Below are 1,028,128 nucleotides of genomic sequence, written 5' to 3' on the forward strand. Positions count from 1 at the left end.
GGGATGGGGATGGGTTATGACTGGTTGGGATTCACTCCCATTGCCCTCTTATAATTTTTTTCCTTTTACTTGTTTTTCTTTTTTTTCTCTGCCAATCTTCCCACTTCTTTTTCCCGCTTTATCCCTTGTTTCTTCCCTCCCCCCCCCCTGCAGGGAGGGTCCCTCCATCACCCATCCCAAGCCCCGATTCGTTCCTCGCAGGCGACCCCGCTCAGCGTCGGGAAAAGAGGCGTGTGCAGGGGCGGCCATCCGCACGGGGATTCGCCAGTCCGGTGGGTACCTAGGGGATTGGTCCCGCCTGATCCGTCGACAGCGAAAGTTGGGCACTGGGTGAATGGCGCTGAGTCCACTCTAGGCGAGGCCGAATGAGGGATGGCGCGGCGCTGCTCTTCGTTGACCGGGCCTCTGGGAGTCTAGGCGGGCGGCAAAAAGCAAGGGAGGAGGAGAAAGGAAGACGAGTGGTTTCCTTGGACTCCATAATGCTGTGAGACGAGAGCCAAAGTAGGGGACGCTAGGGAGGACTGCACTCTGTTACGTGTTTACAACTTACAATTCCCTCTACTGGCTAAGATTGGCCAAAGAGATGGCGGCCGCAGAACCCGGTTGAGCATTGTCCAGTGGTGCGTGGAAACTGCAAAGTGAGGGCGCGCGCGCAAGAAACGAGAGAGAGAGAGGGAGGGAGAGTTGGGCTTGCGGGCCTTGCGAGGCCGTCTGAGTACGGGATCGTCGTTGGGCGTCGAACGGGGTGATATAGTTAATACAGGTTCAACGGGCAGCCGAACATCTCGGGTGGCAGCTCTTTGGCAACGCGGCGTGTACCTTACATAAGAATCGGCCTGACAGGTACGTTGCGGCAGTTAAACAGTTGAAAAGAGTTAACTAGTTAGTTACATGTTACATTCAGCGGGCGGCGCCGGGCGAGAGGACGTTTGTCGGCGGGTCGAGATGCACGGACGGGGAGAGAGAGAGAGAGAGAGAGAGAGCGACAGCGGGAGAAGGGAAAGGTTTATTCTTCTCCGTAGCCAAATGAAACGCAAGTTGAAACAGCCCGGGTTTCCAACGCTTCTCCGTCGTCTGTCAGACTGTCCAGCTGGTTCGGCTACTCTGTTAACTAGTTGGAGTTATCTGCTACAACTTCCTCGGTGCACAGCGCTGGGCGCTGTTGCATCACGGCGTCTGTCTCACTTCTCTGGCAAACAGATCTCGTCAAGCGTCAAAACTCTTCCAGCAAACCCAGGAATTATCAAGCAGAGTCAACTAGTTATGCTAGTAGTTTGTCTGTCTGCCACATTCATCCTCCAGTTTCCGCCTGGGCTACTCTACAACTGTCCAAAGCATCCACATCGTTCAGTCCTCCACCACCGGCGTAGTTGACCACGACGCAGCTGAGGAAATTTAAAAAAAAAAAAAAAAAAAAAGGAAAAAAGAAAAAAGAAAAGAAAAGAATCATCCCTGCATCTTATCTGTGCCGCTCTTATATTCAAGCAGGCCGTGACTTGCAGTTTGCATCCAGTGTGCATGTGAGTGTGGGAGCGACAAGAAGCCGATCTGAAGGTCTGAGTGTAACACAACTGGGCTCTAAGCGCGTCACCGCAACTTGACGGTGAGACGGCCAGACCAGGATACTGGCGGTTCTCTCCAGTCCTGCCAGCCTATCGACCCTGCTGCCGCTGCCTTGGGTGCTCTCCTAGCCGGCGAATCGGTATGCAGCGATGCGACGGTTGGGCATTCATCCATCGTCGCGGGTGCAGCGACGGAGAGAAAAGTCATCCCAAGCCTGGGTTGGCCCAAACCACTTGTGTGCTATGGCTGTGTGGGTGTGTGGGCTGTGCATCCAATATTTTCGCTCTCATTCCTCGCCGTGTCGCCGGTCTTGAACTTTGGGCTCGCCGCTGCATCCTAGACACTTTCGCGCTGGACAAAGGTAATTATATTTACAACGCCTGATATCGTAATGTATGTATGTATGTACAAGAAGAGCGAGCATTAAAACTAACTGCCGAAAAAAATAAAACTAAAAATAAAAATAAAAGGGAAAATTGATAAAAGGATGAAAAGAAGATGTTAAACAGAGGGAAAGAAAAAGGTTAACTAAATAAAATTCCGAATCCAACTCCCATGTTCTTCACTCGTTGATATGCTCCCGAGGGTCATTCAAAGTAAGTCATGAAGGCATGTAGTTGGCTAAACCGCTTCCCATAAACTTCAATTGCTTTCCCTTTGCCATCAACCCAGACAAGAAGAAAAATACGTCTAGAATTACGTGATACTTATCGCCCGCCATGATTCGCAAGAAAAGTTGTATCGTATCATCTCAAACGCAGATGTTTGCCATGGCAGGTACATCATTATCGTCAGTTCATGTTACTGGAAAATGAAGAAAAGAAAGCGTGAACCCAAATTGCAAATGCTATGCCCGCGGGAAATGCATAAATGGTGCCTGTATGTGAAAGACGCAAGGCTGGTATCATCGGTTGCAATGTTCGAGGGCTGGTAACAGTTAAAATAAAAGCGCCAAACGGGTTCTGTCACATCGCGCGGATGTCAGAGGATGGGCTTGGACACCTGGAAGAGGACGCGAGGCACTAAGCGCAGGTATTACAAAGAAGTCATCGACCAGGAACCGTGCAAAATGGACTGGCGATAGTTACGAACGATCTCACGAACTCGAATTATCGTCAAGTCCCCTGTGTGTCGTCGGCTTTTGCACCTCCATTTGATGCATTCGATTCTACGTTGTTAGCGGCTTCTTCCACCGTCATATTTGACACATTTCTGATCGGTAATGTAGCCCTAGCGGACGTCTTCTCGGTACCGAGTTGGTTTGGTCGAGAGATGCTACCGCCAAATTTTGGCCTTGTTGTCCGTCTCGACTGCGGCGCGAGATACCGATCAAGCATGCTTCTCAGGACGTCAGATCGGACTGGTTTTGCGAGGTAATTATTCATGCCGGCGTCAATGCATTTTTCGCGATCCCCTTCGATGGCACTGGCGGTCATGGCGATGACAAGGACTTCGTTGACGTTCGGATCCTCGTTCTCGCGAATCTTCCGAGTAGCATCATATCCGTCGAGCACTGGCATCTGCACATCCATCAAGACAACATGGAATGGGTTCCCTTCTTTCGACCGCTGCTGCAATGCCCAGACCGCCTGTTGGCCATCACTGAACACTTCGCTCGTCAGTCCCAGATTATGAACGAAATTCACAGCAATCTTTTGATTGATAGGATTGTCTTCGGCGATGCAAACCCGGATCTGATCGCGAGGAATGCATGTAAGATCCCGCACGACTCGCTTTTGGGGCGGCTGTTTCTTGTCCTGGGATAGCTCCTGGGACCAGGGTGTTCTGGCCACCGCATCTTCCGGAGCCTTCTTGAATGTCACTGTGAAGGTGACTGTGGTGCCAACTCCCACTTCAGAACGTAACCAAATCTTCCCGCCAAGGACTTCTTCGATGATGGCCTTGCATATGCTTAAGCCTAGTCCACTGCCACCATAAGACCTTGCTGTCGAACTGTCGGCTTGAGAGAATGGTCGGAAAAGACGCGCCAGATGCTCATTAGATATGCCAATTCCAGTGTCGGCAACGATGCAGGTTACCCTGATCGTAGTTTCGTCCTCCTCGGCAACCTTGGCTCGAACCGTGACCGATCCTTTTGGAGTAAACTTGTAACTGTTGCTGAGAAGGTTCATAAATATCTGGTGAAGGCGCACTGGATCTCCCAGGACCAGGAGATCTGGTGCAATATCATCAAGGTCTTCAATAGTCTCTAGTCCTCGGTCTCGGTGAGTGTAACGAAGTGCTCGGACCACCTCAGCGATGGTTTGTCTCAAATTAAGAGGAACAGTGGACACCTTCATCTTCCCTGCTTCTAGTTTTGAAAAGTCTAAAATATCGTTGATGAGAGTTAGAAGAGTATCTGCACAAACACGAATCGACTCGACGTAAACATCTTGCTGGCGATCTAGGTTTGTCTGTTTAAGTAGTTCGGATAATCCAATTACTCCTGTCATCGGTGTCCGCAAATCATGAGAAATGTTGGCCAAGAAGATAGACTTCGCTTTGGCGGCCTCCTCCTTTAGCTTAACGTTATGTCTGGCTTCAGCTTCGGCTTCTTTAGCCTTTTGCTCCGCTTCTCGCGCCTGTGCTAGTGATCGCTTTTGGGCCTCGATCATTGCCTCGTTGGCAGCACTAAATACACGTTAATATCTTCACGCACTACGTAATCTTAGGAATGGTCTCGTACCTGATTTTGCGCGCCTCTTGGAATAGGAATGCATTTGCAAGCGAAATGCCCACTTGGTTACACACAAGTCGTAAAACAACGAGATTGCGATGCGTGAACGAGTTAGGTTTGCCTTCGATATGGATCACTCCAAGGAAATTATTCGCTTGAAGGATCGGCAACGCAATCACAGATCTCCCTTCAGGGTTTCGACTAGCATAGACATCGGAGACATTCGAAAATCGCTCGTCTTCGAGAACGTTATGTACCAGAACCGGCTCTCGACTCCGCAGTGTATAGTGAGTGATCTGCTGGGCCATTTTGTCCTCCACCTCGGCGAACGGCAGGCCGTCTGCATAGGCAACTTCTCCTTTGTCAATTTCCCCAGCTGCTGCAACACACCATCCTTGGGATTCGAACTCAGTGATAACGAGAGCTATCTCAGATCCACTACAAGATTCCAAAATGATCCCGACCATTTTTGTCAGCAGTTTGTCTACTTCGAGTTCCGACGACATCACTTGGCTAAACTCGAGAATACTCGAAAGATCGATAATGTCTACTCTCGTTAGCGTTCCCACCTGAGACGGAACCGATGATTGGGCAAATGCTTACCTAGACCAACTCTTGAGACGTCTAGAGTCCCCTCTGTCCAGTCCTGATCCTGCTCTAGCCAGTTTCTGTTATGTTCATCTTGACCTTGGGTGCCACTTGACTCTGAGACTGAATTCGAAGAGACGGCTAGCGCGTCAACGGTTTGGCACTCGACATCCTGGGACCTTGCAATGGATCCCATTCTGAGCAACCACTCGTGGCGCTCCGCTAACTGCTTAGCTTTTCCTGTCGCACTCATTCGGTTCCAAGCTGGAATTGCGTGCCTCAAAATTGCCTGGGCAGCGCGCCTCGCACCTCGGCGAACAAGAAAATCAACTGGTCACAAAAGTATATCAGAATGCGTGCTAAGAAACAAGACATATGAAAGAATGGAAGAATCACCTTGCAGCTCGAGGGCCATCGCCTCTTCAAGCGGGAAGTTGTGAAGCTGGGTATGATCCAGCGCAGCCTACACAGAATGTAAATATCGAAGTGTTTACTTTCAACAACATCATCAAACATGACCGTCTTACCTCCAAACCCTGCATCGTCGCTGAGTAATCGTTGCTTATCTCAGAAAGCAAAGCCTGCACCAGCAGAGACCACATCCCGAAATTTGTATGACAGGCGGACTCCATAAAGTCGATTTCCTTCTTGTACTTCTTAACCAACTCAATGTCTTCCTTCAAGCCTGGGCGACCTGGGTCTTCGAGGCGGCGAGACATTATTCCCAGTGACAAATAGAAATATGTTTGCGTCGCAAAACGAGAGGACCAGAGACACTCAATATTGTTAACGATCTCCGTCCCGACTTCTACAACTCTGTCGTAATATCCATACAGGTAGAGTGGAATTAGCATCATTGCGCGGTACGAGTTCAATGAATGCAAATTCGAACCACTAGAAATAAGACATTCTAAATATTGGTGCTCGTCGTGCGAATGGTCGGACATGATTTTCTCTGCAATGTTGACGAAGGTCTTTCCTTGGAGGGCTCGAGCTGCTTGTCTATATCATGAAATATCTCGTATAAGCATGACATTCTCCACTGACCAAAAACGTGACAGTAGGACACTCACCTCACGGCCATGATGATTGAACCCCCTCTTACGTCAGTAGCCCAATCGCTTACTTCCTCACTCGCACAATTGCAATGTTGTTCGAGCTCTATAAGATCTTGCCCCAACGAGAACCCGGTAGCGACCATGATGCCAATAGTGAACAGTGTGATGTGACGCTCTCCAAGCACATGTGCGATCTGCATCGAACTTTCGAGCAGGGGGAGTGTCGACGCCATTGGTACTCGCATATGATTCACAAAAACATTATCAATCAAGACTCCCCGGGTTGAAAACGAGGGTTCTTTGCATCTGTCAAGAAGACCAAGCGCAGCATCACTAAGCTTGAGCCCTAATACGCTGTCTTTGTAGCGGCTCGTGACAATCATGTTCAAATGTGTGCAAAGATAGGCTATCTGAGGAAAGGCCCCTCGGCTTATGTAAATGTTCATCAGGTCGATCGCGTAGCGACAAAATAGCTTGGGCTGTGTCCAAACACACAAACCCAATGCTTCCGTCATCACAGCTCCAATTGCTAGTAGGGTTCGATCCTCACTCAAAGGCCTTGAGAATAATTCGTCCAGGTCAGCTGTATAAAGGTATGCGCTGAGTTCTGCATACGCCTCATCAATTTCTTGCCAAGTCACTTCCCTATTAATATTCACTCCAAGATCACTTAAGTTCGAAAGCAACGCGTCTAGAGCAGCGGTGATTTCGCCGTTTGAGGAGCTAATCCGACTCTGCAGGACCCAACCTCGAGCTTTGCAGGCGGGTGTGTGCGCATTGGCGGAAACTACGGATAAAAGATCCGTAGCCTCAGACGCCCGACCCTGGGCTAGAAACATCTCTGCAGTAAGAAGATATAACTCTCTTGTCTCTTCATAAAAAACATCCGGCCTTGTAGGATTCCAGGGGTCGTCCTGTAATAGGAAAATGCATGTTTGATAGAAAGTCAAAGCAGTAGTACTGGCGCTTGATTTTTGTGCTGTCATAGCTGCTTTAGATAATTCCTCTCGGTATTTAATACGGTGGGAAACTTTTTCCTTTATTAATTTTGCAGCAATGGAAATGTGATGGGCGCGTGCATAAAGCATATTTTCGCTCGAGGCAAAGTATTTCATCAAGGTTTGCGCAATGATAAAATGCATTTTCTCCTGATTACGGCATCGTTTCATTAAAGTTGCGGCCTGCGCATATCGATCAAAAGAGAACCTAGAAAAAGTAATGTTAGCCTAATGTGGTCAAAGCCGTGAGTGAAAAATGGAGAAGAGTACCTAAATTCATCGTCGCTATCTCCTGGAAGTATGATGTAGGATTGGAGTAGATACTGGAGTCCAGCGACAACGTTGCTGCTCGACTGGCTGAGTTTGGTCCGTTTTTGGTTTTCGCATCGTGCGCTCTCTTCATCGTCCGTATCTTCCGAGAATTCTTCGCTGAGCAGTTTTTGAATCACAGAGAAGCAAAACGGGCTCCCTAAAAATGCCGCCCAAAGAAGAATTGACCTTGCCTCAGAGGGGAGCTCCTCGAACCTCTTAGCCACAAAATCAATCTCTAATCCCTGACCGTAGTCCGGTGCAGCAAGCTCAGTGAAAATTCGATCAATATCAAATTGCCACGTAGAATCCCTCCATGAATACCATATACAGTTTTTGCGACTGCAGGTCTCTAAAATTAACCTAATATAAAAGGGAATTCCTCGGCTCTTCTCTTGAATGATCGCGGCGAGAGGTATTAACGAATTGTCAGCAGGCCGATGGAGAGTTGCAGCCACATATTTGAGAATGTCATTTTCACTCAGAGGGCCAAGTTCTATCCTCGTGATCTGTGGACCTTCGGAATGGAAAAGGGTCTTGACCTCAGGAACGACAATTTCCTCTGGCCGACCAGTAACAATGAAAACGCAGCGCAGCTTTGTTCGCATTATTTCGAGGAGTAGACCAGAAGTCTCATCATCGGCATATTGCACGTCTTCCAAGCAAATACAGATTAATTTTTGCATTGTCATCGTTCTTAAAACATCCACGAAGATGTCTGCAAATCGAAGATTTTTGGCAGCGGGTTGTTCCTGATAGATGTTCTTCGGAGTCTGGAGGGAAAACGAGCCAGATAAGTTAGGGTTATCATGACCGGCCTCTCCTTCAGGGGCCTCTTTTATTTGTAGTGGCAAAACTGTAGACTTCGAGCCCAAATGCTTCCCATTCCCAGCCGATGGATAAATTAATTGTTGTGGAAGGTCGAGAGTACGATGAAGGGTCCGCCAGACAGGTCGCAGTGTTGTACGGATAGAACTATGGTATTCTGTCGTAATATCACGCTCAGAGAATATCTGCTGTAGTAACGTTGCTAATACTTTCATGAACGGTTCGAAAGGGACCCTGCGGGAGCGGTCGAGTCGTGAAATCGCCATATATCCGCCTTTCCGAATCTCCGGTTGGACTCTCTGTATTAGATCCGATTTTCCCGATCCTCCAGCTCCTGATATTGTGATTACCTCACATCTGCCACCATGACGATATTTGGACTGGGCCATCAGCTTGCCCAACCATGGGAAATTTTCTTGTGGGGTGCTGAGGCCACCGGCACCAGCTTCCTTATCGCTATTGTCCCATGAAAGCCGAGAGTCGATAGGGCTTTTCACACGGCTCAAATGTAAATTCTTTTGGGTTGACGCTGAAGATTCAACGCTATTAGTTGACGCGTGGGACGAAAGCTGCGGCAGAAGATTGGGGACAGGTGTGGGAGTATTTCTAAAACTCGCTAGCCCGTAGGATCCAGAGTCGCTTGAAGCATCCCCAAATTCGATGGGATCAATGCGTTCCCCAGACACAGAAGAACCGGAACTAAAAGAGTATTTCGGGTGAACGCTGGTTTTAGTGTTAGGCTGCACCGAAGGCTCCTGCAAGCGTCTTTGAACGACCTGGAGGATCCGTTCGCACTCCTCTTTTCGGCCAAATAGAGCAGTCGGCAGAGTGAAGAAAGCTGTGACATCCCTTTGGGCAATCTGAAATGTCTTGAGGGCCTGGGAATCCCCATCACCCAAAAGTTTCATAATCTTCTGCAGGTCCATCTTCACGGACGAAATAGTATGATATCTGTCGGTGATCTGCTTCTGAACCATCTTTTGGATCACGGCAGATATTGCATCGGGAGTGTCCATGCGCTTGCTCGATACTGGGCTTAACCTTTTGCTCAACACATTTTGCACCACCTCAACAGGGTCGTTCCCATCAAATGCGGGTCTGCCAACAAGCATCGACCAAAAAAGGACTCCCAAAGCGTAAATATCAGTCCGACTGTCAGGCTCGGTGAGCAGCCTTCCGGTCTGCTCCGGAGCAATAGACCGCAACTTATCCTTTGCCCCTGACTCCTTGGAAAGTGTCGACCAACCCTCACTGAGAGCGTTATCAAAGGCTCTCGAACCATTGCCGGTGTTCGAAAGTTTTACGGCACCCGTTTCCCGAGAAAAGTGAAAGGCATCAGCTCGGATCTCGCCGTGAACATTTTTCAACCCATAATGCAATAACTCAAGGCATTCACAGGCGCCGATCGCGAAATCCAAAAAGACGGATAGGGGAACTTCGTCCACGAGAGGAAGGTTTTCGGGGTCACATTGCCCTTTGGCTTGGTAGAATGCCGGGCCGAAACTGACTAACTCTCCAAGGTAGTTTGGGCCTGGGAATTCGAATATTGTCACAAGCAAGGGAGCGCGCTGGCCAGGCTGAGGTGTAAAGCGAATAATATCAATTGGGCGGACTGTGTGTTTGCATTCTGGATCTGACATGTCGATGATGGTCTTCATCGAGTGATATTCTCGTTCCAAACGAATGATATGGCTTGATATTCGCGCCACGACTGGCACAGAAATTTCGGGGTCAACGCGAGGCGAGGCAACCCCGCTACTACCTTCGCTGATGCTGCTGCGGCCATTATTGCGGGGAAAGGATCGCGGCTCGCTTCTGAGGGAGTCGTGCGCGAAGCTGGAGTCCTTCGAGAAGGAGGAAGAGGAGGCCGGAGTCGATGAAAACACGTCTGGTTCGGAGGAATGCTTGGTGCCTGTCACCTGCCAATGATCGTATGAGGAGTGAACGGGCTGGAGAGTTGTATCCCACGTATAGCCGGGTATCTGCCCGAGGCGTTCAAACAGCTGGTCAGTCGTGAGAGGGAGATCCTCTCCTAGAATCCGACTTTCCTCCATGGCCTGCTGGGGGGAGTGGTGATGGCTAGAGAGAGGATCAAAATAAGCCGAGGCCAGCTCAAAACGCCGCCTCCGAAACAAGTGACAGGGTGGTGGTTAATTACCGTGGTGAACAAGTGCCAGTCCCTAATCATAGTGCTCCCCTATGAAGCGCTTTCCATCACCATCCAACGGGGTCTATCCCAGTGTTTTCGGCCTTTTCGAGGATTGCAACTCTCGGAGATGGCGGGCGATCATCAACGATGACAAGAAAAGGATGCGCCTCCCATTGGTCTGGGCCTTGGTTCGAGAAGCAAAACTTCGGCCTTGGCGCGCTTGCGGCTGTAGTTGCCGCCTCTGCTCGAAGGTGCGGCTCGTGACGCGGAACCGGCAGGTCAAGGCGATTACCTAACACAAGGTGCGTCGTTCGGTCTTTGCAAAGTTCAAACCTCCAAATGTCGGCGCATCCCGAATGCAAGGGCTTTGTCAGCTAAGTATTTCGTGCAATGTCACCACCGGACGACAGGGGTTGGCGCGTTTTATCCGGAGCACCATCACGGGGAAATGTTTCTCGATGAGGATGCTGCACTCTTTCCTATCTTTCCACTCATTAGCTTTTTCCTTCGATGGAACGAAGGCGGCCCCAAGTTCTCCGTACTTGACCTGCTGGAGTGTTGCACGTGTACAGTAGTAACCCGTACAGTTGCCATTCCATTGCAACAAGTACCTCCAGTCCTGATTCCAAAGACCCGTGCCTGTGTCCTTTCCACTTTTTGCTTTTACCCCAGGTTACTCACATTTTGTCTCTGACTGCTTTTATGCATACCTTTTCACTCTACTGCCCGTTTCCTTCCACTAGTAAGGGTGGCAACTGGGATACCAAGCTAGAGAACAGCTGCTCCCCTCCGAAGAAGGCAAACAGTATATTTGGATGACACAGATGACCAGAGGAAGAGGTATCCGGAGCCACAGGGGGGAAAAGGTCGACCAACATATCATCCGATAAGTTGGTTTCGCTCAGCCTGAGCGAGTTTTCTTCGTTAAAGCCGTGAGAGCCGAGAAGACGTGTCCTGAATGCACTGGTAGGACGGCTAATCCCGTCCACACAGCTCTCGCATCCTCGATGGCCATAAAATCAAAAATCCAAAGCCTTGGCCTTCGTTTCCTGAGGTCCCAGATCTGTTCGAGGCCGGTTTCGCTGCTGCATACCGACACCGGCAAGAATCGGAACCCAATGTATCCCAATATCAAATGAAAGTCAGCCACATCTTCACAATGGATCGGGTCGCTAAGTTAAACCCAGCGAGCTCAAGGCCCTCAAGTCGCGTTGAAATGGCTACCAACGTGTATTATATGGAGAGTGACAGCATAATCCAAGTCCAGAGACATGGAGAAGAAGACGTGGAAAACGTCGATAGCGCTCTCCTTCTCGTTGCCGCGGAGTTACTTGATAGCTACTGGTGGGCGGCTGATGACTCGAACTCCATGAACTAGGACGCATACGCTCAATAGTCCTTCCCGATGATGTTTCTCCGCCCCACCTTGTTCTTTCTTTGCATTCCCAAATTTTGAACCAGGACGATCTTTGAGGGACAATGTCGCATCGTTATTTTGCCTGCGTTGTCAGAGTACCACATGACATCATAAGATCAGAGTTTCGTCCGTGTTGTCTTCAGGGTGCCTAGGTAGCTGATGTGCTTGAGTTTCTACACAATGGGGGGAGCGCGAGCTCAATTGTGGTTCACCGACCTCGCTTCTATCCCGGAACAAAAAAATCGGGAGTAAGATATTATTACCTGTGGAGTGGACGTCTTGCTGTGCCATAGCAGCTCAGAGAAGGAGGGAAACTTAGGGGGTTCTCTGGGGTCCAAACAACACGACTGAGACCGACTGTAACCACGTAATCCCGCCGCACACAGATCCACCGCGGCGCAGTGTTTCCATTCAAAGTCTCGAGGATTAAGGGGAGACGAATCGTCAAGGGGGCCGACACACTCCTGCTTGTAATTCGACCTTCGTCACTTAACGAGGAACAAGGCGGAAAACCACGATGTCTCTCATTATCCCTTACACCGCATCATGCCTCACCGTATGGAGTCTGTTTGTGTAACTTACATTACCGCGAAACACGATAACGGCTGTATTTCAGAATTACCACATGTAATTGGCCACGATCACGCCACCGGCGTCAAAACGTGGTTTATCAGGAAAGAGAGTTTCGGCTCTGCCTTCAACTCAGGCTTTGCCATGGACTTGGGTTCAACTAAGGATCTTAGCGCGCTTTAGTTTTAACTCCCTATCAACGTGTGACGCCCAACCGGGCCGTTGATGGAGAAGGAAAATGCTTGACAAATTCGCGTCTATCATGCTTCTTTTACACAATGGCTATCCCTAGGTTGTTGCAAAGTGAGATGCCCCTAGAGCCTTTACAGTCCAACAAGTCTGCCCCCGTTGGGTAACGCCAAGACAATTAAACAAATGGCCGACGTGCCTGATGAATGTCCTCCACACGTACGTCACACAACTTTCCTAAGTGGAACGCGCAGATCGTCTATCGCGGCAACATCAAAGTCGAATGAGAAGTCTCTCTGGTTCCCCCGGGCCGAAACTATGTATTTGCCAAAATTAGGAATGGAATTCTTCACTGGTGGTATTCCAGCAGCACTAGCTGGGTGGTATGTCCAATCAGGTTGTTAACGAAGGGGCAATGGGACGGACTGGTGTCGTGGACAGCTGTCTCTCTTCGTTTGACCGTTGCACAGTGCTGGCACTAAAATCCCTTCCGGTATCGTGACAACGGAGCCTAGTCAATACCTGTCTGGAACCAAAATCGCTCAAGTGAACACAATGCAACTCGGGAGGTCTTCATAACAATAATGATACTGAATGATCTCCAGATTTGCAGGTCACAAGTGACGAGAAATTTGTTTAACAATAGAAACAAAGGAACCTTTCGTCTATGCTTCGCCAACTTCGTGACCAAAAGTCTTAGATACGAGGAAGGAGGGGAAAAAAAAAAAAAAAAGAAAAAGAACAAGAGAAAGAGAAAGAAAAAAAGAAACAGAAAGGACGTTGCGGAAGAAATCACAGAGTTTCCCCGCTGAAGCTTCTTGTAAATCCTTGATAAGACCTTGATGAATTTTGCTAGCAACCCCAAGCGGAGGATTCTTGCCAAAGAGAGACAAGCATCAACGAAAGTTCGTTAAGCGTGGGTTGCTCTCCCGGAAGCTTGTCGCTGTCTGATTCCCAGGCTAAAAAGCACGCGCCAGCTTTTGGACAAGTGGTGACGGCTTGAATCCTGATGCTGGCGGGACTCATTCCTTCTTCGACGGCAGGGTAACGTGGCGTACAGATCCAGAATATCAGGTTGTAGGATGGGTGCAACGTCGATAGTTATATTCAGAGTTTGGGACGGGTCACCATGGTTGTAGATGGGAGGATGCAGTGCACCAGCAGCTGGCGGCCCTGGACAGGACTTGAAAAGTCCACCTGAGTGATCGGGCTTTCCGAGGCGAATTTCCCTCTTCATTGCACAGTCGCCATTTATTCGGCTGCGGAGGTGGGAATGCAAGACGGGTTGTGGCATGGGTAATTTTACGAGAGGACGGGGGCTAGGAAACGGAGTATTTCGCCCTTTAGGGCCAGACTAGCGCGTAATCAGTAATGTTCCTCGCAGCCCACACCGTAACAACCCCACAAAAACGGCCGTCTCTCAGCCACTCAAACTGCCCTGCTGACCTCATCCGTTCCAATTTTACGAGCGCTAAGCAGCCTGCCTTGCGTATGTGCCGAGATTGGGTGCTTATGTTACCGTATTATGCTTGTCATGTTGGATTTGTGGGAGATGATCATCCCCTAATTCGTATCGAAAAAGGGAAGCAGAGGGAAGAAAAAAAGCGTCCCTCCCACCTTGTTTCTGGGGTTGATGCTGCTGTAGGCACTTCCAACAAAGAAATCAGGAACAGCGGCGGCGGCGGCAACAGAATCCACCCGGAACAAGCGCCAGAGCGCAGAGCCCATCCGCACCCGCCACTGGCTCACGACGGCTGCGAAGAGAGAGAATGAGAGGGCGAAAGGTTCAGCGGTTGTGAAGTGGCAGGTTGACGTCATAGTGCCAAGCCCCAGGAACACTAACTCAACGTACGGGGGACCAAGAGACACTTTTGCTTTCTCTGGGTCTCTTCCTCTCTCAATGCCGAAAACAGCAAAAGACACGCCCACTCACTTGTCCCCGAACCACGACCCCCCCGACCACCCTCACAGCACTCTGCGCGACGCCGAATCATAGTCTTCAACGTCTCCTCCACCGCCCAAAGCTATGAGTGGCATCCTTTCTTCCTTCGCTGTCCAATTTTCCTTCAAGCAATAAAATCGGCCTGAGTGCGTTGTGGTGGTTATTTTGGCCCTCGTTGCGAAGCATGCCACAATGCGTATGTCTTCCCTTTCGCTTCCACTTCCACGCTCCCTTCGCTTGTCCGTTTCCATTTCCGTTTTGATGCAGGTTTGAAGTATGCATTCTAACTTGTGAGTCAGGGACCTCATGCCTATCGATGAGCCAGGATGAGATGCCCCAGGCCAGCGAAAGCGCCAACACCCCCGAAACCGCCCATCCCTCCCAACAACCGTCCCAAAACACACATGGCGCGTCGATCGACGCCACCCAAGGCAAACGCCAGAGCATGCAGACCCTCGAGGAATTACGGCAGAAGATGAAGGATAGATTCGTCCACCAGCACAGTCAGGTTAAGGAATATCTTGGCGAATTGTCGCTGACAAGCCCTGATATTGGATACTCCCGTCAAGTCTTGCGGGAAATGAGATCGACTCCTTCCACGCCGTTGAGGCCCCCAACCTCTCCTCAAGTGAAATCTACGACCAACTCGCATAAAAGGGCATCTTCTCAGGATATGGACTCGTCATATCCGTTTCCATCGACGATATCTCAAAAGACTCCTCTGGAACACGTCACAAGATCTCGAGAAGATCATCGCATGTTTAATCCAAGGTCCACTCGTGGCTCCCTCAAGAAAAAGCTTGGCAAACAACCTGATGCGCGTAGCACGCCGGAGAGAACATATTATGCACCACCGAAACGCGAATTTTTACCATCCGATGCCGCCAATGTTATGGAAGATCCAACGTATCCGAGTCCGAATTTGTATGACCTCGCGTTATATTTGAACGGGGATGCAGGACTGGAAGGTTGGTGGTCAAATGTGTCCCAAATCCTACGTCGGCACTACGGCGCAGAAAGAGCTAGCCTTGCAGTGCCTGGTGATGTCACGGACCTAGAAAATGTGCCATGGGGGCAGAAGGCTACATACAGCTTATACGCAAAGCGGTCGATGGGCAGAAAAAGAGATTGGTCGGAAGTTAACCCCGAAAAACCACGTTATGAAACGACCAGTCCCATTGGCACTAAAAATTCCGAGTCCATTGGGAACCCAAACTTACATCTTCTCTCAAAACGGCCACAGTTGACAGCTCGTCATTCTTTCGCTGGCCATGGAACTCTTCGAAATGAAGGCACCCGGCGTGAAGCAGAATCCAGGACTGCAAATCCAAGACCTGGTGCTGCAACACGGAGAAAGAGCGAGTCCGGAACATCGGAGAGGCCTACAAGAGGAGTTTTGAATCGGGCAAAACTTGAGGAGGATTCCTCAACGTCTAGCAACAATCGGGTTGATTTCAGTGATGAATCGGCCCAAACTAATATTTCTAACCCAGTTGCGGCCGTATTTCAAGTACCGCGCTCTCTGGAATTGGAGCCAAACTCGTTGATTAAGCGGACTGGGATTGCGAAACTTTTTGGTCGAGCGAAGCCAGCCGTTCTAACGAGGCAATATGCCGAAGACCCATCCTCAGGTCAAACCATAACTTCGGTACATCGTCATAAAGATGTGGTCCAAACAACTCCCCGTGAGGAGCATCCTTCGAAGATGGTTTCAAGCCAGCGTCACTCCCAGAGCCGTCCCGGGATGATGAGAGCGCCTTTATCAATTCTCGGCGAAGAGGTCGAGTCTGAATATGTCTCTGCTTTAGAAGCATATGAGGAATATGAACAAGTTCCCCCTTCTCCATGGTCGCAGTCTCCTGCACCATCTCCGGCCCCCCTGGCAAAACCGGATGAGAACCCGTTCTTCACCAATCCTGAAGTAGACGAAGATACCTTCGCTTCGAGTCCACCGCCTCACGACTATTCCGAGACCCAGCCTTTACAGGCCATTGGTGTTGACTCGTCAAAAACGGTGATTCATATACCACTACTGTATTCCCCCCCTTCGAAACCACCCGACCCGACGACGTTGCGATTTCCTGTTGCTATCATTTCCCTCCTAGCGCCCATCGTTCCCTACCCGTCAAATCTACGAGTTTCTCTAGCATATCTTATGCCCCACCTTACCACTTCGTTTTGCCTAGCACAGAAATACAGTCAGTTGGAGAAGCAGTTGTCAAACTCATCTGTTGGAAGGTATAGTCAGCTTCTAGGGCTTGGCGGCACCTTTTCCGATGAAGGAAGTGAACTCGAACTCGTTGCAGGGTTGACGGGCCAAGTCAATCCGCAGGGAGAGAACGCCTCTGCTGGTCGTTCTTCTATTTCAAGCCCTGCTGTTGCATCACACTTGCTGCGATCTGCCTCTGACTTTTCGACATCTGCTTTGGATCTTCCGAGTGGTGGATTACGAAAAGATATTTTCTTGAGTCCTGGACCACTGACACAAACCGGAGTAGAATCAACGGATAGCTACTTCAAGTCAAAGCGGCCCGGTCTCATCCGGAGTCAGCATTCTAAATGCTCACGCGATTCGAAACCCGGAGAAACCCCCTCGAGCCCATCCAGCCCTGCCCTACAGCAAGAAGGGGGATCAGGATATGACGAGCTCACACCGAGGGATACTTCATCTATCTCAGATCCTTCACAGGCGTACGGGATGCCATTTTCTCGCCACCCTTCCTCTACATCCATTGCCACCCAGCTACATCGTGATCTCCAGTCCCGTCCTTTCTCGGATACAATAGCGCAGCTGATACTTAACTCCGTTCCCCTACACCTGTTTCTTGCTAAGTCCCCTACCGGCGAGGTGATTTGGACAAATACAAAGTTCGATACGTACAGAAGATACCCTCAAGGGCCACGAATAAAAGATCCGTTTCAAAATGTTCACAGCAGTGAATATAACAATGTGATAACCGAATGGACCAAAGCCCTGCGAACGGGATCTCAATTCACTGAACGGGTTCGAGTAAGACGCTTGAATGACGAAACATCTTATCGCTGGTTCATCTTCAGGGCCAATCCCTTAATATCCTCTACCGGAGAACTTCTCTACTGGATTGGCTCATTCCTTGACGTTCATGAGCAGCACATCGCCGAGCTGAAGACTGCACTAGAAAGAGAAACGTTTGCCACTGATGCAAAATACAGAGCTCTGGCCAATTCAATACCCCAGGTTGTATTCGAAGCTGCTGAGTATCGAGGTCTTATCTCAGCCAATCAACAGTGGGAGCTGTACACAGGCCAGTCTCTCGAAGAGGCTAAGAATTTGGGCTTTGCGAAGTATATCCATCGGGATGATCTCAAAAAATGCGGCATTATTACTCCACCTCAAGTTATTCCCGAGTTTACCAGTGCCACTGAATTTGGCCGAATTCTGTCAGATGCTCATATGTCTCAGCCGCCTAAGCCAGAGCGATCATCAGAAGATTCTACTTCATCACCGAGGGCCCAAGTTCACGGTGGTGATCTGTCGAGTGAAGGATCTCGCTTCAGTCGGGGCGTGACTGAAGCACTTCAAGACCTAGTTCAAAAAGGTGTTGTTACAATACAATGTGATGAAAACGGGCGCCATTCATATTCTACTGAAATCCGATTCCGGTCGAGGAAGGGAGACTTCCGCTGGCACCTCGTAAGGCTTGTCAAGGTCGAAACAACCGATTTTGGAAACGGAGAGGCGTCATGGTACGGCACATGCACCGACATAAATGATCGGAAGATACTCGAAAAGGAGTTAAACATGGCAATGCAGAAGTTGAATCGTGAGATGGAGTCAAAAACTAAGTTCTTTACAAATATGTCCCATGAGATCCGAACACCGCTGAATGGAATTCTGGGCACAATACCATTCATTCTTGACACGAATCTGGATTCTGATCAGCGACGCATGCTTGAGACGATCCAAAACAGTTCGACCAACCTACGCGAACTTGTGGATAACATATTGGACGTGTCGAAGGTGGAAGCAGGAAAGATGAATATTCTTCGGCAGTGGTTCCACGTCCGCTCTACGCTTGAAGATTCTATCGACACCATTGCGTCGAGAGCTATTGATAAGGGCTTAGAACTAAATTATGTCTTCGAGCCTGATGTACCTTCAATGGTTTTCGGGGACAGGTTCCGGATCCGCCAGATTCTTATCAATCTCATTGGTAATGCGGTCAAGTTCACCTCTCAAGGCGAAATTTTTATTCGCTGTTCGATTCACCACGATCCAGAGAGCAAACTTGAGAAGTCGGAGTTCCTGATCAACTTCGAGGTGATTGATACGGGCAAGGGTTTTAGTGCTAGGGATGCTCAGCAATTGATGCAGAGATTCAGCCAAATTGAAAACGATGACGCACCACAACATGCAGGAAGTGGCCTAGGCCTCTTCTTATCAAAACAAATTGCCGAGATGCATGGCGGTCGTCTAACGCCGACAAGTATGGAAGGCCGAGGCGCTAAGTTCTCTTTCTATGTCAAAGTCAGTGCCGCTCCTACACAAGCACCTCAGACGTTAGAATCTATCGAAAAGAAAATATCTACTCGGGTTTCTGCAGACGCCGCTGTCGAAAGCTCGACGGCTAGTCAAATCTCTTCCAGTGCGCAGTCAGAAATCAGCCCCGAGTCAGCGAACTCGGGTAGCTTCCTTTCTACGCGTTCTGGATCAGCTAGCACGCCTAAATCCGGTCTATCCACCAGGCACAAACCAGTACAATTCAGTTCCGCAGTACATGATGCGTACGCTGCAAAAATGAATAGTCAAGGTTCTCCATTGGTGCCCGCTTCAAGGCCAGGAACGACTGAGGAGGCGAAGAAGAGCGATACCTCCGAAAGACCTCCGCACCCGTCGACCTATTCTGTGTTGATAATATGTCCATTCGATTATGCGCGCGAGGCTATTAAGCAACATATTGAACAGGTCGTCCCTCTCGATGTTCCAGTTAACGTAACTTCAATCCTTGACTTGGACGATTGGAAAGAGCTGATTAACAATAACGAACGTCCTATTTTTACTCACCTCGTGTTGAATTTACCGGATGTCGATGACATAAAAGAAATTATGCAGAATGTGCTCCAATTCGAAGCGGCTCGATCGCCTACCGTCGTCATTGCCGCCGATGCATACATGAAACGTGGGCTAAGCGACTTTATCTCAGAGTTTGTATCTGCAGGGAGGAAAGGTTTCATTCTGCCTAAACCGCTGAAACCTTCGACATTCTCGGCAATTTTTGATCCTCTCAGCAAGCGTGAGCTCAGCAAGGATAGGAATCAAGCCACGGCTAGAGCGATGGACGATAGCTTCAAGACTATGTCAAAGATAGTCAAGGAGATGATCGGTAACAAGGGCCATCGGGTTTTGCTTGTGGAAGATGATGAAACGAATCGAGCTGTAAGCCATCATCCCCTCCCGCTAACGGAAACTCGTGCTAAAATATCCGTTTTAGGTTATGTTGAAATATCTAGAAAAAGTTAAACTCAGATCTGAGGTTGCTGGGAATGGCCAAGAGTGCATCGATATGGTATTCTCCAAAGAACCAGGATATTACTCACTCATCATTGTAAGTCAAATATTACCAAGCTAGGTTTGCACGCTTGAAATCCCTTGTTAACAAGCGTTTGATGCTGTAGTGCGACATTCAGATGCCTGTCAAGGATGGCTATGAAACTTGTCGCGAAATCCGGTCTTGGGAGGCAAAAAATCATTTCCCTCAAATTCCTATCATGGCTCTTTCAGCAAATGCCATGACAGACCAAATTGATGATGCTGCGCGTGCAGGATTCAATGACTATGTCACAAAACCCATTAAACACAACGAACTTGGTCAAATGATGATGGCACTCCTTGAACCACAGGCTACCCGAATTCTGCTTGAAGGTCGAAGGGGATAAAGTCTGATCAATTCGCTGGCAATCTCGATTCCACTTTTACAATCCATCAATCTTATTATGTCTTTCTGGTTTGTTTTACTCTTGATTCCTGGACACTTTTTTCATTCTCTGTCTCTGGTGCATTCAATAGGTGTTGTGTGGTTAGTATAAACGATGGGAGGCATGGGTGACGGAAATGGCAAAAGAGAAAACACGGCATGCAATGTGTACTCACTGGCGCAGGTCTGGTTCTCTCATCAGGGTGGGCAGTTTGCTTTCTTCCGTCTACTTTTAACGTTGATACATGCAGCGAATACCCCCAACATGCGATGAGAAATGCATGGTTGCGGGTTTCTATGAATTTTCTTTTGCTGCATTTTGTGCATGAGCCTTTGGGCCTTAGACATGACTGACTCTGCAAGCAATGGTGAATATATCCCACCTGTTGAGTCCTGATCCTTTGCTTTCACAATTAGTTGCAGTCACTGGTTCTGCTCCTTGCTTTTCATTGTTATTTCAGTCACCTTTTTTTCCTTTTGAAATTTCTGGTATGAATTGGTATCTATGAACAGTTTGTTCTCTTCTGAAAATTATGTAACTATAGTATTATATTTTTCATCAACACAACAGCTCCCGGGATGAATGCGTAACCATGTCCATCCACTAAATCCAGCAGCATGCTTGTCAATGCAGGCTTCTCCGGCCAAACGCTCGGAATCTCTTGACTCCACCATCGGGGATGAGGGTCAGCTTTAGATGGGTAAATCCAACCACGTTTCTCATAACGGGAGCAAGATCTTCTCCTTCAAAAACATGTTCCGTGTCAGCCTTGCACGGACGATCTCCGTCGATTATCTCGATCCAGCCTGGTTGATTGTGAGCAGGATCCTCGTCCGCTCCATCAGCAGCGGTATACATCATGCCGTGAACTCGCACCGCACGAGGAAAATTGCCCCTAAAGTCCTTCGTGTCCACGACGATCCTTTCCACGGAGCCAGAAAGACCAAGTCTGACGATAGCCCAATCGACATGTCCCGGATCTCTGGAGCGTGCAGTCTCCCATCCATCCCCCATATTGACTCCCCTGCCGGGTAGCAGGAGGTTAGAAGCAGGTGTAAAGTGTTGGTCACTAACTGAAGTCACTACGGCACCAAAAAGCGCTGACGAGAGCTCTTCAAGGGGCAATACGCTCCGGTCCGAGGTATTTCTGAGGGCGGGCGGCAACGACGGCGCAACCGCATGGCCGTATAGGCGGAGTCTCGCGAAGCCACCGTCCGGATACATCCGCACACGCACATGTGTAAGTGGAGCTGAGGGTGTCTTCAACGCCCAGGCGTGACGTCTCGATGGCCCACAGTGCTGGATGGGCAGAATCGTACTCCAGCCCTGGTACCCCGGGCTTGTGACGGGATGCTCGTCGCCCTGTCCGGTTTCACCAGATATATACGTTCCCTCGACGAGAACGCTCTCACCATAGTTGCCTACGAAGTGCGCGGTGTCGATCTCCACACCTTCGACGATGCCGCTTCCGACGCCTAGCTGGATGACTGCCCAGTCGAACGGCTGGGGATTGTGCCGTCTGGTTTCCCAGCCGTCGTACCAGGCTCCGGTATGCACGAAGACTCCTGGGCGGTGGATTGGCGGAGTAGGAGTGAGAAGGTTGGATGCAGCGGCGAAGTATTCATCGCTGCAGGAAAGGACTTTGGATTCCAGAGCGGAGGAAGCGAGATTGGTCGTCTTTGAAAATTGCTTGTCTATATGCTGAGGAGAGATGGGAATAATGTTGGCTTTGGTAATGGTCTCCATAGTTCGATTTCTCTACGAGCTTACAGAGAAAAGCTAAAGACAAGAATATAGCGCTCTTTTGTCTGAGGATCGAGCTGGACTGAATAGTTTATTGTACAAGCCTTGATCAGGATTTCGGCAGCTATATATAGTCAGCCATTCCGCGAGAACTAAACAATGGCAAAGTTAATTGCGGGCTGGAACGGCGTTCGGAGTCTGCCGATGAAACTCTCGGGAGATCTTAAAACTAGAGGTAGCGTCCTGTGTGACTCGAAGTCGGTTGATAAAACACTGCGAAATTGCCGTTCTAGGTCTACCGATGAAGTGAGATGTAAAGAAAGGAGGGGAAGATGAAGAAACACCAAATAGTTAGTTAATATCGTCCGGGATTCATCGGCCGGAGCGATCTTCTCCTGTACCGGGAGAGGCGGTTGTCATTCATTCGGATGGATGACGATCAGGAGTGACATCATTCGTCCTCCGTGTCACCGCCGCCACACAAGTACCTGGTGATTGGCAATCGCGGCGTGCTCATTGCTGGCCAGATGCCCATGCAGAATTGGAGGCATTATTAAAACCTTTACAGTGATGCTCGGTCGGATGTGATGATATCAACGGGAGCAAGCGTTGTAATTTGAAGACAAGCCTTGTCGATTGCACCATATAACTACGTGCTCCGTAGATTCGACTCGCTACAGCCGGTAGCCAGTGAACTTCACCAGTCCAGGTCCCCATCGAAGCATGTCCCCCATACGCTCCGCATCACCCCCCTTTTGACTATTGAATTCGTCCATTTGCTGTTTTAGGAGGAACTGCACTACTTTTCGATCAGCTCGTGGTAACACATCCACACTGCAATGAAAGATGGCTTCAGCTACTGGAATTCCCGAAGCGCGGCCGGCCTCTATTCATGAGAACGGAGAGGAAGAACCGCTGCTTGGACGTCCGGGCGACGTGACCCAGAAGGAGAATCAGAGCATTTTAATAAACCTGGTTACAGGTATGGATCCGCCTTTTGACGTGGGGGAAGGCGAAAATCGTGCTGTTCTCACGTCCTCTTATCATAGGCACTGCTCCGATTGCACAGGCCGGGATACTGATTGTACGTCTCTGGACCCGAAACTCACTGGGATTCCCGCTCACGTATGCTGATGGCAGGTTGCTGCCCTTGTTTGGTCTGCTATATTCTCAAACGAGCTCATCTTCTTCTCTCCTCACCCGGTACGTCTCGGCATGATGATTCGCCGGCAGAAGCACCACTAACTCTGTCGTCCCTCGATCGATAGCTTCTTAATTCCACCGGAGTGCTCCTTACCACGCAAGCAATCCTTCTCCTCCAGCCGACACACACTCCTTCGCAGAAAAGGCAGGGAACATTGACTCACTTTGGCGTAATCGTTGCCTCCAATCTCACCTTTGTCGCTGCCTTCACTATCATCGAGATCAATAAAGCCTCTCACCCGGAAACCCGCTTCACCTCCGTCCATGCGATCATGGGATTGATCACGTACATCCTTATCGTATTGCAAGCAGCTGTCGGAGCAGCTCAGTATTTCTTCCCCGCACAGGTCTTCGGAAGCATCGACAACGGGAAGCGGGTGTACAAGTGGCACCGGCTCTTCGGCTATGCTCTCCTCGTCATGGAGCTCGCCACGATTGCGGCAGCGACACAGACGGACTATAACAAGACCGTGTTGCACATCCGCCTTTGGGCCGTGTTGCTCGCATCAGTCCTGGTGATTGCGGGAATCTACGCTCGAATCAAAAAGCAAAAGATGCCTCTTTTCAAGCGCCAGAGACCAAGAGAACGGTCAGATTAGTCAATGGTGGATCGGAACTCTGTGTTTCTCTTCATTTCGGACCAGTTCGGTTCCTTTCAGCGCGATATTATCAGTGTCTCCGAAGAATGGCCGTGGGGCGACGGTGGTAATAAGTGGAAAGGTGAAACATACAGAAAGTATCTATTTACCATCAATTGTCAGGAAAAGTAATTTTTGGAAGTAAAAGTTTTTAAGAAAAAACTAGTCATTTATGCCATTTCTGCTGTGTATCGACTGAGAGCGGGAAAAGCAGTTTTTGTAGAGCGGCTTTTTGTATCGAGCTGTGGAGATACATAAATGCGTCTTTGGCTGAGCACAAGAGCAATCAAAAAAAAACTTCACGATCTCAGAAGCCGAAACAGCACATTAAACCCTGCAAAAGCGTGGCAACGAATATCAAATCCATGACAGCACCATATATCTGCCTAAACTGCTGGCGAACATGTCTGCGAGCCTTGCAATTCCGCCGTCCATTCTCTTCCTGTCCTCGCATCCTTCATGACTCCAATTCCTCCGCCATTACCCGTCCACCAACTGGGCCCAAACCGGTTCCCAACGTCAAGCACATTCGCGAAAACGCCGAGCTCTACTCCCAAAACTGCATTGACCGAAACTACAGATCCCTCTCCGAGTATCCTTCCCGAATCAAAACCCTCGCGGACGAAGCCGCCCAGCTGCAACGATCCCTCAACGCTCCACGATCAAAAATAAAACAGGTTCAAAGAGCCATTGCGAAGCTAGCTACGTCGTCCACTGAGGGAAAAGGCAAAGCTTCGGGTAAAAATGAAGAGTTGGACGCGTTGCACCTGGAGGCGAAACAGCTCAAACATGCGTCGCAGTCGATGACCGACCGGAGGGAGAAATGCCTTGAGGAAGTACAACAGCTTGCACTCTCGCTGCCCAACCTCACCTCGAAAGAGACTCCGCGTGGAGACATTCCCCGCGTAGTTAATTATATCAATTACGACCCGCGATCTCCTCCCGGGTTCGTTTCCTCACCTGAACCAACGCGGAACCACGTTTCTATCGGCACCTCTCTTGGGTTGTTGGACTTTACCAGCTCCGCGACCTCGACGGGATGGGGGTGGTACTATCTTACGAACGAAGGGGCACTACTCGAGCAGGCTTTGGTTCAATACGCGCTCAGTGTCGCCATGCGTCGAGGCTGGAAACCTGTTTCTCCGCCCACACTGGTCTACTCGTATATCGCCGAGGCATGTGGTTTCCAGCCACGCGATGTGAACAATGAACAGCAGATCTGGTCAATTGAGCAGAATGAGAAGGATAAGAGCAAACCACAGAGGTGTCTAACGGGTACAGCGGAGATCCCTCTAGCCGCAATGTATGCCGGCCAGGAGATCCCGGCCGACAAACTCCCCCTAAAATTCATCGGCATAAGCCGATGTTATCGTGCCGAAGCGGGCGCCCGAGGCGTTGACACAAAGGGCCTGTACCGGGTGCATGAATTTACCAAAGTCGAACTCTTCGGCTGGGCCGACGACATCCCAGAAGCCAACTCCAAGAGCGCAACAACCACTACCACCACCACCACCACATCCTCCTCCTCCTCCTCCACCCTCTTCTCCGAAATGCTCTCCATCCAAACCGAGATCCTCTCATCCTTAAACCTGCCCTGTCGCATCCTCGAAATGCCCACCGCAGACCTCGGCGCCAGCGCTGCCCGAAAACAAGATATCGAAACTCTCTTCCCATCCCGCCTGCACCACACCCTTACACAACAACCATCCCAAGCTGAGTCCTTTGACCACAATGGCTGGGGAGAAGTAACTTCTGCCTCCATATGCACCGACTACCAGAGCCGTCGGCTCGGAACGCGCGTGCGCACGGGTGCAGCGGCTAGGTTTCCCCATACGGTTAACGGCACGGCGGTAGCGGTGCCAAGGGTCCTGGCTGCTATTTTAGAGAACGGGTGGGATGAAAAGCGGGGTGTGGTGATTGTGCCCGAGGTTCTGAGGAACTGGATGGGTGGTATTGAGACGATTGGGGGAAGAGAAGGCATGGTGGAGTGAGATGCGTGAAAGCCGTGCGGATCGTAAGAATATGTAGGATAGAATAGAAGAGTATGTATGGACTCACATTTGCCTATAAATACCGACAATGATATAATGTGACAGTGATTGAAAGTCCAATCAATGTTATCTCGAGCAAATTAGATCTCTGAGTTAGGCTAAAGGTGCAGAGCAAAAGAGCCTGATCTCAGGATTTTCCAATGTCTTGTTGAAAACACCTCTTTTCTGTTCGAGACCGCATGACTGTATTTTTTCCAAGTTCTTCTTGGTGATGAAAAATCCTAGTTGACAACATGGTGCAAGGTAGACAACCTGAAAAATTATCCGGAATATCTTATTTCAGCCAACTAGGTAGAAATCATGACAGGAATTAGTACACGAGAAGGGCTTATTAAATAAATAAAGCTAAATGGTAAAAAGGCAGTCATCTCACTAGGCGTCCAAGATAAGCATGGGTTGCATGCAATCATCACCAGACACATATCAACAACTCCTAAAAGCCAGGGAGCATTGCGATTCAACACTCCTAAAGAACTCACTTTTAGGTTATTCAAAAGAATAGGGAAAGAAGTACAAATGGGGATATCAGAGAAGTAAGAGAAACAAAGAAGAGCAGATACAAATCACAAAACAAGTACGTAGTCGTCATTTCAAGTCATAAGATTCATGAATGTTTCGCATAAAATGGCCAAACCATCATCCTCACGGAGCAGAATAGAGGGGAAAAACACCAAAAATGATGTCCTATAATATGGCGGAGGCACTCATAGGTTATATATACCAGCATGTCTTTCGTCAATCCGAATCGCGTTTCTAATCAAAAGCAGCCTCCCGCCGATCGAGGCAGCGTGGCGGCATTGAAAAAAAAAAAAAAAAAAAAAAAAAAAAAAAAAAAAAAAGGAAAGAAAAAGGGTATCCCAAAAGGGGGGCAAAAAAGAAGAGAGCTGTGGCTTTAATCCCATGGGAAATCAGCTTGTTCGACTCTCGTGCACGTCAAGTAAGGTAAAAGCGAGCCATGGGAAGAGGAATCGTCATCGCTGCCGCCTCTCAAATCCAGTTCGAGGAAGTTCCGCATCAAGGGTTTCACTATCTCCCTGGCAAGCCGCTTAATCTCGTCCATCTTCCGCTCAAAACGCTTGAAATTCTCGCGCGAGTAGAGAGAGTCAGATGACGGGTGCAGTTTAAGGAAGCGTTTGAGTTCGTCATGTGGGAGGTAAGCCTGGGAGTTAGATGAGCCGAGCAGGCGATAAGTGCGGCCGATGGAGAATGGCGGCGGTGCAGGGCGGTTGGCAGTGCCACCACCGGCAGGCGTATTGGTTGCGGAATTGTTCTGGCGACTGGTAGGATTGGAGCCTGTTGAGCCAGAGCTGTGGATGTTGCGGGTTTGCTGAGAGGACGAGTTCTTCAATATCGACGCAGGTGGCGGAGTGGTGTTTTCGACCAGGAATTGGCGGAACAACGAGACGGCCAGCCAATCCAAGTACGCGTTGTTGGGGCTAACGCGTTCACCCCTGGATGTGGTCAGGGTAAGGCGGAAGAGCTTGCCTTCTGTTCGCGCAATCATGTCCTCCAGGTCGTCGACTTTATCCTCAATCAGATCTAAAACTGGATCGGGAAGTGGAGCATAGGAATTGGGGCCAAGGTACGGCAGCGCCGCCGGCCATTGACCGACGACGTGGATAAGGGCCTCTGCGAAGATGACCCGACTACGCGCCAGGTAACCAAGCTTAAGGTAGCTTGGTGGGTATTTCGCGATCTGTTTATATAACCGCGAGGAGAATCGTAACAGATGGTGATCGACACGGGGACCGACCACGGGAAGGGCGTCGTACATGTCCGCCAGGGTAAGCAGCGACTTGCATTCGGAATAAGCAGACGCGATGTTGACAGAATTGAGAAGAGGAGAATGGTTGTAGAAGATGCGGAACAGATTATCGTAATCACGTATCGTCGGGTCGACCGGAGGCTCCTCTACGGTCAACGTGCTTGGAAGATGGAGAGCGGACTGGATGCCAGTCAGATTCGCCATCGTTCGAAAGAAGCCCTGCTGGGGCGGTGGAGGTTTATTTCTTGCCGGAGGCGGCTGTTGCGGTCTGGTTTCGCCGAATACAGCATTGCTCGCGGTGGGAGGCTTTCAGCAGGTCAGTTAATAGAATTCCCCATCAAGAGACATGCGATCTTGATCGCAAAAACACCACCAACCTTCTGCACGAGAATTGGCATCTCATCCTGCTCCCTATTCTCCCAATCCAATTCATACCTCCAGCGATTCTTCTTTGGGGCGCTAGGGGGCGAAGCACGCGACTCCTGATCACTCTCCTGGATGGCCTCCAGCCCGTCGGGGACGTTCCCCGGCAGAGGTCCAACTGAGCTCGTAGAGACGGCAGCTTCGCGCTGGGCCTGCACCCCGGACCATTCCTCGCTGGTATCGGCCTCGAAGAAGCCGGAGTTCTGCGCCAATATCAGCCTGTGCAGCAGGTACTTCCTCTCCTGATTCGACGCCCGGATGACAAGCTCCACGTCGCCGGTGACGGAGAAGATGGGGAACTCGTTGAGAGGCTGGTTGGAGGAGCCGCCGTGGTGCGAGCGGCCTCCACTGAAGCGACGGCGGTGCTGGAGATGAGGATAGCGAGCGGAGGTCAGGGACGGGGCAGCGCGGACGGTTCTGGCACGGCCCGCGGCCTCAGGGTGGGAAACCATGGGCGCGGTCGCGGGGAGTTCCGTGGATTGCTGAGGACGCGATGTCATGTTATTGCGGAGGGGATTGGAACATGGTCAAGCTTGCACGCTAAGCGACTGAAAGAGTGGGATTAAGCGCTGGCTTGCGAGGCCGCGAAGAGAGTCGAGAGGTCGGGCTGAGCGGGCTTGACGCGTTGCTCAGGTCGTCCAGAGCATAATAAATCACCTACATACAGGGGGATGAAACGGAGATCAGGCTGCGCGTGGTCTATGTGTCTGTGTGTCTTGTCGATCTGTTGGGGGATGCTTTGAACGTCGTCGAGCGCCTGAAGCGAGTTCAAAACAACCCAAAAAAAGACAACTTCAAGGAAAACAAGACATGAAACACCGGGCTCTTCGCCGGAGGGGGTCAAGAAAAAAAAAGAAAAGGGGCGGATCCTCCAAGCTTCCCACGAGATATAACGACACAAGACTCGTGAAAGGGTGAGTACTTTTGCAGAAGTGCAAATCCCACAATGGCCGTAAGTTCTGCCCTGGATGTCGCTTTCTCTCCGGCTGCTGAGCCTTGCGCCAAGATGGACGAAGAAGAGACCGCCGTCGCCGTGCTCGCTCGCCAATCACCGCTGCAGCGACGCCGAAGGATACACTCTGCAATCCTTGCCACCCTGCTGCGAAGCTGAGGGCGTGTGGCGACCCTCGCTGCACATCGTACGTGCTGTCCTCTCAACTGGCGCCATTGCCGCCCCGTTTCTCCTGCAAGCTATCATGCTTGACACTCACACTGGCCGGCGAACTGCTGTGAGGTTTGTGCCACCCACGCCCGTCCGCCCGGACCTGCGCGCTCAATGACCATGATGGATCAAATTATGTATTATACTATACATGCATCCTTACATCTACACTGTTTTCAAAAAAAAGAAAAAAAAAGAAAAAAAAAAAAAACATAGAGAACTGCATCGCCGTTCGTTCGCTCGCTTTGCAGAGCATACGGGGAAAAAAGCCCCAACGCAGGACACCCGGTCAGAGGCCCTTGCGGAAACCTGCGGCACAGCAAAAGGACAGAAAATTCCTTCAGCGGACGGCACAGCGCTCGTATGGTGTCCGTCCAGACCGCACGCGACGCCGCTTGACGTTAGAGTAAACCGTGGAGCAGAGCCTCATCGGGACGACGCTCTTCATGGATAAATGTTTTCTTCCATTAATTTCTTTCTGATCCTCGGTAAGGCACCATCAAATCACCAGCCCAGGATCACCGAATGCGTGAAGCGTAACTCGAGATCCGAGTTGAGGCCGGGGTGATCCGCGAGAAAATCTTGAGCGGCGTACGAAGTATCTGTCCGATCGGCGAGGTAATATTTTTGTCATTTAAGTATTACTGAGTCACTCAATAGGTCGTCAATGCTTCCCCATAATTATCAGGCCCCTTATGGATGGATGGATTTTATATGGTAACACCAGAGTAAAATGAGAAGACATCTTGAAGAAACAGCTTCAATTCCACCTCTAGGACAGTAGGGAAATCGGGGATAGAACAAAGGAAGGATTGGTTTTGGGGGGAATCATCATGCATATACACCAGTCGCTCTAATCAACAAACCTTCTTCAGACGAAATAATGTAAATTGCGCAGACGCAAAGCGATTAAAATAGCGTGTATCGCAGACGAACTGGATGTAGAAAAATGCTGTATGCCTGCCTTGAACCCGATAATCTGCCCAACTAGACGTCAAAGAAAAAAAGGGGGGGGAAGGGGAAGCCAGGCCCGCACCGTGTTAAAAAACCGGCCAGCCCGCCTTAAGCCCGGAGAACGTTGGATCATGGATTCTGTCAAAGCATGGTGCGGTGCGTGTGAATAGCGGGGAGGAATACCGCAAAGCTACTATACTGGAAAAGGGGGAGGAAAAAGAAGGAGGAAAATGGAGACAACTGAATGCAAAAACACATATAAATGATAAAACTAAGTCCTGGGGGGAGGGAAAAATAAGATATCAGGCTCAATATGCACAATGCGAAAATTTGGAGGAATGGGGATGATATAATCATATGCTAATGGCGAGAGAGCTACGCAATGAAACTGGATCACGGAAATCGCAAAGAGAAACTGTGCCAAACCAGGGGTTTTTCACATGCAGAACGCTTCGACGGCATTAGCCAGTGTAGGTCATCTCTCGTAGCCCGAGGGCGGAAATGTCGACTTAACAGCAAATGGAAATGAATATGTCGTTTGATGTGAGAAAGGTAAAGACCGTGGCGTGAGAGGTTTTGAGGTCAATGCGAGAGATCAAGGGAGCTTTCCCCAAACGCCGTTAATGCAGAGTATATCCAGAGAGAGCTCGGTGCAGTGCATGACCTAGGGGCCAAGGTCATATCGTGGTTGTCAAGGCCCAGTGTCGTTCTAGAAAACGGCCGAGAGACCGTTCTTTGAATGTCGGCGACTGAAACGCTTCTTAGCTTTGACTGAATCGGAATCTGTAGGGCCTTGGTTTTTCGTAAGTTGCCCTCTTCCTCCGGAAATTTCTTCTGACCGGTCCAATGTGTTAGCGTGGCTCGAAACCCCTGAAGACAAATCCCTAAAACCTTCATCACCCATATAAGATCCTGTTCTGGGGTTTAACGCGCCCATCTCTCTCGATCGATCCAGTGTTTCCATCCATTCCTGCGTGGAAAGAGCAGACGTGTTCGTTTCGGCGGAAGAAGACTTTACTTCTTCAAAGACGAGATGTTTGTCTCGCTAGGGAAAAAGAACCAGCACGTCAGTAAAACTCCAGTAGATAAATAAAATGTCGAGTGTAGGGCTTTTCATACCGTATCAATTATCCATGACGAATGCCCCTTTAGATCTGTCGAGCTTCGATAATGAGTGTCCGATTGCAGGAGAGATACTTCTAGTTTTGCTTTCTTTTCATCTCCACCGGAAGGCACAATTATCACACGCCCTGCGGAAGTCGCTATAACTAAACGCTGGCGCTTTTTAGTCGTAGCACCACCGAAGAATCGAGAGAGCTTCTTGGGAGCGTCGCTGTCCCCGTTTCCATGCCTATTCTGGGATCGATGAGGAGCAGGCGATGACGAAACGGTCAGGTTTCCCATCTTTAATATGCGCTCATTTGGTCGTGTTAGCACTGGAGACCATTCGATATCAAGTTGCGATGGAGGGGGTAATTCGGTGATAACCCGCGGGTAGGGTCTATTGTTTTGCGACTGGGCGGTATTGATATTTGGGGGGAAGCTGTCGTCATTCGTATTTCCATTGAGCTTGATAGGTTCGGGAGGTGGTGGCACATACGGCTTTAAACGAGGCGGCTTCTGTTTCCAAAGGCCTCGACCCCAGGTAATACCTTTGAAGAATTCATGGTTCTTGATGTGCTCGATTGGGAGTCTTCGAGTGGGATCAGCAACGAGGAGTCTCTCCACTAGATCTCGGGCGACGGGCGGGAAACCCTTCGGAAATTCGTAGTCCAGATTGACGATCTTCTGGAATGTCAGGTATTCGTTGACTGCCTTGAATGGTGGCCTTCCTGCCAACAACTGATATATGATGCAACCAAATGCCCATAGGTCGCTAGCTTTACAGGCATTTTTCTCAGTAAGGAGCTCTGGGCTAACATATTCTGCCGTTCCAACAAATGAGTTAGCTCTGTCTCGGCCAGACATATCTGAATCAAGGATGCCTCCAGAACCCTCATCTGGTCGTTGCGGAGGGTCCAAGATTTTAGCAGTGCCAAAGTCTGTAATCTTGACATGCATCTGGCTGTCCAATAGTACGTTTTCCGGTTTCAAGTCACGATGAATGATTCCACGCTTGTGCATGTAATCGATGGCATCTAGAATTTCCGCACCATAGAATCTGGTGCACTCCTCGTCAAAGGTTCCTATTCGTTTGAGGAAGTTCAAGAGTTCACCACCCAGGGCTAGATCGAGAACAAAGTAAAGGGAGTTTTCATCCTGAAAAGTGTAGTATAGTCGAACCACTCCCGGATGTTCGGTAAGTCTGTTTAGGGTGTCCTTCTCAATATTGACATATTTAACTTTCTTTTCTTTGATGATGTGACGCTTATCAAGTATCTTGATGGCGTACTCCTTCAGGGTTTGGCGGTCTGTTCCAGCCACAACAGTGCTATAAGAGCCTTCTCCGAGAGTTCGGCCAAATTGGAAATCCCTGACGCCCTTCCTAACAGTCTTTGAGACGGGTTTGCCGTTCGCGTCGATTTCTTGACGTACAGCGACGGCAGAGCCACGCTCCTGCCAGTCTCCAGAACTGTGTGTAGGCCGGTTTTCCGGGTTATACTGAGAGCCTGAACGATGAGGCTTGGAATTGTTGTGCACCGCACGTGAGCTCCTCCTGGGTGGTAACGCGGCATTCTCGCCATAATGTTGGGGCTCTTTGTACGACCTGTCACTATGGGTTGTGTCTCGAATAGGAACGCCAGCTTGCAACATAGCTGACCGGCTGCGGGAGTCACTTCTCGAGGGAAAATCCGGGGCAGGGGAAGACGGTTCCGTGCGAATGCGGTATGAGTCACCTCTGCTGATTGGCGATGTATTACCGTTCGTCGACGGTGGTAAGTAAGTCGATAGTGGCCTCACAGAAGTAGCAGGGGGATTTTGTGAAGGTGCATATTGCTGGTCCTGGGGCTGGGGGTGCATGGGCATCGACGGTGTGTTCGACGGTGACGAAGACGCCACATTGCTCGAAACATTCACTTTCCGGAGGTGTTCTTATCAGCTGGAGTCATCACAGATTAGGGAGGGGAACATTTATGAAACACAATCACCATACCGTCGTTTTCCCGTTTCGCCTCTGCCGGTGGAAGAGGGGCGGAGCTTGAACGTTCATCTAGACCTCCAGGGGGCACATCATCGGGGTTAGCGATGCGCAAGCCACCAAAGGACTGCGAAAGACTGAGATCTCCGTCCATGGCAAGCTCGAAGGATTAATATAGGATGAGAGGAAGGATGTAGGTTTTGGTGAAAGTAAATGTTGAAACGGAAAGGTAGCTGAGTCGGGAGGGAGGGAGGTCGGGATTGTAAGTGAGTGGTAAGCGAAAGAGAAGCTAGGCGTCTGAGGATACAATTTAAACACTGGTCAACTCAAGGGCGAGTAAGAGGCATGGCTGGCGGAGACGTGCACGAAGGGCGGATGGAGGGTAGTCGAGCCGGGAGCCCCTAAGAGGAGCTCTTCCAACGGGGAATGTTGATCGGCAAAATTGGTTGGGCAGGGATGTTGCAGGCAACACAAAAGAGCAAGATGTGAAGATGAACGCCACGAGTCAGAGACTAGGCGAGTGGTGAGGGAGAGGAAGAGGAGAGCGACGACGACAACGACGACGACGGCGGCGGAGAGTTGGGGGTGAGGCGATCGCAGTCAACGATCTAGGGACGGGAGGGAGGACTCTCCACGAACTAGAAGGTAGATATGGTGAATTCCGAAGGCGAGCGCCCCCAGAGGACAACCTGCTCTGGTGGACAGGAAGCCAGCACGATTGGCACTCGGTCAGGCAGGATCTGAACTGGGCTTCATGACCGTTCGTCGTCGCTGTGATTGTGGTAGTAATAGTGGTGGTTGTGGTGGTGGTGGCAGAGGAGGATGGATTGCTCTCCTGTTTGCATCCGGTGAAAGTACCAATGCGTCAAGCCTGGTGGGTTGTCATGGTGTATCAGTACTGTAATGAACGCTGTATCTTTCAGACCTGCACCGTCATTCACCACATCATGCACACCTCACTCCCACGTCACTTCCGTAGCCGGACTGTACGGCCCTTACCGGTACGGTATCTGGTACTGCTTACTCAGCATGAGCCACCCCAGACGTCAAAGTCACTCCTGCAACCAACCAAACAAGCCGCCGTGACAAGCCACATCGTCACGTCTCGCCGGAAGAAGTCGAGAAGTGAAGAACGGCCATTCTGCCATCCTTACATTGGCCATCTGCTTGCCGGACAGGTAGGGGACCGAGAGAGTGGTGATACCGAGTCATCGACTAGCCCTTGGCGGCATCTATTTCAATCGCCATCCGTGTGCGGCCAACCGCGCCTCCTACCTCCACAAAGTATGTCCTCCGTATTGTACAACATTCTGAATCTTCCTTGGTCTTAGGTTGCCTGAAAGTTTATCAAAAAGAAACAATGTCTTTCGAGCCCCTGTTGGAAAGTCTGGTTCAATTTTGCCATTCTGGGGTGCCGTATGGAGCATTTCCAAGGAGTTTTCTCCGGCCCTGTCGTGGAAGCTATCAATCGTGCCTGGAGACCGGGTCAGTTGGTTCTGAAAGTCAAATTGACATCGCCTTGTTAAAATACCTAGCCTCAGTGTCTTTTGCTTGACGAGACCGTTGTATCGCCTTAATCCGATCTCTCATTCCTGGGCCCCGAGAAACAGAACCCAGCCCAGCTATGAGCCAAGGAATACCGATTATTACTGAGGACCTTCGCGAAAACATGCTCGTATCTTTTGCATGGCTCTCGTGCAGCGGGTTTCCGTCCTGGCCAAACAGTACAGTGCCACAGCATGATCAGTTCTAAGCTCTTGCACGCAGCGGAAATACATTTAATATCCCAATGGCCTCCAAGAACCTTGCTGCTTACAGCTTACCCCTTTGGGCTTGCATACCTAAAAGCCATTCAACACCAGCCAGTCCTCCTATTGATATACATATTTATACAGCGGCAATATATACGAAGTATATGCTCCAGCATCCCGCTTACTCCTGTCTATGGTACGTTCTTGGATGTAAGGATCATGTGTGGCGTCTGATACCAGTACAGAGTACCACGCCAAACAACTCACACAAATCCTGGCGATAAACCATATTTTCAGCATATAAATGTCAACATTCCAACAGCAATTTCTCATGGTTGTCCAATCAACATGATAAATAATTCTCTTATATTGACAAACAAAGAGACTATGGATTGCACACAGGTATTGTCTGTGACATACAGCCATCTATCTGAATGATAGAAGCAGGTTGAAAATTGGAATCTTCAGAGGGATGGCTCTGTTGAAACGAATACTATGCTTGCACCTAAGACCGAAAGTATTTCAAGACAATGAAGACAGATGCTATTTATAGAGCTAGATGTGTTTGAGTCACTTCTTTGCTTTTCCACAGAGCACGGACCATCGATCTCGGAGACATGCTTTTTCGTTGTCCGACACCACCGTCCGCTACCCCTTTCTCTCCGTCTTCTTCCAGTTTCTGACGTTTGACAGACACGAAGAGAATAAATAAGAAGATTCTTCATTGGATTTTAATCGCCATATTTCCGTGTGTTCTCACTGATGTTCTCAATATTTTATTAAGATACCTGAGGCTTACATCGTTGCTCAACCCACTCCGGAGCTACCCTGTCGCGTCGTCATTCTGGATTGTGTGTTGAAAGCTCATGAGGATCATCATGAGGACTCTTCAGGCGGAGGGTTCCTTTACGGATTCTGCGCATCCTACCCACCGCGCTCGTGAGTTTATAGGACGAGCACCGAGAAAAGCAACACGTTACATGAGGGATCGACCGAGGGACATGGAAATACTGTGCAGGATTTCCGGGTCAGAGCTCTTAGAGAGCTTTTTCATGGTTCCTGCATTATTACCTTCCCTGCAGTGGTGGAGTAAACTGGAACGGGTTCCATTTTCCAATGCCTTAATCGGACGAAAGAAGTGGGTTCGCCGGGCCCTATCAGGGGCCTTAGTATTCTTTTTTCTTCTCATTCCCACCCCCCAACTCAAAAACAAAAAGTCTAACTATCATACTTAAGTGTCAGTTTCGAAGGACACTTAGCACTGATGCCTCCTGGAAGATGAAGAACTATCAGGTCACATTCACTTGACCCTACATATCCTGGGATTTTCTGGAATCCCAAGCATCTTACTCTTTACCTTGGATCTCCAAGGCAGCCAAAACTGAGACTGTTTAAAAACTGAAGCTTTACACATGCACCCACAGAGAAAATCTGACTGAAACCACCCACAAATCAAGGTTTTGATGTTGCACCCAACTTTGTTACTACAACATTCGTAGTATTAATTTCTCTCTTTGTTCAATCCCTCTGATAGCTCTTACTTTTCCCTCTTCCATACATCCAAGTTAGTTATCTCTGTTAGTTCAATCTATTCTTCATATTTTACCCTCTTTTACACATTCTTGGACATTAGCCTATTTGCAGGCTGCCAGAACTTTCCGCTAGTGAAAGACCAATTTTCCATGTCCACCTCACCTTCAAGGGAGCTGCAATTCGATATCTCCAGGAATTCTTCCCGCTCAAAGAATGACCTCCTATTCTTGAGCTCTCCTGACATATGAACAGGCTTTTCAAGCGAATTCCAATATATCACTTTCAGCATTTGAGAGTTGTCAGTGCCATTTCTATTTTGCTAACTTTAGAGTGAGGGTTAAGTGAAACTTTGAGATTCACCTACCTAGTGACATTGCATCCTACAAGTGAATGCAATACATACCCTGGAGTTGGAGGAAAATCGCAATTCTTTCGTTGCATGCTACATAATCTTTCAAATTGCCCTCATTCCGCCGGAAGCAATATAAGGCTCTATTTCCTAAATCTCAAATCTGAATACTGATATTATTGCTGCTATTTTGATTAAAAAAAATACCCGCTAGCAAGCCTGCTGTGAAGGAAGGTCTTGTAGAAGCACTTTTCCATCGCTTCTTCGAGCCCAAGGGCAGAACAAGGACTCTTTCTCGAGTCAAGTTTCAAAAACCAACCGCTGTCTCACGAGAACGTCAAAAATATGATGAGCTGGGCATGCAAGAAATGCAGCACATATGTTACTCCCATGCCAACGAAATACACTACTAACTTGAATGTATCCAATACTATTCATGGATATCAACAGCACAGATAAAACCCGTGGGCCCGAGCGAAGTGAAGCAAAGGTATTATTAGGGGGGCTTCATAGCTAGCAACAGTAGGGAATGATCGACGGCCCTCCTGCTGCTCCCCCCTGCAGACAGACAAATCGGGGGAGCTTCTGCAGGAGAAATGGGATTCAAACCCTGCATACAAATCAAGTATCTCATGCCGTTTTATTAGAGTAAAGTATTAATGAAGGTTCGCCTACGTTATAGCAGGTCTACTTAACCCTCTGACTAGCTGCTGGAGAATATTCTCACTTGGCTAAGCAGTTACAAGCGCTTTCGCGCGTTATCGCATTTTCCTTGCGGCCATATATGCCGTCGCTCGAGAACCTATCGTAAGGAAGATATTACAACAAGCAGCGAATACTACTAAAGAACATCTCACTACAACAAAAGCGAAGACTATCAGGAAAGCCAGAGAAATAGACATTAACTCTCACACCATAAAAGAACCATCACTGAATCCCAGAGTGGTCTTACCATTGCTTCAAACACAAGAAGAGCCTCTGTCGTGGGTTTTCTATTGAGTTGAGAGCAGTATCTCATATTTTTTTTCAAATTTTAACAGACGATACTTCATGTTTCTAGTTCCATGAAGGCTGACTCCCGCGTTGGTACTCCTACCAATAGTCGGCTGCGAGCAGGGTCAAATCCGCAATAAAAAAGAAAATAGAGGCATTCCTATATCTTGCCCTATCAATGCCCCAAAGAGATTGATTATTAGCCATTTATCAGCGGTCAACAGTGCGAGGTAAGAGAATCTAAGAACCTCGAGAAATACGTAGAAGCTTCTGTGACGCCCAACGAAGTAACGCGAGCGAACAAAGATACGGCAAGCAAGCCCGATTATGCCTTAATATATTACAAAGAGCCGATAATTTTAAGACGGGAGTTCTATTTTATTCATCCTGGCTGGCTGGGCAATATTGCAAGCCAATAGCCATGTTTCCGACGTATTCTCCATGGCGCCCCTCGCCTGCTCTCTCTCCTTCATCTCTCCTTCATCTCTCCTTCATCTCTCCTTCATCTCTCCTTCATCTCTCCTTCATCTCTCCTTCATCCCTCCTTCATCTCTCCTTCATCTCTCCTTCCAAAGCCCTTCCTCCGGTTCTCCGAGCAATCCCATCGTCAACAAAACCAGACCAACTCGACTTCAAACTACCCGAGGAGTGAATAGGGTAGCCTGAACAAAGATCCGGAAAACAAGCACGGTGGTTTCAATATCAATAAAAAGGATGTAGTTATGGCAGATTCAATATGGTGTGGCACTGACAAATCACCGATCCGGAATCATGATAATTAACTAGGTATATCTTTGAATCACATCCCTTCTACCGCGAGGAAAGCAAATCAGTGTTGTCGGCGCCGTATGCATCTCTGATACAAAGATAAGTACTGCCAGAGTTCCACCTACAGAAGGCGGCTAGGCTGGTTAAGTTCCGGTACATCAAAACACACTATCACCTCCCAGGGGGGAAAAACAAAGAGGAGGAGGAGGAGGAGGAGGAGGAGGAGGAGGAGTAACGGCGATCTCGCTGCTGGATCGTCGTGGTTTCTGAGACTGACTCTCGAATATTTTTTGCCTTGACAGCGGTCCCCCGGGTAGTGGCTGAGAGAGTATATACATAGAATTACCATTAGCAATCTTCCCCCATGTGTTTTCAATTTTGGATATAAAGTATTCTAGGGCTTTGGCAGTACGGGACGCGGGCATAAACATGGCATCTTTTCAGCCCTATGTGCGTTCCAAAGAGCATGGATGGCTAAGCCATGAACGCCAGGTGCGGTGAAAGCTTCTGGCTGGCAGGACGTGTCCGAAAAGAGTGAGGATAGAGTAGGGAAAAATAGACAAACCCAAAGTCTTTGGACTTGCGAGTTCCGAGCGCTTAGGGACGTGTGTGGGGGACAATTGTTCAGAACATCTCAAACAAATGGAAGCAATAAATCAAAAACCGTAAGGAAAAAAGGAGCTCGATGGTATTTTCTTTTTTTTGGTTTCCCTCTTTCTAATCCATTTAGATGCTGTCTCTTCAAGCACAGGCTCTAATTACAATTATAATATCGTTACTTTATACTCAAAGGGCAGATCTTATCCGAACCAGGGGAGGACTAAACAGTAAAATCGAAGGGGAAGTTGGTAGACGTTGGACAGAAAGGCATGAAGAATGTAGATCTTTTATTCCGTTTTTACCCCTCACCTTCATTCATGAAAGACATCAGCAAGCACTGGAAAACTGACCTAACCCGTCAAATGTCGTAAAAATGATGCTGCACAATGTTTAGTTTCGGATCTCCAACTCCTTAACCTTAGCAAACGCCTGGGCGCCATCGACAAGTCTTCGTTCGTTGTTCGCTCTTCCATTGACGAAGTCTGGGTAATTCAGGGTTAATTCGGTGGCACCATTGATGATGTTGTCCACTGCTTCGACTCCAAGCATGAAGGAGTGGTCTTGATTGCCGACTTCATAGCGCCAGCTGCCGAAACGGCCACGTGAGTAAATGCCCATATCCTGTAGGCGCGGGAGAAGCTTCGTGAGGACACCCTCGCGTTCAAGCGTAGGCGTAGGGTAACCGTGGTCGAAGCGGCGATGATAAGTGGAGACGATTTCGTCTGTGGGCTTGAGCATTGAAGTATTCACCAAGCCCTGGATGCATTCAGCCAATAAAGTCTCATTGTTGACTGGCTTGAGGGATGACTCGGAAACTTCAAGCATGATCGACCAGTATGGGCCTGATCGGAGCTCGGTGTTGTTCGGCTTAGAGCCATCTGCCAGTACTTTCGTAGCTAGCTGCTTCGAAGCATCTGGCTGGTTATATGGAGAGTAGTTAGAGAAGATGGTTGCACGATAGAATGGGCAGTTGTCTTCGGGGAAATAAAGCTATTTTCATAAAATGTCAGATTCCAAGGCAAATACAGATTGAAGTGAAGATTTCACGTACCCAACATTTATCACCAATTCTCTCTGGTCGCTCTCCGCGAATACCGACCCCGATGACATGTGTGGATGAATAGAAGAGACCTTTGCTAAGATCAGTCAACTCCGGGTCGCCTATCTGCTCAACCAACGAGTCCACGGCCATGGTGGAAACCAAACGCTGGTATCTAACTCGAGTTCCGTCGCCCAAAGTGACGGTCTTATTCCGAGCATCGACCTGCGTGACCGCACCGCGTTTACCGAAGCGTGTTTTTTCTTTGGGCAGGGTATTTGCGACAGCGATCCAGATACCACCGGTGCCACCACGGGCGGGAAAGCGGAAGGTGGCATTTGGACCCCAGTTACCGGCGGTCTTCTGCAGAATAACGTTCGTAGTCACCGCTTTCAGGTTCGGTGCGGCCACACGCTCGCCCAGCCAGGCGCATTGCATCTGTAGGGGGTTACTTAGCGACTGCATAGCCGGCTAGACAATGAGTCGATGCATCTCACCTTTGTAGTCGGCACTGCCCAGACCTTGAAGTTATACGGACGCATGAATAAATCCGCAATGCCGGTGCCCATCATGCGGACGATCCACTCATCAAAGGTCTTTGGCTTTGTGTTGGAAACGCGGGCCTCCAGGGCGGCGTCAATCATGCCATCAATACACTTCACCTGCTCCTCCTTGGGAAGCATGGAAATGTTGTTCTGGAAAGGATATGGAACCCATTGTTCCTTGCAACGAACGTATGAAATGCGTTGGTGGGTGTACCAGTCGCCCTTTTCGGGGAGGGCCTCATCCAGGCAGTCGTCGAAATATTTGTAGTGCGAGAAAATAACATGGCCACCAACATCGTAAAGCTACAACGTGAGTTGAAGGTTTCAGCTATCAGAACGACCATTCACGTAAAGGTGTATGCTCTCGAATCGTAAAGGCTATCAGCACGTACAAATCCCTCTGGAGTCACATCAGTGGAGGCTAGCCCTCCGGGAGTCTCATTCGCGTCGACAATCATCCAAGACGGGCCGTCCTAGATGACTTGATCAGCAAATTTGTCAGGCGCGCATACCCCCCTTTTTCTTTTCTTCTCCCAGAGAGCGGGGGGGGGGAAGGGGGGTTGTGGTTTCGCTCACGATCTGGTGCAGGCGCTTCGCAGCTCCGAGACCGGTGGGGCCAGCCCCGATGACCAGAATGTCAACGGCGCTGCACACGGCAGACGTCAGCTATGGCACAATTGACCCTGTAAGGCTGAGGTAGAGCAACGCACAGGTCTTCTCTGGCCATTTTTTTCGGTTGGATGTATGGCAAAGGATCGAGTCGAAAAGGATGACGCAAGCCAAAAGAAGCGTACACGGGGAAGGGCGAAACAACAGCACAGAGACTCGACAAGCCAAACGCAACGAAGACGCGCGATGCAGCGGGAACGAGCAGGCAATTGAGGCCGAGAGAGCATAAGAAGGGAAGAGAGGAGAGGCAGAGGGGGGGGAGGATTGATGAGACGAGAAGAGGCGACCAGCTCTTGATGAACAAGCACGCCAAGAGATGCCCAGGAGCTCCCACTGCAAGCAACGAACTGACAGCGTTGGTAAATTCAGAAACCTTCCGTTACCAACCTACCTTGTCCCCACAGACCAATCAGCGCTGCGGAGGGCGGAGCCACAGCCTGTTTTAAAACGTGTGTCTGTACCTCTGTAAGTGGGGGCTGCAGCCAGTCAGAGCGACCCATTTTTGACGCTGTTTTAAGCCCGTTTTGTGCATGTGACCCCGAACTTCGTGCTGCTTTTACTGACGACCCCATCAAAATCTTATCATTAGCTATCCTGCTTCTGGGCTTCGATACAAGGCTTTCCACATCGGTCGCTTTGCTTGGCTGTTCGACCAACCATTTGCCCTCAAGACAGTCCCTATACTTGTGGGTGACCTTGGTTTGGCCGCACATCGTCAAGCTGGAGATATGGAGAGCGTGATAGGCTGCTCCCTGACGGTGAGACGGATGGAGGTGTTGCGAGAAATGACCAACTTCAAAGTCGCCAGCGGGCTTGGGATCGTATCTTTACCAGGGCTTCTTATATTCAAAATCCCTGGGCTCCCGCCCAAGACCATGTTCTGGTGCGGAAGCGGAACCAGCCAGAGCATAGCGAGTACATTCCATCAGAGGACCTGCAGATCGGCAGTAGCCCCCCGGAGACGCCCAACACAGCGTCATCGTTGCCCTCGAGCGTTGGCTACATGGAAAGATCATCAGCACCACTTGTGGAGGACTTCACTGTCAGGTTCATGAGCTGCCTTATCCGATGTGTGCTCAACTACGTTCAGCTGGTTAACAAAGAATTGCCTATCATACATTATCGCGACCAACGACTTTCTTTCATATGCGAGGAAGCTGGTATGGGACATCCGTTTGAAGCTATCGATGATGGCGGTGTGCAGCTTCAGCATCTGGGAGAGAATCTGCAAGTGGCAATATTGGAAAGCTAAACGCAGTTTCCAAGCGATAGCTGACAGTCGTCCAACTGTGTCCGATGAGTTATTGGCACAAATAGTCGGTGAGGCACTTGCGTTAAGACTCTCCAAGACCATGCGTGTATCTGCAGAGAAGTAGGTCATTCAGTCATTGTCTTCCTGTCGCCCCCCTTCCCCCACACCCCCATATGCCCATTCCGAGCTGATGTCACTTCCAGTATCGTCTCCATCGTGGCAGTCAAGTACTACATCAAACTTTTCCACTTTAACATCACGAATGACTTCATTCGCTGTTTCAAGACACTCCATCCAACCGACGCAAATTCTGACCACTCTACCTATCTAATGGTGGACTCGACGGCTTGGTTTGATATGCGTGAGGTAGCCGGCCGCAAGTACTTTGTGCGTCACCTAGTCGCCTTGGTAGCATGGGCGGATGCAGCATTCAGCGCTACGGTCAACTTGGAGGACCCAGAAGATTCAGAGGACGCCGGAGATGTAGAGGACTATATGGATATAGGAGAATAGTTTCGCTTTGCCTCTGCGCTGCGCTGTGCCACCTGTCAATGTCAACCCAAGAAATAGTGCGGGCGCCGTCATGCATCTGAAAACATACACTTCGGCCGGCTATTTGCACCTCGGTCGGATTTCTTCACTCTCGTGACTCGCGTTTCGGATATCCACGTAGCAGAAGCGAGGAAATACGGTCGCAGAAAGTGTTGTACGGTTTATATGGTATCTTTGTATGCTGGATTGAGACAAACGGTGATGCTGATGCGGAAGGACGGCTCGCAGGGAGGTCAAGTTTCTGGAGAAACGAGGAGGAGATATCAGCTGTAAAGAGGTGGATGCATGCCTTATCATTGAGATCAGTCAATAATACGCGGCACTAACATAATTCTTGTTAGCTCGAGGCATGAGAATGATAAATAAAGAAGCTCATACCGCAAAAGTAGAGCATATATCAAGCTGCTTCTCAGGGTTTCGTCGCCGCAGAGCACCCCGTTGTAGCTGAGCCATGGCTATTAACAACGCTAAAATGTATGGGTCGTGCAGGTGTCCGGGAGAGGTGACCTCCTTTGACTTGAGTCTGAAAAGGGTGCTGCCATGTTCGCTCTGTCTTCTACCCTGGTATCTGTATAGTTCAGCGAGGCGCAGGTGATCGATGCGGGCACGGTCGACATATGCAGCGACAGCGGGTACAAGCCCCCTAGCCATGCGGTCATGGTCGCCTTTGGGAAAGAAGACAACACAGGGAAGATCGCTGATATGGCGTCGATCGAAGTAGAAGGGAAGGTTGTTCCTGTAATGTCCAGAATTAGAAATCAGACAGGACAAAAGCTGCGAGGCAGAATTTGCAAACTAACAACGCCGTAAATGGGCATCCGGGAGACGAAAGGATCTGTCGAGTTCTAAACTCCCGCCAAATATACTCTTCAGCATGAACAAGGGCTCGCACGAATCGGTCACCAGGGCCTTTATTAGTAGAATCCATCACCGATGGTGCCAGTGACGGCTTTTCAAATCTGCATTGTAGTAGCTCAACATGACGACCGGTCCACCGGAGAGGTTCAAGGATCAATTGTTCTCGGCAATTCAGTCTGACGATTTCATTGATAGAACACGCCGTCGATACTGCGGCCTGGGAACACTTTCGAGGCCCCGAGGAGGTACAACGTTGAGAGATTGTCATCTCTAGTCAGCTAATCATGAGTATCAAAGACGGGTTTGTATCAAAAGACAGAGCCCTACGACCTCCAAGAGCTGAGCTGAGATCCGGCGAACTGTCTTTTGTTCGCGTTTCGTTAGCAATGGTCAGGGAATGGTTGATCACGTTGCAGTTTACCAGAAAGGTCCGCGTGACCGGAAATACCGGAGAACCTTTTAGCTATTGAGGTCGCTACTTTATTGTCATGGATAGAACCAAGTATCCACTGCGACCCTTCTGGGGTAGATGCTTAATTTCAACAATGCCGAATTGGATCCTCTCAGTAAAGGATGTTCACCACATTGAAGGTGCCGGCGGACTTGTTGGGGAAGTGGCCCGGAAACAGAGCTGCCTTTGGCTAAGCATGTGCCTTTCCAATTGAAAGAGCTCCATGTTGAAGAGTTCTATCAGCTTGTTGAAAATAGAGACATCCTATCATCGATTTTTGTCCAATGTGTCAGTACAATTTGTACCCCAGACCAAGTTCTCTACCAAGCCAGACGATGTCGACGCCTTAAGGTTGAAGCGCAAAAAGGACCTTTGCTACCAAGAACTACCAAGCAATCACGCTGTTCCTCTGTGTGTGTGTGTGTGTGTATCATATTTTTTGTAGGCCTTATGCAGTCAGAGACTATGAAGGCCATGCTATCTGTCCAAATAGTTACAGGCATGTGTTCTTGATGTGGGAACTTCAGTTAAGTCATTCTGTTTAACTAAGCTTAAACTGCACATGATTCCCAGAGGAGATCATATCAGATCTCTTACAACTTATATCATTCTTCTGATTGGAGCCATGCTTCAAGAGAAAATCCTCAAAATCTTGAGTGTAACTGACACATCTCAACATTTGAAAATCAATAAAAAGTATATGATTAAGTGAATTATCTTGTAAATCACAGGCCCAGTACATCTCATATCTAACTCATGTATATTCCTGATTCATAGTAACTAATTATAACCACCAACAAGACAGCACCTGTCCTTCTAGAGGATGGGATCCCTCATGGTAAAGATTTCTTTTTTGGTTGAAGACAAGATTCAAACTTGCAACCTTCTGTTCAGTGTGGTTGACTCCCCAATCAACAGAACACCTACTTCAGAAGGATTCCAGGCTGGCCCTTTGCCACTTGGCCAACCACCCCACCATCAATATATCAATGAAAATGCGATCCAGATTGTTCAGTCTGCACGCGATCCTCCAAATCACGGTGTTGGCTTGAACCCCGTTGGCGGCGGGCGTGGTCGAGGCAGGGGTCAGTGAACTCGGAATTTGCGCATAAATCGGATGTGAAATGCCATATTTGTTACTGTTGATTGTGATGCTGGGCTAGCCCTATTTGGATTTGAATCATGTTGCTTATTTTTGTTTTCTGGAATGACTGCGGAGTTTCAACTGGTTAACGAGGCCCTTATTAGCAAATCCCATTTTTCATTTTGGTTTCTGGCATTTAGCAATTGTTTCTCTGGTCAATCATCAGTACGGGGTGAAGCACACTCGAGTACATAGCTTATGAAGGATATTGGAAAGAAAAGCTCGGTAAATGATCATGACAAATGTAATTTAGAAGGCTAAGTACAAAATCAATACTTATACTGCTCCAATCTGCAGCACGTATTCACCGAAAGCAGCGAACTCAGCCTCGTCCGCAGTTAAGAATTTGGGAATCCAAACATTGCGCCATTCCCCCTTATAGTCTGATGTGTATAAGGCCTTGCAATACTCCCAGTATTCTGGGTACCAGGCAGCATGAGCCCAATCAACTACAGCAAGGACACGTGGGCGACCAGCTGGTGAAATTAGAATATTACCCCGATGCAAGTCTCCATGAGTCAACCTGATGGCCCCATCGTCTGGTAGGTAGTCTCGATAAGGATCCCGATATCTCTTCGAATCAGGAAGCCAGCTTTGAGGCAGAGAAGAAAACCAGTCGTTGAATGCTTTCACATTTTTAAAAGGTCCTGATTGAGGGATGGTTGCGAAGACATAATCGTGCAAACGTGCGCGGTTGATGGATCATACACCTCAGTAAGCGACTCCGCTGATAGACATTGCGGGATACGTGCATACCGATAAATGAGTCGCAAGGATCTGGCTCAATTTGCCGAAGGGAAGAAATAATCTCCCGTAACTGGCCGCAAATAAAGTTCCTATCCGGCTCATTGAGAGAATCCCATCGATCATGTAGCGTGTCTCCCTGAATAAGCTCCATATAAATGAACACAGAATTTTGATAAACTCTCCAACCATACACCTCCGGGACAGGTATCTTCTCAGCGAAAGAGGTTCGAAGCATGCGGAGAGTTAGGGCTTCTTCAACCGCCACAGACGGCCCAAACTTGACGAGAAGATTTAGATGCTCAAATTTAACTGGTGCGGGCCGTGGATGTTTGTTGAACTGTTCTGAGAGGGAGCCAACCTCTGCAGCGGTTGGCAAGCTCTTATGGCCTGCTTTGGTGAAGAAGGAGGAGTCGAGGAAGTCCATCTCTGTTTGCGTTGCGTTCAGAGTCGCTGACGGTTGAATTTGCTGTTTAATGGGCATCTTGTTATGAATCGTCTCGGTTTGTTGATAATACCAAGAATTACGGGAACCGAGAGAGTTGTGGCCTGCTTAGGTTGTATGTTCAAAGGAAGCGAGTAGGCTCCAAGGCTCATGAAGTACTTGTCGGGTGGGCGCTTACCATTTGTTGCTGGGCAAGTCCCAGATCAGTTTCCGTTGGAGCCCCAGCCAACCAAATCGTCCAAACTTCTACAATTCAAGGGACCAGGATTCAAATCAAGGAAATCTTCCTCTATATGTGCTTTACAGTAATGAGCTATTAGACTTGCTAAAAAAATCACAAACGAAAGTACTTACCATCAAAGGGCGTCTCTCGGCGATGCCAGTATAATATGCGCTCAGGGCGCTATGCTGAAGCCACAATACTCGAACGCTCAGGTGAGGCAGTGAAAAGTAGGATAAATACGACAACTGAAGACTTAATTGCACAACGAGGTTGGTTGGCCTGATCAAGGGTGATAAATTCTGCCTGCTTGGTATTTACAAAAAGTAATAGTCCACAAAGTACTATAGTTGGGCAGAGCTGAAGAGCGGGAGACTACAAGATGGCAGAGCAGAGAGAGAAAGGTGGAGAGTTTACACTACTGTACTCCGTACTCCGTACTCCGTACACAGCCAAAGAAACTTGTGGAACTTACAAGAAAAGAAAGAGAAAATTGGGATGATAGAGAGAAGATGTTTGAGTGGCAGGAGAAGGGGGTTTACATCGTCCAGAAAGCAGCAATGTTGTGCTAAACCTGATCAGGCGGGAGCTAAACCATGGAAGGCAATTCCCCATGATACGGTATACCTCCGTACTGTCCATACATACATACATACATACATATACGTTAACCTGCGTTCTTACACTGCATGACATGTGGGACTTTCCTCTTTGACCGAGAACACTAAAAGGGGGAACAGGGATCCACAGTGGCTCATTATCAGCCACTCAGAAGCCCACGCCGGCCGGCATGATTTCCCTTTGCGGGCTAGTGGGAGTGCGGCTTGCCAGATCGACCCTGGATGGCAACGGATCTGCCCTTTTGGAACGGAGTCGTCGACGAGGTCCACTCTCCACCGTTTCTTTCCTGGCTGATTGCTATATTGTAGTATGGGCACCATGCCGATAACGGGTTGAACTGGCCGGGTGCTGTTGGAGGAGAGGATTGCCTCATGCAGCAAGCAGCCCGGCTGTCGCGGTGGAGCGGAAAAGTTGTTGCGTGGTACGCCGAAGAGATACATTCGTACTGTCCGGAGTACACGCATCATACATCTGTAACTTAAATGTTGGTGATGCGTGAGGGTGAGGGTGAGGGTGAGAGAGTGGACTTGCGTAAGCTCTGGTCACTGAAGCCGTGGGGTGGTGGAGCAGCCTCTGGAGAGCCGATCCCCAGGCCACCGTGCGCCTTGACGCGACTCACCCGATAAAAGGTTCTATTTCCCACCGCCGTGAGACACACACACACACACACACACACACACACAGGCCTGCCCGTGGATGGGAGTGGGTTCAGGGACGAAGTTCAAGCACCTCTGATAGATAGGGGTCGCAGCGCCCGCTGGAGGAGGGCCAGGGGTTGGCTGTAATCTCAGATCGTTCTCCAGCATTGCTTGTAGCACTCTTATGTACGGGAGTATTTAATTAAAAAAAAGCCAAAAAGAAAGGGAAAAAAAAAAAAAAGATTAAGCAACAGTGAATAAATACTCCGTAAGGGGTCCCTTTAATGGATGCCGCACCTGTCCCCGGCGGAGAACAGGGCTCTAGAGAGCTGCAGGAGTCGGTTCAATTCCCTTCGCTGCATGTTGGAGCAACATTTGGCGCTGAGAGTTCCCCGTCCCACCAGGCACGCTTTGCTGCTGCCAACACGCAACTCCAGGCCCGCCCTGACCGCCCACGGAAGATTATTAGTCGCTTTCTGAACTTCAATCAAGCATCCCTCCCGGTACTTTTTGCCTTGAAACTCGTCCTCACGCACTCCCTTCCCTCGCTTCAATTTCCCTTCCATCAATAATATTCATTTTTCTTTACTCTCGTTTTTTTTCCCCCTTCGTATCCCCTTGTGACCATTTTCCCCCTGGCTTCCAGCGCATTCGGTCAAAGTAACCTGCTTCGATCGCGGCCGTTCGACTTTCAACGGTTCATTGCTGATCAAGCTCGTTCCTTTTCTACGACCGTCTCGATGATCGCAGAGCAGGAGAAGTCCCGGGTGTCCGGAGAAGACAAACCCGCTTCCTCTTCTTCCTCCTCCTCCTCTCCCTCCTCCACCCCTACTTCCGCCGATGCCCCCGTTCTCCCGACCGTGGACCCAGCGGCGACAAAGACAGAGCCTCCCAAGCCCACGCTCCATCCTGCTTTCTATGTCATGTGAGTCGGGTTACTCTATTCTCTCCCCTCTGGTGGTGGTGTGTGTGTGTGTGTGTGTGTGTCGCTTGATTCACTGAGACTTCGTGTGGCCCGCAGTTCGTGGATCTTCTTCAGCTCCAGCGTGATCCTTTTCAATAAGGAATTGCTTGACAAAGATCGGGATAGATTCCGTGAGTCCTTGCCGCGAATGGATTTACTTGTCTCTTTTTTTCGATGCCAATGCGCTGAGCTAACTGACAGATGTTATTGACTAGCATTTCGTGCGTGCCACCCTGTTACTTTCACCATTCTTCTTTCTCTAACCCTCCCCCTGCAGCCATTATCCTCACAACATGGCATCTCGCCTTTGCCGCTTTCATGACCCAGGTCCTGGCTCGGACGACGACCCTGCTCGATGGCCGGAAGAAGGTTAAGATGACAGGCCGTGTCTATCTACGGGCGATCGTCCCAATTGGCTTCTTTTTCAGTCTGAGCCTGATCGGCGGAAACAAGGCCTATCTCTACTTGAGCGTGGCCTTCATCCAGATGCTCAAGGTACCGTACACACACTCTCCCTCTCTCCCCCTCTCTCCCCCTCTCCCTCTCTCGCTCTCTTCCCCCCTGGAATGCTCTGATTTTCTATTCTAACATGCTTCTTCCCAAGGCCACCACTCCTGTCGCCGTTCTCCTCTGCACCTGGTTCCTGGGCATGGCTCCTCCCAACATGCGAGTCCTGTTTAATGTCTCCTTTATCGTGATCGGAGTCATCATTGCTTCCTTCGGCGAGATCCATTTCGTCCTCGTCGGGTTCCTCTTCCAGATCGGCGGTATTGTCTTCGAAGCCACCCGACTCGTCATGGTACAGCGCCTTCTGAGCTCAGCCGAATACAAAATGGATCCGCTTGTCTCCCTTTACTACTTTGCTCCCGTCTGCGCGTTGATGAACTTCGTCGTCGCGCTGGTCTTTGAAGCACCATATGTGACCATGGAACATTTCCAGAGGACTGGCTTGTTCACCCTCCTCGCCAACGCCATGGTTGCATTTCTTCTAAACGTCGCGGTTGTGTTCTTGGTAGGTTTATCCCTATCTCCTTTTTCGGACATTTGTGGGAAAATTGGCTAACAAGTGTTTTTGAATAGATCGGAAAAACCTCCTCACTCGTGCTGACTCTGTGTGGTGTTCTGAAAGATATCTTACTGGTTGCCATTTCCGCTGTGTGGCACAAGACGCCGGTGACCGCGCTCCAGCTTTTCGGATACGCCATCGCCATCGGCGGTCTGCTTCATTATAAGCTGGGCACAGAGAAGATCAAGGAGTATGCCGGCCAAGCCAACAGGTCCTGGGCAGAGTACGGCGCCACCAATCCGATCAGACGCCGCGTTATTATTTTCGGGGTGTCCGCTTTCCTGATCATTTGTGTCTTGGTCCAGCTGGGAGGCCCTTACGACCCAAATAGCCTGAAAGGCATGATCCCAGGGAGCACAGTTGCAAACCACGCATAATTTAAGCGCCGTTGGGACACCTGTGATTTGATCGCGGACTCCGATTGATTTTCCCCTGAATCCCCTACGTTGAAGGATTTACGTTATCGGTAACACGCAAGCTCCAAAAAAACAGAGAGGCATCGTTGCTCGATCTCACCTACTTTAATTCCTTCCTCACTTCGCGATAGAAAACAGCTATTCCAGTGATTGCTTTCTCGAAAGAAAAAAAAAAGGAAAACAAAAATTATGAAATATAGCAAATGATTTTCGAATTAGCCATACGATGAACATTTCGACGGCGCGTAGAGACGTCGGGGTGCTGACGTCCTTGACTTTGATTCTTCTTTTTCCTTTTTTCTCAAGTCATTTTTAATACTTCTTTAATGACGCTTATCCACTGCTCGCGCTTCATTCCTATTTTCTCTCTCATGTATTAACTCTTGCCACATGTCCTAGGGAGCAAAGGTTTCCGTTAGATGTCGTTTGTTTGATGTATTTCCTGCACACAGAGGTGCTTTTATTGAAGGCGGGTTTTCAGAGTCGCGCCTATTCCAAGAATAGAGACAGCATTACGGAGTATTATGTACTCTTTTTTTTTTTTCAATGAAGTCAACAGAGCCCTTTGACGTTTCGGTCTCGCATTGCTTGTTCGACTGTCCGACGTTGGCCGCTGGAGTCTGAGTCTGAGCAGCTGGTGACGACCTTCCGCGCCCCCTGTTGTACCACTCGGCCCGATGAAATTCCGATGGACTAACGGAACGGAGCTTCATATACCCGGTGACCTTCTTCGCACCTTCCAAAGAAAAAAAAGGCAGGGCTTTCCCATTCCGTCTGAGCAGCCTGGCGCTAGCCGCATTTGGAAGAGGTCAGCTTGTGCCAAGACCCAGCAGAGACAAGGATGGAGTAAATGCAGCTCACTGATTGGCGCATTTAGTGCCGAGAAGCTTGTTTAGGAACAAAGACAGGGATCTGATTGGCCTGGCGTAAGGCTGGCGATTGGTTACTCCGGCAATACAGGGCGCAATCCACGGTTGGTCATTGGCTGGATTGCCGGTGGAGCCCCTATACTCGCAGTGTACGGCTCTTTACTCAAAGATTGCGTGGTAGGTCAGGTACTCTTTTTGTACCGTCCTGTTCGCCGGCTGCTTGCCACATCCGGCTTAGCTCCGATCATCAGCGCCTTTTCCCCATCTTTTAGTTCAGCCTTCTTCCGTCTTTCTTCCTCTCTCTCTCTCTCTTCTCTCTTCTTCTTCTCTCTTGAGCTTTTTTCTTCCTCACCCAAACCTCTCCTTTTACTTTTCCCTCCGCCCTTGTCGGGCCTTTTGTCTCCTTTGTCAAACCTCCCCCAAGTCCAACTCGACCGTCAATCTCTTTCATCCACGCCCTGTTCCCCCATCGTCTATACTTGCTCTTCTCTCCCCGGAGCAAGCTCTCAACCCCGTCTCGGCCCTATCCACGCCCTCTCTCGCGCCCTTGCCAACACGACCGCCGTCTCGTCGTCTCTCAATTGCTTATTATTATTGTTTCTTATTTCTTACAGGTTATTCGATATTGTTTTTCTAACTGATCTTTTGAAGACACCCTTAACATTCCAGATACACGGCTTCACACCTCACTGCCGGCACTATCCTCTCCGGTATAGCTCAACATGTGCCGATTGCTCTTCAGTACTTATTCCGACGGGCCAGCAATGGTACTATCTCCACCATACCTGCACAATGCCGACAACATCCTCGCCAACAACCCTACCAGCGTCCCGCCTAGCCGTCCCCAGTTCCCCAATCCTGGTTCCGTCTCTACTTCTGTGAATGGCATCCAATCAGGACCTCCCCGGTCTTCCATCAGTCGCTCCGGTCTCTCAATGTCGGGCTCATCTTCGACGCCTCTGTCTGCCAACCCATCACGAAAACGATCCCACGACGAATTCAACGCGTCCAACGACGATGACGCCAGCAAACCCTCTACAGCCCAGCAGCCGCCTTTTCGCAGCCAAACTCCAGAAGAGCCGATCTACGGAGAAGGCATGGTCCTTTTGAATCCCCGTACCGGCCTTGCTCTCTCGGCTGAGAGTCAGACCGGCACCTGGTTTGAAGAAAAAGCTGAAGCCGAAGCCTCCGCCGCTCCCCCTGTTGCCGTCGCGTCTGGCTCGGGTCAACCGGGCCTCCCCAGCCGCAAATCCCAACGCCTCGACTCCTCCGCCTCTGGCTGGGATGATATCGCTGCTGCCTCTATCCATCGCAAACTCCAATCTTCATCCCACAACGACACCTATCGAAATATCAGCAGCGCCGGCTCCACCTCCACATCGACCTCTGGTCCACAAACACCCCTAGTTGATGATGCAACTCGCCTCCTTGGAATAAGCTGGCAGCGGGTGAGCACCGAAGACAAAGACATGGCGGCAGCAGTCCGTGGTTGGGAGAGGTACATCAACAACCACTTCGCGCCCTTCCTCGAGAACGCTCAGATCTTGCTTAAACACCGAGGCATCAACGCGTATCTTGTCACTGCCAACCCAGTCAACAACTACGGCATGGGAATCTGCGACATGCCTATGAACGGATTCAGCAGCAGCGCCAACCAACCCTGCTTCTACCTTTTCACGGAAGACCTCACCGAGGGCCAACTTGTCGGCAAGAACTGGGAGTCCTGCCTCCACAACTTGCAATCCACTCCCATCGCTTTTGAGGCAGGCTCAGAAGTCATGAGAGCGGCAGAACGGACACCAGAGCGACTGCTTGGAGACCAGGGAATACTGAACGGAACCATTTACATGAATGGAAACGGAATCAAGATGGGGAACGAGGGAATGGAAATGGCCATGGAAATCGATCGATAAATCTCAGCACCGACGAAAGCGACGACATAGAGCGTATCCGCCGTATTATTAATCCATGCAGCAAGAAAAGCAAAAGAAAAAGCCCAAAAAAACAAAACTATCGTCGCGTCTGTGTCTTTGCTCGCTGCGTTTTATTTCAGTTTCTAATCTTGCTTTTCAGGTTTGCGTTTCCCTTTTAACTTCCTTTTCGTTTCTCTTTTCTTTTTTCTTTCCTCTTTGCTTGCCATTTCAGTTATTTTCTAGATGTCATTTATCACATATTACCTGAAAAACATTACCATTGGCAATATTATTACTGTAAAGTTTGATCACCTTGGAACCGCCTTGATTGTCTCCGCGTCGCTTACTTTTCGGCTGTTGTCGCTTTTCGCTGTCGACGTGTAAATGGATTTATTGTTTAAAGCTATATACGTTCAATATTATATATATATACATTTATTTATTTCCAGTCTGACGCTGAAGGGGCTTCGTCAACTCGCTCGTCGGAGGCGGACGCGTCTGTTGGTCCGTCGGAACGCGGCCGGGCGCGCGATGCCAAGAGCAAAATACGCCGGAGATCCAAAAACAACAGAGCCTCCTACTAGTCAACCGAAATCCTCGAAATATACGGAGTAGTTACGGGTCTCATCATGGATTGAATCCGTCGAAAAGACCCGGCGTTTCGCTGCCAAATAATGGTTGCCTGGAAACGGTTTCCATCCGGCTTATGGCGATGATCTAGCATCTGTTTGACGATGCTCGCCGATGCGCTTCCGAAATCTTGACGGGGAAGTGCAAATGTCATAGCTGGCTGGGAGAGGCGCTAGATAGGTACCTATTTTGCCGTTTTTGAGCCGAATTAAAAAATGTTTAGCACCGAGCCATCAGGGCTTGAAGCTCTTCTCCACCGGCCACGACCCACTCGATGGCAGCATTTCGCCTCAAACCCGATCATCTACATCTCACAGCTGATATACAACCTGCGCCCTATTCCAAAAAGCAATACCGCTTCTACGATTACAACGGGAAGCTTCAATTCCCCGGTAACCGTCGTGTGTATATCAGACACGCACAACTGTCAACCGCACATTCCAGATGGCGACATATTAATCCACGCCGGAGACCTCACACAATCGGGCTCCCGCGAAGAACTCCAAGAGGCGATCTCCTGGCTCAATCGGCTACCGCACAAGTACAAAATCGTCATCGCCGGCAACCACGATATCTCCCTAGACCCCGCCACATACACGCTCAAGGAGCACGACCTGGTCCAGCTCTCGCGCGAGCTCGTCTGGGGAGATGTGATCTACCTCCAAAGCTCCAGCGTCAAGCTCACATTCTTCGGAGAGAACAAGCGCGAGATCTCCGTCTACGGGAGCCCCTTTTCTCCCAGGCACGGGAACTGGGCGTTTCAGTACCCCCGCCGCGGTGACTTCTGGCTTGAAAGTATTCCGGAGGGGACGGATGTCTTGGCCACGCATGCGCCGCCGCGGGGCCACCTTGATTTGGGGTATGGGTGCGAGAGTTTACTGCGCGAGCTGTGGCGGCTGAGGTGCAGGCCTGGATTGCATGTGTTTGGGCATGTGCATGAGGGGTACGGGGTGGAAGTTGGGGTGTTTGACGGGTTGCAGAAGGTGTATGAAGGGGTGGTGATGGGGCGGGGGAATCGAGTCTGGGGACTGATAAAGATGCTGGGTGAGTTTGTGAAGGTGTGGGTGAGGATGGGATGGCGACGTGAGAATGTGAGAAGGACGAGTTTTGTGAATGCTTCGATCGTGGGAGGCCTGCTTGATGAAGAGAGCAGGGAACCGGTGATTGTTACGATTTAGCATTTGGGTGGCCCCCCCGTGGGTTTAGTTAGTTAACTAACTACATAGTTGATGCCTGCGACTGGTTGGCATGGTGAATTCACAAAACAAACGAAAACAGCCAACAAAAAGAAAAAGAGACAAGAAGAGTCCAAAAAAAAAAAAAAAAAAAAGAGTTTTCCTTGAAGGGATATTAATGATGCTTTATTTAAAAATTTAGTACATAATTATGGAAACACACCATCGAAGAATCAAGAATCCACATATTTCGCTAAACTCGCATTCAAGTACAGCACCAAATATGATAAATGTCAAATGTGAAAACAGGCGATGATGAGCCCCAAAAAACAAACACGAGTAATCCGTATCTCACATGCGATCTCCTAATAGTCGTCATCATATCCCCCATCGCTTCCCTCACCATAATAGTTGCCTGCAAATGCAGCTTCGATGCGATCGTCATCGTCATCCTCGTCTTCATCCTCATCCTCATCCTCGTCATAATCATCCTCATCGCCCGGCACGGGATGCGCCCTGGGTTCCGCTTCGGGAATGTAGCCCAGAATCTCCTCGTTAGGATTCGCTGGCTGCGCGGGCTCAGGCTCAGGCTCCGGTTCTGGTTCTTTTTCTGGTTCTGTCTGGCTGGGGGGAGCAGGTGTGATCCTCGTCGCCGACAGTGTGGGCACTGGTCTCCTGCTCGGCTCGGGAGTAGCACTCGCTCTCGCCGCGACGCCGGCAGCGTGTTTACCCTTAAGCATCCTCCTTCGCGCCGAAGGCCTGATGCTGCCCAAGCCACCGAACCCACGGTCCGACGCAACGCTGGAACTCCGCACGCTTCGAGCGACGCTCTGGCTGCGGCTCCGACTTCGAGCACTCTCGGCCTCGCTGTCTCGGCGCTTCACTTCGATGTCGTCGTCCTCGTACATCTTTTCCAGCAACGAATAGTTGATCTTCTTGCTGAACCCTCTTCTCTCGAGCATCAGCCTGGTTGCCTCTGCCGGGGTGGACGCGCGTGATGACGCTCTGTCGCCATCGCCGCCTTCCCCGGTCAGATACGTGACATCGCCCATGCGGCCCTTTCGGCGTTTTCGCGGTTTGTGGCCAGCGCCTGAAGCCGACGGGTCTGCAGCCGTCAAAGCACGTTTGAGGGCCTTGGCCTGCTGCGCACGGAGATAATCTTTATTTTCATGCACCCAGATGCGTTCTTTGATCTCTACTTCTGCCGGTGAAAGCAGGCAATATCGAACCTCCGGGTCCGAGTCGAACTCGGTGGGGTCGATTTCTTCGCTATCAGGAACTGGTTTATTGGGTCGCTTGTCGGGAACGATTTGTCCTTTAGAGGAGGAGGCAGAGGCAGTCCTGGGTGCCTCTGCACTCGCAACTAACGAAGAACCAGAAGAAAGGAGGGCCGTCATCTCGTCTTCAAGAGCGGATTCCGAGGCCAGTTCAGCTTCAGTGGGTTCGGGGAGTCGTGCCCTTTTGCTGCCTTTGCGCTGATTGGTGGACTTCTCTACTCCAGCGACGCCAGAGTTGCTCTCCGCAGTGGCGTTGCCGTCTGCAGATGAGAGAGAATCTTGCATTTCCAGCCCTAAGATCGCCGGGTCGATAGGAATATCGGGAACGGCGAAGCCATCGGCATCAACGCGACGAGGTCGTTTTGAAGCCGGCGGTGACTGATCCGGCTCCTCCCCATCTTCGATTTCGGCAGCAGTTTCTGGTGCCTTTCGCTTCTTTCCCTTGTTGTTGAGCCTTCGAGGGTCCTTTGAGTGGCTGAAGGACGGTGGATCGTGAGAGGTTTCCAAGTCCACGGAGCGGAATTGATCTACTGTAAGGTCTCCACTTTCGGTAGCCTTGAATTCATTCAAACGCTGGTGGATGGTCAACTCGGTGACCTTGACGACGTAGACGACTTCGCGGACGGTGCGTCGAAAGTTGTTCATGCGCGCGGCGAGAATTAAAGCAGCTCCGCAGATACCGGCGGGCCGTCGCCCTGTTATCATCCAGTCGCGATTCATTCTCTGAACGATGCGAACGGCCTCGCTCGCGACCTGCATCATCGAAGAGCCGAATTCAAGTTGCTTTGCGAATCGATAAATCAGGCTTTCGGGATCTATGGGGTTCATGATGAAGATATTTCCACCCAGACGCAATTCGTCAAGGAGAGCCTTGTAGGTTCGGCCGAGTTTGAAGACATTGATCTGAGTTCAGCTTTTTAGCATTTATACGAAAATTCCGGACGTCAAGTTCAAAATAAAGTGAACGGCATACCATCAAAACGTCGGCGAAATCAATCAGCATTATAGTGTTTCCGTCCTGCCGCCTGCATGCCACATACAGACAGATCGCGGCCACGGTCTTGGTCCGTCGGCCCTGGATGAAGTTCAGGCCAACTGCGAGCTTGAATACCTGTCCTGCCGCCTTGGAAGCACTTTCGGGGATGTTTAAAGCTCGAGATAGCTGTGCGATGTATCGATTTCCTGTGGCCTAGCGTTAGGTTGGGATGAGGGCAGCTCGGGGGATGGATGGATGGACGGATAGATAGATAGATAGATAGATAGATATAGACGGAAGCGACATACCATTTTGCTCTGTGATCTCTCGAGACTCTACTCCTCCACCACGCTGGAATCCAGGGCCTGTGCTGCGGCCATGACTCTGGTCCGCCCCTATGAATGTACCCTGGACCACGGCGGCACCGGACGAGGACTCTCCGAACGTGATTTCGGAGACTATATTTGCTTCGCTGATGACGGTACCGCAGCCGGAGCACACCTTCTGACCGTCATCCTCGACGATGTTCGGAGCTGGACAGCCGGGGTTCGGGCAGGTGGTGGTCTTTGGATAGGTGGTGGGCTTGGTCTGCGGGCGTCGGATAGGAGTTGGGGTTGGATTTTTCAGACTGGCGAGGCGCTCGACGGGTCGGACGCCGGCCCTGGAGGGGGGTGGAAGACGGGTTGGCCGTACGCTGGCCATGGGGGGGGAAGGTAATCTAAGAACAGCACCTGGTATCTGGCGGGCACGACGTATTAGCTTGGGAGGATGACTGTGAACGTATCAAGGTGAAGGGAAGGGAGGGGAAGAGAGAAAAAAAAAAAAAAGGCGTTGCCATCAGAACACAAGGACAAGGGGGGTTTTTACTGACAATGGAGTGTTTGAAAGGACAAGCAAGGCCTCCCATTCAGCTCCGGTCCCCTTGAATGATAGAACAGTAGGAATAAAACGGCCACTGGCGCATAAACAGAGAGCTATCACCACTGATGTATGGAATGTATCCTCGAGCTATATCATCGATAGGCGAGGATGGCGGCGGTGGTTTGTCGGGCTCTCGTCGGGCGCCGGGCGGGCTGACTGGCTGGCGGCGGTGGTGCAACGGTCAAAGCGTGCGTGCGTGAAAGTCGAGTCGAAAGGCGAAAATCTGCGGGCTCTCGCGCTAGGCCCGATCGGGTGGCGGGGTTGGTCGCCGGGTTCGAACCGCGTGGCTGCCAAACCTTCTTTTACTCCGCCTAATAATTATTATTTTATTTTATTTATTTTATTTTATTTATTTAACTTTTTTTTTTTTTTTTTTTTTTTTAAAAAAAAAGAATATATATATGAAAAAAAAGAAATCTAGCCCGGATAATTCATCAGCTGGCTGGTCAGCTGTACGAGCCATTTTCGCGGAGATCGACTTGGCTTCGCTGCTTTTTTGATTTCAAATCTCGAGGGGTTGCATCTCAACACTAACTACGGAGTAGTTAACTCGGGTTTGACCAACGCAGAGACGCTGCTACACCAAGCGGTCCATCACCCCGGGTGAATGTTAGCTAGAGCACACACAGACTGAAGGAGCGGACAGGCGACGGCTCCTGTGTTTGGTTGACAAGATGGGAGTTGGGTTACTCACTCTGCTTTTATGCTTTATTGGCCGTCACAGCGGCCGCCTCCGTGGCATGCGCTTTTGGACGTCACTCTCTTCTGGCTCTGGGGATAGCCGCCCACATGGCAACTCCCGTCCCGTCTCCCCGTCCAGTGAACAAGCCACAACCGTCGGGGCATTTGTGATTCTGGAACCGGATTATAAACCCCATCTTGTTTTCTTTTTCTTTCTTTTTCCTTCTCGATAGGCTCTGCTGTGGCCTCGCGAGCTTTTGGGTTTGTGCCATAGAGCCCTGCGGCATTTGTGCGTCAACGTTGCGCAATTTGACCGCAAATCCGCACAACTCTCGCAACTTGCCACCCCTATCGCCCTTTTTTTTTTTTTTTTTTTCGGCTCCTTTTCAGATGCTATGATCAGATCGAGATCAGCTTAAATATCGTGTCTGCCCACGCTGGGACGAGGAGTTATCCAAGCTCTCCGTTGGTATTTTCTGTCCTACGTCCTGCATTCTCCTGTACGTGTGCATGCATCATACATTCATTACCTTGTGCATGTGGCTGGTAGCACGACGTACTCTGTACAACGTATATATATATATTTATATATATTGATATACAACCGCTGTTTGAGTAGTATGTCCTTGTACATACTGCAGACTTCTTTGTTTTTTTTTTTGATCCCATCTCCACCCATACCTACTCAGCCGTCCATCGGGCGGAAAAAGAAGCATCCGCTGCACCATCACCTTCTCTCATCCGTGCTTTCGCCCCTTGACCGCCGCCGGATTCTGCAATCGCGCGCGCGCCCCCTGACTTGCTGGCGATCCGGGCACTCGGATCACCAATCTAACAAGCTCCGTGCACAGAAGGGGTTTACGAGAACCATGGCGGAGAAAACCGCTGCGACATCACCTCCTCCACATTTCACTCGCCCTTCGGCCCCTTCGCCCTCCTACAGCCGACAGAGATTGCTCACAACTATTCTCCTGGTCAATAATATCCACTGCGCATCTTGTGTGACATATGCAAAAGAGGTCGTCAGCCATTTACCACACATTGCGCAGGTCGATATTTCAATCCTCAAGCATGAAGTCCGCATCTCGCACTCCACCAAGCTCCTGGCATCAGAGCTTGTGGATGCCCTCACCGACGCCGCCTTCGAGGTCTTCCACGCAACAACGCAAAATGAATTTGGCATCCCCATAGACGATATCGACATCGACACCTCTTCCTGGAATACAGGCTCCTGGCTCCGCCCGTCGTCCCGTCTTTCAGTGTCCACAATGGATACCCGCACAAGGGAGAGAAATAGGAGGCACATAGCCAACTGTGATGCTTGTCAACGAGAACAAGAGAAGTACGCCATACCAGACAAGGATACACAACAGGAGAAGACCCAAACCCCAAAGGTAAGAAATCCAACTTGATTCGGAGCCTCTAATTGGCTCTAAAAAATAAATAAATAAATAAATAAAGAAAGAAAGAAAGAAAAAAAAAAAAATTCGTGCTCACCAGATTTTAATGTCCCAGGGTTCAATCTTAAGCATAGAGTCATCTTCGCTGTCGAGTGGGAAGCACCCTTCACCCGTTCCTCATGAGCCTGTCAAAAGTAACGGCGAAGATGAGTATACTGCTCAGATCAGCATTAGCGGGATGACCTGCGCATCCTGCTCCAATACCATAACGGAGCACATCCAAGAACTTGATTTTGTCAAATCAATCGTTGTCAACCTCGTTACCCATAGCGCTGCGCTTACCTTCCGTGGGCCAAGGGAGAATATCGACAAGATCACGGAGCGGATCGAGGATCTCGGCTATGACGCAAGCGCTGAAGAAGTGGTGGTTCTCAACTCGCGACCTCGGGATCTCTACGTCGCGAACCTCAGCATATCTGGAATGACATGTGGCTCCTGTGTCGGTTCGATTACTCATGACATCAAAGGCCTGTCCTTTGTGACAGATGCGGTTGTCGACCTCCTCAGCCACTCGGGAAGGATTGAGTTCGAGGGCGAAGGGAATCTTAAACAGATCCTCGATGCGATCGACGATCTCGGCTATGATGCCACTGTGATCGACTGCAAGCCGATTGATCGCACTGAAGGTGCAGAGAGTGGTCCCAAAGCTCGAACCATTGGAATTAAAGTAGATGGGATGTTCTGCCACCATTGTCCTGGGACAGTCATGGAGGCTTTGGGGAACCTCGAAGCCGGTAAAATCCAAGTTGAAGAGCAAATAACTACTCAGAAACCCATCGTCACGATTACCTACACTCCTGATCCACCCAAAATGACCATTCGAAACATCCTCAGTGCCATTGACGCGTCCAATAATGCCTTCAAAGCGAGTGTTTACCATCCGCCGTCGATAGAAGACCGTTCTCGCGCGATGCAGAAGCAAGAGCAGCGTCGTCTCCTGCTTCGTCTCCTGTTTACATTCATCGTCGCGATACCTACTTTCCTCATCGGCATTGTCTGGATGGCCGTCGTCCCCAAGTCAAACTCAGTTCGACAATACCTCGAAGAGCCGATGTGGGCAGGATCCGCATCACGCTTGGAATGGGCCCTCCTTATCATGACTACCCCTGTGATGGTATACGGCACCGATGTCTTCCATGCCCGTGCTTTGAAGGAGATCCGTGCCCTATGGAGGCCTGGCAGCCGTGTTCCTTTCCTTCGAAGGTTCTACCGCTTCGGGAGCATGAACATGCTGATCTCCGCTGGAACATCAGTGGCATATTTTGCTTCTGTGGCGGTCCTGATTATCAATGCAAAGAGCGACAAGCACGAGGCAGGACACACATCCAGCTATTTCGATACGGTGGTCTTCTTGACCTTGTTCATCCTGGCAGGCAGAGCTCTAGAGGGATACAGCAAGGCAAAGACCGGGGATGCCGTTTCGATGCTGGGCAAATTGCGCCCGTCTGAAGCACTGCTCGTTGTGGAGTCCCCATCTGCTGAGCAAGAGGGCCCCAAGTCAAGCATCCAACGCGTGCCTGTCGACCTTCTTGAGATTAACGATATCGTCAGCGTTCCACACGGAGCCTCTCCACCTGCAGATGGCGTGGTTACCGGGACTGATACATACAAGTTTGATGAAAGCTCATTGACTGGAGAATCCATGCCTGTACGCAAGGTCGCCGGTGACAAGGTCTACTCCGGCTCTGTGAATGTCGGGCAGCCTGTGTCGATCCGAATTACTGATCTGGGCAGCACATCGATGCTAGATCAGATCGTGGCGGTGGTTCGCGAGGGACAAGCAAAGAGAGCACCCGTCGAGAGAGTGGCGGACGTCATGACGGGCTACTTCGTCCCTATTATTACCCTTATCGCGATTCTCACTTTCGTCATCTGGGTTGGCCTGGGTGAATCTGGTGCTCTTCCCCCAGAATATCTCGATAGTTCTCAGGGAGGATGGACATTCTGGTCCCTCCAATTCGCGATTGCTGTATTCGTTGTTGCTTGTCCCTGCGGTTTGGCCCTGGCTGCCCCTACCGCCCTGTTTGTCGGCGGTGGGTTAGCTGCGAAACGTGGCATTCTGGTTCGAGGTGGTGGTGAAGCTTTCCAGGAGGCCAGCCGTCTCGATGCTATTGTATTTGACAAGACCGGTACTTTGACCGAAGGAGGCACTCTAAAGGTCTCCGATCATGAGGTACTTATTGACAACGGGGAATTGGAGCAAGTTGCGTGGGCCGCAGCCAAAGCACTGGAGGAGAGTAGCACTCACCCGATTGCCAGAGCGATTGTCGACTTTTGCAGTGATCGGTCTTCAGTTTCAGTCACTTCGTCTTCGATCAATGAAATTGGCGGTCAAGGAATGAAGGGAACGTTCACAGTACCTGCAAAGGAAGCCGAAGACACTCCGGTGGAATACGAGGCTGCTATCGGGAACCAGCGTCTCCTGAGCTCGCTCATGGCGGCAGACAGCGATACTTACTACCTGGACAATCTTCTATCCAAGTACCAATCGGCAGGACGCTCCACTGCCATCCTCTCTATCCGCAGAGTCTCTGGCCCTGGAAAATTCGTCCCTGCCATTGTCTTCGCCACTGCTGACCCTATTCGCGCTGAAGCCGTCGACGTAATTCGCCAACTCCGAGCCAACAACATCGACATTTACATGTGCACCGGCGATAACACTGTCACCGCTCATGCTGTGGCTTCCACCATTGGCATCCCAAGCACAAACGTCATGTCCAACGTTCTACCCACCCAAAAGGCAGAATACATTCGCAAGATCAAAAACAACGAACTCTCCACGCATACTGGCAAATCCCCCAATAAGAAAACCATCGTCGGCTTCGTCGGCGATGGCACAAACGACTCTCCAGCCCTTGCAGCTGCAGACGTCAGTATCGCGATGGCCTCTGGTTCCGACGTCGCCGTCAGCTCCGCCGGCTTCATCCTCCTTAACTCCGACCTGCGGACCATCCTCGAGCTCTGCACCCTCAGTCGACGGGTCTTCCGACGCGTGAAATGGAACTTCTTATGGGCTGCGGTGTACAATGTCTGCCTTATCCCCGTTGCGGCGGGCGTCTTTTATCCTATCGTTAGCGGGCATAAAACTGATTCGCACGGACGGATTGTGAATACCCACTGGCGGTTGGATCCCGTGTGGGCGGCTCTGGCGATGGCTTTGAGCAGCTTGTCAGTTGTGATGAGCAGTTTGGCGTTGAGATTAGAGTGGAGGAGTATTAAAGGCTGGGCCATCAAAATATTAATGCGCCGGGGCGATGAGAGAATTTGATATGAGGGTTCATTTGGAAATCTTTACCAATTGATCTTCCAGGAGTAACTTTTTTGGTAGCACAATACCTGACCTACGACTGTTCCAATGTTAGACTTTTATTTATTAAGCCTTATGATTCTGCACACAAATGATTGTAACTGTTTTCGGAATTTCTGCTTCTCTTTCATTGTTTGGAGATATCTCCTAATTAGGATCAGTTGATTATTAATTGTAATGGATAGCCAGAGTGATATTTATTGTTGATATCATTTAATGCCACAATTCTTTAACCATCTATCCCTGGAACCAATGACCGCAAAATGATTTATATCAAGCGTATAAAATAATGGATCATAATCTAGAGTGCAGACAGCTAACACCGGATAGGATATCTGTATGCATAACAAGCGTCTTTGTCCCATGCACCTAACGCCCATGTATGCTTGGAACCTTGAAGCCGTAGCTAAATAACCTGGTTACTTCTGTCGCGCCCAAACCTCCGAGATCCTCTTACTCAAAGCTTTTCCCACTTTCTTCCTCCCAACTAGGTTTCCCATCTTTGAAAATAGCATTTCCTCCACTCTCTGCTTACCTTCCGCATCGCCGGTATCCACAGCCTCAAACGCTTCAACAAACTGCCGTGGAGTTGGCCACCGCCGTTGAATCTCCAACGCTTTCTCGCCGGTCACACCGCGGGTGCACATAAGCATTTTGAGAAATAGGTCACGGAGAGTCAACATATCGGATTTAGAAGAGAGAGCGGAGAAGGTTGGAAAGGTAAGGCCATATATCGTCGACGTGTTTCCACCTACGCTGACACGTACAGCTTCATCTTCCTTTGCGCGTAGGCGGCCAAGCGTTTCGAGATAAGATGAGGCCGTAGTTATACCATGCGTCGGAATGAGGGAAATGGAAGAATGTGTAAAGCCTGAAGAATTGCTGGTGTCACATGGATCGCTGAACATTTTTCTCAGCAGCGACGTCATTCGCGCAAGGTATCTGATCGTGTCGTCTAGGTTACGTGTCTTTTTGACGAAATATCCATTCACAACCTGCGTCGAAGCTATGGCTGATGTGACAGCTTCATGGACACTGGCCGCGCTCGCGTTTGAAGGGTCACCCACGACAAATTCCTCGACTAGGTATATCACGTTCTTGACCCCTGATCGACGCAAGCGAAACTTCTGCTCGTGAAATCGGCCATCCCTGATACTGCTAACAAGGTCATCGAGGCGCTTTCTCTCGACAATCCAGTCTAGCATGATCTCGTCGCCTTCTTCGCCATATTGTGCTAAGAAGTTTGGATCTTTGAACTTGGCGACCCACAAGGCGTCTCCCAATTCCAGGGAGCGGACGATAGGTTCCACGCCTCTTCTAATCAGCTCATTGGAAATGTAATCTCTGTCCCTGGGGGTACGAATTTCTCGAACATCAAGGACCAGCTCAACGGTAAAATTTTGCGACGAAAGGGGAATTGGCGAAGTAGAAGTAAAGGATGGTATATGTTGCGGTCTATTGGAACCGCTCAGCCCGGCACCAGCCGTAGTCCGCTTGTATTGTCCAGCACTAGATACGTCTGGGATATCATTAAAATTATCCAGGTCAATTATGTTTGAGAGCTGGGAATACGGCGCGTTTTCACGAGATTTCGATGAATACAGGAGCATCCCATGCTGTGGTTCTCGGAGCGAGTCTTGAGTTGCGTTGACGATTTCCTGGCCGAATCGGCGGCTACTGGCGACGGAATTACCAGGCCCTGGGCCAATATTTTCTGATTTCTGAGTATTCTGAATTAATCTTGCAGTTTCCCTGCCTTGGTCCGTTAGAAGATATCTTTTCAATGGCCGACCGTGCTCGTAAACAAGATCCTTTGTCACGAGAGTTTTCATAGAATTCCACGCGGTATAAAACTTTGTCGGATCGGACGGAGCGGTGAAAGATGTGTCGCAGTGCGGCTGAGCCGCTTCTATTAGCTGCGCCTTTGTCGCGCCGATAGATGACTTCTCTTCGAGAGTCGCGAGCGCCAGCAATAACGCGTAGGGACCAGAGCGGAGTGTAGGGATATAAGTCCTGGGCTTCCTTGCCCGCTTCGTTGGTAGAACTTCTGGGCATCCACCGACCTCAGGAGTCTTTCTCTTGCCCTTCGCCTTCTCTACTAGTGACGCCGCATTTAGTGCTCGGGATGAAAGGGAAAAGGCGGCAAGACCGAGATAGTTAGAACACACCGGTATGTGGAACCTCGGGCATAGGAAGCCCATTATCCCGGCAGTAATCTTGTAGCTTGACTGTTAGGCGCTCGCATAGTTTCGGCCCAAGGCCATTCAACTGCTGCGCTTCTAAAGGGTGGCTGAAGGTTAGCGGGCATGCCTTCATAGAATCATAGGCCTTCTTATACCTGCAAAGCGAGTTAGCCGTGATTATAATCTCCAGATCATGGGAGACTAACACAGTGAACCCCTTTGAGCTTCGTTCTCGAGCCTCATCCAGCCATTCTTTGATCCATCTTAGGAGGAGAGGGTTTGCGCATGAGTTGTCGGCCATGCCTGCTCGGTGACGGGAACACCAATGAGCCCGTACTCAAACTAAAAGCAGGATTACTAAAGTATTAGATATATGTTTCTGCCTCCAGTACCTTGTCGACGAGAGTGGTTCCGCTTCTCCCTCTCCCTCTCCCACTACTGCCCGTCGTTTCCGGGGTTGCACTCCATAAAAACAAACAAAGCAAACATCCCTGTCGCTGCAATCGCGACACGTGCTCACGTGACAGTGCTAAATGGTTGGAAATGATGATCACGTAATCAAGTGGTGGTGATTTCGCATCGAGCGAAATCTTGTCATGGCCGAATCGGTTGAACACGAATCCTCGCTCGGGCCATCAGCGCGCTCTCGAAGGTATTCAGAGAGAACCAAATGTTTGCTCGCTTCTGACAAGGTTCAGGGTTGGACACAGGTTTCCTACCTGTGATCTTCCCCTGCATTGTCGTCGTCTGCGGCTGTAATATTACAGAGGTGTGGGAACTTGGCGTAAACGATCATTCGTACAGTTAAGCGTATCGTTAGTTACCGTATATGGACGCTAGCCGCCTACTCCCGAGGTCGGTGCGATAGGACCTTTCCAAGACTACAAACACCGCTGGTGGTATCCTGGAGGTAGAATGACGAGGGTATAACGATGATGGAAATTCGGTACGCATTAAGGTGATCTCACGAGCCGTTGAGAGGTCAAAAGAAGCTTGGGTCCGGAGAACCAGGATCCAAAGATGTGAGCTGCATCGACGTGGAGGTACCCTTGTACTAGCCAACCTTGGTACAGGCTTATGACACGCACATTCAAACCGACGGGTACGTGTGTACTATACAGTACAGTACATATGCCGTACACGCCAGCCAGCCAGCTGGCAACCTTACCGTATCTTTGTAAGACCGCCGTGGCTGGAACCCCTGACGTACCCCCCGTTGAGTCTGTTGCTATCAAGCTCGCCCACACTTCCCCCCTCACGCCAGCCGCTCACTTGTCCGCCCCCCAGACCTCACCTGCTTCTCCCTCGCTTCTCTCCTCCTCGCACCTCCATATCTCGCACCTCCAAGCCATCTCCCCATCAATTGGACTCCTTTCTTCATTAAAAACCGTCCTTTTTATCCACCATAACATAGCATCACGATTATTTCGCGCCTAGGCGCATTATTAAGCAGCGCATTCTCTCCACAAGTCCGGGTTTCGCACATCTCGCAACTAGCTATGTCTACCCGGAAGAGAAGACAGGAAGCTGAGGAGGAAGAGGAGCTGCAGGCTCTGCCGAGCGACGTGAGCGAAGAGGAAGAAGAGTATGTCCAATCCCTATCTCAGTTGCTGAGCTGCCCTTTACCCTAGCGTTTCTTCCCTTTGGGACACCAGGGAGACCTACTCTCTGCTGTTTTGCGTGCGACCATTGTGTGCATCCTTTTAGGATATGTCTATGGCCTCATTCGTCAGATGAAAGCACCTGATGAAGATGGAACATGTTTATGTTTTGATAGCCCCAATGCACGCTTGACATATATCTTTGTACCTGTTTTTGCCTTTGAATGTCAGCTACTGCTCTGCATCAAATAAGCACTCCAGTATTTTCTGACCTTATCACTTCAAATAGATTTGAAGAATCAGAGTTTGAAGCAGAAGGCGGATCCGAAGAAGAAGAAGAGGAAGAGGAAGAGCAGGTTGAGCCTGAAGAAGAAGAAGAAGCTGAGCGTAAGTTGATCGAATTCATCCTATCCTTGCTCATCAGTGCGTTGCGAAAATAGTGTATATTCTCATATTGCCCCTCCCAAGTTTCCGTTCATTCATCAGTGTTGCCTAATTTGGGAGCTTGTGGCTGATGAGTCTTTCTCCCAATAGCGCGACACAAGAGACGCAAAACAGGCCCTGCCCCTAGAGAGAAAGAAGAGGAGGAGGAAGTAGAGGAAGAGTTAGAGGCAGAAGGAGAGGAAGAGGAAGAATTAGAGCTTCCAGCGGAAGAAGAGGAGGAAGCAGAACTGCCAGAGGAAGAGGAAGAAGAAGAAGAAGTGGAAGGCGGAGCGCCACTTGAAGCAAATGGCCAAGGCAATCAAGAGGGAGGTGACGAGGAGGAAGAGGAAGACGACGATACACCTCTAATCAAGAGAGATGTGCGCCACGCTACTGAGAAAGGGGCTGCTGATGTTGCTGCCAAGCCCACTGCGCAGGTGGAACTTGACGATGAGGAAGAATGAATTCACCGGGTATAGAAAAGGGACAGTTACTCTGGTCCGTGTATTCGTATATTATTAGTATGGCTTTGTATTAGAACTGCTTCTCGAATATGGACGGAACTCGATAGGCGAATGGTGATTTCTCTGTCATGAATCTCTGGGATTTTTAGAGAAGTTCAGCCTGCAACACAAAATGATGTCGCCCCACTTCAAAAGATGTGAAGAAAACAAAATTGTCTTAGCCAATGAAAATATGTTTGCATTATAAGCAAAGTTCTCAGGGATTGCAGCACCCAAGTCTGATAACAGGCAGGATCCCTAATTGCGGACGGGACGAGAATAGGTTTTATGAGTTAAGAACTATTAAATTTCTCCGGCATATCTGCTCCATGCGTTGGAAGTTTCGGCAAGGAATATTAACTAATACTATGGATCCACAAAGAAAGCCATGATCTTTATAGTCAAACCTCTCTTTCAGCCTAGCCATCGCTACCAGTGCTTCTAAATGTAGCGCAGAGTTGGCAATAATGGTGGGTAAGGTCTAACACAGGTTGGGGTAAATTTGTTGCCTGGACTATGCTGCGAACTTTAACCGCTCCTTCTTCCTCGATCAACCTGCGGATCGTAAACAGGAGCTCGGGAGAGAACTAAATATAGCAGATACCATCAGCACTATGAAACGAGACAATCGACAATTCCCATATCTTCAAGCAACATACCTCCGAATACCAACGATATTGCCAGGCAATAAGCCTGATCAGTGCGTTAAGCATACCCCTCGTGTCGTTTTGCCGCTCATACATTTTGAGAATGCCCTTCATCGCTTTGGGTGAGAAGCGAATTTGCAAACAATGCTGGTACGCCTCTATAGCCTCATTGAAATGATGCAGTCGCTCTGCCAGTTCTCCAAGGATTTCCCATTCGGTTGCAGATTTCTTATATTCTATCGACTGTGCACGAGATTGCGCCGTTTCACTGCGCCAAATGGTGTAGACGCGCAAATCCTCGTATAAAACCATAAATAAATTGTCAAGCCAACGCTCGCATAATCGTTTGTTGTTAAAATGCGTATAAGCGTTCGGAGACTCGTGCTATGCGTTAACGGTAAGCCGATATACAAAATATAAGAGGAGAGAAACTCATCTTACATCTTCACCGCCCGACTTTACAACCTCTGATGCCATACTTTGCTCGGGCTTTTCGATTCTTGATTCAATGGAATGGCTTTCAGACTGATCCAGGTCGCCGTTTTCCTTTGGTGTTTCACCATGGGTGCTGTTTCGATCGCTATTTTCTTCCACGTCATCTGAGTCGTGGACTCCGTTTCCGTTTACGTCTGAAGCTGCGCTAGAAGCCTCGTGAAGCGCTACCGTACTAGCGTTGTTGCTTGTGACGGGGCGCGCTGAACTCGCCTGGCGCTCGACTCTGTATTCTTCTTCCATGACAAATACTTCACTTCGGATCCTCAAAAGCTGGTCCCAGCCAATAGCTGCTGCAATCTTCGTGAGTAGGCTGTATGCTTTCAAAAATGTGCCTTGATAGGTAGCAGCGTGAAGTTTTTTCAAAATCGGGTTGACCATATCAACGGGATCTCCGGGTTTCGGCTGCCCCTCGTCAAGCTCATCTAACATGCTTTCGGGGAGGATGGGAAGGAGGATCCGAGACGGTTGTGGAAGTCTTGGGGAATCTTTATCTTGATACGTGAACATAGGACATGAATTTAGTGTCAATAAGGCCAAATCCCACTGTTCCAAGTGCACGTATACTTCCGCCAACCGTATCCAGGAGCTAAACTCGCTTGGAGCAGCTGTGACACTCCGTTTAGCACATTCGAGCGCCATTTCATATTCGCCTTTGCTCTGGCAAAAGACTGCTTGACAATCCAAAAGAGCGTAGTCCATAGGTACATCTTGCAGTGCATCATGCAGTAGCCTTACTGCTTGGACCTCTTCGCTTGCCGATATCAGGACTCGGGCAAGTAACGACGATACCTCAACGTCTTTTGTTCGAAGTTTTTCGAACAAGTTAATACCCGATGCATAACGCCCGGTGGTATGGATGTATTTTAGCAGACCGGACGCCAGGTGGTTGCTCACTGTGTTGGGAACCTGAGTCTCTGGATCGGAACTAAGTTGTCTTCCTAGGGTTCCTGTTAGCCCCCGTAACGCCAATCCTCCCAGGTAGGGAATCCCAGACCATTAAAGAATAGCTTTTCCGCTGCATCAAGGAATTTATGTTCCATTTCCGTATTGGTTACGGGATTGAATCTCCGAACAGCGACGATCTTCTTGATAGCATCGCCATTCCCATCATCTGCATACGCATAGGCTCTCAAAACCCCACAGACGAAAGTCTCGAGCCATAACTGCTCTGTCGGAACACGTTTATCCCCGCGCTCGTCAATGCAATAGCTTTCGAGGGTGCCGGGAATTTTGACCTCGACTCGCATGTCTAAGTGGGAGAAGGCATTGTAGCAGCTTCATGCCATCAATGATTCGTCCTTTGAAAAGTAGGCTTGTTGATCTCACCAGTATATCCCTGAAATAACCTTGTTGTGCTTATCAAGCGGAGAATAAGTAAGAGTGGTAACATATGCAGCCAGGCTGGCGGAGGAGGAAGCGTCGATTCCCGTCACATGGTGGTAGACTCCTGTCTATAACATAGGGGATGGTTAGCATTCCATCACAATACCAAGCATGACAATTGAAAGTCAGGATGTGTGAAAGCAGTAAAAATAGCCGCATGTTTTCTAACCTGATGGTTGGCGTTGGCCTTTGACTGCTTCACGACATGGACGAGATCTGGGGGCCCGAGTTCCCTTAAGCTCTGAAGAGATTCTGTTCGGGCCTCAATTGAGGCATGGATATCCTCATCCTCTATCAATCTAAGGAGAATAATAGTCAATAGACATTTGTTGGAAACAAAGGACCCAATTCCGATCTTACTCTGGGACAGCTGGCGCAATCATGATGCAACAGGGTCGGGATCGAACAGGTGGCTGTTAAGGAGCGAACGTGTTGGGAGGCGAACGCGCGTGAAGTGAATCTCTTTGAACAATCCTCATAGGCATGAACAATCTTGTAGGCAAGCGAATGAGCCCAGCAGGCATCCAAGGAGAACTAACAGACGTTACAGTGGGAATTAGCTCCTGGTTTATCTTCTGGTGCTGCTTATCGGCGCTGCCATGCGCATTACGACAGCGTGCCAGATCGCGCTATGCTGGATTAGGAAGCTCTACATGTTCTCGTCCAATGCTCCTCCATCACCCAACTGCACCACTCAGTCTATTTGAACATCTGGGATTCCTGCTTGAACTTTCTCAGAAAATCTTATAGCACAGTTGCTGTGTGTTGCTTGCATTGGCTGGCCTTTTTTTTTTTTTTTTTTTTTTTTTTTTTTGGTTCTCTTTTGCTGTGCATATGCAATATCTGTGACGTGCTGCAAGGAAGTTGATCTGCCCCGGGACCCTGGCGAGCTTTCATCATGTCGACATTTGTTGCACTGAATGTCGAGCCCGCTGAAGATATCGAGGATGTTGATGATACCAAAGAAATCCAGATAGAGGAGGCCCTCAAATTATACCAAAATGCCCTGAAGCTCCATTCCCAGGGGCCTGAATACTACGACCAAGCTCAGGAGGCCTACAACGCCCTCTTTGAATCCGAAATATTCAAATACCCAGAGGCTACTTCTGAATACAAGAGAGATCAAATTCTAGGCTTGGATGATGACGACTTTTACTTTCCTGACGAGATAGCTGAAGGGGACTCGGCGCCGGACGCCATCAATACAACCTCCAGTGCTTTACCCCAGACAATATTTTTATCGTACAAAAATCATGCACAGTTCCTCTTAGATTACCTGAAAGTGTTGCTGGATAAACGAGAAAAGCAAGACGACATTCATGTATCAAATCAAATAAAGGAAGCTCTAGAGCATTTCGCAGAAGCTCTTGAACGGGACGAAACCGATATGGAGTTATGGAGGAAGAGCAGCCGAGTAGGAAGTGCTCTAAAAAGTCATCGGATTGCAAGATTTTGTTTGGAAAGTGTGCTTGAAGGAGATGGTTATGGGGTAGAGGACCGTCTTGGACAACCAGGGCTAGAGCAGGTTTTTGCTGCTAGAGACCTGCATGAAATCCTCAGAACCCTTCAGGATAAATTTTCCTCCGCACAACTTCCACTTAGGCAGCCTAGAAAGGGTATTTCTCGTCTTTTGGCAAAGCAGGCGGACCTATATCCATTCCTTCCCCGTCACTCGAAAGAAACCCGCAGCTGTTCGGCGCCCCACCAGTCCGATGGAAACAAAACCCGCCATCGTCTCGCTACCTCTGCGAGTAATACGTGGACAGATGTTGGGAGCGCCATTCTTCGAGCATTAGCAGAGGAGTCACAGACCGACGATTCGATCTGGTCACCCGTGACCCTACGGATTCAGCTCCCTAGAAATAGCTGCTTCGTTGAGCTTCCGATCATTCAACAGAATAAAATAGGCGACTTCACAGAGGTTCGATTGGATGATGACGACGACATAGAACTCCCAGATAGAGAGAGCGGAGAGCCGGTAACTACGGCAGAGAAGCCGAGCTCTAAAAGCCCCAAACGCGAATCGGATTTGGACGACGAACAAAGCACGGAGAAAAACACAGATGAAAATGCTAAGGATAGTAAGGACAAGGCCGAGCAAGCAAACGAGAAGAGTGCAGAACAGGACGGTGACGGATCCCTTACTCCACCTGCAGCTGACGCAAATGTCAAGGTCCATGGACCTCAATCTCGAAAGAGGTCCTCTACATCGGTTGGCAACGAAGAGCCCACAGATGGTGGAAGAGCAAAGAGTCGACGCATAAGGGCGCGTGAATCCATCGCCGAAGCGCAAGCCCATCAAGATGAAATCGTCTTCGACCAAACCAAATACTTCGAGGACCGCTTAGAACATTTTGCTCATGCCGACCAATGGATGTTCAGTACTAGCGGTGCACTCCTTTCAAAACTAGGCGTTGAGGAGCTTGGTACGATTGATGAAATGAGGCATGCCATCGACCAAACTGATGGACATACCTCCCCCCGTGGTTCGTTCCACGAGCCTAGCCTGGAATCAGTGAGTATGCGGGATCTCCGTGAGGCGATTGAGAATTGGTCCGGGGCACAGAATTTAAAAGATGATATTTTTACATCGCACGATGGTCTAGCAGGAGTTAAGCAATCCGGCCTGAATATTTTTCTCGAACGCTCTCGACAGGTTCAACCAGCTCTTAGTCAAAAAGAAAGCTCTTTTGATGATGAAGGGCTATCACAATTTGTGGAATCTGTTAATTCAGAAAATTTCCACCCCCAGAAAGTGGCATTCAAGTGGCTAGAATGCCATTTTACCTCCGATCTTTCATCCTCTTTAAACACCACCACTTCATCCAACCTCCAGCCAAGCTCAGCCTACGCGACTCAACGCTGGTCCGACAGAAAGAAATCCCTTATAAAGGATTTGATTGTCAGAAACGACGAGTTTACCTACAAACACTTTCTTTCCAGTGCCTGCGATTTCACCCAAACTTCCCCGGCTGGGAATGGGCCGTCGGCAGAAATGGCCCAAAGCCTCTATGAGCTTCACCTTGATATATTTGCATCCATGTGTTCGCCAAATAGCGATTCTGATGAATCCTACAAGGCACTGCAACGAGACCGACTCCGTCGTTGGGAGTCACTTGCGCGAAGACTGATAAATCACCGGGTAGAGATAGGTGATAAGAGCGACTTCCAAACCGGAAATATCTTGCGACATCTTTGGGCAACTATAATGAGCTTCAATTTGACAGCTGGAGCCGATCGCGAATATGTGCTAGCATGCCTCAATGATCTGAAAAGCGTCCTTACATCATTCGGTGAACCCGTGCTGACCTTGGTAAACAATGCCACTATGCCGGAGTTATCTATTTCGGCAGTTGAGCAAGAAATAGCAAGAATCAGCTCTATGGAGTTTTTCATGAAGGTGTTTGGCCCGGGAAAAGAAGACCCTGTGAGTCTAATCGAGAACATTGAGCCAATTCTAGACCCGTCAGCTATCGAACATCACCCATCCGAACTCGCCGAAGATCAGGTTACGAACTTGCTTCACGTTCCAGCAGAAATTCAACGAGCTCAAGATTTGGCTTTCTTCCTCGATCGTGGTGATGTAACGTTGAAGCTATTCCTTTGGCGGCGGCTCCAGAAAGCTTATGAGTCCATTCAATACCCAACCAAAGTCATTTCATGCTCACTCAGGAGCATCGAAATCATTGTTGGAGAGCTTGTAGCTCCTACATACCTCGAGTTACCAAGTAACCAACGCCAGGAAACCTTGCTGAGATGGCTTAATCGCGCGGACTATTTGATGCTTAATGTGATAGGAAAGATATTAGATGACCCTAAGAGCTCGTTCGAATGCATTGACATGAGCCACCTTCAATCGTCTATGTCTGCCATCGCGCGACTTTCAAGACTGCTACATTCATTCGTCCTCTACGAAGACTCTGTACGGATTGGCCAGACCAGTCCTCCAGAGATTCGGCCCGCAGCAGCCGCGAAAGCATACGACCATTATAAGGAGAAACTCCGTTCCATGCTGGTCAGGTCGTGGACTTTACAATACACTCTAATAAAAGAGGGTATTGCGCAGAATAAAGAACTGTTTGATATGCCCTCTGATGATTGTATCAATTATCTGCGCTCAGTCCATAACGCGCTCGGAATACGTTCATATTGCAGATACGCAAATAAAGTTCTCTTGAAGGTGATGAAGCAAGAGCTTCTAACCCTCGATGCAGAAGATAGCTATGAGTCAGACGTGGCGCAGGTGCTGTTCGATTATTACGGTCTCAAGTTCTCCCCAGAACTCGATATTTCCCTCGATCACGGCTGCCCCGTCGAGAAGTTGGACAGGTCTACGGCATTAATGATGGTAGATTTTGCCATGCTGCAGGCTAAGCGGATGAACATCAAAGACTTTTTAAGGTCAGACTTAAAGTCTACAATAGACACTATACAGATGTCTATAGGCTGGTCTGGTAGGATATATCCTGCTATCACCCAAAACAAGAGGATTATATCAGCGTTCCTGAAGTCTCCTATAAATCCTGCCATTCTGTACAGAGCAGTCCAAGGAGTAAGTGACGTATCGGTCATCCCTGTCCACACTGAGAGCTTCAGGTTGGCGGAAAACGGATGGTACTTCCTACTTGGGCTTGCAGCATTCACAAAATTCAAAACTCAAAAACGCCTTGGTCCTACGGCCACAGATGATCTCGATCTAGCTGCCACCTTTTTCCGCCGCGAGCTAGAACATGGAGTTGACCGATGGGAAACTTGGTACCGCCTCGGACAGGTTTATGATGCGAAGCTCGAAGAAGACATCACTTGGTCTGCCGAAAAACTAAATCATCATCGTGCGGATTTGACTTTGTTAGAGAGAAGAGCTATCCATTCGTACTCGATGGCAATAACTCTTGCTATTAGAACGGCAGATTCGTCTACGGAAACAAAAAAGACCATATCAGATCTCTATACACAATTTGGCTTCCGGATCTATGCTTCTTCAAGGGAGCCTTTTTCAATGGCCGCATTTAGCCTGGATGATTTTACGAGACATTTTAGCAGTGATAAGAGCCAGCAAATGTATACAGGGAGGCCGTTTAGGGATATGAAGCTCTACTCCACTTGGTACTTTGCTAGTTATCTATTTCAAAAAGCCATGGTTGATCGACCAATGAACTGGATGTAAGTGAATTTACAGATAATATCGTGCAATTATTTGGGTGCTAACAGCTCATATAGAAACCATTACATGTTCAGCAAGTGCCTTTGGAAGATGTTTACCTCCCAAGATCCTCTGAAGGAACGCTACAAGCCAATCGAAGTGGAAGATATCCTTGATTCTTTGGATGCAGCTATCGAAGCATTGCCTAAGAAAAGAGATTCCAGATCTGACCCAATTCTGGAACCTCATTTTAAGCTGGCGTCAATAATTCATAAACTGGTAAAGCGTGGAGATTTAGATGTTAGTACCCGCAACCAATCTTCTCATTGGAAGCTCAAGTATCTGACTATAGTTAGCCATGCAATGCAAGTGAGAGGCTTATTGCTACTCCTTGGGGGAGGAAACTTTCTCCAGTTGAAGATTTGGCTGGGTGGAAGCCATTCATATTGAACGTCCTGAAAAACCTCGGCACCGCTGACAAGTCAAACTGGCACCATCGCATTGTGGCAAGGGTAAGTATTCTTGCATCTTAGATTCTGTGCAGGGACTCATCTTTAATAGGCTGCCCATGTTATATACGACGACAGAAGGGATGTTGAGGCTGCCGCGGCAGCGAAACACGAGCTTTCCCAGCACATATTCACGAAAACAATGACACTCCAAGTGTGGAGGCCTGAAAATGAACGACCGGGAAGGCACTTCGTGTACACATCTCGTTACGTATATTTTTTTGTACACATCATGGACCAGCTCAACGATAGGACGGGCTTAGATCTTCTACTTCGTCGTGTACGGAGAAAACCCAACGACTACGTCAATTATACAAAGCTCTGGGAAGATATATGTCTTACCTATATAAAAGTATGTTGTCGGAATTTTGATACTGTTGCTATTATAATCCATGGTTTGACCAGCAGTTGCAGCTTTTCCGCCGGTTGGGCCATGTTCCCACAAGTCACGAAGAGGCGATATTCAAACCCTTAGGCCATGAGGAATTTGTTGCGAATGCCACTCGTTTAGACTCTTGGACACATTCCGAAACGGCGGAGCCAGGACTAATAGATCTTGTCAGAGAAGCTGTCGAGTTGAAGAAGCTCAACGGGGGGCTGATAAAGCCCGGTATATTCGAAGACTTGGTTGGAGACGTTTATGCACTTATATACGAAAAGACAGTTCCCGGTATCTTGGAAAGGATTGCCAAAGAGGAGAACCGCGAACGAATGAAAGTCGATCATCTCCTATCAGCTGGCGACTCCGTCAACGATAATCACACGCCACCCCCAGGGCTTGATAAATCTTCAGATAAGCCCCCGGAAAAAGCACCAGGACCTAAAGCCAGAGCCAAAGGTGTTACAAGAAGAGAAGTACAGCGAAAAGCAGATGCTATCGCCACCAAAGCGGCCGCATCGCGCCCAAAACCCATACGTCCAGCCGATGAAGACTCGAAGCCTGTTGTTGTCGAGCAGGCTGCGACAGAAGGAACGGCCAACAAAGACGAGGCTCAAGAAGAAGTCTCAAAACCGGTTTCACAACAAACTCCAGAAGCCGCAGAAGCGACGGGGCCAGCCATTGTCCCTAGTAGCGCGCTTCCAAGTATTCACGATAGTGGAGAAGACGAAAGCGAATTAAGTGAACTCGACGATTCAAAAATGTCAGACCCTTCAAAACCAAGTCTGCCCATGTTTCCTAATTTGCTTGTTAAGCGATTAGCGTCTCCGAATCCCATGTCTGAGTTGTCTTCGAACATTAGCCACGACGGTAGAGAAACGGGTGGAGATGTGGATGTAGATGGGGGCCCTGACGACGAGGGTGACGGCGAGGGTGACAGCAACAGTGAAGGTGACGGTGGCGGTGAAGGTGAAGGCGAGGGAGAGGGAGAGGGTGATGCTGAAGGAGAGGCTGAAGAGGAGGGGGATGGAGAGGGAGATGATAATGATGGAGAATCAGCTCAAACCATTTCCGTACCGGACAATAAATCCGAGCCCGGAGTGGTAGATAAGAAGCCCGGACGCACTGATGATGCTCGAAAGTCCGATCACTCAGATGTGGATATGGAAGGAACTTGATAAACCATCATCTGAGACTTGATTATACGAGCCGGGACTCTGCGTTCCCTAAGACATTTGTGCACGTTATTCGGTGAAATAGAGGCAGTCTGGGAATTCGAATTATGGAGTTTATTTAAGGAGCTCGAGGTATACTGCCTGGTGTGAAACTTTGTGCCCCAGGTCTTATTCGAATCGTTTCCAAAGGGGTTTCTTCGGCCAAACACGTAACTAACTATATTGAAATGCGAATTTTAAAAGGCTTATTTATCATATCTTTAGCCCGTTGAAGATAATAACAATTAGAAATTGACCTAGAGCGTTAACAAAAGCAAGCCTGTATATACCTTCCAGGGATATCATGAAAAGCACCAGTCAACGCTTGAGAAACTCCAAAAACGCCGCCGTAATTAATATCAGGTAGCTAGTAGAACGGCAGGCCCTCATTTCTTGTTCGTGTTCTTATTTTCTTTCTCTTTGACTAAGGGGACTCGATGGCAAATTTTCGCCTAACCGAAGTCTCCCCAATTTCTTGGAAATTGTTAGTGAGCCGTTCTCTGTGTCACTGTCTGCTTTAAGAAAGCTATAATCTAGTGAGTCAAAGCGACCAGGGATAGTATTCTTCTTTGACGTAGTGGTGGTTTTCTTGGTGGGCGAACGGTTGAGTAATTCGCGCTCTAATGCAGCAATTCGAGTTCGGAGCATATCATTTTCCCGTTCGAGCTCGTCAACGCGCTCTTCAGTCGAGGGTTCAGGGTCTTCGTGGACTGATTCAATGTAGTCAGCTTCAGCCGTATTTAGTGTGAGCAAAAAAAGACCGTTCAAAGCCCAAAAACATACTTTCCACACCCCTTGAAAGAAGATCCAGCTTTCTATCGAGATGGCTTTCATGACGACGCGTCTGCTCATCCCAAGCTTGCTGCCATCTCCTTCTTTCGTCCTCAATGCGCTCTTCCATCTCCGCAAAACATTCCTCTCTAATTTCTTGATCAAGAAGTAAGCATTTCTCTTCTGCTGCCTTCCATCTGATCTCAGCTTCTTCCCGAGCCATCTCTTCTTCGGCCAATCTCATTTCTAGAGCTTCGTAGTCATCTGTCAATTTGGCAATTTCCAAGGCAGCACGCTCCAATTCCTCCGCTGAAGCTGATAGGAACGCTGATTTCCCACTATGAGCAGGCTTGGCTGGAATGGCTAGAATCGTGCTCGAAACCGACGGGATTCTGGGGACGGTAACCTCCCTAGCCAGAGCAGAGTAGCGTAGGATCTGTGAAGTCGCATTGAAATCGCCTAGTGGGTCTGCTGTGACTATCATGTTGGCCTTCTGAGGAATCCGGTGAGATGAATGTGCGGTTTGACCTGAAGAAGGGAAGGAATTCGAGAATAGCAACTCTGTAAGTTTGCACTGTCTGAAAGGAACAAGTGCCTAGTTGCCAACGATTAGTATATACATCAGTGAAGCCGTCTCGACGAATGTCAATCACCTTGCTACCAGACTGCAAGTTCGTCTGCATCTGCAAGCACTGGCCGAGATACATCAAACTTTCGTTAATTTTACCACCTTCTGCAAGAGTCGCACCGGCGGTCTTCGCATTCCTGGCGCGCTCAGAGCCTATTTTGCAAATTTAGTACAATCCACCATCAATTTGCGGTACGACATACCAGCAAGATCAACAATGGTCAGCGTATTCCCAACCCATGATTCATATCCCAACCTTTGATCTCGGATCTTCTTCTTGACTTCAACGCAAAAGAAGCCGTGACTTCTCGAACTAACACTGTTGCTTCCAGTCCCAGTGACTTTTCGCTCAGTTAACCCGGTCTCTAAAACCGTCAGTGCTTCTTCGCAAGTGCTACAGACGACCTTTCGTAGACCGACAACAACTTTTCTGTCCATTGAACCTTCGGTTGGTTTGAACATTAGCGGGCGACGGCTATCCTTTTGATTGTTGTTCGCTGAGCGGTTGGAGGATCCGTTACTTGGAGAAAGTAAGTCGAAAATTCGGTCGTTATATACTTCATACATCGACACCAATACGGCATATTCATCGTGTTCGGGTATAGATAGTACAAAGTCACTGACATCAGGAGTCTGCGGGAACGCGCTGGGTCTAGGAGCCATATGACGGCGAGGGAACGTTGCTGTAACCGGGGTTTCCTTAACGAGAGACTGAGATTTAGTTTCACTTCTTTTAATTCTATGAGTTCTCCAGAAGGGCAATTGGGAAGGGAGAGTGAGCTTCTTGGGTGCCGGCCATATAGGCACATGGCCGCCATCAGAATCTATTGAATTCAGAAGCCGAATTGTGGAAGCATAACAGCCTCTTTGGGTATCGGAATATCCAATAATCGGCCTGGGAACTGAAGAATAAAGCCCAAGGTTGGGACTCTGTTTCTTGGACGGGTTTGGGGGTAGGAACTGAGATGGACTGCATACCAATGGCGTCTGAGCTCTGGATGAAACATTGGGCGTTTGGGCTCTGGATCCGCGTCCGCGATCCGCACATGGATCTCCATAAACACTCTCAATAAACGATCTTGCGGAATAAAGTTGGGCTTCGGAAGGATCTGAAGCTGCTAAGGACTGCATGAGCATCGCATTATCCGAGCTCTGGATGGCGGGAGCAAGGGACTTAAAAAGGACATCGAGAGACATTTGGGTTATTCCACGCTGCGACTTCGAACCGAGAATCGTATGGGACTAGAGCAAATGGCAGTTTGTCAGTCTCTGTATACACTCTCTCTCGGTCGGCCAATGTGCAGCCCCAGACCTTCCCGCTCCCACTGACTCCCAGCGTCGCAACTAGCCCGTCTCGACCTTCGACTAGAACTCCTTTTATTAATGGAACCATTCCAGTCTCCTCAAATACTTCCAATTGAGACGCTCGCTCCTCAAAGACTTTCGTAAATGCGAACTTCTCAACAGCCCGTTTTCTCGAATCATTCGGGGGCTGGACCGTGATATATTTTGACCATAATCTTGCTCCGTCAGTGTCATCGCTGCTACCGGCTTCCTCTGGTGGTTCAACTATTAAGTAGTCGGATTTTTGACTCTGTAAGTCAGCATTCTGACCGATCGGTGGGCGCAAACGAAGGTAGACCTGGAAGAGCGACGTTTGTCCCTGGAAGGGACTCTGCGAGGATTCCATGCCAGTGAAAAGCAGTTCTGTTGAAATTATTTCACAAGAATGATTAAATCCAGAAGCACGCTAGGTCTAAAAGAATCGTCTTAATGCAGGCTAATCGAATTGTCGTCACCTCTGGCTTGGGTTGGATTTTGGACGACGTGATGTTGCCTCGCACCAAAAAATCCGCGTTGCCTAGGCAACAATCAAAGCTTCCAGAAGCCTTACGATGGAGTCAAGACCACCGATACAGTTGATTCCACACGGAATTGCATGCAGCTACAGGACACCAACCGCTAGATGAGACCTGGCCCATGACGACTTGAGCTGCAATATGGTTCTCGCTCCCAGTTGCAACTCGGCGCAGTCAGCAGAACGACACAACGATAGCCACGACTTGAGAGTCAACCGAATGGAATTCTGAAGGAGAGCATGAGATCACTGAAACTACAGAGTAAACCGAACATTCTTCTCAGGATATTTGAAAGAACCCCGTGAGATACAGTTTAAAATCCTTCCGACGCCCGGAATTTAAAGACATGGTTACACAATTTCTTTTCGGACAATGGCTAGAAACCGGAATTTAAAAACGACGACACCTCCGTAAAGCAAGTTCATCCCGCTCTGGCCCTAGAGCGTGTCACTCGGGTCGTTGTTGGACCACCTTTCTCAGCAGACTTCCGGGGTCGCTTGGACTCGGTAACCTTAGAAGCCTTGGGTTCCGCTTCTGGTTTCTTTGGTCCACCAGTGGACTTGCGGCGAGCCTTTGGCGTTTCCGCTTGTTCAGTCCCCGCATCGGATGCTTGCTCTGCCTTTCCTGACTTCTTCTTGGGAGCTGCAGTTTTCGCCTTTTTGGGAGTTGGCTCTCCATCTGCCTCTACTTCGGACCCCGCATCCCCCTTCTTGCCTCGAGACCGTTTAGTTTTCTTGGGAGTATCGGCCTTCGCTTTCTTTGCCTATCGTAACGTGAGCGTATAGCTTTAGGAGTGAGGAGTCATAGAACACTGACATCTGCTTCCCCATCCGCACCCGCGGCTGCCTTCTTTTTGGAAACTCGAACACGGAAACCAGTTTTACCTGGGCGGTTCACTTCAACATCCTACATCGTTCACAGTTAGAACATGGAAACGTAAGCCCAAACAACCATGTAAAGCCGATTCCCAACTTACGCCCCTCCAGTCAGAATCAGAGACATGGCCTTTCTCAACTGCTTCACGGATCTTATCCTGGTTCTGGGCAGAAAGTTCATCAAATCCATCGAGGAGAGAGAAGTCCTTATCGTCTCCAACGATCTCCTGCAGACTCGCCACCTGCCTGGGAGTCACACAGCCCCTGTGTTTTGCGATATCAGAAATTTGAATGCAAAGTATAAATTTATAGGATAAGAAGGGATACTCAAAGGATATAAAATGGTGGCATATACCAGTGTTTCCAGGACCAGCTCTGGAATTGCTCCGTATCAACCCATGAGCCAAGTCGCAATTCACCCTTGAGAATTTTTTCTTTTTTCTGCTGGCATTCTGTGTTCTTACAGCCAGCGCGACCAGTGCTGGCCTCTTCTGTATAGCGGAAATTCCATTAGATATTGAAAAACAGCGCACTATCCAGAATCCAATGGCACAGAGACATCTGTAAGTCTCCTTTTGAATAGGAGAACTGGATGAAATCACTCATACAGCGCCGAACAGCACGGATGTAAAGAATAATGTGAAAGTGATGATTTGCAGCATCGCATACAACAAACCCTTTCATCAAGGGAAGACAGTCAAAGGGCAATAGGATGGTAATGAGCTGGATTTCATCCTTACCAACACGGTATGTTGGCATCACGTCGAAGTGGCACGAATGCCGTTGAAATTCTCAGGTTGAAACAACACCCTTTACATCTAATGTAGAATAGACGGCGACCGCTAATCAAACTATTTGATATTGATAATCTGATGGCTGCTGAATGAAGGGACAGTAAATTGATGGTGAGAGAGGAGATTGGCGTGTTGGAGTCGTCAAGAGACTCGTCAACGAAGTTCAACGCCTGAGCTGTTGGCACTAACTAGTTAAACTCGCCAACCGCGACAACGAGACTGCTACATCAACGCTAGCACACTTTAATCTATCAGAACCCAGATATTTCATGACCACATTGCTTATATTTAGTATTGGCTTCGGTATTAAATTCTAGCTTTGCGACTCTTGCCTCGTTGTAAGCCAGTTTATTACCATTTTCTCCAGGAAAAAAAAAAAAAAAAAAAAAGGACAAATCGTAATGTAGCCATAACAGGTACTCCCTATTCGCAATCACGTATATATACAACAGTTGGATACTTACAAGACTTTCTAATTGCTAATATACCACCGACCTGTGTCAGTGCTATTGGTGACATTCGTCTGGACGACCTTCCCACCCTTGAGCCAGCCATTCTCCACAATACCTCCAGCAGGAACTCCCACAGGACCACGATCTAGACGGTTCGCACCACTCTTAACCGTGAAATTGGCCAGAGAAATCTCACCAGGGTTACGAACTCGCAGCTTGGGAGTACCAAAAAAGCGAGCATCAACCTCCTTTGGAGTGATATGAAGTTCGAAGTATCCACGATAATATAGCTCCGACCACTGAAGAACTGGGTTAGTTGTCACAAGTGCTTTCGAGGCGTTGATGGAATCCTTGATGTCGATATTGCGTCCCGCTGGGGATGAGGATGTCACTGCGCTTCCTCCAAATTCGACGCCAATTGCCCCGGCTCCAGTCGCAGGGTCGTATTCCTTCTGGCCCAGCCAGACCAAGTCGCTCACCCAGTTCGCGTGGCTGTCTCCTGCAATTAAAATGTTATTGTCGATTTTGTTATCAAATAGAGTCTTGAAGGTGCGGTTTCGATTGGCCTGGTAGCCGTTCCAAGCATCCAGATTGAAGGCCCGATTATCGCCGAATGCAGCAGATTCATCGATATATGAGAAGACTTATGAACTTATCAGTGCCAAAATCGCTGAAGGTAAATATATTAAAAAAAAAAAAAAAAAAAAAAAAAAAAAGGTAAACATAAAAATTTAATGGGAAGAATGATACCTATTTGGCTTCCAATAATACGCCATTTAGCTCCTCGTTTAGCGGATTGGATTAGATTGCGGTAGAGCCAGTTCTCTTGCTTGGAGCCCATCAAGCTGCGATTGGGTTCGTTCTTCAATTGGTCGACATAGTCTTTATTCCAATACAGGTTGGTAATCGATCGATCATAGTTCCTGGTATCGAGCATAATAACGTCCACAAGAGAGCCAAGCTGGAAATTCCTCCAAATACGAAGGTTGTCGTCCATATCAACCTGTCTTTTGGAAGGAGTTAGCAAGAGTCGCCATATGATGTAGTATAAAAAAGGCGAACCTGATTGGCATCCATTCAAAATACGCACGAACTGCGTTCATTTTCCGTTGATCCACCGAGATGCCGCCGCTGGTAATAAACGATGCCTCCGTATTATTCAATTCGGATGAGCCATCGCGATAGGAGTTGTCTGCAACTTCTATTTGGAGTTAGAGAGCAAAGACAATAGCAACAGATAAGGCTAACATACCGTGGTCATCCCACACCGGGATCCAGGCAAAGTTTTGATGATTGGCTTGGAGATCAAGATCGGTCCTATAAGTTGCAAGTCGCTTTCTGTAATCATAGAGAGTGTATATGGTGCGATCTGGTAGAGACAATCGTCCAATATCCTTGCCGGAGCCGCTGCATTTGGGTTTAGTACCTTTAATCAATGGTGGTGTTTGTGGTTGAACTTACTATTCGCCGTCAGCATACTCATAGATGTAATCTCTGTGGCAGAAATCAGGTAGTGAGCGTGACAATTTCCCACACGGTTTCGGGAAACGGCACATAAATCTCTTACCCAAGGTGAAGGACGTAATCCACAGAGTCCTTCCGTGCCACGTTACCATAGGCATTGAAGAAACCGAATGCTATTAGACTCTATTAGCTGCTAGCCGTTTAGGAACCGAGAGGAACTGCCATACGATAGTTGCTGCAGGAAAACACCGCCAGGTTGATGCGGTCGACCGAACGAGATGCCTTTGGGGCTGTTTTGGTGCGCCCGATTGGGCTTTTCTTGTTGGATCCGCAGACAGAGAATTGGTAGTAATAAGTGGTGAAAGGCTTCAGTTTCGTTGCTTCCACCTACATTAAACCCCGAGTCAATACACATCTCTTACGAGAATTAGGGGGCGACGATGTTGGTTCATTGGAATGACAGTACTCGCCTTTACAGTGTAATCGACATCAGAGCTGGTATAAACCGTCCCTTCATCCACAACGCGTTTCAGCTTATCGTCGGTAGCAACCTTGAAGCGGAGGCATACGGGCGCATTTGATATAGGCCGATGCTCATCCGTATCCTTATAGATGGGAACGGGGTTGTACATCGGCACTAGACCGGAGACGGTGCTGTTGTCGTTCACGTCATCAAACATCGGGGAGCAGCGCGTCCATAGGATGACGGAGGTAGCATATGGGTCTCCAGATGCCACACCATGGGTGAAGTTCAATTGCGCCGGATCAAAGGCAGATCCAGGCTCAGACCTCTTTTCAACTTTGGGAACAGAGACCCCCAAGCTAGGATGGTTGGCTGAGGGGCTGCGATAGTTGAGATTCCCTGCAAAGGATGCAGAAGCGGTGGCCGCCGACAGGGCCAGCAGGCCCAACGAGTATCGCATGGTGCAAGCTGCAAATGAAGCGGTCGGTGGCGTGTTGCAGGAATGAACACGGCAGCATCATGGGCAATGCTGGGCCTCTGGGGCTTATATCTTCCCCAGGAAGAGGTATTTGCTCATGCAGGCCTGTTTCGATACACTGGGTATGCGCTTTTTCCCGAACGAATTCGACTCCGCACCAAGCCTTCTGGGATCCTATGGTCCCAGTCCGCAGCCCGTGTCTGGAGCGAATGATATCCAAACGCAGGGGGGCATGTGGCAGAGGCGCTTTTGAGATGCGGCAAAACCCCCCCGCCCGAGCTGGGATCCACAAGAGGTTCCTTGCAGGCTTTCGAGGACTCCGCAATAGGTGGGATATCGTTGAAATTGAAAACCGCGTGCGGCTCTTGGGAAAAATTGCTTGGGCAATGCCCTATTAAATCGACTACACCTGATTGGATAGAAGAACCTAATTATCCGTAGGACAGATAGGAAGTGGGATTCGCAGTATGTAAAGCGAAGCAGCTCGATGGAGATGTCCACGACAACACATTGCTAGAAGTGAATGTTTCACAGCCATAATTTTGCATTTCAGTGTCGACCCAGAAGAACCTCTTCTGACAGGAAATCCCGAGCCGAGAATTGTTTCTGTGAGCAACGCTGTGGAGGTCGACCGCAACACAGCCCGGCCCTCCCGCCCACGTGGGCGCAATTGATTGCCTAGCTTGATGTGCACGATGAATCAGACACGAGAAATCGCAGATCCACAGCACGCAAAGGCATCTCAGCTGGCGCAGGGCGATTGCGGACACCATGGGTGGACCAAATGCCGGTTTCACCGCAGCCATATTATTACTATAACAACTGAAGCTCAAGTTTGATTCGCGGTGGGGCTTCAAGGTTGAGGTCAGGTGAGCGCGGAGGAAGCGGGACAACGATGTTCCGGCTGCAGCGGCTGAAAGGCACGTGACGCTCCTCCGATGTCGTCACAGCCAGAATCTCTCAAGAGAGTGACTTGACGGCCACACGGCGGAAAAGCCTCTAACTGAGAGGACAAAAGATATCCTATATCCTAACTTGCTCCGTATAGCCTCTACAGCTGAAAGTCAGCTGGACGCAGCTTTACATCTCGTGTGTCCTAGAGCATAACCGACTTCGAATATCTTCCTCCAGAGTTATCGTCGACTGTGCAAAAATACATTACTTCTCCAACCATGTCCGAACCCATCCCAGAATCCATTCCTACGAGTCAGGACCCTCGTAGTAAACGTCCCTTGAAGCGCCGCGCACTCACGCCTGTCTCCGAACAGGCTAAGCAGCTCGACACCCTTTTCAAAGATCCTAGCAAGGAAATCCACATTCCCGCCACCTCCAAACCACGCACTGCCGCATCTCTCGCCCCACCGCCCGAAATTGTCGCCAATGTGCAAGGCTCATCTGCCGGTGCGGGCTCCGGTGAATTCCATGTCTACAAGGCTAGTCGGAGACGCGAATATGAGCGCGTGAGACTCATGGAGGACGAATTGAACCGGGAAAAGGCCAACGAGGAGTTTGAAAAGAAGAGAGAAGAAATGAAGCGCAAGGATGAAGAGAAGACAGAAAAGAATCGGAAGAAACGAGAGAAGCGGAAGGCAGCGAAGGCGAAGAAAGGCACCGGTGACGCCGGGAACGCCACGGGAAAGGCGGACGGTAGAACTGGGGTTGGTGTCTTGAATGGACCGGTGCTGCGTGAAAATGGACACGAAGGCCCTGCTCAATCGGAGCCATGCGAAGATCATACCGAAGTCCCGGGTGTTATTATCCATGACGAAGACTAGACTCGATCCTCCTATATGCAAAATAGTCGAGAAAAGTAAAAGGAGAAAGGCAAGGACCATGATACGTGTAGATTATGAATGATGTACTGTACGAATAAGATACCCAGGACAGCATTAATGTTGTTTTATTGCAATTACTTCCTTTGAGTCTATGCTATTTTATCTATCCGCAATGGGGAGACGAGCAGCCTACTCCTCGCCGCCACCGACATTGGCAGCTTGCTTCAAGGACTTGGCGCTGCAAATGTCATCGACACGGAGCAATAAGCAAGCAGACTAATGAGAAGGATGTTAGCCAAACTCAGTGATTCCAAGCACGGAGAAGTCTTCTTACCTCAACGGCAGTTTTGATGCTTTGTAGCTTAACCGCCTCTGGTTCCCACACACCGTATTCTCTCATGTCCACGATAGCGCCAGTGTCTCCGTCGATGCCATAACTGCTATGACCTTCAACTTGCTTGGCTCTCAGACCAGTCAAAACTCGAACAGGGTTCTGTCCTGCGTTCTGAGCCAATGTCCGTGGAATCACTTCCATCGCTTCGGCAACAGCCTTGTATGGCCATTGCTGGACACCCTCAACTGTTTTGGCCAACTGACCAAGTCTCACAGAGACGGCCATTTCAGTCGCACCTCCACCGGGTGATAGGCGAGGATGAAAAATGACATTTCGGGCAACCGCCATAGCATCTTGCAAGTTCCGCTCGATTTCGTTCAAAATATCTTTTGATGGTCCTCTAAGCAAAATTGTGCAGGCTTTCGGCTGCTTGCATTTGCGCATAAATGCAAAATATTCATCGCCAATTTTCTCAATCTCGAAAAGACCGCACTGAGTGCCCACATCCGATTCTTGCAAGTCATCGACACGATTAACGATGGTGGCACCCGTTGCACGGGCAATGCGGTTATTGTCCGTCTTCCGAACTCTACGTAGTGCAGTGACATTGTTTTTAACCAAGAAATGTTGAGCCAAATCTGGGTCAGTGTTAGCATACCAGATCCACTGCATTTGTTACGGTTGAATATCATACCAGATACGCCCTTCTCAGTGATAACAAGATCAGGCTTGAGGGCCAAAATCGCATCACACATATGCTTGATCTGTTCTTCCTCGATCTGCAAGATCTTATTCCAGTCCTCTTCCTTAGAGATCTCGATGTTCGTCTGTGACTCTCCCTTCTTGTATTCCAAAGGACAGTCAAGGAGAATGATCCTCGGGTTCTCAATTCTCCGCTTCATCTTTGGATGCGTAATGTCCTTGTTAATCATGACTCCGTCAATCACTTCACTGTCCTCAATCTGACCACCAGGGATCTTCTCAACACGAGCATATCGCTTAATATCGACCTCCCTCTTTCCACCACCAGCATCGAGGGAAACAGTGCGCACAGCTTTCAATGCCAGGCCGCACATGAGCTCGGACCACCGGGAAACAAATTTCGTGCCAATCGACGATTGTATTAAGCTGTACATTGCCTTGTCATCGTCGATGTCGACGGGTATGGAGATCTGCTCCACTATGGCAAGGGCATCACTGAGAGCTCGTTTAAACGCGGAAATGATGACAACGGGATGAATATTTCGTTCGAGTTGTGGAAGTGCGTATGCCAAAATCTCACCCGCTAATAATAAATTAGCATTTTACGATCTCTCAACAGCTCGACGCTCGCAACTCATACCTAAAATAATGACCGTAGTTGTTCCATCGCCAACTTCTTCATCTTGTGTCCGGCTCAGCTCGATCATACTTTTGGCCGCGGGGTGGGCAACTTCGATTTCTCTGAGAATTGCGTGGCCGTCGTTGGTCAGAACAATACCACCCATGGGATCGAGAAGCATCTTCAGCATGGCTTTCGGACCGAGACATGATCGAATAATATCTGCGACACTGCAGGTTGTCAGGTTGTATTGGAAATCGGTTGCTTGTTCGAGACCGTTGCTTACGTCTTTGCAGCTGTGATATTGGATAATTGAGCCTTCCTGCCGACCTGTCTATCCCCACTTTGGGTGTCTAGTAGATTAACGGTAAGTTTGGTGCTAGAATCATTGTAAAGAGGTATGCCATACTCATTACCACCACCGGAGCCTGCATTTTGGCGGGGTGCTATCCTTACCCACAGAGGGCAATGAATGCTGGTGAATCGAAGCAGAAAAAGAAAAAGGTGAACGCGCACAAATTGCAAAAAGAAGGCAAAGTGCAAATTAGTAGTTGGTTTAAACCAGTGACTACTATCAGAGCATGGAATTGAGGCTTCTCCCTACATCAAAGGTGAAGCTGTTGAGCTGCTCGGATCGCTTTTTCCATGTGGGCGGAACCATTTCAACCTAAACCGAAACTATCCTAGTGCATCACCAGCCCAACCACCGGCATCCCTCAACCCCCAACCTCATTCCTGTCTCTACGCATCTCCCAGGAAAGAGATCAAAAGCCCTGGTCACCGAATTCCTCCATATTAACCATGATACCAATTGTGAAAAGAAGACAGAACCGTGAAAGCTTGCGTCTTTGCTGCTACATGTTGTTGACAAAGTGGCCTGTGCATTCTTTTGTTGTCCTGTAACTGCCGCCTGTTGGCAAACAACAGCAGTCGCAGAGAGCCAGCCATGGTTGAATTCATCTATAGGCTTGAGATCAGCGGTCGGCTCTTTATCAACCCATCTAGAAAGCAATTAAGACTACATACTTGGGGGATCCGTCTTCGACAGAGTCGAGCCAGCGCCAAATTCTTCTGAATGTGGACGAAAGGTCTGGATAGAGATCTTCATACTGAGAGTATCTATATCCGGTGAATCCAGGAAGGTTTGCATAGTACCGCGAGTAGGGCGGTCCTTGGCGACTAGTTCCAACCTCATGGCCGCGCGGATATTCGGAGTATGATACCGGGGCTTGTTGAGAACCACCCGAGCTGTAATGTCGTGGTGCATACGGCGGGTGAACTAGTGTGGGGTAGGGCGGAGAGGCCTGCGGCTGCCGATATTGAGAGTCAGCAGGCTTTCTTCGATACCGACTACGATGAGGCACCGGGGACCCATAGGCGGTAGCGTTCTGAAGCTGCCGATACTCCGCGGGATGAGTGACTTGGATGTTCGGAGTTATAGGATCCTCCATCGCGTACAAAGCGCCTTGGATGTAGCGACGACGATCTACTATCGCTCTTGTGCTTGACGAGTTATCGCTTCCTGAAATTGGCTGCCGACTCTCGGTTGCGCTGGGACCATTAGCTGCTCTGCTGTTCCCATTGTCTGATCCATCACTTTCACTTGGGTCTGGTGTTGGATCTGGGTTCATAACGCGTAGCGGGCCCCTGGGGAATCCTGTGGTCGCAATGTCTCCAAGATTATTATCATGAAGACCGAAGGTCTCTTGAACGACCCTTAGTTGGTGGGCAATCTGACGCCTGTTGCTTGACTCGCCATCGGGGGTTTCTTCCGAACGAGTTTGCGGGTTGTGTGCGGCTCGCCCGGTGCCATCTTCGGCTTGACTTGCACGTGCACCGTTGGTGGTAGATTGGAATTCTCCAACATGGGCTCTCTCTCTTTCTGGCTTGGGAGATCCCACAACGTCCAAGCTGTTATTGCGGGTCAATCCTATGCCTCGGCCCCTACCACCCCCTTGATCGGGCATCGCCTGTTATCTCATTAACCACGCGTCACTATAGCTCAGAAGCTGGGACTATACCGTTGACTGTGGCAGTCGTTTTGCCCTTTCAGGCGTTGATGCTGCTAATTTCCACCAGTGGCAAGCGTGAAGAGCACTAAAAGGGTTTAAAACTACCAAAGGAACAATGAGATTGGGCTAATGTTGAAGAAAGTGAGAGTAACAACAGAAGCTCCCTCATGTTTGTTCTGAAGGATAGCTCCCCTTCCCTTTTCTGCTTAGCGTCCTTTTTTGCACAAAAGGGCTTCTCATTCACCCTGCAACCCCTGGCAACCAAGAAGGGACATTCTATATGTTTCAGAAAATTTCCACTACTCTCCTGCCTGTGCTCCATTAACGGTACATTCCTCTATGCTCAGCCGTTGAGATACCTATCTTTCACCTGTTTCTCTTTCTGCCATACTGGCAACCAGATATTCCATGCTTCTTTGGAATGCTCGATCCCATTCCAGTTCCCTTGACTTACGCAGTATTCTTGATCTATTTCCTACCCATAGGTCTGTGTGGAAAGGGCTGTTGGGCGGTCTCTATCATGTATTCCTATCGATACTGTTTGCGGTCAAGCTCGCAAAGATTGATACTAGGAGTACATGCCTCTCCATAGCCCCGTAAAATCCTTCGTTCTCCGAAAAAGGGACCAGAAGAGTAAAAGAAAGGCCCTTTAACCCTTTAAAATGACCATCTTCTTCTGGCACTTGGTTTCTAAACCTCAAATCTTATATACAACAATGCATTATCAGTCTGATATCGTATGCTACTTATGTGCCTATAGGGGGGTTTCTATTCGCTACGTCCAGGACTATGAGTGGAACAGCTGAATACCTTGATCGATCTGATCTTGTTTAGAGGAGGTTGGGATTGAAGCGCATGGTGCAGTTGTGTTTCTGAAAGTGAGGTCAAAGTGAATGTTCCGGAACACGTGTGATTATCATGTGATTAGACTCCTGGTGAGTGCTATATCCACATATTCGCAGTGGAATTTCCAGAACTGAGAGTGATGAACAGTGAGCTTTGATTATAAGAATCCAATCATTGGGAATGTATAGATAGAACATAATAAAATTCTAGGCATCATACGACGTAGGGTATATAAGACTCCGAGGCGGCACCGGGTGTTTGCTATCACATATAGGTCAAGAGTTACTAAAACAACAAAACATTAGGGGGTATACCAAGAAGAAGAGCTCTGTAACATAAGTAAAAGGACAGCCAAACAGAAGGACAGGGCAACTGCCTTCAGAATTCACGACTCTCGCCGATATCACAGACATCAAACACACCGGTCTCCGCGATGCCATTCTGTCTTAGAGCTTTCTTGAGCTTTCTAGGTGGCTCCAAGACATCCTCTTCTGTTAGAACCCATGTTCCCCAGTGCATCCCAAGAGCGTTTTGGCATTTAGTATCTTTGAATATATTGACTGCATCATGAGGATCTGCGTGCATCGGACTCATGATGAATCGGGGATCATACGCGCCAATGGGTATCAGCCCAAGCGTGAAAGGACCACGGTATTGGCCCACTTGGGCAAATGCTGGACAGTGTGGATAATTATGTCCAGGGCCGTAGTCGTCGACCTCTTTGGGGAGTTCAGGGACCGATCGGTATCCGGTGTCGCTATGGGTCGTTAGAATATCAAGTTCCCTCCGGAATGAACGAAGAAGGCTGCTGAAACCTACCCGGCAAAATACACTTTGGAACTACCCGATTCCACACTCCAAGAACCCCAGAGAGTCTGCGATCTATCCCACAACGTCCGAGCACTGATGTGTTGGCATGGAAGGCAACCAATACGAGCAAGGATATTCGACGCCTTATCTGAAGCGTCTCGAATGGACGTCACCTCGGCTGACTTAGTCAATGGTGATAAAGCAATGTCTCGTTCTTCCCACCAGTCCAGCTCAGTTACGTTGTGAATGCCACTCGAAGTGAACCATTGCTTGTTTCCAAGCGGAGCAAAGAAGTGGCAATTCGGATGACGCCGATGGATATCCTTAATGGTCGGGTAGGAAAGGTGGTCATAGTGGTTATGGGAAATTACAACAGCATCGATGAAAGGTATATCTTCCATCTTGCAGGGCATCTCTGTATAACGCTTTGGACCTAACCAACTAAAAGGAGAGCACCTGTCTTCAAAAACAGGATCGAACAGCACTCTCAATCCGCTTGGGAACTCCACATAGTAGCACGCATGCCCTAACCAAGTGGCCCTCAGCTTTGGCGTTTGCCGGCTGGGGAGGAACTCGGGCTTCCGCACCGGGACAGTAGGCGGAGTGGTATCAGGGACATTCGCCTCGCCAGAAAACCGCCGGCTACGAGTCCCCGTCAGGAATTGAGGTCAAGCAGCAAAGCATCACATTTCCCTAACTTCGACTTACGCTATCATTTTTCTGACTATTGTGAAAGCTGGGATCATGTGCCAGGACCTGCGACTCTGTTAGGCTTGATCGAAACCACGGGTGGGCGACCATTGCAACTCACGCCCACGGATTCCGGAACCCTCCTGACTTCACATGGTGAGCCTTTGCCTCCGCATCTTCAGGGACGGGTGACTGTGATGGAATAGACAGAGTCGCTGCATGAAGAACGGCTGCTGCGGTCGAAGCTGCCATAGGTGCGCAATGAAGGAACTCTGCCCCGTCGATAGGAACCGTTGAAAATAAGAATATACGCTTTTAAAGAACAATTGTAACTACAAATAGCTACTGTGCAGAGAAATTCTTTGGTCTGTACGGAGTAAGTTAAAAATATATATATACAGCTCTGCTGGCGACGACAAGATCACCCCCCCAAGAAAAGTGATCTGTTGGCAAGATGACATGCTGCTTGGCGGCTTGGAAGGCAGCACCCGTTATTAAGTCGGCGGAGTTAAGCGTGGAGCTATCGGCGTTATACGGTTGTCTGATTGGTTGATTTAACGAGCTAGTCCTATTATAGACTAGCGCGCTGATGGAACTGATCGGGGCAATATCGACGAGGTTTGCAGCTGCGATGAACGAGTTCGCCCGATGCCGAAGGTCTTCGTGGCCAGTCCATCGCCAGTCAAATGCCCAACGAGGATGGAGCAGCAGGTCTCCCACGATCAATGGAGCCTGCTGCAACTGTGGTGGACCAGCCATCCAATAAAGCGGCTGACTTGATCCTTCAAAGAAGACAAGCACCTGAAATTTCGCTTGCTAAGTCTGACCAGGGACTGTTAGCTCAGCTCTCAAGCAACCCATTTTTTACAGCCGTATGTTGCATTGGAGTGAACTGATATTGATATGCATTCCGCTGACGATCTGACGAACGTTCTAGGGCTTTGGTTTAGCAGGCCTTGGAGCAGGTCTCACCCTCGCCCAGAGAGGAATTCGCTATGGAGCCGCCCTTCTCCGCAGACGAATGCTTGTGGACGTCGAGATCAGTATAAAGGATGATTCTTACCCTTGGTTTCTACACTGGATGACCCTGTATCAGCGCTCGCAGCTTGCCAACGTGAGTCAGAAGGCTGGGTTCTTCGAATCGTTCCTTCGAAAGATTACGCCAGGCATGCGCCACCTGTCCATCCAGACTGAGAAGGTCGAACTGGCGAACGGAGCTCTCCAAACTCATTTCTCGCTGATACCGGGTCCGGGAAGACACGTGCTGCGATACAAGAACGCTTTCATATTTGTGAATCGGGTTCGGGAAGCCAAATCAAGGGACCTACAGACTGGCCGCCCTTGGGAGACGGTCACTCTAACGACTCTATATTCGCAAAGGCACATATTTGAGGATTTGTTCAGGGAAGCTCATGAGTACGCCGCCAAGTCGCATGAGGGGAAAACGGTCATTTACAACTCCTGGGGGACGGAATGGCGGCCGTTTGGACAACCTCGCCGTAAACGCCCTCTGGACTCCGTAATTTTAGAGGCTGGTGTCAAGGAACGAATAGTGGCGGATGTAAAGGACTTCATCGGCAGTGCCTCTTGGTATCACGATCGGGGCATTCCCTATCGACGTGGGTACCTCCTCCACGGCCCACCCGGCACGGGAAAGAGCTCTTTCATCCAGGCTCTAGCTGGCGAGCTGGATTACGACATCGCCATACTCAACCTCAGCGAGCGGGGTTTAACGGACGATCGGCTCAACCATCTCCTTTCTATCATCCCGTCCCGGACGTTGGTCCTATTGGAAGATGTGGATGCTGCATTTTCTACCCGGCGCGTACAAGCCGATGCAGATGGATATCGAGGGGCCAATGTGACTTTCTCCGGGTTGCTGAACGCCCTCGACGGGGTGGCCAGTGCTGAAGAACGGATCATCTTCCTGACGACGAATCATGTTGAGAGGCTTGATGAAGCTTTGGTTCGCCCTGGTCGCGTGGACATGACGGTTAGGCTTGGCGAAGCCACCAGGTACCAAGCCGCCCAGCTATGGGATAGGTTCTATGGTGAATTTGAACACTCCGAGGCATACAAGCAGCAGTTCCTCGAGAAGCTCGAGAAGGTTGGAATCCTCGAGGATGAAAACGGAAGAAGACCCGATCTCTCCAGGGCGACGAGTACTGCCGCCCTGCAGGGTCTGTTTTTGTACAACAAAGGCGATATGGCGGGCGCGATCGCCATGGCTGAGGAACTCGTAGGCGACGAAGCCGCTGACCAGGTTTCTGTGACAGGGTCAGTGCACAGCTGAAGAATTGAGAAGAGTGTAGGGGGTGTCGAGGCTGGGGTGACTGACAACCCCACAATGCTCCCTGTATAGTACATAATACCTCATAGTAGTTAATCATTCTCCAATTCCATGTACTTTGTAAGCAAACGTTGGAAATTTTTACCGCCCGACAACCCCAGTCCCATTGGCTTTTCGATGTTGATATCAAAGTTTCTCTCGGACATTCCGCTCAACGGCCGGAATTATGATTCACCGGCTTCGTGGTTGGACGGGTGCCGATTGGCTGAATAACTAAGCTTGCTCGCCGGCAGAGAAGTCCGCTTAACTAACTAGTTAGTCCGGTCTGCACAATAAACTCCACGCCAGACCTGAGGTCGACATCGAGATTCTTCAGGCCCTTGGGGGACATGCCACAAGGGTGCGAAACCGCTGAAGAAATCTTGCTCTTCCCTAACTGCTGGGTCAAAAAGGCTGTGAGGAGTTACGGTGACAAATTGTTTTGCAAAACGAAACCTTCTCCAGGCGCTGGCTGTGCTCTCAAATGCAGGGGAGTTCACCAATCGCTCGGCCATTCGTCCAGTTCGCAAGCGCCGTCACCCCAGAGGCCCACAGAGGAACCTTGCTCCTACGAATCATGCATGGAATTACCTTGGAATCAACAGCTTGTTTTGCATATCATGCAAGGTGACACCATGATGTCTGCTGGACGACCCATGATTTGCAGAGAGTGCCTTTTTGGGAGATCAGTCTGCAGCCCTTCAACCATGGTCAGTTGGCTAAAGTATGCTACCAATGCACGGTGGCGGCAAAAAGTCTGACCATGGCCGGAAGGATCTTGACCTGCCATTGGTTTCACGAGCGAGCTCACAATCAATTCGATATCCTACTGAAATTGGTGGGTTGTTGAGAATTTTGCGCTTCGAGTTTTAAATATCCCCTCTTGTCCAAATTTGGCCCCCATTTGGTGTTGCATATCGATCATAGTATTTAACGATCGTGCCCTTCGTACGGTGGCACAAGTCTCTTGCAGCAATGGCCCAAGCTCAGCAGTCCTTTCAGCTATTTCCCACTGTTCAGCCCCAAAACCACCCGCCCAGCGGCCACCCCAGGAAAGGCCACAGAAGGCGAACCACAAAGTCACCGAGTGTGTCGCCAGTGATCGAAGACGTCAAGGCCTCGGGACAAACTGAGGCTGTCATTCTTCGAATTATTGAAGATACCAATATCATTGTGCCGCCTCCGCCCGCACGAGCCCCAAGATCACGGTCGCCGGCCATCGCGTCAAAGTCCGTTGGGATATGCTCGGCTATCGTTACGCAGGAGTCGTGGAGTGGGACTCCTTCTCCCCCCCAGGTGTCAAGAGAGCAATCCCCGTCTGGGAGTGTAGTCGGGAACCCACAGGTTAAAGCCAGATCATTTTCCGCACCTTCTCCAGCTCCCAGCTCCATGCGTCCCCGGACACCAATCACGCAGCAAAACGGAAAGATGGGGACTGCAGAGTGTACGCCTAATAACAAAAATCCCTCATCTCCTCCGTTTTCTCGCTCAGAATCACCAAATTGCGCATCAAGTGCGTCGGTTCCCTCAGGTATTGAATCTCCGCCGGACGCCAAGAAATCCGCTCCTCCGCAGATGAAGTCCATATTCCCTGTCTATGACCCTAACGTTCCTCTCGATAAGCAAAAGTATTATCCTCACCGCTCATCGTCTCTCCCACAAAATGTCATCCTCACAGCTGAAACACCGAGTCCGCCGTCAATTCCTGTTGTCCCAAAGGTCAATACCTGTCCAAAACCTTCAGGAAATGAGCGAGGCCCTTTTGTATCGTCGGATGATGATCTTGCCAGGCTCTGGGAAGTTGCCAATGGGGGAGTGTTCGGAGCTAATCTAGGCACGTTCCAGTTACAAATGCAGAAGTAAATATATCCTAAGTACCCGGTGTCCTAGGTCAATATTAACTTGATATTAGGGTCGATGCACACACCTTTGTGCTTGGAACTCACTCTACTCCATTCTACACTCTTCGGACAAATCCTATGAATGATCTCGAGGTTCATAGGACCCATCCCAGCGAACCGAAAACAAAGTCTTCTATTGTGGCGTTAAATATTGGTGATCTCAGCGGCACAGGCCCCACGGGGATAGCGCTCACCTTGTTTCCCAAGCTGGCTGAAATCCTAACAAGAAAAGAAGCCATGGAGGTAGCACGACGGAATCAACTGTCTCCTCAACGAGCTATGGAAATCGAGAATGAAGCGGTGGTGAGATCGGAAGCCCAAAATTCTTGCATTCTTGAACTACAACCGGCGCAAAACCAATACAATCTTTATCATGCAGTGTTAATTGGAGATGAAATTCTTCCTGCCGCGAGGTTTGCAGTTTCACGGCCACTCAAAGAGCAGTCCGGACTCCTTCACGCAAGTGTTTTAAGATCATTACCTAACACGATTGCTACCCGTCAATATCCCAAAATACAAATTGCGGCTCCTGGGCACAGTTCAAACCGGGAAATCCCGTTGGCCTCCCTGGACATGGAAACTATGGCGTTATCTATATCTGCTGAACGGATACTCTCGACGGTTCCCTCATTTTACGCCATTGACACCATTGTCGCCGCGATCCTGACTGTCGCAATTTCCAACGAAACTTCGAAATCAGTCCTTGCACGCATGAACACCAAGCCTTCCAAACCAAACGGCTCCCCTGACCGGAGAGGCTCTATGACTTCGCAACATACTGTCGGCCGACCAGGCATCCAACTCATCGCCACCCAAGCTGAGCGTGAGGAAGTTGAGCAAGAAGCCGCATTGATGGAACAAATTCGCTCCGAACCTCGATCCCAAGGCAAAGCAAGATTCTCTCTCATGAGCATGTTCACCGGGAAGCTAGCAAGCGATGAAGCCGCGGATGTTAAACCCAAGCAGAAGAATAAGAAAAAGCCGGCTGCGATCGAGGACATTGACCTCGAACACTACGGTGCATACCGAGATAGCAAGCGTGCCGACGAGAAACTTCCTGGACTGACAAGAGCGCTGCTAAAGGGTATCATTTGGGTATTCTCGACAATAGTTTGGGTTTTGACAGTGGGAGTAAAATTTATCTCTTGTGCGGTGGTTACAGTGACAAAATGTGCGACACGCAAAAAGCCTTGAAGCGCCGCCCATGTTTTTGTGATGCTCTAATGACCCGATGATACTAAGAAGCGAAGCTCCTTTCGTGCCTGCTTTTTGACTTAATGAAACTGTTTTTTTGTCATTTACTCTGTCTTTTTTTCTTTTTTTTTTTTTTTTTTTTTTTTTTTTTTGGAAGAACCCGCCTGATGATACCCCTTTGATGTATAACTGCCTACGTATTGTTATGTGATATGCCTAACGTTATGCCCAATTGAGATACATTTAATCTTTGATTTGAATGTCGTACTCTGTATGCATGTACATACGTACATACTTCAATCTTCAAATCCACGACATGCAGCCAACTATTGGGTGCATAACTATGACTAGCCGCTAGTTATTCTCTCATTTCAAGACATAGAAAGCAGATGAAAGTATGGAGTTCCCAGTACTGCGTACAGAGTAGTTAATAAAAATACCCATAATTAGCAAATGTAATACTAAACAGCCATGGCATTCTCAGGCGTCTCTTGGTAGCATCGCAATAGCTGCACTTTGACATGTAGTTCCTATGCTGCAAGGTAAAGCGGGGGAGATTGCCCCCCCAAAAAAAAAAGGAAAGAGAAAAAGAAAGAGGGTATTCTGTATGTAGATCACATTGTTCGGCAAATACGTCCAAAGCTTCATTCATCTCAGATCTGGAACCACGGTAAATGTGGCGGAAACAAAACCAAGGAAAAAGAAAAAAAAAAGCAAAAAAAAATAAAGCAAAGAATTACAATTCGTAGAACCATGGTACACAATATGTGATATTCGAAACACAAAAATAATACACGGCAAGTGGTTGATCGTGTGAACGATATGGCGCCAATCTTCTCTATCCGAACACCCTGAAGACCCCAGAACTGTGGACATATAATCATGGCATTATCAGAGAATAACCGAGAGAGAGAGGAAAAAAAATGAAAAGAAAGTTTAGAGAGTGCCACAAAAAAGAAAAGAAAAGGAAATCCTTAGGGAGGGCGTAACAAGGTTATGTATGTGCTGAGAAGAGAGAAGAAAGTACATAGGTTGGTAGGCCGGTAGGTCTGTCCACCTGCTAATGCAACAGCCAGCTCGAAGAGAGAGAAGAAGGGGAGGTGGAAAAAAAGGAAAGAAAGAAAGAATAAGACCCCAAAATAATAAAACATTGGAATTGAGGGCGTGAAAGAGCCATGAAACCTCATCTAAAAGTGTGATTCTTCCATGTTCTCCACGCACCAGCCTGAGTATTATTATTGCTTGAGGTACTTGGGCGACGGTCGGAATCGGCACCAAAATTCCCAGGACACGCCAAAAACGACACTCGCTCCTTATCTTCCCTGATGGCTTGTCTCCGCGCAGCCCTCAGCGACTCGATTCGTGCTTGTGAGAACCGGAAGCGTCGCACAAAGCACTCGTCAGCGAGAGCACTTGCATCGATCATCTTCTTCGGGGCCGTCTGCACGATCTGAAATATTTCCATGGGATCGCTGACGGCGAGTATGTCTCTTTGGCTAAGCCTAAAGATTGCCAATGCAACACGGAAAAAGGTTCTAGAACCCTCGTAGAAAAGAATATCCCATACCCGCAGCGTGGTTTCGAGAGGAAGGCTGCCGATGAACATGGACATCAGCCAGTTCGTAAGGCCAAGTGTAATATCAGGGAGTCGAGTGGTAGTGTTGATGGCGGGCGGTTTTGATCTAGGAGTTGTTGGTGTTGGACTAGCAACTTTTGTGTACACAGGTGGCAGAGCGTCCTTCAAGGCAACCATGAGGATCCAGAGGTCAGCGTTGGCTCCTTCTAGACTCACTTCATGCGTGCCTGGTAGATATGTGGAAGTAATGATATGAAGTATCCAGAACGCCTTTTCTTCCGGAAGGAAAAGAAGCAGGAGACCCGTGATGAAGTTTAGGGACTGGGTATAGCCAATCTTTGGGTTATGCACTGAAAACGCGTATAAGACACGACGTAGCGACTGGATTATGGGTGTCTCCTGGGCATCTGGCGCATACTTGAGGTTGCTGCTACCGGCAGCCGCGCCTGTCATCGTTTCAGAAGACGAGTCCGGCTTGTAATGGATATTATCAGGAAAGGTCCTATGGAGGTCTCGCTCAATGTGCTCCTTGTCATCGTTCATGGGGGAATGAACGGCTTGCTCGACAAGTTTCCGGTAAAGACCCGGGTTCCGTTGGAGATGTTCATGGCCTCCAGTATACCAGAACCACGCAGCACCACGGTATTCCGGAGGTATACCTTTTCTAATATACCGCTTCACTTTGCCTGATCTCGGGGGGAAGGTAAGAGTGTCCTTATGCTCGAGACCACTGTCCTTGAGAAGCTCTACCCATTTTTGTCTCCGGTAGCCCACGTATCTTGAATATGGTTCGTTCCACTTGTTATACTGCGCCAGAGTGACATAGGTTGTCTCCTTTTTGAATCCATATTGGTCTCGTAACTTGGTTGCCGCAGATAAGGGAGGCGGTACACCAACTGAGAGGACTTCTGGTACTGTAACCTTTGGTTCCATAGGCGGGGGTGGTGGTTTTCCAGTGGAACAATAATCTTCTGCATGACTTTGGTTCTCCAAACGGCTGCTCCCTGTTGGCCCTTCAGGAGATTCTGGGTCTTTAGGGCTTGGTGGACGTCCGGGTTTTGGCTCCTCTTCTGGCGTGCTTGGAGACTCCGTTGCCCTAGATCGTGGTTCGCGGGATTCAAGAAAGTTGGGTGGTTCCGGCGAATCTGCTAGTTCCAACGATGGCGACGAGTCATCCGAGAAGCCATCAAGATACATATCTATGGCATCGTCGACACTCATTCCACCAACTGGCTCCTCTGCGGTGTCCGGTGTCAGATCCGTTATGGAGCTGGTATTGGTGAGAATACTACTCCGCTCTGTTCCGCTTGCGGGTTCCAAACTCGAGCTTCCAGTAGTGGCAGACTGCAAGCTCGATCGGAGTGGGATATCAAAGTGTAGCTCGGGGGGATGGTGGCGATGAGGGAAACGAGCGCTGACGGGGGTATCCAGCGGCGGCCTGTCATGACGAAGCGGTGCAAATTGGCCAGATTGCATGTTGGTCATTGAGAGCGTCGGCTTCAGCCCCATTGGAGGAGTGTCGAGCCGGTTTCTGGGAGGGACTGGTCGCGTACGCTCCCTCGCCGGGGACAATTGCATAGGGCCATGTCGAGTGGTGTCGAAAGAGCAAGCCGAGCGAAGAGGCGGTTCGACGTGGGATATTTTGAGGTAGGTAGGGCGGAGGGGGTCAGGCCTTCTGCCACCACGAGGGCCATTGGACGGAGGGGCGGAGTTGGCGAGAGGGAGAGGTCGGGCCACGGGCGAGCGGCGAGGCGGGAGCGTTGTGTCTATAGCATTGAGGGTTGGGCGCTTGACGGGACTGGGGCCATGTGGCCGGAAGGCAGTGTGATCACCGCCGCCATGGGGTTTAAAGGGAGGATCTGGGACCGCGTGCTTTGTGACCATGGCCACTGTTGTAGGAGTGTGTATTCCGCCGGGACATTTGTTTGTTCTGCCGCGTTACACACCCGGAGAGAGAGCAAAAAAAAGAGCGCTGGCGATGGAGGCAAGGGAGACAACAGCGAGCGAGAGGGGGGATCTGGTTCGTAAGCGCCGTGAACGAAGGGCAGGGCGTCGGGTTGGCCGTCCGGGAGCGATCGTGGGCGCGGACTGGAGCTTGGAGCTGGAGAGGCGGTTGGACTAAGGGCCAGTCGCAGGAGTGGTAGCGCGGCGGGAAGGTTCCAGCGGCGGCAACGATGGGGCTTCTCGGAAGCAAACAAAAGTCGAGGAATCCGCTGGAGAGTCTATCGTCCAGCTCATGGCAACCAAGGAAAAAAAAGAAAGAAGAAGGGAAAAAAAAAAAAAAAAAGGAAAAAGAAAAAGAGACAACGGAAGAAGCAGAGGAGGAGGAGTAGGAGGACGACAACGACAACGACGCGGACGAGGACGGCAGTTGAGGGAGAAATGGAGATAACTCAGTGAAGGGCGTGAAAGTTGGGCGTCTGGAGCAAATTATTTTGGCCCTTTTTTTTTTCCCTTTTTCTCCCTTTTTTTTTTTTTTTTTTTTTCCTCTCGTCCGCGATCCGGCCGAGCCAAGTCTTCCTTCGCTTCATCCATCGCGATCTCATTCATCCCGAGGAGCCAACTGTTCCAGATACACAGAATCCCAAACACGAACCGGCAAAAAGAAACATGCAAGTGAAAGCCGAGAGGGGCTGTTTTGCTGCACCCCGAGAGAGACGGGTGAGCGACACGGCGTGTGTGTGTGCGTCTCTCTCTCTCTGTCCCCAGTCCCGCTCTCGCCGCGACAAGATGAGCCCGTCCTTTCAGCCACCATGCTTCCAGAGCTGAGCTGCGGATATTGCAATGCAGCTCTCTCGCGCCGAACGGGTTCGGTATGCAGGTGGCACCTCCATATATTGGAGCAGTGGGGAAGCTCGGATCATTGTCCAGGAACTGAAGCTCTCCGTCACCGATATCCCTCTCGTTGTTGTCCAACAGCCAACCTTGCATGCATTAGTTGCCGCAGCTGCAAGAGGCGCTCAATAGCCCATGATTGTCCTCTTGCGTGTTCGCATGACGTCCGGACAAAGGAGCAAAGCACTATGCCATATGCCCTCTCGCCAAGTGATGAAACAGACCACCTCTTCAGGGTGTTCTTCAAGGTTTTGGTTTGGCCGCAAGCTCCTGGTCATTGTCCCGGCATCCGTCTGTATGTCTCAGAGGTAACGACTGCATCCCCTGTCCGGATGTCCATTGGGCCAACCGAGTATCTGCCTGCTTTTTGTCATTTATGTTGGGACCCGAAGTCCTGGGAACCTAGGCCGACTTGCTTTTTGCTTTTAATTTTTTTTCGGTGTGTGATGCTCATTTGCATATTTGGCCTAATATATGAGATCGCATTTCCTAGAAGCCTATCGATGGAAGTTCGATAGTTGAATGGCCCGGTCAGTTTAGGACGCTCGTCTTTGAGTGGAGGGGCCTATTGTTGCATCTGAGATATCAGAATTCTTCATCTGTTTCTGAGAATTCCAACATTCCCCTCTTCCCGACGGGGCCCCCTGGCCCCCTTGTCTCTCATCTTTACTCAACTCACAGCTGAAGACTAACAACTACTGCAATGCTATTGTACTCGCGACTACTTGCCCACATTGGATCACACTCTTCAATATATATTTTTCCCTAACCCGGAGTTTACGAGCGAGCTCACTTGCCTGCGGTACCACGACCTGGATTCCGATGCCGCGTGTCAGACAGACGTACGCATGTACATATGTAACATACACGCATCAAGGTTGCTGCCTCCTAAATTTTCATCGCCGAAAGTGGTGAACGAGTTAGCGTTAACCGTCGGTGTGTCGCCGTCTATATTTACTTTCAACTTGGCCCCCCAGCTCCTGTCAGGGGTTGGCATTGAACCATTATATATGATATCGATTCAGGATCCAACACTCGGGTTTGTTTTCACCATGACTCCCAAATTTAGCACTCGATACGATTGTTGCACTCCCTTGCATATCTCGAATCCGATTTCTCAGCAAAAATTACGATCTCTCCCCGCCTATTGCACCCAGGGCTTAGGTACGATCGATGGCGTCGTTCCCCATCGTGGATCATCTTCAAGCCCGCAGTTTACGACCAAAACTCTAGGATCACGGCGAAGGCTAAAGCCTAACTTCTAATGAAAAAGACAATTTATTCCTCTCTATTTGCTCGGAAGCAGTGTAAACGCCATTTATCTGTGCCCCCAACATAAACCATACTGTTGCAAGTACGCCGAATCAATCAAACATAACTCCCAGATCCCAGCCGCTCACGCACATGAGATCCCCATTCATGAATAACCCGATGCTTCATCAAATCATTACAAGAGTCCCACAAAATTAATACGTCAAATCTGGAACACTAGGGCTCCGAGCACGGTATTCATTTCCCACCCCCCAGCTCACCAGAACGACTTCTTGCCCTCTTTCGCATACTTCTTCGTCCACTCCTTGGCTGCCTGATCAAATGCCTTCCTATCGTGATTGAACTGCTCGGCGATCTTTCCCTCCACTGCATCATCCGGCATCGGCTCCGAGAGCAACTGTCTCGCGAACTCCAGCACGGACTGTAGCTTGGTCGATGGCTTCCATTCGTCGGCGCGTAGCATTCCTAGACACACTGTTCCCTTTCCGTCGTTGGTTACGTTGGGGTGGTAGATCTTTGTCGTGAAGGAGACAGTTGGAGGCTTGAAAGGGTATTCGGGCGGGAGAACGAGGTTAAGGACAAAGGTGCCGCCCTGGGACCCGGAAAAAGAAGCGTGAGTTATTTGTTATTTCCCGCAAAAACTATTTTAAAAAAAAAAAAAAGAAAAAAAAAAATCCCAGAGGAACGAGAGCCGGTTCAAGTGGAGAGTTTTGGTTGATCATACTTTGTACGGTGAATCGTCGGGTCCCTGCATGTGAATTTCCCATTTGTACAGGTCGGCCTCGTCGGCGAGGGACACCTGTATGCCTGGCGGCGGGGCTTTGGTGAGTTCGCCCAATTCCTAGGAGGCGCAATAGAGTGTGAGCCACCAATTGCGGCTTTTGAGCTGGTTCGTAGGCGTACCTTTGCTATGCGTTTCTGGCTCCCCATAGTGTCCAGGACCGGGCGATGGAGGGGCTCGTGAGGGGTAGGTTCAAGATCGGATCTCTGCTTGTGAAGCGCCGTGGAGGACGATGCTGAAGCTAATAAGGCCTCGGGGAATTAGAAACGGATACTGTCGAGGGGAAAACTCTTAAGCAAACGGGCGAGGATGTCTGCTGGAGCGAAGGGGAGTTTGGGATTTGGTTACAGAGTCGCGGTGATGGCAATCAGGTGGCCGGTCAGCTGGTTGCCTGCGCGATTGGCCCCAACGCCGACGGCCTCTCCAGAGCAGGACAACACAACGACCAGGGATGTTCATCCACCACGAGTTCAACTTCACACGGAATTGACTGGGCGAGGCCTGGGTTTTGACAGATTTCGCCAGAGAGAACGCTTTCAGACTGGTGCTGGAAGTTTGGCCAGTCTCCCCTATCCTTATTTTTTAAGTTCGGTGCCATTGAAGCCATGCACAATAGGTATCTCAGTATCCTAATAAAACTATTCTCGCTGTAAAATGACCATCGCGCCCATAATCCCCAGTAACACGGTCTTCAGCCATGGATGCTCGCTCAGCATAATCGTCACATATCCAACTGCGGGAATATACCCGCGTACACTGCCCACCAAGTCCAGTTTCCGGTCAAGATAATCCTGCCCTTGAGCATATAGCTCCGTATCATCAGCAATATTATTGTCGCCCTTGGTGAGAATCCTATGAGAAACGAGCGCCGAATCTGAGTGAAGAGCCCTATCCAGCTGCGTATCAGTATCCATTGCTCCTCGCACATCACCACGGAGGGGGACAAGAAACCAAACACCCACAACCATTTGTAGCATATAAGTAGGGAAAAAGGGGAAAAAAAAAAAAAAAAAGAGGAACCAGAAATCCCACTCACCCAGCCGCAATACTGTCCTTCTTGCCCGAGCTCATCACCTTCTTCTTCTTCTGTCCGTTCGTCTCCTTCGGACTCTTCTCGTCGTCCCCAAACGCCCTCACGACCCGATGCACAATCGGAATATCCTTTCCCCTCACATTATACACCACGATCTCCCCCACCTCCGCCCGCGGGCTCCGATTCCACAGGAACAGCAAGTCACCTCTCTGGAACGCGGGCTCCATGCTACCGGAAAGCACCACGACGATGGGCGACGAGGAGTTGGTGTAGATCGAGAGGCCCTTCCACATCATAAAGGCGGTGGAGAGCACGAGGGCGAAGTTGAGCACCTGCGTGAGGCTCCGCCGGAGGTTGGAGAGGTGTGGGGAGAGGCCGGCCAACATGGTGACTGGGGAGCTTGAGATCTTCGCCGGTGAAACTTGGAAGGGTTGAAGAAACCGGGGTGAGTGCCTAAGGACGGGGTTGTGGGCGTGTGTGTGCGTGTGTGGGTTGTAGACGGGAGTTAGATTTTAATAAATTCCGTCTCGGGTCCTTCCAGACTTCATTTGTAGCTTGTTGCGATTCCGTGATTGAATCAGTGCCTCTCGTCTTTGGAGCTGGGCTGGTTGCGCGGAGACGAAGCTAAAAAGCAAGCTGTCCACTTTCGGCGAGCAGAGAAGCTCCGTTCGAACGTCGTGCTTCAGCCCTAAATTCAACAACCGCAAACATCAGATTCAACACACTCGCTCACCCAGCTATTCTCATCGTTTTGCATTAGATATTTAGCATGTATTGATGGCAAGCACACTGTCTTATCCCAGAAACTAAAATACAAATATAAACCTCTTCTCTACTCAGTGCTCCGTCTCTGCCATCGCTGTTGCAGATCGCGTCTGAGCAAAATCAACAAACCTGATCGAAGCTCTCCAAGGGCAGAAATTAAAAAAAAGCCAACAAAAAGATAAAAGCACACATCTGCAAAGCACGCATTCGTTTACACAGAGATCCTAGCAGACAGAACAAGTGAGAAGATGCTAACAGTCCATAGCAATTATGCCGCTGAGTTGTTCTCTCGTCTGAGGTCTGGTCCTTTGATTTTCAAGGAATAAAACGGATATATTGGTTAACTATACGGAAGTAGAGGACAACGGACTGCGTCTGGAGCTCAAAGCCCCTGGAGGGACTTCTGATTGGAGATCGCTCTCTTCAGACGCTTCGACATTCCATTCCTCCTCTTCCACTTGATTCTCTGAGCTCGCCCACTGGTCCAGGCCCACCTCTGCAGCTCGTAAGTATGCGCCGATTCTTAGAGCTGGGTGCTTCCTGAGCAAGACCTGGAAGAGGTCACTCTCGGTGATCGACACCGAAGCTAGCTTTCGCGCGAAGTATTCAACGAGGAATGCCCGCATCGGCTCCCTTTCGCGTTCATATCGACCGTCGGAGGCTTCTTCGGTCGTGTACCTTGCCCCATAAGGCTCCTTCCAATGCCAGCTCATGGACGAAAATATCGAGTCCGCGACTTCGATCACAAGCCTTTCATCTAGGTACGGGAATCCAAACTGAAGCTTTCGCACCACGAGCATTTTGAGCCCTGGTAGCTTCAGCACGTGCGCAAGCTGGTAGACATGTTCGCATCGGATGAGCTCCCGCTCATAATCTTCCTGTGTATGCAGCCCTTCCAAAAAGTGAGTTACCGCTCCCGGCGGAGGTGGTTCGGTCGAGAGCGGGTGCTGTCCACCACGGCATTCAATGAGGACGGGGGGATATTCGCCCGTCAAAAGAAAGCTGCCCATCGTCCCGAGATCTTGCTCATTCAGCGACTGAAGGAGAGGAGCCGCCGATGGATCCACCATGGCCATTAGGTGTCTTAGCGGCACCGACATGATGCTTGACTCGTTCCTGATCCCTTGGATGTGGTACTTTCGATCCTCCTTCCCAGCCAGGCGAGCCTGGTATCCCCGAGGACTGGTTCTAGGAATTTTCTGTTCGAAATTGAAGGCGTCCCGGTGTCTGGCAAATATGCCAATTGGGGAGCCCACGCCGTACAGGAGCTTCTCCCAACTATATTTGATGAAACAACGTTCAGAGCCAGCTTCACGACTCGCAGCTCTCCAGTAAGGGTCCAGTTTGGCTGGGTCGCATCTGGCCCCCAGATAAACCATCTCTGCCTCCGGGTCCCATTTTCGGACTGCGCTACACCGCCCTTCAGCCTTGAATTCCGGTATGACCTTCCCCTTGGTGCGATGTGATCTTCTAAAGGACCCGGTTTCTGGAATCATAGTTTCGGGCCTCGAGAAGTTAAATGTTGACGTCACGGTCTACTTAAGATTTGGATATTATGTGACTTTGGAATTCCAAAGGTTCAACACGTTATAGAAGTCGACGCGGAACCATCAGAGTGGCATCTGTGGATTCGGCGTCATTGAAATGCTTGTTTATCTTACAGCTATCCCTTTGCGTCTGTTGAACACGGGGGGGCAGCTTCGGCCCAAATGTTGGGAAGGTACACGGTGTGGTTGCTTTGATAGCTCGTCATGGTGCTTTGCTTCCCGGCATTGCCATACTGCCCTGGCCGTTGGAGTCGAGGTTGACGGCCCGGCCTTTGTGTAGCTTTCCTGGGGTGTGAATGTTTGATCGCCTCGTAACGGCTCGCTTCGGAACCATAAAATTCACAAAAGTCATGGTTCCACAAGATGCCTCCTAAAGTTGCGCGGTCGCGTTCTAGAGTACAACGAACCTAGGAAGGATGAGAGCCTTTTGCCAACACGACACAATACAGGAAATAGTTTGAGGTGACCGAATCTTTCTCATATTCCAAAATTATCCCTGATCACATCCAACAGTACATGTGGGGAGGCTCGAAGCGAAGAGATATTCAAAGTTCTAACAAAGGAAATTCGTTTGCGAAGGACAGTCGCGGACTGACTGCTTCTCTTCTTCCTTTAGAAGTAGAAAAGGAGGGGAGATTGGAAGTATTGGTGCATGTGTGCAATTTGCAATATTAGAAACGCTGGATAGGTAGAGCAGAAACCGTCATTCTTTGCCAAACACCATGGGCTCGATAAGGTTCAATCTGGTGCCATGGTAAAAATGTCTAAACCAACCTGGAATTAGAATGGGAATAGAATGCCGGATGTTTGAGGGTAATTATCGCTATCAAAAGCAAGACACCGCCCGGACCTGCCTCTTTTCCTAGTCTTTTCCTGTTGAAAACTGTTTCGCATTCTGGTTCAGATTTTGTAAAAGTATTCCAATTAGACAATTTGGTTTAATAGCGTCTGAGCTGGATTCGATTTGCTTGAGCAGCAAATGCTGAAGAATACATCTTCTTTAGATGACCTTGGGAGAGCGACTGTTGCTGTTAGAAGTAAGTCGTGGATGTTGGCAGTTGTGTAGAACCCAAAAACAGAAAAAAAAAAAAAAAAAAAAAAAGAAGAAGAGAAGGTGCGCAGATTAGCCTTAAAAGAAATCAAGAGATAAAGGGTTCGTACCTGATCTCCACGATGTCATCGATGTGATTGCACATCGCTACAAACAGATCGAAAAACAGTTTGCCACCTGTTTCCATCTCCATCTGCATTGTTCCACTTCTCTTGAAAGTCTTGCGACTTCGAATGATCAGGGCTAGGAAATGAGCTCGGAGACGAGACTCCGTATCTGGCGTATTGTCGTACGCATACCGAGCCGATCGAAGTATCACATCGACTGGGATTCCGGTTTGGAGGCCCTGCTTTTTAAGAGCTAGGCTCTTCAACTCATCCAAGCCATACTTCTCAGCGGCACAGTATATGGCGGTGTCCCGAAGGACATAGTTGCCCACGCCGGAATGGAAAACGACCGATTCACTTGAGCCTCGGCCACCGGTTTTATGGGGCCCCTGAGCGTCCTCGAGGTACCAAGAGTTACGGCGCTTACTGTGCAGCAAGCGTGGATAGTAGTCACCCTTGTAAAGGTATTCGAGAACGCAGGATAGAATTTCGGGTTCTCTGGAAGACATGTTAGGTCCACATTTCGAGACGAGGAGACGGGGATGAAAAGTGAATTACGAACTCGTCAGGCAGATCAATCTGTTTCGAGCTGCCATCAAGAATTTGATCCTTCAAAGCAGCCGAAAAGAAAGGAGAGAGCGACAGGACATCCTCATGTGCAGCAAAAAGCCGCTGATCTCGACCTACGACCAATGTCACGATAGGGCTGGTGAGGTTGCTGGACGGACGTTAGTTTTCGGCTCAACGTGTTCGAGAAAGAAATAGCTATAACGCACCTCCCCGCTGGCGGGCTGTCCAATTTCTCCTGCACTCTGGCCTTTGTTTGGTCGCGATACGTCTTTTTGATGGGTCTGGCCGACTTGCCCACTCGATCCTTTGATGAAAAGGAGCGTTTGAACATCGCGTTCAGAGCCACAGAAGGATTGACAAGACGGGATTCGACGAGCACAAAACCAAAAGACCGAACGAGGGGCGGAAGAATCCCTAACTCATATATATGTTGTGTGAAAAGAGTGGACGGGCTTTTCGCCGACTTGATTTGACGCTGATCGATCACGCACGTTGCATGGGAGCCTTGGAAAGCCGTTTTCCAGGAATTACGTCCGGATCCTATCTTCGATTTCTCATCGGGAGAGAAAATGACGACAGAAGAGACGTCTACCCTTGGAGGAGGCTTTGCGCACGAGATACCATTCGGAGATGAACCTCGTGCGGGGGTTGACTGGCCGGCTCTGCGAAGCGTGAGGGAGAGAAACGAAAGACGAAGCCGGACGGGCGAGGTTGATAGATAACACCGTAACTATCTGATCATGTGATTCCCAGGCGTGCTGCCGCTAATCTAACCAACGAGTTTTAACTTGTTAATATTATTATGGACTTGTGAACGAGCGGGATCAGGCGAGGCGAGGTGGTGACAAGGCAGCCATCTCACCAACCGCCTCCCACACCCCCACTGCGGGATCGTTGACGACAACGTGCCTCGCAACAGGCCAACTGGCCCAGCCGCCCTCTCGACTCGATTAGTCGGGAATGAGTCAATCTCCAGACTGGTGTTGGCTTCCCAAGTGTCTGGGTCCGCTGAACCCAGAGCTTTTTTAAAATCAACCCTAGAGATGTGGCGACCCGGGCCTCGTAACCTGGGCTGCTAACCCCTGTCTCCTCGCCCGCAGTGGATGTGTGATGGATGCCACACCACACACCTATCACGCAGCATTCTTCAGGTACGTTGGCCGGAATGGCTGCTCACGAAAGGTGCGACAAAGATGAATTATGGAGACAGCCAACCCGGCCCCTTTTGTCCAGGTGGAATAGCTCGCCGGACTTACCCACATAACCTTATCGGAACACCCGGCAGGTGTGACATTTCCTGTACATTCCTCCTGCGCTCATTTATATTTAGACACACACATGCATGTATTCTCGAAACTTCCACCGGCGGTTTTCTCAACTACCTGAAGTCGATCCCGGTTTGATTCTCGACACAGCATCATGTTTCTATCTCATCGGGGCCACTTCTAATGAAAATGATACCTTGCTGCACAGTAAAATGTGCTTGCAGTCATTGTGAGCAAGAGAAATTGTGGTTGTTCCTAGCTTGGCGATGGCGCAATCCAATTTGACGGGCTTATACTCCGTATACTACCAGTGTTTATACCCTCACTCAGGGATCCAAGCTCCAAGGATCACTGACGCGAATCCTGCGTAATGCCAGGCTAGAGGAGGATACAGCCGGAGCGCACGGAGGAGTAGATATCTGTTTTCTTTTTTTACTCCGTAGTCCATATCCCATTATGATATACTCATCCTACATCGTGGGTTGTTTTTGCTGGGCACTGTAGGCATTTCTGGAAGTTTATGTCTCCACACGACCACAGATCTCTCGGATTGCATTGAGCTCGAAGCCGAGATAGAGGGTGGTGGTTTTGAAGTTGACGCCCAAACAAGGGAAGGGATTCTACATTGGCTTGAATAAAACCCTTTTGTTTTTTGTAAACCTATGAGAATGAAACACTGACAGAGAACCGGGCTGGCTTGATTTGCTGCTTGTCTTGCTCACCCCGAGTATAAATCAAGGCTGGCTGATTGGCGGTTCGCCTGAGAGGCTGAAGCTTGCACCAGCCACTTAGCTAGTCCGTGCATTAAGCTTTGCGGGGTCAATTACGCAGTTATGTAACTTGCATGTGGCGGTGCATTTCCTAGCAACTTCGGAGTGCACGAACCAATTAGCTCGCTGCTGTTGGTCAGGTCAATAGCCCTGTACATCACAGGTTCTGTTCTCTTAGTCGAAGATCTTGAATTGTCCACTGTCCAAGTGATCCTGAGGTGTTATGAAGTCAGTCTACGAAGTACCCAGTGCCCAATGAAAGTGCTTGCCTAATAGTCGAATATCTTGGTTGCATCTTTTTTTTTTTTTTTTTTTTTTTTTTGGGGGGAAATCATCATTTATCGATGTTCTCGGGTCTGTCGTCGATGATCGGCTGAGGCAGGGCTTGGTAGAGTGGCGGACTCGCGCTAAGCCCCATCAGGTAACGGTCGACTCCGGCCTTGCAGGCTGCGGTGGGGTTCCATTCCCAGATGCCAAAAAGGCGGCCCGGTTAGCTAACTTGATAACAGATCTCATTATTGAAATGTTTAGACGATTGTTACCGACATTTTGAATAGCAAGTGATTTATTAACAGATAGTTTTCCCTTTTTTTGAGTTAATACCTACTACATCATAGTTGCTCCCCCGCGTTGGTGACAACTTTTGGTGCCTAAGGAGCTTCGCCAGCTTCCCCGCTTCCTATAGTACCATGGCGATGAGATACTTCAAAGTCATCAAGGAGAGAGTCCCTTTCACCAAGCACGCGACGAAACCACACAATCCAATTTTAACTGACGAAGAAGAAGCGTTTCTTAGCCAAGTTGCTAACTCCCCCGAGAAAACCAGGGTGGATGATGGTGGCGACGCGCAGGTCGCGTTGATGAATGGTGCGCAGAATATACCCTTACCGGCGTCTCCGCAGGAAGAGGACGACTTGGACAAAGAGTTTGCGTTCGAAGGGAGTAGGGCGAGAACTTCTGAAGAGGTAAAAGGGGAAGAAAAGTCAGTGGCGTCGCCAAAGAAATGGAGACGTTGGAGTTGGATGCCGGGTAAGGAAGTGCATGATAAGACGGAAAAAGATAAGGCTGGAGAGGTCAGAGCTGCTCAATTTCAAGGGGGTTAACGATAAAATAGGACGAAAATCCCTAATTAATGCTTTTTTATTATTATTTTAGGAGCCCCCTGTAGCCGCAGACGACGAGGTTAAGAAAGAAGAGCAAGATATTTCCGAAGTTCTGGAAAAGCTGAATCTCGCTGCGATAAACAACCGAGTGTTTTCGATCAGCGACGAAACTCAAGAGCTGTTGGAAAAATTCAAGCTTGTGTTCAGGGACCTGGTAAACGGCGTCCCGACCGCGTATAGGGATCTGGAGAGCCTCCTTACGAATGGGGACAAACAACTGCAAAGCACGTTTGACCAGCTTCCCGACTTTTTGAAGAAGTTGATCGAACAGCTACCGGATAAAGTGACAGGAAAGTTTGCACCGGAGATATTAGCTGCTGCGGCAGAACGCGCTGCCCAGCATGGGGTCAACGTAGAAAATGCGGGCAAGGCTGCTGGTGCGGCGAAGAAGATGGGGTTCAAGGTGCCCAGCCTCAAGGAGCTTGTGGGAAAGCCGGCTGCGATTGCGGGAATGTTGCGGTCTATTATGACATTTTTGAGGGCCCGATTCCCGGCGCTTATGGGCATGAATGTCCTGTGGTCATTGGCATTGATGGGTGAGTGACATCCTTTACAACAAGACCGATCGCTGACAACTTTTCGTCCCAAGTTCTCCTTTTTGTCCTATGGTACTGTCACAAAAGAGGCCGCGAGGAGCGTCTCGAAAAGGAGCGCATTTCTCGAGAAACATCTGCCTCCAACCTTGACAACACAGTTGGGCCGGCAGAGAACCTCATCATCACTTCTGCAGAGAACGCACCAATGGAAGCCGCTGAAACAGAAGGTGAAGGCGCCCAACAAGCACAGCGGGCCCCGGTATCGTCAGGAGAAGGCAGAGGGCCGGTCGCCTCGCTCCCTGCATTTACCAAGAAAACACGTCGCAAGACAGTTGAGCCGTATGAGGGGACGTAAAGCCCGAATCCTTCTGATCTCGGCTTGAGGAGACGGATGTCCACGTCAAGTCGACGCTAGTTTTGTTACAATAATAGCTAGGGAGGTTGGGATCCATGGACGCAGGTGCGGGCCCGCTGGGGACAAAGCGGTCAGAAAGGAATTTGTCCTCGAAATTTCTTCGACGTCTGGAAGGAAAAGTTGCGTTGTGGTATTTTCTACAATTTTCTTACTTTAGTTTATTTTTTTCTCGCTACATTTTTGGCTATGATACCATATTAGGGTGTTATTTTTTTGTTTGACAGATATGGCCTTAATTTTGAGGTTCTTTTCACCCCCCCCCCCCCCCCTTTTCATGAAGCCCAGCCCATCTGTTTGATCGACAGTCATTATTATTCCGTCGGCAATCCCACGGTGGCGCTAAGGCAGCCATCAGATCAAAAGGTGGCTCGTAGCTTTTTCAATTTTGTTTTTTGGCGTTCCTTGTTTCGAGTGGGTCCAGATATGCAGGAATAGACCAACCGGAGAACGGGATCGCTTTGCATCATGATGCCAACCCGCCCGCCCAGTGGACAGCGAAGGGTGAAAAAAAAAAAAAAGAAAAGAAGAGGGAGAACCAAAGCTGGAGGGGAGTAAGTTTGGAGAGAAGAAATTCTAGCCCACGTCGAGATATTTGTCGGCCTTGTGTCGGCGCGAAGATAGGGAATGGGGTTTCAACACCTGGCCGCGGGGAGATGCATGTCATCTGCAGGACCTTCTCTGTTCCTTCAAAAGATCAGTCCACTGGAGAGTAACCCTTGCTGTCGAGTCGGTTGAGCTAAAAAAGTCCCGGGAATTGTCAAAAATACGAGGTGTCGCATGTCTGTCACAACGCAAGAGTGAGGGGTGGAAAATGGGCCTTTTAGCCTCTCCAACTCCAAGACTTGAGTCTTGACTTTGCTGGCCCAGGGAAATGCATAGGATTGAGTTGGAACGGGAGAATCCATATCGTCACCTTGAAACCCTGTAGATCTGAAGACCAGGCTCGCTGTGACCGTGCACACGCACGATTTGACCGTGCAAGGGGCGTCGGTGCGGGATTTGGGTATCACGATATTCGGCATCAGCGGCGCGAGGCGGATAGGAGGGGAAAAAAAAAAAAAAAAAAAAAAAAAAAAAAAAAGAAAAGAAACGAAAGAAGGCAGCGCTGAATCAGACTCCTCAGAACGGAGCAGAAGCAAAGCGCAGAGTTGACTTCCTTCCGACGCAAGCTTGCCGTAAATTACATACAGCCATACCCCCCTGTACATTCTGCTGCACCCCACACGAGCTCCCCCTCGAAGTCCCTGCAACTTGGTACCTCTCCATAATAAACTTGGTGCAGCGTGACTTTCCGGCGGCGTTGCTGGCCCAAAAGACGGTGAGATTGCCGGCCAATCATGTCGCTGGACGCCGAGGTACGGTACGGTAAGTTCGGATTATGACTGTGTAATGCCGTGAAATGCTGTTACGCACCCGCCCCACCGGCACAACATCCAGCCACTCAGGGTGCGTCCGCTGCAATGTAAATCCGAGCCGACAGCAGACCCGGCCGCGGCCAGCCCCCCCAGCGATTGGTCCAATGATGGCCTGATGATGATTCTTCTTCCTCTTTTCCCTCCCTCTTTTCTCCCTCCTCCTCTTCCTCTCTCCTCCAGCACTCCAGCACAACCACCCTGTTCACCCAGAACCCCCTTTCCAAAGCTAATCCAGATATTGAACGTCAGTACTAACCCAAATATTGTCGAGTACGCCCGCCAAATGGCTGTCGCTGGGCTCTAAATCTCCTTGCTGGGGGGCATGGTCTCCATGCTCCTCCAGTCCCCGAGAAGTCCAACGAGGAACAATCTACTTGACTCGACGATATTTGCGAAACTCTTTCGGCCGCCGCTTCGAGCGTCGAAATTGCCCCTACTACGATCATAAAAGAAAAGAGCACGACGTCCACAAGGGTTGGAGTTTGTTAATGCTATCGGATCTCTCTCGATTACTCCCCCTCTATATCCCTCTCTCTCTCTCTCTTTCATTTTTTTTTCTTTGCTTCAATTGCTTCACACCGCCTTATCCTCTTTTCGATAGCTCCTCTTACTCTTGTATTTCACCATCCTCTCCGCCCCGCGCACCTCGATTTCACCCTATAACTACACCTATCGCTTTCGGATACGTTTTATCACGACAAGATCCTCCAACAACACAACACTAGAGCCTTGCATCTATCCGTCCCTTGCATCATGCCTAACTCCGAAGCTTACCAACAAAGGCCATTTGCTTCCGCGAGTGCTCGTTCCGGAAGACCCCGCTCTTCTGGAGGAGATACTGGCGCCTGTCCTCCCCCTTCTGTCCTCCTCGATACACCAAACGCCGGGCTTATTTCCCCCTCGAGCCAAACGAAGAAGCAAGACCTTCAACAGCCAAAGACACCGCTGTTTAAAGATTTAAATAATACTAATCCAAAAAATAACAAGAGAAAGAGGCCCTCATCCACTTCGGATGACTCCTCTTCTTCAGACACCGCCGATTTTGACCACGAGGAAAGTGACGATGATAACGCTGAAGACGATGCGGAAGAAGATGCTGAAGAAGATGAGCCGGCAGCTTTTGCCCCGTCTTATGGTGGAAAAGGAAGAAGTAACCGTAAGGCGGGGCTTAAACTCGGCCCATCGTACCTGAAAAATGGAAAAAGGTTGAAGATCGAGAATGATCGCACTGGCGGCGAAGTCGCCAGCGAAGAAGAATATATGGCCGGTTCAGTCAGCTCTGTTTCCTCCGTCAGTTCCGTCAGTGCTGACGGTTCTGTCGTGTGTGAAGACTCCGATGCAGACTACGAGGGGGTGTGCTACGTCACAGATGGCGATGATGAGGATTTAGAGGTTGAGAAACTTGAAGAGGAGATGATATTGGATGAGTTTCAGCGCGACCGTCCTAGCGTAGGAATGAGAAGCCTTGGGGACGAGTGGAGTGGATTCGATGATCTTGAAAGTCGACCTCTATACTCTGCTGGCTCATTTTTCGATGATGAAATTCTTTCACCAGATAATAACGCTCAATTTGTCATCAACTTTGGTTCTGATACCCCACCTTGCGATCTTCCTGCGTCACGGCGCGTTCATTTTGCCGAATCTGACGGTGACTCGTCAGATTCAGATCAAACCTCTGATGACGAGCTAGTCTCGGATTTCTTACAGCAAGATAGCCTTGACCCTGATTTGAGACGCATGATCGAGAACGATGGTGATGCACGCAGGACCACCCGGAGCTCGCACGACCTTTTTTCGAGCCATGATTTCTATGAGCTCCCGAGCAATATTTACCATGTCGAATCCGATAGTGATTGTAATAGTTTCTCCAGCGGTTATGAATGTAAGTGGCCTAGGCTGAACGGAATCATATTTTGTTTTCTTTTTTGTCGCTGATTCTCTGAAAAGCCGATGGCGGGGAAACTACGGACGAAGAGGACTATCCTCCACCTGCGACGATAACCCATCCCAGATCAATCCTTCGTCGTGATTCTAGTGCTTCACCGTCACCAGATGAGGAAGAGGAAAACCAACGGCCACAGTCATCTCGTAGACGTGGACCCCTTCGGGGAACATTCATAGCTGATCCACATAAGCCCGTTGCCGTCGTAGCTCCCAACGGCAAGCAACTTATTCTGATTCCCCCCTACGCTTCTTATCGACATGACTGGCTCGAATCAGCAGCGAATAGCTTGGCAAACACCGCTGCCAATAGTCCTCAGCCTATGGATGATAGTGACACTGATGTCCAGTCCACTCATGCTGAATGCAAGGTTTTCAGCCCCATGTTGGCCATCACTCCGAGCCTTGTGAAGACTGGCTTAGTTGGCAACGATCCCGCTCTTCAGATGACAGGGCCACCCGAGGCATTTTATGCTGATCGGGCATATCTTCTCCAAGCGATTGAAGACGAAGAAGACGACGATGACGATGACGACGACAGCGAAGCGGCACTTAACGTTGATGATTTTATCGATTTCGGGGATGGCTCTTCAGACTGCGAGGCTGGTAAGACGTTGGATGATGCTGATGAAGTAACATCTCCCGCCGTTGCTCCATCCGTCAACGTCGACTTAACCCCCACCCCGAACCGAACCGCTGAAGTTTCTCAAGCGAACAGCGCCGAACGTCTTCTGAACCACCTCGACCGCGGGATCGTTACTGCCTTCCGTCGAAATCATACCCGCTATCAGACTCTGATCCGTTTGCCACATCACCGGGAGTTCATGCCGGCCAACTCACCCTCAAGCCTTTCAAGTGCTTTCAGACGTTCCAAATTGACCGACTCGCGAACCCCGCCACGTCGACGTAAAACAACCAGCTACTTTGGTGGAGAAGCAGTTAGAAGGAAACTGCTCGATTCTCATCGGAGAGAAACCACTACAACATGATCGATCCTCATCAAAAAACCACCCGCTTCGAGTGCGACGAACGCACCCTAATATCTTGACAGTCTGGCCAGAAATTTTGGAACGCAGTGTTCGGACAAAGCCCACGGTTGGAACATCACCTCTTCCTACTTGTCTGATCTACCTGATATGTCTTGGAGTATCTGTCATTTTCCCCATAGATTCCCTTCTATTTCTGAAAGAGGATAATATGGTGAGTGGCTGCGATATCAAAAGACTGAAGGGAAAAAGAAAAATAAGTAAAAAGAGAAAACACAATCTATGTGTATGTGTTGATTATGCACGACACCCTTGCTAAAAGCAGATAGCACCATGTGCTTTTATTTTTGGCATGTATCTGCTCATGCATGAGTGTGTCTGTGAAATGAATTTCCTTTATTTTGCCGAGTACATGCATGATTTATGGATTTTATTATTTGATGCTGTTTGGCTTTTTTTTTTTTTTTTTCCCTTGTTGTATCCTCTTTATTCTTATTTTTGAAAACTTGATTATTATGCAGGTTTATACTCAAAGCCCCTCTCCGGATATATCATTATTCCATAGCCAGGAGCAGCGCTGAATTGAACGCCTTTATGTGTCCATCTCGTGCATGAAATGCTTTGCTGCGCCCTGCCCTGGCAATTTCACACCTCCTTCTCCCTGGGCCGAAACGCAATCCCTGACTCGAAGCCAAGAACCAGACTTTTCCACACATGAATGTTTGAAGTGTCCATGCTTTTTTCACCCCCCGTTTTCCCCTCCCTTCTGGTTTTGAGTTCGTGGCGTGCGTGGCTTTCCCCTTATCGGTGGTGGTTATCTGGAAGTCGGGGTACGATCCCGGCTTTATTGTTACCAAACGAAAAAAAGAAAAAAAATAAAAAAATAACAAAAAGCCGAAAAAAAAGAGATTTCAAAAAAGATGTCTTATACGAACCAAGCTATGCTCCGTACATGTAGTGGTAACTAACTCGCCTGTTGAGAGATCTTAAATGCTAAGTTTTTATTCATTATTTACTTCCTGCTGCGCGTACTCCAGTATAGATTCAAAATTCGCTGTCAATTTCTACACACAAGCGGATATGCACGGTAATAATCGTTCGTGTTACTCCGTCCATGAAATGCATATGACAAACTGGGTATAGAGCAATTGGAGAATAGAAAGAAATACAGACATCCAGGACAAGCAAAAGGGGAAACAACTGCAGTGCAAAAAGGAATGGCAAAATTACATAGATCATATTTTCAACAACCGGGCAAAAATAAAAAAGTCAAAAAAGGTGCCTTGTCCGGAAAGGGGGAGGAAAAGCCGGGGGGAGGGGAGCTCAGGCCCCCGATCGCACCATCGTTAAGATCCCGGCGACATTGACAAACTATCCATTGTCATGCGACTAGGGGAGACAACCACTCGTTCCTCTGTTCCTGTACGGACCGCCCTGTATCCGTTTACAGGGATACTTCCATGGGCAATTGTGCAGCTATATTTATCAGGGAAGAGTCGGCTGCGTGCATGGGAGGAGATATAGGTTCTGAATTCATTGCAGAACCATGTCCAATCAATCATATGAATACCTACGTTAGTTCTGGATATCCGCCTGCCTTTTGGTGCAGGAAGAGGAAAAGAAAAGCCCTCCAACAGCGAGAGTGTAATATGTCAAGCGAGAGAAGGGAGTAGAGGTATGAATCACCCTGTTTTACGCTTGATCACTTCCACGACCAGGGGGGAGTCTATCTCCTCATTTTTCCTACAGGTTAGGTATGTTCGGATTGGTTTTGCGGTGCTATCAAGTTCTTTTCTCAGCCGTTCGGACTCCATCATTGAAAAGAGGAGGTGAAAACCTACACGTTTCCCACTGCCAAGGGCGACCTTAAAAAGGCCATCTGCCTCACCAAACCCCTCTTTCTAAGCGCTTGGGTCAATGTATCCTCCTTTACATCCAGACCCAGCGCGTTGACCACCTCCTGATACGTCATCTGACGATTCTGTATGGAGGAGGTTATAAAGGTTTCGATCTCGTCGAGCTTTTCGTCAGTAAGGCGCCTGGCTCTCCCAGGCCGACGCTTGGGAGAGGCAGAGCGTTTCTGGCAGGTATATTGGACGGCGCCAAAGGGCACGTTCAGGTGTTTGCAAATCTGGTGGTACGTGTGGCCTAGACTACGCATGAGGAGGATGTCGCGTCGTTGGTCGCGTGTGAGGCAGTGGCGGTGTGGCTTGATGGATTTGGAGGGTTCGGGGAGCGGGGATTGGGTTGAGGGAGGGATGATGGAAGAGGGAGACGAGGAGGCGGGGACAGTGGCGGGATGGAGGGATATGTGTGGAATAGGCGGTTGTGGTGGTGTAGGAGGTACTAGTTTGGTAGCTTGGGCCTGTGGTATCGACGCCGACTGCCCATTGTTTTCATGGGGCGATAGCGGCGCCGGAGAGCGAGTTTGCTTCAGAGGTCTATCGGTGGGGGAGATGCCTGCCGGAGGGAGAGGGGTCGTGGCGGCGGTGGACGAGGTCGGAGAGAGGGGGGTGTCCATCGTTGGCGGATGGTGGTGCTATGGGCTCTGTGGACTATTCGTGTAGTCAGGGGCGCGAGTGTGCATGCATAGGAGGTACAGGAAGTAACACATCCAGGCCACTCAGACAGCCGGTCTGGACAAGATGCATCAGTTTGGGATGGTCTTCTCATTGGATGCATGATTGTCGAATAAGAAGATGTTCGCTAGACAGGGTAAAAGGAGAAAAGGTGCCCCAGGTCCAGCGTGACTTACTTTGAAGCCAGGAGTGGTAAGGCTCGCAGCCAGCCCCCGAACCACCAGTTCGCAAGCGCAGAATGGATGATTCGTCGAGTGGCTCCTGGACAGACGGCGCTAGGAAAAAATAGTTTCAAAGTGAGACCCTGGAGAGAGGAATTGGCGCCTGGCCCGCAGAGGGGGAGGAGACAGGTTGAGGTTTGCGGACGAGAAAATACTTTGATGTCAGGAAAGAAAAGTCCAGGGTGGAGCTGGCGCTAAAGAGCGACAGCAGAGCTGCAGATCCGGGGGGGATTTGCCGGCCAGTGATCTTCACGTTCGAGGTTCTTCAACCGCTGTTCGTCATGGCAGCGTGCAGAGACGATCGATCTCGATTTCCACCCACCCCCAATGCGGTTCTATCTCTCTCTCTCTCTCTCTCTCTATATCTCTGTGTGTTTTTGGCGGCGGTTAGGCAAAAGCCCGGCGAGTGTCTGCGGTGACATCAGAGATACCTCTTTCTGGGCGGCAAACCCGGCACCAAATCAGGTTCCGCGGAGGTCAATCCCAAAATCCAGCTTCTCCTTGCGGACTAGCGCCAAGCAACCAACCAGCCATTACATAATCCACCAAGCTTCAGGCTTTTCTGCCTTTTCAACCACCGCTCGGATCGCGAAACCAAGCGACGGATTGCCCTCGAACCCACACAGGCTACGGGGGTACGAGGACACTATTATCGCCCTGTCTATGGGGTAGTTTGTTGGTTTGTTCAGCTAGACTCGCGTGTCTCACCGCCATGCATGATCTTGCCCACTCCCACGTTTTAAACACCTTCGCTTGCTTCGGAGAACTACGCGAATTGGCTCCGAGCTAAGATGTCTTATTGACTCTACCCCTCCTCGCGATTGGGCACCACGCGGTTCCGCCTGGTTTCATAAATCCTTCTAGCTCCTTCGTTAGTTTGGACAGATGGGGCACTGGCTTTCCTGCCTCACAATGGTTCACTCTGATGCGGATCTGCCATCGCTGGTGGAAATGTATGGATGCCTGGATCGCCCGGGATCCTGTTCCTGTCATTCGTCCGGCATGTCACCACCGGCGATTCGCCCTGAACTCTCGAAGCGCATCCTGCAGGGGGGCTGTTAAAAATAGCGATACCTCCAATTGTGGTTTCGACTACGGAGTACAGCAAAGTCACACCTGGCGCTAACGATGGCCGGCCCAAAACTTGAGACTCGAAAGAGAAACCCTAGGCGGATGGAGGAGTTTCATGCACTGCTCTTTTTGCACATCGGTGGGCCGAAACAGCCGAGTGAAAAGAAAAGAAAAGAAAAAAAAAAAAAAAAAAAAAAAAAAAAAAAAAAGGGAGGGGATCTTAACTTGCAGCGTTTATGTACATCCATGTCCTGCACGCGATCCTCTTAAGGACGCTATCCGCTTTATCCGGTGGCAACTATTGGCTAGTTGCGTTTTCGGTTCCTGGCTAGCGAAAAAGAGGAACTCAGGTCCAGCATGCAAGCTCTCGGACTTTGGCGTTGAACCAACGTTTCATGGTTTGGCATCCTTCTCTAGCCTAGCGATTGTTGGACTTCCAAACTCGCCACCGGCTTCGTGAGCCTTGCAATGGAGAAGACATTGCATATCCAGCCACTGGATGGGCCCTCATGATTCGGAAAGTCAATTTCTAGTTCGCTGCATCACAGCGCCAGGGGTTTCTCCTCCAGCTTCTGACGAGTGCTTCCGGAACCTGTCTGTGCTTGGCCTCCTTTGAAGGAGCCAAACATATATATACCAACATACCCAGAGCTCCTTCTCCGTGTTTGATTTCTCTGTCAGTTGTTCTAGTTTGGGCTACCAAACTTCTTTTCTTCTTCTATCATTGTTTTTACAGTATTGCTGGCTTTTTGTTTTAGTCTATCAACTCAACATTCACTCGTTGTAATTCAAAGCCAGTCATTTTATACATAATAATTGCCTGCGGCAAGCCATCTCTCTCTCTCTATCTCTCTGCGTCTATCTCTTCCTCCCTACTTTCAGCAAGTCTGATTTCATCTATTACTGAATAAATAATCATTTTCGCCTTGACTCTTCCGCTCTTTTCACCATGAAAATCTACCAGAGTACCGCCGTGCTCTGGCTCATTGTCCACCAAGCAAGCGCTACCGTATGTCTCCTATGCTTGTCGATTCATGTGGACGAACTCAATGTGTCTAACGGGAATATTTAGCTGTGGGGCCATGGCTCTTTTCCGTTCTTCAGAACCCCTCTGAGATGTGACAACGTGTGCACTCCTGGCCAGGAGAAAGGCTATGATTGGGGTGGCATTGGCCTTGGCCTTATCGACTTCTTCGACGACTTCAACTTCTCGGGCTTCACCTGCAAAAATATCCTTGATTTCAAGAAATGGACTGGGAAATTCCAAGTATGACCGTCGAGACTCTTGTCATATACCTTTATTTTGCTGATTGTGGAATACAGGACAAATGCATCGAAGGAACTCTGCAGAAGGACAAGTCGCTCTGTCCCACAATCATTTCCAGCAAAAGGAAGGGGTTTTCTATTGATACCTTTCATATCACTGTTGACATCGATATTGATGTTGCCTTCGAGTATAACATGCCTGATGGAAAGACCTGCAGAGAAATCCATCCATGCTCCCCGGGAGGATCTATCATCAAGAATACCCAGTGTGGAGGTGCCACTTCGGTGTCCTTCTTCATCCCTAGTTTTGCTCTGAAGGCGAAATGCAAGTTCGCCATCCACAAAATCATTTTCAAGTGCGGTCCTCCACAGTTCACAAAGACTGTTGTTCCCAGCTTGCCTGCTTCAACCACAGACATTACTTTGTCCACTCAGCCGACTCGCCCCTCAACCACTGAATCTGTTGACGTTACAACCACAAGTGCGCCGTCTGTGACTACTTCCACCGAGGGTGGAAACACCCCCGGTCAAAGCAGCACCGACATTATTCCAGGCGAAAGCTCTACTGTGATTATTCCAGGCGAAAGCTCTACTGTGATTATTCCAGGCGAAAGCTCGACTGTGATTGTACCAGGCGAAAGCACGACTGAGGTTGTTCCAGGAGAAAGCACCCCGGTCATCACCCCAACTGTTTCTCTGTCAACCTCGACTGTGTTTACAACCAGCCTTGTTACCATCACTAGCTGTGCTCCAGACGTTCCAGACTGCCCGGCCCAGTCACAATCTACTGTTGTTGTCACTTCTACCGTTGCGATCTCTACAACGCTTTGCCCAATCACAATTACCCCAACTGAGCCAGCGGGTCCAAGCAGCACGCCAGGAATTCCAGGACAACCATCTCAGCCCGGCGATGACAGCACCAACGTTCCCATCCCTACAGAAATCACCCAGACAAACGTCCCAGGCCAACCTAGCACAACCAGCGGAGCTTCGCCTGTTGAATCAACGCCCAATGTTCCAGGACAGCCATCTCAGCCCGGCGATGACAGCACCAACGTTCCCATCCCTACAGAAACCACCCAGACAAACATCCCGGGACAACCAAGCTCACCCCAAAACTCCTCTCCAGTCGAGTCTACTCCAAATGTTCCCGGGCAGCCAACAACGACTAGCGGTTCTTCGCCTGTCGAGTCGAGCCCAAGCATTCCAGTACCAACCTCTCCGTGCCCGGATGTCGTTCCCAAGTGTTTTAACACCTGGTTGGAACTTCTTCCCAAGTGTAACTCTAACAGCGATGCTAGCTGCTTCTGTCCATCCTCAGAGTTCACTTCTGAAGTTATCAAATGTATTGAGGCTTGGGGTGCCTCCGATGAGGAAGTCCGGACCGCTATTTCGTTCTTCACTGGTATCTGCGCTCCATACATCCCTAAGAACCCTGGAATCATCACCAAGGTTCCCACTTACATCCCCATCGGTCCACCCCCAACTGCTACCGCCCCAGCTGGCGTTACTGTTACTCAGACGGTTCCGTGCACCACCATCACTGTTTCCCAAGTGATTACCCTGACTAATGCCGAACCAACCACCCTCACCACCGAAATTACTGTTCCTCAAGTCTCCTTCACGACCGGTGGGCCTGGAGCCAACCCAACCGTCGACCTTATCCCCGGCCCCGCGCCAGCCCTTTCTACCCCGTCCGGAGAGGCCGGTCCGGGTGCATCTACCCTCCTTACCGTGCCAGCCACTGCACCTGGCGGGCCAAGACCTACCGGCCCTGAAGAGTTCACCGGTGCTGCCGCGTCGTTCTCCGTCTCAGGCAGATTCCTCTTCAGCGCCGCCGCTGCAGCGGTTGGTTTCATTGCGCTTCAAATGATGTGATTATCAGATGCACTATAGGCAATTAGTGCTTTACATTCCCTCTCTAGATGACCTCTTTGCTCTCTTATCCTTGTTTATATCATATTCTCTTACTTGTTTTTGTTTACCTCCAATCCCTTTGGACGAGGACAAAATAAATACCAAACCCTGGTTTGCACTACTCAGTACATGTATTTTCTTATTTTTATTCTCCATGCATGATGGCTATTGATGGTGTGACTTGAATCTCACATAGAGTGTAATTATCATGTGTTCTGACATTTCGGATATACCATTGACCATAGTACTGGTTAATATCAATTAATATGTAAATTATAATTCAAAACGAATCTTTTCTATTTAAAGACTTTTTTTTTTCGGATGGATACTTGAAAGGGTGCATGTACTGTACATATACGGAGTACTGCGTACTGAAATCCTACAACCCGGGCAATGATCTGGTGAAAGCTTCAATCGCAATGAAAATCAAGGCTTAGAATTCTAAGCGACTTCAGTGCAAATGTCTGGTGATACTTTTATGGAGAGTATAATGAAAGATCCTTTCTAGAGTCCCTAACAGAAATGAAAGATAAGGAAGAATAGGATTAGATGCCCGCCAACATGCGGAGTTATGCTGATAATTATATCTAGAAAACGAGAAACAGCCGTTAAGATCATCGTACATCATATATATTTTGGTCATTAAGCCTTGAGAGCAAGGCAAGGAAATTCGGAAGGGCAAAAAATTATCATCCCACTCTGATCCCGATGGCAGCACTTTTGGCATCCGTTCAAGATCCCGTCAAAAAGAGACAACAGCTCATCCGCCCTAGCCAAACACCAAGCACCTCACCTCGATGCTCTCCCTGCCCCTAGCGCCCACCGGCGTCCTCGGATCTACAAAGGCGGTATGCGGCACTCTCTTCCCGGGCGCACCCTCCTTCGAATCCGAACATTTTAACAACAACCTCTCATCCCCGCCGATCCCGGACCAATAGTACCACTTCTGCGTGGGGGCATACAGCACCGTGGCGGTCTCGCCCGTACGATCTGGATACCGATGCTCGACGGGGACCAAGTCGGCGTCGTCGACGGAGAGGGAGGATGCGAAGGCTAGTGGCATGTCCTGCACGGGCCCGTTGAGCGGGCGCCAGACGTTGATGATGCGATAGCGGCCGCGCAGCAGTTGCTCCGCTTCGTCGGCCGGGAGGTGATATTTCACGCGCTCGGCGGCGCTGTAGGGTGTCTGGTCGACGTGTGCACGGGTCACAGGTCCGCGAGGGGCGTCCGGGTTGCTGCGGCGGATGGTGTGGTCGAAGATGACGACGCGGGTGGCGCCGGGGACGTGAGTGAGGATCAGGTCCTCGACTTCTGGGTAGTAGACGGACTTGATGTTTGCGTCGTCGGTGAAGGAGGGGTCGGCTTTGGTTGGGGGCACGTTCTGGAGGGCCTGGAAAGCGTCGCGGTCGAGGCAGAAGTTGGCTTCGTGCCCGCGGATGTCGGTGATGGAGACCTTCTGGGGGACCTCGATGAGGTTGGATTGGGGTTGGCCTGGTGGTGGATTTTCGACGTAGTAGAATGGTTTGGAGCCGTCGGCAGGGGGGTGCCAGAAGGCTATGGATGCCTCGACGGGCCCGCGTGGGATGTAGCTGGGATCGTTCGCCGTGGTGGTGGTGGTGGCGGCGGCGGCGGCAGCAGATGGTTGAGAGACGATTGTCGTCGACATGGTGGAATCCGGATATATCTTATTGCCTGACTAGGCGTATAAACCTGAAAGCAGCGTTGAAACTTGTGGGCGCGAGATATCTGGCCATATAAGTACAATATCGGGGACGAGGGGACTCTTGGATTCCCCCTCTCAACCGAGGGAGCTCTCCCCGCTTCCGACAGACAGGGTGATGCCATCCTCCCCACATACAACGCTCATCCTACCGAACGCTGCTCAGTCAACGCGATCACGCAATCGGCTGCACCCTAGCTCTGCCTGCTCGACAACCGCCCTTTTCACGGCCTTCGGGCTCGGTCGTGAAGCGCGATTGATTTACCGCTGTTTTCGCCGACGAAAAAAAAAAAAAAAATCCCATAGTTATTAGTAATCCCTAACTAACGTAAGTAATTCCACACCGAACCGGACACCACACCAAGTCAGACACTAAAATCATCATATCCCAACTAACTGCTAGATAGCTTGTCAGCCAGGGTTCTATGCTTCAAGCGCCCTGCGTCCCATCAATGGCGTAAACTACTGGATCTCCTTTCCCTGGTTTGTGACGCTTAATGAGGCTTGAAATTTTTCTTTTTTTAGCCCCTATCTTAGGAGATACAGTATGCGGATCGTTGCATAGCCGCCCGAGGGAGTATCAGTAACCTCCAGTCAAATCCGGTCTAGGAAGCATCAATTAATCCCTTTAAATCGCCCCTTTAATGACCCTGATCACAAGAGACGTTTATTTGATGCTGGTGCCTCAAATCTCTAATTTTATACACGTTACAGTGCTCCTGGCTATGCCAAACAGCAATTGTTAACCAATAGATTATGCCTCGCCTTCTCTTCGCGCGTGAGGATGTATCAACTTCACGACCGCACCATATCCAAACAATTGGATAATATTCCTTCTTTTCAGTTTTATCGTTCATCTATCCCTGCATGGAAGTGCTTGCTATTTTTATTCAATTTCTATTCCTAGAACAGTGAGCCCGTGGTTCATTGCAGATAAAGCCGTCCATTCCTCCTCAAAAAGCTGTTTGAGTCAACAGGCTCAAGTCTTCTTTTGTTAAGCCAGACAGCATATGAATATCATTATATTCCCTTACATTTCAAGCCCAAACTTTGCATTTACTCGAACTCCAACTGTCTTGCAGCCACACTCGATCGGCACTACCCACAATGGCATCTCTATCCAACCCACTATGAAGCCTACAAAGTCAAGTACACGCTTGCTATGCAAGACCCAGAGGAGACAGAAACAAGATACCACACTGTCATCTTCATTGTGACCGACGACAACGGCGACGGTTATATTCACCATGTCACCGGCGACATCACAGCGGGAATGACATACCAACCCAAGCAAGGCAAACAGCCCGAAACCTCACAAACCTTCCACAGAAAAGAATTCCTTGGACTGGTCCAAAAGTCCAAATATCCCGACGAAGTTAACCGTGTGTGCATGTCCGTGCCGCCACCACATGCCCAGAAGCGATTCAACCCCCAGACCATGCGCTACGAACAATTCAAGCCCGACGGATCCTTCTACGCTCCTGGCGAACGCCGCCCAAAGTACTTCAAATGTACCGAGTGGACGGAGACTAAGGCGATTCCTGCTTTGTTCCAAGCTGGCGTCCTTGAGCAAGGTGCACCCCTGAGATAGCTATAAAGCCACATCCTGCGAGGTTCAATCGCTTACAGCTCAACACTCCATCAGTTTTGACGATAAGGCCATTGACAATCTTCATGGCTAATTGCTATCATCATTTCTATCATGCGATTTTTCTTGTCCATATGTGCTCTGTTTAAATTGTTATACTGTTTGCCTGTGTGTTTGTTTTATCTGTGCTGGCCCGTTAATGTCCTTTCTGACACAATATTTTTTGTGCTTGATGGTCCTCTAATGTATCCATTTGTTGTTTGTTGTTCACTGTCCCATTACATACAAATTAATACCACGTGCTGGAGATTATTGGCTTTCAAATCTGTTTTCCAAAACTAGAAGAAAATGTCCTGATAGACCATTCTCACCAGAGCTGCCTCAGCAAGCCAAGGTTCCATAAAGCTCTCAAATTTTGCCGGCCAGTCGTCGTCCCAACGAAAGTGTGTGAATGAAATCGCGTAATCCCAGTAGCTTGGATACCAGCCCGCGTCTTCCCAGTCCACGAGTGCAACATCATAGTCGCACTTTTCAGAGGTATGTTTGCTGGTTTTGCGGATCAGGATATTCTTTCGGTAGATGTCAGAGTGCGAAAAGACTGGTGGGTGGTTTGAAAGTATCCGGGAGAGATGGCGCTCATAGAAATCAGATTTGTGACTGTGTTGTCGATGCAAGGCTGCTTGGCTGCGAAGCTGAGCAGTAATGGCGTTATTCACTTCATTTTCATGAAGAAATGGTCCAGATATCCTCCGATCCATGGGGTTTGTGTAGAAAAGGTGATGGGGAAGACTGCCTTTGATAACACTGCCATAGAACCCAGGTGAGGGTAGAGAGCGCATCCCATCAAATATATCCTTTAACCTGCATGCAATATGTGACTTCTCATCATCTGAGAGCACTTCCCAAAGCTTTTCCAAAGATTCGCCTTCGAGGAATTCCATAATGAGGAACAGCGTGCCATCCGAATCTCGATACATAGCATAGAGCCGCGGTGCATGGACAGTATTGCACAGGTGGTGCTCAACAAACAAGAGATTCTGTCCCTCAATTTCGCTTGTTCCACGTCCATATTTGATGATGAAATGCTGGCCAACTCGCACCATCTTCTGCGCAACGCGGTCACCGAGAAATGTTGTGGAAGACCTGATATCTTCTTTAGTGGGGAGTGGCCCAGGCAAGTCCTCTGAGTTGCGGAAATATGGGAGTTGTACAGGCGCCCACATCTTGACGGTTGCTTTTTCGAATCAGGGCTGACTTTGCGAGGGCATCGGTTGCAATGGATGTGAATTTCCCATGTTTGATCGAGGGACGATGCGGTGGGAGTGGTGGATGCTACAGAAAATCAAGGCTGACAGACGATCGGTAAGGCTTTCAGGGAAACCTTTCTCCGTTGACGCGAAGCTGTTGGAGGTCAGCCTTGGCATGTGCCAAGACTTCTCCCTAATCCGGCCTAGCACCATCACGTGACTTGGATAGAATTTGACTGCCGCCTCCGCCAATACAATCCCCAGATTTCCCACAGAAGCCTCTCCCTCCCAGGAGGAGAGAACACTAGGATGAGAATACTATAATGAGCAGTTTTGCAGTTTAGTTGTTTGATTACGGCACTAAAAGTGAGATTATTCAAGACAGACCACCCATTGTAACCTTTCTCCGTATACTCTTCAGGTGACCGTTTTGACGATCGTTTGCTACTGAGTTGACTGGTCGGGGCCCCGTACATTGTCTTGCCGGAACCACGATTTTGCCATCCCCTGGGAGACCTCTGGCAGTTGCAGGATGATTGAGTCAAGTGTTTTCTCACTGTCGCTCAGGTAGGTAAATGGCCAAAGCACTACCGAAATCTGGCTAATTTTGGTTGATGTCTAGTATCTGTGACGAGAGCATTTTATTGTCCACAAAGCTCAGCGAACCCCAGGCCCTGCAGGTTCAGGCCATGGTCACGACCTGCCTATTTTCCAGAGCTCAAATTTCTCAGTCTCCCCAGGCAACAAACGCAACTGTGCCCGGAAATTTTCAACCTCCGTGAGTTGCGCAAGGTAAGGTATACTGTCATCATCGTTCACAGGCGGAGGTAGGAGAGACGGCGCGTTGGCAGATGTAAACATAGGGATGGCAGGAAAAACCTTTGCCATTCTACGTCAGGTTCCCTTGAATACGTCCACTGGAATGTTATAACTGCACCAAGGCAAGCTATATCTTTGCACCGCCATACCTCAGATAATGGCAAATCACAGACTTCACATCCTCGTCTTCGACTTCATCCACATCAACCATCTCCCCTTGCTGAAGAGTGTACATGATATCGTCCTCGTACCAGCCCTCGAAGGGTGTCCTCCTTGTGTAGAGCTCCCACAAACTCAGGCCAAGGCTGTAGAGATCATACTCAATGGTTGGAGGAGGATCTGCCCCATCAGGCCAGCTCCATGTCTCCGGCCGCCAGGCATGACATAAAACAAATAGGATCTCATCACATCTCTTGAGAACTGAAGAGCCCAGCATATCCTGGTAAATTTGATTGCCCTGGGAGGGTGCTTCTTAGCATCATGGTTAACCTACATTTCGAGCTGAATTGCTCCGAGTCCTTGATTCCCAGCTGTGCGGTGGATGATGGAAGACAAACCTCTCCTCCAGCTCCTGATATGCCTTCATTCACTGTGAAATCGCTGGGAAGCTGGTACTGACTCCAAAAGCTATCAAATGGGGGCAAAGGACGGACCGAAGTGAGGTCCTGTTGGAACCTCTCTTTTTGACCAATGAGCGGCGTCGTCGTTTGCGAAGGACTGCGGCGAGGCAGCTCACGTGACCGAAAGTCGAGGTCAAGGATTGGCATCAAGGTCCAGTTTGGACCGTGTTGGACAGTCCAGTTTGGGACCATGAAGGAAGGCTGAGGAGGAACCTTAAGCTTGTCACAACGAGGCCTCTTTTTAGAGTCGCAATGGTTTGCCATGTTGGGCCGAGTGATTGGGTCGTTGCAATAAGGACATGGATCTGTTGGAAGCATTGCTGCTGGAGAGGAAGCGATAGATGCGATGGATGTTGATGGATGTTGATAGATGTGGAGGATGCGGAGGATGCGGAAGATGTCCATGGATGCGATGGCAAAACTGCTGATTAGGCTTCTGGGGAAGCCTTTGACTGGCCTATCAAAGGGCAGAACCTTCCAGCCTCCAACAGATGTTTCTACTCTTGGAACAGGGGAGGAGCGTGGGGAGGCCTTGGCGAATGCCAAGACACAAAACAACCTAACTTGGCATAGTGTTTGAAATAAAAGTCAGGGAAAGTTGCATTGTCAAGCTGATTTTTGCAACGCACTGTACAGAGTCAAGAACCCCTTCAAGTGATGCTTGATGAGGGTGATGAGTGGCAGCATGGGATGATGCGCCCGCCAACTCATTGAAAAACTTCATGCGCAAAGAAGTGCTCAGGTGGCTCGGAATCGCCACTAGCATAAACAGTGTAAGGAGATCTATAAAAGCCCAAGAAGTCAAGGGATAGGACATGAGAAGGATATCTTCTAACCAGTCGCCACTGATGAAGATGCGTGCCTGCTCAAAAAACCATTCTGGTGAGTGACAGCCACTCTGGCACCTTCTTTTTATGCTAGTCCCTTTGTAGTCTAGTTCATTACAGCGCATGTTTGGCACACTACGGAGTTACTCCGTACATTAGTTAGTTTAGTTAACTAAGTTAATGCTTCGTTATTACGTCATTCGGATTAGTCAGAAAAAGCGGCTCGGCGCTGAGCTGATTAGTAATAACAAGCGGCAAACACGGCAAACTTGACAAACAGAGCAAACATCGCCCCTCCCGGCAAGACAAGACGAGAGAGAGAGGAGAACAAACCAGAGCCAGAAACGGAAAAGAAATGCAGGATGGAGAGCTGTCCCTCTGGTTGTCTGCCGTGAGAGCAGTAACTCTTCAGTCAAATGACAGCCATTGTGTTGACTGTGAGACTGCCGATGCCTTGTTATGATTATCTGTTGATAGAGTCAAGCCCATCACAGGAAGCAACAGTCCATCGAGGATTTATAGGACAACAGGTTCAAGTACACAATAGTTACATGATTTCTAATATATGAATACTGATGCTAGCAGAGCAGCACCAAGCAAAACCAGTCGTATCAAGGCCATAGTCATCAAGCCGTCTTCAGGATGTTGAAGCAAACTCAACTCCTGCTGCCAGCCATCCCACAGAGAAGGGGGGGGGGGGGAGAGAAGCGAAAGGAAGACATAAAAGCAGTGATTCAATATCAAATCCATCAACAACCCTGCAAAAGAAAGCAGGTTAGAAAGAGGAGCAAAACATGATGCTCCATGGTGTCCCCTTCCTTTTCGCAGCGCGCCCGGCAGATGGCCGCAGAAACACCGGCGGAAGAGAACAGGCAGCAACAGCTTTCATATCCAACCCATCTAAAGAAGAAAGAAAGAAAGAAAGAAAGGAAAAAAAAAAAAAAAAAAAAAAAAAAAAAAAAAAAAAAAAAAAGAGGTTTAGAACAATCGCTGTTCAAATATCTAAACACCTGTTTTTTCATCCTTCCACCCAATACTCCAGGTTAGCCCGCTAAAAGAAAAAGGGAAATGAAAAAGAAAATCCAAAATCGATAAGAATAGCATCGCGGATCTATCCCATTATCTAGCTGTCTTGCCGAGGATACGCCCGAACTAGATGCACATCCATCTCCCGCGGAAAGTCTGGGTGCAGGCTGCTGAATCGCTCGCAGCTGACCGTCGTCGCCTCGGACTCCGGCGGCACGAGCGCGTCCAGCAGGTGGTTGACGAGACGATTATCGATCCATCCACGCGGCTTCGTCTTCTTCAGCTTTTCAATGCGCGCAATGTCATCCTCGATCTCCTCGGGCATCAAAGGCGGCGGGGGTGGCGCCGTTCCCGAGCCGTTGGGCCGTTGGTGATAGTTGCCCAGGATGAAATACGGTAAGTTGGGCCGGTTTGCGTTCTTGTCGGTGAGTTCTCCGAGGAGGTTGAGCCCGGCGGTTGCGTTATTCCGTGTCGAACGTGTCGCGTGCACGTTTTGACTGGCTGTTCGTTCCATCTCCGGTGCGGCCATGCCATCTTCTTGGCTGCTCGTGTCACCGGATCCCGCTCCTTCTTCGCCTTCAATGCCCTGTCCCGCCGAGCCCGCCGCCTGCTTGGCGCGTTTTGAAGCTGACAGGAAGTGTAACGCGGCAACGTGCGCCTGATTGCTATGCATGGCAAGTTCCTTTTCGGTGAAAAGAGAGAGGATGTTGTACAACGGCGCGTTTTGTTGCTGGTTCAAACGGGCCTTGGCGCGATCTGCGGGTGTGGAAAGGCCTTCAACATTCGGCGATCCGAAGTCGTCGTCCGCTGGTGCTTTTCGCTTCCTCTTGATGGCTGTTTCTGCGATAATCGCGTTACCCATCTCATCAACATCGACTCTATGGCGAGTGTGCCTTGTTTTTCGGTTGCTCTGGAGTCCGCCAGGGCTTCCGGGATTTGTGATGCTGAATTGATTTGGATGAAGAAGCAGAGCATTCGTGTCTGCAACATCGAGTTGCTCCTTTTCACGCATCAGGCGGTTCTTTCGCTGGGAGATTGACTGGATCAGCCGCTCCCGAATCGTGTCAGTTAGTTTGGCACACTCCTCGATGGCGAATTGGTGTCGGAATTCTCGATCTTGCTTTAACCTGTTGAGATTGTCACGATGACGATGCTGTCTCATGTTAGTATAAAAGCATTATCATCATCATCACCACGTGCAAATAACCACAGAGGACTCTAGCTCACCATAACGACGGTTAGCTCCACATCCCTCTCTTCCTTACTCCGATTTATCTCGTCAACAAATCTCGAGTACCACCGCCCAGTTACGGGGGCCTCCGATACGGTATGCCCGCTCGCAGCCAGCTGCTTAAGCTGATTGGCAACGTCTTCGGGGGCATCGCTCATTGGCCACTCGTCATAAACTTCAGCATTGGCGATCAGGGCCATCTCATTCTGAAGCTCATGCACATGCTGGCGGAAATGGTAGTCGCGATTGTTGGTAAACGCTTCTCGGATATCATTGAGTCGGTCATGGATCGCAGTGCGTCTCTTGTCTCGCTTCGACAAGGGCTGGGCATGCTGCTGGGGTGTTGGGGAGCGGGCAGCTAGGTTCGTCGTCGCCATGGTGTAAGGATATACGCCGGAGCCAGATCACTAGGGAGAAAGAGTTGTTATATTAAAGCCAGTTCGCCGAGCGTATTGATGGCTGGGGAAAAATTATATGCGGCTATGCAGGTGCTGGGGAAGATCGGAGTTTGTTCGGTGAGAAGATTCGCGGCGCCCCCTAGAATCCTTGTATCCCGTCAGCCGCATTGAAGCATTATCGTTTATTGAAAGGAACGATGAGAGCTTGGGGGGGGGTTTTCCCTAAATGTGGTGTCCTTATTCTCTGCTAGGGTCAAATGAACATACCTTCTCTGCGCACTAGTGCCCGCTTAGAGAAAATTCTTGTGTGAACAAGAGCAAAGCTCGTGACGGTTATAGGTCGTGACTGCCGTCTAGATATATCCGCTCGGTCCGAAGTGTCCAACTGAATGTCGAAGGAGCACAGGACGAGCTCTAGGCGGTCGGTGTGATGGGGCGGAGCGCAATGTTGCAAAGGGTTTCTCGGTGGACGGCGGAAGAGGCGATCGGTCGAGTGGAAGTAGTGAAACTCGTAGGAAAAAAAAAAAAAAAAAGGAAAAGAAAAATTCAATCAACAGGCAGATAATAGCATGCGATATGGCCAGCCGTCGAAGCGCTTTAGAGAACCGTGGTCGAGGGAAGAGTAGAGCTGTTGTGCAGAGCTTGGTTGGCTTCCAAACGCTCTAAGACGGGATTTGCCCAACGGGCTCATGCAAACAGACAGGGTGAAGAGGTAAGCAAAGAGACGGGCAGAATCAGGATGCTGAGTCGAGGTGATGGCTGTCGAAGTATACCACAACGGCAAGTAAGCAGTGGAGAGCGTGGACAGAGGTAGCAAGCATTATTGTCTGGAGAGCAGGTAGAAAAACAGAATCTCACTTGCTGGATTTCTTTCCGCTTGCTGGGCGATGATTTTGAGGGGGGAAAACTAATTGGAGTTAACCAGAAAAGCGCGTGATGTAACTAACTAACCTTCAGTCAGGTTGGGGCGGTGTGGGCCGGCAGTAACTAAACTAAACCACCCGAAACGAGAACTGAACGCGACGAGCCTTCACATGGCAGTTGGATGACAGCAGCAGCAAACGTGATGGCAGCTGAAGAGCACAGAATATGTATGCTGCCATTCATGTGTTGGAAGCCCAGCGATGTGTATGAGATACCCAGACTACATAATCACTCAGTTACACCTGTGTGGCACAAGAGTACTTTGTGCCTGCAAGCTCTTACTTTAACGACCCTCTCTGGACTGACTAGAGACAGCCCGATTCCCTAGGTAAGTTCACCCTCCAGGGATCTGTCAGAATATGCATTCATTTTCCTTAGGGTTTGATATTATGTGTTGGTTCTCAGATGCATCCATCCCTCCTAACTTTTTCTGATATTCAAAGGAAAACAATGCCATTGACAAGAAAGAACTCTCCTTGCACCCACCATGCGAGGGAGCAGTAGTATAATCATTATTATCCAAAAAAAGGAAAAGAAAGAAAATCAATTGAAGCCCAGAGACGAGATTGAGATGCGGTGAGAAAGTGACTGCATCAGGTCAGTGGTACTTTTCTTTCTTTCCACCCTGTAAAAAAGGCCGAGTGATGGCCGAGTTATCTGAGGAATGAAAATACGTTTTCCTAAAAAGAAGTTAAAAAGAAAAAAAGTAAAAAGTAAAAATTACCAGTTAATTCCACCTGGGGAAATGGAGGTGTAAGAAAAGACATTCCCGACACATTTCCACTCTGTGATGGATGGTGGTTAAAAGAAGTCAAGAAAGGAAGAATAGGTGAAGATATGAATTATGTCAGTTTTGATTCTGCAGCACATGAAGGAAAAAAAGAAAAAGAAAAAGAAAAAAAAAAAAATGCACGAGAACACGAGAGAAATGAATTCATTCATCTTCTGACAACCCCCCATCCCATACTGCCGACCATGACAATGAGTAATACACACATTTGACAACTTGGAAGTGAAGAAAATGAGAGGGGAATAAAAGCAAAAAGGGTAAAAGGGAAAAAAAAAAAAAAAAAAAAAGAAAGAAAAGGGAAAAAAAAAGGAAAATGGGTATTGTTAAATGAAAAGAGCCGGACATTCAAAATGAAGTATCCTGCTGCAAAGTAACTCCCTCAATACACACACACACACACACACACACACACCCACATATGAGAAATACGCCTTCCCTGCTGCCTTGATCGTATCGCTATTTACCGAAATCCCAAATATGAAGAGAACAACATGCCCGAGCATCCCAATATAAATGTAGAATTTTTCGTTTTTGTTTTTGCTCCCTTTTATTTTATTCCCCGCCTTTCCCCCATCTGTATCTGTAAAGAGGACCATCTGTACGCCTGTCTGCCAATGCTTTAAAGCGATCTGCGAATCACAAACACACCCAGCTCCAACCCACAATCCGGCTCGCACCCATCGGGATAGGCCCGGTGACGAATTCCATCGAGGATTTCCCGCAGAAGAGACGCGCCCGTGATCTCCTGAGACGTCGGGTGCCTCTGCGCCGCGTTCATCAAAGCACGGTCCGGCATACGATGGCCCTTGCGCCAGAAACGGTTGAGGATGTCCTTAGCACGCGGTGCTTCTTGCTGGATGTACCACTCGGTCCAGAGCTTCCGGTCGACCTGCACCGTTGTCTGTCCCGCGTAGGCTAGGGTGAAATTTGTCCTGCGCGAAGCTAGACCGGACGAGCTTTGATTTCTTGAACTGAGGCTATCGCACAGAGCGAGAAGTCGGGCTTTCATTCCTGCGAAGTCATCCATGTACTCGATGGATGCTATGCGACCTAATGCGTTCCCCACATCGGCCGATAAACCGTTTACAACGGCCATTTGGCGGAGGAGAGGATCAAGGATGGGACTCAGGTACTTGTCTCTGAACGTCTCGGCGCCCCTTCTCGTGGGGTATATGAACATCAGGCTCCCCCTGTTTGTAGAAAGCTCGAGAAGTCGATCAAGCAACACCGACGGGCCTTTGTTTAACAGTAAGGACTGATACTCTTGGATGGACGAAGGTGGGAGATACCGTTCGATGACGGCTATGTGCACACTGAATGGAGGGACAACTGGGGAAGATAAATGATGTCCTCCGGAGGGCTGGGAATTTATCTGATCGGTGGGGTATTCTGGGACGACTGCAGCACTTGAAAACACAGTATTGCTGAAGTAGTCATCTCCAGAGAAAAGCAGGTGAGGTGTGCTTGGAGGTGAAGTTGGCAAGCTGCTGAGATTGAACATAGGCGGTACGGCGTGTACAATGTTGATATATGGAGAATTGCCGGGTTGAAGCCGACTCTGGATTGCTTTGACGATAGGTGTAAAGGCGGATCTTGGTGACGCGGTTGCTGAAGATTCAGAAGGTGGACATGGAAGAGTTTGGGAAACTAGCTGCACAGATTCTCCTGGAGACTTTGGGATAGGGAGTGATGATACTATTAGAATGAAAGTCAGTATATATATACAAGTCATAAAAACGTTAAGTAGAAGCTATGTAGATGGTGAACAGCACCCACAAGCATTGCCAGGTTTGAAGGGCATATACTGACCTGCAGGTAAGATAGCATCCTGCAGCCATTCGTCAGAATTATCTTCAGGATACTGATTCCCATTTGAAACAGGCATTGAGGCTGTCATGTTTCTTGCATTTTGAAGAGGTAAGGAGGCTCCCTGTCCATTTTTCTCAGGGTTGGATTCTGATTCTGAGCTTTCCATTGCTCTAAGGTCTTCCAGATAATGGCCAGAATCGTGCTCATCAGAAGGCGGGCTGCTGTGATGTGATGGTGGCTGGATGAGTGGGTGTGCGTTTGGGTTCCAGAGGACGTTGTCCTCAGTTTCTGGAGGCGTGAGGGGTAACGGTGATCTGTAGGGATTGTCGGGCTTTATGCAGAGGGATGAGGATGATAGGGGAGAGGAGATGCTTGAAGAAGCATCTGTCACAGGACGACAGAAGTTCCTGTCATTGGGCTGAGATGGTGTGAAAGCCAGTGAAGAGTTTGATATCCCCAGAGACTCAAATGACAAGAGTTGCAGTGGGTGATTTGATCTTGACGTTGCACGCATCGCTGACAAAGGTTCTGAGCGGAGAGACGTATGGGACGCACTGCGTTTTGCCTTTGACGACGGCAGAGAAGAGTGGGAATGACCTTGGAACCGTTGGTCCCGGGAGAGCTGGATGTTTCTATCCGACATTGGAGCAGAAGCCCTGCTAGATTGGAATTCGCAGGAGACGCTTCGACGGCCTTTTCGGTCTGACGTGTCGCCCAGTTTTGAATTCCAGCACGGAGAGCTGGTTCTGCTTTGACGATAGAACCTCATGTCTGGTTCAATATTCGCTTCTCCCGCCGTTGCGGATGCTCGAGGGGCTGATGGCTCATCCTTATGACGGTACATTCACAAAAGACGAGCTCGTAAATAGAGCACGAATTATTCCGCTGAAAAAGCCCAATCTCACTAGTCACCAAACCAGAGAGGAGATCCCTTCCAGACCAGCAGTGTGACTGTTGGAGGCGTAAGCCTAGATGAAAGAAAAGGGCAATCGATGAGTCCAATTCCAGACACAACTAGCGGCCTATGTCAAACAATCCCACGGATTGACCACCACCGCCTCTGTCGATGTTATCGAAACGCACACGCACACGCCAAATGGGAGATTCGAAAAAACAAAAAAAAAAAAAGAGAGAGGGAATTTCGAGACTCCGAGCAAGCGATGCGTCGTGATTACGGGGGCAGCCGATGGGGGCTTGGGCTTGGGCTTGGAAAGGCGAGAGGACGAGAAGGCGTTGAGCAGCTCCGGCGAGGTCCAGGGCGGTCGGACTAAGACTCACAACGGCACTGTTGCGGCGTCGTTTTCGTCGAGTAGGAGAGGAGGGGTGAGTAAGCGGAAAAGGGCTGGATCTGATCGCGAGTGTGGAGTAATCGTTGGCAGGATCGTAGAGGGCGGGATGCGTGCGTGGACAGGTGACGAGCTGGAGAGTAAAAGGGACCTGACGCCTGTAGGCAGTGAGAAGAAGCACACGGAGAAGATGATAGTTTGGGGGAAGAAAGGGAGAGAAGGAGAGTTAGGCAGAGAGAGAGGAAGAGAGAGAGAGAGAAAGAGAGAGCGAGAGAGAGAGTCAGAGAGAGTGTGAAAGAGAAGAATCACCAATCCGAGAGTCGAGGATGTATCTCGTGCCTCTGGCTGGCCGATGCCCGGGTCGCAGCTCTTAAGTTGAACCCAATTCTGGCCCAACTGGCGACGGTTCACGGGCTTGTGTTCCAGGGTTCCTCAGTCGAGAGTGGTCTAGACCAACCTAGAGGCGCGCTGCACGCACGAAAACTCTGACCGGGATGATTATCACACGCTCGCTGCCACCGCTGAGGCTGCCAGCGGAATGCTTCCATCTCGAGGCATTTTACAGCCCTCTTGATCCTCGCCGCTGGTCGTGTCGATTTCTGAAGAATTCACTGCAACTAGCGAGCCAGCCAACCACACGGTTACCAGACTTTTGCCTGTTGGCATTACTAGGAGTCGACCACGGAACAAGTTACAGAGTTGCGCCTTGCTGACCCCTTACCCTCGATCATGTGGTTGCCAACAGCCGTAACTACATATCCTTGACGGTGATCATAATACAGGACGGCAGGTCACTATAGCAGGTCTGGAAGAGAGCAACTTCATTTGCAAATAATATTATTAGCTACGGGGCTATCCGGTGCTACAGTTTCAAGAATCCCTCTGCCCTACGAGAGCCCTGCCTCTAGGTGGTTAATATAACAGGCACGTTAATGGCCCGGACAGGTGTATAAAACAGCGTCCGTGTCCTGGCCCCCGGGTTCTTCTTTTGACACTTCTTCATGCAGGTGTTCCAAACTCCTCTCCGGCCGGCATGTGTCCGAGTCATAGAAACATCCCGTCTCCTTCTCTCATGCCGGCTGACCGGAAACCCCCCCACCGGCTGGGCTCTCTTATCTTCTCCTGCTGCACATGTACCCTCTACAAAGGATGTTTGCGAAATCTGCACGGCTGACTCGGAATGATAATACTCGCGGGGATAATCCACATGACTCCCCTGTCCGAAGCACTATGCTCATTCGTGCCCGGATGCCCTTGTATAAGCGTTCGTACAGTACTCAATTTCCTGCGGGAGTTAGCTCGGTAGCAACCGCGTACATACCGGGAACCACGGGTTTGCCATCTCCATCGAGTTTCCCTATCATCTCTGCACCCATGGGTCGATCGATGATGGTGATACCTGCCTGCTTGCTGGGGTGAAAAAAAGAGCTTCGTCAATCTCGCGGCCAGTGGGTCAAACTCTCCCTCCCCACTATTTCCAACCATCTGCCAGGCCGATCTTCTGGTCGAGCTTAAAGATTAAACCAGGAGTTCCAGACCACACCCCCCGCGGCCCACGAGGGAGAGATCTCTTCGCCCGGGGATGATTCCAAGAAACCTTGCTGCTCCAAAGCAATGTAATATGTAGGCGAACGTGTGCAGGAACCCAGCTTATGGAAGGCAAGAGGCGAATTTCATTCCTGATCACAATCATGAGATTTCCAAGCACCGATGCCTGCCCTTTATCAGTTTTATCTTTGAACCAGTTACTTGTCCCAATTCTCCACTAAGCGAGTTCGCAAGTCATTTCTCGTAATTTTAGTTGCCGCAGTTATTCACAAGCCAAGGCGTCCCGTCCAAACCAGCCCGTTCGTTGATCACGCTGCAACAGGAGTCGTCTCCTCTGTACTCCGTACTCCGCACGGGGATTACAAAATAGAAAACCTCCCAGCTTTCCCTCACGTCCCTACGCGGCAAAATGGGAGAGCAAAATCTCAAATCCTCAAAGCATTCAAGCGCCGTCGAATAGACACCCTTCGATGATTCATCATCACTGGACAAACCCACGTTTTTGCGCGCGGCTGATGGGCCGGTGGATCAGGCTTTTCTTGTCTCCGCAGTGGTGGCAAAACTCTCGTTCCGTTTCGGCACGGACTTTGTTGCGTCCATAGGGCTTTTGCTAGAGGGTGCGTGGGGGGCCAACCGTGGATGATATGCGAACTCTCTTTGCATGACTCCCCTCGAGCTTCATTGTTATTTCGCAAACCTAGCCGTTCCACAAAGGGAACGGAGGGTGGAATGCAGAATGGCCGTATGTATTGAACAGGGCACTCCGTCTCTCTCCCGTGTGAGATGCCAATTGCACAGAGAAGCACGGCGGGCGGCCAACGTAATTATTCAGGGTGGACTGGGTCCTGCGCCGTCCTTCGGAGAAAATTCATCGGCCGCCCGTGCAAAACTCGGCGATACAGGGATTGTCCTGGCGAAACGACCAGCTGAAACGAAAATCATTCATCACCACTGAATCTCGAAACCTCTCGATCAAGGCATCATCACTCCATCCGCCCACGGCTTGCGGTCGTGATCCTCCGGGGAACCACCATGCTATCGACGTTGCGTTGCAGGGGCGGGTGATACAGGCCTTTCCGTCTTTCTCTCTCGTTGACCTTATCTGCCCTTCGATCCCAATACCTCCATCGATCAGCACTCGTCCCTCAGCATCTACGGTCAACGCTCTGTGCACCCACCGATCCGCTCCTCCATCTCAAAAGCAGAAGGTGACCACGGTCCCTCCCAACCCGAAATCTTCCCTTCGTATTCGCACTGACCCTCTCTAGCCTGCACTTCATTCCTGACGCCTGATGTTGTCAAACAATACCGCCTCGCCAGCCAGCACACGCAGCGAACAAGCTGCCCCCTGGCATTTGCCCAGTGATTAGCGCATCCTTGTTGTCCAATAGGAACGTCACCACACCCTGGTTTTATCAAAACAGAGGGAAGATATTCGTCCCAAATTTGAGGGCAAAGGTAACAGATTGTAACTAGCATCCATTTTAAAGCCCCTTACCGCCCTGCAGCACCAGCATTCTAGCTTGTTATTTATGGATATGGACGTCCGAGAAGCAAGCGAGCATCGATCGACAGCTCGCTTCTGCTCGACGACTCGCTTCGTCGGTACCGCCTACATGGACTCGTGGCATAACTTTGGAATTGCCAGAGCATTGGCTGAACTGACAAGCCATTTACCATAAAACTCCAAAGATTCACCCAGTGCACAACGCATTAAGATACGCACGCTAGAATTATTTTTTATTTATTTATTTATTTTTTTAGGCTCGTCCGACGCCGTTTTCAACCAGCAGCGGACGAGGTTATGCGCTCGCAATGACGAACGGGCCCTCTTCTTCCAAGCCCCAACCCATCGAGAAGCCCGTATCCTCGAGCTGCAGCGTATGAATTGTCAGTAAAACCGTCCATCATTGCATCCTCATAGACGGGACCCATCCCAGCCATCCGGCACCCCCTCCCAAGCAATAGCTCAACGCACATCTTCCTTCTGGCCGAAACACTCCCATCCAATGCTGACCAAAATCCATCATTCAAATCCCGGAACCAAATCCCTCACACGGCTCTTCCGTAACCCATGAGTCCATAATTAGCCAGTCATCTGCGATTTACGAACTGTGACCTCTTGTGTGGTTACGGCTGCTCCGTCCAATGCGGGAAAAAAAAAAAAAAAGAATACAGGGCCCCAAGGGTCTGAGCACTCTGCCTCGTCCTTCCCGTCCGTTCGTTGCACCCGAAAACCTCCAGGAATGTATCCCGAGGGAGCCAATCACCTTTCTCCGTGCCTTTCGTACGGTGTACGGAGGACGGATGACCTCTTAGACACTGCCAACTGAAACCCAGCAGGGTTTGTGTTTGGGTTGTTCTGGAATTTTGCTCCCTCTCGTTCAGGGGCTTCTCCCAGAGAGGGGGAAGGGACTTGATTGGACCTTTCTTGAAGCATTTCTGGTTTTTGGAGATTTTTCTTTTTTCTCTTTTTTCTTTTCTTTTTTATAACTCTGTCCGGTGGTGACAAATCCTTATGTACGGAGTCACTATGTATGGGAGTAGGCGGAGTACTCCGTCACACACATACATAAAATACATACGGAGTACATTCATGCAATAATAATGCAAACTGGGACATACATGTCTAGCGGATTATGAGATTATAAGCCGATGGTCCATCCATCCCATACAGACATATAACCAATTCCTCGGCATACATACATCATCATACATCCGGAATCAGTATGGGAGTGAATTGTCGAAATTCCGGATGCAGCTCTGCAGTGTCACATCCCAAATGGTCGACCTGCAGCAACCTCCCGCTGCGACCATAGTACTCGTCGATCAGACCCTCCCGAGCATCGTTGATATGGTAATAGTTTAAATAGTCCATAAGGTATTTCACCTATCCTACCTTGCACACACATACACACACACACACATGCGCCTTTTTGCCTCACAGGAACTACCCAATCAATCCCAGGCAACACCACGGGCCTTTTCTCAGTTAAGAAAAGGGGGCGCTTTCCGTGGAAACTCTAGTATACTTCAATGAATGGGGAGTTGTTTTAAAGGGAAACATAGCACCGTGTTACCTGGGACTGCTGGAGGTTCTCAATACGCAAGGTACGTAAAGTACATCTTCCTGACATATTTTTGACGGGTACCGGAAGGAGACTTGTGAAGGAGCAGCATGTACATATCTGCTCCGTACTTGAGACAAACTGAACCTCCTTAAGCTGAGTGACAGAAGACAGAAGATAGTAAGCACCGAGGTCGGAATCGCAGCCATGACTCTTCACCAAACTGACAGGTGAAACCAAAAAAAAAAAAAAAAAAAAAAAAAGCCTATGGTCAACAAGGTCCTCGTCCAATATAGCCTCTAGCCTCTAGCGATTAACATTGATGGTATTATGTATTAACCCGTATTATGGACGGGAAAGAGGCGGTTCTGCGATCTAGGTGCCTGGGCCGCTCGGCTGCGACCGGGCACCCCCTGCAGTCAGCTTCGACAATTCAGCCTGTTCCTCCCATTTCATCGTCACCTGCCTCAACGCTATGGCCGAGAGCTTTAGCTGAACGCCATCAGATTGCGGCCGGGGCCTGGGCATGACGTCGCTTCGGGACATGCCAACCGACGTCCTGCTCCCCACACCGCGTAATTGGAGGCACTGCACCGTAAGCTGATAGATGCCCAACTCCAGAAAGGTCGCACGGGACTCGACCCTTTGCCAGAACCCGTCGTCCCAGAACGGATCTCTCTCCACGGCGTCTTTCAAGGCAGTCAACCAGAACCGGAACGAAGGGACGTGGTACTGGCAGCGGCCGAGCCCTGCAGACCTCATATATTCTGGAAAGCGACACGCAATGATGATGAGACGGACGAGTGGCTCGGATTGAAACACATGCAACACGACGCAGGCGGGGCAACCCTTTGTCAGACACCAATTGCGCTCTTCGGTCACTATACATCGAAGCCACGCGTACGCACTGCGAGCATCGCCACGGAAAGCCAGCTCCAAATCTGAACGTGGCTGGCCCGGTACAGCAAGCGCAGCGACCAAAGACGCCTGCCGAAGAAACTGCAACAATGGCGTGAAGAGGGCGTGTAGTATATCGCGATGGAGCTGGAATGTCTGTTTTTCCGATGAAACGATCTCATCATTTCCGTGCAATGTGCAGAATCTACCTGTTCGTTAGAGAGCCAGGTTCTTTCATTTTCTGTCTAGCCTTCTGGCGGTCATCATGGTGGGCATACTCTGACCGTGCACTCTCTTGCAAGCGCAGCCTCACCGCTTGAAACTTTTCACTGTCATTCAAGGCGGCCTTGTCCTCCTCTCTGATCCGAAAAGGGGATTCCATGGCGGAGTTCAACATCGCGAGCTCTTTATATTCTGCTCTTAGTGGCCCATCGCCCGGAACTTCGAGTTTCAACAGTTCTGGTTTTAAGATGGCTCACACGTTTCATCGATGATCGAGGCGTGGTACCTCGAACCTACGGGCTTGGAACTCCCCCTTTCCTCTGCCCCCGCTCGGATTAATCGTGCTGCACTGGTGAGAATATACAAAGTGAAAATTGATGTCTCAGCCAGTCATCCTGCAAGCAACTGTGAATGCAAGAATTGGAGGGGCCGAGCCCAGCTGGCTGAGCTCGAAGCGCGGGCCAAGCGGATGGGCAGGCGATCGGTCTTGCGGCATGCGTGATGGACAGCGTTGTCGGCAAAAGTCTCATGATGCGAGATACCTGCGTTCACGCTGGGTCCGGGCGCAAGGACGAAGTACTCCAGATCAGAGGAATCGCGCAGCAGCGACGACCTGGGCCTGCCCACGTGCACATAAAAGCCCGAATTCGGCAACTAAATACGCGTAATCTTAGGGAAGGCGCGTTTCCCTGAGATTGGAGTGAGGAGTTGCGCCTTCTCAATTAAGAGAACAACAAAACAAAAGAAAAAAAAAAAAAAAAGAAAAGAAAAAGGAATGAACGGGTATTAGGTTGGAGGGTGAGGTGAGGGGGAGGAAGGAGCAAGAAGAGTCTGGAGAACTAGATGAAGAAGGCGTTCACCCTTCTTTCTTTCTTTCTTGTTTCTCTTTCTTTTTTTTTTTTCTTAAAAAAAAAATATATATATAAATAAATAAAAATAAAACTAAACAAGTCGGCAAGAGCAAGTAAAGGAGACGACAGAATGAAGCGCCCGAACGGGTTAGCGCCATGTAGTGTTTTTTTATGTAGAAGGTTGTGCAGGTGCAGCAGGGACGGCAGGGACGGCGGGACATTCACCTGAACGCTCCTCTGCGCTGTCGGCGGTCGTGAGCGAGACTGAAGACGGCCTGCCGCTGGGATCTTCCTCGAGTCGAGTCTGTCTGCCGCGGTCGGTGCATCGCTCAATCGGTACTTGAACTGCCTGTCGTCCTCGGGGTCCGTCGGATGGAAAGGGAACAATCATGTCGGACCCGTTGGGTATCACGTAGACATGGAGAGGGGGGTGGTTGCTCAGGGGCCTTTGGAGCACCAAATGGCCATTTCTGAAATCTTCAAGGATGTTGGACCATACTGGTTAAATTGCGAGTAGTCCGTAGTAGTTCGTTGAAACCCGTCTCTCGTCGCTGCTGTCGTACGCCGACAGTCTGCTTTTCCGCCATGTCGTCGTCCCGCCGCGTAGCACTTTTATCGAGTCTGTATCTCATCAGGGTCGGGATATGCCAGAAGAGCTCGCGTCGTGTGGTTGCAAGGTTTCGGAGAAGCTCCTCTCCCTGAAGGGGCCAAGACGCTGCTGTGCTCGCTATTGGGCCAGACAGATCAACAAGGTTAGCCGCAGATGATAATATACATAGCCCGAAGACGGGGGAGAAACGCGAACCAGGATAACCATCAGAGCCTCTGTTGCTCTACAGCCATCATGAGCTGCGATGTCAGGACACACCTTGATAGAGGCATGCGCCGGTCGGGAGAAAATCGAAGATGTATAACAGGCGCCCGGCCACTGCCCAGAGAAAGCAGTTCTGGTATCGTGCTGCTAGCGTTGTTTTTGAATGGGTGGGAACGGTGGGAAAATGAGGATGCCAACAGCCAAGTTCACGTCTCCTGAAGGAAACACAAGAGCATCTCACAGCCAACAATGCCACTCAATTGCTGGTTACATCGGCCTTTTTGTCTGTCCTTCGTGTCTCTCACTCATTTGCGTTGCGCCCAAGATCATCAAGGCCTCTCTTGCTGATCGGAGAGGCATTTCAACACAGGCCGGTCGTGTCCAAGCCCGCACACACGCAGGACTCCCTTTCCTTCACTCTTTAATTCGCTCTCTTCACTGCTGCAGGTTACAGCTGCGAGCCTCGAGGCTCCATCCTGTGATGGGACAATCGACGTTATAGGAATGAGATTACCGTCTGTGTCCGCTCTTGCGGCGTTTGTTGCAATTCTTATCCAGTCACAAGATGCCTTCGCGATCTCCAGGATCTCCGCCGTTGGCTCCAAGTTCTTCAATGAGGAAGGAGAGCAATTCTTCGTCAAAGGTGGGATATCTCATGCGCACTAGAAGCCAATCGTTCTACGGCAATTGCTAACCGCTATTCGCCCCGTCCTCCTCCCCCCCCGGCAGGAAACGCATACCAGCTCACCCCGCAGGATCCTCTGGTCAACACCACGCAGTGCTACCTCGATGTGAAACTGATGAAGGAATTGGGCGCCAATGCAATTCGAGTCTACCATGTCAACCCTGACGGTGATCATGCCGGCTGCATGAAGGCATTCGCCGATGCGGGAATATATCTCTTTGTTGATCTCGACGATTTTCCAACACAAATTGACCAGGTATGGGAGGGATTGGAGTACATGAATATCCCAGACCATGGCGTAAGGGAAAACACAAGCTTACCGAAGATTTTGCCTGGCAGAATCATCCCGCGTGGGAGGCAGCACAATTCGATGCGTTCAAAAGGACCTTGGATGAGTTTCAGCAATTTGAAGACACCGCTGCTGTATTCGTCGGAAATGAGCTTTTGAACGCAAAGAATGGCTCGCATGCAGCTCCTTACGTCCTTGCAGCGGCTCGGGATATCAAAGCGTACCGTGACCCTAAAAGGTACCGGAATATTCCCGTGCGCTATTCGGCAGCCGATATCGCCGCGTTACGACCAATGTTGCAGAACTATCTTGTCTGCCGGTCGAATGCCTCCGAAACATTGGTCTTTTTCGCCCTGAACGCGTACGAATGGTGCGGAGATTCGACTTATACGCGCTCCGGCTACTTAAACCTCCTAAAACAGGCTGAAGGCTTCCCAGTGCCAATCCTCTTCTCGGAGACCGGATGCAACACTGTCCGCCCAAGGGTGTTCCAGGACTTGACCGCCATTTACGGGCCCAAGATGGTGGGAACCTGGTCTGGTGCAGTCGTCTATGAGTGGATCCAAGAAGCAAATGACGACGGCCTGATAACATACGGCAAAGCTTCCCAGCAGGACGATGAGAAGGACCCGTCTGATACAGTTGTCGTAGATGGATATTTCCGCCAAGGCAAACCAAAGCCTATCATACCGGATTTTCCTAATTCAAAGTCCCGCTGGGCAACGTTGACTCCAACGGGTGTGAACTTATCGGACTATTCGCGGAAGGCATCCTCCGTCATCGCTCCGCCACGTCCGGATTCCACCTCTGGATGGAATGTAGATCCCAGCGCTGAGCTGCCAATCCTTGATGAACCGATTGCGACCTTGACTGCAGAATTAAAACCCACCCAGACTGCAGACGGAGCAGCACCGTCACATAAAAACAGTGCAAGCCAATTGCTTTCATCACCCACTTCTGGAACGACCATATTTTCCCTCATGGTGGGGGCTTTGATTGCTCTCGGTGGAATAATTGGATGGCTTCTCTGAAAGGGGGATAATTCATTGGGCTGAGCTACCATAGTTTATCCTCTCAGGTACCATGGGAACCTGGCGTTGAATGTCGTTCCAGTTAAAAAAACTACCGTGTGGATTCCAATTTAGGGACGATCACGAGATTCTCCTATGTAATACGGATCATACTGTCTGCTCTCAGGGTCTCTTCGGTACGCTACATTCGTAACTATGGAGTTGAATTCCCCTACTTTCTAACGATTTCACCCAATATTACTGACTGGTTCGGTTGCACGATACCTAATGTATGCTGTTGATGTATGTATGATACCAATGGACTGGCTTCATGCTGGCAATTCTATATTGCTTTAAGCTCTTTTGCACCTGTCTATTTATAGGTGACCGACCGTTCGACTTTTCAGAGATACCCGAGCTGCCATTAGGTTCTATCTAGCTGAGTATAATCCCGCTTGAAGACCTTTGCTAAGTCGTCACCTGAAGTGCAAAAGCCTATGGAATCCAACTACGGAAAGTTACGATCAATAGACCCCTAGATATTTTGTATTGAAGACCACTGTGGTTGTAGGCACGAAGGATTCGGATGCTTCGTATCCATAATACTCTGACATATACGCATATCAGCCTCTCTAACCGGCCTTTGACGGAACAACACGTGGGTGAGTAAGGCCATAATATAAGATCATGTCATCATTGCATCAAACTGCATAGTCTGTCAAATGTCGAATATCTCCACCAAGCATAAACGAGACGTAGGATGGATCAAAAAGCAGTGTACTCCGTAACTAGTGAACCGGGGAATATTCTTTGAAGCAATGGATCAAAACGAGACAGCGAACCCAGAACAAAAACCTTCTACCGACCTTCCTAGTAATATCCATCACTCCAAGGGAAAACGAGGCTTAAACTGGAGAGGAATGCGTGTAGCTAGATGAGACATTGCAAAACGGGAAAGGTCATCACATAATTAGGTAAATCACAACATGAAAATCCTAAAAATTATTCCAATCGTACGCTGCTCAAGGCACATTGAAGTAAGAGAAAGTAGCCCAGGGGAGGCGGGAATCAAAGGAGAGGAAGCGAATATTCTTTCAAAGTGGAAAACCCCCCCCTTTTCTCGGAAGCTTCGAAAGAAAGGAAAACAAAGGAAAAGCCAATTGTAATCAGCGACCCATGACAGACGTTCTATGTCTCGAGAAATTCGGATAGCCTCTCCTATTTACGCTATCCAAATTAAATTCCGGAGGATCCACGGGCACCTGCGTCTGCGGTATCTGGTCCGCCTCCCTCACTTTCCACGGCGTCACGGGAGAGCGTGGGAACTTCTGGAGTTTAGTCCTTCCGCCCTCGTTGGGTGTGCGAGACCGCGATGGGATATAGCCAGGAATCACTGGTGAGGGTGAGAAATCAGAATCTAGAATTCGCGGTGGGAGGAATTCTGGGTGCGGAGCGGAGCGAATTGGTTGGAATGAGAGCGGGGCGGGAGTCAGGTGGTCTCCAGCAACACAGTGATTTAGTGGCTTGGCATTGGGGTTGGTAGGCAGGGTTTGACTACCGGGATTCGACGAAGAATGCCAGGGGGCAAACGGCACCGTTGTTGGGTTTGACGTGTGGAGTCCTAGTGGTGGGTTGGACCGTAGGTGCGGATCAAGGTCCGCAAATCCAGCGTCGATGTCAATGCCTAGGCCTATCTCCTCATCGTCGATGATATCAAGATCAAGCGCCACGGGCTTAACTGGGTTGTGCTTCTGCCTTGGTTGCTGGGCGTGGTCATGCGGGGCCGGGTGGCTGGAATGCTCGTTCTCCTCTCCCCGAAAGCTATAACATGACGAAGGGGATCGACTGACTGGATCTAGCTGCAAGAGCGGTTGTCGCCTTGGCTCGCTAGGCACTTCCGCCACTGTGTCTGGGGTAAGCGGAAACGAATTTGGCCCCGAGGAGAATGAAGAATAAGAGCTATGCTTATTTTCTAAGCTGGAGTTGTCGTTGCTCTCGCCGCTGTCGCGATGGTTCATTGCTGCTTCGGGATGGAAACGACAATGTGGCTCGAAATCGCTGGCAACACTGCATATCGCCCGGGCGAACCTGGCTGCTACTTGTGCTGAAGATGGGCGGACCTCAGGGTTTCGTGCGAGCATATCTTTCACTACCGCTAGCAAGGGAGACACGGCGCGATAATATGAACCCTTCTGCTTCGATGCTTCACGTTCGAGGATATCCATCCATGAGAAAATTTGCTCGGTGTTCCTCGCAAGATGAAAGGAAGCATCTGGGATATTGCCTCCATATCCAGGTGTACGATTTTTTGCTCCCCGGTGGTTGACGAAAGCGGATTGTTTCTTTTTGCAGACGCAGGTAAGGATATCCAAAGAAATAGCTGCAAGGCAAAAGACATCTGACGCCGGAACGTGGTGCCCTAAAGGTAAGGTCCCGAGTCTTCGTTCGCTGCTGTTCCTCCCACTGCCGTCATTGCCGTAAGTGCTTAATTTTAGATTGTTTGGGCTATTCAATGTACCTATTGTCGCCAGTTTTGGAGTTGCTGGATGAAAATGATTCGACGACGAGGTCGACATTGTCGACTGCGAAGTAAAACTCGGGATATTCCTCCGTGCTATGGAGTTATGGGAACTAGACGCATTTGATGAGGAGGATGTGGATCTCGTCAAGGAAATTTTAGAGTGGCGCTTTGATGCTGGAGACCGGGAGAAAAACCCCGCCGGTGACCAGCCAGGGGCGTTGTTCTGCATAGCATTTGAGGGTCGATCATCCCTCTTAGCAGTTCCTGGTCGGGATGGAGGACAGCTCTGAGGATAGAGAGTTGACGTAACAGGTAAAACATTTGATTTCTGCTCTGGAGCCGCGTACTGGTAGGTTTCCATGTTATTTGGCTGTTTTTGAGGGATCAATGGGTTGAACGAATCGAAGAAGCCCAAGAAAATGCGACTCTCCGAATCAATGAAGACATTGGATGGGCGAATGGCACCGTGGCACTGGCCATGACCATGGAGCCATGCAAGTCCACTGGCCAAACAATGGGGCCAATTTAGCAAAACTGAAAGCTGGTCATCCTTTGATAAGTGTTTGAATGAGCTTGGCCGGTCTTTTAAGAACGATTTAAGCGTGCATTCCGGTGAACCAGACAGCAGCACATTAAGAGTGTCTCCCACCGAATAGGAGCCAAAGACAGACATTATGTGTTCATGAGCGAATGGCCGCAAGGCCCTAACTTCGCGAAGAATTTCCTGTTCGTCCTGGCAGAAATGAACCTCATCGAGAGTAAATTTTAAGCGCAGCACTTCCCGACATTTTGAGCCGGCATGGACAACCCTGTCGACCTGGAAAGAATCCGGGAAAGAGACGGGAATTTTCTGCCGATGTAATTCCTTTAGTGGTATCAAATCATGTTCATGAAACCTTGTATGCTCGCCCTCGGGGATCGATCGCACCAAGTACTGTCGCTGCACGCCGGGGAATCTCCAGTCCAAGAAGACATCCTTGACCATAGACGACAGACGAAGATTAGCGGTGTTCTCTCTGGTGATGGGCAGGTCAGCGTCATCGTAGCCATGATCTATGAGGTGGAATATCCGGTCCTGGAAGTTGATTTCTAATAGAACGAGATATAGCTTGCGCGCTCTTTCGAGAATCCAGTCGATGTAGGAATCGTCCGTCAGGCTTTTGCCAAAGGAGGGATATCGATCGAGGCGAGAGTGCAAAGCAGGATCAAGAGTCTTTAGGACGTAGTCACGCGAGACGGTGGCATCAACTCTCTCGTCTGGCCACCACCGGGACGTTATTTCAGGCATCTTGATGGCATCGCTGGGCAGGCGGATTTTGTTTTAGCGTGCAGTTAAACTCTCTGGCCCATGCGCATCTTTTCAGAAGAAAAAGAGAAATGTCGCGTGGGAGAGAGGGATTGATGGCATATTATTATCCACGTTTTGTTCCCCTCCCCCTCGTCTCGTCTGCTCCCGACTGACCCTCTTCCCGGGCACCCTTGGTCAACATCGAGTATGCACGCCACGATCTCCACCATGCGACCTTTATCGCAGGCCAACATGCTGTGTGGTATTTGGCATATGGCAGGGATGGCAATGAAACCTCGCTGACCCTTGGCCACCTTTTGCCCAATCCCAACCCGCAATCGCCCGCTAGCGGAACGAGGGAGATCCCTGATCGCGACTCGAGCCAACCACCCCGCCGACGCCATCTTCCCCACGATTCTTCGTCGCTTCTCGAACACTGCTGGAACGATTGGGCCAAGGCACGAAGGAGTGATCGCTGCGTATCTGGGGAGAGGCGCCTTGGCTGTAGAGATGGTGGTGATACGGCATCTCATCACCCAAGAAAGTTTAGGCCATGAAACACGCTACACATTTTGAACACGACGCAGAGCCAGACACGGCGAACCGAGAAGCAGATTGAAGAAAACCATTTTGATCCGGCACACTGGACTGTCTCACGGCGTTGTTACATTGCGTTCTTCGCGGACAAGCTACAAATAGTTAGTCGTATAACGGCTTTCTCCTCGTCGAAGAACCGGAACATAATACTGTGAATGGAAGAGAGAACATTCCCGTCTCTCAATCAACGCTAAAATCCATAAATGTGAGCGCAAGCACGAGCTGATCACGTTTCCGGCTGACCTCGCTGTCGCGACGGGCCCAAGCCGAGATCTTATTCATTAATAATAAGCCAGCCAGCCAAGGCTTCTTGACTGCGCGCTATGCGACCTCGTCCGCAAAGCGGAGTAGGGCTGACGTTAACACACCAGACACCCGGCAATTCAGAACGTCTTTCTGGGTAGATGTGAAGGGGGTTGAGTTTTGGACCAGCATAACGGGACGAGTGAGTGCACAAGCTTGCGTTGGTCATGGTTTTCTATCACGATGGGAAATTTAGGCCACCTGGCCGGGAAATTAAGTTACGGCACCAGTGTGGGACGATCCTCTGTGCAGCGAACGGGCCCGTATTCTCCAGGCGCCAGACCTTGGCCGTCGAGCGAATAAGGTGGAGTGCAAAGCCTTTGTCCGTTCTGGCTCGATAAGACTCGCTTGCTGGCTTTCGGACTGGCTGAATAAAATGCCAGCTTCCACCCAGCGACAAAGAACCCCTTTTCTTTGACCGCTCGACGCGACCCCAAAAATGGGATTATCCCTGGACGAGTAATTTCCGAATGACCCATGAAATGCATCCCCGAGCACCTGCAAAGGCACCAATAAACGGTGATTTTTTTATGTTGGAAACCAAGTGAAGCAGAGTGGCATCTCGGAAGTACCGAAGGAAGACGCTCGAACAATCACACACGACAAATTCCAGCAGGAACAAACGCTCACGTCGGGCGTCTCAAGGAATAAGGAGATAATTACGGAGTACTCCGTACACGAATTGGTTTGGAATGCTCAGAATGCTTTGACCACGCGAGTGGACACGAGTCCACGACATCGCAAGGGTAGAGGCCTCGGCAAGTAAACAGGCAGTGATGCGAGAAATATTCCGCAAACTCTCTTGAACATCCTTGAATTGATCCAAAAAAAGACACTGAAATTGGCTCCGGGTTTAGCTGAAGCCAAATATGGAGTATGTATGTGTGCCTTGGACTCGCAAGTCCTTATCAATGTTCATCGATTGGTTCAATGCCGATTTTTGCTAATCTGTTAGTTTCTGCTGTGCAGCTACGAGGTTCCTGACAATCTGGATCCTCCCGTTTAACCAATTAGGAATGCGTGCCTTGCTTTCCACTCCGTGACCTGTGGGAAAGCCTGGGAGCAACCTGCAGACGCCGGTGCGAACAGCGAGCTCAAATGGGCGTCGCCCTTTTTTTTTTTAAAAAAAAAAGCCCCTGAAAAGAGACGCATCCAGGTGGGGGAATATCCTGTAAGTTAACAAAAGCTCGAGTGAGACAAGAAGCCCCTGAAATTAAGCGGCCCACCACTCCATCAACACCCTCTGGAGCCTGCACTCCGTTCTCATAAGCGAATTCAACCAGATATTCTCTGTGCGTCCAATGGCAGTGCTTTATACAATATCTCCTGGTTATTTTTTCATATTATCTGTAGCCTAGTGGCCGGCCACCTACGGCAGCATCCTGAAGCATCAGAGAGTCCGGAGGAACTGGTACCCGAAAAGATTCCCACGCACTCTTAAATTTACATCTCCAGAGTACGGAGTACGGAGTATTGAATCAAAAATGAGTTCTTTAGGGGATTATATGAAATACACTCGCTGAATCGTGCATCATTGTTGGATAGCTACATACGGAGTACAGAGAACGTATATTAAAAAGAGGCGACATATCATGCCGCAGATAACAATACTCCGAATTTACTCCGCAGGAAGCGATCAATCTCCTACACTTCTGCTTTGTAAAGCGTGAGGCCGAACTGTTGCTGCCAAGCAATATCAGCCTCTTGTCCTTCATCAAGCCCTGGATGAGAAAAGATTGAGAGAAACGAGCTTGTTGCCGTGTGTGTCTCGCTGCAAGGCAAAAATATGGTCAGAAACACGGGTAAACATTGTCAACCCGCACATTCATGTCCTAATCAATAGACTCAGTCGGCCAGCATGCAGCCAACCGCGGAAGCATCAGTGAAATGGCCCTTCTGAGACATTTCTCTCCAAATCTCATAGGACTATTGGGGGGGTTTGCCTGTTCCTGGACAATCCAGGATCCTTCATAGCGCTCAGACAAAACGATCATCGCACGATTCCGCTCGCTGTAGCTTCTCATATGTAGAAGTGTTTCCATATTGTAGTTATGTGTGCGCCGGCCTTCGAACAAGGCATTAAGTATGATGTACTGATTCCGACCAGACTTCGAGCAGACCTGCTGGTTCCGAAGACTTAGTGACAAGAAAACAAGTGCCTTTGCAAACAACCGGGATTCGGAATGCTTTCCAGCCTCAAGATCAGCATCCTGGAAGCTTAAAAGACTTTATCCATCCCCATAGCTTGTGTATTCCGTAGGCTAATTTGAATTGCGATGCACGCGAACAAGGGGCTCAGTGGCTGACGCAATTTCTATCTGTTATCCGGAGGAAACCAAAGGCCATTGGCGATTGGCGGGAAGCGTATGGAGGGGAAAAAGAGGATTGTTTCCCGCGCCCATAAAGGCCGTTGGTGGGCAGGCCGAGCAAGGGTTTGCTTGTTCCAGCAAAGTCGAAGCGAGGTACACGGATAAGCGGTGGCCTTGAGTGTTGGCGAGTGTAATAACCCCAGATAGCCTAGGGAAGCCGCTGGGTCGGGGGAGAATCGATGATGACGCGATGCGAATATCTTTCTCGATGGGTCAATGTGCAGTCTTTATCGTGGATGAGCAGCGGATAATCCAGGTTTCCATTATTCATGCTCACACAGTGCGTGTCTCAAGAGAGGGAATCCCCGCATAGAACAAAGCGGTCAAGCAAACCAACTGAAAATGATTGTCTATTTTGTCCTGGATATGTATTTCGAGAAGAGGGATTAATATTTTTTTTTAATGCACCACCTGGCTCTCTTGACAGAAATCCCCTTACAACTCCATTTGCCATTGCTTCTCACTTTCATGGATGGATCTGAATGCGTCATCTCATAGCCTTCTATCGTGATCTTGAAAGGGATTACTCTAGGCCTATCGGGGATGATCTTACCGTAATGTTTCGTCTCAGCCTGCTAGACAAGGCCTACAAGGTCGATTGGCCGAATCCCACTCGGATAAGCAACCGCAAAAAGATTCTCTTGAATTGCCTGGATCGATTGACATACATTTATAGCTTGCTCTCGCGTTTCTCGAGATCCCGCAACGGCATTTCTGCCTTTGTGGGCTGAAGATCTATTCCACGGTTATGCCCTGGCCGTGGCCCGCCAGGCGATGCCCGGTCGTAGCGAATTACACCATTCCCCCTTATCGGGGTGATCCGGGTCATTGATTGGGAGGACGGGTTGCCGCTTCACATATACTTCCCAGTTGTTCCCCTGGGGAGAGGAATCGTGAAGACCATATATTAGACAGATCAGTGTCTGCCAGGTATCTTCGGAATTCATTTTTTTAGGTCAGCTAATCATCTGGGTGACCTGGTATTGGCGGCACAAACTCACATCTTGAGACTCGCGAAGGTCCGTTGAAGATGTCCCGATTACATAGCATATGTATTATATTATATATATAACAAATGCCTTCTTGAAGGCTATCGACAAAGATACTACTTCTTCCGAATAGCCTGATGGGTAGAAGGAGGAAGCGGAGAGGAGAAGGAATAGAAAAATGCGAGTTGGTTATACTCGAGAAGGGAAGCAAGAATTTTGAGTCAGCCTATGACCGTTTAGCGGGTGTAGCCACTGGCGTCAGCCGACTTGACACATACAACGAGAATGTGTGCAAACATTGCGATGGGCAGAGTCTGTGAATGGTGGATGCTGCTGTCCCATAGGGATGAACGGGTTGACTGACTGACTGGCGAATGTCTCCCTTGTATGTGAACAACAGCAAGCAGGGCTCCTCAAGGAATACTCTTGAATGCGACGATACATTTCATATTCACAGCTGGCCAGAGGTAACAAAAGGCCTAGGTATACATGCAGAGACCCAAAGAAAATCGCAGACGAGAGACAGCTTGCACAAAAGAGAATCAATCAATCCAGAATATGGTATCTCAGTTAATATTTACAGAACACAGATTAAAAAACAACAAGCGTCCTATGCAATAGGGTAGAAGAGCTCGTAGAAAGTCCTCGGTCATCAAAGTCGTCATACACGTACCTATCCCAACATCATAAACGCCCAACAAAGGTTTCGAGCAACAGCTGCGAATTGACAAAGCACCATAAACCAGCCTCCAATTTCCAAAACACCTCTTATAGTCCTATACAGAATCAAAACAATATGCCGATACTAAGATCGGACACCCAGAGCCGCAACCCCAAGATGGTCGCCATGTTCATGTCACAATCGCGCCTGGGATCTCCGCGTCTCCTATTCCATCACCGGTGTCTTCGACAGCCTGCTGCCTTTTCCGTTCTCTCCTGATCTTTTCTCCAACAATTATGCTAAAGAGCCTCCATAAGATATCTTCTTCAGTCCATCCTAGAGTATCAGGCCCGCCACTCTTCCTGCTTGCCTCAATCAGATCTTTTCTGAACTTGTCAACGACAGCCAATTGAATCTCCGTAACTTGTCGATGATGATGGCCGTCAGCCGACCACATCCACTTCCCTAACATTGCATCACGCTCCGGTGTCGGAGCGTAGTGAAATAGATGTGGCGATTCTTTTGCTTTGCGATATATACGACGCAGAGCGAAGTAGTGGTCGTTGGTAAAGTAGCCCGAAAGGGCTAATGGCTTTCCATTTGGCCTTCTCCTTCGATGAGTAGCTCGTGGGGTAGTTGAGAAATCAGCTTGTTCTTGAACAACAGGCGGGAAAGAGGTGGATTGCATGGGATATTCGGGTTGATCAAGAGGCGGTTGATTTTGAATACTGTGTGATTGTGTGGAAGGTGAGGCAACAAACCACTTTGGTGCAATATTCGTAAGTCGATTAAACCAAGATGGGTTAATAGCCGTTTCTTGCGCTTTGAAGTTGGGAGAAACGGTATGAACGTCCTCCTCTAAATCATTGCGAGCTTCCCCATTCGACTCAAACTGATTCTCAGCGTTATCTCCAACATATCTTAGATTGGGTGACATTTGATCTCCAAGCAAAGGTGACGGCTCATGTTGGCCGTTGGTCATGATATCGCTGCCGGTATACTTTAGAGAAGGCGGCGGAGGAAGTTCCGAAATTGAATCACTTGAACTCGAAAACGGCGGACGTGCTTGTTGCCGGACATCCTCTATAGTATTGGCTTCAGCTACGGCTGACGTGGGAGCTTGCTGCAGAGGAGCCTCGTTCGGCATGGAATTGGAGCCACGTGTGGAGGCTGATTCTAGAGCTCCTCGCATCCATCTCCTCGTCGAACTCTCTGGCGTCCTTATCAGAGATGAAAACTCGAAAGTCATATCCCTGTACTTTTCCAGCTGGGATTTTCCAAGTGACAGCATCGGGTACTTTTGTGTGTGAGCTGACCATGGCTGCCGGGGAAAATTTTCTTCATCTTGGGCGTAGCCTATATTTGTAGGAACAGCGGTTCTGCGTGGGTGAACGGTATCATCATGTGTAACCTCGGCGAACGACGGTGAGTCTGACGGAATAGCCCCCTCTCGCGCCTCCTGCTGCCAAATATCTTCATAGTCATCGTCCTCAGCAGTAGTCTGGTTTCTCAGATCACCGGGTATGTCTTGATCCTGATGAAGAGGGGATTGCGTGGCCAAACGTTCGTCGTCACTCTCAATGACAATGACCTGGCTTTCACTTGCCGCCTCAATCTGGCGGCTGATTGCTTCCCTTTCCCGCTGCCATTGCTCTTCACGTTTAGCCATTTCCATGTTTATTTTTTCGGTCAGATTCTCGTCTCTAGGTGTTGGGGTCCCTAGGTGTACGGAAGAGTGATCGTGATTCTCGTCCCGGGACATTGTTGACAGTGACTGTCCATCTGCAGCTATGTCCAGCAGAGGATATTGGATCCCTCCAGAGTCGGAAACAGAAACATGCTCATCTGAAGCCACTTCTGGCTGCCACTCCTGACGCGCTATCCTGGTTCTTTGTGCTAGTGCTTTGCCAAAACGTAATGCAGCACATAGATCTCTTCGAATCTCCATGCTAAAGCCCTCAAACAGTTTCTCTATTCGTCGTCTTGTAGCTTCGGAGTCATCATCTTGCGTATCGGTAGCATTATAAAGAGGGGCGTCTGAATTGAGTATCCTCCAATTACGGTTCAGCATTCTTTGCAGTGAGATTCCAGTCCGGATTATACGCGCTAGCCGAACAATAAGACTTCGGCGCGATACTTGTTCGGGCACCACAGGTACCGCTGGCGGTGTGAGATGGTGTGGAGGAACATCGTTAAGGACTGGCTTTTGGGCTTGAAAGTCGTCCGTCTCAGCTCTGTTTGCTGGCCATCCACCTAGTGCTGTTTCGGTAGGACGGGGATCGGTTGCAGGACTGGGTTCTGCTGCGGAGGGAGTGGAAGCCCCATTTTCTAAGGCTATTTCTGTTCCGGCATCCGCCTTCGCCAAACTTTTCTCGAGAGGGGTTTCAATGGTGACCGGTATAGACGAACGTCCTTCTAGAGAGCTAAGGAGTTTCCGCTTCGCAGACGGCAATGAATTTAGCGAAACCATACTGAATCCTTCGCTTTCCATGATAGAGTCAAATTCCCTATGGTCCTCGTTTGGGTCCGCAATACGTTCCCCCAGTTTCACTACCTTTGTTTTGGTAGTCGAGGAATGAATATTGTTAGCATCTAAAGGTTCTTCTCCTAGTTGGGAAGAAGATGTGGGAGTCGGATAGAGACGGAATTTAGGCCTAGGAGTATGTCCAGCAAAAGTTACGTTGATTGGGGATGGACCAACATCTCCGTGTATAGGTGAGGTTTCCGAGACCCCAAATTCTTTCCCGGGCTGACCGGATTGCAATCTTTCCCCTGCTTTAGCTATTGGAGTCAATTTTGGCGAGGTTTGATCATCTTGAATTGTAGGAGCACCAAGATTAGGCTGAGTGGTCTGATACGTAGAAGCGTGTGTTTCTGGCTCATACGCGGCACCATCAACACCACCTTGGGCGATATCCAAAAACGGATCATCTCCACTAAGCAGGTCTGCGATGGATTTTGCGGGCGAGGAGTGACGCGTGGGTGAATTCTCTCCAACGGGCTCTAGGGTCTTCCTTGACCTTCCTCTTTTTCGCTTCCCTACACTATCTAAAACGCCATCGAAAATTCCGGCAGGTCTCTTCTTTCCCGGAGTGGGCGCACGCTTGGATACGTCAGTTTTTTTCCCTTTACGGGGTGACTTCTTCGGTGAGGGCTCAGCCGATGAATTTCCACCCTTCAGGGGTATTTTCAGGGCGTTGCCGCTTTTCCAACCACCAGCTCTGCTTTGGATAATGTTTTGACCCTCCTCTTCTTCGTCGCGCTCGGCTTCTACCGTCACTCGGATCCGCCAGGGACTGATGTTACTTTCCGAGTGCATGGTCGTTTTGGTTGGGGAAAGCGATCTCTGGTTGAAGCGGTCCCCCGAAGGTGTAGACGGGAGGACTATATCAGGATATTTGATCGATCTTGCGACGCTTTTCGCACTTCTTTTGCCTTTACTTCTGGTGGACCACGGGGTTCTCGGGGTTCGGGACTTGAAGGGTGTCATGCTCAGTCTCCGATGGGAGAACGGCTTTGTGGCGGATGAGAGTAGAAATTCAGGATCGCCGGGATAGCCCAGCGGGTCAGGGGACGAACTTCCATTTCGACTCTCCATTGCGATACGTTGTTATCCTTTCTTTGCTCCAGGGCGGGAGGAATGGCAGGCGGCGGCAGGGAATCGCGACCAGTGCGGAGGGGGCAACAGCGGTAGCAGGTATCAAGGATTGGAAGCTATGCTCCATCGGGCGCGACCTGGTTGGAGTCGCAGGCTCATCGATTCTCTTTCAGCGCTCAGGCTAGACCTGGCAATGCGATTTCAAGACGTTTTGCTCTGGTCCGATCGTTCGCCTTCGACGGAGCTTCGTGCTGGTCGTCGGAGGTGGCTCGTGCGCTTTGTTTATGTTTGCATTGATTATATCATCCACCCTCATCGTAGGAGCCGGATCAATAATTATCCTAGATCGAGAAAAGCCTTTCATCACTAACCAAATTTGGCCCAGTAGATCTCCAGCCACACTTCGGAAGTACCCGGCCCGAGAGACTCACCGGAGCAACCCACAGTGCCGGCGAGACAACAGCACCACTACAGCAGCATCGCAGCATCGCAGCACTGCAACAGGGATCTTATCGACAAATAATGGCTGGTTCCGATCCGGAGAGTGGTGTCCCTCGCGCATCTGTTATTCTTCCTGGTCTGGGCTTTTGGTGCCGCTCTATGTGCGCATATGTACCTCTACATCACCAGGCCGCCCGTTAAAAAGCTCTTGAATGTTGAGAGCTTAGTTCTGTGTTACCATCAACTTTATAGTTCAAAGCACGAGTGGTACGGTCCGTCCCGGGCAGAGTATCCCCAGCCGCAAACGGTCCGAGCGGCGGATGGACCGGGATTGTTTCAAGTGACAAGTACATACGCAGCTCGTCGATCTGAGTTCCACCAAGGTGGTTGGCAGCGTATGACGATCCACTTCCCGCTGGTCGGCATCATATCGCGACGTGGTACCTCCATTCCTACCTGGAGCTATGGTATGCCCTCCAATACGTTACGTTGTCTCCCACAATGCCGTCCATGGTCCAAAAATCTCGTCGTTTGTCGGGTTCACTTTTATCATCCCTTAGCGACATGACTGTGAGAATTCACTCATCCGTCCCACGGCTAGCCTGTATTTCTCCTGTAGCTCAAGGTTCTCGACTCCGGCGACGGAGAGTGGTGACGTCGTATAGTTCGTGATTTGAATTGTAAGGAAGGGGGTATAATAACCCCGCCTCTTCACGCCCTTTGCAGATCCCTTTATATTTCTTAGTTGAACCATGAATAGTTACGGAGTATATCAGAGAGGAATTGACACTACTTTCTTCCGCCCTTTTGCAGGCAGGAAAAATGCACTATTCGCGTTTCGTTGGCCCTTTCTTGCTCGCCTGCGTGGTCGTGCCTGGGACGCCACAGGGCATGAATGTCACTGTTCCCGCTCCTCAGCCAGCTCCCGCGCCCACCGACTCCCCTTCTAACACTTCTACAGCACTGCAAGTATATACGATATCTGCAAACAATATCACGGCATCGTTTATTCCGTATGGCGCCCGCCTGGTTTCGTTGCTTGTTCCCGATCGATCTGGCCAGCAGCAAGATGTCGTGGTCGGCTTTGACAATCCGGAACAATATGTTGAAAATGTCGCGTCTAACAATGCCTATCTTGGGCCTATCGTTGGACGATATGCAAACAGAATAAAAAATAGCACATTCATCTTGGATGGCGTTGAGTATAAAGTCCCCTCGAACGAGTTCAACGATACCCAAACGCTGCATGGCGGCCCCGTTGGTTATGATCAGCGGAACTGGACTGTCACTAACCATACCGAGGACTCCATAACTTTTGCTCTCTTTGATCCCGGATTTGAAAATTTCCCAGGGAAAGTGGTGAACCTGGCTGCTTATACAGTCTCTTCTTCGTGGAGTCCCGACAACGCAAGCTTCGAAACCAAGCTGACCACGAGGACGGTATCCATTGCGCAGTCAGACAGGACGCCTATCATGCTGGCTAACCACATCTACTGGAATTTGAACGCCTTTAAGGAGCCAAATATTTTGAACGATACATTCCTCCAACTACCCCTTTCTGACCGATATATATCCACGGACTCCCACTTGATTCCAACAGGACAAATAGCAGATGTTAAAACTTCGTTCGATGGAGCCCTTGACTTCACATCCCCCAAGCTGATCGGCCAAGATATCCAATCAACCACTGGCCTCTGCGGTGACAACTGCACCGGCTACGATACATGCTTCATCATCGATCGGCCAACGAACATTTCTGACTGGACGTCGTCCCCCAAAACCATGGTCCCAGCTCTAAACATGTTTTCCACTACCACTGGTATCTCCATGCTCGTCAGCACCAATCAACACGCCGTCCAGATCTACACCTGCAGCGGTCAGAATGGGACCTTACCGGTGAAACAGTCGCAAGTTGACCACAATAATCAGCAGAATACTGGAAATACAACTCACCCGGTCGATACTGTGCAGAAATATGGCTGTATCGTTATTGAGCCGGAAGGCTGGATCGACGGAGTTAATAATCCACAGTGGGGCCAGTTGCAATATCAAATATTTGGGCCTGACACCCCGCCAGCAGTCAATTGGGCTACCTACGTCTTTGGAAAAGTGTAATGGGGAGATACACGTTAATGGAGAAGTTTCTGATTGAAGCACCTAGGAGTTTGGAGCAAGGAGTATAACTTGGTTGTGTTTTTAGCGACTGCACGCGGGAAAGTAGCTTTGCTTATCCCGTTGATACCTTAGGATTTACAAAAGGCTTCCAATATCATTCCGTACCACCTGATCGGCCTCAAAGAAAGCCGGTTCTAGCTTGATAGTGCCCGCTTTTATGCCCAGCAGTTCATTCATTCCTCCAAATTCTATACGGGACGCCACGGAATGAATTTGGATCTAGGCCTCCTGTAAAATAATTGGATTCCTTCCTGCCTTCCCTTGTCACCGCTTAGTATGACCATGTAACGCCTAATTTCCCGACAAATCAGCACAATATGCGTTGAATTCCGGCAGTGACTGAGAACCAGCAACAATGACATACGCCTGCATGCCAGACCAACAGACCACCGGACGTAATCCCCTTCTTCCTGTCTTCATAAAACCGAAACCCAAGGGGAGCATCACAATTGCCATAACTCCACCGGACGCCAAGACCCGAGCCGTAAAACGGTAAGAAGGCTCCCTCGGTTTAGTGGTAATCGTCTGCAAACAAACGATTCCACCCTCCAAATGTGGGGAGCTCCCTAAATCTATAAATAGGTGGAGGCGTTAGCTATCGGCGCTGAATGGGAAGGGCAACTATAACAAAGTGGCTCACCTCCCGGGTCTGAACCCCAAAGGCCGCCCGAATTCCTCAATTCGCTCCATCTCTTGCAAATGGAACATGACGAACTTTGCGAGGCGGTTTCTCGTGTTTTTCACCCCCTGAATGCGGGCGTTCAAGCATCCAGCAGCGTGGACGAGGTGGTCTTTGTGGCGCATACTGCGGAGGGTGCATGCCAGTTGCCCAATGGTCTCGTTATGACCCTGGATTTCTCGCTTAAGCCGTTCAAGCTGGCCGACGTGGTAGTTAACAAGACCTTCAAGCTTTAAACGATCATATGGCAAATCGTCGCGGGGCGAGTCAAGGAGACCTGGAGCTTCGAGCTCCGCGGCAGAGAATATTTCCCCAAGGAGCTGACTGGTTCTGCGTCTTGAACCTCTTGAGCCTGCTGAATCGTCTCTGTTGACCGGGGCACCCAAAAGGTTGGCATTCGAGGCGCGTCGACGGACTGGGGACGGCAACCTCTCTCTCGATGGCAGAGGGGACCCTGACATTCTGCGGAGTCCCTGAACGAAGGAACCCACTCGCCGCATTCTTATGTAGAAAAAGTGGCTTTGATATAGTCGCCGAGATAAAAGAAATCGTTTCTTTCAAAGCTCAAAGTGCTTTGAGGAACATATAACGTTCAAAGAGCTTTACAATCTCACAACAGCTTCAAGGGAAAGGAGAATTTTTCTTGTTCACGTCACTATGGAAACTAGCAAAGTGTGACCATGTAGTAAGAATGTGGAGGTAAAACCCGAGGCGAGGTGAATGGAAAGGGCCGGTCGCGCCTTGTCCGCCGGGGAAACATGTGTCGAGGAGGAAACGAGCACTGCCTTTCATTCTTTCATTTGGGCTTCTTCCGCGTTTTTCATTACTCCTATTCGAGATAACTTCCCTTCGCCTTTCATAGCATAGGAAGAGAAACTGTTACGGCCAGCATCTCGACATGATGCGTGCAGCTGAACTCAATATCCACGCCGCATATCGCTGCCAATGCAGCATTCCCTTCTGAATCAATACCGAGGTTCTTGGGTATCAGGGTATATTAGGCAGGTTGCGTTGTTGGTTGACGATGTTCAAAGATCTGACTATGCCCATTCTCCCAGTGTCCAACTAGATCTATCGCCTCCAGATCTAGCCATGCTTGGCCCGTAGCCAGACCTTCGATCCATCGATGTGCTGATGTTATGGTCCCTGGAGGCACCTGCGAACCCATGCTGAAGGAACTTCTCGCGTTCAACTTCAACTAAGCCCTTGACTTTTAAACTGGATGCCAAGCTGGCACCCGCCCACGATCCCAGAGAATCTACTTGCCGAAGAACTCCATGAACATGTGGCGTAGAGTCTTTGCTATTTCGCTGGAATCTCTCGTCAATGAAGCTGGTATCTGGCGTCTGTTCCGATGCCTTGGTACGCACGTCGTTGCTGGGCCGATCGGAGCCTGCTTTTTCATTCACACCTCGCTCCCGACTTTCTCCTTTTTCAAACACTTTGCCTCGAGTTAGAGACCACTGGTGCTTCTCGATGACGGTATCCACATCTTCAATGATTCTTTGCCGCAATCCGGGGATGTTTGATCCGCCGCCAATAAACACAATTCTAGACATGCAAGTTCCCCGTACATCTGGGCACAGTGAACGTAGCGAATTGTAGACCAGCATGTCTAGTGGAGTGTCCTCATCGTCCCAATCTCGCCCAGTGGTTCCACCTGCAAACAAGGCTTGTTCTACCAATTCGGAAAATTTCAGGAATGGAACGTCTATATACGTCATCGTGTTTCCCACAGGTAATGGTAGGGATACTAACTCGGATAGACCAGGCGCGGCGTTGGGGCTGTCGTCGCCATCGTCCAGGGCGGACGTTTGGTGTGAGTCTTCAGCTCCTTCAGATTCTGGTCGCTGTCTAGTCGTGGTTCGAGTTCTGCACCAAGCTAGCCGGGTCATAATTTCTTCGCATAGATCAACGCTTACGTCTATGGTATCATCTTCCGTGGTTGTCAAGCCTTCTTCCTGGCGGACAACTTGGGTCAAGAATCGCCCCACCTGTTGCATTAAGAGTTTCATTGCACGAGTACTTCGTTTGGATTGAATTTCCCGATATTCATAAAGGGCCGTAACTGTCGTTTCTTCCCAACCAATGTCTACGACAAGAGCTGATCTGACACCCGCAGCCACAGCGGCCATAGCAGAAGATGGAAGCAAGGTGATAGCGGGATATCTCCAGCGGTGGAATATAGTGGATAACAGGGAGGAGAGTAAGACATGAGGCACGATTGACGGAAGAACAAGAACGAGTCGCGACGAACCAGCATCCGTGAGCAGATATTTGTTGTATAGTTCCCGAATGGCTCGTTCAAGCTTGTCTTCAAAAAGACCAACGTCAAGGCCACGAATATCCTTACGCCAGAGTTCATGGCTTTTTAGCCAGTTTTGGATACTGGTAGGCGCTATCTTTCCCTTTTGGCTATCTTGGTTTGGACTCCGTATCCATCCTCGATAATCACCAACCCGTCTGCCTTCCTCCGGGCCGAATCCTACCACACACACGGGAGTGCTGTTGCCTTCAAACCCGGCCCGCAGCCAACGAGTCCCAATTTCTATGATAACGGAATCTTCTTCATGTCGAAATGACGATCCCGGCGAGGGAGAACCGGTGTATGGTGAGTACATCTGACGGGATTGCTGTGGAGTGTGCGGGGATGCGGGAGCATGCGTTCGGGAAGATCGGAGACTTGTTCGTATATCAGTCGCAGATGACCGTCTATCAAAACTAGAGGATGACGAAGAAATGGTTGTCATGACGGTCAATTGAGAATTCCTTGTCTTCAAGGCCAAGTCATTCGTAGCTTCAAAATGGAGAACGCAACTCAAAATCGTAGCAACACCTACGGTGTCAAAAATGCAGGATCAGCTCCAGATTTATTTCAAGTAGTTCAGTTTATATAGTTTATTCATATGCACCATGGCTCTTGTGGATCATAGCTTATAAGACCTCTGCTGGACCATCACCAACTCGCTGTGAATCTATGTAAACAATGCTTCAGCAGCAACAGCACAGTCTGTTGTGAAGGAGCTACAATATGAGAGGTATCACTTACGCTTCTCAATGTCACGAATAGCTCTGCATCAATCTTCGCAAGTGCATGGAGCTTCGATCCCATCTTCACTGTTCCATGCTGTGATGTCGTCGCGCGTGAGAGAGGGTGTGCAAGGTGATGTCGCCAGGGGACAAACGCCTTGGCGGTGAAGAATGGCAGAATATGCCCCCAGCCAGCTGGCTGCAGCCTGCCTGATTACTGGTTGCATGCAGAACACACAATTCATCACAGGCCCAAATGGATTCCCAGTTACCATGTCACTGATAAGCATACATGGGTATTCCCGGGTAAGCACTCACCTGTTCCAGGTATCTATGTTCATAAGTGTTGTTCTAGGTACTAACATTGCTTTCAGCCTTCTACAGGAGCTCGGCCCTGGAGATCGAGTCTCCTTGGCTAAATTAGCTATCGACCATTTTCAACAGACCTCACGGCCGCTCCGCATTGCAATCGATGTATCAATCTGGCTGTTTCAGGCTCAAGCCGCTCAGGGGGGTTTAAATCCTGAGCTGCGAGCATTGTTTTACCGACTCGCAAGGTTGATATCATTACCAGTCCATCCGATCTTCGTGTTTGACGGCTCAGGACGCCCTGAATACAAGCGAGGGAAGTTGGTCATTAGAAATGGCAGGTCTGGTGCTTGGAATATCCGCTCATCGAAGCGACTCATTGAGCTCTTCGGGTTTCACCACCACGACGCGCCAGGGGAAGCAGAGGCAGAATGCGCAAAGTTACAAACAATGGGCATAGTTGATGCAGCAATGAGTAACGACATTGACACAGTTATGTTTGGATCTAAGATCACATTTATGAATTTCTCAAGAGCTTCTAAAGGCCCTAGTGCCGCTACGCATGTTAGTGTGTATCGTCGTGACGGGTCCGCGGCTAATGTCCCATTTGATGTCGGTGGTATGGCCTTGTTTGCGCTTCTAAGCGGAGGTGACTACTTACCGGCAGGTGTGCCGAGATGCGGGCCCAAATTGGCTGCCGAAATTGCGCGTGCCGGTTTTGGCACCGATTTGTTAGACATCATCACCTCCAACCCAAGGGATTTAACTACGCCCTTGAATGAATGGAGAAAAAGATTGGATTACGAACTTTCGACGAATGAAAGCGGGTATTTTAAGTCTAAGCACATGGCTGTTCGGATACCGGAAAGCTTTCCTGACCTGCAAGTGCTATTTGACTACATTCATCCACTGACTTCGTCGGAAAGAGACTTGGAGAAACTTCGAAACCTCCAATGGAACCGAGACTTTGACGTATCTGCACTTCGACAATTTGTTTCTGAAGAGCTTGGGTGGAAGAGCCTTGCCGGAGCGCATCGATTTGTCAGGAAACTGGCACCTGCGCTCATTTGCTACCACCTATACGCTCAACCACAGGATCCCCCTCGGGCCAAAGTATCCGGCAGAAAGGACAACACTACTATGGACGGCTTGGCAGAGATAAAACTGCAATTCGTTCCCGCTCAAGTTGTGGGCTTAAACTTAGAATTAGAATCGGAATCCTTGTCCCAAACAGAGAGTGCAGATGTGACTGTTGATATGGTTGAATCTGATGATGAAGACGACGGGATCGAGATGCTTCATTCTACCACACAACGAGTATTTTATGACCCAACAAAGGAACAAACGCTCTGGGTCTTTGAGGCTCTCGTCAAAGTAGGTATGCCAGACGCGATACAACAGTGGCAAGACGAGCAGGAGCGGAAAAAGCTGGCAGCTTCCAAGCCTCAAGTTTCTAAAAAGGGAGCTAGGGGTACAAAGAAAGTTGTGGATGCTGGAATGGCGCCAGGGGCGCTTCATCGATATGGCACCATTGTGAAGCCCCAGCTACGGACGTCTACAGCTCTTGGAAAATCTGGCAGGTCTACGATTGAAAGGCGGAATCAAACTGGCGAAGGCCGTCGTGACTCTATGAGCAATCATACACAGAGGACGATTGCAGACTGCACTGCCTTTGCTGTTCGAAGCACAAAAAGCGGAACGTCCTCATTCTCCAGGGAGCCGAAGCCTGCAAGGAAAGTTGATCACCCAACTTCCAGCGACATCGAAGCAGCTATGGCTCTCGGAGACAGTGACGAAGGTAGATTGCCGTGTTCCACAAACCCAAAGGACGATTCTAACCATTCTCACTCTCTCAGAGCCCTGGATTTACTAGAGACGGAGTTCCAATCTATTACAATCTCTTCTTCATCTGACGAAGGCTCGTCTCGGGCTGAACGAAGAGGAAAGGCTAGCCCTGTAAAAGGCAGATCAAAAGCCTCGAAGTCAAGGGAAACACGCAACAAGTTGGGCCCGTCGAAATTCAACACGACCCATTTGTCTCCACAAGCCTCCGTATCGTCATCAGACACCTCATTGATCAAGGAAGCGCGTGCTACTCCAAAGCAGTCCGCACAGCCTATATTGAAGCCTCCATGTGAAGGGAAAAACCTGAAATCCCTGGACTCGTTACTGGTCGACGACTTCCAAGGACTATCCATTCAAGACGAGAATTCATTGCAGTCCACTGAAGCACCCAGCGAGCAAACGACACATATACACCTGCAAGATATAAACATTTGGAACGGCTTTTGGACGCACACACCCGGAGTTCGTTCTAAAGACACTTCGTTAGCAAACTACTGCGATAAAGCGCCAACCCAGTCCAAGTCAAGCAAACAAAAGAAGCATGCCGGGCGGATCAGCATCCTAGATCTAACTTGATCGAACTTGGTTGGCCTACTCCTGCCCTCCTTTTCTACCAATGCTCCGATGTCCATGTTACACTTATCACCAACACCGACGAGGGTCAGTATTGGCCTCGTCAAGCATGTCCGATAAAAATCGAAAATCATGGAGAATGATACGATTATTTCCCATTTTCTTCCTTTTTCTTTTTTTTTTTTTTTTTTTTTTTTTTTTTGCGTTCCAAAAAAGTCTGCTATACTTTATCAGCGCAGACCAATGTTAACTAATAAGCACCGACTAAAAAGGTTCCCAGCAAACCTCATAATAGCTATCAAGCATGGTGATTCTCCAGAGGCCCTTCTGGTATTGTAGGCGAAATCTTCGTGCTACAGAAGAATGGCATAAGCGCATTAAATACGTAATGATAAACAATGTTAATTCAAGGGGGATTATGATCATTTCTACGCAGGATGACTTCTGTCATGGTTCAATGTTATTGTGAACATAACGAGGAGTGTGGCCGGGTAACGACGGCGAGAAGATCGGTTATTTACTATACATGCAGAGGTATGCTAGGTATTCAGATCTAATAAAGCAGTCTCGTGTTCAAGGAGTATGCGAAGGACAAAAAAAGGGGGAATATAAGGAAATGCATTTAATAGGGGTACTGTTGGAGGTAACAGGGTGAAAAATGGGCATCTTTAAAAGGTGTATCTTCGGTCTGAATGGGCGAGAGTGGAGGACGCTGGGCATCGATAGAAAGAAACAGGATGATTAGAAGGAGGAAAACATGCAGACAACGTAACAGCGTAATTAAATAGGACAACACCGAAAGAAAGAAAGGAAAACTGCCAAAGTGCAGTTCATGACCCGAAAACCTTCAAGAATCCCCACATTCCAACGCCGCTCAACACCGGAATAGTCAAATTATCGTCCCAACCGAACAAATCAATCAACTCGCTACCAGCAGCGACGATGCCCGTCCACAAACTCATCACCCCGAGGGCGAGTGGGCCGGACACCACAGCTTTATCCGTGATCCCCCGGGAGATTCCCACCCATTCAAGGGCACCTTTCACGTAGTCTGGGATAAGGTTCAATGTTCCAGTGAACATGAACGAATTCTCAGGATCGTTGGCAAAGGAGCCAACAGTGGGAACAAGGTAGCCCCAGAATGCTGTAGCAGTAACTATGCCGACAGCACAAGCGGCCAAAGTGCCTGCTAAGCTCTTTCCTCTGCGAATTCGAGGGGTGTAGCGACCGTAGAGACGCCCGAAGGTCGATGCTGCTGTATCGCACCAGCTCAGAAGCAGAACGCCCATAACGCCCACGTCTTTGGGGAAGAATCTCAAGACAATGAAGGCACCAAGGAGGTACCAAATGACGCCATTATAACCCGACACCTCAGTTTCGCGCATCAAGGCACCCAGGCAGCGAATATAGAGTTTATTAACTGTCTGGAAACGGTGCCTAAGGAAATCTGTGGCAGCAATGGGAATCAAGGCCGTGAGAAGCCATGGAGTGATCTCCAACGTCTGCACGCCACGGCGATAAAGATCGATCGTGATAAAGCCGATTGAGACATGGAGCAGCTTTCGTGGAATCTCATGGCGATGGATAAAATTTCTGTAGTGTCTATGGAGGGGGATCAGGCCGAGAGGTGACGGCGAGCGCGATAGATCACGGAAGGGTTCCTTGGCCGTTGAATATGGCGAGAGATGGCCATTAGGGGAGAGAAAGCCATTCGTCAAAGGTTTCAACTTTGAAGGGGATTCGTCGATTGATGTCAGGCCTGACAGGCGACGCCGAGTCTTGCCGGGCGACTTTGTAATCGGGCTCCGAGATCGGGTTCTGGCGCGCTTGTTGGTGCTCGAATCTGAGCCGGACTCGTTCTCCTGTCCTCTATCTTCTTCTGAGATTGGTGGAGGAGAGGAGAGCTGTCGCCTTGCTGAGGCAGAACGAGTAAGGGGCCCTCGATAGCCATCTTTCGATTCCGAGAGTTCCGAGGGGGTGGGAGAAGGGGATATCACGCGCGGTGTCGCGGGGATCTCATTTTGGAAAGGCATGACAGGGACAAGGGCGAGTGGTCGTAAGGACGATCTGGCTGTGCAGATGCAAGTTCAGAGAAGCTTCGGTTCAGACAGACAGTAGAGAGCGTTTGGAGGAGCTAAATAAAATGAAAGTCGGAGATGGCGGCGGATTTTTTTGTTTTTTAAGATTTTCTCAAGGGGCATGTCAACTGCGGCGAGGAAGGCACAGGCGCATGTTCGTCGATCGACGGCTTCGCGCAGGGCTCGAGGATGGAGGATGCGGTTCGAGGAGAGGCAGCGAAGAGGCAGGCTGGAGGAGAGGTGAGTCCCTGTGCTGCTAGCAGGCCATGTTTGCTGGTCTGAAGCCGAGAGATGAAATTATTCGCGGAGCACATGCTGGCCGGAAAAACAACAATTTTGGTAAATCTTCCGGTTCGTGGCTGTGCGGGTGGCGCTGCGCCAGCCAATTGAGGTGGGGAACTGAGGCGCTTGGGCGGAAAAGTAAATATTCCTGTCCAATCAAACCATCAGTTTCGTTACCGCTAGTAAGGCGGTTACGCCATTTCAAAAAATTCTCCGCTTAGTCAAAGGCGGTGTTTAGCGGCAGAACTGTGGGTCCCGTGATCAGCCCTGCCAAGCCTGCCGAATTGGGAAATTTTGTGAGCCAGCGCAAAAAGCGGCAGCGACGAGCCCAAGGGAGCCCGTAAACAAACCCTTCCCCCCCAGTTGCGGAAGGCACAGTTTCTGCAGCCCAGCAATGGCATCCAAAAAGAAGGAGCGAGGGCCTCCGCCGCATTCCCGCTCTTGGCAGGCCCTGACGCCGCCGCTGTCGGAATGGATCCTCGACGCCGTTGCGGCGATGGGCTTCACCCGCATGACTCCCGTCCAGGCGTCGACAATCCCGCTCTTCATGGGCCACAAGGATGTCGTCGTGGAGGCCGTGACTGGCAGCGGGAAGACCATGGCGTTTTTGATCCCCGTCGTCGAGAAGCTCCTACGCCTGGAAGCTCCGATAAAAAAGCACCACGTCGGAGCTATCATTGTCTCGCCAACTAGGTGAGGGCAAACTTGCTTTGCTTTCCCCGGTTTGCCTACGAGATATGTGTCTTGCTAACCTATAGCTTCAGAGAGTTAGCTGAGCAGATATATAAAGTCCTTCTTTCCCTCCTCGCGTTCCACGCGCCCTCCGCTGCGGCCATACAGCCTTCAACCTCCGATGAGACGGCAGATGGCGAAACCATCCTTCCCTCCTATCCCTCCTCGACACTGAAAGTAGTTCCGCAGCTACTCCTTGGCGGTGCAACCACTCCCGCTCAGGATCTAAGTACATTTTTGAAACGCTCGCCGAACCTCTTTGTCTCCACTCCTGGCAGGCTCCTCGAACTCCTTTCCTCCCCGCATGTACATTGTCCTCAGACTTCTTTTGAAGTTCTCGTCCTAGATGAAGCCGACAGGCTACTGGATCTAGGGTTCAAGGATGACCTGCAAAAAATACTTGCCCGGCTGCCGAAACAAAGGCGAACCGGTTTGTTCAGTGCCACCGTGAGCGACGCCGTAGATCAGATCATCCGAGTTGGTTTGCGGAATCCCGTGAAAATTGCTGTTAAAGTAAAAGGGGCACCTGGCACAGAAGAGAAGCGTACCCCGGCAAGGTGTCTAGTCACTCCGGGTCCTTTTGATGTGAACAAACAGCTAACGCCGCAATAGTTTGCAGATGACATATCTCCTGACACGCCCCTCTCATAAAATCCCCGCCATCAGGCAGATCCTCAACTCGATAGATAATACACCACAGAAAACTATTCTATACTTTTCGACATGTGCTGCAGTAGACTACTGGAGCCACGTCCTACCCTCCCTACTCCCCGAAATATTCGTCACCCTACCCCTTCATGGAAAGCACCCACCTAATGTCCGACAAAAGAACTTCAGCCGTTTTACCAATTCAGTATCTCCATCGGTCTTACTAACCACCGATGTCGCCGCTCGAGGATTAGATATCCCGCTTGTTGACCTGGTAATCCAGTTTGATCCACCAACAGATCCTAAGGCATACCTCCACCGATGCGGTCGTGCTGGCCGGGCTGGACGTCGTGGCCTAAGTGTCATATTGCTCTGTCCTGGCCGAGAAGAAGATTACATACCCTTCCTTGAAGTCCGAAAAACACCTGTATCACTTCTTGAATCTCCTCCGGTAGCTTTATCCGACACTCTCGCGACAGAAGCAACAAGCAAAATCCGGGAAACTGTCCTTCGTGACCGTGCATTGCACGACAAAGCCCAGAAGGCCTTCGTCAGTTGGGTCCGCAGCTACACTAAGCATCAAGCTAGTAGCATCTTTCGTATCACGGACATAGACTGGGAAGAAGCAGGTCGCGCGTGGGGCTTGCTCAAGCTGCCGAAAATGCCAGAGCTGCAGAAGTTCTCTGGGGACAGGACACTCGGAGTAACCCTGGACTGGGACAAATATTCCTACAAGGATAAGCAGCGAGAGAAACACCGTCAAGAATCTCTAAACGCTGCCACAACCCATAACCCCCTGAAACGCCCCGCCCCATCATCCTCTTCAAACAACGACACAGCGCCATGGAGCAAGACTCTCGAAAAGAAATCCGACAAAGAAAAACGGCGCGAACGCAAACGCGCAAAGAAAGAGAGAGAACATTGGGAGAAGATGACGGAAGAAGAGAAAACCAAATCTCGCGAGACACGCCAGATGCTTGAAGAGCTCCGGAAAAAGAACCGGCAAGAGCTCAACGCAAAATCCCACACTTCTTCTAGCGTTCTTTCAAAGCCGCAAGAAGCGGAGCTCGATGGCGAGTCGGAGTTCGAGGGCTTCGACTAAAGTATTGTAAACAATTATAAATGTAGCTGTCTCAGATTCAATAATTACATGCCTAAGTTACCTCAATTGCTCGTCTATCTATGTAGTATTCTCCAGTCCCATTATCGCCATCTTCCACAAATAGTCAAAGCCATTAAGCAACACTCGTAACATCAAGACACCGCCCCGAATCTGCGAAGCAAAAGGTAGCTTCTCCGGGAAAAAAAAAAAAAAAAAAAAAGAAAAGGGGGGGGGAAAGAAAGCCCAACGGATGGAACTTTCCGTCATCATAATTATAAAATATCATATCCCTCACTTGGTAGTCCTTGAGCTGGCATTGTGGATCGGTTCTCTCTTTCAATATTTCCTTTCTTCTTTGGTTTTTTTCCCCCGCGATGCACTTTCATGGCGATAAATTCTGGAGATTTTGGTGGGATCCGGAAAGAGAAGAAGGTATTGAGCCCCCTGGGTCGTGGAGTTGTCCGAAGGAGCTAAATCAAAGACCGCTGATAATTTTGAGCATCTAACAAACTTGCCTCGCGTGATATTACGGCGATAATGTGAACATTACCCTAATATGAACCGACTTTGACGAATAGCACAGAAATCACTTTTCGAATCAAATCATTTGACAACATGGGCTTCGCACTACTTACATCTTGGGCTCCTGTCTTTTAAGAATACGAAATTATGAAAATATTAAACAACGACAAAAACGACGGAACCGAGAAAGAAAACAATGAAAAGAAAATAACTAAAAGGAAAAGGCCCATGCCGCTCCGGGAGGCTACTCCAACCCAAAGGAGGCATACCACGAAAATACCCAGTCCCGAAGGAGGGCATTCACTAGAGGAAATACCGGGGCGAAAAAAAGACTATATACAGGAAAGAAAATCCCCTTTCGGCTCCGCAAACCGGGCGGACGCAACTACAAACGCACCAAGCCGAAAGGCGGGCGTTTGCAGAGACGTCGGAGATACAGGAAAGAAAATAAATATGTATGATAAAAATAAAAAGACAGGAGCCCACCTAAAAAAAAAAAAAAAAAAAAAAAAAAGAAAAAGAAGCGAAGAAGAGGAAACACCCCCAAATCATTTGCCCGTCTTAAGCGACGAGCGCACCTCGCAACGGGCCGAATTCACGACCGAACAGCCCGGAGCCCGCGGCTTCCCCACGACCACCACCAGAGATGGGGCTGTAAGGGTTGGCCGCAGGCCAACGAAGCACAAAGGTGTCTGCCGGCACCGTAGTCTTTGCGGGCGGTGCCGCCTCCTCCTCGACGTCTTCCTCATCACTGGAAAACAAGTTGTAGTCTAACTTGTATGTTCCAGTGGTGTTTGTGATGACGGGAGGGGCCGACACACGGGTTGGAGGTCTTCCCAGAGCGTGCGAGAGGGCGTCTGCAGAACCGTGGCTCGCTGGTGCCGCACCAGGCGAGGGGGCGGTCTGTTCCGCAGCGTGGACCTCACGCGAGAGGCGGCTAGGAGTAATTGGCGCGCGGGAAGGTGTCATATCGGCAATGGCCATGGTACGTTGAAGCCTAAGCTTCGACGGGGTGTCTTGAGGGCTCACGTCAAATCGGACACGCTTCCGTTCTCGAAGGATGCCTCTGGGGGGAAGGGGTTTGGGGGGCTTTGTCTGAGGAGGTTCCTCTTCCTCTTCTTCGCTTTCTGAGCTATAGCAGAAGTACTTGAGATCCATGCCATAGCTAACACCCGGGGGATTTGGAATCACGTCTGGTGAAGGAGATCGCTTTCTCTTTTTGGGTTTAACGACTGGAGCTGCCGCATCCTTGTCCCTTTTTGCAGCAGGCAGAAGAGAATGGGAAACTTGCGGCTTATCGCCAAACGGTACTTCAACTTTCCGGGCACCGAAAACCAGGCTGCGATCCCGTGGTCGTGAAACAAGAGAAGAGCTTAGATCGCGAGGCAGACTTTTCGGTTTAGGGCGACTTGCTTCCGTTAGCTCGATTGACTTGATTGGCTCCATCGGCTTGGGTGGCTCGGCTGGTTCTTGACCGGTATGGGTTGAACCCTCAGTGGTTACAGCGTCAGAGATCGGGGAACCAGCGGTCATAACAGGTTCAACATCAGGAGCCGACAACTCCGTAATGACAGCGTCAGAAACGTGGGGGACAGAGTTCGAAACGGGTTCGGCATTGGAAACAGGTGTTTCTGCACTAGGAGCGGGTTCAGTGAGGGTGGGCGGCAGTGCGGGTGTGGGAGTCGTCGGTTCCTGATTCTCTTGTTCTCCGAAAGATGACATAAGTCTTTGGATGGAGCGTGGAACAGAACTTAGCAAGCCTCGAATGCCCCATCCTCTCGAGGGTGTGGATGGAGCTGGTTGGGCTTCAGTCGAAGACTCGGTTTTCGAATTATTGTCATTGGCGATGCTCGACGGATGGCGGTGGACTTTAACAAATCGGTGTGGCGACTCGGGGGATTCGTTTCCGTCAGCTGGCTGGGGATCGGTGAATAATGGAACACCAATGCAGGTCTTCTTTTGAGCCATTCTGCGAGATCGACGCTGGGCAATTGGAATAATTTTACGATCTCTGTGACAAGCTAAAGTCGCAGCTCTGAGTTCACGACGCTTAGATGAAGGGAGTTCGGTGTCTTCTTCGGGTGTTTCTTCCGTCCTAGATCGCTTGCGATTCATAGGAATCACTGATTCTGGTTGAGTCAGCGTCTTGTTTGGCATATATTCGCGAACTTTAGATTGCAACCAAGGAAAGTGGCCATTGGGACATTGCAAAATGGCAGAACAACAGTGACACGTGCGATCAGAGCCCTTGGTGGTCACCGAAGGCGTTTCGGGAAAAGGGGATGCACCCATTGGCGGAGCAGATTCCATTGGAGGTGTCTGAGTGGCGATGGATGCGGTTGTAGACCAAGTGGCAGGCTCCATGGGAGACGTCTGGGTGGCCACGGAATTTGTCTTGGGTGGAGAGTCAAGTGCCATTGGATCGCCGGATGGGTTAGAACGCGAAGGAATACGTGAACCGATGGCTCGTATCCCAGTGGTGACACCAGGTTTCACGGGCCGAGGTGGAGAAGTTGGAACAGCTTGTGGGGAATTTGCAGCCTGTGCTTCTCTACCGCTGCTTCTGCGTGCATTAGAGCGCGACGCAAGCTCATGTTGAATAAGACTTGCAGGGGCACCGAGATGCGTTTGAGCTTGGGCAAGAACAGCAAACCGCAGAAGAGGAGTTGGACCACCATGTCTAACAAGTGGGCGTGGTTGAGGCGGCCCTTCAGCAAAGATAACAACTGGAGTCGGCCGGCGAACAGTTGCATGACACGAAGAACTATGTGGTCTTTCGACAGAGGCAACAGTCGGAGCCGCTTGGCGGAAAGTTGGTTGACTGATGGATTGACGTGATCCTTCGGCAGCGACAGCAGCTGGAGTTGGCTCACAAGGAGGTGTCGGCTGACTGGTAGGCTGGGGCTGTTCCTGGGGGGTGGCAGGAGAACATGAAGCAGCAGGGTCGCCAGAATCTGGTTCATGACGAGAACTCTGCGAAGGGCACTGAGACAACTTGTTTGGCTCATGCATGTGTACCAAGGGAGGGTTTACTAAATCAACTTTCGACTGCAAGCCTGGCTGCTGACCACGAACCGGACGAGAGTTCGCTGAAATAGCCTGGAATGGCACGCTTGGCTCCTGAGTTGAGACTTGAAAAGAAGCAGCCGTGGTGTCTGGGGCAGTCTTTGAAGTATGCTGACGAAGCTCTGAAGATAATTGAGAATCCGGGTCCAATTGCTGAACACCGGCTTGAGAAGAAGGCTTGATGCCTCGGCCAGTCGAATTAAAATGGGTATCATGAGTACCAGCCTGACCGACTGAAGAACGAAATTTGACTTGAGCTTTCTGTGAACTCAAGCTTGAAATAATAGATGGCGAACCATGGTCCTTGAACGGGGGGATTTGGGCATGAGGTTTCAAAACTTTAGCTCCCGGGACAGCATATTGCTCCCTGGCTGGAGTAACGATATTTGGGCTAGCCACACCCAAAACTCGACGTGGAGGATTATCCAAAGAAGTACCAGCGCGTCTAGCAGACGGCGCTCCAGACGGATGCACTGGCAAAGCAAGACTCGCGTTTTGAGAACGCCCAATGTTAATAACTTGAGAAGAAAAAATATGTTGCTCACTTTTGGTAGATGCAGCAGTAGGCTCGCTTGCAGGCGACTGGGTAGTCGCTGGGGGTTTCGAAGCTAGCTGACCAGTCGGTTCGTTAACATCGTTTTCAGCGTTTGCAACCGGTTCTTCTTTTTTGGAGCTTGCGGATTTGGTCGCGCGTGCGGTTTTCTTGGTGCCACGCTTGTTGATAGCATTGGTGGTAGACTTTGTGGTGTTTTTGGTGACGCGAGTCGGCGGGCTTTCACCACGAGCAGAAGCAGTAATTGGTGCATTCGCAGCCCCCGCAGTATTGGCAGTAGAACGCGTGATTCTGCGTTTGCGAGGAATGTCCTCGAGGGATTTGAAGCCGCCTGGAGAAATTGGCTGAGAGCGAGTTCGAGCCATTGCGATGGACGATAAATTATCCGAAGATTGCTCAAAACAAAGAAGTCTAGGCAAAAGCCGACAGGCCCTGGACTATCAGAAGAAAAGACGCTTAATAGCGCTATTGAAAAAGTGTTGTGATTCTGTATTTGGGACGAGTCAACACACAGCGGGCAGAGCAACACAGGTCGTCGACGACATACAAGAGATGGAATACACCACCAGAGAGCACAACAAAGTTTAACAGGGAAGCTTGAAAAGCTAGATGTCAAACACTGAGAGCGTCTTAAGCAGAGTATGCTAGACGGATAAGGAAGAGACAAATGTCAACCTGCGTCTTCCAAGCGTTGCTTGAGGGGATGAAGCGTACCTTGTTTACAGACACTGGACGAGCTGTTGATACTGGACGAAGGACAGCGGTGTGTGCGGAGTCTTCAACAAAGAATCAGACAAGTATCTTTTTCGACGACGAGGAGATCTGTAAGTGGTAGCTAGAGCAGACGAGACACCGTGAGGACTGTTGAGTCGTGAAGCTGGAGTGCGGTGGGTGAAGGACAAGAGGGGGGAGGAGAGGAGGGCGACGAGGAGAGCGAGATACTTATGCAAGCGCTGGCAGCATCGGGGCAACCGTTTGTTATGGCAGCTGCGGACCAAACATTGCCCGATCGGGAAGCAGTCGTCTCGTTGCCCTAGGCTGAGTTGAAAACAGAAGGAACTCGCCGGTTGCTGCGACCGTGCTTTCCTGAGACGCAAAACTTTGGGGCCGGCAGAATGAAGGCGGTGGGCCCTAACAAAACGGAAAATTACGGCCGCCGGGTCAGGAAGATCAGTTTCTCCGTCACCGAAACACCTGGCTGCGACCTCGACCAGTGCGGGACGATCAACGCTCCGGCGCTTGTCTTATCCACTGTCGAGGAGGTTGGATGACAGGCAAGCGGTCTGTCCGGTACCAATTTCAGGGTGGGAAGCGGTGTGAAGCTGAGTCTATATCGTCTCACGGAGAGTTTAACTAAAGCTGCGGAGTGTACGGAGTCCATACATCCCGGTAATCGCCATCTTGTACTCTTCCGGTCCCTCCATCCCTACCGTCGCAACTGCGCCTTTGAACATCCAATCGATAAAGTCCACGTAGTGCCACCGAACCGACATCTGTTCCTTAGAGCTCCAAGAGAGGGGTAATCTGATGACTCCCGAACAACTTGTCTTATGCGCAGTTTTTTTGAGTGAGATAAGCTTTTGGATTTCGCATGGTTGATGGCGTATAATTGGCCGGTATTTCGAATCCGAGAGGCGGAAAGGGGAACTTGTGCTATCTATTACTTTCCTCTTTTCAGATACTCCATCAGATGTAAACCATACACACAGAAGTGAAGGGTGCACCATGCGCTGGCACGATCTCCTCAATTAGTTATACACACATATCAATCCTCCGGGTACATATGGCTTGCACGCATACCCTACGCTATACATATTCTTGTAGCAGTTATTTGACTCTCCCTAGCTAGTTGCCTCTCTCCTCATCCTTTTCAGTTTTCAAGCGAAACCTGAAGCCTTGATATCTGAGCGAAACAAAGTAGCACACATTTCTAACCGTCGACTCCACCGAATACCACATCCACCACGTCAAAAAAATAAGAAAGGTTAACGGCAATGCAACCGCAAAGAAGAGCCCGATATCACCAGACGTCTGAAGGGGGCCCGACATCGAAAAGAAGGACATGCTGAAAAAACCAGAAACGGCAGTAGTCGGCAGGAAAAGCATCGTCATCACGGCAATGATCTTCATCGATGCACTGTCTTCTTTCGTGTCGCGAGCAATGCTTGTGCTGGTCTCGCTATCCTGTTGTGTCACTAGGTTGAAGACAAGATTCATCGCAATGTCCTTCCTGGACTTTAGGCTTTGTAGCCAGCGTTTCTGTGCCTCGATTGAATCGATGAGATACGCCAGTGCGTCACCGACATTGCTTTTATGAAAAATGTTCGGTGAAATTTTAGAAGTCCGCTGCCGGGCTTTGGCCATGTGGGTGGATATCATGCCAGCCATCTCAGTACTTGCGAAAAGCGAATCTGCATCTTGGGAGATCAAGTGTAGCTGGTTCGTCATTTCCTGAAGATTGCTTTTATCGAATGGTTCCTTTGCATATTCACCGACAATGTCGAGCTGGTCGTAAAGCCTGTGGCGGAGTTTCGTTATGATTTCCTTTCCATCTGTAAGCGATTCATGGCAAAGGATACTTTGCAGTAGAAATGGATCGCTGATCTGTCCGGCAGCGGCGGCGAGACCATCGTCATCAGCGAAGTAATCATTGAGTCTCGTCTTCGTTCGTTCTACATACTCCTCTCCTTCCCCACTAACAATGATATATGTAGTGCATGCTTCGGCAAAATCGTATCCCATATAAACCGAACATGGCTGCTGTCTAGCGTGAATATTATAGCGAGGATGCTGCCAAGTAGCCTCTGAGAAATGTAAGAGATCAATAAAGCTTACTCCCCATGCTTGAGGATAATGGTTAGCGTAAAGACGTACCTATTCGAACAACTCTTTTATCATTCCTAAGTGGGATAAATAAAGGTGCCCAGTAGTCAGGTTCCCCAAGCATGAATGGCAGGAAATGTGGGAAAACCCTGAATGCCGTGAGCAAGCTTTTTGTAGTAGGCTTCGACAGCGACAGCTGGTATCCAAAACTAGTGTCTGGGTGCCGGCGGAGATTGCAAAATCTGCAGCGTTCAATTTTCCAAAGTCAGTGTTCTTTCCAGATCTTTGCGCATTATCCTTGACTTACAGCACCCGGAGGTTCAAGCCTTGAGGCGTGCTTTTGTCTTGACCATCGAGGAAAGGCTTTAATAACCCGTCAGCCGAAGTCTTGAATTAAAACTCGAGCGCTATACCTTTATATATGTCATAATCTTTTCATCATTCCAGCCGTACTTCCAAGATCTTCTCCCGGTCTCGTAAATCTCAAGCACGTCACAGCTGCTTTCGCATGCGAAATTGGCTTCATTCGCGAGAAGACCTTGGCAAAGGGATAGGTTGTCCAACGATGGAGTTAAAAACTCAGCCTGCGCAGGGTATGACGTCCTATCTAATGAAGCTATCACTACTGGCTGATAGCTTCGAGCTATCCGCGGCACTGTAGATTTGGGTGCCGGGCGGTATTTTTTCGTGCGTTGGTAGCGCCAGGAGAGGTGTCTTCTGGTATGCGAGGCATCCATACCTTCGAACAGCATTCGAGAGTCGGCCTAACTTGTGGGATACTTGGACGATTGTCGTCTCAGAATAGGAAGAGAATCAGCAACATGGTAGCATTTTCATCTCATTTAAACCGTTATCTGCCATCTGCGGCCCCTCACAAGTCTCGCAACGATCCGTGGGACGGACAACCATATTGAAACAAAGCCTCCCAATGAGTAGGCGTTCTCGTTATGGGATGAACGTCGACCAATTCCCGAAGAAGGTTAAAGGTAGTCCTTCGAAAGTACGGCATAACCCTTTGTATGTATGTACGTCGGAAACTTCAGGATGCGATACGAGGTAATGCTTAATGGTCCGGACATCTATCACCAGGAACAGCGATAATATCTGACTGGTCTTCCCGTCAGTCAGCAAATCAAAAGTGCTGATCCTGGGCCGGTCCACCACTTGAGATGTTCTTTCTTACGCCTTGGTGCAAGGCTGGCCTTGTGCCGCAACATAGGATATGCCCCCATGGGGGCTCAACTGGCATACATGCAAGGACAAGCGTATAATTCTCTTGATTTCTCGTCTTCCACTGAATTCCTTGCGGTTTCTGCTGCATCACAGATAGGTCGCGTTGTGAACCGCAGTCAGAACAAGGCTGTGGGGCAAGATCCATGAATCGAGGCCCGTCGACAAGGATGTGGCAGAATGGCGCTGTTGGGACAGCCCGTTCAAGATAGCCCCCACGAGAGCTATCAGGACGACGGAGGAGCGTTTGGCTCTCGAGCTAAATCTTGCATGTATGGAGCGTCTTAATAGTCACTAACTTCCAAATAATACATTTATTCTGGACGCTGGAGACCCGACTTCGATAAACACAACGAATAAACGTTCACTTAACCCTTCATGTCAAAAGCTACCAATAACCACTGCTGATCTAGACTCAGCTCTGGCTTCACGGAATTCAGTGGACCAGTCTTCCCCATCTTCTTGGTCACATTTGTCAGTACAGACTCCCATACGGCGTGGCTTGCCGAAATTCAATACTGTTCAAGCGCCAATATGAACAAAAGGGGCCCAAATAACGGGTGCTACCTTGGATGCTATCAAACGCCGAAGAGCAAAATGTAAACCTGCTGCAGCGCTGCCAAACTCCATCTTCACCTCCGACGTGACCAAGGATCCATACACACTTTCTGCAACGATTCCGCAATACCTGTCGGATACTTGCCAAAGGGTCCCGATGACAGTGGGGAAGCCGGCTAGCTGGCAGGCTCATGCCATATGTATCGACTCGTCTAGAAGACCCGAAGCATTATTATTCGCGACATGGCATGCAGAAAGATAGGCAAATCTAGCGTGTTCAAGATTCAAGCTTATCATCTCCGCAACAGAGAATGGGTCCGTTTCCCAATCGTCAAAAAGGATTTTACTGTGAGACGGATTTGAGTAATCCATCTCCCCATGACATGCGAAATGCATCATCGAAGATTTCTGGATGCATCGTATAACAACATCTTCTTTCTTTGGACAATACAAAACATTACGACCAGTGGACTTTGGGAGAACTTCGGAAATTTTTTCCGCCTCTTAAACAGCATATTTAAGGGGACTACGTTTTGGTGTGCTCCCCATCACGGCTAGTAGTAAAGTATTTTCACGTTCACGAACGGAATCGAATTTTTCCGCCTTCTCGCGCGCGTATTGAAGGGTGCGAATAGTCGGCACATATGACGAAATAACGTAGTCCGATGTGCACCTTCCCGGGGAATCATTATATCCCGCTGCGTGTAGTGGAAACAAGCTCATCTTTTCAACCGGAATGCAGTACACTGTAGGCCAGGCCGTGGCCGTTTGCGGGACTTCAGTAAATCCCAATGTGTCCAAGATTGGGCACACGACAACATCCCATAACTACTCGAGAATACATACATCCAATGTATATAAGCCGCTGAGATCAAGACCATGTATAGACGCTGTACTATACTCCATAGACTGGTCACTCGACCCATTGAAAACTCAAGAAATTTCGAAGAAACCCAGCATCATCGAAGCGTACGACTGGTACACACAAGCGAAAACATAAATACAATGTTACCTGGGAAAAATACTCAAAGAGAAATAATAGTACAGTACATATATCCACGCATCGCTCCTATAGACTGATTTCCCCTTTCCAAGTCGCATCACTGAGACCGAGTGTGTTCACCAAGTTCTGCCATCTTGGACCCCCACGTTCCTTTTTCCGAAGATAGTTAAGCAGCTTTTGTCGTTTATGAACTAGTAATCTGAGGTTCCGCTTGTTGTGCTTATCTTTGTGTGAAGTAGTCTCCAATTGTTTTGCAAGAGTAAGAATCTTTGTGGTTAAAATCGCGACCTGAACTTCGGATGAACCGGTATCTGGACCGGCACGAGATGGTCTGGGAGGATGTTGAGGTGCAGAAGGGTGTGAGGGGGCCTCTGGCTTTGGAGGAAGAGCCGCGTCTGTATTATGTCGCCCGAACGTTTCGATACAACGCTGGATGTTCAGCCGTGTTCGATCTTTGCTGCTGGCGTTGTTCATCTGCATGATACGTCTCACTGCTTCCTCGGCATTCTTGTGCTTGGCCGAGTGCCTTTTCGCTTCCTCCTCCGCCTTTTGCGGGTCGAAAGAAGGGCCCTCCTCTACCACAGGCTGGGTATTTTTCTCCGAGCGTGCAAGGGCGAAGTTCAATTCGTCCGCCGACAGAAAGAAGTTAAGATCCGATGAGCTGGCCGGTGCCTCGCTGGTTGCCGCTGATGAGCTTGGAGGGATAACTTGCCCATTTAGCAACGCCTCGGTCAAAGCTGTCGGTTTTCCCACCACCGGATCTCCACGCGCGGCTTCACGTTCTTCTTTTAAACCACGCTGCCGGGACAAATTCGCAGCTTTCCTTTGGCGAGCCTGCGCCAATGCAAACGGGTCATAGTGTTTCTTTTGGCGCTTCGTCTTGGATGAGGCAGATCTGGAATAAACGCTGGGCCCAAGAGAGAGGCCAGCGAACCAGTTGTATAGTGGCCCTAGGTAGCAATTGCGTCAGAAAAACAGGGTCAAGCAACCCGTTTAAACTACTAACCGTTAAGGGATTTGGAACACGATTGAATTGGAATTCGTGGCGGCATTTTGACAGCGCTGACAGTCCCCTTTCAATGCCCTTCTCGCCGCAAATTCTCGAAAAGGCCTTCGCTCTTGTCGAACTTTTGGGCCAAGTGCTGACATAATGCACAAGTATCGGCCCGACATTGGCTCCGATAAGCTGCCCTAACCAACTCTTCACTAACCGGGTTAGGTCTAGCGCACATCAAGCTCCCCGGAACCACACAAACCGCCTGCGAAGAAGCGCGAAATTGACCGTCTCGAAACTGTCACCGAGCTGCTCTTCCTTCCACTTCTCTCCATCCGACAACAGCCAAACGATTGATATTTTCTTTCTCATCTCCACCCAAAATATCAGTCGCCCATCATGGCCCCCTCTAACCTCCCTCCGGTTTTCAATGCCACATCTCAGGATATTGAGATGCTCTTGGCTGCCCAGTGCCATCTCGGCTCCAAGAACTTGCAGGTTCACATGGAGCCTTACCTCTGGAAGACTCGTCCCGATGGCATCAACGTTATCAACATTGGCAAGACCTGGTAAGTCGCGCAAGGTATGATATTCTCCGAGGTTCGTATGCTGATCGTTTGCGCAAACTGTAGGGAGAAGATCGTCCTTGCTGCGCGCATCATCGCCGCTATCGACAACCCCGCTGATATCTGTGTGATCTCCGCTCGTCCCTATGGTCAGCGTGCCGTCCTCAAGTTCGCCGCTCACACCGGTGCTGTTGCTATTGCCGGCCGTTTCACTCCCGGAAGCTTCACCAACTACATCACTCGCTCCTTCAAGGAACCCCGCTTGATCATCGTCACTGATCCTCGCACCGATTCTCAGGCTATCAAGGAGGCCAGCTACGTCAACATCCCCGTTATCGCCCTCTGCGACACCGACTCCCCAACTGAATTCGTTGATGTTGCTATCCCCACCAACAACAAGGGTCGCCATGCTATCGGTTTGGTCTGGTGGCTCCTCGCCCGTGAGGTCCTCCGCCTCCGCGGCACCCTTGCTAACCGTGAGACCGAATGGGACGTTGTTGTTGATCTCTACTTCTATCGTGATCCTGAGGCCGAGGAGGCTAAGGAGCTCGAGGAAGCCAAGGCTCCTGGTGTCGAGGAAATTGGCGCCGCTGCCGTTGAAACCGGATTCGGTGCCGAGGGCTGGGAAGCCGCTGGTGGATCTGCTTTCGCTGCTGCTGCTTCAACTACCGCCCCTCCTAACTGGGAAGCCACTGGTGGCGACTGGGCTACTAGCACTGCCCCTGCTGAGGGCTGGGCAGGTGACGCCCCTGCTGGCGAGACCAAATGGTAAACGCAAAGAAAATATGATTTCGATTTGAGTATATGAGGGAATCTGGTGTTGGGTCTGGAAACAGATGCGAATCACGACATTGAGCACTTTATCCTTGTTCCTGCGACATTCTTAAGGACCCTTCGCTCACCACCATTTTTATTCCCCATTTCACTTTTTGTCGGAGGAAGAAAAGCCAAAAAATTTCAAATATTGAAATAATTAGATGCGTTTATTCCATTTCTCTTTCTTTTGCCCACTATTTGTCCTGGCGGTGGAAGGCATCGTGAAACTGTTTGACGGCACTTATGAGGGAAAGATATCCATTTTGATTTCGTTAGTCATATGGGGGAAGGCCCTGTGCTGCCAATTAGGGGCGTACTTAATCGTTGTCCCACTTCCGCTCAGCCATTTGTTTACCCGGGTAAAAAGAAAAGATAGCCTTCAAATTGAAGCTGTTACAACGTACATTTATTGACCTTGGCCTCTGCTAGGCTCAGTGCCCTATAAAAGCCATACATAAGGTATTCTACATCTTAAGTAATGATCAGCGCCTGTAAAGGTGGCGCTGACTGACATCTCAAAAGTTGCTGTCCACCCGTATCAACCTCGAAGTTTTTCCATGCACCTCTCAACCATACATCAATATTTGAAAAGTAGTGTGCATCCATATCAACTCCAAAGCTTCTTCATGCAATCATAACTCTTGGGACGGTGGTGATGAGTAATGACCGATATTCGAAAAGTCGCGTCGATGTTGAATGCGTTCTACGCCATAATCAACCCTTAGGGAAGTGGTGATGACCGGTACTTTAAAAAGCAGTGCTCATCCATATCGACTTCCAAGGAAGAAAATTTCACCCCGCAACGCACTTCAAAAGTCATCAGGATCGTCGAAGTAGTAATAATCACCCAATTGCTCTTTGTAAAACAAATACTGGTCTTTCTTCGCGATTTTCTTGATGAAATGAATCGCGGAAACCTCACTCAAGGGAACTTGACGCGTGTAACCCCCGAGTCCCATGAGGGTAAGCGGAACACCGCAAGGCCCGCGTTCAACCGCCAGCTGGACCAGAGAGCCCACGAACCAAACCCAGTTTTTGATATCGTCGAACTCAAGAGTGGCCTGGTGCTGCCCGAATCGGATCGTTCCGGTATGGGTGTCAGAACCTGGAATGCCGGTGAGCCCACGGATGCTGTATGCAGCGACTCTTTGACGAATTTGCTCTGAACTAAGTCCTCCTTCCCAAAGCTGATGCAGAGCGTTCATATCTCTGCAATCACAAATCCTTTCCATGATGGTTCTCGACAGCATGTATTCCAGCATTTTGCTCGGCGGCAGAGAGCGGGGATTTCCTTGAATACGATGCTCGGGGTGAATAGCGTTGATCTGTGCTTCGTATTTCCAAAGGAGCTGCAAGAGGGTCTGCACGGCCGGAAGACAGAATCCGTAACTTTCGTAGGTCTCTAAGTAAGGCTCGTCCTCAATGTGCCCTACATGAACGGTCAAGGTGCAGGACTTATTGATGATCGTGGTGTACTCGTCTTTGATCAGGAGGAGGACTCGCTCCACTTCGAACATTGACAGACGATAATAAGGCAATACGGGGCTTGCCAGTTTCACTTCGAAGAACCCCCACTCCTCAGAGCCATAGTCGACGTCAGAGACATCGTCGACACTAACGGCGCTTCCTCTCTCCACGGTCCAAGCCTGCAAATCCGCCTCGTAGGATCTGTATTCGTTCACTTCCACACCGAATCGTCTTAAGTATTGGATCATTTCCTCGTGAATGGCCCGCATTTTCTGCAGGTAGGAAAGACTTCGTGCCTGTCGGTCAAAAAATTCCGCGACCTTGACCTTGACAATGAACTCGACCTTGATTGTGTATGATAGCACACCAGTGCTATCAACGAGTTCGGGCTCAGGAAACATCTTGACGGTTGTAAGCCTTCACTTCGAGACGCGTTCGGAACTGGGCAAGGAAGCAAGACAAAAAGGAGGCTCGTTGTATGAACTCAACTTCTTGAACGTTGAAATGACGAATGGTGGAAGCTGTAGGCCCTCTAGAAGATGACTCCCGGTAAACATTTCATGGAGATTCAACCTCATGAAGAGAGGAGAACAACAGAACACAGATCCCAGGGGTTTGCATCCTGATGATTTGCCGCACAGGTGACATTTCTCGGCGATTTGTAAACCACCAGGCTGTGCGCGGCTCCCCCCTAAGATTGAAAAGCTTCATGCCTTTTATAGTCCATATGAAAGACACAACCAAAAGAAAGAAGCACAACGCAGTCACACCCTTATTGACGGGGATTAGCAGAGGCACACTCCAACTTGGTGGGTTGCCAAAGAGCAAGTTGGACTATGAGGGCCCAACATTGTTGAGATTCCAGCCAAAGCACACATTGCAAGATCTCCATATAGGAGAATAAACTCCTTTGTTAAGAACTTAGTATGAGTACATCAGCTCATACTGTCCTGTGTTTTCCTGATCTGAGTTCATAGGGGATATCATCCCCGACCGAGTGAAGCTTAGCTGGGAGCTCTCGCGATGCTCCTTTTTAAGGGCGGCCGTTGCACGTGATTGTAATGATAATACCTTCATCTGGCTGTTCTACAGGGTGTGATTGGCTAAGTTGATCAGTATATGTAACAAAATTACCACACCATCCGATCAGTTTTTGGACGCGGAGATGGCGAAGCGAACAGCTAGGCGAGTCGCAGGAGGAGCTGGAAGACTTCTCTCGAACTAGGGATGATATCTCCCGTCAGGAAACTTCATTGCTTTAAAGGAGCTTCCAAATTTGCCGTCTCTCTCCTTTCTCCCTTGCCACGCCGGCAGTTTTACCCCAAGCACCTGTTTTCTTCAACGGCCATGTCCGCCACAAGTGACACCCCGTCTGCCGCTGGTGTAGGTCCCCAGCCCGACTACTCAACCTGGGACACTGCCCGCCTTATCTCGCGAATCACGGAATTGGAACAACAGCTCAGTTCCTCCACCGAAAACCAACCTCGTGGCCGTAGCAAGCCCACCAACGATCTCCCGCCCACATCCCCGCTAATCAATCCGGGCGACTCCTATCCTCCTGGTCCACTTACCCCGTCGAGGTCTTCCTCAAGAGCAGCACGACCAGCCCGAGACATTGATCCGTCCAAATACAACACCCGCTTCATTGCCTTGAAGTTCGCGTATCTCGGTCAAAGATATAATGGATACGAACACGCTAACGGAAATATCACACCGTTGCCTACTATCGAAGAAGAACTATTTAAAGCTTTACGAAAATCTCGCCTGATTTTTCCCAAGACGGTGGAGAATGTAGATAACGTTGATAGGGCTGGAAATAGGCTATTGCGTCCATATTCAATTGACTGGGAAGGGTGTGACTACTCTAAGTGTGGAAGAACCGACCGCGGAGTCAGCGCTTTCGGACAGGTCGTCGGTGTAAGGGTTCGAAGTGCGAAGCCGAAGAAGAAGAAAGATGTCGAGCCAGTTAAAACCCCAGACATCCCTTCATCAGTAACTCCTGTGGAAAGTCCACCTGGCGGGTTGGACATCGATGTCTGTGATCTTGAGGCTGAGGAAGCTTGGGATGATATTGCAGATGAACTCCCCTATATACAGATGCTAAACGGTGTACTACCCGAGGATATTCGTATTCTAGCATGGTGCCCTCATCCACCTCCAGGTTTTGACGCTAGATTCTCATGTCGCGAGCGTCGATATCGATACTTTTTCACTCAGCCGGCTTTCTGCCCCACTCCAGGACCGTTCGGCTTCCTCAAGAGGCCCGGTGATACGTCGGGTGCCAAAATGAGGGAAGGCTGGTTAGATATAGACGCAATGCGAGAAGGAGCAAAGCGCTTTATCGGATCCCACGATTTTAGAAACTTTTGCAAAGTGGACGCGAGTAAGCAGATAACGAATTTTGTGCGGAAGATATCCCATGCGGATATCCAAGTTTTAGATGCTAGCAAGCTCCCGCCGGCCTTTTTGGCGCAGCAGGGTTTCCAACAATTCGAACACCCAGGCCAACAAGAACGTGCAGCCAGCGGCGGCCACAATGCGGCTTTGAAAGTGTACTATTTTAGCGTTCATGGATCCGCGTTTTTATGGCATCAAGTCCGGCATATGGTTGGTATCCTATTTCTTATCGGCCAAGGACTTGAGCCGCCGTCCATTGTCTCCGAGCTGTTGGACGTCAGCAAAAACCCTCGACGACCAACGTATGAAATCGCTTCGGACGCTCCACTAGTTTTGTGGGATTGTGTATTCCCAGGTCCAAAGTCCGAAGAAGAAGGTCGAGACGGACTGGACTGGGTATATGCAGGAGATCCACGCACCGCAAGGTCAGGAAGAAGCGATGGAAAGTTCGGACAAGGTGGAGCTGTTGACGAAGTATGGTCTGTCTGGAGACAACGCAAGATTGACGAAGTCCTGGCTGCAAGTTTGCTAGACCTTGTGGTAAGTCAAGGTGAGAGCAGCTCAATTGCCAGAGGAGGGTTTAGACAACCTACTCAAGATATATTTAACCGGAGTCAGAAGATGTTCTATGGTGGAAACGACGGGAAATTGAGCGGAAAATACGTACCGCTGATGCAGAGACGGAGGAATGATACTGTGGAAGAGATAAATGCAAGATGGACAAGGAAAGGAAAAAGGGTAGCCAAAAATGGCGCTGATAAGACCCACTCAGCCGATGTTGAGGACGCTGCTTGAGTTGATCTTATGGGCTTCAGTTTCTATCAAGATCCTTGCGTGGTCGACCCTGCCCATCTCCATGAAGACAATGCCTTCGAGAGTCGAACTATAGTCATTGCTGTTACGGGCCGGGTTTATAGAGGCACTTGCGAACCCCTTTCCAAACCTCTTCTAAAATATTACGCCGGGGCAGGAGATTCTATCTCTAGTCAGCAAATTCTCCAATGCTAGCTCTACGATTTGCGCACCGGGAATACAACGACTACCTCCGCTTCGGCTTCCACGATAATCGCCAAGTAAAACCGGACTTCAAAGCCTTTGAACGCTTCATGAATGACAATGTCCTGTATTTGAGTTGTCGGAATAAATCGTGTTGTGGCACTCATAAAATAGGTGGCTGAGGAGGTGGAAGTCTGAACGCCGAGGCCGCGGATCACAAGGAGGGATTCCTCTTTTGACAATCTATCAGCTTCGACGTAGATAGGAGAGCCTAACGATCGTTTCAAACATACCCGTATAACCTTTCCTAACCATAAGATACAGTAGCACCGCACTACTTGGTGCGATTACCTGCCAGAGATGACGGTCTGCGATGTGGCATGCCATGAGGCCCGCAGGGCTGGACCAGACGTTGCTCCATGGTATAATTCCATCCTGGCAGAATGCGTAGTCGCGAAGCTTTGCAGCATCGACCAGCAACACAGCTGCAAAAATTATGACCCGCAGTAGGATTTCGAGGTAGAAAAGGAGTTTCGAGGTAATCGACGATCGTGAGGGAGCATTGGAAACAGTGAACAGTACAGTTGTTGGAGATGGTCGCTCGACGAGGAGACGAGAAGGCATGGGGAACGGCGAAGGAGTGACTCTCCCTCTTGCTGTCTAGCAATACAGGCAAGGAAGGGAAACCGGTCACACAACTTCACAGTCCTATGCACCTCGCAACTTCAGAAATGCAGCACGATTCAGACTGCGATGTGGAGCTCCATCCAGCTCTCCGTAAACTCAATTCTCTGGCTGTAAGGCGCAGTACAGTTTGCTCACGTGACACCGTGGTTTCGCCCATAAGAGTGTCCTCGAGTTGTCTTTCGGGCTTCAGGTGCCGCTGTAGCCTCCCCGACAGATCCGAATCCTGCTGCGGTGCGGCCCGTTGGAACCCTGATCCCTTTGAACGGTGATTTGCGCTCTCGGCGTTCTAGTTTTCAGCTTTTTGCACCAAACAACCTCTCCCCGTGCAGGATCAGGCACACGTGCGCGCTCTCATCCCCTCAACACGCTCTCTTGTCGCTGCCCGGCGTTTCTTCCCCGCCATCTGCCCAACCAAGCCTAACTTGGAGGGTTGGCGGCCTTAACCCGTGTTTTCTGATTACGAGCTACCTCCCGGTACCCTATCTATTCCATATAACTTCCCCGCCTCCCTCCCTCCCTCTCTATGCCTAGGTGGACAGATCGCTCTCCTTCCCCCCGGCGAGAGGAGAGAAGAAGAAGTCGAAGTCGGTCGCCAAGAAGACGTCGATACGATGATGATAGAGACAGAGACAGAGGGCGCAAGAAGCAGAGCGGATTCCGGTGGAAGGAGAAGCCCCGTCGCGATGACGATATCTCCGGCAGAGAGCCAGAAAGAGGCTTAGAGCGCGGATATAGAGAAAGAGATCGGGCACGATCACCATTCAGAGATCGAGACCGTGACTACGGCCGCGGGAGAGAACGATACAGAGACGGAGACAGAGACAGAAGGCCGTCCGACCGTGATAGGGATAGAGCTCCAGATCGAGATACGGAGAGAAACAGAAGTAAGGAGGATCGCGATAGAAAAGAACGAAAGCCAAAGGAGAAGAAGGAAAAGAAGCCAGCGGGCCCTGCAGAACCGATGATTGTTGTGCACGTCAACGACCGACTCGGCACAAAAGCTGCCATTCCCTGTCTTGCATCCGATCCAATTCGTAAGGCCGCAATGCTTCCCTTCCCTCTCTTTTTCTTTTCCCTTTTTGCCCCTTCACCATACAACCTCCTCTGCGATCCTGGTCTTGCTAACGTGTCAGTCTCACAGGATTATTCAAGGCACAGGTAGCTGCGCGGATAGGTCGCGAGCCACACGAGATTTTACTAAAGCGACAAGGAGAAAGGCCGTTCAAAGACCAACTCACGCTGGAGGACTACGGCGTCAGCAATGGGGTACAACTTGATTTGTGAGCTTGCATTCCATCCTCGCTGCCTTTTCTACCTTTGGAATCGACTGACTTTGTTTACAGGGAAGTGGATACAGGAGACTAACTGGATGCGTTCTTTCTGTTTCCTCCGTCCAGATGACTGTTATGACCATGGCAGGCGTTCGGTTTCTGCGTTTTGATGATCATTATATTTTGGTTTGTAGAACTCATGTATTATTACTGCAACTATTCAAGAATGGATATCATGGATTACTTGCAGCGCTGCAATTGCCACGTCCATTCGCGATCCATCCCTGATGTCATTGAAGACATGAGTACGTGACGCCAGCAGCCGCACACAAGTTTGCTATTTGCTGAGCTGGGGCCCATCGATTCGCGTGGCTGGATGACGCCCGCCATGCCCTTGCTTCCCCGTTCCTGTTCCCTGTGCTGCCCGACGAGCGGCCCTCTCCGTTGCCGGTTTCGCGCTGAGGCTGCGGCTGCGGCTAACACAAGCTCACCGCCCGACCATTCCCAGCTGGGCCTAGCGCTGGGCTGGTTCGGCCCGCGTCAACGATAATCCAGCCACTCACAGCGCGGGTCCCGTGACTGGGTGTCGGAACCACAGAAAAAGCTGTTCGAGTTGCATGGATTTGCCCGAAATCCCACCCAATCCACTGTCAACTTTATTTTTAAATCTCTTTTCTCGCTTTTCCTGTGGACTTTTTGGTCCCAAGCAACCCACCCATAATTCCGACCTGCTTTTTCAAGATGACCCCTCCACCTCTGATCGTCTTGTTCTCCCGTCGTTATTCTCAACGATGATGGGATCTGTGATTCTCTGATCCTATTTCCAGAGTTCGTTACTCGTTGGACCTTCGCCTTGTCCCCGGTAACTCCCACCCTCGTTCGCACGGCCCATCTTCGTCACAGCCCTAAGGTGCAAGGAAGTCCGTGCCAAACTCATCTCATCAACCGCCTTTGGCCCTCATCCTTCCAAAACTGCCATCCCCAGTTCCTGACGAGCCATTCAAGATGGTTCGAAACATCGTTGTGCTGGGTGGAACTGCCCACCCGCACCTGAACAAAACCATCTGCGACCAGCTCGGCATTCCTCCGGCAAACATCTTGCTGTCGAAATTCTCCGTTGGAGAAACTCGAGTGGAAATATATGAGTCGGTTCGGGGTAAAGATGTGTATATTATCCAATCCGGTGGAGGAAAAGTAAACGATCACCTTATGGAGCTCCTTATCACCATCTCGGCCTGCAAAACGGCATCAGCCAAACGTGTCACTGCGGTGCTCCCTCTTTTCCCCTATTCTCGCCAGAGTGATATCCCATATAATAAAACTGGAGCTCCCCTGGTCAAGTCTCCCACCAACCGGAACGACACTAGCCCTGCGTACACTTTCGAGAGTACCCCACCAACCCCGCATCCCGCAAAAGCAGACAGCCTCGGCCTCGTAAACGGTATAGATGGGTTACAAAAGGGCCTTGCGACTGCACAGCTTGAGGACCGGGAAGGCTCTGGCAACACGAGCCCGCAAAAGGCGCGCATTTCCCATTATGTCAATGGCGTTCCGAAGCGTAGCGACACCATGGACTCCATTAGATATGAGGCGGCGACCAAGGGCGATCGGAATGCAGCTCCTGTCAACGGAGTACATTCTCACGATGATTCCGCCAGCGTGACGTCGACCTCATCTAAATTGAGCACCTTCCAACCGCGCCCTGGATACCGCCAATGGGTTGCCCAGGCAGGGACCCTTGTGGCTGACTTGTTAACTTGCGCCGGAGCAGATCACGTCATCACGATGGATTTGCATGATCCCCAATATCAAGGATTCTTTGATATTCCAGTCGACAATCTCTATGGTCGACCATTGCTCAAAAAATACATTCAAGAGAATATTCCTAACTATAAGAGCTGCATTATTGTTAGTCCGGATGCTGGTGGCGCTAAAAGAGCTACGGCCATCGCTGACTCGATGGGCATGGAGTTTGCATTGATCCACAAGGTAAACACCGCCTTGACTTGTCTGGCCATCGGATGATCAGACTAACCGTAGTCTTAACCAAGGAACGCCGTCCGACAAAGATTGCAGACAGACAGAACGCCACTATGATGTTGGTTGGCGATGTGAAGGACCGCACATGTATCCTGATTGATGATCTTGCTGATACTGCCAACACCATCACTCGCGCTGCCAAGCTGCTAAAAAAGGAAGGTGCATCGATGGTCTATGCGCTGGTGACGCATGGAATTCTCAGCGGTGATGCGATTGACCGGATCAATGCGAGTGGGCTTGATAAGGTGATTGTTACTAACACTGTGGACCAAGATGATCACTTGAAGCGCTGTCCAAAGTTGGAAGTTTTGGAAGTAGGCCAAGTATTTGCAGAGGTGAGATTGCTGTGAATGCCCCGATCACCTCTCCATGTTCAGTTGCTGACCATAATTATAGGCCATCCGTCGTGTGCATCATGGAGAGAGTATCAGTGTTCTTTTCCAGTACGACTAAGCGGGGCTCTTGCCTCATCTCCTCTGTTCTGCTCATGCAGACTAATTGTCAATTTGGCCTAAATCACATCCTCCATGTGGACATTATAATGTCCCGCCCAAAAAAGAAAAGCCTAGACCTAATACAGCAATGCCAATATGGCAAAAATTCCTTATCTTGTTTTACCTGATCTTCCCTGTTCATGGTTTCTTCATGAACTATGTCTGGCTAGATGGTTGCGGATACCACACAATGCATGTTATTTTCCCCATTTAAACCAAAAAAAAAAAAAATTCTTTTTCTATCATACCTCTCCCTTTTTGTTCTGTCCTCAGTACTATCATTTCTGCATCACGTGATACATAAAGGAGAGGAAAATTTGGCTGCACGTGTTAAGAGGAAGTTGGCCAGACTTGAGATTTTGTTCCCTTTTCAAGTACATCTCAGTACCTGTCTGCACTGTCTCCATTGCTGTGTCAGTCATTTTGCTTACATACATGTCTACATACACACCCACACCACATGAAATGATAAGCGGACATGTTCTGGTTGTCTCTGGTTTAGATTGTTGGAACACAGGACAGAGAAGAATAGGGATCCACTGCAATCCAGTTGGGCTCCTGAATAAGCTGTGGATAGTTAGCAAAATCTGTGAATTCATTGTTTTTGTGACTCAGCGAGGACTGCAAAGTTCAAACATGCAGGAATGATCTTTTATAAGTTCCAATTGTTGGCCATATCTACTGCCTAAGTCACGTTGTACATAGCCTTACAGAGATAGTTTCTGTTCAATAGAGACACTCTGGAAAATTATCCGAATCTACCTGTCATGCGGGGAGACTTTCCATTTGAAACCTCTAGGTATGACTTCCTTGGTGATCTAGCATTGTAAATATGTATTTATGACCGATGTCATACTGATATGAAAAGGCTTACACCCGGCATGAGTTCCAATGTTTCTGGCAGTACATCGCTCAGGAAAGAAGCACTTAATTAGCCACTGTACAGTACATATCAACATGGGCCCTTTTGCTTCTGGTAGAGTTTAAGGTTTGTGTCCCAGCACTTTTCAGGATGCCCATAACTATTTCGTATAATTCGTGTGACACCATTTGGCATATAGGGTGTTCGGATGATTTCATCGCAGCTATAAGCCACAGACACGGGGCGAGCGAAAGGCTCTGAAATTCCGACATCGACACAGCATTTATTAGAATGCCTCAGTCTAGCAAAGCCATGGGTACTCAGTAAAAAAAATACGTTCAACGCCGAAAAGAAGTTAAAGGCGATAATCACAGAAGCCAAAATGACAATTCACAACCTGTTAATCCCTATTAAACAACCCTTAAAGGCCCTCGTATGAATTGCATATGATTTGAGTCCTCAAAACACACTGATATAGTTGCCTATCCGCTCCTTCTGATTCTGCGCAATACACTCAGAAATCCATGTTATGTTTCGGATCTCCTATGAATCATGATGATTAGCATTGTGATGATTTACTATCGTGTAGACCGGGGAAAACTAACCTGTTCGCGGAGCTTTACCCAAGCGTATATCACGGCCGGGGTGAACTGCCGGGTAAATGCAAGTTTCGATAGCTCCATCTCCTTTTGGTAGAACATGTCTTCCAAGCTCTTCCCATCGCTTCCAGTACCACCGCCCATGTTTCCAAGTCCACCACCTCCGGCTTGGTTCAACCCCACAGCATCAAAGAATGCCTTGTAATCGGTAACACCGCTGACTGCGAGAGCAACTCCTTCGACGTCTTCCGCCCGTGAAAGCATCAGTGACCCTTCTGGGTACAGCTTTCCGAGCTCGGGGTACAGCTTTCTCCTCTCAGCCTTAGAAAGTTCTGTTCCAAATGAATTAAGTGTAATATTAATAGCACGACGATCGGCCTCGAATTCCAGTATTTCAGACATAACTTCCGAGGTTGGAGAGTTTCTGAGATCCGGCTCAGTATTCACAAATTGATAGAAGTCTTCCAAATAATTCTTGTATAGCATGTTCCTCACAATCTCGATATTTAGCTCGTCTAAATCTTGGTGGCTTAAGCTCCCCTTGAAATATGGCGCTAAGGGTGTCTCGACCAGCACAGAATTATACAATTCCTCGATGTTTGTGGCAACACAGAGCACCGGCATTGTTTCAAACCAGCCAAGCGGATGACATCTCTCAAGTAATTCTCGTGTATCTCGTTCATGGAGAGTGCCTGTGATGAGGAGAGCAAGATTATCGATCATATATCCGTACGTGAGGTATTCCATGAACTTGGCGGTGGAGCCGGTTGCTTGGGCTTGGAGATAGCGAAACTCAGCAACAAGTTTCTCCGTTGTCTTGCCGGCTAAGGAGGATGTGGATGGGTTAGGAGGAAGGGACGCAAGGAAATCGCCGTATGCAGGGCCGAGTTGTAGCTTAACATCTGGATTGCGTTTAGATGAGTATCTTGCTGGAATAGGGTGCTTTCGGTGTGTGAATTTCGGAGAGCTACCCACCATCTATCGTATCGCATTGCGTCAAGTTGCCGTAGCTTTGCGAATTAAGAAGGTTGTTGCGATATCCCCGAACGATCCCCTCGACGTAGCTAGACGAGTGTAAGGAAGTCAGACCGCCAAACGAGGCTGGGCATGAGCTTACCCTCCGTCCACATTGAACCAAAGGCCCTCCATTGCAAATATTGCCTTTCGATATATTATCTATGTGCTAACAACGGTTCAAACTTCATAATTTCTCCCTCGAGCCACTCGTTGTTCTGCAGTGGATAGAGCGGTTGGTCATCGCACCGGCAGAGGTACCAAGGTTGCATCGCCTCACTGCTCGACGGGATCAAGCCACGCCTGTGGCGCAGTGACCAACTATCAAGCCAACTAAGCAACTAGTCCCAAATTGGTTTAGTGTTTGCTGCGCGCGGAAGCTCTGGGAGGGAGCAGCCAGAATTGACATTTCGAGTGCACTGGTATAAAATCAAACTTCCATCTTGGCCCTGCCCGGAGCAACTAATATTGGCGGCCCTAAGTCACATTGTGACTGTTGGCGGGTGAGAGGCTTCGGTCCTGAGGGGTTGGCATCTGATACATGAGGGCTCCTCCTTACGTCCTCCATTTTCCTCATACCTTCAATCATGTTAACAGAAGCAATTCGTGCATCACATAACGTACAATCTAGAGCCACATGGTTCATCACAGTCAGACGCTTCGGACTCGTTACTGGTACTATGAGATCTTGATTCTTAAACCCCTTGCAAAAAGCCAGTAGGTGTCTCTACCCATCCCCAAACAATCTCTTCGCATTTGGAAGAATTTTCGAGCTCCTCCCGCACTTCGGGCCTCTAAGGAATGAGAATGGAATTATCTCCTCCATAATGCAAGGCTTGTTTCTCATAAACCCTGCCAGAGTGGCAGGTGCTGAAAATCGCCCAAGGGTTCGCAAAAAGTTGCCAGCAGACTCCGGGAGAACACGCTCACACACCCCCCCAACGCACATTCATTCTTCTTCTCTATGATGCATTCCTCCGTGTGAGGGAAGGGGTCTATCCGATGCTCAACCCCTAGTCTGTCTTGGTAACTGCCGATCTGGTCCACACTTTCACCCAGGGGGCGCTCGAAAAGGGGGAGATATATGGAGCACGGAGTACTCCGTACTCGTACTATGCTGAGGAATGGTGTATCTCGTTGAGGCCGTTGAACGGTTCCATACAAGGAAGTTCGAATTGAAAGTGCAGACGCATCACAGGGGAATGAGAGCGAACCCACGATCCTATCGACTTGCTATCCCGGTTGGAATTTTAGTTTTTGATTTTGTTGCTGATGGGCAACGACACGACATCGCTAAGAGTCAAGCTGGCTTTGGGATCATTGAGAGTGAGAATACGGGCACAAGTTGTTCAACCACTGGACCTTGAAGCTGGAGATCCGTGCTTCGAGTATTTCAGACATGGGATTTATCCGTATAGGGGGATCAAATACACGGCATCACAAAAACTAGGGAAGCTACATAGCAAAGATTCCGGTCAAATAGAGGAAGTTGACGGCAATCTGTATTCCCGCTTTCCTGGTGAATCTGCGAAGCTTGGGTTATTACAGCACGCTACCCCAGATAGACCCGTGCTCCTTACTAACCAGGACTCTAATATTATCCCTGGCATCTTCTTCATACGGTGGATTTGCGTCTCTGTACTCCGTACCCTGATAAGGTTATCCATCTTCCTTGTTTTGCTAGCTTCAAACTCCGCATAAGACAACACAGATGGCATTTTGAAGAAGTGAGTTAAGTCAGTACACCCGGTAGCTTTCAAAGAAATCTACATTTGGGAGTACTCCGTAGAATAGCTACAGTCAAATCTTTGCCGCGCTGAGCGTCTGGCGCTTTACTAGCACGCTCAAGGCCCTTGTACTCGCCTCAAGTCTTCATGAAAGCTAGAAGGGAATATATAAATATAAATTGACCGAGTTTTTATATAAAAGTAGCGATATCATATTCAGACAGACACCCTAAATATAATTGGAATAAAATGTCGGCGGCGGTTCAATCCCAGCGGAATGACGGAAGGCGGTAATCAGAATAAGGTATTGTTGACGTATTGTATTGTCACACACTGCTCTTTTCTGTGTGTGCACAATTATTACATAATACAGCAAAATTTCAAACGAAAAGAAAAAAAAGAGAAGTCGCGAGCATCAATAGCAGAGAAAAGATCCCCAGCCCGTCTCTGGAAGGCGCAACGCACATCTTCCGACCAAAATAGGATCCTTCCTCTCTTGGATCTTGACTGAAAACGGAAGGGGCATTTGGGTAACCTTGAAGAGCCTCCTCGAGCCGCAACGATGACGCTTTTCATTCTCACGGAGACCAGTGCTGGTTATGCACTGCTCAAAGCAAAGGACAAGAAGCTGCTCAAGAGAGATGACCTTGAGAAGGAAACACAGACTGCGGAAGGAGTGTCTAATCTGTGAGTTCTTTTTGTTTCTTTATCATGTACAATGTCCTATTCTGGAGCTCACAGGGTTAACGGTTCATCATAGCTTGAAATTGAAGAATTTCCAGAAATTTGATAGCGCGACGACAGCCCTCGAGGAGGTTGCTTCCCTCGTCGAAGGAAAGGTCACGCCGCGTCTTGCAAGTCTTCTCGAGTCCATTAAAGATGAAAAGAAAGTTTCGTTGGCCGTTGCGGATCCTAAACTCGGTACGTCGTCCATTGCGCAGTCGAAGCTTCAGTCTGCAATGCTCCATGAATATTAACGTCTTCTTCTTATAGGAAACGCGATTGGAAAGCTCCCTGGGCTTTCGATCCAAGCGATTGCCGACTCGACCACTGCAGATCTTTACAGAGCTATCAGAGCCCATCTTCCGACGCTGATCCCAGGACTTCTCCCTACTGATATGTCCACTATGGCACTCGGTCTTTCTCATTCACTTGCAAGACATAAGCTTAAATTTTCCCCGGATAAGATCGATACTATGATCGTGCAAGCAATCGCCTTGCTCGATGATCTCGACAAGGAATTGAACACATACGCGATGAGAGTCAAGGAATGGTATGGCTGGCATTTCCCAGAAATGGCCAAGATTTTAAATGATAATATGGCATATGCCAAAGTTGTCCTGAAGATGGGCATGCGTTCGAATTCGGATTCAGCAGATTTAAGCGAAATTCTTCCCGAAGAGATCGAGGGCGCGGTTAAGGCGGCAGCGAATCGATCCATGGGTACTGACATCAGTAATGAAGATTTGGAAAACATCCAGTGTTTAGCAGAACAAGTGGTTGGATTTGCGGAATACCGTCAGCAGTTGGCGAGTTACTTGACAGCGCGTATGACTGCCATCGCACCCAATCTTACCGCTTTGGTTGGCGAACTGGTTGGTGCGAGACTTATTGCCCATGCAGGAAGCTTGGTCAATCTGTCAAAGAGCCCTGCGAGTACGATCCAGATTTTAGGAGCGGAGAAGGCCCTGTTCCGCGCTCTGAAGACGAAACATGATACCCCGAAATATGGCCTCATCTATCACGCATCACTTATCGGGCAAGCCACTGGAAAGAACAAAGGAAAAATTGCCCGTGTCTTGGCTGCCAAGGCAGCTATCGGTCTCCGTGTGGACGCTCTTGCTGAGTGGGAGAAAGATGCCGACGGCAACGAACCAACAGAAGAAGAGAGAGCCGCTCTGGGTATGGAATCAAGATATTATCTTGAAAAGAAACTGGCTGCCATGGAGGGCAAACCGTTGAAACCGAGAGGCGTTGGCATCGCTCCGAATGGTATACCAATCGAACAGCCGAAGAAATGGGATATCAAGGAGGCTAGAAAACATAATCCAGATGCCGATGGCCTGACTGGCGATGAGCCAGCTGCCACAGAGAATGTGAGCAAGAAATCTAAAAAAGACAAAAAATTAGTAGAGGAAATCAAGGATGAAGAAATGAAGGATGCACCTGAATCTGAAGAAGAAGAGGAAGCTTCTGAAGCAGAGGAGAGCGAAGAGGAGAAGCCGAAGAAGTCCAAGAAGAAGGAAAGCAAGACATCAAAGGGCAAGGATTCCGACGAGGCTAAGATCGAAGAGCTTGCTGAAAAGGCCGGGCTCAGTGTTAAGAGGTACCTGAGAAAGCTTGAACGAGGTGAAATCAATTTCGACGAAGATGGCAACCCTACTGCCATTAGCAAGAAAGAGCTCAAAAAGGCAAAGAAGGAGGCAAAGAAGGCGGAAAAGGATGCCGGAAAGAAACGAAAGCGGGATGAAGACGAAGAGCCCGCTGAATCCAAGAGCGAGAAAAAGAAGAAGAAGAAGAGCAAGGCCTAGAATTGGCCGTTCCCTTTTTCGTTTCTTGTATGATATCATGCTTCCTTTTCTTTATTTCTGTTGGTTTTTAGTCAGGGGTATCTGGAGATTGTGTTGTCCGATTTTGCTTGTGTTCAGGGTAGTTACGGAGGCGCTTGGGCGAGATATGTATTTGATTAGACTCGACGACAATGTAGTCAAAAAATGTTGTTATAGTTAATAACATCTGCTTTAGTAGAGTTTTTTTAAGAGAAATGATCTTGAGCGCATAATCTAGAGAGTTGAGAAGTAGGTATGACTTTCTTCGCGGAACTGCGCATTTAATATCCCAAGTCCGCCAGCTTCTTAAAGCTTCCAACCCAACCAACACACTCAACATGAAGGTAAGTCGTCGTTCTAGGTGCAAATCGCGTGAATTTCATGGATTGATGGTAGATCCACAATATATAGATCCTTGACTCCCAGTCAGCAATATTAACCAATGTCGAAGTGCTGGCTCACTTCACCTTGTACCCTCCGCATCGATTGCCACAACCCCCGCCCAATGCGCGGAATTTCACACCACATCCGGATTTACGGGACCATAATACTGTTGTCAAAGAGGTTAGTGAAAGATGACTCCTGCCGATTTACAATTTTGAAGAAATCAAGCTGTGCGCGAGACTTGTTTGAGCGAGTCGCCGTTGTTCGCGCGCAGTGCTAATATCCTTTTTTAACCCCCACACCGAAGCGTAGAAAGCTCTTCAGCTCGTCGATGATCTGTCCTCGTGCCTTGAATTAAGGTAGCTTCGCTAACTGCTAATCAGTTTCATAACTATGTCACCCGCCTTTCACCACATCTCCTTAAATACCCCAGCTTCCTACCCAAACCCACCGCTACAGCTTCTTCCACGGCGCAGAATGGCACAACTACAACAACGCACACCCAGCAGGATCCAGACTCAGAACAGACAGACCTCGATATCGCCTTGCGCACAATAATAACTAGATTAAAACCCTTTAACCTGACCAAGGCAGAGGTATTAACAATCATTAACCTTGGAGTTGGCTTGGATATAAACCCTGAAGGCGAAGGTGCTGCTTCTCCAGCCGAAGAAGACACGGTGATGCTAGATGGCAACGTAAATGGCGAGGCGTCTGACACTGGCGACGGCGGAGCTAAGGAAGAAGAGGCGGACGATGCAGGAGATGAGGACTATGGAGCGCTGGCGCTTCTGGATACCGTTATTGAAGATAGGGAGGAGAGGTTGTCGAATGAGGATATTAGTGAGATCTTGAAGATTATAAGGGAGACGCTTGGGGGGAAGAAATGAAGGCCGTATTATACAATGGGGCAAGACAAGGGTATGTTTAAAATAGGTATTTATTGGCGGGAAATGGAGCGGCTGGAATTCCCGAGGTTTATATCTTGGAATATATGGTGCATGAAGAATGGGTATTTCTATGCTTTAACTGCGGTTGGATAAAATTCAGGCTAGGATGGAGCTTTAGGTGATCCATTTAAATGACTCCTGTAATATGCGCGATAAAGTACATATGAGCTCTTTTGGCAGACATTCTTTTCACAGAAGCGATAGGGATGTCCTAATCATCTTCCTCATTCAGACAAAAAAGCCTTTGCAGAAAGCAGTAGATTAACTATCTCACCTCCTATAAGTAGCTACTCAAGAGCTGCTAGATGCTGTTCCCATCGGAGCCACGCCACTGTTTTTATGTGTCCAATCCCTATGAAACAACCAATTCTTTTGAGCAAGTTATACTCCGTAGAGCACACAGAAATCATAGTATATCAGATCTCCTTATCGCATCGAAATCCTACTCAAGGTATATCTCGTCGCGTAACCGCTGTAAATTTCTAAATAGACCTCCAGCGCTGCTCTCTTGGCTGGCTCCTCTATTGTAATCTGAGGACTGCCTGTTCAATGTAGCCGGCGATTTAGTTCCTTGCCTGGAGCTTTTGCTATCCCTAGCTTTCGATTGGTTATCAAGAAGCTTCCGTCTTTCTTCCACAAGTTTAGCCAAGCTGTCGACGAATTTTAGGCGCGCTTTTTCCTCTATAGTGCCTTTCCACACGGTGGCCAGCTGTCGCAAGGATTCCACGCGTCGACTAGCAGCTTCCAGTCCAGCTTGGCCTCCACCGTTACTGTCAAGAAGTTCTACCACTTCGTTTTTCAGTCTCCTTGCCACTTCACGGCCCTTTTCTTCACGGCTGTTGCTTTCAGGGCCGGGTTCAGGAGCTGAGACAGAGATAAATGAGGAAGCAAGTGATACTTCTGAAGGAGGCAATGGCCACTCCATTGCTTCTCCAAAAGTGTGAATCACATCCTCAAGTTTTGCCCTGACCTGACTTAGCGTACGTAAGTCACGGATGTATTCGGGATCTGTGTCTGCTTTCCCAGGCTGTGGTTTTGAATCTAGGTCCGCCGATTCCTCCACGGGATGCTCTCGTTCTAGTTCATCATTTCTTAGCCGTGCAAGTAGCCCCTCGGGAACAAATTTCTGGATATCATCGTGTAACACTTCAGACAACGTATCTGATAGTCCTATGGTGTCTCCACGCAATACTTCCACCTCATATGCCAGTCGTCCTCCACTCCTCAGTATCTCATCGGTAAGTTGCGTCAATGTATTCGATAGTCTAGCATTTTGCGCGCTTAATTGGGACAAAAGTGACTGGGTTTGGGAGGAAAGATCGGCTACCGAAGCTGCACGAGAATCTCGGGTGGTCTCGGACTGCCTTGCGAGAGGAGGAAGAGAATCGTTTAGGAAATCAACGGGGTCGAACGTGGGGTCAGCGAAGTGGCGCAAGGAGGGGTCTAAAGAGGAACTGGAGGTTTTGGAATCGACTGACAAACCGGCTGTTTCAGCAGCTTGGGCCATTGGCGATGGTATTGCGGCGAGTTGAATTGATGGCCGTATCAAACACGGTTAAGCCAGGGCTGCGACCCCAATTTTAAGTTGTATATATACTTTTTCAGGGACGCGAAGAGATGAGCCAGTCATTGAAATTGAGTCTGTACGACGTCAGCGGCGAGCTTGCTCCAAAAAGCTTAAGATGGGAGTTGACGTGAAAAAGACGGAGAACCACTAAAACTCTCAAGAAACAACCAACCTCTTTATTTGGCCAGTCCCACCCTCTTCAAGATGCACAAATGTTAAATGAACCTAATCAAGGGCTCAAGATGCCGCTCAGCCAGGGAAATACTGGCTCTCATCATGAGTGATACTGCCGAGCGAGTTATGCTGCTTTGTGTGGCGCCCAGCCACCAGCTTGCTCCCTTGCACAGCATGACTTCACGCCGTCATCCGGGTGTAGCCTTGCCAGCGTTTGTGCCTGGAGTACTCCGTGCGGAGTACAGAGTAGATGCTCAAGCTCAGGATGGTCCGTAGTTTGGTTCGTCTGAGCCAGTTAACTCGGACAGCAAGATAAAAAGAAAAAGGGAGACCTGACTACTCTCTGTTCTTGATACCTGATGGCAAGGTCTCTTTTGTCGGAGGTTGCCTACTGTTGCTTGCAGTCCGTTGCTCTGCCATTGTGACTGACTGCTGCAAATGCTCGTAGGAGTCACTGTTGGGCAGATAGACAGTATTCTCGTTGCAGAATTTCTTGTCAAGAACACAACCTCCCTTCTAAGCATTCGATCCTTACTTGTCACTTTCTTCTACATAAACTGATCTTTTCAACCTATTTAGGGATCCCTTTATTCTTTGCTAGTATTAATTGTTTATTGCTACTGTCGCCGTTCCCAGCTCAAAATACCCCTCTATCTCATCTTTACCTTGCAACATGCCAAGGAGAGACTTTATCCGAGATTTGCAAAAGGAAACATCTTCAGCAGATTATCCTAGTCTCCTTAATGTTGGGCCGGGTGAGGATGATGGAACCATTTCCTGCAGCTTTAAACTTGATGGAAATCACGAAAAACTTGTTGATATTCACTTTTTAATATCTGGTGAGCCTGGTTTCTGCGGACTTTGTGGCCCTGAAGAGTTCCATTCTAAAGCCCTGGTTTTACTCAGATCTTTCTGATTATCCGCGGGATCACAGCTATTTCTTGTACACAACGTCTGACGATGTCCCTTATTTCATCACCGCATGTCTGGAAAAGGTCCAAGCCCATCTCCGGGGCCTGCGGGTGGCCGATATGCTGTTACATCTGTCTGGCGCTTTAAATCGAGTCGGGACACTAAGGTCGGGGAAGGAAGTCTCATTTTCGGGTGATTCTGACGAGGATACAGAGCTTGAGAATGACTGTGAAATGGAGGATGCTGAGGTTGAGGATTTTGAAGGTGACTGGTCACCTAATTCCCCGTTTCTTTCAGTTCCAAACGCCGACACTTTCGACGAAGCAGACGTTAAAGGGGCTGCTCTCCCAGCACTGATGCAAAATCTTGCATCTGATCTTAGAACATCCAAAGTTGCCGGATTTAGAGTGGGATACCTCGGTAACGTAGTCAATCCGATAATCTGCATTTCTTGTCGTATCTCTCGACTTGGAATCTCAGAGGAGGCTATGGAAGCTTGGAAAGTGACTGGGCAGCAATATTTGGTTTGTCTAATCCGTTACATTGGGCGATATCGGACGCTTGAAGAAATACTGCAGGAGGATGTTGCTCTTGGGAAACCATCCATCGAGCTCCTTGTCGATCTGTGCGACTCCTACAAGCCAACAATGCAAAGCGTGCTTGCCGCTCTAGGTCGACATCATAGCACGTTCGATACCATGTCGCTGGGGGAATCCGGGACGGACCGCAGCAACGCGGAACCTAGAGCAATTGTCCGATCATTCATCAGCAAACCCATAAACTCTTTGATGAATGAACGATTTGTCAAAATTCTACGCTATCGACTCGCATATGGTCTATCGTGGGAGGGAGCTGAGCTGTTTTTCAACGAAATTCAAGGGAAGCCCCTAGACTATGCGAACCCTGGGGACCGAGAATACTCGACTAAGGAGAGAGAAGCATCGACAGCCACTTCTTTGCCGCCACTGGTAACGTCTGACCATCTCCTGGAAAGCAAGGGACTAAATTCATCACTTTCCCTTATTGCGATGCAATTTGCGCTTCGGCATTTTGTGAGATGCACAGAGTTTTGTTTGGTGTGTCATTGCAAGACCAACGACGCATTTGAAGCACTGAAGCCGTACGTCTGCTCAAAGAGTTTATGCCTTTACCAGTACATGGCTCTTGGGTTTGGTCCTAGCTTGGAGTGGGAGATTTTGGCTCAGCCCAATGTTGTCGACCTTCTCATTAGCTTCACTTATTCCAGTGCGAGGAACATGCGTCTGTCTGACTTCCCAGTTGGCCTCGGCTTTCTTGTTCCTTCCGAGCTCATTAATGCGGCCCAAGGGAGCAGCAATAGTCTAGGGTCTTTTGCCCCTATCTTATCAAGTACTGTCACCATCCCTGCTCACAAGCAATTGCATGCCGAGTTGGATCGTGTCAATATGGAGCTACGCTTCCGCGACAAGCATGGAACTCGATGCCTCCGAGCTGGAGACTGGATCGTAATAACCGAGTGCGGCGGAGATAAAACACCGTCTCATTGTCGGGTGAAAGATACGTCCCTTTGGCCGTCAGTCAAACTTGGCCCTCCCATTTCAGTTTCTCATGGCCCGTCGAAATGTCAAATGAATCCCCCAATTCCCGGGTACCAGAAAGCCAGCTTTGTGCTCTATGACAAGAATTTCGATGAACTCACTAATCCCAATCGACAGGCTACGATTTGCTTGCTCCTTGACACCCTTCCCTCAGTCAAGGAAATGAAAGCCTATCTTGCTGGCTTTCCCTCTGCCTCCCAGCCAAGCCTTAGTAACTGGACTGACAGAATTTCGAAGTCGGCTCTTGACTTGTTACGTTGGATTGTAGCATCCAATCGTTCCTGCATTATTCAGGATTATCCAGACACCGTTTTTACTGATCAACCTGAAACCGAGGCTCGCGACCACGGTCAGAATTTGGTACAGGAAATGAATGGATACTTGCAATTCCGGTTTGCGCAAGGTGCTCCTGACAAAGAACAGCGTTTTATACAGTCTGTGGCCACATCGAGTGACTTTCCTCAATATCCTACAATTTTTGCCTGGCATGGTAGCCCACTGTATAACTGGCATGGAATATTGCGTGAGGGTTTGCACTACAAATCAATACTGCATGGCCGAGCATATGGGAATGGTGTGTACATGAGTCCTTCGTTCGGCGTAGCGTCAAGCTACATCAGGGCTTCTATCGGCAATGGTTGGCCACAAAGCAACCTAGAGATTACATCCGCCATTTCATTAAATGAAGTGGTCAACGCTCCTGGAAAGTTTGTGAGCAATAATCCTCACTTGGTTGTCTCAGAGTTGGACTGGATACAAACACGATATCTCTTTGTTAGCTGCAAAAATTCTTCAGAAACAGGAGACGTGTCCAAATTCCAACGAGGAGGGCTGTATTACCAGCAGGACCCGAAGTACAAAGCTATGGGGCCCCAGAATAAAGAAATCCTGATCCCGATGACAGCTTTCAGTCGGCAGCGCCGTTTAACATTGAAAGCTCATACGTTTGGATCCACGCCCAGTGCTGTTCAGGCGAAGCTTCCGGCCTTACAAGCAGTGCCCAACGGGCTATCGGAAGCAGCGGGGATGGAAGTGGATGGGAGCAAGTTTAGCACTGACCAGGACAGTTGGATAAGTGATGACACAGACACCGAAGACATACTAATTCTGATTAACGCGGATGAGAAAGGAAAATCGGCAGTTCGACATCCACCAATTGTTCCTGAAGTACCAAAGACCGATTTCGTTCCGGGGAAACTGGACGGTTCGACATTGGCATTGCTAGGGCCCCCTTCGTTTGCCACTCCGGGGGCAACCAAAGCATTGCAGAGAGACCTTAGGACAACTCTTCAGATCCAAGAGAACACGCCTCTACACGAGCTTGGATGGTATATCGATCCAAACCTCATCAACACAGTTTATCAATGGATAGTCGAACTGCATTCTTTTGAACCCAAGATCCCTCTCTCTGACGACTTGAGGGTGGCCGGGCTCACGAGCATTGTCATCGAGCTTCGGTTCTCAAAAGATTATCCTATATCTCCTCCGTTTGTTCGCGTTATCCGTCCGCGATTTCTGGGCTTTCAACAAGGTGGAGGTGGTCACGTTACAGCTGGCGGAGCTTTATGCATGGAATTACTCACTAATTCAGGCTGGTCAGCGGTGTCCAGTATCGAGAGTGTATTGCTACAAGTTCGCTTAGCGTTGTCAAGTATGGATCCCAGGCCAGCTCGGCTACAACGGGGTCAAAACGTAAAGAAAGGCACTGTCAATGAGTACGGGATGGCTGAAGCGATAGATGCCTATGTGAGGGCATGCCGTATGCATGGATGGGAGGTCCCGCAGGACTTTGCGCAACATATGGGCGGGTTAGCATGGTCATCAAACGAGAGCTAGTTAGGCCTGCCTCAGCACTCTACAATGATATGTTTTCCGTGGCTATATTTGTAGGTAGCAGGACGAGGATTGGCATTCACAGTGGGCATCTGGTCAACTCATGCAAGGACGACTTCGGAGACCATGGGCCTGATGGATAGCTAGTAATAGCAGGAAGTGGCCGGATGTGTAGGTAAGAACATGCTTAGCGCACCGTACAATCGAATCCGGCTCTCTTGTTTGGACGTTTGTCTGATATTTAGAGCTCGGGAGGGCATGGTGATGTTGGCGATCTGTTTGGAGCACTCTACTCGTACATCTAGCTCCCGTTAAAGGCAAGACTATACTGGCGATGTCTAGGGCCTCGTAGCTGTCCAATCTGCAGATTTGTATTCCGTGCTCCGCGATTATATATTCTCTCCTTAACAGCTCTCAGAGCGGATTTAACAGCTGCGCTGAGTTGTCGCATTGGTAACTTGCCAGGACGACGCCCACCAGTTAATCTTACAAAAGCATAGCTGGCTGTTCTTGTGATGGAATCGAGGAATCGAGATGTTTTGTGAAAGCTTTTTGGTTTTGGCCTGAGTTCAGCTAGGCTCGGGAGTTCCACTCGGCTCCACTGAACTGCGGTCTGATGCGCGATGCCATAGGCGGTTGGCCCGTCTCGAAAGGAGTTTCGGTGTCTCCTGGGTTTCATCCAAGGGATGGCCTCACAAGCCGAACGAGAGTGCCTTGACTAGTACACAGCAATTGCGACGTGCCTGTGAAATAGAGTGGGCGTTTAGATTCGGTATTGCAAGCTCTGAATCATAGGTGGTGTCAGATCCCACAACCGCAACCAACGCCTCCAAACTCCCTTGGGTCCCTCTCAACGAATAAATACAAAGCTATGTCTATACCGAGCGCAGATTCCTCGCCGTCGTCCTAATATTCACTCAGCCAACTTTTCCTCGCCCTTCACTTGTCAATATGTCCATCTCTCCAGTCTTCCCCGGCCGGGAATCGCGGGCCTACTGGTTCGAATACCTCACCCTGGACCTCATCATCCGAGTCCTCAACAAGACCTTCCTTCACCCGTTCATCGCCTGGCTCATCCCTCTCTGCCTGCGTGCCCAGGCAACTCCCTACTCCCATCCCTCATTCATAATCACGTCCGCGTACGCGACTGTCCTCACCCTAGTCGTCGGCCTTGTCCTGTTGAATAAGCGCATCGCATATGGGCCGCCGCGGGAGGTTGATCTTGAAGAGGAGGTAGTGGTGATTACTGGAGGAGCTAGCGGAGTAGGACTACTGATTGCCCAGATTTATGGAATGCGAGGAGTCAGTGTTGCTGTGCTGGATGTCAAAGAGCTGGATAAGCAGAGTGGTGTTGGATTTGAGGAGATGTCCAGCGTGGAATACTACCAGTGTGATATTGGCGATAGAGCTCAGGTGGAAGAGGTAGCTAGGAAGATAGAAGATGATGTACGTTCCTCAATCAATTCACATTTCATTCACAATCCTCCTTGTCCATTTCTCGATTTCAATGGTCGCCATTAGCTCTGTACTTTCCTTCTTTTTTTTTTTTTTTTTTTTTAATTTGACCCTAAGCTGCCCGAGTATAGGCTGGGAGTCTCTGTGCGTCAAGCTAATCTAATTTATACGAAGCTCGGAACTCCAACGATTCTAATCAATTGCGTGGCTGCACCTATCAACGGGCTTCCACTCCTTAATATATCCCAAAAAGCAATCCAGCAAACCATCCATGCGAACCTCGGCTCCTTTTTCCATACCTTGCAAATATTCCTCCCTAGAATGATGGCCTCTCCCACAGGCGGGACCATAGTTACCGTTAGCTCCGTCCTCAGTTACCTCACTGCGGCCGGCTTGTCAGATTACACAGCGACCAAAGCAGCCATCAGCGCGGCCCACAAGACGTTGGAGGCGGAACTTCGTCAATCGGGGGCGAGCGAGAGAGTCAAGATGTTACTTGTCGAAACCGGACAAATAGCAACACAGCTGTTCCAACGAGTCGAAACCCCAAACAAGTTTTTCGCGCCCGTCCTGGAGCCCGTGCAAGTTGCTCGAGAAATCGTGTCAGTGGTTGATACTGGAAATGGTGGTGTGCTCAGGATGCCCGCGTTTGCCTCGTTTGTGAGTTGGTATGCGGTGTTGCCGGCTTCCATTCAGAAATTCGCCAGATATCTCAGCGGGATCGATAGAGCAATGCAAAGGGCGGACTATTCGGCAGATCACGAAATGGAGTCTTTAAAACGCTCGAAATTCGATTAAAAATAGTAGTGAAAGTTGGTATATGGTGGGTTGACTTGTAATAATTTGCCTGAGAATTGGTACGGGCCAATATCCACAATGATGGGATACCTAAAATGGCCTTTCGGGGGGGTCGGCAGCATCCTTCAAGCTGCCGTTTGCCCGTGGATAATATTTTCGAATAAAACAGATGAGTTAGAAACGGAAAGCCCAAGCTATGATACGAGCATATTTTTGGAACCGCTTCTCAAGCCCAAGACATGAAATAGCAACCCGGGGAACCACCTTTTTGGAGTTGTGCTTTTTCTTCGAATAGATTTAGTGGGTATCATCGTGATTTTGTTTAAAGTGTGATCATTTTTCCGTAGCCAGGACCATCTTCTCTCTCTCACTCCGCCGGGCAGGTAGCGAACCCTTTTTGCTGTTCTTCCTAATATTCTCCTCCCTTCTCTTGATAGCGTTAATTTCCTCATTTTTGATCTCGCCAGCTTTCTTGACAGCCTTTGGCAGACGTCTATGACGTTTGATACGACGAATCTCAGGCATATGTGCATATCTACGCTTAAGAGCCTCGTCATATTGGAGTTTTTGACGCTCACGAGCGCTTTTGATTCCACTCCGGGACGATGCTTCTGCGCGCCAGAGGCGAATATTACCATCATCAGACCCAGAAAGAATGTATTTGTTATCCGGAGTGAATTTGGCCGAGAAAACCCTGCAGTTTTAACGTGAGCAAAGTGGGCATATAACCATGTTTACTATTCATAAAATGAGAGCCTTACCTCTGCATTCGTTTTGTATGGTATATATCCCGAGAATGTCCGCGAGAACGATTCCATAGTCGAACCGTACGGTCATAGGACGCGGTGACAAGTTCCTCGCCTGTTGGACTAAACTCAACATCCATCACAGCTGCGACATGGTCCTTAAGAACATTCAAAGCACGGTCCATCTTCCGCATGTCAAAGATATAGGCGTTATGATCCTCGTTAGCCACAGCGAAATTAAACGCTTCCATTGGATTCCAAGCGATAGCATTTGAAGCCAAAGTAAGAACGACCTTCGTAAGAGGAGAGGATGTTCGTAGATCGTACATTATTATAGATCGGTCGGTAGCTGTCGATGCTAGGAGAGAAGTTTCCGTCCGGTTAAATGCGAGTGAAGTGATAGTATCAACACTTGTGGGCCAGTGAAGCGTTTGAGATGGCGTAGAAGACGGCCGAGAGAGGTCATATATAGATATCACTGACGACGAAGCAGCGAATGAGGGATGAGTTTCGTGATGGGAAACGGCAGTAAAAGCTCCGTGCCCCAGGTACGTCGCCAACGGAGGACTCTCAGAGGCCGAATTATAAGGGTCAAATAGCTTGATGGTTTTATCGGCGGCGCATGATAGTAGCTTCCTATCCGATGTCCAGCACATTCCTTTGACAATGTTCTCATGAGCCTGAGCCTGCCAAATCTCCTCGCGGCTCGTCAAGTCCCATACTTTTACCACGCCGTCACCACTTCCGCTTGCAAAGCGTTCTAAGGAACTTGGGTCTTTCGCCAAAGAATATACACCATCAACATGGCCCCCTCCAAGCTGGGCAATAAAAGGAGCGGCAAACATGCGCTCTAGTTTGGTAGCATTGAGAGCTCTTGTGTATTCTCTTGCTCTTTCGAATGGATGCTGTGCCGGATCGAGGTTGCGAGCGAGCCTAGTAGCTCCTGTTCCGGGCGTCTGCTGCGACGCAGCAGACCGTGACAGAGCCTTTATTTTCTAAAGCAAGAGTCAGTATTGACATCTTCGACTACTGGGATACCAGACTTGCTTACCATCGTGCGTTGTGTCCTGGACCTCTCCCTGTCGCTGGGGAAGAAATTATTTTAGATTTGCTGAGCTGCGCAGCGAGATGGTCAGCTTCCCGGCGCAATATTGTTCCGGCTAAGCTTGGTTGGCTCCAGGTCTGGATCTCAGCAAGCAACATCACAGCGAGCTCACTTGCTTCAACCGCCAACATACAACAACGCACACTCCTTCGAAATTTCCTTTCTATACTTCTTCCATTACGGTCTATTTCTCGCGTGCGAATATCCTGATAACGCTACACTTGATAGTGGCTTGGCATGGCTCCAAACAACTCCGAGACGGCCGCTCTACTGAAAGAGGCGACTGCCTTGTCCAAAACGGATCCGTCAAAAGCAGAGACCATCTTCCAGAAAGTCCTTTCATTAGGCACGGGATCGACGGAGGCCGCGTCGAGAGACTATGAAACCGCGCTTGTTGGGCTGGGTGAACTGTATCGCGATCAGAAGAGACCCAAAGAACTTGCCGAACTGCTCAGAACCAGCCGCTCATCTTTTTCCTCATTTGCGAAGGCTAAGTCTGCGAAGCTTGGTATATATTTACTACTAGCATGGCATCTTGAGGGTTTATGTTAATTTCGTATAGTGCGACAACTCCTTGACTTTTTTGCCGCTATCCCAAATACCCTCGATATTCAGATCTCCGTTATCAAGTCATGTATAGATTGGGCGGTGTCGGAACGACGGTCTTTCCTGCGCCAGAACCTTGAGACAAGACTTGTCACAATATACATGCAAAAACAGACCTACTACGATGCGCTTACTTTGATCAATTCACTACTCCGCGAGCTCAAACGTCTCGATGATAAACTCGTGTTGGTGGAGGTGCAGCTCCTGGAGTCGCGCGTATATCACGCCCTTGGAAACCAGCCCAAAGCCCGAGCTGCCTTGACATCTGCCAGAACATCTGCAGCGTCTGTCTACACTCCACCTTTATTACAGGCCGGTCTGGACATGCAGAGCGGTATGCTTCATGCAGAGGATAAGGATTTTAATACCGCTTATTCCTACTTCATTGAGGCACTAGAGGGTTATCATTCTCTGGAAGAGGAAAGAAAAGCGACGTCTGCTTTGCAGTACATGCTTCTTTGCAAGATCATGGTGAACTCCGTGAACGATGTGAACTCCCTTTTGGCCTCGAAGCAGGCCATTCGGTATGCTGGTACTAGCTTGGAGGCCATGAAGGCAGTTGCGAAAGCGCACTCGAACCGATCCCTAGAAGAGTACGAAAGAGCATTATCAGACTATCGTTACGAACTAGGTAGCGATGTCTTTATCCGAAATCATCTACGGAGGCTTTACGACGCCATGTTGGAACAGAACTTGATTAAGGTCATTGAGCCATTCAGCAGGGTGGAGATCGACCACATCGCTAAGATGGTTGGTTTGGACACGCAGCAGGTTGAGAGAAAGCTTTCCCAGATGATCCTTGACAAGGTGATTATCGGCGTTTTGGACCAAGGGGCAGGCTGTCTGATCATATTCGATGAGACGGAGAGGGACCAGGGTTATGATGCTGCGCTCGAAACTATTGACAAACTCAGTAGCGTTGTCGATGTCCTATACACAAACCAGGCATCGCTGCTCGAGTAGTTACCGGTTTCCTTTTTGTACTCAATACCAAATGCCACGCCAGAAGAATAGAGTTGTCCTCCGTATTGCCCGCGACATTTTGATTAGTAATCTGAACTTAAGCGCGAAGCGATAGACGCGGTCACATGGATGGCTGCCCTAATGCGGACTAGCGCCGTCTGGATCCCCCAGCACAACTAAGAAACTCAAAAGCGTCTCTCGTGAGCTTTGTCGGCTGGGGCTGGTTCCGCGACGAGAATCCGATTCCTTCGCAGGGCATCCACATACCTTTCGCGAGTTCACTGTAGAACGTTAGCTATTCGTGCGCCCAATTGCCGTCGTCCACGGCCGTCGCCAAGATGCACGCCCCAATGCAGCCCAACTACCGTGGTTATCCACAACCTGTTCATCATCGGCAGCCAACCACACCTCGTCGGGGTGTCCCAGTCCCTGGTTTGTAACCCCCCAGTCTGCGAAACCAAGACGAAATTTCATCTTAAAACATTGATACAGAATCATTTTTGTCCATGTACTATACTGACAACCCCTTTGTTGCTAGGAATGATGCCAATGCAAGTCGCGCAACATAACATGCCTAACCCTCAAGTTCTCGCCGCGCAACAGCGACATGTGCCCGTACATCCAGATGCGGCGATTCGGCGGAGTCGCAAGCCAACTGATAAGACGCTTCCTGACGGCATTGAGGAGGTTGTGATCGGTGATGCAGTCCAGCAATACAAACGTATGCAAGAGGTTGAAAGAAGATTGGATTCAGCGATCATGAGAAAACGGATCGATCTTCAGGACACAGTAAACAGGAACACGAGACGATATCGGACAATGAGGTTATGGATTTCTAACACTGTCGAACAACAACCCTGGCAGCAAGCGGAGCAGAATCCTGAAGTTCCGCCAAGAATAGGTGCTGGACGATACAGGGTGAAAATTGAGGGACGTCTCCTTGACGATGCTACTGATCCGACTGTACCCGATGAAGATGAGGAAGATATCGATATGGAGCATCTAGGAGGCGAAAAAGATCCTGATGCAATGGAAGAAGATAGCAAGCCGCAGAAAAGGGAGGAAGCAAAGCCTTCATCACCGTCCATACGGAAAAGGCTATCGCATTTCTTCAAAACGATTTCAGTGGAATTCGACAAACCTTCGTCCCCCGGTGTGGCAGATTTGGCTACAATAATCTGGAATAAACCTACATTACCACCTAATGCTGCAGCCCTACCGCCTACTGCTGATTTCGACTCGTTGGAGTTCTCCAGGGCCGCCGAGGTCAATATTAATGGCACGATTACTATGACGCGAGACGAGAATCTGGAACGGTTTCTCCTAAGCAAGGAATTGGCATCCATCCTTGATATAGAGGAAGAGACACGTGCTGGGATCATCATCGGGCTCTGGGAATACATAAAGACTGCAGGGCTCCAGGAAAGCGAGGAAAAGCAAGCAGTGGCGTGCAATGAACGTTTAAGAGCGGTATGATTTGATCCAAATTATTACCCTAACTACCCTTCTTATCGAAGTTTTGTCTAATGCCAAATTTCTCCAGATCTTTGGAAGAGACAAGATCTACTTCCCAGCTATCCCGGAACTTATTGGACCCCACTGCACTCCCCTTCCACCGATCAAGATTCCATTCACAATCCGCGTCGACAAGGAATTCCACAGCAAACCCATTCCAGCCATTTACGACATCCGCGTCGCCGTCGACGACCCCCTCCGCAACAAAATGCTCCAAGTAACCACCTCGCCAGACTTCCCTAATATGCTCCGGCAAGTCTCCAGCCTCGACGATCAGCTCGCTCTTGTTGTCCAGGCTCTCCACCACTCCAAGGCCAAACACTCATTCTACACCAATCTAAGTCAGGATCCCGTGAACTTCATCAAACGCTGGATCTTGAGTCAAAGGCGTGACCTGGAAACCATCCTGGGAGAATCGACGAGAGCGGGTCGTCCAGATCCTAATGCACCGGAGTTTAGGAGAGGTGGGCTGAACAGTGCATGGGATACGCCTGTGGCGAGGGAAGCTGCTCGGTATATGCTTGCTAGACCACCTCATATGGGGCGTTGAGGTGCTTTAGCTGAGAAAGCTATCTGGGTTGAATGGGCTCTACATGAAAAAGGAGTTTTGTCCATCTGGGGAGTGCTTTATGTTATTATGTATGATATCTCTATATTGGGTTGGGCTCTAGCGCCTGTTTTAATTCAGTATGATGTTTTCACCATCGACTCCATGATGTGACCGCCATTTTAAACTCTTAATGAGAAGGTAATATGCTATAGAATTTGTTTCATGACACCACCAAGGGCATATATACATCATAACCCGCATTCCAATCAAAACCCCCTATATAATCATAACGAATTAGGTTTATCTACGGAGTATATCTACGGAGCATCCGGGGCATACAACAAATAAAAAAGAACCAGCAGAGAGATATAGGCACCGATCTAGCCCACCACACAGAGACACCCAGATAAACTGAACCCATAACGAGCCATACATGCAATAAAAGAGCAGAGACACTCCCATCAACCCATATTTCTCTTTGCGAAGAATATTCATAAAGGGAAAAGACACCTACAACCGGGATCATCAAAACAGATACAAATTGCCCTACGCCTTCCGTCTCCTAACGCCAGGGGTCCTATTCTGAGGCTCAGCGGAAGCAATGATCCCTTGCTTCTTATCCTCAGACCCATCCTCTTCCATGCCGCCATTGATGAAGACTCTCTCCTTTTCTTCGAGCGTAGCCGCAGCATCGAGGACCATGGCTTCTGCTTCCTTCTCTGTTATTGGTGAGGAAATTTCCTTCTTGGCCTTTCCGTCAGCAGAAGTTTTGAATCTCTTCGTCACCGCTTCAATCATCTTCGAGAACCAGTAGAAGTTCAGTGAGTTGAGAACCAAGTTGCTGCTTAGGTATGTAAGAACCAGCCAGAGTGGTATACCGCTTTCCTGGTGGCTGGCAAATTTGGATATTTCATTGTTGGCCTTAATGCACGACTCATCAATGCAAAGTGAAGTATTTCGGGCCTGGAAGACCATTGTATAAATGTTGAACGGTTCACGGAGAGTAGACGAAGCGCGTGTTTGGCTTAGTGCATTGAAGATATCTGCGAATACCTTGACCGACTGATAGGTTCCCCACACTAGGCGGCAGGAGAAGAATACCGAGAGGAGAACCATGCCATTGTACCATTGGGCTCTGCTACCTGTCATGTTGACTTTGTCGAAGAACCAGTGGAAGTTGAGGAACGGGCTGGAGAGCTCGTAGAGAATGAAGACCGGGCTGTAATAATTTACAAACGGCCTCTAGATGAACAGTAAGCATGAATACTAGAGAGGGGAAAAAAAAAAGTTGAAGCCATAAAATCAGGACTTACGAATCCCAAGCTAAACACCCACAATGCGCTGATGGCATGAAATAACAGGCCGATGCCAAAAATCCTGACATGCAGCGTGCTGACAATCAAATCCCACAGAAAATATCCCGTTGCCATGGCTTGGATGAGCGCACAGGAGCCGGAATACCCGTACACCCTCTCAGCAGCACTCATCGACTTTCGCTCCTCATCCACAAACATGACCCAAAGAGCCACAGCGTTAATAAGCGTGCTCTGCACAAGCGAGACAACATGGACATCCCAGTTCAGCTTCGTCCGTCGCGGGAAATTCGGATATATCTTTGGGAACAACCACGACGAGAGAGCCGGTGAGATAACGGATTGGACGAACTGGTAGAAAACGAAGGCGGCAAGGACTTCGTGAATATGATATTGTAGAGAGGGCAGAGAGACGTATTCAGCGAACGGTCGGACGAGATTTTGAAGCCACTCCGGCGGAGGGGGAATAGGGTCCAACATGGCGGCTCGATCCGAACCCAGGAGGGCGACAGAGGAGAAAAGCACGCACGCAGAGTTTCGAACCAACGGCGTAAACAAGCTAAGGAACACAGGAGGCTCAACAGCAGGGACCTGGAAGATTCATCTATCCATGAACAAGAGGAATTGTCCGTCAGTCAGAGATCGTGGACTGTAGCAGACGACGGGAGGAGACGGACACAAGGTCAGGGCTGCATGGCTGCTTGCCGGTCGGAGGGTTTTGTCTGTTGGTCCACAGCCCGCAGCGACCTGAAGCGGCAGGCCCCCAAACACACGCAGCAAGTGGTGAAGGCGGTCGCGCCTGCCGAAAAGTACTGCCAAGTGACGTCAGCCAATGAGATCACGCGTATCAGCTGACCGCCTGATAAGATTGTTGGGGAGAACGAGCCACATCTCTAGCCTGTTTGGGTCTAGTTCGCGCCCGCTGACCCACCACGGGACCCAGCGGCCTGAGCCACATGAACGAGCCAAGCCCCGGGGCCGAGGCGCTCAAGCAGCGTTTGACATAAAAACGCATACTCCGTATATAAGACAGACAAAGCTACGACCTTGAGAGAGGGAGAGAGGAATAGTCGGTACGGCTGTGGAAAATAAATGCGTTTTGCTCATTCTTATCATCAATATAGCTATCATAAGGAAATACAACTTTATGGTATCATCCAATGCAGGTCTTGGCTGCACATGAACAGATCGCTCAAACATCGCCGCTGATGCCTGCTGGTCTGATCCCATGAACAAAAAGGCAAACAAAAAGGAAATCTGCTGTCAAGAGAACGAAACATAATCAACAAAGGAAAGCCATTGTGACCGAAAGAACACTATCATAATCATTAAAATAAATCAACCTTGTCGTTGAGCACCGCGGCACTATGTTAGGACGGATTCCTGTGCAAAATTGAATCCCTTCTCGCTCGCAGACGAAGGCATATCAGCACCAATCCCACTGTCACTGGGTTGGTTGTACACCACCAGATCGCCCCTGTCCAAGTCACTACCCCCATCTATATCGTGTTCATCCCCAAACTCGGATGGAATCGGGCTTCGCTCCTCACCATCCTCCCCGCCGACGGCTTCCTCTTCGGTATGGCTGTCGTTGTCCACGCTTCCTTCGACCAAAGTCCCATGCTCAGCGGAAACCAAGGCGTTGGTTGAACTGCAACTTGTCCTTCGGTCCGTGGACACGGTACTGCCGGCGACATACGAGAGGCTGTCGCCATAACTTGTTCTACGCTCCGTTTCAGCGTCGCTGACATCGCCAGCGCAAGTCTCATCCTCTTCCTTGACTACCTCGTTTTCCTTGTTGGCAATCGAACTTCGAGTGTCCCACGATGCCTTTCGAAAAGGAAATGTTGACTTGACTGAGTGACTTCTTTTCAAATTAGCCAACCCACCACTATTGGATTGAGGCAGCAACTGTCGGTCCTTAGTTCCACGGTTGCCTGTGACATGGCTAAGGCTCAGGATCCGTCGTCCGTTACCTGAATTGGAGGAGAGCGTAGACGCTGCGTTCGCCTTTCGTCTCTTCAAGGCTAAATTAACCCCACTACTGAGAACACCGTCTTTGACGTTGCTGGCAACGCTTTTCCGGGTCGCTGTACTCGCAGAACTTGGGACACGCTTCAAGTTTGTACCATCCATGGAAGAGGGCCGACCAAGAAGCTGGCTGCGGGCATGATCCAGAACCCCTTCTACAATCCGCCGTTCAAGATCTTCCGCACGACTCTCCATGAGTTGTACTTCTTCGCGTCGGATCCGTAATGCTGTCTCCAACCCTGCCACTTCTTTGGCCAATTTGACCTGATACTTCGAAAGATCATCGTTCTCCTCCTTCAGTGACCGAACTGATTCCAAGAGGCTTTGCTTTTCTTCGTTCAGGGAAACAATTTCTGCCTCAACTTTCTCCTTCTGCGCTAACCTCTTCTCTAAAGCAATGGCTGTCTCCATGGCCTCTTTCTCCTTATTACTACGCTCCTCTGTGACAATTTTGGTCTGCGTAGCCATTAGTTCACTAACCTCCCTTGCCATGCTTGTGAGTTGTTCGTGGATCTCATCAAGTTTGTCTATCCGGGCCATAGATTCAGTTGTTGCGCTCGTTTCTTTCAGTATGGTATCAAGCTTCTCATGTACTTGAGAATCGTCATATTTTTCTGGCTCAGGAGCTTCTTTTAGAAGGATAGCGTCCAACTTTTCCAATACCTGAGAATCGTCATACTTCTCCGGTTCTGGAGCCTCTTTGAGAAGGAGAGTGTCGAGCTTTTCCTGCACTTGAGAGTCATCATACTTCTCCGGCACTGGGACTTCCTTAAGCAGCAGCGCATCCAGCTTTTCTTGCAGTTGGGAATCATCATACTTCTCCGGCTCAGGGACCTCCTTAAGCAGCAGCGCATCCAGCTTTTCTTGCACCTGGGAGTCATCATACTTCTCCGGCACTGGGATTTCCTTAAGCAGCAGCGCATCCAGCTTTTCTTGCAGTTGGGAATCATCATACTTCTCGTACTCTGGTAGCTCCTTGCTAAGAAGAGTGTCGAGCTTCTCGTGAACTTTGGAATCATCGTACTTCTCTAGTTCCTCCTTGGGTTCCTCGGGAGCTGGTAGCGCTAGCTGATGGAAAAGTGGTGGGATCGCCTGTGGAATCGCAGATAGATCGGTCTTGAGTTCTTCTGTCATCCTTCGCGAGTGTTCATAATGTTGACCGACTATTGCTAATATATCTTTAACGGAGTTGAGGATTTCGGGATGCGAATCCGCGAGGTGACGTTCTAACCGGTCTGTCGCAGCGACAGCCTTCTCGAATTGGCCTTTCAGATCCTCGTGCTGCATCTTGACATCGGTATGCATCTCATCAACTTTCAGAAACGACTGATCGACCCGTTCAAAGAACGTTTTTGCGTCGTCGCTCATTCTGTCGCAAGCTTCAGAGAGTGAATCACCCATACCGCCGATAACCATCTTGATATCCTCTGCAAGGCTCCTGGTGCTAGTCAAGGTCTCGAAAGACTGCACATCTCTCTCTTCGACGGCCACAAACTTAGACTCCAGAGCACTTTGAGCGTCTTCGTACTTCGCAATGACCTCGTTGAATTTCTCATCAATTCTTGCTCCTAGATCTGACAGAATAGCGTCTCGACCTTCTTCCTGCCTAGACAATAACTCGGAATGCTTTTCCTCTGTCTCCATCTTTGCAGCCTCGCGATCACCATGAGAACGCTCAAATTCGCGATTTACAAGATCAGACAGCTCTTTAATGGTCTCCGCTTTTGCCAGATTCTCTGCCGCATCATTGAAACTCAAAACCATGGTTTTAAGGTCATTGAGGCTTTCATCACTTTCTGAAAGCTTCTCCTTGATTTCGTCCCGAAGTCCACTTATCAAAGCTTTGGCATCTTCGATCTTTTCCGCAAGGCCACCATGTTCTATTTTGCGAGCCTCGAAAGCTTGTGCTGTAAGTTCGGTCTCAACCTCCATTTTCTCCTTGAACTCATTAACCAAGGTTGTGAGAAGGCCAAGGTCATCCTTGGTTGGCATCATCTGAACATCGGGGAGAACAAACTCATCGAGTTGGGATTTGATTTCGAAGATTAAAGTTTCCACATTCCGGAAGTCTTCTTTGACGATTTTTTCTGGGTCTTCCTCTAGGTCCTTAGATGCGGCAGCCTTAAGGTCCTCAACGGCTGCCCACACGTCCTTGAGCACCGTCTCCAGATTCGCAACTTCATTTTTCGTCGGCCCTTCTGTCTCCACATGAGCGACAAAGCCAGTTATCAGGTCCTTCAATTCCTTTGTCAAAACTTCAAGCCCTTCAACCCGCTCAGCAGTGACAAAACTGGCATTAGTCGAAGTTGATAACTCGTCGAGCCGCGCTTTTATGCTGTCAACCAGCAACCCAACAGCTTCAACATCTTCTTTCATTGCTGCCCCCTCCAACGGGTTCTCGCGAGAGCTCAGCTCAGAAACCAAGCTTTGAATTTCCTTGATTGCATCTACCATTTCCACTAAATCTTCCTTCTTTGTGATGTTTGGATCAATCTCTGGAATTTCGGGTACTGGTTCAATTGACTCGACCTTGATTTGCAGCTGAGTAACTAGAACCTTTAAGCTCTCGATGTCGGCGCCAATAGACGACTCGCTTGCCAGCATCAATTCTTTACCGCGGGCTACATTCGTCTCGTCTGCCTCTTTTTGGAAATCCCGAAGCTGCTCAATCTCGGTTTTGACGCTAGCAAGCCCATCTCTGAGTATATTCAGCAGTTCGTCGTTAACACTCATGTCCGGAGCTTTGTTTAAAATCTTGTCCATATCGGACCGTAGGACATCAACACCATCATGGAACGCGTCAAGAAGTTCGCTGGTGTTTGACAGCACGCTCTCGCTATCTTTCTTGCGATTATACTCATCAAGAAGTATCTCGAAACTTTCCTTGAAGGCCGATATAATCTCATCTTTCTCTGTTGTCGGATTCGACTTCACAATGGCCATGCTCAAGGTCTCGCGGAGTTGCGTAAACTCCTCCTTGATCATATCCGACACCTCAGAATTGTTTTTCTTGAATTGATCATTTTCTGTGATGTCTCGGATCGCATCGAGAATCTCGTCCTTCTCACTCGAGATATTGCTCCGAATAAGGAGGTTGCTCAGTGTCTGGCGTAGATGCTCGAACTCCTTTTCCATTGCATCTAAGAGTTCGACGGTGTCGGTAGGCCGGTTCTGGGAAGATTCCGAAATCGTTTTCTCAATGTCTGCCTGTAGAAGCCTAAACCCCTCTTTTACGGTGTCGATTATCTCGTCTTTGCCGGTCACGTCGGCTGCCCGGTCGACGTAAGACTCGACTTCTCCTCGCAAGACTTCAAGGCCACCCTTGATGGCATCAAGGACCTGCTCCGTATCTCTGCCGTTGGCAGCAGAGTATTCCTTGAATTCATCTTTGATCTCAGCAACAACTTCATGGAAATGATCCATTACTTGACCGCCGAAGGTGTCACTGAGAGAGTTGGAGGCGTCTTGAAAGCCAGCTCGAACAGCCTCGAAAACTTCTTCACTTTTGATTTCCGGCTCCTTAGGCGCTGGCTCGTGGTTTTCGAATCCTTCCCTAACAGCGCTCAAGACATCATCACGAGATAGAGCTTCTCTTTCGAAAACTGCCGGAGGAATTGGCCACTCAAAGCTCTCCAAGCATTCGCGCACTGCGTTTACGAGATCATCCCGAATTGAGGAGACGTCTGGTTCAACACGTGGGGGATTGAAGCTTTGTAGTCCTTGAGTGATCGCGTCAACAACTTGCTCGTAGGTTGCTCCTGGCTCGATGTCATCCTTCTTCGGTTGATATTCCTTCAGCCCTTCTGCCAAACACTCCAGAATTTCTTCTCGTTCAAGGCCAAAATTTTGAAGTTCAATTTCCGGCTTGTAAGTTTCCCATGCTTCTCGCACGGCTTCAAGGATTTCTTCCCTCTCAATTCCAGGCTTTGCCGGTTGCGGAGGGGGCTGATTAGCTAGGGGACTTTCTTCCAGAGCCTTCTGCAATGTCAAATAGATCTCTTCGCTGTCCAGATTGCAGCGCACTGGGGGCGGCGCTGCTTGACTCTGGCTTTCGTGAATCAATCGTTCCATTTGCTGTCGTAATTCAACTAGTCCGCCCTCAACGATTTGTTGAATTTCTTCTTGGCTTGGAGGGATAGGTTTATTTTCGTCCGAACCTCGTCGTGCTTCAGCTTCCTCGAGCTTTCGAGCGATTTCCCTACCCATTCCTAGAACCTCTCCACGGAGTTCGCGAACAAGTGCTTTGACCTCATTTGTTATCCCTCCGCCTTCACTCACGCTGGCTTTCACTCGCTTGAGGATGCTAAGGACATCCTCCGTTATAGCGTTGGATGGCATAGGCGAGCCATCTCTATCTACCACATTCGCCAACTGATCGGATCCTTCCATTGACGCGTCAATCCCAGTGTTATCACCCAGCGCTCTCGACTTTACAAGGGCGCGGCTATTTGAGCTCTCCTTGACCACGTTAAGGATCTCTTCCAGCATTTTGAGCATTGGGCCATCGGTGTTTTTATCTCCTGAGTTAGACTTCATGCCCTCGACGAGTTGTAAGAGCTGTTCTTGCCCTTCTTTCGTCGCCATTTCTCTTAAAACCTTTTCGAGGAGCGCAATACTTGCAGATCCGTCCGTGGAAATGGCTGGTGATCCTGTCAGCTCCCTTTCCATAGCCGCAGCAAAGCTACTTGGACTAGGCATGCGCGGTAGGGAATAACTCTTTCTCGAGCTTGGAGACGAGTCTCTATTGTCGATCATGTAAGAGCTTGTATTAGGATGTACGGATGACCGAGAATTGTTTTCTGCTTCAAAGATTTTCGAGGACAGATTTGAGGCCAACTCCTTCAGGCTCTTTCGAATATCCTCGTCCCGTGCGTTCGTTGCAGCCTTCAGGCTGACAAGGTCGGTAGCGTTATCCTTGCTTCGGCGACTTAACTGGGCCATTTCCTGCTGCAAAGAGGTCGCAATGCTGGTCAAGCTGATGATTTGCGCAGAGAGAGCTTCAATACTCTGAGGCTGCTGCTTCGAAGGGGTATTTGCGCTGGTGGTGAGAGCCGACTGGGGCAGATCAATGTCGATAGGCACTTGCATATTTTGCAGCGCAAGCATGGTAGCAGAAGGGGGAGTGTTTTCTCCGAGAATGGGCTTCGACAAGTATCGGCTCGACGGTCGATGAGTTGGAGATTCACGCCCGGATGGAGTGGAATTGCTTGATCGAGTTTGTTTCTTCTCTGGAGTTCTATTTTCCGGCTCATAAACACTGGCACGATGCGCCTTCTCTGGTGATCTCCTTTCGAGGTAAGAAGCAAATTCTCGGCTATTTGTCGTTGCATTTTGGAATGACTGCATGCGCTTGTGATATTGGCCCTTGATAAGAGACTTTTCTGGAGAAGGCTTAAGCGGCATTGGATTGACCGTGTATGCACTTGGAGTGTTGTCATAGCTTTTCTCTACAAGTGCAGCAGCAGCAGCCTGTATAGTCGCGGAAGCATTTGCTCTTGTTTTGGGGCTGCCAGAGCCTGGATTCAATGGCAACGGCGGAGGCGCTCTATCGGGGTCGGCGCTATCCCACCTGCAGTTTGCCCATCAGTCTCAATTGATCCCGCTACTATAGAGCAAGAAAAGCTACGAGGTAGATAAGAATCGAACTTCACATACATTGGGATATGGGGACGGCCTGTTTCGGAGATCGAGTGGTGGTGACGATGATGATGACCTTTGAGCACCAGCTCGCGGTCTGAATAGCCCTCTCGTTCGTTGGAGGCCATTGCTAAACTGTGTAGATGAAAAAGGGCAAAAAACGTCGCAAATGTACAATTACTCAAAGGACTTCGTTAATCATTAAAAACAAGAACATAAAAAACCAAATAACGCCAGCGATTATGATCACGCAGCTATCATGGCAAGAGAGTAGCGATGGCAGAGGATGGAGGATGGAGGATGGAGGTTGATGTATGCAGCCGAGAAGAGCTAGTTATGGGCAGGAAGCGGAAGGAAGGAAGTAACAAAGGGTGGACCATGCAGTAAACAATCACACAGGCGCAAAACACAATCGCCGCAGGACGCAAAAGCCGCTGGCCAGGAGAACAACGCCTGCGACTCGCCCAGAGCTTTTTTGGGCAGCTGCGACTGACATGGCAACTGCCAACTGCATGGCAACAAGCCGTCATTGGGCGTCGCAGGTAAACAAACAGGGATACGGCGGCGCTTTTCCTCAGTTGCCAGAGCGATGGGCTTGTTGAGTGGCTGGCCAGGGCAGGCGGCGCTAGTCCTGATGGAGAAACTATCCTAATAAGGCTAGGCGTGGTTCTCGATAAGCGGGCCAATCAGCAGTCGGCACACAACCAAACCGCCCCAAATCTCACACTGTCGTTCACCTCGAATTTTGTCAGTGGTCGACCCTCAACAGGCGTGCGGAAAAGTCGACAAGTTCACGCTCTCTCAACCAAACGCCATCCAGAGCTTGCCGGTCGGACCTTTTGAAAAATGAAGTGTACGTTGATTTTTATCCCCTCCGCCATAGGCTTGGACTGTGTCCTCGGGCGATGCTGACTTGAGGCGCATTCTAGTCATGAAGGTTGGCCGTGTGGCCATCATCACCAGAGGGCGATATGCCGGAAAGAAGGTACGATACGATTTTTCATCGCATTGAATTTGCCAACGAGGAATTTGTTGTTTTTGTCCCGAGCGCGGCGTCAATTAGGGAAGAAGTTAGAAATCAAAGAATCGAAGAAATTAGCCAGAGCGATATACAGATTTGGAACTCTTTGGATTTGGAGAATGGGCGGGAAAGAGGGAGGAGAGCAAAAACCACAAAAAGGGACAACATCGAAGCTGACGATATGCACTTTTTGCGCACCTTTTCCAGGTCGTGATCATCCAGCCATACGACGCCGGTTCCAAAGCCCACCCTTTCCCATATGCCCTCGTTGCCGGTATTGAGCGCTACCCATCCAAGGTCACCAAGAGAATGGGTGCCAAAAAGGTCGCCAAGCGCAGCAAGGTCAAGCCATTCATCAAGACCGTCAACTACAACCACCTGATGCCCACCCGCTACACACTTGAATTGGAGGGATTGAAGGGTGTCGTCACAAACGATACATTCAAGGAGGTGTCACAACGGGAAGAGGCTAAGAAGACAGTGAAGAAGGCTCTGGAGGACCGCTACACAAGCGGCAAGAACAGATGGTTCTTTACTCCTTTGCGTACGTCTTATCTTCCCATCTGTTTGGCTCCTCATGTCTTCTGGCATTGGGACCCCGCAGATTTTAATCGCCCGGTTCACTGACAACTCTGGTAGGATTCTAAATGCGTTTTCTCGTTTCATTTTCTAATGGGATGGTTCTGGTTGCTATGAAACCTTTGCGTCTTTTATGCATAGATACGCCATAGCGAAGAGGGAGTAAAACAAAATGGAATCCATGCATATCAGGCAATGGCTTGATGAACTTACACAAAATCCAATTTGTGCACCACTTTTCGAGGGATGAAGCGCTGGGATTAGGACTCAAAAAAAGGATTCCGGTTACCTGTCACAAAATGGAATCGCCATGTTGACAGTTCCCGGTTGTATGTATTCTTTGGACAACAGCTATCCTCAATCCCCGTGGAGATTGGATATCAATAAGTATCCATTGAACTCCCCTTATCAGCTAAGTTCATCAGGCCAACTGGTCGCAAACCTCGTTAAATCGGTCCTTCGCTTCCGTTGATGCATCATCAAAGCTCACTATCACGACATGCACAGCTCATTCCCCCAAATTAGCACCCGGTTCCCGTATGATACCGAATACTACCAAAATTAGACAAAAAGAAGCCCGCCAGCGGCCCACTTCTCGCATTTCTGAAGTAACTTTTGCATTACGGATTCCAACTTTCTTCCAATTTAGCAACATATTACCCTTATCAATCGGCCTGATATCCAGGGTTGATAGTCCACAAGCAACCCATTAGACGCAACGGGGTGGGGACCAGTGCGGATCACCACATTATCACATGAATTCTCTTGCTACACGTGAATGGATAGATAGCAAGCAACGATGTGAGGACGGAGATAGTGTCAGCCAGAAAAGAAGCCATGTAGATACCAAAATACGTGTAGCGATCCTATTTCTCGTAGTAGTTATCCGATTTGCTTATCGAGCCATCCTTGCACGCGATTGATGCTTGATACAACCTATCTCTTCAGCTGCTTCAGAGACTGATGAGCAATCATGCAATTAATCGCAATCTCAGCCTTCTCTTGCGCGGAAGGCCAGCTATACTTTGTCACCGTCATCCACCCCTTGTTGATTCCTTCCATCGCGGATTACACGATAGCGAACATCGTCATTAGCGGATACCATACATGCACATGTAATGCATGTGCATACAAGGCACGCAGGACGGAGGACCCTTAGTCAAAATCACAACAACGTTTGATCGACACTTAAATCGCATCCTCTGCAGGTCAAGCAGAGTAAGTCAGGACGCCGTCCAAGCTCGGATAACCTAGCATCTTCGCCCACTTCCATCGCAACAGGCGGTTCCGAGTCCCGGTCTAGCCCAAGAGGACCACAATGCAATATGGATTCAAAATGGGAAGCCAGAAGCCTGATAGGTGCGTGGTTCGTCGTTGGCACAGTGTGTACCCTGAGGATGCACGTACGTTGGAGCACATTTGAATAATAAGTGCAAGGTAGGTGGCTATTTTAACCCCCCCGCCCAAACGACATCCCCGACACCATGTTCCGCTCTTCGAACAACGAGTGTGGCCATGGCACCCATTGGCCCATCAACGGTCGTATTCCTGGAGGGCTTTGCTACTCGCTAGAATCAACTATATTCCACCAGGGATCACGGCTTCTGGCCCATTCCTCCGCTTTTGCAACCCGAACTGTTATTTCAGGAGTTAATGAGAGCAACGCTATCTGTCTCAAGAACGGCCAATGATGAAAGTAGACAGGAGGGAAAGCTGAAAATTGACAGGGTCAAATCGCCTGTCTACACGTAATGAAGTGGTTTGTCCAATTGTCTCCAACGCCCCCAAGAAGCTCTAGAGCGAACGGCAACGACTACCATGGCATACCCTCCTCCACCTCTCCTTTTCTCCAGGCTTTTCTCCAAACTCAAATTTTGCTCGAAGCTACGGGCAGTGGAATATCGGCAAGGAAGAAGCGTTGGAAGAGTATTTGGCAGATCGGTGAAAACTGCTGTTTATAGACCAGTGGGATACATTAATAATCCCCGGAATTCCACATTAGATTCCACGGCAGGACGAGAAATGGCGGAACACCGACGGCCCTGCTGGGTGGCAGTTGAACCATATGAGGCAATCGCCAAGGGGTCTAAAATCATATCCCTCTTGCTTCTGCGGTTTCGCATCACCTGGTAACTTCGAAAAGGGCCTTCTCTAGCAAAAGAGCACACACACACACTCTCTCTCTCTCTGACTCTCTGATAAAAAGTGGAAAGCGTTGGATACATATCTACCCTGGGGATCCAGTAACACATAATCCTTTCAACTGTCAATTCGGAAAGTCAAACAGGCTTAAGCCGGGGCAGCTCTATACTCCGGTTCATAATCCACTAGATTGAGATAGATTGAGATAGGAGATAGCGGAATATGCAAAGATGGTGTAATAGAGCCATAGCTGTCCATCCCCGCAAGATATTATACGCAGGTATCTTCAGCAGACAGCGGTAAGAGTAGTATCTTCCAGGTACATCCGTACCCCATGACTGGCATGGGTATCCTGCCAATCTTTCCGAGTGTATCTTCCAATCCCGATAACGTGGCCCCGGACACGAAGCAAACTCGTTTTGGGTAACCAGAGAAGCGATGGGAAACTTGATAGAACGGCCTCCGTTGCCCTGTCAGGGAAGCAGGGGGCGTAGGAGTTAACGCACATCCAACACACTGCATAGCAAAAGAGAGAGAGAGAGAGAGCTGTGGCCACGCCAAATGACAAATTAAGCCGGGCGGTGCGTGCAGGTGGCCAGAGCTCGAGCCACAGGGTTTTGCGCCATATGTCCAAGTCCCGCTTACATCATCCACATTCACATGCCAGGCCGTCCCGCTTGGCGTTGAGCCTCCCAAGCTTTTCCTGAAAGAGGGCGGGAAATGAATCAGCGTGGATGGATGGCTTGAGCGAGTCAGCACGCAAAGGTCTTGAGCAATCGGCGGCCCAGAGCCAGCCGCTGCCCAGTGGCATCGTATGCTCGCTGGCATATGCATGGATTGCATCATCCAGCTCGATAACGCGGTCGAGAGTTTTCGCTCTCCCAACGAGCCGCATGTACCTAGTCAACCCAGTGACTTTCACATGCCAGCAACCGCACGCTCTCAGTGGCCAGGCCCAGGGGATCGCCAAGGATCGTTGCTCGTCCCGTCGCCATGATTCGCTCTCAGAGCACTCCCACGGTCTCGAAGCAGCAGCAAAAGCAGGGCTCTGGATTGTCCACAGAGTTGCAGCGAGCGGAGAAGGGGGGGGTGTGGAAGCTTTCCAATTACACGCCCATCGCTCCCGATATCATGGATACATCCCGACCTTGCTGCTGCTAGGCGAGAGCTGCCGAACCTAGCCTGCCTCTCCCGACAACCTTTTTCGCCGCCGCCCTGTTTCGTAGATAAGCTCGTCCTATATATGTAGTCCCTGTTCCCATCCGCTCTCCTGCTCCCTTTCATCGTCCATCCCTCGTGCTCAATCCGTCGATCTGTACTCTGATCACCCCGTGCTAGAGCAGACAAAGAGACTCTTCCTGTCCGAAATCATCATCGCCTCTCCAGTCTGCTTCCTGACAACCTCGATCCAGTCGAACCTATCTTGTGCTGGTGTAAATCAATCCATACACTCATTCTCTACCTTTTTCATCCCATGCCACACGCAGAAAAAGACGTCATGGGCGAGCCAGTTGTCAACGGAGATCACCCTCAATCCCAATTCATCAACGTACGTGAATCCCATCCCACCCCATAAGGCCCGAAAAAGCATTCTTACTGACTCCCGTCTCCAGCACCTCGCCTCATATCCCTTCGTCTCCGGATCCCTCGAGAACATAAAGGCCAATCCCTACGGCCAGAAATCGCTCGAGCTCGCCGACCAAGGCTACTCCCAGTTCGCCAAACCTTTCCTCCCCTACCTCGCCAAACCGTACGGCTACGTAGCCCCGTACGTCTCCAAAGCCGACGAGCTCGGAAATGAGGGCCTCAACCGCATGGACAGCACCATCCCCGCCGTCATCCACGCCTCGGAGAATATCAAAGAGACCATCAGAGGATACGTCTCTGCCCCTTTCCGCCTTGCGGAGGACGGGAAGGGCTACGTTCTCGAGACCTATTCGTCTGAGCGAAATGCGGTCGGAGACGGTTCCTTCTCGCGCAGCAAAGCTGCTGTTTCAACTGGCCTAAGGCTCACCGCGGATTCCTGCCTGTGGCTTCGGGGATACCTGATCCCTGAAGCGAAAACCAACGAGGCCGCGAAGAACGGAAAGCCTCGTCGAAACGGCGAGAAGGCCAAGCCTGCCAAAAGTTGATTGACCATGGCGTCTTCACATATCTACATTCTGGTTTTGTACCTCGTCGTCCTCGCTGTCTGGGTTGGATTTATTTAGAACTTCATGGTCTAGATTGCAAAATCTGAGTGTACTGGGATCTGGTTTGTATTCCTTTTTTTCTTTTTTCTTTTTTAGCTGGCTTGAGTTTTGCAATCGCTTCTTGTCTCCGGTTAGTTATCTGGGCTGGGTTCCTTTTTTTTCTTTTTTTCTTTTTCTTTCTTTTTTCTTTTTTTGGAGTGCAAGAAAAAAAAAGTCATCGAAACATATCATCCCATCTTCAATCCATTCGTTCTTCTTTCATCTTTCAACAGTTATCGCCCTTTCTAGTCGAGAACCCCTTTCCCGCCTCTCCCTATCAGTATGTATGTACTATACAACTCCCCTGGGCGGCTTAAATTGGTATCCAATTCTAATTCATTTCGTTCAATTGTCCCTGTTTCTAAACTCCACAGCCATTACAATCATTTTGCTCTTGTGGAAAAAAAAAAAAAATTTTTTAAAATAGATAAATGTTGATATCACTTCGAGTCAGCATGTGATAGTGGGGCTGATGATCTCATGGCGTCCGGGCAGTAAGCCCACACGCCAAAGCACGGAATCAAAAAAGCTCTAATCATCAACTCTTGGCCCTAAAATCGCACAGCTTGATGATTTAGGAGAGAGAGAAAGCAACAAAAGGGAAGCAAAAAAAATAAATTAAAAATTGACAGCAAAGTATAAGTACATATATGGAGTAAAATCAAAAGAATACACTGTACAGAGAACAGAGTAAACAATAACAATGTGTCATTCCTTTCTTATCCCAGCTGCAGGTGCATTTAATTACAGGTTACACAGAGAGGAGGACGGAGAGTATGCATGTTGTGTACAGAGTACGGAGTAGTCAATACAACAACAAGAAAAAGCCGCGGGACAACCTGCACAGGGCAAAACGTAAAAAAAAATTCCTTCCCTGCACCTTATCAGTAATGGGCCTTTCCTTAGTACATTTTCATATCCCGGAAAATCTACCAGACTAGGCGTAAGCATTGCAATTGAGAGCTGGGTTTTGCATGATGCAGAAACGTTTGGGTCACAGAAGGTTCCCTAACTTGTTTGACGGGCATTGAGCTTGTACCTAGGTAAAAGAGCAAATACGGTAGCTACCTTGTATGCTCCGTACCTGGCTTGATACCTGCGAGTTAATCACGGCGAAATGGGAACAAAAGGGAGGGCCCGTAGGCCGATTCCCCAGAGCAATGGGGAGCTGTCAGTTAAACGATAATGTGAGGGGAAAAAAAAAGGTCACCTTTCCACCAGCTTAAGCGACGCATTCAAAATATAGTTATACATATTTGCTATCATGAGCTGCACACAAGCGCAACTTATACCGAGCTTCAAGGGAAAAGACCAGATGTCCAAAAATAGAATCTGAGACAGACTTTTGCCACGGTTCATCCATGGCTTTTTAACCTGTTGTTCCAGGAAAGGTATATGAGACCAATGGGCCTTTCTCTCGGTTCCATCCGGGACTAGGTACGGGTTAGAAATCATATGACAAAGCATCGTGTTAGCCTTGGATGATGATACGGTGAAACATGAGAGCATCGCATAAAGGGCTTCCTTCCTTCGCCGCCGGTTACTCTCCATGAACACCGTAATCCGAACCCAAGGTCCTCAACTTCGCTTCACACGAAGCAAAGGGAGATGGAATCATTGCCATGCTGCGGCGCAAGGCTATCAAGGATATCCACCTGTAGATGTCAGCAAGGAAGATAAGCAAGGCGCAATTATTATACTTCGATAGGATGCACGAGACCACAACAACAAGCCTCGACATTCAAAAGCTTCGTTCCAGGTGGCGTGGTGTAATTTGATAGACAGACATGGAGGGAGGCCCCAAGAAGTTTCTCATCATCGGAGCCCGATAAATTCCCCTCCATGCTTCTATTTAGCTGGGTAGATTGAAATGGGTCAAGCCCGGCCGCCGAAGTCCAAGGTCCACCGATTATTCGGAAATCCTGTTCCCAGTGCTTTGATGCGATGCATCGGGCTATACAGCGCGAGCTCTCCAAATTCTCTTCAACACGATCGTGAGCCGTCATCCTCCCTTTTAGCCTTGGAACAAAGTTTCCGAAAATCGGCAATGGCGGAGGGGCGGTGCAAGGCAGTCTTATGACTTTTCGAATATTCGATGCTTCTTCTCCCAAAGTTGACGAGTAAGGGTCCAGATAGCAGGTGTTATGGCCCGGGGGTTAGGCGCTTCGACGAAGCACAGCCACTTTGTGAAGGAGATGTGCGGAGTCAAGGCATCCTGCTGGGAGGATTCGTTGAGGGGGCCAGTGAGCGATCTCTCTCACAAGACATGACGAGCAGTTCAAACCGGCGACGCAAGAATAATAATGAGCTGGTCGTAGAGTAGAAGTAAGTTCAAGTAAACCAGGGATTTTGAGAGCAGCGAGACGGATAGAGACGGGAGAGCAGCCAGGAAGCGAGATGGTTCGTTTCACAAGGCGGCGGAAGAGCCAAGCGGCTGTGGAGAACTGGCATGGCTGACAGTTTCGCTTCCCCAGAACCCCCTCTCCCAACCCTTTTAAGGCTTCACGCGGTCGGTGGTTGTTTGTCAAGCTCGATTTTGTCGCAGCTTTCTGCGCATATATTTTACGAGTATCCCGCTCTTTCTGCCCACGTATTCAACCGGATACGCGTTTCTTGGGTCCATAGCAAGGTTCCGACCCCGAACCCTCTATTTTTTGTATATCCAATTTCGCTTGTTAGCCCTTTGTTCGTTCCCTTCATCTTCTTCGACCAACAGCAATCCAAATTATTTACCCCCATTTCACATTATTCATTAAATAATAATTTAAAGTCGCGTTGCACTGTCGATATGGATATGGAAAATACAAATTTCGGCCCCCAGAGCAACAGTAAAGCTCCAGCTGCGAGTCAGGAGCCTTCGCATGCCGCGCTCAAGGCTGGCGCCCAACCCGGCAGCGCTGGGGGTGAAATCATCACTGTCCAGCCCGCTCGTCTCGAGGATCTCCAGCCAAGCTACGCTCAGATCTTGAACCATCCCACCCAGAGCGCTGCGGGCCACGGATGGTATGCCGCAATTAGTAGGTGTTCCTGATGCATATACGCGCGCCAGAGCGCCCCAGCTACCGTGACTTACCTGCTCTGTTCTCCCTCAGTTCACGGCCTTGGTGAATTTCTCGGCTGTCTTGGTGCCATTCCGTGCTGCTTGTGCTGCCCCAACCCCTTCAGGCCCGTGGACCAAGGACAGGTCGGCCTGGTAACCAAATTCGGCCGTTTCGAACGCGCCGTCGATCCGGGCCTCGTTAAAGTCAACGTCCTCAGCGAGAAATTGAAGACAATCGACGTCAAAATCCAAATTGTTGAGGTCCCGCGCCAGGTTTGCATGACCAAGGATAATGTCACCTTGCATCTGACGTCTGTCCTCTATTACCATGTCGTCTCTCCGCACAAGGCCGCCTTCGGCGTCGCGAACGTCCGCCAGGCCCTCATCGAACGAACTCAGACTACCCTGCGACAGGTGGTTGGTGCTCGTGTCCTGCAGGATGTTATTGAGCGTCGGGAGGAAATTGCCCAGTCTATTCGGGAAATTATCGACGACGTGGCCACCGATTGGGGTGTTAAGGTTGAATCCATGCTCATCAAGGATCTCATCTTCAGCGATGAGCTGCAGGAATCTCTGTCCATGGCCGCTCAGTCCAAGCGCATCGGTGAGAGTAAGGTCATTGCTGCCCGTGCAGAAGTCGAGGCCGCCAAGGTACGCCCCCTTTCTTTCTTTCTTTATTTTTTATTTTTATTTTTATTTTTCCTTTTTTTTCCTACGTCGTCTTTGAATCTATTTCTCTACCTCCAATCTAGAAACTTTGGCACTAACACGTTGCCGTTAGCTCATGAGAGCCGCCGCCGATATCTTGTCCTCTGCTCCTGCTATGCAAATCCGCTATTTGGAGACCATGCAGCAGATGGCCAAGACCTCCAACTCTAAAGTCATCTTCCTGCCGGCCCCAAATCAAACCATGGCACAGATTCAGGATTCCCTCAACGAGGCTGAGAGGACTGGTGAAGGCCCAAGCCATTATAGCAACCCGTTTGATACCCAGACAAACGATGGGTTTCAGCAAGCCATGAACGCCCGAGTTGTTGAGCATATCTAAACTGATTCGTCTTTTCCCCTTCCACCCAGGCGCTGTAGTTGCAGGATAATACCTTAATTGTTTGCGATACCCTCCCCGATGCTTTTGCGGTACTCTAATTTTATTCTTTGTGTATACTTCACAGAATGTTGTCTACCCAATGTTTGTGATGGTGTTGGCAACTTTCAATAATTATCTTCTCTGATGGACTCTTTTGCTAGGCTGTGGGGAACAGAGCATGTTGCCCTAATTCATAATGTAAATAGGGAAGCACATGACTATATTGATGGCTTTGGTAGAAGGATACTTAACGGAATCAGTCCATCTACACAACCTTCCAAGAGATATGCTATTATGTGAAGGCCAGGTTAGGAGTAATGACCAGGCCCCCGCGCGCTCCCTTCCGTAGCATCCGGTCACCCACGGCACCTAAGCAGCATGTTGCCGGGCAGGGCGTCCGATAGGTTTCCGTGCTTGCAAATAGCCCTGAGCTTCATACTTTGGCACGGTCACCTAGGTCTTCATCTCTTTTTTAACAATTACAAGTCACAAACCGGCAACAGCGACCCAACCTTTCCAAGTCCGATCCCAAGCTCAAGTTAGGAGAGACTGTCTTATGCAATGATGAATCATTTCAAGCGGATGATGCTCCAGATCTTCAGGAGGCCCTGGAAGTCACTGCTCTTTCGCAGCAGTATACTAAGCAGGGATCTAACTCAGCAAGCAATAGCATCTACACTGCTCTATCTGGCGCCTTGAGGAATGAGAAGGTTCTTTGAGGTCGCTTTGTGTGTGTAGTGGCGCAGCTCAACAATGGGATTGCTGTGAAGCTTGGCCCCAATATATCGCTAACATAGACATCACGGTTCATATTCAAACCCATTCAGCAGACATTCCAGTCCCTCAGTCTCTGGGTGCACTCTCTTTCAACATAGCCTGTATGTTCATGAATCCCATAGGCTATCGAGGGCTGTTTTCTGGACAGACTCTGAAGAGTCTAAGATCAACTGGATATTATCTTGGAAAGCTCCAATTGCTGCTATTACCATCTCACTATCTTGGTGGTGGAAATCCATCCTGGCGCATAGACTGCGGAATGTGGGAACGCGTAGCTCTGAGTGCATGAGGAATGAGTCAAGTTCACCGGTCTTCTTCCCTGTGGTAATACTCAGTCTAACATGGAACCATATGTTTAAATCTGTTAGACCTGTGCTCCAAGAGAATCATTCTGTAGCTTTGACCCATGGTGAACTGCATCCCCGGAATATCATGACTATTCATGATGAGGAAAGAGTAGAGATTCAGATAACTGGCTTGGGAGATTGATGGTGCATATCCAGCGTACTGGGAATTTGTTCTCTCTCAATAGTGTTCACCCAATCCACTCTGAAAGCTGGGGCTTCTCCCTATGTCTGAAGGGGATGGGAAAATACTTTGAGGAGTACGCTATTGATTGCTTGGTCAATAACTGTGAGGTAGAGATCAAGGTCCAAGGAGATCCTCTTAAGGCTTAACAAAAGAAATCAACTTCCTCACCCTGGACCTTGCCTTCCGTCAAGCCGTACTACATTCCAAGCTTCATTCGCCTCAGATATCCCCGACAAGATTCTTAGCCACTAGGACCCCTCTGATCGCGTTTTCTGGAAAGAAACCTTCTAAAAATTTCTCACCAAGTTCAAGGCAAAAAGTGACAGTGCTGAAGGGTCAGACCAACACTCTTTGCCTGCAACCACCAAAAAGATAATTCTTAGCCATGTTCCTGATGCTCTGCGCGCCATAAAGGGGAATAAAAGAGATTGAATCAGGGGTTCTAAGAAAATTAGCTGCGACGAGCCGAGGGTGGTAGTCAAATAAACTTACTCTTAATTTGTCTCTGACAGCTTCAGCCCATGGGTAGGAGGAAAGCTATCTTATGTCGGCAGTCAGGCTCGCCAGTTTGCATCTGGCACTGAGTCATCCCGGGTTTGCTTGAGAATACGAGATTGGTGCTAGAGTGTGGTTTCAAGTGGCTGACCTTTGGCCATGCAACCAAACCCTTTTTAGGTCCGCTCACAGGCACCACTCACAGTCAAATTACATCCATTGCGGATACAATTCCCTGAAGACGATACAAATGCAAACCACTTGCACCTGAACAATGCTATGTTCAATAAAAATGCGTCCATCCAAGGTCTTGAAAGGGGGGGAGGTATAATAGCGATAAAGCCCCTAGACCTCCAACTCCCTCATTTGCCCATCAACCTTGACCATCTGGGATTCACACAACACCCATAGGAGCCCCATGTTCGGCACCTTCAGTCCTCATCTTCGCCGGACCATGTAGTGCATGACTAAATGTTGGACAATCCGGATCCTCAAGTAGCATATCTAGGTCGACTGGGTCGGGAGGTAGAAGGAACCCGTTTCCTGGTTTTGGATAAAGTCGGTGTTCGGAGACAAATTCGTCTTCAGAGTGGTCGCCCTCGTTATGTGCTGTTGACGCATGAGGATGATCAGGATCAGAGGTTGGCGGTGTGGAGGATTGGAGTTGATTCGGAGGTTCCGAGGAAAGCTGGGAGGTGATGGAGGTACCAACGGATGATAACGGGGTTGTTTGTGTTGTGGTGTCCTGGAGGGATGATTTAATTGTTGTGGCCGATGGATTTGCGATAGACGGTGCTATGAAAAGAGATGGGCGTAAATCCTTTACATTGGCAGGAAAAATCGGTAACTCAGGACTTTCATCGGAAATTCGAATGAGCAGGTTGACAAGAGCAGCATGAGAGAGCCTAGCGAGATATCCCAATTTTTCTCCCCGAGTGAACTTCGAACCACCAACTAGGTTCTCTGACTCCAAAAATTTGGTATCGTAGACGGTTGCGGTCGCGACTGGCTTACTCTGCATAGTACTGGCCACCGGAGTGATAGGTGAGGGAGCTTTGACAGGTCTGCAAGCTCTACAAAACCATTGTGACTCCTTCACGTTGACCACTTCCACCTCGATTGGAGGGTCATGGCAGAACCGATGCCAACCCCCATTACAATCGTCACAGAAGACGATCGGATTTCCCGACGGGCTATGGCCTCTTTGGCAGTGTTCGCAGGTAATATTCGCCTCTTTCCCCTTGCGCACCTTTTTCTTCTTCCGGGGAGGGCTTTCTCGCCCGGACACTTTAGTGGTAACCCCTGTAGCTCCAGGTGCGGAGCTCTGTGCAGTACCTTGCTGGTGGGCAAAAACGGAGGGTCGATGAATCTGTCTTCCCGATTTCGTCTGAGTGGCGATAGGGGTGAATTCATCTGATTCATCTGAGCTCGAGTCCCCGGCTTTGATGATACCATCCCCATCGTCATCGTAAGTTCTGGCTTTACGTTTCTTACTCCGTTTCTGTGTTGGTTTCTTGGTGCGATTCTGTTGTTTACCGGATTTCGGAACAGATCCTGGGGTGCTATCTGATACCTCTTCTATCTTGGGAGGAGCGGGGGCAATTTTTTTCAATGGTGCCGCAACTGGTTTCGCGGATGGACGAGGCATTGTCGTGGTACTAGCTGCAGTCGATATAGTCGGTTGCACTGGCCTTGGTAGTACCCCAATGGTAGAAGGTGTGGGAAAGGAGTTGGAAGTTATTGATGATAATTCAGTGCTGGATGGACGAGCACCACTTATGGATAATAGGCTAGCATCTGCACTGGCCGAAAAACTGCCAAAGTCTTTCTGTTCCAATTTTGAACCCGTAGGCTGCACTTCTTGGTTCCCTCCGGCCCCTGCTGTGCTCTCGTCAACAAGTTGCGGCAGAGCTGTCAGGCCCGGAATAGATTCAGTTGTCGAGGACGAGAGAGGTGTAATAGAGCTGAGAGGACTTAAGGAAACACTTGGAAGAGGCACATATGACTGCGACTGAACATTGGACGTTTCCGCTGTGGTAGATCCACCAGGCAGGGGAAATGCGGATCGATTGGCCGGGGATTGTTTCGATTGATCGGAGTCTGATGACGATGCGGTACTGGGATTGAGAGAGGAAAGGGACGATGTTAAGTCCATGGCAGCTGGAGCGCAGTTCAAATCACATCCACCAAACCGCCGAACTATCTATTCATGGAAACAGTTAACAATGGCCATTCACCCTCCATTGTCACTGAGCGTGTGCTGGCGGGAGCCCGCCGTCCGCCTCCCGGCCCAGGATACACGTCACGTGATGTATAGGGGGGTCATGGAAGAGACGTGTGCGGCCAGGAGCAAATGAGGCGAATCCAAGTGGAAAAACATAGCGATACATATTCCTGCGGGCAAGGATTATAGATAATTTATCTATTTCTAGGATACATTATTGCATAACTCTGCTGAAAGTTCGATTTATGGGTAGAATCATGAAACCAAGCAGAAATAGTTAGATAATGAGAAGTGGTGTATTAAAATTTGACGCATTAGCATCAACCACCAGGAGTAGCAGTTTCTCTCAACAGGTCATGAGACAACCCCATCGCGCCGCAACTGATCTATATTATCAGTGCTGAAACCCAAATCTTGCAGAACTTCATCAGTGTGTTGTCCAAGTGTTGGAGGCGGAGTTCGGATGCCGGGCGTCGCATGGGAATATTTAACCGGGGTATTCACAAGCTTCATAGGGCCGCAGATAGGATGCTCGACTTCCTGCACCATTCCGCGAGCTCGAACTATTGAAAAAGGGTCAGGAAGGTTTGTTTAGCCAACGAATGGGGATCTCAATGCCTACCATGAGCGTGGTTCAGAGTTCCTTGAATATCGTTCACAGCCGAATATGGCATGCCGCTACCTTCAAAGATCTCTAGCCACTCCTGTGTCGTCTTCTGTTTGACTATCTCCTCGATAAGACGATCAATCGCTTCCCGATTTTTCACGCGGAGGCCATTGGTAACGAATCGGGAATCTGTTGCCCATTCGGGGTGGCCTAGCCGTTCACAGAGAATACCAAAGAGCTTGTCATTGCCACCACCAAGAAGGATGTCACCATCCTTGGTTTTATATCCGCGATAAGGAACAATGGATGCTGCAGAAGCCAAGGAGGTTAGTACAGGATCCGTTTTCGGTACCTGGGTAGAACTTACGGTGAGCGGTTCCCCATCTTCCTGAATCCTTCTGGCCGCTAATCAAAGCTGAACTGGCAAGATTTGAAAGGGTGGCCACCTGGCAATCACTCAGGGCGGAATCGATATGCTGGCCCCTGCCCGTTTTCATTCGTGCTAGGAGTGCGGCCATGATGGCATTCGAAGTATACAATCCGGTAGTTAAATCAGTCACGGCAACACCAACTTTCACCGGAGGTCCATCCCTTTCACCGGTAATATGCATCAAACCCATCTCGGCCTCGACCATAACATCGTAACCTGCTCTGTTGCTGTAGGGCCCTGTCTGCCCATACCCAGTGATACTAGCATATATCAATCGGGGATTCAAGGCACTCAAAGTTTCATAGTCTAATTTATATTTCTTCAGGGAGCCAGGTATGTAATTTTCAACCAGCACATCCGCATCTTTGATGAGTTTGTGTAGGATTTCAGTTCCCTGTTTATGTGCGAAGGAAAGGCCAAGTGACTTTTTATTCCGGTTCACCTGCGGAAGACGTGGTATCAGTGGATAAGGAGCAGTAGTAGAGTAAAATGCCACAATTAACGTACCGCCAAATAGTACGCACTCTCTCCGGGGCCATCCTTCGTGCCCTCCTTGTATTTTGCGAACGGAGGGCCCCATGCTCGGGTATCGTCTCCACGAACGGGGTGCTCAATCTTGATCACTTCTGCGCTGTCGAATGCAAGCAGGTCTCAGCGAAGGCCTCCGTTGAGTCCCAAAGGCCGGTAAATAAGTATCTCACCCTAAATCGCCGAGAATCTGTGTGCAATATGGCTGTTAATCACGGACGGGTTAGCCTGGTTGCCCTAGGTCCTTAGAGAACGTAACCAACTTACGCCTGCAAGCACTCGAGTCATGTCCACCACGCGTATACCGGCCAGCGGCAATGTATCCGCTGAGTGTACTGGCGTCGAATAGCTCCGTCTCAATACCAATGACACACCATCATTCCAGACAACAGGGCTAGCCCTTCTGGCAAAGCTCCGCAATGCGACAAATCCCCTCATACTGCTGAAATCGCAAAATGGACACAGTGATTACGATCGTGCTTCTTTCAGTTACATTGCGAAGGAAGGAGGAGGCCTTTTGAATCTAATTGAAGGAGAGAGCCGCGGAAAGCTTGCGGGTGCTCCTCAAGCCGAAGTGCTCGCAGGGGAGCTCCTTTTAGGCCGCGTATCCCGAAGTTTCTCCATAGTCTCGGACATCGGAGGTGCCGAACCGCCACTAAAATCCACCGCGAACGACTCGCCAAGTCTGGAGAAATGTTGAAGCAATCGTACGTGTGCCGCTGAAGTCATTATTTAACCAAGGACGGAGTGCTAAGGAGATTTACGTTCAAAATGTTTACTGGATTGGTTGAGACCGTTGGTGGTCAGTCCCTGACGCACAGAAGCAGCTCCGCCGGAATACGCTGATCCCTTTCTCTAGTCGTCACGGCCCTTGAGCCCCAGGATGACACTGCCAGCGGCGGCGGCGGAACCTCCCTCACTATTTCAGACTGCGCAGAGATACTCACAGATGCCCAACTAGGGGATAGTATATGTGTCAATGGTGAGAACTCCCGGTCCACAATTACAGCGTCCGCCGTTTCCAGCTTCTCGCGCCGGATCTAGTTACCCCGCTCACGAACTGCGAGACTTACAGGAGCATGTCTAACGATAACCACCTTCGACAGTTCTTCCTTCAAAGTTGGCGTCGCACCAGAGACACTTCGCCGCACAAATCTCGGCTCTCTAACATCAGGGTCGCGGGTAAACCTTGAGCGGTCGGTGACTGCGTCGACACGTATGGGCGGCCACTTCGTGCAGGGCCACGTCGACACCACAGCGACTATCCTCTCTGTGACCCCGGATGGAAACTCCCTTGTGTTCAGACTTCAACCCAAGGAAAATGGAGTGCTTCGCTACATCGTGGAGAAAGGCTTCATCGCCCTAGACGGCGCGAGTCTAACCATTACGAAAGTAGCTGACGGAGAAAATGGATGGTTTGAAATCATGCTCATTGCATACACTCAAGAAAAGATTGTCACTGCGAAGAAGAAGCCGGGGGATCTGGTGAATGTTGAAATTGATATGGTTGGAAAGTATGTGGAGAAGAGCGTCGAAGCATATTTCCAAGGCCAAACTGGCGGGGATGCAGGGGCGCTGGAGAAATTGGTTGGGAGACTCGTTGAAGAAAAACTTCGAGGCAATGCAGCCGCCTGATTGGAGAAAACGATCGTTGTACGGAGTACTCGGGACTGTTCCCGTCCGCCCCTGAACGACCGAATGATCGGTATGTCTTTGATAACCTGGAAACACCGATTATTTAGCACGCAAGAGCTGAAACCTGGTTCTTCACGGGTCATAGTTCTTATCTAATTATTGATTATTTACTTGGACTTGAACAAGGGAATCGTCGAAGTTGTTATGACGAGTGTTGAATAATATCTAACAATAACTACAAATTTCCTCGCCCTTTCAGTCGCCATCCGGGATGTCAAAAAGCTGCCCGTACTTCCGGAATCCCATAGCATACCCACAGCGCCTCCTTTGCCTCTTCCGGGTGAAATCATTTTCCGCATCCTCGTGCGCAAAATCAATCATAAAAGGCTTACAGCTGGGTGACAAGTAGTCCCGGATACTCAGTTGCTGCTGATCTTCCGCGTCCTCGTGCGCAAAATCGGTCATACAAGAGTTAGAGTCGGGTGACAAGTAGTCCCAGATAGTCGGTTGCTGCTGATCTTCCGCTTCTGGGTCAAATATTTTCTGCCGAGATGGCATCCATTGGTCATGGAGCCAAAAAAGCCCATGACCTCGAGAGCATGGAGTAGTGATTTCTTTCTCAATGCCATATAAATAGCCTTCAGATCTCTTCACACAACGGAGACAAAACTCCTCCTTCATGGCACAAGTAATCATGCTTTTTGCCCGACCTAATTTCAAACCAGTAGATTCGCTTATCACAGCGAACTGCTCACCCTGAATAATGACGTGTTTCTCGTCCATATATTCAAGATTTGACTGGTTTATATGGGGCCTAATCTTACTGAGGGACGCATCAATTTCTGCGAGAGAAAGCCTGGTCAGACTAGTGATAGGCCAAAGTTGGAATCTTTCCAACAAAACATTTATCTGGACACCCAGCAGCGAGCCTTCGGTACAGATGGCAGTGATTTCGTCACACAATGTAAGGACAACACGACTTCGCGCCATAATCAGCTGAACTTGAAAGTGTTAGTGATTTTCTAATTTCATAAGAGGAGTTCGGGCTCGTACTCTCGATTTCCTTCACAGCAGGGTACTGTTCCCAAACACCGGCGAAAACCTCCTTCCAGTGGATATTAGTGCCCTGCTTAAGGAGGCAATCCAGCTTCTTATTCAGCTCTTCCCAATTGTGTGCGATGAGCAAATCGAGAATTTGGAGTCTTGCCGTCGTCTCTGGATTCCTTTGATCCGATGGCACCAGAAACCTGCGCTCTTGGGAGGAAAATGAGTTCTGGGGTAATGGGCCTGCGATGTTCTCGCTTGGAATTTCGAACCCATCTTGGGCATATGCTTCAATGGAATATCAGCAATTATTCTCAGCAGCATCAGAGCCACGAATAGCGCATGATAGGGAATGCACACTTGGTTCTAGAGGCAGATGCCTTCCTCCCACTTCCCGTGCAGTAGCGAGATCATAGGGTCTCCGTACGGGGCCTCTTGTGAAGTAATCAAGAAACATATTGTAAACGACTGGAATCCAAACGGATAGAAACAATAATAGCCATAAATATCATATACCAATACAAAAGGTTTTGACCCAAGGCATAATCTATGCGGAAAACGCCAGTCATATAAAAACGAATTTCGAGGACAATGATGGTCATGGGAAAAAATAAGTCTCTGACCTGTTCGAGCTCCTTCCGTGATACGTGCAGAAGGATCGATTCAAGAAGATGCATGGACGTCGTGGAGTCACAGTATATCAATCTTCATCATCGTGTGCCTCATGCTCGCTGAAGTCTTCACTATCCCACATCTCGCTGTCTCCGTCTTCGTCCATTTTATCTTCGGCATCGGCAGCTTGGCCATCATTGGCCTTTGCCTTTTTCTTCTTCTCGACGTTTTCCTTTTGTATTTGCCTCCGAAGCTCCTTCTCTTTGCGTCTTTGCTCCCAAGTCTCTTCTAATTTATCCGCTTCGGCTTGGGTTTTGTTCACAAGAGCATGCCACATAACTCTACCTCCGCACAGCCCTTCCTCCACCTTCATCAGCTTAAGTCTCATCCGAGGTCCCAGCTCCACCAACTTCACCGCTCTTTTTTCGACGTTCGGTGACGGTATGGTTTTGGACTTTTTCTCTCCGGCCTTCATACGTTGCAGCTCCTTTTTATTCAATACCTTTCTTGTGGTACTTTCCATCACCTCAACCTCGGCGTCAGTGTCGAGTTCAGTTTCACTCGCGGAGGTATAGCCGGCGGCAGAGGGATCAAGCAAATACTCTGCCACATCATTGAGTTTACCTAGGTTCGGTACAGTCCTGTCCTTCTTGTCTTTTCGCCGCTGTTCTCGAGGATCTAGCCGCCGTATTCGTTTTGATATATCAAGTCGTTTGGTGGTAATGGCATAGTGTCGCAGGTCCAACACGTACGAATCCTGGTCTATGCCATTGGATGCAGATGGCAGCTCTCTGTTGAGAAGCATTATACGGCGGATTGAGGATAAAGGTGTGGCTTGAGGAGAGATTGGAGGGAAAAGGGATTGGAAAACCGTGGTCGTAAGCGATTCTAGATGTTTGGGTATCTTCTTGGAGCTGGTATCTTCCTCGGATTCGGATGTCATAAAATTGTTCATCACAAGTAGCGGAGGGCTCATATGGCTCTTGCTGGAGACTCTTGGATGTTTTTGTGCTTTGGTAACATCTTTGCATAGGGAGTAACTCTCGACTCGAAAATGCAATGTAGGGCCACGCGGTGTGAGGGCTATCCGGAGGTTTGTGTTCCCGGTGGACGACTTAGAGAATAAAAGTAAATGAGTAACACCTAGAGGGCCAGTCATGACAGTGTAATCCTTCAATTTGTTCCCCCTCCGCTCCTATGCTCTATTAGCATTCTGCCAAAAGAAGTAAGAGAACATGGGAGAGGAAACAATACCTTTAACCGCGATGCTGTATCTGGCTCCATCATTGACCGCACATCCTTAACAAGCTGGCTCACACTTGGGCCAACCTCTCCGGCACCCATGCGGATCACCATGCTCTTTGGGGACCGATTCATCGAAGCAGCCCCATTTTTCAGATTGGAAGTCCCGCCCTGCGGAGCTGGTTTGATATGGGTACGCGTCTTGGTGCGTCTTTTGGCCATTATGCCTTGGTCTAATCAACTAGAGAGAGAATAGAAAACTGAAAAGAAATCGAGAAGATAAACAGAGTCTTTGATTGTTTTCTCCCTCGAGACGCCGAAGTCCATGCTCTGCGGACTTTTTTCTTGGGGGCAGCCTTCCTTATCTCGGATCATTGGTTTTGCCGCTTATACGGTGGTCCATACGCCCATATCGGCAGGGGCCAAGGGGATACCACCAAAATTTTTGATAGATCGCTATCTCCCGCGTCTGAGCTTCACGGGAGCGAAACCAAACAAAATGCCGTCCATGAAAAGGAGAAAGCTGTCGCACACCCCTCCGCAGGGCGAGGCAGAAGATGGCTTCTCAGATTCAGAGACATCGCCGGCTTCTCTGGAGGAAACCCCCGGCAATGACGAGAAAATTGAGGCTACGACCACAAAGTCATTCAAGGATCTCGGGATCATTGATTCTCTATGCGAGGCATGCGATTCGCTAGGTTATAAGGCTCCAACCCAAATCCAGGCTGAGTCGATTCCTCTTGCATTGCAAGGGCGTGATTTAATCGGTTTAGCGGAAACTGGGAGCGGGAAAACGGCCGCATTTGCTCTGCCAATTTTACAAGGTGAGAAGCTCGCTATAGGTGGATGTCGACTGCGCATTTTGCTTACATTTTGAATCCCACAGCTCTTATGGACAAACCGCAATCAATGTTTGGCTTGGTCCTAGCTCCAACTCGCGAGCTCGCTTACCAGATATCCCAGCAATTTGAAGCGCTTGGTTCCCTTATTTCCGTCCGTTGCGCCGTGATAGTCGGAGGAATGGATATGGTGTCCCAAGCTATCGCCCTTGGAAAGAAACCTCACATCATTGTTGCGACTCCGGGACGTCTATTGGACCACTTGGAAAACACAAAGGGCTTTTCACTCCGCAGCCTGAAATACCTTGTTATGGACGAGGCTGATCGACTTCTGGACCTTGACTTTGGCCCAATCCTCGATAAGATCCTAAAAGTGCTCCCAAAGGAGCGCCGCACATATCTCTTCTCAGCAACAATGAGTTCAAAAGTTGAATCCCTCCAGCGCGCGTCCCTCTCAAATCCGCTCCGAGTCTCCGTTTCGTCCAATAAATATCAAACCGTCTCAACCCTCCTCCAGAACTGCCTCATTATACCTCACAAACACAAGGATATTTACCTTATATACCTTCTCAACGAATTTCCCGGCCAGTCGGTCATCGTCTTCACCCGTACAGTTAATGAAACCCAGCGTCTCGCCAACTTACTCCGTGCCCTCGGGTTTGGCGCAATACCCCTCCATGGCCAACTCTCACAATCAGCCCGCCTAGGTGCGCTAGGCAAATTCCGTTCCCGCAGTCGAAATATCCTCGTGGCCACTGACGTTGCCGCCCGAGGTCTTGATATTCCATCTGTGGATTTAGTTCTTAACTACGATCTACCTTCTGATAGCAAAACGTACATCCACCGTGTGGGGCGTACGGCACGTGCAGGCAAAAGTGGACGTGCATTTAGCCTTGTAACGCAATACGACGTTGAAATATGGCAACGCATCGAAGCTGCACTAGGCAAAGAATTGGACGAATATAAAGTGGAGAAGGAAGAAGTGATGGTGTTAAGTGATAGAGTAGGCGAGGCCCAGCGTCATGCAATTACGGAGATGAAAGAATTACATGAGAATAGAGGTAAAAAGGGTGCCACTTTAAGGAATAGGAGGCTAGGGAAGGGTGCAAAGAGGAGTCGGGATGAGATGGATCGTGAGGAAGGATGATGTGTGGTTAGCTGTTTCTCACTTAATTTGGCTTGTAGCATGGACATCCTGTTTAATGAGTTAGCGATATCTTGCATCGATCAGTGGATCTGAAATCATTCACTTGTTATTTTATTTTTATTTTGACTATCAGATTCGCCTGCGATGAGCAGTCACCTGGCACCACGACCATAGAAGGTAAGAAATCCGGGCCTTCGTTGTTGCAAGAGTAGTGACATAAGAAATAAATCAAGGGTGATTTTGTGAGTAATCATGTCCGCTGCAATAGAAAGAATCAAGCTGGTAACCTCGAGATGGCAAACCGCTGTCAGAGTACAAGATATGTATCATTTATTCAGTTATTTTTCGTCTCCCAGAAGAATCTCTGGCCCTTCAGCTTTTCGAAACGACGAATCTCCAATAACATAAGGACTGGGGATATATTTTGAAACCAAAACTAGCTGCAAAGCAAACCCGAGAATGGTTACGGTTTACCAGCTTCCTGAACCGCAGCAGCAACACGAGTAGCTAAATCATCTGCCTCAGATCTGCTTGCAGCTTCGGCGTAAACACGAACCGCGTCTTCTGTTCCGCTAGCACGAGCGAAGCTTCTACCTCTGTTGTAGCGTGACTGAAGAGCATCGATACGCTGCTGAAGTCCAGGAGGAGATTCCAGCTTGCGTTCCGCATCCACCGCTTTGAAAATCGACCGATCTGCCACTTCAATCCGAACAAGACGGTTGGGTAGATCAGTGTATGTCGATATCCATTCCTTTGGGGTCCAGCATTTATGAGCAAGGATGACTTCAACCAAGAGCAAATCCGAAATCGCATCTCCAACCGCTTGGTTAATGAGTTCCGTCAGAGCAATAAGGCTCTGTAAAGCATACTGCTGGGCTGGCGACTGGGGCTCAGTTGTCTTGATGATCTTCAGGGCCTGCTCCGAAAAGGTAATAGTCCCATGCCCATTTGCTTCGAAATAAACGCCAACATCAAACCTCATGGCAGCATGATGAAGGTGCTTGACGCCGGTTGGGGTGCAGATAACTGGAAGTTTAAGAACCTTTTCAACGTATTGAGTGCTTGCCCCGTTGGCGTAGGCGGTCTGAACAACACCAATTCTAAGCTTGTTCGCGATGCCAGCGTTACGTGCAAGTTCTCCGATGAACGAAGCAGCTAGAGTTGCAATACGATCTCCGTCAAGAAGTTTGAAGATATTTCCCGTATCGAGGTAATAGTAGACGATCCGGTCCGCATCTCCATCCAGGGAAGCGCAACGGTCGTGTACTGCAGCTTTTGACGAGGGCGGGGCTCGCTGCCTAGTTTTCACATAGTCCGCTCCGCACTAAGTGTCAAGCCGTCAACGAATGAGTCCAAAGAAAATCGACACCGTCCCTTACCTCATAATTTAAACTATCCGGATTGATAACATTGTCGTTGACAACGTGGATGTCCACGCCGCCTTCTTTGGCGCTTGGCAAATACTTGATCATTTCTCTCAGCTTTGGCCCCCCAACGCCATTGGCACAATCCACGGTGACCGGGCCATTGGTTGTTCGGCCTCTCATGACAGTCTTGAATGCCTTGCTGATCTTTTCGTAATAACCTTGCTCAGTGGGTTCGCCATATTCATAAGGAGTGCCAAGAGTGTTCTTGCAACGGACAATATAATGGAGCTGCGGGGTTGTCAAATACTTGAAGTCGGTGTATTCAACGCCGGTGGCATTGAATGCAGCGGTAAGAACGCCGACGAGCCGGGACCCGGAGGCACGGGTGTCACGAGCGAACACCACCCGAGCAGGGTTGTCCATATTTATTTCGATCTCCTTGATGAGCTCCTCATACACGTCCCCGAGCTCCCCAAGCGGTGTGTTTGCCACTTTCGTCGCATAAGACTCCCATTCCGCCTAGATCATATGGTTAAATCACCAGTCCGTTCACAGGTTAATGGGCTGAGTAGAACCTACATCAAGCATTTCACCCTATAGATTTGGAACAGCCGTTAGAAAACTATTTCAAACCCAGCAGTTAACATCGAGGATCTCTACCATTGGGTCAATAAGCTTTACGCCATTGTCACACGCCGGATTATGACTCGCGGTGATCATCACACCAATGGTTTGGCTCTTGAGTTTTCTGGAGCGCAGCCCTGCCAAAAGGCCAACGGCAAACACAACAGTATTGAGCAGCTCTCTGATATGGCACAACAACGGTCATAGTCAGCCAAGGCCTTCCTAGAGGAGGGGTTGCGGAAAGAGCTCGCGGAAGCATGGAAAGGATATAGGTCTCACGATTTCATTCGAAACTACGGAGGATCGAGCCATTAGCATTGACACTGACGAAAGCTTGTTCAGAGTAAGTTTACCCCAGCAGTTCCATATTCGAATACCTTGCCCTCCGGCTTTGTATAAACCGAGGCGGCATCAACGATGGCCTTCTTCGTATCCACGGAGGCCATGGTGAACCCGGTAGGCTTGCTTTAGAAAGCTCTCTCCAATCGTAAGTAGGAAGGTAGCGGGTGCAAATGAGGTAAAAGAGAGGGTCTAATGATGAGAATGTTCTTGAAGCTCAGGAACACCATGCAGCAGACCTGGTGACCTGGAAGAATGAAGAGCAGCTGAGCACCAGCGTGGGGTGACGGTGGGGGAAATGGTAGCAGCGCAGGGGAGCTGCAAACAGGTCAAACATCGTTAGTTACATCAGACGACAGGGGCTCTGGCTAATCACGCAGCGGAACAGCGCATCACATGCGATGGAAGAGTGAATGTTTGCAGTGTTTGCTTGTTCTAGGTGCGTGGCCGGCGGATGCTTTCGTCGCAAGTCTGTGCTCCTCATCGCTAGGCCGATACAGCACTCTCCCGCCCTACAGCCGGGCACTTCCCTTTATATCCCCCTCAGAGTTCATCCTGTGAGTACTTTTGAGGAATCGCCTGTCTATTCTCGTTGAATTTATATACGAGAGACAAAGAAGCAAGGAATACACTTCAAGTGAACTTAGAATCCCTCTATCTCTTCGAGCTCAAGTTCTATCCACAGAAATATCCGAAACACCTTGTCATAAGCCTTTCAGAGCTCAAAACATATCCTTGAAGATCCGACACCCCGAATGATTCAATCGCAAGCAACCTATGCTTTGAGCCTTTGTCCCATAAGATCGTCTTGCGCGTCTTTGACGAGGAACCTAATAGACATGGAGTCTTAGCGGAAAACGCCTCACATCGCATGGAGTTTGAACTTACGTGTACCACCAAATGGTAGGAACAACGGTCCCTAGATGCCATAGGCTGTGGGCGTCAACCAATCCCCACGCCGGAGGAAAATCAAGAAGTTCCAGACTCATAGCGAGGATCAGCCATGCGACTATCATTCCCGGCCACGCAGTCCACCCTTTCATGTACTTTCTGTATCGAGAAATACTAAACCATGTCCAGAGCAAATTCTGTGTGATACCAACTGCTACATTCGCCGTCATGTTGTAGGAGTAATCCCAGGTCCAAAAGCTCAGATATGACACATGAGCCAAGTAGAGCCCACAGCAGAGTATTGTCCACCAACGCAGCAACGTGGGTTTAAGACGCGGACGGACTTGGTCGAGGCGAAATATCCGGACAATGGCGAGGTATAAACCGTATAGTACACTAGCTCCAGCCGCGAAATAGTCGAGCTTCTCCGTCAATGGGAAGTCTCGAGTATGAAATATCATGCTAAAGATCCAGCTCGCAAGCCCGAAATATCCAAACGCCAAGTAGTATTTTCGCAGGGGATATGATTCGGGTATCGATTCGCGAACCCTTCCCATGCCCTGCCGGTGAGCCAGAAAGTTCAGCAGCGAAAAGAAAACGGAAAAGAACTCCTGGATCCCCAAAATACGGCGAAACGGCCATTTACCATGGAACTGGAGCACAGGCTGAAGCATTGGAGGGTCACGGGAGACCCGCTTGTTAGTGATGACATGCTGGCAGGTATAATCGCACTCGGACGGGCAATCCCAAAGGAAAAGTCGCAAGTGTATCGCTAGCGGATTCCGATCGTCAGCTGCAATCAAACGATCGGTTAACAATCAGAATACTGACGCAATGACAGCTGTCCCTTTTCGCAGTTCTCTACTTTGCAAACCTAAAAAGACGACGACTGTATGAGCGATAAGGCATTTAAACTTGGCATCTCAGGAGTAGGAGCTCTAAGCCCACCTGGACGCATTCTTTAAAGTCTGGCAGTCGGTCACCGAGCGACGCCTGGGCAGCTTGTATAAAAATTACCCATAGGTAGAATGCTAGGAACCACGATATGCGCGGCAAATGGAGGTTCTTCCCGCTCAGCTTCATCGTTGTACCGCCAACATGGACGCATAGAAGGGTATGACAGTCCGAAGCACCAAGGTGATGGCGGTGGGGATCGGCAGTTTGCGGAGACCGCCCCCAGGTTAGAGCTTCGTCTAACAAAAAATAAGCACGGGGAGGAAAATGTTCAGAAAAATAGAATTTGAAAAAAAGAGAGCATAGGAATAATAGTGGAAGTGTTTTTTAGAGGTCCAGTGAAGGGATGATATCAAAAAAAATAAATAAATAAAAAAAGAATTTCTTGGACGATGGGATAATCGAAATCCCGACCTTCTGTATTCGCGATAATGCAAAACAGACGTTATACCACTAAACCAATCGCCCTTGTTCTTGGGTTACAAGAACCCAAAGGGAAATTAACAAATTGTATTCTAGTTTTAAATGATGAGGTCATCTCCAGCACAAAAGTTTGGTTGAGCAATTTTTTTTTCAATCAGATGCACTAAGCTACTTCTGACGATAGTGGAAAAGGCTGATTTGAGTTGTTATCAGAAAAGCTGTATCTTCAGAAACCTGACCGACTTTCAAGATTTGTCTCTAAGCTGTTCAGTAACATCTGTGTTTGGAAAAAAAAGTAAATTTTCTCCATTATTATTTTCCTCTACAGATCTCCTTTTTCTCTTTTAATTTGTGCTTTTCTCCTCTCTTTACATAAATAAGAAACCCCACCTTCTTTACTCCGCGTTTGTTTCCATCATAACCCCGTCACCATGAACGGAGCTCAGAAAGCGACGGCGGCAGCAGAGATGACTTCCAGTGCTGACAGAATGGTTGGAATGGATCACGCTGAAGTACGCTATTTCACTAGGTATGATTAGCAATGGTATCTTCACACTGTTAATTGTCTAAATGCTAATGTATATCTCTTAGCTATGATCATCATGGTAATCCTGTCCCTGACCTTAAGCACTACATGATTTTGTAGGAATTGAAAATGCTAATCAGTTCAAATTTACTAGGAATTCATGAGGAGATGCTTGTACGTGTTTCTCGCCTCGTCTTTAATTTAGGGCAGCATTACTGACGAGTTTGCTCCTTTTTAGAAAGACGAGGTTCGAACCCGCTCATACCGCGACGCTATCTACCAGAACAGACATATCTTTAAGGACAAGGTTGTCCTTGATGTCGGCTGCGGCACTGGTATCCTCAGCATGTAGGTTGTCCTACGTATTTCTCTCAAGGCTGTCGGCTAACAGTTGCTTTTCTCCTAAGGTTTGCCGTCCGCGCTGGAGCTAAACACGTCATTGGTGTTGATATGTCCTCCATCATTGAGAAGGCCCGTCAAATTGTAGAAATTAACGGGATGAGCAACAAGATCACTCTTCTCCAGGGTAAAATGGAGGAGGTTGTTCTGCCATTCCCAAAGGTTGATATAATCATCTCAGAGTGGATGGGATACTTCTTGCTCTATGAGAGCATGCTGGATACCGTCCTCTATGCTCGTGATAATTATCTCGTTCCGGGTGGAAAGATTTTCCCTGATAAAGCCACCATGTACCTGGCTGGAATCGAAGATGGCGAGTATAAGGATGAGAAAATCGGCTGTAAGTGACTCTGGTTTTATATACAAACGGAAAGAGACGCTAACCGTTTGATAGTTTGGGACAATGTGTATGGTTTCGACTATTCGCCGATGAAAGAAATTGCGCTGGCCGAACCACTTGTCGACACCGTTGAGCTGAAGGCTCTTGTAACGGATCCTTGTCCCATCATAACCTTTGATTTATACACCGTTACTCCGGCGGATTTGGCTTTTAAGGTCCCTTTCAATCTCACTGCAAAGAGAAATGACTTCATTCATGCTCTCATTGCTTGGTTTGACATTGACTTCACAGCATGCCATAAGCAAATTCGATTCTCGACTGGCCCACATGCGAAGTACACTCACTGGAAACAGACCGTTTTCTACATTAACGAAGTTATTACTATCGAAGAGAACGAGTGCGTGACCGGTTACCTTAGCAACCGACCGAATGACAAAAATAAGCGTGATCTTGATATCCAGATCTCGTACAGATTTGAGACACCAGATGAAAATCGCTATACGCAGGGTTCTTGTGAATATAAGATGTAAGCCTGTTTATACCGTCTATGGAGTGTACCTCTGGGAATCGCTGCTAATTCCAACCACAGGTGCTAAACATCTTACGTACATATGTCTGTAAATGGCTTTTTGCATATCCTCCGCGCGTCATCAAGATGTCCCTTTTATTCGATGCTATTCTCCTATCCATGGTAGCTTGCATGGGTAGGGCGCGCAATTTTTGCATTATGTGGCTTTTAATTAAAACCCCAAAAAAAGGCGTTGGGTGTATGTGGTATGGATACGAAACGATGGTCAAGGATAGGATTTCACAGCTCCTCGATTTGCAATAGATACCCTCGAGTCGATGCTTAATCTAACCAATTCATTGCTTATAATTCTTAAGGTCAACTCTCAAAGTTTGTAGGATTCCATCTTACCAATCATCACGTCGGACAATCGTGGCTCCGTAACAGCGCACTTCAAGGCATCGTTTGTGAATAAAGCCTTCCCCGAAGAGCGTCAGAAATAGCCGGTGGTAAAGGATACGTCCTTAACAATGGCCAAGCTGTCTCCCGAGCTCCTTTGGCCGAAAAATGTTTCCAGACCCTTTGTACCCAAGCCAGTCGGCCAGTGCCTCGGCATGAACGCCAAAACGCTATACCGAGCCCCGCAAGCTCGCCGGACAGAGCTCCAGGATATTAAAAGAGCTCTCGCAGTCCAGAGGACAACTCCCGCAGATTCACAATTCACAATTGCTCTCAATGTGGAAAATATTTTGACTCGATTTCACGTTTTTTCGAATCTTCCCAAATAATCCTCCCATCATGAGCGGACCAGGAGCCGGACATCAGTTTCCTTCTCGGGATGTCAGCTGGCTGAAACGAGATGTTCTTCTCTTCGCAAACAGCATCGGCTGCACGGCTGATGAGCTACATTTCTTATACGTTCGTCCATCCAGACAGAAATAATGATTTGGCTTGCCTACATGGCTGACAAACTACCTGCAGGAGTTCGACCCCAAATTCACAATGATCCCGACTTATCCTATTATCCTCCGTATGCAGACTCTCTTCTTCGAATCAGTGGACACATGGCATTGACCAATATATCGTGTAGCATTCAAGCATACCGATCAAGAAATCGTGGACTTCCACGGAGCCAAGTCCCAGCAGGTGATTCCCGGTGTCCCCAAGTTTGATAACCACCGTGTTCTCGATGGACAGCGGAAGATGGTTTTCCACAAGCCGCTCCCTGTTACCAGCGAGGGTTGCAAGTTTGAACTTCGATCCAAAGTCGTTGGCGTTTACGACAAGGGCAAGGCGGGTTCTGTTGTAGAGACCCAGCAGGATATCGTGGATAAGGAGACTGGGGAAGTTTATACCTCCGCTATTGGAAGTGGTTTCTATGTTGGCCAGGGCAATTGGGGAGGACCAAAAGGTGAGAATGTCCTCGCGAAGTGCTATCTTAAACGCTATTGCTAACGGATTACAGGCCCGGCGACCATTAACTATCCTCCTCCAAAGGGCCAGAAGCCAGATGTTACTTATGAGTTCCAGACGACCGCCCTTACCGCGTTGCTCTATCGGTACGTCTAGGGAAGTTCTCCGATAAAAACCCACAGAAAACTGACCAATTCTGCAGCTTGAACGGCGACTATAACCCTCTCCATGCCGATCCTGAGGTGGGAAAAAAGTTGGGATTCGGTGGCATCATTATTCACGGCCTGTTTAGCTGGAACATGGCCGCTCATGCCATTCTCCAGAACCTCGGCGGCAGTGACCCTCAAAATCTGAAGGAATTCCAGGCCCGATTTGCATCACCCGTGCGTCCTGGTGATAAGCTCACCACGGAGATGTGGAGAACTGGTAAAAGCGAGAACGGTTTCGAAGAAGTGATCTTTCAAACGAAGAACCAAGATGGGAAGGTCGTTCTCGGAAATGGTCGTGCCTTGGTGAAGGTTGTCGGATCGAAGAGCAAGCTCTAAATGTCTCCAGTCTCACTGGTATATCTTAATCGGTATCTCCTGTAGTTATACAAGCCTGATGACTATTTATGCCTTGATTTTATATTCCTTTACATTAGGTTAATTAATAGGATCCCTGTCTCTATACGAGTTATCGGCGACGATATCCTACTTCAGCCCGAGTTCCAAAAGGCGGGGCGATTACAAACTCCGGGACTACGACTCCATATAGCGGGTAGATAACCATCCCTACAGGTGGAGCCTGGATTTCGCATACAATTGTTTAGTCCCTCCAGGAGCTCCAGCCTTGTGCTTCCCATGCCAAAATGCAGACTGTACAGTTGGCTTGCTGGGATTCGGAGATTCCGCATAACCGGTTTTTGCGACTTTGCGTTTTCTTCCTGTTTCTCTTTTTGATTTTCGAATGTTTATATCACAAGTTGCTTCTACTCGACATCACTATCATTGATTTCCATGCTCTTATCCACGTTTGTTTATTCTATCTGCAAGGAGTCATGCAAGTTGCTTCGCCAATATGAGCAGCAAGACCGAGGACAAGGCAGACAACAGTTCAGCAACAAAGGAGCCCTGGCACATGTTTCTTTTCAAAGAATATCCTCGGTGAGAATGGCACAGTTGAGCATGCTTTGGGCTTCTCATCCAAGCGTTGCTCCTCTCAAATGATAACGCAGCGCGAGCCGCCCACCGAATTGACACCTAGTACTAGGATAAAACTTGGATACAGGGCCACCTTTCCATCAATTCCAGTGGTCCTCAAGTTCCTCTGTAAGCCGATAATAGATATGGTACGGCTGCTACCCTACGATGTTCTTAGGTAGGATAGATCGGTGCAATTGATGCTGAGAGATTTCTAATCATTTTTTTTTTCTCTCTTTTTTTTTTTTTTTTTTTGCTGATTCCACGATAGGCATTGCGGCGGCGGGTGGGAATGGATACCTTGTCATCAAGGTCTCGGGTAAATAGGAATGGGGATGTGGAGAACGGTTAGAACGCCTGGAAATTAGCTGATTGTTAGTAGCTTGGTCAGATGTAGGGATATAAAGCATCTGAATGAGTAGCCTAGAAATGTCTAGTTTAGAAATTAGTACATGGTTTCAAGATCCGAGTAATTGACAAAGAGCCACTTAATGATCAGATACAACAAGCGACACTGACCACATCCAATATACCAATTCCCACTGCGAGTAGTTGCATCACTGCTTCATTTTTCTCTCTCACCCCCTCAAAAAGGGATTTCTTAGTGGATCCTAGTATTAGCTCCTCAATATGACAAGTTTTCCCCTGCGTTCACGTTACATGTTGTTGAAGAAATACGTTGATTATGTGAAAGAAGGATAGCAATGAGCATGCTTCAGATCAAGGTGACGGCTTAGCGCGTGCTGAGCCACGTTTCTAATGGACAACTCAGGCTCGGTATTCGGGCAGCTGATACGGCCACTGTGCTTCGAGCGGACGCTCTCCCATCATTGAGCAAACGTGAAGACTCTTCCTCGTCGGCCTAGTTGGGTGCAGTAAACTAGTGCTCCGCCAGTACCGTTCCTATTAGTACTCCGTATAGGGGTTGCAATTGTATCTGTAACTAACCAGTCAGAATGGATGGTATGAACTAATTGCTCGAGTTGATCCAGTGGTCCGCGGATACGCATGGCGGTCGTTCTCTGTTAACGTGAAAAGGTGACATGAGCGGTGATTTGGCGTTGAACTATCTCTGGCAAGCGATTAGGCGCACAGAAGGCGGATCTCAAGGCCCTAGTCCGCCGACGCAGGCTAGTTATAGGAATAGTCTCCAATATAAGCTGGGTCCCGGTGAGATGGTGTACCATACTCTCCAGGGATCCGGCTACTGACGTGAGGAACTTCCTGCGGACTCTCGGGTTCGGGGATTGCCAGATCTGGCTAGCCCACAGCGGCGAGGACAAACCATCACATCACGCCTGAGCACTGCCAGAAGAGAGACACATCAAATACTGTTCTTCGAGAGCAGTTCATGATGTTGTTTTCAAGACGTGTAGCGAGGAGGGCCACATAGTGAATGCCCGCATAGACGGCCAAGCCGAAAATTTTACCCGAGTATGGCGACGGGAGCATCGATGTGCGAATCGCATGGAGGGAGCACCTTTGTTATACAAGACAACACGAGCGCACATTTAACAAGTCTTCCGCGGGACTTGCTCGGCATTTTCGCTCTCATCTTCATCCTCCTACCAATGGACGTTGGCAACCGGGCAGGGCTTCTCTCTGGCATCTTGTAGGTGGTGCCATTGTAGATATCCACCGCATCCTCCCGCATGTGGCTGCTGCGGGCCCCGTCTTGGCGCCGTCTTGGAGCATCTTTTTTTTCTCGCAAATCTTCCTCCTATCAGTCACGCTGAAGACCCAGTGTACTATTTTTTTTCTTTTCTCGCAATTAACGCATCCAGAATTCCCTCTGTTCTCTTCCCCATCAATGTACCCTGGGTTTTCAGCACAATGTCAACGGTTTTTCGGAGATTTGCGATGAATCTCGCTAAGGCCGTACTTCTGGCACTTAAAGCATAATCTCATCTTGGGACAACGGATCGTGGAACTTGCAGGAGAAAATTCTTTGGGCCCGTATTACCAGTCCATTTGTTATCGCACCTCTACCACAGTAGATAGTATTTTTCCGTCCTAGATCCCTCTTCAATCACCGTGGGTATACGTTCTCTGGCCTAGGGTTTGTCCCAGCATATCACGTCCATCTCCTTGATGTTTGATGCCTTTGGTTTTGGTGCACGCTATGCACTACAATCACATAAAAAAAGTGCCACCACAGCTGCTTTGTCGCCCGTAGCGGTCAACCACGCTTGTTTATAGCTGATGGTTCTCTGTGCGTCGATGTCGTTCACATGGCATTCTGCAGCTTGCAACACCGGGTCCGTTCTGTTGGGTGGGCTCATTGCGAGACTAGCCTGTATGGGTTAACCAGCGCATCCGGGAAGATCTTGGCACACGACAGCCCGGCCGGAGACGAGGGGGTTCACCGGCTGTTTGCTGCAACTCCCGAACAGCGGAGTTGGCTTTTGGGGAACCTATATATATTTACTTGCGCCTCTCCTCCCGGTCGTGTGAATTGCTCTTGCACCCAGCTAGACAAACCTGATCAAATTAATAGTACTCATTTCGAAAACGCTCTCAACATAACGGCAAAGTAGTAATCTACTCATTCAGTTGCTGGTGTTCCGATGTATATAGGCGTCATGCTAAAGCCAGTACTCCGTAATATTGGCTGCGCAACAATGCGTTTCCAAGCATTCAGATCCTTCAGCGTTGCTTGCCGAGCGATGACTGCCCAGTACGCACTCGTCTTCGCTTTGCAATTGGATACCCATACTGAATATGGAATATCTCTACGGAGTACAGGGAATCGATCACTCCTCGATCTCCGAATGGCGCCCCGGATCTACCTCCGAGTTCTCAACAACATCCCACGAAAGATGTTAGTATTATGTGCCCTTCATAACTGGAGAGACTAACCGGTTAGATTCCTCCTCTAGCACCCAATCTGTGGAAGGAAGCTAAAAAAAGTTTCGCCGAATCCATCCCCATCGCCATGGGGGACCTGGGAACGACCTATTGGTAGGAATCCGAAAAGCGCTGTCGCATTCGCGCACCACACTCGCCCATTCGTCCCCTATTTAGAGTGGATGACTTGGTATTAATCTTATATCCTAGGGCACCGTTCTGGCTGAGGTTCGCAGTCACGCCCCGTTTGTGAGAGACGGAATCACTTAGTAGTCAACCAGGGAAAATTGTCGCTGTGTCAAATGCATCCATCCTGAGACTAAACAACGACTAGTTGACACACACTCGGTTTTACTTCCCATTCAGTGGGCTGTGCGTGGTTGGGTTATACTGATGACTAGTTAGATTCCTTTCGATATTCGCCCCGCAAGCTTTCGACTCGTGGAGGGGCAACATCTTGAGATCCAATGTAGGGTCCCCTACCCCTCTATGTCAGTACAGACTAACTTTGGAACCAGGGCCTGATGGACATTCTAGTACATATACATGGCCATGGCTTCAGCTTCACTGCCAACATAAGCCTGGTGCCGGCCCTACGTTTAGGTTAGCAGTCTTTATGCCTCTTTGGCTATTCTAGGAGTTAATATCCTACTAGGCCCTTTGAACATGCCTCCGGGTCTCTTTCTCAACTTCCAAAAGTGGACTACGATAGGATCATGAAATCAGAAGATGGTGTGAAGGCCTGGACTCAGAAAATTGTTCGTTGATACCAGACTATGTCTAAGAACAAATTCTCCGTCTAACAACTGCTAGCATCAATACGGTTTCTGTTTTGTCAAGGGTTGCCCGGTAGACCCCGAGGCCACGAAGAAACTACTGGAGCGAATCGCTTTCATCAGACCGACGCACTATGGTAGGATCCTCCCGGTATCTACATTCAGGTATATGAAGTGCTAATTAATAAAGGCGGTTTCTGGGACTTTACTTCGGATTTGGCGATGAAGGACATGGCCTACACAACACAAGGTCTTGGTGTCCATACTGATAATGCGTACTTCACGGACCCTTCTGGACTTCAGATGTTCCACCTCCTCTCCCACACAGACGGCGATGGGGGTGAATCAACGTTAGTAGACGGATTTGAAGCTGCTCGCACCTTGTGGTCAGAAAACCCGGATGCATACGCAGTGCTATCGAATCCAATTTTCAGCCATCATGCCAGTGGCAATGAGCATGTCCACATTATGCCTGCTAAAACACACGAAACTTTCTCGCATAGGCAGCCTACAGGCGAGCTGTACCAGATTCGGTGGAACGACGAAGACCGTGGTGCAAATTTTACAGGCTCACAAGATAGTTTACTCGCCTGGTATGTTGCAGCACGGGAATGGTCCCAGATGCTGAAGCGACCTAAGCTCTTGCTCAAGTTTAAGCTAGAGCCGGGAATGCCGCTAAGTATGTGCATTATGTCCCCTGGTTTCGACCAAGATAGGGTTACTGAACTAGTATGCTTTTTAGTATTCGACAACTGGCGGATGCTTCATGGCCGGACTGCTTTCACAGGAGCTAGGAGAATGTGTGGTGGGTATAGTGAGTGGTTCCCTCTAACCTTCTTCCACCCATTTTCAGAGCAATCAGCAGCTGATGCGCATCAACTTCTACTCAGTTAACCGAGACGATTTCATCTCTCGCTATGAACTGCTCAATAAAGGCCGATCGGCGCTCCTGGATCGCATTTAGACGGATTTCGGGCCCCTGATTGCAGTGGCTGCGGGTTTGACCCATAGATGTACATACATACATACATATTATATGTCGGCATTGACTACGGAGTACCTATACCTCTATATGCTGTAGAAGCTTGTATAAACGAGCTGCATCTCTTTCTCTCATACCACACTCTCTCTGCCCCCTTAGTTCGCTTCTTTTCCTTTCCTTTTCTTTTTTTAATATTTTTCCCTCTGTCATTTCGTAATAGTCTGGAGCCTGCAAGGATAGGCAGCGGTGCCGCGAAACGCCTAAGGTCACATGACCGGCAGCTCCGCTTACGTGATCCAGCGCTGGCAGCTGCGAGCTGGACGAACAAGCTGCCTTGCAACGACAACCAGAACCCATAACGCTCGATCGACGACCTCTTGCTACGCTTCTCTGCTCCATATCCCTTTCCGACATACCTATCCTCTATCCTAAGCTTTCTTTTGTGCTATACATTCACTCACCTGTCATTCCACTTCCATAACTCAGCTCCGCCACCATGTCTACGCTCGAAGAGCTCGAAGATCTTGAGCGCGAAGATAAGGATAAGAGAAAGGAGCAAGAGGAACGTGATGGACAGAAATCCGACAAGGATGGGGACGCAGAAATGAAAGATGCGGATCAAAAGAAAGAGGAAGACGACCTGCTAGATGAGGAGATCCTACGGTCAAGCACGCGAGATATCATAAACCGACGGAAGTTGCTGGACAATGATATGCGCATTATGAAGAGCGAGTATCAACGATTGATGCACGAGCAGAACACCATGAAGGAGAAGATAAAGGACAATCTGGACAAAATTGAGAATAATCGGTACGACACCTATTTTAACTGCCCATTACCTGCATGACTGACGTGTGATACCACTTTGTTTTAAGGCAATTACCATACCTAGTCGGGAATGTCGTTGAGCTTCTAGATCTTGACGTCGAGAAGGAAGCAGTTGAAGAAGGTGCCAATATAGACCTGGACGCAACTCGTGTTGGCAAATCAGCCGTCATTAAGACATCCACTCGCCAAACAATCTTCCTCCCTCTTATTGGCCTCGTTGACCATGAAAAGCTCAAACCTGGTGACTTGATAGGGGTGAATAAGGACTCCTACCTTGTCCTGGACACGCTTCCAGCAGAATACGATAGCCGAGTAAAAGCGATGGAAGTTGATGAGAAACCAACAGAGCAATATACCGACGTTGGTGGGCTCAACAAGCAGATTGAGGAATTAGTGGAAGCTATAGTTTGGCCGATGAGAGAGGCTGAACGGTTCAAGAAAATCGGGATCAAAGCTCCGAAAGGTTTGAATCCTTTTGTTTCTGGTTAATCATTATGTACTAATTAATCGCCATCTCTTCAGGTGCGCTCATGTATGGCCCGCCCGGTACTGGTAAGACTCTTCTTGCCAGAGCTTGTGCTGCCCAGACAGACGCTACATTCCTGAAACTCGCTGGTCCCCAACTCGTCCAAATGTTTATTGGTGACGGCGCTAAGCTCGTCCGTGACTGCTTTGCTCTTGCCAAAGAGAAAGCACCCGCTATCATCTTCATTGACGAGCTCGACGCCGTCGGCACGAAACGTTTTGATTCTGAAAAGTCTGGTGATCGCGAAGTTCAACGTACGATGTTGGAACTCCTCAATCAGCTTGACGGTTTCGCTTCCGATGATCGGATCAAGGTTCTTGCCGCCACCAATCGTGTTGACGTCCTCGATCCGGCTTTGCTCCGTTCCGGTCGTTTAGATCGGAAGATCGAGTTCCCTCTTCCCAACGAGGAAGCTCGTGCACAGATTTTGAAAATTCACTCTCGCAAGATGACGGTGGACGACGGTGTTAACTGGGCGGAGTTGGCACGGAGCACAGACGAATTTGGCGGTGCGCAACTGAAGGCAGTCTGCGTGGAAGCCGGTATGATTGCGTTACGAAAGGGTATGAGTAAAGTAGGCCACGAGCATTATGTGGATGCCATCGCAGAGGTCCAAGCGAAGAAGAAGGATACCAATGTCGGCATTTATGTTTGAAAAGCTCCCCGTGTGCCCTCAGCCTAATATCATGTTTTCTTTCCGCCACTTTTTCTACTTCTCCCACAAAGATGTATCTGTAGTGAGCATGTAGAATGTGATCCAATACATTGGATAATTTACGCTCTTGGACTCTTTGGAAATTGATTCAGAACACCGTACATCAAATTTCTCGGAATAGAATGTTAGAAAAGGCTACATCGAAAGATGTATGCTATTAGAAATAAATTGTAAACATTATACGGTAATGGATGTCCATGTGTATATAGCCTCCCTCGTTTACCATCCACATCCAGCTAAACACCAATTACAAATAGCGAGCGACGTCGGGGTGATATTAATGAGTCGCCATTTTAACAAACCAACAAGGGGAAAACGAAGGGGGGAAAAAAAGGCAGTCATTTTATCTCCGGGGTCTTTATATGCACAGCATAAATAAAGAGAAGGAAATGAAGGAGTAAAATTCGTTAAAATAAATGTCGCAACTCAAGTAGCTTTGTCGTTGAAGTTCCGCTTCCCATTCTCTCCCTTTCGATATGCATCCACCATTCTTTGCCCAGCCTATGGCCCTGATTCCATGATCCGTTACATGTATCTCTCACCCACAGGGGCTGCTCACCTGGGGCTGGACCCAAGGGAGAGAGGGGAGGAATTGGAGAAGTGGGTGTCCGTGGCGAAGGGAGAGAACCAGCAGTGCTACTTGCACCAGCGGTACGAATTGTGAAACGAGAGGATGTTGGTGATGGAGAAGGGATGTCGTCAGTCAAGCTGGAGTTCGTGCCGGCACGGACGACCGAGAGAGAAGGGGACAAGGGAGTGTAGTAGGACCATGTTTGATTGGCTGTGAGGATATGTTTCCAGCTTAATAAACCACCATCGGCGTCGGAGCCGGGAATGTCTGGTTTGAGGGTGAAGCGCGGGGTTGTAGCAGCTATTTTATTATAGACTGAGTTGTATACTCGGCCCATGCAGGTTGGGATGGTGAACTCGTGGACTTTGATAGCAGAAGAAGGGGAGGGTCGTTTGGGTGGGGATGGCTTCTTTTTCTTCTCCTTGATAGACTCCAGGATATTATCAATGTCATCAATTTCGCTTTCCGAACTGGAATCAGAGAATGCTGGCATGGGTGCCAGTATCTGGTTTGCAGAATGATCTGTGACCACGACCTTAATGCCCTGGTCGACCTCTCTCGCCGCAATGTCTATCAGGGTTTGTGCACGTATCCGGGATGAAGTAAGGTTATTGCCGCCAGGCATTGCCAGAGGACGCTTCGAAAGCGTACCTTGGGAGCTCCTCGGGAGACTATACCGATCTGAAAGGAGCATTATCTGGCCGTTTCGAGTAGGGCGGCAGACAGATTGTAATGCTCCAAGAGGATCGATATCGCTCGGGGCACGAAGAGTCTTGAGAGACGGAAAGCCGGCATGTAGGATACTCTGGGAAAGGTGGAAATTAGGAGTATTCGGGGCTTTTTGTGGCCTCCTCAGTTGCTGGGGATCCAACTGGTTCAGAGCGTCCGCATTTGGGCTAGCAAGATCCCAGTGAAGTTGCTTCAAGCTTGACGAGGCGAGAAGCGGCTGGAATACCATATGGCCTCCAGGAAGCGTTGGGGCCGTAGCTTGTTGCACAATGGCAAACCGCTGCAAGTTTCTCAACGACGCAAAGATCTTAGAAATCACTAGCAACGAAGTGATGTTCTGCTCTATTAGTGTCAACGACTGCAACCCTCTTGCTTCCTGCCTCGATATATATCGCGACAATCCATTTTCCGTCACACCAGAGAGGGACTCAAGGCGCAAGGAAATAAGTGGCGGCAAAAACAGCAGTGTTCGATCCGTGAAATCATTAGCATTCAGGCATGAAACAGATAAATGACGCAGAGCTGGGAGAAAATTTAACATTCGTAAAACAATCCCGTGCTCTAAGATCCCAGTTGAATCCAGTGAGTGCAACATTAACGTTTCCAGATTGCTCCAGAAGGTATGGAAGCTCAGGAACTGGTAGGCTTGGCCTTGATCCAGCAGTTTGGGCGACTGTTGCATGGCTCGCTCACTGACGGCCGCATTTTCTCCGATAATCCAAGCATGCTCTCTAAGCTTCTTCCGAGTCGACAATGCATGAGTCAGGCGATCAAATTCGTGTGTATATGGGAGTGTTATTCCCAAAAGACGTTCGAGGTTTGGACAGACCATGACAACCGACGCAACTAAATCAACGTATTCTTGCAAACCAGCATGATACTTCCCGGTTGATATTAAGAGGTCGAGCTCTGGCACTCGAAGCTCAAGGACAGCGTTTGCTAGCAGCTTTCTCTCGCGTAACGTTCGTCGAAGCAATTTCAATCGACTGCCCCTTTTCCACCTATACCTCTTCAATTGACCAGGTGCATCGGCACCATGGATATGAATTTTTTGATACCTGAACAAATAAGCATATGATCATAGCGCTACTAAAATCGTTCGATTGATACTTACAGTTTGAGCCTCACTGCCCTCTCCCATGCTCTGCTCGTCAAGCTGAGGGAATATAAGTCCCTCACAAAGCAAGTTATGCATCCTTCCCCGTGATTATGCAACAACTGTAACTGAAGGACAATGCATTCGTACACCTCCTGAGGCAAATGCTTTGGGAAGGTAGGCGCCGGGGTGTCTGGAAACGCTGGGTTCCGCCCCACTGATCGAAAGGGGAAGTGAGGGGCTGTAGGAGAGTAGATATTCGGGGCGTTTGAATTGGAGTAATGGTGATTCATATACGAAAAAGAAGATGATCGTGGGGACGGAGGCACCACTACTCGTGGATGGGCGGGAGAAGGGGATTGACGATGCGGTGAGCCATCTCGATAGGACGGTGGAGGAGGAGATCTGCTGTATGACATTCGCGGCGATTCAGGTGGTCTTCTTGCAACAACACTCATCCTTTTTTCGTAAAAAGACACACGAAGATGAGGAGCAAATTCGGCTGTGAAGTCAACCAGAAAGGGTCTCCTGAGCTCTACGAGACAGATATGCGAAGCAGGCGGAGAGGAGTTGATAAACTCTGCATCACACGGTCCTTTTGCTGAACAAGGGGGAGCGGTTTGTTCGCTGCAGCCAGTCACGGTAGCCGGCAAGCACTGACGATCAAGCTCCACTCGATAAAGCTGATCAATTCGCGCCAGTTAGCTTCCTATCGCGGAGGGGATGGGGCAAAGCCAGATGTTGGGTCTGACAGAGAAACCCAGTTCCTCTCCTGGGGAATAAAGGAGTTCAAAAAGGCAGGGATCGTAACCTTTTTCCCGTGCTCACGCTGAGGTCTCGAATTTCTGGCACATGATATGTCGTTAAACCAGCCTTGTCAGTCGCCATTCGGAACAGGGCCAACCGTTGTCGCCCTGCAAACATTTGGCAAGCATCATGACAGGCCAAGGCAGAACCATGCGTTACTAGGCTGGAAGTTTCAAGAGGGAACTCGTGTTTTTTCAGCTCCGCTCTTGCACGGGCGTCCAGTCATAGTTGCGCACAGCGCGAAAAGGGGGGGATGCCGCCGTCGAGTGCCATTTTCTCGGACGCGATGGGCGAAGAGGCCCAAAAAAAAAGGGGGTGATATTGAGCTAATCCGCTCTGGGAGTAGATAGACGCGCTAGGGCAGGCACAATTCCGCTTTTGGCTTAGCGCTTAACCTTCGCGAAACATCCATCTCCAGCGGGTAATTGAGCTAGGCCAAATTAAGGATAGCATTGATCAGGGACAAATGATTTGCCTGTTTTGGCGCTCTTTCGCTGGACAGGCGAACTGCACCACCTTGGAAGCACGAGAAGGTGGCCGTACGTACGGTCGCAGAGAGACTTGCGCCAGCTTTGAAACATCAGCCCCGTTTACCGGCATTCAGGTATGAAGATTTCACAGGTAACTTTTAAAATTTCCTCAAGGTCTAGGGATAACGCCGGGCAAACACTACGGCGTCCGGTGTATGCAGACCCTAGCCCCAACGGGCGGCCCAGACAGCGCCCTTGCAAGACGAGATGGCAGATGCAACGGAACATCAGTCCAGGATGGCTGCCACCCGCTACTCAAAGCGGCGTTTGTGCCGTATCATTCCCTGAAGGGGATGGTGATGTTCGTTATTTGACATCTTGGAGACAGAAAGAGAGGGGGAAAAATCCAACAACGCATAGTTTCGAGTTTCCTATGCAGTATGGAGGACAGAAAGTATATTGGAAAAGCATAGGAAGGAAGATAACATTTTGTCCGTTTTTCTCATGAGCCATAAATATTGTTAGCTATGGTAAAGTAAGATATATTGTGCTATTGATGCAATTGTTTAAAAAAAGAACCTCGTAAAAACATTTCCTGGGCAAATTCATGCCACAGGAACCACATCATTTCATGCATATGTCGTCGCTAGAAAAAGTAATAAGACCAGACCGAAGCAAACTGGAGAGATCAGCAATAGAAAGCCCAAGTAGCAAATGGAGGAGAGAAATGGGCCACGGAGACAAGCATAATTACCACTGAGAAACTGGGGGCGGGGTAGCGACGGGGAAACAAGAATGATAGCACGGAGTGAGATTTATTCCCTAGTCTCCGGAGGGGTATGAGGGTAAAAAGCACGATAGATGTCAATACTAGTCAGCAGCAACTCGCCGACTTTTGGAGGATATCATAGTCAAATCCAATGCAGATGTTTGCAAAGAACGGAACAGCTTTGACAGATGATATGGATTTTGATCACTTCCGAGTACGCAACGCATGCATGCATGGAGCAAGATAAATAGGAAGAAAAAAGAAAAGAAACAACACCGGATGACTTTTTTTGGTTTTGGTTGGATCAGATACCGTAATACGGCTCCTCCGAAAGGTAGCACAGCAAAAGCGCGAAATATCGAAATCAGATCCTCCTGCCCGGTCATGTACATCATGTAAAATGGTGTGAAAAATGCAAGCTGTATATGGGATATCTCGCGGGTATGTTTCACATCTCAAAGTGATAATCGTCACTGAAGATTCCTCCTTCATCATGAGTTCTCGCCACTCCGCTCATCCGATGCTCAAACTCGATGCTCTCAGCGGACCTGGTCCGGTTGATCCACGAGTCATCTTCTTTGAAGTCTTCATCCATGGAATCATGATGGAGATCCCTCATGTTCTGCTCCATAGTGCTTTCATTTACGAATGTGAACCCTTTAAAATTGGCCTGCATTCCTGGCGAGAGCGGTGTGGACTCGGTGGCTGCCCCAGCGGCGAGAGCGGCAGCGCGGGCATTCAAGGAGGCGGAGTTATCAAGAGCAGTGGTGAACTCTGGGTCGAAATATGAAGTGTCGGAAACAGACTTCAACTTCGGCTTGAATGGAGGAATGACGTCCTTCCGGCTCATCGCATCCCAGTCAATGTCGTGGAAAAATGGGTGTGCCATCAATTCTCTTGCATCATCCTTGGCGCCAAGACGATGTTTCGGGTTTCGGTTAAGTAATCCCTTCACGAAGTTCCGGCCTTCCGCGCTCAGGGCGTCTCGAGGGAAGCGAACTTTCCCGAAGGCGATGTTCTTGTACATCTGTTGCGTATCGTCTGCGTAGAATGGGCTCCACCCGCAACACATCTCAAACACTAAAACACCAAGGGACCAGAAATCCACCATTTTCGTGTAACCTTGTTCGTCGAGGAGCACCTCTGGGGCAAGATACTCCGTGGTCCCACAGAACGTGTTGGTGGTGTCATTCTTTGTAAGATTGGCTTTGGACAGCCCGAAATCACAAAGAGCGATATGTCCATTGGCATCGAGCAAGATGTTCTCCGGCTTCAAGTCGCGGTAGACAATGTCATGTTGATGCAAATGCTGAAGAGCGAGAATCAACTCTGCGATGTAGAATTTAGCTCTGGGTTCCTGGAATCTGCCCTCCTTTTGTAAATGCCAAAATAGCTCTCCGCCAGACATGTAGTCAGTCACGAGATATAAATCGGATGGAGTCTGGAACGAGAACTTCAGGCCAACGATAAACGGAGAGTCTGTCATCGCAGTGCGGACAAGAATATTTCTCTCGCCGAGCGTATGAGCCACTTCCTTTTTTTGGATAATGACCTTCTTTGAGAGCACTTTCATCGCATATATTCGCTGTGTGTCCTTCTTCCTGACTTGATACACTTGCCCAAAAGTGCCCTTTCCAATGAGCTTGAGGATCTGAAAATCGTTCGGACCGACCTGCTTTTTGTCCGTCTTTTGGAAAAACATTTGCAAGTGAATTTCACCAGAGACGTGGCCATCGCCCTGACCTCGTGCCTCAAGAGGGAACCATCCGGCGACGGACTTTTTATCTTCTTTCAGGTTAAGTCGTAACTTGACATGACCTAAGAAAGCCTCTTGGTTCGAGCGGTCATAGACGGAAACGTCGATCTCCGATTCATCACCGAGAACATCGCTACTAGACAGTCAGCGAAACGCGCAAGGGTGCCATAGTAAGTTTATCGAGTAAGAGGGTGAGGAGACTATGCACATACAAAACAGCTTCATGGTTCCACTGGGGATCTGTGACTTGGGTCGTGGTTCTGTGGTTGTATCCATCTAGCATGCTATTTTGACTGCTCTGTCGACTTTTCATTGGAATTGCCATCGGACGCCCCGAGTCACTATTGGAACGTTGGATAGGCACAGAAGTCAAGGCCTCGAGCTGGTTCCTATTCCTGTTTTCTGTCTGATGTGATTGTTCAAGGTGGGCGCCCTTGGAGATATATTCGTTCCATTCAAAAACACATACCACGTAGGGGTCATAACTAGGACGCAGGCCTCTTCCTTCGGATATATTGACAGATAGTTTCCCCTTTAAAGGTGTAACTGGCGGACCATTGGATTCCGATAAGGTCCCATGTTGAGAAGAAGACGATCCGGTCGGCGTCACTGAACCGCGATCGCTCGGTCGCGCTTCGGGTTGACTGCGAGCCGGTGAACTGGCCGATGAATATCCGGTTCTTTTGTCGGCTGGATGAAGCTCGTTCGACATCGCGCGAGGGGTAAGTGGGGGCGTATTCTTTATAGGAAGGATCACAGCCGCGTTGTCAGTCAGCTTTACCAATTCTTCAGAAGATTTGGAGATATTTTGAGAATCATCACAAGTTAGAGATGTTGAAGAATCAGGGAGACAAGGGTTGGAGAAATGAGAGGCATGGACTGAATCATGAGAGATGCTAGAAACAGGATAAGAAGTGTGTCGTCTAGATTTCATAGCGGTCTTCGGCAAGATAAATTTTTTCAAAGCTTGGTAGATAGAAGTCATTCCCCTGTCGACTGCAGCTGGCCCATTTTCTGCTTCTTCACCATCTTTCTGAGCGATAGAACAAAATGACGATGAGGAATGGGGAGGTGTGGGCAAGGGGTTAAAGTCTGAAGGTCTCAACACCTCAAAAGAACCCTGTCTTGGCTGAGCGGAGGGGTTTGCACCGATCCTCGAGTCCTGATCATGGGGCAGCATGACCGTCGACCCAGACAACGAGGGTATATTTTCTGATATGTTCTCCTCTTGATTGAATTGTAAATGCGCTTGAGACCCGACTGTTTCGGGGGGTGGAGATGTCATATAGGAAGTTCCCTGATTCTCAACACCTGAAGCGGAATCAGAACTGGCACCAACCTGTGCAAAGAAGCTGTGCATTATTCCCGGTAAACGCTTGTCGGATAGGTCGGGTTGCGGCGTCGCGATACCGGAAGGAGTCGAACTCATCGAGCCGATCTGGTCTTGAACATCGTCGTCATGATGTATAGAAGAACTAGTTGTGGGGGAAACGTTAGCCATCATCATGAGCTCCAATTTCAAGCATTATCGCGGAAGTTGCATCACCGTATGCAGCTTCCAGAGGAAAAGTGAGAATTCTTGGGGAAGGGTATAAACAGGTGCAGGGAACGCCACCGTCTCCCTCAGCCGCAGGCAAAGCCGGCTGAGATAAAGCGAAGAGACCCTTGGAGACTCCGGAGGTGACAAACATTGGATAGTAGCATGAAAAGCATGCCGACTAATCATAAAACTCGTAGTTGAAAGCCAAGCCTAGTCACAACGATGATTCGCTCGAATCTCGCATTTTCGAGAGGTCGCGAAATCGGACGAGTACCACAGAGTAACATGAGGAGTACAGGGCAACATAACGATCCAATGCCATGGATAGGAGAACATTTTGTGCAATGAACAGCAGCTGTTAAGAGTAGATTGACTGTGACTCACTTCTGCAGCATCGCTTGTCGCAACAGATCAGCATGGGCATGAGGGTTCACTCCGCCGTTCTCAGCCATGGCTGACTCCCATTAAAAGTGTCCTCCTCCAGATAGAGCTACCTCCCAAAGCAGTCGTGACAATGCGCTTCACGTGTATCGCAGTGTCGTCGGTGGAGATGCGTTGTCGAGTCGCGTGGTGAGGGAAGACGTGGCGACTGTGCAGAAAAGAGGAGGGAAATTCAGCAAAACAGAAGTCAAAAAGAGGAGGTAACAGAATACTTTGGCAAGATGCAAGATTTTTTTCAGAGATGGGAATTTGGGTCCGGAGAGGAGAAAAAACAAGGGTCCAAGCAATAATGAAAGGCATTGGGTAAGGGATTTCGGTGGGGGAGGCAAAAGTAGCCTTGAGTTTACAGGCTAACAAATGGGGTTCGACAGGAACTGAAGGCCCTGTTTCGGGGCGATTCGGGGATTGAAACAAGGCTTATTCCACATTTGGGATCAACTCACAACCAAGTTGTTCAAAAGATCATAAATATCGATCTGAACTGTGGATTTCTTAAGCTGTCAGCTGGATGGATGGTGATAACTATTATCTGCTTGGGTTCAGATTGAAGTACAAAGTGGCGCGAAAGTCAGCAGACAATGATGGCACTGATATATGCCGACACTTAACAAGGTTGTCAGATATGGGACCGAAATTGAAGATTGGAGCGAAGGACGCCTCAGAGTGAAGCGCACATCAGAACGAAGCAGACATTAGAGCGAAGCAAGAGAAATGAGGTCCGCCCAAAACAAAAAGAGAAGAAAATAAAGAAAGAAGAAAGAAAAAGGAAAATAAGAATGGCTAAACAAAAAGGATTTTTAAACGCTGGCGAGAAAAGGATAGCAAGGTCAAAGAGAACCAAAAAAGGCGTTTCTCTCACCTCTGTTTTGTGTTCGCTGGTTCATGTAGGAGCCAAGGCGTCACTTTCTGGTACCTGCAAGGGAGTACTATGAGTGACAGTTGATAGGATAATTCGGTATCAACAGGTGGCTTTTTGCGACGCCAGGCAGTGTAGGTTGACCTTGAGCTTTGTAGAGAGATGTATCTAGGAAAAAAGACAAAGGGAGATAGGATCAGGGAAAGACTGGAAAGTTTTTATGAAATCTAGAACTTAATATGTTGACGAAGGCAGGCAACAAGAATGACTCGGGTCTCAGCTCCACCTGGTAACAATCCCCTTCACGCCGAACAGATACGGGCAAAGTTCCTCTTCTGTTCCTTTGGCGTGGTTCACTACTCCGTAGAGTGACGAGAAAGTGAAGTCTTCGTACGGAGTAACCAGCTTCGTATTTCAAGTGGTGAGCATTTCACAACAAAACTATCTGCCAGCCATTCACTTCACTTTGCAAGTGAAAAGAGGAGGTGAGCGCTTGGGACTTTGTCAGCTTACTCGTACTCCGAAAGGCGAAGCTGGGCGGTTTCGCAAGTCGAGCTGAGCTGCGCCGCCCCCTCTCCGGCAGCAGCACCAGCACCCGCACCAGCAGCCTTCAAGAGGGCCCTTCTGGTGGGCGAGCAAACAGTGCAAAGGGACGAGTACGGCCAATCAAACGGCCAAGCCGGACGGGTAAGCGGGCTCTCTGCTAATCAAACCGTTCCATCCAGGCAGTGGAGAGCGCGCAGGCCAACGATCGCAGCGGCCGCCCTCCGTGGCGCAAACTCTGCTTCGCTGGGCAGTCTCGGCGTGGTTGCCTCAAGCCACACTGTCATGGACTCGCCGCCGTGCTGAGCCACTGTCGCACCAGGTCTCCCAAACGGCCGCATTTGGGTACGGAGCATGGAGCACGAAACATGCGGGCGACAGCTACAGCTGCGGCGGTAACGAGGGAGGTATATAACATATGTATGTACTCCGTACACTGTACAGTACATGCATACCCCACGCATACTAATTGGTTACGGAGTTACATGTTTCCGATTACCAAGGCATTGAAGAGGACGGTTCGAAGTCTCATTTTTCCAGAAATGCTTTCCGCTCCGGAGCCATCAAAACCCCCGTCCCCCATAGACCCCGAGACAGCTGACGCGTTGAACAAAGAAGCCTGGACGTAAATCACTCCTGGGCTCGGGAGCTACGACTTGCAACAAAAAAAAAACAAAGATCTAGAACAAGTTGTGAATAGCGGATGACAGCTCGGAGGAACAAACGGCCAGGTTTTTGCGCGTTGGGGTATGACATGATATCACAGCGCATGCTCCCTAAAAACACCCAGTGATATAGGCACCGTCATCCAGCATGCCCAGATTTACCTGGTTCCCCCCCACTGAAGCCTTGATAATTCTTGATAATTGGATTATCTGTGCGGTCACTTGTTCATATTCCTCCAGGCCGGTTTTTGATCGACATCCTTGATGGGATCCATTCATCCCTCCTCAGGATCCCATACGGAGCGGTCATCTCATAATATCACACCACCGTCTCCGTGGATCTCAGCGTGTCAATTGACATTCCCCATTATGGTAAAGGCCACTCGCTGGCCTGCTCCTTTTTTCACATATACAGCACCTTCAGGGTGCCAGGTACACAACTCTTCGCTACAATTCTATGCTTCTTCTATGCCCGCAAACTCCGCTCGAAGTCAGACAACACCCACTAGAGCATCCACTCCAACTTAAGAGCCATTTCAGCTGTTGGGCGCTCTTCTAGCTGGAAAACCAGCTTCCACCACACCAAGTTAGAAATGGCGGCAGCATTCTCCCTGCCAAACTTTTCTATCCAACACTTCAATCAATACTCCTTTGCCCGTCCCTCAAATATCTTATCAATTGGTGGCATGCTGGCTCTCTGCTGGATGTCCATCCTTGTCAGAGGATCGACCCTATTTCTCACAGCACTTTCATCAGCCGTAAGAGCATGGCTCCTAGCTTATCAATGTGATGGAACCCCATCTCATCCTCTATCATCTAACTAGTACTAAAGATGACCTTCATGCCAATAATCTCCCATAGCACTATTGCCAGACTCAAAATGTCCACAGGGTATAAGAGTACAGTCTGTGGGTACAAATTAAGCTTCTAACAGCTTGAAGCAAATGTTGCGCGGCATATCTCCGATCAACAACAACCTCAGGTTGGTGTAAAATGCCTTGCTGAAATCATTAATTCCACACGTTGGACGGTTTGAATACTCCTACCTTTCCCCAAAGTAGAGTAGTGATAAGGCCTTTGGTGAGATGTTGGATAAAAGTGGTTCCTCGTCCCGCTGTGTAGTGACTGTCTCAGGCTGGCGAATTTTTATGGCTTCTCAATCGAAAGCTGAACAAGACTAAATCAAGCAGCTGGAAGAGATCTTCCTGCAGAGGCCGCATTACAGCCATCACACTTCGGATTCGTCCAGGAGACAAGGGAGTAGATTGCGCCCCAGACGCTGCTAAACGGTGGCAAACGAGGGGAATGATACAGAAACGAGTTTGATTCCGGCTTTGCGGCGCCGCCTTGACGGCAACATAACGTTCTAAGCGAGTGTCCAAAGCGAGCAAAACAGTCGAATACCTGTCAAAGACTGGCTTGCTCACGATGCGATATCTGTTGTAAAGAGTATGCCCAATCATTATATAATGATCCCCCCCATGCGCGTAATTTTCAAGTGGCTCTGCACCATTGATCCAGCCGTACTTGGTATCAGATTCACACCGCGACATTGCCAATGACAAGTTGGTATGAGAAGAGATGGAGCTAAGCCATCCGAACAAGCCAACGAAAGAGATGGCCGGAGCGATTATTTCGGTAGTGCGCCATATGGACTTACACGAGCTGCTGTTGATAGAGTCCTGTTAGATGTGAAGTACGTATAATAGTGGCCTAAAATGTAACCAAGTACTCCAAATGATCTTTGCGACTCTTAAGATGGTCGATGTAAAATCGGATCTGAAGCCCTTTCTAACGGACGGCCACTCCACTATTCCAAGTGCATCTCAAGGTGCATTATCATATCGCTCTTGGGATTGAGCTGACGAACGGTCAGCCCTCTCCGAACTCGATTCGTAAGTGGCAAAGGCGAACTGGATTAAAACGTTGGGACAAAATACAAGAATCATTCTTTCAACAGGGGTGAGAAAAAAAAAATTCGCATGAAATTTCGATTGGCTCTTCTATACTACATGGTAACACACACAGTTGATCATCGGGTCTCCCCCGAATCCTTGGAAGGATTACCTTGTCTTTTTATCATCTGCCATCGGCGCTCTTATGCCACGGGTAGAGATGTCGTCTGATTCATCATCCTCATCCAGCAAATATTCGTCTGTGAAACGCTTTCGGCCTCTCTCCTGCATGGCATCTCTGATTCGCCTGTTCAACTTACCCAGATCTTGGTTGGATTCTAGAGGAGCAAAGGGCTTGAGGAAGCTATCGTAGGGTAAGCCGCTGCTACCCGAGCTACTTCGACTGTCACGGCTTCGGCTTTCACCCTCATATTCCGACTCGCTGAGTGGCACCGTCTTCAATTGAGATAGACAAGCATCACTGTGCATCTGGCCGTGATCGACAAGTCTTTCAGACTCAAAGTTGGGGAACATTTCTGGTCCGAACATGTTGATAACATCCACGACTTGCGCCGCTACTGCCTGGCGTTGAGCCCTGAGCTTGGCCAGCGAACTCGCTGATAATGGATTCAGCGCAACAAAGAGCGGAGGCAGAGACTTCATCACGTCAATACCAATTTCACCGATACGTAGGCCGGCGAAAGACACCGCAATCATTAGCCCAAAGAAGAAGATATAGAAGATCCACAGAGGAATGAAGTCTGGTATGTAGAGTCTTGCATTCATCCACCAAGGCACCACGTCACAATAATAGCCTTCATGACGACAGTACCGGAGCCAGATTGTCACAATCACTGTGTACCACGTGTATAATGCCGGTGCCAGCCCCATAGCGACGAGCATCTTCCAGGTGGCCACAACATCGCGGCCTTGCAATTTAACAACGGAAGCGGCAAGGGCCTTGCGCTGCTTCTTGAGGGAAATGGCCTTTGAAATGACGAAAACCGGCCAGAACAAAAGTAGGGATGGTAAAGTTCCCACGGCCAATGTGAAAAGTTCGCCGATGCGGTAGATCAAGGTCACAAAGACCAACCACCATGGTCGGCTCTTAACGTCGCCCCATTCTGCCTGATGGTCTTTAATTCCCAAAGCTCTCAGCTGTTGGTTATAATCAGACACGGCCTTTTTAAGCTGAAGCACTCGGGGCTCATTTTTGAACTGTGTATAGCCATTGAGAAGCCGTCTGTTCAACTCAATCACCACGGGTAGGGGAAGCTTCATCCGTAATGGCTTGTATAGTCTCCTTGTGGCCTGGATGAGCATCATCGTCTCGTAATCCGGAGCCTGCTGTGTGACAGCGGCGAGTGCTGCTTGGATCGTCCCAAGCAATGACCCCACTGCGTTATGCTTGGACTCACCCCCGGCCTTGAACGCTTCAACCTGATCCGGGTGGGCTTGGATTGGATTGCCAAATTCTATGACAGCACGCGAACGGAATTTATGTGGATGAAAGTAGTTCATGCCACATGGAACAATGGAAAGACCACAGTCCGGGTCTCGTGCTAGAGCGCCCAACGCGATAATCGCAACACCGGCCTTCAAAGGAAGCAAGCTAGGGCGATCATGGCTTCCTCCTTCAGGGAATATACCGATGCAGCCCCCGGCGCAGAGGTTGCTATACACCGCATCGAACATCTCGCCTTGGTCGATGTGCGGCGCGACCTTGAAAGTAGTGCCCGTACGTAGACCTGAGTAAAGCTGGTGATCAGGCTTGAAGGCTTTAAACGGCTTTCGAAGTCGTAGCTCCTCGGGTCCAAGGATCTCCTCGATAGTTTGCTGCTCAGGGCCATTCTTATCCACCGGGAGTGGGATTATTGATCCGCCTTTCATAAACAGAGGGCTTGTAAAGTCAGTTCCTTTCCCCCGAAGAAGACTTGGGTCCTTCTCCGGGTCAGGCAGGTAGATTTGGCCCTGGGCGGGCTTGACATGGTCCATTGCCCGCACGACGGGCACAGCACCCATCTGCCCGGCCATGGCACCGATGTATGGCTCTCTCATGGATTTTTCTGCGATAAGAAAAGATACACGACGGTTGACACAGTGCTTTACGATGCGCATCAACAAGACAGAATCGACAAACTGATTAGCGTGAGGTGCGGCGACAATGATGACTGGCCCCCGCCTGGGGATACGCCATGCTGCCCTGGGATGGATCTCGCGAAAGAAGAGATTGAGGCAGAACGCGAAGATCCATAGCCCGAAGTCGTAAACCCAGGGAACTATCTTTCCCCGCGCCATGACTCCTATCTTACTATCGCGGCCGATTTGGACACCTGGAGATCCAGCGGTGTGTGGGAAGTCGACTCCGTGGCGCCTGCGACATGTCACTCGGCAGGTGGTCGTTTGCCTGCATCCTTGTCGACTCTGGCTGCTTATGTACGCCTGCGCGCAGACCTCGGCGTCACGCTCTTGGAATTTGGCGGCTTTCAAGAGCGTCCAATGTTCGGCGTCATTTCAACCCGCGGTGTTTGTTGTTTGACTGTTTGTCAATCGAATCAACCTTAAATTCAGCCCGCCTCTGGCTATTTGCGGGCACGTCTTGCATTTAGCAACAGGTATCTTTCGGTTTATATCCTACGTCTCAATGGTACCAGCTCAGATGATGAGAGTGAAGTGAAGTGAGACTGTGTCTGGTCAGAAGACAGGTTCGACGACTGGAGCTTAATTCTGTGAGCGGGAAGATGGCGGCGCATTTAAATAACTATTCATGCTATTATGCTTCAACCAAGGGAATGCCGGCCCAATAATTCCATGACAGTGTAATAACACCATAGAGACACCTCACAAGTGTTCACCATCTGATGTCCATATGCGATCGCCCCGGGCCTTGTCATGATAACTTACCCTGGGCTCCCCTGACATCCTGATACACGTGCAGTTAAGGAGCTCAACCGACCAGATTCAACTCCTAGCACTCCAGCTGGGGTACGTCATAGCCAACTACGGGTACACAGCCATTCATTCTCTTGCCTTTGCTAACGGCGGGATGTGTAATGGGACAATACTTGGTTGGAATTCAACATTCCATGTGCCTCTCTGGCTTGAAGATAGCATTGTTAGATCAGACGGAATGTTTGGTCAACAGCCTGAGCAGCTCGAGGCTTGATGAGTCTCAAGAAGCTTCGGAGCAGCCGAGAAGCAAAAGGTTATTCCAGAGCTCCAGACTTCTAACTTCTTCCCCGTTCTTTTTTCCGCACTGCCAGGAGTGTACTCCGTATCTCGAGAAAGATCGTCTAGCGACGGTCCCGCCGCAATGAGTTAAACTCACGAACGACCTAAAAGTTCGTATCGCTAGCCAACCAAAATGCCATCTGGTCGCGGGGTTCAGGCACGAATCTTGGCTCCCAGCTTGGTTGGGAGGGGAATCCAAGCAGGCAGACGCGCTGTCGGTTGACGACTCGCGCTCGGTCGCCATCTTTTCAACAATAGGAGAATTATTTAAGAATCGGCCACCTCTCTCGGTTTGAGCTCGTTGAGTATAATCATTATATTCGAGGATCGTCCTTTTCACGGGGCAGTGGTCTGCTGCTCCCTCTCTCTCTCTCTCTCTCTCTCTTTTTAGAGCGCTTTACGGAGTCCACGGCATTTCTCAAACACGCACAATTGAGCTGCTCAACTATATCCGACGCCAGCGTGATATTAAGGTAGCTGCCATGACGAGCCCGAGAGATCCTCGCCAGGTGGGCGAACGGCCTTTATTCTCGAATACCCTGGATGGAACCAACAAGTAAGAATTAAGACATTAATTCCCCCACACGGTACCTCGAAATGCGGATTGCTAACAGGAATTGTCCAGTATGCCTATGCTTACTTTGAGAGAATTGAAGATGATTGAGATAATGGAAGCGATAACTGACAAACCAGACTGGGAGAACAAGGTAATGTTTGACACGTACGAAGTCTCCTGACTTGATTCGTAGGCCCCGCTGCTAAGGATGATACTCTGTTTGCCATTTATGCGACTTTAGGTTTTTGACGATAAAATAACTTCGAAGTGGAGGGCCGAGGCTATGGACCTCCAGCCAGACGAGGTAACGGAGAATATGATGGATTGGGTGATTAAGGAACTTCAGTTCAAGGCAAAGATGTACAAAGAGGCGGGGCTGGTCTACGTATTTGACGCTGATGTCGTCAAATCCGATGTTAAAATCCCAAAGTCGCTACAGGAGTCATTGAAGACGGCCGTGGCGCGTCTAGAAAATGTACCCGAAGATGCAAAGGACTATCATCCGGGCTCCGACGATCAAGTTCTCGATCTCGTGCATCCCTCCCTCTTCCCACTTGTCTATGGGCGAAGCCGTGTCATCCGAAATGGGTGCCTAACAATTGAAGAAGGTATAAAGCAGTCGGGACGAGGTGAGGTCCTTGAATGGCCGGGTTGGGAAAAGCAAGGGACCCGCCGTTCAAACCAAAATGCATGGAGCAAAAAATTCCAATGGCTCCCGTGTGATGTTTCCTTTGCTCCTGTTGAACAGGGGGCGGATTCAGGCCCTGTGAGCTTTGGGACCAAGGACTTTCGCTGCAAGATTAGAAGTTACATTAATAACCTCCACCCCGACGATCATCACGATTTATATTCCGTGTTAGAGGAAATAATTACTCGCACAATCCCTCTCTGGAATATGACTCTGTCGGGTGCACGAGCCTTCCTGCCACCCAAACGCATTAATTACAGCAGAGCTACTTATCACCTGGACCGGGAGAATGCGCCTAGCCAGATGGAGGATGAGGACGACGACGAATTCTGGGACAGGGAAAATCAGTGGGAAATTGACAACAGGCAAGTGATCCTCCCGGAACCCGGCGAATTTAAGCCCCGTCCTATCTCCTCCGCGTATCAGTTTGTAAACGATTGCGGAGAAAACGTCGACAGGTTGAAACAGGGAGACGATATCGATTTGCATAAGGATTTCAAAGACTCAGGCCTCCAGGTCATTGTGAAATTGGCAAACATCCATTTGAGCCCGGAGAAACCGAACTATCCGGGAGGAACTTGGCATGTGGAAGGGCAATTGGTATGGATCTTATTAATCTTTCGGTTTTCCCTTCCTGTCGCTGACTATCTCTAGAATGAGAGAATATGCGCATCGGCGTTATATTACTATGATTGCGAGAACATCACAGACAGTCGCCTCGCTTTCCGGGCGAGCCTTTTCGAAAATTCTGATGCGGAAGTCGGGTACCCGCAGGACCACCACGATTGGCTGGAAAAAGTATTCGGCCTTGAAAACCATGGTCCTATGGTTCAGGAGCTTGGAAGTGTGAGTTGTAAGGAAGGGCGACTCCTCACTTTCCCCAACACGCTCCAGCACCGTGTACAACCCTTCCAGCTGAAAGATCCGACCAAGCCTGGCCATCGGAAGATTGTTGCTCTCTTCCTCGTGGATCCAAATGTTCGCATCACTTCCACCGCTGAGGTTCCTGCTCAACGAAGTGACTGGTGGAGGAGGTTGATATGCTTGGACCGGGTCCTGAGCCGCCTGCCTCAAGAGCTAAAGGATCAAGTGCGAGAGGACTTGGGAGGATTTCCATTTAACATGGAAGAGGCAAAGAGCCTCCGGCTTGAGCTGATGGATGAACGGAAGGAATTTGTCTTGTATCAGGATGAAAAGATGCATGACTACACTTTCTCCCTTTGTGAACATTGATGGCAGTTTTATAGGTTTCCCCCGCAACACTGCCCACATATCGTCCTTCCAGGAGCAGTCTCTGCCCTCCAACACCCAATGTTGGTGAGCATTATCTGCGGCAATGGACTAAGAAGAGCATCCCTATCGTTCATGTTTAGAGGCCTCGCTTTATAGTTAATCCGAAATTATGCGCGCTAGTTACGTAAGCCTCTTTTTAGTTGCATGTACGGAGTAGTTGGTTCACTTTACCTCACACCTAAGGTTTGTCGCGTCCTGTAGCTCTCGGTGTTGCCCAGACACAGATCGCAAGGGAGGAGCTCAGGTTGACCAGACCTGTCTGACCAAGAAACTCAAGATGCCCAGGAAGCGCAGGGCAGCTGCGAAAGCAGCTCCCGCAGCTCGAAGTGAGTAAAACTAATATTTATCCCCACAGTGGAAATAAAAACAATACTGAACACTTCTGTGAAATCCAAAGAGTCTGTCGCGAAACATACTCCTGAGGACTCTGATGTCGAAATGCATGATGCTCCCGCGTCACCAGCAGCCCAGGCAGAAGATCGAGAGGAATCCACTCTTCCAGAACAACACGACGCCGAGCAGGATGATGACCAAGATGAAACGGGCGAAGAAGCAAAGTCAGCGCAGCCTCAAGAACCAGAGCAAGAAAAAGGACAGGAACTGGAGAAAGAAGGTGAACAAATAGCTGAAGGCGACGATGAACAAGAGCCCACCGTGCCGTCGACTCCTCTCCCCGACTCGGAAGAGCCATCCCGTCAAGACACGCCCTCTCGCACTCCGGGAAGGGTATCTGCGATTCCTCCTGGCCCTCGAAAGCGTCGTCCCGGTCGCCCACCCAAAAATCGCCCTCCGGACTGGGAGGCACCAGAAACAGGGGAGCCTCGTTCCGATGCCAGCGCGCCTCCGCGAAAAAGAGGTCGTGGCCGTCCATCCGCTGGAGGAAGATGGGGAAAGTCGAGGGGTGGGCCGTCGCATGTTACCCAGGTTCCTGTTGATAAAGAAGGGAATATGATGAACGTCATTAATGATGAAGTCGACTTGCCAGAGGATCCTGAGGGTGAAACAAAGGTGGACAAGCTTGGTAATTTGCTCGGTGGGCGTGAGTATCGAGTGCGAACATTCACCATTTTAGACCGGGGTGAGAGACAGTACATGCTGTCAACAGAACCTGCGCGATGTATTGGGTTTCGTGATTCATATCTCTTTTTCCAGAAGCACAAGTTGCTCTATAAGATCATCATTGATGATGATGAGAAGAGGAACCTGATTGAGAGGGAAATCATTCCACATTCATACAAAGGCCGTGCAATTGGTGTGGTTACCGCGCGGTCAGTCTTCAGAGAGTTTGGTGCAAAGATTATTATTGGTGGCCGCAAGGTTATTGATGACTACGGCGTGAAAGCTGCTAAGGAGCGTGGGGACGTTGAGGGCGAGTTGGCCGTACCAGAAGATATTTTACCTGGCCCCGGTGAAACTTATGATCGCAACCGCTACGTTGCCTGGCACGGAGCAAGCAGTGTTTATCATTCTGGTGCACCATCAGTTCCAATGCCTGCTGGAAAAGCCATGGAGGCTAAGAAGAAGAAGGTCATTGTGACCGGAGATAACTGGATGGTTGAGCATGCTAGAGCAAGCAGGTACGCTTTGAATTCTCTCTGTTTTGTGATGCTGAGTTCATGAGATATGTGATTCTGTTGCACATGTTTGTTTACTGACACGAACACTTTCTGCTTCACTATAGTGCATTCAACTCTTCTCTAGCCAAGATGCGGCTTGAAGCCATGAGTGGAGTCTACGATATCCATACCAACACTATGCTCTATCCTCGAGACATGCAACCCTCGCATATTCGCGTAGAACGCGTCGAACCGCCCCAGGAAGAGAGCGCAGCCGATCGGCAGAAGCTCATCGATAGCGCCAATAACGAGCTCCAACGCCTTCAGATCTCCACGGCCGAGACCCCAGTCCTAAATGGCATTACTAGCGAGAACGGCGGCGAAGGCTCCAACGCGACCAAGTCTGACAGCAAAGAGAATTCTGCTCCTGCTCCCAAGACCACCGCTGCGGGCCCTCCTTTAGGTTCCTCGACTATCTTCCCCAAAGTGGCATCTCGTGTCTCACGCCATTATGCGGTCCAAGATGTCTACTATGAAACCCCGTCATACACGGCTCTCGGCGCTCCAGGACCAAACGGCAGCGGGCATTCAAGCGGTCTAGTCACGGTAGACCCCAACACCGGCGAGCCGATCTTCAATATGGACACGGAGCTTCTCAAAGAGCTGCCTCCGGAATGCCGCGAAGCGTACATTGAAGCGGCAATGAAGGAATGGGAATGGAAGCGGCAGTTCACTCCTGTCGGAGAGAATCGGGGAGTCAGCCGGCTAAAGATGAGCTACTCTTACGCTCCCTGAAGCCTGGAAGGGATTAGGACAAGTTTGCGGGTTTCTCATTGTTGTTCTACTAGGAGGATTCTTTGCTAATGCTGGCGAATTGGGAAAGGGGGAAAAACAGGCCAAAGGGATAGGAAATGCTCTTTTCTGCAATGGATTCTTTTACGGCGTCTCTACGGCACGTGTTCTGGCTCTTTCATGTGTTACGTGGCATCTTTGTTTCTTCTCTTCTTCTTCCTTCGAACTGTATCGGCTAATAGATAAGAATGCCAAAGGGCGCAAGCAGGCAGCAAAGCAAATGTAAAATGACTGATGACCAAATGCTTATTTCCCTGTGATTGCTTCCTTAACAGCTTCGTTGGCTTGGGAACGGCTGGGGAATTCCCCATTCCTCGGGCTCACAAAATTCCGCTGTGGCAAGCACCAAAGGGATCGGGACGGGGGATCTTGACAATATCAATGAGATAAAGGGTTAAATCGCAAGTTTACCTCTCTGCACAGGGCTAAGTTCAACCCCGGGACTTTTCGCCATTCCTGGGTTAGAATATCATCTCTGAAGAGGGTGGGACATCTCCAGAAGGATAAGGAGAATTGCAAGAGGATGTCAGGGCGAGGTGTAAGCAAGTGAAAAGGCAAGGTTAAGGATGAGAGTAAGGAAGAGAAAGGCTGAATTGTACATTGATTGATGCAACGCCCGAAGAACAGATTAAAGCGGTGGTAGAGGACAGATGCAGTGTCCATGTAAGGGAGCGCGCTCTCAGTTGAGAAGCAGCAAGTACAAGGCCCTTACTCCTGTGGATGCCAAAATATTCGACTCAAAAGCCCAGCTTAGCCCTACTTTGACCCAGCAGGTTGATTCTGCTGGCCATCTGTTTTGATAGCTAACGCCCAGGTACGGACCATCATCCTACCGTCCTTGTTTTGTATTGTTAGCGACGGATAGTCTGAACCTAATGCGGGATGGACGTTGAAGCTGCAGGTATGGTTGCTACATATCCCAGATTATGCCGCCTGATGGGTATGGGATACATGTTATCAAGCATATAGGTATCTCATCTAAGCACTCGTGATAGTGTATGGAAAAGTGATTCTTACACTCTGTCGGCACGCAGCCGCGTTCGAGTGAAGAAGAAGAACCAAAAAAAAAAAAAAAAAAAAAAAGAAAAAACTGGTAAGCCTCAAGCTCGACTCAGTTGACGCTCTTGGCTTGAAAATGAGACAGGTGTTGGCGTGTGTACTACCAACGCCTGGCTAACCTGGGAATACAGAAGCTGAAAGACGGGTCAGACAACACAGAGAACTTGCATCCACAAAGGATATCATGATTGAACATCAACTAGAAAGGCTGGAGTTCTGCGTTGGCAATCTCTTGATCAAAGTGATTAAAAGAACCTTCAAAGGCCCCGCTTCGACGCATCGGTTGTCGCAGCCAGCCAAGTGGCAGCGGAGCAAATGATGAAAAGCCAGCATCCCGAACAAATATCTCACGGACTTGAAAGACTCGCCCAAAGTTCAATGCCCCATCTTCTGTGAAATGGCTAAGGAGCTTGCGCTACAGATTTTGTGCATTGTGTTGTCAATAAAGAGGAACAAGTGCATCAGAGCGCGGTAATTTCCACAATGATCTTGTCGCATAAAAGAGTGTTGTAATACATGGACACCTGCTTTTGTGGGGATTGGAATGACTGTGAGAAAGAATGTGCTGAAAGAACATTACGGGAAATTCTCTTCCCCAAGAACTTGTACACCATCTGCATGGAATGCTTCTCTGCTTGCGATCTTTGCCCCTCTTAATTGCTCCCTTATTCCCTTTTTCTCTCGCGCTTTTTCCCGCTTGTGTTTTGTTCAAAGGCTGAAATACACGTTGGATAAGTTAACATGCTTTGATCGGCTCCCAATTGCCCAGTCAAATATGTATCCCTTGCAGAGTGATCATTGGTCGAATGACGGGATCTCCCTTATTGACCTTGGCCTATGGTAACTAAGTAGGAAATTTTAGCCGGAATGAGCTTCCCAGGGTCCGGAGTTGACTGGTGGTCCAAGCCAGCTCTGATCCAGACATTGTTTCAAAACGGGCAAATTCGAAGAAATTGTAACCCGCAGTTGAATAATTGGCAGCAATGCTAGGTATGTAGTAGACACGGGATCAGCCTTAATTATAGAGATCGTTTCCTGCCGTGCTTATATCAGGGAGATCATATGGCTCACATGGAACCGGGGTATATTGGCGCTCATTCGCTGGAGAAAATTCGAAAGAGCCTTTTTCTTTAGTGTGCAGGCGATCGGAAGAAAAGGACAAGACAAGGAGAGAGAACAAAGCGAGAGTTTTGAGTCAACGGGGAAAAGCGAGGTTTCTTGCTTGTTTGGGCATCGTGTCGAAAACTTTTTGCATGTTCATACATAAGTTTCTTGCCTGCAGCGGGGTTTTGGTTTTCAGAGGGAGGGGAAAGGATGGCGAAGACGGAGGAACTGCTCCATACGGATGAAAATAACAGGGCAGAATGAGGGGCAGGGGAAGGGGCCGAACCTTTCTCACGAACTCGCGCGCTTTGAGCTACCCCTCGAAATCCCGCACTTTCGCTGGTTGCATTCTCCTCCTTGATATGTATGTGTGTAAGGGTGTGTATCTGTGCCAATGTCTGTACTCCGTGTGGCTGGATGGGCGAGCCGCCTCGGGATGCATATTTAGAAGTATCGATGCCCAACGAGGCATCGGGAGCGGAGCATGTGGATTCTGGGGGAGAAAAGGGCGTTCCCGGGCTTGGGGTTCCAGGGGTTACATGTAACTTATTCTGTACGTGTGCATCATTGCACGGGAATGCTTTGTCCGGGGCATTTTTCCAGAAAAGCAATGATTTATCATCAGGCTGCCGCCATGACTTGGGGGGTGACATACAGGCTCTGTCCTGACTAGCCGTTCCCGTTTTCTGTTTCCTCTGCTCGTCATGTGCGTTCAGGGAAGAGCAAAACCAGCGGGGGTTGGTGGCAACTCGGCCCCGTGTGAATGCTGTGTTTCGTCATAAGAATAGATGTGTCCTGTTCGCTGTTTGCTCCTGGTCTCAGCTGTTACCTGGGCCGATTGGCCTGCCATTTGTCATCTACGGGGAGTCTGGATTCCGGATACACAAGAAGCAGGCAGCAGTGACGAACTGACGAGGTGTGACGGCCACACCAAGACCGAGCCTGTTGTTGGATGACCGGAGATGGTGGCTGCCAGGTCTGGAAGACTCAGGCGAGCAGCTGACAGTTTCGCGAGGAGGTTTGCCATCTGCTGGCCACAGGCTCCAACAAGATGTTTCCAGGCAGCTTAGTTCTGCTGGGAGTGGTGATGGTGGGTGGTGGTGGTGGTGGCTGGTCAGTTGGCTACTTTCGACACCGCCTACGGAGGTGTGGAACAAAAGTTCCCGGAAACTCTATTTTGTTACAACGTATTGCAGTTACCTGCTGCCCCACCAAATTTTGGTGGGGCAGCAGGTATCTCCTATTATTCAACAAACAGCCTGGCTCCCACCTTTTTCCAAATCTCTCCAAATTCAAAACATCAAATCTGCCCACCATGCCTTCCAGAGAAATCTCTCTCCATGATAAGCTTGTTACATGAATTCAAGCTCTTGCTTTGATCTCTTATGGAATTTCTATCTTAGATGTTTCTCATACCCTCCAGATTCCTCCTTCTACCCTCTATGACATTCAAAAGCGAGCAAAAGACCGTGGCTTTGATCCCAAGAATGACCCTCGAATTTCTCTCAGTTATGTGGAAGATGCTTCTAGATCAGGCCGGCCAAAGGAAATAAGCACCAAAGAAGCTGGAATCATTGCCTCTGTGACTAAGAGCTGCTCAGGAAGGGAGAAATCTACTGAGATTCTGGCATTTGAAGCTGGTATATCCCATTCAAGTGTTTTGCGAATTCTTAAGAAACATAGCTTTGTTATTGCCAAACCAACTTGGAAACCAGGTCTAACTGAATCTGCAAGGAAAAAAAGACTCAGATTCTGTCTTGCCTATAAGAACTGGACCCTAGAGGACTGGAAAAATGTTGTCTGGACTGATGAAACTTCTGTGGTTCTTGGGCATAGAAGAGGAGCAGTTCGTGTATGGAGAAGATCCTCAGAAGCTTATGATCCTACCTGTATACGCCGGCGATGGAAGAAGTCCTCAGATTTCATGTTTTGGGGCTGCTTTACGTACGAGAAGAAGGGACCCTGCCATATTTGGGAACCAGAGACTGCAGCAGCCAAACGTCAAGCTCAAAAGGAACTGGATGCCTTGAATATTGACCGTGAGATAAAGGCAAGAGAGGAATGGGAGCTTGTCAATGGGATTCACCGCCTACGAATTCACCCAAACCGTGGAAGAAAGCCAACTTTCAAATTCACTGTGAAAACTGGCAAGCTTGTTCGACGAGGCAAGGGGGGAGTTGATTGGTATAGGTATCAGAAGGTGTTAAGATTCTATCATCTTACTATTGAATTCTCTAGCTAATCTGATACTTCTTTCATTCCAGGAGGTCCTTCTTGCCAAATTATTCCCTTTTGTCAAGGAATGCCTTGAATCCCGACCCAATACTGTTGTTCTAGAAGATGGAGCTCCAGCACATACCCATTTTTACCAACAAGAGCTCTACAATATACACAAGATCAACCGCTTACTTTGGCCTGGCAATTCACCAGATTTGAATATGATTGAGCCTGCCTGGATGTGGCTCAAGCGACGTACAACTGCTAAAGGTGCCCCACGAGAATCTAAGACTGCTGAACATGAATGGAAGAAAGCCTGGGAAGAGCTGCCGCAAGCAAAGATTCAACAGTGGATTGAGCGGATTCCACATCATATTCAAGAGGTTATATGCTTGGAAGGGGGTAATGAGTATAGAGAGGGTGGTTATAAGGCGCCTCGCGTATGGAAGGGTCAATGGCTTAAGGGAAAGCTCTCTCAACAGCAGGATCTTGGGGTGGATTCTTGGGCAGCTGGTCTAGAGACTTTGGAAGCTGCTGAAGCTCTAGCTGCTCTATATAATTTGGGTAGAGAGGATCCTTGGGAGGATTTGGAACAGGATTCAGATGAGAGTAACTAGTCAATTTCAGGGGTACTTTGAGTTTCCTAGCAAATTTGGTGGGGTAGTAGGTATTTGTAAAACAGTATTGTCTGTATAAGCTTTCCGGGAACTTTTGTTCCACACCTCCGTACTTCATGACTACGCAGCGGGTATAATAATCTTGTCTGTCGTGTGTTGTTTCGGGGCTTGCTGCGCAGATGGGAGCGGGCACACTCCGTCGCTAGTTAGTTAATAATGTGTTGATATTGTTTTCGGACAGCATCGGAGCAAACTTGCAAGGCGTTAATTAATTTGTCGCCGAGAAATGTTGCATACCCGTGGACAAAAACTTGCCCACCAAATTGCCTGTGGAGAATGTGACGACAGAGGGACACATGAGCTGCACAAAAATCATTTAGGCACAAAAAAATTTCAGAGAGAGAGACTTTTCCAAAGGGCGTGCTGGTGCCTATCCTTTTTTTGTTGTGGACGGAAAAGATTTTCGCGACAGACCCCGAGCGGTTGCTCCCGGCAACAACCCCAAAAAAAAAAAAAAAAAAAAAAAAAAAAAAGAAAGGGCGAATTTCTCGAATGAGGATGCGGAAGGGAGCCAAAAAGAATTTTCGAATTTCGATTTCTGCCATTGGTGAGAACGGCAAGAAACTCCACTATGGGATGGGGATCCTCGGGCGGCTGGGTTCGTCAGGATCTGGCGGTCGGGGGTTGGGAGAAATCTTCCAGGTCGGCAGTTCAGACGAGAGACGACGATTGATTGGGATGGCCAGGAATAATACCCGGTGGGCGGTAAACTCGGTTTGTTCCAGCACGTATGTACATGCTATTAATGCCTGTCCCACCGGGGGTTTTCGCTCTACGTGTCCTAAGCCATGCAATGTTGCTTAAATCCTCTTATCGATGGGAGTGAGCATGTGGGTGCTCCTCTTTCTCCTCCCCGGTGAAGGGGGTTTTGTCGTCTGAGTGGACGAAGGCGAGCTGTGCCAACTGGATGCCTCTCCGTCGAGTTCCTCCCCGGTAATACGTATACGGGTTGGCCGTATTCATATATGTCCCGGTGTACGGAGGACTATGGGGACTCAATTCGCCCGCCAGTTACGGGTGCGTTTGATGATGATTACTGTATGCCCGTACGGAGTACGGACGTGCAGTTATGTCAGCAGGCGGACGCTCTTGCCTGGATGCTCATTGGTGGGCTCGGCAAAATCAGTGACTGCCCGAGTCGCGATTTGCACCAGGAACCCCGTACTGCTATTACATCATTTAATACGGATGACAGGGCAAGCACGTTACAACAGCGTTACATAACCACCTCTGGTTGACCTGTAAAGTACGTTTTCTGTCAGGAGGAAGTGACACTCAAACATTACCGCGCCCTGAGCTTTGTGGCCCTCGCAGGGTCATTAAATAGCCACCGAAAAAAAAAGATACTCTGTGTGGATCGGAATCCCGCCAAAATTGGTTGGTTTACTTGTCTGCTCTCCACTTGACCCAGTCAAATGCTCTATTTTTGAGTGTTTCTTTCGCCAGTGGCGCAGTTTGGACCGGTTTTTCCGTGCAGTCTCTGCACAGAGATTTACAGTTCCGACCGACAGAGCGCGAAGGCGGTGTCAATCTGGACCAGCAAATTGAGTTCTAGAAAAAGACACATGTCCAGCGAGGTACTGTACATACATCCATACTGCCAAAAAAAAAAAAAAAAAAAGAGGCCCCTTACGGACCCATTACCGTGTATTTTTGATCGACCAATTCTCAGCGACATTGGCAGTTTTGAGCGCAGATTTGACAGTCCTGATGGAGTTACGGGGGAGTGCGAGCATGGAGTTAAGTTACATGTTTCTGCTGCCCTCGTCCAGGTCGAGGACATTGGATGGAGTACCTCCGGGGGCTTCTCGTGTCTCAAAAGCACGGAACATCCCCATTTCCCCCCTCCCCCCTCCAGGCCACGGAGTGCATTGTCACATCACTGAAAAGTGCGATTTTACATATGTATGGATTTTGATGAGCTAGTAATATCATCGATATGAGTGGATACTCAAGCAAGCATCTTCCGTCCCAGTTTGCGTTCATTTCAATTTTTTCTTCGATCGAAAAACCTTACTGTGGCCCAGGCGCTGGGAGGTTGTATTGGTAGCGTGTGTGTTAAGCGTGCGTGTTGAGTAAAAACGGAGAACCTTGGATCAACGGATAGAGTGGACTCCTTTTCTTTTTCCTTTTTTTTTTTTTTTTTTTTTTTTTTTTGCCTCCCCGGAGGAGGAACCGGATTACGAGTTCGAGAAAAACCTTTTGAAGTCATCTGGATGCAGGATGACTGGACCTCGCCGGGTGGGTGGTTGGGTGAGCCAGGTTTATTTAGCAGCAGCGCGACTCAGCCTGGGCGTACGGACGGCGTAATGGGCTGGGTAACTTACAGCTAGCCCGCTCAAACTGGGTGTTACCAGTCTGAAATTTTCCACCCTATCCAGAAAACCCAAATTTGTCTTAGCCTGTCATCAAACCATCACAACCGCCTCGCTCGCTTTTTTTCCTTCGCTTCTCCTCCCTCCTCCTGTTCCTCTCCCTCATAATCCTCCCCTTCACTCCCTCTAGTCCTTTGACGCTGCTCCCTTGCTCCATCCCGTCACCGTCTCCTCTCCTCCTGACTAGCTCTCTCTGCTTCAGCTTCAAAACGAGCTTTTCACTAAGTCTCGTTCCTCGGCCGCTTTCAAATCCTCACTCTGGGAGCTTTGCACGATATCTCGGCAGTGATAGATTCCTTTGACCTTTGATTTCTTTCCTTTTTTTTTTTTTTTTTTTTGTGTTTTTTTTTTTTGCTTTTTTCGCCTTTTTTGTCCTTGTTCTTTATTTTTGACTCCGGCTTATAACGACTTCTCTGCCTCCTTTCTGTCCCAAAGTGCTCTTGAGCCTGTGGCTTGCCAGCCTGCTTCTCGCGCGCCGTATACTCTTGGGAAAGTAATCGACACCGCTTTCCAATGTCGCAGTGCTAGGGATCTCTCTTATCTTTCTCAAGACGTCTGCAGAGCTTCGGCTCGTCGTCGAAGTTCTTGAAGCTCGGGACCTGGGATAGGGTGTAGAAAAGGGTAAGGGTTGGCTTGGAAAACGTACTCGCAAGGACCCTGCAGTCGTTGACCTCTTTGGTTCCAGCTCTCTGCCGTCTACATCTTCTTCCTCGACCCAGCTCCACCTACTCTGCACCATGCCGTCCTTCTACTCTGCTGCCATGAACAATGGCTTCCCACCAACTCCTCCCCACGTCCATCTCGGTAATCGAATGGAGGTTGATCAGGCTTACTATCCTCCTGGTCACCCAGCCTATCCTGTGAGATATGCAAACGGCTGCGACTGCACCGACCAGTACCCGTCGTCGACGGGGTACTGCCAGCGCCATCCGCTGTCAATACACCAGCAGTCGTTGCGTTCCACTCGTGCCAATCGAGAAATGAAGGCAGCCAACACTATGCTATCTCGACAGACCATGTACCCGTCCATGAATGTTGGTTCAAATCTTCCTCCCCTGAGATCGAACACGACGCTTCCCCCCATGGACAGCGCCGTCCCACCTCAGTACAGACGTCGCGAACCATCGGCTCAGTCAGACCAGAGACCCAAGGAGCAAAAGTCAACTGGCGGAGTTGCAGCACATTTGGATTACGATATGGATCAAATGACAGATTTTGTGGCAGAAATGGCCCAGGGAATGTATGCTTTGTACACGTCCAAAATCAGACTTTCAGATATTGACATTATCCGAAGCGTTTACCCAGGGACGACAGTATCGCGACAGTTTAGGAAATACGTCTATCAGATTCTTTCGTCGACCCGTTTACCTAGCTCCACTATCCTTTTAGGCCTGTACTATCTCTCCTCAAGAATGCGGATGCTCTCTACGGGGGAAGTATATGCATCCGGGACCGGAGAAGTTTATCGCATGCTCACGATCGGTTTATTACTTGGCAGCAAGTTCCTCGATGATAACACATTTCAGAATCGATCGTGGTCGGAGGTCAGCAACATCCCTGTTTCGGACTTAAATTCAATGGAGTTGGACTGGTTGTTTGCATTTGATTGGAAGATCCATAATCGCATCCACAGTCAGAATGATGGATTTTTGACTTGGAAGGCACACTGGGATACCTGGCGTGCAAAGTCCGATGCTCGAGTCTATCACGAGTCTCGCACGAAGTTGGCTCCGATTGACACGAGCATCCAGCGACACAGTTCGATCCCCAAGCCTCTGCTATCCCCAGAGGGACCGATTCCACCACAGTACCAGAGAGGCGGGTGGTTGACGCCAATGAGCTCGGACTATTCACCGCCATCTGCACCTCACACTGGCCCCACCACGCCGGATTACTACCAAGCCGCCCCATGGCCATTTAATAATCCGGCTCCATTTTCACGAACTTGGGTCCTTCCTCAGCAATTTGTTACGTCTCGCTCTCAGCCGCCATCGTATCGGCCAACCCCATCTTATGTTCAAGGATTTTCCCCAACGGCATGGACTGGCCATGGCAGTGCGTGTGGTTGTTTGTACTGTGCCAAGAGCCAGGAGCATTATCTCCCAGCAATGCCGTTTGGTGTCCAGCCGGTGGCAGGATGAGTTTCACTTCTCCAGACCGTTCCTAATTTGTTCAAAGTACACCTGTTTAATGACGCGCGAAATTCAAATGCGACGACTTAATGCATCGATTATAGCGAAGCGAACCTTCCTCTTACGTGCGTTTCTTGAGTGTCTCAAGAGGACCCAAAAAAATCGTCTACAAAAATTGTTTGGTGTCGGAAAAAAGTCTTTCTGCAAGCCCATGGATCCCACGAGAATTTGGAACTCGTCCAGCATGTGGCTTCTTTTCTTCTATACTCATTCTCACGAGCGGAAATTCGCCTTTCGTGTGTGTTCATTTGATTTTTCTCGATTTGCATTTCATCGTTTCGCTCCTTTGTTGCTTTGATCTTTTTTTCTTCTTCCAAGCTGGGGATGATCTCACGTCTCCTATTTTCCGTATTCAAGTGCTCGAGGATGACTTTATGATTTTATTGCTTCTTTCTATGCTTTTCTATTTTCTCTCGCTATTTCTCTTCTTCCCCTTTTTTTTTGGCCCAGCAAATTCCCTTTTGGCATTTTCCTGGAGGCGCATTTTCCCCGGTATAGAACAACTTCATTTTCACTTTTTTTGACTGGTTGAAACTTACATCGAAGACTTCCTGGCGTTTCAATGTCTTTTTTATTCCCTTTAATTGATGTTTGCACTGCGACCTTTTTGGCCGGCTTCTAAGCGTCTCTTTGTTCCATAGGTTGTTAACAAGCGAGCCTGTTTGCTTGTCACTGCGTCTTGTCTTGTTGCAGATTTGCTGCAAGAACCAGTGCTAGTTTGAGCTCTTTGAACAAGATGCCTTTGAGACAGTTGTCGGCCTAACTTCCCCCTTCTTTTTTCTGTGGCATATATCTCCCTTTGTTTTGCCTTATTTCTTCCTCTTTATTATTATCCCGGATCTTTCCCTCCATTCTGTGTGATCCCGCTTCCATCTCTACCAAAAATACTCGAAAAAATGCTGCCGTCGGATTTTCGGCCGATCTTTCTATTGTTGATTTTTTTTTTTACCACTAATGCCACATTTCGTCAGATTCTTATCGAATTCGCTTCACTGCTTTGAAAAAATGACTAGTTTGGTTTGGTTGAGGAATGAGATACCCTCAATTGTGTTTTACGGTCCCATGTTTGAAAGGTGGGAATGTTTCCAGTCTTTTTGCTTTTGTTTTAAACTTGCGAGAGTTTCAATAAGAAGATGGTTTTCAGGGAGGATGAATTATGCTTTGTGTTTATTTGAGAGGGAAATTTTAGTGTTGTGCGATTAACATGTCTGATTCGCTTCAGTTGAGAGAGTTGTCTTTCTTCAGTTTTATATCCTTCTTATGAGCTGGGGTGTTCTACATGTGCAAAATTAGCTGAGAGTACAGAGTAGTTGTGGACAGATGAAAAATTGAAAAAATTCTTGGTGAGGGTTGGATGAGTCCTTTTTTTCGTTGCAACATATTCCCTTTCCTATTTTCCTATTCCAAAATCATATCATGGAGGGAGGACCGGGGCATCCTACAGGATTTTGGAAAACGCTAAACATGTATTTTTAAATCAAACATATTTTCTTGGATAGTATGGACTGGATTATAGATTAGCTATATACATGCTACATATCTTTTGGTCAGCCAAGAGAGGTTTATTTGTTTCTCAGTTCTAATAAATTCGTTACGTGCGTTAAAAAGAAAAAAAGTTAGCAGTCAGTATACACTCGCTTGAACGCCCTGCTCGCGCTCCTTGATCATGTCAACGGCCTCCTCTTCGTCCTGAAGTTCGTCGGAGATAGCCTTTTCTCCGTTTGTCGATGGTGGAGGAGGGTCTTTTTCGGCCGCACCGTCTTCGTCGTTGGAGCAAAGGCTCGAGGACGACCGGCGCGAGGCTAGGCCATTGTCGTCCGTGTCGCCCAGGGAATTTGCCATGGCATGGGGCCGGCTGTCGCGGAGAGTAGTGCGCAGCTGGTGCTGACTGCCGGCAAAGTTGAGCATGTTTGGTGGCCTGGGCGTCTGCCCGTTTTGGTCCTCCTGGTCGTCTATGCCGCCGGGGTTGATGGGTCCGTTGGCGTAGAGATTTTTCAGATCTTCGTCGTCTGGACGGTTGGAGGCGAAGGAGGCGCGGCTGGTGGCGCCGCTGCGGGAGCCGCCGGCGTCTCTTCCGCCGCCTAGTTGGAGGATGGCGAGCCCTCGGGTGATTTCGCTTTCGGTCTGGTGGGTGTGGTCTAGGTAGGGCTTGGGGTTGACTGGACGGCTGGTGAAGTCGATGTGCTCCGGGTGTGGTATGAGGGCTTCTTGCTGCTCGTTTTCGCCATCATTATTAGCTGTCGCTTCCTCTGGTGCGGGTTGGGAGTTTTGCTTTTGCAAGGAAGGACTCTTTCTCCTATACGATTTCGAACCGTGATTGCAGCCATCCGGACAGCCTCCCCATTTTCGTCGAATGGGGACAACGGAGGTTAACATCACTGGGCTTGTCGAGGCGATATCTGTCCCAAACGCGGCCTCTCGGGCAGCCTTGGCCTTTTGCTTGTCCAGATCCCGCTGCAGTTTGAGCTCGGACCATGTACGTAACTGGTTTTGTAGGATATATTTTCCGTTATCCTGGTTCTTCTCCATCACGACAAACTCGCAGTGGTTTATATTTCGTAGGTCCTCGAAATACTCCACGCTGAAGTGGTACCATTTCATGAGGAATATGCGTGTCATCAAGCCGTGGGTGACCAGCACACACACGCTGGCGAAGTCGTCTTCACCAAAGAGTCTCCAGAGTGACTCATTGAATCCGCTTACTCGATCATATGCATCTGCGGCAGACTCTCCGTTGGGGATTCGGTAGAAGAAGTGCCCGTAATCCGCACGTTCCTGCCACATCTTCTCCATTGCCGCCGAGCATGGCTGGAAATTTCCAAAGTCCTGCTCCCGCAGCCGGGGTTCCTCGTAGACCTTGATTGTATTTCGAGGGAACGGGGATGGGGATGGATCGTCTGAGGTCAAAGAGGTGAGGATGCCTTCAGTTGTTTCTCGCGTTCGCCGATAGGGAGAGGTGAAGAAGTGTAGAGTATCGTCCGGACGTAGCATGGCCCGCAGGCGTCGCCCGGCTTCCAGGGCCTGCCTGTGCCCCTCGGGAGTGAGTTTGACTCGGTGGTCGGGGACGCTCTGGTGGATTTCCCGGTTTTTGTTTCCTTCGGATTGCGCATGGCGGATGAGAATAATTAGCTGTGTAATCACATTTGCGGTGTTAGCATATTCAGCGGTAGAAGAGGTTTTGGATCGTGGGTGGCACAGACTCGAGGCTTGCCCATGGTTATTCAATGTTTTGCAGATGAATCCCTGTGGTCACGGCTGGTTTCGAACACAGTAAGATAAGCGATGACGAAGACTGATAAGGCCTGGCAGACTCGGGATCGATGATATGTCCTTCTGAAGCAGGGCGAAATTGTACTTGATTTAGATTGAGGACAATTTTTCAACCCGAAAAATAGTGGGCTTTTTATTTATTTTTTTTCCCTTGACCGACAATTGTGCATGACTACTCCGTATTTCCTGGGCGGTGGTCTCTCGATCGCGGTTCGTCTCAGCGGCTATTCGCACAAGCTTGCCCCAGTCCAATCCAATCAAACGGTCGTCAATACCTTTGAACGGGCCAACTCAACTACATAAAAACGGTCGCAATTGGCCAAATGCGCAGTATCACACTTCAGTGCAGCGAGTTTAGTTCATCATGACGGATCCCCTGTACGAACTTCTCGTCCCCTATTTTGACCGCGACGATGCCTCCAAATGCCCGCCTCCTCCCTCGACCGACGCCACCACCTCCAAGTACCTAAGCCGCTTGTCTACACTATCCCTCTCGTCATTGAACTCAACGGAGCTTCAGTCCCTTTCTCAGTCTTCTCACTCGAGCCTGGTCTCGCTTCAAGCGCTCGCCAATCGCTCTCACAAGACATTTATTGCCTCCGCGGATCATCTATCCTCTCTCCGAACTTCCCTGCCAAACCTTGCAGAAGACACCGCGAAACTACGAGATGCCATACCAAAGCTTGACGAGGAAGCCGTTCGCTTCTCCTTTAGATATAGTAAAAGCGCGGAGAATCAGATCCTGGATAGAAGGAGGAAGGCAATGCAGCTAGCTGGCAATGTGGATCGATTGTCAGATATCTTGGAGTTGCCTACACTGCTTTCTACAGCGGTCTCCTCGTCTTCGATTAATGCCGGTGCGGCGGGCAATGCGGCTGCCGGGACCAGCTATTCGTCAGCCCTGGATTTGTTTGCACACATAAAGCGCCTCCAGACCCTGTATCCCGACTCCCCTTTGGTAAGGGACATCTCTCGCCAGGCAGAGGATGCAATGAGAGACATGGCGAGCAATTTAATTGCGAGCCTTAGAGTACAGAATATAAGGTTGGCTGCAGCGATGAGGACAGTTGGCTGGCTTCGTCGTGTGGCTCCGGAACTTGAGCATCCAGCTGGGCAGGGCAAAGATTCTACGCACAACGAAGGGGCGTTTGGCGCACTATTTCTTGTGTGCCGGTTGGCAAATTTACTGAAGATGCTTGACGCTCTGGAACCGTTGCGCGAGCTTGCAGACCAAGAGAAAGCCAAACGACTACAGCAGAATGAAAAGCAAAGTGAGAAGTCTAACGGCACCAGAAACTCGTGGTCTGGGGGGCACCAAACAGAGCGTTTTCTCAAGCGGTATATCGAGATATTCAGAGAACAAAGCTTTGCCATTGTCTCTTTGTACAGGAACATCTTTGCTCCAGCGCCTACTGAATCAGACTTGGCGGCTGCTTTGATCCCGGGCCTTGATCTTCGAAAGCTCCCTCTTGACGGAGTGGAATCAAACCCGAAGACACTGGGCAGAACGGAAGACCCGCTGTGCCGTCTACCCCCCGCATTAGCAACCTTCCCAATGCATCTTGCGCAACTTCTCATGGCCACCTTGAACGCCTATCTTCCCAACATTCGGGACAAGGGGTCGCGGGAGAGTCTGCTTACCCAGGTGCTGTATTGCGCTGCAAGTCTGGGACGTTTGGGTGGAGATTTCAGCATGATCCTATCGTTCTTGGAAGGAGAGGAATCTGAGGAGGGAGGCGAGGACCTCGACCAAGGTACAGACACGGTTCCTGAATGGGAGAAGGTCATGAAGCAGCATCGTGTGCTGGCGGAGCGACTTGACTCTCTCACCGCTGGCAGGAGTGAGGGTGAAGGGAAGCGTGTACATAGACAAGCTACACCAACACAGGGTTAATTGAATCTGTGAATACTCCGTAGACATGCTCAATACTCCGTACTCCAACCTCCATCCCTCTGTAGAGACCAATCTTGGGCTGTTGTATGGTCCATCCCGTCCGCCTCCCAGCTACTCCTGGCAGCCACTAAGCGGCTTGGTGCTGCGGCTGAAACCTGATCCAGCGCCTTTCCCAATTCGGTTTAGCCTTCGCGTAGTCCAATCTCGGAATGAACTCCGCCACTAAACCGGATTGGGATTGGTTTCCCCGGAGGTGTCAAGGAGCGAGACAATGCCAAGTTCTGATTGGCTGGGGCCCCGGCATCGTTACTCTCCGCGCTTTCTTCCCACCCGAAGTGGGCTCTTTGTCCGCCATGCCACGATATCGCCGCTCACGCTCGACCGCTACGCTGTTTGCTTTCAATGGTTGGGCGTGCTCCAGTTCCCCGGAGGATGTGTATGTTACACAGCCTTCACCTCATTTACCTTATTCCTCGTATGATCAACTAGCCCTCTTCTGACCTGTCGATTGATACCAACCTACACTCTGAAAGCTCCCGTATTTTTTGTTGTCCTCTGCCGTGATGATTTGACTTGCACTTAAGTTCGTTCTATTATCAACAGTAACAGTTTCCTGAGCTCACCTAATGGCCGCTCCATTTGTCCCTACAGCCCCCAATCTTGCCGGCGGGCTGATTGACCCAACAAAACAAGCTGAATACCCAATCCTCCTTGGAGATAAGCTGGCTGGAAAGCCGTCTTCGAGGGATACCCAATTCATCAATATAGCTTACAACTACAAGCCTAAAGGCGCTACACCGCGGCAGAAGACGACGATCACATCCACCGATACACCAGATATTTACAAGCTGACTATACAAGATAAAGCTGGTAATGCAGAACGGTCAGATCTGACGTACATTTACCATGGCGGTGTTGATCCCATATCCTCGGTGCCCGAGTCGGAATCGAGCAATTTGGTGCTGGTTTTCGATCCGAAACGGAAGGCATTTATTCTCGAGCCGGTCTCGACGAAGGTGAATTTTAACCTACGCTCCGCACCGGGGAAAACAGAAAAACAAGTTTTGGACCAATATGGCCAGCTTGAGGTTTTACCAAAGAATGAAGGGATTTCGGGAGATGACGGAGACGGGAACAAGGACGATGACGATACACTGGAGGTGGCCGATGAGGACAATCCTTATGACTACAGACATTTTCTTCCCAAGAAAGAGGCCAAGAGCGAAAGGAGGGCCGAAGTGCCTTCGTCTGAAACCACTCCTGATCCCGTTTCCGAGAAGCATTCAACATGCCCTGCAATATCATCTGTGTCTTCCGTGAAGGCCAATCCGAGGCCTCTCCCGAAAACCAAGCCGCAGATCAGTCCACTACGACCTCAGATAAAACGAGTCACTAAATCAGCTATGGCCAAAGCTGGAAGCCCAGCCAAGGCTAAATCTAAACCAACCCCCCGCGTTGATGCCGGCAATCTTGTCAATGAATCGCCTCCGCCAGAAGAAGAACCCAAATCAGCATCACCCACCGCACCTACAGCGCCTAACAGCAATATAGTAGTTGATGGAGATCTGATAATTGACTGGGGTTCTCCTCCTCCCGAGCGACCGAAGATCAAGCTGAATCCTCGCGATTTCGCTTCGGGCAATACGTCCGCCAATGAGGGAGGTTACGGCAGTGGCAACAATGAAGGTGATGAAGATATTCGTTCGCCATCCCCACCGAGACTCGCCGTTAGCCGAGCATGGCAAAAGCGCCCTCCGCAACAACAGGACGAAGAGGATGAGGAAGAGGAGGAAGAAGAAGTGAGCGATGAGGATGATAATGAAAGTGAACAGGAAGCAAACGATGATGAGCCTGACGATGATGGCCTGGAAGCTGAAATGGAGGCGGCATTTGTGCGGGAGCAAGAGGAAGAAGAGAGAGCCAGAAACTTACTATTACAGCAGCAGCAGCAGCAGCAGCGCCATATCGTCAGTGACGAAGAGAGCGAAGTTAGCGAAGAAGAGTAAGCATACCTGAGGGTATGGGATCCCTTCCTCGGCAGCAGGTCAGTTTTCTTGGAGTGTGATGGAATTCTACAAAGGATTATATGTTGATGACTTTTATGCGACAAATACCCTGGTTGGTTCAATAAATCTTGTATGTATGATAGCGTTAGGCAATTAACGACAATATATGACTCTTCAAAGCTCCGGTATTCCCTGCAGATGGCTTTTTAAGTCGTAGACCAACGGCCATAACAGAGCACGCAGCGTCAATTACCCACGAGGTCGGACCGGCCATTGATCGGGGTGGAATATCTATGCTCCGAACTGCCACTGCGCGCCGTCCTCATTTCTCATCCCTCTGCATGACTCCGTCTGCCCGGCTTCAAGCTTATAACGCTCCCTGGGCTATCGTTTTAGGCCTCTTTGGTCACTCTCCCACATTATATACGTTATTGCCACCAGTATTTTACGTCTGAGTGCCCCTTATTTTCCATCGTCCGGGTGTGTTGAGGCGCGGATGCGCTCCCCGTTTCGTGTCCATGACATCAGACATTTCCTGAATGTCTTTGTTGCACCCGTGTGCGAGGGGAGGAATATAAATAATTAAGGGTTTGTGTGGATTGTGCCCGAGCCGCATGCAGACCATTATTTTTTGCATCTCTACAACTCACCGATAGCCCGAAGCCCGCAAGCTTCTACCCTTGCAAACGCGTCAACCGAGGAGATATTGGCATTGCGAGTCTGTCCTCCTTCAATAGCGGAGGTAGAAACAAAAATGCCTTCGATCTCATCAAATAAAAAATCTTCCACTCCTCCGGTCCCTTCGCCCTCGAATCCGGTTCTCCTAGCTACCCAGTCTCAATGGCTCTTCACAGATTCAGAACTCCTCCGGTCGCCGTCAGTTCTAGACGGCATGCCGATCGAATCAGAGCATACCAGTCGGGGAAAGGGCGTCAACTTTATTATGCAAGTCGGCATTCTACTAAAGCTTCCGCAGCTCACACTCTGCACGGCCAGTGTGTACCTTCATAGGTTTTTCATGCGATACAGTATGGTGGATCTGCCACAACGGCCAGGAATGCACCCTTACTCTATCGCCGCCACAGCTCTTTTTCTGGCGACAAAGGTGGAGGAGAATTGCCGCAAGATGCGGGAATTGATAATTGCTTGTTGTCGGGTGGCGCTGAAGCAGCCGAATGTCGTGGTGGACGAGCAGTCAAAAGAATTCTGGAAATGGAGAGACACGATCCTGCACAACGAAGACCTTCTCTTGGAAGCCTTATGTTTTGATCTTCAGCTCGAGCAGCCGTACCGACTTCTTTATGACTTCCTGTGCTATTTGCACCAGCAGGACAACAAGCCACTGCGAAATTCTGCCTGGGCATTTATCAACGATTCCATTTTTACGGTCCTGTGCTTGCAATTCACCTCCCGGACAATAGCGGCGAGTGCACTGTATGCCGCGGCCAGACACTGCGACGTCTCCTTTGATGACGATATTCTTGGCCGTCCTTGGTGGGAACAATTGGATGTTGAGCTAAGAGATTTGAAGCGAGCGTGCAACAGAATGGCAGAGTTGTACGAAAGATCTCCGCTTCCCAAGCCTGGACAAAAGTATCCTTCTATCCCGGGGAATGAAGGGGACTCAACCGACAAAACGAGACATGTTATCTCTAGAGGGAATGAAAATGGCACAGAAGACGGTTACCCAGATGAACGAAACGGATCTCTATCCCCTGGGGAGATTAGTGAACGAAAGCGAAGCCGCGAGGCCGACAATCTACCCTCTCCAAAACAAAATCCTCTCCAGCATACGCACAGCGTCTCTACTAATGGAAGACTGAATCAAGAGCAAGAACAACCATCTCCAAAACGCCAGCGTCTTGATGATAACCAAACGACAGCTCCGAACTTTAGAAGCCCCCTCCCCCATTCTCAAACACAACCGCGATTCGATTCACAGCCTAAATCAAACCAATCCTCCCAACCGTCCCTTACTAACGCGACATCTACCCTTCACATCTCCTCAAACAACAACTCTACGTCTCCTGAGACGGCAACACCAACATCTACCACAAATCCACCTCAACCTGAGACCACAAATTTAAATGGAACTTCCAATCCAGAGCATAGACCCCCTCCTCCGACTTCCCTATCCGCTCCCACCACACCGAACGATAAACCGCAATCGTCACGCATACCGGCCAGTTATCAGCGTAAGAAGGAAGCAGCGTCGCCTCGGCCACCGGGTAATATCCCTCCCAAACCGCCACTGGACTAGTAGAAAAAGGAACGAATATTAAAGGGGGATTTTATAACATATATCTATGGAACTGGATGAAAATATGAATAATCTAGGGATGGGAAATTATTGTCTCTCTTCATTCTAATGAACACTCTTATGTCCTTCAGTGAATCTACGTATTGAAATATGCCACCGTGGTTCGCAAGGCTGGTGCATGGTGGCTCCCGAACTTCCTCCTCGGGATGTCCGAATAGAAATCAACCAAATGGGAATAGAAAATCCATCTTTCGAATTACCCTTAATGACCTTGGTCTGGAAAGTATCCCAAAAGTATCTTGTCAGGTTTAGGCAATCAACGCGAGTTATCATTCCCTATAGCATGCAAACGCAAAAAGACACATTCCTCACGTGGTAAAAGCCAGTTTTATCTGGCCATAAGCATCGCTTTTTGTTCTTTTCCCGTCCTGCTAAAAATAAAAAGTTGCATGGTGGGGATTTCAAATCACCGCTCCAACGCCAGCGCAATATTTATACAGGACTCCGTTCTCCAAAAATACAAAAGTATAGTAAAAAAGCGAGATGCTCCATATCATAGAAACCGCATAAATGAGACAGAGAGGAGATAGTTGAAAAAAAATCGCTGGAATATTAAAATTCTGCCGTAAAGGGAGGAGAAAAACAGAGAAGGGAGAAATAACAAAAGGGGAATTAAAATAGAAACGGGAACATGCTTCCGGTGATATCATTTGTTTGGTGATTGCGCCACGCTATTCCGGAGAACAAAGCAAAGAACATCGACCACCAACGCCGCGAAAGCTGTATGATAATACATGGTACATACCACCCAAGGACAAGGACGCTGAGGAAATAGCATATCAATAATACATCGTGAAAAAATAACGAAAATTAAAGATCGTACAGATTCGTCGAATATGGAAGATGCGTAAAATATTAGTCCCATTTCAGAGAACATCGAAAGACATTATCTTAGATGTCTGCAAAAATGGCGTCCAGCTCGTGGATTTCCACAGCTTCAGGACTCTGGAGATCAAGCCAAGAATCTAGCGCCGCGTCGATGTGAAGGCCAAACCCAGCATCGATCATCTCCAACGACCGCTTGCAGCCAGAGACGCCCTTTGTTTTGCCGGGAGATAAGATAGGCTCAAGAGAGACAACGGGACTCATAGCAGCACAGTCATCGACTGCAGCTTCTGAGGCCGTGCTTGAAACCGATGACAAGGAAGATAGTTCGGACGATATAGATGGGGAAGGTGATGTGCCCAGAACTTGTGCATCTGCGGCATCAACATGGTCTTCGCTTCGGATGAGATGCGAGGGAAAGTATCCATATTCGTGGTTTTGAGGGTGGGAGCCGTGGGAAACGAAACAATCATCCATGTTCACCTCGTCCCGCGACACATCGCCTTCAGCGCCTCCTTCAGAAGCGGAACTGTCCTTTTGTTTTGCCGCTGAGTCTTCTGCCGAGGTTCTCTCCCGAACAGAACTTGCAGTCAAGGTGAACTCCTTCTCGTCGCCCTCCAAAGGCGGTGAAACTGCACGACTACTATGCGAAATGCGATAATTGTGGGCCATCCTGCTGCGCACTGAATAGCTACCTGTCGGGGTTGGCGGTCTTCCAGGGGTAGAGTGCTCGACTGACAAGCCAGTCTCCTCATGTTCGAACGCGGGGCTTGACAAATCAACCTCAGGGCTTGGACTCATACGCGCTCTTTCCAAGGCCTCATCTGAATCGTCAAGGTCGATGCTTGCATTAGACAAACTTGGTGTGATTTGTTTTGCGGCCGCGGGAGGCGAAATAATATCACTCGAGTCCTCTGGCAAAGGCTGAGGGGTTGAGTTCGTCAGATAGAAGAAAACCTTCCGTGGGTGAACGGGTATTTGCTCTTTGGCAATCGGGCAAGGAGCGAGCGCTGTCCAGGGCCGTTTTAGGTACAAACTGAGCCGAGATGAGATCAAAGCTGCTGCATTTGCCGAGCTACAAGGGGTTAGCAAGATTCGCATAATCAAAGATCAGAAAGATAACTCACTTTGCAATAGTGTCGTTAATGGACGACAGCACTGTCGCGAGTTCTTTAATCAGATGAGGCCTGTTTCCCGTCTTCTCGAGTTGCTCAATAACAGCGACAATAATGTCATCGTTTATTCCCTCAGTATTGATCTTCGCCACGATTCCGGTATCAGCCGGAGAGGGTGGTGGCGTGTGGCCGTAGGCAGCAGCCAGCCTTTCGTTCCTCCCATCAAGCGATATTTGGCCATTCGAAGATGTGCCCGACGGGCTTTGCGACTCGGAGTCGTGTGATCTCTTGACCTTTTTCGAAGGTGGTTGATTTTCGGTGGTGGCTGGAATTTTGGACGCGGATGAGGATCGATTGGAACGGGATGCGTTAGGGAGGTGGATGCCGAGTGAGGGTAAGGAGAGGGATTTTCGGCGTGTATTGTAAGGCATGGTGAGATGATTATGAGCCGATGAATCCGGTGTTGAAGATGGAAAAGAAAGGGGAGCGAAGGGGTATTTGCTATGTTTGAAAGGGGATGTTTGGGGCACTTAAGGGGGGGAGGATAAACCAAAGATGAAAAAAAATAAGGACAAAGGAATGCGATCCAGCAAAAAAAAAAAAAGAAAAAAAAGAAAAAGTTGTCTGGGAAGGATCGGTGCTTTGGCTTGCTTGTAGGTTTCACTCAGGAGATTATGGGCCGTTTCATGTCGGTCTGATTGGATATTTTTATGGGCAGTGTGGATCGGGGTGCATCGTGAGAAGAAGTCGAAGCGCACTAGAAAAAGCAGCTCTCCACTTTGCAGAAACGACGAACGTAACAGGGGATTTTCAAGTTTAGTGGTCGTGGGTGGTGGTGGCGCTTGGTGGTGCTTGAACCTTGTCCGTCCCAATCACATCGCATGGTACATGACCCAGCTGAGCAACAGCTGAGGGCTTTTTTGGGGAGCCGTGCGTAGGAAGTGTCACACCGTTTTGTGCGGCGAAAAGCAAGGGCAAGCTGCAAGGTTGGCTGAACCAACGCGGGCAAACACGTTCATTCCTCGGGCTCATCAAATAAGATTCTCCCACGAAAGAAACAAGAAATGCTATTTGAGATAAACCTCATGGAACAGTGGGCGACGGCCGTGTGGAAGTTCTTCTCCGACCAGGCAGCTGGGTAAAGCTTGAGCCTGCCACTTACCATTGAAATGTCAAATCCTTTCGGAGAACGCGAAGGCAAAAGACGCATCGATGACGGAGGGTCCGGGTTGACGGAGCAACCAGCGTGGAAAGCAGGCACCATATCCTCGTTCTTCAGATTCGTTCAATTCATTTCGCTGTGGGGGACGTTGAACTCGGAGGCTCAGAAATTATTCCCATCCTCGTACATAAGAGATGCAGGGAAGGCAGAAATGCTACATTCACCGCCCATAGCTGCTTCATATTAAGGCCCTCATATCCCTGCTAGGGCAGCCATTAGTGCATGCGGATTAATCGAGCTGTGGCCAACCGGATCAGATTATCCACTCAGACGGCATCCAGGCCCTGCGCAGCACGCTCCGCCAGAGCGCACAAAAGCGCTGCTCGTGGTCAACTTTGCACTTCCCCACCAAGAGAGGATCCGTCTCTTCTCCGCAGTCTCGATGCGGTGTATCCTGACATCCAGAGATACATGTACTCTGTATCAAGAACAGCTCTTCTAGGTGCAATAACGACAAGTTGCGGGATACTGAGTTTCTGGCTGGGGGTGCTCCTGTGTCAAGCCGGTTTGTGTGGATCCATGAGCAAAGTTTGAAGGTTCGACCAATATCACCGGGAGACTGCAGAGTTCCCCGACAAAAAGGAAAATTCGAAAAAAAAAAAAAAGGGGATTAAAAAGGTCGAGGCTGTTGGTAGAGGGGCAAATCAGGTTTCCGCTTTTTAGTAATCCGGAGAAACATCCTGTTACGGGACAAAAGCACCGTCTTTGGATAACCCATGCATTCATATTATCCACCTGGGGCTTGATGGGCGTCTTGTTTCTTTTGTGCGGAGTGCCCTCAAATCCTCAAAGCTTCGTATTCGAGCGTACGAGTAAAATGACATATCAACTGGGATTCTCTCGGACTTGAACAGACCGGACCAAGGCAAACAGAGGCTAACTAGTTCTATCACCGACCATTGGGCAGTCAGCACCCCTTCATGATGTATGCATACTCCGTATCGTGTTTGATGAGGGAGACACGATGCAGCAAGACGTACTAGTTCTTTATTTTCCTTAGTTACCGGGCTTGCCGGCAAACGCCCCGGCCTGACTCTCGGCAGAATCTGTATTCTCGAGATCTTGCGCTTGAGATGCGGTCTCGATGTCCTCAGGCATGATGGTGGATTGGCGGGAGGATATGATGGGAGTGTGATGGAGATCTCGGGTGATCTTCGGCCTCGACCACACGACACCGAGCCACTGAACCAACCAGAGAGATCGCCGCGGTCTGGCTTTGCCGGCCGTGGCGAGCGAGGGCGAAAGCCCGCATGCGATGTGGCCTGCAGCAGCCCGCCTGAGAGAGGCAGACGTGAGAGGTGAAGCGAAGAGCAGATGATTACTTTTCCCCATCAGGATAACACACCCCATCAATCGCGCGTCTTGGAAGTACCGGTACCTCCTCGTGCTGTCCATCCCCGGAGTATAACGAGGTACTGTACAACCCTGTCATCGCCATGCATGCACATCATGAATCATCATTGTATGCAAGGATGTGCGTTTTCTTTGAGAGCCGACCTGCAGCCATCATTGGCCGGGTTAATAATGCGCCTGATGCCTCAGCGATCAGAGGTTGTCTCCCCCTCCACAGCAATGTGCATCAGCGACCTGTGGAAAAATCGCCCAGCCATCACTGCAAGAAAAGGCTGGTGGACCTGAAAATCAGCAAACCGCGTGAGGGAAGCTTTTGAACCACCGCCCTATCTTATATTGCGGAAAATATGCGGGGCACATTCCGAGTCGACTTCCTTGGTAAGCACTTTCGATCTCTCTGCGTTCCATCTCATTCAGAATGCAACAGCGTAACGAGCAGATGAAAGAAAGATGATCCTTTCCGTTTCTCTCCAGAGACAATATCAGCGCACCGTTGGTGATCCCTCCAAACCTCCATCTCTTGGACCTCGCGCTCGAGTTCGGATATTGACCGGGGTTTCCACCCATAGTCGAACCGGAGTCCGGTGTAGGTCAGATATGACAACCGTTTTTGCACCGATTCGGGATGGTAGTTGGGATACCGAGTTCGTCGTCCAAACCACCATCCAGACTCCTTGCCATACGGGGTACCCAGAACTTGCTAGGCAATTAAAGAATGGGTTGCAACCGCAACTCTGCCTGGCGGGTATCTCTGGGGTCCGTATCCGATCTCGTTTCAAGTGAACCTCAGCGAAGTGGATTTATCGACGGCGGTCACTCCACCTGGGTGCGGTATTGTTTGGCGGATTCCCTGGAAATTTAGCCCATATTCCCCCACGACGAGATGCCGGGTTACGATGAAATGTTAAGAAGATCTATGGGAGGTATATCTCCTAAATAATGACGACTGTTCTCCTACCAAGCCAGCCGAACGAGATTACCGTTCCTGGTGTGACCTGGAGTTTATAGTTGAATTGGCAAGGCAAGGCAAGGCTGCACCCCCAAGCTCCTTGCGAGTTACTTATAGTCTTGTTCCCTGGAGGTTTCCTTTCCCGCTTTGATTGCGATAAAATGAGCACCAGGCCGCAGCCAAGAAACTTTTGGTGATCTATCATCCCATAAGAGACGCCAGGCTCGGTTTGGCTTTCTTAAAACAATTTCATACGTATTTTATTCATTTTTTCTTTTTTGGCCTAGCAAGTAAGAATTGCAAGCAAACTGGAGGTCCTATGGCACCGTGATTTGTTTCTTCAAACTTCCTACCTAGTCCTTCTGGGAACGCGACCAGCATTCATGATGGCTAAATGCATACAGTATTGCAAGTGATGGTGAACTTCATGGATTCGATGCTAAATTGATTTCTCTAAACGAGATACTATAACCCTTTCATTGATACCATCACCGGGAAATATCTTGTTGTCGGAAATTCACGGCTCCATTAAGGCAAAATTCCTTCCGAGGTGTCATATATACCGTACTTGCGACCTTGTGTGGTGAACTGCTTCTGATATCGGGTTGACAGTGTGCAGGAACCTGTTAATATATTGATTACAAGTCATGTCATCTAGAAACGAGATACTATGCGCATATATCAAAACAAAATACGGAGTACATATCTACTTCGATCTGGAGAATGCGGGACAAGGGAGATAAGATGCAGGGGTCGACGGATGCAATGCAAGCCAAACTAATGCCGCAGGGTTGTTGTTATGAAAGAACCCCCCAAAATACCAACAATTCCATGCCACAGCTTACAGAAAGGTTACAATTAACATCTCCAGAGCTTCGCTCTCTGTCATGATTGAAATAAAATGGATGGAACTACATGCTGGTACAGAGTATTGTAGCCATACCTAAGTCTCTCGAATCAAAGGGGTATAGAAATGCACAACGCCTATATGCTTGTCTACGCTCATAATCATACATGTATCTCTATAGTGTACAAGTTGCAATCCACAGCAATATCATGACTGCTTCTGAAGCCAAAAGAGCAAAATGCCGCTCGCTGCAGCTTTGTCCTTAGTCCTGGTTTTGTATATCTGTTTCTTTATCCGCGCGCTCGGTCTCCTTTTTCGGCCGCAAAACGTATTTCCAAGTCGTGCCTAGATGCCATCTCTTAGACTCCACGACTTCAAGTCCACTCTGCTCAACAATTCTCCCAATGTCTCTATTCCACCAGCATCCATGCTGATCTGCGTGTGCGGGAGCAAGATCATCGAGTAACTTATTCAACCAACCATAGTATGACCGACCGTGTTCCAATAGAAGAATCTGCCCCTTTTCTGGCTCGGTTAATTCCCCAAGATGCTTTAAAAACGCCACAGGGTCGGCTGTCGAACAGAGCCCCATCGTTTCGATGACCGTATCGAATTTTGGCTCCTTCATCCCAACCGGTATCTTTATTGTCGTTCCCGGAGGAGGAGAAATAGGTTCCATCGCATCCTGCGCCCGGAAAGCAACCTGCTTAAACGCTGGGTACTTCTTCTCAAACTTCTCCCGCGCAACTTGAACCATTTCACCGCTCTGGTCCACAAAGGTGACCGATCTGCAACCTCGAATCGCTGCCTTCCCTTGCTCATCCACAGCTCTCTTCTCGCCCAGCGTGTAGTAGTCAAAATTCCGACCTGTCCCGCAACTGACTTCCAACACATTCCCTCTTGCCATTTGAATTAGTTCTCTCCTCCGTTTTCCCAGTCGCATAAGCATCTCTGCCGTCTCCACTTCTGCATCATATGTTCGCGCGGATTGATCGTAACGATCTGAGAGGTCGTGGGGAACATCTAGTGATTTCGCCGCCTCGACAGCCTTTTTATAGCTCACGAATAGGTAGGTGCCATAAGTTGAAAAGGCGAAGACCGCAACAGCGGCCAGGGTGAGCATTTTGGGGCGCACGGACCGCGCAGATGGCAGCTCCGAGGATTGCGCGGCCGTCGGAGGCGGAAGAGGCGATTTCTTTTGCGCAGCTCTAGCGCTTCCAGTTGTGTCAGCTGTAGTTGAAACTCGCGTAGAAGAGAGAAGAGCAGATACTAGGCCGATGGGGATCCCAATGGATTTTTCTCGAAGGCAGGTGACTGGAGTAGTCGCCCTTTGTCGATAAATTCACCAAGGGGTAAAAAAAATGAAAAGGAGATCATATCTGACGGGTCATACCGGCGCCAAATTCCAACGCTCGGGGACAATAAGGACTGAGAATCTTTCATCATTCTCACACTAACCTCCGTGGTGATGCCGCATGGAGCGGGTCAAACAGTGATTTGCGTCCCATCGCATGGCCAATGTGTTTCGAACTAGCCTTGCCCAATAAATGCTTTGTGCCTGCTGGTGGCATGGTCTCTATAAACTAGTGTTATTGGACACGTGCAGAAACCTCAGGTCAACGAATTAGCCGTTCGGATAAGAGCGCCTCTTTGGTGGAGTAATAAAGACAGGGACGGGTTTAAAGATCGTTCACCGGGCGATATTCCTTTTTGTCGTCGTTGTCGAGTGGAGAGCCGGAGAATCAAAGAATCACGAAGCGAGTGACAAGCTCGAAGCCGCGAAAAAGCGATTGGAAAACACCAGAGTGTGTGGCAGCAGAGATTGTTCTGGCAGAGTTGGTCAACTCGCTGCCTGAGTGTGGTCAAATTCTCAAGTTGTGCATCGCGCTTTTTGGGGGGAGATCCCGGCCTTTTGGAGCTAGCTAACTAAGGGCGAACCCTGCATCTTTGCTCGATCCTTGTTGCAACTCTCTGCAGCTCCACCGAGCTCACGGGGAGATTTTCGAGGGCGAATCTGTCGTTGTGATGAATTTGACTGATCCGGTGAATCCTGCTCTTGAGTCTATTCGAGCTCACTGCGCCTTTCGAGCATAGCAGCGATCCCGGCACTATGCGCCAGACAAACGACCAGCCCGAAGCATCCCCACTTTCTCGGTGCTGGCGGCGGCGGCGGCGGCGGCGGCCTCGTTATCGCGCAAGGTGCGCAGCCGAGATAAGCATGCCACCGCTTTGCTTAAACGAGCTTATAACCGCACTTTCGGACAGACACACACAAGCCGGAGTCCGATTGCGAGAAATTGGCATTGATATCGAAAAGATATGGCAGCCACACCACTACCAGAATCTATTCTCATCGTCGGCGGCGGCGTCTTCGGCTGTATGTCATTTTACCCGAAGAACGTTCCAACCAACAGTTCAAAAGCGCTAACAACTAACTCCGCTCATTGCTAGTATCGACCGCCCTCGCCCTTTCTCGTCGTCACTCTGGCAAAATCACCCTCGTCGAATCGTCTCCCACAATTCCTAATCCTCACGGCTCCTCCGTCGATGCGTCCCGTATCATCCGCGCGGACTACGCCAATGATGCCTACGCCCGTCTCGCGACGGCTGCAATTGAGCAATGGCGAACCACTGAATGGGGCCACGAGGGGAGATATAACCGCAATGGCCTGGTTTTGGTCTCCTCCGGCAGTGCTGAGACAGGTGCGTACGTGAGAAGCAGTTACGAGAACGTCAAGGCCCTAGACAAGAGCGGAAAGGAAGTTGAGCTCTTGCCGACCAAGGAAGATGTGGAGAGTGTGGTTCCAGGCTATGGCACGGGCAACAACGTTGCCGGTGGATACGTGAACTGGGGTTCCGGCTGGGGTGACGCAGAAGCATCGGTGCGATTCGCAAAGCAGCTTCTCGACGAGACAGGGAGGGTCGAATTCAAGACCGGAAACGTCAAACGTCTACTCTCAATTCCCGACCAAGGCGGCAATCGGAAAGTCACCGGTGTCGAACTCTCGGACTGCACTACGATCTCTGCAGACCTCGTCATCCTCGCTGCTGGTGCATGGACAGGTCAACTCGTCGACCTGCGCGGCCGAGCGGATGCCACAGGCCAGGTGCTCGCCTACATCCAAATAACCGACGAAGAACAAGCCCGGCTCGCGAACATGCCCACGATCCTCAATTTCTCGACGGGAATGTTCATCATCCCACCACGCAACAACCTTCTCAAGGTCGCCCGGCACGCCTATGGCTACCGAAACCCCAAATCCGTCCCAGACCCATCAGGTGGTAACGGAACCATCGAGCCCAGTCTCCCTGAAAACGGTGTTCCCATCCCCCCAGAAGGCGAACAAGCCTGCAGAACCGCTCTCCAGGAGATGCTTCCCGCGTTCGCAGACAGACCGTTTGTCAAAACACGAATATGTTGGTACTCAGACACGTGCGTATAACCCTTGCTAACATCGAATCATGTCACACACATAAGAGAGAGAAAAAAAAAAAAAGAAAGAAAGAAAGAAAGAAAGAAAGACAACTCAGGAAAAAGAAGAAAAGGTATTTTCTAACACATCCCAATACCCAAACAGTCCCAAAGGTGACTTCTTGATCACTCACCACCCCACCTACACCTCTCTCTTCCTCGCAACCGGCGGAAGCGGACATGGATTCAAATTCCTCCCTGTGATCGGAGATAAAGTCGTCGACGCCCTCGAAGGAAAACTCGATCCCGAACTAAAACAGCTCTGGTCCTGGCCGGAACAGCTCGCCGTCGCCAATGGTGAGATCCCCATCGTCTGGACAGAGGACGGAAGCCGATCTGGCCCGAAAGGAATGATACTGGCAGAGGAGCTTGCGAAGAATAACAGGAGGATGGGGAGCAAGCTTTAAGGCCTTCGACTTACTCCGTAGATATATACATCTTTAATATTGCCCTCCCCAAGCGTAAGTCATATAAGTTCATCTTTTACCGATCTAGCGAATAGCGTTATACTAAGGGATACGTATACATGTGAAGACATAAAGAAAGCCTGCTTCTTTTTTTTCCTTTTTTTTTTTTTTCTCCCTTCGATATTTTTCATTTTTATTACTACCTAGTAGGTATGATACATTCTTTCCACTGCACGACGTGAAGTAATCTGCGAGTTCGTGTGTGTATGCAACTCCTGTCCACTCCAGGCCTCTTGAGTCAAAGTGAGAGCTGGGATCAAACCACTCCACAATGCAAACTCATGAAAATAAGAATTAAGAGCTTTCCGACAAACAAGCTCCTGCGTCAGCAAATAAGAGAAAAAGGGTCGTAGAAAATACCACCATTCCCCCGTATACGCCGATGAAAACCCATCCCAAACCAGCGGAAGACCCGGCGATTTGTCTAATTTAAACAAGCTGATGGCAAAAAGGAAACGAGATACGCCGCTTTTTCTCTTTTTTTGGAAATCCGAATCCAGCAAGTACACGGAGCGGGAAAAAGAAAAAAAATCGCTAAAACGCCATGAAATGCAGGTAAGACAGCTAAAAAAGGGAAAAGATTGATGGGGGATTAAAAGAATAACTCCACCCGTCAAGGATCACTTGGGTGACAACGAATAGCGCGGAAAGCAATCGCAATGTCAGGAGAAAATATGTTAATACACTGAGACAGAAGCACAGTATGGGCACTTCATGCTCAAAGGAAGCATTAAACCTTACGGAAGTCTAGAGTCCGGGGTTAGCTGAGGCAATTCAGATAAACTTCTTTCCTGGAAGGGGAGACGTTACCAGTTAGCACAGGGTAGATCATTTCAAAGGCTTGGTAGATTTCTTCTCGAACTTTTGCGCCAGTCAATACGATCTTCCCGCTAACGAAGATGAGAAGCACGATCTTTGGCTTCATCATACGGTAGATAAGACCAGGGAACAGTTCTGGCTCGTAAGAGCTGAAGTTGTGATGACGACTTGCAAGACCTTCCAAACGGATAGGGAACTTGATGTCACACGACCCGACAATGTTTTGGATCTTAAAATCAGTGAATTTGGCATTGAAGCCGAGTTTTTGGATAATGCGAGCGTATTTTCTCGACGCCAGTTTTGAGTCATCTTCGGACTTAGCTCCGGTAACAACCATCTTGCCAGAGGCGAAGATCAGGGCCGTGGTCTTGGGCTCGCGAATACGCATGATGACGGCAGCGAAACGCTATTTAAAAAAAAAAGGCAAGTTCTGTTTAGCACAAATGGCCAGATACTTGAAGCAAGAGTCAAGAGGAAAAAAGAAAGGCGCATGTCAGTACCTTTGGATTGTACTCTGCGTTTCGCGCATGCAGTGCGATGGTTTTCAAGTCCAAGCGACAGTCCAAATTGACCGTTGCGACAATGTTTCTTTAAGGAAAAAAAATGACACATTGTGTTCAGCATTCTGGTGATCCAGAAAGGACAGTGGTTCAATACTCACTGCAACGTTGGCACAATGCCGCTCACGCCGGGCCCAGCTCCAGGGGTAGCAACCGGAGTCGCAGGAGCGGCACCGTTTGCGCCCTGCTGGCTGTTTGCCTGGCCGCTGTTCATCCCATTTTGGTCTTTTTCGGAAGGCGGGGTGAGATCGCCGGCGCCTCCTGGGAACGACAAGGATGCGGGGGACGTGAATGCCTTTGCCTGTTGCGCGGTAGAAGGATGGGTCGTAAGGGACTCCATAGTCAACTGCTTTGTGTTGCAGAATGCAGGATTCTCAATGACCTGAGGGATGTTTGCAACAAATCTCAGATCAAAGCAATCTGTAAAACAAATGATGTTAGCAATGTTGTTCCAGCAACAACGAAAAGCTGGGGTAAATTTATAGTTGTGGGCTCAACGCAAAGCGACGGAGGTTGCCATCCACAGTGATATGCGCCAGGGAGCAGCGCCAAGGAACACAAACATGACGAGGAGCACTTCACCACCGGCTTCACTTACCACTCTGCGGAAGATGAACAACTGAATGTCTCCTCCAAGAACTGACTGCGAGCTAAGGCAGGGGGGAGTGTTCACCACAAAAGCTTGGTCTTTAGTTCCACCTTGGTAACCAATAGCAACAACAATAGCTCGATGTCAGTAATATCCTTGGTATTTCTTTTGCGATGCACTGGACGTTGAAGAGACTCCGCCAGTAAGCCTCCGGGTCAACGAGCCGAGGTTTCTGTTGTTCTTTGCCAGTCAAGTATTGCGATTGCAGACGAGACCGAAGCGAGATGGGACAGGACGACGGTCACGGTTCCGAAAAGGGAAAGACAACGCGACAACGTCGAGAGCAGCAGCAGCAGCAAGCGCAAACCTGGATCAGAAAAGAGAGACGCGGGAACACGACGGTCGAGGGTGGCCGGCGGTGTCCCTTGGGATATTCTACCGTTGGATGGAAAGAAAAGGAACGGAAGGGAAAAGAAGAAGCGAGATCAAGCAGAGCACCTGTGTACTGGAATGGGGCTCTGCGACAGCAAATAAGTATGGGTCTTTGTGAATTGATATAATTTCTTGTGATGCGACATTAAAACATTGTGTGCCTAAGAGAGCATCGAGGAGGAAAGAATTATGACTAACAGGCAACACTTAAGTACCGTGAGTCTGGAATCGGGGTAACTATCTCCTAGCGCTTGATCCCTCCTATTTTTATTTTTTTTCTTCCCCCCTTTTTTTTTAAATGAATTTTTTATTTTTTTATTTTTTTATTTTTCTCCTTCAGCAGTACACCGTATGGGTGGGATGTGCTCGGTGGTGATGGTGGTGGTGGTGGTGGTGGTGACGGAAGAAGAACGCGGCGGAAGGAGAACCGGATGACGTTCCAGACGGTGCCAAGACCAGGAGGGAATCCCAAATGTGAACAGCAGGCCAGAATCTGAGGTGGGAGAGGGCCTGTTTATATATCTGTGACTCATCCCGGCTGATGTGGCCACAGCCAAGCCTTATGCCCACTATCGACACGGCCGTTGCTTTGGCTTTCTGTCCAGATTGTGGTGGAAAATCCCCCGTGCTTGGCTGTGATTGGCCCTACCGGAGCTTGCCTGCAGCGTCATCCTGGAACCGGAGCTGCTCCACCAAAGCTCTATCTTTCCCTGGCTCGTGGTTGCGCTGCATCACCAAGCGCCACCCCGGCCAATCACTGCTGCCGAAGCCTCCTTGGCCCTCTGCCTCGCCACCCCTGGCTGCGAGTTGGAAGGGCTGGCTTGAGTCAAAAGCCCGCTCTCGGTGCGTGCCAATAACCCACCGCCCTTGACACTTCGTCGCCCTCTCCCTTGGAGCGCAGAATTCGACAGATTGCGCGATACACTTTTTCCCCCTTTTCACATGGAATTTTTTTTTTTTTTTAACGCGTTTCCAATTTTTTTTTTCCCCCTCATCCACCCTTCGCGCCAGGAGGCTCTTTCGCGTCCCGCCGGGCCACACCTTGCTTTGGCCCGTTATCGCGTCCCAGCGCAGAACCTTTTTTTGCGCGTTTTCTTTTCTTTTTTTTTTTTTTTAATTCAAGATCAACTTGGGAAAGAGACACGTCTCGATTTTCCCTTTGTAGGTTCAAGGAATCGGCCATGTCCGTCCTGCATCTCCCAAACGCTGGAACCTCGATGGGGAACGCCAATCTTTGCGCGTTTCTCACCGCCGCAAGAAAGTGAAAATCAAAAATAATCTACGTAGAACAAAGAAAAAATAAAATAAAAATAAAAAGGAAATATTGACCTGGTACAGACTGTGCAGAGTATGTGGAGAGTCACTTTGCTAAAGTTTTAATGAGCGCTGTCGCCAAAGTCCAGGTATGCATGCGCTCTGTACGGAGTACTCCGTGCGCGCCTGAGCTTCGGAATTTGCAGCGTAATACCGACAGCTTTGATGCTGGTGCGGAGTTCTCTCTCTCAACAACGTCGCCGGTCGCCCGGGGTTAGCCAACGAGCCCAATTAAAATCGGAGGGGTTGGGCTGTCCTAACGCGACTCCTCCCCTCAAGGACTGGTCTGGGCGCATTTGATATATAAATATGCAGCCTAATTTACGATGAACGGGACGCCGGGACAAGGGCCTTCTTTCGCAAACCAAAGCTGGCTGGGGCCAAAAAAAAAAAAAAAAAAAAAAAAAAAAAAAAAAAAAAAAAAAAAGAAGAAAAGCCACTGCTTGCCCCTCCCGGGTTATGGTCGCGATTATTTTATGATTGATCGAAAAATGACATGATGCGTAGTTGACTGGGGGACGAAAGAAATCACGACTTTTGGGGGCCCTCGAGCATTTGAATGTTGACCACGCACAGGGAGAAGATCATCGCACGAGACCTTAAGGAAGTTTTAGGTATCCTTTACAGAACACGCGGAGTCCTCTGTACTCCGAGTGTTCTTTGGGATGCGTGCATTATTTCCGCTTTGAGAATCATTCGTTACTCCTGCATCAATAATTCTTCTTTTCCTTTTTTTTTTCCCCCTCCTAGCTACGGAGTACATGTGCTTTGGTTCTTACTTTTCTTTTTTGCTTTTTCTTCTTTTTTGTTGTTTGACAAGAGCTGAAGGTAACACAGGAATGCATGCGCTACATGATCATCATCCTTCCCGAAGCACACAAGAGTACTCCGTATACTTGCAGCCTACAGTGCTGTAGCCATCCTGTTCAACCACAGATATGTCCCTCTTAATACCAAATTCAGCCATTCCCTGCGCACTCCGTAGATACACAGCTCCTATAATTCCTCGAGTCACCGTTTTTCTCTGCGAAAATTCCTCGAGCGGCTGAAAAGCGTCAAATCAGGACAGGCGGCATCACATGACCGACTGATTGACATCAGCTGCGCTCCCATTGGCCGGGAGCTGCCCGTCGGCTGGCCTCGGGTTCCGTCCTCCGGTCTACCTTGGCTAACTTATGACGGAGCAAAGGTGCGCTAGTTAACTCCTCCAGAAGATTTTCGGACATCCGCACCGCTCAGGGATAGAAACTCCTCCCCTTCCCATCTATCTCTCTCTACTCTTCTTACTTACTTTCCTTTTGGGTGAGGGTATGAGCATTTGAAAGGAAAAGAAAACCAAAAAGAGGTTGCTCGTGTGTCAACCGGGAGTCGCACAAATGGCGTCGAAAGCCGCCATTCTGCCGCTTTTGAGGCGAGAGGTCCTCCCTGCGTCCGGCCGGTCGTGGACGAAAGCCGTATCGACCAATTGCTGCTCTCGCTACTCTACACGGGCTGCGGAGGCCATCCAGCAGCAGCCGGCAAGGGGGATTCGACGAAGGGAATATTGGGCTCGGCCCGCGATTGTAAACCAGAAGAGGACCCTGTCAGGGACGCCGGCCCGACGGAATGCGGAGGACGGCGAGGAAAAGTTTGATCCGGCGCAGGTCGAGAGAGAATCGGACAGTGTCGATGTATGCATCGTTGGAGGAGGTTAGGTTTCCCTTGTTTTTATAGAAGAATACTAGTACTATCTATCATTGTGCTAATACACACCTCTTTAGGTCCTGCCGGTCTCGCGGCTGCGATAAAATTGAAACAGCTCGCGAACGAAGCGGGTAACGAAGACTTCCGCGTTCTGGTGTTGGAAAAAGCTGGTGAAATCGGAGATCACATCGTGTCCGGCAATGTCCTTCAGCCGACGGCGATCCAAGAGCTGTTCCCGGACTGGCTGTCCGAAGACAACCCATCGCGATTCGAGCACGCTACACCTGCAAAGGTGGACAGGATGCGTTTCCTTACTGAAAACTCTGCGATCTGGTTGCCAGAGCCGCCGCAGATGAAAAATCATGGCAACTACATTCTCAGTCTGAGCCAGCTATGTCGATGGCTTGGAGAGCGAGCCGAGGAGTTGGGTGTTGAGATCTACCCGGGTTTCGCTGCGAGCGAGGTGCTTTATAAGCCAGATGGATCTGTGAAGGGCGTAGCTACAAACGATTTGGGCATCGGACGAGATGGGAAGCCCAAGGATTCTTTCGAGAGGGGCATGGAGTTCCACGCCCGTGTTACTCTTCTTGCTGAAGGATGCCACGGAAGCTTGACCAAGCAAGTTATTAAGAAATTTGACCTACGCCGGGACAGCCAACCACAAACATACGGCCTCGGCATCAAGGAAGTCTGGGAAGTGAAGCCTGAGAATTTCCGCAAAGGAGAAATTACTCACACCTTGGGGTATCCTTTACCATCGGACACATACGGCGGATCATTTATGTACCATTTTGGTGATAATATGGTGGCTGTGGGGTTGGTTGTCGGCCTCGACTACCCTAACCCGTGGTTATCTCCCTACGGCGAGTTCCAGAAACTAAAACACCATCCTTTGTTTAAATCTGTTTTGGAAGGGGGCAAATGTATCTCTTACGGGGGGCGTGCTCTGGTCGAAGGTGGATTGCAGTCAATACCGAAATGCGCTTTCCCTGGTGGCGCGCTGATCGGGGACAGTGCCGGCTTCATGAACGTTCCAAAAGTCAAGGGCACACATACATCCATGCTCTCCGGTATACTGGCCGCAAAAGCAGCGTTTTCCGCTCTGTCAGGAACAGAGGATGTAGGAAGCGTGTTTTTATACGAGTATGAAGACGCATTGAGGCAATCTTCAATCTGGAAGGAACTTAACGAGGTGCGAAACATACGTCCTTCGTTCGGTCCGTTCGGTCTGCTTGGCGGCATTCTGTACTCCGGGTTGGAGACGTATCTGTTCAAGGGAAGGACGCCATGGACTTTCAAGCATCACTCCACGGACTCTGCAGCCACAAAACCGGCTTCCGAGTGCACCAAGATTGAATATCCCAAGCCTGATGGTGTGATCAGTTTCGACATCCTGACCAGCGTTAGCCGCACGGGAACCAATCATGAGGAAGACCAGCCGGTTCATCTGCAAGTGAAAGATTGGGACAAACACACAGATGCAGCGTGGCCCAAATATCAGGGCGTCGAGAACAGATTCTGCCCTGCGGGTGTATACGAATACATTGAAGATCCGTCCAAACCCCACGGGGTGCGATTCCAGATCAACTCACAAAAGTAAGTTTTCTGCTGTCCTCCTTTCGTTCTGCGCCGTCTTCTCCCCTCAAAGCGCTTTCTTCTCCCTTCTAACTTATTTTTTCCCCACAGCTGCATCCATTGCAAGACGTGCGACATCAAAGTTCCGACCCAGGATATCAACTGGCAGACGCCCCAGGGTGGTGAAGGCCCGAAGTATTTCATGACTTAGGAGACATGCAGTTTGACACGTGCAGTAAAAAGTATACATACCCCTTGTTCGCACTTTTGTATATAAAATTGGTCCACCGCTCGCACTCCACATATTCTTTTCAAGCATTTTTCGTAAAAAGCCCTGTGGATAGAACATGTCATTGTTGCTCGGCCATTGGCGGCCTTAAAATACACCGCTGCGGTGCCCGTACGGAGTAGTTGTGCCTTGTACGTAACAATCCTCGAGAGACCAAAAAAAAAAAAAAAAGGTGGATGAAGCAGATCTTGCGAGGATAAACCCGAAGAACCCTGTAATGTGCCAGACCACACCCATCAGTCGTATCCAGCTCGTTGGATGGCGAGAAAGAAAGCGGAGTGGAGGGTTGCGAGGCTTGAAGCGGTTTAGTGGAGGCACGTGGATGGCACTCAAAGTGAGGCTGAGGATTTCAGCGCTTCTGGGTGAATTCACAACAATCACATCCCTCCGACCTCCAACAATTCGATTTCCACCACAACTGGATTACTCGCGAGCCGTCCAGGACCACACCGACTCTACATTCCATCCCAGGAGGAGCAGTCTCTTAAAAAGTCGAGAAGAATCCTCCGTATTCGAGTTGGACTCGAATATTTGGAAGAGGCCTCCATCATATCCTTTGTCCGTCCAAAAACCAAACGTCCTTAATCAGGATTAATAAATATCGCCCACAATGAGTGAGGTCTCGTCAACGCGCCTCTATCTCGGCAATCTGCCCCGAAATGGTATGCTGGTTCTACATCTTACTTCTTCTCGCCCTCTCTGGTACAGATGATATGGTCCTTGTTACCCCACACATAACACACAACACACATACACACTCTTCCTCTCTCATGTACCGGATATCTGGATCTACTTCCTTTCCCGGGGAAGCGGGATGGAAGGGACAGAGGCATAGGAAATTGGAATGCGAAATTGCAAATAAGCGGCCTGTTCAGATCTCTTTTAATTCATTTCCAGACAAATTCTCATGGACCTGGCTTGACCATCTTGGATTTTCGTTTGGCCGCGAGAGGCTGACGCAAAATGGGCATGGCTTTTTTGCCTGGACTCTGTTGTTTCCAGTCACCAAACAGGACGTCGAAGAACACTTCAACCAGCACGGATCCGGAAAAATCACGGATATCAAGCTTATGAGTGGTTTTGGTTTCATTGAATACGAGGATGCTTTGGACGCACGGGATGTCGTTCCTGGTGAGGACTCCGTTCTACTTTCCATCACTGGTCTCCTCCTTCACGCCCGAGGCTCGCAAATCATGGATTCCAATTTTACTGACTGAGACTTTCGGGTTTGCTCTACAGCTTACCGTATGTGATTTCATAAAAAAACAAATTCCCTTGTGCCTGGAGGGTTCACCGTTTTTTAACCTCTCATGCTTTGCAGATGGAACGGACTTCAAGGGCTCAAGACTCACGGTCCAGTTTGCACGTGGCCCACGGCACAAAGAAACATTCTCGGGACCTTCTGATCGCTCCAATGCTCCACGTCCACGCCGTACACCTTACCGTATGCAGATTTCTGGACTTCCAGAGACGAGTTGGCAGGTTAGACAGTTCTGTTTCCATTTCGGACCCATTGGGCACTCTTTCGTCTTGCTTTTATCTTGATAATCTCCGCACTACCCACTTCCTCTCGACGGTTCATCACCAGAGACTTGTCCACTCTTTTGGTCTTTTCTCTGTGTGCTGCGTGTGAAGCTGGCCGACACCACCATGGCTCTCTTCATGCGCTCTTCACCGTCTACATTTGGCTCTATTGCTCTTGCCTTGGATCTCCTCAATCCACCACCATTCAGAGCGGAATCTCTGCTCCTTCGCAACTGGAGAAGCATTCGTTTCTGGACACAGATATCTTGGGATTGTTCTTCACCAACCTTACGAATCTGTGGCCATCCGGAGGACTTATTTCCATTGGAACTGGACTCACATGAATTGGTTTATTAGGATCTTAAAGATTTCGCCAGACAGTCTGGCCTTGACGTTGTCTACTCGGAAACACTCCGTGACCATGAAGGACGAGGGTAAGGTGACTTGTTTGGCAACCTAAGGAAGCATCAAACTGACCACCACGAAAGGTTTGTCGAATTTGAGACTGGAGCCGACCTCAAGACTGCTATCGAGAAACTGGACGGACGTGAATTCAAAGGCTCCCGTGTGACTTGCACCCAGGACGTAGGGATTCCCTGGCTCCGTACCCCGGATTACTGGTCTCATCTTTTTCTAGATCCAAGCTCCCGATGACCGCCCAGTTCGTGATCCTTATCGTTCTCGCTCCCCCGTGCGTCGTGGTGGCTATCCTCCCATGGATGATTACGACAGGCGTCCCCCACGTGGCTACAGTCCTCGTGGGCACTATCGCGAGCGATCTCCTCCACCTATGCGTCGCGATTACTATGATCGCGACGGGTATGGTCGCCGCACGCCGCCACCACGTTCTCGTATGGATGATTATCCGCCCCCTCGCCGGCCATATGATGACCCTTATGACTTCCGCCCCCCTCCACCACGTCATTATGATGACCCATACATGCAAGGCAGATATGGACGGCGACCTTTGAGTCCTCCACCTAGAGGGGACTATGGAGGCTATGATCGTCGCGGTTACTGGTAGATATCCCTCTTCTACCCATTGCTCCAAAAATAAAGCCCTACCTGTCATCCCTGCTTTCTCCTGGCAGTTTTGCATCCGATAGAATTCCCGCGTCCGGGCCCTGATATCTATTACATTAGAACGAACACGTTTCCAGCCGTCACTGCCTCTCCTTGCCTTTTACAGGCTGAAGAACCCCCAGATTCCCAGCAGTGAAGGCTGTGTTAGATTCAGATCCTATTATTTACGACATATCCATGCATGTTCGCTTTATGATTGTTTCTTGAACATACACCCTGGATCGACGCCATACAACGAAAGTGCTCTTTTGTGAAGTCCGAAGAAAGCGATCTATCTGGTGCAAATACGTATGTAACTTTCTTCCTTTTGCTGTTTGACGCATACAATACCTTTCTGTTGCGTGTTTTATGACTGATTTATGCTCTGTCTTTTCTGTCTCTCTTTTGATGGTTTCTTCTTTGAGTAATGAATTTGGAGGAAATTGTTGCTGTTATGCTTTATGTACTAGCTAGCGGGAATTAAAAAACAGAAAGCATAATATCCCCCTTATAAATAACAGTTACGTGTCTGCATATGCTGTGTCCAGCTATATAGCTTGAATTGGGAATTGTAGTTGAAGCTAGCCTGGAGAAAGATCCGGAAGACTGAGTTTGTTGGCACTCTCAAGTCGCTGTTAGGCCTGGTGCACCGACTCTGGCAAGACCCCGCGAAGTTAAAAATTCATGATGTTTGCGAGACGTGATCGGTAGGCCGCGTCCGAGATTACCTGCTGAGGCGAGCTATTTTCCCCGCTGTCATTCCCTCCGCCAGGTTAAAATTTCCTGCAATTCCAAGGAAACCGTTTTCCCAACATTTTCGATTCCCTTTCCAGCAAGCACAAGCAACAATGGCCGCCCAACCGGTTGATTATATCAACCTGCGAAATATCCGCTTCCCGTTTCCCCTCATCGTTGATCCTGATGCTTGGGGTCGACCGAACAAGCCTCAGCCCGCGATACTCTCCCTCCGTGTTGCTTTCCCGAGATCCCTGATAAACGAAGCCGCACGGAATGACCACGTTAGAACTACACTCAACTACAGCGCTTTATACAAGACCTTAGAAGGAAACATAAGGGGAGCTATCGCAAGAGCTGTAGACCCGCAAAGCGGCGCGCCAAAAGGCTTGGGTCTGGCGGGACTGGCAGACTTGATTGAAAGTAGTGTGGACACTGAGCGATATGACCAGCTGAGTTCATCTGGCATGGCGTTGGGGCCATCTATGACAGCCGAGATGATTCTTCACCTTCCAAGGGCTGTGTTACGGGCTGCTGGAGGGTTGAGATGCCTAACGCGAACCAACGTGTCCGGCGAGAGTGAGAGGGAATTTCGGATTGAGGACATACGGTGCTATTGCATCATCGGCGTGAATGAGCATGAGAGACTTGAGAAACAAGCTGTCGACGTTGCACTGATATTCAAGTGTGTGGCGTCAGACACGGTTAGGACTGCTGCCTTTGCCCAGACGTATCCGCAAATAACGAAGAAAGCCGCTGAGGTACGCCCGCTAGTTACGTTGATTTAAAGCCCGCCGGTGAACCTGATGGACTAACTTCCCATGCTTCTAATCGGCTAGTTCGTCGATTCGTCGTCCTTCGAAACTGTTGAGGCGCTTGCAACTGAGGTGGCTAGATTAGTTATCATTGACTTTGGCTGGGGCGAGGTGACTGTGAAAGTAGATAAGCCGAGCGCATTGGCTTTCGTGGAACACTCTGGCGTGGAGATGACGAGGACAGCCAGTTTCTTTGGGGAATGAATGAATGACTACGAATGGGGTTAGGGACGGGCAGCTCCTCTCCAATACCGCACTTTTCCCTCTTGATGACGATGCTGTCTGTATGGGGCTCAGAAAAACAATAAGAGAATATTCCCTGGCCAACCCCCCCCCCCCCCCCCCCCCCCCCCCCCTCCTCCCTCCCTCCCACTGGGCGCCCAGAGCCCGGGCAGCAGCGACGTATGTTGGGGCCCAACCTCCATGCTCCATGCTTGTTACAGCTGGTGACATTTGTGAAGATTGACCACGGAGACAGCCATGGTCCCCGGGAATGCGCCCCCACTTGATTCGCTGTTGCCCCGATTGACTAGTCTGTAGGTTCAGAGAACCGGCCGGCAGCACTACCTACATATACTCTCCGGAACCCTGTCGGGGTATCCATGCGCGTACTGGGGCTGGCCCTCCGCAAATTGGGTGTCGGTGCAGGAAATTTGTAAGGGAAATGTAAAACTGGGCATGACGCTGGCTTTGTAGAAAGACTCTCAACATGAAAATGTGAACCAGCCGTCCACTCCGTGCTGCTTTGCTATTCTGAATTAAGATATTTTCACATAGAAAGAGCCACATATGCCCCTATACCAATGTAAGAGGGCAATTCTATGAGACACTGCAGTGGACTTGGGAAAGCTCACTTGAAATTAATTCTTTGCTTGTCACTTTCTGGCGGTTGATCTGATCTCCAAAAGACCGTTTCACGCACCGGAAACACCCTGCAATAGCCGCCGGAGTGTGCGCTAGTCCAGATATAGCCTAGTTGCCGCGGGTGACCAATGGTGGGTGTCGGTCGCTAATTGGGCAGTTTGAGGTCAAGTTTCGATTGTTTTTGGCAACTTTTTGCACGTCGTCAACTTCTTTTGGGCAGCGCAGTCTCTGTTTCATCATTTTGACGTCGAAAGGACATATCTTTTCGTTCAGTGTAAGGAGCGTCAGATCCGGCAGTATTTTTACTCCAACCATCCAGGAAATATATATCGTGTGGACATTATCTATGGGCTTACGCGCACCGAATTCGTACCCGTCTCAGATCAACGTGCTTCCAGGGCGCCTTTTCCCCGTTTCACTCATTAACCCAGCTTCAACCCAGGAGATTTCAGCATATCCAATCGTGTATCTTGGAGACGGTGTGCCAGGATCACCGGCTGACGACGTAGTGTGGGTACCGGTGCAAAGTCCGTCCTGAACAGGGCGGACGGTAATCTAACCCAGGGCCGTCTGAAGGCACGGCGCCTGTCAGAGATTTTTTTTTTTTTTTTTTTATCGAGGTATCTTTCTTAGGAAACCCGTCTTGTATCTCTCCTGCCGTCTATATCTCAGGCTCACCTCTCTGCTTTCAACAGATATTTGCTGCGGTTCCTCTGAACCAGTCCGCAAGTGCGGCCAGCTCGCCCGGGTCCCGTTGTTCCATGTGAAAGCCGTACCCAAATTGATCCTCCCGTTCGACCCGGTGCAGTTGCTGTGACCGTGCAAGTTTCGACCGCCCTGAGCCAGCCAGAGCGCGAAAACTCTGCTCTTACCCAACGCAACTAGTACCGTTATGGCTTCGGGAGCGTGGACACTGGAAGAACTCTCTGTATCGGATGTCTTTGCTCTTCAAACAGTCGAAAATGTGGAACAAACGGATCCATGCCTCCCACATGGAGCAGGAGAGGGGCCTTCTCCTCGCGACAGTGGAAGCTCAAGCACTGGGTTCCGAATGACCGCGGAGGTCAGTCCGACTCGAGGCTGTTGGACAGGTTCAGCCCTAGGACGTGATGATGGAAATTCCAACCAGCCCACTGGGGCAACAAGCTCCAAGAAGAAGCGGAGAAATAAACGTCGCCAGAATCCGGCCGCCTTCCCAGAGTTGTTTCCTCCAGAATACGGTAATAATCGGGCGAGCACTAGCCGGAGTGGTACACCCAAAGCACCGTCACCACTCCTTCAGCCACTTAGAGGCGCTGAGAAGAGCCCTGCATTTCGACCAGCGACCCCAAATGGAATCAGTGCCCTAAAAATGCAGCTGGATGCGCTCAACTTAACTCCAAGTGAGGCACCATCAAGCAATGCGAGTGTGATGGGTTCCGAAGCTGGAACCAGCTGCGCAAGTGTAGTGTCCGACAGTGATCAGACCGAGACCTACGAAGTTCATCTGGAACACGATTTCGTTAGCTCTGAGGCTAACGATGGAGAAAAAGGGGCTTCTGACGGCTTGTCTAAGGAACAAAAACGAAACATACTCTACCGGAAGATGTCTGCTGAGGATTTTGAACCCCTGACCTGCCTTGGGAAGGGTACCTATGGGACCGTCCTCCTAGTTCGCCATAAAATAACTGGTGCCCTGTATGCCCAGAAGCAATTCCGCAAGGCGTCTCTTACTGTGCATAAGAAGCTGGTCGAGCAGACCAAGACCGAACGGGCCATTCTGGAAAGTGTCAATCGCTATCCTTTCATTGTTAACTTGTATTATGCTTTTCAGGATCATGAGAAGCTCTACCTCATCCTGGAGTATGCACAAGGTGGTGAGTTATTTACTCACCTGGCAATGGAGCGCATGTTTACCGAGGACGTTGCGGCCTTCTATATGGCAGAGTTGGTGCTTGCTCTCGAGCATCTCCATCACAATATTGGTGTTATTTACCGCGACCTTAAGCCGGAAAATTGCCTGTTAGACACTGAAGGCCACCTGCTCTTGACGGATTTTGGGCTTAGCAAGGTGTCTGTGAACGGTGAGGACCGCTGCAATTCGTCTCTAGGCACTGTCGAGTATATGGCGCCCGAAGTTATCCAGGGTAAGCCGTATGGTAAAGCGTGTGATTGGTGGTCCCTTGGCGCATTAGGATTTGACTTGTTAACCGGTTCTCCTCCTTTCAAGGGGAACAATAATGCAAAGATCTCAGAAAAGATCATCAAACAGAAACTTGTTCTTCCCTACTTTCTCGGCCCAGATGCAAAGGACTTGCTTACTCGTCTCCTTCGGAAGGAGCCGCACAAGCGCCTGGGATATAATATGCCAAAAGACATTAGGACAATTAAAGGACACCGTTTCTTCCGCAAAATTGATTGGAAAGCTCTGGAAAGGCGTGAACTTGATCCACCTATCAAGCCTGTCGTGACGGACCCAGCTCTTGCGGAGAATTTCTCTGCTGATTTCACGACCCTGCCTCTTAGCCCAGTTGTGACAAGCAAAGGAAGTTTCCGCGATAGAATGAACAAAGGCGAGGAGGGTTTTGGTGCCTGTAGCCCGACTCGTCCAAGGCCGATGGAAATGGATGCCGGCTTTCAGGACGATCCGTTTGGTGGATTTAGCTTCGTTGCGCCGAGTAGTCTCCTCGATATCGAGTTTAATTATGGGGCTGGGCGTCTTGCTTGACTGTATGGCTGTGATGCGGAGCGGCTGGCTTTGGCGTTTCCACCGCAGTACATGTGGCAAGCAGTATTTGTGATGTCTGGTGGCTTGGGCTGCCAGGTTAAAGAACAGAAATGTCACACACTGAGTGAGGTGGGGTCTATCTATATTCATTGTCTAGAGAGAGCATATGTTGGTTCGTGGGTTTATAGATATGCCCTGGTTCGCTTATGTCAATCCAATCTGAATTCCAGGAGAAAAACCTCCTTTCCTTTCCCCATAACATAGTACTCCTGAAGGCGCTTGAAATCGTCTGCCAGGTACGGAGTACTCCGTATTGTTATTCGTTTCGAATGTTTAAGACCAGGCCAGTCGTGGTGTTCGTATGCTACTATTGGTTAAATGCGTTAGCCAGTAGCTTTAGGCTCTGGAACTAAGGGATTCACGGAGTGAATTCCAGTCCTCACAGAGAATCAAACTGCCTTCCGCCGCCTTTGGTCTCTCTTAGGGGTGGGTGTGGCGCCGGGGACCGCCAGCGGCCAGGCCACCGCCAGCCATGAATACTCCCGACTCAACTGCATAGAGGAGGTTATGTTGAACCCTACTCCGTACTGCGCTGATATTGGAGTGTTTAAATTATTATATTAATCACAGTAATCAATCAAGATAACATATTTACATATGTATTATTCTTCGGAGGCTTGCTCGCGTCGCAATCTGTCTCTGATACGAGTTAAATACCCGTCTAATTCTCGGTCGACTTCCCTGTCTGTCAAGCCCAAATCAAAGAAAACCCGCATACACCAGTTTAGCACAGAAGTGACACTTTCGTCTGTGACCTCGGGCGACGCTTCTTTGCTCTTCGTCGTCAAGTCCGTTTGATCTTTAAGGGCACACAGCGCGATGGTTCGGACGATATCGAGGTTTGGCATGACCAACTTTCCAGCATTGCCTGCATGCCAACGTGAATCGAAGATAGGAACTACTCCTCCAGTCTCCGGATTCAGCTGTGAGGAATAGAAAAGCCGAGTGTTACCCCCGGAGTCAATACGTCGAGCGCGAGGGGTCGCAGGATACATGCACCATTTAGTGTAGAGCTGTCGACCAGCAGCACTACCGTAAACTTCGACGACAGCGGCGATAAGAGTGCGAAATGCATTAGCTGGTACATAGCAGGAAGATTCAACGGGACGTTGCCATTTGAGCTTCACTTTTGTGCAAACATCCAAAAGAGCGGGTGACCCCGCTGATTTGAAGATGCGGTGGAGCTGATATAACATTTGTGCAGGGTGAAAATCACGTTCCTTCGAGAAGTCTTCACGAGCACTGAATTTACCTTCTAGCATATACGTTAAGATATGTGTGGCCTGTTCTAACGCCTGGCGCTGGTCTTCGGAAGAAGAAAATTGTGGAAGAAGGTTGTCCGGCTGATCTAGCTTTATGATGGTAGCGGCAAGGGTTGCGACATTGTTCGGTACCCATTGGATTCGTTCAACGTCCCGGAGCTGTACTAGCAATTCAAGAGCATGTTTCCAACGAAAGTTTGCGATCCTGTAATCAAGCATGTGATGAAGAATGGATACTGGCCACGGGCGAGCCACGCGTTCCAAAACATTGGAGAGCAAGTGACTATTATTCGTTGCGGTTGCGAACTGGATCAGGGTAGGCGCCAGAACCTCGTCCCTGTACATGTCAGACGGAATTATCGGTCCCGCAGATTCACGCGGGTTGACGACCCACGATGCTAGGCTAAACGCCCGCGAATTGGTGAAAACGCTGAGAAGAAGGCTGAGAGAAGATGGAGGCAGCTGAAGTCTACCTAATGGCGACATTTCATGGTCATTTGATCCATTGTTTAACGGGGTTTTCAGGCTTGATTTGCGCACATTATAGGCTTTTGTAACGTATCTAGACTCCATAATTGACTGACGGATCATGTGGATTCGCGTATAATCCACGGCTGCAACAAGCTTTTCCAGAACGTCAATTGTGCCCGAGATGTGACCGGAAGATGCATATGCATTCAAGGTATAATGGTATAAACCCAATATCATTGCGGATTTGTTCGGAATTACTCCTTTGTTTGACAATTCAGCCAGTTTTTCGAGTGGCATTTCAAGTTCATCCGCAGTCGTAATCGAGGGCGAAACGTCTAGGAGCAGCTCAAGGGCTTGAGGCTTCACTTCAGCAACGATGCCTCCGGCCTCAAGGATTCTCATAATCAAGTAATTAACGAACCCTGCGCCAACGTAGAGCATATTTTTATTTAGGAGTCCCCGGAGTAAACCGAGACGTTCCCAGACATGCGGCGCCGAATCTCCCCGGAAACCGACACCGGTTCTAACAGCGTTAGTAAGTCCGTCCATCACAGCAACGACAACTTCATGAGTGATGGTTCGCTCTCCCATTCCTAGAAATGAACCCTTGGGCCTCCCCATGGTTGATATTCGCGACGAGTTTCCGCATTGTTCCCAAGTGTCGTGATGGTCTATTTTTTTGGGATCAATTGGGCCGATGGTCTTTAGCAGCCGAGCGAAGCTAGCCACTTTCCATTCCTTCGAGCGGTTTCGTGTGCTTTGCAAGATCCAGGCAGCTTCACGAGCATAGCCTCCTTCTACGCAGCACCAGAGAATAAATTCAAGCCAAACACCGAACCCGAGTTCTGTTTTCGAGGAGCGTAACCATTCCATGGACGACTGTTGGTCGGTAGAAGTGGATAATTCCTCCATTCTTGCTTCTAACATCGTGTCTGTCAGAATAGTCATAATACGTGTAGATAGCAGGTGCATTGCTGGTGGGCGTAAGAGCGGATAAGATCCTCGAATTGGTGTATCTTTGTAAACGTTGCTTGGAATGTAGTCTAAATTGTGCAGACGAGCAACGATATAATAAAAGTGATGCATTATCAACGCCGATTCCTCCTGGCGCATATCTGCCGCCTCGATGATGAAATAACCCAGGCTTTGCCATAGCTCCTCCATGGTCCCAACGCGAAGGTTCGTTTCACCCATTCGAGTTCCCAAAATAGGTTCTTCGGAATAGGAATCGTACGAGTCTAGGGATCGAAAATCGGTACTACCCTGGACAGATATAGCTAGAGTTCGATAAAGCTCATCTCCGGTAATCTCGTCAAACGATCGCCCCATACTTTTCCAATCGATATTCGAAGGGAGATCATTTCGACCGGCATGCTTCGAGCGCAATGCCTCTGCATTGTCAAGCAATTTATCCACAAGAGCCCTTACGGCATTCCATCTGTTCATCTTGAAGCCCATATAAGCGAGTAGATCGAAATTCATGAAGGATCTGGCCTGGAAAAGTAGCTGTAGTATCGCCTGGCATTGCTCGGCCTCACTCCGCACTCCATCCTCCAAACAATCGACGGAGCCCTCCCGCAAATGCGACGGGAGGAATCTGTCTAAAAAGGGAATCCATTTTGCAATGTCGGTTCGTTCCGATCGAGGAACAGGACAGCGAAGGTGCTTTGCCCTTGAGCGAGGAGGTCTAACGGTGTATGGATGAGAGGAAGGGTTGTTGACGGAGGGGCCGGAGGAAATAGACCTCGCGTTGAAGCCTCTAAATGAAAAAAGAGCCTGACATTTTCGATTAGAGAAACGAAACCTGTGGCCCAGAAGGATTCTACCAGCAGGCCTTAGGCAAATGACCATGACACGACAGCAGGAAGGATCCTGGGAGAAGATCCCAGCTCAACTAAAAAGTCACCCCGAATTGACGTGTATAAACCATGACTAGCCCCGTAGTAACACAGTGTTATACGGGTCTGTCGGCGCTGACCATTGGAAAAAACCGTTTGATTCTCGCAGCTCCAGGCGCATCTCAGCGAAAAAATTAACATTTGGCTCAGCAGATGGTTAGTCATCAATATCAGATAAGATTAAATCAATCATTATCACGTGATAAATCCCGAGCCGCCAGCAACCTTTGCCGTGGAGGAAAATACGGGGCATGATGGCTAGTTTCTCCATACAAATGCATATGCAGCGCACCGACTTATCTGCACAGCAAGACAAATTTATTGACAAAAAGCATTATCCTATAACCAATATCATGACCACTCATGAGACTCGCCATATACTATACCAGCAGACCGACAGAAACCGACAACAAAATATTAAGAATCCAATGCTCCAGGCAAAAAGAAATACTCCAGGCCATCATAAATCATAAACCGTGAGGATATCAAGATTTGCAAGATCGATAAAGAGCTCTGGCCACTTATTCAATCTCCCTACCATCCAGCTCGTCGTCAAGGTCTTCGCCACCCAGTTCTTGTTCAACCTCGTCGACGACGAAATTTTCATAATCTTCCAGACCTTTTTGGATATGGACTTTGAATCGGATAATATCGTTCAACATACTCTCGACGCCGGTATGGAGCTCTTCCCGTAAGGCGTTTGCTCGCAGTACCAGCTGCTCGTACTCAATGTTGGTGTTCATTTCCCTCTGTTCCATCAACTGTACGCTCTCCGTTAGACTTGCACGCATTTTGGCGAGTTCCTTTTCCATCTTTTCGATTTGAGCATCTGAGGCCAATTTCTGCGTCATTGTAATTTCTTTAGTTTTTTCGAATTCCTCTTCCGCTGCTCGTCGTTTATGTTCGAGAGCTTCAACTTCGTTCCGCTTCTCCTCCATAGCTTCTTTGATATTGTCTAGCAAGTCCCGACGATTCATATCGTCGTCAAGCGCTACTTTTCGGCGTTCGTATATTTCTTTTCTGAGCGCCACAAAACTACTTCGAACAATACCACGGAGATCCAAGTTTATTAGATTAGCTGGGCTGTACCCCGTGAACGCATCAGCAAGTAATCGATCGCCTTCGGGAGAACCTCGATTTTGGGATCTACCAAGCTGGGATGACGAGAAATTATTTTCGTTGACGTTTAGGCGTAGCTCGTAATCATAATCTTTGGCGTTGACAGCCGTTGAAGGAATCAGCAGGTTTTGGTACCCAAGCGAGTTGTATGTTTTGACGACTTCTTCCAACTCCTCGAGCTTCCGATTGGCCTCTGCCTCTTTTTCCATGACTCTTACGTGGGTTTCTTCTAGCCTGACTAGGATGTCCTCGACGCTCTTTTGAAGTCGATCGCGCTCCGTATTCATACGGTCGATGTCCTGTATTGTAATACCTTGCTTGTCAACACTCGACTGCAGACTGAGCCGTTCCTCTTCAGCCATTTGAAGCTCGGCATCTACTTTCTTAACCTCCTCATCCAGCAGTTTGATCCGATTATCGTATTTATCAATCTTTCCTTGGACGTTTTGATTATAGTCTTCAAATTTCCGTTTGTCCTCCTCAAGAATTTTAAAATGCTTTTCCAGTTTCGCCATGTCCGGCGCACTTTTCTCGAGCTCTTCGATTTGGTCCCGCAAAGCCCTATTCTCTGCCTCAAGTGTCTGCATTTCTTGGACGTATTTTTCGTTTCCACGCTCAAACTCGGCAGCCATAGCTTCGACGTGGGGAATAAGCCTTTTCTCCGCTACCTCATCGTCTTCATCTTCGCCTCCTTGCAGCCAATCATGGTATGCACCAGACAAGAAGCGGAAAATGATACGATCTCCTGTCACATCGACACCAGCTTCTGCACACGCATAGTCGTACTGATCCAGATAATACCTTTCCAACATCTGTGCCAACTGCATCATCCAATGAAGCATGCCCAGGAATGTTGGCCAATTCTGCCCCCCAACGGCGGCAAGCTGCGATTTTGTGATACTCTTTTCAAAAGGATATCTTAACTGTTTCAAAATCGGCGGCACTTCAGAATCTATGCTCTTCTGGAACTTGTGTCCTGGATCGATTCTCCTATATAACCATTGGAAAATGTAGTTGAAGTCCTTTTGGGTGGGCGATTTTAGCGTATTCTGTGTCAAGGAATGCTTCATTTCAAGCTCAAAGTTATTATGCGTCAAATATTCCAAAATTTCTTGGCTTATCCGCGCTTGGAAGCTTCGATCTCTCAGCGGGCGGGGGTCGCGTGGTACCCCCGCAGGGACTGGAGTTTGGGCGAAAAAGGACTGGTGAGGTGTAGGCCCCATCGAAGGTCGTGATAGCACACTGCTCCTCCGCTGAAGTTGTGGTGGAGGCGGGGGAGGTGGCATGGATATGGGGGCATAGCTCTGCCGACGTGCGCTTGCGCTGTGAAGAATGTTGCTTGACGCAGAGCGTCGCACGGAGGATAGGGCGCCATCGGGCCCAAAATTTCCGCCCGAAGAGGCCCTCCCAAAGACCGGAGGTTGTAATCGGCTAGCAGACTGAGCAACGGACGTCGAGCGCGAATGTTGTGATGTGTAAGGAGGGTTCTGGAGGTTTGCGACGGAACTGGTTCGTTTCAGGGAGGAAGATGGCTGAGGGATAGAAGAAAGGTTTTGGACATTTCCAAGAGTCTGCGACAAATGCTACATCAGTATTCATTCATCACAATTTGCTTGAATCGTGTTGTATTGTATCGTCAATGGATTGCGACCATACCTCCCGTGGACGTCGTATGCTGAACAAGCCAGTGTCTTGCGCCATGATCGAGCAGCACGAGAAGATCCACCAACCCAATAATCACAATATTCTGTGCAGCCTAATAGTATAGTCTTCCACAGCTCACAAGAGTTCAAAGTATCCCAAATACATGCGGCACGTCCGGAGAAAACCTGGCTGGTGGTCCCTGGTAGCTGGCGATGCTGATTATTTTGGGTTTCGTCGTAAACAATGCACTTATCAATTACATAATCGGTAAAGACTTGGCAGCGGTTTGGCTAGTACATAAGCTAGATCACGGGGTTTCCGGCAAAGGTCCAGCCTCGGCATAACGACTTCTTGGCGTCACGGCAAGCCAGATCCAGTTTGATCTTCCTTTTCTGCCATCAAAGAGCACGACACGGCGAGGGCTTCAGGCGACTACGACGACTCTACTGATTCATTTCGAGCGCTTACAGCTGAGGCGTTAGCAAAAGGCATCATTACCAGCTTGGTTGATTCAATTAGAAACTCTCACAATGGCTCGCGAGGAGCTGATCTCCTCCGCAGTATGTGCTCTTCCCGACTATTTCTCCCCATACTAGCAGATACTAACGATGTTCTGTTTAGGTCTCTTGTATGTATTGTGCTGAATAACTTCTTGCTTGTGGGTTGACGAATACTGATCTAGAACTTGACATTTCATAGTTCTACAAGATCCCTCGGTTTCTTCCGCACCCCTAGAGAAAAAGATTGCTTTTCTTCAGTCAAAGAATTTAACCAAAGAAGAGATTGACTTGGCTTTTTCGAGAGCAGGTGAAGAAAAGCCGCCCTCGAGTGCCGGGACGAATCAGACCAGCGGATATGTCGCTCAACAACCATCCGTCAGTCGACAGGCGGCGCTGAATCAAGGCTACGCATATGGACCAGCTGGTCAATGGCAGCATCTACAGCCTCCGCCTGAGTAAATGACCTGCCACAAGTGGTATACATTGCTTTTGTTAAAACACCAGTTAACGAATGATTTACTGTAGGCTTCCCAAGCGAGATTGGCGAGACTGGTTCATCATGGCCACGGTCGTTGGTGGTGTTGGCTATGGTTTATATGTGGTAGCAAAGGTAAATTGGGTGCAATTGTTTACTATGGTAGAGACTGACTATTCGATTGTAGAGATACATCACACCATTAATAGCGCCTCCAACTCCACCTCAACTCCAACAGGACAAAGAGAGTATTGATGAACAATTTTCACGCGCATTCGCGCTTTTAGATCAGCTCTCCTCAGATACTTCGACATTGAAAGCCACAGAAAATGCGCGAACCGAGAGACTGGATGCCGCTCTCCGGGAGGTCGAGGATGTAGTTGCGGAACTGAAGAGTTCTTCTCGTCGGCGCGACGACGAGACCAGACGTATTAGCGAGGAGGTCAGAAGCCTAAAAGATGGAATCCCCAAGGCGATTGAAGGCTCAAGGGAAGGAAATGAGAAACGACTCAGAGATCTCAGTGCAGAACTGAAGAGTTTGAAGATATTACTTGGAAACCGACTTGCCGCGGGTGCCAGTACAACTGCTGCCGCCCCTCCTGCCCAGAGCGTACCAAACCAGCCGGAAGCAAACAGCGTGCCAGGTACTTCTCAGGCCCAAACAACCAGCGCGGCCTCTACACCCGCGCCATCGACGTCAGCAACTTCCACAGCCCCTAGCGAAGCTTCGAAGAGTCCATTCGCAGCTCTGGGTAAACCCGCGAGCATTCCTGCATGGCAAATGGCTGCGGCAAGCAAGTCTAAGCCCGCCACAACAACGTCATCCACAGAGAATCCTGGAGAAAGCTCCAGTGCTGGTGCAGATGTTCAGCCGTCCAGCGCTCCCTCAAGCTAAAGGGTTCCCATAGGGCAATTTATTTAGCTTTAATTAATAACGGGTGAAATCTTACAAGAGTCGGATATCGATCCCTAGTGGAACTTCATTTGCTTAGTAGCTGAGCCATTTTTTGGCGATTTCGTTTTCTTGTTCCTTGCATTATCTATATTTTAGTCGTTTTGATAATGTACTATTCTAAGGAGCGGCGTATCAATGGAATTCTGCTTTGAACCCCTGGATTCCAGAGTAATATGTCTCTACTATTCTATCTGTACTTGTTTTAAGACTAATCCACTCAAGAGAAATGTAGTCAAGCTATATTTTATAATGAATAAATAGGAACGTTGTTCAAAAACAAGTTCAGCGTCGATTGGCCTTGGAGATGGCGCGGTTAAATAAGTACCTAGTTCCGGTTTTACTCCCTCTCAAATTGTTTTTAATACCATCTCAACCGTCGGGGGGCAAAAAGGCGTCTTCGACTATCAACCCAATACCGGAAAAGCGCCATGAATCGCCCAAGACATTCCAGATTATCCCCGTCTTTCTCTCGATCTCGCTCCCGCTCCCCGCGCGGGTCAAGTAATCGACATTTCAATCGCCGTAGACGAGACACTCCAAAAAGCAGCCATGCCGACTCAGCACGGCCATCTCTACCTTTCAGCGCAATGTCACTATCAAAGCGCGACTTAGCGCACTACGAACCGATGTTCGCAATGTACTTAGATATCCAGAAAGGTATCGATTTGGCGGAACTCAGTGAGCGGGAAACCAAAGGAAGATGGAAGAGTTTCATTGGCAAATGGTAAATGACGATTCTCTCCCTAGATATTTCCATTCCTCTAACAAAGTTATTCTCCTTTTCTCTTCCCGTCTATCTTTCTAGAAATTCATATGTTTCTTTTGTCAGAAAACTACGTACTGACGTACTTGAGGAACCGTGGAGAACTCGCAGAAGGGTGGTACGATCCTAAGACCTTTGAGAAAGCTCGAGACAGCGCCTTCAGCAGAGGCTCAGTTAACGCCCGTAGCGCTGTGGGTCTTTCAGGACGGCAATCCTCATCCTATAATGAATACAGTGGGAGGAATCGCTCAGCTACACGAAGGGATGCTAGGGGCTCTTTACCATACGATCATGCAAGGGCTACCCAGATATCAGAACAGCTGGGCCCCACAGACAAAACTTCAGAAGGCTCCGGAGAGGAAGAAGAGGAAGAGGAGGGGTCCTACGGTCCTCAAGTACCTATCGAGAATGCTGCCTTATCAGTAAACCGTGATGATGTACGACGTGTTGATAAATCCGGCCCTAAAGTTCCTACCATGCAAGACCTTCAACTTCGTCGAGGTAAGCATTTACATTTAATACCTACTATTCTCCTATCTCATAAATGTACCCTCCGGTTAACCAAAACGTAATACAGAGGACCAACTCTCTTCCGCCCAAGAAGCCTGTGAAGAAGCCCGCATTTCCCACAAACACTCCCTAAAATCGCACAAATCCGAACTCCGCCGGTTCGAAGACGAAATTGCTCCGCGCGCCGAACCAGGGACCCACGAACGCCGTGTGGAAAAACGCCGCGAGGCAGCATTCGCCAATCGAGAATTTGCGGAATCCCGTCGAGGCACATCTCCCGGTGAAGCACCAGATGCAGAGCTAATGGGTGGCGCGAGTGACCTGGAGATGTTGAAGCGCGAGCGTGAAAAAGAAATGCGGAAGAAGAATGAAAGAGAGATCAGAAAGGAAGAGATTCTGCGGGCACGAGCAGCAGAACGTGAAGAGAGACTCAAATCCTATCGAAAGAAAGAAGAAGAGACCATGACGTATCTTCGTGCTCTTGCGAAAGAGAAGTTCGGATGATTGTGTTAATATCATTCTAGTGATTTAAGACAAGGAACTTGTACCCTCAATTATGCCAGGATATCTGTAATTCGAAGCAGTATAGCTACACGTTGTTCACTACACCCAAGGATAGTTTCGTGTTCCTCTTTACACAGAAGATGACTTATATCAAAACGCTTGGTTTTTTACAGAAATATATATTGTCTGGAAGCTACATATACTACCATAAATTAATGTCAATGAAGATATCGCTTACCACTTAATTCAAAGTTTTAGGGAATAGTGTTTCAAGAAAGCAGCTTGTCGAGGTAGATCCCAAATTTGTTTCATACGATCGTAATAGAGCGTGATTTTCGGGAAGGGAAATTCTACAGCGGAGCTGACGGGGTTCTAGGTGCTGATCGGCAACCGACTTCATTCTCGTTCCAGTATCGAGACAGTTTATATGGCACATTTTGCATCCATTTGATCCGAAGACCGCATGCCATCCGTGCCAGACTGGGTACTCGCAGTTGTTCTCATTTCCTTTCTTCTCCGCCAATTATTTCGACGACGGCGGCGGCGGTGTTTCCTAAGAGGGATCTCGTTGGTTTTGGCCGCAGGTTCCTGGCTAATAGGAATGTCATGGCGGGAAACTGGGGAGCTCTCCAATCCTCTGTCCACATCTCCAGAGTCTCCATTCATACCAATCATAAGGCCTGCCGGTTCACTCTTTGACAGTTCTCGACGGATAATATTTTTCTTTGCATGGTTTCCTATGGCCCCCAAGACCTCTTCAATAACGCTATGGTGCTGTTCATTTCCTACTGGGAATCGTTCTCTAGAAGATATTGCGATCAATTTAACACCGTTGCCCGGCATATCATTGAGGGGAGGACATGTGGGCATGTGACCATCGTCAATTTTTCGTTTTGGTTCAGAAGGCTTATTCTCCTCATAGCCGGTGCATATCTCTACACTTTCTCCAGTATCGCTTGCGTAACCACTAGGCGGATGGTCAGTATAACGTTGGTTAGAAGCGCTGCGATTCGCGTCGACTTGAATATAGTAAGGGTGCAAGGGCCCTGAAACATAATTTTGAAACGCTCGAGGGACGAATTCAGGGGCTTCCGGCTTCAGAATCCTGCTAGGGTGGGCCATTCTTTTCGACGTCTCCATTGCAGACGAAATTATATTCAAGCAGTTACCACAACGTTCACACAATTCATCTTGGTCAATCAGATCCTGTGGCGGTATTTCGGATTCTGCAGCGTAATATGCTATGCCCGGACGTTCGGCGTTAGAAATTTGGGCAGAGTTATTGCCAGCAGGATCCTGCAGTCGCATCGGCAGCGCGCTATTCTCCATTGTCGCCTCTAGAGGATTTATATCGTTAATAATAACTTGAGACTGCTTGTCCTTCGGTCCTTCAGTGGTGAACCCTTGCCAGCTGCACAAGCGGTGGTAGTAGCTCCTGTTCTCCAAAAGCTCGGGATGAGTTCCTCTTTCAACAATTTCACCGTCGTTGACTACCAATATCTGATCAGCATTCATGATGGTGGAAAGTCGATGTCTAGTAAGAACATTAGCATTTATGGTATTGTATTCCATTGGACAAACTTCGAAAAAACGTACGCAATAACAATCGTGGTCCGACCCGCACAGAGCATCTTCAGGCTCCTCTGTACATGGGCTTCTGTCTCGCTATCCACACTGCTGGTAGCCTCGTCCAGGAGCACTATTTTCGGATTCTTAATCATGGCTCGTGCGATGGCGACGCGCTGTAATTCTCCGCCGGATAATTTCATGCCACGTTCTCCAACCACAGTGTCATATCCATGAGGGAAGCTCATGATTTTTTCATGAAGGGCGACAGCTTTACAGGCTTCTACAATCTCCTCGTCAGCGGCACCAAGACTGGCATAGCGAATATTAGCCATGATTGAATCATGGAATAATACAGGATCCTGGGGAACAACGCCCAAAACTTCCCGCAGGCTACTAAGAGCAACCTTTGAAGTGTTTTGCCCGTCAATGTTGATAACCCCTGCGACAGGATCATAGAATCGGCAAAGCAACTTTAAGATAGTCGATTTCCCTCCTCCGGTTTTTCCAACAATTGCGGTAATTTTTCCGGCAGGGGCCCGGAACGTAACATTCTTCAAGACTTCTCTCTTGCCATCATAGGAGAATCTGACTCCATCAAACTCGATATTACCGTCGTCGAAAACCAGGGGCTTAGCACCGGGAATATCAGAGACAGTAGGCTTCTGCTGCAACAGAACAAGCAGCTCTTCTGCATCAACCATATCTCGGACAATACCTGCAAATCCATTGGCAAGTGACTGGAGGGGATTAGATAGCTGGGCCCAATAGCTGAGCATCATTACGAAGCTTCCAATGGGTTTTGAACCCGTTGCCACTCCATAGGCGGCGATAAAACAAGCCGCCATAAGCCCCGACAAAAGGACAAGTGACTGAATACTATTTTCAATGCCGCTCCAAAGCCTGAAGCCCACCCGTGACTTCAAGTGGTCTTTAACAGATGAACGATATCGAAGTTCCTCATATGGCACGCGATTGAAATATGCAACGGTCTTCCAGTTAGCGGTTGACTCACAAAGAATCGAAAATTCCTTCATTCGCTTATCAATCCAGTCCCTTTGTTTATTCTTCTGTCGGTCGATTATTTTGCCAGATGTCCATAAAAACATCACAGTAACCGTTGCCGTTATCAATGCCATATAGACATCAAAAAGATAGTAAAGAATACTGACAGCCAATGCCAGATCGACTATGGTCGGAATGAGGATGAAGCAAATGTGGTTGACTGCATCTTTAACCTGCTGGGCACGCACAATGGTTTCCCATACCGCGCCAGATACTTTGCTGTCATGAAAGTCGCATGATAGGGACATAATATGATTGAAAGCTGTCGTGCTAACTTTTTGGTACGAAAGATCCTCGAGTGGCATCCACATAAAGGACCTCAGGGCTGATAAGCCACCGCTAGAATGGAGTAAACGTAGGCCAATGAAGACTGTTATTTCTTTCCAAGGGATCGACCCTACTGCACTGTCAATAACACACCCTGAAAACCTGTATAGTAAGCTTGAATATCCAAAATTTCTTACCATCGGACTTTGTTAGAAGATTCGTTATCAATCCAAGTTGTAACGGAATGATTACGTTCATGATACGCTCGACCACTAAGCATCCTCCAATGCCTAGATAGAGAAGCTGGTAGGCAGGCTTCCCCGAGGGCCAGAAGAACGGTAAAAAGGACTATGACATAAATTAGGGCCTGTTCACCCCTCATGAGAAAACACACATACCCTAAGAAACTCCACAATATGCCAAAAAGTCCTTTCATCTTCTTCATTCGTTAGACTGTCCTCAGTGCTGTCTCCGTTCTGGCTTTTAGATTTAGCTGATATATCGACATCGGGCTGGGCTGATTCATCAGCCCGTGAATAGCAAGAGCCGTACGATGGACGAGTAGATTGTGAATCTTGTTGTGTAACCTCCTGGGCTGATAATAAGGGCGTAGCTTCTTCATCTGGCTGTTTTTCTTCTGTCGGCACAAAATGAGAGCGCAGAGCTGCTAGGACAAGCGTCACAAGCAAAGCAAACCGACAAGCTACCAGTAAGACTTCTGTGTCTATGCGTGGAAGATGTATTTTTAGGGACACCTGGAGAAGTAAGCCTTCACCTGCCAAATAGGCTACCCAGGTCCCGTAAAACGGATACGTTGCTGGCCCTGCTAAATCAAGGAACCATAGAAAGTTTATGAACCAGAGCAGGCTCGACGCCCAGGAGTAGAACTGCATGAGTACAATTATCAGCTGCCTCCACATTGTAGGTATTGCCTCAGCATCACTCACAAGTCTACCTGGCACTGTTGGGGGCCTAATTTCCGGGATAAAGGTAAAGGTTGAAGTTATAGCATCGGCTACCTGCAGCGCACATACTGATTATCAGCACATCATGATCCCGTAAAAAAGAGCATGGTTCTGGCAGAGTCTCACATAGCTAAAGAATATAGTCACCACACAAATTCCGACTGTAAACCTCCAATGCCGTTTTGACCGGCTGGGATTCAGCCTTTCCTTGGGAGCTATTATAGATCGAATGCCAGTGGCGATGAAGAAAAAACATGCGGAGACAAGGGGTAACACCGAATATAGCACTTTCACGAGAGCCAACTCGAAGCCCGAGGGGATCCCGGCCATATCTAATCACGTATTTATCAAGAACAATCAAGAATGCAAAGGGCAACACCCATAAATTAAGATGCAAAAAGATGCAAAAAGGTCTCAACCACCGTCAAGAAGAGCTCTACAGAATGCCAAAAAGCCAGGCGATGACTGGAGGAGTGAAGGCCTCATGGACTCGTCAGTTGGGGCGGGAGAATCCGTGGTGATGGGCGGGTGAAGATGGAATAAAGCGAAAGGCGGACGGTGAGGATGTCAGCGGCAGACGCAGAAGAGGAAGGCACGACGTGCAGACGAGCCTCATCCGCTTATTGGCTTATTATGGAAAGCGCAAAAAGCGGAGGGCAAGAGCGAGGCAAACGAGGGGGAAAGCGTACAGAAGCAGAAGGCACAGGCTATATCGCAGCGGTCTTACTCTAACAGGAAAGTCCGCCAGAGCAGGCCAGGGCGGCGCTTTGCACGACAAGGTTGCGGCCAGCAGGCACCTCACGGGCGCATCGTGGGATGGACTGGTGAAAGGCGAAAAGGATATCCGACAGCCAGCTTCTGCTCCCCCAGAGTCCGTGTCTATATTGGAGCGGAGTGATCAAACGACAAAGGCAGCTCTCTTCTCCTTGGAGAACCACGCATTCCCACCCCTATTCCGTCCCTGCGGATGGGAGATCCCTCACGGAATGTCACCCTGTTTGAGCCCTTTTGAGATACGTTGAGTCCCCAAACAAGTTGCGGAGGCGAAGATGCAACAGGGTATAGCTAGCGCAGCATTAAATATTAAATATTATTACCAGGCTGAGAATCAAAGCCTCTAAAGCTGATTCTCACAGGACGAAAAGAATCACTGGATACCGAACGAGCGAGTGGCAACAGTGCTCAAGAACAGAAACTTGATCCACACAAACATTGCTGGAATCTCGAAAGCTGAGAGAGAAAAAAAATTGTGTCAAACCCCTAGAAAAACGTCAAGCAGGCCCAGCAAATCCAATAATAACGAAGAGTTCTGGCTCCTTGCTTGGTGACCAGTTACGCTTCTAGCCGCGACACCCCATCGATTCAACAGAAATGTGCTTAAAGATGGTAACTAAGTGGAGCGGGACATCCTAGATCCCTGCACGCCCCTGCGAACCCCGTCCATTGGCAGTCGTTGCCAGGACCCCGGATTGTCCACTACTGGGAGCTGTGGAAGTTTAAACCCGAGCAGCAGTTGATATGATGGATGGATTCTAATCACGAGGGACGCTGGTAAACAACAGAGGACGAGCGAGCCACGGAGCAGGGAAGGCTTGGCAAAATAAAGACACGAGGAGTTTAACACAACCCTATCATGAGGAGTTAAAACTTTCGCACTCGAATTAGTAGTGAACTTGCTAGACGACAGTCTGCCATAGTTACGCTTACATGTTCTTCAAGGGGAAACAACGAAGCAATCGGCTGAGCCGTCCGAGCGCACTGCTGCATTCTTGGAAAACTCAACCCAGGAGCCGAGGACCGTTGCTGGTTAAGGAAGCAAAGTCCGAAATTCAGAAGGATAGCCACATAGCCAACAATTGCCAACAGTTTGGGAGACATGTGGCGCAACAATGTTGATGAAAAGTGCAAGCGGCACAATTGTGGTTGCAGCAACTCCTACGAGGGGGCTTACAAACATTCCATATGGCAAGTTTTGATTGCTATCCTGATTCCGGAATCGCATGCTCAGAGGCTTTTGCCTTTTCTACGTCGATGAGCGAAGGCAAAATGATTCTCTTTTTTTTTAATCAAACGCCAAACCATGGGATGCTCGGCAGCCAGAAAACGAAGGAGCGAATTCATGCAGTCGAAACTGCACCTGCTGGTATCTTGCGGGCCAGAATACTGGGACGTTAAAGAAACTTCCTATTACATGTTCAGGCCATGGACTCGGGCCCGAATTGATGCCCATGTACGGAGTAGTGTGGTCATCGTCAAAGTGTCCGTGCGAGCAAGATGCCACAGGATTGGGTCGCTGATCCTGCGGACATATTGGTCCCACGGAGCCAGTATCCTTCTAAGGGTGACTTACCTATCTACCCCTTCCATGCCTTTCCCTAGCGAAAGATTCCCAGTGGGAATATTCTGAAATCACAAATCGATGCCAAATGGCTTAGTAAAGCTGGTAGCGATATTGACTTTTGGTCTCGGTCTCGAAGTGTCTCAACTTGGGTGTGTAACTATTTGAGGGGTGTTACACAGGAAGTGCCCAGCAATCCAGCTACGCAACGAATACAAACTCAGAAGCTAGGGATACGGTCTTCTGGATCTGATCTCCATCCAATATAACATACTTCCAGGGTCTACGCTATGGATCATCATCATTCGAAGAGTCAAGGTCTCTGGAATCTACTGCCTGCCGTACGCATTGTTGCTCATACCAACCCAAGTTCAGACCCCCGTCAGAGGCGACAAGGTATATTTGAGACCGGCGCCGTCTTCTCAATGCTCACTGGCGGAACCATGTGTAGGGACAATAGCCGCTGAAAGAAAATTTGAACATCAGAGAGCGATTTCCCGCTCAGCTATGTGGAGAGGGTAAGACAGTTTGGATGCATCTTGTGCTTTGATGGCCTATCTGCAATTGCACAGGTTTCAACTACAATGTCACATTGCGGATCAGCAGCCCATATCATCATCCAATGTCAACTGATGGAACACTTCAAAAGGAAACACTTGCATGTACTCCGTACTACGTAGTCAGGACTAGAAAGGTGATGAAGATAAGAACATGACGCAAGACATGCTTTACAAACTTCGGTGGCTTTATGATATATTGATGTATATTGACCGTTCCGTCTATTTGAAAGGCCAGTTCTAATAGAGTCCAGGCCAAACAGAGCAGAGCTGTGCCGCTAAATACGCAAAGACATGAGAAGTTGTCCATGCTGTCCGCAGTTAGCATCAAGGAATGCAATTCACTGCTTTCTTCCCTCCTTTTGCCTCCTGCAACCCTGTTGTTAACCACGTCTTGAATACCTACGGAGTAACCAAGAGAGGGTTTAACATACCTTGTGAGTGACTAACTAGCTAAGGAGGCTTGTGCTCTGTATACAGTAATGCCAAAGCCAAATCATGGCATGCTTAAATAAATGCGTATTATTTAATTTGAAAGATGACGGCCCGGTCTCAACATGAACAGGCAGCAATTATAGCTCCTTACGGAGTAGTATACCAGTATGCAGTGAGGGGAATAATTCTTTGATTGAGCGGAGGAGAAGCGCAGAGCCAGCCTCTCCAATTTTGAGTTTGTCGATTGAGCTGCCCCTACAAAGGCTCTTCCCGCCCTCTCACTGGCACGATCATAGCATTTATGGGGGCCCAACTACGGAGTACTTGGTGTAGAGCAATAAAGCTGAAGATTAGGTTTCTTTCTCCTAAGTGGTAGCTAGCTAAAGACATCCATTATTTATCAATCTTGCCATTGGCACGATGTCTCCAATATAACTGGCCAGTGCGAAACTCGACCTGCAACCTCCTCGACGCTCTTCCTCCGCTACGCACCTCCAAGCGTGCGATCAAAGCGAAACCAGCGTGATTGAGCTTGTGGACCCGGTTTTGGGTACGCCATATCAAATGATATAGCAATTACCTTTGCCATAACTGCCAAAAGAGATGGGTTTGGTGGAGTTTGAGCGAAGTGCGGGCTCTTCCCTACACTGCCACGTTCGTCGTTTCTTTTTCGAATCCCTCTGATAGTCGCAAATGGCTGACATTTATTCGTATACAAAGGTTACGGTCAAAACAGCCGGTTAATGGGTTGGAAGCGCAGCTCATGGATTCAGACCGCTCCGTCGAGACTATACCCCTCATACGCAAGGCCGTTATCTAGGACTTCGAAACAATCCGAACCGAATGGGGAGATAGAAGATGTCGAGAGAGAGTATAACCCGCACGGCTCACACTGGACACAATTGCATGATATACATTCTATCTTCTACTTCATCAGCCGCATGCGCGCCTCCTCGAACCATGCTCTCTAACTAACTTGCTTCGCCGATAATACGTTCCCCACTTTAGCTAGCAGGATGTTAACGAATCTGCTGCCCCTTCAGAGAAATAGCGATCATTTGCAGGAAGCCTCTGTTCCTGTATACTTTATTGCTTGTGACTACCTCGCAGGCACACAGGACGATCATCTGGAATTGTTCTGGCAACCATACCACTGTGCGGTACGGATTGTCGATGAGGCCAACTCGGGGGATTACGACAATCATCGTCGCAAACTTCCTCAACTTTTCTGAACTCGCCTGCCTTGCTTTCGCCTTGTGGATGCGGTATGGGCTGGAAACTGCACCCCAAGACAATCAACTACGATGAGGCCAAAAGCCCATGTGGACAGTAATGATGCGACCATCGTTGTGTGATGACGCCATCGCAGCTCTCAAACAGGTCTAAAACTCTTCGGAGTTCAGGGGTGGAAAGTCTATCTATAGCGACCTGACAATGTCGAAAATTTTCCAAAATTTTTCTTTGATGCCGCCTCCTTCCAAACCATGGACCACAGAGCTAGGACTTTGGCCTTCGCCGCGAAGATAGCCGACATCTAGGCTCTTACCTCGAGCTCCCAACGCCAGACGGAGTTGTGCAAGCGGTTGTGGTGACCTACATATCATCGAAATGACGGCGTGTATGAGCTTCAGACGAGCCTCCCACGTCCCACGTATTCTGCCATCTACCGGTTGACAATCTCGACGTCCTTCCTGGACCCAAATTTCGCTTCTTACGGCGGCGATGTGACGCGGCTTGCATACTCCCTGTTGAATACGAAGTTAGGCTTGGCTGTTTATACAGTTTACACCGCCTTCTGGGATAAGTGTGTCGACACGGTGGGTGCCAACAGTGAAGGTCTGCATAGAGACCGTCAATCCCTTGAAGCCCGCGCCGGATTCCCCGGATTTTAAGATGCAATCTCCCAAAAGCTAGTTAGTTGAAGTACCTTACGGAATGAAGACCGAGCGAAAAATATCTAGGGAATAATTCCTGACAGACAAACTGCCTCTTGATGGAGAGGTATTCGCTCTGATGTGGCTGCAACATCAGCTCATGTTCTCGAACTCGTCTACCACAATCTTCCGATGGACCTTTTTACCCTGCTGCTCACCGGCCGCATTGACGATTCCGATCTCGTCGTTCGGCTCTTCAACTGGACACCAGTCTCCGCAAACCACGTAGTCTCGTGCGTTGACTACATAACCGTCGCTGCACATATTGTACAGGACGGTGGCACACCTAACCGTAGCGGCAGGCATGAAACCTTCGCAGGAAAATGCAAAGCAATGGTTTCATCCTAGCATGTCCAATCGCACCTGCAGCGGTTTTTGCCCGCACCGTGATCAACAGCGAATGCACCATCCTCAAGAAGTCAGGTGGCAACATGGCGGTATTTGCAACCTCGTCGAACTTTCTTGGTGATCGTCTCTATACTGGATTGGCGGTATCGACTCCGTGTTTTCCGAGAAGTTTGAACCATATACTAACAAGGGCGCCACTGGTAAGGAGTAACAACAGAAATGACCAACAAGTAGTTATAATCACCATTCTGGACACCAAACCATCTTCAATGTTCCAGAACATATTGACTAATATCGTTGGTTTGGATGCTTCTATCCATTCGTTATTAACTACAAGCGCTATACACCAGAGAGAATAGCATAGGGTCTTCCTTGATGGCCACCACATACGCGTGTTACATTGCTACCAAGCTGACTTTATCAAAACGTGAGTGAACTAAGTTCATGAGTAGCTTATATCAGGTACTCGACCATGCGTTTTGCCCATTTTCGATTAATGTGACCTAGGGTTCGGAGTGAACCTCGCTTTCAACCTCATCGACTTCCAAGGCCTACAGCCTCTCTGCTGATAACCCTAGGCAACCTCTGGGCTGAAGTTTACTTTCTCTCTCTCGAAAGCGACCCATGGGTATGTTCCCTTTGCACAATCCTACTCCATGGTAATCACGGCCCTAAACCGAACCGTCCCTTTCAACATTGCCTCTAAAGGAGAAGTCAGCAGGGGCACCGGGACCAATTAGTTCTTATGTGAATTCTTACCAAATGCATCATTTGCCCTTGCTAGAGGGAATGTTTCGACCATGCAGTTGATGTTTTGTAACTCTGTGAATGCAATTGCTTCCTCTGAATCAGTAGCATGCCCTGAAGGCCAGGCGTGGATGGAAAGACCGGAAACGACCTATTTCAGGTGGCAAAGCATCAGAAACATTTTTTTGCTCGAGACCTCCCGTACGGACTACTCACCATGAGACTACTATTAATGGGTACTTCACCAGGTCCTATTCATGCAGCAATGGTTATTACCCTGGGTCTAGACATTGGCTCTCCCCCCTCCGGGTCCGTGAAGCCTTACTTCCTAGCTTCCCGTGTCACCAATCACAGAACAGATTGGAGGACTCACCGCTTAGCATTAGTAGCTTCCCTCGTGCCTCCAGCCCATTTAATAGTGGGTTCACAACATCTGCGTTTGGCGCTGTTAAGACAATCATTGAGGCTTTCCCAAGCCTCCGCAACGCTTTGCTAACATCTTCTTTGCTCGTGTCGATGTACTCATGTGCACCCAACGCTCGGGCGAACTTCTCCTTCTTGCTGTCCCGTGATATCGCGACTACACGGTATCCAAATCTGTTCGCACACTGGATTGCGAGGTGGCCAAGGCCCCCCAAGCCCTGAATGGCAACAGTTTCACCGGGAGGAACATTCATATGACGCATTGAGTTGAAGACCGTCACTCCAGCGCATAGAATGGGGGCATACTTGGCTGCGTCGACATGGTCAGGCACACGAACGGCAGCTTCAGCGCGGAGGGTACAATATTCGGCATCTTCACAGTATTCGAACTGTCAGTATTGATGGCCTTTTCCTATTAATACGCCACATTTGAAAAGGAAGCATGAGAGCCACGCACATCCACCGCTTCTAGTTTCGCCATTGATCAGCTTGTTGGAGCACATTTGGAACAGGCCTTTCTTGCACGACTTGCAGGTTCCTGTCCAGAGACGTAACAATCAGTGTTTGGTTCCCCCTTTAGATTTCGGAAAAGGGAAAGAGGAGCATACCATCATGCGCTCCATGCCACCCACCCCCAATTCGATCACCCAGTCCCCACCCAGACACTCCATCTCCAACAGCAGCAACTCGTCCAATGATTTCATGGCCTGGGACGATTGGACTAAAGGGAGGCATGAGTCAGCCATGTCATATTTAAACCCAAGCAAAAATATGACCTACAATCCGCCTCCCAGCATATTCTTTTGCGCATAAGTATCCGAGAAGCAGACACCGCAGGCCTCAACCTTGACCAAGACTTCACCGGGACCAGGAAGAGCCAGGGATACCTCTTCGATAACTAGAGGCTTGCCTGCTCCTTTGAAGACTGCTTGTTTGAAAGTTTGCGGAAGGGCCATCGTTTTGCTATTGTATACCATGTTGTCAAAAAACGGAAATTGAACAGGAATCGCAAATGCAGCGGAGGCTTTTATACACTAATTGGCATCGACTAGCAAGCGAATTCTTCTCGTCCTTGGCCTTTCTTTATATACAATGCATTTACTCATTTCTGTCTAGGTAGTTCTGTTCGCGGTAAGGAGTTTACGGGGTTATGCCGGAGGGGTGGCCAGGTGCATGCAGTTGCGGGGTGCATGAGCTGTTGACCTGGGCGGTTAAATAGATCTTCAGACTCAGCTCCCAGTTGTTGTTGGCGAAGGTATCCTTGGCATACGTCGTGGGGGCGTGAGATTGTTAAACCCGCGAGCAAAGGTCGTTCTCTGCCGTTCACCCAGCCAGCCGCTCATGATGCGGCTTGGAGCCGTCACTTAAAACGGACTAGCGCCAACAACTCAGCTGGAGCTCGTTGCCGGACTTAAACGTCAGCACTCCGGCGATAATGCAGTCGTGCAGATAAGATGGTAACAAACAGACGGGTCACAACGGAGATAATCTTTGTTGTGCACCAAGGACGGTCAGTCGTTGAAGTCGTGGAGGCGATGAATTGTATCAATTGCAGTTTAGTCATTTTCTAATTAGTACTCCGTATCATGTCCAAGCTTCGCGCTCCCATGTGCGTCTTGTTTTGAAGAAAAGAAAGGAAAAAAAATACTTAGTAACTCCATGGCAATATGATGTGAGATATTCGACTTCATTTTCTGAGACCCAGATCGAGACTGGTCACTAGACGGAGTCGAGCTTTGCTTTCATCATCCATAGAGTCGGTGGTGGGAGGATCACGATCACTTGCGTTTCCAATCCCGAAAAATGGTTTAACTGCGACCTCCACTACTTCTTCAAATAATGTTCCTACAACTTGGTCTCTGAGCTCTGATCCAGTCTGCCGAAAATCGGGAAAAGCGTTCAGTTCCAGCAACCAGACGTCACCATGCTCGTCAACTAAAAAGTCGACGCCAAATAATTCAAATGCATTGGGAAGCGTTTGAAAATGCACCATCATCCCCCTGGCTGCAGCTTCAAAAACTTCACCGGTAACAGCACAGATTTGCTCGTAAACACGCGATTTCCAGTTCGAAGCAATCGAGGGAACACTATCGTCGAGAGCCCAAAAACGGCGGACACTATCAGCATTAGCACTTCCGGTTTCGTCCGTCTGAAGACACGTATTGGTTAGATGACGAGTGAGTTCTTCCACTCCTCCTTTCTCCCACGGCGCAGCATAAGGTTTCTCAGCGAAGAGAGCCAGCATTTCTCTATGGACATAGACCTTTAGGGAGCCTACCGCCAATGCATACACGCGAATGTGAAATTTCCGGTTGTCCGATGAAGGTAGGAGAAGTGGAGGGTGAATGTAAGGTTGGGCGATGAAATGGCGTAGCTGGGATGTAACAACTCCATTGTCGAGGCGATCGCTGTTATCATTTGAAGAATTAGCCGCACCGTCACTATCCTTTTGCTCTTCGCCTTCGTCTTCAGCTTCTTCTTCATCCTCCTCCTCCTCCCATTCTTCAAATATGGCCTGCAAGGAAGATTCGCTATTGAAGAGACGAATGCCTTGGCCCCGATCGCTCATCCCCGGTTTCAAAATCCACCACTCTTTTTCTGATTCTTCTCTCTCTTCATTCTTTTCAAAGCTGTCCCGCAACTCGTAGGCTTCGAGCAATGCCTCGTCCAAAAACTCCGCAAAATCCAGCTCGAATTCTACCGCAGGCTTGAAGTGTTTCCGGAGAATGCTATTAGGATGCTTGGTGATCCAATTCGCAACTGTGTTTGACAGATAATGTTTGCGAATGAGTGCTTTTCGAATCACATACGAATTCACTAGGGACGTCGATGGATGTGCAAGCACGTGGTCGAAGTCGGACTTCTCATAGACTCGATATTGTAGGACTGGTGAGGAGGGGCTAGGGGGTTTGCATGGCGAGGATATCAATTGATAAGGTACTCCCTTGAAACCTTTCTGGAGAGCTTCAAGGACAAGGGGTTGAACATATTCGTCATCGCATTCCACTACCGCGTAAATTTTAGGCACACTTCTTTCCCTATAAATAACAACTAGCCAGTTAGAAGGTATGTATTACAAGGCCCTTCTTAACATGGGAGCGAAGGTGAATGTTCAAAACAGGGTGTAATAGGCTATGCATGTCTATGATATCTCGGAGAATGGAAGAATCTATGTTCTATATCTCGTCGAACGCTATCATCTGCACCCAGGATCCAGTACTCACAACTTTATCTCCCCAGTATAACCCTGTGAATGCATGAAATTGGCTTTGAGGGGTGTGACACTGTTGGAAAAAGTGGTCAGCACTCAATACAATTGATAAAAGGGCATGACACTCCTGAGTGTTCCCTTACCTAGTATATCCCATCTTAACGGCCCAGCCATCATTTCCTGGTTCGCTCTCTTCAATACTTTTGTAGACGTCTGTGAACTTGGGTGCCCATTTGAAGTGTCGGTGATGATACTTTGGACCAGAAGGTTTCTCGCCAGTTTTCAGCGTCATCTCGCCCTCTCGTAACTGTTGTTCCTGCAAATCCGGGCCCTCGCCGCTTGACTCTGCGTCAATCTCTTCAAAGCAGCTCCCTGATTTCCAACGATTTTCCAAGATAGGCGTGTACAATATCTTAGCGTGCTCCACCCCGGGTTCAAGAGGAACATTGATGCTATATAATTCCACTCCCTCTCCCCAATTCTTGTACAGATGCTCGATTAGACGAATAGAAAGCCTAGATGCCTCGGCAATAATCACAGGGTCATGGTTCCTAGAGCTAAAAGCGTAAGAAAGGGCAATAGCCTTGACTCCGCACACAGCTGCCTCGAGCCCGCCGCCAATTGTCCCACTCGACAACGAAAACACAGACGTAGTATTTCTTCCATAGTTTGGACCAGAAATAACAAGATCTATGGGCCCCCGGCCTTGGTTGTAATGGAATAAACCAATTTGGACGCAGCTTGCTGGCGTTGAATCAATGAGCATCCATTCATCTCCAACTCCACCGGTTTCGCCGTCGAATTCGCGCGGAAGGTGGTGAATTGTCCCGTCATCCTGGTGTAGCGTGCCTGGACGGAAATACATAGGTTTTACGGTTGCGCCGACGAGGTGCGCTTTGCCTATCCATGATCTTTGCCTGTGCGGGAGAACGACGGAGACGGTGTGGCCGGCGGACTGGAGACTGTTGACTAGCGAATGGACGTATGGGGACGACTGGTTTGATGGAGGACCATCATCATTCACAACCTATAATTCAGGAGTTAAATAGTCAGCTTCAAAGTTGATTTCAGGGTTCAACGGAGTTACGCAAACTGCCCCTCTTTGGACATGAGCTGACTGACAAGAATGTGCATTTTGTATTTTAGAATCTCCTGTGTGCTCGATTTACCTAGCGTTTGAGAATAGTAGCTTATTTATCTTTTCCCTTTTTTTTTTTTTTTTAAAAAAAAAAGTTCTTTTTCTTTTTGAAGAGATGCTAATAAATTTGCAGGGGTATGCTGATTGTATGTAGGTTGTCAACTTGGTGTTGGAAATGTTGTACCACAGTTTGCCCCCGCTGAGAGAGTTTGATGCAGACAACCTCAAGAATTGCAAGGGAACAGAGGTTTACATCACCATTGCAAAATAAACAAAGCATGAGAAGTAAAGCCTTTTTGCTCCTTTAAAGTCCCTGAATTAAATGTTATGACATAAATGTTTAGAATTGTCGACCTAGGAATATATGTATATATGCATTTGGATGCATACAAAAGAAGAGGATATTAGCTTTCATCCTGATCATCAGGGAGGCGGCCTTTCCGCTGCTGCAAGCGTCCATATTCCTGGGTGTCCAGACTAGACCTTCGCCTGGACTGCGTGCTTGCGCTGGCACCTCCAGTTTCAGCAGTAGCACCGAAGGTCTCGGGCGCCAGTGGCTCGATCATGGCGGACCCTTCAATTTCCTCTTCTTCCTTTATGGCCTTTGCTGTATCGGCAGCTCTTTTCCCTCTCGGGGTTGTTGGGACGCGGAAGTGGTCCTCGTCGTCGCTTTCCTCCTTGATGGACACATCATCATCCTCAGAGTCCGTCTTCTCAATTTTTGGTTTTATCTGTGTTTGCTGCTGCACAGAATTTAATCCCAACCAAACAGCAGAAGTTGCGGCTACCGATGCGAGCCAGAACATTGAACTAAAGGTCACGAAAGACAAAACCCTCCAGTTATACATCAACCATCTATCGAGTTGTTAGTATAGTTAATCGGCATATCCATTTATGATAAAATCTAAAAAGAAAACTGGACAGAGGGTCAAAGTAAATATATCATACCTCAACCCAGCAAATCTTGCATCAAATCTAACCGTGGCCGTGTAAAAGTGCATACGTTCCCGGGATTGGATCTCCAATCTCAAGCTCCGCGGGATATGTTTCTTGTCTTTTGGAAATTCAACCCGTTCCATCATATTTATTGTCAATGCCTCCGCCTCACGCTTCCAATTGAACACATAGAATGGCATTCTTGAAACCCTTCGTGTAGTCTCTACCAACGGGGAAGAATATGTGAGTATAGCCGACCTACGAGACCGCACGATTGCAGGGGTGGATATATTTGCAACTAAATCTTGTGGCTCTTCTAAAAGAGCTAGGTCCACCATAAAGTTGCCTTCAGCAAGATTCACAGGAGAACGTGGAAGGCAGAGGATGACGGAAATATCGTAGGCCTGTGAATGAGCCAGTTCGGGTCCAATCACGGCGGTTCCGAAGGGATTGCCATGCCTAAAGTTGGGAAATATCCATTCAGCTACTAGATATTTCATAGGGAGCAAGCGGAACTGTAGATTGCAATTTGAAAGCTCCGTCTCCAGACGCGCGTAACTTACCCAAACTGTAGGTGTACCACGCGTTCCAAGCTAATTTGAGGTACAAAATTGTAGTAAAAGACCCAATACGATACAATGGACACGACCAAAAGTCCAAATATCGTTACTAGAAAGAATAGCGTCCCCAAGTATGCGCGTTGGGCAGGTTTCGAAACGACCGTCTTGAACGGGCTAGTTATTGTCGCCTGGGAGAATCAGTCTGAAAGGTCGAGGGAGATACAAGTGCAAATCTTACCATGAGAGGATTTCTGGGCTTTATGCCCTTTTCTGAATCTGATTCGGCCATTGCATGCTAGATGCAATGTGCCCTCCGGACCAGGAAGGGCGAGAGCTGTCGCTGAGTACATTGGTGAGGTGTGGTTGAAGACATGTGATATCATCCCAAAGTCCAGGTTCCTTGACAAGCACTGGGAAGACTCAAACCCGGCATCGAGACCCCAGAGCAAGAGCTACTAGATGTATTTATAGGCCTGAACAATGGTGTGTATTGTACAGTTGTCTCCATTATTTTTAGGAGCCACAACAATTCTTGCAAAATTTGTAAGACCTGGTATACATGCCAATGTCACTTTAAAGTAGTGAAAACAGACTTGAGCAAGTCATACTATCGAGAAATTACTTTAAAGAAAATCATATTAACTGTGGCAACTAACCCCTGATCATGCATGCCCGTCCAAGAAGGCAACATAAGTAAAGAACCCAGAGGACCATCCCCATCAGCACCGAGAAATCAATAATAGAAAACACAAAAACAGAGAGCCGAATACCGATAATACAGTCCCTGTCCCATAGCCGTTTCGTAAGTAGTCATAGTCACATACCGTCCAAGTGACCTTTTTAATAATGAAGCATCTGGTAAAAAGAGTATAGATGGGGGATATGACCCAAAGTTAATTATCGACCCCAAACCAAACATGTCCAATGAATCTAAGAAGTCGGTCGAGGGCTCTGTTGTTGAATGTGTTGAAGAAGTGCTTCGAAGAGACGACCAATCTTTCGAGGACTCAAGTCAGCACCATGCTACAGCATTCCGTAATAATCTTTTTACTGACCTCTGGGGCGGCTTGGATGAATGGCAGGCGGAAGAACGGGTAGCTGCTGTTCTGAAGGAGTTCTTGGAGCGTGATAATCAATCCCCATGGGTGCGGACGGTGAACGATTAGTCGTTCAAGTAACACCCGGATGATTTGCTCGCGAATGTCCGTCCCTTGCTGATCCGCAGGATAGGATCCAAACAACTCCAGCATTACGTTACTGAAGTAATGGGTGTGGCTATTCGGATACCGTAGTTGGTTTGCAATCGAACTAAGGAAATAATAGCGCCCCTCTGGATTGAGGACCTTCACCAATTTCTCGAGCAAAGCGGACTGTGGCAAGTTATTGGGAGCTGGGGTCCCGGCCTTTTGGCCAGTGGCGGAAACGGCACTTTGACCTATATAGAGGACGAGCGCTTCCAATAGAACGATGTCAACATTGATAGGGGCGAAGTAAAGGCCGGTGGACTTCTCCGAGGGATTGTCAACCGCATCACAAATTTGCTGAACCGCGGAATCCGTCGCCGAGAAACTTCTCAAGGCGTTATCAACAGCATTCTTGATGTTAGCAGCCTGAAGAGGCGCAACAATGTCTCCCGCAATCCTGGGAGCCTGATGGATTTCATCCAACCGATCAACCTTCAAGCCATCTCTGAAAGGGTCGGGAAGCTTTTGGAAGGAGGATGGGTATGCGCTGAGCACAAGATTACGCAGCTGGCTGCAGTGTGCCGGCATAACTGTGCAAAACCGGAAATGGTTTTCTGCAACAAATTCGGGGAAGTCGTGGTGTAGGATGAGCAAGATCCGCAAAACACCTTTGTACAAGTCCTTTGCCACGAACGAGAAACTTCCGGGTTTTAACTGTTCGCCAGTGTATGATAGCATGACCTGGACTATTTCGCAGAATGGCTCCCAGCCCTGGTACTCTAGTTAGCTGTGAATCATTGTTTGTACGCGAGAAATGGACACCTACCGACTGATCTTCCATAGTGAGCATGCCCGCCATAAAGACACGGTGCGAAATCAACGATAACCAGCCATAGACAAAGCCTGGACAATGTTTTGGCTGGAGAGACAAGAATTTATCAGAGAATACGCGCATCATTTCCTTATGCTCTTCTCTTTGCTGAAGGCCACTCATGGCATATTCACAGAGAATACCAGAGAAGAGTCTAAAAAAGACCCGCTGGTTGAAGTTGTCGCCCCGCATCACTTGGTGATGGTTCAAGACCAGCACTAGGAGCGAAAGAATTGAATTAAGATAGGATGGCTTGCTCTTCTTCACAGCACGGTCACCGTCACCCTGGAATTTCACCAGCAGGACAACCAGCTTCGCCAAAGCATCAATGTAAAGGAAGGCCTCGTCAAGGTTTCCGCCCAAATTCTGATATTCATGCTCGAACATAGCCACAGAGATATCAATACTCAGTCTGAAAAACAAAGCAGAATCTTCTTGGTTATTCATCACTTGTCTCTGATGCATATCTTTAAGGAAGGTGCTGTACATCTTGTCATTCGCTCCGGCAAATTTGTAGACTCCGATCCATTCGCTGAAGATATACTCCATTTGATCCCTCGTGGAGCGAGCTTGGTCGGTAAGGAAAGCGTTCACAGACTCCGGAATACCAGATTCATGAAGCTTTTGAATAATGTCTTTGGCTACATTGAGATTTGGGTCTTCAATAAGCCACTGATTCATTGCAGCTAAGCTTCCAGAGAAATCGGATCTTAGCGCGGAAGGCTCGTCATTGAAGAGGACTCGAGCCATAAGTGCTGCGAGCAATTCCAGGGCTGCCACATTCTTTTCCTTGATCAGTTTAGCGAGGATCAAATCAACGCGGTGGAGATCCATCAAGCCAGCATCTATTAAAGCCACGGTCACGGGAACATTAAACATTTGCCCGTCTTCAACTTCAGCGAGGACTGCCCATGTGTACCGCGCAACGAGCGATGAGAGCTCACAAATTTTTGAGAGCAAATGGACGAGAACCTCGATTTCCAAAGGCTTTTCGGTCTGAGTATAAAGGGTGCTACAAATTTTGGTTGCGGTTAACCTTGCAAGTTCTTCGCCATTGGGTGACGATAAAATCGCACGAAGAATTTGGTTGTATTCCTGTAAGATAGGGCTGTCCCGCCAGAGATCTTTGATATGGTCTTCGGGCGCATCGTGGGCTGCTTGTTGAAGATCACCAACAAGCTTTTCGACCTTTTCACGAGGATTTGCGGATTGCAAGAAACCATTCAATTGAGGCTGTGCATTAGCAATAGTTTGTTGCTGCACGCCGGCATCTTGTTGTGCTTGTGTCATCTGATGAGGAAGAGCTGGCTGTTCCGCGGGGGTGGACAAATTGGGTATGGCAGGAAAACCTTCCTGAAGGACATCTGGCAGCTGTTTGATTGAATCGGTCGAAGTATTTTGGATGTGGTTTTGTCCACGAGATTGGCGAGCGAATTCTTCGTAAATGGCCAGCTGTTCCTTATTAAGACCACCCGGCACTTGCCTATACGGTTCCGGAATGAAGAATCCCCAACGACTAATTGACGGATCAATGTAGGGTTCATTTGAACGGGCGATTCTGTGTCGACGACGGGCTTCCAACTGTGATTCGATGACCTTCTCGATTTCGGGAAGAGAGCGTTCTTCTGCAGCTTTTTCGACAATACCGCAGGCTGCATCCAGATTATCATTGACACACATAAGAATCAGTCCTTCGGGCATAGGCTGCTCGGAATACTCCTGCTGAATCATACGTATATAGTTTGTCATGTTAATTTTCAGAGGCTCCTTGCACGTCACCACGGCAAGACTGCCAGCCAACGCACGAACCATGGCACCAGCGGCTTGGCGAACCTTCTCCTCATCAGGCTCCATGGCGAAATCTTTCAGGATCAGTTGGGCAGTCGAAATCGAAGCAATTGTGATGGAGCGTTCGACCACAGGAGCTATGATCTCTGCAATTGCGCGTTCAACAGCAGTGTGAACGATCTGACGGAGAACATTAGGGTCAATAACCGCATTGGCCGATGGTGGATAAACAAGTATTTGATCGAGGTTAGGCAGGCTGGAAATTATTGCAGCTGGCGATATTCTCTCATTGCGACTTGCCCGATTCAGGCCGGCCAGAGACATCTCATCGAAACCCTCCAGTCCTTCTGCAATGCTTGTGGCAACCAAGCCATCCTCCAATTGTGGCGGACGCTCCCTAATGCAACTGGATGGTTCGATAGTCTTATGATCAAGCTGTAAATCTCCGCAGAGCACCTCAATCTCAAATTTGAGGATCATTTTGATCTCCGCAAAGTGATATATTTCCATTAGCAGTGCAATGATATCCATCAACCACGGATTTGGTGGCTTAAAAATGGTCGATTTCATTGCTTGCCCCAAAACTTTGCAAGTAAACGGAATGACGACGGTAAGCCGTTGAGTATCGAAGGCCTCAATGAGTAGATCTTTGAAATAGATGTTTTTATGCTTGATCGGCTTGTCCCTTGCTATAGTTAATGATCCAAGCCAGCCACCGAGGTTTTTCAGATGAGCACGATCAGTGCTAGAGTTCAAAGTAGATTCTGCATTCAGCAGTCGAATTGCGCTAACATAAGTCTCTCTTAATACCTCAGCCCAAAGAGTTTTGTCGTCAATTAGACCTAGTAATTCAAGATAAAGTTGTTGGAAATTGGGCTGCACCTTCGCTCGCTGCTCAACAATGTACGATGCGAACCATTGATGGTGTTGGTCTCGAAGCACGTCCTGCAAGTCCTTCAACTTGGCATGTATATTCTGCTCTGAAACGTTGTTTAGGATAAAAAGGATCTTGTCATGAACGTCTTCTTCTGGTTCGCGATAGATATCCGGACGTAGTGGAGGATCAACATGGAGGGAGCGGAAGTTTCGATGCGTGCTGTCGGCACCAACAAGATCATCAACGGTACCATTGGCAAGTGCCAATCCATCCGCTAAACCGTTGACGTCTCTGTCGGTATCATTGAGACGATGACCTTGTGCACGGAGCACGTCTTCGGCTTTTCGATAGATTGCGGTGCCTTGGAGGCTTGGGACCTGGAGGAGGAGCCCACAGAAACCAGGCCACTCAGGAAGGCGGGAGACAAGCTGCTCAATTGCCTCCACGCCAAATTTATACATAGATTCGTGGGATTCATGATCTCTAACGGCGTCAAGTATCATTCCAAGACCAACTTTCAGTGGGATTCCAGATATCAACTTAAAGTTGATAATGCCCCCAAACATAACAGCCGTCTTCGATAGCGCCTCCAGTGGGTACTCATGATAGCAATGATACTCATCGATTAAGCCATGAACCATACAAGTGAAGAGGTCTTGTTCCCCAGGGTCACGGGAAGATTTATAGCGTCTCATTAGCTCCAGGATCTCTCGAAGAGAGAGCTCTTCATGGTACATCTTTCCGAAAAGGTCTTGCATTTGCTTTTCAACCTCGTCTGGAATCGCATTGCCGTTGGTGCCGTTGGCTTCGATTATATCATCAAAGCCTTCACCGTAGTTAATCAGCCGAGGATAGGCTTGTAGGCAGATACGCTGAATCGGAGTAAGATTTTCGTGGTCGGTAATATAGTCTTCTAATATCAAAAGGAGCGCGTAAACTGTTTTGACAGCCAGGCTAACCATTTGTGGAGCAGCCTGCTCTTTGTGCCGAACTCGAAGCTCATCTTCAGCCTTAATTCTTAAGAACTTTGATAACAAACCGCCCATATCCACAGGAGTTTTTTGTGCTGCACTTTTAACCCATTGTTCCAAATCAAAGGAATCTTTCCGGTGTGCTAAAGATGCCAAATCCATAGCCAAGCCGGTTGTAAATCCCAAGAGATAGTCCAACCAGCCGTGTTCAACTGCGTGCTCATAAATCAAATCTGTACATGAGGGATCCTGGGTAAATGCATGGAATAGTTGGTCCCCAACCCATTGGCGATCCAATTTCCACACACCATGGAGAGCAAACTGATAGCCTTCTTGACGTTTAGACACAAATATCATGAACGACCGAATGACGAAATTGATTTGTACATTTGTCCATGGTTGTGGAATGGCAAATGCGGAGCAGAGGAAGGTCGGCAAATCATGTTGCAGGATGGTTTTCACAAAGGCCTGGCTCTCTGGCAAAGCCCACGTTCCGGGAGTGAGAAGTATGAGATCAAAAATAGCTTTCACAGCATCAAGAGATCGAAGGGGATTGTTCTGAATTGATTCTGCCTGCTGGCGAACCATTTCAGATGCATCATCGAAAATGTCAATGGAGAATGTTGAGCGAAAACTTGGAATGCTGGAAGTATCGATATTGGAAGAGAGGAATGCGGTGACAAAAGAGAATTGAACATCCTTATTCTCCCATTCTCCACCCCAAAGACATTGGATATCAAAGTGAGGGTCATCATGTACCACCGGCAACAGGGCGTTGAATAAGCGAATAAACTGTCGTGCATTGATTCTCAGACCTTCCTTGTCGAAAAATTGGACGATCCTTCGCCAGCTAATTGGATGAGTCGCCTGGTTTTGCTGGACGGTGGCAACCAGCAATTCGGGGGAGGATTGCTGCCAGTTTTGAGAATAGATCATGAAAAGGATGGCATTCGCAATTTGTTCTTCATTGTAGGCATCTGGTCCTGAAGCAGTAATAGCCTCGAGGACTGCATCCTTACTTGCAAAGGATCTTGGCCCGCGGCCCTGAATTTGTCGAAGGAGTGTTAATCGAGGATCTGAGAAGGCGAACATCTGAAGTGCTGCTTCTATCTCGGCTGGCACATCTGCGTCAGAAACTTGATATCGCATTCTAGCAGCGTATATAAGTTTCCGTTTTAGGTCGTCGTTCAGGTTTCGAGGAGGGTTAAATATGAAGCGTTCGATAGTCAGGCCAATAAAGGATGAACTAAAATCCTTATTCGAGTCGGAAACTGCCGAGAGACTTTGGAAAAATTGGGGTACAGAGGTAGAGAGGATCGCATCAGCTGCACATTGTTAGCATTCGGCTCACAGAGTAGGAAAGAAAATTCGAAGAATACAAACCTTTTGTTCGGAGGTCTGCTTTGCTTACACTCTTGAATGCCAATATTAATGCAACCTTAGAAATTGGATCCAGTTTAAAATGATCCACAAAGGTTGATAGATCAAAATCACGAAATATGTCGCCTTCTGAAGTGTCAATTGTTTCGGCAATCTTCCTAGCTTGGTCCATGTCCTGCGAAACCTTTTGCATCTCTTGAACCAACAATGGGTAATTTCCAGCATTTTCGACCACCTTATTGGTGCCTGGAAAGATTTGAGGTGCGTTGCCAGATAGAAGGCGACGGAAATACTTTGAGAACACTTCCATTCCGTTCGAGCCAACAAGCTACAACGCTTCAGTTAGTGCATTCCACCGACAAAAGTCACATGCAAAACAAGGAAATGCTTACTTTGTGAATTTGAGCAGCTTTAGTTTCCCACTTTTCTTTCCCCTCTTTTTCGTTGATAGAATCCAAAAGGAGGAACACCTGGGCTACAGAAATTTTGGAGAGAGATGACTGACTGGAACCCACAGCGCTAGCTGCACTCGCTGAATTTGGTTTATCGGAAGCAAATCCAGTCGGCGAATTGACGCCAGTTAGACGTGGAGAGAACGTGGCACCCCTTGACACACCTGAACCACCTCCACCGCCGCCTCCCCCGCCGCTACCGCCTCCTCCGGTTGATGAAGTCGCCGAGGTGGCCAGATGCGATGCAGAGGAAGGGGTAAGAGCTCGAAATTTTGGAGATGTGAGTGATTGACCGGATTGTTGCTGATGCTGTTGCTGGGCGCCAGCTTGAAGCGCGGCGAAAGACGCGGGAGTGGACGCGGGAGACGGGTTGTTCCGGCCCACGGCAAAGCGACTCGTGGAGCTGAGAACAGCAGAGAAGGAGGATGTCAGGGGGGACGTGGCAGAGGCACTTGGGGCAGGGCTATGTGACTGGGGAGGACGGCGGGACGGAGATCCGCTGGTGGAAGATGAGATGTTGGTCGCAAGCGGCGTGAGGCCACGACGGATTGGGTTTTGAGACGCAGCAGTACCCCAAGGTGACTGCTGAGACCTTACAGGTCGGGAAGCAGAGGGTTTGTCGGTGCCAGAAGCAATCGAGGATTTGGCGGAGTGAGAAGGAGAAGGGAAGGTCATCTAGGAGACGCGATCATCTGATCTGGTTGTGGAGAGAAAATTGTGCGAATTTGAGGAAGTCTGGGTTAAGACTGCGAATAACAAGGTGAGAAAATAGTATTGGCTGATAATTTTGATCGCTACTGAATGCCTTGCTTGCTTTAGTGGTAGGGAAACAGCATAAAGAGGGAGAACAGAGCAGCTGGGCCTGAGAGGACGAGAAGTGTATGGCTAAGTGATGTAGTGGATGGTTGTTGGAGGTTTTCAGGTCAGACCAGCTGGGTTTGGGCGCTACGGTCGACTCAATGGGCCAGTCTGGCAAGTGTCTGGGCAAGCCACCCACTCAACCAAGAACTAAGAACCACACACAATACTCCGTACTCAGTACCCTGTATCAGTTTTGGATCAGTTGAAACACCATATGCTGCTCAATCTGTGAATGTAAACAGGCCATCATATATATACAGAAACATTGGATGCAAACATTCCGCAAGTTGAGTGCATACTCTTATTTTATCCTGTCCCTATCAACTACAAAATGTGTGATGGACCTGTGCTCGTCCTCCTGCAACATGGCTTTGTTAACTATTAATGGCCATTGGCTTATGAAGCTATAATTTTGGCATGATCGCTATTCTATAGCTAATTAACTACTGGTCTGGTAATCTATGCAGAGAACTGTCTGGCTGCCCTAGCTAAAGCCATCAACCAGGCCATAATACTTACTAGGAACGGATTAATCCCTCCGCTCATCCTCCCTAGAGTACAGAGTAGTCCGTAGATTATTCAGTTTGCGCAGAGGGTAGGGATCCGCTCGTTTGTCCAATCTCCCGACTTCAGCAGCCATGCGATTAACCTCCGCAACTCCTGCGTGGCGGATGAGCTACGACATCAACGCGCCAGGTCCTCCGTACCGATAAGCTCCAATGCAGCGTCTCCATGGAAGATCGGAGCTGATTTCGCCACTCCCACTGATTAGTATATTATACGATTTGATTGGGCGGTTTCCAGGGCCTGAGTGTTCATAAAGAGTTGCTTCAAAAGGGTTTGGATTTCACTGATGCGACGCCATCCGTATTAGTCATCACCAGTTCTGGAGCTCTTCGAATTTAACTCTCGTGCGCTCGCTGCATTTATCTTAGGCTTACGGAGCATTCATATAAGCTGAGTATCCTCGAGAAAATCCAAAGTTGCTCTCGTTATAATATCAGATTTCAGCTCGTGTCATGCCGGCCCTATGGGATCGAAAAGCATCACGCTGTCGTCTCTACCCAGAATATTTTCAGCGGTAGTGGGAATTTTACATATGCGTTCCACAAGTTTGATACCTCCAAATATCACCAACTATCCACAATCTCACCAAGTTCACTGTAGAGATCTCCTATCTACGGGGGATTTTCATATATATCTCCGCTGCTGGCAGGCAGGTGTCTGGGGCTGTCTCGGCTCAGGTTGGGCTTGGCGGCGTTCCGTAAAGGGATTAGCGGCTCCGATGGCGCGCACAGCAGAGCTAAATCTCCACTTGCCATCCAAGCTCCGCGACGGCAGTGCGTCGGTTGCCCCGAGAAACAAAATATAAACACTAAGGATCCCGAGATACGCTGTCAGCCGTGTGCTCCCGCAGACAAAGAGGGAGTGTGTAATTCCTCTGCAATTTACTGCTTATTGTCTATATTTTATTTTCCCTTTTTTTTTTTTCCTACAATTATTCTTTATTGACTTGGGGGTCAATTGGTTTCCTACATTCTTTTACCTTGTCCCACGCGGCGTTGTTGTCTGGGAAGACGAGGCCCGTATATATCTGGGTTCAAGCGTACTCCACTTCCACGGGTTCATCTTCAGAATGCCTGGAACAATTACGGGAATTCCGTCCGTTTCTTTATCCTGTGAGTCGCAGAGCGTGGAAAGCGATGTGGGAGCTGGACGGACCTTTTTCAGCTAACAGTTTGCGAACTCCAGTCGCGAACAACTTCTGGGGGAAAGATGATGCCGGCGTGGGTCCTATGATGGAACGCATGCACAATGCGAAAGCAACATGCGATGAACTCAAGTCGTTCTATAGTAGTATGTCGCCTCCTCTGCGTTCAATTGATATATATGATCTAGCCGCCTGTTGACACTATGGACCATGAAGCTCGCGCCGCCATTGAAGATGAATATGCTCGGAAATTGCTGGCGCTATGCAGGAAGCCATTGGGCTCTTGTGAATCAGGTACCCTCCGTGCTTCGCTCGATACAATGAGAGGAGAGACGGAGGCGATAGCGAAGACCCATAGTACTATTGCATCGCAGATGAAAAGCGAGCTAGAAGAACCTCTTGCTGCGTTTGCAGGGGGGATGAAGGAAAGAAGAAAAATTGTGCAATATGGCATTGAAAAGTTATTGAAGACCAAAATACATCAACTCCATGCGGTCAACAAGGTATGACATCTGTTGAAACTACCTTTCGTTGAGACGAGATGCTGATGAAATTGCAGTCAAGAGATCGATATGAACAAGACTGTCTCCGTATTAAAGGATATTTGGCCCAAGGACATATGGTTATGGGTCAAGAAGAACGGAAAAACAAAGCAAAACTGGAGAAAACCCAGATACAACTAGCCTCAAATAGTAGTGAATATGAGGCCGCCGTGAAGATCCTGGAAGAGACAACGGGCCGCTGGAATAAGGAGTGGAAGGCTGCTTGTGATGTGCGTAACTTCTTTAAATTGATGCAATATAAAACTGACTATTTGAACAGAAATTCCAAGATCTTGAGGAGGAGCGGCTGGATTTTACGAAGAGTAGTCTTTGGACCTATGCAAATATAGCATCTACTGCTTGTGTGAGCGATGATGCGGTACGCTCACCTCCATTACGACGGGTATATGGTGAACTACTAACAACTTTTTAGTCTTGCGAGAAAATACGAGTTTCTTTAGAGAACTGCGAAGTCGAAAAAGATATCAGCATGTTCATTAAGGAGAAAGGTACCGGTCAAGAGATACCTGACCCTCCAAGATACATTAATTTTTGCCGTGGGGATCTAAACGACACAAGCTCGGAGACATCAGAGGAAGACGGTTATTCGGTTGCCCAATTTCAACGCACAATCAATCCTGCTTTTAGAAGCTCTTCTCCACAACCTTCCACCTACGAGTCCCATCATGACCCGGATTCTGACCTTGCAAGGAGAATGGGCCACGGAGACTCTGGAACCCCGTCCAGTCGAGAAACAACAGTGACTCCACAAAAGCCTGTACAGTCCGTTCAACATCAACAATCGATAAACCCACCTCAGCCAGCTGAGCCAGCTCAGCCAGTTCAATCCGTTCAACCAATTCAACCGATTCAACAAGTTCAGCCAGTTCAGCCAGCTCAGCCAGTTCAGCCAGTTCAGCCAGCTCAGCCAGTTCATTCAATGCCGCCAGTGCAACCGTTGCAACCGGTGCACGCAGTTCACTCAGCGCAGCAAGTGCAGCAAACACATCAGGCGCACCGGGGACATCAAGCACAACAAGCACAACAAGCACATCAAGAACACCAAGTACAGCAGACACATCAAGTACGGCAAGGACACCCAGTACAGCAGGCACATCAGGAACACCAAGAACAGCAGGCACGTCAAGTACGGCAAATACAGCGAATACATCAGGCAGAACAGTCACCGCGATCACAGAGGGTGCAGAGAGCACAGCCAATGCAACCAGTCCAGCCAGTAGAACATCCTCCACCCATGGATCTCAGGCGTGGAAATAACCTTCCTCCAAACTACGAACCAAGCCAGCATGGAGATATCCCAACAATCCCCCATAATGAATACCCTACGGATGGCATGACAATGTTCTGTCGAACGGGCCCCCCATCAGAGAGGAGTTCCACTATCAGCGCTAACCGCCCCTCTAGCCGGGATTCGCAGTCACATAGTGATATCTCAAATCCAACTTCTTTCTCGAGCATTGAACCGCCCAGCGGGAAACAATCCCCAACAAAGCCTGTCAATGGTGTTCCAATGCCAGGCATGACAAATGCAAAACAGCAAGTTCAAAAAAAAAGGAGTGCCTTCTTTAGCAATAGTCCGTTCAGGAGAAAAAGCAAACACGAGAAAGAACGCCAGAACTCTCAGCTAGCTGCTCCAACACAGCCAAGTCGCAATACGTGGGCGAGTTCAAGACAAACAAAGGCTGCAAGCCAAATATATCAACGACAGCCAGTTTTGGACCCCGAACCTCGAACCGCAAGCCCAGAACCAGTGGACCCTCGTGCCAATTTCCAACTCAATGTTGGGAATAACGTCTTTGATGTTGCGTCACCAGAGTCTACGGCAAGACGAGGCTCCCAGGCTGCCACAAACAAGGACAGTGGCCTGGACCCCATTGCTCAGGCCCTTGCGGAACTGAAGGGTGTCCGGAAGCAGTCTTCCGTTCGAGTTTCGGCTGACCGATACCATGGAGTATCGTCTCCAGCTGCCGCTGTCACCGAACCCACCCAACCTCCAGCTCCGATACAGGATAGTAGCAAAGCTAGTGCAAAACGCGGCACACCCCCACCAGCTTACAATGCTACAGCACCAGTTAAATGGCTGGATGCACCTCGACCAGCTTTTACGTCGGCCCAGATGCAAAAAACGACCCAGAAGTACGTAGGACAGACACAGAGCTTATTCAGCAGCTCCACCCGGTCACAGCAGAATACAGCCCCTGTTCAAAACACCCAGCAGACTAAACCGGCCTCTCGGGCCGCATCCCCTGCGCCTAGACGAAGTGCCAGCCCTCAGCCAATGGCTAGCACAGAACGCCGTCAATCCCCATACAGCATCAGCAAGCCCACTCCAAGTTCATATCAATCGAGCAGCGTGAACAGCCGATATCGACAGTCACCTAGTACCACTCCCACAAAGCCCGTGGTGGAGCGTGAGTACTCTCCGCAACCGCGCCCACAACGAGCGTCTCCCAGCCCTGCGCCCCGTGCATCACCCAAAATTGCTCCACGTGCTTCTCCATGCGTTGTACATCGTGCTGTCTCTCCTCAGCCGCAATTTACGAGGCCTGAACGCCCTGCTAGCTCGAGTGGTATGGAGCTTCAGCTTTCCACCACTCAAATGGAAATGCATGCCGGAGGTCATATGGGAGGAGAGTATGGAGGGCATTCCCGATCCTACAGCCACATGGAGAACACGCACCGTCCCATGAGCACGTACTACGGTTCAGCGTCCGATGTCGGGTCTAGTGTTCAGCCGTACCGTAGTAGAAGCAGAAGTATAGCAGCACCCGACGGAAGACCGTTAAGTAGAGACGGTCGTCCAGTTTTACATTTTGGTGAGTTCTTCCACTCTCATGATGTTTTTCTTCCTGCTAAACTTCTCTAGCACGAGCGATGTATAGCTATACCGCTGCGATCCCCGAAGAGCTAGGTTTTATGAAGGGTGATATTCTTGCTGTACTCCGCCATCAGGATGATGGTTGGTGGGAGGCGGAAGTTACTGGAAACCCGACTCCTCCTGGACTCGTACCAAGCAATTACTTGCAACGCTGTTAGACGATGTTCATGATGCCGATGATGATTCTCTGCGCTTCGCATGTACAGATATGACTTTCTAGTGGTTATGATTCTTTGGCAAGCCTGGTGTCGTGCTTTGGAATTTTTGAGACTTTCAGCGTTTCTGGATTTGATTTTAGGGGCTACCATTTCGTTTCCATGTCGAGTCAAATTTGCATTCTCTTTTGTCATCTGGTATCTTGTTTCCTTTTTGCCTTCTCACGACCTTCTCTGGTTTCCATACCCGTGCTCTCTTGCTAAACTGTCACTTTCAATTGTTTCCTGCATAAGCTAATTGATATCTACCCCTTCACCATGTGATATTGACCATCAGCCTTTCTTCTGTTTGAAAATGCTTTTTAGCCTTCTTTGTGTTTTGTCTATCAATATTACACAGTGATGTTTAATGAGAAATGGTACATATGGAACTCATTAACTTTTTGAGCCCAATCTGTTCATTTTATAAGCACCAACATGACCTGTCGATTCCCCGGTAGTACGCAACCACCCCCAGCCCAATACAAACAATGTGGAAGAGAAAAGAACTGAATAGCCTAATGCTTTTAAGTAAGTCCTCAATTAGCACTGTTGTTTCCTTGGCAAAGTGTTGCCGGGTCCCGAGGCGAATGAGAAGCTCAGTTTGATAAAGGCAGGCTACCCGGATGGAAATATACAGACCATATAGAGGGCAAAAAGAGCCAGAAATTTATTAGGGCTAGAATAATCATACAGCTTGCTCTAGGGGTGCCTATCAAGACATTTTTAATTTACATTTCACTCCTGACCTTTCGAAAATTCCCTGGTAAGGGGGAAAAGAAACTGCCGCCATAAGGTATATATGTGCAAGTGAGGAAGGCCAAAAAAAAAAAAAGGCTCAAGGAAAAGGTATATATTATACGGGGAAATCCTCCTGGGTAGCTGCAAATACGAAGAGGGGAAAGACTCATTTCATTCAGCGTCAACGAAAGAATTGGCTAGGCGGCCGAAGAAAGGGACTTCGTAGTGGTCGAGAGTGTCAACTGCATCTGTCAGAAACCGATACAGCCGGGATTAAGCGCTGGACTTTTTCTCTTTTCGAGACTTACCGTCACGGTATGCGTGGGCGGCTAGGAACGCGATTAAGCATATGTCAGCGATGAAGAGGAGCCATGAGATTATGCTCGTCCAGGCGAAGAACATGTGGATTATCTGTATCGAGAGTAGTTAGTCGTGATGATCAGGGTCGAAGGGACCGTTCTCCAGTATAGCGTACGAATATCGTGGTAAACAGCATGCCCGACTGCCAGGCATGAAACCTAGAAGAGTATTCTCGTCAGAGTTGTTTGCAATTCGAAGATATTTGTGCAGGTAGTAGCAACACCTGCTTATACGTACCGTACATAATCGCTCTTATGCTCCACCAGCAGCAAAAAAACTCCGCCCGCAGGAGGAAGTAATAGATATGCCAGCATTGCCTCGACGCCCAGCGGGAGTGGGAGGCTTGTTTCAAACGCGCTCACATCCGACCTGCGGCCTTCAACGTACCGCTCACTTCCGAAACCCGTGCTCACATTGTGCTCCAAACTGCTTCTTCCTTGGCCGGCAAAGGCGCTCGGAGAGGGAAGGTTTGACGGAACATTTTGTACTGGGGGTGAAGATCGGGCGGACTTGGTGCGGTTGGCGTCTATGATGGAGGGAGAGAGCGCGCGCTCGACGTCTGGAGATTCATCTTGGTACGGTGCGAAGTTCATGATTTAATCGATATTTTGTGAGTAATTTTCTATTATTTTTCCATGGGTGACGCCAGGCTCTTTAGGCCGATGGTCGCATATGTGTGTATGCGGAGATATCGTCGTCTGTTTTGATGCTGCATCTTGCGGAGTTGTCTCCGCGCGTCAGTACTCACTCTTCTTGGCAGCGCGAAGAAAGCTGACGACAGGATTATCATTCGCAGGGGCTTTGCCGGCTACGTTCTTCAGCGAATATAAGCATTTGTTCTATGAATGTAGAAAATTATCATCATATTGAAGCCATTTCTATTCTATGCCGTTACATATTATGCATTCAACTGGGGGTATCTTAAACATAAATCAATAAAGTATTGCATCGACGAACAGCATCAAGTCCTGCGAAGTCGTCCCCGGCTACTTGTGACGCTCGACCCTCGAGTTGTAGAAGACAATGGTCTTCTTAAGCCAGTCGTCCCTCTAGCCGTAGTAGCTCTAGTTGTACCTCGTAAGGCCGTCTGTGAATTCTGCGTTGTACTTGAAATGGAGGGATTACGTCCAACCACCCGGGCTCTTCCTCTCGATGATGTTCCTCGTAATCCACGAGATGTTGCAGCTGCGGCTTGCGCACTCTTGCGCTCCTCCTCTGCTGCTTTTCGAGCTAGCGCTTCTTTTCGTTGCTGTTGTTCCGATTCCCGTCGTTCTGCCTCTTGCTGCTTTAAGACAGCCTCGTTTTCCATGTCGGCGATATCCTGCGTCGCTCCCTGCCAAGAAGGGTTCAGAATGAGTCTTTGGTTGTGTTCTGTCTGGGAGAGAATCCGTGTCCACGTGTCGAGAAGGGTGGAGGCCGAGCCAACAGTCCGAGAAACATTCTATTACGCAACTGGTGAGCAAGAGTCAGGACATAGCGCGCAAAGGGGGCTAATTACTCCCATGTTGTCTTTGGCGCGGTCTAAGCTCTCGATAGTACCCTCGATTACTTTATTGATATCACGTAGTACATGTAATTCCGCTTGCAGGGCAATTTCTCTCTCCTCAGGCAATGGGACAGACTGTCCAGAGGGATTTTCTGAAGACTTCCCAACGGTGTGCTTTGGTCGTTGTCTCGAGCTCGGGTGCCAGAAGTCCTCCTCCGAGCTTTCCTGAAGGTGTAGATTTTCCAGATCATCGGTAGGAGCTGCCATGGTGATGCCTTCACGCCACAGGATCACCCAAAAAACACACGTTTAGTTATCCGTAACCAGTTCAATGGCCCTAACAGGCTGACTTCGCGGAGAGCGGCTGGGATATGATACTAGTTAGTTAGTACTCGCGTGTGTCCTCCGTACTTCCCTGGACTTTTGCCTGCCGTCGATGTCTCCCGCCGCGCTAATTTGATTTTCTGGCTAAAGCGCGGCTGATCAGGCTTAAGCTTAACCGCATTCGGCCTAGATTGTGGCTGGTAACTTGCTTCTTGGCGCACCCAACCTCCGCGCGTCCAACAAAAGCCGGGACATCGTCGAAGCTGATGACTTCACGCCCAAACTCCCCAAATACACTCCATGCCTGCTGTCGGCACTTGGATCTCAATTCTATGAGCACTCCGTACATATTCCATACAAATAACTTCTGTCTAGCCTACCCACATTCGACGTTTTGGAGAACCTAGCGAAAATATTGATGCAATTGACATCGCTTTGAAACCGACTCCGTGTCTCTGGGTTATTGGTCTGCCGTGGCTGCCACTGCACTCTTTGAACGCGCTTCCCCCAGCATCTCAGGATTTCGGCTTGATTGTGTCGGTTTCGATATTTACGAGAATCCTGGACCATCCTGTATTCGTGTTGCTACCTTGCTGCCTAAATACCCGTCCATTGGCAGCTGAACACCTGTTTACTGGGGCAACCTTATCGTCCGAGTATTTGGAAGACTGTGTGTCTTGCTGTATGGGGTCTGGAAGACCTAGGATAAGAGCTGCACTGCAGCAAAGGATCGCTTAACCGCCTACTGATTTCTCAAGGCACATTCATGGGAGCACTTTATTACATTATTTCCACAAGCCCCAAATCAACGTCTTGCGATCTTCCCTAGCTTTCGTAACTTTTATAGAGTAGTAAGTCCTTCCGCATCGCCAGGCAATGTTATCTTGAGGGTTTAAGCTAACCGGATACTTTTAGCTCGTCAATTCTCAAATATACTCACTGCATATACAAGGAGCCATCGCGGGAAAGTAAAATGGCAACCACTCCCCCCCCTCGAGGAAGACTACGTACTCCTCCTGCTCCCACCCATGAATGCGGATATAATGGGTATTCCCCCTACTCTGGCTCACCACGACGATCAAAGCGCCTAGCAACCCGCAATGATATCCTTCATGTGCGAAATCAAGATGGGGAGTCTCATGTTTCTAGTGATAGACTTCATTCTGGTAAATATAATCTTTCGATGAAAAACATTTCTTGTGAGAGCTTCATTTGCTGACACTATCTCAGATTCCGACGGAAACTCCCATTATCTCTGTCATGACTCTGACGCCGCTTTATCCGCCCCCAACTCAACCAAACAGTCGCCTTCATCCAATTCTGATATACAACACAACTCTCTCTTACCTTACACTAAAAGCAGCGCTAGTCGCGTGACAAAGAAAACACTCCCCTCGCTTCCATCCTCACACAAATCTTCAGATAATACACTCCAGCAGACCACCATGGCTGTAGGGATGCTTCCAACTCCTGCCAAAACTCCTCGAAAGAAAAACATTCCGGATTCTGGAGCTATTGCACGAGACTTATTCACAAATCGTGCTCGAGCCATGGACTTAGAGCGACGTTCCCAGAGGCGCCCTAGAGGCAAAAAGTACAGTGGATTTTCATTGGAGAGTTTTCATTCCAACCCGGAAGAGAATAACGGTTCTGTGGAAATCTATACGGACGTCAGAGACCGTATTCCAACTCTGAATTCCTCAGAGGATAATCCCTTTATTAGCCGTCCAGAAGAAGCTAAAACTCCGAAAGTCGAGGAATCTGATGGCAAAGCGAAGAGAAGAAAGGTCAACGAGGATGACATTGATCGCGATCCCGCAGTGGATGAAATGGTAAACCGTGATGACGGCGTGCTCTGCGTTTTGTAAGTTGCTTGGTTGACCTTCATTTATGAGAATATTGCTTACATGACTATTTCGATAGCCGAGGAAAGAAGATCTTTCGCAAATTCAAGCCTAAAGATATTGACGAGTCTGATGGTGACAACGATCCTGGCCTTTTAGGCTCCATGGATGATATTCCTTCTAGCCGAACCCGCCATTTTACTCGGTCATCTATCAAACCACGAGTTTTGTTCCCAACCGCGGATCAGCTACGCACTCGTGCAGCGAAAGCAAAAGCTGCCAAGGTGAGCGAACACGCGACAAACGGAAAAGAAGAAAAAATGGAAGAACAATTAAATGCATCGAGCCAAAGCGAGGCAACTGACGCGAATAATGATCCTGTTACTCCCCCGTCTAAGATGACGCGTCTTGCCACGCCTTCAACTCCTCTCGCTTCGGGCCGTTCCCTTCGCTCTCATACCAAGAAGTCCGAATCTGAGATTACTCCAGATACTTCTAGCAGTCCGACTGGAAATCGGTTTAGCCCTTTTGATCGTTGGACACGTATCAAAGCTCGGTCTTCTCCATCCGGTAAAGGAAAGAAGCGAAGCTCCAGCTCTCTCGGACACGATACTCCCCACCAATCCAAGAAAGTTCATCAGTCTAAGTGAGAACAAATTTACAACATTTACCATAGGTCACAAAAACGTGGCGCAACTTCTTTGGAGTGGGAATATTCCATCCTTCTTGATTCTTTTCTCTCGAGTTCCTTCTGAAAACCAGATTCGATGATCTTTCAATGTTTTATTTCTCCTCTTTGTTTTCCATGATACGATGACGATGACCTGTGCTTTTTCCTTTACTCTCTTCCATTTTCTTTTAAGGACCTTTGTCATTTTCTGATGTTTCCTGGTCCTTGGCATTTAATTTCCCCCCCCCCCCCCCCCCCCCCCCCTTCTTAAAAAAAAAAAAAAAAGAAAAAAAAAGGAAAAAAGAAAAGAAAAGGAAAAAGGGTGCATACAGTGATCATGATGTTATTTCCTGTGCTCTTTTTGAGATGGACCTTTGTGGTTGGGGTTTACAAGGGTATGTATTCCTGCTGATGATCACAGGCTGGCTCTTCTTTTCTTTTCATACCTAGTTTCAATCAATGATCCATCGGTGGTTCTGGAACAACAGGCGGGTTGGGTGGACTTTGGTCGGTGGTTTTTTTTTCTTTATTAAACCCATCTGTATGTGTCTTTTGTCTTTTCTGGTGCAGTGCGGTTTGAATTTACAATCCTGGGTTAGCTAGGATAAGAGATACTAGGTCTAGGTCAGGTAATAAGGCTTCATTAACTACTCATTCATGTTTTGTGTGCATTAGATGCGCATCCAGTGGCTCAAATGTGTTCAACGTTGGACTATCCAAATCCTAAGGATCAACTTAACAAGAATGAAGGCTCAATTCAAAGACTTATTAGTTTTTAACCTCTCTGAGTGTCTGATCAATGCATCATCACAATCATTTAACAAAAAGAGAACTGCCATCAATGTCTGAATATGCACCAAGTCCCCGTTGGCCCGCCGGCCAATTGCCGCGTCAATGCTAGCCCACCCGCGTAAAGCAATTGAAAGGCTAAAAAGTCGCACATATGTATATACAGGAAGAAATAAAAGGACACTATTCTGCTACAATGTCTAGGTCATCGTCTGAATAGGTGCCCGGATTTGTTCCCAAACTCTCTCTGCCAGCTTCGCGAATCCCCTTTGCAGTAATAAACCTTGTCTTCTTTACAGGCGACGACCTCCCATTGTTATTTCCGGCACCATGACTAGTTTCAAAATCTCGTTTTCTGATCCGACCTAGCTTGATATTGCCGGCGTGTCTAGCCAGTTTATCAAGTCCGAGTGCTGCGCGGGCGGATTGAGAATCATCGTTTTTGGCAGTTTGGGAAGACGAAGACGCGGCTGGTGGTCGAGGAGTGTTATTATTATGCTGAGCACGAAGGTATTCCGAGCCTACACTTTTCAACTCTCCGAGTCGCTTTGCTATATTGCGTTCTCTTTCCTCGTCTGCAATCCGTCTTCGAAACCTGTCACTCTGATTTTCACCACGGCGATGGAAAAGGTGACCACCAGCAGCGAATGGGTTATCAGCATCTATTAAACCAGCGGCTGAACGATGGCCAAAGGGATCTCCACCCGGATCTCCTGAGATTGAAGGCGTAATGTAGTATGTCGATCCGGTTGACCGATCATACATAGCTCCCTCGTTCCTGAGACCGTTCTCTTGTCCGCCACGACCGCGACCTCCCCGGTTCCCAAACCGGCCTCCTCGAGGACCCTGACCAAAACTAGGACCGCTATTAACTTCCATCCTTTTTGCGGTTGTCTTTCGTAGCTGGATATCTACATGGAAATCGCAGAATTCAGTCTTACGACCGTCAACCCAGGCATCGCAGACTTTTCCGTCTTTCCTTACAGCTTTGCAGAAGCTGATATCCTGGGCAGTTCCAATTTCCAGGATCGTATCTTCTGAGGAAGATATGGTGAGACTGAAGGCATTTGTGTGGATCTTGTTAGGAGGTGGAGGCATAAGAGATGGATTCAATATTGCAACAAGAGTCCCTGGAGCCATTTTGTAATATTTGGGGAACGCCGTGGAAAATAGAAAGAGATCAATACTCCACTTCAAATCGGTTAACGTGAGAACCATGTATTTACTCGAATTGTTAAGACCGTCGTCGTAAGGATCTTTCTCCTTGCCTGATCCTGATTTCTTTTCCTTGTGTTCCCTTGGAGTAGACTTGGAAGCCACTATGCCAAACACCACATAGTCGCCATCCGTGTCAGGTAGTTCAAATTCGGGACCTTTAACGGTCCTGAGCAAATCAGGGACGCGTAGTCTCTTCATAGTCTCTGTTTTTCGGGAGACGTACGAGTGTGGTAAGATGCGATTGGAAAGGTGAAGACCAGAGAAGGGCTCGAACTTGGAAGGGTCAGGGGTTCTCTGATCATAATCTGCGTGTTCTTCTTTAGTTTGAGGAACAGAGTTGCTTTGCCCCAAAGTATTCGTATCCCTTGATGAAGATCTATCAGAACTTGTAGAAACTGTCCCGCCTCGACGTAGCGGGGATCGTGGGCGGTTGTAGGCTTGCATGATGTCAGCCCGACTGAACTTGTGATTTTCCATTTCCGTAGTTTGAGGGACGTTCGCTTGGCTTGCCGCCTTCTCAGCAGCCGCCTTGAACCCTTCCAATTCCTTCTTATCCACCGTGAAGCCAGTGCTCCGACTTCGTGCCACGCGTTGAGCTTTCTCCCATTTGGCTTTGTCGAGTGACTTGGTCTCACGAAGTCTTTCGCTGAAACTTTTAATCTTTGGAGAGTCACACGCCGGAAAGCTCTGCGATACCATCGTAGGACCCGCTCGAGAAGACGAACTCGGTCGGGTGACACTAAAAGAGCTTCCCGGTCTGGCAGAATCCCTGGATACTGGTGGCCGCCTCAGAGACACCTCGCTCCCCTTTAAGCCCTTATCAATGCCCAGGACAACTCGTCTTGGGGATATTGGATCTCTTGAAATGGCCGACTTTCTTATTGGCGACAGAGGTACTTGAACATCATTTGCATTGTTCGGATCTTCTGCCCTCCTTGTTCTCTCCCCGAGAAACGGCCCTCCAACACTCGACTCGTAGGGTCCTCCGCGACCACCGTCACCGTCCACGTCGGCGCGCGTAAGCTTCGATGTTGTCCCATTCTGCTGTTTTAACCTTTTTAATTTCAGTCTGGCCTCAATTGCTGCAAGCTTCAGCTGTAATGTCTCCTCATCATCGTCGTCATCAACAGCATACTCAGTATGCTCGTCCAACAGTTCGCTGGCTTTGCTTTTGTAAGGACTTGCTAGGTTCGCACGAGCAAGGTGTTTTCGTCTCTGTATTTCTTCAAACTTTCGACGTCCGCCGGGCGAGCTCACGAGAGCATCATGGGGAGATTTGGGAGGCCATGGTATCTCGGCCACTGGCTCTGGATGTCAGCGGGGTCAAACGAGGGGTAGATAGCAAAGAGCATACTTGTGGGCATGTTTGCTATGAAGTAAAGGCTTTTATGGCCCAGTGATTTTCATGGCGACCAAGATAAATGTCATATCCACAAATACCGTGTTATATCCGAGTTGATTAGTGTGACCAGCTTTAGCTGTGCCTATGAGGATGTTTCCTGACGCGCTGCAATCCTCAAACCAAACAGGCATAGGATCTGAGAACAGATTTGATTCTTCGGTCAGCGCGCTCTCCTTTCTTAAGAGAATGGCATTACTTGTAAGAGGCTGCTGCTCGTATCCGATGGGAGTCCAGGTTCCCCTGCATCTTGGTTGAATTGAGGTTGATGAAACGCGACCAAGCGCGTGCATTTCGCGTCTCCGGACCACACGATCTGCGATCCTCGAAGTCTGTCTTCCCAAACAAACAAGGAAATCGACGCCCAATCGAACTCTACTTTCAGGCTTGAATTTTTGAAGTTGAATGCGGAGTATTGAGTAATTCAATAAATGCATTGTACCTAATCATGAGAACCCGATCCTCGGCGCCAGCGCCCACACAAATTATCAGCGTCTCAGCAGCACATTCGACGACTGCTCAACCCCAAAAGCAACCAAAAACCCTTGTCCTTCCCACCGGTGCATGCGAAGACGCCCGGTTTGTGCTTCTTGAAGATCCGAGAACAGGCGCTAAAAGTCGCTACTACTTCTGTCCGAAACTTGGCCTCTTTGAATTTACTTTGATCGCACCACCAGCATCAACTCCTAGAAGCATTCTGTTCGTTCAACACCCGCCAGGGGCAGAAACGGAGACCAATGGCAGCTCAGAGGGGATAAAGCCATCTAGGCAGCCCCAGAATGAGTTGCAAAGCGCCGAAAAATGTTCAGCTACACAAGAAAATGGATTTACATCCAGAGTAGCAGAGCTCCTCGTTGCTACACCCATAGACGTAATGTTCTTCCTTCTGCCTATCCTCGCTCCATCGCCGAATTCGAAGTCGTCGCGGCGATTTTTCCAGCCTCTAGACGATGTGCTTGATGCCCGAGAAGACTTGTCAAAACACCTTCGAAATATCTTGCTGGACAAGAGATTTAGACCACAAGTTGAACATAGAATGAGCGCGATATGTGATATGGTTGAGGCAGGAGAACCAATGTTCCGAATTAGCGAAGACAAGTTGGTCACAGAACTGTTGTCCAAGGCGGAAAGAATAGCAAGAAGTGGACTGCCACCTAGCATGGAGGAGCGATTCGTTCGGCGGGCCTTGGAGCTCCCAATTTTGAGTATCAGCAAAGAGAGGACTTCAGTGACCACTGCAGCTGAAGAGGTAACTGAAAGCAAAGAGAATTCATCACAAAACGGCATGGAGTCCCAAGTGTCAGTGAACACTACTGCATCGTCAACGACGGCGACTACAGATGTAGTGTCGTCCGCTTCAATATCAAGTACATCGACACCACCTACAGAATTGAGCCAAACACCTCTCCAAAACGACAATGCATCCCCTAGCACCGACTTAATCCAACTCCTTCGCATTCGTACAGCACTGCAATACATCCAATCATCTTATCTACCTCCCCATCTCTCCGCCAAAGTCGACGAAATACTCGCCTCTCCATCCAGCCCTAAAGACTTCACCACCCTTACAGAACACCTAAAATATATTGCGAAAGTCCGCGCAGAGGAAGCAGCGTCACGCTCTCTGTACGACAACGTAAGTCGCAAACGTGGCCTGAACGACGAGGAGGCAGAAGCTGCGGCGGAAAAGAGACGGAAGCAAGACGAAGAAGAGAAGAAGAAGAAAGCCAAAGAGTCACGAGGAGTGCGGGAGTTGAAAAAAGTGAATACATCCGGGATGAAGAAATTGAGTGCTTTTTTTGGAAAGAAATCTTGATCGGCAAGTTTGCGTCGACGCCCGGCTTTGGGGGATGCGTTCGGTGCTATTTAGATGGGCTATACTCCGCATAGCATGTTGGCTATATATAACCTCTGCGATGGATTCTTCCCAAGAGACTGAAAGAAAATTGATTTTTTTGAGGTCAGATGAGGGTGAGGGTAGCGACTGTTGGAATGTTTTATTCCATCTGGCTACTTCCAGGCAGGCGGCTTCAAGGGACAACAGGTAGTCCGTGCCCTCCCGCAAAGAAAAACCCTGTTTCACACTGATATCCTTGTCTGGACAGATTCCCCAGGTCGTAATTTTTATCTATTAGTATCAGTGTCTGTGGCCTTCATGCTTCGGAGTGTGTGATTCCTCAATTCAGTATGGAACATATCTCCTTCGTGGCAGCATCTCCTCTCCACAAGCACCTTAATCTGGTTATTGAAATGCTTCATTAATACAGAGGACAGTCTGGCTTAGCTTTGCTGTCAACTTTCTTCGTATGGCAAGAAAACTGCCTTCAGAAAAGCAAGGCACCGAGCGGCAAGCTGATAATATGTACGGATTCTTCAGGTTGGGTTGCTGGTGGAGCCTCCTGGAGATCATTGCACTAAAGGCGGGAGTGGCTTGAACCTTAGATAAGTCTTTTGGCACGCAGTATGCACTCCGTAATTTAGCTCGCGTGTCAAGTTTGTTAATACCCAGAAAGCCTTCCAAAAAAGCTCAATACTGTGATTATTATATATTCCAATTTGTAGAACAGTTAGCTATTATCCTCGCAATATGTGTTATACCCCGTTTTCATACTCTACATCTGTAATCGCAGCGCCGGAAATGCTATGGAGAACGTTAGTGCCAGCGGGAAATGTTCATGACGGGAATTCACATACACAAACGACCCATTAGAAGGTTTGCTAATCACCATAGCATGCTTCAATTCTTCCTCGTTTAGCTCGGGGAATCGCTTACTGTAATACTCTCTCTTTAAAGCTGATGTGACAGCTTCGACCTTGGATTGAGGGATCATGTGAACAGTACATCCGCCCCAGCCAGCACCTGTCAAGCGGCTACCAAAGGAACCGGCTTGGAGGGCAATTTCGCATATTGAATTGACCTCAGGACATGAGCAGTCGTAAAGCGTGCGACATGATTCCTGTGACTCATTCATGAGTTGGCCCAGATACCTAACTCCGTGCTCATCGAGGTGATTAGATCTAGAAAGACAGGCTTTGAAGTCGAGGACTCTTCGTGCCTCTTTGAAGCAGTGGAGGGCACGTTGGCGTAGGAGAAATCGATCTGCTTGGACAGGGAAAGCGGATAGAAACTTGGATTCGAGCTCCGGGACGGTAAGTCCTAGAATTTTAGCAATTTCTTCCCGGGTATAACCCTGCTCTTGGGTCAGGAGTTCGGTTACTCCTAGAATAATAGAGTCTAGTTGGTACTCAAGAGGGTCCTCCAAACGGCCCTCCTTTTGCATTAGTTCGTGATGATAGGTGCGAAAGCTGTAACCTAGAGAGCTGGAATCCTTTGGCAATTCGATGCCGTGTAATTTTGCCAGAACCAATGCGCCAAGAGTACATTCAGCCACTCTCAAATTGTAGTGCTTTGGAGCAGTTTCTGCTTTGTTGGATGTGATGAAAGTCTGGGCTACCAGAAACGTGAGTTCGGGTTCTGTTTTGGGAATCGGCACATATTGTGTGTGAAATCTAGGGAAGAATCGAACATATAGAAGGTAGCCATGGCGTGAGAAAATAGATGCCGCCTGGTCCATTCTACAGGAGCTTGGTTAAGTATAATGCGCTAGCCTTGAATCGCCATTCTGTACCACTTACCCTCCTGAGTAAACTCCGACGAAACGTTCGGAGACTAGAGAAATATCCAATAACTCTTGCTTTGAAATATCGCAGCCGTGAGCTTTAACGACGGCCAGGGCACTGGCACAGACGAATGCTGCGCTGCTTGAGAGGCCGCCGCCTGGTGGAACATTTCCATCGACCAGAGCCTTTATGCTTGAAGGAACGAAACTGCTGCGGTTTGATTTTTTGCGGAGAAACTTGATGGCTACCAGCAATCCCGCTTTAAAATAATTTGCCCAGTCGTTCTTGCTGGCGTCGATTTCGACGTCGCGGTCGTGGGGTATTTGAAACTCTGTAGCGGGAAATTTAGCGTCATAGACGTTTGAGAGTTGCACAAAGCCATCCTGGCCGTTTGTCTGAACAGCTTTTATGGCGATGAGGACGTCAACGCGTAGGGCGGTTGGGAGGACATCATAGAGCGAATAATCGATATGTTCGCCGATAATGTTCACCCTGCCTGGGCTTCTTGCAACAAAATCAGGCGACTGGGCATAGAGGTGCCTGAAAGCCTTGATCAGGCTAATCCACCTGGCTTGTTGATCTGGAGCGACCTTGCGGTCCCCAGCAACGTCTGAAGGATAGATATCAGCGATAGACTGCGTGTGGGGAACTAGCTCTGCCATGATGCCTGTCGGGATGGTGGAACACGGGCAAGGGACGCGGAAGGGAAAAGAGTTGCGCGAATGAAGAGGCCCGCCCCGCGAATGACAATGCCTAGTTACTGGTTACTAATCCATGAAGCGCCCCACTTCCCGAACCGGAGAAAGGCCGTCTCCAAGCGTCCGGGAGAGACGGAGCTAATGAGTTATGTTACAGCGCGCCCAAACAAATACTAACTAACTAATATAAAAAGTGAGACGCCCTGCCCCAGGAAAATGAACGTCCGGAAGATGCCCATTTTGGAGGGCGACTGTTCTACTGAGCGACGCTCGGGATGGCGGTGTTTTCCCCCAACCCCAACTCCAACAGCATGCCTTCAGAAAGCACAGAATAACTGGAGGATTTTTGCACTTATTGAACGCTTCACTAACACCGGACTCGCAGGGGCGCCCAGCTTGTCCCAGTGCAGCTCTTCCGCTTTCGGCCCATGGAAGCACAAGTCGATGGCTTCTAGCCGACGGGAGGCTGCAGATAAACATGATCTCTGGCGGACTACACCCATGGAAACCTGGCGGAAGGTGCGCCAGCTTGTTCAAACTTGGGCAGCATTTACAGTGCCCAGGGTTCCTTGAGCCAAACCTGGCCTTTGGGGGGTGGGAAGAGCCCGAAGGGGGTCGAGTTACATAATCCGGGGTGACACTCAAGCGAATCGATATTCCGTCTTGCGGCGCTGGACTTGGAAGACCAGGCGGACGAGCAAACAGGACAAAAGACGTTCACGTGATTGCCGGCCTGCCGCAGCGGGCGTAAAGTTGAGTCATCACGCGCTGTGGATGGCAGCTGGTTGTGGCGCTACACACGGGCCTACCTAGTCCTTACCCAAGATGGACTAGCGAGTTGCGAACTGACCAATGGACTGCCGAGGAATTCCCGACAATCGGAGCGTGTCTCCCCCATGGCTCACGCCGATGTTCGGGCCACTGTGCATTGGCTTATTTTTTTGCTGGATTGTTAACTTTCGGCTGGGGAATCAATTCTTCGCAAACCGCCCTCTTGGTGCAAGAGTCATACATCCGGCTGGCTCTTCCTTGACGTTAAAATTGCCTTTCTCCCCCCCAGTTTCTTCTTCAATTCCTGTTTCCTTTCCCCTTACGTTCTTTTAATCGAGACTCTGGTGCTCTAAAATCCATAAAGATGCTGTCCGCGAGACCATCAAGGAGCGCCCTGTGCGCCATCCAGTTGAAACCATCACGCCTCGCTCCCAGACAATTCTCAACCACACAAATTGTAGCTGCAGTCTCCCCGCACCGTCGATCCGCGCAGAAGATATCAGCTGGTGAGGCCACAAAACGCGGACAGAGCACTGCAACTGCAACTGTAACGTACGAACCATCTTCCTTTTCTTTCTTTTAAGCTACCTCTGCATGGTCCTGGAGGGAATGTCGACGTCCTAATGCCTCAATTCTTTACCACAGACAAACAAGGCCGATTCCGAGTCCTGCTTTTAATCAGGAACCTCAACAATATGCATCGCCGCTGCAGAGCAGGCAATACCCAGGCTTGGATGACTCGTACGTTGGCCCTGGCTTTCCTTTCCTTACGGCCTTGTAGAGTCGGTTGCTCATGTTATCTCTCTTAGCTTTGTCGGACTGAGTGGGGGCGAGATCTTCCACGAAATGATGCTAAGGCTCGACGTGAAGCACGTCTGTGAGTTATTCCATCCCGTGGCTGTGAGATCGGCTTCTGACTTGGAGTAGTTGGTTACCCTGGTGGCGCTATTTTGCCTGTCTTTGATGCCATTTACAACTCGAAACACTTCGATTTCGTCCTCCCCCGACACGAACAAGGCGCTGGTCATATGGCACAAGGCTATGCAAGAGCATCTGGCAAACCTGGAGTGGTGCTGGTCACCTCTGGACCTGGAGCGACCAACGTCATAACTCCAATGCAGGACGCCCTCTCTGACGGTACGCCGATGGTCGTTTTCTGTGGCCAGGTCCCCACAACGGCTATTGGCACCGATGCTTTCCAGGAAGCCGACGTTATTGGGATCTCCAGAGCCTGCACTAAGTGGAACGTCATGGTCAAGAATGTCGCCGAACTCCCAAGACGCATCAAGGAAGCCTTTGAAATTGCTACTAGTGGCCGCCCCGGCCCCGTTTTGGTTGATTTGCCCAAGGATGTTACAGCCGGAATTTTGAGAAAACCTATCCCCATGACCTCCACCCTTCCTTCACATCCAAGTGCAGCCACCCTCGCTGCCCGTGAGCTTAGCAGGAAACAACTTGAGGCCACCGTCAAGCGTGTAGCCAATCTAGTCAACGTTGCCAAGAAGCCCATCCTGTACGTTGGCCAGGGTCTCCTTGCCCGCCCAGAGGGACCCGCCCTCCTCAAAGAGCTGGCCGATAAGGCCTGTATCCCGGTCACCACCACATTGCAGGGTCTTGGTGGTTTCGATGAACTCGACTCCAAATCGCTCCATATGCTTGGCATGCACGGATCAGCTTATGCCAACATGGCGATGCAAGAGGCAGATCTGATCATTGCGCTGGGTGCTCGATTTGACGACCGTGTCACTGGTAACATTGCCAAGTTTGCTCCTCAGGCCAAGGCCGCCGCCCAACAAGGCCGTGGAGGCATTATTCATTTCGAGGTCATGCCCAAGAACATTAACAAAGTTGTCGAGGCTACAGAGGCTGTTGAGGGTGACTGCGCCGATAACCTTGCACTACTCATTCCCCAGATCAAAGCGGTAGCGGAGCGACCAGAGTGGTTTTCTCAGATTAATGACTGGAAAGCCCGATTCCCCTTGTCTTCATATGAGAGACAAACCCCAGACGGACTTATCAAACCCCAGTACGTCATTGAAAAGTTGAGCGATCTCACAGCTCACATGAAGGATCGTACTATTATCACGACCGGTGTCGGTCAGCATCAAATGTGGGCTGCGCAACACTTCCGATGGAGACACCCTCGTACGATGATTACTTCTGGCGGCCTTGGCACTATGGGTTACGGCTTGCCGTCCGCTATTGGCGCGAAGGTGGCGCGGCCTGACTGCTTGGTTGTTGATATCGATGGCGATGCTTCATTTAATATGACCCTCACTGAATTGTCTACCGCTGCCCAATTTAACATTGGCATCAAGGCACTCATTTTGAACAACGAAGAGCAGGGAATGGTCACACAATGGCAGAGTCTGTTCTACGAGGACCGCTTTGCCCATACCCACCAGAAAAACCCCGATTTCGTTAAGTTGGCGGAGGCTATGGGAGTGCAGGCACAGAGGTGCGCAAAACCGGAAGACATCGAATCAAGCCTGAAATGGCTGCTTGAGACCGATGGTCCTGCTCTCCTTGAAGTTATCACCGATAAAAAGGTTCCCGTCCTTCCCATGGTGCCCGCTGGAAAGGCTTTGCATGAGTTCCTAGTGTACGATGAAGGTAAGAGGCCCTACACCTTCGGTCGCCTGTATAAACTGATCACTGACATTGCCTTCCTTGTAGCCAAAGAAAAAGAGAGAAGAGCCTTGATGAAGAAACGATCTGGACATTAAATTTTAATTTGCGAGCCTGGCTAGCGCCGGTTTTTTTTATTTCTTTGCTCTAAACTTTTGCCCCATTTTGATATCCATGGCGTTGATATTTCATTCTGATGTCTTGATTGTATGGCTCGGTGCAATTTTCTCTTCTTTTACCTTCTTCTCTTTTTTGTTCAAGGTTCTAAAAAAATGGGTTTGAATTAAGTTCATCAATGGATGTCCGCGTGCCCATTGCACAGCGCGAATGGAGTAGTCAGGTGGCTTTAATTCTTTGGGTTGCATGTCTGTAAATATGACATTTTGACAAGTTCATCCTTTTAGCATCGGAAGTCCCGAATTTAGTATTATCTTCTCGGATGGCAACAAAATTCCCTTAAAAGTGCTTACAATCAGTCTATTTCATCCAGCCTCGGCCTAGATCGCAAGCTCCGGCTCGGAGAGCAGTACATCACGTGACCCAATGTCGCCTCTGACGTCCGCTGCCGCCGGCAGCTTATCAGGCCATACACCATTACACCAGGGCATCGAACCCAGCTCTTGAATCCCCTCCATCGCGACTCCACAAACCGGGTCTTCTTGAAAAAATGACATTTACCACGTAACGATTGTTATCCTTCCTTTTTTAGCTGGAATACTTAATATAACTGAATAATTTATACTACCAAGGAACCCGCTATGGCCTCGTTCCCTCCCCAGTCAGCGTCGTCCAGCCGGGCACGACAGTCATCGTCACAGGAATCACCCAACGAGGAGGAAGAAGAGCTCCTGGACCTATCTCCTTACGCAGAAGCGCGCGGTGCACGAAAACCTGAGCGCAGCCCTGAACCGCCCTTGCGACAAAGCCCTACCGCAGCCTCTCTCGCAGACGCCCAAAAGGAGATCACCGCCAATAATACACAGGAAAGAGAAAAGCAAGTGGATCAGGAGCTCTTAGAGTGTAAGCGCAAGGAAACTACGGAAGCCGAAGAGAGCAACATCTCCGCGTCTGTGACTAATCCTCCCCACGATGAAGAGCCTAAGAAGTGCTGGATCTGCTACACCGATGAGACGGAGGATTCGCCGCTGAATGCGGAGTGGCGCTCGCCGTGTCCGTGTGCGCTGTACGCGCATGAGGCGTGTTTACTCGATTGGTTGGCTGATTTGGAGAATCCGAAATCAAGACGGTATAGTGGTCGGGCGGCGAAGATGCATTGTCCACAGTGTAAATCGGAGATCGTGATAGCTCGACCGAGGAGTTTGGTGGTTGACTTTATGCGCAAAGCGGAAAAAATTGCCGGACGTTTGGTGCTGCCTGGGTTATTATTCACAATGGCGGGTACAATTTGGGCCGGGTGTTGTGCGCATGGAGTTTATTCGATGTATCTGATTTTTGGGCCGGAGGAGGCGAAGCGGATATTGGATTCTGGGGCACGCCAGTCGTGGAATCCGAGACTGAATTTGGGGCTGCCGGTGATTCCGTTGACGTTGATCTTTTCGCGGACGAGATATGCGGAGAGCTTGTTGCCGGCCATACCGGTAATATTCTTTGCCACACATCGCCCAGGTGAAGGACAACTGGATTTAGATATGTGGCCGCCTAGTGCATCGGTAACGTTTGCTGCACTGCCCTATGCAAAGTCCTTTTATGGTCTGCTCTATGAAAAGCTGTTTGGAAGATTGGAGAGGAAGTGGATAGCAGAGGTTCAACCACGGGCTGGAGAGGCTGAAGAAGCCGAAGAAATTGGCCATGATGAGAACCACAATGGGCATATCCATCACCGTGAACAGATCCCTGATAATGAGGGGGAAATTTTAATGGAGATTGGTCTGGAATTGGAGTTGGGCATGGGGGATGATGATCACCCTCCTCTTGCTGTACAAGCTGTCGCTCAAGGTGGGGACAACCAACAAGCTGCAGGGCAAGAAGAAGCAGAAAATCAGCAAGGAGCGGCCGCAAATCCGATTCTCGGAAGACGCCAGAACGAGATTATCCACGATACAAGTAATATTGCCGACACTGTTCTTGGGGCGCTTCTGTTCCCCGCTATATCTGCTGGAATGGGCGGACTATTAAAGGTTACCCTGCCCAAGTCATGGACAACGGCACCCGTGGATAAAAGCAGGGCGGGATTCCTTCAGACAAGGTGGGGAAGAAGCATTGTCGGCGGTTGTCTCTTCGTTCTCCTTAAAGATGCTTTGGTGCTCTACTGCCGGTGGAAATTGGCACAATCACATCGTAAGAGGAGAGTATTGAATTATGATCGAACTAAAAAGCGGGTCGTTGGCCCGTGAGCTGGAACGTTCGATATCCAGGTATGGAACCGTTCGGCCTTACCTCCGCGTCTCCTGCACGTATGACTCTGAGTGCTGCCATTGACAGGCTATGTGCTCAGCGAGCTCCCTTTCCACTACTAGGTATTATCCGCATCTTGAGCATGGATAGCATTATTATTCGTGGCGTTCGGGAACATTTCCAGGATGATTATGACGGCTTATGATCTTGGGGTAAATCCGGTTGGAAATCGCACTCGATAACGGACGGGTTGTCTTATCATTACGTGTGTAGATTAATGGATATGTCTACTCCACAATACATACCCGCTCTCAGACCTCGCTCTTCTCTTCTCGATCTTATAGTCTCCTCATGCCCCTAACTGAAACCGGTGTGGAAATGAGAGCGCTTATTGCATCCAATCACATAGACGGACAACTCCATTGATTATGTAATTTCGCGGCTAATAGCTTGGCATTTCGTCGAAAATCTGTAATCATCATTTGAAACCTTTTGGCAGATTCCCAGTGTCAGCGATTCCACCTCGACCTGCTCAATCCTTGACTAGTTTAATTGGCTTTAGCCATTAATCAACTATGAGGCAACAAATATCTCCAATTCTCGCCTCACTGGCAAATGTCTTCAGAATACCCCTTCGTCCGTCCGTCCAAGCTCTCGTGAACCACACCTGTCGTGAAGCATTAGCGCAGGATTGTTACCGATCAAAAGTGCTTCAATCTAGCCGGTCATTCACATCCAGTGCTCCTCTTGAAAAAAAAGGCCGAGCTAAAGCAGACAAGAGAATCAGTAAGTAGCACTGCCACGTTCCTGTTCCCATTCATCTACCCCAGGAACAAGGCTTTAGATCTCAAATCCTAACCCGCTTTCCAGCCCTTATCCGCTACTTTCTCTACCATCCTCTCACCCCGCGCCCCCTCCGCTTCTCTCGCGACCGCTACCTCCGCCATTGGACCATCCATCGTGCCTGGAACCTGTACCAGGCCAAACGCCGTGCCGCCAGAGATCTGGAGCTCGAACGCATGTATACTAGCATGCGCAATGCGTGCGAAGAGCTACGTACAGGCGTGGGAGATGGGGGCTATTTGTTTCGGGTTTCAATGCATAAGAAAGGCGTGTTTACGGATGGGGTTCCGATTGAATACGGGCGATTACAGACGGAGACGCCCAGTCGAGAAGGATGGAATTATGAGTGGAAGAGATGAGGTAGCCTTTTCGGCTTTTTGGTCCAGGCTAGGATGGTGAGGGTTGATTTGAACCCTCGTTTACTGGTTTTGTGGAATTGAGGACAACCCGTGTGTGTGAGGGAGAGATGCGACAAATTGTCGTGCTGCGGCGGCGGGAGGAGATTCGTCTATCCCTTGATCAATTTGAGCCGCGTGTCCGTTAAGAGCTTCCATGTTATATTTTGAGGTTGCCGGCTGTTTATCGGAGTATTTTAATATATAGGCAAAGACTACAAGTCGTTGTTTTGTGTATACATTCCTATGCTGTATTACTAGAATCTTGACATGATCTCATTTTCCACGAGAATAATCAGAAAGAATTACCATGAAAGCAGATCTCTTGGGGGTTGGAATTCATTATCTCAATAGAACCAGGGTTGCAATTCTGCCCAATTTCCAGGCCCGATCCGTTTCAATGCCTCATACACCAATGATAAGTGAATAACAAGAATGCATTGAACAGACATAATATTTGACAAAGTAATGATGAAGCAGAAACCAGAGACAAAGGGGCCTTCTACCCAGCGAGAGTCATAGCCATCCTCACATATGGATGTAGAAAAGCACTTCATTAAAAACATCAACAACCCTTACACAAAACAAAGGGCATGCCAGATTAAAAAAAATTATGGAAGGAACATAGAACGCTGGCAATACCATCTGATAAATAAACGTCAAAGCAAGCAAAAGTCAAAAAACTGTCGAAGAAGCCTGCCAACCTGTACAACGCAATAACCTGCCGAATCGTCAGAGACGTGAAGAATGGAATAAAACTCGAGGTCGCATGAAGAATAAAGCGTCAGGAGAAAAGAAATTAGCGCCGTAACTCCGCCAATGCATATATCGCCTGGTGGTATGTAGACAGATATTTCCAGCCGATATCTCAAACCCCAACCGTGCTTTTTTGCCCACTTTTATACCAGCCGAGTTATCCATGATCTGGAGATGCTGAAGGAGCTAATGGTGCCCCCTTGGGTGGAGGCTCTCGATTGTATGGTGTGAAGGGTTTCGAATTCATGTACAGTTTATCCGCTTATAAGATCACGCAGCAGGATCCTCGGTTGTCCTCGTCGAATGTTAGGAGGGCTGCACGCGTGGCGGCTTCAAAGACGTCGTCTACGCCTTCTCCCGTAAGGGACGAACATTCCAGATATTTTCTTGCGCCAATTTGAGTCGCTGTTTCACTGCCATCTTTGGGCGAGACGAATCTAAGAGACCTCCTTCTCATTTCTTCGATGGCGAGCGGGTCTTCACGAAGATCCTTCTTTAAGCCTACTAATATTATAGGAACGTTGGGGCAACGTTCATTGGCTTCTTCTATCCACTAGTCTTTTAGTTAGTGGCTGTTAAATCAACCGCTGGAATCGGTGGATAAGGTCTAACCTTGTGCTTCACGTTTTCCAGAGAATCCGGAGTATCAACAGAAAATGCGATTAAGAGAACATGGGCTTTGGAATATGCTAGAGGGCGTAATCTTTCGTAATCTTCTTGACCAGCCGTATCCCACAAGGCTAGCTGCACTGATCGACCATCAACCCGACAATCTGTGACGTAGTTTTCAAAGACAGTAGGGACCTAAAATTTGCACCATATCTGTCAGTAACGCTGTATAACAGGTTCATTTGATAATCCTAAATGTCACATCAATCACTCACGTAATGCTAATTTTTTTTCCTCTCAAGTTAGCAATGCCAAAACTAGGAGTATCGGTACAAAGCCAGGAAGCACTTACTGTTGGGAAGTAGCCTAATGTGAACACACTCAACAAACTGGTCTTTCCACACGCACCATCTCCAATAATAACGAGCTTCCTGTATTACAATATTTGTTAGTGGCCACCTATCAAATGGTGTTGGCAAGATTAGTGGTATCAGCAACAAGGTCATACCACAGGTCACAGCCAGACGACAGATGGGCAATAATCAGGTGTAGAGATGATCACCGGCTCCCAGAGTCTCGACAAAAAGCAAGAGAAAATTTCAAAGAGTGCAGCCATACCTCCGAAGAACATTCTCAGGCTGGTGATGTGCCATCCCTTCTCGGTAACAGAATGCAACAAGCACAGCCTTCTTTACGTAAATTTGTTGTGTGGTTTTATCCACACAGAGTCAAACTCTATCCTTCTCTTGAAAATTGAGGTTTATATGATTTGAATGGCAAGGACACAATGCGGGATATGGTCTACCGTTCGGGTAATCGTGGGGAGTAGTCTAAAAGCGAGAGGAAGGCGTAGGCTTGGCGATGAGGTGTCCTAGGATGATAATCGAATGACTACAACCTATCAGTAAACGATCCGATATGTGATGACAGCTCACCAGGACTTTGAAAGCGAAAGGCATCACTCAGGGTAAGGCTCCTCTCGGGTCAAGAATGGTGCGGGCTGACCTTTTGCTAGGCGGGGACAGGCGGACTGCTATTCTGCGGGGATAAACAAGGACGGGGCTCGTACTCTGGCTTTATAAATAACCACAGATTTGACGATGCTAATCTCCCACTCAGCTTTGCTGGTGCATTGACTCGGCGGCTTGGATGTGGTTTGTTGAACGTGCTCGCGCCGGGAGGAGAAGAGAGTCGATGTCAATACGACGGGGAGAGAGCGTTACTTCAGGAATCTCGATCCGTTGACACGAGTCCGTAGGAGTGGATACTGTACTGTATGGATTGCTGAAAGAATGAAAACCGAGCTATAAAAAGAGAGTGAAAAATGATTCAGCCGAATCTGGACGTGACTTGCTTTTCGCGAATAGGATTGTCTTGGTGAGACTTTCAGCCTGTGCTTTTAGTGTCGTGTTTATGATTTGTTCATGATTGCGAAGGCTGACATCGACAAAAGCCTTGACTAATCATGCACTGCTAGCAAACTGGACATTTAGCTCGGTACTTGCCCAAGGTACCCTGCACAGGGCTGAATTACGGCACACAAAAGACAATCCTGGCTCCCGTGACCAAGCATATTTGGGCTTCCACCATCAGCCTCTATGCCATCCAAGTGCAGAGCGAGTGACAGCAACATCAACAAACAAAGTCCATGTGCCTACATGGACTGTGCAGATACGTACACACAACACACTCCCACTCCCACTCACTCAGCAGCAATTATTCTGCAAGTGGTCTTTTCTCCAATACCAGCCTTCTGCAAATGGTGTGAAATAGGATAGGGGTTTTGAAGCTTGTCTGTGAGGCCTGACGGTTGCGGAGTCTGAGCAGTTTCTTCAAGAGAGTTGCCAATGACTTTGAGCGCCACAAAGTTGTTTTCTTTTGTAAAATGTCAAGCATCAATATCAATCCGGCAAAATCGGCAAGTCCGATATTTCAGTCGGAAAAACATGTCCAGCAGAACTGGCGTGCCCTGTATGTCTCATAGTCAAATGCAACAGTAAAGGAACGCTTCAGCCGGAGCGCTGCGACGCTGCGCTGAAGGTCACCCCCAGCGAAATTTATATGGCGGGGAACATCGAGGTGGTCGTGTAATATTTCAGTGGCAGAACAGGCATACCGTCATGTACCGTACAAGGCGGTTAGTCCCGAATAGGAAAGGTGGATTCGCGTCGCTTGCGGCGTCTAATCTTGCTGTTTTGGGATGGCTGGGCGGCATTTTGCCGTTTCCACCAATCCTGTGTCGCGGCCAGTCTTGCACGCTCAAACACCCACCACCCAAGAAAGGCGAATCGTCCACGAACCCGCGAATCAGCCAGCGCTGTCGGCCTTTCACCCACCAAACCGACTCCTCGAGCCTCTGAAAAGATTGCCCTGCGGCATTCTACAGCGACTGACGGGCTGTACTCCGCCGATTTCCCGCCGCCAATTCCGCCTGCTCCCTACCAATCTCTCTCATCACCACCTCTATCACTTTGTCCCAAGAATAGCGTTTTGCTGCTGTGTACGCCTAATTACCAAACCTAATCTGCAGTGCTAGTTCTCGCCTTCCCTCTATCTGCCTCCCGATCGACGCGAGCCTCGAGGGCAAGACGTGTTCTCACTCTTCCGCCCTGGCCCTGTCGTTCCCCTCCCCCGTCACCCGATCCCCCACAGGCGCTCTTACTTTTCGGCCGGCGAGTCGACCAAGGCGCTTGGTGATATAGCAACATGCCATCCAACTCCAAACGTTCGATGGCACCGCCAACCAATGTACCGAAGCAGATCTCTGCGACTAGCACATCTAAGAAAGCTCCGACCAAGCCTACAACACAAAATTCAATCGCCGGTGCGAAATCGACCGGATCCCCAGAGACCCGCACTAGCTCCCCAGAGCATATGGAGAGTCCCGAAACGCCAACCGCCACGACGACCGTGAACCGGAAGAAGCAGAAGAGACGGCAGAAGCAGGCTGCCCGCCTCGCTGCGGAGCGACAGTCCAGTAACATGCCGGCACAGAATGGTGACGGTGGCCATGACATCGTTGCGGACTTTAGTCGAGCAGCGACGCAAGGACAGCACGCGGCCTTTGACAATGATGATTTGGACTATACAGATGATGAGACTCATTATTCTACACAGGGCCAACGTGGACTTCAGCACGATAAAAACGGTGTGCTCCATCAATCTCAAGAGCCCTCCAAGCGAAAAGGCAAAAAGAAGAAAAATAGAAAGAGCCGTTCTCAGTCTCATCAAGCCGAGGGGAGCTCTACGTCCATGTCTACCCCGTCCGCGTCGCTCGCCCGCCCTGTCACCCTGCCACCTTTGTCCAGTTCCGCATACCGATCTGCACACAAAGTGACCAAAGACCGCATCTGGAATACATCGACCCACGAAGAACGGGAACGAATCAAAGAGTTCTGGCTTCAACTCGGTGAGGAGGAGCGCCGATCGTTGGTCAAAGTAGAAAAGGAAGCTGTATTGCGAAAAATGAAGGAACAACAGAAGCATTCCTGTAGTTGTACAGTTTGTGGGAGAAAACGAACCGCAATTGAGGAGGAACTAGAGGTCCTTTATGATGCATACTATGAAGAGCTTGAGCAATATGCGAACCATAAACAAGGATCGTTCGAAAATGGTGCGCCCATTGGAGCACCCCCGCGGCTATACCAACCCCCTCTTCGAACTCTTGATCGACATTCTCATCATCCCGTTGCCCAACATCCGTCGAGAGGTAGAGTCCAAGAACTCCCTGACGACGATGAAGACTTAGATGATGATTACGATGAGGACGATGAGGATGATGAGCCGTATAGCGAGGATGAATTGGAGGATGCAGCCAGAACAACGCGCGCCGATTTCTTCGCATTTGGGAATAGCTTAACTGTGAAAGGTGCGGTTTCCCTATGCTCCCTACCAATTGGTTTGGAACATCATTGACTTTACATGTAATAGATGGAATTCTTACAGTAGCTGATGACCTTCTCAAAAATGACGGGAAGCATTTTATTGATATGATGGAGCAATTAGCTGAGCGGCGAATGCAACGTGAAGAAGACACGCAGTATGCAGCTGCGTCCGCAGCCCATCAGTCCATGCATGCAGGTCATAATCATGGTCCACCCTTGGATGAAGAAGAATATGATGATGAAGAAGAGGAAGATTATGATAGTCAAGATGATGAAGAATATGAGGAAGATGAAATGGTCCGTTCATTGTGCAATCCTGGTATACCAGCACCATACTGACAGGAATGAACAGGATGCAATGACAGAGGAACAACGGATGGAAGAAGGAAGGAGAATGTTTCAAATATTTGCAGCACGAATGTTTGAACAACGAGTCCTGACGGCGTATAGAGAGAAGATTGCTCGTGAACGTCAAGAGCGGCTCATCGAAGAATTAGAAGAAGAGAATCGGCTTGATGTGGAACGTGAGGCAAAGAAAGCCCGCGAGGCTCAAAAACGAAAAGACAAGAAGAAACTCCAGAAGCAAGCCAAAGAAGAGGAGAGAGCAAAACGGGAGGCCGAGCGAGCTGCAGAGGAAGCTGCCCAAAAGGCGTTAGAGGAGAAGCGACTAGAGGAGCAGCGGCGGAAGAAGGAAGAGCAACGAAAGAAACGTGAGGCTGAAAAGAAAGCTCAAGAGGAAGAACGACAACGGAAAGAAGCGGAACGACAAAAGCGACTTAAAGAAGAGCGTGAACGTCAGGCCGAGTTCGAACGAAAGCAGCGGGAGCAGAAAGAGCGGGAGAAGAAGAAGCGCGAGGAAGCGAAAAAGAGAGAACGAGAAGAGAAAGAGGCCAAAGAAAGGGAGTTACGCGAAAAGAAGATCAAGGAAGAGCGCGAACGAAGGGAACGAGAAGAAAAAGCCAGGCAAGAAAAGGAGGCTGCTGCCAAAGCCGAACGTGAAAGCAGAGAGAAAGCTAAGCGTGAGGAGCAAGCTGCGCAGCAAGCGGCTGCCCAAGCAGCCGCAGTTCAGGCCGCCAAACGTGCTTCTCAGTCTGGCCCGACGCATCTTCCTCCAGGACTACAACACCCCCAGGGTCCGTCAGCTCTTCAATCTCCACATTTCCAAGTCGCCACCCCGGTTGTTCCAAAGGCTTCTACACCAATACGTCCACGACAGCCTTCGCAGCAAGGTTCTCACGCGTCATCTCCGCGGTCCCAACCTGCACACGTGGATATCTCGCAGACTTCCTCTTTATCACCTGGATCAGTAAGCACTACGATACCGGGAAAAGGAGTATCTCAGGCCCCGCTCCTCCATCATCCACAGCCGTCTGCTCCGCTCTCTCCATTAGGTGGCGTTGGCCGTGGTTCTCATACGCTCGGTTTCAGCCCTATGCAATCATTGAATGGGTTGCCTACTAATCCCGGTACAATTCCAGCGATGGGACCTCGCATGCCTATGGCCCATGACATGTCGATGTACACAAATCACTCTGGGCCTCTTGGAGGACAATATCGTGGGTTTGCCTCTCCAGACAGTATCCCTCTCCCTCCAGGAATCACAGGACCACGACATCTTGGTCAAGGTCGTGGATTTCAAATGGAAGTAGGGCATACATCCCTCCCGTTCCATCCACAACCCAATGCAGCTGGCCCGATATCTGCAGCGGCCCCACAATCGTCACAAAACTCTGGAGCTTCCTTGACACATACTAGACAGCCCTCTATATCCTTTGAAAGAAACCAGCATGAAACCCAACCTCAAAGCCAACCCCTTTCCCGACCAGCTCCTATTCAACGACCCGCTAGTACAGTGCCACATGACCAGCATAAAGATGAATCGAAAACGAACCAACAAGAGATTGATGAGCTCAGCACTCAATTGGGTAGCAGTGCATTGCTTGATGACAGTGACATCCCTCTCACAGCACCCCCATCACAACCCCTGTCTTCGGCCCTCCCGCCGGGTCTTCCTGGCGCTGGAAGAATCGGATTTGCAGGCCCGTCGTTATTCTCTGATCACCTTGGTTGTAAGTTAAGATTTTCCCCATATCATAGTAGCGTTTTGCACTAACCAGTCCTATTGTAGCTTCTAAGCCACATTTCTCCTTAGGAGCACCGGGATCGGGAGCGGGTTGGGCACATAATCCGTTTGGGCCTCCCGGGTTTCCAGCAGCTCCATCTTGGGGGCCGAGCTCAGGTCAGTGAAATGGAATTCCAAAGCTATCTTAGGTGCTAACTTGTGTTAAAAGGGGCTGGATGGCCAACCAATGCTTTTGGCATCCTTGGCGGATCTCATCGTGCGCATACATCACGGCCTGTTGCAATCCGATTATCGGTAATCCAAGCTTGCAAGCAGCTAAATACGACTAGCGGCACCGATAGTTCCGGGTATCACAATGTGAATCAAATTCTTCGTCAAGTGGAGCAGTTAAATTCTCCGAATGAATCGCAAATTGGTCTTGACGAGATGCTCGATATATGTGACACGGAAGGCAATCCTCAAAACGGCGGAGGCTCTTTTATCATCAAGAATGAAGGGCCTAAGGGCACATTCGTCAAGTTTGAACCGGATAATAACAGCATATCGTCGAGTACTCGAGGAAGTGTAGTACCCGGAGACATTGGTAGTCCTGTGCCAGGTTCCAGTTTACCTACTCCAGGAAGTGGCTCGAGACAGTTTGCTACCACGAATATCTCTCCCACTACGGGATTTTAGAGCTATGGTTCGAAGCTGGCCAGGGAGCTTATCTCTTCTCACCCCCAGTGTCGGCTGTTAAACTCCTATCCTTATCGTCATGACCCTCTAATGTCTTTACCATGTTTGCATGAACAACCACTGTCATCAGATGTCCTTTATCCCCTACTTTCAGACGTCACCTCTTTACTTTTTCCTGGTTGTTCGAACTTTCAGGCGTTTTTTATTCTACCTCACTGCCTGTGTTTGAACATTCTATTGCCTTGCCTTTTTTTCGAGCTGGGTGCTACTATTGTGTTTTCCGTTTCTCTTATACATGTTAGTTTTTAAGTTGCTGCTTGGAATACAAGCTTTTCATGTAGTGTATTGCAGCAAGGAAGGCAGGCATTCTGGCAGGCAGGCATGGCATGGCAATGACAGCTGGCTAGCTGTTCATGGGTACCTTCTTTGTTTTGTGGTCCCGTACTTTTCAAACTCATGCATAGGATGCAGAGAAATGAAATTGAACGTTGTTCGACAGCCAGTTATCATTCTATTAGCCATCTCCAATTACAGTCAAGGGTCACAGTCCGGAAGGTATCACATGTATTAAATACTAAGCTAATTCATACTCCACGGAGGGAAAGGGGGGAAAGCACCCAAAAAAGCCACCCTTAGAAATTCAGGTATACAAAGCCGGCAGTCAAAGCTGCATTGCATACATATAAGATCCATTCATAAGCTAAACATACATCAAGTCATTAGCCACACAGAGTTCTGTTTACATCACACCGACGGCTCCGTGACCACTCCTTCGTACTCCCTCGATTTAATATACTCAAGTGTTCGTTGGAAATGCCGCTTTGGGTTTTCAAGGCTGGAGTTGATGGACCCATCAACCTGGTTGCTCTGGAGATTAGACTGGATGAGCTCGATGAGCCCGTTGAGGTACTTAATGGTGACGCTTTCGTTTTGCTGGTCAAAATAGTAGACGTAGCGGTTAAGGATCTCTATGAAGAGTTCAACGGAGACGGCGGTGTCCATGCATGCATCGGCAACGCGGAGAGCGCGTTGAAGGCATTCGAGGACTCTTTTGCCGTCGCGATAGACCTATTGAGTTAAAGTTAGTATATACTTGTAACACTTTCCAGATAAAAAGGCAACACTGTGTGTTGGGTCAGGGTCACTTACGACCTTGGGCTCTTCGCCTTCTGGCTGTGGACTATCCATAACCCACCACAGATGGCTTGCCAGATAAACTGCCCGACATTGATCTGGCTTCTTCAGAAGCTTACTTCCATGCAAAGCGGCCTTAGTAATAAGAGTGTCATAGTTTTCTCTTGAAAAGTTCCTCGTTCCATACAACGCGCTAACAAGAATACACACAGCTTGGAACTGTGCTCTTGAATCGCTGATAGAATCCTCGTATACTGTAAATGCCTGCGCGAAGAATTCGTAGCTAAACTCTTCAAATCCGACCTCATCGGCTACTTGACCGCAGAGAACGAAAAGTCGCAACGATAATTCTGCACAACCCGAATTTACCCGTTGATATAAGGTGCTTACACATTGGTGCATGAACCTAAATAGCGCTGTGGATTGTGATTGGAAGTTATCTTCAAAATGCTCCCGCTTCTTTAAATGCCGGGCCAATTTGAGCGAGGCAGTGATAATTGCGGGAGTAGTATAGCGGATTCTCTCGTTTCCTTCTAAGTAGGCTGTCCTCGTAGCTTGTAAAAGCTGGGGCCAAGAGTTAGCGGAATGAAACAACGTGCTTCGCTCCAAGATCTTACTTTGAATTGGATATCATTGTTTGAACCCTGAATGAAGTGGACTATTCGCGCTAACCATCCCTGCTCCTCGATCGTCTCGTCCGTTTCACCACGTCGTTGTGTCGACATGCCCGGATAGCCAAGGGGCTGTTGCATTCCCTCTTTTATTAGAACCTTGAGAACTCGGAGCACATTGTCAAGGTTTTCCGTCGTGGATATCAGGGTTTTACTTCTCAAAATATTGCGAGAAATATCCCCAGCGACGGCACGCCGGGTTGGATATGATTGCGCAGCATATAGAGGGATATAGTTTGGAAGAGATAGTGCCGTGAAAATGGAAGCGTAAGAATGAATAGGAGCTAAGAGGAGATTAAGAAGGCTGGATTGGGCTGGCGCAGAGTGTAGGTCTGCGCTATCGGCATGTTCTAAGGTCTTTTGGGTCGCAAATTCGAGAATTTGATCAACATATTCTGCATCACCAGTTAGCACACTTCATGATCTGCAGCAAAAATCACAAGCGAGGCATCAAACCTAGTTTATTTGGATATATATTCCTGTGCTTTCATTAGTCGCCTGGTAGAATCGTGGACGTCCGGAAAACTTACAGCGCAAGGTTGGCCAGAGAAACTAGGAGCGCAATAGTATCTTGAATGGGTAACCCCCGAGTTTTTACCAAGTTCACGACCTGATCATAGAAAACTTCATACAGTTTGATATCACCCGGTAACGCCGATTTGGACTCCGCGCCCGTATCCTCCTTGGGAGCTTCAACAGAAACTCCTGGTAAAGATTCCTGTTCACTTTTTTCCATCTTACTTTCTTTCGCTGGTTCAGCAGTACCATTCTGTTTGGTCTCGGGTGCTTCGGTAGGTCCGGGCTCTTCGGATATTTTCACGCGCTCCAGTAATTTTCGGGTTGCATCTTCTTCTGCTTCCCTCTTGGCCTCAATGGTGTCCTTACTATCAGAATCGCGACTCGCATAAGACGATAATCTATCCATTAAGCCGATAACGATCTTTTTCATGTCAACGTGGGGGTTGAGCTTTGAGATTGCTGTAAGCAACATGTCGAGGGTGTGTAGATGGTATTCATCGGGGAAGGCCTTGGTAATCACTATAATATGAATCTCAGCGCAAATTCTTATTTCCTTCCTGGGGGGTATACTAAGCTCACCTTCCAAGAGATACTCCTGAGCGAGCACATCTCTGCATTGCACCACCTGTTCCAGAAGAGGTTGTAGTATCACCGATTTATACGTCTCCAGATCGACCAATTGGCTGAGGCGAACCAAGTTACTTCCAACCAAAACCTCAAGTTCCCGTCTCTCCTGGGTTCTCTGCTCTCGTTCCCGCGAATGTCCTTGGTGCTGCAGTCGAACCCACAACTTGTTCATTTCCACGAAGTTCGTCAAGATGAAATTGATCGAATCTTGCAGGTTGCCTTGAGGCCCCTCTCCCGTGTCGGTCGGCAAATGATCCCTTGCTTGCCCAGATAGATAGTATCTCAAAAACAAACCACGCACCGGATGTTGTACCCCTCTGCTCATTTCCATCATATCCTTCATGATCTCTTTCACGGGGGCATCTGAGATAGCCATATATACAGTGCCAACAGTGATCATAAGATATAGGCGCGGGATGATGTTGCCAGCATATTGAACAAGTTCGTACAAGTCGGCCAAATGGTTTACAGGATGGCTCTCCCGAAGATAGTCGGATAAATGGCGCAGGGCATCGAATACGGCCATGTACAGTTCATAATATTGTTTCGGAGGTAGACTGGGCGTGCGGAGTTCTGAAATCAGGGTAGAACTGGACTATGTCAGCGAAACTTGGGCAGAACGTAGAAACCAAGCCGGAGATGGTTACGCATCGAGCACTTACGCGCATTTCAGTGCGTCCATTAGCTTCCCGGGGGTTTCCAGGCATCTTCGCATCATTAACGACTGCTGCCGAACGACCGCCAAGGCCTCTTCGAGCAGACGGCTCTGGTCCTCAGAAAGGCGCGGCCCGCTGGCCATGGTGCCTGCTGGAATATCCGAGGCGCTGGATCTTCACACGGCTGTTGACGCTCTAGAGAATATTTTGCCCACGAATGGTCGAGTTAACAGATTCACCAGTGTAACCAGGACGTGAAATGGCTTTCGTCGAAGGGTTGTAGTCTCGCGCAATCAACCGGCCAGATTAACTCCACGCTAGCGGGATCTGGAGTTTGGACAATTACGTCCATCTTGAATTCTTCCAGAACCAAGATAACGCAACTCGTTCACGATCTCAACAATAATCAATGAAGAAGCTATAGAGTTCGCGTTACAAGAATTTACTTTGCAGTTGATTCCGAATTTAACGCATACCGCAATTGAATATCAATGGAGTTAATACAGCAACACTTTCACGGTGGGTTAAAGGTCAACGGCCCCAAAAAGATAAAGAAGCCACATCTCTATTGAGCAAAACCTTTTTGGATTCACTAGCATACTATGGAGTATAGGCTCTAATGCGGCTACCTGCTCGGTGACTCCCACGCAACGTTTCGCTCGGAGATCTACAGGCGCGCTCTTCAATCTTCTTGCGAGGCGAGGAACCCAGGAAACCCCCCCGAAGGCCCACTACGATGCGCCCTGGGTACGAAGAACAGCATCTTCCAAAATATGACAGCGCGAGACGCGCCCATTACATCTTTGAATCCCAGCCACCTGAGATCTCTTCTAGGGCGTTTTCTTGCCTTCAAAACTAATAGCAAACCTTTTTTTGGGCGGTGAAGGTATAAAAATGCTTAATACCCTGCAACTTACAACACTCCTCAAGGTTAGAGTACCAGGTATAAAGCAGATGATTGAGACAAACAAGAATACTTAGAAGCAATTTCCCGGAGAGACTTTGGAAAAAGCACAAACCCGTGTCAGCTGGTCGTTTCAACTATACTGGTTTATTCCACCCAAAAAGACATCTCCTACATGAAGTATGGGTGTTAACAAATGATACCTCCCCCGGCTATTAGACTGGGCCCATTCTGATCGGTATCCTGTTTATTTTAAGTATGCATCTAATGCATAGCTTTGGTTTACCTACAAGCTGGACGTGGACAGGATATGTGATTCACTCGACTCTTTCTTGGCTGGAAAAATGAAGTATTATGAAAAGGAGCTTCGGCTCGTGCAGCGCAATCGCGAAAGCCAGAGGATACCAAAGGACTGGGGGCTGAGAAGCCTACTGACAGGCCTGCAGTGATAAGTACTCCGTATAGAGTGGTGAAAAAGACGTCCCACAATTCCCGCCGAAGAAAGGCCAAGGAAGTAGCTGACACCGAATGTAGATTTTGAATTCTGGAGGAACAACAGTTTGTGAACACTACCCTCCACGAAGATAACAAGACATTGAAACATGGCCTACCAGGCTGAAACTCAAATGCAAGAGGAGGAAACTTTCTTCCTCCTGAAACCAGAAGCTGGCTTGTCTGATATTAGAAGTCCCATGTATCATGACCAACTCACTTCGCCTCACGAAAGTAAAGTAGAAGCAGTTAGTGTGATAAGACAACAGCGCCAAAGAAGGCATCAGGTTCTGACATGATCCTTGCACATGGTCTTCAACAGCTCACTACTCTATGCACTGTTTCTAACCCATTCAGGTTATCTCAACTGTCCAGTTGAGAGGTGGCTGACCCCAACGGCACGGGTAGGTTAGCAGCAGCATAAACCCCCTGGTTTCAGGAGACACAGATGGCAGTTGTTGTTCTGTCGCTATGGGAAAACAGCTATTTAACAAAATTCTCATTCAGACCTTGTATAATGAGTCAAAGCTCGATATCATAGTATCAACTAACAAAGTAGATTCAAGAGACATCAACAGCATGTAGATTTAGTTCGGACATAGCACCTGTACTCTATGGTATTGGTTGAGCTGCCTATTCATATGCTAATCACAAATCATAAATCATGTTTCCAATGCCCATCCTACCCATCTAAAATGCCTAACTCACTATTGTTGTTTCCCATATTATACAACTCACTTATCCACAAACCTACCAATATTTAACAAAGAAACATAAAAACATCGTTCATGTCTAGCAAACATCCATATTGGTCGCCGGTAACATATTCATATCGAAGGAAAAGGTGTAAGCATTGGAAGGTGGAACGTTAGACTAGAGTAACAGGTCGATGTGGCCGGGGAGCCTGATGGGTGCGGCAGCGATGAAGACGGATAGACAGGAACTGTTGACGAGATTGTGCCTATCTCCGTGGTAGGACATGAAGGCGTCACCTTTGGTGAAGAGGTGCTATTTGGGGTTGACGAGGAGGCCGTCTCTGTTATCTTTGGGCTCTTTGAGGTTGTCGATTCTGCTTTCGACGTTGTCTTCGTAGCTGTGGAGAGGCTGGAGGATCTCGTCATCGTTACACCACTCGACGACGATGGATATATGGTCACGGTGGAGATTAGGGTCTCCGTAACGAGAGGGGCCGGTATAGGCACCGTAATGACATTCGGAGAGCCACTATCAGTTGTGGTCGAGCCACCGTCCACTTGAACCACTGAATATGTGACTGGTCTTCGCTCAGTAGGGGAATGAATAGATGGCTTGGGCGATAGCGGAAGCGAGACTGCGAAGAGAGTGAAACCGAGACTTAGGGAGACGGCAATCAAACTTTGAAACTGCATAATGAGTGACGACAGGAGACAAAGGCTAAATATGTGAAGAGTAGCGTCTCGTTTCGAACTTGTGTTCTGCCACTGAAACCTCAACAAGGAGAGTCCACGATAGGCACCTGCACCTAGAAGATAATAAGTGGGCCAAAGTACCGCATACTCCATAGATTCATCTTCAGAAACATATTCACATTCCATCATGACATCTTAATCGAGCCAACCCTCGAGCCATTCCCGGCGGAACGAATTTGGGGTGGCTGGTCGAACTCCCAGCCACCCATTACATGAACGCGCCCGGCGCTGGCAGCCCTTCGGATGCCAAATCATAGACAGACCTGATTCATGGTTCCTGTCCCAGTCCGTGGCAAACTGAAATCCCCTGTGCCCTCTGGGTTTGTGAACAGCTTATTGTTTGGATTGGGACAGAGTAAACAAAGAGGCTCTCGGTCGCCATCCTACTTCGGTCAGCGGGGACCGAGATCGCCAAGGATGACTAATCCAGCCAAGCTGTCAAGCCTAAAGCCTGTCTGCTTGTTGCACATAGTTTGGTCGCTGTCGAATTTCAACGAAGAGCAGTTTACCTTCGAGGGCGGAGGGTTAGGTCTTCCACCCGCAGCAGCCCGCATCCTAACCCTGCGCATGCCCATCCTCCGCAATGGTCGTTAGGGTTGTGAGCAAGGACGGTGATGCCTGTCTCCTCCTCATATATGGTCATCATATTGCTCGATATCTTTCCTTGCGTAGCACTTCTTAGAAGGTTCGGGCTTTCTGCCTTGAAACCGTCATAGAATCTACTGACGCCGAGTCGTTTTTCACTCTTGGTATCCCTCGCGAGAACCCACTCATGTGAGAACCAAGTTTGCTGGAAATGTTTGTTTTTTGGGTTGAGGAGCCTTCGAAGTGGGTTAGTCGCCATAGCTAGACCGCCTGCGGTACCTACCAGGATTGTAGGGTGGCATGGGCTGCAAGGTGCAATCGCAGTTACACTTGATGTAGAACGAAGGACAGAGATTGTCGAAAAGAAACGGCGAACTGGCTGCAAACGGACAAAGTCTGCTTCATCCGTCGTCACAAATGCTTGAAAGAATGGTGAATATGATAGATTTAGCGTCCCCATTCGTGTTCTGATCGCTTCGGCGATATCTACCAGAGGGTCGACAAGAGAGCAGAGCTTCATTTGGCCGTCTATACTGCTGGAAGCAAGGAGGTACGGGTGGTTTGGATAAGCCGAAACGACATTAAGAATGTAGGCAGTGTGAATTGGAGTATATATATATGGCACAGGGTTTGATTCCGATTTGCCGCAGGATGCAGGGAGGCTCCAGACCGCAATGAATCCATTTGCACAACCAACAACCAGGTCACCCGGAGAAAGCCAAGTGAGACATGTACACAGTGTTGACGGAGGTTTCGCCTGGAACACCGGGCTTTCAACCTTTACTACACCTAAGAGTCAGTGCTTTCGCTCGAACATTGATAAGGAAACGTACCCCATTGCGTGGTCGGTGAATTTTTTTCGATATTCACATCCAAAACTTTGACACTTCCATCTCCCCAGATTCCCGCTAAGAGGCCAAGGTTGATCGATTCTTTCCCTTCTATGTGGCTTGAGCGAGGTTTTCGTGGCATAGGACACCAACAAAGGCGCTTCACATCGCCAAATCTGGTGCATAAAACTAATCGCAATCGGGGCTCAATAGACATATCTAAAGGTCGAGGGAAAACTTCGCTTTGTTTGGCTTCAAAGGCCCAAATTTGAATCGCGGCTGGATATGGCGGCGAGGGAGTAAAGGCAGGAGCCCCAGTGAGGTTTATATCACACTCCGCGGCCTTCTGCGATTCTGGAAGCGGGACGACTACCGCAAGATACTGGGTCGTGCCACTGCAGTTTGGAGCCCATGCAGCACATTGTATCTTACTTCCAAAGTTTAGAATCCAACCTTCCCTGAACCTCTCCATCTCTGGCATTGCGTGAGCATCCTTAGCATTGTCGCCCAGCGAACCATGGGACCGCGCATCGGAATTTTTTGACCTGCCACTCTTACCCGCTTTCGGGTTTGGTGGTTCCCAAACCACCCCGAAATCAAAAAATTCATGGAGTCCCAAGTGAAATTCCTTCTGTTTGCCCTGGGGCCCAACCAAAACGGTATGCCTCTTATCTCCATCCTGGGGAAAGTACTCTCGCCCCACATTCTCTTCCAGGGCCCTTATCTGCTGATTCCTCAGAAGACAGCCTCCGATGGAGCTATCGTAATACCAATCCCACGCCTCGGTAGATTCAAACTCCATTTTAAAGCTGGGGTAGCAAAATAACCCACCTACCCCATATGGGCTGGTTCTTTGCGCACCCTGAAAACTCTCTGCACTTGGAAAAGTTGAATCTCTCCCGTAAGCCCAGCGATCCCTTGCGTAAATAGCTGGAAGGAGGTCCTCAGCACCAGTTCCGAATGTCAATTTCAACTGTGTATTCTTTGCGGTATGCTCAGCAGGTTTAAGCAACCCTCGGGAATGTGTCATGTCCCTATCTAGTTTGGCTAGCATCTTGCGCTCAGCCTGCTCTGTTTTATCAAAGGTTAACCCTACAACAGAGCCTGTTTCATCATCGGAATCTGTTCACTGTCAGTATTTCCCCCAGAGTACATCGATAGGGGCTTCCTACCATCTTCTTCCTCAGCAGCAGCTTGTTCGTTATCCTCACCCATTACAAAGTCTTCATCAGACGCATGAGCATTTTGGAGTTCTTCGGCCGCCAGATGCTCAGATCCAGAGTTATCCGGACTTAGTCCTACGGCTTGAAAAGCGTCATCTGTGTACTTGCGGGCAGCTGTGCGGAGCCGGCCAGATCGTCGCGCTAACGGTGGCGCCATTATCAACCATACCTAGCAGGTATGCGTTTCACGACATGGGAATAGATTTTTCTTGGGCGGGTGAGGCTCTGATTTCAAAGCTTTTGAGACGTGAGACGTCTGTTTTTGCTGGACGTTCGCTACACCTGGCCTTCAATTGCGCAGAACCCAGTGAATAAAAAGCAAAGTCAACAGCGTTGTTACCACATCCAGCAGCGATAACTTCAACCAGCAAAAGGTCCAAAGTCCCTGGAGTGCTCATACATATGTGACATCAGAATCATGGTTGCGATGACTAATCAAGAGAACCTCTGTGTCAACCCCACCCGCCTCTGTAACGGAGACAACAACAATCTTAGTTCCGCGAACGGTCGTATTCCATCGACAAGAGAAGCGTAATCCAATCGGACTCTGGCTTAAACTATCATGGATCAACAGCCCACTCCCAGTCCTCGCCTCGGGATTCTGCACCACTATGTAAGAAGCCACGGGATACTCGCTTCCGAATCGAATGGCCCAGATCCAAGCTGATACCACTATGAGAGTGCAGTTAGACAAGCTGTGCGCATTTGAATATGGAGGCTCAACCCCAGAACTTAAGCCTCATACGCTGCTTTTTATCGCAGGGCTGTCAGATGGCTTGGGGACAGTCCCATTTATCAATGACATAGCCAAAGCCCTTGAGCCGACCAAGTGGTCCGTCTTTTCAGTGCTCCTTTCGTCTTCCTATAGCGGATGGGGCATGTCGACTTTAGACAGAGACATTGAAGAAATTGGTAGCTGTGTTGAATATGTGAGACGATATAAAGGGGGTCGGGGTCACGATAAGCCGGGGATGATTGCTTTGATGGGCCACTCCACTGGCAGCCAGGATGTCCTCCATTATCTCTATTCCCCAAATCCACTCCAGGCAGGATCTGGGTTAAAACGACAATCAGTTGACGGAGCGATCCTTCAGGCACCGGTATCAGACAGAGAGTATCTCTTGCAAACTCTCGGAACCGGTAGTGCTACCTCAGAAGCGTTGACAAAAGTATACAACGAGCTCGTCGCTCTAGCAAAGGCGAATGTCGCTGCTGGTAACATGGACACGGCATTGCCTTTAGCAGCCACAGCTCAGCTAGGATATCCCCATGATGTCCCATTATCTAGTCACCGGTTTCTAAGCATAACAAGCCCAGACAGTCCTGAATCGCCCCTTGAAGACGACCTATTTAGCTCTGACCTTAATGACGACCGACTACTGCAAACATTTGGTGCAATTGGTTCTAGGGGTATGCTGAAAGGCTCACTCCTCGTCTTACCTGGGGAGGAGGACGAATACGTCCCGATGTGGGTCAACAAAAAGATGCTACTTGAGAGATGGGAAAATGCAACTAAACAAGGCGCTGGCGGCCGTGATATATGGGATACAACTAGTGGCTTAGTCGCAGGTGCATTCCATTCGCCGGGCGGACGAACTCAAGAAGAGCCGAGAAAGGAACTCGTATCAAGAGTTGAACGATATTTGAACAAGATGGAAAAGCTCTGAGCAACTGGCTTCCGGGTTTCGCTTTTGTCCCAGGGTCGATTTCACCAAAATGATGGATTATGGTGAGAGTTGATCTCCATCAGTGTCACTATTCCAAAGAATTATCATTAGAAGTATCTACTAAGAAAACATGAATCCCTTGCGTTGTACATTTCCATTTCCCTGAAACCCGCTGCACCGGTTCGCCATCCAGCAATGCGAAAAAGAAATAAAAAGGGTATTGGAATTCGTTCGAGACATGATAGGTATTTAGACCTTCCACCACAAGCTGAAAACCCCCTTGAGATACTCCACAATCTCCTCTCCACCAAGTTTACTCTCTCCATAGAGACGATCAACAAAGGTGATAGGACACTCCTCCACTTTGTAGCCCATTGCTTTTGCCCGAACCATCATTTCCATCTGGAATGTATAGCCCTTGCTCTCAGTGCTCTTGATAACTTTCTCCAACACCTGCTTCTTATACAAACGGAAACTGCCCGTCAGATCGCTCACTCCAGGCATCAGCATAACATCCGCGATCAAGTTTGCGCCACGAGAAGTCAGCTTGCGTTTTAAATCCCAACCATAGACACCGCCGTGCAAGTGGTCACGGTTCGCGTATCTTGTTCCCGTAACTATATCACAGCCGGTTTCTTTTTGGATTTTGATCATTTCGGGGATAAACTTGGGGTGATGGCTGAAGTCGGCGTCCATGATGATAACAAAGTTGCCAGTGACGAATTGCAAGCCGTGAACATAGGCGGTCCCGAGGCCGAGTTTTCCTGCGCGGGCCTTCAAAACAATGTGGTCTTCGCCCCACAGCCCCTGAAGCTGCTTTGCAATTTCTTGGGTCCCGTCGGGGGACGCATCGTCAACAATGATGACCTCCCAATTGAGGTTGCTATGAGAGCGGAAGGGACACGTTAGCGATTGGGGATGAAGACCGGAGTGAGTCTGAAAGTACATAGCGAGGGCGCCTTACTTCTCGCGAAAGGTTTTCTCGATCAGCCAACAAATGATCGGCAGATTCTTGCGCTCATTGTAGGTGGGAAGGATAACGGAGTACTTGTTCGGGGGAGCCATTATGTGAGGTTTTGGTTGACGTGTTTCGTGGAGTTCGAGGACCGAGTTCTGATGGAGAACTTCAAGCGATGGCCGGTATCGAGGACCACGATTTGGCATGCGGAATCTCCTGCTTACACGTCAACCGATGCGATGACCATGAACAAAGCCTCGAGCACACAATCCCTCCTGACGTGTACTAAACCAGATTCCCCAGGAGATCAGTTTATGTAAAGGGCCGCTAATTGGCGGGCAATTTAAGGGGGTAATGTGGCCCGTGCAGTCACCGCCTGGCAGTACCGGCAGCTGGGCTGGTGAAGTCGTCGGTGCGGAATGATTGTTCTGCAGCTCTCCCCGCATGCCTATGTGATGGAGGGGGAAAAAGAACACACCAAGGAACATGTTCTGAGTGGATGGAAATGCTCAGAGTGAAGCAGTTAAAGGATAATTTACTACACACGCACAGATCATCACAATGGACGCCCCGAGCCCCAAGCATCGGCGTAACAGGTCATTGCGAGGTCAGTATCGCACACCTCCCCACTGTGCATTGATGCTACCCCAGTGATGCCATTTGCCCGATATGTTCTTGTGAGCTGACTTTTCCTCAGCTACGCGCCCTCGAAGCTCTACCAAAGGCCCTTTAGATATGCCAGACGAGTATGCGCCTCTCTCTCGTATCTCCTCCAAAGGCGGGATCATCCTAATGACTGATAGAACCGTAGAAAGCCCCAGACAGAGCGGTGATCCCCCCAAAACGCGAACCAGCCATAGTGCAAGCCAGTCAGCTTCATCTACGAGGGGATCGGTGCCATCAACCCCCACGTTACCCGTGGACAAGAGCTTCTCGTTCCTTCTTCGACGGGACATCTACCATCCCCTCTCACAATTAGAAGTACCGCCCGCATTTCGTTCGGAATTTCGAGCGCTGCCCCCGAACCCATCCCTACACTCTGCCCTATTAATCTTGGACGACTTGTTAAGTGAAGGACATTTCCTCCTAGCGGCCCATTTCTCGGCGGCAATCTTAACATCTCCCATAATATCCTCAAACGATCATTCAAGTATATTTTCACTTTTCTATACCCGTCTGGCTTGTCTTGAGCTCTGCGGAAATACCTTGCTTGCAGCTCAAGAAGTAAAGGCACTGGAGGATCTTAGCTCAGCATTCTACTACCTTGACAGCGACACGGGTAGCCGATCTCAACACGTAGTGCCATGGCCACTCCGCGTTCTGGCCGTGCGGCTGCAGAGTATCGGTTTTGGTGACGCAAGGAGAGGGATCACGGGATTATATGAGCTTGGTCTGGAGGCCAGGACGCAGATATTGCGTCCAGAGATCGGGCACGAGGAAAAGAATATGTGGAAAGAACGGCTAGGCGACCTGGGCATCCGAGCCGTCAATACATTGATAGAAATGGGCGATTTGGAGGCTGCGCGGCGATCGCTGGCAAGCATGAAGGTCCCGCAAGCAAATGGCTTAGAGATCGCGAGAATGGTGCTTCTACATCTTAGGATCGGGGACATAGAGGCGGCAAGGGTGTTGTTGGAAAGCTCTCCAAATGTATCAGGTGGTATTCTGGGTCCTCTGCTAAGCATGGCGGAAGGTCGATTTACCGATGCCGTCACCGAGTGGAGAAATCTACGTGACCATCAAGTGATAACAGAGGATGAAACCCTGGTCGCACAAAATCTAGCAGTGTGCCTACTCTATGTAGGAAAGCTCAATGAGGTAACTACATCCATTGTCTTCTTCGTTTGGGCGGATTCGCTGATCGTCAAAAGTCAAGGGAAATACTCGAGTCTCTCATCAGAAGCAACAAATCTTTTCAGAGCCTCACGTTTAACCTCTCAACAATCTACGAACTTTGCTCGGAGAATTCACAAAGGCTCAAACTCGATCTGACGCAGGAAATTTCCAAGCATGCGCCATCGAGAGATATCAACTGGGAGCGGCCAAATTCAGACTTTAAAATAACGAATTGAATTGAACGATCCCCAGCCACCAACGATCTAACGAATTGACATTATTGCGACACCATACTCCAAAACCCCGTTGTTGCGTGTTCCTGCAGAACTGGGGATAGCTTTGGACCTTAAATGCGCCGAGGGAACGCCTACTCATGATTGCACAATTTCCACTCTCAAGTTGCGATCGGCTTCGCATTACCAGTAGCCTGTTTTCTAGCCCTTATGATCACTCTATCGCCTTCTTTCTTCCAACCGAGATTATATTTCTGCGCCAGCTCTTCCCATGTACAGCCATCCTTTCGGCCGGTGCAAGATTCAACTAAAAAGCCTATCTCTACCGTAAGGTACGACCTTCCAAGGGCCTTGAGAGCACGAAGCTGCATGCTATCCGCTGCCCAATCCATCAGCGACCTGACATAGCCATCCCCATCCTCTCTGGCTCTCCAGAACATGACCCAGTTATCATGTGTCAGAGCGGAAAGGACACAGTCCACCAAGTCGTGCTGATATGCAAGTTTTACTTTTGCCCTTTCGCGTAATTGGAAAGCAGCAGCAAGATCGCCTTGGCGACAAGCATAATCGAGGATGAGATAAGTTACGAACTCGTTCGAAGCTGAGGTACCGAGGGGGTTCACCGGCGTATGAAGTTGTTTCAACAACCGCTCCAATGGAGGGTAGTAAGAAGGTGGATGTGCCGCAAGGAGAGCGGTCCGAACGCAAAATACATGTACATCTTGAGAGAAAGGAAGTGGTGTTTTTGAAGCTGTAGCCAGGATAGCCTCTCTCAGTTTTCGAAGGGAAACTAGGATGGTTGAGAGCTCTTTGGCTGCTCGTAGAATGGGTTGAGTGGCCTGCTTTTTTGAATCCGTCTTCTGAAAATTTGCAGGTGGATTTTTGGTCGCGTCATCCGAAGGGTTTCTAGGCAGAGATGCGAAAGCTGCATCTAGGTTACCGGAGTTGTCCCTGCAGAACTGAGCATACCGATCCATAATGAGTCTAAAGTATGATTCCTGGGCCTTGACGTCAAGAAGTCTACAATTAGATCCCGTATCAGCTCCACTCCATTGATCAAATATATGCTGGCAAAGTCATAATAGGAACTTACGAACTGTCTCCTTTGGATACAAATCCGGCCTGTTCCAAAGGATCTGACGGCTGCTTCAGCTGTCTCTGGCGGCCCCATCCTGAGCCTGACCTTGAGTGTGCAGCTCTGTGCGCCATTTTCAACTCATCCGGCGCATTAGTCCTCGTAACTGCTGAGATACCCAGTCAAACTGCAACCCCTTTCTTCCATTAGCTTGGAGACAATATGATATCCATGGTTGAGGAGGAGAGACACTTCCTCCGCCGCTGTTGGCCTTTTGAGCATCCGGCCGCTAGACGTGGATGCAGTTTCCCCGGCGTGCCTCTTGTTTGCTCTGTTTGCAACAGCGTCACGTTTTAATTCTTGAAGCTGCGGGCTCTTTTCTCTCAGCAGCAACGGGAGACCTAGGATCGCACCAGAGAGCTGAATTTCCACTGGATGGCTGGGTATCCAAATGGAAAGATTGAGGGCTGAGGTATCAGCTGTGCAACGCCGCCAAGTTACCATCCAAACAGAGGCAGAATCAGCGGATGGGACAGTCACAGCAACAAAGGTCGTGAAAACAACTGTCAGGACCGTTCACTGGGATGATCTACCGCATTGGCTCCGCGACAACCAGCACATCCACACTGGCTATCGGCCTGCCTCCGAGTCTTTTGTGAAAAGCTTCAAATCGCTAGCCTACATTCACAATGAGACAGTGAACATCTACTCCCACCTTTTTCCAGCTCTCCTATCCATCCCTCTCTCCTTCACCATCTACAGAGCCATTTCCGCCCGATATGAGACCGCAAACCATGCAGATGTAACTGCTTTTAGCTGCTTCTTTGCTGGTGCAGCGTTTTGTCTTGGGATGAGCGCCCTCTACCATACAATTTCCAACCACTCTCCGCTGGTGGCGTACATCGGCAATGCATGCGACTATGTCGGGATCGTGGGCCTCATCACCGGTAGTTTCATCCCCAGTATATATTACGGTTTCTACTGCATGCCAAATCTGCAAATACTTTACTGGTCGATGATCTGTGCGTTAGGCCTCGGCTGCGCCATCGTTTCCACGATTCCTCGTTTCCGAACGCCCGCCTGGCGACCGTTTCGAGCGACGATGTTCGTTTCAATGGGACTGTCTGCTGTGTTTCCTCTCGTACACGGGGTTGCCGTCTTTGGATTCGCACAGATGCGTTGGCAGATTGGGCTCTGGTGGTTGCTGCTGCAGGGGTGCTTGTATATTCTAGGTGCAGCGATCTATGCGATGCGGGTTCCAGAGAGGCTGTGGCCCGGGAAATTTGATATTCTCGGACATTCCCATCAGATCTTCCATGTCCTGGTCGTGCTGGCGGCGTATGCGCATTTAACGGGGTTGCTGGAGGCGTTCGACTATCGGCATAGCGGTATTGCGCCTGCTTGCGCTGGTTGAAATTAGATCGCAGCTTGGATTAGTAGACGGACTAGACTTAGACTTTCTCCTCTTGGAGCGACAACTACTTAATGTTAATAGAGAGCTCTGCACATATGAGTTATCTGTCACTGTTTTCGTTCATTCCGCATGGTACTCCTGCATCCATCTTGTCCGCGTTCAACGGTGATGAACCTCCTCAAGTTGGTTCCTCGCTTGTCCCTAGGATTCCGGTCCTTGGCACCAAAACCTCGGTGATTTCAAGCCCAACAGCGCTCTTCATTGGGAGCCGAGAGAGCAGCGAGCACGGCAATTACAGGCCTCGGCATCTAAAAATCCGGGGCTAAATGGTTGTCTGGGGAGCTTCGAGACCGACAGAAATACCGACGCATTTCTCGACGTCAATGCTTTTGCTTTTCTATTATTCTTCCTTTTCTCGATTATCGTTAAAAACCCGTGCGCTTCTCTTTTCTTTCATCGTGATAACTGTTTACACAGTTGAGCTGTGCAGATATACCCCATATATATACCCCGTACACAATGGCTCCACAAGACCGCCTATCCCAGGTGTCCTCACACCTGAACTACCCTCAGGGTATGCTCCACGGGCAGGTAGCAATTATTACAGGTTCCGGCCAAGGAATCGGCGCTGAAGCTGCTCGACTCTTTGCAAATGAGGGTGCTAAAGTTGTGGTTGCGGATCTTGATGCTCGTATGTCATCCATAATTCTACGCCAATTTTTCAGATACGCCCGGCTTTAGGTTGCAATGGCATTGATTAAGTCCACTTTTTCCCCTTTGGGAATAAATAGAGAAATGTGAGGCGGTTGCAAAGGCCATCAATGATGCGAGTCCCGGGCGCGCCATCGCCGTGGCTGGAGATGTTACCGATTCAGAATACTTGAAGAGGCTCGTGCAAAAAGCCGCGGACTTTGGAAACGGGAAGATTCATATCATCGTGAATAACGCAGGTTACACATGGGACGGTGTAATTCACAAGGTGAGGCTATCCCATACTTTTATGGCTTCTCTCCGAATTATCGACTTGGAGATGGCAAGAGAATCTCGCTGACGGCTGGCCCCAGCTCTCTGATAAGCAATGGGAGAAGATGGTTGCTGTCCACGGAACGGCGCCATTTAAACTCGTTCAAACCGCTGCCCCCTACTTCCGTGTTAAGGACGGAGAATCCAGAGTCATCGTCAACATCAGCAGCACTAGCGGAGTCAACGGAAATGCGTTCGTGCCCTCCCCATCCCCCTCCCATCCTAGAACGCATAACTAATCATACAAATTACAGGGGACAAGCGAACTACTCTTTCGCCAAAGCCGGTTTAGTCGGTCTCACCAAGACTATCGCCAAAGAGTGGGGTCCTCAATTCGGCGTCCGCGCCAACACGATCGCCTTTGGCTTCGTTCTCACCCGTCTTACTCAAGCCAAAGAGGCCGGTGCCTTCATCACCACTGCTGATGGAGAAAAGGTCTCTCTTGGCATCCCAACAAAGCAGCTGTCTACGAAGGTTGGTGGCAATGAGGAAAAGTATGCTGATATCCCTCTTCGGCGACCGGCTTCTCCTACTGAAGCAGCGAGATCCATTTTGGGAGTAGTTAGCCCACTGTTGAGCTATGTCAACGGCCAGACTATAATGGTCACTGGTGGACGAAATATGTAACAAATCTTTTCCCTTAAGTCTGTTAATGCCATGATTTTGCCTTGCTGGCGCCGACAAGTGCCCCCCTATGATCATTCTGGAATATACCTCAACTGCCTAAGCGTTCCAGATAACAAGAACTTACGTAGATACTTGTTATGCATGCCTCCGCGTCCTAAGTATCACTTAGAACCCTGCAGCACTTATATATTCCATTCGGAGAAAAATTTCTTGATAAGAGCAGCGTTCTTGCAGGAACTCAACTCGTCTTCGCCTCATCGATTAGGCTAGCCTTCTGTATTCCCAGAATCTCAAAGAGGCTTCCGAATTTTCGACAGCAGAGCAATGGCGAAAAGACAAGTTGCGATAAGACTCTATCAAAAATTGCATCGGCCTTTAATGCCAAGGGCATGGCTCGAGGTTGATAATAGGCCTTTCACTCCTGTAGTCACGCGATACCTTCCATGTCGTGCAATAGTGGTGTTCCAATTCCGCCGATGGCCCATTGTAACACGGGACGATCCAAAATGAAACATTGTACCTCGGGCAAAGGGCGACGTCACGGCTATACGCACATCTTCGAGATCAGCCTTACATAGCATTGAAAATAAGAGACAAAGGACGAAAGAAAAGGCAAATAAAGGTTGAGCGGTGAAGCTCGGTCAACCGTGAAATGCTACTCGCTAAGGATGAGTGGATTCTGCGGACTCCATCCTCTAAAGTAGATGCTACACACAAAAATATCAGTGATGTAATACCACTTCAATATATCTGTTGTGTGTCACAATGCATGAATATCGGACAAAGGCCAATGGGAAACTAATCAGGCAGCAATAATAATAATAAAGCTCATTTGCGCACCAAGTCCATCCCGGAAATGGCTTTCAGACTCCAAGCTCGATAGGTCGTATGCGGATATTCGCATTTGGTGATATAGAGTAAATATTTCCATTCTGGGTCTCGGTATCTGTCAACTGCTGTCAGAAAGAGGGCTAGCTTATCGCTGGATGTCTGTCTTTGGTTCCTCTGCGCAATGAATGCGCAAGGTATCTTTATCGTCCAAGCAACGTCCCTAAGGCACGAATGGAACTTGAAACCCCTATGGAGATCTGTAAATACTATCCTTGGATGCCAGCAGATCCCCCGGTTTCCGTTGAGAGCCAGTACGTAAATCGAGGTTTCAGATTGAAGCAGACATTTTCCATGTGTCGCCGTTGGAATTCAGGCGTGTAGCGCAGAGGAACGCTGGATTCTCACAGATCCGTTGACCGCATCTCCTCCAGGCCTCAATGAAGTAGAAAAAGAAAAGACAATGCCTTCTCTCGGCGTAGCAGGAAAATAATAACTTGCCCAGGCGAATCCTCGTAATCGATGGGTTATTTCGACAAAACAGATCCCACCTCCAGCTCACAACCTACCCATCCATTCCGCATCGAATAGAAGGGCAAAGATCTTCAGAAGCTCCCTTTAATGTCGCGCGATCGACAATTGTACGGGATCCGCAGATCTCATCGTAACCCCAGAATCCCGTATAATTAACTGAAAAGGTCCGAGATGAGTATCACTTGACCAGCTCCATCCAAGGAGAGCGTGCAGGATGGGAAGGGGGCCGACACATCCCGTCTCGTTGGTCGCGATGGTTGCTCATGGATGAAGACAGCATGAGGGGCGTTCGAAGCAAGGATTTTGTCAAAGAAACGAGCGCAAAGGAAATCGACGTGTCGAAGTCGAGACACGCAGGGCAGTCCGGTTGGGGCCGCTCGTCCCGTTGTCTTGGGTGGAATCTCCCTGCTTTGCTCCCTGGCTCTTGAGGCGATGCTTCTCCCTCCTTGCTGTTGCATTTCTGTACAGTACTCCGTACATACAATATGAATGCGTGCACGGAGTAACGGAAGAGTGCGGGTATGGATACGATACTGGGAGACGGGCTGGGGTTTCGTTGCACTCGACCCCGTCGGCTCAACACCATACAGATCCATACAAAGGACCCCAGACGAGGCTCGCACGTTCAAGGCAAAGATACCCTTTCTGTGGTCAGGTCCAATCCAACTGCAGCAGCGGCGTGGAAGGATCATCAAACCGGCAGAATCCGTCATCGTGCATGGTAAAACTCGCAGCGTCAAACTACATCATCGTCTGGAACGTTTGGTCGGCGGGTCGGTGGGATTCTCTCGCCCAGTCGGACGATTCGTGCATACATGCATTCTAAAGAGGCTAGTTTGGCGCTTCATGGATACTTTGGTGCGAAATCGTCAAATCTTGCCTTTTTCCTTACCGTCTCTCCCGGCCAAGACACGATCTGAGCCTTTCCTTTCCGTCTGAGAGCCAGGGCTGACAGGTAGCATGCCAAAGCGGGACGGAACGGGTATGGGTACATCGAAGATACAGAAACGAGGCGGCGAGAGAAGTACCTGGCCACAAGCCTGCAGGGAGAAGCTTCATTGTGGAGTGACTTTGTGCTCTACGGCACCGATGTTCCTCGCTGTCCAACAAACCCGGGCGTCCATCATGGAGTGTCTGGACCGGGAAGAGTTTGTCGCAGTGGGGATCGAGTCAACGACAACACCTCAGCCTCCCGGCCGTGCAGTTGTTCCCCCATGAGGCTGCAAGCCGCACTGTTAGCCAAGTAAAGGCTGGCAGGGACAGAAAGGATTTCCACCAAACCAACCTTTCTCATCTCATCCTGCCTTCAGAGACAAGCCCAGCAGCGATGGATGCAGCAGCCCCATCCAGCCCAACACGCCCTCAAGCACGTTCCCGACCATCCCAAAACTTCTTCCATCGTTGCGCCCGCTCTTCCGCCTGTCCAATATGCTTGGATTCCTAGCATAATACTCCGTACAACGGCCTACCCACCCGTATATACGAGCGGACAGGTAACAGTTCAACCGCAACCCGAAATCAGTCTCCAAACCAAAGACCAACACCTACAGAGCACGCCAGCACAAAGTCGCCCGCATCCGTTCGCCTCGATCAACTTGGGTCCCAGTACGGGGCAGCCATTCGGCCGATTGCTATTTCAAGAAGAGAAAATTCTTCCCGGAGCTTTTAGCTGGTTTGAACGTTAAGTATAAATGGAACCAGCGGACGCGGGAAATGAAAAAAATTGAGGCGCTGCTGGTCTTTTGTTTCCGTTCTAGGGGCCGGAACGAGCCAACGGAACCGTTGAAATGATCTAGAGAAACCTAACCAACAGAGCGGGAAAATCGGCGATGACAAATGAGAGCAAAGCCTGCGCGTACAGGCTTCATGGAGTCTGGGAATAACCAGCAAACAATTAGGCTCAATTATTTCTAAAATAAGAATTACCATCGCAATGAGCGCGGACAAGAAAGGTGTCCTGATCCATGTATTTATGTGTGTACAATGACTTTCAAGTCGCTATATACAGATGAGAAGTAAAGGGCGTTGCGCTTTGACCGCAATATATGTATGATCATCTCGAAGCAAAAGCACTAAGAGTGACATATAAGTGTTGAGAAGAATGTAACTAACATTCCGGGTATCAGTGTTATACGACAGCAGCAGAATCGAAGATGCGAATCGAAACGGCCCTCCAAAAAGCTCACAGGAACATGCGCCTTTTCCTTCTAGTCAAAAGTTCTGAAACCGAGTAACTCAAAAGCAAAGGGAAAACAACTAAGACTTAAAAACTCCTTAATGCACCTTTGTGTCCATTCCAAGGTCCCAACGCCGAAATCATAAAGCCGCCCTTCACTTTGAACCTCCCAAAACCGTAAGAGTACCTCCAGAATGATGGCTAAGAGATATTACAACGTCGTATCGAACAGTGAACCGTGCAGAGATAAAGAGAAGGCGAATCAGAAGCAAAATAACAATGTCGCCAAGTTGAAAAAATAGACCTCATGGCGAGACAAAAACGGACATGAACCACCAGGTAGAATCGCTATTATCGAACAAGAGCTTCGAACATAGTGGAAAGTTTGTCTTCGAAACCGGGAAAAAAAAAAAAAAATTGGATCCTCCTAAAGGGAAACGGATATGTAAGGACTCGTCCAACTCCGATCCATGGCAAAGAGCAAGCAAAGAAAGAAATTCGTTATCAAAATCATGTGCCTTCCTGGAGCAAGTTGGGACAAAGCTGCCAAGTACGGTGGTCACCAGGGCGGAAATCAGTTGAGGATGTGTAGGGTTTATGTCGAAACTGGGATGCCATGATGCATTTAGCACACAGCCACCATCGGCTCGAGGTGGCATTGGCGGACTGCAGGCTTATCCCCAACAATTGGAATAAACGAACCCCAATAATTGGGTGGGATTGTCGCAGGAACAAACTTGAATTGGTTCAGCTGGCTTGGAGGGGCGTATTCCGAAGATGAAGAGGAGGAGACAGAGGAGTCGTCATCGGTCAAAGAAGTATCGGAGATAGCGGAGCTGGAGTACTCGGCTTCGATCGGTTCCACCGGTGATGGAGGATAAGGATTAAATTGCGCATAGCTAAACTGTGCCTTGGCATACTCATAGCTAGAACACGGAGATGGTGGCGTAATAGGAACGTTGCAGCCCGAGCGGACAGTAAACCTTGGGCATTCCAGGACCAACTTGCGGAGTTCCAGGAGTGTAATCCTCTTCAGAGGATCGCATTCAAAAATGCGTTTCAAAATCGAGTTCAACTCAGGCGACAGAGGAAGGATTGTCCTGAGGAATTCACGGTCCTTTAGATAGGCATGGAAAGTAGAATCCTCGGGAGAGGCCTTTTTCCAGGGATTTCGGCCACAGCAAAGGTTGACAAGAATGACACCAAGACTCCATACATCGTTTGGAGCAGAGGCGTACGGTGTCGAGTTAGATTGCTGACATTCTATTCATAATTATTAGCTTTTTGTTTGCTTCCCACCTACAGCTTGGACAGGATACTCACCAGGAGACATATAAAACGTAGATCCACAACCAAAATCGGACGTGAAAGAATCGGTTGTAGCCAGGCCAAAGTCCGCAAGCTTAACAGTCATACTATGGTCTGTAACCAGGATATTCTCAGGCTTCAAATCCCGATGATAGATTCCGATAGAGTGGCAGAAATCCACGGCGTCCAGAATTTGAAGAAATGCCCGCTTAGCGAGGAAATCATTTCCCACAAACTGGCCTCTCTCGGTGATGTTGGAGAACAGATCACCTTCGGGACAGAACTCAAGCACAACAAAAGTGCAGTCATGCGAATCCATGATGCGGACCAAAGAAACCACATTGGGATGATGGCTCGCCAGGTGGTGAAGCTTGATCTCCCTCTGCTGAAACTTGCGCTGTCTGGGATCTAAGCCGGCTTTGTTGAGCGTCTTGACGGCATAGGGCACATGGGTCTGGATGTCAATGGCTGAGTAGACCACGCCATAGGCACCTACCCCAAGAATGCCCGTGAGCTCTAACCGATTGGCAAGCAGCAGCCCCAACCTGTCCTCTGGTGCATCGCAGAAAGATATTGGGGATGGTGATTGTGGTGGTGTTGGAAGCATGATCAAGTGGCCAAGAGTGGTTGTGGTGCGCGTGTGAATGTAAACGTGATATTTGCCAGGTAAGTATAAGGTATCAAATAATCTTGCTGGAGCAACACGGTTTGGTATGCGCCTTTTTTCTTTTTTTTTTTTGTTGTTTTGGTTTCCTTGTAAAAATATTATGGCCAGATGAGATGCACCGTAGGGAGAAGATGGAAATAACCACCTCAATTCCAAGATTGAACAGTGAAGGATCCTGATCCTCAGATAAAAGACATGGGAGTATGGGTGATGTTTCGCCGCCAAGAATGTTGTATAAAGGAGTGTAAACGGGGAGGTCGCCCAAGTGTGCAAGTCCAGCTAGAAGAAATGTCGGATGATGGTGTGTGAAAGGTAAATAACAGCAATATCATCCAAGGGATTAGGGGGGAAAAAAAAGAATAATAATAAGTAAATGTATAAAGAGAAAAACAGCGGTTGAAAAGGTAATGCCGTTGATAATATAAGAAGTGGGGATGATGGACTTTTGGGAAGACCAGATCTAGATGTAATGGGAAGGGAGAGGCAGGGAACGGAGTAATATAAAACAATAATGGAGAGGTATGACCGATTTATGGCGACCACCACCGCACAGCCAATCTGCGAGGACGTGAGCCGATGATGTGTTGGTAGCTGGGACGAAAAAAGGGAGGCGGAGGCAACACAGCAAGTAAGTTCTTGGGGACGGGCGATGGAGCGAAAAAGCCGTCATGAACCGCAAGCGGTTTAGCCCGAGAGATTCCAGCACAAGTCACGGAGCATGTGGGCGAAGGCTCATGTTCTAAATAGCGACGGCTCTTGGTGCCGCCGGTGCTGACTGGCCTTTTGCCATCCGCTCACCAACAAGGCGGAACCAGGCCACAAATAATACCGAAGCGGGACCATGGAACCCCTGCTATCAATGATCGCAGTTGGAGGATTTTTGAGGAAGTACTCTCAAAAGGACAAGGATGGAGTGGCATTAGTCGGCTTAACTCAAGCAAGAGGGAAAAAAAAAAAAAGTCTCCAAAAAAGAAACATTTCTCACTGGACCTCTGGCCTTGTTATGCTGGGCTTTCCTTTATAGCGAATCATCTCGAAATACGGAGTCTCGACGGGCCAAACCTGGCTTGGACGGTATTTCATTCACTCTTAGCGACCCTCCTTGCAGTGCCCACTAGCTGGGGCGTGGGTCAAACAGATGGCGGGATGGCGCATTGAAAGATGCAGCCGTATTTGACTCCGTATGCTGTGGGACCCGCTCCAATTTTTTTTCGACATTTCAGACTTTTTTTTTTTTCCGCTTATCTGCACTGTTGTGGATGTATGATTATTTCTCTCTGTGACAGAAGGGAAGCATGACCCCAGCGACCAAATCAACCTTTCAACCGTGCAACCTGGCCAGTTGTTTTGCCTTTTGCCAGCGCTAAACTAGCCACTCTGGAAATACGATGGCCTTCTTTGGCCATCATCCCTTCGATGAACTTTCTCTTTCGAACCAACTTTATCTACAGCATTTTTGACTTGACTTCATCCCAGTTTCAAGAATAATTCCCGGCAACTCACTTGAACATTCCAGAGCATCCAGAGTGAAGGAATTTCGCCATCCCGACTCTCCGAGGGATACGATTTGTAATGCGGCAAAACAATGAGAGGGGAGAAAAAAAAAAAAAAAAAAAAAAAAAAAAAAAAAAAAAATACAACTAAAAATCAAGAGGATCTTCAGCCTCGCCTTCTCGGGTCGTAAGGACTTCCAAAACACCTAAAGTTTAGAATCATGGCCAGAAGAAGTGACCGACGTTTGCGTTGATGGACAAGTCGCTCATGACAGCCAGTCTCTCTGCCTGTCAGAAAAAGACTGGCCATGTGACTTATGATTGGACGAGATCGAGAGATAACCACTGGTGGCGTGGGGATTATTAGGAGGAACAAGCAGATCACGGAGAGTTTGACCTCTCCGAAGGGAGGTGTTGTCTGGGAACTGTGCTCTTGGGTCACCCTTCTTGTCTCCTGTTTGTCGGGTGTAGGACGGACCCAGAGGCAGGGGATACAACAGGAAAATACTCCAAAGTCAAAAGTCTAGTCTGCCCTTATCGGCATGACCTCCCTCTTGATTGGAGGCAAGGGCAATTAGAGCGGCATGGTGTTTTGGCCGTGGGCAACCAGGAGAAAAAGGTCATGCTAGGAGTTAGTCAGAAAACCCACAGCTACTGTAGCCATCCACACACAGGCCATGATTCCAAGTGGGCTCCCCTAGCCGCCTGGCGATGTGACTGTTTTCCCTTTGGAGGCGTGGCTTGGCCTTGCATCAAGCTCTTTGTGCTCGCGGTCGTATCGTCAAGGCAGCTGGAAACCGACTTGTGACTGGGTGTGCGAGAATCCGCAGGCCTAAAGTCGAGTAACACTGCAACACCAAGCGTACTTCTCATCACACTGCCTCCATATGCACGTCAGCCCCCTTGTCCCATCCTCGGGCTGAATCTCACTGGCGCATCGCGATCTTCACGCGCGGCCATTTGCGTGGGCTCGTGTCATAAATTAATTCCTGGCACTAACCAAACGCACCTTTCTCCGCACAGTCCCCCTGCTATTTCTGGAGGGTGGGCAGGCGGTAAGACGCTCAAGCGCACAAAGATGGCGTCACAGAAAGGCAGCGCCGATGCGTAAGATTGTGGCAAATCAGATGGTGCGTTTGCTGCTTTTGAGTTCGCTTCTCCAGGCGGCGGATGAGTCCGGCCATTGGTCAGCCGTGGATAAGTCTGACCATTTGCTCTGGAAAAGCCTCGCGAATCTGGAACCAGTGCACAGGATTCTGGGAACTCTTCTCCTTGAAGCCAAACAGCCCATACGGGTGCGACTTTCTTCGCTTCCACGATGATCCGGTCTCAACCATGGGACAGGGCCATTTCCATGCCGGCAGCAATTAGCAGAACGCGTAGCTACCCGCCGCTTAGCCTTTCCACCGTGCTTATGTCATGCCTAATATGGCCACATCGCTGTCAATAGTTAACGAGGGAAAAAGGTTACATGATTCATGACGGTGTCCGGAGAATGCCGCTCAATCAACTATCCGGAAAATATCAAGAACCAACCTGTCAAAGCTGCAAAATTGCGCACGAGGACATTTTCGTCTTCCCAATGCCACGGAAGATTGATGGGGAGAGCGAATCCCTTCTCGTGTTTTCCAATAAAAACCGCCCTGTTGTCATTGGCGAGGATCGATGCAGCTGAAGCTAGGGCCACCAGAACATTTCTTGCTGGTTGTTGCACTGCATGGTGAGACTCCTTTGTTCCTCATCAAATGCCGTGATATTTTTTTTTTTTCTCCCTCTCCTTGATTCCTCCTTCTCCTTTTTTGTTCCCACGTCATAAGTCACAACATCAAGGGTGACCAGAGACTGCGAGTGTGGCTGGATGGCGGGCCAATCATGCTTGGAGGAATTTGCCTTGGTCGACTTCCAGAGTCCCAGGGGTCCCAGTTAGTGCGCGCATGGCCAGTCATGGTCTGTGGGCGCCCCACTCGCTGCCCAGTCTGACTATGAAGGGCGAAATGCGTTGGCATCACAGGGGCGAGTTGCTGGGCACTTGGAAGGGAAGGGCTGGCGAGGGCACCTGGGTGGAGCCCGCACACCCCAGCCCTTTCTTCCAGAAGTCTTCGCGCGTTGGTCCAGGTCCAGGGTCAAGGCGTGGGACGAGATTGGTTGGGCCTTGTCGCTGTTCGAATCAGTTCATCTGCTGAAAAGTACGCCTCACGTGAAAGCGACAGGGCGCTTGACTGATCGCTGGAGATCATCCTGGTTTGTCTGATATTCCTGCTCTGGAGCGACAAGTGGCTCCGGAAAGCGCCCAAGATGGCGATCAAGCATCGTTCGCATCTTGCACTCTCGTTCATCCTCGGCAGCTGGATTTCCAACTTGTTCCTTGGATGGTTGGGGGGAGCATCCCGGAACCGGGCCATTACCAGACACAGTTTTATCGAGTTTGGCGAGTCCCAAAATAAAGCCGGCGATCATGATTAAACCATCCTTTTTCGTTGAACCGTTTTGTCAAATCAGAAGATCACGCAGGTAACATACATACTCCGCATACTGAGGACGCGGCTAGGATGCTTCGGGAGCTGACCTCTCGGAGTCTTCTTCCCTAATCATCCTCCTTTCTTCTTTTCGTGACGCTTGGCGACTAGCCTACGGGGTCACTATCGGAGGCGCTTTATGCAGGTCGTCAAGTTCGCCATTTCAAAATTGGACATCAGCTTTGTCTCACGTGAATTGCTACTGTTCGCTCACACTCTTGGAAATGGCATTCAAGAATGAGCTTGGCAAATGGCGCAGTTTCTCCTGCAGCTACGAATACTCCGTCCGGAGAAATAGATACATATGTACGGAGTAGACGACTTTCACGATGTAACTTGTCACCGTCTCGACAATTGGATTCGCAAATGCGACCATCAAAAACCAGATCCCAGACCAGCCGGGGGTTGCTTGTTCGAAAAGGACTGAGGCGTCCTTCTTGAGAAGCATTTGTTTCCCGACTTAATCAATATTAATCACTTCCAGCCCGATACCTGTGTGGACGGACAGAAACCCGGTGTACTCTAAGCCAGGGAGCTTGGGACTGAGAGAAAACGGGCTGAGCCATGCAGGCTGCAGATTGCCTAGGCTAGACTTTTCATGGATGTACGGCAGGACATATGTACTTAATATTTCCGTTATTCTAATTGCAAAGAAGTCGACTGAGTTACGCCTTTGAAATGTAATTGGCCATGTTGCTTACCACAGAAGCGAATCCACGTTTCTTCAGCTGCATCGCTGGGCTGGCAAGGTGCTGCATTTACCGAGTTTGCTTCATTGTTGGCCATCAATTTGAAATGAAAGCGCTATTTCTTTTTCGCGCCGGTGGGTGTGGATCACAACGCTTCTCGATGCAACGAGCACACCCATACAGAAGTTCATATGTAACTCAGCTTCATTTGAAAGCGGGTGGAGGTCTTCCCCTTCCGGATGACCCGTCTGGGGTTGAGAGCGTCAATCAAACATGCCTGTATCCAGCAAGGATATGAGAAAGTCCGGTTGGGGTCGTGTTCGAGAACACCCCTCACATGTTCTGCAATAATCAAAGATCGCGGGCAGCATGGCAGGGTGAATGGCGAGGAGCCCCATGTTGATTGAAACGAAACAAGAATGTGTGGGAGTCCCTGGTCAGTCTTCGCCTGAAACACGAGATTAATAATATCGAGCTTCCTCCAGGATGTTTGTCGATCGCAACAATGACTCCACGAGACTGTGACCTGTATTCATCGCAGGTGGATTTCGTCCGCCGGATGCGTTAATCTAGTGCTAGGAGTTGAAAATTGTTTTCCACCACCGTCGCGAGAGATCTACCAGGAGATCATTCCTTGACAAACTTCGTTGCGAATATGGATAGAGGCGCCCTGCTGGCCCAATGCAGCCACATTCCACGCGTCCTGCTATTCTCCCTCCGTCTGATACCCGGTTTGGAGAACCAAAGGCATCAAAACTCCCGATGCACATGCCGAAGTAAGATGCTGCGTTTGGGAAGCCAATATAGGCGCATCAGAATCACTATTACGGCCAGACTCTGACGGAAACAAAGATTTCAACAGAGCCTGTGGAAGTTTGCTGCCTCAGAAAAGCCCTGGTTGTCTCTATTTTCAGCGAAGGTAAGGGCAATAGTTGGCCCTGGATTTTCCCCGCGGAAGAACATCTAACTCTTACATCACACATCGAGCTTGGAGCTATTATTATCGAAATACGGAATCTGGATAATTTGAGAGTTTTTGGGCTTATCTTAGCCAACATTGTTCCTCGGATCCAAGCCAGAGACTTCGTACCTCATCGACGGAAGGAAGACCGCAGTCCAGGCTGTTGGTGAACGAAGCTACCGAGACCCCAAGCAATGAAATGTGATTTTAACGCTTTTGACTTTGCTATCTTCCCCAGGCGACAAGGGATCCAGCTAGCCAAATGCAGCGATTATCAGCCACTACCTCATCCCGAATCTTGAATGTTCGGTCTGGCGAGCCACCGGAAGGGCCAAGTTCCAAGCGGAGTGCATGCTTATTTCGTGGTGCGCAGCAACAAAGTTGCATATCGATGCTTCAGCTCGAGTTTGCTCTCACCTTGCCCCTTTTTGGAAAAGTGATGTCGTTTGCTTCCCATAGAACGGGCCACGACCCGGGAAAGCGAGCATCCAGCGGCAGCCGGTGGTGCTAAACCACTTTGCTGGGAGGCGATCTTTTTCCCGCCATTGCAAACAAAGAAATCCCTCTGTTTTCGAAGCCACAGTCTTGGTACTTGGGACTTTGGGCAACTTTGTCATGACCAATCTAAACTTTCTGTAAGCGATCATTATTGGGAGGATGGTGGTTTAGCAGATAGTCGGGAAAAGCAATCATTCCCATAAAATTGTCGCAGAACGGGATGGGCGCATCTCAAAAGGAAATCACTCGCCGTTGGAAATATGCTCTGTGGCTGTATCTTGTCACAAAGCAAAATCAATCAACGATTTGAGCAACCATCTACTTCGTACCCACTTAGATTATACATATGCAATAGTGCATACATAGTACTCCCTATACTTTCAAGCTGGCGGCTAGACACAGATGTTTTCAACCCCTCAGTACGTTGTGTAACTGGAAATGCTTCAAATACTGCAGCATTCCCTATGTAGGACGACCCTTTAGAGCAGGATGCTTTGGTTCTGGCCTACATAGAACAGTACATATGCAGGGTCTTGGACATCAATGTCCTTCTATGTCTCAGTGCACAAGTAGGTATGCGGTTGATAGTCATGCCCTGATCCTTCAATCACATTCGGCCGGTGTGAATCCTCCAAGCATATGTAGGTGCGGAGTACATGCGTGCATTTTAGTGTGGTAGTGATACAGCTGAAGGCAAACCTGTCCCTGCTTTAGGGTCTGTAGCCGCCGTGTGATGATGTGTCTATGGCCTATTACTTCTCGCGCATGGAGGTACAGCATATGGCGCACAGCGCACAGGTTTTGTTTAACTTGCTACTCTGCATCAAATGACAATTATGACAGGATCTGTAAATGTTTTCAGGCATCAATATGGATTTGTTCTGAGTATTCATATGCTGTACTGGGCAAGAGCTCTGAGCTCATGTGCCTGTTCCCGCTTACATCCCAATCCACTACTAGGATCTCGAAGTAAATGTAATCAGGAGAGCTAGATCATGTCTTTCATTCATATTAAACCAATGACTCCTTGCCACCATGTAAATACTATGTTGTGTAATACTTGACATCACCTCTAAAGTGCCAAAAAGTGCTGCAAATGTCTGTCTTCATCAACAATTACAAGAGCCCGCTTCTTTAGTCACCATGTTCCCGTAGATCCGCCTTCATGTATGTAGGCTCATTGAACAAGGACTACCCGGTCAGGCCTTGCTCCTTGCAATGAAAGGATGTCTCAGGGCTTCCGATGGGGTGCATCTCTTTTCAGGGTTCAGACTTAAGCAGCGATCCAATAGGTCAATAAACAGGTTTATCTCCCTTGCTTCTGTATCGCTGAGCCTCGCTCCTTTGCCTATCAGTCGCGTCTTCAAATCTCGAGTTGGTTTCTTAAAATCTAATATCTTCGTCACCATCCGTCCAGTAATTTTATCTTCCTCAACGCTGCGGAAATTTAGGAGATCATCAAAATGTAAGTGAGTAAGTGATCCTCGACGTAAAAATTTCGGGGGGAATTTGCCACGACACTCCATCATGGAGCGTAGCATTTGGTTGTTGGTGCGACCCGTAAAGAGGATTTTACCCGAGTAAAGCTCAAAGAGCGTACATCCAATTGACCACACATCTATCGCATAGTCGTATGGGATGCCGAGTATAATCTCAGGAGCACGATAGAAACGACTGACAAGGTAAGGTGTGATCTCGTTTTCGGTAATCGGAGAGGCCGACCCGAGGTCGCACAGTTTCAAAAGATTTCGATTCTCGTTCACAAGTAGGTTGTCGGGTTTTAGATCCGCATGGATAATATTGCATTTGCGCAAAAGGCTCAACCCGAGAAACATTTGCTGAGCATAGGCCCGGATGGCGCGCAAATTGATACCCACATCTCGGCCAAATTTCTTCAAAACCTCCCGAAGGTTCATGCTGAGATTTTCAAACACCATGCACAAGTGTCCTTTGTGCTCAAACTGCCGGTCAAACCTGATAATGTGTTTCCTATCATCCGGGTCGGCAGCTCGTAGCTGCTGCAGTATTTCTATCTCCTTGAAACCTGCCTTGCGCATAGTATCATTGTTACGAATAATTTTCACGGCAACCAGCCTTCCAGTTTTTGAGTCCGTACAGCGAACAACTGAAGAAAACATTCCTTTGCCCAGATTTTGTTGAACGTGGTACCGTCCATTGATCAACTCACCCAGCATCACATTGTAGTAACCTTCAGGATCGTCCCAATTGTCCATCATACTCATGTCAAGTTCTTGTGGCTGGGCAATGCTTGGCTTGACGGCAATCTGCGCTTGAGCATTTTGCGCCGCTGTACTGGGAGGCTCCTCGGCAAACATGTCGTCATCTTCAGCAAACATATCAAATGGATCCTTCGCTTTCATCTGATTTGGGTCTGCTGCTGTTGGCTCCGGAACAAGCACTTCTTGCCTTGTTACCTTGGTTTCATCATACGCGCTTGCCGGCATATCTTCGCCAAAATGGCGTTTATCATGTTTCATTTTTTCCTGCCTCATGTCGGCGGTCGGGTCATAATCAGCTGCGGAAGCCTCTTCCTTTTCTAGCCCACTTCTACTTTGCAAGTCAGTGTTTGCAAGGTCTTCATCTCGGGAAACATGGAGGTCTGTGGGAGATTGAGCAGTAGATGTATCGTCTAGGGTGTTCGTAGGTGAACCTTGGCGACCTGGTGTGGAGATGTCAGCCTACAGACTTGGAGTTGGTAGATGGCCTAGTATTTTATTACCTGACAAGTCCGGTTTGGAGACGGCCTCACTGGCATCGCATGCAGTAGATCCTGTCTCATTCCCAGTCTGAAGAGCTTGGACAAGAAGAGGCGTCGCTTGACCACGGTACTTAGCTTTTATAGCTTCACGACGTCTGCGTCGCTGCTCAATTAGGGCGGCTTCATCAACGGGCTCAGAGGGAGTTTCATCTTCCATAGGAGCATCGTTATTAGGTGCAACGCTGATAAGAATTAGTCGATGTTAGGAACAAGTCAGAAGAGAAGGACTCACCCATTAGAGACACTCGTTTCGGTGACGGAAGTCTGCTGCATCTGAGTCCCTCGATATTCAGCTTCCTGTCTTGCTTTTTGAGCGCTAACAGAGGGATTTCCCCGTTCGCTCACTGACTGTTCTGTAGATAACCTTCTTCCCTCAGGATGCGAGTGGCTGTCTGCTGGTCTAGCCGAAGATCTCTCATCCCTTCTTTCCTGCTCATCGGAATACTGTTTTTGCTTTCTCGGTTCACGGTAGGGAGATCGACTCCGAGTTCGAGGGCGCTTTTCAGCGCGTCTATCGTAGTCATCACTGTAGGAGAGACGATGCCTGTCGTAGGCATCACTCCGGTCATGATCATAGTACGGGCGGCGATGCCGGCGTGAATCGCTCCTACCATAGTACCTATCATCGTATCTCAAGCTTGGAGTTCGTCGGCTGCCTCTGTCGTAGTCGTAATCATCGCGTCTGCGCTTTTCGCCTCTTGAGGGGCGATAGGGCGACCGGGATCTCGATCTCTCGCGGTGACTGGATCTTCCCACAGATACAGGGGATCTCGGAGAGTATATATCGTGTCTGGTGTTACGGTCAACCTTTATGTCATTAAGAGAAGTCTGCGACGTAGTTGCCTTCGTATCTGAACCTGATTCGATGATCTCACCCTCCGATGGGGTCGATGGGGACCTCGACCGTCTCGACGCCATCAGATCACAGTCCGCCCAGAGTCGTAATATGGCGGAATCAGCCGGCCAGGTTGCAGCGATGGTAGCTTGAAAATTATGACGACTCAATTAGCACAGAGTTTCCTCCCAAGCACGGATGACAATTTAGGTGATGGTGAAATGTCCAACCCGGCTAGTTATGGCCCTTCCCACGCGGCAATGCTCGATAGCATCTATTCAATAGGAAAAGGCGAGAAAGCCATCCAACGTTGTTCTCAGCTTGTTGAAGAAAATGCCTGCTTTGAATTAATCGAAATTCAGCGACAAGTCGTCGCGCCAAGTTCTGAGTTGTTACTCTGGTTTGACGAGTCGGATTTGGGAGTTGAACGCATAGAGGCGCATCCCTCAAGTGCACTAGCCAAAAGCGGTTTAGCTCCCGATACCTCGCCAGCTCGGCTTTGGTGGTTTTCTTCCCCCAGGCGGACGAGGGGCGAGCAGCGACGAGAACCCGCACGTCAACGGACGAGAAACCGTTCTTTGAGATCGCCGAATAATTTATTCTATACGCAAGCATGGGTGGTCAATCTAGAGAAGGTTTGTTTTCAACTGGAACCACCACCGCTCTTTTGATTTTTCATCGACTGATTGAAGGATCTGTTACAGGCGGCAAAGCCAAACCCCTCAAGGCTGCTAAGAAGGAAAGGAAAGAACTGGATGACGATGATCTCGCCTTCAGAGAGAGGCAGAAAGCAGGTATGATCTTTGTCTCTTATTGTGGTCTATCCTAGGAGTGCTCTCGTAATCGCCTTCTAAGAGGAGCTCTAAATGCTGATAACCTCCTCTTGTCTCTCCAGAGGCCAAAGCCAGAAAGGAAATGGCTGATAAAGCGAAGGGCAAGGGCCCGATGAATACCGGCCAACAAGGAATCAAGAAGTCCGGTAAAAAGTGATGGGGTAGCGGCTCTTCTGGTTCGGGTTGTCGAGCCTACGATGTAACGACATTATGTCCTCTGACGGGCGTTACGGTCCCTTGAATTGCCGTTCTCTTCGCGAGCGAGTACCCATAGCATGAGCGGGCGGTGATCTACTTCTACGAAATTTTGAACTTGAGAGTAGCGCCTGCCATTGATCTTGAGCACCACTATACGCATTTTCATGTCGGAAACTAAACCACCTTAAGTCCGTATAATGAAGAAAATATATGTACATGAAAGGAAAGCTTCACAGAAACAATTCACAGAATCGCCCAGGGTTCTTTGAACATAGATCTGAATTTGTAAAATTTTTGGGCAAAAGGGTATTCTCAAGAAGTAGCAGAGTAAACAAGTGTTCACTGGAGTAAAAGCGGCTAGGGAAATTTGGAATGTGGAGGAAGGGAAAACCAAAAGAAATTTCAAATCGAAGAACGACCAACCAGGGTCTTGTATGAATACTATGCAAGGATCATGACGCCGGCTGCATCAGTCGAAGCCATTTTAGCTGGTGACTCTCTTAATCCATAATCCAGACCCTTCGTACTCATCCTCTTCATCCTTCTTCTTATACGCCCGATGAAGTTTGAGCCCGATATCGTGCTCATCTTTCTTGATATCATCTAGCTCGTTATTAAGGCTCTTCACGGTCTTCGTAACTTCAGCACGAGTCGCAAAATCGTAAGCGATTGAACTTGGCTGTATGACTTGTGTCAATTCGTTGATGATGGTGTTGATATTACCGCGTCTTCGGGCAAGATCGCGAAGTTTTGCCTCCATTGCTTCGATGCGATTGTTAGCCTCCGCTTCTGGCGGGCTCCGTGGCAACGACTTCGAAGTAACCGCCGACAGCTGGGATGGAGTAGGCTTTCGCGCCGTCATCCTAGCAGCTTTGGCCGCTATATCGGTGGGGATATCTGGGAGAGGCGGAGCATCTTTCTCGTTGCTTCGTCGAGAAGATTGCGGTGGGGTGCCTACTTCGGTGGTCGCGAAAGTCGTCATACTGAAACGGCTCACCGGCTGAGGTTCCAAGTCTAGGCTTTCCAGCTTCATGTAATCCGGCTCGAACGGGACGTCCCGTATTCGAGCTTCGCTACGAAGGGGATGCGAAAGGTCTGGCAGACTATTGAGCATTGTAGATGGATTCTGTCCATTGGACCCATTCATCGAGTCCGCCGCGTAACCGGTATCCTCTTGTATACCACTCTGCGATGTCGCGAAATCGAAGGTATCCATTCTAAATGGCGCTACCGAGTCGGATGGTGCCTTTAAAGAGGTGGTTGAAAGCCCTGCTGGTGTAGTGTGCAGCGGTTCGACTGGTTGAGGTCGACTATCCTTCCTCGGTGGGGGAATAAATGGTTCCTCTGCGGATGGCTTTTTGGTCGAAATCGGGTTCAAAATGGCAGACCTTCCACTAGCGCCTTTCCACGGTGGACGAGTAGGAGGCACCAAGGCCGGATCTTCTGGGTCAAGCTTTGGGGCTCGCCTGTGGCCTTGATTTGTATCCTTGTTTCTTGTAAAGAAACCGAAAGGGTGCTTCTGCGAAGGCTTGAGATGTGATAACACTGGCAAATGCGGATTCTTTGGGGAAACTTGGGCAAACTTGCCGCGATCGCTTTTGGTCGGTTCGCCTGAAAACTCATCCCACTTTGTTTTTCGAGCAGGGTGCGGTCCGGAAAATCCGCGTCTGCCTTTTAGGATGGCACCGGCGTTTGGGTCGTCCTTTGTCATTTGAGGCGCCTTCGCAAATTTCTGAGAGACCGGAACTGCATCGGGAAAATTGATTTTTTCACGGGGAAATTGAACAGCAGGTTCAAAAAACTCTTCTATAGGAGATATGTCTGGGCTATCATTCCCGGTAGTATTTCTATACTGGCCAGGCATTGGCGACACAGGCGGCGATGCATCAGTGTACTGACTATCGCGATATTCAGAGGAACGGTCAAGATAAACGTGGGGCTTTGTGAGTCGACGTTCGTTATCAGAATCCCAGTCAGAGTAAATCGAGGATGCTATGCGTGGCTCCTTGCCAATCGCGGGCGGCGGTTCCATAGCATTGCTTGCGACACAGTCAGGCCTCTTGTTTTTAAGGTGAAATTGGGCTAGCATTCCACTCACTATGAACGAAATGATCGTCCGTATGGATTGTTCTCATAATTCATTTCCTGTACATGTGGGCTCACAAACCCTTGTTCTTTGTTGCGCTCAATTGTAAATCTCGGCCCCCTTGACCGGGGGTTTGCCATGTCTTTGGGAGTAGGCGGATGACTCGCTTTCCACATTTCATAATCTTGCAAACGTCACCACTCATATGTCAGTAAACGCACTCACTACTATCCAAATGCGGCTTTTTCTTTTTTTTTGGTGGGGGGAGGGGGGAAGGGGAGAGGGGGTATAATGGCTACGCGCATGGCTGTGCGAGCTCTGCGCTTGGGGCCAAAATCAAGCTGCGGCGGGATCATACCTCACGAAGCGTGCTTCGAGGATCTTGCTCGGCAGGTACCAAAAGAAGACAGTGAGATATAAAAATAATATTCTGTGGAGGCTGTGCGATGCGATGGCCCCCTTTGTATTGTGAAGTCTAAAATAATTGAGATTCAGAAGAAGGGAACATGACACTGCCGGAGAGATTTCCAAATAATTTCCCCCTCAAAATGCTGTATAATTTGAAAGAAAGAAGAGGAAGAATAAAGGAGTGACATCAATAATGGTTCCAGACCAATGAAGAGGGATAAGGAATGATCGCATTCACCGGCCAGCAGGACAAGAAGTTGTGTTCTTCACCTCTCCTCCACTCACAGCTGTAACGATCCCTTCATTCGCAACGCCGCGATGTCATGGATCGTCGGGCCGCCGCCGCATCGCCTCATTTGAGACTAGCGCAGTTTCAAAGCCGACGAACACGAGCTAGTTAGTTAGTAGCTAACTAGTTACCAGTGCGGAAAGGTTATATTATATAATCAACCACTCATCGATGACATAACACGCAGTCTTCGCAGAAGGGCTTGCAGCCAATGGCCGTGATGGTGAAAGCTCGGAAGCGTCCGTAACTGCGCGGTGGTGGGAAGATATTCACCGCGACCCTTTCTTGCATTGTCTACTTGAGACAGTTTTACGAGCTACATCAGAATGGCGTCAGGTTCGTCTTCCCGCGTACTTCCTGAGTAATCCTAGGTCCACCAGAGCTAATTTGCCAAAGATGCCAATGCTTCCCCGGTCCCTGAGGTGTAAGCTGTATCCCTCGACGGGGCCTCTCTCCTTCGATTGCTATAATATGCTGGCTCGACCTTCTAACCTCAGCTCTTAGGGCATCTATTGCTTCCCCAATAAATCTAGTCCTTCTCTCCCTTTTTGTCGTCGTGGTGTATATGCAGTTCCGGCCCAAGGCCCCAGTTACCCTACCAAAAGACCAGGCTCCGGTTGTATTCCGCACGTTCAAACCAACAACCCTGATAGAGTTTAATGGACAAGACAACAAACCTGTATACCTTGCGGTTCGCGGAAAGGTTTTTGATGTGAGCCCGGGGAGGAATTTTTACGGCCCGGTAATTCGTAACCCCTTCGCAGCCTTTCCCATTTAGAGCACCTGTCCTAAACTTTTTATGTGATTTTCCAGGGCGGACCGTATGAGAACTTTGCCGGCCGTGACGCTACTCGAGGATTGGCTTGCCAGAGCTTTGACGAGGAGATGCTCACAAAGGACCTTAAGGGTCCTTTAGATGATCTACATGGCTTGGACGAAGAGCAACTAGACAACCTCAGGGGGTGGGAGGAAAGGTTTCTGGAGAAATACCTGGTCGTTGGAAAGCTGGTCGCGGAGGGCGACCCGGAAGCTCCTAAATAAGAGGCGGTATGGTAGATAACATGACCAGCAATGGCCGTGACTACAAATTTCTTTGAACGCCATTGACTCCTGCTGATTTGACTTTCTCCGGCTGCTCCTTCTATTTGTTTCCTGACCTGTTAACAAAAGAGAGGAGAAGTTACCACCCGGCCGCCAGGAAATAGCCGTGGTGAATACCTGGTTGGCTGAAAGTCCTGAAAAATTGTAACTTTGGTATGGTTGTATATCTGAGATATTACAAGATCCCCTGGCCACTTTCCTTCCATGATATGGAGGATAATTATGGATGATAGTTATTTATTCCATACCGGCCACTTCCGTCTTATCCGCACATGCTACATTGTATGGCCTGCCAGAGATAGTTCTGGCTGACCTCTATTCTCCTTACAACTATACATTTTACTACTTATAGTGAGTCTTACTTATTGTCCCATAGCAGGTTCATTGATATCTCCTTTTATCGGTATCCGTTTATATTTTGAGTCTGGATTCAATTTCTCAGGCTCCCTAAAAAATGCCTACGTCACAGGCGGGCTGCTATGTCGAAGGGTAGTTACCTGGAGCCGGTGGGCTCTGGTTCATCATCCTCTTCTGCTTACAATCCTCTCCCTTTCTTTTTCTTCTCTTTCCTTTTCTTTTTTTCCGGATACCTCCACCCGGCACTCCTCCTCTCGGCGCTGTGTTGGGACAGAGAACCGCTATTCCTATTCAGTTTATCCTCAAGTTTCTTGAAACATTTGGATTTATTTATTCACTCACATTCAACTAGGATACCTTTAAGTGAAATTCCTAAGAGGGTTGTATTGCGATACTACATCTTCCATTTTTGTCCTGACTCTAGCTGTCTCAATTATAGCAGCCAATATGTTGTTCTACAATGATATTAATGATATAGAGCATACATATGAGCTTATACAGCCTAAGAGGTTACCATCCCGCACTCCTAAGAGATTCTTAAGAAGTCGACCTCTGAGACTCGAGGCCAAGATATAGGATCATGGAAAAGCTAGGCCATGGCGCATTTACCACAATATGGCCGGCAAAAGAATTTTTGGGTCTGCTGTAAGTCGCTTCAAGAGTATTGCCTAATACGGTTTTCATAATGAAATAGTCTATGCTAGAACAGTCACTACGTTGCTCTTAAAATCCATGCCTCACATATCGCCGGCAAGAAAAACAAGCTTCAAATTCTTTGATATCTAAGATTTTGGTCATAATTGAGCACCCTAGGGCCAAATGGAACACATGAGCGCTGTGTTGCCGAGGTTGTGGCAAGCCTGAAAAATTTGAGATATTATCTCAGCTTTCGAGTCTCATGTAAAGGAGGTCCCATTTCAAATTGGAATGGGGCTCTCATATCTGTATGATCGAGGAGTGACGCATGGCGGTATGAATCTTGTTGATAGTTGCAAAATACCGATAGATTCCTAACAATGCAGATTTTCACATGGGAAATCTTGCAAAGCAAGCCACAGTTGAAGGATCATTCGACGCATCAATAGTAGAATATTTCTCTGATTCTGAATGTGTTCTTGTTGTGGGTCGGAGTCCCTAAGATCAGAACCGGCTGCTCCCGCATACTATGTTCTCGCCATCTCCTTGGTGGGTTATTTAGAAAGAACAATAAACATTACTGCGAACATGAACCCCCTCTGCCTCAAAATCATGGATTTTAGAAATTGTGAGTTCGCACATTCCAGGTATCATCCTAACGTACTTAGCATTCGATAATCAGATAAAATATCACTATCGAAGCACCCCAACCTCAATTCACGCTCCTGGGGTAACGTTCTATGAGCCTTCCGGAGGTAAGGTCGACTCTGAGTGGAGAACAATCATGGACGTCCGGACAGCCGGTTCGTACCGTAAGTTCATATGTTTCAGCTCGTGCTTTCGACCACTTCAGCCCACCCAACCTACAAACGCAGCTTTGCGAGTTGAATTTTGGAAGCGTCTTTCTATATGGAATGAGTCCATGTGATTCCATTATATACCATACGCTTCAACTAGCTGGTCCTTTCCCCTCTGCCTAGGGCAAATATTGGAACCTAAACGGATTCTGCGTGGAAAAAGTTCGTATGCATATCAGCTCCCGTTCCTGGAAGCTTTCTTCTGTGAAATTCAGTTTACTTTCTCCTAGAAACCTGTTACCCTGGTGCATTGATCCTGAAGGATTCTGGGCCCAGAAGCGCCATGGTCATCGAATTGGGACTGTAGGACTTTCAGAACAAGATATAGAGCAACGGATTGATTGGTCAAGAAGTATGCTCAGAATTGAGCCTCATACCAGATTGCAAATAGCAGGGCTTCTTAGTTATCCTTGGTTTTCTGGATTTAGGGCTTGGAAGTGGCTGTGCTAGCACTGCAAAAATAATAGAAACGATGGATTGGCTATTAACAGGGTCGCGGGATACATCTTGCAAGAATGCAGTTGAGCCGGAACGTCGTCATTATGGAGCAATCTAGTGCTGAAGTTTATATGTGGTTTGGCCGGATGATTTGATGTAATTAATACTCTGTTGGCTTGCATAAAAGCCTCGTCACATTGACCACCAAGCGCAACAGAACTCCGGGCCAAAAATGATAGAATAACGTCCAGCCCAAGTCCATGAACCCAGAGCACTTTATAGATTTAACGTATCAAGCTGCTGGCCTTTTTGGATCTTGTAGTCTCGCCAGCTCTAGCATTAACCGATAGGTATAGACTGTCAGATCAACATCGCGGAAGGCCTTAGAAAACCAGTCTCTACCCTGCTCTGCAATCTCTCTGGCCCTTTTCTGCCCAGCTTCGGTTGAAGTGAGATAGAACACAAGCTCAGGAAGCTCTTCCAAACTTTGGCTGACCGGTATGTAATGAACCCATGGCACTAGACGCTCGTCATGCCACTCTCGGAATAGGGTTTGTTTCAACGGCGCAGATTTGGAAGCTAGAAGCTTGTAGTAGCGGCCGCTAATGCCATTTCCGTCAATATCAAATGCGAGTCGCGACCGGAGCGCTTTGTCTTTGTCCGCCCACGACTTAACCTTAAAGTACATATGTTGGTCCCGGCAGTATTTCTTCTTGCACTGGAATATTCTAGTAAAGGCAACGTCGAACAATCTGCTATTGAGAAATGATGAGCTCACACGACTGATCACTCCGCCCTTTTCTCGTAGGTAATAATGTTGACGCCTTCTCAAATTCTGCGCCAAGCTCACAAACCTTTGCCGGTGATAGTCCCGCCACTGATCGGTCGAAGCAAAGCCGCCTGTTGTAGAACCGGCCCAGTAAAGATTGTTTATCTTTTTATCCCAGTCCACGTCATTTGCTTCAACATATTGAAACTCGGACTCGATATAAGCTGGGCTGGGATACAAGATGTCACCCATGGTGGACAGCGACCCAGTCGTCAATACCGGTATGGATCCTTCAATAAGGCGAAAAGCTGAAGGGCTCATGGAGAGACCATGTATAGCGCGGTACTCCGGATGCCAGCACAGGTTTAAGTCCGACACTCGATTGATGACGAAAGGGAGGGCAAACGTTTCCACCGTGTGCCCATCCCGAACATTTCTCCTACCTCCTTGAGAAGGACAAAATCTAGTAAGCGTGTCCCAGACCGGTCGTCTTGACATATCAGTCAAGTTGAACCATACATTGCCACGAAAACCTTCTGCGGCCGAAGGAATCAGGACCCTCGGTTCATCGAGATGATTGACAAGAAACTTGACATCCGGAAGAACACCACGCAAATTCTCCAATAGCTTGTTGAACAAGAGTTGGTTGTGCCTGTCAAAGGTGCGCTGGGGATGGCTGCATTCAGTCTTGGCCTGGAGGCCAGAAAATGTACAGAGCCACAGCTCGTTGTTCGGCTCATTTTGTATATGACTCATAATCTCAAGTACCTCTTGACCGCTGAGTTTCCAAAATGGGGAAATAGCATCGTAAATCATATCAAAGTCATCGATGATGGGTGACTGATGGAATTTTGCAAATTCATACCAGGCTTGGAAGCCTGGAGGGGTTTCTGTACCGTATCGACGTCGATATTCGTTATGGGCTGCTGTGTAGTTTCGGGATTGTTTGTGAAGCAAGGCGTTGAAAGTGGCATTGGCGTTTTGGATTAAGGCTTCGACGGGGTGCTGCTGAGAGTAAATCAATGATGAAGTTTGCGAGAGTCTAATGGTCAGAATGTTCGCAAGGTATGGAACAAGAGAAACAAGAGAAAACAGCCACAGCCATGACTTGGCCTTCGCCTGCTTTGGAAGTATGTGAACGGTCTGGCCAAGGGCAAGCAAAGACGCTATAACGAAGAATAAACTTTGGGTATCCGAAGATTGCGTGAAGGGATCTCTAGTGGATATGACACTGAACGTTTCTATGATAGATGTAGTGTTCCACGAAGAATTTCTAGCCTGAAAATCTGGTAAGCCATTTAAGTTTTCTCATAAGGGTCACGACATACTGTTTGAATTATAAAATACCAAAACAAAGCTTTAGCCAACCCTAGCGCTGATATAGCTACGACTGTGCTTCTAGGGAGATCAAACGCAAGAATTTCCACAACTAGCGCTAGGCCTAGCACAACTACAACGCGTAATGAAAGAGGAATGATCGTTCCTTCGATATCAAAAGACGGAAGATATCGAGAGCTCTTATCGGTCCTAGGTGTGAGGGTGGTATAGACCACGAGAAGAGCAGCAACTGGGATAATCGATAAGGCATGTCCTCGAAGATTCCAGTCTGATAGGATAAAAATGAAAAATGATGCAGCAAATGTGGTACCTAAGATTGTGTTCACAAAAGGGTGGAAGAACCTAGAATTAGATGTTCTTGGGGGACGAAGCTCGGATCCAAGATACTTCTGGACCAACAGAAGTAATGGGGTTAAAGCTGGCTTCTGGTTGTTAGCTCAGGGGGCACCTTAACTAGTTATTTTAAAAGCATGAGCTGCTTACCAAGAACTCAGACTTGCCATTCCCTGCAGTACTAAGGCAAAATGCAACAAGTCCTACGGTAACTATTGATAATGATGCTGCAGATGTAGGTTGAGCTTCGAAATTGCAGGGAGCGGCTGCGAAGAACTTGTTTATGCGTGGGCTGCTCGTAATCTTGAACACAATCGGCAGTATCAGCCAGGCCAGTATCTCGGAGCAGAGCTCGGATTGCCTGGAGAATAGATATTGCCTTGTTATGGCACATAGCAGAGCAGCGCCGGCTGACCGAGTTGCCGGATCAATTTCGTTAAACGACGACTTCCACATTTTCCCACCCGAAAATTTCTGGCAACTTCCCACTCTGAAATCACTGCTCCGTTAGGGAGCTTGTATGGGTGCCCAGTCGATTCTGAATCACGTGGGAATCTCCTTTGTGTGGCCATTTTAGTCAATCTCAGTGAGGTTTAAATGTTGGTTTGCGAGTGGGCCCTGTCTAACAAAAGTCTGTTCATCTGAAACAGCAGCAGGGGCCTGGTCTTAGAGTAGCAGTGCTACTCCGTACATACGGAGTAAATATCCAGAGTCAGTCATACGTGCCAACCTCAAGTTTAAGGGTTTGGATCTTCGATTGTGTCGCCCTTTGTAGGTCTGCCGCAGGTGAGTATTTACTGATAGTTCTCTGAACCCATATGTATCTCGAGAAGCCTCGAAGAATAGTGGGAATCGCCCCCTAGCTCGGAATCCCTGACGAGGCAAGAGATTCGCCATGATAGGGCCCAAAATATGCCTCCCAGTGAATGTTGGATTTTTGGTCTGGAACCTCTTGATTTGGGTAACAGACCTCCCTTGCATTAGGGCTGTGCAGTCCTTTTGGCGACATCAATAAGGGTATGGCTATCGGGGGTGATTACGTGATAAAAGACGTGTAAGAGAACGAGTTAATACTGATGAACTTGGGGGGTTTGGGGATGGAAATGAGGTCTGGCCTAGAAAACGGGCCTCCCGACGTCCACGGCAGGGGTTCGGAGCGGAATTATTATGATCCGCTGGATGGGTGGATACCTAGGTTCTGACGGGAAGTTCATCACCATCGAACAACAATTTTGAGCATGGCTCCATTCCTACTACTCGCATACCTAATGTATACAGTATGATTTTGAGTATCGATGACGATATTTCGCTGAATGCGACTTTTGGCAATGCCAAAAGTCAAAACCTCCGCTCATGATTTAGGCGATAGCGAATGCCCCTTTCCATCCGCTTCTGCACCGCTCTTGAGTTTTCCCCAGCAGACAACAAACATTTAACCCTAGGGCCATTATTCTCCCCTTATATGCCCTTTATCATCAACTTCAGTGTCCAAGGTACCAAGTTCACCCTTGTCACCCTGATCCGAAACCTGGCTGATTGCCTTGTCGTATCGCCGTTCTACATCCTCGTTGTGCTTCTTGACCTCTTCTTCGTCATATTGCAGCTTGCGAGAGTCTTCCTCGCTTAGTTCTTTCTTTTCTGGCCTTTTAGGGTGCTTTGCATCGACTCCACTGTGCTGATATGCGTCGCTAAGGGTAGGTCGGGCTTTGTTCGAAGGAATATGTTCGTCGAATTCTTTGGAGAAGGAAGCTGGTTCAAAGCAATGTGGTTCTCGTTCTTCTTTATGATGAGACTCCGAGTCTAGATTGCTCAATTAGAGACCGACCTTTTTTTTTTTTCTTTTTAAAAATACAAACAATGAAAAGGAACGTGGATTCAAGCATGGTAGGCTGTTCGCCGCTTACGACTGGAATATTGACGTACCCTTTCCCCGTGAGGCTTCGGAATGCCCAAATCTGTACGTATTCACTTCGTGTGTGAGCTGCTTGGGCGACGCTCGAGGCCGCGCTCTGAGGCTGGCGCAAACCCGCTTCGTGGACAGAATCACTCTCGTTCCTCTGTTCATATTGCCACAATTTTGTGTGGCCGAAGATGTTTGCGGAGAAGTAGGTTGGGGACTCTTTTGCAGAGATAGTGGGCTGCTCAAGAAATAATCAGAACTCTTTGCTTTAATGGTTCGAATATTGTTCTAAAGCAGAGTAGGCTGTTTTCGTGTCGATGATGGCCGAACTGCTACCAGACGGGTTCATTCGTTCTGCCTTGGTACACTGATGTCATAACTCAGTCTGACGGGAAACGCCACCTGCCAAGGGAGTTTCGTCACCTCTCTAAATCTTTCCTCTGTTTTAGCTTTTGATTGCTGGGGTAGTACCTCTCCCCAGCGTTTGGTATTTTTACAGTCTGAGGTCAATACTGCTGCCAGATGCAGTGGCAAGTTCTGTCCATCACACAATGGTGAATTAACTAGGTGCATTATACAATTGGGTGCGGAGCACTTTGTAGACAACTGATTAATTGAGGGCTAACATTTTAGTGGAATTGAATTATGATATTAATATGGGTGATTTATGTTTGTAGCTTTAAATCTTTGAGCCTTTCTCACCAATGCCTTGGTTTATATTCATCTACAGCCCCTGAAAGAGTAATTCAATACAGTTTTTCATCAGTCCCTCCTGAATTTATGACTGGGCCCGAGTTTACTACCCAGTGGTTACCTGTTAATGACTGTGGTTCACAACGCCGCACTTAAATAAGCTCAAGTTCACATGGTCAGTGTCCCCTGGTCTGCGAAGTTGGAAGATTTGACACAGCCCGCAACCTCAAGCTCCTGTCTCCTAAATATGTTCCTGCATGTAGCCATTACCAACCTAATATAGAGTACACGGGAATGTCTGTTACAGCATCAGGATTCTACTCCCCATCCAACAAGCATTCACCCTCGACAAAAATTTTGCAATTCGATGGAGTCAAGAGAATCCATAAGTTTCCTGCGTTAACTATTAGCTATCTCATACCACGTTTCCAACCCTTAAAAGAAAGCACCAACCAAACATCTGTCACAATTAGCTTCCCTGCCAGGCATTTTCCACATAAACAACTCCTGTGCTTTTGTCAGGAGTATGGAATCTATGTTACCGTGTTGTGAACAACCAGATGCGCCTAGTCCACTATATGGCAGTGACGATGCCAGAAACGTGCCAATGAAGAAAGCTGGCCATCCCCCGATCTATTTGCTGATCTTGTCCCATATCATCCTCAGGAATTTATATGTTATATATGGAAAATACTTGTCTACACAGTGGCCCCTGCTGTTGGACAAGACTCTGTTCACACATCTAGTTGTTGAACTGAGGCTTTGATAAGGCGTCAGAGGGTAGATGGGCCGGATGCCAGAAACGAAATTGAATGATTTGACTGGCACACAATTAGGAACCACTTCTTTTTGATGTGTCTTGGGAGATGCCCAAAATGGTGCTGTGCGATGTTTTGAGAACTATGGGTTTTCGCCAATCAAAATTGTTACATGTGAATATTTCAGCATTGCACCTGATGGGGAACTGCTCGTGCCTGCAGTGTAACATGCGACAGAAAGATGAATTGAAAGTACCGAAACACAACAGGCAGATCGCAGGTGACTATTAAACTGTACCGAGTACATGGCAGTAAATTACTAAATCCATGCTCATTGGCCTTTGTGTAATTATAGCAGCCAGGCACTTTCACCGACCAAACTTTTCTAGCCGGCTGGGTGTACGCGTTATCTCGCTGATGTCGACGGGCATCTCACACTAAATATCTGTGACCTTGCTAAGCCCTCGTGATTCATTATCACAAAGTCACAATTCTTCAGCCGTGTATGCTGTATTCAGGGCAGGAATGTTGCTGCAGACGAGACCTGCAATTATGGTAACAGCAAACCTAGCATTCCAGAGAGATGCCGTGATGGATGTGCCTAAAGTTTACTGAGGCCAATGAAGCTGTTAGCCGTGGTTTGATACAAGGTATGTAATGGGCCACTTACGCAAGTATGCCAACTTTTTGTATATGAGGCATCCAATGTGCTTGACACACATAACTTTTCAAAGCGAGTTCTTGAGGAACCTGCAAAGTTCTTGTATTTTTGAATACTCATCTTTTTTCGCGTTCCTAGATATTGGGAGCTATGAGTGCGAATACAGGGTGCAATTGAATAGCTATATGGGGGCGGGCGTTTTCACTTCAACCGTAATTCACCCAGATTGGCTGAGAATAGTTGATCTTCGCAATGCAAGATAGAGGAAGCTTGTTCAGCGTTTCCTAGAAAGAAAGTATCTAAACATATGCAGAGTGCGGAAAGACATGCAAGCAACAGAGTCTATCTGACTATTCCACAACTTTAAGCCAAAACTATATTATGAATGCTGAGTGAAACATAGCAGAAAAATATCATAGACTCACGGCTTTCGCAGCAATGGAGTTCGTTCAAGCACTCGATTTTCATTATCTTCTGAGAAGCTGGGTTCAGCGCGATTCTCATAGGGTAGAGTGACCGCGACCCCTCCTGAATTAGTGCCTCCTTCCCCCTTCTGAGGATTAAGGTATTCGAAATATATTCCCATTATCAAGAGAGTCCCTTGCAAAAGCGCTGTGACCACATAGACCCCCCAAGTGCTCCATCCTTCAGTTCCCAAGCGGGCTGCCAGAGAAGCTGCCCACACAAGACTGCCGGGGGTCTGAATACACATCATTGGGATGCTCAAGCTACCTACACGGCGTAAGACGTAGGTTGTATATATTTGAGGGAAATATTGGATGGACGACAGGATGGTTGCCATGATGCCAAAAATATTGGCCCAGAGCTGGCGGGAGGACGGGTATGCAAGCGCTATCATGACACCCAAAACCACAGCAGCTACGGCATGGATTATACATGCTGCGGCAACCAGAAGAGCAGTACGGAATGATGGCGATTCACGGGTTTTTGATGCCGCGGTGGTATCGGGGTTGGTGAAAAAGATAACAAAGAGTGCAAGGCTAAACTTCCCGGATCAGCTTTATTGTCATGTCAATGCTTCTGATTTTACCATTTTATATCCCAGTAAAATAAACTTTTGTAATTTATTTTGGGGGATAACGGAAGTTCTTACATGATAACGAAGCATACTGCTTGCGTGCCGACTTGTAGGATTCCTAAGAGGCCAGCAAAACAAGAGAATCCACTGATTTCGTCACAGCATGCGACATCTTTGGCACTCCGAGGGAGAAGAAGGATATTTGCAAATCCGGAGGTCCCTGACGTTGTACCTAGGAGGACGAAATATGGAGATATGCCAAAGGACGAACGCCGTGAGATGATCCGGTGGTGTTGTGGAACATAGGATAGAAGAATACCGAGGAGAATCAGCCTAGAAACAAGACATTGTTAGAAGATGGCAAATTTAAAAGAATGCGGATATCTTAATCCAAGGTGTAGCTGTGCTATTCTTACACTGAGAAGGAGAAGTTGACGATGCTCGGGGAGGATAACTGTTTGCAGTGTGGATCCATCGTGATGATCCTAGCGAGGTTGAGTCCTCCAGAATCCTGGTCAGAACCTAGCTATTGTAGAGATGAAATATCACAAATTGTCCATTCCCCTCAAAGCAACTCAACAATCTAACCAAAACGCAGGGCCAACTCCCCGAGAACAGCGACTGCCCGTCGACAGCCGCAGCTGCAATATCTGTATGGCCCGTGTGACGTGAGCTCGAAATAAGGTTAGCTGGATCCCTTCGTTTCCGGCTTAGCGCCAGCAATCGGGAATGCAAACGTTGATGCAAACACGCTACACTACGTCACCTCACGTCATAGCACAATTACTGCTCTATCAAACAGCTTCCCTGCTTCGAGTCCGGTGCTGGCATCGACATGGGCATTAATCAATATTGCTCTCTGACATATTCAAAGTCTTTATGTAGAGGCCAGTTGTTCCTCTAATATCACACGTTTTACAGTAACTTACAGTGTTTGTTGCTGGTTTGCATTCTAGTTTGTTTCTGTTTACGGAGTACTCCGTACACTAGGCAGATATTTACGACATCAACTAAAAAGGCTCTCTCAACATGAAGCTCTTTGCAACGGGTTTGGTCCTGGCCCTAGTAGCCACCGAGGTCGTCGGATCTAGCAATTGGTTTACCAGAGCTGGTGCGTCCGAGGACATCACATACAATGGCAAGATTGGTTTTGGCTCTATCCGGCAGCTTTCGCTATCCTGGGTGCTAACAGGAACTTTAGTTTATAATAGGTGGCATGAAACTGAATTGGAACGGTGGCTGTCTGATCATGGTGTGCTACAGTTAGTTTTAAACAGCTCTAATGCAGAACTGATTCGAAAATAGATATCCCGTATCCAACTTATGCAGACCGCAGGGACCTGGAGAATCTAGTCAAAAAAAACTGGGACGCATATATCCAGGCTCCTATAACTCATACAACGGACGCAGTCAGCGATTCTTATGAGCAGGCGAAAGAGTGGATTTTTGATTCGTACGTACCCTTTTTCGAATGACTTGAAACGGTATTGTTACTGATATAGAGCAGATGGAGTGAATCGCATTTGAAGGCGTTTCTGGACAGACATGGGATTCCAAATCCTCAACCAAGAAAGAGGGACACTCTTTTATCCGCCGTAAGGGATAACTACGAAGCAATTGCGCATAAGCTTGGCCAGACAACACAGTATCCTGGGAACTGGTTGTATGATCACTGGTCAGAGTCCGACTTGAAGGAATATCTCGACAGCCATGGCTACGCCGTCCCACAACCAACAACCCGAGATAAACTGATCGCTGTAATTCGAAGGAATGCGAGACGCGCTAGTATTGAATCCAAAAAGGCTGCTGCTGCTGCATCTTCTTCGGCTGCCGCAGCACAAGAGAGCCTAACTGAAGCTTTGTTCAACGCCTGGTCCGAGTCAGATTTTAAGAAATTTTTTGATGAGCATGACATCAAAGTCCCACAGGGCTCTCGACGCAATGAATTGGTCGCATTGGCACGTAAGCACCGCAAGTCGCTTCTGCAAGAGCCAACATCCTCGATCACGTCGTTATATGGTGCAGCGACTTCGAAAGCTGGAAATGAGTTCGCACGAGCAACAGAAGATGCCCGAATGAAAATAGATGACCTTTTCAACTCCGCTATCGAACAGTGGTCTGATTCCCGCCTTAAGGCATATCTCGACGCCCGCGGCGTACCCGTCCCCCAAGGATCAAAGCGCAATGACCTTCTGGCCACAGTGCGCTTGCATAGCCATAAGGCTGCCACCGGATATTCCGCTTGGACCTTTGATACCTGGACTAAAGAGAATCTCGGGTAAAGCAACCATTGGCACTTGCACCGTCCACATAGTTTTGCTAATAAAATTCTTGTCTAGAAAATACTTGTCCTCTCAACATAAGGGAGCCCTGGAGAAACTCGAGGGGAGCAGAAATGATCTTTTAAAGCAGGCTCAGGATGCATACATCAGTGCCTCCAAGACTGGTGGCGATAGCTACGCATCAATGACCTCATATCTTGCTTCCGCCACCGACGCAGCAAAGGACATGAGCTTGAACACTTGGTCGAAAGACGATCTCCGGAAATATTTGGAGTCGTATGGACTCAAAATCCGGCGTGACATAGAGATAGAAGAGCTCCGTGAAGAAGCAAGACGAAATGCGAATTATTTCATGTATGGCACACTCGTGCAGGAAGCGGGTATTTTGGATCGAGTGTGGAGTGCTGGGCAGTGGGTCTGGGACCAATTGAAAATTGGTGCCCTGAGTGGGAGATCTGAGGGACAGAAGGCGGCCGATGCGGTAAAGGAGAAGGCAGCGGACGCAAAGAAGAAGGTTGACTTGTAATGGAGGTGCGAGGGGAGACGGGGAAGATGTTAGCAGGGAACATCTAGCGAGAAACCTGATTGACCTCCACCCTTCTCTCTATTTGCGTCTTTCTTTTCAACCCCAGTTTCATCTTGAATTTTGACACGATTTATGACTTGCTTTTACCTGGGACCGAGCTTTTGACAGGATAACGAGGTGCAGGGTTATTTTGCCGGGTGGCAGGTGTGATGCTTGAAATTTTTTCACGCTTCCCTTTCTTCTCCCCTTCTTCTCGTCTCACCGACTATGCCTTGATGATAAAAATAGCCACTGATCATTTTAATTGACTCCTCTGCACGGTAGGATACTTACCTTATTATAATATCTCTCTTTGCCTTCATCAGGACTTCTGCGCCTCTAAACTCAGTTAACCCACCTTCCAGGCAAACACTCTGTTATTAGCTTGCAGTTAACAATGTCAAAAATAAACGACGTCCACGCCACAAAAAATTTCGGCTCTCCGTCGAACGATACGACAGGATTAGGATTGTAATCCCCGCAAAAGAGAAACAATTGTGGGCATCATACTGTATCAAAACAGATAAAAGACCCTGCTCCAGCCAAGATTCATGAATGGAAGAGGACCCTTGTTCATATTTGCATGACAGCCGATGCTGCAAAGCAGGAGTGAATTACTACCTTCGTGAAGAGGATGCAGGATAGCTCTTAGCGCTTGCTCCTATTCTAGCAAATGAGATGAGCGGATGGGATGGAAGAAATACTGGGGAATTCTTAGTTTCTTCAACCATGGTTTTTGATGATGTATGAGGTATGTTTCGTACCGGCAAAAGGCGCGGGGGATGAATAAAGCAAGTAAAAAAAACCGAAGAGAATAAACGCGCCTAGACTAATCTTTATTTATATTTCCGCTTTTCAGATTAAGAACAAGGAGAAAAATTTATATACTCGAAGAGATTAACTAAAGCCGATAGAGGCCTTGTCGCCCATAAGACCTGCAGCCACAGCGAGTGGTAGGAGAAAAAGTGAGAAAGTCGTGGCAGAAGTGTGAATCGGAGTACATCTGAAGGTAGGATATGTATGAGCCGGCCAGCAAAATATACACAAGAGCTAGGATTTAGGCAGAAGGAAGTTAGTCATGACGGAACGGAGGTATAAAGGAACTAAGAGGGGGAGAGGGAGAGAGGGGGAAAAAAGTAGAAAATTCGACAAATCTCGGGCGGTATTCATCTGGTTTGGTAGATGGGTGTGGTTGTGACGCTGTAGAGGAGAGCAGTTGCTAGGAAAAGCTAGTTAAGGTGCAGAAACGACAGGAAAATGTATAAACCTCTCCTGGTGCCATAAATGCCGGAAATGCAAAGCAGGGAAGAAGTCTGGAAAGAGACGGCAAAAGCCCGTTAATGAAGTAATGGTATCCAAAATGCAAACGGATGGAAAGGGCGACTCAGGCCGATCAAGGTCGGCTGCTAATCAGCAAGATCAAAGATATAAAGAAACTGAACTTGGAATCATGGAGCACAAGGGTGTGCACGAAGACCTTTAACGCCAGGTGCACCAGTAAAATCCCGAGACGCAACAGTAAAAACGCCCAATCGCTCTGTATCCTGATAACAGAGGCAAGAATCAATCATAGAAATACTGGCAAAAACAACCAACATCATGGAATTTACCACGTTTAAATAATCCCCTTTCGCTATCCGATGCCAAGCCCGCATCCGTGTAAGTATAGATCTCGTCGATGGGAATTTGCTCCGGGGATAGTCGATTAACGTTTCCATTGTCTAGAACTTGCATCTGTTCACAATAGGCCGTTTGTCCATGGGATTTGTAGCGTTTCTCTTCAATCTTGATAACACGCGGGGAGAAATTTTGCGGTGTCTGCGGAAGCCTTACACCGCCGCGTTCCCCAATGGTCTGTTCAGGCTCATACGCGTCAGACGTTGCCGTCCCTGATGGGGATGGCGATGGAGAGTTTGCGGCTTCTGTTGCCGAGCTCGTCTCGTTCGCATATATGAAAACTTCAATGAGAGTGTTATTCCACCAGCAAAACCAAGGTTTATCGCCAGGGGAGGACGACACTCTTTCAAAAAGCCTAGGCCAGCGTTGTAGCAATCGGGATCCATCCACCCCTCTTTTCGGGATTGGGCGGGGAAAGGCTTCGTCTGGAATAATCACAAGCTTGTCAAATGCGGTGAAGAAGAAGTATGCCGGCCCCAGAGACACGTTCGTTTTATCAAGCATCAGCTCAAGTGGATGATCCGGGTCTCTAAAAATGGGTGGTTGAGCGCCATAATAAAAATGCCCGGAGACGTTGTATGAAGTAAACACGATCATTGCATTTTCATCTCTGTCTTTCTGGATTTCATAATTGAACATGCCAATGGCTCTGCATTGCCAAGATCTTTCGTACTCCGAAGCAGTTACGCAATTGCTCGAGTTATCCTGAAGTGTCCCCGCTGGAATGTTAAACTGTCCTGTGGGAAGTGGCAGTAGGCTACCTGGATCTCCTGTTGGCAAAGGAATTGCATCCAAGGTACCAGCAGTGACAGTGACCGTGGCAGTCCTATAAAACGAGGATCAATATCAATCGAACAGTGCTGTCGCGAACAGGGAAACTTACGGCGTGCTAGAAGCGGGGGGGTCGCGTTTTGCCCCTTGCTGTGAACCCAAAAGACCACCGATGACCCCTCCAATAACCGTACCTAGTAGCAATACCGCAGCGACAAGGAAGAACATCCAGAGTGGGACACCACAGCAAACCTTTTTCCGCCCTTTCTTGGTCAACTTTTCTTTGAAGCCTCCACTAGTATCATTTAGACTCAAGTTGGCATCTTGTCTGTCTTCGCCTGCGTCGCTACTTCCGGCAGGTCGAGGGGATACTGCTGTTTCATCCGTGGTCGGAGCGGTGTCGGTGGAGACATCTTCGTCCGAAGCCAGTTCCCGTTTGGCAGGAAGGCTTTCTGGATACCTCGAATAGGGGGGTAATTGTTCCATATGACCATCTGGGCCCACAATATCTCCGACTTCGTTGGGCGCCTGGGTCGAGGGCACTTGGTATGGCTGGGTTTGGCGCGGGAAACCGATCGGTATAGGCGGATTCTGGGCCCCATCAGCTTCCTCCGGGACGGTATTCTGGGAATACATTGCATATGGGTGTTGTGGAGCAGCTGCGACGAAATTACGTTCGGGCGGCCGGACGGTTGAGACAGTGGAGGTAGATGACGATCTAGCGACACCGATTCCTTGGGGATACATGGCATAGGGATGGCTCGGTCTGGTTTGACCTCGGTAGGGACTCATTGCACGCGGCATCGAGAATCGAGAAGAAGGACTTAAACTCCTTCGTGTAGAAGACTGGTTGCTTGTCGTTTCTGATGAAACAGAGGCAGCTCGCGCGGCAGGGCTTGTTTCAACTGGGACGTGTCTGCCTTGGTCGGAGATTATGGGTGGTTCGCGTGGTGTTTGCATCACTATTCTCGACGAATCCGAGGAGTCGTCGAAAGGGCTGACCATGGACGATGGCCGCGCTCCGTCCAAGGATAACGGGGACGGTGGAGAGTTATCTGTTAGGCTCCGGGTGGTAAGAGAACTCCGGTTGCTACTAAACTGGTCAAGTGGTTCCAACGAAAATTCATCGCTGAATACGTTTTGGATTGGAGATCCTTCAGATGAGCTCTCGAGGCCTGAAGATAGCGAGCGAATTTGTGTCGTGTGGGTATTTCTTCGCGATTCGTCGCGCTGGTCGGATGGGAGCAGTGAGGACGGCGGTTGAGCCATTGTGAATGGGTTGTGTGGACTGCACTGCCCACTTGGGGATTGAACCCCCTACCGAGTTCGACAGCGCGACCAGATTGACTGGAGTCGGATTTTCTCTCCTTTTCGAAGTAAGGTAAAGAACGGAACTGGGTGAAATGGAAAAGCAGATCGCATCAACGAGGGACTGGTGAGGAGGAGGGTGGCCTCTTGTGGAAAAACCAACGGTGAAGGGTGGATGGGGAGACGGAAGGCTGTTGTTCTGCAATCGACCTGGTTAGTAATAATAACACCAACCGCACGGGGCAATTACCAAGTCGATACGGATACGGTACGGAGCCAATACGCCAAACTCTTGGCGCGTGCCCAAAAGGGATGTAGTCACGTGAGATTCCCGCCTGCCGCCACCGCGGACCGACGCACTCCAGAAGCCAGCGACGCTGTTCCCCTGAGATCAGGGCAGGGTGACTGGCGGACAGCTGGTATTGTCCGGCTGATGGACTGAGATCCCACGAGGCTTCTGTCGAACTTCTCTATAACACCGCTACGCACCTGGATGACATCATCCTCATGTGGGGAGAAATACTCTGCCGAGCAAAGGATTGGACCAAAGCCGCGCTGTCCAATCAGATGGTTATCGATTGCCCTTGTTTTGCCCGCACTTTGGCGGATTTGCCAGTTTCAGGGCCATGGTTGGCGCCTATCTCATCTGCAGCTCGGACGATCTCAGGTTTTGGACTTAGGACGGGCAATTTTGATCCTTTTTACGTCAACTCTCAAATAACAACGTGAGAACTACGTGATAGAACACCCATTCGATTTCAGATATCATCCTGGTTTCGATGTTGGGTGCCGGAGCATATGCAGTTGCCTCCTAACCCGTTTGGCTTCCTTGTTATGGATCCGTCCCTTTTTCGTGCGGTCTAAGTCCTCACTAATTAGTCTCTTGCATCGCTTTCGACACCGCCCCATCCTCGGTGTCTAAAATCCCTGTCCAAGCGAGGCTTGCAACCGAACCGATCTTCATGTGCAAGGTGCTGCATCTGACACCTCTGAAGACTTTCAATTGTTTATACGACGCAACGTGACGTCGACTTGTCAACGCAACGCTGTCCTTTAGGCCTTTAACTGGTTACACTTCTTGAGCCATGGTTGAGAATCACCATATGGGGGTTTCTGGTCGCGGAAGATCTTTTTATCCACATCAGAAGGTTTCGCCTTCGTGCCGTGGAGCATATGTCTTCTCTCTTGTTTGTGGGGGACGCCTCCATTTTCTAAGGAAGTGGTGCTCTATTTTCCCGCTGTTTTACAAAGTATCATTGAGTGTTTCGGCTTTGTGGCTGCTGGGCCCAGCTGGCGAATTGGCTCAGACCATCAATTCTTAGTCACGTTGTGTCTCTTGCATCTTTTAACTTGCCATCCTGTTCAATATCTTTCTCGTAGAGGGTGCATAGGGGCCAATATCCTGCCATTCCTCCAAATCTTACAACACTATGTGCGACAAATTCAGAAGGTAACGATTTTTATCCGCCGTCTGTCCGGAGACGCTACATATTCGTGTAACCCTCTTGAACGACGTATCTGCTTTACGGCCAGTCAAAGTATAATATATATATATATTTAATTCCATTTCGATATAGTGTTCCGATGGGCATCGACATTAATTATAGGCAAAAGAGCTGTGTAATATTATACCGAAGTGCGCTTTCAAGGACTTTGCGGGACCATGTGTTTAATATGAAGTGGAAGTTGACTTGATTCTTAATGTCCGATTTTGCCATTCTACTTTCAAAGTGTATGTACCCAAATGGTATCAAAAGCGATGAAACAGCGAAAATAGATAGATCTCATTCAATCTTCAATTGGTGGATAATTGGTGTAGTAATCTAATTCGGGAGGTTTGGCAAGAGGTTTCATTTCATCATCACTTTCTTAGGGCGAGAATATCAGATAAGTGAACTCTCCCTTTCTGACCCCATCCGGCCGGGCCGGCCTGAACATCTGGTCTAACTTTCAGGTACCAAGCCCACGCTCGCCTATCCAACTCATACTTGCTCAGCGTAGATGACCAAGACGTACAGAGTAAATCAACCGCACCGAGCAGGAGTCCGAGACACTTTTCTTGGTTCGAGCCCATTTCTGCCGGGTTTCCCCGTTTCTTACTTTGGGCCACCGAAGAGTCTTGCTCATCGAAGCTGAACGATTTTAACAAGTAGTCACGAGCAGATTCTGGTCTGTAGATTGGAAGGATTGAAGGTTGTCCCCTACTTGCGCCTGGAAGTACGGGTCCATTTGATTTTCGCAGGGCCTCCAAGTCCAGACCCCATAAGGACGGAGAATCCTCGGAAACTTTCGCTTCTTCTGGGAGTGTGATTGAAGATGCTTGAGAACCCCCATCCTCCCCCTCCGGGTCCCCAAAATAGCCCAGTCTTTTTAAAACACTAATCTCCCTTCCAAGAACTTTTACTGAAGGCTGTCCCTTTGCCCAGCCTTCCTCCTCTGCGCTTGGACCTTTCTCGATGCCCAGTTTAGCAGCTTTAGAACGACTATTAGCACTGACCACGGCTTGAGCAAGACTAAGTCTGCTGGAAATAGGTTGCTCTGGCATCGTATACTTTAGCAGGACAAAAGCAAAAGCAAGCACCAAAGGTGCCCGGTTGGTGACGACAGTGGTTTCTGAGATCGCGTCCGCATCTGTAGAAATAGAAATTGCTAAAGAGGACTCGAGTTGCGCCGGAGTTGCAAGTCCCTCCGGCCCTTGAGTTCTTCTGGACCTTTTGGGCGTTGATCGGGTTAAATCTGCGTCTGCAGAACGCTTCTTTACTGCTCGCTTCGCGCCATTAGATACTTGTTTTGCAATCTTGGCGTTGTTGAATATAGTCTGAAGCTGTTTAATATCCGCTTTTGCGAGAGCTTCAATGCTATTTACTGGTCAGTTTTCACACAAATAAGCGAGAGCTTAGATGTTCAGGTGAAGACGTTTGATACTTGAGTAGATTGGAATCCCGAAGGTCTTTGACCTTTGCTATGGCAAGCGCGAGGGGAACTTTCGATTCTTGACTGAGAAAGCGTAGTATTGCTTGAACCTCTGCTGTAGTCGCCATTCTGCATGGGAGAATTCCTCAAACCGAATATTGCATTCGTCTCATCATTCTGCGCACTTCTTGCAGGGCACCACCCTTGGGAATTCCTCGTCTCCAGGGCATTGTGCACAGGCATCAACACACTAAAGGCTGGGCGAGAGCCACACACCAGCCACAGTGCTGTGATTGATCCAGGGACGCAGCTTCCAACTCCGCGGAACCCCGCAGTCCATTGTTAAGCGAGCGGAATACGAGAAGAGATGCCTGCGTCAATGTCAGCATGGCAAGCATCCAAAGTCCATCAGAGCACCGAAACTTCCTGGCCGAAATTTATTTCCAAGTGATTCGAGATTACGATCTGCTTGGCTCAAGAAGCTTCTCCGGCGTCAGTGGGAGAAGGCGAGTCGTTTGAAATTGATTCCAGATTCTAGACATTTTGAGAGGTTGCAGGATGTTATGGGGTGTCCCTATACAGCTGCTCAAGTACAGAGTAATTCTGTATGTGTATGGCAGTTATTGTGTGGGAGCTTTTTGTTGACCAGTATCTTTTCTCTAAATTGTGCCAAGGTGTAATTCGTCTGTGGCAAGATGAGGGCTGCAATTGGATTTGAGGGGTCATCCAGTAGTGTTTCCAATTTGCTATAACTAGGTAACTTCAAGTGTTCTGATTTTTTCTGTAGGTCCTGGTTCTCTACTTTTCCTACTGCTTGTAGCTAGCCATTGCGACCACCTTTAATGATCTATATACTTGACTTGAGTGCAACATCCATGTGAACTCTGAAGACTTCATGCGCTCCCTTGTGCACGCAAATCCCTGTCATGTGTGGGAAACATACACGGTTGACAGTAGCTGTGTTGCTCGTTGTATTGTTATGGCCCCAAATGTGTGCGGTAGGAATGTGAATGAGCTCACCATCCACATTTTGTATTATTTTCTGAAACTTATCATTCTTTGTGGACTTGAAGTTGATTATGGTTGGAGTGAATAGGAAGATGGAGCATTTGAATGGTGGAGCTGACTGGTCAGACTCTTAATTCTAGCTTCGTTTCATGTGCTAAGTACAAGCAGCAATGCCTCATGTGAGAAGGCAAAGATCCTGTTAAATGGATCCTCTTTGGCCAGGTATGCATCAAGAAGTTGTGACCACCAAGATAGCTGTCAACTTTTGATGATGATGTATGAAACGAGCTTACCTGTGGAGGAAGCGACTTCATCAAGGTCTGGATCAATCAGGGAAGGCAGGTGGCCCTCTACACATTCATATATATGGCGGCCCTCCCCGAGCTCGAAGCGGGGAGCGACTGTGTCAGGAGTTTGAAGAATGAGTGCTGACTATTCCTTAGCCCCATAGGTCGAATGCGATGTGTGTAACTCACCTGCCTGAGTTATAAATATCTGGGCCTGGTGGTCAGCAATCTGTCTTTCTCAGATGTTTTGGCGTTATTATCACTCACTTGTGTGTTGGCGCCTTGGAGGAACTGCACTTTCAAGAGCTGTGGGTATAAATAAAGGTTTGCCCCGGAACGGAGTTCCTTGGCCAATATAGGATCAAGTGTTGCGTCTGACCGCGAAGGTTCACGGATGTGGATTAGAAGAGAACCAGGAGCTGAGACACTCTTTGCTTCTTAAGCCTGCGAGTGATTCATCTTTGAAGATACTGATATACGTGGGCGTGGCAGTATCTACTGCATTCAACATGCTTCCTGCTAACGGGATCACAGCACATTGAGTGTTTTGCGCCAAAAGATCTCTGTAAATGGGTGGACACGGGCATGATAGAATTATCTGTTCTAAGGAGAATATTTGCTGGCTACTATTAACTGCATGATGTTCGGCACGTATTACGGAGTAGTCGGTACTCCTGACAATGTTGATCATTCTATGGTTCTGGTCTCCATACTCCATAAAGCAGCCAGTTTCGACAAAGTTCCTTTTAATATGAAGCGAGATGCGCGAGAATGGTATTTCCAGAACATCCGCCGCTACTCTCTAATTTATCTTACAGACAATATTCGCGCAGGTCCTACGCAGCAGATGAACGACCTGGCTGGTGACCAATTCGCAACCACCATGGACCACTCAATTTACATGAGTGTGTCGTAACTGGGATGCGAATTATCCGACTATGTAGTTATACCTAAAAGGCTACAACTACCAAATTCGGAACATCATTGTTGATTTGAAACTGTCCTTTAAGGCAAACTTATTCCCTGAAAATGCAAGGAATTTATACTCGGGGATAGTCCACGAGATTGTTGCTCGCTGGCAATTTCACTTCAGCCGCGTTTCTCGGGTCCTGATCTTGCGACATGCGAATTGCTTCCAGGGCTTGTTAGGCAGGCTAATCTTTGCGTGCTTCTCGACGTTATGGCTAACATGGCTGGGACTTCCATTTTATATTATTAAATTTTCCACCGGGCATGCCGGAAACTTATTAACTTCTCCTATCCTGACAGCTTGTTCCTAATAAATCTTGAAAACGTGCTCGATACAGTCATGGGAACAAAAATCCCTTGACCCCGCTGGAAAGTAACAGCTATTCTTCACCTGGCTGCCGTTCTCAAGAAACTCTCAATAGCAATGACACAAGCCATGACGTTGCTATCATTGGCTTCTCTTTCCAGTTCCCTGGAGCCGATGCTCTGAACTCCCTTTGGGAGATCCTGTCTTCTGGAGTCTGTGTCGCTTCTGAGTTCCCTCTGGACCGACTCTCCGTCACTAGATATCATGCCGTCGACGATTCGCTTGGGCACAGTAGGGAACCGCCAACCTTGTGTATAATCCGAAGTTACCCATGTGTAACTTTAATTCTGGCCGCGAAGGGCTTGCTTTGTCAATCGCGACACGGGCACTTTCGATTCTAAACTCTTTGGTATAGCACCAGATAAAGCATTGGGGATGGATTCTCAACTAGAAATTGTCCTCGAAACCACATATCGGGCGCTTGAGAATGGTCCGACTCTTGCCTACCCCTTTCTGTGTAAACCTTCCGGGTCAAGTTAGGCACATCGCCAACCGGCAGATCTAGCTAGACTACTACGCCCAACATTACTGGCTTGGACACGTCCATTAACACCGGCTGCTTCACTGGCGACTGCATGTTAGCCTCAAATGCCTACAGCTTATGTCGACACAGTCGCAAGTTATCAACAGCCTCAAACTTCTATAGATACTAGCAAACGTGACCTAGACGGCATATACCAGATGCAAGAGCTAATTTTTGCCATTCTCCACTAGATGGGTTCGTCCGCGAGCGAGCGATAGCAACCGTCGCAGTAAGCATGGTAAGCCCTAGATCTAAAGAGCAGCTCGAGGAAGCTACGCCTCTAGCTGAGGCAGCCGATCTTGTGGCCAACTGGATAAGCTATGCCGAGCTCTTTTCATATCGCCGGCTTCATTTGACGTGGTTCAGCCCTTGCATATCCACGGGGTGGAATCCTTGATGGTGGTTGAGATGCAAAACTGGTGCGCGCGGCTTCTCAAAATCGATGTGGCCATATTTGAGATTTTCGGCAGTGCGACTGCCTGGACTCTAGGGCGAGCCGTTGCTAAGAAGTTAGAGTCGAAGAATAGGAGTGTTGATTTAGGTACAAGTCTCAAGGTCCCTGGTCGCTGAATTCTTCGTTCTGCTTGAACCTATAGAGTTGAGTAGTTGGTTCATGAAGGGCTGAGATCGGCATATCTATTCCGCCCTGATGCTTGAATCATGAGAATGAATGGGGACGATAGGAACATACGTATGTAGAAACCCAGGGGCAGCTATTGCCTATCAATCAAATTTCATATGTAGTTAATTTCATTGAAAACCGATATCACTTTACGATTCCTGCGAGCTTAGTTTTTTAACAACCAAGAAGATTTCTCGTGCTCCAGCTCCCTTCGATGCCCTGGCAGAAAACCATCAGGACGAATAAGGTTAGCCTAGCCCAAACAGAGCACCAAAGACACAATACGGCGTATCTGTACTCCGTAAATACAGTACAACGAGCAGCTTAGCCAGCCAATCAAGTGTGTAATTTTTGAAGCCCCAGCAGCTGCCAAACCTCCATCCATTGAGGCGACCAAGCATCAGATAGCTTCACGCTCACCCCAGCTTTATCGCAGCAGCAAACTATCCGTGCCCCGGGACAAGTCGGCATTGAAGATGCCTGACGATCAGAAGACCAAGCCCTTCCCTGAACCTTCGTCCAAATTAACTGCTCCGGCGAAAAAGTCGTTGTTCGAACGCCAGAAAGCGGAGGCGGAAGCGAAGCGTGCCAGAGAAAAAGCCGAAACCGCAGCTGTTTACGAAGACTTTGTGAAATCATTTGAGAACGACGGCGATTCTTCGGCACCATTTGCTACAGCAGGCAGATCGAATACGTATCGCCATGGCAATCTGGGTGCGGTGCACTCCGTTGGCGGCCCAGCGAGACGGCATTTCACAAGCGGGACCATGAAGGGCTCAGCAATTGGGAGCTTGGGTCCTCCTCCATCCCAGTTTTCCAAAAAGAGAACATATGATGGATATCCAGCGTCATCTCGCGACCGTGACACGAATCGAGGACTTTTCGCCTTCGAAAATTCATCTGGGCCGGTTGACAGTGCATTTCGAACATCCGACGACGAGGAAGAGAAATCTGCGGAGAAAAAAGAAGAAGAGAGAGCTGCCGCTAAACCTACTCTACATCTTTCCTCGCTACCTCCAGGGACATCGCCCGCGGTAGTCAAGGCTCTTATTCCTCCGGTTTTGGTGGTTGACAACATTAAGATCATTCCGCCTGCTAATCAAGGTGGTGGAGAGCGCAAGATATGGTCAGCTATTGTCACGCTGGCCAAAGAGACCGCTGCTACTGATATGGATACCGTCGTGAGCTCTTTACAAAATAAGTATCTTGGATGGGGATTTTATCTCTCAATATCTCGCCATCTCTCTTCTGCTTCAATTAGCTCTGCGATACCCGTTACTCCTGGCCTTGCTTCTCTCACCTTCCAGCCTTTTGGAGCGCGACCAGTATCACAGGGACCTGGAACGTTTAGTCGTGGCCCACCAGGGCCTCATCGTTCAGGCTTCGCGCCTCCATCCTCATACGGCGCTAGCTATGGTGCAAGGGGTCCCGCATTACAGGTTGACGTGAAGCCACCTTCCGACCTAAGACAGCTAAAATTAATACACAAGACGCTGGAAAATCTGTTAACTTATGGACCTGAGTTTGAAGCTCTTCTTATGAGCCGTCCACAAGTGCAGAAAGAAGAGAAGTGGGCATGGATATGGAATCCCAGGAGTGTGGGCGGTGTATGGTACAGATGGAAACTATGGGATATTCTTACAAATTCAAAAAAGAATAACAAGACGAATCGGATACGCGGTGCTCCAACGTATATCTTTGAAAACGGTCCAAGCTGGATTGCGCCGGAAAAGAAATTGGATTTCGAGTTCATAACCCAATTAGACCAATTTGTCTCCGATGAAGATTACGACTCTTCTGAAGACGATGAATCTGATAGAGAAGAGGAGAGGCGGATGGCAGAGGTATCGAATGAATCCAATGACGGAATCGGTCACTTGAATCCGCTCCAAAAGGCGAAGCTAGTTCATCTGCTTGCAAGGCTCCCGACGTCTAACACGAAGCTTCGTCGAGGCGACGTCGCGCGCGTTACGTCATTCGCAATTAATCATGCGGGAGAAGGGGGCGATGAAGTGGTCAATCTGATCGTTTCTAATGTTAAGCACCCCTTGGCTTATACTGCGGCGAATCCCGACAGACAACCCGATGAATCCGAGGCCCTAAATGCAAAGATAGATGAGAATATGCAACTTAAGGAGGGCGACGGGGACGGCGAGGCCTCTGAACAAAATCTGAAGCCTGCATCCAAAGAGAAGGTAGACAAATCACCAGCCAAACTAGTGGGGCTATATATTATATCGGACATCTTATCTTCGTCATCTACAAGTGGCGTTCGTCATGCTTGGCGTTACAGACAGTTATTTGAGACGGCGCTCAAGAACCACAAGGTATTCGAGCATCTCGGACGTCTTGAAAAGGAGCTAGGATGGGGACGTTTAAAAGTAGAAAAATGGAGACGGAGTATTGGGAATTTACTGGGCCTCTGGGAAAGTTGGTGTGTTTTCCCCCAATCAAGCCACGAGCACTTTGTGCAAGTGTTTGAACAGCCCCCCCTTACTGAAAAGGAGATTGCGGAAGAAAAAGCGAGAGCAGAAGCCGAGAAGAGTGCTGCTGCGTTTGGTGGAAAGGGGAAAAGCAAGTGGAGGTCGGTGGAAGATGTTGGCGGGAACACGGATACAAGCGTTGTTGAACCAACCATGGACGACGAGAATATAGATATGGATATCGATGGAGCGCCGATATTGGATGAGGAAAGCCTTGATGCCCAATCAATGTCGGACATTGACGGTATTCCTATGGAGGACTCTGATATGGATGTCGATGGCCAGCCTTTGAATGATGAATCCCCTGAAGGCCAGGACCAGGATTCTGAGATGCCTGTGGAAGGTAAACAACCCTCTAAACCCGAGCCGACAACACCTGAACCTCCAGCCAAACGCCGGCGGCCTAAGGCAGAAGATATGTTTGCAGATTCGGATTCTGAATAGGGGATTGGTGAATCCATTTCTTGATACCCGCTAGTTATCATTATGAGTTGAAAAAAAAAAAAAAAAAAAAAAAAAAAAAAAAAAAATCAGTATATTTTTTTTATTTGTCCCTTCCGAATTTCCCATTCCATGTAACCTCTGAAGAACTGTCGAAAGTAAGCATAAGGTTTTATTTAGGCCGCAAGGTAGGTACATTGATAGGTATCGTCATCTCTGGGCATTGTAGCCTTGGGAAAAGATCCCGCCAAGCGAGTTTGGATGTTGCGAAAATCCCACCCCACTCACGACCCCGCCATCTCGTCCTCTCGTCGTCTTGAAGTTCACAAAGCTACATCAACACCCAAAACAAGCTGATCGGCAAAGTGTGATTACCAGGGTGATTTGTGCATCATATCAAGGCAAAATGGCAGGTGAGTTTATTCCTTTTCCTGGATCGGTCATCTTTGTCCGTCCCGGTCCTCGCGAAGCGCTCTGCGCGATTCGCAGACTGTGAGAAAATGGGCCTAAAGGGCATAACGATGAGATGCTGACGCCTGCCTTCTATGACGGTAGACTTCCAAGGCGTTGCTCGTATGTTGAATCCGTGTTATCTCCTCCGACATAGCTATGAGTGTGGGATCTGCCAAGATTGGGCTCTAGCGACTGATATCAACTTGACTAGAGCAATTTGTTGAATTTTACTACAAAACCTTCGATGAAAATCGGGCGAATCTTACCGCATTATACGTATGATATTAGCTCCCGAGAACGAAAGATTTTATGGACAGAACGTGGAATACTTACACAATGAATAGCGCCATGAGTCTATGTTGACTTTTGAAACCTCCTCAGTCCAGGGTGCTACTGGTATCGCCGAGAAGTTGGAAGTCAGTTCCCAGCATGTAGAAAAATATGATAGTGGGATATGCATTACTGATATTGTTTGTGATATAGGGCCTCCCATTCCAGAAGGTAGCCCATCGAGTTTCAACTTTGGATGCCCAGCCTACCCGTGACGGCGGAATTCTGGTCATGGTCACCGGTGCTCTTTTGGTGAGTTATAGCTCTGTACCTGTTTATAATATATAGATTCGAAAGTCGATTGAATAGCGTGTGGATGCTAATCGCATGGTCCTGCAGGTCGATGAAGAGCAAAAACCTTTGAGCTACTCCCAGACTTTCCAACTTCTGCCAGACGGAGCTGGAAGCTACTTCGTGCTTAATGACATTTTCCGCCTCGTCTACTCATAATAACATGATTGGAATTTTATACGACACGGCGAAGACTGTATAGAGAAGCGACCGGAATGGGATTTATCAGTAACCCCCATTGACCGGCGGTCACTTTGGAATGGTGTGATGGCAAGCTTGGCCAATATCGAATCAGTTCCCGTGACAAACAGATCCTTCAATTTCCACTTTGATTAAACATGTGCAAATACACCGCCTGTGTGTCATTTACATTTCCTTTCCAAGCACTGGTGGTCTGTCGCGCTTCAAGGCCGGAATGATCGTACATTCCTGGAGCAAAATAGGGACTGCAGCAGCCTCTCCGTCTGGGATCAATATTTCACTGAGCACGCTTTTCGACGAACTATAGTTTCTACCAAAGCTCCTCGCACTAGCATTTACCTTCAAGCCCTGGCCCTAGCCCCTTAGCGACTACTGTAGTTAACACTCACAGCCTTATACATTCGTCTTTTCTTATATCTGGTATGGGCATGCATCTAATGGATAGGCTTCAAATGTAGACCCAGCGATCTTAACTAAAAAGATTCCAATTATCGTTATGATCCTTAGTTTGATGTACAGGTACGAATGCTATCATTAAATAACCCGAAGAATTGACTCAAGAATCTTTTAAACTAATGCATAATATTCACCTTGGTCCTGTGACTATTCTAGTAGTTAGTTGCCAGACAGTAATGGTGTTCCCAATATTTCTCCGAGCTATCCCAATGCTGCGAAGATACAACGGAGGCTGTTGAGGTTGTGGAGCAAAATACGCGCTTTCGCTCGTCGGCTCGCATCTACTGCTTGAACATTTGACAACGAAATTCAACCCTGAGATCGCCCTTTTGAGGAATTTTGCTCTATACAGCCCATATCTGTGTTTGATTTCATAGCCTACCGAAATATCAAGGAGATAGGCATAACACCAGAGCATCATCCCTGACTATGACTGTTCTCGTGACGGTCGGGGCGTGCTACATTGACACAATAATAACGTGAGATGACGCATCACCAGTGCTTCCCAATTCTGTTACTGATGTCCACTTTGGATACAGAGTTGATCATTACCCCAGTGAAGATGAGAAGCTGCGTGCGGCGAGTGTCTCACGACGACTCGGTGGGAACACCGCTAACTCACTGGTCGTCCTTCAGCAGCTACTTGAATGCAGACCAAGCATGGGTGTTCAACAAATTCATATGCCCCTTTATGCTGTGGCAGTGTTGCCTGCGAAATCCTCGGCTGCCGTAAAGGTGGTTGAGGCCTCCTTGGCTCCGAAGGTTGACCTTCAGCACTGCATATACCGTGAGGCGTTCAGCGAGCCTGGGTCCAGCTATATCATTCGGAGTCAGTCTTCTGGCACCAGGACAATTGTCAACGACAATCAACTTCCAGAAATGACCATCAATGAGTTTACCCGAATAGCAGATAGTCTGCCCGCTGGTCCAAAATGGTTTCATTTTGAAGTGAGTGGTCTTGGGCACATTTGATAAGCCGTCAACAAGAGGTCCTAGTCGTCCCAAGTACATATTGATTGCGATACTAACTTTCTTCCCCAGGGCCGTATACCAGATGTGACTCTGCAGTGTATACGACATATCCGTCAGAATTTTCCTGCTGACAAGATCAGTGTGGAGATTGAAAAGCCAGGTCGTGCAGGTTTGCAAGAGTTAGCTGTCGAAGCAGACGTGGTCTTCTATTCTAAAAGCTGGGCTCAGGTAAAACCAATAATCCTAATTTCTCATTGAACAGTGGGAATATGGATTTACTAAACTATATCACCCATCATAGGGCCATGGCTATCAATCGCCCGACGATCTCTTGCAAGCACAATCATCAGTAACATCTAAATCGTACGATTCTTCTTATCCAGTCACCATTGTCGTGCGCTGGGGCTGTATTATTTCGGGGCTGATAGTGATCTAGTTCGATCTTGTGCTGTACGTGGGGTGAAAAGGGAGCTGTATGTCTCGACAAGCGCTGCATGGAGTATATTCATTCGCCCGCATATATGGATGCGAAAGTTCCAATTGTTGAGTACGTGGGACATCTTTGATTCCTTAATCCTTCTCCTCTTCAGCTAAAAGACAAGCTTTCTTACTGTCCTCCTTCGTTTCGCAGCACGGTCGGGGCGGGCGACACTTTCATCGCCGGCATGCTGTATGGATTGATTTGCCACGAGAGTGACTATAGCCTTCAGAGAATGATGGCCTTCTCAAATCGCCTTGCAGGACGAAAGATTACTCAAGAAGGCTTTGAAGGGCTGGGGAAGTACATGGCAGAGCATCTGTAGTAGTTGTTCGCGGGTAAGTGGCTGTTCTCGACCCGGGAGGATGTTTCCGTCACAGAATCTTTTTTGAATTGGATGACATCGACTCTTTATTTCTGTTTAAATACAAAATAGACTTGCTTGAGGACTGGCTGAGCTCGACCACTTTGATATTGATCGTGCTAGTCTGGCTCGGCCATCTGTCCGAGGAATGGCAGGGTTGTCGTTGTTCAACAATTGAGTTCCAAGCTATGAGGGTATCAAATTCTGTGGCATATTTCAATTAGATGCCGCGCCTGGGATATTGTAGTTGCTGTAGCTCCTTCACCTCGGCACGGAGAGAGGAAATTTTAAGATGGATGATATCTCAAAGTTAGTGGGTCCTGCTGTGACATTTGGGATTTTCCCGTCTGCCCATTGAGAGTGTCGGTGACCACATCCTTTCCCCATAGTCTCAAGGATTCACACAATGAATGCGGCATTTGTTTGCGCAGTCAACCCTGCACGCTTGTCAAGCCGTGGTCAAAAACATGGACTGCGGAACCAACAATGCGCTAGTCCCGATTTAGGAAGTTCCGCCGAAGGTGCCAGCACGCTTGGCGCAAGAAGCAAGCGCAAGCTGTGGCTTGGTCGGCTTAGAGGTCATCGTATCTCTTCCATGTCACGCAGCGTTTTGTCTCAAATTCAGCAACGAACAACGTCCAGAGGACTTTTGCAAAAAGGAAGCCCTCATTTTGCAGGCACTCGTTTTTAGCCCAGTATCTTGTGATTTCTCTGAGTCCTAACTGAAGATCCCGGAACAAAGAGCTCCTTTCGCACCAGTTCAAGCCACCTGGTCAGATATCCGGCTCGGCGATAACCACTGGAGGCATCAGCGATCGCTCGTTCCTTACGAACAAACCGGCTCCACGAAATTTGCACGTCCTTTCTGCACCTTTTCTTCCAGCTGGACTAGGTAGGCGCCCTCTGTATGCATTTCCTGAGAAGTCTGCCAAACGTTGCTCCACCAACAGCTCACTAGCTGACAATGCAATCCTACCATCAAGTACTCACTGCTAATAGACAAGCAGTTGGGCCTACACATCTTCGCATAGCTACGAATCTCAAGACCTCTGACAACGACTGTAACGATCGCCACCTTTTACTTTAGCAGGCTTGATAGCTCGAACTTAGGCCAGATCGCATTTTCGTACCGAATTTATTGCAGCACCTTTGCACTCATCTTCCGTTCACAATGAGTCTTGCTGAGGAGTTTAAATCAAGAAACTTCAGTGAGTGCCCTTTCGCCAGCTGCCTGGCCCACCAAAATCCGAGCCGGTTCCTCTACTTTATGCCGAATATAGATTGCTGACTATAGTCATGTCGCAGGCATCTATGGACAATGGTACACGCTGAGCTTCATCCCCTCTCGTTTCCTTCGGTAGATTTACCTTTTGCTAACATTAAATTGGTACCCCAGGACCGGAGTTATTTGCATAATACTCTCCTTTGCAATTGGCCTTGCAAGTGTTTTCTCTCGTTTTATTGTTTTCGGCATTATATCCCTGTTAGTATCATATGCCACCCATTGAGACAATTTCCGATCCAACTAACAGATGCTACAGGGTTTACTCTCCGCTACTCCTTTTCATCGAAGTTCCGTTCCTCCTTCGCATCTGTCCCACGTCCTCAAAATTTGATGCCTTCATTCGTCGCTTCACCACAAACTTTATGCGCGCCGCTATTTATGCTGCTATGAGTGGCGGCCTTTGGATAAGTCTTGTCATTGATCCATCGAGCTTAATTGCTGTTGCTGTCTTTTTGGCAATTGCTGGACTCTTCTATCTTCTGGCGGCACTGATGAAGCAAGAATTTACGAGCAGTAAAACGCTTGGTGGCCAAGGGGTCGCTCAGATGATTGTCTAATGCCGATCCTGGATGCTAAATGCTACGCCTTTGTATGATGTACTCAATAAAGATTGGTGTCTAACATATGTGAGATGGCACTGGAAGGTAGTGATAGTTGCCCTACTGTTTATTCCAGCATACTTTTCTGGTTTTCAGGCTCTTGTTTGGGATGGTTCTTTTCTCGTTTTGACTTGTTTTTTCCAGTCCAGATGTATAGGTAAGATACATGATTTTCTTTCTTTTTTGTTAAATAGCTTGTGTTTGAGACTAAGGAGGATAATTGGTAGAGCACCAAAGAATGGAGATTTGCTCCACACTCTGTAGTATAATCTTGCTCGAGCTAACTACCAAGCTTGGTTTTTCAATATTCATGTTCATGTCTTACCTTGAATGCGGAATCACCATGATCGCGGTCAGGACAGCCCCTCTTTCGCGCTCAGATGGGTTTGCATCCGTCCACATGGATTGAGGGCAAAGTTGCAGAGCTTCTACCAAGCCTTCGAGTTGTGTGATTCGATCTTGCGCTTCTTCCACCTCCTGTTTCACCATTCACAGACAGCATTACGTGCGTCGCCACAGTTGCCGGGCTGTCATGAACATACTGTACCTGAAACTTACTAGCCAATCATCATTAGTGTTCATTCTTAATACGGTAACTGACATTCGATCATAACCCATAATTACAAGTGGCACACCAACCCCAAGACATGCTTATGTCATGTGGCTTGTCACCTTGCAAGCTTCGTCGTGAACCTCCGCCGTTGTGCTCAACCGATATCAAGACTCAGAACACAAGACATGAAGTTAGGAGTGGTTTACTTATAGCTGTACTTATGGATATGATATGCATCTCTAACAATCTCAACTGCATATTGGCCCTAAACTGCTGATATCGCTTCTTGTCGTGCTTTTTTGTTGCATATATACTTACGTCAGTCTGTTGCCTAGAGTCCTTGATTTAGGGGCCGTTTGCTGGGCAATCTCATATACGTAGGTAAGCAGTTGGGACTCATCTATGATAAGATGGTCTTTGGATATTTCTCTACATTCAGTCTCCCTCTATTGTCTCAAAGAAGATGCCACTTGAAAGTCGAAGCTCCACCATCCTTTGCTCTGTGGAACATCTCGAGTCTACAAAACAGACGGCATACAAGCTTCACAACTTGAAATTTATGTCCCACAGAACCGGCAAAGAATTAACAGCATTTTGTGAGCATCATGGCTGCTAGAATTGCTGTGATACGGTGGTGGCACAGCTACATACTCAGCAGCATTGATGCTCTGGATGGATTGCATTGTGCATCATTTAGTGGCTACAATCTGACCGGTTACTAATAACACCTAACAGCATCTTGCTTGTTTATTTAGCGATTCACAATGGCAACGAGGGTTCCTCCAACGATACCTCCTCGGCCGAGTCGTTCGCCAAATACCCTATCTCCGCCCAACGCAGATATTCCGAAGATTCCACCCCGCCCAACAAAACGCCGGACCGACCAATCTACCTCTCCAAAGCCCGATAGATTTGCACCTTCACCACTAAACGCTCTACCCGGAGAGGCTACCGCTTCAAACGATGACCGCCCTTCTCGACCCCCCAGTGTCGCAGCGCTTCCGTCGATTGGACAAGAAGGGATCGAATATGAAGGCGCAGAGTACCAGAGCATGCAAGGAGGCGAAGATGATGACCAGATACAGCAACCAGTCGAGACCAGGAGTGTTAACCGGGATCTATACCTCCATGCGCCAAGGCCATCTTTACCAGATACTAGTGCCAAGGCTCAGGTGGAAGTTGTCACCAGAACGGATTCACGACAAGCTGCAGCTGCAGGCTTCGGAAAAGCGGTTTCACCCAGTGACGAAGAAGTGAAGTATCTCGATTCCCAGCGCGAACCGTCCGCTGAGCAACGCAAATCCTTACATCCAGGAGATGAACATGGTATTTCTGAAATTGGTCAACGGGTTCCCATGATACCGAATGCTGGTTATGTACAAGCGCCGAGCCCTGCACCTTTAGGCGCGAATAATGAGCCATTAAGTAGCGAGAGCTCCGTTTCTCAGCGACAAGGGCGACAGCAGGCCCGAAATAGAAGTGGGTTGGAGTGGCTTCCACCTAGTAGTTACGGGCTTCACGGCCACGGAGTTCATATGAACGATAAGTTTGAAAAGGCTTGGTACGACGAACACCCTGAGGAGCTTACCCGTGAAGAACAAACTCACTATGGCCCTGGGAATGGAAGCCCCCGACCTGAGTGGGCTATGTCTAGTGAAGATTTAAATAAGATAGTCAAGTTGTCCGCACAAAAAACTATTGGTAAGGATGTCTCCCCTTGTGCGTATTTAGCCCGAGCTAACGATGTTAGACTCTTCTGCAGAGATTATATGCACACCAGAGGAGGAGATTGGCTATATAGCTACTGAAGAACTTGCTTCACGCTTTAAATTGCCGTCACGTGGATCACCATTGGGCAAAAATGTTGCCCAAGGTCTAGAACCGGCTCCTGAATCGCTACGGAAAAACTCTACCGCCCAAGAAAACGATCACGACAAAGAGGAGGTCAAAATCCATATAGATGAGCCAATCCACCACCAGCACCACCCGGATGGGTTTATGCCTGCATCAGACAACCATAAGCCACATGGCGGTGATTCATTGGAGGAAAATGGGGAAGAATCACCGATACTTGCTGAAGATGAAGTCGATGAACGTGCTGAACATTTGCAACCAGCAGTCTCCCCAACTCTAGTTTCTCATATTATAAATTCACCCGAGCGCAAGACCCATACTCGGTCTCCTAGTGTTGGTAGCAACCGAGTACCGATCAAACCGCTTGCTAGCCCAACCTTGTCGTCATATAACTCACGGACGGGAGAAGGTGAAGATATGAGACAACCCCTGGAGGATGTCGAAGAGTATGAGCCACTCTTCCCCGACGATGGTAAGAACAAGAAGCCTTTACCGGCGGAGGAGCAACTCAAGAAAGAGCCGGAGTATCACCGACATAAATTTCCGAGCCAGGACATATGGGAAGATGCTCCAGATAGCTTACAATTGCAAACAACGGTCTCGATGGCAGAAAGCCCGAAAGATGAGAATAAATCCCCCGTCGAAATTGCCGAGGAAGAAATGGCAAAGCTTCGGCAGGGCATACAAAGGAAGCCAAGTTCAGCGTCGACAGGATCTTCAGGCCCGTCAGATGATGTGCCAGCAAGACCTGGTGTTAAACAGAGCTTCCCAAGCAAAGACATCTGGGAGGAAGCACCAGAAAGCCAACAACTGGAAGCCACTGTGCAGATTGCAGAACAGCAAAACGAAGCGATTCCAGCAGAAAATACGGAGAAAGCGTCGCCTCCAGGAATCCCTGTTCGTCCATCCAAGAGACCGCAACGGATTTCGCCGGAGCGCCAATCTCCACCCGTCCAAGCGGAATCTACTCTGCCGCCAACCGATGCCAAGAAGCCCCCCGCCATTCCCGAGCGTCCTAAGCCTCAGATTCCGCCAAGACCCCCCAGACCCCTTCAACGAACTTCTGGGGATAGCTCGTCCAAAATAAAATCGAGCACGTCTAACGACACGGCCTCTCCGCCTGTCGTGAAACCCAAACCACCGATTCCATCGCGTCCTCTTGGGTCTAAAATTGCAGCGTTAAAGGCTGGGTTTCTATCGGATTTGGATAATCGTCTGAAGCTTGGACCGCAGGCACCCAAACCACAGGAGAAGAATGAAGAGGAGAAACCGCAGGCCCCGAAGGGACCGTTGAGCGATGCGCGTAAAGGCAGGGCAAGGGGTCCTGCGAGAAGGAAGCCTGCGGTTTCTTCTCCCCCAGAGGATACGACGAAGGTCGAAGCGACCCGAGCTCCCCAAGTAACACTGGTCGAGCCATGGAGCCTTTGGTCTATGCGACCCGACGGGGCGTTAATGTTGTGTCAAGAGAACAAAAAGCCAGAGAGTATTTGCAAGACAGGACCGTCTCCAGATCGGTCCAAGGAAGCTTTACCGCCGGAGCAACTGAAGGTCGAAGAGTCAGTTATCTTGAGGAGCCCTGAACCAGAATCCCAGATAACAGAGAACCAAAAGTTGGTGGAAGAACAAAAATCGCCAACATCAATGGATAATCCTGAGCCCGACCTTTCTGTGCAAGAGCACCTCGAATTTCAATCACCTTTGCATCCCACTTCAGAACAGACGTCCCCGGAAACTAGCACGGGGCCCCCTTTTGAGCCGTCTTCAATTGATCCAGCTTCAGAGACGGACCTAACAACCGTGCCACCAGAGAAAGAAGAGACGTCAAGAATGATTGATACCAAGAAAGACATGACCCAAGCACAACCGCAAGAGAAAGATATTGAGCCTGTCGCTGATCTCACCCCAGAAGTGATCTTGAAGGACCCGACGAAGTAATAGTTTCAGTCTTTCCACCTTAGTGTATTTTGTACTGAGTTTTCTGGCTCTTGATCCTTATGCTCCTTCCCATTGACAGTTTTGCATTATTGCATAAGTATATGGACGTTCTATTCCTCCGTGTTGGTTGGCAATGCACGGCCATACGTGTGATAATACTGTATATCTAACATCCATGGCCTGATATATGCATAGGACGGGTTGGGTCGGATTCGGACACCAGACGTTTTGACATAGGTATGGACCAACCGGTATCAGCACGACCATATATCCGGAGCGACTGTTTCCCAAGTGAAACTTTTTCTTCAAAAAAGCCAATGATTCGAATAATAATTGTTTTCTTTTAGTTTCCTTTCCATTCCAAACCATAATGACCTCATGCAATCTTTAGCCAGGGGATTGAATATCTGAATATCGCTAAGAGGAGAACAGAATCCTTGTCCAGTCGGCTAGGGGCTTAAATGACAAAATCGAACGGACCCACGATCCCCAGCGCCATCAAAGTATGCAAACGCCCAACGGTACTGTAACCAATATACCCCATTCACAATATGAATGAAAAAGGTAAGGAAAGGTATTAAAATCGGTATACCCGTATAATAGAACAATAAATAGGACATGGGCCAGAAATGGGAAAGAGACAGTGCCACAAGCCGAGAAGAGAGAGGTCAAAATGCGAAGGTAAAGGAATGACCCAATGTGCAGTTATCCTAGATGCTAAAAGAACTCTAGGACTAAAACGGGGAAATGCTCTCTCCTGACGCTTCTCTTGTTCTCATAGAGCCAATGGACAAGGCAGAATGAAAACATGAGCAATAGAATACTCGAGAACGTGAGAATTCCAAAAGAATATGCTTGACTGGCAAAACAAGAAGCTTCGTACGTGCTTAAATGCTTGGTTAATGGTGATCGCCTTTGGTGGACCTCTAAAAACGCCTTGCAGAATTCAAAAATGGTGTAAACGTGTGTGAGTATTTTGATGCGAGGAGCAGCTTTTGATGCCATTTACAAGCACCTTATTTCCTAAAGCTGTCGACGCTTAACATCGGAATTTCAACTAAGTTATCACAGGGAACACCCTCGTCTTTTCGTCTCTGGAAGAAGCAATCGCACTCAGAGACGACTAATCCCCATTCTGCCAACGCTCGGCCAGCATATTTGCTTGCAACAAAACAGCGGTTACCAGTATGCTGAGGGTTGGATGAACATGAGATCTCTTTGACGATAGGACACGCTGAGACGGCCCAGGGAGAGGCATTAAGAGCCATAGCGTTCGAGGATTCTTCCATGCAATCAGTATCAGATTCGAGAACAGAGCTGGTCTCAGAAACTGAATTAGAGACGGATCCCGGTCCGGACCCTGAACCTGATCCAGAGTCCGAACCGCCAACAGCAGTTTTGCGAGTTGCTTGAAGGTAGATTTGAGTCTGGGTAGGTAAGGATGGCGGAAAAAGCCTTCTGCTTCTCGGGAGGCACCGTTGACGATCCACCCACTCAAGACAGAATCGGAATGTATATGCTCTATATGGTTTCGAAGTCTCTTCCAAGTCAGATCCATTTGATTCGGTATGCCTCGGATCCGCTGATGAAGCGTTGAATTCAGACTTCGATCCACCCAGATCATCGGACTCATCACAACTACTGCCGGGTGGAGTTACTTCACCGGGCTTTGGGTTGGAGCTATTCCCGAATATCGACCTTAGCATCTTCCATCGTTTCTTTGCTGGTGGCTGCGACTGTGCTGGTGTAGTGGTAGCAGTAGCATTACTAGCCTGGATAGGATTTTGTTCACTGGAAGCGTTCACGCGGTCTGTTGCCGAAGGAACATCATCCAAGAACACGAAAAGGCTAGTTGGCGGCGGAGCAGCATCGTCTCTTATTATAATTATTCGGCGTCCAGGGGCCGGGCTGCAGGGAACTGATGACAAGGGAGCCGTAAGCTGCTTTTCCGCTCTAGATTGGTAGGCAAGAAAGTAATTCCAGACAGCTCCTAATCGGCTAGACAAATCGCTGTAGATTCGCCTACGAGGTTTTAGTACTCAGCGTCAGAACACACCGTAGTGCTGATGGGACATACCTATCTAGAGACGAAGGTTGATCGCTCAATCGCGCCAGCCTCCAGCATAGCAAACGGTGGAAATAAGCACGGACCATGGGGCTCCAATGGCTGAAATAGTGATGGAAGACTTGATGCTGTAATAATAAGCCTGAGCATAGCTGCTCTTTCCTTCGCTCGTCCCGGTTGATGGCTTCCCAAGCAGCAAATATAAAAGCAAAAGCCCGCACTTCTGTGACGATGTGCTTGCTCTTCATCATTTGCTTGCAAACCTCAAGCCAAAAATCCCAGTCCAAGATATCAGGTTGACCAGTCGATTGACAATAGGGAGGAATGATAGGCACAAGCTCTTCAACGAAGTCACAGAGAACAAAACATGGACCATGGTCAAAAAGGGAGGTTTTTCGAGCGGCCAACTTGAGGATCGAACAGAACGCCTCAAGGAAGAACTGTTTGGTATCCGCCGGAACTGAGTTATCGAGCAGAATATTCTTCAGTATCAATATGAGCCTATTTTCCGACATAATTCGCAGCGAATTAGTAGCTCCTAAAGGGAATCCTGTGGCCGTGGCTTCTGCCCCATCAATGAAATCTTCAAATGTAGTGGACGTAGCGCCATGGGCATTTTCTGGAATCTGTGGGTTCGACTGTTTGCTGAGTGTACTCTCTAAGACCGCGAGCATCTGAGCATGCACCAATACTAACCCAGGAACGTAAACACGCCTTGATAAATCCGTTCCTGCTGGCAAGAATTCCGCAGCAAGAATATGAAAGTGTTTCACGAAAACGAAAAACAGGTCCGTATCCCGTCCGCACCAGCGAGAAACCCACGGTCCAAGCCAATTGATATTCGAAGCGGCCAAGGGAATGGAGACGTTACGCCGCAAGTTACGGACAAGAGCCGCATACGAGGTAAAACTTAGGGATCTTACAGCTGGCGGAAAGCAAGATACAATATACTCAGATATTGCGCTTCTGGTTGCAGGATTGCCTTCTGTTTTGAACTGGCTTGTCACCCTTTTGAGCAAATCGGGACCAGCATTCCACAGTCGTACGAGTAAATCGCACACGTCACGACAGAAAAAGAAGCCGTATGCACATGATTTTCCGGCAAAAGAAACCAGGCTTGCAGGGGTGTGCCTTGTGGACATCTTGTCAACGCAATAAGCCAGCTGTGAGAGCAGGTTTTGGGATAGAATGTTACGAATGTTATGATGGATTGACTCCACCAGGAAATCGGACCCAGTAGACTCGAGAGATGTGGTTGATTTCTGCGTGAGATCTGATTTTTGAGTTGGAGTTGCACCCGGAGAATTAGGGGAGGTTGGAATCCGCCATTCCGGTCTCATCATAATGGCTGTAATTGCTTCAAGATAGACCGGCCGGTCTACTCCCGTGATAGAATGGCTAGTCCTGCCACTGAGCGTTTCCAGCAGCCCAGTCCACCATTTATTTAAAATATTCACGCGGCGATCCAGGTCTTCGGGCCGCAGGCAGCTGTTGGACGGGTGTTTAGCATATCGTGCAAGACATGGAAGAAGGGACGAGCGGATCACGTTCACTTTGAGAGAGCTCGATTTTGATTGGTATCTTCGAGATGTTAGCCCAGGGGTTGTTGATTGACGAAAGCCAGCTAGGTACATACTTTTGAAAATCCGCATCGAGACCTCTGAAAACATTCCATAGCTCATCCTTTTTCCGTGGCTGTTCCGGTTTTCTTTTAGTCGCATTCGATGGAGGGTTTTGCGGAATTGGAGGGATATCCGTTTTGGACAAGCCGACAGATGCTGCCAACCTTTCTAAGGATGATTTTCGGCATAACGACTGAAGGGACGGGGTCCTGGTGATAACTGGCGAGGCGTCACTCTGCTCTTTCGCTACAACCGTGCTGAGTGGCCGTCGATTCCGCTTTGTTAGGACACTGGGGGCCCTGGCTAGGTCGGTGCCTGGATGTTTTCCACTTTCTTTGGTTGGTTCCGCAGGCGTGCCATCCTGCGCTGGCGGGTCAGATTCAAATGAAGTTCGTCCATTTGCGAGCCCCGGACGCTGTTTATCGTCTCTGTTTGTCTGAGATGGTGACGGCGACCTTGAGGATTTCCATGTTCTGCGAGTTAGACTTGCGAGAGCGCCCGTTACAGCCTTCGTCCTGCGTGGACGTTCAGGAGTTCTAGCACCTTTTTCGCTAGTAGAATTAATCCCGTTCTCGTCATCGATCCCCAGTGTAAATACAGGGCCTTTCTTGCGTTTAGAGCGGAGAGAGGATTGACGTAATACCTCTTTTCCGGATACAAAATCACCAGTGTGTTGGGAGGCAATCTGCTGGTCCGCGGAGTGTGTCAAATTCACTTCCGAAAGTGTCTTTCTCATGGAGTTGCTCTCTCCGCCTGGGTTCAGTTCTGGAACGCAATTATAGCTCGCTGAGCGTGTCAGCTGAGATGAACTACCACCGTGTTCTCCACCATTTCTGAAAGAAGGCATCGTCGAACGACGATTGTGTAGACGGAAGAGGGGGAATTCAAAATCGTCAAAGCCTGGGCTTTGGAGAGACCCGCTCTCCAACAGTATGGCAGTGGACAGTCCACGTTCACACCATCGAGTTTGCTCTGTATTATGGAATCGGCGACGGTTTGGGATCTCCGAGTGAACCGCTCCTGTAGTGGAAGATGAAAAAAATGGTAGATCGAGCACAGGGCAGTTGAAAGAAAGTAAGATCGCGAACCAACGGGTGTTCTCAGCTATTAGATAACGAGTGATGACGGCCGTGTTCTAAGGGCAGGGTTAGTTATACACACTTTCAGAAAGGCCCACCGATCGATTCCTAGTCGTTACCGGGAAAAAGGAGACGGAGACTCTGGTCACTTCTCCTCGATCTGGGATCGTTTCATAGAAAACTTCAAAGACAAGCTTGGCGGGGAAATAAAAAGGACTGCAAGGGTGAGATTTAGAGGCGGGAAGCTGAGACGCAGGCTAGGGGCATAAAGCAACCCAGGACGCAACAAAGAGAAAGGCGTCGAGAGACCCAGCAACGATTACCACGAGTCCACGGAGGACTCCGGAGTGCTAGTTAACTAATTTCTATTGGGCCATATGTTGACAGGGAAAAAGAAGAAAATAAAAGCCTCCGAGAGTAACGAAAGAGAAGCCCAGCTGTCCAAACCTGTGATCATGGGAATGATGATGTCGAACCAGGAAGGCGGCCTATATTTAGACGTCAGAAGATCTTAATATTCACTCACCCAACTCTCGAACTTCAAGAAACCCGCCATTGAGCCTCACCAACTAGTGAGTCGCAGCAACGGACGCCACTCTGTTAGCTCAAGGAGATTAAGTTACGGGCTTGCCAATTGACTTCTTCGGGGCTTTTGATTTGATGAAAAGCCCACATTGGTGGATTTTGTCCAATGCTCGTATCTGCGCTGGGTGGAGAGCCATGTCATCATCATGGACAACAGCATCACAGCACTGACAACTCTGAAGCAGGAAGCAGTTCCTGATCTAACGATGGCCTCCGTTCATATTGTTCTTTTCACTCAACTCACTCTACACTCGCCCGCCCGGGGTCGCTTGGTGGCAGGAAGATCGTGACAATCGGGCGATTTCACAACCTTGCGGCCTTTCGCCAAGCGACGATATTACGGGGCTAAATGCAAGCCAAGTCTCCGTCCGAGAGCCTGATCTTCAGCCACATATCGGGGCTGAATGATTTTTTTATTTCAAATCAGAAGCAGGGCGGGTGTATCCTCCCGCCCAAAGGAATTACCCGCGGACGGTTCCCAGAAGCGACCAATATGCCAATACCATGCAAGCCCGCCCCAAGGGCCTGTTTGCGGTTTTTGAGCCAGACAGCCCAATAAAAATTCCACGCGGGCCGCTGGCCAATGAGAAGCGAGGAGCGATCTTATGTCGACGGTCCCGTTGCTGATCTTTGGAACTCGGTGAGACGGGAAAAAACACTTAAGAGAATTTGTTTGAGGCACGCTACGGGGTACGGAGTGCGAGAATTTACCTGAAAGGACGGAGTACGGCAGCCATGATAACTTTCCGGAAGAGCCGTTTAATCCTCACCGAAACAATTTCATGCGCCCGCAAAAGCGTGGACATCTGTCCGAGTATTGAGGCGGTGCACCCCTATACGCACGAAAGGCCGACCGCAATGTATATTGATCCATCCTGTCGAAATAATCCTATAACTCTACGGGGTAGCCGCTTGGTCAATCAAACTGTTGAGTTCCAAGGCTTGCAGGTCTTCTAGCCTCTGCGATTTAACATAAGGGCCGCGGGCACCCCTTTTTTTGAAGCTAATATCCAGGCATGGGTCCCTCCTCAGACGGCCGACTCTGCGTAAAGTTGAAGGACACAAACATCGGCCCTCGAAGAAAATTTACTCGCAGGATTTGCAGCATAGAAAACCAAGAAGGGATTGTATCAACGAGTAAAACTGGAATGTATGCGTATGGAGGCTGTAACTGTACAATTCTGGGATGCGTATTCCATTGTCTATCACCATCCTCCCTTTATTTTTACACAAGTATATTTAGTGGGCGGGAGATGCTTCCTCTTCGGGCAGCTCGAACCAGTCCTCCTCAACGGCGGCCTCTCCAGGGGCAGCCTGACCCTCCACTTCGACTTCTTGGGTCTCATATGCCTTCAACTCCGCAGCAATGTTTGCCTCCTCTGGAGATGGAGGGGGTGTGGGCATGACGAATTTCTGCACGTAAGCATCAGCGTCGGATGGCTTCAACGGTGCGGGCTTATAGGCGCGGAGTTCGCGAAGATAAAGGTCCTGAACGGGATCGGCTGCGGAAGAGTACGAGTCAGCATCCGAGGGCGAAAGAGGAGTCTGTCTAACTCTTCTACCTTGTCTAGCGGACGAAGTAGCAAAGGTTCGAACGGCAACGGAGCTCTGTTGCCGAGCCACTCGGGTCAAGAGTGACCGCTACGTAGGGTCAGCATGGGTTCAATTGACACAAAGCGGGAATCAAAATGATGCTTACGGATGCCCGAAGTGATTGAAACAACATTGCAACTGCGATGGGATGATGAACGGACGATATGAGGGTCCAGAGGGGGGATTCAATTGCAGGTTCGACGTCAAACTGCAATATCGGCTGGTTGGCGGGTTTGTGAGCGACCTCCAGGCTTGGCGTTTAGATTAGTCATTCGTGGTTATTAGTCATCCACTGCGAGGCTGCCATCAAAAAGGCTCGCGCTCCCAGCTGAACAGCATTTCATCCTCCATCCAGCTCCAGGCTCCCTTCAGCGTCTCCAACACATCGGCTCTGAAGCCTCTAATCCAGGAATAACACCCTCAAGGAAGGTATTCTCATGGAGTAACCTGCTGAGACGCGTTCAGATGTTCGCATAGCCAAGTCGCAGGGCTTCCTTCAGTCACTACTGATATTTGCCACTCTTGTGCGAGCGAGCTAGAAGGATTTCAACGCAGACTGAGAAATCGGCTTGCGCCTTCACCTTTGCAGCGTTGGTTATCGCGCAAGGGAGCCCAAATTGTCATTCTTTTCGACATTTGGGGCGGAACGGTTGTCCTCACAAAGGTAAAGCTGTGATAGCCTTTGGGTTTATGAACACTTGAGCGCATCTACTTGTACAATCCCAAAGTGACTCTCTCATCTACCATCTATAACTAATGGATACCACTTTAAAAGAGTTATATGATAATGTTTGCTTGACACTTGAGCTAACATGATTTCTAAAGACAGTGGCCACGGACTCCTGTGCTCTACCCCAGGCTTAACCGCGTGCCACTACCACACCTTTTTCATCCTCTTTGCGTCTTTGGACCGGGCATCATTGAAAACAAACCGGCAAGGTGTATTCGCCGTTGTTTATTCGCGCTTGCGCATCCCAACATAACCTTAGAGTCTCCTATAAATCAATCAAGAAGCGCCATACTGAGCGTCTGAGAACAAAAGAAAAGGTAAAGAAGATGGCGACTTTTGGGCCTGGAGTTCGCACCGAGGCTGCGCCGAATTTGTGGAAGGAGAATCTTGCAGCACGCTTAATCTGCCCAGAATGCAAGGAGAATCCCCCTAATCTGCGGACACCTGACTCTCATGAGACGATATGCGGCTCCTGCGGCCTGGTTCTTGCGGATCGAGAAATTGATCAGCATTCAGAGTGGCGCACGTTTTCAAACGACGATCAAAATAACGATGACCCATCTCGTGTCGGAGATGCTGCCAACCCGCTTTTAAATGGCAACCAGCTCGAGACCCAAATTTCATATGGGCAAGGCGGCGCTAAGACACGCGAGCTGCATCGTGCTCAGAATAAAATGTCAAGTGAGAAGACTAACAGAGCGTTGCTGGCGGCATACAAGGAGATTGGAGCACTATGTGACGGTTTCAATATTCAGAAGAACGTTGCCGACACTGCCAAATACCTCTTCAAGGTTGTAGATGATGCAAAAGCATTTAAAGGCAAATCTCAAGATGTTATTATTGCCGGATGTATTTTTATCGCCTGTCGTCAGTGCAAGGTTCCGCGAACCTTTACCGAGATTTTCGCTTTGACACGGGTGTCAAAGAAGGAGATCGGGAGGATCTACAAAGCTCTGGAAAAATTCTTCACTGCGCAGAACTTGGAGAGGATCAACTCTGTAGTTTCGAGTGGAGGTAAGAGTCTCTTAGTCTCTATCACCGCCATTGTACACCCTGTGACTAATATCTATCATCAACAGGGGTGCCAGATCCCAACGAAACCTATACCGCAACTACTTCTACCAAGCCAAGTGATCTCTGCAACCGTTTCTGCAACTTGCTTGATCTGCCTTTCCAAGTCACGAACGTGTCATCTGCGCTTGCTGACCGAGTTACCTCTATGGGCGACCTCGCAGGTCGCTCACCTTTGTCAATCGTCGCTGCGTCAATATATATGGCATCCTTTTTGATGGGCCAAGGCAAATCAGCGAAAGAAATTTCCGCCGTTGCCCACGTTAGTGATGGCACAATACGTGGTGCATACAAGCAGCTCTATGCTGAAAGGGAGCGGCTAATAGATCCTGCTTGGATCAAGGATGGCAAAGGTGATATGAAAAATCTTCCGCCCACTTAGACCACGAGCGGAAAACGACCGTCCATCGGCGAATACTCGTGGAATTTTGAAATATACATTTCACGAATTCGCCGTTGGTTTCTTCGTGGTGTCTTGTCGCTTTTGGCATTGCTCCCCGGGAATCCGCCCTTCAGCATCAGTTCACACCGCCAGTTAGCTGAAAATAATTTTGAATATCTGAAGTGTGGGTGTTGAAAACACACATGTGGGGAAAAAAACTCCCAATGAAATTGAGAACCGAGCTATTGAATTCTAACTTTTGATACCGACTGCTTGTAATAAAAGAAAAGGAGCAGTGTCCGAGAGTTGGTCGAAGAAACGTTTTTGCCATGATCCCTATTTGAAATGAATCGACAACTCTTACTTTGCGATTTTGTTTGCCTTGTATAACATGTGTTAGGATGTATCTATAGAACAGCGGGCTCGGATTTGCCAAGTTATAGCAGTGTTTTAACCACTAGAAGAATGATATCACAAAATTACAATATGAATGCCTCGGCTCAGCCAAAGAAAACAGATATCTAGGAATAGAAGTACCCATACCAGTACATGTGGAACATGTACGAAGTGAAAGCTGCTAAACCAATAATGCCAGCCAAAACCACCAACAGCCCTTTAAAAAAGCAATAAAATGGCAAAGGACAACTTGCATGCCAGTCTATATGCGTAGAAGATGCATGGCAACTGCCCAGAGGCTCACATTAAACTGGGAAACATATCAGAACAACAAAAGTCAGTATTTGCATACAACCATACACTGGGGGTGGGCGTTTCGGGTATAAGTAAATCTAGACAAATTGGCCAGTTGTCTAAAAGGCCAAAATATACCTACAAAAGAGGCAATTAAAGAGTGCCTGGTAGAAGGATAATTTCACACATCAGGAAGACCTCTGAGATATGCAATAGGGGAAAGCCCTGTTATTCCCAAAGTTCGCAGAAGGAGAGGGAGGAAGGAGTGAAATTAAATTCAGTTATTCAATTTGATACTTGCTTTAGTGAGGATTCTCGAAACTTTATTGATCCAATGTTGCGTTTCGGTCCAGTTTCTCGAGTCGATGGCGTCCCTGATGGCTGGAAAGAATGCCTCGTCATAGCCTGACCACTTTTGCGGGCCAAAAATGATATGTTTGAACTGAGTGCGGTTGGGAACCTAAAAATAATGTAAGTATGGATGGAATATAACAACACGTGAACTCTTCGGAAATGTAGAAGCAGCTGTGGTTCTACTTACACCACCACCTTCCTCCAAGTCAAGCAGATTCGTTTCGAAGTCTCCCATATGACCATTATGGCTCAATCTTCGGATGCCGAAGATTTTATTTTCGAAACCATTGTTGGCATATAGCGTCTCATTCCACACACGTTCCCACTTATGAAAAATGCGGGCGTTCCTACGGAATACTTCAGCCGCATCATACAAAGGTTTGAAGTCAATATGTGTCCTCGAATCGTCCACACGCGCAAGTTTGGATGGCGTCAACGGAGCCGAGTTCTTTTTAGCGTAGTCTTGCAGGTTAGATACGTACTGAACAACAGCAGCAGCGTATGCTTCGAGATCAAATGGAAGAATGGGCCGATCGGACACTTCTAAGAGAAGCAAACCCCATATCTGTCCAAGGGCTTTATGGTATCTAAAGCCAGCATCACCAATGGTAGACATCCAGTCGAAGTTATCATAACAACTATGATATGGGTATGGGTCTCCTTCAAAGCCGAAATCAATGCTAGATGTGCCGGCAATGTCTTGAAAGGCAACGTAATCACTTCCAGCGCCTAATCCCTGAAGTTTAGAGCCCTTTTTCTCCCAAATACTCTGTAGGGTTTCGCCAGTTTTGGGATCGGATACCCGGCTCAAGACCCGTCGAAGTGAACGCTCAAATAGAGGAGAGGCAGAAGCCCTAAAGTCCTCACCCGATACAGCCACATCGACGTTGATGTAGGCAAAACCATCGAAACGCAGATCCTCAACCCTATTCTCGACATATTCGGTAGAGCCTATGAGGTTATATTCTTCGCCATCCCAACTTGCAAACTCGATAGTGCGCAATGGCCTCCACCCAAGAGCTCGAAGCTCCCCGAAAATCCGCACAATTTCCAGTAGGATAGCAGAGCTGCTACCTGGATCTGCAGCACCGAAACACCATGCATCCCGATGGCTTCCTACAACGATTTTTTTCTCTGGCTGTTCGACGCCAGTCATCCTTCCAAGCACATTGTAGATTGGCTGTCGTTCTATTTCGTCTTGAATGTTCATTAGATTGACCTTGGGGGAAGAGTCATCCCCCGACCACCATTCATCGACATTTGGCACACCACCGACCCATTCTTTTGGTACCCGTTTACCATGACCTTGGATAGCTTGTAACAGATGCTGCGCATCCCTCCATGCGATAGGCAAGCTGGGGATCTTTGGGAGACCAGGGCTTTCTTCGACTGGCAATCTCTTTTTCTCATCAGGGCGAGAGGCGAAACCTGGGCTCAGTACGTCTCCAACAACCCACGACATCAGGCTGACGCCTCCGCGCTGCACGCCATCACTTGGCATATATCTTCCTTTTGGCCAAGCTGGGCCCTTGACAAATCCGTCTTCTGCTGGATCAGAATAGATTATACACCCAGCCGCGCCAGCTAATTCAGCAGCTTTGATTTTCAGTGCTCTATCACCCTGTGAGCCATAGTACTTCACCAAAACTATTGAATCCATAACCTTCACCCCCATATCGGCCAACGCTTGGAAATCTTCTCTGGAACCATAGTTGGCATATACGAGAGGGCCAGTGACGTTTCCAGATTTTGAATGTCCATGGAAAACCAATGTCTGCTCCCTCGATCTCCTGTACACCTTTTCCTCATCGATCTTAGCTTCCCATTTCTTGTCTGCTGGCTCCACAATTGCTATCCTCCTGCCGTGTTTGGTAGGATAATTCAGATAAACATCAAACCGTTCCATTTCAACATTCTCGAGCCCCGCTGCTCGAAACCTTGCCTGCACCCATTCTGCCAAGGCATAGTTTCCTTCGGTGCCCGCAATATGGGGGAACTGTGTCAGGTATTCAAGATTTTCAGCGATCGCCGTTTCATTCACCTGGTTCTGGACGAAATTTCGGACTGACTCGGGCTCATATAACCGGCCAAAATTTAGACCTCCTCCAAAGTTAAAAATATCGGAGACCACGATGAAATAGATGATCGAGACGACTATGAGGACCGCGACAAGTCGAAGGACGAGGATGCATTTTTGAGCGTCGCGGTTGCCAAACCCAGAATGTAGGAAGTTCAATCGAAAGGAGAACGTTGGGATGTATTTCCGCAGCGGGAAGTTTATGGAGGATAATGTTCTTCTGAGGTTGGCGAATCGTTTGGAAAAGGCAGAGCGGCTAGATCGTTGACCCGAAGGGTCCTCCACATCCATGTGCTCTAGCTCCCTTCGAAGGTTCTCAGTAGAGGCTCGAACTGATCCTCCATTAGAGGACGCTAAAAAGTCCACGCTCGATCGGGCAGATTCGACCGTGGGAGGGTGGTATCCTCGGGGATATCTCGAACTTCCCACTTCGGGAGCATGGCTGAGAAGTTGTTGCCTTTCGGCGTCATCGCTCACTTCTGAGGGGCCAAGAAGGGATTGTGATGATGAAGGACGTGCAGACGTAGCTTCTTCGTAGGTAGGGATCGGAAGGGATTCGTATAATACTTTATGGTCACCCATTTTATAGAGTGAAGCCCCTTAGGTCCCCAGAAGTGTCGGGGGCGGACAGGCGGCTTTGAAGGACCGTGCTCATGTTCTATCAACGAGGGAAAGGATTGCAATGATAGACAACCCGGTATTTTAAGAATCTAAATCAGAACATGGCCGAATAAGTTGTCAATATCATCGTCTCCTTGTCGGCAACACCGTTTGAGCGGATTCCGCATCGCAATGCACGCTGATCGGCGGGCTTAGTAACAGGAGTATTTTACGCAATCGTGGGGAGGGTGTGGCGCTCTTGTTTTAGTAGAGTTTTAACCCTTTTAGGAAATATATCCCGAGAATTTATCCGAGAAATCGGGCCGATGATAATCCAGGATACCAAAACCCTCGAGCGGGTCTTCGCAACGTGGAGGGAGGAACAGGCGCGCAGAGCGAGCACAAGCAGCAGTCGGGCTCCGTGCATTGTATTAAGTCTGAAGTGCCATATGTTTTCCAATACACTGACGGAGATCACTAGGCGACAATTCCACCTGCAATTGGACGAGGTGCGACTGCAGGAGCGGACGCTTGCGGGGAAGCAAATATCGCACGCACGCATGCCTGCTTGCTTGCTTGGTACCACACATCGAGCCACGCCGGATGTCCACATGTCACGCTGAAATGACTTTGCCTTGGATGGGATGAAATCCACAACCTCGTACTCCGTGCTCCCTGCTCTCTGCTCCGTTCTTCGGAATTCTGTTCTGCCTAGACTAGTTGTTTTTTTCCGCTCCGTACTGCGGCGGGAAGCTTACGTCTCGATCAAGCTTCATCCAAGCCAGCTTGTGTAATCCTAAGGCAGCGGAACTGTGGCTTGCGGAACAGCTTTCCCGCAACCTTCTGTCAAAAATCGTTTCGAGAATTCATCATTCCCATTCGATTATTCTGTCGTCGTGATCTACATCGAAGTCTCAAGCAAAGAAGGAAAGACATCTGAAATGGCCGCGGAAGTTGGAATCGTAGCGGTGGAAGGTCACGTACAAAATAATAGGTGGTGCTCTTTTTCAGGAGGCAGACTACAAGAGAAGAATCACAGGAAAGGGAGTATCGCTTGAAGCACAACCCGAAGACTTGATCATGAGTTTCATTGTACCCATAATAGGTCGCCAATCTGGGATTCATCGTTACGCGGCGTCACGGCTGCTGAGCGAGCTCATCAAATGCTCCGCAAGGTATATTGAAATGAAGACTTTCCTGAGGCTGATTATAGCGACTTGAAGCTATGAAACCAAGTGAGCGTCGTGTACTAATTGTTTGGTGAAGGCGCATACCGTCGTAATCTGGGTCCACAAATATGGCTTCGTGCACGCGATAATTGTTGAGCTAAATAATAGCGGAAACACTCCTATTGAGCCGACGGATGTTACCCACAAGGCTCGCTGGTGTTTGGGGCCGCGTGATGTGGTGACGCTTTTTACCCTGCAGGATCCCTTAAACACTTCGCGATTTCGCAACTGTGGGATGACTCTTTCAGGGCCGGAACTGGAGATTGAGAGTGCTTAAGTAGTTTTGTCTCGGGTTATTACAGTAATGTATCAGGCGACTACATATAAATCGTGGAGCCTTTGTTTGTTCGCTGATAACGTCTTACTTCAGCGAGCTTCAGCGCGAGAGGTTGTCATTTGTGGCTACATAAACTATAAAAGGTGTTGCGGTTGATCGCGGACCGCCGCATCCAAGTTGACATTGAGGATAATGCAAAGGAAAGTCCTCTCATGGTCGCTAGACGTTGGGGTCATGCCGAAGTTGCGCTTCGGCTTCAGCTTCAGCTCAGCTTCACATGGGCTTGTAATTCGAGTTCAGCCAACTTGCCTTGCGGGATTATTCTAGCGACTGTGTCTAGTGATAACATCTAATAGCATCTTCCGCGCGTGCAATCCCGGTGTACCCCAGCACAGTCTCATGGTAAACTCAACGCTTCTCGTCTTGATGATTAGTCCGTCATCTCCGCAGAAATGGCGTTCGGCCACAAAATCGGTGTTCATCAGATCGTCCCATATCAGAATCTGTTCATCTGGAAAGTTGGTCCACTCTCGAATCTTAGCCGGGCAGAGTTTACGGCCGGCGTTCGCGGGATTGCCCTTCGTAGACGAGTCTTTGTCTCTCCGAATATCCAAACCGAGAAATAAATGCGAATGGCAAGCATCGAGGAATTCGGGAATTGTGGTGTTTTGAGTCTGGAGCCTCAGCTGTTCCTCGGCTTGCTTTCGTAGTCGCTGTTCCTCTCCTCGCAACTCTTGTTCTTCCTTCGTCGGTACTATTCTTCTTCTCGCAGTCGCTGTTATTCTTCTCGTAGTTGCTTTTCTTCCTCCAAGCGCCGGTGCAGCTCCTGTATCTCCTGGATCTCCCGTTGAGACATTCTGCCCGCCGTTAAATGAGTTGGCGGGATCAATGGCGGAAAGAGATATTTGTTTTGGTGAGCCGCTGGGCAGAAATGCCCTAACCATAAAAGGCTAGACTTTGTTTTCACCGCTTGGGGCTTACCCGTGCTTCTGCCACGAATCCATCTCTATCGCGGACAATCCGAGTCGAGACGAATGCTACTCTCACGACCCAAGGCAGCGTGACTGACCCGGTCAACCGGCTTTTCCCTAGCGGACTGGTTCCCTCCTCGGCTTGATTTCCCTCAGTTCCATGAGTTAAGTCTGGAAGAAATTCAAGCTTGCTCCTTCCGATAACCGGCTAGACTATGTCGCGACCGACCAATCTACTTTGCGAGATTTCGAACGAGATACAGTTGATAACTTTGTTGAAGAGATTATCGAAGCATTACAAGACAAATGAAACTTTGCGACAGGAGTTTGTATTAAGAGCGCGAGTGGCATTTCATGACCAAACGAACTCAACTTCAGTGGCGCGCCCCCATCAACGACAAAACACAGAACGCGGGATCACCAGATCAGTACAGTAAAGCCTCTATATAACGAATCAATTTTGGAAGCCTTTTTCAGTTCGTTATATGGAGGGATCCGTTATATAGAGCTAGCATACAAAATACGCTCTAATATCTTGCTGCTGCTGATTTTCAAGCCTCCGAGCCCCTAATCTTCTCTCATAACAATTTAACTGTTGAATTAGCTCTGTATCTCCCTTATCCTGCCGCTCTTCATACAAGCGAAGCTTTTTCACCATGTCATCAAGGCCTTGTTGGAGAGGGAAGGATTAAGGGCCTTGTGGGAGTGTAATTTCTTCTGCCCAATCAAAATTGTGGTTCGGCGGGGCATTTTGGTCTTTTTGGCCTTTTTATAATGATATATTAAAAAATCTTGGGAGATATTCAACGAATCTCGTAGTATACAGGTTAACGAATATTTTGTATGGAGATTTAATTTTGGAAGAGATTTTCGTCCGTTATGTACTCCGTAGAGGATTCGTTATGTAAAGTGATCGTTATATAGAGGCTTTACTGTACACACATTTTACCGTTTCCAGGTTAGCGTTCTAGATTCGTCCATCATCGTCGCTGGCTTGAGGTCAACTACATAAGGCCCTCCCATATTCTGCACTCACTCAGTCGCACCATTTCAATCTCCCACCACTCTTGCTCCTCCCCTGATTTCTTGATACTACCCCCTTTCTCTCCTCGGAAGTCTCGGTTACGCCCTGTTCTCGTTCCTCTCACTTTTCATTTACCTTTCCCCAAGTTCGCTCGACTAGTGGAGCCGATTTTATCTCGCCTGTTTTTATCAAGTAATTCACGCTTCCTTTAATCGATAAAATGCACGAAACTATAGCCTGCCCTCCATAAGGTCGACAGTAACTCAAACCTCGACAGGAAATGAAAATCCCACCCCAACGTCCCAGCTTCCTTTTTCGAACTTAGGTCTTAGACGTCTCAATGGACCGCCTTATGATTCCATCGATCTTACGGCCAGATTATACCTGGCCATGGCGGATGCAGTCTGCAATCCAGCAGACCACCCCTCAAGTGCCAGCTGGACCCGGCAGATGCACCAGAATACTCTGGGGTATCGTTCACAAGTTCCTTTATTACTTCTCTCAATGGTACTGCTCTTGGTTCGGTCTTCTATTCAATGCAAATATTATTCAATTACCATTTGGGCTTGTTATGAAATGGACGGACCGGACGAGCGTCGAGGAGGCCGTTTCAATGCAAATGGCGAGATCTGCTGGAATGCCTGTACCCAAAGTCATCAGCTGTGGTGAACACCTAGATGCCCCTTTTAACCGAAGATTTTCTATCTTGATGACAAGGCTACCTGGTGTAGCCCTTGAGAACTCGAACGATAGACTACAGGTTGATGCCGAGGAGCCTTGGCTGGAAGAGTTGAAATCATGTATCACCTCTATGCGATCGTGGCACTCTCCAGGGTCAGAGACGATTTGCTCTGCTATTGGAACCCGCCTACGGAGCTCACGTGTTCCTGGGCACATGATGGGTCCTTTTTCCAGCATGGAGGCTTTTTACAACTATCTTTTCGCTCCGGCTTCAGCCCATGCATTCAAATCCGACACCGGATACCAAATGGCTCTGTCACGCGCAAAAAGATTACAGAGCCATAAACATAGGATAGTGTTCACTCATGGGGATTTCAAAGCGCACAACATTCTTGTCGATGACGATGGACATTTATCAGGGTTTCTCGACTGGGAATCTGCAGGCTGGTATCCCGAATACTGGGAATTTACTACGGCTATGCGCTTTGGGAAAGACAGCTGGTGGTTCCAAGTTGCCTCTTGGATGGGTGGAGCACAATATTTGGACGAGTTGGAATCCGATGTGGCTCTAAATCTATTAACAGTTGACTCTTATATAGCCCTTTAGTGACTGGGGCTTCTAGACATTAAGTTGTTAATGTGAAGGCTAAGAGGCATGCACACATTGGCTGAATGGATTCGGATAACGATTGCGAGTTATAAACAAGAGAGCAGGAAAAAAAAAAAAAAAGAAGATCTCTGCAGCTCCTCTGCTAAGGACGTGCGCTCCCTCCCTAATTTACCTTCACAGACACAGGGTTGATCTTACTACAGGTCGTGGCTGGGTATTGTTCGCTGCTCCCGAACTGTATTGGTTTCCGAAAGCCATACATTCCTGCTGCAAACCTTCAATATTGCTGCAGCGTACTATCCCTTGTCGAATCAACTCTCGCAAGATGACCATTAGCCATACTCGGCAGGTTATACCGGGAATTGAATTGACGTCTCCATCGCGAGATCTCATAATCTGGTCGAGAGAACCGTGCTTTGCGTGTGGGACGTTTGCGATCTGGATAAGGACGCACAGGAAATTGGACTTGAAAACGCACCGGTTGGGCCATGATCTGGGAACCATCCTCCGCCCAGGTTTCTCATGTGATATTTCAACCCTCCCTGGGCGCTAGTGTGGAAGTAATATCCCCAGTGAAAGTCATTTGACTGGGGAGGGTCGGATCGTATGTAAAGAACGATGAAGAGTGTGTTTAGAGGCAATCGAGCGAGCGCGTCTTCCTGGGCCTTTTTTATAATCGAAGCGCGCTCTCTAGCGGTCACTGGTTTCTGAACGGCCTGCATATGTAATAATCGGGGAATTAGGGTGGATCAAAGAGGACATAGAAGAAATTGATGATGGCTGCTATGATTGTATGAGGGATGGGAAGACTGAAGGCGAGATCCAAGTTTATATTAGTGTCTTGCTTAGTGCACATCCACTTCCAACAGCTTATAAGCTGAGACTCTTGGCTCTTACAGATGTTGTTTGTCTGTGTAAGAGATTCACAGGTGAATTCTTACAATTATTATTAGAGTTTCTATAATTAAAAAGTTAAGTCTTTATACTGTACTGATTACTCCGTAGTTAGGCATTGAATACTTAGCAGTAATCTGATTTTTAGTAATTAGAATTCTGAAACTTTTTTACTATATATCTAAAATATTTTATTTCTCTGAGATTTACTTACTTTGTATATATTTAATCAAGAACTACTCTTTTAAATTAGAAGACGGCAGATGGGCTGCCGCCGTCGATGAGGCCGTCGCTCCAGTTAAATGGCTTCCAAAGAAGATGTGAACAAAAACTGGTGCGGATGAGCCGCAATATCATAAATGATGGTCAGATTAATTTGCCATGGCATTGATCTGAGATACAAGGACGCAATCGTTATCCCTTACCCGACTTGGGTCACTTGCATTGCAGATAGAGGCAATGGAAACCTTAAGTCCTTGTGGAAGAGCAGATGTCCCACTCCACAGGATCAGCCAATCATGGCCTCCGCGCAAGAACACCCGTCCATAGTGCTTGCGGGCCAATAAAATGTTGATTTACCCCACAGTTCTGAGATGCTATTACCTCGAGGAGAGAAAGTCATCCAGTATCTCCCAGAATGACCCGACATGTTAACCACGTCCAGCGAAGTTGGCCCCACAATAGATCCTGAAGTTGCCTAATTTCTTCTGACTACTTCCATTGTCCGAAATTAAGCGCATATTTGGATAGAAATAATCTCCAGGGGACACTGCATGGTTACAGTGTCTGTGACGTAAACATCTGGTTAGGAAAGCTGACGTCCGTGGAGAGTCGGTGCCTAAGCCAAGAACCAGATCATGTGATCAACTGACGCGGTAAACAACCACGGTACCACCACAACAGCTCAAGGGCCACAACCGTCGGAAGTCACACACCATGACCAGTGAAAGGGAACACGTGCGACTTGCACAATCAATGATTCCAAACTATCATAGCTTTGTCGCCAAAGGATCGTCTTTTTTTGAAAAATGGGATCAATTACCCTCACCAGATGAAGTGCAGGCACGCGCTAAGGCGCAACATCTCGCCGGAGTGTATCCTGACCGAAGGAAAGTCCTTTCAATGGATGCTCCATATGTCAGACCGCCACCTGTCCTCTTCGAAGAGATGGGTCTCTTTGTTAAGTGGGGAAGCTCTGTTCAGATATCCGAAGCTCAGTGCCTCTATGCCGTACGTGAACTCCTCAAAGGGGATGTTCCTGTGCCCGAAGTGTATGGCTGGCGCACCGAGGGAAACGAGAAATACATTTACATGGAGTATGTGAATGGAACATCGCTTGAGCAATTATGGTCAATCATGGGACCTGAGGACAAAGCCGGCATCTGTCGCGAACTCAGGACAATTTATCAGCGCCTACGACAGGTCGAACAGGACCCACAGGACCCATTTGTAGGTGCGAATATCCCGCGTACCCTTTGGATAACTGATTGCCATCAGCTAATCTTTCTTTCGTAGGCAGCATTACGAAAGGACCGCTTTACGACAGGGCATTTCATGTGAACTATATGCATGAAGCAGGCCCTTTCGCTACAGTTCGCGACTTTCACGACTGGTTTACATTTCTTCACCGAAGACCGATGTCAGATCCGTACTCAGTTCCAGTGGAACCATTCCGCCATGACCTCCCGGACGACTGTGCAATCAAACTCACTCATGGCGATCTCCATCGCAGTAACATCATCGTCGCACCCACACCCCCATACCGTATTCTGGCGGTTGTCGACTGGGAGCAATCTGGTTGGCTGCCTGCGTACTGGGAGTCTCGCAAGGCGCAATATACCGCTGACAGAGCTGAACCATGGTCCACCACCTACCTGCCCATGATTCTGGATCAATTTGCTAGTACTTGGGATCCATGGGACTACTACACAACGGCAATGGGATGTTGAGTCGTTACACAGTGCTTGGATGTTCCTTGCGGCTTGTTGCCACTGATGGCTAGTCAGGGAGACTTTTATCCATCGTGAGAAAATCAAAGATCATTGATACCCGTCAGATCAGTTAATGATTTGTTATTCATACAGTAGCCTTCCGGGTATGGAATAAGCAAGTCCCACCAAGTCCTTCTTTCAACAATTGTTATCAGCACCACTCAAAGAATCCAAGTAAAGCAGAGCCCGCAATGCGACACCCTGGTCACAGCAGTCTCGGAGCGCTTTGAACAACCGAACCGGCGCTGCTAGCAACCAAGCCTTCGGCAATAAGTCTCTGGATATAGTCTTGCATCCAATTCTGGCAGTTGGGTGCCTATAACACTTATCGGTATGCATGGTTGTTCCAATGGTGACGCTGGCTTACCGATGGATCAAAAGGATTGGCGCTGCGTCCCGGAGGCAGCACAATTGTCGCAACTGACTCCAGTCGATCACGAGCAGTTGTGTCAGCGGACTGCTGTCCGGTGCCAACAGTATCTGTTATATACTGGGCATTGACTTGGGCGAGTGGAATGAGCTGGTGCTTCCGCTGAGTGAGACTAAAGTCGTAGTTCCGCTTGAATTCAAGGAAGAATCCCGTGGCGGTGGTTCCGGTCACATGGATAAGCTTTCCCACTTTGCCTGCATCACCAGTAGGGATGAAGACAGCATAGTGAGCTGGTCTGGCACCATTAGAGAATATCGCCAAGTGAATGGTGCGAGACATTGAGGGCAGCACAGGTGGAAAGTTTATAGAAATCAAAGACTGATAGATATTGGAAGAGTTGGATTGTTGGATGCCAATGGAGAGTAGTAGCTGGCAAGGATCTCATTTATATGTCCTTCATAGCTATGGAAGACATGCAACTTTCAGAATTTAGATGCCCGCAGTATTCCTGGCGCATAGTGGTGTTTCGTGTGAAGCCCCAATGGACGGTGGCTATTCGTCATCACGTATTTGAAGTCAAATGAGATGCCAACACCAGATGGTCTTTGATGAATGACCAATAACTTCTTGACTGCAGCCGCACCAGCTGGAAGATCCAAATCCTGTGGGCGCTTATCTCCATCCCCTTTCACCTGGGTATGTGATAAAATATATACTGGCGCTTATTCTGAAGAGTCAATCTGATGATTGGATACGGGGAGCATTACCCATCATTCTTGAGTGCTCGCTGTAGTAGACTATCTTGCTTTGTAGATCTAGGCAGGATCTCGTCGGCGTTAAGCTCTCACCAGGTCCTTGTCTGTGTATAGTGTACCTAACATCCTTCTACAACAACTGAGTGGTACCGCAGAACCCCGGCATGGGTAGACCCACTTCCTCAGCCGGTGGGTCTTATGGGCCAATGGAGTACAGCTATCAGCAAGGCCGATGCTCAGTCAAAACCGCTCAGCGTTAAGCTTCATCTTTCGATAAGTGGTGCTTGGGAGGGTGGCTAAGCAAGACCTCCATCTCCTTTCGTTCTTCAATCTTTGGCCAGTTGGGAAATTTAGAGCGACCCCGCAACCAATCACTAACTCTGCAGGTTTTACTCGCGTGCATCAACCTCTGAGGTGGGTGAAACAAAACTTTAAGAGGGGTCTGAGGCGCTAATATACTGTCCTCGACCCATCAAGGAGAGATTGGACAACATTATCTCTCAAGGAGAAGATCGTCTGGCATTCAATCTGTCATCAGATCAATAAAGAGAAAAGCCGGGGCCTAACACATCTCATCAACTCCTCATTCTTTAGACCATATAGTTCGTGTGCATGAACCATGAATCTCCCAATATGCAATGGCCGGTACCCAAGACGCCCAAGTCAGCATATTCATAACTTCCTGTGGGATGTTCCCCCTGAAAGACTCAAGATTTGTCCGACCCTCAAGCGGACGGTCCTGTACACAAAGCAGGTTAGGAGCAGTCCAATCAGGGCTATCTGTGGTTTCCCACATCCGCAGCGCTTACCCCATGGGCAGCCATCATCTGCACCTGTCCATCATCCCACAGAAGGCTGTGTTTATTCTGTAGAGAACTGACCTAGGTAGGCAACAATGCTTCTTTTCATGTCCCACGCCCGTCAAACCGTAGAGCGCGCGATGTTCATTTGTCCACTGTCATCTTGAAGTCCTCATTCATCTGGATAGCTTCCTTGCGGAGCTCATTGTCTGCACTGAACTGTCTCGCGGCCGCTGCTGCACCCTTTAAGTCCCCGACAACATTCTCGAGACTGAAAAGCAACTCCTCAATTTCTTTCCGCTGAGCCTGAACCCGCTCTGCAAGCTTCACGTTCGCCACCTCAGTAGACTCTAGCTTGGAATAAAGACTAACGCGTGCCTCTTGTAAATATGGAGTCAAATGCGCGCGATACAATTCATCTGGCGGCAATGTATGTGACCTGGAATCATCATTGTCCGTCAGTTCAGGTCACCCACCACAAAAGAGGTAAACACTTGATGAACACATACACAACATCACCCTCACCCTGCCCGTTTTCTCTTCTAACTTTTGCCTCCCCAACAAGTCTGTCTAGCCCATTTAGCTGTCTCACCACATCGCGTTCGCGAAGAATGTCCTTAAACTCCGCCTTGGCGCTCTCCTCCAGCTTCGCATTCAGCTGTCTCCAGACCCACTCTAGACTGGCCGGAATATGCTTCGCGGGCGTTGGGAAGCATCCCGAGAAGTTTGCATAAGAATTTGCTCGCAGAGTACGCGCTAACGCCTGGTCAAAGATCTTCTGAAGATATGCGGCGCGTGGACCGGGAGTCAGAGGCACAGGAGCTGGAGGTGGTGGAGAGGGCGAAGCTGCTGGGCGGGGGCCATTGGAGGAGCTGGCGTCTTCTGCCATGGTCGTCTGACGAATGGTTCGGGGTTTGCCCTGTTGACAATTTTTGTTGCTGTGTAGATGCAGTGACATGTGATTGATGTGTTACCCATGTGCGCGACAAGCACTCGTCCTGCTCTTAAATCCCACCCCTGCATCGCTGATCTTCTCCACAAACAACACTGCAGCTGGCTCTCCATCAAGAATGCCTCAAAGGACAGAGTACTGGTCGTTCTCTTGGATTATGTATTTAACAGTCTGGACATCATCTTCTATTGTTCATACAAAAAATTCATGCCCTTCGAGATTTGACACAATTATCTCCCCTGAATGGCCTGGGAAGGCAGATGTCCGAAGCCACCAGACAGTCTCAGCTCACCAGACTCCAAGACATCAATGATAGACTGTAGTGTGTGTGCCAATCATTGGCTCTGTCGCACTGCCCAATCCACAGAGCTCAAGTGCCAGCCAAGATGATGACACTGCTTCCAATGGCTTGTTCTGCAGCATCATTCTGAGGCACTAGTGCCACATCACCCAGAGAAAATACACCATCCTCATCTCATTCTCTGCACACATTGTTGTAGCGAGCCAGTCAGAAAATGTGGAAATGGCAGATGAGAGGATGGAAGTCTGCAGTGAGAGACAATTCTCAGAGTTATTGATGAAGTTTGTTCTGCTGTAAGACTGGGGTTGGCTGGAAGAACTTCAAAAAGCTGTCTCTGATACTGGGTCTCTGATACTGCAGAGACTTACCACACAACCTGTGGCAGGTTCTCCCACTTCCTCAGACAGTGAGTCTTGTGGTCTGGGTATGAGGAGCCCCAACACAGGTCATGTAATGCATTTGAACGGATAAACTTATCATTGACAAGAATGGCCCTTCCAGAGTCTGTGGTGATGAGTTGGTGGAGCTTGTATGGTGTTCTAAATCAGGTAAAGCGCCTCAGCGCCTCAACCCGCTTGGCATCGCCGTGTGTGGTCTATAAAAGCCGGCTCCCTCTACCCATTAAAAGCAGCCAGCAGTCATCCTATTCCTTCATCCAATTGTCCTCTAACTGGGGAGCATCCGGAGAACTGATTCTCTAACATTGGTCTTGTCTCCCCAGGTTCTTCACTTTCCCAGCCCTACCTTCCGAGAGAGTAGGCGCCTTCAGGTATTATTATTATGATTAACCAGGTTCATTGTCTATATCAATCCCTAAAGCTATGACAGATCACGAATCCGAGGCCGAGTGTGTACCACTCAGTGAAGCTGCTTTCAGATCTCCCCTCCTTTGAGTTCCCGGGTGTGAGCCCCATTGAAATATTGTCCGGTCCTTTTCCTCGCCCCAAGCCGCCTATTTCCGCAGGGCATTTGAGCCATAACTGACACACCTCAGCATCTTAAGCAGATTGGGTGTCTTCTAGTTGGAGTGAGTAGGCTACCCTCCCTGCTATCTGTTCTCTATCCTCTCAACCTCCTCCAAGTCCACCTCGAGCCCGCTCCGCCAGGGCCAGCTGATGGTCTTGAGGTAGGGCTGTTTTCCTTGCGGCCAGAAATTGTAATATGCCGCTGTCGCCTTCAGTTCCTCAAGCAGCCTACCTTCTGGGCATTCTCCAGCTGTGGGAGGCCTGGTTACCCCAGCCCGATCTACCACTCGGTAGAGCTGGAATCCCCCCCCCAACCCCCCTGGTGCTGCCGCGCTCGACACTCAAAGAGGATGTGATGCACGGATTCTGTTAGTGCATCACCTTTCTTGTACGCGGGAGTGTCCCGAGCATGAATTTAGTGGAGGTGAGCTCCAATCATTGCATGTCCACTTTTCTTTCAACTGGAAGAAACGGGTGGCCAGCAGTTTGGCCACTTCTGATGCAACTTGGTCCATGGTCCAGCCTCAACTTGGTCGGTAAGCGCGCTGGTTGCTGTGAGTGAGTTATGCTAGAGCCTGGGCAAGCCTGGCTTGTTTGCGATCTCGAATGTTCTCCGTGCACATCCAGTTGACAAACACCAGTGACAGTCCTGCAATTCCTTCTGGGCGGCAACCCAGTCAACTGGCTGCGCCTGGCCGCTTCGTCCGCCTTCTCATTTCCCTCGATGCCGGCGTGGCCGGGCACCCATTAGATAATGGGTTGTCTGTTTCACTCCTGTCCCTGGCTGCAGCAAGAGCTCGAAGTGTCAGTCTTTGACCAGGGCCAGATCATGTGTGTCACAGCCTTGCAATTGCAGCTTGAGAGTCTAGTAGAACTGTGATTGGGCCACCACTATCCATTTTCAGTGTGGCCTGGAGGGCCTGCACAACTCCTACAAGCTCTGCATTAAAACACCACCTGTCCCTTTTCAAGAGGAAAGCTCCCGGACTCCCACTCCTGGGGTAGCTCCTGCCAGGCATTCCCAGCTCCGTTGCGGCCATTTTCAAGTCTTGGTCCGTCCGACCAGGTCGCGTGGCCTGGTTGAATTGCCCTCGCCGCAGTGAGAGCATCCTTGTATCTCTGGGCAATGATCCACCCTGGAGATCCGCTACCATCAACACATCAAGCACCATCAAATCCTGCAGAGGAATCTGCCGGGGTGATGGTTTGGCCAGTTATCAAGCCAGGTGCTGTCGTAATGACCATGATCCCTGGCCGTGAGGGTCGACCCAGAGTCTGCTCCCAGGGATGTGCTCCCAGGTTGCACATTTTTGTCACCCGAAAGCTGACCAGAAGGGCTTTTGTACCTCAGCTGACTCAAGAAGGACATGGACCGGAGCCAGTCCCACTTCCCTATCCAAGAGACCTACTGGGGTCGTCTTCAGCAGTCCCATAATCTCACAGGCTTGTCAGTTGATCGTCTGCTGCATTTCGTGAGCCGATCCTTTGACCGCGCCACCACAGCTCGCTTCCTACAAGGCCGCTGACTGTACCGCGCCTATCTGGATCCGATGGACAAGACTTGGCCTCGAATTTCTCTCATTCTTCAGATTTGCACTCTACTTCGGTTTGACCTCAAGCAATCACTGGAATCTATTTAACACTTTTCGATGTCTAGGATTTAGGCCACTTTGGTGATCCTCCCCCTTCTAAGGTCCCTACGATGAACCCGTTCGTTCGGCTCGGCCGGTTTCTTCGACGGCTGCCGTCTCCCCCTAGAACACCCAACACCTCCAATTTCCCCGTTCTTGATTCTGCAACTAGAGTCGAGGAAGAACGAATGCCTGCGTATGATCGAGGGCTTTATTTTCCAGTCAAACTTGGTGATATCTTTCATGCCAGATACCAAGTGATCAGCAAATTGGGGTACGGAGCAAATTCGACGGTTTGGTTTTGTCGTGACCTTCGGTAATATAGCTTACCTTTATCAGTCTTTCGAGTTGATGCTAACTGACTTGGCAGACAACATCGGTATATAGCTTTGAAAATATTTATCGGCAGCCCCAGGGAGAATCAGGAGGTGCGCGTGCTTGACCACCTTTCAAATATAAGATCGAATCATCCTGGCAGCAGCCTCGTCCGCAAAATGGTAGATAAATTCGAGCTCACGGGGCCAAGAGGCGTCCACCAGTGCATTGTCTACGAACCCCTTTTGACCAGCCTTCTTCATTTTCAAGCAACATTGGATCCGAAAAGCCTTCCTGAGGACTTGCTGAAGGGGGCATTGCAGCAGCTATTACTGGCGCTTGATTATCTACACTCAGAGGCACACGTTATACACACTGGTCTGTGGATCTAAGGAAACCCACTCTCTATAAATGGCTAAATCCTGTCTAGACATCCAAGCAAAGAATATTATTATCAGCGCAAAGGACGATTCAATTTTCCGTGAATGGGATGACAGCGAGGCTGCTGACCCGAGCCCTCGAAAGGTCAATGACGACTATACTATCTACTTGTCTCGAGCGTTTCGTCGTAAGAAGGGATGGAGTGGTTTTGGGATGCCACTGCTTTCAGACTTTGGAGAAGCTCGCATCGGGGAGGTACACGATGGATTGGTGCAGCCCGACATCTACCGCGCCCCCGAGGTGATTCTTGGGATGAGTTGGACAGCAAAAGTTGATATATGGAACGTTGGAGTGCTGGTAGGCTACGAACCACAACTTTCACCAATCTATCCATTGAGACGTGGGCTGACTAAGAGATTAAGATCTGGGACCTCTTTGAGGATCACCATCTATTTGATGGCAGGGGGGCCGGATGGTTGTCATTCTGATGCGCAACTTCTCGCCGAAATGATAGCAATGCTCGGCCCTCCACCTGCTAAGTTTCTTCGCAGATCTTCCCTCAGTCAAAAATACTGGGACATCTCAGGTGATGTTCCATTACCCGATGTTTGTTTTAGTTCATTTCTCCAACTAACTCCACAACTAGGCCAATGGAAAGCCTCCGAAGTGATCCCACCTATCTCATTGGAGGACTCTGAAGAATATCTGGAGGGCGCTAACAAGCAAATGTTTATGAAGTTCGTTAGGAAGATGCTTCGATGGGACCCAGATGAGAGAGAGAGCGCTCGTGAACTTTTAACAGACCCTTGGTTAGACAATCAGTAGTATAATGTGCTCTCGGAGATGGTTTCTAAATGTCCCTTATTTGGCACGCTAATGGCACTGAGAGTAATTCTCCTTATCACCAAGCAGTATACCGATCTTTAAGTATATCGTCATCCCGACTCAGAGGCACTTCCTGCAATCACCATTCCAACTGTATTCATTAGTACATCTCCCAAGTAGGTGGATGAAAAGGAGTATTAGCTTGTCTTAAACCACCCTTACAAGTTTGCTAGTTGGTGTTATGAGCCGCAACACATTGCTAATATTGATACTTCTGTCGGTGTGGACGTTATAATTCATGATATGCGACGTGTGCGAAGTGACAAACATAGTTGGTCCGGAGGCTAAGATAGAAAGAATCATCAGCAAATGCTCCGAGAAGCCGGAAGATTCGTCCGAGAATAAGCTTGCTACCCTCCGACCGAGTCGAATTCTCATCCTCCCAACCTCTCCGTACAAGGTTTCATGTCTTCAGATGATAACGACACGCCCTTCCCGCAACTCCAGAGGTTTCGGTGAAACCAGGCAGATCCGTTGAACTGCTCGCTCCCCACATATCTCCATTCTCAGTTGTTGGCAGATCAGGCTAGGCCTGTGATTTGGCAGGGACAGGCGAGGAGGGGGTTACAAACGTTCCTCAACAAGCAGAGATAGGAAGTGAGAGCGAAGCGCTGTGAGCGAATCCTCTGGGATATGGAAGTGACCAGCGCACATTAGTACAGGCATCGTCATGACTGCCTCCCCTCGAGCTTGGTACTCCAATATACCTGAATGGAGCCCTGGCTCCTTCCAGGGTATTGATCCGAAAATAACCTCGTTATATCAGACCAAGGTAGTCCCCGAGTATTCCTCAATTCTAGCAAAAGACTCTCCTCCTCTGGTAACCATGGCACCCCTTTCCTGGATTTTTCAAGGGAGCCGCTGTCATCCAGATTTCCTGCATTCCCTTGAGGCGTGGCCCAGCGGACTTGTTTTCGGACTCCTGTATTGACTTTCCTCTTTGCAGGTGTGATGCTGGCGGTGATTTCAGGTTCAAATGTGCATTGTGGGAGTGAACCTTCAAATAACCAGGAGAGAAACTAAGCGCGCGTTTGTTGGCAACGACAAAAAGTGAACACGGAGGGCGTCGCAAGAATTCCTAGTTGGCGAAGATGTTGTTTCTTCAAGTCTTTGTCGCTTGTACGGTCGCCTTTTGCGTTTATTTAACCCAGTTAATAGCTGCTTAAGCTATACAGCCCAGTTAACGTCATTACTGCGATGATGTTGCTGTGGGCCTTGAAGCGAGGATCCATTGCTTTGAGCATGACTACCTAGATATATCTCTCGATCGCGTTCACCACCATGACGATGGGTGCCTGGTCTATCCTCGTCGATCAGCCCAATCGGGAGGCGGTCATTGTCGAATATGCTCTGTGGTACTATGGGGGTTTCGGGATATGGACAAGGCATCTCTTGTTGACTCGACCAGATGGTATCACCGTCTTGAATGTCTTGGTAGAGCTGGCTCGATTCCAGCAGAAACTCGTCCCTTAAGATGGTCAGATCGATCAGTATAACAGTCGGCTCGTATGGACCTGGAGACTGCAGTACCGAGCTTTCCAAGCTTTCTGATCAAGAGCAGTATCCAGCAGCTCCCTGAATAGAGCACCCTGATCCAATAGGCGTATCTAGGCCGAAAATGGTAAGCGCTATGCCGTTTGTAGTAATGAGATGACCGTGGGCGGCAAGCGGTCAGCGGCGGCAGGACGGCGAGCAATGGGAGCCGTTTCTGGCGCCCCGCTTGCCGTCCGTCAGTCAGAATACTCTGTAGAAATAAATAAGTATCTAAAATCAGAATATAGTAATTAATTTCTGATAGTATTTTAACTAAGTTTTTATTAATATTTTTAACAACTCTGAGAATATTTCTGTCATTCTGAAATCATTCTACCAGCAATCAGAAATATTTCTCAGACAGAGAAATCTTTTAAAAATAAGAATTATTTTCTACTCAGGAACAGTAAATATATTATCTGTGCTGTGGGAATCTTTCAGACGCTGTTTACAGTGGGTTCATCAGGGTTCCATGGTTTTTCAGGCCTACAAAATTCCGATATGGTCGTAGGCTTTGCTAATGATGACCTAGTCAGTTGACATGGTGCTGGATGCTGAAGTAACTGAGACACAGTGTTGATGGTGCGATAGCTGCTCTGGAGACTGACTAGCAGAATGCCTAGCGGACGGGCTCACTGATGAACCAATTGAAACATTGCTCTGGTGGGATTGCCGCTCAGGGGTTGTTGACTGTCCAGCTACAGGGCTGGACGGCGGCACAAAAAGGGGGCTATAGGTACCCTCATGCTCTCCTGTGGGTGTTTGCACGGGAGTACGTGAAGACCTAGTTTGGGCGATCCCTGAACCAATGACTGCTCTAGAGATGCGCAAAACAACCAGCTCTCTTTGAGTAATCAAATAGCTGTATCTGGTGTTCCAGGTTTTCCCAGAGTAGTTGATGATCTGTGCAAAGGGCCAGAAGTAGTGCTCCTTTGTGCTGTCCCCTGTTGACTGCCATTTTTTCGAAAGTTTGGTATCTCCAGGACAGTGATTTACTTCTATATCTTTGTTTGTGTGCATCTATTTTGTAGAGTAAAAGAAGCAATATGTAATATTATGGGTCAAGCTGAAGTTACTAGCTAAGACTCTATATACATGAATATATTGCTTGAAGAAGAAGAGAAAAGAGAATAGGCAAGCATGTGTAGTACAATATATACATAATGTTTGTGTGTGGTGCTAGGCCAAAAAGAGGAATAGTGTGGAGGTCTTGCACAGCATGGCATCAAGGGCTCGGCCTGAGAGAAAAGGGGGTTCAACCTCCTACAAGTTTCATACTGTCTAGCAGAGCTCTTATTATGCTTTATATTGAATTCCTGTTCTTGTCTAGCATATTCAATCAGAATTTCTCAATAGCTTTGATATCTGCTTATATTTGGGTTGCATGGTTATGTATGCTTTGGGGCTGGAGGCCCACCCAAGGGGCAGTTTGGCTGCTTGCCATACTATTCTTGGTATTGGGTGATACCTAGGGCTCTGGTGAGTAGATTGAGCTACTGTGTGAGCCAAATAGATCAGTGGTTGTGGAGATATTCAAAAATTGTCCCAACAGCTTGAGGTTGTTTCAAGTTGGAGTTGTTATGCACACGGCGGGTGAGTCAGTGCGGATGGGCCGGGGCGGCCGTTTTTGGTGTCATTTGGGCCCGAAAAAGGCAGCACCTGCCCAAATCGAAATCCTTCAGAATTTCACGCGCGGGTCCGAAAGAGGAGCTCTCACGATTATCTGATCCCTGCCATCTTGCCCCAGGTGGGTTGAAACGCAAGGAAAAATTACCATGCCAAGCCCCAGAAAGTCCTCAAGTGGCTTGTGTGAGTAACGAAATTTCACGAGTTGTACGGGATTTTCGCCGGCTATTGGATGTTGCAAGCTCCGGGTGTTTCAACGCGGTAACCAATTTACAGTAATATAATACCAGCCATTCGGAAGGTTAAAGTCAAGTGGAGTAATTCCTTATCAGATTGCTACCCGATCGCAGTGGGCTGCCGGAAGCGAAATCTAAAAACTCAGCAGGACAAAGGCGACAATGATATTTTTCTCAGATACATACGAAAGCAAAGACACAAACCTTTGCTCTGTGCTGTTGGAGCCATTGGAGGATTGTCACTCTCCTCCTCAGCGAAGACTCAAAGCTGGCTCCCGTCAGCCAAAGAAAAGTTTCATCCCTGTAACGGCCAAGCGTTCTGTTGGCTTAGATTAGCGCAAACTCAAATTCAGTCACCGAGTGGATTTGGTTGTACGGCCGCGAAATGTCCCAGGCGGCAGAATTTAAAAGAAAGGGTCAACCCCCAAACATCCATGATCATTTCCCTTCCTCAACGATCGCACGCTTGATTCTTAGTTCACGTTCATTCTTTCAAAGATACCATCCAAGTGCTCTCTCTGGTTTTAGAGCTCCAAATATACGTGGGTGGCACTGGTCCTGCTCTCATCCTACCCCTGGATCACTCCTGTCCGCGCGCTACTCCAATCTCCCCACCCAACACTGCTGAGAACTTTTGCTGACTTTGCTCTTGGGCTATGCGCTCTAGATACCTTGCCGAATTCTTGAAATACCTATTTCTCCCTTACATTTCTTTTAATCATAATACTTTTATCTTGGCCTGTTGAGCTTACGCCTGTGCGCCACCATGTCATCCCGTCCTCAGAATATTGGTATCAAGGCCCTTGAGGTCTATTTCCCCAGTCAGGTAAGGCGAAGAAGAGTGTTGTGGGTGCAATTGACTGTGGCTAAACCTTTCTCAGTGCGTCGACCAGGCCGAACTTGAAAAGTTCGATGGAGTCAGCCAGGGGAAGTACACCATTGGCTTAGGCCAGACGAAAATGAGCTTCTGTGATGACAGAGAAGGTAATGAGTTCTATAAATCTTCGCGTGAACGTCGGCTAAGAGCCAGGGCTGACACAAGAGAAAAGATATTTACTCCATGACTCTCACAACCCTCTCGTCGCTTCTCAGCAAGTATAGCATTGACCCGATGTCAATTGGCCGCCTTGAAGTGGGAACTGAGACTATTCTTGACAAGTCCAAGTCCGTGAAGTCGGTTTTGATGCAGTTGTTTGCCCCGTCTGGTAATACAAACATTGAGGGCGTGGATACCGTCAATGCTTGCTATGGTGGTACTAATGCTCTCTTCAACTCGATCAACTGGATCGAGTCGTCCGCGTGGGATGGAAGAGATGCTATCGTAGTAGCCGGAGACATCGCCCTTTATAAGAAGGGCAATGCTCGTCCTACTGGCGGTGCTGGTTGCGTTGCCATGCTCATTGGTCCCGATGCCCCAATCGTTTTCGACAGCGGTTTGCGCGGCACTTACATCACTCACGCTTATGATTTCTATAAGCCAGATTTAACAAGTGAATACCCATATGTTGATGGCCATTTCTCCATTAAATGCTATACTCAAGCCGTCGACGCTTGCTACAAAGCGTACAATGCTAGAGAAAAGGCCTTAGCCCCGACTGTCAACGGAGTAGCGAAAGCACCCGATGACGAGTCGAAAACTCCTCTTGATCGTTTTGATCATATGGTTTTCCATGCTCCAACCTGCAAACTTGTCTCGAAGTCCTATGGCAGACTCCTATACAACGATTTCCTGGCCAACCCGAGCCATCCTGCCTTTGCCGAAGTCCCAGCCGAACTCCGCGACCTTGACTACGATAAATCCCTATCCGACAAGAGTGTCGAAAAGACTTTTATGGCCCTCACCAAGAAGCGATTCACTGAGCGGGTCCAGCCTTCCATTCAAGTTGCCACCATGTGCGGTAACATGTACTGTGCTAGCGTGTATGGAGGCTTAGCTAGCTTGCTGTGCAATGGCACATTCGACCCTGCTAAACCCAAGCGAGTTGGAATTTTCAGCTACGGTAGTGGCCTTGCCAGCTCCATGTTCAGCATCAAGATCGTTGGCGATGTTTCAGGAATCGTTCAGAAGCTGGATCTGCAGAAGCGCATTGATGCCAGACGAGTTGTTCCGCCAGAAGTTTATGACGAGGTAAGCTTGCGACCCTGCTGCTGCGAGTGTTTCATGTTTTTTGTTTTGTAATGAAACTGACAGCTATATTGTAGATGTGTCTCTTACGCGAGAGAGCTCACTTGAAAAAGGACTTCATTCCTGTCGGCAGCATCGATTACCTTGTTCCAGGAACCTACTATCTGACCAAGGTTGACGACATGTTCCGGAGAGAATACGCGGTCAAAGCATAAGTTTTCTTTACGGGGCGTTGTCAATCCGGGCAATCTGGCGATCGCCCCTACGTCTAAACTCGTTTATATTTACTTCCTTTTCTAACACCGTCAGTTACATAATGGGTCATTGCGCGTGCCAGGTACCTAGACGCTGGGGCATATAGACTTGTTGGAAAAGAAATTCATTTCATATTTTTTATGCTGGGAAATACTGATAATGGCCTTCTTTTAATACGATTATGCGGTTTTAATTTATGCCTATGTGCTAGATGGAACGGGATAGGATGGGATTGCGGGAAACTAAATCAGCTAGGAAAGAATCAGATTAATAAATTATCGGGGTCAACACTACTCGCATACATCCATTAATATTACACCTATTCTATTCTCACACACTTGTCTTGTCATTTAGTACACCAGAACCTCGAAGCAGTTTACGGGGCAGGGTTCGGAGTCCGTGGATTTCTCATCATGAAGACAAACGTCTGGGTTCCCTCGCCCCCAAATGGCACATAGTTAATGACACATTCCTCAACGGCCTCCCATCCGTATTTCTGATACACCGGATACCCCGCTGGGGTAGATTCAAGATAAATCCTCGCCCCCTTTGCATCCGCTTTTTCCATTCCCCACTTCAAAAATTGTTTCCCAATCCCTCTTCCTTGGTATTCCGGTAACACGCAAAGCATGTTAAGGACTGATCAGAAGTCAGCTGGTTCTATTTGGCAAAATCGACTTGATACGCAGGACTGGGTACATCGAATGGCGGGGAGGGGGAGGGAGTTGCTAATACTCATATCATCCTCTCGGGTGTGCACTTTCTGCTTCGCCTTAAGAAGCGATGCAAACATGTCATAGATCTCCTTATTCGTAGACTCAGGGGCGTATTCCAGCGCCTTTGCCGCTCTTGCGGCGGCCTGACAGGATATCTCAGCTCGAGGTGCGTCTCCATATCCGTACGCCGTGGGTATTGTCCAGCGGCAATATGCTACGGTCTGATCCGTACTGGGATCGACGGCTACGAGGGCGTGGACTTCTGGGTCTGGCAGTGACCCGCCTAGCAGAACTGACTTGAAGTTCTGCAGTACCTGCGGGTCGGCATTGGGAAAAGTGTTGGAAAGATATTTGGAAGTTGGGAATGCAACAATCTCAAGGTGTCCAAGGGAAGGGAGGTCGGATTCGGCGGCGTATCTGATCGAGAGAGGCGCTGGTGCTGCAGCCATTTTGTGATAATGGCATGGAATTTGAAGTGTCGATATCAAGGCTTACGAGACAATTCCCACAATCAAGGTATTTATTACAGAAGTATTCATTATGTACAGAGTACGGAGTAGTTATCTCCATATAATCACGTCACTTTCATGACGCTCAGCATCCGTTTATTTCCGCAGTTGGGAACTCATACTACGGAGTATATCCTACGTAGATTTAGAGTGATTGGGTAATTATACACTTTGAACAGGCCAGTGGCCTCAATCGTCTGTAATGAAGCAACAAACATTGATAAAGTCTTCGAAGATACTATACTTTTAAAAGCTACTCACTAGCGTATATTCGCAATGAAAGCGCCCGTGAGCATCCGCCGTCCGAAAAGTTTGTCCCATAGCCAAGGGACAAGCTGAAAGCTCTCGGGTTCTCGAGCCATCGCAGGGTCTAGATCTCCTTCTCAACAAAACGCAGCACCTAAACCCCACTAACAGCACGTATTGAGGGCGGTATGACACCTCTCGCCAACGGTCAAGGAAAAAAAAAAATTTCGTCTCCTCCCCTCTTTCCAAGAGTACAACCCTTCCTGAGTGGCTAAAATTCGGCGGTGTGGACAGGCCATGAGATAATCGAGAGACTGGAGGCGAGTGGCATTCGATCGGGAGACGATGAAACATGTTTTGAAAACGCACGGAGCACCCGCAGCCAATCGTCTGGTATGGAACCCACTACGAGCCCGCCAGATGACACGCAGCGACGTGGTGTTGCCGGGCGCGTCCGGTTGTCGGTGAGCGGTGTCGGTGCTGGCTGAGAGTCTGCCGCTACTTCGAGACGCGCTCGCTGCTCGTGGTCACGGTACGCCCCAGGCTGAATCGGGACTAGCGCTAAGTCAGGACTCCTGATGGAGCGCGCTAGACGAGATTAGGCTAGCGTGATGGATCGCACGCTTGGCTCCGGTAGAGCGAGAACCAGCGCGTCAGCCAATCAGAGGCCTCGACGCCGGCAAACTGGCCAGACGCGCCCTCAACCGCCGCCGTCGATCAGCGCGCTCGCCAGGGAACGTCATCTCATCCATTCACCTCTCGTCAAATTGCCCAGCGCCAACTGCAACTTGCGTGCTCCCCTCCCTCCCCTCCACAGCGACACTCTCAAAAATAGTACAGTATAGTTGCCTGCTGCTTCACGCCATCCCCTGGCGCTTGGAAAGGGACTGAGAATCTCCATCGCTCTCCAGGTTCAGTGTTTCTCTAGGCGCCTGGCAGAAGGATTCTTTGGGGCTTCCCGGGCAAGCGCCGGCCGGTGTTGCCATCGAGATTGACCTCGAAATACCCATCATGTACCCAAATATATCTTACCGAGGGGAGTCCCCGTTGGAGAACAAAAAAATATGAAACCCCGTAACTAGGTTTGTCCCACTCAGCGGAGCCAGATAGAACCTCTCCGAACGCTCCTCAACGTGATATCCAGGATTCCGCGCGCGCGTAGGAGCGCCATCCAGCAAATGCCCTCTATGAACGGAGACAGGATTAGCTCCAAGCTCATCGGCAGGAGGTGGGAGCCGTGTTTCCACTCCAAAAAAAAAAAAAAAAAGGTTTCTTCCTTCTTATCATACCTGGTTAACTTGTTTCATGTTGACCGTGTTCATGAACCTCTCTTTGGAATGCCGCCGTCGCTTTTCGCGATCAGGTCTGGCCGTCGAGGATTTAATATCCTCAATGCCCGTCCTGATCTCTGGTTTGTGCTTTCATTTCATTACTTTCCTCAGCTGTCAGGTTCCTCGTTTCCTTTTCTCTTTTTACTGGTCAATATTGCATCCCTTTTGAGAAGGGCTATCACGAATCTCCTTTGTCAGTTTCCTTGCTTGTCCGTTTGTTTCTTTCGTCTCTCATCAGCAATTGCAGGAAGCTGGCCTTCCTTACTTCATTCAATCTCTCTCTGATTTGTGTTCTCCACCTTCATCTCCTAGTCATCCCGCTTTGTCTTTTCTTGTCTGATATTTTCCACACCTGTGCTTGATATTTGCTTTGCCCTCTCGGCTCCCTTATAATTTTGCACAGATGGCTTCACGATTGTATTACTATGAGCCAACAACACCTCCAACTTTCTTAGGGGGTGAAAACTACCCTGAGACTGTGCACAGCCGTTCCACTTCAGGATCATCCTCGCTATACACCCTGGACTCCTCTCCTGACTCGGTGATCACAAATGTTACCACCCCAAACCGATCACCTAGTTACTACCGACATGGCCGTGCCCTCTTGCCGAAAATTCGCCCCCAGGATCTTGTGGATGAACCAGTCTCCCAGAGGGGTCCTCAGCGCCACCGGAAAGCTCTAGCTAGCACTCTCAACCCTCCTGGCTACGCTCCATATCCAGTCTCTAGACCTCCAGCGCAGCGAGTGGTAACCGACTCCGCAGGCCCCCTGGTTTCCCCAATCTCAACTGCCTCATTTCTTGGCTCCCATTTTGGGTCAACCCTGCCGTCTCCTGTCACTGTTCCCCCGGTAGAATCTCGCAAGCGTTCTAGTCATTCTCGAAACGTTTCCGTGTCTAGCATAGATGAAACAACACTGAATCGCTATGGATATCCAACTTATCGGCAGCTCCCCAAATACGTTTCGCAATGTAGCCCAACGTCCCCTGTTTCGTCGATGGCACCATCATACCTGAACTACCCTCCACCTAAACGTGAACCCTTGAGCTATCAGCCATATGATAACACATTGGGAACATATTCACTTTCAGGTGCCACAGGCAAGACCCTTGGTGCTCCAGTCAGCATCGAAAGTCAAGTTGACTATGCGCCTCCCTCCACAACACTTCTCGAGTATCTTACTGCTCCCACTCAGGCAGTCAACCTGGTTCAAAACGTCGCATACAACGCATCTCGCCTCAACCAGACTCATTTCTGGTGGGATGTTCGGAATTTGCGCCGATGGTCGTCTTTCTCCCTTGTTACATTGAACGAGATCCCAAATTTCACCAAGCTCCTCACGACGGAAATTCCTCAAGATCTCGCACCGCGAACCCATGTGTCGTCATCCCGATTGGCACCGGATTCGGAATTCGCTCTTGCAAATCTTGTCCGTGATATCTATGCTCCGCGGGTCAATGCTGCACTCCGTGTTTCCCAGGGTCGCGACTCCATGGCTCTTTATCCTGCCCCTGACGCTGTGGCTGATCATGAGAATGGACCACATTTTCTTGCCAATTATCCCTCTGATACCGAGGTCACAGCCTCAGGATCTCCTCGTGGTCGAGTTGTTGGCCTGGTCAAAAGTTTTGACCGCTGGAACACAGGGATGCGTAATGAACAACCCCATCGTCGCGTTGAGTATCTCAATGGCCTTTCGCATCTGCAACGCTGCATGCGTGAACACTCCTGTCGATACGGCTTCATCATGACAGAAATCGAACTCGTCTGTGTTCGGGCTGGCTGCGATGAAGGTGACGATGTTCCTTACTTTGGATATCTAGAACTTGCTCCTCCAATTGCCACCAAAACATCTTCGGCTTCTTACAACTCCCTTGGTGCAAGCTCTCTTGAGCGTACGTTTTCTTCGGATTCATACCAGTCATCTGACTATTCTGGGTCTTCTCGGTCTGTTTCTCCAGAAAACTACCCGTCTTCGGCCGGATTCTCCGGCCCTCTCACAGCTACATTGGCATTATATTACCTGCTTATGCTTTCCAAGAGAGTTCCCCTCCCAGGTCAAGCATCTTGGCACCTGAATGTTGGCGGAACAGGCGCCCTGACTCGTCAACGTATATTGCCAGAGGGAAAAGATAAATGGATTCCAGAACCCCAACAAAGGGAGCGCAGGGAGGCAAAGAGAATTCGAGGCTGGGTTATGCCGCAGGATGCCTGGCATCGTCGAGAGGGTGGAGGAGCGAGTCGAACGAAGGCTGCAAAGGCAAAGAAGTGGCACAAGTGAAGTAATCTCTCTTTTGTTTCTTCTCCTATGTTCTTTTTCCAATGCATGTTAAGGTGTCATCACATTGCTTTGCATTCTTGGCGTTTGGTGCTCAGTCCCATATACACTACCTAGTGTTTAATCATTGCCCTTTTCTCCTTTCCTAGTTCTTGCTTCATTTGGTGGGCTTTTCTCTTGTTGACCGTTGCATTGTTTGTCTACTCCGTATATGCTGTCAATTTCCTCAGTCTAATCGCAGCAAGTGGACCAGGCACATTGGCTCCTTTTTTTTTTTTTTTTTTTTTTTTTTTTTTTTGGCGAAGGTTGAAAAAGCATCGATTTAAAACATTTTACCGTACAAACGATGGGCATTTCGTCGGAACTTTGAGCTATTGGGTTCTTATCTTTTGCATTATTACGCATGGAAGAAGAAGGTCCTGCAAAGGCATTTTAGATAGTGTATCGCTTCAAGATTTCTTTTTCAAAATTCATCAAATTTTACTATTTAACTCTCTATTGCCTTATTTCTCCTTTTTCTTCGGAAATTCCGATTAAATGCACGGACCAATTCCGGAGTGTAGACGCTCTCAAAGCTCTATCAAACCGAAGGCCTAGGTTTTGTATCCCATCATCTTCGGAAAACCCATACTATCCACATGCAAGCATACACGCGCAAGCAAGGCAGCGATGTCTAGTCTTGGCCAATTGTAAAAGAGGTATTAGCTATTGCTTTGTTGAGAAGCTTTATTGTCATGATGCACTCCGTACAGTCCAAGTATGTAAATATGTGCAGCCACCACTCAACCTCTTGAGTTTAGCGACATCGATGTTTCGATCGACTAACTGGCGGGACATGGTGCAACCGTTGCATCAGAGCAATTATCGAGATGGAGAGACCATCCATGAGATCACCAGCCCATTATTTGGCAGCCTTGACGGTCGACAGTTGACACGGAACAAGATGGTTTAGGCTCCCGCTGAAGTAGTGACATGTACCAAAGCAGGAAGACAAGAGCCATTTATATAATAGAATGTGGCTCGTTCACCCCGCAGTGACGAGGCTCAATGGAAGGGGTCTAAATCTCATCAACCACGCCTCTCTTTTCCCCCCATCACCACTAACTCAACTCATGCTCCCTCACTGACAGCTTGAGCGACATCTCTTACAATCACTTAGGGTTGATTTAACAATGAAACCCATTGATCTCGAGCCCCATCTTACGAGCATCACCCGAGTACCGGGGCCACTCAGGTTTCTCGTCATTGGCGCAGGATCCCGCGGCAACAGCTATTCTCGAGCCGTAACCAACGCTACACAAGCAGTGATCCACGCCGTGGCGGAACCAGATCCTTATCGTCGCGCAACTTTCGGCAAGAAATACATCTGGGGCGACAAGACTCCCTCCACTGGCCAACAATTCCAAGACTGGAAAGATTGGTTTGAATGGGAGATCCAGCGGCGGAAGCAAGCGGAGGAGGATGCGGATCGTCAAGACGCTATTCCGGGTGTGGACGGAGTCTTCATCTGCACACTAGATGAAATGCATGTAGAGGTTGTGAAGGCCATTGCGCCGTTGAAATTACATATCATGTGTGAAAAGCCGCTGGCAACGTCACTGCAGGACTGTCTCGCTGCGTCTAAAGCACTGATGAGTGTCTCGCCTATCCCTGAGAAGATATTTGCAATCGGGCATGTGCTGAGGTATAGTCCACACAACAAGCTTCTCAGGGAGTTACTTCTTACGGATCGCGTGATTGGGGATATAGTGTCCCTTGAACACACCGAGCCCGTGGGATGGTCTCATTTCGCTCACAGCTATGTTCGAGGAAACTGGCGACGTGAGACCCCAGGCCAGGATGGTAGTCTTCTTACAAAATGCTGCCATGACATCGACCTCATACTCTGGCTATTGAGTTCTCCTCCTCCCGGCTCTCACGTTGACCATCCCTATCATCTCCCAAAATCTATCTCGTCAATGGGGTCACTTACCCAGTTTACTCGAAATCGAAAGCCCCTCGCTGCCGGCGATGCAACAAATTGTCTATCTTGCCCTATAGAAAAGGACTGCAACTATAGCGCAATCAAACTATACGACGAAATGCATCTGGCTCGAGGCCACACTGGATGGCCTGTTAAAATAGTCCAGCCAGACATCGAGGATCTGCTCAAAACATCAGGAATGGAAACTGCCAGAAGCCAACTCTATGTATCCCTATCAGAAGATTACGACTCCCAAACCACATCCGCTGCTGAAATTGCTTCTCGCTCCTGGTATGGTCGCTGCGTTTGGGAATCAGACAACAACGTCTGCGACGACCAATTCGTCACAATCTCGTGGGACGACGACGCAAAGGCATCCGGCAACACGCAAAACCGCGGCGCGAAACTCGCAACCCTGCACATGATTGCGCCGACGCAGAAACAATGCGAACGACGTGGTCGCGTGTACGGCACTCTTGGAGAACTCTCGTATGACAGCGAAACCATCACCGTCTCCGATTTTGGCACGAGCAAAACTCAGACCATCGAGGTTCCCAAGCCTCCACCCACAGAGCCCGAGTCCCACGGCGGTGGAGACTACGGCCTCACGAGGGCATTTGTACAGGCTGTTGATGCTGTGGAAAACCAGGGATGGGAGGCGAGCAAGGCTCAAGCAGAGATTTTGGGCGTTACGTTGGAGGAGGCGGTCCGGAGTCACGTGGTTGTTTTCGCAGCAGAGGAAGCGAGAAGAGAAGGGAAAGTAATCGATTGGAACGAGTGGTGGAAGGGCAAATCTGCTACCCTTTCCTCTTAATACGGGATTCCTAATGACGAGGATATGTTTGAGCATGATAAACATTTCGCTTCCCCTGAAAGAAACACAATCTTATATGTCGGAATTTTGTCGGCCCGAACCCTAAATTAAACGTCCTTGCGAGATCATTGTCCAGTAACTATACTCCGTCCATCCTCCGGACGTTAGCTGGATGTGAAAGTAAGTATCGGCAATGTGAGATCTTTTAACCTAGTCATCGAACTTTACTACTACGACTCCAAGTGCTAGCTGGAATTTGCTGATCATATACTTCGTAACCGCTGAAAACTAGCTCAAATTGATGCTTTCTGAACGACAAGTCGCGCGGCGCGACCATTCTGCACTTGTTCCAGCCTAGTGGACACCATCCATATTCCTTGCTTCATATCAAATACCAAATGTCTGGCAATCAAGTTTTGACTGTGGGCTCCTCCCTTCCCACATACTCCTTCAATTTTAGTAATTTGATCGCGAGGTCAATGTTCTCCTTCAAATAATCTTGAGCATCCTTGGAGAACTCCTTTTCGTCTGATTCATGACGCTCAACGTACAGGCGAATAGTGGCACCACTACTTCCGGTACCAGAGAGACGAACAACAATACGACTTCCGTCGTCGAATTTGATGAAGATACCTTGCTTTTTGCTGACGCTGCCATCAAGATCGGTGTAGGAGAAGTCATCTGCTCCAAGAACTTTGCGACCCGAGACAGTTGAGCCAACAAAATCATCTTTCTTCGTGGTAATGAGCTCTGTGAGGTGCTCTATGACTTTGTTTGCACCGGTACTATCGACGTTCTCATAATCGTATCGGGTGAAGAAAGTCCGTCCATATGTCTTCCAAAACTCGGTCTGGATCGCTGCAATACTTGCTGGCTTCTCTGGGTTGGCTTGTCCCACACCAGCTATAATGTTAAGCCACGCGACAACGGCCCAGACCCCATCCTTTTCTCGAATGTGGTTACTTCCTGTACCGAAACTCTCCTCGCCGCAAATCGACATTTTGTTGGTGTCCATCAAGGCGCAGAAGAATTTCCATCCGGTCGGAACCTCATAGCACTGGAGGCCTTGAGCTTTGGCAACCAAGTCAACCGCACCTGATGTGGGCATTGAGCGAGCGAGCCCGTGTACTCCATGCTTTTTGAAGTATGGGATAAGCTGAGCGTGATGTGCGATTATGGCCAAACTGTCTCCGGGAGACACGAAAGTCTTTGCCCCATATATCATATTGCGGTCACCATCCCCGTCACTGGCAGCACCAAACTGGATCTCCTCCTTGTCGACTTTCTCGACCAGGGAGCGGGCATAAGTTAAATTGGGATCTGGATGACCACCGCCGAAGTCGGGCTTGGGTTCGCAGTTTTGACAGCTAGATTCTGGCAGTCCCAGCTCCTTGATAAAAATGGCTTTGCCATATGGTCCAGTAACTCCATGAAGGGCATCAAACAGGACTTTGAAGTGGCCGTGGCTCCTCAAGAAAGAACGGATAAGGTCGAAATCAAATATCTCCTTCATCATTTCAACATAGTCGGCAGTTGAGTCGATGATCTCAACTTCTAACCCTTCATAATTCCCCGTTCCAATTTTTGTCAAATCGATCTTCGGCAGGCTGACAACGTTGTATGCAGCGAGAGATTTGGAAACCTCATAAATTTTGTTCGTCACAGATTCAGGGGCTGGAGCACCATTGGAAAGATTGTACTTGATTCCAAAGTCGGCGTTGGGGCCTAGAGATCAACAACATTAATTAACGCACGCTCTGCAAGGAGAATGGAAGGGCTGATGGGAAGAGGCTCCATACCACCAGGGTTGTGACTAGCTGTCAAAAGGATACCACCAGTTGCTTTCCTTTTGCGGATAACATGGCTGGCGGCCGGGGTGCTCAAGATGCCGTTCTGCCCAATCACCAGTTTCTTCACGCCATATGCGATCCCGATCTGCGCAATTAGCTGGATGACTTCGGTGTTATAGTAGCGTCCGTCACCACCGATTACGAGGAATGCTCCTTCAGCGCCCTCTGGAATTGACTTGAGGATACTCGTAATGAACGATTCGGTATAATGTGGCTGCTGGAAGACGGTGACCTTTTTGCGCAGACCAGACCTGTACTCAAGCTATTAGAATATCGATACGAGACATATTTTCTGGGGGACGCTTACGTTCCGGCTTTCTGGTCTGAGAATGGTGCAATTGAAACAGATTTAATGCTCATGGTGCGTTTTTTTGCAAGGAGGTTGGCTACAGCCGGAAATTGGAGCTTTTCAGCGGTGAATAGCTCTGCTAACTAGGGTGAAGAGTCCGCAGAACGAGTAAATCACTAAAAATTAAGGAGTAGTATTGAACGCTGCAAAAAATAATTTGAGGTTGGACTGGAGGGGTAAATGCCGCCAGAGTGTGTTGTCGTTTTATGCTCCCTAGTTACCTTGTCGACGGTGGAATCTTGCTGGCGGGGCAAACTGCGTCATAAGCTTTAAGTACACCCACCAGCAGCTCGACATCCTCGCCTTGATTGAAGCATCTCAACATATCTGCTTCTCCACTCAAAGCAATAGTGTGCTACATAGGAGCTTACTCCGGGGCATAACTATGTCGATTTCTGAACTGCAAGCGATTCCTTCGGACGCATAGCTTGTTAGTGAGGGGCAGCTTAGAGCTCTAGCTGTGGGGTCCACTGGGGCTTTCCAGAACCATTAATTGATCTTCAGACCAAAGCGAGGATATTCGTGATTGAACCATCCCTGCTATTTTACGCCCCGCCGACTCGCCTCAAGAGGCTTAGAAAGCGGTCCTCTTGAACGTCAAGATGGCTCTTACGCGATCCAATCAACCCCTCGTTTGGATCGACTGCGAGGTAGCTTCATTTGAACAACAAACCCCCTTTCCCCCCTCCCTTTGCAGGGTTTAATCCGCAAAAGCTGACTTGTCTTTGCGTCATAACCCACAGATGACGGGCCTCGACCCCGAAACGGACCATATCCTCCAAATTAGCTGCTTTCTCACCGACGCTGACCTCAACCTCCTCGAGCCCGAGGGCTTCCATGTCACGGTACACCAACCGCAGTATATTCTCTCGTCCATGAGCTCCTGGTGTGTATCAACGCACGGACACTCAGGCCTCACTGCTGCTGTCCTTGATTCAACTACCACTCCATCCGAAGCCGCCAGTGCGTTGCTCGCGTATATACAAAAGTACATCCCTGAAAGCCGCACGGCATTGCTCGCGGGAAATAGTGTCCACGCAGACCGGGCGTTTCTAGCGCGAAAGCCATATAAAACGGTAGTAGATTGGTTGCATTATAGGATTCTAGATGTGAGTAGCGTGAAAGAAGCAGCGAGGAGGTGGGCAAATGATGAGGTATTGCGCAATGCGCCTGAGAAAAAAGGAGCGCATTTAGCCAAAGATGATATCCTGGAGAGTATAGAGGAGATGAAATTTTACAGAGATCGGATTTTCCGCGGAACAGGTTAATAACATTATCTATACAATCCTTTTTATTGATTTTGAGGGCATAGAAAAACTTTTGAAAACACATCCTGTCCACGGCATTAGAGTTGACCCTATAGCCATAAATACCCGACTCGATGCCGGACTCGTATTATCTGAGAACCGCCTTAGGATCAACGGGTGCAATGATACCCAAGGCGCTCTCTTCATCACTAATATTCTTTAATGTTGCCAGCTGACGGTCAATATAAGCTTCAGAAGGCAGCTTGTCAATTGGCTTGTCACTTTGAGCCTCACTGCTGAAGGACTTGAGACCCAAACGCGGAAACCACTTTCTCGCCAAAGGTCGAAGCATCGGGGTTGATGCGCATATAACAGCCAAGTTAACTTCAACGGCGTTCCATAACCAAATGTTATAACCTTCCCCTATGAGTTGGGAGAGTTAGTCACAGCTCAACTGAGAAGGAAGCAAGTATGGCAATGAGAGGGCTTACATGTGGTATCATCTGTTAAATGAAAGATCACATGTGAATAGTAAGCGCGCACAATAGAGGCAACGCATGAACTATAAAAAGATCAATATTAGTTCTGCCATAAGAGAGTATGATGATATATAAGAGGATATTAGCGGGGGAGGAAGGATTTCTCTCATACATAAGTCCCAAATTCATAAGAATAGCAAGAATAACTCTCTCGCGCATAGGAAGACGCAGTTTACAGAGCGTCGGAATCGGCAAGACAAAGACAAGAATATCAGTAATAACATTGGTAATCGACCCGCTGATTACACGGGCGGAGTCCTTCACGCAGTGCTTGTCCGAACGATTGTGCCAGTAAAAATGCAGCGGCCTGTCCCGTAATATATTAGCGAAAACAATAAAATAAAAATTCCCATAGGTGTCTTACACGCAAACGAAGAATAGAGAGAGGGTGAGTGCTACAGCCCGTCAGAATCGTCGTTGACTTCTCCATTATCAACCTCCCAAAAGCAGACGAAGTGAAAATACCGAGGCCCCATAATACAATCATAGTAATCATAACCCAAGTAGCTCGTCTGAAAAATTTGGTCGCCACGGATATGCGGAGGTACGAGACTAGGATCGATAGCTTGACGAGAGTCATAATGATGATGGAGTTCAGCTGACTGAACCAACTCGACTGTTGTATTAGATTGTAAGCATATATATACCGACATGAACATCGTCAAAAGATGAATAAGGTTGCCTAGCCATACCATCCCGGCAGGTTCGGTCCATTCGGGTTTGTTATCCCACATATGATAGCCTAATCCGAAGTTCATGCATCAGCACGGAAACATTGCGATCAGTCGAAGGATCGGGAACTTACCCCATCCATGATATGTGCCTAGGATCGACGAGGCAGTCCCTCCCGCAATAAAAGGCTATGTTTATATCAGCATTATGTGCGCGAAAGCTATATCCTTGCTCCTTACCAAAGTAGCCAGCATAAGCCAATCATCCCATCCAGCAGGTTTCTTTATACGAAGACGGACAAACATCCGAAGGCCCACGATAACGAAAGAAATGGAGGTAAAGGTGAGGCTAACAATAATCAATTCGGGGCCTTTATGCTCAGGATCCACATAATTCGGCTCGGGCCACGAGTCGAACACCTGGGGAGGCGGTTTTCTCATCTTAACGATAGACAGGATGCCTGCACTTTTCCCCGAAAACGAAACGGTATCATTGAGCAGACATCACACATGCCGCGTATATGATAGCCCGCACGGAAAAGGAGTGCGCTGCTAATCTCTAGCAGCAGCGCACTATAACCGTGGTATATAGCCCGCAACTGGGAATTCGCCATTCCCAAGTGCGAAAACTCAGTTTTGACTCTTAAGCTTGAGCAAATGAGGTCGAAAATCATACAACTATATACTTTCGTCCCGGCATTCCAACGTTGCTGACCTTGCCGAAAGTCTATACTGCAGACAAGATCGCAAGTTTCGAGAATAGCCATCACCATGGTTGGGCCACAATGCTTCTGGATTCTTCACTGCGTCAAACTCTCCCAAGAGTCGAGCCGAGGGATACTGTAGTTCTTTTGCCTCCTGCATAGACGTTGGGTTTGGTTGATGACATTCTCTCTGGTGCTCCATACGGTGTAGCTTCCCCCCTATCGATCCGCTGAACGGATGAAATAAAAATCCACGAGCAGCAAAGATGTTCGATCCGGGTCCAGCTAATCTTGCTTCAGCCCGAGAATCCATTTAAAAATGTGTTTTTATCACATCTTATGATCGGGGGGAGGGGAGGCGGTTTGTTTGATGATGTCGTCGCCACTGGCTTTAGAATTCGCAGGCGGCTCTTCCAAAACTCAATTTATAACTATGAATATGGCAGCAAACTGTGGGGTAACATGATTAAAGCAATCTGTGGCCAGAACATTCTCGCGGAGAAGCCGCTGATGGAATGTGTAAAGGAATTCAGATATTTAACACGCTGCCAAAGTTCATCGCGTGCAAAGTATATTACTTAAGAATACTCCGTATCTAGGCAGCTAACTCCTGAAGACTACCATACTTCAGGGAAGATCTCCTATCCAGGTTCAAACCGAAGCCCCAAGTGTGACGAGCAAATGGGTATGCTCTGTATCTAGAAATAGATGAAAGCCATGAATAAAGGTAGAAAAAAAAAACTGAACGACTGGGAAACTTGAAGCCTGAAGGCCTGCATTTGCGCAAGAGATTCAAAGAAACGCCCGCATGAGAAGGGAAAACGGGAAAAATGAGCACGGGTTCTTGGCTTGCCCCAGTCATGACTCAACTGAATTGGAAATCTTTGTAAAAGTAAGCAAAGCAGACGGACTCCAAGATTAAATCTTCAACACAAAGTAAGCAGGATTCGCAATTTGAAGAATCCGATCTCGTCCCCATGATCAATTGAGAGTGGATAGCCAAGTATGATCATAACTGCTCCTCCTCAAGAGTGCCTGGCTTGCGATCAGCTTCCATGTTGACCTCCGTTGAAGCTCCCACGCCATTGTTCGTTTCCTGTGCACTGACTTCCATGCCTATGGCTTCTTGAATTCCTGTTGACATGCTCGAACCCAATCTTTGGCGGGGAAGATTGTCTGAGTTTGATAAGCTCGCTCGCTGCTTTTTGAGCGGGCTACCAACGAAGCCGTCATCCAAAGAATTCAAAATCGGGTCTTTCCCCGTCGGATTGTTCGGAGGAGAAGAGTCTTGCCCGGACGGTGCCGGTGGCGTGGATCTTGACGCTGGTGTCGCAGATTTCGAAGGTCGAGTAGCATCAGCGTTACTCGCAATATCCGAAAGGGGATCAGAAGAATGTTGCCGTTTCAGCTAACAACCAATGGTCAACTAGGTCATCAGGGAAGTGCCAGGAATCTGGGTACGTACCTTTATTTGGCGGACCCCTTCGGCGAGCTCTCCTTGGAATCTCGCGTCTTCTGGAGAGAGGAAGGAATTTCCTTCCTTTTCCTCCTCATCTTCTGCCTTTCCGACTATAGGGCTAAAATCGTCCTCATCGTCATCGCTGTCCATATCGCTTGCGGTTCCTTTAGCTTTCTTCCGAGACTTTGAGACGTTCGCCTCGCCGTCTCGGAAGTTCAAAAATCCTGCACCACCTCCAGGCCTGAGAGGTCCAATTTTGGAGAAATCTGGCTGGCCTGACTTTCGTCTGCCGGCCTTCTCTGTATCTTTATCCTGTTGTCTGGATGACTTCAAGATACCCATCTTCTGCAGTTGCCCTAAAAATATGCCGTTAGATATGGATCCTCACGATCCGCATGTTTTTTTTAAAAAAAAAAAAAAAAAAAAAAGAAAGAAAAAGGAGAGGGACCAGACTTACGTTCTCCTCTGTACATAAATGTAAAGACGGCGTATGGTCTGTCTGCTGGGTCGATCCCGGTGACAGTTTGTGTACTAATGGACTTTGGGTCTAAGGATTTTGGCTTTGCAAAACTAGTCGTGTGGTCGATATCAGCATTGTTTCCACCTCCGTTTGCCGCTTGGGAATCTTCGTCGTCTTCGTGCGCATCAAATTGCGGCGAGTATTCACCACGCCTGATCTCCCCTGACGCCAACACGCGAAACAAAGCCACCTTAATCTGTCCAGCCGTCTCGGGAATAGGATCATCGTCGGAATCATGGTCAGAAGAATATATCTCTGTACCATCCGAGAGATCCTCAACTGGAGATTGTGCATCATCCCCATACCTTAGCACATCATGGTCACGCCTCGGCTTCCTGTCATCCAAATCCATCCCCACAGCGGTTTCGCCATCACTCCCGCCTCCTAGACGAGCAGCCTCTCGAAGCTCCTTTTTTTTCCTTCGCTTCTCCATTTTTTGCCGCCGCCGTTCGATCTTCTCTGCAGCATCCGTTCCCTCCAGATCCAGCCCATTCAGCCATCTTTCCAATCCAACTTCACGGAAAAGAAATTCTCGCTCCGCAAGGCCGCCACCCTCTGACTCTGGTATGCCAACCCATCTCGAATTGACCCAAGTCTCCTCGCCCCTTCGCAACAATGTAGCTACTTCTTCCTTCTGTCTTCCATCGAAATATATATAGGCTGCGATTGTCTCGTTCGGAGAAGCTGTCAGAGGTTGGTAGGGATTGATCGAAGCCGCTGTGGCTAGTTGGCCTGGAATTCCGCCGACCGTCTTGGGCTTCGGGTGTGGGTTCTCGGGCGTAGGTTTCGGAGTGGAGTACGGGACTTTCATGCCGGGAGTAAGAAGGGTGATAGATATCGCGAACGTGGATTGTTCAGGCTTGCCGCTCGATAGATCGGAGATCTTTGGCGGCGGAACAGGTATGTAGGATGCAATGCGAGAGGCTCTCGATTGGCGTTGGACCGAGTATTCGGGGAGGGGTCCATCAGGGGTATGGATACTGACTGCAAGGCCTTTGAAGCAAGGCATGGTTAAAGTGGAGGAGGTGTTAATTCTAAGACCTGTAAATGAAGAGCAGAGAAAGGGAGCGACAAATTAAAATGGAGTCCTTTTTTTGTTTGTTTTTTTTTGCCAATAGCACCGCGAACTCAGGGTTGCCACTGCGTCGGCACTGAAATAGCTCCCACTCCGCCGCGACAACACAGTTGTCCACTAAGCAGCAATCTAAAGAGACGAGGAGATAAATCTGTTATGAGGAGTGAATAAAGTGGGGTTGAGGGTGAAGACCATCAGAGGAAGCTTCTGGGAAGCTTAGAGTGACAAGGGCGATGATCTTCCATAGACACAAGTGTTACCCGGGGGACAGAAGATTGCAACCATAAGAGAAGGATAATACGTGGGGGACAGACAATTACAATAGCCTAATAGACTGGCTGGTCATGATATGCTGGTTGGATTGCTCCTCAACATCCAAACACCGCACAAAGTGCCATCCGTTGAACACTTCGGTTCTGACTTCATGATGTGGAGAGGCCTGACTTAAACCCATGTGGAAAGGCTGGATCTGTTCACGTGACAACATAACCGCGCCTGGTCAGACAGCAACTTCGCTAGCTTGCGATCGCGCCCGCAGTCCACATCAGAGCTGTTGCTCGAGGAGTTTGGCTTACCAAGTTCATTGCGGGTGATATTCTCTCATGGATTTAATAGACATATGGGTGCTGATGCCTATATCCCATGGGCATTCATCTCTTGAGCCTAACGAGAGGCTGGGTTGCAAGTTCAATTCCATAAAAATTACTTCTTCGAGAGAGATGATCATTAATATATGCAGCGAAACTCTACTCAGTCAACTTGAAAAGTACTGAAATCAGAAACATTGTAAACAAGCGGAAAGAATGACTGCCGCACATAAGCCAGGTGCACACCGGGTCCTATTATCGTCGATACAACGGGCACCCAGAGGGGGAGATAAAAGAGGGGCAAGTAGGTATGTCTCTATGCGCCGCCACTGTGTCGGTCGTCCATGGTTATTAATTCCTATCAAGTTCACGAGTTATTCCAGGAGCTAGAGCCCTTCGCGCACTACGCTTCTTCTTTCCTCGCGACATGTTCTAGCTTGTACAAGGGCTCGAGATGGGCCTCCTTACGGAAGATGTAGCGTTTGAACCACCATGGAAGGACCTCGGTGACCTGATAACGAACGTGTCTCCAGGTTGGAACGGCAAAAATGTAATCCAACTCCTCCAAAGTACGTTGCTTGGTCTCGGGCACCCACATGTAAATCATGATCAGGGCAGTAACATTCAGACCACTAGAAAGGTTAGGGAAAAGCCTTGGTTTGACGGAACGCGAGCAGACTTACGCATAGAACCCGAATGCACCAGTCGGGGTCATTGCCCTCAGCATACGTGGGAACGTCATTGAGAGTACAGCCGCCCAGAACAAGCATGTTGCAACAGCCCAGGCCATTCCAACCTCTGTGATGGGATATTAGCTTCCAGCGCATATTCACCAGTACGGATGTGATTTTCCCAAACTTACCACGATGCGTAAGCGGGAACACTTCGGCAGAGTAGGTAAATGGGACTGGTCCTTCTCCCGGCGAATAAAAGGCAGCAAACAGGAACACAAAGAAGGCTATAACGCCAAGGTGAGCTCTGTTTTCTTCTGGGATCCAGAAAGAGAACCCTGCAGCAAGCAATGTCCATGCCATTTGGGGGAATGTGAATAACAGCAATGTACGTCGCCCATATGTGTCAATTGTCCAGATTGCGGGAAATGCAAAAAGGAAATTTACAAGGCCAAAACCCCAAGACGCTAAAAGAGCACCTGTTGCGTCCGCTCCTGCTTCCCTAAACACTGTGGATGAGTAGAATGCTATGATATTGATACCACACATTTGTTGGGCGATCATAACAGTGAATGAGGCGAGAGTGGCGCGGCGAACCCGAGGGATTGTGAACAGCTGGATGAAACGGGTGACGTAGTTGCTCTCTCCCGCCATTTCCTCCTCGAGTTTAATCTGGCAGTAGATATAATACAGGTCGCGAGCTGCCTGAATCGGATGGTTCCGAAGTCGGGTTAGAGATCGGTATGCCTGCGCCATTTTGCCCTTCTTGATGTACCAGCGCGGCGATTCCGGACAGAAGTACACACCCAGTAGAAGTGGCACTGCGGGAATAAAAGCTGAACCAAGCTGCAACCTCCACGAGATATCTCCGGTATCTTTTACGGCAAGATTCGCGGAAAACCCGAGGAAAATGCCAAAAGCGGTCCAGCTATTTGCGTTGTCAGAGCTCCCATCGATACCAGCCGGTTAATCTGTGGACTTACAGCTGCCAACTCATCACTAAGCCTCCTCGAACACTGGCTGGTGTGTTTTCTGCACAAAAAATCGGGACAGTCGAAGCCTTCGCTCCCATACCAATGCCCAGCAGTAAACGGGTGATCAGGAGCTGCTCCCAGTTCTGAGAGACGGCAGATCCAATGGGTGGAAGCACGCAAAATACGGCCGAAATGAAGATTGCTCCACGTCTCCCGAAAAAGTCATTGAAAGGGTCTGAAAGCCAGCAGCCTCTGAAAAATCATTAGCAGCGATGGTATACTCTCTTGAGAAAGGGGGTTCTCACAGAAATGCAGAACCGATATAGGGGCCACTACGGCTATATATCAGCATGGTGCATGCAAGAGGAGTCAGGTCTACGGGAACGTTACGCGTTAACCAGTCCGACGAGCCATTGATGTATGTGCGCGTTGGGAGTTCCCTCCCTATCGCTAATATTAAAAGCCTCTGGGAACGATAAATTTGCTCCGTTTGATCCGGTTTGATCCCATCCCCTAGTTACTGTCAGATATGCGATAGACTCAGCGAGTTGGTTGGTGATAGCTTACTGCACGGCAGCGCCAATTGAGCAAAGAATAATCGTGTAGTACAGCGGTCGCGGCTGGCGCCACTTGTGAACGACTTCATCTCGGATGACCTCGATTTCTTCCTCCGTAATACCTTCGACAGTCTCAAAATTTGCTGGGTCCTTGGCTATTAATGCACCTTTCTGCAAGTTAGGCAGGATGTCATCAAGTCCGTTCTTATTGGCAAATTCCTCGACATCTCGAAGTAATCGGTGTTTTGGGATATGCGCAAGAGGGTTTTTGATTCTAAGAGACGTCTATTTGTTAACGAGCGCAATGAGGTGCCAAGTGGGCTCCTTTTTTGCATCGAGAGAACGGCCCTACCTTCCCGAAACGTTGCTGTTCAAGTCGATCTTTTCATCTCCTTCTAACCCAGCATCGTCGAGATCACGATCGGAATCACTAAAGCCGTATAATCAGCAACTTATTGGAAAATTTCCTATCGACACAAATAGCATAAGATACAAAGGATTCTAACCTTCTGTCGAGCTGGCTGGTATCCTTGTTTTCAGCCACTTTTATGTCGGTTTCGGTGTGCTTGAGTTCGTCCGCCATTTCGATGAGGATTTGACCTCCCAAGGGCCCTTGAGAACTGAGTTCAACTTGGCTGAGACTCTCTTTCTCTCAAGTCCAGGAGTGATTTCAATAAAATCGTCGTCCGGCCGACGACCTTTTAGCGGGAAATGCCGATATGGGGGAGGAAAAAAAGGAAAAGGAACCAAGGCAGATCCCCGTGGGCGAAGGGAAGATCTCGCGTTCTTATACGGCGATGCAAGTTGCCGGGGCCCCTGGCTGCCTGTGCGGGTGCCACTATCCACACAATACACAATATTTAGCCTTCCGCTCCCGATCTGTTGCTCTCTTTCTTTTACTTTCTTACGGCCCAGCCACCGAGTTGCTTCTTTCTAAGTTTCTTTTTGGTTAACTCGATACCCTTTCCCCATGTTTCCCAAAGCTTGATCCTGGGGAAGGAAACAAAGGCAGATAGATTGGAGTCATGGACCCGCTGTGGACCCGGAGAAATGCGTGGGTGACAGCGAGAGTTGCGCGCCGTGGCCAATGAGCAGCGTACCGTCCTGTTGTGAGTACTTCGGACAGAGTATGGACTTCCGCTTTGGGATTTTCTCCACAATTACAAGGAAGCGAAGGTGCCGAAAAGGAGTCCAACCATGCAATCTTGCTCATGCTTCGCGCAGGAGCACACGCCAGAAATCCAAGCCAGGATGTTACAGCCCTCCTCCCTCGCATCAAAGGCCGGGTTGTTGCTCTGGAACACGGGCCAAAATCTGGGCAGTTGGACCTCTCCCCGATAAACATTAATCACGGCTTTCCCCGTTTTGGTGTGCGAGGATGGCTTGACCCATGGATGTACACTCTGTGCCTAGTATGTATGTATACGGAGTACTGTATGCTGCTTTCCACTCTGCCGCTGAGCGACTTCCAGTCACAAGCTCCTGGCAACGTTTTCAATGACGTTACAATACTGGACACGAACATCTTGCGCCCACATTCGCAGAACAACCATAGCTCTGGAGAGAAAAGTACTCCGTATGGGAAGCAACGACATTTATACAGGACAAGGGTGGGATTACGGCGCATATGTTTGCTGCAGGGATGGTGTGGGTCTGCTCTCCCAATTTCAACCGGGTCCGTGGGCGAGTACACAAGGATAGCTGTAATTCCAACACATGCGGAGCTGTGCATCCATACGTACATCTCGCTCGGCAAATGGTGCGCTTCGAGAGATCTCTCTCTTGGACGTTTCAAGTCGACAACATGAGGTTTTTTTTCCGGCTCTCTCTCTCTCTCTCTCCCCATTTTACTTCGATGGGCGGGTTCTCCCACTCAGGCCAAGCCTCCCCCATAAAGTGGCTGAGCCTTGAACTGATCAAGAAGTCGCTCAAGCTTGCCAAGCGCGTGTGGAAGGCTTGATGGATGGCGATTTGCGGAGTCCGTGCATGTCGTAAAGCGACACAGCACGGAGGACCCCGTGCGTATGTATATCTGTATGTACGGAGTATATCCCATACGGATTCTCAAGAAAAATCGTCTTAAAATGAGACACCCCCAAATCCTATTAAGCGCTCTCATCATTAATTCCTCCCCGATCCTGCGCCAACGAGGATCAGGAACTCCCCCTTTGCTGCTATCTGAGTCTCATCCACGGCGCATCTTGGTTCTTGTCCTCGGGTCGTCCGCGTCCCGGTGATGTCATCGACAGGGACGCGCGAATGAAAAGTGGGCCCATCTGCCAAGACATTCCGTGGTTGTTTGCAGCCACTCCTCCCGTGGAAGATCGACAAGGGCGACCCACCCGCGGACCCGCCCGGCCCAGGGCTAGTAATTTATGTACAGTACGTATTTCCGGGGGTTGCTTTGTCTGGTCTGCACTTCACTTCCTTGCGACCCGCCGCATCCGCGCGCTTTAGGGCAGCGCCATACGGAGTCGTGGTCGAGCACAATGCCCGCCGCATTTCGAAGGAACCATGGGAAGCCAGCCTTCCAGATCCTCTGAATTTCCAAATGCAGGCTGATCTTTTTCCGTACCAACGGAGCGAGCGACCTTTCCTTAAGAGTACCACAATAAATTTGAGCCTCCCGCCGAACCGCGATGTGCACGCTCCGTATTCGAAACTGCCAATGACGATCGACGCCTCTGGGATCCTGGCCCTCCACAGTCACACCTTTCTCAAATTCAACTCCACAGGCCCCAACTTGTATTTTCGGCTCCAGCAAATCTCATTGGGAGTTGCAGCTTCTGATCGGTAGCTCGACACTCAACCCGCAGCAGGACATCCATTGTTCATTTTTTTTTTTTTTTTTTTTTTTTTTCTGGAACAGAAGGACACATTCGAAGGGAAAAAATGCCTCATGGAAATGCCTCCTTCGAGAACAATGGGTATGTTTGAAACGCTACACAAAGCAGATGCTTCAAGCAGCAAAGTGTACGGAGTAACTATACGGAGTATTAGGTAGTTAGTGTATTATACCCCCCGATGTCTGTCCTTTGTGAAAACATGCATCCATCGCTCGCCGTTTATCGGCGGAAGAGTGTGGTTCAATGGGCCGCTCTTGGCTGGTCCACAGCTCTCCACCGGGTGGATTCAGAATTTTCCACTCGGCTGCATAACGGGTGAATTTCAGTAACGAAAGGGGCGATTTCTCGCGCTCCATGGATCACAGCATCCGTCAGATGATCAGCTGGTTATTGAGAAATGGCATAGTAGCCAAGCAGACCAGGCGCTCTCTTATCATGCCGGGAACAACGGACAGCAGATACAGAATGGATGACCTTTTTCGACATGAGTGGCCAACCTCTCACACACACACACACACACACCAGGCGAAGCCAACTCGACTTCACGAGGCCGAAACAAGGGTTGACTCGATGGCAACTCTCGTTAACTCTTTTTTTCTTGGTTCTCCCGCTTTTTCATCCATCTTCGGCTGCCAACTCTGTGTTTCACGCCTCGTCATTCAACATGCAACAGCACCAGCCGCGATACATAAACGTCCACCGCCATAATCAGGACGAAAATAGAAGTTAACTGAACTCCACCCGCCTTCTGAATGTTTTAATAGGTGTTTATTCTCGCTACTGGTCTTGTTAGGCATCCTGTCGACTCCGTGTATAGCGACCAAGGAGCGGAAACATGATCGCATGGTTGACAATGGCTGTGCATATGCGGACTTCTCCCGTAAGGAGTTGTGGGGAGCAATTACCATGCCAAGAGCGGAGACATTCTTGTTCAGAGTTTTTGATTGCGAGCTTAAGATGCTTGGATATACATGCATCCGGATGCTGGCCGTTGGGAGATCTGTCTCCCTGACTACAGCAAGCCCGGCGGCCAAACGGGGCAGGAACACAAACCATCATAACATTTCCGCCTTGACGTAGGTCAAGCTATGGTGGCCCACTAGCCATAGAATATTTATATTAGATGATCATGAGCATGAGCGAATCAAGCTGAAGGCATGAGATTGGAGTTTCGATATCCAGCGGGTAAGAAATAGACACGCAAATGGCGCCTCTGAGCTCGCCGAATTTAGAATCTGCCAAGTGGTCCTACATATGTTGGTCGTACCAGTGCAATCGCGTATTCCAAAAATAGCCATGTACATCTGCACGCGCGGAAGATTACCTCTCCATCTGGCTATCCGAATTCGCCAAAGAGCTAAAGGCTGCCGCGCAAAAAGGCTCTCGAAGTCGTGCTTGATATTTCAGAGAAAATCTAAACCAGGCGTCACAGATTGCGAAACAGATGTATGAATTGCTGGAGAATACTTGGTTAGAGTTCGTGAGCAACTTAGCCGACTAATGTCTTGTGGAACGGCGCGTCGAATCAATTCCCCCATTGAATGAGCAACGCCCGCAATACTATATATTGCGACCATTCTGACTGTCTGTGTAACAGTGCCCATAGTAGTGGTTCTTTGCATGTTTGTTGCCGAATACTAGTAGGTACATGTGTCACCTGTTATGGGTCCTGGAATCAGTTTTCTTCTAATAGGGCTGAATGGCCGCACCTATTCGTTGCAATGGTGATAGCCCAACCGTTGAAAGCTTCAAGGCCAAGTTCTATGAAACTTAACCCCGGTTATATAAATAGCTATGTTCCTCCTCTTTGAAGGTGAAGGACTTCTAGCTCTCAGCGGTCGTACCGAAGACGCGCACTTTTCTATGGTGACGACATCAAAATCGACAGGAATGGAGAGAATAGACGAACTTGCTGATTGCACAAACTCCATTATGATTTGGGACGCCAGCCGAACTTTGATATACCTTATAGGGTCTGAGAATCGCTAAAGCAAAATTCCGAGTCAACGAAACGTTGGAGATCAATCTAATCCTGGGTATCTCGCTCGCATTTGGGGCTGGATTTGATGTGAAAAGAATAACATAGCCAGTATGCCCAAATGAGCCTGCGTCCACAAAATGAGACCATCCGTACATCCAAGGACGTGGGAAGGTGCCTAAGCTGTGGAAATGATACTCCCCAGAGATATCCAGGGGGGAGGTCAAGTAAGCTAAAGGCGAAACTTGAAAGCATGGAAAGCCTCCTCCAAGCTGAAGGGAGAAGGAAAGCCTTCACTGCCTTGGCCTGCATAGATCAGTGAAAGTAGGTAGGGCAAAAAAAAAAAAAAAGAAATATGTTTGAGGAGACGGAGAATATATTGCATCGACAACAGCCAAAATGTGATGCAACACGTTACCCACGTACATGATGGGTGAGCGCTGCAGCCTCCATGCTGGGATTTTAGTTTAATATCCTGCTGCCTCGTGCGAATTTGTTGTGCTATTAGGTATCCCCGATAGGTAGAAGGTGAGTTCAAAACAACCATATAATCTTGGCTTCGCAAGCCACTTGGAGAAGTTCGATGTACACCACGCGAGGATGATTTTGGAAAGGGTATTGTGACATCTTTCCCTTCCAAGTCGAGTTTGAGTGGTTGAGCCTGGAAATCTGTCACAAAACTGTGAGTCTTGGGCATAACTTATCATGAGCCCTGCTGGTTTCATGTTGGATAATACCCGGTCCTGTCATCATCAACGAAATTATTTCCGGGGACTATCATTTCTGCTATCTGCACTGAACGAAAATTCATCTTGGTTGCCTCTGCGGTTGTCTCATGGTTCATTCTGAATAGTTTTCTCTGGCAAGGAGGTTAGATCTCAAACATAGCAAGCATATAGTAATTTGCTCTGATGCAGTAGTTAACTATTCACTGGGTTGCGCAACCCAGCCTCAGAAGAGTACCATCAAACAAGCAGCAACTTAAGTTTCGGGTTAATAGGTCTGACTACTCCGTACTTCCGAACCAACTGAATGCTCAGGGCACTCACATGTCTCACAAAGCGATTTCGCTGTAGCTCATAGTTTCCAGTGTTTAAGACAAGCGTCCCTGTTGACAACTTCCAGGGCAATTAGCATCAGAAGTCAACTTAACACAAGCAGAGCAGTTGTTGAGACAGTAATTGTTGAATTCAATAACTTTCTCCTCTGTATTCCATACTACCGACAGAGAATTGCCCTTTTTCTTTTTTTTTTTTTCCTTTTTTTTTTTTTTTTCCCCTGTAGGCCTGATGTCATCTTGGAGGGGTACAGCTACTCTTGTCGGCTATGTAGTTTACTAGTTGAGGAGTTTTGTGCGGCCATGGATTGAAGCTTGGGAATGCTGCAACAAGGGAAATGTAAATATATCAAGAAATAATTCCCGCACTGCATGAACATACTATTTAGCTAGATTGTTCATGATTTGACTTCGGGCAGAGTGATCACATCAACAACTCCCTCATGTTGCAGCAAAGGGGCTGGTGACATCTCACCGGGTGATGAAATCCCCCACTAGTTTAATCGCAACTCCTTCACAGCTCCCTCCCCTCCCTATACAATCCTACAAGCTCACAAAAATTTTGGACGGACATATTCTTAGAATAATACTTTGAATTTCATACTCTACTATCCATTATTAATCCTTAATACTGGTGTTATTTTGAATTTTCCAACCGTCTTTGCACTGCATCGAACATGTCCAACTCCACCGGAGAGGGGTCTGCAGTCCCCGCCGCAAGCCGGGGATCATGGTCTTCATTCCTTAAGGTAAGTGAACCTTGATTCTATTCCTGCGTTGTTGTCTTCCGAGCTCTTGAAGCTAATATTAAACAATCAGTCCATTGCGTCCTTCAACGGTGACCTGTCCTCCCTGACGGCTCCTCCTTTCATCCTCTCCGGTACCTCCCTCGTTGAATACTCCGCCTACTGGGCCGAACACCCAGCACTATTTGTTGCCCCCGCAAAAGAGCCAGATCCTGCGAAGAGGGCTTTACTGGTGCTGAAGTGGTTCTTGAGTACCCTGCACCAGCAATATGCAACGAGAAGCGAGAAACTGGGAAGCGAGAAGAAGCCATTGAATCCGTTCTTGGGAGAACTGTTCTTGGGGAAATGGGAGGATGATGCGGATATCGGAGAGACGAAGCTATTCAGTGAACAAGTTAGGTATGTTCACTTCTTATCTTCGTTGACTGGATGGCTACTTTGGCCCTGGTGGCTAATCCGAGGATACTGCGATATAGCCACCATCCACCTGTGACGGCGTATTCGATCGAGAATGTAAAGCATGGTGTTGAGGTATGTATTCGATATGTTACGTTAGTGAACCGGTACTAATAACGCGGTAGTTACAAGGTTACAACGCCCAAAAGGCCTCTTTCTCGAGCACGATCAACATAAAGCAGATCGGCCACGCATTATATTCATTCCCCACACCCGGTGCCTCCGCAGCTGAGCGTGAAACCTACCTCATCACTCTACCTTCCCTGCATATTGAGTCCCTAATATACGGCACGCCTTTCGTCGAGTTGGACCGCTCAAGTCATATCATCAGTTCTACAGGCTACATCGCGAAAATCGACTACTCCGGTAAAGGTTGGCTAAGCGGCAAAAAGAACACTTTCAGCGCAGTCTTATACCACGAGAGCGAAGGAGAGAAGAGCCCAATCTACACCGCTGACGGCCAATGGTCGAAAGAGTTTGTGATCAGGGAAGCAAGAGGCAAAAAGCGAGAAATTGAAAAATACAACGCCAAAACCACGAAGACCACCCCCCTCACACTTGCGAAGCTAGAAGATCAGGATATATATGAATCCCGTCGCGCATGGAGGGACGTCGCCGAGGCCATTGAACGTGGGGACATGGACGCTACCTCCGTGGCTAAGACCAAGATCGAAAATGCCCAGAGAGAGCTACGCAAGATAGAAAGAGAAGAAGGGCGGGAATGGGAGCGTAGATTTTTCAAAAGGGTGGATATCGGTGATGATGACGTGTTCAAGACGCTGCTCCGCAGGTTGGGCGTGAGCGATCCTACCCCTGCGGCCATCGAAAGCGATAAGACGAACGGGGTGTGGAGGTTCGACCCCGCCTTAGCGAAGGATGCAGTTACGCCGTACTATAAGGATGCAGGCCGAGGCCTTGGACTTGAACCCATTGTCGAACCCGTTTCTACAGAGACCGAGAGTACGGCCTAAAAGGTAAAGCTGTATACCTCGTATTATTCACTTTCTTTCTCTACATCCTTTTCTTTCACAGATTCATGTTTATGGGTGACTGTGGCATTCCATTACATGATTCCCTCAAGAATTTTTAACCTCATACACACATACAAATAATAGCTTCCTACTCTATCCCTAGATGAGGGTTGTTTGTCTTTGTGGGATGGGGAGCTCTAGAGCGCCTCGGACCTAATAGATAGTAAGCATGGGCTTCACTATTAGAAATAGAGAAATTGTCAAGTACATTATTAAATATTCAGACCACATCCGAGTAACACTGTGGCTATGTATTGCCCAGTTGACATGAATTTGAGCAGTTCACTGATCGCATTCTACAATGTATTGAGGCTGATGCCCAGGTAATTTTGATTTCTCTAAACATAGCTGGGTATTCTTTTTAAGTATTGAAGGCAGTGAGTGGCCTGATATGTATGTACGGTTACATAGCATCGAAGGTACCTCACACGCATCATTCATTTTTCACTACGCTTTAAAAATTAGAACAGCTCTTGATAAAAGATAATCGCCTATCTTAGTATGATACCAAGCAGCAGTTATCTGTAGCCCCAGTTTTGCCCCGGTGCTGACCCAGGCGATGGTCTCTCTAACAACTCATGCTGCCCGAGCTCCTGCGCCGCGAACTGCTCAGCTTCTGTACTCAACTCCACATCATTTTTTTCTGTTCTCCGTCGAACCCACCTCTTACTCCTCCTGCTTTCCGACTTCGTATCGTCCCTGTTTCTGTTTGCTTTCGATTTTTTCTGCTTTTTCGGAAATTCACTGTCCGGGCCGACGAGGAATCGCCCTGGATGAAAGATGCTGAAGAGGAATATGGCGACGGCCATGGTTGCTGCGTCGAGGACGTAGAACGCTGTTTCGCTTTTGGAGAGCGGAGTGTCCACTCCCTGAGAGTATTCACAGAGTCGGTAAATGACGCGGATGGTGATTAAGACGAGACCGGCGTACACGGTATAGAGAAGCGGGCGCCATCGGTAGGCTGGTGGGTGAATGGTTTCAACGTAATTCATCTTATAGTGAAAGCGAACCGCAAGAGCAAAGAAAATCAGGATGAAGAATTCCTGGAAACCGATACCTCCCATATCTAGTGCGCATTAGAACTGTAAAAAGGTGGAAGAGATGCCTGGAAGAGAGCGCAGATAGATAGCCCAGTGGGTGGGATTTGGCCTTACATATATACTTCCCGAGATTTACAGTCTTTGGGTCATCTCCCGAAAGCATACTGCCGCCTGTACCCTGGACTAAAAATGCGGTGATATCAAGAATAACAAATAGCATGGTAAGTTTCTTCGCCGAGATACCAAAGCACCTTTTCTCCGGCAGGAAAAAATATATCATGCGGCCGAGGACCATGTAAACGAAGGCATTGAGCCATAAGGGCGAGAGGATAATCAGGAGCTGAGACGGAACAACGGGCCCAATGGACCGTAGGTTCTGGGTTGAATATGCTCGCAGCGAAAAGCCAATGGTCTCCCATATAGCCGCCATGACAATAACCCAGCAAAACTTCTGCGATTGAGGAGTCAATTTCAAGAGGAAGAGACCATAACTAGCTGGATGCAAGGTCCATATCACACCTTTCGCGAAAGGAATAATTGAGCGGTATGAGCAATGGTCAGGAGACAGAAAATTGCCGCGAAGAGGATCGCCGCTGGAAACGACGGGCAGTACGCCCAAGGCACGTTGTCATCGTTAAAGTCAACAGCATCGCACCTGTTGGTCATAGTTCGGATCCGCGAACCCTGTATCTGCTCCTTTCAAAGCGAGGGAACCAGAGTAGGACGCTGCTCAGCGCGGGGGGGATATCATTCCTTAAGAGAAAATGACCTGGAGGAAAAAGCACGACGTGAACAGGTGGGATCGGAGAAGCATATCACTTTATACTTCTCGCCACCACCACCACCCATCATCGCCAGACGACAAACGCTCTTCCATTGTGAATATACAGGGTATGTGGCTGTAGGGGGCCAAGGTTTGTGGGCTGATGCTTTACCAGGCAACAATATTTCCTAGCAACCCTAGGGAGGAAGACACGAGAAACGTAAAACAAGTCCCTACAGAGTACGAGGTGTAGGAATCGAAGCGGCATAATAGAATGCACCGTGGCCTTCTGCTGCAAGCGGCTATCGCGATGACAAGGGGGAGGGAAGGCCTGTTGTTGCCCTTCTGGCCTACCCGGAGCGTACGTATGTGGTACGCGACCATGGGGAGTTATAACGAATCCAACTCGCTCCCTGTTGTTACTTCAAGTCCGTGTCCACTATCTTGCCCTCTGTAACGACCTATTGACAGAAGGAGTACAGGAATAGCAGCAAACATGGTCAAATCCTGCCCGGATCTGAGCTTTCAGGTACACGTAGACCTGCAAGACGAGCCGAATATCGTCCGCAAAACGTCAGCAAGTTAGCGACGGGCGCGCGCAGCCTTTGGTTGAGACAAGCTTCGTCATCAGCCGGAGCTTGGCCCAGCCAGACACACCAATCAACTACTCTTCCCGCCCCTGTCTGTTGAAGCTGATGATGCACCGGACGCAGAGATCGAAAAGGTGACGCAGCAGACAGGCACTTGCGAATTATATGATGTTCCATTACGGAGTACGCAGCAAAAAGATGAAAAGACTTCTTTTTGGTCTTCCCGTCCACTAACTAGCTTTAAAAAAAAAAAAAAGGGTTCGAAATTTGTTCTTTTCCTCGCGGTCATTCCATTCCATCGAAACCAGACGTCCATGAAGCCAGCCAGTTCTCCAGAATACAAATCACTGAGTAACTAAGAGTTGGTACATGTCCCCAGAACATAACATCAGGCCAAAAATATTGGGAAAAAGGATCAAGCAAAGCAAATAGAAGAGGAAAGAAACACATAAATTCATGCAAAACAGAGCATGCAGATCAGAGTCACATCATGTTTTTTGTTGTGGGCTATTAAGAAAACGAAAAGAAAAGAAAAGAAAAAGTCACGTCCGACCTTGACCAACAATGAGGAGAGAGAACAGAAGATATTATAATGGAAACAGTCAAGCATAAACGAAGCATGAGAAAAAGACCAGCACTTCGTGTAAGAATAAAAGGCTTGTAGGTCATAGGGTTAGAGAGAATCCGCCGGGGAAATGATCTCCTGAAACTAAAGGGATAGAATCACAGAGGTCCCCCTAGTTGATCCCTTAATGACCATAATTACCACCCCATCCACCGCCCCGACCTGTGTTGCCGTAGTAGTTGGTGCCAAAACCTGCGCCGTAGCTTCCATATCCACCGCCTTGGTGATGTGTCTGAGAGGCTCCGGTCTGATGGTGCGTTCCTAGGCCACCAAGTCCTCCGTACTGAGGGTTCAGATGGGGGTAGCCTCCGAACGCCTGCTGACTGCCTTGTTGTGCTGGAACGGGTGGGAGCCCGGTCTGGCTTGCAGCGGGCTGGTTTGGTACGTTGTTTGCCGCTGAGCCCGGTCTATTGGCATGAGAGACTGACGGGCTTGGCCCACCAGTCTTGGACGATTCGAAACCCTTTGAAGGCTCCTCGCTGCTCACCGGCTGTTGAGAGGCCACTGGCTGGTTCTGACCAAATTGTGTGCGTCCGAATACGTCGGGAATGCCGCCGAAAGCATTGCTGCCAGTCGATTGCTGGCCTTCTGCGGGTTGAGCAGAGCCCGTCCGACCATAACCAGAGTCACGAGCAGGCACACCCTGGGCAAAAGCACCGGCATTGGCAGGAGACGAGGAATGCTCGTATGAAAATGCATGTTGGGGCTGACCATACATTCCACCTTTGCCGTAAGGAGCATACTGGCTGCCGTAACCAAACTGGTTGCTGTGAGGCAGGTAGTGCTCTTCATACCGGCGGACATCATCATACATTGGGCGGTTTCTTCCGTATTGATGCTGTTGGCCCATCTGACCAATATATGTGTTTGGATAGTGAGGATTGGAATAATAGGGATAGCCATAGTTAAAAGCACCGTGGCCTTGGGCCTGAGGCATATGCGTGGGCTGGGTTGGTTGGGCCTGACTGGGTAATGTTGGGTTTGGAGTGTTTTGTCCACTATTTGTTGCCTCAACGTGGCCATAACGGCCGGGAGCTTGGGTAGATGGAGGTTGAGCCTGGGCTTCAGTTCCGGTAGCGCCGAAACCGCTGGCAGTTCGTTGGGTACCAACTTCCTGCGGTTGGCCGTAACCACCATAGTAGTAAGGGTTACGAGTTAGATCAGCACCGTAAAACGCAGAATAGTCGGCACCGGTAGTAACTGTAGGTTGGGATGGCAACGTGGCTTGATTGGAAAAGGGTTCCTGGCTTTGAGGATGGGGCTGTTCGACTTGTTGGCCGAACGGGTCGTATGGTTTTTGGGCCTCTCCGTATCGGTTGAAGTCATTGAAAGAAGTATCCGCGGCAGTAGTGGGAGGGACTGGAGGAAGACCGGGCGCAGCTCGAGGGGCAGGGGCAGCAGTTTCACCCGGAATTGGAGCGCGGGTTGAGGGGGGAAGAGAGGCACGAGGAGCGATGGGGGAATGCTGGGGAGGTTGCGGGCGTGTTTCAGGTTCTTCTCTTTGTTCATCGACGTCAGCATCTTCAGCCGATCCATTTAATCCCATGCTGCCAAACTGGACAGCAGCACGATCGACAGCATGATTGCCAGGCATGACGACTGCCTCCTGTTGATCCAAAATACGACGCTGGAAGTGAGAGCGGCCAGGAGTGGTTTTGTAAGGAGCTGTAGGAGTATATGGAACGGCAGGGCGCAGTGGATGTTCCTGTAAGGGGGGCTGCTGCTGGGGTTGCTGGTCATCAATGGTGCTCACACCCGCATCAACAGCAGTTGTTGGTTGTGGTTCAATCTGAACTTGGTCTTGCGGAGGCTTAGCTGCTTCTTCGCTTGGCTCAATTGCCGTGGTTTTAGGTATCTGGGCCTCGGGCGCAGCTGGCTCGGTGATCCGGGCGGGCTCTTCTAATTGAGTTCCATCAGGCTGGGGAGGCTGCTGCACACTTGGCTGTTCCTGTGGAACAGGTTCGGGAACGTTCTCTGAAATTGGAGCAGTGGGAGCTGGTGGTGGTGGGTTCTTCTGAGCAGGCGGGGTGGGTTTTGCAAACAAGCTAGCCCATCCTTTTTTCGTTCCTTCAGGGATCAAGCTGGGCTTTTGTGGTTGCTCCGTTGTGGATTTGGTAGCATCTTGGGTAGCCTTGTCAGCAGCTTCCTTTGCAGTTCCATCGACGGTCCAAGAGTCTGGTGGAACTGGTGCGGTTACGGGGAGTTCAGGACCCTGAGTTGCAGGTTTGTCGGGCCTTGCTCCATTGACGTGGGCTGCAGCCCTGCCGCCACGGCCTCCACGTCCACGGTCGCCACGGGCACGTCCACGACCATCGAATCCTCCACGAGCACGGCCACCGCGGGATGAGGGTGCAGCTGCTTCGGTTGCGGGAGGCTGCGCTTCTTTTGGCTTGGTTCGGGGCCGATCGGCGTGTTTTTTCTTTACCTCACCCCACTGGGAGACATTACCTATTCAAAAAGCACCATTTTAGCGATGAATCTCTTTTGTCGACGCCAAGGAGTGGGGAGTCAAACCTTCAGAAATGCGCTCAATTGCTGTTTCGAGATCTCCATCAGCATCCTCTAAGGCGAATACCAAATCTTCATCTGTCCAGTCGGGAAACAGTTCCTTGATCATAGGCAAACTGCTCGAGTACTTTTTCTTCAGCTGACCGATTTCTCCTTCATCTTCAAATGATGGTGATACAACATTGTCCTGGTTAGCTGCTTTTGCTACTCTGGCACCACCCCGACCGCCTCTGAAGTTGTGACCGCCCCTACCACCACGAGCTGAACCTCTGCCACGAGGAGCGTGGGATTCCGACATTCTGGAGCAATGTAACAAAAAAAGAGATGACTTAAAGGAAAGGAGGAAAATATGAGTTTGCGTATCGAGAATGTGGTAGATTGGAGGGGGTCGTGTGAGCGGGTAGATGAGCTCGAGATAGGTGGTTGGAGGAGGGAGAGATTTTCAAGCACAAAACAGCTCGCAAAAATAAGGAAGCAAACAAGGCTCCCTATACGGAGGTCAAGCGAAATAGCTTAGACCAGGTAGTCAGATGTCAAAAGAATAAAAAAGTAAAAAAAGGAAAAGGCAGATTGGGAGAACAAGGTGAAGGAGAGGACGTTTGGAAGAAGAGGAGGAAGAAGTTTGAAAGGCAACTTGGAAGGCGAGGTTTCGCGCGTTTCGTTTTTGGTACGGGAGGCTCGAAAGGCGACGAGAATGGGGGCTAGCGGGCGGAAGTACAGGCAATATGTGCAACAAGTCTACGGATTTGCCGCCCCGTATTGTCGTAATTTGCCTTACAAGTGTCTTTGCACAAGCCACATCTGGAAGCGGCTGCAGCGAACCTTACGAGAGGCTGCTTTTGACTTTTCGCCTGGCGAGACGAGACGAGATCGACGGGAGCATTAGTGAATCGGTGTTACGGTGAGCTGATATCGGTTTTACTCACTACGCACCTTTGTAGCCCATCCTTGCTTGCGGTGACCGACGGATTGCGATTTGTGGGCGTTTTGAGGCCAGAGCATTTGGCCCCAGAGGAACGGAAGCTCTGGGGTGGTTGGCAGGGTTGAAGCTGACTCAGGAACGTCTTGGCTCGCCCCCTCCGAACTTGATGGCTATCCATGGCATCACATCATGTGCACGTTGACCGTGAATCTGGAAACGGGTGTCAGACTCTTTAGATGGGTGTGACCAAAGCGCTTCTACCAGCACCTTTTATTGTTCTCCGACAACCATACCATGAAGATCACCGCCCCCCAGTCATTCAAGCTCTTCTCTAAAATACACCCTCCCCTCCCTCGAACCCAACGAGAATCTCAACAGCTCCTCGCCGTTCTTACATCGTCATTCCGTCGCCAACTCGACCGCGAGCACCCCCCCGTGCAGTCGGCAGAACCACAAGGTCATGCCGCGAATTCCAGCAAACCCAACCGCACTATCAACGCAGATCAGCATTTGAGATCCATCCTTGACCACCCGTTGTTCAGTACCGTTCCGCACCGACCGGCATTAAGGCAGACGCAAAATGTTCAGTCGGGGTCATCAACAGAAGACCCTATCGTGGCATTGGATCGTGCCATAGCCTCTGGAGTTGCCAATATTAATACCCTCCATGACTGCCTCCGTCGGCATCGTCTCCAAATTAACGGTCTCCCACGAGCGGAAATGCGCGCTAGAATGAAGAATTCAAAAATTGGTCATAGAATTGTTTCATGGTTTTTATCTGCCGATGACCAGCTGAAGGCCAAATTTTTTCGGGATCAGCTTGCTCTCCGATCCGCAATGCCCTATTTAGTCAATGGATCCCATCGGAACACGTTGGTGAGGTGGTTAGAAGAAATTCGCCGTCAAACACCATGCATCTCTCAATTAAAGGAAGAGTTCACAAACTCACCCCAGTTTATTATCCTCGAAGCATACGTCTGGGCTGAATACAACTATGGTGATGGCATTGTCCCCGTTTTACAATTTTTCTTGGAAGCCTGCCGTACCACAACTCGCGAGAACGCCAATGGCCTCCCGCCTTACATGTTACTCATTGCTTCTCGCCTTGTCTCTTGGATATGTTCGGATTCCGGGGCAAAGGCCAAAAACATCCCTGTCCAGCTGTTCGATGATTTCAGCCAGATATTTGAAGATGCAGGGGCGCCATCCGCCAGGATCAGGACATATTTTTGGAAAGCGCTTCTAGGCCTTTATCATCCTATCAATCCAAATCCCGATTTTGCATTAAAACATGCAGAGTCTTTTTCTCGTATCCAACCGCACACGAAACGCTTTTCTTCGGGACTCTTGCGGCTGTATCTTGACGCCGCTCAGCTTTGTATTCAGCAGGAAAAATACACCCAAGCATCAAGACTTATGTTAATTGCAAAGGACATTTTGCCAGATCGGAGACCTTCCAACTCCAAGGATATTCCATCTGAAAAGGGCAATCAAGATGTCCCTTCAACGGTCAACGATATACACAGCAGCTTGCTCCCTACCTGATAAGATGTTCAAGAGACGGAATCTCAGTCGATTTATGAATAATACCCCGGGAAGTCTCACTTCCACCTTCACACCTAAGGGCACATAAGGACATCGCCCATTTCTAGGCTGTTGCGGGAGAGGAAGACCCTAGGAAACTTTCGGCGACATCTGCTTGAGGACATAACTAACCACCCCACCCCCCGCCCGGTGCTATGGTGTTTATCTCGCTCTATTGGCCTCGCTGTATTTAATAAGCAGACCAAGTCTCGTGTACATTAGGTACATACATGTATACCTCTTCCAGCCTCTCCGGTGTATATATTTCTCCCCTATTCCCCAGTGGGTGGTGCAAGCAGACCGGAAGAACTGTTTTTATTCAATGAGCACTCGGGCCATGAAGCACGAATTGGATCATCTATGAAAATGTCTGGATACACCTAGCCAACATTAACTTTCCACCTCCAACTCTGCAGGCGACCTCTCCGTATGGATCAGCGTGTTGTTGGGGTAAGGCCCAGCGCCAAGCTCTTCGTCGGCAGGTTGTACCGGGTTTAATAATCATTAGTGTCGGGATTAAGCTTGCCTTTCCGGCATTCGCATCAGTAAGCGACATCAGCTCCCCCAGACCTCGCACCCAGTCTCTTCACAACCCATCTCCTGTTTTATCCTTCCTGTCCTCTTTCATCCCTTTCGCATTGATTGTTCCATCGTTTGCGCACACATTGAATCCAAAGTGCTATCTCAATTGGCCTATTCTTTCGCCCCGATTTGTCTATTTACTCTCCACAACGCGCTCCACTAGCTTACCAAGAAAGCTACATACAAACATGTCAGCCGAAGCTGTCAACGGAGGCCCGGTGGCCCAGCCCGGTAAGTTTTTTGTGGCAGTTTGTCATTACATATTATCACTCAACTTCCATCGATGACTGTTTATCCTTTTCAATTTCGAGCTTATTCTATATATAAACCACGCGGGACCCGGAGCACGAGACCTCTCCAGAAAGCACCGCGTCTGTATAGAACGTAATTAGTTCATGTTATACCGGCTAATCGTCTCATTTCGCAGTCCCCGCCAGGGATGCCCAAGAAAACAAGGAGGCAACCCCGCAGCCCGAAAAGCCCATCGAAGTGAACGGTGACGCGGCACAGCCTGAGGAGAAAGAGAAGGCAACTGAAGGAGAAAAGGCAATCGGCGAAAAGCGCGAACATGATGAATCTGGAACCGCCAAAGAAGGCAAAGCGACGTCTGAAGGGCCTCCTGAAAAGAAACAGAAGGTTGAAACGGAGAAGCAACCTGATGGAGAGGCAAAACCGGCATCTCCAAACAGAGAGAACGTCGATGCGGCAAACGGCATGAAGAAGAGGGGACCTGGCCGTCCTAAGAAGGGCGAAGCGAAGAAACAACAGAAGACTCCGACACCACGAAGCACCGATGGCATTGGAAGCAGAACCCGGAGCCGAACCAAGGCCTGAGCGGCATGTGGCTTGTATCAGAAGCAACGGAATATTTTACTCATATTACTTTCCATGATCCGCGGGCTCAGATACTCAAAGTCGCTAGATCGGCAAACTTTTGACTTCGTTTGTCTATTTTTCGACCCTATTTCGACGCTATTGACCCGCCCGTGAGCAAGGTCTCTCTGAAATTCAATGCCTTTATTGTCTTTTTGTTGTACGGATATTTCTCATATTGGGTGCATTAGTGAAAACTTATCTGGGGGTATCAAGCTGGATGGAAGGGATCTGTGGGATTTTGTGCAATATTAAGTGATAGTGTCCCTTTCAGGAAACATACGGGTCTGCTCTGCCTGGACTGAGCAGGAAACAGCCATGTGTGCTGAGCCAGTCCGTTTTTCTATGTGTGTTATTTGGTCAAAAAACTGTTTAAATTAGCCAACAGGATCTGGAAATTGCCCGGTCGTGAAATCTGGTTCCGCTCTCGTAGTTTTATATTCTTTTGCTATGGAGTCCTAGAGTTTGTGGAGGACCTTTCACCAGGTTTGCTCCGATATAGTCTCGAACTTCCGAAGATGGGATGGATATTTACGAATTTCGTTGAGCTTTCCAAAAGTCTTTTCCCTTTTGCATGACTAAATAATCATGATATTATGATATCAACACCAATAAAATCCCATGCGTGTTAGCAATATTGGCTATCAGTATTTTGGATATTGCTTATCCTCCGGATAGAAGGACCCAGGATAATCCAGACAACAGTCAACACATTTGTCTCTTTGTTCTGTCATCATTACCAGCTACCTTTCTGCTGGGATGTCATGTAGTTATGCATGAAGTCTTCCCTCTAGAATCTGCTTTCTTGGGAAGGCTTCGTTGCAATGAAGTTTGATCAATCACTACCTGGGAAGCAAACTGTTTGTCCAGTGTTGCCAGCTCATCATTGGCAATCATGTGAGGGCCAGGCTAAGTATCCAACAGAAATACGATCCAGCAAGTCACAGCCGCTCTCCAGACCTGAAGAATCTCCCACGTCAGCTTCTTGAAATCAGGCGGTAGCAAGAAAGGCTTTACGACCGGGGCGGCCTGTTGTCCTTCGAAGCCATGAACAAAGGGGTGCTCGAAAATGTGTATCAGAGATTAGAGGAGTAGGGAACCATAACTGTCGCCAGAAGCATAGAATCTGATTTTGCAGCAACCCTACGAGTTGCCCTGGACCGAATGCTTGAAAGGGAACCTGAAACTGGGAGACCAAGTACTACCTCCCAATGTATGGGCAGCTCTTTCAATCCGTACGGAACTGTTCCTGGAACAATCCCGCTAAATTTATATCAGGTTTTACATGCCAAAGCATAGTTGATATCATTGGGTTATATGTAAAAATATTGGCCCTGCTAAAAAGGCTGGCATCATTGCTCGTTAATTCCACTGTGAATGAAGGCAAGACCGTAGCTGCACACAAGTCATGTGGTGTTGCTGGCCATTGCTCACATTGTTAATTCCATGCAGTTAGGTTGATATGAGTTTCTACACCAGTTTGGAACCAATATGACAACGGGCATATCATACTTCCCTCCTTAACCAAGGCTGTGGAGAAGTATCATTCAGCTGCCCCCAGGCCACTCTGAAGCCACCAAATATTTTGATGTACCACACAGGACTGAACTCAGAAGGCTGTGAAGTGGTTTTGCTGTGCACAGCACCAGCAATTAAAAACATATAAATCTGCAAGTTGTGCATCAGCACCAAGTTTGTAGACCACCAACTTTTATGCCTGTGCGGATCTACCGCAGCAAACAACGCCACAATATATGGGGGGGAATCAAGAGTAAAGAGCCTGTTTGATACTAGCCCGCCCATCAGCTGCTTGGTGTGGCCTTCATTGCTTGACCCAGGCGTCATCACTGGAAGCACAAGACAGAAGTGTGTTTCCATTGCGCCACCGTGCTTAAAACGATCCAACAGCCCACGAACATGCGTTTTTGCCAGGGGGTCTAGACTGTGAGTGAACAAATAAAGGAGAATATCAAGCTCTATTCTGAAACATCTGCTTTCAGTATCTCCATGGCAAGCTATCTGTGGGGAACGACCTTCTTCTGGAAAGAGGTCTCATGACTGGTCAAATCCAAAGCTATCTCATCGAGAATTGGCTAAATGCCCAACCTCCCAATAATAACTAAGCTCAAACCTCTGATTCAATTCGTTGAGGTGTACGGGCTGATAGCCTCACCAACGATACCTCTCAACCAGTTCAGCAAACATCACGAGTCCTCGCTCGATATGGTGCTGCCTGGATTCGCTGCGGGGTGGCGGGAATAGAAGAAGACAGGAGAAGGGTACGGAGTAGATTAACAGAGATAGAAGAGGATTGTGAGGGGGTGTATCGTTCCATATTCTGATTTACCTCTATTCCAGAAATCTGAACTTTCAGATTGGTGTGGTTATAGTTAACGTATTTATTCCCGTGGTTTATTTTGTCACCGAACCCGCCTTTGCTCGGCACTCTCGCTGCCGATTTTTCCGCCACCGCCCCGTTAGAATACTTTCAGACGTAAGTTACCAACTCCGGACTCCGGGGTCTTTCCACAGAAGTACGAAGTACTCGGTTGCAGTGACTAACGAGGCCTCAACACACCAGGGGATCAATTGAATTCCAAGGATACATCAGATTACGATTTTCACACTACTCCGTTTCACCTCCCCTGAGAAGCATGGCCACCTAATCTCCGAGATACTGTCTTATGCCGGAAAAACCCGCAACGATAGCAGCTTATGCTGCGGGGGCTTCCCTCGCGGCGATTACCCTCTTCTACGTTTTCGGGCCGAATTTCACGATTGATGGCGACGAGTCGACGATTAGTAGCAGAAAAAAGGGCATTGTCGGGCTGTCCAATCCCGCGAATGACTGCTTCATCAACTCCGTCCTCCAGGCGCTTGCGGGCTTGGGAGAGTTACGAGTATACTTGATAAGGGAGTTACATCGAAGGGACCTCGAAGGGAAGGAAATATATGAGAGCTTGCCCGATGACGAAGATGTGCCCAGAGGGCGGACGCCGGAGAGCGTCAGGCAGATGCAGCTGGCGCCCGTAACGAGGGCGCTTAAAGAGATGTTGGACAAGCTGAATGAAAGGCCGATCTATCGCAAAACTATCTCCGCCCGCGGATTTATACAGGCGTTGGAATTCGCGTTTCGAACACGGATTAGTCGGAGCCAACAAGATGCGCACGAGTTTTTGCAGGTTGTAGCCGAGCGACTGTGCGACGAGTATCACGCCGGGGTAAAAGCTCGAAAAAGAGGTGGTGCACTCCTTGGTGTGCCTCCGGTGGTGGATGGGTCATCGAAATCGGTTGAATTAGATGCAGAGAAGCTGCACATGTCTCTGCCCAACGGTATGGACGTTGATTCTGCAGATTCGTTGATGGCCGGCACCCCATTGAAAGAAGCAGTCAAGCAGGACGTTGGGTTTCCTCTAGAAGGTATGCTTGAGTCGCAGGTGGAATGCCAATTCTGTCATTATAAATACAAACCGAACCAAACCTCCTTTGTCAACGTTACGTTGCAAGTGCCCCAGAAGAGCACCACCACTCTTAGTGCGTGCTTTGATGGGCTTCTAAAGACCGAGTACATTGATGATTTTCGATGCGACAAATGCCAGTTAATATATACGCTTGATCTCAAAACGATGGCGCTGCAAAATGCAACTTCTCGGCGAGAAATGAAAGCAATAGAAGACGAGATATCGCTCCTCAAACATGCAATTGACGAGGACCCGGAGGTACCGTTAGAAGGAGTTGTGATGCCTGATGCTAAGAGTATACCACGACGGAAGATAGCACGGCATATGAGGGTCACTAAGTTTCCAACAGTCCTTGCTATTCATTTATCGAGGTCTATATTTGACCAGAGTTCGTCGACGAAAAACGCGGCCAAGGTTTCGTTTCCGGAACGCCTGCCACTGGGCGGGATTCTTAACCAAAACTGGTACAGATTGTTAGGAATTGTCTGCCACAAAGGGAGCCATCATAGTGGACACTATGAATCTTTCCGACGGAACCACGTCTATGCACCTTTTTCGACGCCGGATGCCTTTAGGTCCTATGCTCAAAGCCGAGCTGCGAGTGAAAACCCCTCAGCCATGCCCAGTCCAAGAATCCACACTCTCCATAAGGCGTGCGATGCGGACTTAAGTCATCTCAATATCTCCGACTCATCTTCAGCTTCCGTCTCCAGTTCTTCTTTACCAGTGCCATCGCCATCCCTGAACCAAAGGAGGCCACTTACACCAACCTCCACGGACCGACCACCCTCTGTCTCTTCGAATAACAGGATACCACCTAGATCATTGCCAGCGCCCGTACCCTCAACCAGACTCGAAACGAGCTCTAAGGGACAGAACCACAAGTCAGGGTACGGCGACGCGTCGTTATTCCGACGAAAAAAGCGCCAGCAGGAACGTTGGTGGCGGATCAGCGATGAAAAGGTAAAGGAGTGCAAAATAAGTGACGTTTTAGGGATGCAGCGAGAAGTATACCTATTATTCTATGAAATGGAACGACCTGGCGAGGAACCATCCGTGGCATGATTATGACGAAAACGCCCCTGATCATTTGAGTTTCGCAAATTAGCGGCGCAATAACGTACATAGAATGATTCCCCCTGTTTTGGCTCCTCATTCGCTCATTTATATCCCATTTTGAATTTTCTCTTCTTTTGTATCTGACTTCAACGCGGGCTGACCTGGGTTGAAAGCTAGCCTTGGATACCGTTCAATAGAGGTGTCCCTACGGCTTTTGATTCCCCGTTTTTGATATCGCCATGCTTTCTGTGGGAAAAAGGTTAGAGGGAAGGCAACTTGGCGCCTTCGCCATCATCATCATCATCATCTTCTTCTTCTTCTTCTCCGATAACCCCTGATCTTGTGATACATCTCGCTCTGGCAAGTGGGCCAATTCGTCTTGCAGTTGTTTTTTTCATCGCTTGCGATAGAACAAATTGGATCGCCAGGCAATTGGGAAATAAATAGGATTAGATAATGCACAAACGGAGTCTTGTCGTTAAACTAATCCGATTGAAGGTATATTTTCTTTCCTTTGGTGCAGGGATTCGAAGGCCTCAACTGCCCGGCCCTCTCTAATTCCGAGATGCATCGCGGTTCCCTAGTCTTGTGCAGCTCGGCGGGTAGAAAGTTGTCAAGTGCGGAAAAAGAAAAGAGAACAAGAGAATTTTGGTTCGACGCCGCTTATTTTCGGGGCCGTCCTTCGTCGCCAATCGTCAATCGCTCCGCCGTGAGCCCTGACAGAATTGCCGGCGGTTGCTTTTGAAATATGCGGGAAAAATAGAGATGAACATGCATATACATATATATATATATATGTCAGGGCGGTCCAGCCGTCAACATATTGGTAGTATATCCACGGGACAAGACCAGTACGATAACAGAAACGTTGTGGCTGTGAGTTTATCTCGTCGTCATAACCGCTCCACCGGCTGCATCTTGCGTCGCTTTGAGGAGGGTTTGGAGGGGTAAACCGGCGATGGAGGGGTAGTTAAACTAAGCACCGGTTCCGTGCCAAGCCCTATTGCACAACCTCCCACCCTCTAGGTTCTTTTTACCGCAGCGGGGGGTCCGTCTGGCCACGAATAAACGTCACTCGAGCGCGAGGAGTGTCTTACTGGTCCCAATAAAAAAATTGCTTATCAAGACCGGATGTTTCTAGAATGCTTTAAGTGTAAGATGAAAAAAGAAAAAGGTAGAGCAGTTGCAGGTGTGTGAAGCAATATCAAAATTGAAATCGGTTGCCGGGAAAATCCACGGCGGCAAGACGGGCAACCGATAGGCTGCAGGTCAACTGGATGCTGTCGCTCTGTTAGAGGGCCCGAAAGGATTCAATTAGTATTGACCTCCCGTAGACATTGCTGTAGCGCTCAATTGCATGCATACATCCCGTCTTCATATAGGTGAAGCACGCGCATCGTCGCTTGCATCATAACCCGTTTTAAAAGGCACTAATGTCATGATCAACGACAGGTTTTGAGAGGGGGATGATGTTGTTGTGCCAGGCAAAGAGTTATTGCGGGGAATTTCGGAAAACTGGACCTTGCATCGACCCAATTCAACGAAAATTAATATGGACCGCTGGCTCGTCATCGACGTTTACTTGCCGCAGTTAAGCTAGACTACGCTCCCATTTAACTTCTTCTTTTCTCCAACCTTGCTTCTTCCCTTTTCTCTCTTCCTCTTCTTCTTTTTCCCCCTTGCCCATTAACCTCTGTGCCATACTCCAAAGGTATGAAGGCATTCCCCAACTCCACCATCCCACACACAAAACAGCCGAAACCCTCTTTTTCGGTGAACTGACGAAACTCTCCTCACTCCCTTTGTTCTTTGAAAATCTACTCCTAACAGAAATCAACATCTTCCAGGACCATTTCTCAAATTTTCGAATTCGACATCAATCCGCTCCATTTCGAGTTCAATTTCAAACTAGCAGGTGAGTGAAATTTGAAGTTTGATCACATAGATTGCCGTTGTACCCTTGGACTCTGTTGCCCCTCTCTACCTTGCTCCGAAAATCGCGGGGTATTTTGGTGTGATAAAATTTCCTGACTCTCAAAATAAATAAACTCTCACGTCACCCGGTTGTGATAGCTAACTGACAATCGACCATCTATAAAGTTAATCCTCATCAACCGCCAAAAATGGGTGTTGTTGACGTTCTCTCTCGCAAGTCCGGTGTCATCGTCGGCGATGACGTCTTGAGACTCTTCGAGTATGCCCAGCAGAACAACTTCGCCATCCCCGCAGTTGTAAGTAATCGCACATGATTTCTTAGGCGATTAAGAGAGGTGAGCTGATCCATGGCCATTCTGGATGTAGAATGTGACATCCTCCTCAACCGCTGTGGCCGCACTCGAGGCTGCCCGCGACAAGAAGGCCCCCATCATCCTCCAGATGTCCCAAGGCGGGGCCGCCTACTTCGCCGGAAAGGTAAGTCCAGCGCTGCTAGGGCTCAACAACTCTTTCTGTTTCGTTTGTAGCCGAGCTAATATTGTTCTTCAGGGTGTCACCAACACCAACCAGGAAGCTTCCATTGCCGGTGCCGTTGCTGGAGCCCACTACATCCGCAGCGTTGCGCCGATCTACGGCATTCCCGTCGTCCTCCACACCGACCACTGCGCCAAGAAGCTTCTCCCATGGCTCGATGGTATGTTGGATGCAGATGAGAAGTACTTCAAAGAGCACGGTGAGCCGTTGTTCTCCAGCCATATGATTGATCTCTCCGAGGAGACCGTCGAGTGGAACATTGAAACCACCGCCAAGTACCTTAAGCGTGCTGCCCCAATGAAGCAGTGGCTCGAGATGGTAGGCTTCATTCTGGAGCATCAGCCTTACTGCTTATGCACGGACTAACCGAACATGTTAGGAAATTGGTATCACTGGTGGTGAGGAGGATGGTGTTAACAACGAGAGTGTCGACAACGCTGCTCTCTACACCCAGCCCGAGGATATCTTGAACATCTACAACACTCTTTCTCCCATCAGCCCATACTTCTCCATCGCCGCTGGTTTCGGAAACGTCCACGGTGTCTACAAGCCCGGAAACGTCCGGTTGCACCCTGAGCTCCTCAAGAAGCACCAGGCTTATGTCAAGGAGAAGACCGGCTCCCAGAAGGACAAGCCAGTTTTCCTCGTCTTCCACGGTGGCTCTGGTTCCTCCAAGGAAGAGTACAAGGAGGCCATCAGCTATGGCGTCGTCAAGGTCAATATGGACACTGATATGCAATACGCATACATGTCGGGTGTCCGCGACTATGTTCTCAAGAAGAAGGACTACCTGATGACCGCTGTCGGCAATCCCGATGGCGACGATAAACCAAACAAGAAATACTTCGATCCCCGTGTGTGGGTCCGTGACGGAGAGAAGCAGATGTCCCTCCGAACCCAGGTGGCTCTCGATGACTTCAACGCCACCAACCAGCTGTAAATAAACTAATTCACCATGTTTTTGCGCCTCCCATGCTGGAGGCCCTGTGTCAATAAAAGGACAGGCCATTGTGCTTCATGACATGTTTAAAATGAAACAATTAATTTCTTTCTTGGATATGCATGCCTTTTCTTGTGACAATTTTACTCCCTGTAGAAAATCAGGATCCAGATGAGGGATTTCGAAGACCAAGAAATAGAACCTTCCTACATTGGAATGGCTGTATGTTCATCGATACTTCGGATATAGATTGTTCGGTACATTGTAGGTGCGCGTCCTTGATCGCTTGAGATAATCCTGTCCTGAAACCACCAAAGCTGGGCTTGGAAGGAGGAAAATTGGTTGGCATGCTGAAACCACGGTTGTCCATGGGAAGCATGAAACGCAAGATGGACATTGCACGGGTGGGAAAAAAAGCCCAAGCTGAAACAGTTGTTTCCACAGGACAGCAAAAATTTTTTGTGTGGTAGGTTGGGGGATCAGCCCATCCCCGATCCAATCACGGAGACGATTCTGGATTCACTACCCTTCGATCTGACAGATGTTCTCCCTTAGGGTGACCTGATCCTGTAATCCAAGACCCATGGCTATAAGATCAATGTCTGGCAGAACTTTATTCAGTTGGTAGGCATCTAACATTGGGGGGGGGAAGGGACAGGAAAACATGAGCCCTCCAAAATCATCTGGATATCGGGCGGAAATCGTTCTCTGGTCTTAGCCGACAGATTCAGGGTGATGGGAACAGCGGGAAAAAAAAAAAAAAAAAAAAAAAAAAAAAGAAAGGTATTGTCGATTTGCACCACCTAGGCTGGAATGGGCCTGTCATTCTCCTCTTGCGGTACTCCGTATAGCGCGCGGCGATATTGGCGATGAAGGGGAAAAGCGGAGCTGTACGGAGTACGGATGCCAGGCATGCCAAACCACTAGTCCCAAATAATAGAACGCCAAACTAGAACAGGACTAGTGTGCCAACAGTTTCAGAGCGCAGTCACCTCGCCACGGGTCTGCTGAGTCAACACTTTGTGGGGTCACGTGATGATAAGCAGCGGAATGGAACCCTCAATGAGAGGTCCAGTTATTCTCTCGTCTCTAACTTTCTCTGGTTGTATTCCTCAACCTTACAGTGCGGCTTGTTCGATATCCTCCTTTTCATTCCCGACTTCCTCCTGAGAGACCACCACAAGTATATCCATCCATCTCCCGACTCGTCGAATAACCTTCGCTGTATAAATATGTCTGACAGATCCACATACAGAAACATCTTCCTGCACCTTGCCTCGACAGGAGCCACTTTTGGAGGCTTATACCAGGCAGGTTCAATCACTGAGGAGATATTCCTCTGGATGCTCCAAAATGTGCTTCTAGTTGCAGAACAGCCGTTAACTGTCACACACCGAGCTTCAAGTCGAGTCATCACCTGTACTACACATGTGGTTGAGCTTGGAGATTATGATGTCTCCTCTGCAGGTATGCTACCTTCCCCCATTTTAGATTTCACATAGGAAACATATTTAATTTTAACTTTTGTTTTCTTCTTCTTTTTTCCATAGGGCCCATTCAAGTGACGGATGAAGTTTCTTCTTTGCGAGTCCTGAGCTACTCCATTTCAGGCCAAGAGAATCACTTCCGGGATGGGGTCCGCGCAAGGGATGGAAGATGTGTCATTACTGGAGTACTCAACCAGCTCGCACCGTTTGGCAGGTGGAATGCATTCAAGGCTGCACATGTGTTCCCCCTGCAGCATGAAAGTATATGGATTGATCAAGGCTACGGCCGTAGGGTTACAAATATGGCAAATGAGGTTGGAGTGTCACAGATAAACTCAACGCAGAACGGATTGCTGCTAAAAAGTGATGTCCATGATCTTTTTGATTCATATATGCTTTCAATAAACCCTGATGTAAGTGAATTGGAAAGCGCCCCCTCCCCCAGAAAACAAATCTTATGTTGCGGTACTAACACAAATATAGGACGGATACAAAATCATATCATTTGGCCCAGATATTCTTGGCGTTGATGGAAGGATACTCGACCCAATTTGTCGCAACCCGAATGATAGTAATCGTGTGTCTGATGAATTACTGCGATGGCATTTTCGGCAAGCTGTGCTTGCTAACATGAAGGGCGCAGGGGACCCTGTTTTTGAGTCTGATTTTCCCCCTGGCACTGACATGATAGCAGATATCCGCAAGGGCCCATCTAGCCAGCAAAGGTTTGAAATGGAAATGGCGTCAAGACTACAAGGCTTCTCAAGGGAAGGCCAGGTCTGATACACAATCAAATAGCAACAAGGAGATATCCGGAGCAAAAAGGGAAGTGGTTGACACCAAGCACATATAGATTTAATACCCCACAGTCAGATTGACAACAAAACCAGTATCCACAAACAAAATTTCCAATCTTTGTATCTTGCAGATCGTCTGCTGTACAATAAATGGGAAACCCGGTGAATTTCCAGAGTAAAGAGTACTTTGATGTGGTGGTTGGGTGGGGCGGCTGTGGACAGACCTAGCTGCTCCAAGGCGTCAGGTTTCCCGTTTCAAAAGCGGCTGAAATACTGTGAAGCCTCTATATAACGAATAAAGTTTTGGAAGCCGTTTCAGTTCGTTATATAGAGGGATCCGTTATATAGAGCTAGCATACAAAGCACACTAGTATCCTGCTGCTGCTGATTTTCAAGCCTCCGAGCCCCTAATCTTCTCTCATAACAATTTAACTGTTGAATTAGCTCTGTATCTCCCTTATCCTGCCGCTATTCACACAAGCAAAGTTTTTTCACCATGTCATCAAGGCCTTGTTGGAGAGAGAAGGATTAAGAGCCTTGTGGGAGCGGAATTTCTTCTGCCCAATCGAAATTGTGGTTCGGTGGGGCATTTTGATCTTTTTTGGCCTTTTTATAATGATATATTAAGAAATCTGAATCTTGTAGTATACAGGTTAACGAATATTTTGTATGGAGATTTAATCTTGGAAGAGATTTTCGTCCGTCATGTAGAGGATTCGTTATGTAAAGTGATCGTTATATAGAGGCTTTACTGTAGGACCGTCTGGAGCAAATTGAAATTAACAGAGAGAAGGAAAAAAGAAAAAAGCTTGCCATCAGCCACCCAAGACAAGACCCATCCAGTTCCAAGTCCAGCCAACCAGCCAAGGCGACGGCCTAGCGCCCATTCTTGCAGGTGAATCGTCGCCAATGACAGCCCATCCCTGGATTCCGCTGAGGGATCCGTTTTCTACCAAGGGCGTTTTGGCGCGGTGGGATTCCAGGAAAAGCGAACGAGGGACGAGAAAAAAAACGAAAAAATAGAAACGCTGCTGTCCACAGAACAAGGCATTAAATTTAATTTTCCCCATTCTTTTCGTCCATTTTGCCTTTCTACACCGTCGTTCTGGTTGTTGAAATTGTGGTGAACCCATGGGCTGATGAGACCAGGTGGGTCGGTCACCCAAGAGCAAACCAGGGCCTCGATCCTCACGCGATGGATGGCGACGGGCATTGCGCCAGTTCTGGACCCCCTGTTTGGCGATTTTATGCCAGAGTGGGCTGCGTTGCGTTAGTTAAATAGTGCCAGTGCTCTTACGTAGACCTCTCTGGCTTGCCCTCCTGGGTGAGAGTTATACTTATCTCTTTCCGGGGGCAGAAACGGAGGAAGTCTCCTTGGGTTAATTCGCTTCTGCATGGGGCTCAAAGGTAGTTAATAATGGAGTGAGTGTGAGTTGGCAGCCCCCTCTTCCGCTCTTCTCCGGCGATAGTTACGATTTCCATCCTTCGTGTGTTTCCTATCAAGCAACCGAGAGACCACCGGAGGGCCGGATGAGATAACTAACTAGTCATTCCCTTGCCATCACTTTTTTTTACAGTCTGCCGAAAAGTCACTCGTTTCAGTCCTTTGTTCTCGATCGTCATCGATCGCCAGATCTTCTCCCCACACTCGTGCAAGAAATCCTGTCACTCTTCGAGCTATTAATAGCTTTTGCGTGTTTTCGTTTCAAGAAGGACAAGAAGGGAAACAATCATTTCACTGTCATTTCTTTTTCACTAACATTCTCTTCTATTCCGCCGCGACCAGTCATTTTTACGGCCTTACCACGCCCGCACTCCCATCAGAAAATCCGCCCTTCCACCACTTCGCAGCGTTACCAAACAGTCAGACAGAAATAGGTCCCTGGCAATGTTGATCTGATGTGTTGAACTGAATGTGCAATTTGGTATTGCTTCACGGACGGCGAACATTCAGGTAGGGCGCTGCGAAGCGGATTAGGACTGTTCTCGGAGATGGAGAGAATAATTTCCAGGCAGGACCCTGGCGGTTCCTCTCCTACGGACAAATTTTTGGAGTTGCTCCAGGACCCTTTCCAGTCGGCGGTAAGTTTGTCGCATTTCTGGTTCTCGCGCCAGGAACCCGAGAAGAAACTTTGTTAAGGGGGGCAACATGTACTGACAGTTCTACCCCTTGTCTAGTTCCAAGAACGTGCGTTCTGGGCTTCTTTAGGAACGTCGCTGGGTGTTACGTTTGGCCTTGCGCTTCTCTTCTCTCTCTTTCGGCCTCGAAACTCGGTGGTTTATGCGCCAAAGTTGAAACATGCTGACCGGAAGCATGCGCCTCCGCCGTTGGGAAAGGGGATGTTCGCTTGGGTAACGCCGATTATAAAAACCAAGGAGGGTGAGATGCTGGATAAAGTCGGGCTGGATGCGACGGTATTTCTGCGGTTTACTCGGATGTGCCGAAACATTTTCCTTGTGCTGAGCTTGATCGGATGCGCAATCATGATTCCCATCAACGTTACCGGAAGTGGTGGTCACAACATAAAAGGGCTGTCAACCTTCACGACAATGACACCGATGTATGTGACTGATCAGAAAGTCCTTTGGGGTCATATTGCCTGTGCCTGGGGCATCGATGCCATCGCTGCGTATTTCCTTTGGCACAACTACCGAGCAATGTGCAGATTAAGAAGACAATACTTTATGAGCACGGACTTCCAGCAGAGCTTGCATGCGAGAACGGTCATGGTGACCCATATTCCTGCGGCGTATAGGACCGATGAAGGGTTGCTACGTTTGACAGATCAAGTGAACCCGACGGCTTCCATACCTCGAGCGTCAATCGGTCGAAATGTGAAAGAGCTTCCGGATTTGATCAATGAGCACGAAAGAGTGGTGAAAGAACTTGAGGAAATCCTGGCAAAATATTTCAAGAATCCCGATCGACTCCCACCGAAACGCCCCACTTGCAAGCCGATAAAGGGTTTCAGAGGGGAGAATACTCCTGAGAAAGTCGACGCTATCGACTACTATACGGTTCGAATTCGAACGCTGGAGGCGGAAATTAGACATGTTAGGGAGTCGATCGATAAACGAAACGCTATGTCATACGGTTTTGCTAGCTGGGAGTCCATTGAAAATGCCCACGTGGTGGCCTTCGCCGCGAGGAAGAAACATCCGCAGGGAACCAATATCACATTGGCCCCAAGGCCTAATGACATTATCTGGGAAAATTTGGCTCTGAGTAAGGCAGATCTGCGGAGGAAACGGTTTATGAACATTGTTTGGTCGACAATCTTGACGGTTGTTTGGATTGCACCTAACGCCATGATCGCCCTCTTCTTGGCCGATCTATCTCACCTAGGTTTGGTCTGGCCAGCTTTTAGAAGATCCCTAGATAGGAATCCGAAGGTCTGGTCGGCTATCCAGGGTATAGCATCCCCTGCCATCACATCCTTAGTCTACCTCGTTCTTCCTATTATATTCCGCCGCCTTGCAACCCGTGCTGGAAAGTCTACCAAAAGTGCTAGAGAGCGCCATGTTCTTCATAGTCTATATGCCTTCTTTATATTCAACAACCTGATCGTCTTTTCGGTATTTTCTGCGATATGGGCGTTTGTGGCCACTGTTATTCAGGAAGCGAAGAATAACAAGGACGCCTGGGAAGCCATCTCTTCTGGAGCCTTTTACGTAAACGTCATGACGGCGTTATGCAAGGTGTCACCGTTTTGGGTGACCTGGCTGCTTCAGAGAAATTTGGGTGCTGCAGTTGACCTCATGCAACTCATCAATATGGTATGGACGTTTATTGCCAGGAGGTTCCTTAGCCCTACACCGAGAAGGGCCATTGAATGGACCGCCCCCCCTCCATTCGATTATGCCAGTTATTTCAATTACTTCTTGTTCTACACGACGATCGCGTTTTGTTTTGCATCCTTGCAACCTATTGTGCTTCCTGTCACGGCTCTCTACTTTGCAGTGGATTCGTGGCTGAAAAAGTATCTCCTGCTATATGTTTTCATTACCAAAACGGAATCGGGGGGTCGTTTCTGGCGTGCCATTTTCAACCGCATGATATTTGCCCTTATACTCGCCAACTTCATCCTTGGATTGGTGGTCAAGGCGAAAGGCTCGTGGAACATGGTTTTCGCGCTGGTTCCGCTTCCGGTCTTATTACTAGGGTTCAAATGGTATTGCAGGAATACATTCGATGACGAGCTATTGTATTATCATCGCGCGATCCTGTCAGATCCAGAATCTTCGGCCGATGGCAAAACAGGGAAGAAGGCTGCGGAGCGCTTAAGCTCGAGGTTTGGCCATCCTGCACTTTACAAACCTCTTACGACGCCTATGGTCCATGCAAAGGCCGCCGATGCGCTCGAGAAACTGTTCCAGGATCGCCAAGGACTAAACGCTAGCACTAGCGATTATTCCGATATTGCAATGCATAGGATGTCCGCAACTGAACCCGGAAAAGCTTCAGAGAACCATGAAGCGCCGTTTGAGGTTGTGGCGGAGAATCAATTGGATTTCTCCTACTTCAAAGACCGCCCTGATTTCCGGGAAGAATTCGGTGGCGGTATCTATGGAAGGCCGGACGACCTGATTACCGAGCGGTCTCATACGCCGAAGAGCTTCTTTACCGGGAATGGATCCCCATCATCCTCTCGACCAAGTTCACCTGCGCCATCAAACCGTTCCGTGACCTTCAACGGGCCTCACGGACGCTACCCGAACATATCAGACCACCCAGCGTTCCAGTCCACGGACTTGGGTGCGTCTACATTTTACAAGCAATCCAACGAAAGCGAAAGAAACCTCCTGAATAACTCTCAAGGACAACCAATGCGGAATTCGACAGACGTCGTTGATAGGTGGCCGTCGGAAGGATCGACAGCATACACTCCATACCGCAGTCCGTCCCCGTACGAGCCATATCGGTCTCGCTAGCGGGCTTGCTTTTTTCATTCTCTCTGTAAGTTTTGGAACTATATGCATTTTTCGGGAAATATGGACGGTGGAGTCATAGATACAGGATGCTTATAAGTATATACCCTGCTGTAAACGGGTGCCGCTTTTTTGTGTATAGCGCTTCTTGTGGGGAATATTCGTTGGAAATGTGCCTCTTTTGATTTTAGACGAATAAATATACATGTGTGCTAGGACAGCGCATACTTTATTCTCTTTTACTTGTCTTCCAGTAAATAGACTTGAAATATATCTGAAAACGCGTCTCTGTTCGTTATCAGGTGGCTCAGCGGGTCGGCAAAAGGTTCCAGGAGCTGCACCCGAAGTGGATAGTCGAGGATGCCGATCACCTGATCGAGCTACCAGGCACCTCCCAACTTCACCAAACTCCGCACGACACCTGCTTTCTTTCTTTCCCACCGCATGGCTGAGATGGCAGTGAGAAGATAGTGCAACTCCGCGCTCAGTGACTAGTGTAGGTTGCAGGGGCTGTCTATAGGTCACTATTTTTGACTCTCAGCTGTGGCATATCCGCCTGTTTCCACTTCTCAAGTGATATTTACCAGTTGCACCTGTGAATGCTCCCTTGTTGTACTATACCTAAAGGTTACACACTTATTGCCGTGACACAGATGGTTTTTTTGGAATGGAAGTTACATCATTGTTTTCAAGTGAACTAGTTTATACCTTTGATATTAGACTCCCCTATTGCTGTTAATTTCTTAATAACCTGAAACAGTTGTTCTTCGGTGAGAGAAGAGGAGAACGCCAGGTAACGGTCCACGGCATGGGAAAGAGCTGAATTCAACTGTTACTGGCTGAAGTCAGAGAGGATGACCTGGTATTCTCTTCTCCCAGCGGAACTCACGGCCTTCGAGGGATGGCTCATTCGCTTTTTTGTAAGGATGACCCCCGATTATTTGTTTTCCGTCCATCCCACTTCCCTCAGTTTGAGCGGAACAAATGCTAACCTGGGCCTTGCTCTCTCAACTGAGAGCGTGCGTTTGTGCATAGATCATCCTTGGCACCTTGACCATCGTTCCCTGGGCCTTCTTCATTGTGTATGATATCCTCCTGTATATATGGCGCGCGACCACGTATGAAATTCCCGTTATTGGAGGCCGGGCAAGAGGTCGACATAGACCTGTTGTGCCCAGTCTGAGTGAGCGGCCAAGTGGAAGGCAGAGAGCGTTTAGTTTAACGGGTACGACGTCTGATGGAGGGAAGGGGACACGGTTGGATGATCGCGGAAATACTTCTGTTTCTTCTTTGGAGCTTTCGCTTTCGAGCGAGGGCATGACCGAAAATGAGGCTAGCCCTACTGGGAATGGTAGCTGCATCCATTACGCGGGAGAAGTGAAGAAAAGGAAAACAGGCTAATAAGCGCAGTGTTTTGAGAATGGCCGCAAAGACACCGCACTCGGCACGATGATATCAGTATCCAGCCCGTGTATCCCTTCTGAAATGCCACGAGGACAAGCAAGGATCGGGATCTCTGAATTTCAAACCGTTGTCCCTTCGAGCTGACCATATTGTCCCACACCATCCCACATCTTTCCATCCCCTCTTCCGCAAACCTCACCATATGTTTGCGATATGCAGCCAGCCGAGACCTAGTTGCCTTGGTTCGTTACGAATCCGGAATTTCTAGAAGCTTATGCGATTCGAAATGGGCCATGTTTCCTCGGCAGACGTGGATTACTATTAAGTGCGCTTTCTCGCAGTCAGGATCTTAATTATCAAGGCTAGAGATTCTATGGCTCCCTTTTACACGTATTCTAACAAATATAGGATATTTTCTGAGTGTTCCTCTGCGTATCTGGTTCTCAATACCGGTCCTGTTTGCAGGCGTTACACTATTTCTAAATATCCTGTCCTGATGACCCGTCGAGCAATCGATCTATTACTTGTCGTTGCGTACAGCTTATCAGCTTCCATCAGATCTATGCGAAATATGTCCACTTATTTGCCTTCGCTGATGCCGCTTATGTCTCCTTGCATTATGCATGCCTATAGTTGCCACTTGAAGAAAATGGTTTTCACCCCCCAAATTTACAAATAATGGGCTGCCCAACCTCAGAATTCGTACAACGAAGCAGACGGCTCAGATGACAAGAAAATGTGACCTAATCCGACCGATGCGACCAACAATACTACACCTGGATGCCACTATGTTCGGATTCCGCAGTCCGAGATTCCAACACGTGTGGGTTCCTCGTCCAAAGCCCACTGCGGACACGACCAACTCTCAGGCCCTCCGGTGGAATATTGACCGCACCCGGATTTTGCCCCGGAAATTCCGCCTCTGGCCTGCTTCTCTGCAAGTACCCGGTAGCCCTGGTTCAGCACTTGCCGCAGAACCAAGCCATGGCCCTTGACAAGTCAATTGCCGCCTGATGTTCATCCCGGAGAATCTACATACCCGTTATCCCGCATCGTGCTTGACCGAGGCAGAGCGAGCATCGGAAATAGATATTAACTCACAGCGATTTCCCTAGAAGCTCCCACTCGATTTGACTTTGATATTTAGCCTTTGGTTCTTCTGCAGACACGACTGTTTTCGATCATTATACATTAGAGTTTACCCTGAAGAGATATATAGACGAAACTAACCACCTTAGATCGCCAACCATAGCGAACATGCTTCCTAGAGATGAAAGATATCGATCTACACTTTCCAGCGTGCCATATGGCGTCAGTCCTCGCACCATGCCCTCTCGGGATTTTGATGTTGCCCTCCAACAAGCTCAGTATGGAATTCAAGGACAAGATTATGCTAGTTACGCACACAGTCACCACAACCCTCCAGCTATGCCAATGAATTATTCCCCCCAGCACCAGCACAACGAGATGGCGCTTTACACCAATTATGGCGCGAATACCACGCAAGAGCTAGTGCGAAGGACTAATTTGGCGGTCTCGTTGGCAAACCATAACGTCAATCCGCGGTCACATGTTTCGTTGGTGCATCCGATGATGCACACAGACGGGAGGTTTCCGGTCGACTTTCAGACGCCAAAAACAATTGAGGAGATCAAGTTGTTGGACTGTAAGATATGCCTAGGTCTATTGATGTTTCCTGCCTATTCCGTGTTTGATGCGAAGTTCTGACCCGGTTTGGTGATATCAGCAACACAAATTGATCGTATCCTTCAAGATTATAAGATTCCACATGATATGCGGTCGCTTCTTAATATACTAGCGTCTTCGGGGATTCATGCTGGTATTGTAAGCTCGGGCCGATTAAGACGGGCAAAGCTGCAGCTTCTTTTTGAACACTTGGGTGCAACGAGGGTTGTTGAAGAGGGCGGATTCAAGAAATCTGGACGCTGAGTCAAATCTGCACTCGAGCCGCGTTTGCGTTTTCATATTATTCCTACAGCATGGTCGACATTGCTTCTGGAGGAGTGTGCTGGTTTGACTGTGTGTCATTGCCGGCGTGATAGGTCTTGTTCGGATTCTGTTTTCAAGCTTTTTTTTCCCCCCCTAGATTACGGCACAATCTTTCGGTTGGCTTGAGGCGCTGATAAACAAGAGCCCATTTAATTATCTTTTAATTATTTTCTTCTATTTTCTGTGGGCGAGCGGGTCTAAATTATGACATGCCGGAGGATCTAGGCCTCATCTCAAAATAATGAAGCGTGGAAATTTAAAGCTCTCCCAAAACTTTACAACTGGGTGACATTGTGTCAAATTTTACCTTATTGCTCGTCAAGGACCCCCCCCCCTTCTTTAGTTACCTGTATGATTCGCACTTAGCCTTCCTTCTTGATTCTCCCCTCTAGGGCGCCTTATCTTCTCTTGACATAACCTCTTACTCTTAGATATCAGTTTCAAGTCACAAAGTCATCGTGGAAAGGACCATATATGTTCTTTGTTGCTGAGGGATATTGGGCATCGTTTGGCTTTCTCGACGCCACAGGTATTTGGGTTCATTATGGAGATAAAGAATGGTTCAAGCTTAATATGCGCGATTTATGAACTCTCCTACGGCGTAGTTATGTACGAGGGAAGGAAATGGTGAATGTATCCAGGAATTTCTCCCTTTTTGTGAACCACGGCACCACCCCCGTTGATATTTCCATAAGGCGCCTCGGACTTCACAGAGGGGCCTGGGCTTTAGTTAAGCTTGGCCTGGCCTTGTACCCTGTTTCCAGTTAAGCTTATTAGCTGCCAAAGCCGAGCTTACCCCACAGTCGAGACGTGTTTTCTCCGCATCGTGGATTTTTCAAACCGTTGCCGGCATCTAAAGCGACAGGAATATTTCTCTTCGTTACTGGATTTCTTCTTTTTTTCCCAAATAATCTGGGATATTCAGTGATATCTGTCAATGTACGAAGTGCGATGCTGATATATGCGTTCGTTGAGGTGGTGAGCATCTCTCAAATTCCCGTTTTTGGTCATGCGGAGAAATACGACGCGCTTCGGGGCTGACTTCCCATGCAAGGCGCGGCGCATTCATCTTGATTTAAGAATTTGAGATATCCTGCATCTTTCATCTTTATTTTCTGAGCGCAATACGGAGCATAGAGTCCTTTTTTTCTTTATCTTTCTCTAGAGGCCACTTGGTCTCTTCCTGGCGCCTATTAGTCGTCCTCTGGGGACAAGACAAAGGCCTTTTGAGGATTTCGCAGAATACAGCCGTTGAAGGTCATTATAGTTTACCACGATGAGCCAAACAACCATGGCCGGCTTGGACGTCATGCCTTACTGGGTGAAGATCAAGGCGCTCGTCGACTCATCCCAGGTGAAGCCGTTCAATATCTTGATGTTCGTGGGGCTGCTGTCGATGATATGGTACCGAAAATGGGTAAACGTGGTATGTCAAAGCTGCCAGCCCCCGTCAAGCTCCAAATCGTTCGCGTCCACTAGAGCTAAAGAATTGAAATAGCAACATGCGAAGAAATTGCAAAAGATGCGCTCCCAGAGCGCATCCAAGTTTCCGGAAATTGAGCCGCTAGAAGATTTTGAGTGGGAGAAAACGGAACCGTTGCAATTTAGACCGTTTAAGCCGAAATACCATCTGACAATGGGTAAGTACATGATGTCAGGCTGGGAATCCAAGTACATGTTGACATACCGGGAGCTAACGGATCCCACAGCACTTGAAAACCTCGACCCAAGTGAACTTATCCCCATGGATAACACATATAAAGAGCGAATTGATATCCGTCGACAATTGCTTAAGGATCATTACGATGTCGTTCTAGGCGTCAATAAGAACAAGTTAGGCGAAGAAGATCCTCGGGTTCGCGCTGCTGTGGGAGAACTCTATCAATTCGTTTTAGGAAACTATTTGCCAACTAGATACCCGAAGATGTTCAAGCTTTTAGAAGCTAATTTCGAGTCAGGAAAGACAATGCTTGTTCAGAATCAAATTACAAGAGAAATGCTGCCTACGACATTGAGTCCTGGTAGACCCACAATCATGGCGCTGGAGACCTTAGCGAAGACTGTGGATGAAGAGATGTTGATCCTATTACCCGAAATCAAAGAGTCGAATTCGGAGAACAAGAACCAGAAATATGGACAAGGACGTGGTGAGAAGGAAGGATCTGATCCCCCATCGCCTGATGACGAGAATAAATATGTCCTTGAGGCGTATGCAACATGTTTCCCTTCTGGTTTCGATACACGGACGAAACTCGGGAGGAAGCTCAGTGAAATACATGATCCTGTGCCTGGATATAAACAGAAGCTGGAGAAGAGTATGGATCGATTTTTTGATAAATTGGAAGTGGGCAAGTTTGTGAAGCGGTTGAACTGGACTATGACTACGGATGCGGATTTATTTTCGGCCTTTGGCGGTATTCATGCTGGAGATGGAGAGGATATGACACCCTTGAAGGTTGAGGATCTTGATTTGAATAATGTGAGTTACGTCTGTTCTGTTTCCGCTTTTATTCTTCTAGTCCTCGGCATATATTGGGGGGGGGTTAAAGGTCAAGCTAACATTGCAAAATTTCTTAAGACATTCTTGCGCTGCGAGAGACAGAGTCTCTATCGTCTGCCTACATCAGGGGCATTAGTGTTCTCGTTCCATACATACCGCTACCCAATCCAACAAATTAAGGAGGAGGGGTCCGGAGAGGATTTGGCGGCTGCCATTGATGGATTTGAGGCTGGAAGTACACCATTGATCGGCCGATATAAGCGCGTCCCAGCATGGGGAGAGGCTGTCAAGGCGTATTTAAGAAGTTAGTCTGGCACAGATTTAAGTATCATATGGAGCGTCTTGTTTGATGCTTCGAGGTTAAAAGCTCATTCCATGGAAAACGGAAACCCGCTACAGGTGTGTCCAATTGTCAATCAGGGGCTTTAATTATGACAGATTCTGTAATGGTACTTATATACTCCGCAATGGTAATTAGAAACTTCCTTCAGGATCTTTATCGCTCCCTATACTTTAGTGGGTGTGGTTTTTATCTTCAATTTAAAAACTTCCCGGTCAAACCACCAGCCGGCGTTGAGATGAATAGGCCAAGGCGCCTATCTCAGTCGCTCCAGAACCTTGATCAAATCTGCTGAGACACCCATTGCCGTTACAGCACCGCCGGCACCGGCACCCTGGACAATAAGAGGTTGCTCACCATATCTCTCAGTATAGAAACTAATGATATTGTCACTTCCCTTCAGGCCAGCAATCGGGCTTCCCTTATCAAATTTCTCAAGTCCAACCTTGACCTTCTTTCCAAGGACGTCGATGCTGCCCACATATCGTACAACCTTGCCTTCGGCTTCAGCGCTGTTCTTGATTTCTTCCATCTTATCGTCGAATCCACTTAGTTTGCTCATGAACTGGGCTGCTCCCTCATTGCTAGAGGGTAGACTTGCGAGTTCGGTTGGGATCAAACTCTCAACGGGGAAAGTCTCAGGGCTTTCGACATCCAAGCCAGCAATGCGCGCGAGAATGGTTAGCTTACGAGCCACATCCATGCCGTTGAGGTCGTCGCGGGGATCGGGTTCAGTGTAGCCCAATTCCTTGGCCTGGGCAACAACCTGGCTCCATTTCTGAGGAGGAGAGGACAAAGATGGCGAGACAGGGGCGAATTGATTGAAGAGGAAGGATAAAGTGCCTGAGAAGACGCCCTCGATGCGTGTCACTTGGTCACCTGTGGCCACAAGGTCGCGTAGGGTAGAAATTACCGGAAGCCCGGCGCCGACCGTGCTCTCATGGTAGACGAAGGCATTTCCCGTCGAGGCCGCGGAGAAGATATCCTTCCATAGCTGTAAGGAGGATGAGAATGCCTTCTTGTTAGGGGTCACGATGCTGATTCCTTTGCTAAGGAAAAGCGGGTAGGCGCTGGCAAGCGTGGGATCAGAGGTATTGTCGACCAGGACGGCACGGCCAGGTGCTTGCGAGAGGTAAGTAGCTATCTCTTCAGGAGTCCAGGCACCGGATTTGATGAGCGATGCAGAGGAACCGGCACATTGCCAATCCGCGGCAGGGATTGCGGGGCTGTAGGATGGGGTGGGTGAAGTGATAGTTTGGGAAGAACGGGCAAGGAGAGCGAGAGACGGGGCATTTTGTAGACGGGACAGCTGAGAGAGGAAATGAGTTCCGACGCCACCGACACCTGCAGGTTGTAGTAGAGGTCAGTATGTGGTCGTTCACGGAGCAGGGTTGGGGAGAGTCGACGAACCGATGACTCCCAAGTAGACTTTGTTTGACATGGCTAAGAGGTCAATTGAATTACAGGTTGCGGGAAATGATTTCCTAAAGAAGGTAGAAGGTGTCTGAGAAGAAAGAGAATTGAAAGGACACAGGCGATTGAAAGCAAAGAAATGTTGGTCGATTTCTGGATTGCGTTATCGGATCTCTGAAGTGCTGCGGGGCAAACCTTCTGGCGGGTCAAATGGCAGCGATAATTTGGGAGCTTCCCGGCCCAGCTTCCACCACATTAGTTACTGGTCATTTTCTGGCCACAAGTCAGTATTTCGAGCAAGAAAGCGCAGAGAGACGCCAGGTGTGAGTTTTCACTGCCTGTAAACTCGAGTTTCATCATCAAACACAGGCATATCTTTTATGCTACAACCCTATGGATGGCTACTTAGTGAGCCGTTAACAGCTAAAGACGATGGCACCACAAAGCTGTCGACATAATCCATGCCCTTTACTCCGTACTCCATACCCCGTAGAAACTGGCTATGGCATTGCGAGCCTGGTCTGGAGCATGCTACTCCATGCTGGGCGCAGGAACGAGTGCAGTTCTACGCCTGCCTGTGTTCGAGGATTGGCATTCTATGAAGCCCAGGTCAGAAGCATTCCTTGAGTCCCGAGAACTAGCTGCAGGACCATCAGCAATTGACACAGACGCTGGATCGCAGCGAATGTACTCCGTAGTCAACGTCCTCGCGTTCGTGAACCTCGACAAGCCCAGTTGCATCGTCGGCCAAACGACCTTGCCGCTTAGTCAGCATCTGGCTCGAGGCATGACGATAGAGCTTCACGACGCCGCTTTCTCGCTGCGACACACAAGATCGTGTCTGCTGCTCTGATCAAAATGCCAACGGACTCTTCGCTCTACGGGATACGCCGACCAAAAGCTGAGGCATCTAAAAAGGATGTCACATCACCCGGTACCCTTGCATTCGCCACACACCTCTCCTCCCTCATAGCTAAAGAATCGGCCAACGCATCCTCACAATCGCGGCGCGGCCGTGCTAGGCCTTCAAGAAAGAAAGATGACATTTTCTCAGTGCATAATAAAGGTGCTCTAAAACGCGCCGCGGCGGATATATCCTCGGATAATCCGAACGTGAGCCAAGTTCACAAACAGAGTGGAGATATCGGATTCGTCGACGAAGCTACCCTTCATCGGTCGAAGCGCAGGATGGCCGAAAAAGCAAAGCTGTATGCAGAGTTAAAAAAGGGCGAATATCTCGCTGCAAGTAGCGACGAGGAGGATGACGATTCCCTAGGGAGACCTTTGTCCGCGGTCCGTCGCGCAGAAAAAAATAGCTTGGTGGACTTTGATCGAAAGTGGGCGGAGGAAGAAGTCAGGAAATCACGTTATGATTCCGGAGAATCCGACCATGAATCTGAAAAAGAACCCTTGGTTGAATACGAGGACGAGTTCGGACGCACCAGGCAGGGTACCCGTGGTGAAGCTGCGGAAGCAGAACGACTTCGTCGGTCTCGTGCCGCTGAGCGCTCCGAACAAGAGTCGATCGCATCATCTCGCAATCCGAATTTACCTATGGGCTCTCGTCCCTCTCGTCCTGCAAATCTAATCCACGGCTCGATCATCCAGTCTGCAGCTTTCGATCCTGATGCCAACGTCGCAGCGCAGATGTCTCGCCTCGCAGAACGTCGTGATCGAACACCCACACCACCGCCTGAGACCCATTACGACGCGGAGGGCGAGGTGCGCAATCGCGGAACGGGGTTTTATGCGTTTTCAAAAGACGAGGAGGCGCGGAAGCAAGAAATGGAAGAACTGATGCAGGCAAGAGATGATACCGTGAAAGGGAGAAGCCAGGCCGCTACGAGGAAAGAGGCGAGGCAGAAGGCGAAAGCTGATAGATTAAAGAAGATTGAGGAACTGAGAGGAAAGAGGAGAGCGGAAGAGTTTATGAAGGGTATGGGAAGCTTGGAGGGCTTGGGCGGCCCTAGTGCGCTGGAATCAAAAGCCGAAGAACGATGAGGCAGTAATACGCGGCCAGGGGGGCCTTCATAACGAATCTTTATGAATTGACTTGGTTTACTTTGCATGATACCTAATTGCATGGGCAGGAGTTTGCTTATTCTGGCATTTCTACAGGACTGGATAGCGATATCAGAATCTAATATTGTGGCCTCAAAATTGCTACACCGTATCCATAAGCTGCGAAAGCATAACATCATAGTACGATGCCCTAGACTTCTATATACATATACGCCCAGGCTTGCCCAGAATTAATAGATAAAGGCACCAAAACCATCCAATGCCTCGTTGATGCACCAGAGTGTGGAATTAATATCAGAATATAACAGTGAGAATACGCATCAAAAAAAACGATAGTCAGCTTCTATGCAATCAAATGGAGCGACTGGAGTATCGAAGGTATATAGATGGGTATCATCGCCGCATAAACCCCCCCTAAATGAGAGAAAAATGGTAAAAAGAGGACATAACAATGCAAGAACAATAAAACTGAGATGCTGTTGTAAAAGTGTAAGCAAAGGAGCAAGATGAAGGCTTCCCCCAAACATCAGAACTTATGAGACTCTCACCTATCCCGCTCAGCTTCATTAGTTACCGCTTTCCCGGACTATCAGACCGATATTCCAGGGAGAACAATCTCTCCCATGGACGCGGTTTAAATGACCGCGTACCGGATGGAGTGCGTGGAGAGGGCAATGGGCTGCTTCTCGACATATCATCGTTTCGAATGGCGGCTCCCGGAGGGCCAGAATTCGTATCTTTCCCCTGGCGTCCCAAGCCCTAGTTTCCCAGCAAAATAATCAGTCTACACATATCAAGCGCGAGAAATGTGCAGCGTGGAAAGTTATAAAATCACATCATGTCAAATTCGAGGGTCCAGATAATAGGTCTCTGCGAACCTCATCAAAAATGGGTGCTTCCTCCCTGCGAGCTTGATCACCCAGATCTCCTTCCGCAGGCACCACATTATCACCGCCTGATGATTCTCCACGTGGTAAAGTTGTGACAGGAGCGCCTTTCTTAGAAGCGAAACTATTTCTTCGACTATCCAGACTCCTTGCTAGGGTTTTGGTTGCTCCACCTCCATTGGAAGCACCCCTCAGGCGAATACTTCCCTTTGCATCGACGTGTGCCGATGCAACAGTACTCTTCCCAAGTCCTGGTGTACTAGGAGCATGGGGCTTTTCTTCGGATGCCTCGAGCAAATACCATCGTAGACCATCGGACAGCTCGAATGGATTGTCGTCTTCGATGGATGCACCATCGCTTGCGTCAATGGAACGCTTGTCCTGATTGATACCATTCATAGTTTTCGAGAGGTCGACAACCCTCTCTTCAATTTTCGAAATTCGTGCAAGAAGCCAGTCACGAGTGTGTAATCTATGCACATCTTGCTCCCTAAGAAAGTAGTGTGGAGCGCCAACATTAAAGGCAGCCCACGACCTGATTGCCTGGTTGCGCGTTGGCAAAAACAAAGCCAGGTCGCCTTCTTTAAATGAACGATATGCTATTTTTTCATGAGCATCATTTTGCGCACGGTGGTATTTTTCGCGCGAAGAGCGGGCCTCCTTTTGCCATTTTCGAGCAACGGTCTCGATATCCTTGACACGTTTGACAATAGTCTCAGCGAAGGTGTCGAGATCGAATTTGTCGATGGCTGCCATAAATGCATTATACTTTGACGATTCTTCTTCCCTATTGGCAGAGTGAGCCCACAATAAAAGCTGCGGAATTTCAATCGACGGTAGGAACCCAGAAGATGACACGACGCTGTCCGCAAGAATAGAGCTTCCAGTCACCTTCGATGTTCGCTGGATCGTCATCTCTTCATTCTGAAAAACAATCGTAAAGCCTAATTGCTGGAGCATCTTCGCCATCAACTCAATATGAGCAGAGAGTCTCTTGGAGATATCGCTGGCCCACACGCTCTTCGCCGAAAGATACGACTTATAATTTCTTTCCGTTTCTTCGAGCTTCTCCAGGTTGCGCTTCCATTCCAACCGTTCCTCTTCAAAAACATAGGTCTTTGAGTCGACATTGGCAAGTTTTTCTATAAGTGTAGAAACTTTCTTCTCCTCTTCAGCAATCCGTTCTTTTAATACCTCCGTCCGAGTCTCTCCGGCCGCCAGTTTGGACTCCAGTGTTCTCAGCCGTTTACGCTCTTCCTTCAGCTCAGATTGAACTCCTTGGTGACTCAGTTTCTCGTGATCTAACAGTTCCAGCGCACGTTTCTTTGCCAACTTTTCTGACTCAAGTTTTTGATTGAGCCTTTCAACCTCAGATTCAATCTGGGACACTTTCTCTAATAGCACTTGATTTTCTTCAGCGAGGTCCGCTGCTTTCTTATCTGAGCCCCTGGCATGTATAGCAAGACCCTCCGAAAGAACATCAATTGCCTTGACAAGTTGGGGAAAGTCTGTCGGAGGAGCTCCGCTGGGAGAAAGTTGAAGATGGACAGCCCGCAACAGACCGATGTGGTCTTCCTGGACCTTATCCATCTTTTCGATGCGATCTAATAGCTCCTTCTTTTCAGCGTCAAATTTCGATGATTCGGAGTGTTGATTCTGGATCTGTGTTCGAAGCCTCTCCGCTTCTTCAACGGCTACCAGAGCCTTATCTAGCTTCGATTGGAGCTGCTCGATCTTCTCTTCAGCTTCGTGCTTTTCCTGATCCCGGCTGTCCATTGCCCTGTCAAGCTCCTCCTCCATCTCTTCAAGTCTGATTTTCAGCTTATTTGCTTCTGACTCAAGGAACTTGCGCTCACTCTCGAACTCCCGTTGCTTGGATTCTAGGTTGTGCATTAGGTCTTTCTTTGTGGACTGCACTTCTTCCATCTTGTCAACGGTGGACTGACGTTCCTCGTGAGCCTCGCGCTGAAGCTTAGCAATGTTTTCCCGTTCTGTAGCCAACTCGGCTTCCAATCCCATAATTCGTTGGGCTAGGGTCTTGTCTTCTGGTGGGTGGTTAGACGACATCCGTCGTGAAGATATGGAGGATCTTCTTGATACGGGATCTGGATGTGGTGACGCTGGAGACATGGGTACATCTGTTGCAAAGTGCCCGCTGGCAGGCCGACTCAGTTGACTTGAGCGGTGAAGAAGGTCCTCAAGCCTTCGAACACGGCTTTCAGATCCTTTCAGCTTTTCCTCAAGCTTGATCTTCTCTTCCCTCAGGCTACGTACCATCTCGTCCCCGCGCATTAGGAGGGAGCTGCGACCCATATCGATGACACTGCCATGCTTGAAGGCCTTTGCCCTTCGTCTCTGTTGTCTTGTAGGCGCATCCAACTCTTTGTAAAGTTGTGTCAATTCTTGGACCGTGAGCTCCATTCCGTCCTTTCCTTTGATATCCTGGAGGTACGATTCTATATCGGCGCGAGACACCTGGGGCCACTCAGGGCCCTTTCCGTTCTGCAAGTTGACTTCTACCCCAGGCGTTCCGTCTTCTGTAACAGCAACGAAGTCTCCCATACTCTTTATCCACTTCTTCCTTCGACGCTGTTCTTCATCTCGAAAGATCGCTAGTTCCTCGGCCAAGGTCGATGAGTCTATTTTCATCTTCTCAGACCATTCACGGCGCCGTACCGCTTCAATAAGGACAGACCCGTAAACAACAGGGATATGGAATACCATGCAAAGGACATCAAAAGAATCTCCATCAATATCCAAATTTGCTATTTCGGCTTGTACGCTTGCAAGGCGTGACTCTATAGCAGATATCCTTTGCATTTGCCGCACCGACATCTTCATGGCAAGATTTCGGTTTCTCACTGCTTGAATTAAGCCGTTCTGCATTTCTAGGGATATTTCTACCATGGATGGTAAAAGGTCTTCGGTATGGTTTAGCGCCATTCGGGATATGCTCGAAAGCGTCTTCGCAGTGCTAGGGAGGCCAAGGACGTGCTCGTAATCGGAACTAATCTTCTTAGAGATGGTTTCGATTTCTTCCAAGAGGCCACTAGAATTCTCCATCGGAGGGGGCTGGGCGTCTTGTATTAAGGTCCCAGTTTGGTAAGCCACATCTCCCACCGCCTTTTCAATTTCATCCATGCGACGGGAGAACTTCGTCGAGAGTGTCGAAACCTGGGATGCCGCGCGCGTCGTTTGCTCCGCATCAACATAATCGCTTAACGTCCCATTCACGCCATCCGCTGCTTTCTTAGTAGTTGACGACCTCCGTAAGAATGGAAACTGTTTTTTGGCCGGGATAGTTTCGAGATCAACGAGGATGCGTTGCCAGCCGCCCAATGCAAGTTGCTGTTCCTTTAAAAGATCGTTCGCCCAAGTCTGTGCCTCTTGAAGCTTCTGTTCAAGGTTGCCGACGTGAGACTTCAAGTTCTCTAAAGCCACGCCAACACTCTGATAGATGACACCGGTTCTCTCATTATTCAAATCGATGGATTTGGCAATTTGGGTGCATTTTGTGGTGAGGTCCAAGGCCCATGTCCTACGCGCCATGTAGAGGTTCTTCCATGCTTGTAGACTGTTCTGGTTCGCGAGAGTATCGGGAGGATTTTCGGGATGGAATGGTTCGGGGGACGGTAGCTCTGGAAGTCCACCGGCGCCTTGTTCGCTCACAAATTGTCTATCATATACATATATTTCATTCTACAATCGTCAGCCATCTACACCCGGCGACGGTATGGTACAACAACAGTCAGGCGGTACATACTTCCGTGGCGAGACTTTGGAGCTTCACGTTTTTGCCGCGGGCAGTCATTAGGATCTGCCTTTGGGGCGGAATGGACGTATTTCGAGATATCCATGCTCGCAAGGCGTCCGGACTAGGTGCATCTCAAGTTGTTAGGTCATGTTCACAGCGAGGCGAGCAATCAACGGGGCGACGACTCGTTGCGGCGGTCAAAGCTGGGGGAGGCACTTACGAGGCAAATGATACCGGATCAGCGAAGAGCTGCTCGCCGGTGTGAGCTATATAGATGTGCAATGGCATTATTTCCACGGATGGGATGTCCACGACAGACCATGCCACGCCCGAGTGTTTGGAAGAGTGCTGGGGATGGGCAGCACACAGATGCCGGTGACGGATTGGCATGGTTCTGGGCCTTGAGGTCACCCAATGACTTGTCGAGCCGTCGGCCGTCGGTGGAGCTAGTCCCTTTCTGGGTTGGACGGCCCACGCGCAAAACGCCTGCTGCTGTTTTTCCTCGCGCTGCAGTCAGTTGATCCGCCCAACAGATGGCTGGCAGCGTCAGTTTGTTTCGCGTGCGAAAATAGGCTTTTCCTCCCCTCGTGTGCAGAGCAAAAAACGATGGGAGCGACGTTGTCATAAATACCCGGCTTCTCAAGGTGAATCACAAGATGCTTTGTTTGGATCAACGGATACGGCTCCCATGGCACCAGGCAAAGCGGAGCTAAACGGCTCTCAGTCACTGCTGAAGCCTAATGAACGTGCTCTCGTAGAGCTAGCCTCCGATATCCCCGGGGATGACCCGCCTTTAAGGGAGAAGGAGCTGGAGATTTTGAGCCTCTACGATCGGATCTATGACCAGCAGCTTGAAGAAGCTCTTTTCTTGCAAGGTCTGTAAAGCACTATCCGGCTATTCGCCCAGGTTTGGATGAACAACGGTGGATACGAACGTAAACTCCGCTGACTATTACTGTATGACCAGATCCTGTGGATGTCTCTCTGGTGGAAGATGTCGATGCAGAATTGGTCAAAGCAGAGCGGGAGCTGCTAGAAGCCAGAGCGGCCTATTCTGTACGAAGGAAAGCTATCGAATCTGTTTTAATGACAGAGCCAAGTGTTCAGTCTATCTACTCTGCGCATGCTTCTCCGACTGAAAGGTAAGTCTTGATAGAAGTTCGCATTTCAAGGAAATGCTAACGTCGACAGAGTCTTGCTTCCGCTTATCAACCGGCGGGATGTTCTCTCACTGGTATACGAAAACCTGGCTGGTGTCAATAACTCGTGCGTGGAGAATCTCTCCAACGCGGAGGTGAGCAATATCCGGGCAGTGAAGGACAATCGTGACTTGGTCAGGTCGCTCCTTGAGCTTACAGACGGCAACGCTGAGGAGGAAGAGATCAAGGATCTGAAGTCGAAGGAAGAACTCGAGACCCTAAAGAGAGAAAACAAGAATAGAAGGGACGAGTATATGACGATGAAGAGAATCGTAAGCGCTGTTATAGTTGCGAGTGGACTTGACTGGGCAAGCGACGAGAAACTCTTAACACTGGTCGTGGAGGATGAGTCGGCGGACGAGTTGTAAGAACTTACAGCTCTTCCGCTTAAATAACTATGCGGCGAACCAAGGATCGCCTGCAAAGATTTAAGATGTATGGAGTATGTAATCGGTCCAACAGGGCTTTTAACAGGCCAGCGTGGGATAAAGGCCTGGCAGCTCGCAAGTCGCGCGCTCGCTCGTGTCGTTCCATCTACGATCGATTTTCTAGGCTGTGATATACATATATCATGTACGGTGAAGTCATGTCATGTAGGAGTGAGTAGCGGACAGATATGTAACAATTATTTTTTTTATTGGACGAAATGCAGCATATACTCCGCACTCCCTGACCCATCTGAAATTCGAAAGATCTCCATCAAGAGTAAAACCATACGGACGGGCATGATCAGCATGCCTTTTCCCTGCTTCAGGGAACATAGCTACGTGCTCGAATGGGTTCGCACACAACTTCGCTCCGTTCTTGATTTTGCAGGCCCAAGACCCTGGAATTCCATCGTCGGAAGCTAATCTACATGTAAACTCGCTCTTACAACCAGGGAACTAGCCAGGGATTCACATCATTTTCGACTCTGATCCCGAAAACACGCAGTGTTATAGTGGTTCTGACCAACTCGGAGCTGCTTGGTCTTTCCGGCAAGTTGGTTGGTGCCAATGCTCTGGAGACACCGTTCGGCGCCGAAATTGATAAACAGACTTACCGACTTTTCACGGAAACGGGCTTTGGGGAGGTGCTTCACAGTTCTAAACACAGAATATTCCATCATTGACAATGTTGAAGGTTGGTCGGAGAGTACTGGTTTGCAAATCCAGGGTCCTCTGCACCTCATGTTGTGCTCAGCATGATGGGAAAGCGCCTGAAAATAAGGGGTAATGCTTTCTGGATATCAAGGTAGCCAGACAGACAAGCTAGAGGAGAAAATTGTGGAGACATTGATAGAAAAGGTAACAAAGATGAAGAGCCATAATGAGACCCTTATCCACAAAGATTATCATCTCTTCATACACATAGCAGCTGAGCCGGGTCGCGGTAAAAAGGGGAACTTGATTGTCTTAGAGCCTCAACTGTGGAGTGATTTGTTACCGACACTGTCATCTAAGTTGGTATAGGTTCTTGGTTTCTTTTGAGTTTCCCTCAAAAGTTGGGATCCCTCCTTTGCAGTGTCTCCTGGGTGTGCAAAGCTCCAATGTGCACCATGAAAGTCAGAATCATTGGACACATTTGATGTATCAGAGTCGTCCAGAGCAGTTGTAAACTCCGAGGTCATCTCGCGTTCAGATGTAATGAGATTTTGGGATTGAAACAGTGTGTGTCTCTTGTTTGCAGCTTTAATAAACTCATCTCTCTGTTCTTTTGCCCAATCCCGCATTCCGATGTGCGGATGACCCCTTTCGGAAGGTTTCCAAGTCACCAGTCATAGACCAACCCCCAAGTCGAGTACTCTCAGCTAGCTGGTAACAGATACCACTCTTTTCAGAACAAGATTTGCCTTATTTGAGAAGTAAAATAAATTCAAAGATTTCTTAAGAAGATCTCACTGCTCAGAATCTCTTCAGACTAGCTAGCCTACTATGCATGCATGAAATCTCTAGAAATCATAAAATTAATTAATTTAAATGCTCTCACTCAATTGCTTGCATCTAAGGGCTTACAGCTTAAATGAAAGGAAAAAACTCTGCATTGGAACATATCCGTCAGGAGGTGAGCTTTCTCTAAAGTCAGATTAGTTAAAGCAGCTTGCCTTCACGCTCAATCTAGGCCTCGTGCTAAAAAGGTATCTTGTTGTATCCATATCTTCCTGTAGCTTTTGTATGGAGTTAGGTTTACTTCGCTCTAAGAGGCACTCAGATACATCTCTTGACCCCTTGTGAGCAAGCCATTTGAATGTCTTCCAAGGGCCCTCCTGAGTCCATTCTCCATGAATATGAAGGCATCCTGATCACATAGCCTAATTATTCTACACCTCCATGCCCTGCAGTTCTTTCAGAGCCCACAGGATAGAGAATGCTCACTACATAACTGACTATCCTCCCTATGAGCTAATTGGCTCGCGAGTAGTGAGACGGGGTGCTCTTGTCCCTAGGGCATCGAAGCAGAGCACGACAACATTCATCGCCAAACGAGACACGGAGACGGTTCCGAACTAAAGCATGGATAACGGTACATCATTACCAAGTGCAAAGCCACTGGAAGCTGCTGCTCAAGCAACACTACTCGCGGCGCATCTCCCTGATGCAAGTGTCTCGCATATGGACTTCCGCGACTCGTCATACTTCAAAAAACATGTCAGCCTGCCGACTCCTGAACAAGTGAAAGAGCGCTGCAATCATGCAGACAAAACATTCTACCGCCCGTCGCCTGTTTCGTTCAATCAGCTGGGTCTCCTAGTCAAATTTGGTCAGTGTGTGTCTGTTGTGGAGGTCCAGTGCATCTGGGCCATCCGAAAACTGTTCGGAGACAGGGTCCCTGTTCCAGAACTATACGGTTGGCGGGTCGAAGGTGATGTCGTCTTTATTTACATGCAAAAGATTCAGGGTGCTCTGTTGCATGACAAGTGGGGGTCCTTCAGCGACGCAGACAAAACGGCAGTCTGCGCACAACTGTATGGAATGATCTCGTCATTGCGAGAATTGAGACAAGATCCCGCCCATCCATTCATCGGTACGAGACACAAGAGAAATAGGCAAAACATACCTTTCTGGTCATTATTTTAGGCTCTATTAGCGGCAATCGCGTTCTTGACTACATTTTCAGAGATTGGTCGACGGGTCCTTTTAAGACTGTCAATGAACTTCACGACTGGATATCTTGGATACCCCGCCGTAATGATACCCCGCCGTAATTTGCCTGATCCAAACCAGGTTGAAGATCCATACAGGGCTTACTTGTCAGATGCAGTCGCTATCAAATTCACGCATGCGGATCTTCACAGGCACAATATCATTGTCTCCAAAACCCTGCCTCCTCAAATTGTTGCGATAATTGACTGGGAACAGGCCGGTTGGTATCCCGAATATTGGGCGTGGTGCAAGGCATGTTATACCTCGGACTACGAGGGAGAATGGCGACTTCGCTACATGCCGATGTTCTTGATCCCCTATCATGATGAGCATAATGTGTTTGGGGAGTACGTCCACTTTATGGGTGCAATTTAGCAATTATCCACAAGTAGAGCCGTTGTTCTATGAATAGGGCTAAGTCCATTGACCTTTGTGCCTGCAATACGTTAAGAGAAGCTTGACTGGATCGAATCATCTCTTCCTCTACACCACGTATCAACGCATGGTCTGTGGACTGTTTAATGATCTTCAGCCGCCTATCATGTTTGATTATATATATCAACTGACACATTGCTCTACTGTAATGCTTACTTACATTGTCAATAGCAGAACATAACACAACTTGAACATCATTGTAATAAAGGCGAAAGATAGGAAAATATGGTACCATAGATCCTTTTTGACATGATATTCTCGGTGCAACTATAGACATGATAATGACCTATGCCTCAGACACCACGGCCCCTACCCCTGTCAACAGACTGCAGGCCAACTCCATGGTCAGGAGGATCGCGATGGGCCTGCACGACATTGCGAGCCCCGGCGTCGATGATATTTCTGGAGATCAGCCGATCGACATATTCGACAGTCCACTCCTGACATCTCTTGTTGAACACCTAGACCAACATATCCGTCAGTGTAAGTTTGGGTGTCACAATCAGGAAATGGTCTACAAACACCGTCAACAGGCGCCAAGAAATTCTGGCTGATTGGAGGCGGCGGCACTTGTGTTGCCACGGTTTCCATGATGCCTTTCGCATTGCTATCAATTGTCATCAGCCCACTAGGGGATTCGACAATGTTGGCTGCGGACACTTGGCCGATGGGAACAAGTTGATAAGACAATTGACTGCTTGACAGGTTATAGTTCCGTTTGAACTGCAGTTCATATCCAACCATCGGGGCACCCACGACGTGAATAATAGTGCATATCTGGGGGTCATCGGCGAAAGGAACAAAAATGCCAAAGTGCTTGCGTTGACTGGGGGCATTTCGGCAAGTGGCCAGGTAAACAGTACAGGAAGCCATCCCGATATCAGTTGAAGGCTAGGGACAAAACAGGAAAATAAGGTGTATTGGGATGGGTTTATCTTTGGTTGTTCAATGGTTGATTGGTGAGTTGAGCTGCTCAAATTCCCCTTTTTGCCAAATATCAGGGCTGTTTTTATACCTTCCATTTGAGAACTCGCAATGCTTCGAAATTACCCACGATGGAAGAACAACAACTATCAGGCATCTTTCTGGCCTCCATCCCTCAAGTAGTTTGATAAGACGAGCTGTAGCCAAAGCCCTGAAGACGCCGCGCTGTGGGTACTGACGGGTGATTGAATAAAGTGGTATATGAGTGTGCCGCAGGAAAAAGGCCGGCGCGTACAAAAATATCAAGACAAATCATTTTGGGGTTGAGTTGCGAAACAGAGGACTATATTGGTATTGTCAACTCATAAAGAAGTTTAATCAGAGCCATCCTAAACAAGTGATCGCCAATGGTTGACAACACAATGGCGGAAAGGAACCTGAGGCACATTGTTTCAGTTCTATAGGGTCAACATTCCTATTCACAGAATGAGACCGGGGTGAACTCATTTCCATAAACCACTAAGAGACCAGGGACTACCTCTGGCGCTTACTAGTCAATCCTGCCGCGGCAGTAGACACTGTGATGAGGCCCAAAAATGGTCTAGCCTGCTTGATTGAGGGACAGCTTTAAACAGCGCACTGAACTGCTCCTAGTGATAATGGGGGCTGGTATTTGGTTGGCATGCATTCAATAAACTGTGCAGCTGTGTTTCTTGCATTCCCCAGCCCCGCGGTATCCAATCAACTCAGATGAGTAAAAGTGACCGTTGTGCTGTGTTGAATATAGACGCTCTTAGGAGGGATTGCCAGGACAGGTACAATGAGATTGCATCCATCGTTTCAGCTTCATGGCTCCGAACAGGAAAGTCTGAGGTCAAGAGTACACAATTTGAGCATTGAGAAATCACCAAGAACATAGCGGATAAACAACAGCTTGAAGATATATGATGAACGTAATGGCTATTGCAGCAGATATGCGCTGCCAAATGTTACAATATCCACTACGGAGTCCGTAGTACTCCATAATTAGTAATTATCTGGGACCACAAGACCTGTGGATGTCATCAACACGCATCATATCGTGCATGGACTACCTAATAAAATAACCTAGAAGCAACGGTGCTGCTCTGCTTCCGAGACCCGTGTGCCGACTAGTCTTGAGCTGGCTAATCGCCTACTTTCGAATCTTAAGCCAGCTATTAATGGGTTAAAATTTCAACACGCAGCAGCACGGCGCTATTTATATGTTTGGTCATGTTTCTATGTTGATGCCATACAGTTCTGATAGAGCTAGGATGAGGCTCTACCAGGAACGAGGGGGCCACATAAAATCTACTGAAGGCCACCGCTGGCGGTATCAAATTAGGCGTCACGCCCGGGTCGCCCTGTAAAATCAAATCCATCCACACATGGTTCACTTTTGACCAAGCTGCTAAAAAAAGGTGTCAAACAGTGGGTCGCACAAAACCCAGAGAATACAGGATGAAATCACCGGGCTCATTGGCCGTTCAACCATACCAGCGCGATGCTCTTCAGCCGAGAGACGGCAATAGTGGTGGAGTGAGGAGGTTCCAGAGTTTTTGCTCCATCTGTAGCAAGGATTGCGGTGGTCTCTCCGGAGCGAAACTTTATCAGGGTTACGGAGTACTCCTTAGAGTTGTTACTTCAGTTACTCCGTACAGGGACCTCAATACAAAGTACCTGGTAACTATGTACTCCGTACACCGTACGGAAGAGAGATGAACCATGGCTCCCTACGAAAGGTCTCCGTTCATACCCAAATACAATAAAGGAAGTCACTCAGAAGCAGCCTGTACATAACACCCTCTTTTACCCCTCGGCACTGTACGGTAAGGGTGCATGTCTTCGAGTGTCTGTTCAAGGGGTGGTGTATGTATACCTTCGTCAGTGCATGGGATAGCCTCTGCTGTACGGAGAACATGGATGCGCATTGGACAGAACAATCCGTACTCTTTTATTTTGGAACTTGGAAGTAAAGATCCAACACACCTGGCTTCACCCCATCACTTCCCGTCACAAAAAAAACAGAAAATACAGAGCCTTGCTTAAAACGCGTAATTTTTCTCCGAGCTTATCAGGATCCCACTTGCCGTGAGAAGGCCGCCGGACGGAACAGGAGCGATAAATGACAGATGGTAATTACGTCCTGTACCCCGTATGTATGTACACATACACAGTCAAGACGCAGCCTCTCGGTGCACCATGGCAGGTCATTATTCTGCTTTACAGAGAGTGAATTACATCAGGAGTAGCCCACGAACACGGAGCAGTTGACCATCACCGCACAATTTTCCCTGCCTTGAACAATTCCCAGTTAAGACTAAAAGTTTTGATTTTTGTCACCTTCACACAGGTGGGTGTTGCTCGAGTGTTTATTCCTCCATTAATTCTTAATTTCTGTTGGACTGGGAGGTTGTATTGCGATGGGGCAAGGAGGGAAACAAAGTTATCTTCGACAGGTCACAATACCACCCTCCGTACTCCGTACAGATTATGATGATGATATTTATAGGTAATCAATTACCGACATGAGAACCAACTTGCTGTGTCATATATACCGTTGTCGAGGAGTTGCAAGGTTGAAACTCCAGGGCGTCATGGGCTTCACTCATCCTACACTCAGCAGCCCGTTTGAAATAAAAGGACTTGGCTATCCGTCCCTCCTATTTTCTACCGGCTAGCCGGAGGAGCACTTTACCCGAATAGTTACGCTAGACCGCAAACGGAAATTTGGTCTTCCCCAGAGTACGGAGTATGGAGTGTCCCTTTTTGCCTTCAAGACATCAGACTGTACTGACACAGTTGTATGTATGTGTGGTCCTCTCCTCCATGCTCTGTACACCCAGAGTTTTTATTTACTTATTGATCTTTTCACAGGCTGTATTGGTTTGTTGTATATGCAGAATAGCTACATGCATACATACAAGCAAATGTTGCTGTAGTGCCTTGATGCAGGATGGAGTAAGTTACCGCGCCATAACACAGCGGGAATGGTAGCAGGATGATTTCCGGGACTGGGAAAGGCACACGGATGTGCTGATATCAACACGCACATGAATACCTTGTTTACTGAGATGCGAAGTATGGGTAGTGTGTAATTAACAGTAAAATTTCCAGTGATCCATGTTCCGGTTTGGTTCTGCCACTGCCACTGCCACCCCTCCTTTGATCTGGCTTGCGTAGCCCAGTCCAACCCAGGTGTCAGGAAGGCTGCTCGCTCCCTTCCCTCCCTCTCCCTTCTCCCTCACATATTTTCCTCTCACCCAACCTCTCCCACCAAATTTTGCTGCCATACAATTCTCTCTGCTATCCTCATTCCCCTCCACATAATAAATTCCCCATACAAAAAAAGGTACTGCATATTCTCAGTAAGTTGGTTCCCCTTCCATTTTGCTTCTCTCTCACAATTTATTCAACACATACCCAACCATTCACAGTCACACATCCTCTCTCAGCACTTTGCATCTTTCATCCTGTCCTTTTGCCACTGTTTTGTTTTCCTTGCTGTCGCCTTGTGTTTACAGCGATATTTCACCCAAAGCATGCTATTGCCCTGCCTATCACCTACTACACTTATGGTTCCTCCATGGTCGACATCAACACAAATATACATGTTCCAACTGAAGTGTCGCGACTCTGTTTCTGGATGAGCGATGCTGTTCTCCATCCTCGCCACCTCTGTGGTCGCGGTGTTTTGGCATGATGCGATACTGCCCAACTGCTTCACTTAACCTCACAATCCTCAGCATCAACACGTGTTTATTCACCTGTTCTATGTATCTTCTGCATCATTGCTCCTAGCACTATCTGCAAGTTGATTTTTGCCTTGTTCTTCACGCGATTGAGTCATCAATTGCTCAGAGTGCAAAGGCGCGACTAACACCCCGAGCCATCAAGGACCAGCCAGAATGCCTAAGGAGAAGAGCACCCGTCAGACCAAGGGTCGCCGCGCCGAGAAGAAGAAGAAGGGTATGATTTCGCCCTCCACACCCTCAAAAAGCTAGTGGTGCTGCGATGGGATGCTAATGTCGACCACCCATACTCAGACCCCAACGCGCCCAAGCGTGGACTGTCGGCCTACATGTTCTTCGCCAATGAGCAACGTGAAAATGTTCGCGAGGAGAATCCTGGTATCTCCTTTGGTATGACCCTTGCCGTCGATCAACGTCCCTGCCCAAGGCGTCTTCTAATTTGCTCGTGTAGGTCAAGTCGGAAAGCTCCTTGGAGAACGCTGGAAGGCACTGAGCGATAAGCAGCGTGCTCCCTACGAGGAGAAGGCTGCAGCCGACAAGAAGCGGTATGAAGACGAGAAAGCCAACTACAATGTAAGCAGCATCTCGACGGTCTCCACGCCACTGGACACGCGCTGACTAGCCTCTCCAGGCCCATGAGGACGATGAGGAATCCGCCTAGATAGCTTTTAGGACATGACGAAGTTGATCTAGGGTCGTGCCGGCGTTTCTTGTCTTTCGCATTGTTTGGTTTTCGTTTCCGCGCGTTTCAAATGGTTTATGGGACGGTATTGACGGTGGTTCATATATATCTTTTCTTTTTTTCCCTTCAGAGTTTTTAACATGTTCTTTTCTGTTTTGTTGTTGCTTGCAGGTCAGTAAAAGGGAAGGTCACCGGATTTCCAATGGTTTTTCTAAGTCTGTTACGATTCGCAGCCTGTGCCAAGCGGGAAGACTGATCGTTGACGCCTCTCGTTTTCTTTCTGTCTGCCAGCTTTCTCAAGAGGAGATTGATCGATTGCTATCGAATTCGTCCCGAGGGTCAAGGTCAAGTAACTGCAACCAGCGGAGGGTCACCATACAAAACACACCGATATTGTACACTAGCAATATACAATTGTTATGGCCCTGTTCTCTCCTCTAATCCTCTCGGCTTTTCCAGGATTGCGCCGAGAACTATACTTACATGGGAGTTGATCAAATTTAAATAGCCCCTGACGCGACACGCTGGCATGAGTCACATAAGTTCTTTCTGTTCCCCATAACAGGATTTTATTCCACGACTTGGCTGTCCGGCCAATGGAGCAGCATGCATGGCTGCCGGATTATATCAGCGAAGCAAATTTATTTGTCCACGTCAACCGCGGACGTGGTGAGAATTGCATCTCTGTCATCCGGTTCATGGTTGTTGCTCTCCCCCAGTCATCAGTCGTAACCTTGTGCTTTGGGCCGAGATATATGTCGTGGCATTCCGCCATGTGGAATTCAGCGTTTGGGTGTGTAGGCTCGAACAGAGGAGGTTTCTCTCTTGGGCACTGTCGTGAACAAAGCAATATTTTGCACAAAGTATCAACTCTGAAAGGTTACTCCAGAGCAGAAGATGAGAATTTGAGAAATGAGGACAGTCTTCAAAAGGCATCCAAAAGCCAATTCTACCACGATGGTAAAAGCCGTTGGAAATGGCATTTCTCAAGAGATTAATCTAAAAATAACCGCCTCACTCGAATCGGAGCGAATCTGGCGCTTAGCCCTCGATTCTCACTGATAAAGCCAGGTGTCCATTGGCCGCTGCGTGTCCCGCTTTCGTCGGGATCATCCAATTGAGCCGCACGGACAAGTCATCGTTGCATCTTCTGCCACCCACACGCTAGGAGGTTAAAGGCCCAATGCGCGGAGAATGACCCGCATTGTTTTCGCGAGGGCCGGTTGCTTCTGTCTCCCGCCTTTTCACCTAACCTCATCTTTAGCAGAAACATGCTAATCATGGGTTTTCTTCTTTTGCTTCGGTCTCGATGAGGCTTAACTGAGTTGAGATTTGCTTTCTTTGCCGCCTGAGCTCTACCGCGCCGCTCACCCCTCGCCCTCAAGTCCGTTCTACATCCTGTGAACGGATAGTCAAGTCGGCACAAAGGTTTATCGCACCTGCAGTCTCTTCACAGTCCTATCATGCCGAGCTTGGCATCCAATCGGCCAGGATGAATTTGCTCGAAATTGCCCCTCATACCGAGGACATCGGGGCCAGTCTCATCAAGTTCATAAAGCCGGTGCCAGCGCATTCCGTGAATCTTGCGACTGTGGTTTCCGAATTGTTTTCTATCAGTGCGTCTCTCAGGATACTGGCGAACTTCCAAGCTTCGGCGATCCATCGACCCCGTTTCATCCTAATCAACGATGATCTTCAACTCGTGTACGCTAGCCTTCGCCATACACTGCGGGATATCTACGATGCTTTGAATCGGATGACTGCGGCCGCGAGAGGCCTGGATGTCTCGCAGTCCTATCCGCAGACATGGTCCTTACTGTGGGATTTCTTCTTTTACCAGTCCGGGTATACGCTACCACTGCGGCTTCAATATTACAAGCAGATGTTGGAGGGGATGAAATTCATTGTAAAAGAGCGAGTCTCCTTGCCACATGATTTGATTTACTCCATTTGTTCCATTTTTAATGAAATAAGTGCAGTTTTGCGCGAGCGCTAATGCCATGGCTAATATCAACAACAGTAATAGTGAGAAAATAGATGTAGCGTCGATGGCAAGGATGCGTCAAGCCATCTCCGACCTACGTGCAATTCAGGACCAGCGCTACAATGACAGCATAGCTAATCAGCAACGACAACAACAGCAGCAACAGCAACAACAACAGCGACGACAGCAACAGCACCCGGTACCTCCCGCCCCTCAAATGCCTGGTGCTTACTTCTCCGCAGCCGAACAACATCCTGAACCTCCTCCCCCGCCTCCAGTTCCCGATACCCGTCGCCCTCGGACACCTGACCTGAGAAGGCGGTCCAAGAACGCACGGGGATTCCCAGAAATGGAACAGCGTGGTTCATGGGAGCGCCAGAGGCCCTCATCGGGCGCAGCGGCAGCACCACCACCCCCGCCGCCCCCGCCGCCCGCACCGCCTCAACCACCAATGTCGCCTTCATTTTCTGAAGAGAGCCCTATCTCCTCCTACACAGGCCCAGATTCACCGGCCACCAGAACGGTGAGCTCAAGCTCGTCCTCTTCTCTAAACGAAGAGAATGGAGTTAGGCATTGGTCCATAAGAGCATTCGGTATGCAGCTGAATTCGTCCACATCATTGATCCAAACGGGGGATATGTGGGTATCCATTCGAAAATCCCCTCCTTCTCCTTGTCCCGGCTAATTGGCTGTACGCAGTACCAAATGTTTCGGTCCCATCATGTCGGGTGTAAAGGAGCATCTGGCCCAGGAGTACTACTCCTTATTTCATCTGTATGTTATGAAGTGTTGTATGAATCTTTTCGTTCTGATGCTGACTCCCTGACCAGTGAGTTTCCTGGAAAGCCACAATTGACTATGTTATTTTACCAAAGAGCGGAGGACCACCGAACGAGAATTGTATGCAGGGTGCGGAGTTCCAAGCGCCGCACTGTATATTCCACCATACCCATAACTTCGCTACAAATATACCGTTCGGGTTCCTGCCTCCAACTATGTCAAAAAGGTCCCGATCCGGATGAAATGATAGCGTGGGCGAATCTTCAATTTAGTTCCATCGAAAGTATGTCCATTCCCGCACTCGTTTTTGGTCTGCTTGATAACAAGTTTTGCAGAGATGGTTGTTTTTTTTTGCACTTTCCTTGCGCTTCGAGGGCAGGACTCGAGTAAACCAATTTCGAATATTCCTGACTATCATTTATGCGGCGAGTTTGAGGTTTTTGCTGGGTGCGTGCATTTGGGCTCCTAATTCAATCATGCTCGGACTTATATCCTAATCGATGTTAATAGGAAAATCGTGGACGACAATTTCGCCCATGCTCTTAGGGTATTCCGGGACCACGAAACTAAAGCGGTGAGGCTACAAGCTACGGTCCTCGATGGCGACTTAAAACGGTACGTCTAGATAATGTATTACTCTATTACGCATGACAAAGTTGTCCTGACCTCGGTCTATTAGAGTGCCCGTCTGGACGGCATTTGTACATCCCTATTTTCGAAAAAAGTCCTGGCTTCGAAGGACAGGACCGAAGACAGTTTATTTGTCAGAACTACAGCGTATAACATTTATCGATTCGGAAGAGTATATTCCGCCACGAACTCGGGATGGAAAGCATGTCCTTACGTTCACGACAGACGGAGGTAAGTCAAATATCCGTAATCGTTCCCATTTGAACTTGAGGTCTTGTAGTTTCCAAGTCCTTGAGTGTGCACTGATATGTTCCTCCTGCAGATGCCACTGGTTTTGTTTACTACATGGAAGACCTAATGAGACATACTCCTGTTCGATGAGGTACAAGCTGTCGACCGTTTGACTGTATATCTGTTTGCGGCTGCATTTCGCCATCAAGTCGGCCATAGAGCTTTGAGTGTTCGCGGCTTATACTGTCTAAAACACTCAACTGGAAAACGAAAAAATCTTCGACAACGCACAACGCATATCTTGACAATTTCATTCGCAAGCCTCCACTACAACCGGCTGAGGGTAGGAGAGCATGCATCGTCCTGAAAAATAATCTTGCCATACAGCCAAAACGAATATTCCGTTAAAGTATATCCTTTATGACACATGTGATGAACCTTTATGACTGCATACGTTCCCCTCCCCCCCTTCCCTTTTTCTTTTTTCTTTTTTTTTTTTTTTTGGTTGGTCGAAGCTTTGGCGTAGCTTGTTACTTGAGAGGCTCAATTTCCAACATTCGTCGTCTTTGCTGCGTTCTAGCGCTGATATCGTTTTCTAGTTGGTTTGTTTGTTGAATATTGATACAGCAATGAAGGTATCTGTGATATGTATACCCCATTTTCTTATGATTCTTTTTTTTTTTTCTTTTTCTTTAGAATGGAGCCTTTGAGTGAAGGACCATAAATCTTAGTAGTTAGTCAACAGTTGAAGCGATCACTTGGATTATTGCAAAAATTTGCTACGAGAGCAAGCCAACTCCTAAGTGAACAATATGATTTTCTCTTTGGCAATTTGGAGAAGCGCTCAACAGGGGCTGAAGTGATCATGGTACAATGCTTGTAACAGGATTATTCTTCTATCCATGAAAATTCAACATGAAAATCTAAGTCTATGTTCTCCATAGAACATGCGCTTAATGCTCTTGCTTCTTTTTCAAACTCATAAGGATACGCCCTGCATACCCCCAACCTCAGACCAGAACTGTTCAAAATCCACTCCGTGCTGTTCGAAAAGCTCCTTCGTCTCTAGCATGGCTTTCTGCTGCCTTTCAGCTGTAAAACCCCCCGGCTGCGTGCTCTCAAACTGTATTATCTCTACCCAGCGGAAAAACAAATCCTCTTTCCCCATGGATGTAAGTTTATCTTTAAATGCGACGATCTTACCGCGTTCCGAGGGAGTTAATTCCCTAGACGGATCGGAACGATGGGCAAACTCGTGGTCTTCCACGCGCCAGATGAGCCAGCCTTTATTTCCACCACCGTGGACTATCACACATGTTTCAAAATCTCCGAAATTAAGCTTGCCTGTCTTGACATCCTCATATGCCCGAGTCATCGACGGAAAATCAAGATCCCAATCCGCATCTATAAGCAAATATCCCGTCTTTCGAAGCCGCATGGGCGTGATGGCCGGTATAATTCGCTCTTTCATCGCACCGTCGTCGTCCCGGATCCATGTTCGTCTCAAAGTTTCGCTCCATGCACGACTCTTGCGCACCACGATTTCAACGCGTTGGAATCCGACTTTCAGACGCCATCGGACGGGACCGGTGATAAATCGTACTGGCCAGGGAAGAAAGAGTGCTATAAGAAGGTAGTCGAATAGGAATGTGAATGTTCGCTGGGCGAGCACGCTTGATATCAGACTCCAACTAGATCCCTTGGGGTCTATTCTCGCGGGGCTATCGCCGCCGAGGATCGCAATGAGGATATCCGGGTATGTGAATATGCCGATATACACTCTGTAAATAACGAGCGCGAGTATAACACTATTCAGGACAAGGGGGACGAAAAAGATTTGGTGCTTTTCGAGTTTTGGCTGGCGATCTAGGTGAATGAGGTAGACATGCTCGGGTGAAAGATTTTCAAGGAATTGAGTAAGTGAGGATGGGGCTTGCGTAAAAGCTGCCGGGGTTTCAAAATTATCGGCCTGCTTTGCACCTGGATTGATTGGTGTTTGCTTTGATGCTCGCTTCGTTGGCTTCGCCATAACGGCCGACTAAGCTCGCGGGCTGGGCGATATTCGCGAATACCAAATTTCATCCAATACGCACTATTGGATTAGTGTTTCGGCGTGTTGACTTATCGATTTTAACAAATTGCCATATCTGAATCTCTTAAGGCTCCTTTTGAAGTTGTCATACGGAGTACGGAGTAGAGCATCTTCTTTTGAGCTTCTTCAGCCGACCTCTCAGAAGCTTGTCAACAAGGTTCAACGTGGTGAGCTGGAGTATTATTGTTCCGCCCCGGCATTCGTAATTGAGGTCCAGACCTCGGGCCAGTGTCTGCATGCCCTCGTCGTTAGAAGTTGCTCTGGGGGAATAGCTTCAGCCTTTCTCTTCGGGCGAGTGGCGGTTACTTACGATACTTGCAGACAGATTTGCGAAGAAATTCCGGGTTTTCGAGTGTCACCTTTCAGCCAGGCTGTCCACCGTACTCCGCAGGGCAGCTAAAACTCCTAGCATGGCGTTGAGGCCGAGATTCTTGTGGGCGATTTGTAGAGTGGTTATTCGGCAGAGTTGATAACTAACTCCTTCACTCACGAACTGGGCGTTCTTCAGGGCTGAACCGTGCGTGACTGGCGGAGTGCAGTACCCCACAGTCCAATTGTCAACCGAGCTCATTAGCGTCAGGCCAGGTTTGGGCACAGGTCGGACGCAACTGTATGACCTGAGGCTGCGCGCAGCCTTCCCGCTCGCCTTGCGGGCTGCGAGCATCTAATGCCAGTATTCAACAGCCGCATTTGGGCCATTTCATGGACCTTGATACCCCAGACTAAATGATATCACTGCTTTATGCTGATAGCTGTCTATCATATATGTACTCCGTGCGAAGAAAAGATCTTGTGAAGCTCAAGTGCGTATGTCATAGGACTCTATATGGAGTACGGGGTACTCCGTATCCCTTTCATCACTGGAGTTGATAGGGCAACTAATAGTAGTAGGGCTGACTGACACTTTCGAGCACCTGGTTAAAGACACTATAAATGTTATAGGCGCTTGTACACACCTATTTGGAAAAACGAAATCCCCGGGGGTTTGGGCACTGGAGTTGCGGTAGTGCTGTCTTGAAATTTCTATGATTGGGGAGTGAGAACCCTGACGTGTATGGACTTCATGCTTGCTGGCTAATAGCTATGTTGCTCCATTACCCGATCCTGTATGGGATATGGAATGCCCTGTACGGAATGCAGAGTACTTCATTTCAGGTCCTGTACCCTCAATTGTGATAGCCACCGCTAGTCAACCATTTGTTGACCGGCTGCTTAACTATTGGTGGTTTGATTAATACCCACAAATGCCACATCCAGGGGCATAGCCATATAGCGTATGTGCAACTCCTACAAACAAGAGATAACATTAAACCCGGGGTCTGATATTAAAGGAGTCTTCTTGGGCTAACACAGTGCTCACCAGCCATACCTGCAAAACAAAAGTAGAGAGTGGTGAGTGGTGCTCATGTTGGAAGGGCATGTTACTCTACTGTTGGCAACGCGAAGGTTAGCAAGAGCACCCTTGCATATCCCCCAAGAGATGAGAATGGAGTGAAGAATGATGCTTTTGAATATACAGAGCCAGACTTAGCAATATGTAATGTGCTACTGCTTAATTCCCATTCTTCAGATCACACAGACACAACTTCAGCATCTGATCAAAGTGGCATGAGTGATGATAACGCCACAAGACTTTAAAGTGACAGCTCTATTAATCATCAGCAGTAAGAAAGATTGCGAGAATTCCACAAATGAGAATTATCAAAACAGAATTGTGGGCACGCAACAACATACAACAACAACACCACTGTCCAGATCAATAATATACAGGAATGTAATGAAGGTTCTGCCCAGAGATGCTTTGATGCAGTTTAGTGTTCAGACACAACTTCCGGGGACAAAAATTACATTAATACACCTTGCCAGAATAACCTTTTTCCCCCGTAGCCCATTTATCAAATTGTTAGCGGAAGGTGATTAGAAGGAAACCTTTGAAGGTTTTGTTCTTGGACCTTTTCCCATTAGGCACAAATCTTGAGGAAATAAATTGTGCAGCCTATGATCCTCTGAAACACTGAATCACATACGCTTTGACGGCTGGTAATCACAATGGTGATTATATATGGGCAGAAAGGTTTGTCTGTTCAATCTGAGCATGTATTGAGATGCTGGTTGCTCTCTAACTGGAGCAATAGCTGTTTGGTGACAGTTGAGGAAAACAAGTATATATATAGCCAATATATGGTTCGCCCCGTGTGTCCTCCAATGCACATTATATCAAGTCAGGAGGAAACAGCCATTCTAGGTTTTAGCGAGTGATTTCAGCGCGTTCTAGCACTATATTGGTGGACTAGTCGTTGTTTAGCTATCTTGTTTGTAAATAATGTCATACAAGCATCGTGGATTCGCCAATAATCCATGCCATCAATAACTATCAATGAAACACGCACTGGGCAACACTATGAATCAGTAGAGCTGCCTATTTCCTTGTTCTTTGTTATGAGCTAATGACTTGGATAGACAGAACAGCAAGTTTGTGCAGTTAAGATCACGCGCTAAACCCTTTTAGGACAAATCGTATCAATCTGGCGGACAAGGAACTGACGCGAGTGTTGGGCGATAACACCAAAGGGCGCAGGCAGGGTAGACTTGCCACTGGACAGCCAGAGGTCCAAAGGATGCGATGAGGCACTGGATTTGACGCAATGTATTTAATTTATATCCTCAGCTTATTATAATCGTTTCCGCCCGACATGTCGAACCTCGACCGGCTCCAGCAGAGCTTGGACGAACGCGACGCCGACAGCAATCTGTCTCCTCGCAGAAATCGATCTTCACACCTGAGAACCGACTCGTTTACCTCCCGAATACCTACATTATCACCTCGGAATGGCGAAAGGTCCCGGGTCACCTTTACCAAGACGCGAACCCTCACTGGCGCATTTGAGGCGACTGCAGGGCGCTCGAGCGCGTCGGATAATTCCAAACGAAGCCCGCGACAGTATACAATAGAAGGGAATGGGAAAAAGCCATCAGTGACTTCTCCTGCATCCCGAGCTTCTAGCCCCCGGAATGAATTCGTTGAGACATATCGACGGACGGACGACACGGATAATTTGCCAGAGCATCTGAATGAAAACGATCTTGACCTCCTTTCAAGGCGCGAACGAGATGAACAGATGTTTAATTGTTCTCCGAGTCCAGGTGTTCGACATCGTGATATAGGAATGGGGAATTATGCTGGAAATACATACGGATATGAACCTGATGATCTAGAACAGGTTTCGGACGAGGACCTACGAAGGAGGTCCCTTCAACGCAAGAAAGACGAGCAGCGCTTGAAGCGGATGCGAGGCGGAGAGCAACCAGCGTTTAGCAGGGCGAGAATGGGTTCGAAGGCAGCTCTATCAGTTGATAACTTAACCCGCCGAGACGAGGAGATTCAGAGGGAAGAAGAGGGAGTAGAGGATGGGATGGTCGACGAAGGCAGAAACCCACCATTGAACATTCCAAGAACATGGGGAACACGGAGTAGAGCTACGAATGATTGGTTAAATCGAACCAAGCAGGAAGTACAGGGTGACTACATGGCCGATGCAGAAGAGCTGGAATTGTATCATGATTCAGAGAATGATGTTTTCGATTTTACAGGCCAATCCTTGCAGATTTCCAATAGCCCCCCGGTTCGGAATGGCCCACAATATCAACAGGAAGTGCAGAAGCTGGAACCAATAGGTCAACCTGTTTTTGCAGCTCGCTCTCCTCCAAAGCAACAAGAAACAAAACCATCGCGCAGCGAAGTGGAAAATGGATCTCCTGCCGTAATACCTACGAGTATGGATTACGAAAAGCCCAAAGTACTCAGTAAGGAAGATTCCCAAGATCTCCTGCGAAGACTCGTGCGGAAGGAAAGCCCAAGCATCACCAATACCCCAGAAACCAAAGTTGTCTCTAATACACCACTTAACCCAAAGACGCCGGTCGTTATGGGGGCCTGGATCGATACTCCTTTAACAAAACGGCCTAATAACCCTCCAGAAGAAGCGTCGAAAGCCGCCTTGCCTCCACGAGAGGCACCTCCTAAATTAGAGCCAGAGCCGGTAGAAGAGAAGAAAGAACCTTCTCCGAAAGAAGTACGGCGAAAACGCACCTCTCTGATGAAACTAGAGAGGCCACATTTGCCAAAGAGTGCATTAGCCGCGGTGCTTGAAGAGGTAAAATCTGGAAAAGGCGAGTTTGCTCTTGGAGGCAATACTATTGAATCGCTCGAAGAACTTCTGGAATCTTCATCAACGAGTAGCATCGAATCAAAACCGTCAAAAAAGGTCGAAAACATTGAGCAGAATGCTCTAGAACAGATTAGAGCTGACCAAGAGAGCGAAGAGGCTTTGATCGACCGACTAAACTCTAAGCTCCAGTCACTTGTTCAGAATATCAATGAGGCCAAAGCGGGCCTTGTTAGTCTCGAGGATAAGGCTGTAAAAGAGGCTGCACTCCTAGCTACTCGCCAATCTCAGGATTTTCAAAAGACCAAGTCCCATATTCACAGAGACGGAACGTGTGAATCGTGTGGCTTTCACGATGATGGCTTGCGCTACGTTGCCATTCCAATCCCTCGTATCTGGCGCCGTGACCCGGACACAGGACGACAGCGACTTACCCGACTGGGATGGTCCCTTATAATCATTTTCATATGGCAGATTTTCGAAGCAATCATCGAAACATACCGCTACCACCCTTCCTTCCTCAACAAACCACGCTTTATCGCTTCTAGAGACCCTGAGTGGCCCACCGCGATTCCTCACACGATATGGCGTTGGCTCCATCTCTCAGCGATATGGGTACCAATTCGAGACACCATTTTTTCATGTGTGAGATATGTTGGTGTGTCACTAGGGATGTGGGATCGGTTATTCGATGATTGGATGTATGGGGATGAATGGTACGGGGAGAATTGGATACAGAGATACAACCATGACGTTTATCCGGAGTTCTTTAGGCGAGAGCCGCTTGCACAAGGGCATTTTCGGCCAAATGCTGCGTGGGAGCCTGGTGGTGGCGGTGATGGCATCACCGGCGGCGGCGTGGGCGTAGGAGCGGACCCGGACCTGAGCATGAACGCTGACACTATTTTATAAAAACCGGGGAGAGATATGCTTCTTATTCACCTTCTCGTCCTGGATGTTTTGATTCTTTTAAGTCTTGGGGTAAATTGGATACGCATCCATTGATATTCTGGTGCAAATCGTCTGGCAGAGCACATGTGATAGCCGCGCGATATATTTACAGTCCGCGGAGATTTATTAGCTACATTTTTGTAACTGCATATGTATTCGATAGCGCCGGTTGGAATACAATCAACAATGATTAAATTACATCATTTAAATGCTGTTACTTATATGGTATCTACGCAATCTTCTAAAGGGCCACCCGTACGCCCACTACGCCCGCAGGAATTCTATTTCAATTAACCCAAAGCCATAAACACCACCAAACATCCTGATCAAATGCCAAAGACCCCAAATCTCAAAGCTTTGCCCACTTATTCCACTTCCTGATTAACTCCTTTTCGCCATCCAACCTCCAGTTCTTCCCCTCAACCACCCTCCTTTGCACCTCTTCTTCACTTAGATCTCCTAAGCTGTCCAACTCCTTTCTCTCAACATGACGCACAGCATGATCCAGGAACAACGCCTTGCCTGTCTTCTGCACCTGACCCTGCACTGCATAGGTGCAAAACTCGGCCCAACTCTGAAAGCACAGCCTAGCGGCCTCTGTGGTGGGCAGAATTAATGCAAAACAATGTGGTTTAGCTTCAAAGCGTTCTAACACAACAGTACCACCTGCACGGTGAATGTTGCGCGCCAGATATATACCTTCGTCTTCGAGTGACTCCTCTCCAAGAGTTATGAAGATAGGCGGCATCCCTTTCCATGTGTCCTTGGGAGCGGCAACAGGTGAAACGAAGGGATGGGTAAACATGCTGGCATTCGCATACATCTCAACCCTCGGTGGATCTGTAGGCCAGGTTGCGTCTGGCGGGAATGGATACGGCTCATAGAGCGACCCAGGCGTTTGTGGAGGAGGAGTTATATAGTCATATTTGGAGTTACGGTATACTGATGGAAGAGATCGCGTGATATCGCAGTAGGGACTTGATAAGGCCAGGCCAGCGGGTAGTTCAACGGGGATGTCCTTGCCATGAAAGCGAATGGTATAAGTAGGAGATATTCGGCGAAGTGTTAAAAGGGTTTGTACAAGAGCAAGAGAGAGGCCACCGCCTGCCGAGTCTCCTGCTAGAACAATCTTGTTTGCGGGGACGGGGTCGTGGAAAGCACCCTCAGGAGGAGAGATGAGAGACAGATATGCGACCAAGGCATCTAATACCGCGGCTGGGAACGGGTTTTGAGGTGCCAATCTGTATCGAACGGAAAAGCATCGGCCACCGGTTAGTTTGGATAATTTCGTTGTCACTCCACGATGCGTGCATGGGTCCATCATGCTGGGCAAATTGCATTCATCGTTAGTAATTCCAACTCAGACAAAGCGTTTCCCGGAGAAGGAACATACTGATAAGCACCGCCATGGAAATAAAGAATGGTGAGATCCTCGTTAACATCTTCCATCAATCTTGCATATTTAGCCTCCTCAGAAATATTTGGCTGCGGAGTCCTCGCATGCGCTCCCTGCCTATATGCATTCCACTCTGCCTCAACATCACACACCTTCGGAACTTCGTACGTCTCCGAACCGTCCATATGATATTCTATTGCCTTCAACAATGCCTGGAGTACGTCATTCTCGGGGGGCTTTGGCATCGTCACTGCCGATACCCACATGTACCCTTTCTTTCCGGGGTCTCTCACGCTCCGCTTTTGCATCTGGAGAGACGAAGCAGAGAAGTTGAAGAAGGATCGAATAAATCCTACGGAGACTTCCAGCTTGAGATCTTGCTTTCCTCCGGTGGGAGAGAGGCGAAGAAGATTGAGGGCGACGGTCTTGAGGACGAGCGGAACTCGCTGGAAAACTTGTCGGACAAGAGCGAAGCTGAGTTTTCGGTCCATCTTGCCGTCTTAATTGCGCGGACTTTGGTAAAGACGGACGCTATTTCAAGGAGAGACCTGCTTTCAAGGCTCTTCGACGGACGGAAAAGAAAGATAAACCCCCCGTACTAGGGACTCCTGCTACGGAGGACAGTGGCCCTCGCGCTCGTCGGCAAGGTGGGACTAAGCATGTGCTCCGGCAGGGATGCTTTGGACTTCTTTCGTATCTCACTTCTCCATATGCAACTAAGCCTGCGTGGGCCCTGTAGTCTCGGTAAGATGGCTGGTACTTTCGGTGTTGCGCTTTACCCCGAGAGGACAAGCTGGTTAGCGAATAGCCTTCCAGGTCCCGCAGCCACCATTGCGCTGGAAGGTTGTGCCTGAGCTTGATTTTGGCGAGTCAGTTGGCTGGGGGAGTCAACAGATTCACTCCTCGGTCCATAATTCGTAGCACAGAGGGCATTGCTGCAAACTGTGACCATGCCTTTTAGAAGGGCATAGCGAGATTATCGGGATATAGAACAAGCAAGTATGTACGTCGTATGAACAGTACAGTCTGGAAAACCTGCCTTGTTGAAGTGGCACAGACCGAATACACCTATCAGACATTTTTGTTCGGCTACGGAGTACTCCGTACATGGCTGGCGGTACTGGATCGTTCCGGTTATGTGAAATATCGTATTATTATCTCAACTTCGCCAGTGCCCAATATGCTGCAGTGAGAAAACCAATAATACCGTGGTTTGAAGATTTCTACGGACAAGAAAAGGCATTCCTCCAACATCACAAACGAAGAAAATGAGATAGCCGACACCCGTCCGGTTAAAAATTGTAAACTTGTATGTACACAATGGAAGTTCAGCAGCTGATTCAGGCCAAAGATATATACACGATATCAAACCGTATAGATTTGGAAATCATCGGGCCCCGGTCGACATCCATAGCAACCGTATTCTTCCTGGTAGAGAGTATTTATGTAAGAGCGGAGATCCCACCGTTCGCCTTGATTCGCCAACAATACCCAAAATCATAATATTGCTTCCACGGGAATTCTGTAAACCCGCATCGCCTCTATTCTGACTCATTTCTCATCGAGTCGATATCATTTATAACATCAGTAGTCCGATGTGCACCGAGAAGGCGTCGGTAGGTCTCTTCCTCTTCTTCCTTCAACCCGTAGCCCGATGGATCTCGCTTCATTAGGAAACTCTGAACCCTGGCATCCTGGGAGCTCATATGCTCCCTAGTGTCATGTCTTCGGCCGTCAAGCAATTGTCCACATTTTTCATTGACACTTTTCACTTTGTCCTGTACAAATGTCGAATATTTTCCAACGGTAATTGCCTGACCAATGCCACCGAACAGCGCTAGGAGGAATAAAAACGACGCGAACGTGCTATGAGACACCGTCTGGGCTTGCTTCGGACGTCCATCGCGTTTCTCGTAGAATTCCTGCCAATCTTCCCAGGTGGCATTTCTAAATATGTCTTCACCAGAATTCTTCCTGCCGTAGGTATAGCGGACCGTGGTGGATTGGCGGGGCTCCTTTTTAGCATGAACGCCGAAGAGCTCGCGGCGCTGATGCCATCCGTCGCCACACCTGTCATATGCTGCACGCTTCGATGGATCGGAAAGGAGTTCGTGAGCCGCCACTATGACCCTGTATCTGTGCATGCGGACTGATTCCGGAAGATCTTTGCACAATGGATGCCCATTGCATGGCCGGTCGGGGTGGTAGATTTTGGCAAGTTCGTAGAAAAGCCGTTTCGAATAGGGAGCGGTCCGTTCTAGTTTGAATAGCTCGTATGGCGAAAAGGTAGGGGAAGTTGGCCAGGTGAAGTCCCTCTCAGGACCAAGAGAGTTCGTGCTGTGAACATGGGCGAAGCGCCTAGGCAGTCGAAACGGATGCGGACGTCGTCGGGATGAGGTGGCCGATTGCGGCGAAATCGAGGAGGGCGAGTTGAGCAGCTGGATGCTGCCACAACAGGAGCAGAGTAGAGACGGTTTTTTGAACATGACTACATGCTGGTGATTGGCATCAGTGGCTGAACCGTGACATGGACGCCCACTGGACAATGTGGCAGAACCAGCGACGATTCTGTGCGTGCATCCCGAGAGCGCCCCTCTTCCCGGCTTTGCAAGCGGATCGTCCAGCATGAATGGACCCCGATGACCCAACTCGCGCTTATATAATAATTCGCGTATGCTTAGTTAACTAACGTTACTTTCTCAAGGGCCGCTGTATCGGCCTGCACAAGCGGTAACGGCGTAATTTTCCATACGTGCTCAAGACATTCCACGTGAATCGTGGTTGAAGACCGCGAACATTCCTCCAGGGGACAGCGACTTGTCCCTTTTCCCTGCAAAAGATGCCCAGATATGACGATGAAGAACCTCGCGGCTATCGGCATAAATCGCCCTCTTACTCGCCTGACAACCAAGCCCGCATAGCCAGAGATCGAAGCAGAGGTCGGGATCGCAGGGCACACGACAGAGAGGACCAATCGTCAAATAGGGGCAAACATCGACGGGAACGATCGGTCTCCAGCTCGAGACCCTCAAGGCATTCTAGGGATCGAAAGGATCGCAGGTCTTACCGAGACCGTAGCCGTTCGAGAAGCCCTTATGAGGATTCTTCGCGGAGACACCGCAGACGTTCGAAAGAGCGTCGACGCGATGGGCGTGATTCAAGCAGATCACCACGACCTCGTCATCCGAGACGTCATGATTCCGCTTCACCTTCGCAAAATATATCTCCTTCCTCAAAACGATCCAGAAAACCCCTCCCATCTCAGAATGACGCCTTCTCCAAAACTCCTCGAGAGCTCTCAGAAGTAGCTACTCCGGCGCCAGACAAAGAGAAGCCGAACTTCGCGAACACAGGTCGTTTGGCCGCAGAAACAAATGCGGTTAGAGTCGGCGAAAGGAACATCGTTCTTAAATACCACGAACCGCCAGAGGCGAGGAAACCTCCTGCCAAAAATGCATGGAGACTCTACGTGTTCAAAGGAGAAGATTTGCTAGAAACAGTGGAATTAGGTGCACGGAGCTGCTGGCTCATCGGAAGAGAGAGGCTTGTTGCAGATCTACCTATTGATCATCCAAGTTGCTCCAAGCAGCACGCCGCGATTCAATTCCGATACGTTGAAAAGCGGAATGAATTTGGTGACAGAGACGGACGCGTCAGGCCATATTTGATCGATCTAGAAAGTGCCAATGGATCAAGTGTCAACGGCGACGCTGCGCCTCCAGGACGCTATATGGAACTTATGGACAAGGACGTTTTGAAATTCGGGTTGAGTACGAGGGAATATGTGCTTATGCTTCCGCCACCGGATTGAACGAATTATGAATTTTGGTTCATTTTCTCCAGTTATTCGATGTCAATTCTTTTGACATCTAAAGATGCAAAACTGCAAAGATACATATAATACATCGTGATCTCATTTCAATTGTCAGGCAAGGCCAAAAGCCGACACAAAGGGACATTCATACATCGATAAAAGAGGACTCATGCAGTAATGAAAATGCTGTGACTACGAAAGAAAATTCCATCGGCTCGGCTCTGTGTTCAAATTATGCCTTCCCTGTCAGTTCCTCCGCCTCCGCTTTCGCCTGCTCCTCCAGATCAATGGTTTTTTCTTTCGCCTGTTGAGCGGCCTCTTTTCCCTTTTCAGCAGCCTTCGTCCCCTCCTGCCCAGCTCGCTTTGCGCCATGGCTGAAAGTCTCTTTGATTTTGTGACTGGCCTCCTCTGTATTTCTAGTTAGTGTCCACCTTTTTTTGTCACTGGTCATCCACTGTTCACATACCGCCCTTTTCTATTCCCCTCACGGCAGCATTAGACACTATCCTATCTGCCTTCTTGAGGGTATCCTTGGTGACTTCGATGGGTCCTCTATCAGCTCTTTGGGTAGTGGTGGAAAAGAGAGCTGGTCTGGAAGCCGCAAAGATAGCTGATCTTGCTGGTGCAAGAGAGCATCTGGTAATTGGAGAGAAACGTGCAACAAAAGCCATGTTGTTGGAGATGGGCCTAATGTGATGTTAGACACCTGCCAAAGCAGTCTATTCTTCAGACGAATTGCAGCTCAACGCTTCGTATACATGCAGCAGCGGCAACAGGGGAACATACACTTAATTCTTCTGGTCAACTTGGGAACACACCGTGATGCAGATATATGCTGATGAGGATTTAAAACGGCTTGGACTGGGATCTTGAGGAAAGTCCTTCTTGAAGCAAGAGATGGGCCTTTATACTCCGTGTTCACTTTCGCCATTCCCAGCTCCGCAGCGAATCCTGGCAAGCTTCCAGAGCCGACGACGTCATGAACGTTGGCGTTCGCCAATCTCGCCCCCTTCACTAGGTTTGCTGACTAACAGGAGCTGGAGGAAAGTTTCGAAGCCTCAACGGCCTACATGCAGATATAGCTCTCGATAAGCTCCTTTTGAAATATTCAATATGCAATATGCTATTTTACTCAAGCCAGTATCATTTCCATTATGTAGCTCTCTATTCATATCCAAACAGGAGGTGGGGGCCAAAAAAAAGTAACGCCTTAAAACAATACAACAATATATTAAAGATCAGCACCAGTCCTAACTCCAAACCCATAACAAATGACCTCATAGCTTGCAGTATCCCCCAAAACAAAATGTAGTATATAAACCCCAAGGCCCATCAAGAACATCTCCATGCATCCCCCTCCACTCTTTCATGGTGTATTTTATCCTGCTATGACATAATTTTTTATGCTGTCCAAAAACCATGCCCTATACTTAAAGTATGCCAACCACAAACAGGTATTCCAAAATCCAGCCACTTCAATAAGGGCCTGAAAACAAGTAACATAAACATCGTGCAGTAATAATCAGATAGTTATTACCTTCATTGGAACTGAACACCAAACCCATTCAGGTCGTGCCGCGACACAGGAGAACTCCCACTTCTTTGCCTCTGCCCACCTTGGTGTGGTCCGTTGAATCCAGGCCCTCCCGACCCACTGAGTAGCATCTGAAGCTGCGCGTCGTCACTCCCGGTCGGAATAAGATTGTGACTCGGATATGGCGCTCTTGCGCGCCTACGAGCCGCTTCCACATTAACAGGGTTGGTCTCCCCGAACTGAATATGCTGTGTGTTTGGGACACGACTAAACTCCACAAGACTTCGACTCATACCATCACCGGAGTTCACCATCAAACCCGGCCCCGATGGGCCCCGTGACATACCAGGCGCTTCAAAGGATACAGGGGAATTTGTAGACGAATCAGCTCCCGATTCCCCAGGCCCGAACATGATGTGCTGCACTCGCCTGGTATCAACGAAAGGCATCTGCGCTCTATCGCGGCATCCAAACGGAGAAGGGTTAGGGGCCGGAGAGAAGTTAGGCGGGAACCTAGCAGGTTCTGTTCGTAGAGAATGCTCTGACTGCGCCGAGTGGTCGCGAGACATGGGCTGCGACGAATAGCCAGCCGGCAAATAGCCCATTGGGAAGTTTGGCCGATTCATATAGGGCGGGGACGCCAAGGGCGAAGGAGGAGCCGCCGCTCTTGAGAGATTCGACAACGCAGGATATTGTGGCCCGTATGTAATGGCTATGTCTCTCTGGTAGGGAAGAGGCATGGGGCTAGGACCAAGGACCCTTTGGGAGTCGTACGGATCTAGAGGCGTATAACCGTGGTTGTCGGGAGGATCCGTGGATCTTGACGAGTTTCGAGAATGCGCGGCGGAACCCGAGAATTGGTGGCGCACATTGGGATTAGGTGACTTTCTAAACGACACGGGCATGCCAGGGTCGCTATGGGTGGACTGAGATAATGCGTCAAAGGGTCGATCCATCTGGCCTGATGTAGGCATGCTCTCACGGCGAGTTTCTAACCGGCCTTGGGCGAGCTCCGGGCTATAAGACGTTGAAGGAGGCTGCTGGTTGCTCAGAGAGGGAGCAGACCGTCTTGCAAATGAGGTGTTTGGCTGATTAGCCAAAACATAAGCGTAAGTTTTACTGTTGTCTTTCTGACTAGGGGCCCGATTAGCAGGCTTAATTCCGCCTCCGCGGGTAGGAGGGGGGCTCGAATGATGCACTGCGGCTAGTGACGACTCGGCATCGGATCTTCCTTCTATCGATCTTATCGAGGGCTTAGGCAAGATAGCGCTCTCGGCTTTAGCATGAGCTTCTGTGACCGAGACGGTCGCTCGAGGTCTAAAGTCCCCAAGGTTTCTTTTACCTTTGACTCTTCGCAATCGACCAAGAGCTGATATCCAACCACGTTGGCGTTTTTCCACCTTTTGCCATCCCTCTTCGTCCCCTTCTTCTCCTTCGTCTATTGTAAGTTGCGGGATTTCAGTGTTCTGCGATGGAACGCGAGACAGCCCTGAGGTATAACTTCCGTCTTCGATCTCCCTTGGATTTTCCACCTCTTCGGCTATGATAGGTATGTGTAAACTTGGGTCCGTGGTTGATGGTACTATCTGATGAGGAAAATATATATCCACAGGCGACTCTGACTTGACTTCTTCGAACCCTTCTGGCCAAGCGGATGCCGATGTATGGCTATCAGGAGTGTCCGGGACGGAGGACATACTGCTTGTACGGTCAAAAATTGATTTCTGATTCCGGAACGACTCCTGCGAAGATCCTGGGGAGCGATTTTCAATCTCATCTTGCATATCACTCTCCAGTTTCTTCAACGTCGCATGCAAATTTCGCAGGCTCATGGCCACTCCCGTGAACTTTGTCGGAAAATGGCTTATTAGGCGCCTTGCATGGGTCAAATACTCCCTGTAGTCCCTTGTCAGGCCTGAACCCCTGGTAGCCCGCATCTGGGCTTTCGCGTTGTCGTAGGACAGGCAGAACAGCGCGGTTGCGAGGGCGAGCCACCAATAGTAATGGCTTTCGCCTTGGTCTGTTAGTTCGTCACGGCAAAACTTCTGTACGACGGTGTGGATCTTGACAGTCTCTATGGTGCTTCGTGATGCGGTGGAAAAATTATCGTTGTCGCTCGCATGGGAATCGTCAGCATCGGAAGACATCTGTGAGTATACCAAAGTACCGGAGTCGCCCAAATTATCGTTCAACGAATACAAGTATAATGTTCTCTCAATCAGCCCGTACCTCATGAGTGTGGTAAAAGTATTGTCGATATGCCGTTGGTTACTACCTCCTCGATCGCTGGTTCGGATCTCAACGCTGTATGCATTAAGAGCTTTCCTCCCAAGGTTCAACATCCCGACCGGAATGTGATGCCCAAAGAAAGAAAGAATTTTTATGAGGTTGAGTGCCTCGACATGCTGATACTCGGCCAAGTCTTTCATGATATCCCGGAACGGCTCGGCCAGCTTTTCATCCGTTAGATGAGAACCAAATTTGTATTTCTCCAAAGCCTTTCCAGAAGCCCTCAGTCGATGACCAATCGCGTGAATCGCAAGAGGCAAGCACTGGTAGTAATTTACCAAATCAATGGCCTTCTTCTCTTGCCTAGAGGTGGGATGTTTAATCCCTAAATCTTTGTAGAGGAGCTTGCATGCGTCCGATACCGCGAGACGTTTAACCTCGAGTCCATATGGCTCCAAGAGCCTCTGCTTCTTGCTCAAACTGCGATCGACGGACGTGTAAATGATGGCCGTTTCTTTTGCATAGGGAAGCACATTTTTGAATTCATCAATATCTTTGCTGTGCTCAAAGGAGATACCATCGAAAATGAGGAGCCAGTTTTCCCTTGACCCAAGCCACTTTCGAACACTGTCCACATAGACACCAGTGCTTCCCCAATTAGGGTCATGGCTTTCTTTCTCCCCTGTTAGTTCGTCCACCATTTGTGCAATCTGCCAAATACCATTATACCGTGACTCCCTCGTTCTGCAGTCAATCCAGAAGATGCCGCCAGGGTACAAAGACTGATAGGTGTACATATATTGTCGCGCAAGGTGTGATTTTCCGGCGCCCGGAACCGCATATAGGAGAACTGAAGCGGTACCGGTTGCCCTCTTTTTAGCCTTATACAGACGGTTGTGCAGTTCATTCATCTCCTTTTCCATTCCAAAAAAAGTAGAATTTGGGTGGAAACCTGGAGGCACAACGCGAATAAAGGGATCCTTTTCTGGGTCCTGAGATTGAGGGATCTCTCCTATCTCAGATGGCGGATTTGGTAAAAGGGTAGACACGCTGTTCGCTGTTTATATGAAAGTCAACACATCCTGAATAGTGATGGAGTAGGGTGGGACAGAGATTAGCAGCTTACCTAGGGAATCAAATTTTTCTGTTTGTAGGGAAATCAAGCTTCCTCCCAGTGGATCATTTAAACCTTTAATGAAGATTTTAGAATTAGCAATAGTTTTGAAGAGTGAACATCTGGAGGACTTACCGTAGAGTCTTCTCGCCTCCTCCTGTCTTTCAATCGCCCGTTCCCTATATTCCTGTGCCCACCTGGCGGGGATGATTTTGGGGGCGTCCCTTGAATAACGAAAAACGGCTTCAGATACCGCCTCGTAGCCAGGTGAATTCCTATCTTCGAATCGGCACATGCTGCCATGATCTGCTTCGATCCCCATGCGTTCCACTCCATCCATCAACGGGGCTGCAGAAGCCTCATCCACAATAAAAGCACGAGTACTTTTGAGGTCCATGGGCTTCGACTCATGGAAGAAATATATTCGAAATCTATCTATGATCTGAACAAAGTCACGGTTAATGATCTGCAGATGTTCATTATCTGTTTTAAGACTCTGAATTAGTTGAGGCGATGTATCAAACAATTTTTTTGGCAATACGGCGCCGCATATCGACTGAAGCAGGCTGCCAAACTTGGCAACATCGGAGCCGTTATGCGGGGTTCCCAAGAACAGGATGCCGTAAGTTGACACGTATGTAGATCGAAGATGTTGAATGTGTTCGTGCCTTACTCGAGAGCAAAACGTAAGGCACTTTTTAACTACCAGGCCACCGAGGGAATGGCATATGAAGACAATCGGTCTATCCACCGCTCCATTGAGCTTTAAACGTATGTCAGCGAGAGGGTATGCCATTTCCAGGGGAGAATCTTGTGCTCACATTTCTGTTGGCGAAGAGGTGGGCTGCTAGGTGCTCGGCATGGTTGTGTATTTTATCTTTCGAGGTTCCATCCATGAACGCGGAGACATTAGCATCGTAGCCATATGTCAAAATCCGAAGCTGTTGACTTGGAAGTGTTCGAGGGAGGAGGTCTGCGGGCCAAAATATGTCGGACTTCTTTGTCGCCCACGTCGCATACGCTGATCCGTTAAGGCCATGGACAAATACAACGCTGGAAGGGTTAAGAACATACACTGTTAGCACTGGTCGTGACAACAGGTAAGGCAGCAACACTTACTCGACCTGAGGGTCCTGGGAAGTGTAGACCTCCGACAATCCGAACTCCTTGACTCGGGGCCTTTCTCTGTGAGTCGAGCCCATTTTTGTGATGTTTGTTTAATCCTGAAGTGGAATAAACCTCCAAGCGTCAGGCGGGTAAACTGGCAGGTGTTTAAATACTATATACGTTTATCAGATGGCCGCCACATCCCAGCCCTGTTGACAAGCAAGAGGCCGGTACAGGGTAGGACAAATTCAAAGCAAGATGCCCCTGGCAGCAACCTGACTCCGGTGCAAAACAGTCTTGTGAGCAGACGAAGGACTCAGGGCCAGACAACGCGTTAGTGACGAGTCGTCATTGAGCTAACCCGCCCGGCGGTGGTTGGTCAGGTGCCTGAATGCAAAAAGCGCAGAGAGTCACGCTTTGCTCGGAGGCACCATGGAGGACTTCGCCCGAGAGGCAGCGTTTTTCGGAAATGGGAAACATGTAAGTCGTTAATCGGCCGTCATCCTTAAGCCGTCGGTTCGCCTGAAGCTTGGTAGAAGTGAGTTTTCCACCACCCGCTCAACGTTCCCTCCTTCGAGAGTTACTCACCTTTCAGCATCGTCTGCGGGAAAGCTGAGACGGCGCGGGCATTTAGGGTCGATCAGGGTGTGGGCTCTCACGAGTCAACCATCGCGACGAAAAGGTGGATGTGCATATCGCCCGTCTCCCACCAGCAAATAACCAGGCTCCTGCAAGAGCCGCACAGCCCTGTCCGGTCCAGTCAAAAATGAGGCATTGCTATGGAGAACACACACCCCGGTACGAGCCTCTTCAAGGGGCCGCTTTTTGCTCGCCAACCAACAGGTAACTTAACTATGGTGCTAAGTTTAAACCGCCCACCCCACCACCACCAGGCCGCCCTGTACCAGTCAAAGGGACCTCACCGGCACTCTCGTACTTCTCGGATGTCTTCGCCGGCTGCGAACTTCCCTTCTCGCTTCGAAACCCATCCCGCTGTGTCGGCCAATCCTGGTCGTTTTCTTGTACCCCAGCGAGGCGCACAACCCCGGTCTCTGGGTCCCTCCCGGCCCCGGATCCAAAGCAAGTTCAACCGTGAGGGGCGGACTCCATGTGTGCATGGTTGTATGTGCTATGTGCTACCAGCCGAGGAACACCACATCTTAAAACACCGGGAAGAGGATGGCATAGTGACACCATTATGCACAAGATTAACTACAGGTGATTTATGCCCATGGTATTATTCAAAGCACGCAGCGCTGTCATCTATGCGGCTGCACTTGGAGTAAATCGAATCATCAAGATCTGCACCGGCCAAGTTCGTTAGTCACATCACCTTCAGCCTGCTAAAAGTCACTTCGCTAACTCCGGGCTAACACACTTGTTAAACCTATTTTGGTTTAGAGGGCGCAAAGCTGAGTGACCCAGCACGAGCCTATCAAGGTCCAAGTTCTCATACTTTTGGGGTATTTTGGGGCTGCAGCATCGCTTTGGCCCTAAGAGGCCAAAAGACCACAAGGAAACGCGTTTTCTGCTGCTTCCTGCATGCCTCCTGCGTCTCCAAACATCAGGGCATTCTAGTATCAAAGGAAATACTGGCTGATTTACGGAGCACAGAATGCCCCGTCGCCCGCCCCTGCAGCGGTGGATACGGGAATCGGAATTGAATACCTTTACTGGATCGGTCAGCCGCCGGCTCTCGAAAAGCATCGACATGCGTTCTGGACAATCACTCGCTTTCCCACTTGACAATGCGAGTGCCACCCTTCGAACAGATATATCCAATACTACTATTTGATATCTAGGCTCTGTGGGGCACCTCCAGGCATACAAATGCGACTTCCGGGCGCTACTGCGCTGTGTCTCCCCCAGATGATTACTGCATGGTAGGACTGACCAGAGAGAAGTAGATCGGCTATATTGAGCAAACACTCCTCTGGCACTCTCAAAAGTGCTGGTCAAGCAAAGCCGCATGTTGGCTCCTACGAATCAGGAGTCTCGGTCGAAGCAAACTTCAATTCCAGATGCACAGCATGTCTCTGCGTGCATGCATATTTTCATGGCTTTTGGAGAACGACTGGCGACTAAACGCCCATTCTCTAACCTTCTTCTCTCTCCCCCTCACAGCCTTCCAAAAAATGCGGTGGCTCGTTATTATCGGGTCCAACAAAAAGTGCTGCTGACCTATAAATCATCTCAAGACTGCTAACTACGTCATCACTGCTGAACTTGTTACAAGTGGTGTAGCTGGCATTTTAATTGCTGCTATTTCTGCCACTTAGGAGTGCCACTCGGCCTCGAACATCATGACTGTTTCACATATTACATCATTCCTTTTTGCCTGTTGCGTCGCCACAGGAGACGTATCATGCGATAGCACCGTAAACTGCCACCCAAAGAGAATCTTCAAGCGCCTTTTGAGTACATGAGGCACATTTTTGAATGCATAATTGCCTGAGAAAGCACCACGCCTACCGTGCGAAGAGACTGGGGTTCTCGAAACTTGGATCTTGTTTTGGCCCTCGACCTCATCACCTGCCCTTAAAGCATGGTTTCCTCTTTTCAGCAAATGCCTTCAAAGCCTCGTACCGATCCTCGGTATCCACAACTCCCAAATACGCCTCGTTCTCCCCTTCTTGCCCCCTTTCGTAACCCGTAACCGCCTTGACAGCCTGCTTTAGCGCAATCGGCCCTCCCTCACAGATGTCCAACGCGAGTTTAATACTCTCGTGAAGGACTTTTTCCCTCGCTGCACTCGCCTGAGCCTGCTCCTCCGGACTAATTTCCACCAAGCGGTTGCAAAGACCGATGAAGTAGGCTTCTGGTGCGCTGACTCGTCGGCCTGTGAGGATCATGTCTAGAGCACGGTTCTGGCCGATGAGGCGAGGAAGGCGATGCGTGCCACCTGCGCCGGGGATGATGGCGAGTCGGGTCTCCGGGAGACCAACGATGCTAGTTGAACCGAACACACGGAGATGCGTGGACAAAGCGAGCTCGAGCCCACCGCCCAGGGCCATGGAGGAGATGGCTGAGATGGTGGGAATCTGGAGAGCCTCGAGGTTCGCGAAGGTCTGTCGGAGTTGAGCGAGGAATGCATCGGTTCTGCAAGGAAAAAAAAGCGTTTAATCAATACCTTGTTCGCCTGACTGCGCATAAAAGCCAACAAGGAGCATATAATTTTATTTTTGAGGCGAATGCTTTCCTAGCATAGCCAATCTTCTCGTAGGACAGCGAAGCAAAATGTAGACCACCAAGGAATAGATTACCACACTCACTCTTCTCTCGTGAATTTCGCTCTCTCCTTCAAGTCCGCCCCGGCGCAAAACGATGCATCGACGTTACTGGCAACAATCAGCGCTCGCGTGGGACCCACGCCTCTCTCAGCGCTGATGGAGTCGATATGCGCCCCCAAACTGCTAAGAAGTTGTTTTGATATCGCATTGCGAGCTTCCGGTCTGTTCAACAGCAGTACTCTGATGTGGCCAGCTCCGGGGGCGGGGATCTGCTGGACATTGATGACGGCACCGTGTGCGCTGGTGCCGAGGGTGGCGTTGCCGCGCACCTGACGGAAGGGGAATTGCCTCAATGGAGCTGAAAAAATGAGTACTCGAGGAGGCATGGTTGTGGAATTGAGTATGAAGGCGGAGATCCTGGAGACGGTAAGAAATTCAAAGGGAAACTGGGCGGGCTCCCCATATGTACTGTCCGAAGCTCTGTGTATGGCCCTCGGCGCGGGTCTCCGATCGGATATGGGGCCCGTGATCTGCTCAACCCAAGAACGGCGGCTAAAGGCGGGACAAATGGAATTGACAAAAAATATCCACGATCAAGTTCAATGGACATCTTCATAATTTCAAAAGTTTTAGATACTATTATACAAAAAGCCTATGTATATACAAGATCCAAGGCCTAATATACATTAATGTGACAACTTAGGGCCGAAAACCGCACTAGTGATGCGGACAACTGGAACAGTGTACAGCAAACGAGGAGTTCGGGGACGGTCCGGGGGACGGTCCACCGTTCTCGCAAATATCTTAAAAAAAGCCCTTGTGCTCAGCAATATACTGACGTACTTCCTCATCTGTGGGCCATGGCGATAGAAAATCCGAGCCTTCCACGATATCATATGCCTTTTGCAAAAAATAGTTTGGCATTGAGGACATCAACTCTACTCTCGGACATTCGTTTGACTGGGTTGTCAAATTCGAAGTCGATGATTCACACCCCGGTACAGATGAAGGATCAATATTGTGTGCATTCTTTTCAAGGTACACTCGAGCCGCAGTCACAGCGCGACGCATCGACCTCTCCCCGCCGAGAAGCTCCTTTGTTACTCGTCGCAAGTCGCTCGAATTTCGAGATATCCACCCGAGAAGGCACATTAGACTTTCAAAGTCCCCTGCCAGGGCAAGGACACGAATAAACACATGGAGTGTAGATGGACTCGGGATGGCAAACATTGTTGGCAGCGCGGGATGCTTTGGCGAGCCAAAGCAGAGAGGATCTCCAGTGATTGAAGGAAAAAGCGGCCCGTCCCTCGAAAGGACCATCTGGTCAAATTTTCGCTTTACCAGGCTGACGCCATTGCTAGCCATTTCCGAGTCCGTTGATATGTGTGTGGTGCTCAACCCAATGGATTGTAAAATCTTTAAACCCGGTTTTCTTCCACGTTCGTTATTCTGTATGGCAAGCAGCCACCTTGAGAGAGCTTCACACACAGAGTTAAAACAGCTGGCATCAAGGCTAAGGTTCTCTTCTTCCATCCAATTCAAAACTTCGCTAACCTCCCTCCACGCCAGTGCCCGCTGTGTCGAGAGAGAGAGACGATTGTCACTGACAGGGAGCCGGGCGTTAGCCAAACTTGACAAAAGAGAGCTCCAAGTTGGTAAATACTCCGGCATCCGTAGCCGCACCAAAGAAATGGCATGCGATAACCCTCCGGCAGCGGCTACAGTGTCCTCAGCATCACGTAAATCCTTATTTCGAGTTTCCGTTGGCCTTGCGATAGGGAAGATTTGGCTAAGTAATATGCTTGAGCTACCCGACGAAGTCGCTTCATGGCCCGGGAATCTGCAAAGGAAACGGATAAAGGCACAGAAGATATCATTCCGGACAGAATCGAGATGCTTCTTCCGGCTCGGATCCTCACAGCTGAAAGTAGATGTCAATGCGTGAATCTGCCGGGGTGGCAAATCACTATTGGCAAGGCACTCCAGCCCTGATTTAAAGGAAGTCAAGTGGGTTAAGATTAGCACTAACAGTCTCTTCGAGAGCTTTATCTCCTGGGAAAACATCTGTTGAAGTAGCGCTTCCACCGTTGGCGGCTCCGAAGGCACGTAGATTACGTCTCGAGGAGAGGATGGCTCAGAATATACCTCTTTTCCGTCACCCGGTAATGCCTCAGTCGAGCGAATTCGAGACGAGTCTTGTAAATAATCGTGATATATCACCTTCTCCACAAGCTCAAAATAGATATCGTTGCTAATACGAAAACCTTGATCCCGACATGACAAGAAGCAAGCCCAAGCCTCCTTCATGGTCCTCGTCGCACGGATCCGTGCAGCCCAGACATCGTGGTACGTATCTTCGTACCTGAAGCCCGGAAGTAGATCAACGTTGCTCGCTTGTCGCTTCTCTTTTAACCATACCGTATGTTGATCTCTCATCCGATAAGGATTTGGTTTGGGAAGAAGGCATCGGGTTTGAATCGTAGGAGTACCGTCGATATCCCACCCGGCCAAAATGGTGGCTATTCGGTCCCATCGTGTTGGAGAGTAGCCGGCTTCCTTCATCCGCGTAATAGAACCTATCGTCTTACTCTTACTTCCCTCAAGTCCCCTATCCACGTCAATTCCCAACTTGTCCTCTTTCCATGGGGGCCATGATTTAGCCTTGAACTCTGCCCATGTGCGTTCTGCAGATAGTTTCGGTCGGCCACCCTGAACCCTGGTAACGGCGTGATAACCTTCTCGAGTAACAGGTAGCGGCGGGTCAAATTTTGTCATTTCCCTCAATAAATGGAAAATAGAACGCTGCTGTATGACGGTAGATGCGTACGGCTCGACTCTGCATGGAACGGCCAGAAGAGACAAAAACTTATTGTAGTAAGTAACCAAACGCCGCATCCGTTTGTCACTCATTGTCTCCGCAACAGCATCATAACCAAACACAGAGGTAAACATGTCAGAGATAGACATAAGTGCTTCCGGCGAAATTCGACGAGCAGCTCGTATAAGGCGAACAAAAAGGATCATTACCGTATTATCATCTCCAGATACCATCCATGTCGGCTTGAGAGAACTCGGCATTAGCTGATTACCCGCCTGCGTTTGAGGCGCTGTTTTGCCAGGTTGAACATCCAGAAGCATATCCCAAGAGTGAGTCAATAAAAGGTTGAGGGCCTTTAGGTTGATAGCTTTCCGACGAAGAGTAAACAAAAGTACGAATAGAGGAATACGGCTGCTGGACGACGCCTCAGCTTGGGGATTAAATCGCTTAGAGGCGGCCAAACGCATTGCTGCAGTAACTGGATGAGGTGACAGTAAGATCCAAGCCCATGTCATTACATCAACAGCGGAATAACCCCTCCGCGACAAATAATCCATAGTCTTCTTATCGAATACCTTTAAAAGAACGACGTCGAGAGGATGGAGGCTTAGACTGTCTTTTTTGAATTTCAGGGATTCGGGCGACAGAATAGGATCGACATAACGGATATAATTAGCAACTATCGTTGCATATGATAAGCGAGCGGACTGTTTTGGGCTACTTTTGCCCTGATGCGACTTGAGTCTTGCCGTCCTTTCCGTGTCAGTTGGGCCGGTGGGATTGACCCAGGACAAGTCAACAGTGTAGGATTTAGGTTCGGACACGTCTATGTTTAGGCCTCTGGCCTGTAGTGCTGAGATCAATGCATCGGAGGGAGTCTCCCTGAAGTGTAAGTTCGCGCCATCTGGATGATGCTGCTTCCATTCGCCTTTATCATGATCTATTTTGGCGACTTTGATCGGCCGGGACGAAAATGCGGGAGCTCCCGGCAAGTGTGGGCAATTCGGTGAAAATGTAGAATCGCATAGAGGTGCGGCCGGCCCCTAGAAAGCTGTTAAACTTGCAGAAATAGACTAAGGACAGTGTGGTTCGTTACCCATCGTTGCCAACAGAACGATGCACTTGGCCGAATCACAGACAAAAAAGGCCTAATTGCCAGATGGCTCCGGATGGATTTATGAACTGAGGACATCCATCGAACGGCAAATTCAAAATCGCTAGCAATTGGAGGCCGTAGATCCTGTTGTTTCGGCGCCGGAACCAACTTGCAGCACGGAAGAAGGTGATGCTGGAGAAATTTCTCTGCCCAAGCGCAAGCTCCGGCACCATTGATTCAGCTTAGTCATCACAAACTGCTCAATGTCACGTGCATAGCTTAGTGAGCAAAGCCGAAAATCCAAACAGAGTTTAACGCTCCAGGAAACCCGCCAGAGTGCCCGTCCTTGTCCTCTTGTCATCCTGAAGCAGTGCTGTTCTGCGGGATAATCAGTGTGGTCTTGTTGTGTCTGCTGTTTACTCCTGTCTCTTTCCAGGTGGTTGAACACTAAGGTTTGTTGCTCTCGCCTCCCCCCTTGTAACTCCTGTCTAAATAACTCTGCGACCAGGAACTAGTGAACGACACGCGCGGAAAATAGCTGGAGGCACACACTTCTTTTGTCTGACCTATCAACCAGCCATCACCAGAAATCTGACCAAAGACAGCGACCTTTGATGCACCAAAATCTGTGTCGCAAGCTGAAGGTCTTCCATGATCTCTTGTTCTATTGACTTGCTTGCGCAAGGAGGCCAGTCTCTGGAAAGGTTAATTGAGGAAGGCTAATCCATCAGTCCGGAGGCCGCCCGTCAAAGGCTCCCTTGGTGTTTTGTGTTCCAGAGCAACATGGAGAAGAATAACTTGCCCATGATGCCGGCTTCAAATGGCGACCTGTCTCATCCGGTCACCGACTCCTCATTATACCTCACGCCATCAAAACGAAAGCATAATCCAACATCCGCGCAAGAAACTGAACCTGCTGAATCCGCTGGTGATCCTACGCTTCCTAAGGGTGAACCTACAGATGCTTCCCTTGCCATCTCCCTTAGAGATATATTGGAAGTCGTATCTGAGTGCGTAATGTCCTCAGTTTTCTTTGTTCCAGCTAAAGTTCAATGTCTAACTTACCCCCTCTTGACCCTGCAGGTATGATTCCGAGCTCAAGTTACTCCAGTACCCTCTACCGTCAAAATCACACTCAGAACCTGATAACAAGCGCACGAAATTATCAGAGCCAGAAGGCAGGGCAACCATTGAATCAAAAATCAACAAGAAGGAATACAAATCCCTACAAGAGTTCACTGATGATGTTGAAACAGTCTCAGGGCTGGTTGCTAGTGACAATGTACAATCACCAGGTCAACCAGGGAACCTGGAAATATTAAGTGTAAATGAACGCTCGAAGAAAGCCAACTCGTTCAAGAGGCATCTAAACACCTTACTTCTCAGAACTAGGCGTCTTCAGTCACAGATTGTTAAGCCTGAACCTGGACAAGACCAAGATGATTCATCTCAGGCGTACCCATTACGCGTGCTACCTCCTCGAGAAGATCGAGCCATTCTCACCGTTACGGTCGGAAACCCACCGCGAACTTATTTCTCAAGCTTCCAAACCAAAACAGATTCATCGCGTTCTATGTCGACCACAACAGATGGAGAGCCATCCCCGCGCATCGACGAATCTACTCTACCCAGCGACATCAGGGTTTCAAAGGTCATCCCATACAACGTGACCCACTTCCAAAAAGAAAAGGGCGTAACGAGAACTTTTGGCGAGGTTTTTCAATCCCCATCTCATCTTCCTCAGCTGATACGCCCGCAAAAAAGTAAGCCTTCGACTAGTGACAATGTGGTGCGCTGGCTCCAGCCTGTGGATATCTTAGCTGCTTCTTCGAGAACGTTCTCCGGTCAAAAGCTATATAACAACAAACCGTTGCGCCCAGGACACTGGTTAGACTATGGTCGAGGGATATCTCGCGCTAAATTCACAAGTTCTTTTTCCTCTGGTGGAGATAGCGGGGTCGCAGGCTCCGACACAGAGGAATCGCTGTTTAGATCCGTTTATTCTTCCTTCGCCCCGAATTACGATAGTGGAGGAGCTGTTATGCGCAAGGATATTCAATACCTAGCATATTGGGATAAACGTGGAAGAGATCAGTTCAATCGCTTATTTCCCGATTGGGACCTGCACGATGTAGAGCCAGTGCGACAACTTTTCGAGAAAACGGCCCTAGAACCGGAGCCCCTGAACGATGCTGATCTACAGCAAGCGATTGAATCCTTTGATCCAGATATAGACATGAACGGTCCCGCAAAGGACAAAACAACCGATGTTGAGAGCTCCAACGAGGATGTTGAGCAAATTCTAGACGAGATTTCTAATCTTTTGAGAACCTTGCATTCTTATCGTCATTTGCGCAATCTTTACCCCCCGCCTGGACAACTCCCAAGTATCGATTCCAATGCATTTGGCCAGCTCTCAGACGTACCCTCGGAGGAAGAGAAAGCCACCTTTGAAGCTCTAAAGCAAAGTCTCTCGTCAATGGTAGCGTTATTACCACCGTACGCTGTTGCTAAACTGGACGCGGATCAGCTCGCGGAGCTAAATATAAATACAACAATTAGACAGGACGCTATTGACTACGCTGGCACGATGGAAGAGGATGAATGGACCATTCGGCAGAAGCATGCACCCAGGGTTCCTCAAGCTGTCAGCCGCTCCCCAGCTCCCAGCACTCATCCTCCAAGAGCCTCGACTTACCAGACACCGCAACACCCGAACATTGCTCCGCATCAGCGATACCAACCCGCTCCTCCTCGTACTAGAAACGCTTCGGCAAATTATCAATCCCCCCAAGGTTATGCTACTCGCCAACAGTCTCAAGCTATCCAATATCAGCAGACTCATCCTTCCCAAGGGTATGCCACAACACCTCAACCTTCCCAGCGCTATGTAAAACAACCCTATCAACAGAATTCGCCAGCACCCCAATACACTCGTGCCGGGATGCTACAGCAATTCCAAAGACCAAGCCAAAATACCCCAAACGCGTATACCAGCCAAAGGGGCCTCTCGCCATCGCAAACACCTCAACCACAGTACCCTCGACCAGTGCCTCAAGCAAACTATCAACCGCGACCCAGCGTTGCATCTCCTCACAGGCCGACAAGTTATGTCCAAACTCCACAGCGACAGCCATACATGAACCCGCAGTCTATTGGCACGCAACCTCGGTATTTCCAACAACAAGGCCAGTCAGCAACCCATTATCCGAACTTCCCTTCCAACCAAGCCAGCCCCATTCCATCAACGTATTCAAACAGCGCGGCTGCTATGGCCTATTCACGCAGTGCCGCTGAACAGGCAGTGCTTATCGAACGCAACAGGACTCCATTAATGGAAGCTCAACGCAGGGCTACACCTCTTACACAACCTCCTTCACATAATAATCAAGGAAATATCCCTAGCAATGCTACCCGCCAACAACTCACTCCGAAGCCCCAAATACCCTAGTATGCTAATGGGGGTTCTTCCCAACATCTCACCTTCCTGTGAAATCGGCCTTTAACGCCGTACTTTTTCCCTACCACTCCTCCCGTTCCCATTTTATCCCTTTCCACACGCGAACCAGTACTTTCAAGCTACTTAATTCTATTCTATACTATTATTTACCGGGTACCAAATATTCAGTATTCGTTAGTGGGGATTGGCGTGCGGTTTGATTGTGTTAAGGATCTTCAACTTCTCAAGGGCGCGAGGTCAGGAAAATCTCCGTTTTACACGTGTCACTTTCACAATGCTTTTCCCTCTTTGCTCCATTTTTTTTTTTTTTTTTTTTTTTTTTTTTATTTTTAAATATTTGTTTTCAGAAAGAGAAGCCAGTTCCTATCTGGTCTTAAATCAATGATTTCATGTCAGATTATGGATAGAATGGAGGAGCAAGGCTTCCTGGGTTGTGGTGTTGGAATGCTGTCTTCCCCCTTGTCGTCCTCATGTGAGCTTGTCAGCAGATACTTATTTACACTACAGAGTACGGAGTACATGGACACTCTCTAGCCCCCTAAAAAAACATGAACACAAAGAGTTTTTATGCATCAACAAATACTAAGCCTATGAGCACTTAAACCTTGGAGATCTCGTATGGAAGCTTTGACTTGTACGGAGTAAATATGGAGTATAGAGATGCATTTGAATAAACCAACCCCCCCCCCCCCCCCCCCCCCCCCAAAAAAAAAAAAAAAAAAAAAAGAAAAAGGAAAAAAAAAATGCGGACCGAACCAAAATTTCAGTTTTGCTCAAAAAAACAGTCTCACCCCCTCGATACATTGCATTCCTCTTCCGATAACCTTTTATTTTGACATATTTTTAATTTTCATCGCCTCTTCAGCCTATACAGCTGTAGGATATCCCAAATTTTAGAAAAGAAAAGAAAAAAAAGAAAGAAAGAAAAGGCAAAGATAGTGCAATAACAGCCACCACCAGGACTTCCCCTCACAGGAACCATAGAATGCGCCCCGGTTCTGAGACGATATCGTCATAAAATGCAGAGCGCAAAGGCTAAACTCGTCATACCAAAGACACGGGAGAAAAAAGAAAAGAAAGAAAAAGTGACAGGAAAGGCGGAACAAGAGATTAGAAGAGGACCTCGTAAGCGTCATCATCAGAAGCAACTACTACCACCGGTAATTAAACTCGTCATAAAGAACAAATGAAATTCGTCAATCATATTTTCGTGGACCTTTTTCGTGGACCTTTTTCGTGGACCTTTTTCGTTCTCTTTCTTTCTTTCTTTTTTTTTGATTCCCCTTTTTTTCCCTTTTCCTTTCCCGGTGCTGTCATGAAATGATCATTGCCGCGATGGACATAAATCCGAAATATCTAGACACCAAGAATCAAATGTTAGTTGTGTGGGACGGTGGTTAGTGAGAATGTTGTAAAGAGGAACTACGTACAGCACTGCGCACTTCCAGCCATCTTGCGGATCAATAAAATATTCATGTCCTCCGGGACCATTCGATGCCCACAGAGCAATCATACCCCCGATAATGGCAACGATCACGATCCGTCCGAAGAATTCATTTATGGCACCAAATGCGAGGAGAGGGAACAAGATAGCTGCGCATATAGCGGCGATGGTGGTGTAGATAGGATTTGGATGTTGAAGGATGGTCGTGGAGCTATTCATTGGACGGGGGGCGACAAGGACGAGGTCGGATTTATGGTCGAGAATTCGTCGATCGCCCTTGGTGGTAGATTGGGAGGTGCTGAGCGAGTTGCGGTAGGTTTCAATGTCATCTTCAGAGGGAGGTGGAAGGGTTTGGACGACTTTATTAAAAGAGCACAGGACCCGGTCTTGGTGGAGAAAGACGGGTAAGTTCTAGCTTCTTTACTGTAGAGGTAGTGAACTTACTGTATTGCTCTGTCTTCAATGCTACCTTCTCAAGTAGATCAGTTCTCTTGTAGTGAAGCACTGAGTAATCCTGGATCTGAAGGTCGTGATACTTGGCAGCTAGAAGCTTCTGTCTGGGAGAATTACGAGCGCTTGCGGGGCTTTGGTGAGCGGCTTCCAGTTCGTCCAGGGTGCTGAGGTCTTCTTCAAGCTGGATTATTTCCTCTTGCAAATGCCTTAAGAGTCGGTGATTCAGGGCATCGAATTTTCGGTAGATGCGCGGACGCGACTCGGGAGTGGGCTTCTCGGGTGGTGATGATTTAGGAGAAGATACGGAAAGCGAACGGCGGCGTGCATGTTGGGTTGCTTTGGCGGTATCGATGCTAGGAGATTCCGGTCTTTTTTTCTTTGGCGAAGCCGGTTTCGTCGGAAGATGTCTAGCGTAATAAAACGACTCGGGCGCTGAGGGGTCCATAAACGAAGAAGAGGTCACCGGGTTCTCAAGTAAGGATTCAGTGTCTGTGATGTAGGCGCCGGCCATTGGACCTGGTCGCTTCGACTTCAGGGGTCTGACTAGGCCCCATTTCATGTTGTCGAGGGGTATATCCGGCGGGGTGGGAGGTTGATATTCGTCTCCTGAGACGGTGGACGAAGCACGTCCTGGGCTATGATCTCTGACCGATATTCCCGAGTCTGAACGAAAACTGTATGCCGTGCTGTCCTTGCGAGAGCAGTCCTGCTCTGGTGGCCGTGAAGCTGGACCTTGTTCCGAATAGCGCCGTTCTACGCATTTCAGAGCTTTTCCACTGGGTTCTGAGTCCTCGTTATCTAGGAACTGAAAGACATCTGGAGCTCTTTCCACCGACGTGGGTTCTGTAGATCTTGTTGTAGCCCTCCGACGGCCCGGTAGAATCTCCTTCTCCCTTGGACGGTGCGAGGTACTCTGGCTCCTGGGACGCGAACTGGGTTCCAAAATCTCATCTATAGGCCGTGCGACAGCGACGTTCGCCACTGCTGCCACTGGGTTGGCAAAGGGAGAGAAGGACTTTTTGGATGCCCGTCGCTTGCTGTTCTTCACGTGGCTCATGATTGTTGTTTGTTTATCCAGATGACCTGCGGGACTAATAAAGCTTTTCCGGGGTAAACAATGACGGAGTGTCTGCGTGACGTAGATCCCCTAATGTTATTTTTATGGATAAATAGGCCTCGATCCAGATGAGCTTTGTTCCTTCAGGCTCCGGTATCCAGAGATGGGGGTAGTATCAAAATGTTCCAAGCATCCGATCAGGCTGAGGGATCAGCAACGTAGAGGCCCAGGACAGACGACTCAGCCGTTGCACCTCGAAACACAAAATGTTCAGTGTTAAATATATATTATGGTTTATGCAGCCCGCCACTATGGAAGGACGGTGTGTCGACGACAGATGTACGTACGACTTGAGACGGTAGGACTGGGCCGACGGGGAAAGGTCTTCCCTTAACTACTCCGTGCTCCGAAGCTCAATAAGACAAAATAAAATAAAATGGGTCGAGATGAGATAAAGATAGTTCCAATAGTTTCAACAACGGGGGAGGAGAAGAAGAAAAAAAAGCAAATGCGCCCAGCGCCAGGCTAGCCAACTATTATTATATTTGCAAGGAGATAATAAAAAAGCGAGAGATCGTCAAAAGGGTAGTGATACATGTTGGTACGCACTGCCGGCGACACAACCTGAAGGAGGGAGGCCACCCCCCCCCCAAAATTCATCCTCGTGTGGACGAATAACTTCAAGAGTTTGAGATGTGTCTCATGATGGCGAAGTCCCGTTGCACTACGCCTGGCCGAGCTAAAAATGGACTAGGGTGCGTCAGAGAGATTTTTCTTTTTCTTTTTCTTTTTTTTGAGGCCCCCAAGAGTTACAACTTGATGAAGTAACTCCCCAGATACGAGGGTCAATTTCACTGTTGTAAAACAGTCTTCATCGCCAGTCTCTTTCTTGCTGGTCAGGAGCAGCACCGGTTGGCGCGCGTCATTGACGTAGTTTTCTTACTGCAAAGAAGATTTCAACAAAGACCGTCTTGTCTGCATCCCCGATTGTCGTCCGAGACCGACGCAGCTCGTGGCCAACGATGACTCGTCAATTCCTCGCGGCCATTGGGTCAAGGGGGGTCACGCTGGGAGTAACTGCCGGGAGTATCTACTAACTGACTGAATACTCCGCCATGGCCAACTGAACCAAACTCCCCAAGAAGTATGTTCGTCCGCCATTCGTTTGTCAGCCACGCATGTGGTCCATTTCAAGTTACCTGTCCGCGATGGATCTCCAACAGGATGACATCCACCATGCGATCCTCTGGCGCGCGTTGACGCCGGTGGAACGACGAGAATTCCACAGCGTTTTGCCCTATCCAGAGCCAACACGCTTCAGTTTGCAGCGAATTCTCGATTAGGATGATAACCCGAGCAGCCTGTATGCGAGTCCCTGGTGGTCCTCTCTCTTGCGATCTTCACCCCCCTGCTGTCCACCGTAACTTGGAACTCATGTACTCTACTACATCATCGATCATAATGTCCAACGCTGCATCCTGCATTACATCCAAGGGAACTGGTTCTGAGGTCTCACAGGGAATTGCCCGACTGAGTGGCTCAACGTGTAATAGTCCTTTTTCAACCGTTTCTCAGTGCGATTATTGCATTCTCGCAAGGATGAGGCCCGGCTAATTGGGGGAATGGACCATCTCACCTCCGACGAATCGCAGCTGAGGAGACCACACCCCCCTCGAATACCGTGAAGAGTTCTTCATGTCGTATCTGGGGCATCTCGGGCCGGCCATTGGCAGAGAAACCTTGACGAATTTGCGGGGGAGTTCGGCAGGGCACACGGCCCAAAAGTCTGTATATATTCACTTTGCGAGCGCGCGATTCCGGCTACCCATCGATTTCATTCCCTTTGTAACTAAATTCATGTTTCCTTTTTTGTTCCATCCCGGCGTTACTGGTCTATATGGAATCGTATATTAGGTTGGCTTCACGCCATCGTCGGCAACAGACGCCGTCTATTGGTAAAGACGTGTGCCCCGTCTGCCGGGGTAAACCATGGACCTCTGACGACCGAGGGCTCTGATCAGCGCACCTGTCGAACCTGGGATGGTACGGTATTTAATTATCTCTCGCTTTCCCGCCGTGATCCTCGCCGTCCTGGCGTTCGGCTGCATCCCTCCACCGCGCGAAGAATGCGACGTGAACGGGCGCACTACGGCAGCCCACAGCGGCCGCCCAATCACCGCTCTCCAACCCAACAACGCAACAGCCCAGCTTGCAATCCGCGCGAGGTCGCTGCAGCCCAACTGTCCGCCGTTCCTCGCAACGGCTGTGCCTGACAGATTCGTGTCGTCCCTATGCATATGGTCCGGCTTAGCGTATGGCACCGTGCAATCCCCCGCTCTCGACTGCCCCCTCGTTCCGCGAGCCATCGCCCGACTGGGAGTCTCCGGCTTCCTAGAACCCAACCGTTTGAGAATGGGAGCCTGTCGTGGAGAGCAGCACGGCCTCTGAGCACCCAAACACCTGCGGATGCTCAAGGCCGTCAGAACTTCGTTCCACTTCGCAAGGAACTAAAAGACACGGCCAAAGCAAAGCGGTTGGCAAAGGGGCAACAGAGTCGGAATGGCATCGCCAAAACTACTCGGGACGATTGGGAGTTAACGGTGGGAATTGAGGTGCATGCGCAATTGGACACTGATTCAAAGCTCTTTTCACGTAAGGCGCGTTGTCCGAGCCTGAAAATGGTCCTTATGCTAATTGCTCGGAGCTTAATATAGGTGCGTCTGCCTACCTTGACGATGCGCCGAATTCAAATGTCGCGCTTTTCGACCTGGCGTTTCCAGGCAGTCAACCAGTGAGTCGTCTACACAGCATTTGCCGTTGAGCATGGGACCATGCTTATGATTTTTAAGTCGTTTCAACCGGCAACGTTGATACCTGCACTGCGTGCTGCTATCGCCTTCAATTGTGATATCCAGCGAGTCAGCAGCTTTGACCGGAAACACTACTTCTACCAGGACCAACCGGCCGGCTATCAGATAACACAGTACTATGGTATGGATGGTCCTCTCGCCTAATGTTCAGTGCAATGGCCAGATTCTTACAACTATCCCGCAGACCCCTACGCAAGGAACGGCATCCTCCGTCTATACAAGCATGATGGAATCGCCCCAGAAGACGGAGACTGCGTTGAAATAGGCATCAAACAGATTCAGATGGAGCAGGACACCGCCAAATCCCAAGAACTCCCCTCGCACACATACCTCCTTGACTTTAATCGTGTGTCCCGGCCACTCATCGAGATTATCACTTTGCCACAGATCCACTCGCCCGCCACGGCTGCGGCATGCGTTAAAAAGATCCAGGCAATCCTACAATCGTGTGGTGCAGTCACGACGGGAATGGAAATGGGAGGCCTGCGTGCCGATGTCAACGTCTCCGTTCGCAAGCACGATTCTGCAGCTGGCACGCACAGATACCAGGGAATAATGGGACTGGGCCAGCGAACAGAAATCAAAAACCTGAGCAGCTTCAAAGCTGTTGAGGATGCAATCATCGCGGAGAGAGACCGCCAAATCGCGGTGCTCGAAGCCGGTGGGACCATTGAGGGAGAGACACGAGGATGGACACTTGGCAGCACGGAAACCAGAAAGCTACGAGGGAAAGAGGGAGAGGTGGATTATCGGTACATGCCAGATCCTGATCTGGGACCTGTGGTCATTGGTGAAGACGTGCTGCTTGAACTTCACGATACCATGCCACCGCTGCCCGATGACATATTCAAAACACTCACGGAGGACCCACAGTACGGCCTCTCGGCTGAGGATGCTAAGACCTTGTTGGAGCTGGATGATGGCACCCGACTGGATTACTATCAAGATGCAGTCGATATGCTTAATTCCTTCCAGGCCCAAAACCCAGCGACCGTGAAAGGGTTTGCTGGGGGGAAAATGCTCGGAAATTGGGTCCTGCACGAGCTGGGCGGCTTATTTAGTAAATACGAGCTTCCATGGGATCCAAACCGCGTCTCGGGACAGGCCCTGGCGGAGATAGTCCATCTCCTATCCAGGAAAGCAATCACCGGGACCACCGCCAAATCCCTTCTCGCAACAGTGTTTGAAGGAGACACTAGGGCAATTCAGCAGATTGTGGATGAAGAAGATTTATCATTCAAGCCACTGTCACGAGCAGAGTATATTGCTCTAGCGGAAAGTATAATCCAGAACAATCCGGAGACAGCAAGGGAGATTCGCGAGAATGGAAAGGTGGGTAAGATCGGCTGGTTTCTGGGCCAGATGATGCGACTGGGTGACAAGGGAAGGGTGGAAGCACCCAGAGCTCGGAAGATCCTAGAGGAGCTTCTGCGATAATAATGGGCCGTCTTCCACCTCCCGGAATATCATGTGTATTCATACCTGTACGATAGTTTCTCCAAAAGAAATCAAAAACAGTAAATTTTCTCAAGAGAGAAACCTATTTGACTATGTCCAGTTCAACTCAAGAGTACTACGTACTTGTATGCACAATGGCTCTCTCTCTCTCTCTCTCTCTCGGTCAGCCTTTTAATCTTTTCCTTTTTTTTTTTTTTTTGGTGGCTTTTGTATTTTTCTTATTTTCTGCTTTCAACGCACGAGAGAAAAAAAAAAGAAAAAAATTCCCGATCCAACGGCTGCATGGCCTCCTCCATATTTAAGTAAATCGCCGGGAGCCTATCAATACCTCCGTAGCGCTGCAGCCGAGGAAGCGCAACCAGCCAGGTTCAGGCTCACGCCGGTTTCTTCAGACCCATTTTTCATGTCTCGGCTTCCGTGGCGCTCTCTTAAAACTGTACTTAGCGGAAAATCAGCCCCCCAGGTTCCACCGCGCCTCCGCCGCATCTTCCCCTAAAAGCATTTTGAGCCGGTGGGAATGTCACGCCGGAGCTTCGGGAGGAAATGCACTCCTCTCTTTGGCTGCCCCCGGTAGAGCAGCAGCGAAACGTCAGTACGGAAATCCTTTTCTTGTTTGGTTCGGGGATGACGGTGATTAGGATTTTTTTGGGTCTGGGCTTGAGCCGTGGCTATCCGCCAGCAATTCTGCGGTGAAGCTTTGCGGGGAGAGAACTCAAGAATATATATTGCCTCCATTGACCCTGGGCGTTTCTTTGCTGCCTGGATATAGGCTTTACCCGGTAAACGTTTTGCTTTTATTTTCTTTTTATTCCCTGCAGCTGTTTTTTTGTGTGCTGTAAAGCGAGCTATACCCTGTTTCGCAGCTTCTGCTTCTTTTGATACCCCGTAACTTGTTGAGTAGACGGCGGAGTTGCCGTGGCTTTCTTGCTATCGATAACTAAACATTCCATTATTGCCTGATCGCCGGCCGTATTCACAATGACATCTCCAAGCACCATTAAGCAGAAATTCATAGCAAAGGGACACCAGCTCGGCGTCGTGGCCGTTGGTTTCTCGGATGGCCAGGTACGGGTATTTCCTTCGGGGCCGATCAGCCTACAAAAGCCGAAAATCTGACTCTGGGAAAAAAAAACAAAAACAGCCCAACCAAGGCGTCGATCCCTCCGGCCTCATCGAAGCCGGACTTCTTGACCAGCTCCGCGATGATCTAGAATACGACATTCGCCATGACGGCCAGGTACACACATACGCCGAATTCGTGCCTGAACACGATCCGAACCACCGGGGCATGAAAAAGCCTCGAACCGTGAGTGCCGCCACCCAACAGCTAAGCAGGCAGGTCTACGAGCACGCACGCGAGGGCAGACTAGTGCTTACCCTCGGCGGAGACCACTCCATCGCCATCGGTACCATCTCTGGAACCGCGAAGGCGATCCGGGAACGGTTGGGACGCGAGATGGCTGTGATCTGGGTGGATGCACATGCGGATATTAACAGGCCAGAGGACAGCGACAGTGGGAACATCCACGGCATGCCTCTTGCGTTTTTGACCGGATTGGCAAAGGATGACAACGAAGATATGTTTGGCTGGTTGCAGCCGGATAATCTGATCAGCCCTAGGAAATTGGTATATATCGGACTAAGAGATGTGGATCGCGCAGAGAAGAGACTGCTGAGGGAGCATGGTATCAAGGCCTTTAGCATGCATGACATCGACAAGTATGGTTCCCTCTTGGTTTCACTTGCAACTAGGAGAAAAGAAAAGGACGAGTGCCCGCTGACTGACTGGATGTAAATCTAGGTATGGTATTGGCCGTGTGGTGGAGATGGCCCTTGCGCATATTGGTCAAGATACGCCCATCCATCTCTCCTTTGACGTGGATGCTCTTGACCCACAGTGGGCTCCCAGCACCGGAACTCCCGTCCGAGGAGGTTTGACGCTCCGTGAAGGTGACTTTATTGCCGAATCCATCCACGAAACCGGCAGTCTAGTGGCGATGGACTTGGTAGAGGTCAACCCAACCCTCGAGACATTGGGAGCGAGCGAGACAATCCGTGCTGGATGCTCGTTGGTTCGAAGTGCACTGGGAGACACCCTTCTGTAAACTACCAGCTTCCGTCTCTTGCCGTTGTGGAGGTCCATGCACGCCTTCTCGGTGGCCGTATTGCTACATTCTGTAAATTATGGCGGCAGTTTTGATTTGGTTTCAGGAATTTGCTGCTGTCATCAAATCAACATTTGTATGCAGCTAAAACTAAACATAGGAATCAAAATGTAACAAATACTTTTGGTGCTGTTGTTTTTGTTCATACTCTTCTGAAGCTGAAAATTGTGGGATGGTACAGAGTAAATAAATAGATGCTACACTCATATTTTACGGGTCAATATGTAGTTAACTGAAAACAGTCTTCTCCATCTGGAGAGCAAACATACGAAGATGTAAAATCAAACATCAGACAATAACAAGCTCTCAGGTCAATACATCGTCCCGTTCACCAGAATGGATGTAACACTGGTTGTTGTCGACGACGGAAATCCTGCCACATCATTTTCGCGGGTGAAGATGCTCCCAACCACCCGATTTTATGTCCCTCCTCCAGACCAAAAAAAGAAGATCTCGGCCGTTACTGGGATTTCTGCCTCACCTTGGACCCCTTTTTTTTTGTTTCGAGTCCTGTGACACCATCATCTATTTCCCCAGCTTATATTGATTTTCAGCGTCGGGTTGTCGTTTGGTTGCTGCTTTGTCCTGAAGCTTTCCACATGTCACGCTAGCCAGGCTGTTGCTGCAAGCCAACGAACTACATTAGTTAGCGACGTCGACGCCCGCCGGCCTTTTTCTTCCATTTCGATACCGACTGTCCAGCTCGCCGCTGCGAGTGGCACGACTCAGCATTGCGCTGCCATAGCGCCAGCACTGACAAAATACCATTTCACTACTCGTTCGAGGCAGGAACTGGAGGCATGTCCAACAGGCAAAAGATACTCCATTCGATTGACTACTGCAAAGCGGCCTGACTCCCCACCGTTCACTTGAAATTATTTCACTGTACTCCGTATCTTTCAACGCTATCTTAGACTGCGTTTTGCGATTTTCACCTCCTTTCGTCTGCATTCGAGCTTGGTTGCCTACGTGGGAATTACACGTTACCGAATCTCAAGCCCAAGGACTTCGTCGTTACCATCTTCACCCCCCTGATCGCGATTCACCCGCCCCGAAATCACGTCGCTGCGGTCCCACCGACGCCCTCCCGTCTGCAACTTCACCCACGCAGACACGCCCAATCATGGCCCACTCCGAGTATACAGCGACGACGGCTTACACTCGAAAGTTCCACTGGCCAGAGATACAGCTGAACATATGGATCCTCATTGTGCTCACCGGGTCGGCAACATGCCTTGGGATATTCAGCTGGTTTATGGTCGTGCAGGCACAGATGGAGCTGGTTGCGCCATGGTAACCTCAAACTCTGCCATCCCGTCGCCTTCCCATGATCCTAATTATTCTTGGCTAACCGGCTGGTTACTTTAGGGTCTTCCCATTCATGGTTGCAATATCGGCTCTGGCAATCATCTTCATCGGTCTAATACTCGTACTCGCGTTCCAGGCTAAATTAATACCCGAAATAATAATCCTTGGATCGTTTGTCAACTTTGTGCTATGGCTGACAGGCCTAATCGGTACCTCGATCCAGCTTTACGGCTCCATCGCGAATGTCAACTCTAATTGCCAGAATTACGTTGAAGCAATGGAGTTCCGGGGAGCCAGTATCAACACCTTGGCATGGCTAACCCAGATAAATATCTGTGAGTACCCTAACCCGGCTCACGCTTCCCCTGGCCAGTGTCGGGCATCTCGCCGTGCTAACCGCTAAATTTGTTTCAGGCAATTGCTGGAAGGCGGCCTTTTCGTTCCAGCTTGTCAACACAGTATTTTTCATCTGGATGCTCTTCATGGCTCTCCAAGTCCGCCGAGGCGAATCCTGATCCAATCACATTCTCCTAATGACCTCTGACCTTTCACGTTTCGCACGTATATATGAAAGCTACATGAACGCTTATCTAGGAATATATTTTTTTTCTTTTTTCCTTTTTTTTGCTAGGCGGAATCTGGATGTGATATTGTTTCAAGGTGTCCGGAGGAGTTTAGGGGTATACTGAAAAATCCTCTTCCAAATTTTTGCCTCTTAGCGAATGATCCCAGGCGTTTACTGGCATTTTTCTTGCAATTAGAAATTCACCGAGTTTCTTTGTTCTATTTCCCCCTTTTTTTTTTTTTCTTTTTCTTTTTTTGTTTTTTTTGCTTCCTGGGAGGAGGGAATATGATGAATTTATGAATGACGCCACGATTAATCTAGACTCTACACATGTAGCTAGTTACCTCGATGGGGCAAAATGAAAACATTTCAGCTACCCCGTACTCCGTATACACGGAAGAATGCGCGCACCGCATTACGGAATGTGTCTCGGTCTCCTCTTCTCTGGTGGCTGTTATGGCGCGCCTTGAATGACATCATGGCCACAGAACAATCCGCCTGCCAGCCTAAATAAGCTTTGCCTGGAGCGGAAGTTTAACTTCGTAGCAAAACCCGCCATTCTGTGCAACGCAACCTCTGGGCGAAATACGGCTGCAACAATCCTCCTCAACAGCCGGCTGTTTTGCAAATCGTTGGCTCCTTGCGATATTTAGCAATGCTGTCGTAATCGTCCCCTTCGTTTGGAGTATGGAAGGTAGCGTCGGGGGTTCTGAGGGCACGGAGTTGCTAGGCGCCTTGTCTAGGCCTTTGTCCCTAAAAAAAGAAGTGCGTGTCTTCCGCCCCACGGGGTCAGGCCTGATAGCTTATCCGTGCTAATAATAGCTTCCCAGATATTAATATATATGGAACGAGTACGAAGTAAAGAAGCCCCTTTTATGGTGCAATATCAAGCTTCTATCAACCTTGCTCCGCTAGGCCGTTGCACATGTTCCCCCCGTGAAGATAGCACTCGATCAGCCTTCATTGCATTGGCCCATGCCATGGTCTTCAGGATGGCATGTATTTGTAACTGCTCGCGCCTAGCTCGTAAAAAGAGGAGAGAAGAAAGAAAATGCCCATAAGAACCTTAAGAAGAAGGAGAAAAAAAAATTGAAGCAAGCCAGACCATTCCAAATTATCCTTCGTATTCACAACAGAGCCCGGCAAAGACGGATTTAAAACACACAGTGCACACATAGACCAGCCATTCAAAGAAACCTAGCCTCTACTCCATATAGCAAAGAAAAAAGTCACTAACGCCTAAATCGCGCCAACATGCCTCGGGAGGAGTGGACCAGTGATGACACGGCGACGAACAGATGGAATCCAGCGGAGCTGTATAAGACATCATGGAAGACATTATGGAAAATGGTAGAACCGTAAAACGCCTCGCTATGCTGATGGGGACATTATACACGAGCCAGGACAAAACTGAGCTAGACATGGACAGATCCGTAAAATACACTTAATTGTATCACCGATATAGAGCGGATGGCGGAGCAAGGAACAAGGACCCTTTTCTTTTCTTTTTTTTTTTTTTTTAGGGGTGAGATTTTCATCCGTTGTCACCGGCGTCTTCTTCAACCTTGCTTTCATCCCAGTTGTCGTTTTCAAACGCCGCAAGCATTTCGCGTTCCAGCTCGTCTTCGTCGTCCTCTTCGTCGCCTGCAGCCGGATCGACCATGGCGCTATCTTTTCGAACGTCCGCATTAGCACCGGAGCCAGTGTCACCCGCGATTGCCTGTTCTTGAGCTTTGTCGCTTAGCAGCTCAGATGAAGTGTCAACCGGAGGTGGCCCTGGATGTTCAATCGAGGATGCATTGGAAACCTCTTTCAGCCCCGTCGTTCTTTCATGAGATCGCTTAATCTTTTGAGACAATCGTAAGCCAGCAGGTTCTCCCGGAGCACGTTCAGTAGCGCCGCGATATTCTCCACCACTCTCGTCACTTTCAAGATCGCGTTTTCGTTTTCTATCAGCGCGTGACATACTTGTACCTTGAAGCATGGAGGCGTCACTGTCGCTTTCGCTCTCTTCGTTATCACTCCCCAAAAATTCCTTGAGCTCGTCGTGCACTTCTGCCTGCTCCTCAGCGTCGTATCCGATTAGGGAATGCGAATCAAGTCCAGTTGAAAGTAATATTTCCTCATCTGCATTTTCTAGTTCATCGTTTTGGCTTCTTCCCTTCGAGAAATCACTTTCGTCATCATCCGCCGAGGTGGTATCTTCTTCGGAGGATGATAGATAGCCGGCATCATCCAATTCCTTTGCATCGTTTGGTGAAGTTCCTGGCAAGCTGATCGGCTCGCCACGATCGTCCGGGTGCACCGGTACTAGGTATGGCTCTTCATCAAGCCGTTTCCATTGGGTTAGCGAGTCTAGCAGCCACTGGACTGTGACTATTTTGATTTTAGGATATCTCGTCGCTTCTCGAACCTTCGCTGTGCGGTTTCTGCCAGCAACCAGGTGCGTGGTTCTTGAATCAATCTTTTGTGTGATGATTGCGCCAAAGCTCTTCGCCCATAGCGATATCTCCGCATTTTGGGTGTCTTTATCGAGGGGAATGACACCAGAGAACACCACCACCACGGCCTCAAGGATTCTTCGCTTGATCTGGGGCATGATGATCTTGATGTCTGGGACGATACGGAGATCAACATCCTTATCTTTCGGGTGAACACGTTCGCCTCTCAAGGCCGAGACTCGACCTCCGAGAGCTAAAGATCGCTTCCGATCGTACTCGTCGAAGAAGCGACGATGTATTAATTTAAGTCTCTCCTCTAATTGGTAAAGCTCAGCATCGTTATCCTCCAGGAGGTGATGGCGATGTCTCATCGAATCTTGCGAGTCATCGCTAGACGAATCTCCGTTCTCTGCAGCTTGAAGTTCAGCAGCCTCATCTTCTGCATCGAGCTGTTTCTGCTTTTGCAATAAAGGGCGTTCTTCAACCTGATGAGCAATTGCCTCTTCTTGCTGATGTGCTTGCTCCTGGAGCAGGACGGGATTGTCCCCGCCCCCCATAGTAACGAGCTGTTCCAGTGCTGAGACCTCTTCCTTTGGCTTCTCGTCCACATCTATGGCGCTAGAACCGTTCATTTCGGGTTTAGGTTCCACTTCAGAACGAACGTCCGACTGCCTTTTGGCCTTGGCGCGTGCTTTGGACATGGGCTTGAATTCCTGCTTCTTCGGGAGAAAACTGGAGTTGATATCGCCGATTCCAACGAAGAAGTCATAGGGATGAACTCTGATAAGATTGTCGCTCCAGTTCCATACATCTCCGCGGTCGTCGATAATGACGACCATTTTGGTATCGACAGGGAACAATCGCTGTAGATTCTTCGCCGTTAGGCTCCCACTCTCATCGCGACTCAGAATCCTATCTCCGAATATCTTCCTATCAGGATCCACAATATTGGCGATGTTTTGAGCGTAAGCTCGGGTACCCATTGTGTAGATATGAAGCTCATAAAGGCTCGAAATGCTCCTCAGGAAATCCTCCAATCCAGGCCGTAATTTGATGTAATACCAGCATCCCCTCATTCCTGGACCATCATCAACAAGTTGGAATGCTCGCACATCCTTCACAGCCTCATGATTTGGATTGGTCTTATCCTCTTGCCATTCCGCTACCGTTGGGTCAACCGTCGCGTGGATTATAGTTTGATCCAGGTCGACGACAAGTGATAGCTTTCTAGACGAGAGGAGGCGGCGTTTGGCATCTTCTTCGACCCGAGTCGCTTCGTCTTTGCTAACGGTGAGCGAAGCATTGTCGTGAACCATTCGAATCGGAGCTCGCGATGAGTCGAGCACTTCAGTGTTGTAATTGAACCTGTTATCCCAGAAATCAACCCGTCAGCAAGGCCCATAGAAAACACCCAAAAGGCGGAAAACAATCCACATGGAGGGGGGAAGTCATACACAGTCATATCCTTCCCGCAGTTCGCGCACATTCCACCAAACTGTACATCATGAGAACAAGGCTCATCAATTTCCGCAATATCGATTCTGCACGGAGGGGAAAATCCCAGACTCCCGACGTCAGCGCATCTAGACTCCACAACTGACGAAGCCATAAAGAAAGAAAAGAAAAGAACAACTCCATTCTTCGTGCGACAGGGCATCCACTTACGGCCTCTCAATCACCTGTCCCTCCGTTATTTTCCACTCCAACAACGTCCCATCCACTGAACTCTCAAACTTCGTCGGAAACTTCCTCACCACATCACGCTTATTCCCCAGTCCATCGCCCTCTGTCACCGTGGTATGATAGTAATACGCGAACAGCGCATCGCCCTGATTGACATTGTCGCCCCGTTGGCGTAGGAGCTCGGTGACGGTGATTGGATAGTAGAGACTAGATGATAGTTTCAATAGCATCCCTTCAAACCAATTGAGCGGCCTATACCGGCGCCCATAATCTGTGTTTCGTAAAAAAAAAAAAGAAAAGAAAAAAAGAAAGGAACAAGAAACAAGGAGAAGAAAAGGAATGGGTTACTCGAAATGAATATATATCAAAGGACTGGAGGTAGGGAGGAAGTGGTAGGAAAATGGCGCAAGACTGCTTCAAGGTATTGTATCCTTTTTTTATTTGCTCGATTGTTTTGGCGCGGGGAGTGGGTGGGAGGTTGTTTTGCAAGTGGTCACGGAGAGGTAGAATTTTGTGAATGTAAAAAACAGGGTGAAGGTGAGCAGTGTGTGAAGAGAGTCTGTGAATACTGCTATTGCACCTGAGCAAGTGAGATGATGAGCGGCCAATTGTACCTTATTGATGCAGGTGATTCTTTGTGACCTTTGTGAACAACAGACAAGCTCGTCTTGCCGTTGATGTTTGGAGAAAGCTGCAGCAAACCACCCATCATGCTGGTGCTAAGGTTTCAACTAGCAACTTATATTACAGTAATTTTCCATCTGTTGGCCCAGTCTCTAAGCAGAATCTCCGCGCAATCCTGTATTAACTAGTACGGTAATCTATATCTTGGCAGCTGACATCACGTCAGATGGTCTGTTCTCCGCGGCCCAGCGATTTGTGGTGGTGAATCAGCGCTTGCTCGAAGCATCACGGCAAATCAACAGTGATGCATGTGTGCAGGCTGGGGATCACAGAGACATATTATGTAGACATTTAGTGATATCACTAATTATGCAGACTAACTACTATATCATTATAACAAAGGATGTTCATAACTAAAACCCCCCTCCCGAAAGCAAAGCATATCTGCCTAGGATGTGTAGCCAGGCCCTAGGAATAATCTCATAACAATCTGGGGGAGACAGGCAAAAAAAAAAAAATAAATAAAAAATTTAAAAAAAAAAAAAAAGGAAAAAAAACCATCGGAAGCTGTATACAGAGACCTTAATAAGGGTATTCAGCCGTCAATTGTGCAAGCATGAAACATGACTGAACTCTTCTGCTCTTCCACCTTTCCATACCAATCGAACCTCGGTTGAACTTAGTTCCCGGCTTTGGCAAGGCCAACGAGATTGTTGCCCAAGTCATACATGGTATAGAATCGTCTCAAGAAAGCGTCTCCAAGAATGGCAAGAGGGCCCACGGGCTCAGGGAAGTCCATGCCCATGAAGCTGCTGATGCAAGAGCCTTGGACCTCGAGGATGTAATCATATGGTCCGATAGTGAAGTTGTGGCCGGATAGAGTAAAGGTGAGGTCTGGAAGCGATGGGCGCTTGTTGCAGTCTACGGTGTATTGACCGTTCCAGGATTTCTTGGCACCAATTTCTCTGTTACTATAGATTGTACGGTTAGTCTCTGTGGAAAAACCAAGGATACAAGGAAGATATGACTTACAGGAGCTCGGCAAGAGTGGATGGCAGGGCAATGAGAGAAGTACCGGTATCGAGGATGATACCAGTGTCTTCGAGTTCAGCACGCTCGTTGCCAAAGGCGATAGCATCAAAATCAACTTCCCAGTAGGCCTTGCGGCGGAGGGGAATCTTGATCATCTCACCGGAGAACAAACTGCTATCGACACCTCCAAAAGTAGCATACGAGTCATCACCCTCCTTGTTCGTGTCGCCAAGGTAGAAGCCAAAGACTGGCTCGTCAATCAACCCTTCGTTGATCATGTTATAGAAGGGTGGAACAATCTTGTTAACGGAGATTGTGTCATAACCTAGACCAAGAATGCCATCGAAGCGGCCAAAGGCGAAAGCAAGGCCTGGCTCGTTGGTGGCTTCGGCAAAATCTTGTCCCTCGATGGTCAGGTCACCGATACGGAGTGTATCCTGTGAAACAAAACCAGAAAGGCTGCCTGAGCCATAGCGAATAGCGAACTCTGTTCCGTTCTTCTTATAGGTCGAAGAAGCCGATGAATCGTACTTGTTGTGGAGGTAGCAGGCGATGGAACCACACTCCGAAGATGGAACCCAGAGATTTGAGCTTCCTGTGTCAAGAACGACTTTGAAATTCTGAGGAGGATTGCCTATGGAGATCTCGGAGAAATCTGAGACGAAGTTAGTAAACACCGGTTAATCGATACTTTTTGATCGTTCAGACAGGAACGTACACTGGGCGTTCAGGAAATTATCGACCAAAACGTTATGGCCGCCAGTTGTACTGTACTCATCTGACAGGACTGTTTGTTGCTGCGACGATGGTAGAGATCCGAAGTACTTCTGGCCGAGCGCCCTGACGTGGGTTTCGATGTCGCCATATTCCTGGCTTCGATTAGCAGCAGTTCATCGAGTAAACGAGAGTGTTTTTGATTCAGCAGCAGGGATGCTGGGTACGTACAAGCTGCTCTGTCAACGGAAGCTTCTTCAACTTGAGCTTGTGCACCTTTGCGGATGTGCAGCCCAACAGCACGGTGGCTGCGAGCAGGATGGAGTTCCTCATGGTCACCGAGGTGGCTGGGGTAACGAGAATCAAGGGCGGCAAACAGCTCCTAGGTCTTGAAAGAGCGTGTGCAAACTAAAATACACAACAAACAAAAAGGATCGGAGACTAATAGGAAGCGCCGTGTAGGTGCTGATGGAGATGGAGATGGGGGAGGGAGGTTAGGTGGGAGGTTGGAGCTCGACCGTTGGGGGTGGAGGACTGAGGTTGGTCTCGGATATGAAGTCAGCCAGCGACGATGACGACTGGTGGACCCGGCCGCCGTCCCCTGCCCGGATCTGTCACGTGATACTGCGCGTCTTGGCGCCTCTTCGAGACCGATGATGATGACATCGCGACCGAATTTGAGAGCAACGCGAGACTGAGAATCTGGGGAAGGAATTCGCATCATCGCAATAGTATAGTGTAGATAACCATATGCGATGTTAAAGACTACCGAGGCGAATACGCGCATATGGACATCCGGCTGTTGAAGGGGCGTCGGAATATCACTGGTGAGACTCGATCCAGGAACACGTTCCAGGGTCAGTGCCCCCTGTTAAGTCCTGTGAGTGTAACTCAGGCGTCATGAGACTCCACATGTTACATTAGGCACCAGATACGGAGTACGGAGTACTCCGTACTGGAGGAGCCTTTCCAACCACCTCTTTGAACCCCGTAAGTCTGAGGACAAAACCACGAGGATAAAGGCACACCGCAGGGATTCAAAGAAATGTGCTCCGTATGAAGTACAGGTGGACATTTAACTACTTGAAAAATTACGGACTCTTTTTGATACCATTTGAAAACAGCCCGGATAAGCCCTGTTGTTACATGCAAAAATGACTAACTAGCTTCATTCCTGATTCGCAGCAACGTAAAACAAGTAAGCCCGGTTGAACAGTTGAAAATGAGGCGTATTTGCAAGGTCCTCAGCGATAGAAATCAAATCTATGATAGGTTTAGCACGAGAAATGGTTCACTTGGTTAGCTCAGGTAGAAACTTACTTGTCTGCATCCTGTCCACTCTTGACCTGGCTTGAGTAGGCGTCCTCAAGATCGGATTGGATGATGTTGTATCGATTCTTCCGGACAGCACGCAAGCCAGCCTCTTGCATGATAGCGGCGATCACAGCGCCCGATAAGGGATCGTTGCGGACAATCAGCGAATCCAAATCTACTTCTGGCGACAGCGACATCTTCGAGGCAATCGTGGTGAAAATTAGACGACGCTCGCGCCGATCGCGGAGGGAAGGAAACTCAATTTTCCTGTCTAAACGACCTGGTCGAAGTAAAGCAGGGTCCAAGGTGTCTGCTCGATTTGTGGCCATGATCACCTTGACGTTGCTGGTCTGATCGAAGCCGTCCATCTGGTTGAGAAGCTCAAGCAAAATACGCTGGACTTCACGATCGGCTCCAGTTTGGGCATCGAAACGTTTAGTGGCGATGGCGTCAATTTCGTCAATAAAAATGATAGCGGGTGAGTTCTCTCGCGCCATGCGGAAAACGTCTCGAACCATACGAGGTCCTTCACCAAGATATTTCTGCACAAACTCTGATCCGACGACGCGGATAAAATTGGCAGTTGTGCTATTCGCAACAGCCTTTACCAACATGGTTTTGCCCGTTCCAGGAGGACCATAGAGAAGCACACCTCGAGGTGGGTCGATTCCTAGTGAAACGGATTGTTTAGTAACAATGCGCTTTCGAAAATATTGTCCTGGAAAGTATCACATACCGATTTGTTTGTACAAATCGAAATGCGTTAAAGGCAGTTCAACGGCCTCTCTAATTTCCTGCTTTTGCATATCCAACCCTCCAACATCCGCGTACGTAACATCCGGCTTCTCATGTGCACCCAGCATGGCAATAGACGAGTCGGCTTCTGGGGGAAGGATGTCAACAAGGGCATTAGAATGACGGTGTAAGGCGACGGAGGACGACGGTTTTAGCTTCTCGCGGTCGAGGGTTGAGAGAATTCGAACGACATAATTAGACCCTGTTGAAGACTGTACGATACCGGTACTAAAAAAGAAAAAGGTAAAAAAGGATATTAGATACGTTGCTCAGACCAGGAAATTTCCTTAAGCTTTTACAGGTCCCCTTACTTCTGATCGATGGCTTCCATGAACTGTCCGATCACCAAAGGAACGCTTTGTATTCTCTTGATCTCCTCCTGCGCTCTGACGAGCTCTCGCTTAAGACTCCTAGAATAGAGTCAGTAAACCCGCTTTCGATACAGGTCGTCATTTTGGATTTCAAATTACCTTTGCTCATCCTTGATGTACTCCTCCTGTAGATTTATGTACCTTAAGACCATGTCAGTGTCGCCTCTTTTCGAATATGATAAACATCCGGCCGGAACGTACTCCAAATGCCGCTGTAATCTCTTTAGCGTGGTGTATTCATCAGCGTCGTCTGTTCCCCAACCTTCCAGGGGCTCAATATCGGGAATCGCTTCCGCTGGGGTAGCTTTGAGCGGAGGAGCAAGAACATTGACCGGTGTTTCGACGATGGCGTCGCCCATGGTGTTTAACAAACTGGGGCTGGAGAAGGATATATCAGGTTCAGACACGCAGCTTTGATCAGGGGATCAGCTATCTTTTCAGGAAATTTAAAATGGAGATCCAGTTCAACGACAAGAGAAATCTCAGCAAGGGCTGCTTCAGGCTGGCTATGCTGGTTTGGTCGATGAGCTCTTGACCAGCAATCCTACCAAGCCGCAGGCGACCTTGCTTAGTCAACAAGGCGCCGTTGGCTTGGGTTAACTAGTTGCTTTTCTCTTGGCGTTTTGGCCCATCCCCCAAGCCTGACATTATCGACCTCGTGGGGCATGGGCCGCAGAAGTCAGGAGATTGTTGGGTTTGCAAGGCTTGTGGATATCCAGCTGGAAGGGATCAGCACTCATTTTAAATACCGAAGGAGCATTGAAAGACTGGACGTCTTTATTCATGCCATTCTGTCTCGAATACTCCTGATGCACACACGCACGAAAGTGGTTACCAATACTCTACACAAGCACAGGACGCCCAAGCCTAAAATAATTCAGATACAACGATCGACTCTAACTCCTCCATACAGCAGCATAGGCCCATCCATGTCCTTGGGGACTGATTAATACGCATTACAAACAACGTGGCATCCTTTCAAGCTCTTGACACGGTGTAATCATCAGCCCTTTGCCATTGGAGCCGAAGTCTGGGAACTTGGATCGATCCCGAGCCGTTCTCGCGTCAAATTCCGGGACGAGTTGATGAAGCCAATTTTCGGTTCTCCCACCCTATGCCGGCCCTTGGAAATGATTGCATCACAAGAGCTGAAATGGATCTCCCCCGTCAAGCCATGTTTGTCACTTCTATCGTATTCAATGATGAACAACCCTGTAACGGTAGCGAGCCTCACATGGCAGTGACGTACAAAAATTTTCGCGTAAGAATCAGGTATCTCTCAGGGGCGGAAAAAAAAGCCGAATACATAAAATAAGTCAAAAATAACGATTAAAAAAAAGCTAAAAGTCGCTGCGGTTTCAAGCTCGTCCATACGAATTTTGGGACGGGTTAAACTTCGTCCCAGCACATTGTCTCTCCTGGTATCAGGGTTCAAGAAAGGTGTCGGGATGTAAAAAGGCACCATTGTTACCAAGACCTTGATAACGGCCAGAATGGACTAGACAATCTAATAGCCTTAATATGACGGGAAAAAAAAGGGGGTTTAATGGGGTTTTAATAAATCTGTAAAAGTGTCAGCTGAATCAGTTTTAGGATGATCAAGCAGAGGGCTCTGAGTTTGATGATCATGACGACGTGCACGGAACCTCGTTGCTCCATCCGGATCTGACAAATTGAATCAATGAGGATTCGACATAGATTGGCCATGGCATGTGTGACAGGGTCAAAGACATCCGCATCCAGGTGGGATTTCCTTTTACAGGGATGGGCGATAATAATAATACTCAAAGGAGCAGATCGGGTAAGATCTCCAGTTTTTGAGAACGAAAAAGAGACAGAGACCATGGAAAGGGAAACGGAGTCTGGTCCTGACCTAGAAAGTGTATGTATGACTGACCCTTCAGGCTAACGGGGCAAGACAAGACAGTCGAGAGGACCTTATATATTACCTGTGCGCTCCCCGCCTTCCTTTCTTCGTCTTTTTTTTTTTCTTCTTTTCTTCTCTTTTCCTTTTGTTTTCCTTCCCCCCTTCCCTCCCCTCTGCCGTCGACTCACCATTGCGTCCCTCCAGGTAAAACGCGAATAGTTCGGCTGTGTGCTACTTGCATATGGTTCTTCTTGTCTGATGTGAGACGAATAAAATCCAAAGTCCCCAAGCGCCAGCTTTTGGAACTGCTCGCTGTTCATTCCATCAGGGGGGGGGGAAGGAGATTGGGATGGATTATCTTTTCTTTCGCACGGTGATTCTGGTTACGCTGACGGGATTTTCAGGCTCACCTTGCAGATTAACCGGCTGGTATCTGGTGAATCATGATTGACGCTACGGTTGCCCTCCGCTGTGTCATCTTGGTTGGCTGGACGTTCCATCCGCCAAGACACGCCGCAAGAGCTTGATGGACGCACGATTTCTGGCAGCGAAAAGAAAAGCAAAAAAATAAAATAAAAATAAAAATAATACAACACGGAACAATTTTTATTTTTCAAGGTAGGTCAACTAACCCTCGCTTTCTTGAGCAGCCTCCAGAGTCGCAGCCGTTATTTCATCGATTTTTGGGTGAATTGTCATGGACCAGGTCGAGCAGGGGAGTTTCCAGGATAACCCGCCATGTTCCTTTTTCGCTGGGGGGGGGGGGAAATGGGTGTGTTGAAGCGGCGTCGGGACTATACCAGAAACGGACAAGCACGGCGATGGTCAGTCGAATCCGGTTGCGCCCGATCGGGGTCCGCAGGGCAGCGAGCGGGTTCTATTGGACGGCGCTGCGCTGTGGGCGGTGGCCGCCCTAACGCCTAGTGGGTGGCGGCCTGTGACTTGTGGTGTTTTTGCCCCCCGCAGCGCCAGAGACCGAGCGACAAAAATTTTCATTTTCTCTGACGCTGCCCCCCAAACCGCCCGCCCTCAACAAAAGTAGATGATTACGATTCTCGCTGCCCTTTCTTCACATACTTTTTACCCCGACTGCCTGACCCGATAAACCCGAGAGCTGCATCTCATTCGGCCTGGTACCTTTTGACTTTTGGAACAGGCTGTTTATCGCCGAGCTCCTCTGTAATAATTATTTTATTTTATTTTTTAATTTTTTTTAGGAATCGTTCGGGATTTCGTGGCTGCTTTCCCTTGCCCCAGCGCCCCCTATCTCACTCCACTCCCTTGGAGGCACGACATTGGCAGCTTCTGTTACCTTCGTCTGGTTGCAGGTAAGCAAAAAAGAATATTCCCGCTATACTCCGTACTTCCTTAGCAGTATTTCCCCGGATATTTTTTCCCCATACTTGTCTGGATCCCCTGTTCTCTGCACATCTGGTTCCAGTTTTTTTCGTTCGCCAAACCCGCATCAAACAAGCCATCTTGTCCTTGGGCCATCCAGCCAACCACGCTCTCTCTCGTTCTATCCGGCCCCAACACGGACTCTATTATTATCTTTATTGGTGTCTTTATTATTATTATTATTATTATTGTTACTGCTGTTGTTACTTATAATTTTGTTTGCTTTTCCGGCCATGGATGGCGCCGGCCTGCTGGCCCTACGATTGCGCGACGGCATCGCTGCTCGGCCGGACTCTGATTCCTTCCGCTATTAGCAGGTTTCCATTTCTTGCCACCCCAAAAAACCACCCTCAACTCTGCGGCTTCCCCCTATTTTTTCCCTTTTTTTTTATTTATTTTTTTTTCTTTTATCTCTTTCAACCAAATCCCGTCACTGATTAGTCAGCCCACACCACCAGCAATCATCACGTGACGTGAATTACCCAAAACAGAAGCCGGCCCGCCCCAAAATTCCCTCTTTCGTTGTTTTCGGCGCTTGGTCAGCCCTCCACTCATCCTGGGATTACCTCCACGCGGCTCAGCAGCACCACGGGAGCTCGTCCGTCCTCCTCCGGCCTCCGCTCGCGCCTCTCTCCGTCCTGTCGTCACTTCATCCAGCCGGTACCCCTTTTTTGTATGTATCCCGTTTCCACCCTCTCCTCCCGGCCTCTCCCCCCAAAATGGTTTCCTCTCCCTATTATGATCTCATCATTCGTCGCGTGGCCACAGGCAAACCACTCGCCTTCACGGCGCCAGGGTTCGTCAATGCTTGCTTCAGATGGCCCCTTACCCCCCAAGATAGTGCATTGGACCTTGTCTCTTGAACGCGTTGATCAGGCCTCTTTTCCCGCGCGACACCCACATGATCATCAACCTGATTTTCCTGTGTCTGATTGGGATGATGTTGACTAACCAGAACGCGTCACAATGACAGGCGAATGGGTATTCCATAATTTCACGACATGAATGCCTGGCTCAATGACCCTGCGACAGCGAGCATCCAGAACGACAATGGCTCCTTCAGCAATGCGACCATCGATCCATCGATGGCCTTCCTCCAGTCCCCTAATACCTCCGACCCCAGCCAGTTCCAGCGCATGTTCAATGGCGCGACAAGAAACATGTCTCCAGGCTTCCATAATCCCAACCCAGTGATTCCGTCTAAAAGGGCTCGCCCCGACGACGGCTTCTCCATGTCCCCAAGACAGGCTCCTGGCGCCCTTCCTGGCTCCCGCTCGCAAACACCCCATCAGGCGCCTTTCCCCGGTTACCCCGATCCCGTCAACGGCACGCCGCAATTTGCGCAACAGCCTGCGCCTACCCCTTACCAACATTTCCAGCCAGGTTCTAACAATCCGAGTCCATCTCCTATTCTCCAAGACTTTGACCCACAGATCTCTCAGAGAGTGCAGACGGCATCTCCAAGTCCCTTTTCGCCCGCTGGAGTCCACGTTGCCTCACAGATATCACCCACACACTCAGATCACGGAAGTCGCGTGAACACCCCGCAAACCAACACCTTCGGACAAACTCAGCCGTACGTGCAGCCATCTGGACCACAATACTCCCCGACAGCCCCAATAAGCTCCTCCGGCGCCCATCCCGCAATGCAGGCGCAATACGCTCAGAACAACCCGGCAATGATGCAAAACTATTCGGCCCAACAGATCGCTTCACAGCAACGGATGTATCAAATGCAGATTCAGAATCAAGCCCTGCAGTTTCAATCTCCCAATGCGCCAGCGGCCGGAAGGCCCATGGTGGGTGGGGTTAATGCGATAAACAATCCTCAAGCCGCTGCGATGAGGCACTTGCACCAGAGTATGGCGAAGCCCTCTAACCCAGAGAGTTTTCTGCGCGGACTGCAGAGGTTTATGATGGCCCGAGGACAACAGCTTGACCTTAATCCTATTGTGAGCGGACGACCAATTCATCTGATGCAGCTCTACGCTGCCGTAATGAGGCTTGGTGGGTCGAAAAAACTCACCGCGATGAACGGCTGGCCAACGCTCGCACAGCAATTACAGTTTCCCGCGATGCAGTATCCAACAGCAGCGCAGGAAATTCGAGATGTGTATCTTCGAAACCTGGCTGCTTACGAACAAGTCTGGCTGAGTTCCCAACAAAAACACGTAGATCCAGCACAAATGGGTATCCAGCGTCCCGGTGATCCTTCGACCATTCCACAACCGATGGCACCCAACAAGACGATGCCTCAATCCTTTGACCTTCCACCGCAACTCCAGGCAGTTACCCAACCGTCCTTGTCACAACCAAATAACGTTCATTCAATGCCTGTCAACGGTTTCTCCATGGCATCTCAAGGAAAGCCAATTCCAAAGCAACAGCGGCCCCTGGGCCATCAGCATCGATCTAGTCTTTCTCGGCCACCCGAGGCAGCGTCACCTAACGGGCAAATGGCCCAATTTCCTCCGGACGTCTCGGTGTCAGGTGAAAAGCAATCATCTCCTATTTCAGCCAGGAAACCAGGAGTGGATTTTGTATCATATCGCCAACCTCTAGAGGACCCTTTCAAACCAACCATTTTACCGGAGAGTGCTTTCCATGGCCCTATTGTAATTGATGAAGCTTTCCAGATTGGAGAAGAGGTCATGCGACTCAAACCCACCGTACCTACTTTTGGGGAACTTGGGGTAATCGATATTCACGCCCTTACTATGAGCATCAAGTCAGGCATCCATGCAGAAATGCGAGTGGCGTTGGATACCTTGGCGCAGATTTCGTCTGAGCCTGCAGTACAGTTGTCCCTAGATAACTGCGAGGACTTAGTGGAAACATTGGTGGACTGCGCCGAGGATCAGCTCGACCTTCTCGCGGACAATGCTGCAGAGGTGTCCGATGTTATGCTTCTTCCTTCTTACGAGGAGATCGTTCGCGGATGCAGACAAGAGATGGAAATGCTGCTTGACATTCCAGAGTTTGGAAGCCTGGATTACGAGCTTGACCGTGCAGTAGACCGGTTAATATGCATCACGACACTCCTGAGGAATTTCTCCTTTGCCGAGTCGAATTTCAGCTTGCTCTCAATGCCTCATGTCGTCAAGTTCATGGCAACGGTCGTACGATACTTAGGCACGAGGAATATGCTGCTACGAACACATCAAAATACCCTTGACTTCATGAAAGACGCTGTCATCTATCTGAGCAACATAGCTCATACCATACATCTTCCTGGAAAAGAAGAAGCGCTATCTCTTTTACATTTTCTACTCTCCTTTGCTCCAACTTCCCCTTCAATGGGACCCGATGGAATCATGTTTGCCCCATACGACCCAAGCATACATAGGTATCTGCCGGCTGCTGTGGATACACTTGCAAAGCTTCTTGCGCGGGATGATCCCAACCGGATGTACTTGAAATCCATCTTCTCCCAAGAGAACCCATTGTCCCCGCCGAACGATCTCCTGACGAGGAGTTTTGCGCTGTCTATTGCCCCAATACCCGAGCAAACTAAGGGAAACGTCATTGCACTAGCGGATGTTAGAAAGCCATTCCTGATGCAGGGACTACTCTCTGCCGAAATTCTAGCGGGCATAGCAGACAATGAGCTTGCCTGTGCGTGGTTCAGATCTGCCGATGGATTTGCGGCTAACTTGCTGCGGTTGGCTTGTGTGCTTAGTGCTGATCGCAACCCACCTGGACCACAGCGGCACGGCGCAGCTGCTCGTGCAGCAGAGGCTGATCTATATTGGCACAGCACAATCAGCAATCGTGCGCTAACAGTACTAAGTCAGTTGGCTGAGAAGTCAAACAAGTCCAATGGGGCATCAAAACTTCCTCTGGGTATATTTCCTAAAAAGGAGAATCTTCTGGGTGCTCTTCTTACTCCGAATGTTGATCCAAATGTCATTCGCCAAATGTGTGAATATGCAGGCTTGGGTGGTTGAATGATAGTTTTTCTTCTTCTTTGATTTCTTCTTTTCCTCTTTTCCTCTTTTCCTTTTTTTTTCTTTTTCCTTTCTTTTCCTTTCCTCCTTTTGCTCCTTGTCTATTATTTACATTTCCTTTTTCTTGTTTTCATGTAATGAGAAATCACTTGCATTGACCCAGGTGTTCCTTTTGGGAGGGGTTTCGAATTGATATTTGGCGGAAAGTGAAATGATAGAAAAAGGCCCTATTGATTGGTGCTCATCTTCCTCCATTTCCTTGTTCTCTTCTCCCACGGGCTGTTTTCTGAACACCCACCCAGCCAGTATAGAGTATAGGATAAGGTTCGCACCCTCCATTGTATTCCTGAGCAGAGTCGGAAATTGAATCTATTCCAAAGGTAAAGTGTATGACTCCCAAGAATGCACTCAGTTTGCCTGGCGTGTTTGCCACAGGACTCGCTAAGATAATCCTGCAGCTGATTAAAATGCCCTATAAAGGCCAAGTTACATAGTGAGTCATCGTGCCGCTGTGTAGATTGAAGCCAAAGGGTATCACTTAATACCCACCAAAATGAATAATCTCTCCTCCCATCTTTCATACATGTGTGCCCATCTACCTGATCTATTTGGCTGGCTGGAAAGAAAGTGTTGAGCTGATGGCGGCTACGTGCACACCGCTGTCGTGTGCCTTCCAGGCCAGCCTGATGTTCTGAAGTCTATCACTGAACTCAAAGGCCCTGCAAGCCCCGAAGCAACAGGGACAAAAGTCAAATCATAGCCCAGCGCCTTAAGGATCCTCTGTGGGCGGCGCGATTACCCATCCCTTCCTGGCGGCCCAGCTAAGTGCCTGTCTTGGAACCGGTTAGCGTTGGGAAAACGCTTGTTTCTTCTGTCAACGATCAGGTTGCATCAAAGTGATGCAACATTTACAATGGCTCGAGGCTCCAATGCAAGATATGAAACTCCCAGTTGTTTTGGGATCATACTTCCTCTTGATAAATCAAAGGAAAAGAAAACCTCGCGATGCTTTTACATATCTCTATCTACAGGGAAACATTAAAAACACCTCCAATCATGGATCCTTTTGCTGTCATAACAATTGTTCTTGCTTTTTTCGCTGTGATAACCTGCTTCAAGATCACTTTAACATTTGAGCTGAAATTTGAGGAATTCGTGGTCTCTGGGCGGCTGTTGTGGAATGGCCGATCGGATCCGGACTGAGTAGAGGCCGAAAACAGACACAGGGCCTGTTGCTATATGGGTAGTGCTTCAGGAAGAGGTCGGCTTAAGCAAGCAGTGAAGAGTTGCTACCGCCCACGGGGATTTGATCCAAAGCCATCCAGCACGTGGAAGAGGCAGTGCAAGAGCCAGAGAGTATCGCAAGTCACGAATACCAACGTTGTTAAGTCGACACTGTTTTGAAAGACCAGTTGCCGGGATTGATATACCGGGATCTGCGGGTGGAATGCTTTCCTCCGCTGTGCTGGCGCAATGTCCGATGAAGGGGGGATGGGTGCCAATCTTGCATACCTTACAGGCATCTGTGTGCCCGGATGGATGTGCGCGCGATGGATTCAAGGGCAGCAAGTCGTTTTTACTATGCCATGGTTCTGATGATTGTTTTAGCATGAGCTTTTTATTTTGATTTATGTGAACCGGGTATCCATGTACAGTTAAGGGGCTGGTTGCTCCAAGCAGGGATGGTTCTTAAGGAAGGCGTTAGCATTAGTTGGTGAACACTGCTGGGAATTGACCTTCAGGGGCCTTCATCTCTTGATCGGTCCCAATAGAAGCAAAATTTTGTACCTCACATATTTTCTTTACGCCACAAAGCTGGCATCACTACTGATACCCTGATAAATAAAGGCATGCTGTAGAACATTGCTTTCAATAGGGATAGTTCAACTGGAAGGACCAGCATTGTTGCGATATCACTGACGTCTTTCGTAATACACATTCCTACCTGACCTAGAGTAGATACATACATATACAAAATGTGGAGAGTCGATGGAAAACAAACCACGCAAGAATACAAAAGGTCAAAACCCCCATTCCAGACAAGACGAGATAGGAAACATAGAGGAAGGGAAAGAAAAGGGAAAAACAACAGGCGGGAAATTGAGTAACCCACAGAAATGCAGCAACGCCTTGCCAAATGAGATTCGAAAGGTCCAAATTAGAAAACACAGGTTTCCCTCTTAGCGTTCAAAAAGTGGAAAATGTAACTTTTTTTTGTGTAACGGGGTTTATTCCCTGAGATGAAAGCAAGGAGCATCATTTTTCTTTCCTCTCGAGCGACCTGGATAGGTAGGGGCTCTATGTTTTCTCTTAAAATTTGCGGTCTAGGAGAAATTGCTGTATTTCTGGTTTTCGCCAGCCCTAAATGTGCAGAGAAAACAAAAATCAAAATTAGCTACTGACCTAGGAGGGGGGCTTTTCTTCGAAATTTTTGTTTTAAACGGGCTTTTGCATACCTTTACAATTACGTGCCCATTCAGCCGATTGATGGTTACATCCGACGGGTTCTTCTCCATTCCCAAAGCTTTTATCAAATCTTCCCGTAGAGCATCAACGTCGCCTTCAGTCTTTTGTAGCTTGGTCTCTTGCCTTGTTCCTCCGGCCTTCGTAACGAGATATATGGGTAGTTGGTTCGAAGGGGTACGACGGATGAAATAGGGGAGATTTGTGAGGGGGAGGACAGGTCGTGGCGCGGCTGCTTCGGTGGGTAAGCGTTCTGATTTGGTGCTACCTTGAAGTGTGGATTTTGATTTTGAGAAGGGTTTCGGGATGCGCGTCGTTATGGAGCGAGATTGATGAGTTTGAAAGGAGAGGAGAGAGGATGATCGTGCTCGTGCTGCTGAGATAGATATGTTAGTTCTCAATTGCATGCGCATATGGTTTATTGATTGAGGTTAATATTCGGGGGAGGAACGTTGGAGAAGGGCAAAAAAAAAAAGGGCAAAAAAAAATAAGCGTGAGCAGCGAACTCACAAGACCGGATTGACGATGAGTGGGTGTGAAACTGTGAGAATTGCGCTCTAGAACACTGACAAGAGGAGAGAAGCGACCCAGATCGAGCATGTAGCGAGGATATGGAGGATGTTCTGCGCAATGGCGACGACAGGGTCGACGAGAACACGGAAGCCATGGCTGTTTTGGGGGAATGAAAACCAAGTAATCAACTGGCGGATTAGATATTATGGCAATTGGGTATCACGTAGGGTGCGTGCCGTTCCCGGGTTGTCGCTGAGGGTGTGAGCCTTTCTGGATCCCCGGCTGCCGAGCAAGCTGCTGCTGGTGGATTCACGTCGAGCACACTGGACTTGTCCTGGCAGCTCGCAGTTCTCGGTCTCGCACGATTTCTTCCTGCTTTTTGCGGTGGAGGTTCAGACGATGCCGGGGCTAGGCCGGACCGGGACTAGCGTGGCCGGCCGCCCACTCACATTTTTTTTGAACTTCACGCAACCCACACAAGAACGACGCAGAAGTCGAAGCAAGAGTCGGCTAGGGTCAAGCATCCAGCAGCACGCTCGAATTCAGCCCGTCCTCCCACCCTCGACGACCTCCCTTCCCCCACCCCGGCTCGTTGCCATCTAGCTTCGCAATCATGGCGGACAACGCACCTCCGTCGGCTGACGCCCTGCTCAAGGGCGCAGCTTCACACTCTGCGAAGACTCCCGAAGAGATCATCAAGGAATACGACCTTCTGCCGAAATTAATACCCTACCTCGATCGCCACCTTGTGTTCCCCTTGCTCGAATTCGCATCCGGCCAGGACGAAACCCAGGAATCCATAGACGAGATCACGAAGTCAAAATATGAGCTGCTCAAGCAGACCAACATGACCGATTATGTCGCGAACTTGTGGCAGGAGATCAACCACTCCGACACCATCCCCGAGGAATTCGTGAAGAAGCGCGAGGAAGTGGTGCAAAGACTTCAGCAGTATGTCGAGGACAGCAGCAAGATCACAGAACTATTGCAGGATGACAACGTGGTGGGCAATCTTCGGAGCGATAAGGTTGCCAACTTGAAGTTCCTCGAGGAGCAGCACGGTGCGACAGTGGACATGGTTAACACCCTCTATGACTACGGTCGGTTCCAATACAGCTGTGGAAGCTACGGAAACGCTGCCGAGCTCCTCTATCAGTTCCGCGTCCTCTCAACGGACAATGACAAGGTCGCATCTGCGACATGGGGCAAGCTGGCTTCCGAGATTCTTACCACGAATTGGGAGGGTGCCATGGAAGAGGTTCAGAAAGTCAAGGACTCCATTGATACCCGGCTATTCAACAACCCCTTGGGTCAGCTTCAACACCGCACCTGGTTGATCCACTGGTCCCTCTTCCCGCTCTTCAACCACGAACCCGCCCGTGATGTTCTGACAGACCTTTTCTTCTCACCCGCATACATCAATACTATTCAGACATCTTGCCCTTGGATCCTCCGCTACCTCACCGCTGCCGTCATCACCAACCGTCAACGTGTCCACAAGAACTCATCTCTCTACCAGAAGCAATTGAAGGACCTAATTCGCATCGTCAGGCAAGAAGAATACGAGTACCAGGATCCCATCACTGATTTCATCAAGGCGCTTTACATCGACTTTGACTTTGAGGAGGCCCAGAAGAAGCTTGGAGAGGCTGAGGAGGTCTTGAGGAGTGATTTCTTCTTGGTCGCGGCGGCCGATGCTTTCGTTGAGTCGGCAAGACATCTGATTTCTGAGAGCTACTGCAAGATTCACCAACGTATTGATATCAAGTATGTGCCGGTTCTTTCAACTCATGCTGCGTGTTCAGCACTAATATGTGATTTTAGGGACCTCTCGACCCGTCTTGGTCTTAGCCAGGATGAGGGCGAAAAATGGATTGTCAACCTCATCCGGGATACTCGTGTAGATGCTAAGATCGATTATAAGGAAGGAACTGTGCTCATGAACCACCCACCACAATCAGTATACCAACAAGTCATCGAGAAGACGAAGGGAGGCTTTTTCAGAACTCAAGTGCTAAGGTAAGGCTGATGCCTAACATTTGCATCTCGAGATTGAAGATATGCTAACTGATACCATCAGTGCTGCCGTTGCGAAATAATCCTCTAGAAACGATTTCGTTTAAAAAGTGAGGGATATAGATAACGACTTTCACGTATAGCCGATTTTCGGTGCGGAGAAAAAGTTCGAATAATTTTCTGACGATGCTATCTCAGTTTCTCATGGTCTTTTACTTCTTTTTCCTCTTTTCCATGTTCATTCTATCTACTCACAACGAGAAATGGATGTTGGGAAACACTCGGCGGGCGTTAGATTTTTGTCTGGTGATTAATTTGATGAAGACTTTACGCTTTGAAATGCAAAAATGTCATGAGTTATTATGCTCAAGTTCTAAATCTCATAGGATTATTCGAAGCATTTTGATAGCAACTGGAGGGGCGATGCGCTATATAATTATGTGTGTATCAGGAACTGCGAGGGCCAAGTAGGATCGCCCTTTTTATGCAAGTTTTGCTTCGTTGCTGTTGTTGCCATGCGTATCGCCATCGCAAGACTCGACCCCGGCGGGGAGGGGGACGGCTGCCACCACGCACCTCGAGAGCAGGCACACACCTTGCTTGCCATTGCTAAAGTAGACGACACTTCTCTCAGGACTGCAGGATATCTAGACTGCAGCAGCTTGCAACCCCTCTTTTGTAGAAATGAGTAGGGATGCATTGATCCTGCTCGCCTAAAAAGCTGATCTGCTTCCACCACATATTTGGTGGAAGCAGACCAATTTAGGCAAGCAGGATCTGGAGTGCCTCTGAGGCATGTCATGGACAACATGGAACAGCGCGAACAAATCCTACACATGATGCATGATGAATTTGGTCATAAAGGGCAAGAAGGAACTTATTCCACCTTACAAGCTCGATACTGGTGGCAGGGAATGTATAAAGATGTGTCAGCATATATCAAACAATGTTCCAAGTGTCAACTAAGAGATTCGCAAGAAAGAATGCTCGCTCCATCAAAGACAACATATAGCACACAGGGAGAAGTGACGAGTGGAATGACTTCCACTCAGGCAAAGACAGGAAATTCGTAAGCTCCGAAAGTTGTTGTCGCCTTACGGAGTTTTATGAGTCAATATGGATAAGGCTTAGGGAACACTCACGCCTGTATCCCTTTCCGACCCACCGTCAGCAAGGGTAAGCAAGCCAGATAGCACCCGGAATAAGCCGGATCGCACAGAAATATGGAATCATGTGGCATGTGGCGAAGTTCGGAAACGCCGACCCATGCTGATAGGTGCGGGTATAAAAAAACGCAAGGTGACCGAGGTGTTGCAGCGTATCAAGGCAAGGAAATGGTGGAGTTGTGAAATCAAGGCAAAAGTGGAGCGAATATGTTTGCAAGATAGGAGAAAAGAATGCTGCTATCGATTGCGAAGGGTACTGAAAGATCTTGGGAAGATTGTCAGTTTTGTTATCTTTACAATTACCCATGCTAGGGCTTGTAAAGCAACGGAACCAAAACAATAACACTTCAAAGTATGTGCAAATGAAAGACCTCACACGTCATATGTCACTCGTGTAGCGAATGCTTAATTTGAGGCATGCGGCCCGCCCTGGCCCTTCCTCTGGGCGCTTTAATTGAAAAGACTCGGTTGACTCGATATACGAAGAATAGGATATACATCCTGCGTGTGCTGTTTTTCCACGACTTCGTCTAGTCTCTTGCTGCACTTTGCAAGCATCGACGGAAGGCAACTGGAGCCTATTGCGATATAACAAACGGGCACGGTAGGACCACAGAGGTTCGAAAATCTTTGTCCGAATTCTGCTCGAAGCGCACAGTATCTAACAAGGGACAGAAATGAACCCAACAAGCAAAAGGGCAAGAAAGGGGATATACAATATGCGCAGTGATGCCAAAAAGGAGGGGGTATGTCCAGAAAGAGATCTCCGACATTGCGCCGTTCTAAAATAATTTCAATGCCAATTCTCACCCGAAACGGAAAAGAGAGAAACTATTAAAACATGCTGGTATTTTTACCTCAAGGGCGGATTAGTAAATCCCCTTGGTAACAGAGGGGAATCTGTTGCCCTCTGAACTATGTTCAGAGGTTGTTGTGCATCGGCTGAAATAGCGATGCGCCTGAATAAGTAAAGATAGACAGGGCTGAAATGAAATTCCGAGCCATGCGTTGTAGGCAGGCCTGTGAAGTCATCATATGATCACCAGGACCGTTTCATTCTCGGATATCGATCAATTGGGTATGGTTTACCATCCCGCTCTCGAACCCGGTCGCGCTCGCGATTGTCACGTCGACCGACGTATACGGGATGATTAATGAAAGGTTCGTTGAGTTCGTCGTCTGATTTCTCGTTGATGGTCAACCCAGATGTCTGCGCCATTCTGATGGACGCCTCTTGCTCGTAGACTTGCGACATCTTCCTCAAATCATCGATTTGTGTCTGGACTCATCGTGTCAGTCCCTAGGTTATGCATCATAGACATTGTGGTTCCGGGAAAGTAGCGTACTCTCGTGAGGGGGGCTCCGGTAACAAGATAACCTTCTCGTCCCTATGATAGCTCCGGGTTAGGACGGGCAAGAGAGTGAGAGTGAAGAGCAGTAAGGTCACCAAGCTGCATACCTGGTAGCTGTACGGCCTCACTGAAGCGGTCGGGCCGAGGAAATACTGCATTTTACTGAGGACGATGTGCCGTGAGAGTCCATAGCCAGGAAGCCAATATTCTTGTGCTGGGGACATTGTTGAAAGTAGTGCGCAATAGAGACAGATAATGGACGAATATCCGATCAAGTAGACGGATATAACTGCTATCTCTCAGAAAGAAAAGCCCGAGATAGAACTGAGAAAACTCTTGAGAATGTTTTGATCAAGCGCTGTCAATCAAGACATCAAACAGTCTATTCCTTTGGTACGGAGTAGAGGGATATAAGAAACAAAGGCGAATCAAGGAGGGATCACGGTGTCTCCTGGAGACTCTCTTCAGATGTTCTGGGGCTGGACTAGGCAGAGGATGCTTGGGACGACACGGCTGTCCAGATCCAAGTACTCAGCAATGGCGGCCTGCTCTTTATATGCCGGCTCGATGTCCGGATTCCAGGTGGCCCCCCTGACCGGAAACCGACCAGCACCAGACCCAGCGACGCCGCGATGTTGACATCTGAGAAGGCGGTGACGTCGACCTCCTGCCAACCACGCGCTAAACCCGAAAGGGGTCGCGGCCAGCCGCCTTGTTTTCCAACCTTCAAAGTGAGGCTGCAACCATCGGCCTCAGTCAACCAATCCATCGCCTCTCGACCTGGGGTTGTCAGACGAACGGAGCTTCGAGTCTTACCCGAATTCGAGTAGTCTTTGCGGTTCTTTTTCTGGCTGCTTTAACTCCAGGCCTGTTTCTGCAGCTGATCGTGTTCCGCTGCAATTTGAGACCCCCCCCCCCTCTCCCAGTTTGCAGCATGCACGACCTTGCGCGGCATGCTCGACTTCGACGCTTCCCCATATCCTCTGCTGCAGACGACACGGTCATACGAAAGCGTCAAAAGGGCTGTCGACGGGAGAGGCCCGAGTACGGCCTGTATGATTACGGGCTTCATTTCTTACATGTATGATGAGGGTCCTGCCAGGGCACGAATCTGGAAGATTTTAACCACCTCCGATTGTTGGCGGCTGGTTTCTCCATGAATCTCTTCTGCTTTCTAAGTGGTTAGCTAATTTCAACTTCAAAAGATTACTAGAATGAGGCGGTTACATCCGGGTTACCTTATTTTTCCCTCCCCCTCCCCTCCGGGAACCTGATAGCCACTCGATTCTGTGCTCTTTTCTCAGCTCTGTACTCCGTACATGTTCTGGAATCCATCCCAGCCAGGCGAGATGTTTGATGTTTCGAAAGGCAATTTTTTTGGTTCAGTGGCTCGCCCGGGAGGACAGACAAAAGGCAGCACGAGAAGATCGACATCTGGCGCCTGGGCCATGAGCTAATTTCGCTACAAGTGCGAGTTTGTCAAAGAAAATGGCTGTCTAACTTCCAAGACAAGGAATGTCTCGGAAGAACCTCAAAAGACAAAGCGCTCAGCTCTTCCTTTGCCTACATCCTTTTAATATCCTAGAAGGTAGTTAACCATTGCTCGCATCATTTTTGGTGTTCGAGGATGTCCTGGACTGCGGCACCGCCTCCCCTGAATTGCAAGCATAAGACCGGGAAACAAAAAGCAAAGCCTGCGATTGTATTTTCTGCGCCGATTTGTTGTACTGCGGGGCAGGGGTTCTAGACGCCCGTGGTACAGCGAGCTGAATTATCATCAAAAGTACTCCGTACTTCTTCTGCGGGTAAGAATGAGAGACGCGCGTGCACAATGCCGTGCACCCATTTCAAATCTAAACTTGAGCGATGTGTTCTTTCGCAGGAATTCTGCGCATAGATCCTAACCTGAAGGGGGAAAGATATCTCTGCGCCAATCTTTTTGGCTATACCAATGGCAGCCTATTCCCTAGAACCGACCATTCTGGTACACCTTTCTTTTGGGGCGCGTAGGCCATATGGGACTTCCATGGGATTAATCGATCTTCAGATCGTATTGCTGTGGTGCCAAGTTTCCAAGAGAATAGTTTGAATGGAACCCCTGAAAACGAGTGGGCGCATGATGCCTGTCCTTCTACCAAGATTCTTGTCAAGCTTGATCAAGAGGGCTTGCCGTGTTGATGAACAACGAAACGGAACAGATATGTAGGGCTGGGCTGTTGTGACACTGTCCAGTCCTCCCTTCACGATCCCATACGCCGATATCTTCATGCTCTATGTCTGCATGACAGCCACGGCTCTTGTAGGCCGGCTTCCTGTCTGAAGACCGAGATATCTGTGATCTATCACCGAGTCATTAAGCCAAAGAGTCTGAGTCTTCCACACACCCATTCCTTGCAGAATGCGCCCTGGGCTATTCTTGTCCGCCCCTCAAGTCACACCACGGCGAAAACCTAGCCGTTCAACCAGCATTTGGTCCACTCGGTAAATGGAAGTAGGGCAAGGTCACAAGGGATGAGAAACAAAGTCAAGAGAGCTTGCCTTATTATCTGCACACAGCCTTTCTATCTAGATGAATGACCACCACCATCACCGCCGCCCCCAACCAAAGCCGCGAAGAATGATATGGATCTACACCAACCGGGTGTAAGAGAGGGGGTAGTTGGGCATCCAGTTCGGATGAGACCAAAGTATATGGATCATAGCCCGTCTTCATCCGATCCAGGCTGCTGCGCTGCAAAAGAGGACGCCTTGCTAGCCATCAATGATCGAAAGCCAACACATTCCGCGCACTCCCCATGTCCTACGTCTGTCTGAACCCTGCAGGAAGGACGGAATGGAACGAGCGGACATTGTCGGCCAGAAAATTGAAAGCAAAAAGAAAAAAAGACCAGGAAAATAAAAGCAAAACTAAATATAAACCCACACTCCCAAGAACCCCACAGGACCCGGGGAAATCCTCTCTTGTTCATTTGTTTGTTTTGCTTTTCCTGCGTCGCCCCATTTTGGGTAGATACATATAATATGTATGCTCCATATTTTTTTTTATATAACCTTGGAAAACCGCCAACCCGGCTGCGCATGATTCCACTTTTCCCTTCCTCCCCCTTGTTTGCTTGGTTGCGCTAGTTATACATCGGTATGGAAAGGACGGATAAGACGGAGTTTCCCAGGATTCCGGATTCGAACATGTGTACGAGAGCGGCTGCCTTCGTCTCTGGGAGGGTAAGGTGGACTGCGTTGAAAGGACAGGGGGAATACAAGGAAGATAGGGAAAAAATTTTTTTTCCCGTAATGATGCCTCCTATTGTTGCTGGTTTACAAGCAAAGTAAACCGGCTCAAGAGTGTACATGGCCTGGACACAGATTTTTGGTCCTAGGGAGTAGACTATGGGGGTGCAATAGCGTTCAGTCCGCCTTGGGAATAGTATTGATCTTCAAATGTTTAATTTGATATTAGGGGTATATATATGTATCTCGTTTGTTGTAGGCTTTTTCTTTTTTTTTTAAAAAAAAATCATTATCATCATGACTATTCCTGAGGGGGTTGATACGGATGCACGAGCATATCACTAAATCTGCAGTTGTTTTCGAATTAGCACACTACATGTCTTTCCAATATGAGAGAAAGGGAGGCTTTTTTTTCGCCCTTACCTTTCAAGTTTCTCCTTCCCACGCACCTCCTCGACCAGAAGCGGCATCCGAACAACATTGAAGTCCTCATACAACTCCGCAATCTCATCGAGATACTTCTTCTGCATCTTCCGCCTCGCCTTGCACTGCTCGCATGTGCTATCTTTCCCGGGGAACAGGAGCTGATTGACAACGATAGCATGGGTATCGATCTGATAGCTCGTCAACTCCTGAATCATCCGCTCCGTCTCGTACAGCGACAAGAACTCCGCGATGCACACGCACACGAACGTCGTGAGGTCCGCGTCCTTGAACTGAGCGTTGACCTCGCTGATGGTTTCGCGCAGGGACTCCATCTTGGACAGGACCTCGTCGAGGTTCTGGCCGCCGGGGAGACCGCCTCGCGCGCCGAGGACGGAGTTGAGCATGGGTCCGAATTGGTTTGATAGCTGGGAGAGCTTGGCGAGGCCCTTCTCGAGGACGGTGGGGAATTGGAGGAAGCGCAGGGTGTGGCCGGTCGGGGCGGTGTCGAATACGATGACTTCGTAGGATAGGGACTTGACCTGCTTTAAGACCTCGGCGAAGGACATGGCTTCATCGACACCGGGAATCTAGAGACCCAGGCAAAAATTACACATATCGGTTAGCAAAGCAAAGCAAAGCGAAACAAAACAAAATGTCCCATCTTGTCCCGCCAGGAGGGAGAGATATCCCGCGGGGAAGGGAAGGGAAGGGATGGGAAATCGGGAGCCACCAACACTGAACGCCAAATCCTGCATCATCCCCCCAAGTCCAAATCCCATATCCTCACCCTGCTCCCCGCCAGCAGCCAGCAGATCCTGCATGCTCGCACTGGGGTCGATCTCCATGGCGCTCAGATTATCGAATCCATCGACCAGCCTCGCCTCCTTGCCGAATTTCTGTCCAAAGGCATCGCTCAGGTTGTGTGCTGGGTCAGTGGAGATCAACAACACGGATTTTCTGACCTTGGCGAGCTGGATGGCGAGAGAGCAGGAGGTGGTGGTCTTGCCGACGCCGCCTTTGCCGCCGACGAAGATCCAGCGGAGGCTCTTCTGGTCGAGGATGCTTTGAAGAGTGGGCTCGAGAATGTCATCTGCGGGGACTAGGGCGGCGGAAGACATGGTGGGGGGATTCGGGAGGAGATTTGAAAAAAAGGGCAAAGTGGATATTAATGTGCTGCGGGAAAGTCGAGAAGCCCGTATAGAAGGTAAAACTATGCTCAGGGTCTGGAGGCGGCTTTTTGTCCCGCTCAGATGTCGGAGATATTCCCTGTCTGGTTCTTAAACAAAAAAGGGGGGCAGTGTTAGTCTTTTGCCTGTCCTCCTTTTTCTTTCTTGCGCGACGAGAGCGTCAGCGGCGGTTTCCAAGGCTGAGTTCTAGAAGCTTCTTGGCACTTTGCGGGATGTCATAGGACGGTAGAGGCAATTCAAGCTTACAGTGACGGTGGGAGTGGTTTCCCAGGGAGGCTTGGAGGTGCTGATCTGGGGATTGGGCGTGCAAGTCGCAGGTGTTGGAGGTTGTGCTGGCTGGAAGCTTTTTCTCAAGCAACTCCCGCGATAAGGTCGAGTTGTCGTTCAAGGTTCACATCCATTGGCAGAAACGGCCGGATGTCGGGGAAACTAATAGTCCGCGTTGATATCAACGAATGGTCGGCAGGCCGAGCCGTCGAGAGACTATACGACAAGACAGTTACAAGAAAAGAAAAGAAAAGGAAAAAGGAATAAAACCAAGGGAAAAAAAAGAATAAAAAGAGGAAAAAAAGAATAAAAAGGCATTCTGCAAATAAGTTACATGACTACTGCCAGCAAGCCACATCGAACACCCATCTTGAAATTCCTACACAACCCCACACCGGCATCGCCAAAGATGGAACGTCGCCACCCCATAACCTGCCATGTCCTCAACACCCACAGCGGGACGCCGGCAGCGGGGCTATCCTGCTCACTCAACCTGATCAGCGTCGACAGCCCGGCCCGCCAGGCCAGCTCGCTGCTGGTCTCGGAGCACGGCCCGCTGAGCTTCCACGGCGTGACGGATTCCGACGGACGCGTCACGGCGTGGCAGCCCGCGCACCCTTCCTCGCTGTCGTTGCCGGACGTCATCGCTTCGTTTCCCGGTCGAGCAGCAACAGGAGGAGGAGGAGGAGGAGGAGGAGGAGGAGGAGGAGGAGGCGCGGGGGCCTCCGCTGCACGGTCTGTCTGGAGCATCCGGCTGATGAACGTGGCCGGGTGGTACAAGGAGCGCGGGGTGGATTCGTTCTGGCCGGAGGTGGAGGTGAGGTTCGTGGTGGAGGGGAAGGAGGGAGAGGAAGGCTGGAGGCACTGTCATGTTCCGGTGCTGCTTGGGCCGTGGAGCTACTCGACATATCGCGGATCTTAAAAAAAGGAAGAAAGGAAAGAAATAAACAAAGAAAGAAAGAAAGAAAGAAAGAAAGAAAGACAGAAAGAAAAGAGACAACAACAATCCACAAATGTTGGCATCGATGGCCCCGTCCCCTGCGAAGGGGGATACACTTCCAAGTCTACATATGCCTTTCTGCCCGCGAACACACTCGAAGATGGAACGTCTCGCGTCGAGCACTGAAGCTAGCTGAGCTCTGACATTTTTCTATACGCCAGTCCGGGACTTTTCGATATTTTACAGCACCTACATATATACACCCTAATCCAGCGTTATTAAAATTAATTTGACTGTCCAACCTCGTTTCTGTGGGGGTTAAGATGGCACAATCGACACAGCACCTAATTTTGCATGCGTATTCTATTCCATGTACGTACATACACGCATTGCCACTGGCATAATATGGGGGATATTCCTATATATATATTCCAGTACTCCGTAGTGCAGTTCGCAATACTCCGAAGAGAAGGGAAAAAAAAGAGAGAGAGAGAGAGACAAGCAAGCAAAGTCGTTGCTCTTTCCCTTGTTGGTAGAATTCAACACGTCATCGCCCAGGGTCGCAGCACCAACCAGCCAATCAGGGGCTGTGATCCCCCCCAATGAAGGCTTAGTCAGACCCGCTAAGTTTTGCCGGAGGATTTGAGATCCAGCCAATCACAGCCGCCAATTCAAACCCTAAACGGCGCTCCAGGCACTCTGATTGGCTGGCACCCCTCTGCTCCCCCCCGGAGTCTGTTGGCCGGAGAGGGGGGGGGGTTTTTTTTGGAAATGGTACCTGTTCGGTACCACGCAGGCGGGCGTAGACTGGGCGGGAGAAGCGAGTACCGTCCAAGTACCACTTCCCTCCCACTCCCCTTCCAAACCGGATTGCTTGGATTACCAGGGAAAAGTGGCCAGAAGTTGTTTTTGAGTGGCTGCGGGAAGTCTCGGTGGTGAAAGACCCGTAAATCTGAGGCATCGCCAGAAAAGTTCCTGGTCTCCTCGTTCTTTTTAAGTCTTCATGGTCTTCGATCCCTGCCCCCCATCCACGCCTACGTCACTCTTCACACTCTCTCTCTGCTCTCACTCTCCCACTCACTCACTCACTCACTCACTCACTCACTCTCTCCTCTCCTCGCGACCCGTCTCAGTGTCCAATTCCAGTGCTCTGCTGTTGTTCTCGTCTCTCGTCGTCCAGCTCTGACGGCTCCAGCTGAAGGGAGCCGACACCGTTCCACCGATTTTCTCTGCTCTGTTTCCATGCTTTGGGCAGGCCACCAGGTGGTGAGTGATGCGATAGCTTTTTCCTTTCGTCCACGTCTCTGTTTCTAGCACAATCATCGAGTAGTTACACTCCTCTTTCTTCTCTCTCTCTCTCTTTCTCTCTCTTTTCCTTTTTTTTTTTTTTTTTTTTTTTTTTTTTTTTTTTTTTTTTTGGATTCTTTTTGCGCTGGTTCACAGCCCTGGTCATCAACCTGTCGTGCGTGTCTCGTGTCGCGCGTCTGGCAAAAGAGACTCAGAATCCCTTTATCCCCATCGCCTGTCGCAGAGGAGCCCCCAGCCCATCGATCGCCGCCTGCTCAACCACGCACTCTCCCATCTTGAGTCCTCTCCGGTACAATCTCTCTGATAATTTCCTCTTGAACACTGATTGTAACATCCTTTGTTTTTCCCAACATTTTCCCGACCACCTTTTTGTATGGCCGCCAAGGCGCTAGTGCTTACTTAATGCACACAACGACATCACTATGTCGTCAGATCTTCTTTTTTTTTTTTCCCTCGAGATTTTCTCCTTCCGTCATCCTACATCATCGTCCTCGCCCATCCATCCCATCGCCCGTCCATCTGCTTTCCATCAACCATCGTGCTTGTTCCCTCGCCCACAAACCATATCTCTCCTCCAGCCAACTCTCTCCGCTGACCTCATTGCCCCTTATCGCTTTTTCGCCGCTCAGACAGCCTAAACGCTATCGCGAAACGCCCGCCTCTTAGCACCCCCCGTCTAAACTCGCTGGGTCGTTGCGCGCCCTGTCGTCATCTTCCGCCGTCCTCTTCCCACCCCCCCCCTGGCTTGCCTTTTTTTTTTTTTTTTTTTTAATTCCCCTTTTTTTTGTTTTTATTTTTCCTTTGTTTGAATCTTAATTACCCTCTCCCCATATCATGTCCGCCGCCCTCGCCAAGAGAGGCTCGCCTCGAATAGGCCGCCCGGCTTCCCGCCCGGATTCCTCCCTCGACGCAAACAATCCGCTGTTGAAGAATAGTAGTAAGCTCTCCTCCTCACCTGCATGTTCCTATCCTTCACTGGCAATTGGCTTTTTCTTTTTTTCTTTTTTCTTTTTTTTCTTTTTTTTTTTCCTGGTTTTTTTATTATTGTCATTTCTTATTTTTGCTTATTCACCCTTTTTGTTCTTAAATTATTCTTATCGTAGTTTTGTTTTCTCTTGCTTCGTCCAATCATAACGTTGTTTTCGTCTCATTGATGCCAATGCCTCCCCAGATGTCCAGGACGTCGACAGAAAGGATCCCAAACCCGCCGCCGATGCTGCTGAGTCACAACAGCCCATGCCTGGCCCTCGCCGTCCAGGTCAATCTGAATCGGAGACTGATTACTTCTCCACCCTGCACAACACCAGTCACTTCTCCTTGGAACCGAATCCATTCGACCAGTCATTTGGAAACACCTCCGCCGAAACTCCAGGAAAATCCCTTCTACCGCCTGTTGCCGCCCTCACCTCCCCTTCCTTACCTGGAACCACCACTGCTGGAGGTTTTGGCTGGGCCAACTCCCTCAGAGCCGGACCTCTAAGCCCGGCCATGCTCACTGGGCCTTCGGGCTCCAATGATTTCCTTGATAGCATCGGCAGGGGTTTTCCCACCCCCAATGAGTCCTCTCTCCGCACTGGACTCACCCCCGGTGGTGGAGGCACCATGTTCCCGGCCCCTAGTCCCGGTGGCACGTCCATGCTGCAGCTCCAGAGTGGTGGTGCTACACCTTCGACGCTGGAGTTCCACCGCACCGCCCTCAACGCTGCGAGGAAGAATGGTGCCGGTGCGCCCACTTCAAACCCTCAGGACCCTGAGCTTCTTCAGCAGGCAGCGAATATGGAGATCCCCAAGACTGGCCCACCGATAGATCCGTTCACCCACCCTGACGCCACGGACGCTGCCAATGGTCTCTATATGCTCGCCAAGGGAGGGCAGGCTGACAATGTGCCATATCCTCATCCCGGCTCTCAGCCAGGCTCCGAAGCTCGAGGCGCATACTCCAGAAATAATACGCCCCTCAATGGTGGCATTGGAATTGCACGAAACGGTGATGTCACCGACCCGCAACTCAACGGAGATGCTTCAGACGGAGCAATGGAGCAATCAAAGGCAAATGGCCGTAACAAAGGAAAGAAGCCTGCCGCCAAGGCGTCGACTGCTGCCAACGGACGCCGCAAGGCCGAAGACACGAAGCAAGGACCGAATAAGAAGGCCAAGGGCGCCAACGGAGCCATCGATAAAACTCAGGAGGAAGACGTCAAACCCTCCCAGGGTGAAGGCAGCACTTCCAACCCTAAGAAGATGACAGATGATGAGAAGCGCAAGAATTTCCTAGAGCGTAATCGGTGTGTTTTTACTTTCCATAGTCCTACCCAACCTTACGTATATCCTCTGGCTAGATTCATTTTTAATACTGACAGGGTGTTTCTTTTTTCTGTCTCGCAGAGTTGCCGCGCTAAAATGCCGTCAAAGAAAGAAGCAATGGCTTGCGAATTTGCAAGCAAAAGTTGAAATGTATAGCCAAGAGAACGACACTCTTTCCACAACTGTCACTAGGTTACGCGAAGAGATTGTCACCCTCAAATCCCTGCTCTTGGCTCATAAAGATTGCCCTGTTACACAAGCCCAAGGACTCAATGCCAGTATCATGATGAACGGACTTGCTAATTCTGGAGGATGGGCGTTATAGGTATGGGAGCCTGGGGTTACTTTTCATTTTTGCGGGACCGGTGTCTGGTCTTTACGGGCTTCTTCTTTTGCATTTCCTCCTTCACCTTTGATGGTTGTGTCTCTTTTTTTTTTTTTTTTTTATCGCGGTAGTTACTGGGGTTATGTGAAAAATTGTTATGACGCGTTTTCTCTTTTTTCTCTTTTTTTTTTCTCCCCTTTTTCCTTTCTACTTTATTGGGGAGGGCTCTCTGCTGGATAACGGGACTTTGCTTGCCTTTTTCTTTTCTTTTTCCTTTTTGTGAAAATATTATTTATTCCTTAAAATTCTCAGTGATTGCTATGCGATAGCATTCACTTCTTCCTGTATTATTGATTGTATGTACTTGGGATCTAAAATAATCCAATAATTTTGATTTTGTTTCAATATTCTCCTCCTGGAAATGAATCTGAGTGGGCTGAGAGAGAGAGGGAGACCCAAAAAAAAAAAAGTGAAGCCCTTTGAATTTTGAATATATGTAGACATGATAGCTTCTTTTATACACACACAAAGAGTAATAACTTCGCAGGACAAAAAGAAAGGAGAACTCCCCGACACCTTGCTCTTCCAACAGTGCAAAGCAGTACAAAAAAAGAGAAAATATATATATAGAAAACAAAAAACACAAAAGGACTTCCCATATCCATTTCCCATGGTATCTATTAGATGTTTTTATGCTTCCCTCCTGCCAAAAAAAAAAAATCAGAGAAAAAAAAAAAAGAAAAGGAAAAAAAGGAGTCCCCCTTTTTAAAGCAATCAGGAAAAATGAAGAACAAAAAAAAAAAGGAAAAAGGAAAAAGGAAAAAGGGAACATAGATTACACCGAATACACCAAGTCCTCACCCGGTGCCCGGCCCGGTTCCAACTCACCCGCCACCACAGCATCCCAATCGATCGGCTCCCACGGCTCATTCATATACAAGCTCCCCTCCAGATCGTCCGGCAGATTCACCCACTCCGGCAGCGCCCAGCTATCGTCCATGTCCATCACCATATCAAGATCCTCGTCCTTGGAGACATCGCTGTCCTGGGGGGTCTGCGTGACGGCGCTGGCGTCCGTGGACTGCGGGGTGTCCTTCGAGCGCATGGCGGTGAACGCATCGGAGAGGAGCAGTTCGTCGACGCGGTCCCAGCCGACGTCGAAGAAGGATTGCTCCGCCAGCTCGCCGAAGGTGGAGCGGATGGCCTCGAGGGACGTGGGGGAATCCTCCCAGGGGTCCTTGGCGGCGGGCGGAGAGAGCCCTGTCTCTGCGGTGTTGCCGGGAGGTTTCTTGGCGTCTTTGCTGGGGACGCGTTTAAGTTCTGCTGAGGTTGCCTGGTGCTCCTTTGCACTGCTCATCTGGGATGGTTTGCGTTGTAGGGATGAAGGGGAGATTGATTTGGCGCCAGCGAGGCTGGAGGTTTGAGCCATAGGTTGCGAGGACGAAGGGGTGATGCTCATGCCCGGCTTTGAGGGTTGTTGTGCCTTGCCCCCTAGAGTTGCAGAGTCCCTAGGTCTTTGCTCGTTTGCATCCAACGGCTTCTCATCGGCTTTATCGAGACCGAGACCCTTCCTGTAACTCTCGATCGCGAAATCAAGAGCATTAGTAATTGGCTCCTCTGGCTTGTGCTCCTCGTTGACATGATTGTCCAGCGCAGCCTGAGACGGGAATCCCTTGATATGGTATTTGCATTCCACGATCGAACATTTGAACGTGTCCTTGGGAACTGACACTGGTCTCTTCGCCTCTGGAGCAGCCGGTGTCTCTGCCTTCACAGCCGGCGATCGTTGTTCGGCAGATTTTGCCGGCGCCTTTGCCGCAGCCTGGTTTGGTTTCCGTCTCTTGGGTGGAGGAAGGGTAAGGCTTTCCTGAGTGACACTTGTCGGCCCGTAGACACGCGGGACACCCTGGGGAGATGTCGCTCCGAGAGGAAACGGTGGCTGCACCGTGGTTGGGGCAGGGGGAATCGTTTGGGCAGCTTTCCTGGCACGTTGAAGCGCAGCTTCTTGCTGCTCCAGCTGCTGCAGGTTGCTCGCATTAAGAGGTGTGGGTCCCTTTGGAGAAGCCTGTTGTGTAATCCCAGGCTGTACAGCAGCGGTCCTTGAAGATGTCTGGCTTAGTCGGGAACTCTGAACACGACTAATCATCTCAGCGAACCATTTCTTAATATGAGCGATGGCGTTGGCCAGATAATCCGACGCGATCGTAAAATGATCGGCCAGAGTCCAATCGGGGCCCTTGAATTGCTTCATGAGCAACATCCTCTGCGTTTCGAGTTAGTATCACCGGGCGAGACAGGTACTACGGGGAGTGGAGTGGTGGGGTTTTCGACCTACCATTTGCAGCAATGTCCGAACGTTTTTCTCTTGGCCTGGGAATTTCGATATCCACTGAACCAAAGTGTCCATACGGCTGAGCATGTACGTGTTTTCTCGGAGCTGCTGTGTAACTGCAGCTTTTTGGGCAGACGTCATCGCAACCGGCACGACAGCGTTATCATTTCGGACGAGTTCTGCATACATCTGCTTTAGCGGCTCGGGAAGGCGGGCCCATGCTTCATCCGCTGCATCTTTAGAAATACGAGGTTGGGCTTGCTGCCGTCGGAGGTGCGCTTCCCACTGCGGTCGCTGCTGTTGGCTCATAGCGGCCATCGACTCACGTGTAGACTGGGCCGGGCTGGCCTGTGGTGGCTGGCCACCACCACCACCACCACCACCACCCAGCGGGACCGTAGGAACCTGAGGCTGATGTGGAACGGGTGCCTTATTTTCTGTGTCAGGAACACTCGGCCTTTTCAGGGATTTGGGAGATGGTTTCACAGCAGCTGCACGCGCCGTGTTGGCTACATTTTGAGGTCCTGATTTACTGTCCATCGAGGGCATCCCGGGTGCCGAAGTCGGCTGTGACACCTGCGGCTGGGCTTGAGTTGTTGGAATATGCTGTGGAGGCTGAGTCGGAACTGGAATCTGCCCAGGAGTAGGAACTTGGTTCATGGACTGAGCTGCCAAAGCCTGTGCAGCTTCCCGATTCCGTGCAGCTTGTGTCATGTATTGCTTGTGCCTGCTTTTCTCTAGAAGCACCCGGAGTGCATCATCGCTGAGTTTTTCAACATGGGCCCCAAGCTTTTGGCGCGCCATGTGAATATCGTTGGCGGTGATAGGTCGCATAACCGGCATGCCATGAGGCACTTGGGGTTGGCCGGGAAGCTGTTGATGCATATGCTGAGGGCCGAAGTGAGGCTGCCTCAAACCGCTTTGGTCCATGCCGACTGGTGGAGCAGCGGTTGGTTGTCCCATGGCACGGTTGGCAGCCTCTCTCCGGGCGCTAAGCATCTGGCCGAAATGGAGCTTTTGAAGCATTGCGAGCCTATCCACGCTGATCTCGCCGAGCGCTTGAGGATTTTTACTCGCCCACATTTTCAGCTGGCCCCAAGTTTTCAGATTTTTCGGCAACGCTTGTGCTACGGCTGGATTAGAGTTAAATATGGCAAAAGGAAAAGGGACTTTATCCATTTCTCGAAGCTGGTCCTCGTTCATGGTGAAGGTACTACTGCGTTGCTGAAGGTACTCAAGACGAGGATCCGGTGGTTGCGGGTAACCTAGAAACGGCTGATTCGGCTTTTGCATGGGGAACTGCTGGCCTTGCAATCCGGGCTGCGGCTGCATCCCGCCCATGTTCATGAGGGGATAATGCATTCCCATGGATGCTCGCATATTGGGGTCATTTACCATGTTCGATGACGGTACCTGGGCCATCTGCGCGGAATCCGGAATTGGGGGTTGAACAGGAACACCGTGATTCTGTCGAAGCATCGCCGGATTGTTTGCCATCGCGCGACGATAGTTTTGAAGCACTCCGTTCACTTGTTCGGGCGGTAGTTGAGCCAAGTGGTTTTGCACGTTCTGCGGAAGCCCAGGAGGAATCGGTGGGCGCGGAGTTTGCATGGGATTCTGGTTGTTCTGGCCCATACCTCCCGGTCGTGCGTACGGTCGACCTTGTGGGCCCATTCCTCCCTGAGGAACTTGAACGGGCGCTCCTGGTCGGTTCATCATCGAGACGGCTGGGTTTTGCTGCGGCATCGACTGTGGAATCTGAGGATTTGCCTGGGATGATATTGCTCTCTGTGCTTTCGCTGCAGCCTGCGCACGGGCTTGGGCGTCGGACTGAGCTTGGAAATGAGCAGCATGTTGGAGCTTGTCTTGTTGAGCGTTTTGTAAATTCTGGCGGTGCTGCTGAGCCATCATGGCCGCATTCATGTTGGTTCTGTTAACATTCGGGTGAGGGCCCTGAAATGCTCCCTGTTGGGAGCCGAATGGCGGATGGCTCATCATCTGTGGATTATGCGCAGACATGGCCGGCTGTCCACTCTCTTGCGAGCGAAGGGCGTCCACTTGTTGAGGCTGAACATGGTCCACGTTTCCAGAGAACGACGGATCTAGGCCGGCCATCGGCATAGCGGGGCTACCTTGGAACGACATGCTAGGCTGGCTCAGCTGCCTTTGATGCGTAGTCATCATACGCTCACCACCTGCAGTGTTTGCGGCATCGAGGTTCATGGTTTGAGGGTTAGCCATACCCATGGCCTGCCTATGTTTTCTCAAGGTTTTCAGAGCCTGGCAGCGAAAAAAGTACTGCATCGGCGTGAGACCTTTGCGGTTCAAGAACTGTCGCTGGTCTGCAGTCATGTTTTGCAGGTTCATTTTGATCTTCTCCATGTCGGCGGGTGATGTCTTCTGGGCCAGCTGGTCGGCAAAATGGCAAACATATTGAGATTCCTTTTGGCTTAGCGAGGAGATATCGTCGCGTAATTGCATGGAGACAGGGCGGGCTTGTGGATTCTGAAGGAAGGCTTGTTGGGGCAACGGTTGCTGGTTCGGCGGTGCACTAAGTGCCTGCTGTTGTTGCATCGGCATGGGGGTACCCTGGGTGGGACGCGGCATTGCGTTTGGAAACATGTGTTGCATCTGATTCTGGGTCGCTTGAGTGTTGATGGGCAAGCCGACTTGAGGGTTGGACTGGGACATGATAGCCTGTTGCCTCTTATCACGAAGTTGCAAGAGTTTCTCGTTGCATTCTCTTTCGTAATCCGGCTTTTTTTTTTTCCAAGAACGAGTTAGCACTTGATCCCAAAGAGCTGTTCGAGGGAGTAAAACCTTTGTTTTAGCTTCTCGAAGGGCTTTTTCTTCGAATTTCAGGGCCGCGCTAATGGCAACACGACCTTCCACTGTTGGGATCAAGCGTAAAGAAGATATCCTTGAGAAAAAGAAGTTAATCTATTTCCAATAAAGCAGTAGAAAGTTTCACTTGTGGGGTTTGTGACGCCTGGGTCCAGGGGAGGTTCGGTAAAAGGTGATCGATCCAACACTTGTGACTACTTTAAAAGAAAGGAAGGAAAAAAAAAAAAAAGAAAAGAAAAGAAAAGAAAGGAGAGAGAGATGGAGAGGGAAACTTACATTTGGCAGACCTTCACGATACGTTCTTGTATGGGCACCGACTCTCGCCAACCGGTGAATGGGCCTTGAGCCTGTATGACTTGTCCAACATGTTTCAGCAGCATCTGACTATTGTCGGGTTTAGGCTTATCGGTCGTTGGCATCGGCCCCCCCGCAGCGCCGCTATTTGGCAGATTTGCGGGATTCATTTCGAAACAGTGAATATCAATTCAGCGGAAGGGCAAGATCCGCGAAAATGCGCTTTGAACCTCTTCATTCACCGGAGATACTTCTCGAAACGGGTTTGTAAGAATTTCACGCGTCAGATCGGAGACAGTCGGGGGGAGAAGAGGAACCAGGAGAATTCGAGAGAGGAGCGAATTGTCTTGGAAGAGAAGAGAGAGGATCGGCCCGTACGACGCGATGTCTGTTCGCCAACAACCTGGGGTGGGGGATTCCCAACCTCGACGTGGAAGGGTTTAGGGAGGTAGGGATGGAGGACGAAGGCAGAGCGGATTTCCACCAGCCCGTTGGAGGGCGGTGGGGTGAGGCTGTAATCGCTCGGAACAAGAGACGGGCGAAACGTGTGTATCGAAGACGCAAGGCGGACGAGTTTGAAGGAGGGCGAAACGAGATGGTTGTGTGAGAGAGGGAGAGAGGGAGAGAGATAGAGAGAGACAAGAGTTAACTAGAGGAGGAGGCGAAGGAAGACAAGCATAGCTGTTTGGACAAGCATTCTGTGTCTGGGGCGGCTAGGTCACAGGCGCACACACCGTGGTTGGAAAGTTACAAGGCACCCCAGACCAAGGAGCAATCAAGGGACGGAATGCGGAGCCCAGGCGGGGAGTCGTCAGGCCGTCACCAAAGAGCTAGAGCCGAAGAACAAAAAGAAAAATAAAAAAAATAAAAAAAATAAAAATAAAAGAAAAGCCTGGCGAGAGTAGGAATGTCGACGATGGGCAGACGAGGTAGAAGAGGGGAGATGAACGAACAAAAACAGATCCGCCTCTTTTGAAGCCGTCCGGGTTGTTCGGTCTGGAGGGTGGTGGTCTGGACGAGGCGCTGCTTTTTTGGTTTCTCGCTGGCCTTCAAGTGTCTTGCCCGCGCTGTTAACTAGTTAAGTTATAACTTAACTATTTTGTAACTTGGACTAGTTATGTAATTCGCAGTTCTGCCAGACTGGCGGGCAGCGGGTAAGTTACACGGCCTGACACGTGAAATACGCTGATATCACCCGCCGTCGCCCGCAGTACAGTAAAGCCCGCCCCAGCCCCAGGGCGGCCGTAATGTTACTACATAGCACATTACCCCCGCCTTTCCTTCTTTTCCCTCCCAAAATAAAAAAAAAATAAAAATAAAAATAAAATAAAAAAAAAAAACAAAAAAATAACAGTACCGCCCAACCCACCCCGGCCAATCACAGCCCGTCCAGCGTCGCGCCACAGATTAGGCTTAGCCTTCGCTTTGCTGGCACTTCCTGATCTGGACTAGCGCGCTTAGTGATCTGCTCCAGCCGCGGCTGGCTTGCCCTCTCACTGGCTAAAAAAAAGACTGTCGTTCGCTCCTTTTTCCTCTTTCCCATACTACGGAGTACGTAACTCTGTACTCCGTACTCTGAAAAAGCTATTTTAAAAACAAAGAAAAAAAATAAAATAATAATAAATAATAAATAATAAATAATAAAATGTAAACGGTCATCTGGCGAGTGCTGCCTCAGGCTCGCCACCCCGCCCGCATCCGGGTCCTGTGTCAGGTCTAGCATGGCCTGATTGGGTTTGTTGCTGTTGCTTCAGGTATGGTCTAGTGGCCCTTGCCGCCCTGACATCCAGCCAGCTGAAGTTGCCTTGCCTTGCTGTGACTATAAAGGCATGTCCATCCTCTTCCACTCTTTGTTCTCTTGCTGCTTTCCAGGTGGTTCCTTGCTGCTCCTTCCCCTGCAGCAATGCTAACAGAGACTTACAGCCTTGGTCCATTGGTGATTCACATTGTGTCCCTATCAATGGCAAAATTACCTCATACCAGGGAGACCAAAAGATGCATGGATGGCTCTCTTGAATCATACATCCCCTTCTATTTCTCTGTGCAGCACAGCAAGTTGCTGTGCTTCCTGAGACTGTTCAACCTTGGGCAGGAGGTGATCTGTAGCTTTGTCAGGGTGTGCTGTAGTTTTATCACCCTGCAACCTGCAATGCCATGCTGGGGAGGAACACAGAAAGATTGGCATCTTTGGCTTGAGATTGCATCTGGAAGATGATGGTGGAGAGCTGATGTGCTCACACACATGCACAGCAGCATGTGATGGCATTAGAACAGTGTTCATTTGCTATTTTCTGATCACAGACTGGGTACTGCATCCAATACTTTGTTTCCTGTTGGTGAATCAACTTGGGAGATCAGCATTGGCTTCAAGTGAGGAGCAAGGGTGGAAGAAATGGTCAGGGAGGAAGTGTGGTCATCATGCATTGTTGCCTCCTTTGCAACTTCTTGTCATGTCCTCCGCCTATGCTGTCTCAGCTGGGCTAGATCAAGAAGTTATGCTGTGACAAATTGTCTTAGAGGGTATGCCTCCCGGCCGGACTGCATTGGGTTACATGTGCTTGTTACATCAAGTGGCATTGTGGAGTGGATTTTGACTGGAGAAGAGATGGCATGGGTTCACCTGATGAGGTGCTCTGAAGCAGTGCCCCTTTTTTCCAGGGGAAGGGCTTTGTGAGGGAGTGGGAGCTTCTGCACGCGCCTCCCTATATAGAGGCCCATCTCCGCGTGAAATCATGAGGAGCGATATATCGCACAGGTAGAGTGTGAGTGCATGAGTACACAACACAATGGCTTTGGTTGATCTTGATAACCTCCAGTTCTATTTTCCACCTCCATTGCCTCCGGGCTACAGACCCTCATCACCTGTTATGGGCCACCCGTCCGTGGGCAAGCTCATGCTCAACGGCTCAGATTGCACTGTGCTCTCTACAGCTGCAGTTCCTGTTACTACCCCATCTCCAGAACAGCTGTACACCTCCGAGAGCCTTGACCACTTGCCGCCCTTCCACCCCACACTGGCAAGTCAGGGCTCACCGTGGCAAAAACAACGAGAATTGATGCTGCCCTGGGTGACCTTGAAGGATTTCAACCAGGTGCTAGAGGTGTTTGGAATTGCTAAAATTGAAACTGTTGATCTAACTAGTGATGATCCTACCAGTCAAGCACCCTTGCCCAGCATAAGCTTGCCTAACCTTGAAGGTCCGCTCCTTCTTTTGCACCTCTCCTTATCACTGACGCTCTCCTCTTCTGTGTATACAGACTAATCAGTGACACCTCAGCAGGCGATTTTGATGATAAGAGCTCCTATGTTCCACAGTCACCTGGCATGAACAACAGTGATTCCATGGTATCAACCAGGCTTGCGAGCCTAGCAGGTCTGTTGGACACAACTCTAGATGAGCCACGCAGTGGTAGTCAATGTGAGCACTTCCATGTGTCAAAGTCTCATGCCACTGAGCCTCTATTCTCACATTCTGGTGCAGGCGACCCGGTCACAGTGGGCTCAAGCTGTGATGTTGATGCAGCAGATGCTCAGCTGATGGGCTTCCTGGTGTCTCTGTGCCTTCCTCACCACAGCCAGATACTGACGCTGTTGCTGCCAGTGCTGTTGACAGTCCCGCCCATTTTCCCTGGAAGCAACAGCCAACCAGCCTACAACTGCCAAGGTACCCCAGAGTTGAAGTGGGTCGCGTCCCAAAGGGATGTAGAGTCAAGGTCCTCCATGGCTGGGTAAAGATGTCCACTTCGGCGCCAGGCTAAATGTGTCATTCATTTGAAGCCCTGCCTCCTGACCAACCCACAAGGTGATGGAAATGTCTTGCGCTGGATCTTCAGGAATCAGGGTAGTGAGGCAATCTGTTTTGGACTTGTGTAAATCTCTTTCTAATTGCCATTGGCAACTGGTGCAAACTGCGCCCGAGAGCAAGTCACCCAGAAGTGTAACTTGACTGATTGGAGCCTTCAAATACATGTACTGAATTTCTAGGGATCTGTTAGTAATTTCACTGCATATAGTTGGAATCATGCTTATTATGTCTCCCAGTGTAGACATCTTTGCTCCTCAGATATCCCTCTTCTAAACACATGTGCTTCTGTGGCTGTCCTAACTCATAGTCTTCACGCGGAGATGTTGTAGCCTGTGTCTGCAAGACTACTTTAAGACTAAAAGGATTAGGAGAGTCCAAGTCTTGTTAGCAGTGGGAAAGGCACAGTTCAATGTGTGCTTCAATCAATTATTAGCACCTGGTTAAGGACTTCCAACCAGACAGGAGCAACAAACAGGAGAGGAATTTCATAAATAGATTCTTGTCCTCCAGAATAAAGTCACCAAGCATGACCTTGTTGATGTCATCTCTATATAGAAGCAGTGACAATTCCTGGTGTTACACAAAGTCTGCAACATTTTCAACGAGAAAATCAAAGACATTGGAGGGCAATTCAACCATCTCTCTAACAGTATATAAGAGTTCACAAAGCGTTAATAACAAAGAGTCTAAATTGTGCAGCCGCATTTTCTTTGTTGGTTCATGGGAATTTGCCTAGAACATGAACTTGATGAAATGTTTGATTCTTGTAGCTTGCTGATTTGGAAGTGCTTTATTATTGAGTGCTCTTGCAATAAGCTTTTGGTGGAAGAGAGGACAGTTTGAACAGTGAGTTGTATTTGGAGCTTGGACACAGAGTCAAGCAACTTTGGCAAGTCAATTTCCGAGCCCTGAAGGCGCCAGATATCTTGCCAAAATTCTGTACCATTGAAAACAAGTGCCTGCAGCAAAGGAGAGGACATCTTGGAATGTGTGCACTCAAGCATTTTCAGCAGCAAATGTAATCTGGCGCGAGAGAGGCTATGAGCCATTTTATAGTGCCCAGCGCTCCCCATACCACACCCACCTAACATGTTGCGCCTGTGCGCCGCCTTAGTTTGTGTCACATGAGGCAATAGCAAGAGTCTCTTCTTGATGGATTTGGTGATCAATCTCTTTCTCAACTTGGCCCTACTTATACTAACTACCTATACTACCACTTTAGTTAATGGGGAAGAGTAAAAGGATAGTGGCCTCTCAAGCTATTCCAGCAAAGATGAATTTGTGTTTCAGTCAGAAGTTCCACCTTTGGTTGTTGGTGTTGTGGCTGAAGGTTGTGTGCTAATTTCATCTGACTACCCCTGCCAATGCAGATTTGTTGTGCTCCTACGCGTGCACTAATCTTACTGCTCATAGCTTGTGATAGATATTGACAATGATGAGAATAGTTCTGAAACATCCTACAGCATTAAAGTACTGCATATATATGAGCAATGAGATGTGTCTCTTTGATCACCTTACAAGCATAACTATTTCCCTTTGCAGCCCACTCAACAATGTGCCTGACCAAGCCTTTCAGCCCACATGCATCCTTCAGTCAAGCAACTGAACAAAGATCAGGCCTGTATTGGTGTGAGGCACCATTTCAGAGTTCCCAAATACCAGAAATCTATGTTGAGAAGTGTTGGTCAGCTTGGTCCAAATTCTTTTCTGAAGAAAATCCAGCAACTCCAATCACATCACTATGTGACTTTGCTAGGTGGTTATTCTGCTGCAGCTTTTGATGTTTAACTGAATCTTTGCTATAAACTCACAGAAGATATTATGGATTCAAGCCACTTCTTTCAAGTGATCTATACCCATAGATTTTGTATAACTTGGTCAATTGATTACACTGGAGGAATACACATCAAGATGTATGAGTTTTCCACTGCCTCAAAGAATGAGGCTCGCCTCCAGTCAACCCAGCTTCAAAGTTTGAAGCTGTTGCATGGGAAGGTGCTTCTTGGCCCATGCAACTTGTACAGCATTATAGACCTTGACCATGGATGTTTTCCTTCAAAGCTGTTGAACTTTTCTAGCAGCAATGCTTATAACTATTGCAACCTCTCCAGCACCATAGACAAAAGCAGGGAAATTTCATGGACAAGCCAAATTCCAAAGCACAATGTCAAACTGCTCTGTGAGAGAGAGGTGTGTTGCAAGTTTCTCTTGAGAGAGATGGACAAGCAAGTTCGGGCGTCAATTGTTGCGGATTGTGGTGGAAAACCAAAACACACACCACAGCAGTGGCCTCGCATCACAAGGAGTGTGGATGTGTGGGGCAACTATCCAGTGTGGTAGCCATATGCCAAGGACGGTGGGGTAGTGATGTGGCCGTATGTTCGCTTCTTGTAATAGTATATGTTGCCATTCTCCGCAAAAATTGAATCCATTCTTTATACTCCTTTGATGCCTGTCTCGCTCTTCATTAGAGGCTTCTCTCAAAAAAAAAAGCATCTATAGGCCCTCCTACTTTGATTCTCTTCCATCGTATGCCTATAGCAATAAGATTCGTCCACCAGCGTAACCACTAGCAAGCAGGCCTCTGCCGCCCTGGCTGTGGAATCCTGTCCATCATAACCACGTTCCCCTCGCGGGGTGCGGTCCGTGCCGTACATCGTACTTTGACTTTTCGGCATCCTAGAATGGGTCTGGATGAGTAAGCTAGCCAACGAGGTCATTGATTGGTTGATTTCATTACCAGCGATCATGCGAAGTGTCCTCACCAAGGAGCGGGTGACCAAGGCTGAGAGAGCGCATGGTTGTCCAGTCCTCCAATTTTCAATCATGAACTTGAAACCTTTGCTTCAAGGCTAACGCTTTCCCTACGGTGACGCACGTACTGTTTTGCCGAGACTCTAGTGCTATTTACCCCGGTCGTTATTCGCAAAGTCGATTCCACCACGTTTCAGGATTGGCGGCACTATGTAAGTAACGAGGAGACGCATCCAACATAATTCTGCTCTCCGGAACGGCTCAATTTTAAGAGTTCTCTTCCTTCTTCGGCGTCGATGCAGTCTCGCATAATAATCGACCCAGATGACCGCCATATGCCTTGTCCGGTGACACCCAACCCATCTTGCAAACGTCGCCGACCCGAGCAAGATCCATTCCACTCATCGCGTCATCAGTTGAAGCGGCAGAAGCTGAGCCAGCCGGCACCAGCATATTGGGATAATCTATCCAGAATTTGGTTGACCAAAGGCGCGTTAAGCGAATTAGATCAAAGAAACAGCTACCTTGGACCACCCCAAAACCATTATAAGCCTGTTTCTCAACAATCTCGCCTCAAGCTGAAGAAGTGTTGTGGAATTCAGCTTGCTCCTGACCCTCTCTATGATTGCTCCCCTGAGTGCTTAAAACAGATAAAGAGGTTTTCCAGGCTGGGAGGTCCTGGCCTGTCGGACCTTAGAAATGTATGTAACTACAAATCCACTGCGCGCATTACTGCTGACGATTTTAAACCAGTATCCCGAACCTGAACGCATCCTCAAGCGACCAATGGCTTCAAGCAAATCTGACTCCCATGGTAGAAAGCGACGTGCAGGACCTCCGTCATTGAAATCAAGAAATACGAGACACCACAAACACGACAAGTTCCACGCCGTACAGTCGAAACTTTCAACAAAATCTGATTGACCATGGAATATATCCCGACGGGTATGAATACCCTGATGGTCGGATACCAGCAATACCTGATAACTGGAAGGAGATCAATGAAAGATTGGTTCGACCCCGTCCCTCCCTTTCGCCATCAAAGTTCTCTGATGGGGAGTTCCGGAAACTCAAACGAGCAGATACACACGCATCAAAAGAGAAGCCAGTGACAACCACAGTGATTCCAATTATCGAAGGTGATATCGGCGATCCTAAATGTACTGGAGGAGATATCTATTCGGAAATCTTGCCTACTTAACCAATGGCACGCTATCTCAAGCCAAACCAGATCATTTCTATGGTGCGCGTCCTGAGCAGCTCGATCGTCAAATCCGCAAGGATCTTAGCAACCAGATTATTCCGTCAACGCAGGATGACCTTGCCACGGCACCAAACTTCTTTTTGGAGGCAAAAGGCCCTGATGGATCCCTCGCTGTGGCTACGCGGCAAGCTTGCTATTATGGCGCATTAGGGGCCCGAGGCATGCATTCACTTCAGATGTATCGACAAGATAAATTGATCTACGACAACAACGCTTACACTATTACATCGACTTATCATGGTGGTCAACTCAAGCTATATGCTACTCATCTTGCAGAGCCTAGAGGTCCGGGCTGCCGTCCTGAATATATTATGACTCAGCTTGGATCATTTTCCTTGACTGACACATATGACACTTTTCGTCAAGGACTTGCTGCATACCGAAATGCTCGCGATTGGACAAAGGAAATGAGGGACGAATTTATTGCAGTGGCAAACAAACAACTCTCAGATGCTCAATCACAACACCAGACAGCTTCAAGTGTAGCTGTTTCACAGGATTCTGATGCATCGACCATGTCCGATGAAACTGAGTATCAGGATGCGCAATGGAGCTTCGCGGCTCCTATTGAAGGTGGGGAAGAAGAGTTTCAAACTGAAAGCAGAAATCCGAAAAAGCAGAGGGTTGATTCCATAGTTTCTGGTGATCGAGTTAGCAATAATCCCACTGGATGCCCAAACTGAACGGAACCCTTAGGGTACGTAGGTCTATCAGAGGCCATTTCAGTGCTGGTCGCCTAGTTTTCGGTCTTGTTGACATAGGTCCTCACGCTGTCCATGAGCGCCTTTATCATGGTCCAGTTGGGTACCCTGTTCTTTCCCAGTAGATTCTCGCGGTACTGTTCCAGTGCTTCGATGTCTGCTAAATTTTGGTTGCGTGTTCGTAGGCTTTGGGCGGCTGTATGCCCACCTGCGGGGTGGATGAGCCGCTCGCCATGACTCCTTGGTATCAATCGATACCTTGAAGCTAGGTGATTGGTTGGGAAAAGAGGTCCTGCTGGGACCTTGTTTCCCCAACCCCTTCCGTGAGTCTTTTTTCCTTCATTGCATCTTCGCAGCACCTTTTGACCTGCTCACAACTGCTCACAACTGCTCACACTATCCACCATCTAAATTCTAATGACCATTATTTACATCTGTTGAAATGAGACATTTGCTTCCGAAACCCCCTTCCAGTGGTGAGATGGGGTTTATGGATGCGGAGGTTACCCATTTCCCGGAAAGTCTTCGGGCCCAAGATGATGACGATGGCAGGTTTCATCTTTATGTTTCGAAGCGGGATGAGCTCCTTGAGAGGTATAATAAGGCTGAGATGAACCAGTTCATCAGTATTGCGATATCCGAATCAACCCAGATTGACAAATGCGTCGCTCCACTCACGCAAGTCAGCAGATGCTGGGGTCGAGACACTCGTTGTTTTGCCAACGATGCCGCTCATTGGTCAAAAAGTGAGGTCCCAACAGGACCTCACTTCAAGGGCTATTTACTCATTTTGCATGGACTCGCATGTTTGCTACCCCAGGGATTTATCCTGCCTATGAAGAAAAGCGCCAGCCGAGAAGCGCCCGACCGCCCATGGCCGTCAGTTGCATTTCCTTCTTGGAACCGCTGTCTTCAAGCGAGCATCGAGGACTGTAGACTACAGTGGCTCTGAATATTCTGAAACTGTCGCCCTTCAGTTATTACGAGGACAACCTTTGAGGGCTTGCACCGCGCCATCTTGCAATCTCGATATCCGCCGTGGATATTTGCGACCTAGTCGATAAAAGATGTTCCATGCCGTGGGAGAATTGGTGCAGGAGTTTTGGAGACAGTGTAAGATATTCCAGAAGACTTCCCTGTCTAATGGCTAGTACAATGGATCTGTGCAACCGTAATAACGTCTATCCATCATCGCAACACAGAGGTCATGTGAAAATGCAGGTATAGGCTCCAGGAGCTTGTTGACAGCTTGCTTCTGCTCCTTCCAGAGAATCCACAATTTAGCATTCATCAACTCCATGATCCTCAACAGCAGTGGTGAATGAATCCATGTTGCGCCACTCCAAAAACGATGCCTGAAAGTATCTCTTTGCGATCACTTTAAGCCCATCAATTTGAAAATAGTCACCTTGAACATACATTCAGCGACCTCTAGATACGGGTACGGGCCGCACCGCGGAAAAGCTCAGCAGTTCTCCACCCACCTTCGCTGCCTAGCTACCAGGGATATCATGTCCACCTCCAGTCACGGCCCTGCTGTCTTAGTGATCCTCATCAGCCCCGCCCCCGGCTCCCCCGGATTCCGTACAGGGATATAATGCTGTCCTCCTGCTCTTGTCCTGCTATCAGCAAGTCTGCAACCAGTTATTCCCACAAAGATACTCTACAGTAGAAGCCCCTTGTCTCTGGTCTCCTTATCTCCGCTTTATTGCCTAAATTACTCTCAGTCCCTTGGGCTCTCTGCTCATTTGAAACTCCTTGAAGAGCCGACAACTAAAAGAAAGTCCTAAATTATTTCACCAGAAGATATTGTGTTAAGATTCTATATACTTGATTACCATCCTGACTAAGTCTAGAAAGAATGGCTTGCGGCGAGATTATACTACTCACAAACACGTGCGACTTTCACACCAGATACCAAACCAACAGAACACCTTACAGGTATAAGCTCTCAGACTGCAGTGACACAACCTGCAAGTACTCCAGCAGCTATGTGCTGCTGCAGCAGTGAAGGTACAAGGATCTAGTGGGCTAAATCTTGCTTTGACAGGTACAACTTATGAACAAAGTTTGATGACACATTTTGGGAGATAATGATATTGCAGACAGACAGTAATGTTAATATTATCTTCTTAATTCAACATTCATGGCTGTGCTATGTCTTCCCTTCCTCTCCCATCAGGAGTCTTTGAATCTTTGAGAGGCCAAAGAAGTCATTTTGCTGGGTTGCATAGATGGGATCTTCCATTGCCCAACTGACTGTTCCTGTCTTGAGTCCTAGTTTAGTTCCTTCCCTCTGACATGAATCAAAGTCTATAATTACAGGATTGTCCATCTTATCCATCATGATGTTTGATGGATTAAGATCATTGTGTATGAGCCCCAAAGTATGCATATGTCTGATGGCACTCTCAATCTCTTGTAGACAAAGAATTCTGTCACAAGAACTTTCCTTCTTTAGTCTCTGAAACAGGTTCATTGAGTATTTGATAAAACAGAGCCCTGTTATCCTGCCATTCTTGGTAACACAATCAAGGTACTGAGCAATGTTGGGGTGTGGGTGGCTTTGAAGCACTTCACATGCTTCCACCTCAGCCAGTATCTGATGACCTGGCTCCAGGGAAGCAGGAGTGTCACTATAATATAGAAGGCTTTGCTGCTTGATGTAGGAGTTTGGAGGTAAAGGGTCAGGAGCCAGAGTGTAATGGGGGTCCATTGGTGGCCAGATTTTTTCTGCAGGGATTTTGGTAATCTCTAGCTGACTTATGTCGACTGCAGAAGATGAAGAGGCACGCCTCATAGAAGAACTCGCCATCTTGTCGCAAGATCAGCTTTGTATGGTTGAAGACAAGGCCACCATCCTGTTCCACAAATGCCTCACTCTGCTCACATATCTCCATAGTAGACATATCTAACTCTACATCTTGTTTGTAAAGGCAGCGCCGAAAATTGGGGGTCTGGAGAATAACCTGGGGGCCAGGGTGCTGAAAGGATGATTGTCTGTTGGAGGGAGTGTTGGGCGATGTGGACATAAGGCCGGGTCACGTGCCCGAGAGTGAGCCATCCAACAAGGTCATTGATTGGTTGAGAAAAAGAGGACCGTAAAAAGAAGAAAATAATGATAAAGAAATAATAATAAAATAAAACAACAAAATACAGCAGCAAAATAGTGCGTGACTGGCAACTGTAGTCAGTCGTAATTACGCCAAGAACCGTTGTAAAATACGGAAGACGTCCAATGCAAAATACGCAGTCACATGACCCTAACTTTCTTCTACAGCTGATTACGTCACCGCCGTCCGGCCCCAAAGTTCACTCCTCCAACCTTAAAGGACGATCCGAAGCCCGCAGCAGAAGCAAACAGCAGTTCGTTCAACTTCTCCCCCTTGCATCCAAAACCCCCAAACCCCCCCCCCCCAAAACTAAACTACTACCGAGTAATCATTTGCTTCAGAAAGTGGCCTTTTATGCTTTGCTCCCTCTTTCGCCTTGGTTCTTCGAGCGCCGGAGATGAGCGCTCCGGCGGCTAGCTTTTCTATTAGCGGTTATTTCGATGATACCAAGTTGCTGAGCGACATTTCACGGCGTCTACGAGGGAGGAACTCGGGGAGCTGCTTCCGTCAGATCTAGGGTGGAGGATCCATTCAAACATCATTGTCGTCTTAGGTTCGGTCGGGTTACACGCATCATGGCTTTCTTCTCGCCCCAGACTGCCCGTCCTCCTCCGGTGGGCTCGGGCATATTTGCGGCCTTTGCCGTCGTTTCCATCTTCTTCCTCGTTCTCCTCCTCCTCAGACACTACCTACCCTTGCGGAGCACGCCAGCGTACCTCGCCCTGCCCGTGTTCCTGGCCCTTGCTCTTCCTGCAAGCGTCATTCTCTTGGTCCCCATCGATCTCACTTCGAGCACGTCCGGCAGCTCCCCGTCAGGAATATGGCTTCCGTCCCGCGTGATGCTTGTCTCCTGGCGGATAACCTACTGGCTTACATTCGTTCTCACATGGTATGGTCCTTTTCCTTTTTCTTTTTTCCTTTTTTTTTTTCTATTGGAGCACGCCCACCCAAAATTTGTTTCCGACTGCGAACTGACAGATGTTTGACTTCAAACAAATGCAGGCTGATTCTCCCTCTACTTGGCGAATACGTTGATTCGGGACATCGGACACCGAAAGCCAGAATCGCCTACTCCCTCCGATCGAACGCCCGCTACCAACTCCTTATGTTGTCCTGTGGCATAGTCGGCCTTGTATACGTTTTGATCCAGAATGGCTTTAGGTTTAGCTCCCTGAAGAGTCTTGTCATGGCCTTGGCATACGTTTGGGGCTTGGTTCTGGCTATCTATCTCATGGGCCACGGTCTCGTGGCTATACCGAGGGGTCTCTGGAGAAACGTAAACCCAGGCAATAGGCTACGGCGTCTTCAGTCCCGGGCTCCCCTGATATACGATCGCTTGATCGATGCTAAATCCAGCCTTGAAGATATTAGAGCCCGAGTGAGCCAGCTGGAGAGGCGCAAAACGAGCGTGCCATTAGACCTGCAGGACTGGATAGACGATCTGGTGGAAGGCGCAGATTTCCCAGGGGCCGGACCCCCTCAGTTGGCTCTAGCCGATGCATCAAGGTCCACCGGCCCCGTCGTTATCACGGAGAGATACCTGGCGGAGCTTACGAGAAATCTGAACCGCGCGCGCCATAAGAATGCCCGCTTCACAGACGCTTGGAGTCGACTTGTGCAGGAAGCAGCCGATTGCCAGGCGATCATCGATTCTTCAACCTCAAAACACCTCGAATTCAGCCGGTACACGTCGCATTCTACTCTTTCCCACCGCCGTTCACTGCTGACTCCATACCTTCGCCACGTGCTCCATTTCCATGTCCTTCCGGCGGTCCGAATCGTATGCGCTGGTCTCTTTTCAATCGCATCCGCCTGCATTGTTTGGTCAGAATTTGTCAAATCATTTGCACCCAGCATCTCGATTGTCAGTTTGAGTGTCACCCACGCCTATCATGGTACGGCGACAGTTAGTTTTCTCGGCCAGATGGTGGCCTCGGGCTGGCTGCTCTATATGTGTTCGGCCGCTTTCGCCGGCGTAACTGACACAAAAGTCTGGGGCAACCGCGCTCTTGTGCGGCGAAACACCTACGGCGAGAGTGCCTGCTGGTACGCCGGCCTGATAGCCAGGCTCACCGTTCCCTTGGCGTACAACTTCCTTACTCTCCTCTCCCGGGACGTTCAACATCAGACCACTTTTTACGACTTCCTCGGCCGCTTTATCGATCTAACTCCGCTTGGGAAGGGATTCGACTATTTCTTTCCGATCTTCATACTGGTTCCTGTCGCCGCCACACTGTTCAACATGTACGGCAAGGTCAGAAACGCCTTGGGATTCGGATTACTCGAGGGCGAGGACAGCGCTGCGGATGACCCTACCGGCGTTGGGATCGGTACGTGGCGTGAAGGCCGCGAGTTGATCAACCAAGAGCTGAGCGGTCCGGGGTTTCTTGGGCTCTCTTCTCGTTCAGCCGTCCCCGGCAATCGGTACACCGATTCTGGTGATAACGGTCATACCATCCCGCGTCGAGGTCCTACATTACGAGTTCCCCCCTCACACAGATCATCCAGTAGTCTGCCGCAGTACGAATACTCTGCTACGAGCAGGGGCATAAACGTTCACCAGCCGGTTTCGGACGACGAAGATGATGAGAGTCCCTTCCAGTCGTTCGTCCATAGGGTTAAGAATACGTTTGAGACGGCTGGCAAGCCAAAGTGGCTCCAGCGTGTGGATTCCGAGCTCAGACGGCCGAGGTGGATGCGCGGTGACCATGACAACGACAACGACGACGACGACGACGATGTGGAGGAGCAAGGTCGAGGCTCGGGGAATTCAAGCGGGCTGAACCGGTTATTTGGTCCCTAGCCCGATTAGGGTGCGCGCGGCGTTCTGCAGATTCGGTGTACAATTAACACAGCTTAATGTGGTGACGGAGTTTTTGGAGGAGTACAGCAATTTAGCCTCCTTTTTCTTTTTTTTTTTTACTTTTTTTTTTTTTGAAAGAGCATTGGGGGAGGTTATATGGGCTCTGTTCGGAGACATCTATTTACCGGTTCTAGTGCACATAGACATTATTTAATATGTATTTAGTAGTAATTACCCCGTATAGCGGAATCACTGCCTTTGCGGCCTGTGTTGCGTGGGGGGGGAGGGGGGGGGAGAGAGAGAGAGAGAGAGAGAGAGAGACTGTATGTAGGTCATGGCCGAACAGCCGAGTGTAGAGCGCCAACAGCCAACAGCCTTCCCAAATGACGCTCGATGCACGCAGCTCTTTGTTGTCACAAGGCGACTCGACGGGGATCGCACGGCGCCGGCCAATGCGCGACCTGCTCCCCGCCCTTGGCTCAGCACTGGGAGCTGTTTATATCAATGCTGAGCGGCGGTCATCACGACGCTGTTGGCGGGCGGATCGATTAATAATAACGGCGTAATTATGCGGTATTGGGATTACACGGGGTGTTTGGTGGTGTTAAATAACCGTCTTCCAGAAATAAGCGCTGGGATGGCGGTCGGAGAAGAGAGAGGAAAAAAACCATCTTTGTCACCGAATTCAAACCTACGAAAAAACGATGACTGCAGCCTTTCCACCTGGAACTCCTCTCCAGGAATCCAAGCTGAGATGACCTGACGCCCCGTGCTGCCGCGCTCCCAGACACCACCACTCCTCCTTCTCCCCCCCCCTCTTATTTCCCCCCCAGCACCAAAAGATCTATGACCCTGGCCCTGCTCCCCTCCGTACGCGCGAGTGTCGCTTCGTACTGGACCACCCTGGTGTCTAACCTCCCCCCCGCCCTCCACGCTTCCGTTCTGCATCTGGAGACCGCAACCTCGCAGTCCATCGCCGCCGTTTCGTCTCGCGTTGCTTTCTTCCTCCCTTTCCTCCCGTTTTCATCCTCCCTTGGCGTTCCCTTCGCCCTCGCAGCCACCGCTCTAGCTGTCCTCCTGGCCACCCTGCTCATCACAATGACCAGCTGGAGACGTTCGAACGTGTGGAGAGATGTCCCCTCGCCGTTTGGTGCGTTCTTCCGAGCTCCCCAGGTGCGGGACGAGGACTTTGACTACGTGGGGCCCGAGGAGCTCGGCGCTGGCTGGCGTCGACCGTCGTTCGGCCGGTTGGACTCGATGAGAGATCTAGGTCCACAGCGTGCTGCCGGCGGCGAGCACGTGTACGACGAAGATGATGTCGAGAACGACAACGACGACGACGACGACGACGACGATGAGCGGGAGCCCGATGTGCTCAGATTGAGACACCATACGAAGTCTTACCTGCTCCAATTCCCCGCATTTGCAATTGGTGATGGCATCCTGACGGTTGGAGACGTGCGGAGGGCGGCCGGCAACGTGTTGAATGTCAGTCGACTGAGGCGGATCAAGCTGCTCTACAAGGGCCGGTTGCTGAAGGACGACAATGCGTCTGCTAAAAGCGTGGGGTTGAAGCAGAACTCCCTGATAATGTGTGTGGTCTCGGAGGATTTTGGATCTGATGACGACTCGACCAGTGAGTCTGAAGTGGGCGAGTTCGCCCGGTACCGTACCAATTACGAGCGCGAGCCTCGACGCCGGCTGTCCAGCCCGCCAGGGGGGAGAAGGAGAGCCCAGTCGAAACGAAAAGACGCCCGTGTCGATAGGCACCGCGAGGATGAAAGCGAGGCTGGCCCACGCAGCGAGCCACGAATATCTCATTCTCAGCCGCCTCGACCCCGGATCTCTCCGCATATTCCACACCCTACGGAGAGCAAACCCTCGTCCCCGCTGTCTGCCCCCATGTCACCCGCTCTCACGCCCTCGTCTCGCATGCCAACGCCGTCCCCCATGCTCAATTCCTCGCAGACACCACGGGAGAAGCTCAGGATTCTAGATGATTACGTGGACAAGGTTCTGAAGCCTCTGATCAAGCAGTACATCGAGCAGCCGCCGCATGACCAGAAAGCTTTAGAGATGGAGCACAAGAGGCTAAGCGAGACTGCAATGACCCAGGTCCTGCTCAAGGCCGATGGGGTTGAGTTGGAGGGTGATGGAGTTGCTCGCAAGCAGAGGAAGGCGCTCATTTTGAAGGTCCAAAGTCTACTCAAGAGCCTTGATGCTGCCGCCAAACATTGAGACAGTAGAAGAGAGAGCCGGGGGGCGGGGGGGAAGAGAAAGAGAAAGAAAAGCATTCCCAGTTGCATCGGCACCATCGAAACGGGTTTGGTTTGATGGAGTTGAGGAGCTGCGAACTTTTTTGTCAGAAATACATAATTGCATAGAAGGGTATCTTGGCTTGTTAATTCTTCCTTTTTTTATCCTTTCTTGATACTATGTCATGACCAGCTTCTCTGCTCAATTTACTTTTAATCATTATCGCTATCGCGCTCTCCTTTGTGGGCATACTTTTAAACTTTTTTTTTTTTTTTTTTTTTTTTTTTTGGCCTTCAAAAACTGCTACGCGGTATGATTGCATCCTGACAGTTGTTCAATTGCCCATGTTGCCACAGCATACAAAGTAGATGACGGAGCATTAAAAAGCAGAACAGATGTGCATCCTTGTTGCATGAGACGGCTGTTATATTTCCTTCCTTGCTCCTGCATCTCTCTCTCTATTTTTTTTTTTTTTTTTTTTTTTTTTTTTTTGGACCATAAAGACATACATCACTACTTATATTGATCTCGACATTCGGTGCATTTACAAGCTTCGTCTCACCCACCAAACCATTTGTCTTTTGGCCTCCTTTATATGTATACCACCATGACAGAATGCAATACATTTTCCAGCTCTGCGTGGCAAAAATCTGAGCTGTGCATTTCAATTAATACGGCCAGCCTGCTCACATGAGCCCAAGTGAAGCGGAACTGCTTTTACTGGGCAATTGAGCCTGCAGAGCGGGCTGCGGAGTGAGATAGACCACGCCAATCAGAGGCGCGTGCTGCCATCCCGGGGGAGAAAAGACAGACGTCCTCAAATCAGATCGAAAAGAGCGGCATCGCACTTCCAAAAGAGACGCAATATGCCTGTACGGAGTAAGGAGTAGAGTGATATGATATGCTCCGTACGAGTACCGCGTGAGAGCTTCGATGTGGACAGCAAAGACGGGCCAACCCCTATTTCTTCTTTTTTTTATTATTATTTTGTTGGAGATTAACGGGGCTGCCGTTAATTAACCACTATTGATTGTATTTATTTTTATTTATTTTTATTTTTTTTTTTGCAACTCGAAGCAGGCGGCTTCTCATCTTTTAGTCTAACTACTGGAGCCGAGTAATTTAGAGCCAGTGATCTAATAGATTAATTTGCAAGAGTGGACAAAGCTCTCAACAACCACTATTTAACAAGCCCGTTCGCGCTCTTGGCGACGATCAGCGACCTCGTCGACGACCACCGCCCTCCCTGTCCATGTCTCACAGCCCAGCAAGCGATCCATAAGCCAGAAGCTGCCGTGTCGAAAGAGTCCGTCCTGAAGCTCCTCCTGCACACCAGCCCATCTCTCCAACCAAAAAAAAAAAAAAAAAAAAAAAAAAAAAAAAGAGGAAGAAGTCCGGCACGCCATTCGTTTGGTTTTTTTTTCTTCCCTTTCATTTATCGTCCTTCCTTTTACCACTCCTTGGCTGGCTCCCCTGGTTCTTCGATTCTCATCTCTCGTTGCTGGTTGGCTGCTTTTCTTCCCTCTGTCTCTGCAACCCAAACTGTCCCTATCTTCATCACCGTCGCCGTAAGTGTCGACTGCCTCAGCCTCCCCTGGCGAAAAGTAAAAAAAGAAAAAGGAGGCCTCCCCTTCTTCCTCTTCTCTTCGATCACCGTACGCGCTCTGCGGGAGAAGTTCTCGTCCCCGGGGGTTTTTCCTTCTCTTCTCCAGCAATCCATTCGACGGCTTCCAAACGTCAGTCCAGTCCTTGAACAAAACAAAAAATCGGTTCCACAGCTGCCATGCAATGAGCATTCGCCTGCCCTAGTCCTGTCCGCCCCCCCTCCAAACCCGTTTTCCGTACGACCAACGGCCGTCTTCGTCCCGAACTACATTTCCCGATACCGCTGGGTCGAGGCCTGCTGAGCCAAAGGAACCAAAAAAAAAAAAAAAAAAAGAAAAGAAAAATATCGTTTTGCGCCCACGATCAAACCCAGATCGCGTCTTCAAGCTCGGACGAACCTTGGCCTAGTGTGGTTCCTTTTAAATATCAGTTTCAGAATTTCGGGGCTCTCCCGGGCCGCTTGTCCTTCATCCTTTGCGCAATCGAGGGTTTCCCCTACCTTATCGCCATACATATACATACCATCCATACATAGTTTATCCCTGCAATTATATTTCCTTTCCCACCGGACCTCTTCCTCCTCCTCCTCCCACTTGGGACGCTTAGCTTCTCCCTCCTGACCGGCAAGCAAAGCTATCCCTTCCCTACCCCGAACAGGCACAGCTTCGGGGATCATAACGACTGGCCCATTGAGGGAGAAACGTTGGGGTTGGGATCCGAATCAGGACAGACGCAACCGCACCGAGGGAAGTGTGCTTGGGTCCTGACACGTTAAAACTGCGTCAATTCGGAAGACTATTGCTGGCATGGCAGAGACTGCTGCAAACAACTCAGCAGATGCTCTGTCATCGCCCGGCAGTGTGAAGGAAAGCCAGCGACCATGGGATCAATCCCCTTCAAATGGACAAGATGTACGTCGAAAGTTGCTCTACTTGGCGCAATTTTCCTTTTTTTTTTTTTTTAATTTTTCCAACAATAGGCCCCTCGTTTCTTTCAGGATGCATTTTTGTATGATCATCAAATCTCGGCATCCTGCGCCTTTTTATTTTCATTTTTTTTTTTTTTTTTCTATATTTTTTTCCACCCCCGAAAACTCTCACTCTCTCTCTTCTTCTCTTCTTTTTTTTTTTTTTTTTTTTTTTTTTTTTCAATTGCTAACTATTTACTCCCCGCAGTCCACGAATCCCGCCCCTTCCAAGCCTCGAACGTCCCACGATTCTACAGCTCCCCACCCAAAATACAACTCAAAGAACAGTATTTCCGAGGCCGTGAATGGAACCCCCGTTTCCGGCACCCTGTCGCGATCGGGGTCAAGACAGGGCCATCTCCAGGATCAGGGTTATTTAGCAACTCATCGGGGCGATACATCAAGCCGGATGGACACTGGTCTAGGCCCCGGCGGCAGCGACTCAGACAGTCTATTGGACCTTTATGAACAAGATCCGGCAAATCGCAGCTCATCCAGTATCATGGATTCAACGGACCCAAAGCCGGACAAGGGAGGCTATTACCGGCCCCAAGAGCCCGACGACTCGCACTGGATTCATCGGGACAAGCTGGCGAAGATCGAGAGCGAAGAGCTGCAGCAATTCGGTATCCAAGCTCAAGATCCTGTTCTCATGAGACATAGATCAGACAGCAAAAGAGGCCGTAGCTACGAGTCCCAGAGTATTGGAACAAATGGAAGCGTGGAGCCAAACGAGTCGTTTCCCATCATCCACGAGGATAAGAGGCAACGGCTTGCTTCACCTATTCCCATCGACGACGGTCCGCAGGACGAAGACGTTGGGCCGGCCGTGTTCGAGGACCCACGTCTACCAGAAGAAATCGCGGCTGATCCCTATGAAGATGGTGGTAGCGCGTCGTCGTCAAGAGTGTACCGCATGCCTGGTTTGAGGAAGAGCTCGTCTCGGATTCCGGTTCTCGCTTCGAGCCCTCACCCCATTCCTCACGAGTACCTGGGCCGCGACTCTCCTCTCCCAAGAACTAGGAACAATACGGTGACTAGCGGAGATGAAGATACCTTGTCGTTTTCAAAAACCCGACGTCCCAGCGAATCGGCACCCCGCGTGTTGCAGACCCCAGAGCCGCAAATCGAGACAACCCCCCCGCAAAGCTCCCAACCCTCCACTGCGAGTCGTCAATTGCAGAACTCACCTTCCAAGGCGAAGCACTCTGCCAAATCGACCCCCGCCACGAGCCGTAAAGCTTCCGGCACCCAAGATACGCGGAAAAGTTCGGGAACCCACAAGAAAGCGGCCGCCAGCAACGGCAACGGTAGCATCCAGAATCAGCGTCCGGGCACAAGATCCGGAGAGCGTCGGCCCCCAACCGGACTCAATCGCCCAGAAGGCGATCCTCCATGGCTGGCGACTATGTACAAGCCAGATCCACGCCTGCCACCAGACCAGCAGATGCTTCCCACCCACGCGAAAAGGCTCCAGCAAGAGCTCTGGGAAAAGGAGGGCAGGATACCATCTACCTACGACAAGGATTTTGCTCCATTGGCCATTCGACGTGATGAGAAGCCTCCATCTCCTGTCGCAGAGCCCGAACTGCCAAAGGAAGAAGACCCCTGTCCCATTGTTTTCGCGCCCCCATCACTGCCGTCACTACCATCACCGCCAAAGAGCCCGGAGATGAGAGACCATCCCGGGAAAGGTGATACTGACCGCTCAGGTTACAAATCAATACCTTCTCTGATCCCTAGCGCTACAGAACCGACATTCACGACGTCCATCAGTGCGAAACCGGGGCCCAGTCCCATGCAAGAACAACCCCCTCCCAAAAAGAAGAGCTGCTCTTGCTGCATTGTTATGTGATCAAAATGTTGCTTATATCGGTCAAAGCCGGATATCTCGTTCTAATCTAGGCAGCTAATCGCAGTTTTTCCCCCTTCCCGGGCTATCCTTGCCGTATTTCTTCACTTCCATAAGAGTGTGTTACCTATTACCGAATCCCCCATTTGCGTCGTCCTTTGATTAGCAGGTTTGGAGCTTTCCTATGTGTTTGGTTTTTCTTTTTCTTTTCCCTTTTTTTTTTTTACCCCTCGTTCTGTGGCCCGTCGGCGTTCTCTGTCTCTCCATCCAGCTGCATCTGTTTTTAGTGGTTATCTTACTTGGGCATTGTCTGCAAAGCGGCATATTTCATATGTGAGAGAGAAAGTGAGTGCAGGTGTGCGCGTGCATGTGTGTCGGCTTTCTTTTGAAATCCCTTCTTGACCTTTATCGATTCCCCCGATCTCTGCTCTGCCACCAGTACGAGACAGACTTAATTTTTTTTCTCCTCGCCATAACAGGCATGTATATTTCAAATATGCTGGCTTTTCAAGCCTGGATGCTCAATTTTCCTCGCCCCAGTGTTCTCTTGACGAAACTTACGAATTTCCCCGCCACCCTTTTTATTTCTCCTTACCTCAAAGATTGATTCCCCAGCCTCAGAAAGAAAAAGGCTTCAAACTCTCCAGTTTATTGAATTGCTTCTCGATCTTCCAAGTGTTTGTACAGTCCCTCTCTTTCGGCCGCGTGGTTTCGTTACTTGTGCAGTTTCTTTGCCTTTTCCCAACCCGCCCCTTCTTCGAGTTGTCGATGTCAGTTCGTCTCGTCGGTGCCACTAGCTTTGTTCTCTCGAACTCCCAATAGGGAGAGGGGAAAGAGAGAATATTTTGTGACACTCCCCTTATCTTGGATGGATCCGCGTTGGATTCGCTGTATTTTGGACCAACCGTTATTCGTTGGAGATTGAGGGGTGCGGAAGCACCGTGTAATCTAGAGGCTATCCTAAATTCGATTGAGAAAGATTAAAAAAGATAACCATGTCTGCTGAATTGGCAGTTGGTACAAAAGTCCCCTGCTGCCCTCTTCTCCCATGACCATGTTATTATGTTCGCCGTCGCTTTCCGAGCTCTTTCTGGGCGTACAATCAGCCCGTCGATCGGAGAGCGTTAATGGAAACGGGCGGTCAGAGTCAGCTGGCGATTCTTCTTGCGTTCTTCCATCTGTTACGCCCAGCTGAGTCGGCCGTTCTCATCTGTAGAACTTATGACGCAATTCGGCGATTCCAGAATCGAATATCCAGCGACGACCGCGAGGATCATTGGAGTTGGGGGACAGGATTGTAGAGCATCAAGAAGTAATCCAAGTAATCGACTTTCGCAGAGTAATAGAGAGACGTCCTGCGCAGCTGAATTCACTGATAATTTCCCGTATCTCCCGGTCAAACACGTCCACGGTGCGCGAGCGGGTATTTGGCTGTTGGTTTTCGCAGTTGGAACACGATCGCCGATCCCCGACTTCCATTAAATCCAGCCCGCTTCATTTGAAATCAACCACCTCGAACACCCCCCTCGTCGTCTTCATCCCCGCTCCACACCACATCCACCTGATCCGCTACATATATATATATATATATATATCTTGCAATCCAATCTCCCTCGACGCTTCAGCACCGCTCGCCCACCATTGCTTCCATACTCCGTCGATTGTTCGGCTCGTTCGCCGGACCAAATCCCGCAGCCATGAGCGCCGCAAAGCAAAAGGCCCAAACCATCATCGCGGACAACGCCGTCGGTGCGTCTTCCTACCCTCCTCTTTATATATGCATCGACTAACTCTTCCGCGACGAACGTTAGTTGTCTTCTCCAAATCCTACTGCCCATACTGCAAGGCCACCAAGTCCCTGCTGTCGTCGGAAGGGGCCAAGTACTTCACCATGGAATTAGACCAAGTCGGTGAGTTTTCTTTTCCTTTTTTTTTTTTTTTTTTTTTTTTTTTTTTTTCTCTCTCTCTTTTTCTTATCCTTTTCTTTTCTTTTCTTCTCTCTTCCCCCGGAATTCCATTTCGTCTTTACGGTGTGATTGTTCTATGGCATACGGAGTACTTTGGCGCTAATTTCACACTCTTTAATTCATCCAGATGATGGCGCCGCTATCCAAGCCGCTCTCGAGGAGATCACCAACCAGCGCACCGTTCCCAACATCTTCATCGACCACAAGCACATCGGTGGAAACTCTGACTTGCAAGCCCGCAAGTCTGAATTGCCGGCTTTGCTCAAGGCTGCTGGTGCGTTGCAGGCATGAGGAAATCCCGAAAGTAAATCGTGTGATACTCCCTTGTACAGATAGCAGTAGCTGTTAGATTGCTGCTGATGTGATAATAAAGAATCATATGGTTATTTGTTATGTCTTTGCTTTCCATAATTACGAAGCTCTTCTGACTTGAAATGGCCAATGGGTTCTGCGTGACATTCGTTTCTCGCCACACGCTGCCGCTTGACTTCATTTTCCACAGATACCCGTTGATTGATCAGATATATCAAAGCATACCAGATGTAACTAACTTGCGGAAACCAATGCTGAGGCGAGTATCGTCAGATCTTATAAACGTAATAGTATAATACACAGTAAGCTGCATCCAAAAAAAGAAGCCGATAGGGACCTCAAGAAGCATGCAGCACTTATGAAAAGGAGAGGTCCACATTAGGTCCTCTCTTGTCTTGAACCGCGACAATCACGCAACCATTTGCTCGACCGTTCCCACTGGTCGCTCAACAATCCCCATAGCTCCATCGATGATGGCCCTCCTCGCTCCGTCACTGGCCACCACCTTGCCAGCCAGATACTGCAGCCACAAGAGCCTGCTGATCCGCTCATCTAGAACTTCGCCCAGCCAGACACTCGGTTTCGCATCCCCCGGTTGATACAAGATCTCCAGCGCGCCTACTTTGTCCCGGAGGAGAAGCAATGTCTGGCCCTTTGGCACACTCTTGCGTCCGCCGCCGCCACCACCCAACAGCGCCTTGAAATCACCCATAGCCTCGCCAAACGAATCATCCGCAAACTCAGATTGCGGATGTGCATCAGGTTCCTTCGTAGCAAGTGCTTTCGCTCTGACATTAGCCCTCTGCGCACGACCGGTAATCGCCCGCACCCATCCGTCGCGTAGATGTAAGAAATCCGTATTCCGCGTGGGAACGATCCTTATGGCCGTTCGTATCCCGCCTTCCTTGAGAATTTGATTCCACACTTCCTCTCCCTGTTCGGGGTCAAGAAGTGCCTTCTTCAAATCCTCTCGTTCCTTTGGCACCAACGAGGTTGCTGTCACGGCACTTTCGTTGGGGACTCCGCTTATAGATGGCGAGGCTGCTTGTCGAACCAGACGTTGCTGCAGCGTCGCCATGTCTGAAGCTGCGATGTAGAAACCTACAACATAGACCTGGATATTGAGAAATGACACGGTGCGAATACCCAAGCCAAGAAGGTAGTAATCTTCTTCCTTCTCGCCACTCTTTTTGATTTCCTCACCGGGGGTCCGGGCGGATTGGCGACGTGAGTCGGGCGAGTCTAAAGACGCAGGTAGTCGGATCGATTTCGGGAAATGTGGGATCGTCGAATTTCCCGTGGAGACCTGCTCGACGCCGTCGATTATCACCGTTGAATCGTCCTTTGGAGCCAATCCCGGTGGGCCGTCAAGCTTTATGGCCCCGTTATCTATGCCATCTTTGCTATCATCCTTTTGCACTCCTTGCGGGAAATAGATGTTGATCACCCCGAACATGGCCACTGCGCACGAAGCCATCCCGGCAGCGGATAGGACAATTGACCGCTTATACTCCGTGTGGCTCTTGCGCCCGGAGCGTGAGGCATTTCGTAACGGATTTGCGGCGGCCCGGAGTGATCGTGACGAGGATAGGAGCCGAGTTTGCTGACGCTGTGGGAGGTGTCGTAAGGCGGACCCCGGGTTTGATCGGACGCACTGGCACAGAGTGCGGCGGATGGGGAGATGCGAGGACATGGTGGAATGGCCCGGTAGGATCTGACTCTCGTTTCTCAACGATTATCAGCCGAGGGGGGGGGTTTTGATCAGCTCAACTGACGAGCCCTTGCTGGCCTGGAACTCGAGAGACGCGGGAAGTGATGACATGACTGCGCCGGTTTGCACTGTTTGCATCAAGCTGACAGCAGCAAGCACTTCGGTGTACAGAGTACGAACGAACGAGAGCTATAACTATATTCGGTCAACTCAGGAGATAGCTAAATGCGTGAAATAATATAGCAAGAATCGCTGGATAAATGTTTGTTAATGCACCGCCTAGTCCTAACGCCGGACGATCTCGGATACAACTAGGTATCAAAACGCTTCAAAATACTTCTATCTGGATATTCTGAGCTTTGGATGGTGCCATCACCGCCCAAAGACCACAGTGGCTTCGTAGCAGTCTTCACAGACCATTTGCTCGCAAAAAGAACATTGCAAAATAATCGTCTTGTGCCGCGGCCTCTCCTCATCTGTAGATTCATCAGTTCCACGCCCTCTTGAGTTCGAAGGCTCGCCACCGCATCGGTCCCCTTTCGGATCATCAAGTATTAACACTCCCTTCCAGCACAGCTCACAAGCTACTTCAATCCCTGCCCAACACTTTTCCCCTATTATATAACAATGGCGGCATCCCCACGGCTCGGGCGCGCCCTGTTCGGGTTCTGAACCGAAATCGTACCCAGACTCCTCCCATTCTTGGTCTCCACCCGAATCAAGATCAGTTTCGGTCTTCTCGTCTTCGTCACTTGTGTCAGAACGAGAACACTGACTCTCCCTATTTCCGCAAATCTGAGTTGGTCGCCCGCAGAGCCAGCACCAGTTGTAGCCGCATATGCAGGCCATCTTGGGGCAGCCGTACATCTTGCGGATGCCTCTCCCGCATTTTGGACAGCGCTTTATCTTGAATTTTTGCAGCACTTCCTCGAGCTCGGTGTCCTCTTTGGAAGTTGGACATGGGCTCCCTGGATGTGCGAGTTGTTTGCATACGCAACAAATCGGCACTGCGCATTTAGGACATGCGACGGTTGGAGAGGCCACCGCTTCTGGAACCAGTGATATCTTTTCGGCGTTAGGATCTGATAAATTCTTGCGATCCTCCGAAGGATGTGAGGCTTCCTTGGCAGTGGCTGGTTGAATAGATGACGCAGTTTCGTTCGATGCTTTCCCCTTTTTTATCAAGTCGGGATAGTTGTACTCCAGAGGCCGAGCATCTATTGGGAAGAGATTGTACGAGATAAATGCAGAGCACCTCGAAACAGGGCAATATACCCTGTTTGTCGTTCTGACTTCATCGTATTTCTCCACAAACAACTGTAACTCTTCATGACATAGGTATTTCCTGGCCAAGCCGGCATTGAGTGCACAACAGCATTTTGGAGGCATTTTAGACTCTTCGTCGCATGCTTCGAGGAACCATTTGCGAAGGCAAGAATCGCAATATGACGTCGAACACTGCCTACAAGGCCGCACCGTCTTAGTTGTCAACACATCATCAAGACATATCCGGCATTGTACCAAGCAATCCGGGTCGGTGCCCCCCTCAATATCCATAGGCGATGAAAAGAACTCGTCCGGATCCTGTACAGCTTGCTGCGTGCTGGTTTCACCGTCGGCAGAGGCTATAAAAGTCATCTTGCTCTAAGGGGTAGGGGAGCAAAACTCCTTAGAGGAGAAAGAAGGTTAAAGAGAAAGAGAGCAAAGGGAATATATACACGGTAAAAGAATCCAATGAAACTCATAGCATTGCCTGAGGCCAGTGACCACACCAATGTGAAGAATATAATAATCCGGATGTAAAGAAAGAAGAAGAACAAGCAGAAAGGAAGGAGGATCACATCCCCCTCACAGAGGCCTGACAGAGGAACTACGCTGGATATATATATCGGCACATTTTAAGCGGCTGATCGACTGGCTGGGATATTCCTCGGGGACAACCCCAAGGCAGCAGCGAGCCACTCCCACTAGTTAATAACACTGACATGCAACTAAGAAGGGCTAATATCCTGGATGTCCAGAACAGGTGGGTTGCAGACATGCACTTATGGGGTCTTTCTTCCATAGTAGCTCAGTGACTCAACTGATAAGAGTCATATGGAAACTTTGAGGAAATAGAGAAGCCAGTACACAGAGTATGTTGCAGACAATGTGAACCCGCCAACGGTCACAGTTATTTGTTGTGATCACAGAGGATTATATTTGCTTGGAGCCAGAAAGCCATTGCTCAATGCAAAAAGTGTCCCGAAAACACAGGTCCTGTGTATCAGAAGCCGCCAGTTGGGGGGCCGAGCCGTGACAGGGTTGGGTTGGTTGACTGGTCGTTCGAGTCACCCGGGATAAAGGGGTTCACTTAGTACGAATCGGTGGCACGGAAATAACTACAATGATGACCGTTGGAGCCAAAAGCAGAGCTAGTTTACAAGCGTGCAGATGTAGGCGTCAGCGGAGACAGGCCTTCTGGTAGTTACCTGGAATGATGTTGCAAGCTTTATCCTCCTCCCCGCCTTCGCTCGCGGGAGGACGGTGGTGATTCTGTGAAAGTGTTGCAAACCACATTAATCTTCCCTGCAACGAGACTCAGCTGCATCGCGTCCTCCGTCGCTACGCAGCGTGTCTCGCGACCTTGGCAGGAAAACAGGGCTGAGCTTACTTCAACCGAGCTAGCTAGTTAGTTAGTTAGTTAGCCTAGGAGGCGGGGACAAGTGATGCTAGTGGGTTCGGCTTTGAATCTCAAGCTCCGTGTTCCAACGCGAAATCACGGACCCAGTTCGAAGTTTTATATAATAGTGGAAATGCATTTACAATCACGAGAAAAGAGAGAAAATCATCATGAACCGTTAAAGTCGTTAATTTTTATTACCAGGGATCTAAAATTCGAGCGTTTTGATTCGAGGAGGCCGACTACAATATCCTCATTATGGATGATAAGACCTCCATTGATTCACCACAACTCCAAATCTCACCCCGAGGAAGCATATCAGTGGATCGCACCAAATTATTTCTTAGCAGCCTTCTGAGCAGCCTTGGTGACCTTGCCACCAGTCTTCTCAGACTTCTCAACGGACTTGATGACACCGACAGCGACCTGTGAAGAAATACATTAGCAAAGGACAGTAGATAGAGTTAGTAACGTTGAACTTACAGTCTGTCTCATGTCACGGACGGCGAAACGACCGAGAGGTGGGTAGTCAGTGAAAGCCTCAACGCACATGGGCTTGGATGGAACCATCTTGACGATAGCGGCATCACCAGACTTGATGAACTTGGGGTTGTTCTCAACGGATTTACCGGTACGGCGGTCGATCTTCTCGAGGAGCTCGGAGAACTTGCAAGCAATGTGGGCAGTGTGGCAGTCAAGGACTGGGGCATAACCAGCACCGACTTGACCAGGGTGGTTGAGGACGATGACCTGGGCGTTGAAGGAGTCGCAGCCCTTTGGTGGGTCGTTCTTGGAGTCACCAGCGACGTTACCGCGGCGGACTTCCTTGACAGAGACGTTCTTGACGTTGAAGCCAACGTTGTCACCAGGGTTACCCTGGGTGAGCTGCTGGTGGTGCATTTCGACGGACTTGACTTCAGTGGTGACGTTGGAAGGAGCGAAGGTCACAACCATACCAGGCTTGATAACACCGGTTTCGACACGGCCGACTGGGACTGTTCCGATACCAGAGATCTTGTACACATCCTGAAGTGGGAGACGGAGGGGCTTCTCGGTGGGGCGGGTTGGGGGGTCGATGGCATCAATGGCGTCGAGGAGGGTCTTGCCAGTGTGCTTGCCAGAGGCGGTCTCCTTGTTCCAGCCCTTGTACCAAGGAGCGTTGGTGGAGGGTTGAATCATGTTGTCACCTTCGAAACCAGAGATGGGGACGAATGGAACAGCCTTGGGGTTGTATCCGACCTTCTTGATGAAGTTGGAGACTTCCTTGACGATTTCGTTGAAACGAGGCTCGGACCAGTTGGTGCTGTCCATCTTGTTGATGGCGACGATGAGCTGCTTCACACCGAGAGTGAAGGCAAGCAGAGCGTGCTCACGGGTCTGGCCATCCTTGGAGATACCAGCTTCGAACTCACCAGTACCGGCAGCAATGATAAGGATAGCGCAATCAGCCTGGGAGGTACCAGTAATCATGTTCTTGATGAAGTCACGATGGCCAGGGGCATCTAGACACTTATTAGCTCGTGCGACAACGCAACAACTTGAAGACAGTGCCTGGACATACCGATGACAGTGACGTGGTACTTGGGGGTCTCGAACTTCCAGAGGGCGATATCGATGGTGATACCACGCTCACGCTCGGCCTTTAGTTTGTCAAGAACCCAGGCATATTTGAAGGATTTCTTGCCCAACTCTTCGGCTTCCTACGGGAGAACAACATCAGTAACCGACAACGTCGAGAAGTTTCAAGGTGGACGGTCAGGAGGACGGTCAGGAGGCCTGCAACATGATTGGTCGAAATTGCAGTTGTGCCCAACGATGAAAACCTGGGTTTTTCCGGGGTGTTCGCCATTGTGGTGGGGTAATTTTCGACGTAGCCCTCGCTTCGGCCGAATTACCCCACCAAAAACACGGCGACGCAACAAGAAGGGTCTTCATAACAGCGAGAATGAGGCGCTTACCTTCTCGAACTTTTCAATGGTACGGTTGTCAATACCACCGCACTTGTAGATCAAGTGGCCTGTAGCAATTGTTTGTAAGCAAAAAGCCCTTTGTTGTTGTTGTTGTTGTTGCGGTTGTCGTCACTGAGACGCGTGGTGTCGACTTACCGGTGGTGGTCGACTTGCCGGAGTCGACGTGGCCGATGACGACCAAGTTGATGTGTGTCTTCTCTTCCTTACTGTAGAAACAAACTCATCAGTTAAACCGTCCTTCGAGATAATGGACTGACGGGATGCAATCCCACTTACCCCATTGTGAAGGATGTGTGTGACTTTTTTTGAAAAGAAAAAAAAAGATTTGAAGTCTTGTAGCTCTTTGGAAGATGCTAGAAGAAATCAGAACGAATGCTCAGATACTACGGCCAAAGTGCGTAGAGGTGCTGAGATAGATGTTAGTGAGATGGAAGGACGATGGAAAGATGGAAATATATAGGGAGGGGGATGATACTCACTGAAGCAGACGGGGAGAGGAAGGAAAAAAAGGAAAAAAAAAATTTGTGTGGAAAAGGAAGAGAGAGAGGGGTTTTTGTATGGAGGGGTCAACCGAAGCACAACAGGAGGCGAAACCTTACTCGAATAGGCATAGTGGGTCCGAGGCGACGCCGCTATCCCTCTTTGGGCTTATCAGAGCAAGGAGGGGCAAATCCGCCCCACCATCACGATGAAAATTCTGATTCAACTGTGGGCTTCTCCCTTAACAGCGCCGCACCTTGCGGCCTGCACGAGGTTCAAATTCGTGCCCAGCAACGGCCTCCCTCCCTACACCGACTCGCACACATTTGCTCTCTCTTGACGGGCGGTGACAGGAATTGAGGGGCAACGCAAGGGTCTGTCTCGCCCTCTCTTCCCTCTCTCCCGGACGGCCTGGGCCAAGATCAAATGCTGGTCCCATGGCCGCAGGGCCTGACATTTGGTGGCGCTTCCTCTTCAAAATCTACCCCTCAAGGTTTTCCCGGAGATCCGCGACCAAAATGCAGACTCCGCTCGTCTTTGAAACGTTTACCCACTACCCAAAATGTACTCCGTATGTATGGCTACCTTAAATCTCGACCCTATCAAAAAAAGCGATAGAATTTTTTTTTTTTTTTACACTCGAATTGCTTGCCACACGATCTGCCACGTCTTTCACCCTGCCATAAAGCTTACATTCTCGCCTGACGTTCTTCCAATCGCAAGACAGCTCTCGAAAATAAGGATGTGGCGGGACTAGAATTCTTGGTTGGTTCATGTGAAGTTCCACGCCCAAACTTCTGTAGTTACTCCGTACTAGGCATCTATCATCACACCTGATGACTCTTATAGGTTGAGTCCTAACACAGTTACTGCGATCCAATGGTTGCCTCTACCGCGATGACACGAAGTATTGAGTAATGCGCAAACCTTGAGCAGGTGATCGTCTCAAAATCGGTCGCAGGTAACCCCCCGTGTAAAGACGGCATCGGAAGAGAGGAGTTTTGTTCAGTTTTCCCTCCAGCGAGCTCCGCAGGTAGTGCACTGGAGTTTTCATGTCAGCAGGGGTGCAGCGAATGCGTAATTCAGAGGGAAGAATCCGCACTTTGAGGAAAGTTGTCATAGGTTCGTCCGCACTGCGGATCTGTAGCTGATAAAAGAAAGCACGGTCGCCGTCGCAGCCTTCCGCCGGGCATTGAGCTTCACAGCGTGGAGTAATTAGTCGGCGTCGAGTCATATCGTCACATAGGACACATGAGCCACTCACTCGCCATGCTATCAGCGTTCTTCCATTCATCCTTCCCTCCCATCACGTCTGCTACCTCCTTCCGTTTCATTTCCGTTCGTTCGAAATATGTCCGGTCCAGGACGTACTGGTAAGGACAGGTACGGCATTCGAAGCGATTAACCCCGAGAGGATACTGCGACGTTGGGGGCCCTCTGGATATGGTCAACGCATTGCTGCAGTTTGGACAAACTGGAAACCCGTTAGCACAGCCATCCTCGTCCGAAGCGGAATATTTTTTTCTTGGTGGAAGGGAGCAGACGGCTCACAGGTGAGCGGCATTTCGGCAAGGGTTCTTTCCTAGGCACTGTGCTATTCACGACCAAGTCCCAGTTCCACCAAAGGAATGATCAGTTTCATTTTCAAGAGGCCAAAAATCAAAGAGCCGGCATCATGACTTTTCTACCCTGTTCACTCTTTGTTAACAGTTGTTTTTTGTTCAGTCTGTTCAAATACGCGTACCAGGGTGTCGTGGTGGGGTTTCCATTTGCCGCGCGCCTAATTATGTATAACCTAATTAAACGCGGATATTTCACGTGCATGTGGGACATGTATCGGAATATCATTAATCCTGCCTATGATAAGCGCCCGTTCCTGTCCCGCTATCCTCTGTGCATCATCGTCGCCGTATCGAGACCGTCAACAAATACCTCTCGGGTGCTGCTCTCCGGACACCTGACAGCTCTAGCCGCCCGGTTTTCCGTTGGATACCGTTGTTTTTCGCATATCGTTACCGTCCATCAAATGTTTGATTAGCCCGCTCATTTTGGGCTCGAATAACCGGAACCCCGCCTTTCCGGTCATCTGTCGTTGTAATCGGGTCATTTCCCACCAGTTCTGCGCGATCCTTTCTCCAGAGCGCTTCTTCCCTCTGTTTCCTCATTGATCGACGTTTGTCCGCTGGATTAGCGCTTGGGTTCACCATTTGATCACCTCGCGGCTTTGTTTTTTTCCTTTCATTCTCAACTGCGCATCAGCCTTCTACATATTGAACCCTGAGCGTAAAGTGAGCAAAATGGCCGACGAAGATGTGAGTGCGCTTCCCTCCCTACCGCCCTGACAATGCTGACTTGAATCCTTTGGCAAGGGTGCCTCTCCAAAGGAGCTTGTCGTCGAGGCTTGCCGACGTGATCAGCCTCATTTGCTGAAAGAGGTGGTGAACGACAATTTCGCAAAGAAGCCCAAGGAAGAAATTGCAGCATTCTTCAACGATGTCACAGACTCCATGGGAAATTATGCTCTTCATATCTGTGCTATGTACGGCAGCTGTAAGTCATTGTAACCACAGTTTCTCTCACACTGTTTTGTGCCCCAACTTCTTCAGCCAGGGTTATAGACTAATTACTTGTTCTTCTTGACGTAGATGACGCGATGGATTGGCTTTTCGATGTAGAAGGTTTCGAGTGTGATCCCCAGAATCGAATTGAGAAAGACACTCCTCTGCATCTGGCCGTTCGCTATGCCAACGAAAAGGATATCAAGCTTGGTCTGGCAATGGTCAAAATGATGCTTGAAGCCGGCTGTGACCCCAGAGTCCGAAACAAGGCCGGGAAGAAGCCCGTTGACTTCACAATCCCTCAATACAAGGAGGTCAAGCTTGCATTGCAAAGGGCAGAGTATGCCCTCCAGGAGGGAGTGGAGCACGAGGGCCAAGACGAGGATTCGGATGATGGGACGAGTGGCAGCGACGGTGGGTGAAAAAGCAATTTTTGGGTGAAATGGACGGGTTTCATATGTCAGGCTCCATCTGATCCCCACGCGCTTTACAGAAAACAATTCCTTCTTCTTCCCCACCGTCAGGAAGCAGTGAATACTCAAATTTGACTTTGATTTTATATGATGATACGACGTCTTTTACTTTCAACATGAGCATGGCATGGTGTTCGGCGAACACATGAGGCCTGGAAGATTCGAAAAGCAAGATAATAAAAAAGACAAGGAAAGAAAGACGAGTACTGGACCAGATCGATTTGCTACGGGTAGTAGCCAAAATCTCCCAGGAATGTTATGGCCTTTTTATCTCCAAGAACCCAGCGTTGCATCGCTTTTACTTTTTCTTAAATATCCTTTGCAAGTTTGACAATTACGGGCATATTTTTATCCTAGCTCCGCATAAACTATTTATTAAATCAGAGGTATAAATAAAGTGTCAGTTTTGTATTAGGATAGATCGCGCCGAATACCACCCCAGGGAGAAACCGAAGGGACTCCACTTACATCTGTCACTCATACGGCCTTAACATTCGCCTTTAGTCTTCTTCCCCTCCGAAGCGAATCTTAACCCAAGGCCTTAGGCACGCCTAGATATTCGATCAAAAGTGTAATATGGACCGGATTCCAAGGGGTCAAACCTGCATCGCCCACTTTTAGCAGTGCGCGCTTTATCTTCATAAAGGTATCATTATATATGTGGGCTGCATGTAATTATCTAGTAGCGTCAGTCGTCACCATCGTCACCATCTTCTATATTCGTAATTCTCCTCGGTCGCCGAGCAGGCTGACCACTTTGACTCGCTGCCTCCCCTCGCTCCTGTGCACCACGGGGTGCTCCCATATCCGAGAACCCTAGACTCCGACGAAGCCGTTGTTCAAACTCCTCCATCGCTTCGTCATCATCACCATCATCATCCTGTCCGCGTGCCCGATTAACCCTCCCATATCCATAGACCTCCCTCGTCAGGCCCGCCACTCCCTCGGTGCCCACCTCGATCTTCCCCCTGGGACCCACAAGGTACTCGACAACCTCCTCACCCCCGTCGACGTCGCGGTTTCGCACTAGATACCCGTCCTTACAGAGGCGGGTGAGGAGCTTCTCTGTGCGATCGAGTGGGGTGTAGGTGTCTGCGTTGACGCGGCGGAGGTATCGGTCCAGCTTTTGCTCTGCGAGGGAGCCGCCGGACAGGGTGATGAGTGATATTATGAAGGTGTAGAGAGCGACGTAGCTGCTTTCAGTGGCAGATGAAGGGGCTTTGGTGGGCGGGAGGATTTCGGGGATACGGTATTCGGGTGGGAGGGTGGAGACAAGGGTCCAGGATTTTGAGGATGAGGAGGGTTTGTCAACGCGTTGGGCAGCTGTGTTTGGTCTTGATTAGAATTCTTGTTCCTTTTAAGTCTGGGCTTAAGAATTTCAAGGAGGAATTATTAAGAGGGTAGCAGGGCAGGAGAAAGGAGGAGAGAGCCATTACCTCTTCGCTGACTGACCGTCAGTCTATCCTTCATTGGCTGCTCTATCATCTGCATCCCGAATACATTCTTGAGCACGTCTTGCGCTCCAGCAAAAGCGGCCTTGAACTGTCTTGACCCTTCGCCGAGGACCTTTTGGCTGATATCATTTCGCCGGATGACCTGCCGGGAGTATTCGCTGGCCAACGCTAATCTAACCATCTTCTTGACCATTGGGTTGACTCCCAGGACCTGTGTTGCTCCCAGTTGAGAGTCGTCTTCCTCGTCGGAGTCATTTGCAATGAAGGAGTCCACGGCGGTGCGACGTCGGCTTTGGGCATTGGAAGGTTCTGGGGACTGGTATTCGTCGTCAGATTCGCTATCGTCCTAGGGTTATAGTTAGTAGTTTGATGGATATGGAGAAGAGAATGAGACAAGGGCTTGTACTCCGTACCGCGCGGCGCTTTCGAGGGAGAGGCATTGCGGGCAGTTCAGCTCGTAGAAGGGTTAACGATGAACGATTGGCTTTAGCAAGTAAGCTATGTGGTAATTTCGTTTTGTGTTTAATTGCTTTTTTGGCTACGGAGTATATCCCGATCTTCATTATCAATGGCATCACGCGCTGCAAACGCGACCCTGGCGGCCACCCGCCACTGCGCGCCAAGCAATTTAATTTGTTGGTTGGGGATCTTATCAGATCCGATCCTTGGCCAAATGCCGATCGCATGTTTTACGTGGAAAGCATCTTAGTTGTTGAGGTCAAAGCCATATGTATGCAGGCCATGGACTCGGGAGTCGGGGCGCTTCGCAAGTGGTTTCGCCTGCCATTCAGCTCACCGGCGATGCTTGTCCAGCACCCCAGTTCCAATGTATAAATGCAATGTTCTGGTGCTTTCCGATGGACCCATACGAGCAAACCAAACATCTGCATAACCCCTTGTATCCATGACCTGAAACGTTATCAGTTCCATCAAGCTGGTCGATGAGCTATTCAAGTAATTGAAAGCTCAGGACTAGGTCTAACGTCACTAGATCCATGTCGCCTTGGAGACTGTTCCCATGCAAGCTTCAATGTCTCCATTCCGATGACAATTGGAAGATGACAGCACAAAGGGGGAAAAGAAAAAGAAAACAAAGTATTACGTTCTATTTTCTCCCATATTGCGTTGGAGAGACCTTTAACCCTGGAAATGTAAAATAACGACTAATCAAAGATAGGTGGCGGGGATGAGGAGCCATCATCATCCTTATAAGGCCAGTTTCGCCAACTAACCTCACGTTCATGCACTTCCGCCTGCCTTGACATCTCTCTTCTAAATTGCAGGTTCCGGGATGATGCCCAATCGTAATTTTCAAGCTCTGTACCTCCTTCTAGGTCAATTCCCAAGTCATTCCTGACCGCAGTGAGTAAAGCTTCAGACTCATTCCACTCGGATGATTCTTTAAGTGCTTTCTCTCTGTCTTTGTCCAAAAATGACACAGGGCAGGTAGAGCTGATATGGTGCTCCAAACTTGAGAAGTAGTAATACCAACAAGTGCTGCTCGCAGATTAATAACGTCCCCATCCCAAGGGTATCCAGTTTGTTGAATTAGGTACTGCTGCATAGAAAGATGCGGGATCCTCAAAGCTTCCATATGCTCCTCGTTATGTATACCGGTGGCTGCGGTGTAGTACAGATTCATTTCTTCCAAGCGAAACTTGGTTTTGATTTGTATCTGGTCTTGGGGGTTCATCTTGTCGAGTCCTTTTGGAAGTCCAGGGATCTGCAGACTTTGCAGACGTGATGAGACATGCTCGCAGAAAGCTGGATAGCCTGCCTGCATGAACAATGGAAAGATAGACGCATCTTGCCAGTCAATAACACTGGCAATCTTCGTGGATCCAGGAACAAGCAAAATGTTGGCTAAGCTCAGGTCAGGGTGTCGAAGTGTTGGAGCAATTAGATTAGATTGAGACGGAACCAGAAAAGGTGTTAGCTGCATGAATTGTGAAAGAAGTGATATATGCTCCTCGGGATTGATATCATAGTCAGTTGGAAGAAGGAATGTCTTCCGGGGCTGCAGTTTTGCATGGTCCCGTAAACAGGCCATTTCACGACGTGCAGCAGAAGTAAGACAGTCTTCTGCTGAGTGCCCTATAATATAATAGCATTAGTGGACCAGACGAAGTTTGAAAATTAAGGAATGTTTTCACTTGTATGTGAAAACAAGAAAGATGGGCATTGCTGCTGGCTTCAATAATGGCAGGTTCAAGGCTGTGATGTACAGGGTAACCTAATATATGGCCTTGCGGCACAACCGGAACTCAAACACAACTTCCCAAGTCGCGGGCGTCAAGCGAATATAATGCATCCACTGCAAATTCCATACAGTTTCACGCATACACCTTGTAAACGAAGAACTTACGGAGTAGACATTCTCTGTTTCCCTAGCATCGGGCTTGGCTGCCAAGCTGAAACAGGGTGAGCCACAGCTGTGGCGCCCTGCCGGTGTAGAAAGTGGCTTGAGCAAAAGAAAGCGTGGAGAGCGCAAAGGAGCGTTTGTACGGAGTAACCTGCAACCCGCGGCCGATTGATTTCAACTACCTGCTGCCCCCATGGCCGACACGCTCGACGATTCGGGTTTTCACCATGATGCCCCGGATGCAGCTGGGATCAGCCCCCTCCTCCGGGACAATCCTCTTCTCACACCTCTCGAGCAGGAAGTGCTCGATGAATACGCGAAACTGCTCGAGAACATGAACAAGGTTAGTGGGCCTACTTACCTTTATCCCCGTTGCGGTCCTCCAAAATGCGATTCTCTGCCAATACTCGGGCTATTGACCGTTGCTCGAGCAGCTCTCCGATTCTCTTGCCCACCTAGCTTCTCGACCCACAGCAGAGACCCTCGATGCACTGCGATTACTGGAGCGAAAGACCGCGACGGTGTATACACTGCTAAAGGCAAGCGTGTACAGCATAGTATTACAGCAGCAGATCTACAACGGGGAAGGGGAGGCATGAACAGTAACTCATTCGATTGGGAATGTTACCTCTAGGGTTCTTGGCCGTGGCCTCTAGCTTATCCGGGTTTGTGTCCTCGTGGGTGTTATGAAGGTGCAAGCTGAACGGGAAGGGGAATGAATAGGCGTTTTCAAAGCGGGGATACAATGGGTTTTCGATCGCAGGCGGGTGCACTGGATATGTTTTTTTTTGAAAGACCTTTGTGACTTCGTTTATGTATATCCATGGCAGTAAGGTTCTGGGTGGCGTATAAATCTGGCCGTTTTCCGCTAGGGTTCTGGACCTTTTTGTCATATTCTGAAGGCCACGTATGATGTACGCACTATGTTGGCAGGTATATTGGTACTGTACAGGGTACATGCGTCTTCTGCGTGACTGTGAAGAAAGTCGGGTACTTCAAGACTCGGCCCCCGTCTCTGCGGCCAGATCGGCAGAAGTACCAGTAGCAGCAGCCCGGCCTCTCCGTGGAATTGGAAAACCACTTGATTCTTCAGACCAATTCCTGTTCAGTTCTTCACATTAGATGTGATTTCAGTCGATCAGCGGAGAAGCTGCCGCTGGCGGAGTCCGCTTTTCCTTTCCTCCAGCTCACAAGGAGCCCCTGTGTCCGCTGCTAATGCACGGGGGGGCGCGGCTGTGGCTAAAGTCCGGAGCAGCGAGAAGCGACTAAGCCAAAAGCAAAAGTGAATCCCCACAGTTTTCCATCAACGGCTTAATTAACTTCACGTCTTTCAAGGGTGAAAGTCGAGGTTAAGACTTCAATTCATCTTCATCTTCCTCCTCTTTGCCGCCAGCCATTTCCGCCATTTGCAGCACTTATCACTCTCGTTCTTCACTCCCAGCGTCGTTCACTTCAGCCCACCCTCTCTGTCTTCAGCAGCGGCAAGGGGCTCCAACTAGTTAAATCTTTACTATCCCTACGTCAGCTCAAGCACACCATGCCCATCGCAACCTGAGCACTCACGTACCCCGTAAGTGTGTTGGTGTGTTCCCCTTTTGTTTCAACTTTTGTTTGCTCGACAACAGCACCACTGCTGATTTGCCTCCCCTCGTCTCCTTTCCGCCAGGATCTTCGCCCGCATCTGACGAATTAATCCACTTCTTTTGTCTCAGAACAGGATTTGGGCTGTCGCCATCCCCCTACTTGATATTTTCTGACACTGAGGTAATCAGGAGTTCACTGGTTGCATTACGAATCATCCCGGAGATTTCCCTGAAATAACCTCCTTCCGGAACTTCCCACTGCCCACTCTTCCAGGTTCCAAGCGCCCGCGCGACTTTACTAGCCCATCTGTCCATTCACAATGTCCAATATAGCATCACGTTCTGTGCCAGGTACGTATTGTAAAACCGATCCAGTTTTAATTCTTCGTCGACTTCCTTCAAAGCTCCACTGCTTGGCATCTCTATCGCATTGTATCGTCTTTTTTCTTTGATTTGATGTGAAAGCAAATTGGCTGCTGCTTTGGCCTCCTCTCTCCCCCCCTTCTGAAACAGCATTCCTTAAAACCATAAAAACCGGGCTGGCTGTGTCACTATCCCAATGCTGTAAGCAACAGACAGGTGACCTACGTGATTAACACATCCTGCTTCGCGACCCTTTAGGTCGGCAATCCTCCCCTCGACTAGCTGTTCCCCTGGGATCCAATAATCCCTTCCGCAACAGGACCTCGTCGCCGCCTGACGGTCTACTCGCTGCCCCAGCTAGCAGGCCTCGACCGGTTTCAACGAATCCATTCCTCGACGATTCAGAGGCACTTGCTCTGCAGGCTCTGGGAGCAGGAAACATGTCGCCAACCAAAAGTTCGAAACAAGACTCTGACGTGGCCGAGCATGCCTCCAGGCTATTTGTAAGATATCACTCATGAGTTTCCCCTACCTTTCAAGTTTCACTTTTAGGGACTCTTTCCCAGAAACTGACCGCCAGCAGGACAATCTTTCCCTAGACGGCCCAGCGAGACCAAGGGAGCGACGGCCCCCTCCTCCACCGAATTCTGAGAATATTCCGTCTGGAAGAAACTTAAAAGGCAGAGAGCCTATGCGCCCGCCCCGGCGTCCCTCCAAAGAGGACACAAATCTCCGTCAAACGGAAAGGTCTGCGAAGCCTTTGATTGATATTTTTGCCGACCCGCAAGAGCCCCGGCGACAGCAACCTCATCGACGGGAGCGACGCCGCAGAAACTCAGAATCTTCTATCATGGAGCGCCCCAGGGCACTCGACCCGGAGGAGGAGCGACGACGGCGAGAAAGGAGGCACAAAGACCGAGATGGGAAGCATGGAGACCGGCATCATTCGCGGAAGAATAATAGCTACAAGCTGGACATAATTGACAAACTCGATGTCACCAGTGTCTATGGCGGAAGTTGTAATCACTCAATACTCACTCATTTTTGCCATGCATGTACTAACTCTTGACCAGTGTTCCATCACGATGGTCCTTTTGATGCATGCAATCCTCATCGCAACCGCAAGAATCTTCGCAATGCCCCCATGCAGGCATTTCCCAAGGATTCAAGAAATATGGCTTTAGGCGGGGCCGGACCTAACAATACTAACATTGATCTCAACCTATTCCATGGCCGTGGCGAGGAAGGATACGCTGATTTCTCAAAGACCAGTCGTGCGCCGGAAAGATTCGATCCCACCGCCAGAGTGGAACCGATACACGGCGCTGAGAGTATGGGCCTTGGCACATCTACCTTCTTGGAGGGCGCCCCTGCAAGCCGTTCTGCTATCGAACGGCGACAGAGTGAAACTGAAGCTCAAGCTTTGCAGAATGCTGGACTGCAGCGTAAGAAGAGCTTAGCGCAGAAAATTCGAGGAATCAACACTCGGGCCGGTGCTGGTCGTGTGACATCTCCAGAGCCACTCCTTCGGATGTCTCCAGTTAGCGGGCCTTCGAGAAGGAACGACAAGAACCCATTCTTCCAGGATTACGATGAAGCGTATGACCTCAAGGGAGCCAGGATCCGGGAGGTTTCCGACGGAGGAATGAAAGACAATGTGAGACCCCGATCTGTTAGCAGCCCGAAATCTCTATCCGTCTTGGAGTCAGATTCCGCCGCGATTGGAGAAACGAAGCCTAGCGGTCAGTCGGGTGGAGGAGGTATTGGCGGGGGGCTCATGAATCGGATGAAGAGTTTGAGAAGAGCACGCCCCGAGAGGAGAACAACTGTTGGAGATGGTCAATAATTTGTTCAAGCATGTCGTTTCGTCTCTTAACCGTACGCCTTTGTTTCACGAACTTTTATTTTCCTTTCCTTTCATGCTATATGTCCGGACTGATCAATGTCTCTTGAGCCTGAAAGCCAGCTCTGTGGTACATAGTCTGGGCATTTTGTTTGAGTTGAATTGCTTCTTTTGTATTTGCCAATGATTCCCACATTTTCTCTTCTCCCAATTAAACTGATTAATTCTTTAACCCGTTACTTCTCCTGGGTGCCTTTCTGGGGTTCTTTCTCTGCTTTCCCACCCATCGGCTCCGTACTCTGTGCTTGATGCCCGTGGGTTCTCCCTTTCCCCCACTTCAATTGTCATGATTTAGTTTTTTTCTACTTTCCAATGTCCAGCTCCTGGCGTAGATAGGATCAATGGCATTTTATTGTTTCGGAACTCTGTAGAGTTTAATCCAACACCAAGCCCAGTGATCGCATCAATTCTGATCATTTCTGCGGTAAAGCTCCAGGGGTGCAAATCACTAAAATCACTAAACCCTTTCGAGCCGTGGATGGCATTAGGTCCCTGCAGCAAAGCTGCAAGTCAAAGCACGCTGCAGCAGACTCAGTCCGGAGTGCAACTTGACCAACGAATCTGTGCAGCAGGTCATTTACGTGCGGCTGTTGTTGAGTGAATGTCCCTAGCAGGGATTTAGAGAGCCGACCAAGCAAGCCACATCCACATGCAACCCCCACGGCACGGCAGGGCAAACCCATGCAGCCCAATGCGTGGGCATGACCCTTTCTTTTCTTTTTTTTTGGCCATCTCCTCGCGGAAAGACGTCTATCAGCACAACAAGCGGAACTTGGTTGAGACAAGCAGCAAGCGCACGCCTACAATCCCGTATGTGCGGGTATAGCTACGAGGCGTCATTTATTCTGCGTTGGAACCATGGGGAGGGAGCTCGAGACCGTTTCCTATCCCGCGCACCCGGGGTTACCTTAAAATGCGCTCACTAACCCGAATATGGGGTAGCTTAATGACTTCGGCAAAACTACGAGCAAACGCGAGCAACAGAATTCACCTGTTGAGCTGTAACGGCACGGCTCGCGTGAGCATTCGCCGTCCATATGCTGACTGATTCGAACTCTCTTTCCCGCAGCCGGTTCTGGCGCTAGAAAAAGATAACGATAAGCGAAAAGCCTTTGGTATCAAATGGTTGGGCTCAATGGACACTTCTTTTGTTTTCCCCCCCCCCTCGGCTTGTGGGCAACCCACGAGCACAGAAATGTGGCGAACCGGGTCCACCAAATTTTTAAAACGAATATTTTTCTCAGAGTGTATGCATACACAGATACAAGTTTGTGGGAATGCACAAAGTGACTGCTGATAAGGGAATTTGCACCATGGTGCTGATTGAACCATTATGATAGCACCTCTCTGATATTGTGATAAATACATTTTTATTTGCTATTTTTCTCTTCTGTCATCCCCATTTCTCCAGTTCCTGTTCATAACTTTGTGCTTTCTACCTACCGACGCACGGTCAGGGCTTCTCTAAAACAGCAGCCCATCATGAAGGACTGGGGAGACCGCATCAATAATGCGGTCGCAAAGACGCGTTTTGGATACTGGTTTCGCCTTGAGGGCTCGGCCCATGTGAGGAACTTACCCTGCTCATTCCCGTTTTATCTTGTTTTCGAAATAGCAGCAAAGCTTACAGTGTGTTTGCCGACAGCGACGCGAGCGCAAGGGCGCAAAGTTCCTGACCGAGATCCGTGCCGGCCTCACCACCTTTTTCGCAATGGCGTATATCATCTCCGTAAATGCGAACATCCTCACAGATTCCGGCGGCACGTGCGTGTGCAATGATCCTGAGGATCCGAAGTGCATGAACAATGTGGAGTATAATTTGTGTTTGAATGTGATTAGACGAGATATAATCACCGCGACGGCGGCGATTGCGGCCTTGTCGTCGTTTTGTATGGGGTTGTTTTCGAATATGCCGGTTGCTTTGGCGCCGGGAAGTAAGTGCGATCTGGGATGGTTGTGGAGAACTATAGTGATTGCGCGTGGACTGACTCTTATTTTAATAGTGGGCTTGAACGCTTATTTCGCATATAATGTCGTCGGATTCCATGGCACGGGGACGGTGAGCTATCAGCTGGCTCTGACAGCAGTTTTCGTTGAGGGTTTTGTTTTCGTTGGCTTGTCAATTCTCGGCTTGCGCCAATGGCTAGCGAGAGCGATTCCCAGATCAATCAAGTTGGCGTCTGGCGTTGGAATTGGCCTATATCTAAGTAAATTATCCCCTTTGCGCTTGTGGGGGTTTTGTTGACTTTATAACCAAGCTCTCATCGGGTTAACGTACAGCGCCGGCATTGGTGCCGTCACCGGTGACACAAGCACTCCTGTGACTTTGGCAGGATGTATTCCAGGTGCGATGGACAAGAATGGCACGTGTCCATCCTGGGCTAAAATGCGAAGCCCAACAATGTGGATAGGGATTTTCTGCGGCGGTGTTCTGACAGCCGTGCTGTTGATGTACCGCGTTAAAGGCGCGATCATAGCCGGAATCCTTCTCGTATCGATCATTTCCTGGCCCCGGCCTACGGATGTCACTTTCTTCCCCCACACCCCTGAAGGCGACGACTCTTTTAACTTCTTCAAAAAAGTCGTAACGTTCCACAAGATAGAGAAAACACTCGCCGTGCAAGAATGGGATCTCAGCAAAGCAGGTGGCCAGTTCGGCCTTGCTTTGATTACATTCCTCTACGTCGACATTCTCGACATGACCGGCACTCTGTATTCGATGGCCCGCTACTGTGGCGCTATCGATGAACGGACTCAAGACTTTGAAGGTTCGGCAACCGCATATCTCGTCGACGCTCTCAGTATTTCCGTCGGCTCACTCTTTGGTTGCTCGCCCGTGACTGCCTTTGTCGAATCTGGTGCAGGTATATCTGAGGGTGGTGCCACAGGTATCACGGCCATGGTCACCGGTCTCTGCTTCTTTGTCTCCATCTTCTTCGCTCCCATATTTGCGTCTATCCCCCCGTGGGCAACGGGCTGTACGCTCATCCTTGTCGGCTCCATGATGACGAAAGTCGCGGCGGATATTAACTGGAAGTATATGGGCGATGCGATACCGGCTTTTGTATGTCTCGCCATGATGCCGTTTACATACTCTATCGCATACGGATTGATCGCTGGAATCTTGACATATGCTCTGTTGAATACAATTACGTGGGTACTGGAAAAGTCTTCTGGGGGTCGATTGGTGCCGGAGAATAAGACGTTCAAGGAGCCTTGGACGTATAAGATTCCTGGAGGAATTTTGCCAGGGTGGCTAGTAAGATTGATAAGAGGGTGAGTGGGCCATTCCCTAGTTGGAAAGTTGTTCTTTTTACCAGCATCTTCGCTAACTCTTTTGAATAGCAAAAAGGATTTCTGGCGCGACGACACCGTCGATATTCCCTCGACGCAGACATCGACTTCACTCACCCCGGGTAACGAGTCGATCCTTGCTGTCGACAAAGACCCAATGCATGCTCAGATAGGAGAGTATAGCCGTCCTGAAAAACATGATTAACTGCAAAGAAATTAGCGAACTATGGGGATTTATTTAGCGAATCCAGAGAGTATCGGTGATTCGATATCATATCCAGGAGATATTGCAGAGAGATATTTTGGTCATGGCCATGAGATCGGCTCTAGGATGTTCTAAATTATGAATAACTAAAGGATATTTATATGCAGCCATTGCTTTTGCACATAAATGTTATGTGGAAAAAGAAAAGAAAAGAAAAGAAAGAGAAAGAACTCCACTTCAGATTTCCACAATGCTTCTGACAAACCTCCAGCCCGATGTTCACAGCAGCACAAGTTAACTCAGAGCCTTTTAGCATCTTTGAGGATGCAACAGAGCAATTTCCTTTCTAATCCATTTGAAGACAACGTGCGAGAGACCATTTAAATTTTATTGAGGGGGGTGGTGTTCAGAGTCAGATCAAAAGAGATTTGATATCAATTGCTAGGCCATCCATCACACAAGAAACAAATGGTAACAATGGTGAGGATGTGACGTTAAAAAGCAATTTGAGGGAGGCTCAAGTCGAAGAGAGACACAAATCGTGTAAGCAACCAAGAACAAGCACGCGACCGAGGCCAGCATAGGAAATCGGGTTATTGTTTCTCCGATATCCGACCTCGGTGGCGGCTTCCAAAAATCCTCTAGATCGTGCAGCTAGCTAAACCTTAAATTTAAGCTTAATCGCCAGAATTTCTAGAAACCACGAGAGCCAACGCGAAATATCGAGAAACATCTAGCCGTGTCGAGGTCCCATAATTCCTTTGGAAACATCGCTTTGAAATCAGGCTTTAACGATTCTTCAGGTAACTTCTAGCATACAGCCCCGTGTCTATAAAATATCGCAACTCTCCCGCCATAGATCAACCTCCCTTCTCATCAAGCAGACATACAATCACTAGGCTTATCAGAGCTATATTCTTATGCAATCGAGCAAGACCATTCTCCATCACTTGAAGAGACTTCCCAAGACAAACGTCAGAGTCCTCAAAAGGCCAGCAACTCTATCTACTCCAAGACGCTTCCATAACATGGCACTCTTCCCTCGTCTCTCTGCAGGTGATTTCACCCCACTTTTCCACCTCTTGGACGATTACGACCACCACCGATCTTCCACCGCACGCAAAGCCAACGCCTCTTCATTCCGATCTTTTTCCCCAAGCTTTGACGTCCGTGAAGTTGACAACTTATACCTCCTTGATGGCGAGCTTCCCGGTGTAAAACAGAAAGACATTGAGATTGAATTCGCCGATGAACATACATTGGTGATCAAGGGCCGCTCTCACCGTGACTACACTGAGACAAATGAAAATGAGGTGGCAGACGAGACCGAATCTACCAAGAGCTCTCACCAGCCTACCGTCGAAGACGAAGATGCATCCACTCCTTCATCACTAGCCGAGACGCCGGCTGAATCTACAGCTGTTATCAAGCAAAACTCGAATTCGAAGGCTGTTGACAAGAAACCTGCCTACAAATACTGGGTCACCGAGCGCTCGGTCGGAGAGTTTCAACGTTCCTTTTCCTTCCCGGCCCGCGTGAACCAAGATGCGGTACGGGCTAGCTTGAAAGACGGAATCTTGCACATCGTTGTCCCAAAGGCGGCTGCTCCCACGTTGAAGAAAATCCAAATCGAATGAGCGACACCGTTTCTTTTTCACCTTGCCGATGCAAATGACGACATCTGTTTTCATCTTTTTTAATGTGATTGTGTGACGGGCACCTTCTGACCCGGCCCTGGGGCTTGATGTGACTCTACTTGGGACTCGTAGCTGGCGTTTTCGATTTCTCTTTGTTTGGTCAAATGTATCATTACTATGGATTAGCACTACTAATTGCCACACTGTTGCTTTGTCATTAGTACAGAGTAGTGTGTTGAATTAATATCATATATTTAAAGGCAAAACACGTTCAAAACTTCCTGAATATGTTGATCTACATTTGTAGTTGGTTGAAGAAGATATCATTATCTAGTAGCAATGTGGATATCATGCGCCCCTTTTTAACACAGAATGACCTTAACATAATCCTGGAGCTGATGGAATAGGCATGCCAGGCTCTTGAACCATGTAGTCAGTGATGCCATAGTTATCTTCAACCCTAGCCATCACCCAAGAGGTCACTCCAATACAAGCCCGCTGAGCAGTCTGCATGGCTGGGGACTCAATTGTAGTTTTCGAAAATGCATATGTTGCTCCCGGAGAATTCCCACAGCGGCCCTTTAGCTGAGGCATGATGTAACTAATCAATCAACTAATTATTTAGTTAATCTGGCCGACTGGTGCGCCTCTCATTTGTACTATGCTACTCCAGACAGAGGCAGCTTCGAAACGCCCGATCTACTCGGTTAACTAGTTAAAGCGGCGAGATTCTTTTGATCACGTGAATTTGACTTTGCCGCCGTAGGAAAACAAAAATGGTAACTGGCTCTCGGCTAGTAGCACCTCCAGTCTTCTAGTTATGGGGTAGTGAGGAGGGAACGCTGACCGTGTTTGTTATCACCGGAGGACAATAAAATCAAGGTGTCTCAAAGCTCTCTCTAAATGGCGCAAGAAGCTGGCCTCGTTCCTCCTCCACCTCACCTATCAAACCCACGATTTACCCTTGAGCTTGAATTCGTCCTTTCCCTCGCGAATCCTTATTATATTTCTCACCTTGCTGTCACCTATCCGCATCTTCTTGGCATCTCCTCCCAATCCACAGACAACGATGATCCTTCAGCATCGTCCGACGCTAAAGCGTTTGCTGCGTACCTTGCCTATCTCTATGATTACTGGAAGCGTCCCGAATACGTCCAGTTCTTGACACACCCCGGAGCTACCCTAAGAGCGTTGCGGCTCTTACAAGAGGAATCATTCCGCAAAGCAGTGATCAGGCCACAGGTTATTGAGGCATTGCTGGGCACAACGACGGAAGTCGTTCTGCACGTTGAGTCGGAGGAAGACCGGGAGAAGAATAACGAGGAGCAAGCTGAGAAGGGGTCCAATGGCGCTACTTCCTGAAAGTCAGGTGTTTGTTGCTCTTGGTGGCGGCAGCGATGAAGGCATATAAACCATTATTTGATATTGCGGATATTCGCCATGTTGGCAATTCTCTTGTCGTGCTATAGCGGTGGATTCTGGAATTCAACCCATTTTCCCTTTTCGGAGTTCGCGGCGCGCCTCTGGAGAACGGTTGCCCGTTGCCATTCCGTTGTCGAAAGGCTTAGGGTACGAAGCGATCATGAATGACCCGGCTCACTTGCTCTATGTCGAACAGCTTGCGATATGCCAACAACAGTTCATACGGACATCGAAAGTCTCCACAAATATCCTTACACACTTCCGAAACTTCTGCTTCCGGACAATTTTCGACTGTTGATAATACTAGGAAGCAGTGTGAACGCATTTCTTCAGATACTAGTTCTGCAGCTTGTGCAAATCTGATGGCTGGCGGTCTTTGGCTGAAAGCGGAAGCTGGACTAGCTTGGCCAGTTGATGACAATGTTTAGTCGGTCCGGGCTTCGATTCTGTGCCGTCGGCGTTTTCAACCTGCCTACCATCTCCGAAATGGGCGGATTCTCTCAGTACGATAATAACATAGAGGATGGAGTGGAAGTGCCAGCGAACTCTTCTGCCGGCTCTCTGCGCACGTGTTTGGGCGGGAGTGTCAAAATGAGATGGAGGGCATTGTGTTTGCTTTAGACGTCTTCAAAACTAGTACCCTACATTTATATGTACCTAACATACTTTGTCCATAGCTACATACGAAGGCCATAGGAAGATATGGATCCAACAAAAATACCCTTTTAGAACTAGGCCTGGCCGCCTGGATTCGGGGGAGGACGAGCTGCTTTAAGGCCCGGGTGAAGTGACTTCTCTTGCACTGGATAGGATTTCAGAATGCAAGGATATTTTTAGGCAACAATGCCGTACAGTCACGGTGCTGCCTCAAGTATTCCAAACGTTATGCATGATCAAACTTGGATAGGGAAAAGGCGCATTGTGTTTACAGTGAAAATTGAAAATGCTTTACTGCCTCAGGCATAACAGCTTAAACAGCATAACACTGACCTTGGTCATTGGTATCGGTTCGTTGAAGTCTGCACTATGATTAGGCCTATCAGAATGAAGACACATTTGATTCTTGCAGGTCCGGATCTTGTAGCCCCTGAATGGCCAGAACAAAGCATCTGCACACCCAATCGAAGTGGTTGCTTGTCGCATTCCCAGACCAACCAATTCGACACCACAAAGTCAAATTTGGCTGCGTGCTCCGTACAGTCCAGCCTTGTTCTTTTTCCAGTAAATCAGATAAACCAGGCTCGTAGTTTTCCGTTGCCGAAGCACGGAGTACACGTTTCGAAACCTGGTAATTTAATTTCCCGGTTAGGAATGGTAGACCGACTCTTGACGGGAGAGTGCGGTCTTGGCTCGTTACGTAACTGGCTGACGGAGCTTGTCGCTGTCGCTCTCCGTTGAGCTGGCCTGGAGTGACTTCGCAACTCCGCCTTACCAGGCAAGCAAGATTGATCGGTCCAGGCGTAGGCTCTTGTCGGGACTATTCAGTCAAACAAACAAACACTTCAAGTTGCTTTTAGACCGATGATAAGATCATCTCGGGCCTGTTCGAGCTTCACCTGTGGCAACCTTGGGGTTGGCACTCCGTCTTTGATTTTCCTTCCATGACACCTTCGATGCTTCGTACCACGCAACATCAACTTCAACAAACAAAGTCTCGGATATCACTTTGCGACTCAGCCTTATAAAAGCTGAAAGCTGGAGCTGTGGTGATAGCTGGACTTCGGCTTCTCCGGGGGCACCGTTAATCCCTTTGGGGCGTGCCCCTTATCCCTGTTCGATCCTCCTCCCCCTTAAACCAGCTTCGACGGTCGAATTTCGCACAGATGAATTCCGTTCGCCAGTCATGCCGACCGAAACATCAAGTCCTGATATTAAAATGCTACCCCCGGTTTCAGAAGGGCGTACAGTCCGTCAAGCCCAATTCGTCGGAGCTCAGTTATTTACTCTACTACGCGAGCACCCGCCGTAGCAAGCTCCAAAAGGTCGGTGCGTTCCTAGAAAAGAGAGCCGCTAGGGACGTCTGGAGGGGGAAGCTTGGGTATGCTGACACCAAAAAAAATAATTCCGTATTTGGTTTTGAGCCTTTTCCTGGGTGCTGATTGATGGAGTAGCAATGTTCAGGTTACCCTCCAGATCCTCGCCGCGCTCATCGAAAAAGTGCCACGCGATTTGCCTCTGTACGCAAGATCTATCCTTACCGTACTTGATATTGTCCTCCGCTCTCGTGAAATAAGCATGGTGGAAGAGACAATTCCAACCTTTGAGTTGTTCTGTCGTCATCAGGACAGCGCCACACTTACGGCGGACCATGAATATATTATACAATATAGGGAACTTGTGGGAACGTATGCCAGTTTTGCGTCAACAGAGACGCCTGTTACTACCAAAACTCCAATGAGCGCCCCCATGGCCTTAAGATGGAGGACTGTTGGCTTAAAAGCTATCAAGAGCATCGTTACATCCGAGATTTTATCGACGGATGGTGCCAAACAACTTAATGTTGTTATTCCCGTGATTCTTCAAAACCTATACGCTAGCGGCGATCATAGGTTGTCACCTTTACAGGAAAAAGCAAAAAGTTCGGAGAGGCTCGAAAGGGAGCAATTTCGCCGCCGTCGCATGAGTATTTCTACTGTACAAACTGTGGATACTATCGACGGAAACGGCGATCCGGAATCCGCCTCTGGTTCCGCGGCCGACGCCGATATGATGGCCGAAATGGAAGCCCGCGTCCTCGCGTTGCGATGCTTAGAGAAAGTGTTCTCCGGAACTAATAGGGTACAGATTCGGTTTGCTACGTCGCTTGTCTTAAGTTTCATAGTCAGCAGGCGTCCGCCTCGAACGCAGGAGAAGCAACAAAGTGCTAACGGCAAAACCGATGGAAATTGGGCTACTAATTTGCTGGAAGTTATTGCCAACTGGTCACCAGTGCAAGATCGTTTCATCATTCTCGTGACTTTGTTGGAGACGTTGGTGGAACGTCCCCTTGTCGACGGACGGCTCGAGCCACAACTTACGCTAGCCTCCATGATGGACTGGTTACTTGGTTCGTCGGTCAATCTAATCGGGCTTAGTGTAATGGATGTGTTGATCGGTTTGCTCCAATTCGTCCGTCAGCTTTTACAACTGGGGGATGGAACTCAGACATTGCTGCCGCACCATGGGCTATCTACATTTATAAAGCCATTACCACAAATGGACGAAACTGCTGCTACGAACTCTCAAACCAACGGCGAGAATGAGAAAGCTCCTACGGCAGATTCTCTGCGGCATGAATTGTTAGAACTACTTGAAAAGTGCATCGGAAATTTGGCGACACATGTTTACTATGGTGATCAAGTCTCCGATATGATTCGAACCATCGTCATACGCATCAAACCATCCCCCGCCTTAGAAGGGGAAAATGCCCACCATGAATCAGAATCAGATAATGCAATTCAAAAGTCAAGTCCTTCACGGTCTGATTATACCGCTGAAAGCTACTTCTCGTCTTCAGCTGCACGAATCACGGCGTTAAGGTCGGTTAAAGATATCTTGGTAGTTGCAAATCTGCGAAAGTCTACCTCCGGGACTGATCCAGATGCGAGGAATCGCGTTCCACTGCATGTGTGGGAAGGTACTCACTGGCTACTGCAGGACCCCCAGTGGGAAGTCCGCAATGCGTATGTCGATGCGTTCCTTTCTTGGCTTCAACTGGAAACGAAAAAGAGCGATCTAAGAGTGCCTACCGAACATACCAGAGTGTCAAAAATGGGGAATCGAAGGGATACATCTGACATCCCAGAGAGGCTTGCGAGGAGGGTCGTGTCCACCGCCCCTCAGGAAGAAAACGTGGCAGCGTGTCAAGCTTCGAGCTTTCTTCAATTGCTTCATCTTACGATCTTCGATGTTGTTTCGGAGTCATCCACCACTGAATCGGATATCTTGAGGCTTTATCTATTACTAGTGAATTTGGTAGAACACCTCGGAGTTAACGCGGCAAGGTACACTCTCCCAGTCCTAATGAAGCTTCAGGATAAGCTCCCATCTTCGGTGTCAGCTACCAAAGCCCTTCACATCGGCAGCTTGGTCCACGGCTATCTTCTAGCGTTGGTGGAAAAGTTTGATCTTGAAGGAACAAGACCCGCAGCCGAAATCATCAACGAAATTTCAAAGCGAAAAAAGCGCGGTGTCTGGCTTGATAAAATCCAGCTACCACCACGACCGTTGCATCACATTCAACCTTCCCTTGACACGGTGATCGAACAAGCATCGCTTCCTCAACCGGATAAAAACATATATTCACGATTTACTTCACTAGAAGAGCTGGTCAGGCAAATTGAATCCACCTACAATTCGTCGTATGTGTCTCCACCAATAAGCCCTTCTAACTCTCCCGGGCGATCATTTTCGATTCCATCCTTAGGCCTCAACAATTCGACCAACCCACATGTTCCTGCAGGGTCTCAGCTACCATTGCACGTTAAGGAGCAGATGCTAGCCCCATGGTCCAAGGAAGCATGTCTAGACGCTATTGAAAAGGAGAAGGCCAAGACATCCTCTCTGAGCGGTTCGCGAACGGCAACCGGCGCCTTTGCTGCTGGCCTTAATGCTCTCAATATGAGCGCATACAATTCTGGTCCAGGATCCCCTACGGGCACTGCACCCTCGGCAAGTAATCGTCAAGATCGCCCAGTGTCTGCGGCATGTGCACCGACTGGTAATTTGGCTGGCTTTCAAAAGACTCGCCGTCAAAGTATCCCCGAGCGCCGCGTGTCTCCCGCGGCTTCAAGTCGCGATTCCACAGTTCGAGTTAACGAGCTTCGGCGAGTTCTGTCTGTGATTAATGGTAGCAATGTGCGTCATCCGAGTCCTTTACGCGGTCGCCACAGGGTGGATAGCACGGTCTCTAGTACTGAAAGTATGGTTAGCGATAATCTATCTTTCTCCGATGCCGGGACAGCTGCTGCTGACAGGCCATTGTCTTCCCGAGAAAATTTGACTGCACCTCGAGGATTGAACAGATACCATGGTGGGCCTAACCAGCTTCATGGTGACTTTGAACCCGAGTACATCCCCCCTGTCCCTCCCCTACCTTCTTCATTGGCTATACCAGGTGGTTTCCCAGCTGATTCGCGCAGCGGGTCTTCTGTTACTTCGCCATCGCATTCTCCGCCCCGGTCTGATAGGCCTTCTACGGCACCAGGGCGTCCGGCACGAACGCACTCGAAAAGTAAAGGAAGTAACGCGTCTACACTACGCCAGAGCAGGTCTCTAAGCAGGAAGAAATCCTTGGATACAAGTCTACACGAGCGCTCCGAACGAAGGGCTACAGACTTAAATGGAATTCCCAGCGGACACTCTCATGGCTATAGGGAGGATCTGGGCGATATTGGGATTGCGATCACGGCCGACACGACTGAGATCGCTCCTCATACCCAGGACCGCGCTGATACGAGTAGCCAATGGTCAAGACGTGAAGCTTCAAGAACCTTGAGCTTCGGTCGACGAGTGGACATGGACAAATTGTTAGAAGGGCTTTCCGCTCCCAATGACGATCAGCAGCCGAATGGCACCGGCGAAGTCTCGGGAATCAAGATTGCTTCAGGTGGCGTGGAGGGAAGTTCCAGCTTAACGCGAATGGGAAAGAAACCATCCTTCCAATCAATGAACGATGAGAAAAAAGCGTCGTATTCGCGAAAAACTAGCTTGCTCTCCCCCGGCGCAGCTCCTTGGAATCGGCTTTCAAGTGATCGAGGGGGAATCGGTCCACCTCCTTACTGAACTATCCCCTCTGCGCCGCATCCATTCCCCCATGTGTTGTCCTAGTACCTATTCATTCGCATTCACATTTGTGAGAGCTGTGAGTGTGAAAAAGAAAAAAAATTTCATATCTTGTAATTTGCACCTAATATCATCCCCAGGGTTTGAGTGTCTTCTATTTTGCCATTTCGGCAAGTGTTTGATGCATATTACCCCATTATATTCCTAGCTGCCTCATCATCTTCTCCTTCTTTTCTTTTCTTTTCTTTTTTCCTTTTATCATTCAACTGCATGCATTGCTGGATTATGTTGTGATGTACACAGTACCCAACAGGGAATATTTCCTTTGTTATTACTATATTTCTTTGCTAGTCATGGGGATTTATATAGTATCTAGCCAATCTATCAGCATTACTGCACTCGACATCATGAAGCAATTAGACAGCTTGTGATGTCCTGTTTTCCTGATAAATTCAAAGTCAGAGGGTCACGACATGGGTCTGATAGACATGAATCATCCCAGCAATTCCAACGCAATTTCTACCCATACTAAGATGGAAGATTATACTTTGACATGTGAAGGGTAGGCCATTGAGGTTGCATTGGGTAGGAAAAGGCGTTGGAGCTGGCATTGCTGTGGTGCAGCAGACGGTGCGGTTCTGTGCGTATTCAAATGCAGACAGCACATATTTTAAGGCTCCCCCTCTCCTGTCGTGTTGTTTCCTCCATCTGACATTTTGTCTGGCAGAGTCTTCTCCACGATCACCAGAGGCCTTGAGGGCACTTCCAGCCACCGCCTGCATGGTCACTATACTTTGGCAATGAGATCGGTTCTGCTTGGGCATAGTAGACGAGAAGGGATACGGCGAACGGTCCTTGTGTTAACTCGATCTACGCCCTGCTGCGGATAATCATGCATGAGCTCAGGGTTTTGGGATGCCCTGAGAGTGTTGGTTGGATGTTAGACATATGAGACACGACCTATTGTAGACGAGACTATTACCTTTATCATAGATTTGGTGTCGCATAGAATATTAGCTTGCACCTATATAAAGTGTAGACAATTAAACATATGAATTCCATCCTAGCAATGGCTGTTGGTGCTTTGCTTTGGGTGTGTGTTGGAGAAGCGCGAGAAGAGCAGGGTGTCTCGGGCCATCTCCAACCTTGTCGACTCGGCAATTTCAGCTGCCTTTGCGCTCTGGGCCTCAACGCGTCTACAAAATCCACTGCAGAGCTTTACAGACAAGCCCGCTATCAGGAATCAGCGTCTCTCGCCCCTTTCTCCTCTGAGACGCGTGGTGACGTTCTGCTTGAACCAATTTTCAGCGTCATCGAAGCTCCCGTCACCAGCCTTGTACCCTAAACCTCTCTCTTTCGCCAGCTCTTTGATTTCTCGCTCACCCCATCACCAAGTACTTTTAGCTACGAATGCCGCTTTGGAGGAACGTTCACTTCTCCGTTGCCTCTAGAATTGCCTCGCCTCGCCCCGCCACAGTTCACTGGACAGGTCCTACTCGCGGTCGCTTATCATTATCGCCATGGCCCTCACCGCCCAGCACGGATTCGAAGTGAACTGACATTGACCCATAACTTCAGTTCTTTTATATCTATATTTGCTCCTGTATCCTCCTCTCTCCTCACTGCGACTACCAATCCATGCCGACGCGCCGCACTGTTATTTGAGCACGCTCCGCACGCATTCACCCAATATCCTAACCCAGCACCCCTTCTTCCCAGAACATGGCGGATATGGTGGATATTGATACAAAGTCGAGCATCGAACTTGGCTCTGTGGATGCGAATATCCCATCAGAAGCCCAATTAGACGGGGACCAGTCGACCGTCGAGATGCAAACAAATCGACAAAAAGTCAAGCCAGAAACACCCTCGGACGCTGACCAGTCTAAGTTCGTGCCGGACGCGTCTCATATTCGGTCTACTGATCCACTGTCGCTGGAATACTGGGAAAAGGTTCTTGCGAAATGCGTTCCCGAGACTCAGCTCAACGCCCCTGCTCCGGGTAGGAGGGATACATTCGCGTTAGGAAACGTGATCATCAAAAGCGATCACCAAAGCGCTGAACCGACAGGGGACTACAGCTTTTGGGATGAGAATGAAGAGGCTGCTGTGAACTTGGTTGCGGGAGTTCTCCCGGATGTCAAATTGCCAGAATACTATCTAAGGACGAAATTACGGGGTCGGGATATCCTGGTTCGGTCGCGTATTCCCGGCGTTTCTCTCGAAGTTGCGTGGCCTAGTCTCAATACAGACCAAAAGGCTAGCTTCAAGGAAGAGACACGAGACATTGTGCGAAGAATACATCGCATCAAGCCTAACGAGTTAAGGGCTTCGTATGTTGTGGACTCAAGCAGCCCAGACGAAAGCACGGGACTCCGCCAGGACGAGCGCAATATCCTATTTGGTGACTCTACTGCTGAAGATGGTAACTACGGTCTATCGCATAACGACCTACTTCCGTCGAATATTATTGTGGAGAACGGCAAAATCGTTGGGATTGTTGGCTGGTCCAATGCTGGCTATTTCGGCTATGAAAAGAGCGGGAACGTCCACCGCAGAATCAGGTGTAAGGATGACAATGGAAACATGATCCAGGAATTGTGGGAGGAGAGTTCACCTTGGCACGATCTCTACGATATTGCTAGAGACGAAGAAAAGACGTTCTCGGACACAGCAGAAGTCGAATCGAAAAATGATAGGCCCAGTGTCAAATCGGAAGAACTGCTTCCAAACCTCAGTGCTGTTCCGTATACGGCAACAAGCGAAAATTTTGATTTTCGAACGCCTAAAAAGATTATCGATCTCAAGCAAGAATCTGTTTCACGAGCTTCTTCTTCGGAGAGATCCTCTCCGGCACCCTCAGTGAAATCCACGAAGAAGCGTGCTGCTCCAGCCGCGACCAAAAAAGGACAAGCTGTCCGGAAGTCAGCTACAAAAAAGCGCAAGTTAAATGACGCGGAGAGCATTGATGGAACTGTGGGATCTCAACGAAGTTCGGCGACACCTGCTTCTCGCTCGAAACCCTCAAAACAGCGGAATCGTAAACAAACTTCTGCATCAATAGCAAGCTCGCCTGCGCCGGATGGCAAGAGGCGAGGAAAATCTAACGATTCGGATGAAGACATGGAAGAGGACGAAGCCGATGCATCAGAGTTATTTTGTATCTGTCGCAAGCCTGATAATCATACATGGATGATTGCTTGTGATGGTGGCTGCGAGGATTGGTTCCATGGGAAATGTGTCAACATCAAACAGATTGATGCTGATCTTATTGATAAATATATTTGTGAGTGGGCTTTGGGTGTAATGGATTTTTCTTTTTTGTAGAGCAAAAGCAACTGACATCTGACACAATAGGTCCCAATTGTGAAGAGAAGCAGGGCATTCGCACCACTTGGAAACGCATGTGTCGACTTCCCGGCTGCCGCCAGCCTGCTCGTGTTACCGCAAAGACTCCAAGCAAGTATTGCTCCGATGACCATGGTGTGGAATTCATGAAGAGAAAACTTCGAATAGCCGAAAGTCGTTCTACTTCTTCCCATATACCGAGCGCTGCAAGCCGTGGATCCTTATGTCAAACCAATTCGCGCCAGACGCACCAAGAAAACGGATATGTAGAGAGCGGGTCGTTGAATTCAAACGGGGATCAAGTGACGAACGAAATCGTTCGCGATGCAGATGATGCCGGGGCCGAACGTGAAGGAACCGAGGATTTAATGAACATCGGAGGGGTGCTAACTCCACGGGAGGTGAAGGCCATGGCAGATGGTGTCAAATCCGCGGAAGAATTTCGAAAATTAGGCGAGAGCCTCTTGTCAACCGAAACCCAAGGACTCCAATCACTCCGTGAAGTTGCCGAATCATTCGACCCAAAAAGCGAGATGCCCGGTAAAAGCATTGATTTTGACCTGCTAGCCGATAATATCGAATGGACACCAGAAGAGCGAAAACACATGGATAGCCTCAAAGAGAAAAGAGCTGATCTTCTTAATCGCTCCCAATTACTCCGTGATCGCGATAGGTTTCTAACTTTGGTACGCCAACGTGCCAAAAATATTCTAGAACGATTACGGCAAAACGATCCTAAAGGCTGGAAAGATATATGCGGCTTTGATTCTCGTTTATCTTGGTCAGATGAGGAATTTGATGAGTGGAGGCAATCTGAGGTGGGGAAGAAAGCACTGGGCGATGGCGTCCTTGAGCCTGAGCGTTCGGTTGATAATGCAGGCGACACAGAAATGGCCGATGCAGACAAGAACGAAGTGGACACCATCGCTCAGGGGATGTGTATCAAGAAACGCTGTGAACAGCACAGACAATGGGCCAAGGTTCAGCAGCAGGATATTCTTTTTGAACTATCGATAGTCAAAGACCATTTGTCCAAGTGCGGAAAGACCGCTACTGAAGTTATCGAGGGCGTTGTATTGAGGGCATATGGGGATCAAAATAGGACTGTGGGCGGTGCAACTTAGCATTCAACAACTAGCATCATGGGTGTTATTGATTTCTGCATCTGATCACTTATGGACAACGGTAAAAGATTCGGTGCATGGCACGGTATTTCTACCCTGTGCTTTTCTTACTCCTATTACCTTTTGCATTGTTTATTTAATATACAGCATCCTTTCTCTCCCTGCCTAAATGCCGGGTTTCTGATGTTCGATGCAACATCATATTGGTTTCTAAGCGGAGGCCATGGGCGTCAGAACAACGGGCTTTTACGGAGTATGCATGTGTCTGGAAAATAATACCCTTCATCTGTTTCTAGCATTCTTTGGCAGATACTGAAAAATATTTTCTTGTGGGAAGACGGGATTATCGGGCGGAAGATCTGAAATCAAGGTGTGAAAATCATACCAACTGATGATGGACTCTGGTACAGTATTCATGAAGAGTATGCATAATACCCTAATTTTTAGGGGGCCGAGTAAAATATAAGCGGATTAGCCCCCCTCACTGGTTCTTTGAAATCATAAAGCACACCATCTACCTAGATGTTCGCCCGTCCGGTCTTTTGCAACTTCGATTATCATTTTAGATTCCATTTTCGAGACTAGTAGATGCGTATCGAAGCCTTGATCGAAGGAACGAGCTAAGGAGGAGTATGATACTGTCTGCTGGGAAAGTTGTTGGGTGGATGGAGAGGAGTACGTTTGGCTTTGACCTTGTGTTTGTAATTGCGGTTGCGACGTCGGTGAGAAAATCGAGTGAACTGCTTGATGGTGACTCGAATGATGATGGTGCCTGGAGTGGGGCGATACACATTCTTGTTGGGTGAAATGTACTCCAGGGTATTGCTTCGCTTGGATATCTGGAGCTGAAGGTGGAAATGGCGCTGTTGGGAGAAGGACTGGGTTCACCACAATCACGGTAAGAAAAGATGCGTGGTTTCGAGAAAGAATGGTTAACGTGCGGAGGAGTGGGATGAGTTTCGCCTGTGCGGCGAGGATGCTGGAGTTGCGCTGGATCTCTGCAAGCGATTGATCCAAGCCTTCTAAGAGGAGAAGCGTGGTTTGTTGGTGCTTTGCTTCGTATAAGATGTCTGAGACCTGAGACACGGCTTCGAGGATTTCGTCAAAATTGAATGCGCGGATTATCTTGACGGTGTTGAGTATATTTTGGGTCAAGTTCGTCGTGAGCTCCGGAAGCCTTTGCTGGATAGATCGCAGTAGATATTCTGATGTGAATGCGCGTGAGCTGTAGAATTGGATAACGACAGCCTGCGGAAATGTCCCCGATTGTGCTCCAGGATCAAGAGATAAAGCGGCCAGATGTGGCCGCGTCAATAGGGTTATGAGAATGTGCGCAGAAAGCTGTAAGCACTTATCAGTCCAACTGGTCCAGGAAGGAAGCAAATGCGAACTTGGAATTGACGTCTTGAGCCTCCATGGAGCAACATATTGTAAGGTCCGGGACACCTACCTCGAACACCCAGTTTCGCACGGCTGCGGCGTCTCCATCTCTCCAGTCTCGCTGCGGGGGAACTGTAGGCTGTAGGCCAGATATCCCAATCACTCGACCAGGAGCAAACACCGAGCTCCCTGCCTTGGTGAATGGAATTCCCTTGTCTATGTCTGGCTGCAAATTCCAGTCACTATCAACCTGGGTCACTTGGGCTCCATTTTCGTCATCGTCCAGATAAGACTGGAGCAGAGTAGATGCGAGAATTGGAGGAGCAGCGCCTGCATCTATATCGTCGCAGGCAGCCATGCAGCCAGTCCGGCTGGGCCGCCGGATGTCTTGGGAATCAGAAACGTTCTCCGCGTTCCCTTAAGAATGCGCAGGAACCGCTAGTCTTGGGCGATGCACGCCCAAGAATAACGTGACAGCAGATTTAAACACCTGCATCACACTCAGACTTCCCAGAGGCTTGTTGTTGTTACTCTGCGGTGTTTTGCTTTTGCCTCCTCGCGTTGGTGCCCGTGGGCAGTGTGGGGTGCAGCCAAATGACGAGCGGTGACACTCGCGCTCAACGCAACTCCTGGCTCAATGACTAAATATAACTATAAGTGACGATGAACCTGTTGCAAGACAAGCTCTCGCGCCATCAACGAGCTCGACATCCTCAGCCTCAGACTACCTATGCTCGCCTCACATAACTAAGGCTTACCCTAGATCGTTGCTCATCGAGGCTAATGAGGCGACCATTCAGGGCTTTTAACTCATGGTGATGCGTGAAGTCTTACAAGCACCTGGCCATTCTCGTCCCATAAGCGAATCAGCCTGATGCGCCGAATGACTGATCTTGACAGCCGCGAGGATATCCGTTGACGAAAAAACACAAAACTTCTTTCCAACGACCGTTCCAAGATCTCATAGGCGCGACGTGCATCCATCCCGCCCCCAAACAGGCCACACCCCACAGGATCCTCGAGAGGCTTTGCCCAAACTTCAGAGCTAATTTTCTCGTTTGACTGATTTATGATAGTGGCTACTTCGTATGCACCACCGGCAATGGCCTGGCTTGTGGAGAATGGCTCCATTTTCGTGCCACCACGGAGGTTGCATGAAGTACGACGAGGGATTCCTCCAAACCCGCTTAGGGATGCTGCACGGCTATCGATCTCCCTGCACTATGCGTAATATGTTGTCATCCTGCAGAGAAGCCAAGACGGAACGCATATTTACTTAGGCCCCGGATCTTCTATGTGCCTTGGCCTAAAGGAGAGCTTACACATACCGTCAACTCGCAAAAGGGTACATCTATGGCCCACTGTCAAATGGCTAGTCCTCTTCTTGACGGAGAACACTCGCTGAATAGACTGTCAGCCTGAAATCCACGTCTCACGCATTCTCCTTCGAATACCCGTTAACGTTCATATTCACGACTGACAATATGACAAATGAAGATCATGCAGCTGCTAGCCACGAGTCCCAACAAAACACACTGTACTGCTTCATGGATGGAATAAACCCCGATTCCACAGCCGTCAAACGCCATGCCATGAACAATCATATCCATCGGAAGCGCGCTGGCGAACTAAAATCCCAAGGTGGCCATGAATCTAACCACAAGACTCCTAAATGCCGAAAACGACGGATAGGATCACGAAAACGAACGCAAAAGCCGACATTACCCAAACGGACTCGTAAATCCACATCCTCCGATTCCCAAAAGCAGAACCCCCAAGATACGACCAAACAAGGGGCGGCGGGCCGACTGGAAAGTATTGACAAAGATGAGCCGAGTGTTCACGATACTGACGGCGTGACGCGCTTTGAAGAATTAGATAGTACGGAAGCCATTCACCAGATGAGCCAAACAAGTCCGCGCGGCTATATTTTGATAAATCCAGCGCCTCAAAGTCACCAAGATACTGGGGACGAGAGTCAGTGGAACTTGATCGTTCACTCTTCTCAGGGAAGTATAAACTACTCCAGAAACTCTGACTTTTCTTTAAAAACGTCGCCCTTCCCACGGTCATCGTCTTCGCCTTCGCCCTCCCAGCAGTGTTTGCTTGGAGCTACATGGAGAGACCCGTTTAATAGCCTGCCCATGAAACTGTCGGAAAGGGAAGAGCAATTATTCCATTTTTATGTCAACGTCATGCCTGCTTGCTCCTACGGATTCAATGTCCTTCCTCGCCATGCGCATAACTGGTATAATGATGTCTTTGTACCAGAGGCTATGAAAGAAGCGATATGTTTCCAAAACACGATCCTTGTTCATGCTGCAAATACACAAGCTTGGGTCAGTGGACTGGACGAGACGGCTGAATCGATCGCCCACCGTGATAAAGGCATTAAAGCCTTGCTAAGACACCGCATCAACCGCCCGGATGATTTCTCAGACCCTGTCATCTCTGCAACCCTGAGTGCAGCCGCAGTGGACGATTTCGACCCAAGAGCAGAGCGTAAGGAGCCAAGCTGGTGGCACATGCGTGCGGCCATGGAGATGATTAGGAGAAGGGGTGGACCGACAGCATTTAGGCACAACCGGCGAATGGCCATGTTAATCAATTGGTCTGATTATATCTTTTCGGGGTTTTCAACAGATACAAGGGTCTCGTCCTTTTATTTCGGGCCGGCTTCGTTGAAATCGACGTCCTTATCCAATTCAGGTTTTTCAGCAACTCGCTCGGCTGACATTCCAAATCGCCAATCAAACTCAGCTCCGCCCCCTTCCTTCAATCCAATCAGCGAAATCGAGGCTCAATGCGAAGTTTTCCTTGATTTTCTTTATCGATCCGAGCGGCTTGCCATTCGTAGCAGATTTTCACTCTCCGCAGCAGCTACTCCTGGACGCTCCATAGCCTTTGGACCAGGTTCTCTCCTTTTCAAAATACTATCATCTCCGATAGGGCCACGATATTCTATTCCTGGTGAGCGGAAACAGATCATATCTCGCCTCGCTGCGCTCATGATGATTAACGCTGCACTGTGGGATTGTCGACTGCTCCCAGGAAGGAGCGATAGGTTTCTCCGGGGTTTATCGATGAAGTTGGTCGAAAAGGGGGTGGATCTGAACGAGTCTGTCGAAGCTTTACTGCAGATTCTCTTAGCTTCTGATGATACGTTTGGCTTCGCAGAACTTCAGCGGGAAGAGGAAGAAGAAGAAAGGAATGATAGCAATGTAATCTTGGACGGTGAAACCGGTCGAAACGTAACGATACGCGAGATTAAATCGAGTATCGATCCCTATGAACGGCCATGGTTCGTGGGGCGCATGCTTAAGATCGCGAAGCGATTGGATTTAACATCGTGGTCAACGCTGAATTTGATGCTTCTTTCCTTTTTGACTCTGGAGGTTAGCGGTCCCAAGGTGGCGCCTTGGGAGCCTTCGCTGAAAAGAGAGATTTTGTCGGCACCGATGACGATGTATATCATGCCAATACTGCGGACCTAGGGCGTTTGAAATTCCTTTTTGTGATTGATGCATGGGATCTCTTTTCTGGATCATTGAGACAAAAATCTGAGCAAGATGGTAGACATTTCGCGCTCGCGTTGGAGGGTATTAGGATATATACTTATATCACTGTATGACGTGATTTTTAAACACCTTAAGCAATAGCCTACGCCTTGGAGGCCGAATAACTAGTAGAACATTCTTGCTATTCGTAATGGAACATTTATATTCGAACTCACTTCACAATGAATCGATACGTTTCCTCTCCGACATTATCCTGTTACCCTTTTCAGTACATGAGTGGGCTTCCAAAGCAGTATCATCATTATTTCGTTGTCCCTCAAAAACTTCTTCAACCCCTTCCAACGTCTTTCCTAGTGTCTCTGGGAAGAATATCCACACTATCACCGCACCAACCCAGTTGAACGCCATAAAACAGTAGAAATACCGGTATTTCAATCGCGACAGCGCAATCGGCGAACACTGCGCAAAAACTAGATTCAGGCTCCAGTTGACAAACGTGGACACAGACGTTCCGCGCGCCCTGATCGCTGTCGGGAAGATTTCAGAGGGATAAATCCACGATATCACCCCCAGGGACGTGAAGAATAACGAGAATACAAAGTACATAGCTACTTGTGCGCGCAGTGCGTTAGCATTTCGTGAAGTCTCTGGGTGGAAAAATTCAAAAAGGGTTGCTTCGACGCAGAGAGTTGCGCCCATTCCGATGAGAGATGGAATCAGAAGTGTCCGCCGCCCAATACGATCAAGGACGAGGAGACAAAGGGTGTTCCATGCTTGTGCTAAGGCACCAGAGACTCCGATTATCATAAGGGAGCGGGATGTCTCGAATCCGAGGGCAGCGTAGATGCGTGGCCCATAGTAGTTGATTACGTTGATGCCGGAGCATTGGGTGGATGCTTGAATTGTGGTACCCAGGAGGAGACGGCGACGCCAGCCAGGGCATCGAAGGAGCTCAGGCCAGGATTTCACCACTGAGCGCCGGGCTCGGGCAATACCTCTTTGGATCTGCAGGAATTCGGCTTCGAGAGAGCGGGGATCATCATGGCTCGCTCGGAGACGACGAAGGACCCCATGGCCTTCGGCCAGCTTTTCTTGTTCGATAAGCCAGCGTGGGCTTTCGGGGAGGAAGGCAGTTGCAGCCACTAGAAGAACAGCTGGCGCCGCCTGGAACGAGAGTGGGAATCGCCACGAGAAAGAACCAGTTACTAGAGAGCAGCCGTAGCCAACCCATTGCTAATTAGGGATCCAATGTTTCAGCAGCACTTCGAGGCTCTCCGATGATAACAAAAGGCTTACGGCGACCACGAATCCCCATCCTATCATCCACTGTTGCATTCCGGCCAAAAGGCCTCGTATCCGGAATGGCGCGATCTCGGACTAAACAACCCAGACGTATCAATTCTCGACTTTCAAGCTATCGAACAGGGAGGTTCTCACGCAGTAAACAGGAACTGTGGCGGAGAGGAGTCCGATTGCCAAACCTGCCATAAATCGGCCGGCTATGAGCATGGCAATGGAAATTGCTCCCCCTTGAAGAGCAGCTCCACACGCGGCTAATATGCCCCCAGCAAGCAGCGCATTTCTCCTCCCAAAGGCGTCGGATATCAATGATACAGCCGCGGATCCAATCATGGCACCTCCTATGAACGTCCTCAAATGTAAGCAGAGCCCAAACCCAGGGGTATGTTTTGGCGACAAAAATCTAGATGCTCATGTGGCTTAAATAAAAGCGTCCCAACCTGTGAACGAAGCAATAATCCCGCCAACAGCAGGGTCACTCAAAGAATTTTCAAAGCGACGGCGAAAGTCTTCTTGAGCTACACTAGAAGATATGATACCGGAATCATAACCGAAGAGAAATGAGCCCAACGCAGAAAAGGTGCAGCACAGAATTGCCAACATAAATGCCATTTCGATGTCTTCATCCTAGATCCACAAACATCACTCTATCCACAGCGGATTTGTCTTGTAGGAATAGGAAGTGTTTATGACAGCATTGATTCAGCGGACAGTCGCACATCAACTGTATTGCAGGCAGACGTCAAGCGCCGCAGCAGCGAATAATCTGGGAAGCTAAGATTAGCATTCGCACCTGATTGGAATACTCGTCTGCGTGATGATGGGGATGGACGGGAAGGCTGAGAAATATGGGGCTCAAGTTCCCGCTGCAGACCAAGCGGAATTCAACCCCGCCCACCAGAATAGTTCGCAGAGCAGCCCATGGCCCCTTGGGAAGGGGATGTTACTCTTGTGGGACAGCTGCGAGTTGACGTTGGACAACTGTTACCACCGAGTGGAGTGGTACGCCCTTCTCGCAGGGATATAACTAATTTGCTTTTTCCTGATGAGAACAAGGCGACCATTGCAGACGACGCAAAAGAGGACATCTCTTTGGACACTCGTTCTTTCTGCTCTCCTTTAGGCCCTCCCTCACTCTCTTTTCTCTCTACATTTTTTTTTCCAAGTCATCTTCATCTCCTAACCTTCATTGCTTCCGGCGGATCCTTCACGGCTTCTGATTGGCCAAAAGGGAATGGCTGGGCTTATATCCAACTGACAGACCCTTTTGATGCCTTCGAACTGATCCCTTCTCTACATCCATTGCCTGAGTCTGCGGTTAAAACGATGCCCTGCGTCCTCCCGTATGTGGTGCGAGGCTCAATATAGCGCGGAGTAACCTTTTTTCCTTGATGACGGAAGCCATGTCACGCGATACAAGAGCGGGATTATATAAGCCAAAGCTTGTCTTGACACTGACCAATAGAAAATTTTCAAGCACGAGCCACGGGCAGGGAGTCCGCTGGCCAATGAGAATTCGAGGCAGCTGTCAGATGGGGCTGGTGGCGACCCACTCTGGCGTCATTGCTGATTAATTGCCACTCTAGTCGATTATTAACGCTGATTCGGAGTGTAGTTTAGTGGGGTGGAAAGCGAAAAGGGCGATGTTTTGTGGCAGAGTATCGCGGGTCTGGCGTCGGAGTGGCTAAAAGAACGCAGCAGCCCGGGGGTAATCTTGTCGAGGGAACACAGGAGCAGCTCGTGAAAAGACATTCTCCCTAAGAAATTCCGGAAAAAATCAATGTCATGTGCAATTTGGTTGGCAGGGACAGGGCTGTGGATAGAATTTGGACTTAGCAAACCAAGCGATAATAGCGTTGACTAGAGGCACCACCAGCCTGGTGTCTTATCGCATTGTCCGCTGTGCTCCGTATCCCTACCCTGTTACTCATCTCTCCGTCGAACGCAGTTTTGCTCCAAACTGCCATGGTCGTTAATCTGCTTTCTCCCCCGAAGCAAACAGTGATGCACCCGTAAATGTATGGATCGGGTGTAGCCAATTCGGAATTCCTGCCAATCTGAGCCCACGAATATTCCGATCGGTAGTCCAATCGCCTGGCCGGGTCCTGTCACTGGACAATTGTCGCAGAACTTCCTCGACTCTGTATGGCAGACCCAAGTCCCGACAACGACAGATAGGGCGGTGAATAAGCTGCTGTAAGCCTGTGGGGGATTGACCCTTTTTGACGTATCCTGGTAAGCTTCTAGTGTCCCACCCACTCCGTTGCTTTTTTGCCCTTTGCCTATATAGCCCCGCCGGGAGCACCCCCTAAGGCAAACCCAAATCCAAAGAGATTTCATCACCAACCGCCTGCTGACCTGTATCCTTTTCCCTCCGGCACAGGTAACTATTTCGATTCTTCCTGGAAAAGATCATACTCGCCGGAATTGTGCGACGAAGAACCCACCCGTAGCTTCGTTTTGGCTTGGACATGTCCCGTCTTGATTCTGGCGGCACTGACGACGAGGACAACATCTGCGACCTTTGATTTCTCTTCTCTTGTCTCGATCGCTCCGATGCACTTGGCTGGCTTAGTGCCAGCGCTCCGATCATGGTTCCGCAAGATAATATAACCGCGCCACCCATGTGCGCCCCTGAGGAAAAGAGTGGTCTATCCGCTGCCGCCGGCGAATTGAACGACCAAGTTTCTCGCGAGGCCAGCCGCACGGCACCGCCTAGCCAGACTCCTGCGTCTGCTGATGACAACCAGGCTGCGGATGTAGATCAGGCCAAATTGGCCATACCGGTGCAAAAACGGAGGCGAGTAACTAGAGCTTGCGATGAATGCCGACGGAAAAAGATAAAATGTGATGGCAAACAGCCCTGCACGCACTGCACCGTTTATAGTTATGGTACGTCCCTGGCTTCGCTGTTTTGGTTGCTTCGTTCTCGCTGCTAACTGTGTGGCTTGTCAACTTTAGCCTGCACATACGACCAGCCCTCAAATAGGAGGAGAAACCCTGCGCCACAGTACATAGAGGCCTTGGAAGCTCGATTGCAAAAAGCAGAGGCCCTTTTGCGTGCGGTTCTCCCGGACGTCGACTTGGATGACCCATCTTTTGATGCTAGCAACGTGGGGGAACTTGTCTCAACTCTTACGAAGGCCAAGTCTGAACCCAACCCCGAACGTGAGCGGAAAGAGTCGTCTTCTTCCGAGCATTGTGACGAATCGCTTTTAGAGTCAATGGTGGACAACACCGGTGCTCTCGACCTCGACGACCAAGGCCATTGGGACTATCACGGCCAATCGTCAGGTCTCATGTTTGTCCGCCACTTGAGAAAGCAATTCGGGAACCTTGTCCCCGAGCGTACTCCTTCTAAATTCCAACAAATATCCCAAATACTAGAAAGCGCCAAATCCTCTTCAGAATCACCCATCGACACGTATATGTCTTTGGCGCACGATTTACCTCCTCGGGATATTGCCCGCAAGCTCTGCGATAATGCCCTTGAAGATGCATGTATTGTCCTACGTTTTATGCACAAACCCACATTTTACGCAATGTTTGATCGAATTTACGATACCCCTGCGGAACAATATACGAACAAGGAAAACACTTTTTTGCCGCTGTTATATCTTGCGCTTGCCGTTGGTTGTTTATTCCGAGGCGTGGGTGATAGCACCCTTGATAAGTCCGGGTATGAGCCTGCTGTAGACCAAGGGTAGGAAATCCTGTCACATCAATAATCGCTCACGCTAACATTGAATCCTCAGCTTTCAATACTTTAAAGCGGGCCGTCTTCTTCTTGACATAACGGAATGTCGCGACCTCACATCCCTTCAAGCGATCTGCTTCATGATTCTCTTCCTTCAAGCATCAGCCAACATCAGTACTTGCTATTCATATATCGGAATCGCCCTCCGAGCGTCACTCCGCCTAGGCCTCCATCGTTCTGTTTCGGCGAATTTCAACCCTGTGGAATTAGAATCGCGCAAGCGTGTATTCTGGGTTGTGCGAAGTATGGATATCCACGTTAGTACGATTCTAGGGCTCCCATGGATGCTGAGTGAAGATGACATCGACCAAGACCCGCCGCTTGGAATTGAGGATGAATATATAACCCCAGAAGGAATTTTGCCGGTACCCCCGGGCTCCGCCTCCCTCATGGCTGGGGTAAATGCGCACATACGGCTAGCTCAGATTTTACTCAAGGTTACAAAATACATATACCCAGTGAAAGCGGCAAATCTCGGCTCGAGCCATACCTACATGGTCAGCCATTCTAAAATACGTGAAATCGAGCGTGATCTTCAAGACTGGAAAGATGACCTTCCTGAGTCTCTTAAGCCTGGCAGTGAGGCGTCCCCTAAAGTCGATAGGTGAGTGATTCCGTGTTTTCCTCGCAAGATTGGATTTCACGCTGAACCCTTCAATTCTAGGCTGAGGCAGCTGTTACGCATCAGCTACGCGCATGTGCAGATGGCAATGTACCGGCCTTTTTTGCATTATGTCAGCGGGGGCTCGCACGGCCGCGGAATCGATAAACGCTCATATGCCTGTGCGGCCGCATGCGTAAGTGTGGCCAGGAACGTCGTTCATATCACGGCAGAGATGAAAAAGAAGCAGCTTTTGAATGGTTCATATTGGTTTACGATGTACACGACGTATTTCGCCATCTTATCTTTGCTTTTTTTCATACTAGAGAACCCAGAGTCTGCCAGCGCTAAGGATGGCATTCTGAAGGATGCACTTGAAGGCAAGAATACATTAGCAGGACTCGCAAAGAGAAGTATGGCGGCAGATAGGTGCACACAAAGTCTCAATGTTAGCGTTTTCCACCAGCCTCGCTCATTTGAAGCTTTTTGGCTAATTTCAATATCCTAGGCTATTTTCAAGCATTTACCGGAGAGGCTAAGAAATCGGCGCGCCAACGTGCCAGTACCAATAAATCGAAAACGACCCCAACCAGCAGCTTTGCAAACTACCTCTACGCCCAAATTGGCCGGCACTCTTACGCCGCCGAGCATACAAAAAGAGACGGAAGGGCTGCCATTCAACTCGGTAAAGAGGTCGAATACATTCCCAATTCAAGCTACTGCAAATGCTCAAAAACAACCGCAACAAGCCATGGTTCAATCCCATATCGACGAAAGTAAAGCTACGTCTTCGCAAACTTTGTCCCAATCTCCCACTACAGTGCCACAACCCACGTCGATATTACCTTCTACGTCAGACAAGGAGACATCCCAAATATCTACCCCATCCTCTCCACTGTCCGCCGGCCAACAAGCCCAATCAACTCCCCTGAAGCAGCCGATATCGTTTTCTCCGCCGTTCGATAACCCGAGTCGTCTTCCGGACTTGATGCCGATGATGTTCCCATCGGATGACCCATTTGCGTATCCGAACCAACCAATGTCCCTCCTGGAGGATGCGCAGTTCAAGCAGGATTCTATAGATGTTTCGAGGCAATTCCCCTTCCGACCCGGTCATACAATGTCCACGGGTCTCGAGGCCAGCACTCCAACTCGAACGACCGCCTCCTCTCCGGGAGGCTTCATCAACCCTCCTAATTTCTCTGGATTTTCCAATCAGGATCTCAGCAACCTGACTGGCATGACTTCTCGACCCAAGGGACTGAGCGGATTCCCCGCGCGGCATGAGCGACGACTCTCAGAGTCGGGACCGGACGCTTCCGCCCCAGGATACTTGGAGAACCCCGATCTCGTCACAATGCCCGGACAAGCCTTCCTGTGGCAGAACCTCGGGACTCAGGGACCAGGCAGCAATTTCTTCCCCCATTCGGCGTCTGAGGACACGTTCACCAACGGCACTGGCGACTTTAGTATGCCGATGGATATCGGCATGGTTGGGTTCAATACCCTGGGTATGGGAATGGGACTCGGCTCGACGATGGGCTACGATAATCAATTTGACAATGCGGGAATGGACAGCGTCTCTGGCCTGAATCCGGACTGGGTCCAGTGGAGCAGCTGGCATATGGGCACGGAAGGAGAGGGCTGAGAGACGCCATGGTTTGGGAGTGTCTGCGTCTGGGTTCCATAACAGGCCCAACCTGTTGACCGGGTAAGTCGTTAACTCTCTTCCTCATTCCGACATGGTTGTAACAGCCTACAATCCCGGACATTCACAGTAGTAGATTTTATTCTTTTTGATTTGGTGGTGAGGTGTCTACTAAAACTGGGGTTCTCTTTTTTTCCTAACCCATATAAAAAAAAAACGAAAACACCAAAAAAAAAAAAGGACAAAAACAAAAACGATTTTCTTTCTCTTTGATTTTATTCATCTATGCACTATTTATTCCCATATTATTTACCTGTTATTGCCCTGGCGTGTTATGGTTGGCGTCACAGCAAATCAGTCTGGGGCTCCGGGCGTCTCTTTCAGGTTGACGGATTGACGTATAGTTTTCCATTTGCTTCGCGGGCCGTAGATAGGAGAGAACCGGGCAATGTTCGGTATGTTGCTCTATGGGGCATTAGGCCATTACACCGTCATTCGTTGGAGATAACTCTTTGACACATATATATATATATATAATTTATACGGTTATATATTTTATTTGCGGTTGTGGTTCTTTTCGAGACTCCAGAAGTAAGATTCTAGTGGACGCCTGACACGGATTCGGTGAAACTATTCCTCCGTCTGAGATACAAAAGGGCTGGTACGTACCCTCGAGGATGTAATTCATCTGGTGAGGTTGTATCATACGTTTACATACGGGGAATGTTCCATTGCATAAATACAGACTTGCGTCTTCGCGTGTCTCAACTTTTCCCCCACGCGAAAAAAAAAAAAAAAAGAAAAAGGAATCCTGACACTGATACACCATTGTCGAAAAAAAAAGGAATAAAAAATTGTCAAAATCAGATCTTCCGACAATAAAGATAAGCAAACAGCAACATTTACAGTCATTCCCTTCTTTTTCTGTTCTTCCCCTTTTTTTTTTTTTTTTTTTTTTTTTTTTTTTTTGTGATGGCAAAGAAAGTTTTGAAAGGGGGTAATCATGACGCGATTAACCTGTAATTTTTGTTTTGATGTGGTTATTTATTGTTATGAGAAACCTTTTTTTTCTTTTTTAGTGTGGTTTGAGGAACTTGGAGTGGCGTGTGTCACAAGGGTTCTCGGCATCTGCTTGGCTCGACTTGGCTGTCGGGACAGGCTTGGCTTGCTTGGCCTTGATCTTGGCGACCCGTAAACCTTGGCACGAGCGGCGAGGTCTTGGGAGAAGGGGGGAGGGGAGGACGAGGGTAATTTTTCGTGTGTGTGTTTTTCTTCAGTACAAGGTCGGATCGGATGAAGGATTGTTGGTTATTTATTTTTGAGTTTCGCCTGGCAAACTCGTGTTTGAGGTGCAACATATAGCGTACTCCGTATGTATGTTGCGTACATGGGGTCCTCTCTCTCTCAGGGGGGAGGGCCTTGTGGGTGATTTTCCGGCTGTGAAAGACAAACGCCCCCATGACGGCGGTCCAAGGTAGCGGCGACTGCCCACTTCTTCTACTACATGTGCCGTATGGAGAGAGTATACGGAGGAGTGGTGCGAATCTTACCGTACCAGCCCATAACATGCCACAGGTCTGCAGGAGTGGGAAATCTCTCACCACAGCCGCCCCCCCGGGGTCCTAGCCAATGGCAGCTCCAGAGCAGGCCAGCGTCCCCGCAGTCAACCGGACCAAGAACCCAGGGAGCTGTGGCGTCCACCTTCCCTTCCTGGCCGATGGTGGTAACGTCCAGCGCGAGTCGGCTGAGAGAGCGAGAGACTTTCCCCCCTCCTTCGCCGTGTCTTGGCCTGGAGTTCCGGTCTTGTCCCTGTCCGCCCGCCGTCCTGTTCTGTCCTGTCCTGTCCTGTCTTGGTACTTAACATACACGTACGGAGTGCCGCTGTTATCCCCCCCACAGATTATTCCCACGGGAAGCCTCGTTTCTAAGTTACCCTTTCGTGTCACGGTGGGACACCTTTTCAGCTTTCGCGTGTGTGTTTTCTGTAACCCGTTTTTTTTTTGTTTTTTTCCCCCAAAGAAGCCCTGCTTTCTTTGCTATAATTCCCTCCCCTCTCCCCAGAATTTTCCTTCGTGCCCAGAACTTCCTCCCTCGCCCAAGAAGTCCCAAGACTTTCCTCCCACGCTCCCTGTGCCCAGACATTGCCGAGAGTGCCAACCAGAGTTCCTCTCCGGACCCCTTTTTTTTCCCCCAAACTCCCGGGCTTGGTCACCCATCACGGAGGTGGTATTCGGTCACAGGCCACGGTATCCCTTCCTGTCGCTGTGAATCAGCTCATCGTCAACCATCCCCCCGCGGGCCTTGGCTGCGCTTCTTTTCCCTCCCCCATAACCCCCGGAACAGAAACTCAATCTTCTCGTCCTGTCGAGACGCTCGTCTTTTCTACTGTAGCCCCCGCATTCTAAAATATTTCTTGTTGTCGCAAAGCAGGAACGGCCTCAACGTCGACCGGGGGAAGACGATCAGACCGGGACTTTTGGGCGCTGTAAAAAATTCAAGATCAAGCCCCTCCCCTCCCAATCTGGCGTCTCGGCCAATCACGGTAGTTTTCCCAGATCGCACTCCGCGTAACGTTTGAGGAATCACCCTTTTCTCTCTCTCTCCCACTTCATTTTCATTTTCCTCTTTTCTTCCTTTTGTTTTTTTTTTTTTTTTTTTTTTTCTTTTCCCCTTCTTCCTCCTCTTCTTCCTCGCCTCACTCCTCTTTCAAATTCCTGCTTCTTACCTCTCTCCCATTCTAGTTTAAACGTTCAGCATCTCTTCCTTGTTTCACTGGTCTTGTTCAATCTTCCAGATCTTGTTGCAGTTGTTCAGAAGTTCTTGGAGACGGAGGTGACAAGAAATTTTCCTTGGCAAGCATGGCTTCCACGGAAAACCAAGACTCCTCCGCCGCCATGGCTCAACAGCAGCAGCAACAGCAGTCCGCTCAGCCGGCTCCTGCGACTCAGCAACAAGCCCAGCCTCCCGTTCAACCTCAACAGATCCAAGCACCACAACAACAACAGCAGCAGCAGCAGCAGCCGGTGCAGCAGCCTCCTCAGCAGCAACCTCAGCAGCAGCAACAGCCGCCGCCGCCACAACCTCCTCAGCAGCAGCAGCAGCAGGCTCCGCCTCAGCAACAGCAGACCGTCGCTCAGATCCAGTCCCCGCAGCAGCCTGTCCAGCAGTCCATCGCCTCTGCTCCCGCAACCGCACAGCAGGCCGCCGCTGTAGCCGCTGCTGCCTCTGCTGTCCCCGTCGCGACCGCGCAGGATGCAAACAACAATAACCCAAACCAGCAGCAGCCCGATCTGACCTGCCAGTGGACCGGTTGTCGCGAGATCTGTCCCACTCCCGAGGCTCTCTATGTATGTTTCCATCTCTCATCTTGCTCCCAAGCTTCTTCTTTGTTCTTTTCTTCTTTCTTCGCTTTCTCTTCTCTCCTTTCATATACCTTTGGTGTAGGATGTTGGTTTGATGTGACCCTCGATTAAATTCGTCTCTCTTATTTTATTTTATTTTATTTTTTTTTTTGGGTTGTCTTGGCGGTTCCCTCCCCGTAAATGGCACCCGCCTGTTTGGAAGCTCCTTTCGTTACTGGGAGATCATTCGACACCCTAACATCGTTCTGCACCAGGAACACGTCTGCGAACGCCATGTTGGGCGCAAGAGTACTAATAACCTTAACTTGACTTGCTCATGGGGCAATTGCCGCACCACAACGGTCAAGCGTGATCATATCACCTCTCACATCCGTGTCCATGTGCCGTTGAAGCCTCACAAGTGTGATTTCTGTGGCAAGGCATTTAAGCGTCCGCAGGATCTGAAGAAGCATGTCAAGACGCATGCAGACGACTCGGTTCTCGTCAGGTCCCCCGAGCCCGGTCCAGGCGCAAGACCTCCAAACGGAATGTTCGGTGTTGGTGTCGGTCCAGACGGTAAAAGTAAGTCTAAAACGCGCTTCCCCCGCCAAACCCTCTCCTCTTTCTCTTGTCCTCTTTTGGTTTTTGGTTTTCTTTTTCCTTTCTTTTTCCTTTCTTTTAAATATATCATTGAAGTGAAATAACCTTTTCCCTTTTTTCCGCAGCTAACCGGAACCTGTATATTCCAGCCGGGCACTATTTTGATGGCTCACTGGGTGCTGTTCCTGGCGCACCGTACGGGCACGGACCCCCGCAGTACTATCACCCACAGCACCCACAACATCCTCAGCACCCTCAACATCCGTCGAACCCGTCGTATGGTAACGTTTATTATGCCGTTGGGAGCGATGCCACTCACCAGGCGTCGTACGAATCAAAGAAGCGGGGATACGATGCGCTGAATGAGTTTTTCGGTGATTTGAAACGACGTCAGTTCGACCCCACTTCTTATGCGGCGGTTGGACAACGCCTGTTAAATCTGCACGGATTGCCTCTCCCCTTGGTCCACGCTGCTGCTGTGCCTGATTACCAGCCCATGCCTGCGATGGTCACTGTTGGTGGGCATGGAGGTTACCACTCCGGGCCAATCCCTGCACAGTCCTATCACCTGCCTCCGATGGGTAATCTTCGCACCAAGACTGACTTGATGAATATTGATCAGTTCCTGGAGCAAATGCAAACAACCGTCTATGAGAGCGATGAGAACGTCGCAGCCGCTGGTGTCGCTCAGCCGGGTGCGCATTACATCCACGGGGCTCTGAGTTATCGCACCACAAACTCTCCTCCCACGGCTCCGCAACTGCCATCCAGCCACGCCACGGCAACAGCAACAGCTACGTCTGCTCCGCCAGCCACGTCTTCAGCATCAGCCAGATCCCCTCATAGCGCAACCCCCGCGTTGACCCCCCCTTCCAGCGCTCAGTCGTACACGTCTGGTCGGTCACCGGTCTCCCTGTCGTCCAGCCACCACATCCCGCCGTCGTCGCACCAGGCGCACCCCCAGACTAGCTCAAGTATGTACCCGACGCTGCCCACCACCTCTGCACAAGAATCTGCACCAGCAGGATACCCTAGTGTTTCTAGCGTAGCCCCGCCGTCCACGCTGAGCAGCATCTTCGAGAATGACGACCGCCGCCGATACACGGGTGGTATGCTGCAGAGAGCGCGCATGGACTATCCCGAGCCGATGGACGTGTCGATGGACGGGAGCAGTGACCCAAACCCAAAGAATGCGTCTTGCACCACCACCACCGCCGCCGCAACAACAACAACAACCACCACCACTGGCGAAGATAAGATTTCGGACAACATGATCGATCCGTTCCTTCGACGTGGGTCGACGGACCGGCAGGCGTCGACGGCACATGGCGACACGGCCAGACGTCGCAGTGCCACCGGCAGTCCCGACACCCGAGGCGCGACGCCCAAAGCGTCCAGCAGCAGCCGCACCGCGGAGGAGATGTGGGTCGAGAACGTCCGTCTCCTCCAGAGACTCCGCGACTACGTCCACGAGCGACTGTACCATGGAGACTATGAAGAAGGAGTGGCAGTAGAGGGAGAAGGGGGAGGGAGCGGCCATCAGTCGGCGAGCTACGGGCACCAAGGGTTGTCGCACAGTGAGATGCAGGGCATGGAGGCGATCGCGGCGGCGGCGGTTGCGGACCGCGACGAGGAGATAAAGGACGAAGGAGGCGACGAGGTCAAGGCGGACAGTCTGTATCCGGTGCTAAAGATGGACGGTGAGGAGGACAAGATGAAGATGGACGAATCATGAGCGAACGTCTTGCATGTACCTCTTCTTCTTCTTCTTCTTTTTTTGATGGCTTGTTTTTTTGATTCCTGGGATTGCATGTGATTGACATTTGTTTTCTCCTCTCTTTGTGTGGGAGTCTAGAAAGGAAAGGGAAGGGAAGGGAGAGGATATGTGTTTTTTTTTTTTTTTGTCGCGTTCTATCGTGTTGTTCTGATGACTGCCAAGCTGGTTGTTTACCCCCCCCCCCTTTTTTTTTTCCCCAAATTCTTCCATTTCCCTTGTTTATGCCCTGTTTATGGATTCCCTTTTCCCTGCGTTGGGTTGTTCTATTGTTCATATTGATGCGTGTGCCTACTGCCGGATTTCTGGCTTGAACTTTTTCTTCTTCTACGAACTGCCTCCTCGTGTGATCAACCGCTTTTCATACTGCTCTAGCAATACAAATGATGTACGAGTTGACCGTGGGCCTCTGTACCAATCTTCGACCAGAATGACCACACCGTTCCTCGCAGCCCACAGGACCTTGTAGAGATACATACATACATACATACATACATACCCTTTAAGATAGCCATCCACCTCGGCCTGCCATCTCGATCTGTATACAATCCTCGCGATGATATCAAAGAGTCTCTCCGCAAGCTGCTTGCTCTACGGGAGTATGGCGTATTGAAACATTACCCAAATTAACGCCCGCTGATTGGCCCCCGCCACGCACAGCCCCCACTCTTTGCCGGTATAGGCCTAGCGCGTGGCGCCCGTGCCGTCACTCTTTTTTCCAGTTTTTCGCCTGGAATTTGGTCGCTGCGGCGGCTTTTTTATTTTATTTTATTTTTAATTTTTAATTTTTATTCCCTTTTTTTTTTTCTTTTATTTTTCCTCCCCACGCTGTCGAGAGTTTGCTCGGGCAGTTCGGCGCCAGTTCCATGGCTCGAGCAGAAACAGTGTGGTTCGAACAGGGAGGATTCGAATTGCCTGGGATATTTCTGGCGTAGTCACGGAGGAGCCCCGGACGAGTCACGGAGGAGTCGCGGCGTCCGGGAAGCCTGGACGAACTCTCAAGGGAGACTTTCTCTCTATGTGTGTGTGTGAGTAATAATAATTGTGTGAAGGACGACTGGAGTCGACGCGAACCTGAGCGCATCGTGAGATCACCCCAAAACAACAGACAACCGTTTTGCTGTCTCTTCCGCTCTGGCATCTGTTGTCGTCTATCAATTCTATGGTTTAGTTTAATTTTTTTTTTTTTTTTTTTCGTTTTTTAATTCTCTGATCTAATTCATTTACTTATTCTCTTTTTTTTAACAAAAATAATTAGCCTCAGACTTGTCGACGAATTCGGATTGCCAGCTTATACGGTGTCTCTCACTCTTCGTCTCGCTCTTCGTCTCGCTCTTCGTCTCGCTCTCTCGTGTGCGCGCGCGTGTCGCAGTCCACTTCGACGAGACCAGAGCTGCTCCAACTCCACCGCAGCATCCAACATCATCATCATCATCATCATCATCATCCCCGTCCGTGCCCATCCAACCACCACCAATACTGCCCCGACTGCTGGGCGGATCTCTCCCACCCCCAAAAATAAACACACTGCCTTTTTATCCTATCTCTCTCTCTCTCTCTCTTTTCTTTTCCTCTTCTGTTCACCGTCCAACAGGAGAAGAGGGAATTTTTTTTTAAAAAAAAAAAGAAAGAAAAAAGAAAGAAATAAAAATTAAAACAATAATAAACTTGGCACCACTGTAAAGTTTTTTCGCAATCGAAAGGAAATTCCAGAGAAAAAGAGTTTTTTTATCTTTCCTGACCCGATTCAAACCTGGTGGCAAGCCGGCGACCAAAACATCGACTACAATTTACTATTTTTTTTTTAATTCTTCTTTAATTCTTCCTCTTCCTCCATCTCCCACACCTTTCACGGCCCCTCTGCCGCGTCGAAACTGTTCGCCCCGATCCCACGCGCGCCGGTCCGGAAGTCCGCCTTGATCCCATATTGTCCGTCTGCTCCATCTATCTTAGTTCGACCTCTACACCCCCCCGGTCTTGGTCTCAGTGGCAGAAACATAGGACCTTGCAACAAAAACCTTCCTCGCCAGTCTTTCTCACATCCCGTCCCACTCCTTCGCGCCGCCCGCATCCGTCCTTTCATCCATCCATCCGTCCGCCCATTCCGTCTCTCTCATCAGTCCATCTCCCCCTTGGAGAGCTGCGCCGAGAACAATCACCGCGAAGCGGTCGCCAAGTTGATTCACAGCAGACAACACAAAACACAAAACATATACAGACACACACACACACACGCGCGCCTACACACACATAGACACGCAAAAGGGAAAACTGGAAAATGCCCCCTTCCACCAAACGGCGCAATCGGCGCAAAGATGTCCTGCCTGAGCTGCCGGACACTGATGCATTGGACTCTTCGCCCACCCGACGCTCCGTGAAGAAGAGAAAGGTAATGCTCCTCTGGACACGCGAACAGTCAACCCATCGCCTTTTTTTTTTTTTTTTTTTTTTTTTTTTTTTTGTTTTCGTTTTTCTCGAGCAGATCTTGTGCTGACACTGTGCCTGCTTTTTTGTTTTCTGTTCTCTCTAGGTTGAACCAAAGCCTGAACCACATCACGAACAGACACCAGACCCCATCTCCGGCGACGAGAATGAAGACTCCTCCCATGAGAACGAAATCTCAAGAAACCAGGATCTGGTGGACTCTGTGATCTCCATCCTCGGCGTCGCGAGAGAGCCCGTCGCCGTCATGGACGCGCACTCCAACGCCAGAACCCGACAGGAGAACCAGGAGAGCGTCAAGGCCTACGCCAAGATCGCCGGACGCGACTGGACCTACTACGTCAAGAGCCTACACGTCACCATCGGACGCCCGCCGGACCGCGAGCAGAAGCTCGACGCGCAGTCCAGCCCCGTCGCCGTCGCCGCCCAGTCGCTGCCGGAGGTCCATATCGACCTGGGTCCCAACAAGGTTGTCTCGAGGCTACACGCAGAGATATACTACGACGGCACCGAGGAACCCCCGTGCTGGCGTATCCGCGTCAACGGCCGGAACGGAGCGCGCTTGAACAACGGTGTTTTGAAGCGAGGCACCAGCGCGCCGCTCAAGTGCGGCGATGTCATCGAGATCGCGAACACGCAGATGATGTTCGTCACCCCCGGCGACAAGGCCGTCATCCACCCGATCTACATGAGCAAGCTGCACGGTCTGCAGCCCGTCGAGGAGCCCGGCGCCTGGGAACCCGTCTCGCACGCCCATCCGGAACCCGCGGCCTCCGCCCGACCCGTCCCCTTCGCAGCCCACGGCCAGCAGAAGGCAAACGGCAGAAACGGAGTCTCCAAGGCGCAGCCCGTCGCGGCCGTGACGCCGTCCAAGCGTCAGGCCACCCCGGCGACCACGAGACCGAGATCTAGAGACGTCGATGCTACGGTTAAGCCTTCACCGTTGTACAATCGCGGCATGATGATGGAGAGCACCGAGGAGATCGATTACAGCAGTGATTCGGCTAAGGATCTGAAGCCGCCGTACAGCTATGCTAACCTCATCGGCCAGGCGATCTTCTCTACAGAGGAGGAGAAGATGTCGCTGAGTAATATTTATAAGTACATTATGGAAAAGTATGCTTTTTATAGGCATACGAATTCGGGATGGCAGGTATGTTGTACAATATAAAGATATATATATATATATATATATATATCTATATATATATTTTTCCTTTGGTATTATACGATTGCTTGAACCTCCATATTGACAGATCGTGTAGAATTCGATTCGTCATAATCTGTCTTTGAATAAGGCATTCCAGAAAGTTCCCCGTCGCACGGATGAACCGGGAAAGGGGATGAAGTGGCAGATTGTTCCGGAATATCGCGAAGAGTACTGGAAGAAGGCTCACAAGGGAATGCAGTCGTCAGCCCCATCTTCCCCGATTGGAAAGGATAGTCCAAGTTTCCAGAAAGCCAACGGCCAAGGTAGCTTTGAAAAGCGGATGGAAAACCCCCAATCCACCACGAAGCCTCGACAGACAGGCTCCCCCGCGTATCACACCTTCTCCGTCGCCCCAGTTGAGGCGTACACTCCCGATCGCGGCTCCAGAGCCGGCCGCAGCCTTGACGCCCACAACCCTGCCGAGACCCCCATGCCGTCCCGTCCGCGCAACGGCGAGGGATCCCGCGCATACGGGCTCTCCGACAACGTCGCCGGATCCCCTCCAGCCCTGTCGTCATCGTACTACGACGACGCAGCCTCGTCCATGATAACCCCAGCACCACTCCGCCAACAGCCTCGCCTCGCACCGCCAAGCACCGCCCAGATCCCGTCCAAGTTCATGCCCATGAGCTCCCCCGCGCAGTTCTGGAAGTTCGCGGATATCGGCAGCACCCCGGCGAAACCGAACGATATCAGCCCGTTGAAAGCCGCTGGAGGCGGAGGCGGAGGCGATGTGGGTCGTTGGGACGGTGGGAATGCGATTCCGAGCAGTAGTCCACCGCCACCTAATCTTGGCAGCCCGAGTAAGGTTGGTGGTGGACCTTCGAGGACTCGTGGGAGGATTATCACTCCTGGAACGAGTGGGAAGGAGAAGCGGAGGTGGGAGGATGACGATGATGAGGACGGGAATGAAGCGGAAGGGTTTGATCTTGCGAGGTATGTTGGATGATTAGAAATTTGCGGTTTCTTTTCTTTTCTTTTCTTTCTTTTCTTTTCTTTCTTTTCTTTTCTTTCTTTTCTTTTCTTTCTTCTCTTTTTTTTTTTTTTTTTTTTTTTTTTTTTTGGCCTGGACGCGCTCTACATTGTTCATGGTTTATGGTTCTAACGGGATGCTTAGGGGCTTCCAACCCATCGGGTCTTATCATCGCCAGTTAAACAATGCGGCCAGAGCGAGTGCCAGTGCATCGACTTCTTAAAAGAAGGGGGCGGGTTTTTCGCTTTTGCTTTTGGGCTTTGGACAAATCCAGGCCTAAAGTTAAGCTACGAATCGCCGTCACCACCGCCCCTCTGCCGTTTTTCGAATTTTTTTTTTTCTTCTTGTTTGGAGGATTACTCTTGCTTTCGCCGATATGATACGATTATTCCACCCACTATTTCGCCAAATTTCTTAACAGCTTTGCTTGATTCGACGATGGCACGCATATTGCTCTGACCACGTTCCCCCCTTCGACCAGAATCTAGACTGCTTTTTTCTTTCCATTTTTCTTTTCCGTTTTCTTCCTGGCAAAACCTCTGGGAAAATGGGAGAGAAATTTACTTTACTTTTCTGTATTTGCCTCATTTTCTTTTCTTTCTTTTTCTTCCCTTCTTGCTGTTATTTCGTCTTATTTTTTACATTACTACTCTTTTTAATGCCTTATTTATCCTTCTTACTTTCTTCGATTCTGTCTTCCCCCCGACTCTTTTCTTTTTTCCTCCCGAAAAGCCTCGCGAGGTCCCCCGTCGGCTCGTATGATATGTTTATCATGCCTTGAATCTCGATGTATGCGCTGGTTTTCCTTAATGGGGACGCTGCCCAGAAAAATAAAAATAAAAAAAAAAAAAATGAAAAAAAAAAAAGGGAAAAGGAAAAACAAATGAAAAAAAGGTAGAAGAAGAGCGAGTGAAAGAGTAAAGAAAAGAGAAAGAGAAGGGGGAAATTTTACGATTCCAAGGAAGATACTAACGGATCGGCTACCCCTCTATGTTTTACTGCTTCGCAATTTTTATTTTTTACTTTTTTTTTTTCTCTCTTTCGATGTCTGTTATGTATGCCATGCTATGTATGTATGTATGTATGTATGTATCACTGCGATGAGGGACGAAAGGCGTTTTTTTCTCTTTCCATTGGGAACAGAAGGGGGGAGGCTAGGAGTTTTTCCTTTTTTCTTTTTTTTTTTTTTTTTTTTACATTCTTTTTTTCTATTGCTTGTCTGTTCTGTTCTATGTGAAGAAAAGAGGAGAAATCTATCTATGACTTCGGCGTTTTCTTCTTCTTTTTTTTCTTTCTATTCAAGGCAAAGGAATGGGAGAACGGTACATTTGATTGATATGTCGTCAATTAACAGTTAGATAGAAAGTATAATTACTGAAAAGTTAACGGGTATCTGCGACTGGTAAGAGGCGAGAGGGATATCTTGCATCGCATTGCGCAATCTACCTATCAAGTGTCTATCAAAGGGGAATCTGTTTTATGGCTAACTTCCGCCCCCACCACCCCAAGTATTAACCAATGTGTAGGATTTCATGCTCTCAATCTCACCAAAACACTCCAGCAAACAAACCCACACTTGAAGTCAGTTTCCATTTCTCACACACATAGCCCCTTAGGAAGGCCGCCATCGATATCCTCTTCGCCAAAGACCCACCCGCCCTTAAACCCCAGCTTCTCATTCCAACCCTCAAACTCCTCACGGACCCTATCTCGAGCCTTCTCCATACCGGCCTCGACGCGCCCCTCGAACACCGCTCTCCAGGTACCTCCATGTTCACACGAGCCCCGCTTATCGCACTCGCGCACCGCCTGACCTCCAGCAGCGATGGCGGCGGCGGCAGCATCTGAATCCCACTCGCCTGAATCCTCCTCGTCCTCGGAGTAAAATTCATCCTGCTCGAGGCGAGACTTGACCGCGATGCCGATCAGCGCCTGCATGGTATAATGCGCATCGTTGCCCGCGTTGTGCAGGTTCCAGGCCATGATGTCGAGGTCCTGGAGGACTTTGCCCAGGGCCCTTGGCTGCATGTCGCGCTTGAGAATGCGGAAGAGGAGGCCCGTGTCGAGGCTGTCGAGGAAGAGTGGCTTGTCGTTGGCGGGAGACCGGTCGACAGGGGTCGATCCTTCGGCGTTGGCGCTGCTGCCTGGCTTGAAGATGGTGCATCCGAGCTTGCGCATGTAGCCTATGTCGGAGGCAATGTCGTGCCCGACGAAAATGACGTTGCGCCGGACTGCGGCGGAGACTAAAGTGAAACGACTATCGGAGGGGCCAGCAGGTGTATCTGCGTAATTGGTAGGCAGTGGCACTCCGCCGTCTTCGTCGTCCTAGAGAGGTCGTTAGTGGGTTGATAGAGAAGAGAGAGAAGGGTGGGCAGGGACTCCAGCATACGTCACTCATTTCGACGCTCGTGATAAATTTTTGAGGATCAAAACCTCCAGCTTGTGCTCCATGAAAGGGGACATTCTTGAGGTATGGAGGCCGGAAGCACGATTCCAGAACTGCGGCTGCGTTCTTGATCGAGATCCATTCACTGTCTCCAAACTCGAATTGATCAGGACACCCAATGACGAAGTTTTGGTTCCTAACATGGCGGTATTCGGATATGCGGAAATGACGAGTTTTGATCTTCTTCATCCAGTTGCAGCCTCCCTTGCCGGGTGGAAGCCTGATCAGATCCAAAGTATCCAAACTTGAGACGCCGATTTCAATGATCTGACTGTGTGCGACTTCATTCGACTCGATGTCAACGCTTATGAAGATCGGTTCGTCCGCAAATGGGAAGGGCGCTTCTTCGTTGACGTTCAACAGTGCCATCATTTTCATGGCTGCGAAGGTGGCGGCATTGATGGCCCTGCCCTCTTCTTCCAAAGATACCGGATCGTTGCTATCCTGTTCGCTCAAACGAGGAATACGCCCCCGCAAGCCCAGGTAGCACTGCAAACGTTTGAGTGCACGGTACCCAATCTGGAGCTTGAGAGCCTGGTCACGCTGTTTCTTGAGTTTACTCGCCTTGGGCTTGCGGCGCAGAGCTCTAAAGGCAGCTTCCATTTTAATTTGGAAAGCAGCAGAAGAACGATCGCCTGCGTCTAGCGACGCCTTTGTGTCCTCACGACGGCTGCGTCGAGGAGGGATATCTCTTTCCAATTTCTCCTTGAGCTCCAGGCTGGTAGATCTTCCAAGAAATTGCGGAAGCGGAGTGCCGTCATTCTCAAAGGGAAGCGAGACACCCATGTCGACCTGTGCAGGAATAGATGCTCCACAATGGAACTTCTTGTTGATCTCGTCGATGAGCTGCTGAGCCTGGATCTGAGGAATAAGGAGAAGGGGATTTGGAGAGATCGAGCGTGGAGGAAAAACATAAAACCTATGAAGAGGTCTGTGTTAGTGGACTACATCCATGCGGACTCTGTGGTGTCGCTGCTCGCGAAATAGGCGTATCCTAAAACCACTGGCAAGCCGGAAAATGGAAAATAGAGGGTAAGCAGAGTGATGGAGGGAATACGTACAAATCCCATTCCCGGTCCCAGAACTTGCCGTCATCGAAAACGGCCTTAGCGACCTTGTCTGCGATATCGCCCTTGAGATACTTATATGGAAAGCGGCTGATGACCACAGCCGGGCAATAATAGCGCGGTTCTGCGATATCTTGCCGCGACGCTGCCTCTGGGTTCTCAGTTCGACCATTCTCGAAAGTCGCCTCGACACGCTTTGCAGCACGTTCTTTTCCTTTGTTTTTATCTTTGGCTGAAGCCGCCAAAGCTGCCAGGTATTCATCTTCGAACTCTGAATCTGAGTCGCTTTCTTGATCGGTGACACCGCGCATGGCTGGCTCGGACCTGATAGGCAGAGCAGGGGCGGGTGTTGTATTATTTGAAGCGGCCTCACAAGCAAGTTCAGGGGGTTCTTCGTCGGTATTTAAGCCAACATCAGTGTTGAGGAGGGGTGCATCTGCTCCCATAAAGAGCATTCGAAGCCGATCTGAGAGGCCCATGGGTAGGGGCTGAGATCACAGGGCACCAGATGGTATATGTGATGTAGAGAAAGGGTTCCAAAGTTGGTGATTAAAGGTGACAGGAAGAAAAGATAGTAACAAATTTAGGTCAGAGATTGACTAAGAATGCAATCTTTTATAACATTGAGAATTGTTTTGAATGATCGCCATGGCGATGAGATACTGTGAGCATTGTCTCTTGTTCGTAAAAGTGAGCGTCCGGATTGTTCTACGGAGCAGAAGTAGTATATACATGGCATTGTCACGACAGAACTAAGAAAGCACAGGACAGTTCCCTAGCTGACAAGGCCGGCTAGATCAAAGAGCACAGAGAGAGGGTTGTCTTCCGCCAGACACGGCCTTCCACCGGCTGGCCAGTCCAAACAGACGTACCCAGCAACCAAAGGCACCTGATGCCGGAGTCGAACCGTTCCAAGTGGGCTTTTTTGTTCATCCCGCTAATGCCAAGGAAAAGCAAACTGTGCAAAAAAAGGGGACTGATTAATAGTCACCTAGCAGATTACCTAATCAGACAATGGATGATTGATTATCCGACCGACCAATCAGCACCCGGAGTTTCTTCTCTTAGTAGCAACCTTTTCGCTCGCCCTTCTGCCCAGCCGACGACACGCCTCTCCACGGGGACGACATGATCTCAGGTTGCTCCAGCTCCTCTTTCTGCGGTCCTGGATCGCTCATTGCTGGTTACATATCTTTCTTGTTTTGTGAGGGGCCAGAGATTGGCCTCTATCGCGCTGGATAATGGTCGACAAGCGACACATTGCTGTGCCTGATCTCCGGCCTTGAGCTAGCTACTCCCTCCCGTTCTCTCCCTACTCGTCTGTAGCTTGAGCTAGAATGTCGGGCGGGTTGGGACCACCACATGGACCGGGCGAGCTCTTCCTAGAGGGCCCCTCGGACCCCGACGCACAAGCCACCGTCACCGATTTCATCGACTACACCGAGTACCTTCCCTCTGACCTAGTCCGCTCCTTGACCCTAGTTCGCGACCTGGACAAAAAGTACCTGGACGCGGCCAACGCCGTTCACAAGCTTACCAAGACCTATGGACAACTACCTCACTTACCCCAAGAAACGCGCCCGGAGCCGCATGCGTTGCGCATCCAGATTTCAGAACAGCTGAAACGAGCGATCAATGCGCGCGAGGCCTCCTTCGCGGAGGCATCTCGCCTTTACGATGTCGTGGACCGCCATTTCAACCGTTTAGCGAGCATCAAATCGAAACTCGTTGCACTCTCAATTACCACCGCACGCGAGCTCGCCATTGACCTTCCCGAAACCAAAGATGGCGCAGCCGGGGCTAAAGTCGAGAAAACAGAGCCACCTACGCGTATCACACTCCGCCTTGACAGTGCTAGGCAAAAGTCACGCGCTGCTCAGAGAGGAGCGAGGGGTGGTCGTGCTACGGCGTTTGATCCCAGTCAAGTGGCACCCAGCGTGGAAGGATCTGATGCTGACGCTGCTATTGGGCTAGGCGTGGAGGAGGGGCAGAAAAAGGGGGCCAAGCAAAAGAAGGGCAGAAGGAACCCCAGAACGTTGCAAGGTGCAGAGGGTGAACATATCACAGCGGAACGCTCTACGAGTAGAGCCCTTGCAGCACTATCAGCTCCTCCTCCAGATGCAAAAATAGGCAGCGAGTTTCTTCCATGGTTGCGCTTAACAGATTGGGAAATGGCCTGTCTTCGCAAAAAGATGAAGAAAAACAACTTCTGGCAGCCGAGTGAGGTCATGATCCATCGTGAGCTCTCAGAACTGGGCCGCGGATGGGATAATTATCGAGCAGCAAGGGAGAAGGCTGAATCAACAGGCACCGAGCTCATCGACTGTGACGATGTCATGAACAACTACGTTCAAGGAAAACTTACCCGCAAAAGCGACGTGCACGGCAACATGGGAACCACCGGGGTGGAAGAAACCAAGCTGATCAATCGAGGTATGAAAATGAACGAGGCGAAGAAGCTGAAGCGGGAGACCCAAGCACGAGAGCAAGCAGCACAGGCGGCAGCGGAAGCGGAATTGGCAGCAAAGCGACTCGGTGATATCGGGTCAACGATTAAAACCCTATTCTCTAGCTCTGCCGATCACACTCTCGTGGATAACGTTCACACTGGATTTTCAGGAGATTCGTCCATTGCTAACGGTATCGTAGCTAAACCTAGGACAAAACCAAAAACTACCTCCAAGAAGAGGAAATTCGAGGAGACAGCAGCTCTTGATGCTCAGGAGGAGGACGTGGAGCCCTTGACTTCCGAGGCTGTCTCCGGAACAACTAATGTTAAAAAGCTTAGGCTCACCAAACCTGCCCTTATTTCTAATGAAAGCTCTATTGCTGAAACTACAACGGCAAAGCTCTCACTTTCTCTAGGACCGTCAGGTTCAGCGAAGGGAACCCCGGGCCCGTCCTCTGCTGAGCCTGAACGCCCAGTCACCCGAAGCGGGCGTGGACCATCAGCCTCATCCAAAGCCCAGCCAGTCTCCACCCCACCAACTGGCCTAAAATCCACCCGTCACCGGTCTGCGACGGCGGGATCAACCGAAGCTGGGGGCCGTGAGGCGCTCCACCGCAAGAGCATGACACCGGGAAAAGCAGCAGCTACCGATGCGGGGGCCATCGCACCAACTGTAGCACTGGGCACCACCGCAGCAAGTCGACGGAGTAAACGTCCTGCACCCGGGCCCGTCACGGCTGGCCAAGACGGAGGATCAGCGGTTAGCGTTGGTCGACGCAAGGTGAAGCCGGCCAAGAAGAAGAAAGATCAAAACCCCAAAGACGCACAACTACCGGATGGTTATCGAATCGACGAAGACGGAGTGGTTGAAGAGATCGATCCGAACGAACCGAGATACTGCATCTGCGGAGACGTTAGTTTTGGGACCATGATTTGCTGTGAGGATAATGATGTGAGTTTTCTGGTTTGATGCTCTCTGCCTGTTGACGAACATTGATTGTGTAGACACTAGTGCTAACACGGCGATCCAGTGTGACAGAGAATGGTTCCATCTGGAATGTGTCGGGCTGACAGAGGTGCCAAGTCGTACTGCAAAGTGGTACTGCCCAGACTGCAGGAAGAAACTCGGCAAAGCAGCTGCCGATGGGATTGTTCGATCAGGTGGCAGGCGTTGATATGTTTCACGTTCTTTTGATGAAATCATGCTGCATCATGGGTGTCGGCGCGGAACTGGCTGGGAATACATACGCGTCACGGGACGGAATCAGGCACCCAGCTTTGCTTTTTTTTTTTTTTTTTTTTTTTTTTTTAATGTTTCCGATGCGTTTTAGCAGGGAATGGGCATACTTTCACGTCGAATCTCCTTTTTCTTTTTTCAGATAGCCTCTTTTTGCTCCTTTTTCCGCATGTTTTGTATGCGTCTTTTCACGTTGCATTTGCATCATGGGCACGCAACTTGTCAGGGATGAAGGTGGAGTCTCGGCGCTTGGTTTGCTCCACGTCTGAACGCGCTTTCTAGAACGTCGCTGGGAAGGCTGGTGTCCGCGGGTGTCCGGGGGTGTCTGGCAGGCGAGTCTATTATTCACGGTTCCAAAAGAAACGGGAGAGTTTGCGCGGAGAGGAATGACGTTCTATCTCGGCTCCTTTGGCTTTCATGGATGATGAATAATGACGTAGCTTCGAGTTCCACGTCGCGAAAAGGCCGCAGATAAATCCGTATAAAGCCATCGCCTCCCACCCCCTCGAAGCACTTTCTAAACTCTTCATAAGCAAGTCCTCAAATCTCATAATACCAGCGATTGTGACACATTATCTTCTTTGCAAAACAAAGTCTCCAAATACCTTCAACACAAAATGGGTTGCGGATGTGGAACAGGCTCTTGTAGCTGCAACGGCCCTCAGAACTGCAGTTGTCCTAGCGACACCTGCCACTGCACTACCTGTGGCGTATGTTCTTCTTCCCCCGGTCCTTTGGAGGGTGCCTCTTTGCAGACTAAAGGAAAGGCTAACCATTCTGTGTTTACAGAAGTAAATCCTTCGTCCAGTGATGACAAGTGTTTCCGGCAGAGCGTGCGAAAGGACGCCCCCCAACTCTTCCGAAGTTGGGCAAGCAATAGAAGTCCAACATCCTCAACTTAATACGTCAACCAACAAGGTACCGTCGTAAAAGTCTCTTCGAACGAGATGGCATCTTTCGAGGGTGGAGGAATGCTCACTTGGGAGATTGACCTGGTAGGAATCACATTGTACTTGAAAATGGCTTCTTTTCGTTCATTATGGCTCTGAGACTTAGCTCGAGAAGTCTGTCATTTGTATCTATCTGTCGGAAGCAGTTCATTCTTATCTCTACAGAATGGATCGAATGTTGGACAGTATCTTCTTCTCCCTGTATTGTACTGTTCCCTCGCTGCCGGGTTCCGAGTAAAGCATAGGAGTGGGGCCTCGCTCTCCATTTGTGCAATGTCGAGAGTAAAACCCAGGCTCCATTCTATATTCTCTAATTTTCTTTGCCTCTCATCGGGAGTATTCCCATTGTGAAAGCTTTTGTGCGTGGGCCGTGGCAGGTAGGCCGCAACTGATGTGTGGGCATGCTGGACCCCAGCTTCACCTAAACAGCATCTGCCGTCAAGGGGCAAGAAACACACGAATATCACTTGGAAGATCAGCCGCATTATTTGCAGTGCCTGTTGGACCGAGATGCATGCGGTTAACTAGTTAAGGTTGCAGGGTTCAAGCTTCCTTGCGTCTTGGTGATCTTCGCCCCCCGAAAACTCAAAAGTCCTCCCCTTTCTTTTGACTCGGCCCTAAGTTTTCATCTGGTGCTTTTGTTTGTTTCTCCAGGACACCAATATCTCTGATCTTTTGTTGGAACTGAGGGCACAGTGGACCCGCAGTGAAAGATCTCCTATCTCAATAGGCAAAGTGGAGCCTTTCACTGCGGCCTGGACGGGTTGCCCTCATAGTGAAGAGTAGAATTCATACTATAAGATACTACTCTTCAAACTGAGAGCAACTGCTTCACTTCTAGAGACAGGCTAATGAGTTAATTTTCCTCTATTGATGACCTTGTTAAGTTTATCACAGGGGAACTGAGTCATTTAAATATTTGTATCTGTTGTATGCACAAAATCCCAAGAGACACCCTCTTATTGACATCCTTTTGTCTGAAAACTTTTTAACCTGTTCTCGGATCTTCTTTCAAACAATGCCAATAATTTAACTCTAGAGTACATCTTGCTCTGGGTTCTTGCTTGAACAAGTCAGCTACAAGAAATTTGCCTATCTATCAGGCCCAGCAATTGCTGACTTCTCAGGTTATACCCTGTTTTCCAATAAGCAGTTAACTGATACGAAAGTGAGAAATCTGCCTCACTGTAGCCTTAGTGGCCTCTTGTCTGAAAGGACAACTTAGATTATCCATCAAGCACAGTGATTAATAATTATTATTTGTAGCAAGTATACCTGGAAGTAAATGTCACTGGAATTCATACTTCTCCCTTGCTATCACCATCAGGCGAGTGGACTGTTACATTCCACGAGTAATGTCTGAGAAAAGGGAGTTGTAACAAGACTATCCTTTCCATCAAGCATGTTATTCGCCTGTGTTTGCGGTTCTTTCTCCATATCTTACTATCCACCCCGAATGAACACTCTCCTCCTTTTCGGGAACACATCAGTGGAAAGGTGAGTAAAGTGAACTGTTGCATTGATCTCTCCGTCCTACATCCTGATATAACTCCAAGCCCCCCCGGGTCGTCTACGTGGAGGTTGTCCAGCTGCGCCAGGTACGGTACCAGGATTAGAAACGGGTCCAAGGGGTGAGAGAGCTTGCGGAACTTTAGCAGCAGGGAACAAGGACTCAGCCGGTGGAGAACCAGCGCCATTGCTGTAATACAGAACCAACAGGGTGACAGGGAACGTTAACATCAATGTGTCAAAATCCAGTTTTATCCCCAGGCAGCTCTAAGAGGGAACTGTAATGTACTCCATAATGATCAATTGGTCTGCTTCCTAACTAACTGAATGATTAACATCGAATGAACATTGTTGTTGTAGGATGTAGGGACTGACTGGCTTGGGGGGAGGGTTGAGCCCCAGATCAGAATAACTATTATCCTAATATGATACTGGACCATATCAGGATTTTGTTGGTCTGAAAAACCCTTATGTTTCTGAGATCTCACAGTAACCTAATTAGGAATTGTGTGAGAACCATAATTCAAATAGAGAACTGTTGGAGCACTGTAGGATTTCTATTACCCTTCCAAAAATGCTTCCTTTCAGGAAATGAGCTCAGTTCTAACACATAACTGGAATTTGAACCATGAGACTGGGGGTTTTATTTCAAATTGAAAGAATCTTTTCTTGATTCTGAAAAGTAGATAACTACTGTAGTTACATAATTCCCACTGTCCTTAAAGCTTTAGCGGCATCGCCCGGTTTACATCGCTATTCCACAAATATCATCCTGTCGAGGAAGCGGAAACAAAGCCGGTGCTGTCTTAACCCACAGCAACCTTATTTGACCTCAATCTTACAGATCACTCCAACCAAAAAGCCAGTTTTGGAATCCTTCACTACGCGCTCTGCGCTCAGTGGTTCGGCGCGGGTTTTGCCTTTCCGTGCGGCTCTGGGGGTTGGCTCTTGTGGGCGTAATATCAGAAGTAATATTGGCATCAGCCTTTTTAGTATTCTTATTTTCAGCACTCTTCTCATCATTCTTCTTATTAGCATTCTTGTTGTTAATATTCTTGTTGTTGATATTGTTCTTGTTAGCATTATTCTTTTCAGCATTCTTGTCATTGGTATTCTTGTTTTCATTGAGATTTTTGACTGCTGAGGACTTGTGGCTGCTTGACTTTACAGAAACAACAGTTTGTATCAAAGTCATACTATAAGAAGAAGATGCACCAGTCTTTAGTGCTATAGTTTGTTGCTCTGTTGAAATAAACGCAGGAACAGGCGGCACAACCACAGATGGCACCATAACTGACGGCACAGCAGCAGACGGTGTAGCAACAGATGAAGGTAAAACAGCAGGCGCAGAGCCAGAAGGACAATGAGATGTGCGAAGTACATCCACAACACTCTGGAAACCAGAAGTAACGGCATCGGTCAGACCATCAATAGTGGACACAATGTTGGCCTACGCAAAAATTAGTCTGGGATGAGCAAGATAATGGAGCAAACATACAAAACCAGTTTCAGCTGTACCATGGAGCTCCTTTGTTCCGCTAGCCAAACGCGCAGCAAGCTGATTGATAGACACTTGTACATTTCCCACTTCAACATGGATCTGCGACATTCCAGCACAAATGGGAGTAAGGAAATGTAAAGGCTCTTGAGCAGCATCATTGGGGACTGCATTGGAAGAAATTTTAAGGATGTTGCCAGGTGATGGTGTTGAATAATGATGATGTTTTGTGGAAGGACCAGCAACTGGGGACAAGGCGTGACAATGTGAAGTGTACATCTTCTTGGCTGAACCCTTCTGATGCTTTGCAACGCCAGAGTCCAAACCATGATAATCGCGTACCAAGCCACACATTTCTCTTGCGAGAATCACTTGATGAGAGTCTGTGGCAGTGAGATCCAAGTATTTCTCACGAAGACGCAACAACTTCCGTACAAGGTTGGTTGCAGACTCATGAACCTATACCCACATTAGAATAGCAAAGGAAACGAGTGGGAACCCTCTTACATCGCGGCATTTGCGGGTGGCACGATCCAAACAGTGCTCGCAAGAGTTTTTCTCTGCATTCCACACGCATGGCTCTTTTTTGTCCAGATGATCAGTGAACATGGAATAAACGCACACCGAACATGGGAAGACATCTTCCTCCTCGCTGGGGCCAGTATACTTTGAGAAATGTTATTTGCACACATACCAGAGGTAGGTTTGCAGGCTGACTGTATAATTGAAAATAGAGAAAATTAAAGACTTCTGATCAGAGTCAAGGTTTCAGGAACAGTTTATGACACTGCACAAAAATTTAAATTAATAAGTTGCAGCATATTCTTTTGAACGTTAGAATCTTCATCTCAAAGATGAGAAGTGAAGTGAACTTACAGTAAGAGTATTCTTTATATTGAAGACTGCAATGAAGTTGATCTCTTGAATTTCCTGAATTTCTTTCAAGATCCCAGAAATCTGTTGGAGGTCTTCTTACGACGTCGCCCGCCTGTGTTTCTTTTCCTCTTGGTGGGCGTGACGCCGGTATGAGTCGGATGTCTATCCTCAGGTTCGATTTCTTCGGAGTCGGATTCCTCAGCAATCTCTAGCGGTTCTTCCATGGTATAGCACTTAGTGCGTATTTCAAGGGTCGACAGGCGTCCTATGAATTTGGTTGGCAGTTCACGACGCATATTGGCGGCATGTAGGTTTTCTAGGTGCGCCAGGACACTGTTCATAATGTTGTTGGTAGTATCAGGGGCCCAGATGACGGTGTTGTTTAATTGAAAGCACTCCCTCATAATGAAGGAGATCTCCCAATTGATCTGGGATTCCCGCCAAATGGCTAACTCGTCTTCTCGCTTGGCGGCCATTTCATCCGGTACTCGCTTGACTCGGTCCTTTAGCCGGGCTTTAACAACTTTACTGTTTAATGCAGCTAAGTCTGACTTGTCATTAACAGAAGGAGTCTCTTTTGACATATTTGCAAGAATAGTTTTCAACTCTTTATTAATGGCTTGAGCAAAAGCAACAACACTCACTTTGTGAGTGTTCTTGATGATAGTGTTAGTGGTAGTTGTCCATTTGATATATGCACATTGCAACTTGAGGACCTGATCAACCATTGTTTTGGGAAAGTCACAGCAATGCTTCTTATCGCATGAGCAGTTCAAGCAAGCATTGCGGGAGCCCTGGAGATTATCGCAGAACTTTTCAAGATTTTTACTATAGTACATATCGTACTCGCTATCAACACTCGTCTTACCAAAGGCTCTTTTCTCAATTTGGTAAGACTTGACAATGGTATCCAAGGCAATTTGTGTGGCCTTTAGGCGCCAGTTGCTAATGAACTGTTGGGCCTTCTTCTCGTCAGGGCCAAAAAGAATGTCCAGTTCCTCAATAACTGTAGGATTGTCCCACCTAGCACGGCCAACTAAGGCGTCCGAAATGGCTTCTAGACCTTGTAATTGAATGGCTGTGGGAAATCGATATGGAACTGAAGCGTAACAATTTGAATGGCCAGATGGTGATGACGGCCCTGGCACTAGGTCTCTATGCGCAGCGGATAGTTGAGACCAGGTACCGGCGTCATTGACCTCCAAGTGCTCGTGATCCCCTTGCATAGCCACATACCAAGGAAGCTTAGTACAGCGAACTTTTTTGCACAGACCATGGGCTCCATGGGGAAGTAAGGGGCTTGAAATTCAGACATCACCAGGTTTGCAAATGACATCAGTCCATTTGATACCAAACTTCTTCATCATCTTTGGTACACATGGTGTCTTTGATGCAATGGATGTAGCCATCAGTGGATAGGCCCTCATTCTTCAACTAAGCCCCATCAATCCTCTAAGAAGTGGCGCATCCCTGGCAGACTGCAGTATCTCTGTGCAATCTCCTGGTTCCTCAGCAGTCAAGGTTAATGATCCTTGGATCATATTGACTCCCCTTCAATTGGTAATGGTGTCAGCAACATTAACATCAATGTGGCAGAATCCTGTCTTATCTCCTGGCTTCGCGTACTTGGCATAATAGGGGTAGGAGACTAGCTTCCAGGCGTGATCTGGCCTAGTTAGTATGTACCACAAGTAGTGTGCTGGATCCTGGCGCATTAGCTGTGGACCAATGCTATGGTACATGGTTCTCAGCCAACCATAGTTGTCCCTGCCTCCCATCATTCGTTGGTGATGATAGTACATATCATATTCACCATTGACGCGAGTAAGTACCACAGCGGAAGCGCCTTGGAGCTTATCATTCCACCAGCACATAAGCTGAGGAATGACCACAGATCCAGTAGTTTCCCGTTCTTTTTGAAGGTTGCAGTAGGATTCCTCAGCAATCTCCAGCAGTTCCTCCAGGTTATAGCGCTTGGTGCGTATCTCAAGGGTCGACGGGCGTCCTATGAATTCGGTCGGCAGTTCATGACGCATATTGGCGGCATGCAGGTGTTCTAGGTGTGCCAAGGCACTGTTCATTATGTCATTGGTAGTGTCAGGGGCCCAGATGATGGTGTTGTTCAGTTGAAACCACTCTCTCATAATGAAGGAGATCTCCCAATTGATCTGGGATTTGGATTTTATCACTCCACCATGAAAAGCTTCGACTTTAACCGAATCTGCTCACATTGCTGGCATCACGAGATTTGTCACCACCAATCTACAAAAGGAATGGGAGACAATCGGGTCTGTTGGGGAACCCTCAACAACTCCTTTTTGCATGATTTCTTCATGCGTGATCTCAGCATAAACATTCTCAGATCAAGCCGCCTCTTCACAGGTATCCTGTGGTCAGTGGGCAGCAGCAGCTGCTGCACCAAGTATTTCCTGCTAGATATCAGCTATGGACTGGCAACAAGTCTGAAAATTGACCTACATGAATTATGACATCATCATCATCATCCATGTCAGTAATCGTCTTCATAATTTCATCCACCTCCTGAGCAGTGTAACCCCTTTACTAATCGAATACTCATTAGCTACCTGTCTGCTTCAGTATTGCTAGGCTGTGGTCTTACCTTCGCCCGGGGAGAGGATCTGTTCGAGCGAGCAAGAAGCAAGGGTAAACCGATGTGGTTTTGAACGTTTGAGCTATTCAGCTACCCATTAGCTATGGAATAGCAATAGGCTGGTCTGCGCGACGACAGCAGGGCCCCAGAAGCTTGGTTACAAAGTCCATCACCCAACCCAGGTTGACAAGGTTAAACTTGGAATAGTTGCTTGTCATACAAACCTCGGCCTCTCCATTCTGAATGTTGAAGAGCGAGAGTGAATGGACCCCAAACATCCGTAAATTGACCTGTTCGATCCTCTAGGACACAGTAACCGTGTCCTGGTTCAGGGGCTGGCGGTCTGCAGCTGCTTGTTGTAAAAGACATCGCTGACGACCGCTGGCAGGCGGGGAACCATACGGTGCTGTGTGTTGAACTTAGGGTCAGGGTTAACTGACTGACCCGTCCATCACCATCCCTGGGTTTCAGGCACAGCTACCAATAATGGTCAGGACTATGCAGACCAGAACCGCGGTGGCCAGGATCAAGCCGCCCAGAGTCAAAGCGCCCAAGCGCAAGTCAACCAGAGTGGCCAAGTCCAAAATAAGGCCCAAATCAGGGCCCATGCGTACACAGCAAGCCCAAGCAGTGTCGACCAAGCAGGTATGAAGCCCACCCCCGGTCACAGAGGCACTGGAGAGACACCTGCGTGCGGAGATGGAGGCGGTCTGTGCTGCCATCAAGACGATTCAGCAGGGATTGCGGAAAAGGGGATGACCTATTTCCCTGTTGGCGTTGACGGCGGTAGTTCTTCTCTCGCTTCACCCCCCCTCTCCCCACCATCCGAAGCAACCAAGTCTCAAAATGCCGGGAGATATTCCGCCAATTAAGTTTCCCCAGAACCGAAAGAAGAAGGGGGGGCTTGAGAACAAGAGGATTAGAGCAGGCGATATGGTTGTGGAGGAATTGAAAACGACATGGACTTCTAGGGATATCATGGTATTTATACTCAGGGGGGCCAAGCTATTTGACTCCAGCCCTTCATGAATTCACTGATAACTTTCTCTCAAAAAAGGGAGGGTGATGGCACAAGCCGCCCTTTCTGTTCTCTCATATTAACAGTGCTACGCTATTCACACAAACATGCAAGCATTGCAGACAGCAGATCACCTGTTTCTTTTCCCATTTTTCATTAAAAGGAACAATAGAAGACAGGAGTCAGTGACGGAAACAACCATGATCATAAGGGGGTTAAACAAAGCACACTACGTTGTTAAAAATGCACCACCAACGCGACCTCATATGACCATAAGACTCAAAAAATGCACACGACAGCAAAATATAAACTCCGACAGAAGGTTAAAAAAAGGGGTAAAATGCATAAACCATCACCAGAAAATATGCCCCGCAATCCGGTATTTTCCACATGGACACAACATAACAAAAAAAAAGACAATTTAAATTCCCTCAGTGAATCGACTGGCACGACTGCCGTCCGCGCTATGATGGCTTCTACCCACAGCATCGCTTGAGAAAGTTCTCAGCGGCGAGCGTGGTGGTGGGTGGGGCTGCGACGTCCGAGTGGTGATGCCGGTTCTAGCACTGGTGGGCAGGCTCACTCCGGAGATAGAGCTTTCAGTGGTGACTGCTCTCGCAGGAGATGGGCGGAACAAGACTTGTTCGGATGTGTCGCTGTCCCGCGACGCAGGACGACCAAGCGGTGGAGAGGGAATACTTCGAGATTGACCGGTTTCTTTGTCGGTTTGGGGGTTGTATGATGGAGATGCGACACCGACTCTTCCTAACTCTTTCGCCAAAGCCCCAGACTCGTAAACTTTCTCGCTGACCCCGAACTCGTTATCATAGCCATCGCCGCCTGTCTCCAAGACGGACTTGAGCTTTCTGCCTCCGAGTTTTTCGAAGCCGCGTTGAGCTGGTGTGAATTCTTCCGATCGGATCAATTGGCCCGAGTTTCTCCATCGGCTGAGAGCTCGCGCTGGGGCAAAGAAGTTTGCGATGATAACGCTCGAACGAGGACTGATATTAAAGTCACTACGCGCGGTAGGCCCTCTTCCGACCATCAAATCCCGGTCTGAGGTATCAGAGAGGGCACGGGTTTGCGAAGATTTGCGTTTCCGAGAACGGATTGCAAACAGGATTATCAGTAAGATCAGAACGAAACCAGAAACCGAGCCAACAACAGCTCCGATAATGCGTGGTGGAGAGAGATTTTCGCTGTCTGAACCCTGATTCTCAGTAAAGGAATCGGTAGGCCCCGATCCACCGTTGTCGGTTGGGAAAATCCCACCCCCACCAACGTGGAGGACAGTCGATGTTTTCGAATACGTAGATGAAGAAGTAGCAATTGAGAATGACGAGGTCGATGTTATTGTAGTAGGGGTAGAAGTGGAGTTCGTGAAGACAAAAGAAGTTGAATCCGTAGAGATCGGTGGAATAGTGGTCTGGATACTTGGGGAAATAGTGACAGTCTCGCTGTCTGACGGAGACGGGACGATGAGGGTTGAGCTGGCGGATGAAAGTGTATCAGGGTAAACGTCCGAAGAGACGGGTGGCGGCGACGACACGATAGGGACGGCTGAGGTAGGCGAAGAAGGGGCTAGATGGATATTTGTGGGCTGGGTAATAATCGCGGATGATGCAGGATCAGATGTGGGCGGCTGTGGTTGTGAAGCTGAAGGGATGGACGCCGAGTCGACGACGCTGGAGAGGGTTGGAACCTCAGACAAGGATGGTATTCCAGTTGCTGAAACAGTGGCGGGAGCCGTCTGGGATGCTGGAGTCTCTTCCGAGAGGGAGGGCACAATAATTGGAGAGTTTGTTTCCGAGGGAATTGTGACGACACCAAGCTCTGAGTTCGATACAGTTGCTGGCAATGTTGCAAGTGTATATGTTCCAATAGTTGCGCCATTCTGGCGAACAAGATGGATGACAGTCTTGACAAGCACAGAGTCTGACGCTGACTGAACCTGACGCGCATAGATGTGTTTCGTCAGTCGTCCGTGTAACTGCTCGGCCACATGGGCTGGGTCTGTGCTGTGGTGTGAGTCTCCATCAGCATGGACGCTTCTCGGCGGTGTGTCATCCTCCCCAGGTTCCGGAAGCACAAGACCTCCACCTCTTACAGCAGCTTCATCCTCGTCCAGCTTCTTAGAGTTTGCTGCAAATAAAGCTCCATGCTTGCTTTTATGTCTCCTTCCCCAATGGTGGCCCATTGTAAAGGTAGTATAACTTTTTCTTTTCTTTTCTTTTGTCCTTTAAAAAAAAATACCACAGTTGTTTGAGAGAAGATCCCTGACAAATATGGGAGAGTGACTATCCGTGCAGGCCTTTGCTGCATATGGATTATGCGAATTAACAGTGATAAATAAAGGGCAGAATGAACCAAATCAGGGAACTAAAGCCAGCCTCTTGGGCCAAATTGAATGACAAGAGGCAGCGGTGTGGAATACGGCTCGCCTTTGTTTTGGGGTGGATTTATCGGTTGGAATCGAGAAGAGGAAAATCAAACAAAGTCACCTTGGATGGAATCGCGAAAAAAAAGAGAGAGAAGAGGAAGTCGAACCCTTTGTTTGGAGGGAATATGAGATGCAGAAAAAGACAGAAGAATGCTTCAAGCACATGCAACATGTAAAGCTTGCTGTGGCTGTGTTGGTTTTGATAATGAGTGAGAAACGTTTGACGCGCGAACGGTTGTTGAAATATAAAGCAGAGGCAGAAAAAAAAAAAGGAAGAAGAAAAGAGTGAGAGGAAAGGAGGGACTGTGTTATTTTTGTTGTCGAGCTACGCGACGACGAAAGGGCTGAACGAATGGACGTCAATCCTCAAGAAGATATGGGACGACGAAGAAGGGTTGCTGTCGCAACACCAGCAGCTGTTAGCGCATTGCCTGGCCGCAAGCTCGGGCAGAAAGGGTGGTATAATACCAGTGATGGCGGGGGGTCGACTCTCAGGTCATGACGGCAGCCGTCTGCTCAATGCGAGCGACGGGAAACTTTTCTGATAAGAGCAGGATGAATCGAAACGAAACGAAACGAAGCGGAAGAAGGAAGATGCGTTTCCGCGAGAAGAACACCCATGCGAAGAGAAAGGTGTAGAAAGGACGTCACGGTTTGGTCAACAGTTCTGCGCACCGGATCATGCAACGAAGTGCGCTCTTCGACCGCAACAACACCCCTCCGCTGTTCACTATTCCGGCTTTTTTTTTTCCTCCCTCCCAGCTTTCAAACTCTCTCTCACACACCCTCTCTCTGCTGCTACTTCCAATGTAGGGTTATCCGATGACAGTTCTGCGCAGCGTCATTATCGACTCTCTCTCTCCGGGATCGAACCGTCAGGCGACCTTCTGGCGACAAGTTCGTGGCGAGCAACAAAAGAGCCCATCGGCAGGGACGGTCGTGAACAAAGCGGCGGACGGCCTTTGACGTTGCACGAGGGCAGGGGGGAGGATCCTGGAGGAGGAAGAGGGCGTCGCGCAGACCTGAAGGCCGCCGACCTGCTGAGCTCAACGCACGCCAAGACCGTGTAATTAAACCACGATCTGGCCGTCGATTGGCTGGGCGGGGCCGTGCCTTTCCCGAACGGGCGTGGCGGTACCTGCAGCTGCGGGAAACTCTTGCATGGTACCGTACAGGAACACGCCGCTACGCCCAATGCGGCTAGCCGGACAACTGAATCACACGAAGTAAAGTTAATAATAGCAATACAGTACGGAGGTGTGGAACAAAAGTTCCCGGAAAGCTTATACAGACAATACTGTTTTACAAATACCTACTACCCCACCAAATTTGCTAGGAAACTCAAAGTACCCCTGAAATTGACTAGTTACTCTCATCTGAATCCTGTTCCAAATCCTCCCAAGGATCCTCTCTACCCAAATTATATAGAGCAGCTAGAGCTTCAGCAGCTTCCAAAGTCTCTAGACCAGCTGCCCAAGAATCCGCCCCAAGATCCTGCCGTTGAGAGAGCTTTCCCTTAAGCCGTTGACCCTTCCATACGCGAGGCGCCTTATAACCACCCTCTCTATACTCATTACCCCCTTCCAAGCATATAACCTCTTGAATATGATGTGGAATCCGCTCAATCCACTGTTGAATCTTTGCTTGCGGCAGCTCTTCCCAGGCTTTCTTCCATTCATGTTCAGCAGTCTTAGATTCTCGTGGGGCACCTTTAGCAGTTGTACGTCGCTTGAGCCACATCCAGGCAGGCTCAATCATATTCAAATCTGGTGAATTGCCAGGCCAAAGTAAGCGGTTGATCTTGTGTATATTGTAGAGCTCTTGTTGGTAAAAATGGGTATGTGCTGGAGCTCCATCTTCTAGAACAACAGTATTGGGTCGGGATTCAAGGCATTCCTTGACGAAAGGGAATAATTTGGCAAGAAGGACCTCCTGGAATGAAAGAAGTATCAGATTAGCTAGAGAATTCAATAGTAAGATGATAGAATCTTAACACCTTCTGATACCTATACCAATCAACTCCCCCCTTGCCTTGTCGAACAAGCTTGCCAGTTTTCACAGTGAATTTGAAAGTTGGCTTTCTTCCACGGTTTGGGCGAATTCGTAGGCGGTGAATCCCATTGACAAGCTCCCATTCCTCTCTTGCCTTTATCTCACGGTCAATATTCAAGGCATCCAGTTCCTTTTGAGCTTGACATTTGGCTGCTGCAGTCTCTGGTTCCCAAATATGGCAGGGTCCCTTCTTCTCGTACGTAAAGCAGCCCCAAAACATGAAATCTGAGGACTTCTTCCATCGCCGGCGTATACAGGTAGGATCATAAGCTTCTGAGGATCTTCTCCATACATGAACTGCTCCTCTTCTATGCCCAAGAACCACAGAAGTTTCATCAGTCCAGACAACATTTTTCCAGTCCTCTAGGGTCCAGTTCTTATGGGCAAGGCAGAATCTGAGCCTTTTTTTCCTTGCAGATTCAGTTAGACCTGGTTTCCAAGTTGGTTTGGCAATAACAAAGCCATGTTTCTTAAGAATTCGCAAAACACTTGAATGGGATATACCAGCTTCAAATGCCAGAATCTCAGTAGATTTCTCCCTTCCTGAGCGGCTCTTAGTCACAGAGGCAATGATTCCAGCTTCTTTGGTGCTTATTTCCTTTGGCCGGCCTGATCTAGGAGCATCTTCCACATAACTGAGAGAAATTCGAGGGTCATTCTTGGGATCAAAGCCACGGTCTTTTGCTCGCTTTTGAATGTCATAGAGGGTAGAAGGAGGAATCTGGAGGGTATGAGAAACATCTAAGATAGAAATTCCATAAGAGATCAAAGCAAGAGCTTGAATTCGCGTAACAAGCTTATCATGGAGAGAGATTTCTCTGGAAGGCATGGTGGGCAGATTTGATGTTTTGAATTTGGAGAGATTTGGAAAAAGGTGGGAGCCAGGCTGTTGAATAATAGGAGATACCTGCTACCCCACCAAATTTTGGTGGGGCAGCAGGTAACTGCAATACGTTGTAACAAAATAGAGTTTCCGGGAACTTTTGTTCCACACCTCCGTACGGAGTAACATTTAACATTAAGATATGCGGAGTACGGAGAAAAAAGAAGGTTAAACCGAAAAAAGAATGGAATATCTATATTCCGGTAAACTTCCGACGGACCAATAGCGGTTCAGTGCTTGGTTGGAGAGCCTGCTGGCTGCAGCATAGCTAATTCCAAGGAGAAACAGTACAAACTTTACGTTTCCACAAGATGCTGCTGGATCAATTGCTGCCCAGCTCATCATGGGCTTGAACTATTTGCATGCAAATGATGTATGCCATGGAGGTATATAAAATACAGTCTTGCTTGTTGATTGATTATTCAAATTGCTGAATCCAGACAGATCTCCATCTGTACAACTTTCTTCTTTGTGTCTCAGGCTTTGACAATCTAAGTACAACTGAACTGTATGAGTGCTATGGCAAACCATATGAGATTCCTACCCAACACCTTGATGGAAAGGCTAGTATTCCACATGCACCACCACATGTCATTTATCCCATGATTTGGAACATGCCTGCAAATGAAGTGACAGATCCTGAGGTTATTATCTCAGACTATAGAACATCTTTTATTGTTTCAAAAACACCATCTCCAACACTTCACATGCCAGCCCTGTATTCTCCACTAGAGGAATTATTCAATAAGCACATCACCACTGTAGCTGGTGTATGGACCCTGGAGGTTGTCCTATACAATGCCATGGGTGAACACTCACCCAGACAACATCATTGCTGAAATGATCAACATTCTGGGACAGCTGCCTCCATGATGGTGGGACTCCTGGACTAACTGCAGTGAGTTCTTTAACCCAAATGTGTCATGGATCATCAACTTCCAGCGCATCAGCACACCTGTATTCTGTTGTCTCCACCAACAGATGTGGGACATGGGCTGGGGTGAAACACCAGAAACATGTGAATGGGATGTTGCTGATGGTGAGTTCAAAGCTCTGGAGGATATGCTGAGGGCTATCATGACATTTGAACCAGCAGAAAGACCGGCAGCAAAGCAGCTCATGGCGTCTGAGTACATGGTGAAGTGGGCCATGACAGCGTGGGAGGCAGATGAAGCGAAAGAGGTCTTATGCTGTGGAGAACGAGCTCTAAACCCAGTTCCGGATCTATGAAACGTCTTCTTCCGAGGGGACCGTCGGGCTGACTTGTAGGTTAGAGATCAATAATAAGAAATATATTAACATTTATAAGAAAATTAGGACGTGAGTCTGCATATTTTATTTCCGCAGTAGCCAACTTCTGCATTTCGGCACTAGATTCGTAAAGCGGTACAGAAGATGGGGTGAACATTGACGCCTTCTGTACTCCGTAGACAGAAGCCCATTCCTTCAGCCCCGGGGAGGGGGGGGGGTGGGGCTGGATGCTGTTTGGTGTGGAAGTTCCAGATTTTGCGCGGCGATCCGACGAAGTCCAGCCAGAGAGGTCAGTTCTCCATCTAAGAAGTCACTCCCCTGGGCAGCGATGCCTGCGATCCCAACGAGCGCCAAGCGTCTTCTTCACGTAAACCAGGATCTGGGTTAGAGAAGGTCGGAGTCGTCAGGGTCACGTTGCGGCGTGTGGTGCGTGGGCGGTACGTTGAGAGTGTGTGCGGAGAGAAGTGTTGGCGAGTTGGGGGGCCGAAAGCGGCTCCAGAGCCGACACGTTTTGGCCGGCAGCTCGCCGGATGACCGTAAAATTAAGTATGTATGAAAAGAGAGAGAAAATATATAGAGAGAGGAGCGGATAGGCATGGTAGGTATGTACACTAGACGCATACTACTACGGAGCACATACGAAGATCTAACCTGCTCTGTTCGCTGTGATACTAGTTACGGAGTACTCCGTACCTGGCTTGAGCTGGATGACATCAGACACCGAAAAGACATATGACGAGCCAACACGGGCTGCTACGTGTTTAATCCGTATATTTTTTGTTCGGCTCTGTCGGAGCAACAATGTTCTTATTCTCTCTCTTTCTCTCTCTCTCTCTCTCTCTGGCCTTTGCAGTAATACTTCTGGCACCAACAAAGAAAACGCTTGTACAAGACGTTGTAGGCTATTATTCAGCTGAGACGCAGCAAGAAAGGGATCAAGCTCAAATATGCCTGCGACAACAATACGCAAAAGGCAGAGGAGGATCACCATCTAGAGGCGAAGTTCTGTGGGGAAAAAGGAAAAGAGGATTGCGACGAGACGCATGCAGCCGTGGTCTGCTATTCTCGCGGTAACGGGCAAAGGGGAAAGAGGGGGAGGGAAATCGAAAGCCAACCAAGTTCTTCTCAAAGGTATCAACAACCGCTTTGTAGTTATTATTATTATTATTAAATTTTTTTTTTTCTTTTGTTCCTTCACTCAAAACGTCTCCAACTCTTCTCCGACAGCCTCGGCGTCAGCGGGAATCTCGAAGCCCTCCTAAAAATTGAAGAATCAAACGCGGATCCGTTAGCATGTCCAACCAGAGCTATTCACATTTGCACAGGAGAAATCGCTGTCCGAACATCACCGTTTGCACATACCTCTGTGGAATACAGAATGGCTTGAATGTGCTTGATCAGGGAGTCCTCGTCCTTCTCCAACTCCGGGTCCGCCTCCACAGCTTGCTGCAGCAAGAGCTCGATGTCGCGGAGCTTGGCAAAGTAGAAATCTCGCTCCTTCTCCAACCCGGCGATCGCCTCTTTCTGCGAATTGATCTCCTGCGTCAGGGCCGCGGTGTTGGCCGACACTCCGCCGCCGACTCTCGGTCGGGCTGCGGTCGTGGGAGTCGCCCCTCGACGAGCGCCGGTCGCAGAGGTCGTCCCCGGTCGGGAAGTGGAGGAAGCGAGAGGCGCTCCGGATGCCTTCCGTCGACCCACGGCATCATAGTCGCCACCCGGATAGTTCTGGTCCCAGAATCTCTTGGTGAACTGGAGGAACTCGAGGTTGTCTTGCATCCGGCATTTCACAAGCGCTTCGACGGGGACCGGGCGGTCTATCTGGTGGCGCGTGAAGGTGTCTGGGGGAAATAACAGTCAACGGCGGGGGTAAAACAAAAGCAAGCCTCACACTCTGATGGATGGACAAACGTACTCTGCAGGACCTTGAAGTTCTGGATATAGGCATATTCGGTGTTGACGTTGAACTTGACTCTTGACATTGGCACGTCCACTGCCCCAATCGTCAGCCATTCACTTTCAAATACGGCTTATATTTCCCAAAATCATCGAAGTCACGCACTGAATATCGAGTCATAAACTTGACAATAAGCAGCCCTATAGAGAAAGTCCCAGACCACCAGTGTCAGTAATCATTCCCGGCACGCAAAACGACAAACCCTTTTCCTTTTCTTTTCTTTTCTTTTTTTTTTTTTCTTTCTTTCTTTATTTTAGTGGACATTAAGGTGCTAAAAGGGACACGCTCGATCCATCGCGACTTCAACGTGTATATAACTCGCTGGGATGTTTGTGGCGTAGGACGGTGGGAACTCAAGAACGGAGGAAAGTAAAAAGAGGGCGAAGCTCGTACCCGGTTCCGCATTGTTCGACCTTGGTGATATTCAGCTGGAGCAGGTTGTTTAACCATGCCAGCAACTCCTGTCTACGCGTAGAATGAAAGATTAGCCACCATGGAATGCTATTCTGGCAAATGGCATTTCTCGCCGAACAGGCTCCTAGAAGGTGGGAAGAAAAAAAGGGGAGGATGTGGAGAAGGCGGCAGTAGACACCAGGTGCAGGCAGAGACCGGAGAAGGGAACTCAAGAGATGGCATACCTCGATTCACTCATGATGGATGGGCCTTGACTTCAGGGACTACAGGATAGTGTGAGTGCTAGATCCAACGTGCAAATGCCTGGCTTGGTAAAATATGCATACAGACCCTCGTTGGGATGGCGGGGCTTGGGGATGCGGCTTCAAGGCTTAGGGCTGGACGGCGGGGAGGGTGAGGGATGTGCGAGGGCCGGCTGTCTCTCTTGATTGGTATGAAAGAGTGAAGTTGCACGGATTAATGAAGAATTTGTCATGCAAAAAAGAAAAAGCAATGGCCAAAAAAGCTAGGTATGGAAAATGTTGTTGTTTTGTTTTCTTTTTGTTCTGGAAAGTTTTTGAAGGTTCGGGATGCCCAACCGCCCAATCGAACCAAACAGAAATTCCCCCCCAAAAGCAAGCCCAGCACCATTGTTGAGGTCAAACTCCTAGATACTCCGTACAGATCCCGTCATTGCTGTCAATCCCCCAAACGGACCAACCTCGATATAACCCATTGGGCCTGTACTGCCAGTCGGTCTCTCAGGGGCTGGATTTCCACGCGTCAAGTTATTTTGATGGCTTTGATCCACGTTACGGAATGCGTCAAGCGTCGAAATCAGGATATGGGCCATTGACCCTCCCTCCCTATCCGGCCCGTAACGGCCTCGACTGTCTCGAGGAGATGCCGTTATCTGCCGGAGCACACTTCGCCCGTGCACGCAGTTTCGGCTTAAACTCCCGCTATAAATACATCAGACGTGGTTTACTCCGTCCTCAACGTCAATTTCGACGTTTATCACCATATGCTAACCATGTCTATTCGCGCGGAAGATGGCTTCTACTTGTCTGGATTCCTACCGACAAGCATATTGTCAGGCATCCCAGCACCCCCTTTCTTTTTTTTTTTTTTTTGCCTTTTTCTGGATTGAAAGCGAACCCTGGCAATGGGCGATTGCAAGGAGATATACGAAGCATGGTGTTGCAACGTTGCAATGCATACTTATCACGCTCGGCAATCAGCTGGTTTGAATGCTCGCCTATCTCTGCATTTAAAAAGTCCCTCCTCTTTCCTCTGGACTGGCATCCCGTAATGACGACGACAAAAGGGGCCTGTGCATACTTTCCGTGAAGTTAAGCCATCATGAGAGCTATCATCAGCGTCGCTCTGTTTCTCTCTCTTTCATTGCTTTCTGCCGTCAACGCGGCTGAGATCCTCTCAGCAGGAGACACAGATGATGTTATTCCGGATTCCTACATTGTTGTGATGAGGGATGGGCTCTCCACTGATGCCTTCAACTCCCACACGACACAGATCTCCGGTTTTCGTAACGAGGACCGTAACGTCAAGGCTTCATTGAAGAAGACCTTTGATCTTAACGGCCTGAAGGGATACAGTGGAACTTTCGACGAAGCTACAATCCGCCAGATCGCGAATGATCCAGCTGTACGCCCTCTTGCACCTACAGGAATCACAGCAGAGGCGTTCATTAACAAATAGCTAGGTAAAATACATTGAACATGACAGGATCGCAAACGCCCGTGGCTTAGTTGAACAGCAGGACGCAGGGTGGAATCTTGCTCGCATCTCACACAAAAAGACTGGAGCCAGGACGTATGTCTATGACGAATCCGCCGGAGCCGGTATATCCGTATGCCTGGTAGATACTGGCGTCGACGTGGACAATCCGGACTTGGGAGGCCGCGCTACTTGGGGCGCAAACTTCGTCGACAACGACGACTCCGATGGAAACGGCCACGGCACTTTCCTAGCATCCCTCATCGCAGGCCAGAAACACGGAGTTGCGAAGAAGGCGAAGATCATCGCTGTCAAGGTTCTCGATGCCAACGGCTCCGGATCATACAGCAATGTCATTTCTGGAATTGACTGGTGTGTTAAATACGCCAAGGAGCATGGGATCTCGGAGCGCATGGTTGTCAATCTCTCCCTTGGCGGGGGCTATTCACAAGCTGTTAACCAGGCTGCTGAGAACGCAGTGCTTGCGGGAATGTTTGTTTCCGCTGCCGTGGGTGGTTCAAATGTAAGCGGCCCCGGGGGTCACTGTCTACGTACGTAAATTTGATCTTATTCTCTCCCGCTGACTATATCCAGCGTGACGCGCGCAACGACTCTCCCGCCTCAGCCAGAGGCGTTTGTGCCATCGCCGCGAGCACGATGGACGATAAGGCCGCTCTATTCTCTAACTACGGTTCAATCGGTAACTAAGACATTTCCCTCAACCCCCCGGAAAAAAAAAGAAAAAGAAAAAGAAAAAGGGCAAACGGTGAAAACCACCTCGGAGAAAGATAATAGCTAATTTTCTTCGTTAAAAAGTGGCCGTCTACGCACCAGGACAGAATATTATGGCAGCTGGAAGAATGGGCTCGGTAACCCTCTCCGGTACATCTTTCGCTGCAGGCCACGCATCTGGAGTGGGTGCCTATCTCCTCGCCCTCGAGAAGATCACAGGTGATAGGGTCTGCAACCGTATCAAGGAGCTCGCTATTCCCGTGATCCGCAATTCGCCTTCAAACACCACGCGGCTCCTGCTATACAATGGTAGCGGGCGTTAAACGAGTCTGAAGCTCACGGGAGGCGAAGTTTAGGCATATGTATTCTGTAGGCTACAGTCCTTCCAGGAAAAGATACTCGAGATAAATACCGAATATATCAGATTTCAGTAGATTTTTGCCAATTTAGAGGAGAGAGAAAAAAAAAAAAAAAAGGAAGAAAAGAAAAACCAAAATAAGCAAGGAATCAAAATGCAACGCAATTGCCAGCACATGCATGTATGAAGAACCCCGTTTTCATCCCAAAAGAAGTAATATGCCGTTAGTCCCATTCCTGCATAGTTGATTTAGAGGGAGTGGCAGAACCCCAAAAAAAAAAAAAAAAGAATCCTACTATCATTCAAAAGGGAGGCCTCATCACGCGCAAAACTTGAAATGCTAGATCCAGCAGTGCCAGCGGCTGAATTCATAAATATCGCTGGAAAGATCATGAAAGCAAATCAAGGATACTTCGCTTGGACCAAAATATAGCAAAATACTGCTCCGAGTCTATCAAAAGCGTAGGGGAAAGGAAGAACAAAATAGGCTAAAGCAAAGAGAGAGAAAAAAAAAGGGGACAAACGGGGGGCGAAGCAACTAAGAGAAATATCAGAAAATATGCAAGGTGAACACTCCATGTGACATGCTCCTGGCAACAACCCCTGCAAACCCTGCGCAATGCAACACATCTAACCGAGAAACAACCCAAGACTGTATTAAATAAAGTAGACATGAAAATAGAAGTGAATAAATGAATAAAAAGAAAAAAAGAAAAAGGAGAAAACAGTCTATAAAAAGATTTAAGAGAAATCCATCACGGAAGGGGTTGGAAAAGAAAAGAAAAGTAAAATAAACCGAAATGAAGAGGTAAAGAACCTGGGAATACCACGGGGCAGTTCTGGTCCTCTCTATTCCTCCAATAGGTCAATACCATCCAAACCATAGCCGAAATCCATAATAACGGCTCTCGAATCCTGACTGGTGGCCACAATCCGTCGATAATCCGATTTTGCACTCAACATCCAACTCGTGGTCCAGCCAGGAAGATTGATAGAGAGCTCTCCAGATTTCGCGTCAAACACTTTCACACTCATATCATAGCTACCGCTGATCACACGGCCATTCTCGTTATCCATGTGCAAGGACCGGACTAGACCGCTATGGCCTTTCAGCTCGTTGACGAGTTCACCAGTGTTCGCGTCGAATTGGTAAATCACCTGGTCATTCCCGCCTGCGAGGATGGTGCGCGCGTCTTCGCTAAATTCTACACATGCAAGCCCTCGATCACGGCTAGCGAATTCTTTGATGCAGAGACCGGATGTGATGTTCCAGAGTTTAGCGATACCGTCACCACTGGCGGAGACGACAAGGTCACCCCGTAGTTGAACGGAGTTGACGGGTCCACGGTGGCCGAGAAGTTTCTTGACGAGTTCACCGGTCTGGCGATCCCAGACGCAGATGGTTGTATCTTTAGAGCAGGAGACGATGTATCTGCCGTCAAAACAGACGTCGAGAACACCGGCGCGATGCCCCTCTAGACGACGGATGGGTCTGTAATCGTCCTTGATGTCCCATACGATGCATGTAAAATCAGATGAACCTGTAACCATTATTTCCTCGTCAAACTGAAGACAGAGGATCGAGGCGCGATGGTAGTCCTGGTAATCGGGGTCCTCTTTCATTAATTCGCTGGCCGATTTTGCTGGCGGGCAAATGCTGATGAACGGCGTGCTTCCGGGAGAGTCCGGTTGAGGATTAATCGCCAAAGGACCGATGTGCGCACTGTCGCTTCGATCATGAAGGGCGCCGATAACTTTCAAACAAGGCCAAGGATAGTGAGCGTCCCAGACGCGGATTGTCCTGTCGCGAGAACCTGTAATGATCTTGTTCCTATATGAGGAATTAATTTGACGGACATTTAGGCATTTTCGCTTAGATTGTCACATACTCATCGAACTGGACACAGTAGACGCTGTCCTTATGGCCGTGCAAGTAAATGGCGGCAGCCTTCCCTTCCTTCCACCGGCTTTCCAGAGCGCGGCGGACGGCGTACATTTTCTTCCAGTCCTGGTTTGGCCGTACCCTCCCAAGTCCCATCGGTTTCGCCTTGCCTTCCTTTGCGCTCGCCGCACGATAGCCGTGACGGTACTCATGCCGAAACACTTCCCTCCACACATGTCGAGATGAAGCCTGTGCATTCCACGCGTGTGAAACCAATTCCGCATTTTTAACTGACTCAGCATCCAGGTACGACAGGATATGGCACATCAGCTCTGTGGGCAGATACTCCACAGGGTCTATGGCAACGTTAGATAGACTTGCTCTGGCAGGGGAAAGGGTACGCGACGCACCTTTTCGTACAACATCCAGGTCATCTTCTGAACCACGGACGCTATCTTGAATATTGATCTCTATTCCACTCTCCGAGTCGAGGGACGGTTTGGTGTCATTGCCCTGGGAGATCGCAAAGTCTTTGGTTTCCGTGGTCGATGTAACGCGTTCGAGACGAATGATCTCGTTTTGTGCAGCGGCGGCGGCACGAGCTGCCTCTCCTCCGGACAATTCTTCGGGGAATAGGGGTAGGTCAGGGGTGTTTGCAGGGATCGGTAGCGGGATACCAGAAGTATGCGACTGGGATCGGTTTAGGGCGTGAAAACTGCTGAAAGACTGCCGGTGCATGCGATGGTTCCTGAACCTCCCGTGTCGCGGTTCTTTTCGAGAACAATCACCAGGATGGGTTTCCGGGGCTCCTTCTTCCAAGGGAACGTCTAACGAATGTTTGTATGATTTATGACGGATTGTGAAAGAGAAGCGACGGACCGCGGCCCGCAGCTCGCTAACCCCATATCGGATCGAGGATATACTCTTGCTATGGCGCCTTGTCGTCGAGGGGCCAAACGATTCTGACGGTTCCAGCTCGTTGGTAGCCGGCAGGTCAAGAAATTCGGCGTTGGCACGTTTTGGGATGGCTGGTTCGTGATAAAAATGAGAGACAGCCTCTTTGTAGCTTCCATCACCGCTAGGGGCCCAGATGGCAGGGTGAAAGGGCTCAGAATGACGGTCTGAACCCTGGTCGGCCCCAGCTGTCTTTGGGCGGACCTTGGAGAGAAACGACGGTCTCCGGCGAACGGAGTGGGACTGGCTGGAAGCGCTGGGGGACATGGTAACGGTAGCGATAGTTGGTCGCGTTGATCGGGGCCTTCGCACACTGGAGAAAAGCTGGAGGAAAGGAAACAGAGAGTCAAAAAAAAAAGAAAATAAAAAATAAAAATAAAAATTGAAACGGCGGTGTTGAAAAGTGGATGTTTTAATAGGGCCCGATTTGAAATGTCGTGGAACAAGGACTCGCAGCAATCGATACCCAATTCCTTGGCCACCAGAACCCCAGCCTGAAAAGAAGACGCAGAAAGCAGAGAAAGCGAGTGTAGAGATAGAACAAGAAGGGGGAAAAGAAAAAGAGAGTGAACGAGGTGGTGGGCAGGAAGAAAGGGCAGCAGGGCGAGTCAGGAGGGAGTATCACAAGGAAAAGCAACACTCTCGCCGGATTTTGTTTTTTTCAATGCAAACAGCTGAAGCTTCGATTGCACTAGGCCACATCGGGAATAGGCCGGTGAAGATTTGTTCAGCGCTTGTCTTCATCGGGTAAGGCGCCCTTTTTGCCCCTGTCGAGCCGCAGAAACACTTTTTTCGCAGCGAGAAGCAGTCAAGGTCGCCGGGCAGCTGACTCGACAAACGACGGAGCACGGAGTGCTGGGGAAGCCTCTCGACGGCGAGAAGTGACTATTTCCCCTATGCTGACCAAATGATTGGGTTGCTGCGGCCATCCAGCGGGAGCTGAATCTTCATGTTCCTGGGGAAAAAGGGGAACCTGTGGAAAATGAATGGTCAGTCACGGCGGATTCGCCCGTTGATACCAACTGCCAATGAATGATGCTGTTGGCATTAATTGAATTGGGTTGGATGTCTTTTTCTACCTGGGTCACCCTTGCCAGGCCCGGTATCCCCGAATCCTGTTCCTCGGCTGCCATTTTTTTGAGCCAGGATGCAGGAGTCGCTTTTTATCTCCAAAACAACATTGCATACGGAGTAGGTGAACTGAAATTGAAACATCTATTCACCTTTCTTTCATTGTGTGCTATGAGAGTACTCTTCTGTGTGAGGGAGTCCTTTTCTCTGCCAGATAGCTTTTACAGACGGAGCACTCAAATAGCATTCTATACCCCATCTGTGGTACTCTCACAGTCGATGCCTCTTTTCTCACTTTTCAAACTAACCATGTTTTGTGATGATGTCCTGTATAACTAGAGTATTCACATACCTGACAGTCTAGAAAGAGAACTCCCATTCCCATAGGAACATACATACATTTGTGTAAACTTTACGACATATATCATTTTCTAGGAAGGACATCAGTCGTGTATTTGAGCCTTGATTCTGCCGCTATCACAAGGCCTACCTTCATCGAGGAGACCTCTTGGCACGCGCAGCTAACCCTCACGTCAGGATGGCACAACATATCTTCTATAAACCGTCAACTATACAGAGTACACACTGCTTTCATTCCTTGTGGAATCAGCCTCAGACGACGACGGGGGAAAGGTAGGGCATTCAGGCATTCTCGGCTGATGCTTGAACGAGTCGTACATATGTAGTTGACCCAACACCCCAACAATCCGTCGAAAGCGCGACAAAGCGATTGGCCTGCTCCTCAGCCATCCGAATGTCGCAATCGGCGCTGAGGTTTGGGCCCGCTGTTGGTCGTACATATGCCAAGTGCTGCTGCCTCCTCATCATCATTGACTGCTATAACGCTCCATATACAATTCTCCTGAAGCTTAAAAAAAATAGCCAAAAGTGAAGAAGAAGAAGAAGATAGTGATGGAGAGAGGGAGAGGGATAAGGAGATCTGCAGGCGGAGCCGCCCGGGACAGTTGTTACATTGCGCCTCGCGAACACCCAAGAACCTCGTGAAAAAGAACCGCCAGCCTCGGCCACCTACGATACTCTACAGCTACGCCGAGCTACCGATACGGTTATTAAACTACTGCCCATCAGCCCCGGGGGAACCGGCGTTAGGAGAATAAACTCCCAGTGAGCCCCCCCTCACCGAGGCTTTGATGTGACGGGTTCGGTCAGCAGAGGGACCGGTCGTCTCACCAAAAAAAATGCTCAAAACTGGAGAGAGACCACACGGCCGCAGCGAATGGCTCTGTGACGTTGCTAGCGAGCGGATTTAAGCTTATATCTCCTAGCATAACGTTATATCGGCGCATCGCGGATCCGGAGGGACGCTGGCCCAGGTGGGCGGAGTAGCCATGGCTATGCTGGTCAGCGAGAGAAGAATGCCTGGATCTCGGTGAAGAAGGGCTTGGGCGCAAGTAATCAAGGGTAGGATATTGGAACTACTTCTTGGAAAATGGATGATTAAATCAATTTACAATATAAATGTTTAGGGGGGTAAAAAAATAATTAAAAGAAAATAAAATAAAAACTGCTCACTGCCCCGGATAAAGGCTAAACGTCTGTTGGAGGCACCTGAATTTTTGAGCGGGATTAGGTAACTAACTAAGGGGGTGAGTGAGCGAGTTGGAAAAGGCATCGCCGCGTGCAGCGAGGCTTTTGACACATCAGCATGTCGTTTTCCTTCAAACATGGAACGTGTCCAACACAAAACCAGCCAACCGCACGCTGCTCCGCCTCGCTCACTCAGACGGCGATTGCAGCTTTCTTGGTTCACATCGAGTTTTCTTTGTCAGCCCAGGAGAGTTTTCTCTGACCCGTCCATTCCTTGGGCCGTCGATCTCTCAGGAGGAAAAGCCGCGACTGGGGCGCTTGACGCGGCGCTTAAAAGGCTGACCGGACAAGGTGTGGCGCATAGCTCCCTGGGCGCCTCCACAGCAGCCAATCATACGCGAATCTTCCCACCAATGACATAATCTGATATGTGGCTAAGCTGGCATATGTGGCTGGTGAGCTTAGTCACCGTTCTTTTGCGTCGTCTGGCGTGGCTTGCCGTCATCAGCATCGTTCTGCGGCGTCGAAAGTGCAAAACGGGCGGGAAATGGCTGATGTTCTTGGTCGGTTTTCACTGAGTTCTTACGTGATGAGACATGAGTCAGGCCAACTGGCTATGATGAGGGGAGAAGGCTCGGAATAGCCGCATCCACCCGGAGCCTTCCTGCCCAGCGCGGTTCCGTACCCGTCAATCCCTTCGCAAATACGGATTGGCTGGCTGCCCGAAGATTCAGCCTGAGAGGAAGCCGAAGCCATGGAGAGCCCGGAGTTCTCAGCCAGACAACATCCCTCCCTTTCTCGCACACACACACACATACACACACTCTCTCTGTCTCAATTTGCTTTGCTTCTTACAATAGTCTATGCACTATATGATTATGAGAGGACTGAAGATGCCTGCACGACGAGGGCTCCCTTCTCCATGAAGAGAACAGGAATCCTCGTCTAGCTTTACTTTTAGAGATCTTCGACGAATTTCTCCGATGGGAGCCACCTGGTTCCCCCCTTGCGGATCATAACACAATTTTTTTTTTCCCCTTCGTTTATGTCCCCAATCGAACGACCCAAGATGCCAAGGAGGGCGGAGTCAGTTAATCTGGACGGGTCCAGCGGAGGTCCTTGGTCATACCATCAACCCCAGAGGAAACGACAGAAAAAAAAGAAAAAAAAAAAAAAATTTGCTCAGTCGAAACCTGGAGAGGTGATGACCTGCATCGATTTGTGTCGCAGAAACCAGAAGACCCGGGCCGCACTGTTTGCGGGCGACCGGAACCCCGAGAGGGAGCAAGTGTCTTACCACTCTTTCTTTCTTTCAGTTAGGGAAAAAGAGAGACAAAAAAGTTGTACCAGAGAAAAAGCTGAAACGCTGGACGGAGAAATCGCTGGAAAGAGTCGAAGTTGTAAGTAACTTTCGGCCAAGAGCCGATCCAAGATCCAAGCAGCTAGGGTACAAGGAGTATTATGTATACGGAGTACGGAGTAACTAATTAGTGATGTACGTATGATGTTACCGCGGAGGAGCTTCCATTGATCCTCGCACACCGAAAGAAAAATGTGTGCCGATTGCATGTATGTATGTCTGCCCCAGCGCATCCCTCCAAGCAAGATGCGTGAGGGATTTTCGTCACGACCGTCGTCGGGGGATGCTTGTGCTCGAAGCGCCTTTATGGATCTTGGGTGGGAGGGGGATGATTCGGGATCCTGGTCGGCATTTTAGTCTTCGTGTCCTGAGGCCCGTCCGTGGCTGGCGGCAAAGAACCTGTACGGAGTACCTGTGTATACATGCAGACACTGGGTGGAGAGGTGTGTGTGTGTGTGTGTGTGTGTGTGTGTGTAGATCGAGCAAAGCAGCAGACTTCAGAGTCGGACTCAGGCTCAGACTTAGACTCAGACTCGCGATGCGAAGGATGGTTACATGGATCGGATCGCAGCTTTTCCCCTGCTACTGCGTGCTGCGACGACCGCAAGCGCTGTGGTGGGGCTGGGCGCGCGGTTCCATTGGCCTCCCGCTGCCAGCCAATCGCGGCGCTGAAGAATCGACTGTCGTCGTCGCGCTGCAACTTTAAAAAAACTCTCGATCGCCAGCCGACAGGGCACAGAGAGACAAGACAGCGGCTGCGGGTTGAGGACCGCCTCTCCAGCGCAGCAACATGATACAGCCATGAAATTCACTTCCAAAACAAGGAGAGGCTCATCATCCCACCGTCTCCCCTCCCAAGCTGGGCAAAACTTACGACCAGGGGTGGCGGGTTGAACCCCGGAAGGATCCTCTTTGCACTGCCTCACTGACCAGATTGCCATGGAACCTGAGAACTTGATTGCCTCCGCCGCGCATTTCTGGGCAACAATGGCGGGCGGAGGCACGGGAGCAAGAGTGGATTTTGTACGGAGTATACATACGTCAAAATCGCGCTGTCCATGCCGATATGTATACTGCTTGGGTTTCTTCCCTTCTTCCAACTGTTGTCTTTTTCGCAACAGCTTCTCTTTTTCCTTTTCTTTTTTTTTTTCGTCTCCAAAAACACGAAAGATATCATAGATCGGGAAATTTTCTTCCCATGTGATGGGTTGGCATTTTCTTTCATTGTTACACCGTCTCTTGTGATCCATCATCCTTCTTCACTGTTGGTTTTGCTTTTGACGTGCCATGTTTACCCTTCCTCCATGATACTTCCGCTACCCACGCTTTACATTTTCGGGTCTCAACATACGGCAGATCTTCCTTTATCAAAGCCATTTCTCTCAAGAGCATTCTGCGACTCTTCGACTACGAGCTCCAGATTCTCTTTCGTGAGCTATGGCCAACAACAACAACAACAACAGATTGCTCGCTCCCCCAATATTCATCGATACTTCGGTAAGTTTTCTCTGTTTGGTTGGGGGGGGGGGGAGAGAAAGAAAGAAAGGGGAAATAAAAAAGGTCTTCGGAAGCCCTAAACGATATGATACTAATTGCTCTTTAAAAAGCAAACGGGCCCGTCCTCTTCAACATCAGAATGTGACAATCTCTCTCCTGACAGACCTTTCTCCAGCAATGGCAGTTTTCTCACCGCTCACAGCCCCGTCTCGATGGACGGAGAGACACTTCGTTCCCGGGCAAACTCCTTTAATTCTAATGTAGAGACTCTCAGATCTCGGTCTGATTCCACAGCAATCAAGGATCCAGACCATGTTCAGTACGACGACGTACCGCTATATGAGGCCCTGAAGCCCGACCAGCGAAATGAGAAAGATTTTCAGGTGGACAAAAATCCCTTCGCTTTTACCCCTGGCCAGCTCAACAAGATGCTTAACCCTAAGTCCTTGGCTGCCTTCAGAGCACTTGGGGGACTTCGGGGTCTAGAACGAGGTCTTAGAACGGACCTGTCAGCCGGCCTATCACTCGATGAAAGTCAACTACAAGGAGCCGTCACTTTCGATGAAGCAACCAAGTGGGATTCCCAGAAGGTCGACAACTGTGGTAGCTCTCCCGTACAAAGCCACGGCGGCAGCGTTCCGGCCGAAGGTCAGTTTGCAGACCGCATACGTGTCTTCCAGCAAAACAGACTCCCGGAAAGAAAAGGCGATGGATTCTTGATTTTGCTATGGAGAGCATACAATGACAAAATAATTATCCTGTTGACAGCCGCTGCGGTTGTCTCGCTATCTCTAGGTCTCTACGAAACATTCACCGGCGGGTCTAAGGTTGATTGGATCGAAGGGGTCGCTATATGCGTCGCTATCCTGATAGTCACCGTGGTGACGGCTGCAAACGACTGGCAAAAGGAAAGACAGTTTATAAAATTGAACCGCAAAGTGAGTGGCAGCTGGGTACAGAATTCCCCGCATTTTGTCTAACTCGTGAAAACAGAAAAGCGACAGAGATGTCAAAGCGATCCGATCGGGAAAATCAATCATGATATCTGTCTTTGACATCACCGTGGGTGACATCTTACATCTGGAGCCCGGAGACGCCATCCCGGCAGACGGAGTGTTTCTTAGCGGACATGGAGTCAAGTGCGATGAATCATCAGCGACTGGAGAGTCCGATCAAATGAAGAAGACCAACGGGCACGAGGTCTGGCAGAGGATGGAGGATGGGACCGCGACCAAGAAGCTCGACCCCTTTATCCTTTCCGGAAGCAAAGTCTTGGAAGGCGTTGGAACCTATCTCGTCACCAGTGTCGGCCCTAATTCTACCTACGGAAAAATCATGCTTTCACTACAAACGACCAATGATCCTACGCCACTGCAAGTCAAGCTCGGCAAACTTGCGGATTGGATCGGTGGTTTGGGTCTAGCGTAAGCGGAACATCCCCTTTGCTCAGTTTGATGCCCGAGTTTACGAGAACTAACACTGTTACAGCGCTGCGCTTGTCCTATTCTTCGCTCTTCTCATTCGGTTCCTTGTGCAATTGCCAGGAAATCCTGGCACGCCAGCAGTCAAAGGTCGGGAGTTTACGGACATTTTAATTGTCGCAGTCACAGTGATCGTTGTGGCCATTCCAGGTATGCTCTGCCCCGTGTACCCGAATGATCCTTAGGGTCCCCTTCCATCTAACGCGCACCTGCAGAGGGTCTCCCTTTGGCCGTCACTCTTGCTCTTGCCTTTGCGACCGCTCGCATGGTCAAGGAGAACAATCTTGTTCGAATCCTGCGCGCATGCGAAACTATGGGAAACGCGACGGTCATCTGTTCTGACAAAACTGGAACCCTAACTCAAAACAAAATGACAGTGGTGGCCGGGACATTCGGCACCAAGCACAGCCTCGATCAAACGGACGAGCGCGGAGATGCGCCATCGAATATGTCGCAAAGGTTTGCTGCGATGTCATCGTCCGTTCGAGATCTCCTCCTGAAAGCGGTCGCTTTGAATTCGACGGCATTCGAGGGCGAAGAGAATGGCCAGCGCACATTCATCGGAAGTAAAACAGAAGTCGCTATGTTGCAACTTGCTGAACAATATCTCGGTTTGAATTTGCCAGAGGAGCGGGCAAATGCCGAAATCGTTCAAATGATTCCCTTCGATTCAGCCCGGAAGTGCATGGGCGTTGTCGTTCGACAGAACAACGGGACCTATCGACTCCACGTTAAAGGCGCGGCTGAAATGATGCTGGCCAAGGCGACCAAGGTCATCTGCGAACTGTCTCAAGACCCTCTCAAATGCGAAGCTCTCCCAGATAACACTAAGAGCATGGTTCTGGACACCATCAACTCGTACGCTCAGCGGTCTCTTCGGTCAATTGGCATCGTATACAAAGATTTCGAATTCTGGCCACCTCCTGGGGTGAAGACCCTAGAAGACGACAAGTCCATGGCCGACTTTGATGATGTGTTCCATAATATGGTATGGGTGGGTGTTGTTGGAATTCAGGATCCACTGCGTCCTGAGGTCCCTGGTGCGATCGAGAAGTGCAACAGAGCCGGGGTGCAAGTCAAGATGGTTACCGGTTCGTTTTACAAAATTGTTTATCAATTTATGTGACTTGTTTTCTCCTCTGCTGACATTTTCATATAGGTGACAATATGACCACAGCAGTCGCCATTGCTACCGAATGCGGTATCAAAACCCCTGACGGGATTGCAATGGAGGGTCCTAAGTTCCGACAATTGTCCGACGAAGAGATGGACCGTATCTTACCAAACTTGCAAGTCCTCGCGCGCTCCTCGCCAGAAGATAAGCGCATCCTCGTCGCACGGCTTAAGCATCTTGGCGAAACTGTGGCAGTGACGGGAGACGGCACAAACGATGGCCCGGCTCTGAGGACAGCAGACGTCGGCTTTTCCATGGGTATTGCAGGAACGGAAGTTGCAAAGGAGGCTAGCTCGATCATTCTTTTGGACGACAATTTCAAATCCATCGTGACTGCGATCTGCTGGGGACGCGCCGTTAATGACGCCGTTGCACGATTCCTTCAGTTCCAAATTACCGTCAATATCACCGCTGTGTGTTTGGCATTTGTTTCAGCTCTGGCTAACGAGGATAATGAGAGCGTTCTCAATGCGGTTCAGCTGCTATGGGTCAATCTCATTATGGACACCTTTGCGGCTCTGGCTCTCGCAACCGATGCACCGACGGAGAAGATCCTGGACCGCAAACCGACTCCAAAGTCGGCATCGCTCTTCACGATGACGATGTGGAAAATGATCATCGGGCAAAGCATCTATCAACTTATTGTCACATTCACCCTTTACTTCGCCGGCGCCAAAATTCTGAACTACGACGTTGCTGCGGATCACCATTTACAAGAGCAACTGGATACAATCGTTTTCAACACGTTTGTCTGGATGCAGATATTCAACGAGTTCAACAATCGTCGGCTCGACAACAAATTCAATATTTTCGAAGGAATACATAAAAATTACTGGTTTATCGGAATCAACGTACTTATGGTGGGTGGTCAAGTGATGATCATCTTTGTGGGTGATGTCGCCATCGGCGTGGAGCGTCTCAATGGCGAGCAGTGGGCAATCTGCATTCTTTGCGCAATTTTTTGTCTTCCATGGGCGATCGTGCTTCGCTGTATACCCGATCGACACTTTGCGGTTGTCTTCAATGGCGTTCTCGGCGCAGTTGCCTTCGTCTGGAAACCGATCGCAAAAGCCATGAAGTTTGTATTTTCTCCGGTGCGAAAGGCGTTTTCTGCTACTTGGGCCGCACTGCGGCGGTTCTGCTCGCGCATCATCAAGTCCAAGAAGGGATCCTCTCCTGAAGAGCTGGAGATCGAGACCCACGACGAGGAAGCTCCGAAGCTCGGGAAGGACAAGGAGGAGGAGACCCCGCGGGCAACACATGCTAACTTACCCCCGATCACATTGACCGGGCCAAGTTAGATCATGGATTGATGACTTGATACTTAATACTTTTTGTTTTATTTTTGTTTTATTTTTTTTGGTCCTCGGCTGTACTATCTACATACTACGGGTTAGGGAGCTCGGCGTTTTTTTGGTTTGGATCTACTTGTTCAACACCTTTTGCATTGGGCGGCTTCTATCTTTTTTATTCCATAGTTACTGGGTGGATTGGCTCTACATTGTTTCTTTCTTTTGTTACCACATAGCTATGCCTTATGATGATTCTGGAGCTGGGATCAAGAGGAAGAAGGGGTTTTTCATTGGCTGCGTTTTCATATCCTGTATACTACTAAATATGAGAAAATAAATACATAATAAATAGCCAGGTGATATGGATTGTGAAAATAATTAGCTGTGTCTATCCCCGATCCGAAAGTGCTGGCGGTACTGGCTGTTGTTGCGTTTTATCTCCGCTGAACGCGTCCACCCCCGTTAGGATCCATCATCCACCATCCTCCCGAGCATAATTAACCCAACCAAGCCAAACCAACCAAACAGGCAGATCCATAACATCTTCGAAGCCAATTGTCGCTCCCCGTCAGAGCACCCTTTTCTCCAAATAGTCATCTTAATGAAATAGCCTATTTCTCCATTCTAAATCAACCCGACAAGTCCTACTACCCCACAGTCCAATCTCCCTCCGTGCGGGCAAGCAAGCACCACGCATCCTCCGTACCGGCACAGCCATGGCAAACATCAACTACCGCACAATCGACGTCGACTCGCTTGACCCGGACGCCCCCGTAAATTTCCCCCTCGAGACCCTTCTTCCTTCCAACCTCCCGCCGTCCTCGTCCTCCGGTGCCGCCGCAAACATCGCTTCGCAGATCCGGCAGCTGCTGCGGTCCGGCGACTCGGAGGGAGCTTTGCGCCATGCTCTTGACACGGCACCGCTAGGCGGAGATGATCGCGCGAAGGAGGTCCATCTAGCCACGGTTGTAGAGGTGTTGCAGAGCATACGGCAGGCGGAGATGGCGAGGGTGCTAGAAGGCGTGTGCAGCGGGGAGGGAGGGGTGGAAAGGGGAGATTGTCTGATGAAATACTTGTACGGGAAATATATTTCGTTCTTTTATCTTGCATTTTTCTGTTTTCCGTTTTCCGTTTTCTTCCCTTGTCTGTGTGTGCTTCTGATTCAGTGGGATTTTCTTTGTGTGCGTGCTGACGTTTGGCCTGTTTGGGGTGGACAGGTATAGAGGCATGGCGTCGCAATCCTCAGGCGGTGGGGCAGCTCCGTCATCGAAGAAGTCGTCTTTGTCACCGCAGAGCACCGGTTTCTCGCAGATACAAGGTCGGAACTTTGGCGAGGGTGGCGGTGGCCAGCAGATGGCTGTGCTGCTGAACTGGCATGAAAGATTGGTCGAGGTTGTCGGTGTAGGTTCGATTGTACGAGTGATGACGGATCGACGCACTGTCTGAGAGCAGCTTACTTTGAGGGTTACTGGAAGAACGAAAGGGGTGAGGTTGCGTGCGCCTTTTGCACCCTTGCAATCCCTTCGGGGCTGGTGCACTCGCAGTATACAGGATCCCGGGGGGTTACGGCTGGTTCAGTATCGATCGTCAGAGAGTCTAGATCATTCAGGAAGCAGAATATCTACTGATTATTGCTCAAAGCTCCCTCCTCCCAGCACATCCTTGAGATTTATCTGACCGCTTCCTCTCTGCAGTGGCTGGGACTGTCCTTCGCCCTCTTTCCATCCTATCATGTATATAAATCTAAACGTAGCTGGGATACCCTGCTCTCCTTCCTCCTCATGCAAGGCTCTATATATTGCTTCGTTCGCCAACAAGACGTCTCTTGACATCGGGCCTATTTCCCGCTGTTTGATAGCATTATTTTCTCCCATCGCCTGGAGATCCATCATCAGCGCGAACGTATTAGGGTAGCCAACCACTATATCTTCAACATCTACCGTAAGCAGGCGGAAACCAGCCTTGTTCAACAGGCCACCAATGTCTCGGACGTCCGCCAATGGTGAGATATGCGGACTAACCCCGCCTCTGCGTTCGAGATCCGCAAGCTGTAGGGAAGAGCGCAATTCGAAGAGGGTGTCTCCGCCAAACATCGCTGCAATAAACGGGCTATCAGGCTTTAAAATCGAGTTCACCTGCGATAATAGTGACGGTAGGTCATTTATCCAGTGTATTGAGAGAGAAGAGAGGACGGCGTCGAAGGTATTCGGCCCGTAAGGGAGGTGTTCCAAGCTAGGTACAACCTCTCGGGTGATTGGTATTTCGGAATTAAAGGGCAGCGACTCGTCGCGGTATAGTAAAGACGGTGACTCTTCCACACATGTGAGCTTGGATATCCGCTTCGCTATGGGTTCGGCGGGTTGTGCATTGGGGATGTCTGGGTCAACGTAAGGCTGCGTGAGGGCGCGTGCAATATTGCAGCTATTCGCTCCAAGGTCAAGAACATGGTTGAAATTCCTTTTGATATCCTGCATTAGATTTTTTTTTTTTTTTTTTTCTTTTTTTAGCGAAGTACTTCAAACCTCCATCTCGTCGCCTATCTCGAGACTTACCAGCAGCCGCTCACTCAGCCGAGATGCAACTTCGTCTTTGAGATAATCAACCTTCCGGCTCTCCTCGGCATTCTGTGCCGCCCTCTCCTTTTGTAGATATTTTGATTTGCGGTTGAATATCTCTAGTGTGGGATTGCCTGGGGCTTGCACAGCGTAGCTCCGCGTGAAGAAGATTTCACGGCGGAGGAGCGACGGCGGCACGAGGCGCGGACGGAGAGACATAAGGGTCGGTTGGAGAAGCCTGGACTGTTAAGAAACCATTTCTAGACAGTTGGATTTTTAGAGAACCGCAGTCAAGGAGCTGGATTGGGTATTGGCAGCACGCAAGCTGTCAACGAATTTGCGGAGGTGAAGCCGGGGAGCTTTGATGTTTTTTTGAGCTTCAAACCACGAACTAACTTAGTTAACGCAACACAAGGCAGCGCAATTCGGCACCGTGTTGAATGAGATGGCACGTTTATTAGTTTTACACGGGTGAAAGGCCAACTACCCCATCCTGTCCCAGAGAGGAGTTCATTGTAAGTAAAATTACCCGGGTGGCCCTGTTTCTTCCCTCCGTAAACTAATTGGACGTTCTCAGAAAGCCCCAGGGGTCAACATGCGAGGGTGTTGACCGTCACGAATTCCCCGCGCTAGAACCTCGAGATGGCTCGTCCGCTCCCGTATACCTTTATCTCGTGTCCTTGCGCTGAAAGTCCGCTCTCCGGACAGCCTACAAACCGGCTATCTAGAGACCTCTCTAGCCTCTCTCTAGCACGGTCCGACGATGACGACGATGAAAAGACGTTTGATCCCAGGTCCCCTCGAGCCAATTATTCCCTTTATCCTCCAGAACACCTTCTATATTGCGAGGACTGCCATCAAATAAAGTGTCCACGATGCATTACGGAAGAGATTGTTTGCTGGTATTGCCCTAATTGTTTATTTGAAACGCCTAGTAGCATGGTGAAGAGTGAGGGGAACAGGTTGGAATTCGAGATCAACGCGTGAAAGACGGGATGGCTAATCGCACTCATGGTTAGATGCACACGCAACTGTTTCAATTGCCCTATATGTACGTCCCCTTTGGCTGTATCCACTGTCGGGAACGGCGACGGGAATGGCAGCTCGCAGAATGGCCCCTGGATATTAACGTGCAGCTATTGCATGTGGACCACTCTCGATATTGGTATTAAGTTTGATAAACCAACAAATATCCGCTCCCAGCTGTCTTCCATTTTCAAGGGAACTGATCGACGAGAATCGATTGCTCGACCGTCGCACATGAGATCACCGCTGTCCAGTTTTTCTTCCTTGCAGGATATAGCGGATGGGCCTAGCCCCCAGGACGAGCATCAAACGCAGGGCGCTCTCTCTGAGGATAGCCAATCGTCTCTCAACCACGATGCTCGCTTCGCAGCATTAAAATCCTTCTATCGGAGTCAGCTTGCAGAGACTACTTCGTCACCTGACCCATTAATTGGACCAGAACTTGGCTCGTACTCTTCACCGAGTGCACTCAGTCGTATAATGTCACTATATGCCTCAGGCCTGGGTGGATTGCATGGCAGTGGCGCCAAAAAGGCCAAATCTAGGCCACCTGTCATGCGTGAAGCCCTGACGCAATCCGAAGGATTACATATCCCACCTGCAGGAGCAGAAAGCGCTACAGTCCAAAAGATGGCCACGGAAGGTTGGGACGGGCTTGCCTCAATGGAGCAACGATTATTCCAGCTACCAGGCACGCGGTTTGTGGATGATCTATGCCCTCTCCCCGCCTTTCTCCGCACAAAGAGGTCGAAACGCTGCAAAGCCTGCAAGCACATACTCGTTAAACCTGAGTTTAAACCTCAATCTACACGTTTCCGCATCCGTCTCATCGCAATCAGTTACATACCCCTAACTAACCTACGACCCATCGTCCCGTTGCCGCCAACACCACCCGTCAACCTCGACGCTCTTGAGCCACTCAAACCAGTTCAGTTACTCCTTACCCTGAAAAATCACATGTTCGACCCAATCCGTGTTACTCTCGCCACGCCATCGGTGACCCCCGGCCGTGTAGCTTCGAGGGTCACTATTCTATGCCCGGAATTCGAAGTAGGCGCGAACACCGACGTGTGGGACGAAGCGCTCCAATCTAGTAGCGCCCCAGATCCACGCTCCTCTAGATCGGGTGTGGAAAAAGTTGCGGAAGCGGGAAAAGTCTGGGATAAGGGCCGCAACTGGTCTACAGTGGCTATGGAAGTGGTCCCGGGATCACTGGCTGACCTGGGTGAAAGTGGACTAACTGAGGATGAAGATATTCTTGAGATACCTATCTTTGTGAGACTTGAATGGGAAGCAGAGGGGGTCAATGAAGGTTTGAACCTGCCTTCAAAGCCAGGTAGTAAGAAAACCGATGTGGAGATGGTAAAGCGGGAGCTAGCATATTGGATGGTGCTGGGAGTCGGGAGAATCGTCGCTAGCGGTGCGGGTGAAAGGTAGATTTGCTTAACTTACTCCTGAATTTTGGTCGTTGAGATACCCTATTGAAATCCGGAGAGACTTAGTGGGCTGGAGCAGAGCCGGGTATCGCTGGGTAAGGACGGATGGTTCAATAATCCCTTTCTTGACATTGTACGTTGGACTCGTCAATGCATTTCAATACAATAAAGTAGTATGCAGACAATACACATAGAACAAACGGTCGTAGGAGAAGGGGGAAAAGGGCAGAAGAAAGGGTAAGAAGATCTCCATATCTAGAACCGTGCTCCATGTATTGGCATGCCGTTCCAACCTTTTTGTGGCTTCCTATCCGTCATCTTCACCCCCCCCCCCCACAGATAAGGAGCCCGGGTCCAACCCTCTCTCCATTAAAGAACAGCAAAGCGGAAAATCACACAAAATGGAACTGTCTAGTATTCCACAGCGCTGCTCTGGGGGAACTCGAAACCCACACCACGGCCCGTCAATCTGCGGTAGACTTCACCATATGCGTCGAGGCGGTGGTCAACACCACCACGCTCCTTCTCGTGGAGGATAACCTTGAGGATCTTGCTGCCGTCCTCCTTTGTTCGGAGACGCTTGCCAACAATCTCGACTGGGTACACGATATCGGTAAGGATGGCATCGTGGACAGCGGTGAGAGTGCGGGAGCGTGGGCGCTTCTGGGTCAACTTGGTGCGGGAGCGGCTGGAGCGCTTGGGGCGGGGAAGGATGCGGCGAGAAGCAATGATCATAACTTGGCGATCAGAGAACTTCTTCTCAAGTTCCCGGGTGAGGCTATATTTCCATCGCTAATTAGTTCTGTAGTCCATAACGAGATGCGTGCGTTGCGCGGGAGACTTTTAAGGATAGCGCGAGAGCTAGGATGCTGGAATATCGAAATCATGCCAGTATTTGCACACATACCGCTGCTGGATCTTGTGGAATCCCTGGAGAAGAGGAACTGGGACGAAGATAACAATAGCCTTCTTTCCGTGACCAACTTCGATCTATTATATCAGATAAACCATCAGCGCCCAAGTCCAAATAATTCGATAAATTGCCCGGAGAAAATGCGTTGACCAAGCTCGATGTCACTCTTTCCATATATCCTACTGCATCCGGAATATTTTCATCAAGCCGGAAGCCCGGAGGCCAGCCATTCGCCGTTGCTCAGCAATATCCGATTCTTTTTTCATTTCCCTCCTCTTCTCCGCATAGCTTCAAAAATAAAAACTCCAATTGCCTTACCTCGCGAGCAGACACAAACTGCAGCGGACGGAGAGCAGCCTTCAGATCGGGGGTATTGGTCTCCAAATCGCTGAGAGCATTGGCCAAAGAGGTCTCGAGCTCTGAAGGGTTTTGCCGGGACGGGCTGTTGGCAGCGATCTTGTTGAGGGCAGCCATGGTTACAGGAACGATATGAGGAAAAACAGCACAACCGCTTTGCTGCTGCTTTCCCTTTGTCGTTAACGGACTCGGCGGAGGTTGGCTGAACGAGGTGAGGAAGAGCTGGTCGGTGTTCCGTCGAGGTGAGGTTTGCGCCGTGCTGGCCGTCTTCTTCGCTCCAGGCAGTTTTGTTTCGTGGGACCCTCGCTTAGACGAATCGGGCCCTTACCGAATCCGGTAAGGTGGAAGTCTTAGCTAAGGCATCTAGCGTGATGCTGGAAAGTGAGGGTCCCGTGACTTCAGTCCCATCCCTTTTAAAAAACAGCCAACAGAAAATCAGTTCTGAACATCGCGAATATTCCATTATAGGCAAGCTAGCTAATATGTACTACGGAGTGTGCAGAGACGGCTTGAAATTACATCCTATTCGAACTTTAGCATATCATACATATCGTCCGGGTCTAAAGCGCGTTAGCTGGCATTCCAAAACTGCAAAATGCCGACGTCAATGCAAACCCGAACGACTGGCTTACCTTTCTGGTTTTCGAGGATATACTGGCTCAGCGAATTGATCTCATGGTCGAATTCAGTGAGGAGCTCCTGATATTTGAGCTTAACCCTCTCATTTCGCAGCGAGCCACCTTTGACGGCAGCTTTAGCAACGTGGAAGCGAGAGACTCCGTTAACCAACATCATGTTGAATGGGGTGGTCGTGCTTCCTTCTTCCTTGTACGATGCGATGCTCACGCGGTGCAGCTTAGGTCTCCCGAATAAAAGCCCTTTCAGTTCGGTCTCGTAGCCATGGTAGTTGAAATGCACTGGGACATTTGGAGTGAAAAGTGCTTCGAATGCTTCCTCAGAAAGAGAATGAGGATGTCTATTCTCTACTCCGAGGATCATCAGGTCTGTCACGTTGACCATGCGAACCCGCAGCTCGGGAACGCGCTTCCTCAGCATAGTCGCTGCCTGGATAACTTCAAATGTGAGCTCCGTACCTATCCCAACAATCACGACATCTGGGTCCAAGCCATCATCTGTACTAGCAAATTTCCACACAGAACCACCTGCTCGACAGTGGCTCTCGGCTTCCTCTGCACTCAGATACACGGGAGTTGGCTGTTTAGAACCAATCATAAGATTTACGTAATTTTTCGACTTCAAGCAGTGAGCCAACGTAGAAAGAAACGTATTTGCGTCAGGCGGGAGGTAGACCCGTGCATAATCCGGTTTCAGGTTCAGTACTGCCCCAATAAACGATGGATTCTGATGAGAAAATCCGTTATGCTCTTGGCGGGTCCAAGTACTCGTCTCGATATAGTTGAGACTGTATAAGTCTCGATGCCATGTCGTTTCTCGAGCCTAGAAAGCGCAGCGTTACTTCTAGGACGGTACTTAAGCTCATGACGAGCACGATGCTGAGAGGCCAAAGCTTACCATCTTGTTGAATTTGGCATATTGCACCATCATTGTGTGGATGATTCCAAGAAAGCTCTCGTAAGATGGAAATATTCCAAGTCGCCCAGTCAACGTGTATCCCTGAAGGAACCCCTGACACATATGTTCGCTGAGTACTTCTATGACTCGTCCGCCTCTCGCATTCGAAAATTGGTCCCACTGGAAATTCCGAATCGTATGCGCAAGAGCCTGATCTAACTTATTGCTTTCAAGTTCATCCGGAGAAAATAATCGCGCACTATGAGGGTTGTCCAGAAATAACTGATCAATGAGCCTTCCAATGGTTTTCATGGAACTCCCATGAGAGCCTGTATCCACAGCAAACTGTTTCCAGTCTGGTATGGCAATCTTTTGCAAACTTTTGTAGGCTTCCGGCCGCTGGCCCATCCTCTGTGAATGTTCTTTCGGAAGGATGAAGTTTATTTCGTCAATGACATCTCCATTCTCTTGAAACAGTTCATTTGGCTTATAAGATAACAGCCACTCTTGCAAAGCATTCAGTTCTTCGCCATCTTTCTTTGCCGCAGGGAGCGGGACTTGATGTGCATGGAATGAACCCTCTACAATCTTGCCGTGGATCTTCTTAGGCCCCGTCCATCCCTATGAATAAGGGTTAGCTTGGAACAAATGGATAGACAAATGGATTGTTCCGAAAAGAGACCTACCTTGGGTGTTCGAAGAATGATCATTGGCCACCGCGGTTTCATAATTGGTTTACCGGATCGGGCAGCATTCTGAATTATCCGGATTTCTGATAGCGTCCAGTTCAGAGCAGTGCTAAATTCCGCATCGATATTATCTAGATTTCCAACAATTACGGCTTGGTAACCAAAACCAGAAAACAACGCAAGCAGCTCTCTGTCATCCATACATCCATATATTGTGCGTTCGCTTATTTTAAACCCATTGAGATGGAGGATTGGGATGACAGCACCAGACTCCGCTGGGTCGATGTACTTATAGGAATGCCAACTCCTTTATCACAGTCAGGATCTCCCACTCAATTTGGAATGCAAAGATTTACTCACGCGGTGCACGGCCCACTCTCAGCCTCGCCGTCGCCTACAATGCAGGCAACAATCATGTCTGGCTTATCCATTACGGCTCCAAATGAGACAGCCAAAGCGTAGCCAAGTTCACCACCCTCATGTATTGCTCCAGGGGTTTCCGCGTTGATGTGACTGTCGGAATCAGCACTCAGAACTAACATCGGGGCATAAAGAGAGCCAACCTTGGGAATCCACCTGTAGTGCTGAAAGTAGTAATCAACTTTGTGAGACCACTCGTATCTCGAGAATAATCGGGGTAGAATTTCTCCAGGGAGCCCTCCATCCAGAGACAGGCAAGAAGGGCCGGCGCTCCATGACCAGGGCCGATAACAGCCAGAATGTCAAGGTTATGTTCACAAATCAAATAATTGAGGTGGGAATAGATAAAATTTAAACCAGGGCAGGTGCCCCAGTGGCCTTTCAACAGTATAAGCATCTTATCAATGGGGATTTTGCCGAGCTTATTTCGACGTACCCAATAACCGTGGCTTAACATCACCAAACGTCAGCTTACGCTTGAGATACGCATTATCTCGAAGAAATATCATCGCTTGGTGTCGTTTAGCTTCAGTTACAAAATTTGGTAGGTCCATAGCCCTCACCTGCTGCGATATAGTCCGCAGTTCGACGGAATTTGACCAGCGAATCAAGTGCATCCTTGCTCAGGGGTGACACTTGAAGGCGAACTATCAACTCATCAAGTGAGGAAGGCAAATGCGAAGGTAGTGCCTTCGGATCCGGTTTATCGATGACTTCCCCAGGCATCTTCGCTGATGAATCCGTATGACTGGTACGGGGTACTTCTTGGGAGCTATCTTTGCAGAGCTTCGGTCCATATAGTGTGTAGCGTCCAAATAAAAGTGCCCGCAATACGAGTAGATATAGACATAGCTAGCTTCTATCAACCATCGCCAATAGAGCCAATTGAGGCTGCCATGTTTGCTACAGAAACATTGGTAATATCAAGGCATTCCACAGCCCATACGTCACAGTGTTCGGCTGCTGACATCACAAAGTTGGAATCTAGGACGGGTAGCGATGTGAAACGACAGCGGGAGCGTAGGGTATATTTGCACGATGGGAAAGAGGCTGGTTTTCCGATACGCATCATAAAAGCCATCAGCAGCATGGGAGAGTTGATTCTTGCAATCAACGCGGGCACGTCGTCCGTGGGCCTCACCATCTTCAACCGCCACAGGCCGCCAAGGAAAATAGCAACAGCCAAAGTAGCTGGGATCACTGCACCGCCACGTACATTCAAGTACTCGCACGGCCACACCAAACAGAGGCGGGAGGTCGATGAGAAGATTGACACTCCGCAGGAGGCCTTTACATACCTTTTGACCCATTTTCTCAATGACCCCAAGTTGACCATAATTAGCAGTAAAGATGACTTCGCATATATCTGCCATCGTGTGGTGCACGGCGGTGATTTTACTCGGGAAGCGGTGATCAGCACAGATACATTTAGCTACCTCGAAGCGTTGCAGGACCTTGCCCCGTTGTATGTATAAGATGTTGGATTTTCGGGGGGCATTTATGCTTACTCGATTGGATAGACACAATACGGCATCATTGGATATTATTCGAACATGTCTTAATGAAATTCCGGGAGCCAAAAGCGTGGCCTACTTTGACACAACGTTCCACCGGTCGTTGCCAGATTACATTAAGGCGTATCCCATTCATCAAGAAGTTGCCAGGTCCAATTGGCTGCGCAAATATGGCTTTCATGGAATTAGCTACAGCTTCATTTTACGCTCCGTCGCGGAGTTCCTCAAAAAGCCAGTGGAGTTGACAAACATCATTGCACTTCATCTTGGAAGCGGTGCATCTGTTTGCGCAATTAGAGGCGGAAAGTCGATTGATACCTCGTGAGTGATGTCCTATTCGAACATCCTAAGAAGAAATGTTTATGATCAACATTCCTGCAGAATGGGTCTTACACCCCTTTCTGGCTTGCCCGGCGCCACGCGAAGCGGAGACATAGATCCGACGTATGTACCATTGCATCGTTATCGCCATGTCCTAGTGTGCTTATTTCCTCAGGCTCGTATTCCACTATACATCTGAAGCTTGCAAATTAAGCTCGTCAAGCACAAAAGACATGCACCTTACGCAGGTATGTACATGCATACAATAATAAAATTCATATATTGTCAGGCATTTCGCTGATATTAACTGATCTAGGCTGAAGAGATCCTCAACAAACAAGCCGGTTGGGGGGCCATTGCAGGCACAACCGATTTCTCCAAAATCGCGACAGATAGTCCAGAAACCGACATGCACAAGCTGGCATTTGATATATTTGTCGACCGCATTGTTGGTTTTATCGGAAGCTACTTTGTTAAGTTGGATAGCGAAGTTGATGCGGTTGTGTTTGCCGGCGGGATTGGGGAGAGAAGCGCAATGCTTCGAGCAGCCATCGTACAGAAATGCCGGTGTCTCGGTCTCTCCATTTGTCAGCGGAAGAACTCAAAGGGTTTCTATGATAATGCATCGACTGTAATCGATATTTCTGAAAAATCTAGCCAAAGCCCTGCAATTTTGGTTTGCCAAACCAATGAAGAGGTATATTGTACCCACTATCCTCAAGTATCTCTTCTATCCATTCACTAATATCACTTTACAGTATGAGATGGCACATCAATGTGTTAATAACCCTCCCTGAATGTGGACAACGCACCGTTATTTTACTATAATGTTTGAATGCTTGAGCTTCTTAATCAACACCCTTTACCCCCTTTCTCAATATCAGCCGAGTAATAGCCAACAAGCTGAAGATAACTTATAACACTTGTAGCTTTACTGAGCCATATATCACCAGCATGCTAGATCCAACCAGACAATGATTCTTCTTGTACATATTCAGTGGCAAGAATAACTATGGATCATATCTCAACAATATGTAGTAAGAACTTCAAGCGCAACTTCTGGAGCTCATCACCAACGGACTTGACCCCATGGTTTCATTGGACCATATTGGCTATCTCGGAAAACACCAATGTTGCTGATTGTCTTAGGTGGATGGATCGCCATGTCCACCAGTCTCAACAATAAAGTGTTTTTACTTGGGAAAACGTAGGGCCTACATTAGCGATTCTGGCACCCCCCGGAAAAGAACACAATACTCGATGAGCGGCATGCTCTCGAAGCGGAGTGTGGTTACTCATTAGCCCATGCTCGCACCACGTTGACCACCCGCATGTCTGCTTTTGTAACCTCAACGAGGATCGCATTGTACCGACAGTCCTAAGAGTAGATTGGTTCGCGATGGCGTGCTTGTCTCTCTATACGACGCAAATTCTTCCGCAAATTGGGATCGATTCTCACTTGACCTTGGTTTCTATGTCCGAGCCGGTCCATTCAGAAGGGCGCCACCGCTTTGCAACCGACAGTCGAGGTAATTCCACGGGACACGTTCTCGGGCTCGAAGCACTCCATGACGGTGTGGCGGAGGCTGAATCGGTAATCTCGACGTCTGGACCCGTCCACCGATACCTAGGGCGAGAAGACTCCTACAAATCAGCCATTGTACGTAAGTTCGTAGATACAAGGGATTCAGATTTCAGGTATCAAGTACACCATCACTGAAAAGAGGGAAGGGGCCTAGATCATCAGTCATGCCAGCCTACCCCGTACTCGTTGATAAATCATGCTCAGCTAACGCCGTTCACACAATGGATGATTACCATCAAAAATGGAAATGATTTGGCTTACTTCCAAGGATCGGGCAAGTTTTGATCGCTGGGTGCTCTGAGGATTGACTTAAGCATAATGGCTTTGTTTGCCCTTGGTGCCAAATGGCAGGGTACTAGTGGAAGCAGAAAGAGTGCTGATGAGACCACTCATTTCACATCGCGGGTACTCCGTACCTCGTAATGCTTGTAAATATTGCCTTAGTAATAAAGAAATTCATGCTTTTTAGCCTTGAAGTTGGAGCTTTTCTTAACGGTGTCTGTGCCCGGAGGGATTTTGGGGCCTGACACGCAATGGCTTGAGCAAGAAAGCACCAACGATTACCATACAAGTCCATATATATAATCCCAGAGGCGCATCCTCGGTATTTCTGCGGTTTATGTCACAAAGGCACGGTTAGGATCTATTCCTGTCCCATGCGTCTTTTCGCTGTACACCGGCCAGACAGCAATCAACGAACGTCGCATCTCAAATTTGCGAGAAGAAAAACATCTCACAAAGGCAGTCTGCGCCGCTAAGCCATGTGGCGTGTGCACTCCATCAACAAATGATCTGTATGGAGTATTGATAGATCTTCGATCGCCAGCAGCGTTTCCGGTTCTGCACTGTCCCGATGCAAGCGTCTTTTGCTGCAGGTTCCCCCTCCTGTTCTCTTTCTCCAGATAAAGAACGAATATCGCTCGACTAGGGCAAACGGACTCCCGACGTACAAACACACGTACTATGAACTCCGTATGTGCCTAGCAGACGGGAATGGTCCGCCTTGCGTCGCATTGGCTTTCACAAAATAGAAAAAGAAAAAAAAAAAAAATTATTAATCGATCAAACGCATCGTGCATTGCTGCGACGCATCTTCGAAGCCCGAAACCGTCTTCTCGTCGTTGTTATTCTTTATTCGGCTCTGGCGCGGAACTACAAAATCAGGTACGGAATAAAGAACCGATCGACAGAACCCACGCCGGGGTGCTTTCCATAGATCGAGAAGTTTTTGGCGGGGCAACTGACTAGTAAAAACTTGACAGGTCACAGCGGAAAGAGTCAAGGCGGGTTGCCACACCCGGTTTGTTGGCTTCACGCCCTTGATCTTCAACTCACGGAGATATGCGGTCACCAAGGCAGCATCACAGATCAGATTCGACGTGTTCGCAGTAACTATTTAATAGTTGGCAATGTGGTTCGGCCGACTCAGAAATTCACCGACACCTATCAAATGTAACTTCAGCTAACTAGTTGTTGATGTTAGTTCTTTGGACCTCTCATGTCGAGCTTCATTTCCATCTTTTTTGGGAGATAAAAAAAAAAGGAAAAAAAATGACACCTTCTTTGGAAGTGGGTTACCAAGCGCTATGCCTGGTTGTACGGAGTACGGAGTATAGGGAGAGTACTCCGTATATTTGGGAAATTTGCCCATGGGTGACAATCTGTTTTCCTAAAGACACTCTGCCTTGCCGATGTAATAACTCAAAGGATTGAAAATGTGTTCACCTCCGGTTAAAAATAGGCTCCAACCACCGTTTGGGCCCCAGCAACTTGATGATGGAGAGTACTCCGTAGTTCTGTAGAATATAGGGATGCTCGCGTCCGTGATCTCTCCAGAAAAATTAATTAAACAAACCCGCAATTTCTTGGGACCTCTTGTTCTGTTCGCAGATGTGAAGGTCGAGCAATTGTCTTCCCTTGGTCAACTATGTACTTAATTATGTCAACCGGGGGAAAGGCCCAGGCGTTTGTTCCAGCAATCTGGTTAGAGTTGATCGAACTCCGGAGCTTGCAAGTCGTGGCACATAACGAGCAAGTGACCGCGGGGGGGTTTCCGCTTCCGCTTCAATAAACAGGTAAGCTATTCACCCATTTCCAGCCTGACCAGGAGTCAGAAGACGGGATGAATGCGAGCTTTACGATCATCCCAGCCAACCGGAAACTATCAGAGCGGTTCCCACCACGATTATTTTTGGGGCTTGGGTGGGAAAGGGAAAAGAAAAGAAAGGTCCACGACCACTACATATGCTGCTCGGGGATTCGGGGATCAGGCCCTCTGATTCACCTGGCTTTTTAAGGTTCCCACGCGGCCAGCGGAAGGGGCCCCATCCTTCGTGCTCGGTATCAACGACCAGTCGTTGGAAAAAAGCCCTCTTTAAAAGGAAAATCGATCGTCAGGTCAAGTCAATCTATCGAAAGTCAAAATCCAAATGGTCGCTCGCGCTCCACCAGATCCCCACTGATTAGAGGTGACCCGGTTCCTTGGACCACCACTTCAACCCTGATCAAGGGCAAACGGCGCGTTTCCGCAGCTTGACCAAGAGGAAAAACTGGGGACTATGAAGGATTTAGGCTTGTCGGAAAACGGGCCGCTCGTCTAAATTCTCCTCTGATATAGGTCATCGCCACCTGGATCTCCTGGTCCGCGGACCGGAAGGCAAGGGGAGGGCCTAAACGAACTGATCCAATCTAGCGCATACCGAGCCAAGGCGCACTCCGTTCTGCACATTCCAAATTTGTTGAGCAATTCTCTTAAAATTTACTCCCCTGGATGCTCAGACAAACTTTGATGAACCTCGTTCGTTACAATCTCGCCCATTCCAACAACCACCCCATCGGGAATGGGGCTAAACCCACGCAGGATTTAGTGAATCTACATCGCGTTCCTGCCTTCTTGACCAACCGGAACGATTGGTAAATTCTTCACAATCCCAGGAGGATTTCCCGCCCCTCCCAGCCAAACATCAGAGACATGGGAAGAGCGCTGTTGTCTTACGTTGATCCCCGCTGTTAGGCTGCACCGGAGCGAGAATAGGATTCAAATCCTGTTTTGGAGTGGTACATATTGAGTACTTCTTGGTACCAACAGTCTAGTGTCTCGACGTTGTCATGACCGTATGTATGGAATTTTTATTGAGGCTTGGGGTGGGAGGCATGCTGAGATATCAGAGCGAAGGCGGACGTCCGCAGGAGTTCCGTCCCCACAATTTAGCATGGGAAAATCAGCACGCCTCCCATGATGACTTCGAGCCTTGAATTGGGTCGAAGCAATTTTCCCACCACAATCGTAAATGCAAAAGGGTCAATGTCATAATGCGGTTTTGGGTTGCTGGGGTAAGAGATGTGTTTCTCGTAGGCAAGCCAATCGCAGACGCCTTTTGTTTCACGTCCATTCCCTGGATAATCTGGCCGAGGAGATTGCGACTCGCATTGCGAGAGAGATGACGACCACTTCAAACGGTAACTTTTGAGTTCCCGAATCTAGACCGTCTTCCCGTCCATACTTCTCATCCATCGAACAATCCCAAATACTCGACACTTTCAAGATTTCAAATTTCGCCTGAGCGTCCATGCAGGCAACAGAGCCTCAGACGAAATCGACGATTCAGTGTAATTTGCTGTAAATTAATTTAAGTTGCCCATACGCGATGACTCGCCGTATTCAAGATTTATTTTCAACTTGATATGCTTTTCCGGTGGCGCAGATTTTGTGAGTCCTAGCCTGCCCCAGACTGAAATCATGCAAGCAAGCGCCAGAGGCTTGTATCAGGCCGAACTGCAAGAATTCTAGACCTGTGTTTTCAGACAGCCAGGAAGGCTTGGCGACCAAAACCGGATTGACTTGGTAACAAACGGGCTGATATTAATAACCGTAAGCCGAGTTTGGATACATATCAGCGATGGAAACGCTCGAACTTGAGACTATGAGAAACGCTGAGAACATTCGCTCGAATGGCATCTTGTACAAAAAAAGATAAGGGATAAATCATCCCCTAAATAAGATACCCGTCTATATACAGGCGTTATCCTGTTCAATATGTCCTGGATTAGCAGAATATTACGATATCGTGGGCCAACTATTACAGGGACAACGTGCAACCGATAAATGTGACGGATTTGCAAGGCCCCAGTGCATCTGTCAATGATGTTGGCCAGGAGCAAAACCAATGAAGGGATGCTCGCTAGTTTCTGCAACAAATAGCCACCGTTGATGACATTCTTGATCAGGGCTTTCTTGCGTTGGGTGAAGACGGTAGTTAGGTAGGAAGCTTCTGAATCTGTCGTTCGGGAATACTGTCCGACCGGCGCGCTGAAGAGAACTGCACCGAGGACGGAGGACTCCGTCTACGCTAACTCCTTCGCCCCCAAGTCATATTCAGCCACGTATGTTTGGATGCCAGGTTACCCGGTACAGATGATGAACTCCCCAGGAAAAAAAATCGTGTTAGAGGAGTTACTCCAAGCTCAGCGTGCGTCGCCATCCGTGCTGATGCTCCTGTCGTCGGGAGGTTAGACAAGAGAAGGGAAAAAAAAAAAAAAAAAAAAAAAAAAAAAAAAGAAAGAGAAAATCAAATTCCGGGCGAGAGACGGCCTTGGTTGTTGTCCACACGCGTCCATCCTGACCGTGCCGCAAAAGCTTCTAGTGCGTTTCTAGACGTGCGACCAGTGGATTCGGTGCCTACGATCTTTCCACTGATAGGGCATGCAACATGGACCCGAAAAGGAACCACAAGGCTAGGCGGAGCCGCCTGTATAACCAGGGTAGTAGTGCAGCCGCATGATTGGCCGGCAGCGGGCAGTCCCTTAACCCAACCTGGACTACCACGTGATTATTTCGCGTGGATCGCCGACCTAGTGTGTCACCAGCTTCCGGGGCGGAAACTTGCAGCGGTTCGCTCTGAGCCGGACATCGGCGTGCTGAGTAGGCTAGTAGTGCTGCCTGAATGAACGGAAACAAATTTATGATCTTCTGACTCACGTTATGTTATAGGTGGATTGAAGCAGGGGGTGGGTTGCATCGTGTTTGGTATGCGTATGACCCCGGAAAGCCAAGCTGTAATTTCGAGACCAGACCATCTCATTTGGATAAGGACGAGAACGTCGCCTCCTCTGGAAACAGTGCCGAATTCGAAAATCGATGCGATATTTCAAGCTTGCCTTTGCCGATCGTTCAAAAAAGGAGGGGTAAAAAGACTAAGGGTCGCGTCTAGAAACCTCTGTACTCTGTACATAGTACAAGAGGAATAAAAGCTCTCTCTTAAGGAATGATGCGGACCCGTACAGGCGAGATCATGCATATGCCACGTGTTAACTGTGACATCCCTGCAACATGGGTGCATAAAATTGGATATAGCTCATGGGAATATGCCACATCTAGGATTTCCGTCAACGGTTGAAGTGTTGCAAGAGGAAACCAGCAGCACTACTCCGTACGGAGTACTCCATTTCCTATTTTGAGAGTTGCACTGAGCTTGGCTGGCTACTGATATCTGCGGGCAACTCTGATTCTGGGCCATCCGCACTACTGTTTGGGCGGGCAGATAACGTTTCGGTTCATCGACGCTCCTGGATTCAGATCCTCACCACGACTCGCGATCATGGAAGGGAACCAGCGGGAGGCTCCCTCGTGAGAGGCGTTCCGTGGCTAGCTGCCGCAGACGGAGCTAGAGCTTCTTTTTCTTTAAAATTAAAAAAGAAAATACGAAGTAGGAGTCCATAATAGTTGTTCAAACAGAATAAAAGCAGCCACCATAAACGGGTTGTTCTGCAAACCGAGGAGCAGCCGCGGCTCTGGTTGCTCAACGCTTTCCTGCTCCCGCATCCTGTTTGCTTCGTTGGCGGGGAACCAAGTCAATCAGTGGATTCCCAACCAAACCGACCCGCCTTTTATGATGCAGTATTAGCATTGGATCAGCGACCCATCTGTGGGCTGGGAGAGAATAAGTTCCTCTTGCAGTTTGATGTTGAGGCCAGTCTGGAGCTGGCGTCGAGATCTCCCGTCATTTCTGGAAGGTCGATTTGGCATTGATCTTCTCGGGTGCAAGCTTGTCTTACAATACCGTAAGTGACGGTCCAAAACATGGGTGGGTAGCATTCAATCTTACTAGTGGCACAACTCCCAGCTACTAGGATTGGTAACCTAGATGTAATTATGTTACGGCTGCCCGTCCAACAAAGAAGATCGCTTGCTCCATGTCACTACCCCGGGTCTTTGTCCTGCACCATCGTTAGATAGTTATGCAGGTGCCATCTTGTCAGAAATAGCACATCTACATACATAATTAGACACTTTGAGAACGCGATCTCCGTGCCTGGCTTGGATCAATGTCGAGAATGTGTGTAAGGACTTTGCCGCCTGCCTTGATTACTAGTGCTGATGATACCGTCAGACAAGCAGCCCTAACAACCTCTGACAAGGGCAGAACCCCTGGCTAGGTAGTCCTGAAACACTGGACTAGCATCCCATTTTCCGGATAGCGCCCATCAGGATCCACCTAGCGGAAGGCCTAGAAAACAAGCTAGAATCACCGTCGCGCGAGCTAATTAAGATGAAAGAGGGTGACTGGCTGTCTCCTAGACTACATGTCTGTATTGGTTGCACTGGATAGGGCAAAAATGATGACTCTCATTTATTGACCCAAAAAAAAAAAAAGGAAAACGTTAAAAATTCGATTGGCCGTAACCTCGTTGGCCAAAGAAATCCAAAGCCTAGGTAGATCCAAGAAAAGCTCCCTGTGATTTGTTTCGGGAGTCTGCCCGCTCTTAGTTGCTTATTCAAGGCTGCATAACTCTCGCAAGGCAGGATGCGTTGCGTCTATTTGTTTAAAACCTTATCTGGACAATCTGAGAGATTCCAATCAAAGGACTCTTTTGAGTGGGAAGGTCACAAATGTCTGGAGTATGGCGGCACAGCCAAAGAGCTCCAGCAAGCTGCGATCGCAAAGGGGACTGGAGGATCTGTCACAATTCTAAAATTAACGGCTTGACAGCTCGACTGCCTGCGAGATGCACAGCTCCGGCGGGAGAGGAGGACAAAAAGAAAAGCAATCAACATACTCCGTAGAAAATGGAAATATTACCAAAAAAGAATTTTTTTTTTAAACTACGGAGCTACTACGGGGTGGAGAGGACATTATTGGCGTTACAAGTCTCTACGGTAATTAGTCTCCAACGGCAGGTATCCACAGGGTTCCTTTTTCCAAGAATACATCCAGGCACAAAGAACACTAATCCCTAACCCAACTAAAATAATGACAGGTAAAAAAAAAAAGTCAAAAAGCAAAGAAAAAAAAAAATTATTTTAGTTGTCTGAGCCGGGATAGGGGTGCCAGTCGAACAAGATTGCTGTTTCGTATGGACTCTGGACTAGTCTTGATAGTATTAATACATCCTTCCGCCCTCCCGCTGGCTCGGTTGAGATCTTTTCTTCCCCTTCTTGATATTTTTGATTCACCCTCGTCGGCATCCTTTTTGGGCCCTTGAAGCTGGTTTCTCATCTCCGCCACTCCTGCTTGCTATCTAATACTACTCCACACCACTCTCGCCAGCCAAAGCCTCAGTGCCTCGGTTCCAGCATCCTGCCCAGCGGTTGCCAATCAGATCCTGGATACATTTTTACGTATCCTCGCCATTCGTTACGAAATCATTGCCCTACTACCCTGCGGCATCTTGACGACAGAAGGAAAGGGATTCCAAGCCTGCTTTGGTGTGTGTTCGTCCATTGCAGAATCGAACCTCCGTCCGGATCTGTATTTGCTCCTATCCGTCATATTACGCCCTGTTTCAGTCGTCCGTCGCTTTCTCCACCTGCATTGTCCGTCCGCAGCGAATAGCTGTTGCTGCTGCTCTTATAGGTGAGTGTTCAATTACGAAGATCGTTGGGTTTTAAATTCGAATTATTCATCCGTTGGCGGATATGGTGAAGCAGGAGCTAATCATATACTCGTTGCAGAATTCTGTCATGATACTCAGAGATCTCTCGGCAACAAATATGGGCCGTGGTGCATACGATACGACGGGTGTCCCCAAGCCGCAACAACCACCGAAACCACGGTAACTCATCGATCCGAACTCAATTGTGCAGCGCCCAAAATATATCCCTTATAATAATCGAATTTTTTTGTCCTTCAACGCCATTCTTTTGATGCGGCACAACCCGCAGAAAAACAACTCTTTCAACATACCGGACGAATGCAATTGGTCGAACCATGTGCCACGTCTCTTTTTTCCGCCGGTGCTTTCTTCGTCAGCGCTGCTTACGATTGTGTCAAATCAACATACGTTTCCAAAAGCCAGGAGTCGCACCGCCTGGTTTACGCCTAATATTCCCCGTTGCCGAATACGGTTCCTCTAATAGCTTGCCTCACACCGCCTCCATATCGCCATTACTCCGTGTCTCGTCTTGAATGTTTTCCAACCTTTTCGCACGTCTTTTTTATCCGAACGACCATACATCGATTTTATCTCGCTTCTCCCCCCTTGTGATACCAGAATGACACATCTGTTTTTTCCGGCGTTTTTAAAACATAGACGGCTGGGGGTTATCTGTTGCTTTGTCTGCTTTCCTTTTTTGCTTTGTGGGTTGGCAGCATATACCAGCAAGATTTATTAGATTTTCATTTGGCTTCGCAGCCACTTCCGTTCCTCACCCTCTGTTCTATACAAAATCTCCGTTTTTCGCCCGCATTTGAGCGACTTTTTAATCCTGTTTTGTGCTTTATACTCTGTACAACACTACTAGCAATGTGGGTGTGGGCAAATCATCGGTCAGGCGCCGGGAATCGCTCGTTTTGTTCCGGGTGAGGTGTTGGTGCCTCGGTATTCTGCATTGCTTTTCTAGTTCCTTTTTCCTTTGTCGGGCCTTTCTGTGAATTTTGAAAGATACGCATTAACGATTCCCCTTTCTCTGAAGATTGGAGCAGGATCTCCTCATGTCCCTTTAGGTAGAATTTTCCTATATTCCCTATTTCCTCTTTCATCTTGGTTTTCCTTTCAAGGGGCCGTACTTGATAATAATGACAATGTGACTGCTTGTTTTAATTTTACCTATCATCAGTGGTCTTATAAATCGCTCTCCCATTTTAATCTCCGCTCGCGTGTAACCTGTCAGCAAGGCACGACTGCTTCAGAGCCTCGAAACAAGAATTTCGGCTTTCGGGGGCGGAACGGGTTTTCCGCAGGCGCAATCCCGGCGGCCATGTGCCCGTAGACATAAAATGCTCAGAGTCAGCCAGTCCCTCATCGCTCCCTGGCCGTCCTTCTCTGCCTTGCTCTCAAACCCTTGGCCGGCCGAACCTGGCTGCTATCTTCACAATAGGTCACGTGTACTTTTTTTTTTCCCCTTGGCGTTGGTGACCGTCGTCATCACGCTGGGGGACGGCTATGCTAGTCCCGATGAGGTTAAGCGCCCAGCATCCGCTGGCCTCCACACCTGCTCGTCGCATCAACCTCTCAGTAGGCAGTCGTTCATCGCCGAAGCTCTTCGTTCAACGTGCTCAGCATTCATATCCTTATATTTTTTTTTTACTTTTGAAATTCTTGGGAACACTTGGGCTAGAGGTCACTCTACTATCGAAAAGGTCCTTGGCTTTTTAGATATCATCCTTTCTTCCCGTTTCCTAGTTTCCTGTTTATACAACAACTCTCCTCTTTTATTCTGCCTACCTGCTCCAGAACAGAGCGTGGTCGTCCTTCGGATATCAAGGCCCTGTTGCCTAATAACTAGCTCTTGATCGCGAGGGCCTGGATTCTGCTGTGTCCTTTCAACTTCTCTACACGACTTATTGTCCATTTTCCAGGACACAATGTCCGAGCCTACTGCGACACCCGGTCCCAAGCCAAGTAGCAGTGTTAAGCTGGTTCTCCTTGGAGAGGCTGCTGTTGGAAAGGTATTTTCAGCGCAAGAAATCTAGGATAGTGCCTGCAAAGTACCTTACTGACTTGAGACGTGGCTTAGTCCTCCCTCGTCCTTCGATTCGTGAACAATGACTTTCAAGAGAATAAGGAGCCCACTATCGGTGGTATGTGCTACACACCTATAACGGGAATCCTAGGTTTTCTAACGTAGGGTATTTCTTGTACAGCTGCGTTCTTGACCCAGAAATGCTCCCTCCCAACGCGCACAATCAAGTTTGAGATCTGGGATACCGCGGGCCAGGAGCGGTTTGCTTCCCTCGCCCCGATGTATTACCGAAACGCACAGGCTGCCCTTGTTGTCTACGATCTTACCAAACCTTCCTCCCTCACAAAAGCGAAGCATTGGGTTGCCGAGCTCCAGCGACAAGCAAGCCCGGGTATCGTCATTGCATTGGTCGGTAACAAGCTCGACCTGACGAATGACGGTAATGGTGAGGGTGCGGTATCGGCCACGGACGCAACAGGCGTCGATGGGTCGCCAGCAGCAGACGCCGATGGTGGTGATGAAGGTGAGAATGAAGGAGAAGATCAAACCACGCCTGGCGATGCAAGAAAGATCTCTACACAGGAAGCCAGCTCATATGCAGACGACGAGGGCCTTCTATTTTTTGAAACCAGCGCAAAGACGGGAGTAAACGTTGCGGAGGTTTTCACTGCCATCGCCAATGCCATTCCGGAAACCAGCCTCAAGAGCTCAAGAGGGGCGGGAGCTGGCGCCGGTGCCGGTCACACTGCTTTGGGAGCTGGAAGACCAGGGGAAGATACACGAGTCAATCTCCGAGATCGCGGGGCAGCTACGGCAAAGGAAGGTTGTGCTTGTTAATGGGTCATAACCTCTGTCTTTGCTTGTTATTTTGCATCGTGTGGTCACCTTGCTTTCGTCGCATATATCAATGGGATTTCCTGGCAGCGCCTCTTCGTCTTTTCTTGTGATAATGGCGGGTATTGTTACAGTTTGTCTTATTACAGCTCTTGTCTTGTTTAGTCAGGATAGAAGAGCGAATGACTTGAACGTTATGTTCATTCATGAACGATTCTTGTGATTCTGCTCATGATAATATTGCGCTTCCTACTTCTATTCGTCTGATATTTTGTGATCAAGACTTTCCAGTTATGAAAAGAAGAGGGAACAACTACGTCATCAAATCATGCCCTCCATTCCATGTTCAAGGGATTCAGTAATAAATAATTATTTTTTTTCCATTCAATATTAGGGAAGAACAGTGTATCAATGCTGAACGGGATGCACACTTCCTTGTCCACACAAATCTCCCACCTTCGCCAAACAACAAACTCAACAAAAGAAAATAAGAAACAGGAAAGACTTTAAGAAAACAAGTAGATAACAATATTGATCAATGCATGCAAACCAGGAAGTCACAGTAAGCATCCCAGTTGCAACATACACGCAACCTTTCCTCTCCCGATGCACCAACTCTGTGTAATTAGAGTCCGAAAGACCCAACAGGAAATAGCAAAAGATTACACCGAAACTGAACGCCTCGCTTTCCCCAGGGGTGACCATCTCGCTTTTTACCGGGGTATTATGCTCGACTACCAAAGCTTCTCCACGCCCCTAGCTCCGGCATCTTGAAGCGTGCTTCTCTCAGGTCGAAATAGGTAAGTAATGCCGAACTTTGGGAGACAACATAGTGGCATAATTGACACTATCCCCCAACCGTGCATCCTTTCTTTGGACATGATTGCCCCTTGCAATCGCCCCTCATCTCAGCGCACGGACGATATTCCTTTGTCAAGAAGTGACATCATCTCCGCGACACCTGAGAATCCATACCATCCAGCCCATCCGCAGCATCGATCCATCCGTACATTAGTCCATTCGCGACAGTAGCAGCCATCCAGATCATAGCCCACCCCATCGCTCCCTTCATCTCCACCCCACTGATCGTACCCACAAGCTGCACCACAGTATTCGCCAAGATAATCGTCGCCAAAAGCGCCGTTCGCGCAATCAAGGTCTTCCTTTTCACGGAGAGCGTCACCCAGAACCTTCGGTACAGGGATGTTACGAACAATTCCCCATCGCGCTCCTCGTACGCCGGGCCCGAATCCTCGGCATGAGGCTGGCCGATAGAGCTCACAAATAGGAAGTCCCGCACCGCGGAGCCGGCGGGCAAGAGGCTAAGGAACATCGGAATAAGACCCTTCGCACCTTCGTGCGCGGCTTGTACGCTAGGTAGACCCTCGAAGAATGTGACCAGGAATGAAGGTAGCCACGTCGCAAAGCTAATGTAGAGGATGACCGTGTAAATAGCTGTTGCGACGAACGTGGTGTAGACTGCAGTTGGACGGTCGGTGAGGATAGGACGGTCGTATGCAGTGCAGTCCGTGTGGATGACGTTGGTGCGCCGGAAGTAAAGAAATGGTGCGGTGGTTGAAAGTATGGTTATCGCGGCGACAGTGAGGATCGTTGTTGGTCGTAGGCCATAGAAGGCATAGAGCAGAATGTAAGTGGGAAAATTGATAAGTCCAATGAAGTTGGCGACATCTCGAGCTGTATTACGACTGCAATGAGAACTTGTTCGCGCATGCACATGGGATGTTCTACAAAACATGCAGAACGCCATAAGAAATCTCACCATCATATTCCAATGCCCACAAGGCACCAATCTCTAGAACCCTCCATCCCAACAGCGCCGCAACATGTACCCACGAATCCAGATGCTTGCTCGTCCACGCTAGATCCCCCCGTGTGATTGGCACACTCAGTGAAAAGAGCACCGTGCTGAGACCAAGGCTGCTAAGCGTCACAGCCACAAATTTAAGAAATGAGCGCATGCAAGAATCCGCCTTCTGCTCTTTTGGCGATGGCAATGCGGCCTTGGTGGTGGTTTTGCGTCTTCGAGGGCTCGGGCCACTCGTGGATGTTGTCGTTGATTTGCGGCCCATTTTAGTTGACGCTCATCAACGAGGTAGGGAGAGAGGTGGAGGTGAAATTAACGTGACAGCAGAGTTTATACCAATTGAGCAAGTATTAGCTGAGAAGTATCTGGATGATAATATATCTGTCCATTGATAGGCAATCGTCGCAGGATTTGCCTTGGGATCTGTGTGTTTGGGAGCTGCCGGGTCCTGTTTTGGCGCGCGCAGGTCCGGAGCGGAAGGGAAGTGATGTCACAATGTTTTGGGGCAATCTGCCTTTCATTGGCTGAGCTTATTTTGTGATGCTTGAACACTGGCGGAAGGGCCATTACTGCACCATCAGCCTTGTCGCTTAAAGATGCACTTTAGATGGTTATTCATGAAGGTACTTCCTTAATGTACAGAGTATACGGAGTACACAGTATACAACGATAGAAGTAAGAGGTTATTGACAGCAATGCTAGGAAAAAAAAAAAAAAAAAAAGAAAGGGGGGAAAAGGATAAGAGGTTTGGTGAAGCCGCCATGTGAATATTTCATTGGTCTGAACTTCTGAAGAACCACAACATTCCCAAAATATTACAGCAACCTAACTAGGAATCATGTGAGAACTATGATCCAAAATAGAGAACTGTTGAGGCATTGTTGAGTTCTTGTTGCTTGTCCAAAAACACCTTCTTTCGTGAAATAAGCTCAATTGTAGAACTTGCTGGTCATGTGAACTTGCATCCTAGCTTAGTGAATAACAAGCATACAAGTCCTCCATCAGATGACAGAAGAAACGTTTGTCACAGGCTCGATCAATCATCACCATCATCATCCTCCTCACCCTCAGGTTTAACCACGCCAATTTCCAATGTACCAGTCTCTCTTCCCTTGCGATCACGCATGATAGCTTTGAACTTGCCGCCGTGCCAGAAATCTTTTACAGTGACTTCACGAGTTCTGCCCAAGCTCTCGATGTCGGAGATGCGATCCAGGGTAGCTTCGAGGTGCTCTTCGAATCCAGGCTCGGAGCAGATCTCTCGAAATGCGCGCTGCATCGGAACAGAATCTGCCCGCACCATTGCCCTGGAGTCGATCGTAAATATATTGTCGTGGTCGTAGCTTTGGATAAAATCGGCTCTAGTCATCACTTGCCGTGCTTTGTGAAGTGGGAGTTCTGGAAGTATGTGACCTTTTTCGGGGTCATAGGTGGATTCCATATCCTTTTCCAAATCAACAAGGGCTTTGGCGAGAACCATAGCGGCAGACTGGTTAATTTAGTCAGTAAAGTCGGAAATGTAGACCTCAACACGTGGTGACCTACGGAATATTTTTGTTCATCCATTACGTCGTCGTCCATTTCCTCTCCCAAAATCCAGCATTTGTTCAAGAACCATGTCTTCTCGGCTTGGCAAATCGCGTCGCAGGCCGCGATCATGTCTGTGGCCTTGGCAACTCGGTTCAAAAATGTTAGCCTTCCACCAACTTTGTCGTATATTTCTTCCAATATTTCCTTCGGAGTAGTTTCATTGAGGTACTTTGCGCGGAACTGGTAAAGCGCTCTCATTGCTTTGTCTTTTGGAAGGTCCGGGACTGGGATAACTTCCATTCGAGAAGCATAGCGCTTGAGGCGCTCATAAACCCAGTAGTCATCGCTATTGAAGACTTTTTGGAATGCCGTTAGATTGAATGATCGCCAATTTCAGGGATTAAAAAAGCCAAAAAAAGAAAAGAAACATACCTATTGTTATAAGATTGCTTGCAGCCCATTGCTCTGCTCGCTGCTGGAGCATCTCTAGAAGATCGCGCCCATCCTCGTCGTCACTGACCAAATGGGTGCTATTGACTATCAGGATCAAGGGCGTTTTGCTCTTTCTCCTTCTCCGTAATGCAACTTTTTCTAATTTATTAAGGGCCCGCTCAATATCGAGCAGCGCTGTTGTATCACGTGGTCCCCGAATACTGAAAAGGCTGCCTATGTAGCTGAAAAGAGGATGGGGACCCTCAGCATCCAAACGAAGTTAGATCAAGGTAGGTAAACGTACTCTTCATGGTACTCAAAATCCAGGGCCTTTCCTAATCGAACCCGAAAGATTTCAAGGTCTGCATGGGCCTCGAACATGGCAACTCCGGCGCCATCGATCTTTCGCATGGCGTCAAGGATCATGGAGCTTTTCCCGGTCCCTTTCTCTCCGATCAGAAGAAAATAGCGGCCTTTGGTAGTGCCATTGATTATTTCATCGACTCTAGTTTGCTCTTCACGCTGAATCCAATGCGTTGTGTCGCTTCCCTCCGTTCCCATTGACGGGGCTACACCGGCGACTTCCAGCACAGGGTCTCCGGGATTGAATGCGTTATCCATTTTCTTAAGTACTAAATATTTATAATACTTGTAGTAAGAATAGCCGGCAAGACTGGAGACGGTCGGAAAGTCAGAGATCTTATTGCGATGTCCGCACGGAAGACTATTTCCTTACCCTAATACAGCGATTGAAGCGAACGTGGTTGCTGCAGACTCAAACATCCGCAGAAGCGTAGACCTTAAAGTGGGTTCATCAGACCTGGAATCCCTTTCTGGCATCTCTGGAGTCTCCTGGCCGGGCTGAGGAGGACCGCCAGGGCTGAGGTCTTGGGAGCCATAGAGGCGGATCCGGTTCACTGTCCATGGCGCATAATTAGGGCGAATGAAACTTCTTCCAGCACCAAAGACAGCCCGTGTGCGCAGCAAACCCAATGGCATAATGGATCTTTGAACATGGGCTGAATGTCAATCTCACAACTCGTTATCCGTAATCAATGGTATCTGATAAGAACAATCAAATAGCCTCCCTGTTACACCGATAAAAAGAAGAATGCACCCCAATATACATCACCAGCATAAGTCAAGTAACCAAACCGCAAATAACAAGAACAAGGAAAGGAAATAAAAAGAGCGACTGCCAGGCCGGATTAACACAGCGATGGCCCAAACGAACGTGATTGATTTTTTTGTGAAGCTTTGCGAATAACCCAGCAGCTCCCTCGGGCCGCTAGTTAGCCACTCCAGCTGTGCCACATCTCGCCCCTGACTCGCTCACGTGGCTGATAAGATCGGGCCCAAACTCCGGGATCTTCAGCCTTCGCTCCGATCCGCCTCCCAGCGCAGTTAAGTCTGCTCCAGCTATCGGTCAAATCCAGAGGAAACAAATCGTCTGGTTGTATATATTGTTTATCCGCAGAATGAAGGTTGAGACTCTGCTCGAGATCTTAACCTCTTGGCATTTCGTCGCGGCCACGAGAGCTCGGCAATCATCGCATTTTTTTTCCCCACAAGTTGCAGGGAGCTTGAGTATATGCATATGTATATGTGTGCGCTCAGTACCTACCGGGGGGGCGCACATGCGCATCATCAAACGGGCGAGAAAGGAACATCTGTTTTCCCGGGATGGCGATGACTCTTCCTGCCTAGTTGATGCGTGGAGATTCGCTTCCCGGCATTCTTCAATATTAGCAAGCAGGGATTCTCACTCAACACTCGACAGGGGGCGATTCGCTCGTTGAACATTGAGTTATCACCTTGAGACGGACTAATGTAGCAGCAGAAATTTTCACACCGTACGGGGTACTAACCACATCTCTGGTGTATTTTGCAGGCCGTCTCTCTAGCGCTAGTTGATTCGGCTCGTATCCTTCGGTCCCTAGGTGTGATGCAATGCGAGAAAGTTGCTTGGGAGACGCACATAACATCCTTTTTTGAGCATGTCGCGATTAGCGGAAAATGCCTGCAAAGCGTCCAAAACGCAATGCGATTGCTTCAGTCGCCGCGGCCTACTGTTTCGATATTGGCGGGAAGCCAAGGTCTCTTAAAACGATCAAGCCAGCAACCAGCAGCAGCGCCTTGATGGTTTCAGACGCAAGCTGGTTTCGGAGTAGAAATCCGCACACAGAGCTCTGAAGGATCAACCATTCTGGTCAACCATTCTGGTCAACCCCAGTAACTGGCTTAAATTATTATCTCTGGCCACCGTTTATATGCGGGATCGCTAGCTCGATTGTTATCAAGAGCCCCGTCGATCCAATACTACTCTATGTGTTGCTCAGCGGAAACGTCCACATGACTCCCGCAAAGCCATCCAGCTGAATGGGAGGCAAATTAAGGGTAGAACCGACATCCACCCCATCATAGATCGCAGCTGTCCGGAGAACAGGAAACTTTTGATACTCCTTGCGATCGCAGCAGGCTTTTCCGCCCGTTCAAGGTCAAAGTTTGCTTCGGCTCAATCGGCGGTGCTGGTCCTTCAGCCGAGCGAACCCCATTCGTCCAGCAGCTCGGGCGGTTGACTAAGCCCGTGGGAAGGAAAATCCGGCTCCGTAAAATTTTCTCCCCCGGAGATCATCCAAATTTCAGTCTTTTTTTGCGGATTCGAAGCAAAAACCTCTTTTACATGAAATAATTTTCGTCGAATTGGTCGGTTAGACTGCATATCTTTTCTCAGTTTTTCCTTCTTTTAATATTCTTTATTTGCAGTTTGTACTTTATGGTTCAGTTTCTGTCCCATTCCTGACCTCTTTCGTCATTCATTCTCGGAATCTCGAAAGGGAAGCTTACTTTTGCATCAATTCTCATTTGAGCGCCTCTGGATAAAAATAGCTTTGTCTTAATTTTTATCGAATTGTCCCAATGGAGCAGAACAATGGAACTACTGAACACCCAAAGGGTATGGCCTCGTCTTTCCCTTAATCATGCAATTGGCCGCACTTTCTTTTTTTACTGTTCCTGTACTTGTTTGGCATTATGCTAACCGGTTTTCCACAGAGGTGTTGGACCAAACCAATCCTTCGAACGAGGTGACCGGAGTTCCAAATGGAAACCATGCAGAAGGCGAAGGTGATCAACATGCAGGAGGTTTGCACACCCCGGAGAAAAAAAAAAAAAAAAAGAAGGCCAATTCCTACATGACTGGAGATCTGACTTCCTCTCTTCTTGAATAGAAGCACCGGGGCTTTTCCAGATCACCGTGAAGCTGCCTCATGAACCCTATAAGATCCAGGTCATGGTCAGTGTGATATCCGTTTGGGTTTGGGAAAATTTAATTGACCTTTTCTTGCGCAGGTATCGAACCAGGAACAGGTTCAGGATGTGCGCCAATCCATCGTCGAGCTACCCGGGACCTTCCAGTATACAAGCTTTCACTTGGAACATAATGGCGAGAGAATAAATGACTATGTCGAGCTTTCTGAGGTCAAAGACCTCAAGCCCGATGCCGAAATAGTCTTGGTGGAGGACCCATATACCGAGAAGGAGGCTCGAATGCACCTTGTGCGGATCAGGGAACTGATCGGTGCTTCCGGAGATCGGGTCGATAATTTGCACGGAATTTGTGCAGGTTTGTCCCTCCACGATTCCGTTGCTGCCGGCGAGCAACTGTCGGACGATATTCCCTCAAGGGAGGAGAACTCCGCCAATGGTACTGCGGAACATGCTCTCGTTGGCTATGAGGTTCCTGGCCCTGCAGACCTTCGAACCATTCTCCCCCGAAAGCAGGCCCCATTTCCTAAGACCGTCAAATCCATCTCCCTTTCCCCCTGGAACCCTCCACCATACCATCTCCGCCAAAAAGGACACTTGCTCTATCTTCAGGTCACGACAAACGAGGGCGAGCAGTACCAGATCACCTCTCATGTCTCTGGGTTCTTCGTCAACAAGTGCTCTAATAGCAAATTCGACCCGTTCCCCCGAGCAGCTCCCAAGAATTATAGCGCCCATTCGCTACTTACCTTAATCTCCCTCGTCTCCCCGTCTTTCGAGAATTCTTTCAAGGCCCTACAAGAGGCCAATAACAAAAAGGATCTTTTGACCACATTCCCCTTCCAGAATTCGATACCACACAACCCGTGGCTCGTCCCTCCAACTTCTAGCCCTGCAACTGCTCATCAGTCAGACATTACAAGGCCACAAGAGAACTATTTGATTGCCGGTGTCGATAACTCTGAGACCCTTAGAGACTGGAATGAGGAGTTCCAGACGACGCGAGAGCTTCCTCGTGACACTGTGCAGGACAAGGTATTCAGGGAAAGATTGACTTCAAAGCTATTCGCGGATTATAATGACGCTGCGGCTCGGGGAGCGGTTTTGGTCGCTCGTGGCGAAGTTGCTCCTCTGAACCCGACAGAGGGTAGAGATGCCCAGATCTTTGTCTACAATAATATATTCTTCTCTTTTGGGGCTGACGGAGTTGGAACCTTTGCATCTGAGGGCGGCGACGAAGCTGCTCGTGTTGCTGTGGCCAAGGATGTAATGGGTGTTAAGGCAGTCAACCAGCTTGACATTGCTGGCCTTTTCACTCCGGGCACCATGGTGATCGACTACCTTGGAAAACGTGTGGTCGGCCAGAGCATTGTTCCCGGTATCTTCAAACAGCGAGAGCCCGGAGAGCACCAGATCGACTATGGTGGTGTTGACGGCAAAGACGTCATTGCGAAACATGAGGCTTTCGTTCCAGTCTTTGAGAAGCTCTCCAAGGCACTGCGAGTGAAGAAGCACCCTGTCTGGGACAAAGATGGTGTTAGACATGAATTGGAGAGTAGCGTTGAGACGAAAGGGCTTCTTGGCACCGATGGACGGAAGTACGTTTTGGATCTGTATCGTATTACGCCATTGGATGTCCTGTGGTATGAGGATTCCGAAAACCACGAGCCGTACCCACATCGGATGTCAGTTCTTCGATTGGAGTTGGTCGAATCTTATTGGAGGTTTAAAATGGGCCAGTATGTCAAAGAGGAAGTTGAGAAACGCAGAAAGGCCAAGAAAGAGGCTGAAGAGAAAGCCGAGGAAAGCAAGCCGAATGGAGAGGCTGCCGACGCATCTGAGAATGCTGAGTCCGAGAAGAAGGAAACCACTTCTCCAGACCAAGAGCGAGTTGACATCTCTGACTTCAAGCTTGCTCTGAACCCTGATGTTTTTAGTGGCCAAGTACCACAAACTGATGAGGAGAAAGAAGAGTGGGCACGGGATGAGGAGGAGGTTCGTGATGCTTGTAACTACCTGAGATCCAAGGTGTTGCCTGAACTGATCCAAGACCTCCATGATGGCGATGTTGGATTCCCTATGGATGGACAATCCTTGAGCCAGCTTCTTCACAAGCGTGGTATCAACGTCAGATACCTCGGAAAGCTTGCAGCCTTGGCAAAGGAGAAGGGGGCTAGACTTCAGGCCTTGACCGCCCTTATGACTCAGGATATGATTGCCCGTGCATTCAAGCATATTGCTAATCGCTATCTTCGAAACCTCCCTTCGGCATTTGCCACTTCTTGCATTGCGCACCTGCTCAACTGCTTGCTTGGAACCGAAGTGAATTCCAAGCCTCGCGCAGAGATTGATGAATCTCTCCGTGAAATCTACCCTGAGGGTGACTTTTCTTTCGAACAGGTGACACCAACAGCGCTTAAAGAGGACATTGAGAAGCAAATCAAGATCCGTTACCGGTTCTCTCTTGATGCTGACTGGACTTCTTCTTTGAGACATCTTCAACTCCTCCGAGATATCTCTCTCAAACTTGGACTTCAGCTTGGCGCCAAGAATTACGCCTTTGATCGGTCTCAGCTTAAGAATCAAGATCACTCCCCAGCTGCGAATGGCACTCGGACCCCAGAGGAGGGAGGCAAGAAGAAAAAGAAAAAGGGCGGCGACCAGGCTTCTCCACGACCTGCGCAAAGTCCCGCTCCAGCTGTTACCTTTGTTCCAGATGATATCTTGAACATTGTTCCTATCGTCAAGGACGCATCGCCCAGAAGTGCGCTTTCTGAGGAGGCCCTCGAAGCGGGGCGCATTTCCCTGATGCAGAACCAGAAGGAACTGGGACAAGAGTTGATCTTGGAGTCTCTGTCTCTTCATGAACAGATCTACGGCATCCTCCACCCTGAGGTTGCTAAGCTTTACCACCAGCTTTCTATGCTCTACTATCAATCAGACGACAAAGACGCGGCTGTGGAACTTGCACGAAAAGCTGTTATTGTCACAGAGCGCACCATGGGAGTGGATTCTGCCGATGCCATCCTGAGTTACCTCAACCTCAGTCTGTTCGAGCACGCCACTGGAAACACCAAGGTTGCGTTGGTGTATATCCGACATGCATTGGAGCTGTGGAAGATCATTTATGGCCCCAACCACCCAGACTCTATCACCACGATGAACAATGCTGCCGTCATGCTTCAACACCTCAAGCTCTATCCCGACTCTCGGAAATGGTTCGAGGCATCACTCACCGTTTGCGAGGAGCTCTTCGGAAGACAGTCCGTCAACACGGCCACCATCTTGTTCCAGCTTGCCCAGGCTCTTGCTTTGGATCAAGACTCCAAAGCAGCCGTGAACCGGATGCGTGATGCGTATAATATTTTCCTGAATGAGCTTGGCCCCGAGGATCGCAACACGAAGGAGGCTGAGAGCTGGCTTGAGCAGCTCACCCAGAACGCTGTATATATCGCCAAGCACGCCAAAGACATCCAGGCCCGTCGACGCCGTCTGGCGAACCTGCCGACTCGTCTCGGTACCAAGCCCCAGCCGCAAGTTGGACAAACCACCTCAGAGATGGCCAATGCGGCGGAGGCTAGGGGCAACGCGTCCTTAGACCCCCGTAGTATCGATGAATTGTTGAAGTTCATCGAGGGTGGCGAGTCCAGTGCACCGCGCACTAAGCAGAAGAAGCGTGCTGCTGCCCGTAACCCCAAACTCCGGGGTTCGAAGCAATCAACCGTGAAGCCATCTTCCTAAGCACGCTCTAGTGTCAGAGTGCCCACTGCTTTTTGTACAAAGTGAGCTTTGCAACACATATTCGTTTCATTTCATGTTGGCGACTATCCTTTTATGAATAAAAATTTCAAGACTCTATCAAAAAAGAAAAACCCTTCGGAACGATCTCGTTGAGGCATACCTGTACTCAGTACGGAGTATACTGGGGGGATATTGCTCGTCCTGATGGGAAAGGATTGGAGCCGTTCGGATTTTGGGAACTGTATATATCTCTACTCTACTCGATCATGATCCAGCCTTGTACTCTTTCTATGTATGAATACGTCAAAAGTCCGCATGGCATGGATTTGGGTTTGGGCCTTTTTGCTTTTTTTCTGTTTACTTTTGGCTCCTGCTACAATTCTTGGATCTTTGTTCTTTTCGCACATGGCAGTCTATCTATGGTGGGGCGACAAAATGTTTGCATGGTGTACTATACCGTCTTTTCGACCGCCCGGCCATCTTCCCGTGTGCTTCTGGTTTGTGAATATCTTGATTTTTTGCACTCATAAAACATCCATTTCATTGTCATCTTTTTCACGACCTTTTTTCATCTCGGTCTCGTATCGGTGCCCAAGGCGTACTGCATCTCGGCCCGTCCCTTTCCCGTTCCCGAAATCCTGTACTCCGTATTATGTAACTAAGTACCTAGTCGATCACGTGACACTTGCATTGTTTGCATTTTTATGTTTCTCTCTTCGGGGAAGCTGGGGCGCAACGGACGAACTTCAACCTGAGACTGAATGACACTTCAGAGTATGTATATTGGCATTTTATAAAGACTCTCGAGAATTACCGTGTTAATTTTTTATTTACTGACTTAAATACCTCTTTTAATGCCGATATATTGCTTATGATCCTTCTAATTGACCTCCTTGCTGGGTCCATCGGAGGTCGCAGGTCTAGGGTTAGGGAAGCCTCTATTTCCGATGTCGAGGGTGTGATTTTGTAGGAGGTATTTTTGGACACTGGGTTATCTTCCCGGCTCCGAAGATGGCGTCGAATCCCCCCCGCTCCCGTTCACGGTCGATACCACCGGCGACATCGAAATGGTGCAACCGAGTTTTACGACCCTTGACTTCGGCAATCCTACGCCTCGAGAAGTATTGGAAGTCTGCCTCCATTCAACCGCATGAAATTACGCACAGTATATCAGAGGAGTCCCAGGGGGTCACGTCGAAGTCACGCAACGACGGCGGCCGAGCTAGTGGTTGCGGCGAAACCTCAGACTCGGAGACAGGGAAGGACGATCCGACGTGGGTTCCAAGAAATGCCGTGCGCAAGCGTGTTAAGCATAAATATTCTGGCCGCAGGGAAAGTTTGAATAGCATCGCAAGAGCCCGATCGAGGGTTGTTGTTCGGAGTCCTGAGAGGGAGAGATTACAGCCCGGAGCCTTTACTATTGCAACCCCGTTGATTTCCGGAAGCAAAAGCAGATACATTGAGCAAGATTTTCGCGATGAAACTACTATACACACGGCGGAAACGCGACTAAATCCGGCTGGCTCTTCAGCTTCTGTTAAGTCTAAGCCCACTCATAATGAGTTTCCGATTGATATTCCCCCTACTGATAAAGACGTATATGGGGACCCTTCGTATTTTTCGATTGTTGGAGGAGTTGTTTATGCTTTTGACACATTTCTTAAGATTACTGCGATAGATGACGCAAAACCTACGTCCAAGAGAGTCCCCTCCTTGCTTTCTATGGCCCTCAACAAGACATCGGAATATATTCTGCAGGAGCAGGATCGTTTAGATAACGACGAAGAGAACGACGAAGATATAGATGTGGCAGATGTCATCTTCACAGACTTAGAAGATACTTATACCTCGACCAACAAAGGGTGGAGACCCTTGAGAACGCTTGTCCGCGCACATGGTATTCGTCTAGTTTGCGAAACTATCCGAAAGAGATGGATACATGCGCAACTTGCCCGATACTTTGTTTTGAAAGCTCTTGAAATTCCTGCGAATCATGCTGCTGAAGAGCTTCTTGGAGTTATACATTATATTACTCCGGCAATGCCGCCTCCAAAATCGCTTGATAGCGTGCTGCTTTCCGAACAAAAACAACTCTGGCCGTTAGCGGGTTACATGAGGAGGTCGTGCAGTTTGGCAGTTTTCTTTCGCGAAATCTCTTCGTTGCTAATTCGCGGAGCTCTACCTGCGGAGTGGATGGCAACAAGTTCAATGAAGTCCTACGTGATTGACGCCATGCAATCCGTCATCTCGAACGATGAGCATTTGGCAGCCTCAGTTAAATTTCTTACAGCTGTTGTGCAGGCTTCTTTAGGACTGGTTAAGCCTAAAGGCCCTTCACCGCTAGGCCTCAGCCCGAACACACTCAACAAGTCCGCCCTAGCCTCTAAATCAATCCGAGGCGGCTTACGTTCGGGAAAGGAAGCCACAAGCTGGCAGATGCCTATCAACGAGGAAGTTATACCCGAGGCCTTGAATAATACTATTTGCAGTATATTTACAGTTCTTTGCAGCGTGCATGTTGCTCGCTTTGGGAGTGGAGCGCTCACCAAGTCTCCTATGTGGCATATTATCACTCATGTAACCTCTGTCGTGCAGAGATATTTAGAAGAAAATGTACATGAAACAAAAGATGATTATAAGGGCCATGAAATCCGAATTGGATATGCTCTAGTTACGCAATACTTGCTGGAGCATTTGGAATCTACAGCGGATTCTCTACGGGATAGGTCGAGGGCGAGATCTTCCCCACTCTTTTTGGATAGCGTTGAACATTTTATTCGTTTCAGCCCCAACCGAAAAGAGCTCCTGACAGCGTTATCGGGGCTGTTTCTTCAGGTGGCGCGTTGTCTTGGGAGAGCACGAGGAAGAAATAGCTTCGACGTAGTCAAGTCGCTGACCAGACTTTTCACGTCGACAGACTTGAGGCGCTACCCAACATTTCGTGCTGCTCTCGCTAAGGTAGCAGTAGAGGTAGCACTCAATTTTGCTGAATACACTTGTTTACGGGAGCACCACGAGTGGGCTGCTGAGCTTCAAGAAGAAGTGGCCGAATCTGATCTGGGCACGCTTGACCACAGGGTGGAGCCTCTCACTCCTTCATTATGCCTGAAGACAACCGGGTTTAGGTGGGAAGATGGGATTGGGGAGTGGGTTGCGAAAACTCCGTGTGCGAAACGTAACGTCACGAGTCGTGGGAGCTCAGTAAAGGCCCACCAACAGGCAAGATTGACGAGTGAGAAGACAGACTCATCATCCACTGCGGATGGTGATAGTGACTCTGGATGGGGTAGTGCCGGCGACGATAAATCCTCTATTGATGAATTCGATTCCAGCGTCACGTCAAACTTCTCACCTCCGCCATTTCCACGGAAAAGGAAGTTTGGCTCAGACGAAAGCGAATTTGAGGATAGTGCAGTCTCCGACACGACATCCGCTTATCGAATGAGACGATGGCGGGATACAAGTCACAGCACGTGGAATAGTCGTTATGATAATGTTATCAACGCAAAGGCCCATGGTCCAACGACAAGAAATCAACGTGCGCCTCAAGACGAAAGGAGACCCAATAACAAAAGGTCAACGAAGGCAATTTCCATTGCTATCGCCGTTGAGCTACCTTCAGCCGTTCCGCGAAAGAGCAGCGACTTTGAAGTCGTAATTCACACAAATGACTTCAAAGGCGGCGCGGAGTCAGTTTCAACGGGAGATAGTAACAGCGGAGAGATGGTCGATGATGATGATGACGTTATAACGACCAGTGCTCCAACTCTTTATGAGCGTAATCGAGACAAGAGACCCCGCCATTCATATCCGCAAGTGGTATTGCATTCTTCCAAGTATATATCACAATCCGAAGTCCATTTTCCTCGTCGTTCTTCTGCTAGATTAGCGAGTCGACAACGGCAACAAAACGTCATCCCCTGTTCGGATGGTAATGACTCTAGCGATGACGAATTAAGTTTTCTCTAGAACCCATTTAACAATATCCATGTCTCTTTTCAGCATAACAGCAACCAGCAGCATGACATTTGCATTTTGTTTCTTTTAATGATACCCCGTCTTTTTCTTTTAGTAAAAATTAGGAGCACCTGCATTGGAGTCCTGGTTTTTTTGATATTTGTTCGCTATCTTCGGTTCTCGTCCTAGTGCTGCGGAGCTCTGAGGTTTTGTATTATCAGTCAAGTACCCTTGAAGTGCGAACCTTTTGAAAATGGCTTGCTATCCGTGGAGAATTGGATGCTATTTTTGTATCAATAAATTGGGTAATCGGCCGTCCGCTCGAGCCCACATCTTACGACCATGAAACGTGATCCTTAAACACGGCACAGTAGCACAGACGAACCTATACTTTCTCTTAAGCAAATTGTTTGGCATGAGATGGTATATTTACCTGTTACGCACCTTTTTTATTGTTGGATATTCTGACTGGTTAGAGGCTTTGGAGACAAGGCTTATCCGCTCCCTGACTCCTGGTTCATAACAACTGCCGTATAAAGGCGACTGGGATCCAACCAAACAAATAAGCCACCAGGCCGCAAGGCATCTTCCGAGCGCGAAAAAAGATCTTGGACATTGCTTATGTTTTGCTTCGCGTTTAGTCAAAGGAACCCCAAGTCACTTCTATTCAGCGAATATCATTACTCAAGCGAAATGGGCTCGTCCCGGATGCACCAGTTGACGGCTCGTGCCATATAAAGATCCACTCACGGGAGGGATAAGCTCGTGTCCAGGACAGGGAATAATCGGATGGGCACTAATTTTGTCATGTCGCGTCCCGAGATACAGTAAACAGGCTAAGGGTATTTTCGAGCATCATAACTCGAACCAAAATTCCGCTCTCCGCCTCCCCTTCTGATGTCGAAAGTAATACTGGTAGTCGTTGCTATCTCTCCCCTTTGGGGTACCGATCGTCAGGAAGTCTCCCTGGTTCCCCTTGCTGACCGTTGGAAGTGAAGTTACACTGAGACATGCTCCTCCAAGCTGAATGTTCCAACCACAGTGTGAGATATCATCGTACAAGGTTTGCACGGTGCACTACATGTGACCGATTCTCCATCCTGATCCGGATCATCGGGCATAGACTGGAAGCAAAAGACATCAATCGTAATAATATGTCCAATTGTGCATACTTTGCGCCCATGCTGAGACTAGAGAAGCAATCACTAGCTCGCTGAGCCCGTAAATAAAAAAGGAGCTGATAAAGGGGGGCCAAGATATTCTGTGTGGATAACCAAATCAGTATTACTCCGTATGGAGGAGTTATGTATTTCCCTCCCTCCCTGCAACCCCACGCGTCGAGGTGAAATCTTAACTCGTAACTCCTTTCCGGCCCGATCTGCTTCGGCGGCCGATCACCTAACTCACCAAATCACAACACCCCGGGATGTCCTTTATAGTTGCTGTTCGAGCTGTTTCATCGTGTTCTTCACATTGACAGGCTCCAAAAACCTTACCCAAGGGGATTCGATTTGCTAACAGTTTCATCGCTCACCTTTAAGAGAAATACCTTGTTCAACACATACCGAAGAGTCCACCCTCGGATTGTTCGAATTTGCAAAACATCTCGACTGATTTGTTAGAACCGGAGCATTATGGCCAAGTCTGCAGCGTCTGCTTTGTTACATGCTTCCAGAGATTGCCCGCCCGAGGGTTTGTGGTCGTGGCTTCATAAATTTGCGAAGGCAAAACCTGGGAGCCGTCTGTTTCGCCGTCCTGTTTTGGAATGATCGGTGCAATCGTCCCCCTGCACAATTTAAATTCTGAAATGCGCTTCCTTGCTGCGCGGCGTGGTCACTTGCCTGCTGACTTTGAGTGTGACCCTTTACGTGTCTGCGCGGATCTTTCACAATCGAAGTTGTTCGATCAATCTGACCTCTCAGTTTCTATATCAGATAAGACAGACAGACCATTTCGTGCATGTATGATCCACTTTGTCGAGGCGATTTACCTTCCTGGAGACCTGGGGTTTGCAGCGGAACACGGGGTTCCTCGTAATCCTGGCTGCCCGTCTAACTTTTCTAGGTATGTAAACAGACAGGCATCAGCATGCGAGATGAGGCGATTCGGTTTGAAATAAAAATTAGGTAACGTCACCCCACGCGATCGCTAGCGATCTCTCGAAAATTTTCGAGTGAGCATCGCCCAGGCTTCAGGGGACGGCCGGCTCTCAGGCACGACTGCCATTACCAAATCTCGATGGATGGGTTGTGCACGGGTGCCCAGCTTCCGCGCTGCAGATACAACATGGGCAGCCTGTGAACAGGGGACGCCGTTAGCTCCACACGCATACTCGGGCAGATGTGCCCCTGGATTGCCTCCCTGCAGTTGTTTCTTACATTTCGCAAGGAATAGAACGGCGTCGTGGTCGTTGTCGTCGCCTGCTGTGAGACGACAGAGTTTAATATGCAGAAGGGTCAGAAAACTACCTCTATCTTCATCTATTCTTTGATCATTTCGAAGTCAGAGAACGTGTGGTTTTTCTATATCTTGTGCAGAGCACAGGCACGGTGTGCGCATCGTGATTTGCTGTCTTTATCAACCTCGACGGCTTTTGTTTTACATTTTCGTACACTCTTGCTCCAGATACGATTACCACTGCGCCAAAGGCGCAAGACTAGGCCTTCATTTTCGTTTGCTTTTCCTCTCACCGCTGGATTTACTCATCTAAGCACGGATTCCTTGCTTTGCCTACTACACACGTCTTTGTTCCCGCTCCGGATATAAGCCATGTGCAGTGGCTTCCCGAAGGGTTTTCTTTACTCTTACTCTTCACAAAGCCGAGAATCCTTGCATTTTGGCATCTAATACATACGACGCTTTTTCGAAAAGTCCAATTAGAAGCCTGACCTCATTGTCGTGACATACGACAACTGCTAGTTCACCTCTGTGGGACGATACGATCCCATCTTCGGTTTCAGCACTATCTTTTGTATAGTTGCCGAATCGACTCCATTCCAAACTCCCAGAACTAGCCGGTGACTTTGCTCTTTTGTGCGTTGGGTTCCACGCAGTCACCTCTGGTGCCGGCGAGGGAGTCTCAATGACATCGACAGCATTGTCTGCTATATTTCAGTGCTCCATCCTAGTACCCACATTGTCCTGATTCCTTCTATCTTTAAGTGGGAGTATATGAATCTCGATACCCGATGTTGTGAACCCATTTTGAGTGATATTCCTAGTCATGTTCAGTTCCCTGCACATATTTGAAAGTTCCCCGTTCCCCTTTAAATTCCTGTCTTTCTGAGCCTGTGGCTGGTCTATGAAACTCCACGAGGCTGGTCAGCGCCTTTTTTGCAAATTGCTATATAGAGACTTGGTGTTTAGTTAATTCTTTCATGCTTCCCTTTGTGTGGATTTGAGTGTTATCATTGTCATCGTGATGTTTATACAACTTCTGTTGCTCCTTCCTTCCACCATTGTTGGTGCAAACCAACATCATAACCCTTCTTTCAGCAACTATGAGAGTGTCTTGTCCTTAAGGGGTACGAGTGGCGGTCGAGGTCACACAGACACAACAAATATCAGCATCGTCAGTAATGAGTTTGGGAGATCAATGCTATACGCTGGATTGGGTCTCCTACTCTTTTTCCTAACATGGACGGTCGGCCTTCGCATTTCTGCGCACGTTAGACATCTTGCGAATTTGAACAATGGTACACAGAACCACTTCGTTCCTTCGGGCATGTATTGGGCGTGGTTGAAACGTCATGTTATATACGCTCCCATGTTCCGCGTTCGTCATAATCGCGAGATTCGATTGTCATCTGCGATAAATTTTGGAACTCTCCCGACTCGTTTTCAGGCAGCCCTGCTGATGGGGATTTTTGCAATGAATATAACGTTATGCTGCGTTGCTGTCCCATATGGATCGACAGAAGAAGATCTTTTAACCACTATCCAGATTCGATCCGGGATACTGGCAGTGGTCAACTTGCCGCCTCTCGTGTTCATGGCTGCTAGAAACAACGCATTGATTAAATTGCTGGGAGTCTCTTTCGACACGTGGAACCTTCTTCACCGCTGGCTTGGTCGAATCGTGGCTTTCGAGTCCTTCATTCACGTCATTGCATATATGGTTAAGAAAGTCCATACCTGTGAGTCGTCCAATACAAAGAAATATGACTTCTCTCTCTCCAAATGTTAACTCGAGTGTCTCCTAGCGGGCTGGAATGCGCTCATGGTGACAATCACACAGAGCAAACTTATCAAGACTGGATTAATTGTAAGGGACACGACCCTTAAGATTCAAGAACTATCAGCTGATTAATACTGAGGCCGTCTCCATCCTGGCTATGATATTAATCCATTCTCCGTCACCAATACGACACGCATTTTATGAGACCTTTTTACATTTTCACATTGTCTTTGTCGCCGCTTTCTTGGGATTTTTGTGGATCCACCTGGAAAACCAACCTCAACAACCGTATGTACCCAGTGTAGTCGGTATATGGGCCATTGAGGTAATCCACAGTTCATTAGGAAGTTGATGAATCCTGGCTAACTCAGAATCAGCGAGCGGTCCGGTGGATACGTGCAGCCTATCTCAGTCTGGGCAAAGGAGGGACAACTGCAACCGTCGAGGTTTTGCCGGGTGATGCCATGCGCATTACATTGCGAATTGTGCGACCATGGGTATTCAAGCCGGGCCAACATCTATATCTTTACCTGCCAGCAGTCGGATTGTGGATGTCCCATCCGTTCACTGCAGCTTGGAGTGACACCGAGGAGGTCCCCTTGGATAATGGGGTTCTTGTCAGGACTAAACAGGATGTTCTCAAACTGCAGAGGGCTAACATTTCCCTGGTAGTTCGACGGAGGACGGGTCTAACCAACAGATTGTATAACCGCACTTGCCGAGCTACTGACGGCCGGCTTACCTTTCGAGCCATGGTTGAAGGACCCTACGGCACAGAACATTCCCTCGATTCATACGGGACAGTCATACTTATCGCCGGTGGCGTCGGCATCACGCACCTGATTTCCTATGTGCGACACCTCGTTGCAGGTTTCTCCAAAGGTACGGTCGCCGCACGACGAGTGACGTTGGTCTGGATTATTCAATCTCCAGACCATCTTGAGTGGGTAAAGCCGTGGATGACGAGCATCTTGAGCATGGAACGCCGTCGTGAAGTGCTACGGGTGATGTTGTTCATCACGAGGCCGCGCAATATGAAAGAAATCCAGAGCCCCAGCACCAAAGTGCAGATGTTCCCCGGAAAACCTGACATTGAGAGGTTACTCGATGGTGAGGTGGAAAACCAAGTCGGCGCAATGGGAGTCCTTGTCTGCGGTACGGGAAGTTTGAGTGACGATGTCCGGAAAGCATGCCGAGAGAGGCAATCCCCAACGCATATCGACTTTATCGAAGAGTGCTTCACCTGGTAAATTTATTTTGTTTTCTTTCCCATTTCTTGATATGAACCTTTGATGTCAATGCCTGCGTGGGGATTTTCAGCATCTATACACCCTATGTATCTATGTGTGTATATTTGGGAGCAAATGTTGAAGGGATCTTCTACTTGTATATAGGATAAGGAGTTTGTGAAGGTGTGAGATGATTTATCATGAGCTTGCATTTGTGTAGGAGTTGGAGATTATCTAGGAGGAAGATGGTTGTCCTGTTGGTTTTGTTTGTAAACAGCGTTGGAAATCGTCTTGGATTGCATCATCTGTTTTGATGGGGTAAGCAGAATGCGACTCAGCATGAAGCCGATGGCTCGCTTGAGTCTGAGCTGCTGTCGCCTAAATCATTTTGGCTGCCAACGGACGTATGATTTGGATTTCTCATCAAGAGCGTTAGAAAGTTGACTGTTGGCCGGGTTGATTTCGCAGCAAGAATCGCCAATATCCGGGTTGGATGGCGCAAAGTATCCCGGGTTTGGATTAGAAATACGGAGTGTGGAGGACCCGAACCACATAAAAGTAATGCCGATTCGGCCCCGCTCTTGATGGATGACGGAACGGTAGGCATGAAGTAAAAGAGATAGCTGTCCTCAATTATATTTATTTCTTTTGCTCATCCTGCTATTGCCCTATAACTGGTAAATGTTTCATCGTCTTTCACAGCATCTAAGGCACATACAAGCCCGAGAAACATCAACCATGGCAGACAGACAACCGAACATCACTCTCTACACTACCGGAACGCCCAACGGCATTAAGGTCTCTATTGCCTTGGAAGAATTGGGGTGCGTTTTCTTCCTTTCTAAGATTCTGGCAGGCCAATTGGGTGTGTCGGTGGGCTGATACCAACTTCTCTTCGCTAGAATCCCATACAAAGTCCATGCGATCGATCTCCGGCAAAATACCCAAAAAGAGCCGTGGTTCCTCGAGATCAACCCGAACGGGCGCATCCCTGCGATCACTGATACCTTTTCCGATGGCAAGCAGATTAATATCTGGGAGTCCGGGAGCATCTTACAGTACCTAGCCGAGCAATATGATAAGGACTATAAGATCTCGTACCCCAAGGGAAGCAGAGAGTCATACGAGGTGAACAACTGGCTACACTTTCAGATGGGTGGAGTTGGGCCTATGCAAGGTTAGTTGTCCCTCCATCTTTGGTGCGGCGTGCAAAAAGAATCCATCTCTTCCTGCATGCCGCCGAAAATGGGAATATGGGCTGATGATGCCATCCAGGCCAGGCAAATCACTTCCTTCGCTATGCTCCGGAACGAATTGAATACGGTGTCAACCGCTACGTCAATGAAACCCGTCGCCTGTATGGCGTGCTTGACCGGCATCTCGCCAAGTCCAAGTCCGGATACCTCGTCGGTGACCACATCTCCATAGCCGATATCGCTCATTGGGGATGGATTGCCAGCGCTGGATGGTCTGGCGTAGACATCGATGAATTCCCGCACCTCAAGACCTGGGAGGAGAGAATGTTGCAGCGTGAGGGCGTCGAGAAGGGAAGACACGTTCCCACTAGGCATACGGTTAAGGAGCTGTTGAAGGATAAAGAGCGGATGGAGAAGGCCGCTGCTGAGAGTCGAGCGTGGGTGCAGGCCGGGATGAAGGAAGATGCCCAAAAATGAGCTGCTATGATGTGATTCGTTATGGGTACTCCGTAACCATACATATGTACTCCGTTTATCCTGAAGAGTTGGCCAGTAATAGGTATGATAATGCCGACTACAGCTACTCCGTACTCTTTGATGATTTGCCAAAAAGCCAATCTGCAGTTCGTCACGACGCCTCGCCGGCTGTGGCGCTTCTGGCAGCGACGGCCCCGCCAGCATAGAATCACGTGAAATTACTCAGCACTCTTCCCCAAACGGGAATGGCGTACTCCTGATTAGGTAGATAGGGTTTGCGGCTCCGGAATATCAGCTACTCCGCACTTCGTACGCCGTCCATAATATCTTTCGGGCTTGCCACTTCGCACTCTCCTTGCGCAACCTCATTTTCAACTTTTCTGCACAGCTTTATCCCGGTTGCTCAATCTTTAGCAGCTGACAGCCATGGCCTGGCGAAACCAGGGAATCACTGGATCCAACAACGTCCCTTTGGGACGTCGCCGGTTTGGAGGTGATGAAGCCGACAGGAGTGATACCACAACACCGGCATCCGCAGTCGCGGATGCTGGGATGAAGCGTGGGAGAAGTCCTGTTCGAGGTGAGTATTGCGGTTATCGTTTGCCACCTTATATGAACAATGCTAATAAAACTGTTTTCATAGCTGATCCTCCTTCCGATGGAATCAAGAAGCGAAAGAAACGAAATCGATGGGGAGATGCCCAAGAAAATAAGGCGGCGGGCCTCATGGGACTTCCAACACTGATCATGGCAAATATGACCAATGAACAGCTAGAGGCTTATACTCTGCATCTTCGCATCGAAGAAATTAGCCAAAAGCTTCGCATCAACGATGTTGTGCCTGCGGACGGTGATAGGTGTGTGATTCTCCACGAGTGAACCGTGAATCTCCGATGGATCATAGCTAAACTTGGTCTTCATAGGTCTCCTTCGCCGGCCCCGCAGTACGATAACTTTGGCAGACGTGTCAATACTAGGGAAAACCGCTATCGGAAACGTTTGGAAGACGAACGACATAAGCTGATTGAAAAGGCTATGAAAGTTATTCCTAACTATCATCCGCCTTCTGACTATAGGCGTCCGACTAAGACCCAGGAGAAGGTCTATGTCCCAGTGAACGACTATCCTGAGATTAACTTCAGTATGATTACTAACCCTCTAACTCCTAACCGTTTTTTTGCATTCATTTCGTCTTTGTCTACCTTTCAGTGCTCGAGTATTCTCTCGAGCTATTTCACTTGCCGTTCTTATTTTCCCTCCTGCTCTCAGCTATTTCAGTTTTCTACTAACCCTGCATGATGATATTGATGATTCTGAATACTAACACTGAGCTTCCCCTCGCTTTAAAGTTGGCTTACTTATCGGACCCCGAGGCAATACCTTGAAGAAAATGGAGGCAGAGTCGGGAGCTAAAATTGCCATTCGCGGAAAAGGATCCGTGAAGGAAGGCAAAGGGCGTTCTGACGCGGCTCACACTAGCAACCAGGAAGAAGATCTCCACTGTCTAATCATGGCAGATACCGAAGAGAAAGTGAACAAGGCGAAAAAGCTGATCCATAATGTTATTGAAACGGTATTTGTTCCTTGATTTCCCCGGTGTACTTAAGGATATTTGTCCTAACCAAAAGAAATCCCAGGCCGCATCCATTCCGGAGGGTCAGAACGAGCTTAAGAGGAACCAGCTTCGTGAACTCGCTGCCCTTAACGGCACGTTGCGCGACGATGAAAATCAAGCATGCCAGAACTGTAAGTTCCTCCCGGTTCGGTCGAAATCATCATATTTTAACCTTTATATAGGTGGTCAAATCGGCCATCGCAAATACGATTGTCCTGAGCAACGCAACTTTACTGCGAATATTATTTGTCGTGTTTGTGGAAATGCCGGCCACATGGCAAAGGATTGTCCTGATCGCCAACGAGGCACGGATTGGCGCAACCATGGTCCTAGCATGCGCAAAGGAGTCGGAGATGCTGTTGATCGTGAAATGGAGGTAAGTTCAGGTCTTTTGTGTGTGATACGGATCAAAACTAACTACGGAACCTAGCAACTTATGCAAGAACTTTCGGGCGGTGCTCCTTCTGGTAGTGGCGAGGTACCTCGACGTATCGAAGCCGGACCCGGAGGATATGACCAGGGTAATAAGTACGGCGAGCAACGCGATTTGAAACCATGGCAACGTGGCCCGACTGGCGGTCCTGCTCCTTGGCAACGACGCGACGACCGCCGAGATGACCAGGGACATCGTGACCACGGCGCTGCACCACCTTGGGCAGCTGGCGGTGGCCACGGTGATCGTGGGGATCAGGTGGAACGAGGCGACTCTTACGGCTACGGATCGCATAGCGCTGGATACGGTGCCGCACCCGGGGCTGCTGCTCCATGGCAACAACAGGCGCCCCCCCCTCCACCCGGTGGACAAGCAGCATATGGATATGGATATCCTGGATTCTCCGGTGCTCAAACTATGGGTGCTCCCCCAGGGCTCAGTGGTGTCCCTCCGCCTCCTCCAGGTATGGGATCTATGTACTCTGGATATCCAGGAGCCAATCCGCCGCCTCCACCTCCCCCGGCTGATGGGCCACCACCACCGGTGAGTTCTTTCACCCCCAAAATCTATTTTCTTTTCTTTTCGTTGTTTATCAAGCAGCAGTATAACTAATGGTTTGAATTTAGCCTCCGAGCGAACAGCCACCTCCACCTCCACCTCCGGCGTGATCAGGCGGCAGTCTGAATCTTTCGGGCCCAGCCGGTTAAATTTGCGATGTCGATCCACGGGAACAGGATTAATGTTTGCGGGGATACCAACCAGCGCAAAGGAAGGAAAACAAAAATCTAAAATTGCGGATACAGATTTACGTGTGTTGAAGAGACTGACTGCTTTAGGGTCACCACCAAAGTGTACTAATGTTCTTGCTCTTCTAGGTCAGCAGTGTTCTGGTGTCATATACTCAAAATTGTTGATTAGAGATTTTCGAACCTGTATTAACTTGATTAGTTGAAATGAAGTAAGGTTATCGAAACGGCTTTATGGTTCTTCTTTCACCTTTCTTTCATTTTTTGTGTGACCGTGTGCTGCCCATCCATATACTTATGTACTTCGTACGGCCTGTGGGGATTATATATGTGCCTTTGAATCCATTCAATCCCGGCCAGAGTCTCGAGGCTTTTGTTCCGGACTCGCGATACTCAGCTGAAGCACGGACTACTTCCCATTTGTTTGATTCCTTGGCGAGGATTCTGCAAATGGATCAAAGCCGTCAGAGCCCCCGCATCGGCACCTACATTGGAGCTCGTTGGCCACGTGCTGGCGCATCTGGTCCTTGTGTCACTCTGTGCCGCTCTGTGCCGCCATCGACCCATGTAACCTTCGGGCAGTATGCTTTGGAAGTCATGCTGGTATGTGTGTGTGTATATGTGAAGCAGTGACCAGCGCAAATTTCCGTCTTGCTTGAGTGGCTTGCGGCAAGTCTCTTGTGGCTCGAGAATCAGCGGAGCCCCCAAGCCACTTGGAAGCTTGTTACTCAGCATTAAAGACGTGACATCATTGGCTGCCCCGCCGGCCAATGGCGCCGCCGTACTGGAGAAGGCGCAAAAATTGACATTTTCGTGGAGAAAACGAGGTACGAGCGAAAAGAGAAAGAGAGTCTCCTCCTCTCCTCCCCTTTGTCTTCATCTCCAATACGAGGGAGCGCACCCTGCTATTGAACTGCCAGTGGTCAATTCGCCCGGTTTGTCGCTCTCCGCTCCTCTGAGTAGAACGGCTTGTTCTACGGAGTACTTCTTTATAAAAGGCTATGGCCGACAACGGACAGACCGCCTCTCACGGGGGTTTCTCCCTCCCGAAAGGCCCTAATTTTCACTCTGCAAACTCCCCCGTTGCCTCTCACCGGATGCCGTGGCAGTCATCTAGCAAAACCTCCCTTCGATCACTGCGATCGCACCCGCGCGTGTACTCCGCTGAGATGCAGCGCCAGTCCCAGGAATCTGGCGGACTCGGCTCTCGACAGTCAGGCATGCCTCCGCCAGCGACTGACGATGACGGGGATAAATGGTGGAAGATCCATTTCTTTCAGGGAATGAAGAATGACATCAGGAGGCGGGCCCCTTACTACTGGAGCGACTGGAAGGATGCGTGGGATTATCGAGTGATACCGGCGACAATTTACATGTATTTTGCAAAGTATGACCCAGATAATGCACGATTTTCTTTCTTTTCTCTTCTTCTTCTTCTTCTTTTCTTGTCACCTTTTCTGGGTTCTTGTTGACCTCCTTCGAGTTTTTTTTCTTCGTGCCTCCTCTGTTTCCCCCTTTAGCCCCTCTTGTGTTCCTTGAAACTACAGAGCTTTCCAGGGTGGAAGCTCCAGCTTTATTCGGCTTCCCAGATGCTGTCATACTGCACTTCCTCCGGAAAAAGCACACCAAGCGCGCCATGATGGTACTACTTCCAACTTCACTGAGATCATGGACCCGTCATACACACCTGTCAGTTGACGTGATGGAGAACTTACCAAGGACGACAGTATCTTGCCCGCTCTTGCATTCTCACTAGACATGTTTGAGAAAACACATATGAGCTTCGGTGTGAACGAGGTGCTTCTTGCCTCGGTTTTGGGTGCTGTTGTCTTTTCTCTCTTTGCTGCGCAGCCGCTCGTCATTGTCGGAGTTACGGGTAAGACTCAAAGTGGAATTTCGCCTAAACGGCGAAAAGCCGATCACAAAAGGGGGTGCGAAGCTGATTCGTTCCAGGCCCAATCACGGTCTTCAATTACACCGTGTATGATATCATGACACCGAGAGGCACAAACTATCTCGCCTTCATGGCTTGGATCGGACTGTATGTTTGCCCGGTGGATGGGGGGCCAGATTCTTTCTTTCGAGTCGTCTGACGGTTCTGTAGCTGGTCTTTGATTATGCACTGGGTCCTTGCTGTCACAAATTCCTGCAACGGTTTGACTTATGTCACCCGATTCTCCTGTGATATTTTTGGATTTTACGTCGCTTTTATATACATTCAGAAGGGAATCCAGGTTTTGACTAGACAGTGGGGGATGGCTGGCGAGGCTTCAGCGTATCTCTCCATCATGGTCGCTTTGCTTGTTCTGATGAGCGGTTTCATCTGCGGATGGATCGGCGACAGCAATCTATTCAAGCGACCGGTTCGAAAATTTATCGAAGACTACGGCACTCCTCTCACTATTATCTTCTTCACAGGATTCGTTCATATCGGTCATATGAAGAACGTTAAAGTGGAAACGTTGCCTACGACGAAGGCATTCTTTCCCACACTGGACCGTGGCTGGCTGGTCCATTTTTGGGATATTGATGTTAGCGACATCTTTCTTGCTGTCCCATTCGCCATGCTGTTAACGATCCTGTTTTGGTTTGACCACAATGGTGCGTTAGCCCTTATCTGACACTTTTATGGATATGGCAACTTACTTCTATTTTAGTATCTTCCCTGATCGCTCAAGGTACCGAGTTTCCACTTCGTAAGCCGGCCGGATTCCACTGGGACATTTTCCTCCTCGGTTTGACTACGGGTATCGGCGGAATCATGGGGATTCCCTTTCCCAATGGGCTCATCCCACAAGCACCTTTCCACACCGCTGCACTCTGTGTAACTCGTCAGGTTGCAGATGACGATGAGATCAACAAGGGAAAATCAGTCCGGATCAATGATCATGTTGTTGAGCAGCGAGTTAGCAACCTCGCGCAGGGTCTCTTAACCGTCGGAACGATGACCGGGCCGCTCTTGGTGGTCTTGAACCTCATCCCCCAGGCAGTCATGGCGGGCCTCTTCTTCATCATGGGAGTCCAGGCCCTGCTTTCCAACGGCATGACGCAGAAACTCTTGTTCTTAGCTCAAGACAAGAAACTAACCCCATCGTCCGAACCACTTAAGAGGATCGAGCGCAGACTCGCCATCTGGGTATTCGTGGCGATCGAGCTGGTGGGTTTCGGTGCGACGTTCGCCATCACTCAAACCATCGCCGCTATCGGCTTCCCGGTCTTCATTCTTCTGCTCATTCCCGTACGGACATTTTTGCTTCCGCGGTGGTTCACCCCACTGGAGCTATCGATTCTCGATGCACCCACCGCGAGTCCGTTTACAATGGAGAGCGTTGGCGGTGCATACGGGCATTCTCCTGAAGACCATTCCAACAATGATTCAGGCGTATTAGAACGGGGGCGGGGTCTGAGGACTCCACCGGATTCGCGCGTCGAGGAGTGCGCTGTCGAGGATGGGCTGGAGAGAGGCGAAGCGCTTGAGCTTGGAACAATGAGGAAAACCATGAGAAGACGTAGTCGAAATGATGGGTGATTCCTGGGCGACTTCGATCATTTTCAGAGGACAAATGACCTCTTCCCGGAGGATATATATATATATATATAAAACGGTAACGCGAGTAATGAAGGTTAAAAAAAAAAAAAAAAAAAAAAAAAAAAAAGAAAGGGGAAGAAGAAAAGGGATAAGTTTTGGTGGTGATATCTGGTCGCTGCAGCTTTTTGCCCCCCCTACGAGTCTTCTTCAGCTATGTCGTTCGTGATTGCACACATAAACCGCCTGATCGATGTTTATACCCTACTTGATGTCCATATTGCAGTTTCGGAGAGTACATGGTAGATGAATAGTATGAATCATTTTGAATACTGAGGTTATCAATCCTGGGAAGCGTGTGCAACTCTTCAAATTCCAACCTGTCACGATCTCTCAGCTCAACGCAAGAATAGTCACGTGATAATTACTCTGAGTTTCACCGCCCTGAGCGCCGCAACTTTTTTTTTCTGCCAGAAGCATTTCAACGGCGGATTGAGCAATCTAAAGGCCCGTAATCGCTGGAAAGAGCATTTCGGAGGAGTGGAAGGCCAATCTCACGATGGCACCCAGAATAGAGAGGCACACGGGACCAGAGGAGGACCGCGAAGAGGAAATACACAGTCATCAATCACCCAGTGTGTCAGGAGACGATGACGGCGTCGACATCTCAGAACGACCTCCGAAGCGACGCCGCCTGTCAGATTCCGAATCCTCAGAAAATGGCCCTTTCGTGCCTCAGCAACCGCTCCCAACCCTATCGCGCATAAAGAAGAAGTCGGATTTATCCGCTGCCAAAGGACCTGATCGAAACGCCGACCAGGCCGACCCCGTTACGGCCAAAGATGCATTCGCTCTGGGTCTTCAGTCGATGGACTCTTCCTTCTCTTCGTTGGGCCTCGCGCCTTGGTTGGTTGGCTCGCTATCTGCAATGGCGATTAGGCGGCCCACAGCGATTCAAAGAGCGTGTATTCCGGAGATATTGAAAGGGAGGGATTGTATTGGTGGGAGTCGAACGGGTTCGGGAAAGACAGTTGCGTTTGCGGCGCCTATATTGCATCGGTGGAGTGAGGATCCGTTTGGGATATTTGCGGTTGTGTTGACTCCGACGAGGTAAGATTTTAGCCTTTTCTTTTTTCCTTTTTTTTTTTTTTTTGAGGAAAGATTGATAGGAGCAAGACCTGACTGGGGTGATTTAGAGAGCTGGCGCTTCAGATATTTGAGCAGTTTAAAGCTATTTCTGCTCCGCAGTCACTTAAACCTGTTTTAATTACCGGAGGCAGCGAGATGCGTCCGCAGGCTATCGCTCTATCAACGAGACCGCATGTTGTCATCGCTACCCCGGGACGTCTAGCAGACCACATAAAGACCTCTGGGCAGGATACAATATATGGGCTTAATCGGGTACGGATGGTCGTTCTCGACGAAGCTGACAGACTTCTGGCCAGTGGACCGGGAAGCATGCTCCCCGACGTGGAAACCTGTCTATCAGCGGTGCCATCATCGACGTCACGACAAACATTACTCTTCACGGCCACGGTAACACCGGAAGTTCGTGCCCTTAAATCTATGCCACGATCCAAAGACCGACTACACATCTTCGTCACCGAAATCTCCACCGAAAATAACACGACTATCCCGCCCACCCTGAAACAATGCTATCTCCAAGTTCCCATGACCCATCGCGAAGCATTCCTTCATGTTCTTTTATCCACGGACGCCAATAGTTCTAAGCCAGCAATCATTTTCTGCAACCGGACGAAAACCGCGGATCTACTGGACCGCTTATTACGCCGATTAGGCCACCGAGTGACTTCTCTACACAGTTTGCTACCCCAGTCCGAACGGACATCCAACCTTGCGCGGTTTCGCGCTTCAGCCGCCAGGCTTTTGGTCGCCACAGATGTGGCTGCACGTGGCTTGGATATCCCGTCTGTTGGTCTGGTGGTAAACTTTGATGTTCCGCGCAATCCTGATGATTACATTCACCGAGTTGGTCGAACTGCTCGTGCGGGGAGAGAAGGTGAAGCAATTACGCTAGTTGGCCAACGAGACGTGCAGCTCGTTCTAGCCATTGAGGAACGGGTTGGGAGGCAGATGGTAGCTTGGGAGGAGGAAGGTGTGAGTATCGAAGGAAGAATAGTAAGAGGAGGCTTGTTGAAAGATGTCGGAGGAGCAAAACGGGAAGCTCTTGGAGAGATTGAAGAAGGGAGAGACGTGCTTGGTCGTAGGGTGAGGAAATTGAAAAAGACCCGCTGAGTTGTGAGCGATAATTCCTTGAGAGAACAAAAAACTTGATAATGAAAGAAGAGGTGTGACTCTGGTCCCGCATGCAACTTTTCCTTATTCAGTTCTTCTCTTCATATATTTACCATTATCACATATTTTGGATGTCGTCATCCATGTTCCTCCGCTCCATACCCATCTATCGCCCCTAACCACCTCTTTGCTTTTACTCTGCCCAGCGCCCGCGCTGGTCCGTCCAGCAAGGAAGCCTTTCCAAGTGTGTGGCCGCGTGCCCGCGCGGCTACACTCAAGGATGTCCTTATACTCCATCCACTCGCCCTTGCCGATCCACTCGCCCTTCTCCAGAACCCAGAGGTATCGGCGGCGGTCTTTTTTTGGACTGGTCGGGTTACCAACCGCCTCGTATCGGTGGTGTATTCTTTGGCTACAAAGGAGAACCCAGGATATCAGCCTTCAAATATTTAAAGAGGAAAAAAGAATCATATACAATGAGCTTACTTCTTGGTACCGAGCCATCCCAGCTGCCTACGCCAATAGGCTCTGTCTCTTCCCTTGCCGGGGTAGGTTCCGCTCAGCAGGATCCTACACCCGACTATATACAAGTGAGACCACTAAATGGCTCCTTTCTTCTTGAAAGTGGAACGCAAACTCACCAGTCCACCGTTCAGCGACGGGGCTTTCACCTCCATTCACCTCTCCCTTCTTACTCTCCAGGAGTGAGAAGGTGACCTTCCCCGTCCCACTTCCCCGACCAACCCCTTTTCCTCTGTTGGCGGTGCTACCACCCCGTCTACCCCGGGAGCCACGAGCCATCGCTCGCTTAGGAGCCATATTTTTTATTTTCAACCTGGTGGGTTGATATTGCTCTTTATCTTAGACTTGGCGACAAAACGAACAAAGCGGGAGAGACTTAAATTTTTGGCTTGCGCGAGCCCAATATTGGAGACGGATTGCTCCTTTTAACGAGCTTGGAAGAAGAACGAAGGAGAGATGATGAAGATGATTTTGATAGCGAGGATGAAAGGAAAAGAGAGCAAAACCAGCTCGAGGATGAAGGATTATATATCTTACCCCTTGGGGTTAAGCTGAGCTATCGGCTCTTTTTCACTTATTCTCTGCTCTTGGATCATGGGAGAGGCGAATAGCCTGCATTTCTTTTCAATGCTCCTCTCGCATATTTGAAGGTGGGGAGGATGTGTTCATTTTATATTCACTTTGTTGTATTGGTGGGGAGTGAATACAATGACATTGAGGTGTAGTTCACTTGATTCATTTACAGTGAATGCTTTCTAGTGAACTGGATTGGGAGTTTTGATATTATCAAATGTTCACCATTGTGAAAGGAGTGAAAATCAAACAATTTAATCCAAAAGTGTCTGAATGGCAGTAACTAGCGCTAGGGAAGATCACACTGAGGCCTTCTTCACACACTATTCTTCCGAAATGTGCAGTACCTGAATGTCTGTTTTACATGTAGGTTGAATCATCTATTGATATCACCTCAGAGATTAGAGGGAAAAAAATATCCATTTCACTTTGTAGTCGGAAAGAAAAAGCATATTTTGACAAGAAACACTATAGTATTCAGAGAATACATCTTTTTGAACTCCCTAAATATTCTATGAAATTTCCTGAGGACGTCAGAAACAAAAAGCTGGCCAAAACAGAAAGTAGGTGGATTCCCAAGACTTAAAACACGAGGGTCAAAAATGGAAATCATCAATCGTCTATGGGTATCCTTTTCCGCCACGAGAAAACTGCTGGTTTGAAACTCCAAAATCTTCCAGTCCGATGCGAACGTAAGTGGGCTGGGCACCGCGGCCTTTTCGAGTGACAACACCTTGAACCGTCTTGTTTACGACCTGAGGAGGCTCCCTGGCTACGGGCTGGTATTCCTTGCTGCGTTCTTTCTTTCTCCGTCGCCTCTCTTGACGCCTATTCTCCAACCTCTCAGCCTCTCTAATTGCTCGTTTCTTCCCCTCAATGTAGCTGTAGATGTCGTCATCGTATTCGATACACTCGAGCTTGAAGTCCTTGTACAGGTCCCATCGACGCAGGCGGCGTTCAAATATGGCGTCCCCGATGCTACGTATCACTATTTGTCGGGCAAGGGCGTCCCGGGGGAAATTCTCGTAAATGATCCTAACGTCTTTAATGGGAACCTGCGACTTCGACATCTTATCCATGCGGGTAGCCATCTCTTGCTGAATCCGCGGGATCCCAAGAAGCGTTGCGGCTTCATGGAGTCTGGCGTATTGTGCAAACTCAAGACGCTCAATTCGTTGGAGACCCGTGCCTCTGCACGAAGCGAGCATCCATTGGAAAATGTAAATGAAAGCGGCTTTCACACCGCCGCAAATGGTAACGTGTGTTGCACCATCACAGCCCTTTCGCCTTACGTGGAGCTTGTCTGCTGGAGGGAAGCAGTCGTCCAAGAAGGGAGAGAAGTGCTTCACCACTGCCTTTGGCATGGCATTGCAGATGACTGTTGGTGTGTCATTTTCGAAGCTTGCATGGGCGATCTTGACAGTAGGCCCTTTCAAAAGACTGTGCATGTGGTGTTAATAGGAAACCAGGAGTAATAGTTGGAATGCATTGTGGTGCTTACAGGGAAAGCTGAGATGGAGAAATCATGTCTCTGTATAGGGACATATTGTCGCTTTCCGTGTTATTGATGTGAGTTTTGGGGTGAAGAATATGTGAACTGAATAGAGATTTAGCGTTCTTTGCACACAAAACACCAGAGATGATGGATGAGTGTCAGGTTATATTGGGAACGCAAGCGTTTATATTGTGGGGAAAAAAATTGAAGAAAGAAGAGGAAAGAAAAAGAAAGAAGAGGTCTTATAAGGTGGGATCTTCCAGCACAGTGATAAAAGCCAACTGATGCCAAAGCTGTGTAAAATTCCAATCACTGATGAAAAATGTGGCAATGGTCTCTAGTTATAGGTGAGGTATCACACCCAAGAGTGTATAGAGAGCGTCATATCCCGCTTCTTTATCACTGCAATTACCACCCAGCAGGAAAACTTTGCCGGCTTTTTACAGACATCAGGATAATCAAAAAAAGAAGCAGTTTGTTGTCATGCAACAAAAATTCACATGGCAAAGTCCGAACAACACAGTCACTTAAAGCCATTATGACCAGTCACGGTCACAGTCATTATCATTTTCTTTATGTGAAAAGATCTCAAACATATGAAAGAAATGACCAAATTGTTTTGGACATTGAATACATATAACATCCTAAATCGTGAGTCAGATAAGGTCAGCACAGTTAGATGCATTTTTGCTATGTAGTAACACAACCACTGAGAGAACCGCAGGGACGAAGGTATTGACTTGACTTTGATGCTGAGTTTGTGGTGGTGCTGGGAAAAAGGGGCTAGGTCACGTGGCTGAACTGATTACCATCGCAACGGCGATCGGCACAGATCTACAGGCAATCATCACAACACAAAGGTAGTGAATGCTATCGATCAGTTTGGATTGAACACTGGGTATACTAACAATACAGTTCATAGTCACATAATTTCCCCCCTCTCAGACGTGGTCATAATCTACAACACATGCATTTCGTATTTCTGCTACCCAGTCCATTCATCCAACCCGTCATACTCAGTTGTAGTCTCCATCAATTTCAGAAGCCCATCCAACGCCTCGCCTCGCTTGACCTTGGCCATCATTTTTTCCACTGAACAGTTGATATCTCTGTCAACAATGATCACATTCCCATGCTGATCAGACCTTGCAAGGTGGATTGGCGACATGAGTCCGTGGGACTGGCGGTGAGAGCTCGAAGCGGTTTGTTTTGGAGTGGCCTGGCTGTGCGGAGTTCCGCTTGCGCTCGAGGAAGGAGGAGAGGAATCCATCGTAGGCATTGGACCTCCCTCGCGAAGAGAGGGCGACCGGTCCAGCTTCGGTGTCTTTTCATTCGGGACCGCTTTGTACAGGGCTGCAGCGATTTCGCAGCTCTTGTTGAGTTGTGCAATCGTTTCCTCCCAATACTTTCTCTGCGCTGCATAACGAGCTTCAAACTCGGCGAGACGGCGGTCAAGATCCTGCTTGCGATCCATGACTTTCACAGCAGCTTGTAATCGTACTCGAAGCAAAGTAGCTTTCTGGTATGAGTTAGTGAGAAAACGTGAAATAGTTTCAGACACAGATTTAAGTGCACTAGCTTGCTTACCTCCTGGATAAATATCCTTCGCTCTTCTGGATCCGTTGGAACCACAGATCTGGTGGGCTCGGTGGAGTCTCCTGTGCTCTGTCGGGTGGTTGTGGGATGTGTGATAGAAAAATTGTTCTCGGAAGCTTGGCTTAGGTTGAGAAGTGATGATAGACCTACACTCTCTTGAGACTCTTGCTCGCGTCTAGCCAGACGAGGGTCGGCGACGGCAGCGGACAGGCGCAAATATGAAGTCTAGAGGGATCGGTAAGCGGGTCTGTTTCAAGCAGCAACATGTTCAGCTTTGAGGCATACCTCTCTTCCGAGATCAACGATTGACCGCGACGGCTCTTCATAGATATAAAACTCCTGGTCGCGAGTTGCCTGGTGGAAAGAACCATGTGTCATGGCATCATCTGCATCCACGTGATCAATTGATCGTTTCTGGCCAGCAACGGCGGGTGGTGATGTAACAGGAACGCCAGTGCCTTTTGGCAATGTGATAGGTTTGTTCATGGTGCTGTTGGGAGCATTGAAGTGATTTGGGGGAGGTAGTATAGGGTTGGAGGATTTCTCAAGGAGAGCCTGTCGGGATGTGGTGGAAGGGATGGGAGTAGGCATTGTGACAGGTTGTAAGTGTGTGTAATCCAGGAGAGGACAGGCCTAATCTTGGTATCTGGGAAAATGAATATACCACTGAACGCAGAAGCACAGTGACAGCCGTGCCGCTAGCAACACTGGTGCAAAAAAAACAAAATAAATCTAAACTGATACAGAATTTTGACATTCACCGCGTGAAAAGGAGATCAATTGCTTTGTATCTAAGAAGACCGGTCTTTGGCGACTCGAACCAGGTGAATGATTAAGATGCTGCTTTTGAAGAGAAAGGAAATTCTCTATCCTCCGGCGCGTCCATTTTCGAGAGCGGAACATCGCGTGAAGAGCTCCGATCAACAGCGGCGACTGCGGGAATGACGATTATCCGTCACGAGGCGCGTCGCAGCGAGATCGCGTCGGCAGGGATGTTCAAGCGTCTCGGGGCTAAATTGTTCCGGAACTTGACCGGAAAAGGAACAACAATCCTCCAGACTATCAACTTTTGGGCAGGTTTCAGCCCCTCCAAGCCTGAAATGAGCCGACGAGTTCTGACGGAAGATAATTCTACATAACAGAACAGCGGCACTCTCGTGGTATTAAGGGAGTTTTCATCCAGGTGGAGTTCATCCCACGCGATTGATTATATACCTACCCGGGATTTTCAACTAAAGCAACCGTACGTACCGCGATTCAGTTTACCCCACCATGACCCCTAGAGCCTCTCATAACATATGAGCAATTACTGACCACAAAGTTTAGATGGCGCTGCTCACCGTTGCTTCTAAGGCAAATGCGGCATATATCCTACCCGTCGTCACCGCCGCAACCTATGTCCAGGTGTCCTCGCCCGATGCCGGAATTAAGATTTCCTTTGAAGATGAGGATTCCGTCGGGGTGCAAAAGGGCAAAATGGAGCTCAAGCTTACCGACGGAAAATTGATTTACGACGATGATGTCTTGCCTTACCTTCGAGCCAATTATCAGGTTTTGCAAATGGGCAACAAGGAGCAGGTATGCAGCAGCAATCTTCTTGGAGGAAACTTTTGCCAAAATTTACTGGGTAGCTGATGTACCTATTCACTTCAGATCGATGAGTGGGTTAACCGATCCACTGAACTGAGAAATCCCGATTTCAAGTCTTTGGACAAACCAATGAAAGAGCTCGACTCGCATCTGACGCTGCGTTCCCATATTGTCGGATACTCCCTCACTCTGGCGGACATTGTGGTTTGGGCAGCCCTTCGTGGCAACAAGGTCGCCGTCGCTAACATCAGGAAAGCTGCAAACAACACATCCAGGTGGTTCAATTTCATCGAAGCGTCTTATCCCTGGGTGAACAATGGGCCGTCAGAACTGCAAGCCAGTGCGCAGAAGAAGAAGGCCGCTGCTAGTGCTGCAGGAGCCAGTTATAACATCGGTCTCAAGGACACAGAGCATGGAGTTGTCACTCGCTTCCCGCCCGAGCCATCTGGGTATCTCCATATTGGCCACGCAAAAGCCGCATTGCTCAACGACTATTTTGCTCACGAGCAGTATAAGGGCACCATGATCTGCCGATTTGACGATACGAACCCAACCAAAGAAAACCAGGAATTCGAGGATGCTATCAAGCACGACCTGAGCTTGCTCGGAATTACGCCTGATAAAACTTCGTTCTCTAGTGATTATTTCCAGGAAATGTACGAGTATTGCGTGCAGATCATCAAAGATGGAAAAGCCTATGCCGACGATACAGAGAAGGACCAGATGCAATATGAAAGACGTGAGGGGATTGCGAGCAAGAACCGTGATGCAACCGTAGAGCAGAATCTGGCCCGATTCGCTGAGATGAAGACCGGCTCTCCAGAGGGGCAGAGATGGTGTATCCGTGCCAAAATCTCCGTTGATGATGTGAACAAGGCATTGAGAGATCCGGTCATCTACCGCTGCAACCTTCAGCCGCACCACCGAACCGGTAGCACATGGAAGATATACCCAACATACGATTTCTGTGTGCCCATATTGGATTCCTTGGAGGGTGTGACCCATGCGCTGCGAACCACTGAGTATGGTGACCGAAATGCGCAGTATGCCTGGATGCAAGAAGCGCTAGGTTTGCGCAAGGTGCATATCTGGGATTTCTCACGTCTCAACTTTGTTCGCTCGGTTCTGTCAAAGCGAAAGCTCACCCAGATTGTCGATCAGGGAACGGTCTGGGGATGGGATGATCCTCGCATGCCTACCATCAGGGGCATTCGCCGACGGGGAATGACAGTCCCGGCATTGCGCGAGTTTATCCTGAAGCAAGGCCCCAGCAAGAATATTGTGAACCAGGATTGGAGCAAGTTCTGGGCCACCAACAAGAAATATATTGACCCTGTGGCCCCTCGACACACCGCGATTGACAAGGAATGCATGGTTGAAGCCAAAGTTCAGGGCGCCGAAGGGGTTACATCTGCTGAGAAGCCCAGACATGCAAAGAACCCTGATGTTGGCATGAAGAAGGTAGTCTACAGCAACACCATCCTTCTCGATCAGGTTGATGCCAAGAGCTTCAAGGAAGGGGAAGAGATCACTCTGATGAACTGGGGCAATGCGTTTGTTCGCAAGATCCATGTAGATTCGTCCAGCGGAAAGGTCACCGGCCTAGATCTCGAGCTTCATCTTGCCGGAGATGTCAAGAAGACAGAGAAGAAGGTCACATGGCTGTCTAAAGATCAAGAGCTTGTGCCAGTCACCACTTACGATTTCGACTACCTTATCACAAAGGATAAGATGGAAAAGGATGATGAGATCAATGCTATCCTGAACCCGAAGACTGAGACCCGGACCGAGGTTCTGGCCGACTGCAATGTTGCCAGCCTTGTGGAGGGGGATATCATTCAGTTTGAAAGGAAAGGATATTTCAGGGTAGACCGTCCATACAAGGATGGTCAGCCGGCTGTTCTATTCAATATCCCAACTGGTAAGACTGGCTGAGTGCCTCTCACTATGTGTAGCTTTTGCAGAGAGCTCTGTCAGATATATTTGTGCTCCACTTGTTCTGGGTGGAACCTCTTACAGTTCCAATGAACACTCCGAACCTACATAGTATGCTCCTTATCTAGGACAAACAAACTTCATTCATTTCATCCTTGGATGCACATTTTTCGCGATGCAATCGACCCTTGATATGTAGCGGTGTCTGAGCGATGGTTGTATGTAGTCGGATCAGTAACTTTTTAAAGCTTCCGTTAAACCTAGCTGTCATGAGACCTATCCAGTTGCTGGTTCACTCGGAGAAATGATAATACCCACGAGTGTTCTGACCAGGTAATGGAGAAAGTCAATGTTCTGCCTGTGCAACCCAGAACTCGAGCGACGACGCGACCCCTGCAGGATAGCTACAGAACAACGCCGTCAAAAAAACAAGTGTGCTGCATGTGGGGTTTCAAACTGAACCGGCAGACGGGTGATCCCATCTAACGACGTGCAGAGCATGCACCGCAGCTCCCGCCGTCGCGATGCCTGGCTGGATGGACGGCGCTGGCCCCGGTCCGGGCTGAGTCAATGATGCGGGGAACAGCCCTGCAGCCCTGCGGGTGACTTCCCCGCCTGACCTGCGTCGCCGCCAGCCAAACTCCGCCTGGAACGGGGTCTCAACTGCCGTTTGACGATCACCAGCAGCAAGCAACGACGACAACAACAACCGCAACAACCGCCCGCCGCCGCCGCCACCACCGCAGCAGCAGCAGCAGCAGCAAACAGCTTGCTGTATTTCAACCTGCCATCGTCCTTCAGTTAAATTACACTCCCTCCTCGCCCATGTTTCTACGGCATTGACCTCTTTTCGATTCTCTCTCCTCAAGGCCCCCTTGAATTGAGAGAATTGCCTTTCCTTGTCTTGCCTTGGTTAAGACTCCTTGCTTTTTTGGAAAACTTCCTGGAGAAGCACACAACATCCGTAGCTATAGCCATATCCACAGCTCACCACCATGCGGTGGGTGTTTGTTGCCGCCCTGCTCTGGGCCGCGGCCCTCTACCCGGTCGCTGCAGTGGCTGCTTCTCGCCTGAAGCCCCCAGTATTGCCGTTGACCGTGCGGAACCCGTATCTGAGCACCTGGCTGGGAAATGCTCGTGGTGACCCGTGGTCGAAATGGCCTATGTTCTGGACTGGCCAGGAGATTGGCATGAGTTTGATGGCGCAGATACCTAGCACCGGTGCTGTGTACCCGCTGGTTGGAAGACCGCACGATTCGCTAGATGCGGAGAATCCTGATGGGTGAGAAAGACGCTTCCGGTTTCCTTTTTCCACGGATTGCGTTACAGGGCTTTTAATGACTGGGTATATGAATAGCTATCATGTGGCCTTTCCAATCTTTACTGGCTCCAGCTACGATGCGTCGACAACGAATTTGACGTATCACATCCTCTCACAGGCTGAAGGGGGTACGGCTAGAGAGCTGGATATTACTATCTCATTCTTATCTCCCATAACGCCAACTTCCACTCTCCGTCAGTCGATTCCGGCATCGTATGTAGATGTTTTCGTAAAGGGCGACGTCAATGTTAATATATACATGGACGTCAATGGTCAATGGGTCAGTGGAGACCGAGGAAGTATGATAGAATGGCGATTCGATCATATTGCCCCTGATCAAGGCGATAAAAGCTTGTTGAAATGGGAAGTCAAAAGACAAACCGAGCTTCTATTTACAGAGTTCGGGGATCGCGCTGAATGGGGAGCCTTACATTTTATGGCGCCTCCGGTAGGAATCAGATCTGCCTGGCTGATGTTACATCTCTCGAAATAAATATTGATATCTTTTGCAGGATGTTCGATACGAGTCCGGAACCTCTGCACTACTGAGGCAGCGCTTTTCAAGAACCGGTACTCTACAGAATGTCAACGATCCTGTATATCGAACGATCATGGATAACGAGCCGGTCTTCGCTTACGCCAAATCGTTTCGCCTTGGAAATGATGTCCGGGAGGATTCGGTGACTTTTACCATTGCACATATTCAGGATCCAGTTGTTCAGTTCGCTGCTGCCCGTGGGCTGACATTGATGAAACCGCTTTGGCAGTCATGGTTCGCAGATATCAACAGCCTCATTCTTTTCCATTATCACGACCTCAACAACGCCAGGCTACTTACATCCAAGTATTCTAATCAACTGGCCATCGATGCTTTCCTATCCGGAGCCGAAGATTACGTAGACATTGTCGCTCTTTCAGCAAGACAAGTTCTCGGTGCAACCTCCTTTTCTGGAACCGCGGAAAGCCCAGTTTTGTTCCTCAAGGAGATATCTTCGAATGGAAACTGTCAAACAGTGGACGTTATCTTCCCGTCTTTCCCATTCTTCCTATATACAAATCCGCGGTGGCTGACATATCTGCTTGAACCACTCTTCGAACACATGCTGAGCGGACAATACCCGAATAAATACTCCATGCATGACCTGGGCAGTCATTTCCCAAATATGACTGGACACCCCGACGGAAAAGATGAATACATGCCTGTTGAAGAGTGTGGTAACATGCTCATAATGACCCTTGCGGTGGTGAACTCGCTTAGATATCCTGCAGGAGCCGCTGGCGAGGAGACTTTACATTCCCGTGGCGTTATTGATGGTGACGATCCCATACCACCGGTGACCGGAATATTTCCACTGGTCCCCCTTCAGACTAGCAACGGCATTGATAAGATCGATACCCCGTGGATCGATGATGGCTCTGTTTCGCGTGCGCGTGAATGGGTTGACCGATCATACACATTGATCAAACAATGGACAGGCTACCTGGTCGAATTTTCCTTGTTGCCCGAGAATCAACGTAAGTATCTTGCCGCTATGCAAGTGAGAGTAGCTTTGCTGACATCTCCAAGTTTCTACCGACGATTTCGCTGGGTGGTTGGCCCTTCAGACTAATCTTGCTCTGAAAGGGATCGTTGGTATCAACGCCATGAGTGAACTATCCCGATTTGTTGAAAACAGAGCCGACACGTTGTTCTACAAAGTATGTTAAGCTGCCGATCCTACCTCTGGGTGGTGATTCTAATTTCAACACTCTAGAACGTTTCCGACACTTATATCTCCAAGTGGGAAGGATACGGCTTTTCGAGGGATAAGACACACGCTAAAGTTGCTTATGACTGGTACGGTTCCTGGACCACCTTATACAATATGTACGCCGATGCACTTCTCTGCTTCCATTTGGACGGGACCAAATATGACCCGAATCCAATCCAGGCAGACTTCGAATCGATCTCTGAGCCTGTGCGGCGCCGGGAGGGTTTTATTCCAAAGCGTGTATATACTTTGCAGTCCAAATGGTATCAGTACGTACGGCAAAAGTATGGATTACCCCTTGACAGCCGACATCTATATACAAAATCAGACTGGGAATTTTTCGCCATGGCGGTTGCTAGCGAGTCGACTCGCCACGAGATCCTGGAGTCAGTCGCGTTGTGGGTTAATGAGACGGCGTCAGATCGACCAATGACGGATCTGTACAAGACTGAAGGCGATGGTGGCTTCCCAGGTCCAAATTTCTTCGCCCGGCCGGTCGTTGGTGGGCATTTTGCTTTCCTAGCTCTTGAAAAGGCTTGCAAGGGAAGGGCTATGGATGGCCTAGCGTTCCTGAATGAAGACACCAATAGGGAACCCGATGCAAATGAGCCCACCGGTGGCGGTGGCGATGACGAAAGCGAGAATTTGATGATAGAGATCCAGGGGAAGTATGACGGATCACAGCTGAGGATTGCCCTGAATGATGCAGATGAGGATGACTGGGCCGGCCCCAGAGACTAGATGTTCTAGCTGGAGTTTTGCATCAGTTTGTCAATGAGGTCATCAATTTGGAGTATGCCTATCTCGTCATTCCGTCTTCTTGGATGAAACATGTGCTGGTTCACTCGGGATTGCACGTTGGAGTTGCACAGGAGGTTGATCCTTTTGCATAGTTAGACCAGTACGCTTACCCTCCGATCATTATCTATATATATTCTTATCGTATTTATGATGTGGTATTTTGGTGTAGAGGGGATGATCGTCGCTGTGACTTGACAGCCATAGCTCTTGTATATGAAATATTTGGCCTCGTCAACCCGACACCTCCACGGGCCAGCACTTGTTCCGGCACATGATTTAGATCGCATATATTGAGCCTTGGTGTGGACTAAAAGCTCCGACTTAATCCTCCAAACATCGAGTTCCCCGTTCAAGCTGTAAAGCAACTCAATGATGCGGTACAAAGAGGTTTCGATGCCTTTGCATTTCGACTCCAGACTTCGGAGAGTGACTAACTAGCTACATGGGGGCCATGTAACTAAAGGGGCCCGGGGCGAGAGAAGAACGAACAATCAGTTAGACACTATGAACAAGCGCAGCTCAATTGATCCTGAGAGTGTCGCCCAAGCATCGCTGGTCTTTCTTCGTAAAAAACTCCGTCAACTTCTCTCTGTCCTCCTCCGTCAGATACAGGGTCAACGCGAAATGCGCTCTTCGGGGGAATTCGTGCTCCATTTTTGATTCTCCTCTCGGATTTCCTCGGTTTAAGGGGATAGCTTCTCAATTTGTGGACAAGGACCCTGTACCATACATCGAAAACTGGAGAACTTCAGCGGTAAAATGTGAAAGGAGTTTCTTTACTGTTTAAGGCTCTGGTAAGTTGCCATATCATAATCAGCTAGCAGGTAGTCAATTTGTCTTTTTGGCCGGAGGCTACGGAGTACTGAGTACGTATTCAACTTGGCTGCGCTGTGCGTGGCGGTCAAAAAGGCCGTGGTCGAGGTTGGGGTGGGTATCAATGCCATGTGTACTTGGTAGTTGGCTACCTGGCGAAGAGCTCGTGTCTGATCCGCGCTCAGGATTTCACCAAGGATATATAGTCTTTGGCCATCTGACTCATAGATTTCATTTCAGAGCTCAAAGAGCTTCAGTACCAAGTCCTAACTTTAGGTCCAACTGACCACAAAACCCGGCCCTCCCCGACGAAAAAGATATGACAAAGCTCAAATTGGAAAAGCCCAGAGTATCAACTGCAAACCTGACAACTCACCACTCTAGAGATCTACAGCTATCAGTTTCAAGATGGTTTAAGGCAGCAGGGGACATACCGTAGATCCCTAGGAGCTCGAACGGGTGAATACGTCACAAACCCTCACCTGAGGCTTGCCGGACTGCTGGCAAGCCGGAGGAAGACGACGCAGCCGGAGCGACCGAATTGACACGTCGGGCCAGAATTGCCTTCATCCTCCCAGCGAGGACTTGGCGACTGGCTGCGGGGCTGGTAGCGGACTATATAGAAACCCAATATATCAGTTTCAAAGAGGAAAATCATTTTCAACCAGGATATCGGGAAATCAGGAGAGAATTCTGGGGAAACATGGGCATAAATCAGCTACCTCCTGTTTTCTCAAGGGCAACGAAGCCCTGTAAATCTCCTGCCCACCACACTTCTGGGGCTCCTTGTTCTTTAGGCCTTGCCGCCCACTGCTGCTTCTGGGCTTGCTCGGCACGACCACCCGTGGAACGACGCTGCCGACGCCGAGACTACACTTGGCCCACATCCATTCGGTGCTAGATGGGGTTTTGAATTCGAAGATCGAGCAGGTTGACCGCGCTGTTAGCGGGGTCGCGACGGTGGTGGTAGTGGAGGAGGAGGAGGAGGAGTTGCTGGTGGGGCCAACGGGAAGAAGTTCGAGCGACGGCGGGAGGAAGATGGAGCACGTTGAACGGGCCGTTAGAGGGGTGGCCGGCTCCCAGGGATATTTGACAGCGGCGGAGGTGTTGCTGATGGCCGCCATTTGGAAGAGCTCTGTAAAAGAACCTTTTTTAAGAAAACTAAAAGAGGATATAAAAATGAGGTTTGGATTAGGTAGAAGTGAGTGGTATTAGGTCGGGATTTGATAGATTGCTGTTATTATTGGAGTTGAAGATGTGAAATTTGCACGGCAAGTGAAAGAGAAAGAAAAGTGAAGAGGGTCGAAGAGAAGGGGGTTTTATATCTTCTCTCTGGGTTGAGTAACTGAAAATTTTCTTTTCCCTGCAAGTCGACAAGTGCTTTTATCGAGTGAGTCAGGGGACAATATGAAAAGAAAATTTTCCTTGAACATCCCGTGTATCATCAATAATAGATAGAGCCCGACAAGAATAGGATTCGGTTCCTATTCAGTAAGCAGATGGGAGAATCCCGTCCAGATACAGGTAAATAACTGGTATGCCGACTTTCTCGTAACTCTGGGTAATGCCCGTATCAATTAGACGGCATAGGTGCCATCATCTAGGGGCATCAGAATGCGAGAAGGATGCACTGGTAAAACAGAAACTGCGAATGCTGCCTCATGACCGGAACATGGGCCCTAGATATTCTGCCCTTGTAGCCGGCCGGCTTAACACATATAAAGCACAAGAGCAGCCTGCATGTTGGGTATGCGAGGATTGGTAAGGAGGAGAAGAGCCATTGCGTGAGCAAAGAAGACTCAACCACGGCAAGTCAAATTGCAAAGCAGGGGGAATATCAAGGGGATGAACAGAAGAGCCTGAATTTTAAACGATATCTTTCCAGCCCAGCTATGAGAAAACACTAATATTGCACACGGTTTCCCCCCTCATTCTACACTGCTCAACATTCACCCTGCTTTTGAGGCCGTAGACCGAGGAATATGAAAGAAAACAGAAGAGAGCCCAATATGACATTTCACGAAATTAAGTTCAGCACTGAGTAAGTCTTGGGAGACACAGAGCCCACGGTAAAAAAAAGGGGGGAGGGGGGGTGGGGTGTGGTTAAAAAGGAAAGGGAGACAATAGATTCATAGAATTAATTGCACAAAAGAGGCCTCGAATTTTTTTTGGCATTTCCCCGTTCCATTCTGTTCGCCTAGAGCTTTGCTGGAAAACAAAAGAGAAAACAACATTTCTGGTAGCACTTGATGGTTCTGCAACGGTTTTCAGATTAAGACGTATTTCAACGGCTTAGATAGCGAAACGTACGGACTAACCCAACGTCGCAATTTCAAGCTACACGATCGTTTATTTGGCCGCTCCGAGAGAGGGGAAGTTCTTCTCGTCGACAGTGGGGCCATGGCCGCCGTTACCACGTCCACGGAATTCACCGCGTCCACCACGGCCTCGTCCACCACGATCACCGCCACGGCCACGTCCACGGAAATCGCCACGGCGTGGGGGCTCGACATAGCGCATGTCAACATCGAGAAGGTTCTTCTCTTTGCGCTGCTTCTCGCGGCGGGCCTTCTCTTCGCGTCCCTTGATGTAGGCGTCTTCTTCCTCGTCGCGCTTGAATTCTTTAGCGCCGGCCCATTTCTTATCAACCTTGGAGCCTTCGTTGGGCTTGCGAGCCTCCTTGATGCCGAGGTCCTCGCGCCTGTTCTGCTCCTGCTCAGCCAGATAATCGGCATAGGACTTGGTCTTGTCCTGGGGCTCGGGCTCCTTTTCTTCTTGCTGCTCTCCCTCCTGGGCTTCGGTAGCGACTTCCTTCTCGTCATTTTGAGCAATAGCTTCCCCAGCCTTCTCATCGACCATGGTGGATTCTCCAGTAGAAGCACCCCAGCCCTGGTCATGCTGTTTTCCGGTAATGCTAAACAGTCTGGGTTAACACAAGGTTTCACGTGTCAATTATTAACCGGGTAGAGAACTTACGTTCGATCAGTCTTTGATCGTCGGTCCTCGCGAATAAGATTTCCGCGTTGGTCACGGTTCTTTACTCCACCAACGTAGGGAGCGCGAGGTGCCTCCTCAGCTGGCCTGGAACGGTTGGCACGAGAGTTGGCAGCTCCCTCTCGGAAGGCTAAGAAAAGTAGTTAGCATAACAAAGTCTACTAGACATAGAGGTGTAAGCAGTTACCTCGTTCATTGCCGGTGTATCGTGGACCACCGCGGGACAAAGCAGGATTGCTGCCACGGGGTTGGACCGGCCCGTCACGCTTGCCATGGCGAGGAGCTGTCTTGTCTACGACTTTGACAGGTGGTTGTGGCTCCCGATCGGGGTCGAGCTCGGGATCATTGCCTGTGAAAAACACCCCAGCAATCACGTTAGATTTATTTTCACCAATTGGGCATCAAGCAACAACAAGAAGTGGAAAAAAAAAAAAATCAATTGAAGGCATATGTATCGTGGTTGGGGTTTGATGGGCATTGGGAACCGTACCAAGAAGCTCGTAAATGTTCTGTTGACAAACGCACACATCAACAAGTCAGTTTCTTATATTTCCATCAATTATAGCGACAATATCAATTGAGAGTCGACAACAACCCAATTGATGCGCAGGGAAAAGGACGAGCTTGTCTTTGGAGCACGTCGCAGGATTCAGGGCTGACCGTACCTTGGACCGGACGTCCGACATGACGCCTGGTATTGTTATGCCTTCCTTGGAAGGCCTTCCGTTATCGCAACAATTCGGGTTGGAAGAGTGGTTGGGAAGAAAGCGAGCCAGACGAGATGGGCAGAGGTCCTCGAAGCGAGATCCAGGAATTCAGCCTCTCGAACTGAGATGTGACGGGAGGTGGTCGATGGGTGGGGTGGCAGCGAGAGAGAGTGAGTGGTTTGTGTGGGTTTGGGAGAACGAGAGCGACGTCGAAGTTGGAATTTTGCCGCTCGTTTGCGTTAGGCTGGAGCCAGCCCGCCCGAGCCACGCTGCTGCTGACTCAGCGCATTATGCTAAGCGAATTCCGGTAATTCGGCCCGTCGTTTCTCCGCCTTAGGGTTTAGGGTATTACATCATACAGCAGTCTCATGACCGCGCTCCGTCGGCTATAAGGCGGTAGGAAGTATGTATGTATATTGATGGATGCGAAGAGATCAGTCAAGAGCTACTATGTACAAGCAACAGAAACTCCTCGTGACGCTTTTCAAAAATAAAATAAAAAAAAAAAAAAAAAAAAAAAAAACACATTTGATCGTAGCCATCATACACCATAAGATCATCACATCCAAACGCCAGAATATGCATTGTCCGTAGACCCGGCCCTTGCTCCAATATGATGTTGTTTCTTTGTATATATATATATATATATATATCCCATTATATGCATAAGGATCCTCCGTCGAGGAGGGAAAAAGTGTACCAACAGTAGACTTGTAAACTACGGGCCACTCGACAATTCAAAGACTGTTGCAACTTCATACGTGCGTGTAGACCCGGAAAGTCATTGTTGCGAGGTGGAAGGAAAGTCGGGAAGGGGGAGGGGGCGACTCGACCTTGCGCTAGCGCACATTGCTCTGAGCATAGCTGAATGGGGTCTGGAAGTGCATGCTGGCACTCAATCCGAATGGATCCGTATCCAGCATCGGATCGAAGTGATCGGCGAACGACGTTGCCGCTCCGAATCCGTCGGTATCGCCCACATGTGAATGCAGTTCGGAGTGACTGCCTCGCTGTGTCCCTCTTGCCGTGGAGAATTCATGGGCAAACGTGTTCGGTGTGGTCGTCGACTCTTCGGGTTCTTGTTGATCGTGAGAAATTGCTTGTGCGCCATACTCCTGCCCTGTTTCTCAAACACAGTCAGAACGAACAAAAATCCGCATGATCAACCGGTTCACATCACCAAAAGGGACGGGGCAACTTGCCTAATTGCTCATAAGGTCTGGAGAATGGTGTAACGATATAAGAGGAGTGCATTCGGGTATTGATGGGGGTGCCAGAGGGTGCTCCTGGTTGAGAACCCGCATTTGTGTCTGGGGTGTCGATGGACGTAGGAGTCAGAACATGCGCTCCCTGACCAAAACCACCGGGCTGCGGTAGCACTGGTGCCCGTGGAAATTGGGACTTATGCGACTGTGACTGAGCATGGATTTCTACTCCAGCCGGGGACATCCCACCATGCAATGTATATCCGGAAGAGACAGAGGCAGCAGGCGAGGGAGAGACGTGTGATGACGGAGTGGGTTGCTGCGTTTGTGAAGAGTGCACATTGTAAGCTCCTTCATGTTGGGAGACACCAACTTGCGCGGATCTCTGTGCAATTCCAACTGACTGTTGATGTGTTGGTTGTCTATTGAACATTGGCTGGGAAAGGGGTGACGGACGGTGGGGCTGATGAGGAGGCAATCTCGCCGGTGGTAGACTCGGACTGCCACTCTTGAGACGCAATTCCCCCTGGACATCAATGCCTGGAGCAAATAACCATTAAGATCGGTTGTTGTATATATGTACAGTTGAAGTATCAAACCTTTTTCTAATAGAATCCGCTCGAGAAGCGAATTTTTATATCGCAGCATCAAACATTCATCGGCAGCGCTACGGTGGCTTTGCTGCAAGGTACGGAGGGTCTCCTCATTCAGTTTAATGGTGGCTTCGAGCTGCTTTATGTATTCCGTCCTTCGTTCGCGGAACGCGGCCTGGGCCTGTCTATTGCGTTGTTTACGTTCTTCGGACGTGGCATATATCTGGATAGAAAGCCGCGAATTAGCCGTACAAGAGATAAATTTTACAAGATGGTCTCTTAAACCGACAACGAGGAGCTTAAGGTTGGCATACTGGTTTTCTTCCACCTTTCCGCTTTTGCCGCTGAACTGGATCCTGATGGACGACGACTTCGCCCTCCGGCTCTGGGGTGGAGACGGCTGAGCTGTATGAACCCTCGACGTGAGGCGGTTCGGCCTTCGGAGCTACTTCCTCCCCAACGGTCGTCGTCGTGGCAGCGATTCCATCCCTCAGAGCGTGGTCGCCGTCGACTAAGGATCCCATTGGGAACTATAAGCTTCCCCGGGTATGCGACAGGAGGACGGGCGCTTTGATTCTCGCCTTGTTGGGGGGGGCCTTTTTCTCCCACGGGGAGAGCGAGGCGATAATGACACGACAGCGACAACGGAGGGTCGCGGTTAACTAGACGACGGAAGCGCGCGGCTGCTAGGACGTTGGACCAACAAAGGGCCAGAAGTTCTCTTCCAAGCGCGGATTGCGGGAAAATATTTGGGGGGGGCAAAGGAATTGAGATAAGAGTGGTTGGTGGGTGATTATTCGCAGCAGAAGAGATTAGAGACGTGGTGAACTAATAATAAAAGAATTTGCTAAGAGAAATAGCCGGCGGAGAGAGAGGACAGAAAGTCACTGAAACCCGAGTCGATGGCGGAGATCGGCCATTCACAGCAGACCACCCAGTCCCACTCTGGTTGCTCTCGACGCCCGAGGGAGTGTGACCTCGTTTGGTTTTTTGGGTTGGCGATGGGGCTTTTTTGTGCTTTTTTTAGTATAGCTATTGACCGTGAGGGGAAAGTCTGGATAATGGCTCCTGGCAAAACGCCGACAAATATCCGTGCTGGCTACGGGGTCCAAACTTGCGGAGAATCGTCCACATTTTCAACCCCATCGCTGGACTCTCTGGGATGACTTCTCTACGCTATCTTACCGCTGGTTGTGCATCAGCCCGACGTCATGTTTAGCCGTGAGGTGGTTTGAATCCACCACCGCCATCGATTTTGTTCCAGAAATGCCAGCTTCGTTCAAGCAATTGGGCCAAGACATTGCTCTCAAATTCGACGGTGACCCCTTTCAAAAGAGCAAACTTCAGCGCACAGGAAGAGCGACGACAAACTCGCTGCGTGGACGTTACACCTCCTCTTATCACTCGAAATGACTGCAGTGGTGTCAAGGCTGCCGCGCTGCCGGTGACCCAAGCCAATCGCCACTCCCCGCCGTTACGCCTCTCGCACGGCGGGGCGTGCTCCTTGTAGGAGGAGGTTGTCAAACGGTCCCATGCTGAGTTTCCGGCTTGGTGGTTGTTGATCGATATATTTTTGACCTGGCATTACTACCCAGCAGCCTGACACGCAGATCAAACTTCCAATTCCCCCCCTCCGAAACGATTGTGAACCTGTGCCTAAGGTTTCCGTTCGAGGTTCTCTATGCAGTAGCCGACAATAAGCTTGACCGCAATAAGATCGGTAGCCTCGAGAAGACAAGCTCAGCTTGAGCTTTATGCGGTCAAAAAATTAGTTCCTTTAGAGCCAAACAAACGGTCGCTTGAGATCCCCCGAGAACTATCTTTCCACTTAACTTTTGATCGTCGTCACTCGTTTTGGACGCGAGATCTTTGTATGTCAATGAGAGGCTACAGGATAAATAACTAACTGGTGGTTGAGGATCGTAGACCCGCCTTTGGCCCCGGTCCTCTGATGTATATACATGTCGCAATCCATGAATCCTGAAAGTTAGAAGCTGGACACCTGACAGTCCCTGGCCGTTGAGGGGAAACCTGCAAATAGGCACTCTGAACGAAGTAAGGCGCACGCACTTCCAAAATCCAATTAATCCTTGCACTCCACTATCTCCGCCCGCTGACTTCCGAGGGCAACCCCTCAACGGTCGGTTCGCTGCCACGCATATCGCGACTCATGGCCCCTCACCGTCCGCTTGATGGACACCTTGCGTGACCCGAAGCCAGTCCATTGTGCTGAAGTGGTGTGCCTGGAATATGTATGGGCAGTACAATGTATAAATCTTTCCAAGTTAGAGGGATTGATGCGTAGACAATCTTGGGATTGCCATCAGAGGGGTTCTAGCTTCGGCATCATGTTGGATCGCCGCATCAACCTGCCTCTAAAGGTTCAGCGTGCTCCCATTTAAGAGGCCCAGAGCGAATTCAAAGGCGAACATGGCTCCGGTGGGTGTCGAGACGTGGCATATAAGGACTAAATATTTGGACAGGAAGCAACTCTCATTTCGAAATCTCACCACAATCCCTCGCATGAGCGCCTTTCTCTATCGACTGATGTGAATCAAATCTAGTGGATCCAAGGACGCAATTTGCCAAAGCCCTACTCGAAAATATGCAGAAATCAACCCCTCACCCGTTCGACCCGCTGTCGCCTGATGAAATTACATTGGTATTTCTTATTGATATTTGAATTGGCTGGACGGCCATGCAAGATGGCTAACACGGCACCAGGTCGTTCAAGCCGTCAAAAAAGCATACGCAGGTAAAAATGTCATATTCCGTGTGGTCACCCTTGCGGAACCGCCAAAGGCGGAAATGGTACCATTCCTAGAGGCAGAACATGCCTCAAAGCCAGTAGCTCCGCCCTCACGAACTGCCATGGTGCAATTCTACTTGGACGATTCCTCGGATTTTCGAGAGATTCGAGTGGACCTCTCCAGTCGAGAAGTGACAGAGGAGTTGAAGCTTACTGGAAAGCATTCATACATCGACCCGGCATTGATGGACGAATGTGAAGAGGCATGCCTGAAAGACCCCGAAGTTCAGAAGGCTATCGCTGCCTTAGATCTTCCACAAGGTGCCGTTGTCTGTGTCGAGCCTTGGACATATGGCACGGATGGTATGCACGATATGTCCAAGCGTATTTTGATGGTATTACCTACGACTCGACCTGGACGGTGATAAATTCTCGATGCTGATGACCACTGAAGTGCTACTTTTATATGCGGTTGAATAACCATGGCGATGCCAATTATTACGCATATCCCTTGGATATTTGCGTGGAGATGACAGACAATTTAAAAGTGATTGGAATCCTCACCCTTCCGTCCGCTGAGAGTGACCGCATGAAACCTGCCAGCGAGGGAATCAAGCCATTTGATCGAAGAAAATTACACGAGTCAAGCGAGTACCATCCAGACCTTGCTAAGAACCGGCGTATGACAACCAAGCCGTTCCATATTGTTCAGCCCGAGGGTCCTTCATTCAAAACAGATGGCAATTTGATTACCTGGGAGAAGTGGCGGATGCGCGTAGGATTTAATTATGTGAGCACATGAGCATAGCATGGTGCAACTCCCAGAAGCTGACCTTATATAGCGCGAAGGGCTGACTCTCCATGATATTACATACGATGGTCGTCGCGTGTTCTACCGCTTGTCTCTTTCGGAGATGTTCGTTCCTTACGGCGATAGTCGAGCACCTTATCCTCGGAAGGCAGCTTTCGACTTGGGAAGTAATGGTGCTGGGGTGAATGCTAACAACTTGAAACTTGGTGACACTCTCTGTCCTTTGTTCTAGCTTCAAGGGCAAGTCTAATACTTTATAGGATGTGACTGTCTCGGCTCAATCAAGTACTTTGATGGATACCTGCACACCACGGCTGGTAATCCTCTTGTCCTTAAAAACGTCATATGTTGTCATGAGGTAGACGACGGGATCCTATGGAAGCATTCAAATTATCGGACAGGCAATGCCGTCGTAACGCGGTCCCGAATTCTGGTTTTGCAGACAGTTATCACTGTTGGAAACTATGAATATATCTTTGCTTTCCAGTTCACGCAAGATGCGGCCATCAATTATGAAGTGCGGGCAACTGGGATTCTGTCCACCGTCCCCATCGATATCGGCGATTCTGTGCCTTATGGGATCTCAGTGGCTCCCGGGGTACTCGCCCCTTATCATCAACATCTCTTTTGCCTCCGAATTGACCCTGCTATTGACGGACATGCAAATTCGCTTCTCGTCGAGGACTCCGTGCCAATGCCGATTGACGACCCGAAGGTTCACAATCCGTTCGAGATTGGGTACACCACTACAAAGAATATTGTCCAGACAGAGACACCCCTCGACACCGATATTACTAAAGGCAGGGTATTCAAAATCATCAACGAGAACATCACCAACTCCGTCACCGGGACCGCGATTGGATACAAGCTTGTTCCGCATTATTCACAAATGCTCCTGGCACACCCATCGTCGATCCATGCCAGGCGGTCCGAATTCTGCTCCCATCCTATCTGGGTCACCAAATACAATGACAAGGAGCTTTATGCTGCTGGGGATCACACTATGCAGTCTCTCGGGGGCGAAGGAATTGGATCGTGGATCAAATCGCGTCCTCATCCTACGAGTGTTCGAAACGAGGACATTGTTGTTTGGCACACTTTTGGCACGACGCACAATCCTAGGGTTGAGGATTGGCCTGTTATGCCTTGTGAGAAGATGCTGGTGTCGCTGAAGCCGGTAAACTTCTTCGACAGAAGTCCCGCGCTCGATGTTGCGATCAGCACTCAGGACCGCAATCGCAGTGTCCTTGTTGATGGCCGTGGAAAAGACTGATCCTTGCGAGGGAAAGCCCTCAGAGCTTTGAGCAAGCTTAGATAGGGGACTGTAGAATGCTTTCCATGACAGAATTAGATACATGTTTAGCTCCATAGGATGCAAGGCAACATTTTTGCCATAAATATGATAATATTTCCGCGTGGTCATGTACGACTCCATAAAAGACATGGACTCGGTTGTTGGGCACGGAGAATTTTGCTGGCGCGGCCTGAGAACTGCCCAGCGACGGCGCGCCGAGGAAGCAAAAAGCAACCAGGGGTTGGTTGCCCCAAAAAGCTTATCGGGCGCTCACATGAAAATAGCATCGTCGAGCTGTACCCCGGACTATTTCTTCCACGAAATCTTTTGAAGAGGGTATAAATCAGAAATTTGCTTCACTTAATTCTACAGAATGGAAGACAATAATAGCGTATCCCCCGATGATCAGAAGCTCGACAATACGTCAACCGAGCCGCAGCACCTCCCCACCCCGCCGTCGACAGATCAGCCGAAGACAACACAACCCGCCGTCACAAAGCCCAATGATGAAGAGTCTGATTGGGAAGAGTTGGACGGTACTGAAAATCTGATGTGAGAATTCTGCTTATTGGTAATTTGAGCTAATGTATTTTTTTTTTTTTTTTTTTAAATCTTCCCAGATGTCCTTGATCATTTCTCCGCGTCCGCTAAGCCAGGGTCTGCTTCCGCCCGGCCAAAACAGGAGCAAGCGGCTACGGCCCAGCAGCAAGAGGAAAAGCCGAATTTAGATCAGTTGCCAGAGCCAGATGAAGAAGCTTTGTTAAAACAGCTAGAAGCTGGTATGGCGGAATTATTAGGTGGAGGCGGAGGAGAGGGAGGTGGCGATGGCGCTGCAGATGGTGAGGATGACTGGAATGCTTTGGCGCAGGAGTTAGCGAAGAGCGGTATGAAGCCTGAAGATCTGATGAGGATGATGATCGGGGAAGATTTATCGGCCAGTGGCGGTGAATCAAGTAAAGATCAGTCAGGCAAACCGGAGGAAACTTTCCAAGCGACCATTCGAAAAACGATGGAGCGAATGCAGGAGTCCGGCGATAAGGCTACAGCCGCAGTGAACGATAGCGCAGATGACGATGTTCTTGTTCAGATGTTGAAGGCCATGGAGGCTGCAGGAATGGGCGGTGATGGACAAGAAGATGATGAGGGGTTCGAGAAGATGCTTATGGGCGTGATGGAGCAGTTGTCGACCAAGGAGATTTTGTACGAGCCGGTAAAGGAACTCCACGAGAAGTTTGGACCTTGGCTTGAGGAGAATAAGGAAAAGTTATCCAAAGAGGACTTTGAGAGACACGTTAAGCAGGCGGGCCTCATGGCGGACGTCATGAAGAAATTCGACGAGCCGGGGTACTCGGATGATAAACCTGAGCATCGCGCCTATATATGGGAAAAGATGCAGGAGGTACGTGGTGATGTTCCTACGCCCCAGTTTCGAAGAGTTACTGGCGCTGACATGTGTTGATAGATGCAAAGCACTGGCACTCCGCCGAAAGAGCTCGTATCAGACCCTTTCTCGGATGAACTGTTTGGTGCTGGTGGACCACAATGCCCGCAACAATGAAGCAGATACCTCTTCATGGGCTTGAAAATTGCCACTATTTGCAGTCTATTGTACTGTATATGAAAATTCGATACCCATATTAGTTACTCTATTGTTGCGATACTCGCTAGTGATCCAAGTGCCTGGAGCGCCGTTCACCAAACCTTTAAACCATGTCCATCCAACTCCAGAAAATTCAAGTTCGAAAAGGCAAAACGGGTGTATCCGACGCTCACTCATCCATGCGACATGTCCATTTGCTCACTCGGATCTGAAATGGCCGCTGTATAATGTGAAGCAATCTCAGCAAATATCCTGTCATAATCCTCGTCTTCGCCTTGGTTACTATCTGTGTGATTCGCTTCAATTCGGCTTTCCATTTCTTCCAGGAACGCTTCATACTCGCGCTCTTGCGCGAGATATTCTTCTAAGGCAGCCTCGTCTACACCCCCGTTAGCCCATAGCCTAGGGTCAGGGCAAGAATAAGGAATTCATTGTACAAATAACTTACCATCCCGTGTTTGGTCATTGTGTTTTGTATCACTATCCTCTCTTGCGTGGTCATCCTCGTGGATATCCATCATTTCATCCTCTACATTGCTAAGGACCGGCGCCGAGCGTGCCATCTCCTCCTCGAATCGTTGCTTTTGCGCGACGTAGTCCATCCACAGTATACTATCCTCTCTGGCGCTGAACATTGAATTTTCACGCCCCCGTTTTATCCGATTTAAAAACGCATTGCGCCGAACATCTTGGGAAGCCCGTCCCGCAACTCGGGCGGCGGGATTGCGTATTTTTGAGGCATACCGTTGCGCGTAGGAGGTGTGAGGCGATGTGGAGGAGGGAGGTTTTTTTGTAGTTTCTTTCTCTTGGTTGGGATTTCCTTGGGGCATGGGAAACGCGAAGGGTCGAGGAGGGTTAGCACATTGGGAGGAGTAGGGGCGGTGCGATGGGGGGGTTATTATGCTGAATATATGGGGTGGTGAGGGCGAAGGAAGAGTGGCAAACATTGCTTCGGTCATTCACTTCCAGAACTCCTAAACAATAATAATTGGTGAGAGTGCAATGACTGTTTTCTCAAGTAAAGTGGCGGCCCTCAGTTAATGAAGTGTGAATTCATCACGCGTTAGGAGGGAGATTCGCTCTTAAACGCGTTGGAATCACTGATCGCTGGTGGATCAACAATAAGCCGAGGAACACTTCACAGCAGACGCGAACTTGTATGATAGCTCACGCTCCCTCACTTTGCAGAGCAGATGTAGCGAATTGATTGAGCTCACCTTCCAATACAATGTGCTTTATGATGGTTAGTATTTATCATCAAGTGCTTTTTGTGCTTGCTTGTAATATATTTCCAAGCCTGCTGTATCTTTATATTTGTTTCATTTTAACTACTCTCTACTTGCTTAGTCGTCGTTCTCTCCCATGATCAAATTTAACTCGCCAAGTGACTGCTAAAATGGCTATCAGTGCTCCATTCAACAGCCTGACGGCTGAGAACCAAATCGCGGTTGGCTCTGCTTCGGTTGTTTACAATGTCAACAACATTGTTGCTTTCAAGTGCCCTATCCAGTTTGACACCTCCAGGGCTCAACGAGGCGAGCGGCTTACTGCATTTTTACGGCGCCAGAGTGAGGCCTCCACAACAGCATTGGAAAGTGAAAAGGCGCTATTCACTCTCCTAGAGAAATCACCTCATCCAAATGTTGTTCGCTGTGCCTTTATTGCTGAAGAAGGAATCTTTCTTGAGCACTTGGCCACGCCATTGAATACCTATCTCGAATCTCAGGAGATAGTCCCACAACCTCTTAAAGCTCGTTGGCTGCTTGAGCTTACTAGCGCTGCTGCCTGGATTGAGAAACTTGGATTTGTGCATGGGGACCTACGGCCTGAGAACATCTTACTGACGGCAAAGCTTCACCTAAAACTCATTGATTTCGACTGTGCAGTTGCACGCGGAGAGGAACTACACAGCTTCGTTGAGCCATACTGGCAGGATAAGTCCGATGGTAGTCTAGGGAAAGCAGGGCCTAAGAGTGAGCAATTTGCTCTTGGGTCATGTTTGTATTTCATCTTTTACGAAGCGGAACCTGAGGTCGATATCATCGATGGTCAGCTTGCTTTTCCAGACATTTCTTCAACCGGCTTCGGGTCCCTTATCATAAAGTGCTGGGATGGACGGTTTCATTCCATTCGAAAACTCGCTTTATCTGCGCTCTGGACCGTGGCCAAAGCGGGCTATGTCCGTGTCCTGCTTAAGTTCCTTTACTCGCGCTCAATTGGTTTCAAGAAGTCGAGGACTACTTCTGGAAAATTAGGCCCCCTAAGAAGATTCTGTGAGGGCTACCTGGACGACCAGCGAAGGAACCATATGCCCCCTTGTGTGGTTCAAACTCAACCCATTGATATCAGGCGCGCTTGATCCGACCTTTCTTCGACCTTTTGTGCCCTGGAGTTACTGGGTTTCTCTGGACAATCGACCTGGCTGTTCAGCGCATTCTATTCTCGCCCTTAGGAACGGCCCTTTGGGAAGGGTTTCAAGATCCCTTAAGGGAGCCAGACTCTTAAGTCTAGTTCCGTCACGTTCATCCCCTTTGTTAATCGACACCTAGAGATCGCTGCGTTTATTTGGCAAGATATTCCATTGTATCCATGGATTATATTGCTTTCTGGAAATTTTGCGGCGTCTCGACTTTCCCGCTTACTCATCTGGAGAGGACTTCTGGTCTGGTAATAAGCATCATCTAGCGCTTATGACGATCCGTCAACCAAACTTCAAGCCGTGGTCTGATCGTCCTGCTTCCCTCGGAATCTGAGTATTTTGAATGGTGATGCTTGGATCCAGGGTTTCTCTTTCCCCCACCATCCATAACCCGGCTCTGCGGCCAAAGAAAGTGAATGGATAGCCCATGAAGGCTTTTTGATCACAACCCAGGAAATCGTACGTACTTGCGAACTTGGGGAATTGGTTTTCAGTACTACCCCAAACCATTCTTTTTTTTTTTTTTTTTTTTTTTTTTTTTTTTTTTTTTTTTGGGGGGATATTTTTGAAGTGTCTGTAGATAATGACTGGGAATTATAGGGGCTAAAAATAGTGCCCCTTTGCCACCGTTCTGCTCTAATAACTCGTCGTTCAGGTCTGAAGGATTGCAGCTCGCGAGGGGTGTTTGCAAGGGTTGGATGGGATGATCTTCATACAGTTACAACGGCGAACTACCTTGACAGAGCTGATGCCGGTTGGCTATTTAGCACTACACGCTATTTTTCCGCAGAAAATTTTCCAGATGGTTAATAGGGATTATTGGATTATTTACCGGATATTTTTCAGTTGAGTTTTACCATATTCCAGTGTCCCGACGTAGCCGGTGTAAGAGCGGGTCTTGACCGGGGGATGTAAAAAAAAAGAAAAGAAAAAAAGGTATGAAGAAAACTGAGAGCAGCTTGCTCGCTTGCTGTTGACAAGGTAATTCTTTCTTTTTTTTGCCACTTGTTAGACGAAGGTTTCCTTTTAATGGTAAAGTTGGCCTGGGGATGTAACCCTTGCATCGAGACACCTATATCAAGCCTCGGAGTCGTTTGTGCTGTTCTTGATGTGTACACTTCACGCGTATGTACAGCGAGAAGGTATTTCGTAGACACTTCGGAAAGATGAATCGATCGAAGATCAGCATGGGAGAAAAAAGCTATGCTATAGGTGGCATTCATTAAGTTGCCATGGAACTAGTCAATAAATTATCAAAAGGGAGTAACTCGGCGAAGCTGTCAAGCAAGAAGCGTTTCAGGCTAGATGTCAATGACGCATATGGTAGCAAGCAATGCAACAAAAAACACCAGAGGTGTACAGGGGAGAGAGAGAGAGAGCCCGCGAAGGGTGTCATGGTATGTAGTATAGCAGAGCTTTGGATATCAATATTTTCTTTTTCCACCTTCGAGTATGATACAGGAAGAAACAACCCCCAGTCCCCCTTCCGGCATCATAACAGACATGAAGACAAGAATGGATAAGGAATGGATGAGAAAGGACGAATCTCTATCAAGGAAGGACAGGGACATCACCCTCATCAAACAAAAAAAATAAAAATAAAAAGGGGTAATCAAGGAGAGAATCATTTTGAGAACATTACAAATAAGCTGGTGTATAATTGGGTTTTGTCAATGCGTACCGTGTACACAGTATTCGGAAAGGCTTGTTGTGGTAAAAAGAAAAAAGGTCAAAAGCAGAAACTCAGCAAAGATCAAATCATAAAAATGGAAAATCCCAAACTCCGTGCCGCCGTTTGTCGATGCCCATATGTCGGAAAATAAACTCGTGGAGAAACCAGATACCTTAAGTCGAGCTGCTGTGGCAAAACATTACAGTCGAATGGTTATGTCTTTCGCGTGTCTTTGTTGTGGAGGGGGAGGAGAGCACCGTGAGGAAGGTGTAGTAGGCACTCGTCCTTTCGTTCAAAAAAGAACCGACACGCGAGCAGATCAACCAGACAAGCCGCCCTAGCAAAACACAGACTCGTATTTTTGCGGGGATGGGATATAGACCTTAGAAATTCGAGGCAGGGTTGACGGGTCCGGGGTTGTGGTATTGATCTAGAGTGGTCTTGAAGGGGCTGCTGGACATCGAGGCAGCATGGCTGTGAGAGCCGAGAGCTGTACCGGTGAGGTCATCTTCATCAGGTTCGGTTCGCGCGTTTCTCTTGCGACGTAGTCTGTAAACCACGAGGGCAAGGCCTGAGAGTAAGACGGCACCTCCCACACCGACGACTACACCAATGATGATGTTTCTACTGCTGTCGCTTAGCCCAGAGCTATCGGAACCTGATGGATCGTCGCCAAGTCCAGGCGCGTTGGTTGGCTGGGGAGCAGTTGACTGGCTGGTTTGGATGATAGTTTGGTCATCGCTGGTGACCGTGTAAGTGACGATGACCACTGATTTCGAAGGCGGAGGTGGCGTGTCCCTTGTCGGAGTTGGCCTTGGAGTGGTGGGCGGTGTTGATGGCGGAGTCGACTCTGGAGTGGAGGATGGGAGCGTAGGAGTTGGCTGCGCTGTGCGACTCGATGAAGTTGAACGTTCAGAAGTCGACTCAGAAGTGGAAGTCTCTGGATCCGGCTGCGAGGTCGGTGAAGAGGTCGATCGCGCGGACGATGTGGGAGTGTCGTCGTCGAGATCGTCTCCAGTGGCCGATGATTGCGGACTCTGGACGGCGTCACCGAGGCTCAGCTGCCGTCTGTCGGCACCGGCGCCGGATACAGCGACAGCAAGGACGATGAGCGAAAGCAGCAAGATGGAAAGTGTCGACGGCCACCTCATTTTGGGTGGATTTCGAGAATCGATATGGGGAGATCGGTGGAGGTCTGGCGCTGTTGCCGAGGAGAGAGAAAGAGGATGCCGGCACCTCAGGATAAGGAAGTCAAGTGAGAGAATGTCTAGAAGAAAGAGCAGGTGATGTGGAGTGAACAGAGAGGCTAAAGTGAAAATTTTGAGAGAGTGATATCGAACGAGTGTCGCAGGATGAAGTCCGGCGGGAGCGAGAGCGAATGAACCTGGGACGGTGAAGCAAGGGGGCCGGCGGGAGGGACTGCCTGGCTTAAGAAAAAAAGAGTGGCTTTCTGGCAGCGTCAGGCGGGCTTGCCTGGGCGGCCGCCAGCCGCGTGCACAATTCGGGTTAGACGGCCCAATGCATAGCGAAAACAATACCATACTTGCATACCGGGGAATGGAGTGTGCTCCGTACGGGGCGTACATTGAAAATATGGAGTGTGTGTCCTGAGACGCGATCACCAGGGCATCCAGACCTGACCATTGGCTGATTTATTGGCTTCTGTTCCTGTTCCACCAACCGAAATCCACCTTTCAACCTTATTTAATGAGCGATAACGGGTTCGGTACGCCGTATTACAGGAAAATGTTGTGCATGTGGATCTCCCGGATTACTTGCGAAACGTGACGCGCCATGTGCTATGCCCAATCCGTCAAGCGCCGTCGTCGCCCTAAGGCCTGCTGACACACTCTCCAGTCGCCGCTTTTAAAGTCCTCTCAGCAACAACAACAACAGCAGCAGCAGCAGCAGCAATGGCGAGGGCTGCAGTGCAGAGAGCTCGCGATGGGCTTCATCGTTCTGGATCTTGCGAATACCTGACGGGGGGGTGGTGAATGCTGGAAGCTTATTTTGAGTTTTTGCGCATAGCTCCTCCGTACATATCAACGTATGGAGTGACTAACAGGCTGATTGAGCTGTAGCTGCGGAATTTACCAACTCATCGGGAGTTCAACATTCGACCTACGTTTTCTTCGCCTGCCCGGGCTGCTCTGTATTTTCTTTTTCTTTTTCTTTTTCTTTTTTCTCTTTCTTTTTTCTCTTTCTTTTCTGCGCGTTCTGGCATACTGAACGGCTGGAGGAAAACAAAAAAAAGAGTTAATTATCGATTAATTGGCTCTCAAATGTCGTCCTCGGCGGGTGTCCAACTTCCACCGAGCGACCCTCCCACCTCGCTCCCCAGCTCTGACAAAGGCGTAGTCGAGAATGGCGAACCGAAGGAGATTAAAAATGAATTGGAATTTGCGCAGTGGTACGACACCGCCGGAGCGGAATTGCTGGAATTCACATACGAGAAATACCAGTATGCTGCTCCCCTTTGACTTTACCCTCTGCAGACACTTTGCTGACATGTCTTCAATTTTCCGTTAGATCATGCCTTGACGAGCTGGAGATGACCACTGCCCACCTCGATTCCCTTCTCCGTGATAGCTCCTCGACTCTTGATCTTCTATCCAGCTTATCCCGGTCTTTCAAGTCCGTTGAAGCACAGACGACCGCCTTCCAGCAACAGTGCGAAGGGTTGCTGGCCGCTGAGCAGCGGAGCGCTAAACTCGCGGATGATATCCAGGAGAACTTGCAATATTATGACTATCTGGATCCTGCATCAAGAAAGCTCAATGCACCAGGAGCTGGTAACTCGGTTCGTAGAAAGGACTTCTCTGATATGCTGCGACGGTTGGACGAATGTCTGGACTATATGCAAGCACATGTAAGGCGGTCCCCTGCGCTGAGATACCACTTGTACTTGCTATATCGATACTTACTGTGGATTTCAAGCCCGAACAAAAGGAAGCAGAGACATACAGGGCACGTTACCGCCTCCTACTAACCCGTGCTTTGACCCTAATCAGAGGGCATTTTGTCTCCACGCTGCGAGAAATATCCTCAGGGGTATCAAAGCGCATCGCCGATCGGCAGCTAAATGACACTACGATGTCTGCGTTGCTCTACGCAAAATTTCGTGTAGGAGCAGCTGACATGAAAGACATCGGATTAGAGATCCAAAAGAGAGCCGTGCCGCCATTGGATCCCGAACAGGGCGCTGAAGCGGAGTATCAGAGCTTACTTAACGAGCTTCATTCGAATTTCTCCGCGACACGAGGAAAGTTGATTATACCACTTGTCCGGAAGAGATTGAATGATATCGCGAATGCACCTAGCACCTCGAAGGACCTTGTTGCCTTTGCGCGGACGAGTATCAGCTATATTCGAGGAATTTGCTTGGATGAGTTCGACTTGTGGGGTCAATGGTTTCACGGACAACAGGGTCTCTACGATTTTCTAGAGTCTGTTTGCGAGCCATTATATGATCACCTAAGGCCTAGAATCATCCATGAAACCCAACTGGTCAAATTATGCCAGCTATGCATACTCCTCCAGACTCGATACCTCATGGATCCAGAAGAAGAAGGCGAATATCCTAACCCAAACCAGTTGGATTTCTCTACTTTAATCCAACCTGCCCTTGAAGATGCACAGACACGTTTGGTCTTCAGGGCACAAGCGATTCTAAGAGACGATATTGAGAAGTTTAAACCTAAACCTGAAGACCTTGACTATCCCGCTCGAAATAGAAGAGTTTCTCTCCCCGCAGCAGATACTAAGGGACCGGCTACTTCTGGGAGAAAACAATCCCATATTGACCCCACGTCTCCCTTGCCAAACCCGCCGATGATCGTTGACGAGGAACTTGATTCTCCAGGGGAGAAGGGCCCTAGATGGGACTTTGACTCTAGATCAGTATTTGAAGGCTGGTATCCTACCCTGAGGAAAGCTGTCTGGTTATTAAGTCGCATATACCGGCTTGTCAATGTATGTGATGGCCATCTCTTCCACTATATCGTCTCAGCAATGCTAATTGGTGGACCTAGTCTACCGTCTTTGACGATCTAGCTCATCAAATAGTCCACCAAACCACCATCTCTCTCCATCAAGCCAGTACTCAAATCGCCGCCAAGTCCTCCCCAGCCGACGCCCAGCTCTTTTTAATCAAACACCTCCTCATCTTGAAACAGCAAATCGTAGCTTTCGACATTGAATTCGTGTCTCCAGAAGTATCCTTTGATTTCTCTGGGGTGACAAATACATTCTGGGAACTTCGCGAACGCGGCGGTCTATTCAACCCACGGAATCTCGTCCGGTTGCTTGGCGACGGACTTCTCCCACGAGTCGTCGAGAATATGCTCGACGCGAAAGCTGAGTTAGACGGCAGACTTCGAACTGTAATCAGTGACTTCACGAACTCCTTTTCGGCGAAGATGACCACTCCGCTACCATCTAACGAGACTTCTGCCTCACAGGCTCGTGGCGCGATTGAGAAGACGTGTCAGGCTGTTCAGAAGGAAGTTCCTGAGCTAAGAAAGGTACTGAGCAGTTATATTGACGATACTAGAACGAGGGAGACTCTGGTAGCTGCGGTGCGGGATAGCGTTATTCAGCTGTATGAGGATTTCTTTGAGGCGTACGCTTCTGCTGAGACGAGCAGTGATCGAATGGCGAGAAAAGCCGCTGGGAAAGGACGAGCGGATGAGGTGTGGGATGTCGAGACCTTTACTGAATGGAGTGAAGGCGTCTTCTGCGTGGGGATATCAGGCCTGAGGGGTTCGGAAGAGGATGTAGAAGACTCCGACGATGCTCGCAGCGCAGGGAGTGTGTAGCTAATGAGTTCTCTACGGCGCGTTGCGGCTGTGCACGTTTCCCGTGTTAGGTTTTATATAGTATTCAGAGTTGACAACATGGGTACTTTTTATTCATTGCCTAGCACTAAGGTGGTTAATGGCCACAGATAGTGAATCGACATGTTGGAGGATAATGCCAGCGATCTCACCGGTATGCTCTTCTGTCAACATATCTATTTGAAGTAGCCAAAAAATTATGCTCAAGAAATTTTGAAAAGGCCGGGAGAACGTAGAAAAAACGCAGGTAACAGATCAGAGGAGGAATCAAAAATAAGAAAACAAAAATATTATCGCTTGGTCCGGAAATTCGCAGACAGGTAACCATAGACGTATCGTAAGTAATTAAAGAGGGAAAAAAAAATAAGAAATAAGAACAAAAGAGAAGTAAAGACGGAAAGGGCGGGCTGCAGGCAGAATTCCGGGTTTAGAGCTACTCTATGGGTAGGCCCAGTATCTAGGCAATAGATGGACCCAGGGTTGTGCATAGTGCTGTATCTACAAGTGTCCAATCTTCGCATGGAGTTCTGTATCCAAGAAGTTAAAGTTTGGATCGGGTATACAGAAGGGATGTTGGGAGAGGAGGGTCTCAGCGGTGGGACGGTCAAATGTATTACTGTAAAACGGTTAGTGAAACGCCCAAGAAAGCCAGGCGAAACAGACGAACTCACATCGTGAAGCAGTCGTACATAAAAGCTATAGCTGCTGGACAGATGTTCATCGACACATCTTCAGGGATAGGCGGCGCTTGGTTCAAGCTTCCAAGTTTGAAGATTGCCCCAATAGCCTCTTCTTTGCTCCATGGACGTCGACCAGCGAACATTTCCAAAACCACACACCCAAGAGACCAAATATCGACTTTGGCACTATATCCTTGGCCTTGGGACTGGACTACCTCTGGTGCCATCCAAAATACCGAGCCTTGCATTGAGTTGGTCACGTCGTTTCCGTAGATATTGTCGCTTTTCTTGGAGATACCAAAATCCGATATCTTGCAGGTTCCGTCGAGGTCAAGGAGGATATTGTCGGCCTTGAGATCTCGATGGAGAATGCCCTTGTCATGCAAGTAGGCCAGACCACGCAACGTCTGGATAGTAAGTGATTGAACCACACTTTCCTCAAACTTGCCGTGTTTCCGAAGACAACTTCCGATAGAGCCACCAGGTATATATTCGAGGTAAATGGACATGGACAATTCGCTTCGATGGCAACCGAGATATTGTACAATATTCGGGTGTTCCAAATGCTGCATCGTGTCGATTTCATGGTCCATAGCCTGCACCATTTCTTTAATACGGTCTTTATCGTACCCGGCTGCTTTCTGGTTGACTTCCACTTGTTTCACCGCCAAGATCTCACCGGTCTCTGCATTCATGCCGAGATATACTCTACCGTATGTACCTTTGCCAATGAGCTGACCTCTAATAATTCTAAAGGTTGCTTGCCTCTGCGGCAGTTTTTCCTGGGGAACTGGGTGTTGTGGTAGAGGATCCAGGTCACTCAATCGACTGCCTGGTTTAGGACTGATCTGCATGATTCTCGCCCCAAACATTTTGGTGCTCTTCCGCCGTAGCATACCGGATTGTGCATTTTTGGATGCAGCAATGCTTTGATTTCGGCGGATCTGATGAGCTCCCTTTGCGACCTCACGGATTGACTTCATGCGGCTCAAGCCAGTAGAGCGGCCGACATTCCGGTGTGCGACGGTTTTCGGGGCTGCTTTTCCTTTTAGAGTTGACTCATCTGACCCTAATGTGTCGGAGGCATTCCGTGGAATGGACGTCGTAGGGGGACCACCTTGACCTACACGGTCTCGGAGGGTAAAAGATTGCTCTGGTTCTGTGTCTGGGTGACTTGAAGTTGCAGTTGGCGATATTGGAGGAGTGAGAGGCATAGCTTCCAGATAAGGCTCATCTAAGTCGATATTCGGGAAGAAATCATCGAGATGTTCTATCATTCCCTCGACTGGAGGACGACTTGCCCAGACGTCATCCCTTACAAATGACCGGCGGCGAGCGCTCCTTGAATCTTCGGGAGAAAGGTCATCAGTATCGGGATCCCCTGAATAATGTCCGCTTCGCGAGTCACTGTGATCGGTGAGTGGTGTGAATGAATCGCACGGACCAGGGGACTCGAAGGTCACAGAGAGGCCTTTCGCCGCCCTGGAATTTGTATTCACAGTCAAGGCCGGTTTTGCTAATCGGCTTCTAGTCGCAGGCGGTTTCTTGTTTACTTGAAGTTTATTCTTGCCGTTTGCAAGAGGAATGGCGAAGAGGCCTTCGTCAGAATCCTCGTCCGAATCTTGAGGCGCGGGCTGAGGTGATTTAACGAAAGATACTTCAGTTTCTTGGAAATCGAAGTCTGGGCCGTGTGACAGTCTTGATGGCGGTATTGCTGACGCTCTGCTTGGGCTTGCAGAAAATGAATGAACGGACTTGTCAGGAGGTGTGGACTCGGCCTGGGTGGGAGTTGATTTTCTTGCTATAAGTTCACTATTTGCACTAACTGAACGGGCAAAGGCTGATGGTCTTGGTGAAGATGAGCTACCGCAATGGGGACTGGCACTGCCAGCATCCACAGATTCCGTCGAAACCCTCCCGAACTCTGATCCAGACGGAGTGCGAGGCGAATGGCCAAAGGATGTCGAAGATGCCAGGGGTTTGGCAATCGAGCCAGAGATCTTTCCCATGTTGGCAATGGCAGCAGCGATGCCCATGCTAGGAGAGGCATTTTTCGGGCTAAAGCTAGACGACCTTTGCCGGTTATCGGACAAGAAATCCTTCGAAGACCGCCTCTGATGACAAGTGTTATCTGTGGCCTTTTCCCCAGGCTTTTTGTTCAAAGAGTTGACCTTTGTCAGGGTGCTAGATGCCGATGGCGCTGTTGGTGGCTCTCTCCGTGGAACCAGGTCGTCAGTCCGTTTATCTTCGTACGGCGAAGTCCGCGGTAAATCGAAATCAATGAATCCTCCCCGCTTTATTCCGTATGTAGTGACCGTTGATGCCTGTTTCTTCTGAAGCTGTTCCCGCCTGGACTGGAGGAAGGCTTGCTGTTTTTGTTCAGTTATCCGACGATGCTCTTCGTGCGCTGCCAGGATCGCGGCGTTTCGTTCTTTGTCCTCGGAGAGATTCTCACCCAACCTGTCATCTTCAGGGAATGGGGAATAAGATGGTAGGTTTTGCATAGATGAGCGGTGCGCTAAGGAAGGCGATACTCGACGAGTATGACTAGGTTGGTTGGTCCTATTACGTGTGTCGTCTTCAAGGATATTTCTCTGTGGTTTAGCCCCATTGGCAACTCTGTCCGAAAAGGACAGACCGAGGCCAGCATATTGAGAAACGTTAAAAGCCGACGGTGTCATGCTTTGTATATAAAGTTTTAAACTTCCTTGGGCGTCTGATCTGGAACGGCGATTGACGACTAGCATGGTATCGCTTAGTGGCTCCTCATGATCAACTTGTCCAGGTTCTGTCACATATATCAAAGCGCTAGAAGGATCCTTGATTCCGACTCCATTGCACAGGCGGGCTCGGAGCAGGTCCGCAGCATCAACGTCAGTAACATCTACCAAGCGGTAGTTCCAGCCGTCAAGAGTTACAAAGATGAACTTCTTCGGAGGAAGGTTCGAAATGGCCTTTCGTGCATGAGATTCGGAAGACGGTAATGACATACCCATTACCAAAGAAGTTTCGCTGGCGTTTAGGCTTGGCTTCCCGGAGTAGGGGAATGATTGGTTATTTCGAACCGGGCTGATAGAAGCGTCATGATGCGGCTCTTCTGAAGGATGGGAGGGACCAATTTTCTTTCGGATGGCATTTAAAAACCCTTTGTGGTCCTTAGTAGACAGTTCCGTCTGTTTCGTTGAATGATCTGGATTTGAAGATCCTTGGGCTTGACGCAAACCGCGGCTTATAATAGAATCTGAGCTATTTCGTTTAGCATGGCCAAATTCCCCAGTTAAAAATGCGGGTTCTGCTGTTGCCATGGACGCGAATTGGGTCGCTGGGCTTCCTGCACGGGAATTGCTGGATGCACGAAGTCCTGCCCCGTGGTCACTAGATGCAGAGGGACTATGTCGTCTCCATTCCCCAAAGGCGTTGACTAGAATGTTCCGAGATAATTCGGATCTGGAACTTGGCTCTTGATAGCCAGATTCAGTAGAAGAAGGGTCGAAGGGAAAAGAATCTGCTCTCAAATGAGGAGAAGTTTCCACACCCCCGTCCGTAGACGCGCTGGGATGTAGATTTTCGTAGAATCGCGCAGACGGAGCATTTTCAGAGTTGATACCTCGAATAAGTTTTCGCATCCGAACTCCCTCTTCGCGCTCGCGACTTTGGTCCCACCCAGTTCCGCTCTTAACGCATTCTTTGGCGAGCTGGGGATAGATATCTTGGTGCATTTTGCCAAGGTTCCCCATGCCGTTTGCCCCTCCGCAGCCCAGGTCAATAAAATCCGCTCCCTTTAAATCTAGTGATTTAAAAGTTTCTTGCCATTCAGTGGAGAATCCATTATGGACAAGCCACTGCAGCACGCGGTCGAGAGGCCATCTCTCATCGGCTTCATGGATTGATAAACCAGAGGATATGGCACTGGCGGCGTGGCGGCTAGAGTTCTCACGGGTTGGTCCCTGAGAGTGCTGCAGCGATGATTGGCCATGAACATTCTGATTTAATGCTAGGGGATTACCCGAATCGGACTGTTCCCGGAATGAAGACGGGACTTGGTGAGAACGATTCATTTGATCGGCGTATGATTGCGGGATATATCGCATAGTGTCCGAGTCGGGTGGATACCCAGCCCTGTCTGCACGAGAGAAGTTATCGTAAGAGTCAAGCGGCGGTATGCCAACTCCAGGACCAAACGAACTCCCGCCGGGGATGTACGTTGCGGACGTAAGAGGCTGATCATTAGTGGGAGGTGGTTGGATAGAAAGAGAACCAGAGTTTGGAGGCTGATGAGGATTGTAAGCCAAGGGTTGGTTGTAAACTTGATTGGAAGAGAGCATGGAGGGAGGCGGAGGTAGATAGAAGCTTTGTCCCATGCCCTGCTGCCTCGACCATGCCTGTTGCCACCCAGGCTGGTTTCCATAGCCTGATACACGAGGAGGCACCGGTGGCGGCGGAGGCAGACCAGCATGAGATGCTGCATGATTAACTCGTGGTGGAGGGGGTTGCGGAGGAGGTGGTGGTAGCTGCATCACATGGCCTTGGGATGCTGTTTGTTGAATTGTTTGCGGTGGTGGGCCCGGGACATATGGTTGTTGCCGTTGGCCATCCATTATTGCTTATCCTGCCGGTTCTTCCCTACTGTGGTGGTTTCCAGATGATTGCATTGGAGGCTGAAACATTCAGGGCCTGAGCACACAGACAAGCGTGGTTGGCAACCTGATAATCGATTCAAAGAATAAGCCAGATACCATTGAATATTTCAAGTCTTCTCTGGTCAATTCATTGTGAAGCTGAAGTCCAAGGTCTCAATATTAAGTAGCTAGAAGCATATTGCTCTTCGGCTCGCGACGTGGTCGGTGTCCCAAAATGATTTTAACGAATGTCACTGTGCTGAGAACGCATACAGTTTCGCACAGTTTCTCGGCCAGGAAAGAAGGTAATGAAGCGGTATTCACATACTGGGGGGGAAGGGAGCTGAGTGATTCCCCTGGTGGTTCGATTCCAGCAGGTTGGGAGACGGCCTGTTCCGGGTTCCAGGGTAGGGCAAATAGATTCAGGTGAATCTACTGAGCAGGCTCTGTGATAAAGGAGAGGTTAGCGGCAATCCGATCAAGCTACTCTATCGAAACAATTAATTCGAACCAAGAGTGTTGTTCTGATGGTCCCAGCCAAGTGGTGGGACGGCCACACCGCGGAGCACTGGGGAGTAGGCAGGTTACCCCGTACGCAACTTCTTCCAAGCTCGGTTGCCAACACCTCTCTCAGCTTGTGTGTCTCTGGTGCTAGGCTGGCAGTCTCTTCCCCGAAGTTGAAGTGAGTGACTCGGTGATCCGGTCTTCTTGTGCAAAGTTATGGCATGTCGCAAGCGTCCAGCCTCCTCCGGTCCTCGGTGCGCTTGAGCTAACGGCCAATGCCAGCGCAGGATCACCCAGACGCCCAGAGAGCTTGTCACGTGATAGGTATGCAGATCCCGCCGGAAAGCTCCTCTGGACGCTGATTGGCCCGCCGATCATCCCGCCTCTCGACCTTCCGCTTTTGGCTTAGCGCGATCTTCGCCGGCTCTGGATCCCGCCACATCACGTGCAGCACGCAATCCTTCAGCGCCACAGCTGTGGGGTGTTTACGGAACATCACTTACTCCGGATCCCGACAATCTCCGCCCCTGAGGTCCAGCCCATCCCTCGTGGCCCTAAGCGGACAAAACCATCAAGATCAGACTGCAAATGCTTCGACGACTCTATGTTCGCTTGAGAATTATACTACTGCACGCCAGTCTGCATGTGGATGCCAAATCTTCACTTCGGCGAGCTGGCTTCTTCTGTTCTTTCAAGTCCAATGCCTGGGTTATATTACAGGATGCATAAGTTACTTGATCAACTAAGAAAGCAAGGAGTAGAGAGAGAGAAAGGTGTTTCGCTTGTTAGGAACTATGCCTCAACTTCGATGTACGGTACTTGTTTCAGCTATGTATCAGGCACGTCCATCGACGGACTGCAATTTCCTTGTGCCTAAAGAACAATTAGGAGATTTTCCCGTTGACAATATTCGTCTCGACGCCGAAATTTGTAAAAAAAACTGCTCTTTTTACTCTGCGTTCCTCCTCGCAGACGCCTCTGCCGTCAGCCTCAATGCAGCAGGTGCATCCTCTAGGGGCATATACAATTCAACAAGCTAGATTATAGTCAGGATCAACATGCTCGATATCTTAACATCGTTGGGCCGGAAATATACCTGCAACACTTCAGCGGCAGCGAACTCTTTGTTCGCGAATAGGTCGAGCAGTTCTTGCTTCGTTCGAATCTGGTATGTCCTGTAATTCTCGGGTTTAGCTCCAAAGGCGGGCACTAAGTCCTTGAACTTCCACTCTTGGATATCGTTGTATGAACTTTCCCAACCGTGGATATATCGTTCAATCGTATAACCTTCATTGCATATTACAAATCTATCCAGAGGTTAGACTTTCCCACAGGAATCGGTTTTGATGGGCTTACATTATAGGTGTTAGCTTTCTCCTGATCATGGTGCTCAATTCCTGACCAGTCATTTGAAAGCTTCCATCACCGATAAATAGGATGGTGCGCCGCTTTAAACCTTCCTGTGTTGCAAGGGCAGCGCCCTGGCAAGCACCAAGTGAATATCCGATACTGCCCCAGAGGACCTGGCTTACGGCAGTAACACCCTTCGGGAACCTGGTCTCCCAGATACCGAAATTGGCGGTGCCAGTTTCGGTAATGACGATGTCGTTCTCCTGCAGCCATTTCCCGACTATTGGCCAGAACCACTCATGGGTAATGGCAGGGTTCGACGCGCTGGGGTCTTCATGAGGTTCGTTTATGACTTTGGGGCCAGGAGCAACGTTCACTTTGCCCATACGTTGCACCACCTTGCGAAGGACGCCCTTCATTCCTACTCCCGGATACTCCGAATAACGCACGGCGACATAATTACTGTGGAAGTCAATCGTGTTCATACGTCCAATGCGATATGTGAACCCGGTCGTGTTAAAATCGGATTTGATAGCGCCAATACTAAGAATCAAATCCGAAGATTCGACCCGGTCCTTGACACCTGCGTTGGATCCATCGCCGGCGTACACGCCACCGTAATTGGGAAGAGTTTCGTCAACAGCACCCTTCCCCATTGGTGCAACAAATGTAGGCAGTCCGGATTTCTCGACGAAATCATGGACCTCATCTAGGACACGATGACGAATGGCACATGCATCCACAAGAATTACTGGGTTCTTTGCAGCATGAAGGTACTTTAGAACCACATCTACCACATATTCTTCCTTTTCTTCTTCGTTTGCGGGTGGGCTTAAATCAATTGGAGTTTTTAGGCGTTCTCCATCCACCTTCTTCTGAACAAGATCCGTTGGCAGAGCGATGTAAACAGGGCGGCTGCGAATCCAGCATTCGCGCAATGCACTGTCAATGTAGGTAGCTGCCTGGTGGGGATCATTTAGTTTTGCTACCGCACATGAAATGTTTGCACTCATGTTGGCAAAAGCATTATAATCCCCATTTCCCAGAGTATGGTGAAGAAGCATGCCGTCCTTTTGGGAAATCGTGCTGGGCTGGCCGATGATGTGGACAATTGGGACAAATTCGGAGAAGGCACCAGCAACAGCATTAAGGGCCGAGAGCTCTCCGACTCCGAACGTTGTCATCAGCGCTGAGATTCCGTTGATACGGGCGTATCCGTCGGCAGCGTAGCCTTCATCCATGCGGATCAGCTAGGCTTAGCATGAGGTATGGCAGGCTAATATCATACCGGCATTCAATTCATTGCAGTTTCCTACCCAACGGAGACCGCATTTTGGAATGTAATCCAAAGCCACAAGGTTATAGTCGCCTAGATATCATTAGAATTTGATCCAAGAGTTCAATTGAGCACGAGCGTTTCACCTGGGACACCATGAATTGACCGGATTCCAAGCTGATGAAGCCTTGTAAATAGATACTCGGCAACATCAACGGGATTTTTGAGCTCTTTGGTAGCAAGGTCGGTCATGATGAGCTACTCGATAGGACTTCTTGTTCAATGCTCGAAGAATCGCGGATCGATTGCAGCTGCACACCGTTGCTGGCACATGCTGTAGTTGATAAAGTAGTCCCCCCACGCCGGTACCTCCGGGCTGGCATTCTGCTGTACGTTGTCCAGGCTTTCTTTCAGCGGCGATGTCTCTCTCGAAACCTGGCACAATCGCATGGATGATGTCAAGCCCAGCGTCGGCGAAGTTCGAGAATGGCTGCTACGTCAAACAGGGTTAGCGTCCATGCTCCTGCTCGTGTGATTGGACGGCAGAATTTCTGAAGCTCCAGCAAGCAAAGCCAAAGCACAAATATTAAATTAGCGCGTAGGTGAGGTGGAATGAATAATTGACACTTTGCAGATAAGGAATCATACGACTGTCGATGATAATTGATAAGTTCAGTATACACAACTGAGGGCTGAGACCTTTGACCCGGCCAGAGCCATGGGTGATGAGACAGGCAAGAAGCGAGCGGCGACGGGCAGAACACATGAGCATTCAGATAGAAAGCAAAAGGTAAGTTATAATCCATAATGGCTGAGACTATCCTTTTTTAGAAAGCCGACAGGGTACTCTGTGTTGTCTTTCATGGATCTAGACAGACTTATTTCTAAGATATCTGTAGCGCAAGAAGCTGTGGCGGACAACTGGCTCAAAATCAAGTGCAAAGCCGACGCTTGAGAGCGGTGACTCCGGGATATTTGTGACTTGCGATAGGGGTAGAGAAGGCAAATGTACCGCTGAGATATTGGATTTACTGTCTCAAGTACGTTAGGTCCATACAAATCCCATAATAATGGGCCTAAACATGCAGTGCAGGAAATACCAGATCCTTCTCAAAACGAGTCGGAAGAGCAAGATTCCCCGACTCGAGGAGATGCAGATGATATCGAAGCACAGATTAAGAAGGAAGTCGAATGCATGAAGCCAAAGAAGTCGCCTGCACCTTTTCAGGCTGTGAAACTGGACGTCCCGTGCCGTGCGTGCTGATCCATTCTGCTTCTCCACGCCTAGACTCGCTGCTGTGGTGCACATTTGCGTACACTTATCTGACATATTCGAGTAGTGCTGTTCATCAAGGTGGATAAATCTATAGACCCTGTGGAGCTTGTCCATCGAATATGCATGGACGCCCATGCGCACCCGGGAAAGAAGCGAAGCAGATATGTCAAACGACTTACGCCAATCACAGCCACTCGAAAAATTCTTGGTGGCGGTATTGAGGAGCTCGCACGCGAGGTATTGGAGCCACATTTTCACTCAGACAGCTCCCCGAAGAAGGTAGCGCCCCCTCCATAACCCCCAATATAAAGCGTCCACCTGCTTGGGCCTGTGTCTGAAGATTCTGGATCTAGTATGCAATCCGGCCAACCGTGCGCAATAACCATGAATGGCCGAGAGACACCGTGATTCGGCTTGTTGCCCGTGCCGTGGGCCAAGGCCATGCAGTTGACTTAAAAAATTATGATGCGTTGATCTTGGTAGATATTATTCAGGTATGCAACCTCCGGGGAGCGGAAGGCGCCCTGGCCATTCTCAGCTGACCAGGCTTGTTGACCATGGCGCCAGAATATATGCGGCATGAGTGTTGTCGGGGGAGATTACGAAAAGTTGAAACGATACAATCTAGCTGAGATTTACAGCGCGACGCCTCGCCCCCAACCAGAACCAACAGCTTCTCCGAAAGGTTCAGATAATATGAAAGTGGAGTGATCTCCCGTTCGTGTTCAGCAGCGAGACATAGTTATTCTGTAGAGTCTACTCCGTACATAGAGTGCCGTGGCATGGCTTGGTTGAGGCCCAACGTGCACCTTGTATTCCAGTTGGAGGGAGGTTGTAAAGTGGCGCTGTGCTTCGCCAGCAGGGAGCAATGCCGCAATGGTCGAGAGTACTCCGTACATAAGTCCGCAGAAGGGACACCGCTCTAGCGTATCTTCCTAGGGAACACGGCATGATGGCCCAAGGATATATATTCGGTGGCATTGTCCTCAGACATAGAGACACACGGGCCGTCTCCTTTAATGGATAGAGGCGGTTTCTGCTGCATTTTCAAACCACGTAGCCAAGATTCCCGAGCGCAAACCCTGTCGGCGTATTTCAAATAACAAACGAATCAACCTTTTTCCTCAGCTTGTAGAGGAAATCTGCGGACGTTGATCATCCAGCCGTGCAAATGATTCCGTCCAAACGCCCTCAACGTCGAGACACGTGCCAGGACGGGAGCTGGGATGGCGGACGCCGCTGTTATGTAGTATGGAAGGGTACCTAGGGCTGGTGTGAAGGTCGCATCGCGATGGACCTTCTCATAAGAAAACCTCGTCAAAGGCGGACGCTCATTGGTGCATTTCCGGAAGATTTCGAGAAAATTCACGTTTCTCGGTTTCAGGTTGGCGACAAGCGAAAACCATACCTTTCTCAACTTAGCAAATTCTGGCGAGTTTGCGAGAGCGCGGCCTTCCCGCAACGTAATTTGCAAGCATATCCACATTGTATCCGCCATGCCGCTAGCTGTCGTCATTTCTCGCTTCTGGTCCGTGGCTCTCGAGCACTGCGACTTGTCACCGGAGTGATCTAATAGGCTCCCTGTCTTTTTCTCGCTTTTGTCCTTGAGCCTTCCGTGTACCATCCACCACTGCTCGTCTTCCTTTAATGATGAGAGGACGGAGGACCTTTCCAATACAGCCAACAATGCGGTATGTGTGTTCCGCTGCGGACCATATTGCTGTCCGCTTCTTGCTGAATCCAGTATTCATTACCGATGTTCGATAATTTGTTGCTGAGACTCTGCAGCCTGCGGCTGCTTAGCTGCACCAGGCGGTTCATTTGATCTTGTTAAAGTATATGCAAATATATATACTTGCGAGAGTATCGAGTATATTTTAAAAGAGAGAAGATAGCTTGTTTTGAGTTATCTACTGCCACATCTTTCCTTGTAAGTAACTGTTCGAGCTTCACGACTTGCCGTCGTTTCCACCGTCATGGATCGTCTCCTGGGTAGCGAGGGTCATTATACGACCCGCAGCTTTTATTTCCACCGGCATTTATTAAACCTATTCTCCCAAGACATGACAGCCGCCTATCCTTTCACATTTTCCAGCTTCACCATGTCTTCCACCCTCTGCAAAGGCTCCGTGGACCCAGGTCCCGATTTTTCGGCCTTCCAGCGCCTTGTCAAGTCACTATTCCCTGGAGCACAAATCGAAAGCATAAGAATGACAGAAGGCTCTACATATCCCATCCATTTTCTTCAAATATCAAACGGCCTTGAACTTGTCCTGAAGACCCGCCCCTTGTCATCTCCATCAATCCTCCGCCACGAACGATTCCTCCTCGAAACCGAAGCAGAGGTTCTCTCTCTATTGTGGCAGAGCAGGGTAGAGGGTATTCCGCAGCCCCTGAAAACCGATCTTTCCGGTTTCCCTCCGCGAACAGGATACCTTCTAAGACGCTCAGTTAAAGGAAAGCCGCTATCTAAGATTGACTCTCCTTTGACATCGGATGAGCGAAAGTGCCTCGATCGGCAACTAGGAGCTGTTGTTAAATCCATTGGACGGCATACTTCTTCTCAATTTGGACTCGTGCACAGCGTCGCCTTAGGAATTGGGACCCGGACCTGGAGACAAGCGTTTTTATCTTTACTCGACTCTCTCATGTGGGATGCGGAGAATGTGTTTATATCTCTACCTTACCCCGAAATCCGGCAGCATGCAGGTCGACTGTCCAAAGCCCTTGACGATGTCACGGTGCCACAATTAGTGGTGTTGGATATCGGAAAGCCGTCCCATATCATTCTCGACCCGGAAACAAAGCAGCTGGCCGGTGTTGTGGACTTTGACAGCGCACTGTGGGGCGACCCATTGATGGCCGACGTATTTGACTCTCCTTCTCCGGAATTTCTTGACGGCTTTGGATCCGATTTGATAGAGACGAAGTCTGCTCCAATTCGATTATTACTGTAAGTAAATCAATCACCGTACCTGAAGAGGTCCAACAGCTCATATAGAACAGGTACTCCTGTTATCGCAATATCCTTAAGGTCGCGAGACAATACTATCGAAACCGTGAAGAAGATGAAGAGCTGGCGGCTCGGCGGGTATTGACAGCCCATCTTGCAACTTTATCAACTCTGGAGTACCCCTGACTCTGTCCTGGTACCCACTTCCTTTTTTTTTTTTTTTTTTTTTTTTTTTTTTCTTGTTTCGGGCGGTTTGGACCTCTACTCAAGTTTTAATTAAGGGCGGTTATTTGGTGACCTTGACATAAAGCCATGTGTATTCTAGAAAAGCATATATAGAGTGGCGTTCCTGCAGCGAATTTCATAGATAGGTTATCATTACTCTCCAGCCTACCCAAGATATCCAAGCTAAACAATACTTCTTGGTCCCGGTATATTAGAAGGCCTTATTTGAATGAAAATTGCTCACCTTCTTTGATCATAAACCCATGAGGATACTTGAAGGACTTGATATGGAGAACCGAGGCAAAGGATATATGTCCGTTAAAGTAGATAGGTTATGGAAAGGAGAGTACAGAGTAAAGCAAAACAGAACTAAGATAAAAGATGGAGCAGAAAGGTTGTTACCAGTATCATGTCTTCTTGACATGGTAAACTCCGAGGCCTTGTCAATGACGGAACATTCAAGGGATTTCTTCAGGAGTGTTTATTAAATCAGCCAAAGAGCATATTTCCGAGACTACTGACTGCCCACTGGGCTCTAAGCAATCATCAACTTGGTTGTATTTGTAGCCAAGAATCTGAGAGTAAATCATCTGCGGATAGTCTTTCCTGCGGGTCCCAGGTCACGGCCCTCCACTTGGACAGAGGGAATACAGTTTTATGTTTTTCCTCGAGACGCTTTCACGCCTTTCCAGGGGCCGCGTGAGGATGGTTGACCTTACGGCTCCCGGGGAATGGGTGAGCTTTGTAAAAGCAGATCGCGTGACTGTTAGCAGAATAAGACGATACTTTCACATCGGAATAGGTAGACGCAGCGCTGCTTCAACGCAAGCAGATCGCTCGGTATTGGGCCAAGTGCCCGAAATACTAGATGAACCTGGTTTGATTCAACCCTTTTCGAGTATACTGCGTTAAAACAAGCAATCAAATATGTTTTCATCCTCAAAGAAGCTCGATATAAGCCAGGGACTCATCAATAAGCAACTCAAAGCAATCCTTGCTCTGAAAGAAAAAAAAATCTACCAATACACCGTTGTCGACTTTGTTGTCCCAAAGGACTATCACATCCAACAGAATTTCCCGTATGTACTCCGTAGATGTGTGAAGCGGTTGCACCTACTCCATACTACCCAACTAGGTAACTAATTTAGGTACCAGCGTATTTCTCGGTTGGCCGAAGTGTTTTCTGGAAGGCTGTCTTTATCTTCACGTGACCTTAGCCGATAACGATCGCGTGCTGTGGAGTTGGATCAGCTTCCAATCATCTCGTCGTCAATGTCCAAAGAGCACATGCATCCGGTTCATTTGGCTGTTTCGAATTCATGAAACATGGCCCACTTCTTAAGAGGCAAGCAGGCTGGTATCCAAAATGATTTGTCTGCGGGACTATTTCCAGAGCTCTTTATGCTGGATGAAGTAGGTATCCCAAGCTTGCTTCCTTTTACCGGCGCCGGGGGTTTAACACGTTTGCTATCAAATTAGGTCGCCCGCTACGGAATAAACTCCCGTATCAGCGCTCTGGCATATGATCCAGTACAGTCTCTTCTTGCTGTTGGAACAAGCGAAACACAATATGGGAGTGGAGAAATCTACATCTTTGGACAACAGAGAGTTTCTGTGGTTTTCCCACTTCCCCGCAAAGCTTTCTCTACCATCCTTCAGTTTTCTGCCGATAAGCTGGTCAGTGTAGACTCGAAAAATGAAGTCTGCGTGTTTTCTCTCGTGGAGAAAAAATTGGTGGCTTCTTACGCACCCCCAGGACTGGTCACAGCCCTCTTGACAGATCCATGCCTAGATTACGCATTCATTGGGCTGCAAAACGGTACTTTGAACTAATCCCCCATACTCTATTGGATAGACACTCACGTATGTTGTAGGTGAGGTTGTCGCGTATGACTTGGATCGATGGGCACCAGCACCTTTTAAGCTCCCAAACTTTTGGAAGGAGCGCAACCCGCGAGCCCGAGTGCTTCCGATCGTATCTCTGGCATTCCATCCGCGAGATATTGGGACTCTTTTGATTGGATATGCCGATGGAGCTGTGATATTCTCCGTCAAGCAAAACAAGCCTGTGAAATACTTCCAGTTTGAGCTTCCTCCTGGTGCTCCTGGAGGGAGTTCTGACCCTTCCTCCCTGAGAGATATTCGAAGACCCAGAATAACGAAGGCTATCTGGCACCCTACAGGCACATTTATCCTTACTGCACATGATGACTCTAGTCTAGTATTTTGGGATCCGAAGGATGGTAGGATCGTGATGGCCAGGACTCTTACTGATATAGATGTAGACAAGCCTGGGTCTGCATCAAGAACACCAGGTTCCACTCCGGAGACATTTGCTTTGAAGGAGCCAATCTTGCATGTGGCGTGGTGTTGCAAAGAGAACCCCGACGATACTGGCTTGCTTATCGCGGGAGGCTCTCCAACCACTCAGCAAACCAAAGGATTGGCCTTCTTTGACCTTGGGCCCACTCCAAATTACCAGACATCATCGTGGCAGCTTCTTTCTAATCATTTCGCATCTCCAAAGCGTGAGACAAGATTGCCAACTCCCCCTAATGCAGAAGTTGTTAATTTCTGCTTAATTCCTCGGTCCTCGCCGCATTTTTCCGGCTCGCAAGACCCAATTGCAGTCTTGGCTCTCTTGTCGTCAGGCGAACTGGTTACTTTGAGCTTTCCAAGTGGCCATCCTATTACACCCACAAATATGCTTCATTTATCGCTTTCATTTGTTCATCCGTTTGTTACCAAAATGGCTCTCTCTTCCGTTGACCGGACTAGGTGGTTGGGCTGGAGAGAAAAACGTTCGCTGGGCCCTAAGTTCCTTAATGGAGGCGCCGAAGCGAAGCGTCATATGAAGCGGTTTGAGAGCCGTGATATTGCCCAGATGGCTCATGCGGATGGCCTTATTCGCATGTGGGATACAGGCCATGATGATGAAATCGAGAATCCTACTATCATTCAGATTGATCTTGCCCGTGCGGTGGGACGCTATCAAAACATTGAGGTGACACAAATGTCGTTAGCAGGAGCAGCGGGAGAATTTTCCGCTGGATTAAAGTCAGGCGAACTAGTTGTGTTCAGATGGAACCGCAACCAGAATGTCGGAAATGATTTACCCCTGGGACATAATGAAGGCCCCGGACTTGTCACAAATATATCCCACAGAACCGACCCTGGCTTAAAGGAGGGATTCCTTCCCATAATTCTCCTCGATCAGCGCCAAGGACCCGTCACAGCGTTAAAACACAGCGATGTGGGCTTTGTATGCGCCGGATACCAGTCAGGAAGCATTGTTTTCGTTGATTTACGGGGCCCTAAGATAATTCACACGGCCAGCCCTGCCGACTTTGGGAAGCAGCATCGAAGAACAAGTCTAATGAAAAGCCACGGATCTATTGAGACAGCAGCTGAATGGGCGACGTGTATCGAATTTGGTGTTCTTAGCCTAGAAGGGGATGGTAAGGCTCCCTAGATCTGCGGCAGTTATCTTCATGTCGCATTTGTTTTGCTTCATTAGATTTTCCAGGAACTGACATCGGTAGATTACTCGAGCATCACTTGCTTCGTTGGTACCAGTAGGGGCCGGTTAGCCACTTTCAAAATATTGCCGTCTTCAGATGGTTACTCCGTGTCGTTTGTCGGTTCTACTTCGCTGGATGATCGGGTATTAACTATATGCCCCATCAACGCTGAAAATGGCCAGCACGCCTTAGCTACGCAACAAGCTGTGTCAAATTTACGAAGTGGCTATAAGGTCAATGGTATCGTTGTTGCCGTGAGTCCCTCGGGTTGTCGCATGTTTAAGCCTTCTAGCTCAAAGGGGGCTCATAAGAGCTGGGATGACTTCATGTGCGATTCCGCGACGGTTGTAAGAAGGGGAGACGCTTATAGTTTGGTGGGATTATTTGGTGATGGGAAGGCTAGAGCCTACTCGATCCCTGGTTTGAAAGAAATCGCTTCTGCCCCTATTGATAAGATTTTGGATGTGAGCAAGTTTGGCGACGCATGTATTACGTCCTCGGGTGATGTGCTTGGTTGGGTTGGACCCTCTGAGGTAGCTATGGTCTTCGTATGGGGTGCTGGGTTACATGTGTATGTTTACCTCTCTCCTCTCCCTGGTTGTGAGACAAGCTAATATCTATAGGGATCGTTGTGCGGACATTCTGTTTAATCCCGAACTGATAGTCCCACCTCGACCGACTATCTCCAACCTTCAGTGGATATCTGGCACCCAGTATGTGTCCACTAGCGATATGGATCTTTTAAGTATGTACTAGTGTTTCGATATCGCGCTATGGAAATGGTTTTTAAACAATAATTTTCTAGTTGGCGGCCCTGACCGACCTCCATCGAAACGGATGCTGGAGCAGATGCGCCTTGAAGAACAAGAGCGACAAGCTGCCAGTCACCAGAACCGCCCCCGCCCGACCTCCTCGACAGGGCAAGAGTCCCAAGAGGGATATTGGGCATATATGCAGCGGCAGATGCAGGAAAGAACCGAGAGGCTTGGCATCATGGGAGACAACATGGATCGGCTGGAGGAAAACAGTAGCGGGTTCGCGGATGACGTAAACAAATTTATCAGAAATCAAAAGAAGAAAGCTGTCTTGGGTGGTGAGTATAGGATGGAGTAACTGTCAGATTGTAATATCAACATCGCTAATATTTGATTATAGTTATCGGCTCGAAGTTTGGATTTTAGACCTAAGCTTGTTAGGTTTGAGTTGCGAGTTCCATGGGATTCCGCTGTTTGAATATTTTTAACCAAACAATGGGGGCTATGGGTTGTAAATGATATCCTATGATTACCGTACGTAGTTAATGATTGTATGCCTCGATTTCTGATGTTCACACGGATGCATCCGCGAAGAGACTGCTGTGTGTCCTAACTGACTATGTATGTATTTCATAAATCAACCGGTAAATCAATGTGGCAATTGTGTAGGTATATATCAGGTTTGCATAGGGAAATATGCGCGCAAGGGTATGTTAATATCAGGGGACATAAGTGTATGAATCATTTCTCGCTGCGTAAAACCAAAAAGAAATTCATGTAAAAGGATGCGGGTGGAAATGGTCATAAGTTGGTGGTCAAGCCACGCTATTCAATGGACCATAACTTCAGGATTAGGGTGCTGATGTTGATCAGGCGTAGGATTACTGTCATCGCCCATTTCAACGTCTTCGTCTTCTCCTTCGAAGCCTTCTTCTTCCTCTTCGTCATCACTGCCACTGGTTTCGCCTTCCAAGTCTTCGCTGCCAGCGTCTGATTCATTGTCATCGACATCGTCGCGACCTTCGCCAACGTCCATTTTGTCGGCATCTTGACTATCTAGCTCTTCGAGCTCTCGTTTGAGAGCGGCTTCGAGTTCAAGCTCCTCAGCTCCATACGTCTCTCCGTCATCTTCTAAAACATCCGCATCCGGCTGTACGGGGGGGAACTCAGTTGGGTCAGAGTCGGTGTCCCTATTCAGAGGTAAGCGTCTTGCCTCACTACAATCCTGTGTAGGCAGGTCGTGTAGAATTACGTACCACTTGATGTGGAAACGCGTAACTCTAGGCTTTTCTGCCAATACATTGCGTCTCACTCTCTCGATGATGGGTTTGGTAGGGGGCTCCTTATTAAGTTCTTCACTATCATATTCGTTGTTCACATAATACCCAACGCGGACGAATTCTCGCCCGTCATAACTGCACGTCAGCAATATCACTGTAACCCCCAGTATTTCTGACGTGGGAATCCGTTTAAGATCTGGGGGATCGGCTTCAAATATGAACTTGTTGACGCCGACAGGAATGGGCCCGACCAATAGAGAGTCAAGTTCTTGATCATATTCGGACCTTTTGGGCGTTAGTCATTGAGACTTCGGAAAGGACTACCAGCAACGAGGGGTCGAGCTTACGACGTTGCGGAGCCGACGTAAGTGAGCTTCCATTCCAAGTCTAATTGAAAATCTTCAGTGCTCTAAACTTTGTAGCAATTTAATAACGTGGCAAATAAGTAGCTTACCTTTTTGAAGCTGTTCAAGGCATTCAAACGTGATTTCAAACTCATAGGGAGCAGTAAACGCTGCAGGGTTATTCAGAACCCGCACGCCGAGGAGAGAAACCACAGACATAGGTAAAAAATGAAGACTCGTTGGGTCAAGCAGCAATCAAATCTTTTCAAAGATAATGATGGAATTTGAATCTCACCTATCTGTACGGAGTAGAGTTGACACAAGTATATATCGATTGCTGAGACGAAACGTGAAAATGAATTAAATGGGAACGCGTGGGACCAAGGTGAAAGAACCCGCGTTGGTTCTTAGCGCGATTTTTTTCTCTCTTCACGTGACCCACCGGATTTTCCATGGCTCAGTCAACCAGAGGCGCAAGCAACTGAGGCCGAGCATCAGCCAGACGAACAACACGACCCTCCCTTGAAAGACTCTTCCTTCGGGTATCTGCTCTTCCTTTTCCCTGTTTCTTCATCTCTAAATAAATTTTTATCAGCATTTTCCCTCAATCCACTGGTCCTAATTCTCTCTGTGAGTCCTCTAACTACAAGCTGCAGCTGGTAGACGACCCTACTAATACAGGTTCATTTTTTTTCCTTCAGGCAAAGATCTTTGGGCATTGGCCCTCGATTCCTTTCAACATGGCTGAAGACGAAGCTGAGCGTGCCTTTTTTCGATCTCAAGCATTGAATATGGAAAACTATGAAACTGGTGACGATCAGGGGGCAAACGGTTCAGACACAGATGAATATGACCCTTCAAAGACAGTGGAAGACGAGTTTTCTACAGGCTTAGCCAATCCCCAAACTACCATGCCAAGTTATTCTCGTGTTTCTGAGTATTCTGCTCCCGATTCTGTGCAGCGCGGGGATGTCTCCCATGATTTCTCTCAGGTTCAAGATCCAGGTGGCGCATTCCCTTCAAAATCGCCTTCCAGATCCGAATCCAGAACCTCAGCTTCGGCATACCCTTCCGGTCTTGCTGTGGATGCGAACAGTCAAGCGACAGCTGGGGATGTTCAAGAAGAGGAAGTTGGTGATGGAGACGGAGGTGATGCTGAATATGAACCACCAGGAGCATTAGATCATGTTCAGGATACGACATCAACTCCTGCAGATATACAACAGCGTTCTTTTTCTCAGAATTCTAATGAAATTGTTTCTCCATTTCATGTATCGCAGCAACAGACTGTCTCAGAAAAAACCACTCCTCATGATGTTTCCAATAACTTGTCTTCTACTGCTATTCCGACTGGTGCTCCAGTTCAGAGTGATACCGCTTCTAAGCCTGACGAGGCAGCTCTGGCGGTTCCGTCTATTGCTCAATCAACCAACAGCTCTATCGCTGCCACTCCCATTCCAACACCGGTGTCAAAAGGCCGTTTGCCGCATGACCGAGTCGGAATTTTGGAGGATAGAATCCAAGCCGATCCCCGTGGCGATACAGAAGCATGGTTAGAGCTAATCAGCGAACATCGCAGTCGGAACAAACTCGACAGCGCACGTCAAGTCTATGAGAGGTTTTTCAAAGTGTTTCCATGGGCAGTAAGTAGCTCGCTTTACCTATTTGTGATTCACTATGATCTAACCATCGATCTGCAGGCCGAGCAATGGGTAGCATATGCTAGTATGGAGTCCGAACATAATGAACTTTACCGTTTGGAACAGATTTTCAACAAAAGTCTTTTAAATATTCCCAGTGTCCAGCTGTGGTCCGTTTATCTCGACTATGTTCGACGGCGTAATAATCTCACAACGGATACGACTGGTCAAGCACGGCGTATTATTTCCTCAGCTTACGATTTTGCGTTGCAAAATATTGGAATTGATAAGGATTCAGGGCCAGTTTGGGTGGATTACATTCAATTTATCAGGTCCGGACCCGGAAACATCGGTGGGTCTGGCTGGCAGGATCAACAAAAGATGGATTTACTCAGAAAATCATATCAGCGAGCCATATGTGTCCCAATGCAAGCAGTCAATACCCTTTGGAAAGAGTATGATCAATTTGAGATGGGTCTCAACAAATTAACGGTATAATCTTCGTTTGCGAAAACCTCTTTTGTTTGGGCAATGCTTATTGGTTTGGCACTGAATATTTAGGGTCGTAAATTTTTGCAAGAGAGATCCCCGTCGTACATGACAGCACGAAGCTCGTATACTGAATTGCAAAATATTACTCGGGATTTGGTCCGAGCCTCGCTGGCCAAGTTGCCCCCTGCTCCTGGATTTGCCGGTCATGCAGAGTATATGAAACAGGTTGGAATCTGGAAACGCTGGATTAAATGGGAGAAAGACGACCCGCTGGTACTTAAGGAAGAAGACGCCGGAGCATATAAATCCCGTGTACTATATGTTTACAAACAGGCGCTTATGGCGCTAAGGTTCATGCCTGACTTGTGGTTTGAGGCAGCAGACTTTTGCTTCCAAAACGGTATGGATGCCGAGGGAACCGATATGCTAAAGCAAGGAATTGAAGCAAATCCTGAGAGCTGCCTGCTTGCATTCAAGCGTGGTGATCAGCTTGAAATTACAACTGCTTCCGAACAAGATCGTTCAAAACGCGGCACACTGGTTAGGGAGCCATACGACAAGCTCCTTGATGCCCTCTATGACCTAATCACGAAAGCGAAAGTGAAGGAGGCACAGGATATTGCACAGATCGAAGAAAAATTTGCAGAAGAAGGCATGCAGCCCACTGGTCGAGACAACGATGAAGAAGAAGAAGAAGACGAAAGTCATGAATCGAAGGCAAAGACTGCTGCAAAAGCTGCTGAAATCGAAACGGCGAAGAAGACCCATGGCGAACATATCCGGCTGCTCTCGAAAACGATATCATATGCCTGGATTGCACTCATGCGGGCCATGCGTCGTATCCAGGGCAAAGGCAAGCCGGGTGAAATTGCTGGGTCTCGACAGATCTTTGCCGATGCACGCAAACGTGGGCGAATCACAAGTGATGTGTATATCGCCAGTGCACTCATAGAATATCACTGCTACAAAGACCCGGCGGCAACAAAGATTTTTGAGCGAGGAGCAAAACTCTTCCCCGAGGACGAGAATTTCGCGCTGGAATATCTAAAGCACCTCATCGATATAAATGACGTTACCAGTATGTTTTACCACTCTTTTTCTTTAGAATTTCAGCAGTAAGATACTAATCCGTCTAGATGCAAGAGCGGTCTTCGAGACCACAGTCCGCAGACTAGCGTCAAACCCTGAAAACGTTGCCAAAGCAAAACCCATTTTTGCATTTCTCCATGAATATGAATCCCGTTACGGTGATCTCACACAAATTATCAGTTTGGAGAAGAGAATGAGAGAGCTATTCCCTGAAGACCCTACTTTGCAACAGTTTTCTCATCGTTATTCGGGACCGTTATTTGACCCTACTTCCGCTCAGTTCATCATCTCCCCCACACAAACGAGACTAAAACAGGACGTTCCGCTCGAGGAATTCCATTCTCGTCAGGAGTCACCTGCAGGCCCCGTATACCTGTCTCCCAAACGTGCGTTCCCAGTGGACGACCTCGATGACGACTTCCGACCTCGAAAGTTCATGAGAGCAGAGTCGCCATTGAAAGGTGCCGCGGGTAGACGGTTGGATCAGAAACGAGGACACCAAGCCAACGGTAGCGGCGCAAACAACGTCGGCCAGGCACGAGCGCCAGCACAAGCACAACCGCTTCCAAGGGACATCGTCTACCTGCTCAGTATTATCCCTCCGGCGTCGACCTATGATTCAGTGAGGTTTATACCGGAGAATATGGTAAATTTGCTTAGGCAGGTTGATATCCCATCTTCAGTTTCACAGTTACGACCACCTATTCACAATCCGACGGGTGCTGGACGTCCTCAATACGGTGGTAGGTAGTTGAACCAAAAGCTCGAGTTTCCTTCATGCTTGCTTAGAATTGCGGAGCAGAAGGATACTGAAAAAACCCCTTCCTCTGGTACTGGCTTTCTCTCCATACCTTGGGGCTTAATGTCCTTGTTGATGTTTCGATTTTTTGCAATGGCTATTAAGATCCTAGATGACTTCTAAGATACGCTGGATGAATATGTTCTTTTACTCTGGAAACTGAATCTTTCCGTGTTCCTAGTTTGATCCTTCCCTCTGCCTTGGTGGAACTTAAGCCTTTGCATCCACTCTGGCCATCCCTGCAGTTTATTTCTCAATCTGCCTACGAAGCTGCTTGTCCTTGAGATTTGTTTTATGGTTTTCTGCATCAGTTAGGCGTTGATCATTGTTGTTTATTACCCCTCTTCTCGCCGTTGCTCTTGGTTGGGAAATTGTATGATGGGTGCTGTGTTGTCACTGTGATGGACATTTGTACAATAGGAAAAATACTTGAATGACAAAGTTCAGATTAGGCCTTATGTGTGCTTTTTACATTCATCTGAGCTCGAAGATTATGCAAAAAGTTGATGTGGATCATCACTTGCTGCAGAAAGTGTCGCTGTTTTAAAGGCTGAAATGGGTTGACACCGGCAATTATAAAAGCAGCATGAATCTCTACAGAATACAAACATCATCCAGCACAGCACCACAACTTCTTGAATCAGCCAGCACCTTTCTTACTCAACAAGACGAGGAAAAGCCCGCAATGTTTGGGATACATTGCTTTCTCACATAATGTCATGTACAGCATGTATGTATGAAGTTGCATACATACTATTCCCATTCTTCCTGGGGCTGTTCGTTGAGCTCAAGCTTTCATCTTGAATAATATGATGCTGAAGCTGGCATGTGCGCTGAGTGCTTCAAAGCACACCATCTGGTTCAAGTGTACAGCCCGTGCAGCCTCACTAGGGAGGCCATGTATGCAGTGAACATGTACTCCATAGTTACCTTCTGTTATCGAAGCAGCACAGCCGTGATGGACCTTCACGCGCGATATTTGTGGGTGCATCCTGGTCAGTGAAGGGAGGAAGCTTTCGTGTTCTTCGTAGCGCTCCTGTATGCGTTCCAGGAACTGTGGCTCGGCAACACTTCCAGGGACGTTGTTGCCGTTAAGAGGGTTGCTGGGCGGCTGTCCAGAGCGAATGTTGACAGTTTCCTAGTTGGGACAGTGCTTGTCACATGTGTGGTCTTTGCCTCAGCAACAACAACAACAGCAGACCACCCTCCCCTCTTCCCTCTTCCTCTCTCTTCATCCACCCTCATCCTCCATCCTCTCTTCTTCCTTTTCTCTTACATCTCCATCCCATCTCTCTTTTATCCCTTCGCTGTGCATGCTAGTTCGAGTTTGCTCTTCGAGTGCCTTTTGTTCGGAATTCTGTTTGTGCGAAGGCCTGTTGACGCGGTCCTCGTTGACTCCTTGAGTCTGAAAGGTCAGTGGGCTTTCCTTGTTTCCGCCGCCCCGCTCCAGAGCCCGTTTCATGCTCTGTCTTGCGAAGCTTTCAAAGGCTGTCTGCTCTTTGCCAGTATCCAGTCATTACCCTAGCTCAATCCCCGACATGTCTCGTTCAGTGTTTATCGTTGCCTTCTCTGCACCATACGCGCAGAATGCGTAGTTGCAGTGCCATATATATCTCCCCAAACATATGCTCTGCATTTAGACAGGGCTGCTTTTCCGCGTCTCTCGCCCTTTCCCTTTCTCTGGATGAAAATTGCAGCATACTCCTTTCGCATGCCATTGTTTGCCCATAAAGAAATTTTGGGATAAACCGTTGCTCTGTTTTGTGCCACGGCATTTGCTGAAGCGTGCCTCGAACACATTGCGTACGGCAACACATCAATGCTATGGGATTTGCATATAGATCCTCTGTTTTAAGAATCATTCTTCAGACACATTCAGTTCTATGACTCTGTCGGCTTTGAAAGTCTCCGATATTAGAAATGACTTTCGAAAGGTAAACACTGACGGACCCATGTTATCCTCTCAGGCACCCCTCAAAGCAAATGACTGGCGCGTCCAAACGCCGCCGCCGACACGGTGGCCCGACCAACTCTGCGGCAAAGCTTCAGAACACTACAGTCGAACAATACGATGGACCTTCGAATCAAGGGCGTCAGCCAGTGAACGCCGGAGTCATGTCCGCTCCGGCTAATACCCCTATGAATTTCTCCCCCATAAAATCGCCAGCTCTTGGTCGTGAGACAGGCCCAGGACCACTTAGTCCGCAAACCAATGCCTCGAATCAGATGCTTGACCCAGCTCGCGACACTGATATGTGCCATGATATAGAATTTTCACTTAAATTTAGTTCTTCGGTACGTAAGCTTTAGTTTTATATCGGGGTACCTGAGCATCCTAGCTTACCCTCCGATAAACTGTGACCTTTTTCAAATAAATCTCACCCTTTTCCTCGTCACTGGGCATATCCATGGTTATACCCTTCTCTGCTACTTTTACTTTTTAACAGTGGCCCATTTTGCCTTACCACCTCTAGCAGTGAATACTTATTTCATTCTACCTCTACCTTTTTTTGACCCCATTCACTTTTGCTTCACTTTCGCCTGAACATCCCATTTGCAGCTAATTTAGCACATCTTGGATGGGTAATTCCTCACATAACCACCTTCTCCACTACTAATTCATTTCACCTTTCATTCACTTATGCCTCTTAAGCTACTAATTGCATGCCCACATGATCTCCATTTCTCAAGCATAAAAGGCCCTTTCTCTCCCGCCTTCTCTTTCTTCCTTTCCTACTCTTTCCTCCCACATAAGCATCAGGCTGCCTCCTGCCCCGATCTCTGCCTCCAGGTTCGGTTGTGCTCTGCTCTTGCATCTTTCGATTCCCAGCTTCGCCTCTACTACTACGTTGTTTCGTTTTCTAGGAATTTGCCCCTCGATATATCCCTCTGATCTACCAATTCTCCATCTTCCTTCATTTCTCTAGTTTTTTCATCACTTTCCATTTTGCATAATGTCCAACAACATGGCCGCCAAAGACAAGGGCAAGAAAAAAGCCGAGCCAACCTATGATGTTTATGACCAATTCAATGTGCGCAACTGGACTTTCTATGAAACTGACCCTGACAAGTATTTCGAAAATATCACTCTTGTCAAACGCCCGGGGTTTAATACCACCGGCAAGGAGATTACCGTTTCGGTCAATTCGTACCCAATCATTCAATTCCCGAATAAAACAGTATATCAATATGATGTATGTTCCCCGCCCCAATACAATTTATATGTGGTATACTTACACTCTCGTTAGGTTTTGATTGGAAACGGCGCCGAAAAACGTGCTGTTGTAGACAAGGTGTGGAATGCCAAAACCAGAAAAGATAAACTTGGTAAATTCTGGATTTTTGACGGCAATAAGTTGGCATGGTGAGCAAAATCTACTTCGGCCCTACTGGCAGGTACTGATGGTGATTGTCAGGTCCACAAACAAGTTGAATCAAGATGTGAATGTGCTCATCGACCTCGACGCCGAAGCGGGAAGATCTGGTTCAAATGGGAAAAATGTTTTCCGCCTTGTTGTCCGACCCACCAAGAAGATCAATTTGGCAGTTCTTGATGAATATGTGCGCGGCACTATGCCGTTGAAAGAGGATGCTCAAGAAGCTTTCAGTAAGTGGTTGTCCAACATATTCTATATCAAATATCGACTCTAATATCTTTCAAGATTTCCTCGATCACCTTCTGCGAGAAACCCCAAGTAGAACCTTTATTCCAATCAAAAGGTCTTTCTTCTCAGAGGATAACCCAAAGCATGACCTCGGGTGTGGTGTTTTTGCATACAAGGGAATTTACCAAGCCATTCGTGCGGTTCACGTAAGATCCATCATGATCGTTAACTACGAATTTTATCTCCTAACACTTTTCTCTAGCCCGGCAGATTGGCGGTAAATGTCGACGTTTCCAATTCATGTTTCTGGTCCTTGTATTCTTTGATTGGTCTGGCAATTGGACTTATGGACCTGCGCGACGTCCAACAGTTGATGCATTATTCGAAGCCAGTTGAAGATCCATATGGAGGTCATCAGCCTTCAAAAGAATTCCAGTTACTCAATAGATTGCACAAACTCAGAGTCCAGGCCAATTATCGTGGATGCCCGTGCGTTGGGAAGGAATGGACCATCAAGGAATTTCTCCTTGTGAATGCGAAGCAGTATACATTCGACGTCAAAGATCGTGCCACTGGTAAGTCTCGTACAATGAATATTTACGATTACTTCAAGGAGAAATACAGTATTATTCTCGACTACTGGCAACTTCCTGTGGTCCGAATGACCAAAGGGAGCGTTGTTTATCCCATGGAACTCCTTGCAGTCTATCGGGCGCAAAAATATCCATTCAAGCTCAATGAATTTCAGACCTCTGAAATGATAAAATTCGCGGCATCCAAACCAAACGAAAGGCGCCAGGCCATTGAGCGCTGCAAGATAAATCTGCGGCATTCCGAGGATCCTATTCTCAAAGAATACGGCCTTAAAGTTGCTGATTCCATGATGAGAACCAAAGCTCGTCTTCTTCCAAACCCTGAGATTCTCTTTGGAGGGAATCAGAAATGCAACCCTGGGACAAATGGTCGTTGGGATCTGCGGGGGAAGAAATTTTATTTGCCAAACGCCAGACCCTTAAAATCATGGGGCGTTGGGTACTTCAAAGGACGTCATCCTATCAATGGACCTCAAATCGAGGCGTTCTGTGATAACCTCGTTCGGACGTATCAAGGTCATGGCGGTATTGTGGAAACCAAGCGACCATTCATCATGGAACTCCCACAGGACCCTGCCAAGGCCGTCTATGACTTGTATAACGCGGTTGGAAATAATTACAATCAGCGCCCTCAACTTCTGATATTAATTGTCCAAGATCGCCATAGCTTCCATTATTTGCGAATCAAAAAGTCGTGCGACTGCCGCTTTGGAGTCCCTTCTCAGGTTTTACAGGGACGACAAGTTGTCAAAGGCAGCGGTCAATACATTTCGAATGTTTTAATGAAAATAAACGCGAAACTCGGCGGGACCACTGCCCGATCTCATTCGCGCTACAATACATCTCTGCCACCATTCACAATGATAATTGGTGCAGATGTTTCCCACTCGTCCCCAGGAAGTTATGCGCCAAGCATGGCGTCCTTTACAGTGTGCATGGACACTTTCGGTGGTCGCTACACTGCTGGATGCGAAACTAACGGTGAGCGCCGTGAAATTATTAGCCCCCTAAACATTAAAGAAATTTTGAGCCCTCTCATCCGTGAGTGGGTGATGAACATTGGAAATGGTCGAAATCCCGAGAACCTTTATTACTTCCGTGACGGTGTATCTGAGGGACAGCAGCAGCACATCCTCCAGCGCGAGATTCGACATATCAAGGATATTTTCAAGGAAATCGCCATGGGTAAAGAATGGGAGGGCAAGCTCACCGTTGTTATTTGCTCGAAGAGGCACCATATCCGAGCTTTCCCGGACCCCCACGACCGTAACGCCGCGGATAAGAATGCGAATTCACTCCCGGGCACTCTTGTTGAACGAGATGTTACAAACCCCCACGGCTACGATTTCTTCTTGTGGTCTCATATCGCTCTTCAAGGAACCTCCCGACCCGTACATTATCAAGTCCTTATTGACGAGATTGGAAGCTCGCCAAATAAGCTCCAAAATATGGTTTATGAGCATTGTTATCAGTATATGCGGTCGACGACTTCTGTGTCTTTGTGTAGGTATGCTCTTTATTCTTTAAAGTTCCCGAGGCTAACACACTACCGTAGTTCCCGCGGTGTACTACGCTCATATTGCCTCAAACCGTGCAAGATCACACGAAAATGTCCCGGCAAGCTCGGGTCCACGGTCAGGCCCTGGTATCAAGTTGAATAACCCACCACCCCCAGGACCAAAACCAAGCGAGGCGCCTAGATTGCTTGCAATGCCCTCAGTGGACAGACTTGCTTTTAATATGTGGTACATTTGATTCAAGGTAATGCCTAGATTGCGCCTAGTCATCTCCATTTTTGACGGATGGCCCACGGGCAAATTGCTCATGATACCGATCTTCGCCTGATGAGCTCGTCATTCGCCTGTCATCATAATGGACCGGGTACGATGAACGATCGGAAATTGGGAACTGATTTCTTGATTGGGAACATGTTACTTGGAATGCCTGAAACAAGCGACAAGATTGTCCTTTAGGCTTTTGCTTCTGTACTATAGCCTCAATGCCTTCGATTGAAATTTTGCAGGTAGCTGGTTTCCCAGTATCAGAAATCTCATTTATTCGTTCCCTTATGTGTCTTTTCTTCGGCCTGTATGCTTCCCAGTGTAGTTTTCAAGCGCCCGGGAGATATCATACGAATACCCTGCATGCATGTCCTCGACAGTAGTTCCAACTACTCTCTCAATTTCGCTTTCCATTTTTCCACCAAATTGCCAAACCTTGAAATCAAGCAGCCTGGGCTCTTGCTTCAAGTCGATTCTGGGAATTCCAATATGATGCGACCATAAAGCCGTCCATGGTTCACGCGGAACCGACTCGAGGCTTCTTTCACCGTATTACTTTCCTATATCTCCTCTTCAATACAGTAGATCCCCGCTATAGCGAACCCCAATACAACGAATTCCCCTATATAATGGACAAAATCTCTTCCCAAATTTGAATCTCCATACAAAATTTGTTAATCCCTGATAAACTGAAATTCACTAACTATTTTGAATATTTTATAGGCAATTTGTTATAATGAGACCCAATACCATGCTGGACTGCTATTCCAATTGAGCAAAAGAAGACTCTCTAAGTTTATAAGCTGCAGCATTCAAGCCTCAGCAACAAGACTTTAAAGCAGTGGCTTGAGCAATACTATAATCAAACCATTGCTCTATTCTCTGTCTTCAAGATTCTATCATCATGTTATAATTATCTTGATTAGACTGTCTGCCACTCAGAGCAGAAGTACTACTGTTGTGAGCACTGGCTTGAGCTTGAAACAGCTCTTTACATGTGGATTTAACAAGTAGAGAATCACATCCCTATCTCAGAAGAGATAATTCAGTATAAAGCAGAGTTCTTTTGAAAGAATCTGTCAGTCTATAAAGATTACAAGATGCCAGCATTCAGTAATAATTAATTTTGCTAATTTCAGTTCTGCAAGTTCATCAAGAATTACATACAATATGGAGAAGCTGGAAGTGCTGTGATGACAGAGCAAGAGATGAGAGATATAGAGCAGCTTCTTTAACAGTATAATCTCAAAAATATCTTTAACTGTAATGAAACTGGGCTCTTTTGGAAGTTGATATCAGATCAAGAGCTTTCTACATACTCAATATTTGGATGAAGAAGAGAGAAGACATGAATCACTGCTTATATATACTGTAATGTAGATAAATCAGAGAAACTATCTATCTGATTTATTGGCACAGCTAAATAATTACATGTCTTCTGTGCTGCTGATATCAAAATCAAGAATCTGCTGCTCAAGTGGAGATCAAATAAGAAGATCTGGATAACAGAGTATATCATGAAGAAATGACTTTACTGATTTGATTCTCAAATAACAGGCTGTAAAGTTGTGCTTCTTATGAATAATTTCTCTGTACATGAGCTTGTGTTTAAAAATATCCAGCAGAGCTCTTATTTCTTGCTGAATATCTTGATTATTTGGCTTCCACCAAATGCAACAAGCAAATATCAACCACTGGATCAAGAGATAATCTATATATAAAAGCAATACTGGAAGCAGCAGTGGATTCAGTATATACTTGAGAAGTATAAGTCTGGCCAGGATTCTCTTGCTACAGTTAATATTTTGATGGCACTGCACTGGGAAATCAAGACATGATATATAGATATATCTACAGCCTTAATTATTCACTGCTTCAACAGAGCTTTGTTTCCCAAAAGACTTGTATAGTTGGATTCTGAGAATGATTTAATTATAGAGATCATCAGCAAGTTTCAAAAACTCTGCCTTCTCTCAGCAGTTCAAAATCTGATGGATATTCAGCACTTTCTTAATTCAGCAGATGAAGTGATAGAGGATTCTTCTGAGATTATTGAGCAGCATGTTATTGTGCTGCTAGATCCAGCAGATAAGAGTGAAGAGGATGAGGATTTGGCTACAGAGATGCTCTTACTGATTATGTGTCAAGACACTAGTCTCTATGTAGTTAGTCTCCAGCTTAGCGGCTCGGATCTTCTTTGATCTGATGCAGAGTTTTCGTCTCACTTCTCATCCCACAATCCTTAGGATGAGGGGAGCGAGAGCACGCACATCTATTGAGTTCACATTCCATGGTTTCTATAGCTTCCACATATGGTTAGTAGCCTCATAGGTCCTTCCAAGAGGTTCTGAGCCCTTCTTTAGGAATCTTTGAAGCCTTTGAAGTTGCCAAAAGAGGAAAAACCCTTGACAGAACAATGGACATTGACCTGGAGAGCTTCTCAGCTCCAACCCCCAATCCAACCTCCAGAAATATGAGTCCAGCAGGACATATGGAGAATGCTAGCACCAATGTGAGTGCACATTCACAGCCAGCAGGCATCATACAGCAGGTTGGCTTTCTACAGGGCAGCATTGCAGGCTGCCAGTTCAGAGAAACAACTCCCCAAATCAAAAGAAATTTCAATATAGCAGACAAAATGGTTACAGACATTACTGGAACAACAATTCAGTCAATCCCCATGCTACAAGACAAGAAAAATGTGAATACTTAGTTAAATATTGTCAGGTTGCAGCTAAACCACTATGGCTGGGGGATTCTATACAATGCAGTGGTGCCAGAGCCTACAGAGGCTTTCAAAGATATACAAATCAAATGGTGAAGTGCCATGACATTCTTCACTACATGGCTCAGCTTAAGCATGGAAGACAATGCTCAAGATCAGATTAGCAAGCACTATGGAGGCAACATTAATGATTCTGCTCTCATGATATTCTACACAAAGCAGCTCTTTCTAAAGTCTGATAAAAATACATGCATCCATGCAGCAGAGAATTATTTCTACACACATCAACACAACTATGGATCAGTTACACAATACCTCAATATACTGCTTGAATAATACCAGAGGGCATTGCAAGCTTCTCATCCATTACATCCTTCCCTAGCAATTAACAAGATAATTGAGAGTGTATGAGTGATTAATGAGAACTATATGAATAGTGTGCTATCAATAGTTTGAAATACAAACCCAAGTGACATAACATATGAGAATATGAGGAATCTTGTGCAGGAGGCAAAGAAATATATGGAAGCTCCAAGCAGAATATATATAGCCAGACAAACCAAATTTAAAGAGACTGCCCCCAACAAGCAAATCATACAGAAATATGCTCCACAGAAGGGAGTCTCATGGGATAACCATGTCAAATTCTTATGTGAAAAAATATCTAGCAAAATAGGTGACAACTGTGGATATTGTGAGACTCCAGGTCATGCCATACAATAATGCTCTCATCTTTTTACCAACAAGAGATATCAAGAATGGAAGCCAAAGCCACATTTATGGATGAGACCAAGGCCCAAAGAAAGATAGCACACAAATCCTGAACAGAAAAACCAGAGCCAATTCAAATCTTAGCAACTAAATTCCAGTGAAGATGCTAAGAATAATACAGGAGAAAATCATCTTATAATAAGATTTGAAAATAGCTTCACCAGCATGGCATTCAGATCTGGCTTGGTGGCATCTGTATCTGAAAGAGCTGTTGGTCCAGAAACCTGGCTTATTGACACATGCTGCAGCCACTCAATTTGTTGCAATAAAGCCTACTTTACTAGCTTTAATCCTACTACAGACCATTGGTACAGGGCTTCAAATGGAGAAATCATTTTCATAAAGGGTAGTGGCATAGTACACATTAGATGCATCATCCAGAATGGCATTGTCAACAAGATTCATATATGTGCATGGTATAACCCAAAGTTAGGCATGAATTTGCTTTCCATGAACCAGTTGACTGAAAAGTTGAATCTCTACTTTACAGAAGTAGACCACACACTGCAAACACAAAGAGACCACAAACTAGTGGGATATGCTAAGAAAAGTGATGGTGTTATAATCCTTGAGACAGAGCCACTTCATCAGCAAGAGAAAGTCATTCAACAGACATATGCTACTATGAAGCTCACACCAGAGCTTCTCCATAGACAGCTGGGACACTGTGCATTCCCTACCACACAAAAAGCAGCAAAAGACCAGGAAATCAAAATAGAAGGCCAAGATACTTTCCATTGTGAAGCATGTGCACTAGGAAGGTCAAAACAGCAGATATTCTGAACATCACAGATCCAGTCTACAGTTCCTGGGTGGAAGATCCATATTGACCTTCAAATCATAAAGTCAACAAGTTTTCAAGCCTTCAAATATGCTCTAATAATTGTGGATGACTGCACGCATTTTAAATAGGTTATACTACTCAAGAATAAAGCTGAAGCTTCACATAGTCTCCAGGAGCATGTTGAGAGGCTCAGGAATCTACTAGGCTTCTACATGGATACCATACAAATGGATGGAGGCACTGAATTTTCACTATTTAAGAAGGAATTCGCCCTGGTCTGTGGAATTAAATGCAAAGTGACTGCTCCATACATGCTTGAGCAAAATGGTGTAGCAGAACAAATCAGCAGCTATTTAGTAGAAATAAGTCATGTCATGATTTTAGAAGCAAAGCTTCCACAAGAAGTCTGGGATCTGGCCTTGCAAACCACTTGCTACATTACAAATAGAATCCCTCCAGCTGGAGGCAGAGAATCACCATACAAGCTCTTTTGGAAAAAGAAGCCAAATCTACAGCACCTACAAGCTTACAGATGTATAGCCTACACACATATTTTGCCAGAGGATAGAGCAAACTACAATAAGACATATAAAATGAAATCCAGGGCTCAACTCAGTCACCTAGTCAGATATAAAGGCAAGAATGGACATATTTATAAGATCTGGATTCTGGAGACTGGCAAAATTATACATACATGTGATGCCAAGTTCAATAAGAATGTTGATGCCATCCCAGACCTCCCAAAAAAGAAAGATCCTAAGCCAAAGAATAGATTTACAGAACCCTTTGTGATTCTGAGCTTCCCAAAGCAGAAAGCTATAGGGGTGGTGAAGCAAGCTGCTACTAGGCTTCTACCAGCTTCAACACAAGAGCCTATGGAGGCACATGCTCAAGGAGCTAATCTGATTGAGAACCCTGAGATCCCAATACCTTTCTGAATGCAGGAGCAAATGCACAGCTCACAGCTTCAAACAATAATGCCATCACCTCAGAAGACTCCTTCAGCACCTGAATGCATGGTGAGATTCCAAGAGCCTGTCCATGAGACTATCAAAGAAACACCAGAGCCTCCATATAATGAAGATAGCAACAACAACTTGATTGAGGGCCAAATCCACAACAAGATGTTCAGAGATGTGTTGGAAGAATCAGGACAGAGTACCAAATCCATGCCTACACACAAACCAGAACCTACAGCTTCAATGGAGCTGAACCCTCAGCCTGCAAGACACATATCAAGCCATACAACTAAAGACAAATCACCAAGGCTATATGGAGATTACACTTCCTATCTCACAGCCAACCTGCTAGCTTACAAAGTTAAGGTTCCATGCAACTACAAAGAAGCTATAACTAGCAAATACACCAGCAAATGGAAGAGTGCTATGGAAAAACAAATTGAGAAGCTAGAAGCTGTCAATACTTGGGAGCTAGTTGAGACAGATTCAATAGATCCTACAGCTAAGATCCTACCTGGCAAATGGGTTTTTGTTAGGGGAACCGGTCGTAGGTCACATAGGTTTTCCCAGGATTAGGGATACAAAAGAGCTAAGTAGGTACAACACCCACAACTGATGGGAGAGAGTTGTGTGTAAAATGTAGGGGTCCCCTCACTCAGAGACTGAACACTAGGGTTCCCATGATCCATGCAAATTGTGTGATCCTTATATGTTCAGCATTGGGGTCACATGAATACCCCTGAACATCTGATGTTGTCTGATGCTTGGTTGGTCTAGGTCTACATTCATAACACTATCCCCCCCCCCAGAGGCCTCAGACTCTGAGGCATAGGGCCACCAAAGTGGTTTTTTGTATGTTGTCATAGCTCCCCTATCATTGGTGAAGTATTATAGGTTCTTGGATGTGTAAGCTTCTGCATTACTCACTGCTTGTCTATATAGACATCCTGCATGTGTATTGCTGCTGGTTGCAGTAGACATTCTTTGTTGTAGGATAGCAATCATTTTATTATGAAAGTCCAGTGTTTCATCACATACTTGTTTCTTTGTTTGTTTGCTTGTCTGGTTGCTATGTCATCTGTTATCTGTTGTCATGTTGTTTATCAATAAGTCATGGGACTAGCAATCTTGATACATTATAATAGGTATAAATAGAGAGTTCCTGGCCCTCTTCTTTCTTCTTTTCTTCTGCTTTGTTTGGGCTCAGGTGTTGTTTCTTGTTTGTTTTATAACTTGTCACAATATTGTTATCAAAAGACCCTGTTGTGCATGATGAAGAAGACACTCTTCTGTGCTCTGTCTGTGTTTACTTGATATTCATGAACTGCCTGGATGAAGGCAAGTCTTGTCTATGGGACACCAAGAAGAAATCTTGTTCTTATTGTTTAGAACATCAAATCTGTACCTGTTGTGATGTAAGTGTGTCTTTATCTGTTCTTCTTGTTGTTCTGACATGGCTGTAGGTTCCAGAATCTGCTGTTGAACTAGTTTGTCAGCTCTTGTAACTTTGAGAAGAATACCATAGTTTTGATGTAGCTGATTCACATCATCTGTACAACATCAAGTGCATGAGTATACTTGTGCATGAATTTTGTGAGCTTGACTCAGAAGCTACTAAACATTGCTGCTGCCAGACCACTTCTACTGTTAAAGAATCTTTCATGAAATGTTGTTGTCCTGCCTCATGCCATGTAGCCAAGACCATGGACCTTGTGTCTGAGACAGAATCTATCAAAAATAGTCTGTCTGAGTTCTCTCATTCATCAAGCCCAGTTTGTACTGTTCTCTCTCAGGTAGAAAATGAAGTTGCAAATGTCTAAGTCTCACTTGACCATCTTACAACTTGTTTGATGAGTGGAACCCAAGCTCTTCAAGACAGTACAGAAACCAGTCTCATAAATCTCCTGTACTATCTTACTTGTTCTCAGACTAACTACTACTTAGGCCAACCTCATGTCTTCTATTGATTATCTAACTGACATTGTTTCTTCTGGTTTTTGAGATGTTGTAGAAATGCTTTGTTCTCTTCATACTTCTTTATCTGTAATGCCTCTCTCTGTGACTGCATCTTCTATTGTGGTCCCATCTGTTGTTGTACCAAATGTATCTGTGACTCCTGAGCCTCACTCTTCTATGGCTGATTTGCCACTGTCGCGGCTGCATCTTGAGCACTCTTGTGGTACATCTTCTCACCATTAAATTCTTGATCTTGTAGGTGTGTTGTGATCTTTATATTTGTTTTGTGTCACATTTATCTTTCTTTCTGTATGTAGGTTTGTTTATCTTCTTGTAATTTTGTCTTTTCTTTAGATAATTCTTAAGGGTTTCTTGTGCATTTTCAAGATTTTCCTCAGGTTCCCATGTTGATTTCTCAATAGGGAATCCTTTCCACTTCACTAGGTAATGTCTCTTGTGGTAGCATGCTTTGTTGTCCAAGATTTCATCTACTTCCCACTCATGATGGTTGTCTACCAGTACCACAGGAGGATGTGTTGGTGCCTCACCTGTTCTTATGTGGTACAGTTTCAACAATGAGACATGAAAAACATCATGGATCTGATAGCTTGGAGAGAGCTTCAGTTGATATGTGTTATTTTCTATGGCCTCTATTACTGAGAAAGATCCATAGTACTTGTTGTCTAACTTCTTGCAAGAACATATTGTTTGTAGGTTCCTTGATGATAACATCACTTCATCACCAGGTGCATACACTTTATCTTGATGTCTTTGGTTATAGAACCATGCTTGGTTCTCTTTTACTTTCATTAAATGTTCTACCAGACTATCTCTTAATACAGAGATTATCCTCAGTCTTCTGTTAGGTGCTGTCTGTATGTCATTGTTGTTGTTGACTGACTTCTGAATCTTGTCTGAGCCCCTAGGTTTGAAGCTGTACATTGCTTTGAATGGGGACATGTGTGTTGTGAAGTGTTCTGATCTGTTGTATGCAAATTCTGCATACACAAGCCACTTCTCCCAATTGTCTTGCCTATGGCTACAATAGGCATGAAGGTATCCCTCCAAAATCTTGTTCAGTGCCTCTGTTTGGCTGTCTGTTTGTGAGTGGAATGCTGTGCTAAGTTTTTGTCTAACTTTCATGTGAAAACATAGCTCTGACCAGTATTCACTTGTGAAAACAGATCCCTGATCTGAAATAATATTGTTTGGAAATTCAAAGTCTTTAAACACTCTTCTGAACAGAAGGTTTGCCAACTCTGGTGTGTCAATCTTCTTTCTACACACAAGAAAATGTGCAAGCTTTGTAAATTGATTCACAACAACCAGAACTGCATTGTATGGGTTCCTCTCCTCTTTACTCAGAGAGAGGTCTGTTATAAAGTCTATGGATATTGAACACTAGAGATCACTGGGTGTCAGTAATGATGCAAGCAATCCATATGGTTTGTGTGTTGGAGTCTTCTCTTATTGGCAGGTTTGGCATTCACATATGTACATCTGAACATCTTGTCTTATTGATTGCCAATTGTATTTTTGCTGGAGCAAGGCAAACATCTTTACCATGCTAAAGTGACCTGTGAATAGGTTGTTGTGGTGGACTTGTAGTAGTTCCTGCCTTAGAGTCAGATTGTTAGAAATGTAGATTCTGCTGCTCTTTGTCAAAAGATCTTGTTCATCTATTTTCCACTCTGACTGCTGAGATTCTGCCTCAGCAAATCTTGCTTGTACAGAGGGATTATCTCTCTGTGCTTCTAGCAGCAGATCCAACACACTCACAGTTGGTTTATTATAGGTCTTTTCATTTTTTGTCACTGTGTTTGTGTGCATACAGGGAATCCAGGATCTCCTGCAATTTCTTTGTTGAGCCTCCCCAGCATCTTTGGCTGGTGCTCTCTGGACTAACTCAACCATCTTGGTGCTACCAGATCTCCCCTGTGCCACCTCTACCCTACTGCTTTGGACAGCACAAGCAGCACATACTTGGATATCTCCTTCATTAAAGAAAGTTCCTTCAAATGGGTCCCACTCTGGAACACCATCCATATAATGTTGTTTGAGTGTATACATCAGCAGACCAATGTCTTCTTCTAGTTTGACATAATCTGGTCTTCATGATAATGCATCAGCTGGGTTATGCTTCCCAGGGCAGTAGAGGATCTCAAAGTCATACACTCTGAGAATCTCTATCCATCTTACATGTTGTTGTTGTGCCACCTTGTTTATGGACTTCATAAATAAATGAAGATTTGCATGGTCTGTAATGATCTCTACAGAGTACTTCATTTCTTCTAAGTACTGCTGCTAATGAACAAACACTCAGACAATGGCCAACATCTCCTTATCTGGTGTGCCATAGGCTCATTGGGTCTGGTCAAACTTGAATGACCAGTAGGCAACTGGATGCCACCCATCTTCAAACAGCTGTAGTAATATTGTACCTGCAGCATGTTCTGAAGCATCTGTCTCCAGATGTATTCTACATTCTGGATCATAGTATCAGATAACAGGCTCTCTGGAGAAGACTGCCTGCAACTCACAAAACACTTTTCTGACAGCAGGCATCAGAAGAAAAGATTCTTTCTTTCTTCTCTTTTTACTGCTTTTCAAGAGGTCTGTCAACAGCATCACAATAACCAAGTACTTTCATATGAACCTCCAATAGAAGTTTGCAAAACCCAGGAATACCTGAATATCATGAAAACTTTAAGGCAAGGGCCACTCCATAATCATCTGTACCCACTTTGGGTTCATCTTGATATCTTCATTATCAATGATATATTCAAGGTATGAGATCATTCACCTTTTGAAAGTGCACTTAGCAAGCTTTGCAAATAACTGGTATTTCCTTAGACACTTCATAACTAGTCTAATGTGTTTCTCATGCTCTCCCTCTGAGACTGAGAAAATAAGAATGTCATCTAGGTAAACTACACAGCATACATCAATCAGGCCTGCCAGCACTCTATTGATATAGGACTGGAAGATCACTGGTGTGTTTGACAATTCAAAAGACATGACAAGGTACTCAAAACTCCCAAACTTTGTATAAAACATGGTCTTCCATTCATCTTCTTCTTTGATTCTAATCTGGTGGTAGGCATTATGTAGGTCTACCTTGGAAAAGTAGCATGCTCCTGCCAACTGGCTTAACATCTCATCTATTAACAGCAAGGAGTAACAGTTCTTCATTATAATTGCATTAAGACCATGATAATTAACACAGAGTCTGAGTTCTTCATCAGCTTTGGGTGCAAACAACACTGGAGCCCCTGTCAGACTTTGTGACAGACATATTCAACTCTTGCATAACTTGTTCTTGATGTACTCTCATAGGATCTCTGTCTGCTTGGGCAATAGTCCATAGATTAGCATGTATGGGAGCTTATAGCTGTTTTTAAGGACAATCAGGTGACTGATCTTTATTAATTCCAGCAACTCTGCCACTTTTTCTTCTGAGAAAATATCTTTGTAGTCTCTCAATCACTCAGGTACTTCTGTCAGGACTTGGTTGTTATCTGATGCAAAAATAGCATAAGAGAGTTCATTCTTGATATGCACTGCTCAGAGAAATCTACCTGCATTCAGAAGTTCCACTGTTTTCTCTGAGAGTCAGTAATATTACATCTTGTTCTTCCAGTCTATGTCCAGGTTGAAATCTTCTAACCACAGCATGCCTAGAACTATATTCACATCAACCATGTTGATCACCATAAACATACATTTTTCCACCTTTGTGGTCCCCATGAAGTCCATTATAGTGAGTTAGACCTTGTAGATGCCATACCAATCAGCCTCAGCTCCATTTGACATCTCAATAACTCCCATGGGCATCTCTGGTTGATCCCAGTCCAATTGGGACACCAGTTTGTAGGAGATACTGTCCACTGTGATACCTGAGTCCAACAGTACAGCTTACTCCATAAGACCACCTGACAGTGTAGTCAGTGTGGCTGACAGGCACATACTGTGCCTGCTTGCCTTCTCTATTGGGTTAACACCCCATCTTTCTAATGTTTGACCTGGGTCTTGCATGGGCTTTGCAGCCCTAGTCTTTGCCTGATCCTCATCCTTTTTGTCTGTCCACTGGAACTTGTTGGAGCTGTTTGTATAGAACTTTGCTCTATGGTCTGGTTGGCCATATCTTAGACAGAGCTCTTCATTCATTCATTATTTGTGTTCCTCTTCCAATATTTTTGGAAGTGGTTTCACCAGCATCTTCTTTATTTGTGGATAACCTTCTTCATTGTCTTGTTGGGATGCACCTTTCTCTTGAGAGATTGAGATTTTTCATTTCTTCTTATTTTGGTTCTTGTTCCACTGACTTTGCTTCTTCTTTTCTAGAATGGACTCAATAAGCATCACTTGTTCTTATAATTCTATAACTATTTTTGGTTGGTGTTGCAGTTTATTCAGTTCAGCCTGGATGATTGGTCTGAGCTTCATCCATAGAAAGGGTATACAAAAGAATTCATCTGGTAAACTGTCCAGGTCCTGTTCAAGTTCAGCAATGTATGTAAAAAATGAGGGTATGGATTGGTTCTCTCATTGAACAGTGTCATGATAATGCTGCATTGTGCCTTGACTATGAGTTATCTTGAGTTCAACATCATTCTTACACCACATCTTGAATTCATTTCATGATGTGGGTAGTTGTTCTCTCTCTATTCTCAATATCTGTCAATGCATCTGGGGTTTGTCACAAAAATAGCTGGACACCCAATCAATTCTGACTGCATCTGGTGTCTTTTATAATGATTTCCTCAGGCAAAACTGCTGTCTTATTGAAGCTAACCACAATTTGCACTTGCCAAGTGATTTGCCATGGTAGTAAGATGCTTTTGATGGCTTTACATTATCAAAATCATCTGACTCCTCTATCAGTCTTGTGTGTAAGGGGAACTCTAAAGAAAAATCATCATTCACTATTCTCTGTTCATATTCTATCTGCTTCTGCAGCCTGCATATCTTGTTTTGTTCATGTATGTCTGCTAGATTCTTTTGCAGACATGTCTTCTTTTCTTCAAGAGTCTCCTCTCTTCAGATTTCATCCAATGTATTGAGAGGTGTATCTCTGTTGCCCATATCATCTGCTGGTGTCTTGCTGGTGGTGACTCTACTGCTACTAGCACCTTCATCAATGTTCATCTTCTTCACATTGGTGTCTATCTCTGTTGGGTCTGCAATGTGGGGTGTTGTTGTGGTTTATCTCATGGGTCTTGATGGCATTGTACTGACTTAGGCAATTGTATGTTGAAGCATTTAGAATGTTAGGGGAACTGGTTGTAGATTATATAGATTTTCCCAGGATTAGAGATATGAAAGAGCTAAGTAGATACAACACCTGCAACTGATGGGAGAGAGTTGTGTGTAAAATATAGGGGTCCCCTCACTTGAAGACTGAATGCTGGGGTTCCCACAATCTATGTGAATTGTGTGATCCTTATACATTCAGCATTGGGGTCACATGAATACCCCTGAACATCTGATGTTGTCTGATGCTTGGTTGGTCTAGGTCTACGTTTGTAACAGTTTTTGACTTGAAAGTAAATGCTGACAGCTACATTACCTTCTTCTGTGCTAGATGGGTCATATGCAGTAATTTCCAACACCCTGGCCTCAATTTTGACAAGACTGCTGCATCCATAGTCACTGAATCAGCTATCAAGCTCACACTTATAAAAATAGCAGTTGAAGATATGCACTGCAAACAAGTTGATATAGTTACAGCCTACTTGCATGCCATACTTAAGCACCATAAGATCTACATGAGCCTTCCAACTGGAACAGAAAGAAAAGGCTTTGTCTGCAGACTCTGGCAAGCTCTGTACAGACTGAAGCAAGCAGGACATCTTTGGCAGAAGACCTTCACAAAAGCTCTCATGGAGATCAGTTTAAAGCCACTAAAGGATACAGATCCATGTGTATTCATAGACAAAGAGTCTGGCCTGCTACTAATAATCTACATTGACAACACCCTTATTGCTGCTCCTACAAAAGAAACCATCACTGATTTCAAAAACAAGCTGTCCAACCATTTCTCTATAAAATCTCTAGGCAAACCATCAAGATTCCTAGGTTGCAAAATTGAACAAGATTGTATGAAGTGAATAATCTACCTCTCCCAAGAATCATATGTTCAAAAGGTTCTTGCCAAATTCTACATGAGTGGCTCAACAATCCAGACTACCTCTATGGCAGAAGGAGTACAGCTTACACAGAAGCCTGAGTCTAGTTCAGTAGTTGCTGAAAGCATTGTAAACTGGCTGCAACAGCTTCTTGGAGCTCTCAATTGGCTCTTGATAAAGAGCCACTCTGATATTACATTGGCTGTCAACAAACTCCAACAATTCACTACAAAGCTAACACTAGAGCATCTAGGATATAGCAAACAAATACTGTGTTATTTGAAAGGATCTCCCACACTAGACCTAACTCTCAGAGGCACCCCAAAGCCTGAAATCCCAGAATTACAAGTCTATGTGGATGCTAGTCATCAAGACTGCAAGGAAGGACACTCAACAGAAGCATACATATTATTTTATATAGGAACTCCCATTGCATGGAGCTCAAAATGCCAAAAGATCATTACACTGTCAAGCACAGTAGCAGAATTTTGTGCTCTTGATTCTGCTGTGAAGAAAGCACTCTGGATTCAGAAGCTCTTACAAGATCTCAATCTTCCAGAAAAAGCTCTGATTCCTATATATACAGATAGTGTGAATGCTATAGCACTAGCTCACAAGCCAACATACACACCAGCCACCAGGTGGATGGATACATGTTGGTTCTTCATGAAGGAGCTTCTCAAAGAGGAAAGGGTGAAACTCTACCATATACCAGAAACAGAGAATCCAGCAGACAGCTTGACAAAGCCACTTGGAAAACAAAAATTTAAAGAATTCTTACAGATGTTGAATCTCAACAACATGAATCCTACATTCACACTCACTTGATTAGGATGACACAAACACTGGCAGAAGTGGCATAACCCATAACAACATTACACCAGCAACAGATTTGGAGCTCAACCTCCAATTTGGACTTCCACTTACCATTTACTAAGAAATATTCCACTCATTTGGTTATTGAATCAGCTTGGATCCTGGATTTGTTGAATTTATGTATTTAGAAATTTGTCTTCTCCCAGTACTCACTGGAGCCTAGGGGGCGGTGTCAAGACACTAGTCTCTATGTAGTTAGTCTCCAGCTTAGCGGCTCGGATCTTCTTTGATCCAATGCAGAGTTTTCGTCTCGCTTCTCATCCCACAATCCTTAGGATGAGGGGAGCGAGAGCACGCACATCTATTGAGTTCACGTTCCGTGGTTTCTATAGCTTCCGCATATGGTTAGTAGCCTCGTAGGTCCTTCCGAGATTATGTCTTCAGAGACTCTAGATCTAGTTAAATGGCTCTGGCTGTACAAAGAGCAGCAAGATCAGGAAGATCAACAGCTAATTCAGCAGCTCAACAGCTATAAGAGCAAAATAGCAGCAAGGAGGCTTTAAACTCAGCAGCAGCAAGATATTCATGCCTATTTTCAAGGCGCACCCCCTATATAGTGAATTCCCCTATATAATGAATCGAACAAGCTTCCAAATTTAAATCGCTATAGCGGGGATCTACTGTATTAGCGATACATTATACTAGACTGGGCCGAGCTATGTGGTATTTGGTATAGCTAAGAAGTACGAGCACAGGGATATTGCTCCCCTACGAGGTACTACATCTGCCGCCTTGGAGAGGCATGCCTGCTGGGATTGAAGTACGCTTGTCTGTCTCGATTACAGTTCCAGCGAATATCTGCGCAATGTTTATTATTACTGACTAAGTTTGAGGAAAATATGATGTTGACAGGAGTTGTGGCATACATCCCTGTGGTTTTAAGGTAGAAGGTGGGCAGTGTTCGAATGACAAAGACATTTTCTGGGGCAGTAATTCTCTAGAAAGACGATTTCCCTTGTCGTATGACTTGACTACCTCCCTGGAATGAAAAATTTCTTTTTCCGTCTCTAGCCATTTCGAGGTGCAAATGGGAGAGTCTAGAGAGAGCTACACGATCGAGATCTGCTCAGAAGCTACATTCATTTGAACCAGTAACTTATTCCTGATTTGCAAAGCAAGCATACATAGTAAACAGGGCGTTATTAAGATCTGCAATACCAATTTCTAGTAGGAAGAAAATCGGTGTAAACAAATTTATTATTGAAGTCCTACCTGGGAGAAGTATTCCTGTTATCATGACCACATAAAGGAGCTAGTTGCAAGAACTATACATCAATACTCATGACATCTGCATATATTTATTGATATTAAATGCAATAAAAAAGGGCAAAAAAACAACGTGAACAACACAGGATCAAGAAGGCATAGAGTAACTGCCAATGCCCAATCAGGTGCCAGCCATCACACAAAAAGAAAATAACATGCCTGGGACCCAAAAAAGGATACACAGCCATATTTTGAGAGTGAAAGTAATAAAAAAAGAACAACTTTGTCTGACAAGAAAGAAAAACAACGAGCAACGACGCCTGCAAAACCCAAGCCTGATAGTAGTTGGGAAAACGTATCCAAACCCAACCAAACCAAAACCACCCTGATGCGTTAAAATGAGTCAAGGCATTGAGGAATATAATCACATATTGTAGAAAACGAATATACAAGGTTCAAAGATGCGGTTAGAGCTTTGTCAATGAGGGTATATGGGGTTGGGAAGGGGAAAGCAAGGAGATATGGTCCCCAATGCGAAATGTTACTCCAAGTCAAAAATTGGAAGTGTACACATCCTATAAACTCCGTGAGAAAGAGGTTCAATGTTCAAATGAGCAGAATGGTCAAAAAGGTACAAGCGAAGATTATAGTGATCTGAGGAGTCCTCCACATAACATTCGTGAATTTTCCAAAACTGGGTTGTCAAGTTCTTGCGCTAAACGTGACCGTTAACAGCGGTAGCGTTGGGAGCAGATCTTCCTGTTACAGAAGCTGTCGCTGCAGCCCCATTTACAGCATTGCTATTGTCAACATCCATGCTATCGTCGTTTGATAGAGTAGTCTGGGACGCCCCTGTAGGATTCTCGGCACCATCTACACCATTGACATCACCTTTTTGGTCAGTGGGGTTCCCGTTTTCTTTTATTCCGTTCAATTTCGACGCAGGTTCAACTTTGATGGGGCTATGAGAACCGGCGAGGTGTGAATTGTCTGTACCATCTGCACTGGTAGCACCGAGCGTACTGGGATTCTTCTTCACTTTCTTCTTGCTCGGTTCAGAAAGTCCGGACTTGATAGCAGTAATACCCGACGAGGGTGGTGCGGGTCGCTTCTGAGGGCTGGTAGTCACTGCCTGGCCTGTTAGAGGCGGGATCTTGCCAGACGCTGGCACGCGGGGCCGTGCTGCGTTAGGACGTTGTTTTGGCGGCAGTTCTAGATCTTCTACCAGTGGCTCGTCGTTGTTGGCGTGCAATTTTGCCAAGAAGAAATTTTGAACTAGGCCAATGTGTTGTGGGAGTGTTTGCAGTGATATTCGTGGATAGGGTTGAGGAGTCGGGAATAATGCAGATACCGCTTGCGACGAGCTTGAAAACAAGTTAGTATTGGCAAAGAGCAATTGAAACAGGGTGGTCAAGTCAACGTACTTTAGATTTTGAGCTTGGTGTGCATGATACATCCGGTTCTGGAGAAGATGCAGAGGGACGCTCAGGCTCGAAAGACCAAATTCTTTATCGAGTCCAAGTTCCTTGAACCCAAAGAAATCTTCGTCGATGTCTTCAGCAAAATCACCACCAATAAACTGTTCACTTCCATCGTTGAAAGCACTCGAGCCATCACCAGCAGTATCATTGAAAGCTGGTCTCAGCAACTCTGCGAGATGAGCCTTTAAACGCTCATGGATCACACCAAGCTTGGCTCCATGGCGATCAACATCGTCCTTAACATAAGATTCCAGGGTTTCCACATCTGTCCCAACCGACTGAAGCGTGTGAAGGATCATTTGTTCTTGGGTGTAAGGACGCTTCCATTGGTGTTGATTTGATGAGGTAGAAGCTTGCTCTGAACTGGCAACTTTCGGCGATTCCATGTACGATTTAAGGGTGGCTCCGATTTTGAAGAAGAAATCGGCAGCGATATCGGTGACAGCGTCCAACGCTGATGGCTGGTATTCTTCGAAGCCGGTATGATAAAGAACTTTTGCAACGGATCGCTGAAGGGCAGCTCTGCAAACCCAGGGACTTATAACTGGCCCTTCATCATTCATTACATGTGGATGGACGTCTTGCTCTACGAGCGGCTCGGGTTGATACTTCTGGAACTGGTTTTGATACATCTGGAAGAGTTTATTAAACCCGAGCATACTCCAAAGCTGAGTACAGAAGACATACCTGCGATTGCTGTTGCATCTGCTTCACGATGCTTACTTTCGAGCAGATCTTTCTCGTTTCCTGCATCTGCCTCATATTTGAGTCCATTTTCTTCGAAAATTTGCTACGCGGTGCAGTGAACAGTCCTTTGGGGAGGATCCTTAAAAATTCCTCTGAGGTTTCGATGACATTTCCTTCGGGGTCCTCGTTCCAATGCAAATGCTCCGGGAGGTCTGGCAGCGCGGACATCAAGTCATAATAATCTGGAAGCATTCGATCTTCCTCCTGCTCAATGCCTTCGGCCAAGGTCTCTCCAGTCGTCTCAGGTGCTTTTATTTCAGGCCTGGCATCAACGTGCTTGTCAACTTCATTCGATGCCTCCCTTTGGCCTCTGAGCCACCGCCTCATACCAGCTTTGGTTCGCAGGAGAGCCGGCTCATCAGGGTTCAGCTTGTCCCCTTTAAAGAGCCGATGTCTCTCAGCAGCCACGACGGCGCGATCTCTCTTGGTGGCCTGCTTCCAGATCTTATACTCAGGGTCCTCGAACTCGACACCCAAGCCAGACAGTGCACTGTTGTACGCTGGAACAGCAAGCCCAAAATTATCGATATCCATAGTATCCATTTGACTCCCAGTGGCAGCAGCACCCTGACCATTTGAAGTAACGGGCGTCAGGGTTCCGGGGGGTGGTGTTGACAGAGTTCCCGGAATCCCTTCGATCGTTGAATCTTGGGTTGTGCTGGTAGCATCAGACACCGGATTCTTAGTATCGGAAGAAGCTGCCTGAAGACCCTTTGCGGGAGCTTTGCGTCCTGTCGCTGCACCCTTTTTACCCTTTGTCGCGGTTGCTTTCCGCCCTCTGGACGACATGATTGGCTCGTCATCACTCTCTTCAGCGCCATCAAGCTCAGCAAGTTGCAGTCTACGTTCTTCAGCTTCAACCTCTGCGCGATCTCTAATTACGATGTCCGGGATTAAGGGAACAAGCTTTTCTGTCTCTTTCCTCATGTACAAGGCGTGTTTTCGGAGAAAATGATCAGGGTTAGTGTTATACTTCAAACAGTTGGACCAAATCAGGTTGAGATCATCCACGAATTCCTGTTTTGATTTGTATTGAAGAGCTTTGAGCTTCTTTGTCATTGTTCCAAGATCCATAGGCCGCTTGATGACTGTCACACACTATTAGCCTAGAACGTGACCACCCAAGCTGGGGATCTGATCTTACTGGTATAGTAATCCGGCGCATCTCTCTTGTTAACTCTGGTCAAGAAAGCGCTGGAGTGTTCGGTCATGGCCTTGAGCTCGCTCAGTACCTTTTCTGCGGCCTCATAGAGCTCCTCCTGACCGATTTTGTCTTCGCTCGCCCATTTGCTACGGTTCTTTCTGACCTCGCTCATTAAACTGCGCAGTTCAGCATCTGAAGCTTGAACTTCACTGCGCTTCATATCGATCCGGGCGATAAGGTTCTTCAGCGTCAAGCTTGAAGCCCCGAGGTTGGCGCTGCTTAGTGAACCGTATCCTGGTTGACCGTTGGTGGGATTATTGTCATTCCCACTCTGACCTCGCATCTCAGCCTCAACTTGCCTCTCAGACTCTTCCAACCTCTGTTGATCTAACATCGCATCGCGGTCATTTTCCAAAGTGTAGAACATTGTGCGGAAGCTCCTTTTTGCCGACTCTTCAGTTTCCTTTTTATCCTGCTCTAATTTTTTCCGGATATCCTCTAACAAATCCTTTTTCTGTTCTTTTTGATTTTCTAAACTTGGAGTTCGAGAAGGTTTTGGCGGAGAAGATGGCGAGGCTTTTATTTCGGGGACGGGGGGTGTAGATTTGGATTTAGGTGATGGAGGAGCTTGCGATTCGGGTTCATTGTCTTCCTCGTCGTCATACTCATCGTAATCATCTTCATCTAGTTTCCGGGCCGGACGTCGCGAAGGCACCAGAGCGGCCTCTGTTTGGGAATCGGCGGGCGCATGATCCTCTGCGGGAGCTCCGTTCGGTTCGGTAACTGAAGCGGAGACATCAAGAACCCTCTTGTTGCTAAAGAGCAAATTTATCTTCGCCTCCGTGCGCTTGTAGCTTTCTCGAAAGGCGATAACACGAGGGTCTTCCTCCGGTGTTCCATCGCTGTCCAGTATCAAGTTTCCGCTCTGAGAGCTCTCCGCATTTGCGCGCGAAGGTATTTGGGGGGTGCGGGGCCGGGAGGGGCCGTTTGACAGACCATTGGCGGAGGAAATGGCATTGTGTTGATTATCCGGGGGGCGGAGATGACCTGGAGGAAGCCAGGCGCAGTGCTGGTTGAGCGACATGGCCGCGCCAAACCCGCCTGCTGCTGGGCGGGCGAGGGGGTTACCCTCAGCTGACGAGCCCACCTCAGCGGAGAACAATCTGGACTCCTGGGTCGCGGAAAAATCGCATAAGATGGAACCCAAGCCGTGATAACCACTCCGGAGCTGGATCCGAAGCGAAAACCGATGGATGTGCTGAGTTCTCGATGGCTAAGAGTGAGACTCTTTTGGTGGAGATTCTTTGCGGAGGTGGAAAGTCATAAGGTTGCCCAGACAGACCATTCTGACCAACCGAGCAGGTCACGGGATCTGGGGAAGGGCCAAAAAGAAGCTTCGGCTGCTTGAGATCACAGTGAGGTGGAAACGGGCTGTCGGCATACACAGCCAGGGCTGGGCTGTTGCTCGCAGTGAATAGAACACGTTGAAATAGATCTTCTGTTGTCAGGTCAGCGCACAGCGTCAGCGGCATGAGTTCTTTGTGAATCACCTCTCAGACCCCCAATACTCAAGGAACTACTCCGTACCCAACAACACCTAGATCACGGCAATCTCCTCCATTCTTTCGTGAACAGAAAAGAAAAGCAGAATAGAAAAAGCTCCCTGATAATACTCTGCAGCTCAAAATGCGCATAAGATATCCCTTTGCTGGTATGTTTGCCAGCCGGTCCACCGAAGCTCTCAGCCTCGTATATCACCTCAGCATTTCCTTCGCTTGCTAACTCGAAAATTCACTTTTAACTTCAGGGGCTTTCCTTGTTCTTCTTCTTCTATCCGCTTACATTGGCCTCACTCCTCACAATGAATCGAAGCCCGGCGACTCGACAATCCCGCCATCGCTCCAGCCCAACGACAAATTCCTCCACTTCGTGACCTTCTTTATCCTCTCCATCGCATTCTACTGGATCCTAGACACGACTCGTCGGCGAACACTCCACCTGACCATCGCCGTCTGCACACTGGTACTAGGAATCGGCTCGGAAATAGTACAATCACTGATTCCAAACGGCCGCTCGTTCGATCCCTTTGATATCCTTGCCAACATAGTTGGCAGCTTGGGCGCGGTGGGACTCTGTACGTGGTACCACAAGCGGATGTTGGAGCGGAGAAGAAAATCTCGCTTTGGAAATTTGATGAACGATGGAGCTGGTGGGGATGATATTGAATTAGGCGTCAATTCGACACACGACACAGAACTGGGTACCCAGGAAACTGGCATTACGACTACTAGGACTCTGGAGCAAGAGGTTGATAATTGGGACGAGAACGCGGTTGACAATTGGGATGAGGAAGATGGAGAGCAGGGCGAGAGTAACCCTGTGGGAAGTGGAGATAGACCAAAAACAGCCCAGGCGAAGGATGATGTGAAGTTACGCAGTGACTGATCAATGTTTAATATGAATATGATGAGATGATGAAAAGCTTGTTGAGCTGCGGTTCATGTATACTTAAAAATCTCTCTCTCTCTTTCTGTCTCTTTTTCTTTTTCTTTTTTTTTTTTTTGGGCTTGTTTACCTTTTTTATAGGCCATGAATTGCTGCTTGTTTCTGCTGACATGTAGTGAGTCTAATTAGGAATGATTTTGAATCTGGAGTGTGGGTGGAAAAGTATGCTAGTTGATGGGACATGATCAAAGTGCGGCATAATATTATATTATATATTCTGCTTTGTCCCATTGTAGTCACTGGAAAACATGAGGAAGTACATACATAGGATGAAAGCAACATGGTCAGGTGGTTCTCCAAGACAGCTCACAAAACAGGAAAATGTGGTAACTCCGTAGGAATTTTATTTACTACTTTTATACCAATGATTGGAATGTGGTAACAATGAAAGTATAGGCCATGAATGATAAACTGTTTTATGCAAAGAGACTGAAAAACAAGACTTGAAAGAAAAATGCCTGGTTATTGTCCCGGTCCAAAGCAGGTATGCATGCCAATAACTTTACACAAAGGCCTCCCAAAACATATGAAATCAAAAATTAATACAAACTGGGTAATGAAAAACAAGGATGGTCTGGCCAAAATTCCCGAGCAGTAGGGATTCCGCTTCAGGTGGTTCAGATCAGCTCCAGCGGGCGATCTCATCGTTTCCACAGCCCTCGATAGTAAGGAGACCAATTAATCAACAATGGGTTCCAGCTCTCCCTTGGTGTTCGTTTCTGTAGGAGTATCTTCTTCGTCCTTCGTGGTATCCTTTCCTTCAGCATCGGAAGTACCAGTCACACCCTTGTCTCCAAGGAGAGCATGGGCCTGTTCCTTTACGACGTCGTATATAAATTGATATTGTATATCATTATATACCATCATCATTCGCTGTTCTCGGAGTTGATTTACCGTATCAAAGACGGTGTCGACAGTGTCATCGGCCACATTTAGCAGATGCCCGTTCCGTAATTCCCTTAGAAGGTGATCAAGGGCGATAAAGGTGCCAGTTCTTCCAACACCAGCGCTACAATGGACGATTCTCGGGTTGTCACGGGATCTCGCCTTGTCGGCGGTTATTTTCGTCAATTCAATTAGCGCATCGCGGTAGTGGCCCTCTGGCTTCGCATAATCGGACCAACCGGCAAACAGGAAATGCCAAACAAGTTTTGATTCTGAACCGAGTTCTAGCTTGAGCTTGCGAACTTCAGAGCAGCATGACTCGTCGTAGGAGCACTCCAAAAGTGAAACTGACCCAGAAGGATGGTCGGATGTAGTATCGTCTTCTTTGTGGTCAACAAATGGATCTGAGTCAACAGAAGAGAAATGGAAAGTGGGAACCTCCATATCTAGCGGGAAGTATTGTGCGCATTTCTCTCTACCGGCTTCGAAGGTTTGGGTGAGCATTACAACTACCGCCACTTCCCCCGTCTCATGAAAAATCATGTTCCAGAAATGTGCCAAGTGACCTTCCTTCGGACCCTACAAGAAGATATTCATTAGAGAGAGCTGTCAGAAAATATATACGGAACGGGGCTGACCTGAGTTGCAATATAGCGAACAACTTCTTGGGACTGGGTATCCTTTAGCTCAATTGGGGAAGCATTGATAAAGTCGCATTCTCCGGGGGGGACTTTTAGGTGAATTCGAGAATTGGCCCAAGCCTGGACGTTTGCATAGCGGCTTCTCTCCTTGACCATAGGGCTGGACTCCAACGCCCATTTATGCGAAGGATCTCCAGCCAGAAGTCCAGCTGAGATCCGGCTTCTTTGGATCCATTCGAGTTCTTCGAACTTTGACCGTAGCTCTATGCGTCCCGAGCTCTCGTTAGACAACATACTGAAGGAAACCGAGAACGTCCGCCAGACGGGGAAAGCTCACCTGAGTAGGACTGCGTCAAGAATGCGGGGACTGTGGGCGTGGCGCCTCTTTCGACGCTGCTTTCCCTGCTGCTCACATCTAGGGCTGCGACGGAGCCTCCATTGACGGACGATCTGCTATCTGCAGAACGTTCCCGCTTACCAAGGGTCTGTGGGAAACGCGCTTCCGACATTTTGGTAGCTGCAATACGGCGAAAGTTCCGAGCCTGCTTCATAAAGCGGCGAAGCTTGCTCGGGCCACCCTTGGCCTTGAGGAATAGGTTTGAATGAACACTGTCAGAAAGGCTAGAAGTTTCAGAGGGTACACTGCTGCGTGCCCGGTTGGAGTCAAAATTCGACGTTGGCGTGTCTGGAGGCGCTGTGTCTCGTAGTAGCAGGTCCGGGCAACTGGCTGAGCCGTCCCGCATGGATTTGGGGGCCGGATTCACAGCACTCGCCAGGGCGAGTCAGCACGTGCGATTTGAGACTATCAGAGGCATATATGGATGCAAACCAACTCAGGGATGCGGGAGAGGAGAAACACACTTCATGGGATGAAGGCGAGAACAATCAGGGGGATGATTTCCCAAAAGGAATTTGTTTGACAGCTGTGGCCTGTAGTGCAGAGACGGCACTATCAGACCCTGAATGGAAGGCTCCAAGCGTGAACCACACCCATATTTGTCTGCAGATGCGAATGGCCAAAAGTCAAGATGATGAGGGGCGATTTTTTCTTGGTGCTTGCGGCACTCAGGTGTGTCTATGGATGCCCACCAACGGCTGTCCCTCTCTCCCCAGGCCCAAGCAGGCGCTTCAACCCGCACTCCCAAGGCAGAAAGTTTAAAAAAGAAAAATTAAAAAAAAAAAAAAAAAAAAAAATTAAGAAAATGAACGGAGCCAAAAATAGAGTAGACAGCCTAAAAGTTTACTCTGCACAATGTATTGGGTGAAATGCTGTGTGCAGAGCATGAGGAGGAGAGGGAGACCGGTGTGTACTAGACCAATGAAGTTCCACAGCAGCACCGCAAATTGTATCCAGACGCCCGCAGGTGGGCGGCAAACAGGCGGAATTGCAAGCGAGCGAAGATCCGGCTGGTGGACGACGATCTCGATTGAGCGCACACTCGCCACAGCTGCACAAGCCACACTCTAATACAGTAACCAGTTTGAGTTCGGTTACCGGGTGATTTTGCTCCTCCACACTTTCTTCTCCTTTCAGCAATCCCAATCAACCCCTGTGTCGCAACGCGCAGCAGGCTGTGGCAAGGCGTCTCCCACTGTCACAGGCACAGAGCCACGATGTGATTTGCAGTCATCCGGCATGTGGCTTCGTTTTTTTGAAGTACGTCATGCTCGCCTGTCCTCTTGTTGCTTCAATTCAAATCTTGAACAGCGAATCTTCTGACATGCGCTACAGCTTTGGCTGACCGGTAGGGTCTGTGCTCCCTGCCCCAGGCTTCAAGTCTAAGGCCTTTTCACTCATCTACAGTAGCTTTTAGCCAGCCCGACCTTCCATAGAGCTGTGCGCCGTGTCCATAAGTCAATCCAGGATCTGCGACACGGCAAGGCCCCGGAAGATATGGGAGGAACAAACATCGACAGTGAGTCAAACCTTTGATCAATACAATGCCTTGGCGATGCTAACTTCCGCTTGCTCTTCGTCGTCGCAGAGCCCGGCATCAAGCATTTCTTCCAGCTCTTCCGAGATGAACTGAGGGATCAGCTGCGGAACAAACCAAAAAATTAATGCGTGTTGTCCGGCGAGGTGACGCTTGATAGTCAGACTGTCTCGCTTATAGCGACGCTCCGTGTTCTAGGCGGTTAGCGAATATTCCTAATGCAGTACATATATCTGATGACTGATACCTCTTTACCGTTGATACCTTCTTTTTCTCCCTTCCCCTACCAACGGATGTGTTTGGGTTGCATGAGCCGTTTGTTCTATGGTCTGCATCCTTCATTCCATCCGAAGAAAAAGCTCCTTTTACTTCCTTGATTCAACTTTTTTGCATCGGACATTCCATTGTTCGATTGCGTAACTTCCAAGGAAGTCTACATCTTGCACACACATATACCGGTCTAGTTATGTATGTCCGTGCCTTAGATAATTAGCTTAATAGTCATAGCGTAGGAATAGCATGTCTACTCTGAATTCTAGTATGTTAAGACCCCGTTTCAAGGCTTTATCGGAGTCATGGCAGTTGCTACGATTCAGCGACATAAGCAACGGTGGTTAGTCACGTGATATGAAGGACCAGAGCTGACTAAGCTAAATTTTCCTCAATTGATGGAACACCGGAGGCAGCGTGCAGAGAGAGTCGACGATATCTGCCCACCATGCCACGAGAAAGGCAAAAGAGAGGCCGTCGAGCAGAGGCGAAGAAGGATAAGGATAGTCAAAAGCGAAAGCGAGGGCACGAAGCAACCGAAGCCGAAATCACAAAGCGGCAAAAAATACAGGGCGATGAGAGCTCCGAAGTGCCTGTTCCGCACGACAGTGCGTTCGGAGATGGAGAGGATTACATTCCTCTCGAGGAGGAAGCTGCTCCAGTAGACGACACGCCGTTCTATGGACTACTGGACTCGGATGAACAAGAGTACTTTTCCCGTGCCAACCAAACCCTGGAGCTGAACCAATTCGAAAATGATGAGGACCGACAGCTCTTTATTGACAGTGTGCTGCAAGAGGCCGGTGGGAAAGAATTGAAAATCGCATGCAGCCAGTCTTGCTCAAGATTGATGGAAAAACTAATCTCGATGTCAAGTGCGAGCCAGCTGAAGCAACTTTTTGGAAAATTCAGTGGGCATTTCTTGCATCTCGTTCAACACCGGTTCGCTAGCCATTGTTGTGAACGGCTTTTCCTACGAGCGGCGCCCATCGTAACATACGAGTCGAAACCTCGAACAAAGAAAGGAGATGATGCGGAGGAGAACCAAGACGGTGGAGAATCGGCTTCCAGCCTACCAATGGCCGACCTAGTCTTGAACGCGATCTCAGAACTTGAAGGCAACTGGGGCTACCTCTTAACCGAGTCATTTGCATCTCATACGATAAGAGTCCTCCTTTTGATATTAGCGGGGGAGTCATTGGATAATTCCTCGAATATCGCGGTGGTTGCCAGTCGGAAAAAGGAGAATTTCGATGCTTTCAAAACAGACCCACAGTCTTCCTCTGGGAAGCGAAGCGTTCCTCCGGTATTCCAAGACGCGTTGGAAAAGATGATCAACGGCTTGGTTGCCGGTTTAGACACCACCTATTTACGCGCTTTGGCTACTCATCCCGTCGGGTCCCCAGTGCTCCAGGTACTTCTAGCGGTCGAATTGACTCACCTTGGGAAGGACAGGGCCAAGGATCCTAACTCGGTTCTCCGGCGACTCATTCCAGATGATTCTCTGGAGAATACCGAGAGCGCAACGTTTATTAACGGATTATTCTACGATCCAGTTGGCTCCCGCTTGCTAGAGACGCTATTCCAGCATGTTCCAGGCAAATTCTTCAAAATGATATACAAAAGCATCGTCCGTGAACGCATTGGATCTCTTTCCAGGAATGAGATAGCATCGTATGTTGCGGTTCGTGTCCTGGAAAGGCTTAGCAAAGAGGATTTACAGGCTACCATGGATACCATTTTGCGTGAGGTACCTTCAATGGTTGAGCGATCAAGATTGAATGTGATAAAAGCTTTGATAGAGAGAGGAGCGGTACGAGGTGCCAATCTTACTCCTCTAGCTAACACACTTAAATCCGCTTATGGAGAGGAGGCCGTTTCAAGACTTAAAAAGATCTTGAAGTTGGATGAGGCATCTGGGCCTAGCAAGGAGGATCCCACGAAGAGCGCCACTAACTTACCTTCACAACAACTTCATGGCTCGCTTCTTGCACAGGCAATGTTGCGAGTGCCGGGACCTCTAGCAGAGATGATCAGATCTAGCTTCCTTGAGGCAACCGTGCCTTTTCTATTGGATATTGCAAAAAGCCCAACAGGTTCCCGTGTTCTCCAAGAATCACTCATTTTCTCGAAAGCAACGGGCCAATTCCGCAGACAAATAATACCCAAGTTCTCAGGACATTTGTGCGAGCTCGCATTAAACACGAGCGGATCTCATGTTGTTGATATACTATGGCAAGCTACCAGTGATCTGCTTTTCCTTAAACAGAGATTGGCTGATGAGCTTGTGGCCAATGAGAAGGCGCTGCGAGATTCTTTCCTGGGAAGGGCTGTATGGAGGAATTGGTCCATGGACCTGTACAAAAGAAAACGAGGCGAATGGATATCAAGGGCCAAAGGATTAGATCTAAACGCATCGACAGCGGATTCATCCAACAATGAACAGGTCACAAAGCCAAAATCAAAACTGGACTTGGCAAGAGAGCGATTTGCAGCGCAGGTGGAGGAAAAGGCAAGGAAACCAGAGTCGGAGAACCCGAAGGGAAAGGAAGAGATCAAAGCCGGAAAGAAAAGGAAGCCGGCCGCCTTATCGGCGAAGAGTCTACTCAGCGCATAGTACCGGCCAAATCGACCAACGGTCGATCAGGGCCACCCCCCTGTATGTTCTCTTCGGGGGGTTGGTGGCTTTGCTGGAGGAAACGGTGACCCCCTTGATGGCGTTTGGGTTGATTAATAAGGGATGTGACGGTCCCTTGCGGATGCCCGCTCCAGGCCGGGCCAGCCAGGGTCGAGGATTACTATTAGCGTATTCCAGGGACTGGCCGTCCAGCACGTTATTCATAGAGGTCATAGTTAGAAACAGAGTTGTGTGGATCTATCGCCCGAATGTGATGTCACCCCGGTCAAGTCGTAGCATTCCGATTAAATCTCGCACCACCAAACTCTAATATTGGCTGAACGGGAGCCAGAATGTCTGCGCATACATCACTCTCTGCTCTTTAGTTTCCGTAAATTGAAATGGTTGAATGCTTGCTTGCCCAGTAGGGAGTAAATAACTATGGAACGGGCGGACGAAGTCAGAAATGTGAGTAAACAGCCGTTACTCGAGCTGAATGGTGAACTTATGTTCTGAGAATGCTTTTTGCGCGACATTCATTGAGCACGCGCTGATAAACTTATGCCTGTAGCTTCTTGACCCCGTGCAGGAACGCATTCTGCAGTTCATACAGTCTGCAGATAGAGGTTCTAAAGCAATCATAGCGCATGACCCTTCGGACGAAACTGACCCTTTCTTCTCCGGGTTATTAAACTTGAAAAGGCCCAGTGAGCTCCAGCAAGAACTCCAGGTAGATTTCCCGGATAGCGGGCAGGGTGCGGATGGCCTCCTTCAGATCTTGGACAGGATACTTCAATATTCTGTGAACACTTGGCATCAGGGATTTTTGGACAAACTCTATGCCTCTACGAATGCGCCCGGACTTGCCGCGGAGTTGATCATTGCAGCCTTGAATACCAATGTTCATGTGTACCAGGTCGCTCCGGCCTTGACCGTTATCGAGAAGAGTACTGCTGCCCGTTTGGCCTCCCTTTTTGGCCTAAATGGCCTGTACGCTGGAGGGATAGCAGTACAAGGTGGTACAGCATCCAATACAACGGCAATTGTTATCGCGAGGAATACTTTATTTCCGGAGACCAAAACTGAAGGCGTTAGCGGCAATCAGTTTGTCTTGTTCTCAAGTGCGCATGGACATTACAGTATTGAGAAGGCTGCACAAATGCTTGGATTCGGTAGCAAAGCGGTTTGGGTCGTTCCCGTGGACGAGAAAGGGCAGATGATACCGAAGGCGCTCGATGACCTTATTATAACCGCGAAAAGCCAAGGAAAGAAGCCATTCTTCGTGAATGCCACTGCGGGTACCACGGTTGTAGGCAGTTTCGACCCTCTGCCGGAAATCTCTGAGATCTGCCGAAAGCACAACCTTTGGTTCCATGTCGACGGCTCATGGGGAGGCTCCTTTATCTTCTCCTCAAAGCAGAAAAGCAAACTTACAGGATCCCATCTTGCTGACAGTATTACTTTCAATCCACATAAGATGCTGGGTGTGCCGGTCACTTGTTCGTTCCTCTTGGCCGCTGATATTCGCAAATTCCACCGTGCAAACACGTTACCAGCGGGATATCTATTCCATAACGAGGAATACACGAAGGGATTCTGGGACTTGGGTGACTTGACTCTACAATGCGGCCGCCGTGCAGACGCCCTCAAGCTCTTCCTCAGCTGGATGTACTACGGATCTGAGGGCTACGAGCAAAAGATCGACTCTGCTTGTAGTGTTGCTGAGCATCTTTCCACCGTCGTTGGAAACAATCCTCATCTCATTCTCCTTACTGAGAATCCCCCACCCTGTCTCCAAGTTTGCTTTTACTATGCTCCTCTTGGACGCATGGCATACCCCCCAGGAAGAGAGATCAACGGCAAGGCACTCAGCGAAGAAGAGAGAGCCGAACTCAACAGCCAAATAACCGAAGAGATTGTTCAAAAACTTGTGCCGCAAGGCTTCATGGTGGACTACGCACCCCCAAGTGATGGCGACACTTTTGCTAAGGATGGAAAATTTTTCCGCTGTGTGGTCAATGTTCTTACGAAGGAGGAAACGGTGGATTCCCTCGTGAATACTATTGTGAAACTTGGATCAACCATTGTAAAACGGCGACTGGGCTCAGAGTTGAACATACCGACTCCAACAGCATACCCGGCGCCTACTTCCGGATTCCGTCCAAAGAACCCTGCAGAAAAAGGCCATGGACCGGTTGTCTTTGAATAACCAATTACGATTCCTCATTCAGAAGAACCAGATTTTAAGGGGTATGTTTTGGTTTAATTTAGAAGTGGGTATATAAAATTATGTAGTCGTCAGCCTTTTATTGTCTTCACTTTCGCCATATGCCAGCATGCTGGCATTCGGTGCGTAGCCCAGTTAATGTTGTTAACCGCGAAGTTCGACCCGCCTCTCCAATGTTGCTCTCGCCTGTGCTTCCGTTAAAACTTCTATTCCCAAAGATTTTAGAACTTCCCGGGCGCTTTCATTGCTAGCAAATAGACCCTTCTCTACCTCCCAAAGACCCAAGTTTGGATGGATGCCATCGCCATTTCTCTTATCAGTTTCTTCCGCCTCTGGTACGCTATCTTTAGGATTGATATTTAGTTCCAAGAGCAATAGGCCTTCTGCTAATTTTTGGGCGATTTTCTTCGCCTCAATTTTACCAGCTGGTACCCCGAGAGCTGCGTCAAAAGTCGTACATGTATGCTCGAAATCAATCCGTAACTGAGTAGCCCTGGCAGCTGAAAAGCTATGTCGCATAAGGATATTATCCCAAAGATACGTCTGAATTGACAGCAGAAGCTGTCTGGCAATACGTTTTAGAGGCGCAGGAGCGAGGACTCGCGACAAGAACTTGACCTCAGCGGTAAGGTTCCGGGTAAACATAGCTAGCTCGACGGAGGGTGTAATTGTAGATTCATTGTCAGAAGAAGGTGCCAATGACGCCCAATTAGAAGATCGAGAATACGCTTTGAGTGACGTTTGCATACTTGATGTCAAGGTGGAAACAATAATTGACTCAGATCGGATCCTAATGCGACGATACGCTGAGGAAGTTTCATCAAACAATGCGCCTTCAATGCCTCCAGCACCGTGATCGGCATTGCTATCCGTGATGGACGACGACGTGCGGGCCGCGACGTCGGAAATGGACATGGATCCCGCCACAGGCCTGCCGCTTCGGGCATTTTGGTCGACACGATCCTGCAGCTCATACCAAAGTTCTAGGAAAAAGACATCATCACTCCAGTCTTGCATCTTCTTTTCCAAATACTCGGCGCTGCCAAATATTCTACAGAGCCTTTCAAGCCCCGCAATACCTTCCAGACTGACCTGGCTTGTGGAAGAGCCTTGCACTGTCCGACCAATTGTTGATTTCATCGCAAGATAGGCTTCAAGTCCGGAATGTAACCTCTCATGAAAGAGGTCGAATATTGTAATTTGAATATCAATGAGAAAGCGAAGCTTTTGGCTAAAAGAAGACAGTGGTCGATATCTGTCTGTAATTGTCTCAAGGAGGTCATTGACACGAATTGCTGCCTTGGTAGGTTTCGTTGCTGTGGCTTCAACTCCGTCGTAATCAATTTCACCACTATCAGGCGCATCGATGATATCCTGATAGCGGGAGAGAGCAAAGTCTTTTTCAACCTGGAGCCACTGAGCGAACCAATCTTGCTTCACGAGAACTTCCCAAGTTAGCCCTTTCCAACCGCGATCCTCTTTGAAGGCAGGTGAGTAGCCCCATATTTCGCGTACATCGTTGTCAAATTGCATTAATTCATGTATAAAATGGCTCAGTAACTGAGAGTGATTTGCAATATGTGGGAGAGTTGAGTTAATTTTGTGTCGTGCCATCGGCAACAGCGCCGTTATGTAGGAGAAAATCGCATTCGAGTAAAATGGTATAAGTCGCGAATCACAATCTTGTGCCCGTCTATTGAGGATGGGCTGAAGATACGTCATAAAAAAGTCGCTATAAGTATTGATAAGGTCGATTATATGTGAGAGGAAGTATTCGGGCTAATCAATCATTGTCAGTGGTACACAGCGCATGATCACGGCACTGAACATGGGCTACGTACTTTGTCTAACCTATTGGTTGGCTTGTCGCCGCTAAAGTGGTACCTGAATCGGAGGTTCAGCGGAGACACCATTTCCTCTAAAGGGAGTAGGGCTGGGGTTTCCTGGTATTGGGCTTCGTTTTGAAGCAGTTCAATTTGGGGAATGACGTCCCTGCAATTCATGAATTTTCTGTTTAAGATAGCGTAGAGAACACTAGCACTTACGGTTCTTGCAAGCGGAGCAATAATTCAAACCAGTCCGCCCATTGCCTCACTAGAGCGTCGTCCACTTGAAGTTCCTTTGAAGGCCATTTCATTTTCTCAAGGACAGCGCGCAGCTTACCCGAATATTCCTTCTGCAGCGCATCCTTTAGACTTCCTACCAGCTTAGTAGTGTAGTCTATAAGGTGAGGAGCAGCACCTTCAGCTGCCACCTGGACAGACACCAGTGAGGAAGCCAGAGCTCTTACTTCGGAATATAAACTTAACGCATCATTTGGAGACCATTGTATCACGGATAACGTGTCTTCGCTGCAACAAAATAAGTATCGAAGGCGCCCACAAAAATAAGAAGAACGAACCTGATGCGATTCACCCTGCCTAGCAGCTCCATATATCCTTTTGCGATTTCCAGCCTCCCAAGTTTCTCCATACTGGCCTCGAATTTCCGCGTTGCTTCATCACTGCTTTTCGACTGGGTAACTTCCACAAGCCGTCTATCTATGTCGTTTTGTTGCTCATTGAAGGCTTCGGCCCGTCTTCGGACTGTTTCAGTGTGCTGTTTCGATGCCTCGGTCGCTTTGCTTAAAATCTCTTCCGCTTCTCGTAACTATGAAGGTGTCAGCAAATGTGCAATTATGACAAAGTGGCAATTGGCACGACCTGCTGTTTCTGGAGCTCCTGCTGCTTTTGAAGGCTCTCCAGAAGAGAGTCCAACGATTGTAGGTCAGCGACTGTTTGAATATTTTCGTTGAGGTACTCTGTCATGGATGGCGTAGTTGAGCGCCGGCCTGGCGTGACTCTCCGAGCCATTGTAGGTGTGGTTGTTTTTAATCGACGGAAATCGAATTATGATCAAAATGGCGCTTCGTTTTCCATATCAGCGGGAGAATCGCAGAAATATGCCATTAGTATTCCTGATAGCTTAACGGCTGGGATGCTTTTGAAGCATGACGTGGAGCTTCATGCGAAAGTTGCTCCAAGATCCAGAGAGGCTTGGCATATCCCGCTCTGTCTCCGTTCAACCGCCGCTTCAGTTCCAACGCACTTGGAAGACTCTATACAGTCTACTGAGTAGGGATGAAGATATGTCCAATCCCGTCAGAAAACGCAAAAGAGGCGATCCTGGTGACCCGCCGAGGACATTTAGGAGTATTGACTCCTTTTTCAAAAGCCCAAGAAAGCAACCACACGAAGCCGACTGTCGCATACCAAAAAGCCCTTCGGAACACCAATTACTGACAGACGAAGAGCTTGCTCGAAAGCTGCAAGCAGAATGGGATAATGATGCTTCTTCGAATTTCCGAAATGCCACGCCCACAAATTCGGACGAAAACCAGGCGCCGCCGTCTCAAGACATGAAGGCCAGCGACGGCCAGAACCCCATCCCCGCGCCTCCTAAGCCATGTATATTCGCTTCTTCCAAAAAAAAGAAAAGTGTTCTGTCCCTCCAAACCTCCACATCCGCGGAAGACACAATATCTATGTCGTTGCCGCTCGATCAGCCACCTCTAACATTTAACCCGTCTCTCTACCTCGACAAACTTAGGGAATTCTGGAATACCGAGGGGGGCCATGCTTCCTATTCGATATTGGCCAGGGCGTTCTCTCTAGTCAACAGCACACAAAGCAGGATCAGGATTGTGGATATCTTGGTTAATTTATTGAGAATTTTAATCGAAGGGGATCCGGATAGTCTGCTCCCAGCGGTCTGGCTTGCTACAAACGCGTTCGCACCACCATATGTTCCGCTTGAATTAGGATTGGGAGGATCTGCCATCTCAAAGGCATTGAAGAAGGCTTATGGATTGGATAACCTGGGTCTAAAAACTCTTTATGACAAATATGGAGATGCCGGTGATGTCGCCTATGAAGCTAAAAAGAAGCAATCCTTTACGTTAAGACGACCAAAGCCGCTCTCCATCAAAGGTGTTTATGATTCGCTAATGAAAATCGCTAACAGTAAAGGGACAGGCAGCCAGGAAAACAAACAGAGGCTTGTGGAACAGTTACTTCGAGACGCGAGAGGAGCTGAAGAAAGTCGATATATTGTTCGAACCCTCGTCCAGCACTTGCGCATCGGAGCTGTCAGAACCACCATGCTTATTGCATTGGCTCGTGCCTTCCTCTATTCAAGGCCTCCGTCGGCTAGTTATAGGGTTCGTACCAATGCTGATCTTATGAAGCTTAAGAGGGATGAACTTGCCAGTTTATATGCAAAAGCAGAGGAGATGATTAAAGCTAGCTACGCTCGTCACCCAAATTATAATGACCTGATACCATGCCTTTTAGCAACGGGTATCTCGGAGGCTGTCCTCGCTAAATGTGGCTTGGCACTTCATGTTCCCTTGTTGCCAATGCTAGGAAGCATCACGCGTGACTTGACAGAGATGCTTACCAAACTTCAAGGCAGAAAATTCAGCTGCGAATACAAATATGACGGCCAGCGCGCGCAAGTGCATTGCGATTCATCGGGAAAAGTCTCGCTTTTTTCCCGCCACTTGGAGCTGATGACGGATAAATATCCGGATCTAGTATCTCTCGTTCCGCAGATTCGGGGAGACGGTGTGTCCAGCTTCGTCCTTGAAGGGGAAGTGGTCGCCGTGGACCAAGAATCTGGGGTTTTGTTACCCTTCCAGACGCTTTCTAATCGGGCGAAGAAAAACGTTGAGATAGGGGACATCAAAATTAATGTTTGTCTTTTTGCATTCGATCTTATGTACTTGAACGGAGAAGCGTTGTTAGAAAGACCTTTTAGAGAAAGACGTGAACTCTTGCGAAGTCTTTTTGTGGAGATACCCAACCGGTTTTCCTGGGTGAAGAGCATTGATGCAACGTCTTCCGAGTCGGAAACGATTCTCAATTTTTTCCAGGAAGCCACAAACGCAAAATGCGAAGGTATTATGGTGAAGGTCTTGGATGATGGTACCGATGGCGAAGCACCCGGCATCCTCACCAGCGAAGAGTCGTCCAATATTTCCGGCGAGAAACAGAAAGGGTCACGAAGGCGCACTTTGCTCTCTACTTATGAGCCTGATAAACGACTCGATTCGTGGCTCAAGGTGAAGAAAGACTATAATGCAGCCTTCGATACTCTGGACTTAATTCCCATTGCCGGTTGGCATGGCCAGGGACGAAAGGCCCAATGGTGGTCACCAATTCTCCTTGCAGTTCGAAATCCGGAAACTGGCTCACTGGAAGCTGTCACCAAGTGCATGTCTGGTTTTACTGACAAATTCTATCAAGAGAACAAAGAGAAGTACGCCGAGAATAGCAACAATACTATCCCAAGGCCAAGCTACGTGGAGTATAGGAACGAGCCCGAGGTATGGTTTGAACCTCAGGAGGTTTGGGAAATTGCTTTCGCAGATATCACACTTAGCCCAACGTACACGGCAGCCATCGGGATGGCCAGCGAGGAACGTGGGTTAAGCCTGAGGTTTCCAAGATTCCTCAGGGTTCGTGAAGATAAAACCATTGAAGACGCAAGCACTTCCAGCACCCTTGCTGAGCTCTGGAAGAAACAAATGGCGCGACTGCAAAGCGAAGGTGCTGATTTGCCGCAGGAAGAAGACAACGGCTGATTTCCTACCGAGTACATGAGGAGGACCTTCCGGTTCCCGTTGTTTCCACACGGACAACGCACCATTCTAGCTGGCTGGTGTCTTCCACGGATGCCACGGCTAGGGCATATTGCACAAGATCCTGGCAAACAGCTGGGTTCGGGACCACTGGCAGGTTAATGAATAGCGTTGGTGTATTACGTCATAACTCAATGGAACCATTCCCCTTCAATTCTACACATACAGCAAAGTGTGTGGACGTAGCATTTCTGGAACTTGCTCGATAACCGTTGGAATTGCGATGTCATTGGTCTTGTTCTCCTTCCGTGACGACACCATCGTCGACCTCTGCCACTTTACTGCCATGTATATAACAGGCATCCCCTCACCTTTGGTGTTGGATTTTTCCTCTTTCCACATCATAGCGAGAAGTTAACATTAACGATACCATATACCGATTGAAGATGGCACCGCTTCCGCGAAAGGCTTTGCTTGCAATAACCAGTGCGCACCCGCCGTTCTGGCCGGACGGGAAGAGGACAGGGCTCTTTTTCTCTGAGGCCCTTCACCCGTTCAACGAACTTACTGCGGCGGGCTTCGAAGTTGACGTTGCGTCCGAGACGGGAACATTTGGATGGGATGAGCATTCTCTCACCCAAGAATATCTATCCAAAGAGGACGAAAAAGTCTTGCACTCTGAGCACAATCACTTTATGGAGAAGATGAACAAGCAGGTGTTCAAGGCCGGTGATTTAGCGCCACACGATTACGGACTGATGTTTGTATGTGGAGGGCACGGGGCATTATATGATTTCCCGCATGCCAAACATCTTCAAAATATTGCGCAAGACATCTACAAACGCGGTGGGGTCATTGGTGCAGTGTGTCACGGTCCAGCTATGCTACCAGGAATCCATGACGAGAATGGCGACTCGGTCATTAAGGACAAGACTGTCACTGGGTTCACAACAAAAGGCGAGATCATGATTAAGGTCATCGATAAGATGCGGGAAGATCATCTCCATACTATCGCCGATATGGCTCAGACCGCCAACGCCGAATATGTTCCTCCCGAAGACCCCTGGGACGACTTCTGCAAAGTCGACGGCAGGATCGTCACGGGTGCAAACCCGCAGAGCGCAACAAATACGGCTAGGGATACGATCAAAGTGTACGAAGGCATTGTTAACGAATAAATATCCGTGGATCTGTTTGGCGTGACTCAAGCACGATCGTCATTTCGAACCGCTTTTTACAAACATTGCGTTATTTTGCTACTCCATGTCAGTGGAGCACGAAGATCGGCAGCTCTGTGCGAAAATCACCACGGAGAGAGCATTCCACTCATTTAATGAAGTTTGAGAAGTGATTTACAGCCCATTTGTGTATGTATGTACTTACATTATCAAATAAGCAAATCAAACACGATGGCTAGTATCTTGTATCTTTTGGGAATCATACAACCTTGTTCTTTTGCCACTAAGTTCAAGGCGTGAGCTCCCAATCTTCCGGGAACCAACTGTACTGTACATCCAAACGATCCTTGAAGATATTGTCATAGGCTGGTATAACCGTCTCGGCCCGTTTGCCTTGGCGATGATATCCCTGCTGAATTGCCTTCATCTTGGGATGCGCCCACATTTGCCTCATCCAGGCAAGGGCCTCCGGAGTGGCAGAATCAAGAGGAAGCCCATACGAGCGGAATCGCTATTTGAATCAGCCATCAAGCAATGAACCGAAAATCATAGGACAATAACAGAGGTTGCGCACATACCCACAACACCGGCCAAAACACCGAATCCGCAATACCAAACTCGCCAAACAAGAAGCCCTTGTCGTCCTGACCCAGTTCCTTCAACCGCTCAGCTGTCTTCTTCCTCAACTGGCTCCACAGCGCAAGAGTCCTCTTCGCCTCTACTATGGCATCATCGCTGATCGGCACGTTCCCCGTATATTGGCCCAAAAAGTTCGTACCGCACGTAGCCTGTAATGTACGGCACAGGCCAGAATGCATACGCGCTACAGCACTCCGAGCTAGTGCACGGAGAGCACGGTCTTTTGGCCAAAACGGTAGATCGGGGTGAGCCTCGGCGAGGAATTCGAGGATGGCAAGAGAGTCATTGACCTGGATGTCTTCTCCCAATGAGTGGACGGTAAGAGCGGGGACGAGGCCGGAGTGGGAGAGCTTCGTGGCCTAAAAAAGGTTTCTTTTTTGTTTGCCATCTGCATACAGAATATTGGTTGTTTATAAAGTGTGGAATACCTCTTCGAGCGATGTGATCACCGCTTCATAGGGGATCTCGTAGAAGTCTAGCAGAGTAGTAACGCGCGCCGTCCAGCCTGGCCATAGAGAGACTCTAGTTGAGCGTTTACATCACTCGAGAGCAATCAATGCCCAACAACTATGAACTCACTCGAGTATCGAGTCCAGGCACCAATGACGGTGTATTCCTTCTCTGAACCAGAAGCCATCTTTCGAGCAATTGGATGAGGAGTCAAGATCTCTCTCTCTCTCACACACACACACACACACACACACACACACACAAAATTTTGAATGATAAATCCAAAAAAGAAATTTAAGACCTGCTTCAGCAACTCAGCCCAGAATCCAATGAGTCAATCAACTCTGGCATTCAGGAAATATACACTCAGAAACACGAATCAATCCACATCAGTAGGATTGTACGAGGGGGTTTATATTCCCTTTTTTGCTCCCCCGTTCCGTGGTCAGAGAACTAACACACTCTCATTGCCTCCCGGAGCAGAGCTATTCTCTTATCATTCCCTTCTCGTCGTGCGATTCCCCGCCCAATGGAATACGAATATTGATAAGAAGCATTTGTCATCTCGATATCTTTCCCCGCTTTACACGAGAGAAAATCGGCTCAACATAGAAACTGGGTAACGTAGCGTCAGTGATAATTTGATCTTCTTCGGCGAGCGCCTTGGGATTGATCCGGATGAAGGATTTGATCTGCAACTCTGGCGCATCTCTTCATCGCCCCGTCGGGAGCATGAATTTTCTTGCGACGGAGCCGGAGTCCCGTCAGCGAGAACTGACCTCAGGGGAGCGGGCGCCAAGCGACAAGTGCGGGCGATCCGACGGAGCATGGAGCATGTGTGGAAACCGGGAAGAGCGGTAATATCGAAAGAGAGACTGTTCCTTTTTTCTGAAATAAGAATGTATTCTTCCTTTCTTCTTCTTCCTTTTTTATTAAACTACAATCTGCTCTACATGCACGTTTCCATCGACTGACACAATCATCCACGACAGATATCCTGCTGGTCCTCCCGCCATAGGTTGAGCTCGACCTACCATCTGACACAGCAGCAGCAAGGAGAATCAGCCTCAGGCTTGCTTTGAACTTGGCTATTTCTCATCCACACAAACGCCAGTGTTAGAGCCTGATAAGGTCTCGGGACCGACATATCCTTACTATATACCCGAGTTAAGCTGCGAGAACAATGTGCGGCCAAGCGAAGGTCACGCGCAAGTATAAGGACTATCTTGACGGCACGCCGCATGTCATACGACTATCCTTTGGATGAAAGATGCAATCAGCCCAACAAGGATGCACCACAGTGCCTGAGCATTAAGTTCCCTGTCACTGCTTGCTCGCCCTGAGTGTGCTTTCGACAGAGCGCAGCAGCAAACCCGATGTCTCTTAAAGTACCCCGCATGTTACGTTGAGCGGCAGTTAGTTGCGGCAGTCAGTTGTCGTAACACTCTACAATAGGGGCTAACTAGAATTTATCCGGCGACAGATGGTTAATAGCGGCTTCTTGTGTCCGTTATCATATTTTGTCTCCTGCCAACCACGCCCCTTCAAACCTATGCATTCGCTGAATTGTCCAGTACAGGTAGTTGTAGGACATGTGATGAATTGTGCGTACGTGCGCGCAGGGCTAATGCTACAGGCATTACAACCGGCGCTTCAAGCTGTCGGCCACCTGTCGCAGTGATGGTGAACTATCCATATATGTCTAGCACCGGCGGATAACAGCCTCGGTAGAATTGCTGTCTGCTAGCCGGAATAAGCTTGAAGCTTTCAAACGCCGTAATGATATCGTCTTCCCAGATCTCTGTCTAAAACTCCGTATGGCACCTTCGATTCAACGACCTCGTAGATAGCAGGGTGCCAGAGCGAATAGCTCGCACTTCATAGTGCCCGCCTTTTTGATGCTGAGGTTTGATAGACCTAGGCGGGCGGTAGCGCACCTGACGTTCGTGTCAGTCAGAAGGATAGCCCTCTATCGGGCTGGAGTCAGGGGAAATCACTGAGCTTGATATTCCACTTATCAAGCAGAAGCGCGTTGCGCACGGAATAGTCGCGCCAAACGAACGCCACACTAACGCATATGCGCGAAACGCCCTCTGTAAACTAACCTGCTAGCTTCAGCCAGATCTGCTGCTTCGGTCGATTCGCCCCGGGGGTAAGGCTGAAGCTTTTGGGACACCGTTCCTGCGATGACTGCCCTCCTCGAACCCAACGGAGCGGAGAACAGGATCACGTTGTCCGAGAGCCTTGTAGATGTATCCCCTTACCTTCACGCCCTCTCGTCAGACTCCTTTAGGTCCTTTCCCCGGCCCCAAGCGCTTCTCGGCCTCGATACCAAAGAGCCCGACCCTTCAGAACTGGCGGATTATCCTTTGCCTTTCTTGTCTCATTGTCACTCGCAACCACATAAAACAGCGCTATTAACTGTCAGCCTAGGCTCTGGGTCTTGTCTTCCTTGGCCAATTTTGGCGCCGCGTCTTTGGAGCAGAGCTCAGGGGGTCGTTATGTATGTTGATGCATGCAGGAGAGAGATAATGGCCTATTGCGCTTGCTAGAGAAAGGAGTGAGCTGTGAAGTCTGAAAATATCACTTGTATCTCTAGCAAATATACGTGCATACAACCGACTTGAGGGCGACGCAGGGTACAGGACCGGCATCTACAGCTTCCACACGTGAGTACTGAGAGGGGCTGAAGAGGGGCGTGGCTGGTGAATGCCCCACTATCAACCCGGTCTTGGCAAACCTAATATACAAGCTAGTCTATATATGGCCTAGCATAGACGCGAAAATAACACGTGTCCCCGCGTTGGGAGCCGCAAATAAGCTCTAGAAAACGCGCGACGCAACAAGGTTTGGCCTGTTCGGGAAGGATCATCACACACGGACACAAGGCAAGCGGCTGGAACGCTCTTCCATGACTCTTGCTTCAATTCTTGTTTTTTTAGTTGGTTATGGATTTCTCGGCTACGAGAACATTGCTGGGGGACTGGCACTGCTCAAAAGGGAGCAATCTTGAGAACGGGGGTATACTCTGACAGAAAATACAGGTGTTGCCCGTGACGTGCTGGGGAAACAAAGTCAACAGTGGGAAACATCACTTGGAGGGACAGACGCTCTGTGAAGACAGCAGACACAGACACAGGGTGCAAAAAAAAGTGTAGGACACTAGTAAGGGCAGTATTTCGACATCGGGGTTGCGATCAACCTGTGTGAAAATAGCAACAAAATAAGAAAAAAAATATTCGAATAGTTGAACACATCCATACTCCATATATCATAAGGATTCATGAATAAAATAGTAGCTAAAAAAAGGGGCAATTAAGTGTCAGTTAAAAAAAACCATTTAGAAATGTAATTCTTCACCAAGTTGGAGTGCCAGTTTGACTTTCCTCTCAGCAGACTCCGACGCTGGGCTGGCACCCGTCGGTGGGGGGAGTGCATCGAAGTTCAGTCGTTTCCGCACTTCCTTCGTCGTGGTTGGGGTCTTTGGAATAACCTGCGGAGTACGGCTGCCCCACCGCCGCTGGGCAGGGCTTGGAGTCACATTGACAAAGTCAGCAAAATTGAATGGCTGGCCGGGTGTGCTGAAATTCGCTCCGAATCCTCCACCAGGCGTGGACAGGAGGGAGGGCAGGTAGGTGTGTTGGGCAGGCGGGGTGGAAGGAAGAAAGTCGGGAACACGTCCTTTCTCTCCAAGATTCATGGGAGTGGGCGAGTTTGCAAGGTACATCAGAAGATCAGCGCCATCTTGGTTATTACGGTTATTGATGGGAAGCCGATTGTGTCGCGGGGATGGCGTACGCGGAGGAGAGGAGCTTATCAATGAAGCGCTTGTTGGGAGTTCCGGATCGATGTCATGCTCTGAAATTTTCTCGGGGGATAGCAGTGAATCGTCTGGGATGGTATCGGACTGCGATACGAACGAAGCAGTGTGGACAAGAACTGCAGGACGCTGTCGGCCAATGGTCGGAGACGAAGGTGGAATCGCGGAGCGGTGATCCCCAGCAAAACGCGGGAGCTTAGTAGGTTCCTGGGTTATGGAATTGCATCTTCTCCGTTTCCGGGAACCGTTCGTCATTGCCTCCATGGATCTCAGGTCAAACATCGCTGCATGTTTGCTTCGGGCAGAGCGTGGCAGGTCCTTCGTGAGAATTGGGCTTGTGACGGGAGTGGAAGCTGCCGGAGTCTCAAAGCGGCGGTATCCATTCGAGAAGGTCGAGGAGGAGCGTTTTCCGTTCGCACTAAGTCCTTCGCTGCCGTCCAATGGATCCGTGGAGAGGCAGTACATCTGTTCATATTTTACTTTGGCGAGTCCGAGGCGGTCTTGAAGGTTTAGAGAGACCTAAGAGGAACACCGGCGTCAGCCTGATTCCCTTCAACAGCCGTGTCTAAGATTGGATGAGTACATACCTTTTCAATGTCGAGCTTATGAACAGCCTTCCGCGCAGAGGTTGTGGGTGATGACATCGTCATGATGGGAAGTGGGAAAGCAGGAAATTTTCAACTGAACACACACACATACAAGCACGCAGACTACAATGTAAGCAAATTTTGGTTTTTTTTTTTTTTTTTTTTTTTTTTTTTTTTAAAAAAAAAAAAAAGGGAATTATTGGGTGGTAAAATAAGGGATACAATGTAAAATAAAAAAGAGACAATAAAATGAAAGGGGAACAGAAGGCTGCTAGGAAAAAGAAAAAGGGAAAAGAAAAAAAAAGAGTGTCTGGATCGAAGGAAGGGACAGTTGCACAAGACAGAAAATCAAAGAGAGCAAAGGAGTGACGGAGGAAGGAAACGCAGCAGACAGAGTTGGAGATCTCTCTTCATGTCCCGTCGCAGCAGAGTGTGAAAGGGGAGAAAACCATGTACGGTGTGGCAGGAGGCGAGGCGGAGAGCGAAAGCGAGAGAGAGAGAAGAGAGAGACTGAGACAGAGGAAGGCCATTGGAAGGGCCGCCTGAGCTTGTTGCAGGCGAAGATTGGGGTTAAGAGAGCGCTAAACCCTGCAGGGCTGGGCAGCCAAACAGGCCAAACAGACCACCGAGCTCCGCCAGCCACTGCAGCGCTAACTTGGCGATGCAGCTGGGGTGAGCTGGCAGGGGGGTGGTGTCGTTGACGCCATCCGTCAGCTCTGAACACGTAGGGCAGATGAGTGATCCCCCCTTTCTTGATCGCCGCCGTGGGCGCAGAGTTGGCTGGGGGCCGCGTGAAGTGGTCACGATTAGCCGCCGCCGCCGCTGCGCTGGAGAGGTAACTACTGCGTCGTCGGAGGATGGCATCGACGACCTTCTGAAACGAGGGCGGCAGACGTGTGTGAGGAAGAAACATACGAGGTGGTGGGGGGGCAATGTTCAAGATAGTAAGAAGGGAATCGTCGATGGCCAAACACTATCAAAACTAAGCTTAACCAGCTCTCCGAGTTTCAAATTGTCCAAAAAAAAAAAAAAAAGGCCCGCGTGAGATCTTGGGAGGTCTGCTGGACCTATCTGTATCTTCACCCCGAAAAACTTTTTTTGAGCCGGTGACCCGACGCTTAGATCTTTACATTGCGACTCCTCACATTCAATCATCTCTTTCTTGCGAGGGCACTCCATGCGTGGGTCAACAGGTCCTCCAGTCATTCAATATAATCCTGGCAAACCGCTGTGATCACCTCCGATGATGATACCCTAGGCCAAACCTGGAAACAACTGGTTTAGATTGCCATTGGTATACCTAGGAGATCCATTGGCGTAAGACGCTGCTCAACTAGACTACCTGCCCGGAATCAATCAATCAGCAGCCTTTGTTCGTATGGATGGATCAATTTTGCATCAACATATTTACAGCTGGAGCTTCAACTACATACATATATCAACTCATTCGTGCTGCAGCTTAGTTCGCCTCGGGGTTATGACGGTGATGCGTGCAATCTTCGGCTCATGGGATACGGAGTACGGCCCCTGTCATTCCGCGACCGCTGGGACCGTTTCGAGGACACGGAGAATTCCGTACAATAAGAACAAAACACCCGGCACCGTAGAATGCACAGTAGTGAATCGGCTTCGGCACTTTCGGAGATGCATCATTATTTCTTCCCGGTTGCTACATTACATGCCAGTCTTCGCTACGACCTTCCATTCGGAATCCCGCCGGTCGCCTTTTGAAACCATTTACCTCCAAAATCCAATATGATTTCCAATTTCATAGCCCCCACCCACGCTGTCCCCTGGGCTGGAGAACTGGCGGGGCCTTCAGCCGCCGGGAGACTTCTGATGGAGTAGTATATTCCAACCCTCCGGCGTTTGATAATCAGTTCCCGGAATAAAGGAATGAAGCAAAGGAGAGTACTCCGTAGTTTTGCCAGAGATTTATTAATAAGGATAATAATAACCCGACAGAAAGACAAACAGAATGGCCTTTTTTTTTGAGAGAGAGAGAGAGAGAAATGAACAATTTTCCCTTCGAGGTTTCACAGCATGTCCGGCCCGTACGGGGCGCGCTGTTGTCCACAGTTTGTGTCAGGTCCGGTGCGCTTGGGGGTACCAATTCTGAAACTAGCCTGAGATTCCAGTTCCGGGTGACACCGACGCCTGGAGGACCCTTAGAGATAATATGCCGACAACAGGACAATCCTTTTTCTTTGAACAACAGTTCATAATAATAAAAGGATTAATGAGTAACATGCCCTCTTGTGGGAGAGTTGCAAATTGCAGACTGTAACTCTAGACAACCAGAGTGGCTACGGAGTATGTCGTCACAAAAACCCAGTTGTGGACCACCCACCACACCCCACCGTGTGTGTTAAACCGGCTTGGGCATTTCAGGAGACGCATGACCCAGTTTAAGACAGTTCAGGCTGCAGAAAAGGTCATGGAAACTGCTTTGAAGGTTCAAACAACGATGTAAAATATACCTATGGTAGTACACGCATGCGTGTCGGGATGGCGACGCCCATCAACAGTTATTGGCGACTTGTGAACAGAAGCAAATCAGCTTGGGACACAGATAAGGCGCGGTCGATCCATGGAGCTATTTTTGCTTGGATGCAGTGGCCCCTGACCGGGGAGCCAAAATCAAGCTTTTCGCTCCAATTGGCTCGTCCAGGACGTCGTTCGACCATCGAGCGCGAGGAAGTATTTTCAGAGAGGGCCATAGTAAACAATGCATGCACCCGGGAGTTCTCGCAGGCATTGTTTTGTTGTCTGGAGAAGTAGTTCAGGATAGAGCAGTTAGTTCGTTAGCATCGCTACATATTCAAGCAGGCCAGGGTGATGGGGCGCGCTTCATGGAGCAGATCGCGGATGTTATGTATGTCCCTGCATGGCGGTTCACTGGCTGGAGCTGATCGCTGTAAGCCATGTCACTCTGGCCATGTTTCGTCATCAGCAAAAATTCACAAACAGCCACTCCTGGGCCATGTGCGACCTCCATCGTCACTCCTCCTCCGGATGCCTGGCCATTCCAGCATATCTTAGCCTTGCCAATTCCCTGTCTTATCTCTCTCTTTTTTTTTTTTTTTTTTTTTTTTTTTTTTTTTTTTTCCCTTCCTCTATTTCTGTTATTTCCTTTCTGCTTTGCTCCTTGCTGTTTCATCTTCTATCTGTTGCAATTGACTCTTTGTGTCAAGTCAGCCTGGACTGGCCCCCGGGTGGGCTTGTTGCTCTCGGTGATCGCCAGAAAATCCCCAGAAGGAAAAAAAAAAAAAAAAAAAAAAAAAAAAAAAAAAAAAAAAGAGCAGCCAGCTTTGTGGCCCAATGCTGTCAATCCTTTAGCTGCGTGCTGTGCCAGGTGTCCCAGCCGCATCCTCCCTCTCTTTCTCCAGCCCTTGCTCATGCTCCTCCCTCCTCGCTTCACCTTTGCTGTGCACTCTCATAGATGCTGCTGCGGTTTCACACTGGCTGCTGAAGATGTCTCCGAAGACATTCATCAAGGACCTGCGCCGTCTCTCACGATCAAGCTTCCAGAAACGAAGCCCCAGAAAGCCAAAAGATGACTGCTCATTCTCGGACGTGAATGGCGACGGCCATACGATCAACGGAGCCTCGACTCCAACTTTCGACAATTGCTCCTCCAACAGCTCCCACACAACTCCACCTCCGTCTCTTCCGACCCTGTCTTCCACCCATCTCTCATGCATTTCCAAGTCGGAACCATCATATCCGCTCGCTCCTCTTCCCCAGAGACCCGTTCCTATCAGTTCCCCGTCGAGTCGAAGCAGTGGTGCCGTAAGTCTTTACCTCGTTCAAACCCAATTGACGCTGTATCTAACGTGAATTTTATATCGAATCTAGGGTAGTAATCCCTATCTGATAAGCCCACCGTCCAGACCCTCAATACCGGTATCGCCGTTTGCACCTCGAGTGACATCTATCTCAGAAAATTCATGGGTATGGCTCTCGGAATATAAAGGAAGCACATACGGTGTATCGCCGGTGGAACTGACCGTTTTGCTTAGGTCAATCACAAAGTAATACTTATCTATGGCCAGATCGGCGATGCTCGAAGTGCACCGGTGGACGGCATGGTGATTATAAACCTTTTGAACGAATCATTCCCCCCCACCACCTGGCCCGTTCGCGGTTCTCACTTCAAGGCTCTGTTGCACCTGGCTCCCGGTCCAAACAAAGTTCGACTGGATTTCTTTTCTCAAAAAGTTCCCAATGCAACGGCACATCAATCCACAATCAGTGTGAACTATCTGCCTATGATCAACTGCCCACCTCTGCACCTTGTGATCCTTCTCGGCAAAGATTCCAATGGCCAATTTGATACCCCTTCCGAAAAGGCACTGAAGGGAGAGGATAGCCTTGATGTTGCTATTCGCAAGTTCCGCATGGCTGCGTATCTTTGGCAGGCTTTCACCCAGGAACAGATGTTCCGAAACAACTTCGCCAGACGTTCGTTCAGGTTTGAAGAGGAATGGCAAACTGGAACACTTAGCTCGAGAGATGCAGCCTCCAATCAGATGAGAAATGAAGCCAAAATTCATCTCGTTCGATGTGACAAGACTGTGGATGAACTGAGAAAGCTTGGTGCTGAGCAGCGTCCTGACACCCCACCGAGCGAAAATGAACTCTTTAAGGTCGCAAAGGAAGCGATCAGCCAGTATTTTATGCAAAAACGTGACCAAAAATTCTATGTGACAGCTCTGATCCTTGATAGCCATTGGAATAGCGATATCAGATCTGTTGCCGGTCACGCAGCGGTTGGGTTTGCTGATGACGATATTAGCCTAGCTATTTTTGGCTCTCATGGCCTCCACAGTTATCCGTCCTGCATAGAAGAGGTAGTTCCAGCGTTTACGGACTGTACTCGAACCAATACTAACCTGCTTGCTAACCCAAACAACGAATGTGGCAGCTATTGGGAGATGGCGAGTGCGAATATCGGCGCTCATCTTCGTGAAATAGGCCGTCTGTTCGGTTGCGATGGACGAGAAAGTGGGATAATGAGTCGGGATTATCTGCGATTCAACAGATCGTTTACGAGCTGGGAGCCATTTTGTACCAGAACCAAAGAACAGGGTTTACGCCTCTGTTTAGCCCAAGATGAAACCAATTGGCACCGCCTTGACGCTTTGCGTTTCCGCCTGCACCCTTGCTTTCGCCATCCAAGTGACCCTCCGGCATGCCCGAATCGCTCCCTCCAAGTCTGGCCAGTCGATGCTGGCAAAATTGTGCTGACATCCATGGCCGGCATTGCCTTTATTGAAATTTTTGCCGATGGAGACGAGATTTGCACCGCATATTTTGATTATATGAACGGCGATTTGGGGAATAGCAGCAGCAACGGGATGCCAAAGCAAATCACTATCACGGAGGATGGTATTCGTGCTCGGCTTCCTGATAACCGGAAAAAAGCGAAGAGACTGAAACTTGTAATCTTTTCCAGCTCTCTCCACAGCCACATCGTGGAGGACCTTTCTCAGCTCAAATCCAAAAGTTCACTGGTCAAGCTGTCTAATAACCAAGTCGGTTACAGGAGCAACATGTTAGGCACCCACTCATTCCCCGGGAGCGTGCCTGAGGATCTGATTCTAGATTTTGCTGTTATTCAAACAAAGCTACTTACTTCGCTTAAGGTCTACCACGACCCATTTTCTATTAGCGGCATCGAGTTCTGTTATGAAGATGCTACAACTCAGTTTTTTGGTAATCGAGACTCTCAATCTACGAATACCAGCGAATATGTACTTGGTAAGAGTACAGCCTCCTATGACTCCACTTGCTTAGGTTTGTACTTATCGCCTATCGTTGTAACTTATATAGATACCCGGAAAGGCGAGCTTTTGACCGGATTCTATGTTCGAGCAACGCAGAAGGTTGAAGGAATTGGGGTAATCACGAATATGGGAAAAATAAACGGCGTTTGCGGTAATGCAACAGCGGGAATTGGGTAAGTTCGACAATATTTTTTTTTTTTTTTTTTTTTTTTTTTCGTTTTATTCTAAGTACGCCGATTTCGGTTACACAGCTACGCAAAGCATCGGTGCGCTGACTGATTTTTACCAAGGCACACTTTGATTGCACCACGTGGGTATAAAATTGCGGGCGTTTCAGGGACGTTTTCTGAAAGCATCGACACCTTCTCTTTAATCATTAGTCGATAAGGGTGAGTTTTTCTATGCCGATGTTGTCCAGACTTTGTATGAAGAATCCATCATTCTAACCTCGATCCAAAAGGTGGATTAGCTCCGTCGACGGCTCCTGAGTGATTCGGTCCTCATAATCTCCTTCGGTCGCACCGCCTTGGGGGGCTCTTTTGGTTTCTCTATTATGCGGTGTACGATAATCCCAGTTGCATGGGTTGAAGCAATTTCTCATTGGCGATGACTCACGACAGTCCACTCAGTCGTTTCTTTGCTCTTGTGAGATCCGATAGCATGGGACGGTTTGTTGTTTTGAGAACGGGCGGCATTGTGTTGTGTGTTTCATTTTAACGGCTCCTCATATCCGATCGGGTCAGTCCTTGCGATGCCATCGACTAAAAAAGAAGAACGAAAAAAAGAAAAAAAAATTCTTTGGGACAATATAGATATGCGGTTTCTCATTATGCAAGCATCGCGGGCCTTTGGCGGGATGATCTAACTACTATTCTTGCACATCCATTCGTGCAAAACTAATTAATAGAATACCTACAGATAATAACTGAATTACCTAAGTTTGAAATGGTGCGAACAGTTCGTAGACCCCTGGGATAGACAACTGTAGGTTTTTCAGAAGCTCTGAATTTCCACAAGAAAGCCCGAGAGAAAAGGATCGAACTCGCTCAATTTGTCTCATTGGGACCTGTATCGACTGCATTGTCCTGAGAGCACGTCATACTGTATAGATTGAGGCACGAATAGGCTTCTGGCTTATCTACATCCTTGCTATGCGCCATGGGGCCCGACGGCCCAAGGCGAAACGATTTAAGACCAGCTCAAGCTCCTTCGATCCAGATCTCAATCTTGTCTCCACTTTTTCCCTTCTTGGGTAGACCAGGTCTCGATGTGCAGTGAAGATGTGGTGTCATACTCGCCACTCAACATCGACCGGCTGTAGTAATTGCGTTGACACACGCCGCTCCCACACCTAATGATGCCAGGGTGGTTTTCGCTGATTATGATTCGTCCTAAGCATTCAGGTGATTGTCTATGTATAGTACTTTATGCATGAATAACGGTTTGAGGATGCGGGAGCCGATCGGTGGTTTTATCCCGGGAGCGAACAGAAGCTTTCCTCCCGGGTGACGAAACGTTGTCGATCACAGAGTGGAGTTAGCGTGTTCGCGAATTCATACACCCCACGGAGCACGGAGTAGTCCGTCCTTCGTATCAAATTTTACAAGGCCGAGATGGAGCGACAAACTCCCTAACCAGACGTTGCTGTAACTCCCTTGCTTTTGTCCTACGACATGACCAACCTACGCCCACAGCCATGAAGTACGGGGGTATTACTACGCGCATATTAGCCACAAGCTATGTATCAGCGGAGCTGGTTCAGCTCGAAGGGATCGATTAGCACACCACATGGAACGAAGTACGAGCCAGTTCTGCAAGCTTCTTGTCGATCCCCCAAATATTCTGACGCGTCCTGCACCCAAATTTCAAAAGATGACTTTTTCCATCAAGGTGGATATTAATATATTTAACAGAGTACGGAGTACTGTCTTCCTTCCGCCGTATTTAATGTGATACAACAGAGAGCTTATATCACACCTTGTGCGGGATGGCGTGACCCCGCCGACGACGATGATGATGATGATTCATGATCAGCAGATGAGCCCACAGCGGTGGTCTCAGCGGTTGTTTCTCCCGCCTTCTGGATGCTCATGTCGATCACGGCTCCATTGGTTGGAGGCGATATCTCCCTTGAACCCACAGCCGGCGCAGGCGTAGAATTTCTCCGTAACCCCTATTTTCCCGGAGGGAAGGGATTGCTCTGGCACTCGACTCATCAAAGACGTCGGTGGCGCTCTAAATTACCCCAGAAAACCCTACAAACGTGCCCTAAACATAGGCCAATACGCAGCGATTCCGCAGGAGGTCGACGATGCTCCGAAGGTTGATCGATATACCCCGGGTTGACCTACTCCACGGAGTAGGGCTTCAGTAGATTTCGCCTTCCGGTAAATAGGGGGATGCCCATCCGGGTTAGGTGACCGGCGCGTCGCCGCATCAGGCTGGAAAATAGGCCCTTCTTTCCCTCTCGCTACTTTAGCGAGTTCTGTGTAGCCTCGCCTGGACTATGCTGTGCCGCGGAACTGCTTTATGTTTGACGATCCCAGTGTCTTGAATGCTATTTTCAAGCCGAGTGGTGCCCGTACATTTGCAACGAAACATTAATTCATTGCGAAGATTAGACACAAGAGAGCTCGTGAACATTATCGGGGTTTCATCCTGTGATTTTGCGAATCTCATCCCCTATCTGCCACCAGTCACGACATTGGAACGGTAGAGGGGGTTACGCACTGGGTTCAAGAGAGGGAATGAGTGAAATTGGAAATAGTGCGTACTCGGTGCGCATGATCTGCGACTCGCGCCAAAGCTCTGGTGGACTGAGCTGGAAAGCTGGATTAAAAAGGAGATCGGAGTGACTCTCAATCATTTGTGTTTATCTTCCCTCAAAAAGTGCTCTTCCGCATTTCATACGCAAGCAGACTGCGGGAAAGATCATAGTGTCACCCTGATGTAAATCACCATGAGTGAACTTGATCACTCCATCACCCAGCAAGAACTCTTGATAGAGATTTTGGTACTATAATGAATCAGGGAGGTACCACTGAGGCAATGTGGAAAACCAGTCATTAATCTATTGATAGTCTTGAACGGCCTAGCTAATGGCATGGAATTTAAGTTTCGAGGGCATTTTTTCGAGAGGCTTGTTTGGCTCTGCACAGATAGGGATGATGGGTAGGTCCACGGGTACTTGTAACCCATACTCCGTGCTAGTTATTGATATTAGGCCTGGCTTAGTTAGTTTAGTCATCTCTTATTAGAAGAAAAAATTTTTATTTTGCCAGTGAATTGATTCTATCAGCGTGGAGTTACGAAGTACTCCGTACAGACTATAGTAGACTATAGGGAGCAGTCTGTCAAAATTCGTTCATCACTGGTTAAGTGAAAATGCCACATATAGGATTTTATTCCAACACAGTTAATGGATGTATGTTGTTTATTATTTCGGTATAGTCTATTTACAAACTCATAGCAACATGCTATCTACAGTGTCCGAAATGTACTGTACATCATAGTGGCCATCCATCTGCAACATGACAAACTCAAGTGAGAATGATGACAGCCAACACTGCGCACTGCTCGTTCCCGGACATCCCATGGTATTATCTTTCCGATGCGGTCTCTCAGATGAATCTCCGTTGTTCCATTATTGTGCTGGTTATCTGTCAGCTTTCAACGGGCCACCATTCTCCGTGGCCGCGGAAAGGTCCAATGTAGCATCATCCTCGACAGGATCACGCAGCGATATGCAGATATATAGAGCAAGCAGCTTGCTCGCCGCAGTCACACAAAGCTGAATAGCAACCCACACAAAAAGCTCCAGGACTGTCACGGCCATGATTGAGGTGTATATCAGCGTCCCAGCAGTGTAGTAAATCGCCCACGAGAGCTGCACAGGCCATGCCTCGTCAACACCCTGCACTGCAGAAGGCCTGCCCGTTTTGGTTTGCCCGTTTACATCCTTCCGCCGGCGCCAGCTTTCAAACAAAGTATGCACAATCGCCGGAAGAACGCCGGTAATGCACCAAGTCACCGCGAAAACTGGATAGGTACAGCCCAGCGCGCTGCCCTTTGAATACAACTCCACCACCGCTAGTGCCCCATACGTCACCATCAACGCTGCAAAGCATACTGCAAGCAGCATTCTCATCGCAGACTTCGACTGCCGCGCAAACCCTGCGAACCAACTCCCGCGTACCCACGTCATCCACCGATGCACATCATCCTCTCCCCACGTCATCATCTCTCGCTTGACCGTTGGTTCCAGTCCCAACCCCCTAACCACCACTGCCGCGAGCCGCGGCAACGGCGCAGAAACCAACACGATTCTCCGCTCCGGCCAGGCGATGTCGCGCAGCGTAAGTGGAAGCAGACCCATGACCAGCGCCGTGGCGCCGAACTGCTGTTTGCGCGCCTCGTCAGCGGGCTCAAGGGTGCAGATGGCAGCTTTCCAGCAGAAAGATGAGCGTTTGCCGCCGGAGTAGAAGTTAAACCATGGGGTGAACGGGGAGTAGACGATGTCGTCTGGATGAGGGCAAGGCGCGGTGTCGTTGGCCGGGATCCGCTCATAGGCAGAGGCCAGAGGAAGGCCGAGGCCAAGTAGAAGTGGGAAGAAGTATCTGAGGTGCATCGCTTTCTCGGAAGGTAGATTGTAGGCTATTAGACCGATTCAGTTCGATCTCAGCAAGGTGGGAAACAAGGGAATACGATTTCCCGTGTTTTTGGGGGCGACAGCGATGAAAGAGAGACAAAAGGAAAACACGGATGCATCGTCTCTGTAGGGGATGCGGAAGGATTTTAAATCACTTTTGGTGTGTGTTTTTTTCCCCAGCCGCGCTTCTACATGTTTTTTATTTTTTCCTCACAAGGCCAGCCTTTCGCTAGGTACCCAACAGGTGAAGTGATTGGGTGCTTGGGCAAAGGTTTATCATTATTTTGACACCATCACCCCTGTCATCGGGTGCAGATTGGGGGCCAGATACGGCCCGGCCACCCAAACAGAGCGCAATGTCTTTTGGTCAAGTGGGGGACTAAATGCCCTGCAAAAACGGCGCGAAAAAAAGACAGCTCAGCCTGAAGGAGCGGGCAACTTGAGTGAAGCATGGCTCCCGAGAGCTAGGATCTCACCTCTAGCAGGCAAGATCTGAGAAGCTATCATGGGCCGAAGCCGGTGGATGAACTCGCACGACCAAAGTGTAGCTCTAGCCAAGAAGGAGTGCTTGGGGAAAGGAAAGGGAAGACAGAAGAGAAGGGGAAGCAAAGAGATAAAGATGTGACGACGCGCATGACAGTTGGCGTGCTAAACAGGTGGGCTGGAGCTTAAGCGAGAGGCTGAAAGGCGGGAAACTCAGGCCAGGGCCCGGGAGTCTGAGCACCCTATTGGGCCCAAGTTCCAACCCCTACCACGAGCTTACTACAAGAGGAACAAAAGGCTGCGAGTGATGAAGTGAAAGCTAACTGAAACAGACACGGTAAGTTGAAAGGGGTTAAGGTGGCTCACCACTCAACGAGCCAAACCACTCAACGAGCCAAATTTTCGCACCATCAAATTTCTTCAACGCTCAACTTCATTATGCAATAGCATGGTCAACAATGAAGCAATTAAGCTTGCAATTGAAGATCTTGAATTGCAAGAGACTCCAAATTACAGTGTGACTGTGAAAAAATATTCACTCAGCTGAGAGACCCTGCGCTGGCGGCATCAAGGCCTACAAGTTGATTGCCATGAAGCAACCTCCAGACATAAGAAGAAGCTCACCAATATACAGGAGGATGAGCTCCTAGAGTATATAAACAAGCTCTGTGACTGCGGCCTTGCTCCTACGCCTCAAATCCTTTGAAATATTGTGCAAGAGATGATGGGAGAGGACATGGGAATCAACTGGGTGACATGGTTTTGTGAGCGCCACAAGGACAAGATCAAGACTGTTTATCTCAAGCTGCTTGACAAGAATAGACAGGTAGCAGATAATTACCACTGCTTTCAGCACTTCTATAGCCTTGTAATTTGATGCTTTTTTTTGCTTCTTTGCAAGTGCAGTTGTTGAATTTGGCTAACTTGTTGAGTGCTTGCACTGCTGCATTTAGTTGAGTGAGAAAATCAGCCAGTATAATATTACACTGGAAAACACATACAACTTTGATGAAAAAGGATTCCTCCTAGGCTCCTGTCATGCCTTGAAGTGCCTTGTCTCTATTAAAGCCCTACAAGCTGGTAAAAGTGTTGCAACTCAGGATGGAAGCTGGGAATTCCTCTCACTGCTCTGTTCAGTCTCTGCAGATGGGATTGCATTACCTCCAGCTCTTATTTATCAGGGTGAATCCAGAGATCTTCAGGATATGTGGCTGGATGATTTTGACAGAAGTGAATATGCCTACTTTGCAGCCTCAGTGAATGGCTGGAGCAATGATGAATATGGCCTGGAGTGGTTGCAACGGGTTTTTAATCTGCATACAAAGGCAAAAGCAGGTAGGGCAAGATGTCTGCTTCTACTAGATGGGCATTCTTCCCATATAAATATGAAATTTATTGAATATGCAAACTGTGAAAGGATCCTACTGTTGATCCTTCTACTGCACTCTACCCACTGTTTGCAGCCTCTTGATGTTGGTGTTTTTGGGCTGCTGGGCAAGGTGTATTCCAGCGAGCTGGAATCCCTACTATGCTGTGGACTGGGCTATATTTGAATGACAAAAAGGGATTTCTGGAGACTATTCAATGCAGCATGGAAGAAGGCTTTGACGGGTGACAATATATGTGCTGGCTTTGCAAAGACTGGCATTTATCCCCTGGATCCCTAGTGTCAACTAAGCTGATTTGAAACTGCTGATCAACAAGGCCCTGCACCACTAGTTGAGCCTTCCATCCCTACAAATATACAGGAGCTTTGTCAAGAGGTTAAGGGTATTTGTCTTTGGCACAGCTTAAATTCCCAGAGTATTGGATGGGTTATCAAAGCCAGTGAGCAATTTGCAATATGAAATGAACTGCTAGAGCATGAAAATCAGGCTCTAAAATTGACTATTGTGATGGAGAAACAGTGCTGCAAGTGAGGCAAGCCTCTAGGCCTACTTGATTGTGATAATCTGAGCCAGGCCCAGTTCTGGAGTCCTACAAAAGTTCTGCAGGCTTGGGAATGCCGGGATGAAATAGAGGCTGAGAAAGCTCACAAAATTGCTCAAATACAAGAGGCAAAGCTTCAATGGGAGCTCCAAAGAGAGCAGGCAGCTAGGGAGGCTGAAGAAAAATGGATTGAATGAGAGACTGCCTGTATGAAGGCCCGCGAGCAATGAGAGGCTGAAAAGCTTGAATGTGCTATACAATGAGAGGCCCAGTGTGTTGTCTGTGAGGAGAAAAAGGCTTTACAACAAGCAGAGAAGGAGAGACAGGCTGTTGAATGTGCTAGTAAATGCTGGCAGTCAGAGCTTCAAGTGCTGGCTTCAAAGCGCTGTCGGCAGGGCCTCCCTATGAAAGAACCTTGTTGCGGCAAGCCTATACAATCTTCCCAAAGCAGTAGTAAGAGCTTTACTAGCCTCCCTAACAAGCCTTTAGGCTCTCTAGCTGAGAAATCTACTGCTGACATTCCTTTACAATCTTTCCTATCCACCCCCTGTATCTCTCGCTCTGGCCGCAATATCAGGCCGTCCACACGTTTATTTTCATAGCCACACTAATTTCTATGCTTTAAAGAACACACTCATTTAATATTTAATAGCTAGTTTAATAATAATAATTCGTTGTTGAGATAATTAATAAATTCGTAGCGTGGAGCATTGGAAGGAATTTGGCTTGTTGAGTGGTTTGGCTCGTTGAGTGGTGAGCCACCTTAGTTGGTGTTGGTAACTAAGAATAACTTTTCAACCCGCCAGATGAGCAGCTTCATCACAGTGCGAAATGGAAAGCCTTTGAAGCAGAAGAATGCAATCACATGGCAAAGTAACTATATTAGCCGAATTGAATTTGCATTTAGATTGTTTTACCAGAGTACATAGAGCCAGGCCACAGAGTTCGAATCCAGTAAAACAGAGTAGAGTCATTGAGGGAATCTGTCAAATCTAGAATAGCTTGTACACAGTAAATCACTTTGTGTGGCAAGAAACTGAAGAATCAGTCCGTGTTGAAAGATAAGTCACATAAGTTAATGAAGTATCATAGGAATGTTTTGTTCTTGTTTGGATTTATAAGAAGAAGTGGTAGCAGAAAGACCTTTTATGTAGAGATCTCATCATGAATCACTGGGAATGGTTCTTTTTCCTTTTTTCCTCTTCTTCTTCTTTTTTTTTTTTTTTTGGTGGCAGGCAGATATCATGCGCTTCTCAGACATGTACGATCAGCCTTCCTTTTCTCTGCATCTGTTAACAAGCTCCAAGGCCGCGCGCCTCTCTCTCACACTCTCGGAGGAGAGGTAATCATCTTCCAGCTGTCTCACATGTACCACCATCAAGAGGTTATGTAGAGTTTTAAGGAGAAGAAACCGTCGAGCCAAGCTGTTGACGACGCGCTCTCTTCCCTTCTTTTTTTGTGGTTCTTTTTGCGGTTGAAATACGAATATTCGTCAGAGACACACACCCACACAAGTTGGAGATTATCCCACACCATCAACGGAGATTTTGTTCTGACTCTTCATTATTATTATTATTATTATTATTATTATTATTATTATTATTCATTATAGTCTTATGCAGTCAGTGACTATGAAGACTACTCTCAAGGAGACGATGAGAGCTTTCTGAAACCTACGCAAGGATTCCTCATCCGCAAATCCCGGTTCCTACCTTGCCTTCCACTATCAGCGCAAAAAAAAAAAAAAAAAAAAAAAAAAGAAAAAAAAAAGATACAGACGCGCTGCTCCGTATGTCCGCACCATTTTGCTGACACCTGGTGCGGTTTTCACATGTAAGTGAGATAGCCATGTACGGTACGGAGTACATATATGCATACTCGGGAGTACCCCGTACACGCGTCTATTCATCATCGTTGACAACCCGATCTCCGGGGTATATGCACGACATGCATACGAAGTACATACGGAGCTCCTGGTTACCTCATCTCCGCATATGTACGCATTTCGCTTGAATCCACCACTCACATTGCACAAGGTGTCAAAATGCTCCCCAGAATATACCTTTTCAAATTAATCGGGTTCCCTGTACATAAATTTAAACGGACGGAGAGCTTTCTTTTTTTTTTTTTTCTTTTTTCTCTTTTTTTTCGGTATCTGGATGTTGGGTGCATCAGGAGTAAGTTAAGAATGCATTATGACATCATAATTGTCCCGTCCGCCCCCGAAAAATCACAAAAAAAAAATATGTAAAAGCAAAATTCGGAATTAGGTTCTGCACCAGATGGAGGTTTGCGCCTCTCATAGCAAATTGAAGGCAGAGGGTTAAAAAGGAAAATTAAAACAAATAAAATAAAGTACAGCATTTTCAATGGAATGGATTTTTTATGTTTGGTTTGGCTGCAGAAAGCCCAGGGGGCCTTCTTCCTTTTTTTTTTTTTTTTTTTTTCTTTTTTTCTTTTTTTCTTTTTTTCTTTTTTTCTTTTTTTCTTTTTTTTCTTTTTTTCTTTTTTTTCTTTTTTTTCTTTTTTTTCTTTTTTTTCCCTTTTTTTTTTTTTTTAGATTGTCGAGACCCTGTGTTTTCTTTTTCCTTCCCTGATCTTTGTGGAGGAACGAGAAGGGTGGCCTTCCTGTGTTGATGGGAAGTTTGTGTTTTGGTTAAGATTTACATTTTCTTTTTTTCCCCTTACTTTTTTTTTTTTTTTTTTTTTTTTTTTTTCCAAAAATTATCTAGTTAAGTACGGAGGAAATGGATGATTTCTTGACTGCGGGTGATTGGGTTGCCGGTCCCTCTGTACCGTTTACCTCCCGGGATACAATTAGCATTTGACATGTGTATGTATAGAGGGTTAAGTCCGGAGTGCGCGCTTTCGTGCTGGATCCTCCCCCTCCCCCCCGTCTATGGGTAATTGGACAGAGAGAGAACGCACTCGTTGATGTCATTGTCGATTCGCGGATGTTAAAATTAAGATGGATGCGCGGAAGAGAGCTTCAGAGCCCGCCCGAAGAACCCCATTTTGCGGGAATAGTGAAACATATGTAGGGATATTACTCCATGACATGAATCATGGATGTGGAGATATGACTGGACGGAGGACTCCGTACCTATCATCGGGTCCTGCTAAGAAAAAAAGAAAAAAAAAGAAAAAGAATAAGGATGTTGAAGATGAAAAAGGTGCCCATTGAGCGACATCGTTTTTGGGTTCGTCATCGTCGGAAAGTCCACCATACCCACTCGCACGCCGTTGTGATGACGTCTTTGGTGTGTCGGGGACGCCCCCGCTGAACTACTCAATGGATTTCTTCTTAGTGCTCCTTATTCTTCAGACGAGCTCAGAGGTGGATGTCTAATATGTATGTATGCAGGCAGATGCATGTACGAGCATGGATTCTACACAGCCCTGGGACCGTTGCTAGGGCAGGGATATCGACGTGGATCATCGTGGAGCACATGTGCTTCAGAAATGCGAGGAATGAACTGTACACGCCATAGATAAGCCCATATCATTATGCGTCATGCTCCATTGCTTGAGATGAGATTCAATACCCCGTACATCTGAACATATCCCAGTACGGAGGGGAGTGGGTGGCTGACAATTAACTGCAAAAAGGTATGGAGTGATGTGCACTCTGCACGGGCCGCCGTTTTTCTTACACTGTTGTCGACCACAAAGGTACCCCCCCCGGGGGGTTCTAGACAATAGATACATAAAACATGATGTTTTGTATGTACAGGAATGTATGCTTGGATGCTCTGTTTTTGAGTTCTTCACAGAGAAAGTAAGTACCGAAAATAACATTACACGGGCACTCCGTAAATAGGCGGGACATACGGCGGAGTACTCCGTCCAGAGTGAACTATTAAATTACTCCGACCATTGTCACTGCCAGCCTGGACACAGGGGCTGGCTGTTCGGTCAAACACCGCGTCTCCCCGGGCTAGTTACTCGAACAAGCCACCGAAAAGCGAAACATCCTGCCGAGATCTGTCGCGGCAACGGGGCATCGAGGCAATTGACGGTGGCCACAGTACGCCTTCTTTCTCAAGACTAATTATCGTTTTTTTTTTGGTAACGTCATAGCAATAAGAATCTAAACGACAGGGCAAATCCCGCGACATTCCCGCGGACCCGCAGGCGGAAGAACATACATACGTACGAGTAACCAATACGGAGGGACATGAAGTACGGAGTTATGGGCTTGGGAGGGTCAGTGGTCCCTAGCCAGAGCGTTCTAGACAATGGGTCGGTGTGGGAGGCGTGAGCTTGCGACTACACAGCGCCAGAAGGGAGATTCGACCGGACCTAAATGCGCCCGGTCGACGGAGCGATCCTTGGGCGGGAGACGGACACAGGGAGAAACCGTATCTTCAGCCGCACGCTAGAGTTCCAAAACCAAAAGTAAAACCCCAAAAAAGATAAAAAAAAAAAAAAGAAAGAAATGCGGGGGCAGAGAGAGAGAGAGAGCGAAAGGGAGAGCACAACCTAAAGAGGACAAGATAGGGAAGAGGAAAGCGAAAAAAAGAAAAAGAAAAAAAAAAAAAAAAAAAAAAAAAAAAAAAAAAAAAAAAAAAGGAAAGCGGCGGACGATTGAAGGGGTGGGGAAGGCGCGCCCATGGGAGAAGAGCTGGAAGCTGCGTGTCTGGTAAAGTTTGGTCTCCTGAAGCGATGGCGGGCGGTGATTGGGCGGGGGAATAGAGTTGCATGTGGCGTCAGACGTGCTCCACTTGCTCTTTCCACGGACGGGCGCCAAGCTTCTTCCATGACATCATCGCCTGGACCTGTGGCTTGCCCGCAGCTGTTCCCGGCGCGACTTCGCCCTTGGGTGGCTTGAGACAGCGCGCAGGCCGGGGGAGAGGGGGGAGAGAGAGAGAGAGAGAGAGAGAGGTAGCGGAAGATAGAGGGGAGGGGTAGGGAGAAGGGAGAGGGGGACGGGGAAGGGAGCCATTTTTCTGCTTGTCGTTAGCACATGAATGAATGCAATGATGTTGTTGCGCACACCAGGGGGACAGGGATCCAGGAGAGCAAAGAGGGAAACACAGCAGATATCGCAGGCTGGACGCCCATGGATGGGGATGATGGGAGCACTGGAGTGCGGTGACGAATCTGGTGTGAGAAACAAAAAAAAGCCGAGTCTCTGTTACGTCAAAGCTTCACCACCCAGCGGCGGTTTGCGTTTTTCTGTCTTTTTTTGTGCTTTTTCCTTTCCTTCCCCTTCTCTCTGCTTGCTGCTACTGCTACTTGTTGACTTTACGAGGTTCGAGCTTTCCCTCGGCTTTGGGCCAATCATGCGGCCGTCCACTGTCCTTTGTTCCGATGGGGAAAAGAGCCGAAAGCAGTCAAAAAGGAATAAGATTACTAAGACGCGCGTCATAGGTCCGCCGCCCGGCAAGCCTCCCCCTTTTATCAGATTCGCAGCGCTGACGGCAGGGGGGGAAAGATCGCTGCGGTGGACCCGCGGACGAGGCCTCGGATTGGCTGCCTCCCGGGGGCCCAGAAGGAACCTTCGCGGTAGCAGCTTCTGCTTCGTGACGCCATCGTTCTTTTTGCCGCCCCGCCCTCGCGCGCCGCCCCCTCACCCACACTCACACACACACACTCTCTGTCTCTCGTGCACTTCCGCACTCTCTCTCTCTCTCGTCTCCCTCTCTCTCTCGCGCTCACGCTCACTCGACTCACTCGACTCACTCGGCTCGCTCTTTCCACAACTCAATACGCCGTTCGCCGCCTTCTCACTTTCCTTCCCCCCCTCCTACCTCCACTCCCTCACTCACTCACCTTGCCTGCCCGCCCGTCTTGCCTCCCCCCCCCCCCCCCCCACCTCCCATCCACCCCATCCCATGTTTCCCCCATCCCGGTCCGTCATCGACGTCTTAGATCATCCATCCCCAAAATTTTCTAAATGTATATATTCGAAGCTTCACGGGCTTGCCCTATCCCCTTCCAGTCGCCGAATGGAAAAATCTCCCTTTTCCCCTTCTTTCCGCCCCGTCTCCCTCCAATTGCCTCTCTACTGCTCATCATCATCAGCATCATCTGCTGCTTCTGCTTCTTCTTTTTCTTCTTCTTCTTCTACTCTCCATCCCAATTGATTTCCGTTGGTTCCCATCCATCGAGCGTATAAACTCTCCCGCTTACCGGCAATTAGAGATTCCTCCAACCGCCGGCCCTCATATATCACGTTACCTCATACTCCTCCCCCCTTCCTCTCTCTACTACATTCATAAGCCAGCGACCACGAGACCTTTCTCTCTGCACATATACACACCATCATTCGATCCCTTCTCCTCTCCTCAACTAGAAACTGGAGCTCAATTGATGTCTGTGCGTCCCTCAAGACTCTTTTTCCACTTCCGTCTGCTCTCCTCCTCCTCATCCTCCTCCCATCTCCTGCGTCGCTTGCTGCCAAAGGATGTTTCGTAATCGGTACGTTTAAAAAAAAAAAAAAGGAGCAAAACGTGGCAATGAGCGAGAAGGGAAAAAAAAAAATAATAAAGCAAGATAAAGCTCAAGCACAGAGAGATCTGGAGCAGACTTTCCTTTTCCTTTTCTTTTTCTTTTTCTTTTCCTTTTTTTTCCTTTTTTTTTTTTTTTTTTTGGGTGGCAACCGGACAAAAGGCCCCAGGCCACTCTGGAAGAGATATGCTGACCGTTTGATCCTTTGGCTTGTAGAAAGAATTCCCAGAAGCCCTCTGAGGAGCTCTACACCGATTTCAAGCAGTCCTTCCCCCAGATCTGCTCCAGCATCACCACCACGCTGGACGCCGCTCACGAGAACAACGGTGTCCTCGTCGACCCCGTAATTGGCCAGACTCTTACCCAGAGGTTGGTTCCTCCCTATCCAGGGGGTGAGTGGGATTTTCGAATGAAAGCCAGCCCAGCTGTTTAACAACTTAACTGCCTGCCAAAAAGAAAAGCAAAAAAGAAAATAGTATCAATTGAGCGTCGGAATCTGACTGACGGATTCGCGCCCCTCCCATAGGCCGATGATGGACGTAAAGGACAAGAAGGATACCGATGGCATCTCCAAAGTTCCCCCGGAACAGTGGAATTTCACCCCATCCCTGATGGACCCCAACTCCTTCGCCTTCTCTTCCTTCGCCAACCAGCCGCCTGCATACTACGCTGCGAGCCCGACCGCCGGTGCTCTGGCCAACCCAGCTCACTCGGGAGATATGCCCACCCCGAACATGGCTCTCAGCCTCCTCACACCGCTCCCGATACCTCAGTCCAGTTCTGCTGACCCCTCGATGCCTCACTCAGCCATCGACCTTGGCTCGTTCCATCAACCTTTTATCCCCCATCAAGGACACGGCGTGGACCCGTTTGGACAAACTCATGGTTTTGCACCGAGTACTTTCCTTCGTCGTGACCCAGACTTGTCTGCGTTGGGCCGCTCACTGGAAGATCCCACTTTCAGTAACAGCTTGGGCTTGAACAACCCATCTCTGGGACTGGTCCCGGGACGTCTCTCAGAATCTGCTGATGGGTTACAAGGCCATAACAATGAAAAGTATGCTGACATTCTCTCTCGAGAACTCCCTCCCCCGAAAAAAAAAAAAAAAAAATTAAGAGACAAGTCGTTCCTAACTTTATCTGCTGCCACAGCTTCCGATTCCATGCCACACTCCGCGCATCGACCGCCATGGTGAAGGATCCTGATGAAATCCCGGTAACATACCTAAATAAGGGCCAGGCGTACACGATAAACATCATAGATACTGCTCCCATGGCCTCGGCCTCTCAGCAACTTCGGTATCGCACCTATATCCGTGTTTCATTTGAAGAGGAGGAACAACGTTCCAAACCAGCGAGCTGTTGGCAGCTATGGAAGGAAGGTCGCGGGACAAATGAAGCCCACCAACGTGACGGCAAACTTCTAGCTGTTGAACATGTTGATCCTAACCAAGGCGGAGCTGGAGACGGCCGGCACCCCCGTGTACAGTTGGAAAAGGCAAACTTTGATGGGTTTTCTGTCCTTTGGGTACCCAGCAGAACCACGGGAAATCCGGAATGCGCTATATCTGTTCGATTCAACTTTTTGTCAACTGATTTTAGCCATTCTAAGGGCGTGAAGGGCATTCCGGTCAGGCTATGCGCGAAGACGGAGGTCATAGCCACGAGTAGCTCAGAGCCTCCGCTTGGTGACTCTCCTGAAGTCTGCTACTGCAAAGTGAAACTGTTTAGAGATCACGGAGCGGAAAGGAAGCTGTCCAATGATGTTGCGCACATCAAGAAGCTGATGGAAAAGATCAAACAGCAGATCACCCAGGCCGAAATTGGGTCTGCGAATTTTGATAAGCGGAAGAGAAGCTGCTCTATCAGCTCCAAAGGGATGGTCAAGTCAGCGAAACTCGGAAAGAGTAAACGGCCGTGGTCGATCGGGTCGCAAGACGGAGTCAAGTCGACTCTGGAGGAGGATTTGCAAATCAAGCTGTCAAACTTGAACGACATGTTTTCGTCCACACAACCCGTCAGCGTTCTCAACCTGAAAGGTGACCCTCAAGACGACCCCGACCTGTTTCCCGTTCAACTGGACACGACGCTTGATGAGAATTTTGTACAACGCATGAGCTTCGACTCCGCGCAGTCCAACGATGGTGCGTCGGCAACTAATGCCTTCTCTCCTTCTCCTGGCAACCACTCACCCAGTTCCTCTCACCATTCTTTCGAAGCAAAGGGCGCAAATTTCATGAACGAGTCGTATTCGACTTCGAGACATGGGTCGTTGGATTGGTCAAGTGCTTCGCAGCGCGGTGGCGACAATATGAAGCATGGACAATTTATAAACCAACCGATCAAAGTCCAGCGCATCTCCGCTGATGACTCCAATCCCGGATCTGATACCTGGATTGAAGCTATGGGCGTGGACAGTAATTATGAACCTCCTAATGACACTCCAAAGAAGCCAAGTATGTTCGAACACCCCCCCAGCATTCTATAAAAAAAAAAAAAAAAAGGAAAATTAAAAAAGAAAATCCTTGTCCACTTGTACCTTAAATCCGATTGGCTAACGATATAATTCGTTCTCGTTTGTAGAATGTTGCTTCTACGTCCGCGCCCGGCAAAGCATGGGACAGAAGGGCGAAGATTATTATCATGCGATCTACCTAGCGGAACGCACTGCGAAAGGATTAATGGAAACAGTTGCCAAGAAGTGTCGATTCGATCCGGCACGAATTGTGCGGGCTCTAGTTATTCGCGGCAATGGCTTTAATGTCGTTTTAGATGATGATGTTGTCCGCGAGATGGCGGAAGGCCAAGACATGACTGTTGAATTCTCCGAGCTGGAAGACTCGGGCCAATCGGGCATGGACCTCGACGATCCGAAGTCGCCGGTTACAGTGTCTGATATTGAAATGCGATTCTTTTTGTGAATTGCAATTTGAGAAATGCAGATACCTGTTGTATTCCATGCATGAGCGGTCTTTTGTTTTTTCTTTTTTGTACAAATCATTGACTTTCCAGGTCTCTTGTTTATTTTAAGCTGAGCGCATTCGGTCCTTTTTCAAAGTCTCCTGGCTGCTAAACCATTTTGGAAAGATGGGTACCTTCTTATGGCTTTTGCAAATCTTGTTGGCTCTCATTTCTGTTCAAGCGTCGGCGAATATTTGTGGTGGAAAAAAAAAAGGATCAAAAGCACTATGGGTAATGAAGTCTTATCTTGGATTTTGCTGTTTACTGCTCTCCTCTTCTTTTACCTTTACTTCCATTTGATATTATGTGCTTTTCTTCCTACGGTGTACATTGGTTATTTTTCTTGATTGAGGAAGCGCAGTTTTGTCGCAGGTCTGCAAGATTTCTCCTCACAAACGAGGGCGAGCAAAGGAGTTGGAAATTCAAACATGGCATTGCCTCTCGCTTTTTTTTCTCTCCCCCTTGAGGACCTTTTTGGCCTGGTAATCCTCAGTCTCTTTCCAGGCAGTGTCCTAATTTATTTTTGTTATGTTTTTTTGGTGGCTGATATAATAACCATGTCTTTAATGATACCACCTCGGTTTTCGACATTCGGCTCTTCTAATCTTCATTTTTCCGTTTTTCTTTTCTTTTGCTTGCTTCTTTTATTAGTATTATTATTATCATCATCTTTTGCTTGCTTTTTCCATTTTCTGTTCTGTATGTGGGATGAAGTCCTGTGTGTGTATCTCGATGAACTCAAACTTCTTTTTTTTCCTTTGGCTGTGCCTATTTAGCCTAGAAACTTCCCCCCTCTTCTGATGGAATGGCGTGAGATGGGTTGGGGAAATTATGGTTATAGGATTGAGGAGTGACTCCCTTTTGTATTGATTGCGCTGGATATAGTGCATGTATGCATATGCCTATTGCTTCGATATCCTGATATGGGGTGTGTATTTGTACCTTGGATTGCTTTTTTTTTCTTTTTTTCAAGGGGTTAGGTTTAATAGGCGTCTTATTAAAATAAAAAGTGAGGAAATATGTCAATCAAAGTATGTAGAATAAGCTCCACTTTATATACCAGAGTGATATATCGGGGTAAAACTAATTATTGCCCCCCTTGTCGTGGAGCAAGCTAGATACATGATATCCTCGAAAGGCGATCTGCTCTGATCAGTAGTAAACCCCACTTCGTACCCCTCCAGCACCGGGGCTTAATGCTACAACCAACCACTACCTGGCCGGTATCGATATCTCTCTGGCGTTAGGCCGTCTACGTGTGCCTCCCATTATAGGTTATGCTTGAAGATGTATTGTAATCTTGTTTTTTGTTCATGCTCTCAAAGTCCCGTTCCTTGGAGAAGCAAGTGTGCGGAAAGGAACGTTCTCTTTACCTGCAGTTTTCAAGTGTTCTTGGAAACTGTTTGGACTGGGAATCAATGCTGGTGGAGCGAAAGGACTACCTGACCGTTCTGGTATGTTTGAGATCCCTCGAAAGATGGTGAGGGAAGAAGAGATGGGAGTTTGTTGGTAACCCACGAAGTTTCTCCAAGCTCCAAAATCTTCGATATGTTTATTGTTTTCCCTGATTGACTGTTTGACCATGAGCGCAAAAGCGAGAAAGACACTGTAGTAGTCGTCGTCGAGAAAACACCGGTAGAAACGAATAAGAATGTAGATGGGGGACATCTCGCTGCCGTAGATAGAGCCATTTAGCCCGCCACTGGAACTTATTCTCTGGCTATAGACACCATGTTTACGTTCGACTGCTGAAGCCATTCTGGCCCGCTACCTATCGGGGGCCGAGTTCTCTTTGCGGGAAAAAAAAAAATATTCCCGTGACATCAGCTGCCACGTATGCAACTTGAAGTAACCGGTATCGTACCGTATGTAATTATTCTCCTGTAGCTGGCCGTTGGGTAATATCTCGCAACCCATAGCGAATTAGAAACTTTCTGATCTTCCCGCTGGCCCATTAGGATCAGATCATTTCCTGGCAGGTCCATCCTGGATGCCATGGGGATCAGAGGCTTGGCTGTTTCTCCGAGAAATTTAGATCTGTGGGTGCGGAAGATCAGAGAAAGAAAGTAGAGGGCGAGATAGCGACGGATTAATGGTTGTAAGGTTGACCGGGAAGGTGGCAATTGGATATGTTACCGTCGAGGAAGACGGTAGCATAGCAACGGCATCGAGATATATAGATATATATATATATACACACATATATACGGCCATGGCCTCGATTAATCGTTCCAGGCAGATGATGAGACTATAATGTAGATATAAACAAGAATATAGACGTTGGGTATCCGATCTTATCCAAAATCACTATCGGAAATGGCGCCGGCGGGCTAGGCGTTGCATTATCTGACAGCTACATACAAAAAATGAAGGAAGAATAAACCTGAAAGGAAAAGAATCGCCTCCCTGAGAAAAACTAAGAAATTTCTTAGCGTGAGGAGATAGAATGTTCCGTTCCGACTCTGGGCTTACTCCCATCACTCCCATCACAGCCCTGCACAAAGCCACCACCCTTCCCCAGCCAAAGGGGGACCAATACCAGATTCACATTGTTATTAAGAGCCTGAAGGGGCTTAGCGTGAACGGGAGTAGCCTCTGTAGTGACGTAGGACAGTGTTGAAGAGGAGCTGCCACATGGATTGGTGTGAGAAATTAAGCACATTTAGCGTATGCGCTAAATTTAAGCTCCCGCCTTAGCGTAAGTTTATTTCAATATCAACGGGTAGCAGGACAGGGAGACGGAGGACTCGGAGAGGAAAGGTAGGAACTGCAATTGTTCTTCACAAAAGGGAGAAGTTGCGGGATCCAAAAACGAAAGGTATCGTGAGGCCCTTCCACCGGCTGTTCGAAGTGGAATGGAGCAAGACGAGCTTGTTTTCGCAGAGTGCCAGGAAGGAAGCTGCCCGAAAGTGCCAGCGCCACTCCCGCCGTAAAATAGGGACGCCGTCCAAGCGTCTATGGGCCCATATATGTTCCAGTCCAGCCACCATAGATCCCCTGGGACAGCCAAAGGAGTACGTCGACAATGGCGGTATCAAACCGTGGGCCGTGAATGTAAGGACTAGGTAAGCATATGCTACGTATATTAGACACGCTTGAGACTCCTTAATTGCTCTTGAGTAAGACAGAAATAGCTTTAAATACGATATCAAACGACCTCCGGAGCCTGGTACACTTCCGACATGGCGGGTGGACTGTTCTGCGAGATCAGGACAAAGTCACCTGCTCCTGTTTCGAAGCCGGAGGATCGAATCAGAGCTCACCAAATCAGCAACAGGCTCTAGATCACGTCTCTCGCTTGGCGATAGCGTGGGGGCCCCCAGCAGTATAAATTACTCTTTTCTCTCCGGGAAAGCTTCTTCTTTTCTTCTTCTTTATTTTTCAACAGCTATTTATCCAAAACCAATAATTAGCTACCTTTTCAAATTTTCAAACATACTCAAAACCGAATCCCAACATAATGAACACAAAGATCGCAGCGGCCATTTTGGCCTTCACCACTCTTACAGTCAACATCAACGCCGGTAAAAACCAACCACGACCCTCCCTTGCATCCGCTGTGCTCGACATTGTCACTGACTCCGTATCAGACATCGATGCCAACAAGGTCAACATTCGCGACAACGGCGACCTTGCCGCTACTGATGGTAAGTCTTTTGCAAACACTGACAACAGCCAGTTTGCTAACTCGACGACTGACCCGATAGTCGTTACCGTCACCGTCACTGACTGCAGCCCCGCAAGCGTCACAAGCCCAGTCGTTAGCACCACTGCTGCCTCCATTCCTGTTTCCTCTCCGATCATTGAAACCAGCAGCGTCTTCAGCTCGGTTGTCACCAGCGTCTCGACCATCAGCGAAAGCACCACTCCCCATGTCACTTCGAGCAGCACCGAAGTCAAGGTGTCTTCGTCCACTGAGACCGAGGAAACAGAAAGTACCTCAACTGTTCCGGCCTCCACCACTGCTCCGGCCCCAAGCAACGACGCGACCCATGTGACTGGCGTTACCGGCGGTGTCTTCGGCGCTTTGATTGTTGCAATTCTTAATATTTTCTAATGGATCTTCGTTTCGGATTGAGTCATCTCTCGGTGGTTTGTCTTGCTTGGATGCTCGGTTGAAATTGATGAAATTGTCTAGCAAGTTGTAATGTAACGAAGAGAAGAATTGAACAATTATTGTAATTGCTCCTGTCGATAGTATCATTTGATACGATTGTCTTCCCAATCTTGCCTGTGTTGCTTGTAGGCTGTAGTTCCCATGACAGCACAATTGGAAATTGTCGACAAGGCGACTACCCCTGCCTCTCCCCACAGCCGCGTTCCCGCCCTCCACGCGGCTGTGTTTTCTTTTCGTATCATCATTATGAATTGATGTCGAAAGAGCTAGAGGTTATACTTAGATCCTTGGAAGACGCGAGAGATATCCATGGGCACGCCAATTGTCGAACATAGAATACATCAGACCGGGATGTCAGACAGCATCATCAACAATCTCAAAGTTCGTCAGTGTTTATGGTGCCCGTCATCTTTGGTTGCAAGGAAAATAAATTAGACACGTTCCAAAAGTCTCGACCCCGCAGAACTGTCTTTACATACTTTATCCTTTTCAGCAAGGTGAACTGCCTGGGATACAACCACAACAAGGGCAAATGTACGCGCAGCGCTTAATCGAGTTCATTTCATGTCTCTCAAGAAGCCGCTGGGACCAGGTGCAGATGGATATCGTCTATTACTCTTACTGGCCTTGGGTCACTCTTTTCGACGCACAGATCTGACATCCATCGCCGATTTTCTCACGTAACAGTCTAGCATTTGTGACTTTGAGACCAACAGTACGCGACAAAAGAGGTGACGAGTCTTCGTACAGCGTTGATTGTGGGGGTTCCAACTGCGAATTTCCTTCGCCAGATGAATGGCCCCGTGGAGTCAGGTGGAGATGAGACAGATGATAGACATGTCCACAAGCGAAGCCGACCAGCGGCTCTTTTTCTGCTGAAATATGAGCATCCAACCTGCTGTGACGGAGTATATTTGGGACAGATAAATCTCACCTTGTTCTATGAATTTGGAATGACAGCCAGCGCAGCGGCCTGGCTCAAAGGTTTGTTTCTTCTCCGATGATTCCACGTTTCCTTTTGCATCTAGTTCTTCTTTTGGCTCATTATGTTGCGACACTGCACTCGTAGGTTTGGCTTCTTCGTTGGGTACGATGTCAAATTTGATGCCTCGCCGTTGTCCCTTCCGAAGGGTGTCCATTCGCATCGAAACTTCACCCGCAAGGACTTTGGCAACGCCTTGACTGATGCTAGCTTGGATATCATGTTCGCGAATCATCCTTGTCAGACCCTCTCTCAATCCTTGGATCTCCAATCCACTCGGGATTCGCTTCACCAACGTGATCGGATCGATTGCTGTTCCTGCTTCAACAAGCAAACATCGAATATATTCTGGTTTATCCATGGAATACGAAAGAAGGTCTTCCCAGAGATCGGGGTCATCTTGGGATTTGGCAAAGGATATAGCATGCGAGACGTCTCTTAAGTCTGATAGAATCAAGTGAAGGGCTCGTTTGGTCTGACCGGTTTTGGAGAAGAGGTAGATAAGTTCCGGGGTGAAGTGACGAAGCTCACAAGTTGCGCACGCTGCATTGTACGAATATGACGTGTTGGACTGCAAAAAGTCCATAAGTAAGGGCCGATCATAGTCTGCGAATAGCTCGACCACCGTATCCGCAAAGGCATCGATCAATAGCCTCCCTTCATCAGCGACAAGCTTATCCGCAGCGCTTGTTCGATGATGCCCTCGTATTGGGGTTGTCCCCTTATCGGTGGTCGTTGAGAGAAAATCCCCCTTCCAAAGGGCGCGAACATAAAAGTACAGGAAAAGATGCAAATCTGCCGCTTGGAGCTGGGAGATAACGGTGGCTGGATGTACAATTCCATTAACCGCCTCGCGTACGAGGAGTTTGATAGGTTCAGATGTGGCTGCTTCGAGCTCGGAAATGGATGCACTTTTAATTTGATCCTTTGACACTCGAATGAGAATAAGACCCGGCACATCGTCTGCGACTGCATCAAGCAAATGGTGCTCTCGTATAAGAGACATGGCAGTTTCTGCGTCCTGAAGTCGAATATAGCATCGTAATGCTTCACGATAGTGTCCTCCGGCCAAGAACAGCTGTGCAAGGCATTCTGTTAAAAGGCGGCTCTCATCTGCTTCCTCCGCTGCAATTGAAGACTTTATCTGTTCATTGATGGCAGCTATGACGCTATCAATGTCAAAAAGGTTGGGCGGCCAGAGGTCAAGCAACTCCTTGAATTTCATATGATTTCGTGAGACGTAATGCCCAAGGATCACTTCGTAAACTAGGCCAGGCAATGGAGGGTGAATATCGAGGGGAACATGAGATACAATCTCGTCAAACTTGTTGTTTTTCGCGAATATCCAGATCCAGTGCTCCCATTTTGGCGTTGTGGTGAGCACCTTACCACACACCTCGCCAGCTTTCTCCCAGTTGTTGTTGCTAATAAGCTGCTCCAGCCACGACTCACCAACATTTTGTCGCTCTTTCTCCAGCTTTATGTTGTCTGCTCGGTCGACTGGCTCTGAAAATAGCCCAATAACGCTCCCTCGACGTTGTTTGGGAGTACTCAAGGGGCTTTCACCTTCGTCAATATCTTGAGCTACGGCTTCTGGATGTTGCTGAAGAAGTTCCCAGGCTTCTTCATATTTCTCATGATCCTTCAACCAGGAAAGACGGTCTTTAACATCTCTTTTCACGGCAACCACACAGTCGTATGGGCTGTGAATGAAAATTTTGATTCCTTCGCTAGCCAGGATCGCAAGTTCTTTACTATCGTGATCGGCAACCGGAGCATCGGCCAAGCTTGACGTCAGGCTCGATCTTCTATCCCCACTACTTGTCACGCTCCGAACACTACTTGCGGAACTAAAAAGGCGAGTCGGATACAGGGTAGCATCCAGTATACCCGTTCCGATTGTTTCAAACGTTCCTCGGCGTATGGGGGTATCGAGAATTTTGGCCGGTGGCAGAGCCCCAAGGTGATAATCGGACGCCGAAAGACTCTCGTAGCGGCGCATGGTAAGCGTGTCGACGCTAAGTTCCTCTTTGGTCTCGACGTCAATGAGCCTTATCTCTGGCTCGAGGCCGTTTTGTCGATGTCTAACGCCACGAGTGGGCCCAACCTGCTTCCGTTTTGACTTGCCATCGTCTTCGGATGCAACATATGATAGGACAAGCAGCACATTGGGGTTATAAAGCGAAACTCCGGACACAATGCAGTCTGTGCGTAATCTATGAAATGATTAGCTGCGCATAGACAGACGCATTTGAAATATATATATATATATATATATATAACTCACATTGCGACAACCTCTGCGGAACCGATTACATTCTTTCGGGGATCTTTATCGCGCCCTGGGGGGAAAACGTTGATCACCCAGATGGTTCCTCCCCAGCCCACCACCAATCTTTCTCGATGGTCAAGCTTTAGCTGCCCAGTATGCGCCTCACCTGTACCTGGCCCACCCGGGTAGGTATCTTCATCTATCCATTCGGCTCTGGGCTTCCATACACCCGCCATTTCGTCCCACTGTGGGCCGCGAGGACGGTCAACATGGTTCATCCGTTTCCACGCGAAGTCCGAGTCGGCGTTATCCAAGTGTAGGTGAGACCGCATAATTTTGATCCCTTCCTCATTAACCCAGACGATATACTTCCCCGACAATGACCACTTGATGGCGCTTATACTCCCTTCGCCAGAGTGCAGGACAGTGTCCTTACCGTTATTCCCACCGAAGCCTAACGCTCCGAACCAACCGGACGGGCTCGCAGTAGCACCGGCCATCGTGGTTGAATTTGAACTTGTTCCAACACGTCCACCGACCGTAAGGACTAAATCGCCAGCAAGTCCTCCGGATAAATAAGTTTTGTCGCTTTTATAATCCGGGGACAGGGCGACGGCTTGGACAGGGCGACCAAAGTTCCGAAGGAGTACATCTTTGGGGTCTAACAGCGACGAGACACATACATTCCCATCGATGGAAGATGTGGCTATGTATATCGCGTTTGAAGGAGAATGGGGTACTGTCGTTTGTCGCGATTGTCCAGGAGACTTCGACAGGTCCACCGATGCGCGGCTTGATGAATCCGCCAGGGGTGCGTTCTTTCCACCCGTGTTGGAAGGCAGAGGTGGTGGGAAAGGAGACATCGATACGGAGGTCACGCTGGCTGAATGGGCATGATACACTCGAAAGCGCTGGAAGGTCGAAGCGTCGAAGACAAGCTACAGAGCTTGTTAGTTGAAAAAGAGGGGAAAAAAAAAAAGAAAATGCACATGTGGTGAGCTTCTCGTGCATACAATATTCCCATTATGAGTGCCAACAATCTAGAGATGATCAGCCAAATTCACATATCTGTTTCGCATCCAAGCCAGGACTTACCATTTTATCCCCACCAACGAGAAAGCTGCTTGTCGCATCGCCATTGCGGTACACTGGGCCTATGCTTTTGGTGAAGGAGACATATTTAAGTCGTGGCTCTTCATCTTCATCCTCGCCGTCTGACTCCTCCTCATCCTCCTCCTCCTCCTCCTCCTCTTCTTCGTCGTCATCGTCATCATATTCTTCTTCGCTCCGATGGTTGTTATCTTGCTCCGCTTGTCTTTCCCTGGCGGACGAACTGGGACTGGAAGCTGACTTTGAGTCCCCAGCTTCGGGTAGGATCGCGTCATCCGCCATTTCAAACCGCCTTTTTTGAACCAGCAAGGAGGCTAAGGGAATTGGAGCTTACATGACAGTAAGTCTATCGTTTGGGAAGCTTCATAGCAATCTAAGGTAGGAATTGCGCGATAACCACAGAGGAGAGAGTGAGCATTCTGAGCTGTTGTTTATGGTTGGGTTGGTGATGAGCTCATTGCCCTCATGTTGGCGCCTTCACGGACGATAGTAAATCCGGATTGCCTCTGAACAACCCGGGAGGAACGGGAAGAATCAGCAGAATAAAACACCCGCCGCAAAATCTCTCCCCGTCTTCCCTTCTCTCCGGAGCTGCACCTGTCCGGCGGCTTCTCTGAGGAATTCGACGCCCTGTCTGCCTGTTGCTTCAAGGAAGGAGGAATGCCTTCGCTGCTCCTGCAGCCAGCAATGGTCCTAACTCTCCGTCCCCGTCAGTCTTGTCCTTAATCCTCTCCAAGTGATGTTTGCGCCTCGAACCGTATCCAGATTGTTAGGGCCCTCTGTGCGTTGCGGAGCTCCAAGACGGTCTGCACCCGTCTTCGGCATCCGATTGCTTTCCCTTCGCGGCTCCCCTCAGCAAACTGGTTTCTATTCATCAAAATCAATTCCCGAACCTCCCGTCGGCGAGAATGCCTCGGTAGACTTATCGAAGGCAAAACGATCGTCCAGATCTCCAGCAGCGAAAACGTCTCTGCGCCGGGCCGCCGTGGAAGCACAGCTTTCAAAAGATGGCAGAAGAAGACCTCACCCGAGCGAAGAGCCGCTTGCTCAGACCAAGGTATGTTAGTTCTGCTATATTTGGGGAGTTTCGTTATGGGCGCTTATTGTTGTATTACTTGGAACAGATGGTTACAGCCTACGCTGTTGCCGAACAGTTCGACATCGGAAAGGTGATGAAAATTCTGTTAGCAAAGGGCTATGAACCGGATCCATTCGAAACCGGCCTTTATCCTCAAGTAATCCACGTACAAGTCCCTCTTGACTCGATACGAAGAACCACAAGCCTGGCCGCATCGGATTTACCGGCGGATCAGGTTGGAGACGTTTTCATCTTCCCGTCAGGCACAGTTGTATCATGGTCTCTACCGGAAGGATTCACGTCGTACCTTGCGAGCACGGTCCTATTACCCGCAGCTGAGAATCCGCATATCGCCGATATGGAAACGGAGCATTTAGAATATTCAGAAGATCCCCAGCGTGATAGCAGTACGATGAAAGGCGATAAGATCATCTTGGGAACAAAGCCCACCCTGGAAAATAATCGCCACGAATACAACCGTTCAGAGAGGCAGTCGGTAGATACGGTTTTTACCAAGATCGCGTTCTCCTCAGGGTTGGCTAGAAGCACAAAGCTGGCTGTCCTGGAGAGCCTGTTGTCCAACTATTTTGACTCGACACGCAATATCCCCACCCTCCTTTCCAAAGGAACGCGACTGCCGTACTCACGAGGATTTATCCTGCGCAAGACAGGCCAGCTTCTTAGCTTACGAGCGCAGTTGAACCTCTACTCGGAGCTAACAGATTCTCTTCCCGACCTGTTCTGGGACAGCAAGCATGAACTTGGCCTTGAGGGCAATTATGATCAAGTTGGAAGGGCTCTTGACGTTGGAATACGTATTAAGATTCTAAACGAAAAGATGGACTATGCCCAAGAAATCGCTAGTGTCCTTCGTGAAAGACTGAGTGAAACGCACGGCTTACGACTAGAATGGACCATAATTCTATTGATTGCCGTTGAGGTGGGCTTTGAAGTCTTAAGGCTATGGAAAGAAAAGAAGCAGGAGGAAGCCGAGGAGAAAAAGGCTTCTGCCTAGGAATCGGTCATCTCTACATAGTACATACTCGCTATACATATTCTGCTCACGCCATCACTGCGTTTTTCGGCGCTGGTCTGTAATTTTAGCGAAAATACCCCTTCCCTCAACTGAGTATAGATGTGGTGCTTTTTCTGGGGTTTATGTTGATGGGTCATGACTGATCTATATATGATATAAGTCTGGGAACGTCATACTGGAGTTGAATCTGATTGTATTGCTTTTAAACCTACAAGACATAACCTTGGGTAGCTGTAAGCGCTGCATTTCATAACCACATAACATAGGCAAGTAGTCAAATTTCATATGTCCTTTTTATTTTCGTCGCCTTAAAAAATGGAAATATGGCGAACGATACCTACCAGAACTAAAAATTTGTTCAAAACGTCATCTTAGTTCGAATATCTGTCCCAATAAAATCACGGGCGAGCCGCTCTTGGCGGGGGCTCAATTGTGTCTCCCTGAACTTGAGTGCCTCTAGAAGCGCGCACCATTTGACACCCAACCGCAAGGAAAATATCATCATCTGAGGGCTGATCATCCGCACTGCATCGTCTCAGACTGCTCGCGGAAGGCGATGGAACATGTATCTCATCAAGCTCTGCAAGCTGGTGTCCATCGCAAGAGCGTGTCGAATGTCTGATAAGGGGTTCCTTTGAAGAACGATGTTTGGATCTAAACCGGCGCAAGCGTACGTCCAAGCGAGGCAAACGTACTGGCAGCGGGGTGTGGCTGGCGTTAAATTGTGCGGCCAAGGCCTGGCATTTAACCCCGTAGAAACGAATTGCGGGTATCGACATAATCAGTGCTATAGCGAGGCACTGGATGGCACTGAGAAGCCAGTATGACAAGATTTGCGCTTTTTTTTAGTAATGTTAGCTGTGGGGAAATGATTCAGAACTCTTTTTGAATAAAGGACAGAGGGTCTTTTGGCAATAGGGAATCTTCATAGTACTTACCAACTGGGTTTTCTTTACCATCTGCGTCATGCATGTACGCGTAACGCATGGCGGGTGGTGATAAAGCGCTGTTGCATTCATTAGATATAATCGACGCAAGCAATGCTTCACTTACAAGGCACCTAACACTGGCCCTATCGCAATCCAAACCTGTCTTTCTCTTTTAGAGGCCAAGCAAAACATCCACCGAATCGGGAGGAGAAAGAAGACTATGTCACAAACAAGGCTGCTGCTAACAACAAGCCTCCACCAGGATAGCTTGGGAAAAGGTGCGGCAGGAGTAATATATGTGCACTGCTCACCCATGGTTTCCCCATAGCATGACACAAGTGTCGGTAGGAGCAGGCTGAAGTCATAGAGAAGTAACAGGAGGCAGCAGAAGATAATGTGGCGGAATCGACTTGATCTGTACAGGTTCCAGAATTCTGCATATAGAAACGTTCTGGCAAGTAAGAGTGATAAATGGAAAGTAGAATATGCCACCACATAAGTTTCAGCAACCTAAGAATTTTCATATCACAACTTAGTGAATTCACAATGTGTAATGAGACTCAGATAACAGGCTTACCCTAGAGGAATCTGCAGCATCGAAGGGGTCCTTAGAAAACTGCTCGCGAATCGCTAACCCAAAAATCTGTGAGCATTGCCTTGCTCAACTACCCTCAACTAAAGTATATGGTGAGGGTATTTACTTACCCTCAGATAATGTTATGGTAGATACCAGGCCCAACAACTGCTCCGACAATCATCAGTGGGTGTCAAAGCAGATTTCAGTGGAAGCTGTAAATGCATACCATAGATGCGAGAGTGGCCACTTCCCGCAACGCCACGCGCCAGGGCCAAGTGAAAGAGATGAAGGCAGCAACTAAAAAGAGAGAAATTAAAACAGAGCATAGAACTGATACAGCATAAGCATGCGTCGCCTGCTTGGATAACTCTAGAACTCCATCCATCTTGGTGAATTTCGCGGGAAAGGATAAGAAAGGGCTTTAGGTAGTATCTTAGAGACACGCGTCGACAGATACCTGAACACCTAATGGATCACGGGGTATTATGGGGAATCGGAAAGGAGCACAAAAGGGCCTGTCAGCTTTACATGCTGAGGAACTTTTAAAGGAGGAATAGGATATTGTCATATCCAAAGCCACAAGCCAGCACTCATGTTGCTCTTTTTTAACTTCAGGTTGAAATCATATCAAGTTGTGGTAACGATGAAGTCACCATCTCTTTCTGTTGAATCGATAGAACACCACAGTCAAAAGCACGGAGAGTGCCTATTATTCCATTTTTCAAGGTAACAAAAAAAGAACTGCGGCGCAGGCTCTCATCTTAGGGTTGGATATGGGCGTCCCAACACAACGAGAACCCAGAGAAAACCCTCCCGTTGTGGGATTGAAGGTCGGATGGATGAAATTGTCGCCATCTGAAAAGTTCAGAGGCCCTTTCCCCGAGCAGCTATAACCATGGTACGGAGCCGTAGCTTTCCTGAAAGACCCTTGAAGGTCATCTTGACGTCGATGCGTCGCATATTTTGGACAGGAACAGTGAAAGTTGAATTAAGCGCGCAGATTTCTATACTGCAGCCCAGCGCAGCTTGGCATCTAACTAGTTAATTATTGGCTAGTTACTCCGTACAGTGAAACGCCATCCAAGATCAAAAACCAAAAGCCGATCGCAAGGCCAGGAAGTCGATGGTATCAAAGTGAAGCACGAGAAACTATCTGCACAAAAAAAAAAAAAAAAAAAAAAAAAAGGAAAAAGGGAGGTCGTGGCATCGAAGGAAATAGATCGAAATCATACGGCAAAAGCATCCAAACACAAAACACCCAAATCTTCGTCAAAGGGAAGATCATAATGTTGTACAGATACATACTCTAACCACCAGATGAAGCGGAAATACGACAAAAGAAAGCCAAGCTAAGTCTCCAAACAATCATGATAACTGACTCCAGGGAAAGAATCAAAATACGCTGAGCTAAAAGACATACCAGTATAAATCAAGGAGAGTAGAAAGGGAGAACATGACGCCTAAGCTCCGTTTTTGATGGTGAACCGGTCAAAAAAGGCTTCGGTTTCGGGAGAAAAAGATACCGGAAACAAATGAGTGTTAAGTAAATCGGATCCATCCGCGTCTCCATGGCTTAGGAAATATTCATCGTCGTACTGAGACGAGTTTGGCTCCGAAATATCAGTTGTTGATGGGTCAAGAGCGGGAAGTTGGTCATGGCGCATCGTGGCTTCACTTGCATGGCTAATAAACACATCGTCCAAATTTGGATTATCTGTCTTGTTTATACCATCCGACCCTATCGTTGTTGGCCAAAGAATCCTAGCCGGGGATTCGGTGCCTACTTCAGTTTTGACTGGCAGCGGTGAGTCAGGAGCGAGCAATGGGATATCGGGAATCTCTTCAGGGATATCGTCCAGAGGCCTTTTGCTTGGTGAGAGGTACAATGGGTTGAGTTCCGGATCCAAAGCTAGGGAGTGATAACTTCGAGCAGGTGATGGCATATTCCCGGTGCTATGGCTAGGCGACGCGGGTGGAGTAAATGAAAACGTATCTGGGTGTAGACCGAACGTATTGTTTGGCATGAACGGTAAGTTCTTTGATGGACTTCCTTCCCGAACACTCGCCGAGTCGGCGCATTCGCTTGCAGAAGAGATAAAAGAAGCACAGGAAGATTCGGATAGCGTGCGTGTGTGGCCCTTCTTCGCCCGCTCGCGGGTCTTTGTGGCCTTTTCCCGTCTCTCGTCGGCATCTGGCCTCTTTTTCGGCCTTCCTCGCCTCAAAGGCTTGCGAACCGCACCTGCGAATGCGCCGCTGCACATTCCCCGCTGTTTATGCCGGGTTAACGCGTCGTGTCGCGCAAAGCTATTGCCACACTCACAAGGATACGGTTTGACCCCGGTGTGAATTTTGGAATGGCGTTTGAGATCATGACCACGAACAAAGCATTTATTGCAATGATTGCATTTGAATTGGCGATCTCCAAGATGCGTTTGGACGTGGGATTTGATGTTTTCTTTTCTCCCAAAGCGCTTGTTGCAGCCTTCGTACGTGCATATCCACTTGTTGTCGATCGGATCGGGTCCTTCGATATGTGCCGCGATATCTTCTAGAGTGATGCCGGTTTCTTCAATCGAGGCATCTATACTGGCATCAAGGTTGAGATCCGCAATAGACAGAGCACGAGGCGATAATAGTGCCTTTGCGGGCGAGGAAGAGCGACTTGTTGTCCGTTGTGAAGCAGAATTTAGTGGAGCCGCAGGCGCTATCGGTACTTTAGCTGCCTTATTGGCCGTAGCGGGGTTGCTTCTATCACCGATTATGCTGGATAATGACAGGAATGACGGCATACTGGGTGGAATGGGAGAAGATCCCGATGCAGTTTCAAAATTCTCCGGCGAATTAAAGGTAAACTCTGAGAAAACATCGTCGCTTAACTTTGGGCTTTGCAGATCGAAAGTATCTGGTGGCTGAAGGGAATTCGTGTTGGAAAGCGGTGCAAGGGTTTCCCGCGATAAGAAGCTACTCGATATCCCCTGCAGAGATAGAGATTTTACTCGTTCCATCGCGACCAAATTACGAGACGCGACTGCATGTTGTTTTACCGGCGAGGACTGGGCAGTCTTGCATGCGCGTGGAACACGTGCCGGCTTCCAGTATGGAGACGATGACGGTGTCAAAGGAGGCGAGTCTTCTTCGGGTCAGTAAGGCATTCACCAAAATGGATGGGCTTGGAGCCTCACCTGAGCCGGTTTGTTGGCTTGGGGTGCTGGGACGATGTGTTGCTCCCCCAGCGAGCTCCACGGTAAAGTCCTGCCATTGGAGTGGCTCGAAACGATCATATCTGGGACTGAGAACCTTTTGTCGACTCCTCGCTAGTCCCTGATCGAGGCTCAATCCTCTACGGTGTCGGACTGCCGGTGGCATTGATTTAGTGGCGGCATCGGGTTGGACCGACCCAGGGAACAAACAACGGTGCTGAAGAGTACTCTCGGGGCGGTCAAAGTTCACATTCAAGGCCGCCAGCATGTCGGCAGTTCACTTTTGACGGACGGTGGTTCGGATGAATGCAAATCGGTGATAGGTCGTGATGAAGGCCGGCACCGAGTATTCTAAGGCACAGCAGTGCAAGGTGATTCCATTCAAATCTTCATTAAGGTAGATAGGTCAATGTTGAAAACAAAAAATTATAGTGTTGGAACAAGATATCGTAAACAATTAATATGTAGTGGAGTATAGGACGGAAATCCTCAACCGAACTATGCGTAAATGAGCGCACTGCAGGATACCGCGACTAGGATAGAAAACTTGAAAGGATAAGAGTAAGATTCAAGGAGGATCACAGGAGTTCTGGTAGAGCAACAGACAAGCGCGTGTCTTGCTGCTCTTGCGATGCCGTCCGGTGAGTCGTGCAGCGCGATGGAGAGCTCGACGTCGAGGTGGATGCGCGCGCCGGACATGGGACGTCCCAGGCGGCCACGAACCGGAAGCCGAGTAAATAAAGCGCCGTCGGCCCGGCAACCGCCAAATGCGGACAGGCAGCACTTCAGCCTTATCTCCGCTGACTCAGCAGCGACGCTAGAAACCACGTGATCCACAAGCCCACATCGCGAACTTTTTTCGAAACGCACAAATATCGATCTCCTTCAACAGAGATTGGCACCCAAGAAGGTTGAGGAAGACAACTTGTCGAGGTGAGTTTGTTCCCATTCATTCCACCCATCCAGCTGATGAAACCGCACATCATGCTTTCACAATAATCGATTTTCTACGACTACCGTTGATCTCTCCTTTCCATCGGCTGCCCATGAACACACACCCCGTGCAGCGCAAACGGAGAACATGCCAAACTAACCAAGTTCGTCTCCCAGGCCTTCGTCAAAATGCAGATCTTCGTCAAGACCCTCACGGGTAAGACTATCACCCTCGAGGTGGAGTCTTCGGACACCATCGACAACGTCAAGACAAAGATTCAAGGTACCGTCCCATCAACCCGCCCACACTCCCTCTCACACAAAAACACACTAGACTAATCCCCAAATCCAGACAAGGAGGGTATCCCCCCGGATCAGCAGCGCCTCATCTTCGCCGGCAAACAGCTCGAGGACGGCCGCACCCTCTCCGACTACAACATCCAGAAGGAGTCCACCCTCCACCTCGTCCTCCGTCTCCGCGGTGGTGCTAAGAAGAGAAAGAAGAAGGTCTACACCACTCCCAAGAAGATCAAGCACAAGCGCAAGAAGACCAAGTTGTCTGTGCTCAAATACTACAAGGTCGATGCCGATGGCAAGATCGAGCGCTTGAGACGCGAGTGTCCCTCTGCTGAGGTGAGTAAAATAGATATCTTCGCAAACCAACATTACTTTTATCCGGCTTTGAACTGTGGGCTAACGAAAGTGATTCCTATTTTCTGATGATAGTGCGGTGCTGGTGTTTTCATGGCTGCCATGCACAACCGCCAGTACTGCGGCAAGTGCCATCTTACCTATGTCTTCGATGAGTCCAAATAAATGTAGCTAGCTGGAATGGTATCCGGTGCCTGCTGCACTGATATATTGTGAGAGCTGAAAAGCTTTTTGTATCTATGTAGCTTAGAAGCCTCAAATATCATCAAGTACCTTGGTCCCTTTTTTGTTGTTTGGTTCCCAGTAGGGCAAGCAGTTAACTGTGTAAAACTCTGATCCAGAGCGCAAATGCATCCACAGATCTACCACACAATATTCATATACAGGCGAAGTCAAAAAAAAAAGCCAAATCAAGAGATGAGCAATCATTTCACATCAATCATAAGTAGTTCCAGCCCTTCTAGAGCGGAATCTCACTGCGTCCGGCACAATAGCGCGGGGTATCAACGAAGAATGTAAGTCCAGCATGTGGAGAATGCACAGCATGAAGTGAAAAGGGCAGAAAAAAGATGAGAGAAAAAAAGAAAGAAGAAAAGAAGAAAGAAGAAAAGAAAGGGGTAAGAATCGAAAGGCCCTGTGTGGCAAGCCCAGCGCCACATCCCACTATCTAATTTCGCGACGTTTAACCCTTGATATTGTCGTATTGGCTCTCCGAATATTGTAGTGCATTCTGCGTCTTGTCCAGCCCCATTTTTCCTGCTTTAACCACATCTTCGGCAAATGTGGCAATCAAGCTTCCACCAGCCTTGGTTGCGTCCTTGCCCCCGCGGTCACCACTGGCCTCCCACCACATGGCTCCGCCCAGGCCCTTGTCAACGATGTATTTCGTCTTTGCTTCAACCATTGGCACGGTGTCGTAGGAGATCATAAGCTTCTTGCTGGGATCATAACTCCACGATGCACCGGCTCCGCCGTTTACCATCGGATCCATGAATTCTTTGGCACCAGGCTGTGGGAGAGATTTGTAGTCCCAGATTCCCGGTTCCCAGCTTCCAGCACCTCCGTTTCCTTGGTAGGGCTTGCCAGGACCTTCCGTGTTAGCAAAGGCTCGGCCATAGAGAGGCATTCCGAGGACAAGTTTCGAGGCGGGGATGCCGCCCGTGTTGATGTAGTAATCGAGTGCGGCTTCAGTGGAAAAGGATGTTGACTGCGGGTTTGACATTGACGGTCTAAGGTTTGCCTGGTGGCCCGCCATGGCAGACCAAGAGCCAGCGTAATCGTACGCCATAATATTGATAAAATCAAGGTCCTGGCCCATCTCCTTCAAGTGCAGCTTCTCATAATGCTCCGCTCCTTTAATAAATAACAGTTAGCTTCTGTACTGTTGAACATCAAATTTGGTACGCACCAGCTGAAGCAGCAATGGTAAGAAGGAATTTGCGCCCTCCTGCTACGGAGTTCAATTTCTATTCGCAGAAGTTAGTCTAACGTCTCAAGACCCGAAAACGCCGGGAGCCTGTACCTGTCGAACAGCTTTAAGAAGAGCCGCAAAATCTTGAGCCTCCTTGTCATCTACACCTCACAGTATTAGCATAGGCCTTGTAGCAAATCATTCACACTCAAGAAGTAGGGAGCTTACCTTTAGGGTACTCCCAGTCGACATCCAGACCATCCATGCCCATGTCCAACATCAGTTTCACTGCCGACTCAGCGAACATGCTGCGTCCCGCTTCCGTGCTGGCAGCGGGTGCGAAGTTTTCGGAATAAGTCCATCCTCCGATTGATAGGAGAACCTTCAAATTTCGGTTACGCTTCTTAAGCAAATAGAGCTGGTTCGCGCATCCATAGACGTTGTTCCCTGGTTGAGTTGCAGAATCCGTGGGAAATCGCTTTTTGATGTCAGCTTGTTCATCGGACAGATAAACCTCTCCTGTGGTCGGTCGAATGTTTGCAAAAGCATAGAGGACATGTGTAATCTTGTCGACTGGCATGTCCTGCGGGTTATATTGCCGATCGTATATAGCCTAAACATGATCCGTTAGTTTTTTTGATATTGGCGTCATGACCCATGACGAGGCAGAAACGTTGCGTACCCAGTTGACGTAGTAGACAACTGATTTGTAACCAGAAGAGTTTCCCCCATTTCCCGGTGCCGATACACTTCTAGCTTCTGGAGCCGGCGGTAGGAAAAAGGGGCTTCTTCGATATCGGATACTATCCGTCGCCACACTTGACGCTACACGAAGTTTCCGTTGTTAGCCAACCGTCCTTGGCAATGAAAAGGCTTGTGATATTATAGATCTGCTTCTGCTCGCAACAGTAGCATTTTTGAGGGACACAAAAAAGGTGGCAAGACAGGTTAAAGAAAAGGCTCAAGGAAGAAAAAATATAGAAGCTCAGCCCTTGCCAATCTGGGATAATACTCCCACCGAAAGCAAGAGTGTATAGTGGTAGGGTGTGTGCTTTGTATCAAAGGAAATAGATCCTGAAAATTATCTGTGCATTGCAAATTATAGAGTAAGAATAGCTTTCTCACTCACCGACTGTGAAAGACGAAAATCCCAAAAAAACCCATGAAATCAGCAAAAAGGAAAGGATCCCCCTGGACCAGCCTGAGGATCGGCAGGAAGAGTTGCTGTTTGCCCTGCGGACAGCATCCCCGTACGAGCTCGATTGTCGGCCATCCATAGCGCAAAGCCTTTCGGATTTCTGCTTGGTTGCACCAGGTAGATTCTGTCAAAGAATCGGTGGTCTGTTTAAGGAGTGACACGCGGACACGCTGCGATCTATAGAAGGGTGAAGAACCAGCTGGACAGAGCCCAGAAAGCAAGAAAAGGAGTGTAGTAAAGAGAACGCACAAAAAAAGAGGGATAGAACCCAGCTGTGAAAGGAAAGACAGAGAGAAAAAAAAAAAGATCTGTGATCTGTTCTCCCTCACTTTCAAAGAGAGAAATGGCTTCATTTAAACACAAATCGCGCGAAATGAACAGTCCGGTGGATACGAGATGAGCGGCGCCGTCCCCTTGTCAGTGAGGACGCAGCCCTCTCATAATCACGAACAGGGTGCGAGCCACATGCCAGGGCGAACCGGGGTATACGCAGAGCCTGAAGACTTTTCGCCTTCGAAAAGTCTTCGAAATATACGGAGAGAGGGGAGATCTGACCAACCCGACGGCGCTTGGGGCCGAAACGAGTAAAATCCCCTGTTGCTCTCCGGCCAAGCCTGCAATCAGGGCTGTTTCAAACATGTTTTGGTTGTGAACATCCCACATGGCCAAGTACATGAGGTGGCATCACAATCATCCCGGCAAGGAGTTGCGACGAATGGAATTCTGCAGTCTGGCGCCGCTAACAGGAACATCCCAGTCATCGTCTCTCGTCGCTCGTCCACCACGGTGACGGGGCAAGCATATCGCTCACACATCGTCAAATCACGAAGCGGGGGCTGCAAACTGTCAGCTTCGGGCTGACCGATCACGCTCTCAGCGAGGCACAACGTGGGAGAACGGACGTCACTGGGAGGAACGTCGAAGAAGTCAGGGAATCGATGGGGCTCAGCCCAACACAAGGCGCTAGGCCCGATCGGTGCAGAAAGCCCCCAGCGTGGCTGACGAATCCAACCAGCCAAGGTCGCACTTGCCTCCGCTGCCCATACCAACACACAGCCCGCCGCTTCCTGCAAAAGCCGTGCACCTGCGTTTTTCGGAGGGGGTTGTGGAAGGTGCAACAAAACAATATCAGAAGAAAGAAACAACCTCTGCAGCCTCCCCCCGGTTGGCATCCCCCACGGCGGGTAATCTTCCCTGCCACCCGTCGAACCCGCCTGAGGGGGCCGGCCGCTTTTTCCTGTCGGCCCGAGTCGCGCCCGGCATGTCCATGCTCCCTCACCGACTCACATTGTGCCCACTATCATTCTTCAATCTGGATACATTAGCAACGTACTGTACACATGTTCTACACAACATCCGCTCTCTACATATTTACGCTGCTGTTACATATCTGCGGTGAAGGGGTGACATGCAGTTAGATGAAAACCCGCACGCCCATAGTTAATCATAAAAATGGGCCTCAACCCAACGAACATGTTGGCTAACGTGACTCCGGTAGTAGCAATGAACTGCTAGGATGTCACTCTAAGGTACGCACATGGACAATGGCTAACAAACACTTCGCAGAAGCCAAAGGACTTTGCTCAAAAATCTAAACTCCGCAGTGCAATATCGCCCATAGTATCACTATTGGGAAGGAGAAACGGAGAAGCCCACCCATTCCCACATCCGCTCCTGATCTCATGACTCCGCTGCCCTTTGCACTTTATGTTGTACGATGCACACAGTCCCTCTTCACACATACACACCAAATTGAATGATATTACGACGTCAGTGTCAGACTTATACAGCAGCATAATCATCCAAGCAGCCCGCCCGCGAAACGCAGAATCCCGGCCTTCTCTGTTAGTGATAATATATTCTCCAGCAGCATGGGGACAAGGAGAAACTAGTCCGCTCTTGTGACTGACTGGGTAATAAGTGCGAGCGATCAGAACTATATGACAGCGGGCTGTCTGTCAATTCCAGCAATTCGCGGCTCACACTGCATGCTCACATATCCAAAGAATCACTGCGCACGATAAGAGTCACTATTCCAGAGAAAATTCTCGAGTGGTATTGCTTGTACGTAAGTATATGACATTAATAACCCATACATGCAACCAAGATGTTCATGGATATCCCATGTATAATCTATATACAAGCCATCTCTCCCATAGTCGCATGATCCGTTTCGCGTGAGAGGGTATCGGAAGGTGAATGGGAGATTATAATTAAACAAAAATGAAGCCACCTAGTTGCTCTCCACCGTGTCGTCCTTATCCAAAGCATTCATATCCTCTTCCTTGGCGTTCAGGTGACGGAAGACGATCCAGAAAAGGACACCAGCTGTGAAGGACGAGCAGGCCAACCCAGTAAACAGCCAGATGATCTCCGGATCGTGAGCGACCGGCGTCAAGGCCTCGCCAAGAGCAGCGCCAAACGCGTTCGTCAAAAGGTACATAGACTGAACGAAACTCTTCATCGTTGGCGGCGCCTTGGTGTATGCGTACTCCAACCCAGAGACGGAAGCAAAAATTTCAGAAATACCAATCAACATATATGCAGGTGCTTGGATAGCAATGTGGATCCTGTTTCCTTGCTTCACACCATCTACCTCTGCCTCGGGGCAGGCCAGTGGCATGTTATAGCATGGCGGCGAAGTGTAAATGAGGTTCTGAACGATAGCAGCGTAGACCATGGCCAATGATGCAACGATAAATCCGAAAGAAATACGAGTGATTGGCCGGAAAGGGATATGCAGTTTGTTGAGCAAGGGATAAATAATCCTATCGAGGATCGGAATGAAAACAATGATGGCAATCGGGTCGAAGTTTGGCATCAGATCGTTAGGAATGCCATGATGTTCCATTTGACCGGCTACAGTGCTTTGATCAGCACGGGATCAATGCAGAAAATCATCAACTGGGCACGCTCGAACGACTTACCTTGGGAAACAAAGTTGGTAGAGAATTGACTGTAAACGACCCAGTAGATCGGATAGAAGGTGAAGACTTTGCAAGCAACCAAAGCACGCTTCAGCTCATCGATGAAGTGATCATCCCATGGGTATGTACGGTTGGCACCGTGCTCGGCTTGCCATGATGGCTTGGGCGCATCCATGTTGCGGTTCATAACCATGACGCCAAGGGCCTTGAACGCATTGGTGATAATTGATCCAGTTGGAGGACGAACAACGTAGAACTTGCGTCCGAGGACAAGGATACAAGTACCAACAACAAAAATACAGAGACAGAGCAAGTAAGCAGACCAGAAACCAATGTCTCGCTCCATGTAAGGTGTCGCAAGGAGGGATAGGGAGCCGATGTTGATACAGGCGTAGAAGATCATGTAGATGCGCTGAATAGTCAAGCCTGGGTCGATGATGACACGCTCGCCCTCAGGTGTTGTCGTGATTGCCATAGTTTTCCGCTTGTACTGATCAGCAATCAGTGGCGCGACGTTGGACTTGATACCTCCAGTTCCTAGACCTATGACGATAAGGGAAACAACAAATCCGCCCAAGCCCGCACCATTTTGGAGGGACACTGGCAGCGAGGTAAGGACCAGGATTAAGAGACCGATCACATAGATAATACAGAAGTAAAAGATGGCCATGTATTTTCCGATGTATTGGTCAGCAATAATAGCACCAATGATGGGTGTCACTATGCCCGATATTAGACAGACGCCTGACGTATACACACAACAATACGGTAAAATTTAGACTCACGGTAAGCCCAAAACTGGAAGAAAGTGTTCAAGCCGGTAGCCGCTCGATGGCCCAGACCTGCATGGCGGTTAATGTGTGTCGGTGACAGATGAGGCCTTTTTTTCTTCTTTTAATAGATGGGTAACCCTTACCAAGAGCTCCACGTCCCAAACTCCCATCCAGGGGTCTTTGGATATAGTTCTGGAACAAACCTTGCATACCATAGAAGGTAAAACGTTCGCAGAGTTCGACAATAGCGACAAGCCAAGCGGAGATGGGTAGACTTTCGGGGACATGCTTCAAGGTACGCTTCTCTTCCTCTGTTGGCTCTTCACCGTCCGGCGTTTCATGTAGTTGGCCCTCCTTGGTCACATATCCTGCTTCAATGGACCGCGAATCAGGAGAGGTCTCCTTTTCCATTCCATCAGCAGCCATAACTTTGGCATCAGGGTCACCCAATTGCTGGTGCGGTCTTTGCTACGGTGGTTAGAACCAAGCCGAACCGGTTCAACCATATATGAGAAGGGGGGAGGGAACGCACCGAGTTGCTTGAGACTCGTGGTCGGCCATATTTAGGGATCACCTTTTTTTTCCTACACTGGGGGCTTGAAGCCGACGAATACAAGCGAGCGGCAACGAAGCGGAAAGAGGAAGAAGAAACAAAGCTCAAGGAGCGAAGGCCAAAAGGGTTCCCAAGTATCAAAAGGGGAGAAAAAAGAGAAAGGAATCGTAACAGCCTCGCGGGGAAATTGATCACCTTTTATCCAAATCCCCACATCAAAAAATTTTAGAGCTGCGAAAGAGAGAAGAAGGTAACAGATCCTCCGGGGCGCCATCCAGCCATAGTGCCTCCCCGTGGAGTTGACTAATACCATTGGCTGACGGACGAGGGACGGTGAATCACGCGAAACCACATGGGAATAGCGGATCGGCAAAGTGTCATGGCTTCATACGTACCGGTTCCTGCCAACACAAGTATAGTACATCCATACGGAGGACAGGAGCCTGACTTTCCGCTGGGTCATCCGGAGATATGCCCAAGCATACAGGGATAAAGTGCCCCAAGCACTTCATCATGGATAGATTACAGAGTCCATCCCTCTCAAAAACGGTGACTAGTTGACAGCATATATCCCGGGGGCGAAAGGTGCCCACTTGTTTTTCCGGATTCTAATGGGGTTTTTTTTTTCCCGTACGGTCTCAAGTTCAGTATCCGGAACACCCAGCCGTGCTCTAGATACGTACTCGATACTTGAAATTACACCAGAGGCTCGAAATTGGTGAGCTTCTTCAGAACTGGAAGCGCAGATAAGCGCAAGTGGCTGGACCCAAGGGACCCCCCCCGTGGAAATATGCGGTCGCTGAGGCAGGTAAGATTTGAAAATCCACCTGCAGGCAAATTATGACCGTTTGGTAGGCTCCTTGATCTAGGCATTCCGCGGTTCAGTCCCGTTTCACACAATTTCAAAAGTTGATGGGATGGAAAGTGATGAGAATCGCGACGGACCCATTCCAGTGGCAAAGTGCAAGAGATTTCTTAAATAGCGGTAGAAAATCTTTGCATTCGGGGACCGTTCTCTTGGTTGCGGGGGCACTGAAGCGAGAGGCCATAGGTCAGAGCGCAATGCCCGGTTCCGAGAAAAAAATTTCATTTTCTTCCCACCCTCCCCGTCACTCAAACCGAGAGAGAGGATGCTTGAGGATGACTGTTACTTACGCGTAAGGATGTTTGTATGGGACGCGTCATGAAACTGAAATAATGAAGGCAGCATTTCGCCCGGGAGACTAGACAGAGTCGCCTGTCAACATCAAAAAGTACCTGTACATTGCTATCCTCCGCTGAGCCTGTGATTCGTCCAATGCGTGCAGGGTTCCGGCTCACTGAAGCAACGATCGTCGGATTTGAGTCAGTCCATGGAATGCAACCTCAACCCCACTGTCCTCCACCCGCAGTTTGACGGCGAACAGACTTTGGAACCAAGTGGAATAAGGTTGGGGAAAAAACATTCCAGAAAACGAACGAAGCCGGCACGGAGATCCACCGACCAAGCCAGTCCGAACCCGACAAATATCCAGGCCGTGATTGAAATTCGTCCAAGGATCCCAAAGATTTGCGCGATACGTGAAGCCAAACAGTAGAGCTATTCCCGGGTGTGACGTTGGCTTTGAGGCAACTGTTGTGGCGTGGGGGGGCGAGAGAGAGAGAGAAAGAAAGAGAGTGCGTGAATCAGTGTGTGCAAAATTCTGCCATGCTGGCGAGCATCCACAGCTGCAACCAGGGGACGTTGCATTAGAGTTGTCCGTGCCGGGATCATCGGCAACCTGAAGAGTCACCGATCATTCCTTTATTTAGACTAGCGTCGGCTCACCAAGAGCCCCACGAATGCTTCGCTGCGCCCAAGCACCTCTTGGAAATGCTTGAGAAAACCTCTCAGATAAGAATACGGTCCCTATCAACTAGCTCTAGTTCAAACGTCTGTTGCCAGCATGCGGATTCTACATGGGCGCGCTGGACAACATACCTATCAAAAGAGAAACGGTTTCGGGCCTGGGGAAACTGATCCTGACTGGTGTGCGGAGGAAACAGGGGTGCATGCCTGTGACTTTCTCCAGATCAACTCGCTACCCCAGTTGGAGATTGGGATGTCTTACATAACACATCAAAAATCTTTCGGCCGTCAGTCTCCAGAGCTTGGATGGGATGGCGTGAATCCCAGACCATCGCATTGCCTCGGAGGGTCGTTCTGAGGGAAAACGCTGTGGAAGTCTTGGCGTAATCTCTCGGAGGCAAGGGAATTATGCGCCGTCTTCCAGTTCTCCCGCCCAACATTACGTGATTGGTCGTATTCAGATCCGAGCTGTTCGAAAATTATACCAACTTTCCGACAAAGCTGCAAGAGCTTTGCTTCTCGCACCTGGCAGCCACCTCCAAGGTATGTAGCCGCCTCCTCCCTCGCCGCCCTCGTGGCCATAGCTATGATAATTAGTTGAAAAGTAGTCCCAAGATACACAATCTCTCAGTAGTGTACATGGGAACATTAGCTCCGGAACTTAAAGGTACCAAGAGAGGCAAAAAGCACTCGCTTTCCTCTGCCAATCATATTTCATTGACTGATTCTCAAGTGTTAACCTACTATACCTTCGTACAGCCTATTGACTTTGTAAGGCAAACTCGCGATGATCCCTCACACATGGCTTGAGATGGGCACAATGACGGATGGATGTGTGTACGGAGTACATGCATGTTACTTATGTTTAACACACCCCAAAACGTATGGCTGTGTGTTGGAGAAGGGGGAGGGGGAGGGGGTTGTGAAAATACTACAGAATCAGCCTGACATGTAGTGAGAATAGCCAGCAGGTATATATTCGTTTCGATCCTTGATTCAAGGAGGAGACATCTATGCTGTGCAGAGAAACACTGTATAATCATTTATGTAGGAAATGAGGGAATAGATGCGAGTATCCTTCGGTAGGGGGAACAAGATTATTCAACCCCTCAGACCAGAGCCATTCGAAGACAAGCGCGGAGTGATGCAACCTTGAACTAGAAGCCTGTTTATTAAATCTATAACAAATCAACAGCAAAAATTCTTCTCTTTCGATCTTGGGGTCACATGTTGTGTTGCGAGAAAAATTAAACACAGCATAGGCCAAATGAAGCTCTCCGAGCCCGAAGATCGAGTATTTTGTCGTAACACTTTGTCTGGCAACCATGCAATCGTTGACGCCCGAAGCATAGTACGCCAGTTCCAAACCCTGGACACTTCTGGGAGAAAACTTGGAAAGGTACTTAAAAGACCGACCTTACAGGGAGCCCGACAGGGAGGATGGTCTCGAGATATCATTCCCACAACTAAGCCACGTTAGGGAGCACGGTGACGTCTTAAATGTACGCAGCACAACTCAAAGAGACCTGAACCCTCGGCCTCCTAGTTAGACATTACAAGAATAATTATGACTGAAGTGTCTTAGCAGAAGCATAGCGGCATCATCGGAGGCGAACCCAGGATACGACTTGGCCAAGTTTTTTCTTTTTTTTTTTTTTGGGGGGGGGGGTGTAATTGTTGGTGCGTTCTGCGGAGACCCTTGTTCGCTGACCACCTTGGATGTTTATCGGAACCAAGCATGTCGTTACAACAGCCAAAAGAAATCCCTGTTTTGCAAATCCTGACGAACATGCTGATTCTGGCCCGAAAGAATTCCGCAATGTTCTGATACCCTGTAGAGAGCGACAGCGTGATATAAAGGGAGTACGTTCTGCTCCTTCAACACTTGTTGCTTGCTGGGCGAGCCCTGACAGCTGGTTGGCGGGCGACCGAATCTGGACTACCCCAGATCCTCTCTCCACAAAATATACGCCTATTTAACTAACTACCCATGAACTTCTGTAGTTGAAGATCATCCTATCAATGAAGTCGGCTCTCTTGTCAGGTTGTGAGAGCTCTCCATGCCCACATCTGCTAAGTTACAAAATGTTGTCACATTTGCAACGAGTGACAGCTACCGCGATCAACGATAGCTGAAAAGAGCGGTTCGCTACGCTCCTCCGTATAAGACAAATATTCAATCGTAGTAGCATCGGCCTAGCCGGCCCCAGTTCGACCTCAAGTTTCGTTTCTAGGAAACATCCGGAGAAGTGGAGGCTGAGAATCCAATTCGACACGCAATCAGCCATTGCTGAACGGTTTGGAACCCCAGAGATACGGCCTACAGCATAAATCTGATTTCTATGTAATACGCGGTAATATCCGCCAGGTACCTGATATCTTGCCTTAATGCACTCAAAAGTATAGGTACGTTGCCTGGCGGAATCACACGTGGGCGAATCCTTATCCAGAAGGTGGACGCAATCCAAATCTTGGGAGGTCGCCGTTTAAAACCTCCATGGATTAGCCGGGCACTATTTTGGGGAACCCATCACAATGGTGTCCAAGCGTTAAGGGCTATCATGCTAATCAGTAACTTCTATGTAACCTCTTTTCGATAGTCGTCGCATTTGCCGAGTTTGCCAACATGTTTCGTGAGTACTTCGAACGCACGTCCGTCGACGCAGAAATAGGAAATAAACACAGGTAGAAATAGCTAGGAGAAACTTGAATGATTTGGATGTTTGCGGGGTCCTTCGGATTATCTGCAACTAGCCAGTTTCGCGACGGGTGACGTCGGCCAACACCTATCATTCAACTATTAGACGAATATGACAAACCTCTCGAAATACGGTCTGTCTCAAGTCGCAAATGGTTATGCTTATAAACCTAAGCGTGTAATTCGGCCAACGACCGCTAGAATACGCGCGCCCTTCCAAAGCTGTGGAAATCCTGCATTAGTACGGGATAGGAACTTTCCTATACCAAGCATTCTGCACACGCCAAAGTTTGCGCGGTCCAGTTTAGTGGGCTTTGCACAATTATTCTCCGTTCGAATGCAGGTGGAGTATGCTTCGACCTCCATAAAGCCCCCTGCGGATGAGTGTTGCACTTTACCTAATTGTGTGTCTTGCCTCGTGACTGTGCGAGTTTAACCGCCCCTAACAATCCTCGCAAGTGAAAACTGAATCATTTTTGGTACTGGGCTAAAGGAGGATTGCCGTTCAATCTGCGAGCAACAAATCCTACATTACGATTTGTCAGCTCTTCGCATCAGAACGTCCTCCGAACAGATCCTGCTCACAACTGCTCAGAGAGACTGACTCACTCAAGCTAGTTTGGAGCAGAGAGGCCAGTGATGAATGTCAAGAACCGCATGGAGCATTTGCTACCCATGATTATGTAGCGGATGACTGGGGAACGAACAAATCCCCTTCGCTAACGATATATTCTTGGGCCGCGTGGAGGTTGGTCTCCTCTCTATTCCTTTTAGCAATCTGCTGTTAACACTCATGTAGGCCGCCCTTCTGACCAGAGTCAAATTTCTATATCGATGCATCACAACCCGACTATCGACGTGGCCTTCCCGTCCTTTACGCGGCGTACAGCGCTTCAAAGGGCTATGAAAACGAAAATATCCTATCTCGAAAAACCTGCATCGCTATTGCGATAAATATTTGCGTATGGATTGTTAACTGAGTGGAACCACGTCGGCTAAAGCCCTAGTACCTATAGGTAAGGAAATTGACTAGCCCAGTTCCTAGAGAACAAAATAAAGGGCCGGATCTCATTGTTTCTCTGGGCTTCTTCGCTAAGACCGTTGACAGAGAGTCCTCGTTCTGCGCATCCGAAAAGGAAAGGCTCTGAAGTCCACTCTGATCATTTGCCCTGTGAAAATTGTATCTAGGTGTCCCTGACAATGCAATCACTCGAACTCAAAAGCCACTGGGGCGGCAAAGAGGCTTTGATCCCCTAGATCGACGCTGCTCGCGTAGTTGAATCTCGGTAGAAATTCGTTGACGACTGCAGATATGTCCTGCCACATACGCTAGCTGAGGTACGGTTGGACGGGCGTGCATGGTTGTCAATTTGCCATAGGATTTCTCATAGGAAGCAGGCCACGGAGAAGCCGATAAATGACTATCGATGATCTGCAAAGCAGAAGGGATGATAGTATACGTGTGCAGTTGAAAACCTTGATCTGCGAACGGGTATAATTCTTGCGATTACTCAATGGGAAGTAGTATCATTAGTTGCATGCATACAGAGTTAAAACAAAAAATAAAATAAAATTGGAGGCGGCAAATGAAATCTCAAGCATCGAGTAGGATACTTTTGACAGAAAAAATTTTTCTTTTTCTTTTCAACCGTCTCGTCGGCTAAGTTTGCGTGGTGACGATTTTCCATTGCACAGCCACAGATTTTCCGTATGCCAAGCCTTATCGACCTGCAGGCCAAACCAAATTCAGGTAAGCATCTAAACTCAATTCGCACCTTATGATGTGACGTCTGCAGTGCACGGACCATGTGGTGGCTTGCGCCCGCCCTATTGATCCCAACAGCTCCGCTCTGCTCGCCAAATTTTCTCGGCCGCGACGAAAGCAGAGAGAAAAAACGAAAATCGAGCGGGAAACGCCCTAGGACAGGGGAGATTTGAGTTTTCTCTCGGAGGTAACCTTTTTCCTTTTCTAGTCCGTGGCAAATATCGTCCCAATAGCTCTTTTCTGAAAGCCGTCAATTGCATGTTGGTGTGCATGCAGCTACATACTTGGCATATAAGACCCGTACTGGCGGAGAAGTCCCTAAAAAGACTAAACCTTATTTATTTTGTCTTTTGTTTCCAACCCAATGGCACTCCAGCATTGACTGCAACCGTGCTCTCGGTAACCTTGATCGCCGAGCGTGGAAGAAACTATGGGCCAGGAGGCAAATTGTCACGCATTAAGCGCCAGTTCGACATGATATCGAGCCATTCACAATTCTCGGGGTTTCTGAATGATCATGACGCTCAGGAACTGTTCCTCCCCAGCCATTTTATTGTGCCACAGTGGCGAGTGCCTATGACAAAGCTCTCGATCAAAATGCCCCACATTTCGCGGGAATGCCTTCCAAGCATGTTCAAGATGTACCATTTGTCAAATGGATGCTCTAGCTATCCGGACCCAAGACAATAGATGAGACTAGTTCTCCTGAACTGATGATATCGTACACAAACTGTCCCGCAGCCAACAATACCAGCCCAAACAAGATTCGATAATGCTCATAGATAATCAACAGCAAGGACTACGTGGGGTATCGAATGCCCTAGTAATGCGTATATTCCAAAAGGGAAAACAAAAAAAAAGAAAAGAAAAGAAAAAAGCGCAGAACAATTGTGCAAAGGAACAAAGATTATGTCTGTATAAAAAGTGCAGAACTTTTCAAGACTGGTCCCATATTGAAGGGCAAGGACACGTCCAGCGCTCCTGATAGAAGGGGGAAAAATCCAGTTTTCCTCCTCCGCCGTTAGACTATAGGTTAACAAGGCGTAAAGCGCTCTCGTTAAGCGTGTGGGTGGACGCTCCTAGAGGATTTTGATTGTAGAGTCGTCAAATTTCGGGTTTCGAGGATCATGTTCCGTTCCCGCCTCCACAAGTAATCCGTACCTATTACGAGTGAGTACGAAACCAATGAAGGATAATGCTTAGGTCAGGGTCTTCGCTGAGCCAGTGACCAGCACGGACATCAGCGGACATGAGATCATTCCGGATATAAGGGTCTGTAAACGACGAAAGCTCCTATAGAGGACGGTTAGCCTGGAGTGGAAAATATTCTGAGAACGGCATCTTACGTTGCGCAATGTCTGATCGATGGCTCTCAAAGCGTTCAGATGCGAATGGTTTGGTTTCTGGCCCTGAAGGATTTTCATTCGGCTCATAGTCCATCTCCTGGCAGCAGCCATTCGCAGGTAAATCTTGTGAGCTTGAAAGCGTCGCGCGGATGCATCAAGGATTATCCTATTCGAGTTAGTTGACAGAACTGCCAACGTACAACTTTCGCCGGGAGAGCGCTGTAGGCAATGCACACCTTTGAAGCTGCACTTTTTGCCATTCCCCGTCTCCATTTGAGTTCTGTATGGCCTCGACATTAAATTGGGCGGAGATCAATCCCTGGACCTCGTGGAAGCATTGTCTCATTATTGCATAACCCTCTTCATGCTCCTCGCCTTGTGGGGCATCTGTTTTCAGCTGGGATATATGAAGTAAGAGCGTTCTGAAGTCGTTCATCAATTCCGTGATTCTAAGCGCCCTTGCTTCGTTCACTATTGGTAGGGTTAAAAAATAAGGACACAAAAATATAGGCAAAATGGAACCACTCACATCCGTCAGCCATTGTGGTGAAGTTATCACCATAAAATGTAGCAGTACTCAACATAAGACAGTTAAGCAAGAGAATGTATATGACTGATGTCTTCAGGGCTCACTCTTTCAACCACTCTGAAACTGGAAAGAGAAACTCAACTGAACAGGACGAAGCTTCTGCCATCTTTAAATATGGTCATGGGAATGGAGGTATGGATATAACTCCGTATTCTGCAGATTCCCTGGCGGGAACGTAACGCAGCCATGGGAACCAATGGGGCGTTCGTACCGAAGGGGAACGTAAGAAGATCCATTGTTGCACTGTAAGGGAGCATGCAAATCTGCGGCAAGATCGCAAATAGCCATCATCATAGATCATAGTTTAGACTGGGAGACCCAATTGTGGGGATCGCTAGTCCAAGCAGACCTCATCGTCTCGATGCGCGCTCCGAAAGTGAAAGATTATCAGCACCAGCCACATGACATCCGCCACTCGCTAGTACCTATGGCTGGTGGGCGGCCTAGCCGCAATTGGGTTAGATGGGGCTTGGGGAGCTGATGCACTTGCCTCGCGTGGCTAAAACGGAATACCGTCCAATCTTTCCGAAGCTTGGCCAAAACAACACATCACTTTTCGCTTGTCTGTGATGCAAGGGATAGCACAAAGGACATTCAAAAATGCAGGAGGCTTCCTCAACATAGCTGAAAGGTTCCTTGCACTTCAATTGCCCTGCGGATATCATCTTGCCTCTGATGTCTGTCACATAAGTCCCTCAAGCAAAAGCCAATGTAATGCAAGTTGCGATTAAAATAGATTATCATACGAAGCTCTGCCTCCCTGATGATTGAACGGGCAGGCCATTGGGCACGATCGGTAGAATGCACCTGCAAAGGTCCAATCTATTTAAAGTCTTCTACTAACACGGATAGTCAATGGTCCTGAAACAAATCAAGAAATCCGAGGCGCTGGAACTTCACATTGATTGGAATGGAGAAAGAGGATGGCAAAAGTCTACCCGACAAAGTTTCCTGGAGGAAATATCCCCCGTTGCTATCACATAGACAGGCTGTATCCAAACGATCGTAGGCGTTCAAGGGTGTTGAGCTGAGGTTAGAATCAATCCTTCTCGCTGATTGCTTGTAGCCTCTCGTCGATCTCGTCTTCAGTCAGCGTGCGGAACTCTGACTGCGTCCCTTCTTTGCCATCGGCGCGCGGGCCTCCCACAATTCCAATTTCAATCTCGCCCTTTTTGAAGTCAACACTGAGCACGGTGCTGAGCGCTGTGATGGCAAGCTCTACAACATCTTCCCATGTCCCGTCTGCATATTCCTTGTTCTTCAACTTCTTCTCCAAGTGGTTAAGAATCTCTTGTTGTTTTGGTCCGGATGCAGTTGCGCGATATCCGACGTAGTACCCAGCTGGGTCACATTTGAATAGTTGAGGTCCATATTCCGAATCAACCGATATCAAGGTCGTCGCAACGCCCAAGGGTCTCATGTAGGCCTGCATTTGCTCTAGTCAGAATATCTCAAATACTCTCAACCAATCAGGAGATGGAATACGAACTCTTTGCGTGTAGACCTGGCTGATATTGGCTATACGCTTTGCTAGGACGTCGCACGGCATTTCATACCCAAACTTATATTTGAACTCAGCGGCCTCACCCCGGGCACGATCAACTGACGCTCTTCCATCGGCTATAGAACCGGTAACAACGCAACCAACGTTTGGTGATATTTTGAAGACATGTGATACGGAGGATGGATCTATCAGCTTGTCCTAAACTCCATGGTCCGACGGTCAGAGCGGCGGTCAAGATAGTGTGGCACACGGGAATACGCACTGGAACTTTCTTCTGCGACAAAACTACAGCGCAGTTCTTTCCTCTTACTCCAAGGGATGTAATGTTGGCCGCTGTGATTGCTTTGAAAGCATACTCTGGGTAGGGACGTTGAGTGAGTGTCGATGTTGACAATAGAGTCGCGAGGGAGAAAATGGCAACTTACCGACTTGATACAGTCTCCCTTGGTCCGAGAAAATTGTGATATGCCTGTCGTAACCCGCGCTGCCTGTTTGATATAGCTCCCTGGTCAGCTCCAGCTGGATCAGATGGAGGAGAAAGACTGACCCGACATCGTTACAGGATATTACAGAGAACTTTTCCCAGCAAAATATTGACAGAATGATGATATCCGTGTCTTGATGTCGCAAGCACACTTCAGCTTTATTTATTAAGAGTGGAATGCTGAAGTGAAGATGATCTGTCGGAACGCGTAGGTGAAGCTGCCTGAGACCAAGCTGCCAGCGTCAGTCCCATATAGCTAAATTGGGTTTAGCTCCAAAACTCGGGACCTGGAGATGGAAGCTAGGCCCGTTCAGGCTAGCCTAAATTTGGCTCGAACGGTAAATTTTACAGAAAGGCGGTAACAGTAAATACAGAGTGTAAATTCATTTATTGCCGAAAAGCCCGCCGGCGCATATCGAGGACGCAATTGAGGCCTGGAATGATGTGTGCGCTGCCCTAGAAGCGTATATTTGGATCTTTGTCTAATAGGATGTCCTTGCTTGTTGAAGGCTTTTTTTGACAAGTCATCTACGATCCGTCGATTTGCTCGCTAGCTCAACCTTGACTCTGGCTCGACGATGGCCTCACCAGCTCCCGTTCCGCACGTTCCCGCATGGAAAAGGCTGGGATTGAAGCTAAGATTTGCAACAGAACTACCTACTCAACCTGATGCCGATGACGGAAACCTTTCTAGTACGATTGACAATAACGAAACCGGGCTGGAGAATCATATAAGGAAGAGGAAGTTGACTCCGGAACTGGGAGGGGATATCAGTTCAAAGAAGCAGAAACGCGAAGACAAATTAAGCGAAAATGAAACCCCGAATTTAGGATTTTCTGACAAAAAAGACCAAAGGAAACACAAGAAGTCTGCATCAGGCGCAGAAGAGGCCTCTGAAGTTCAGAGACAGAAACCGTCGGAGTCAAAAGGCTCGGCAAGGAAGTCGGTGTCATTCGCAGAAGGGACAAAGAAAGCAGATGGCTCCCCAGAGCTGGAGCCCGAATCCGTGTCCGAGCAAGCCCCGCTCACATCAGACCAGAAAAGGGCAGAAAAACGGCAGAAAAGAGAGCAACGTTCAAAGAATCACTCGGCTCAGAATTCCAATCCTAAAACCCCGTCCGCACCATCAGACCGAATCTTAGACTACCTTACTACCTACTATAGCTCACGATCAGAGTGGAAGTTCCAGAAAAACCGAGAAACCGTCATTCTTAAAAATGCTTTGTCCGTGGATCGAATACCAGGCAGCTATAACCCGGCTTTAAGTACATATCTCACCAGTTTAAAAAGCGCTGCAGCAAAAGGTCGGGTCGCACAATCGGCCCTGGAGGCAATCGAGGCGGATGAGAAAATCAATGAGGAACATAATACAGAGTATACGCAGGCCATTACATTACTCAGAGCACAATTGGCTGAATTGGGCCAAAATATCCCCGAAGCCGAAGCCGATGCCCAGCAAGGTTCTTTAAATGATGACCAGCTCAAGAGATTTGCGAGGAGAAAACGAGCAGAACTGGTCTATTTTGCAGTATCTGGTCAGATTGCCAAAGAAACAAAGCCGTCTGTATCGAAGGAAGAGACGAAGCCGAGCGTAAAACGCAAACGAAAGACAAGAACTGCAATGGTGGAAGAAAACTACACAAGCAGCAGTAGTGACAGCGACAACGACAGCGAAAGCAGTAGCGAAAGTGAAAACGATGGAAGCGATTCCTCGAGCTCTGATACCAACCAGAAAGGGCTGCAGAAAAGCGAAATTCAATCCAGCTGGCCTCCAAGTGTGTCCAGTTCATCTTCATCTGAGCTGAGTTCGGATTCCGATACTACTTCTTCAGGTATGTGAAAATGGCGTTTGCTTTTCGTTCCCATCGTCGCTCGTCCAATTTGTATTCTAGGGCCAATTACACATCCTCGCAGACGCTCCCCTATTGCCTCTACTTGACTCCCCTTCGTAGGTATCTTCATCTTTCTAACCTAAGTATTATGTTTAGGTTCGGATTCGGATTCGGATTCTGATGTCACTTCAAATTCAAACTCAGGTAATTTGATTTAACCTTCATCCTAACAAAACTATTCGTTGATGTTAACTCAATTATCAGATTCTGATTGATAACTGACGAAGTGATGCCATTGATGATCCGGATGAAACGTGTTAATTGAGTGCTGCAATATAATATCCATACATTGCTGGTGTTTAGACTTAGACATTCGCCCTGGCATCGAGGTATGAAAAGATACCCAGATTGATATTGGGGCTGCATTTAAATAGTGAATCACATTGCATATCAAAAACACATCAAGTTCCATTATCATAACTATCGTATGAACGTGAATATTCGCCAGCACTAGGGTATCTGAGGCATCCGTCTCCCATATTTAAGCAATAGCCTTGACTATCAAGCCGTCGCCCCTTCTTTCCCCTTCTCCTTCTCCTTCTCCTTCTCGTCCCTCCTCTCCACTGACTCCGCGCCAGCCCTTCTCCTCTCCCTGTCTTTCCCTGACCCTCCCCCACCACCCCTTCGCCTTCGAACAACCTGGTACACATCGTTGAAATTCATAACCACACCCAAGAACCTCATATCCACATCAGGCTGATACGCCAAATCGCTCAGGAGCGTAATTAGTCTCGCCCTAAATTCCGCTGATAAGTCGCTCAGTCGTGAGCGCAAAGAGGGCAGCAAATAATCTTCTCCTGTCAGGCCAGAGCTGAAAAAGGGAGATACCGTGTCCGCTAGAGGTGTGCCGTCCGTCGAGGAACGGAGTATGCCACCGTTATCGAGGGGTGACTCGACAGTTTGCGATCCAGAACCCGTTCCGGGTCGCCGAAGGATAGATCCAGACCGACTATGTTGGTTCGAATGGAAGTCTCTTTCTGTTACGCCCCATTGGCCTTGGGCGGTCCGGGTTTCAATTTTTGCGTTAAATTCTTGCCGCCGCGTGAACTCTGCGACAGAGAAGGAGTATAATCCGTCCACGGCGTCTTTATATGCAAGCATGATTTTGAGAATTTGATGAAGTTGAGCTAAAAACGATTCTTCGCCTCGATTACTCGAAGAACTGCCGCGGGAGGATGATGAGCCGAGGAGGCCCTTGTGGGTAATAGAGTTGAGATATTTGGTATGTGCTTCGATGAGATCGTCTAACGTACATTCCGGCTTCGATATTGCGACTTGCAATTGATCCCAACTGGCTTCGATTACTTCGAAGAGTATGTAGTATTGAAGCTGGCATATAAAGTGTATCATCTCGGCGATAACACAGCGAGCTCGTTTCCAGTCAGGGCCAACTTTATCTTCCACACTCCCTAAAACTCCTCTTGCGCCTGTCATACATCTGCGCCACGTGCTTCCAAGCGCAAATTCTACGCGCTTGACTCTCCAAAGAAAGTTAAAGAGCTTCAGGTATTGTGTGGACGCCCACGGCGTTATGACCACATCAACGGGTGCGTCAATTTTATATTCAAGGGTGAAACAATCCCAGCCAATTTCACCATGACTAAGTTCCAGCATACGTGCGTCAAGGCGGCGAAGGACGTCTGGCGAGTCATATTGAGCATTTGACGCCCGAATAGCATGTTCCAGCTGAGCGGTCAAAGTGTGCCGGTATTGCGAGTTAGCTGGGCGGTCAAGATTCGAAGCAAGTGACTCCATGAGCAGAGCGATGAAATCTCCTTGTCCCAGTAAAAGATATTTCTTTAGTGCGTTCAGGTGTTCGAATAATCTAAATTTTGAGTCCATGAGATATATGAGACGAGCCATTGTAGTTTTATACGCTTTGTCGATTGACGTCTCAAGCGTCGCCGTATCTCCGTATCGCAACTCCTTCGATGCATCTCGAGAATATGCAATAACCCAGGCAGAATCACCACAGCCATAACGGATGAAGTTGAGGGATTTTCCAATCAGGAATACCTTTTTAGCAAAATCATGCGTCATAATTGTAGGGACCATCACACCGTTAAGCTTATACTTCTCGTCCCAGACGCTCGTTGCCGTCCGGCGCGGATCGACATCTGGACGGTTCTCCGGTTGCACAACAAAAAACTCGCGGTAAGGATCCGACAGTTCTCCATCGTATATCCACTGTGTCAACATACCATAGAAAGGCCGGGTGACATGTGCTAAAAGGCGTTCGGCAAATGCTCCAACAAAGGGGTCGCCGTGCGAAGTTGAAAAACCGTGAATCATTGATATCAGTTGACCACCTTTTTTACCTTCAAGTTCTTCGACCATAAGGCTCATCAATCGTAACGCCATCGTAGCATCTTTCATCCAAACGACGCAGCGTTTCAGAGTGACGCCCGCTTTCATCACGGACTGCGGGTCATCAGTCGATTCTGTGACTGCTGTCACGGCTGTTCTAATCTCACCCTCCAAGCTTGCTACTAGACCCAAGTAAGAGCGAAGCTCACTTCCTATGGCGGCCCGTAGACTTTGTTCTATGAGGCCGCCTTCAGATTTGCCGGCAAAAGTGGACAGGCCTCGATATAGGAGGCATGGCTCCGCTAAAGTGTGCAACAACGAAAGGAGTGGAATAGGAAGAGTAGTCGGTAGCTTCAGTGTTGTATTTGAAAATTGAAGATTCGTCGTTGACAAGCCCTGAAGACAGAACGGTAGGTCACGTAAAAGGGCGGGCTCCGCTGGCGGAGCTCCTTCATCATTACCATCCGCTTGCGGAGGTTGTTTTGGTGTTTGAGGAACGGGTATAGGCTCCTCAGCATATCTGCGGGCCTGCATGCGTTCTTTATTCTCGTCTTCCGCGGCTCTCTTTCTTTCGCTTTCCTTCGGTCTAGTCGCATCCATCGCATCCTTCACCATTGCCGCACGACGCTGCTCCCTACCGACAACGGAAACAGATGAATCAGGAGCTATACTTTCTGGAATGTTTTTCCGTCCGGCTGGCTCATCTTTTAGCAGCATATGATCCAGCTGATTATTCTCCATCAATGGACTCCGGCGGCCATCCGCCATTCTTTTATTTCCTCCAGTCACAACGCCCTCTCCATCCCGCATTCCAACAGCATCGTCTTCATCTTCGTCCCTAATCCGATAAAGCAAATACAGAATTGCCCATTTCTGTCCCAGGACCGGCTGTGTTAACAATCTCGAATACAGATTCGAAAACCTCACGGCTTTATCCGGCGACGCATTCTCCCTTAATAGCTTTCGCTTAATCATATCTGGCGCGTTATTGATCACATCAGGAGACACTGATCCTCGCCGCTGCTCTCCGCTACCATTAACATGATTTCCACCACCACTATTGTTGGTCCCATGAGCGTCCAAGATCCTCCAGGCAAGGTCCAATGCGCGGCGATGCCGCAATTCTTCTGCCTCGGCAATCTCTGCGCGCGCATATTCATTTAAATAGGCATCTGACGCGTTGTCGCTACCATTGCGGTGACGACGCACGGGTGATAGGGACGGGAGGAGGGAGTCGACGAGTTGGGATAAGGCATCATCTATGCGCCGACCGCGGTGGTTTGAGGATGACGAAGTGGGAGGCATCGCTGAGGATATCGGTACAACGGATCATCTGGGACGACAATTAGGCTCATTCGTATTTGCATCGGCTGTAGTAGTGGCCGCGAGTTCTGCCCAACTGTCAACGCGACTCTTTGAAACGACGCAATCGCGACTCCACGGTTGAGTCACGTGATATATTCATTGGGCGTCGACTTTCGACGCACAAAACACAGTGAAGGACCCGTTGGTGCATGCTTCGACGGAAGCAGAGTTCCGGGTAATACGCATCGGCGAGCAATCAATGGTGCCTTTAATGTTGAAAAATGATACATGTTCCGGTCCGGGCTTTTCCTATTTTCCCAGTTTCCTTTTTGCCTTGTGCCACTCCAAAACACCATTTCATGAGATCAAAATAAAATGCAATAAATTCCTCAGAGGAACACACCCTTATCCACAACTATTGGTACATAAGTGCACGATAAAACCAAAAGCAGAAAAGTCCCCATTTTCCCGTATGGTGTTGGGAATACCACGTACTCAATCCGGTCCCCACAACCACTTCACTTGGTAGCTGCTATCAGGCACTGTTGCGCTTTAATGCCGACTTTGTAACGTCATTCAAAGCTGCAGTCGAGCTTAAGATTGCCGAAGACAGTGATCTCTGGGAGAGGATACTTTAGGCAGAATATGCTGGCCTCGAGGAACCGAAACCAAGTAGTGAAACCGTGGCCTTGCACTGCATGGCAAGCTCTAGTGCTTGGGATTTTAGGCTATGGCCCGGACGGCTACCTCGGGAAGCGTGGAAAAGTGTTATCGCAGCTTCGATCTGCTGGCTGGCTTCCTTGGTCGAGAGTTGTGAGAGAACCCTTGTGTTCTCTAGCCAAATTGGGGATGTGTCCACTATCTGGGTATGGGTCAGTAAATAAGAGGGAATAAGGGAATGTATAACGGCAGGATACGTAAGAAGGTTAAAGGAAAAGTATGCATAGGACACATACCGTCGACATCGACATCTTCGCGGAGGAAAGAAAATAATACCATAATAAAAGCTACTTGACCTTCTATAGACCAAGTTGATACGAACAATGAAGTATACAAGTAGTTTAAAAACGACTTGAGAGCTATATCGGGAGTGGTGAAGATAGAGACGGAGATAAGGCCATTATGGGTGTCTAACGATGCTTTTACACCCCCGATGCATGAGAATTGGATCTGCTCAGTTTTACATCAAGTTGACAGAATATACTTTCCCCAAACTGTAATGGGTCTTTTCTGGAAAAGTGGGATCATTATTTCTTCACTAGACAGTTGTTATAAGGGAGATAGATCGAGAAAGTGACCAAAATTTGACATCAAAGTGATGTCAATTAAAGCAGTTCTTGTCCGTCAAGCTATGCGTTTCCTCAAAAGGGGGGTAAGGAGCCGCTAAGTCATCAGGGCGTTAGAGGCGATGGCTCAATCCGCGAGAGAGAGCTGGGGGTACAAGCGAGAAGCTTTGGCCGAACGGGAGGACCAAACGCTCTAGCCGGGCTAATGAGACATAGGGTGACGGAATCGAATCGAGTGAGCAAATCTCAAATCAAAGCCAAAATAGAAGGTCGAACCAGATTCTGATATCTATTAACCGAATGCATTACTCATATATATTTTCGCTTAGCCCGACCCATTGCCTCACATGTTATGAGGCCCTCAAATGACAATGGAAAAAGGTTTTATGCAAGGGGAATCATAATGCAAACATGTAAATTAATAACCTATGGCTCTGTCCAATCCACTTGCTCTGTCACTGGCTCCGACCCATTTTTGGAGTAGGTCACCCTGAGGCGTAATCGGAGTTTACCTGGTAGTGCCTGTAGTAGGATTATTGAGAATTAGCAAATCAAGCTGCGTACACATAGAGATATTTGAGAATCGACAAGACGTACGTTGCTCGTCGCAGCTGCCACCTTCATTACTTGAGAGCCTTCTTCTCCACCGTCTAGTTCTGCTTTATTAATGGCCGTAAGCTGAAGCTTTTGCGACTTTGGTACAGCCGCTTGGAGTCCAACACCAGTGAAACGGTCCAAATGTGACGTGTTGCGGAATTTAGCGAGAATCTGCGCTGCAGAAGAACTGTTCCTCTGAACTTGAAAAGATAATGTAAGGTCGTTTTTGTTAAATGCAATATGGATTGGTCCGCCAGAGACAGGAGGCGGGGTTTGGGAAGGCTGTGACCTGGTAGCTGCTAATACACTAGATGGCACCGAAGTTTGTGGCTGCGGCATTGGAGAACCTCCGTTAGACGAGCCGAAGAGGTCCATAATTGCATTGATGTTAGAGGATTGGTTCGATGGCAGCGGTGGTGACTGACTGGTAGACGTGCCACCACCTAAAATGTCGGCCAACAAGTCCGCTGTATTTTGAGACCCATTAACAGTCTTGCTCGTATCCGTGGCCGGAACATCAGAGCCACCCATAAGATCGAGAAGCATGTCCTGTTCGGATGGTTTTGCTGGCTTTTTGGATTTATCTTTCAGCACCCTGCTCTGCCGTTTGTTTGTAGAGGGACCCAAAACTCGCTGTTCTTCCCGTATCTCCGGAGGCGGCATCTTCTCAAATACGCCACGCCTGATTTGATCGTATCCAAAAAGGTTCGTGTACTCCACAGCTCTTTGCTGGATCTCAACGCTGAGATCAGCGGTTCTGCTGCTCAGGAATCTGCGAATCCGTTCGATTTGAGCTGGGTCTGTCATCCTCGTCGATAATTTCATTGCAGAGGTGACAATGTATTCAGTAACGATTTGGGACGCGTATGTGCTGTTCAAAATGTTCATGAAGAGGTCTACAATATCGCTCTCCTTCACTTCTGTCACCAAGTCCTCTTCCTCATATTGACCACCACGGAGGAGGGCATCACCATATTCTCCGATAACCCACGACGCAGCCAGGGTAAGGCCCTCCTGTGATATATCTTCCTTAAGCGCAGCATAGAGCTTCTGCACGGAATACGTTTGTAGCTCGGGGGTCGTTGCAATGAGGCGGACAAAGGAGGAGAGTATCTGTTCTTTGACGTAATTTCCAGCAAGTTTCAGCACACGGAGCATTGTATCAACATGCCAACGTTTATTTGGCGCAAATCTGTCAGCTGCTATCCCAATCTGAGTTGTCATAACTGGTTTGAATTCGGTATCAGCAACTTCCAAGAATGCCAAGAGTTCACGAACAAGAACCCGGACATTTCCTTCGTTGATAAGGGTGAAACTGAGGTCGAGTGCACGCCGTCGTATACTGATATCGGCATCTCGTAAACATTCAAGGATGGTATTGCGGTGTCTTTGAACGGCATTGGGTTCTACAGCGACAACCTTGATCAATGTGTTCAAAGCCACATACCGAATATTGTTATCCTTATTGGCCAGAAATTTCCCAAGGATATTCACGCCCAGAACGCGGAGACCAGAGTCAGCTTCTATGTCTAGAATAGTCAATACTGTCTCATATAAGATAGAATTGCCCACGTTCTTGCTCGAGTCAGTATTAGTCGCGACCTGTGCCAGAATATCATTGATAAGCTCGCTTATGGCAGCGTCGCCTCTGCCCAGTACTCGGAGCAAACGGAGGATTTTGATTTGCAAGAATGGATCCGTAATTCCATAAACATCATGCTCCGGGGTGTATCCTGATGTTGTCAAGCCTTTTAGCGTCCTCACTAGACCGGGAGCTAAGGGTCGGAATTGTTCTATGATCTCCCCGCCACCTTCCGCCTCATCTTGTTCACAGAAGTCAATGGCAAGGGTAAGACCGCACAACAAGACACCATGGTTTCTATCGGAAAGGAGGACTTTCGCCCTTTCGATAAAATGTTCCTGCAGATCGGGTACTTTTCGACAGATGCGCATTGCACAGAGGGCAGCTTTTCGGCGGATATACGGGTTGGCAGTGGATATGAGAGACTCGATTTCCGGGAACAGATCTCTAGACATTTCAATCGAAGCAATATTTCCTAGGGTACAGAGGGCGAGTCCAACTACGTATTGATTCGAATGGTTTAAGTCACTGTGAGTTCGGTCAGCAATGTGAGTAGAAAAGGGGTATAGAGAGGGGCCAACTTTTTCAAGGAATTAGTGACCAATGTCAGAACCTCCTGGTTCTCATCCAGCAGAAGCATTGTTCCCAAATACCCTAATCGTTTGTCCGCAAAGCGCGGCGACGCAAGAAGTTTGAGGCATTCTATCTGGCCGAAATGCGTCCGCTCGCCCAGCGTGAAAAGATAGAGTAATTTTGCTACATTGTTCCTCCTTTTGTGTCCATTAGCGGTGTATTTATCGTGGGGGGGCCCTATGGAACAACCCACCTAACATTGGAATCCGTGTACTCATCCCTGAAGCTGGCACGGATTGCTGCACTCTCTTTTTGTACCACTGCCCGCTCATCGGCAATTGTTTTCGATGCACGCACGTTTCGGATAAATTGTTTGACTTGAAAAATTGATCAGTTGATAGGACTCTCGGGCCTTCGATTCGCAGAGGAACTCACGGGAGGTCATGACGGTCGTAAGTAGCCCCGGCGGGGCTCCAGGTAACAGGCTTAACGTCCAGGGGAATTCTGAATCTCCACAACACGTGGAGATTGGGGGTCTGACCGATGGCTGCTTGGAAAACTGAACCCTCGCAGTCAAAAGATCACAGCGTCTGATCGCCTGCCCAAAGAGACATTCAAACCCGGCCCTTCGAGATGCTGCTGGCGACTTGTTCTTAGGTAAGATTGGGAGTCGACGCCAAGACGGGGGCTGATCTAACTATAAACGGAATGGCGGTAGCGTCAACAGCTAGCGTGGTTTCCAGTCGGCGTATCGGAGGTAATCGGCCTTTACCTTATGTAAGAATGATGAAGATGCCGGATTTCAGCTCAGCCGGAGCTGAAAACGTCAAGGCGCTGAAAACCTGCAGAACTATCTCTTCTGCATATAGCTCGCTCTTCGATGGGGATGCCCGCTAGGATTTGTGTTACCATTGTTCGCACAATCCGGGTCAATGGTATTCATATTTGACGCACGCCGTCCGCCAATATGCCATCTGCGCTGGCCAACGGAAGTGATACCCATGTCCTGCGCGCTCGCGCATTGCGAGCTGCAGAACAGCTAGATCGATATTTGCCGAGCCAACCGAGTCAGGAAAAGTTGTCGTCGGCTCCTTCGAGGTGAGAGCCATCAATATCGTTGTCATCTATCCGCTCCGATCGTGCTAATTCAAGAGCAGCGGACTCTCAACGCCGGTCGCCGACGATGCGCCGCCTTCCGTACAGTCCATATCATCCGCAAGGAAGCAAGTCCGTGCCCAGGCGAAGACACGATTATTCTACAATATTGACTATCAGCCCCGTTTGTCCCACTTTGATCCGAACTCTGACAACCAGAACTTTCGGGGCTTCTTTGTTCTGTTCTGGATCAGCCTAGCTATCATGGTTATCACGACGGTGTTGCGCAACGTGAAGGATACGGGATATCCGCTGCGGATGCAGGTTTGGCTGCTGTTTTCGGCCAATGTGTTCCAACTGGCGCTCTGTGATCTTGCTATGGTTGTAAGCACTGGCGTGACTTTGCCATTGCATCGTGCCATCAGCTCGAGCAAGGGGTGGCTCCGGTGGAATCAATATGGGATCGTCGTTCAGAGCTCTTTCCAGCTTGTCTGGTTGACCATTTGGGTCGCGTAAGAGTCCATGTCAAGGCGAGTCGGTGTGCAAGTCCGCTAATCAATTCCTCTCGCACAGGTTACCTTTCATGTTGGATTGGACGTGGACCGCCCAAGTTTACCTTACCCTGCATACATTGACGCTTTTGATGAAAATGCACTCATATGCCTTCTACAACGGCCATCTGAGTGAGACCCAACGACGCCTTTCGTCGCTAGATAAGCCAGACTCGGATTCCCTGTCCGCAGCTATCCGATATCCGAAGTCCCCCATCCGAGCCGCCGAAGAGAACTCCGAGATAGGGGTGTCAAACGACAAGCGAGACTGTAAGCAACCCGTATCCAAACTTCGCTCAGACCTCGCGACGGAGCTCACCTCACCCCTTGGTCATGTGACATACCCACAAAATCTTACCTGGTGGAACTATATCGATTTCCTATTATGCCCAACCCTCTGTTATGAGTTAGAATACCCACGGACCAAAAAAACGCAATGGACAAGAGTCCTAGTAAAAGCGTTGGCTGTGTTTGGTTGTATTTTCTTATTGACCTTGACAACCGAAGAGTTCATTGTGCCTGTCCTGAATGACTCTGCATATCGACTACACCGAGCAGATAGCTGGTGTGAGAAAAGTCTTGTCCTTGCTGAGACGATCAGCATGCTTCTATTTCCCTTCATGGTTACATTCCTCCTCGTTTTTCTTGTGATTTTCGAATATGTCTTAGGGGCATTCGCCGAAATAACACGGTTTGCGGACCGTCGATTCTACTCCGACTGGTGGAATTCCTGCGATTGGTGAGTTTGGTTTTCGCTGATGTGGAGAGCTCTCAAACCACTGATTGGTGTCTTCCTTAGGTTGGAATTTTCCCGGGAATGGAACATTCCCGTCCATCACTTCCTTCGACGCCATGTTTATTTTTCCTCTTTGACGCGATTTTCGAATTCGGGAGCTATGTTTATAACATTCCTTGTAAGCTCGATTGGGCATGAGTTAGTCATGGGATGCATTACGAAGAAACTCCGCGGGTACGGGTTTCTTGCAATGATGCTTCAGCTGCCTATTGTTGCAGCGCAGCGATCAAAATTCGTCAAGGGACGAAGGACGTTCAATGTAATGCTCCCCATGTAAAACTTGAAACGGGTGCTGACCAGTTTCAATCTAGAATGTCTGCTTTTGGATCTCCATGATTCTCGGCCTATCAATGGTACGTGAATTCGCCCCTATCCACGACCTTTTCTTATACATTCCACTGACAGGCCGAATCACATAGATGTGTGCACTCTATGTACTTGTATAACATATGCTTTCATAGTATGGATTGCTTTAGGAGAGGGACACGCTCTATACCGCAGGTAACGCCTTTGGTTGAAAGCTGTGTTATTTGCTTTTCGCATTGGGACAGTGATTGATTTGGGTAAATGATATATATATATATATATATATATATATTTAGGCTCATTCTGCGACATTTCTGAACTTGCTGGGTTCATGCGACTGCATTTGTTTGGTGCATTTATTTAGTAATTATGTACGATGTTAGTTGGTCAGCTCGTCTTATTGTTAACTAGTTAAGTAAGTTAACTAGTTAGCTGGATGAGGCCATCGCAAAGTGGCCATCAAATTTCAAGGCGCTCCGTTACGAGTAATCCATCAAAGTGCTAACCTTGCCACTCCGTTCCCATGCAGCTTTCTAGCTATTTAAAGTCTTTCCAGTACCACAGACCCATTGAAAGTTATACAATTTATTCAACATGAGAGTGGTTCGGCTGACACCAGCCAAGCCAATCCTAGCACTCCCGCTTGTCCGGACGTCTAGAGTTCACTCGGCCTCCTCTATGCTCCCAAACTACTTTTCCACGATAATCCATGTGGCTCGTCGTGGTTTACCCAGTTGGTTCCTTTCGTCGACCTGCAAGATCCTCGGCATATACTAGACTATCTTTGACGAACCACAGGACCGGGCGACAGCTTTCCCCGCATCCGACAATAACAGTCTTGAACTGTATCTGGACAGCTAAATGGTAACACAGAGCTTAGAAAATGGGCTATTTAACCCGAGGTTGATGCAATGACCACCCGTGGAAGTGGAACACTTAATGTTTACCCGCCGCTGTTTAACCAGCTTGGAACGGGACATATCCTGGGCCCCGTTCAACCTTCCTTGGGGTGAAAGACACTCCCGCTTTCATTCAGCTCATTTCATACTCGAACAGTGACCTGAGGGTTTCTTTCTGTTTCCTTCCTTTTCTTGTGCGCAAACACTATTCAAGCTTCACGCTCGAATATCCAGTCAAAAATGGGCAAAACACTCTCCCCCGAGGGTAAAACGGCCATTCGCTCTGCAATCGATGAAGCATGCAAAGACCAAATTCAAGGTCTTCCAAATGTGTCCTTTGTTGTGGTCAATAAAGATGGGCAAGAGATCTTCACCCATTCCGCCGGCACACGCGGAGCTGGCCAAAATGAGCCCGTTACGCCCGATTCGGTTTATTGGATCGCATCATTCACCAAGATGATTACAGGTGTGGCCTGCATGCAGCTTGTGGAACAGGGAAAATTGGCCCTGGACGATGCAGAGCTCGTGGAGAAGGTTTGCCCAGAATTGAAGGATGTCCAGGTTCTACAGAAAGATGGAACCCTGGTGCCGAAAACGAAGGGGATCACGCTGAGGATGCTGCTTTCGCACACTGGTTAGAATTTACATCTCTCTGTGTAATTAGTTACCACAACGTCGAGTGCTGATCACAATTTTGTAGCTGGATTTGGGTACACCTTTTTCCAAGAGAGGCTACGGGACTATAAGGGCCAGGGCTTTGATGAGTTCTCCGGCAGAATTGATGATTTCAAGCAACCGCTCGTCCATCAGCCTGGAGAATCCTGGGAATATGGCGTATGCGACCCATTATTCTGCAAGGCTAGAACATATTGTCGAAAAGGAGCAGATGCTGACTAGTTATTTAGATCAATATTGACTGGGCCGGCATCATGGTTGAACGGGTATCCGGTGTATCTCTCAGCGAGTACTTTGAGAAGAACATTTTCGAACCTCTGGGGTTGAAGAATATCGGATTCTTCCCATGCGAAGATATGAAGAAAAGACTTGTTTCTATGACCCAGCGCGCCCCCGACGGCACTCTTAGTCACCGCAAACACCCCAATATCCGGCCACTGACCAGTACAAGCGAGGAGGATAAGAAATCTATCTTCAACAGCGGCGGAGGGGGATGCTTTGCTACTCCGCGAGATTACGGCCGTAAGTTTCTCTATCAAAGGTGTCTCGACATATTCTGGACACTAAGCCAAACACCTCTCCCTAGAAATCCTCGCTATGCTCTTAAACAACGGCGTCTCGCCAACAACAGGCAAGCAGCTCCTCTCCCAGTCTACTGTCGATACCATGTTCCAAAACCAAATCCCCCACATGCCAGATTTTGGCCGGGCCGGAATCGCCACGGCGAATCCAGAGCTCAGCAATCCCTGTCCAGACCTCTATCCGATCCCAGACGGCGCGCCGCAGGGATGGGGTCTCACTTGGATGATCACACCAAGTCCTACAGGCAGGACGGCGACCAGCGCATTCTGGGCGGGAATCGCGAACTGTTTCTGGTGGTGTGATCGCGAGAAGGAGGTGGCAGGCGTGATAGCAACTCAGATCTTGCCATTTGCAGATCCAAAGTTGATATCATTGTGGGTAAACGTGGAGGCAGCGGTTTACAATTCACTGGCATGATTTGTTTTCTGAGAGTATCAGTCCGGGCCATACATATGTAATGACTTAATGAAGTATTTGCGGGTAACTTCTAATTGAGAGACCAAGACGGCTTCTAGCTACATGTATTTGAAGAGTGCCACCGCCCAACGCCTTTGAGTCCTCATCTGAACATAGAAATATATATGCTGACAATCGCCAACTCCCAGGACGTCACCAAAATGCGAGTCCTGAACCTCATAGAATCGCTATTATCCCATGAAAATCAAGTCATAAAAAAAGTGGAACGAATCACCGAAAACTATACTTGTATATCAGGTTCCATTGAGCCGAGGGAATTACCCATTTGGCCGTCACGGAGAGTGTTAGGAGATCGCTTCTCGCGTATATATCTAGACGCTGAAAGATAAAGATCGAAGAAAAAGTACAATGATACTCCGGTTTCCCCCTTGGGTATAATTTATATGTGCTCGATTGGCTCCTCGGGAAGCAGACTCTCGTGGGCTTCCCCAGGCGATCTCTTAGGAAGACAAGCCTTCAATGGTGGACGGACAATGTCGTTGAACAAGAAGGTGCCATATACCAGCATCGCAAACCCCACAACTTGTAGCCATTTGAAAGATTCCCATCCAAGTCCAAGTGACACAAGCCAGATGAATAGTGTACGGGACGTGTCAATTGTACTGCGCGAAGTTGCCGAGACAGAACGGGTAACACTTAGACCAAAATAATTGAAACCACTATAGAGAGAATATATTAGAAACGGTAATTAAAATGTTAAATGTTTCAAGGGGGAAACGATCGTACCCAATGCTGATCATGATCAAAAGGCTAGAAAAAGCGACTGTTTTGTTATTTGTCATATTTCTCCACCCTTCAGCAGCATCGAAATATCCATATCTGCCGTGCTCTGTTCGGCCAATGGCGAGATATAAGACACCCATGCCAACGGTAGTCACCACGGCACCAAAAATGCCCTCCCAACCGACAACCTTTAATGGATTCATGGCATATCTTTCAAGAATCCATTCTTCTAAAACAAACTGAGTGGCAGTGAAAATCTGAGCTCCGGCAATTAAGAGCACGCCAATGATTACCTTTACAGCTTCAGGAGATTTGGCGGTTGCATGAAGCTCTTGGGCGGCTCGGGACATAAGCTGGACGAGATCCTTCGGGGAGGCTTCCATAGGTTCATGGTGATCTCTAAAAATTGCACCAGCGAGACCCACGAGGCCGACACCAAAGACAACGCAAACCAGAGCCATCCACTGATACATATATAGTCTTCGTCGAAGAAACAATACGCTGAACAGACCGACAAATAGAACGAGCGCTCCACGTGTCATCTGATAAATGCTTGCCACTACAAAGAGCAAGCCAACGTTCATAAGAGTTGTACCGGATATGTCACAGCATGCAGGGGCAGCGAGCAGGAAGATTTTCATGCCTCGCAGCTTGGTTCGGGAGCCATCATGATCATTCGACTTCGCAACATCGTCGTGAGCTGATATATCTTCTTCGGCATCATCATCATATGGAGGCAGGTCGCCCGACCCATCGCCAACCGGCTCGTATCCTCCTGCAATCAAAGGTGCTGAGGAACCTCCCCAACGCGGCCTAATATGACGATTCCACATATTGATGCCAAACAAAACAAGCCAGCAGCCCATTTCCCCGATAAACATTTGTAATCTACATAGTAAAATGAGAATCGTTAGCCTCGCATATTCTGCTTCGAAGAGTGCATTGATAACCAGTCTGAGATCCTTGCATACGTCTGAAGTACAGGTTGTTCAAAAACAACCCGGTTTTTGGGATCCGGATCATCACAGTTTCGCACACACTGCATGTCCTGATATTTTGTAAGAAGTGTATTGCACACCCCAGTAACCAGCATCATGGCGACCAGGACGGGAATCATCGCCTTGGGCGCCATCTTTGCTGAGGGTTAATCAGAACGTCTCCAAGGAAATTCAGGAGACAGACGCAGGTATTGGTATAAAAGATATTGTTCAGAAATAAGTTAATGGGCATGCGGTTGGCTTTGAGACAAAGCCGGACGTTGAGTTAGCAGTTACAACTCCATTGCGTTGGGGATTTGCCGAGAGGAAGATGAAGTCAGTTAGCAGGCGGTACTTAGAAGATGTCATGTGGTGGAGCTATCTGATTAAGTTAACTAGTTTAGTTACGGAGCAAGTTAGTGAACTACGGAGTAACTACGGAGTACTCTGGAGTTAGTTACATAACTAGTTAATTAACTTAACTGGTTAACTAGTGAATGTACTCTGTACTTCCTGGAGAACTTGATCATTTGTCCATGTGATATAGTCTGCTTTGCAAGTACCAATCACATTTCTTGAATTCGATCTCCATATATGACTAATCAGTCGAATCTAGGCGGTTCACTTCCCAAGAACTGCGAGCTTCGTAACAGTCTGTCTCCATCTTATTCCATCTCAAGCACCAGTCGAGAATTTCGCGATCATTATACATACCACTTCCTGGGATGCCTTGTCCCATTTACAACCTGTTCACGACAGGCCAAAAGGTGCTCATTAACAGCAGCCGCGGCTCGTACAAAGTCACAAAAGCACTGAAGTGAAATGTCTTTCAAGCTTTAACAGTGGGAACTAATACACCATGAGCCTCACTCCGCCCAGTATCTCTCCTTTACATGCATGTGCTGACTGAAGATAAATCTGACAAAAGAGTAATCATCAAAACAGAAAGTGCCGATCCAATCATATACCAAACTGAGGCCAACTGCTATGGCTACTGCTGTATTACCAGCTCCCCATATATGCAAGCGATGCACGAAGTTGTTGATAATGGCACAGACAGATGCATGGTGTTTGAGTGCTTGGATACTGACCTGTGGTCATTGAGGGCCACGGCACAGGAACTTGGCCAGCCTTTTCGAAAAATCACTGCCAAGTCCATCCTTGAAGCTGTAAAAGTCTTCTCAGACATGGATGGTCACTTTACTGCTGTGCACACAGATATGCAAACAACCACAATCAGCATGTGTTCAGTAAACTAATATCAAAATGGAAGACATCAACCCTAACAATGTCCTTGTCTCCAATGTGGACTCGCCAAAACCTACTGTGAAGCTTGCTGATCTTAAAGCAGGTATGTTGCACTGTCTGAATTCTAACCTGCAATCATATGCTTACATCCACTAGTAATCACCTCTGAGGGCTTTGATGACTTCCAATTGCAGGGAGTTGAAATTCATGCCCCTGAGATCTGGAAGGGAGTGTCGCCAACACCACCTTGCCAGGTGTGGTCAGTTGGAGTTACTGTATGTTTCATGATTTTTGTTGTTTTAGTCCTTGCATCCCAAAACACTGCTGACCTTTTGCATAGCTAATGCATTTCTTCTCCAATAAAATTATTTTTGGAAACTGGGACCAAGATTCTCATGCCCAAGAATTTCCCCTTGACATGAACAAATCTGCCTGGGCCATTGGCAAGATTATGAAACTTGTTGGACCATTAGAACAAGATGAGGATCCCAAGTAGAAGTCAGAATTTGACTTGGCAGAATTCTTTGTGAAGCAGGATCTCATCAAAGTCATATCTCTTGAAGAAGAGTTTGCCAAAGTCAATGTTCCCTCAGATTGCGTTAGCTCTATTCGTTACCTTTTGAATATCAACCACAAAACACGACCAACGGCAGAGCAAGCACTACAACATCCATGGCTTCAGGATTTGGAGTGACTATAGCGGACAATAAGAGTGTCAGGACAAGGTAACTAAAAAGAAACCAATTGACACATACCGGAGCGCTAGAAGTCCACAATGGATTTTCCAGAATGTCACGCCAAACCACTCTAGGAACTCGCATTGGGGCCTTCAGGATGGGAGCTTCGGAAAAGTCGTGTCGAACTTCCAGGAAATTCATGTCCAAACTCTCAAGGAATTTACAATGAATCGCCCGTCGCCTTAGAAATCTCCTCTGTATAGGAAAAGAGGGCAATGTCCAAAAATCACTTAACATTCCTAGCACAACCAACACACGGAATGAAAGGGCAAAAGCACAACCATCACTCAATCAATCGAGGCGTCCTGCTGACCACACGCTCTCATTCAACGGGCAGGCTAGAGTAAAGTGATCAGCTTTGATCCGCTTTTTATCCGCGGACGCTTATGCCATGCTTACCTGCTGCAGCGAAGGATTGATTGGAAGAGTATAGACGAAAGCACAATATCCGGCTAACCTTTGGGCTTGAGCTTGATCTCAGGAAAACAAAATATAGACCGCCTCTCTCTTCAATATGCTGATTGATTGTGGGATCATGACTCTTGATTCCTTCACACGCTTGTGACGGGATATCTTTTCCGGTCCACACAACACGAGCTCCCACTGTCTCACAAACTCATCCACCTCCGGCGGTGCTTGTTCCTCGTCCGGGAAACTCAGGAGATCAACCGGCCGCTCGGTCGGAGAGTTGAAAGAATAATCGATCGATCGGATATGCGCCTTTAAAACATTCTGGAGCTGTCTGAAAGGCTAAAGAATGGCCAGCGCAGACTTTGGTTCCTCTCTCTTTTATGCACGGGGAAGTTGAGCTTTGAATTTGTATGAGAGATATATAACCTGGTTGATGTGTCGAAACTCAAAAGTATCATGTCGGGTTCGGGCCGCTTACCGAAAGCCACCCGTAAACGCCCCGTAAAAAGTATGCAAAGCCCATTGTTTATGCGAGACTTGCGACGGATAGTCCATACTGGATTGACTGCAATTGGCTCACTTCGGCATCATAGTGTGGCAGGGCGTTTAATAGCATTTTGTTGAATTCGGGAAACAGGTGCTGTTCGGCTACAGCGGCTCGTTCGACTGCGGGAGGGTAAGCACCGGCGTGTGCCCAGTCAATCAACCAGACTTGTCCCGCAGCATCCAAGATCATATTTCGAGGACTTATGTCTTGATGCACCAGTACGAACTTCCTGAACTTGAATGGAGGAATATCCTGAGGGGTTTGGTTATAATGCTTGCATATTTCGAGTTTGTGATTAAGCCAAGCTTCCATCTCGGAACCGGAGTTTAACGGACCTGCGCCGTAGTCTGTGAAGAGTTTGCCTCGACAAGGACCCCCGCCTATGGGGCCGGGTGTTGGAAGGACTGTACTCTGAAGCTGGCTTATTATCGCTGCTGACTGAGAGATCACATCAGCTTTATCCTCTGCAGCAAGCTGCATCCAACAATCCCCGAGGTTTCGGCCTTCGATGTAATCCATGACCAGGTAGCCTCTCGTTCCATAGTACTCAAAAGGATCATCAACCTGGAATGAGCGGTAGACATGAGGAACTCTGATTACCGTCTTTCTTCGGGCTAAATCGAGTGCTTTGGCCTCACTGGGTAGAACCGAGGGCCCACACTTCAGTGCCAGATCGCGGGAGATTCGTACAACTTTGTTTGGACCGATCTGGTAGAGAACAGGAGCAGTGTCCCCGAGAAGTATCAAATGCTCATCTGAGACACTCTCAATGTTGACCCCATCTAAGGGGAACACATTTGTACTATCCTTGCTCTGGGGCTATCAAAGTATTAGAACCAAAAGACCTTACTAGGATGCAGGGATACTTACATCAATAGTTGGGGTGAAGATTGGGTCTCCAGGCCCATTCGGTGCTCCTGAGGGAACATTTTCATCAAGGGTGGACATTGCAGGCTTCCAGACGCGCGATGAGCCCGATTTGGGTCAGATCTCTTGACGGGTTATCGAGAATCTGGAGTGGGAACCGAAAGAAAACTCACAGGGTTGTTGGGCATGATTCCAGATTCTAAGTGTTTGGCTGATCTAGAGCGAAGTTAACCTTGCGCGTCACTACGTGATCCGGTTTTTGATGCTACGAGAAACACGAACTGACTAACTACTAGACCAAAAGGGAAACCCTTGCGGGAGATGGCTTTGGAAAACCTCTTACTTTCCTTAACACAGACTAACCCCGGATCACATCCCTTTGCGAATCCCGGTGCGAATGCTACAATGGCGCATATGTGTACACTGACCCCCTCGGACCCTTGCGCGTGACAAAATTTATTTGGCTAAAGGTGTAAGGCTCTCTGTCGTTCAGTCCCAGCTAACCGCCATACAGGCAGAATGTGATCTTGGATCGGCCTTTGTTTCAGGAATGGTTTGTACGGAGTACAGTGAAGCCAAGCAAGTCAAGTATTAAAGTTTTATATCACATGGACAAATGATCAAGTTCGCCGGGTGATCAAGTTTGCTGGGAAGTATGTTAGTTAGATCTGGCGGATTACCCAACCCAGGGCAGCTTTCCTAAATCCGTTTGCGTCGGGGGCATCTGCTGTGTCACTCTCCTCAGCGCCGGTCTCCAGATGCTGTACGGAGTAGTTTGCAATTGATATTGGGATCCCGTTGATGACACAAGGCGAAAGTATCTGACGATAGCAGACGCTTCCTCTTGCTCTCTTTCTTACCTTGATAAGAGAGATGGGAACGAGAGGCTTATGGAACTCGCATTTTGCCGGTACATGCGACATCTCCTCATCATTCCAATTACTCCGTACTGCTGGATTATTTACCAATAGACCGTTCAAAAAGGGAAATGGTATCGTTTTCACGATCCAAAGAGCCGTATCCTATCCCCATACGAGCGAGGCATAGTGCAGCGAATAAATTCCATCATAGCTTCGCTAGTTAGATAACTTGAAGGAATGGGAGCCAGTTTCCTTCCCCAGTCCGCTACAGTCGAATTTGGACTACGTGTACACGATCGATGTTGACGCCGAAACTTTAACTATCACTCGATGGGAGAGCATTGATGGCCTGTTACAAACTTTTCACCAGATACAGCTATTTTGCCTTGATGAGTCCCATGGACTGACGCTGGATCCACTAGCTCGCGTCACGGGCGAGATATTAGAACCTGAAGACTGAAGTCGCTGTGATACCAGGAGTCGCACTGAAAAGACTTGATATTCATCCTGGGCCGCCCACAGCGCTGAAAGAGCTACAATTCCGGATTTCCCTCAACTTTTGCTTTGTATGGCGATCTTTTATTGACAAACCAACGACTTGGCGATATCCCGTGGGGTAAATTTTCCTTGCTGGGAAGCGCCCCAAACAGACATTTTCTGCTTTCATGGATACCTTGTTGTGCTTCACAGAAGTATAAATACAAAGGCCTCAATCTCGCAGCTATTTCCAAGGCAGAATCCTTTCTTAGGATTTTTTACAAGGATGCTGCCTGTTTAATTATCCTATCACTTCAACATGTTGCTTTTGTTGAGCTCTCATTCAAGTCCATTTTATGCACTCCGGTGCTTCCCCTCATCATCAATATCTCAGCTTTGCAATGTTCTCCAGGTTTTCGTTTACTGTGCTACGTGTTATCTTCGTACTGCTGGAAAGCATCCCTCGCCCACAGGGAGCAGATGGGGATTGGTCTTCCGCCGGATATTTTGGATCAAGTTCTCCAATCCTGCACTCCCAAGGACACATTGGCACTGTCACAAGCTTCTTTTATTTTTCAAGAACGGTATTACTCATCAATTCCACAGATTTGACGGGAGCAAACGACTGGCGACAGCGGCGAAACGCAAGATCTGTGACCTTCAGGGGCATCCTGATCCCTTCACTCCATTTCCCAGGAACTCATATTGTAACTTCGCAGCTCTCGCATATGGGCCTCGCTCCTTCCAGCGACTTCCTCGACGCTACAGTGACGGAATCCTAGCGGGCTTGGGCCCCTTTCCATCCAACCCTCAGCTAACGGCGTGTTAGAAGGCGGCGACACTAGAAGGTATTGTGCAATGGCTCCTGCGTAATCTTCCCTGGATGGTTGCAGTACGGTCCGTCCGGTAGCCAATCCGGACCCCACCAAAGCTTCTTTAACGACCCATTCTCACCTTATCGTTCGCCAGCGCTTTATAAGAAACAGAGCCTTCAAATGTCAGGCGGCTCTTGGCACTCGCCAGCCGTTCAGATCCCCTAGCATTCGCATCTTCAGCTTGAGTTTTTCGCCAAATGCGCTCAGTTGCAGCTCGCCCGCTCAGAAAGCTTCTCAGCACAGCGACATTCTAATGATCTAACGATCTCTGCCTTGTGGAGTCTGGAATCCAAATGAAAGACGAGAAGGCTCGGAAATCCCTAAGTTAGTATAGTGTGCCTATTCAGGTAGTTAAAGCGTCTTCCACCGCTTGACTTGTGCTGGGAGTTTCTTGAAAAGATTCTTGGGAATACATTGGTCCGACGGCGTTACTAGTTCTTGACGCTCGCTTAGATGCAAATAGAGGCATCAGACAATAAACTGCTGCCGCGAGTTTAAGGCGACATCCTCAGCAACTCCCAGCAAGGTGACAACGGGTGCCGCCTCAGTCCCCTTCATCCTTGCGCGAGCGTGGGCGCACAGCTAGTTATAGAATCCATTCAAAGATTTCGATTTTCTTTTTTTTAACCAAATATAACATCACATCTAGACAACCCTCCTCAGCAGAGATCTGGGAAATGCCTCGAGCCACTCATATTCGCCTGAAACCGTCTCGCCACTCTTTCAATCACAATTAAGATATGCGCGTTGACCTTGATCAAGTGCCAACCTTTCCCGAAACTTAAGATACCCGAAAATACCATAACCAATGCTCGTTCTCGAAAAATCGTCTTTCATGTCGTTGTATGGAGCCCCTGATACAATCGACACAAAGTCTTGTGCTGTCCGTTCTTCCAGTGTTCTGCTTGGCAGCCCTTAGAGCAATATTGAGAAAACTTGCACCCACTGCACGTCAAAAGCGCACCGCCATTTTCAGCTTCCTTCCTCCCACAGGCGGAGCATACGCCCGCCTTTGGATTTACGGCGTCCATTGTACGGTCGGCCTCTTGCTTTGCGAACGCACGTACGGATTTCCTTGGTGGCAGACACTCAGGTTGAAATGATTTTTCGACGAAAGGTACCGAAAAACAAGGGGAAATCGCAACACGGACCGCATATTTAGACACTCGTTTCCACAGGGCAGATGCCTTTATCTGGTAGTCATCAGGGAATTTTCCTTTCCCACAAGAGCAAATTGTTTGTTGACCATTCGATACTGAGATGGGAATTTTGCCAACGATGCCATACTCGCACGACTTGGAATGTTTCCAGTCACGGCATCGCTCCACGAACACCGGAAGGGCATGTTTCCACAAGACAAACTCCTCGTCATCCACAAGGATGCACATGGGGCTTTTAATGCTCCTAAGTAGCGGGCGCAACTCTGGCATATTCTTGGCAGTCAGCGGGACCATCGCTGCATCAAGGACAACAGTCTGGTTTGTCATGTCTAGCCGAAGGCAAGCTGGGAAGATAAGGGCGTGGATTCCGCCATTGTCTCGATTATCCAAACCAAACACCGAATAACTCATTCCACCTTGCGCTCCAGTAACTTGCATGAACAAGGTGAAAAGCGAATCCTTGAACCTTGCACGCAAATTCTCACATTTAGTGGATAGCTCCATGCTTTTATCTCGTTCACTTCTCTCTTTCGCGGAAAACATGTCCGCCAGATGTGGGGTGAGCCACCCAAGTCTCAACGGATGAGATGTATTGAGGATCGGTAGGTGGTCAAGCGATATATAATGTGGGTTGCGAACGGTAGGGATTCCGTGATTCACAGACACTAAGTACAGGCTGTCAGGGCGGCGAGAGAGCAGCACCTGCGGGGCGACTGGAGCGACAAACTCGACATAGGACGATTTCCTCGCAATTCTCGTCACGCTTCCAACCATGTTTATTGGTACCGGAAGTCGCACTTGTTTGACCAATTGCCCTGAATCAAAAATGATGGCGAGTTCGAATGGCGAAATCTGCGAGATTTTGACTGCGGCCCCAGAACGCAGCATGTCTCGGGACGACTCGGCGAAGATGTCGACATGCGCAGTGATATTAGCAAGCTTTGATTCATTAGGGTCGAGAGCAGCGTGGAACTGAACGCTTGTTTCCTCTGCAACTGACTCCGTTAAACACTCCTTTGACGACTCTGACGGACCAGCCTCCCTTTCAGTGGAACCCATATTAGCGGAAAGTGACATATGACCCGACATATTTGGGCGGTACTTCGTTATAAATATATCTTTGCCAGCAATCGTAGATCGAGCTATCTCTAGCAGCATTCCAAGCTTGCCGCAAAATTTGAAGAGGGCTGCAGGAGTGCTCTTCAGCGCGAAGATAACTTTGGTTGATAGGTCTGAATACTGAAACACCAACCAAGATGGGATCATGACAGAGACAATCAATGGTGCTGTGCCATCCCACCCCTGCGGATCATCTTCGATTTTCAGCGTTAGGCTTTCGGTGTGGTTAGCCCCAGAGGTTCTCAATTTCCCGAAGCCAAGTTGAATTCCTGGGAAAATATTTTCACGCTGGTTGCGACGGCATTGCAACATGATATGAGCACTTGGACTTCCGGAGTCGACTGATGCATTCTCAAAAACTGATATCTTCCGACGCGGAACGACCATGGTGAGGCATAAGGTGGAAGGAATATTCTTCCAGTTTCGAAAAGGAGATTTCTCCTTGTAAGTTACCTCAAGAGAAGAAAGTTGGTAAGCTGGCAATTTATGCAGCCCCAATATATGGAGATGCAGATTGAGTTCCTGGATATAGTGTGGACTCATGTTCAATGTAGTATCCTCTACAATAAGTTCATAGAGGCGTGATATAAAGCTGTTCCAGTCGACAGATCCCGAACCGTGTATCAACCCGAGAATGGCAACGAGGCTTGCGCGCGTATAGTGTTTATATGGCGACCTTAAATGCTGCTCTGGGCTTTTACTTAGAGTGTTCACCCAGCTTTCGTCTTGAAACATCCTCAGATACACTCGATACATCAGCGTGGCTAGTTGTTTCGGGTCAAAGGACAGGCCAGGAACACGCTCTTCTATGCTAGGTCCACCTTTTGGTTTCAAGGGGAGTCCTAAGCTCTTCCAGAGAAGGATATACCGTGATTGGGTATTCATGGACGAGGGATCCTCCTTTTTGAGACTATTCGCTAGGTACTCAGAAAAAGAGGAGGTAGCACATGTCCCCGTCCAGTATTGGGTTGGGATCAGGCCGAACAAAAGTGCGACAGTGGAAAGATCTCCGCAAACAAGACTTTTGGCATATTGATCTACATCTCTTTCTCGGAGGACAAGCATCTCGGTCGACAGGGTCGAGGTGGGTTTAGGGCTCAGTAGAGGGCCAGCTGCAGCCAGCAAATTAAGACATCCGAGATGGTCCACCAGATTCGACGTGTCAACAATGTCAAAGCATAAAGGAGCGGGACTATTTGACGTCCGTTGTGAGTAGTCCCCAGAGTCCAGCGTGAGAGGTGTATAGCACTGTGTGCTACGGTACCACCAGGCTGGTGTGCTAGTTCCATATTCCTGGATATGCTGGAGAGTGTGGCAGAAAGCCAGGGCATCTGCATTCACAAATCGGATCGTCAACCTTCCCACAGATCTCCGAACAGCTTTGGCGTAAGCATTGAATTGAGCGGTCACCACTCGAATGATGGTGTTCGGTTCTCCTGTTGTAGGCGAATCAGGGCTTAAGGGAGACTGTTCTGAAAGCGGAGCAAAAGCAGGTGCAAGACTATAGCCAAGGATGGGATCCGTGCCATAGTGCAGGATTAGAGATTTACTCAGGGCTCCAAACATTGGGTTAAGGTTCTTGCTCTGCCTCACGCGTTCTTCGTCCGTCGCGGTTGTTCCGTTTTTCCAATAATCTTTATAAAATTTCGAGAGACCTTCAATGCCACTCGAGAAGAGAGGCGCCATTGATCGTGCCCCTGTTGTAACAATACCATCCCCTATGACATGAGCCTGTATACTTTTCGCTTTTTCTATGCCTTGCTTTAGCTGCTTCTGCTGCTCTTCAAAGGCTGAGCCATTACATGGCTGCAGGGCATAGAAGTCCCATAGTCGCATGACCTGGGAAAATGTGTAGCTATCACAAAACCGAAGGATGTGTCCATAGTTTCCGTTGTTCCATCCCTCAGCCGTACTCGCTATACCTTTCAGCCTCGACGCTTGTTCTCGGAGTAAGCCAAGAGAATCATCGTCGACTTGGAAGTGATAGTAGATATCCCAGATCCGTTTAATATTCTCACTCTTCACGTCATCAATGATGAGAGTGAAGAGGATTATATTTCGCGCTATATTATTTGACATCAGAAAATAATCCTTGGATCGCGAGGTGTAGCAAGCAGTACATACCGATGATTTCTGCTTCGATATCGCAGCAAGTTATGTCAAGGTCTCGGTCTTCTAGGCTTAGCATGGACTAAAGACACACAAATACGCTCCAGGAGAATTCTACTTGCCGCTACCTATGCCTGCATATGCGGTGAAAAGAATGCTTCGGACATCACCGCATCCCAACAATAACAGAGCAGCATCCTGGTCAGGGGGTAGGGACTGGGTGAGGCACACCGCAGGGGTGTTCCCGATTGCGTAGAAGAACGTTGTCCTCTGGATGTGAACAGGAAAAGCCATGGTCACAACAGCCAAGATGGATGGCGCTCAACCATGGCAAGGCAATAAACTATGTAGAAAGCTTCTTGAATCTTATCC

The 1,028,128-nt window shown here is 48.8% G+C and overlaps 345 protein-coding genes and 1 non-coding gene across 355 annotated transcripts; 172 read left to right on the forward strand and 174 right to left on the reverse strand.

Moving 5' to 3' along the window:
• Positions 1-2,358: 2,358 nt before the first annotated feature.
• On the reverse strand, positions 2,359-10,272 carry D8B26_002981 (uncharacterized protein). Its single transcript, XM_003068724.2, has 8 exons — positions 10,180-10,272; positions 7,155-10,100; positions 5,902-7,092; positions 5,356-5,830; positions 5,225-5,291; positions 4,844-5,158; positions 4,250-4,787; positions 2,359-4,194 (listed from the first exon to the last, which is right to left on the reverse strand). The coding sequence occupies exons 2-8, from the start codon at positions 10,073-10,075 to the stop codon at positions 2,679-2,681; spliced, it is 7,023 nt and encodes a 2,340-aa protein (XP_003068770.2). The 5' UTR covers positions 10,076-10,100; positions 10,180-10,272; the 3' UTR covers positions 2,359-2,678.
• A 1,057-nt stretch (positions 10,273-11,329) lies between these two features.
• Positions 11,330-11,548, forward strand: D8B26_002982 (uncharacterized protein; the record flags this gene model as incomplete). Its single annotated transcript, XM_066124009.1, has 1 exon — positions 11,330-11,548. One exon carries the CDS (start codon positions 11,330-11,332, stop codon positions 11,546-11,548), a length of 219 nt encoding a protein of 72 aa, XP_065980084.1.
• Positions 11,549-14,443: 2,895 nt separating this feature from the next.
• D8B26_002983 (uncharacterized protein) lies at positions 14,444-20,204 on the forward strand (the record flags this gene model as incomplete). The annotated part of the gene is made up of 4 exons (XM_003068723.2): positions 14,444-14,484; positions 14,588-19,704; positions 19,760-19,873; positions 19,944-20,204. Exons 1-4 carry the CDS (start codon positions 14,481-14,483, stop codon positions 20,202-20,204), a joined length of 5,496 nt encoding a protein of 1,831 aa, XP_003068769.2. The 5' UTR covers positions 14,444-14,480.
• A 563-nt stretch (positions 20,205-20,767) lies between these two features.
• DAL2 (Allantoicase) lies at positions 20,768-22,051 on the reverse strand. The gene has a single exon (XM_003068722.2). It carries the CDS (start codon positions 21,987-21,989, stop codon positions 20,868-20,870), a length of 1,122 nt encoding a protein of 373 aa, XP_003068768.2. The 5' UTR covers positions 21,990-22,051; the 3' UTR covers positions 20,768-20,867.
• Positions 22,052-22,529: 478 nt separating this feature from the next.
• On the forward strand, positions 22,530-23,966 carry D8B26_002985 (uncharacterized protein). The gene is made up of 4 exons (XM_066124010.1): positions 22,530-22,968; positions 23,036-23,070; positions 23,127-23,189; positions 23,255-23,966. The coding sequence occupies exons 1-4, from the start codon at positions 22,833-22,835 to the stop codon at positions 23,786-23,788; spliced, it is 768 nt and encodes a 255-aa protein (XP_065980085.1). The 5' UTR covers positions 22,530-22,832; the 3' UTR covers positions 23,789-23,966.
• Positions 23,967-24,192: 226 nt separating this feature from the next.
• Positions 24,193-25,944, forward strand: DIA4 (Serine--tRNA ligase, mitochondrial; the record flags this gene model as incomplete). The annotated part of the gene is made up of 1 exon (XM_003068720.2): positions 24,193-25,944. The coding sequence occupies one exon, from the start codon at positions 24,193-24,195 to the stop codon at positions 25,816-25,818; it is 1,626 nt and encodes a 541-aa protein (XP_003068766.2). The 3' UTR covers positions 25,819-25,944.
• An 826-nt stretch (positions 25,945-26,770) lies between these two features.
• D8B26_002987 (uncharacterized protein) lies at positions 26,771-28,566 on the reverse strand (the record flags this gene model as incomplete). Its single annotated transcript, XM_003068719.2, has 2 exons — positions 26,771-27,949; positions 28,021-28,566. 2 exons carry the CDS (start codon positions 28,564-28,566, stop codon positions 26,771-26,773), a joined length of 1,725 nt encoding a protein of 574 aa, XP_003068765.2.
• A 1,273-nt stretch (positions 28,567-29,839) lies between these two features.
• On the reverse strand, positions 29,840-34,057 carry PKH3 (pkb-activating kinase-like protein). The gene is made up of 4 exons (XM_066124011.1): positions 33,277-34,057; positions 31,302-33,199; positions 31,074-31,227; positions 29,840-31,016 (listed from the first exon to the last, which is right to left on the reverse strand). Exons 1-4 carry the CDS (start codon positions 33,413-33,415, stop codon positions 30,892-30,894), a joined length of 2,316 nt encoding a protein of 771 aa, XP_065980086.1. The 5' UTR covers positions 33,416-34,057; the 3' UTR covers positions 29,840-30,891.
• Positions 34,058-39,336: 5,279 nt separating this feature from the next.
• On the reverse strand, positions 39,337-41,818 carry D8B26_002989 (uncharacterized protein). Its single transcript, XM_003068717.2, has 6 exons — positions 41,550-41,818; positions 41,416-41,485; positions 41,232-41,312; positions 40,792-41,142; positions 40,307-40,732; positions 39,337-40,245 (listed from the first exon to the last, which is right to left on the reverse strand). Exons 1-6 carry the CDS (start codon positions 41,564-41,566, stop codon positions 39,646-39,648), a joined length of 1,545 nt encoding a protein of 514 aa, XP_003068763.1. The 5' UTR covers positions 41,567-41,818; the 3' UTR covers positions 39,337-39,645.
• Positions 41,819-42,178: 360 nt separating this feature from the next.
• On the reverse strand, positions 42,179-44,607 carry D8B26_002992 (uncharacterized protein). The gene is made up of 4 exons (XM_003068715.2): positions 44,592-44,607; positions 44,113-44,533; positions 43,691-44,048; positions 42,179-43,634 (listed from the first exon to the last, which is right to left on the reverse strand). The coding sequence occupies exons 2-4, from the start codon at positions 44,436-44,438 to the stop codon at positions 43,398-43,400; spliced, it is 921 nt and encodes a 306-aa protein (XP_003068761.2). The 5' UTR covers positions 44,439-44,533; positions 44,592-44,607; the 3' UTR covers positions 42,179-43,397.
• Positions 42,512-42,760, forward strand: D8B26_002990 (uncharacterized protein; the record flags this gene model as incomplete). The annotated part of the gene is made up of 1 exon (XM_066124012.1): positions 42,512-42,760. One exon carries the CDS (start codon positions 42,512-42,514, stop codon positions 42,758-42,760), a length of 249 nt encoding a protein of 82 aa, XP_065980087.1.
• On the forward strand, positions 42,861-43,273 carry D8B26_002991 (uncharacterized protein; the record flags this gene model as incomplete). The annotated part of the gene is made up of 2 exons (XM_003068716.2): positions 42,861-42,880; positions 42,964-43,273. The coding sequence occupies 2 exons, from the start codon at positions 42,861-42,863 to the stop codon at positions 43,271-43,273; spliced, it is 330 nt and encodes a 109-aa protein (XP_003068762.2).
• A 1,434-nt stretch (positions 44,608-46,041) lies between the features above and the next one.
• On the reverse strand, positions 46,042-46,993 carry D8B26_002993 (uncharacterized protein; the record flags this gene model as incomplete). Its single annotated transcript, XM_066124013.1, has 2 exons — positions 46,042-46,391; positions 46,474-46,993. 2 exons carry the CDS (start codon positions 46,991-46,993, stop codon positions 46,042-46,044), a joined length of 870 nt encoding a protein of 289 aa, XP_065980088.1.
• A 2,118-nt stretch (positions 46,994-49,111) lies between these two features.
• On the forward strand, positions 49,112-50,840 carry D8B26_002994 (uncharacterized protein; the record flags this gene model as incomplete). The annotated part of the gene is made up of 6 exons (XM_003068713.2): positions 49,112-49,358; positions 49,455-49,528; positions 49,613-49,618; positions 49,675-49,892; positions 50,002-50,409; positions 50,478-50,840. The coding sequence occupies exons 1-6, from the start codon at positions 49,174-49,176 to the stop codon at positions 50,838-50,840; spliced, it is 1,254 nt and encodes a 417-aa protein (XP_003068759.1). The 5' UTR covers positions 49,112-49,173.
• Positions 50,841-52,080: 1,240 nt separating this feature from the next.
• Positions 52,081-54,084, forward strand: D8B26_002995 (uncharacterized protein). Its single transcript, XM_003068712.2, has one exon. The coding sequence runs from the start codon at positions 52,471-52,473 to the stop codon at positions 53,659-53,661; it is 1,191 nt and encodes a 396-aa protein (XP_003068758.1). The 5' UTR covers positions 52,081-52,470; the 3' UTR covers positions 53,662-54,084.
• A 422-nt stretch (positions 54,085-54,506) lies between these two features.
• Positions 54,507-55,469, forward strand: D8B26_002996 (uncharacterized protein; the record flags this gene model as incomplete). Its single annotated transcript, XM_003068711.2, has 1 exon — positions 54,507-55,469. The coding sequence occupies one exon, from the start codon at positions 54,507-54,509 to the stop codon at positions 55,467-55,469; it is 963 nt and encodes a 320-aa protein (XP_003068757.2).
• A 134-nt stretch (positions 55,470-55,603) lies between these two features.
• BRF1 (transcription factor TFIIIB subunit brf1) lies at positions 55,604-58,458 on the reverse strand. Its single transcript, XM_003068710.2, has 3 exons — positions 58,028-58,458; positions 57,717-57,925; positions 55,604-57,646 (listed from the first exon to the last, which is right to left on the reverse strand). The coding sequence occupies exons 1-3, from the start codon at positions 58,419-58,421 to the stop codon at positions 55,832-55,834; spliced, it is 2,418 nt and encodes an 805-aa protein (XP_003068756.1). The 5' UTR covers positions 58,422-58,458; the 3' UTR covers positions 55,604-55,831.
• Positions 58,459-59,858: 1,400 nt separating this feature from the next.
• Positions 59,859-64,049, forward strand: D8B26_002998 (uncharacterized protein; the record flags this gene model as incomplete). Its single annotated transcript, XM_066124014.1, has 3 exons — positions 59,859-59,891; positions 60,173-60,715; positions 60,837-64,049. The coding sequence occupies 3 exons, from the start codon at positions 59,859-59,861 to the stop codon at positions 64,047-64,049; spliced, it is 3,789 nt and encodes a 1,262-aa protein (XP_065980089.1).
• Positions 64,050-64,507: 458 nt separating this feature from the next.
• Positions 64,508-66,572, reverse strand: MUS81 (Crossover junction endonuclease mus81; the record flags this gene model as incomplete). The annotated part of the gene is made up of 3 exons (XM_003068708.2): positions 64,508-66,186; positions 66,257-66,426; positions 66,478-66,572. The coding sequence occupies 3 exons, from the start codon at positions 66,570-66,572 to the stop codon at positions 64,508-64,510; spliced, it is 1,944 nt and encodes a 647-aa protein (XP_003068754.2).
• An 861-nt stretch (positions 66,573-67,433) lies between these two features.
• Positions 67,434-68,943, forward strand: D8B26_003000 (uncharacterized protein). The gene is made up of 3 exons (XM_003068707.2): positions 67,434-67,856; positions 68,162-68,259; positions 68,407-68,943. Exons 1-3 carry the CDS (start codon positions 67,771-67,773, stop codon positions 68,757-68,759), a joined length of 537 nt encoding a protein of 178 aa, XP_003068753.1. The 5' UTR covers positions 67,434-67,770; the 3' UTR covers positions 68,760-68,943.
• A 145-nt stretch (positions 68,944-69,088) lies between these two features.
• D8B26_003001 (uncharacterized protein) lies at positions 69,089-71,706 on the reverse strand (the record flags this gene model as incomplete). Its single annotated transcript, XM_003068706.2, has 7 exons — positions 69,089-69,385; positions 69,458-69,829; positions 69,887-70,878; positions 70,935-71,215; positions 71,267-71,391; positions 71,493-71,622; positions 71,684-71,706. The coding sequence occupies 7 exons, from the start codon at positions 71,704-71,706 to the stop codon at positions 69,218-69,220; spliced, it is 2,091 nt and encodes a 696-aa protein (XP_003068752.2). The 3' UTR covers positions 69,089-69,217.
• A 515-nt stretch (positions 71,707-72,221) lies between these two features.
• On the forward strand, positions 72,222-79,006 carry HIR3 (Histone transcription regulator 3; the record flags this gene model as incomplete). The annotated part of the gene is made up of 5 exons (XM_003068705.2): positions 72,222-76,486; positions 76,544-76,766; positions 76,823-76,978; positions 77,028-77,327; positions 77,390-79,006. The coding sequence occupies 5 exons, from the start codon at positions 72,222-72,224 to the stop codon at positions 78,530-78,532; spliced, it is 6,087 nt and encodes a 2,028-aa protein (XP_003068751.2). The 3' UTR covers positions 78,533-79,006.
• D8B26_003003 (uncharacterized protein) lies at positions 78,974-81,657 on the reverse strand (the record flags this gene model as incomplete). Its single annotated transcript, XM_066124015.1, has 5 exons — positions 78,974-79,296; positions 79,352-79,934; positions 79,993-80,120; positions 80,171-81,209; positions 81,280-81,657. 5 exons carry the CDS (start codon positions 81,655-81,657, stop codon positions 78,974-78,976), a joined length of 2,451 nt encoding a protein of 816 aa, XP_065980090.1.
• A 374-nt stretch (positions 81,658-82,031) lies between these two features.
• On the reverse strand, positions 82,032-83,650 carry D8B26_003004 (uncharacterized protein). The gene is made up of 5 exons (XM_066124016.1): positions 83,442-83,650; positions 83,057-83,192; positions 82,803-82,965; positions 82,643-82,732; positions 82,032-82,589 (listed from the first exon to the last, which is right to left on the reverse strand). Exons 1-5 carry the CDS (start codon positions 83,458-83,460, stop codon positions 82,248-82,250), a joined length of 750 nt encoding a protein of 249 aa, XP_065980091.1. The 5' UTR covers positions 83,461-83,650; the 3' UTR covers positions 82,032-82,247.
• Positions 83,651-83,803: 153 nt separating this feature from the next.
• Positions 83,804-86,334, reverse strand: D8B26_003005 (uncharacterized protein; the record flags this gene model as incomplete). The annotated part of the gene is made up of 8 exons (XM_066124017.1): positions 83,804-84,590; positions 84,698-84,954; positions 85,010-85,148; positions 85,200-85,354; positions 85,409-85,441; positions 85,515-85,584; positions 85,639-85,798; positions 85,888-86,334. The coding sequence occupies 8 exons, from the start codon at positions 86,332-86,334 to the stop codon at positions 83,968-83,970; spliced, it is 1,884 nt and encodes a 627-aa protein (XP_065980092.1). The 3' UTR covers positions 83,804-83,967.
• A 1,106-nt stretch (positions 86,335-87,440) lies between these two features.
• Positions 87,441-90,340, reverse strand: CCT3 (T-complex protein 1 subunit gamma). The gene is made up of 6 exons (XM_003068700.2): positions 90,192-90,340; positions 90,069-90,135; positions 89,804-90,012; positions 89,156-89,746; positions 88,462-89,099; positions 87,441-88,403 (listed from the first exon to the last, which is right to left on the reverse strand). Exons 1-6 carry the CDS (start codon positions 90,214-90,216, stop codon positions 88,317-88,319), a joined length of 1,617 nt encoding a protein of 538 aa, XP_003068746.2. The 5' UTR covers positions 90,217-90,340; the 3' UTR covers positions 87,441-88,316.
• D8B26_003006 (uncharacterized protein) lies at positions 87,525-88,240 on the forward strand (the record flags this gene model as incomplete). The annotated part of the gene is made up of 1 exon (XM_003068701.2): positions 87,525-88,240. One exon carries the CDS (start codon positions 87,525-87,527, stop codon positions 88,125-88,127), a length of 603 nt encoding a protein of 200 aa, XP_003068747.1. The 3' UTR covers positions 88,128-88,240.
• A 443-nt stretch (positions 90,341-90,783) lies between the features above and the next one.
• Positions 90,784-91,984, reverse strand: D8B26_003008 (uncharacterized protein; the record flags this gene model as incomplete). The annotated part of the gene is made up of 1 exon (XM_066124018.1): positions 90,784-91,984. Exon 1 carries the CDS (start codon positions 91,747-91,749, stop codon positions 90,784-90,786), a length of 966 nt encoding a protein of 321 aa, XP_065980093.1. The 5' UTR covers positions 91,750-91,984.
• An 864-nt stretch (positions 91,985-92,848) lies between these two features.
• On the reverse strand, positions 92,849-94,436 carry D8B26_003009 (uncharacterized protein). The gene is made up of 4 exons (XM_066124019.1): positions 94,262-94,436; positions 94,159-94,206; positions 93,460-94,092; positions 92,849-93,397 (listed from the first exon to the last, which is right to left on the reverse strand). The coding sequence occupies exons 1-4, from the start codon at positions 94,390-94,392 to the stop codon at positions 93,019-93,021; spliced, it is 1,191 nt and encodes a 396-aa protein (XP_065980094.1). The 5' UTR covers positions 94,393-94,436; the 3' UTR covers positions 92,849-93,018.
• A 345-nt stretch (positions 94,437-94,781) lies between these two features.
• D8B26_003010 (uncharacterized protein) lies at positions 94,782-96,583 on the forward strand. The gene is made up of 2 exons (XM_003068698.2): positions 94,782-95,012; positions 95,078-96,583. Exons 1-2 carry the CDS (start codon positions 94,827-94,829, stop codon positions 96,431-96,433), a joined length of 1,542 nt encoding a protein of 513 aa, XP_003068744.1. The 5' UTR covers positions 94,782-94,826; the 3' UTR covers positions 96,434-96,583.
• An 861-nt stretch (positions 96,584-97,444) lies between these two features.
• Positions 97,445-99,564, forward strand: D8B26_003011 (uncharacterized protein; the record flags this gene model as incomplete). The annotated part of the gene is made up of 2 exons (XM_003068697.2): positions 97,445-98,328; positions 98,382-99,564. The coding sequence occupies 2 exons, from the start codon at positions 97,445-97,447 to the stop codon at positions 99,562-99,564; spliced, it is 2,067 nt and encodes a 688-aa protein (XP_003068743.2).
• Positions 99,565-100,538: 974 nt separating this feature from the next.
• D8B26_003012 (uncharacterized protein) lies at positions 100,539-104,071 on the reverse strand (the record flags this gene model as incomplete). The annotated part of the gene is made up of 3 exons (XM_066124020.1): positions 100,539-100,624; positions 100,786-103,070; positions 103,788-104,071. The coding sequence occupies 3 exons, from the start codon at positions 104,069-104,071 to the stop codon at positions 100,539-100,541; spliced, it is 2,655 nt and encodes an 884-aa protein (XP_065980095.1).
• Positions 104,072-105,503: 1,432 nt separating this feature from the next.
• On the reverse strand, positions 105,504-106,177 carry D8B26_003013 (uncharacterized protein; the record flags this gene model as incomplete). The annotated part of the gene is made up of 3 exons (XM_003068695.2): positions 105,504-105,839; positions 105,972-106,088; positions 106,151-106,177. 3 exons carry the CDS (start codon positions 106,175-106,177, stop codon positions 105,504-105,506), a joined length of 480 nt encoding a protein of 159 aa, XP_003068741.1.
• A 489-nt stretch (positions 106,178-106,666) lies between these two features.
• Positions 106,667-107,447, reverse strand: SEC11 (Signal peptidase complex catalytic subunit; the record flags this gene model as incomplete). Its single annotated transcript, XM_003068694.2, has 2 exons — positions 106,667-106,916; positions 107,065-107,447. The coding sequence occupies 2 exons, from the start codon at positions 107,445-107,447 to the stop codon at positions 106,667-106,669; spliced, it is 633 nt and encodes a 210-aa protein (XP_003068740.2).
• A 723-nt stretch (positions 107,448-108,170) lies between these two features.
• On the reverse strand, positions 108,171-109,322 carry D8B26_003015 (uncharacterized protein; the record flags this gene model as incomplete). Its single annotated transcript, XM_003068693.2, has 1 exon — positions 108,171-109,322. One exon carries the CDS (start codon positions 109,320-109,322, stop codon positions 108,171-108,173), a length of 1,152 nt encoding a protein of 383 aa, XP_003068739.1.
• A 420-nt stretch (positions 109,323-109,742) lies between these two features.
• D8B26_003016 (uncharacterized protein) lies at positions 109,743-111,875 on the reverse strand. The gene is made up of 4 exons (XM_003068692.2): positions 111,308-111,875; positions 111,094-111,249; positions 110,535-111,029; positions 109,743-110,395 (listed from the first exon to the last, which is right to left on the reverse strand). Exons 1-4 carry the CDS (start codon positions 111,430-111,432, stop codon positions 110,374-110,376), a joined length of 798 nt encoding a protein of 265 aa, XP_003068738.1. The 5' UTR covers positions 111,433-111,875; the 3' UTR covers positions 109,743-110,373.
• Positions 111,876-113,644: 1,769 nt separating this feature from the next.
• D8B26_003017 (uncharacterized protein) lies at positions 113,645-115,572 on the forward strand. Of its 2 annotated transcripts, XM_003068691.2 has the most exons (3): positions 113,645-114,209; positions 114,292-114,835; positions 114,889-115,572. In XM_003068691.2, the coding sequence occupies exons 1-3, from the start codon at positions 113,826-113,828 to the stop codon at positions 115,188-115,190; spliced, it is 1,230 nt and encodes a 409-aa protein (XP_003068737.2). In that variant the 5' UTR covers positions 113,645-113,825; the 3' UTR covers positions 115,191-115,572. The 2 variants fall into 2 exon arrangements, with proteins under 2 accessions (XP_003068737.2, XP_065980096.1); XM_066124021.1 differs by having other exon boundaries at positions 114,292-115,572.
• Positions 115,573-116,843: 1,271 nt separating this feature from the next.
• On the forward strand, positions 116,844-119,922 carry D8B26_003018 (uncharacterized protein). The gene is made up of 2 exons (XM_003068690.2): positions 116,844-118,547; positions 118,613-119,922. Exons 1-2 carry the CDS (start codon positions 117,419-117,421, stop codon positions 119,593-119,595), a joined length of 2,112 nt encoding a protein of 703 aa, XP_003068736.2. The 5' UTR covers positions 116,844-117,418; the 3' UTR covers positions 119,596-119,922.
• A 4,490-nt stretch (positions 119,923-124,412) lies between these two features.
• Positions 124,413-126,880, forward strand: D8B26_003019 (uncharacterized protein; the record flags this gene model as incomplete). Its single annotated transcript, XM_003068688.2, has 3 exons — positions 124,413-124,472; positions 124,536-124,730; positions 124,787-126,880. 3 exons carry the CDS (start codon positions 124,413-124,415, stop codon positions 126,605-126,607), a joined length of 2,076 nt encoding a protein of 691 aa, XP_003068734.2. The 3' UTR covers positions 126,608-126,880.
• A 535-nt stretch (positions 126,881-127,415) lies between these two features.
• D8B26_003020 (uncharacterized protein) lies at positions 127,416-128,312 on the reverse strand (the record flags this gene model as incomplete). The annotated part of the gene is made up of 1 exon (XM_003068687.2): positions 127,416-128,312. One exon carries the CDS (start codon positions 128,310-128,312, stop codon positions 127,416-127,418), a length of 897 nt encoding a protein of 298 aa, XP_003068733.1.
• An 810-nt stretch (positions 128,313-129,122) lies between these two features.
• On the forward strand, positions 129,123-129,957 carry D8B26_003021 (uncharacterized protein; the record flags this gene model as incomplete). Its single annotated transcript, XM_003068686.2, has 2 exons — positions 129,123-129,144; positions 129,449-129,957. The coding sequence occupies 2 exons, from the start codon at positions 129,123-129,125 to the stop codon at positions 129,955-129,957; spliced, it is 531 nt and encodes a 176-aa protein (XP_003068732.2).
• A 335-nt stretch (positions 129,958-130,292) lies between these two features.
• Positions 130,293-131,177, reverse strand: D8B26_003022 (uncharacterized protein; the record flags this gene model as incomplete). Its single annotated transcript, XM_066124022.1, has 1 exon — positions 130,293-131,177. One exon carries the CDS (start codon positions 131,175-131,177, stop codon positions 130,293-130,295), a length of 885 nt encoding a protein of 294 aa, XP_065980097.1.
• A 970-nt stretch (positions 131,178-132,147) lies between these two features.
• D8B26_003023 (uncharacterized protein) lies at positions 132,148-132,456 on the reverse strand (the record flags this gene model as incomplete). The annotated part of the gene is made up of 1 exon (XM_003068685.2): positions 132,148-132,456. One exon carries the CDS (start codon positions 132,454-132,456, stop codon positions 132,148-132,150), a length of 309 nt encoding a protein of 102 aa, XP_003068731.2.
• A 2,134-nt stretch (positions 132,457-134,590) lies between these two features.
• Positions 134,591-136,101, reverse strand: D8B26_003024 (uncharacterized protein; the record flags this gene model as incomplete). The annotated part of the gene is made up of 2 exons (XM_003068684.2): positions 134,591-135,646; positions 135,721-136,101. The coding sequence occupies 2 exons, from the start codon at positions 136,099-136,101 to the stop codon at positions 134,591-134,593; spliced, it is 1,437 nt and encodes a 478-aa protein (XP_003068730.1).
• A 1,488-nt stretch (positions 136,102-137,589) lies between these two features.
• Positions 137,590-141,222, reverse strand: D8B26_003025 (uncharacterized protein; the record flags this gene model as incomplete). Its single annotated transcript, XM_066124023.1, has 3 exons — positions 139,646-141,222; positions 138,477-139,531; positions 137,590-137,634 (listed from the first exon to the last, which is right to left on the reverse strand). Exons 1-3 carry the CDS (start codon positions 140,487-140,489, stop codon positions 137,590-137,592), a joined length of 1,944 nt encoding a protein of 647 aa, XP_065980098.1. The 5' UTR covers positions 140,490-141,222.
• A 4,550-nt stretch (positions 141,223-145,772) lies between these two features.
• On the reverse strand, positions 145,773-147,532 carry D8B26_003026 (uncharacterized protein). Its single transcript, XM_066124024.1, has 2 exons — positions 146,723-147,532; positions 145,773-146,649 (listed from the first exon to the last, which is right to left on the reverse strand). Exons 1-2 carry the CDS (start codon positions 146,839-146,841, stop codon positions 145,923-145,925), a joined length of 846 nt encoding a protein of 281 aa, XP_065980099.1. The 5' UTR covers positions 146,842-147,532; the 3' UTR covers positions 145,773-145,922.
• A 1,331-nt stretch (positions 147,533-148,863) lies between these two features.
• On the forward strand, positions 148,864-150,654 carry D8B26_003027 (uncharacterized protein). The gene is made up of 2 exons (XM_066124025.1): positions 148,864-148,974; positions 149,061-150,654. Exon 2 carries the CDS (start codon positions 149,275-149,277, stop codon positions 150,334-150,336), a length of 1,062 nt encoding a protein of 353 aa, XP_065980100.1. The 5' UTR covers positions 148,864-148,974; positions 149,061-149,274; the 3' UTR covers positions 150,337-150,654.
• An 827-nt stretch (positions 150,655-151,481) lies between these two features.
• On the reverse strand, positions 151,482-154,124 carry D8B26_003028 (uncharacterized protein; the record flags this gene model as incomplete). The annotated part of the gene is made up of 1 exon (XM_003068681.2): positions 151,482-154,124. One exon carries the CDS (start codon positions 154,122-154,124, stop codon positions 151,482-151,484), a length of 2,643 nt encoding a protein of 880 aa, XP_003068727.2.
• A 5,109-nt stretch (positions 154,125-159,233) lies between these two features.
• On the reverse strand, positions 159,234-162,641 carry D8B26_003029 (uncharacterized protein; the record flags this gene model as incomplete). The annotated part of the gene is made up of 1 exon (XM_003068680.2): positions 159,234-162,641. The coding sequence occupies one exon, from the start codon at positions 162,639-162,641 to the stop codon at positions 159,234-159,236; it is 3,408 nt and encodes a 1,135-aa protein (XP_003068726.2).
• Positions 162,642-163,904: 1,263 nt separating this feature from the next.
• On the forward strand, positions 163,905-165,318 carry D8B26_003030 (uncharacterized protein; the record flags this gene model as incomplete). Its single annotated transcript, XM_003068679.2, has 1 exon — positions 163,905-165,318. The coding sequence occupies one exon, from the start codon at positions 163,905-163,907 to the stop codon at positions 165,195-165,197; it is 1,293 nt and encodes a 430-aa protein (XP_003068725.2). The 3' UTR covers positions 165,198-165,318.
• Positions 165,319-165,384: 66 nt separating this feature from the next.
• On the reverse strand, positions 165,385-166,436 carry D8B26_003031 (uncharacterized protein; the record flags this gene model as incomplete). Its single annotated transcript, XM_003068678.2, has 2 exons — positions 165,385-165,829; positions 165,898-166,436. 2 exons carry the CDS (start codon positions 166,434-166,436, stop codon positions 165,769-165,771), a joined length of 600 nt encoding a protein of 199 aa, XP_003068724.2. The 3' UTR covers positions 165,385-165,768.
• Positions 166,437-166,922: 486 nt separating this feature from the next.
• Positions 166,923-169,048, reverse strand: D8B26_003032 (uncharacterized protein; the record flags this gene model as incomplete). The annotated part of the gene is made up of 2 exons (XM_003068677.2): positions 166,923-168,710; positions 168,986-169,048. The coding sequence occupies 2 exons, from the start codon at positions 169,046-169,048 to the stop codon at positions 166,977-166,979; spliced, it is 1,797 nt and encodes a 598-aa protein (XP_003068723.2). The 3' UTR covers positions 166,923-166,976.
• A 210-nt stretch (positions 169,049-169,258) lies between these two features.
• On the forward strand, positions 169,259-172,032 carry D8B26_003033 (uncharacterized protein; the record flags this gene model as incomplete). Its single annotated transcript, XM_003068676.2, has 3 exons — positions 169,259-169,272; positions 169,341-171,602; positions 171,966-172,032. 3 exons carry the CDS (start codon positions 169,259-169,261, stop codon positions 172,030-172,032), a joined length of 2,343 nt encoding a protein of 780 aa, XP_003068722.2.
• Positions 172,033-172,523: 491 nt separating this feature from the next.
• D8B26_003034 (uncharacterized protein) lies at positions 172,524-173,726 on the reverse strand (the record flags this gene model as incomplete). The annotated part of the gene is made up of 1 exon (XM_003068675.2): positions 172,524-173,726. The coding sequence occupies one exon, from the start codon at positions 173,724-173,726 to the stop codon at positions 172,524-172,526; it is 1,203 nt and encodes a 400-aa protein (XP_003068721.1).
• Positions 173,727-174,447: 721 nt separating this feature from the next.
• On the forward strand, positions 174,448-176,908 carry SPB4 (ATP-dependent rRNA helicase spb4; the record flags this gene model as incomplete). Its single annotated transcript, XM_003068674.2, has 3 exons — positions 174,448-174,746; positions 174,818-175,342; positions 175,398-176,908. 3 exons carry the CDS (start codon positions 174,448-174,450, stop codon positions 176,533-176,535), a joined length of 1,962 nt encoding a protein of 653 aa, XP_003068720.2. The 3' UTR covers positions 176,536-176,908.
• Positions 176,909-177,301: 393 nt separating this feature from the next.
• D8B26_003036 (uncharacterized protein) lies at positions 177,302-181,083 on the reverse strand (the record flags this gene model as incomplete). The annotated part of the gene is made up of 2 exons (XM_003068673.2): positions 177,636-181,083; positions 177,302-177,360 (listed from the first exon to the last, which is right to left on the reverse strand). Exons 1-2 carry the CDS (start codon positions 181,039-181,041, stop codon positions 177,302-177,304), a joined length of 3,465 nt encoding a protein of 1,154 aa, XP_003068719.2. The 5' UTR covers positions 181,042-181,083.
• Positions 181,084-182,308: 1,225 nt separating this feature from the next.
• Positions 182,309-184,236, reverse strand: D8B26_003037 (uncharacterized protein; the record flags this gene model as incomplete). The annotated part of the gene is made up of 4 exons (XM_003068672.2): positions 182,309-183,480; positions 183,551-183,741; positions 183,807-183,862; positions 183,913-184,236. 4 exons carry the CDS (start codon positions 184,234-184,236, stop codon positions 182,522-182,524), a joined length of 1,530 nt encoding a protein of 509 aa, XP_003068718.2. The 3' UTR covers positions 182,309-182,521.
• A 1,841-nt stretch (positions 184,237-186,077) lies between these two features.
• Positions 186,078-187,387, reverse strand: D8B26_003038 (mitochondrial 37S ribosomal protein uS15m). Its single transcript, XM_003068671.2, has 2 exons — positions 187,297-187,387; positions 186,078-187,240 (listed from the first exon to the last, which is right to left on the reverse strand). The coding sequence occupies exons 1-2, from the start codon at positions 187,340-187,342 to the stop codon at positions 186,357-186,359; spliced, it is 930 nt and encodes a 309-aa protein (XP_003068717.1). The 5' UTR covers positions 187,343-187,387; the 3' UTR covers positions 186,078-186,356.
• Positions 187,388-187,683: 296 nt separating this feature from the next.
• Positions 187,684-188,622, forward strand: RPS0 (40S ribosomal protein uS2; the record flags this gene model as incomplete). The annotated part of the gene is made up of 2 exons (XM_003068670.2): positions 187,684-187,853; positions 187,917-188,622. The coding sequence occupies 2 exons, from the start codon at positions 187,684-187,686 to the stop codon at positions 188,620-188,622; spliced, it is 876 nt and encodes a 291-aa protein (XP_003068716.1).
• Positions 188,623-189,475: 853 nt separating this feature from the next.
• Positions 189,476-190,534, reverse strand: D8B26_003040 (uncharacterized protein; the record flags this gene model as incomplete). Its single annotated transcript, XM_003068669.1, has 1 exon — positions 189,476-190,534. One exon carries the CDS (start codon positions 190,532-190,534, stop codon positions 189,476-189,478), a length of 1,059 nt encoding a protein of 352 aa, XP_003068715.1.
• A 946-nt stretch (positions 190,535-191,480) lies between these two features.
• On the forward strand, positions 191,481-193,325 carry D8B26_003041 (uncharacterized protein; the record flags this gene model as incomplete). Its single annotated transcript, XM_066124026.1, has 1 exon — positions 191,481-193,325. One exon carries the CDS (start codon positions 191,481-191,483, stop codon positions 193,323-193,325), a length of 1,845 nt encoding a protein of 614 aa, XP_065980101.1.
• A 103-nt stretch (positions 193,326-193,428) lies between these two features.
• D8B26_003042 (uncharacterized protein) lies at positions 193,429-194,150 on the reverse strand (the record flags this gene model as incomplete). Its single annotated transcript, XM_066124027.1, has 3 exons — positions 193,429-193,506; positions 193,556-193,758; positions 193,820-194,150. 3 exons carry the CDS (start codon positions 194,148-194,150, stop codon positions 193,429-193,431), a joined length of 612 nt encoding a protein of 203 aa, XP_065980102.1.
• Positions 194,151-194,375: 225 nt separating this feature from the next.
• D8B26_003043 (uncharacterized protein) lies at positions 194,376-195,734 on the forward strand. The gene is made up of 3 exons (XM_003068666.2): positions 194,376-195,247; positions 195,355-195,493; positions 195,557-195,734. Exons 1-3 carry the CDS (start codon positions 194,737-194,739, stop codon positions 195,576-195,578), a joined length of 672 nt encoding a protein of 223 aa, XP_003068712.1. The 5' UTR covers positions 194,376-194,736; the 3' UTR covers positions 195,579-195,734.
• A 460-nt stretch (positions 195,735-196,194) lies between these two features.
• Positions 196,195-198,724, forward strand: PRS5 (ribose-phosphate pyrophosphokinase). The gene is made up of 3 exons (XM_003068665.2): positions 196,195-197,473; positions 197,536-197,859; positions 197,921-198,724. The coding sequence occupies exons 1-3, from the start codon at positions 196,490-196,492 to the stop codon at positions 197,975-197,977; spliced, it is 1,365 nt and encodes a 454-aa protein (XP_003068711.1). The 5' UTR covers positions 196,195-196,489; the 3' UTR covers positions 197,978-198,724.
• Positions 198,725-199,076: 352 nt separating this feature from the next.
• On the reverse strand, positions 199,077-200,740 carry VMA6 (H(+)-transporting V0 sector ATPase subunit d). The gene is made up of 4 exons (XM_003068664.2): positions 200,597-200,740; positions 200,455-200,543; positions 199,486-200,381; positions 199,077-199,423 (listed from the first exon to the last, which is right to left on the reverse strand). The coding sequence occupies exons 1-4, from the start codon at positions 200,626-200,628 to the stop codon at positions 199,340-199,342; spliced, it is 1,101 nt and encodes a 366-aa protein (XP_003068710.1). The 5' UTR covers positions 200,629-200,740; the 3' UTR covers positions 199,077-199,339.
• Positions 200,741-202,619: 1,879 nt separating this feature from the next.
• Positions 202,620-204,965, forward strand: NOP58 (Nucleolar protein 58). Its single transcript, XM_003068663.2, has 3 exons — positions 202,620-202,907; positions 202,981-203,141; positions 203,214-204,965. Exons 1-3 carry the CDS (start codon positions 202,783-202,785, stop codon positions 204,749-204,751), a joined length of 1,824 nt encoding a protein of 607 aa, XP_003068709.2. The 5' UTR covers positions 202,620-202,782; the 3' UTR covers positions 204,752-204,965.
• Positions 204,966-205,107: 142 nt separating this feature from the next.
• D8B26_003047 (uncharacterized protein) lies at positions 205,108-206,293 on the forward strand (the record flags this gene model as incomplete). The annotated part of the gene is made up of 3 exons (XM_003068662.2): positions 205,108-205,113; positions 205,181-205,333; positions 205,537-206,293. 3 exons carry the CDS (start codon positions 205,108-205,110, stop codon positions 206,041-206,043), a joined length of 666 nt encoding a protein of 221 aa, XP_003068708.1. The 3' UTR covers positions 206,044-206,293.
• D8B26_003048 (uncharacterized protein) lies at positions 206,280-207,610 on the reverse strand (the record flags this gene model as incomplete). The annotated part of the gene is made up of 1 exon (XM_003068661.2): positions 206,280-207,610. The coding sequence occupies one exon, from the start codon at positions 207,608-207,610 to the stop codon at positions 206,546-206,548; it is 1,065 nt and encodes a 354-aa protein (XP_003068707.2). The 3' UTR covers positions 206,280-206,545.
• Positions 207,611-208,517: 907 nt separating this feature from the next.
• On the forward strand, positions 208,518-212,188 carry D8B26_003049 (uncharacterized protein; the record flags this gene model as incomplete). Its single annotated transcript, XM_066124028.1, has 2 exons — positions 208,518-208,683; positions 208,751-212,188. 2 exons carry the CDS (start codon positions 208,518-208,520, stop codon positions 212,167-212,169), a joined length of 3,585 nt encoding a protein of 1,194 aa, XP_065980103.1. The 3' UTR covers positions 212,170-212,188.
• Positions 212,189-212,830: 642 nt separating this feature from the next.
• On the forward strand, positions 212,831-214,419 carry D8B26_003050 (uncharacterized protein; the record flags this gene model as incomplete). The annotated part of the gene is made up of 2 exons (XM_003068660.2): positions 212,831-213,612; positions 213,796-214,419. The coding sequence occupies exons 1-2, from the start codon at positions 213,118-213,120 to the stop codon at positions 214,417-214,419; spliced, it is 1,119 nt and encodes a 372-aa protein (XP_003068706.2). The 5' UTR covers positions 212,831-213,117.
• SOF1 (rRNA-processing protein sof1) lies at positions 213,760-216,255 on the reverse strand. The gene is made up of 3 exons (XM_066124029.1): positions 216,217-216,255; positions 215,181-216,160; positions 213,760-215,113 (listed from the first exon to the last, which is right to left on the reverse strand). Exons 1-3 carry the CDS (start codon positions 216,217-216,219, stop codon positions 214,753-214,755), a joined length of 1,344 nt encoding a protein of 447 aa, XP_065980104.1. The 5' UTR covers positions 216,220-216,255; the 3' UTR covers positions 213,760-214,752.
• A 137-nt stretch (positions 216,256-216,392) lies between these two features.
• RPN6 (26S proteasome regulatory subunit rpn6) lies at positions 216,393-217,909 on the forward strand. The gene is made up of 2 exons (XM_003068658.2): positions 216,393-216,778; positions 216,833-217,909. Exons 1-2 carry the CDS (start codon positions 216,508-216,510, stop codon positions 217,837-217,839), a joined length of 1,278 nt encoding a protein of 425 aa, XP_003068704.1. The 5' UTR covers positions 216,393-216,507; the 3' UTR covers positions 217,840-217,909.
• A 146-nt stretch (positions 217,910-218,055) lies between these two features.
• SNF12 (SWI/SNF complex component snf12) lies at positions 218,056-220,061 on the forward strand. Its single transcript, XM_003068657.2, has 3 exons — positions 218,056-218,271; positions 218,378-219,309; positions 219,383-220,061. Exons 1-3 carry the CDS (start codon positions 218,178-218,180, stop codon positions 219,902-219,904), a joined length of 1,548 nt encoding a protein of 515 aa, XP_003068703.1. The 5' UTR covers positions 218,056-218,177; the 3' UTR covers positions 219,905-220,061.
• Positions 220,062-220,183: 122 nt separating this feature from the next.
• D8B26_003054 (uncharacterized protein) lies at positions 220,184-221,983 on the reverse strand. The gene is made up of 2 exons (XM_003068656.2): positions 221,218-221,983; positions 220,184-221,146 (listed from the first exon to the last, which is right to left on the reverse strand). The coding sequence occupies exons 1-2, from the start codon at positions 221,695-221,697 to the stop codon at positions 220,451-220,453; spliced, it is 1,176 nt and encodes a 391-aa protein (XP_003068702.1). The 5' UTR covers positions 221,698-221,983; the 3' UTR covers positions 220,184-220,450.
• A 599-nt stretch (positions 221,984-222,582) lies between these two features.
• D8B26_003055 (uncharacterized protein) lies at positions 222,583-228,651 on the reverse strand (the record flags this gene model as incomplete). Its single annotated transcript, XM_003068655.2, has 1 exon — positions 222,583-228,651. The coding sequence occupies one exon, from the start codon at positions 228,649-228,651 to the stop codon at positions 222,583-222,585; it is 6,069 nt and encodes a 2,022-aa protein (XP_003068701.2).
• A 963-nt stretch (positions 228,652-229,614) lies between these two features.
• RPL27B (60S ribosomal protein eL27) lies at positions 229,615-230,948 on the forward strand. Its single transcript, XM_003068654.2, has 4 exons — positions 229,615-229,738; positions 229,815-229,870; positions 230,114-230,450; positions 230,546-230,948. Exons 1-4 carry the CDS (start codon positions 229,732-229,734, stop codon positions 230,551-230,553), a joined length of 408 nt encoding a protein of 135 aa, XP_003068700.1. The 5' UTR covers positions 229,615-229,731; the 3' UTR covers positions 230,554-230,948.
• A 2,956-nt stretch (positions 230,949-233,904) lies between these two features.
• On the forward strand, positions 233,905-235,230 carry D8B26_003057 (uncharacterized protein). Its single transcript, XM_003068653.2, has 2 exons — positions 233,905-234,176; positions 234,241-235,230. The coding sequence occupies exons 1-2, from the start codon at positions 234,102-234,104 to the stop codon at positions 234,757-234,759; spliced, it is 594 nt and encodes a 197-aa protein (XP_003068699.1). The 5' UTR covers positions 233,905-234,101; the 3' UTR covers positions 234,760-235,230.
• Positions 235,231-237,053: 1,823 nt separating this feature from the next.
• Positions 237,054-239,247, forward strand: D8B26_003058 (uncharacterized protein). Its single transcript, XM_003068652.2, has 3 exons — positions 237,054-237,875; positions 237,951-238,549; positions 238,680-239,247. The coding sequence occupies exons 1-3, from the start codon at positions 237,308-237,310 to the stop codon at positions 238,944-238,946; spliced, it is 1,434 nt and encodes a 477-aa protein (XP_003068698.2). The 5' UTR covers positions 237,054-237,307; the 3' UTR covers positions 238,947-239,247.
• A 991-nt stretch (positions 239,248-240,238) lies between these two features.
• Positions 240,239-243,030, reverse strand: D8B26_003059 (uncharacterized protein). Its single transcript, XM_003068651.2, has 2 exons — positions 240,786-243,030; positions 240,239-240,735 (listed from the first exon to the last, which is right to left on the reverse strand). The coding sequence occupies exon 1, from the start codon at positions 242,941-242,943 to the stop codon at positions 241,183-241,185; it is 1,761 nt and encodes a 586-aa protein (XP_003068697.2). The 5' UTR covers positions 242,944-243,030; the 3' UTR covers positions 240,239-240,735; positions 240,786-241,182.
• A 152-nt stretch (positions 243,031-243,182) lies between these two features.
• Positions 243,183-245,124, reverse strand: D8B26_003060 (uncharacterized protein). The gene is made up of 6 exons (XM_003068650.2): positions 244,845-245,124; positions 244,751-244,782; positions 244,557-244,680; positions 243,987-244,491; positions 243,635-243,928; positions 243,183-243,575 (listed from the first exon to the last, which is right to left on the reverse strand). Exons 1-6 carry the CDS (start codon positions 245,013-245,015, stop codon positions 243,367-243,369), a joined length of 1,335 nt encoding a protein of 444 aa, XP_003068696.2. The 5' UTR covers positions 245,016-245,124; the 3' UTR covers positions 243,183-243,366.
• Positions 245,125-245,259: 135 nt separating this feature from the next.
• Positions 245,260-246,956, forward strand: RIB5 (Riboflavin synthase alpha chain). The gene is made up of 3 exons (XM_066124030.1): positions 245,260-245,379; positions 245,437-245,559; positions 245,653-246,956. The coding sequence occupies exons 1-3, from the start codon at positions 245,349-245,351 to the stop codon at positions 246,210-246,212; spliced, it is 714 nt and encodes a 237-aa protein (XP_065980105.1). The 5' UTR covers positions 245,260-245,348; the 3' UTR covers positions 246,213-246,956.
• D8B26_003062 (uncharacterized protein) lies at positions 246,333-247,713 on the reverse strand (the record flags this gene model as incomplete). The annotated part of the gene is made up of 3 exons (XM_003068648.2): positions 246,333-247,213; positions 247,266-247,544; positions 247,617-247,713. The coding sequence occupies 3 exons, from the start codon at positions 247,711-247,713 to the stop codon at positions 246,468-246,470; spliced, it is 1,122 nt and encodes a 373-aa protein (XP_003068694.2). The 3' UTR covers positions 246,333-246,467.
• A 225-nt stretch (positions 247,714-247,938) lies between these two features.
• D8B26_003063 (uncharacterized protein) lies at positions 247,939-249,332 on the reverse strand (the record flags this gene model as incomplete). The annotated part of the gene is made up of 2 exons (XM_003068647.2): positions 247,939-249,063; positions 249,123-249,332. 2 exons carry the CDS (start codon positions 249,330-249,332, stop codon positions 247,957-247,959), a joined length of 1,317 nt encoding a protein of 438 aa, XP_003068693.1. The 3' UTR covers positions 247,939-247,956.
• Positions 249,333-249,609: 277 nt separating this feature from the next.
• On the forward strand, positions 249,610-251,182 carry RRP3 (ribosomal RNA processing protein; the record flags this gene model as incomplete). Its single annotated transcript, XM_003068646.2, has 2 exons — positions 249,610-249,934; positions 249,997-251,182. The coding sequence occupies 2 exons, from the start codon at positions 249,610-249,612 to the stop codon at positions 251,094-251,096; spliced, it is 1,425 nt and encodes a 474-aa protein (XP_003068692.2). The 3' UTR covers positions 251,097-251,182.
• Positions 249,995-253,673, reverse strand: PCM1 (Phosphoacetylglucosamine Mutase). The gene is made up of 6 exons (XM_003068645.2): positions 253,441-253,673; positions 253,367-253,380; positions 253,124-253,268; positions 253,043-253,057; positions 252,476-252,982; positions 249,995-252,420 (listed from the first exon to the last, which is right to left on the reverse strand). The coding sequence occupies exons 1-6, from the start codon at positions 253,531-253,533 to the stop codon at positions 251,560-251,562; spliced, it is 1,635 nt and encodes a 544-aa protein (XP_003068691.2). The 5' UTR covers positions 253,534-253,673; the 3' UTR covers positions 249,995-251,559.
• Positions 253,674-254,002: 329 nt separating this feature from the next.
• On the reverse strand, positions 254,003-255,412 carry D8B26_003066 (uncharacterized protein). The gene is made up of 4 exons (XM_066124031.1): positions 255,266-255,412; positions 255,149-255,191; positions 254,315-255,089; positions 254,003-254,256 (listed from the first exon to the last, which is right to left on the reverse strand). The coding sequence occupies exons 1-4, from the start codon at positions 255,398-255,400 to the stop codon at positions 254,202-254,204; spliced, it is 1,008 nt and encodes a 335-aa protein (XP_065980106.1). The 5' UTR covers positions 255,401-255,412; the 3' UTR covers positions 254,003-254,201.
• Positions 255,413-255,657: 245 nt separating this feature from the next.
• Positions 255,658-255,739, reverse strand: D8B26_003067. The gene has a single exon. It is a non-coding gene; the product is annotated as a tRNA-Ala (tRNA).
• A 274-nt stretch (positions 255,740-256,013) lies between these two features.
• Positions 256,014-257,825, forward strand: RMT1_1 (type I protein arginine N-methyltransferase Rmt1). Its single transcript, XM_003068643.2, has 7 exons — positions 256,014-256,223; positions 256,286-256,299; positions 256,375-256,394; positions 256,459-256,568; positions 256,628-256,959; positions 257,014-257,485; positions 257,549-257,825. Exons 1-7 carry the CDS (start codon positions 256,126-256,128, stop codon positions 257,553-257,555), a joined length of 1,053 nt encoding a protein of 350 aa, XP_003068689.1. The 5' UTR covers positions 256,014-256,125; the 3' UTR covers positions 257,556-257,825.
• Positions 257,826-257,989: 164 nt separating this feature from the next.
• On the forward strand, positions 257,990-259,490 carry D8B26_003069 (uncharacterized protein). The gene is made up of 5 exons (XM_003068642.2): positions 257,990-258,385; positions 258,449-258,497; positions 258,558-258,878; positions 258,933-259,026; positions 259,083-259,490. Exons 1-5 carry the CDS (start codon positions 258,266-258,268, stop codon positions 259,423-259,425), a joined length of 927 nt encoding a protein of 308 aa, XP_003068688.2. The 5' UTR covers positions 257,990-258,265; the 3' UTR covers positions 259,426-259,490.
• Positions 259,491-262,628: 3,138 nt separating this feature from the next.
• On the forward strand, positions 262,629-263,313 carry D8B26_003070 (uncharacterized protein; the record flags this gene model as incomplete). Its single annotated transcript, XM_003068641.2, has 5 exons — positions 262,629-262,738; positions 262,807-262,882; positions 262,928-263,022; positions 263,119-263,136; positions 263,190-263,313. The coding sequence occupies 5 exons, from the start codon at positions 262,629-262,631 to the stop codon at positions 263,311-263,313; spliced, it is 423 nt and encodes a 140-aa protein (XP_003068687.2).
• Positions 263,314-263,624: 311 nt separating this feature from the next.
• On the forward strand, positions 263,625-264,648 carry D8B26_003071 (uncharacterized protein; the record flags this gene model as incomplete). The annotated part of the gene is made up of 5 exons (XM_066124032.1): positions 263,625-263,666; positions 263,722-263,821; positions 263,875-264,363; positions 264,427-264,498; positions 264,575-264,648. The coding sequence occupies 5 exons, from the start codon at positions 263,625-263,627 to the stop codon at positions 264,646-264,648; spliced, it is 777 nt and encodes a 258-aa protein (XP_065980107.1).
• Positions 264,649-265,011: 363 nt separating this feature from the next.
• On the forward strand, positions 265,012-266,800 carry RPT5 (26S proteasome regulatory subunit 6A). Its single transcript, XM_003068640.2, has 3 exons — positions 265,012-265,476; positions 265,542-265,957; positions 266,017-266,800. The coding sequence occupies exons 1-3, from the start codon at positions 265,163-265,165 to the stop codon at positions 266,673-266,675; spliced, it is 1,389 nt and encodes a 462-aa protein (XP_003068686.1). The 5' UTR covers positions 265,012-265,162; the 3' UTR covers positions 266,676-266,800.
• Positions 266,801-267,142: 342 nt separating this feature from the next.
• Positions 267,143-269,589, reverse strand: D8B26_003073 (uncharacterized protein; the record flags this gene model as incomplete). Its single annotated transcript, XM_003068639.2, has 2 exons — positions 267,143-269,093; positions 269,150-269,589. The coding sequence occupies 2 exons, from the start codon at positions 269,587-269,589 to the stop codon at positions 267,143-267,145; spliced, it is 2,391 nt and encodes a 796-aa protein (XP_003068685.2).
• Positions 269,590-270,912: 1,323 nt separating this feature from the next.
• D8B26_003074 (uncharacterized protein) lies at positions 270,913-276,343 on the reverse strand. Its single transcript, XM_066124033.1, has 5 exons — positions 275,358-276,343; positions 274,858-275,062; positions 274,273-274,408; positions 273,146-273,672; positions 270,913-273,066 (listed from the first exon to the last, which is right to left on the reverse strand). The coding sequence occupies exons 2-5, from the start codon at positions 274,923-274,925 to the stop codon at positions 271,626-271,628; spliced, it is 2,172 nt and encodes a 723-aa protein (XP_065980108.1). The 5' UTR covers positions 274,926-275,062; positions 275,358-276,343; the 3' UTR covers positions 270,913-271,625.
• A 2,698-nt stretch (positions 276,344-279,041) lies between these two features.
• On the reverse strand, positions 279,042-281,171 carry D8B26_003075 (uncharacterized protein; the record flags this gene model as incomplete). The annotated part of the gene is made up of 1 exon (XM_003068637.2): positions 279,042-281,171. The coding sequence occupies one exon, from the start codon at positions 281,169-281,171 to the stop codon at positions 279,042-279,044; it is 2,130 nt and encodes a 709-aa protein (XP_003068683.2).
• A 1,087-nt stretch (positions 281,172-282,258) lies between these two features.
• D8B26_003076 (uncharacterized protein) lies at positions 282,259-284,772 on the forward strand. Its single transcript, XM_003068636.2, has 4 exons — positions 282,259-282,660; positions 282,730-282,811; positions 282,902-283,948; positions 284,003-284,772. Exons 1-4 carry the CDS (start codon positions 282,587-282,589, stop codon positions 284,579-284,581), a joined length of 1,782 nt encoding a protein of 593 aa, XP_003068682.1. The 5' UTR covers positions 282,259-282,586; the 3' UTR covers positions 284,582-284,772.
• A 273-nt stretch (positions 284,773-285,045) lies between these two features.
• Positions 285,046-287,289, forward strand: D8B26_003077 (uncharacterized protein). Its single transcript, XM_003068635.2, has 2 exons — positions 285,046-286,218; positions 286,323-287,289. The coding sequence occupies exons 1-2, from the start codon at positions 285,080-285,082 to the stop codon at positions 286,990-286,992; spliced, it is 1,809 nt and encodes a 602-aa protein (XP_003068681.2). The 5' UTR covers positions 285,046-285,079; the 3' UTR covers positions 286,993-287,289.
• A 7,553-nt stretch (positions 287,290-294,842) lies between these two features.
• D8B26_003078 (uncharacterized protein) lies at positions 294,843-296,622 on the forward strand (the record flags this gene model as incomplete). Its single annotated transcript, XM_003068634.2, has 2 exons — positions 294,843-295,721; positions 295,776-296,622. Exons 1-2 carry the CDS (start codon positions 295,219-295,221, stop codon positions 296,620-296,622), a joined length of 1,350 nt encoding a protein of 449 aa, XP_003068680.2. The 5' UTR covers positions 294,843-295,218.
• Positions 296,623-298,296: 1,674 nt separating this feature from the next.
• Positions 298,297-299,888, reverse strand: D8B26_003079 (uncharacterized protein; the record flags this gene model as incomplete). Its single annotated transcript, XM_066124034.1, has 2 exons — positions 298,297-299,802; positions 299,874-299,888. The coding sequence occupies 2 exons, from the start codon at positions 299,886-299,888 to the stop codon at positions 298,297-298,299; spliced, it is 1,521 nt and encodes a 506-aa protein (XP_065980109.1).
• A 380-nt stretch (positions 299,889-300,268) lies between these two features.
• On the forward strand, positions 300,269-301,949 carry D8B26_003080 (uncharacterized protein). The gene has a single exon (XM_003068632.2). The coding sequence runs from the start codon at positions 300,308-300,310 to the stop codon at positions 301,835-301,837; it is 1,530 nt and encodes a 509-aa protein (XP_003068678.2). The 5' UTR covers positions 300,269-300,307; the 3' UTR covers positions 301,838-301,949.
• A 326-nt stretch (positions 301,950-302,275) lies between these two features.
• On the forward strand, positions 302,276-304,004 carry D8B26_003081 (uncharacterized protein). The gene has a single exon (XM_003068631.2). The coding sequence runs from the start codon at positions 302,464-302,466 to the stop codon at positions 303,841-303,843; it is 1,380 nt and encodes a 459-aa protein (XP_003068677.2). The 5' UTR covers positions 302,276-302,463; the 3' UTR covers positions 303,844-304,004.
• A 217-nt stretch (positions 304,005-304,221) lies between these two features.
• On the forward strand, positions 304,222-306,338 carry D8B26_003082 (uncharacterized protein). The gene is made up of 2 exons (XM_003068630.2): positions 304,222-304,431; positions 304,500-306,338. Exon 2 carries the CDS (start codon positions 304,598-304,600, stop codon positions 306,101-306,103), a length of 1,506 nt encoding a protein of 501 aa, XP_003068676.1. The 5' UTR covers positions 304,222-304,431; positions 304,500-304,597; the 3' UTR covers positions 306,104-306,338.
• Positions 306,339-307,054: 716 nt separating this feature from the next.
• Positions 307,055-308,534, reverse strand: D8B26_003083 (uncharacterized protein; the record flags this gene model as incomplete). Its single annotated transcript, XM_003068629.2, has 2 exons — positions 307,055-308,063; positions 308,116-308,534. 2 exons carry the CDS (start codon positions 308,532-308,534, stop codon positions 307,055-307,057), a joined length of 1,428 nt encoding a protein of 475 aa, XP_003068675.1.
• A 1,787-nt stretch (positions 308,535-310,321) lies between these two features.
• On the reverse strand, positions 310,322-310,720 carry D8B26_003084 (uncharacterized protein; the record flags this gene model as incomplete). Its single annotated transcript, XM_066124035.1, has 2 exons — positions 310,322-310,601; positions 310,671-310,720. 2 exons carry the CDS (start codon positions 310,718-310,720, stop codon positions 310,322-310,324), a joined length of 330 nt encoding a protein of 109 aa, XP_065980110.1.
• A 408-nt stretch (positions 310,721-311,128) lies between these two features.
• On the forward strand, positions 311,129-311,461 carry D8B26_003085 (uncharacterized protein; the record flags this gene model as incomplete). Its single annotated transcript, XM_066124036.1, has 1 exon — positions 311,129-311,461. The coding sequence occupies one exon, from the start codon at positions 311,129-311,131 to the stop codon at positions 311,459-311,461; it is 333 nt and encodes a 110-aa protein (XP_065980111.1).
• A 1,275-nt stretch (positions 311,462-312,736) lies between these two features.
• On the reverse strand, positions 312,737-314,045 carry D8B26_003086 (uncharacterized protein; the record flags this gene model as incomplete). Its single annotated transcript, XM_003068628.1, has 2 exons — positions 312,737-313,802; positions 313,933-314,045. 2 exons carry the CDS (start codon positions 314,043-314,045, stop codon positions 312,737-312,739), a joined length of 1,179 nt encoding a protein of 392 aa, XP_003068674.1.
• Positions 314,046-314,738: 693 nt separating this feature from the next.
• Positions 314,739-316,475, forward strand: D8B26_003087 (uncharacterized protein). The gene is made up of 3 exons (XM_003068627.2): positions 314,739-314,851; positions 314,926-315,907; positions 316,053-316,475. The coding sequence occupies exons 1-3, from the start codon at positions 314,794-314,796 to the stop codon at positions 316,351-316,353; spliced, it is 1,341 nt and encodes a 446-aa protein (XP_003068673.2). The 5' UTR covers positions 314,739-314,793; the 3' UTR covers positions 316,354-316,475.
• Positions 316,476-317,143: 668 nt separating this feature from the next.
• Positions 317,144-319,298, reverse strand: SPT15 (TATA-box-binding protein; the record flags this gene model as incomplete). Its single annotated transcript, XM_066124037.1, has 6 exons — positions 319,012-319,298; positions 318,391-318,944; positions 317,894-318,212; positions 317,733-317,820; positions 317,224-317,638; positions 317,144-317,160 (listed from the first exon to the last, which is right to left on the reverse strand). Exons 3-6 carry the CDS (start codon positions 318,130-318,132, stop codon positions 317,144-317,146), a joined length of 759 nt encoding a protein of 252 aa, XP_065980112.1. The 5' UTR covers positions 318,133-318,212; positions 318,391-318,944; positions 319,012-319,298.
• Positions 319,299-321,343: 2,045 nt separating this feature from the next.
• Positions 321,344-323,736, forward strand: D8B26_003089 (uncharacterized protein). The gene is made up of 3 exons (XM_003068625.2): positions 321,344-321,816; positions 321,888-323,406; positions 323,497-323,736. Exons 1-3 carry the CDS (start codon positions 321,504-321,506, stop codon positions 323,594-323,596), a joined length of 1,932 nt encoding a protein of 643 aa, XP_003068671.1. The 5' UTR covers positions 321,344-321,503; the 3' UTR covers positions 323,597-323,736.
• A 313-nt stretch (positions 323,737-324,049) lies between these two features.
• D8B26_003090 (uncharacterized protein) lies at positions 324,050-326,794 on the forward strand. Its single transcript, XM_066124038.1, has 8 exons — positions 324,050-324,336; positions 324,677-324,805; positions 324,914-324,919; positions 324,996-325,156; positions 325,556-325,632; positions 325,687-325,783; positions 325,836-326,218; positions 326,342-326,794. Coding segments are annotated over exons 1-8 (906 nt in total). The 5' UTR covers positions 324,050-324,284; the 3' UTR covers positions 326,343-326,794.
• A 314-nt stretch (positions 326,795-327,108) lies between these two features.
• Positions 327,109-328,634, forward strand: D8B26_003091 (uncharacterized protein; the record flags this gene model as incomplete). The annotated part of the gene is made up of 2 exons (XM_003068623.2): positions 327,109-327,756; positions 327,835-328,634. 2 exons carry the CDS (start codon positions 327,109-327,111, stop codon positions 328,012-328,014), a joined length of 828 nt encoding a protein of 275 aa, XP_003068669.2. The 3' UTR covers positions 328,015-328,634.
• Positions 328,635-328,921: 287 nt separating this feature from the next.
• On the forward strand, positions 328,922-331,617 carry PSK1 (serine/threonine protein kinase psk1). Its single transcript, XM_003068622.2, has one exon. The coding sequence runs from the start codon at positions 329,567-329,569 to the stop codon at positions 331,379-331,381; it is 1,815 nt and encodes a 604-aa protein (XP_003068668.2). The 5' UTR covers positions 328,922-329,566; the 3' UTR covers positions 331,382-331,617.
• A 426-nt stretch (positions 331,618-332,043) lies between these two features.
• On the reverse strand, positions 332,044-334,656 carry D8B26_003093 (uncharacterized protein; the record flags this gene model as incomplete). Its single annotated transcript, XM_003068621.2, has 1 exon — positions 332,044-334,656. One exon carries the CDS (start codon positions 334,654-334,656, stop codon positions 332,044-332,046), a length of 2,613 nt encoding a protein of 870 aa, XP_003068667.2.
• Positions 334,657-335,593: 937 nt separating this feature from the next.
• NDC80 (kinetochore-associated Ndc80 complex subunit ndc80) lies at positions 335,594-337,477 on the reverse strand (the record flags this gene model as incomplete). The annotated part of the gene is made up of 1 exon (XM_003068620.2): positions 335,594-337,477. One exon carries the CDS (start codon positions 337,475-337,477, stop codon positions 335,594-335,596), a length of 1,884 nt encoding a protein of 627 aa, XP_003068666.2.
• An 888-nt stretch (positions 337,478-338,365) lies between these two features.
• PEX14 (peroxisomal membrane protein pex14) lies at positions 338,366-339,925 on the forward strand (the record flags this gene model as incomplete). Its single annotated transcript, XM_003068619.2, has 5 exons — positions 338,366-338,395; positions 338,457-338,463; positions 338,535-338,790; positions 338,861-338,945; positions 338,998-339,925. 5 exons carry the CDS (start codon positions 338,366-338,368, stop codon positions 339,703-339,705), a joined length of 1,086 nt encoding a protein of 361 aa, XP_003068665.1. The 3' UTR covers positions 339,706-339,925.
• A 427-nt stretch (positions 339,926-340,352) lies between these two features.
• Positions 340,353-341,542, forward strand: D8B26_003096 (uncharacterized protein; the record flags this gene model as incomplete). The annotated part of the gene is made up of 3 exons (XM_003068618.2): positions 340,353-340,489; positions 340,620-341,029; positions 341,106-341,542. 3 exons carry the CDS (start codon positions 340,353-340,355, stop codon positions 341,540-341,542), a joined length of 984 nt encoding a protein of 327 aa, XP_003068664.2.
• Positions 341,543-341,798: 256 nt separating this feature from the next.
• D8B26_003097 (uncharacterized protein) lies at positions 341,799-347,035 on the reverse strand. The gene is made up of 6 exons (XM_066124039.1): positions 345,532-347,035; positions 345,388-345,459; positions 344,839-345,327; positions 344,638-344,788; positions 343,139-344,573; positions 341,799-343,076 (listed from the first exon to the last, which is right to left on the reverse strand). Exons 1-6 carry the CDS (start codon positions 345,733-345,735, stop codon positions 341,966-341,968), a joined length of 3,462 nt encoding a protein of 1,153 aa, XP_065980114.1. The 5' UTR covers positions 345,736-347,035; the 3' UTR covers positions 341,799-341,965.
• A 3,727-nt stretch (positions 347,036-350,762) lies between these two features.
• D8B26_003098 (uncharacterized protein) lies at positions 350,763-350,933 on the reverse strand (the record flags this gene model as incomplete). Its single annotated transcript, XM_066124040.1, has 1 exon — positions 350,763-350,933. The coding sequence occupies one exon, from the start codon at positions 350,931-350,933 to the stop codon at positions 350,763-350,765; it is 171 nt and encodes a 56-aa protein (XP_065980115.1).
• Positions 350,934-351,387: 454 nt separating this feature from the next.
• On the reverse strand, positions 351,388-353,790 carry D8B26_003099 (uncharacterized protein). Its single transcript, XM_003068616.2, has 7 exons — positions 352,968-353,790; positions 352,796-352,908; positions 352,645-352,725; positions 352,138-352,560; positions 351,981-352,015; positions 351,777-351,915; positions 351,388-351,719 (listed from the first exon to the last, which is right to left on the reverse strand). Exons 1-7 carry the CDS (start codon positions 353,162-353,164, stop codon positions 351,667-351,669), a joined length of 1,041 nt encoding a protein of 346 aa, XP_003068662.2. The 5' UTR covers positions 353,165-353,790; the 3' UTR covers positions 351,388-351,666.
• Positions 353,791-353,874: 84 nt separating this feature from the next.
• D8B26_003100 (uncharacterized protein) lies at positions 353,875-356,532 on the reverse strand (the record flags this gene model as incomplete). The annotated part of the gene is made up of 4 exons (XM_066124041.1): positions 353,875-355,225; positions 355,412-355,471; positions 355,542-356,425; positions 356,521-356,532. 4 exons carry the CDS (start codon positions 356,530-356,532, stop codon positions 353,875-353,877), a joined length of 2,307 nt encoding a protein of 768 aa, XP_065980116.1.
• Positions 356,533-356,849: 317 nt separating this feature from the next.
• Positions 356,850-358,349, reverse strand: D8B26_003101 (uncharacterized protein). The gene is made up of 4 exons (XM_003068614.2): positions 358,271-358,349; positions 358,036-358,220; positions 357,485-357,931; positions 356,850-357,391 (listed from the first exon to the last, which is right to left on the reverse strand). Exons 1-4 carry the CDS (start codon positions 358,319-358,321, stop codon positions 356,941-356,943), a joined length of 1,134 nt encoding a protein of 377 aa, XP_003068660.1. The 5' UTR covers positions 358,322-358,349; the 3' UTR covers positions 356,850-356,940.
• A 319-nt stretch (positions 358,350-358,668) lies between these two features.
• Positions 358,669-366,418, reverse strand: D8B26_003102 (uncharacterized protein; the record flags this gene model as incomplete). 2 transcript variants are annotated; one of them, XM_003068613.2, is made up of 5 exons in its annotated part: positions 358,669-359,028; positions 359,088-359,987; positions 360,043-365,048; positions 365,107-365,431; positions 365,496-366,230. In XM_003068613.2, the coding sequence occupies 5 exons, from the start codon at positions 366,228-366,230 to the stop codon at positions 358,963-358,965; spliced, it is 7,032 nt and encodes a 2,343-aa protein (XP_003068659.1). In that variant the 3' UTR covers positions 358,669-358,962. The 2 variants fall into 2 exon arrangements, with proteins under 2 accessions (XP_003068659.1, XP_065980117.1); XM_066124042.1 differs by having other exon boundaries at positions 358,669-359,987; positions 365,496-366,418.
• A 1,553-nt stretch (positions 366,419-367,971) lies between these two features.
• On the forward strand, positions 367,972-372,052 carry D8B26_003103 (uncharacterized protein). Its single transcript, XM_003068612.2, has 7 exons — positions 367,972-368,095; positions 368,169-368,273; positions 368,344-368,630; positions 368,687-368,899; positions 368,950-369,048; positions 369,103-371,506; positions 371,557-372,052. The coding sequence occupies exons 1-7, from the start codon at positions 368,053-368,055 to the stop codon at positions 371,724-371,726; spliced, it is 3,321 nt and encodes a 1,106-aa protein (XP_003068658.2). The 5' UTR covers positions 367,972-368,052; the 3' UTR covers positions 371,727-372,052.
• A 361-nt stretch (positions 372,053-372,413) lies between these two features.
• D8B26_003104 (uncharacterized protein) lies at positions 372,414-373,513 on the reverse strand. Its single transcript, XM_066124043.1, has 4 exons — positions 373,101-373,513; positions 372,979-373,021; positions 372,812-372,914; positions 372,414-372,745 (listed from the first exon to the last, which is right to left on the reverse strand). Exons 1-4 carry the CDS (start codon positions 373,454-373,456, stop codon positions 372,675-372,677), a joined length of 573 nt encoding a protein of 190 aa, XP_065980118.1. The 5' UTR covers positions 373,457-373,513; the 3' UTR covers positions 372,414-372,674.
• Positions 373,514-373,734: 221 nt separating this feature from the next.
• D8B26_003105 (uncharacterized protein) lies at positions 373,735-374,750 on the reverse strand. The gene is made up of 2 exons (XM_003068610.2): positions 374,362-374,750; positions 373,735-374,304 (listed from the first exon to the last, which is right to left on the reverse strand). Exons 1-2 carry the CDS (start codon positions 374,614-374,616, stop codon positions 373,825-373,827), a joined length of 735 nt encoding a protein of 244 aa, XP_003068656.1. The 5' UTR covers positions 374,617-374,750; the 3' UTR covers positions 373,735-373,824.
• Positions 374,751-375,310: 560 nt separating this feature from the next.
• Positions 375,311-377,879, forward strand: D8B26_003106 (uncharacterized protein). Its single transcript, XM_003068609.2, has 4 exons — positions 375,311-375,524; positions 375,589-375,839; positions 375,904-376,537; positions 376,597-377,879. Exons 2-4 carry the CDS (start codon positions 375,647-375,649, stop codon positions 377,165-377,167), a joined length of 1,398 nt encoding a protein of 465 aa, XP_003068655.1. The 5' UTR covers positions 375,311-375,524; positions 375,589-375,646; the 3' UTR covers positions 377,168-377,879.
• A 280-nt stretch (positions 377,880-378,159) lies between these two features.
• D8B26_003107 (uncharacterized protein) lies at positions 378,160-380,558 on the reverse strand (the record flags this gene model as incomplete). Its single annotated transcript, XM_003068608.2, has 2 exons — positions 378,160-380,495; positions 380,549-380,558. 2 exons carry the CDS (start codon positions 380,556-380,558, stop codon positions 378,160-378,162), a joined length of 2,346 nt encoding a protein of 781 aa, XP_003068654.2.
• A 483-nt stretch (positions 380,559-381,041) lies between these two features.
• D8B26_003108 (uncharacterized protein) lies at positions 381,042-382,409 on the forward strand (the record flags this gene model as incomplete). The annotated part of the gene is made up of 1 exon (XM_003068607.2): positions 381,042-382,409. One exon carries the CDS (start codon positions 381,042-381,044, stop codon positions 382,407-382,409), a length of 1,368 nt encoding a protein of 455 aa, XP_003068653.1.
• Positions 382,410-382,972: 563 nt separating this feature from the next.
• On the reverse strand, positions 382,973-384,907 carry GAL1 (galactokinase). The gene is made up of 3 exons (XM_003068606.2): positions 384,230-384,907; positions 383,288-384,169; positions 382,973-383,234 (listed from the first exon to the last, which is right to left on the reverse strand). The coding sequence occupies exons 1-3, from the start codon at positions 384,874-384,876 to the stop codon at positions 383,186-383,188; spliced, it is 1,578 nt and encodes a 525-aa protein (XP_003068652.2). The 5' UTR covers positions 384,877-384,907; the 3' UTR covers positions 382,973-383,185.
• A 1,078-nt stretch (positions 384,908-385,985) lies between these two features.
• Positions 385,986-388,756, forward strand: ILV2 (Acetolactate synthase, mitochondrial). The gene is made up of 5 exons (XM_003068605.2): positions 385,986-386,235; positions 386,329-386,424; positions 386,493-386,560; positions 386,611-388,296; positions 388,360-388,756. The coding sequence occupies exons 1-5, from the start codon at positions 386,048-386,050 to the stop codon at positions 388,407-388,409; spliced, it is 2,088 nt and encodes a 695-aa protein (XP_003068651.1). The 5' UTR covers positions 385,986-386,047; the 3' UTR covers positions 388,410-388,756.
• Positions 388,757-389,069: 313 nt separating this feature from the next.
• On the forward strand, positions 389,070-390,754 carry D8B26_003111 (uncharacterized protein; the record flags this gene model as incomplete). Its single annotated transcript, XM_003068604.2, has 1 exon — positions 389,070-390,754. One exon carries the CDS (start codon positions 389,070-389,072, stop codon positions 390,663-390,665), a length of 1,596 nt encoding a protein of 531 aa, XP_003068650.2. The 3' UTR covers positions 390,666-390,754.
• Positions 390,755-391,202: 448 nt separating this feature from the next.
• D8B26_003112 (mitochondrial 54S ribosomal protein mL40) lies at positions 391,203-392,175 on the forward strand. The gene is made up of 2 exons (XM_003068603.2): positions 391,203-391,452; positions 391,537-392,175. The coding sequence occupies exons 1-2, from the start codon at positions 391,242-391,244 to the stop codon at positions 391,866-391,868; spliced, it is 543 nt and encodes a 180-aa protein (XP_003068649.1). The 5' UTR covers positions 391,203-391,241; the 3' UTR covers positions 391,869-392,175.
• Positions 392,176-392,342: 167 nt separating this feature from the next.
• RHO2 (Rho GTPase) lies at positions 392,343-394,653 on the reverse strand. The gene is made up of 6 exons (XM_003068602.2): positions 394,275-394,653; positions 393,888-394,160; positions 393,622-393,700; positions 393,545-393,550; positions 393,273-393,464; positions 392,343-393,213 (listed from the first exon to the last, which is right to left on the reverse strand). Exons 2-6 carry the CDS (start codon positions 393,920-393,922, stop codon positions 392,923-392,925), a joined length of 603 nt encoding a protein of 200 aa, XP_003068648.1. The 5' UTR covers positions 393,923-394,160; positions 394,275-394,653; the 3' UTR covers positions 392,343-392,922.
• A 1,322-nt stretch (positions 394,654-395,975) lies between these two features.
• On the forward strand, positions 395,976-400,045 carry NST1 (Stress response protein nst1; the record flags this gene model as incomplete). The annotated part of the gene is made up of 5 exons (XM_003068601.2): positions 395,976-397,137; positions 397,200-397,450; positions 397,506-399,222; positions 399,282-399,392; positions 399,445-400,045. 5 exons carry the CDS (start codon positions 395,976-395,978, stop codon positions 399,909-399,911), a joined length of 3,708 nt encoding a protein of 1,235 aa, XP_003068647.2. The 3' UTR covers positions 399,912-400,045.
• Positions 400,046-400,484: 439 nt separating this feature from the next.
• VPS35 (Vacuolar protein sorting-associated protein 35) lies at positions 400,485-403,770 on the reverse strand. The gene is made up of 7 exons (XM_003068600.2): positions 403,525-403,770; positions 402,815-403,452; positions 402,247-402,754; positions 402,173-402,195; positions 401,663-402,111; positions 401,061-401,609; positions 400,485-400,979 (listed from the first exon to the last, which is right to left on the reverse strand). The coding sequence occupies exons 1-7, from the start codon at positions 403,659-403,661 to the stop codon at positions 400,656-400,658; spliced, it is 2,628 nt and encodes an 875-aa protein (XP_003068646.2). The 5' UTR covers positions 403,662-403,770; the 3' UTR covers positions 400,485-400,655.
• A 1,971-nt stretch (positions 403,771-405,741) lies between these two features.
• Positions 405,742-406,302, reverse strand: D8B26_003116 (uncharacterized protein; the record flags this gene model as incomplete). Its single annotated transcript, XM_066124044.1, has 1 exon — positions 405,742-406,302. One exon carries the CDS (start codon positions 406,300-406,302, stop codon positions 405,742-405,744), a length of 561 nt encoding a protein of 186 aa, XP_065980119.1.
• Positions 406,303-406,867: 565 nt separating this feature from the next.
• On the reverse strand, positions 406,868-409,157 carry D8B26_003117 (uncharacterized protein; the record flags this gene model as incomplete). The annotated part of the gene is made up of 3 exons (XM_003068598.2): positions 406,868-407,730; positions 407,781-408,899; positions 408,950-409,157. 3 exons carry the CDS (start codon positions 409,155-409,157, stop codon positions 406,868-406,870), a joined length of 2,190 nt encoding a protein of 729 aa, XP_003068644.2.
• A 367-nt stretch (positions 409,158-409,524) lies between these two features.
• D8B26_003118 (uncharacterized protein) lies at positions 409,525-411,552 on the forward strand. The gene is made up of 2 exons (XM_003068597.2): positions 409,525-409,613; positions 409,687-411,552. Exons 1-2 carry the CDS (start codon positions 409,563-409,565, stop codon positions 410,665-410,667), a joined length of 1,032 nt encoding a protein of 343 aa, XP_003068643.2. The 5' UTR covers positions 409,525-409,562; the 3' UTR covers positions 410,668-411,552.
• Positions 410,398-411,928, reverse strand: DPM1 (dolichol-P-mannose synthesis). Its single transcript, XM_003068596.2, has 2 exons — positions 411,632-411,928; positions 410,398-411,550 (listed from the first exon to the last, which is right to left on the reverse strand). The coding sequence occupies exons 1-2, from the start codon at positions 411,829-411,831 to the stop codon at positions 410,917-410,919; spliced, it is 834 nt and encodes a 277-aa protein (XP_003068642.1). The 5' UTR covers positions 411,832-411,928; the 3' UTR covers positions 410,398-410,916.
• Positions 411,929-412,082: 154 nt separating this feature from the next.
• On the forward strand, positions 412,083-413,617 carry D8B26_003120 (uncharacterized protein; the record flags this gene model as incomplete). Its single annotated transcript, XM_066124045.1, has 3 exons — positions 412,083-412,232; positions 412,323-412,371; positions 412,429-413,617. Exons 1-3 carry the CDS (start codon positions 412,187-412,189, stop codon positions 413,615-413,617), a joined length of 1,284 nt encoding a protein of 427 aa, XP_065980120.1. The 5' UTR covers positions 412,083-412,186.
• Positions 413,618-413,707: 90 nt separating this feature from the next.
• Positions 413,708-415,033, reverse strand: D8B26_003121 (uncharacterized protein). The gene is made up of 2 exons (XM_003068594.2): positions 414,788-415,033; positions 413,708-414,714 (listed from the first exon to the last, which is right to left on the reverse strand). Exons 1-2 carry the CDS (start codon positions 414,901-414,903, stop codon positions 413,856-413,858), a joined length of 975 nt encoding a protein of 324 aa, XP_003068640.2. The 5' UTR covers positions 414,904-415,033; the 3' UTR covers positions 413,708-413,855.
• Positions 415,034-415,158: 125 nt separating this feature from the next.
• On the forward strand, positions 415,159-416,276 carry D8B26_003122 (uncharacterized protein). The gene has a single exon (XM_003068593.2). The coding sequence runs from the start codon at positions 415,221-415,223 to the stop codon at positions 416,181-416,183; it is 963 nt and encodes a 320-aa protein (XP_003068639.1). The 5' UTR covers positions 415,159-415,220; the 3' UTR covers positions 416,184-416,276.
• A 339-nt stretch (positions 416,277-416,615) lies between these two features.
• On the forward strand, positions 416,616-417,936 carry D8B26_003123 (uncharacterized protein). Its single transcript, XM_003068592.2, has 4 exons — positions 416,616-416,874; positions 416,975-417,162; positions 417,248-417,399; positions 417,461-417,936. Exons 1-4 carry the CDS (start codon positions 416,703-416,705, stop codon positions 417,831-417,833), a joined length of 885 nt encoding a protein of 294 aa, XP_003068638.2. The 5' UTR covers positions 416,616-416,702; the 3' UTR covers positions 417,834-417,936.
• A 4,060-nt stretch (positions 417,937-421,996) lies between these two features.
• Positions 421,997-423,589, reverse strand: D8B26_003124 (uncharacterized protein; the record flags this gene model as incomplete). The annotated part of the gene is made up of 2 exons (XM_003068591.2): positions 422,695-423,589; positions 421,997-422,634 (listed from the first exon to the last, which is right to left on the reverse strand). The coding sequence occupies exons 1-2, from the start codon at positions 423,284-423,286 to the stop codon at positions 421,997-421,999; spliced, it is 1,230 nt and encodes a 409-aa protein (XP_003068637.2). The 5' UTR covers positions 423,287-423,589.
• A 3,443-nt stretch (positions 423,590-427,032) lies between these two features.
• Positions 427,033-427,296, reverse strand: D8B26_003125 (uncharacterized protein; the record flags this gene model as incomplete). Its single annotated transcript, XM_066124046.1, has 1 exon — positions 427,033-427,296. The coding sequence occupies one exon, from the start codon at positions 427,294-427,296 to the stop codon at positions 427,033-427,035; it is 264 nt and encodes an 87-aa protein (XP_065980121.1).
• Positions 427,297-430,495: 3,199 nt separating this feature from the next.
• On the reverse strand, positions 430,496-433,487 carry PRP4_1 (U4/U6 small nuclear ribonucleoprotein prp4). 2 transcript variants are annotated; one of them, XM_066124047.1, is made up of 5 exons: positions 433,348-433,487; positions 432,632-433,265; positions 432,515-432,555; positions 432,244-432,464; positions 430,496-432,183 (listed from the first exon to the last, which is right to left on the reverse strand). In XM_066124047.1, exons 3-5 carry the CDS (start codon positions 432,553-432,555, stop codon positions 430,703-430,705), a joined length of 1,743 nt encoding a protein of 580 aa, XP_065980122.1. In that variant the 5' UTR covers positions 432,632-433,265; positions 433,348-433,487; the 3' UTR covers positions 430,496-430,702. The 2 variants fall into 2 exon arrangements, with proteins under 2 accessions (XP_065980122.1, XP_003068636.2); XM_003068590.2 differs by having other exon boundaries at positions 432,515-433,265.
• Positions 433,488-433,635: 148 nt separating this feature from the next.
• D8B26_003127 (uncharacterized protein) lies at positions 433,636-434,419 on the forward strand. Its single transcript, XM_066124048.1, has 3 exons — positions 433,636-433,752; positions 433,822-433,911; positions 434,013-434,419. The coding sequence occupies exons 1-3, from the start codon at positions 433,731-433,733 to the stop codon at positions 434,105-434,107; spliced, it is 207 nt and encodes a 68-aa protein (XP_065980123.1). The 5' UTR covers positions 433,636-433,730; the 3' UTR covers positions 434,108-434,419.
• Positions 434,420-434,443: 24 nt separating this feature from the next.
• On the reverse strand, positions 434,444-436,432 carry D8B26_003128 (uncharacterized protein). Its single transcript, XM_003068588.2, has 2 exons — positions 436,247-436,432; positions 434,444-436,187 (listed from the first exon to the last, which is right to left on the reverse strand). The coding sequence occupies exons 1-2, from the start codon at positions 436,408-436,410 to the stop codon at positions 434,633-434,635; spliced, it is 1,719 nt and encodes a 572-aa protein (XP_003068634.1). The 5' UTR covers positions 436,411-436,432; the 3' UTR covers positions 434,444-434,632.
• A 712-nt stretch (positions 436,433-437,144) lies between these two features.
• On the forward strand, positions 437,145-438,359 carry D8B26_003129 (uncharacterized protein). The gene is made up of 4 exons (XM_003068587.2): positions 437,145-437,267; positions 437,328-437,355; positions 437,436-437,673; positions 437,745-438,359. Exons 1-4 carry the CDS (start codon positions 437,258-437,260, stop codon positions 437,970-437,972), a joined length of 504 nt encoding a protein of 167 aa, XP_003068633.2. The 5' UTR covers positions 437,145-437,257; the 3' UTR covers positions 437,973-438,359.
• A 1,986-nt stretch (positions 438,360-440,345) lies between these two features.
• CAP2_1 (F-actin-capping protein subunit beta) lies at positions 440,346-443,216 on the reverse strand (the record flags this gene model as incomplete). The annotated part of the gene is made up of 3 exons (XM_066124049.1): positions 440,346-442,367; positions 442,418-442,852; positions 442,911-443,216. The coding sequence occupies 3 exons, from the start codon at positions 443,214-443,216 to the stop codon at positions 440,613-440,615; spliced, it is 2,496 nt and encodes an 831-aa protein (XP_065980124.1). The 3' UTR covers positions 440,346-440,612.
• A 759-nt stretch (positions 443,217-443,975) lies between these two features.
• D8B26_003131 (uncharacterized protein) lies at positions 443,976-444,946 on the reverse strand. The gene is made up of 2 exons (XM_003068585.2): positions 444,684-444,946; positions 443,976-444,560 (listed from the first exon to the last, which is right to left on the reverse strand). The coding sequence occupies exons 1-2, from the start codon at positions 444,823-444,825 to the stop codon at positions 444,208-444,210; spliced, it is 495 nt and encodes a 164-aa protein (XP_003068631.1). The 5' UTR covers positions 444,826-444,946; the 3' UTR covers positions 443,976-444,207.
• Positions 444,947-446,914: 1,968 nt separating this feature from the next.
• On the reverse strand, positions 446,915-448,464 carry D8B26_003132 (uncharacterized protein). The gene is made up of 3 exons (XM_003068584.2): positions 448,228-448,464; positions 447,887-448,144; positions 446,915-447,773 (listed from the first exon to the last, which is right to left on the reverse strand). The coding sequence occupies exons 1-3, from the start codon at positions 448,284-448,286 to the stop codon at positions 447,194-447,196; spliced, it is 897 nt and encodes a 298-aa protein (XP_003068630.2). The 5' UTR covers positions 448,287-448,464; the 3' UTR covers positions 446,915-447,193.
• Positions 448,465-448,639: 175 nt separating this feature from the next.
• On the forward strand, positions 448,640-450,940 carry D8B26_003133 (uncharacterized protein). Its single transcript, XM_003068583.2, has 5 exons — positions 448,640-448,922; positions 449,013-449,063; positions 449,117-449,264; positions 449,319-450,089; positions 450,151-450,940. Exons 1-5 carry the CDS (start codon positions 448,841-448,843, stop codon positions 450,617-450,619), a joined length of 1,521 nt encoding a protein of 506 aa, XP_003068629.1. The 5' UTR covers positions 448,640-448,840; the 3' UTR covers positions 450,620-450,940.
• Positions 450,941-451,502: 562 nt separating this feature from the next.
• D8B26_003134 (uncharacterized protein) lies at positions 451,503-454,561 on the reverse strand. The gene is made up of 2 exons (XM_003068582.2): positions 453,219-454,561; positions 451,503-453,161 (listed from the first exon to the last, which is right to left on the reverse strand). The coding sequence occupies exons 1-2, from the start codon at positions 454,373-454,375 to the stop codon at positions 452,222-452,224; spliced, it is 2,097 nt and encodes a 698-aa protein (XP_003068628.1). The 5' UTR covers positions 454,376-454,561; the 3' UTR covers positions 451,503-452,221.
• Positions 454,562-456,275: 1,714 nt separating this feature from the next.
• D8B26_003135 (uncharacterized protein) lies at positions 456,276-457,455 on the reverse strand (the record flags this gene model as incomplete). Its single annotated transcript, XM_003068581.2, has 2 exons — positions 456,276-457,272; positions 457,340-457,455. 2 exons carry the CDS (start codon positions 457,453-457,455, stop codon positions 456,276-456,278), a joined length of 1,113 nt encoding a protein of 370 aa, XP_003068627.2.
• Positions 457,456-459,010: 1,555 nt separating this feature from the next.
• Positions 459,011-459,340, reverse strand: D8B26_003136 (uncharacterized protein; the record flags this gene model as incomplete). The annotated part of the gene is made up of 1 exon (XM_066124050.1): positions 459,011-459,340. One exon carries the CDS (start codon positions 459,338-459,340, stop codon positions 459,011-459,013), a length of 330 nt encoding a protein of 109 aa, XP_065980125.1.
• Positions 459,341-461,556: 2,216 nt separating this feature from the next.
• Positions 461,557-464,120, forward strand: D8B26_003137 (uncharacterized protein). Its single transcript, XM_066124051.1, has 2 exons — positions 461,557-463,537; positions 463,611-464,120. Coding segments are annotated over exons 1-2 (1,959 nt in total). The 5' UTR covers positions 461,557-461,579; the 3' UTR covers positions 463,612-464,120.
• A 313-nt stretch (positions 464,121-464,433) lies between these two features.
• On the forward strand, positions 464,434-465,260 carry NTF2 (Nuclear transport factor 2; the record flags this gene model as incomplete). Its single annotated transcript, XM_003068579.2, has 6 exons — positions 464,434-464,440; positions 464,583-464,600; positions 464,692-464,756; positions 464,825-464,896; positions 464,964-465,062; positions 465,150-465,260. The coding sequence occupies 6 exons, from the start codon at positions 464,434-464,436 to the stop codon at positions 465,258-465,260; spliced, it is 372 nt and encodes a 123-aa protein (XP_003068625.1).
• Positions 465,261-465,923: 663 nt separating this feature from the next.
• On the forward strand, positions 465,924-467,849 carry D8B26_003139 (uncharacterized protein). The gene is made up of 6 exons (XM_003068578.2): positions 465,924-466,237; positions 466,298-466,706; positions 466,800-466,958; positions 467,032-467,093; positions 467,167-467,277; positions 467,362-467,849. Exons 1-6 carry the CDS (start codon positions 466,188-466,190, stop codon positions 467,531-467,533), a joined length of 963 nt encoding a protein of 320 aa, XP_003068624.1. The 5' UTR covers positions 465,924-466,187; the 3' UTR covers positions 467,534-467,849.
• An 894-nt stretch (positions 467,850-468,743) lies between these two features.
• On the forward strand, positions 468,744-469,749 carry TVP18 (Golgi apparatus membrane protein tvp18; the record flags this gene model as incomplete). Its single annotated transcript, XM_003068577.2, has 4 exons — positions 468,744-468,780; positions 468,878-468,893; positions 468,969-469,055; positions 469,114-469,749. 4 exons carry the CDS (start codon positions 468,744-468,746, stop codon positions 469,412-469,414), a joined length of 441 nt encoding a protein of 146 aa, XP_003068623.1. The 3' UTR covers positions 469,415-469,749.
• Positions 469,750-470,382: 633 nt separating this feature from the next.
• D8B26_003141 (uncharacterized protein) lies at positions 470,383-474,117 on the forward strand. Its single transcript, XM_003068576.2, has 3 exons — positions 470,383-470,390; positions 470,745-471,710; positions 471,760-474,117. Exons 2-3 carry the CDS (start codon positions 470,774-470,776, stop codon positions 473,796-473,798), a joined length of 2,976 nt encoding a protein of 991 aa, XP_003068622.2. The 5' UTR covers positions 470,383-470,390; positions 470,745-470,773; the 3' UTR covers positions 473,799-474,117.
• A 504-nt stretch (positions 474,118-474,621) lies between these two features.
• Positions 474,622-478,652, reverse strand: D8B26_003142 (uncharacterized protein). The gene is made up of 3 exons (XM_003068575.2): positions 477,500-478,652; positions 475,876-477,444; positions 474,622-475,820 (listed from the first exon to the last, which is right to left on the reverse strand). The coding sequence occupies exons 1-3, from the start codon at positions 478,330-478,332 to the stop codon at positions 474,815-474,817; spliced, it is 3,408 nt and encodes a 1,135-aa protein (XP_003068621.2). The 5' UTR covers positions 478,333-478,652; the 3' UTR covers positions 474,622-474,814.
• A 1,532-nt stretch (positions 478,653-480,184) lies between these two features.
• Positions 480,185-480,947, reverse strand: D8B26_003143 (uncharacterized protein). The gene is made up of 3 exons (XM_003068574.2): positions 480,849-480,947; positions 480,712-480,790; positions 480,185-480,651 (listed from the first exon to the last, which is right to left on the reverse strand). The coding sequence occupies exons 1-3, from the start codon at positions 480,873-480,875 to the stop codon at positions 480,389-480,391; spliced, it is 369 nt and encodes a 122-aa protein (XP_003068620.1). The 5' UTR covers positions 480,876-480,947; the 3' UTR covers positions 480,185-480,388.
• Positions 480,948-481,096: 149 nt separating this feature from the next.
• On the forward strand, positions 481,097-482,925 carry SUA7 (transcription initiation factor IIB; the record flags this gene model as incomplete). Its single annotated transcript, XM_066124052.1, has 3 exons — positions 481,097-481,406; positions 481,568-482,486; positions 482,552-482,925. The coding sequence occupies exons 2-3, from the start codon at positions 481,799-481,801 to the stop codon at positions 482,923-482,925; spliced, it is 1,062 nt and encodes a 353-aa protein (XP_065980127.1). The 5' UTR covers positions 481,097-481,406; positions 481,568-481,798.
• A 929-nt stretch (positions 482,926-483,854) lies between these two features.
• On the reverse strand, positions 483,855-486,824 carry D8B26_003145 (uncharacterized protein). Its single transcript, XM_003068572.2, has 2 exons — positions 484,157-486,824; positions 483,855-484,075 (listed from the first exon to the last, which is right to left on the reverse strand). The coding sequence occupies exons 1-2, from the start codon at positions 486,626-486,628 to the stop codon at positions 483,893-483,895; spliced, it is 2,655 nt and encodes an 884-aa protein (XP_003068618.2). The 5' UTR covers positions 486,629-486,824; the 3' UTR covers positions 483,855-483,892.
• A 1,651-nt stretch (positions 486,825-488,475) lies between these two features.
• Positions 488,476-489,096, reverse strand: D8B26_003146 (uncharacterized protein; the record flags this gene model as incomplete). Its single annotated transcript, XM_066124053.1, has 1 exon — positions 488,476-489,096. One exon carries the CDS (start codon positions 489,094-489,096, stop codon positions 488,476-488,478), a length of 621 nt encoding a protein of 206 aa, XP_065980128.1.
• Positions 489,097-490,487: 1,391 nt separating this feature from the next.
• On the forward strand, positions 490,488-491,435 carry D8B26_003147 (uncharacterized protein; the record flags this gene model as incomplete). Its single annotated transcript, XM_003068571.2, has 1 exon — positions 490,488-491,435. One exon carries the CDS (start codon positions 490,488-490,490, stop codon positions 491,433-491,435), a length of 948 nt encoding a protein of 315 aa, XP_003068617.1.
• A 1,833-nt stretch (positions 491,436-493,268) lies between these two features.
• Positions 493,269-495,193, forward strand: D8B26_003148 (uncharacterized protein; the record flags this gene model as incomplete). Its single annotated transcript, XM_003068570.2, has 3 exons — positions 493,269-493,785; positions 493,848-494,355; positions 494,417-495,193. The coding sequence occupies 2 exons, from the start codon at positions 493,269-493,271 to the stop codon at positions 494,279-494,281; spliced, it is 951 nt and encodes a 316-aa protein (XP_003068616.1). The 3' UTR covers positions 494,282-494,355; positions 494,417-495,193.
• On the reverse strand, positions 494,529-495,193 carry D8B26_003149 (uncharacterized protein; the record flags this gene model as incomplete). Its single annotated transcript, XM_003068569.2, has 2 exons — positions 494,691-495,193; positions 494,529-494,639 (listed from the first exon to the last, which is right to left on the reverse strand). The coding sequence occupies exons 1-2, from the start codon at positions 495,030-495,032 to the stop codon at positions 494,529-494,531; spliced, it is 453 nt and encodes a 150-aa protein (XP_003068615.1). The 5' UTR covers positions 495,033-495,193.
• A 1,032-nt stretch (positions 495,194-496,225) lies between these two features.
• D8B26_003150 (uncharacterized protein) lies at positions 496,226-497,137 on the reverse strand (the record flags this gene model as incomplete). The annotated part of the gene is made up of 2 exons (XM_003068568.2): positions 496,226-496,687; positions 496,758-497,137. 2 exons carry the CDS (start codon positions 497,135-497,137, stop codon positions 496,393-496,395), a joined length of 675 nt encoding a protein of 224 aa, XP_003068614.2. The 3' UTR covers positions 496,226-496,392.
• A 3,031-nt stretch (positions 497,138-500,168) lies between these two features.
• Positions 500,169-501,281, forward strand: D8B26_003151 (uncharacterized protein; the record flags this gene model as incomplete). The annotated part of the gene is made up of 4 exons (XM_066124054.1): positions 500,169-500,413; positions 500,468-500,790; positions 500,843-501,150; positions 501,216-501,281. 4 exons carry the CDS (start codon positions 500,169-500,171, stop codon positions 501,279-501,281), a joined length of 942 nt encoding a protein of 313 aa, XP_065980129.1.
• A 1,678-nt stretch (positions 501,282-502,959) lies between these two features.
• D8B26_003152 (uncharacterized protein) lies at positions 502,960-503,151 on the forward strand (the record flags this gene model as incomplete). Its single annotated transcript, XM_066124055.1, has 1 exon — positions 502,960-503,151. The coding sequence occupies one exon, from the start codon at positions 502,960-502,962 to the stop codon at positions 503,149-503,151; it is 192 nt and encodes a 63-aa protein (XP_065980130.1).
• A 2,343-nt stretch (positions 503,152-505,494) lies between these two features.
• On the forward strand, positions 505,495-507,571 carry ERG13 (3-hydroxy-3-methylglutaryl coenzyme A synthase). Its single transcript, XM_003068566.2, has 5 exons — positions 505,495-505,615; positions 505,741-505,899; positions 505,955-506,057; positions 506,123-507,201; positions 507,276-507,571. Exons 2-5 carry the CDS (start codon positions 505,840-505,842, stop codon positions 507,411-507,413), a joined length of 1,380 nt encoding a protein of 459 aa, XP_003068612.1. The 5' UTR covers positions 505,495-505,615; positions 505,741-505,839; the 3' UTR covers positions 507,414-507,571.
• Positions 507,572-507,796: 225 nt separating this feature from the next.
• Positions 507,797-508,650, reverse strand: D8B26_003154 (uncharacterized protein). The gene is made up of 2 exons (XM_003068565.2): positions 508,189-508,650; positions 507,797-508,092 (listed from the first exon to the last, which is right to left on the reverse strand). Exons 1-2 carry the CDS (start codon positions 508,616-508,618, stop codon positions 507,830-507,832), a joined length of 693 nt encoding a protein of 230 aa, XP_003068611.2. The 5' UTR covers positions 508,619-508,650; the 3' UTR covers positions 507,797-507,829.
• Positions 508,651-510,658: 2,008 nt separating this feature from the next.
• D8B26_003155 (uncharacterized protein) lies at positions 510,659-512,536 on the forward strand (the record flags this gene model as incomplete). Its single annotated transcript, XM_003068564.2, has 2 exons — positions 510,659-512,150; positions 512,217-512,536. 2 exons carry the CDS (start codon positions 510,659-510,661, stop codon positions 512,534-512,536), a joined length of 1,812 nt encoding a protein of 603 aa, XP_003068610.2.
• A 1,169-nt stretch (positions 512,537-513,705) lies between these two features.
• D8B26_003156 (uncharacterized protein) lies at positions 513,706-515,382 on the forward strand (the record flags this gene model as incomplete). Its single annotated transcript, XM_003068563.2, has 1 exon — positions 513,706-515,382. The coding sequence occupies one exon, from the start codon at positions 513,706-513,708 to the stop codon at positions 515,308-515,310; it is 1,605 nt and encodes a 534-aa protein (XP_003068609.1). The 3' UTR covers positions 515,311-515,382.
• Positions 513,876-517,833, reverse strand: PGM2 (Phosphoglucomutase-2). The gene is made up of 3 exons (XM_003068562.2): positions 517,468-517,833; positions 517,110-517,411; positions 513,876-517,035 (listed from the first exon to the last, which is right to left on the reverse strand). The coding sequence occupies exons 1-3, from the start codon at positions 517,518-517,520 to the stop codon at positions 515,720-515,722; spliced, it is 1,671 nt and encodes a 556-aa protein (XP_003068608.1). The 5' UTR covers positions 517,521-517,833; the 3' UTR covers positions 513,876-515,719.
• Positions 517,834-518,027: 194 nt separating this feature from the next.
• D8B26_003158 (uncharacterized protein) lies at positions 518,028-518,875 on the forward strand. Its single transcript, XM_003068561.2, has 2 exons — positions 518,028-518,159; positions 518,253-518,875. The coding sequence occupies exons 1-2, from the start codon at positions 518,112-518,114 to the stop codon at positions 518,775-518,777; spliced, it is 573 nt and encodes a 190-aa protein (XP_003068607.1). The 5' UTR covers positions 518,028-518,111; the 3' UTR covers positions 518,778-518,875.
• Positions 518,876-518,904: 29 nt separating this feature from the next.
• D8B26_003159 (uncharacterized protein) lies at positions 518,905-520,443 on the reverse strand (the record flags this gene model as incomplete). Its single annotated transcript, XM_003068560.2, has 8 exons — positions 520,207-520,443; positions 520,101-520,155; positions 519,988-520,037; positions 519,761-519,911; positions 519,660-519,690; positions 519,408-519,602; positions 519,248-519,318; positions 518,905-519,179 (listed from the first exon to the last, which is right to left on the reverse strand). The coding sequence occupies exons 1-8, from the start codon at positions 520,405-520,407 to the stop codon at positions 518,905-518,907; spliced, it is 1,029 nt and encodes a 342-aa protein (XP_003068606.1). The 5' UTR covers positions 520,408-520,443.
• Positions 520,444-521,372: 929 nt separating this feature from the next.
• D8B26_003160 (uncharacterized protein) lies at positions 521,373-524,131 on the reverse strand. The gene is made up of 3 exons (XM_003068559.2): positions 522,587-524,131; positions 522,136-522,485; positions 521,373-522,078 (listed from the first exon to the last, which is right to left on the reverse strand). Exons 1-3 carry the CDS (start codon positions 523,656-523,658, stop codon positions 521,680-521,682), a joined length of 1,821 nt encoding a protein of 606 aa, XP_003068605.1. The 5' UTR covers positions 523,659-524,131; the 3' UTR covers positions 521,373-521,679.
• Positions 524,132-524,495: 364 nt separating this feature from the next.
• D8B26_003161 (uncharacterized protein) lies at positions 524,496-527,428 on the reverse strand. Its single transcript, XM_066124056.1, has 9 exons — positions 527,020-527,428; positions 526,866-526,943; positions 526,524-526,787; positions 526,347-526,469; positions 526,262-526,288; positions 525,966-526,208; positions 525,174-525,910; positions 524,995-525,109; positions 524,496-524,943 (listed from the first exon to the last, which is right to left on the reverse strand). Exons 1-9 carry the CDS (start codon positions 527,094-527,096, stop codon positions 524,715-524,717), a joined length of 1,893 nt encoding a protein of 630 aa, XP_065980131.1. The 5' UTR covers positions 527,097-527,428; the 3' UTR covers positions 524,496-524,714.
• Positions 527,429-531,569: 4,141 nt separating this feature from the next.
• Positions 531,570-532,034, reverse strand: D8B26_003162 (uncharacterized protein; the record flags this gene model as incomplete). Its single annotated transcript, XM_066124057.1, has 2 exons — positions 531,570-531,643; positions 531,764-532,034. The coding sequence occupies 2 exons, from the start codon at positions 532,032-532,034 to the stop codon at positions 531,570-531,572; spliced, it is 345 nt and encodes a 114-aa protein (XP_065980132.1).
• Positions 532,035-532,808: 774 nt separating this feature from the next.
• KES1 (Oxysterol binding protein) lies at positions 532,809-534,832 on the forward strand. The gene is made up of 4 exons (XM_003068557.2): positions 532,809-533,143; positions 533,214-533,539; positions 533,617-533,671; positions 533,722-534,832. The coding sequence occupies exons 1-4, from the start codon at positions 533,072-533,074 to the stop codon at positions 534,565-534,567; spliced, it is 1,299 nt and encodes a 432-aa protein (XP_003068603.1). The 5' UTR covers positions 532,809-533,071; the 3' UTR covers positions 534,568-534,832.
• Positions 534,833-535,010: 178 nt separating this feature from the next.
• Positions 535,011-536,479, reverse strand: D8B26_003164 (uncharacterized protein). The gene is made up of 3 exons (XM_066124058.1): positions 536,187-536,479; positions 535,782-536,118; positions 535,011-535,693 (listed from the first exon to the last, which is right to left on the reverse strand). Exons 1-3 carry the CDS (start codon positions 536,331-536,333, stop codon positions 535,146-535,148), a joined length of 1,032 nt encoding a protein of 343 aa, XP_065980133.1. The 5' UTR covers positions 536,334-536,479; the 3' UTR covers positions 535,011-535,145.
• Positions 536,480-537,242: 763 nt separating this feature from the next.
• Positions 537,243-540,724, reverse strand: DEF1 (RNAPII degradation factor). Its single transcript, XM_003068555.2, has 2 exons — positions 540,160-540,724; positions 537,243-540,093 (listed from the first exon to the last, which is right to left on the reverse strand). The coding sequence occupies exons 1-2, from the start codon at positions 540,449-540,451 to the stop codon at positions 537,770-537,772; spliced, it is 2,616 nt and encodes an 871-aa protein (XP_003068601.2). The 5' UTR covers positions 540,452-540,724; the 3' UTR covers positions 537,243-537,769.
• Positions 540,725-541,305: 581 nt separating this feature from the next.
• D8B26_003166 (uncharacterized protein) lies at positions 541,306-543,051 on the forward strand. Its single transcript, XM_003068554.2, has one exon. The coding sequence runs from the start codon at positions 541,370-541,372 to the stop codon at positions 542,618-542,620; it is 1,251 nt and encodes a 416-aa protein (XP_003068600.1). The 5' UTR covers positions 541,306-541,369; the 3' UTR covers positions 542,621-543,051.
• Positions 543,052-543,238: 187 nt separating this feature from the next.
• D8B26_003167 (uncharacterized protein) lies at positions 543,239-544,541 on the forward strand. Its single transcript, XM_003068553.2, has 2 exons — positions 543,239-543,472; positions 543,669-544,541. The coding sequence occupies exons 1-2, from the start codon at positions 543,430-543,432 to the stop codon at positions 544,073-544,075; spliced, it is 450 nt and encodes a 149-aa protein (XP_003068599.1). The 5' UTR covers positions 543,239-543,429; the 3' UTR covers positions 544,076-544,541.
• A 2,257-nt stretch (positions 544,542-546,798) lies between these two features.
• D8B26_003168 (uncharacterized protein) lies at positions 546,799-549,214 on the forward strand (the record flags this gene model as incomplete). Its single annotated transcript, XM_003068552.2, has 1 exon — positions 546,799-549,214. One exon carries the CDS (start codon positions 546,799-546,801, stop codon positions 548,638-548,640), a length of 1,842 nt encoding a protein of 613 aa, XP_003068598.2. The 3' UTR covers positions 548,641-549,214.
• Positions 549,215-550,240: 1,026 nt separating this feature from the next.
• FBA1_1 (Fructose-bisphosphate aldolase 1) lies at positions 550,241-552,165 on the forward strand. Of its 2 annotated transcripts, XM_003068551.2 has the most exons (6): positions 550,241-550,345; positions 550,482-550,549; positions 550,735-550,865; positions 550,936-551,046; positions 551,119-551,421; positions 551,483-552,165. In XM_003068551.2, the coding sequence occupies exons 3-6, from the start codon at positions 550,758-550,760 to the stop codon at positions 552,041-552,043; spliced, it is 1,083 nt and encodes a 360-aa protein (XP_003068597.1). In that variant the 5' UTR covers positions 550,241-550,345; positions 550,482-550,549; positions 550,735-550,757; the 3' UTR covers positions 552,044-552,165. The 2 variants fall into 2 exon arrangements, with proteins under 2 accessions (XP_003068597.1, XP_065980134.1); XM_066124059.1 differs by having other exon boundaries at positions 550,241-550,549.
• A 1,000-nt stretch (positions 552,166-553,165) lies between these two features.
• Positions 553,166-554,429, forward strand: D8B26_003170 (uncharacterized protein). The gene is made up of 4 exons (XM_003068550.2): positions 553,166-553,226; positions 553,299-553,510; positions 553,594-553,943; positions 554,014-554,429. Exons 2-4 carry the CDS (start codon positions 553,387-553,389, stop codon positions 554,311-554,313), a joined length of 774 nt encoding a protein of 257 aa, XP_003068596.2. The 5' UTR covers positions 553,166-553,226; positions 553,299-553,386; the 3' UTR covers positions 554,314-554,429.
• A 1,245-nt stretch (positions 554,430-555,674) lies between these two features.
• D8B26_003171 (uncharacterized protein) lies at positions 555,675-559,480 on the forward strand. Its single transcript, XM_003068549.2, has 2 exons — positions 555,675-556,409; positions 556,506-559,480. Exons 1-2 carry the CDS (start codon positions 556,320-556,322, stop codon positions 559,257-559,259), a joined length of 2,844 nt encoding a protein of 947 aa, XP_003068595.1. The 5' UTR covers positions 555,675-556,319; the 3' UTR covers positions 559,260-559,480.
• A 630-nt stretch (positions 559,481-560,110) lies between these two features.
• On the forward strand, positions 560,111-560,674 carry D8B26_003172 (uncharacterized protein; the record flags this gene model as incomplete). The annotated part of the gene is made up of 3 exons (XM_066124060.1): positions 560,111-560,176; positions 560,292-560,607; positions 560,667-560,674. 3 exons carry the CDS (start codon positions 560,111-560,113, stop codon positions 560,672-560,674), a joined length of 390 nt encoding a protein of 129 aa, XP_065980135.1.
• A 1,243-nt stretch (positions 560,675-561,917) lies between these two features.
• D8B26_003173 (uncharacterized protein) lies at positions 561,918-562,746 on the forward strand (the record flags this gene model as incomplete). The annotated part of the gene is made up of 2 exons (XM_003068547.2): positions 561,918-562,326; positions 562,408-562,746. The coding sequence occupies 2 exons, from the start codon at positions 561,918-561,920 to the stop codon at positions 562,608-562,610; spliced, it is 612 nt and encodes a 203-aa protein (XP_003068593.1). The 3' UTR covers positions 562,611-562,746.
• A 977-nt stretch (positions 562,747-563,723) lies between these two features.
• D8B26_003174 (uncharacterized protein) lies at positions 563,724-565,562 on the forward strand. Its single transcript, XM_066124061.1, has 3 exons — positions 563,724-564,096; positions 564,169-565,149; positions 565,249-565,562. Exons 1-3 carry the CDS (start codon positions 563,947-563,949, stop codon positions 565,477-565,479), a joined length of 1,362 nt encoding a protein of 453 aa, XP_065980136.1. The 5' UTR covers positions 563,724-563,946; the 3' UTR covers positions 565,480-565,562.
• D8B26_003175 (uncharacterized protein) lies at positions 565,502-567,008 on the reverse strand. Its single transcript, XM_003068545.2, has 2 exons — positions 566,921-567,008; positions 565,502-566,854 (listed from the first exon to the last, which is right to left on the reverse strand). The coding sequence occupies exons 1-2, from the start codon at positions 566,949-566,951 to the stop codon at positions 565,767-565,769; spliced, it is 1,119 nt and encodes a 372-aa protein (XP_003068591.2). The 5' UTR covers positions 566,952-567,008; the 3' UTR covers positions 565,502-565,766.
• A 763-nt stretch (positions 567,009-567,771) lies between these two features.
• On the reverse strand, positions 567,772-573,976 carry ATG11 (oligomeric, coiled-coil, peripheral membrane protein; the record flags this gene model as incomplete). Its single annotated transcript, XM_066124062.1, has 4 exons — positions 567,772-569,704; positions 569,824-573,531; positions 573,596-573,707; positions 573,807-573,976. 4 exons carry the CDS (start codon positions 573,974-573,976, stop codon positions 569,516-569,518), a joined length of 4,179 nt encoding a protein of 1,392 aa, XP_065980137.1. The 3' UTR covers positions 567,772-569,515.
• Positions 567,782-568,924, forward strand: D8B26_003176 (uncharacterized protein; the record flags this gene model as incomplete). Its single annotated transcript, XM_003068544.2, has 1 exon — positions 567,782-568,924. One exon carries the CDS (start codon positions 567,782-567,784, stop codon positions 568,922-568,924), a length of 1,143 nt encoding a protein of 380 aa, XP_003068590.2.
• Positions 573,977-574,110: 134 nt separating the features above from the next.
• D8B26_003178 (uncharacterized protein) lies at positions 574,111-575,438 on the forward strand. Its single transcript, XM_003068542.2, has 3 exons — positions 574,111-574,461; positions 574,554-574,728; positions 574,778-575,438. The coding sequence occupies exons 1-3, from the start codon at positions 574,275-574,277 to the stop codon at positions 575,151-575,153; spliced, it is 738 nt and encodes a 245-aa protein (XP_003068588.1). The 5' UTR covers positions 574,111-574,274; the 3' UTR covers positions 575,154-575,438.
• A 1,839-nt stretch (positions 575,439-577,277) lies between these two features.
• D8B26_003179 (uncharacterized protein) lies at positions 577,278-578,282 on the forward strand (the record flags this gene model as incomplete). Its single annotated transcript, XM_066124063.1, has 2 exons — positions 577,278-577,788; positions 577,852-578,282. 2 exons carry the CDS (start codon positions 577,278-577,280, stop codon positions 578,280-578,282), a joined length of 942 nt encoding a protein of 313 aa, XP_065980138.1.
• A 353-nt stretch (positions 578,283-578,635) lies between these two features.
• On the reverse strand, positions 578,636-579,215 carry D8B26_003180 (uncharacterized protein; the record flags this gene model as incomplete). The annotated part of the gene is made up of 2 exons (XM_003068540.1): positions 578,636-578,803; positions 578,865-579,215. 2 exons carry the CDS (start codon positions 579,213-579,215, stop codon positions 578,636-578,638), a joined length of 519 nt encoding a protein of 172 aa, XP_003068586.1.
• Positions 579,216-583,195: 3,980 nt separating this feature from the next.
• On the forward strand, positions 583,196-583,700 carry NHP6 (Non-histone chromosomal protein 6; the record flags this gene model as incomplete). The annotated part of the gene is made up of 4 exons (XM_003068539.2): positions 583,196-583,256; positions 583,334-583,429; positions 583,491-583,612; positions 583,671-583,700. The coding sequence occupies 4 exons, from the start codon at positions 583,196-583,198 to the stop codon at positions 583,698-583,700; spliced, it is 309 nt and encodes a 102-aa protein (XP_003068585.1).
• A 1,929-nt stretch (positions 583,701-585,629) lies between these two features.
• Positions 585,630-588,146, forward strand: D8B26_003182 (uncharacterized protein). The gene is made up of 8 exons (XM_066124064.1): positions 585,630-585,635; positions 585,742-586,344; positions 586,405-586,479; positions 586,536-586,768; positions 586,821-586,932; positions 586,996-587,100; positions 587,165-587,346; positions 587,438-588,146. The coding sequence occupies exons 2-8, from the start codon at positions 585,770-585,772 to the stop codon at positions 587,494-587,496; spliced, it is 1,341 nt and encodes a 446-aa protein (XP_065980139.1). The 5' UTR covers positions 585,630-585,635; positions 585,742-585,769; the 3' UTR covers positions 587,497-588,146.
• Positions 588,147-588,293: 147 nt separating this feature from the next.
• D8B26_003183 (uncharacterized protein) lies at positions 588,294-589,375 on the reverse strand (the record flags this gene model as incomplete). The annotated part of the gene is made up of 1 exon (XM_003068537.2): positions 588,294-589,375. The coding sequence occupies one exon, from the start codon at positions 589,373-589,375 to the stop codon at positions 588,326-588,328; it is 1,050 nt and encodes a 349-aa protein (XP_003068583.2). The 3' UTR covers positions 588,294-588,325.
• A 2,756-nt stretch (positions 589,376-592,131) lies between these two features.
• D8B26_003184 (uncharacterized protein) lies at positions 592,132-594,654 on the forward strand (the record flags this gene model as incomplete). Its single annotated transcript, XM_003068536.2, has 1 exon — positions 592,132-594,654. The coding sequence occupies one exon, from the start codon at positions 592,132-592,134 to the stop codon at positions 594,514-594,516; it is 2,385 nt and encodes a 794-aa protein (XP_003068582.2). The 3' UTR covers positions 594,517-594,654.
• On the reverse strand, positions 594,252-596,442 carry D8B26_003185 (uncharacterized protein; the record flags this gene model as incomplete). Its single annotated transcript, XM_003068535.2, has 2 exons — positions 594,252-595,880; positions 595,949-596,442. 2 exons carry the CDS (start codon positions 596,440-596,442, stop codon positions 594,905-594,907), a joined length of 1,470 nt encoding a protein of 489 aa, XP_003068581.2. The 3' UTR covers positions 594,252-594,904.
• Positions 596,443-597,225: 783 nt separating this feature from the next.
• D8B26_003186 (uncharacterized protein) lies at positions 597,226-598,554 on the reverse strand. Its single transcript, XM_003068534.2, has one exon. It carries the CDS (start codon positions 598,435-598,437, stop codon positions 597,493-597,495), a length of 945 nt encoding a protein of 314 aa, XP_003068580.1. The 5' UTR covers positions 598,438-598,554; the 3' UTR covers positions 597,226-597,492.
• A 236-nt stretch (positions 598,555-598,790) lies between these two features.
• Positions 598,791-599,762, forward strand: D8B26_003187 (uncharacterized protein; the record flags this gene model as incomplete). Its single annotated transcript, XM_003068533.2, has 1 exon — positions 598,791-599,762. One exon carries the CDS (start codon positions 598,791-598,793, stop codon positions 599,760-599,762), a length of 972 nt encoding a protein of 323 aa, XP_003068579.2.
• A 235-nt stretch (positions 599,763-599,997) lies between these two features.
• On the reverse strand, positions 599,998-600,436 carry D8B26_003188 (uncharacterized protein; the record flags this gene model as incomplete). The annotated part of the gene is made up of 2 exons (XM_003068532.2): positions 599,998-600,173; positions 600,232-600,436. 2 exons carry the CDS (start codon positions 600,434-600,436, stop codon positions 599,998-600,000), a joined length of 381 nt encoding a protein of 126 aa, XP_003068578.1.
• An 832-nt stretch (positions 600,437-601,268) lies between these two features.
• On the reverse strand, positions 601,269-606,797 carry D8B26_003189 (uncharacterized protein). The gene is made up of 5 exons (XM_066124065.1): positions 605,762-606,797; positions 605,464-605,695; positions 604,778-605,405; positions 604,655-604,717; positions 601,269-604,585 (listed from the first exon to the last, which is right to left on the reverse strand). The coding sequence occupies exons 1-5, from the start codon at positions 605,842-605,844 to the stop codon at positions 601,305-601,307; spliced, it is 4,287 nt and encodes a 1,428-aa protein (XP_065980140.1). The 5' UTR covers positions 605,845-606,797; the 3' UTR covers positions 601,269-601,304.
• Positions 606,798-607,992: 1,195 nt separating this feature from the next.
• D8B26_003190 (uncharacterized protein) lies at positions 607,993-609,572 on the reverse strand. Its single transcript, XM_003068530.2, has 2 exons — positions 609,022-609,572; positions 607,993-608,848 (listed from the first exon to the last, which is right to left on the reverse strand). Exons 1-2 carry the CDS (start codon positions 609,363-609,365, stop codon positions 608,278-608,280), a joined length of 915 nt encoding a protein of 304 aa, XP_003068576.2. The 5' UTR covers positions 609,366-609,572; the 3' UTR covers positions 607,993-608,277.
• A 211-nt stretch (positions 609,573-609,783) lies between these two features.
• Positions 609,784-612,989, reverse strand: D8B26_003191 (uncharacterized protein; the record flags this gene model as incomplete). Its single annotated transcript, XM_003068529.2, has 2 exons — positions 609,784-612,840; positions 612,894-612,989. The coding sequence occupies 2 exons, from the start codon at positions 612,987-612,989 to the stop codon at positions 609,784-609,786; spliced, it is 3,153 nt and encodes a 1,050-aa protein (XP_003068575.2).
• A 687-nt stretch (positions 612,990-613,676) lies between these two features.
• D8B26_003192 (uncharacterized protein) lies at positions 613,677-616,459 on the forward strand (the record flags this gene model as incomplete). The annotated part of the gene is made up of 3 exons (XM_066124066.1): positions 613,677-613,903; positions 613,977-615,392; positions 615,456-616,459. The coding sequence occupies 3 exons, from the start codon at positions 613,677-613,679 to the stop codon at positions 616,342-616,344; spliced, it is 2,532 nt and encodes an 843-aa protein (XP_065980141.1). The 3' UTR covers positions 616,345-616,459.
• Positions 616,460-616,983: 524 nt separating this feature from the next.
• D8B26_003193 (uncharacterized protein) lies at positions 616,984-619,840 on the reverse strand. The gene is made up of 3 exons (XM_003068527.2): positions 618,242-619,840; positions 617,784-618,183; positions 616,984-617,709 (listed from the first exon to the last, which is right to left on the reverse strand). Exons 1-3 carry the CDS (start codon positions 619,305-619,307, stop codon positions 617,667-617,669), a joined length of 1,509 nt encoding a protein of 502 aa, XP_003068573.2. The 5' UTR covers positions 619,308-619,840; the 3' UTR covers positions 616,984-617,666.
• Positions 619,841-621,468: 1,628 nt separating this feature from the next.
• Positions 621,469-623,668, forward strand: D8B26_003194 (uncharacterized protein). Its single transcript, XM_003068526.2, has 4 exons — positions 621,469-621,959; positions 622,022-622,098; positions 622,157-622,298; positions 622,362-623,668. Exons 1-4 carry the CDS (start codon positions 621,599-621,601, stop codon positions 623,612-623,614), a joined length of 1,833 nt encoding a protein of 610 aa, XP_003068572.2. The 5' UTR covers positions 621,469-621,598; the 3' UTR covers positions 623,615-623,668.
• Positions 623,669-623,729: 61 nt separating this feature from the next.
• CAR1 (Arginase, catabolizes arginine to ornithine and urea) lies at positions 623,730-625,905 on the forward strand. The gene is made up of 3 exons (XM_003068525.2): positions 623,730-624,700; positions 624,777-625,354; positions 625,437-625,905. The coding sequence occupies exons 1-3, from the start codon at positions 624,614-624,616 to the stop codon at positions 625,738-625,740; spliced, it is 969 nt and encodes a 322-aa protein (XP_003068571.1). The 5' UTR covers positions 623,730-624,613; the 3' UTR covers positions 625,741-625,905.
• A 612-nt stretch (positions 625,906-626,517) lies between these two features.
• On the forward strand, positions 626,518-628,029 carry D8B26_003196 (uncharacterized protein). The gene is made up of 3 exons (XM_003068524.2): positions 626,518-627,093; positions 627,169-627,443; positions 627,523-628,029. The coding sequence occupies exons 1-3, from the start codon at positions 626,924-626,926 to the stop codon at positions 627,621-627,623; spliced, it is 546 nt and encodes a 181-aa protein (XP_003068570.2). The 5' UTR covers positions 626,518-626,923; the 3' UTR covers positions 627,624-628,029.
• A 1,165-nt stretch (positions 628,030-629,194) lies between these two features.
• On the reverse strand, positions 629,195-632,027 carry FCP1 (Carboxy-terminal domain (CTD) phosphatase; the record flags this gene model as incomplete). The annotated part of the gene is made up of 3 exons (XM_003068523.2): positions 629,195-631,479; positions 631,569-631,655; positions 631,780-632,027. 3 exons carry the CDS (start codon positions 632,025-632,027, stop codon positions 629,208-629,210), a joined length of 2,607 nt encoding a protein of 868 aa, XP_003068569.1. The 3' UTR covers positions 629,195-629,207.
• Positions 632,028-632,748: 721 nt separating this feature from the next.
• On the reverse strand, positions 632,749-634,686 carry PEP2 (Vacuolar protease A). Its single transcript, XM_003068522.2, has 4 exons — positions 634,399-634,686; positions 634,172-634,322; positions 633,454-634,108; positions 632,749-633,392 (listed from the first exon to the last, which is right to left on the reverse strand). Exons 1-4 carry the CDS (start codon positions 634,498-634,500, stop codon positions 633,101-633,103), a joined length of 1,200 nt encoding a protein of 399 aa, XP_003068568.1. The 5' UTR covers positions 634,501-634,686; the 3' UTR covers positions 632,749-633,100.
• A 531-nt stretch (positions 634,687-635,217) lies between these two features.
• Positions 635,218-637,148, reverse strand: RPT3 (26S proteasome regulatory subunit 6B). Its single transcript, XM_003068521.2, has 6 exons — positions 636,849-637,148; positions 636,747-636,788; positions 636,588-636,686; positions 636,218-636,504; positions 635,488-636,151; positions 635,218-635,430 (listed from the first exon to the last, which is right to left on the reverse strand). Exons 1-6 carry the CDS (start codon positions 637,004-637,006, stop codon positions 635,412-635,414), a joined length of 1,269 nt encoding a protein of 422 aa, XP_003068567.1. The 5' UTR covers positions 637,007-637,148; the 3' UTR covers positions 635,218-635,411.
• Positions 637,149-639,719: 2,571 nt separating this feature from the next.
• Positions 639,720-644,195, forward strand: D8B26_003200 (uncharacterized protein). Its single transcript, XM_003068520.2, has 3 exons — positions 639,720-639,842; positions 640,358-640,585; positions 640,886-644,195. The coding sequence occupies exon 3, from the start codon at positions 640,914-640,916 to the stop codon at positions 643,857-643,859; it is 2,946 nt and encodes a 981-aa protein (XP_003068566.2). The 5' UTR covers positions 639,720-639,842; positions 640,358-640,585; positions 640,886-640,913; the 3' UTR covers positions 643,860-644,195.
• Positions 644,196-645,753: 1,558 nt separating this feature from the next.
• On the reverse strand, positions 645,754-647,190 carry D8B26_003201 (mitochondrial 54S ribosomal protein mL49). The gene is made up of 3 exons (XM_003068519.2): positions 646,833-647,190; positions 646,316-646,698; positions 645,754-646,220 (listed from the first exon to the last, which is right to left on the reverse strand). The coding sequence occupies exons 1-3, from the start codon at positions 646,987-646,989 to the stop codon at positions 646,170-646,172; spliced, it is 591 nt and encodes a 196-aa protein (XP_003068565.1). The 5' UTR covers positions 646,990-647,190; the 3' UTR covers positions 645,754-646,169.
• Positions 647,191-647,318: 128 nt separating this feature from the next.
• Positions 647,319-649,278, forward strand: INT6 (eukaryotic translation initiation factor 3 subunit E). The gene is made up of 3 exons (XM_003068518.2): positions 647,319-648,602; positions 648,660-648,854; positions 648,916-649,278. The coding sequence occupies exons 1-3, from the start codon at positions 647,449-647,451 to the stop codon at positions 648,932-648,934; spliced, it is 1,368 nt and encodes a 455-aa protein (XP_003068564.1). The 5' UTR covers positions 647,319-647,448; the 3' UTR covers positions 648,935-649,278.
• A 1,778-nt stretch (positions 649,279-651,056) lies between these two features.
• On the reverse strand, positions 651,057-651,593 carry D8B26_003203 (uncharacterized protein; the record flags this gene model as incomplete). The annotated part of the gene is made up of 3 exons (XM_003068517.1): positions 651,057-651,296; positions 651,364-651,405; positions 651,477-651,593. 3 exons carry the CDS (start codon positions 651,591-651,593, stop codon positions 651,057-651,059), a joined length of 399 nt encoding a protein of 132 aa, XP_003068563.1.
• A 3,129-nt stretch (positions 651,594-654,722) lies between these two features.
• GET3 (Golgi to ER traffic- protein) lies at positions 654,723-656,364 on the reverse strand. The gene is made up of 3 exons (XM_003068516.2): positions 655,758-656,364; positions 655,021-655,610; positions 654,723-654,944 (listed from the first exon to the last, which is right to left on the reverse strand). The coding sequence occupies exons 1-3, from the start codon at positions 656,139-656,141 to the stop codon at positions 654,899-654,901; spliced, it is 1,020 nt and encodes a 339-aa protein (XP_003068562.2). The 5' UTR covers positions 656,142-656,364; the 3' UTR covers positions 654,723-654,898.
• Positions 656,365-656,807: 443 nt separating this feature from the next.
• Positions 656,808-657,227, reverse strand: D8B26_003205 (uncharacterized protein; the record flags this gene model as incomplete). Its single annotated transcript, XM_003068515.2, has 1 exon — positions 656,808-657,227. One exon carries the CDS (start codon positions 657,225-657,227, stop codon positions 656,808-656,810), a length of 420 nt encoding a protein of 139 aa, XP_003068561.2.
• A 2,278-nt stretch (positions 657,228-659,505) lies between these two features.
• D8B26_003206 (uncharacterized protein) lies at positions 659,506-661,725 on the forward strand. The gene is made up of 3 exons (XM_066124067.1): positions 659,506-659,662; positions 659,897-661,010; positions 661,111-661,725. The coding sequence occupies exons 1-3, from the start codon at positions 659,560-659,562 to the stop codon at positions 661,352-661,354; spliced, it is 1,461 nt and encodes a 486-aa protein (XP_065980142.1). The 5' UTR covers positions 659,506-659,559; the 3' UTR covers positions 661,355-661,725.
• A 130-nt stretch (positions 661,726-661,855) lies between these two features.
• On the reverse strand, positions 661,856-667,064 carry D8B26_003207 (uncharacterized protein). The gene is made up of 3 exons (XM_003068513.2): positions 666,807-667,064; positions 663,690-666,606; positions 661,856-663,617 (listed from the first exon to the last, which is right to left on the reverse strand). Exons 1-3 carry the CDS (start codon positions 666,992-666,994, stop codon positions 662,190-662,192), a joined length of 4,533 nt encoding a protein of 1,510 aa, XP_003068559.2. The 5' UTR covers positions 666,995-667,064; the 3' UTR covers positions 661,856-662,189.
• Positions 667,065-669,177: 2,113 nt separating this feature from the next.
• On the forward strand, positions 669,178-670,781 carry D8B26_003208 (uncharacterized protein). The gene is made up of 3 exons (XM_066124068.1): positions 669,178-670,022; positions 670,106-670,243; positions 670,307-670,781. Exons 1-3 carry the CDS (start codon positions 669,611-669,613, stop codon positions 670,555-670,557), a joined length of 801 nt encoding a protein of 266 aa, XP_065980143.1. The 5' UTR covers positions 669,178-669,610; the 3' UTR covers positions 670,558-670,781.
• A 3,096-nt stretch (positions 670,782-673,877) lies between these two features.
• D8B26_003209 (uncharacterized protein) lies at positions 673,878-675,333 on the forward strand. The gene is made up of 2 exons (XM_066124069.1): positions 673,878-674,085; positions 674,138-675,333. Exon 2 carries the CDS (start codon positions 674,543-674,545, stop codon positions 675,329-675,331), a length of 789 nt encoding a protein of 262 aa, XP_065980144.1. The 5' UTR covers positions 673,878-674,085; positions 674,138-674,542; the 3' UTR covers positions 675,332-675,333.
• A 2,171-nt stretch (positions 675,334-677,504) lies between these two features.
• D8B26_003210 (uncharacterized protein) lies at positions 677,505-678,164 on the reverse strand (the record flags this gene model as incomplete). Its single annotated transcript, XM_066124070.1, has 1 exon — positions 677,505-678,164. The coding sequence occupies one exon, from the start codon at positions 678,162-678,164 to the stop codon at positions 677,505-677,507; it is 660 nt and encodes a 219-aa protein (XP_065980145.1).
• A 690-nt stretch (positions 678,165-678,854) lies between these two features.
• Positions 678,855-681,589, forward strand: D8B26_003211 (uncharacterized protein). The gene is made up of 2 exons (XM_003068511.2): positions 678,855-679,351; positions 679,465-681,589. The coding sequence occupies exons 1-2, from the start codon at positions 679,038-679,040 to the stop codon at positions 681,263-681,265; spliced, it is 2,115 nt and encodes a 704-aa protein (XP_003068557.2). The 5' UTR covers positions 678,855-679,037; the 3' UTR covers positions 681,266-681,589.
• A 343-nt stretch (positions 681,590-681,932) lies between these two features.
• Positions 681,933-684,112, forward strand: D8B26_003212 (uncharacterized protein). Its single transcript, XM_003068510.2, has one exon. The coding sequence runs from the start codon at positions 682,112-682,114 to the stop codon at positions 683,501-683,503; it is 1,392 nt and encodes a 463-aa protein (XP_003068556.2). The 5' UTR covers positions 681,933-682,111; the 3' UTR covers positions 683,504-684,112.
• A 593-nt stretch (positions 684,113-684,705) lies between these two features.
• Positions 684,706-685,317, reverse strand: D8B26_003213 (uncharacterized protein; the record flags this gene model as incomplete). Its single annotated transcript, XM_066124071.1, has 1 exon — positions 684,706-685,317. The coding sequence occupies one exon, from the start codon at positions 685,315-685,317 to the stop codon at positions 684,706-684,708; it is 612 nt and encodes a 203-aa protein (XP_065980146.1).
• Positions 685,318-685,932: 615 nt separating this feature from the next.
• D8B26_003214 (uncharacterized protein) lies at positions 685,933-688,412 on the forward strand (the record flags this gene model as incomplete). The annotated part of the gene is made up of 2 exons (XM_003068509.2): positions 685,933-686,037; positions 686,302-688,412. The coding sequence occupies 2 exons, from the start codon at positions 685,933-685,935 to the stop codon at positions 687,946-687,948; spliced, it is 1,752 nt and encodes a 583-aa protein (XP_003068555.2). The 3' UTR covers positions 687,949-688,412.
• Positions 688,413-689,642: 1,230 nt separating this feature from the next.
• D8B26_003215 (uncharacterized protein) lies at positions 689,643-690,203 on the forward strand (the record flags this gene model as incomplete). The annotated part of the gene is made up of 3 exons (XM_003068508.1): positions 689,643-689,694; positions 689,757-689,855; positions 690,040-690,203. 3 exons carry the CDS (start codon positions 689,643-689,645, stop codon positions 690,201-690,203), a joined length of 315 nt encoding a protein of 104 aa, XP_003068554.1.
• Positions 690,204-690,633: 430 nt separating this feature from the next.
• AIM18 (Altered inheritance of mitochondria protein 18 mitochondrial) lies at positions 690,634-691,917 on the reverse strand (the record flags this gene model as incomplete). The annotated part of the gene is made up of 1 exon (XM_003068507.2): positions 690,634-691,917. The coding sequence occupies one exon, from the start codon at positions 691,915-691,917 to the stop codon at positions 690,634-690,636; it is 1,284 nt and encodes a 427-aa protein (XP_003068553.2).
• A 390-nt stretch (positions 691,918-692,307) lies between these two features.
• On the reverse strand, positions 692,308-693,573 carry D8B26_003217 (uncharacterized protein; the record flags this gene model as incomplete). Its single annotated transcript, XM_066124072.1, has 1 exon — positions 692,308-693,573. The coding sequence occupies one exon, from the start codon at positions 693,571-693,573 to the stop codon at positions 692,308-692,310; it is 1,266 nt and encodes a 421-aa protein (XP_065980147.1).
• Positions 693,574-694,757: 1,184 nt separating this feature from the next.
• On the reverse strand, positions 694,758-697,092 carry TEF1 (translation elongation factor EF-1 alpha). Its single transcript, XM_003068506.2, has 7 exons — positions 697,047-697,092; positions 696,844-696,974; positions 696,703-696,773; positions 696,556-696,614; positions 696,159-696,297; positions 695,081-696,099; positions 694,758-695,023 (listed from the first exon to the last, which is right to left on the reverse strand). The coding sequence occupies exons 2-7, from the start codon at positions 696,846-696,848 to the stop codon at positions 694,934-694,936; spliced, it is 1,383 nt and encodes a 460-aa protein (XP_003068552.1). The 5' UTR covers positions 696,849-696,974; positions 697,047-697,092; the 3' UTR covers positions 694,758-694,933.
• Positions 697,093-698,052: 960 nt separating this feature from the next.
• RPC11 (RNA polymerase III C11 subunit) lies at positions 698,053-698,611 on the reverse strand (the record flags this gene model as incomplete). Its single annotated transcript, XM_003068505.2, has 4 exons — positions 698,053-698,088; positions 698,150-698,244; positions 698,312-698,521; positions 698,599-698,611. The coding sequence occupies 4 exons, from the start codon at positions 698,609-698,611 to the stop codon at positions 698,053-698,055; spliced, it is 354 nt and encodes a 117-aa protein (XP_003068551.1).
• A 346-nt stretch (positions 698,612-698,957) lies between these two features.
• On the forward strand, positions 698,958-700,141 carry D8B26_003220 (uncharacterized protein). Its single transcript, XM_003068504.2, has 3 exons — positions 698,958-699,359; positions 699,417-699,597; positions 699,693-700,141. The coding sequence occupies exons 1-3, from the start codon at positions 699,345-699,347 to the stop codon at positions 700,025-700,027; spliced, it is 531 nt and encodes a 176-aa protein (XP_003068550.1). The 5' UTR covers positions 698,958-699,344; the 3' UTR covers positions 700,028-700,141.
• Positions 700,142-700,701: 560 nt separating this feature from the next.
• On the reverse strand, positions 700,702-701,972 carry D8B26_003221 (uncharacterized protein; the record flags this gene model as incomplete). The annotated part of the gene is made up of 3 exons (XM_003068503.2): positions 700,702-701,401; positions 701,515-701,878; positions 701,946-701,972. The coding sequence occupies 3 exons, from the start codon at positions 701,970-701,972 to the stop codon at positions 700,767-700,769; spliced, it is 1,026 nt and encodes a 341-aa protein (XP_003068549.1). The 3' UTR covers positions 700,702-700,766.
• A 723-nt stretch (positions 701,973-702,695) lies between these two features.
• D8B26_003222 (uncharacterized protein) lies at positions 702,696-703,582 on the reverse strand (the record flags this gene model as incomplete). Its single annotated transcript, XM_066124073.1, has 2 exons — positions 702,696-703,002; positions 703,089-703,582. 2 exons carry the CDS (start codon positions 703,580-703,582, stop codon positions 702,696-702,698), a joined length of 801 nt encoding a protein of 266 aa, XP_065980148.1.
• Positions 703,583-704,087: 505 nt separating this feature from the next.
• Positions 704,088-704,493, forward strand: D8B26_003223 (uncharacterized protein; the record flags this gene model as incomplete). Its single annotated transcript, XM_003068502.1, has 2 exons — positions 704,088-704,237; positions 704,329-704,493. 2 exons carry the CDS (start codon positions 704,088-704,090, stop codon positions 704,491-704,493), a joined length of 315 nt encoding a protein of 104 aa, XP_003068548.1.
• Positions 704,494-705,797: 1,304 nt separating this feature from the next.
• Positions 705,798-707,779, forward strand: D8B26_003224 (uncharacterized protein; the record flags this gene model as incomplete). The annotated part of the gene is made up of 4 exons (XM_003068501.2): positions 705,798-705,828; positions 706,099-706,343; positions 706,424-706,859; positions 706,914-707,779. The coding sequence occupies 4 exons, from the start codon at positions 705,798-705,800 to the stop codon at positions 707,684-707,686; spliced, it is 1,485 nt and encodes a 494-aa protein (XP_003068547.2). The 3' UTR covers positions 707,687-707,779.
• A 1,446-nt stretch (positions 707,780-709,225) lies between these two features.
• Positions 709,226-711,242, forward strand: D8B26_003225 (uncharacterized protein; the record flags this gene model as incomplete). Its single annotated transcript, XM_003068500.2, has 5 exons — positions 709,226-709,309; positions 709,389-709,677; positions 709,747-709,950; positions 710,002-711,019; positions 711,089-711,242. The coding sequence occupies 5 exons, from the start codon at positions 709,226-709,228 to the stop codon at positions 711,240-711,242; spliced, it is 1,749 nt and encodes a 582-aa protein (XP_003068546.2).
• A 905-nt stretch (positions 711,243-712,147) lies between these two features.
• Positions 712,148-713,096, forward strand: D8B26_003226 (uncharacterized protein). The gene has a single exon (XM_003068499.2). The coding sequence runs from the start codon at positions 712,163-712,165 to the stop codon at positions 712,877-712,879; it is 717 nt and encodes a 238-aa protein (XP_003068545.2). The 5' UTR covers positions 712,148-712,162; the 3' UTR covers positions 712,880-713,096.
• Positions 713,097-713,782: 686 nt separating this feature from the next.
• On the forward strand, positions 713,783-714,241 carry SOH1 (suppressor of hpr1; the record flags this gene model as incomplete). The annotated part of the gene is made up of 1 exon (XM_003068498.1): positions 713,783-714,241. The coding sequence occupies one exon, from the start codon at positions 713,783-713,785 to the stop codon at positions 714,239-714,241; it is 459 nt and encodes a 152-aa protein (XP_003068544.1).
• A 1,938-nt stretch (positions 714,242-716,179) lies between these two features.
• On the forward strand, positions 716,180-720,837 carry EFR3_1 (plasma membrane localization protein). 2 transcript variants are annotated; one of them, XM_066124074.1, is made up of 3 exons: positions 716,180-716,339; positions 716,413-719,349; positions 719,422-720,837. In XM_066124074.1, the coding sequence occupies exons 2-3, from the start codon at positions 716,537-716,539 to the stop codon at positions 720,062-720,064; spliced, it is 3,456 nt and encodes a 1,151-aa protein (XP_065980149.1). In that variant the 5' UTR covers positions 716,180-716,339; positions 716,413-716,536; the 3' UTR covers positions 720,065-720,837. The 2 variants fall into 2 exon arrangements, with proteins under 2 accessions (XP_065980149.1, XP_065980150.1); XM_066124075.1 differs by having other exon boundaries at positions 716,413-719,137; positions 719,212-720,837.
• A 949-nt stretch (positions 720,838-721,786) lies between these two features.
• D8B26_003229 (uncharacterized protein) lies at positions 721,787-724,632 on the forward strand (the record flags this gene model as incomplete). The annotated part of the gene is made up of 2 exons (XM_003068496.2): positions 721,787-723,350; positions 723,422-724,632. 2 exons carry the CDS (start codon positions 721,787-721,789, stop codon positions 724,534-724,536), a joined length of 2,679 nt encoding a protein of 892 aa, XP_003068542.2. The 3' UTR covers positions 724,537-724,632.
• Positions 724,633-724,666: 34 nt separating this feature from the next.
• On the reverse strand, positions 724,667-726,483 carry D8B26_003230 (uncharacterized protein). The gene is made up of 2 exons (XM_066124076.1): positions 725,987-726,483; positions 724,667-725,877 (listed from the first exon to the last, which is right to left on the reverse strand). The coding sequence occupies exons 1-2, from the start codon at positions 726,272-726,274 to the stop codon at positions 725,035-725,037; spliced, it is 1,131 nt and encodes a 376-aa protein (XP_065980151.1). The 5' UTR covers positions 726,275-726,483; the 3' UTR covers positions 724,667-725,034.
• A 917-nt stretch (positions 726,484-727,400) lies between these two features.
• On the forward strand, positions 727,401-729,410 carry D8B26_003231 (uncharacterized protein; the record flags this gene model as incomplete). The annotated part of the gene is made up of 1 exon (XM_003068494.2): positions 727,401-729,410. The coding sequence occupies one exon, from the start codon at positions 727,401-727,403 to the stop codon at positions 729,408-729,410; it is 2,010 nt and encodes a 669-aa protein (XP_003068540.2).
• A 240-nt stretch (positions 729,411-729,650) lies between these two features.
• On the reverse strand, positions 729,651-730,769 carry D8B26_003232 (uncharacterized protein; the record flags this gene model as incomplete). Its single annotated transcript, XM_066124077.1, has 2 exons — positions 729,651-730,667; positions 730,731-730,769. The coding sequence occupies 2 exons, from the start codon at positions 730,767-730,769 to the stop codon at positions 729,651-729,653; spliced, it is 1,056 nt and encodes a 351-aa protein (XP_065980152.1).
• On the reverse strand, positions 730,555-731,379 carry D8B26_003233 (uncharacterized protein). The gene is made up of 2 exons (XM_066124078.1): positions 731,174-731,379; positions 730,555-731,074 (listed from the first exon to the last, which is right to left on the reverse strand). Exons 1-2 carry the CDS (start codon positions 731,343-731,345, stop codon positions 730,830-730,832), a joined length of 417 nt encoding a protein of 138 aa, XP_065980153.1. The 5' UTR covers positions 731,346-731,379; the 3' UTR covers positions 730,555-730,829.
• A 1,229-nt stretch (positions 731,380-732,608) lies between these two features.
• D8B26_003234 (uncharacterized protein) lies at positions 732,609-737,259 on the forward strand. Its single transcript, XM_003068492.2, has 6 exons — positions 732,609-732,968; positions 733,117-733,625; positions 733,695-734,436; positions 734,489-735,094; positions 735,155-735,539; positions 735,600-737,259. The coding sequence occupies exons 2-6, from the start codon at positions 733,325-733,327 to the stop codon at positions 736,737-736,739; spliced, it is 3,174 nt and encodes a 1,057-aa protein (XP_003068538.1). The 5' UTR covers positions 732,609-732,968; positions 733,117-733,324; the 3' UTR covers positions 736,740-737,259.
• Positions 737,260-739,597: 2,338 nt separating this feature from the next.
• Positions 739,598-742,866, forward strand: D8B26_003235 (uncharacterized protein; the record flags this gene model as incomplete). Its single annotated transcript, XM_066124079.1, has 3 exons — positions 739,598-740,086; positions 740,356-740,662; positions 740,806-742,866. 3 exons carry the CDS (start codon positions 739,598-739,600, stop codon positions 742,413-742,415), a joined length of 2,406 nt encoding a protein of 801 aa, XP_065980154.1. The 3' UTR covers positions 742,416-742,866.
• Positions 742,867-744,732: 1,866 nt separating this feature from the next.
• Positions 744,733-747,394, forward strand: FKH2 (transcription factor; the record flags this gene model as incomplete). Its single annotated transcript, XM_003068490.2, has 4 exons — positions 744,733-744,843; positions 744,985-746,049; positions 746,162-747,042; positions 747,224-747,394. 4 exons carry the CDS (start codon positions 744,733-744,735, stop codon positions 747,300-747,302), a joined length of 2,136 nt encoding a protein of 711 aa, XP_003068536.1. The 3' UTR covers positions 747,303-747,394.
• A 1,093-nt stretch (positions 747,395-748,487) lies between these two features.
• On the reverse strand, positions 748,488-751,186 carry D8B26_003237 (uncharacterized protein). Its single transcript, XM_003068489.2, has 3 exons — positions 750,587-751,186; positions 749,469-750,444; positions 748,488-749,404 (listed from the first exon to the last, which is right to left on the reverse strand). Exons 1-3 carry the CDS (start codon positions 751,069-751,071, stop codon positions 748,676-748,678), a joined length of 2,190 nt encoding a protein of 729 aa, XP_003068535.2. The 5' UTR covers positions 751,072-751,186; the 3' UTR covers positions 748,488-748,675.
• A 524-nt stretch (positions 751,187-751,710) lies between these two features.
• On the forward strand, positions 751,711-755,420 carry D8B26_008416 (uncharacterized protein). 2 transcript variants are annotated; one of them, XM_066125863.1, is made up of 4 exons: positions 751,711-753,025; positions 753,242-753,993; positions 754,073-754,988; positions 755,068-755,420. In XM_066125863.1, exons 1-3 carry the CDS (start codon positions 751,930-751,932, stop codon positions 754,214-754,216), a joined length of 1,992 nt encoding a protein of 663 aa, XP_065980155.1. In that variant the 5' UTR covers positions 751,711-751,929; the 3' UTR covers positions 754,217-754,988; positions 755,068-755,420. The 2 variants fall into 2 exon arrangements, with proteins under 2 accessions (XP_065980155.1, XP_003068534.2); XM_003068488.2 differs by having other exon boundaries at positions 751,711-753,993.
• Positions 755,421-757,575: 2,155 nt separating this feature from the next.
• D8B26_003238 (uncharacterized protein) lies at positions 757,576-758,844 on the reverse strand (the record flags this gene model as incomplete). The annotated part of the gene is made up of 3 exons (XM_003068487.2): positions 757,576-758,187; positions 758,236-758,694; positions 758,743-758,844. The coding sequence occupies 3 exons, from the start codon at positions 758,842-758,844 to the stop codon at positions 757,576-757,578; spliced, it is 1,173 nt and encodes a 390-aa protein (XP_003068533.2).
• A 332-nt stretch (positions 758,845-759,176) lies between these two features.
• Positions 759,177-760,337, reverse strand: D8B26_003239 (uncharacterized protein; the record flags this gene model as incomplete). The annotated part of the gene is made up of 1 exon (XM_066124080.1): positions 759,177-760,337. The coding sequence occupies one exon, from the start codon at positions 760,335-760,337 to the stop codon at positions 759,177-759,179; it is 1,161 nt and encodes a 386-aa protein (XP_065980156.1).
• Positions 760,338-760,664: 327 nt separating this feature from the next.
• On the reverse strand, positions 760,665-761,255 carry D8B26_003240 (uncharacterized protein; the record flags this gene model as incomplete). Its single annotated transcript, XM_066124081.1, has 1 exon — positions 760,665-761,255. One exon carries the CDS (start codon positions 761,253-761,255, stop codon positions 760,665-760,667), a length of 591 nt encoding a protein of 196 aa, XP_065980157.1.
• A 249-nt stretch (positions 761,256-761,504) lies between these two features.
• On the reverse strand, positions 761,505-762,091 carry D8B26_003241 (uncharacterized protein; the record flags this gene model as incomplete). Its single annotated transcript, XM_066124082.1, has 4 exons — positions 761,505-761,540; positions 761,590-761,668; positions 761,732-761,804; positions 761,947-762,091. 4 exons carry the CDS (start codon positions 762,089-762,091, stop codon positions 761,505-761,507), a joined length of 333 nt encoding a protein of 110 aa, XP_065980158.1.
• Positions 762,092-763,161: 1,070 nt separating this feature from the next.
• Positions 763,162-764,937, reverse strand: D8B26_003242 (uncharacterized protein; the record flags this gene model as incomplete). Its single annotated transcript, XM_003068486.2, has 1 exon — positions 763,162-764,937. One exon carries the CDS (start codon positions 764,935-764,937, stop codon positions 763,162-763,164), a length of 1,776 nt encoding a protein of 591 aa, XP_003068532.2.
• Positions 764,938-768,458: 3,521 nt separating this feature from the next.
• On the forward strand, positions 768,459-769,345 carry D8B26_003243 (uncharacterized protein; the record flags this gene model as incomplete). The annotated part of the gene is made up of 3 exons (XM_066124083.1): positions 768,459-768,488; positions 768,556-768,885; positions 769,097-769,345. The coding sequence occupies 3 exons, from the start codon at positions 768,459-768,461 to the stop codon at positions 769,343-769,345; spliced, it is 609 nt and encodes a 202-aa protein (XP_065980159.1).
• A 1,218-nt stretch (positions 769,346-770,563) lies between these two features.
• On the reverse strand, positions 770,564-772,225 carry D8B26_003244 (uncharacterized protein). Its single transcript, XM_066124084.1, has 6 exons — positions 771,959-772,225; positions 771,714-771,785; positions 771,426-771,460; positions 771,279-771,356; positions 770,729-771,204; positions 770,564-770,624 (listed from the first exon to the last, which is right to left on the reverse strand). The coding sequence occupies exons 1-6, from the start codon at positions 771,970-771,972 to the stop codon at positions 770,565-770,567; spliced, it is 735 nt and encodes a 244-aa protein (XP_065980160.1). The 5' UTR covers positions 771,973-772,225; the 3' UTR covers position 770,564.
• An 850-nt stretch (positions 772,226-773,075) lies between these two features.
• On the forward strand, positions 773,076-774,505 carry D8B26_003245 (uncharacterized protein; the record flags this gene model as incomplete). Its single annotated transcript, XM_003068484.2, has 4 exons — positions 773,076-773,378; positions 773,437-773,973; positions 774,045-774,150; positions 774,267-774,505. The coding sequence occupies 4 exons, from the start codon at positions 773,076-773,078 to the stop codon at positions 774,503-774,505; spliced, it is 1,185 nt and encodes a 394-aa protein (XP_003068530.2).
• Positions 774,506-775,303: 798 nt separating this feature from the next.
• Positions 775,304-777,643, reverse strand: D8B26_003246 (uncharacterized protein; the record flags this gene model as incomplete). Its single annotated transcript, XM_003068483.2, has 3 exons — positions 775,304-776,371; positions 776,430-776,778; positions 776,833-777,643. The coding sequence occupies 3 exons, from the start codon at positions 777,641-777,643 to the stop codon at positions 775,390-775,392; spliced, it is 2,142 nt and encodes a 713-aa protein (XP_003068529.1). The 3' UTR covers positions 775,304-775,389.
• Positions 777,644-781,040: 3,397 nt separating this feature from the next.
• D8B26_003247 (uncharacterized protein) lies at positions 781,041-781,403 on the forward strand (the record flags this gene model as incomplete). The annotated part of the gene is made up of 1 exon (XM_066124085.1): positions 781,041-781,403. One exon carries the CDS (start codon positions 781,041-781,043, stop codon positions 781,401-781,403), a length of 363 nt encoding a protein of 120 aa, XP_065980161.1.
• A 1,389-nt stretch (positions 781,404-782,792) lies between these two features.
• PMC1 (plasma membrane calcium) lies at positions 782,793-786,815 on the forward strand (the record flags this gene model as incomplete). The annotated part of the gene is made up of 6 exons (XM_003068482.2): positions 782,793-782,852; positions 782,963-783,790; positions 783,846-784,276; positions 784,341-784,483; positions 784,549-785,424; positions 785,493-786,815. The coding sequence occupies 6 exons, from the start codon at positions 782,793-782,795 to the stop codon at positions 786,806-786,808; spliced, it is 3,654 nt and encodes a 1,217-aa protein (XP_003068528.2). The 3' UTR covers positions 786,809-786,815.
• A 700-nt stretch (positions 786,816-787,515) lies between these two features.
• On the forward strand, positions 787,516-788,245 carry D8B26_003249 (uncharacterized protein; the record flags this gene model as incomplete). Its single annotated transcript, XM_003068481.1, has 2 exons — positions 787,516-787,874; positions 788,017-788,245. 2 exons carry the CDS (start codon positions 787,516-787,518, stop codon positions 788,243-788,245), a joined length of 588 nt encoding a protein of 195 aa, XP_003068527.1.
• Positions 788,246-788,427: 182 nt separating this feature from the next.
• D8B26_003250 (uncharacterized protein) lies at positions 788,428-789,573 on the reverse strand (the record flags this gene model as incomplete). The annotated part of the gene is made up of 2 exons (XM_003068480.1): positions 788,428-789,267; positions 789,352-789,573. The coding sequence occupies 2 exons, from the start codon at positions 789,571-789,573 to the stop codon at positions 788,428-788,430; spliced, it is 1,062 nt and encodes a 353-aa protein (XP_003068526.1).
• A 358-nt stretch (positions 789,574-789,931) lies between these two features.
• Positions 789,932-792,156, forward strand: D8B26_003251 (uncharacterized protein). Its single transcript, XM_003068479.2, has 2 exons — positions 789,932-790,316; positions 790,374-792,156. The coding sequence occupies exons 1-2, from the start codon at positions 789,997-789,999 to the stop codon at positions 791,815-791,817; spliced, it is 1,764 nt and encodes a 587-aa protein (XP_003068525.2). The 5' UTR covers positions 789,932-789,996; the 3' UTR covers positions 791,818-792,156.
• Positions 791,497-793,367, reverse strand: RPS7 (40S ribosomal protein eS7). Its single transcript, XM_003068478.2, has 3 exons — positions 793,048-793,367; positions 792,724-792,806; positions 791,497-792,594 (listed from the first exon to the last, which is right to left on the reverse strand). Exons 1-3 carry the CDS (start codon positions 793,201-793,203, stop codon positions 792,228-792,230), a joined length of 606 nt encoding a protein of 201 aa, XP_003068524.1. The 5' UTR covers positions 793,204-793,367; the 3' UTR covers positions 791,497-792,227.
• Positions 793,368-793,532: 165 nt separating this feature from the next.
• On the reverse strand, positions 793,533-796,602 carry D8B26_003253 (uncharacterized protein). Its single transcript, XM_003068476.2, has 8 exons — positions 796,292-796,602; positions 796,165-796,239; positions 795,872-796,106; positions 795,669-795,821; positions 795,306-795,615; positions 794,620-795,240; positions 793,719-794,544; positions 793,533-793,646 (listed from the first exon to the last, which is right to left on the reverse strand). Exons 1-8 carry the CDS (start codon positions 796,452-796,454, stop codon positions 793,609-793,611), a joined length of 2,421 nt encoding a protein of 806 aa, XP_003068522.2. The 5' UTR covers positions 796,455-796,602; the 3' UTR covers positions 793,533-793,608.
• Positions 796,603-796,752: 150 nt separating this feature from the next.
• On the forward strand, positions 796,753-798,516 carry D8B26_003254 (uncharacterized protein). Its single transcript, XM_003068477.2, has 5 exons — positions 796,753-797,193; positions 797,249-797,563; positions 797,624-797,686; positions 797,739-797,811; positions 797,880-798,516. Exons 1-5 carry the CDS (start codon positions 796,817-796,819, stop codon positions 798,306-798,308), a joined length of 1,257 nt encoding a protein of 418 aa, XP_003068523.1. The 5' UTR covers positions 796,753-796,816; the 3' UTR covers positions 798,309-798,516.
• Positions 798,517-798,721: 205 nt separating this feature from the next.
• D8B26_003255 (uncharacterized protein) lies at positions 798,722-799,433 on the forward strand (the record flags this gene model as incomplete). The annotated part of the gene is made up of 2 exons (XM_066124086.1): positions 798,722-799,223; positions 799,353-799,433. Exons 1-2 carry the CDS (start codon positions 798,963-798,965, stop codon positions 799,431-799,433), a joined length of 342 nt encoding a protein of 113 aa, XP_065980162.1. The 5' UTR covers positions 798,722-798,962.
• Positions 799,434-800,141: 708 nt separating this feature from the next.
• D8B26_003256 (uncharacterized protein) lies at positions 800,142-800,548 on the forward strand (the record flags this gene model as incomplete). The annotated part of the gene is made up of 2 exons (XM_066124087.1): positions 800,142-800,312; positions 800,411-800,548. 2 exons carry the CDS (start codon positions 800,142-800,144, stop codon positions 800,546-800,548), a joined length of 309 nt encoding a protein of 102 aa, XP_065980163.1.
• An 8,058-nt stretch (positions 800,549-808,606) lies between these two features.
• Positions 808,607-810,165, forward strand: D8B26_003257 (uncharacterized protein). The gene is made up of 3 exons (XM_003068475.2): positions 808,607-809,035; positions 809,104-809,167; positions 809,231-810,165. The coding sequence occupies exons 1-3, from the start codon at positions 808,952-808,954 to the stop codon at positions 809,884-809,886; spliced, it is 804 nt and encodes a 267-aa protein (XP_003068521.2). The 5' UTR covers positions 808,607-808,951; the 3' UTR covers positions 809,887-810,165.
• Positions 810,166-810,277: 112 nt separating this feature from the next.
• D8B26_003258 (uncharacterized protein) lies at positions 810,278-812,139 on the reverse strand. The gene is made up of 2 exons (XM_003068474.2): positions 811,664-812,139; positions 810,278-811,578 (listed from the first exon to the last, which is right to left on the reverse strand). The coding sequence occupies exons 1-2, from the start codon at positions 811,971-811,973 to the stop codon at positions 810,830-810,832; spliced, it is 1,059 nt and encodes a 352-aa protein (XP_003068520.2). The 5' UTR covers positions 811,974-812,139; the 3' UTR covers positions 810,278-810,829.
• A 460-nt stretch (positions 812,140-812,599) lies between these two features.
• Positions 812,600-814,908, reverse strand: D8B26_003259 (uncharacterized protein). The gene is made up of 5 exons (XM_003068473.2): positions 814,407-814,908; positions 813,975-814,343; positions 813,671-813,912; positions 813,254-813,594; positions 812,600-813,197 (listed from the first exon to the last, which is right to left on the reverse strand). Exons 1-5 carry the CDS (start codon positions 814,667-814,669, stop codon positions 812,745-812,747), a joined length of 1,668 nt encoding a protein of 555 aa, XP_003068519.1. The 5' UTR covers positions 814,670-814,908; the 3' UTR covers positions 812,600-812,744.
• A 1,495-nt stretch (positions 814,909-816,403) lies between these two features.
• On the forward strand, positions 816,404-821,216 carry CLU1 (Intracellular distribution of mitochondria). The gene is made up of 4 exons (XM_003068472.2): positions 816,404-816,626; positions 816,725-816,814; positions 816,901-816,965; positions 817,022-821,216. The coding sequence occupies exons 1-4, from the start codon at positions 816,590-816,592 to the stop codon at positions 820,676-820,678; spliced, it is 3,849 nt and encodes a 1,282-aa protein (XP_003068518.1). The 5' UTR covers positions 816,404-816,589; the 3' UTR covers positions 820,679-821,216.
• Positions 821,217-821,531: 315 nt separating this feature from the next.
• D8B26_003261 (uncharacterized protein) lies at positions 821,532-825,521 on the forward strand. The gene has a single exon (XM_003068471.2). It carries the CDS (start codon positions 821,690-821,692, stop codon positions 824,645-824,647), a length of 2,958 nt encoding a protein of 985 aa, XP_003068517.2. The 5' UTR covers positions 821,532-821,689; the 3' UTR covers positions 824,648-825,521.
• Positions 825,522-828,056: 2,535 nt separating this feature from the next.
• D8B26_003262 (uncharacterized protein) lies at positions 828,057-828,944 on the forward strand (the record flags this gene model as incomplete). Its single annotated transcript, XM_066124088.1, has 2 exons — positions 828,057-828,771; positions 828,838-828,944. The coding sequence occupies 2 exons, from the start codon at positions 828,057-828,059 to the stop codon at positions 828,942-828,944; spliced, it is 822 nt and encodes a 273-aa protein (XP_065980164.1).
• A 332-nt stretch (positions 828,945-829,276) lies between these two features.
• Positions 829,277-830,286, forward strand: D8B26_003263 (uncharacterized protein; the record flags this gene model as incomplete). Its single annotated transcript, XM_066124089.1, has 1 exon — positions 829,277-830,286. One exon carries the CDS (start codon positions 829,277-829,279, stop codon positions 830,060-830,062), a length of 786 nt encoding a protein of 261 aa, XP_065980165.1. The 3' UTR covers positions 830,063-830,286.
• Positions 830,287-830,611: 325 nt separating this feature from the next.
• D8B26_003264 (uncharacterized protein) lies at positions 830,612-831,827 on the forward strand. Its single transcript, XM_003068469.2, has 3 exons — positions 830,612-830,865; positions 830,944-831,218; positions 831,317-831,827. The coding sequence occupies exons 1-3, from the start codon at positions 830,723-830,725 to the stop codon at positions 831,712-831,714; spliced, it is 816 nt and encodes a 271-aa protein (XP_003068515.1). The 5' UTR covers positions 830,612-830,722; the 3' UTR covers positions 831,715-831,827.
• Positions 831,828-832,062: 235 nt separating this feature from the next.
• D8B26_003265 (uncharacterized protein) lies at positions 832,063-834,739 on the forward strand. The gene is made up of 8 exons (XM_003068468.2): positions 832,063-832,294; positions 832,358-832,571; positions 832,638-832,855; positions 833,064-833,287; positions 833,352-833,460; positions 833,512-833,705; positions 833,760-834,305; positions 834,389-834,739. Exons 1-8 carry the CDS (start codon positions 832,141-832,143, stop codon positions 834,428-834,430), a joined length of 1,701 nt encoding a protein of 566 aa, XP_003068514.2. The 5' UTR covers positions 832,063-832,140; the 3' UTR covers positions 834,431-834,739.
• A 770-nt stretch (positions 834,740-835,509) lies between these two features.
• On the forward strand, positions 835,510-838,100 carry D8B26_003266 (uncharacterized protein; the record flags this gene model as incomplete). The annotated part of the gene is made up of 5 exons (XM_003068467.2): positions 835,510-835,895; positions 836,236-836,384; positions 836,462-836,549; positions 836,613-837,109; positions 837,166-838,100. The coding sequence occupies 5 exons, from the start codon at positions 835,510-835,512 to the stop codon at positions 838,035-838,037; spliced, it is 1,992 nt and encodes a 663-aa protein (XP_003068513.2). The 3' UTR covers positions 838,038-838,100.
• A 426-nt stretch (positions 838,101-838,526) lies between these two features.
• Positions 838,527-840,362, forward strand: DBP8 (Putative RNA helicase). The gene is made up of 2 exons (XM_003068466.2): positions 838,527-839,144; positions 839,231-840,362. Exons 1-2 carry the CDS (start codon positions 838,594-838,596, stop codon positions 840,288-840,290), a joined length of 1,611 nt encoding a protein of 536 aa, XP_003068512.2. The 5' UTR covers positions 838,527-838,593; the 3' UTR covers positions 840,291-840,362.
• Positions 840,363-840,374: 12 nt separating this feature from the next.
• On the reverse strand, positions 840,375-841,109 carry D8B26_003268 (uncharacterized protein; the record flags this gene model as incomplete). Its single annotated transcript, XM_066124090.1, has 3 exons — positions 840,375-840,702; positions 840,777-840,870; positions 840,932-841,109. 3 exons carry the CDS (start codon positions 841,107-841,109, stop codon positions 840,375-840,377), a joined length of 600 nt encoding a protein of 199 aa, XP_065980166.1.
• Positions 841,110-842,005: 896 nt separating this feature from the next.
• On the reverse strand, positions 842,006-842,930 carry D8B26_003269 (uncharacterized protein; the record flags this gene model as incomplete). The annotated part of the gene is made up of 2 exons (XM_003068465.2): positions 842,006-842,825; positions 842,887-842,930. The coding sequence occupies 2 exons, from the start codon at positions 842,928-842,930 to the stop codon at positions 842,006-842,008; spliced, it is 864 nt and encodes a 287-aa protein (XP_003068511.2).
• Positions 842,931-843,750: 820 nt separating this feature from the next.
• D8B26_003270 (uncharacterized protein) lies at positions 843,751-845,357 on the reverse strand. Its single transcript, XM_003068464.2, has 3 exons — positions 844,762-845,357; positions 844,468-844,701; positions 843,751-844,399 (listed from the first exon to the last, which is right to left on the reverse strand). Exons 1-3 carry the CDS (start codon positions 845,065-845,067, stop codon positions 843,866-843,868), a joined length of 1,074 nt encoding a protein of 357 aa, XP_003068510.2. The 5' UTR covers positions 845,068-845,357; the 3' UTR covers positions 843,751-843,865.
• Positions 845,358-845,619: 262 nt separating this feature from the next.
• D8B26_003271 (uncharacterized protein) lies at positions 845,620-848,140 on the forward strand. Its single transcript, XM_003068463.2, has 3 exons — positions 845,620-845,719; positions 845,803-846,054; positions 846,130-848,140. Exons 2-3 carry the CDS (start codon positions 845,803-845,805, stop codon positions 847,999-848,001), a joined length of 2,124 nt encoding a protein of 707 aa, XP_003068509.2. The 5' UTR covers positions 845,620-845,719; the 3' UTR covers positions 848,002-848,140.
• An 856-nt stretch (positions 848,141-848,996) lies between these two features.
• On the forward strand, positions 848,997-851,992 carry D8B26_003272 (uncharacterized protein; the record flags this gene model as incomplete). The annotated part of the gene is made up of 5 exons (XM_003068462.2): positions 848,997-849,283; positions 849,359-849,770; positions 849,835-850,837; positions 850,890-851,020; positions 851,077-851,992. 5 exons carry the CDS (start codon positions 848,997-848,999, stop codon positions 851,812-851,814), a joined length of 2,571 nt encoding a protein of 856 aa, XP_003068508.2. The 3' UTR covers positions 851,815-851,992.
• A 1,163-nt stretch (positions 851,993-853,155) lies between these two features.
• Positions 853,156-853,811, reverse strand: D8B26_003273 (uncharacterized protein; the record flags this gene model as incomplete). The annotated part of the gene is made up of 2 exons (XM_066124091.1): positions 853,156-853,302; positions 853,410-853,811. 2 exons carry the CDS (start codon positions 853,809-853,811, stop codon positions 853,156-853,158), a joined length of 549 nt encoding a protein of 182 aa, XP_065980167.1.
• A 415-nt stretch (positions 853,812-854,226) lies between these two features.
• On the reverse strand, positions 854,227-856,585 carry D8B26_003274 (uncharacterized protein). 2 transcript variants are annotated; one of them, XM_066124092.1, is made up of 6 exons: positions 856,347-856,585; positions 856,172-856,190; positions 855,869-856,030; positions 855,664-855,811; positions 855,006-855,601; positions 854,227-854,942 (listed from the first exon to the last, which is right to left on the reverse strand). In XM_066124092.1, the coding sequence occupies exons 1-5, from the start codon at positions 856,365-856,367 to the stop codon at positions 855,037-855,039; spliced, it is 915 nt and encodes a 304-aa protein (XP_065980168.1). In that variant the 5' UTR covers positions 856,368-856,585; the 3' UTR covers positions 854,227-854,942; positions 855,006-855,036. The 2 variants fall into 2 exon arrangements, with proteins under 2 accessions (XP_065980168.1, XP_003068507.1); XM_003068461.2 differs by having other exon boundaries at positions 854,458-855,601.
• A 642-nt stretch (positions 856,586-857,227) lies between these two features.
• On the reverse strand, positions 857,228-858,710 carry D8B26_003275 (uncharacterized protein; the record flags this gene model as incomplete). Its single annotated transcript, XM_003068460.2, has 4 exons — positions 857,228-857,508; positions 857,579-858,133; positions 858,193-858,409; positions 858,501-858,710. The coding sequence occupies 4 exons, from the start codon at positions 858,708-858,710 to the stop codon at positions 857,228-857,230; spliced, it is 1,263 nt and encodes a 420-aa protein (XP_003068506.2).
• Positions 858,711-860,791: 2,081 nt separating this feature from the next.
• Positions 860,792-863,162, forward strand: D8B26_003276 (uncharacterized protein; the record flags this gene model as incomplete). Its single annotated transcript, XM_003068459.2, has 5 exons — positions 860,792-860,848; positions 860,911-861,330; positions 861,390-861,725; positions 861,778-861,952; positions 862,007-863,162. The coding sequence occupies 5 exons, from the start codon at positions 860,792-860,794 to the stop codon at positions 863,017-863,019; spliced, it is 2,001 nt and encodes a 666-aa protein (XP_003068505.1). The 3' UTR covers positions 863,020-863,162.
• A 220-nt stretch (positions 863,163-863,382) lies between these two features.
• On the forward strand, positions 863,383-865,026 carry PEX19 (Peroxisome chaperone and import receptor). Its single transcript, XM_003068458.2, has 3 exons — positions 863,383-863,576; positions 863,661-864,439; positions 864,503-865,026. Exons 1-3 carry the CDS (start codon positions 863,414-863,416, stop codon positions 864,596-864,598), a joined length of 1,038 nt encoding a protein of 345 aa, XP_003068504.2. The 5' UTR covers positions 863,383-863,413; the 3' UTR covers positions 864,599-865,026.
• D8B26_003278 (uncharacterized protein) lies at positions 864,657-865,587 on the reverse strand (the record flags this gene model as incomplete). The annotated part of the gene is made up of 2 exons (XM_066124093.1): positions 864,657-864,908; positions 865,089-865,587. 2 exons carry the CDS (start codon positions 865,585-865,587, stop codon positions 864,814-864,816), a joined length of 594 nt encoding a protein of 197 aa, XP_065980169.1. The 3' UTR covers positions 864,657-864,813.
• Positions 865,588-866,036: 449 nt separating this feature from the next.
• On the forward strand, positions 866,037-866,999 carry D8B26_003279 (uncharacterized protein; the record flags this gene model as incomplete). The annotated part of the gene is made up of 1 exon (XM_003068456.1): positions 866,037-866,999. The coding sequence occupies one exon, from the start codon at positions 866,037-866,039 to the stop codon at positions 866,997-866,999; it is 963 nt and encodes a 320-aa protein (XP_003068502.1).
• A 2,115-nt stretch (positions 867,000-869,114) lies between these two features.
• On the reverse strand, positions 869,115-869,882 carry D8B26_003280 (uncharacterized protein; the record flags this gene model as incomplete). The annotated part of the gene is made up of 1 exon (XM_003068455.2): positions 869,115-869,882. One exon carries the CDS (start codon positions 869,880-869,882, stop codon positions 869,115-869,117), a length of 768 nt encoding a protein of 255 aa, XP_003068501.2.
• Positions 869,883-871,013: 1,131 nt separating this feature from the next.
• COG3 (Golgi transport complex subunit 3) lies at positions 871,014-873,634 on the forward strand (the record flags this gene model as incomplete). Its single annotated transcript, XM_003068454.2, has 4 exons — positions 871,014-871,192; positions 871,261-871,600; positions 871,669-872,703; positions 872,763-873,634. The coding sequence occupies 4 exons, from the start codon at positions 871,014-871,016 to the stop codon at positions 873,546-873,548; spliced, it is 2,340 nt and encodes a 779-aa protein (XP_003068500.2). The 3' UTR covers positions 873,549-873,634.
• Positions 872,763-878,942, reverse strand: D8B26_003282 (uncharacterized protein). The gene is made up of 2 exons (XM_003068453.2): positions 874,238-878,942; positions 872,763-874,182 (listed from the first exon to the last, which is right to left on the reverse strand). Exons 1-2 carry the CDS (start codon positions 878,842-878,844, stop codon positions 874,065-874,067), a joined length of 4,725 nt encoding a protein of 1,574 aa, XP_003068499.2. The 5' UTR covers positions 878,845-878,942; the 3' UTR covers positions 872,763-874,064.
• A 1,147-nt stretch (positions 878,943-880,089) lies between these two features.
• PDC1 (Pyruvate decarboxylase 1) lies at positions 880,090-882,435 on the reverse strand. The gene is made up of 5 exons (XM_003068452.2): positions 882,142-882,435; positions 882,008-882,088; positions 880,726-881,950; positions 880,466-880,676; positions 880,090-880,405 (listed from the first exon to the last, which is right to left on the reverse strand). The coding sequence occupies exons 1-5, from the start codon at positions 882,245-882,247 to the stop codon at positions 880,319-880,321; spliced, it is 1,710 nt and encodes a 569-aa protein (XP_003068498.2). The 5' UTR covers positions 882,248-882,435; the 3' UTR covers positions 880,090-880,318.
• A 212-nt stretch (positions 882,436-882,647) lies between these two features.
• D8B26_003284 (uncharacterized protein) lies at positions 882,648-884,356 on the forward strand. Its single transcript, XM_066124094.1, has 6 exons — positions 882,648-882,785; positions 882,895-883,035; positions 883,089-883,248; positions 883,336-883,550; positions 883,625-883,765; positions 883,839-884,356. Exons 1-6 carry the CDS (start codon positions 882,714-882,716, stop codon positions 883,980-883,982), a joined length of 873 nt encoding a protein of 290 aa, XP_065980170.1. The 5' UTR covers positions 882,648-882,713; the 3' UTR covers positions 883,983-884,356.
• A 26-nt stretch (positions 884,357-884,382) lies between these two features.
• Positions 884,383-885,092, reverse strand: D8B26_003285 (uncharacterized protein; the record flags this gene model as incomplete). The annotated part of the gene is made up of 2 exons (XM_066124095.1): positions 884,383-884,913; positions 884,985-885,092. 2 exons carry the CDS (start codon positions 885,090-885,092, stop codon positions 884,383-884,385), a joined length of 639 nt encoding a protein of 212 aa, XP_065980171.1.
• Positions 885,093-885,275: 183 nt separating this feature from the next.
• Positions 885,276-886,614, forward strand: D8B26_003286 (uncharacterized protein). Its single transcript, XM_066124096.1, has 2 exons — positions 885,276-886,224; positions 886,278-886,614. Exons 1-2 carry the CDS (start codon positions 885,335-885,337, stop codon positions 886,408-886,410), a joined length of 1,023 nt encoding a protein of 340 aa, XP_065980172.1. The 5' UTR covers positions 885,276-885,334; the 3' UTR covers positions 886,411-886,614.
• A 1,128-nt stretch (positions 886,615-887,742) lies between these two features.
• On the forward strand, positions 887,743-891,151 carry D8B26_003287 (uncharacterized protein; the record flags this gene model as incomplete). Its single annotated transcript, XM_003068449.2, has 7 exons — positions 887,743-887,862; positions 887,929-888,268; positions 888,324-889,907; positions 889,992-890,541; positions 890,594-890,715; positions 890,776-891,063; positions 891,126-891,151. Exons 1-7 carry the CDS (start codon positions 887,776-887,778, stop codon positions 891,149-891,151), a joined length of 2,997 nt encoding a protein of 998 aa, XP_003068495.2. The 5' UTR covers positions 887,743-887,775.
• ASF1 (Histone chaperone asf1) lies at positions 891,125-892,641 on the reverse strand. The gene is made up of 4 exons (XM_003068448.2): positions 892,460-892,641; positions 892,353-892,392; positions 891,982-892,290; positions 891,125-891,915 (listed from the first exon to the last, which is right to left on the reverse strand). Exons 1-4 carry the CDS (start codon positions 892,566-892,568, stop codon positions 891,555-891,557), a joined length of 819 nt encoding a protein of 272 aa, XP_003068494.1. The 5' UTR covers positions 892,569-892,641; the 3' UTR covers positions 891,125-891,554.
• A 205-nt stretch (positions 892,642-892,846) lies between these two features.
• RNA14 (mRNA 3'-end-processing protein rna14) lies at positions 892,847-896,321 on the forward strand (the record flags this gene model as incomplete). The annotated part of the gene is made up of 5 exons (XM_003068447.2): positions 892,847-892,979; positions 893,051-893,992; positions 894,050-894,481; positions 894,551-895,559; positions 895,618-896,321. The coding sequence occupies exons 2-5, from the start codon at positions 893,090-893,092 to the stop codon at positions 896,319-896,321; spliced, it is 3,048 nt and encodes a 1,015-aa protein (XP_003068493.2). The 5' UTR covers positions 892,847-892,979; positions 893,051-893,089.
• A 2,031-nt stretch (positions 896,322-898,352) lies between these two features.
• On the forward strand, positions 898,353-902,322 carry D8B26_003290 (uncharacterized protein; the record flags this gene model as incomplete). Its single annotated transcript, XM_003068446.2, has 7 exons — positions 898,353-898,664; positions 899,297-899,563; positions 899,618-899,733; positions 899,786-899,976; positions 900,032-900,180; positions 900,237-902,070; positions 902,123-902,322. 7 exons carry the CDS (start codon positions 898,353-898,355, stop codon positions 902,320-902,322), a joined length of 3,069 nt encoding a protein of 1,022 aa, XP_003068492.2.
• Positions 902,323-918,214: 15,892 nt separating this feature from the next.
• SPT7 (Transcriptional activator spt7) lies at positions 918,215-922,344 on the reverse strand. Its single transcript, XM_003068445.2, has 4 exons — positions 921,126-922,344; positions 919,922-921,069; positions 919,178-919,866; positions 918,215-919,117 (listed from the first exon to the last, which is right to left on the reverse strand). Exons 1-4 carry the CDS (start codon positions 922,207-922,209, stop codon positions 918,469-918,471), a joined length of 3,570 nt encoding a protein of 1,189 aa, XP_003068491.2. The 5' UTR covers positions 922,210-922,344; the 3' UTR covers positions 918,215-918,468.
• A 163-nt stretch (positions 922,345-922,507) lies between these two features.
• On the forward strand, positions 922,508-923,828 carry D8B26_003292 (uncharacterized protein). Its single transcript, XM_003068444.2, has 2 exons — positions 922,508-922,836; positions 922,933-923,828. Exons 1-2 carry the CDS (start codon positions 922,812-922,814, stop codon positions 923,568-923,570), a joined length of 663 nt encoding a protein of 220 aa, XP_003068490.1. The 5' UTR covers positions 922,508-922,811; the 3' UTR covers positions 923,571-923,828.
• Positions 923,829-924,000: 172 nt separating this feature from the next.
• Positions 924,001-926,360, reverse strand: D8B26_003293 (uncharacterized protein). Of its 2 annotated transcripts, XM_066124097.1 has the most exons (4): positions 926,018-926,360; positions 925,494-925,924; positions 925,154-925,419; positions 924,001-925,094 (listed from the first exon to the last, which is right to left on the reverse strand). In XM_066124097.1, the coding sequence occupies exons 1-4, from the start codon at positions 926,020-926,022 to the stop codon at positions 924,309-924,311; spliced, it is 1,488 nt and encodes a 495-aa protein (XP_065980173.1). In that variant the 5' UTR covers positions 926,023-926,360; the 3' UTR covers positions 924,001-924,308. The 2 variants fall into 2 exon arrangements, with proteins under 2 accessions (XP_065980173.1, XP_003068489.2); XM_003068443.2 differs by having other exon boundaries at positions 925,494-926,360.
• Positions 926,361-927,808: 1,448 nt separating this feature from the next.
• On the forward strand, positions 927,809-930,041 carry NOP9 (Nucleolar protein 9; the record flags this gene model as incomplete). The annotated part of the gene is made up of 1 exon (XM_003068442.2): positions 927,809-930,041. One exon carries the CDS (start codon positions 927,809-927,811, stop codon positions 929,975-929,977), a length of 2,169 nt encoding a protein of 722 aa, XP_003068488.2. The 3' UTR covers positions 929,978-930,041.
• Positions 930,042-930,373: 332 nt separating this feature from the next.
• D8B26_003295 (uncharacterized protein) lies at positions 930,374-932,729 on the forward strand. The gene is made up of 2 exons (XM_003068441.2): positions 930,374-930,445; positions 930,549-932,729. Exons 1-2 carry the CDS (start codon positions 930,419-930,421, stop codon positions 932,184-932,186), a joined length of 1,665 nt encoding a protein of 554 aa, XP_003068487.1. The 5' UTR covers positions 930,374-930,418; the 3' UTR covers positions 932,187-932,729.
• Positions 932,349-935,146, reverse strand: D8B26_003296 (uncharacterized protein; the record flags this gene model as incomplete). Its single annotated transcript, XM_066124098.1, has 5 exons — positions 934,907-935,146; positions 934,606-934,853; positions 934,250-934,555; positions 934,046-934,196; positions 932,349-933,983 (listed from the first exon to the last, which is right to left on the reverse strand). The coding sequence occupies exons 1-5, from the start codon at positions 935,054-935,056 to the stop codon at positions 932,349-932,351; spliced, it is 2,490 nt and encodes an 829-aa protein (XP_065980174.1). The 5' UTR covers positions 935,057-935,146.
• A 47-nt stretch (positions 935,147-935,193) lies between these two features.
• D8B26_003297 (uncharacterized protein) lies at positions 935,194-937,827 on the forward strand (the record flags this gene model as incomplete). Its single annotated transcript, XM_003068439.2, has 1 exon — positions 935,194-937,827. One exon carries the CDS (start codon positions 935,194-935,196, stop codon positions 937,825-937,827), a length of 2,634 nt encoding a protein of 877 aa, XP_003068485.2.
• A 356-nt stretch (positions 937,828-938,183) lies between these two features.
• D8B26_003299 (uncharacterized protein) lies at positions 938,184-940,324 on the reverse strand. Its single transcript, XM_066124099.1, has 4 exons — positions 940,221-940,324; positions 940,070-940,146; positions 939,581-940,000; positions 938,184-939,513 (listed from the first exon to the last, which is right to left on the reverse strand). The coding sequence occupies exons 1-4, from the start codon at positions 940,276-940,278 to the stop codon at positions 939,292-939,294; spliced, it is 777 nt and encodes a 258-aa protein (XP_065980175.1). The 5' UTR covers positions 940,279-940,324; the 3' UTR covers positions 938,184-939,291.
• D8B26_003298 (uncharacterized protein) lies at positions 938,200-939,058 on the forward strand. Its single transcript, XM_003068438.2, has one exon. The coding sequence runs from the start codon at positions 938,271-938,273 to the stop codon at positions 939,000-939,002; it is 732 nt and encodes a 243-aa protein (XP_003068484.1). The 5' UTR covers positions 938,200-938,270; the 3' UTR covers positions 939,003-939,058.
• A 2,682-nt stretch (positions 940,325-943,006) lies between the features above and the next one.
• On the reverse strand, positions 943,007-944,977 carry D8B26_003300 (uncharacterized protein). Its single transcript, XM_066124100.1, has 2 exons — positions 944,499-944,977; positions 943,007-944,430 (listed from the first exon to the last, which is right to left on the reverse strand). Exons 1-2 carry the CDS (start codon positions 944,559-944,561, stop codon positions 943,432-943,434), a joined length of 1,062 nt encoding a protein of 353 aa, XP_065980176.1. The 5' UTR covers positions 944,562-944,977; the 3' UTR covers positions 943,007-943,431.
• A 2,538-nt stretch (positions 944,978-947,515) lies between these two features.
• D8B26_003301 (uncharacterized protein) lies at positions 947,516-951,210 on the forward strand. Its single transcript, XM_066124101.1, has 6 exons — positions 947,516-948,290; positions 948,357-948,452; positions 948,521-950,261; positions 950,334-950,460; positions 950,578-950,676; positions 950,748-951,210. Exons 1-5 carry the CDS (start codon positions 947,973-947,975, stop codon positions 950,672-950,674), a joined length of 2,379 nt encoding a protein of 792 aa, XP_065980177.1. The 5' UTR covers positions 947,516-947,972; the 3' UTR covers positions 950,675-950,676; positions 950,748-951,210.
• Positions 951,211-953,942: 2,732 nt separating this feature from the next.
• On the reverse strand, positions 953,943-954,914 carry D8B26_003302 (uncharacterized protein; the record flags this gene model as incomplete). The annotated part of the gene is made up of 1 exon (XM_003068434.2): positions 953,943-954,914. One exon carries the CDS (start codon positions 954,912-954,914, stop codon positions 953,943-953,945), a length of 972 nt encoding a protein of 323 aa, XP_003068480.2.
• An 856-nt stretch (positions 954,915-955,770) lies between these two features.
• D8B26_008417 (uncharacterized protein) lies at positions 955,771-957,272 on the forward strand. The gene is made up of 2 exons (XM_066125864.1): positions 955,771-956,244; positions 956,372-957,272. The coding sequence occupies exons 1-2, from the start codon at positions 956,140-956,142 to the stop codon at positions 956,969-956,971; spliced, it is 705 nt and encodes a 234-aa protein (XP_065980178.1). The 5' UTR covers positions 955,771-956,139; the 3' UTR covers positions 956,972-957,272.
• A 5,925-nt stretch (positions 957,273-963,197) lies between these two features.
• On the forward strand, positions 963,198-967,773 carry D8B26_003303 (uncharacterized protein). 2 transcript variants are annotated; one of them, XM_066124103.1, is made up of 5 exons: positions 963,198-963,770; positions 964,017-964,169; positions 964,327-964,857; positions 964,953-966,256; positions 966,384-967,773. In XM_066124103.1, the coding sequence occupies exons 1-5, from the start codon at positions 963,757-963,759 to the stop codon at positions 966,719-966,721; spliced, it is 2,340 nt and encodes a 779-aa protein (XP_065980180.1). In that variant the 5' UTR covers positions 963,198-963,756; the 3' UTR covers positions 966,722-967,773. The 2 variants fall into 2 exon arrangements, with proteins under 2 accessions (XP_065980180.1, XP_065980179.1); XM_066124102.1 differs by having other exon boundaries at positions 963,198-963,664.
• A 2,210-nt stretch (positions 967,774-969,983) lies between these two features.
• On the forward strand, positions 969,984-971,068 carry D8B26_003304 (uncharacterized protein). Its single transcript, XM_066124104.1, has 2 exons — positions 969,984-970,408; positions 970,469-971,068. The coding sequence occupies exons 1-2, from the start codon at positions 970,222-970,224 to the stop codon at positions 970,816-970,818; spliced, it is 537 nt and encodes a 178-aa protein (XP_065980181.1). The 5' UTR covers positions 969,984-970,221; the 3' UTR covers positions 970,819-971,068.
• Positions 971,069-971,132: 64 nt separating this feature from the next.
• VPS41 (Vacuolar protein sorting-associated protein 41) lies at positions 971,133-975,638 on the reverse strand. The gene is made up of 5 exons (XM_003068431.2): positions 975,228-975,638; positions 975,146-975,172; positions 974,148-975,070; positions 971,813-974,076; positions 971,133-971,750 (listed from the first exon to the last, which is right to left on the reverse strand). Exons 1-5 carry the CDS (start codon positions 975,522-975,524, stop codon positions 971,497-971,499), a joined length of 3,765 nt encoding a protein of 1,254 aa, XP_003068477.2. The 5' UTR covers positions 975,525-975,638; the 3' UTR covers positions 971,133-971,496.
• A 156-nt stretch (positions 975,639-975,794) lies between these two features.
• D8B26_003306 (uncharacterized protein) lies at positions 975,795-978,195 on the forward strand. Its single transcript, XM_003068430.2, has 2 exons — positions 975,795-976,299; positions 976,367-978,195. Exons 1-2 carry the CDS (start codon positions 975,982-975,984, stop codon positions 977,333-977,335), a joined length of 1,287 nt encoding a protein of 428 aa, XP_003068476.1. The 5' UTR covers positions 975,795-975,981; the 3' UTR covers positions 977,336-978,195.
• D8B26_003307 (uncharacterized protein) lies at positions 977,755-979,457 on the reverse strand (the record flags this gene model as incomplete). Its single annotated transcript, XM_066124105.1, has 6 exons — positions 979,089-979,457; positions 978,991-979,027; positions 978,863-978,915; positions 978,410-978,795; positions 978,295-978,362; positions 977,755-978,194 (listed from the first exon to the last, which is right to left on the reverse strand). The coding sequence occupies exons 1-6, from the start codon at positions 979,245-979,247 to the stop codon at positions 977,755-977,757; spliced, it is 1,143 nt and encodes a 380-aa protein (XP_065980182.1). The 5' UTR covers positions 979,248-979,457.
• Positions 979,458-980,322: 865 nt separating this feature from the next.
• Positions 980,323-982,330, reverse strand: ACE2 (Metallothionein expression activator; the record flags this gene model as incomplete). Its single annotated transcript, XM_066124106.1, has 2 exons — positions 980,323-981,992; positions 982,045-982,330. 2 exons carry the CDS (start codon positions 982,328-982,330, stop codon positions 980,323-980,325), a joined length of 1,956 nt encoding a protein of 651 aa, XP_065980183.1.
• A 609-nt stretch (positions 982,331-982,939) lies between these two features.
• Positions 982,940-983,928, forward strand: RPS27A (ubiquitin-40S ribosomal protein S31 fusion protein). The gene is made up of 4 exons (XM_003068428.2): positions 982,940-982,995; positions 983,173-983,278; positions 983,348-983,628; positions 983,722-983,928. Exons 2-4 carry the CDS (start codon positions 983,185-983,187, stop codon positions 983,809-983,811), a joined length of 465 nt encoding a protein of 154 aa, XP_003068474.1. The 5' UTR covers positions 982,940-982,995; positions 983,173-983,184; the 3' UTR covers positions 983,812-983,928.
• Positions 983,929-984,260: 332 nt separating this feature from the next.
• CTS1_3 (Endochitinase 1) lies at positions 984,261-986,722 on the reverse strand (the record flags this gene model as incomplete). The annotated part of the gene is made up of 6 exons (XM_003068427.2): positions 984,261-984,999; positions 985,055-985,112; positions 985,169-985,218; positions 985,286-985,670; positions 985,740-985,882; positions 986,707-986,722. 6 exons carry the CDS (start codon positions 986,720-986,722, stop codon positions 984,329-984,331), a joined length of 1,323 nt encoding a protein of 440 aa, XP_003068473.2. The 3' UTR covers positions 984,261-984,328.
• A 1,766-nt stretch (positions 986,723-988,488) lies between these two features.
• Positions 988,489-990,723, reverse strand: D8B26_003310 (uncharacterized protein; the record flags this gene model as incomplete). Its single annotated transcript, XM_003068426.2, has 5 exons — positions 990,488-990,723; positions 990,099-990,418; positions 989,968-990,024; positions 989,183-989,902; positions 988,489-989,114 (listed from the first exon to the last, which is right to left on the reverse strand). Exons 1-5 carry the CDS (start codon positions 990,514-990,516, stop codon positions 988,489-988,491), a joined length of 1,752 nt encoding a protein of 583 aa, XP_003068472.2. The 5' UTR covers positions 990,517-990,723.
• A 1,901-nt stretch (positions 990,724-992,624) lies between these two features.
• D8B26_003311 (uncharacterized protein) lies at positions 992,625-993,190 on the reverse strand (the record flags this gene model as incomplete). Its single annotated transcript, XM_066124107.1, has 2 exons — positions 992,625-992,920; positions 993,094-993,190. The coding sequence occupies 2 exons, from the start codon at positions 993,188-993,190 to the stop codon at positions 992,625-992,627; spliced, it is 393 nt and encodes a 130-aa protein (XP_065980184.1).
• Positions 993,191-997,963: 4,773 nt separating this feature from the next.
• Positions 997,964-998,687, reverse strand: D8B26_003312 (uncharacterized protein; the record flags this gene model as incomplete). Its single annotated transcript, XM_066124108.1, has 4 exons — positions 997,964-998,092; positions 998,146-998,311; positions 998,382-998,616; positions 998,675-998,687. The coding sequence occupies 4 exons, from the start codon at positions 998,685-998,687 to the stop codon at positions 997,964-997,966; spliced, it is 543 nt and encodes a 180-aa protein (XP_065980185.1).
• An 834-nt stretch (positions 998,688-999,521) lies between these two features.
• Positions 999,522-1,000,923, reverse strand: SCL1 (Proteasome subunit YC7alpha/Y8 (protease yscE subunit 7)). The gene is made up of 5 exons (XM_003068424.2): positions 1,000,786-1,000,923; positions 1,000,664-1,000,726; positions 1,000,501-1,000,595; positions 1,000,224-1,000,436; positions 999,522-1,000,160 (listed from the first exon to the last, which is right to left on the reverse strand). Exons 1-5 carry the CDS (start codon positions 1,000,790-1,000,792, stop codon positions 999,774-999,776), a joined length of 765 nt encoding a protein of 254 aa, XP_003068470.1. The 5' UTR covers positions 1,000,793-1,000,923; the 3' UTR covers positions 999,522-999,773.
• A 377-nt stretch (positions 1,000,924-1,001,300) lies between these two features.
• On the forward strand, positions 1,001,301-1,004,378 carry D8B26_003314 (uncharacterized protein; the record flags this gene model as incomplete). Its single annotated transcript, XM_066124109.1, has 3 exons — positions 1,001,301-1,002,555; positions 1,002,712-1,002,759; positions 1,002,820-1,004,378. 3 exons carry the CDS (start codon positions 1,001,301-1,001,303, stop codon positions 1,002,828-1,002,830), a joined length of 1,314 nt encoding a protein of 437 aa, XP_065980186.1. The 3' UTR covers positions 1,002,831-1,004,378.
• SPC98 (Microtubule-nucleating Tub4p (gamma-tubulin) complex component) lies at positions 1,003,057-1,006,227 on the reverse strand (the record flags this gene model as incomplete). Its single annotated transcript, XM_003068422.2, has 1 exon — positions 1,003,057-1,006,227. One exon carries the CDS (start codon positions 1,006,225-1,006,227, stop codon positions 1,003,117-1,003,119), a length of 3,111 nt encoding a protein of 1,036 aa, XP_003068468.2. The 3' UTR covers positions 1,003,057-1,003,116.
• A 400-nt stretch (positions 1,006,228-1,006,627) lies between these two features.
• Positions 1,006,628-1,007,238, reverse strand: D8B26_003316 (uncharacterized protein). Its single transcript, XM_066124110.1, has 2 exons — positions 1,007,184-1,007,238; positions 1,006,628-1,007,089 (listed from the first exon to the last, which is right to left on the reverse strand). Exons 1-2 carry the CDS (start codon positions 1,007,196-1,007,198, stop codon positions 1,006,862-1,006,864), a joined length of 243 nt encoding a protein of 80 aa, XP_065980187.1. The 5' UTR covers positions 1,007,199-1,007,238; the 3' UTR covers positions 1,006,628-1,006,861.
• A 568-nt stretch (positions 1,007,239-1,007,806) lies between these two features.
• APL4 (clathrin associated protein complex large subunit) lies at positions 1,007,807-1,010,890 on the reverse strand. The gene is made up of 5 exons (XM_003068421.2): positions 1,010,701-1,010,890; positions 1,010,519-1,010,642; positions 1,010,274-1,010,462; positions 1,008,111-1,010,220; positions 1,007,807-1,008,035 (listed from the first exon to the last, which is right to left on the reverse strand). The coding sequence occupies exons 1-5, from the start codon at positions 1,010,708-1,010,710 to the stop codon at positions 1,007,940-1,007,942; spliced, it is 2,529 nt and encodes an 842-aa protein (XP_003068467.2). The 5' UTR covers positions 1,010,711-1,010,890; the 3' UTR covers positions 1,007,807-1,007,939.
• A 219-nt stretch (positions 1,010,891-1,011,109) lies between these two features.
• On the forward strand, positions 1,011,110-1,013,507 carry D8B26_003318 (uncharacterized protein). Its single transcript, XM_066124111.1, has 6 exons — positions 1,011,110-1,011,363; positions 1,011,423-1,011,872; positions 1,011,934-1,012,650; positions 1,012,711-1,012,966; positions 1,013,019-1,013,060; positions 1,013,127-1,013,507. The coding sequence occupies exons 1-6, from the start codon at positions 1,011,233-1,011,235 to the stop codon at positions 1,013,151-1,013,153; spliced, it is 1,623 nt and encodes a 540-aa protein (XP_065980188.1). The 5' UTR covers positions 1,011,110-1,011,232; the 3' UTR covers positions 1,013,154-1,013,507.
• Positions 1,013,508-1,013,934: 427 nt separating this feature from the next.
• D8B26_003319 (uncharacterized protein) lies at positions 1,013,935-1,015,656 on the forward strand. Its single transcript, XM_003068419.2, has 4 exons — positions 1,013,935-1,014,546; positions 1,014,613-1,014,746; positions 1,014,818-1,015,109; positions 1,015,174-1,015,656. Exons 1-4 carry the CDS (start codon positions 1,014,153-1,014,155, stop codon positions 1,015,584-1,015,586), a joined length of 1,233 nt encoding a protein of 410 aa, XP_003068465.2. The 5' UTR covers positions 1,013,935-1,014,152; the 3' UTR covers positions 1,015,587-1,015,656.
• Positions 1,015,657-1,016,025: 369 nt separating this feature from the next.
• Positions 1,016,026-1,017,661, reverse strand: D8B26_003320 (uncharacterized protein; the record flags this gene model as incomplete). Its single annotated transcript, XM_003068418.2, has 3 exons — positions 1,017,341-1,017,661; positions 1,016,373-1,017,257; positions 1,016,026-1,016,305 (listed from the first exon to the last, which is right to left on the reverse strand). The coding sequence occupies exons 1-3, from the start codon at positions 1,017,499-1,017,501 to the stop codon at positions 1,016,026-1,016,028; spliced, it is 1,326 nt and encodes a 441-aa protein (XP_003068464.2). The 5' UTR covers positions 1,017,502-1,017,661.
• A 951-nt stretch (positions 1,017,662-1,018,612) lies between these two features.
• Positions 1,018,613-1,019,090, forward strand: D8B26_003321 (uncharacterized protein; the record flags this gene model as incomplete). The annotated part of the gene is made up of 3 exons (XM_003068417.2): positions 1,018,613-1,018,697; positions 1,018,751-1,018,869; positions 1,018,935-1,019,090. The coding sequence occupies 3 exons, from the start codon at positions 1,018,613-1,018,615 to the stop codon at positions 1,019,088-1,019,090; spliced, it is 360 nt and encodes a 119-aa protein (XP_003068463.1).
• A 656-nt stretch (positions 1,019,091-1,019,746) lies between these two features.
• Positions 1,019,747-1,021,237, reverse strand: D8B26_003322 (uncharacterized protein; the record flags this gene model as incomplete). The annotated part of the gene is made up of 3 exons (XM_003068416.2): positions 1,019,747-1,020,140; positions 1,020,221-1,021,108; positions 1,021,160-1,021,237. 2 exons carry the CDS (start codon positions 1,021,235-1,021,237, stop codon positions 1,020,269-1,020,271), a joined length of 918 nt encoding a protein of 305 aa, XP_003068462.1. The 3' UTR covers positions 1,019,747-1,020,140; positions 1,020,221-1,020,268.
• A 2,769-nt stretch (positions 1,021,238-1,024,006) lies between these two features.
• On the reverse strand, positions 1,024,007-1,028,050 carry D8B26_003323 (uncharacterized protein; the record flags this gene model as incomplete). Its single annotated transcript, XM_003068415.2, has 3 exons — positions 1,024,007-1,027,710; positions 1,027,772-1,027,819; positions 1,027,879-1,028,050. 3 exons carry the CDS (start codon positions 1,028,048-1,028,050, stop codon positions 1,024,202-1,024,204), a joined length of 3,729 nt encoding a protein of 1,242 aa, XP_003068461.2. The 3' UTR covers positions 1,024,007-1,024,201.
• Between the last annotated feature and the right edge of the window lie 78 nt (positions 1,028,051-1,028,128).

Source organism: Coccidioides posadasii, chromosome 2 (assembly GCF_018416015.2).
Source record: "Coccidioides posadasii str. Silveira chromosome 2, complete sequence".
Classification (NCBI taxonomy): domain Eukaryota; kingdom Fungi; phylum Ascomycota; class Eurotiomycetes; order Onygenales; family Onygenaceae; genus Coccidioides; species Coccidioides posadasii.

Excerpts from the sequence above, each read along its gene's own strand:
- D8B26_002981 (XM_003068724.2), bottom strand. The coding sequence starts at position 10,075 with ATGGAGGAAAGTCGGATTCTAGGAGAGGATCTCCCTCTCACGACTGAC. Across the intron at positions 7,093-7,154 it reads GATAGCGACGATGAATTTAG|GTTCTCTTTTGATCGATATG; the intron begins GTACTCTTCTCC and ends TACTTTTTCTAG. Across the intron at positions 4,195-4,249 it reads CAAGAGGCGCGCAAAATCAG|TGCTGCCAACGAGGCAATGA; the intron begins GTACGAGACCAT and ends ACGTGTATTTAG.
- DAL2 (XM_003068722.2), bottom strand. The coding sequence starts at position 21,989 with ATGGAGACCATTACCAAAGCCAACATTATTCCCATCTCTCCTCAGCAT.
- D8B26_002985 (XM_066124010.1), top strand. The coding sequence starts at position 22,833 with ATGGCTTCAGCTACTGGAATTCCCGAAGCGCGGCCGGCCTCTATTCAT. Across the intron at positions 23,071-23,126 it reads CACAGGCCGGGATACTGATT|GTTGCTGCCCTTGTTTGGTC; the intron begins GTACGTCTCTGG and ends TGCTGATGGCAG. Across the intron at positions 23,190-23,254 it reads TCTTCTTCTCTCCTCACCCG|CTTCTTAATTCCACCGGAGT; the intron begins GTACGTCTCGGC and ends CTCGATCGATAG.
- PKH3 (XM_066124011.1), bottom strand. The coding sequence starts at position 33,415 with ATGGACGGAGATCTCAGTCTTTCGCAGTCCTTTGGTGGCTTGCGCATC. Across the intron at positions 33,200-33,276 it reads GGCGAAACGGGAAAACGACG|TGAATGTTTCGAGCAATGTG; the intron begins GTATGGTGATTG and ends ACCTCCGGAAAG. Across the intron at positions 31,017-31,073 it reads ATCTTATATGGGTGATGAAG|AAGAAATTTCCGGAGGAAGA; the intron begins GTTTTAGGGATT and ends TGGACCGGTCAG.
- D8B26_002989 (XM_003068717.2), bottom strand. Across the intron at positions 41,313-41,415 it reads CGAAGCGCCTGCACCAGATC|GACGGCCCGTCTTGGATGAT; the intron begins GTGAGCGAAACC and ends CAAGTCATCTAG. Across the intron at positions 40,733-40,791 it reads GGGCAGTGCCGACTACAAAG|ATGCAATGCGCCTGGCTGGG; the intron begins GTGAGATGCATC and ends AACCCCCTACAG.
- D8B26_002992 (XM_003068715.2), bottom strand. The coding sequence starts at position 44,438 with ATGACAATCTCTCAACGTTGTACCTCCTCGGGGCCTCGAAAGTGTTCC. Across the intron at positions 44,049-44,112 it reads GGATGCCCATTTACGGCGTT|GAACAACCTTCCCTTCTACT; the intron begins GTTAGTTTGCAA and ends TGGACATTACAG. Across the intron at positions 43,635-43,690 it reads ATATATGCTCTACTTTTGCG|TGCCGCGTATTATTGACTGA; the intron begins GTATGAGCTTCT and ends GAATTATGTTAG.
- D8B26_002995 (XM_003068712.2), top strand. The coding sequence starts at position 52,471 with ATGTGCCGATTGCTCTTCAGTACTTATTCCGACGGGCCAGCAATGGTA.
- BRF1 (XM_003068710.2), bottom strand. The coding sequence starts at position 58,421 with ATGGCCAGCGTACGGCCAACCCGTCTTCCACCCCCCTCCAGGGCCGGC. Across the intron at positions 57,926-58,027 it reads AGAGATCACAGAGCAAAATG|GAAATCGATACATCGCACAG; the intron begins GTATGTCGCTTC and ends GCTAGGCCACAG. Across the intron at positions 57,647-57,716 it reads ATTTCGCCGACGTTTTGATG|ATCAATGTCTTCAAACTCGG; the intron begins GTATGCCGTTCA and ends AGCTGAACTCAG.
- D8B26_003000 (XM_003068707.2), top strand. The coding sequence starts at position 67,771 with ATGTCTACCCGGAAGAGAAGACAGGAAGCTGAGGAGGAAGAGGAGCTG. Across the intron at positions 67,857-68,161 it reads GTGAGCGAAGAGGAAGAAGA|ATTTGAAGAATCAGAGTTTG; the intron begins GTATGTCCAATC and ends CACTTCAAATAG. Across the intron at positions 68,260-68,406 it reads AGAAGAAGAAGAAGCTGAGC|CGCGACACAAGAGACGCAAA; the intron begins GTAAGTTGATCG and ends TTCTCCCAATAG.
- D8B26_003004 (XM_066124016.1), bottom strand. Across the intron at positions 82,966-83,056 it reads AGCTGGTCCTGGAAACACTG|GGGCTGTGTGACTCCCAGGC; the intron begins GTATATGCCACC and ends CGCAAAACACAG. Across the intron at positions 82,733-82,802 it reads CTGATTCTGACTGGAGGGGC|GATGTTGAAGTGAACCGCCC; the intron begins GTAAGTTGGGAA and ends TGAACGATGTAG.
- CCT3 (XM_003068700.2), bottom strand. The coding sequence starts at position 90,216 with ATGCAGGCTCCGGTGGTGGTAATGA. Across the intron at positions 89,100-89,155 it reads CACTGAGAAGGGCGTATCTG|ATTTGGCTCAACATTTCTTG; the intron begins GTATGATATTCA and ends ACACTGACCCAG. Across the intron at positions 88,404-88,461 it reads GCATCAAAACTGCCGTTGAG|TCTGCTTGCTTATTGCTCCG; the intron begins GTAAGAAGACTT and ends CCTTCTCATTAG.
- D8B26_003009 (XM_066124019.1), bottom strand. The coding sequence starts at position 94,392 with ATGGCAGCTTCGACCGCAGCAGCCGTTCTTCATGCAGCGACTCTGTCT. Across the intron at positions 94,093-94,158 it reads ATAGTCAGAAAAATGATAGC|CCGGCGGTTTTCTGGCGAGG; the intron begins GTAAGTCGAAGT and ends GGGGACTCGTAG. Across the intron at positions 93,398-93,459 it reads TCCAAAGTGTATTTTGCCGG|CGACACCGGATACCGATCGG; the intron begins GTAGGTTTCAGC and ends AACGACCCATAG.
- D8B26_003010 (XM_003068698.2), top strand. The coding sequence starts at position 94,827 with ATGCCCAACGAGGATGGAGCAGCAGGTCTCCCACGATCAATGGAGCCT. Across the intron at positions 95,013-95,077 it reads GCAACCCATTTTTTACAGCC|GGCTTTGGTTTAGCAGGCCT; the intron begins GTATGTTGCATT and ends CGAACGTTCTAG.
- D8B26_003016 (XM_003068692.2), bottom strand. The coding sequence starts at position 111,432 with ATGTTCAAACGCTCCTTTTCATCAAAGGATCGAGTGGGCAAGTCGGCC. Across the intron at positions 111,250-111,307 it reads GACAGCCCGCCAGCGGGGAG|CAACCTCACCAGCCCTATCG; the intron begins GTGCGTTATAGC and ends ACGTCCGTCCAG. Across the intron at positions 111,030-111,093 it reads CAGATTGATCTGCCTGACGA|AGAACCCGAAATTCTATCCT; the intron begins GTTCGTAATTCA and ends CATGTCTTCCAG.
- D8B26_003017 (XM_003068691.2), top strand. The coding sequence starts at position 113,826 with ATGGCGATGAGATACTTCAAAGTCATCAAGGAGAGAGTCCCTTTCACC. Across the intron at positions 114,210-114,291 it reads AAAAAGATAAGGCTGGAGAG|GAGCCCCCTGTAGCCGCAGA; the intron begins GTCAGAGCTGCT and ends TTATTATTTTAG. Across the intron at positions 114,836-114,888 it reads GTGGTCATTGGCATTGATGG|TTCTCCTTTTTGTCCTATGG; the intron begins GTGAGTGACATC and ends TTTCGTCCCAAG.
- D8B26_003018 (XM_003068690.2), top strand. The coding sequence starts at position 117,419 with ATGCCTAACTCCGAAGCTTACCAACAAAGGCCATTTGCTTCCGCGAGT. Across the intron at positions 118,548-118,612 it reads TTTCTCCAGCGGTTATGAAT|CCGATGGCGGGGAAACTACG; the intron begins GTAAGTGGCCTA and ends TTCTCTGAAAAG.
- D8B26_003026 (XM_066124024.1), bottom strand. The coding sequence starts at position 146,841 with ATGTTGAACTCCGCCATGGAATCCCCTTTTCGGATCAGAGAGGAGGAC. Across the intron at positions 146,650-146,722 it reads CAAGAGAGTGCACGGTCAGA|ATTCTGCACATTGCACGGAA; the intron begins GTATGCCCACCA and ends ACGAACAGGTAG.
- D8B26_003027 (XM_066124025.1), top strand. The coding sequence starts at position 149,275 with ATGGGAGGGATTGGAGTACATGAATATCCCAGACCATGGCGTAAGGGA.
- D8B26_003038 (XM_003068671.2), bottom strand. The coding sequence starts at position 187,342 with ATGCCGCCACGAATTCCAATTCAATCGTGTTCCAAATCCCTTAACG. Across the intron at positions 187,241-187,296 it reads GTGTTCCAAATCCCTTAACG|GGCCACTATACAACTGGTTC; the intron begins GTTAGTAGTTTA and ends ATTGCTACCTAG.
- D8B26_003043 (XM_003068666.2), top strand. The coding sequence starts at position 194,737 with ATGCCTAGGTGGACAGATCGCTCTCCTTCCCCCCGGCGAGAGGAGAGA. Across the intron at positions 195,248-195,354 it reads TCTTGCATCCGATCCAATTC|GATTATTCAAGGCACAGGTA; the intron begins GTAAGGCCGCAA and ends TCAGTCTCACAG. Across the intron at positions 195,494-195,556 it reads AATGGGGTACAACTTGATTT|GGAAGTGGATACAGGAGACT; the intron begins GTGAGCTTGCAT and ends CTTTGTTTACAG.
- PRS5 (XM_003068665.2), top strand. The coding sequence starts at position 196,490 with ATGGTTCGAAACATCGTTGTGCTGGGTGGAACTGCCCACCCGCACCTG. Across the intron at positions 197,474-197,535 it reads AGTTTGCATTGATCCACAAG|GAACGCCGTCCGACAAAGAT; the intron begins GTAAACACCGCC and ends GTCTTAACCAAG. Across the intron at positions 197,860-197,920 it reads TAGGCCAAGTATTTGCAGAG|GCCATCCGTCGTGTGCATCA; the intron begins GTGAGATTGCTG and ends CCATAATTATAG.
- VMA6 (XM_003068664.2), bottom strand. The coding sequence starts at position 200,628 with ATGGAGGGCCTTTGGTTCAATGTGGACGGAGG. Across the intron at positions 200,382-200,454 it reads GCAATGCGATACGATAGATG|ATGTTAAGCTACAACTCGGC; the intron begins GTGGGTAGCTCT and ends AACGCAATCCAG. Across the intron at positions 199,424-199,485 it reads GGGTAAAGCTCCGCGAACAG|GAGATCCGAAACATAACATG; the intron begins GTTAGTTTTCCC and ends CATGATTCATAG.
- NOP58 (XM_003068663.2), top strand. The coding sequence starts at position 202,783 with ATGACGCTTTTCATTCTCACGGAGACCAGTGCTGGTTATGCACTGCTC. Across the intron at positions 202,908-202,980 it reads GCGGAAGGAGTGTCTAATCT|CTTGAAATTGAAGAATTTCC; the intron begins GTGAGTTCTTTT and ends GGTTCATCATAG. Across the intron at positions 203,142-203,213 it reads CGTTGCGGATCCTAAACTCG|GAAACGCGATTGGAAAGCTC; the intron begins GTACGTCGTCCA and ends TTCTTCTTATAG.
- SOF1 (XM_066124029.1), bottom strand. Across the intron at positions 215,114-215,180 it reads CATACAAAACGAATGCAGAG|GGTTTTCTCGGCCAAATTCA; the intron begins GTAAGGCTCTCA and ends TTAAAACTGCAG.
- RPN6 (XM_003068658.2), top strand. The coding sequence starts at position 216,508 with ATGGCTCCAAACAACTCCGAGACGGCCGCTCTACTGAAAGAGGCGACT. Across the intron at positions 216,779-216,832 it reads GGCTAAGTCTGCGAAGCTTG|TGCGACAACTCCTTGACTTT; the intron begins GTATATATTTAC and ends AATTTCGTATAG.
- SNF12 (XM_003068657.2), top strand. The coding sequence starts at position 218,178 with ATGCACGCCCCAATGCAGCCCAACTACCGTGGTTATCCACAACCTGTT. Across the intron at positions 218,272-218,377 it reads TCGGGGTGTCCCAGTCCCTG|GAATGATGCCAATGCAAGTC; the intron begins GTTTGTAACCCC and ends CTTTGTTGCTAG. Across the intron at positions 219,310-219,382 it reads GCAATGAACGTTTAAGAGCG|ATCTTTGGAAGAGACAAGAT; the intron begins GTATGATTTGAT and ends AAATTTCTCCAG.
- D8B26_003054 (XM_003068656.2), bottom strand. The coding sequence starts at position 221,697 with ATGTTGGACCCTATTCCCCCTCCGCCGGAGTGGCTTCAAAATCTCGTC. Across the intron at positions 221,147-221,217 it reads GGGTGTTTAGCTTGGGATTC|AGGCCGTTTGTAAATTATTA; the intron begins GTAAGTCCTGAT and ends CTGTTCATCTAG.
- RPL27B (XM_003068654.2), top strand. Across the intron at positions 229,871-230,113 it reads GGCGATATGCCGGAAAGAAG|GTCGTGATCATCCAGCCATA; the intron begins GTACGATACGAT and ends CACCTTTTCCAG.
- D8B26_003057 (XM_003068653.2), top strand. The coding sequence starts at position 234,102 with ATGCCACACGCAGAAAAAGACGTCATGGGCGAGCCAGTTGTCAACGGA. Across the intron at positions 234,177-234,240 it reads CTCAATCCCAATTCATCAAC|CACCTCGCCTCATATCCCTT; the intron begins GTACGTGAATCC and ends TCCCGTCTCCAG.
- D8B26_003058 (XM_003068652.2), top strand. The coding sequence starts at position 237,308 with ATGGCTGACAGTTTCGCTTCCCCAGAACCCCCTCTCCCAACCCTTTTA. Across the intron at positions 237,876-237,950 it reads CGGATGGTATGCCGCAATTA|TTCACGGCCTTGGTGAATTT; the intron begins GTAGGTGTTCCT and ends GTTCTCCCTCAG. Across the intron at positions 238,550-238,679 it reads CAGAAGTCGAGGCCGCCAAG|CTCATGAGAGCCGCCGCCGA; the intron begins GTACGCCCCCTT and ends CGTTGCCGTTAG.
- D8B26_003059 (XM_003068651.2), bottom strand. The coding sequence starts at position 242,943 with ATGGACTTAACATCGTCCCTTTCCTCTCTCAATCCCAGTACCGCATCG.
- D8B26_003060 (XM_003068650.2), bottom strand. The coding sequence starts at position 245,015 with ATGAGGGGATTTGTCGCATTGCGGAGCTTTGCCAGAAGGGCTAGCCCT. Across the intron at positions 244,681-244,750 it reads CAGATTCTCGGCGATTTAGG|CGCAGAAGTGATCAAGATTG; the intron begins GTGAGATACTTA and ends TGCATTCGACAG. Across the intron at positions 243,576-243,634 it reads AACTCTGAACCACGCTCATG|TTCGAGCTCGCGGAATGGTG; the intron begins GTAGGCATTGAG and ends CTTTTTCAATAG.
- RIB5 (XM_066124030.1), top strand. The coding sequence starts at position 245,349 with ATGTTTACTGGATTGGTTGAGACCGTTGGTG. Across the intron at positions 245,380-245,436 it reads ATTGGTTGAGACCGTTGGTG|TCGTCACGGCCCTTGAGCCC; the intron begins GTCAGTCCCTGA and ends CCCTTTCTCTAG. Across the intron at positions 245,560-245,652 it reads GGATAGTATATGTGTCAATG|GAGCATGTCTAACGATAACC; the intron begins GTGAGAACTCCC and ends CGAGACTTACAG.
- PCM1 (XM_003068645.2), bottom strand. The coding sequence starts at position 253,533 with ATGGCCTCCGTGGATACGAAGAAGGCCATCGTTGATGCCGCCTCGGTT. Across the intron at positions 252,421-252,475 it reads CGGATAGTTTAAATTATGAG|TGCGGAGCGGACTATGTGAA; the intron begins GTAAGGGACGGT and ends CTTGACACTTAG.
- D8B26_003066 (XM_066124031.1), bottom strand. The coding sequence starts at position 255,400 with ATGAAGCTGAGCGGGAAGAACCTCCATTTGCCGCGCATATCGTGGTTC. Across the intron at positions 255,192-255,265 it reads ACTTTAAAGAATGCGTCCAG|GTTTGCAAAGTAGAGAACTG; the intron begins GTGGGCTTAGAG and ends TCGTCTTTTTAG. Across the intron at positions 254,257-254,314 it reads CCTACCATTTGGTGGTACAC|GTTCCTCGTCAAAGACGCGC; the intron begins GTAAGTTCAAAC and ends CATGTCTATTAG.
- RMT1_1 (XM_003068643.2), top strand. The coding sequence starts at position 256,126 with ATGAACGGAGCTCAGAAAGCGACGGCGGCAGCAGAGATGACTTCCAGT. Across the intron at positions 256,569-256,627 it reads GGCACTGGTATCCTCAGCAT|GTTTGCCGTCCGCGCTGGAG; the intron begins GTAGGTTGTCCT and ends TTTTCTCCTAAG. Across the intron at positions 256,960-257,013 it reads TAAGGATGAGAAAATCGGCT|TTTGGGACAATGTGTATGGT; the intron begins GTAAGTGACTCT and ends ACCGTTTGATAG.
- D8B26_003069 (XM_003068642.2), top strand. The coding sequence starts at position 258,266 with ATGAGCGGACCAGGAGCCGGACATCAGTTTCCTTCTCGGGATGTCAGC. Across the intron at positions 258,386-258,448 it reads ATGAGCTACATTTCTTATAC|GAGTTCGACCCCAAATTCAC; the intron begins GTTCGTCCATCC and ends AACTACCTGCAG. Across the intron at positions 259,027-259,082 it reads CTTACCGCGTTGCTCTATCG|CTTGAACGGCGACTATAACC; the intron begins GTACGTCTAGGG and ends CCAATTCTGCAG.
- RPT5 (XM_003068640.2), top strand. The coding sequence starts at position 265,163 with ATGTCTACGCTCGAAGAGCTCGAAGATCTTGAGCGCGAAGATAAGGAT. Across the intron at positions 265,477-265,541 it reads GACAAAATTGAGAATAATCG|GCAATTACCATACCTAGTCG; the intron begins GTACGACACCTA and ends CTTTGTTTTAAG. Across the intron at positions 265,958-266,016 it reads CGGGATCAAAGCTCCGAAAG|GTGCGCTCATGTATGGCCCG; the intron begins GTTTGAATCCTT and ends CCATCTCTTCAG.
- D8B26_003074 (XM_066124033.1), bottom strand. The coding sequence starts at position 274,925 with ATGGCTGAGAACGGCGGAGTGAACCCTCATGCCCATGCTGATCTGTTG. Across the intron at positions 274,409-274,857 it reads CGACAAGCGATGCTGCAGAA|TTCTTCTATACATCATGACG; the intron begins GTGAGTCACAGT and ends CCCCACAACTAG. Across the intron at positions 273,673-274,272 it reads TGCACAGCTTCTTTGCACAG|AATACGCCCCCACTTACCCC; the intron begins GTTGGTGCCAGT and ends CTTCCTATAAAG.
- D8B26_003076 (XM_003068636.2), top strand. The coding sequence starts at position 282,587 with ATGACGAGCCCGAGAGATCCTCGCCAGGTGGGCGAACGGCCTTTATTC. Across the intron at positions 282,661-282,729 it reads ACCCTGGATGGAACCAACAA|TATGCCTATGCTTACTTTGA; the intron begins GTAAGAATTAAG and ends GGAATTGTCCAG. Across the intron at positions 282,812-282,901 it reads AACCAGACTGGGAGAACAAG|GTTTTTGACGATAAAATAAC; the intron begins GTAATGTTTGAC and ends ATGCGACTTTAG.
- D8B26_003077 (XM_003068635.2), top strand. The coding sequence starts at position 285,080 with ATGCATGATGCTCCCGCGTCACCAGCAGCCCAGGCAGAAGATCGAGAG. Across the intron at positions 286,219-286,322 it reads GAGCATGCTAGAGCAAGCAG|TGCATTCAACTCTTCTCTAG; the intron begins GTACGCTTTGAA and ends GCTTCACTATAG.
- D8B26_003080 (XM_003068632.2), top strand. The coding sequence starts at position 300,308 with ATGACGGATCCCCTGTACGAACTTCTCGTCCCCTATTTTGACCGCGAC.
- D8B26_003081 (XM_003068631.2), top strand. The coding sequence starts at position 302,464 with ATGGCCGCTCCATTTGTCCCTACAGCCCCCAATCTTGCCGGCGGGCTG.
- D8B26_003082 (XM_003068630.2), top strand. The coding sequence starts at position 304,598 with ATGCCTTCGATCTCATCAAATAAAAAATCTTCCACTCCTCCGGTCCCT.
- D8B26_003087 (XM_003068627.2), top strand. The coding sequence starts at position 314,794 with ATGGCAGCCACACCACTACCAGAATCTATTCTCATCGTCGGCGGCGGC. Across the intron at positions 314,852-314,925 it reads CGGCGGCGGCGTCTTCGGCT|TATCGACCGCCCTCGCCCTT; the intron begins GTATGTCATTTT and ends GCTCATTGCTAG. Across the intron at positions 315,908-316,052 it reads ATATGTTGGTACTCAGACAC|TCCCAAAGGTGACTTCTTGA; the intron begins GTGCGTATAACC and ends ATACCCAAACAG.
- D8B26_003089 (XM_003068625.2), top strand. The coding sequence starts at position 321,504 with ATGGCGTCGAAAGCCGCCATTCTGCCGCTTTTGAGGCGAGAGGTCCTC. Across the intron at positions 321,817-321,887 it reads TGTATGCATCGTTGGAGGAG|GTCCTGCCGGTCTCGCGGCT; the intron begins GTTAGGTTTCCC and ends ACACCTCTTTAG. Across the intron at positions 323,407-323,496 it reads TTCCAGATCAACTCACAAAA|CTGCATCCATTGCAAGACGT; the intron begins GTAAGTTTTCTG and ends TTTTCCCCACAG.
- D8B26_003090 (XM_066124038.1), top strand. The coding sequence starts at position 324,285 with ATGAGTGAGGTCTCGTCAACGCGCCTCTATCTCGGCAATCTGCCCCGA. Across the intron at positions 325,633-325,686 it reads CGTGACCATGAAGGACGAGG|GTTTGTCGAATTTGAGACTG; the intron begins GTAAGGTGACTT and ends CCACCACGAAAG. Across the intron at positions 325,784-325,835 it reads GTGTGACTTGCACCCAGGAC|ATCCAAGCTCCCGATGACCG; the intron begins GTAGGGATTCCC and ends ATCTTTTTCTAG.
- PSK1 (XM_003068622.2), top strand. The coding sequence starts at position 329,567 with ATGGCTTCGGGAGCGTGGACACTGGAAGAACTCTCTGTATCGGATGTC.
- D8B26_003097 (XM_066124039.1), bottom strand. The coding sequence starts at position 345,735 with ATGGCCGGGATCCCCTCGGGCTTCGAGTTGGCTCTCGTGAAAGTGCTA. Across the intron at positions 345,328-345,387 it reads CAACAGTGCCAGGTAGACTT|TTCTACTCCTGGGCGTCGAG; the intron begins GTGAGTGATGCT and ends GTACTCATGCAG. Across the intron at positions 344,789-344,838 it reads ATATTGTGGAGTTTCTTAGG|TCCTTTTTACCGTTCTTCTG; the intron begins GTATGTGTGTTT and ends TTTATGTCATAG.
- D8B26_003099 (XM_003068616.2), bottom strand. The coding sequence starts at position 353,164 with ATGGTATACAATAGCAAAACGATGGCCCTTCCGCAAACTTTCAAACAA. Across the intron at positions 352,561-352,644 it reads CGAAACTAGAAGCGGTGGAT|ATGCCGAATATTGTACCCTC; the intron begins GTGCGTGGCTCT and ends AATACTGTGAAG. Across the intron at positions 352,016-352,137 it reads GAAGCTACTAATGCTAAGCG|GACCTGGTGAAGTACCCATT; the intron begins GTGAGTCCTCCA and ends CTGCATGAATAG.
- D8B26_003101 (XM_003068614.2), bottom strand. The coding sequence starts at position 358,321 with ATGGCCGAATCAGATTCAGAAAAGGGCATAAAGCCCAGAAATCCTCTC. Across the intron at positions 357,932-358,035 it reads GTGGTACACCTACAGTTTGG|GCATGGCAATCCCTTCGGAA; the intron begins GTAAGTTACGCG and ends TCCCAACTTTAG. Across the intron at positions 357,392-357,484 it reads GCAAGATTTGCTGGGTTGAG|ATGGTTGATGTATAACTGGA; the intron begins GTATGATATATT and ends ACAACTCGATAG.
- D8B26_003103 (XM_003068612.2), top strand. The coding sequence starts at position 368,053 with ATGCCTGGAACAATTACGGGAATTCCGTCCGTTTCTTTATCCT. Across the intron at positions 368,900-368,949 it reads AGTGGAAGGCTGCTTGTGAT|AAATTCCAAGATCTTGAGGA; the intron begins GTGCGTAACTTC and ends CTATTTGAACAG. Across the intron at positions 369,049-369,102 it reads CTTGTGTGAGCGATGATGCG|TCTTGCGAGAAAATACGAGT; the intron begins GTACGCTCACCT and ends ACAACTTTTTAG.
- D8B26_003104 (XM_066124043.1), bottom strand. The coding sequence starts at position 373,456 with ATGAACTTCGCACCGTACCAAGATGAATCTCCAGACGTCGAGCGCGCG. Across the intron at positions 372,915-372,978 it reads TGCTGTTTACCACGATATTC|ATAATCCACATGTTCTTCGC; the intron begins GTACGCTATACT and ends CTCTCGATACAG. Across the intron at positions 372,746-372,811 it reads CGCCCACGCATACCGTGACG|TTGACACTCTCGACCACTAC; the intron begins GTAAGTCTCGAA and ends TGACAGATGCAG.
- D8B26_003105 (XM_003068610.2), bottom strand. The coding sequence starts at position 374,616 with ATGGCAGCTCCTACCGATGATCTGGAAAATCTACACCTTCAGGAAAGC. Across the intron at positions 374,305-374,361 it reads GCGCCAAAGACAACATGGGA|AATGTTTCTCGGACTGTTGG; the intron begins GTAATTAGCCCC and ends GTTGCGTAATAG.
- D8B26_003106 (XM_003068609.2), top strand. The coding sequence starts at position 375,647 with ATGGCAACCACTCCCCCCCCTCGAGGAAGACTACGTACTCCTCCTGCT. Across the intron at positions 375,840-375,903 it reads TAGTGATAGACTTCATTCTG|ATTCCGACGGAAACTCCCAT; the intron begins GTAAATATAATC and ends ACACTATCTCAG. Across the intron at positions 376,538-376,596 it reads GACGGCGTGCTCTGCGTTTT|CCGAGGAAAGAAGATCTTTC; the intron begins GTAAGTTGCTTG and ends CTATTTCGATAG.
- GAL1 (XM_003068606.2), bottom strand. The coding sequence starts at position 384,876 with ATGGCAGAGCTAGTTCCCCACACGCAGTCTATCGCTGATATCTATCCT. Across the intron at positions 384,170-384,229 it reads GTCGGAGTTTACTCAGGAGG|AATGGACCAGGCGGCATCTA; the intron begins GTAAGTGGTACA and ends AAGCTCCTGTAG. Across the intron at positions 383,235-383,287 it reads CCTTCTAATGGGTCGTTTGT|CATTTCCGGCGCTGCGATTA; the intron begins GTATGTGAATTC and ends CGTTCTCCATAG.
- ILV2 (XM_003068605.2), top strand. The coding sequence starts at position 386,048 with ATGCTGTCCGCGAGACCATCAAGGAGCGCCCTGTGCGCCATCCAGTTG. Across the intron at positions 386,236-386,328 it reads ACTGCAACTGCAACTGTAAC|ACAAACAAGGCCGATTCCGA; the intron begins GTACGAACCATC and ends TCTTTACCACAG. Across the intron at positions 386,425-386,492 it reads TACCCAGGCTTGGATGACTC|CTTTGTCGGACTGAGTGGGG; the intron begins GTACGTTGGCCC and ends TATCTCTCTTAG.
- D8B26_003112 (XM_003068603.2), top strand. The coding sequence starts at position 391,242 with ATGAGGCAACAAATATCTCCAATTCTCGCCTCACTGGCAAATGTCTTC. Across the intron at positions 391,453-391,536 it reads TAAAGCAGACAAGAGAATCA|CCCTTATCCGCTACTTTCTC; the intron begins GTAAGTAGCACT and ends CCCGCTTTCCAG.
- RHO2 (XM_003068602.2), bottom strand. The coding sequence starts at position 393,922 with ATGGCACATCACCAGCCTGAGAATGTTCTTCGGAG. Across the intron at positions 393,701-393,887 it reads CCTGAGAATGTTCTTCGGAG|GAAGCTCGTTATTATTGGAG; the intron begins GTATGGCTGCAC and ends ATTGTAATACAG. Across the intron at positions 393,214-393,272 it reads TGGAAAACGTGAAGCACAAG|TGGATAGAAGAAGCCAATGA; the intron begins GTTAGACCTTAT and ends CTAAAAGACTAG.
- VPS35 (XM_003068600.2), bottom strand. The coding sequence starts at position 403,661 with ATGGCCAGCGGGCCGCGCCTTTCTGAGGACCAGAGCCGTCTGCTCGAA. Across the intron at positions 402,112-402,172 it reads TATATATCCAAATAAACTAG|AATATGTTGATCAAATTCTC; the intron begins GTTTGATGCCTC and ends CTGGTGATGCAG. Across the intron at positions 400,980-401,060 it reads AAGGCGAAGAGCCCAAGGTC|GTCTATCGCGACGGCAAAAG; the intron begins GTAAGTGACCCT and ends TTAACTCAATAG.
- D8B26_003118 (XM_003068597.2), top strand. The coding sequence starts at position 409,563 with ATGGATCAACAGCCCACTCCCAGTCCTCGCCTCGGGATTCTGCACCAC. Across the intron at positions 409,614-409,686 it reads TCGGGATTCTGCACCACTAT|TTAGACAAGCTGTGCGCATT; the intron begins GTAAGAAGCCAC and ends ATGAGAGTGCAG.
- DPM1 (XM_003068596.2), bottom strand. The coding sequence starts at position 411,831 with ATGCCAAATCGTGGTCCTCGATACCGGCCATCGCTTGAAGTTCTCCAT. Across the intron at positions 411,551-411,631 it reads GAGAAAACCTTTCGCGAGAA|CAACCTCAATTGGGAGGTCA; the intron begins GTAAGGCGCCCT and ends CCGCTCTCATAG.
- D8B26_003121 (XM_003068594.2), bottom strand. The coding sequence starts at position 414,903 with ATGGCGCACAGAGCTGCACACTCAAGGTCAGGCTCAGGATGGGGCCGC. Across the intron at positions 414,715-414,787 it reads GTATCCAAAGGAGACAGTTC|ACTTCTTGACGTCAAGGCCC; the intron begins GTAAGTTCCTAT and ends ATCTAATTGTAG.
- D8B26_003122 (XM_003068593.2), top strand. The coding sequence starts at position 415,221 with ATGGAAAGATTGAGGGCTGAGGTATCAGCTGTGCAACGCCGCCAAGTT.
- D8B26_003123 (XM_003068592.2), top strand. The coding sequence starts at position 416,703 with ATGGCTCCACAAGACCGCCTATCCCAGGTGTCCTCACACCTGAACTAC. Across the intron at positions 416,875-416,974 it reads GGTTGCGGATCTTGATGCTC|AGAAATGTGAGGCGGTTGCA; the intron begins GTATGTCATCCA and ends GGGAATAAATAG. Across the intron at positions 417,163-417,247 it reads GGGACGGTGTAATTCACAAG|CTCTCTGATAAGCAATGGGA; the intron begins GTGAGGCTATCC and ends GGCTGGCCCCAG.
- PRP4_1 (XM_003068590.2), bottom strand. The coding sequence starts at position 433,200 with ATGGCGTCGAGACGGTCGAGGTCCCCATCGACCCCATCGGAGGGTGAG. Across the intron at positions 432,465-432,514 it reads GAAACGAGTGTCTCTAATGG|CGTTGCACCTAATAACGATG; the intron begins GTGAGTCCTTCT and ends AATTCTTATCAG. Across the intron at positions 432,184-432,243 it reads CTCCAAACCGGACTTGTCAG|GTCGCCAAGGTTCACCTACG; the intron begins GTAATAAAATAC and ends TCTCCACACCAG.
- D8B26_003127 (XM_066124048.1), top strand. The coding sequence starts at position 433,731 with ATGGGTGGTCAATCTAGAGAAG. Across the intron at positions 433,753-433,821 it reads GGGTGGTCAATCTAGAGAAG|GCGGCAAAGCCAAACCCCTC; the intron begins GTTTGTTTTCAA and ends GATCTGTTACAG. Across the intron at positions 433,912-434,012 it reads CAGAGAGAGGCAGAAAGCAG|AGGCCAAAGCCAGAAAGGAA; the intron begins GTATGATCTTTG and ends TTGTCTCTCCAG.
- D8B26_003128 (XM_003068588.2), bottom strand. The coding sequence starts at position 436,410 with ATGTGGAAAGCGAGTCATCCGCCTACTCCCAAAGACATGGCAAACCCC. Across the intron at positions 436,188-436,246 it reads GGACGATCATTTCGTTCATA|CAATGCTATGGAACCGCCGC; the intron begins GTGAGTGGAATG and ends CTGTGTCGCAAG.
- D8B26_003129 (XM_003068587.2), top strand. Across the intron at positions 437,356-437,435 it reads GCTTCCCCGGTCCCTGAGGT|GGCATCTATTGCTTCCCCAA; the intron begins GTAAGCTGTATC and ends CTCAGCTCTTAG. Across the intron at positions 437,674-437,744 it reads GGAGGAATTTTTACGGCCCG|GGCGGACCGTATGAGAACTT; the intron begins GTAATTCGTAAC and ends GTGATTTTCCAG.
- D8B26_003131 (XM_003068585.2), bottom strand. The coding sequence starts at position 444,825 with ATGAACAGAGGAACGAGAGTGATTCTGTCCACGAAGCGGGTTTGCGCC. Across the intron at positions 444,561-444,683 it reads CGAAGCCTCACGGGGAAAGG|ACTCGGAGTCTCATCATAAA; the intron begins GTACGTCAATAT and ends TGAGCAATCTAG.
- D8B26_003132 (XM_003068584.2), bottom strand. The coding sequence starts at position 448,286 with ATGGATCCACACTGCAAACAGTTATCCTCCCCGAGCATCGTCAACTTC. Across the intron at positions 448,145-448,227 it reads GTCAACTTCTCCTTCTCAGT|GCTGATTCTCCTCGGTATTC; the intron begins GTAAGAATAGCA and ends TCTTGTTTCTAG. Across the intron at positions 447,774-447,886 it reads GCAGTATGCTTCGTTATCAT|CCTTGCACTCTTTGTTATCT; the intron begins GTAAGAACTTCC and ends CGGGAAGTTTAG.
- D8B26_003133 (XM_003068583.2), top strand. The coding sequence starts at position 448,841 with ATGAAGCTCTTTGCAACGGGTTTGGTCCTGGCCCTAGTAGCCACCGAG. Across the intron at positions 448,923-449,012 it reads CAATTGGTTTACCAGAGCTG|TTTATAATAGGTGGCATGAA; the intron begins GTGCGTCCGAGG and ends CAGGAACTTTAG. Across the intron at positions 449,265-449,318 it reads AAAGAGTGGATTTTTGATTC|ATGGAGTGAATCGCATTTGA; the intron begins GTACGTACCCTT and ends GATATAGAGCAG.
- D8B26_003134 (XM_003068582.2), bottom strand. The coding sequence starts at position 454,375 with ATGGCTCAACCGCCGTCCTCACTGCTCCCATCCGACCAGCGCGACGAA. Across the intron at positions 453,162-453,218 it reads CCCCCCGCTTCTAGCACGCC|GACTGCCACGGTCACTGTCA; the intron begins GTAAGTTTCCCT and ends CTCGTTTTATAG.
- D8B26_003137 (XM_066124051.1), top strand. The coding sequence starts at position 461,580 with ATGCCTGACGATCAGAAGACCAAGCCCTTCCCTGAACCTTCGTCCAAA.
- D8B26_003139 (XM_003068578.2), top strand. The coding sequence starts at position 466,188 with ATGACTGTTCTCGTGACGGTCGGGGCGTGCTACATTGACACAATAATA. Across the intron at positions 466,707-466,799 it reads CAAAATGGTTTCATTTTGAA|GGCCGTATACCAGATGTGAC; the intron begins GTGAGTGGTCTT and ends TTTCTTCCCCAG. Across the intron at positions 467,278-467,361 it reads GCGAAAGTTCCAATTGTTGA|CACGGTCGGGGCGGGCGACA; the intron begins GTACGTGGGACA and ends TTCGTTTCGCAG.
- D8B26_003141 (XM_003068576.2), top strand. The coding sequence starts at position 470,774 with ATGGCAACGAGGGTTCCTCCAACGATACCTCCTCGGCCGAGTCGTTCG. Across the intron at positions 471,711-471,759 it reads GTCCGCACAAAAAACTATTG|ACTCTTCTGCAGAGATTATA; the intron begins GTAAGGATGTCT and ends TAACGATGTTAG.
- D8B26_003142 (XM_003068575.2), bottom strand. The coding sequence starts at position 478,332 with ATGCCTTCTTTCAGAAATGGTGGAGAACACGGTGGTAGTTCATCTCAG. Across the intron at positions 477,445-477,499 it reads CTCGATGCGGATTTTCAAAA|ATACCAATCAAAATCGAGCT; the intron begins GTATGTACCTAG and ends AACATCTCGAAG. Across the intron at positions 475,821-475,875 it reads CAACCTTCGTCTCTAGATAG|GCGAATCTACAGCGATTTGT; the intron begins GTATGTCCCATC and ends AAAACCTCGTAG.
- D8B26_003143 (XM_003068574.2), bottom strand. The coding sequence starts at position 480,875 with ATGTTGTTTCAATCACTTCGGGCATCC. Across the intron at positions 480,791-480,848 it reads TTCAATCACTTCGGGCATCC|CGGTCACTCTTGACCCGAGT; the intron begins GTAAGCATCATT and ends GACCCTACGTAG. Across the intron at positions 480,652-480,711 it reads TACTTCGTCCGCTAGACAAG|CCGATCCCGTTCAGGACCTT; the intron begins GTAGAAGAGTTA and ends ACTCTTCCGCAG.
- D8B26_003145 (XM_003068572.2), bottom strand. The coding sequence starts at position 486,628 with ATGGGTGACCATAAAGTATTATACGAATCCCTTCCGATCCCTACCTAC. Across the intron at positions 484,076-484,156 it reads ACTTGGAGGAAGGTGGTGGT|GTTCCCAACCGCACTCAGTT; the intron begins GTAAGTAGAACC and ends CATTATTTTTAG.
- ERG13 (XM_003068566.2), top strand. The coding sequence starts at position 505,840 with ATGTCATCCCGTCCTCAGAATATTGGTATCAAGGCCCTTGAGGTCTAT. Across the intron at positions 506,058-506,122 it reads CTTCTGTGATGACAGAGAAG|ATATTTACTCCATGACTCTC; the intron begins GTAATGAGTTCT and ends ACAAGAGAAAAG. Across the intron at positions 507,202-507,275 it reads CGCCAGAAGTTTATGACGAG|ATGTGTCTCTTACGCGAGAG; the intron begins GTAAGCTTGCGA and ends GCTATATTGTAG.
- D8B26_003154 (XM_003068565.2), bottom strand. The coding sequence starts at position 508,618 with ATGGCTGCAGCACCAGCGCCTCTCTCGATCAGATACGCCGCCGAATCC. Across the intron at positions 508,093-508,188 it reads CACCCGAGAGGATGATATGA|TCCTTAACATGCTTTGCGTG; the intron begins GTATTAGCAACT and ends ACTTCTGATCAG.
- PGM2 (XM_003068562.2), bottom strand. The coding sequence starts at position 517,520 with ATGAGCATTAAATCTGTTTCAATTGCACCATTCTCAGACCAGAAAGCC. Across the intron at positions 517,412-517,467 it reads TCAGACCAGAAAGCCGGAAC|GTCTGGTCTGCGCAAAAAGG; the intron begins GTAAGCGTCCCC and ends GCTTGAGTACAG. Across the intron at positions 517,036-517,109 it reads AGCTAGTCACAACCCTGGTG|GCCCCAACGCCGACTTTGGA; the intron begins GTATGGAGCCTC and ends GTTGATCTCTAG.
- D8B26_003158 (XM_003068561.2), top strand. The coding sequence starts at position 518,112 with ATGGCTCTTACGCGATCCAATCAACCCCTCGTTTGGATCGACTGCGAG. Across the intron at positions 518,160-518,252 it reads TCGTTTGGATCGACTGCGAG|ATGACGGGCCTCGACCCCGA; the intron begins GTAGCTTCATTT and ends CATAACCCACAG.
- D8B26_003160 (XM_003068559.2), bottom strand. The coding sequence starts at position 523,658 with ATGCCTTGCTTCAAAGGCCTTGCAGTCAGTATCCATACCCCTGATGGA. Across the intron at positions 522,486-522,586 it reads ATTTATGTACAGAGGAGAAC|GGCAACTGCAGAAGATGGGT; the intron begins GTAAGTCTGGTC and ends GCATATTTTTAG. Across the intron at positions 522,079-522,135 it reads AAGGGGTCCGCCAAATAAAG|CTGAAACGGCAACATTCTTC; the intron begins GTACGTACCCAG and ends ATTGGTTGTTAG.
- D8B26_003161 (XM_066124056.1), bottom strand. The coding sequence starts at position 527,096 with ATGGCGGACGAACTCAAGCACACCGAAACCGACATAAAAGTGGCTGAA. Across the intron at positions 526,944-527,019 it reads ACCAGCCAGCTCGACAGAAG|TGATTCCGATCGTGATCTCG; the intron begins GTTAGAATCCTT and ends ATACGGCTTTAG. Across the intron at positions 524,944-524,994 it reads GGTGCATTCGGGTTCTATGC|TGGTCTGAATGTTACTGCCC; the intron begins GTAAGTCTGCTC and ends TAACCTTTCTAG.
- KES1 (XM_003068557.2), top strand. The coding sequence starts at position 533,072 with ATGTCCAACTCCACCGGAGAGGGGTCTGCAGTCCCCGCCGCAAGCCGG. Across the intron at positions 533,144-533,213 it reads CATGGTCTTCATTCCTTAAG|TCCATTGCGTCCTTCAACGG; the intron begins GTAAGTGAACCT and ends TTAAACAATCAG. Across the intron at positions 533,540-533,616 it reads CTATTCAGTGAACAAGTTAG|CCACCATCCACCTGTGACGG; the intron begins GTATGTTCACTT and ends ACTGCGATATAG.
- D8B26_003164 (XM_066124058.1), bottom strand. The coding sequence starts at position 536,333 with ATGACCAACAGGTGCGATGCTGTTGACTTTAACGATGACAACGTGCCT. Across the intron at positions 536,119-536,186 it reads AATTATTCCTTTCGCGAAAG|AAGTTTTGCTGGGTTATTGT; the intron begins GTGTGATATGGA and ends CCTCAATCGCAG. Across the intron at positions 535,694-535,781 it reads AAATCTCGGGAAGTATATAT|ATATGGGAGGTATCGGTTTC; the intron begins GTAAGGCCAAAT and ends AATGCGCACTAG.
- DEF1 (XM_003068555.2), bottom strand. The coding sequence starts at position 540,451 with ATGTCGGAATCCCACGCTCCTCGTGGCAGAGGTTCAGCTCGTGGTGGT. Across the intron at positions 540,094-540,159 it reads AATTGAGCGCATTTCTGAAG|GTAATGTCTCCCAGTGGGGT; the intron begins GTTTGACTCCCC and ends CTTTTTGAATAG.
- D8B26_003166 (XM_003068554.2), top strand. The coding sequence starts at position 541,370 with ATGAAGATCACCGCCCCCCAGTCATTCAAGCTCTTCTCTAAAATACAC.
- D8B26_003167 (XM_003068553.2), top strand. The coding sequence starts at position 543,430 with ATGTCAGCCGAAGCTGTCAACGGAGGCCCGGTGGCCCAGCCCG. Across the intron at positions 543,473-543,668 it reads AGGCCCGGTGGCCCAGCCCG|TCCCCGCCAGGGATGCCCAA; the intron begins GTAAGTTTTTTG and ends CTCATTTCGCAG.
- FBA1_1 (XM_066124059.1), top strand. The coding sequence starts at position 550,758 with ATGGGTGTTGTTGACGTTCTCTCTCGCAAGTCCGGTGTCATCGTCGGC. Across the intron at positions 551,047-551,118 it reads CCGCCTACTTCGCCGGAAAG|GGTGTCACCAACACCAACCA; the intron begins GTAAGTCCAGCG and ends ATTGTTCTTCAG. Across the intron at positions 551,422-551,482 it reads TGAAGCAGTGGCTCGAGATG|GAAATTGGTATCACTGGTGG; the intron begins GTAGGCTTCATT and ends CGAACATGTTAG.
- D8B26_003170 (XM_003068550.2), top strand. The coding sequence starts at position 553,387 with ATGCTCCAAAATGTGCTTCTAGTTGCAGAACAGCCGTTAACTGTCACA. Across the intron at positions 553,511-553,593 it reads TTATGATGTCTCCTCTGCAG|GGCCCATTCAAGTGACGGAT; the intron begins GTATGCTACCTT and ends TTTTTTCCATAG. Across the intron at positions 553,944-554,013 it reads TGCTTTCAATAAACCCTGAT|GACGGATACAAAATCATATC; the intron begins GTAAGTGAATTG and ends ACACAAATATAG.
- D8B26_003171 (XM_003068549.2), top strand. The coding sequence starts at position 556,320 with ATGGAGAGAATAATTTCCAGGCAGGACCCTGGCGGTTCCTCTCCTACG. Across the intron at positions 556,410-556,505 it reads AGGACCCTTTCCAGTCGGCG|TTCCAAGAACGTGCGTTCTG; the intron begins GTAAGTTTGTCG and ends CCCCTTGTCTAG.
- D8B26_003174 (XM_066124061.1), top strand. The coding sequence starts at position 563,947 with ATGAGCCAAACAACCATGGCCGGCTTGGACGTCATGCCTTACTGGGTG. Across the intron at positions 564,097-564,168 it reads ACCGAAAATGGGTAAACGTG|CAACATGCGAAGAAATTGCA; the intron begins GTATGTCAAAGC and ends GAATTGAAATAG. Across the intron at positions 565,150-565,248 it reads AGGATCTTGATTTGAATAAT|ACATTCTTGCGCTGCGAGAG; the intron begins GTGAGTTACGTC and ends AAATTTCTTAAG.
- D8B26_003175 (XM_003068545.2), bottom strand. The coding sequence starts at position 566,951 with ATGTCAAACAAAGTCTACTTGGGAGTCATCG. Across the intron at positions 566,855-566,920 it reads AGTCTACTTGGGAGTCATCG|GTGTCGGTGGCGTCGGAACT; the intron begins GTTCGTCGACTC and ends TACAACCTGCAG.
- D8B26_003178 (XM_003068542.2), top strand. The coding sequence starts at position 574,275 with ATGGCACCAGGCAAAGCGGAGCTAAACGGCTCTCAGTCACTGCTGAAG. Across the intron at positions 574,462-574,553 it reads AGAAGCTCTTTTCTTGCAAG|ATCCTGTGGATGTCTCTCTG; the intron begins GTCTGTAAAGCA and ends CTGTATGACCAG. Across the intron at positions 574,729-574,777 it reads CATGCTTCTCCGACTGAAAG|AGTCTTGCTTCCGCTTATCA; the intron begins GTAAGTCTTGAT and ends TAACGTCGACAG.
- D8B26_003182 (XM_066124064.1), top strand. The coding sequence starts at position 585,770 with ATGGCAAGGATGCGTCAAGCCATCTCCGACCTACGTGCAATTCAGGAC. Across the intron at positions 586,480-586,535 it reads TACTACTCCTTATTTCATCT|TGAGTTTCCTGGAAAGCCAC; the intron begins GTATGTTATGAA and ends CTCCCTGACCAG. Across the intron at positions 586,769-586,820 it reads TCAATTTAGTTCCATCGAAA|AGATGGTTGTTTTTTTTTGC; the intron begins GTATGTCCATTC and ends CAAGTTTTGCAG.
- D8B26_003186 (XM_003068534.2), bottom strand. The coding sequence starts at position 598,437 with ATGTTCAAAAAACCGTCTCTACTCTGCTCCTGTTGTGGCAGCATCCAG.
- D8B26_003189 (XM_066124065.1), bottom strand. The coding sequence starts at position 605,844 with ATGGGCTCGACTCACAGAGAAAGGCCCCGAGTCAAGGAGTTCGGATTG. Across the intron at positions 605,406-605,463 it reads ACCTCTTCGCCAACAGAAAT|CTCAATGGAGCGGTGGATAG; the intron begins GTGAGCACAAGA and ends ATACGTTTAAAG. Across the intron at positions 604,586-604,654 it reads AGAAAAATTTGATTCCCTAG|CGAACAGCGTGTCTACCCTT; the intron begins GTAAGCTGCTAA and ends TCATATAAACAG.
- D8B26_003190 (XM_003068530.2), bottom strand. The coding sequence starts at position 609,365 with ATGCCTCCTCGAGTACTCATTTTTTCAGCTCCATTGAGGCAATTCCCC. Across the intron at positions 608,849-609,021 it reads GCGAAATTCACGAGAGAAGA|AACCGATGCATTCCTCGCTC; the intron begins GTGAGTGTGGTA and ends TTTTCCTTGCAG.
- D8B26_003193 (XM_003068527.2), bottom strand. The coding sequence starts at position 619,307 with ATGAGCCACGTGAAGAACAGCAAGCGACGGGCATCCAAAAAGTCCTTC. Across the intron at positions 618,184-618,241 it reads ATTGAAGACAGAGCAATACA|ACCGGGTCCTGTGCTCTTTT; the intron begins GTAAGTTCACTA and ends TTCTCCACCAAG. Across the intron at positions 617,710-617,783 it reads GGCTGGAAGTGCGCAGTGCT|ATATTTCGGATTTATGTCCA; the intron begins GTACGTAGTTCC and ends CTTGGTGTCTAG.
- D8B26_003194 (XM_003068526.2), top strand. The coding sequence starts at position 621,599 with ATGCATATGGTCCGGCTTAGCGTATGGCACCGTGCAATCCCCCGCTCT. Across the intron at positions 621,960-622,021 it reads TGATTCAAAGCTCTTTTCAC|GTGCGTCTGCCTACCTTGAC; the intron begins GTAAGGCGCGTT and ends AGCTTAATATAG. Across the intron at positions 622,299-622,361 it reads TCAGATAACACAGTACTATG|ACCCCTACGCAAGGAACGGC; the intron begins GTATGGATGGTC and ends ACTATCCCGCAG.
- CAR1 (XM_003068525.2), top strand. The coding sequence starts at position 624,614 with ATGACATCTCCAAGCACCATTAAGCAGAAATTCATAGCAAAGGGACAC. Across the intron at positions 624,701-624,776 it reads TTGGTTTCTCGGATGGCCAG|CCCAACCAAGGCGTCGATCC; the intron begins GTACGGGTATTT and ends AAACAAAAACAG. Across the intron at positions 625,355-625,436 it reads AGCATGCATGACATCGACAA|GTATGGTATTGGCCGTGTGG; the intron begins GTATGGTTCCCT and ends ATGTAAATCTAG.
- D8B26_003196 (XM_003068524.2), top strand. The coding sequence starts at position 626,924 with ATGGCCCACTCCGAGTATACAGCGACGACGGCTTACACTCGAAAGTTC. Across the intron at positions 627,094-627,168 it reads ATGGAGCTGGTTGCGCCATG|GGTCTTCCCATTCATGGTTG; the intron begins GTAACCTCAAAC and ends TGGTTACTTTAG. Across the intron at positions 627,444-627,522 it reads GCTAACCCAGATAAATATCT|GCAATTGCTGGAAGGCGGCC; the intron begins GTGAGTACCCTA and ends AATTTGTTTCAG.
- PEP2 (XM_003068522.2), bottom strand. The coding sequence starts at position 634,500 with ATGAGGAACTCCATCCTGCTCGCAGCCACCGTGCTGTTGGGCTGCACA. Across the intron at positions 634,323-634,398 it reads TTCCGTTGACAGAGCAGCTT|GAATATGGCGACATCGAAAC; the intron begins GTACGTACCCAG and ends AATCGAAGCCAG. Across the intron at positions 634,109-634,171 it reads TAATTTCCTGAACGCCCAGT|ATTTCTCCGAGATCTCCATA; the intron begins GTACGTTCCTGT and ends ACTTCGTCTCAG.
- RPT3 (XM_003068521.2), bottom strand. The coding sequence starts at position 637,006 with ATGGGCGACGCCATCGTCGAAACACCGGTCAATGTTCTTGCTCCTCCG. Across the intron at positions 636,687-636,746 it reads TACATCAAGGATGAGCAAAG|GAGTCTTAAGCGAGAGCTCG; the intron begins GTAATTTGAAAT and ends ACTCTATTCTAG. Across the intron at positions 636,152-636,217 it reads CGATTTGTACAAACAAATCG|GAATCGACCCACCTCGAGGT; the intron begins GTATGTGATACT and ends CCGTTTCACTAG.
- D8B26_003200 (XM_003068520.2), top strand. The coding sequence starts at position 640,914 with ATGAATGCCTGGCTCAATGACCCTGCGACAGCGAGCATCCAGAACGAC.
- D8B26_003201 (XM_003068519.2), bottom strand. The coding sequence starts at position 646,989 with ATGGCTTCCGTGTTCTCGTCGACCCTGTCGTCGCCATTGCGCAGAACA. Across the intron at positions 646,699-646,832 it reads CTCATCGTCAATCCGGTCTT|CAGCACGAGCACGATCATCC; the intron begins GTGAGTTCGCTG and ends TATCTATCTCAG. Across the intron at positions 646,221-646,315 it reads ATGGGCACGTAATTGTAAAG|GGCTGGCGAAAACCAGAAAT; the intron begins GTATGCAAAAGC and ends CTGCACATTTAG.
- INT6 (XM_003068518.2), top strand. The coding sequence starts at position 647,449 with ATGGCGGACAACGCACCTCCGTCGGCTGACGCCCTGCTCAAGGGCGCA. Across the intron at positions 648,603-648,659 it reads CACCAACGTATTGATATCAA|GGACCTCTCGACCCGTCTTG; the intron begins GTATGTGCCGGT and ends ATGTGATTTTAG.
- GET3 (XM_003068516.2), bottom strand. The coding sequence starts at position 656,141 with ATGTCTTCCGCCGCCCTAGTCCCCGCAGATGACATTCTCGAGCCCACT. Across the intron at positions 655,611-655,757 it reads TGCAGGATTTGGCGTTCAGT|ATTCCCGGTGTCGATGAAGC; the intron begins GTTGGTGGCTCC and ends CTGGGTCTCTAG. Across the intron at positions 654,945-655,020 it reads GGGAAGGAGAAACTTGAAAG|ATTTAGTGATATGCTCGTGC; the intron begins GTAAGGGCGAAA and ends AAACAACTGCAG.
- D8B26_003206 (XM_066124067.1), top strand. The coding sequence starts at position 659,560 with ATGTCCGCCGCCCTCGCCAAGAGAGGCTCGCCTCGAATAGGCCGCCCG. Across the intron at positions 659,663-659,896 it reads TCCGCTGTTGAAGAATAGTA|ATGTCCAGGACGTCGACAGA; the intron begins GTAAGCTCTCCT and ends ATGCCTCCCCAG. Across the intron at positions 661,011-661,110 it reads AATTTCCTAGAGCGTAATCG|AGTTGCCGCGCTAAAATGCC; the intron begins GTGTGTTTTTAC and ends TCTGTCTCGCAG.
- D8B26_003207 (XM_003068513.2), bottom strand. The coding sequence starts at position 666,994 with ATGAATCCCGCAAATCTGCCAAATAGCGGCGCTGCGGGGGGGCCGATG. Across the intron at positions 666,607-666,806 it reads ATCGTGAAGGTCTGCCAAAT|GATATCTTCTTTACGCTTGA; the intron begins GTAAGTTTCCCT and ends CTTTTTCTCAAG. Across the intron at positions 663,618-663,689 it reads TTCGGACATTGCTGCAAATG|AGGATGTTGCTCATGAAGCA; the intron begins GTAGGTCGAAAA and ends CTCGAAACGCAG.
- D8B26_003208 (XM_066124068.1), top strand. The coding sequence starts at position 669,611 with ATGGCTTTGGTTGATCTTGATAACCTCCAGTTCTATTTTCCACCTCCA. Across the intron at positions 670,023-670,105 it reads AAGCTTGCCTAACCTTGAAG|GCGATTTTGATGATAAGAGC; the intron begins GTCCGCTCCTTC and ends ACACCTCAGCAG. Across the intron at positions 670,244-670,306 it reads GCCACGCAGTGGTAGTCAAT|GCGACCCGGTCACAGTGGGC; the intron begins GTGAGCACTTCC and ends ATTCTGGTGCAG.
- D8B26_003209 (XM_066124069.1), top strand. The coding sequence starts at position 674,543 with ATGTACTGGAGGAGATATCTATTCGGAAATCTTGCCTACTTAACCAAT.
- D8B26_003211 (XM_003068511.2), top strand. The coding sequence starts at position 679,038 with ATGGCTTTCTTCTCGCCCCAGACTGCCCGTCCTCCTCCGGTGGGCTCG. Across the intron at positions 679,352-679,464 it reads CTTACATTCGTTCTCACATG|GCTGATTCTCCCTCTACTTG; the intron begins GTATGGTCCTTT and ends AAACAAATGCAG.
- D8B26_003212 (XM_003068510.2), top strand. The coding sequence starts at position 682,112 with ATGACCCTGGCCCTGCTCCCCTCCGTACGCGCGAGTGTCGCTTCGTAC.
- TEF1 (XM_003068506.2), bottom strand. Across the intron at positions 696,298-696,555 it reads CCATTGAAAAGTTCGAGAAG|GAAGCCGAAGAGTTGGGCAA; the intron begins GTAAGCGCCTCA and ends GTTCTCCCGTAG. Across the intron at positions 696,100-696,158 it reads GTACCACGTCACTGTCATCG|ATGCCCCTGGCCATCGTGAC; the intron begins GTATGTCCAGGC and ends ATAAGTGTCTAG.
- D8B26_003220 (XM_003068504.2), top strand. Across the intron at positions 699,598-699,692 it reads CTGTGCTATGTACGGCAGCT|ATGACGCGATGGATTGGCTT; the intron begins GTAAGTCATTGT and ends TTCTTGACGTAG.
- D8B26_003226 (XM_003068499.2), top strand. The coding sequence starts at position 712,163 with ATGCAATCGAGCAAGACCATTCTCCATCACTTGAAGAGACTTCCCAAG.
- EFR3_1 (XM_066124074.1), top strand. The coding sequence starts at position 716,537 with ATGGTGGAAGAGACAATTCCAACCTTTGAGTTGTTCTGTCGTCATCAG. Across the intron at positions 719,350-719,421 it reads CATGGTGACTTTGAACCCGA|CGGGTCTTCTGTTACTTCGC; the intron begins GTACATCCCCCC and ends TGATTCGCGCAG.
- D8B26_003230 (XM_066124076.1), bottom strand. The coding sequence starts at position 726,274 with ATGGCTGCCTGCGACGATATAGATGCAGGCGCTGCTCCTCCAATTCTC. Across the intron at positions 725,878-725,986 it reads TGCGAAACTGGGTGTTCGAG|CTTTCTGCGCACATTCTCAT; the intron begins GTAGGTGTCCCG and ends AAGTGCTTACAG.
- D8B26_003233 (XM_066124078.1), bottom strand. The coding sequence starts at position 731,345 with ATGGCATTTATGTTGGCAATTCTGTGCTGCACCTTTTCTGCGTTGGGC. Across the intron at positions 731,075-731,173 it reads GATTATTGCTTCGTTCACAG|GAGGTGCCATGATTGGATCC; the intron begins GTTGGGACGCTT and ends GGACGTTCATAG.
- D8B26_003234 (XM_003068492.2), top strand. The coding sequence starts at position 733,325 with ATGGTTCCGCAAGATAATATAACCGCGCCACCCATGTGCGCCCCTGAG. Across the intron at positions 733,626-733,694 it reads CTGCACCGTTTATAGTTATG|CCTGCACATACGACCAGCCC; the intron begins GTACGTCCCTGG and ends TGTCAACTTTAG. Across the intron at positions 735,095-735,154 it reads GCGTCCCCTAAAGTCGATAG|GCTGAGGCAGCTGTTACGCA; the intron begins GTGAGTGATTCC and ends CTTCAATTCTAG.
- D8B26_003237 (XM_003068489.2), bottom strand. The coding sequence starts at position 751,071 with ATGGGCCTCTCAGATCGGCTTCGAATGCTCTTTATGGGAGCAGATGCA. Across the intron at positions 750,445-750,586 it reads TGGGACCGGGAATGGGATTT|GTTTTATGTTTTTCCTCCAC; the intron begins GTACGTATTCCC and ends ACCTCTTCATAG. Across the intron at positions 749,405-749,468 it reads CGAGCGTCGAAATGAGTGAC|GACGACGAAGACGGCGGAGT; the intron begins GTATGCTGGAGT and ends CGACCTCTCTAG.
- D8B26_008416 (XM_003068488.2), top strand. The coding sequence starts at position 751,930 with ATGTCGGGCGGGTTGGGACCACCACATGGACCGGGCGAGCTCTTCCTA. Across the intron at positions 753,994-754,072 it reads TTTGCTGTGAGGATAATGAT|TGTGACAGAGAATGGTTCCA; the intron begins GTGAGTTTTCTG and ends ACGGCGATCCAG.
- D8B26_003244 (XM_066124084.1), bottom strand. Across the intron at positions 771,461-771,713 it reads GTCGAACAATGCGGAACCGG|GGCTGCTTATTGTCAAGTTT; the intron begins GTACGAGCTTCG and ends CTTTCTCTATAG. Across the intron at positions 771,357-771,425 it reads AGTTTATGACTCGATATTCA|TGGACGTGCCAATGTCAAGA; the intron begins GTGCGTGACTTC and ends CGATTGGGGCAG.
- D8B26_003251 (XM_003068479.2), top strand. The coding sequence starts at position 789,997 with ATGGCTCGTCCGCTCCCGTATACCTTTATCTCGTGTCCTTGCGCTGAA. Across the intron at positions 790,317-790,373 it reads GTGAAGAGTGAGGGGAACAG|ATGCACACGCAACTGTTTCA; the intron begins GTTGGAATTCGA and ends ACTCATGGTTAG.
- RPS7 (XM_003068478.2), bottom strand. The coding sequence starts at position 793,203 with ATGGCTGCCCTCAACAAGATCGCTGCCAACAGCCCGTCCCGGCAAAAC. Across the intron at positions 792,807-793,047 it reads AGTTTGTGTCTGCTCGCGAG|ATCGAAGTTGGTCACGGAAA; the intron begins GTAAGGCAATTG and ends CTGATATAATAG. Across the intron at positions 792,595-792,723 it reads TTCCACAAGATCCAGCAGCG|CCTCACCCGGGAACTTGAGA; the intron begins GTATGTGTGCAA and ends ATGGAAATATAG.
- D8B26_003253 (XM_003068476.2), bottom strand. The coding sequence starts at position 796,454 with ATGCCTGGGGAAGTCATCGATAAACCGGATCCGAAGGCACTACCTTCG. Across the intron at positions 795,822-795,871 it reads ACTACAGGTGGATTCCCAAG|TCACATCAACGCGGAAACCC; the intron begins GTTGGCTCTCTT and ends TGATTCCGACAG. Across the intron at positions 795,241-795,305 it reads TCATTCTTCGAACACCCAAG|GGATGGACGGGGCCTAAGAA; the intron begins GTAGGTCTCTTT and ends CCTTATTCATAG.
- D8B26_003254 (XM_003068477.2), top strand. The coding sequence starts at position 796,817 with ATGGGAGAGTTGATTCTTGCAATCAACGCGGGCACGTCGTCCGTGGGC. Across the intron at positions 797,687-797,738 it reads AGCGGAGACATAGATCCGAC|GCTCGTATTCCACTATACAT; the intron begins GTATGTACCATT and ends TTATTTCCTCAG. Across the intron at positions 797,812-797,879 it reads AAGACATGCACCTTACGCAG|GCTGAAGAGATCCTCAACAA; the intron begins GTATGTACATGC and ends TAACTGATCTAG.
- D8B26_003257 (XM_003068475.2), top strand. The coding sequence starts at position 808,952 with ATGTCCGAGCCTACTGCGACACCCGGTCCCAAGCCAAGTAGCAGTGTT. Across the intron at positions 809,036-809,103 it reads GAGAGGCTGCTGTTGGAAAG|TCCTCCCTCGTCCTTCGATT; the intron begins GTATTTTCAGCG and ends GACGTGGCTTAG. Across the intron at positions 809,168-809,230 it reads TAAGGAGCCCACTATCGGTG|CTGCGTTCTTGACCCAGAAA; the intron begins GTATGTGCTACA and ends TTTCTTGTACAG.
- D8B26_003258 (XM_003068474.2), bottom strand. The coding sequence starts at position 811,973 with ATGGGCCGCAAATCAACGACAACATCCACGAGTGGCCCGAGCCCTCGA. Across the intron at positions 811,579-811,663 it reads GTGGGCATTGGAATATGATG|CTCGAGATGTCGCCAACTTC; the intron begins GTGAGATTTCTT and ends GTCGTAATACAG.
- D8B26_003259 (XM_003068473.2), bottom strand. The coding sequence starts at position 814,669 with ATGCCATTGGGTTTGCTGCGCACACGGGCTGTCTTTGGTGCTGGAAGA. Across the intron at positions 814,344-814,406 it reads GCTTCAATCGCTGTATTAGG|TCTTGCCGGCTATTCTTACT; the intron begins GTAAGGAAATAG and ends GACCGTCTCCAG. Across the intron at positions 813,198-813,253 it reads TGGATGAACAAAAATATTCC|TCTGCCGCTATGGTTCTCGC; the intron begins GTAGGTCACCAC and ends TAAATTAACCAG.
- CLU1 (XM_003068472.2), top strand. The coding sequence starts at position 816,590 with ATGGAGCAGAACAATGGAACTACTGAACACCCAAAGG. Across the intron at positions 816,627-816,724 it reads AACTACTGAACACCCAAAGG|AGGTGTTGGACCAAACCAAT; the intron begins GTATGGCCTCGT and ends GGTTTTCCACAG. Across the intron at positions 816,966-817,021 it reads CCTATAAGATCCAGGTCATG|GTATCGAACCAGGAACAGGT; the intron begins GTCAGTGTGATA and ends TTTCTTGCGCAG.
- D8B26_003261 (XM_003068471.2), top strand. The coding sequence starts at position 821,690 with ATGGCGTCGAATCCCCCCCGCTCCCGTTCACGGTCGATACCACCGGCG.
- D8B26_003264 (XM_003068469.2), top strand. The coding sequence starts at position 830,723 with ATGTTTCATCGTCTTTCACAGCATCTAAGGCACATACAAGCCCGAGAA. Across the intron at positions 830,866-830,943 it reads ATTGCCTTGGAAGAATTGGG|AATCCCATACAAAGTCCATG; the intron begins GTGCGTTTTCTT and ends TCTCTTCGCTAG. Across the intron at positions 831,219-831,316 it reads TGGAGTTGGGCCTATGCAAG|GCCAGGCAAATCACTTCCTT; the intron begins GTTAGTTGTCCC and ends GATGCCATCCAG.
- D8B26_003265 (XM_003068468.2), top strand. The coding sequence starts at position 832,141 with ATGGCCTGGCGAAACCAGGGAATCACTGGATCCAACAACGTCCCTTTG. Across the intron at positions 832,572-832,637 it reads GTGCCTGCGGACGGTGATAG|GTCTCCTTCGCCGGCCCCGC; the intron begins GTGTGTGATTCT and ends TGGTCTTCATAG. Across the intron at positions 834,306-834,388 it reads CTGATGGGCCACCACCACCG|CCTCCGAGCGAACAGCCACC; the intron begins GTGAGTTCTTTC and ends GTTTGAATTTAG.
- DBP8 (XM_003068466.2), top strand. The coding sequence starts at position 838,594 with ATGGCACCCAGAATAGAGAGGCACACGGGACCAGAGGAGGACCGCGAA. Across the intron at positions 839,145-839,230 it reads GTTGTGTTGACTCCGACGAG|AGAGCTGGCGCTTCAGATAT; the intron begins GTAAGATTTTAG and ends GGGGTGATTTAG.
- D8B26_003270 (XM_003068464.2), bottom strand. The coding sequence starts at position 845,067 with ATGCCTACTCCCATCCCTTCCACCACATCCCGACAGGCTCTCCTTGAG. Across the intron at positions 844,702-844,761 it reads TCGTTGATCTCGGAAGAGAG|ACTTCATATTTGCGCCTGTC; the intron begins GTATGCCTCAAA and ends CGATCCCTCTAG. Across the intron at positions 844,400-844,467 it reads GAAGGATATTTATCCAGGAG|AAAGCTACTTTGCTTCGAGT; the intron begins GTAAGCAAGCTA and ends AACTCATACCAG.
- D8B26_003271 (XM_003068463.2), top strand. The coding sequence starts at position 845,803 with ATGGCGCTGCTCACCGTTGCTTCTAAGGCAAATGCGGCATATATCCTA. Across the intron at positions 846,055-846,129 it reads AAATGGGCAACAAGGAGCAG|ATCGATGAGTGGGTTAACCG; the intron begins GTATGCAGCAGC and ends TATTCACTTCAG.
- D8B26_003274 (XM_066124092.1), bottom strand. The coding sequence starts at position 856,367 with ATGTCGGACGTCCGGTCCAAG. Across the intron at positions 855,812-855,868 it reads ATACACCGGCAATGAACGAG|CCTTCCGAGAGGGAGCTGCC; the intron begins GTAACTGCTTAC and ends TACTTTTCTTAG. Across the intron at positions 855,602-855,663 it reads CGATCAAAGACTGATCGAAC|CATTACCGGAAAACAGCATG; the intron begins GTAAGTTCTCTA and ends CAGACTGTTTAG.
- PEX19 (XM_003068458.2), top strand. The coding sequence starts at position 863,414 with ATGGAAGACAATAATAGCGTATCCCCCGATGATCAGAAGCTCGACAAT. Across the intron at positions 863,577-863,660 it reads TGATTGGGAAGAGTTGGACG|ATGTCCTTGATCATTTCTCC; the intron begins GTACTGAAAATC and ends AAATCTTCCCAG. Across the intron at positions 864,440-864,502 it reads TATGGGAAAAGATGCAGGAG|ATGCAAAGCACTGGCACTCC; the intron begins GTACGTGGTGAT and ends ATGTGTTGATAG.
- D8B26_003282 (XM_003068453.2), bottom strand. The coding sequence starts at position 878,844 with ATGGATGGCCAACGGCAACAACCATATGTCCCGGGCCCACCACCGCAA. Across the intron at positions 874,183-874,237 it reads ATGTACGACTGCTTCACGAT|TAATACATTTGACCGTCCCA; the intron begins GTGAGTTCGTCT and ends ACCGTTTTACAG.
- PDC1 (XM_003068452.2), bottom strand. The coding sequence starts at position 882,247 with ATGACCGACCTTGCTACCAAAGAGCTCAAAAATCCCGTTGATGTTGCC. Across the intron at positions 882,089-882,141 it reads GTCAATTCATGGTGTCCCAG|GCGACTATAACCTTGTGGCT; the intron begins GTGAAACGCTCG and ends AATGATATCTAG. Across the intron at positions 880,677-880,725 it reads AGAAAGCTAACACCTATAAT|ATTTGTAATATGCAATGAAG; the intron begins GTAAGCCCATCA and ends ACCTCTGGATAG.
- D8B26_003284 (XM_066124094.1), top strand. The coding sequence starts at position 882,714 with ATGGGTGATGAGACAGGCAAGAAGCGAGCGGCGACGGGCAGAACACAT. Across the intron at positions 882,786-882,894 it reads ATTCAGATAGAAAGCAAAAG|CGCAAGAAGCTGTGGCGGAC; the intron begins GTAAGTTATAAT and ends AGATATCTGTAG. Across the intron at positions 883,551-883,624 it reads CAGACAGCTCCCCGAAGAAG|TATGCAATCCGGCCAACCGT; the intron begins GTAGCGCCCCCT and ends TTCTGGATCTAG.
- D8B26_003286 (XM_066124096.1), top strand. The coding sequence starts at position 885,335 with ATGACAGCCGCCTATCCTTTCACATTTTCCAGCTTCACCATGTCTTCC. Across the intron at positions 886,225-886,277 it reads GCTCCAATTCGATTATTACT|GTACTCCTGTTATCGCAATA; the intron begins GTAAGTAAATCA and ends CATATAGAACAG.
- ASF1 (XM_003068448.2), bottom strand. The coding sequence starts at position 892,568 with ATGTCTGTGGTTTCTCTCCTCGGCGTGCGGGTTCTGAATAACCCTGCA. Across the intron at positions 892,291-892,352 it reads TACGTCGGCTCCGCAACGTC|GTCCGAATATGATCAAGAAC; the intron begins GTAAGCTCGACC and ends AACGCCCAAAAG. Across the intron at positions 891,916-891,981 it reads ACGCGTTTCCACATCAAGTG|GGACACCGACTCTGACCCAA; the intron begins GTACGTAATTCT and ends ACCTCTGAATAG.
- SPT7 (XM_003068445.2), bottom strand. The coding sequence starts at position 922,209 with ATGTCGCTCAACCAGCACTGCGCCTGGCTTCCTCCAGGTCATCTCCGC. Across the intron at positions 921,070-921,125 it reads TGCGCCGGATTACTATACCA|TCATCAAGCGGCCTATGGAT; the intron begins GTAAGATCAGAT and ends AGTGTGTGACAG. Across the intron at positions 919,867-919,921 it reads AGATGCAACAGCAATCGCAG|ATGTATCAAAACCAGTTCCA; the intron begins GTATGTCTTCTG and ends AAACTCTTCCAG.
- D8B26_003292 (XM_003068444.2), top strand. The coding sequence starts at position 922,812 with ATGCGCATAAGATATCCCTTTGCTG. Across the intron at positions 922,837-922,932 it reads CATAAGATATCCCTTTGCTG|GGGCTTTCCTTGTTCTTCTT; the intron begins GTATGTTTGCCA and ends TTTTAACTTCAG.
- D8B26_003293 (XM_066124097.1), bottom strand. Across the intron at positions 925,420-925,493 it reads CTTGACGCAGTCCTACTCAG|AGCTACGGTCAAAGTTCGAA; the intron begins GTGAGCTTTCCC and ends CGGGACGCATAG. Across the intron at positions 925,095-925,153 it reads TTCGCTATATTGCAACTCAG|GGTCCGAAGGAAGGTCACTT; the intron begins GTCAGCCCCGTT and ends ATCTTCTTGTAG.
- D8B26_003295 (XM_003068441.2), top strand. The coding sequence starts at position 930,419 with ATGGAACGGGCGGACGAAGTCAGAAAT. Across the intron at positions 930,446-930,548 it reads GGGCGGACGAAGTCAGAAAT|CTTCTTGACCCCGTGCAGGA; the intron begins GTGAGTAAACAG and ends TTATGCCTGTAG.
- D8B26_003298 (XM_003068438.2), top strand. The coding sequence starts at position 938,271 with ATGGCACCGCTTCCGCGAAAGGCTTTGCTTGCAATAACCAGTGCGCAC.
- D8B26_003299 (XM_066124099.1), bottom strand. The coding sequence starts at position 940,278 with ATGGCTTCTGGTTCAGAGAAGGAATACACCGTCATTGGTGCCTGGACT. Across the intron at positions 940,001-940,069 it reads TGATCACATCGCTCGAAGAG|GCCACGAAGCTCTCCCACTC; the intron begins GTATTCCACACT and ends AACCTTTTTTAG. Across the intron at positions 939,514-939,580 it reads TGTTTTGGCCGGTGTTGTGG|CGATTCCGCTCGTATGGGCT; the intron begins GTATGTGCGCAA and ends TGATTCAAATAG.
- D8B26_003300 (XM_066124100.1), bottom strand. The coding sequence starts at position 944,561 with ATGACGATGTCATCACCCACAACCTCTGCGCGGAAGGCTGTTCATAAG. Across the intron at positions 944,431-944,498 it reads ATAAGCTCGACATTGAAAAG|GTCTCTCTAAACCTTCAAGA; the intron begins GTATGTACTCAT and ends TGTTCCTCTTAG.
- D8B26_003301 (XM_066124101.1), top strand. The coding sequence starts at position 947,973 with ATGTCTCCGAAGACATTCATCAAGGACCTGCGCCGTCTCTCACGATCA. Across the intron at positions 948,291-948,356 it reads CGAGTCGAAGCAGTGGTGCC|GGTAGTAATCCCTATCTGAT; the intron begins GTAAGTCTTTAC and ends TATCGAATCTAG. Across the intron at positions 948,453-948,520 it reads CTATCTCAGAAAATTCATGG|GTCAATCACAAAGTAATACT; the intron begins GTATGGCTCTCG and ends CGTTTTGCTTAG.
- D8B26_008417 (XM_066125864.1), top strand. The coding sequence starts at position 956,140 with ATGATGGGAGAGGACATGGGAATCAACTGGGTGACATGGTTTTGTGAG. Across the intron at positions 956,245-956,371 it reads TGCTTGACAAGAATAGACAG|TTGAGTGAGAAAATCAGCCA; the intron begins GTAGCAGATAAT and ends TGCTGCATTTAG.
- D8B26_003303 (XM_066124103.1), top strand. Across the intron at positions 964,170-964,326 it reads GGCCAGACTCTTACCCAGAG|GCCGATGATGGACGTAAAGG; the intron begins GTTGGTTCCTCC and ends CCCCTCCCATAG. Across the intron at positions 964,858-964,952 it reads CAAGGCCATAACAATGAAAA|CTTCCGATTCCATGCCACAC; the intron begins GTATGCTGACAT and ends CTGCTGCCACAG.
- D8B26_003304 (XM_066124104.1), top strand. The coding sequence starts at position 970,222 with ATGAACACAAAGATCGCAGCGGCCATTTTGGCCTTCACCACTCTTACA. Across the intron at positions 970,409-970,468 it reads CGACCTTGCCGCTACTGATG|TCGTTACCGTCACCGTCACT; the intron begins GTAAGTCTTTTG and ends CTGACCCGATAG.
- VPS41 (XM_003068431.2), bottom strand. The coding sequence starts at position 975,524 with ATGGCGGATGACGCGATCCTACCCGAAGCTGGGGACTCAAAGTCAGCT. Across the intron at positions 974,077-974,147 it reads TCCGCAGAGGTTGTCGCAAT|ATTACGCACAGACTGCATTG; the intron begins GTGAGTTATATA and ends ATCATTTCATAG. Across the intron at positions 971,751-971,812 it reads TTCCAAATTCATAGAACAAG|AAAAAGAGCCGCTGGTCGGC; the intron begins GTGAGATTTATC and ends ATATTTCAGCAG.
- D8B26_003306 (XM_003068430.2), top strand. The coding sequence starts at position 975,982 with ATGTTTGCGCCTCGAACCGTATCCAGATTGTTAGGGCCCTCTGTGCGT. Across the intron at positions 976,300-976,366 it reads AGCCGCTTGCTCAGACCAAG|ATGGTTACAGCCTACGCTGT; the intron begins GTATGTTAGTTC and ends TACTTGGAACAG.
- RPS27A (XM_003068428.2), top strand. The coding sequence starts at position 983,185 with ATGCAGATCTTCGTCAAGACCCTCACGGGTAAGACTATCACCCTCGAG. Across the intron at positions 983,279-983,347 it reads CGTCAAGACAAAGATTCAAG|ACAAGGAGGGTATCCCCCCG; the intron begins GTACCGTCCCAT and ends CCCCAAATCCAG. Across the intron at positions 983,629-983,721 it reads GCGAGTGTCCCTCTGCTGAG|TGCGGTGCTGGTGTTTTCAT; the intron begins GTGAGTAAAATA and ends TTCTGATGATAG.
- SCL1 (XM_003068424.2), bottom strand. Across the intron at positions 1,000,596-1,000,663 it reads AGGGAGACTGTATCAAGTCG|AGTATGCTTTCAAAGCAATC; the intron begins GTAAGTTGCCAT and ends GTCCCTACCCAG. Across the intron at positions 1,000,437-1,000,500 it reads TGTCGCAGAAGAAAGTTCCA|GACAAGCTGATAGATCCATC; the intron begins GTGCGTATTCCC and ends CATGGAGTTTAG.
- APL4 (XM_003068421.2), bottom strand. Across the intron at positions 1,010,221-1,010,273 it reads GTCACTAATTCCTTGAAAAA|TGACTTAAACCATTCGAATC; the intron begins GTTGGCCCCTCT and ends CCGAACTCACAG. Across the intron at positions 1,008,036-1,008,110 it reads TGGCAGCTGCGACGAGCAAC|GCACTACCAGGTAAACTCCG; the intron begins GTACGTCTTGTC and ends ATCCTACTACAG.
- D8B26_003318 (XM_066124111.1), top strand. The coding sequence starts at position 1,011,233 with ATGCCATCTGCGCTGGCCAACGGAAGTGATACCCATGTCCTGCGCGCT. Across the intron at positions 1,012,651-1,012,710 it reads TGGTGGAATTCCTGCGATTG|GTTGGAATTTTCCCGGGAAT; the intron begins GTGAGTTTGGTT and ends TGTCTTCCTTAG. Across the intron at positions 1,012,967-1,013,018 it reads AGGGACGAAGGACGTTCAAT|AATGTCTGCTTTTGGATCTC; the intron begins GTAATGCTCCCC and ends GTTTCAATCTAG.
- D8B26_003319 (XM_003068419.2), top strand. The coding sequence starts at position 1,014,153 with ATGGGCAAAACACTCTCCCCCGAGGGTAAAACGGCCATTCGCTCTGCA. Across the intron at positions 1,014,547-1,014,612 it reads GATGCTGCTTTCGCACACTG|CTGGATTTGGGTACACCTTT; the intron begins GTTAGAATTTAC and ends ACAATTTTGTAG. Across the intron at positions 1,014,747-1,014,817 it reads GAGAATCCTGGGAATATGGC|ATCAATATTGACTGGGCCGG; the intron begins GTATGCGACCCA and ends CTAGTTATTTAG.